At 43.2% G+C, this 1,049,262-nt stretch overlaps 4 protein-coding genes and 2 long non-coding RNA genes across 7 annotated transcripts; 2 read left to right on the forward strand and 4 right to left on the reverse strand.

The window, feature by feature from the left end:
* Positions 1–10,236: 10,236 nt before the first annotated feature.
* Positions 10,237–12,403, reverse strand: NQO1 (NAD(P)H quinone dehydrogenase 1). The gene is given in 3 exon segments (XM_074969227.1): positions 10,237–10,545; positions 12,046–12,201; positions 12,269–12,403. Coding segments are annotated over 3 exon segments (549 nt in total). The 5' UTR covers positions 12,353–12,403.
* A 22,199-nt stretch (positions 12,404–34,602) lies between these two features.
* NOB1 (NIN1 (RPN12) binding protein 1 homolog) lies at positions 34,603–44,012 on the reverse strand. The gene is made up of 9 exons (XM_074969228.1): positions 43,888–44,012; positions 42,598–42,730; positions 41,499–41,632; positions 39,408–39,479; positions 38,678–38,821; positions 38,249–38,467; positions 37,245–37,342; positions 36,572–36,716; positions 34,603–35,895 (listed from the first exon to the last, which is right to left on the reverse strand). Exons 1-9 carry the CDS (start codon positions 43,987–43,989, stop codon positions 35,626–35,628), a joined length of 1,317 nt encoding a protein of 438 aa, XP_074825329.1. The 5' UTR covers positions 43,990–44,012; the 3' UTR covers positions 34,603–35,625.
* Positions 44,013–44,098: 86 nt separating this feature from the next.
* Positions 44,099–133,696, forward strand: WWP2 (WW domain containing E3 ubiquitin protein ligase 2). 2 transcript variants are annotated; one of them, XM_074968992.1, is made up of 24 exons: positions 44,099–44,191; positions 51,142–51,226; positions 58,648–58,795; positions 59,098–59,168; positions 68,814–68,951; positions 70,117–70,213; positions 82,847–82,965; positions 89,903–90,104; positions 104,199–104,288; positions 107,384–107,558; positions 112,035–112,089; positions 116,595–116,676; positions 117,438–117,566; positions 118,067–118,145; positions 118,311–118,382; positions 118,547–118,635; positions 121,675–121,834; positions 124,113–124,246; positions 124,606–124,746; positions 125,464–125,584; positions 126,068–126,172; positions 126,846–126,942; positions 128,921–128,993; positions 129,263–133,696. In XM_074968992.1, exons 2-24 carry the CDS (start codon positions 51,157–51,159, stop codon positions 129,360–129,362), a joined length of 2,547 nt encoding a protein of 848 aa, XP_074825093.1. In that variant the 5' UTR covers positions 44,099–44,191; positions 51,142–51,156; the 3' UTR covers positions 129,363–133,696. The 2 variants fall into 2 exon arrangements, with proteins under 2 accessions (XP_074825093.1, XP_074825092.1); XM_074968991.1 differs by having other exon boundaries at positions 59,098–59,219; positions 129,263–133,693.
* Positions 133,697–143,199: 9,503 nt separating this feature from the next.
* On the reverse strand, positions 143,200–152,418 carry PSMD7 (proteasome 26S subunit, non-ATPase 7). The gene is made up of 7 exons (XM_074968993.1): positions 152,264–152,418; positions 149,773–149,864; positions 148,250–148,342; positions 146,689–146,786; positions 146,308–146,388; positions 144,618–144,709; positions 143,200–143,653 (listed from the first exon to the last, which is right to left on the reverse strand). The coding sequence occupies exons 1-7, from the start codon at positions 152,335–152,337 to the stop codon at positions 143,215–143,217; spliced, it is 969 nt and encodes a 322-aa protein (XP_074825094.1). The 5' UTR covers positions 152,338–152,418; the 3' UTR covers positions 143,200–143,214.
* A 211,693-nt stretch (positions 152,419–364,111) lies between these two features.
* LOC141996729 (uncharacterized) lies at positions 364,112–866,091 on the forward strand. Its single transcript, XR_012641589.1, has 5 exons — positions 364,112–364,234; positions 441,879–442,011; positions 744,794–745,040; positions 865,540–865,657; positions 866,057–866,091. It is a non-coding gene; the product is annotated as an uncharacterized LOC141996729 (long non-coding RNA).
* An 81,480-nt stretch (positions 866,092–947,571) lies between these two features.
* Positions 947,572–959,985, reverse strand: LOC141996587 (uncharacterized). Its single transcript, XR_012641569.1, has 3 exons — positions 959,893–959,985; positions 953,959–954,084; positions 947,572–947,600 (listed from the first exon to the last, which is right to left on the reverse strand). It is a non-coding gene; the product is annotated as an uncharacterized LOC141996587 (long non-coding RNA).
* Between the last annotated feature and the right edge of the window lie 89,277 nt (positions 959,986–1,049,262).

Raw genomic sequence — 1,049,262 nt, forward strand, 5'->3', positions numbered from 1 at the left:
TAACGGCACCTGCACAGAGGTAAAGTGGTTATACTTCCGTAAGGTGTTTGACTTAATACCACACAACAGTCTGATGAAAACATTAGCACGATGAACTGGATGAAGAGCTGGCTAGTGACAGGTCTCAGCAAGCAGCTGTCCGCAGGGCATTGCCATTGAACGGGGGAGTTTCCAGTGGGGTCCAGGAGGGATCGGCTCTGGGATGAGGCTCTCCAACATTTCCAACAATGACCCAGAAGAAACAGAAACTCACGGCTGATGATGTTTGCGGGTGACCCAGATTGTCAGAGTGGTGAATAGTGTTGAAGACAGGGCAGTCATACCGAGCAATCTGGATTATTTCGCAATCTGGGTCCATTCAAACTGTGTTTTTAATACAGCCACTTGCACATTTATAAATCTAGGACCATGGTTTTTAACCTTTTTTCATTTGTGGACCCCTAAAAAATTTCAAACGGCAGTGCAGACCCCTTTGGGAATCTTAGACATCGTCTACAGACCCCCGGGGTCCACAGGCTATAGGTTGAAAACCACTGTTCTATGGTAAGTACAACCTTTCACAGACTCCTTAGACAGTCTGTGGACCCCCATGTGTCCACGGACCAAAGGTTGAAAACCACTGATCTAGGAACAAGGAATGCAGGACGTACCAACAGAATGGAGGCCTGTAGCCTAGAAAGCAGTGACTGAAAGGATTTAGGATTCACGAGGTATGTCTACACTACAGTTAAACACCCGCAGCTGACCTGCGCCAGACGACTGTAGCTCACGGGGCTGTTTAATTGCAGTGTCAATGTCTGAGCTCAAGCTGGAGTCCAGGCTCTAAGTCCCAGCACTCGGGCTGCAGCCTGAGCCCAGAAGTCTACAGTACAGTTAAACAGCCCCACAGCCTGAGCCCTGTAAGCCTGAGCCAGGTGTGCATATCTAATTCCAGTGTAGGCATACCCATAGTGGACAAGCAACTGACCAGGAAGCTCCCAGTCTGGTGCTGTGGCAAAAAGAGTTAATGTGATCCTTAGATGTATAAACAGGGAATAGTGATTAGGAAGGTGATTTAACCTCTGAAAATGGCATTAGTGAGACCAATATTCTAATGCTGTGTACAGTTCTGGCGTCCACATTTTAAAAAGGCTGTTGGAAAATTGGAGAGGGCGTAGAAAAGAGCCACACGAAAAATGACTGAAGGGCTGAAGAAAATGCCTTGCAGTGAGAGGCTTAGAGCTCGGTATGTTTAGCTTGTCAAAAAAAGATTGAGAGGTGACTTGATTAGTGTCCAAGAACCTTATTAGAGAAAATACCAGGTACTTAAGGGCCGCTTAATATAATAGGGAGAAGCAGACCAAGAACCAATGTCTGGATGCTGAAGCCAGACAAATTCAAATTACAGATAAGGCACAATTTTTTAATGGTGAGGGTGATTAGCCACTGCAACAAACTCCCAAGAGAAATGGTGGATTCACCCTCTTGATGTCGTCCATTGAGACCAGACGCCTTTCTGGAGGCGAGGCTTTAGCCAAACAGAAGTTACTGAGCTCAATATGGGGTAACTGGGTGAAAAGTAATGGCCTGTGTTATACAGGAGGGCACATGAAACAATCTGATGGTTCCTTCCGGCCTTCAACGTCATGAGCTATGCTGCCTACTGCAGTGTTGCCACACCCTTCCAAAATGAGTCTGGACCCCCAGTATTATTTTGAAAAAGGGGAGGTTGCCTTTTGATTTCAGAGCCTTCAGGGTTCACTCAAGTCACATTTTCAAGTTTTCCTCTGCATCCATGAGGAACAGAAATTTACCTTTTTAAATAACAAAAACTGAGATTCTCAATTATAAGATTCTACAAGCTGGAAAATTAAAAAGCACAAAATATTGCTAGATTCATGATAAAATTTCAGGAATTGACAATCCTGCTAGTGATTGATTTAGCCTTCTACCCAGAAACATGAGGTTTAGAACTTCTATAAAATTGTCCTCCGTAATGTAATTGTATGTTTCCATGTTAGCCATAGAAACTTCTGATCTTTTGTAGAATCCTTTTAAGCCCTTGACGTCAATGATACATTATGGCAAGGAGTTCCACAGGTTGATTATTCATGGTAGGGTTGGGAGGGAAAGTGTTTCCTTTTATCAGTGATATTAACTTGCTGCCTTTCACTTTGACTGAGTGTCCCTTGTTCTTGTATTTTGAGCGGGTGAACATGAGACCCTGACTGACTGTCTAACCATTCATGCTTTTGTGATGTAATCCTTCTGCCAGGGGTATTCCTTCCACAAGTGTCTGCATACATTTGTCAACACTGGGCAGAATGATAGCAGATGAAATTCAATCACCTCGTTTTGCTAGGTCTCTCCAGAGTTCCTCAGTCTCCTCTAGTCTTGATTAACCTAAATAACTGTATCATCTGCAAAGCATCTGGCTAGGGGGTACACAAGTTCTTCACCAAGCCCAAGAACTGTCTTCACAGCACCAGCTTGGAGAGGGGAACCTACAACTCAAGATGTCTACATTGGTCAGCAGCTGGCCAGCTTGGCCCCATGTGGATTTGAATTGTCTTTACTTTGCAGTCTCAAAGGATGTATTTAATCCATAGTGCACACAATAAGATTTCAATTGCTACCTTGAAATAGTATGAGACAGGAAGCTCTCGTGTTGACAAGCTGGAATGTTAGACTAAAAGAACTGGGTTTTCTTTTAAAATCATTGGAAATCTGAGATTTTCCAGTGTCTTGTAAGATGGGTTGTGGTTTTGATTTGGGGTATTTCAAACCATTTAGTGATTAGATTAACCAAACTAGAAGCACTTTCCCTTACATAAGGTTGAAGCTCTGAGTTTGAGTGTTTTTCAAAAGGTGAAGTCTGTTGATGCAGAATAAGGAACTGTCCCCTTCCCCTGGTGGGAGGAACACACAGCACTATTAAAGGGAGATGCTGAAACGTTAAAAAATGCTTTGTAGATCCTTCTTCCTATATATAATTCATAGTTAAAATGTTCTCACTAATCACGTCATCATCCTTGAAATGAGTAAAATGAACAATTTTATGCTAAAGCTTTTCTTACCACTGCAGTCATTAAAGCAGTTCAAGAAAAGTACTTCTGAAGTTAGGGCTGCTGGCCAGTGGCATAACACAGCCCCAGAGGGTCCTCATGCAAGAACATGTTAGGGGCCCCCTTCCCAATTCTGAAATCTGCCCACCTCCAATTCCCACACTGCCCCAATCCAGCCCCCGTCCTCTAGTGGCTGCCTAGGTCCTCCCAGCCCAGCCACCAAGCCCCTTACTCCCACATATTCAATATTTTGCATACCACAGTGACTGATGTCTGTAACTCCCCCCAACCCTCCCCAAAAAAACCCAAACTCCAGATTCATGAGACGACTTTGGAGGAAACTGGCGTGGCCTTAACTGGGTGAAAGGGCTTGAAATAATATGTTACCGAACGTTCAATATGAAAGAGATCCTATAAAACAGATTATTTTAAAAAACCAATCACAACATCCATCCAGCAGCAACATTAAAAATAAACTTAATTATCAGCTTTATCACCTCTGTCATAAATATAAAGGGAAGGGTAAACACCTTTAAATCCCTCCTGGCCAGAGGAAAAATCCTTTCACCTGTAAAGGGTTAAGAAGCTAGGATAACCTCGCTGGCACCTGACCAAAATGACCAATGAGGAGACAAGATACTTTCAAAGCTGGGGGCAGGGCGGCGGGAGGAGAAACAAAGGTTCTCTCTGTCTGTGTGGTTGCTTTTGCCGGGACCAGAGCAGGAATGCAGGTCAGAACTCCTGTAAAGAGTTAGTAAGCAATCTAGTTAGATGTGCGTTAGATTCTGTTTTGTTTAAATGGCTGATAAAATAAGTTGTGCTGAACGGAATGTATATTCCGGTTTTTGTGTCTTTTTGTAACTTAAGGTTTTGCCGAGAGGGATTCTCTATGTTTTGAATCTGATTACCCTGTAAGGTATTTACCATCCTGATTTTACAGAGGTGATTCTTTTACTTTTTCTTTAATAAAAATTCTTCTTTTAAGAACCTGATTGCTTTTTCATTGTTCTTAAGATCCAAGGGTTTGGATCTGTGTTCAGCTTTGCAAATTGGTGAGGATTTTTATCAAGCCTTCCCCAGGAGAGGGGGTGTAGGGCTTGGGGGGATTTTGGGGAGAAAGACGTTTCCAAGCGGGCTCTTTCCCTGTTATTTTTGTTAGACGCTTGGTGGTGGCAGCAATAAGGTCCAGGGACAAAAGGTAAAATAGTTTGTATGTTGGGGAAGTTTTAACCTAAGCTGATAAAAATCAGCTTAGGGGGGTTTTCATGCAGGTCCCCACATCTGTACCCCAGAGTTCAGAGTGGGGAAGGAACCTTGACAACCTCCAATTTCTTCTCCAAACAAGGCATTTACAGTCATCTTTCCCTTTTGGAATCGGGCTATAAATCAAACCGCTTATCTCTAGAATCTTTATCTTGATAAAGAAGTTCCTATCGAGGTGAAACACGCTTGAAACAACATTTTAAATTGTATGCAAGGTCTGTATTCCCACTTACACTGTTTGTCTCAGAGGTTATGAGTCAAAGTTAAACTTGTTAAAATATGTATATACATTTATTTTTCAGTTCATCCCATTTTGACCCAGCTTTTCTCAAAGAGCTCGATTGTTGTTCTAATATAAATGGTAAATCGTTCAATTTCTCAATTCTTGATTCTGACCCGCCACAGTTCTGTAGCTGACATTTGTTTCACAACCCTAGTGATAAAGTAGATTTATTAGCTGTAGCCACAAGAATTCTAAACTAGTATGTCAGTTTCATTTCAGTAAATCAGGTCACTTTCCTAACCCCACGGTAATAGGAATTTGGGGGATATACCCTGGAAATGACTCTGGCATCAATTCTCTATCTGACTAGGTGCTTTTCATTGTGGAATAATCCCAGATGATAGGAAAATGATGCCCTAAATGATGGGATCCTCTCCAGCATTCTGCTGCAAATTTCTTTCATTCTGCAGGGACTGGTGGGTGAAAATAGCTACTAATACTTTTGCACTGGCACTGTCCCCATAAAGGGGAACTTGCAAAGCTCCCAGTGGCTCATACCATGGCCTTCCAGTGGCACTTTAAAAACACATCTAGCTGCACTGATCTCAGAACCCATCACTATCCAGCCCTTCTCCTCCTGTCCCTTCCCTTTCTTGAGTGCCTTGCCGCTTCCAGGACTTGATACACAAAGTGCTTGCCCTCTCAGCTGAATATGTAAATATTGTAGGGGGTAGAATAATGTTATGGGGCTTCTTTTCTCCTCTTTTACATTGCCAGGTAGCTTTAAAGAATAGAGTCCCTGTGTTTGGCCTTCAGCCGTGATCTCCAGGTGAGACTTATGAGAAGTGTTGTGCACTTTGTAGCTTATTCCTTTGTTTTCAGGCCCTGCAAGGGCTGCTGCTGAGCACGTTGGAAACTGACAATCCACACTCTGTGTTCTCTCTCTCTCTCTCTCTCTCTCATACCACCACGGGTTCTTGGACGGGCACCAACAAGCACTATGCTTGGCTCGTTCCTGTCCTCACAGGAGAAGCTCAGGTCATTTGTCAGTTTTGGAGCTGCTGACTTCTTTCACTGGACACTTCCCATCGCTACAGAGTCATCCCAGTACTTCAAGCTCTTGTTCCTCCATGAAAGTCCCTGGTGTTGCTTTCAGGCAGGCTCCTCCTCCTGGCCCTGGAGTGGCACTGAGGAGCTCTGGCAATGAGTCTACGCTGCAAGGCTGCCTGTAGCAGGGCCTTTGAGCGGAGTGTCAAGTGATCCAAATGGAGCTCTCAAAAGCTGCGCTGTGCTCACTGCTTGGTACTTGGTCTGTGACTTGCTGTGACTCTGAATACCTGTAAAATGGGCTATGACTTACCTGTGTCCTGAGGGTCCTGTGACCTGCCATTTTGTAATGTTTGTAAAGTGCTGCAGAAGGACACAATCATACAGCTCTCCTGCCGCAGTCATGGAGCAAGGGAGCAGTGGGAAGTTTGCATTAACCCCCTGGGGCCACCGCAGCGTCTGAATAAGTGCTCATGCAGGGAGGGAGACTAGCGGCCCTGGGTGCTGTGGCCCCTCCTTTCTCTGGTGTAAGTCTCAGTACTGCAGCAGCAGCCACAACTTAGGATCTGGAAGAAGCTGTGCAGGGGGAAAGGATTCGATTTTCCTTTCTCCAGAGAAAAGTAGGACCTTTGTTCTTGTTGCATTATCGCCCCCAGAAGCATGTGGCATCTCAGGTCTCTCTTCCCTTGGGGTCTAGTGCTTGAGTTTATTTTGGATGAGCCTGGTGATTTACCACATCTGCAGTCCAGTTTCATGGGCCTTTTGATTTGTTAAAGAAAAATGCCCCCCTGGCCTGCAATGATTTGGAAACTAAGGAAAATCCCTGAGCGAGCTGTGGCGTCTGTCACCTTGGAAAGAGCCAAAGTGCCTCAAGTGTCCAGCATTTCCTGTTTTTTCCATGGCTGTGTCCACCAGCCACCCCCACGCTGCCAGCCATTGTGCCTGGGTGACAAGACAGCCTCGTTCCACGAGTGGGTTCCACATTTAAAAAAACCTGTCCTTCGTGGGATAAATAGCAACAGGTGTCAGAGGCATAGGACTCACTCAGGAGCCAGAGTCCTGCACCTCTGGGTGCTTTTGTTTATGCTGGGTAAAATTTTCAAACAAACTAAGACCAGAGAAAATAGAGCAGTGGAGTGAGTCTGCCCCCCTGCAGGCGCAGTGCAGAGGAGATTGCTCAGACATTAAACTAACACCATATTTGATTTTGTCCAGGAAACAGCAAGAGGGAGAGTCAGAGGATGCATCTGCAGCACGTCATGTGCAATTCACAACTAACCTGGGGTTTAACAGATTGTTCTGAGTGCCCTGGGGGGGAGACTGAGGGACACAGCCCTTTTCCTGTTGGCTGGGCAGGACTGTCTTCCCCACGCATGTGCTGAGTGCTCAGGATACTGCGTGGAGCAGGCAGGGAGTTAGTCAGAAGCTTTAGCCCTCTACAGTGAAGAGGGCCGGGAGGGTTTTGTACTAACAAAACCTTGAAACAACCAACCCCTGCATCATAAGTGCTCCAGCCTGCAACCCTCCAACTGTTCACTCCTCACTGGGACCAGTTAGTGCTGAATCAAATGTTTGCAGTTCACCACAATTAAGCAGATTTATACAGAATTTATATGAACGTAGTGAGGACTCAGGCAGAGACCTGAAGGGGGCAGTGCTAGGTTCAGATCATCTTTGCTGTCAGGTGGCTCTCCCTTCCACCCCCTTTTGATCAAAGGCTGGGTATTCCCTGAGACGTGTGTCTCTCCCCATCGTGTACAGCTGCAGGTTGGGTGGGGTAAAGGGCCCTCTTTCAAGTTCAGTCAACTGCCATCTCTGGCTCTATCAAACTCGGTCTCTGAGTGGGGAAAAAAAGGTTCCTTTGGGTCCACTGGGATTAGAATATTGAATGCAAAAGAAAATATCCCACCAAGGCCACGTGTGGCTACTGGGGCTGGGAAAAGCCAGCCAGGCCCCACTCTGAGCTGACATGCAGAAAGAGAGAACTTGCTTTGTGCCAGCCGCACTGCGAGTTTGGTCAGACTTTTTCCTCTAGCTGGTTGGCTGAGCCCTGGGGTCTGTTCTCCCTCACTGCCCTCCCAGCTACTGCGCGCACACACACCAGCCGCTTGTCTCCTATTGCTCATTTGCAGAGTGAACTGATGCTCGGGTGTAGAGTCAAAGTTCTGCCAATGCAGGGGGAGGAGTGTTTCATGCAGCTATTCCTGTTAGAGCCTAAAAACCCACCAGCGGTTTCCTGGGGACGTTACTCTGAGGACCCCAAGAGCCCTCACCTGTAGGTTTCTCCCAAGTTGAATGGCTGCCTCCAGTGAATCACTATAGCGATGGCTGCATTACTGCTCCCTTCTCCTCTATCTATGCTGCAGCTCCGACCAACCAACAGCTGGCATGTGCCATCTAGTGGCTCAACCCTAAACCTCTCCTAGCTGCCCAGCTGTGCTGGTCTCCTTCAGAGCCAGAGGTGGCAGCAGCAGTGGCTGCTCCCTTCTTTCAACAGTTCCCAAAAGGACGGGCCCAGCACATAGGTGCCTGTTGGAATGCAGCCCAGGCCATTCTGCCTGTTCTGCACATGGAGAGCGCCTTGCTGACAGCACACCCACCTGGCTGCAGGACCTGCACACCTTGTGTGTCATTTCCCTGGGCCTCACTTCCAAATCCAGTGAGGGAACCCTCCGGGGATAGGGCAAATAAACCCTCATGTATTTTAGAAGTGAAGGAAAACCTGGATTGCAGTCGAGGACCTTTGGACTACCTGCCAAGTGATTGCAGGCTAGTCTCTTAGAAGCCAGGCTCTCGGGGTGTGGCTATGGCACGCTAGCTCCTGGATGGGAGAGTCTGAGGGTCCAGTAGTCAGGGCGGCCTGTCCTTGTAGAGCAGAGCTGCACAGTGTGCTCTCTAAGGCACATCAGAACATTCCAGTCTGTGTAGGAGTGATGCGAGGATAATTTCAAACCTTGCGCTGGCCCTGAGGGAAGCTGTGTCCCTTTGGCTAAGAATCAGACCACCAAGGCCACAGAAGTATGCTCCTCTAATGTAAAAGGAGTGACCCTTCTCCCACTAGCAAATTCTAAATGTGGGCAAGGGATACACTCCACTTCTTTTATCAGTCCAAAGAGCAGGCTTGAAGTGGCTCAATGGCTTCTTCAACACATCATGATTAAAGGGGGAATCTCCTCATCACTCATCCATGAAACTTAATTGTGCCAAGAGATTTGCAAGCATAATACCTGCATATTACCATAGCCCAGGGCTACTGATGATCAGGTTTGCACTGATACATATGCACTTACAGGATTGCACCCTCCGCCTGGCCTGGCCACTGCCCAAAGGGGTCTGTGAAATAGCTTTTGGCACTGCCCTCAGACCCTACCAAATTTGAGGCCTTACCCAGGAAGAGACAGGGCCAGCAGTGCCAGTCCTCTTCCTAAGGTTCAGCCTAGTGGTTAAACAAAGGCCAAACGTTTTCCTCCCAGCAGCCAGATCACCTTCCAAGCTGTGTGACATCTTGAAAACATAATGAAAACCAAGGTGAGCTAGAGAGGGGACAAAACTTGTGTTATTCAAGTGACCTGATGGAGATTCTTGCCCCTGTTGTCCTCCTGGTGTTGACTGAGGTAGCCCCTTGAGCCAGCTTGTACGCTTTGTCAGTGACGCTGCTCCTGCAGCAGGGCTACGCTTAGCAGCCAGTGTAGAAAGAACAGGAGAGATGGCTGTGGCTTTTCTCTGCTCTTCGGAGTGGTGGACCCAAGACAAATCAGGGAGGTCTCTAAACCCAATGGAAACCTTCCTTGCAAGTAGCAGGATCATAAATTTAGACAGCAGAGCAGGGACTTCCCTCCAAAACAAACAAAGGGCGTTTCTAAAAGGGTGGGGGAGAGCGAGCCACCGAGGGAAGGGGAAATGTAGTGAGTGAGGGCCAGGGCCTTGGGGAAAGGGCCTCAGGGAAGGGGCATGGCTAGGGTGTTCGGTTTTGTGTGATTAAAAAGTGGGCAACCCTAGACACTTGAGGGGAAGGCTCTGAGTTACTACAGAGAATTCTTTCCCAGGTGTCTAGCTGGTGGGTCTCACGCCCATGCTCAGGTCTAACGAATCACCGTATCTGCGTTGGGAAGGAATTTCCCCCCAGGTCAGATTGGTAGAGACCTCGGGGGCGGGTGCAATAACTCAGTGCAGGGGTTGTCCAGGCCTGAAGGTCACCCACTGAACGCAAGGGCAAAATATATAAAATAAGCAGTTCCAATAGGAAACATCTTTATTTAGAATCATTGTGTTATGCATGAACAGAGAGCTTACACTGTACGATACCAAGACCACCAGGGTAGTGAACAGCAAGCACCATGTAATAATAGGGAGGCAAGATTCTCAACTCATCCCACTCTCAGATGCTATTGGAACCCAGTAGGTTAATTACCGCTACCTGACTGGAGGAGGTATGGCACTGACTCCTCCCTGAGTCAAGGGGAGATAGGAGTAGCCTGCAAGAGGCACCAACGCCCCCATGAGGAAGAGGTGGGAAGAGAAGAAATGCTCTCCTCACCCTACGAAAGAGCAGAAAGGCATTTGAAAGTAGGGTAAAGCCAAGAGACCTGCCACCATGGCAGAGCCACACAGTGATAGAGACCAGAGAGGAGCCCACTGGGCCTTGTGTCGCAGAGGAAGCTATTTCTTCTGGGCTTTGACCTGGCTGTCAGGTGGGATGGCTTTCCCCAGGTGCTGCCCCACACTCAGCCCATATTTCTGAGCTTTCTGGTGGTCCTGCACCTCCTGTTTCAGCACAAAGCTCCCTACGTAGCTCAGATCAAAGTTGCTGTCTGGAACAAAACTGATAGGTTTCTCTTCCCAGATAGCTTCCAGTCGCTTCTTCCAGTCCTCCAGGATCTGCAAACGGGCATCCTCAGGAGCGTGACTAATGCTGTAGGCGATTTGGGGCTCCTAGACTTGCAAGCCACAGAAATGGAGCAGGCCACTCTAGAGTGAGAAAACACAGGAAAGTTCTAAGACTGCCAAGGCTTTTATTTGGGCAGGACAGGCCGCCTTCAGTTCAAGGCTATTACAACTACTGGAGAAGACCGAGAACCAAGGGTAACAGCACATACTGGTACCCTCAGGGCTTCTGGTTTGCTATGAAAATCTAATTCCTCAAGTTATGTCTTGTTCTATGGGTTTAGCTGTACAGCAGGAGGGGTGACTTGCATCCCCTTGCGCTGCAGGAATTTTGGCCTGGAGTTTTATAGATTCCAAGACCAGAAGGGACAATTGTGATCATCCAGTCTGACCTCCGCTGTAGCATAGGCTGCAGAATTCCCAGCACATAGCTTCTAGAAAGAGATCCAATCTTCATTTAAAAATTGCCCATGATAGAGAATCCACCAAAACCCTTGGTTGGTCCCATGGTTAATTACTCTGTTTCCCCTCTGATTTTGTCAAGCTTCCAGCCACAGGATCTTGTTCTACCTTTGTCTGCTAGATTGAGCAGCCCATTATTAAATATTTGTTCCCTTGGAGGAACTTAGAGCACACTCATCAAGTCACCCCTTATCCGTCTCTTTGTTACACTACACAGATTCAGCTCCTTGAGCCTATCACTACATGATTAGAAAACCTGCCTTATAACCAATCTCGTGGCTCTTCTCTCAAATTTACAACATCCTTCCGGACTTGTGGGCACCAGCACTGGACACAGGATTCCAGCAGTGGTCGCACCAGTGCCCAATACAGAGGTAAAGTGACCTCTCTGCTCCTACGTGAGATTCCCCTGTTCATGTATCCCAGTCAGTGTTTCACTGAAAGCTCATGTGCAGCTGAGTAGCCCCCAAACTCTTCCCAGGCTCCAGTCCTCCAGCCTGTAAGCAAGGCTGACATTCTTTGGGCCTAACTGTACACTTTTATGTTACCCATACTAAAACTCAGTGTTTGCTTGGGCCCAGTTGAATGGGACTTTTTAGTTTGACTGTTTCTCTTCAGTTCCTATCTGTGCTTCAAACAGGCAAGCAATACCTGCCAGCAACCCTGAGCCTTCCTCACCCCCTGTGCACACAGGTTGGACCTGACCCCAGTTTCCCAAACGAGCACTGTGCCAGGGGCTGAGCAGGGGGGTTCTGGCACAGCAACCCAGGGATAGAGCCCTGCATTACAGTGGAGTCCACCTAGATGTAGAGAAATGGCTTTGGGCCTCAAACCGCCAAGCCTACCCATATCTAGTCTCTTCTCCAGCTGGCTGAGCCTATCCATCTCCACTGAAGCCTTGCCCTGGGGAGTTCCACAAGCCAGTGGTCGGTTCTATTACCCACACCACAGGCAGATACACATATACATGCTAGCTTCACCCTCTGGGGCAGGAGGGATGGATCCTTCCCTTTACAGGGACACTATCACCTCTCCCACTTTCCAGAATAGTGTCTGGTAACGATTAATGCTTCTCTTTCAACCCAGGACTTTCCCCTTTCCTCTGGCAGGGCGAGATGGTACCTGGAATATCAGAAGGTCTGCAGCTTCGAGCTTCTTCTGTTCTGCTACAATGTCACTGCTCAGCCGACCTTCTGCCCATGCCAAGGCTGTCTCAGGACCATACTTGAAGTTGTTGGGGTCTTTTGACTTACCTGAGATAGGAGACAGAGGTCAGTGCTAAGAACAAAGATGGGAAATACTGAACTTTAAGGGGAGTAGTGATGTTCAGTACCAGTGATGGCACAGGGTTAAACTTCATCTTGTATAGGTCAGAAATGGTGACACTCCAGCCTCTCTTCTGCAGCACGCCCACAGTAGCATCTTTCATGGCATGATTGAAGGAGTTCTTCTCCTCGTGTGCCAACACAATCAGGGCCTTTCTTCCTGCAAAGCACATCAGCAAGCTAGAGCCCTTTCCTCCTTTGTGGGAGAAAGGGACACCCAAGAGACCAATCATAAAACTGAGCAGCTTTTCTATGATTTGCCTTTGGGGTGACCAAGAACTGACTCTTTAGAACAAGGGGACTGACTATTCTGTGCGCTTTCATAAACCCACAGGTGTCACTCAAAGCATTGCAAAGTGTTGTGTGATTAGTATGTGGGACTCCCCTACTGTTCCTAAGAACTGTGCACAGATCCTAGCTGATGCAACAATCCGTTCAGCAATTGGCAGGGGTGGGGGCTGCGTACATGCCTCCCTCCATGCACCCCTCCTAGTACATGCCGTACTCCAGACTCAGCAACAAATCTGAATCGAGGCAGGAGGGATTTGGGGGCAAAGGGGAGGACAAAGTATATCCCATAAAACCCTGTCTAGCAGAACTTCATACATCAGCCCAACTTGCCACCACCTCTCCTGGTCAGCCAGGGATCAAGCTGTCATGGACAGTGGTCCTCAGAGGGCAGTACTGTGATACCAGACCCTTGGCCCATACCTCATGTTACAGCCTGTAAATATGAAATTTATTTGCATTACTGTGTCCTCTAGGAGCCCAATGTGCTAGGTACTGCACCTCCAGAGTAAAAAACATGATCCTTGTGCCAAAGAGCTCACAAGTCAAGTAGAAGACAAGAGACCGACCGACAGGGGAGCATGAGAATCAAGGAGATAACGTTGGTTGGCACAACAGGTGATGGCCCCAGCAGCCCAGGGTTCCATATGCACCACAGGAAAGGTGGGTTCTGAAGGAGGACACTGCTGTGTGGACGTTCATGCGAAGCACCTCTCGTGCGAGGCTGTAGGTGCCGGTTTGAAAATGTAACTGGGCACTGGAGGCTGGCACCACTGGCTGATTGATCAGAGGCAGAAGTCGGCCTTTCCATACTGACTGAGAGGTGACAGGTTGGGTGGTGGCAGGCCATGAAGGGCCTTGGAAGGAAAGACAAGTAGCCTGATAAAGAGGAACCAGTGGAGGGATACAAAGAGGGATGGTGCCGTAATCCTTATGAGAGCCCGGACAAGAGTTTTAGCTGTGTGGATGGATTGGAAAGGGGCTCTTAGATGTTACACACAAAGAATTGGGAAGATTTACTCAGTCTGAGTGACAGGCAGGGAGGTAGTAGTGTCCAGAGAGACCAAGAAAGGAAGTAGCAGGGAGAGCAAGATGAAGAGCTCTGGTTTAGCCATGTTGAGCTAGAACAAACAGCTAGACCTCCACAAGGTGCTGTCAGAGAGACAGGCTGAGGTTTTCGTTTGGACAGGAAAGCGAGCTCTGAGTCATCAGCATCAAGATGGTGGTTGAATATGTGTTTGTGGATGAGATTTCTCAAAGATAAAGGGGTAGAGGGAAAAGAGAAGGGGGACCAAGGACCGAGCCGTGTACACCCTCCGCAGAAAGCTGGAGGGGTGGGGAAGGATGAGGAGGATCCTCTGAAGAACACAATGAAGGAGCAATTAGAGAGGTAGGAGGAGAACCAGGAGAGGACAAGATTTCAAGGAGAGGAACATAATCAATCGTGTCAAAGGCCAAGGAGGATTCATAAATTCCAAAGCCTGATGGGACCATTGTGATCATCTAGTCTGACCTCATGCATAACGCAGGCCAGGGACCTGCCCTAAAATAATCCCTACAACCTATCCTTTGGAAAAACATCCAATCTCAATAGGAAAAACTGCCAGTTATGGAGAAACCACTATGACAAAGGTTAAGATTTTGTTGCTATTATTTTTAGGAAAAGTCGCGTACAGGTCACGGGCAATAAACAAAAATTCACAGAAGGTTATGACTTGTCTGTGACTTTTACTACAAATAACCAGGACTGGGGGGAGGGAGAGGGACTGACAGCTCCAGCTCCCGCTCCCAGCACCAATGACAGCAGCTTACAGCTCCAGGGCCCCCGCCAGCATGGGGCTGAAGCAGAAAATGTCACAAAGGTCTCTGAAAGGCACAGAATCCGTGACCTCCATGACAAAAATCTTATCCTGAACCATGACCCTTGAGAAGTTCCTCCAAGGATAGTTACTCTCACTGTTACAAGTTTACACCTTTTATTTCCAGTCTGTATTGTCTAGCTTCAACTTTCAGCATGAGTTGGATCGTGTTAGACCTTTCTCTGCTAGATAGAAGATCCCATTTTTCAATATTTTTCCACCATGTAGCGGACAATACGCTACAGACAAATCAAGTCAGCCCTTAACCTTCTCTTTGTTAAACTAAGTAGATTGTGCTCTTTGAGTCTGTTCCTATCCGGCAGGTTTTCTAATCCTTTAATCTTTCTCATGGATCTTCTCTGATCCCTGTCCCATTTATCAACGTCCTTCTTGACTTGTGGGCACCAGAACTGGATGCATTATTCCAGCAGCGGTCGCACCAGTGCCAAATACAGAGGTAAAATAACCTCTCTACTCAGACTCAAGATTCCCCTGTTTATGCATCCCAGGATCGCATTAGCCCTTTTGGTCACAGCATCACAGTGGGTGCTCATGTTCAACGGATTATCCATCATGATTAAGGCTGCAAGTCTGTCACAGAGGTCATGGATTCCGTGACCTCCATGACTTCTGAAGTGCCCAGTGCGCCTGGCTCAAGGGAAGCTTGGGCAGCCCTTGCACCAGGTGCACTGGCTGCTGCTGGGGCAGTCTCGGGCCACCGCACCCCACACCTCTCCAGCAGCAGAGTTGGGGTGTGGGAGGGTGCAGGGGGTTGGGGCATGGGATGGGATGAGGTGGGCTCTGGGTGGCACTTATTTGGGGGGCTCCCCAGAGGTGGCGACATCCCCCTTGCTCAGCTGCCAGGTGGAGGCGTGGCTAGGCAGCTCTGTGGGCTGTGACTAAAATGTAGCCTTAATCATGATCCCCAAATCTCTTTGGGTCACTGCCTCCCAGGATAGTTTCTCCCATCCTGTAAGTGTGGCCTGCATTCTTTGTTCCTAGATATATACATTCAGCCATATTAAAGCGCATCTTGTTTGCTTGTATCAATCTATCCAAATCATTCGGTCAGTGACCTGTCTTCATTATTTACCACTCTCCCAATTTTTGGCAGATCTGCAAACTTTTACTGATTGATTTTATGTTTTTTCCCAGGTCATTAATAAAAATGTTAAATAGCACAGGTCCAAGAACTGATCCTTGTGAGACACTCCCCCCAGAAAGGTTTTCACTCGATGATTCCCCATTTACAAATACATTGAGACCTATCAGTTAGCCAGCGTTTAATCCAGTTAGTGTGCCGTATTGGTTTTTCTGTTTCTAGTTTGTTTGTAAGGCTGCTTGTCTTGAGGGAAAGAGTGAGAGGTTAGGGAGAACAATGAGGTCAGCACGAGAGGGCGCGCAAGCATGATAAGGAGATGGATGACTGGGGCAAGCGGAGGGGAGCAAACAAGTGTGTGTGCATGTGACAGGAGGAGGCGAGAACTGCAGGGGGAATGCAAGCCAACAGGAGGGAGAAAGACATCTTGTGTCTTGTCAACTTTCTTTTGGAGGAAATCTGCGAGATCCTGTGCAGAGAGAGAAGTGGAGACAGGAGATGAGGGTTTGAGGAGTGAATCAAAGGGGGCAAACATGCAGCTGAGATTGCAGGCCTGGAGTTCAGCCAGCTGGAGAAGTGGGGTTGTTTAGCAAGGAAGATGGCAGAAGTGAGGGAAGAGATCATGAATTTGTAAAGGAGGAAGTCGGCCTGGTCAGGGGATTTCTGCTGGAGATACTCCACAGCAAGAGTGAAGGCAGCTGATGCTGGAGATGAGCCAAGGCTCCTCTGGCCCCCTGCCCTGGAGCCGCTCGGCTCAACCCCACCATGACCTGGGCACTGTCTGTCCAGCAGTCTGCAGCACCAGTCCACTCCCCATTCCCTGCCTGGTCCTAACCACCCCCACTCCTGGGTCCACCCCTACATCATTCCAGGGGAGGGCCTAATTTTCAGGCTCCTAGCATGGGACAGCCGCAGAAGGTAGCAGCTTGGGTAGGGGGCTTCCCAGGCAGCAGGGCCCATAGAAGCCTGGTGCCACCAGGAACCAGCCCTGTGCCATTCAGTGTCTGAGCTATGACCATGAGTTCCCTGACCTGGGCAGGGACTAGCTGGGGAGGGGGAGGGGAGCACTTCCCCAGAGCCTGGTAGGGGGCTCTTCCTTTCCCCCACCATGGGCAGCCCCACCTGCCTCTTTCCCTGTGGGGCAGCCCCCACCCCCCAGGAAAGAAACCAGGAGAGCTCCCAAAATCTGCTACCCTCAGGAATCTGGCAACTCTGATAGTTGCCCAGGGTGGTAATTGCCAGCATGGCCTGTGCGTGGGAGGGGAGGAGATGGGGGTAGGTGCTTGGTGAAGACCAAGTCAACTGATCAGCCCCTTTGGTGAGCAGTTGAAGCAGGGGATATAACTTGCCCTTGGCAGTGGGACTGACTTCTGTGTATTTGGGAGACAAGTGCAAAGGTGCTGCCCAACTGTGGGGAACCTCTCAACTGCTTCTATGTTATAGTTTTGAACCTTCTCTAACAAAACTCATTCCCCTGTCCACCAAGCCCAGCCTCTGGTCTCTAGACCCCAGACACAGCTACTTCAGCCCTGCTCTGCTCAGATTTGTTTGACATGGATTCCAGAGCATGAAGGGAGGGTCCTGGATTAGTGAGATACTCACCTTGTAATAGATTTATGGATCTGGACTATAGACGTCTGTAATGGGCTGAGAGAAACCACAGCTGTTTCACTATGACTCTGCACCCAGGGGTCAGGATACTGTGTCACAGCCAGGCCCATGGAGAACATAAGAACGGCCACACTGGGTCAGACCAAAGGTCCATCTAGCCCAGTATCCTGTCTGCCGACAGTGGCCAATGCCAGGTGCCCCAGAGGGAATGAGCAGAACAGGTCATCTTCAAGTGATTCATCCCCTGTCGCCCATTCCCAGCTTCTGGCACACAGAGATGAGGGACACCATCCCTGCCATCCTGGCTAACAGCCATTGATGGACCTATCCGCCATGAATTTATCTTGTTCTTTTTTGAACCCTGTTATAGTCTTGGCCTTCACTACATCCTCTGGCAAGGAGTTCCACAGGTTGACTGTGGGTTGTGTGAAGAAATACTTCCTTTTGTTTGTTCTTGTGTTATGAGAAGGAGTAAATAAGAGCTAGGTATTATTGTATTATGCTAACGGCCCAGCTTGGAAGAAAAGTGCACCTTACTCTCCAGTAAGGAATAACTGTGTATCCTTTATTTCAAAGTCACCACTTCCATTAAAAAAAAAAAGACAAGAACATGCGTCCTTGCCATCGAGAGCAGACATGATACCAGACACCAGCCCGGGTGTTACAGGGTGAGACGCACAATCTGTGAGCCTTGAGCTGTTCAATGACTGGAAATAGCCCTGAACCCACCGTTCATGGCGGGGGGGGGGCAGTGGCCCCCCAGTACCCCTGCCCCGTACGCTGGGGGCGGTTGGGTTTCGGCAGTGCCGCACCAGATGCCTGCCCAGCCCGAGCCGCTCAGGGTCCCTGCGGGGCTTGCCGTGTCCTGGGGCCAGCGCTCCCCGGCCCATTTCAACGCACTTTGCCTGGGTACTGTGCGGGCCGGAGCCCGGGCAGGGCAGAGCAAGGCGGTGCGCAGCGCAGGGGGGCTCCTGGGCGGGGCGGCCAGGGCAGGGAGCGGGGACAGGACAGGACCTGACCCGGGTGCCCCAGGCTGGGCAGACATGCGGCTGCGAAGAGCCGGCGCCGGAGCGCCCAGAGCAGCCGTTTACACGGGGAGCGGCCGCCTGATCCCAGTGCAGCAAAGCCACGGGCCGGGCCGGGCCGGCCACAGCTTCCCACTCCCTCGCTCACCTGCCATAGCAGCTGGCGATCCGGACGTGGGGCCGCAGCACGAACAGGTGGGGCGCCCCTCATTAGCGCTTATAACCCCCCCCCCCCCCGAGCCCCGTCGTGAGCGTAAAAAAGTCATGCGGACTATTGTATGCGTTGCTGTTTGTGCTGTGCTTAATCACTGTCTTAGGGAAAAGCTTTTTGAAGATTGTGAGGGCTGTGTCATAGATGCGCCAGGCCAGCGGCACCATGACTGTGTGACTTGGACTTCAGTGGATATAAACTGCCAGCTCCGGGGCCTGTGTGCTGAGCTGTGTTTGGAAAGCTTATTAAACACTGTGATTGCCATAGGTTATGCTATGCAATGTCTGTGCCTCACCCAAGAACATTTAGCGCAAGGGGTGACCTTGATAAATGCTGTGCAATTCAGTGGAGACCCTGACCATGTTTTAAAGAAAATGACCAAACTGGAAGATGCCTGCTTAGAGCGTTATATTGACGGTCTGGTCCGCACAAAAAGTTACAGAACCCTGTTTCAGAAAAAGCTCTTTGTAAGAAATCTAAAAGGATTAAGGGAGAAAATGGTGAGGGGCCAAACATGCGATATAAAACTTGGTAGCTGTAAATTTAAAAAAAAAATCTATTGAAAAGGGCTTTGTGACTCTCTGTGTTTCTGTTAAAAGGTCTCTGGCCCTTAAGGGAGCTTAAAGTTTTTTTTTCTTTTTTTAATGGAGCATCTTGGTTTGTTTTCAAGGAGCTGTATGTCTTTTAAATAAAAAAAAATTGTTTGTGAGAACCTAGCTCTTGTGTCTTTTTTGTGTAAGAGAGACCCACTGACAGCAAAAAAGCTGAAATGTATGTTGTGGGAGGGGAAAAAATATCCTAAAAATGTGTTTACAATAAAACAAACAGGGATGGTTCAGACGTGTGGTTGAGCACAATAGAGCTGACTTATTCTGTTGAACTGAATGGGTTTAACCCCCCCTCCCCCCCCCCCGAATAGCCAGGGTGACTGCAATTACTCACCCTTGTTGCCATTAGAGGACTGTCAGGTGCGAGTGGCTGTTTTGAAAATATGCCCCTCAGCTGCCCTTGCTTCCACTGAAAGGGGCCCCCAAGTCTCCAGCAAGGAACTAGCTGGCTCTGAACTATTTTCTGTCCTTTGGCCTTAAACTCCAGGGAAATCTCACAGCAACAGCACTGTCCCGTGCCTCCCCGTTCTCTTTTATGGAGCTGGCTGATTGTCCCCTGTGATGGGGAATTGTGAGTAGAGGGAAGCCAGGCAAGCCATGAAGTTGTCAGAACTCCACACTGAACAACATGGGTATAGCTCCGTCGGATAACAGCAGCAAACAAAAGATTTTGCCCTGTGGCTGCTCAAGTGCAGAGAAATAGGTGTGACCGTTGAGCATGTGCCGAGGTTATAAAGGGCATGGCAGGGTTACCTCTGAGAACACTCACTTCCTCCACCACAATTCCCATCCGCGACACAATGCTGGAGAGGAACTAACGTCCTCCGGGGGGGCAAAGAGACTTGGGACATCTTGCTTTCCTTTTGAGGGGAGCTCATTTTCTTAGCCCAGGCTCTGGCTGGAGGCACTATTCACAGCAGCATGGTCATTAAGGAGTGGAGCTAGATGTGTCACATCAATTCAGCGTTCCCCAGTGCCGACAATTAGAAGCCTCTTTTTTATGTTGTTGTGTCACTGGAATGTTGGGATTAGGCAGAAAGATTCCAGAGCCCCTTAGAGACGATTGCAAACCTATGGCAGAGCGGTCACAAGCAACCTACGCCCGCTGTGCAGGCTGGTGTTCCCAGGCAGTGTCCCTTCTGTTTTTGTTTCATTGGTGCAGTTCAGTTCTTATCTCGGGCTTGTTTGGGATGATCACTATGCAGCTTTGTAATGCTGCAATGATTGAATGGCGAATTATGTTTTTCAGTCTATATTGAGCACATGGCCATCAAGAGATTTAAACTGAATTTTCTTTTTCTGGACAGTCTAGTCCAGTCCTGTAGATGTAACTGTTTTCATCATCAAGTGACTTGCTCTCAGGCAGCTCTAGTGACATGTGGTGCAACGATGCTGTCATTAAGTGGGGCTGCAAACCTCACCTACTCGTTAATGGTAAGGATGACTGCCTCCTGCCCAAACTAAAAGTAAGGTTGGGAAGTGGACTACATACTAAAAATTAAGGTGGCAGTGGACCACACGGTAGCACTCCAGAGACTGCAGTCAACCACCTCTAGCTTCTCTCAGCGGGAGACCAGCATTACTGAGCACCAGACTCTGAAATAATGGAGAGGAATCTGAAAATCAGATCGGCTGTCAACTCAGGATGCTGCGGAGGGTCAGCTGGACTTCAAGAAAGCTTTGCTGATTGTGGACGGTATCCAGAGCAATAATTAGAGAGAGAAACAAAAGGAAGGAGTCCAACAGAGTCCACCTGTTACCGTGGTACTTAGTTCGGCAAAATAAGGAGCATTAACAAGTGAATTAAGTGCCAGGCAGGCCTCTGAGCAAAGCCAGACGCCCAGGTGCAAACTTCATTCATGGGACAGCATCCCCAAAGTTCCATGGGCACATTCACTTCACTCACGACAATGAGCCCAGTGTCTGTGGGGACTGTAGGAGTTTGCTTCCTTAGATACCAGCCACCTAGGGAACCTCCTCTGGTGGACGGCCCTCAGCACCTGATATACCGATGGAAACAACAGCTTCTCTGGACTCTGGATTACTGATTAACTCAGCAAGTCTAATTCAGCATCTGTCATCATGGTCTGCATTTGCAAAGTGGCACTATTGCCAGAGCAAGGAATTGTCGTGTTGACTCTAATTCCGTTTGCAAGTGTGTTCTGTCCATACCAAATGCCTCTGGAACGACATACCGGCATTGAACTTGGTGACAAACAAGTTGGCTTGATGGAAGATTCCTCCATCAGCCTGTGAAGGAAACAGCTGGAGCCTTATGCTAACTGCTTAGCTAATGTCTTACAGGATACAGGCCTATAGGTTCCTTTGTGTCAGTGCTGAGACGCTAGCTCTATGAGCTACACGCCCACCTTTGCTGGGGTAATTGCGAACGATCCCCATCACAATGTTACAGTGTGGTGGTTGATTACTTGGGGCCAGTCTCAGGCTCTTGATACGGAGGGTCAGTGACAAGATGGACTGGTCTGGGTTGTGTAGTTATAACTGCAGCACAGGGATGCTCTGGTGTCTGATATAAATATGCTGTGGGCCTCATGGTTGCATATTGGCCTGACTCATCACCTGCCTAATTTAGTTTGGAAATCCATAATAATTAAGGCGACGTTTATGTCATGGAGGTCATGGAAGTCCTGAATCCCTGACATTCTCTGCGTCAGCCCCAGGGGCTGCAGGACTCTAGAGCTGACAGCCAGTGGGGCCCTGGCAGGGTTCCCGAGACAGGCGACAGCCTCCAGCCTCCGCATGGGGCCGCCTGCAAGGTTCCAGCGACAGGTGACAGACTCCTGAGGGGGCCCTCCTCAGGGTTCCAGTGATGGACGACAGCCTCGCGCCGGGGGATGCCTCAGGCGAGCGGGTGGGGGTGTCCCATTTTCTCTTTGGGAAATATGGTCACCCTGCAGCTCCCGGCCACCCTGGGCAGAGGGCTCCCCCGCCCTGCAGCTTCCAGCTGCCATGGGCGGAGGGGGAACCCCACAGCTCCCAGCCACCATGGAGCCACAGCAGCAAAAGTCACAGATAGGACACGGCTGTCCAAGACAAGCTGTAATGCGTATTGGAAAACATACAGCGGCATCTCTCTTGGTCTTGCTGCAAAACTGATATTTGAGATATTGGGGGAGTTGGTAGCAAGGTTGACTGCCCCTTTATGGCCAGGAGGCCAGTGAACCCTGCCTTGATATACCTGTGCTGGTGGTGGGCTGAAGAGGAGAGGAGCTCTGCAGCAGAAGGCTGACTGGGAGGGAAGCAGGCAGACTGCTTCTGCTGGGGGGCAAAAAGCCTGGCAAAGGCCAGGAGCTGAGGACTGTGGCTGGCCAGAGCTCTGGGTAGCAGGGTGGGCCCCAGCCAGCGTGTTGGGTTGACCAGGCCCCAAGGGCCTAGTGCCTGTCGGTCGTGTTGAGACAGGCATTGCAGCTGGGTCTGCATAAACATAGGGGGCTGGCAGGTCCAAAGAGTCCTTTTCTTTGTGCTTTCAGTGGATGTTGTCTACAGTGGGACCATTGCATGTGTACTGCTGTATTGTCATTCCTGTTTTTGAACCAGCAGAGGAAGGGTCTTCAGTGAGATCAGCATCTGGATGGGAAAATCTCTAGCCAATGCAGAGCTTTTAGAATTATATAAATATGACAGGTTTCCACACATCTCTTTTTGCCTTATGATCTGCCCCTAGCTCTCATTTTTGGCACTGTTGCCCATTTTGAAAAGAGTTTTACAAAATTATTTAATTTATCCGTATTGGATACATTAGAACTAAACGAATAAATATAGCTTTCATGCCTTTTCCTCGTTTTTGGAGGAAAATATGCTTTTTATAATCATAGAATCATCGAACTGGAAGGGACCTTGAGAGGTCTCTAGTCCAGTTCCCTGCACTCAAGGCAAGACTAAGTATTATCTAGACCATCCCTGACATATGTTTGTCTAACCTGCTCTTAAAAATCTCCAATGATGGAGATTTCACAACGTCCCTAGGCAATTTATTCCAGTGCTTAACCACCCTGACAGTTAGGAAGTCTTTCCTAATGTCCAACCTAAACCGCCCTTGCTGCAATTTAAGCCCATTGCGTCTTGTCCTAGCCTCAGAGGCTAAGGAGAGCAATTTTTCTCCTTTTCCTTGTCACAACCTTTTAAGTACTTGAAAACTGTTATCATGTCCCCCCTCAGTCTTCTCTTTTCCAGACTAAACAAACCCAGTTTTTTCAATCTTCCCTCATGGTCATGTTTTCTAGACCTTTAATCATTTTTGTTGCTCTTCTCTGGACTTTCTCCAATTTGTCCACATCTTTCCTGAAATGTGGTGCCCAGAACTGGACACAATACTCCAGTTGAGGCCTAATCAGCGTGGAGTAGAGCAGAAGAATTACTTCTCATGTCTTACTTACAACACTCCTGCTAATATATCCCAGAATGATGTTTGCTTTTTTTTGCAACAGTGTTACACTGTTGACTCATATTTAGCTTGTGATCCCCTCTGACCCCCAGATCCCTTTCCACAGTACTCCCTCCTAGGCAGTCATGTCCCATTCTGCATGTGTGCAACTGACTGTTCCTTCCTACGTGGAGTACTTTGCATTTGTCCTTATTGAATTTCATCCTATTTACTTCAGACCATTTCTCCAGTTTGTCCAGATCATTTTGAATTTTAATCCTCTCCTCCAAAGCACTTGCAATCCCTCCCAGCTTGGTATCATCTGCAAACTTTGTATTCTCTATGCCATTATCTAAATCATTGATGAAGATATTGAACAGAACCAGACCCAGAACCGATCCCTGCAGGACCCCATTCGTTATGCCCTTCCAGTATGAGTGTGAACCACTGATAACTCCTCTCTGGGAATGTATGTAGGGTAGTTCTAAATAAAGACTAGTAAACAGGTGTATGAAGTCAGAATGATAGAAGAATAAAGGAGGAGGATTAACCTGCATTCTTACAGAAAAATAATTTTAACACAGCACATTTCTAAATAAAATCACTAAATAACTTACTAAATCTTAGTAGCAGCGGAATAAAGAATTGTTAATACATATATCTGTATCAGGATGTGTGTGTATATTATATATCTATAACATGCATTTTTAAAGGAAAAATATTATTTTTATGTAGTTAGTGCATTTCTAAATAAAGTCATTCAATACCTGTGCAAAGTATTAATGACAGGAATAAAGGAGGAGTATTAATAGATATATAAGCATACATTTTAGCAAGAAGAATTGTATGCAGTTATTACACTTCTAAATATAGTTGATTTAAACAACTGCACAAAGATCACAAAGTATTAGTGATAGAGAACCTGCATCCAGAGAACTAGTCCCATACTACAGGGGACATCTTTCAGAGATGACCAAAAAGGTTTTAATACAGCAAGAAAGGAAAAAAAGGCAGAGGGCAGAAAAAAGCATCTCATCCCACAGACAGTTACTGGCCAAATGACACAAACTGCTCTGTTTATACTGACCTGACACTTGGTAAAGCAGCCCACATCCTTCCATGTATTTATACCTGCTCCTGTATCTTTTACTTCATATATTGGATGAATTGGGTTCTAGCCCATGACAGCTTATGCCCAAATAAATTTGCCACAAGGACTCCTCCTTTCCCCCCCCCTCTATTCTAGGAGCTTGTGATAACCTCATTGGCTGAGCCAATCAGAAGGTATTCTTTAATCATGGAACCTCTAGTGGGATGACACATCACACAATATTACAATCGGTCACATTTTCCTGAGTCCTGCTGAGCACAGTACTTTATGGATTTATCCATCAATATCTAACTGATCCATAGTTTCCCGAGTCATGCTGAACATAGCATTTTATTCATTGTCACCCATTAAAACATAAATCAGAGTTAAAAATACCAGCCAAAAGGAATGCATGTAGATTTCTCCGTCAACTTTTTATAAAACCTAAGTAAATTTAGCAGTTAACCTTATTTGGTTTTAATTCTGTACCAGGAATCAAATTGCCTCTTTCTACAGAACATCTTTAGCATGTGCCTTTAAAAATGGCAGACATACGCCCTAATGAAAGGCATACCTAACTGTGACCATCAGGATCCAGACACCCTGAGGGGACAACGGGGCGGGGGGGGGGGGTTGAACCCCAAGAATAAGCAGTTGACTAAGATGATAAGATAACAAATAAAAGGAAGTTCGTCTTCACTCAGCACACAGTCAACCTGTGGAACTCCTTGCCTGAGGAGGTTGTGAAGGCTAGGACTATAACAGGGTTTAAAAGAGAACTGGATAAATTCATGGAGGCTAAGTCCATTAATGGCTATTAGCCAGGATGGGTAAGGAATAGTGTCCCTAGCCTCTGTTTGTCAGATGGTGGAGATGGATGGCAGGAGAGAGATCACTAGATCATTACCTGTTAGATTCACTCCCTCTGTCGGTAGACAGATACTGGGCTGGATGTACCTTTGGTCTGACCCGGTATGGCCATTCTTGTGTTCTTATGATTGTATGCTGTGTTATTGTACTATAAAAACATGCCAAGTAAGGTCTTTTATGAAAACATGTAATGTTTTGAGTGGAGTGATCATTATGAGCTATGCATACAGGTTATGGTTATCAATTTAAGTATTTGTGTATATAGAGAATTGTGTTCATAACACTTAGGCACCACTCCGCAGCAGGACAGTAAGCAATCAGAAGGAAGAGACACCTCCCAAGACAGGTGTTTACACAAAACCCAGTGCAAGTAACAATCCATTGTACAACCAAGGAAAAGGCAACATTCAATTTAATAGAAAGACACTGAGAAAACTAGGAATTTCCTCACATCGAGTAGCTATAGTGACTGAAGAACAGTCCTTTTAAAATGGAAGGGATTGGAATGAAATGAAATGCATCTAGAAACCGAGGGATGCGCGCTTGGTGGGTGCTCTCTGAAACACTGGCTCCCCTCAATGGCAGGGGGTTTGGTAGGAACCGGGTCAAAGGCAATAGGTATCCTGTATTAGAAAAGTTTCAGAGTAGCAGCCGTGTTAGTCTGTATTCGCAAAAAGAAAAGGAGGACTTGTGGCACCTTAGAGACTAACCAATTTATTTGAGCATAAGCTTTCATGGGCTACAGCCCACTTCATCTGAGGCATTTTATTGAATTTGAAAGGGTAAAGCCTGAGGTTGCATCTTTGTGTTTATTTTTGTGGAGCTTGTCCAGGTTTGCTTTTCCTTACTATTTGATCTTTGAGTCTGTGCTGTGTCTATTAAATAACGCTTTTGTTTATTTTTCACCCCAAGCAGGTCTCTGGGGTGCACATTGTTGGAGCGCATGTGCCAAAGTAAACTTGTGTCTGTGGGACTGGTTTCACCCCTTCGGGGGTGATGAACCAGAGGGGAAAAGACCAAGTGGCCGAGTAATGAATTTCTTCATAATCTTTTATATTTATTGATAATTAGCACCTATTGACTTTTGCGATCAGAAACCCTCTTAATTTAAATCCTGTAATACCAGTTTCCAGGAGATCATTTGTAAAGTGTGAAGATTTTGGGGGTCAGTATAATATCCCCAGCTAACACCACCATGCCTGTGAAAAGCACTGCTGTCTGTGTGTAAATACAGACGGCGTTGAAGTGTACGGGGCAAGACTGGGGTGGCCCAGCTGTAAGCTATTTTGCAGGTCCAATGTCTGTGTAGCAAAACCCAGAACTTTGGGAGCAATTGGTAAAGTTGACTGACACTAAGTGTCTTTGTGGTAGGTGTGATTTATACAATGTTAAAAATCACCACTGTGAAAGCAAGACATATTCCAGGTGTTATGAGCAGACTGACAGCACGAATGGCCCCTAGTGTTTTGTATGTAGTCCTCGCTTTAGAGAAGAGGTGAGGATTATCTTTTTTATGACTTTGAAGGCATGCAAGAAACTGGGCTATGTGCCAAATTATATCCATGCCAGGCAGTTAGATAATGCATCCAGTTGGGACTTTAAAGGGGATGACTGTGTCACTGAGTTTGTTCTCAATTTTGTTGACAAGTATTTTAAGGGGTTCACCTTTATTGTCCACAACACTGAGAGTTACGACAGTTTTTATCCTTCGTTGATTAAGGAAAAATATGGGCATTGACATTCTAATGCAGGGTGGAAAACTCATGTGCCCAACGGGGGGCCTGAGAAATCATACTTGTAGATTCTGTAAATTTTCTGTCCATGAAGCTCAGCAAGTTGCCCAAGGCCGTGGAGTCAGAAGGAGTCAAGTGGCATTTCCCACATTTTTTCCAGCACCTCAGAGAATCCGAAAGCTGTGGGTCCTAGGCCTGGGGCAGAGCACATGAGGCCTGGAGAGAAAGCGGCGTTTCTGAACTGCTGCTAGCCACGGCAGCAGGAGGCTAACTCCTGGCTCCTCCCCTTGTTCCCGAGGCCCCTCCCCTCCCCTTTTATCTCCTCCTCCCCTGCAGGAGCCCAAACCACCCCCAACCGCGGCCCCCAGCCCCGGAGAGCCAGGGGTGGGGGGCAAGGCCCCCCCCGCCCCCGATTCACCACAGCCTCCGCGCCCACAGCCCCTGGGTGGCACGGCCACAGCGCCCCCAGCTCTGGGGCTCCAGGCAGCGCGATCACCTCACCCCCAGTCCCGGTGCTTGGGCAGCGCGATCACCGCACCCGCAGCCTGAATTTCTGAGGAGGCAGGGCCCTGAGGTGAGGATGACATGGGAACATGAATGGAAGGCCATGAAAGCTAGTGATAGATGGGTGGGGGATTCCACCTCCCCACTGCTTCTCCTAGGCTAGAGCTCTACCAATGGTTAGGTCGTTTGCAGACACTGCTTCTTGTGATCTTTGTGAATAAAGAAGGGGATTGGACCCCATTGCTGAGGGATTGTTTAGGGGATCTGACCAATGAGCTACTGCCAAAGGAACACAATTTGGAGTTTGTGTCCGCAGGTCCCAAAAGATCTGGGTACAAACTTGCTGGCAGTAAGACATATGTGGAGAAATGTGATCCTTTTAAAACTGCTCACCAAAGCTACCCTGTAGCAGAGAGGGGCTATTCTGTGTGCTGCCTCTGGCGATGTGATAGTAGCCAATCTCAGAACTGGAGCTTAATACTTTAAAAGGAAATGACCCCCTGGAGCCCCAACAGGTAAGCCTGCTAACAGAGATGAGGCTTTATTAGAAACGAAGCAATGAGAGACTGGCCCTAAAAAGAAAGACGCAGATTGCATAACAGTTTGGGAAGGTTATCGGCCCTTTGTTAAGCTTTGCTATCCCTCTTCTAACAGGTCTTTTAAATAACTGATAATGGATTATGCTGAAATAATGTATCTGGTTCCAGGCCACCAACTAGACCAAATGAGAGGGGTCTTCAGTGATGATGAAAATATCAGAACCTCAGCAACTTGCCGGCTGCACTCTGAGATGAAAGACATTCTTAAAAGAAATTGGTGTATCTGACTACGAAAAGGCTAAACTTTGTGAACATGTTGTTCAGAGATACCTGGTAGCTGCCAAGGAAGGTGAATCAGAAAAGACAAAAATAAGCCTCTTTTTCCCTGGGCAAGAGCAAAATTGGACCCCTGAAATTGAGGAAGGTTCACTGACTGTCACCTAGGAGACATTGGAGTAATATTCACCATAAGGAAAATGCTGAGGGGTTGTTAAATAAACTGTATCAGTATCAAGATGTCTCTTCTTGTGTACCAAATCTTCATCCACTTTGAACATAAGAACACAGGATTGGAAGGGACCTCCCAGGTCAGTGATTCCAGCCCCTGGTATCAGAGGCAACCCCATCATATAATCCCCGTAATAAATTCATGAAGCTCCTTAAAAGTAGTTACCTTTCTTGCCCTGACTCTTCCTACTGGGAGGTTGGTCCAGAACCTCGGTCCTTTAATGGTTAGAAACCTTCTTCTAACTTCCAGCCTAAATTTATTCACAGCCAGTTTATCCCCATTTGTTCCTGTGCGAACCCTCCCAAATGTATTTATAGAAAACAACTCTATCCCCTCTGTCTTTGTTTTGCTAGGCTAAACAAGCCTAGGTCTCTAAGTCTCCTTGCATAAAATAGGCTTTTCATTCCCCTGATCACCTAATAGCCCTTCTCTGCACCTGTTCCAATTGCAATTCATCTTTCTGGAATGTGGGTCACCAGAATTTCCCACAGTGTGCCAGATGCGGTCTCACCAATGCGCTGCGCAATGGCATTAGCCTGTCCCTACTGCCACTGGAAATACCTTGCCTGGTGCATCTTTGCCTTTCTTGTGGCTGCATCACAGTGATCATCCTGTGATCAACTAATACCTCCAGCTCTTTCTCCGCCCGTCATTTCCACCCCAGGAGTCCCCAGCTGACGGCAGAAATGCTTGTTATTGGCCCCTAAATGCACCACCTTGTACTTTGTACTATTTAACTTCATCTCATTTCCATTGCTCCAGTCCTCAAGGTCAGCCGGTTCTTTCAGTAGGATATTCTAATCGGCCTCTCAACTTTCTGTCATCAGCAAATTTCATTAGCACACTCCTGCTTCTTGTGCCAGTCATTAATGAAAATATTAAATAAGATTGGTCCCAAGACCACTGGGGCACACAGTACCTCAAAGCAACATCCTGGAACCCCAATATTCACCCCTGTAATAGGATTATGGTATATTTCATACAAAGCATGCCATGGAAGATATCATATGAAAGGTCATGATCTACTGAAACCCGTTGTTCTGTCAAAATATGTATATCGTTAGTGTGTATGAAGTTATGAGATTTTACTCTATGGTTGTTACTGAAATATGTTGTAAGTTTGAGAGTTGTCTACTGCCAGTTCTTCAGTAACAATAAAGGAGGTAACCCCTCCTAGGAGGGTGTTAAAAGACCATTAATCAGCAGGGGAGTTGTAAATAAGGGATTTACAATTCTGTAAGAGAAGCATCACACAGTGGGGGATTGCTCAACCCTTTGACTCAACAAAGCCTACGAGGACATGTCTGGGCTTGTGTTTTCTAGGCACATGGACTGAGGATATAAAATAGGGGACAGTGGCATCATGCTTTGGCCTTTCTCTTCCCCCACTGACGCTGGAAGCAACAAGAATGCTGGGATGACAAAGACTTGAACTGAGGAGACTGGTCCCAGGCTTAAAGGGGAAGCCTGTGTATTAAGAACTATAACCTATCTGCAATATCCAGTGGAATGAGAAAAACTGCTTGATCCAAATACTGCCTAGTCTAATAAGGTTTAAGATTTAGACTGTACATTTACCTTTTATTTTCTTTGGTAACTATCTCTAACCTTTTGTGCCTACCACTTATAATGACTTAAAATCTATCTTTCTGTAGTTAATAAATCTGTTTTACCTAAAACAGTGTATTTGGGTTGAAGTGCTTGGGTAATCTCACCTCAGTTTACAAAGGCTGGTGTGTGTCCTCTCCACATCGTGGGAGGGGTGGAATGGATAATAAACTTATACCGGGGTCAGGCTTCTGACCAGGGCAAGATGGTATATTCTGGGGGTGCAAGGCTGGGGGCTTGGGAGATTTGCTCATATCTTTCTCTGTGTGATTCATGAGTGGCTCAGGGAGCATTCATGCAATCTAGCTGGGTGTGGGGCTCCACATGTGGTTGTGCTGAGTGATAATAGCACCTGGAGGAGTTTGCTGCTTGTCGCTAGCAATGCATTGTGAGAGACAGCCCAGGTTGGAGAGTTAAGGGGCCCAGCAGTACCCCAGTTCCAGGTTGTATCCTGGGGATACCATCACAACTGCTCCTTGAGGAACTCTCCTGGTGACTTCGCTCTAGCCTAATGGTTCCTCTTTCATCACAACTTGTTGTCTCCCTTTTAGCCAGTGCTGCACCCACCTCACAGAATCATAGAATATCAGGGTTGGAAGGGACCTCAGGAGGTCATCTAGTCCAACCCCCTGCTCAAAGCAGGACCAATCCCCAATATTTGCCCCAGATCCCTAAATGGCCCCCTCAAGGATTGAACTCACAACCCTGGGTTTAGCAGGCCAATGCTCAAACCACTGAGCTATCCTGCCCCCCTCATTTGTGTACTAATCCTTATATTCTCTAGCTTTACTAATAATGTCCATCTGGCAACATAACAAATATTTTACTGACATCCAGATAGATTAGAGCCTCTGTACTGCCCCTATCTAGAGCACAGCTGCGGCAGATTCCAAGGCCAGACAGGACCCTTGTGATCTAGTGCCTGACCTCCTGTGTAACACAGGCCATGGCATGTCCCTGTAACGGGGGGGGCGGGCTTGCCCCATGGGATGGAGAGCCTAAAACAGCCCTGATTACAGGACAGGCCACACCTGAGTTGAATCAGCTAATCCCAGAATAAACAGAGCAAGAAGTTGCAGTAAAAGGGCAAGCTCAGAAGACTGCAGCTAGGCCTGGGGATGCTGTAGGGAGCTAGAAGGCTCCTGTAGGGCCCCAGCCAGCAGAGGAGAAGCTGAAGATTCAGGAAAGAGTGGGGAAAGCTCTCCAGGCAGGGAGACCTGAGAGAGCGCCTGTAAAGCCAGCTGGGCTGCAGACTGGGTGAGTTTATGTTTTGCATTACGTTGGCGTCATTAGCAGAGAGACATTGAACTGAACTTGAGGTCTAGCAGGCCAGTATGTACTCGTGGACTCAATAAATGGGCGCCCTTGTGGGGTTTGAACCACCTTTGACATGTAATTTCTCAAAGGGCCGGGGGGGGGGGGGGAGAGGCAGGGCAGTGCTGCGGCACCCTGCCCACGAGGGGTGCTCAGGAGGCAGTCAGCAGTCATGGTGCTATGTTCCCCAAAGCAACTCCTAGAGCAGAGCTTTTAGGAACCATCCAATTGTGATGTAAAAGTGGTCAGTGATGGAGAGGCCACCATGGCCCGTGGTAAATTGTTCCAATGGCTCACCTCTAAAAATGTACACCTGATTTCCAGTCTGAATTTATCTAGCTTCAACTTTCAGCCACTGGATGGGGTTAGACCTTCCTTTTGTTAAGCTAAATGGATAGACTCAAGAAGCTGAGTCTCTAAAAGGCAAGTTTTCTAGTCCTTTAACCATTTACGTGGCTCTTCTCTGAACCCTGTCCCATTTATCAACATATTTCTTGACTTGGGGGCACCAGAGCTGGACACAGGATTCCAGCAGCAGTTGCACCAGTACCAAATACAGGGTAAAACCATTTCCCTACTCTACTTGAGATTCCAGTATGTGTGCAGGATCGTTTTAGCCCTTTTGGCCACAGCGTTACACTGGGAGCTCATGTTCATCTGATTAATCACCACTACCCCCAAATCTTTTTTGGAGTTGCTGCTTCCCAGAGAAAAGTCCCTTATTGTGTAAGTACAACCTATGGTCTTTGTAAATGTAGAGATTTACATTTAGCGAGAGTAAAAGACATTGTTTGTTTGCACCCAGCTGGTCCTACTGAGCTGGCTGTGGCACTGGGTTGCCCAGATTTTCCAGGTCCTGGCTGGCATTAATGTAACCTTTCTGCCCCATGGAGACCTGGTTTGTTCTATGTGTTGATTTTCAGTGGGTTTCCTTGAGCTGTTTGTCTGACAAAGCACCTTTGTGCTGCTTGTTTGTATTTTTAAGCAGCACTTAATGGGAGGGAGACCCTGTGAACGCTCCCCCTACATTGTGCTGTGAGCAAGGAGAGAGCAGTTGGAAGCCAATATACATTGACGTTATTACAAAAAGATTCATTATACTCCTCTCCAGTCTGTGCCTTCCCAGCAGGCATCAGGCCCATTCCATCTAATGCGTATTAGGATTTAAAATACTGCCATGGTACCCAGAGCCTCTGGCTGAGATTTCAATGCATCTTAAGTCAGTTCACTCTTCAATCTGGTATTTATTGGCTTCCTTCTCCCCATTAGAAGCAACAGAGCTCTGAGCACCACACATCTGATTGGGTTTTATGCCAGACTTGTTAGCAGAGTTCATTAGAGGCAATTTCATTAACAAGCTTCATCTGAAGTCACTGAGGCAAACTGCAGCACAACAGACCTTTAATTGGATTCTACCCACTTCCCACAGAAATTGGGGGGGGGCATATTCTCCAGCTATAGGAAGCCTTATCCAGCCATCCCTGCACCACAGATTAGTTGTGCTTGTAGTGCTGGCTTGCAGGCCTCCTTTAGAGGAAGTGACACCTCGAAGCAGCTAGCTCACAGAAAAAGGACACCATTCAGTGAAGATGCTGAGTAAGGTGACCTCCTGAGGGTTTACTCTGCTGCCGGTCAGTGACTAGAGGCCATTTCTAAAGAACAAGAGCATTAGGAGCTTCTGTGACCCCCAGAACCCCTCACTGCAAGCTGGTAAAGGGTCAACTGTTCTATAAGAGCAATTCCTATCAGGCCTGACAAACTCACTACACCTAACGCACTAGTTCCTGGTATTTATCCATTGTGTCTTGTAAGGTATCAAATGAAAGGTGGTGACACACTGGTCATCATAGGCATTGCAAGATGTATGTATGGATGGCATGTAAGGAGTTGTGTAGCCACTAAAAAAGTTTTAAACTACGTAACCAGGCTCAGCTGACAAACAGGTGTTTCTGCCAGACCAACCATGTCTATTCACTTGCCCCTGCTTAAATGAAGCACTGTAAGTCATAAGAACACAATGGTAGCTGAATCTGCACTTCTGGTCAACATGAGAAGACAACAGAGACTAAATTGTTTCAGGGCTGCAAAGATGATGAACTTGGGATATCAGAGGAAGGCACAAGGAGCCTTGTTTTGGTCTGCACCCAGGGAGTAACTGGGCAGTGTTGAAAATGAAATTAATGAAACATTAATGAAAATGAGATCTCAAGCAGGGTTTGGTTGAAAGCACTGCAAAGGACAGTTGGGTAAGATACATTCCTTCAGACAAGGGCTTAGCCTGTTTAGACTAGAAGCACATTGTACCTTTTTGTTTTATCTGTAACCTGTTGTTGTTCTTGCTATGTCATACATCTTAACTGTTGTTAATAAACTTAGATTTGTTTTCACTAAGTTACAGTGGTGCTGAGAGTCAGCTGAATGGAACAAGCCTGTGTGTGTATCCCCCCCTCGGGGACAGCTGACCGGGTCAATACCCTGAGCATCCAGAGATAGGGGCTGGGAACCATATGGGATTGTTTGTGAGGAGGCAGGGACTGGGGTACACAGTGTTAACCTGCAGGGCAAAGTAGGGCTATGCTAGAAGCAGCCTGAGAAGAACGGTTGGGTGGCTAACAGACAGGACTGGTGGGGGCTGATACCCAGATTAGCACCAGCACGCATGTCTCTTGCTGAGGCAGGGGGGTAATAGGAGACTTGGTTCTGGGCACCCTGAGAAAGTGTCAAAACTTCTCCCCAGGGTTTTACGCAGTCACAGCCTTTATTTCCAGTTTTACCTTGACCACTCAGCCTATTCACATCCGTCCCACTGCGGCAGAACTGGGTGAGGCTCTAAGCCCTGCTACACCTGCATATGGACCTTCTGCCTAACTTACAGGAAGCTCGCCAATGGATTTGTAACAGGTTCCTGAGGGTTCTGTCTGGATGCTCCAAGCTGTGTTGCTCATGTTGCTGGTGCAGCTGTTGCTCCAGCCTCGTAGTCTGAGGCTACTTGCTGAGATGTTAGTTTGTCATGGGTAAATACGAAGGAACAGACTCTGCTTCAGCACCCAACTCCTGCCCTTGGTTATGTGGTGAGGTTGCTGTTGTGGCAATGCAGGTAATGGCTCTCAAACCCAATGGGATGGGTACAAACTCTGCTCCTGTCTCTTCACAGGGAATGGACTAAGGAGGGGTGGCTATTGTCCATCCTACGCTGTGTGTACAGAGCACAGAGTGTAGGCAAGTTGCCCTGGTGTGTGCATACAACACTTAACTTTCACTGGGGGTTGTTTTTCCTGCAGTGAGAAAGAAGCTGGCTAGGTCACCCAGCCAGCACCAAGAGAAGCTGTCACCCTTAACTCTCCAGCAGGCTCTGGGATCAAACTCTCTCAGCAACTCACAGCTGGGAGCCAGAAGTCATGGAAAAGCATGTGGCTTCCTCCTGCTGCACATACTGGCTCCGGCAACAGCATGGGCACCTTGAGCCTCATTCTCCTTGTTACGGATCCCTCACCACTGACAATGCGTACATCAGACACGGCCACCCCGCTTGGTCTCTTAATGGGACCCTGAGCACTAGCAGCATTTCCAGCATCTTCAGGCAAGGGCCAACATGGGGCCAACTTCTACCGTTTACTACTTCCACAGCTGGTTCAGTCAACCAGCTCTACCTTATTGGGGTGTAGCCAACAGCTCCAGGCCCTTTTCCACTGGAAGTGAAACACATGAAATGCAATTCCCTTCTTTATTAGAAATGCTGAAGTGTCAGACGTGGTTATACAGCTCAGGAAAAGCAGCAGGAATGGATAAAAGCCAGGTTTGCTTTCCAGATCTAGTTTGATGAAGTACCACCTTCTTCCCTCCTGCAGCTCAGAATCCTCATCTCAGCGAATCACTTAACAGGCTCAATGCTGCCACCCAGCCACAGGTGTCTCCTGGCTCACTAGATGGCCAGCTGAGCACAGAAGCAGTGGCCCAAACGCCCTCTGAATCCAGCCAGCACAGCAAGCTTTGGAATCGCACTGGGATGCCCTGCGACAATTCTTATCCTTCTGAGACCAGACATGAAAGTGTGGCATTGCTTATTGCCCTGAGTCAACAGCCCTTCCCTCATGATGCAGCCAGATCACAGCTGAGTCCCCTCCCTTCATCTCTTTCTCACCAACTTCTTGGTCGCTATGTTAGGATTCATGCGCCGCCGGCCTGCACCCAGAGCTGCATCCCGGATCTGCAGGTTGGCTGCACGGCTATAGATATCGTTTTCGGCAAAGGGGGAAACCCCTGCAATGTAATCCGGGTCAAAGACATTGGTTTTCTGCCTTGCCTTCCGGGAAAGCCGCTGTTGAGGAAAGTGCTGGTCCTCAGCCAAGTGGGGGTTGCTGCCGTGTTTCCCCCCTTGGGGCGCAGGCAGCGAGTACTGCGAAAAAGAGTAAGAGTCATTAAGGAGCAGAGTCCCCCTGCAAAGCCAGGACATTAGATGGAGGCTGGCTCCTCCCAGGAACTCATCCCCAAATAGTGAGGCTCAAACAGTGATCTGTGAAGTGATGACTGGATCAGTTTACGTACCTCTATAGGGCACCAACATTTAAGACGGGGGGGCTCTTCTATCTAGCAGACAAAGGCGTAACAATGGCTTGAAGTTGAAGCTAAATAAATGTAGGCCAGAACTAAGTGAGGGTAACTAACCACTGGAAAAATTTACCAGGGTCGTGGTGGATTCTCCAACACTGGAAGCTTTTAAATCACGATTTTCTGAAAGATGTGCTCTAGTTCAATCACAGCTACTGGATGCAGAAATTAATTCAGGGAAATCCTATTGCAGGAGGTCAGGCCAAACTATCACAGTGGTCCCTGCTGGTCTTAATCTGAGAAACTCCTTCCATGCCAACAACCCATAGCACAAGTGAAACCAAACCCTGTATTGTTTCACCACTGGAGTGTGAAAACATCCCCAGCAGGTCTCTGTGCCTGGGGCCCCAAGCCATTAACAAGAGACCTTCGTGCTCTCACTCAGTGTTGCTATGGTTGCTAGGCTGTCATGACCGCATACCAGCCAGCATGTTGTGCCTAAGCCCCAGTGATGAGCTACTCACCCGAAGCCCTCGTGTGTTCAGGACCTTTGGGTTGCGGGAGAAGTGCATGTGGAGGGTGCCATCGGCGCCCACACTCACTGCAACTTTTTTCAGTGTCTTGTTGCCACAGTGCGGACAGAAGACCCTGGTCACGTCAGACGTTGTCCTAGAAAACCACAGAAGGGTTCAATGCTCCAGTGTCACCGGGTGGCTGCAGCACTCTCCACAAGCTGGATTCTAGCAACCAGCTGGTCTGGGCTCAAAGTCCCAAACCCTCATAAGAGAGGATGGAGCCAGTCTGTGCAAAAGATCCCAAAAGAGGAAGGCAACCCATGGAGTTAGGTGATGCACTGGCTTAATGCACCTGTTTTTCATTACTGGAGTCTCAGGACCTAGGCTGCAATGTGAATGAGTTTGTTCAGTCCAAACTTAACCCATGACAGGCATTTATCCCCCCAAATATACTCCACCATGGAATTTGGATAAAGCAGCCGTCCCTGCTCAGAGGAAGCCCAGGACGAAGAGGGGTTAGAACTGAGATACCTGGGCTTAATCCCCCTGTCTGCACTCAACTGTGTTGTTTAACATTTATATTGCACCACTCAGCTGGCTAAGCACCAATGACCCCCTGACACCTCCCTGGCAAGAGTAACACTGCTCTTCACTAGCAGGTTCCGATGCTTGCGACACGTACTTGAAGCAGCCATGACAGCGTAAGATGTAGCTTCTGGCTTGCCGGATCAGCATGCCATTCATTGCCAGCACGTGGAGACCCATCTGGAGCAGAACATTCTATAAAGAGAAGGAACAGCCATGGGGAAAACCCTGTAGGAGGAACCTCCAGGCAGCTCTTAAAGGCACCAATCAACATACAAACAACAATGCACATTGACAGAATTGTAGCAAACACATACAGATGGCAGGCCTCTGATACAAAACCAGCTTCGTGGATGGCCTAAAGATAGTTCTGGGAGGAGATGTATGCCCAAAGCAGGGTGATGCATTATTGCTCCCCAGTACAGCTGAAGGCACTGACTGCAGCCTTGGAGTCTTGTTACCACAGTGTAGACAGAAGAGCCACAGGGGTCCATCTAGCCCAGGAACCTCTCCCAGGGGCCAGTACCTGCTGCAGCAAAAGAAAGTTCAGGAAACCTGGTGTTGGGCAATTTAGGCAATAAACTGCCCATGGAGGTGCGTCTCTTCCTAACCCCTATTCGTTAGAGGTTAGTTTATGCCCTAAAACCAGATATTGACTATTTACCTAGCTTTGGTAGGGCCCATCTCTTCTCTAGAGCCGACTAACCAAAAGGCCATCTGCAGTGAGGCAACAGCCTTTGTTCACCCCTTTTCTCACTGGGCAGGCAAGTGCATTACAGGGCAATAGAGTGCAGATCTTTCTGGCATTCCACTCGTGCTTAGGTGTCCCCACTGACTCCATGTTACAAACTGACCACTGAAGCCAGTTTCAGACCCAGGCACTTTGCTTCTCACCCTGCGGGGTGGGTGTGTGTACATACTTCATTGGTTTGGAAAGCCCTAATGAATTACATGCCCTAGTTCTCCTCCTTTATCCGTTATTTTGCTGACTTGCTCAGTGATGTCCAGCAGAAGCGGAATCTTCTCTTTGCAGAAGCCCTGCTGCTTTGACCTCCATTCATCTAGGCATGTTATAACTGCAGTCACCCAGTCACTCCTTACCTGCATGGCAAAGTCTGTGGTCACACAGCCGACCTGCACACTGGCAGGAGCATCACAATGCCCCATACCCTGCTGGATCCGTTTGATGTTGTCGGGAGTTATCCAGCCTTCACCATCATCACTGTCCCCTTCACTTCCATCCTCCCCAGCGTTTTCCTGATCCTCCCCAGACTGGAGAACCGCTGGTACCTCTGGGCTAATGAAAACCGTGTGAACTTTCTGGAGGGCGAGAGACACTCAGTCAGATGTGAGCTATGCAGCACCTAGACAGACGAGTGCTGCCGGAGAAGGGGGCACCAACCTAACAGCCACAAAGGTAGACAGGAGTGAGCCAGCAAGAGAATCCACAGAAACCAAAGAGCAAGGAGGCAGCAGCTAAAATGAATTGGGCAAAGAATAGGGAATTAAAGAGGAGATTCTGCCTCTCACCTGCAGCTCCTGCAAGTCCTCTTCAATGCTGGGCAGAGGGTTCCTCCAGTACAGGAAGGAGCTGAACTCTTGGCTCTCCTCTGCTGCTGCACGCAGGCCACTTTCAGATGTGGACAGACATGCATCTTCCTCCAAGTGCTTGGACTAGGTTTGAACAAATAGAAGAAAGTTAGTGGGACACAGGAAAGTGCCTGCACAGTTGATCGCTGTATGACTTTCATGTGTGAAAGTCTGAGCAATTTAAAATGACTTTTTTTTTTGGGCTGTTTTGTGTTCTGTAATGTAATTCAAATGAGAAACCCTACATTCCAGTTACAATCCTGGAATTAGTTACCAAGTGTTCGTAATTTAACTTTCAGGTGTTTAGGAAATGCTGAATAGTGACTTTTTTCTGTATTGTACTTTAAATAAATTACTAAAACAATTGAAACTGGTGTGATTTTTATATTGCATTATTTTGACAAATAAAATATGCAGAATTTTTTGCAGAATTGATTTTTTTTTTTGGGTGCAGAATCCCCCAAGGAGTATATTCTACCATTGACTTGTGTGATTTTGGACAAGTCCCGAACCTCCCTCTGCCTCAGTTCCCCCAGGATACAAAGATCTCGACCTATCCCACAGCAGAGGATGAGCCTTCATAAGTGTGGAAGGCTCTTTCCCAGCCCCCCCGCTAGCGCCTTTCATCGGAGGATACGAGACCACTACCATAGCTAATGCAAACAGTAACCTTGGAAGGCAGGTGGAACCCAGCAACATGAACAGGAGCCTCTGGATGCTGTGTGGTGGAGCTCAGCTGAACCTGCAGGGGATTAAGAGCGACAGTGAGTTTGGCAGGCAGAGCAGAATGCATGACGAGGCCACCCTGGACTAGTTCCTAAGCCAGCAACACAGGGATGGCCTGGGGCATCTCTACGAATCCTTCCAGCTATGGAGCTTAGTTGATTTTAACTGTTTTCCAAACCAGAATGGAAGGTGTTGACTAGCAGGCAGCTGACTGCGCTTTAACCGACGGCTAGAAACAAGCTGTTACAGTTCTGTGTTCAGTCCCCAGGATCTCTCAACTATGTAATGTTTACACTACAAGGCAACTTAGTTCATAAGCTGCGCCCCAGAACTCGCAGGTGAGGGATGGAGTGTGGAGCTGGAGATTGGGGGGGAGGCGCACACCTTTGGGGGGAGGGATAGCTCAGTGGTTTGAGCACTGGCCTGCTAAACCCAGCATTGAGAGTTCAATCCTTGAGGGAGCCACTTAGGGATCTGGGGCAAAAATTGGGGATTGGTCCTGCTTTGAGCAGGGGGTTGGACTAGATGACCTCTTGAGGTCCCTTCCAACCCTGATATGCTATGATTCTAGGACAGATTATGAATCCTCTCTGGGCCAAATCTGGGGTTTTTAGAGCCCCTTTATGTAGCTTGGCTCTTTCATCCAGCGTAAAGGAGCCAGAGTGGGGCTGTAGATATCACCTGTAGTATATTCATAAAAAGTGACAGACTTCTAACACGTAAATCTTTGATTCCATAGCTTATTAACTGATAGCTGTTTACATGCATCATAATGTATCTAATTTTTTGCTCTATACATTTTACAGAGACTGGAATTATTTGGAGGAAGGGTAGGGGGAAAGGGGACTACAGCCATGGAAGTGTAGGCATAGGGCCATGGGGGGGAGGGAGGTACAGGGCCACATGGTGATGGGGGAGGGTGCAGAGCTACATAGGGACAGTGGGTGGCTAGGTTGGGGTACAGACACATGAGGATGGGGTACAGAGCCACATGGGGATACGGGGAGTGGGTGTCTGAATGGAGGTGGAGGGACACATGGACAGGCGGTGCAAGGACACATGGGGATGGGGGGAGTGGGTGTCTGAGTGGGGGTGGAGGGACACGTGTGCCTGACTGAATGGGAGAGGCTAGGGGTCAGCTAGGGTCTGCATGGGAGAAGCTCCCTAACAGTCCCTCCCCACCCACCAAAAAAACCTGTTCCATACTTTTCCCACCCATAGTCAACAACCCTCCAAGTTCACACCCAGGCTCCTTCCCAGCAATTTACTTCCCTCTCTTTGCTCCCTTACCCCTGACTTCCGCCAGCCTTGCACTGCTTCTGGGGGATGTGGGAAATACAGTTCTGTATTGTAGTTTTAAATTAATTATTACTCAAAGTTCTGTATTAATATGCCTAGTAAGGAATCTATTTGTCAAATATTTTCTGAATTTTTTTGTTGTCTGTATTGTTACAGACATACTTGCTGACACATTTTGAAATAAATGACCAAAAATAATTAACATATGAACGGCCATAGTGGGTCAGATCAAAGGTTCATCTAGCCCAGTATCCTGTCTTCCGACAGTGGCCAATGCCAGTTACCCCAGAGGGAATGAACAAAACAGGTAATCACCAAGTGATCCATCCCCTGTTGCCCATTCCCAGCTTCTGGCAAACAGAGGCTACAGACACATGGGGATAATAGCCACTGATGGACCTATCCTCCATGAATTGAAACTGGTGTGATTATACTGTGTAATCAGATGTAATATTTTACTTAAGTTCTATAATGCAGCCAGATATTTCTTAAAACCAGCAGAGCTTTTTGGAGACCAGACCAAAAGGATCATGTGACATGGCACCAGTCCATGACAGTAGATGCAGACTGAATTTTATATCAAGAATAGGATTAAACATCCCCCTCACCTTTCTCACGAATATACACCCTCACCAAACACCTTTGAAAAGCCCACTCGCTCCTGAAGGCAGTAATTCTGAAGGACCTACACAGCATGAGGGTAGTGGATTGGGTTAGTCACTCCAGGGGAGTTTACCTTTTTTTCTGGCTCTGTCTTCAGATGAGCCACCCCAACAATCTCTGCCTCCAGCTGGTAGGTCAGGGCTAGCACCTGGAGATCTGTGGCTGACAGACTGGGGTAGTCGCCAGTCTTTTTTGAAAATTCTGTCACTATAACAAAGTGAGAGTGCCGTCATTGGGGGAATTCCACCTGGGTAAATCCAACATTTAGCGGATACATAGATACTAATAAGCGCTTTCACAGGCAATTAGAACTTTCAGCAAAATACAAAATACAGAAGTTGGCTTGGGGTAGTTGTAGAGGCTGCTCTTTCACTTGAACCATTCCCATCTATTGACAATTCTTCCCACAGCCCTCACCCTCTTAAGGGCATTTTCTTTTTACATCTCACCCTAAAAGCTTTACTTGTGGGCCTGGGGGTAGCTCTACATAAAAACGGTCTGGGCTGCTCTATCAAAGAGCATTTATCTGCTGAGCTCAAGAATATTTGGAAAGAATCCAGACGTAGCATCACTTTTCTCTTGAAAAGTGACAGTAAGGTTGTTTTAGGCTCAAGATGTAGGTTTTAGTAGTAATGGGCTAAGCAGCTCAAAGACTCCTACAATCTGTCATGCCTCTCTTCATCTATTACAGCCACTAGAATCATTTAGATGTGACAATGATCCCCTCTGTGGAATGTCTGAAATAAATTCCATGAGAATAGTTTTATTTGAATGCTAACTTTCCCCCAGAGGGATTTCAACCCAAAGACCACAGCCTTGTGCTACTGCATGAGAACTAGGAAGCAAAAGTGATTAGAAACAAAAGTAAAAACTGACTATTCTGCTGTCCTGGGTCGGGTGCGGAGTAGATTAACAGCAGGAATGGTGAGAGTATGTTGGGACTCTTAAAATTGTTCGTTTCAATCACAGGAGCTGGAGCTAAATAAAGGAATGGGGCTTTCATCCTGACATTTGCTCTAAGGCTATGTTTAATGGAATCCAGGCACACTTTCTATGATGAAAAAATACCTATTCAGAGAAAAGCTGTACAAGTGCCAGCCTGGGCAGGAAGGATACTGAGTTAGCAGCTGGGACAACGCTCTGCTAGTTGTCCTTGAGGCCAGCTCACCTACCTAATTTAACATACTCAGGGAAGGGCTGTTTGAAGTGAAGCTGGTAGGGCAGCACGGCCAGTTGTCTCCTGGTTTCCTTGTCCCGGATTTCACTGACCACCTCCTTAATAGTGTAAACGTTTCTACCGAAGTCCTGTTGTATGAGAGACACAAGAATTCCTGCTACTAGGAACAAACAGACAAATGACTGATTCCAAGGCCAGAATGCACATGGGGATGCCCAATCCCCACAGATGGCACAGTGTGGTTCCAAAGCAGCTCCATACACAGCACCCATCACTATGGAGCCAGGTGCTGAAACACCCCAACCTCCTCCCGCCCCATAGATGGGAGAGGGGCTGCCAGACTCAGGGAAGGCTTGGCTCCCCTGCTCTGCAGCCACTGGCTGAGACAGAAAGGCAGTGTCTTGGTGGGGCCACTGGATGATCAAGGTACAAAAGGAGCATGCCATTCTGAAGAAGCTAAATGAATTCTCTGCATCAGCCTTCACTGCAGAGGATGTAAGGGCGATTCCCACACCTGAGCCATTTTTTTAGGTGGCAAATCTGAAGAACTATCCCAGATTGAGGTGTCATCAGAGGAAGTTTAAGAACAAATTCATAAATTAAACAGTAAGAAGTTACCAGAACTAGAGGATATTCACCCAAGAGTTCTGAAGAAACTAAAATATGAAATCGAAGAACTATTAACTGCGGTATGTAACTTATCACTTAAACCACATCTGTACAAGATGACTGGAGAATAGGTAATGGGATACCAATTTTTATAAAGGCTCCAGAGGCAATCCAGTCAAAAAAGCGAACAGAAAGCCGGGCACCGTCAAGGGACAGATGAAACAGCTCAGATTGTCTCTCTATAAATCCACGGGAGGCCCGCAGCTTGAAGACCGCGTGCAGATGTGGTCGCCCCACCTCCGAAACGATGGACCGGACTTGGGAAAGGTTCAGAAAAGGGCAGCAGCAGCGGGTGACGGTTGGGCACCGCTTCCGCCGGGGGCGAGATGAGAGACTGGAGCGCGCGGGCTGGCACAGAGCCGCCCCCGGGGGCGGCAGAGCGGGGGAGCAGAAAGGGACGGGGGGGTCTTGACCCCTCCCCCAACGCGCGGCGGCCCGGCTGTGAAGGCCCAAGGCACCACGGGGAGGAGCTCGGTAAGTCGCCCGCGCTGGTCCCCAGAGCGCCGCGCGGCGGGGACGGCTCCCACCATCGCTGCCCGCCCGGCCGTTCTCGCCGGCCGGAGCGTCCCCACAAGGCCCGGCCCGCAGGAAGCGCCCCCCGGCCCCGCCGCGGTACCTGCAGCGGCGCCCCGCGCAGAAAGGCCCCGGCGTCCGCCACGACGTGCTCCACCGCCGCCATCTTGGCCCTCGCCGGATCCGCGGGCCTACCCCGCGGCATGCCGGGAGCGGCAGTGTTTGTGGGGCCGCGATGCATGCCGGGACTGGCGCTGTTTCGTTGCCATGGTGCACGCCGGAAGCGGTGGTTCCCTCAAGCCCCGTTCGCAGCTGCCCCGTGACACATTTCCGGGCTCCGAGTCAGGTGGGGAGCCGCTGTCACATGACCACGATCGCAGCCGGAAGTGGAGGCGAAGCCGTCGCCGGTAAATACGGAGGGGGCCGGGCTGGGGTTGCGGCGCGGGCTTGGCGGGTGGGGCTGGGGGCAGCTCGCTTAGGGCTCGGCTCGCTCCGGCTGGCCTGGTCCCCCCGCCCCGCCCGCGGGCCTCCTGGTCCGGCGAGTGTCGGGCCCGGGTCGGCCGAGGCGCCCCACTGGGGCATGGCGGGAGCCCCCAGCCCAGCCGGCCGCGGCGGCGTGTGGCCGGGGGCTCTGGTCCGCCCGGGTGCGGGCGGCTGCTGGGCCGCTGCCCGGGGCCGCTAACCCGGCTGTCCTGGGCCCGGGCCCAGAGCGGCCCCGGCGGGAGGCAGAGCAGCGGCTAGTGGCCTGCGGCCAAGGCCGAGTCCCGGCGCCCCTGCGGGGGCAGAGCGACTTCGGCTACCTCGGGTGCGATAGGGGACGCTCGGCTACCCCCGGGGGCCACAGCGCGGGGGCGGGGGAAAGGTCTCGTCCCTTGTCCTCCCCCTGCAGCCCGTGGATCCTCGGGGCTGCTGGACGGGGAGTCCCGCTGTTGAGTTTTGTGCGGGGCGGGGCCCGCGGCCCGCCCAACCTGCTGGCGTTGCTGTGGCAGGGGAGATTCCCAGGGAGTCTCGGTGTCTCTGTGCCAGGCTTTGGGGCTGCTGGGCCTTGCTTGGCAGCCTTGGACCCAGCCCTTGGCCGAAGGAATGGGTGGGCTAGTAGAGAGTCGGTGACCCTCTCTCAGGCAGGAGGTGAAAAGGCGCGCCCTGGCGTCTGAGCTCCACGGGGATAAGGTAGCATTTTACACCTCACATCAGCTGGATGAGGCGGGTCCCATCCCAAAGCTTTAGTCTGACTAGGGCACAAATAGACAGCTTGGCATCAGCATGTTTTATTGATGTCTCTGCCTCATGGTCTTTGCATCTCTTTGAATCTCAGCTGGGTGCTCCTTTCCCTCTCTCCTTGCTGGCTTTCCCTCTGTTTCTCTGTGGTAGGTGAGCTCGCTACCCCACTCCAAAAGTAAATCACTCATCTGTCACCTCCCCTGCCACTTGCCTTTCCTAATTAGTATGCATAGGTGGGTCTTTTGCCAAATTAGGATCTGCCAAGCTGATTAAGCCCCCCACCCCCTTTCCCAAATATTGTGCTTGATCTGTTGCTGAGCTTCATTTCTGGCTCAAATTCTATGGCCAACGGTTGCATTAGTTGAGAAGGATTCTTCTGTTACTCTGATCTTTGTTCCTCCCTGAGAGAGCCACAGTCCTAAAACAATAGATGGTGCTGCCTCAACATGTCCATGAGTAGCTCGCAGCTTTGCAGTTCTTCTATACTGAGATGGGAGCTGTGCTGGCTGCCTGCCAACTTCCGTCCGTCCTCTGAGGCTAAGAGCCAGTGGGCTCCTCTTTTCAGCATTCACATGGCAGCAGCCTGTAGGGAGGCCGCAGAAAAATAACTTAACTTCTGTCTCGCTCATAGGCACAATTTAAGAATATAGGAATGGCCACAGTGGGTCAGACCAATGGTCCATCTAGCCCAGTATCCTGTCTCTGACAGTACCAGTGTTTCAGGTCATGTACATTATAGGGCAGTTGGATTGATCCACCCCTGTATTCCCCTCCTAACTTCTGGCAGTCAGAGCTGTAGGGTTGCCCCAAGCATGGGGTTGCACTCCTCACCACCTTGGCAAATAGCCACTGATGGACCTTTTGTCCCTGAACTTATCTAGTTCTTTTTTTTAAACCCAGTTATACTTTCATTTCCAGAGGATGTTGTGATGGCCAAGTTACACAGATTAATTGTGTTGTGTGGAAAAATATTTTCCCTGGTTTATATTAAACCTGCTGCCTATTAATTTCCTTGGGTGACCCCTGGTTTTTGTATTGAGGGAAAGGGTAAATAACTTCCCCCCCCCCCCCAATGATTTTATAGGCCTGTATCATATCCCCTTTAGCCATCTCATTTCTAAGCTGAACAGCACTTATCTCTTTAATCTTTCCTTGTACGGAAACCATTCCATAGCCTTTAACGTCTTTCTTCTCTGGACCTTGTCCAGTTCCACTATATCGTTTTTGAGCTGGGATGACCAGAACTGGGCACAGTATTCAGGTATTCTGGTTCTGCAGATAGCTCCATGGCTGCTGCTCAGAGCTTCCACAGCAGTGGAATGAGTCCTGATCCATCTTCTCTGTTTGCAGCATTGCTGTTCTGAAACCCTGGGGACAAACAATGAAATTGACACAAGGGGGTTGATTTAATTCTCCTGTTCCTTGGGGAAAGTGCTGAGCAACAAAGGTGGCAGGCATTGGAGTTATCTGCTGGGGATGGAGGGGAGATGCAGTGGAAATACCTTCCGTGCAGCTGGAGGCTGGGGAAAGAGGTGGGGCAGCAGATACTCTTTGCCCCCCACTGTAGTAGCCCCCCCAGCTCTTGGGTTGTGGGGCGGGGGGAGAGGCAAGAAAGGGAGTGAGGCCATCCCTCCTGGAAGCTGGTCAAGGTTTCAGGTGTGACACCTCATGTACTTCGAAGCCAGAAGCTGATCTGAAAGACACCCCAGAGACCGCATCCCACCATTAGCCAATTGCTCTTAGGTGGGTGAGATTTTGTTTGCCCCTGCCTAGTAGATGATTAGTAAATGTTTCCAGTCCTGCAGTTTGTTGTACTTGTGCCCTGGGCGGGGCCTATGTATTCTGTGGCCATGGAATTTGTTGCAGGCACCGCACCCTGCCCCAGCATTGTGCTCCAGAGTCTGACTTCAATTTGCAAACCTCTTTAGCCCCTCTGGCTGTGAAAAGCAATGCCTGCTGTGTGCAAGCTTGGCAAGTCAGCTTGCTGTCAGTAGCCTTGAGAGTTGTGGACTGTCCCATTCATCTCAACGCTTCATTAGCTTTTAAATCTACCAATAGCTCGTTGATGTTTAGCTGTTTCACTGTTAATCAGTGCAGCAGAAACATGCTCGTTCCAACGTCACTCACTATCTCAGGTGCCAGAAGCCCCCAGCTTCACTCTGACATCGCTGGGCACTTGCGTGTTCTCAGTAGAAAGCTTTGGTGGAAAGGGGGGGCTGGGGGCCTGGAAGTATCTAGGACAGCAAGATACCATGTGGATTGATTTCTTCACCTCCTGTGTAATTCCATGCAGGTCCTCATTCTGAATGTGCTGGGAGCTGCTGCAGAATGTCCACCTACTGCAGCGGTGTGCTGCTGAGAGTAGGCAGTCTTGCTGCGTGCAGCCTTCTTCCTAAACTGCAGATAGGAAGTCCATGCCAAATGCAGTGGCCTGTGAGCAGCGCTTTCACAGACAATTAGAACGTTCAGAGAAATACAAAATACAGAGGTTGGCTTGGGGGAGCTGTAGAAGCTGCTCTTTCACTTGAACCATTCCCATCTATTGACAATTCTTCCCATAGCCCCCACCCTCTTAAGGGTATTTTCTTTTTAAATCTCACCCTAAAAGCTTTTCTTGCAGGCCTAGGGGTAGCTCTACATAAAAACGGTCTGGGCTGCTCTATTAAAGAGCATTTATCTGCTGTGCTCAAGAATATTTGGAAAGAATCCAGATGTAGTCCACCTTCTACAGAGGATGCAAACCATTGCTGAGCAAACGGTTTTAAAGCAGCTTGAATGAGGTGGAGGGGCCAAAGCCTAGATCACAAGTGAGGGCCAGTAGGTGTCCTCAGTCTTATACATTCCAACCAGCTCACAACTTGGTGGCATTAGGGGTCTGTAGAGGGTTTGGACCTCGGATGAGATGCTGATTTAATAGAAATGTGTGTCCTTATCTAATCCTCTACACTGCACAACCACTAAAGATCCCATGATGATCTCGGGGGAATGGATGTTTGTCCTTGGCCGAAATGACCCCTCGGTTCTTTTGAGGTTTGCTACCTGGATGCTGCTTCCCCCAGAGGTGGCTGTATTTTGGTGGTGCTCTGTGAATGTAGCTTTGAAGTGCATTGGGATCTGTCAGGGTGAACAGAGCTACAGGCATAAAATGCTGTCCTAGTGTTATCAGTCTGTTTCCTAACTGTGCAAGTGTGGCTGCTTGTGTTGGTCATGCAGGACTATTTATAAAGACTTCTGGATAATCCAGGGTAGCTTCCACTTGCCTGAGCCATGCTGCAGAACTGTCAATGAGGACAGGAGACCCCTGACCCAGAGAAGGAGCCTTCTCTGAATCCCAGTCTTCAGGACTCATGAGGGAGGGGCCATCCAGTGGGGAATCTCAGCTGGCGGGGCTTGGGATCCAGACAGTAGAGATCTTAACAGTGAGCCTGGACCTATGAAGAGGCCACCTTATGGAACTAAACCCTAATGAGAGAGACCTGGGCTGCCCTTGAGGGCTCCCAATACTCTCCCTTGTGATGCTAGGCCCCTCATTTCCTCTGTAGTAAGATAGAATCACAGATGCATGTGTAGGACTGGAAGAGACCTTGAGAGGTCGTCTAGTCCAGTCCCCTGCACTCAAGGCAGGGCTATGTAATATCTAGACCAGAGGTTCTCAAACTGTGATCCGCAGACCACCAGTGGATTACAAGCTCCATTCAGCTGGTCCATGGATCGTTCCCCCTCAGGTGCGTGCCTGGGCGGCTGGCACACGAGAGAATGAAGGGTCACCCACCTAATTCATGGAGCTCTGCAGGCGTAGCTCCACTAATGAGCTGCCTGGACCCTGGAGAAGCCTCACGTGTAAGGTGAAGTGGTGGCTTTGGGGGTAGGTGGGAGGGGGCAGTGGGGTGAGAAGAGGGGGTGGGGGAATTTAGGACATGCAGGGCTATGACAGCCAGAGAAAGAGGTGACTTTCCTGAGCTCCAGGGCTGCGGCTGCCGGGGAGAGATCCCCCTCCTTCCCAGCCCCAGCTCAGGGGGGCTGCTGTGGCGCGGGAGAGAGGGCACATCTATCACATTAGAAAGGTAAGACTAATAATAAAATAGGAGTTATGTGCTTTTGTTTGTAGAACAAAAAAGTTAAGTTTTTTTTTTAATATAGCGCTTTTATCCAAAGTGCTTAACAATAGTTAGCTAATGGTACAAAAGACATTTGGAAAGATCACTAAGTGATCTGCCGAAACCCTCAGCAATTTTCAAGTGGTCGGTGGGGGGGTTTGAGAACCACTGAACTAGACCATTCCCGACAGGTGTTTGTCTTGTTAATCTTGTTTCTGTCAGGACTTCCTAAAGGATCCTCAAGCTGTTTAGTCACATACACTAGTCACGAACCAGCCAAATGCAGCCAGCTGCACTGTTCAGTGGTGTGGGGCAGAAAGTGAAGGCAACTGTGTCCTCTTAATCCTGGGGGGGACACCTTTCTCCCTGTGCCATGCTGTTAGAGTTGTGAACAGCAGATGCCTTTGAGTTTGATCACCCCAGGTGGGGCCTGCAGGCTGAGCAATCTCTGTACTTTGGAACGCTCTCCCTGCAAGGCCTGAGTTTATTGCCCTTCCAGTTCCGGGCACTTAGCAAACCCCAGCTGCTGTGTGGGCATTGGGCATGGGCTGAGGAGCAGTGGAGGTTGGGGGTTAAGCAGCCTGTGTCACTTGACTGGTGACTAAGTGAAGTTTGCAAGCTGTGAGGAAGGGGAAGAGCTGCTGCTTTGGCTGGATCTAAATTTATTTGGTGCTTAGAAGTCAAGGGCACGCAGAGCTTTCGACGGGAGCCCTTTGGTGTGCGGTATGTATGAGACCGAAATGAAGAACGCCCAGTTGAATAACCCCAAGGGTGCTTATGGGACGAGAACATGGATTTTGAGTGGTTGTGCAGGGCACAGGGTAGATGAGACATATTTCTGTTAAGTCAGCATCTCTGCTCAAACTGGCGTGACTTCCTGCTATCCCAGGTCCAAACTCCTGCCCAGACGGAAACAGACGCCTGGCCTCTTGCCAAAGGTGCCAGGGGCTCTCTAATGATAGAATAAATGGGCCAAAGGAATTAACATAACCCTGTCATTGTCCAACAAAAAACAGTGCTAAACAAGGGCTGGGGTTTAGTATATAGAGACCTCACCCTGCTCGGTGCCCTGGCCAACACGTTTTAACCTTTTATTGAAGGAAGGAGGGAAGAAAAGAAGGAAAACCAGTTAAGGCCCTGGGAATGTCAAGTATGAACTAAGGCTTCCATCTGAACAATGTCCCTTGTTCCTGTACACTGGAAAGAAAACCCCCTTTCTGAGTCTTAGATGGCATCAAAGATGGCAGTACTGTCCTTGTGGGGAAAAGAGAAGCTAGCTGGGCTGGAGCTGCTGCTGTGGCTATAGCCCAAACCCATTTCATCCCAGGTGGTGGTTGGGATTTAGCTGGAGCTGGTCGGGGTGGCCATGTTATCTGTGTCCCTCTGTCTGGTCCGGTCTGGTCAGGATGTCTCTCAGGATTAGGATGACGAATGCCCGGGGTCCCAGGAGATGGTGGGGGTGGCAGCCATGATGGTGAAGCTCACTTCAGTAGCCTCTGTCTGTGCTTCTCTCTGTTCTGTCAGGGACCCCGAAAAGGAGTGGAGTGTGGCATAGCCCACCCCCTTATTATTTGTCCAGCAATTAATCCTGATATCTGACACCTCAATGTTCGTTCATTAATTTCTGGTTTCATACCCTTCTGTTTTTACCCACCATGTTTTCAACCTAGTGCTTGAATTGTATGGCTTTGTGTGGGCTTATTTTCTCGCTCGCTCGCTCTCTTCCACTTGTTTATAATTTTCTCTATGGAAAATAAGTTGACCTACTTTGCATGATAAATTCCTGAGCAGGCAGAAGTTAGAGACCAGTTCTCACACCTGTAGAAGATGGCGGTGCCCATGCAGCAGTGTTGCTCCCTGAACACCACCCAAAGGGGGTGGTTCACTGCTGGTCCATTGTTGAATCTCTGGCCCACTGGGGCTCCCATCCTGGTAGTGACAGGATCCCTGGAGATCCCAGCCCCGAGGTAGCCTGGCTGTAGCATTGAGCTCTCCCTTCTCATGGAGCTGCACTAAGGTGTCGTGTGTCTGTTTTCCAGTCCCATGGTGATGACATGGCATCTGCTAGCTCCAGCAGAGCTGCAGCAGGGCTGGCCTGTGAGAAGTCCCAGCTCACCGTGAAAGGTGAGTAGAGCCACAGTGGGTACCCCGGGAGTTGGGGTGGGGAAGCAAGCGCTCTGTCTAGGCCAGAAGATTCTGGTCCTGCCCGGGAATGTGGATTTTCAGGTGTGGCTTGTCTTGTCTTAACTTCCTTCTCCAGCAGCCCAGGCAGCTTCAGACAAGCAAGTGCCTGTCAGTGACAGCATGCTCCCCGGGGGGGAGCTTGCCCTGTGGGCTCCTGAGCCTGTGGCGGGAGGAGAGTCATTGTTGAGTGAAGGCTGATATTGCACCAGTCCAGCCAGAGACTGGATGTGCCCAGGAGAAGCATGGTGTCATTCTGTGTGGAGCAGCCATGACTGCGAGAGCCTAACTCAGGGGAGACACCCTGTGACAGGGTGCTCCACTCACTGCTGGGCTGGCGCCTCCTCTTGGTCACTCTGGGGTTAGCTCTCGAGGTCAACACTCCTGTCCACGGTTTGCACGCTGTTACTCCAACTGTGGTCTGCAGCTCCAGGACCCTCAGTGTCATCTTCATGACTTAGTCATCTAGGCGGAGGGCTATGTTCCCCCTTCTGGGGTTCAGTCCAACAGCACTGCTGGGCAGTCTGCCCATTCACTGCCCCGGTGCCACTTTTGCAGCAGCTGATAGGGGAACCTGGACCTGCCCTTATCTCTGGGGTCTCGTTCCCCCAGTCAGCAGTTCTGGGCTCATCTCTCTGCCTTCCCTGAACTGCTTCCTACCTCCCCGGTTCCCCTTCTTTCTCTGGGGGTGCCAGCTCTCAGAACCCTCCTTCCTCTTCCCAGGAGTGACTGCTGCCTGCCTTCCCAACTGCCCCCAAACACTCCTCCCTCTTCCCAGGGAGTGACTGCCCTTTCTCAGCAGCCCAGGATGTAGCCCACTACCTGGCTTTATTGGCCCTGCCTGTACTTGCGCAGGTGAGCCTCTCTAATTAGCTGCCTAAAGCTCCCCTGTTTGCAGCCTAATTAGCTGACTGGGCCCACCTGGCCCACTCAGCTGTTGCAGGGCTAGTGTGGGGAGCTCACCCCATCACACTCCAGACAAGTGGTGTGTTCTATGACTAGATTTCACCAAGCCAGTAACAAATATGAACTTCTGAATCATTATAAGTCTTACCGTGGAGAGCCAGGCAGTCCCCTTACACTCTCCAAGCTATCTTGCCAGCCAGACAAACTGGCCTTAGTGATAAATGGTCACTTACACCAAAAATCACACCACATCAGGTTGCTTCCAGTCCCAAGAGACCAGTCTCTTACCCCAGGTCAACTGGTACCCTGAGATCTTACACCAAAGACTATGCCCATAGCCAGTCCTGAAATAAACCATCTAAAGGTTTAACAACTAGGAAAAAGAAATGAGTTCTTTACAGGTTAAAGCAAGCAAGCACACATGAATTACCATCTAGATCCTATGAGTGACAGAGTTGTAGTGATGTCCATTCAAGTGGCTTTCAGAGCAGACCTAGGAGGTAACTCCAGGGGATCTCTGGCTTCAGTTTGGTTTCCCTGGCCCCGGAAGTAGAGCCCTGCGTGGATACAGAAATTTGGATCTGTATCTGTGGTAGTTAAACTGGATCCAACCCATGATCTGCACTCCACCTTTTATATAGATCTGCACCTTCACCCACGCCAGCACCCGCTAGCGCAGGAATTCTCAACTGGGCGCGAGAGCCCCCTGGGGGGCTCTGAGGTGGTTTCAGGGGGTCTGTGGCCCTGCGGGGCTTCAGCCCTGAGCCCCAGTGCCCCCTGCGGGGCTGAAGCCCCAAGCCCCTTGCTGGTGGTGCTGCGGCTCAGGGCTTCAGCCCTGTGGATGGACCCCTTGAAACCGCAGACCCCTGTTGAGAACCACTGCTCTAGAGCCCTGTGTGGGTAACAAAGTTTGGATCCGCAAAGATGGGAAACAGCTGCATCCTAGAATCCAGATAACTGCGGATATCTGGATTTGCAGGGCTCCACCTGTAAAGCCATGTCAACCCTGCCACTTATGTCGGCAAAACCTTTGTCGCTTAGGTGTGGAAAAAACACACCCTGAGCAACATAAGTTTTGGTGGCATAAGCACTCATGCGCACAGCGCCATGTCAGCAGGAGATGCTCTCCCACCGACCGAGCTACTGCCGATCGTTGGGCTGGTTTTATTATGTTGACAGGAGAGCTCTTCCCGTCAGCACAGCTTCACAAGCGCTCTTGCAGCGGCAGGACTGGATCCAGCCCTGCCGCTGCCAGCTTGTACGTGTAGACATGGCCTAAGAGTGCAAACAGCAAAAGAGATGGAAATTTTTCTGTGACTTTGTTTGATTTCCTTCATTTCGCTTCAGAGTCCATAAGAGGAGCTTCCTTGCACGTAGCTTTTCCCAGGGGGATAGGGCCATTAACCAATCCCTTGTATTGTGATGTTCCTTAATGGCCCATCTGATTTTGATAGACCTTCTAGACGGGTGGGGGCATGAGTCTTGTGCCTGGATTCACAAGTTCAGAGTAAACATTTTCCAGGTTCTAAAGCAAAATGTACATATCTTGTAGCATGGAATACCGACATTACAAGCGAGGGTATGAAATGCTTGTAAATTGCTGTGTGCATTACAGTCTAAGCACTAAATACATTCTTATAAGACCAATACCTGTGTTAAGCGATACTAACCCACAGGCGAACTGGTCTGGTTTGTCAGCTCTTCGGTAAGGCCTGTAGCAGGAGCTGGCATCTGGCCCATCAGCATCACACATGGACTTTACCCCGAGGGCCAGTGCAGCAGAGTGCAGATTAAGGGCATGGCTACACTTGCGAGTTAGAGCACATTAAAGCAGCCCAGCGCGCTCTAACTCACAACACGTCCACACTGCAAAGGCACGTAGAGCGCTCTGACTCCGCGGCTACAGCACTGCTGGTACTCCACCTCGGCGAGTGGAATAACATTTGATGCACCCCCTGCTGGAGCACCGCAGCACCAGTGTGGACACCCTGGTCTGTCGTTGCTCTGTGATCGGCCTCCAGAAGTGTCCCACAATGCCTGTTCTAGCCACTCTGGTCATCACTTTGAACTCTACTACCCTGCCCTCAGGTGACCAACCGTCAAACCCGCCCTTTAAATTCTCTGGGAATTCTGAAAATCCCCTTCCTGTTTGCTCAGCGAGGCGTGGAGTGCTCTCAGTGAACCTTTCCAGGTGACCATGCCTCCACGCGCCAGGCGAGCCCCAGTATGGAGCAATGGCAAGGTGCTGGCCCTCATCAGTGTTTGGGGGGAGGAAGCTGTCCAGTCCCAGCTGCTCTCCAGCCGCAGGAATTGCGATACCTTCAGGCAGATATCAAGGGACATGATGGAAAGGGGCCATGACCAGGACGCATTGCAGTGCAGGGTTAAAGTGAAGGAGCTGAAGAATGCCTACCACAAAGCCCATGAGGCAAACAGCCGCTCCGGTGCTGCCCCTGCGACCTGCCGTTTTTACAAAGAGCTGGACGTGGTACTTGGGAGCGACCCCACCTCCACTCTGAGTACCACCATGGACACTTCAGAGCACAGTCCAACAAGGCAGGAGGAGGAGGACCAAAGCGGGAGTGAAGGTGCTGAGGAGGAGGAATACACCCCAGAATCCCTAGATGCATGCTGCCAGGAGCTGTTCTCAAGCCAGGAGGAAGGTAGCCAGTCGCAGCGGCTGGTGTTTTGGGGAAGGACAAACACCAGAGGAGGTTCCTGGTAAGTGGCTTTTATTTTGGGAAGGAAGTTATTCGGTGCGGGCTCCTGGGGCAAGGAGGGTTAGGGCCGCATGCTTAGATGCGGAATAGGGCGTTGATGCGCTCTCTTACATTGTGGTATTCAGCCTCAGTGATCTCTTCAAAGGTCTCATCCAGAACTTGAGCAATGCGCTTGCGCAGGTTTTGTGGGAGAGCCACTGTGGTCCTTGTCCCAGTCAGGCTAATATGTCCATACCACTGAGCTGTGAGGGGTGGGGGGACCATTGCTGCACACAGGCAAGCTGCATATGGGCCAGGGCGGGAGCCGCATTGTAGTAAAGATCCTCCCTTGCTTCCCAGGTCACCCTCAGCAGCGAGGTATCTTCCAGGATGAACTACTGTGTAAAATCTGGGGACGGTGTTCAGTACAGGGGCCCCCTGCCGCAGTTGGCTCTCCCCAAGGCTCAGAAACCCAGAGGACAGTAGAGCCATGAAAGAATCAGTCCCCCTTGACCCTGTGCTTACTCATCATTTTGGGGCTCCTGGGGGTTATGTGCGCTCGCTTTGGGACAGGCAAATTATGCAATTGTGTAGACTGTGCTTGCCCTCCTTAAGTACGGGGGAATCATTGCTCTGTCTGGTGTGAACAATGCTGTCTCTGTTAACTGTTGCATTTTGCCTTTACAGATGCAACCTTGAGATCTCAGCCGTCTGTGTTATCACCGGCCGAGAGGCTGCAAAGAATCAGGAAGAGGCCACGTAGAAGCAGAGGACATGCAGCACTCCCTTAATGAAAATCAAAAAGTGCAGGAGTGGCGGGAGAGTGAAAGGAGGGTCCGCCAGCAGAATGCGGATCGCCGGCACCAAAGCACAGAGCGGCTGATAAGCATCATGGAGCGCCAAGTGGACTCGATCCAGGCGCTCGTAGCCATACAGGCGGAGCGCTACCGTGCCCGCGCCCCCCTGCAGCCCTTGTCCCAAAACTCTTTCCCTTCTGCCACCATGTCACCTCCAACCCACTTCCCCAACATTCGGGTTCTTATCACCACCAGCTGCCTCCAACACCTGTAGCTTCACCGCCCAGCCTTGAAAACTACAACCCTGACCCACTGCACTCAACCCCCATCACCATGCAGTGTAGCCATCCTGACATGCAGCACTCATTGCACAGCACTCCAGACAGGAAGGCTGAGTATGATAACAGGACATACGCAAACCTGTGATTGTACCATTCCCCAACCTACCCCCTTGCCCTTTCTGTTTCCCAAGCAGTTGTTTCTTTTCAATAAATGCATTTTCTTTTCATTACATGGGTTTTTTTTGCTTTGAAAAAATTCTTTATTATTGCATAACATAAAAGATACCTTAGTCCAGGAAAGCAACAGGCACTGCAAGTCATTGTATCATACGTAGCAAACACAGAGTCCTGCTAACATTGGAACCACTGCACTTCACTCCTGTACAGGGCACCAGACATTACTGGTGGCTTTCAGCCTCAGATTGCTCCCTCAAGGCATCCCTAATCCTTGGAGATCCACGCTGGGCACCTCTAATAGCCCTGCTCTCTGGCTGTTCAAATTCAGCCTCCAGGTGTTGAACTTCTGAGTTCCATGCCTGAGTGAATCTTTCACCCTTCCCTTCACAAATGTTATGGAGAGTACAGCACACGGATATAACCGTGGGGATGCTGTTATTGGCCAGGTCCAGCTTCCCATACAGCGTGTGGGACCAAATGACCAAAAGCACACTCCACAGTCATTCTGCACCGGCTCAGCCTGTTGTTGAACCACTCCTTGCTGCTGTCAAGGTTCCCTGTGTAGGGTTTCATGAGCCATGGCATCAAAGGGTAGACAGGGTCTCCAAGGATCACAATGGGCATTTTGACTTCCCCTACGGTGATCTTCTGGTCTAGGGAAAAAAGTCTCGGCTTGCAGCTTCCTGAACAGGCCAGTGTTCTGAGAGATGTGTGCGTCATGCACCTTTCCAGGCCAGCCTGCGTTAATGTCAATGAAACGCCCACGGTGATCGACAAGCGCCCGGAGAACCATAGAGAAATGGCCCTTCCGATTAACATACTCGGAGGCGGGCTGGTGCCAGAACTGGAATATGCGTCCCATCTATCACCCCTCCACAGTTAGGGAAACCCATTTGTGCAAAGCCAGCCACAATGTCATGCACGTTACCCAGAGTCATGGTTCTTCTGAGCAGGATGTGATTAATGGCCCTGCAAACTTGCATCAACACTATTCCAACGGTCGACTTCCCCACTCCAAACTGGTTAGCGACCGATCGGTAGCTGTCTGGAGTTGCCAGCTTCCAGATTGCAATAGCCACCTGCTTCTCCCCCGTCAGGGCAGCTCTCAATCTCGTGTCCTTGCGCCGCAGACTGGGGGGTGAGCTCCTCACACAGTCCCATGAAAGTGGCTTTTCCCATCCGAAAGTTCTGCAGTCACTGCTCGTCATCCCAGACTTGCATGATGATGTGATCCCACCACTCAGTGCTTGTTTCCCAAGCCCAAAAGCGCCGTTCCATGGTGGTGAGCATGTCCGTGAATGCCACAAGCAAACTCATGTCGTTTACATTACTCGAGTCGATATTGTCGTCGGAGTCCTCACTGTCACTTTGGATCTTAAGGAATAACTCGACTGCCAAACGTGACGTGCTGGCGAGACTCGTCAGCATACTCCTCAGCAGTTCGGGCTCCGTTTCCACAGGCCGAAAGGGAAGACAGAGCGCGCAGTACAAAAACCGTTGAAAGATGGCGCCAAATGTGGACGGATGCATCACGGGGCGTTGGGACAGGACCCAGAATGCCCCGTGCTCCCCGCCCCCTTCCCACAAGCCACAGCGCCAGAATGGGAAGAGGTGCTCTGTGGGATAGCTGCATTGCTCCCAATGCCGCTGCAAATGTGGCCACGCCAGTGCGCTTGCAGCTGTCAGTGTGGACAGACTGCAGCGCTTTCCCTACTGCACTCTATGAAGGCGGGTTTAACTCACAGCACTCTACATCTGCAAGTGCCGCCATGCCCTAAGAGATGTGTTCTTCCTGGTGCTTACATCCAGGGTCAGGGAATTGGCAGCCTCCTAGCCCCAGGCATGTGGAGAGTTGCAGGAGGAAGGATAGGATATTTCCACAGCATCCCCTGCTGTGAAGGGCTCATCCAGAGGAAAGCTGGTAACCAGCCTTCTAATCCTAGTCCCTGAGCTGGTCCCGAGTGGCAGAGGCAGAGCCAGGGAGGGTGCATTCCCTACCGTCAAACCGTCAGCCTCTCAGGGGGCTTCCTCTGAAACTGGTGCTGGTGAACGGTGCCAGGCTGGAAGGTCTCCCTGCATGTGCCAGGCAACGTGAGCCTCTGTCCAGGGGCTGTCACCAGGGGATGCCTTGGTCTCTCTGGCTTTAGGGGAGGTGGAGTGTGTGCAGAACTCCATTAAGGCCACCAGGGGGCTCCAGATACCTTGAATTGCTTCCCTGACTTCTGTCTGCACTTATTTTCACACTGCTCCTGTTTTTTATTCCCTTTTCAGGTGCCCTTCAGGGTGGGGGAATTTATGGGTCCCAGGTTGGGGGCCTTGCCTTTCCAGGGTCTTCGGGACATGTCTCCCAGTCTGGCCCATGAGACCTGGCTGCCGGTAGTAAATCTTGGGCCCTGGTTTCTTGGGCTGGCAGCTGCTGTGTGGCATCTGGGCCACTTTGGGTGGGGACAACTTGCATATTGCCCGCAACTATGACACTCTCTGCCTCTTCCCCCTCTGCCTAGTTGCGTCGGTGAAGCCCAAGGTGCACAGTCGCCAGTCCCGGATCAACTCCTACGTGGAGGTGATGGTGGATGGACTCCCCAGCGAGACCAAGAAGACAGGGAAGCGGATTGGGAGCTCTGAGCTGCTCTGGAACGAGATTCTCCTCATGTAAGAATCCCTGGGTTAATGCAGGCACCCCAGAGCTGGCAGTGAGCTCCCTATTTCCGCACTGGGTTGTGCTGCATAAGGAAGCCCGGCACATTTGCCGTTGGCTGGAAGGGGCTTAGGGTGCACGCGCAGATGCGCGTGTGAGAACACAATCACCAGATGGGGTGCAGGGCGTCCCTGTGGCCTTGCTCTGGCCTCTGTGCCTGGCATGCCTGGTCCTGCTCTGCTAGCTGTGGCTGTGTTGCTTGGCATCAGAGAAGCAGGTGGGGAGATGACAGCCCTCCTCTTGGTCTGCCTTCCAGGAACGTCACAGCTCAAAGCCACCTGGATCTGAAGGTCTGGAGCTGCCACACCCTGAGGAACGAGCTACTGGGTACGGCTTCCATCAGCCTGTGTAACGTCCTGAAGAAGAATGGTGGGAAAAGTACGTATGAGTGGAGGCCCTGACGCCTGGCTTGGCCTTTGCTTTCTTCCGGAGCCTCATTTCCCTGTCTGGAGAAAGCAGGGAGTGGCTTGTCATGGGGGCTGGGGCCTCCTCAGCTGCTGGCATTGGGCAGAATGCTCTGGGTGAGCGGCACCTGCCTCCCCATGGTGCTACTATCTCACCAGCCGGCTCTAGCTGTTCCTGAGCTCACTCTGCCTCGAACCTCCTCCATGGTCCTGCAGGATTTCCTGCCTCAGTAGGTGTGTGCCATGGAGAAGGAGTAGCTGAATCCCTGGCCCCGGGAGAGAACAAGGTGTCCTTGTGTGAGGCTGGGCGGGCCTGTTAGGCGCTCGGGGCTGGTGTGTGATGGAAGCCATACTTAATTGGCTGGGGTGCCACTGCAGGCAGGGAAACACAAACCTCGCAGCTATTTGCTGCCATTTGTGGTCACCAGAGTGTGGCCCGCAGTGGTGGCGGCTGCATAAAGGTCTCCATTCAGGGCCTGGGTTGAGCTACCGGCTGTGTGGGGCAGGAAAAGGTTTGCTCTGTCTCTTCCAAGCAAAGCTCAGCCGCTCTCAAAGGACAAACCTTGCATTGAGAGCTGAGAGGGGCCTCTTCTCCCCTGAGGGAGACAGGGCTTAGCCAGACTCTCCCTCATGCCAGGGGTTAGGCTGAGTCGCTCCTTGGGCATTGCCAGCGGTGAGGTGTGAAACCACCGTGATGTCCCCAGCACACTCCCTGGGCAGCATCTCCAGGAGCAGGGCCATGTGCTCTGGATGGGATGGTGCCCTCTGGATTGGGGGTGGGAATCACCAGGGGCTTTGTGGGGACCCTCTGACGTGCTGGCTGCCCGTGTCCCTGTCCCCCATGCATGGAGCTGTATAGGGCTGCTGGGCTGCGTGTGCTGGAGGTGGCGGTTTGGTCTGGGTCTCAGCCTGGCAGGCCTGACCCGTGGTCCCCAGCTGCTTCCCCGCTCGGCGGCCAGTCAAGTGCCATGCGTGTTCTCCTGGAGGTGCTGTCTGCTCCTGCGCTACCTGCGCGCGCCCCTTTGCAGGGGCACAATCACCCCTTTCAAGTAGGCTGGGTCTCCAGGGGGTCGTGTGGAAAATGAATGGAAAAGGCAACTGGCTGTTTCTGCTCATACTGAAAAAAGCGTCCGATTTTTTTTCCCCCGACCTAGTGGGCTGTGAGGGGAGGAGTCTTAAAGCTACAGTGCACAGCTATGTCTGCAAGGGGCTGCCTGGGAGGTGGAAGGGCTTGTGCTCCTCTGATCCCTGGCCCGTGTCCTGGTGGCTAGACTGGGACCTTCCTGCAGTTACTCTGTAGTGCTCGGCAGGCGTCCGTGTATGAGGGTGGGGATCTGGTCACACTTACCTCCCACAACCTGCCTATGAGATGACCTGTGCTCCCGGTCCAGTCAGTCCCATTGGCCTTCCCCAGCCGTCTGACACAGCCCAGGCCAGGGGTTGCTGTCCTAAGCCCAACCCACAAATCAGCCTCTCTCCAGTGGAGGTGCTGAAACGACACTCCGCTTGCTGCCACTTGTGCAGATCTTCACAGAACGACCCTCCTGGTCCTTCCATACGTGCCTAGGTTAGCAGCGAAATAGTGACTTTATTGCCATTTCAATGATCATTATTAGGCTTCAGAGTCAACACACCACTGAGATGATTAGGGGCACTTCACTCCTCTTCAGGCTGTCCTATTAGGCTGTCTACAGACTTAGGCAGACATCTATGATAGTCACCATGTGGGTGCAAAGCTTTACCAAGGCTTTTTGTAAGTTACTGATCTGTACTTACAACCTTAACTGTGTCTTAAAGTCTTTGGCTGAGTGTTTTTATTAGCTGTCAAGGACAAACGTTGGTCCTCTGGCTATGTATTCTCCAGCAGTATGTCAGCGTCATTCCCCCTCAACAAGGGCCATGGCAGCATGTCTAGGTCTCCTGTGTGCTGGGACTGTGCCCAAGCTCCCTCTGTCCCTCCAAATGAGTGCTGTGAGCTTCAGAAACTGTAGGAAGAAACAGGGGCTTGTGTCCTTGGCAAAGAACCCTCCGGGCCTCGGCTTTGAGGCCAGGCAAATTGAATCCATTTGGCGCTAACAGACCAGGCTGTTTGAGAAATGAGCTTCCAAAATGGGTTCCTTTTCCAAAAACCTCATTTTTCAAACATGCTTCTCTCCCAACTGCCTTGGCAGGATCCTCTGCAACGCTCTGCATGGCCTCTCCTCTGGCACGGCACGTCTGCGCCGCGGCAGCCGGGGGGACAGATCGCTGGGGAAAAGGGGCCTAGTCATACAAAACAAGTTGCAGCCTTCTGTGGAGCTGCTCCCAAGGGTCCTTTAAAACAGCTAATTTACTACGGCCTAGCCCCCTGCCCCAGGCCTCTGCCGCTGTGCTGGAGAAGAGGCTCTTTGTTCAGATGCTGTGGGGACTCTAAGGTGCTCTGCTGGTGCTGGGCAGGAGGAATGTCCCCGGGTGGCCTGGCTTTGGAGGCTGCATGGAAGCCTATATGGGGCCATGCTCCCCCCCACCCCCCCGTGTTTGTACAGTTCACTGAGCTGCCGACAGCAGGGCAGGCCCTGGAGTGACTCGAACGTGTCAGACTGCAGCCTACAAATGAAAGCTCTTGTTTTTATTGCTTGCTGCTCAGGTTGCAAGTTACATCAACGGGCTCCTGTTTCTTGAGTGGCACCATCTGCCAGGATTTTACAGCTCCAGCAAAGCGCGCTCGTTGCTTTCCGTTCTGCACCTCAGGCAGAACCGCCGGAGCCACAACCTCAAGGAATTCTTTCAGGAAGCCAGCAACAAACCCCCAAGCCTCTGGGAAGTTGCAGTTGACCCCTCCTCATGAATGTGCTGTCAAAGGAGCTCGCTGAAGCAAAGTCTCTTTTAGCAGAGAATCATAAAAGCAAATCTGTAGCCTGCCTGAAACGAATGTTAAACAAGTCGGCTCTGTCAGCGCCTGTACAATAACTTTGTCAAAGCTGCTGTGCCAAACCAGAATGCCCCAGTGAAGGCCTTCGCTGAGCTTGCTTTGCATCGCCTTCCAAATTCACGCCCGTGCTGCTCATGCTGCAGAGCTAATGGCCAGCGGGACTAGGCTGATATACAGCTAACCCTGCTCCTTGGTGCATGCCCTGGGCAGGGCCCAATTCTCTCTCCTGCGCGAAAGGGCACCCTCCCATCTCTCTGCCTGTGGGCTTCAGAGTGAAGGGGTGCCGGAGGGCCAGGTACCACCACTCTAGTACTTGGCCCTGCAGGCCCCCATTCCTCTGTCATGCACATGGCTGTTCAGCAGGTAACCAGCTGTGTCTTCTGAGGATGAGACGCAGGGGCTGGGTGCTTTACCCTTTGCTGCAGTGTTTTAGGAGGAAGGGCTAGTGGATGATGGCCTCAGGGTATGTCTATGCTGCAATTAAAAACCTATGGCTGGCAGGCTGTTTAATTCATAGAATCATGGAATAGCAGGGTTGGAAGGGACCTCAGGAGGTCATCTAGTCCAACCCCCTGCTTAAAGCAGGACCAATCCCCAATTTTTGCCCCAGATCCCTAAATGGCCCGCTCAAGGATTGAACTCACAACCCTGGGTTTAGCAGGCCAGTGCTCAAACCACTGAGTTATCCCTCCCCCTGAAGTGTAGTGGAAAATTGAAGTGTAGACGTTTGTGCTTGGGCTGGAGCCTCGGGTCTAGGACCCTGCCAGGTTTCTAGAGCTGCAGCCTGAGCCAGAGTGTCAATTAAACAGTCCCTTAGCCCCAGGAAGCTGTCTGGGCAACTTCAGGCCTGTTGTGACTTCAGATCTCACCTGGTCTCCGACCATGGCCCAACTTTGTCCCTGACTCTCGCAATTCCTGCTCACTGACTGCCATCCTTTATGTGTGGCCGCTAGGCCAGACCACCTGTGCCCGGTTTCTTACACTTGGCTAGTACACACCGTGTTGTTATCTGCTGTCCCTTGCGATTGGTGCCTGCACTTGCACACATAGGCCAAGGCATTTTCAGGGCTGGGCCCTTGGCCCTGAGGTTTGCCTCTCCCTTTGGACTGACTGAGGCTGAGGTAATTGCCCCTTAGAGCGCAGTGTAAAGCCCGTGTGTGAGGCGTTCTAGATGGTCTACGGCAGTGGTACTCAGACCTCAGTGGTTCAGGAGCCAAATTGCGATCGACATTACCTAAAAGAGCCACAGTCGGGTGAATTCATTGTGTCATTTACTGTCCAACTATAGGGTTAACCAGGTGGACGGGGAAATATTTGGCGTTTATTATTCTCACAGCAAAAGGACTGACCAAGTATTATTATTTTATCAATTGGTTACTAACATAGTCACTGCCTCCTGACTGGCTAATAACTTCGATGGGTTAATAATTACATCAGTGTTTTAATATCATGCTGTGAAGAGCTGCAGACGACACATTGAAGAGCTACTTGCAGTTTGCGAGCATCTGTCCGAGTATCACTGGTCTAAGGAATTTAGACCCATGTTCCATCAAAGTGCCTGGCCAGCTCAGTGCATGCCAGGCTTTCCCTGAGAGGAGGGGGCTGGGACTGGCTTGATTACATTGGAATTGTTTTAGTTGATGCACACTTGAAGATAAGTAAATAGGCAGGAAACCCATGTATTGGAGGCTCCTGTCAGAAGGTCTCTGTCTATGTGCAAGTTGGACTACGCCATCTTCCCTGTGGAGAATAGGCCTCCAGTAGGAGCCCGTCCCGCCCAAGCCCTGGTGGAAAGTTTTGTGATGCTCACGCCAATGAGCTGCATCAGATGTGTGCAGTTACCAGAGCTCCCTCTGGTTGTGGGCTCAACCCTGGAGCCTTTATCACACTTGCTGCTACCAGCCTTACTTCTTGGAACTGTAAATCCCCTTAATGGGCTGGGAGGGAATTGCCAGCAAGCCCTCACTAAATGGGAGTGCTGATACTGTGTGCAAGGCATTGGGAGCAGCTGAACTGAGACCTTATTCAGGACCTAATCACCCCTGGCCTCCTCCCAAAATACTAATAACCCCTCTGACATGCTGGCTGCTTGCTGGGACACAGGCTGCCTTTGTGCTCACCCTTTGAGGGACCCTCTGTTGATGCAGCAGCGAGGTCCCTTTGTGCGTCCCGTGTGTCGAAAGGGGACAGGGAATGGAAGGTTCGACTAGTGTTTATTTTCTTTAAAAAAAACAAACAAACAAACAAAAAAAAACTGGGGTGGAGGCAGGGAAGAGGAGGAAGCCGGCTGGGAGGTTCATGTTCACATCCTCCAGTTGGAGACACCTTGTCTTTGCTACTTGACTAACTTCCCCCGACGCTGAGGCAGCCTTCACAATGAGGGCTTGTGCAGCCTGCAGAGCAGCGTGCTCTTTGCTGCTCGCCGCTCACAAAGGAGCGAGCCCTGGAGCGTGCGGGGCAGGCGTTCTCCACAGCTTGGAGGAAGCGGAGTTCTTATGGCAGGCAGTGACTGGTGAAAAGAGGTTTGCCGCTTTCTGCAGCACCTTCGATCTGCAGATCTCTAAGCACTCTACATAGGCTCATGAAATAGCCTCCCCTGGGAGGCTCCTTTGTACAGATGGAGAAAGTGAGGCAGAGAGCAATGAAGTGACTTGCCCAGAGTCATGCAGGGAGTGTGCAGCAGGGTCAGGAACGGAGCCCAGGGCTTGTGACTCCTATACCTGTGCTTTACCCACAGGAAGTTTTTCTGCTCATACTAAAAGCAAGCAGTTAGGAAAGGATGGTTCTGAGTTGAAGGATTCCAGGGGCCTACATAAAAACTTGAGGTGGTGCATGCACAAAATTTGAGAGAGCATTACTCATCCTACTGCCGCATAGTGCCTGTCGCCCCCCACTTCCGCCTGGGAGCTGAGAGTTACAGAAAGTCTGTGTCAGAAAGGTGGTCCAGAAGACCTCCATGCTAATGGGGCAGATCTCAGGACTGATTGCCTCCAGCACATGGGGTTTGTGGAAGCCTATGCTATAGCCATGGTATAAGCAGGGGTCCTGTTGCTTCTTGGCCTCAGAAGTGCCTGAATTGTGCATGGCCAAGTGGTTCAGGAGAGGAGGCTGGCTCAGCCTCAGACCAGGCTGGCCTGTTCTCTGCATGGCTCTCAGACACTTTTGCTGAGAGTAATACCCTCATCAGGTCCGATGCAGCTAGAAGCCTGTGATTCCTCGTCAGACACTGGTTCTATTGCAAACAGATGTGCTTGGAAAGCACTGCAAAGTCCAGGCCTCCCCCTGCCAATGGGACCCCTCTCCTCAGGACAAGTGAAACGGAGTTGGGAGCACCTGTGTCTGCTTGGCACCGGTGTGCGTTTGTCAAAGGAGCCGAGTGCCCATTGAAATCCATGGGTGCTACAGCTGCTCAGCACCTCTGAAAACGGGGCTGCAGGATAGTCAGTGCACCTGGCAGGGAGAGGCCCCGAAGCATTTGTTGTTTGGCTCAGGCTTCAAGCTGGTGAGGAACTCCTCCAGCCACTCCTCAGATCTCCCCTTTCCTGGGTGAAGCCAGAGCAGATCAATTCCAGCAGCACCCACCACTGTCTCCTGAGCAGGCTCCAGTCAGTCCTTGCTGTGGTCCACTGTTGAGTCACCTGGGAACAACTTATTCTTGTTTAACTTTTCTGTTGTGCCCACGGGGTCACTCACTGTACAGACACTGAGTGAGTGACAGCACTGCCCCAGAGCTCACAGCCCAACGCACTTCACAGGCAGCACTGCCTGCAGGACAGGGAGGTGATAAACCTGCCGCTGCTTTGCTCTGTCCTCCAGTGGCTTGTTTCCTCTCCCTGGCTGCAGGGCTTGGCACTTAGTGGCACCAAATCTCACCTGATGCCCTCGCTGCTCTCTCCTCCAGAGGGCCCCCCAGCTGTGATGTCCTCTGCAAATTCCACTACAGCTGCACTGACAATCCCCCAAACACCACCAGGCAGCTGCCCAAGGTGCTTGACTTGAGTGTGGCCAGGTGGTGAGAGCACGCCCTCCCCAGGATGGTGAGTGGCTGCTGTTTCCGCACCTGTGCTCGCTTTAATGCCATGCAATGCAGCGTTAGTCTCTGGGAAGCTGAAATCCTCCTGGCCTGAGCTCCAGTTAGCCTGAGCAGCCACTGTCAGGTGCATTGCTGTTGGGGAAGAAGCAGCCCCTTGGGCTAGTTTGAAAAGCCCCAGGCTCCTTCCAGTCCAACTCTGGAGCTAGGTATGGCCTGGGGCATGCTGGTCTCACAATAGCCATTGATAGTGCCTGAATGTGCTGGAAAGGGAGGATGCTCCAGACAGGGGCCTGGTTCAATTCTCAGCTCTGCCGTGGTCCACCTGTGTGATCGGGGCAAGTCATGTAATCCATCTGCCTCCATTCCAGCTTCCCAGCCGAGGATAGTGGTGCTGGGAGGATGGAGGGGAGGCTGCTCCTGGGCGAGCGCCATGGAGACATAGGGCAGCATTCAGCCCACGTGGTGACCCTCTCAGAAAGCTGACCGTGTGAACGCGGAGCTAGCCATTCTGCACCCTGAGCTCCAGCAGGAGCTGCCAAAGGCAGGGAGTGATGCTGGTGAGAGCCAAGCTGGAAGCCCAGGAACCAGCAGGTGCCACTTGCGGAGCAGCTGTGGAGGCTTCTGCCTCTCTTAGTCCCTGCCAGGCTTCCTCACTCCTGAGCTGGAGACTGGCTGTCCGGGTACCAAGGGAGTGTATTTCCCCCTCCTCCCACTGCCTGGTTGGAGTCACCGGGCCCTGCCCTGCCCTGCCCTGATGGCTACTCCAGGAGGAAGCAGGTTGCTAGAAAATGGTGCAGTTGTGTCGTGATGAGTAGTTGTGTAGAATAAAAATGTTGTTTGAGCAAAGTAGCGGGAGGCATCTGGGCTGGTGTCCTGGGCTAGGGCAGCCAAATGCCTGAGGCCTGCTGTGTCTTAGCCAGGTGTTCCAAGCCCACGGGCTGTATTTGGGCATTGTTGTTACTGTGTTAAAATCCTGCCCCTTGGCAGGGACCTGGAGGCTGACTGTCATCTTGTCCTGGCCGGTGGAGGCTGGTCCAGTTCATCGAGAAGCTCCATAGTTTGGCAGACTTTGTACAGGGGTGGCTAGCCTGTCGCAGCCTGGGGGAGGGGCGTGCAGCTGCTGCCTACCGTGTGCCTTGCTTTGGCTGGTGCTGTTAGCCCCTCACTCTCACGGGCACCATGGATTCTTCTTGTTGGTACGTGTGTAACGTAAGACACTGGCTTCACCTCCTGAAGGGGCTGGGGGATCTGCTCCAGGGACCAGAGGAGCAGGGATCAGCTGGCTGCCGGGCCTCTGTGTGAGATGGAGCAGAGTCCAGTTATAAGGGATGCCAGTGAACGTTGGCAGCTGCATGCTGTTCTTTCAGCTCCTGCTTTGTGCCTCTACTCGTCATTCAATTAGCTAATCAACTTCCTCTCCCCCTTTCTGCCCTGTCCGGCTCCCCTGGCTCTGGGAGGGGAGAATGGAGAACTATGTTTTCAGGTTAATAAGCTCTGGGCGAGGCTGAGGTGCCGTGCTCTGTGCCTGGCCACATTGTGCCTGCTGCAGCTGGTGGGACCTCGTCAACCTGCCAAGAGCCATTAGCTGTCAGACGAGGAAGGGAAGCAAAGCAAAGCTGCAGGCCTGACACAAGGCAGAACTGGGCCCTGCAGCCCCCTGGACCCGTGTGCTGCGCTCTGAGAGCTGCTGTGCAGTGTCTCTAGCATGCCCCTCGCTGGGGATGGCCGGCCTGCTGGGCAGCCTCCAGAGGCTTGTGGCCAGGTTGGGAGCATCCGGGCTCCTGTGGAGCTCAGCAGAGCGGGTCCTTGGGGTTGAAAAAGGGGGTTTTCTTTCTCCACTTGCCTTGTCAGTCTCTTGGGTGGGGAGAGGGTCCAACCCAAGGCTCTGCCGTCTGGAATCTTCCAAAGTGACCGTGAGGGGTTCTCTCAAATGCTCCCAGAGCTGCAGTTGGCCAGGCACATGAGGGCCATTCTAGCATCTACCTGATGCGTGCAGCCGTCGGTTCATTCCATGTTCCCAACCTCCCTTGGCCGCTCTCTTCCCCGAGGTGCCGGGCCTTTGCTGTCGGAATGAGTTATGATTACAAGCAGCTTAACAGCTGGAGCCCTGCTCTCCGCTTCCACCGTCTCCCACACCCCTGAGATCCTGTCTTCTGTCCTGAAAGCCATTGGGACCCCATCTGGCTAATCTGCCCTGTGTTGGTACAGTGTGGCCTACTCACAATGGGATGTGTACTGGCTCTGGCCCCTTAATCATTGGGAGGTAATGGCTCTGCTTGGACAGTGCTGCGGGAATGGCCCTGCCTCCTCTTGTGTGGGAAGGAAGAGGCCATGGCCCGTGGGCTGGGGACAGCCCTTGGTGGGAGCTGAGGGTCCAGCTTGGTTGGCTCAGTGTTGCTGGGGCACTGGTGTGGTGTATGTGGGTACCGGACCAGAGCCAGCCAGTGTCACGGCAGCTCCTGGCCCTGCCGGAAGCCGAGGAATTCATCTTTTCCTCCTCATGCCATATGGAGAGAGCCTAAACCCCTGTGGCAGGGGAGGGGAGGAACCTAGAATTAGGTGAAACTTTTCAGCTAGTGGTGACTGTGGCTTGTCTCTTTCTCCCTGTCCCTCCATCTCCCCAGTGGAGAACACGCAGCTGACCCTGAACCTGCAGACGGAGAACAAAGGCAGCGTTGTCTCAGGCGGAGAGCTGACGATTTTCCTGGATGGGCCGACTGTTGATCTGGGAAGCCTGCCTAATGGCAGTGCCGTGACAGAGGGTGAGTGCCGCCCATCTCCACGTGCAGGCCGCTGCTCTGAGCCTGAGGTGGTGAGTGCTGGGGGTGGGGAGGAGAAGGGCTGAGATCACAGCTGTAAGGACTTGTGAACAAACATCTGAGAGTCAGGGGCCACCTCCTCTCCCAGGTAAGGCTCCCAGTTCAGCCTGTTAGAGTGCCATGCAGTCTGTCCAAAGGACTGGCTCACCCTTACCTGACGGATTATCCCAAGGGCTCGTGGATGTGCCTCTGCCCAGGAGGGGAGCTGTGGGATCTGCAGAAAAAGGTCTCCTCCTCCCGCAGGGAAGTGAAGGGTGCAGCTGTTTTGTGGGTGCTCTGCATCCCCTCTCCCATCTCTCCTGGGCCTCAGGAGGTTGCAAACGTGTTGCTGTGGGCATGGCCAGTCAGGGCTCCCTGTGGTGGGAGGAGCAGAGTGAGGAGTTCAGGAATGGGTGAGTGCATTCGATATCAGGGCATCTCATTCAGCCCCCTCCCTGCCTGGGGCAGGGATGTTAGGACCTGTGACGTCTGAGGGCGTGACATGAGCAGGGCTTCCTTGCGCTGCAGGATTTTCCCTGGACTGATGCATTTACTGTCTACCTGTGCTGGGTTCCGAGCCATGGCGTGATACAGGTGGAATGAGATGAAACTATCGCACGGGGTGGCCTGAGAGCTTCAGCTCCTGAAAGCCTGGAGAAGTGGGGGCTGCAGGTGAAGCACGAGGGACTTTGGCAGAGCGGTGTGCGGGGAGCCCAGGGCTGGCAGGTGTGGCAGCACTAACACTGGGGAGCCAGGCCTGGGGCAAAGGGGCATTTGCAGAGCAGCGCTGTGGAAAGTAGCCTAACTCTGCTGCTACTAGCCCCCATCCCTTAGACCATCACTCTTCCAAATCCCCTGGAAGGCCCTGTGCAGAGGCCCCCGGGATTTCATGGGAACACCTGCCAGTAGGTGCTTTCCCCAGGACTGGGGCCTTGACACACTGTGTCAGACGCATTTCCAGGGTATATGCAGCATGAGGGCGGGCGTCCCCTGCATCTCAGTATGTTGGGCTGTTCTCTCTCCAGATTCCCTCTTCAGGGGGCAGCCAGCACCGGAATCACCAGCAGCCCACGTGTCTCTTAGCCTGTCTCACACTCCTTGCTCCTTTTCCTGCTTGTTTATTGTCCAGGATCCCAGTTGCCTGGGAGGGATCCCAGCAGTGTGGCTCCGGCTACAGAGAGCAGACACCAGCCCCCCAGCACAAACTGCTTTGGAGGTAGATCCAGGTAAGGGCCCCTCACTGACGACACCTGTTGCTCCGTTGATGGTAGCAGGAGGGGCTAGTTCTCGGAGTCTGTGCAGGAGGCTGAGAAGTGAGGCTCAGCAGGAGCTTACAAAGGAGACCATTCAGTGAGCTCACCAAAGAGCATACAGGATGTGTGTGGAAGGGAGGGGGTAGCCCTGGCAGGGCCAGCTGAGGGGTGGTGGCAGGAGAATGCAGAGATGCCCTGGCACGGCCGGCTGGGAGAGCTGCCTGGCAGGGATGAGGCAGACAGGGGGTGGTCGTGGGGAGTGGAGGCTAGGAGTCTGCCTGACTGGGACGGCTTCCTGGAAGGGGAGAAATGGGCTTACTGTAACCTGCCTCCGAGGAGGCTGTAGCCAGGAAGGAACCTGCCTCTGACACGCTGTGCAATTCTTCCCCATGTACACCCCTCCCCTTGGTCCAGCCTGGGTCTGTTCGAAAGGCACCGGTTTGTCTTTCCTATGTTTGTACAGCACCCAGCACAGTGGGGTCCCAGTGCCCCACGGGCCTTGGGGTGCTTCCACAGGAATTGCAGAAGGCTGCAGCTGAGGGCGGCTCGGGCGGGTTTATTCCTGTCCGGAGTTGGAAAAGGGCTCCAGTTGCCATCACCCGTGCTGGCAATGCCTTGCTATCCTGCTCTGGCCACGGCGCTCGGCTTCCAGACAAATTGTTTTATTGTTGCTGCCCAAGAAGTCTTTTTTCTCTTGTACGCCGGTGGCAAGGCCCTGCCAGGCTGCTGGGGGTGCTGAGGTGAAGCAGCCCTGCTCTCCTCTCACTCACACCGTGCCCCGAGGCCGGTCTGGGGCATGTTGACGTGCTGGCACCTGTGCAGCTTTGGCAGAGGGGGACGCAGAGCAGTGAGGGAGCGTTCTGCTGGCAGGCGAAGAGACGCTGTGGAGGGGGCCTGTTCCTTTAGTCCCCTCTAGCAGATCTGGTCAGACCCCCATAGGCAGCTGCCCGTGTTTGTCTCGGAGGCTGTGTGCAGTGTTTGGTTCCACGCAGTAGGATGGATGCCTCTTCACACAGTCTAGAGATCCAGAGGGGGAGCATCAGCCCCTGAGCTCTGCTGAGAAGAAGCTAGCTGCATCCTTGTGCAATGTCTCCATTTCCCTGGCTCAGGAGGGGCAGGAGGCTCCCCGTGCTCAGCTCCTCCCTTGCTGGCCAGTGGGCACAGCTGCCAGGGGCAGGCCAAGGACCAGCTTGATGTTCTCTGTCTCGTCTCATTTCTCTGTTGCTTTGCTTCTAACGCTTGGGCCACTTACTAGCCCTTTATACCCCCAGACGATCCTCCAAGTCAGTTTGACCCCATGGGAACTACACCGAGCTCCTGGCCAACCCCCCATCCTCTCCCCCTCCTTCCAAACCCGCTCCTGAGCAGTGTCTTCTCTTGGAGGCCCCTTCATCCCAGCCTGTTGTTCAGCCCAGGCACACCCCCTGCTGCAGTGTAACTCGATGGGACAGCTGCACCCAGCACCAAAGCGGCACAGTCTGAGTCCTCCCCTCGGCCGACAAGGTTTCCTTGTCTGGAGCAGCAGTAACACCCATGGCCCAGGAGTGGGCTCGGCTCAGCCACACCTCAGCCTGTAGCCAGCGGCCAGTGTCCTGTGTTGCTCGGCGTGGTCCAGTGCCATCAGCACTAACCAGCCCTGCATCTAGCTAAGACTGAATTGTAGGGAGGCAGAACTCAGTTATCCAAGCTGGAATTTGGGCAGTAAATACCCCAGCTCGCATGAGGGATCTCTAATGAGCACAGAGGGCAAAGCCAGCAGCACAGCCTCCCCCCACCCCCAATCCTGCTGGCTGAATTGCTCATACCACTTCAGCACCTTTGGAGGTCTCCTATCTACATGCTGGGCAGGCCACGCAGACAGAAAGAGGAGAATCGTGTACACGCAGCTAATGGAATTCAGCACTAGGCAGGCACATGCAGCCACCAGACTCACTTCCCAGCTCTAGACTCACCTTAAGGCGGCACTGCCCCCTACTAACCGGGATGGACCACCCACGCCAGGGTGCTAAACACACAGCCAACCCAGGTCTGAGGCCTGGCCATCCGGAGTCGAGCGGCCTGCAGCCCTGACAGAAGAGCATCAAACTGAAGACCATGATCAGCACCTTAGCCTCCAGCCTTGTGTCCCTGGATATGGAGCCCAGCCCCTAAAGCTTCCACTCCAGGCAGGACTCTGAAATTGCTCCACCTTCATGGGAAGGGGCAATGGCAGAGGTGTGAGCACCCTCCTCACCACTCCTTGGAGCCCATGTGTACTCAGCACATGGAGAAGGAAGAGAGGAGCCTGCCCTGAAGGAGCAAAGAGCCCAGCACCACCATAATTCCTTTCAGAAGCCCTGCGCTTCCATGTGCAGGATCTGCTGGCCCATGTGGACAGAGCAGCACCACCCTAATGTCTCAGCTGCCCTGGTGGGAAGTGCTGGGATTCGCTTTTTTTGAAGACACAGGCCTGTAAGCAGAACATCTGTAGGAGCTGCTGGCTGCCGGCCATCAGCTACAAATCTACATAGATGTTAAATCCAACCCCATGTTGACAGTGTGACACGTCTCCCAGTAACCACAGCTCCAAAGTGAGCAGCTTCTCCCCACTTCATGCAGCTCCAGAAGGCCAGGATGTGGTCCCAAGCCAGGGAGAGGATGGCCCAGTGCCGTAGCAGTACACTTCCAAAGGAAATGAGTAGCTGCTTTCCCGCCTTCTGCCCTGGTCGCTTTGCCTCTCTTGCCCTCCCTGCATATTCTGACTGGCTCCCACGCAGGCCACACCCAGTGTGAGCAGCCTGCTTTCCCCCCCGGCACAGGAGCCTGCTGCCGCTTTAATCAAGGCAGCGGCTGGCGCTATCCAAACCTCAGGAGCTGTTCTGAGGGAGCCCCTGCAAGCTGGGCTTGCATGGGTTTATCCAGTTACACACGCTGCTGGATTCAAAGGGAAATGCCAGGCTCCCTCCACACACACATCACTCCAGCTGAGGGAAACTGCTCTGGCTGTCGCAGGCCAACCCCCAGCCTAGCTCTTTTGAGGGGAAAGAAAACACTCTGCAATGGGCCCAGAGAGGAGCAGGCCAAGTGGCCCTACAACCACTGCTGTGCTGCCCCAGAGGGGAGCGGGAGAATGCCTTTGGGTTCTCATGTGGAACCTCGCTGCCCACACTGTCAGTGTAGAAAGAGCTCTTGGGGTCACCGTGGGTAGTTCTCTGAGCACATCTGCTCCCTGTGCAGTGCCAGTCAAAACCCTAACAGAATGGTACGAGCCATCAGGAAGGGGCTAGATAATAAGGCAGACAATATCATAATGCCGCTAGATAAATCCCTGGTACTCCCACATCTTGACTAGTACGTGCAGTGCTGGTTGCGCCGTCTAAAAACATATCTTAAAATTGGAAAAAGGACAGAGAAGGGCAACAGAAATGAGTAGGGGTATGGACCAGCTTCTGCATGAGGAGAGATTATAAAGTCGGGTGCTCTTCATCTTGGAAAGAGACGACCAATGGGGGATATGATAGAGGTCTATAAAATTATGACTGGTGTGGAGAAAGTTAATGGCGAAGTATTATTTACCTCTTACTGTGACACATGAACCAGAGGTCACCCAGTAAATTAACAGGGAGCAGGTTTAAAACAAACAAAAGGAAGTACTTCTTCACACAGCGCATGGACAACCTGTGGAACTCATTGCCAGGGGATGTTGTGAAGGACAAAACTATAATGGGGTTCAAAAAGGAATTAGCTATGTTCATGGAGGATTGGTCCATCAATGGCTATTAGCCCAGATGGTCAAGGACACAACCCCAGGCTCTGGGTATCTCTAAACCTCTGACTGCCAGATGCTGGGATTGGATGACGGGACGGATCACTCGATGGTTACCTGTTCTGTTCATTCCCTGTGGGGCACCTGGCACTGTCCACTGTCAGAAGACAGGATACTGGGCTAGATGGACCACTGGTCTGACCCAGTATGGCCAGGAGCTGGCTGGACCCACAGGGAGCCCCTGAAAAGCGCTGGGATCTGAAATATCCGTATGGCCCCCACGGATTTAGAGTGGCCCCTGTGTGTGAGTCACAGGGAGATGAGCTGCGAGAGGCAGGAGACCCTGGAAAGGGGCAGAAGGGCAGTGATAAAGCTGAGAGCAGCTCTGCTGGAGCTTATCCACCTGGCTCAGGTACTGGGAGCTCTTAACCTCGCATAGATCTGACTGTTTCTGGCCAAACCTGACACCCTGATCACTGGGCTTTGCCCTGTGGCAGGTGCGGGGAGAGACTCTGATCAACAAAGTAGGACGGGCAGAAATGGCAAAGGTGTGGGAGAGCCGGCTGTACCCACCCTGGATGGTGCTGGAGGCTACTGGCTCCCGTCTGGGCAAGGAGACCATTTGCGTCTGTCTGGCGGGGGCAGTGAGCAGCAATAAGTTGAACGCTGCTGAGATGTCGGGGCCTGGCCTCCCTGGGAGCCTGAGCCAGATTCTGGAGTGCAAACAGCTTCACGCAAGCCAGCGTACTTCAAGCCTGCTGAGCTTGGATGTCCACAGACTTAGCGACATCTCCTGCTTCCAGCCTTTGAGAAAGGCACTCAGGTGAGCACAGGCAAGCTGCCTGGAGAGTCAGTGGCCCAGGGCACCATGCCCCAGGGCTCACCAGCCCTCCAGAACAGCCGCCCTAGGGCTATGGAGAACAAATGTGAACCTCCAGGTTGGCCACTCGCTCCTCTACAACAGCTAGGACACAGGGCCTGATCCCTGGGCAGAGAACTGTTGGCTCCAGCCACACCAGGTAAAGCATCCTCTCTGCAGTGGTGAACGTGCCAGTGCCCCGACTTCACCCAGCACCCCGGCAGTGACTTCTGGGCTGTTTTTATTTCTCTCTCCACCTTTTGTTCAGTATTGCTGCCTGGTGCGTTCCACCTCAGAGATGGCCGCCTTTCCATGGCGGAGAGTGATTCCTGTGTAAGTGTAAGAGCAGGCTGGGAGTCCACAGTGGGAAAGGCTCTGTTTACGTGTTGAGTGTTCTTTCCATGGGCTGGAGGCCTCCTTTAAAGATAGGATGGGAATAAAAGGGTTAGTCTTTGCTCCTCAACAATTTCTGCCCTGTCTTCTCAAGGGAAACTGCTTGGTCAGGGCTTCCTTTTCTTCCCCAGCACAAATGGTGCCCTGAGATTTGCTGGTAAACTTGGGGATAGGGTGTGAAATTCCACAGTTAACTGTGTGAAGAGAGAATAAAGAGCCAGTCATTTGCGCTGGCTTGGAAAGCTGGTGTCCTGGGTGTGGGGGAGCGGCTACAAACCTTGTGTGCTGTGAGCGAGGGGCAGTCCGTCGCTGTTGCAGCTCAGCGTATTGCAGGGGCAGGAGGCTGCAGATTGCGAGATGGTACGTGACGTAATCTGGTCGTGGACATGTCACGAGTTCTGGTGCTCTGAAGGGCTTCTCCAAGCTAGGCGCAGGTTTTGCTATACCTGCTTTACAAGGGCTGACGTCTTGCCCTCTGATTAGTGATGGGCAAGAGTCTTCTTGTGAGGCCGTTTATTGCTCAGGTAATCTAGAGTCAAAGCCACTGGTCACTCGCCCTTAAATGTTGTCTAGCCTCCCTTGGGCTGAGTTCTACACAGCGCTGTACATGGGCCCAGCACCTTACAGATCAGGACTTCGCAGTGGGATATGGTAGCAGAAATGCCCAGCAGAGCTTTGAGCTCGAGGCTGTGGTCCTGGAGCAGGGGGACGATAGGCTATGGGCAGCAGCAGCAGGGTATAGCATTCAAGGCTGAGCATCTCCCGTTCAGACAGACAGCAGTGACTGGAGGGAGTTGCGAGAAGAGCACTGAGGATGGTCAGGGGCTGGAGGAGAGAGGTGTGAAAGGTGTGCGTGGCTCTGCAGTGGGGAGGCTGGTGTGAGGCAGGGCGGTCAGGAGAAGTCGGGTGGAGGTGAGGTGACTGTCAGGAAGGCTTGTTGCGTGTGAGCTCTGCAAGGCTGTGGAAGGGTTTCCAAAGGGCAGGCTGGGAGCCCCATCAGGGGCCACTAGCAAATCTAGGGAAAAGGCCAGCTTAACGAACCTTAGACTCTCCTTCAGCTCCTGCCACCACACAACCTCATGTGGCTTCTGGGCTGGGAGTGTGCTGACAGCCTCAAACCTGCGCCGCTGGGCCAGCCTGCTGATCTGGCTTGCGAGCAGTGCTCTCCTGCGGCCCTGGCTGGGCTGGGAGCAATTCTGCAAGCTGTGAAACCTTCCGAGGCCAGGACATTTTGCCTTCATTTGTTCCAACAGCTGAGACTTCGGCTAACCTGAGAGCTGGAGGTTTAGAGCAATTTGCAAAGGGCTGCGGAGGCGCTTTCTGGGCACGGCCGCTTGGGAGGACGAGTGGCAAGGCTAATAGCAGCCTTGTCTACACCACCAACTGGCTGTCCCCTGCTAGCACTGGTGGGAGCCCTCGGGTGGGCAGCAGTTCAGCTCCAGCTGCTATCCTCAGCGCCATGCCGATTAAGCTGGCTCTGAGCAGATATGATGAATGTGGTGCTGGAGCCAGGGAACAGGCTGTGCGCAGGCTCCCCATAGCGCCAATCCCAGGGCAGGGGAACCCCTGTATTGGGGATGGTGGGGGAAGGGGCCGTAGAAATCTAGTGTGGAGGAGGTTGGTGCGTTTGCAGCACTTAATGTCTCTGGCCCTGCTGCTCCATCCATGCATGCTCTGCCCGGTGCCGCCCTCAGTGTGAGGGTCCGTGCGAGGGAGGCTGGAGAGCCTGTGCACCCGGCATCCTTTCCCAGTCCTCTCAGGATGGGGGAGGCGGTTTCCCTTCTCCTCACTTCGTGATGCTGCTACATGCAATGTGCTTCTCTCTGCCCTACAAACAGATGGGGAAGCCTCTGCCTCTGTCACCTCCCCCCCGCGCTTTCACGGAGACCAGAGGAATTTCTCAGCTGTGCATTTCACCTCGTGGCTAATGGCTCTGGGGGCCCCCACAGCATGTTCTCCAGAGCTGCCCGGACACCAGGTCACTCGAGCCGTCCTGGTCTCATGTGCCTCATGCCCAGGGCGCACTCTGCCCTTCTGTCTCCCATTCAGCTGCACCCTCTTACCGCGGGAGTGTCTCCTGTGTTGGGCTTTAGTAGGTCACCCTGCAGTCCCTGTGCTGGGGCCATGGGTTTGTGACCACATTCAGAGGGGGTGAAATGACCATGTGCTTGGAGGAGATGGAACCCACTGAGTGGGTTTAATAGAGGGGCCTAGACACAAGCTCAGGGACTGGGCCTGCCCCTGCCCTTGCAGAGCTGGCGAAGGCCGGGGCTCTGTCTGGGGGCTGGCAGTATTCTGTTTTGGCTGAGTCTGCTGCCCCTGCTCTCTCCTGAGCTCTGGTTGACTTGGGTTTGCACAGAAGGGGGCGAGAGCCTCCCGCAGCTCCTCATGAGACAGGGTGTCTGAATGCATTCCTGATTCAGCCCAGCTTTGGCTCTCCTCCCCTGGGTGCTGGCAAGGCTCCGAGAGTCCATTCCCATCGAGCTCTGCCTTGCTTTTTCCTGCTCCTATTTTAAGTGTTGGTTCCCAGCTGCGTCTTCACCACGTGGCCGTGCTCTGTTTGTTTCCAGGCCTCTATTAAAAGACAGTGCCCATGTGGGAGCGCTCGTAGGAGGGCTGGGCTGGCAGGCTGGCTAATTCGGGCCTGGTAACCCTGTGTGGCCTTCTGGCAGCCTGGAAACATCCTGTTTTGGTTTCTAAAATCTCTCTGGGCTGCTTCTAGCTTGTCTGTATTGAGAAGGGCCCAGCATGTGCCTGAAGCTGCCTGCTCCGATGGGGTCCAGCCTGTGTGGGGAGCGCCGCCACCTCCCTTCCCCCAGCTGGAGCACCTGGTAGCTGGGCTCTCACCACAAGCTTCGCCGTTAGCTTTGGGTAGAACATGTCCCTTGTCCTCACTGCCACCTGGCTTTGGAAGGGAAGCTCCTTTCCAAGAGACTGCGGGGAGAGGCATTGACTCGCCTGGAGGGAGCAGGGAGAATGTTCCTCTTGGGGCCAGAGATCTCCCCACAGTGTGTTGAGTGCAGTGGGTTTGGTCTTTAGCCCTTTACAACTGGCCCTCACTGCAGCAGAGCCCAGGCCCTGAGCTCAGGCCTTGCCTCAACCAGGGTTTGGACTTGAGCAGTTTAACGGGGTATGTGTGTGTTGGGGGGGTTGTAATGAGAACTGTGGCCAGAGCCAAGGCTGCCCCATGGGAGGAATTGTGACTAGACAGAAACAGGCCTAGCTGCTCCTGCTCGCATTCCGACCCATTCGGTTGCTGAACAGAGCCAGCTGCTCTTGTCAGTGGCTGATTTCTCTGTAGCAATCAGCTTCTGCTATTGCTCACGTTCCCTCCCTGTCCCAGGGTCATGCTCGGTTGCTCCCCACGGGGAGCAAGAACTGAGCGACTGGAAGCAATTGTGGGCTTGTCAGCGCTCGTGTGGGGCACAATAGATGTTGTGGCCCTGTGGCTGCCAAGCTGCCTTTTCCTCCCCGATCCCAGCTCTGGGCAGAGTCCTGAACTGCAGGGACAGCGGGAGGGTTTTGCCCTTTTAAGGTGATAGCTTGTCTGGACTCTTTCCTCTCGGTGCTCCCCCCTCTCCCTGCGGAAGGGGCTGCTTCAGCAGGGCTCATTTGGGAGCAGTGCTCTTCCCTATGGTCCTGAGCTGCTCGAGCCAGGTGGGGGAGAGTCCTGGCTGTTCTCTGCCTGAGGGGTTCTCCCTGCCCTCATTTACAGAGCTAGTGTAAAAAGCCCACTTGGAACATCATCTGAATGCCAGGTTATTTCCACGAGTCAGTGATTCCCGTTTCCCCCCTCCTTACCCCCCAGCCTTAAACAGACGTATCTTCTGCGGCCACCAGAGCCTTCCAGGCTGCTGCTTGCCCCAGAAAGGGCTCTGTTTTTTGGTGGCTGCGATCCAACTCCCCTACCAGCCGGCCCTGAGCTCTGCCCCACCCTGCTCAGACATGGTCTTCAGCCAGCAAGGGTGAAGCGGTTCCTTTTCCTGAGGGTCTCCGTGCTCTGCTGGGGCACAGAGCAGTGAAGGGACCATGCATCTAGGATTGGGGACCCAGTTTGCCACCAGTTGCCAGCAGAGCTGGCTCGAAACTTGGATTGTGTCAGTGCAGCCCAGGGTTAAAGCTTGCTTAGGAAACATGGCAGCTGCCAGTGTTTTGCTCCTGCTGGAGGCCTCAGCTGGCACATGGGTCTCTCCCCCCGTAGCCAGGTCAGTACAGACCGGATTCCCTAATCATGTTTGTGTAACTGCTTTGGCTGTTTCCCCCTTCCTCCCCGCTCTGTGCAGCCAGAGAGCCCAGGGTACATTGCTCTGCATCCTGCTGCTGCTCCGTGTACATTGATTAGTGTTCTATTTCTATTATGGTAGCACCCAAAGGCCCCCGTGGGATTGGGCCCCTTGGTCCTGGGCACTCTGCATTGTGTGCCCTGGCCACTGTCCTGCTGATGGACGTGCTCAGAATGCAGTGACACCCAAGGGGTCAGGCAGCATAGCGGATGTGATGGCAGGAGAGCTGCACTGTAGACACAAAGTGAACCAGGAACTGGGTGTGTGTGTGTGTGTGTGCCTGTGACCAGATCCCTGTTGCAAGTTGTAGTGTAGACAGGACTTGCCCGAGGTCACACAGCAAGCTAGGAGTGGAGACAGTAATAGAACCTGTGAGTCCTGACTCCAGTCCCTTGCTCACCCAGGAGCCTGGGCAGAGTTGGAGACAGATCTGTGGCTTTGTGGCACACCCATTTCTTGGCTGGCCAGCAGAGGCATTGTTCCACTGAGAGACTGGCTTCCTCCTTAGCTCTGCTGCCCTGTCCATGCGATCTCCTGACCCTCGTGCCACTGTCCTGCTCTCAGTCAAGGGGTGTGCCTAGATTCAAGGGCAGCTAGTGTGCCCTGCTCTGTCGACAGGCCTCTTCTCCAGATCTCCAGCTCTGTACACCTCACTGAAATGATGCTGCCAATGCATGTTAACTCATGAGGAGGGGAGTGTTGGCTAGAAGGCAGAGGTTGATGGCTTAGGTGTATCACAGCCCTCCGCTGAGGAGTGGGGTGATCCTGTGAGCTCTGGAAGGAGCAGGCTGTATGGAAGTATTCCCAAGGCTCTGGCTCCTGCTGGCCCTCCTGGTGTGCATGGCCTCTTTGCTTGTGCATGAGATTTTAACCCCTTGATTTGTGTGGAATAAAGAAGACAGGCTATTCTTCAGGGGTCTGTGCTGAGAGCAGAGGGAAGGACTCTGTGCCTGGGAGTTGACCAGCCATGTGTAAGAGCCCCCGCATTTCCTCCAGTCAATGTTAATGTTGGTGCTAACTTGGGGTTGAGGGCTAGGGGCTTCAAATAACCTCTGGGTAGACATGGATCAGCCTGAAAATTAACTGCTGCCCCCAAACATAGCTGCCAAGTGTAATGGGTTTTATGAAAGTTATATAATAAGATAATTTGCATATTTACAAATAATTTGCATATGCCCCTAACTTGATCTTAAATGAGTGGTTTTACTGTGAGTGAAACATCCGCTGGCAGCCCTAGAGAATGAAGCCTGGCGTGTATTTACAGAGCCACAGCAGGGTAAGCTTCATGTGCGCACTGCCCTGCAGCATGGCCCATCCTGGGGGGAGGGCCACTTGCAGTAACAAGGCAGTGCCTTCTCAGGACCTGAGACCCACCAAACTCCTCTTACAGAGGGGCCCCAAACATCCATTAGATGGGAACAGCTTTTCATCCTGGCTGAGCTAACCTGCGCTCCGGCAAATCCAGAGTCTGTCTGTAGGAAACACTGCAAAACCTTCCTCTTTGAAAACCCCTTTCCACCCTAAGAGTGGCCCTCGCAGCATTGCCATCTTCACCCTAACAACTGCAGGGGGCGTGCCTGAACTCTAAAATCCCTCCCCCAAGCAGGACTTTCCTCCAGAAATGGAGAAGTGCCCAAGAGCTCAGGGAAGCTGGTGGAGCGCTCACTGTTGCAATCCATGTCATGAGGAAGGCTCTCAGCTACCAGTGGTTGGCAGCCGTACAATCCCAGTAGTATAAAATGGGCTGAGAGCTGCGCTGGGTTCAGGATGAAGACTGATAGGTGAAAGCTTTGTAAGCCATCGGCAATGCCCTGAGGCGTCTAATGCCCCAACAAGTGTGAAAATCAGAGGGGGTCCTATATAAATATGTCACATTAAAAACCAGTGTAGTTAGAAGAATGTTAAGGTTGCAAAGTCAAGCCCTCAACAGTTAGGAAAAGCCAGAATGAAGGTTCCCAGTGCTACCTTAACACTCCCTCGCATGCGTATATGTTAGGATAGTCTTGAACTCCATAGTCACACATTAGACTCATAGAAATGTGGGACTTGGAAGGACCCCGAGAGGTTTTCTAGCCCCCTGTGCTGAGGCAGGGCTAAGTATTATCTAGACTGTGCCTGGCTCGTGTTTGTCTAACCTGCTCTGAGAAATGTCCAATGACGGAGATTCTGCAGCCTCCCTAGGTAATTTGTTCCAGTGCTTAACCATCCTGACAGGAAGTTTTTCCTGATGTCCAACCTGAATCTCCCTTGCTGCAATGTAACCCCGTTGCATCTTGTCCTGTCCTCAGTGGTTCAGGAGAGCAATTTATCACCCTCCTCTTTATAACACTCTTTTCCATACTTGAAGGCTGTTAGCTCCCCTCCCCACCCCTCCTTCTCCAGACTAAACAAACGCAGTTTATCAGTCTTTCCTTGTAGGTCATTGTTTTTTCCTGTATCAGCTGTGAGCGGGGTTTCAGATCCATGGCACAGACCTCTCCGATCTGAGAGAGAGCTTGCATGGCTGGTGCAGCCTGAGAGAGGGGGTAGTGGGCGGGCGGGCAGCAGGGGCAGCAGCAGCCTCTCTCATCCCTGTTCAGATCCTGCCCTATTCCCTTCCTCATTGAGTCACCCCAGCCTCTGGCTCCCCCATCCCTCGCCGGGGCAGGCTCTATGCTGGCTGAGTGCCTGAAGCCAGGTGTCACTGCACCTCCAGCAGCTGCTGCAGGAGGAACTGCATCTCCTGCCCACAGCTCAGCCAAATGCATGGCCTGCAGGCTGAGATGCAGGCAGGTGTCACGGGGCTTTTAAGTGTGTGTGTGTGTGTGTGTGTCACATGAGCTGTGTGACGCTGGGCAGCTATGCTCTAAAAAGCACAGGCATAACCCAACTTAGCACTGCTGCAGGGCTGGGCTGCCCGTACCAAGTACCAAATAACCAAGTGTCTCTCAGAAGAGACTTGGACTATTCATTAATACGCCCATTAGTGCAAGGTGAGCAGAGGCGTGTGGAACTGAGACCTCTGAGCCCTAATGCCCAGCACCAAAGCCCACACGCTGTTCCTCCTGGACTCCCCATTGCTGGGACTTGGGCACGAGTGGCCAAGATGTGTCTGGAACCAGTGTGCCTGCCTGCCTCTGAGCTGGGTGTTCTGATGAGAGGGTGTATGAAGTTAGGTAGGTGCTCTGGGGAGCACGATGGCGTGGGACTCACTGGGAAGGCTGGCAGGGTGCACCTGGAGGGAGGGTAGTCTGTGGCCTTCAGCACAGTTCCAGGCAAAAGGAACTGAGGAGTTTCCTTCTGAGGCCAGCCTGGTCTCTGACCTGTTGCGTGTCATTATCCCGCAGGACACACAGAAATTCAGCTGGAGCAGCCAGACAGAACGCAGGGAATGGAGACCACAGTCCCAGCACCAGGGTCTGCCACCGACAGCAAGTCAAGAGTGCAAGCACAGCAAATGGCACAGGTGAAGCATGGGACTGGATGGGCTGGTGCTTGGCTTTTCAGGTACTGGCTGTATGGCAGGCAGCGCTCAGGGCCTCAGCTGGTGGAGCAAGATGAAGCTGTACGGATGCTTGTTGAGCCAAAGCGATCTCCCGGTAACACACAGCGTGGCCCATAGCTGCCCTGGAATTTCGTGAAAATATTGTGTAATGTGGCCAAAGACTACTGGTCCCAGCCTGCAATGCTCTATTTTGATCCAGACAGCCAGCCCACGGTATGTACTGGGACTTGTGCTCTCCCTGCATTGCTATATTTAAGGAGAGAGAAATTCCCTTCTGGGCCAGTTAGGAGCATCCTTTGGGTTCCTTGTGAGTTGCCATTGTGGCCCCATGACTGAGTAATTGGAACAGCTCTGCCATGGATTCTAAGGTCTGAAGGGACCATTGTGATTCCTCTAGTCTGACCTCTTGTATAGCACAGGCTAGAGAACTGCCCCCAAATAACTTCCAGAGCAGATCTTTAAAAAAAAAAAAGCCATTCTTCATTTAAAAATTCTCAGTGATGGAGAATTCACCGTGACTTTTGGTAAGTTGTTCCAACAGTTAATTACTTGCACTGTTAAAAATTTACACCTTATTTCCAATCTGAATTTGTCTAGCTTCAACTTCCAGCCATTAGATTGTGTTAGACCTTTCTCTGGTAGATGGAAGAGCCCACTATTAAATATTTTTTCCCCATGTAGATACTTGTGGACTGTGATCAAGTCACCCCTTGTGCTTCTCTTTGTTGAGCTAATTAGACTGAGCTATTTGAGTCTGTCACTACATGACATATGTTCTCATCCTTCAATCATTCTTGTGGCTCTTCTCTGAACCCTCTCCAATTTGTCAACATTGTTTTTGAATTGTGGGCACCAGCACTGGATACAATATTCCAGCAACAGTCACACCAGTGCCAAATTCAGAAGTAAAATAACCTCTCTACTTCTCCTCGAGATTCCTCTGGTTAAGCATTCCAGGATCGCATTAACTGTTTTGACCACTGGGAGTTCATGTTCAGCTGATTGTCCACTATGACCCCCAATCTTTTCAGAGTCACTGCTTCCCAGGATAGAGTCACCCATTCTGTAAATATGGCTGACATTTTTTGTTCCTAGATGTACATATTTACATTTAACTGTATAAAAACTCATATTGTTTGATTGCGCCTAGTTTACCAAGTGATCCAGATCACTCTCAGTGACTTGTCCTCGTCATTATTTATCATTGCTCCAATTTTTGCATCATCTGCAACTTTATCATTGATGAGCTTACATTTTCTTCCAGGTCATTGATAAAACTATTAAATAACCTAGGGCCAAGAACCAATCCCCACTGAGGGGACACCCATTTAATTTATGATTCCCCATTTACAGTTACATTTTGAGGCTTATCAGTTAGCCAGTTTTTAATCCACTTAACGTGTGCCATGTTAATTTTATATAGTTCTAGTTTTTTAATGAAAACGTGCAATGCCTCATCAAATTCCTTGCAGAAAACCAAATATATTACGTCAACACTGCTACCTTTATCAACCAAACTTGTAATGTCAAACTAAGTTCATTTTTTTATGACAGATCTATTTGCCGTAACCCATGTTGATTTGCATTAATTACATTATCCTCCTTTAGTTTAGTATTAATCAAGGCCTGTATCAGTGGCTCCATTATCTTGCCCAGGGTTGATGTCAGGCAGAAAGGCCTATAATTACCTTGGCACAAGATTAGCCTTCTTCCAGTCTTCGGGAAGAACTTCCCCAGTGCTCCAAGACTTACTGAAAACCAGCATTAATGGTTCAGTGGGCACTTCATCCAGCTCTTTTAAAACTCTTGGATGCAAGTTATCTGGACCTGCTGATTTTAAAAATGTCTGACTTTAGTAGCTTCTGTTTAACATCCACCAGAGATGCAAGTGGAATGGAAAGAGTGTTACCACCACCACCATCTGTTTTCCCAACCCAGTTATAGAACAGCAATACTGTGACATACCAGGGTACAGGCCAGACCAGTGTGGGGCTGTGTGACCCCTGCCCTGCAACCTCGGGTGCCTTAAAATGCCTTGCTGAAGTAGTTCCCACCTGGGCCACTCACAAACAGCCTTCAGCATGCAAGCCACACTGTGAGTGGCTCTGTGTAATTGCAGCCTGCCAGCCACACTTGGCTTACACTGTAGCTCTCACTGACCTTGGGTGACCCCAGCACAACCCCAGTCTCAGATTTCCCCCAAGAAATGTATGTCCTGTACTGGCCAGCCCTCTCCTGGACAATACAAATATTTTGTCTGTTATTCCTTTAATGGGATAATATGGCAGTGTATTATCTTAAGTAGTTATTCAGACACTTAGTTCAAGCACGCTGGATTAGATAAAACAGTAAAACAAGTTTATTAACTGCAAAGAGAGAGCTTTTAAGTGAATACAAGTAATGAGGCATAAAAGTCAGAAATGGTTACTAGAAATATAAAGATTAAACGCTTACTAATGCCTAACTTAACAAACTACATGAGATTCAGAGCGAAGTTTCTCATCACATGCTCCAGCAGTTTACTGACGAAACTCTGAGGTCTGGACCCCTCCCCCAGAATCCAACATCTGCTTCCTTTATCTCTTTAGGTGCAGTGAAAGCAATGGGCAGTGGGAGAGGGGGGTGGCCTTTGGGAGGGGGGTGTCCCTCCTTTTTAAAGTTTGTCCCCCCCTTGAAAATCATTTCCTGCTGGGCACGGGGAGTCAGGGTCTATGTGGAAGGATGTTCCCTGCCAGCTTTCTTTGTTTCCCTTCCTGCTTAATGACTCTGTTTACTGCTTAGATGAAAATTAAGCAGCGTACACATTCCATTGCTTAGGACAGACCTGTTTGCCAGCTTGTGTTTGGGCAGGGCTGTGGGGTTTGGAACAAGTGCTAATAACACCATACAGGGGCGTCATAACTTCACACAGTGTTGCCACACACATTTTACCAGGACAGTGCTGACCAGAATATAAAAAAAGATACCATACAAGTGTACTTTATACAAAGATTATTACAATAGTGTCTAGGGTGTGAATACAGGGATATATTCTGTTACAAATACTTTCTGAACACTCTGCCTTTTCCTCATTATTATTGATAATAAGAAAAGGAGTACTTGTGGCACCTTAAAGATTAACAAATCTATTTGAGCATAAGCTTTCGTGAGCTAACTAACTAACAAGGCTGCTACTCTGAAACCTGTCATTATTGATAATGTTACTGTTTCCATTTAGTAATGTACCAATACCATTGTCAGGATTCTTTTTGTTCCTAATATATTTTAAAAACTCCTTATTGTCCTTAACCCTGCTGGCTATAGATTTCTACGTGTGTTCCTTGGCTTCCTATATCAATTTTCTACAATTCTGAGCTTCTTATTTATATTCATTACTATCAATTTCCCCTTTCTTCCGTGTGTGTGTATAAATTAATAAAAACATAGAGTTTAAGGCCAGAAGGGAACATTAGATCACCTAATCTGACTCCTGTATATCACAGACCATAAAATTCTCCATTACCCCTTATTGAGCCCAGAAACTTGTGTTTGGTGAAAGCATATCTTCCAGAAGGGCATTCAGTCTAGATCTGAAGACACCAAGAGAGGTCTTCTTTTGGGAGTTTGTTCCAGTAGTTAATCACCCTCACTTTTTTTTTTTAAAAATAAAAAAAATTGTGCCTTATTTCTAGTTTGAATTTGTCTGTCTTTGGCTTTCAGACATCGTTCTGCCTTTCCCTATTAGATTAAAGAGCTCTTGAATGCTTGGTATTTTCTCCTTACACTCTGTAATCAAGTTAGATTGCACTCTTTAAGTCTCTCACTGTAAGGTGTTTTTTTTACCAGCCCTCGAAGTTTTTGTGGCCTTTTTCTGCACCCTTTCTGATTTTTCTGTATTCTTTTTAAAACATGGACATCACGCAATATTTCAGTATCAGTTTCACCAATGTCATATACAAAGGTAAAATTTCCACCCTACTTCCCTTCTATCCATCTAAGAATCGCGGTCGCCCTTTTTGCCCGGCATTGCACAGGAAGTTCATGTGGAGTTGCTTGTCCATTATGACCTCACAATCCTTTTCAGGGTCACTGCTTTCCTTGTTCCTAGATGCATAACTTTGCATTTGTCTGTATTAAAACACATTTTGTTTGAATGGGCCCTGGTTATGAAGCAATCCAGATCACTCTGTAGGGTGGCTGTGTCTTCTTTGTTATTTACCACTCCAACAATGTGTGTGTCATCCCCAAATGTTTTCAGCCATGGTTTTACTTCAGGATCATTGATGAAGTTTTCATAGTGCGTGGATGAATACTGATCACTGTTGAACCCCACTAGAAACACTTCCATTCAATGATGATTCCCCATTGACAATTTTTTTTTTTGAAGGATAGTTCAGTTATCCAGTTCATGCGTTTAATGTGCTATATTGATATTGGCCAGAGATCTCCTCAGCCAGCTTTTCTAGCACTCTTGGGTGCGAGTTATTCAGGCCTGCTGATTTGAAAATGTTTGTCCTTCGTAGATGCCAGTTAATATCATTGTTAGTTACAAATGGAGTACAAAAGTACTTCATCTGACTACAACATTCTGCTTCTTTCCAAATGATATTTATTGATCACTTCTGCCTTATCTGTATCATTTATTAATGATTTCTCTCTATGTAATAATGGCCTATCCCATGGATTTTTTTCCTTGATGTCTTTAGCTTCCCTTATAAATTTTCTGCACTCCATAACTTCTAACTTATATTGATTGCTGTCTATTTCCCCGTTTTTCCATGTGTTATATGTTTCTGTTTTATTTCAAGTAGCTGCCTTCGCTTTGCCTCTGAATCAGGATGGGCTTTTAGCCGAAGATGTTGTCTTTTTGGATTGTAGAATTAGATTTTTGGCCATTTAATAAACTCTTCTTAAACAGCTTCCAATTTTCGTTCACATTTTTCTGTCTAAAGTTTTTCTTCCATCAGTTTTGCTCAGAATATTCCTCAGCTTTGGGAAATCAACTCTTTTGAAGCACCAAGATTGTATATTGCTGGTTGGGAGACTCCTCTGTTTGCCCATATGGAATGGAACCAGGTCATGATTTCTGATCCCTGTTACACACCTAACTCCTCTTGTTCCCTGGCCTGTAACAGACCACTACCCCCTTCTGTGCTGTGTTAGGTAGGTAGCCATACACATTCAGGATCCTGTTGTTCTGAGTTATCAGTCACTCTAAAACCAGTAATTGTGTCTTTAATGCAGAGTATCACTCCACACACGTTTTACCTACTCTGTGCTTCCTAAACAAGTTGTAACCAGTGACTTTAACATTACAGTCTTGTGAATTGTCCCATCAGGTTTCAACGATACCAATTATATTAAATTTATTCTTGTCAGTAAGAATTTCCAATTCCTCTTTGGTTGTTTCCCAGATTCCTAGCATTGGTATGTGAATGACTGAAAGGCTTCTCTTCACATTCTTGGCTGTATCAATTCAGTTTGTTCGCAACATGCTGAGTTTGTTTGTACATGATTTGCCGCCTTTTCCTGGTGGTGGTAGTTTAATGCCCTCCTGGGTGCCTCAGCTGCTTGCCTGCTGAGAAGGTTAGCCGGTGAGATGCAGGCTGTCCTGTTCATACCACCCCTGTCCCACTGCACTGTAGCCCAGGGTTCCACAGAACTTCAGGCGCAATGTGCAGCTGTGGGGTGTTCTCAGTATCTGTAAAATCTCTCCGGAACTGGCTCTCTTAGGTAGTACGTATCTACGAGCATCTAGGAATCTGCTTAGGGCCTACAAGTAACCTCCGAGGTGTAATGATGTCCATGGCCATGGTAACTCGGCCACTGCTTTGACTCTTGGGATTTCTACTGACTTACCCATTGTGTGGAAGCCATCTCTCTTTGTGAGCGAAGGGGTCTCCTGTGGGGACTGAGGTGCAGGGACTGGCTGGGGCTCCCTCTCCCAGAATTAGCCTTGGGTCAACATGGGTCACAAGCTGCTGCTTGTTTTCACTCTTGGAACCCGTTTGAAGCCTGTGGCCTGGCTTTGGTCACACATTACACTTAGAATTCAGTTGTGGGTCAAGTGGGTTCCCCTGAGTCCTAGCAGAGTGACAGGCGTCAAGGCGAGGGGCTGGCAAACGTGCACAGTGGAGCTGCCATCCTTCATGCTGTCATGCATGTGAGTACGTGTGTGCACTCGATGTCCAGGAGTGGCTGCACTCCTCCCAGTGCAGAGGAGGAGGAGCAGCTGCTACAGGCATGGCCTGTGAGGGAGTAGCAGGGAAGTGGGCGCTCCCTGCCCCCAGCAGAAAACCAGGAAAGGCCAGAGCCTTGGGCAGCAGGCGGAGCCACTGGGTGGCATCTTGCAGGCTAATGTGCTGCCACTTCTCTATCTTCCTTCCTGCCCCCCATTACCTGTGAGGTTTGCTCCTTTCCTGCTGAGTATTCACTGGGGTCAGCCAGTATTCACTTGCTGAGTCAGCCCTTCCCAAGGCGCAGGGCACCTCCTGGGATCCCTGCTCCTCACCTGAATTAACCCAGTGCCCCTAGCGCCAGGAAGTTTGCTGGCAGCCTGCAGGGGAAATGCTAGACAGTGAGCACCCTTGTTTCCCACACGCTCTGCTTTGTCCGTCCAACCCGGCCGGTGCAGACAGAGGAGGCGCAGGGGATGGCAGCCGTTGGCAGAGGAGCAGAGGCCCTAGTACTGCTCCCCAGCCTTGGGTGAACAGCGAAGCTCCCTTTGCAGATGGCTGCAAGCTCCCTGTGAACCTGGGGCAGAGGCTAATCGTTGCCGTCAGTAAGCAGGGCTGTAGTGGTGCGTTTTCCCTTCTCCCTCAGGAGGTGGGGCTGTGCACGTATCAGGGCTGGCTAGATCAGCCACGGCTGCCTGGGTCTCCTCACTCAGCCCTAATCTCTCTGCCCTCTGCATTTTCAGTGAATGGGGACTCTGCTGGTGCCACTGACACTGAAGAGGAAAGGTCTGTGGTGGGCGTGACCTCGCCACCTGCAGCAGTGTCGAACGAGACCCCCACCCTTCCTGCTCCATCCGTCCCTGGGGAGCCAGAGGAGCCGGCCCTTGCCTCAGGCACCCAGTCACCTCGGCCTGCAGCGCAGGCCTTGGAAGCTCTACCACCCGGGTAAGCAGCTCTGTCTCCAGCCTCGGGCCCATTCAGAACACGGTGTGGCCCATTCCCAGGGCAGGGCACCATGGCGCTTGCTCCTCCCATGGCTGGGGTCGGGGGAGTGAGGCTAGTTCTGTGCAGAGAGGGTCCGAGGAACTTGAGTGGTCTGGGCCGCTGCTCTGAGCCTGCAGGAGCAGCTGTGTTGGAGGGTGGGGCTCTGTTCTGCCAGGCTGGCTATGGAAACAAAAAAGCACATGGGGCCCTTGGTACTTTCTCGAGCATCACAGACAAGCAGCCGGACTGTGACGTTGGACCTGGTCCATGGACAGCATCTGTGTTTGGCTGTATGTGGGGACTGACCTCTCGTCCCTCAGCAGGGGGTGGGCCAAGGCTGTATCCGTTTCACGTTCTCAGGGGCTATACACAGCCGCAACATGACAAATCCCTTGCTGTCAGGTCCCCAAGGGCAGAACCGCGCCTTTTGCTCTTCCTGAGCAGGACGGAAGGTGTCTGTGATGCATACATTACAAAGAAATCTGGGAAATTTCCAGAGAGCTCCCTTTAAACAAGAGGGCCTGAACATTTTTTAAAATAAACTCTTAGAAACATGTAAGGGTCCTGCTCCCCTGTCAGTTTGGAGTGGGGGGGTCTCACTTAGCTGGGGTCTCCCATGCTAGCTGCTATACAGAGAAACCGTGGGTCTGACCAGACAAAGCGTTCTGACAGATGCACACAAGAGGTGGAACCAGAGAGAGCTCTGTTCTTGGGTTTCTCTCCAGTCCTGGGCCTTTCCAGACTTACAGTAACAGCAGGAGGTAGAAAATCTTCAGAGCAGAAGGGAAGAGGACTTGGTGCTTGCAGTCCCCCCAGTAGTAGAGCAGCTGGGAGAGGGGCGCTCTGGAAATTACATTAGCGTGTGAGCTGCAAGACCATCGTGCAGCCCAGCCCAGGCCAGGATGCAGGAGGGCAGTCTGAGCGAAAGCTTTCTCTCTGAATTTGGGCCATTCAGGCAACGCAGCAAGAGGGGGTTGTTAAAGGGGAAAATGGCCTCCTGCATTTCCTGTGAAGTAAGCTGTTTATTTTCCTTTGGCTAAGCTAGTGCCTGGAAGGTCAGGGCCTCGCTCATGTGTCAGTCATAGGTAATTAGGGTTAACAGCTCAGTGTGTCTTTGTGGGGTGTGTGAGGGTTACTGTTTTCAGGGCTTGGGCTCTTCCTGTTTCCAGGCAGCTGGAAAAGGCCAGTGCTCTGAAAAAAGTCTTTATTCCAGCAGGAGCTGGAGCTTCTCACTGCTCCTTCTGGTCAGACTGAAGATCTCCTCCTTGCGCCCCAGTACTCTCCAGGGCGGACCTGGGGCATTGTCTCTTTCCTGGTGTGAGTGGGCTGTGACTGCCAGCCCAGCCCGTGTGCCACTCATGAACAGAGTTATGGAAGTCCCTAAGGGTGCAGGGAGGTTTCCTTAGCACGTTCAGCTCTTTCAGCCACCCATTCCATGGCCCCATGGAGCCACTCTGAGGATGGGCTAATTTGCTGTCCATTCCCTGGCTCAACCGCACGTTCTTGCTCCTGTTTCTCTCTGTGATTGGAGCAGAGAATCCAGCATGTCGGAGGGAGAGAGGGTGGCAAATATTCAACCTGCTGTTTGTGGTCGGGGTAGGGAGGAGGAAGAACAGCAGCATCAAATCCCCTCCTGTTGCACCCACTGGCCTTAAGGGCCACCACACTGCAGCTTGGGCCGTTCCCTATCTGTACCCTGGGCAGAGACTCTCCAGGGGGTAAAATGATTCACCCTCTAGCTTGGGCTTGTTATTGGAGTTACAGACTCGTGCTGTGCTAAGCTAGAGTGAACAGTCACTGGCCTGCTTGCGCAGCATGGAGCCCCGTGTCCTGCACTGGCAGGGCGAGAGTGGAGTGTTTTCTGGGGTCTCTCGTGGTGGTTCTGAGCACATCAGGAGCCAGAGTTCTAGGGCATGAGTGGCCGAATGTGAGACCTGCCCCAAGAGAGGCTAGACCAGCCTTTCTCCCCCCAGAGTCTTGCTCTGGCTTGGCAGTGCTCCTGGCTAAAATGGGGTGGGGGAAAAAGGTGGAGGTACGCGAACCAGAGCTGGTGCAAATGGGCTTGTGGGGGCTGGGGGTTTCTATTAGGCCCTGATCTGGGGAGGTGCATTTCTGGCTGTCTTACCACGCTGGCATGTTGCTGGGAATGACTTTGGCTAGTGGTTTGGAGAGCTGAAGAAGCAGTCAGCTGTGTCCATGTGGGCAGTAGTGTCAGAGGAAGAAGGGGACCCAGACAAAGCCGGGTAGGTTCAGGCTTGGTAGCAAGACATTCGCATACGTGGCTGAGCAGAGTGCAGATCAGCCCCGTGGTGGCCGGGCGGTGGCTGGGGTGACTGACCAGGGTGGAGTGTTGAGTGCATGCATAGCAGTTCTGGGGCTTGCTGCTTACAGGGGATCTGGGACCCCACCCGCTATTGAGCATCATGCCATTGCAGGTGGGTCCGAGAGCCTCCATGTCACTCTCACAGGCTTAGAATGCTCCAGGGGGTTGAGTGCCTGTTGCAGGAGCCCTGGCTTTTCTACGCACTTCCTTTGATCCCTGGAGAGATGCAGTAGGATGATCTCCCCCATGTCCACTCCCTTTCACAGCCCTGAGGGGGTCTCAGCTCTTCCCATCTTTATCTGATGGATGCTTGGAGCTTGCTTCTCTCCCCACCGCCCACCACACACAGGGAATCTACAGAGGCCAGGTTCATGTGGGGATTGAGCTATTTATTCTGCTCAGATGGCTGTCTCAAAACATCTGCACCAGATGTGGTGAGCTCAGAGGAGTCTCATGCACATGACTGGGAGTCTGTTTTAGGGGCTGGAGGATACTGGAAGGTGGTCTGAATAATTCCAGATCCAGCAGCGCCCAGAATCCGTCCCTTACAGCCACCTGGCCTTACGCTTAGACTTGTTGTCATGTGATTAACTTGAAGGGAGCCAGGGTACGTGTGGGTATGAGAGCAGTTGCTTTGTAGAGTTGGAAACTTTTGGGGGTGGGGACCCCACTTTAACACACAGGTTTCCCAGCTGGCTGATAATGGAATGGGAAGGCAGCTGGAGTCATCAACTCCTGCATCTGGTTCCTATCAGTGATGATCCTGCACTGGGGACGGAGTGCTAGTTAACACGGCGTGTATACACAGCTCTGTCTCGCGCACACAAAGAGGCACATTATGCTGTCTGGCAGAAGGCATGGTACTGTGGTTTCTTACATAAGGCAAGGCATTTTGTTTGGACTGCAGGTTACCTTAGCACTGCCATTTCACACCGGCCACTGCTCCCTACAGCCACTGCCTGGTGCAGCCATTTCCTGCAGCCAGAACAGAGTTATACTGGTGTGCAGTGGGGGCAGGCGTGCCACACGCTGCAGACTCTCAGTGACAGGGTACCTGGATAAAACCACGATCAGCTTGCTCTTCGGAAGGGAAGGAATGCTGCGGGTGCTTTCCCACCAGACACATTATGAAGCATGATTAGAGAGGGGGATGCTTGCAAATAAGTTGCCCACATTTCTTGGGGGAGTTTGACTGAAAGCTTCATCCCTGGGCTTGGGACTGGAGAATGGGCACAAGATGCAATGCACATGCATAGGCAAAACCCAGACACTAACTTCTTTGCAGCTGAGACTATGATTCTGTCACAACACTTCATTAGGATGGTATTTTTCTGTTTTACCTCTTGTCCTGACTGTATGCTAGAGTAACAGCTGCAAGCTGCATTCTAGACAGTTTTTTTTGGGGGGAGTGCATTCTGATTGGCCCAGGAAACAGGCTCCAGCCAATTGAAATCTTCTTTTTTTAATTAAAATACATTAAAAAAATCTTTGAACAAGCTGGTTTCTGATTGGCTGCATTGATGTTTGTCTCAGCTTCTCCTGCAAACTGACAGTTGATTGTGCAGTGATCCCTACTGGTGCAGACACCAATACGGCCTTGTGGAAGCTCAGATGTCATTGGGCCCTGGAAGAATATAGGAAGTAGTTTATTATCCACATTTTTCCATCCATGTTGCAATAGTCATCCAATATCTGGATGTTTAAAGACACCCAAATCTTTGTTTGCTAAGATCCTCTTTTGACATGCTCTTCAAAACTGTCCACACATGGTTGTCCACACATGGTCAACATACAGTGACTTGTCCTTTTGGATGACTAGATTGATGCGCAAGCACTTCAGGTCTCTGTGGGTCTCCCTTTCTTTCTCACCTGGTCATACACACTGTGACCAACTTCATTGCTGCAGAAATTCTGGCTTGTTAAATACTGTCTCCCAATTTGGCATGATCTCTGAAGTGGTAAGTGCCCTTTGTTCTGACAGCATAAACAGGGATGAGACAGAGTCATCCTGTTAATGAGCATACAGCAGGAAGTATGTTGCAGAAATCAGGACTGGGCGCATCACACATTGCCTGCAGTTTGTTGGTAGTGGTGCCTGTTTCAGTCCACATGCTATCGGTGTGTTCCATTTTGGAGTCTGTATCAGATGACCTAATTTCTGTTGTTCCTTTGACACGGAGAGACCGAAAAGCTATGTTGGTACGTACAATATGCAGAAGCATCCTTGTATCCAGTTTCTGTTTAGTATTGTACAAGTCTTAGGCTGCTTCAGCACCTCTACTGGTGATGGACTTCGGTGCTTCACCATTGGAAGAGACTCCAGCAAGGAGTGTTTGTGTTGGGTGTGCTCCTGCCACCTCAGGTGCATTTTGAATCATATATTCACGGAGGAATTTTACAGGTGACTGACTGCTTGTTGGATGCCACATTTAGAAACTTTAGGGTACTAATCACCTGGTATTTCTTGCATCGAACCTTAGATTCTGTCTGGCGCTGTCTTTCTGCAATTTTCACAGAGTTACTGTTGTCATATCTGTCAAAGATTTTGATTACAGAATTAGCTTTGTGAAATCCTTTTAGGACCTGTCTCAGGTACTCAGCAGCCAATTAATCCAGTGTGTGGAATTTATCTCCAGCCATTATTTGTGTGACAGCCATCGCATCTCTGACCTACACTTCCGTTGTGGCATGCTCTTAGCTCCTGGATTCTGTCAGTTTGAGCTTCCAGCAGATGGAATTTAGCATCTCTGTTCTTTTCATTGTTCCATCAGCATGGAAGAGTGACACAGGCATTGGTCCTACTGGGTGATTAAGAACAGTTGCCATTGAAACATCATCTCTGCATCTTTCTAAGGACAGGAAAACAATTTTTGGACTGATAGCTGCTGTGATTGTCCCTTCCTTGCCAGACCTAAATTTGGTGGTCTTGGGCATTTCAGCAAATATTTTGATGCCAGATTTCTTGACTGGGCTGAAGAAGCTGCGTGTACCATCAGAATCAAGTGCATCTCTCACAAATTTCTTCATTTGTTGTTCACCAACGTCTACTGTTAGCCACAGAGACTCTTGTGCATCTGATGTTACATACAATCCAGTTAGATCTATTAAGCCCCTCTGGATATAGTTCAGGGTCAAATAGTTTGTTATATTGTTGATGGTGTGGCTGGTAAGAGCTATCTGTTACATGCTCTTCATCACTCTTCAGTGCAGAGGCTTAGATTTGTTTGCAGACTGTGTACACTACTACTTGTTAGGCCACTTCTTACTCCCATAGCTTTTGCATATTCACTCAGGACTTGTGAGGGTCCATCTGACAAGAGCTGGCTTCTTTATTGTCAGTGCTACAATCCCACGGCTACCCTTTGATGACAGTTTTCTCTGTTCCCAGGTCACCCTAAATTCATTGAAAGAACCAGGAGTTGGATGCACAACAAATTCCCCAGCTTCAAAAGCTCTGTGTATTCCTCCAGGGAGACCTAGCATATCAAGAATGTAGATTGGTATCCACCTGGTGTAGCTGGGCCTCTTTGCAGTAAAGAAGTATGGAAGCATGGCACTCTGCGTGTGCAGGGGAAGTTGTGAGTCACCCTCTTGCTCTGCATGGACATTTAGAAGCAGTATCTGCATAACCTGGAGAAAATGATCCCAGAACTTGAATGTAGCAGACTGGGCATACGTCCATGTCTGAAATTCCTCTAGTAGTGGCAGTATATGCTGAGTCACAGCATCATCAAGCTTTTAAATGGCATGTTGTAAGGACCCAATGTCTTCAGACTCAAACACCTTTTGAATGTTAGCCAGCCTTAGCCAGACTACATGAGTACCCCCTCCCTGCTCATGGCACTGAACAAATTAATAAAGTTCCAGAGCACTCAGGGCCTCAGGTGTGAGAGTCAAGCCACGCAGAGCACAAGCTGCAGACACATCAGGATCAGCAAGGTCTCGCAATCCTGTGTCTCCCCAGAATTTCCCAGCACATGCAGGGAAACAGCACAGGGTGTGAAAACCACGCAGGCAAATCACGTTGGTACCAAATTCATTTGGGAGAGTCTGTTTTTCACTTACTGAGCAACACATACCGCTGCTGATCCATTGTCTGAACAGCATGCTGCTGTTGATGTTTCCGTACATTTCAGCATTGTAGTGTATACTGTGGTCATCTCAACTGGTTTGGCATCCACATTTGGTGCATATGCAACTGCTGTGTGGCTGCTCTTCTTGGTTGCAAGCTTGTGGTTGAAACCAGCCCCAAATGGAATCCCCTGAGTGTGAACGATATTGACATCCTTTGGCATTGGTAGGACACCACAAGGTAGTCATCTTAAAAGACACCAGGAAAGATCTTGTGCAGTGTTCATTTGTAGGCGACAAGAGTTTATTTTCACAAGTACTTTTTCATGGGGAATTTGTTCTACGTTTTTCAAATGCTGCATACTGCATAAGAGCTCTGTTTGCCTAGGGAGAAGAAGTAACTTTTCTTTCCCACATTTCAGTGATATTTACTGTGATGCTGGACTATCTGCAGACTGTTCTTGAAATACCACTCTAGCCATTCAATGGAAGGTGTTCTTTCCATCAGTGGTCTCTGCATTGATGTCTATATGATTATCTCATTCATGGATGACATTTCCACCAGCATAAAGTTGTACAATTCCATTTGAAAGGAACAAACCTTCCTGGAGTCTTTCCACTTCAGTTTTTGCAGTGCTAGTGATGAACTGCCTCACCTCATCATAATTTAGGCAGGATCCATGAAGGTATTGTCTATCAATTAAATTGTGAGACCCAAACTCATGGTGTAGCTGTGTAGCAAGGCTTGTGTGCAGTGGTGTGATAATTTTGTAACTGTTAAGTACTATCAACATGTTGTTGTGTTGATTCCCGAAAACACTATCAAAGTACAGAAAATACTGCAAGAACTCGACGCAAAAAGAAGCCAAGTCAGACTGAAAATGAACTGCTCTAAAACAAAATTTATGCAGTCTGATGTCTTGCCAAAAGCCCAAATAATAGTCAAAGGAGAACAAATAAAAGAAGTTGAGCAATACGTCTATTTGGGCCAAGAAATTAACATGCACCACGATCAGGAAGGCGAACTCTCGTGAGAAAGAGAAAGAAAGCAGGTTGGTGTGCATTCAATTCTGTCAAGGATGTCCTCCAAGGAAAAATCAACAAGGCAACACGTGCAAACCTCTTCAACTCAACAGGACTGCCAAAAATGTTATATGGCAGCGAAACATGGGTGCTGACGAAGATAGAGGAGCAACAATTAACTGTCATGGAGAGGGCGATGGAAAGAAGAATTCTGGGGATTTCAATCTGCAACTGAGTCCCCAATGAAGTGATCAGACAGCAGAGCGGAGAACAGGATGTTGCTGTTGAAAGCAGGTACAGTAAATGTGATGAGTCGGGCATATAGCTAGGCTCACTGACAATCGATGGACTGCAGCTGTCGCCTAGTGGTACCCACGGGAACTGAAATGACCACTCGGCCGACCTCCAATGAAATGGGAAGTTTTTATCGTGAAAAGGCGTGGCTGCCCATGGAGAAGGAAGGCCAGGATAAGAGAAGAATGGAAGACAGATTGTGCTGATCACAACACATATGAGGGCTAAAGGACCGATCGATCAAGGTGATCAAGGTTAAGTACTATGCCCACTGCAATTGAGGCATCTTTTTGAATATCTTCTGAAGGATGATACTTATTGCTGGCTGAATTATACCAGAGGAGAGACTCCGGCACCAACTGGGGCACAAAAGTAGCTGCCTCTGTAAATTACAGTCACCTAGCATTGCGTAATTTGAGGCTTTCATTTTGGCTATTTCAGGTTGAAGCAGCATTATACAAAACCATTTGTTCATTTGAAAGCATTTCATCAGGCTCACTTGCTGGAAGAACATCTACACAAATCTGGATGATTTAAGTTCCTGCTTCACATTACTAGCAGCTTGGAAGCTTGGATAGCATCAGCTGATGTTGCGATGTTTCATATAACAGAGGTAGACTTGCCTTGTCCATGCTGTTCATGGAATGAAATCGCAGAACTGCAGTGTTTTTTTTTTAATCTTTCCTGCAATATGCTGCTGGACTAGCTTGCAGTTTCAAGAGAAGCAGGGCTTTATATCATTGTAGCAGCTTGGACAGAAGAGGAGTTTTCTTGTTGCACATAAGAGACAGTCTTCATTCAGATGGTAAAATGCAGTATCATAAGGTGACTGTATTGTTGCAGTCTAAGCAGATGGTTTTGCTTTAAATTCGTTTTTACTCAAGTAGGAATAAAGGCAGAGTGACTGATAAACTGTATCTCTAACAATCGAGTCTTCCCCACATATTCTGCACAACATGTCAACCTCTCCTCTTTGAAGTGCTGTCTCCCTTAGACTGGTTGTTCCCTCAAATGTTTCTGTTTTACGAAGTTTCTTGTCTGTCTTGTGTGTTTTTCTCAAGAAAACAATGCAGCAGGACCAATTGCTCAGGGATGTGCTTATTCTGGTGGATGTAGAAGCAGATGAAGACGATGCTCTCTGATACGATTTAATCTGTTTTCTTTCCTGAGTTCAATACAACTCTGAAGTGCCAAATTTGAGCAAACCCTGTGATGGAGTATTGGTGGCACATCATCTAAACTAGAAAACTCACCTTAGTAGATACCAATACAATTAATCTCTCCTTGGGTCTGCTGTCAATATCAGAGAATTCTGGCCAGTACTGGTGACTTTTGCATTCTCTTGATTTTTCTTGCTAAAGAGCACATTTTTCAAAGTTTATGAAGTGTCTCTTTGATGTAAGGGGCTTGTATTCCCCATGTCTTATATATTGTAACATCCCTGTGGAGGTAAAATTCCCAATTTATACTGTTAGCATGACTACCACCATTTTGTACAAATAGACATACTTGTGCTAAATTAGATATGAATTCGATCTCTGTTAGTACCGTAATGGCCCTTTTTGTTTAGTGAGCATTTTGATTGAAGCCTAGTATGAAGCGCTGTATTGTCATCTCTAACACTAATACTGACCTGTGGATAAGTGTCACTGAATTAGAAAGCTAGTTTCTAGACTATTTCAAAGTTTAGTACTGCATGCATAGGTAATTATAAATTAAAATCTTGTACCAGGCAGACTAGATGCTTCATTGTATATACAAAAGCTTACAAATGGATTAGCGTTACATTCGGAATTTATGTACGTTTATATCTACCCAATGTGCAGTACAAACTATGGGCAGGCAACCTACTGCTGCTGTTCACAGCCATCAGTGTGAGACTGATCTGGTCAGCAAATTTCAATTGAAAATAGAGAAAACTATTGTAATCACTTGAGATACTTTGACAATTAAAAATATACAACGTGAAAACATTTCATGTTAGTATATTGCAAAATGTTGCTATTTGCCATTTTTGCCACATATTAAATAGCTTCATCGTTTCTGGAGAAAAAAACAACTCTCCCATGCAAAGCCAATAGAAAAATCTTTTAATACATTGTCTTTTGATAGCTTTGACCAATAAAAACCATGTTAGGGTGTTGCAATTAATGTGAACAGTAGAAGCTGTACTCAGTCATGTTGCAGCATTTTTGGAATTGTGCAAAAAATGACACTTTCTCATTTTGGGTACAGTTGTTTCACCTTGCCTACAGGCTTATGGCACCACGTCGTACCTCATCTAAATGGACATAAAATACGCTTTCAAATTATATATGATGTGGGTGTGGGTACATTAAACTCCCAAAATATGCCCCTTTTTGGGGACTTGCTGCACGCTTACGTGCTTTGCCTTTCCCACGAACCCCATCGTTCCTGGCTCTGTCCATCTCAATAAGAGCCTGCTGCTGAGGGTTCGGCATGGTTACCTCTGGAGAATCGCATGCTAGCTTGGTTCTGTGGCTGACATTAGTGGTACCAAAGTCCGTCTCCCTCTCGATCAACACACATCTTGTGCCAGAGGTCCAGCATCATCAACTGAAAAAGCCAAAGTGGTTATGTGTCTAACATGAACAGCATTGCAGGCCTAGATCTCTTCTGGCTGACTGAGTCCAGTGCTAAGGGACAAGTACATTTGCTTCTAAAGCACTGCTTGCCAAATGTGCCCAGGCCCATCAAGGCAGGGTTCCAGCTCAGGCGAGACTCTGTGCTCCACACAAGTGGTATTGAAGTCCCCAGATCCACCTAACAGAGTCCAGTACATAGGGTCAAGCTCCGTAAAGAGCTGCTGCCCAATGAGGCTGTATAGCTGGATGGAAATTGAGCTCCGTGTTGTGTGGTTTCTCAGGACCCCGACTCATTCTAGTTCTAGGGGTTAGACCACAACTTAGATTTTTACTCTACACCAGCATTTACTCCAGACATACGCTATCCCGGGGTCCATCTGGTGGCTCCTGGTGGCACACGGGATTACCAGCTGCATTGGCTTTGAGTAGTAAACCAGGAAGGAGACTTTCCAGGGCAGCTTTGGTATGGAGAGGGCAGCTCCCCTGTCCTCCGCACCCTCCCAGAGTTTGGGACTGGCCAGTGCCAGTGGTGCAGAGCCCTGCCGTGGTGGCATTGGTCATGCAAAAGCATTTAACAGGGAGGACTGCTTGAAGGTAGTTAGGTGGTTTAACCATTCATGTTCTTGCTTTGGAGGGACACGTGCAAACTTGATTACTGGGGTCTGGGCACACACAAAACCTCATCACCCACTGCATGCACTGCCCCGTCAACCTGGTTTCTCTGTGCCTGGGTTTGTGTCAGTCGTATGTGCAACAACCCCGCTGCATCACAACCAAGTTTTGTGTGTATTCATTTCCTTGGCTTTTCAAATGTTCCATCGGGGTTGAGCACTGGGTTGGGGAGACCAGTGGGGCAATAGTGCAGCAGGAGGACATTTTATCTGGGGGCCGGTGCACATGACTCCCTCTCAGTTGTTGGATAAAATTGGACCAGAAAGTAAAGCACCTCATGGAGGGTTTATGTGCCCCATCCCCGTCTATGGGGCTAGTGTCCATCACCACCCCAGTCACTTAGTCTTGCATGTGACTCGTCCTTCTCCCTCCACAGCCCCTTTCAGCCAATCAAGCTTTCATGCACTGGGCCTCCATCAAAGCAGGTTAGTTTGCTCTCCCCCATCAGTCAGTTTGTATGGACAATGCATAGTCTTCCAGTTAGAGCAAGACCAGTGGTTGAGAATGACCCTGAATCCAACATTTTCAAATAGGCCCTTCCCCAGTGGACCTATTCTCCTGGGGGGCTACCTCTCCACCAAGTTATATGTGGGGATACAATGTCTTTTAAGGGATCTCTCTCAACAATGACCTGCAGGACTGACAAGAGAGAATTTCAGCCTGAGCCCAAGTTCAAAGGCTTTCCATTAAAAATGCATGAAGAGAAACCAGACATGGGAAACCCAAAGTGTATGAAGCTAACCCTGTGTGAATCTGACACTAACTGGCCTCCTACGCTGGGAGAAAACCAGGGATTTGTGCCCTGTTTCAAACCCCTTTTAGAATGTAACCCTGAGGATGGAACTACTCCTGTCCCCTCCTTAAGGCCAGGCACCCAGCAGCCGTGTGCCCGCAGGACTCCACATAAACCTGCTGTCACTTGCCTTTTACATGTAGAATAAAACTGGCTAATCAGAGAGTTAAGTGATGCTGGGAGGTGAGGGTCTTGAGCCATTGGATGTTCTTGCATTGTGTGGCCCCCTGGCTAGGAGGGGATCTGTGATGGGTGGGGTCGTTTCAGTTAGGCCCCTCCCACATAAAAGGATCTTTGAGAGGCTCATTCCTTCCTAGGAGAGGCAGCCTGGAGAGCAAGTGGTGGTTTCTCCTGCTGTAGCCTGACCTCCATTCTCACTTCAAGGAGTGAGGACCTCAAGCTACGGGGGTGGCAGGCGCTCTGTCAGCGGCCTCCGTCTACGAGACCAGGCAGGCTGGGCGAACAAGAGCGATGGAGCTGAGCAGGGGCTGGGCTGGGGAGGGGAGAGGGAGCAGCGGGCTGGGTGGGAGCTGTATGTAAAGCACATCATTGTATGTCATCCTTTTTTTTATTTCATGTCTGAATTTTTAAAAAATTAAAAATAGTGAATCGTTTATACGCACACACACAGAGGGACACACACAGACTGTACGCGGACTGGTGGGGCCCCCCGAAAGACAAAACACAGCTGGTAATCGCCTTAGTAAAAAGTTTCAGTACCACTGCTTTAAGAAGCTGCCCTTCGTTGGGAAAGGCTGAAGACACACTAAAGGTGTGTCTATGCTACAATTAAACGCCTGTGGCTGGCCCGTGCCAGGTGACTCAGGCTCATGGGGCTCGGGTTATGGAGCTGTTTGTGTAGATGTTTGGGCTTGGGCTGGAGCCTGGGCTCTGGGACCCCACAAGGGGGGAAGGTCCCAGAGCTAGGCTCTGGCCCCAGCGTCGACACCACAGTTAAACAGACCTGAGCCCCGGGAGCCCGAGTCAGTTGGCATGGGCCAGCCATGAGTGTTTAATTGCAGTGTTGACATACCCTCTGTGGCCAGTGACGGTCTCGGCCTATTGCTCCAGAATCAAGTGACCGCAAGGATTAAAGCCACACCAGCCATTTGGTTATTGTCTGACCAACATCTCCTGCTTTCTCTAGGCTTCACCTCAGCGTTTCAGGAGCAGCTGGAGGGGTTATTGAGTCTATGTTGGATTCTCCTAATGTTCTCTCTTAAATGGATGCTGCTTTCACTTACCAGGGCAGGATCCAGGACAACTCGAATAGCATCTTGAGGCTTCAGGGCTCTGTGCGCGTGAGAGAGATGCCCCGGCAGTTCCTGCCATGGGAGAATTGCCGTTCTCTCGCTCGTATCAAGCAAGGCTGTTCTGGTAGCTGGGTTTGGAGGTCGCAAAAATGAATTCAAGTAGCTGGTAGTTGCTTCTCGTCATACTGTGTGCAGTCTGCCCACTGCTCAGGAACTGGCTTCAGGTCAGGGTTAGCTGGGGCTGGTAGACGGTTCCTGTTTTCTGTCATGTAAACGGAACTCTTAATAATACAGAACCGCGGAGTCAGTGGAGCGCCTGGGAAGTGCTGCCTTGTCCTTTGCTCTCCCGAGGGATGTGTCTGCCTCAGGGTGAGACGGGAGCTGTATGAGGGATTCAGAAGTGTGCTACTAGACAGGGTGGAGGTGAGGTGCCGGGCTGGCTGAAGGCAATGGGATACAGGCCTTCTCACCTGTAGGGCCTAATTCAGATCTGACCCCCATGTCTGAAAGCCACTGCTGTCCTCTGGCTGTTTGACCTGCGTGACCTGAGACTAGCGGGAGGGGTCTCCACTTCCCGTATCCCATCAGCAAATGTCAGTACTAAGGGGCAGCCTCAGCTGTGGGGATTTAGATGGGCCCTTGAGACTGGGCCTCCCTAGTGGTGGTGGTGTCTCTGAGGGGGTTGAGATGTGTGCACAGACACAGGTATGTAGTGGGAGGAGAGGCTTGTGCTGGGCTGTGGGTGAAAAGAGGGCTTCAGTCTTCGGGGCTGTAAAGCTGCAGGACATTCACTCAAGCCTCTAGGTAAGGGTAACGCGGTTGATGCCTGTCCACTCTCTGGAAGCTGTTATGCTTAATTGGTGTAATGCCGAACGTTCTGCGAGGTTTCTGCTCTGTTCTGGAGGCAGCAGCCTTGGCCATTCAGGGATTCGGTTGCTCAGAAAGTAGCCCATCAGCTGCCGGGAAAAGATCTCCTGACCCACGAGTCATCCCAGCAACCTCTGTGCCTTTCTCTTCCAGCTGGGAACAGCGAGAGCTACCGAACGGGAGGGTCTATTATGTGGACCATAACACCAAGACCACCACCTGGGAGAGACCTCTGCCTCCAGGGTAAGACGCTTCTGAGATAGATATAATAGCTGCTGGATTGGGCACACAGCAGGCTGCGAGACGGCGGGAGAGACGCATCTCCATTGCCAGGCAGGTAGCTGCCTCCTGGGGATGTGGAACGTTCTCATGCCAGTCCATACTTAGCTGCCTCAGCTCCTTTCTCTCTGTAGCCCCTCTGAGCCCTTGTTTTCCAGAGGTCTCTTTGGTTCTCTCCTTCTCTCTGTGCCATGGAAAAGCTGAAAGTGATAAAGCCAAATCATTGTTCTTCCCTCGGCTGCATATAAACTGGGATGACCCTAATCAGTGAACGTACTTTAAAAGCCAGCGTACGTGTGAATGTGCAATAAGGCCTTTCCCACATTGCTTCCATACCCCTCATCGCTCCTACTTACGTACAACACCTCCTGCTAAAACTGGACCTCTGCAGACCCTACCTGCTGTCCTGTGGTCTTGTCAGAGCTCGTAGGCTACTCCGAGTTTAGACAGGCCCTTACGTGGGTAGGAGCTCTCCCAGAAAACCCCTGGTGGTGGTTGTGATGCAGTTGGGGGTGCTCATCCCTCTTAGCACTGGCTCAGTTTCCCAGCATGGTGCTGTGGACCTGGGGGAGCGGGGAGGGAGGACACCTATGGAGTCACCAGTGTCACTTCCTTTAGCACCTGGGTTCTCCTTGGACAGCTCCTGTCATCCAACTACTCAGCAACGCTACCCAGCTTAACACAACATCTGCAAAGAGGCACCATGACTCCTGCCATTCTTGTGTCCCCTGGTGCTGAAGTCGTCCTATCCGGAGGAATCTCGTTCCCTGGGGAGTGAAGGTTCCAGTCCGATTGAGACTAGAGCTGCCGTGTAAAGACGGCAGCGCTGACTCCTCGGAGGGGAGGAGAAGCAGTGTTTGAAATGAGACTGTGGGGCTAGAGCTCAGTGCAAAGTCACGGTCCTGCTGGGACACGCGAGGCCACCACAGCTCTTGTCATTCTGCTCCCCCAGATCGTCTCTGAATTCCTTTCTTGCCTGTGAGTCTGGAGACCAGTAACCCCTGAAATGCTGCTGAGAGCCAAAGCTCAGCCCATAGCACATCCTCTGTTAGTGCACCGTGCCCTCTGCTTCATCCCAGCGCCTCAGACGGCTTCTACCCTGCAGGTGTTTGAGGCAACTAAGCAGCCCGCTCCAGTGGCAGGTGGGGGACCGTAACCCACGGGGCCCGTCCCTGACACCCCAGGGGAGGTGTTTGTTCCACTCCCAGCTGCTCCAAAGCAGCACAGCGAGACGAAGGGTACCAGTGGGACGCCGTGCGACCCAGCTCTGCAAGGCACAGGAATGCCACCATCTGCTTGGGCCTTGCTACTCACTGAGTCTGGCTCCAAAGGCTCCACCAGCGCCTCTCTCATCACCAGCCTCTGAAGACTTCCGGGGCACCCTGTGCCTGGGGTGGGGTGGCCTCTCGGCAGTGGGGCAGCACTCCTGGCCATTGAGTGGCTATTCTCCCCCAGCGGGACTGAGTAATTGCTCTCCCTTGGGTCTAGCAGTAGGAATGAAAGCTGAGTCTCTGGTCTTGGAGCCTCAGTTCTAGGGTTCTCTGGGTCTGCTTTGGCACCAGCTGGGATGGGCTTGAAGGCTCATCCCGAAGGCCCTCAGAGTAAGAGAATTTGTGTGTCCAGGACACAAACTGTCCCTTTCAGCCTGAGAAGAGTTTTCCTCATGGGACTTCTTTAGCACATTAGGATAATTCTTCCCCTGGCTTTGTGGCCCTGTTGACAGAGACCTCCTCCTGTTCCTTGGTAGGCTGGGTGATGACCTGGCTGCCCATCTGACAGTTGTGAAGGTTGAATTCCTAGGAAGGAGGGTCTGTTCCTCTGACATTCCTGGTCTCTGAGTTACCAAGTAACTGTGGTAAATCGTGGCCAAGAATCCTTGTCAGCGATGAGGCTGGCTGCTGCCCCTGGCTGAACCCCTCACGGGGGAACCACAGACCGTATCTAGGAGCCTGGAAAGCAGAACAGCATCTAGCATCTTCTGCTGCCTTGGACCCAGCCACAAGGGCAGTGGCTCAGGGCTGAATGGTTGGACCCGCGGAGGGGAGCTGTCCCACAGCTCGGCAGTGCTGGTGTGTCCTGGGGAGTCACCTCAGGACCCAGGTGGGTACCGCATTCCGCAGGCCCCGCACCAAGGGAGCAGCTGAGACCCTGTCACACACTGGGCCTCTCTCTTCTTCAGAAATTTTCCTGATTCGCACGTCAGCCTTCCCCCACCGGCCACCAGTCACTCCTGCGGTGCTGGCACCTAGTGCAGAGAAGCCATTTCTCTGCTAGCAAGGGAGCTTTACATTCTTCCTTTGCCCTTTAAACATCTCCATCATCGTCCTCCATCCCTCTGACTTGCCATGTTTGTTCCATCGGCATGTTGCACTCCAGTTATCTCTCCAGTGCCCCTTGGGGGACCCCTCTGAACCAGGGGCACATCCCAAGGCTCATTACGAATGCTGCTTCCGCGGCCTAGGGTTGAGTGGTCAGGCTGTGTGATGATGGCAGCGCGTGTTTGATTTGCTGTCGTGCACTGCGGTGCGAGATCACAGACCATGCGGGCTCATCCCACGTCTGGGGGCAGGGAGATCTGCCTCCCTTTCTTTCCAGCCATGCACTGGAGCACTCTGGAAGTTAACAGTTTGTGAGGTTGAGCCCCGGGGAAACCATAAGCATCTGCGGAGCACCCAGACTAGCACATACCAACGTGTTAGCCAAGCCATGCTGACTGACAGTCAACTAAGGTGGCAGGGTGTGAGAGAGAGGGTGTCGGGGAGAGCTGAGTATCTTTACGGGGGTGAAAAGAACAGGAGGACTTGTGGCACCTTAGGGACTAGCAAATTTATTAGAGCATAAGCTTTCGTGGGCTACAGCCCACTTCATCAGATGCATAGAGTGGAATATATAGTAAGATAGATAGATAGATATAGATATATACACACATACAGATAAGTTGGAAGTTACCATACAAACTGTGAGAGGCTAATTAGTTAAGATGAGCTATTATCAGCAGGAGAAAAAAACTTTTGTGGCGACTATAATCCGTAATGCAGTCCTTTCTGCGGTGTTTCCAGCTGGGAGAAGCGAGTGGACGACCGGGGCAGGTATTACTATGTGGATCACAACACCAGGACCACCACTTGGCAGCGTCCCACAGCTGAGTATGTGAGAAGCTACGAGCAGTGGCAGACGCAGCGAAACCAGCTTCAAGGGGCCATGCAGCAGTTCAGCCAAAGATTCCTGTACCAGGTAAGGGAAGTCGACATCTCCTCTTCAGGGGTGGGACCATAGAGCAGTTTTCATCGGCCCTCCCTGAGCAGCGTGTGCGGAATCCAGGCCATACCCTGGCTGTAGTTGTGGAATGATGAGTGAGGGTCTGTCAGATCTGCTAACCAGTGAAGGTGACGTGGGACCCAAACAGCCTCCAGGGTCTCCAGTGACAATACAGGCTTCTCCAGCTACGGCTTGCTAGGACCCTTCCCCACACTGCAGTCTGCCCATTGTACTGGGCACTTCTCCAGGCAGTTACCAGCCCCGTCTCCTGGTTCCAGGAGCCCAGAGCCCAGCACTCCTCAGAGGGCCATTCCAGCTGACTCACAGCCACTGCCCTGATCTGCTCCGCTCCGCTCCAAAGGACAGGAACTGCAGGAACTTCAGAGCAGGGGGTGGAGCAGCTGGGAAGATCCCACAAACACCTCTGCTGCCTCCAAGGCAGGGAGCCAAGAAACCCTGAGGGAACTGGCGTTCCCTTTTTAAAAAAATCCATAGAACTGTCGGGCTGGAAGGAACCTGGAGAGGCCATCTAGCCCAGCCCCCTGCGCTGAGGCAGGGCCGAGTGAACCTAGTCTGTCCCTGACAGCCATTTGTCCAGCCTGGTCTTAGAAACCTCCAGTGCCGGGGATTGCACAGCCTCCTGTGGAAGGCTGTTCCAGAGCGTCGCTGCCCTTAGAGTTAGAAGAAAGAAAAGGAGGACTTGTGGCACCTTAGAGACTAACCAAATAAATTGATTAGTCTCTAAGGTGCCACAAGTCCTCCTGTTCTTTTTACGAATACAGACTAACACGGCGGCTACTCTGAAACCTTAGAGTTAGAAAGTTTCTGCTAATATCCAGCCTAATGATTCATGCTGTCCTGAGCAGAGGCAGCAGGAAATGACCTCAGCTGCTTCCCACTGGCCCGGGATGGGGTTGATACTAGCATGGCAGAGGAACTTGCTTTCTCCCTCAGCTCCTCTGTGAGTCCCTGGGGCCTTCTCTTGCGCCTGGCTGGGGCGAGGGTGTCATGGAGCTGTCCCTGGTGGGATGGCTGCAGGTCTCTCTGGGTGCCATGCAGCGCTCAGGCCGTTCTGTGAACTGGATCCGTGGTGGGGGAGAGAGGTGCTCGGAGCCCAGCTGCGCCTGGCTTTTCCAGCTAAGGCAGTTCCCTCTGGGAACCTGTGTTTAGAGAATGGCGTGGCTGGGCTCGGGCAGCGCTGAGGGCAGTGGGGTCACACTCAGTCCCAGGAGACTGGCCTCGTGCCCCCAGTCATCAGTTTCAAGGCAAGGGAATGTATGGGCGGCTCCCCTTTCTGGGTGCTGAGGCAGTAGCTGCCGGGCCAAAGGCCCCACAAGAGCTCCAGGGCTAAGTGCTGCTCTGGTCAGCAGGTGCCTCCTGCCTTCCCTGCCTCTTTTCTTGGGCTTGAGCTGGACGAAATGGCCACGTCTTCTTGTTGTGGGACGTTGATCTCTCACCTATCCCCTGGGGGGAAGCAGCTGCTGAGTGTGGAGTCTGGGCTCTGGCAGCTCCTATCCCCTTTGAGCAGGACCTTCTCTGCTTATCTCAAGAGTCAGATAGTGACTGGCTGGAGAAGTCTGCAGAGAGGAGGCTCTCTGGAAGAGCCAGTGAGTCCCCAAACCCACCCTCTGCCCCTGCTGAGCGCCCATGACCACAGCTGACTCAGCACTTGTGCGGATTAGGCCTAGGTCAGCAGCTGGCAGGCCACAGACTTCGCCACCGGCGTAATCAGGCATGTGCACTGACGTTTACCCAGTGTGCCTCTGCCCCCCAGTGCAAGGACCTCCAACCACTCGCCTGTCAAACAGCCCCTTGCTGAGTCCTGGATCTTACAGGAGGTCTCAGCCCTGGGCAGCGCTGCTCTCCCGAGGCTCCGGGCTCCGCAGCGGTGTGACTGTGGGAAGAAGTGTGAACCTCTCCCACTTCCTGCGTTCACTGCTCCAAGCCCTCCCGTCTGCTCCAATGGCACATGTGCCTGGGCCTGCTCTCCTTGCCAGGAGCAGCGGAGAGCTCGCGGGTGCGAGCATGGGGTCGTTGTGGGAAAACAGCCCCCCCAAAGCAAGAGCTTCTGGGTAATGAACTTCTCTTCCCCACGGAGAGAGCCAAGAGGCTGAGCTGTCGAGCTATAGAAATGCCCTGTGCAGCTGGCCATGGCCCCTGCATCCACCTCGTGGTGTGCTGGCAGTGTTAGAGCGTGCAGCAACCTGCCTCCCCTGCTCTCAGCTCAGGGTTCCCAGGTCGAGGTGGTCTCTTCCTTCCCTTCCAAGCCTGGCTCTCCCTTTCCTTCAGTGAGCTTGTTGGGCTGCCCTCCACGTGCCCACTGCTCTCATCCAGGGTTCTGGGGAACGGGGGCTGCCAGGGTAGCACTGGTTCCAAGCGATGAGTGGGGCGGGGAGTCCGTCAGTCCAGAGCATTGCCTGGGTTCTGAGCGTGTCACTCTCCGCACGGCCCCCAGAGCCACTGCTCTGCAGCCGTGCCAGCTCTTTGTGCCGCACCCCGGCCGGGACGCTGGGCAGGGCGGAGGGGGACTTCAACTCCAGATTTAGCCTGATGAAGTGATGATACTGCTGCTCCAACGCTGCTGCCAGGAGTGCTGGCTGCTGCTCAGCTCCCATCCCCAGAGGGCCTTTGGCTTGAGCCCTCCTGGGCCTGCCTGTGTGGCAGGAGAGGCAGCTGCGCTAGGCTGGCATGACCTAGTCATGCGGGTGGCCCAGGTTTCTCAGTATCGCTGGCCTCTGTCTAGGGCAGCATTTCTGGGCTTCTCTGCCCGGCAGCATGGGATGGGGACAGGGCTGTGTCCAGAAGCTGCTCTCTTTTGCTGGGCTGCGTGGCCCTGCCCGGGGATTTTCCATGGGCTCCTGCCCTTGGCAATCTTGGAGCATTTGCTGTGCTGATTTAACTGGGCACTATGTTAGTTTTCCCCTATGCTTCTGTATTGCCCCTGGGAGCTGGGTCTCTTGCTGGCTGTTAGCAGCCTGGCCATTCCCCCTCGCTGCACACATGTGGGCATTGCTGGGAGCAGCGTGGGGGCTGGCTCCTGCGGCTTTAGGCTTTGCTCGTGTCGCGCTGCCATGTTTGTTCAAATGAGTTACTTTTAGGTCCCAGTGAGGTGATACCTCCGGACGTGACTTGGCTGGGTCTCTGGCAGCCTGCTCTGTGCGTCTGTCTGAGCAGGGAGGGGCAGCTGAGACAGCCCGCCGCGTGAGCCAGGATTTCCCAGCGTGGCCATGGCCTGCTCACCCCAGTCCATGCTCGGCAGATTGTGTGTGGGGAGAAAGGGCCTTGGCTGCCATGGGTTCTGTTTGTTCCCAATCCTGTGTCCTGTCTCACCCTGCTGGGATTTCACATGGCCCCTCGGGTTCACCTGCACCCTCTGACACAAGTGCCCTTCCGTCGGCAGGCAGCAGGAGATGCCGCGTGCCTGTGACCACGGGCCGTAGGCAGCCCCGTGGCTCGGAATGGAAGCCGTGTGTGGACGTCTGTCATTTCCCCGTGGGGTGGGGAAGGGGTTGGCAATGCCGTGGTGTTTCCCTGAGCTCCAGTCGGGTTTCTGTGCATGGCACGCTGCTCCCTTCCTCAAACCAGTCGGCTCAGGATCCGGGGCCTGCCTCGGAATGTGAGCCCCCAAAGCCCACACTTTAACGTTAGGAGCGGAAATGAAAAGGCCATTTTAGTAACAATATGTTTCTTATTTAACGCTGAGGAGTGTATGCTGAGCCCCCCACTCTCCTGAATCCTGGCCTGTTTGGTCTGGCGGGCCATCCCCAGGAGACCTCCCAGCAAAGCTGGGGAGGGGGGCTAATCTAAACAGTGCCAGGCCAGCAGCCCCCACTTCAGGCTGCTCGGTCGCCCTGAGCCAGAATAAAGGTGCTTTGTGCAGTGGACCTGTTGGGGGTGGGGACGTGCAGGGGGCTCAGGGAGACGCCTGTCTGTGCAGGCATGAATGTTTCCTCAGTTGGAGTGCATCTCGCACGCTGCCGCTCGCTTTCACAGCCCGCTGCGAAGGGGGAGGCGGGGGAGGCTGCAGGCTGAGCCAGGAAGCGCTGGGCGTGGACAGGGCTTGTGGGAATGATTTCATTGGAAAGGCCTGCGCTATTTTTTCCCCTCTTGTGTGTGGTTCTTGGAGAAGGTTGGAGGTGTAACTGTGGTGGTGGTATCAGTCGCCTTGGCCAGCAGGAGCAGAGCAGCCGCGCACAGCTGGGCGTTCCAGCAAGCCCTGCTCCTCTCTCCTGCCGCCCCAGCCGCGGTTTAGTGTGGGCACTTTGCACCCAGCGCCTGCAAGTTGTTTTTAGTTCCTTAGCAGCAGGCTCTGTTTCCCTGTGCTGAGAGTTGGGGAGTGATAGGAGGTGAGAGGAGAGTGGGGAGCCTGCCCCCACCTCCCTGCTCATCTCACTCCCGGCTCTTGATAATCTCTGTGTTGTTTTGTATTTTTGCCCCCTCTGCTGTCTCCAGTCATCTGGCGCCCCGTCTGACAATGATCCTCTGGGCCCCCTTCCTCCCGGCTGGGGTAAGTACCAAGCCTTCTCCCCTGCTCTCGCACTTCTGCTGCTCACCTGGCACCGCCCCCGCCCCATCTCTACGGCTCGAACCCTTCCTGCACCGTCCGTCCCTTCGCTGGCTGACCTCTTTTGGGGTGGGGGGAACCTGTGTTCTTGGGGGCTCGTTCCCTCTGCATTACTGGCGGGGCGTGTGAGCGTAGGGAAGATGACATTGTCCCACCGTCCATGCTGCCTGTGGGGTGGATCTGCCAGAGAACCACGCCAGCTTGGACTTTAAATCCAGCATTTTGAGTCTGGAGGTGCCCCGCTCTCTGGGTTTGCTCCCTGTTGACTAAACCTAGCAGCGTCTGTGATTGTTGCCCGGACTCAAGGAGGGGTTGGAGGTCTCAGACCTCCTTTTGCAGAGGAGAGGTGGCTCTTCTGCCTGGGTCTCTCCGCCGGGGTAAGCTCCCCGTTTGCGTGTGGGAATGGGAGGAAAGGCTCCACCACGGGGGAAAGGCTCTTGCTGCTGGTGTCCAGCAGGAATTCTACATTGGGAATTTGCTGTGGTCCGTTCTCGGTGCCATTGCTTTCCACTGGGCTCCACCAGGCACCTGCCTTTTTCATGTCACATCAGCAGCTAGCCCAGAGTGAGGTGGGTTGTGGGTAATGCGGGGATGGAACAGCCACTTAGTGGAGATCTAGGGAGTGGCAACAGTGTGTGCCCAGGGGTGTATCTCGTGGTACCGGACAGGAGCTGCTGCTGAGACTCTGGGGGATGATGGGCTTGTGTGGAAGGGGCATGGATGGGGGATGTGGAAGATCCCAGGTGCGCTGGCCCGGATTGAAATGGGGTTTCCGACCTAGGGTGTGGCGCAGAGAGTGCCCCGTGTACACTAGGGGGTGGCCTGGAGATGCTGCTAGGACAGGGCAGTGCAACAGGGTGTTTCGCATGTGTTCCCCCCCAACCCCCACCACTTCTCAGGTAACAGCTCTGCTGGGTGATTGCTCCAGCTGGGCTGAAACCCGGGGCGGGGGGGAATCACACCCCCCGCCCCCAGGGAATAATCAAGTTTAGGGAGGTGGTTGTGAAGCTGGGACCATGGGGCAGCAGAGAGAACAGGGGCCATCGCCTGGGTTTGCTGGCAGGCTCCGTTACCACCATATTAATGGCATGTGATGCTAAACTGGAGAGCGATGCAAACCTCACTGAGGACGGAGACACAATACAAAGGTGCCTCGAGAGACTAGAGACGTGGGCAAAGGCCATGTGCTCTGATAACCCACCCTGCAGGAGCGCGGCCCCCAGGGAGCGACATGGAGACTTGGGGCTGGACATGCAGATATGGCTGGGGAGCGCTTGGGTCCGAGGGCCTCAGCAGCTGAGACCCGTGAGTGTCGAAGGGAGATGGGAGCAGGGCTGCGGGGGCTGGAGGGGAGATTAACGGCCTGCTGAAGGGACTTCTGGTGGCAGCAGCTGTTTTCCTATCTTGACACCAGGGAACCTGTCAACAGCTGCTTGGGGTGTGAGCCCTGCTGGGGGGGGCCCTACAGTGTGCGCCAAGGAGAGTGAGGAGCGGCAACAGAGTGAAACGGAGAGAAGGAAAATGCAGGGTGGCTGTCCGGGACCAGCATTCTGGCAGCCAGATGCACCCAGGCTGTCAAGGGGACAGGGTGGAAACCCAGCTGCTTGAGTCATTTAATACTGTCCTGGGCAAGACACCTGGCGTGAGCCCGGCCCTGAACCGAGTGGGTGCGATGGAGTTAACAGAGCTTCCCATCCCTGACATCTGAAATCCTCACCCTGCTGGCTCACGACTTTTCTGAGGGAGTCCCCTTTAATTCCATGCGTAGTACAAGAGGGCAGGGGAGGTGGGCTGTGGGCTGGATGACGCCAGCCCCGGGGACAGCGCCCAGCTGGGCTGTGGGCTGGGTGATGTGGGGGGGGGCAGGGGCCCGGCTGGGCCATGGGCTGGGGGGGGTGGCCTGGCTAAGGCGGGGGCTAGTTGACCCCAGGGCCCCGGGGTGGTGGCTCGGCTCAGGAGTAGGCTGGGCCACGCGGGGCTATGGAGGAGTGGACAGTCCACAGGAGAGTCCAGCAAGCGCTGCTGCATGCAGGCGGCTCAGGGCAGCCCCAGCTCTGTCAGGTGTCTGGGTGCTGCTCCCTGCAGCCGCTGTGGTTCTTGGGCCCTGTGCAGGAGGGGCACTGGCCTGGGTCACTCGAGGGGTTCCAGCTACTCTCAGCTTGTAGCATGAGCCCGAAGTAAGGCCCCGTGAGTGGAGCAGGGGCTGCGGGCAGGAGCTGGCTGCCAGGTGCTCTGAACCTCCAGCCCCGGCCTAACTGGCTCCTTGCTCCCAGCTTCTGGCCCTGATTTATTCCCAATAACCTTGTGGTCTCAGTGAGGAGAGTCTGGCATGTCTGGGCTGCTCTGTGCATCCGGCTGAGAGCGCAGTCCAGCCAAAGCCTGCAGCGTGGGAGCGAACACGAGCTGCCTTAGCATCCTGATGGGGAGGGGGAAGGGAGCCTGCTTCCAATTAGCGCTGCAGCCAGAGCCACCCTCCAGGAGGTGCCTGGGACCCCCGGGAGTGTCCTGCTTCCCCAGCTCAGCCTCTGGTGCAGCGAAGGGCAGTGGGAGGGTGAGGAGCTCCCAGGAGCTGGAGGTGCTGACTGAGTGGGAGGTGAGCAGGGCCACACGCTCAGCGTGCTTTGCCGCTCCAGGAGCTGGGCCTCTCCAGTGAAGCAGCAGAGCAGATGCCATGACTGGGGAAAGTCAGCTCCTCCCTGTAGTCTGGGCAGGAGCAGGCTGGGGCTGGCGGCCCAGAATGCACAGACAGAGCAAGTGGGAGGGCCAGAGGCCAGTGCCTTGGGGAGTGCCCGCGTGCAGGGCCTCCGTGCAGCACGGCTAGGGTCAGTGGTGTGGGGTGTGCGTGTCTGTGTGTTTCGGGACCAGTGTGCAAGGCATGACAGTGCGCTGCAGACGGGCAGTGAGTGTGTCTGGGTACAGGGGAGAGACAAAGTGATTACGGGGGGAGTGAAGTATATGGGGAGCACGTACATATAGAGGTGTACGGAGGGCTCAGGAGAGCAGTACATGGAGAGCTCTCTTCGTTTGCTGGTGTGTGTGTGTGTACACGGATAGGCTGTTGGTTTGTGAACTCTGGGGGTGGGTCTGTGTGTTAGGTAGTAGGTAGGTGTGTGGGTGTGTGGAGGCGTGTGTGGTGCATGTGGTGGGTGTATATGGGGGAGGTCTGTGCATACACTGGGAGTTTAAGGGGCGGGTGTATTTTATGTATAAAGTGGATGTTTCTGAGGGAGGTGTGTGTTTGTATGAGGGGGTTGTGCACGCAGTGGAGGGGTGTGCATGTATGCGCTGGGGAGAAGCATGTGGGTGGGGAGTGTATGCAGTGGGGGGAGGGCTGTAGCTGGGGGTGCATGTGATGGGTGGAAGGGGCAGGTATGCGGTGCATGCAGCAGGGGAGTGGATGGGGGAGGCATGGGAGTGGGTGCATGCAGTGGGGGAAGGATGTGGGTGGAGGAGAGGAGTGCATAGGTGGCGCATGCGGGGGGGGAACGTGTGTGTGGGGTGCATGCGGCCAGGGGGAGGGATGCAAGTGGGGGGGCATGGATGTGTATGCGGTGCATGTGTTGGGAGGGGATGTGGGGTGGGGTGTGCATGTGACCAGGGGAGGGATGTAGGTGGGGCGGAGGGGAATGTATGCAGTGCATACAGCGGGGGCAGACAGACGTGTGTGCGGGGGGTGCATGCGTCCGGGGGAAGGGATGTAGGGGAGGGGAGGGTATGTATGTGGGGGGTCGGAGGTGTGTGGACACCCATGGGGCAGGACGAGGCTAGTTGTAGCCTCCTTCCCAGCAGCCGGCCATCTTGTATCTCTGCTTCTCTGTGCCCTGGCCCAGCCCAGCCCAGCCCAGCTCTGAATGCTCAGGGCGTTGAGCTTTGTGTCAAGCCCCAGAGCCTGCGGAGCGTGGGGGGGGACTCCGCTTTGCGGGGTGTTGTGATTAATTGCTGCTGTTCCTTCTCATGCTCCTTTTATCCCAGCTTTAGATCGATGACTTTCCCTAAAGCCGGGCTGCGGGGGCAGGGGATGGCATCCCTTTGCAAGGAGCAGGGGGCCCCAGAAGCACTGGCCCGAGCGATCCCAGGGAGCTGAGAGTTACAAAAGGCCCCTTTCAGCTTCCAGCCTATATTGTGTGCGCTGTGCCCCGGGTGTGATTGCAGCGCAGGGAGATGTACCAGCGCAGGCACTGTGGCAGCATGTGCTTCAGAGGGGCTGTACCAGCCCACCTGCACCTGGTCACCTCGGGCATGGCTCGCCCACGTTGCAGCCATGTCGCTGCATCGTCATGGCAGGTATCAGGCATGTCTACACCCGTGACCCCAGCTTCGCCATTCCCTGAAAGTTCTGAGGCCGGGTCTGTGCTCCCCCTGGGTTAGTGCCGAGCCACGCGAGTGGTGCGAATGGGCCAGAGAGGGCAGGTTAACTCTCTCTCTCTCTCTCTCTCTCTCCCTCTTAGAAAAGAGACAGGACAACGGGCGAGTGTATTACGTGAACCACAACACACGGACCACCCAGTGGGAGGATCCTCGCACACAGGGGTAGGGAGCCACCTTTGCTTGGCTAGGTCACGCTCTGATGAGTGGGCCCCTAACCACAACAGAGCTTTGTGCTAGTGACTCCAGCGTCTGAGAGCTCAGGACAGGGGCCCCGGAGCAGTCCTGCAGACAGACGCCGGCTGGCCGGGGGCAAAAGCATCAAGCAGCGGGAGGGGGCATGCTGGTTTCTCCTGGGAATCTTGTCTGAGACCATCTTCCAGGCCCCAGACTAGGAGGCAGCCATGGCCCAGGCCCCCATGCAAGGGGAACACTTGGGGCTGGTTTGGGCAGGAGGAGGAACTTCCCATGTAGGCCCTCCGAGGTCCGTGCCCCCTCCTGCTGCATGGCTCTGTGCTTGGGTTCCCGCCCCACGCTGGGCCAGTGCAGCCAGAGAGTGAGTCCTGGGGGTGCTGTGCTGCACTCCCCACTGGGCACTTCTCCTGGGAGACGCTGAGCGCAGTGTTAGCTGGAGTCCATCTCCTGGACTGAGATCACAGTGTGCAGGGCTCCTGGCCCAGGGCTGATCCAGGTGCCTCCCAGGCCCCTGCCAGTCCTGCAGCGTGGAAGGGATTCCTGGGAGCCGGGACAGAGCTGCAGCTACAAGGAGACGCCTGGGGCTTAGGGGAGCAGTGAGGGGCTGGGGGCCAGGAGCTGCACTTGTTCCCAGATTAGGGGTGTGTGTAGGAGCAGGCCATGCAGGGGGAACCGGACTCTCTGGCCCCCAGTGTGCCTGTGTCCAGTAATCTTTTCCTTGTGCTGGGCAGGATGATCCAGGAGCCGGCCCTGCCGCCTGGCTGGGAGATGAAATACACCAGCGAGGGGGTGCGCTATTTTGTGGATCACAACACTCGCACCACCACCTTCAAAGACCCACGCCCCGGCTTTGAGTCTGGGTAAGATGTTCCCTGCCAGAGCCCCTCCTCCATCACTGCTGCGTGCTGCCTGGTGGCTCGCACACAAGCTAGGAGCTGGGACCTGGCACTCCTGTCCTCTGCTCTGCAGCCTGGGGCCACTCACACGTACCCCCGTCAGGAGGGGTGAGGCTCTCACGAGGTGCTGGGAAGATGCCAAGTGCTGCTGTTTGTGCGGGACTCTGAATCGTGGCCTGTGCACCTTCAGGGTGGCCTGGGGCCGAGTAACCGATGGCTGGTGGTTGTGCCTCCCCACCACCCGGTGCCCTCGGGCGGCTGGGCCTGCTCACACCAGGCTTCTGTTCCCCTAGTGCCCAGCTGCTCAAGGCTGGCCAGTCCCCAGCCACGGAGCAGGTGGTGGCTGCTGTATTGTGAGGGAGCTCTCCTGGCTGGAGCTGGTGCTCAGCTCCCGGAGGAGGTGGCTCTGCCAGTGCGCAGGGTGGGAGGGTTCTCATCCACGGCCCGTGTGTTTGCTCCTGTAGGAATAAGCAGGGGGGTTCCCCTGGGGCTTACGACCGAAGCTTTCGCTGGAAATATCACCAGTTCCGCTTCCTGTGTCATGTGAGTATGGGGGAGTGGGGCACAGAGGCTAGGGGAGGGGGAGTTGGGAGGATCAGGACCGCCTCTCGCTCAGCCAGGCTGGGGGCGACTGGAAGGGGTGCGGGAGGCTCAGTGGGAGGGCAGAGCTGTGCTGACTCTGAGCCCAGTGCCTGTGTTTGATTCCAGTCGAACGCGCTGCCCAGCCACGTGAAGATCAGCGTTTCCCGGCAGACGCTCTTTGAGGACTCCTTCCAGCAGGTGAGTCCCTGCGCAGGGGAGGGCCGCATGCGGAGCTCGGCACTGTGAAAGGGGACGTGTAGCAGGGTCCAGGGATTCAGGAGCCTGGCTGCCCCTGGATATCGGGGCAGTCCCTATGCGATGGGCCCCTGTGGGTGACGAGTCCCATCTCTTACCCCTCGTAGATTATGAACATGAAGCCCTATGACCTGCGGCGCCGGCTGTACATCATCATGCGCGGCGAGGAGGGGCTGGACTATGGCGGCATCGCCAGGTGAGTCCTGCTGAGCGGAGAGGTGTCCGCTGCGGCGGGGCACGGGGGGCGGCTGGGGGCTTTCACAGGGCTGAGCTCGGGCTCGTGTTCCTCTCCCAGGGCCCTGCTCAGAGAAGCCTAGGGCACATCCCCGGCTGGGTCCTCATGAGAAATGGCCTGTACCTTGTGTGCACTGCAGTAACAAAACAGAGCCAGAGGGCCCGACGCCGGGCTCTGCCTGCACCCCCGGGGCTGGGGAACGGGGGGGGGCTCTGCCTGGGGCTGGGAGAACGGGGGGGGCTCTGCCTTCGCCCCAGGGCTGGGGTACCGGGGGGGGCTCTGCCTGGGGCTGGGGAATGGGGGGGGCTCTGCCTGTGCCCCGGGGCTGGGGAACGGGGGTGGGGGGCTCTGCCTGCGCCCCCGGGCTGGGGTGCCGGGGGGGGCTCTGCCTGGGGCTGGGGAACGGGGGGGGGCTCTGCCTGCGCCCCCGGGGCGGGGGAACGGGGGGGGGGCTCTGCCTGGGGCTGGGGAATGGGGGGGGGCCTCTGCCTGGGGCTGGGGAACGGGGGGGGCAGGGCTCTGCCTCCGCCCCTGGGGCTGGGGGACGGGGGGGGGCCTCTGCCTGGGGCTGGGGGACGGGGGGGGGTGGGGCTCTGCCTGTGCCCCGGGGCTGGGGAATGGGGGGGGGGCTCTGCCTGCGCCCCGGGGCTGGGGAACGGGGTGGGGGCTCTGCCTGGGGCCGGGGTACCGGGGGGGGCTCTGCCTGTGCCCCGGGGCTGGGGTACCGGGGGGGGGCTCTGCCTTCGCCCCAGGGCTGGGGTGCCGGGGGGGGGCTCTGCCTGGGGCTGGGGAACGGGGGGGCTCTGCCTGCACCCCGGGGCTGGGGGCTCAGCCGGGGGCTCTGAGGAAAGCCTCGGGGTGTGGCGTTTGGCCAGAGGAGGGGCCTGTGTCACTGCTGGCTCCAGCCTGCCTCTGCCTGGGTGGCTGGCTTGGTGCCATAACTCTTCTCCCTCCCTCCCCGCCTCCCTCCCTCCTCCCCCGGCTCCCTGGTGTCTTCGTGTCTGTTACGCCCCAACTCCTCCTTCTCCACGGTGACCCTGCTCCCATCCCTGGGCCGTGGGCTCCTGCTCTCTGTGTCTCTCTCTGTGTCCTGCCAGTGGTTTTACCCTATGGTAGGTTACGTCATGCTGTTCTACCACAGGGTAGAACCACGGACAGGATACCGGGCGCTCTCTGCGTTGGAGGACGACTCGTCTCCCTGAGCTGCTAGGGAGGACCAAGGCAAGGACCATGCGCCTCTCCTGTGCTTCTCCAGGGAGCTAGCGAGCCAGGAAGGGGCAGTGTTCCCTGCATGGAGCCATGGGAGACGAGGCTCATGGGGGGAGAGGGGGCAGAGACAGTCAGATCCATTTCAGGAAGGGCGCGTGCGTGTGCTCTATGGGCAGGCAGGGGTATGTGGGTTTGCGCGTGTATGTGCTCTGGGCACAGGCAGGTGTGTGCACTGGGCTGGGGTGTGTGTGCAGGCATGTGCACATATGTGTGCGTGTGCTCTGGGCGTGGCCAGGCATGTGAGGTGGGGTGTGCAGGCATGCGCATGTGGGTGTGTGTCCGTGCTCTGGGCACTGGCAGGCTTGGGGGCATGGGCAGGCCTGGGGGCGCAGGTGTCCGTGCTCTGGGCGCGGGCAGGCTTGGGGGCATGGGCAGGCCTGGGGGCACGGGTGTCCATGCTCTGGGCGCGGGCAGGCTTGGGGGCATGGGCAGGCCTGGGGGCGCAGGTGTCCGTGCTCTGGGCGCGGGCAGGCCTGGGGGCATGGGTGTCCATGCTCTGGGCGCGGGCAGGCCTGGGGGCGCGGGTGTCCGTGCTCTGGGCGCGGGCAGGCTTGGGGCATGGACAGGCCTGGGGGCGCAGGTGTCCCTGCTCTGGGCACGGGCAGGCCTGGGGGCGCGGGTGTCCCTGCTCTGGGCACGGGCAGGCCTGGCTGCGCAGGTTTCCGTGCTCTGGGCGCGGGCAGGCCTGGGGGCGCGGGTGTCCGTGCTCTGGGCGCGGGCAGGCCTGGGGGCACGGGCAGGCCTGGGGGCGCGGGTGTCCCTGCTCTGGGCACGGGCAGGCCTGGCTGCGCAGGTGTCCCTGCTCTGGGCGCGGGCAGGCCTGGGGGCGCAGGTGTCCCTGCTCTGGGCGCGGGCAGGCCTGGGGGCACGGGTGTCCATGCTCTGGGCGCGGGCAGGCCTGGGGGCACGAGTGTCCATGCTCTGGGCGCGGGCAGGCCTGGTGGCGCGGGTGTCCCTGCTCTGGGCGCGGGTGTCCCTGCTCTGGGCACAGGCAGGCCTGGTGGCGCGGGTGTCCCTGCTCTGGGCGCGGGCAGGCCTGGGGGCACGGGTGTCCCTGCTCTGGGCACGGGCAGGCCTGGTGGCGCGGGTGTCCCTGCTCTGGGCGCGGGCAGGCCTGGGGGCACGGGTGTCCCTGCTCTGGGCGTGGGTATGGGTGCACTGGGGGTGGGCAGGCACGTGGGGGTTGTGTGTGGGCGGGTGTGAGTGAGTGTGGTGGGGACAGGCAAGCAGGCAGATGTGTGTGGCTGGTGGGAGTGTGCAGACCTGGGCAGGGAGACGTGTGTGTGTGTAGTACAGGGATACTCTGGGGCCTCTGGCATCCCTGCCAGGCCAAGGGCCGATGCCAGTGAGTGCTGCTGTCTCCTAAAATGCTTCCCAGGCTACATGTAGCAGTGCTGAAATGCAGCTGCCTTGGGGTGGAGGCTGACATGGGCTAGTGAGGCCCCCCATCCCCTCCAGGCCTGTTCAGTCTGCACCCAGCGGAGACGGGCTGGTGTGCCAGGGGTGTGCCGCAGCAGATGGCATGCACAGGCCGAGTGAAGGCGTCTGGGCTGCTCCCTTTCCCCAGGTGAAGCTCTTGTATGCAGGGGCCAGTAGGCCCAGACCCGCCTGCTCGCTGGCCCCCCGGAGCCCCGGTCCTGCTGCCTGGAGAGCAGGAGTGAAGCAGCTGCAGCTCTGCCCTCCTGGGGGTGCCGAGCACCCGTCACTGCGCTCTGTTCTCTCCTTCCCCAGGGAATGGTTCTTCCTCCTGTCCCACGAGGTGCTCAACCCCATGTACTGCCTGTTCGAATACGCCGGGAAGAACAACTACTGCCTGCAGATCAACCCCGCGTCCTCCATCAACCCCGACCACCTCACCTACTTCCGCTTCATCGGCCGCTTCATCGCCATGGTGAGCGCCCCGGGGCGCTGGCAGGGCTGGGGGAGAAAGGAGCCAGTCGGTCAGGAGGGGAGGCGGGGCCGGGGTGCTGCAGAGTGGGGACGAGGGGCAGGGATTGGACGGGGCTCAGCCACTTAAACCCGAAAATGTTCCCAGCCTTGGCCCCGGAGGGCAGCCCAGCTCCCCAGCTCCCCAGCTCCTTGGAGGGCCAGCAGCTCCCCGCTGGTCTCTGGCAGGGTCGGGCCCCGCAGGGCAGGCTGGCCCGGGTGAGGTGTACACGAGCAGCCGGTCTCTGTGCTGGGGGAGCAGCTGGTCACTTGCAGGGCCCAGCCTCGACTTGGGGGCGGAGGGCAAAGATGGCACCAAAGGTGGCTCCATGCCAGAGGCCAGGACTTGTGGGGGGAGCCGTGTGCTTGGTTGGACTGTGGGCTCCACCAGATCTGCAGCCTCAGGAACAGCTTGGGGGTCAGGGTGCACTGTGAGTGGGGTAGGGGCGCAGGGCTCTGGGGTCTGCATCTGTGGGGGTGGTGAGAAGGGTGTCTCTGTGGGGCGTGTATTGTGGGGCCGCAGTAGGGCCTGTGCATCAGAGGAGGCACAGAGGGTGGCTGGAGGGGGCAGTCTGTGTATCAGAGGAGGTTCAGGGGGTGTTCGGGGGGGGTCTGTGTATCACAGGAGGTTCGGGGAGGAAGGTGGTCAGAGAGGGGATGTCTATGTATCGGAGAGGGTTCGGAGGGTGTTCAGAGGGGGGGGTCTGTGTAGCGGAGGGGGTTCGGGGAGTGTTCAGAGGGGGGGTCTGTGTATTGGAGGGGGTTCGGGGGGTGTTCAGAGGGGGGGTCTGTGTATTGGAGGGGGTTCGGGGGCATGTTCGGGGGGGGTCTGTGTATCGGAGGAGGTTCGGGGAGTGTTCAGAGGGGGGGTCTGTGTATTAGAGGGAGTTCGGGGGGTGTTCAGAGGGGGGGTCTGTGTATCGGAGGGGGTTCGGGGAAGAGGGTGGCCGGAGGGGGGGGGGTCTGTGTATTGGAAGAGGTTCGGGGGGATGTTCGGGGGCGGGGACTGTGTATCGGAGGAGGTTCAGGGAGGAGTTGTCCGGGGGAGGGGGGTCTGTGTATCGGAGGAGGTTTGGGGGGGGGGGGGTGTCTGTGTATCGGAGGAGGTTCAGAGGGTGTTTGGGGCGGTCTGTGTATCACAGGAGGTTCGGGGAGGAGGGTGGCTGGGGGGGGGGTCTGTGTATCGGAGGGGGTTCGGGGGGGATGTTCGGGGGGGGGTCTGTGTATCGGAGGAGGTTCGGGGGGATGTTCGGGTCGGGTCTGTGTATCGGAGGAGGTTCGGGGGGGATGTTCAGAGGGGGGGTCTGTGTATCGGAGGAGGTTCGGGGGGATGTTCGGGTCGGGTCTGTGTATCGGAGGAGGTTCGGGGGGGATGTTCAGAGGGGGGGTCTGTGTATCGGAGGAGGTTCGGGGGGATGTTCGGGTCGGGTCTGTGTATCGGAGGAGGTTCGGGGGGGATGTTCAGAGGGGGGGGTCTGTGTATCGGAGGAGGTTCGGGGGGATGTTCGGGGGAGGGTCTGTGTGTCAGAGGAGGTTCTCTCCTTGGTTGCCACCCCAGTGTTCCAGTTGATCTGCAGCTTTGGGGACTATTTTTAGCCCCAACAACGTGAGATTTTCCAGCTGCTCAAACCCCAGCGTGACTCCCCCCGTCTCTGGTGGCCTGAGCCCAGCCTCATCTCCCCATGGCCTGGGGCTCAGGCATGGCAGGGGCTGGGGTTCAGAGTACCCCTGCTCTGGGATCGGCCCCTCCATGGTGCCATGCTCAGAAAACGGACACGTTCTTCCCGGGTCTCCCCCAGCCGCCCGGCTCTGCTTGGAGCAGAGCCGGATCCCCATAAACCCCCCAACTATCAATCACCGCTGGGCTGCTCCAGACAAGTGTCTGCATTGTTTTTGGCTGCCTTTGCCTTGAGGCTCCTGGAAGCCAGGATCCAGGGCGGCCACGGCAGGGCTGTTTAAACAAGTGCTCTTAATAGAGCTGCGAAGGGAGAGGGAGATGCCATGGAATTGGGGGTGGGAGGGAAGTTGGGTGCCCTGCACGCCCAGTGCTGCAGGCAGGACTCCTGTGCTCCCGAGAGAGCTGCCCCCCTTGGGATTGAGGACTGGGCTGTGCCATCGTGAGGGGCCACGTTCCCCACCCCGTTACCTAGTCGCCAGCCTCTGGGACCTGTCCCCTTGCCAGCTGTGCTCCATGGCCATGCTGGGACCCAGAGCCCGTGACCGGGGTGTTCTCTCCCGCGCAGGCGCTTTATCATGGAAAATTCATTGACACTGGCTTCACGCTCCCCTTCTACAAACGCATGCTTAACAAGAGACCCACGCTGAAGGACCTGGAATCCATCGACCCTGAGTTCTACAACTCCATCGTCTGGATCAAGTCAGTGCCTCTCCCCTGCCAGCCCCAGCCTTGACCCAGAGGCCCTGCTTCTCTAGGGGTGATGGGGCAAAGTTCCCATACAGGGTGGTCTCTGCCCACGCTGGCCACACTCCAGGGCTCGGTGTGCTGAGGATCCTGCCTCGGGCCTGGTGTATCAGACCCACCAACGCCTGCATACGAGCCGGTGAAATCTCCAAGCAGCTGCGGAAAAGCCAGCCATGTCAAGGCATGCAGCTTGGTCACAGTGACCCCAGGGTCCCCGTGGGGAGTGCTGCGGCCCCCATCCTGCCAGATCTCGCCGTGCCCAGGCTTTGCTGGGTGCAGCCAGGTTAATGTTCCTTGTGTCGCTGCTCCCCTAGGGAGAACAGCCTGGAGGAGTGTGGCCTGGAGCTGTACTTCATCCAGGACATGGAGATTCTGGGCAAGGTGACAACACACGAGCTGAAGGAAGGAGGGGAGAGTATCCGGGTGACGGAGGAGAATAAGGAAGAGTATATCATGTAAGTACCAGTGCCTGGGCTCTAGATGGTCTGCTGCTCCCCCAACCTTGGCATGGAGTGTGGGGTTCGGGGGCATGGCACTGCTCCTGGGGCTCCTTGGCTTTGACGTGGGCAGCAGGCATGAGGAGATGGGCTGGGTGGGCATTCAGTCTGGGATCTGGCTCTGGTGATCAGGGCTGTGTTGCCAGCACTTCAAGAGAGGGGAGGTAGGGCGTTGGGAGAGGTTCTTATTTTCCTCTGCCCCAGGCCCTGCGGCTGCAGCCGCTCGGCTGCCTGCCCACCGCAGCTCTGGGTGCTGCTGGTTCAGTGCTGAGTCGGGCCCAGGCAGCAGAAGAATCCCCCAAACCCGGTTCGAGTTGGTGCATCCCTGCCGCCAGGCCAGGCCAGGCTTCTGGAGAGGCTTTGCCAGCGCACCCACGACAGCAGGTCTCTGTTCCCAAAGTGCCCTCTGCCAGCAGGCCCTTGGAGAGCCACCGCTCTGGGCTTTGGAGGGAAGGAGCACAACACAAGAAAGGATCGGGAGGAACCTTGAGAATTTGCCAGGCTCCTCTCCCCTGCACTTGCCCTGCTGCTGGCCAGGAACGTCTGCTCCACTCCTGGCCCCAGACGTTCAGAAGGCAGGGCCAGCAGGATCCTGCAGGGCTCTGGGTATTGGTTGCAGGTACCATGTCTGAGGGCTTGGCCGGGATGCGTGACGTGTTGTGTCTGCCCTCGCAGGCTGCTGACAGACTGGAGGTTCACGCGGGGCGTGGAGGAGCAGACCAAGGCCTTCCTGGATGGCTTCAATGAGGTGGCGCCGCTGGAGTGGCTGCGGTACTTTGATGAGAAGGAGCTCGAGGTGAGTCAGCGGAGTGCTGGGTCTCAGCACCCCGGCTGGGCGAGTCTCGAGCATTGGTGCTCGCTGTCCCACAGCAGAGAGGTCCTAGCCTCAGCTGGGGCAGGAGGGGCTGCTGGCTAATAGCCAAGAACCCCTCAATCTGGCTCAGGGCTCAGTAAAATACAGTTTGTATTTAACTTTGCTCCTGAAATGCTGCACTGGCTGGGGGACATTATCTGAGCACAAGGTCTCATGCCATCTGCTGGAAGTTGTCGGGCCTGTAGAGCAAGTGACCTACTGCCAGGCTGGCCTCTATCGAGCTGGAGACTTCCTGCCATGCCCCTGACTTCTCCAGTGCCCGGGGCACGGGCGGAACTGGAACCCTGCTGCCTAGTCTGACCCTGGAGACATTGGTGCATGTGCCCCTCCAGCCGTTCTCCCGCTTAGAGTGCGGGTGGGGCAGAGTCTGTGGCTCGGCTGTTGACTTGTCCCCTGGTTCCCTAGCTGATGCTCTGCGGCATGCAGGAGATGGACATGAGTGACTGGCAGAAGAACACCATCTACCGGCACTACACCAAGAACAGCAAGCAGATCCAGTGGTTCTGGCAGGTGAGCCTGAATGGCACCTGGGCCCTGGTCAGCGAGCGGGAGTGGGGTTGGGAGGCAGGATCAGGCTGGCTCCACGCCTCGCCAGCCTCCAGCAGAGTGAGATGAAACCGAGCACGTCTCCAGCACGAGGGCTCTGGTCCTGGCTGGCAGCGGCTCCGGAGCTGCCCAGGGCGGCAGGCAGCACTTAGTGGTCAGCCTGTTTCCAGCAATAGCTGCTGCTCTGGGGGAGGCAGGATGGGAGAGGGTGGCAAAAGAGGCTGGAAATAAAGCAGCCCCAGTTCTGGTGCCTCTTCTCTTCAGTAAGCGGTCAGAACGGAATGGGAGCAAACTAGCCCTGAGCCGGAGCAGCGTGGGGTAAAGCCCGTGTCCAGGAGGGACAGCAGGAGAAGCGGCTCCTGTTGCGTTCTCAGGGCCGGGGTGGGGTCATCTCTCCTGAGGATTCTCAGGCTGGGCACTACTCCCATCCCGCACCCCTGTGGATTGTAGAGTAGATCCTGCAGCCTCAGCGTCTGGGGGACACTCTGTGTTTTGCAGTTTGGTTTCCTGTTGGAGCTGGACAGGTGCCACAAAGGCAGGAGGGAGAGATGCTGCCCCCAAACCCCATTGCTGAAGCCAGGAGCACACAGGTAATGGCAGAATCCCGGTCTCATTGCATCTACTCTGTTGGTTTCAGGTGATTAAGGAGATGGACAATGAGAAGAGGATCCGGCTTTTACAGTTCGTTACAGGGACCTGCCGCCTACCAGTTGGAGGATTCGCAGAGCTCATTGGTATTTATCCCCAGCTGCCCCAGGGGGAATAAAGGAGCGAGAGAGACTTGTGATAGTCCAGTGGTGTGGAAGGACCGGGAGCAGAGGGGGGCAATGTTGTGACTGTTATACTCGCCTTTCCATGGTACATCTCAGAGCATTTTACAAAGGCAGGGAAGTAAGCCAAGGCCCATAGAAGGGACAGACTTCCCCCCAGCTCTCACATTTTTAACCAAATGTTGTACAGTACTAAGCCAAATGCCTTACAGCAGGCGAAGGATGTCTGTCAACACAGTTACCTTTGTCAACCAAACCTGTAATCTCATCGAACAATGGGATCAGTATTGTTTGACAAAACTTAATTTCCATAAAACCAGGCTGTTTGGCATTTAATTCTTTACTGATTGCATCTCGTATCAGCCTTTCCATTATTTTCATGGAATTGATGTAAAGCTAGTCAGCATATAGTTACCCAGGTTATCCTGTTTTCCCTTATTAAATACTGTCCCATTAGCATTTTTCCCAGTCCCCTGGAATTTCCCCAGTGTTACAAAATTTGTTAAATATCAACATCAGTGGCTCAGAGAGTTCCTCAGCCAATTGTTTTAAAACTCTTGAATTAAAGTTATCTGATCCTGCATGTTTAAAAATGTTTAACTTAGCAGTTGCTATTTAACATCCTCCCTTGTTACTGTTGGAATAGAAAGTATTCCATTATTACTATAAGCTGTGACTATTCCATGGAGCTTTTTTCCAAATACAGAAAAGAAATAATTATTGAATACTTCTGCCTCATCTGTATCAATGATAATTTTACCATCCCTGTCTGTTAACTGACCTATACCTTTGCTAGGATTTCTTCTGTTCCTCGTGTATTTTTTAAAATTCCTTTTCATTGTCCTTAAACGTACTGGGCATAGATTTTTTCACTGATACCTTTAGCCTCCCTTATCAATTTCATTTAATTTCATCACTGCTAATTTATACTCAGTGCTATCAACTTCCTTCTTTTTCCATTTGTTATATATTATTTTTAGTTCTGTTTTTACTTTTCTTATTAATCAGGATATTTTTTAATTGAAGAAGCATTCCTTTGTAATTGTGAAATTGTGTTTTGTTGGGTATTTAGTTAAGTTTTCCTAGACAACTCCCAATTACCTTTCATGTTTTGTTTAAATTGTTTAAATTTTTCTTCCTAATCATTTTTACTCATAATGATTTTCAACTTTTAGCCCAAAGTATATGTATTACTGATCAGGACTGTTCGCTCGTAACAAATGTAATCCGTCATGATCATTTTCACCTAGGCAACCACTCATTTTCATTCAGTGATCAGTTCATCTTCAGATATCAAAATGAGGTCTAATATGGAATTACCCTGAGCTGTTTGCAATATTTGTTGAGTTAGAAAATTGTCTATAATTTTTAGAAACTCCAGGGACATTTCCACCCTGACAGCAGGAGACCTCTAGCATGTGTCCCTCAAACTGAAATCCCCCAGGATAAGTTTTTCTTCCTGCACATTATATGTAGCTGTTGAAAGAGCTGTAAGTCCCACTTTCTAGTCTGGTTTGGTGATCTCTAAGGGATTGCCACCAGTAGCCCATCTTTGCCATAGCATGCCAGATGAATGGTCTGTCCAGTCCAGCTTCCTGTCGCTGACAGTGACCAGTACCAGCTGCTTCAGAGGAAGGTAGAAGAAACCCCTTAGTGGTCATTTATGCACTAACATACCTATCAGGGAAATTTCTTCCTGATCCCAGGCAGCTTAAGCCCTGGAGCAAAAGAGCTGTAATACTTGATAAGGGAAATGTTTATCCGAGTTAGTGTTACTGTGAGTAATCTTATTACCCATATAAATCCCTACTGAGCTCTTTGCCTCAATGAGATCTTGTGGCAGTGAGTTCCACAGGTTAGCTATATGTTGTGTGAAGTGTCCTTTCCAGCTTTGTGTTTCCTTTCCTGTAACGTAATGAGTTGTTCTGTTTGTGACTGACAGGCAGTAATGGGCCACAGAAGTTCTGTATTGATAAAGTTGGCAAAGAGACGTGGCTGCCTCGGAGTCACACCTGGTGAGTCTCACTCCTCTTGGAGCCGGTGGGGGTGGATCCAAGCAGTCTGTGTGGGGCTGCCCCTTGCTTCCTCTCAAACCAGCTCCACCATGGGCTTTGCAGGGGATGTGGCCACAACTTCCGTGTGCTGGGACCAGCTTATGCATCTCCAGGTGCAGCCCCGGAGCGTGGCTGAGGAAGCAGAGAGATGCCCCTGCCTCAGGAGAGCATGGGATGGGGGAGGGAGGCGGGAATTGCCACTACATTGACAGCCTTTGTTTTCTCGCCAGCTTTAATCGCCTGGATCTTCCTCCCTACAAGAGCTATGAACAGCTGAAGGAGAAGCTGCTGTATGCCATTGAGGAGACAGAAGGCTTTGGCCAGGAGTAATGGAGCTTGCTCCTTCCCCAGCATCCCCCGGCCGGCCCAGGGCAGAGCAGCGTCTGGAGCAGGCTGCAAGCTGGGTGCTCTCGCTCTCAGGGCGGGCAGAGAGCGCCTGTCACTGAGCAGTTTGTCTCCCTCCCTCCCTCCCTGGGAGTTTTTTCTGTCACTCTTGTTCCTGTGTTAGGCTTGTGCCAATGCAGCCCAATGGCAGACGGGCTGCCCCCCCACCTCCAAAGCGAGCCCAAGGTGTAAGGGGGGAGACGGACCCAAGAGCCCGCCCATATGCTGCTACTGAGGGGGAATAAAGCAGATGGCTGGGAGGGGACTGGATCGCTGGCCCCTTGCCACACGGTGTCCTCCCGGGGGGCGGACCCTGTACAAGTTCCAGTCGCTGTCCAACTGCAGCCCAGTGTCCGAGCTCCAGACCTTGGGGTCTTTGGGCCTGCAGCAGGGACCCCCTGAGAGACGGCGGTGTCCCCACAAGGCTGGGCAGTAGTGAAGACACCTTCCTCCTCCCCGAGCCACCTTGCACCAAAGAAGTGTGTGCAAATGTTACCTCTGCCACCTGGAAAACGGGCATTGAACGTGCTCGAATGAATGAATGAAAAGCAGAGAATTCCGAACAAACCCAGTGATTTCCTGCGGTGTGTCTTTCCTTTGTTAGTGCCACAGAGCCGTTTAGCTGTGGCCCTGCGTCCCTTTGGATTGAGGCTGCTCACTGCAGCCACAAGAGGCCAGAGCTCGGAACGGCCTGAGACAGCAGGGCTGGGTGGGCACTTCTGTCTGGGGAGCTCCTGCCAGGGCCTAGCGCTGGACAGAGCTTTTTAGAGTTAGCTGCAGTCAAATGAACAGAGAACTGCTTTTTAAGTGTCATTTTTCACTTCTGTTTTTCCTGGTGTATCGATAAAGTAGCTTAAACTCCTACTCAGGTGGTCCAGGGTAGTGACATCCATGGGCCCAATCCTGCCCCCACAGAGGCAATGGCAAAACTCCCATTGACTTCCCACCCAATGACCATGGGGTGCCCTTTTCCTTTCCATTGTGCAGCAACTCATGGGACCCTTTGTCTCTGTACAGGTTGGGAACTCTGCCCCGAAGGAGAGACCAGTGGGGAGGGCCGCCATGAGGCAGGGCAGGCTGGGCATAGGCCTGTGCTTTGTGTTGCGTGCTTTGATTTGCGAGTGCCTGTGGCCCCCCGGGCTCGTTATTTAACTATTTAAATGGAATGTCTTGCTAGGTGGTGGTGATGCTCTTCAGTAGGATCCTAGAGGCTCGCTAATGTTTCGTACCGACAATGCGCCGTTCTCTCTTGCTCTGGTTCGGCAGCGACTGCAGCTGAGTGCTGTGAAATGGGCTCTTTCGCCGCTGAAATGAGCAGGTAGCTTTTTTAAGCAGTGACCCCTCCAGACTTGCCCTGAGGGCGGCAGCTGAGTGCCCATGTGTGAAGAGCTCGTGTGGCCTTTGCTCGATCTGTGGGTTCAAGTGGGAACTCTTGGCCTGATTCTTCTGTCACAGACAGTGGTGGAGATCAGAAGCCCTTGGAGTTACGCTGATGAAAGTGAGGGCAGAATCCAGCTCTCTGCCATTTGCCTTGATGCTGTTTCCTTATTCTACAACCTCTGCCGGCCTAGGCTGCTGCCACAGGGAGTTCACCCTTCCAAGGCTTGAGAACAGCAACGGCTCAAGTGTTGGTGTGTGCGTGGGGGGCGGGCCCCTGCGTGCGTGTGAGAGCATCTGTGTACATAGCTGTATATAATGAAGTCTATGGATACAACAAATTGCAATAGCTTTTGAGCAGTAACCTCGATAGTTTTGTACTGCACCATCCTGCCTCAGTGATGCCAATTTCTTGTGCAATAAACGATCAGCAGCTGCTTGGGGGTTTGCTTGTGACTCTGTGAAGGTGGCAGATCACTACAGTCCTGTGAAGAGAGAGGTTCTGTCCAGGGCTTAAATTCTTACAGAGTATTTCCCAGAGCACCCCCGTCCCCAAGATGCTATAAAAACTCCAGGGGGGTTGAAAATATTTCCTGGACCTCTGCTCTGCCTTCTCCTGCTGAATTTAACCCTGGTTCTGTCCCCGTCTCTCTGGGCAGCTGGGGCCCTGGGGGAATGCTCCCAAGGAGCAGAGCACAGCCCCCTCGGGCACGCAGAATGCACTGTAAAGTCATGGAAGTAGGAAGGAAACGTCTAAAAACTGCAGCACGTGTTTGTGGCCCCAGCATGGGGAATTCAGGCACCAGCAGCAGCTTCTGCCCTCATCACTGTAGGACCTGAGTGCCTTCAGGGACAGCTGGACTCTTCTGGTGCCATTCTGCGTGTGGGACATGAGATGGAGGGTAGAGCCTGCATTGCACCCTCCCCTCCCCTGACTGGTGCTGGGCAGGGGCTTTGTGGAGAAGGTGGGGGGCTGCTCTGTCGCACTGGACGGAGCAGCCTGGAATGTTACTAACTTCTGTCTGTAGAGCACCTAGTACTATGGGACCTCTGGGTGCTGCTATAAATCCTCCACCTCCTGATCCTCGGCTGTCCATTGCTCCACTGTACCGTCCTGGCCCGGAGCCAGCAGGGGCTAACCTGCAAAGGGAGGCTTTGGAGCTGAACTGCTAGGGTGGAACAGAACTTGGAGCTGGCCTTGCATGTGCATTTGCTCGTTGCTGTTCTGGAGGGGCTTGGTGAAGGGCAGAGGGGGGCTGTGTGGAATGAAGTGAGCATCCCCAGCAAAGATGGGCAGCTGCCCCTGAAGGGCAGGTTATGGAGGCTGGTTGGCTGGGCTTGCTCGGAGAGGAGAGATGGTTCTGGCATCACCTATGTGTCGGGGTGAGGAGGCTCCCATCCCCATCTCCAGGAGCTAGGATAGTTAGACCACACACTGCAGCAGCCTCAGGCTGACAGTGCCCCATTGTGAAAGCCTGGGTCATCTGGACCACTGCAGTGGAAGGGGAGAGTTAGAGCTGCTCCTCAAATGACTAGGGGCAGTTTGCTTGATGCTGCCTAAGCCCATAGCATTGGGCAAATGAACAAATCATCTGTTGGCCCATAGGAGAGTGTCATCCACCCGAGGTCCTGCAGAGATGCGGGCCCTGGACCCCACAGCAAAGGTAGTATCTGAGCCACATTAGACTGCTGGCCTTCAATGTCTCCCCACCCCGAGTCCACTAGCTCCTGCTGCTCCCTGGGAACAAGGGCCGGCACTGATGGGCTGTGTACTGGAGGAGTTAGGTCCAGCTTCTGGGACAGCAGGAGTTGGGACACTTGATGGAGTCCAGGAATGGTTGGCAGTTCTGAGCTGGTATTTGGATGGTGGTTGCAGCAGGGTGGGGTGGCTTGTTTGGGGGAGGATTTTGCAGCTAAGGGAAGGGTGGAAGCATTGGGGCAATTTCCCTGCTGAGGATCCTTGTCTTCAGCGTCTTGAGGGCCAGGCCCTTTCTGGGGCTAAAGGGCAGTGTGGTAAATGGACGGAATGGAGAGGAGGGGCCAGCGGCTTTGACAGTTAAACACGTTCAGCCTGGAATACAGCCAAGAGCCAAGTTTGCTTAAGGACACGGAGCTGCAGTGTTCATGGGAGAGAAAAGCTTTCAGGTGCCCCAGCAGCAACCAGTTCAATGTCAGCCACAGAGACCCGCACCCCACCTGCTTTCCTTGTTCCATCCTGGAATGTGCCCAGAGGGCTTGGAGTGGGATCTAGATTTTAGTTGCTACCCACATGCCCATTTTTGGGGAGTAAGTGTCTGTATGGGCCATGTATGCAGTGAATGAGCCTGCACTCCACCACGAGCAGGCACTGCAGCCCTCCTCCCCACTGCCCTGCTGGAGGTGAGGCTGATGGCTCCTGAAAGGCTGTAATTGATGGGAAGGTGGTACACTGGCTTTTTTATATTCCAGAGCAATAAGCTGGGTTGTTTGCAACTCTACCGCTCACAGACCTGCGGCACAGCCACCAAATGCCCACCCAGTGACTGCATTCTGGGGCAGGAGACTCCCAAGACAGCTGGAAAAATCCAGACAGTATAACACAGCCGGACCTTTGCAGAGCACGAACAGTGACAAGTTCCCATTTCAGACATTCATAGAGTCCAAGGCCAGACTGACCTTCTGTATCAACAAGCCAGAGACCTGCCCCAAAATAACTCGTAGCACAAAGCTTTTAGAAAAATAGCCCACCTTGACTTAAAAATTGCCAGGGATGGAGCATCCACCATGACCCTTGGTAAATTGTGCCAATGGGTAATTACTCTCCTAGTTAAAAATTTACACCTTATTTCTAGTCTAGCTTCAACTTCCAGCCATTGAATCATGCTATACCTTGTGTCGCTAGATTGAAGAGCCCATTATTAAATATTTGTTCCCTGTGTAGTTACTTGTGGACTGTAATCAAATCACCCCTTAAGCTTCTCTTTGTTAAGCTAAATAGACTGAGGTCTTTGAGTCTGTCACTACAAGGCATATGTTCTCATCCTTTAATCATTCTTGTGGATCTTCTCTGAACCCTCTACAATTTATCAACATCCTTCTTGAATTGTGGGCACCAGCACTGGATACAGGATTCCAGCATTGGTTACACCAGTGCCAAATACAGATGTAAAATAAACTCTCTACTTCTCCTTGAGATTCCTGTTTATGCATCCCAGGATCGCATTAGCCCTTTTGGCCACATGGCAGCTCACGTTCAGTTAATTATCCACCACAACTCCCAAATCTTTTTCAGAGTCACTACTACCCAGGGTAAGTGTGGCCTGCATTCTTTGTTCCCAGATGTTTACATTTAGCCATATTAAAACACATATTGTGTGCTTGCACCCAGTTTACCAAGCGATCCAGACTGCGCTGACTCAATGACTGGCCTCCTCATCATTTACTGTGAACTCAGTTTTTGTGTTATCTGCAGTGATGATTTTCTGTTCTCTTTCAGGTCATTGTTAAGAATATTAAATAACGCAGGGCCAAGAACCAATCCCTGCAGCACCCCACTGGAAACACCCACTCAATGACAATTCCGTTTACAGTTACATTTTGAGACCTATCAGTTAGCCAGTTTTTATGCCATTTAATGTGTGCCATGGTCATTTTATATTGTTCTAGTTTTTTAATCAAAATGTTTTGTGGTACCCAGTCAAACACCTTGGCTTAAGTCTAAGTCTATTATGTCCGTATTAGTAGCTTTAGCAATCGATTTTGTAATCTCATCAAAAAAAGCTATCAAGTTAGTTTAACAGGGTCTATTTTCCATAAAGCCATGGCTTTGCATTAATGACATTACCCTTCTTTACTTCTTTATTAACTGAGTCCTGGATCAGCTGCTCCATTATTTTGCCTGGGATCGATGTCAGGCGAACGGGCTTGTAATTACCTAAGTCACGTTGGTTACTCTTTTTAAAAACTGATACAACAGCAGTTTTCTTCCAGTCTGCTGGAACCTCTGTAGTGTCCAAGACTTACTGAAAACCAACATTAACAGTCCAGTGACCTCATTGGCCAGCTCTTTTAAAACTCTTGGATGCAAGTTATCTGGACCTGCTGATTTTAAAATGTCTGACTTTAGTAGCTTTTTTAACATCTGCCAGAGAGACTAGCGGAATGGAACGAATGTTATCACCATATGATGAGACCAAATCATCTGTTTCCCCCCCAAATACAGCAGAGAACTCCTTTATCTTTACTGCATTATTATTGATAATGCAATCATTTCCATCTAGTAATGGACCAATGCCATTGTCTGGATTCTTTTTGTTCCTAACATATTTCAAAAACTTCTTCTCGTCCTTAATTCTGCTGGCCACTGATTTCTCCTTGTGTCCCTTGGCTTCCCTTGTTAATTTTCTATAATTCCCGATTTCTGATTTATATTCATTACTATCAACGTCTCCTTTCTTCCATCTTGTAGATATTTTTAAATTTTTTTTACTGCAGGCTTCACTTCCCCTCTAAACCAGGTCCATTTTTTAACCAGCATGGCCTTCTTCCTCAATTGTGGCTTTTTGGGGATTTAGTAAGGTGTGTTCTTAAATGATTCCCAATTATCATTAACATTTTTCTGATTAAATTCTTCTTTCCAACTGATTGGGCTCTTAATTGTTTTCAACTTTGTGAAATTGGCCCTATTAAAGCACCAACTGTATATATTACTGATTTAGACTTTATTCTGCTTGCACATTATAATGCGACCAAGTCATAATCACTTGTACCTAATCTACCATTAACTTTTAGTTCCGTGATCAGTTTCTCTTTATCTGTTAGTACAAGTTTAATAAAAAGTTCCCCTGTGTTGGCTGAAACTCTTTGAGTTTGGAAATTTTCATTTATAATGTTTAGACATTCCAAGACTGGTTTAGTACTGGCAGCATGAAACCTGAAGCGTATGTCTTTCAAATTGAATTCCCCCCTGCTCATGAAGGGTTTTTTAGTATGCATAGATAGGTGTGTAAGGGAGGCGGTCACCCTGTTTCCTAGGGTGACTTAGTGGTCTGCAGCAGACATCAACTAATACCCCATCTTGTGCTTTATCTGTTAGGACATTAAGCCATAAATATTCAAGATCATTTTCTTCAGAGCAGTCAGTGACTTGGAAACAGGTAATGCCATTTTTGATAGAGTGCCATTCCTCCGTCCCTTCTGACCACTTGATCCTTCCTAAACAGGTTATCATCATTGATTTTAAAAGTTCCACCAAAATCTCACCTGGTGAATCATCCCACAAAGGTCCCGTAATACCAACTGGATTGAATTGATGCCCATAAATATTATTCCCCTCCCTCTTGTCTGTTACCCAGGCTTCTAGCCTTGGGCTATAGGCAATTCATGAATTTCGTCTCTCCACGTCCTTTGGTTCCTTGATTAATTTTGTACTTCACATCTTCCCACTTCCTACCCTCCCCTTTTGCTATTAGTTTAACCCCCGGACTCCTCATTGTACACACATGCAAGAAACCCTTTACAACCAGAGCCAGAGGAAGGCGTGTGTGTGTAGGTGGGGAGGGGAACTAATCCCATCACCTGCTCTGGAAGATCCCTAGCAGAACTCAGACACAGTGGGAAAATAACGTTGCCTTCAAAGGGCTCGGCCCAGAGAAGTATGAGCAGTAGTGACGGTCTGGAGGTGGTACTAGCTAGTGGCCGTGGCCACAGCCACACACACAGCAGACAGACACACTCTGCAGCACACACACACAGCAATACGTGTTAGTAGTTCACAGCATCCAGAGGTAAGTAAGGTGCTTCACAGAAAATATATGCAAAGTAGGTCTCTGCCCCGAGGAGCTCACCATCTGTGTGCTGGGTTTGACATACAGGCGTGTGTGAAGGGCACTGGCTGCACATACAGGACTGCACACGTACCCGGAAGCAGTATTTGCTGCTCTTGTGGTTTCAGGCTCATTAAGGCAGGTGATGCTACAGAAAGGAGCCTGGTGGGAGTGGTTCGAACCTCGTGAAGACAGAAGCATGGCAGACGGTCTGAAAGGCCCATCTAAGTACAGCGACAAGAGAAGGAGTCTGAGATGGCTAGGGGGAGGAAACGGACAAATAACAAGGGAAAGCCCATATTTAAATCAATGCTGGGTACTATAGCACAGTTTAGTCACAATCCCTTTAGCTGTAGCTGCCTGCTCCCTGCTAGCTCTTCCCCCCTGCAGGGGCTGGGCTCTTATAGGAACCTTTTTCCCAGCATGCCTGGGGCTGACTCTTTAAGTTTGGCAAAGCCAATCAGCTCTAGCCCTTAAGCAGCAATTTGGGTCATTACAGCTGCACCGTCCTGCTGACTGGTGAGTGTCCTAAACTCCTTTGTTTTCTTCTGGTCCCTGTGGCGCTGGCATGTCCAGAGCAAAGCCTGTATTGATTTGAGTGGGTGACATTCAGGCTGGGAGCAGTTGAAGGAAAGCGGGTTCAGAGGCAGAGGGGAAGGACCGAGGGAAAGCCAGCCAGGAACGGTCTGGGGAAAGGTTGGGAGCTGGGGAAAGCAGCAGGGATGGTGATACGTGTGTGTCAGCCATATAGCTAAACAGGAGCCACCAGCAGCTCAGAAAAGGCCTGGCTCAGGACGCCATTCCCATGGCAGTGGCTTCTGATGCTGCTTCTCTAGGGGGCTCTGTCACCGCTGGTTTCACAGCCTGTGTAAATGGCTGATTATGTGCAGAATTTGGGCTCCTAGTTTGGCTGTGCCTGTAACGGTGGAAGCCTGTGCTCGCTGGCTCTGCGGCAGGGCTGGGGCCCAGATCGTTCACAGCAAGGAACCCAAGCAGGAGACGTGAGCTTCAGTGTAAATCCCCTGGAGACGGGGAAGCAGCTGGTGCCGCTGGGGCTCCGTTGTGCTGGGCACTGCACAGACAGAGGAATGATGCTCCCTGCCCCGAAGCGCTGACATGCTAACTGAGAGGTTGTGCTGGAGCAGAGGAGGCAGCTGCTGGATGGATTTGGAGCCTGCTCCTGTGGGTAACCCAAATCTTTTCCTGAACGTGAGGATGGACAAGTTGTGCCCTGGGTGTTGTTGGAAAGCCGATGCTTTAACTGGGGCAGCGTTTCCATGGAGTGTAATGTCCTGATGGGGGTAGTGCTGCCCTGCACCAGCCCGTCGTCTTGCCAAAGCTGGTTGTGCAGCATGTGCGTGGTGAGACTATGGGCGTGCTAGGCATCAGGACATCACTTAGGTGAGCAGCAGAAGATCCAAGGGGGAAAGAAAAATAGAAAGGCCTCAAGCCCCATTGCTACAAGAGGACTCAGGTCTGGGGAACTAGGATCTGACGCAAATTAGTTCAGCCATTCAGACTGGATTTTTTCCCCCCTCCATTAATCTAATAATCGGCAGAATTTGCAAGCTTACCTCTCCCCCTTTTCCCTGTACAAGAGCTGGAGAGGGTTAGAATGGGGTGCAACCGTTCTGCACTAAGGCTGCCTATCCTGGCCCAATCTATCATCATGCTAAGAATGGGTCAAAAAAGCCATGCCAGGGCTTGGTGATTTGATTCAGTTCCACTTCAGACTCTCTGCCACCCCCTCCAGCCACGGGAAGGCAGTGGCAGTTGGCAAGAAAACTAACTGGAATTCATGTCACTTTTCATCGCTGCCCTAGCACAAGGCATGACATCACTTTCACACTAGTAGTGAGTTAAGTCGGACTGTGGTCTGGCAATTAACTTGCCTGCTAAAAGCCTCTTCTGGATGCCATTAGCAGCTGACTGTGCCCTAGGCCAAACCCCCTTGGAATGCATTGAGTCCAATCATGAAAAGAAAAGATTTTCTGAAGTATTTCCTCTGTAATTATAGGGCCTGTAGTCAGAGGCTGAGGGTTTAGTCAAGGCTGTCACTAGATTGAAGAAAACAGCAGAACTGGAATCCTGCAGCTGTGGGAAGCAGGAAGTAAGATCCTGACTGCAACATTGGGCAAAGTCAGTGCTACATGTGGTGCATTAGAGAGTAGGCTTCCTTCCAACTCAGGGAAGGTTTTTTTCCTAAAAAAGTTAAGCCCAGAGCCACAAAGCTATTTAGCCTCCCCACACCCACTGACTTCAATAGAGCCTAGATACCTTGGTGGAGCTGGGCCTTACTTTTTAAGCCATCTTCACACCTCTCCAAGGACTTTGTTTCTACTGGAGGGATGGCACAGGCCGTTGGTTGAGTCACTGCTGGCAGTATGCCCTGCTTTGAATAATGTGCACTTTAGCCAGTAATACGAAAAGCAAAGGACCTTTTAGAGGAGGTCCTTGTACCACATAAACCATTCACTGGTTGATTTAAAGACGAGCTGAGGGTCTTTTGAATTGCAGTATGTTTAGAGCAGAAAGGATGCAATGTCCCTGTGTAGGAGCCAGCTTGCAGCCCAGTGCCATGGTAGTGGGAGAAAACCCAAACTTTTAAAACATTGAGACCCCCTGGTTGAAGTTTGTGCCCCTTTCCTGCATGCAGAAGTTCAGTAGCTGTTGGTTTAGTTTCAGGAACCGGCTGATGGGAATTATCCGAATGGTTCCTAGCTGAACCTTGAAGTCTTTAAACTACGATTTGAGGACTTCAATAGCTCAGACATAGGGGAGAGGTTTTTTGCAGGAGTGGGGGGTGAAATTCTGTGGCCTGCGTTGTGCAGGAGGTCAGACTAGATGATCATAATGGTCCCTTCTGACCTAAATATCTATGAATCTGTGAACACCTTGCCCTAGGCCTCTCACCCTAGGATGGGTATAGGGAGCAATTCTTGGTAGTAGTTTTTTTTTTAAAATGCTGCTGTTCTCGTTTCAGGGAGCTCAATATTTTCCCTGATCACTCAGTAAAACCTGTGACACAGGACACCTTATTTTACGCACGGTCTCTGGCCTATACAGAGCTGGCAAGCTAATGAATAGTCCTGTTGTTCAGCGGCAGGACAGTAACATCTTGCAGTGAGCCATGGTTTCGCAGCTCTCTCAATGAAATAAGTATTTTAGGCCCCAGCTGTAGTGCAAAATGCTCATAACGCAATGTTACAAATGCAACTTTAGAACTCATCTGGCAAAAGGATGAGGCACTTCAGCGAGGCTCTGCGCTGTCATCTGAGGCTGGCAGACTATTCAACGGGGAAGAGGGATTATAGCTAATTTGGAACTGCTTCCTCCCCACCACAGTCTAGAAAATCCAGTGCTTTTTTTTTTAAAGTCCCCTTGGCAAAGAGCTGGGGCTCCTTGCTCTCACTGTGCTCACATCAACCAGGCACCTGAGAGTTAAGAGGCCACTAGTAGGATTTTTGTACCTTTTTGCATGTATTTCTTTGCCCCACAATCAGTTTTGTCTGTGGCCTTCGCATGGATTTTTAGACTATTCTATTAGCAGAAGAGAGGATTTTTTAAAGGCTTGACAAAGAAATTTATGAAGAATTAGGAATCTCTGACATTGCAAACCGCTGTAAGGGCAAAAAATAGCCATGTCACACCTACAGCTGCCCAGACACACCTGCTTTATTTAGGTAGGATCCTTTCCTGCACTGCTGAAGCTTTCCCTCCATTTAACATTATCAGGAAACAGTGCAAACACTGTCATCTGGTGGTAGAGAACCACCAGCCCTTGAGCCTTGGCAATGCCAGAATGATTTTGAACACAAAAAGCTGGAAGTATTACTTATTCTAGACACAGAGGGGGGAAAAAACTGGCCAGACCTGGATCAGGTGTCAGTTGGATTCAGTGCTCACGTTTAAATCCAAACCAAGACTAGAATGCAGGGGTACTGAAACATCAGGAGATTTCAACCAAAAGTTGCAGAATTCTCACAAGCTCAGTGGTTCTCCTGAAATTGCCTCCATCTTTTCATCAATCAGCAAAGAGAGGTGCATGCTACACAAACTAATTTTCATGGTGTTCACAAGAGCAAGACCCACTAACTCACTGCGAATGGGCCACAACCTTCCAATTGTGATGGTTTGCAGCCCCTGCTTACTTGGGGCAGGCTTGAGTGGTGAAAGATTCCCTACCTCAACCACCATCCCAAATCAGAAAGCCACCCACCTCCCTCCCCTTCTTACAAAGCAAGTGGTAAAAGTATCTTAAGTTATTGCCAAGTGGAATTTTGTTTTTTTCAGTCAGAGAAGGTCTAGCTCAATTTCTTACTCCTTCACAGTGATGGGTGGGCTTGGGAAGGAAAACCCTTTACTAAGAAAGGCTGGGACCCTGGTTAGGGCACTAGCCTGGCATGCCAGAAGCCTGGATTCACTTCCCTGCTCTACCCACTCCCCCTGTGACATGGCCAAGTTCCCATCTCTACAGCGAGGATAAGAGCCCTGCTTTGCCTCCCAGGGGTGGCTTAATAATTGGGGTGTTGGGGCACCATGGTAATGGGACCAGATACAGACTTGAGCTGGTTCACCACACAGACATGTGATGTTGCATAAAACTAAATTGACTGTAAATTGTTTGAGCATTTATTGCCTCCAAATAGCGTAAACCTACCATGGTAACAAACCAGTTTAATTTATCATGGAAAGGGAAAATATTCTCCTACTACATAACAGCAAGTGAATCAGAGTCAGGGTCAGTGCAAAGTCTTGATACTGACTTTGGCATTGAGCTACCATGGTGATGGATGTTGCATCTTCAATGGGCCTAGGAAACCTATCTTTGCTTTTACATGGTAGCACCTGAAATCAGTGAGCTCTGCCTGGTGAGAATATGGCATCAACAGGTTTATGATCTTAGCAGGGCTTTAACTTACAATTAAGGCAGCATTTTCCATCTCTGAGTCATTTGAAATAGTCCATTCAAGGATCTTCAGGGACCAGGATGGGCAGTTTGAGGTCTCCCACATTAAACAGTTACCCTGAGTGAACTTAAGCTATTTAATAGAGTCCTGTTCCCTGCTTCCCTTTTGTTGCAGCAGCCACTGCACTTTGACATGTTCCTGCTGCACCGTGACCCATGCCGGCGACGAGCTAAATGCAGCAATTGTAATGACACTACTTGGAGGTTTGAATGCAACCAGCTCTCAGAGGAAATGGCGACACTGTCTGACAGGCCACCCGGGCAAAGGCTTCCTAGGCTCACCATCCCAGTCAAGGGAAAGATAGCGTAGTTGGCCAACACCCCCTTCCATTCACCCAGATTCAAAGTAGTGCTTATAGCGGCTCTTTTATTTCCATGACACCTAGAGTTGCAGACTTCATTTACAGGAATGTAAGACAATCACCATCTTTCATCTAGAAAGGCAACGTCTGGAGCCTATAGATCCATGCATGGAATGCGCCTGCTTGAGCTGAGCCAATGCTCGCACTTTAATGTGGAGTCCTGTAATCCATGGCTGCACCTCCACAAAAGGGTTTGGAGCTGCATGCTAGCTGCCCCTACTCCTTCTGTCACTGAGCAAGGTAGGGTAGCAAGGGAGCCACCAGCCCCTCTTAAGGGGGTGACTAACATGGGCGAGCTCCCAAAATTCACGATTAACTTGCCCGTGTCTTGTAGACTCCATGCCAAGATGGAATTTGTACTGTCATAGCCTTTAGCGCCCTTGATTAGGTGAGGGCTCTTGTCCTGGGTACTACACAGATGTAGTAACTGGCCCAAAGAGCTTTGTGCTAGTTGGCAGTACGGCACTGCCAGGATTTGGGCACCAACTGCTCTAGACCTATTTTGCTCATCTCAGCACAAAGGGCACAAACCCATCTTATCTTCATAGGCTACATTCTGTGCTCTCATCCTGCTCAGCTTCTTTCCTCCTAAAACGAGATTCTTGTATCTTAAATTCCTCACTCCAGCACTAATAAAATCAGCTCCCATTTGGCTTTTGGGATTAAAATGGCCAGAAGTCAGATTTACAAACCAAACCATTTAATAGTCTCTTGGCAGTAAAACCGTATAAGATCTCCACCTCACCATCTCCTGGGCAACAGGCTGGGCAGGTAAATTCATCCTCTGTGCAGGGCCCTCAAGCACAGATCCAGAGTGACAGCAGAATAGGAGCAGCAGGGTCATGCACACAGCTTAGCAGTTTTACATACTACATGGTAGTAACCCCAAATAGTTGGTAGACCTAAATCATGAGGGAAGGAGACAGACAAGCATCTTGGGACACAAGATTTTACTGGCAGCAGATGACAAATGCTGCACTTTATCTTTGCTTGTTCCTTCCTCCCTTCACAGCGCTGAGGACTGAAATGACAGGGGCTTTCCTTCCCAGTAGTAAGACTGCCTGCTCCTTATTAGAACTGCCAGTTTGTGTGGACTGAATCCCCTCGTCCCCTTCTATCCAGCTATCTGCCTGTACGATGTAAGAGCAGAGGCAGCTGATCTAAAAGTGGCTCCCAAGACAGGCAAGAACAAAGAACTCTGATCACTTTAACAAGTGAAAAAGAACCTTCTAGCAGCAGAGAGATTTAGTTTACAAGATTTTAATTTACAAATAAAAAACTACACTTTATTTTTTCTCTTTTTTCTCCTCTTTCTTGCCATCACTCTTCTCTTTGTCTTTCTCCTTCTCATCTTTTCTCTCCTTTTTGCTTTCCTCCTTTTCCTGACCTTCCTTCTTCTCTGCATCTCTGTTGGCAATCTTGTTGTTGATGAGGTTGTGCAGGGCAACCACAGACCGGATAAGAGAAGCCAAGTAGACCACCACCATCTGGTCGTTGGTCTTCAGGTAAAAGGCCTTGACAAACTCCTGCAGGTTGACATCTGGCAGCAGGTTGAAGACATCCTGAAGCTGGTAGATGATCTGGTGATTGATGGGTAGTTTGCCCATGGCCACTTTCTCTAGGTAGCTCCTGATATCCAGAAGCTTGGAGTTCAGTCCCTTCAAACCATGGACCTGGTTTGTGATGCGCTGGGACAGAGTGCCCACTGTTGTGTCTTTAATATCTCTAAAACACCCAAAATAGGAAGGAGAAGCCTTAATGTTACTTTACATACATGTATAGATCTTTCTAGCTCAAAAATAAATTAAAAAGACGGCCTTGAAGGGTAAATAAAGTAAAATTTTACAAAACACTTCACAGCAAAGATTCAGAAAAAAATAGTTTACATTGAGTGCATTAGAAACACCAAACGTAGATTTGATAAAGGTTACCATATGCTCTGTATGGACTGAATATTTTTTAGGAATAGTCTGATGGTTAGGAGATAATGAGAGGGCTCCTGGATTCTATGAGAGGCTTTGTCCCTAACTCACCCTGGGGACTTGAGCAAGTCACATCTCTACAGATTACACAGCTGTAAAATAGGTATAATAATTGTTTAACATCACAGGGGCCTCGTGAGACTTAACATTTCACTGAAGGCTTGGAGAGTGCTTTACAAATATAGAGTGAAGGCAAGCCAAAGCAAGATCTCCCTCTGTGACCATTTGTAAACAATGCCCTTCCGCTCTTTGAGTCTTGATAGATGAAAGGTCTGCATAGTCTGCCCCCAGATAATTTTGCTCTCCTTTCTGATAGGCAGCTGTTGCTGTCAGAGGAGCAATATGAACATCAGTACTAAACGGGAAGCCCTTCTGAACTATCAAGTGTGACTCTACCTTGTTCTGACGTATCTCAAGCTATTTGCTGGAGTTCAAGGGGCAAGGTGAAACTGACATTTTATTAGTTTTTTCAAAAAACAGTCAAAGTCGAACATTTCACCAGAAATGAGTTCAGCAGATTCTGTATTATTCAGTATTGCTGAATTAACCTGTTTAGATTAAATCAAGTGTTTAAGTAGCATGTAACAAGGTCCTTGTTTCTTGTATCGTATCCCTAGGCAGGGAGCTGGTGCCAGCAGTAGTTAGATGGATAAAGTGAGCTGCCATCCAACCACTGATAAGGTTTTTCATTACAATAAAGCTTTTACCGTAACAAGTGTTCAACACCAACTTCCTCTGCTTCCTCAGCTCCAATTTCACTGGTCACATGTTCAAAAGTCTTAGAGGTTGGAGTTCCATCCTTTGTTAGGGTACAAGAATGGGATGACGACAAGGTTAGAAATAGAGAACAGATGATTACAGGTGTAACAGCATAACCTCAAGTGAGCCAGTTTTGGGCACTGTGCATGTGAACAGTAGAACTGCTCCAATGAAACTTCAAAGCAAAGAAGGTTTATTGGAAGCTGGATTTGTTACAAGCCAAAAGCATTGTACACTTTATCCAGAGCTATGTCTGGCCTGCTGCGATGAATAAGTGGGACATGCATGATAAGAATAGGATCAGAAACAGCCAGTAAGGAAAACCCATCAAGATGGGATAGGAGAGCCCCACAGAGTCCACAGATATGGTGAAAACTAGTTCATAACAGAATCCCCAAAGTATATGGGGTTTTAAAAAGGGAGACTAAGAAACTGATATTCTTTAAAGGAATCTAGAAAACTGGCTAGACATGCCACTGGAAGTCAGACAGGGAGGAGGTCATCAACAAAGCAATAACTAGAATTATAAAATAAGGTACTTTAACGTGCTGTCTAATTTCTATTGCACACCAGTTAAACTGAGGCAGATGTCACTAACCCACAGAAATGCTAGACACATCTGAGGTGATGGTAACACAATACATTATTCTGTACATTAATGCTTCTCCCACCAGTTCATCTGTAGCATTATTCTTGGTGAGGCTCAATAGTCTCCAGGTAGTTAGTCTGCAGGGCTACGTACTTGAGTGAGTGAGTGAGTGCGTGCGTGCCATGGTGACTATTTTATTTGAAGATGGGACCTAGTTACCTTTGAGACTTGTATTAGTTTTGGTTGTACCATGCTCCAGGCCTGGTGGGGACCAACAGCTGTAAGAACAAGAGTTCACAAAACCAGGGGGAAAAAAAAAAAAAAACCCTATAGATTTAAGACTGGAGAACCTGGGAACAGCTGTCTCTCCCCACCATGGGTCTTTGACAGATAGTGACAGGACCAGGTTTTTTAAAAAAATATTTCTAGATTCTGATTTTAAAACCATCAAAAGTAAATCTGGATGAAAAGTCACCACTGATTCTAGCATACACAGTGGTAGATGAGTGATTAACAAAGATAGTAAAGTCAACCATGTGTAGTTAAGACTAAGCTGGTGAAGATGAGATGTGTGATTACTCAGACTATTGCTGCAACAAGCTGACATGTATCAGTTGTATCATAAATGCATGCTCCAACCTGCTGCTTTTTTCATGGGTGTGGACAAACAGTAAAGGAGCAGCATTCTAAAACAGATGCAACTTCAGCTAGCTGTAAGAACCTGCAGAGCTCCTTGGTTCAAGCAGGGAGAAACTGCTTTTCAGGAGTGTTGGAGGACGGAAAATTTTGGTTCAATAAGCAGAAATTTACAGTGGGGGTTCAAACACTGATTTAGCAGGTTTAAACTGAAAGGCACAAAAACCCTAGTTAGCAGACGCAATGTTATCTATTGAACTGAAAAAGGGAAACTGATGTAGAGGAAAGGGTACCTTAAAAAGGACAAGGCAACATGCTTTAATGTATCTTATTTCTTAAAACACCTCTTTCCCTTTTGCAGGAAATCCCACAATAGTTTGAAAATGACAAATACTGAAATGATGAACACTCACATCATGAACTTCTTCAACTGAAATATAGGCTTCTGTTGGCAGCCCAAGGTCCTTTGGCTTTACATCAATAATTACTAATACCTGGTGGAGAAACACATCTTAGACAAAATCTACTCAAGAACTAGAAGAAACAGGTTGTGGCCAACTGCTAGTTCTCTAGCACTGACAAGTTTGTAATTCAATCAAAGAGGTTTCTAACTGTAAGCAAGGAAAAAATGTCTGCCACTGATTCGAGGGAGACTGATCAGCATGCTCTATTCACTTTACATCTACCATGCTATATCTTACTACATGTCATGTCACTACTGACAATTGCAGATGGAGCTGGAAGGGACTGCAGGTTCCCAGAAGCTCCATAAACAGTTGAAGTGCATTACTTACAGAATTAGGACAGTATCTTTTCATTAGTTCATTGATGGCAATATCATTCTTGTGTAGTTTGGGGCCTGTGTGGTACCATCCAACAATTCTTTCCCTAGCTGGGAAAAGCAAAAACAATTATTAGAATAGTCAGAATCTGAGGGTAATGACAGGAAAATAGTTCATACAGAGGAATACGAGTGCTCAAATCCAGGTACTGTCTGACCCTGGGCTGTGCCCAAACTCCCTAAAGGCCTAAACACTTTGAGAAATTAAATTGTTGCTGCACTTTGCACTCCTTCCCCTCAGATTTGTGCTGGTGGAAGGCAGTTTAGGAATGGAAAATGGAGCAGGTGATGGCTGAGGGCATATGAAGGTTGGGAGCTGAACACCACATTTAGATTCAAAATTTACTGGCAAATCTGGAAAACGGCAAGGTATTTGCTAAAGTGATTTTTGTGCCTAGACACTTCAACAATGGCTGCATATGAGATGGGTTAAATGCAGCATATTATTGGATAGCACAGGTGAGCGAGCCATTTGTGCATCAACCCAGACAACTCAAACTACCTTAACAGTCAGGAGAAGCTTCAACAAGTAAGATGGATCTTTGGTCATTAAACTTAGGCTTTTGAAGACCCTACACAGAAAACAACTTTAAATCACCAAACAATGCAGAGATAACATCAGCAACAGGCCGCAGTTGACTTCAGCATCCTTACGATACACAGGCAAAGCAACCATCCTCAAGGCAGTGAGGTTCCAATTTTTTTTTTTTTTTTTTACATTAGCATCAATGTTTTGATTTGCAGACAGGAAGCCAAAGATGTTCAAAGCACAGGTTTAGTGTCCCATGCTGCTCCACTTCCTTAAACAGGTAAACAATCAGATTCTGCTCTAGTCAAAGCTTCTGAGTGGTCTCAAAGGGTAGTACGTCAGGTAGAGCACACTACAATAATCTATCTTGGAAGTGACAAAGGCATGGATCCTGTCTGTCAAATATTTTACACCCCTTATCAGCTATGAATGATCCCCAAGTCAGAGCTGGTTTATGCAACATGGCACTTTCAAGCAGACAGACTGTGGGGATCTCTCAGAGACAAAAGGGGGCCAAAGTGGCTCTTGACATCCTGCTGCACAAAAATTCAAAGATAATAATCTGCAAATCTGCACTAGGCTTGAGACTCAAATACTTAAGGAATCATAAGAACATCAGCAGTATAAATAAGAGTTTTTCCAAGGGCTGGGAATGTTCAAAGGGGAATTCCTGTAGCCTCTCCAGATTCAGGCCCCATAATCTTATAAAGGAAAGAAAAGTGAGACTTTTATAAACAAAACCAAATAAAACAGAAAGGTTAATCAGTTCACCTGGGTTTGTAATTCAGATATCTGCACTCATATGAGGGAAAGGTGGCAGAGGGAAAGGAGATTCTGGCGGAAGGGGTCACAGTAGCAGGGTTTGAATTTCTTATAGCTATTCAATCCCCCAAGATTGTCACCTCAGTTCTTGGAAGTACTGTGCTACCAGGAGACTTAGAGAGAGTTTCTAGGCAAATATCAACCGCTCACAATGTGCACTTACCATTGACTTTTTTAAACATTCCATACATGTTCTCCAGATAATCATGGTCTAGAAACCACACAGAGTCATCTTTATCATCCTCATCGAAAGGGACTGGGAACAAAACAGTTAGTTCAATATTTAGCAGTTCAAGTTCCATCTAGCCTGAAAACTTTCACAGAAAAATCAGATTTTTTTCCAGCAAGTTCTTGGCTACAAATTAAAAAAAAAAAAGTAATTTTGCTCAATTTTGATTGAATACAACTGTTCTGCTACACTGTGCTGCAGGTACTCTTGTAAAACTCAGCAGCAACATTAGCTGATTTTTTCCAAGTGGTTTTCTGATAATTACTGAATTAGTTTTAGAATTGAGCAAGAAAAACCAAAGCCATTGAATTATTCTGGGCAAACATCATCTACAAAGTGTTCAAGAAAATGCCAGGAACATTCCAGTGTAACAACTTACACAAAACTGGTGTGTAAGGACTTCTGATAAAGAAAATTGTGGGTCCCAATAGGTCACTAGAGCCTGTTGGGTCAATGGAGCTTTGAATAATGAAAAACTACTTTGGGTGTAAGACACATTCCAGTAGTGCATTAAGACAAATAACTACAATTCTACGAAGTCTGTTTAAAAAATAACTGCATATGCCATTTTCTTGAGTGAAGAACTGGTTTGTTTTGTTAGTTCACATTATGGATAACAGGCTACAAGTTTAGTTCTGAGCAACAGGGCTTTAATTTACAGAAACAAAAAATCTCTAATTATAAAGTTATATTTTTGGCAGCCCTGCAGTTTAAGTGAGCAAACTGCTACTCCATCTTCACAACTCTGCAAAAATAACCAGGATTAGGCTACACTTTTGTTCCCAGATTTTCACGCAGGAGCCAACACAGATGATTCCGTTTTATCAATAAATACCCCCCTTTGGAAAGCAGATGAATAAGAGGAGATGAAAGGTAAATAAGAAAACAAAAAGGTCAGAAAAGGCCATACAGGTACTGATTTTACCACTGTACAAACCCAGGATTCAAACTCAAGATGCAATGATTGTAATACAAATGAAAATACACTTTTTAAGCAATATCTGTGCAATTCTCACAGGCTATTCTTAAAGAAAAAAGGTACTTTTCAAATAAAACATTAGCACTTCATGTGAATCTGCAATGACATTAGCTAGGTAACTCAAGCCATGAGTCTTCAAAGCCCAAGGTCATAAAATGATCACAATTCAGGATTAGGAAGAAATCTTCCACCTCCGATACCGAACAATTGCTGCTTTAGGAGTTTTACAGCTGCCTCTGAGCATTCACCGTTGCACACTGCTGCAGACAAGATGCAGAGCAGGAGGAGACTGATGGGATCGGGTTCTTTTGTAAGCAGATAAGTAGCATTTTTCCATGAAAATGTAGACACCATAGCTTCATGAATTTATAAATCTGAAGAAGAGTTTAATGTGCCAGGATGGTGCAAGAAAACATTTGGCAGTTTTTCTGCTAGCTAGCTTAATAGGCGGTAAACAGAATAGGACACCCAAACTCACCTGCAAAACTGTTGGATACATCTAATATTTTCTTCTGCCAAGAGCCCAGCAACACTCCAACAACTCGCTTCTGATTCCCAACTTTTCCTATTCTAAATGGAAAAGACTGTCACAGTTTGTATTAAGGAATGCAACATATTTGATCCTGGAAATAACACACCAATAGCACAAATGAATCAGTTGTGTCATCTGACTTTAAGTTAGAAGATAAACAGCATGTGATTCTGGGGGATGTAGATGGGAGACGAACAGGGTAATTATGTTCCTTGTCATTACTTACTTAATTTATACCTAAAGAAGTTGCTACAGTGCACTCTAAATCCAGGCACGACACTTGTAATTTATCCTCTGATGTGAAAAATGCACTAGATGTTTCCATGCAGCTAATGGATTCCACTATAACAGACATTACTGTGTCATAAAATAGAGGGCTACTACTGCATCTGTTCTGTAAATCAAGCTGTAAAAAGTACAGTTAACTTTCAACTTTGTTCACTGTCATCTCTAATTTACGTTTACAATAGGAGGTTTTTCTCTGCTATTGTATGCTGCCTTGAAGGAAAAGATTTACATTAAGAGTGTTTGTCAGCTGGTGCAATTAAGTTAATTTTAGGCACACAGAGCACAAATTGCACACGATGTTTAGAGGAATATAATTTATTCTCTGCTGAGTGAATTGTAGCTTTAAGGGTAAAATCTGTGTAAACCAGACAAATGAAAAATGCCATGTTTCAATATGCAGAGAATATACACACTGTATTTAAAACCAAAGTCAGTTATGCCTAATAAAATGGTATTTATAACTTGTTAACCAATTTCACGGTACTTGAATGTTACTTTAACTTTGGTTCAATTGTTCTTGCTTAAGGGAAAAACAAATAAGCCTATTTGGGAATATCATGTCCTTTAATGCAAGCATAAACTATCATTGTAATTTACTAAATCACAAATGATACCCCATGATAAATCATAACTCTCACTACCTCACATTGGTACTGTTCAGACTCCTTATATCACAAAATTAGAAGAAGTCATCACTCCTAAACTGTTGCTTTTGCAGTCCATTCAGCTTTAGGACACTGTAGTTGCATTTTATTGATACAAGGTAATTCCATTTGCTAATGCTTTTTCTTATGGTATACAGAAGCACATACATGCATGACCCCTGTCCTGAAGAGCCTATGTTTTAAGATAAACATTAGCTCCAAGATTTTCAGAATTGTACACACAAAAATGCATACTCATCTGATTGCATAATTTGGAAGCACATATTAGCATAACTGCATCAACACTGTGGAAACTGTCCAGTCAGCTGATTTAGTTAATTGCCCATTTATACTCACAATTGCAGCAACAGGCCAACCCCCAAATCTGAATAGCTGGTGCTGACTTTCACATTTATGAAGTTATCTAGAGTCTTTTACTCTCACTTCTGGGGAATTCTACCTTTCTGACACACAGCCAGAATATCAGACTATTGAAGTAACAGCCGTGTTAGTCTGTATTCGCAAAAAGAAAAGGAGTACTTGTGGCACCTTAGAGACTAACCAATTTATTTGAGCATAAGCTTTCGTGAGCTAAATTGGTTAGTCTCTAAGGTGCCACAAGTACTCCTTTTCTTTTTGAGACTATTGAAGCAAGATCTTCAAGTTTCCAGAGATACTTGCTCTGGGTTTTACTGATCAGTGAGATACGTAGCAGACAGTACAAAGGCTAAAGCTTTGCCTCACTGAGTAACTGCATATATAAAAAGGTTTCAGAGTAGCAACCGTGTTAGTCTGTATTTGCAAAAAGAACAGGAGGACTTGTGGCACCTTAGAGACTAACCAATTTATTTGAGCATGAGCTTTCGTGAGCTACAGCATCTGATGAAGTGAGCTCACGAAAGCTTATGCTCAAATAAATTGGTTAGTCTCTAAGGTGCCACAAGTCCTCCTTTCCTTTTTGCATATAAGAAGGTTGCATACAGTCAGCAACATTTCATTTAAAAATCAGCGCGGGGTCTTTAAGGACGCAAGGCCATGGCATAAAAGGCAGCAGTAGCGCCGAAGGCTGCAGCGACCGAGAGCTGGGGCCAGGATTGCCTGGGAGCACGTTTGCAGGAGAGACGAAGACGGGGTTCAGCTCGTTTCTCAGCCCCGTGAGGAGGCAGCTGTGAACTGCCCGGGACCTCAGCAGAGAACTGGCTCCACGGGCCCCAAGTTTTGACACAGCAACCAGCCCCCGGGGTCCCGCGGCGGCGCGGGCGAGGGGCTCCGGGGAGCCGAAATCCCACCCGGGAGTCCCGGGGCGACGCTCCCGGCGCCAAGCGCGGGGCCCGCGAACAGCGCCAGGCTTCCCGCCCCCGGCCCCGCTCACCCTCCGGCCCGCGGCCCGAGCCCGTCTCGCAGCCACGACTCGGCGCCCCCGGGCCGGCGCCCCCGTCCCGGCCCCGCACGGGCAACGGGCCGGGCCCGTGACTCAGCGGCCGGGCGCCGCCGCCGGGCCTCACCTGTTGAAGTGATCCACCACGCTGAGCAGCACCAGCGGGTGAACCACCACCCGGTCCACGGCCAGCTCCGGCATCGCGCCCCTCGGCCCCGACGCTGCGGCTGCGACCCCGGCCCCACACACCAGCCCCAGGCCCGGCGCCTCAGCCAGCCCTCCCTGCCGCCGCTCCCAGCATGCACCGCTCGGGGGCGGAGCCTCCGTGACACCATCTTGGGAAGGGCGACAGACGGGAGCGGGAAGACGCCACCTTGGAAAGGTCACGGAAGCGGCGGGCTGCCCCGCTCGCGGAAGCAGGGCCGCCATCTTGGGACGGTCCGGGCGATGGCGCCCGCCTCCCCAGGTAGACCAGCACCGCCATTTTGGGAGGGTTAGCGAGGCTCGAAATGCCCGTGTCAGGGCCGGCCCGCCTGCCTGTGCCTGGAGGAGCGGGAGCCTGTGAAGCACCTCAGCCAACGCGACGCGCCCCAGCAGGCGGGGAGGCGCTCGGGGGCAGCCCCGGGCCCGGGCGGGGGTGCTGGGCCTAGCCGCCAGGCGGCTGGCCTGTCGTTCCCCGCCCCCCGTGGCAGGGCCTGCCTGACTGTGCGGCCTGCCGCCGCCCGAGGAGCGCCCCGCCCGGGGCCGCGGGAGGGACGGACCGAGCGCTGCGGTGCAGGTGGGGAGCTCAGTTCGGGTGTCGTCGGCACACGCAGAGCCCCCTCGTCCCCCGGGGAGACGCACCCTCCACCCTCGCAGGGCCTTTCCCTTGGGGGCAACACGGAGCAGCCGCAGGGTTGTCCGGCCTCGCAAGTTAAAACGGGCTCCTTCTGCACAGCCCTAAGCCACCGGTCATCTCCAAGGATACAATAATGTTCAAACCCCTCCAGAACAACACGGCATCTGCAACAAATAAAATACCCGCCTCAGATTTCATCTTGCGCCTCCGCTTGGCCGGCTGGTGTCTTTAATGTCTGTAAGGTAATGCATGTGCTAATCCAGGCTCTGCTCCTGTTGAAATCAGTGACAAAACTGCACTTCGAAAGGATTAGGCCCCGAGAGGTACACATCCTGTGCTGGTGATGGGGTTGGCTTCACTTCCCCTTTCCTGAGGCTGCGAGGTGCCAGCTTGCCCCCTGCATTTGTTGAAGCGTTCCTGAAGACTACTAACTTGTGTCCCTTTGTGGGCTGTTGCACTCCCAGCACGTAGCTGGAGCATATGCACTCCCACTGCCAACCTGCCTTCAGCCCAGTGCCTACGCTGCGGGCTGTTGTGCTTGTAGACCCAGTTATACTGTTTCGGTGCCTACTAGAGAGACACCCTGTCCTGGGGGTTCTCCTTGGGATGGCTTCACCAGATCTTTGCAGCCATTTTATGTTGATATACCTGAAATAAATTGACTGCAACTCAACCATAATTCCCCTCTTAGGTTGTAAATTTCTTGGAGCAGAAACTGTCATACATCTTCTTTTATATTTATACAGTACTGAGCAGTTGACAGCTACAGTATTAATGAGCAATAATAATCATACTTATATCCTATGTACCATTTCACATCTTCAAAGTAGGTACAAAAGTTTTTTTTTTTTTTTAAACTAACTACTCTTTGCAGAAGGTAAAGTGATATGCCCACTTCCCATTACTCAAAGTAAACAAAGAAGATGAATGCTACTGTTAATCTTAGGTTTCAGAGTAACAGCCGTGTTAGTCTGTATTCGCAAAAAGAAAAGGAGTACTTGTGGCACCTTAGAGACTAACCAATTTACTTGAGTATAAGCTTTCGTGAGCTACAGCTCACTTCATCGGATGCATGCACACTTTCCACAGTATGCATCCGATGAAGTGAGCTGTAGCTCACGAAAGCTTATGCTCAAATAAATTGGTTAGTCTCTAAGGTGCCACAAGTACTCCTTTTCTTTTTACTGTTAATCTTTACTCTCACCTCTGGTTAGTCATTTACATATCAGTGATTACTCTTTTCAGCTTAGGTGACAGGGAAACTGATTGTATTTACTCAAGGTACTGTATCATCATTGTCCTTAATGTACTTTTTGCTATGGTGAATTGAATTCTGTGGCTGTGGAATCAAGGAACAAACCAGGACCCTTATGGGCTTTTAGATGTGTCAAAAATTAAGGAAGACAAGGTGGATCCCTTTAAGACTCCACATGAGGACACCTTTAGGGAAGGCCAGCAATTGCACAACACTTGTTTTCTCTCCAAAACATAGCAGTGAAGCCACTTGAAGGCAGCCTTGTCCACTCCCCTGAGATCTGTAGGTGGATGCAAGATTATGCTATTAGGGACTAACAGCATGATTTTTTCCCATAAAGTGGGGCTATATCAGTTGGAAGTGACAAGGAGAAGGAACACGTGGGTGTATTGGTTAATCACAGGATGACGACAAGCTGCCAGTGTGTTGCAGCAGTGAAAAGGCTAATGCAGTCTTAGGCTGCATCATGCGAGGTATTTCCAGTAGAGAGAGGGAAGGGTTATTAACATTATACAAAGCATTGGTGAGACCTCCTCTGGAACAGTGTGTGCAATTCTGGTCTCCTATGTCTAAGAAAGATGAATTCAAACTGGAACAGGTGAAGAGAGGCTACCAGGATGATTAGAGGAATGGAGAACGTACCTTTTGGGAGGAAATGTAAGGAGCTTGACTTACTAACAAAACAAAGGCTGAGGGGAGATAGGATTGCTCTCTATAAATATACCAGAGGGATAAACACTAGCGAGGGAGAGGAGTTATTTAAGTAAAGGGCCAATGCTGGCACAAGAATAAATGGATATAAACTGGCCATCAACAAGTTTAGGCTTGAAATTACATGAGGGTTTCCAGCCTTCAAAGGAGTAAAGTTATAGAACAGTCATCTAATAGTGGGGGTAAAAAAAATTAACTTGTTTTAAGACTGAGCTTGGTAAGTTCATGGAGAGGATGGTATGATGAGATTGCCTACAATGGCATATGGCCCATCCACAACAGCTATTAGCAAATATTTCCAATGGCTGGAGATGGGACACTGGCAGGGGTCGGGGGTGAGAAGGGTTCTGGTTACTACAGAGAATTCTTTCCCAGGCTGGTGGGTCTTGTCTACATGCTCAGGTCTAACTGATTGCCATATTTTCCCCCCAGTATTTTGGCAGAAACCCTGGGTCTTTTTGCCTTCTTCTGCAGTGCGGGGCACAGTTCAGTTGCTGGTTTGAAATATAGTAAATGGTGGATTCAGACTTACAAGTCTTTAAATCAAGATTTGAGGACTGCAGTAACTCAGCCAGAGGTTATGGGCCTACTACAGGAGTGGGTAGGTGAGGTTCTGTGGCTTGCAATCTGCTGGAGGTCAGACTAGGTGATTATGATGGTCCCCTCTGGCCATAAAGCCTGTGAGTCTATGAACGAACAGTATCTTTAGATCAGTAGTATTAAAGGCAGCTATAGATCCATCTCTAGGAGTAAATCATCAGCCAACACAATTAAACAGTCTCTGTACCAAATCCAGGTCAATAGTCTGATTGACAAGGGTCAAGGAAATCCAAGGCCTTGTGAGAACTGTCTTTTCAGTAACCTTGTCCACAAAGAGAGGATTAGACACAAGTTGATCTTTGGGCAGATTGTCTATGTTAAGTGATAGTTTTCTGCACATATGCCACACCAGTGCTCCTCTAAGGGAAGTCAGTAGCCCTCTTTCCTTAAAAGAGATGTTGGCAATCTTCCTTAGCACTGGGCCAGCCCCTCTTAACTGCGCTCTTCAGTTACCCCATTTGGAAAATGGACCTCTGTGTCACTAGGTCAGAGAGGTATATTGGCAGAAGATGCAGCAGGAAGAGTACATTTACCAGATCATGGAAATATTTTTCACTTTTGAAAATTTGCTGTGTCTGTTTCAGATGCTGACAACAGAGAATCACTTCGAGTTTTCAAATAACGTCAGTTTCTTAAAAATATATGATTCTTGACCTTGAAAACTAATTATTTCAGGAGCAGATGTCAAAATCTATATATGCCCTAAATGTTGTGGTGCGGTCTAATCTGCAGTCTCTCAGTTGGGGGATCAGGAGTTGGTTGAAGCCCTTTCAGATACATCTCTGCCACCAGGGGTACGATATGAGATTGATCAAGCTGTCTCCATGTCACAAACCAGATACCTGGGCTGAAGATGAAGAAAGGCAAAGCCCTCTTCTTAGCTAGTTTTTTGGCTTCCTGGAATTTCCGATGCTACTCCACAGCTTCCTTGTTGCAGTCAGGGAACAGCATGATTTTTTAGAGTGTTTCCTACCATGTAGCTTCTCCAGCTCACTCACAGAGCTTGGTGAGCAGAAGCCCTTCAGTAGCGAGCAAGAAGAGTTTGAATAGGAGATGAAGAATAGATTTGTGCTTAAGGCACTGAACTGGGATTTAGGTGGTCTGGGTTCAGTTTCTGGCTCTGCCAAACATTGTGTGACCTCAGGCAAGTTGTAGGATCTCTCTTTGCCTCAGTTCCCCATCAGTAAAATGAGGGAAATAATGCTTTCTGTCTCTCATTCTTTGTCTATCTTGCCTGTCTAGAGTGTAAGTTCTTCAGGGCAGGAATGTATGTATGTATGTACAACACCTAGCACAATGATCTTGATTGGGAGCTACTGGAATATAAATAATAATGTGAGGTGTCTGGATCTCTTTCCATCCTCAGTGCTGGTGCTGCTGACCTGTGTGCCCATTTGATATCCAGTTGTATGTCTTTCTGCAGCTTTAGGAGTTGTGGCAACATGCCCTACAGGAATTCAGTTGGCTTGCCTGCCTCCATATCTTTAAGGAGCCTTACAACCTTCAGACACTGCAGTGATGAAGTCCATCTAAATATGAAAAAAGATGGATTACATTGCCAGAGTTCAGAGTAGCAGCCGTGGTAGTCTGTATCTGCAAAAAGAAAAGGAGTACTTGTGGCACCTTAGAGACTAGCAAATTTATTTGAGCATAAGCTTTCGTGAGCTACAGCTCACTTCATCGGATGCATGTAGTGGAAAATACAGTGGGGAGATTTTATATACACAGAGAACATGAAACGATGGGTGTTACCATACACACTGTAACAAGAGTGATCAGGTACGGTGAGCTAATACCAGCAGGAGAGCCGGGGGGTGGGAGGGGACGGACCTTTTGTAGTGATAATCAAGGTGGGCCATTTCCAGCAGTTGACAAGAACGTGTGAGGAACAGTAGGGGGGGAAATAAACATGGGGAAATAGTTTTACTTTGTGTAATGACACATCCACCCTCAGTCTTTATTCAAGCCTAAGTTAATCGTATCCAGTTTGCAAATTAATTTCAATTCAGCAGTCTCTCGTTGGGGTCTGTTTCTGAAGTTTTTTTGTTGAAGAATTGCCACTTTTAGTCTGTAATTGAGTGACCAAAGAGATTGAAGTGTTCTCCAGCTGGTTTTTGAATGTTATAATTGTTGACGTCTGATTTGTGTCCATTTATTCTTTTACATAGAGACTGTCCAGTTTGGCCAATGTACATGGCAGAGGGGCATTGCTGGCACATGATGGCATATATCACATTGGTAGATGTGCAGGTGAAAGAGCCTCTGATAGTGCGGCTGATGTGATTAGGCCCTATGATGGTGTCCCCTGAATAGATATGTGGACACAGTTGGCAACGGGCTTTGTTGCAAAGATAGGTTCCTGGGTTAGTGTTTTTGGTGTGTGGTTGCAGGTGAGTATTTCCTTTAGGTTGGGGGGCTGTCTGTAAGCAAGGATTGGCTTGTCTCCCAAGATCTGTGAGAGTGATGGGTCGTCCTTCAGGATAGGTTGTAGATCCTTGATGATGTGTTGGAGAGGTTTTAGTTGGGGGCTGAAGGTGATGGCTAGTGGCCTTCTGTTATTTTCTTTGTTGGGCCTGTCCTGTAGTAGGAGACTTCTGGGTACTCTTCTGGCTCTGTCAATCTGTTTCTTCACTTCAGCAGCTGGGTATTGTAGTTGTAAGAACGCTTGATAGAGATCTTATAGGTGTTTGTCTCTATCTGAGGGGTTGGAGCAAATGCGGTTGTATCGTAGAGCTTGGCTGTAGACAATGAATCGTGTGGTGTGGTCTGGATGAAAGCTGGAGGCATGTAGGTAAGCATAGCGGTCAGTAGGTTTCCGGTACAGGGTGGTGTTTATATGACCATCGCTTATTAGCACTGTAGTGTCCAGGAAGTGGATCTCTTGTGTGGACTGGTCCAGGCTGAGGTTGATGGTGGGATGGAAATTGTTGAAATCATGGTGGAATTCCTCAAGGGCCTCTTTTCCATGGGTCCAGATAATGAAGATGCCATCAATGTAGTGCAAGTAGAGTAGGGGCATTAGGGGACAAGAGCTGAGGAAGTGTTGTTCTAAGTCAGCCATAAAAATGTTGGCATTCTGTGGGGCCATGTGGGTACCCATAGCAGTGCTGCTGATTTGAAGATATACATTGTCCCCAAATGTGAAATAGTTATGGGTGAGGACAAAGTCACAAAGTTCGGTCACCAGGTTTGCCGTGACATTATCGGGGATGCTGTTCCTGACAGCTTGTAGTCCATCTTTGTGTGGAATGTTGGTGTAGAGGGCTTCTGCATCCATAGTGGCCAGGATGGTGTTATCAGGAAGATCACCGATGGATTGTAGTTTCCTCAGGAAGTCAGTGGTGTCTCGAAGGTAGCTGGGAGTGTTGGTAGCGTAGGGCCTGAGGAGGGAATCTACATAGCCAGACAATCCTGCTGTCAGGACGCCAATGCCTGAGATGATGGGGCTTCCAGGATTTCCAGGTTTATGGATCTTGGGTAGCAGATAGAATACCCCTGGTCGGGGTTCTAGGGCTGTGTCTTTGCAGATTTGTTCTTGTGCTTTTTCAGGGAGTTTCTTGAGCAGATGGTGTAGTTTCTTTTGGTAACCCTCAGTGGGATCAGAGAGTAATGGCTTGTAGAAAGTGGTGTTGGAGAGCTGCCGAGCAACCTCTTGTTCATATTCCAACCGATTCATGATGATGACAGCCTTTTGTCAGCCTTTTTCATTATGAAAACCAGTCGGAGAACACTTCAATCTCTTTGGTCACTCGATTACAGACCTAAAAGTGGCAATTCTTCAACAAAAAAACTTCAAAAGCAGACTCCAATGAGAGACTGCTGAATTGGAATTAATTTGCAAACTGGATACAATTAACTTAGGCTTGAATAAAGATTGGGAGTAGATGTGTCATTACAAAAAGTAAAACTATTTCCCCATGTTTATTCCCCCCCGCTACTGTTCCTCACACGTTCTTGTCAACTGCCCACCTTGATTATCACTACAAAAGGTCCATCCCGTCCCTCCCCCCCCCCGCTCTCCTGCTGGTAATAGCTCATCTTACCTGATCACTCTTGTTACAGTGTGTATGGTAACACCCATTGTTTCATGTTCTCTGTGCATATAAAATCTCCCCACTGTATTTTCCACTGTATGCATCTGATGAAGTGAGCTACAGCTCACGAAAGCTTATGCTCAAATAAATTTGTTAGTCTCTAAAGTGCCACAAGTACTCCTTTTCTTATTGCCAGAGTTGTTCACTTTCTTCTTGAGGGTTTTTATTATTTTGCTTCAGTTTCTTATGGGAGAAAATAACAATCTTCAGCCTAAACTATACCTTTCAGTACATATGTTCATTGAGAAAGGTTCCTTTGCTGACCAAAATACTATGTTCCTTGACAAAAGAGAAGGATGGAGATGAATCTAAACCCCACATCCTGAACCAGCTTCAGCACTCAACCTGTCTCCATAATGAGATTTTGCACTCCTAAGGTGAGGTATGTGTAGACGGGGAGGTTTTGGTTCTGGGTATCTCTAGTAGGAGAGATAAATCACTCTAGCCTGGTGGGACCTGATCCTTTCACTCCAGAATCTACTACCCAAAACAGTTGCTTGGTGAGTGATTATGATGGCAGTTCTTAAGTTTCCCAGGGTGGTTTATAGCCAGCATCCTTTATTTTCAGCCATTGACCTGCAGAATATAGTTTTTCCTGTCAAACCCTGACCAACCTACAAAGTTGTCGGTGCTTTCTAAAGAAAAACATACTTGTGTTTCCTTCTTAAATAAGGCTCTGCTTAAATCTGTCATAACTTACAAACTGTACAAAGAGTTAGAGACCTCTTGTGGAGTTTTTAGAGGTTACATCTTTTTATTTTGTATTCTTTAATATTTTTCTTTCTGGTAGGATTTTTATTTTTTTCCAGCAGAGGGAGACATCTGACCATGAAACTGAGTGGCTAGCAGCAGTATTCTGTAGCCTGTTTTATCAATATACATATAAAACTCAATGCTCAAATTAACTAGTTCAATAAGTAATTTAGCTCATTGATTTTTGGGCATATCCTAAGTGCCATTACAAGCTACGGATATTTTAAATGCCATTACCTAATAGAAGGAATGTTTTAAGCACCTTTTATTGATTTTATTACTGCTTTATTTTGCTGTCTTGGTTTAAAATCATTTTAACCACTCTGTAATCAAGAAGAAATATATCGTTGGTGAAATACAGTCAATTTCCTAAAAACCTTTGACATCGTTAAATAAGGAATTACAGTTGTTAAATCATGTCAGGCAATAACCGAGGGACAGAAAAGATATAAAATTTGGAGCATTGGGCCAGCATACCAGTAAGCTATTTTGACCTTTGGCATTCAGACTCTGTATGTGACAATCACACTTCAATTCTCTTCTTGGTTCTTACATCAGTAAGAAGAGATTTAAAATCTCAGCATGCCAGGAAGGTTGCTGAAGGATAACAGAGTATGATTTAGAGCCAATTAAAGGGCATTTTAATGACCTGCTGTGACTTTTTGTTAAAATTACTTTCCAACTTAGCAAATTTGAAGTTTCATTTGCCAGACTGTATTGCAAGTAGTGTAGTATATTGATGTACTACACAAAAGGAGTAAATTGAATCTGCTCACAGGGATTTTCAGCTACTTCCTTGCATAGCTCTTTTGACTTGAGGAGATTATCAGTATTATCGAGCTAATCAGTTGGTGGAAGTAGACTGGGAATACAGGCCCTACGTTGCCTAATCAAAGAATTGCAAAAGTATGCAGTGACCATTGGAGCTCAATAAAAAAACAGCTAATGAGTTGATTGCATTGATATTTGATGTAATTTAACAGTAGAGTGGCAAACATCAGTACCTCTATATGATTTGGCAAATGATTGTTGAGCTGAGATTCAAAGTTTAAAGAGATTCTGCAGTAAGAGAGCACCTGGCAACCAACCAATACTGGGGAGTTGAATTTTGCCCATTAAATGGAATAGACCCATAAAGTCAAGTGATTCAATCATTACTATTTTTTAAATCAAAAATTAATTTATAGAGGAAATTTACAATTACACATATGGCTCTTTTCAGAGACAGACTCTCTGGTTCTGAAAAATTAGAAGACAAAAGGAAAAATAAATTGGGGTTTATAAACTATAGAAAGGTTATACATCTAATAAAATATTTTGTATGGTTATAAATACTGTAAATACAATATATAAATTTTAAACTTACTGATGATTCTCTAGTTATAATTTAATGATGACGTAAAAGCCTGGAAGGAGGGAAGCCAACACCAAGAAACATTATGCTATGTCCTTGGAGTTAAAAATCTGCTGTGTTTGATGTGCTAAATATCCCATGCATGAAGCAGCAGTTGCAGCTAGTTAGTGATATATAAACATCTCAAATCAATTTTATTATGTAAAATAGCACATTAATAGTCCTTGATAATGTTAGCTGTAATTTTATTCTTATTTTCCATTCTTCCCTTGTTTTAGTCCTGCTTGATTTGTTTCTTAGGCACTGTTACTTTTGTGCTCATAAGTGCAACTAATGTTGGTAATAGGTAGTAACATCTGTGTAGGTTTTTCAGAATCAGAGCTCTGCCAGTTTCAAACATTGTGTCAACAGCAGACAGCAGGCTATTGGAGCCAAGTTGCTGAGCAATTCTTTTGTTTGATATGTCAAAGTCTGTGCTCTTCCCTTCATAATGGGAATTAGACTGATACTACAGGAGTGTGGGACCTTCAGTCATCAGTTAGTATGTGTCTTCAAACTCCCAAGGATTTAGATGGTTTAGCAGTTTGTTTTTATTTCTCTTTATAGCATCTGACAATACCTTTGGGGCTAGGTCCTCATTATGGCTTGAACCATACTAGTCACAACTGTATGCAAAATAGTTATCAAGCACAGTTCTGTGAAAACTGTGCTTGCCAACTGATTTCTGTTATGGTTATTGCTAGCACAATTTTCCTGTCCAATGTGGCAAGGGACATTTTTTAGCGACCATGTCAGGTACAATCATGCTATAGACTCTGGGTGTTGGGACAGGGGTATAAATTTAGGGCTATGCATGTCCCTTGATCCACTGTGGATCTCCCACTGATATCAGTGGGACACTTGTACAAGACTGAGTATAGCATATGGTCTTAATGTCATCACTGAAGTTTAAATTATTTTCATTATCTATTATTTTTCAGTACCTTATTGTTGCATTCATTATAACAGAAAGGGAAAATATGCTCCCCTTTAAGAGCACTATTGTTTCTTTCTCTTTCTTCCCCATCCTCATTTCTTTTTTTCTTCTTCTTCTCTGCCTTTGGGTGTGTCCTCCTTTCTTCCCTCTGCATTTCCTTATCTGGAGCAGCTCCCAATTCCTAACCCTATAGGCTTCACTCTGACTCACGTCTCCTTTCCATCTGCTAATATCATCAATAAGATAGTTGATACTGACATTTAAAGTGCTTTCACTAGGTTTTAGAGTAAACAGGTTAGCGTTTCTGGCTGTCTGCAGACTCAGAAGATACCATTGCATAGGTTACACTCAGTTCATATTTTTAAAGTTTTCTTTGCAACTATTTGAGTTGGAAACTTACTTTATTTTAAAATGAAAGATTAGTTTATACAGAATCTAATATGTCATGCGAGCCACAACATTATATCAAACAGACAGGATCTGGCCTCTGGGCTGGGTGTTTGAAAACTCTGCTAAAGACTGAACCTCTTAGCACATCAACTGGCTGGTTTGTGTGTACTGTTGTAAAACAGAGCCAGTTCCATATCCGCTTGATTCATATGCAAAGGGAGCCTCTGTGTGAAGATCACTCACCTTTTGAGTGGAAGGAGCCACATCCATGGCATTGCTCTTCCCAGATCTAGAGGAGCCTTCTATGTACAGTTCAGGGTCCAAACTGCAGGACGGAGAAGAGACGGGTGAGCAAGGGGGCTGAGTGGATGGGCTGGATGTAGGTCCAGGTGGAATTCAGATCGTCCCTCCTCCAGCCCCATGGACCCTATGTGGAAAAAGTGATAGAGCCCCAGTGGCTTTTCTGTGTAGTCTGCTCTGGGGGCCGCTGTGACCAGGTGGTGTTCCTGGTACCATGGCTTCAGTAGTGCTATGCAGTCATGAAACCTGTAAGAGCTGAAGGGTGTTGGACCCAAATACAAAAAGGACCTTATTCTCTCTTTTCCTTTCCTACTGTTTCTGTGAAGAATAGAAGTGGGTCTCTTTAAACCCAAACCAATAGTAACAGAGATTTTAAAGAGACAATGTGTCCACTAACATTCCTTTCCACTGAAATTAATATTGAAATTTATTAAAAATCCACTGGAGAATATCTGAGCCTTCTTTAGATCTGTTACTGGACTGTTGCATTATATCTTGGTGCTACCAGTTTGGGGAGGAAATATATTTACTTCCTTATAAATAACTTCAGCTTTGTCCAAATAACTGTAGTTTTGTCTATCAGTAACTATAAATTGGCCTATTTGCTCCTGTGCCATCTGATCTGCAGATATTCTTTCAGTTGTAATAACTTATTTATACATGTTGCCTGGAGGATTGTTACTTTACCAAAAGGTGGAGGTATAAGATAAACTTAAAATACTGATCATCATTTGGCCTTTTTATGCATAGCAGTATTTCCTATCAGCTGGTTTCAGAATTTCCTTGCCCATACCTATGGGTAAGCTAGCAACCAAAATAATCCTGTCCGTCCTCTTATGGTATCATAGTGGAATTTAGAATGATAATTTCAGATTCAGAACCAGCATTTGTTTTGGCTAGAAGAGATATAGCATACATATGGTCCAGTGCCTAACAATAATCTGTAATAAACCTACTTCTTTATATTGCATGTCCGGGGTGTACTTTTCCAAACCATAAGGCTTAGAAACACCAGAGAGATTTTTAATGACTGTCAGTAATTCTATTGAAATATAAAAGGCATTTTAAAATAATTATTTCCTTATTCTTGTGTTTTTACCATAAAATGATTTTTGAGACTAGAAAAGGAAACACACAGTTAAAACCAGGTTCCACTTGCACTCATTTTTCCACACCTTGAGGACTAGCAAATTCTTTAATATGAGACTTTATTTGTACAAAGCAAAACTTCAAAACCACTCAAAAGCTTTCTTATTAACTGCTGTCAGTCCTTTGATTTACAAGGGCAATAAAGATCTAGAGGGGGCACATTTATCATGGAGTTCAGCACACCAGGAGCCATTTTCTCAAGCGGTAAAGCCAAGTGATAAAATGAGTTCTTTTGTTCTATAACCAAGACACATTCCCTATTCTTAGGCACTTACGTGTATTGGAGTTCTTGGCTTGCAGTTGGGCTGTGTCCCTCTAATGCTCCGTCTACAAGTAACGATGAATTGCTAAAATGCAGATACTGATGATGCAACAGGAACAGCAGATTGAATGATGCAGATTTACCTCCAGTTGTTTATTAGTTGCCAACATTATTTATTTCTCCAGTGTTAATTTTTATTTTATTTGCCTAGCGCTTTTAAAATTGGGTGGAAGAAGTTATCATATTCTCCTTTCTTAGCAATGCTGAGAGAATTCTGTTTTAGTAGTAAGTAAAATAGTTTTGTTTATGCCAAAGAACCATTCTCCTGAGATGTGATGCTGAGAAGCAAAACCCAGTTATTTTATCTACTTTCCAAAATTAACTTGTGTAACTGATTTTGAGTTTTGTTGTTCAGTTTTGACAGGTATGAAAACTTATTTTTAAGTAGGTCTGTAACAAAACATTGATTACCAATGTAAACATGTCATTCAGGGCCAGATTGTGTCAATGGGTCTATTCATATGAGTGACAGTTCTGAATGTGAGTAAGGCCCTCACAATCTGGCTTTAAATAAATTAGCTGAGTTTTGAGTTAAAGAAATTAATGCTGTTTAGGTTCACATTAGCATGCTGCCACCTTTCCTTCCCTAGTGAACTGAAGCGCCTCTTCCTGTCAATCACTTAATTAAAGTTCTGGCAAGCCCATTTGCGCTACCAGAAAAACTGCCCATCATCATTGCTTGGACACCTTTGAAAATGTATGAGTAGGAAAATGGATTTCAAAGCAAACAGCTTCTAGTGTAACTCTGAACATTTTCTTCTTAATTCTTAACCAAAATCTTATGAGAACTTGCTTTCCAATATTTCTATTTGAGTTGGGCCTTTATTGTAAAGTGGGATTGGGTGAGGTTTTAAAAAACCTTGACTCTGTGTGTATATATATATATATATATATATATATATTAAAAATACTTGACCATATATATATATATATACACACACACACACACACACACACACACACACACACACACACACACAGAGAGAGAAAGAAGTGCGTATATAGAGAGAGCGAGAGAAGGAGAGAGAGAGAGCCATGCTATGGTACCGACAACCACACACACACACACACACAGAGAGAGAGAAAGAAGTGCGTATATAGAGAGAGCGAGAGAAGGAGAGAGAGAGAGCCATGCTATGGTACCGACAACTGTAACCATTTATTCCCAGATGGATGCAAAATACTATGGTGGTCGTGCTTGTCAGCCATTTTTGACCAAGCTGTAGCTAGAGTAGCATGGTCCTCTGTAGGCAGAGTTTTTAAAATCCACTATACTAGTTGAAACAGTGATTGATAGACTGCATCTCTAGTAAGGTTATAACATCATTTCTTAACGTGGTTGTATACCAGTTTTGAACGTTTTTATGTTGGAAAAAATGTTATAATAACATTTAAAATCTGTTTGAACGTGATCTACAGGAGTAAAAGATGTATAGGGGAAGAAGTGATTCTTTTGCATTCACTGTGTTCTACGTACAATAATTTGGAATTTGGGATAAATCATACGTTGAGCTTTATTACTGCCCTAGCTGATATGCCCATGAAAGTATAATACTAAGAAATCCAAGACAATGTTTCATAATGACTGACCCATAGTAGCTACTTATCCAAAAGGAAGCAGCTGTTGTGACAACCAGGAGAAACTATTATAACCAGCTTACTAACATATGGAAAAGTAAAGCTTTGGCTGACCTATTACGGCTATCAACCATGGCAGAGGGACTTTTTAGATCTATTGCTGTAATTTTATGTTGGTACTTAAAATTTTGGGAAAGAAACATTTTGTCCAGGAATCCCACCTCTTTATATAGGTGTGGAGGGAGTTGTGTTATTTCTGATACTTATCATACTATAAAATCTTTTAGTTTCTGATATTTTAAGTTGGAAATATAAGTTGTTGCGTTTTTTGACCCTGGGGCCTCTTTTTTTATACTGTAGCCTCTTGAAAGATCCTAAAGATTTGGAAAAAAACCCACTTTGTTTTATAAAGCAGTTTTGGGGTCAGATTTTCTAAAATGTATGCTTTCATGTTGGATGTTTAAAGACCATCTGTTAACTGAAACCAACCATTTATGTTTCCTATTAGTCTTGTATCTTTTCTATTAGTCATGTATGAAAGAATACAGAGACATCCAACAGAATTCAGAACAAAAATTGAAAAAGCAGATGTTGAAACTATGTTGGCTTGTTGCTTTTCTTTTACAGGAGCAAATAATTATTAATGGATCACAAAATACTGCAAGGCTAGTTTTGCAAACCATTATCTAGCATCACAGCTAAGATGTATTTCTGATTATTTATTGTATATTGCAGTTGAAAATTGGAGTATTTTACTTGGAGACACAGAAGAGGATTCTAAAAAATATATATGATGAAGGTTATGACTGGAAGCATAGAATGAAAGATAAAATACAAAATTTTAAATAGTTATGCACTTCCTAGTCTCTCAGGACTCATTTATTATGTTGTCATGGTGAGCAGTGAATAAAAAAAATAAAAAGGCTGTTCCTTGGGTAGTTGTGACTTATTGGTAGTTATCTTTACAAGAGCTCCATGCTGTCTTAAGTAAAGATCTCTGAGAGAAAAAAACAAACTTTATTTTTCAAATAAATTCAGCTAAGAGCCCACAGACTTCCATGACACCACACTGAATTATTATTAATGTGCATTGCTGCAAGAATAATTCTCACTGCTGTTTAATAATAACGTCTTTCTGTGGAATTTCAGAAAGTCAGTAGGAAAATGGAAGGTAGATTTAAGTGCTGCAGTAGAATTAAACTAGTCCGTTTAATAGTGAGGACATTTTTATCGTTGCTTCTGCAAGAAAGAAAAAAATTAACACTTACTGTGTATGTGGGTTGATTTGCTGGCTGAAGGATTTTGAATGGCTTGTGTATTATGCAAGAACAAGTCTCTGAAAAATATCCATTTTAACCCATTCCCTTTTCTTCATGGTCTTTTTCTATTTTTAACCAGGGATGGATCATCTGTCAGGAACATGCACAAACTTGGCTATAGAACTTTATATTTTAATGGGTGGTGTGTGGATTGCTTATCTTTGCTTACTTATCTCTTTAGAATCATAGAATATCAGGGTTGGAAGGGACCTCAGGAGGTCATCTAGTCCAACCCCCTGCTCAAAGCAGGACCAATCCCCAATCAAATCATCCCAGCCAGGGCTTTGTCAAGCCTGACCTTAAAAACTTCTAAGGAAGGAGATTCCACCACCTCCCTAGGTAACGCATTCCAGTGTTTCACCACCCTCTTAGTGAAAAAGTTTTTCCTAATATCCAACCTAAACCTCCCCCACTGCAACTTGATGGGAGGTACTGTGGTCTACTTGTTAGACACTGGGACTAAAGTAGGAGTTATGGGTTCTACTCCTAGTTCTGCAACTGACTCACCGTGTGATCTTTGGCAAATTGCTTCACCTTTCTGTGACTGTTTCTCCATTTAGAAAATGGAAAAATTTTATTTACCTCTTAGGGATGTTGTAAGGTTTAATTAATAATCATAAAATGCTTGAAATTTTTGCATGGAAGGTGCTGTAGAAGTGTTAATGTTAATAAATTTATTTATTAATTTTATTAATATTTGGGCACTATTGAAATTAATTAGACCTATGGGGAGCTCCAATCTCATATAGAGTGCTTTCCTGCTGTGAGAGGTACTGGGGCTTTTTCAGAAACTCATAGATGTTAGAGATGGAAAAGCTGTTATATGTTTGCCAATGCAAGATATTCCCTTTTACACACTTACAACTCTTTGTCTAATCTAATTTTTAATGTCCCAGGAGATGGGACTTCTACCACTTCTTTTGTGAGACTGTACTGGGACATCCTCTGCTGGTGGTCACCAAGCATTTAAATCAGATGTTAAATAAATATTTCAGTTACATATTCCTTCAGCATAGTCCACATGATTACCGGAAAAACCCTGGATGGCCTTTCTTTTGTTTGGTCTTATTGTGTGTATGTGTCTGTCAGAGAGAGAGAATATTTTTAATTCAATTACTTCTTTTCAAAAATATTTAATAAATAGAATATTGTATCTTTAAGTTGTTTCGTGTTAATCCATTAAGGATTGTAACATGGGCTAATAAACATCTTAGCCTTCGCCTTTAGAGGTTATGTAATCTAGCATATGGTTGTGACTAAAGCTGGGTGGGAATTTTTCAACAAAATTATTTTGTGAGAAAGTGCTGATGAGAGAGAGACTCCACCCCAGAATAGCCAGTTGTCAGGGCTGAGGTTCAGGTCCCTGCTCTGCTTGATTTAAAGCAGGTACTTGAACCTAGTTCTCTCACAGCCCAGGTGAGTGCCCTACCCATCAGACTATAATGTCAATCAGTCTGTGATGTTGGAGCTGTTCTACTTGGTATAAATAGTTGGGCCAGAAGTTCCTGCGCTGAATCAGGGAAACCAAGGGACTTGAGCCCACATCTCGGGTGGGGGCTCTAACTATCAGGTTACTGGCTGTTCTGGAGAGGGTGTGTGTGTGTCTCTTCGCCACCCCCCTTTTTCTGGACAATTTTTGAAAGGTTCTGGTTTTGTCCTGATTTTGATATCGCAAAATTTTTCACAGGACAGGAAAACCCTTTCCAGTCCAACCGGCCCAGCTCTAGTTATGACCTTATAAGCAGGCAGCACTTTCAAATTTCCATCTATATAGCAAAAATAGAAAAGGATGGAAAAATGCAAAAATATCTAATGGAATTCAGCCAGACCAGCATAATGATTAGTTTTTAGTTTTTACATTTATTTTATTGTTTGTATTGCAGTAGTGCCTATTGGCCCCAATCAGGGATTGGAGCCCTGTTGTGCTAGGCACTGTAAACACATTTAGGAAGAGACAGTCCCTGCCCAAAGAGCATACAATCCAAGTATAAAATGAGAGACAACAGGTGTTTACAGTGAACAGATGGGGGGCCCAGTGATTATGATCATGTGCAATAATAATGATGATCCTTGCTTGATTATTGAATTCCTTGGTAGTGTAATCAAAATATGCTGATTTACAGACACCTCTTTGCATTTGCATGAAATCCAGTGAATACTTTTTTCCGTATTTAAATAAATTTGTGAGCTCAGCCTCAACAGGTAATCCCTTCTGTAGGCATTTGTAATGGGATGCATGAACCCCACACCAGTGACAAAGGGGTTAAAGAGCTGATTTGGGCAGCACCCTGCCTCTCCAGGCCTATCAGTTGTATCGGGGGGAGTAAGCGTTTAAAATCAGGAGTTCCAGACAGTTTTTTGTTTTTCTAAGACTAAATTTTTATTAAACAGGAATACACAGATTTCCATTTTTTACAAAGGACATGACATTGAGGAGCACTCTCAAATGAGGCTCTCACAGCTATGTGCAAGTCAAGCTGGCATTATGAAACATCTCCCTAGGGGTGGAGTGCAAAGGGTACTGCGACAGGCCGGAAACGTGAGGAACGTGTGGGAAATTTCGGAAGGGCATGGAATGCAGTTCTGTATGGGCTGCTGCGGGAGTCAAGCATGGTTGTGTTCTGACTGCAGTGAAATCAGGGACCTCAGCATCTCTGTTTGGTCCTCCATAAGATTTATCATCCACTCCTGCCTGCCCAGTCTCCTCTCCTGGCTATCAACTCTGAGGTTTTTCCACTGATTTTCTCTCTCCATGCCCTGTGCTCACTATCTGCAGTATCGGATGATAGCAGCATTTCTCTAAACAAGACCTCCTTACTCCTCCTCATTTGCCTCTTTTCTCTGACAGAGACACTCTGACGGTATGTATGTGGCGGCCTTCAAGGCCACAATCTGCTGAGCAATTCCAATCCAGCAGAAAACTTTGGCAAATACTGAACAGCCCTCTGCTTGCTTATTTTTGCTTCTCTTGATTTGTCACCCAAAGTCTTCAACCCCGAGGTGAGGTCCTGCTGCACGCTCAGCAGCTGCTCGCGCAGAGTCTCAAACATCTTCCCCTCCCCTGCCTACTGGCCACTGCGTCTCCTCCGCATGAGTTCGAGACAGTTGACTGGCAGTTCTAGGAGCGAATGGACAGCAGCTCTACAGCTCCCAAAAGGGACTTCTGGAAAGCTTCAGGTCACGCACTGATTCTGCAAGGAGACAGCAGACTCTGGCATACTGGTTAGGCAGGATAGGTTCACCAAGCCCCAGGGTGAGATGTTAAGTGGTCAGTACTGCTATCCTCAACCCCTCCCAGGATTACAGAATCTGAGACTATACTGAACGGGCTTGTGGAGTAGGACCCAGAAGCCCCATCCTTTTAAACTCAGTCAGACTATTCTGCTCAACTTAGTATCTCTGAAACTCCTGTTTATGCAGACCAAGGCACCCTATGGGTCTTGCAGTGGCCAGACAGCAGGAAGTGCCCATCAACCCGAGAACTGTGACAGTATCTTTGTATAGTTGTATTCAGTCATATATAATTCAGATAGCTCAGTATATTTGTCATGTTTCATAGAGTTTAAGGCAAGAAGGGACCATTAAAGCATCTAGTCTGACCTCCTGTATATCACAGGTCATTACGTTTCACCCAGATATCTCTATATTGAGCCCAATGTCTCTGGTTAAACTAATGCATTTCAGTCAACTGTTGTGTGCCACAGGCTGAGAAGAGGAGAGACAAAGGTTCCCCTAATGCCCAAGGTTTAATTAGGTGAGATATGCCCAGATGATCCGAACAGGTGATCCATTCCCCATGCTGCAGGAAAGGTGAAAGACCCCCAAGGTCCCTGTCAGTCTGACCAGATGGAAAACTCCTTCCTGACCCCAAGTCTAATGATTTGGTGCAAATTCCAGCTTCAGGAGACATACCCACTCCAGAGCTGATAGAGCCAGGCTGCCAAAAATAGAATGTCAGCCACTGCTATATTTATTTGTATATCTGCAGATCTCCCCAAAGTCAGGCAGTTGGTTAATGTAGGTAAAACTCAGCTTTACTTTTCATTTGAATCTTATATATACTTTTAACCCTTTGCAGATTTTCATAAAGATTTTATCAAAGGCTTCAAAATTCCTCTCTTCCAGGTTTAATTTTTAATGTTAAAATAGATAAATACTGGTTGAAGCTACTTGGAAACATCAAGTTGCTATTGATTTTAGAATACACCTATTGTCAGCACTTAGTTCAAAGCTGGAACCTGGAACCTTAACTAAGAAAGAGGGTGAAAAAAGGAGGAGCATCATCTTTGGGTACAAAGTTCCTGGTCAATTAAACTTAGCAAAAGAGAGGTGTGGTACAGGGTAGGATGTAATTACTGAAGGGAAACCCCTTAAGTTTAATTGGTAATTGGTGAGTTGAAGATTTTCAATTTACAAAAGCACATTTTATTGATGCTACATGATGGAGACCATCTTGAGAATGCTTTTTTCATATTTTAAAAAATAAAATTATATATGTCTTTGTTGATATAAAATGAACATGGTTTCTAAGGAAGATTACTTTCTCAATTTATGGGAAAATGTCATCTCATCTCATCTGTTTTCAGACTCCAGTGATAGCCCTTTTAATTTTCCCTTTTTGTTATTGGATTTTGGAAAAGGTTAATTAGTTATCCACTAAGCTTGGCAGAAGAAGATTTTTTAAAATATAAAATTAAGAAATGTCCTATTGGGGTATGAAGGTAACACCACAAGGGGGTACTATAATTTTATCAAATTTGTCCTGGTAAGTAGGTTTATTAAGGTGATATGATTACAGCCTGCAGAGTTAATTTTAATATGCTAATACACCCAGCAAGTTGGGAACTTAAATAAAATGCTATAATTAATTTAAATTTATAAGAGGTAAGGAAGTTTAGTAAGGTCATCTGTAGATTATATTAACACTGAATATAGGCTTATAAGGTTTAAAATTCAGTTTTCTTATAAATGAGCTTTAGATGGCTGCTGTATGCACATTATTGACCTTTGAATGAGGAAGTGAATGTTGCATTCTGTGATTCTTGGTGCATTTTTTTTTTTAAAGAAAAAAATGTAACGATTCACTCTTCAAGTAAAGCAAGTTAACACTGGATATTTCTCTCTTTTAATGGAATCATCAAGTTTACAGTTTGAGTAAAGAGTGGTGCTGTATATTAATGGGACTTCAAGGGAAACTTTTCTGGTTTTCATTGGAAAATTGTATCCTCCAGAATTCTTCCATTAGAAAATCCATTACTCTTTTCCCTGGTTAAACCTTCTGATAAGATACTGATAGGGATTTTCTGTTATATTCATGGATGCAGATGTGTACACTATACACATTAGTTTTTTTTAAAGGGGGAAGTGTAAAATATCTATGCTTTAGACTTTTCATACTATCACTGTTTTCAGAGTGTGGCTCAGCTGTAGAAGAGTAGGGCAGAAAGTGAATGTAACTGAAAATGGGTCTCTGAAGTCTTTGGTACTGTGTTTGGCCAACAGATAAAAAGGAGAAAAGGATAAAGAGCTATAAAGAATGGGGAGACCAAAGAACAAAGTGGTGAGAGTGTCATTGCAGAAAAGTAGAAAAGAAGTAAGGTGGCTGAAGAGAGTCCTTTTAACATTTTGCTTGTATGTTGTTTATCTATTGCTGGTTGTCTACCTCTTAGAGGTAGAGACCGTGTCATAGTGTTTACATAGTGCCTACTACAAATTCCTGACTGGGGCCTCCAGATGCTACCATAATACAAATATATAATAATAATTAGCAGAGGATTGAGAGACATAGAGCTCTAGGAAGGGATAGTATACAGGTGAAGAAGAAGAGAGCACATAGGGCCTGCTGCAAAATGCATTGAAATGAATCGGAGTCTTTTCATTGATTTCAGTGAGATTTTGCTCAGGCCTACAGAGAGCTGAGTTAGAAGACAGAATGAAGAAAATAGTTTACTAAGAAAACTAACACCGTAAGAGAAGCATATTGTTAAAATTCGTTACAGAGACGCTTGTTGTGGCTCAATAGTTAAGGTAGAGTTAATTTTTGCACTTAAAGTAGGGATTTAACCTCAGTTATATATGAAGAATAGTGTGTCTTCATGAAATATACAGCACTTGCTCTGAGTACAGAAGGAATTTTTCAAGAATGTACAAGTAAATCTATTAATTAGTTTTTGAATTCAAATTATTATTTTAAAAAAAATGCATCCTCTAGTGCTGTGTTGGATTTTCTTCGTTCCAAGTAATTTCAATAATGGAAAAACACATGATCTTCAAACTTCTCATATAGTTGAAACTCATTGAAATTTTGTTAATTGAAATTTTAGTCTTCATTTGAAGAAATTAGGTTGTAATTAAGCGGGTTGTACAGTAGAATATCAGAGTTATGAACGCCAGAGTTACGAACTGACCAGTCAACTACATGCCTCATTTGGAACCAGAAATACGCAATCAAGCTGCAGAGACCAAGCAAAAAGAAAAAAAGCATATATATTATAGTATTGTGTTAAACGTAAACTACTAAAAAAAGGGAAAGATTTGACAAGATTTAAAAAAAAGGTTTGACAATGTAAGGAAACTGTTTCTGTGCTTGTTTCATTTGAATTAAGATGGTTAAAAGCAGCATTTTTCTTCCTCATAGTAAAGTTTCAAAGCTGTATTAAGTCAATGTTCAGTTGTAAACTTTTGAAAGAACAGCCATAACGTTTTGTTCCAAGTTACGAATGTTTCAGAGTTATGAACAACCGCCATTCCCAAAGTGTTCGTAACTCTGAGATTCTACTGTGCATAATACACATACGCTTTTCTGTGATCTGGAGAATGTTTGTTATTGTTGTTTCTGTCTCTGTATGCCTGAAAATGTCTTTGATTGTTGGCCATTTCTCTATTGGCTTTGCCTGTCCTTCTCTAATCCCAGGTCCAACCAACCAACCGAGTAGAATTTACCATATTGTGGGTGTCTAAGACCCTGAGTAACGTGACTGTATCAATTTTGAAAATGGGACTTAACTGTCTAAGGTCATGTCTGTACTACAAAGTGTCGTCAACTCAAGTTATGTTGGCGTACAGCACTCAAAGTTTTCATATCGCTCGGGCGTGTGCACACTGGGCTGCTTGCTTCAGTGCTGCATGTTCTCACCAGGAGTCTTGCACAGTGCATCCCAACTAGGTATTCCTGTATGCCCCCGACCACTGCACAGCACAATGCCTTTTGGGACAATTTTCTGAGTGCTTTGTGGGATAGTAATAAGTTGCCCAGGGATTTCTGGGAGTTAGAGGTCAACCATGCCACTTTCTAAATCCCAAAATACTTTTCACACCCCTTAATTTTCATGCTGATTTTTAAAATTCCCAGTCCCACATATTGTTGCTTTTTGGTGTCTGCTTTCTCTCTGACAGAAGCATGGAGCTTGCAGAATTGGGCATAATTCTCTTGTGCATTGCTGATACAGGGTACACAGTTCTCCGGTATATGCAAGGCTTGAGGGAGTACTGCTACCAGAGGGTTTGGGAGGAGGAGGAGACGGCAAAGATGTTTGAGCACAACACCTGGCTGCTGATGGACACAGTGAAAAACAATGTCGGGTTGCTGCTGGCATTCACGGAACAGTTCCACGTGGTGGAGTACTGTTTCTGGACTGCGAAGTGAGCACTGATTGGCAGGATTGCATTGTAATGCTCGTTTGGGATGATGAACAATGGCTGCAGAACTTTCAGATGTGAAAGACCACATTTCTGGGGCTGGGTGCTGAGTTCTACCCAGCTCTCCAGTGCAGGGACACCAAAATGAAAGCAGCATTGACAGCAGAGAAGCAAGTGGCTATCATGCTCTGGCAACTTGCAACACTGGATTGCTATTGGTTAATTGGCAATCATTTTGGAGTTGGAAAATCCATAGTGGGGGCCATTGTGTTCCAAGTGTGTAGAGCCATTAAATGTCTCCTGCTACATAGGACTGTGACTCTTGGTAATGTACAGGACGTAATCCTAGACAAATTGGAGGATTGGGCCAAAATAAATCTGATGAGGTTCAACAGGGACAAGTGCAATGTCCTGCACTTAGGACGGAAGAATCCCATGCTCCGCTACAGGCTGTGGACCAACTGGCTAAGCAGCAGTTCTGCAGAAAAGGACCTGGGGATTACAGTGGACGAGAAGCCGGATATGAGTCAACAGTGTGCCCTTGTTGCCAAGAAGGACAATGGCATATTGGGCTGTATTAGTAGGAGCATTGCCAGCAGATCGAGGGAGGTGATTGTTCCCCTCCATTTGGCACTGGTGAGGCCACGTCCAGTTTTGGTCCCCCCCACTACAGAGGGGATGTGGACAAATTGGAGAGAGTCCAGCGGAGGGCAGTGAAAATATTTAGGGGGCTGGGGCACACGACTTATGAGGAGAGGCTGAGGGAACTGGGGATATTTAGTCTGCAGAAGAGAAGAGTGAGGGAGGATTTGATAGCGGCCTTCAATTACCTGAAGGGGGGTTCCAAAGAGGATGGAGCTAGGCTGTTCTCAGTGGTGGCAGATGACCGAACAAGAAGCAATGGTCTCAAGTTGCAGTGCGGGAGGTCTAGGTTGGATATTAGGAAACACTATTTCACTAGGAGGGTGTGAAGCACTGGAATGGGTTACCTAGGGAGGTGGTGAAATCTCCATCCTTAGAGGTTTTTAAGGCCCAGCTTGACAAAGCCCTGGTTGGGATGATTTAGTTGGTGCTGGCCCTGCTGTAAGCAGGGGGTTGGACTAGATGACCTCCTGACGTCTCTTCCAACCCTAATATTCTATGATTCTAAGTAGTGGATAGATTTTTAGGTAGTGGCTTTCCTGAACTGAGGTGGGGCAATAGATTGCACGCATATCCCTATTTTGGCACCAGGCCACCTTGCCACAGAGAGCATCAACAGAAAGGGTTACTTTTCTGTGATTATGGAAGCATTAGAGGATCACTGATGATGTTTCACTAATATCAGCGTGGACTGGTCAGGGAAGGTGCATGATGTTTGCATCTTTGTGAATACAAGACTTTTAAACACTCTGCAAGCAGGGACATTCTTTCCCAATCTTCAGATTATCACTAAAAAGAAAAGGAGTACTTGTGGCACCTTAGAGACTAACCAATTTATTTGAGCATGAGCTTTCGTGAGCTACAGCTCACTTCATCGGATGCATCCGATAAAGTGAGCTGTAGCTCACGAAAGCTCATGCTCAAATAAATTGGTTAGTCTCTAAGGTGCCACAAGTACTCCTTTTCTTTTTGCGAATACAGACTAACACGGCTGTTACTCTGAAACCAGATTATCACTGGTGGTGTTGAAATGCCAATAGTGATTCTGGGTTGCCTAGCCTAGCCCTTGCTTCCCTGGCTTATGAAGTCGTACACTGGCCACCTCGACAGCACCAAAGAAAGTTTCAGCTATTGTCTCAACTACCGTTTAATGTTGTTTTGGTAGATCGAAGGGATGCAGGCATTGTTTCCTCACTAGATTGGATTTCAGCAAGAAAAATATCCCAATGGTTATAGTTGCATGTTGTGTATTGCATATATGTGTAAGGCGAAGTGGGAAAAGCTGCTGCCAAGGTGGATGAGTAAGGCTGACCAGCTGTCTGCTGAATTTGAACAGCCAGACACAAAGAGCCAACATAGACATATGTGGCTGAGGGAGGCTTTAAAGGAACATTTTAACAGCCAGCAATAGAAGAGTTCTCTGCTGATTTTGTGAAATATTGGCTGTCCTGCTGTCAACATGTTAAGAGGGTGAACCACAGTTACAATGCAAAGTGAAAACAGAAGTAAACAGTAAACATTAATGTCCAGGTATGTAAATGGTAGCTCAGAGCAGTCTGTTGTGGCTACATACAAATCCACTGATCTGTGTTTTTTATAGGTCAGTATATGTGTAGCTATGGTTCTCCTTGTTTTCCCCCAGTGTGGAGTAGGAATGGTAAGAAGGTACATTCCAGTTCCACGTGGAATGTTGGGGAATGTAGGGAGCAGCAACCATGGAGTTCTCCAAGGACTGCAAAGGCTGCTGAGTCTGGGAACTTTGTAGCCGTAGATCAGCCCTGGTGTGCAACATTTGAATTGACTACCTAAGCAAACCTATAATGTCCTGGTGCATTTCACACTGTGCCTGCTGGTCTTTTTCCTGCTGCACCTCCTGGTCTTTTGCCTGTCATGCAGCTACTGCTGTCTCCATTCTCTGTCTTTCTTCATGGTCACTTTCTGAAGGGCCCTCCAAGCCGTTTGATCATGTACAAGGAAACTGTGGCTTATAGAATCATAGAATTGTAGGACTGGAAGGGACCTCGAGAGGTCTTCTAGTCCAGTCCCCTTCACTCAAGGCTTGAAGAATTTTACAGAACATATCCACCTTAGTCCTCTTCCTTCTCCTCCTGATCAGGGTCAGACATAAGAATGGTCATACTGGATCAGATCAATGGTCCATCTAGCCCCGCATCCTATCTTCCAACAGTGGCCAATGCCAGGTGCTTCAGAGGGAATGAACAAAACAGGCAATCATCAAGTGATCCATCCCCTGTTGTTCCGTCCCAGCATCTGGCAGTCAGAGGCCCAGGACACTCACAGTATGGGGCTGCACCCCTAACCATCTTGGCTAATAGCCATTGATGGACCTATCCTCCATGAACTTATCTAATTTTTTTGAAACCCGTTAGTTTTGTCCTTCACAACATTCCCTAGCAATGAGTTCTACAGGTTGACTGCGCATTGTGTGAAGAAGTACTTCCTTCTGTTTGTTTTCAGTCTGCTGCTTATTAATTTCATTGGGTGACATTCAACGGGCATGGAGGGGAGACCCCTGAAGGCCACTACACCAGAAGCTGCAGATATAAACAGACAGATGCAGCATTAGATTTACAGTCACAATGGAAAATTCTCAAAACTCCTTTATATTATTCCAACAAATACCCTGAATAAGAAAGGATTACTGACACTTCAGCTTTGGAGCATCTTGCTACAGCACCAGCCTTTAGCTCAAACCATGGTGAGTATGGCCTGGTTGGGAGGAGGGAGGGTACACCACTGAACGTAGCTATACATTTTGGCCCCTCTCCCTGGGAATGGGTATTGAGAAATGGCAGTGAATATAATGGTACTGTTTTCACAGGCAGTGATTCTGGCTGATATCTCTTTCCTGAGGGTGGCAAAGGCACAGAGAACCCAACTGCTACTGGAGTCTTGAAGCTGCCCAGGGCCATATGCCACTTAGCTGGCCTGTTTATTGCAGTTTTGCCAGCTGAAGTCATCGCAGAGGGCATGGGAAAGAGTCCTATCGCAGTGGAAGAAACAGTTTTCAGGGGAGGATTACAGTGTATAGCCAAGAAAGTTTAACTGAGATCTCACAAGAATATAAAGAGACATTCCTATTCTGACAGAGTACTTGCATGGTCCCCCTGCCTAATCTGACAGGTCAAAGAAATTAACAACATATGTTGATTCAACCTCTGTTTTTTCTACCTCTACCTGAGCACAGGATGTTCTACCCCATCTGAGCACAGGGCACTGATTTGATGTGGATTGACTAACTGGACTTCAATATAACCTTTTTTAGAATGTATTCCCTAACTTTTTATTTTCTAACATTATACCAATAAAGCAATGAAAAGTCGATACCTGTCTTAATTTGCAAAAGGGCCGGGCGCCATTTTTACATGGGGAATAAAGGTGGTCTGGGGGGTGGAGAGAGGGAGATGTGGTTTGAAGAAAAGGAAAAAAAAAAGATGTAAGGAATAATGCATGTACAGATTTACCCAAGCTCCTTTCTCCTTTGTCAGCAGGTTCATCTGTGCTCACTTGCTGTGATTGTCTAGACTCGCATGGAGTTTCAAACAGTTTCTGGCTTGCAACATGGTTGGAGTCTCCCACTGGGTCTCCCTCCTCATCCTTCTACCTATTCGTGACAAAGGGGTCACCATCTCGGGCTTCTCCAAGGTATGCATAGTGGTCTGTGGGATGCTGGTGGGTTTACTGCCAAGTTTGGTATACAGTTAGTTGTAAAAGTGGCAGGTCTGTGGGGCAGCACCAGATCTCTTGTTGCCCTTCCTTGCTTTGTGGGTATCCCTCGAGTAGGTCCTTCACTTTCATTTGGCACTCTTGCTGATCTAAGCCATGATCTTTTGCCAGCATCCTCTATGCAATCTGCTCATAGATGTTGATGTTTCCATGGCTGGTCTGTAGCACTGCTTGCACAGCCTCTTCTACCCCCATTTCAAGGTGAGCCAACATTTCTTGCCTTCAGGGGCATGCACAAGGGGGGGCAATCAGGGGAAGAGGCCCCCCATTCAGTGAGGGCACAGAACTCCTCTTGTGCCAGGGCGGGGAGTTCGAGCTTCTCTGACCTCAGCTGGGGCAGGAGATGACAGCTCCTCTGGCACCGGGGCCGTGTGGGGGCAAGCCATCTCCTCCAGCTGCCAGCGAAGAGCAAGCTCCACCAGCCCTGGGACCACCGGGGGAGGGGAAAGAGCCAGCTTCTCCAGCCGCGGTGGGTAAGAGCCAGCTTCACTGGCCATGGGGCTGCGTACGGGGCTGTGGGGAGAGCCAGCTCCTCTGGTCACGGGCACAGAAAGTGCCCCTCCAAAAGCGGCCAACAGAGGCGCCAACTCCATGGGTGCTCCAGGGCTGGAGCACCCACAGAAATAAATTAGCAGGTGCTTAGCACCCACTGGCAGCCTCCCTCTCCTCCCTCCCAGCGCCTCCTGCCTGCCGCAGTCAGCTGTTTCACAGCATAAGGGGGCTCTGGGAGGAGCGGAGGTGGGGCACGCTCAGGGGAGGGGGCTGAACTGGGCGGGAAGAGGCGGAGAAGGGGTGGTGTGGGGGCAGGAAGAGGCGGAACAGGGGTAGAGGTTTGGGGGCAGGTGGAGGTGGTACCTGTGGTGGAGTGGGGGGTTGAGCACCCTCTGAGCCAGAGTAAGCTGGTGCCTATGGTGGCCAAATTTTTATTCCTGTGCATGCCCCTGCTTGCCTTCTTCATGCAGGAGCATGTCTAGTAGCTCTCTCTGTGTGTGAAACCAGCATGGTCAGTTTGTCAGTTGCACACAACAAAGTGGGATGCTGGTTGTGCTTGCCGAGATGGGCAATATTGAAAAAGATGTGAAAAACAGTTGGGGATTTTAAAGAGAGGGGTGGGCTTCCAATCTCTGTGATCCCTGGACAGTGGAGTTTAATATTGCGAATGGAGTGATCACTGTCCTAAGGACAAGAGCATTGTGGGACAGGTGCTGGCGGACTGTTAAGATTGACACAAGTGATGTGGTGTCTACATTTGCACTGTGTCAGCCTAAATAGGTTGACTGTGGCTCTGTGCCAGGCAGGGAGGTGGTGTTACTGCATCACTGGAAATGGCCACTTACTTTGATGGGAGACAGATTTGAGTGCAGACACGTGCATAACTAGGTCAACACATTTGGACTCACAATCGGCCTAGCTTTGTGCATAGACCAGATCTAAGTCACTTAGGCCTTATAATGTTGAGCAGACCAACGTCTAAATACTGTAAAATTCTGGACCCTTGTTCCTTGTGATATCTTGCATGGTTCCAGGGTCAGTTTGGGTTCTTCCTAAAACTCTGCATTTACCCCATAGACACATCATAGTTTCCTGCTGGGTTCTAAGGGCCAGATAAGTAGGGGAAATTCTGACATTTGCCAGCAAGTGATCACAGCAGTAGCTAGCATAGCTTCATATGCTTACTGCTTTTTGAAAGTCCCTATGGCTGAATATATAGATGGAACCCGGGCACTCAAACAGCTGCGCATGCAGAGAGGTAACTGAATTTCCAAGTGTTTGGTAACATCCATGTTCAGCTTTGAAAATCCTTCAGTTTCCAGAGGAGCCCCAAAAGTGGGAATAGCTCAATTGCTGTATTCATGAGAAGTGCTAAGGAACTGTCACTTACATTAACCTTACTGGGAGTTGAAGTACTTAGCACCTCAAGATTATATCCTAAGGAGGTCATGGTGTGAGAACAAGACAGGGATTCATGATCTCCTGAGTCATTTAACCCCACTCTCTCTGTTCCCCTTTCTGTTAAATGAAGGTAAACAGTGATGTTGTGAGGTCTGGGTCGTTAATATAAGTGTGTTTTTTCTACAAATACTGTATATGTGCTTAGTATTATAATTTATTATTAACAACAGTAGCAAGCCAGTGTAAATATTATAGCATTTTAACACCAGCAAAACCTCTATGCTTATTAATTGTTGAAAGTAAACTAACATAGTGATAGTTGAGGTGGGAAAAAGGCTACATTTTGAATGGTTTTGAATTACATGCCATACAGGAACAGTCCAGACAAAATATGTACAAATTTAAGACTTTTAATAACAAAAATATTTATTCAGGGAAACATATGAGAGCTTAACTTTTGTCCTAAGAAAAAAAATAAATGAAGGCGTTCTAGGCCTGTATAATAAACACTATATCATTATTAAATTACCAAATTACATGCACAATTCACTTTTTTATTAAACAAGATATAATGCCAACAAAGTTACAATAATCTTATAAAGTATAACAAGTTTTTAATTTTAACAGCAACATGCACAGTGCTTTGATACTCAGGAGACTAATTTTAAAAGTGAGGGCATTCAGTAATTGAAAAGCAAATTATACAATTAGTCACTTGAGTAATTTAATCATGCACATAAGTATCGCAACTGTGTTGATACTGGCTTTTAGTCAAATTTACTAGGGCTGCTTTTACGTTATCTCTAATTATTTTTGTTTTGTATCAGAAATACAAATTTATCTGATATAGAGTTTTTTTGTGCAGTATTGTCAGGATGCATTAATTTAAATCAAAGTGATTTAAATCACTGATTTTAATCATGATTTAAATCAGCAGTCAAGAAACCTTGATTTAAATCATAGGTTCTCAACCCAAGGGTCACCCCGCCCTGAGGGCACGTCAAACTTTCTAGAGGCCTTGGCTATGTGTGCTGGAGATGAGGGGCTGAAAGGGTCATTCCCTCTCCCCTTGTTCAAAAGGGGGGACATTCCTCCCACTTTTGAGAACCTGAACTCAACAGGGATGCAGTGAGGTGGAGGCCCTGGAGTCCAGGCCCCCTACTTGGCCCTAGAAGGAACTGGGTGGCATGATGGAAGGGCAGCTGAGCCAAATCTGAACAAATGGTGTTGTGATCTGGCGTAGGGGGTCACAACACCACTCAAATGTAATGGGAGGCAATGTTTTTATAGTACCATTACTTGCATGTTGATTTAAGTAATTCGCCTGGTATCTCCTGAATGAATGTATTAGCAATGCTAGGTGGCAGTATCCTTCTTGGTGTTGTAAGAGGTAAGGGGAGGGGCTCCAATTAAAAACCCTCCAAAACAGCTAAGGTGGGGCATGATACAAAAAAGGTTGAGACCCTGTGATTTAAATGATCAATTTTTATGCATTTCTAGTTTTCAGTTATTTTTGTAAAGAAAGATTGATTCTTGTTGGTTGGTAACCATTAAAACATATTGATGTGCAACTATATATATACATTCACACTATATTTGATGCATCTTTTTGCTAAGCAAGAGCATGCAATTATCTGTACACATTTATTTAAGCAATTTATAGCTTAACTTTGATTTGTGAAGGAGGATGAAAGTCTTGGGGAAGGAGAACATAAAGCTGGAGTGTAGGGAAACAATCCTATAGTTGATACCCTCCTTCCAGATGATATCATGGTATCCTCTCGCACTGAGAATACCCCTCCTGGGGAGGGAACCTCAGTTATTAGGAAGAGACAAGTAATAGTAATGGGGGATTCGATTATTAGAAATATAGATAGTTGGGTTTGTGATGACTGGGAGAATGCAGGGTGAGCTGCCTGCTAGGTGCAAAGGTTGCGGACCTTTTGGGATAGCTAGATAGACTTACGTGCAGTTCTGGGGAGGAGTTGAAGGTCATGGTACATGTAGGTATCAAGGATATAGGGAAAGGTAGAGGAGAGGTCCCAGAGATTATATTTAGGGTCTAGGTAAGAGATTTAAGTCCAGGACCTCCATGGTACCATTCTCTGAAATGTTTTCAGTTCACACGCAAGGCCAGGAAGAAAGGCAGAATTGCAGAGTCTCAGTGCATGGATGAAACACTGGTATAGTAAGGAGCGTTTTAGGTTTATTAGGAACTGGGGAACCATTTGGGAAAGGAGGAGCCTGTACAGGAAGAATAGCTTCCATCTAAACCAAAATGGAACTAGACTGCTGGCACATAAAATTTAAAAGGCTATAGAGGATTTTTAAACTAAGGGCTGGCGGAAAACCGGCAGGTGCAGAGGAACACATGGTACAGGCAGAGACATCCTTTACGGATGAGTTTATTAGAGGGAAACTGTATGTCCTAGTGAAGAGGATGGGAAAGAAGTTTGTAAAATACAGGTGGGAGCTGGTGAGGAACAATCAAACGTAAAAGAATCCCATTTAAATATAACACATGAAGGCAAACAACTGAATATCGACAAAATGTGCAAATGCTAAAGACTAAATATTAAAATGGGAGAATTACAGTGCCTGACATTAAATGAGGATATGGATATAGTAAACATCACAGAAAGTTGGAGGAATGAGGATAATCAGTGGGATGCAGTAATAACAGGGTAAAAATATATCTATAGAATGACATTGTGTTGGTGGGGGAATGGCACTATATGGTAAAGGAAGTATAGAGTCAAATATAGTAAAAACCTTAAATGATTCAAACTGTGCCATAGAATCTCTAGGAATAGAAATTCCATGCTTGGATAATAAGAGTATAGAAGTAGGAATATGCTACCAACCACTTGACCAGGATGGTGATTGTGAAATGCTCAGGGAGATTAGAGAGGCTACAAAGGGAGAAAACACAATAATAATGGATAAATATCCTCATATTGATTGGGTGTATGTTACCTCAGGAAGGGATGCAGAGAGAAAATTTTTAGACACATTAAATAACTGTTTCTTGGAGCAGCTTGTCCTGGAACCCACAAGGGGGGAGACAATTCTTGATTTAATCCATGTGGAACACAGGATCTGGTCCAAGAGGTGAATATAGCTGAACAGACAGTATCAAAAGCCTTACTAAAGTCCAGATATACCACATCTACCACTTCCCCTCATCCACAAGGCTTGTTGACCTGTCAAAGAAAGCTATTGGGTTGGTTTGACACGATTTGTTCTTGGCAAATCCATGCTGACTGTTACTTATTGCCCTATTATCTTCTAATTGTTTGCAATTGATTGCTTAATTATTTGATCCATTATCTTTCTGGGTACTGAAGTTAAGATGACTGGTCTGTAATTCCTTTTTATAGATTGGCACTATATTTGCCCTTTTCCAGTTCCCTGGAGTTTCTCCCGTCTTCCATGACTTTTCAGCTTCTTGAGTATTCTAGGATATATTTCATCAGGCCACAGTGACTTGAAGATATGTAACTTGTCTAAGTGATTTTTAACTTTTTCTTTCCCTATTTTAGCCTCTGATCCTATCTTATTTTCACTGTATGCCCCAAATAAAAGCAAAACGAAACTGAAAGAGGACCAAAAAAAATGTTACCACAGCTAAACATCAGAATAAAAGCAGTGGTTAAAGGCAAAAATGTATCCTTTAAAAATTGGAAGTCAAATCATAATGAGGAAAATAGAGAGGAGTATAAGCTCTGGTAAATCAAGTGTAAAAGTATAGTAAGGCAGGCTAAGAAAGAATTGAAAGAGCAACAAGCTAAGGACACAAAAACTAGCAGCACCATTTTTTGAAGTACATAAGAATAAGAAGCCTGCCAAACAGTCAGTGGGACCACTGGACAATCAAGGTTTTAAAAGAGCACTCAAGGAAAACAGGGCCATTGTGGAGAAACTAAAAGGATTCTTTGCATCGGTCTTCACCGCAGAGGATATGGGTAGATCCTCGAGCCATTCTTTTTAGGTGACAGATCCTTCAATCTTTCAGAATTCTTTGAGGGTGTCAACAAATATGTGGACAAGGATGATCCAGTGCTATAGTGTACGTGGACTTTCAGAAAGCCTGTGACAAGGTCCCTCACCAAAGGCTCTTAAGCCTTTAGTTGGTGTTGGTCATACTTTGAGCAGGGGGTTGGACTAGATGACCTCCTGACGTCTCTTCCAACCCTGATGTTCTATGATTCTAAGTAGAGTAAGCAGTCATGGCATAAGAGGGGAGGTCCTCTCATGGATCAGTAACTGGTTAAAAGCTAAAAGGGTAGGAATAAACTATCAGTTTCAGAGTGGAGTGAGATAACTAGTGGGGTCCCCCAAGGATATGTACTGGGACCAGTGCTGTTCAACATGTTCATAAATGATCTGGGAAAAGGTGTGAATAGAGAGGTGGCAAAATCTGCAGATGATACAAAATTTCTCAAGATAGTTAATGTGAGGTGAACCTGCAGCCAGACCAGTGCTGCTCACTCACCCTTCCCGCAGAGCCTTCAATGACTTGTCTCTCAGGCATGCTGCAGCAACTCAGCTGCACTGACCCATCCCATAAGCAGAGCATGCAGTGATGCATCCCTTAGACTTGCGGCAGCAGCCTATCCCTAGTCAGGGTCTGGATCAGATGACCTCTAGACAAAGGTGCTTCACGCTATGCCAGAGCCGCAAATTAATCTGTGCAACAGCACCATTCATGTAGGAGCCATCCTGTTGCCTCGTGGGGTTACAGACTCCCTAGGCTTCCAGCCTGCCCTCAATCCTGTCCCTGTTCTTTCCCAAGCCTTGCCTGAGCTTTGTTCCAGTCCGCTTCAGCCTTGTCTGTTCCTTGTTCCAGACCTACACCTGCCTCCTGACCCCAGACTCTTGGACTGACTTCAACTCAGCTTTGACCTTCAGCCTGCTTCTGGACTTACTGCAATCCTGATTTGCCTTGTTTCCAGGCTATTACCCTCATTCTGACCCACTGTCTGTCCTCAGACCCCAGTTTCAGTGCTGTCTGTGGTCCTGGCTCTACATCCGGTTTCGACCCTTAGTACCTGTTAGCGACCGCTTCTGTAACAACCAGGCCTGACCTGCTAAAACCCAGATCCTGACTGTTAAGTCCAAAGTAGACTGCAAAGAGTTACAAAGGGACCTCACTATACGGGACGATTGGGTGGCAAAATGGCAGATGAAATTCAGTGTTGATAAGTGCATAGTAATGGAAATTGGAAAAAATAGTCCCAACTATACATATAAAATGATGGGGTCTAACTTAGTTGTTACCACGCAAGAAAGATCTAGAGTCATTGTGGATAGTTCCCTGAAAATTTCCACTCACTATGCAGCAGCAGTCAGTAAATGTTTAACAGAGTGTTAGGAACCATTAATAAAGGGATAAATAATAAAATGCTAAAATAAACCTGTAGTATGCCTATGCATGCAATTCTGGTTACCTCATCTCAAATAATATATATATTAGAATTGGAAAACATGCAGAGAAAGGCAATGAAAATGATTGGGGTAGGGAACAGCTTCCATACGAAGAGAGAGTAAAAAGACTGGGACTGTTCCTCTGAGAAAAGATATGACTAAGAGGGGATATGATAGAGGTCTATAAAATCATGAATGGAATGGAGAATGTTAACAGGAAATTGTTATTTACCACTTCACATAATACAAGAACTTCTTCACACAATGCACAGGCAGCCTTTGGAACTCATTGTCAGAGGATGTTGTAAAGACCAAATGTATGACTGGTTTAAAGAAATAGATAAGTTCATGGTGGATAGATCCATCTGTGGCTATTAGCCAAACTTAGTCAGTGGAGATAGCCTCATGGGTATCTCTGTGAAAGCAGTGGAGCCCTGACAGACAGTCAGTTATGCTCACCATTCCTCTGGGCATGACGCTTCCAAGGGACGGCTGGCACCGATTCCCTTGGAGTGCCCCGCACCTGACTGCTCCTTCTTCTGGCCTTATTGGGGTCCGTGGGATCATTATGGCAGGCACTCAGGCCCTTCTCAAGTGTTGTACTGTTCCTCTCCGTCTCTCCAGGGACTGAGTAAGATTGCCTTTCCAATCAATGAGGCCATAGTAGAACCGGCCAAAATGGTATCGCACACTCCAGCCTCCTGTGTCCGTACATCGAAAAGAGTTGAGAAGCAATATTTTGTTCCTGCTAAAGAAGCTGAATTGTTATTCTCCCATCCTTTCCCCAACTCAGTAGTGGTACATGTGGCTACAGAAAGACCTTGATCGCACTATCAAATGACTACACTGGCAGATAAAGACTTTAAGAGACTGGACCTCCTGGGGAGGAAGATCTTCTCCTCTGCAGGCTTGCAATTTTGTGTTGCTAATTCCAAGCTTTGTTAGCAAAATACAATTTTAATATTGATTCCAGGCTTGCAGATTTCAGAGAGAAGCTTTCCACAGAGGACAGGGCCCAATTTCACTCTCTTTTAGATGATGGGAAGCTAGTAGCAAAAGTAGCCCTCCAGGATGCGGCAGATATGGCTTCCAGAGGTTTGGCCCCTAGTTTAGTAATGAGGAGGGACTCTTGGCTGTAATCATCAGGGTTTTCTAGGAGGATCCAAAACACCATCCAGGACTTCCCATTTGATGAGTTAAATCTCTTTAATGAGAAAACAGACGAGTCCCTGCACTCACAATAGGACTCGAGATCGACTCTGCATTCCCTGGGGATTTATACTCCAGCCCCCAGGAGGAAACACCAGTTCTATAGACCAGGGCCTCCCCTTCCTCATGCGTCCTACTATCAGCACACAGCCGAGCCACTGTGCTAACACCAGAGAATTCAGTGGCATTGCTTTGTGGTCCACTCTACTGCCACAGCCTGTACTTATTCACAACTGCTAGCCAAACACTGTTATTGACGTATTTGTTGAGACCAACGTACCACCACTGATGCCACCCCCCTCTTCTCCTGTCATCTTTGGTGGCCATCTCAGACTCTCCGCCCACAAGTGGGACAAGATCACTATGGACAGTTGGGTTCTGGAGATTATCCATCAGAGATGCTCCATAGAGTTTCTCTCCTTCGTGCCTCACAAACCCCCTTCCCGATTACCCTTTGGGGACCATTCTCATGACGTGATTATTCAGTGGAAGGAAGAATCCCCTTTACACTGAGGAGCGGTTGAGCATGTCCCACCTCATGGGAGGGGGTTCTACTCCCTGTATTTCCTAATTCCCAAAGCAGATGGAGGGTGGAGACTCATCCTGGACCTTTGGCAACTCAACATCTTTATTTGAAAGTGGCAATTCCAGATGATTATGTTGGCATTGATAATCCTCTCCCTTCAGGAAGTGAGAAGGTTTGAGGCTCTCGACATCAAGGACGCGTATTTCCACATGGACATTTACCCGTCACACAGGAAGTTCCTGCATTTTATGGTAGGCCAGGAACACTTCCAGTTTGAGTCCTCCCCTTTGGGCTTGCTACAGCACCGAGTTTACAGCACCCTATTTGCAAAGACGTTCTCTCTGTGGTTGCAGCCCAGTTGCAATGCCAAGGCTATATGGTATTTCCATTCCAGGACGTTTGGCTTCTGGTAGGCCAATCTTGTCAGCAGGTCAGGTCAGCAACAGGATTTCTCATACAACTCTTAGCAGCCCTAGGTGTTTGCGTAAATAAAGAAAAATCCATTTTGTTACCCACAAAGACAATAAACTTTATAGGGGTGATGATGGACTTGGTTTCAGTGAGAGTATTCCTGCCCTTGGACAGGTTTCATACAATGAACAACCCAATTTCACACATTACCTACAGACCGCAAACTACAGTGCACAGGTGTCTTTCACTGTTAGGCCATGGCTGCATGTACCTATGTGATGTTATTTGTCAGACTCCACTTGTGGTGTTTGCAGGTTTGTCTCCACTTGATCTATTGACCAAACAAGCACCACATCAATTCCAAGGTGGCTGTTCTCACCAGAGTTATCACCTCCCTTGCTTGGTAGCTGAACCCAGGAAAGGTCATGATGAGTGTTCCCTTCAGCCTTCTCACACCCAGGGCCACCACTGTGATGGATGCCTCCCTCCTGGAATGGGTTGCTCACCTGGACAACTACACTATTCAGGGTACCTGGACCCCACAAGAGGCCAGGCTACATATAAACATTCTGGAACTGAGGGTGGTTTGCCTTGCGTGCAAGGCCTTTCTTCTGCTCACATGGTCACTCCATGTACAGATAATGTCAGACAATATCACCACAGTGGTCTATATAAACAAACAGGGAGGAGAGAGATCCTGTCCCCATTGCCTGGAGGGCATCAGACTTCGAAAATGGTGCATCAAGAACTGCATCATGATACAGGCCATGTACCTTCTTAGTATTCACAACTCCCTGGCTGACAAACTAAGCACAAGCTTCTCAGCAGAGCACGAGTGGGAGGTTCACAACACAGTCCTAAGCGAGATATTTACACAGTGGGGTTCTCAGCTATGGGAACTTTTTGCATCGCAAATGAACAGAAGTTCCCCTGTATTGTTTCAGAGGAACCATACTCCCCCTGTATCGTTTCAGAGGAACCATGGGTTGTGACTCCCTTGTACTCCCTGTCCTGGACGAACAGCCTTAGATATGCCTTTTCTCCCATTCCCCCACTTCCACAGGTCATAAGAGGATATGATGTGACAGAGCCAACATTATTCTCCTTACATCCTACTGGCCCAAACAGTTCTGGTTCACAGCACTTCTCATGATGCCTGCCTGCCCACCAATCAGGATCCACCCATTCCTGGATCTCCTAATCCAGGCCAGGGGAAAGATGAAGCTCCCCAAACCAGGGTCACTCCACCTCATATCCTGGTATTTGGAAGGGCATCAGAAATAGAAAGCTCAAATTCGGCCCCTGTTCAGGCAATCCTTAACCAAAGTAGTAAGAATTTTACTAGAACCTGCTATCTGTCCAAATGGATACAACTCTACCAACATTCTCCAGATACCATAATCATCCCGGTTATCCTAAACTATCTCCTGTCTGTGATGGTCTCGCTATTAGTTTGCTGTGAGTACATCTAGCAGTGATTAGTGCCTTCCTCCCACTGGTAGAAGGACATTCCATCCTTACTCACCCACCCACAGTACGACTTATGAAAGGCCTGATCAGGACCTTCCCACCACTGCTTAAACCTATATCCTGTCAGTGCTCACAAGTCCACCTTTCAAGCTTGGAGCCTTCATAGAGGACGCTCCTTGTACAGTGTTTCACAAAGAAAAGGTTTCTCTTTGATTATACTCCAGATTTCTTCCCAAGATTATTTCTGAGTTCCTTGTCAATCAAATGATACACTTAACTGCATTTTTCATGAAACCCCATGCTTCCTCTGAAGACGAGACTTCACTACCTTGATATCTGGCATTCTACTTTCAGCGAATCAAAACCACTAGGCAATCACAGAGACTCCTGATCACCATAGCAGAGAGATCACATGAGCAAGCTATATCCTCCCAGAGTAGGTATGTGGGTTTCGGGATGCATCTTAGGGCTTGTCTACACTTACCGGGGGAACAGCGTGAAGCGATCGATGCATCGGTGGTTGATTTAGTGGGTCTAGTGAAGACCCGCTAAATCGACCACAGATCGCTCTCCACCTGAATGAGAAGTGCAAGGGGAGTCAACAGGAGAGTGTCTCTCTTCGACATAGCGTATTGTGGACCCTGCAGTAAGTAGATCTAAGTATGTCGACTTCAGCTACGTTATTCACATAGCTGAAGTTGAGTAACTTAGCTCAGTCTCCCCCATAGTGTAGACAAGGCCTCAGAGTGCTAAAAGAGAGCAAAAATTCCACTCCCCCAGGGGATGTCACAGCTCACTCCACAGGAGTACAAGCTGCCTCCACGGCATCCCTTCTGACATTCCATTGCAAGACATCTGCAGGGCAGCCAACTGGAGTTCTGTCCACAACTTTGTGACATACTACACTCTAGTTCATGCCTGGGCGGCAGATGCAGTTGTGGGATCAGCAGTACTGCAAGCAACTTCCTCATGCTCACCTCCAGTTTGAACACTGTTTGCCAATCACCCATGTGTGGAATACAAATAGCGACCATCACTCAAAGAAGAAGTGGAAGTTACTGTAACTGGAGGTTCTTCAAGATATGTGGGTCCTATCTGTGTTCCACTATCTGTCTTCCATCCCCTCTGCTTCAGCTCCTATTGGATTTGCGATAAGAAGGAACTGGAGTGGTGTCGACCCACACTGCCTCTTATACTCTCGGTCAGCAGCACGAGGAGATCTACTGTGTATGTGTGGGCCAATGGACACCGCTTTGAAGAATTTCCAGACTCATGCATGGCACACATGCATATCCACATGTAGAATACAGATAGGACTATACATCTTGAAGAACCTCCAGTTACAATAAGTAACCTGCACTTCCAAGACCAGAGGGGAGAATCAAGAATATTGTATCACCGTATCTTGGGACAAGAGAGGGATTTGAAGATGCTTAAGTTTTATTTTGAAGAGCTATTTCAAGTCCAACATATAAAAATTCTAGAGTAAGTCCCGACAGCACAAAGGCCTGGTGCTACAAGCCTTCCATATGTGGGAATATGAATGGAAGTTGAACCCAAGGTGGACTTTCAGGATTGCGCCTGTATTGTGCTACAGACTGAATTAGCTGTTTGGATTAAGAGGAAGGGGCAGATCTAAAAGATGTTACACAGGAAGAAGTGCAGATATTTAGATACTACTTGATGTGAGGATTTAGAGAGAGGGCCAAGTCGAAGGTAATGCCAAGGTTAGAGGCCTGACTGATAGGGAAGATGATGTCCACAGTGACTGAGAGGGGAGGATGGGTCTTGAAGTGGAAGATTAAAAGCTCTGTTTGGGCCTTACTGAGTTTAAGTGATGACTGGACATCCACAAGGAGACGACAGAAAGACAGGCCATGATTTTAGTTTGGACAGAGGAGACAGGTCAGGAGTGGAGAAGTAGATCTGTGAGACATCAGCACAGAGATGGTAGTGTCATGTTTGTGAATGAACTTGACCAGAGAGAAGTATAAGTCAGGGGTTCTCAAACATTTCTTTTTGCTGGGATTCCGTTTGAAAATATTTCACGCTTTGATGACTCCTCCCCAGATGTGATGACACCCCTCCCCCATACCATACCACCCTTACTTCTGTACTGTTGCTGGTGGCAGTGCTGCCTTCAGAGCTGGGTGCCTGGCAAGCAGTGACTTCAGTAGCTCAGACATAAGTTAGGGGTTTGTTACAGGAGTTGGTGGGTGAGATTCCGTGGCTTGCATTGTGCAGGAGGTCAGACTAGACGATCGTAATGGTCCCTTCTGACCTTAAAGTCTATGGTTCTATGATTCTATGATTCCATGTGCCTGCTATCTGGGAACTCTATCCCCAGTACATAAGCTATCCCAGAGGGTTCTCTTGACTATGCAGCCATGAGAATATGGTCTGGTTTAAAATGCCCAGCGCTCTACCATAAGAATAAAGGTGTACTCCAGAGAAAGATGAATAATGAGCATTTAAATCAGAGTATTAAAGTGTCTCCACACAAACACCAGGAGTATGAGAAATAAGTAATATGAGTTGGAAGTGATATTAAATAATGGAAAGGATGACCTGGTCGGCAGGACTGAAACTTGATGGGATGATTTTCAGTTCAGATGGGTAAAATCTATATAGGAAGGTGTCACAAACTTGTTCTCAATCACCCACTATTATTACGATTATTATTATTATTATTATTTATTTTATTATAACACACAGGCTGATTCTCTGCTGTGGCCAAGAGCACTCAACTAATTGGGGCAGGGAGGAGGTCATAAAGCCAGTTACAGCTCCCTGAGTCTCTGCTTAGCTCCAGCCCAGCATAGTTTAGAACAGCCTGGGGGATGTCCAACCTGTGTCAGCTGTAGATAGCCAGATCACAACAGGTTCTGGCTCTATCCTTCCCTGATATGTCCCTTGTGCTGGGGTTAAATGGTGTGGGGGTGGCATAGGAGATGGCTTTCCTGGCCATACACCCCCTGGAGAAGCCTGCATGCTGGGAAAAGGTGGGTGATTTCAGCTCCCTTTGTGTTGCCTGAGTGGCAAAAAGGAAATGGAGTGGGGCAGTGAATCCACCCTGTAGCCTGTACATCTTTTATTCAATCACCTGTCCTGTCTGTCTCAAAACAAAGCACTACATGGACTCTGTGACTGATAAGTCCCTCTCTCTCTCTCCTGCTTCATTATTTTTATATTGTGATTTTTTCAGTAATGTCTCGCTTGATTTGTGGTTACTATCAAAAGAGACAATCCTGATATCTGATAAACAATTTTTCTTTCATAAGTAATATCTACACGTAAATAGTTAAGCCATATGACAGGACAACCAGGGAAAATAAACAAGTACCCCAGTTTGCATGCTGGACTGGTTTTAGCCTAGTACTAACTTTAAAAGAATGCATATTGATAGAAAACATGAAGATAAGAAATAGAGAGCTAACCTCCATATACATGAAGCCTTTGAGCCTCGCCCTCTGAGCTTTGCTGGGCCAGCAGCTATGGAGACCATTTCTTATTTAAGCAAGCCTTAAAGAAGAGAGATTTAGTCTTTATTGCCAGTGTTTGAATGTCTTTATTAATACAATTATTTATTATTATTAGCGTCCAGTAGGCATAAGGGATGGATGATTTGTAATCAGAGCTCTTTTTAGATATGTTAGAGATTAAAAAATATTTGATAAATAGACAGATGCTTTTTCATATATTTGGTGTAACATTTTGCATCTTTCTTCTGCCCCCGAACTGTTTATGGTGACCACATTTTCAACACATGGGTGGAAACAGAAGTGATCTTTGCAGCTATAGATGCTTCTTAATGTTAGTTCAAGATAAATATGCTCACGGAGTCTGCTGCTGTATAAAAAGGTGAGAAAACAAATAAGAACAAGTGTTAATTTATGTATGCAGATTCCACGTCTGCACAGCAGGTGAAAATGCTGCATTAATGCTGGAAATGTCCATCCTGCTGTGTAGTTTTCCCCCCTTTTTATTACTTGGATGTTTGGTCTCAAATGAATGTAGCATACTTATCTGCATGTTATCACAATGGATCCCTCTTACTTTCCAGTTATTCATACAAAAATATATTTGTTCCAAATTGGTCTCCATAAAGTATTCAAATTAAAATAATTGTGGTAGCAAATACGGTTGACTTTGGTGGTGTACTGTTTATATACATAACTATTAGTTCTCAGTCTAGGGGCTATTAGTTAATTACACACATAAAACTACATTAAAATAACATTATTAAGGTTGCAAAGTCACCCATTTAAAAGTTAGGAAATGCCAGAATCAGGGTTGCCTCGTTAACTTCTTGTGCATATGCATGATACAGTCTTTATACAATCACATATTATTTTTTACACAGAACTGCTGCCTCATTCAGTACTCAGTTACTGAGCACCTATTCAATATTTTGTTTTGTCTTCAGTGTTCAGTATGCGGCCCCAGGCTTTATTTACTTCACGCTATTCAAATGCTACTATTAAAAATTATGAATTTACTCATTGGCTTTTCTGTGGTGCTCCTCACCAGAGTATCCAAGTATTTCACAAACATCAGTTAATGAGTCTTCACAAAAGCCCTGTATGACGAGGGGATGTTGTTATTCCCATTTTACGGAAAGGGCAAACCCCCTGTAGGGTGAGGAGATGGTATTCTCCCCATTTTACAGATGGGGCAAACCCCCTGAAAGGTGAGGAGATGGTATTCTCCCCATTTTACAGATGGGGCAAACCCCCTGTAAGGTGAGGAGATGGTATTCTCTCCATTTTATAGAAGAGGCAAACCCCCTGTACGGTGAGGAGATGGTATTATCCCCATTTTACAGAAGGGGCAAACCCCCTTCATGGTGAGGAGATGGTATTCTCCCAATTTCACAAATGTGAATCTGAAGTGCAGCATTCAGCGGTCTGAACCATGAGACACTCCTTTCTCTTCCTGCAATCCACTGCCTCATTCACTACACACTTCCCAGCTTCTGCAACAAAAGAGGCAGGGGTCCTACAGACAACAGCTTGCTTTATTATACAACCCTGATTAATCCTTGATCATGTAAGTAAAAACTGTGTCATAATGCATTTGGTACAAGGGGACCAAATTAAGGTTGCACACGCAAACTTAATTCTGGCATTTCTTAGCTTTTGAGTGCTTGACTTTGCAATCTTAATAATATTGTTTTACTTATTTTGTGTATGTGTAATTTTCTAGATTTTTTTAAAAAGCAAACCTATAAACCTTAGTTGTGAACCTGAGTAGAAATTCTTTGCTGTAATGTCCCTTTTTTCTTGGGACAATTGTATTATAACCAGTACAAGATAAAAAGGTACATGTATCTCACCAGTGATTTTTTCATGACCCAATCCTGTCTATGTCACCATCACTCTTTGTGGACCTTTGAAGATGTCTGTTTTAAGTCTTTTTCAAGTGTTCAGGGGTCACTGGATTATAGTGCTTTATTTAAAAAAGGAGGTTAAGGCACTGGTCTGGGACTCTGAAGACTTGGGTACAATTTCTGGCTCTGGCACAGACATGCTATGTGACCTGGTGCAAGTCACTTAATCTCTGTGTGTCTCAGGTCCCAAACTTCTGCTTGTGTGTTGTATCCCTCTCTCACCCTTAGTCTGACTTGTCTATTTAATTTGTAATTCATTCAGAACTGTTTCTCACTGTGTGTTTGTACAGTGCCTAGCACAGCGGGGTAGAAGTCTCTAGATATTAATAATATATCTTTTTATATTCTAAATTCTCTTAATGATAGGACACTGAAATCTATATTATTGCAAATAGAGCATGTTTTCAATTGTTTGTAGAGCATGTTATAAATTGTTATAACCGTTTCTATACAGCATAATTCTAAAATCATGTTAACTTTGTTGTGTTCCTGGTGGTTGGCCACAACGTCTTAGTTTTCCTTTGGTATTGTCTCCTCTTACCCTCCTCCCCTTCCAGAGGAATATCATGTGGGGATATTCCTTTTTCCACTGTGAGTGCTACAAGAAAACACAGAAGTCCAAAGAACTTGGTTCTTTGCTCTTGCTGCCTGCAGATTCCCACCCACTGCTTGCCTTTCACAAGCAACTAAGCATGATACTCATCATGTTCCAATCCACACAGCTTCAAATAAACATGAAAAATAATTCAGTTTTGGTCATGCAGAATTGACAGAATGTTCATCTACCTATTTTGTTAATGTTCCATAGTCCTTTGGAAGGGTCAAACAAAGGCAGTATGTGAACAAGAATGTTTACAGAAAACATGGCAAAGGAGTACAACAGATGGAAGAAGGCAGAAAATGTATAGAGAAAGATGAACACTACATCAGTTTTATTTTAAGTTTCTCTTTGACTATGTTATATAACTCACTTTTTTTTTGCGGTGTATTTTTTTATGGTGCTTGATATATTTTACATGACACATTTGGGTGACTGGGTTTGCACTTGTATATACTTGAATCACAAAATGGGATTTTTATTTAAGATAGGAATTTTTTACACTGTTTAATGAAGCACAGTGATGAAATGGTGCACTGGCACTTTATACCAGCAAATCATAGTTATAGTAATAACAGTGACTTGTAAAAATTGCATCATGGAATCCCAGATTTATTCTCTTCGTGATTCCAAATCAAAATTGCTCAGGTTGCAAGCTAAAATCTGATTTTTCTAATGCACACTCCATTTGTCATCTGAAAATATAGCTGTTTCTTTTTGTTTCTCACATTATCATCAGTGTTAGAGTTTAGTGAATTCTTCTCTTTATGGTGTGTGAGGCAGAATAGACTCAGGTTTGCTCTCCTCTATCTGAATTGGCACTACAGGGATAAAAGCAGTAAAAACTTGTTTTAAACAGCACAGTAAACTAGATCTGACTCAAAGATACATCGGGGATAAGAAATGGCTATTTTTATATTGTCACTTTTCTGATCACAACTAAATATGAAGGGGCACTTACAGGGGATAATTCAGCTCCTTAGATCCTATGTAATATAGCTAAATAAATATATATAAATAGTTTGGCAAAACTTTTTCCAAGAAACAATCCCTATACTTTAGTCATATTGCAAAGATTTGTATTGTATTTAGAAATCAGTCTAAAATGGATTAATTGGATCTTGGCCCTGCTGTGGCTTATTTGCACTGGTTTCCTAATGCAATGCAGCCACAAAGTCAGCCTGACCTCGTACCCAAGGATATGTGCACTGGGAGTGAGTCGCCCAGCCCAAGTAGACAGACTTGTGCTAACGGGGCTTGAGCTAGTGCACTGAAAATAGCAGTGTGTATGTTCGGCTCAGGCTCTCAAGCCCACCTGACCTCCTCTTCTTGAGTACCCCAGCCCAAGTCCTGAAGTTCACACTTGTATTTTTAGATTGCTAGCTCGAGTCCCGTTAGCGCAAATCTATCTACCCTCTCTGGGAGGCTTGCTCCCAGCTGCAGTGTAGATGAACCCTGAGGATTCTCCCAGCCTATACCACCTTGTCCAGTCTTCCAACATAGAGGGAGTGTGACTGAAAAAAGAGGGAGAGTCCAAAGAAGGTGACGTAGCTGCAGCACCACTATGCTCTGGTGATCTCCAAATGGCATATCAGCCCCTACGTGCCTTATCCAGTTGACATAGTTTAAAGAGGGCCAGAGCTACACTATGACTACAGCTGGGAATCTAGGCCAATATTTTTAGAAATTGTCCTAGATCCTTTAATTTTCCCTGTTTACTCATTGTCCTTGAAGGAGCCTGCATCATAGTGATCTTCCCTCCTAGCTGAGGAGGGCTGGAGGCTGCTTCCTACAGAGCTAGTCTTTGCCATCTGTGCATCATTCAAGAAAGTCACTAGAGCAATGTGAAGTTCTCCTATCATCTAGGGCAGTGGTTCCCAAACTTGTTCCGCCACTTATGCAGGGAAAGCCCCTGGCAGGCTGGGCCGGTTTGTTTACCTGCCGCGTCTGCAGGTTCGGCCGATCGCGGCTCCCAGTGGCCGCAGTTTGCTGTTCCAGGCCAATGGGAGCTGCTGGAAGCGGCGCAGGCCCACCAGGGGCTTTCCCTGCACAAGCGGTGGAACAAGTTTGGGAACCACTGATCTAGAGACAGATGTACGGAAGAGCTGCTTGATGGATGCTGGAGAGAAATATGCTGGTTTCTGAACTGGTGGGGACACTCTTTTATTCTCTATCCATAGAATGTTTAATTTGTTTAATACAGTTCCAGCAGTTGTTTAGAAAAATCCAAATGGGTCTTTTTCACTTCTTCAGTACCCAAGGGAATATTTGGCTATGAGAACAAGATCTGATTATGAGGTGTTAAAGGAGTTCTGATTTCCTTTCAGAAGAATCAAAGTAGTTTGGATCCACAAGAGCAAAATCAGCGTCTCCAGACATATTGTCAATATGGATTTGAGATATTAACGATAGGGTGATTCTTCAATAACTAAAACAACGAGAAGTCCGGTGGCACCTTAAAGACTAACAGATTTATTTGGGCATAAGCTTTCGTGGGTAAAAAACCCCATTTCTTCAGATGCATCTGCAGAAGTGGGTTTTTTTTGCCCATGAAAGCTTATGCTCAAATAAATCTGTTAGTCTTTAAGCTGCCACTGGACTCTTCGTGGTTTTTGTGGATACAGACTAACATAGCTACCCCTCTGATACTTCAATAACTAAGTAACTTTTGGAGACCTGGGTTGAAATCCTATTTATTTAGAAGTAACTATAACATTGAGTCTCCTCCAGGTTGAGTCTCATCCATCTTTCTCTCTATCACAAGACCATCATACAAAAATTTTAGTACAGTTGTTATGCTGTGTAGAAGAGGTACAAGATTGGCCTGGCTGTGTCTGCTGCAACTCCCAATTTTAATGCAAAGCTCTGTACGGATCAAGGCCTGAAATAGCTGGGGAGTTGACGGGAAGGTGAGGGTGCATCAGATAAGTTAGGTAAAACAGCATTCTGAATATATAACTTTTTTTTCTGATCTCTTAAAAATGCCTAAATTGATTTTTTAAATGTTCTATTAGGCCAGACTTTCTCTCTTAATTGACTTTGCAATGTGATAATATGTGCATTATGTTGGATGTCTTTGGGATTGTATCATTAGCTTCCAAAAACATTGCCTTAGAACTTGTCTTGATATATTTAATTTCCATTCTTGGGGGAAAATTGTTGCTATAATTTTAATTATTTTATTTGTTCCTAAACATTTTGTGCTTCCTTTTGTGACATAAGAATTTAATTTACTGGTTCATTTTGAGACCTGCTGGAAAGTTAAGTCTGTTTATTTTGGCTGGTTAGTTGTAGATCAACCAAGAGGATTGGCGATACAAATGAAGAAGTGTAGCCTGTAGGCATGCCGTGTGTATGTGCTTATCTAAATACTACTGGAAGCAGGGGTGTCTGTTTTTTCATTTAGGAGGTTCCAGTCTACTCATGGCAGAATCTAATGTTATGGAGAAGACTAGTATTGCCTCACTTAGTTTAATTTTTTTTCCCCAGTTTTATAATTGTGCCCATTAGATATGCTATGTACAGGGATTTAAATGTGCCACTCCTTTTATGCTTAATGGCAGCAGTGTGCTCCAGGGATAAAAGCTGAGGATATTGTTTGCAGGGCGTCTTGCCTAGTAGCAGTTTTTTAAAATTATATTTGATTTTTTCTTCTCCAAATGCAGTACTTATTTTAGAACTGTATAAGTATGTGGTATATTACAAATATTAATGTAGAAAGTATGGCAGTAAACAACAATTCCTCCAGACCTGTTATGGACTATACTCTCTGAGAGTTTTTCCTTTTTCAATATAATACCATCAAAAAGGGAATTCAAATAGAAAATAACACACTCTGAAACATTGTAGGTCTGACTTAAACCCTCAAAACCAAGTACATTGAGAGGTGAGGAGACACATAATTTTTAAAGGTGAAAGGCAAACTTCTGTAGTGCTTTTAATGTTAGGATGTCAAAACATTTGCAAACTTCTAGTAACCTCTCAGTACCCATGTGGGATATGTAAGGGTATACAGGGATTTCTGCTTCCATATTTGGTGCGGAAGGCGACAGCTGTTTAACAACAGATAGCAACTCTACATAAAGAACCTACAGCAAAGCATGTTTCTGCTTGCTTGCTTTTTTTTTTAGCTGTTTAGAATGTCATGAGTTATTTCAGAGGAAACATAGAACTTTGAATTTGGGTCTTGGCAGGTAAGATAGGGAGGAATTTATTTTAATATCTTTGTTTTGTTTATTAATAGTTAAGTATTTGTAACAGCTGAGTCTATGTATGCAATATGTTCCTTTACCTATTTGGGATCTTAAATCGTCTTGTGTTTAAGACATTTTCTGGTGTACAATTTGCTTCATTCTGCCTAGACAGTGCAGAAAATTGAGAACAGTGAGTGGTCTTCCATAACATGTGGTTATAATCAAGTAGATAGTACACGTACCCTACCTGCTAATTTGAAAGGACCTTTCTAAATTGTTTTAGCGCTCAAGGCCCTGATTCAGCAATGCACTTAAATCATGTACTTGACTTTGAAGGACACAAGTAGCCTCACTGAAGGCAGTGCCACTACTTACATGCTTAAAATTAAGCACATGCATAATTGCTTTACTGAATCAGGGCCCAAATGCTTATAATGCATTAACATATATTTGGTCTTTAAGGTGGTTTCCAAAGAGCAATAACGTCGTAGTTCCCATAACAAGATTTATTATTTTGCATCATTCTTATCCTCTTCATCTGTTGTTTCTTTAGAAGGATTTCTGCGATTTCATCAGTGAAGCATGTGAGTGCTTTTGTGATGATGGATAATAAATTTATACAAAATCTGAATGTATCCCAAAGATGCCAACAACTAAAACAGGATTTCTGGGTCCTGCATAACATAAAAACAAAGTGGTACAACTAAACAAAGAATTGGTGTGATCCCTGTATTTCATTTATATTTTCTTATCAGTAAGATGTTTGTCAATCAGTAAGCATCCATACCATGTTCTGAGAGCTCTCATGCTATTTTACATTTTACATATTTACTAATTTATGCTCACAAATAATAAAGCTGTTCATCCTGCATGTACACCAAATTCTATGCATTCTTTCCTTAAATGCCTGGAAGGAAAAAATGAACTTTGTAGTGTTTCAAGATCCAGCCTCTGGTGGATCAGCGGATGGGAAGCAAATTCCAGAGTGGAAGATCTTTCATGGAGAACATGTTGACATCAATCTCTTCCCGTTTGAAGTGAGAAACTCTAACTCAGCTCAAATAAGGGAGAGGGAACAGGGAGTGCCAAAATATATACACTGGTTGGGGACTGTAGCTAGGTGTAGATTAATATAAATAAATACATAAAATAAAACAACAGCATTGCATTAGTTTATTTCATCTAGCCTGCATTCACCCATCAGTCAACTGCAGACACTGGTCAGCCATTCCACTGCATTGGAAGGATTACGCAAGATACATAGTATTGACTTTTTCTGTGTTGTTTAATTAGACATCTTTTGATGTGTCTACCCTATAAAAGTGTGGTTACTAAGTCATATGAGACATCCAAAAATATGATAGGTACTTAAACTTACCTGTCCAAAGTTTGATTGTTTATGTAAACAGCTGCTTATATACTACAACGCAAATGGCCTGTAAAAAGTCAAGCATTTTAATAAATGCATATGCTTACACTGTACTATGATATAAGTGTGGTACATTAGCAAAGTATTAGGTTCACTAAAAAGAAGATAGCGTATGTCACAGACTAACCCTATTTATATAATTAAACCTTAAATATTGTCCTGTTACTGTCATTCAGTATTTTTCCCCACCAGAGGGCAGAAAAGTCTGGGCTGTAAATGTAATTCAAAAAATGCCTTTATTGGAAGAAAGCTTTAATTTGTCCTTGATACTTCTTTTAAACATGTTAAATAAATTTTAAAAAAGGAACTTATTTATAGAAAAGTTCTCAGACAGAAGGAATGTTTTTAATGGTTTGCTGGCTTTTTTGGATGGTCACCGTACACCATTGGTCATCATTTTTTCCCTTCTCTAGGTCCTAATAATAGATTCTAATTGCTGGATTTAATAGTGCTGTGCTACTGTACATTCTGTGCCTAGGGCAGCTCACTTCCACTGACTCATGGTTTTTAGCTCTTAATGTGTACACAGGGGAAACAAAAAAGACCAACATTTCACCAGTTGCTTTTGCCAATATGAAAATGTCTGTGTAAAAGAAAAACAAAATTCATATATCAGGTTTGAGGCTAACCATAATTATATTTTCTTAGTTTCACTGCTTCATTACTTTTCTCTTCCTTCTACCCCCATTCCTGTAAGGATGTAAATTACAGGCTGTGATAAAAACCATCTAGTTCTGTGATCTCAAGTAGTGATTCTCCCTTCCAGAGATTGCTGTAAGGTTGCACAACATGTTAGCTCCAACTGTGCTATGATGACAAGTAGGTGTGGATAAGAGAAAATCATTCGACAATTTCATCTTCTTTGTATTGTTACGGTCATGGACTTATTTGTGTGTTTCAGATTTTGAGGTTGAATGTTCCTTATATATGTTCAATGCAAGCCAAGTGGTAGCTCCAATTGCAGAATTTTTAAAAGAAGTAAATACACTGTTGGGAAGATAAAATGTGTAAAAACAATAAAACATTAAAGACTCAATTTTTGTTTAAGGCTGATAGTGATTCCCCCCTGCAGGGCATGAAATTAAAATGTGTGCACAGAACCAAATGATTGCTACAGTACCATGTTTTTAGTAGCAGTTGTCTCGTTGAAGTAGTTAGTAATGCTAAAATGAAGTGAAGTGGAACAGTGCAGGTGGTAAAAGCTTGATACAAAGAGGATGTTTATATGGAAAAATTGACTGCTACAGACATAATCAGTGGCATAGACCTGGTGATAGACATAGTGAAAAAGATGTGAGAAAGTTATCATTGCAGTAACACAGGGTTTTCCGTAGTCATAAAATGTGAGTTGCATTACTGTGCACTAATATACCTCTCCATAGAAAACCTATGCACAACACTGGCATTTAAGCCTATTAGGCCACCCACATCTATTGCTGATGAAGTATCTCTGCCCAGAAACAAACAAGTCATTCAGAATGTTTTCTTTTAAGCACCATAACAATTTGCAGCTTTAGGAAAGATTTATTTAAAAACCCTATTGTTTTACTCTTAATTGCAGATACAGATGGCCCTGGTGGTATGGAAAGAAATTTAAACCATAGAAATTGTAGAGCACCCGAAAGTTTAGTTCTAATCCTATACATTTCTCATGCTAAAATGTTTCTTTTTTTCAATGTTTTTCCCCCAAAGTGAATAACTGTGCAAACAGTTATCTTTTGGAAGATTAAATATTCCTTTATATAGTACATGAGTGAGTTTTCTGCATAAAGTTCATATATTTGCTTTGTTACTCATGCTTGCCCTGTGCTTAACATGCTTAGTTTTGGTTCAGTGAGTGATATCACAGTAAACCTGGCAGCCTCCCAGCAGCCAGCCCTTTGCAGATGGAAGAATGACAAACCTGGCTTATAGTGCCAAAGCCTAGCATGGAGAGGAATGCACTAAACAGATTTCCCCCAAAGGAAACATGAGGAAAACATCTTGTTATAAGAGAGATATTTAATATGTTTTTCATATTTGGAAAGCAGTTAACGTCTGGGAATGTCCTTTCGCTCCCTGGCCAGCACGATTGATATTACTTTTGATCTTTTTTTATTCAGATTAGAAAGGACTTATTTGTGATTAAACTAGCAGCAATTACACTGTATTAATATTCATCATTGTTCCTTTTTTAAACACAATTTTTGGGAGTGTAAAAGTTTTAAAAGTAAACATGTTTCAAATTATTGTTTGTTTAGAATTAGAATAGGATTATAAAGTATGACTGATAAAACAGGCACTCAAGGACTCAGAAAAAGACACATTTATGAAAAGGTCAAGCAAGAATATACATTATACTAATTCACTGAATAATTGGGATGCTTCCAGAATCCCAGTCTGTCTGGGAAATGACCTGTATTCTGGCCAGACTGGGCACATTTTTGTGCCTAACTAGTCCAAAACACAGGTCATTTACCCTACAGATAGAATTATAGGACAGGAAGGGACCTTGAGAGGTCATCTAGTTCAGTCCCCTGCACTCATGGCAGGACTAAGTATTATTTAGACCATCCCTGACAAGTGTTTGTCTAACCCGCTCTTAAGAATCTCCAATGATGGAGATTCCACACCGTCCCTAGGCAATTTATTCCAGTGCTTAACCACCCTGACAGTTAGGAAGCTTTCCCTAACGTCCAGCCTGAACGGGTAGGGTAGTGGGAAGAATCTGTGCTGAGGAGGAAGCTGATTGATGGTCTGGGAATAAGGGTGTTTGCTGTCACTGTGCTTGTAGCAGCACGTGTGTAGGTATAAAATATGGGTGATGTAAAGGTGTGGTGTTCCAGGATGTCTTATCAACGTGACTTTGGGATGGGCTCTCTTGAGGGAGTTATGTTACTCATTCCAAACAAGTGCCAATAAAAATGTCATACTGCAGCATATCATGATGTGTTCTGCAAGTGCCACATGTTACAGAAAAAAACCTATTTTTCAAATGTTCTAGAAAGTTTTGGAGATATTTTTTGTATCCTTCCCCCTGTAAAGCCAAGTGCTTTATTTACCATGAACCCAACTGTCCAGAGCTCAGAGGAACCATAAAAATCTCTAAATATGCCCTAAAATAGCTTTTCTATATATATTTTTAACTCATTATCTTGGGCCCTTCCAGGGTTAGAAGCAGGTACCTGCGTCCCTTCTGAAAGCTGATCATCTCAGATTTCTGTTCCCGTGGGGGTCACACGAATGCATGTGCTAAAGTCATGGTACTTTTATTTACAGAAGCACTGTCCTGCTCAGTATGAAATCTTGGCCATCCTGCATCTTGGGTTGGGTTCATTCTCGGAGGAAACTTGGCATTAAAAAAAAAGGAAGAAAATATTTCTTTGGATAGCTGATTATTTCATTAATTTTAAATGACCTATTTAAAGCTGAGGGCAGGTGAGGTTGTCAAAGGCTCATGATAAGTTAATTTATAACATGGCTCCATAACTGATCACTAGGATATTACCTCCACAAGTGCTTTCAGATCCCCACTTAGTATAAATTGGCGTAGTTCCATTAAAGTCAGTAGAGAGGGATGCTGATTTACACCAGGTGAAGTTTTGACCCTAGATGTTGGGACAAATTCTGCTTTCACACTTGTATTGAATAATTTTAAATGAGAGCAGAATTTGCCTCATAATCTTCATATGTACTTAATAAGCACAGAATTCTCTATGTGGACTTGTAGAATTGTATGCTGAGAAAAATGTGACTTTTCTTTAAAGATTAAAGTATGACCTTGTACTGCTCTTCTAAGCTACCCTTTGCTTGATTAACTTTGGGAGACAATAGAACACTTTTTTATACTGGGGGTGAATTTTCAACAAAATAATTTCCCAGAGTGTGCTAAGGTGCAATTGCTTGTTCAGATAATGGATATTTTTGTAATAATTTAAATGCTAGTAGAAATTTCCTGTGGCAAACATGTACATTTTGTTTGCACAATTGTACAGCTAGCTGATTGGTCCTAGTAAAGTAAATTGTCAGATTTCCAAAAAGCTTGTGGGTATAGAGATGCTTGTGGGTATTTTTATTACACAAATTTATAAGTTAACTATAGTGATATCTGCTTTCTAGATAATAATCTTCATGTTGCCTTCTGGTTTCATGTTCATTTATACAATATATTGAACTAGTGTTTGCTTTGATTCAATTTATATTGGCCTGTGCAACTGAAATTAAAATCAGTAACAGACGAATATCTAATTTCCAGAAGCAGAAATGTTATTTATATGAAAATATTATTTTACCCCCTACATCAAACTCATATCTCTAAAACACTTGTTCCACCGAAAAAGTTAACAAAACTAGCCTTTGGCCTTTATGTCCTATTGGTTAGGAACCTATTCTTTCAAATCTCTTTCTATATATTATAAAAATTGTTCCAAATTTATTTAAAAATCAAATCTTCCCCTCAATTATGTGATTTATAGGAAATATAGATTAAAGTGCCACAAGCACTGTGCTTTAGAATAAATCATAAATACACAGGCAAATGTGAAAACTAAATTAGGATATAAAATTGTGTAACTAATTACACTGAAAATTCAGTTGCATTCTTAAATAGATTACCATACTCCTGTGGCTGGCAACATGCTTCTGCTTAGTCATATAGGTACATTGTAGTTGCTTTGCTTTTATGTGCCACTTCTTGAAAATGAATGCCTATGTAAGTGCAATTATATGGCCATTAGAAACACACTTGCATTTTTTATTTGTGCAGGCATACCACTTTGAAAATATATCCCTCATGGTTTTTTAATTATCATTTGCTCAAACTGGTAAATTGTTCTGTGGAAAATGTGGCTGCCATTCTTATTTACTTCGTCTATTTCTAATGCATCTATTGCCATAAGAGCAATGGTTTTGGATTTTTTTTCATCATAAAGTAATATTTGAATTTGTCTTAAATTAAGCGGTAGTGAAGTTCTAGCTTCTTTTATGTTCCACATTTAAGAATAGAAGGTAACTGTGTTTACGTCTCAAGACAACTGAAAGTTTCAGGAAATTGTGTAATCTCTACCAAGTTTCGAATTTTGAAGGAAATCTTTCTTGACTCCAAGTCTGTTGGAGTTTAGTGGATTAAGTAATGTGCTAGCCAAGAAAAAAGGGGTCTTTGGCAAACTTCCATCAGAATGGTGTGTGTTTCTTGGAGAAAGAGATCAGAGATCTCAATGTCAGAAATTTGTAACACAAATTAGTTATTCTCGTGGGAAGGGAGAGAAAAATCTCATGTGCTCAGGGTTTTACAGTCCCACAGTGCATGCTGGGGTATAAATTATCCCAGAGTCTTGTAAATTTTACAGTGGGTCCCAAGTGAAGGGGTTACTGTGTTTGACTGGAGAAGACTTCAGACCATTTGGTCAGCTGTCTGAAAAGGAGACATTCTAAAGAGAGAGTGGGATATCTGGTTAGATGCCTGAAGAGGATACATGTTATCAGTGTAGGTAGAGACCCCTCAACTTCTGCCCTTCTGCCCCAGAGGGCCTGCTGATGCAGGTAAGAGCTTCTTAGTACTGGTTTGGTTTCAGAGATGGGAAGAGTTTGAATCATGAGCATGTCTAATTTTCTCTTAATTGAGTTTTTTCATCTCTGCGTATTATACTAGAACTTCCTTAGTTAATTTTACAATCTAAACACAAGAGGCCGCCTTCTTAATTTAGGTTTTAATTTTGCCCTGTACAGCAGAGTTTTCTGTGTAATTTATTTTTAATTAATACAAGTACCAGTCTCACAGTCTCTGTGGGGTCTTAACAATGTTTAACATATATAAATTGTTGATTAATCTAAACAATGGAGAACTCTCATTCAACATTACATTATCTGTCATCCCCATAATGCATGGTATGACCTCCGTGAGGTCACCTGTAAGGCCCCAGTCCTGTCCACATTTAAGTTTCTCTTAAGGACCCATTTCTGGGAGTCACAAAGGTCTAGATAACTGTGGAAAAAAATCCTACTTTCAAGAAATAATAGCAGTCATTTTCCTAGGCACTGATGAAAAATGTCCTTACGTGGATGCCACATGAGAATCCAGGAGCCTTTGGGATTCAAAGGAGACTTTATATTGTGGATCTGTTGCATAAAAGTACCTTCAGTAATCAGGGTAGACAAGATCCCTGCCATATCTTCTAGATTCATTTCCTCCATCTTATTGGGACTGAGCTTCAGCCAATCACCCTGTAACGGGGTTCGCTTATCGCTCTGACGCTGCCTCAGCCTGTCTTGGGAATTCACTCTGCGGTTGAGTGAGCCCCCTTTGGGTGGTGCATTGCCACGGTGACACCCGCTCTTGGACCCATGTCTCTCCAAGGACCGGGGCATCCTCTTCAGTGACACAGCCCTCCAGCGGCACCACACACTGCTCCCCGCTTCCTGGGGACCTGCAGTCTGCTGTTCAGCCACTTCCCTTCCATTGCAAACTGCAGTCCACAGTCTAGCCACTTCTTGCATGGCTCCGGCACCCTCTTTACCCTTGCACCAGGGCTTCAGTCTGCAACCCCCAAGCAGCCAGCCAGGAACTATCTCTGGCTCCCTCGGCCCCTGTTTGCAGCACTGCTCCGTCCAGGCAGTTCTCTTGGCCCTTCAGGGACACCATCCTTCCTCCCTGGGTGCCAAGCAGAGATCTGACTCTCTCTGCCATGCAGCTCCCTTTTTATATGGGCCTACTTGGCCCTGATTGGCTGCTCCCTTCAGTCCTCCTCTGATTGGCTGCCTCCCTAAGGCTGCTTTTAACCCCTTTTCTGCCAGTGAGGGACAGCCATCACACACCCTCATCCCGTTGTCAAAGATGCCCTAGAAAAGATAAGACATTGCATAATTGAGGTGTATTAATGAGAGACGAGCAGTGTATCACCCACATAGCAATGGTAACACAGGCTAAATTATCTCAATGTCTCCTCCCCTTAGTTTCATATATATACTAAACAGATAGGGTGACAGACTAGATCCCTGGAGAACTTTATGACATGGTCTTTGAAGCTGATGAAGAGTTGCCCAGTACTACTCTCTGAGATTTAAGAAAGAATGGAGCCATTCAAGAGCAGTTATATTTACCCAGTCATAGAGTAAAAAAAAAAATGCAATCAGCATTATCAAATAATCTGCATGGACATTTGACTTCTGTTTGTCATTAGAAGCAGATAATCATCCAGTGAGACTGGGTGCAGATAATCAACCAGATAAGATTTAGCATTTGTCTCTTTCCAGGCATAGATCTGTCACCACAGAGGCAGCCAGTCCAAAACAAATTTTACCTACCTTGTCTGGGTACAAATAGAAAGCTCTCTGCAGCAAGTAATACCAGCTCTGCTTCTGAGAGGAGGCTCTTGAGATTCACCAAGCTGTCTACTGCCTGGAACAGTTCTGCTGGTCAGGAATTTGCAAATATGACCATATCGGAGGAAAAGAAAGCTTTCTGTCTCTGCTACAGCATCAGAGTGAAAAAAATCTCCCTGTCACAATAGATCAGACTTGGAGTGTGGTTTCCACCCTCAGCATTCTGGTATACAGATGATCTCTAAGAAGGGTGTAAAAGGAGGGGCCACTTCGGTTCCATCATATTGACAGTTGGAGAACAAAAGATAGTTGTAATATCCTATAAACCTATCAAGAGAATGGTTCAATATTCTCCTATGGAAAGCACTGAAACTGAGTTGGGTCTATTAATCTCAGAGGGTAGATAAAGAAATGGATCTGCTACCTCAATGAGGAGTCCTGACATTACAAAGAACAAATCATGCAAAATCAACCTAATTTCCTTCTTTGACAGGGTTACTGTCTTCGTGGATGCAGGGGATGCTGTAGACATGATGTACCTTGATTTTAGGACGGCTTTTGACATAGTCCCACTTGACATTCTCATCAGCAAATTAAGGAAATGTGGTCTAGATGAAATTACTATTAGGTGGGTCCAAAAATGCTTGAAAGACTGTACTCAAAGAATAGTTATCAATGGTTTGCTGTCAAACTGAGGGGACATATCTAGGGGAGTCCTGCAGGGGTCAGCCTTGGTTCCAGTACTAGTCAGTATTTTCATTAATCGTCGTCATTGGCTGTCCCTGAACAAGGATGATGTCTTCCGGGGGAAAAGTCATTGATGAGTCTTAAGATGGCTGAGGAGTCCAATTCGTGCTTTACAGATAGCAGAGGGGATCATGAACTGGACTGCTTAATCATGGCTGCAGCTGCCAATATTGCGCTTCTGTCTCACAAGTCCAAGCGCAAGATGACCAACACATGGCTGCCACCTGCGTGCAGATTTGTGACTATGGACTCCCAGAGATTACTACTCCTGTCCCCACCACCACTCGTCTGTCGCTGCAGGACTTTGTTAGTGGAGAGATATTAACACTCTTGGTAGAGGCCAGTGCCCAGGCGGAAACCTCACAAAACTTGACAGGAAGGAGCCCTGGGCCTGGTGGCAGTGGAGTCCAAGTCAGCTGGAGGTCTCTGTCCTGCTGCAGCCCTCATCCGCCTTGACAACTCCTTGAATACACCTTTTCCGCTCTTGGGGTCTTGAGAAGTTTGGACCACGCTTCGTCTGGAACCTCACCTCAGAACTGTTCACCAAGGGTGACCCTACTAGGTGTACAAGACTCCGGACGACATAGTTCTGTGGGTCATTGGGACACACAAGGCTTTCCATAACACAGTAACAGTCCAAGGAGAGGTCATTAATGATAATAGAGTGGAGAGTATGCTTATAAAATTTGCGGATAACACCAAGCTGGGAGGGGTTGACAGCACTTTGGAGGATAGGATTCAAATTCAAAATGACCTTAACAAATTGGAGAATTGGTCTGAAATCAAGAAGATGAAATTCAGTAAAGATAAGTACGAAGGACTGCACTTAGGAAGGAAAAATTAATTGCACAATTATAAAGGTAATAGTCTTGTTCTACTTGGCACTGGTGAAGCGTCAGCTGGAGTATTGTGTCCAGTTCTGTGTGCCACTTTTAAGGAAGATGTGGACCAGTTGGATGGAATCCAGAGGAGAGCAACAAAAACGATAGAAGGTTTAGAAAACCTGACCTAAGAGGAAAGGTTAAAATACTGGGCATGTTTAGTCTTGAGAAGAGAAGACTGAGGGGGACCTGATAATAGTCTGCAAATCTGTTAAAGGCTGTTACAAAGAGGGGAGTGATCAATTGTTCTCCATGTCCACTGAAGGTAGAACAAGATGTAATGGGCTTAATCTGCAACAAGGGAGATTGAGGTTCGATATTAGGAAAAACTTTAAACTATAATGATAGTTAAGCACTGCAATAGGCTTTCAGGGGAGGTTGTGGAATTCCCATCACTTGAGATTTTTAAGAACATGTTAAACAAACACGAGTCAGGGATGATCTAGAGATGTGTATATTTGGTCCTGCCTCAGTGCAGGGGGCTGCACTAGATGACCTCTCAAGGTCTCTTCCAGCCCCACATTTCTGTGATTCTATGATTACACTGAAGAAAATATGGTCCCACCATTCCCACTCCAAAAATGAGATCCAGATTAAAAATAAAAAAAGAGAAAAATAAAGCAGCACCCAAACACTTCTCCTCCTCCTCCTCTGTTTAAAAAAAACACACGAATGAAGCATACAGAAAGGACAAACAGATCAAGCAGAATAAAAAAGGATTCTGGGTGGATTAAAAATTGCAAAGACCAATCTTGGTCATGAATGGAATCAGACTACTCTAGTCCATTGGAATTTGGATCTTTACTTTGTCCTTTGTGACAAAGTTCCTGCTCTACCTTGGTGGGTCTTGCGCTTATTGGTGGATTTGCTTGCCTTGGAGCTTCACGGCAGCCCTCAGCTTGGCCGTTTTTCTGAACCCACAGTCCAGGTCGACTCCTCCTGTGTCTGACCAGGAGTTGGGAGGATTTGGGGGGAACCCGTGCCCGCCCTCTACTCCGGGTTCCAGCCCAGGGCCCGGTGGAATGCAGTTGTCTAGTGTGCCTCCTGGAACAGCTGTGCGACAGCTACAACTCCCTGGGCTACTTCCCCATGGCCTCCTCCCAACACCTTCTTTATCCTCACCATAGGACCTTCCTCCTGGGAGCTGGGAGCAAGAGGCACTAGGAGCTGAGAGTGAGAACGCGGACTTTTGGAGGACTGAGGTGTACAAGCATTATCACTCTCAGCTCCTAGTGCCTCTTGCTCCCAGCTCCTCACACGCACACCACAAACTGAAGTGAGCTCCTTTTTAAAACCCAGGTGCCCTGATTAGCCTGCCTTAATTGATTCTAGCAGCTTCTTGATTGGCTGCAGGTGTTCTAATAAGCCTGTCTTAATTGTCTCCAGAAGGTCCCTGATTGTTCTGGAACCTTCCCTGTGACCTTACCTAGGGAAAAGGGACCTACTTAGCCTGGGGCTAATATATCTGCCTTCTATTACTCTCCTATAGCCATTTGGCCTGACCTTGTCACACCTTGTAATAATTTTCTGCCTCTGGCCATGATGACTTGTCTAATGAATAATACTGTCATATTAAGCAACAGGATTAATCTATGGGTTCATTATGCATGAATAAGCTAAAAGACTAACCCTAAATCTCTCCAATCTAATTTCTAGAAATGTAACTGAATATTTCATCTAAAGTGAAGCCTTATCCTCTTGGTGGGATGACAAGTTACATACCTTGTGTATGATCTTTTCAAAGAGAACACACTTTATTCTTCTAATTTGCTTAAAGGGGAGTTTGGAATGAATAGCAATTTTCCTATTACTTACAAATACATTCAGTTATAATGCTGACTGTTGTTTCTGCGTGAGAATCAGACCAATGTTATATCTTTCTTTTACAGTATCTTTCTTAAGACCCCAAAGCCATGAGTGTTCATAGCATCTGAGACAAACATGTAGGAGAAACTTTGAAGAAGGGCTAAGTTAATGTATTTAGCCCTTAGGAGACTGGTCAGGTCCCAGGTGGATGTCATCTGGGGACTGGCTAATTTCCATAAGGTTATAAGTAACAGTCAGCATGGATGTGTCAAGAACAAATCATGTCAAACTAACCTAATAGCGTGTTTTGACAGGGTAACAACCTTTGTTGATGGGGGGAAGTGGTAGATATGATATATCTTGATTGTAGTAAGGCATGACCTATGAAGGAAGATTGACAAAATTGAGTTTATTTAGTCTGGAGAAGAGAGACTGAGGGGGGACATAACAGTTTTCAAGTACATAAAAGTTTGTTACAAGGAGGAGGGAGAAAAATTGTTATCTTTAACCTCTGAGGATAGAACAAGAAGCAATGGGGTTAGATTGCAGCCGAGGCCATTTAGGTTGGAAAAACTTAGGAAAAATTTCCTAACTGTCCCAGTGGTTAAGCACTGGAATAAATTGCCAAGGGAAGTTGTGGAATCTCCATCATTGGAGATTTTTAAGAGCACGTTAGACAACCCCTGTCAGGGATGGTCTAGATCAGTGGTTCCCAGACTTGTTCCGCCGCTTATGCAGGGAAAGCCCCTGGCAGGCTGGGCCGGTTTGTTTACCTGCTGTGTCTGCAGGTTCGGCCGATCGTGGCTCCCCGTGGCCGTGGTTCGCTGCTCCAGGCCAATGGGAGCTGCTGGAAGTGGCGGCCAGTACGTCCCTCGGCCCGCGCCGCTTCCAGCAGCTTCCATTGGCCTGGAGCAGCGAACCGTGGCCACTGGGAGCCATGATTGGCCGAACTTGCGGACGGGGCAGATAAAGAAACTGGCCTGGCCTGCCAGGGGCTTTCCCTGCACAAGCGACGGGACAAGTTTGGGAACCACTGGTCTAGATAATACTTAATCCTGGCGTGAGTGTAGGGGACTGGACTAGAGGCCTCTCAAGGTCCCTTCCAGTTCTATGATTCTATAGTTTGTGTGAGGCTACTAGGGGTCTGTCTGCACTGCAGTTAAACCTGTGGCTGGCCCATGTCAACTGACTTGGGCGTGCGAGACTCCAGCTACGGGGCTGTTTAATTTCAGTGGCAATGCTCGGGCTCAGGCTGGAGCTTGGGCTCTGAGATCCTGCTGGGGGGAGGGTCCCCGAGGCTGGGCGTCAGCCCAAGCCCGGATGTCTTCACTGAAGTTAAACAGCCCCGTAGCCTAAGTGCCACAAAGCTGAGGGCATGGTTACATTTGCAGATGTAGAGCGCTGTGAGTTAAACCCACCTTCATACAGTGCAGTAGGGAAAGCGCTGCAGTCTGTCCACACTGACAGCTGCAAGCGCACTGGCGTGGCCACATTTGCGGAACTTGCAGCGGCACTGGGAGCAGTGCATTGTGGGCAGCTATCCCACAGAGCACCTCTTCCCATTCTGGTGCTGTGGCTTGTGGGAAGGGGGCGGGGAGTGCGGGGCACTCTGGGTCCTGTCCCAACGCCCCGTGATGCATCAGTTCACATCCCAGCATTCCCTTTGCTCCGTCCACATTTGGCGCCATCTTTGAATGGTTTTTGTACTGTGCGCTCTGTCTTCCCTTTCAATCTGCAGGAACGGAGCCCGAACTGCTAAGGAGTATGCTGACGAGTCTCGCCAGCACATCACATTTGGCAGATGAGTTACTCCTTAAGCTCCAAAGTGACAGTGAGGACTCTGATGATGATATCGACTCGAGTAATGCAAACGACACGAGATTTCTTGTGGCATTCACGGACCTGCTCACCACTATGGAATGCCGCTTGTGGGCTCAGGAAACAAGCACTGAGTGGTGGGATCACATCGTCATGCAAGTCTGGGATGATGAGCAGTGGCTGCAGAACTTTCGGATGAGAAAAGCCACTTTCATGGGACTGTGTGAGGAGCTCGCCCCCAGTCTGCGGCGCAAGGACACGAGATTGAGAGCTGCCCTGATGGGGGAGAAGCGGGTGGCTATTGCAATGTGGAAGCTGGTAACTTCCACAAGCTGGTAACAGCCAGTTACCAATCGGTCTCTAACCAGTTTGGAGTGGGGAAGTCGAATTGTGTTGATGCAAGTTTGCAGGGCCATTAATCACATCCTGCTCAGAACCGTGACTCCGGGTAACGTGCATGACATTGTGGCTGGCTTTGAACAAATGGGTTTTCCTAACTGCGGAGGGGTGATAGATGGGACGCATATTCCAGTTCTGGCACCAGCTCACCTAGCCTCCAAGTACATTAATCGGAAGGGCTATTTCTCTATGGTTCTCCAAGCGCTTGTGGATCACCGTGGGCGTTTCATTGACATTAACGCAGGCTGGCCCGGAAAGGTGCATGACACACATCTTTCGGAACACTGGCCTGTTAAGGAAGCTGCAAGTTGGGACTTTTTTCCCAGACCAGAAGATCACCGTAGGGGAAGTCGAAATGCCCATTGTGATCCTTGGAGACCCCGCTTACCCTTTGATGCCGTGGCTCATGAAACCCTACACAGGGAGCCTTGACAGCAGCAAGGAGCAGTTCAACAACAGGCTGAATGACTGTGGAGTGTGGTTTGGCCATTTAAAGGGTCGCTGGCACTCTCTGTATGGGAAGCAATGCGGCTTCTGCCCTGGCCCATATGCAGCTTGCCTGTGTGCAGCAATAGTCCCCCCACCTCTCACAGCACAGTGGCGCGGACAAGTTAGCCTGACTGGGACGAGGACAACAGTGGCTCTCCCAAAGCGCATTGCCCAAATTCTGGCTGAGACCTTTGAAGAGATCACTGAGGCCAATTACTGCGATGTGAGAGAGCACATCAACGCCCCATTCCGCATCTAGGAATGCATGCAGCCCTAACCCTCCTCGCCCCAAGAGCCCGCACCAAATAACTTCCTTCCCAAAATAAAAGCCTCTTACCGGGAACCTCCTCTGGTGTTCGCCCTTCTCCAAGCACCGGCCGCCGCGACTGGCTACCTTCCTCCTGGCTTGAGAACAGCTCCTGGCTGTACGTATCTAGGGATTCCAGGGTGTCTTCCTCCACTGGAGCACCCTCACTCCCGCTTTGCTGCTCCTCCTCCTCCTCCTGCCACCTTGTTGCACTGGCCTCGGAGGTGTCCATGGTGGTCCTTGGAGTGGAGGTGGGGTCGCCCCCAAGTATTGCATTCAGCTCTTTGTAGAAACCGCAACTTGCGGGGGCAGCACCGGAGCGGCAGTTCACCTCGTGGGCTTTGTGGTAGGCATTCTTCAGCTCCTTCACTTTAACCCTGCACTGCAGTGCGTCCTGGTCATGGCCCTTGATATCTGCCCGAAGAGATTGTAATTACTGTAGCTGGAGCGTAGCTGGGACTGGACAGCTTCCTCCCCGCAAACACTGATGAGGTCCAGCACCTCACCATTGCTCCATACTGGGGATCGCCTGGCGCAAGGAGGCATGGTCACCTGGAGATTCGCTGAGAGCACTCCACGCCTCGCTGAGCAAACAGGAAGGGGATTTTCAGAATTCCCAGAGAATTTAAAGGGCAGGTCTGATGGTTGGTCACCTGAGGGCAGGGCAGTAGAGTTCAAAGTGATGACCAGAGTGGCTAGAACAAGCATTGTGGGACACTTCTGGAGGCCGATCAGAGCTCATTAACAGACCAGGGCGTCCACACTGGTGCTGCAGTGCTCCAGCGGTGGCACAGCAAACGTTATTCCCCTCGCCGAGGTGGAGACCAGCAGCACTGTAGTCGCGGAGACAGAGCACTCTACGTGCCTTGCCAGTGTGGACGGGTAGTGAGCTAGGGCACCTGGGGCTCTTTTATTGCGCTGTAACTTGCAAGTGTAGCTAAGCCCTGAGTCAGCTAACATGGGCCAGCCATGGTTGTTTAACTGGAGTGTAGACATACCCTAGGTGGTCCTGTGTCAGACAAGAGTAGGAATCTGGCAGGGAGGAAGAAGAGGGTTCAGATTCCTACGTGAAGTGAATCTTGACTCCACCTTGCCTTCCCCACTTGAAATCTGGGCCGTTTACTTCTCTAGCCTTCCCCTGTGCAGAGTCCCAGAATTTTCTTTATATGGAACAATGTAAACTATTCATTCACAGACTTTGTTTAATCCTGAGCTGATGGTGTGAAATTTGCAAATGAACTGAAGCTCAGCAGTTTCTCTTTGAAGTCTGGTCCTGAAGTTTTTTTGCTGCAGGATGGCTACCTTTAAATCTGCTATTGTGTGTCCAGGGAGGTTGAAGTGTTCTCCTACAGGTTTTTGTATATTGCGATTCCTAATATCTGATTTGTGGACAGTTCATTTGCAAATTTGACACCATCAGCTCAGGATTAAACAAAGACTGTGAATGGCTAGCCAACTACAAAAGCAGTTTCTCCTCCCTTGGTGTTCACGCCTCAGCTGCTAGAAGAAGGCCTCATCCTCCCTGATTGAACTAACTTCGTTATCCCTAGCCTGATTCTTTCTTGTATATTTATACCTGCCTCTGGAAATTTCCACTACATGCATCTGATGAAGTGGGTATTCACCCATGAAAGCTTATGCTCCAATACATCTGTTAGTCCATAAGGTGCCACAGGACTCTTTGCCGCTTTAGCATAAGTAGTTAACACATATTTCAAGGGACTATTCAAAGTGAAGTGGCCTGTTAACACCTCTCCAGTCAGGGGGAAAGGGAATAAAAGCTGGGGATGGGGGTTAAGTGGGTTGTATTTAGATTGTTGGACTAAACCATAAATCCAGTGTCTCTATTCAGTCCATGAATTTTAGTATCTAGCAGAGTTATGAATTTAAGGGTGCAGGCTCATCTGTTTGTTGTACAGATTGCCTTTGAGGATGAGGACTGAGAGGTTAGATACAGAGGGATCACTTTGTGAAAAGTGGTCACCCACCAGAGATAGGGTGCTTTTGTCTTTTATCATATTTCTGTGTCAGTTCATTTGAGAGCATAGTGATTGTCTGGTTTCACCCACATAGTTGTTATTAGGACATTTTGTGCACTGGATGAGGTACACCACATACTATGCTAGGCATGCGTAGGACTCCTGGATCTTGAAATGTGTGTTGTGGAGGGTGTTGATTATCGTAGCAGTGGAGATATGTTTTCAGGTTTTGCATCTGTTGTTCTGGCAGCGTCTGGTGCAGCTTTGAGTTGGTGTGTCCTGGTCTCTGGGTAGGGTGACCACCTGTCCCTAATTAGGCGGGACGTCCTGAAATGTACATTTCAAGTCCCAGTCCTGGGCTGAATGACCTGCGTTTGTCCTGGATTCCCTACGGTGCTGCTCCATGCCTGCTTGAGGCTTCAGGGCAGCGCCAGCCTCTTCCTGGTGGGGTGAGGGGAGGAGGGAAGGGGGCTGAGGTGGGCCTTAGCCCTGCCTCACCACAAGGCGTCACCCCCTGCTCCTCCTCTTCCCCCAGAGGCTCCGCCCCTGATCAGACCAGAAGCCAGAGACAGGCCCTGATAAGAGCCACCCAGGGAGCCCGGGCTGCTGTGAGGAGCCCTGGACCCTCCATCTGCCCTGGGCGGGGCAGCCAGTGTGTCCCCACCCCCCAGGGTGCCCTGCCCAGGGCAGGTGGAGGGTCTGGGGCTCCTCACAGTGGCCAGGTGGCTCTTACTACTGCCCGGCTTAGGCTTCTGGCGTGGCCAAGGTCAGGGTCTCTGGGGGAAGAGGTGGAGCAGGGGGTGGAGCCACGGAGGGTGGCGGAGCTCCTGCATGTGTCCCGTTTTTGCATTTTGAGGGGGTTGCCCTATCTGTGGGGAGCTTGCTTCTGAAGACAGCACTGCATAAATTTAAATCAAGGCACTCCTGTCACTGATCCTGAGTTAATCCCTCCTGCAACATCTTGTCCAAAGGTGTCACTGACTTCAAGAGCCCCTGATTAAACTCCATGCAGTAAGTCATACAAAAGTAATTTTCCCTTTACCATAATGTCCCTTATTTGCTAGTATAATATTGTTGTGGGTTGGGTGAAACATCATTGAAGCTCGTGGGTGTCATAGGCACTGGCTCCGTGGATGCTCCGGGGCTGGAGCACCCAAGGAAAAAAATAGAGGGTGCTCAGCACCCACTGGTAGCCCCGCTGATCAGTTCCTCCCTTTCCCTCCCCATGCCTCCCGCATGCTGTGGACCAGCTGTTCAGCAGCATGCAAGAGGCGCTGGGGGGAGGGAGAGGAGCGGGGGCAGGAAGAGGCGGGGGAGGGGGCAGGGATGAGATGGGGACTTGGGGGAAGGGGTGGAGTGGGGGTGGAGCACGCCCCGGGAACAGAGGAACTTGGCACCTATGGTGGGTGTAACCACTGCCCCTCATTTAAGATAGCAATAAGAAACTGTTATGCTCTTCTGTAGCAGCCTCCACCTAAAACAAAGCCATATGCAGTCCACCCACAAATTAGAACTTTGTGGGCAGAGTGTTTTGCTGGATATTGTTTTGAGTATGTGTACTCCTGGGGAGAAGGGCGTACAGGCAGAGCGTATCTGGACAAGCAGAGCTTATGGCCCTAGAAGAAGCCTAGAGAGAGGTTTTGGGTTGAGTACTGGTTTAAGAGTTTTGGAGCTGTGAGCAAAGAAACTGTCTCCTGTTGTTTGAGTCCTCCTGTATCCAGGGATACAGGACTTCATATATTCTTTGTAAATAAAATTGCATCAAAGAAATACCTGATTCCATCAGCAATTTCTCATTCCAACCCTAATTTTTTGGCTATCTACATGGGTCAAAAGAGTAACAATATACAAATGATCTCCCTAGAATTAATATACATTTTTGTGTTTCTTGTATGTTTTTTCAGTTGCTTGTAACATCTTGAATTTTAAGGTTTTTCTTTCTTTCTTTCTTTCTTTCTTTCTTTCTTTCTTTCTTTCTTTCTTTCTTTCTTTCTTTCTTTCTTTCTTTCTTTCTTTCTTTCTTTCTTTCTTTCTATTTGAATTTAGCTGGTTCATCCCTTTCTGGACTCTGTGAGCATAAAAATTACTCTCCTTTTAAACTCTTTGTGTTTGCATAGCCCAAAAATGGCTGAAGCTAGAAATTCAAACTTCACTTATTTTATAGTCATCAATGAGGAAGGACGAAAATAGAAACCAGGTTTGCAAAATACAGGTCTAGTAGTTTTAAATATATGAACATTTCAAGTTGTAATATTTTTACATAAATGTTGGAATAATTTTAATTTGGAACATTTTATGTGGTATATGTTTTATAAAGCAGGTCCCAAGCCTGCAAACATGCAGCTGAGTAACTTTACTCATGTGAGAAGGACAACTGAGTTAAATACTGTTTTTTTCCTGATCTGTTTCAGGTATGTTTATGTACTGAATTAAATGTGACTACTCACATGTGTAAGCATCTGCATGATTGGACCCTAACTTATTGACTGTTAGATGGGAACTATCCCTAATGTGGCTCTATTAAGGTAACCCAAATTTGGGTCTGATTTCTGTACGGAGAGCAGGGTTTGTGTTCTGGCTGCTCCTCCCAAGAAAAAATTTGCAGAGTGGCAGGGAGTAAGTGAAGTCATTGTTCTTTTGCAGTCGCCCTGTTTCCGCTAAGGCAGGGGGAAGGGGGCTGGGAGTTGCGAGGTTATTACATGGGGGGTCGCAAGCTGTCAGCCTCCACCCCAAACCCCGCTTTGCCTCCAGCATATATAATGGTGTTAAATATATTAAAACATGTTTTTAATTTATAAGGGGGGGTCGCACGCAGGGGCTTTCAATCTGAAAGGGGACCAGTATAAAAATTTGAGAACCACTGCCCTAAGGCATCCAGCAGAGCTGGGTGGGCGCGCAGGGCAAAGTAAGCAGCACCCTTTCAAAGGCTGCAGTGAATTATTTCCCTGCTTTACTCTGGAAGCGGGGAGCAGGAAGGAATCCTGACTCCTAGGGATATTTCTAGTGCAGTACATTTTATGCAATACCCCTTTATACAGTGATATACCTAAAGACACAATCTGGGCCTAAAGTGATGTGATATAAAATATGTAGAATTTACAGTGTACTCATGTTAACATTTCTTTAGAAACCTGTGCTGCACTCTGTTCTTAATGACTGAAGTCAGTCGAGTTGCACAGGTGTAACTGTAGAGGGCCAGATTTTGCCCCTCAACTTTGAATTTGTTTTGTGTGTTTGGTTTCTTAATCTTAATGTTCTTTTAACATTAGACATTACCCTTCACATTGTATTTAGAGGATATCTGTGGTTATTTATGTAGCTTTGTAGCAGTGGTTTATCTTTCTGTCACTGGGTGTGGCCACTGCCTTAATTTCCCTCTCACTGGTACAGTACTCCCCACACTGGCCTGGAGAGGGCTGAATTAGGCCAAGTGGGCCCAATCAACCAATTAGGCTGCAAATGGGGGAGACTTAAACTGGAGGAAGCTAATTAGAAAAAGGTTAACCTGTAAGGGAACAGGTGGGGCTTCTAGAAAGCCAAGAAGCCTACAGTCCCCCTCCCTGAGGTAAGGGACAAGAAGCCCAGTAGGAAGGCGTCCAGGGGTGAGAACAGTAAGGTGGTGGAGATGCAGACCTTAACTGTTCACTGCAAAGCCCTGGACTGGAACCCAGGGTGTGGGGGGGCTGGGTTCCCATATCAGCCACTGCAGAATGGTACTGTTTGGGGAGAGTGAACAGGACTGCTTGTTTCAGAGTAACAGCCGTGTTCGTCTGTATTCGCAAAAAGAAAAGGAGTACTTGTGGCACCTTAGAGACTAACCAATTTATTTGAGCGTAAGCTTTCATGAGTGAGCTGTAGCTCACGAAAGCTTATGCCCAAATAAATTGGTTAGTTTCTAGGACTGCTTGTGTCACTGTTGGACTGACAGGGTCATGGCATGAGGCTGCCTGACACTGTATGGACAGAAGAGACTTTGAAAGACTATCCTGGAAGGGGAACCCACTTAGTGACCTGGTCAGAGGGCTGAGTCATGAAGAGGCCACAGCAGCTTGTTGAGCGAGAGAGGGGAGAGAGCATGCAACCCAGGAAGGGGTGTTGACTTGGTGAGTTATTCCCCAGAATGGCCAGGAGAAGGTGCCATACCTACGGTGAGTAGAGCCCCCTGTGATCAGTAAAGTATCACTTTATGGTCATGAGTTCCAAAGCCACAGTGAAATATGCAGGTTGTCCCAACAAATGTCAATGAAACCTTTATATCTTGTCATGTATTCTGTATATGCCATCTATATATTTAAAAATAACTCTTTTAGAAATGACTTAGAGTTCTAAACCGTTCATTGGGACTTTTTTCACCCTTCCACCTGTAAATCCAGACTACCTTAGTTAATATGAATCCATGTTTGGAGAGAGACCCACAGAAGGAGAGAGAATTTACAACTACTGACATTTTAGAAACTTCCAAAAGGATCTAAAATAGCTTTTCTGTAAATAATATTATGATTTTAAGGTTTGATACTTCCAGATATTCCAGGTCAGTGTTTCTCAAATGTGGCCACCGTGGTCGCATGTGGCCACCAGGGGGTTTCCCTGCGGCCATGACAGCTTCCTGAGCGGTGATTTGGGGTGGGGGGGAGGCAAAGCATTGGCACCTCCCCACTCCCTCCCTGTTACTCCTGGATGTGCAGCCCTGCACGGTCCCTGGAGACAGGTGGGGCACAATGCTGCAGGAGCATGGTGAGCTCTCTGCCTCCTCCCCACCACAGGTAATGAGGTTCAGGCTTCAGCTCTGGGGTGATTGGGAGGCAGGCTCCAGTGGCGGGACTTAAGGAGCCTGGCTGCGTGGACCAGCACTCCAGCCATGGGACTTCAGGCACCAACACCCAGCTGTGGCTGCTGGGTTTAAAGCGCTGACCCCCCAGCGCTCGCCATGTGACCCTGGCCTTTGGCCATAGGGCTTCAGTTCAGGCTCCAATCCCTGGCTTCGCAGCGGCAGGCTCCAATCACCGTCTCTGGCCACACGGTGCCAGCCCCCGACCCCGGTGGCAGCTGCTGGCCCTGGGCACCAACCCTGGCAGCAGCTGCTGGCACCAACCCCCGTCCCTGGCGGCAGCGGGCTCCAGCCCTGGGCACTGATCCCCAGCCCTGGGCGCTGGCTCCGGGCACTGATTCCCGAAGGAAGAAGGAATCTTTTTTTTTTTTTTTTTTTTTTTTTGGGTGGGAGGCAGGATAATTTAATCTTTATTTTGTATTTAAATGACAATTGTACGAAACTTCTCAAAGGTTTGAAAAGTTACAGGTAGTCTTGGTGAAGCTGGACTAGAGGTCAAAGTTTACAGGAAGAAGATAAAGGTATATGACAAATGCAATTTATTATATGGCTCTGCAGCTTAAAAATGTATATCACCATCACATCCTGGAATATGTATACATTTTATAAAGAACATATACACTTTCTTGCATACATTTTTATCTCTTTTCCATCAAGTGTTATATTGTGTTTGCCATGGGCCTTTAAAGCTGAGAGATTATGAGGAAGTGCCCTGCATGAAATTTTAAAGAGACTGGACCTTTCATCTGCACAACAGCAGGACACCTTGCTAAAGGGACGAGAAAGGAAGAGAGAATTTTTCTGAAGCAATAGCAAAAAGGAAAAAAACCAGCAGAGGCAATTATTTCATCAAAGGTTTACTTCCTTTTTGTTTTTGAAAAGACTTTCTTAGTTGGAGGTTGGCTACGTTCTTATGTATGTTTAATTTGTGGTTTTCCCATGGTCACAATGAAAAAATATATACAATGAAAGGTATTTATTTTTAATGAGAAATCACAATGCTAACATAATTTGATAAAATATACTTTTTCCACTGAATTTTGGTGCTTCGTGAGATTCCTGTCAGTCTTCTATCCCCAAAACATGTACAGCATGGTTAGTGGCAGTGCAAATTTCCTCCTGCCATCACACCCTGCTGGTGTACTTTAACTCAGGGAGGAATTTTTGTTGGGTCGAGAATGAAATTTAGTCTCTCTGATCAGCTGTGATGACATTTGTGATAAGGATATGTGTCTCATTGGGAACTAGAGCAGGATCCACCAACTCATTTTACACTGGGCTACTGAATAGCAATCACTATCAACGTGGGCAGGACTTAAATGGGTGAAATGTTCTCTGTTGCATTACCAGTCTCTGGAGTCATTCAGTTCACTCAGCACTAGTTTTGATGACCATTTATTTCATTGAATTACTCCCTTATATGTCTAGTGAAGGAAATACTCCTATTTTAACCCTAGCGATGCCAATTAGTTGGGGGGCTGTTTGTGTTGGCGAGGACGCAGTTACTATGGGAGAGAGATGTCTTCCTTCTCTGTGTATTGGATATACTAAAGGCTTAGAACATGTTACGGATGTCACCAGATTAGTTCCAACTTGGTTTTGGCTGTGAAGCAAGGCTTCGGGACACAGCTGTGGCCTGTGAAGTGAAAAGGTGGAAAAATAATGCTGAAACCAATACATGATGCTGCGATCATGACTAGGACCAAGAGATTGAGTGTTTCTTAGCCAGATGTTAATAAAAACAGAACTATTATTGCATCCAAAAGGAGCGCTATTGTCCTTTTCATGTGCAAGTTACTATTATGGTGTGTTGGATGTCTTTCTTAAGGATGGGCAAGACAATTTGAGAATTCCGAAGAAACTAATAGTTGAGCCTGCCTGACATTCCTCTTAGTTTCAAATACATAACCTTTATATTAATATTTGATATGCTCGATGGGCTGAGAAGGCTGGTTGTACTGTCAGTGAATACCAGGTCTGGAATCTTGTTTGAATTAAAATGATGTCTGCTAAGTAAAAGAGTGCTACAGAGACGTATAAGGCCAAAGCTTCCAGCAGTCCATACTGTCTTTACTGAAAGGCATATTTATATCTTCCAGACCAGTAATTAATCAGTCAGTAGGACTTTCTGGGACGTGCATTCACAGAAGATCTTTTTGTACTGCCAGGAACCACAAAGCATGGGCACAATTAAAACGTTGATTTAATTTATTACATTGGGGCACAGAATGGGAATGTTTTAAATGATGTTGACAGGCCGGGATTTCAGAACCACCTATTTTTTAAATGGAAAACAAATGTTGCTCCCTCTAAAAATTAAATTACCTTAATAGCAGCTTTCTAATAAGTTACTTGGAAGCAAAATAAAGTTCTTGACATTAATTAAGACTTGAAGATATGATATAACTTTTTAATATGTAGTCTTTGTTAGAGGGAATACATTTCAAAGTGATCCATTTATGAAAATTAAAAGGAAAAATCACATATTGAGCAAGTTTAGTTTAATAGGAAGCTGCTTTTCTGAGAGATGTTTTTAGGTCACCATTTAAAAAATATTCTAATGATTTCCTTTTTAGATAATCTCACAATTGTCATTGTCCTGTGAATTCTGATATTTTCACACACTCCAAAGCCAGTGCCAAGGAGTTTGTAAATGCTAAAATCCAGTAGACTATATTTTGCATAGAATGTAACATTTCATTTGAGCTGGATGTGGTTTGGAGTATGGACCTCCTCCTAATAACTCTGCAGGAAGAGGTAGCCAAAGCAGCCCATTAGCATCCTTTAACTAGCTCTCTCTAATGAATGCTACGTCTGTATCTTGAAACTGCACTTCACTGGTTTCCCGCAAACTAGAAAGTGCCATGAGATAATGGGATGTCCGTTTGCTCTGCTGTACCACAGCATAGGTGAGCTAATGGAGTCACATCAGCAAGGTCTTCACCCGCAGGTACGTTGTAGAAAGCTGCACACATCTCAGACATCATGGGGGGGAAACGTTTTCTCTTTGTTGTTTAGGTTTTTGGCTGAAGTATCGATACATTTGACATGGACTTTCAAAAATAATACTGTTTTGCAGGAATGAAATAAAATGTTTGAGTCCTTTTCATCAAGCTGAGAGTGTACATGGTGCGTGGCATAAAAATGTCTCTTTGGTCCTGTTCTCCTGTGTTATCATCCTTTAGACTCTACATAATTGGAAGAAACAAGTATTGGAATTATCTGAGGGATCAGTCCAGGTTGCTCAGAAAGGAGGTCTAGTAACTCTCGTGAAAGGTGAGGGTGGGGCGTTGTCAGACTGCATTAAACTGGCTTCTTAATTTTGGTGGCTTTCCTATATTTATTATTTCCAAAGTGCTGAGAATGTGCTCTGCACTGAACAAATAGGGGAGGACATGGTACCTGTCCCAAGAAGTTTAAAATTTCTGATATAGACAGTACAATTTACACATACAGAAAGGAGGGGTCAGGTTTGGTGTGGTGTAGTTATAACTTTTTAGGTGACTTTCTTTACAGTCACTGAAGAAGTAATCTTTCATAAATGATTTGAATGGAGAGTGGTGGTGTGTAAGGAGCAAGGTGTGACAAAGTTCCTCCTCTGCCTTGGTGGGTTCTGTGCTTTCTGGCAGATTTGCTTGCCTCAGAGGTTTATGGCAGTCCTCAGTTTGGCTCCTTTTGTTAGCAGCACAAACCTGCTGTTCACTCAGCTAACCTCATCACTGGCCAGCATGGGGAAGAGGAGGAGAACAATTCCAGCAGTCTCTGCTGTCCCACCTAATGGGTCAGGGGACAGGCCAGAGACCTTCCCTTCTGGTGGGACCCATAGTCCAGATCAACTCCTCTTATATCAAATAGGGAGTTGGGGGGAACCTGGGCCTGCCCTCTACTCCGGGTTCCAGTGCAGGGCCCTGTGGATTGCAGCTGTCTATAGTGTCTCCTGTAACAGCTGCGTGACAACTACAACTCCCTGGGCTATTTCCCATGGCCTCCTCCCAACACCTTCTTTGTCCTCACCACCGGACCTTCCTCCTGATATCTGATAACACTTGTACTTCTCAGTCCTCCAGCAGTACGCCTACTCACTCTCAGCTTCTTGCGCACCTCTTGCTCCCAGCTCCTCGCACGCACCTTACTAACTGATGTGAGGTCCTTTTTAAACCAGGTGCCCTGATTAGCCTGTCTTAATTGATTCTAGCAGCTTCTTAATTGGCTCCAGGTGTCCTAATTAGCCTGTGTGCCTTAATTGGTTCCAGCAAGTTCCTGATTGTTCTGGAACTGCCCCTGTTACCTTACCCATGGAAAAGGGACCTGCTTAACCTGGGGCTAATGTATCTGCCTTCTATCACTCTCCTGCAGCCATCTGGCCCAACCCTGTCACAAAGGGTTAAAATGGGAACAGTATACAATTAGAGGCCTGTAGGAATAGCACAGGCTTCAAGGGGAATAGGGAGACAGAGGAGAGATGTAGGCTTTGTAGTGTACGGTTAGGGGAACGCTGAGGCAATATCATGTATCATCTGTTATTACACTCCCTTTTGTCCTGCACCTCACAATAACTCTTCGATGAAGCAGAGACCAGAGTTCTGTATTTGCAGAAAGCATTACACAGGGCTAAATCTCAGGGTTACTGTATACAAAATCCTGAATGCAGGTATTAATAACAGTTCCCAGGCAGCTTCAAAGAGAAATAGTTTCTCAGTAAACAAAGATTTAATCTATACCAAAACACTGTAAATGGTATTTGGAATACTTATTCATAACTTTTCTAAGTTATGGCCAGGAACTGTGGCCAATGGGAGCTGCAGGGGTGGCTCCTGCAGACGGGGCAGCAGGCAGAGCCACCTGGCAGGTGCCACACCTCCGCTTAGGAGCCGGAGAGGGGACATGTCGCTGCTTCTGGGAGCTGTTTGAGATAAGCTCTGCCCGGAGCCTGCACTCCTGACCACTTCCCGCGCCCCATCTCCCTGCTCCAGCCTTGATCCTCCTGCCCTCCGAACCCCTAGGTCGCAGCCTGGAGCACCCTCCTGCACCCCAAGCCCCTCATCCCCAGCCCCACCCCAGAGCCTGCACCCTCAGCAGGCCTTCCTTTGATGAAGAATAGGTAATGTACATTGTTGCTTTGAAGTTGAACTTTGTTTTCTAAGCATACGCTGGTAACTAGTTGGATTAATTAGCATAAGGCAATTAACTGTTCAAACGGTTCACGGGTAGTTTTACTATGTGGAGTCACAAATTTCAAAGAGAAATGAAGATATGGCTTTGTTAATTATCCACAAGGAATAGCCTTCTTTCCCATTTCTGTACTCTTCTAATATGTCCTTAAGGGTTGTTTTCATGTCAATCAGCCTGTTGGTTGCTTAACCCTCTCTGGCTCAGCATCACAGGTGCAAAAGCGAGACGGACTTAATTAGTCCAAACAAAAAGCTCTGCTGATGTAACTTAAAGAGTGTGTTAAGATCGTGCTTTGATAAACAAGACAAGTGTAGAACCAGTAGATGATGAGCCAACATTGGTGTGTCAGAAATTAGGCCTAATTGGTGAACAAAATAATGATGGCATGGGCTATTCCACCCACCATGCCCTTTATGGGTCCTTAAAGAAAGAGCCTTTGGGGAGAAAACTTAGCTACTGGAGTAAGCTTCACCATCAGGGCTACCCATCATCTCCTGGGACCCCAGACCTTCTTCATCCTAATCCTGAGAGATGTCCTGACGGGACGGGGCCAGAGAGGGGGATACAGATGATACTGCTATCTCTGCTGGCTTCAGCTAACTCCTGACCACCATCTGGGATATGAGACTTTGTTGTCCCCACATGTGGCCTTTTCCTTCCCCACCTTATTTCTTTTCTTTACTATCTCTCTTCATTTTCCTTCTGTCTAATAAGAGTCTGACTTAGTGAGCCAAGACTGTATATTTTTGAAACACTGCTTTAAGCCTGTGTCCAGAAAGAGGCAGTTAAATGCAATGCCCATAAGAGCCCAATGCTACTGCAAGATTGCCAGGTCTCAGAGTGGCTGATAAGACCATGTGCTGGGCTTGCATTTTTCCAGCAGTGAAGTTGCAAGTGAAAGTCAACACCAAAGACAAGCTGCATTTTCTATTGTTACTGTTCTTTGCTCTCCCCTGTTATGTGTGTTTGTCTTCTTTTGTTTTCTGGGAAACAGGAAGGATCGGACTTTAACAATGACATCTCCAGCCCATCTTAACTAACTTCTCTTTTCCCCAAAAGGACAGTTACCATCTTTAATATCACCCAAGGACTATCAGACAAGTTTTGTTTTTTCTAAAAGATTATCTCCAGCTAAAGGGAAAGAGACCATGCGATATGGTTAAAATGAAAGCCTTATTTAATGCTTTACATTTTGAATGCTTTAACCTCCCTCATTTCCCCTTCCTTTTCTATATCTGTAATAAAGGGTTAGAAAGACATTTAATGGTGTGTTTGTCATGATACTAAGCAGGCGGAGGACCTTGTTTAAAACTGTTTAATGTTGGACAGTGACTGGGTTATGTTAATACCTTTGACTCTTTGGACCCATATAGTCCATCTAAATTCATAAAACACACCCTAATTTACTGTGCACTCATTTCCCCATGTAGACAAGCCCTATGTCTCTCCCCACTGCTTCTCTTCCTTTTGATTTTTAAACCAAATGCTGCCGCATAAGGCATGTGGGTTACATTAGCACTAAATAAAACCTGCTACTTTTGTTTTTCATAAAGAGTCTCTGGATCTTCCTGGATTCTTCAGGCGGTAGTTCTCCTCACAGTTATTACCTTTGTTTTTGTTTCTTCCTCTACTCTAAATATGGGGCCTAAACATGGAGGAAGATGATAAGAAATTCTGAAATTTATTCCAGTTTTAGCTACCTGGAATCTCATTAGAGCAAAATATATAAATATTTCAATGCAGAATAAAGACTTTAGTGCTGATATATTCCTGGCAGCTTCAATGTCCTGTGCAGCATGTCGTGTTGAAACATCAACTCAGTGAAATCAGTGGTTTAGGGTAACTTTTTCGGTCGGAAATTCTTCAGACAGAAGCCTCATTCACTGCACAACTCTGACTCATTCCCAAAGCACCGTCCGCCCTGTGCACTGCATGAGGCAGGGGTTCTGTGGGAAAAGCAGTAGTATGAGATCATTTAATTAAAGTCTATATCATAATACATGGTGCACAAGAAGGTGCATTAAGATTGCAAAAGTAAACTTAATTCTGGCACTATCTAACTTCGGAGTGCTTGATGTTGCAGCCTTAATAATCTTTTAACTTATATTTTGTGTATAATTTACTAGTTTTTTAAAAAAGCAGACAAAAATGCCATCATGTGGCATCATATCGACACCCACATGAGTCATCAGCAGGACTGAAACCTTTAAATCAGGGGTTCGCACAACAAATTATTTGGTGGCCTCCGAGTGCGGCCACCAACTCTTGCTAGTGGCCGCTCTGACAATTTTTCCTAAAATACTTAATTAACTTGAGGGAAAACAAATAAATATCACATATACATGTCCAAATCATTGTAATCATTTATGTAGGGTTTTTTCTTTTGCAGACTCAATAATAAAAATAATGTACAGTTGTTTCTATTCTTTACTGGACCTAAACTGAATAGAAACACAAATAAGGTGCTTTGAACGTTCTTGTCTTTTTTCTTGTTGTTTCTTTTGTTTTTTGGTTTTGGTGTTTTTCTTTTAGACTTGCTAGCTATAAGTAAGTCTGCTGTGAAAAGTGATACTTGTATCTTTGTTAATATCACTTTTCACAGCAGACTTACTTAGCCCTGGCAAGCCCTGCGACAAATTAAGCCCTGGATGGGGAGGTGGATACAGAGGCAGTGGGGGCCAAGGGTAATGGGGCACTGGAGAAGGCAGCAGGGGCCAGAGATGATGGGTAGGGGGGTGAGCTGGGGCTAGAGCCTGCCACTGCGCAGCCAGGGAACAGAGCCCAAAGCCCCACACCCAGGGGACAGAGCCTGGGGACAGAGCCCAAAGCCCCATGGCTGGAGTCTGCCACCCACCATCCGAGGGCTGAAGCCCAACCCCACCGCCCCCAGGAAGGTGGGGAACTCACTGATTGCCTGCTCCTCCAGCTTGTGTGTCTCCAGAGGTGGGGAAACACTGCTTTTAGATTTACCACACAGGGCTCTTCCACTTGAGCTAAAAGAATAACTGTTTGCAAGCAGTAGGTTGTTATCCTCTGTGTGGACAAGCACTAGAGTAGGATGAGATGAGACACTTTACCAATGGTGTATCACAAATATTTTCTGACAGTGGAAGAATGGTGAAACTCAAGAACCTTGGTTCCATTCCAGACTTTGGAGGGGAGTGTGCTCTAGTGAGCAAGGACGCCTCTGTCTAATCAGGATCCTTTCTGCCTGTCCTCTCCCGTCTGTCCCTTTCCCAGTCCTATACCTTGCCCACATCTGGCTCCTTGTCCCAGTCTCCACTCCTCAATCGTCTCGTTCCTGTCTCAGTCTCCTTGCCCAGCAAATGCTAGTTTCACTTCTCCTGACTTCAGTCCCATTCTCTGCCCTCCAGCCCCAGTCTCCTTGTCATTCTCCTCTCCTAACTCGGTGCATGATGACCTCATAAATACTACGATGTACAATATGCAATGTATAGTACTTTACATTCTTCCCTCTTCTAAACTTTGGGCTGACAGGGATATCAGAAAGATTTGTTTGATCACATATGGGGGTTAACTAATAATAACCAAGGCCAACTTTGAGTATTCATTTCATACAGCTGTCATAATACTAGACTGCAAAGAAATCCAGGGGAACAGTTGTTTCTCAGGGTAGCTGAAGGGTGTCACATTAGGAGTATGAGCTCAAAGAGAAGTGAGAAGATTTCTCTCTGAGAGAAGATTTCAGTTAGTTTTTTATCTGGAGAACCTCTTTAGAAATGTGATAGACTTGAAAATTCAGCATCCTTGTTAGCAGAAGATGAACTGCCCTCTGCCCCTCTGTGTGTCTGCTCTAGGTTGATAGCTACATTTCTCAGTTAATCTGCTGAACTTCATATTATGGAGGGAGTAGCAACACCCCATGTATGAAGGGTCATAACACGTCCCAATCCACATAATGTTTGGACTGTTTTTCTGAATAGCTCTTATGCCTCTATGCATAATGCAGCCGGGTTGCAGGAGGAGGTGAGAGAGGGGCTGTAGATGGTCAAATGTATTTGACTTTGAAAAGCAGCTACTGTGTATCTTAGTGCTCTGGCATACATATTGCTTCTGAGACACCATAGAGGAGCTTTGGAACTGTCCTGTCTGGATTGTGACAATAGTACCTGCTTTAAAAAATGTAAAAAGGTATAATCTCAGCGAACTGTGCATTAATTTATTTATGCTACTTATTGGTATGATATAATAATAATGGTTAACAAAATCATTTGATCATTGCTCAGAGTCATTGTGACATATCATGTCAGTGTGTACTATGGATCCATTAATTTCTAGATCATAGTCACATTATAATATTAGTTTTAAAGGACATATTATGAAAAGGCTTGATAAGAAGCTGTTATTTCTCCATCATTGCTGGTTTCCAAGGTACTGGTATTTCTGAATAAACAAAAGCTGCTTGTCACTAATAATCAGTCTCCTTTTTCAATCAGTCTGAGATACCACTGTCCAGTGTTTGTGATATGACATTTGCTTCTGTCATCATGAGCTGAATTGGAATATGTCTCTGCAGATCTCCTGCACAAAGTGAAGGCAGATCAGCAGTGGTGCAAGACATAGAAAAGAAAATCCAAATTTAATGGGGTTTCAGAGAAATGTATTTTTAAAAAATTTTCCTCTGCGTTTATGCTTAGGTCCATTTTTATTTTTGTCCCTGTTCTTTCCTTTGCTTAATTTCCTGTGTATATTGTAGCTACTGCATCCCATATTAGGCAAGGCTGGAGTGACAGCCTTAATTTCACTTTCTTTGCCTTTGAGTTCAAGTCAGAATTGTAATGTCAATGTACTTTTTTGTATTTAATATGTTTATATGTATATCATATGTAATTTGATGAAAGAAAGCAATGATGGGATTAACTGGAAGGGAGTGAAAGAGAAATATCAAGAGAGGTAAAGCCTTCTTCATCTTAATAAACTGCACACCTGCATATAATGTCAAAAGCAGAACATCTCCTCAGTGAAATGTAGAACAGTACTATGTGACTAGTACGATTGGGACACAAAGAAATGACACCTCTCTGGTGTCATAAGCACCCAAGTGGTGGATGAACTCTTGCCCTCAGCTGAAAAGGCAAGTCTTTTGGAAATGCCTTTGAGTGCAATTGAATGTTATCTTGGACTGTCTTGAATAATTTGGTAATCCAATAACTTTCCAAATTGACTTCACATTTCAAGTACAGAGGAATTGGTGAAGGAATCAATAGCTGAGGAATTAATATGCGGGCCACCATCTGCATGTATGAACCTGTTATGCAGAAAATCACCTGATCCATTTATTTTTAGCAGAGGATGGTTACAAATTACTTGTGCTCAAAGTTCTGTAAGGGTGATAAACAATGGAGACCCTTTTTGGGTCCTGTCTCCAACAGCATGAAGACAAACAAAGGTGGGAAGTAAATAGGTCTGGGGGAAGAAGGGGTGAGCTCTTGCTCCTACCCTCAGGCGGATTGAATAAATCAGTAGCAAAATATACCTTGATTTACATAATCAAATTTAATTTAAAAAAATCCATGATAAAGAAAGCCCTTAGACCAGACAAGGAGAATTAAACTAAAACATTTTATGGGAGCCAAACCATTGCGGTCTCAGGCTTACATATGATTATACTTCAGTGAATAAAACAATAAACTTATATACTCATAGCACTTTCATCAAAAAGGATTCCAAACAGTTTACAAACTGTAAGGACATTCAGCCACCACTGAAATGTAACCGAGTCTGGGATGAAATACAGCTAAGGAAGTGTTATTTACCCCGTCTCATAATACAAGGACAAGGGGCCACCAAATGAAATTAATAGGCAGCAGGTTTAAAACAAACACAAAGTATTTTTTCACGCAATGCACTGTCAACCTCTGGAACTCTTTGCCAGAGGGTGTTGTGAAGGCCAGTACTATAACGGGGTTCAAAAGGGAGCTAGATAGATTCATGGAAGATAGGTCCATCAATGGCTGTTAGCCAGGACTGGCAGGAATGGTGTCCCTAGCCTCTATTAGCCAGAATTGGGTGACAGGGCATGGATCACTTGATGGTAACCTGTCTGTTCATTCCCTTTGGGGCACCTGCCATTGGCCACTGTCAGAGGACAGGATACTGGGCTTGATGGACCTTTGGTCTGATCCAGTGTGGCCGATCTTATGTTCTTATGTACCATTCTATAGCACAAGGAAGTGAAGAGTAACTTCTCCATCTGAAAATAGAGGTTGATTTTTAGGTTCCATTTGGGAAAAAAGGCATTAGATCAGAATACCAGGGTTGACACTGACTCTTGTAAAAAGTTTACTATTGGTCCATCATTAATTATGCAAACTAGTCTTTATTTCAAAAGTGTATGTTTGCTGCAGAAGTTATGAAGAAAGCCGGACCACTGATGGCTAGTCACCCAGATTCAATTGATAAAGGATAGGTATTAATGTCAGACAGCACAGTTTTACGGTACCTGATTTCATTCTTTGATGCTACAAGTTTGGTTTGTAAAAGTAACTGTGTAGATGTAATATAATTAGACTTAAGTCATTTGACTTAGTACTGCATTAATTCCTATTAAAAATTAGCACTATGCAATTAGAACTGGTTTATTCACTGAAAACTTTGACTGAAAATGTTTGAATTTGGGTAAGATTTGATGCATGGTTTTGACTGAAAACATGAGAAAGAAAATTGAAAAAGTTTTTTAAAAATTTTGTTTTGACATTTTTGAAATGAAACATTTTGATGTTATTTTGAAATTTAGCCAGATTTATTTAAAACAAAACACAAAAAAGGGAGTGAAAATGAAACAAAGAAAAAAAAGTTTCATTTGACTCAAAATAATTTTTTTGAATGTTTTGGTTCAACTACTGGGTAAAAATATAAATTATTTACTCACCTCTTTCGCCAGTTCTTAATCCATGTAACATGTTGTTTATGGATACTGTTTATCTGATGGATCTCAAAAAGTAGCTGTGAATGGGGAATTGCCATTGAATGGGAGTGTTTCCGGTGGGGTTCTGCAGGGATCGGTAGTAGGCTTGATGCTATTCAACATTTTTATCACTGATTTGGAAGAAAATATAAAATCATTGCTGACATAGTTTGAGATGACACAAAGATTGGGGAAGTGGTAAAAAGAAGCCATAAAAAAGTGGTAAAATCACAAAAATTATTTGAGGGCTGGAAAAAATATCTTAGGCCTTAGGTCTGCACTACCAAGTTTTGTCGCCCAAAACTGCTTTTGTCGACCAAACAGTGCATGTGTACACACTGCAATGTGAGTTTTGTCAGGGAAAAATGCCCAGTTTTGGCGACTAAATACATCCACCCCGACAAGAGACTTACGTCTTTTTCCTCTACATTTTTCTCTACAAAGTGCCAGTGTAGACACCACGCTGGGGGAGCAGCTTAGAGGGAACTTAGGTCTGTGGTATAATGGTGCCTTCTGGCCTTAAACTCTGAGGGAGAGTTTGTTGAAATGATAAACCTGAGTTTCAGTCTTCCCTACATCTGAACGTCCTAATCAGGATTGTGTGACAAAATGTGGGGAAAATGCATGACATTTATGAAATAACTTTTTCAGTACATGTGAATTGGTGTTTCTGGTCTAGATTGATGTCTGCAGAAGACGTGATCCAGTGTTCATGGAAAGACTTCCATTGACTTCAGAGGGCTTTGCATTGGACTCCCAGTCAGTTATTTTAGATTACAAGTGTTTGAGGAAGGTACTTGTCTGGTCAAGCTTCTTTTGCTGGACACTCATCAGGCTGCTATGTTTGGATCCCAGCACTGGATCCGAGAACATTTAGCTCACCTCTGTGTAATCTCTAGGCACTTTGTTTTGTTTATTATTAATCATCTATTTGTGTTATCTTATTGCCTAGGAGCCCTAGTCATGGATCAGGAAACTGTACAGTGCCTAGCACAATAAACACAAAATGAAAAGACACTCCCTGCCCCCAAAAGCTTATAATCTAAGTATAAGACAAGAGACATCAGATGGATACAGGCAGATGGGGGAGCACCAGGAACAGGGTTGGTCATCATGACTGGCTGTGGTCTCATCACACCAGCAAATTAACTATTGCCAAGTTTTTTGTAGACAACACAGCAAAGGAGTGTTGTAAGGAGGGATTTGAATTATAATAATTAAGTGGCTTTGTGGATGTTTATGGTGATCTTCTCCTAACTGTGAGGGGCAGCATGAGAGAAGGAATAAAGGGGCTTGTTTGAAAATTTAAAAAGTGGGCAGTGAGTTTGGCATCATCATGGGCCAACCAGAGGCAGAAGTCCACCTGTCAATAGTGAATGAGAGATGACAGGTAGGGTGGGGCATGGCTGTGATGGGCCTGTGAAGTGAAGACAGAGCAGCTTATGTTTGAAGCCACAGAGAAGGGGGAGCCAGTGGAAGGATGCCAAGAAAAGAGTGATGTGGTCAGAGGGATGGGCCTGGAAAATGATTTTTGCAGCAGCATTATGAATGGGGAAAGACTGCATTTGTCAAGCCGAGAGAAAATAATGTTGCAGTAATCAAGATGATGTGAGCCTAGTCACTTTTTAGCTGTGTGAATGAATAGGAAGGGCGATAATTTAGAGATGTTATGCAGAAAGCATCTGCAAGATTTAGACATAGCCAGATGTAAGTACTTAGAGAGAGGTCTGAGTGGAAGATCATGCCCAGGTTATGGGTCTGCGTGACAGGAGGACTGTAGTGTTGTTCACAGTGCTTCAGGAAGGAGGTAGCAGAGAGAACTTGGGGTGGAAGATTAGGAGCTCCGGGTTAGCCATGTTGAGCTTGAGCTGATATTGAGACATCGAGACAAGGAGATGTCAGAGACAAGGCAAGATTTTAGTTTGGACAGAAGGAGACTGGTCTGGAGAAGAGGTAGATCTGTGAGTTGTCCACTTAGAGATGGTAGTAGAATGTATGTTTGTATCTGAGATTACCCAGAGAAAGTCACAGTTCAGGGCAGTTGCCCTGTATATCCCCATGTGGTCCAGCAAGGGCACTCTCTCTAGGATCCTGGCTCCTCAGCTGTCACCTCTCTGGGGTGGAGACCTGTGGCGCTCTCCCTCCTGACCAGGGTAGTTTCAGACTGTTCAGCTCCCTTTCTATACTGTGAACTCCCCAGCAAAGTCAGGCTGCCTTAGGAGGCCTGTTTTACTTTTCTACTCAGAGTAGTAACCAGTGTGATTGCCACAGTTAATCTACCACACAGCAAGCACATTTAGTCTTAAAATAAAAGCATTACTGAGAAATCGTATTAAAAGCAATAAAAGAACCTACAGGCCCCAAGACTCCCCAGTAGCTTAAGCAAATCCTTCTCAGAGGTCACCGAGGCTTATGGTTGAAGCCAAATAAAACAAACTGCAGAAGGATTTCTTAACCAATCACTCTTTACTTTAGACAGCAGAAGGTGAAGACACAGAACAGTCTTATCATCCAAATGGTGCTCAGAAAACAAAATGGAGGCCGTAGTTTGATATAGATACATACAAATGTACCTGAGCTATATATCCCATGATCAGCTCGGTCACAGGTGTGTCATTTCATGACACTTCAGTGGGCGGTTTTTATCCTGGCTATGCCTATCTCCTTGTTGGGACTTGGATGAGGCAGGGAAGCATTATCTTCCCAATTTTACAGATGGAGAGCTGAGGCACAGAAACGCTAAATGACTTACCCTTAACACAATGGGGAAGTGAACCTGGGTCTCTGAACCTAACCACTGAGCTGGTCCTTCCTCCCACAGACATACCCTGGCTATAGATTACTTTGTCACAGTACTCCTATTATGTGTACAGGGTGTAATACAGTGCAGTCCCAATTCATATTGGGGTTTCTGAGAGCTGCCGTACACATTACATTTCACTCAACATTGTTGTTGTTACAGTAAACACTAACCAAAACTCCTGTTTTGTTCTTTTCCTGCTTTTCTATATTTTGTCTTCAGTATTTGCCTAGCATTGTAAAAATATTTCAATCTGCTGTACATTTTTGTCTAACTGCATTCTCCCCTTTCTATAGATATTTTTTTCCTGTTGTTCTCTTTATGTACCTTATTTTTATTTCTTCTTTCTCCCCCACTGCCTTTTTCACTTTCAGTGTTTTGCTTTAGCTCTTTTAGTCCCCAAACCTGCAAAGACCTTTTGCACATGCTTAACTTTAAGATTATGAGTAGTTCCATCAAACTCAATGCACATGTGTTGCAGGACTGAGGCTTTAATTATTTCTTTGCTTATAAACTTATTTTCTTTACAATACTCTATTTGTTCTCTTCCCCACGTACGGTGGCCTTGTCCAGACCAGGATTTAAAGGTGTGATATGAACTTATGATGTGCTAACTAATATGCTTTAAACGTCTAATCTAGATAAAACACAGAGTTTAACACATAGTAAAGTGGTTGATTTGAAGAATATTGAGAAGCCTACTCTTTATCTTGACCAGTTTAGTGTGTGTTAAAAGTAGGGTTAGCTAACATATGTCAGCATCACACATTAAATCTTAGTCTAAACAAGGCCTCTAACACTGTTTCTACACTTTCTTTCTCTCCTGCTCTTCTCTTCCCCAGCCACAGATTGCATCCTCTGCCTTCACCCCACCCCACTACCCCTCTCCAGTCAGATTTTTGTTGACATTCAAGGTGAAATCTTAGTCTGCTGAAGTCAATAGCAAAACTCCCATTGCCTTCAACGGAGTCAGAATTTCACCCTGAAAGTGCTCAAGCACAGTAAGAAGAAAATGATGCAAAACCATGACAATGCTTCTTTGAGCAAGCAATGCAGCAAAAAGCCACATTAGTGAAGAACTAAATGGAGAGGGAATACCATTTTATTTTCTAGGTGTGAAGAAGCTGTTCTAAACAACAGAGAATAAAATAAATTCAGAAACTGCAAAAAAAATTGATTTTTCTTAAAACCAGATTTGTCTTGAACTTAATCCCATTCTGCAAACGAGAAAATAGAACTCTTACATAGGAACTTGAGAGAACTCTCTTCCATTGATGAATTGACCAGATATATTTTAAAAAATGTACCAGAAACCACAAACACATTTTCAAAACTGTCCCAGGACAAGTTAAATTTTTATATGATTTACAAGATTCCTGTGGGAAATACTTCACTGCAAGTCTGTGTTCCTTTTGGGATTTAAAGAGGCATTTGTTATACGTGTTTCCATATTTTAAGAAGCAGCTATTATACCATATACTAGTACCAAATGGTTTTGTCCCTAAATGGAAAGTTTTATTGCTTCATTGATGTCATAGGTCAGGAGGCCAATAGACACCTGTTTGTTGGGTGCTCAGTAAGATCTCAGCCTGTTGACATCTTTTTAGATTTATCCACACACTGGAAATTATAGATGACAGTCTCTCTGATTTTCTTCTTAGATTCATGGCTTGCAAAGAGCTTTTTCTTAATGAACTGTTAATTCATACCAGTATTCACCTGCAGTATAAAATGTAACTCTGCTTCTTTCCAAGTTGGTTGGCACTGCACTGCAGTTTTTGATGCGTTTTTCTTTTAAAAAAGAAAAGGTTTTATTTCCTCCTGAGATTTCCATTTTCATTCATGGAATTTCCTAGAAGAATGATAATTTTTTGCAGATTTGATTGTACTTGGTGTTTGCACAAATATGTACAACCTACAGACTGAGTAATTCTGTGTATCTGGTTGTATTTTAATATGTATTACATAAATGTACTAAAGATCAACACTGCAGTCTTCCAAAATGTATTATGGTGTTCAATATAGGAGCACAGCAATATCCCTGTTCTATTTAGTTGTTTCTCTGGCTGTGATTTTGACTTTCTAGAAACTGCCTGGACACACTGATTTGTAAACTCACAACCGGAGGCAACTTTCTGGTAAAATGTTTTGTATTTAAGATTACTCAAGTGTGTTAAAATATTCTGCATGAATTACTATCCTACCCAATGTTGTGGTGGTTGTTTGTTACTTCTGTTGTTACCCCTTTTTGACGCAAGCATTTAGCCAAAATTTGGTGCCCTGCAGGTTGTTTCTGTTAGGAGAAATTGATGATGGAGGCAGATATTTCTCTGATATAGTCCTGTTTATTTTCAAGGAATGTACCAAGTCTTGTTTTCTTGGACACAGGGAATCAAACAGGAGTTATTTTCTTTGCTCATTATTCCAAGCCTTTTCCAGTCAGCGCTCAAACCCGAAAGCGCTCTCTCGGCTTTTTTCCAGGGCCACGCTCCCAGTGGTTGTTCCGCTGTGTCCTTGGCTTTCTGCTCCTTCTGTGTCTGTTGGTGGTATTTCTTGCTTCTTGCCTCTCACATTCAGACATACTGCTCCAACCCAGTCAGCCCCCACCCCTGCGTTTGTTATCAGATCACAGTGGAACCTCCTTGAGCCCCGTGGCTAACTCCGACTTCAGCCTTGCAAGTGGCTCTGTTTTGGGTGGAGGCACCTACTCTTCCAGCTCTCTGTTCCATAGAGGAGCTCCGTTGCCTGTTACATTTATCCTGAATGAAAGCAGCTCTTATGCCCACAAGTTTCAATGAAGTTTAACCCAACTCGTAGCAATATTATGGTAGCACCCAGAGTTCCAGATCGGAATTGTAGTTCCAGTGTGATGGGTGCTGTCAAAGATATAATGAAAGATCCTGCTACAAAGATCTTACAAATTAATTACAGATGAAACTCCATATGTGGATGTGGTACATAACAGAGAGGGGCAGGCAATGGAAACAGGAACATAGACAAGCAAGATGCCGAGTCTGTAGATTCAAGATTTGATATTTTTTCAAAATGCAAATGAACTAGGTTGCCAATCAAAACCATTATCCAACCTTCACATTCCACTGTTTCTGTTGAATAAAAGATAGTTTTTTGGTTTTGCATTCTCAGGATGTTCAGAACAAACATGCTCCAGTTTGTCTCAGATTAAATATGAAATAATTATGGAAAGATAATCGTGTGTGAGAAAGGACTTAGTGGGGTGGAGCTGCTAAGAGATAAATGCTTGGATGTGCATTGGCCTTGACGATCAGAATTTGATTCCTGGCACTGATGACTAAAATACAAATTGTCAACCCATCAGTAGGAAATCTCAGGATGTCACTATGCAATATTAGGGCAGCAGGTGTCTGAACAATCCTACGTCAACAAGTTGTTTTTCTAGCAGATGGGAAATGAATAGCAGTGAGGCTCTTACTAAACCTGCAGGAGTATTTCCTCTCATTGCTACTAGTGAAAGTTATTGTGGACACCACTGACGGATAAATAAAAACAGGAGCAGGAAAGGGGGAATGGATGTTCAGACATCAAAGATTAATAGAAATAGGAGTGAAACCAGAGATAAAAAAGACCATAAGGCCGAAACAGTCCTTATGGATATTACATGTTTATAGAGGGGTCGGTGGGAATAAGGGGTGTTTATGAATGGATTCAAGGGGATAATGTGTATTGAAATATGAGTCCAATGGGATTGGTTTTTGAATACATACTATCTACTGTATATAGCATAATAATCCCAGTATTTCATAAGCTCATAGGAAAGTATTAAATAAAAATAAATTACAAATGTCTGTGGCTTCATTGCAAATCATTTCAGAGAAGGGAAAAAAAACTTTCACAAAATGTGGAAACCATCTTGTCTTAAACAGCGCCAGAAAAAAATTATAATTGTAAAAAGTAAACGTCAGCTATCGTTATTACAGTGGCTGTGTTGTTTCCAATAACAATTTGGCATTTTATTTAGTCTGTAACAATCTACAATTTAAATTTAAAATAAAGATTTTTCTTTTATTTCCCTCTGAAGTTGTGTGCCAAGCAAAGCAGAGCAGAATGTAACATCTGTTGATGATTAAAACAAGCTTTCCTATGGGCCCTGAATACAAAGTAAACATGGATTTTATCCATAGTCAACAGCATTTACAAATGTAAAGGGAGGAAGCTACTGAGTTTTTGAAGTATGAGCTGCTCGAGAGGAAATATAAGTATGGAACGGCAGATGGCGATAATTAGTTCCATATCATGCAAGGCTTCTATTAAAAAATAAAGAGGGTAGACTCTTGTGCAGTGCTGCTGCTTTATTAAAGCACCCTTTGTACACTACTAGCCCTCCCTTTCTCTTTAATAGTGTTGCCCCTTTCTGACCCAGTGGCTAGTTAAATTTTGGGGCCGTGGGGAGATTGGGAGTAGAAATTGGAGCTAGGTATTTCTTTGATGCAGTTTTATTTATTTACAAAGAATGTACAAAGTCCTGTGTCTCTGAATGCAGAAGGAACCCAGAACAAAAAGAACACTTTCTTAGCTTACAGTCCCGATCCTCTTTAGCCAATAGACCCAAAAACTCTCTCTAGCTTGCTTTTCCCAGGGTCACACTGTACTCACAGGGTATGTGCCAGCTGACTTGGGCTATGGGGCTGTTTAATTGGGGCGTAGTTGTTTGACTCGGGCTGGAGCCCAGGCTCTAGGAGTGGGAGGTGCAGGCTACTGCTAGGCTCTCCTGCTTTTTGCCTCTGCCTTTCTCCCTGCTTTTGTCTGTCCTCAGCTAAGTTTCTGTGTGTTCTCTCATCCTCCTCCTCCTTCTCTCCCCACACCTGGTCACAGTGCCCAGTGGAACTCCACCGACATGGGGCTAGTTTCTGGACAGACTCTAGTAGGCCCCCTAACTGCTTCTTACAGCCATCTTAAATAAGGGACTTAGTCACACATTAGTCTGAATGAGGTTTTAACTCCCCCCATAACAAGGATGCACCCAGCTCATCTCGATAGTATCACTGGCTACCGAGCAAGTGTGACACATGCTTTTACACTTGATGCTCATGAAAGTACAGGACTGAAAGCTTTGGATAGAGTCACTCGAAACAGCTCGGTGTCATGCAAGCTTCTTCCCACCTAGCACTGCAAAGACATCACAACCAGCTGTGCAAAACTTAGGCAGAGGTTGAGCAGGTGGACCAACAGACAGTAGGGTGAGACTATTATAGCTCACGTTTACCTGTGACATAACCCAGATTTTGAACTCCGGTTATAAGAGATGAAAGGCTAGTGCCTCCCAATCTCCTGTTTTTCTCCATTGTGTGTAATGATGCAGTGCTGGAACTCTCATGACTGTGTTCACCCTTCAACATTACCGGACTGCTCTATTTTAACTCCTGGAAAGCTGGGATTTCTGTGTTGCCAGCCAACTATGTGCATATCATATGGTATTTGTGTATGTAACCTTATCCCAGATCCACAGCATCAAAGGATTAATAATTATGCTGTCTGAAGCCTGGCAATTTCACTTCACAGGGCTTTGCTCAATTTTTGTTTGGTTTTGATCAGTTTGGAGTTTGCAAGCTCCTAATTTGCTTTGATTTTCAGCTTTAAATTAATTCAGAATCTCAAAGTGAAAATTAGATTTGCCAAATTTCACCTCACTTCTTATTGAAACCACAGCTTTCTTATGATTTTTGAGCTGTAGATTTGCTAAAAGTTTCTGAACCTTTTTGCAAATCTGGACTGAGTTTTGAGTGTCTAACAAAAGCAGGCATGTGCTCTGTGGTTTGTGTTTTTCTCAGCATATTTTGTGGAGCTCCGGCTAATCTACCCTTTAGGATGATGAACATACTTTAATTGACAATAGCAATGTCATCACTTCCATCGCCCTCCATTTTTCTTTCCAGTTGGCAGCTGTGACAGCTGAGTCCCTCGTGTTGTCACTGGTGGAGCTGCCTGTGTAATTCTGCACAAACATACAGAATGCTAATGTTGCTCTCTTTCCCTTCCACCGTTTTATAATTAACAAAGGTTGTAACAGCCTTAAAACCTCATCTGAAACCAAATGTTACTCTAGGTGGTAACAGCTCTTAAAAGCTCATTCTGAAACCAAGCCTGAAACCAAGTGCTTTTAATTGGAAATTAAGGAGAGACTTCAAACATTTTCATTCTTTCAAGAATGAAATGTAACAAACCCTTCAGTAGTAATGGTATTTAAATGATGGTTCACATTTCACTGAGTAGTGTAGGATGTAAATATTCTTCTGTGGTTAAGAAGAAACAAAAAATATTCGAGGCTTCTGTTTGCTTTCAATGAATGAAGCTCTCTGGTAACTGTGCCTAGTCTAGTGAAAGCAACATATGTACATTATACCTCTGTCAAGAGATTTCCAAGATGTGTAGAGCCCATATGTGCCATATATGAAACCTGCCCTAACAGCAAGGGAGGTATTAATCCATTCTCCTTGTTGCAGGGTTTCTTATCCTATTGGGCTGCTATTTTCAGAGGTATTAATGAAGATATTCCTCTATATCTGGATAAATGTTATTACAGTGACAACTACAGGATGGTGAACCAGAAATAGGTTATTACTGAGTTAAAAGGAGGCAACACTAATTTTAAATGAAAGAAGGAAAAAATCTACAAAAATCAAAATGGGCTTTTAAAGTGCTGAAAGGGGTCAATTGTGTGCATAAAAAAAACTCCAAACAACAAAGAATCCAAACTTTTTGGGCTGTAGATTTACAGCAGAGATAGAGGAGACAGCTGACTGTTGGCAGTGGAAAAAGAGAGAGTATTCTGCATTTGTGTGGTGGTGGTGCAATATCTGGAGCTCTTGTAGTTTGGGTAAGAAGTGCATATGACATCACAGTATTGCCAACTCTTGCAGTTTTATCTCCTCTCATGATATTTGATATTTTACTTAAACATCAGCTCTTAAAGAGAAGTGTTCATATAGAATCATCTGGGTATATGTCAATCAGTTCCCTGCCATTGCAGGGGCCTCTGTCTGTCCTATTCTCTGTCTGTGCAGTGCAATAGTTTAGTCGCCTGAGGGCTGTTTTACCTTGGTCTAATTCCGATTCTTGGGCTTAGTGTGCAGGTGCTGGATGTTGGTGGCCTGTGATAAACAGGTCAGCATGGTGATTTCTTCCAGCCTTAAATTCTGTGACTATGACAGGAATCTCAGTTTTCATTTAAAAAAGAAAGGAGGAAGTTTCTAGCCCTCATGGCAGGAGAGACAATCTTGAAAACATCATCCAAGTGCATCCTCAAGTCAAAAACAGGCAGGCAAATAAAGAGAAGTCCAAATTTATTATTTTTTTTAAAAATCATGATTTCTAAGCTAATCTTGTGATTGTTTGGAGCTGACTCATGATTTTGAATATTTAGAATGCCAGGCATGGATCAGGAAGGTGAAATCGTAGCCAGGCATGTGTTGCAGAGTGTGGTGGTGTCTGCAGACAGACTCAGGCTGGTCCACTGGAGACAGGGGAGGGGCTGGCAGGCCCTGGTTCTTCTTCGAGTACTGTCCCTGTGGGTGCTCCACTTCAGATGTCAGTGCATCCTGGTGCCATCCATCAGAGATTTACGGTAGCAGTGTCTGCGCTGGTCGTGCGTGCGCAGTAGGTGTCTCGCGGTGCTGTTGGTGCCACGTCTAGCAGATGCACGACCTGAGCCCTCCAGTTCCTTCTCAACTGTCCTCGGCCAAAGACGGAGCTCTGGGGTAGTGTTCATCACTCTTCCCAAACTTTAGAAAGAATAGTTTAAATAGTTAGTCATATAGGAAGTTGTAGTTAGTGTTAGTTTTTATTTAAAACTTTTTTACTTTTCCACTGTTTACTGTCCCCACACCAGGGTCAGTTGGCCGTTAAGATGCCTGGCTCCCCAGGCTTTAAGTGATGCAGCTCCTGCCACAAAGCAGTGCCCATTTCTGAAGGGCTCTCCTTGTGTGTACAATGCCTCGGTGAGGCGCATATCCTGTAAAAACGCGCCAACTCTAGTAACCTGAAGGCGAAAGCCTGCCGTGACCAGGATCTCTGACTCAGAATGATCCTGATGGAGAAATCTCTCCAACCAGAGATGGAGCAATGAACCTTGTCTCTGGGCACTCCTCCTTCAGGGACAGGAGACATGCCTTCCTCTAAAAGACTGAGGAAGAGGGCGCAGATGTGTCTGCAGAGAGCACCGCAGAAACATAGGTGGTCTCCTGCCAGGTTGCTACCCCCGATGCCGACACATGCTCGGATGAGCACCTATGATGCTCCAGGCACCTCCAGCACCGCCGAGTTCTGAGTGAGGGAGACTGAGTGGAGGCACAGATGGAGACATGCCTCCTCTATGGCACCAAACTTGCCTGTAAGGGACTTGGTACTGAGCATCTCCTCAGGCAACATGCCACCTCTCCCAGCACTAACATCGCAATCGGCACCAGTAGAGAAAGCCAAGTTGTCACTGACCGTGCCGACAAAACCACCACCACTGATGGCACCAGTGTTGGCACCCACGAGAGCGCCCCAATTGGCACCGACGGTACTGACATCAGAAATGCCACTGAACCTGCTGCAGTAGAGACTTAGCTATCTCATCGGCACTGCAGTCCTTCCTGCTTGGTATCAAGAGCTCTCCCAAACATTACAGCGGGGATCCCCATACTTCTCAAGACTGCTTTACATTCGTCCAGTGAAGATGATGATGTGCAGGTACCATGCACTTTCTCACTGTACCACTCATCACCAAAAGACCAGATGAACCAACCATTTGCCAGAAGCTGGGAATGGACAACAGAGGGTGGATCACTTGAGGATTACCTGTTCTGTTCATTCCCTCTGGGGCACCTGACATTGGCCACTGTTGGAAGACAGGATACTGGGCTAGATGGACCTTTGGTACAGACCACAGTGGATGTACCCACTGATGGCCTTCCCAATGCAATGGGCACATTGGGAACCCTGAGCTGAGATCTCACCCCACGTCCCCCACCCCACAGACAACATAGGCTCATGACATCGTGGAGGACACAGAGGTGGGCACGGATCAGGAAGCTACTTCTCCTGCACACAACTCTTCCTCCTCCCCTGGACAAAGTAATTATGCCACTGCTGCCTACCTCCGCAGATGACTTCAAAGAGTTCCAGGAACTGTCTAAGTGAGTCACCCAGAGCCAGGACATCCTGCTGGAGGAGGTTTAGACAAACCAGCACAAACTGGTATAAATTCTGCAACCTTCCTCCACTTCCAAGATTGCTCTGCCCACTAACGATGCAATTCTGGAACCAGCAGAGACAGTCTGGCAGACACTGGCCTCGATACCGCAGACATGTAAAAGGGCGGATAGGAAGTATTATGTCCATGAAAAAGGGTAGACTTCCTCTTCTCCCACCCACCTCCCAATTCCTTGATGGTCACTGCCACCAATCAACATGGCAAACAACAACAGTTTAGATCGACCCCTCAAGATATGGAACACAAGAGGCTCGACCTCTTTGGATGAAAAGTTTACTCCTCGGCAACATTACAATTCAGAGTCCCCAGTTATTCTGCTCTTTTAGCAAAATATGATTATGATAACAATGGGAAATTGAACTCTTTCACAGAGGAGCTTCCAGAGGAGAAACAAGCACAATTCAAGACCATTCTAAATGAGGGACAACTTGTTGCTTAAACAGCCCTCCAAGCGTCTTTGGGTGTCGCGGACACAGCAGCCAGAACAATGGCCATGGCCATAGTAATGCACCAGGCATCCTGGTTGCAATCTTTGGGCATTCCTAAAGAACTCCAAACCAAGGCTGAAGACTTACCTCTAGACTGAGATAAGTTGTCCTCTACCAAGAGAGATGAGGTGCTCCACTCGATGAAAGACTCTTGAGCCACTCTGTGCACTCTGGGTATCTACATCCCAACTGTGAAGATAAGGCAGTACTAACCTTATTAGAGGTCCAGAGACTCCTCTTCTAACTGACAGCAGCATCGACCATACGAGAGCCAAAGACAACATCAACGTTCACAGCAACAGAGAGCACCTCAGTCTCAACCATCAGCTTCTCAATTGGCTCCACCCAAACCACAATTTTGAAGTTTTGGTCGCGGGTCTGGATGACCTCCCTCACCAGGCAGCACTTACACCCAATCTGTCCCCAAGCTTTGGTCACCACCTACTGGTCATCAATCTACTAGAGCTACGCGCAGTCCGCAATGCCTGCAGACACTTCCTACCTCACATAAAGAACGAATTGATTTGAATAATGACCGAGAACATTGCCTGCATGTTTTACATCAATTGACAAGGGGGCGCTCGATCTCACTCGCTATGCACCGAAGCCATGAACTTGTGGAACTGGTGCGTACACCACAACATAAACATTTCGGCCTCATACCTTCCCAGAACATGATGGTGGACACGCTAAGCAGGTACTTCTCTTGAGACCACAAATGGGAAATGAATGGGGGAGTCCTGTTATCTATATTCCGCCGGTGCAGCACTCCCCTCATCAACTTGTTTACATTCCCAATGACCCACAAATGCACAATGTTCTGCTTGGAGAGCGGGAATGGGACTATGGTCATGGGGGGACACCTTTCTCATCACATGTGATGCACAACTCATGTACGCTTTCCCACCGATTCCACTGATATCACGCATGATACACAAGATACGAACAGACAAGGCCAAGGTTATCCTCATAGTCCTGATGTGGCCCAGACAAGCACGGTACCCTTATCTGATGCGCATGGCGATATGCGCCCCTCGAGCTCTCCCTCGTCATCCGGACCTGCTGTCTCAGAACAATGGTCGCATTCTTCACCCGAATCCAGAGAAACTCCACCTACAAGTGTGGCTCCTGCATGATTCCATCATGGCGAACCAGCCTGCTTGGAACAAGTTAAACACGTATTATTAAACCTTCAAAAATAGAAGAGATTCTCCTCCTGGTGTTAAGAAAAACACTTGATGGCCTCCACAACACCACTACCATTAGTGTTGGAATACCTGCTGGAGCTGAAATGTTCGGGTTTAGCAATGAGCTCAATCAAAGTCCATCTTGTGGCCATTACTGCGTTTGATCATGAGTTTAACAGGACCTTGATCTTCGTGCATCCAATTTCTAAACGCTCCCGTGTGGGTCTCCAGAACATTTACCCAGAAGTTTGCCAACCTACCCCGGCCTGGGACCTCAATCTGGTGTTGAAATGCCTCACCAGATTGCCATTTGAACCCTTAGCCACCTGCTGCATTTATCCATGAAAGTGGCTTTTCTGGTCACTATTACTTCCGCCAGACGGGTGAGTGAGGTGGGGTGCTGCTCCCTACCCAATATTTTTCAAAGACAAAGTCACGCTATGTCCACACCCAAAATTCCTACTGAAAGTAACATCAGCCTTTCATATGAACCAACCAGTCCATCTGCCCACGTTCTATCCCAAGCCTCACGGGACTCCAACAGAAGTTGTCTTGCATACATTGGACATTAGGCATGCATTAACATTTTACCTGGACAGGACCAAACCTTTCCAGAAATCTCTTAAACTTTTCATTTCTACAACCGAGCATTCAAAAGGCTGTGCAATATCCAGTCAGAGACTGTCCAAATGGATCTCCACATGCATTCAACAGTGCTATCGTACTCAGAACACGGACCCTCCTGCACACATTAGAGTGCATTCTACACAATCAGTTTCAACCTTGACAGTGTTCCTACACAATGTTCCGATGTTACAGATTTGTAGGGCGGCTACTTGGGCCTCTGTGCACACTTTTACTGAGCACTATGCAATCCCTGCAGGGCTGACACCATAATTGACCTAAGCATACTTACATCTATGACTTAAATGAACTCAAAATCCCTCCTGCCTTCTGAGGGGCACTGCTCTACAGTCACCTGAAATGGAGCACCCATATGGATAGCACTTGAAGAAGAGGAGAAGGTTACTCACCTTATGCAGTAACTGAGGTTCTTTGAGATGTGTGTCCCTGTGGGTACTGCACTACCTCCCCTCTACTTTGGATTTCACAGTTAGGACTCTGCGGTAGAGAAGGAACTGGAGGGCTCAGGTTGTGCACGTGCTAGATGTGGCACCAACAGCACCGTAAGACTCCTACTGGGCAAGTGTGACTCTCACGGACACCACTAACGTAAATCTCTGATAGACGGTGCCAGGATGCACGGACACCTGAAGTGGAGCACCCACAGGGACACACATCTCGAAGAACCTCAGTTACTGCACAAGATGAGTAACCTTCTCTTTTCCTCTCTGCTGCCTGTTGCTGCTGTTATGCTCTTCCAAGGACGTTGGGAGCTGGCAAGCCCTGGTCTTTCTCCAGCTGCTGACCACTGCTCTTTCAGGAGAGCTTTCAGGAGTCCCAGACATGTTCCCTTGTAACCTATATAAGAGAACTGTCCATTATCCTCCTCCACTTCAGCAGCGTGTCTTTCACTTTGTCAAATTCCATGCTTGAGTGCACAGAATCACTGCAATTGTGCCTGGCCAGTTTGCAGCCATGCTTCATTGTTAAGATTTCACTAAAGAAAACACTGTTTTAACCACTGTATGCATCATACTGTACAGCATTCCCCCAAAGCAGTCTATGTATATGACAGCTAAATTATTTCCAGATAGATTATTGACATTTTAGCCAAGATAATGAAAGTGCTGTGTTTCAAACAACTTTATTTTTATTACCTTTTAGCAAGATTGACTAGAAAACTCTCTTCCTCTTAAGAAAGCTTTTAATCTTTTCTTTTTCTCCCCTTTGGGGAAGGGCAGAAGTGGAAGTGGCACAAAAATGGTACATCATCAAGGACCATGGCCTGACTGACATCCCAATTTTCCCCTGCTTTTACATTATGTAACTTTTTTGAGGCCCAGCCATGCAGCTGAATTCTTCCAGCAGATGATCATACTACATTTGCTGGCCTTGGAAGTGATACTCTGACAACCCGCACTGAGAATTCCATGCTAGGAAGCGTTGACAGGGCATTCGGCAAAAGGAGGACAGGATCGCTTTCTGCCTTCCAAGAGTGACGACAAAGGACAGAATTGCTAGAATAAATAAAAAGAAAAGGAGTACTTGTGGCACCTTAGAGACTAACCAATTTATTTGAGCATAAGCTTTCCTGAGCTACAGCTCACTTCATCGGATGCATACTGTGGAAAATACAGAAGATGTTTTTATACACGCAGACCATGAAAAAATGGGTGTTTATCACTACAAAAGGTTTTCTCTCCCCCCACCCCACTCTCCTGCTGGTAAGAGCTTATCTGAAGTGATCACTCTCCTTACAATGTGTATGATAATCAAGGTGGGCCATTTCCAGCACAAATCCAGGTTTTCTCCCCACCCCCCCAAGCCCACTCTCCTGTTGGTAATAGCTTATCTAAAGTGATCACTCTCCTTACATTGCTATTACCAACAGGAGAGTGGGTTTGGGGGAGTGGGGAGAAAACCTGGATTTGTGCTGGAAATGGCCCACCTTGATTATCATACACATTGTAAGGAGAGTGATCACTTCAGATAAGCTCTTACCAGCAGGAGAGTGGGGTGGGGGGAGAGAAAACCTTTTGTAGTGATAAGCACCCATTTTTTCATGGTCTGTGTGTATAAAAACATTTTCCACAGTATGCATCCGATGAAGTGAGCTGTAGCTCACGAAAGCTTATGCTCAAATAAATTGGTTAGTCTCTAAGGTGCCACAAGTACTCCTTTTCTTTTTGCGAATACAGACTAACATGGCTGTTACTCTGAAACCTAGAATAAATAAGATTCTAAGGATGGTAGGAGAGACTCTTTTGGCAGTGCTCTACATTGGCATCAATGACATTGCATCAGGCACCATTCCACAGATCCTGAAAGACTTCAGGAATCCAGGAACAAAACTGCAGGAGAGGAATATCCATCCTGTCTTCTTGGATATCTTTTCTGTTCCTCAAGCGAGAGAAGAAAGAAGGCAAAAGATATTGGAAGTGAACTGTTGGTTAAGTAGGTGGTATTGGGGGGCAAGGTTCGGGTTTTGTGGAACATTGGCACAACTATTATGGAAAGAGGATGTTGTATGGTTCTGACAGCTTTCATGTAGGTGGTAGGGGTACTCATCCCCTCTGTGATCTATTAGCTAGGGTTCAGGAGGGCTTTAAACTACCCAGGAAGGGTGAAGATGATAACGGGGCACTCCTAGGGCTAACACCAGAGTATGTAAACAAATCTAAGTATTATGGCGCATATAAGGAACACGTTTTTAATTCTCTATATACTAATGCTAGGAGGTTTGGTAATAAGAGGAATTGAAGATGCTTATGTATGAGCAGAAATATATGTTTGGTATTACTGAAACTTTGTGGAGTGGATCTTATGACTGGAACCCTAAAATTGATATAACATGTTTCATAAGGATAGAATGAGCAAAAAGGGATGGGGAGTGGTACTTTACATCAAGACACCATTACCAGTGTCAGAGTAAGATGATTCCCAATTACAGGACCTCAAGAACTTACGGATTAAAGTTCTAGCTGGTTAAAACTAAAGATGCAATACTGGTGGACATCTGTTATAGACCACCTAATCTCAGTAGAGAATGGGATAAACTTCTCTTTAAATACCTGGCTGTAATGTTAAGGAAGAAAGATTGTGTTCTCATGAGTGATGTCAACTTGGGAGACATCTGTTGCATATCTCATGCAGCTAGGAGGGAGGAAATCTTTCTTAGTGTTTCTAAAAATAATAGATGATAACTTCTTAATGTCAGGCCCCAGGTTTTAGGCAGTCAGGCCTGTTATTTAGAGCTGGCCGTAGATTCGGGACCAAGCTGAGGGCAGTGTTGAAGTCAGGGACAGGTGAGCAGACTCAAGGTCAGAGTTTGTAGACAAGGCAAATCAGGATCAGGGTCAGAGTCTCGATGCAGGCCTGTCAAGGTTCCTCCCCCACTCTGAACTCTAGGGTACAGATGTGGGGACCTGCATGAAAACCTCCTAAGCTTACTTTTACCAGCTTAGGTTAAAACTTCCCCAAGGTAGAAATTAATTTTATCCTTTGTCCTTGGAATATCCACTGCCACCACCAAACTCTAACTGGGTTTACTGGGAAACGTAGCTTGGACACGTCTTTCCCCCCGAAAATCCTCCCAACCCTTGCACCCCACTTCCTGGGAAAGGTTTGGTAAAAATCCTCACCAATTTGCATAGGTGACCACAGACCCAAACCCTTGGATCTGAGAACAATGAAAAAGCATTCAGTTTTCTTACAAGAAGACTTTTAATAGAAATAGAAGTAAATAGAAGTAAAGAAATCACCTCTGTAAAATCAGGATGGTAGATACCTTACAGGGTAATTAGATTCAAAACATAGAGAATCCCTCTAGGCAAAATCTTAAGTTACAAAAAAGACACACGGACAGGAATAGTCATTCTATTCAGCACAATTCTTTTCTCAGCCATTTATATAAATCATAATCTAACACATACCTAGCTAGATTACTTACTAAAGTTCTAAGACTCCATTCCTGGTCTATCCCCAGCAAAAGCAGCATATAGACAGACACAGACCCTTTGTTTCTCTCCCTCCTCCCAGCTTTTGAAAGTATCTTGTCTCCTCATTGGTCATTTTGGTCAGGTGCCAGTGAGGTTACCTTTAGCTTCTTAACCCTTTACAGGTGAGAGGACTTTTCGTCTGTCCAGGAGGGATTTTAAAGGGGTTTACCCTTCCCTTTATATTTATGACATTCAAAGTCAGAGTTTGTAGACAAGGCAAATCAGGATCAGAGTCAGAGTCTGGATGCAGCCCGAAGGTCTCGGGGTCAAGAGGTGAATGCAGGCTGAAGCAAAGTCAGAGTAGGGCATAGACAAGGCGGAAGCAGAATGGAACAAGGCTGGGGCAGGGGCAGGGGCAGGAACAGGAATCGAACCAAGGGCAGGCTAGAAGCTTAGGGAGTCTGTAACAGTGTGAGTCAGCAAAAGAGTTCCTGGCCAAATAGTGCTGTTGTGCAGACTAATTGCAGCTCAGTGGGGTCAGTGAAATACCTGTGCATGGGGGTCCTCTGAACCAGGCCCTGCCCAGGGATAGGTTGCTGCAGAATGCCTGAGGGCTGAATAACTGGAGGATCTGCTTAGTGGATGAGTCAGTACAGCTGAGTCACTGCAAACTCTCCTGGAAGGGTGAGTAGCTCTGGTCTGGGTGTGGGTGCCTCACAATGGGCCCAGAAAGTCCTGTACCCAGTGCTGGGTAGCTCAATATTGGACTTCATTCTGATAGACAAATAAGAGTTAATCACTTACCTAAAATTAGCTATTGCCTAGCTATCAGTGATGATTATCTGTCTACATATACCTTGTGCAAACAGAACATGGCACCCACCAGTAATAAGTATACCTGGAACTTTCAAAAGGCCAATTTTACAAAGCTTAAAGTATATAAATTACCTGCTCCTACATAACATAGCAGACAGCAGAAGGAGAAGGTTGTTAAACCCTCTGAGCCTGAGGATGAAGTGGGGCTAGCAGAGGGAGAAGCTGGCTAAGACCTACAGCAGGCTAAAGGACACCCTGCTCCGGGAGGAGAGCTGGGGACCCTGGCTCAAGGAAGAAGGCAGTAACTGCCTGAGTTACCCAGGCCTCAGGGGAGCAGTCCTGGGGCCCAGTATCTCCTAAGAGGAAAGAGAACTGTACGTTGAGCCCAAGAGGGACAAAAGAATTCTTGTGTGTGTTCACCTAGGAATGTTGTTGAAAGGAGTGTTTATTTTGGGGATTCTGAGTTCCCCTGGAAGTGGATTGAACTTTTAAGCGACCTGTCCAGAGGGCCAGGCCACAGAAGACTAGGCAGAGGTGGCCTGGGGAGGTGGTGACCAAGGGGAAGGCCGAGCAACCTGCACACCCAGCCACAAAGGGCTGCCAGCTGGTGAGTTGCTTCTGGGCTTTTGGGACTCTCTTGACAGAGGTCTACAAAAATGATTCAGGGCCTGGGGCTGGAAAACAAGCCATATGGTGTGAGGTTTAAGGAGCCCAACTCACTCAGCTTGTCAAAGAGAAGGCTGACAGGTGACTTGATCCCTATGTACAGGCACCTCTATGTGGAAAAGACATCCAGTGGTAGAGGGTCTTTTTGGCCTTGCCCATGAAGGCATAATGAGAATCAACGGCTGTAAGTTAGATACATTTAATCTTGAAATAAAATAGTTTCCTAGCTGTGAGAGTCATTACACATTGGAACAGCTTACCAGGATTGTTGGTGGGCCATAGAACAGGGTTGCCTGCATTGCCCTCAGTAAACTTGTAGCTCCACCCAAAGATGACTATAGTCAAATCTCCTGCTTCAGCAGGAGTCAGGAAGAAATGTTTTTCCCCAGTGCACAACTGGCCAGATGTACTCTGGGGGAGGGGTTATTTAGACTTCCTCTGAAGCATCCGAGATTGGCCATAGCTGGAGACAGGACACTGGATGGGGTGGATTAGTGCTGTGTGGTGGCACAGAGCCTTTAAATGGTCCTGACTGGCATCATGTAAAGCAGTTTGGGATAGTAGTTGGCAGAGTGCCAAGCTAATGTGAACAACAGTGTGTGCACATGAATAGAGTCACCCTAACTCCATACACAATGAACTTAATCCACTTACACAGTGGATTATAGACTACATATTGACTGGCCAGTTAGAATGCTTTAAGCCTTTGGATTGTGTGGACACAGTGCACACGCAAATCACCTAACTAAAGTTAGTGCAAATTCACCCCCCTGTGTAGACAAATGCTTAGATGCCTGGCTGCTGTGCCTTGCACACATACTGATGGTGTGCCTACACTAAAGCTGGGAGGTGCAAACTCCAGCTTCAGGCGATAGATCTGCCTAGTTCTGATGGAGCTAGTGTGCTAAAAATTGAAGTATAGCTGCAGCGGTGCAAGCAGCAGGAGGGGCTAGCCTCACTGAGCTTGATCCCATCCAAGGCCACGGGTATATACTTGGGGCAGGTAGATGGTGGTCTGAGCAGGGGCAAAGGCTACCCTTGTACGTTTTGTTTGATCAGAGCTAGTGTAGGTGTCTCCCCTTAGGCTAGAATATCCAGCTCTAGTGTAGACATACCCTCGGGATCAAACTGATCTCTAGATTTGGGGTTGGGACCTGAGGGTTTTTCACCTTCTTCTTCAGTATGGAATGTAGATCACCTGCTAGGATCATCTTGGCATAACTTACCTAATTAATTCCCTACTATTGCTGGGGCTTCCGGGGCACCTTGATCTGTGGCCCACAATAATTGACTGAAATGCTTTAATTTAATCACAGGCATTGGGCTTAATACAAGGGCATCTGGGTGAAACTTAATGACCTGTGATATATGGGAGGTTGATCTACATCTGAGTAGATGTTCTACTAGTCCCTTCTGGCCTTAAACTCTATGAAACTATGCACTATAAAAATGAGAGAGAAAAGACTCACACTTGACAGATGTTAGTCATGTTACTTAATGCACTTCTGGAAGCCAATGAGGTGATGAGGGCAGTATAACAGCCTCTGCAGAACAGAAACAGCATTTGGTCAATTCAGAAACAGGAGCACCTCTGATGTAATAAGATATTTGGTATAGTTCGCTATCTCCATTCAGTACATTGAAGCTTTTGTCTGTTTCAGTAGAGGCTGTAACCACAATATCATACCAGCAGAAGTCCAGTTTGATAATTCAAAGTTAGAACTGAAAGAGTGACCCTTGGTATTTGAAAGTATAGGAAATGTAGTTTAAATATCCATTACTTTAGTCACTTTTAAGTTTATCCAATACTTCAAAAACATGCATGCCCCCAACTTTGTAGAACTGACCTGAAAACTTCAACATGTTCAGATTTCTAGTGCCCTATATTTGTTGTTTATAGAACTCCAATTAGTGTGCATGATGTAGTGCAGACAAGGTATCTCTGCTACTTTTACAATCTAAACGAGAGAGCAGGGTTTTTAGCCATCCTTCGCATCATACTGTCAAGATGGCAACCTCCTTCTAGATTATTTTTCTCTGATTTTTTATTTAGGGCACTTGACTTATATTACTCTGACTTTTCGTTCAGAACACTTGAGAGAGGCTCCTAGAAGATTTATAGATGGTACAGAATTGCCACAGTCTGAAATTGTAGGGTTAAGTGAGCTGGCTTCATGTGGTGCCTGTAAAACCCACAAATGTGGTAAAGAATTGTTTGTGTGTGTCTTTTGAAAACTGATCATCATGTCTGTAAAATGCTGGGGCATTACTGTAAATAGAAGAAGGTAATCATATAACCTCTGTCAACCTCTCAAAGTTTCTTTTGTAAGAGAGGAAGTTACAAAACTGAAGAAGGATCAGAGAACAGGGAAAACTGTCATAGCGATCAGTTCAAAGTAACCAAACCTACCAACCGGAGATACAGTTAATAATATTGTATTTAAAGGGTTTGGGGTCTAATGGGACTTTTGCCTGAGTGAAGGCTGTAGAATCGGGCCTTTTATTAGCAGTTCCACATAAGCTTTTAGAGGAGCTTTAAAGCTTGTGCATACATCTTGGGTGTATAAGCAGGGGAATATTGAGTAGAAGTAGGGAGGTGTTATTACCTCTCTACATGACATTGGTGATCATTACTGGAATATTGTGTCCAGCTCTGGTGTCAATATTTGAAAAATGATGTTGAACAGTTGGAAAGGATTCAGATAAGAGCTCCAAGAATGATTCAAAGTCTGGAAGACATGTCTTATAGTGAGAGATTTAAGATGCTCAATCTGTTCAGTTTATCCAAGGGAAGATTAAGGGTGACTTCATCAGTCTTCAAGTGTGGGGAAGAGACTTCTGATAATAGACAGCTCTCTAATGTTGTGAGATCCAATGGGAGGAAGCTGAAGCTTGACAAATTCAAACTAGAAAAAAGGCACACATTTTTAACAATGAGGGGAACCAGCAACTGAAGTTTTAAATCAAGCAACATGAGCTCTAGCTCACCCCAAACTTGTGAACTGGATGCAGGAATTACTGGGTAAAGTTTATAGAAGAAGTCAGACTGGATGATCTTAATAGATTTTAAGACCAGAAAGGACCATTAACTTGGCTCTCACTGAATATTGACATGAAAAGAAAATCTCAGTCTGGGAGTGTGTATTGCATAATGTTAATGTTAATTTCAACCACTTCCATCAGATTATCTTAATTCCAGCTCAGTCAGAAATCTAACCAAAATATTTTATTTTTAACAGAAAATTTTCAGGCCGTCAGGATTGCAGGGCAGCAAAAAGGATTTAACATGAGAAAGGTATTTGACTTACAAAAAATGGCAATGCCATTTGCTAGGGACAAACATTTCTTCAGGACTTGATGTGCCTAGACTAATGCTCATGTCTGCCAACTTCATTGAGACTCTAACATTGTTGCCAATAGGCTGTCTTTAAAGAATTCTTCACTGTGAAATAATTGAGGTTACACCAGGAATTCTTATGCTAAATAATAATCCAAGCAGACCTCAATGCCACTAATCTATGTGTGTAGGAGTCAGACTGTCTGAATTGTAAAATCTGCAACTTGTCTGACACAATAGACTGTACTGTCTCTTAGGAGTTAGTTACTGTACAGTGTGTCACTGATACACATTCAGAGCCCATCAGTTTGCTGTATCAGCTGTTATTACACAGCTTGATGCTTATACATAATAGGGGTTCCACATGGTTAACCAGGCCAACGTGAAAGTCCCATATACAGCTACAATCTTATCAGGTCTATTTGGGTTGCCATCAGTATGGAGTATTACTATGATTTGTTTTAGGGTAGTGCCAAGGAGTGCTTCTTGGTATTGCTTACTGTGTGCATATTTACCCTTGGCAGGCAGTCTTTTCTTGTAGTGTTGTGTCTTTTTGTAGCTTTCTACTTTATGTAGATATGTTACATACATTTTATTCTTATTATTTTTGATGATAGTGCTTATTTTTAAATTGTCAGAGTATACTTTAAGCATTCCTTCTGGATTTCTTTTACATAAAAGCAGAAGGGAGAAAACTACAGCATAATAAACTTGGATCTTAGGAGCCTTCTGCCATCTCAGAAGAGAAAGGAAGTTTAATGGTTAGAGCAGAGGACTGGGAATCAGGAGCCCAGCTGTCTGTGACTCTGGGTTAAACATTTAACTTGCCGGTGCTTCCACTTCCCTATCTAAGATACTGGAACAATAATACTTATGTACTTCACAAAGAGGTTTCTAGGGTTAAATAGTGTTTGTAAAGCTTTTTGAAATCCTTGGATGAAGGGTCTCTTACCAAACAAAATATTGTTACAATGCTGCCTTGCAGCAAAAAACCTAAGGCAACTTTATTTAAAAGCAAAACGAAGATATGAAAAGAAAGCTATAGATAATGTAAATAGCAAAGCAAAAAAAAAAAAAAAAAAAGCTTTTGTGTGCCATTTAGTGTTTCTTTATGATGCAAGGAAAACATATTTTTTCTATATTTTTTAAATATTTTTTCTGTTTGCTCTTATATTAGAAAAAAAGCAAACTATATATAACAAGGGGAAGTTAATGAGAAGGAAAAGGATACAAGGAGAAATCTATGGCCAGCAGAGATGAGGACAATAAGTTCTTTAAAGTATATTGGGAATAAAAAGAATCCTCAATGGTATTGGTGCTTTACTAGATGGAAATGGTAGAATTGTCAATAATATGTTTTGTGTTTGTGAAAAACCCAGATGATGATGGAACACTTTCCATTCCAGTAGTAACTCAGGAGGATGTTAAACAACAGTTACTAGAGTTACAGTCTTAAATCATCAGGTCCAGGTAACTTGCATCCCAGAGTTTTAAAAAGAGCTAGCTGAAGAGCTCTCAGGATTGCTAATGCTGATTTTCGGTAACTCTTAGGACACTGGGGAAATTCCAGAGGCTAGAAGAAAGCTAATGTTGTGCCAATCGTTAAAAAGGGTAAACGGGACAGTCTAGGTAATTATAGGCCTGTCAGCCTGGGCAAAATAATGGAATGACTAATTTAATAACGAATTAAAGTGGGGGGTTGGGGGTTAATATAATTAACGTTAGTAAGCATGGGTTTATGGAAAATAGATATTGTCAAAACTGACTTGATATTTTTTCAATAGATTGAAAGTTTGGCTGAGCAAAGTAATAGTGTTTGGTGTAGTGTACTTAGACTTCTATAAGGCATTTGACTTAGTCCCGCACAACATTTTTTATTTAAAAAAACTAGAATTATACAAAATTAAGATGGCACACATTAAATGGATTAAAACCTGTCTGGACAAAGTGTCAGTGTAATTGTAAATGGAGAATCAGGGGTCGGTTCTTGGCCCCATGCTATTTAATATTTTAATCAATTACTTGGAGAATACAATCAAGTTTGCTGGTGACACAAATATTGGGTGAGTAGTAAATGAACAAGAGAGGTTAATGTCAGTGAGCTGAAGCGCTTCGTAAACGCGGTGCAAGCTTTTAATACGGCCTCATGTAAAGTTGTACTTACAGGAACAAAAAATGTAGGCCATACTTACAGGGTGCTCTTTCCTGGGAAGCTGTGACTCTGAAAAAGACCTGGGGGTCATGGGGGGCAAGCAGCTGAACATGAGCTCCTAGTGTGATGTTCAGCTGTATAAACAGGTAATATGGAGGAGAAGGGAGATTATTTTACCTCTGTATTTGGCCCTGGTGCGACCACTACTGGAGTACCATGTCCAGTTCTGGTGTGCACAATTCAAGAGGGATGTTAATAATTAGAGGGTTCAGAGAAAAGCCAGGAGAATGATGAGAGGATTGGAAAACCTGCCTTATAGTGATATTCTGGGAGAGATCAGCCCCACTGTTTGATCAGTCTCTTTAGTTTATCTGGAGAAGGTTAAGGAGTAACTTGATCACACTTTATAAGTAACTACATGGGGTACAAAATTTTGATAACCGAGAGCTCTTCAGTCGAGCAGCCAAAGGTCTAACAAGCTCTAATGGCTGGACGTTGAATGTAGACAAATTCAGTCTGGAAATAAAGTGCATATTTTCAACAATTGGAACAACTAAAAAAGTGTTGTGGTAGGTTCTCCATCAGTGGCAATTTTAAAATCAAGATTGGATGTTTTTCTGAAAGATATGCTGTAGTTCAAACAGGAATTCAGGGAAGTCCTGTGGCATGTATTAGGTAGGAGATCAGACTAGATTATCACAGTGGTCCCTTCTAACTTTATAAGCTATGATTATTATGGTTCACTGGAAAAGTACCATGTGACGTCTGATTTAGACCAATAAAAAGGAAATTCTGTAAAGACTAAAGCTTCATTCTTAAAACACCTTGTGCCTAGGTGATCTTCATTGTCATACGTATTGCAGTTATTAAGTAGGTAAGCTCAGGCTGATGTTTGATTTCTAACTCTGAATGTCCTGGAATTTGTGTGGTTTTTAAACCTGTATTAAATTTTATTGAAGCTCAAGATGAAGGGATAAGTGATAACAAAATATGGAACCATGACCCCTAGGTGGCATGGGTTTTAAAAAAGCAAATGAAAAGAAGGCAATGAATGTCATTTGGATTTGCCAGAGGCTGGGACTGGGTGACAGGAGGTGGATCACTTGATGGTTACCTGTTCTGTACATTCCGTCTGGGGCACCTGGCACTGGCCACTGTCGGAAGACAGGATACTGGGCTAGATGGAACTTTGGTCTGAGCCAGTATGGCCGTTCTTATGTTCTATGTTCTAATAAAGCAGCTGATACTCCCCTCACAAAATCTTACTTGAAAATCTAATTCTAGTGGGATAAGATGGGAACTCTGTCTCATGGTTTAAAAATGGTGTAGAAGACCACAAACTAAGACCATAGACCATAAAAATGGTTTAGAAGAGCATAAACAGCTAGATCCTCAAAAACTGCAACTTTAGGTGCCTACAGCTAATGTTATGTGCCACAGAGATGCTCAAAAGCCCTGCTCAGCTGCCACCTAAATCTGTGAGCTCCTGAGGGACTTCAGGAACTTGCATGCCAGTGCGTGTGTGCACAGTTGCCTCAGTCTAGGTCCCAGTGGGATCCTCAAGCAATGCCTTCCCACACTTGTCTCCTCTGTGGGGCCAGATCCAGGACATATTCTCAGAGCATGCCTAAAACCACACAAAACAGCTGGAGGAGGAGGAGATGGTGCTGCTGCCCCCCTTACCACACTTAGTCCAGTGATTGGAGAACTCACCTGAGAGATGGGAGACTAGAGTTTGATCCCCCTCACTCCCACTGCCTGATGTGGGGAAGAAATTTGAACTAGGGTCTCCCTTCTCTCGAGAGAGTACCCTAACCATTAGGCTATTGAGCATTTTGGGCCAGAGCTCTCAATAGGAGAGACTGTGAAGCGGTTGCAGGGTGTACAAATAGTGAAATATTCATTGGTTCAGAGAGTGAGAATGACCCTGTAGCCCAATTGCAAGGGCACTTATTTTGGACTGGAACCTGGGTCTCCCACATCCCAGCTGAGTGCTCTACCCACTGGGCTAAAAGTTATACGGGAGTGCACCACAGCCACCGCCTCTGGTGTTACTTGCAACAACAACAAAAAAGGCTTATAAATAGCTTAGGCACCTAACTCCAGGAGAGGGCTCATGGCTGAGAATCCTGAGTGGAGATCGGTCCTTTCTGCTGGGCCAGATTTAAGTCTCTTTGAGGGGTGGGGCTTAGACCATACCCATCTCCCCAGCATTTCCTTTTGGTTAGTTTAGATAGGTCCCTGCTCAGTGTACTGGCTTTTGTGGATCCTATTCTTGGGGGGCTGTTTCTCTCCCTGCTTTGTATAGTTAACCTTGGTGCTTAACTCGGAGCTGTAGATTCCATTGCAGAGCAAAGCACCTAAGACAATGAGTGTTGAAACACCTAAGACCCTTTGTGGATCTAGCCTGAACTGTCTCGTTTGGGGAGTTTTTTAGCATAGAAACCTAGGGTTTGGTGTGGGTCTACTCTTAACATCTTCATTAGTGATCAGGAAGATGAAGTGAAGAGCATGTTAATTCCATTCAGAAAATTTTGAGATAGTGAGGAGCTGTGAACATGTGTGTAGATGGAAGTGAACCAAAGTACATGGCTTAGAAACAGGAGCTGAAAATCATAAAATGAGATTCAGTATGGGAGAATGCATCTGATAAATCTGTTGGTGTGAGAGACAAATAGTCCGTAACACACTCAATAGGAGGGATAAAGCTAGGAGGCAGTAATGCTGAAAGAAACTTAGGTGTAACAGTAGACAGCAAATTAGACATGAATCTGTAATGTGATATTGGAGCAAAGAAGGCCAATCTAATTTTGGGCAGCATGAATAAAGTGTTCATGTTAAAGAGCAGGGAAGTAATTCTCTCTCTCTCTCTCTCTCTCTCTCTCTCTCACTCACTCTGCTGCAACTGCACCTGGAATATTATGTTCAGTTCAGAAAGCTATTGACAAATTGGAATGAGCTAAGAGAAAAACTGGGAGGATTAAAGACTCGGGGGGAGGGATAGCTCAGTGGTTTGAGCATTGGCCTGCTAAACCTAGGATTGTGAGTTCAATCCTTGAGGGGGCCATTTAGGGATCTGGAGCAAAAATTGGGGATTGGCCCTGCTTTGAGCAGGGGGTTGGACTAGATGACCTCCCGAGGTCCCTTCCAACCCTGATATTCTATGAATCTGGAGGGAGGGATTGATTCACAGGAATAGATTAAAAGAGCTAAATTTGTAACTTGGCTAAGCAATGACAAAGTAGGTGCACAAGTCTACAAAAATCTGAAAGGGGAAGACAAATTATTTAGGCTATGGCTACACTATGGAGTTTACAGCAGCGCAGATGCGGCACTGCTAGTGCAGATGCTCTAAGCCGGGGGCTCTCAACCTTTCCAGATGACTGTACCCCTTGCAAGAGTCTGATTTGTCTTGCGTACCCCAAATTTCACCTCACTTAAAAACTACTTGCTTACAAAATCAGACATGAAAATACTAAAGTGTCACAGCCCACTAGTACTGAAAAATTGCTGACTTTCTCATTTCTACCATATGATCATAAAATAAATCAGTTGGAATATAAATATTGTACTTCCATTTCAGTTTATAGTATATAGAGCAGTATAAACAAGTTATTGTCTGTATGAAATTTTAATTTGTACTGATTTCACTAGTGCTTTTTATGTAGCCTGTTGTAAAACTAGGCAAAAATCTAGATGAGTTGATGTACTCTGTGTACCCCTGGTTGAGAACCCCTGCTCTAAGCCAACAGGAGAGAGCTTTCTTGTCAACTTAGCTACCACTGCTTGTGGGGGCTGGAGTAATTGTCAGCAGGAGAAGCTCTCCCACCGGCATAGTCCTGTCCGCACTGGTGTTTAGGTCAGTGTAACTTATGTCGCTCAGGGGGGTGGCTTATTCACATCCTTGCATGACATAATTTATATCAGCAAAAGCTTGTAGTGTGTATGTAGCCTCTGTGTGGAACATAAGAGCATAAACTAACAGTAATGGGATGATAAGAAAAGAACGACTTAGGCTGAATGTCAGGAAAAAAAAACATCGACCATGACATCTGTTGGACTGCGCAGTAGTCTCTCAAGGGGAGAAAGCCCCATTGCTTGAGACTTTTAAAACAAGACAAAACAATAGAAAAATGTAGTGTAGGAAATAATCCTGAACTGTATTAAAGTATTTGATGTCCTCATCACTTAGATGCCATATCCCTAGGTTCCTGAGGGTGGCTTCTGCTATATGTGTCACTTCGTGCAGTGTATATACCAAAGTTTTATATGTTCTTAATTTAGAAAAGTCCATATATGGGTATTAATAAAATGTGACATTTTAACCAATGTAGAACTTCCACAAATCCTCATGCACATTCCTCTCTATATTCTTCCTTGTAGTTCTCACCTCCTTGAATTTTTATTTATTTTTTTATTTAAGTTCACCCTCTGCAGTTTGGCAGGACACTCTGTCTGGAATAGCAGAGTTAACAACTTCCTCTTTTGCGATCGTGTAGAATTCTAATCGTTCCCCCCATGAGGGACCTTTTTGTGAATCTCCGGCACAGATGCCATGCAGCCCCACTTTGTGTCTGAAATAACTTCCAGACACGTGACGCATGTGGTCAAAATGTTTACAGAAAAAGTGTCCAGAGGAGCATGCATGCTAGACAGCTGGGAAAACAGAGGTTGACTCACAAGAAAGTTTCTGTTTGAGCTGATCTGTCATAAACAATGAGAATCCATAAGTAAATACTCCACATCTGGCAGCCTGAATCAGGGCTGTATAGATTTGTCTGGGGTAAAGGAAACCAAACACTCCTCAACCAACAGCACTGCATTGGTGAAATGCTAATAATTCAAGATGTTCAGCTTCATTTATGTTTTGTAAATTCCTTTAATGACATGGTAAATGGACAGTGTTTGAGTTCTGAACTTGAACGCTTTGCTTACGCACGTTAGGTAAATTACTATGTTAAAGTAGTATTGGAACAGTTAGTTGAAAGACCTGTGGCAGCTCCCATGGTTACAAAGATCACAACGGAGATTCTTGCAGGGACCGCACGGGAACACTTGATCTTGTACAACAGAACCTGCACTAGTCTTGTTCAGTCTCTCTTATTCTTATTATTTTAAGATGTCTTTTATAATAAACAGCTAGAAAAAGCTTCCAGTTTCCTTAAATGCAGGCAGCGTGATGGGAAAGGATGGGTCTGAAAAAGTAGTTTCTGCCATGGGCGTCATCTCAGGCCATTAACTAAACAGGTCATTACGCTTTTGTAATAACTGATAAAATATATAGTTATTACTCAAGTCAGTAAAGGTAAAAGGTCAAGGCTTCTCATAACAAGAAACTAACAACAAATCTGCTCTTAAAATATACAAACCTCACTCTAGTGTTGCGTGCTGTTATGCCGCAGGGCTGCAGTTGGGTGGAATCTATACTCATTGGTTCTTTAATACTGTATTTCACTAATATACAAAAACAAACCCAAACACACTGCTTAAATTCCTAACCTTCTTTCAGCTCATGCCTGTAATAAAAGCCGGTATTTGGGACTGAGCTGGTAAAGGAGAGTGGAGGGGTTTATCTAATATGGAATTTAAAGCCCCACTTATTCTTTATGATGCTGGCCCTTTACCAATGCAAGGATAATTGTTGTTTGTAAGTAACCCTATAAATACTGCAGCAAACCAGTTGAGAGTTGAGCACTTAATACTTGTTCTTGAGTTCTGAATGCTTCTTTAGTGAGTGGCAACTATACTGTTTGATACATCACACCCCGACCTCACAAACTATTTTAAAACAAGCTGACTCAGTAACACCTGTTATGAAAATGGTGCCTGTTTCCAAATCCACCAAGTTCAGATAGCACATGGCTTAGTAGCCATGTTATCTTTAACGCTTGCACCTGGTATACAAAGTTGTCCTATCTGGCATGGAATTTAAATTATGTCCAAATGAAAACTCATAGGTTGCTTTTCTCAGCTCATGGCTCATCAAGGCAGATGAACTTTTATTGCTTTACACAACTCTTTTTCTAAAGTACCTTTTGGTTTCTTGGTACCCTTTTTTTACTCAGTTCATCTTAATATGCACACCCACACTGCTTGGTTTGTGGTTTTCTCGCTTGGCTAAATTATTTATTCATTTCTTCCTTAATTTTTCCATCTGTCTTCTCCCTGCTGGTGCCAAATAAATTCCTCTTTCTCAAGCAGCTCAGTGGGAAATGGATTAATGCAGCTGGAACACGACTACAGGAGTGTCAGGATGCTGTGGTGACCTCCTCATTGGGGAAAAAAATGGAAAAATATCCAACAGTTAGAAATAGGGGAGGGAGGGTGGACTCTTGATGCATCTTGTTCATTTTCACGGAAGAAGTGATCCCAGCAGTTCCATGCCTCTCCATAGAAAATAACAAAAATCTTAAAGGAAGATAAAACTGTAACTCCGAAATGTTGAGTAGGGATGTGGCTGGAGAAACTTCAAGTTATTAACTGATGAACACCTTGCAAACTTGAAGTGCTTGACTGATATGGACAGTCTTGTGTCATCTTCTTCCATATCATTCTAGCCGCAAAGCCCTGTTGAAAGTGGCTCAATTTTTTTTTGTTTTTCTGCCAGTGGCAAGATAGATTTTTTGATTACACTGCTGTGTCCTCATAATGTGGAGGGCCACAGCACCAAGTTAGCCACTGAAAGGACGTTCTGTTTTTGTTTTGCTCTTCTTCTGTCAACTTCCAGAAGCATTTTTCAGGATTAATTTCCAATTTTAAAAAAATCTAAGGTTAAATAAATGCTTAGTCCTACAATCATTATTAAATTCTTTTCCTGCGCTATGATGTGGATTCTTTGATCTAAAGTCCTGCAGTTTCTCGAAGGAGTTTGCGTGATTACAATAATGGCAGTGCTCTTTCTGCTATTCCTATAGGGAAAATAAAGCCCATATTAGTACCTGACTTGGAGAAGTTAAAAAGTGCCAGAAAAAAGGTTAAGCAGAGTCAAGTACACATAAGAGAGATGTGATTATTAGTGCTCAGGGAGCCATTTGAAAAAAATCTGCTTTTACAGAAGAATTTATTGGTGCCTCTGCTTCCGGCATTATGCATTTTAATGAAGCACCAGCAGCAACGAGAGGGTGTGAGACTTGGTTATGGTTATGTCAAAACAAGGAGTTTACCCATACAGTGTTGCTGCTGCTATCGCTGAATCTGCCCTCTCCTTACTCTTCACCTTCACAAGCCATATATAGCCATACTAACAGTCAGCCTATTTATTTTCACCCAGTGCAGAAATAGGAGTAACAGGGTAAGATTGTTATTCAGTTCCCTTCAGAAGTTTATTTTCCTAGGAACAGGACTCAGTTTAAGTTCTTTAACTTGCCTGCACATGATCTGTATCCATTTGGAGGGCCAGTTAATTAAAAACAATTTCTTTTTATTAAAAGTTAGGTACAGTTCAGTTTGTGGACATAATGCAATTTTCCCGCCAAACTTTTTGTTTTGGAATTATTTTGAAAAGCAGGCATCTAAATGAAAAAAATTCCTGCATCCAGACATATGAGCAGAATCTAGGTAATCTTCACGTGTGTACTAGAACCAAATTGGGCCTAGGGGGAGAGACATTAAATACCGTATATGTTCAAATGCTTATAGTGCATTATCTCCTTAACAAATATACATGTATATTTCTTTGTCACAGAAATCCCCAAAAGTGTTTAAAAAAAATAGAATGGGTAAGCTTGTCTTTGATCTGTAGGGAGTTGTAGACCTCATGGAATCTGATGGCCACCTTTCACTCAGGCTAAATGAGAGAACAATTAAATGACCCTTTTGTTAATGATAGCTGAAACAGTGGAAGCCACCGCTCAAAGACTAGACAATGCAAATGCAGGAGATGGGGATTGATTTTGTTGCAGCTACTTGTGTGTAGGTTAAAAAAGGAGGAACCAGAACTCAGACAGCAAGAGAGGGGAAAACAGCCTGAAAACAGAAAACAGCAAGAGAAGTACTTCGAAATAGCCCTGGGGGTGGTTGGGAAGAGTTCTGACTGGAAAGGCAGGCTTGGAATTGTGTACAAGGAAACTGCCTTCTGTCATTTGATCCTATTGTATTCAGAGAATCGGGACTTTGTGCTCATTCTTTTCAGATAAACAGGATTGCATCAAAGAAATACCTGAGTCTATCGTCAATTTCTCCTCCTTATGTAAACAACCCATAAGGCCCAGAATATTGGCTAGTTGCTTGGGTCAAAAGGGGTAACAATATTAAGAAGTTCAGCCTAAGCCTTCTCCCAAAGCTTCTCAGTCCAGACTCTAGATCCTCTGGGCTGGAGGGCCCCACGTACCTCTCTTCTATCCCTAGTAGAGTTTAGTTAGCCACAGCAAAATTACTCTGCATCTCCCAGCAGGATCAACAACACCTGCTAACAGATCGAGTTAAATGGAGTATGCCAGTTTCTTACACTGTCGTTTTGTGAGTTGCTCTTGCATTAGACCTTCCTGGGCGATTACTGAATCTGAAAAAGGGGGGATATTTCAGATTATCTATTTGTCACAAGTCCAACTAGTTTTCTTTGCAGAGAGAAGAGAATATTATTGGAGCCTTCTCCTTTCACTGCTTGTTATAATTAGGTTAATGGGCCCCTTTCTCTCCAAGCTGCATCACTCATAGGAGTTGGGTCTAGAAATGAATAGTGATTTGATATTTATTGTTCCTGTGCTGATTAACAAAACTTATTTTATCAGCTATTTAAACAAAACAGAATCTAACGCATATTTAACTAGATTGCTTATTAGCCCTTTACAGGAGTTCTGATCTGCATTCCTGCTCTGGTCCCGGCAAAGGCAACACAGACAGAGAGAACCCTTTGTTCCCCCCCCTCCAGCTCTGAAAGTATCTTGTCTCTTCATTGGTCATTTTGGTCAGATCCCAGCGAGGTTGTCTTAGCTTCTTAACCCTTTACAGGTGAAAGGGTTTTTCCTCTGGCCAGGAGGGATTTAAAGGTGTTTACCCTTCCCTTTATATTTATGACAGGCAGTCAAAAAAGCGAACAGAATGTTGGGAATCATTAATAAAGGGATAGATAATAAGACAGAAAATATCATATTAACTTTATATAAATCCATGGTACGCCCACATCTTGAATACTGCATGCAGATGTGGTTGTCCCATCTCAAAAAAGATATACTGGAATTGGAAAAGGGTCGGAAAAGGGCAACAAAAAGTATTAGGGGTCTGGAACGGCTTCCGTTTGAGGAGAGATTAATAAGACTGGGACTTCTCAGCTTGGAAAAGAGATGACTAAGGGGGGATACGATGGAGATCTATAAAATCATGACTGGTGTGGAGAAAGTAAATAAGGAAGTGTTATTTACTCCTCCTCATAGTACAAGAACTAGGGGTCACCAAATGAAATGAATAGGCAGCAGGTTTAAAACAAATAAAAGGAAGTATTTCTTCACACAACACACAGTTAACCTGTGAAACTCTTTGCTAGAGGATGTTGTGAAAGCCCAGACTATAACAGGGTTCAAAAGAGAACTAGATAAGTTCATGGAGGATAGGTCCCTCAATGGCTATTAGCCAGGATGTGCAGGGATGGTGTCCCTAGTCTCTGTTTGCCAGAAGCTGGGAATGAGCAACAGGGAATAGATCACTTGATGATTACTAAGGCTATGTTTATGTCACAGAGGTCATCGAAGTCGGAATCTGTGACTTCCAGAGAGCTCCATGAAGTTCTCTGCTTCAGCCCCAGGGGCCCGAGGGATTGGAGCTGGCTGCCAGCGGGGCCCCGGCAGGGTTCCAGCAACAGGCAACAGCCTCCTGAGGGGGCCCTCCTCAGGGTTCCAGTGATGGGTGACAGCCTCGCTTGAGGGAGTATGGGTGGGAGGGGGGATGCCTTGGGTGAGCGGCTGGGGGTGTACCATTTTATCTTTGGGAAATATGGTCACCCAGCAGCTTCCAGCTGCCGTGCATGGAGGGGGAACCCCACAGCGCCCAGCCACCATGGTGGTGGGGGAAACTATGAACCCACAGCAGTAAAAGTCACGGACAGGTCACGTGCCTTTTTGGTTTTTTTGCTTCCATGAATTTTTGTTTTTTGCCCGTGACCTGTCCGTGACTTTTACTAAAAATAGCCATGACAAAATCTTAGCCTTAATGATTACCTGTTTATTCCCTCTGGGGCACCTGGCACTGGCCACTGTCGGAAGACAGGATACTGGGCTAGATGGTCCTTTGGTCTGACCCAGTCTGGCCGTTCTTATGTTCTTATTACAAACATGATCAGAAGGACTCAGGATTAACAATCTGCATGTCTTCCAACTAGTCTTTCCTTTCTTCTTCCCCACGGGTACACACACCTCTGTGCAAGTGTTTAAAAACAGGCTTTATTAAAAAATGGGACTTTCGGTATCTGGTGAAGTTCATCCTGTACACACAGGCACACGCACAAACAGCATGGTAGTTTTCCAAGAGCCAGGGATAGAGGAATTGCTACAGGCTTCTGTAAATACTTAGTGGCCAGAGTACAGAGAGAAGTGAGAGGTATGACAGATATTTATATTGCTGTTGTTATAATGTTTTCAAAATAAATGTAACCTAGTGTACTTTTATAATTTTCTGGGAAGCACTTTGTTTGTTCTGCTTTAATAATTGACTCTCATGCATATTCCATGATTATATAATCTTCATTTGGGTACGCAGTGTTATAGTAATGGATACATTCCCCAGAGTCTGACCTCTAGAATATCTGTCACAAAACATCCTCAGTTTGATGTTGAAAGTTTATGCATTTGGCAGTGTCAGCTGGGTTATATTAGGTGAATGTGGGCGGCATAGGAAAATAGAGGGGGGAAGTTAGTAAGGGAGCCAGAGGGATCAAGGTGGCATCAGGGGAGGGGAGGTAAAGTAGATGAGCAGAGTTGGAGCAATTCGCCCTTGTGGCAGCAGAGAAGGGGGTGGAAGTAGTACTGAGTAGCGGGCTAGGTTAAGATTTAACAAACTACCGGTTAAGAGGCTGGTTACTTTTCTGGAGAAATATAATAGCTCTGTAAATATTGTCCTTCAGGCAAACTTCAGAAGCATTTTAGTTTAGATCGTTGAAAGCCAGACAAGTGATTTATGAGTGTATTACCCACAGTTAATAAAAGAAGGTGATTGTCCAGAGCTGGTGAGATTCTAGAGGAGCAATAATGGATGTAGCATACTAAATTTGGCAAGTAAATTCTGTAAAATTAAAGGGTTAGTCTTTCCTGGGCTGATCTGATATGTCGCGGGTGACCCAAATCCTACTGAAATATGCAAATTATTTTGCTGCACTGTAAATATATTTTTATGTTTTTGTGGTTTGGAATGTCTTCTCTCTAAACATTCTGAGCATAATTGGGTAAGGCTTTTAGTACATTTAGTTGAATTAATGCTCTCCCTCAGTCTACTTTTTGTTAAGCCCCATTTCCCCCCCAAGTTGGTGTTAGTATTAAGAACCATTCAAGGAGAAGGTGGAAATGCGGGAAGTATGGCCTCATAGGTATATGTTTCGTTTTGCTTCATCCCACTTGACATTGTTTTGGCCTTGAGCAAAAAGTGCATGCAACATTAGTTGCTTTTTCCCTCCGTCTTATATAAAGGGGAAAAAAGTCTTAAATAATTCTGTTTTAGGATTTTTTTCAAAGTATGACATATTCTGGATTAATGGTAAAGCTATCCAATCATATAGTCAGTGAGAATCAAAGCTTCAGTTCACACAAATGCCCATAAGAGTGGGTTTTTCTCATACTCCAGTATCAAAGAATGCAATAACACCGAGGCATAAGAGTTTGCAGATATCGGAATAATAGCTGGACATTTGAAACGGTTGGAGTTGGTAAGTTAATCAGTTTAGAAATTTACGCTTTTCATATAATGTGAATCTTTAATCAGGTATATTAATGAAATTGATTAGACTGCATTTCCTGCTTCTGAGGTCACCCCCCCTCCTCACTTCCCTCATTAGAAATCCAGTCTGTAAATATTGGACTGTATTCAGGAAAAGTAGAGATGTCCTCTGCTGTATACTTCTGTGGGCAAGACTTCGGTGAGAAGAAGTTTAAGGTTTAAGAAGTTTAAGATTTTGAGTTTTGCTATGTAAGCAGATACATAATCCTTGGGTATGGAAAAATACTCTGACCTTTCCCAGTGTATCTTATTCATGATCAGCCTAAGGATGATAAAAACAAAACAAAATCATTGTCTATTCTACCTCTCCAGGCATTAAGGATAAAGCAAATGGTGCACTGGTTAAAGGACTAGATTTTGGGGCTTTGCTGACCTCAGTTGGTGGTATGGTTTCTGCTGCCTTGTATCATTTTCAAGATGGTATCCTAGTTCAATTCTTCAGGTGAAATTCTGCCTTTCTAGTAAGAAATTTTCATACAGCTGTGCACTTACACATTAATTGTTACATTATCTCATGGAACAAACATGATTAATAATAGTGCTTACTTCCATTCCTAGTCCTATTGAAATCAAACATTAGTACCTTGATTTGTATATGCATATTCTAACATCAATTACAACATTGTAAGTTTTATATTAAAATGCTTTGTGAAATGGTTGCTAATTAGGGCCAGCTTGGGGTGGCCTTTCTGTTCCTAGATACTTTGGACTAAATTACAGGTCTCTTGCATATTATCACTGCTTTTATTAAGGATGGATGATGCTATAGAAATGCCTATAAATAACATTTTGAAGTCTGGAAGGTTGATACAATTGTATTATTTCAGTTTAGTATTCTACTTGGACAGTCTCAATAATTTTAAACCTATTAACCTATTTTCTGTGTTAAGCAAGTTCTTCACCAAAGTTTCAGACCACAGGGACCTTTGAACCGCAATAAGTGCAGAAGAAAGGAGGAATCTGAAATGCCTTTGTGCATAAGCCCCTCTAAAGTTCCAGGTCTGAAAGGGATCTTGTGACCTTGTTATAATATGTGGGACCAGAATTTAATCCTTAAAATGACTGTCTTGCAGATGTTTGGGTTTCTGGGGGGCACAGTGTGGTAATAAAATCCTTTCTGATGTTCTTGCTGTTTAATTTTAGATTTAAGTCTCACTCCTGCTCCTATTGCCCATCTCCAGGGATCTTTTGATGTCCCTTGGGTCCTCCAACTTCTGTGTCCCCTTTATTCTAACCTTCTGCTACTCTCTCATGCTATTCTAACTCAACCTGTGACATTCTCTGTGTATTCAGATTTTGAGATCAGATTCCTCTTTTAATCTTTCTCCTATCTTCCATCTCTTATTCCTGCCAATTTTCTACATTGCTGCTTCATTTCAGATCAGTCTAGCTTTGTTTCTCCAGATCTCCTCTTCTCCACTGACCTTTCTCCAGTTGTTGTTAATGTATTTAAGATTATATTACCATTGCTCATACAGTGCAATATCTATTCCTGGCATTTATAGACTGGCCTGAAGAAATTACAGTACAGTCTAAGTTAACCATGACCGAGGGGGAGATGACTCTTGACATGGATAAGAACAGGAAGAGGGTTACATAATAGAAAGTCAGGAGATAATGTATTTGTTACACAAACAAATTATATAATTAAAAAAATAAAGTTGGTGTGCATGTGAAGGTTAACACAAGTAAGTGGGCTTTGAGGAAGGATTTGGAGGAGGAGAAGGCTGTTGTTATTCCAGGAGGAGGAGCAACAGCATGGAGGAGCAGAAAAAGTAAACTCCTCTGGAGGAGGAGGATACTTTGGAATAATACGGCTAGTGGAGATGGCAGAGCATAGGGCAGAGCATGAATGGTAGAGTTGTGACTGTAGGAAGGAATAGAGCTGTGCTGGATTTAGAAGGGTGAGGCTGAGGATTTTGAGTTTGATATGGAAGGCAATGCACTATGCACCAAGTTCACTCCCCCCACTCTGTATCACTCGTCTCCTGCCTACATCGCTGGCCTGGTCTCTTTCTGGTCTCCTCCTACTCTCATTCCCTTATCTTTCTTCTCCAGCCTGGATCCCCCTTTTATCTGTTCTTCTCACCAACATCTCTGTGCTTTCTTCCATGCTGCCCCTTGCACTAGAATGTGCTTCTCAATCCTCTTTGCCATGTCCTCTTCCCCATTTCATTCTTCTCTCCTGAAAGCTCTTTCCTGCCATCTCGTGTAGAAGAAGGTAAGGAAAACTCCCCCAGAACAAACTGACAGTCATCAAGAAGTACATATGCCTTACTTTGTAACCACATGATCTTGTTTTTGTGTCACCCTCATACTTCTTTTCCCCCTTTCTTATCTATAATCTCACTTTTTATGCCATGTCAGATTTAGGGGCAGATAATTCTTGTTCTTTATGCAGCAAGGGGGATGGGAAGGGTGGGAGTAAGGAGCTAACTCTACCCCCTTCATAGATTTTTAAGATTAACAGATTTTAACACCAGAAAGGACCATTAGCTCATCTAGTCTGATCTCTCTACATTTGTGTTACAGAATTGCACCCAGTTACCCCTGCATTGAACCCAGTAACTCGTGTTTGGCTAAAGCATAAATTGTAACAGAGTTACCTAATTAAGTCTCTTTCTGTAAAGCATTTTCCAGCCATCGAGTCACTTTGTTGGCTCTTTGCACCAGCTCCAATTTTTTGACAGCCTTTAACAATTGTTGACACCAGACCTGGAAATGGGAGTCTACTCTCAGTCTCACAAATGACACATGCAGAGGTAAAATTGCCTCCCTACCTTCTCCTCTCTATTTCCCTGTTCATACACCCAAGGATCATGTTAACCTTTCTTTGCCACAGCACTAGGCCTTCATATTCAGCTGTTTGTCCCCATGATCCCTATGTCCTCTTCAGAGGTGTGTGGTTTGGTTTTGTTTCTTTGGCATGTGTGTGGGTGAGGTGGGGGGGTTGGTGTGTGTTGTATAGACCAGTGGGCTAGCTTGCCTTTATTATATGCACTGCTTTGCATTATATTCAGCAATAATGCAAGAAAACTATGCAAAACTATCCTGTAAGACATTAGCTTCAGCAAGTTAACATTAGGCTTGAGGCCTATAAACTTTGAAGAGATAAACTTTGCACAGATAAATGGCCCAGTGGAAAACGCCAAGAATTTGGGGAGCTGAAAATAGAGTTTAAGGGGAAGTTCTGACCACAGGTGCATGAGTCAACCACAGAAGTGTCCTGGCAATGAACATATATAACAGGTACATGAGATACATCTAAGGCTACCCTCCTTGCTTGCCTATAAATCTTTTCTTATAAGTTTCTTATTTTCTTATAGGTTTGATTATTTGTTTCATTATAATAGGTTTATATTAGAGTATATTTTGGCTGTAACACAAGAGACCTACAGGCCACATCCTATATGTTGATCTAAGGCAAAGTTATCATACATACATTTGGGACCTTTCATCTAGATCAGTGGTTCCCAAACTTGTTCTGCCGCTTGTGCAGGGAAACTCCCTGCCGGGCGGGGTCAGTTTGTTTACCTGCCGCGTCCGCAGGTTTGGCCGATCGCGGCTCCCAGTGGCCGCAGTTCGCTGTGATCAGCCGAACCTGTGGGCGTGGCAGGTAAACAAACCGGCCCGGCTCGGCAGGGGCTTCCCCTGCACAAGCGGCGGAACAAGTTTGGGAACCACTGACCTAGATAGATGGTGATGAGGTAAAGCATAAGATCCAGATATGGCAGCGACCTTTAACATAAAGGGTGGCTTGGGGGGCTTCCTAAATTCATACCCTTTTAAACTTAACAGGTACACCACAATGTAGAGCTTGGAATGAATTGAAATAATTAGTTAGGACAGAAATAACAAATGTGATACCTAATCACAAAAGGGCCATGGTAACAAATGGACGTATATGATAATAAGTTGAGATCACTGATATACTAACCTATAGGAAAAAGACACCCCAACATTAGTAAGGTGAGGAAATACAAATAAGGAAAAGGGGAAAAATCCCCTACTGAATATGCATCAAACATAGTGGGGTCAGCGTAGCGTGTTATAAAAGTGGCATCCCAGCCTAGGAGAAAGAGGTGTAGTCCTTGGGAAGTGCCAGAATGATGGCCTCTGGTGATGATGGAAAGGTGATGGTGATGAGGAAGATGATGGCTAACATTTCAGGTTGTTCTGTAGAAGATGGAGTGAGTATATGGATGTGCAGATGTACATTCTGTAGTATCTCTATCTACTTCTGAGTTGGGGTGTTTGTGACTGTGCTAAATGTATTAATAAACTATATTTGTAAATATAAGAGTTCCTATAGTGTAAATGTTGCAACTGTGCACTTTGGGGTTCCCAACTATATAATAATTTTAATACTGGGCCTGACCTTGGGACAAGAACCTGTCAACCCTCAAAGTGATAACTGGGGATTCTGAAGTAATCAATATAATTAATACATAATCTAAAAATTGGACAACAGATGGGGTTTTTTTTGTTTTTTTGGACAAACTAGCTAGTTTGTCAAGCCAGTCTTGCAAAACTGTTATGAAAATTTGTCAGCCCAAGTACAAAATTTATGTCCACTCTTTACTGAGGTAACTAACGATAATTCAGAAAGAGACTTTACTCATTCATTTAAAAAGTCTCACCATTGGTAAGTATAATTTTGCAAAGCTGTGTTAAACCTAGTTAAATTAAATAGAAATTTAGCTTTAACCCTATCTATGAAACAACTAATACTCACTGACTGTAAGGCCAGAAGGGATTGTTAGATCATCTAATCCAGTGGTTCTCAAACTTTTTAGCAACCCAAGGACCCCCATTTTGATTTAATTTTTTTCACAGACCCCCAACCCCCCCTCCCCCAGCTCAGCCCCAGGCTCCGCCCCCACTCAGTCTCTTCTTTCAGGACCCCATCCCACCCCCCACTCCACTCCGCCCCTCCTTTTCCCCACCTCTTTCCACCCTGTCCCTGCTTCTCCCCCTCCCTCCCAGCACCTCCTGCATGCCACTGAACAGCTGTTCCCTGGTGTGCAGGAGGCATTGGGAAGGAGGGGGAGGAGTTGGTCAGCTGGGCGGGCGGACCCCCTGGAGTACCTTCGTGAACCCCAGTTTCGGAAGCACTGATCTAGTCTGACCTCCTGTACAACATGATATTTCCGTGAGTTATTTGTTTAAACTAGAGCAGATTTTTTAGAAGAACATCCAGTCTTGATTTTAAAATTTTCAGTGATGGAGAATCCTCCACAATCTTTGGTAAATTGTTCCAATTGTTAGTTGGTCATGCAAGATCTGCGTAAGGTCTAGGCAGATTTCATGTCCCTGTGTCAAGAGAGTACAGGGACACCCCCTTCTTCTTTGAGTGATAATCCATGTCTCACAACTGCTGGTTGCACATCCAGTGTGCACATGTTGGAGAACTTTCTAATCAGCAGTCTCTTTAGGGGTAGCCCATGCATTCCAGTGAGGTCATGATGAGTGCAGCCACCACAACACACCCAGTTCCTTCTTATTGCCAGTGGCGTGTCTCTGAGCAAATGTTACTATTCTGAGAGTACACACTTCTATCGTTAGCAATTTGTGATTAAGTAAAGTAGTGTTAGGTTTAGTGTTCCGGACGTGAAATTGTCAGTGGCCAAAGAACTTCTGCTTTTGCTGAGGACTTGGTGCTGGGGACTCACATGGTGGATCACAAGTTCCCAGGCTTTAAGAACAGCCTCTCAATGCTGGCCACATAAGGTGTGTGTTCTGGCTTGGCAAGGGGCATGTTTTGGATCAGCGTGAGATCTGTAGGTCCTTTGAAAGCGGATCCAGTGCTCAGGGGAGTACCTCCTGTTGGTTTTCCTGCTGGAATAATCCATGTGACAGGACTACCATCCTGGATTCCAGGCTTCCAGGAGCTTGGGAGACCAGAGGTTATCACGGTCCATGCTGGTGGTGTCTTCAAAACCTCCTGAAGTGCTGTCTAACTCTACCTCATTGAGGAAGCATTGGGACAAGTTGGACACCGAGCACAAGACTTCAGGGAAAAGACACGTAGATCGCCTTCCCCAAACTCAGCCCTGAAGCCTCACAAGAACTTGAGGCTGTCCAACATTAAAGGGACATAAAAACGCAGGAAAAAATTCCCTGAGCATGGGGGGTTCGTACCAGCTGAGGCAATGGAGATCTGCCGCAAATCTTGATAAGCTTCACCCCGCCATATTGTCATCATCGGTACTGAGACCTTAGGAGCATTCTCTGGCTCTGGTACTGGCTCCAGTGCAGTACTGGCATTGGCTGTGGTGCAGACACCCTCAGTGGCTCAGCCCAGCCACACCGTTGTGCCCCCAAGGCCAATGTCTCCACTACTGCAAGCAAAGGGACCGAACCTCTCTGCTGAGGACTTACATGGACCTCTAGCACTGCCTGTTTGGCTGTTGGCATCTTGGTTCATGGAACTGGCGCAGCTGTGGAGTTGTCACTGTACCCACTGGGGGCCAATTATCAGTCTTGCCAACATCTGGGAGGGCACCCTTGCTCCCGGAGGAAAACTACTTACACCATCCCTGGCCAGGTCTCAGGACTCTGCTTTCCTTCTGTCCTACATGAGGGAAGGAGACCTGTCCCGGCTAACGCATGAGCTGTGCCAACCCATACTAGTATTGGGATTGCTGGTACCAACCACTGTGGCTGATGGTGGCATATGATAGCTTGTGCCACAGTACTGTGCTGAACGGACCTCTCAGACATGGTTGAGGCATAGGTCAACCTCCCCTTACTTAGAGGGATCCTTCCCCAGCTCGGGTGAAGAACTATCGGCAGTAGCAGACAACTCCCGTGTGGCAGCCTCATGGGCATGACAAGCCACAACCGGTACTGGCAAACACCACCTCATCGCTGCCAGATGAGGACCTAGTACTGGACCAAGTGTCAGCCACTCCAGAAGATGATAAAATCTTCCAGGACCTCAGGAGGTGAGAGGCAACAACCTTGCAGATTTCCACTGAGGAGGTGCAGGAGACGCTGCACAAGCAGCTCGATTTATCTTGTATTTGTTGATACCTCCCTGAATAGTTAGTCCCATAAATAAAGGGCTACTGTATCCTGCGTAGGCTCTGTGGTGGACACCTGCATCCTTGGCACCAATCTCAGTGGGCAAATAAATATTACCAAACACTAGCCACAGGATATGAGCAATTCTCTTTGTACCTGGTACAGAGATTGCTAGTGGTGATGGTGGCAAATGAAAGGACATGTCAACGTCACTAGATTCCAAGGCCAGAAGAGACCTGACCTCCTGTATAACACAGGCTGTAGAATTTCCTCAAAATAATTCCAAGAGTATATATTTTTAAAAAAACATCCAACTTTGATTTAAAAATTGTCAGCGATGGAGAATCCACAACAACCCTTGGTAAATTGTTCCAGTGGTTATTTACACTCATTGTAAACTATTTATGCCTTATTTCCAGCCTGGATTTGCCTAGCATAACTTCCTGCCATTGGATTGTATTATATGTTTCTTTGATGGATTGAAGAGCCCATTATTAAATATTTGTTCCCATATAAGTATTTATAGACTGTAATCAATTCACCCCTTAACCTTCTCTTTGTTTAACTAAATAGATTGCGCTCTTAGAGTCCACCACTATAAGGCATGTTTTCTAATTCTTTTGTTCATTCTGGTGGGTCTTCTCTGAACCTCTTCAATTTATCAGCGTCAGGCCTCGACCCTATTGGAGGCAGCTTCCCTATTACGAGTTATCGGCCACCCAAGCCCTCCAGGAAGGGGCAGAGACTGTCAAGGAGGAAGTCTTCAGAAAGAGCTACCACTTGTTCTAACACTCCTTTTCCTTCTCTACAAAGTAGCAAATTTGACTCTGCACTCAAGGGCAGCCCACCACTCCCCTGTCTGTCCACCACTCCTATCTCAGTCTCTGATATCTACAACCCCTTCTCCCCTGCAACTCTCTGACTCATTTGCATCACATCTGCTCTGGCATCACTTCCAGTTGCTGGCCGTTTGGAAGTAGTGGAACTGGACGACACCAGAGGTTTCCAAACTCTTCTTGCTGCACCCCTTTGGGAATTAGTATGCCATGCATGTTCCCCGCCCCCCTCAGCACACAGGCAAAGGGGGGGGACAGAGATGGAGCAGAGATCAGAGGCCATGAGGGCAGGGGAGGAGGAGATCTCCATGTGATTAGTAAGCTCCAGGCCCCTCTCCTGCAGAGAGGGTTCAGTTGCTAGGCAGAGGGGGAGCGGCTTGTTGGGGATGCATGGATCCCAGGGGTTTGGCTCTGAGAAAGGGGTGCAGCTTTTCAGTCCTACAGGGTTGGGGAGTCCAGGGCCACTGGGCAAAGGGAATCCAGCACCGGGCCCGTCACAGGGCAGCCAGATCCGGCCTATAGGACCGTGCCGGAGCTAGTCCCCTTTCCCTGGCAGTGCCCCACCCTGGGTCCTGCTGGTGGCAGCAGCAGAGCTTCCCTGCCTCCTCGTTTCTCCCTCCCCCAGCAGTGCTGCCGGCGTCCCACCCCCTGCCAGACCCTGCTCGCCCAGGCCGACCCCTCTCTCCCGTCAGCAGAGCCCCTCCCCTTGCTAGACTTCCCTTCCTCTGCAGCTCAGAGCCTCAAAGCTGGGGGTGCTCAGGAGGCTCTGGAGGATGAGGGTGCTGCCCGTGGCCTGACCCACGGGAGGAGGCTGAGTTCACTGCCACATCCCCAGAACACCTGACGTCCAGGTACCTATGGGACAGCAGGGCCCGCCCCCACCGATGTGCCCTCGCACGTACGGTGCTTGCGATGTCAGGCTGGTGGGGGCGGAGCAGCATACTCTGATACCAGACCAAACCACCTCTGGTACAGAACAGGCACAAATCTTACCAAAACCAGAACTGTCCAGCTTAAATCCGGACCAATGACCTGCCTAGCTTTGGTTCTTGGCAGGTGAGAGTGCCTGGTGCAAGCAGCATATGGCAGCGGCTCAGTGCCCGCCGACTATAGGATAGCAGCACAGTGCTGGGCAATGGTAATGGAGGCCTGGTGGGCACGGACCCTGTGACCAATCTCCTCCCACGCCCCTGCCACACTCACCTCCCGGATAACTGTAAGGACCAGGGTCGGGGACCGGGTTTGCAGAACACAGGACAGCCAATATTCCCAGAGTGCCACTGCACTATGGAGAGTAGGCACTACAGGAAGTACCACCTAGTTGACTCAGAGTGACAGCACCCTGCAGCCCTCTGATTAGCCAAGCACCCTATTTAACCTCAGGGATTGGCCTGGGCAGTTGCGTGGGCAGCCACCTAGACTTTGACCACCTGTCATGCCATACTTTGCCTGATCTCCTGATCCCTGACTCCAGCGTTACTCTGACCCTACCTCTTGCTTACGGATTCTAGCCTGATACTACCTCTAGTCTCTAGCCCTGGCCTGACTCTGACCTTGGTTCTTGTGATTTCTCCAATTCAGGCTTGGTGACCACTGGGCCTGGTGGGCAGACCTCAGCCCAACTGTGATCACTAGGCCAGACTGCCTACATCCCAGTCCCTTACAATAATCTTGTACCTACACGCTTGCCCCAGGGGCATGCACCTCACATTTAATGGCCCATTGGTTTTCACAGTACCATTCTTCTCTTCCCCTCTCCCCCATCTCCCCTATCTCTATACGGGGACCCATTTCATGAGACAACAGTAGAAGCTGTGTGGTGCAATAGAAGAGGGGGAAGAGGTTCTATTGAGATGCTTTCTCATCCCCAAGAAGAAAGGGGGACTCCAGATGATATTAGTTCTAAGGGGCCTGAATGTTTTACCTCGAGAAGCTCAGATTCAGGTTGGTGTCCTTTGCTTCAGTCATCCCATCTGTAGACCGGAAGGACTGGTGTTCTGCCTTCAACCTCCAGGATGTGTATTTTTCACATCACAATATACTGGCCTGTAAACTCTTCCTGAAGTTCATGGTAGATGACAACCGCTGTAAATACTGGGTCTTGTGATTTGGACTTTCTATGGCACCAAGTGTATTTATGAGGAAGCTCGCAGTGGTGGCTGCCTGCCTCTGAGGTCTAGGTATTTAAATGTTCCCATATCTAGATGGCTGGGTGATCAGAGGTCACTTAGACCTCCAACTGCAGACCAACTTCAGGATGATCCTGGCATTGTTTGTGTGGCTAGGTTTGTTGGTGAATGAAAGAATTCACCTGGACACCTACGCGAAGGATACCATTTATAGGAGCCGAACAGGATGCCACCATGTCCATGGCCTTCCTACTGTTCAACAGGTTCTAGACGTTGTGGGACCTGTGCTCTTACTTTTAGTCATGTCCTCAAACACAGATAGGGACCTGCCTCAGACTTATGGGCCTCATGGCATCTTGTATGCTCTTCATCCCTCACACAAGACTTTCACAGCATACTGGCAGGCATCATTTGGACTTGCTGGTATGCATCCCACCATCTGTCTTCAAATCTCTGGATTGGTGGAAGGATCCCTGCAACTCATGCAGGGGAGTCCTGTTTAATCCAGAGCCACCATCAAGAACTATGATAACTGATGCCTCCATGCTAGGTTGGGGGGCATGCATGGACAGCAGTACAGCCCAAGGCCTCTGGTCAGCAGGGAGAAATGGTGCATGTAAATTTACTAGAACTCAGGGCTATATACAATGCGTACATGGAAAATTATGATTAATCTCAGAACACTATGGTTATCCCACTATCCTGCACAAAAAACACGACCACTCTCCCCCGAAAAAGACCCATTCCAAAGTGAAAAATAAAATATTGCATACCAGTTACCTTTGGTTAGTGCCGGGCTTTGCTCCTGTAATTTCCCCTTTTGTTTTAATGTACATCATTTCACCAAAGAGAAGAAACAGTCAGGATTTCCTGGGACTATGAGTTTTTGATACTGGAAATTAATTATTCAGAAAATACTTATAGTTTATTTCAGATAATCGTGTACTGACGATGGATAAATTGAGTTTAAGGCCAGAAGATGACCTCCAGATCATCTAGTCTGACCTCCTATATAACACAGGCCACCAGCACCCCAGCACATGTGCACTAAACCCGACAATGGAAATTAGACCAAAACAAAATTACAGTTTACAGGAGACTAGACTATTAAGTTCCACAGGCAGAGAAACAAGGGACTGGGGCGCATCAGTGTGCGAGGCCCTTGCAATGGCTGGGAAATGATTAAGTGAGATGTAATCCTGGCAAGTGACCTGGAGCCACATGCTGTAGGGGAAGGTGGAACACCCCTCCCACCCCCCAAGTGGGGGAAAATCCTTTCCCAGCCCCACATATGGTGATCAGTTAGACCCTGAGCATGTGAGCACGAACCAGACAGCCAACTGCATGCTTGAGAGAGAGAGAAGCTTGGTGCCACCTCAGAGCCCTGGCCCTCCATCCAATGTTCCATCTCCAGCCATGGCCAGCCCTGATGCTTCAGAGGAAGGATATTTAAAAAACAAGCAAAAACCCCAGAATACAGCTCGGGGCAAGGGGGAATCCCTGCCTGATCCCTGCAGACTGCCATCTGAAACCCTGAAGCATGAAATTTTAAGAACACAAGACATAAACCAGAAGTGAGCCTCAGGGCTGCTGAGCCCTGCCCCCTACCATCACAAGTACCCCTGTCCTACAATAGCTCTCATACATTTGCCCATTTCCTCCTTCTTGCCCTTGTTTTATTAGATTACATGGTGAGCAACTCTTTTGCAAGAGGCTTTAACTTTTGAGAAGGGGAACATTGACTCTCTGGTCAGTACTGGTGGTGGGGGAGGGTGCAGTTTTCACAATAGTAGTTGTTACATTGTTCAGGGTTACTTGTAATGAACAATAGGAGGCAACTGCCTATTACATGAAATAAAATGATTGTTTTTGGGAAACAAGTTGGCAGATGGCATAATTAGACACTTGGCATTTAGTATTCTCTCATTGCTTCAGAGCTGGAAAAATGGAAGTAATTTATTTCCTCTTGGTAATGCTCCTTTCTGGTCCAACAATTTATCAGAAATGTTAATCCAGCCAGCGGTTAGTGTGTGTGTGGCGGGAGCCAGGGGAGGAGAAGGAAGGGATTTAAAATTAGCTTGGAAATATTGCACAACTCATTAAAAATGTAATCATGCGTAAAATGAGATCAATGAAAATGTATCTAAAAGTGCAAGGAAAAGGCATTTTCTAGTGTGATTCTGGATTTAATAGACTGGACTTTAATTTAGTCAGTTTCCAACAAAAATCCCTTCAGGCTAAATAAAACAGATCCCCCTCCCAGTTATTGTATGGACAGCTAATTTTCTGCACCCTTCCTTCTAATATTCAATCTTATCTCTTGCTGGATAGAGGTTTCAGTATATTGCAGAGTTTGTTTTCTTTACATTTTCCATTACTGCTTTTTCATTTGCATGATAAATGATCAGAGGTAGAAACAGGATAAAACCAAGCAAAACACTTCATTATTAATTTTGCTTAAATGAGGGAAACTTTTATCCACCCTTTTTTTTAAACAGTGTTTATATGTGGAAATGGTTTTAAGATTCTTTCATTGTATAGCTAGAAAAAATGTCATAATATCTCAAGTTGACCTTTGCTTAATACAACATGGTTTGTTATGTTTTTTTTACTTCTGGCTTTAAACAACTAGTGAGACTCATTTATTGTTCATTTAATATAATTTATTCTTGTTGCAGAAATGCTTTTAAACGATAGTTAACATACATACTTTGCCATTTAATTCTTTAATGATTTTTTAGCCCCGATCCTACAATGAGATTGTGTGAGTAGACTTCAAGTGAATGCTGAGCAATAGTGGGGTGGCAGAGAGGCCCACCTGTGGACATCTCATTGTGGGAGCTGGGACCTGTGTATCTTACTATTCTTAAATAGCTTCAAGATTTTTGTAAACAAGATGTGACTTCTTCATCCTCATTATTTCCATGATAATCAGTCGTCATGTTTGGCTTCTGCTTGTTCATTTGAGACAATATAATTGTTTGCTGGTTTAGAAGAGATAGGAATTGTTAGTTTCACTTCTCTTTCCTCATATGAACATACAGGAGAATTATGTGAGGAATGAAGGAAAGAAGCTTTACATGTCGTGATTTGAATCACTTGGAAGTTTTGGGACAGGGAACTAGAAAAGTCATCACAATGTTTTCCCAACAGAATGACTTTGATAGCCATATACTGCACAAAAACTTTTAATTTTATGTATAAGTGGAGGTAGATTTGTCCTTTTTGAATCTGTTAACTGTTCATACATTTATGTACATTTAAAATCTATTTGTGGTAATGACCTATAATGTTTTGTAGCCCTGGTTCTCAAGCTGGGGAGAGACCATAATTGAGTAGTGAAGCTTTGATGGAATATATAGTCCTGCCCCTTTCAGGCTGAAAGGTGAGAAAGTCCTGCCCCAAGCAGCTTTTGCCATGTCAAAGTTATGATAGTTGGGGTTTAGATCTTGGGGGAGGGGAGGGAGAAGGATTTGATTGTCTTGTAGTTTCAGATACCAGCAACCCCTTTGGGGAGAAGAAAAACAACTGTGTAGATGCTATAAATAATGTTTTTCCCTCCCAGCAGAATTCTGAGTGTTTCTCTGAGTAATAGTAAAGTACTCACGTTAATTTAATCTTTCTGTTCCAGTTCTAAATGCTTTGGAGTTAAATGCTCTGGAATAAATTGCAGACTTGGAACATATGTAGCGGTGATATCCATGTGATAAATGTATTAACTATCTTTTCTCTATTTTAAGTATTTCATTATAGTAGCTAAGCATAGCAGCTCATAAATCTTTGACCACCTTACCTGCACTTTGCCCACCAGTTCGCCTCTCACAGTTCTTATTCTGATATTCTAAACCTTTGAACAGCTTTAAAAAGCTGCCATTATTTTGAAATACATGCTTATCATACTGTTTTCTTTCCCAATATTTTTAATCTCTTCCCATGCCTCCCCTCCCCCCCAAATTACAGTGCTCTGAAATGCACTAAAGGTAGTATTCAGTCCTGCACCAATGATAAGTTTAAAAGGCGGTAACTCTCAGCCGTTAGAAACAGAAGCTTTCTAACATTGGAAATTAGATATTTCCAGCTTTTCAAGGGGTGTAGAACTTGTTTTAAATTAAGTAGTGTAACCCATTGGGCTGGCTTGCTTTTATTATAGTCACTGCTTTGAATTATATTCTGCTTTTATTATATTCAGCGGTAATCTATAGATCGGGCTAGAGTAGGTCCTGAGATATCTAACTTTAGAGTTGTGATTTATGGAAAGGAAACCTTATTTTAGTTTTGTGTGTTTAATTTAGTGTGTGCCTAATTCATCTTTAACTCATACCAATGTAAATCAAGAGTACCCGAATGGAACCAGTGTAAGTGAGGAGAGAATTAGGCCCTTCATTTTTTTCTTTTCTTCTGGGACCTGTTAAACCCATAAGAAAGGTACTTTAGTTTTATAGGTGGTGGACCATAATAAACAGTTCCAATAATATTTTAAGAACTTGCTAGTACATTTCTAAAAGACACATGATGTATGTCACAACCTTTACATGTTGTTTGTGGCTCTGATGTTGCATTTGGAATGTCTTGCATAACTCACTGATGGTTTTTCCATTCATTAAACATTTATATCACATCATGCATTCCAAATACATAAGGTATGTATATGTATGTTTATGTATGTATTTATATATAAATAATACTTAAAGCAGTGCTATTATATGGGGCATTTATAACATCCTCTGTAGTTTGAAGGTGTTAGGCAACCTATTGTAAAATATTCTTGTGAGGGTTTTTTTTTTTTTAAAGAAACTTTAACACCTCCACCACATTTTGAAATGCTGCAGGAAGGAAGCTGTGTGTACAGAGAGAACTGCTCCTCCTTTGTTCTGTGAAATTCAGTTCAGGTTTGGCTAAATTATAAACTTTTGAAAATCTCCATACCCCTTCTGTCACTTGTGTTGTCAGCAAAATTTGGGTGATGCACCAAAATATAACTGAACAACATTGTACTCCAGGCAGGGCCGGCTCCAGGCACCAGCTTTCCAAGCAAGTGCTTGGGGCGGCATGTAGAACGGGGTGGCAGCCCGTGACCCGCGGCAGCAATTCGGCGGCAGCTCCGCCACCGTTGCGGTGGCGGCAATTCGGCAGCGACTGCTTGGGGCAGCAAAATTGGTAGAGCCACCCCTGACTCCAGAGCCAGGCCCACGCTGCTGCTTTGGCAGTGGTATGCTGCGTTAGGCACCCTGGAAGCAGACAGTATTGCCAGGAGAGTTGGGGGAGGGGGAGAGCCAGGTTAGGTTCTGCCCGAAATCTCCAGTCCAGACCCAGCATATGGCCCCAGCAACCCGTTCTTCCTCTCTGGATAACAGCCATCTGCTGCCAGCTGATGTAGTTAGTCTGGTAGCTCAAGCTGTTATGCTATGCTATAGGTTCAGAGTTCAAATCCTATTGATACTTGATGGGGTGTTGTTACAATTGCCCATAACATAATTTGTGTTCAGCATTTCAATTTTAAAAAAGCCCTTGGAAATTACATTTAAAAATACTGTTAAAAGATTGTTAACGAAGTCACAAAGTCAAGCAGTCGAAAGTTGGGAAATGACAGAATTTAAGTTGTCTGTGCAACCTTAGCTCTGCCCCCTTGCATTATGATCTAGTCTTTAATGGCATGGTTGCATGCTACATTTTTCATCGGCCCCCTGGCTCATTCGTTGCACAAGATGGATGGTGCTAAGTGTGAATCAGAATTTACTCTAGAAGCTGGAGGGTATGTAGGGACCAAGGTAGAAAACTGCAGGAAGAGAAAGTATGGTCTTCAGGGTAAAGCAAAGTGAATGCTATGCAGGGAAATTCAGTTCTATTCCTACTGCTCCCAGAGTCTTTCTGTATGGTACTGAGCAAGTCATTTCATTCAGAATATTGTCAGTGGCCCTTAATTGTTTCTAATTTTCTAAGTGCCAATATGAGGTAGATGGGGGCCTGCTGCATAAGTGCTGAGCACTTGCAGCTGAAGCCAATGGAAGCTATAGATGCTCCAGATCTCAGGCAATATAGTCTGTGGAGAAATGAGCACAGGGTTTGGAATGGGCAGGTCCTGAGTTCTAATCCTGGCTCTGCCACTGAGTCTCACTCTGTGGTATTAAGGACCATCACAAATCTCACCACTTCCTGTTCTCAGTGGAAGGCACATGTCTTTCACCTTCCTTTCTCTAACATAAACATATTGCAATGTGTATATATAGTATATTTTTTCCCCTAAAAGAAGACTCCACTGGGAGAGAATGAGAGGAAAAGCACATGACAGATGTTAGTCATGTTGCTTAAAGCACTACAGGAAGGAGTTCTGATACTATAGTGATAGGTTCTTATACTGCGTTCATCTAGAATAGAATAGAAATCTTTGTCTCAGTTTCTTCATCTGTAAAATGGGGACAATTCTATTATCTGGCAGTGGAGATAAATTCATTGAATTTGTGAGGCACAGTGAGGAAATGAATAATTCTATATTTTTATGCTGGAGGGTATTGGTGGCTGTGGGAAGTCACAGACCTTGTTGAAGCAGATGGGCATGCTAGCCACCTTTCATTCAGGCTAAATGAGCCAGCAAGCAAATGTACCTTTGTTCAGTGATAGCTGAAACAATAAAAGCCACTGCCCAAGGCACCAGTCAACATGGCAAGGCCTAAGCAGAAGATGAGCCCTGTGACCAGAGCGGTATCCTGGAGATTAATTGCAAATGCAGCAGTGGGGCATTGATTTTGATTGCAGCTGTCTGAATGTGTGTGAAAGGAACCAGAAAGCAAACAGACAGCAAGGAAAGGAATGTGAATGTGGTCCTGCAAGGAAGCCAAGGGAGAGAGCTTCCTTTGGGCACAGTACTCACTGGAAAGGCAGGCTTGGAATTTGTGAGCAAGGAAGTGGCCTTCTGTTTTGTTTCTACTGTTTCAGGGAAATAGGCCTTTGTGTTCATTCTTTATAAATAAAGCAGGATTGCATCAAAGAAATATCCAACTCCTATTACCAATTTCTCCTGCTAATGAAAACAACCAAGCAAGGTTACCAATATTGTCTAACTGGTTGGGGCAAGGAACAACAGTAGTCTCTAATTGAATTATAAGTATAAAGATATTGAACATCAGCCTCATTCCTTGTGCACTGCATGTAGCATGGATTGTGCATGTGTGGAAAGCGTGTGATCATAAAATTAAAGACTGACATAATGTATATGCACAAGGTAGTCAAATTAAGGTTGTACAGGCAATCTAAATTTTTGACCCCACTTGCACTTTGAATTACTGCCATTTCTCTCTAAGCTCATTGAATGCACTGTTTTTAATCACTGATGGGAGTTCCTCTTCTCCAGTTCCATTCTAGACTGTCTCCAATCCAGCTTCCACCCTTTCCATTCTACCGAAACAAAGTCTCTAAGGACTTCTTCCTGTCCTAAGGTCAGAACCAGTACTTCATCCTCATCCTCTGATACCACAAACCTTCTCCTCTCTTGGCTTCCGTGACTTGGTTTTCTCTAGTTCTTTCCCTCCTCCGACACCTCTAATCATTCCTTCAGGGTCCTTTTGGAGGATCCTGCTCATCCCTTCTCCAGTTTTTGTGAGGGTTCCACAAGGCTCTACTACTGCCTACTTGGGGTCCCTTTCTCCTCTTTCTCTAAATCTTATCTCTGGGAATTCTCATCCACAAACTAATTCAGGTACCATCCTTATGGGGGCGATTCACAGATTTACCTCGCTAAACTCCAGACATGTCTCCTCCTTCTGTCCAAACTAAAATCTCGGCCTGACTCTGACATCTCCTCATGGATGTCTAGCTGTCAGCTGACAGCTAATGTGTCTAAAGCAGAACTCTTAATCTACCCCCAAGTCCTCTCCCCTACCTCCTGTCTTGATCCCTGGGGACAACACTACCATCCTTCCGGTAACCGTGGCATCATCTTCAACTCAAAACCTCTCTCTAGGTCCTAACATCCAGGCTATGTCTAAATCTTGCACATTCTTTCTGTGTAAGAGCTGTAAGATTCAGTCTTTTCTATCCATCCACATGGCTAAAACTCGCATCTAAGCTCTCAGCATTTCACATCTTGATTATTGCAATATCCTTTTCTCTAGCCTGGACAAATGCAATTTACCCCATTCAGAATGCTGCTGCAAAGATCTTTGCCCTAGCTCATTATTTTGACTATGCCACTGCTCATTACATCCCTCCACTGGCTTCCCCCTTATTGGATCAAACAGAAGCTCCTTGTTTTCACTTTCCAGGCCCTTCACAGCTTGTTCCCACTCTACCTCTCATTTCTCATTCTCTGTCAAGATTTTGACTCACGATGCCAGCCTCCATCATCCACTTGTTAAACCTTCGTGCTTCCCTGTGTTTGTCTTACTGTTGCACCTAGGATAATGAGGTCCTAGTCTATAACTGCAGCTCCTAGGTGTTACGATAGTACAAATGATAAAAAATAACAACTCCACTTCCAAATTTCCAAGTCCTGCTGAAAAGCAGGGAGACGTTGGAGCACTCCAAAACTGGTTGAAAGGTTATTGGACAGTGTAAAAGTTGCTGTTGTGCCCTTATAATAAAAAATACAGTTTGATTCATTACTAGTTTACACAACCATAAAACTGAAGTAACTTCACTGAGATGAATGTTATTAAACTTCTCTAAAACTGGAATAATACAGTAGTGAAATAGAACTTAAGTTCTCATATATCTCTTTAATCTCAAAGTGCTTTGCAAAGAAATGAAGTATACCCCCTCCCCACACGGAGGCTTATGTATGTGTGCTTGGATATTTCATCTCAAGATGTAATAAATCCAGCTCTGAGAGGGTGGGAAGGTGGGTGCAAACTTTTATGTCTACTGGAGGCTAAATTCTGCACTGACTTTTACCCTTTGCAATCTACTCGGGGGGGGGGGGGGAGGAGAGCTGGGGAGTCCTAAGATGACAGACTACAGTTTCTCTGATCAACAATACAAGACACAGAATGAGAAAGCAGGTCTCCTTAGAAATAAAAGCCTGATCTAAATCGATTGAAGTCAATGGAAAGACTCCCCTTTACTTAAGTAGCCTTTGAATCAGGCCTTAACACAGGGAATGAAATTGGTGATTCACAAATATGTGAGATACTGGACTTCATTTCTAAATTTTACCTTTAACAAGAACGATATAGTAAGGAAGAAAGACCACATAAACTTTATAGTTGATTTAGGGCAGGTAAGGGAAATTTGTAGAAATCTTTAACATATGCAGATCAGGACTAGATTACATTCCCTTATACTGTATGGCATTAAATAACAAATTTACTGTACCACTGAAAATTATGGTCCTGATTTACCAATGCGTTATTACATTTTTGTACCACTGTAATTCCATTACTAGTAGTAATACTGGAGTAATGTAGTATTGAATTGGGCCCTACATTTGAAAAATCATAGCCAGCTGGGGAGGTACTGTTGAGTGTGTCCCAATTACAGCATTAAACTGGTGACCATACCTAGTATTCTCTTCTTATGTTCTTGCCTGCTAAGTAAGTCTCTGTCCCCCTAAGCATCTTGAAAAACTCAGTTATGTTCTCTCTAGAACATCTTTTATCCACTGTTCAGTTTTGTTAGCATTTCCACCTGTTAATTCTTGATGTTTTATCATTCCATTCTCCTCTTTCCTATCTGCTGAATCTATCCTGGGTTGTATGGTACATTGTCTCTTCCATGCGTGCTTTGTGGTATGCTGGCCTCAGTCTGGCACACAAGTCTAAACGTGATCTATCGAAGAGACTTAAACTTTAGTCTAAGGAGGGCTTTAATGATTTCTCCAGATTTGGATTCTGTCCCTCTCGTCGTGCCTTGTTAGTCTTTGATTACATTACATTATGAAAACAGTTACATAGTTATTTCTAGAGTCTCTCCCAAGTTTTTCCATTCTGTGTCTTCAGAAAGTGCCAGTTTAATATATAGCTTCTAATCCTACAATTTCTCATCGTAAGCTTAACTAAAATGAAAATCAGTTGTATTATAATCCTTTTCCTATACGTTATCGGCTTTACCTCATACAGCAGTTCAGTATTGTGTACAAACAGATTAAGAGGAAGACACCCTACAAATGGATGTCCAGACAAAAAAAAGTTTTGGACTCCATACAGGTTTGAGTCATCACTTTCTTCTTCACTGCCTTTAGCTGTAACTTCACCCTTTGGCCTTGGTTAGCTTTCTAGTTTTTACTTGTCCATTCAAAGCTGGTGCTTTTTAGTTGCCATACTTAATGTATTATGCTGCTGGGATGTGATGTGTCATATGACCTTTTAAAATCCAAGCAGATTATAGCCAATGTTTTCCTCCTGTCTGCTGTCTATTACCTCCTTAAAAAATTCCAACAGATTTGTCAAACAAGCTTTACCCTTTATGGGGCTCTGCTGGCTACTTCTTATATCAGCTCACATTTCTCCAGATGTTTTGTGATCTCATCACTTACTAATGTCTCCACAATTCTGTCTGCTACTGAAGACAGACTTATTACTGATTACTTTGGTTATGAATTTATAATATCCTGTCTCCTTCCTATTAGAACTAATTTTGATTACTTGAGCATCCTCAAAGAATATGGGTTTGAAGTTTAATGGAAAGGATCCTTATTTGCTCCACATCAACTTAGAGGGCTCTTTTTCTTTTCTTTCATTCTTTATTGTTTTGATATTTTAGAATGCCCTCAAGCGTGCTGGGTGTTTCACAGGCAACACCTAAGACGTGTCCCCTGCCCTGAAGAGTTGGCGGTATAAGTAGTTTCTTTCCGTGACTGCTTTCTTTCCTTTTTCCAGCCTCTGTCTTTCTTATCATTCTGACTCCTTCCCCAGTCCCTCCTATATCTATGTGTTTGCTGCTTCACTTTCTCAGTTGTGTTTTTGCCTCCTGTTCATACAATTTATAAGCCCTTCACAGTCATGGGGGCTCTTTAATCTGGTTGTTGCTCTTGGCTGGCCAGGCTGCTGCTCCTATACCCAGAATGGTTTATTTCATTTATTACATCAGGAGTGTGGCTGAATCAAAGTGCCTCTCGTTTTGCGGTGAAGACTGAAAAGACCGAGTCGCTTCAACAGTCCGTTTGATGCTCAGGCCCTGAAGGCAAAAAACACGTTGTTGTGAACACTGCCTAGCCCTTGGCTGTGATGGAGATGACTAATGAATCTCTGATAAGAAATACAAGTAGTCTAAATGTTACATATTTGATGAAAGTTGCTGTCCCTGAGACATCTGACTGTGTTTTCCTTGAGTCTGCTCTTGAAAATTAATTTATTTTACCTAATTTCCAAAGTGCTGATTTTAGACTTTCCACTTTTATGAGCACCATTTCTTTGTGCCAGGTTTCAGATATGCTTTCGAGAGTTGGCATCCATAAATAAATACAGCCAGCTGGAGAACTGGTTAGAAGATAACACATGAAATCCCTTTCAGTTTCCATCCTCCAGAAGAAAAGGCTTTGTCATGGAGAATGAGAGAAACTAACAGTTTGTACCAAGGTTTCCCCGCATTTGAGAGCATGGATTGTTGGAATGGCTGAGAACGATGGTATGTCTATGTAACAAGATTTATGGGAAAGCCATAAGCTCCATGAAGTGTATGCTATTTGGATCTGATACAAGTCAGCCTTTCCATTACATCTCTATAGCTTTCTGCATATTTGTGATTATCCTCATGAATTATGTAAGCTGTTGCTTTCAAACGAAAGAGACGTTGAGAAGGAATTAGAGAACATTATTTGAATGTTTACAGTTAACTCCAGATCTGAGAAGGCTGAATATTTTGTCCACCGGTTGAAGAAATGCAGTCTTGTGTGGAACCAATCTGCTGTCATGATAAAGGGGCACACAGCTCCCTCTTTCTTGGAAGCTATTGCTATCACTACCACTAGAGTTTCTCCGAATATTAAAGGGTGGATGGAGAAGAAGCCAGGTTAAATGTTGTTGTGCAGCACTAAAAGTAATGGCTCCTTCTCGAAGACCATAAACTGCTTAGTTGTGGATTCCCAGTTTATGTGTCACGGTAGCGATCCTTGAATTCATTGAAGACTGGTGTGATGGACTCTTATCTACTCTATTGTCAAGTGTTTGTATTCGTTTAACAATTTGATTCCCAGAACTAGATGAATCCTTTATTTCAGAAAAATGAACTACAATGCATCGATTACCCCCTTGTAATTTCTCTAAACAGGAAACCTGGCAGGAGGTGAAGATGATGGGAGCCATATAAATGCTTGTAATGAATAAGATATGTGTCTGTTGCTGTTTGCATTTGGTGGGCCCGAAGAGGGAGAGCCAGTTGTGGAGAAAGCACTCTGATTAACTCAGATGATAAACCTCAGAAAATGTATGCTTAAAACTCATTTGAGACAGTTTTCTGGGTAGTTTTCTCAGAGGCCAGTCTCTCATGAGAGACTGTGCCTTCAGGATAGTTGTTCTTGTGAACTTTGAAGTGAAATGAACTGTTCTAAGAACTAAAATAAAGAGACAGTAGCAGTCAGTTTTTCTTTTGCCCTGTTTAAATATTTTAAAGGGTCTTTAAAGAAAAGGAATCCCAGTACACTGCTGCAATATTGTTAGGCATATATGGGCATGGTCGGTTCTCTTCATTGCATTATTTAAAGCCAACATGATGATGGTTACCTATTTGGAACAGACAAAAACAACCAACACAGGTGTGCAAAAAATTGTCTCAGCAGGCTGGTAAAGCACTAAAGGTATTATCAATGATTGCTGTAAGTTTGAGCAAAATAATTAGCCATAATGCAAGACTGTTAGAGTCCCTTCCTGTCCGTTGGTGAGATGTTTGCATTTGATACAATGATTTAAAGATAGAATTATGGAAAATTTGGTTCAGGGTAAGTTGGGGCTGTCTAGATTTTGCTCATTCAATAGCTACCCTGCTGTGAAGTCTAATATGTGCAAAAGGCTAAATTGCTGCAACCCTCATATTGTGATGGAGTTACAGTCTGCAAGCTCCTGCGTGTGATGCAGACTCTTCATTAGGACCAAGATGAAGCCCGTAGTCTCCATGGACCTTACCTCCATGTTAAATATGAGGAAGAGTGGAGCGATACGTAGCCTGCCTGGGTTTAAAGCCTCTATGTGAAAGACTGGTATACCTGTCCACGTAGCACAGGCATTCTTTATATCCTTGGGTTACCAGAATAACCAATTTCAGTTTCCATAGCAAAAGGAGGGAAAGGCAAGGGGAAAAGTTAACTTCTAGTTCTGATTCATCAGTTTTATTGAGCTTAAATTCTTTTGTTTTAATGCACACTTGATTGAGCCAGCATTTATTGAAGCAGTTATGGTTTGTAGGAGAAAGACAGTTGAAGAAAGAACAAATGAATCTAATGTAAATCAAATACTTAATGCTTTATAGAAACTACAAAGCCTTAAATGTGTATTCTTAATGGTAATTTTACAAAACTCCACTAGGCAGTTTCAAATGGAGCTGACAGTGATTGTTTCAGTCTGGAGATGGTTTCCTTTCACATGCTAATCACCTGTTCATGGTGATATTTCTCTCCTTAGTTTCAGTCAGTGAATTGAATAATTTATGGAGTGAATTTTGTTGTAAATTTATTGTCACAAGCAGGTTGTAATTTCACTAACAGTACACTTAAGTTATTAAGTTAAAAAAATAATGTGGTTGATAGGATAGTGCATTTGGAGTTTTTTTTTCCCCAACAAGTTCACATCTTGTATATTTTCAAAACAGAGTATTTACCTAATTTTTATTCAGAATCTGATCTGCGAAAAGGGAGAGGGCATTAACATAAATGGGATTGCATTTGCACACTATTGTTGAATCTGGGAGTCGTAAACAAATTACGGAAGATTTTATATAGACAGAAATAGCATTAAACTGCATAGCTCTGTTGTAGTGCTGCCTTCGTTTCCTATTTGTTTCTGAATAATTGTCCTAAGCTTGCAAATGATGAAATGTTGAAGTTACAGATGAAGGGGTTGCTGTGGAGAAAAGCAAATCCTTTTGCTTTTGTCTTGATTTTGGTGCTAAGATAGTGGATAATTGTCACCTAGAAAGTTTCCTGCATCCTGAAGAGCACCAGCAGAAGAGAGAGAAACAAAAAAAATCTAGATTCATGATTCATAACTAGACTCATGATTCACAATTTGGCCTTGAGATGTCAGATTTACCTCCACCTATATCAAATGTCCCTAAATGGATGCTTATAGTTTCTATTCTATGTGATAAAAGTGAAGGTTTGGCTCAAAGATCATCATCACAGAAATACACAAGATTTCATGTGGCTTGCAGGGACACTTTTCCATTTGCACATGCATAACTGTCACACATGTAACAGTGTCATCAAAGCTAAGTTAGAGCATAAGGTAGATGTCACAGGGTATCACTAAAATGCCACAGAGGCGCAGCCATGCCCCTGTAGCACTTTAGCATAGACATTACCTACTCCGCCAGGAGGGCTTCTTCTGTCAGTGTAGGTTATCCACCTCCCCAAGAGTCGGTAGCTAGGTTGACAGAAGACTTCTTCCATTGACCTAGCACTATCTACAGCAGGGGTTAGGTTGGTATAGGTACATCTGTCAGGTGTGTGGATTTTGCACAACTGAAAATTCCTAGTGTAGACCATACTACATCTGTCCTGTTTGATGTCAAGTAATACCTGCTGTAGCCTCTACTGAAGTTATCTTTCTCATGTACTGATTATTTCCAAAGATTTGTGGTAGGGGATATTTTTATTTCCCCATGGTCTCCTCTAGACCCTTGTCTGAACAAATATCTTATCCTCTCACTTTACACACCTATCTGTTCGAAGTTGGCCAAGGGCCTGCCTGACTTTACTAATGCTGGAGCAGATTTCCTTATCAAGGGAACCATCACTTTAGATGGTAGTGCCCAAATTCTTGAACTGATCCACATTTTTCAGCTGTGTGCCTTGGATGAAGATGGCTGGCACTGGGGCATTGGAATGAGGTGCTGGTTGGAACAAGACCTCTGTCTTCCCAGACCGATGGTGAGGCCAAAGAGCTGAGATGCTTCAGAAAATCCATCAGTGATGACCTGAAGGTCGTCTTGTCTATGAGCCATCAGGGTGCAGTCATCTGCAAAAAGTGCCTCGACGAGAAGCCTCTCCAGTGTTTTGGTGTTAGCATTGAGTCTTCGAAGATCAAAGAGGGAGCCATCGAGTCGGTAGCAGATGTCTATCCCCTGATCCAAGTCCCTTGTGGCATGGCCAAGGACACAGGCAAAGAACAAGTTGAACAGCACTGGAGCCAGTATGCAGCCTTGCTTCACCCCATTCGAGATTTTGAACGCATCAGAAAAGTCACCACTGGTGAGCACTTGCTCTGTCGTGGAGTCATGGAACAGACAGATGTTTGGTATGAGCCTTCTTGGTAGCCCAGTTTATGTAGAATAGCCCATAGAACCTCTCTGTTGACCGTATCAAAAGCTTTGGTCAAACTGATGAAAACTGCAGACAGGTCCATGTTCTGCTCTAAGCATTTGTCCTGGACCTGCTTTACAACAAAGATCATGTCCGTAGTGCTACAACCTGGTCTGAAACCACATTGCGCTTCTGGCAGATTCTCCTCAGATATGTTTCCAATGAGTCTGTTCAGTAGAATGCGAGCTAGTATTTTGCCTACAGTACAGAGGAGAGCAATGCTTCTGTAGTTTCTGCAGTCAGCTTTGCTGCCTTTGTTTTTGAACCATGATACAATAATAGCATATGAGAAGTCTTGTGGCATTTCTTTCTTCCTCCCAAATGCTACTCAGGATGTCATGAAACACCTCGATAGTCTTTGGGTCTGCTCCTTTATACAATTCTGCTGGGATACCCTCCTTTCCAGATGCTTTCCAGAGTTCAGTTGTTTGATGGCTTTTATAACTTCCTCAACTGATGGAGGGAGATCAAGATCCTCTTTGATGGGTTTCTCAGGTAAATGGTCAAGGACACGCCAATCGACTGTGAATGGTCTATTGAGCACTACTGAGTCTACTGAAGTATTCAGCCCATCTCTGTATGATTCCCTTCTTGTCTTTGATGAGGGTTGTGCCATCTGCCGACTTCAAGGGGGCTGTGCCAGATTTAGATGGTCTGTAGACTGCTTTGAGAGAGTCAAAGAACATTTTTGCGTTGTTTGTATCTGTGTAATGCTGGACTTCTGCAGCTTTCCTCTCCCACTGCTCATCCTGCATTCTCCTTAGTTCAGACCGGGCCTTGCTCTGTAGGTACTTAAACCTATCTTTCTTTGAGATGAAAGTGAGTTCATTCTGCCATTCAACAAATGCTTTCTGCTTGTCATGCCTATCTCTAGAGACCCTACATTATGGCTGTCATTCTTCTGGCTGACATTTGGACTGGAGTCCTTTTGGAGCTGTTCAGCATGGATTTTGTGGACTGATTCAAAGCATTTGCTTCCTCAGCAATTATATATATGCTGCCACACTGATCAGGGACCAACTGGGTGGGGGTTAGCTTAAAAAGGCATGTGAAAGATGCAATTTTGGGGGCTACACACTATCATTTTTCTTAATTATTTTCTTGCCTCGTCATACTATGAGTTTCCTCAGAAGATAGCTATAAACACCAGTTTCACTTAAACTGCATTTGTTGAGGGGAAGAGATGTGATACAAGCTCATTTTAACCAAAGAGATTTATTTACAGTATTTTCTCTTCTGTGAAGAAGATTGCAGAATGATTAAACTAAACAATTCATCTCTAGTCTTTGATGCCCAATAATTCCCTAATTCATCCCCACTGGATAGGTATACTGGGATTTCTGGCTGTATTGTCAGTAGTTTTTCCTCTATTTTAATAAGCATCTTTCAGTGAGGTCTTGGGATGAGTTAATAAGAATAATGCAGTTTTCAGTATTAAATTTTATTTCTCTCTGCCAAGTTGTGGTAAGACTCAATTTGGTTGCACAATACCCTATAGCTGAACAAAACTATCCATATAAGAAAGCTGTCATATTGCCTACTCCAGAAGTCCTTTCTTGCCTTCACCAGTCTCCATGCTTGTTCACCAGTTGGCTGAGTGATCTGCCACTCTACGTTGGACTATGAATGATGGTGTGGAGTTTTTTCAGGCCACTACGGTCCTAAATAGTCCTCACTCTATGGTATCAGAGAATCATAGAATATCAGGGTTGGAAGGGACCTCAGGAGGTCATCTAGTCCATCCCCCTGCTCAAAGCAGGACCAATCCCCAACTAAATCATCCCAGCCAGGGCTTTGTCAAGCCTGACCTTAGAAATATCTAAGGAAGGAGATTCCACCACCTCCCTAGGTAACGCATTCCAGTGTTTCACCACCCTCCTAGTGAAAAAGTTTTTCCTAATATCCAACCTCAACCTCCCCACTGCAACTTGAGGCCATTACTCCTTGTTCTGTCTGTCATCAGCTACCACTGAGAACAGTCTAGATCCATCCTCTTTGGAACCCCCTTTCAGGTAGTTGAAAGCAGCTATCAAATCCCCCCTCATTCTTCTCTTCCGCAGACTAAACAATCCCAGTTCCCTCAGCCTCTCCTCATAAGTCATGTGTTCCAGTCCCCTAATCATTTTTGTTGCCCTCTGCTGGACGTTTTCCAATTTTTCCACATCCTTCTTGTAGTGTGGGGCCCAAAACTGGACACAGTACTCCAGATGAGGCCTCACCAATGTCGAATAGAGGGGAACGATCACGTCCCTCGATCTGCTGGCAATGGCCCTACTTATACATCCCAAAATGCCATTGGCCTTCTTGGCAAAAAGGGCACACTGTTGACTCATATCCAGCTTCTCGTCCACTGTAAGCCCTAGGTCCTTTTCTGCCAAACTGCTGCCGAGCCATTCGGTCCCTAGTCTGTAGCGGTGCATGGGATTCTTCAGTCCTAAGTGCAGGACTCTGCACTTGTCCTTGTTGAACCTCATCAGATTTCTTTTGGCCCAATCCTCTAATTTGTCTAGGGCCCTCTGTATCTATCCCTACCCTCCAGCGTATCTACCTCTCCTCCCAGTTTAGTGTCATCTGCAAACTTGCTGAGGGTGCAATCCACACCATCCTCCAGATCATTTATGAAGATATTGAACAAAACCGTTCAATTGAAGATATTGAACAACCCTTGGGGCACTCCACTTGATACCGGCTGCCAACTAGACATGGAGCCATTGATCGCTACCCATTGAGCCTGACAATCTAGCCAACTTTCTATCCACTTATCCTCTTCCAATGAGTGCAAACACTGTGGCTTTTGCAGGCAAAATTTCTAAAACCTGTTCTAAGATGAGGAGGTCTGTAATTTCCATTACTGATGGGATCTCTGATTTGAGCCAGCAAGTTCTTCTTCTTTCTTCCCCTTCAAAGCCATTGCTTGGGGCTGTACTGTATCAGGAACCTGTTTTTTCTGGGAATTTACGGCAGTGGGTGTCTACGGAGATTCAGATCCCAGTGAAGGTCCTACTTTTGTGCCAACTTCTCATCTCCTCCCAGATAAGTGGCCTGAGATTTCTCCCTACAGAAAGGGGCCAGACTGATAGTTTAGGATTCCTGGACCTCCCGTCTATCATGGCTACTTTCAAAGGAGACTTCATTTTTTTTTCCATGGAATTTCTATGGCCTGTTATACAGGAGGTCAAACTAGATGATCACAATGGTCCCTTCTGGCCTTTGAATTTATGAATGAACCTATGAATATACCTCTGGATAATCCTTAGGTCTGCGCATAAGCCTGTGTGAGGCTTACTGCTGGGCTGGATGGAGGAACTCTCTCTGAGAGTGAGATTGGCATAATAAGAGAGGGAGGAAATGCTGCTGTTTTTGGGCAGTCAGCTGGTGTTACCTCCAGAAGATCTCTGACATGTGGAGGTTTCCCAGTGATCTATATAGTCTCCATGATTTGTATTTTTCCCCCCCTTGCCTGTGTAAGACCTCTTGGAGAAGTTGTGGGATGCTATGTGTTCCATTGCCAACAATTAATAAACATTCACCTTTTACATCTACTTTTTAACAGTGTTTTAAGAGATCAAGTGTATTTCTATGCTTAAAACGCTATGCCACTGTAGTGCTTCAGTGTAGACACTACCAATACTGATGGGAGGATTCTTCCCTCGGCGCAGGTAATGCATTTCCCTGATAGGTGGCAGTTAGGTCGATGGAATAATTCTTCAGTTGACTAGCACTGTCTATTCCAGGGATTGTTTGGCATTACTACATCTCTCAGGTGTGAATTTTTCACACCCAGGAGACATAGCTCTGCTGATGTAAGTTCCCAGTGTAGACCAGCCCTTAGTGGCAATTTCCCTGAGGAGCTAAACTGTCTGGGGAGCCTTTTTCAGCCAAAGGCTTCTGCTTGCAGAACAACCTGCTGGAGGAGGCAAGAGCTGGGCTTGAGCATGACCATTTTCAAGACTTGCCTTTTTCCAAAGCTTGCCCGCAATAACCAAACATGAGTAACACAAAAACTAAAATCTGCCAACCCAGGGAAATGCAAAGAACAAGGTCCATTGTGGACACCTACTGTGTGTGCAAATCCTAATTGCTGCAGACTAGATTGTACCTTATTCTGAGAGGAGTCGGACTGGAATGAATGGACTAATCAGAGTAAGGCACTACTCAGCATGAATAAGGGTGGTACAGTTTGGCCCGGTACTTCTTTTAAGATACTTTTAGTGAGGTCTAAAGAAGGTCTCAGAAATACCTTTAGATTGACAGAATATCCTCCTTGGCTTTTATATGGCAAAGGGTTTTGCTGGCGGGGCATTTAAAATGGCACTGGAGTACCCCGAGGGTATGAATATGATTAAAAGTGTCCTGGCATGTACTGATATTTCTGCACTTTCAGAACTAAGTTCTCTGCACAAGTGGTACATGTGTCGTGCCTTCCTGTAGACAGGATGCAGGAGCCAAGTCTTTTGTTTATAAAAGTTGATCCTCTCCTATGCTATAAAACTAACACAGTTGCACTGTGGGGTCACATGTCTACAGAAACATGTTGTAGGTGTGCAAACATTGGTAGAAGCTTTAATATATTTATTTCTGGACACACCTGTCCAAAGAACTGTGAATGCTTTTAGAGACATTATTAAACAAAATAACAAATAAGACAACACATCCATCTCTGAGTCAAAGCTGCACTTTATCGTAGAAAGAGATTAATAATGGGGTGCTCTGGGGCTGGGTTAGTAAATATGTTTGTTAAAGGTTTGGAGGTTGATGGTGAGCTGGTGAAGTTTCAGGCATTTAGTAGAATGTATGGGGGGTTGAGAACAGCTGCAGACTTAACTGCATTAGAGAATTAGGTAACAATACAGACAATGGCATTTGATTTAGATAAACTGGGGGTGCGGGGGGAAGTAGTCTGCATTTCATGTATTAATGGCCTGCAAACTTGCAGGATCTACTGAAGAATTAGACCTGAGTCACTCTGGACATGCAAACAGAGAAGAGTTAGAAAATAAAATACAAAATGTCATCTGGGGCCCTGTGACCAGTATTGATACCTTCACCTCAAGAAAAATATAACTGAAAAGATCCAAAGAGGGGAGATGAAGGGGATTAGAAATGTTGCGAGCAGGGCATGTATATAATAAAACATGGCAAGAAATGTCAGATTATTTATCCTGGAAAGTGAAAGATTTAGAGGGACTTGATTCAATATTTAAATTTAAGTATAAGGAGCATAGTGAAAATGCCTGTCCTGCCTTCTACTTCCCGTGCATAACGGAGCTGATAGACAGGAAAAAGAGAATGATCTGAAATTTCTTCCCCCCTCCCCAAGCTACAAAGGGCTCCAATTTTTTTCTTGTATCTAATAGTGTAAAAATGATTGTGCTTCAAGTTAGTTTAATCCAATTCGAAAAGGTGGTTTAGTGTACTTCAGTAGCTGGACATCTTGTAGGGCTCTTAGGTGGATACCTTGGGAGAGCAGTTATTGGTAAAGACTTTAGACTCTAAACTTTCATTGCCAGCTGCTACTCTTACTCAGCTCTTACTCTTAGAACATGCACATTCTCTGAATGGACTTCTTTTTTGTACTGGGTGAGTCAGTAAAACTGTTGAGATTGTATTTTGGAAATTCTGGATGCCCCCTTGAGCAGTTCATCTTTCTGGCTTTTGCATTTTAATCTCTACAACCTGCTCTATTCTCTGTTGCCCCTTACAGCCATGGAAACAAGTTAGCTGTGCAGCTGTATTTTTGTTCAAGTGTGTTTTCATTTACAGTAATAGAAGATGACTGACTATTCGCAAAAAGAAAAGGAGTACTTGTGGCACCTTAGAGACTAACGAATTTATTTGAGCATCAGCTTTCGTGAGCTACAGCTCACTTCATCGGATGCATTCACTGTTTACTAATTCCCAGAAACTCCTCATGGATCCTTCCTGGCTGGATTTTTAGTAGGGTTTCAATACCTGTAAGTTAATATGAGAAGGCACTTGTTGGGTAGTGTGAGAGGCAGAAGTAGGTGACCAGGAAGTTATCACTCTTATTCTGCTCTTTCAGTCTGTTAGCTGCGTGGGTTGTCATTGCTAATTATTTAAATAGTCAAATAGCATCAAAAGTATGTTCTGCTATGCTAGTCTGCAACTAGGCCTGAAAAGGGTTGGAGGCCAGAGAGCATCAAGAGACATTATCTGTCCTCGAAATAGTCCACCTGGACACCCTCCCCTCCATTAATTATTTTTAAATATCTAGAGGACTCATGGCATAAAATCAAAGAAAGCAGAGTGATACAATTCACTGGTTTAGGAGTGCTCTTTTCTTTTGAAAGTAGAATGCACTGTACAAAGTTTAGGCGTCCTGGTGAATTGGGTTGGGTATGTGGTATAATAATGAGTGAGAGAATACGCAGTAGACTAAAAAAATGATAGGTACAGTAGTCTCCATCCTGGAGCTTTTGGATAAATATAGCATTGCTAGTTAAGCATTACGTAGCACTCTCAGTTCTCAAAGTGCTATACAAATTAAGTAGTTAATTTTTCATAAGATGCTGTGGCAAATTGCCGGTACGATTATGATGGGTCCCACGCTTCCTCTTCTTGTGGGGGGTTCAGGGCACAGTTTCCTGCCCCAGAACTAGGGTATCTACTGTCCCACTAGTAACCCAGAGAAGGGGAGTGGAGAGGGAGGGACCCGGGCCTACCCTCTACTCCGGGTCCCAGCCCAGGGGCTCTAGGGATAGTGGTAAACCACTTGAACTAGTGCTTCCTTCCCCTGGGCTACTTCCCTCTCCTGCTCTTCAGCTTGTGGGGCTTCGTGCCCTCTCTGTCTGCACAGGCCGGATGTCTCTTTACCTAGGGTCTTGGTCTTCTAGCTGACCACAGTACTTCTCCGCACTGCTCCTGCCCTTGTCTGATTGAAGCAGGGGGGTTTTATCAGGTGACTGACTTCAGGTGCTTTAATTGGCTTCAGGTGCTTTAATTAATCTATGGCAAACTTTCTTCCCTCCACAGGGAATAAGGCTCCCTTCTAGTACTCTCTTGCTGCCCTCTGGCCATGCTGTATCACAATGTCCATAAGGTAGGTGGATAAACACTATCTCCATTTTATAGAGGGATACTAAAGAACAGAAGTTTTGACTTTCCCAGTGCAACACATCTCACTGATATCAGACCCAGGGACAGTACTCAGTGTTCCTGGCTCTTAGCTTTGTGCTCTGTGCACTAGACCATTCTATGTCTCAGTGTGAGTGTGGTAGAGCAGAGGATTGTCAGTCACATTAATGTAGACTCCAGCTAAAAGCAGTATAGGTAAATCTGTTTTCCTTGAGTACTCCTCACACTGCTAAATACTGGTCAAGTAGATTAAATTAAAATGGATTTGTTACTATAATGTTTGCAGAACTAGGGATAGAAGGAGGACTTCATAGTAATCAACTGTATGTATCGTTTTAGTTTATATATCTCTAGCTACTTTTCTCTTGTCACTGTAAATCACAATTAAAAATTGAGAAAGCATTTCCACTTTTCATTTCTCAGATTAAATTCCTGTTAGAAACCCTGTGTTGTTTGTATGGTTGTGTGTGTTAAATTTTTAATTTGTTTCATTTGTCTGTTCAATTGATGTAGCTGATGTGCATCCTTTCACCCCAGGATGCAGGTTAATAACCTCCTAACCTGAGAATAAAAACATGATAAAAGGAGAACACCCCATGGCTTTGGGGACCATTTATAATATTTTATCTTTTTTAAATCTGCCCTTTATTTTTTTATCCTTTTTGCCTAAAGCTTTCTGCACTTTCAATGGCTTGATGGACATTTAAAAAAATTAATTACTTCAAGTTTTGATGGAAAAAAATAATTCATAGCAAATCTGCAAGAAAGCTAACCACACTTACCTTTTCTGAAAGTCCTTGCAAAATGAGAAGGGGAAATATATAGTATCAATAATTTGTGTTCATTGTCTGAAAAATACTTTTTTTACCATTTGTTCATAGTTCAGGATGGGAGGTGCCAAATGAATAGTGCTCTTGAATCATGAAGCATGATCAGTGTGTAAAGGAAGTATTCAGCTACTATTAAGTGATCCAAGATATTTTGGATGGCATGGATGAGGAGAAAAGGAAAGGGCCAAAGGTATTTTGCATGGTATGGAGTAGTTTGCAGATGTAATCGTGATACTTATTTTTTTCCTCGTGAAATGCGAACTCTTATTATACTTAATAATGGTGACTCTCTCCATATATCATACTCTTGAGTCAGATATGATCTCTGCACTTCAAAAAAGTGAGGGTCAGGGTATTCTGCTGAATAAGGGCTTTCAAAAGCAGTAGCCTTAAGAAGGTCAGACAGGTCAGGGGGAGAAAGGAACACGTGAACCTGCACCAAAGAATCTCTGGGGTCTTGGAGATGATGAGGGAAAAACACCCCTCACCCTGCCTGAAGAGAGAAGAGAGTGGGGTTTGGAGGTATTGGGAAGGAACCCCTGGTAATGCCATGTCTTTGTACTGACCCCCACTGTAAGTTTAGCACTCGTTAATCAGGAGAGAAGGCCCAGTACTTCTACCAATTGCACAAGCACCCAATGTAGTGTGGCTCAGTTCAAGTTTCTGGAAACATCTGGTTCATGCTGGGTGTGCTCTGACACTCCAAACAAATGTATCCTGAACAAACTTGAGAAATACAGCCTCAGCAAACCTACTATACAGTGGCAGCACAACTGGCTGAAGGATTGTGCTCAGAGTAGTTACAATGGCTTACAATTGTGCTGGAGGGGCATAACGAGTGGGGTCCCACAGGTATCTGTCCTGGGTCCAGTTCTGTTCAATATCTTCATAAACTATTTGGATAATGGTGTGGAGAGTATATTTATAAGATTTGTGAATGATACTGTGAAAGTAGAATGAATTATATTGAAATTATAATTCATTAAAGAAATGCTGCTTGAAAGGTTTGTTGAAATATAGTTGTCAGGAAGAGAAACATTAAGGAGTGTGAGACAATGGGTCCTCAAACTAATTAACTTAGAGCTAGGAGATTGGTAAATGTTAGTATGCAAATAAGATACGTATGTATATTTGTCAGTTTCTGCTTCCTTTTGTCTCCTATGTTAAATTGGCTTTGGCTTATCTGTATAAATAAGTTAGCTTGAGCTTTTGCCGGAGGCTCACAGTCACATGGGTGCATTGGCAAAGCGCTTTGCTAATAAACAGAGTGGTCTGACAAATTCAGTGAGTCTTGAATCTGACTTTGACAATACCAAGATAGGAGGGGTTGCAAGCGCTTCAGGGGACAGGATTAAAATTCAAAGTGATCTTGACAAACTGGAGAGAGGGCCTGAATTTAATAGGATGCAATTCAATAAAGACAAATGCAAAGTACTCCACTTAGGAAGAAATAATCAATTTCACAAGTATAAAATGGGAAATGACTGCTTAAGAAGGAGCACTGCAGAAAAGGAGCTGAGGGTTCTAGTGGATCGCAAACTGAATATGGGTCAAAAATATACTACTGGTGCAAACAAACAAACAAAAAACCAACCCCCCCAAACCATGACTATCGTTCTGGGAGATTTTAGCAGGGGTGTGGTAAGCAAGACACAAGAAGTAATTCTTCTGCTAAACTCTGTGTTGATAAGGCCTCGACTGGAGTATTGTGTCCAGTTCTGGGTACCATGCTTCAGGAAAGATGTGGACAAATTGGAGAAAATCCAGAGGAGGGCAGCAAAAATGATTTAAATGTCTCAAAACCATGACCTATGAGGAAAGCTTGTAAACACCGGGTTTGTTTAGTCTGGAGAAGAGAAGACTGAGGGGAGATATAACAGTTTTCAAGGACATGAAGGGTTGTTAGAAGGAGGAGAGTGATAAATTGTTTTTGTTAACCTCTGAGGATAGGACAAGAAACAATGGGCTTAAATTGCAGCAAGGGCGGTTTAGATTGGACATGAGGGAAAAACTTTCTGTCAGGGAGGTTGTCGAATCTCCATCACTGGAGGTCTCTAAGAACATGTTGGACAAACATCTGTCAGGGATGGCCTAGATAATTCTTTGTCCTGTCTCAGTGCAGGGGACTGGACTAGAGGACCTATCGTGGTCTCTTACAGGCCTACATTTCTATGATTAGCATAATTATTCCTCAACTCACATTACATATTTTGGATAGAGCCACTAACACATCTTACTCCAGACTGATAAGGTGGTGGCTTGAACTGGTGGCTTGAACAGTTAGGAGGTCACACTGGTGATGCTGGTGTATGTAATTATTCTGATGGGACTGTTGTTGATGCCCTCATTCTTTTCAGTCCAGAGCCATTAAGGAGTCTCAATACTACGGAGAAATTTGGGGCCTTTTCTATTACTCTTTCATCCTGGAACACTATTCCTTTTGCATTTCACTATATAAAAAGAAAATGCTTGCCTACAGTAAGATCCAAAGTGACTTTCTGCAGGTTTATTTTAACTGTTATATTATGGTCCAATTCCCCTCTCTGCGTTAGGGGGATCAGACTAGATTTTAAAAAAAAAGAAAACAAATATGTATACAGAGTAACATCTGCTGGAAGAGACAGGTTATAGCTTCAGTTCAATAGGTAGAAACTAATCTTGCACAAAAATATTTTTGAGCATGGGAATAGCAGATGCTGTTAATATTTACTACGGTAGCAATTGCTTTAGTATCTAGTTGGTGACATCTTACACTTCCTATCTACTTTTGCTGTCCACACTGGAGGAAAAGTTAGTGACATGGGGTCTGGGTATCTTACTAGTGCAGCTCATTTATTTATGCTATATACATCAGTCCTTGAACAGAGGTGGTCACAGATGATCCACAGGCACTTCCCTTTCTGAAACTTCAGCCCAAAAAAACCATTGTCTGTCTGTGGGAAATGGCTCTACTCCAAAAATTGACTCTAGTTAGATCAAGACAGTGCAGTCTCCCTCACGGTTTGCAACACCTTCACCCAAAGAAATCTGAATCCGAAAAACTAACACTACATCATCCCCCCACCCCAAGACTGTATACTGCTCTCATGGTAAGAAAAAGAACTTGTCAGATTATGTAACAGTGCCATCTGGTGACTCCCTCCATAACAGTATGTTTGCACAGCTTGTGACAGCATTAAGGCCCAACCTGGTTGTGACTACTAGGCACTACCATAATATATGGTATATAATTAATGGGCCTCACAATCAAAAGACATGTTTACAATTGATACAAGGAAACAGATGTTACACAATGCATAATTAACCTTTGGGACTTGGTGCCACAAGGCATTTTTGAGGTCAAGAACTTAGCAAGATTAAAAAAAAAATTAGACAGTTTATATGAATAATTAGAACCTTCCCAGATACATCAAACAGAATAAACTTTATAAGGGATATAAACCTTTCTGCTTCAGGGCATAAGTCAAGTACTAAGTGCCTTAAATTGGGCAGAAACTTTCCCTTTAACAAGTTATTGCATAATTGTTTATTACAGGATTTCTTGTGCCTTCCTATGAAGCATCTAGTTCCAATGGCATGCTGGTTTAGTTGGACCATGTCTGATCCAGTATGGCAATTCCTATATTCAGAAGTAACATATGTTTCATGCAGCTAAATGAAAACTTACCTCTTATTGTGACTCTATATGATCAACTGTTGTTTCAAGATAAACTGTTCATAGTTCAAATATTAGCCAAGTGAATTCAGCCTGTGTTTTATCGCTAGGCTATTTCAAAACCCTCCATTTATAGGTCAAGGTTAAGAGGGTCTGGAAAAACAGACATCTGTGTTTGTTATGCAGTAAAGTGTAATGAGCACTGGTGACTCTTTCTTTCTTTCTAATATACTTCAGCTGGGCATGGAAATGAAAACGATTAAACTTATAACCCATAACTCTATAGGGAGCTGATTGGTAACAAAATTGAAGAATATTTACCGTAGCTAATGGGAAAGTTGCTAGATGACGAGAATGTGATGTTTTATTTGTATATCTGATGGAAAGCTAGTTAACAAGTGTAAATGAGCATTTTAATTAGAAATAATCTTCAAATTTATGAATTCCCAATTGTATAATAAAAACAGATAGGATATTAATTTTACATATTTGAAATATTCTAAATTTAACTTATTTGTGCATCTAATATGTATATTTTCAGTACATAGAATGGATGTTATATAAAGTATATACTAAATATTAGTATACTTAGAAACTTACTGTTATGCAGCTTACTATATACTAATTCACTGTACATTGTCTTAAGGTTTAAAAAAGCCACTTACCAATACCTCCTAGAGTATATGTACGTGGCATTATGTATTTGTCAGCCAATATGCACATACCATGGCAGTGTTGAAGCTTGTGGCATATCGGAATGTGCATGTACAAGCACCTGAATGCACACCCTGAAGTGCTGTTGCACTCATATAGAATCATAGAAGATGAGGGTTGGAAGAGACCTCAGGAGGTCATCGAGTCCAACCCCTGCTCAAAGCAGGCCTAATTCACTCATGGCCTAATTCACTCATGCCTTACACCAGTGTAATTCCATTGAAATCTATGGAGTGTAAACCTGAGCAATGCAGTGGTGAATTAAGCCATAAAATGGCTTTTACTAATCACTAGACAAATACTGTAGGATGCAATCTTGCATTGGTTGTGGGATGTTCTACGTTGGACTTATTAGAGCTTTTACAATTCTAAACTCAAGGATATAGTTTTAATTTTTTAAAAATGAAATGGCCACTTTCTAGAGAGAAGGGGCCAGTTCCTGGCCTCTGCCAAAGTCCCTTTGTGTTGCCCCAGCAGTGCCAAAGGGCCTTAAAGCTGCCCTAAGTGAGAAGCTGAGGATTCCTCTGGGCTGAGAGGGCCATTACAAGCTAATATAAGTAGAGAGAAGTGCTGGGGCTGAACTGACTTTTGGCCAGTCTCAGGAAAGGTGGTGTGAAGCCTTTCCCCTGCCCTCCCCCCCATCTCCCCTAGGGATAACAAGCATTGCTCCAGAATGCTGACTGACGTAGCCCCAAAACTTCTAAAATGTGTCCATTGACTGTGTGTAACAAGTAGTAATCAGTAAAAGCCTTATCTCTGTTACAGCAGTCTGCTTTTTTCGTAGGCCCAAGTTGCTAGGATGTGGTCACTTAATGAGGTGATGGTGAAGCAAATCTTTTGGCTTATCCTATTATCTAAATGTCGGGGCTGCTTTCAGTTCTGATGCTTCCCAGTTCATCCCTGAGCACTCAGGCTGTGGGCTGTTTTCCCTACTACTTGTACTTTCCCTAGGAGAACAGGTTCTGTTTTAAAAACACGTTCTCTGGCAGGTTTTAATTAACAATGTTTTTGAATACTAGTATAGCAAAGTTTAATGCTTTTACAAATATATTAGTTGGCCGTGGTCAACCCTAGTGGGCAGCAGAATTAAGTTTACTTTGGGAACTGTGACTCTGAATGTCCTGACATTTGTGTGTGTAATATCTCAGCCTTATAGGTCCATGAATGCAGATATATTTCCATATAGCTTGTTTAAAAATTAATTTAATGCATATATATTATGGGCAGACTACATAACAATATAAAAATTACAATGCCAGAGGTGGATAGTTCATAATTCAGGGAGACAATCAAGTGTAAACATGATATTATAGGAAGGGTCAGCCTTATTTTTGAGGAATCCATTCCAGCACAAAACTGAATCAGGGACTCTTGCATCTGAAAGTAATGTGGCTACCTGCTGAGCTAAGGCAGACCCGGCTTTTTTCCCCTGTCAGTGGTTGTCCTGTTTGAAGCTTGCAAGCAAAGGGTTCAGCCAAAGGCATCAAATATATAAAATCATTAAGAGAACCCATTGCTATAACAGGGAATCAGCAAGCCTAGAGGATTTGGTATTCTCAGTGGCTATGTGTCCAAGTGCTAATCAGATCCAGACCTGCTTCACTTGTGAGCCTCAGTGAGATGAGACAAATTCAGAAAGATAAAGATGTTAATATCTTTTTAAGTATTCAGGCACCATGCCTTTTTTCAACCTTTTTTCATTTGTGGACCCCTAAAATTTTCAAATGGAGGTACAAACCCCTTTGGAAATCTTAGACTTAGTCTGGGGACCCCAGGTTGAAAACTATTGCCTTAAACTCTATTTTACTGTCATACTTATAATTTATTCATGTCTGGGTGCACCTATAAATCAACAATACCCTTGTGTGTGTTATGCTATTAGCTTTAAAATTGTATAAATCTGTGCTCACAGAAGAAGATGGGGAGAGTTCTTGTAACAGATTATAGAAAATGGGTGCTGCTGGGCCAAGCCAGCAGGGGAAAATGGCTCCCTAGATTTGGAAACTCTAGCTCGGCCCCATTAAAAATCCTCCACCATCCGCTATGAGGAGGCACAGGTTTTGTCCCTGGATGGTTCATCTGTTCTTTAATATGTGAGTAGCAGATGGATCGGTTTTGGACCCCCCTGCCCCCGCTTCCTCCCTGCACTCCCCACTAATCACAAAGAAGCGGAAGGTCTGACAACCCTGAGCAGGGCAGAATGACACCACTTGCAAGGAGGCCCCAATAGGCCTAGATAAAGTCTATAAAATGCTAAAGCAGATATGTGAAGAGCAGATTCTGTTTAGGAAATTATCAGAGGATATCCCTGAAATTAAAGGCACAGCTGCAGCACACCACATTAGTTTGCAGGGGCTACTTCCAGGATCAGAGTCTCTCTACTTTAGAAGACCATATTGACTCTGTTAGGACCACTACAGACTAGCAACTAAGTTTGATCCAAAAGCTGCAAGATAGTTATAAGAGATACAAAAATGATACACGATCTGGAAGGGCAATCCAGAAGAATCCTGTGAGTGTGGTGTTCCCTGAGAAAATGGAAAAGGGCAGGCTAGTAGAATTTTTGTCTAAGACCCTACATGAAATCCCTTCCTTACACCCTGATGCAGAGCTGGGCGTAGATCCCACCACTCCCTAGCCCCCAAATCTAGGGTGTTTATATTCAGATTCCTAAACTACAGTGTGAAAGAATCCATCCTTAAAAGAGCCCAAGGAAAGGAAACCTGAGCTGGAGTAGGCATCAAATAATGATTTTTCCTGACCAGGGGTGGGATGCAGTTGAAAAAAGAGCCCTGTTCTCTATGGCAAGGAACTGGCCAAAGAGAAAGGACTGACCTATTTTATAGCCTTCCCAGCTTTTTTAAAGATCAAGCAGGAGAGCCAGCTCCTTAAGTTCTCCAAGCTAGGAGAAGCAGAATACGACATTGTCCCCATATGAAAAAACAGGGGATCTAGCATTGCAATTCAGAAGGTGTGTTTCTGGGTTGTTGTCACCAGAGAAAAGTGATCCAGAGAAGCACCCACCTCAGCTCTGCCTCCCCCATGTCTGCCATCTTGCCCGTATGTAAAGCCATCCAGAACAGTCAGACACTCATACTCAAATCAGCACACCACATCAGCCCTTTCAGAGGGACACTGGGGGCTACTGATTTGCCTAACAAACTGGGGTTGGTCAGCTATTGATCCGGATCTCCTCAATCCATTTCTAATCATTGTTATGGAGTTCTGTTTTATTAGTTTTACGGTTCAGGAGATTAGGGGGGGTTGCCGTCCCATTACTTGCTAAAAATGTTTTTAAGAACAGCATGCCAGTAATGGATTTTAGTTGAAATTGCAGATGGTAGTAATGGGTAACATACCAAGAGTTGAGGGCAATATTTCAGTTCTTATGGCTCTTTAAATAGCTGGCCGTCAAAGGGCCATACACTGATATTTTGAACCCACGTGTCTCTAGAAGGTGGTGGAGTTGTTTGTTCTTGTTTCCCATCCCTCATATTTTTTCCCAGGGGATCCCCAAACAGATATCTCTTGTAGCATCCTAACCTTCATTGCATACTTATAGGTGTATTTTAGCCCAGAAACCCTGTTTGAAATGTACTCAGGGATGTTCACCCTCCTTATCCCCCTGCCTTTTGTAATGCGGGGGGTTGGGAATATTCATTTGTTTTGCCTTTGACTTGGAGCAGAGGGGATACCCCTTTTTAACATCCTGATTTTTGTCGTCCTGCTCTGACTTGAGTGTGTTGCTCTGTCACACCTTTTGTCTTTTTTTACAGCCCACCTTCTCTCAACTTCTTAATCACTCAGCACTTAACCTCTTGCTACTCTGTTTTCTCTTCTCCCTCCTCTCCTTATGACTTTCCCTTGATATCCTTCATCCTGGAGTCCTCACCCTACCCGAACCCCTGGGTCTTGGTGGGCCTGGCATAAGATACATGTTGGGATGCTGCCCCCTTTGAGTACCAGTGGCTAACCTACTTACATGAGCTGCTTGGAATATAAAAGGAATTAGTAACCTATATAAAGGAAAAAAATTGTTTCACTTAAATTTGAAAGCTGATATATTATTCCTCCGGGAAACCCACCTTGCTGCGTCTGAGTCTGAAAAGCTTTGAAAAGACTGGGTTGGTGATGGTATTTTTAATAATTACTCTGCGAACTCGAAGGGGTGCCAATTCTGTTGAGTAAAAAATTGAACACACAAATCCTATTAACTGATAACATTGTTAACGTTCGTCTCTCCGATGTTTTGTACACTCTTACTAACCTCTGCCCCAACAAAGACGATCCCTCCTTTTTCAGTCAATTATTTTCCAGATTAATTGACATATCCCTAGAAAATCTGATCCTAGAGGCGAGCTTCAATGTAGCGTTAGACCCGCTTTTGGACAGATGGGGCAGACCCAGCGATCCCAGTCCATCGCTAGGCGGAGCATTATTGCCCAGATGGAGGAATTGAGTTCAAAGGACAGGAGGATGCTGCAGCACCTTAGAGAACACGTTTTTCCTCACCCATGCAGCCCACATATTCATGGATCAGTTATTTTTGGGTACAAGGTGGTTTAGTGAGCTCTGTTATTAAAAATGAAAGAAAAGTGATCATGGTGTCTGGTCACATGCCTGCGGTGTTGCAGCGCTGATCTCCTGAAAAACTAGGGCAACCAGAAGGTGGAGTTTAAACTCCTCTTTACACAATTGGAAAAGTTTGTGGAGGAAAAAATAAATATTTTCTTTGAGACGAGTGACCACCCCTGGATCTCCCAAGAAATCTGATGGGACGCTTTCAAGGCATGCTTAAGGAGCAGGATAATAAATATCCTATTCCTCCCATAAAAAGGCCAGTCAGGCTGAGCTGGTGAATTTTTAATAGAAAAGTTCAAGGAGGCAGACCTCAGCTACTGATTCCTCCTTTGGATAAACTCCAAGAGGTGACCAACAATCTCAGATATGAAATTAATACATTAACCTTAGCTCAGGCTGAATTTGCTTTGTTTAGACTAAATCAGACATCTTCTGAATCTGGCAATAGGGCTGTGAGATTATCAGTGCATAGACTTGGAGTGAATTCACTAAAAGCTAAAATCTCCTCAGTTCAGTCTAGTCAGGGCCAGATACTCTCAGATCAAAAATGTACTAATGAACAATTCTCCAAATTCTACTAATGCTTGTATTTTGAGGAAATCTCACCCTCCGAAATGATTAATTATTTGAGCAATACACCCAAAATCTGCTTTCGCACATAACATAAGAACAGCCATACTGGGTCAATCAAAGGTCCATCTAGCCCAATATCCTGTCTTCCGACAGTGGCCAATGCCAGATGTTTCAGAAGGAATGAACAGAACAGGTAACCATCAAGTGATCCATCCCCTGTCGCCCATTGCCAGCTTCTGGCAAACAGAGGCTAGGGACACCATCCCTGCCCATCCTGGCTACTAGCCATTGATGGACCTATCCTCCGTGAACTTATCTAGTTCTTTTTTGAACCCACTCCCAATTCTCGGAAGTAACAGAACAACAACAAATTTGCATAGCTTTGAAATTATGGATACCCTGGCAACATGAAAGCGGACAAGGCCCTGGGACTAAATGGCTTTCCTGCTAAATTTTATGCCCAATTCAGAGAGACCCTGGCTCCCAAATTGGCCAAAGTATACACTGAGGCTTTTGATAGATCACGTTGCCCTCTTCAATGAATGAAGGTCTAATCTCAGCCATGCATAAATCTGACAAAGATGCCCAAGAGCCTGCTTGCTATTGACCTATATTAAGTATTGTCTAAAATTCTAGCTGGAGAATTAAAAAAAGTAATGAGGTGCATACTACACCTAGACCAGGTGGGTTTTATACAACAGAAACATGAGTTGGGCAACACTCATCAGCTTAGCAATGTGATGTTGTACTATAAAAACCTCTCAAAACCTATTTGATCATTGGACATGGAAAAAGCCTTTGACAGAGTTAATGGGACGTCTTTGTTCCTCATTCTACAAAAACTTGGATTTGGTCCCTCTGTCACTTCCAGGATTAGATTTTTGTGCTCCAGTCCTAACCATTCTGTTGTAATCAATTACTACATCTTCCCTCCTTTCAGTCTTCACTGTGGTCCTAGATTGGGCTGTCCACCCTACTATTTTATTTGGCCTTACAGCCTCTGTCACTGCAAAGTAGAGCACACCAGGGGATCCAGGGTATAAAAATAGGGTCCCAAGAGATGAAAATAGGCTTCCATACTTTTATTTATCCGCAGCCCCCTACAGACCACCCCCAACATATTACAAACTAGTGAATTGTTTGGGAAAATCTCAGGGGACAAAATTAAGTGGCACAAGGTGAAGGCTCTCAGTATCTCTTGAGGGGTGCATAGCGTTGCCCTTTAAAAAATATTTTTCACTGGCAGTAGACTGAAATCAGGTACTTGGGAGTCCTCTTTCTTAGAAGTATAAAAGAAATAGTCACATTAAGTTCAATCATCTTATCACACAGTTTTGGATTTACATAGATTGCAGGCCTTCCCTCTAGCCCTTTGGGGCAGTTAATATATTAAAGATGAATGGCCTCCCAAGACTTCAATTTTTCCTTAGCTCTTTGGCAGTTTATATTCCCCCTTCTGTTTTTTGGCAGAATTAACAACATTTTTAAGACCTTCTTGTGGTATTTGGGCAACAAGCCCAGATTATACTTTGAAAAAAAATGCAGCTGCCTATCAGATCAGCAGACTTCGGTCTTCACAACCCTAGGTTTTATGGTGTATCCTCAGAATTGAGCCAAGTGATGCAATGGTGGAGCCCCCAACATTCCAACTCCAGGCTTTCCAGCCTGGCTGTACATGGAGGAAGGAATTGTAGTCCCACTACCACTAGAATCCATCCTAAACGCAGACTTCTACCCTTTCTCTAAGGAGACATATGTCACAATTTTGGCTGCTAGGAAAGCCCGGGAACTGGTTGCGTCTAAGTTTAAGTGCCTCCCTTGTTACATTCAGAGACTTCAATTTGGGGTAATTCCAAAGTTTTAATTGCTCACAGACCTTTTCTGTGGTCTGACTGGATGAAAAAGGAGATTTTGAGCATATCCCACATAACTGAAAATGATTCTTTCATGTCCTTTCCTTGCCATCTGGACCTATTCCCCTAGCTTGGTCAGTTCTCTGAAGTTACTCACAGTCCTATCTTGTCATGATTAACCTAAATAACTTTGTCATCTGCAAATTTTGCTACCTCACTATTCATCCTCATTTCCAAATTATTAATATTAAAGAACCTGGGACCTAGTCTGGATTCTTGAGGCACCCCAGTGTTAGCCTTTTGTCAGTTAATCTTACTCTTTGCTTTCTGTCTCCTGCCAGTGTTTGATTCATGACAATATTTTGCCTCTCACCCTATGGCTACTTAGCTCAGAGGTCCCCAAACTGTGAGGCATGCCTGAGAATGTTCAGGGGGAGAGGGTCCAGGCCAACCCCCACGGGGGTAGGGAGGGAGCACCACTCTGGCCCCAGCGTGGGCCGCCAGTCGTGGCTGCTGGGAAGGGTGCAGATAGATTCCATTACTTGTGTGGGGAGGGGAGTGACAGAAAAAATTTGGGGACCACTGACTTAACTTCTTCAGTAGCCTCTTATGTGGGACCTTCTCAAAGGCCTTTTGGAAGTCTAAACAAATTATGTCAACTGGTTCTGCTTTATCACTACTTTGACATGCTCAAAGAATTCTAAGAGATTAGTAGTCATGATGTTCATTTGCAGAATCCAGTCTGGATAGGCCCTGTTATATTATGATCTTCCAGGTGTCAACCAAGTTGCTAGGTACATACAGATAAAACAAAAAGCCCCAAAAACTTCTAAAAACCCCACCCTAGTAAAACAAGATTCCCCACCATAACAGTTCTTCCCGGGGGAGAGGATGAGAGAGAACAATCACATGACAGAAGTAAGTCATATCGCTCCATGTACTACTGGAAGGGGCTCAGATACAGTGATGAGTGTGGTAAAAGAACCTATCTAGAACGGAAGAGAGTAGGATAGCCATAACAGATTTACATTCTTTCAGATTAGGATTTGTATCTGTGTGGTCTTCTCCACCCAGAATTTCTTTTCTCACTATATTCTATGGAATCTTTTATATGCAATGCTATTCCACTGCCTCTTCAGCCTAGTCTCTTTCCTATGCAGCGTGTAACCAGGCTTCACAGTATCACATTGGTTTTTATTATTGCAGCATGTTTTTGTAATGCCTATTAGATCAAGGTTCTCATCCACCACAAGTCCTTCTACTGTACCTGTTTTTTTTAACCGTCTTGCATTTGTATACAGACGTTCATAGTTTTATTCTTAGCTAGATGCTTGTTTTTATTTAACAGCTTAATCTGTCATTTTGCAGATAATCTGTTCTTATCCTGTCTCTGTTCTAGTTCACTTGTAATTTGCACCTTACCCAGTATTGGGTACACAGATACCATTGTCTTTAACAGACGTCTCTGATGTGCTCCTCAGCTCCTGCCAGCTTTCCCCTAGCTCTTAGTTTAAGAGCTCCAACAGCTTATTTATTTCATGTGCCAGTAGTCTGGTTTGATTTTGATTAAACTGGAGCCCACCTCTGTGTATAGGCACCCTCTTCCCCAAAATGTTCCCCAGTGCCTGTTAAAGTTGAACCCTCTTCTTTGCACCATTTTCTCAGCCAGACCCTGAGACCCTGAAGAAGTTCTTTGAGTTTTTTCTCTGCATATTCCCACTGTTGGGGATGTGCCAACCAGTGCAGCTGGGATGGTGGAACCTTCTGGTAGCAGCACCTGTTTGGGCACTCATGCATCCCTTCCACCCCTACCCCTTGCATGCGAGCGCATTCTGAGGGCATAGCTATAGAAGGGGATGTTAACCTCTCTGATCTGACATCTATAGTTAGATAAGGGCTCTTTTACCTTGTTAGACTCCTTATTGTTAAGAAGTTTTTCTAGTTATTTTTAAAGTAGGTTAGATTAGGATTTTAGCTGGAGGTAGAATACTCACCAGTTCTGGCATGGGCGATCCCAGTGTGAAGAAGCAAGGGTTTATAAGCTGCATGTCGTGCCCAACTGTCTGCCAGGTGTCCAGTGTGCACATTTGCCTGAAATGCTTAGGTGAGAATCTTTCTCTGGTGCACTGTGCTATCTGCAGAACAGATTTCAGACCCTTCTGTTACAAGAGGCCTTGTCAGTTGAGCCTCTGGAATCTGATAGTTCTAAGGGGTTGGAAAGCAAGGATAGGAGATCTGAACCAGCTCCAAGCAAAGCATCTGGATCCAAGAAAGCATCTACAATGAAGGTTTCAGACTGGGTACTAAGCTCCAGTTCCAAGTTGACTGAACTTCTGGTAGCCAAGTCCTGTTATCCAGCTCCAAAACTCTTAGTCTCTGTCTAAACCAGTCCTGAACATAGACCCTAAGGATCCAGACTACTTAATGGAACCAACTACCTTAATTCAGAAGAAAAAGGCTAAATTTAAACATCTCAGGTAATTCTTCAGACCATTCACACCACATAGAGAACTAAGGACTTAAGACCTCTGGATCATTCCAAAGGTATGGACCCAAAAACAGAGGCCATCAGATCTGGGTACAACAGCTCAACCAAATACTATAACAGTTACAGCACAGATTCATCTGGGCCTGCAACTTATACCGGATCCGGCCACATCACATTTCTCCTGTTAAGAGACCGAGACCAGACATTGAGTGGGGGGAGATCTGTACCCCTATGGCCTAAGACTCCAACTGGCTCACCAAGAAGGACTAAGTCACTACTCTCCATGTTTCAGATTCCTACCTCAATTATTTTCTCTGTTGCTTCAGTTTTGGATCCGGGTTGAGATCCATAATCAGATGTGGTATCTGACACTCATATCTAAGACTCAACCAGTTCCTGAACAGAGTCTTCTTCCTCAAATGAACACCCCCAGATATCCTAAGTATCAAACAAATGATATGATGCCAGATGGGGGTAATTTGCAAGACAGGTCCATGCCACCATAGATGCCCTGGCCATATTAACCAACCCTTACTTACCAAAATCACTCTAAAACCTGACTCTCCTATGCGGAACATACAGATCTGAGGCGTCTGGATCCAATAGCCAGGGTTACCTTAGTGGAAGACATACTCTTTGATGAAGAGTAATAGGAAAGGTCTCCTCTGGACTATTCCCAGCAACAAGTCGTGGTACTAGGAAGTGGCTCATCTACAGATGAGAATGTTTGTAGCTGCATTGTTTCCTTCTGAGGATGCATTACAATTTCATAAGCTAGTGGATAGAATGGCTTCAACTTTAAAATTACCATCAGTAGCTTTGGAAGATGCCACACATCTGGTCTTTGACATTTTGGGTCTACTGCAAAGAGTAAAGTCTCTGCCTATGTTAGAAGGTGTCTTGCAACCAACAAATTTTCTCTGGACCAATCAGTTGTCATGTGAACCAATTTCAGAAAAGGCTGACAAGTTGTATCAGATCCTACATGAACGATTCTCCTGCTTTCATGTACAGCCTCAGCCTAAATCTCCTGTTGTAGCAGGAACAGTTGTAAGATCTAGGTCAGGTAGTCAATATTCTGCTAATATTCTGACAAAGGGGAAGAAGTTGGACTCCAGGGAGAAAATTGTTTTCTTTGGCTTCTACATATATTTGGCCAATTATAAAGCGGTCATGGCCAGGTATCATTTTCACTTGTGGGAGAAGATCTCAATCTTCACCACGAACCTCCCAGAGGATCAGAGAAGGTTAATAGCTCTTATTAAGGAAGACCAAAAATGTGGCTAAGCATGGCTTCAGGGCATCATTTCATATCTCTGATTACTGCCTCAGGATCCCTGGTATCAGCAGTAGCTCGCTGTAGGCATGAGTGGTTAGAATCATCTTCTCTTCCTATGGGAACGAAATCTAAACTAGAGAATCTACCCTTTGACGGGGAGGGATTATTAGTGCAAAAACTTAGGAGGTATTGGAAAAGATGAAAGAGACAATCTCCACTGCAAGATCTCTGGGGCTACTGCCTCCTTATATAAAGAAAGCATCTACATCTGTGTTCAGGTGTCTCAGGCAAACCTTCTTCCTCTTCAACTTTATACGTTCTCTAACAGTAGAAATTTTTTTTATTTTTGTGGTATTCTTAAATTTTGGCCTGTGGCTTGTGGATTTCTGTTGAATTTAGTGCTGTGCATACAGTATGTAAGGGTGTGTCTACACTAGACACTCTAGAGCAGCAAAGTATAGTAAATCCATCTCTCTGAGAGGTGGTAACTAGGTTAATGGCACTGTCTATGCTGAGGCTTAGGTTGGCTTAACTACATCTTTCAGCGGTATTAATTTTTCACACCCCTGAGCAACGTCACTAGGTCAACCTAAGTTTTAGGTATAGACTAGCCCTCAGATGCTCTGTGTGCAGACTGTTGATTTCTCAATCTCTTCGGAAAACAGTTTTTTAAAGATCAGTCATACAATCAAGGGTTTCACATAATGGAAATCAGTGAATCACAAAATAAATATATAAATTAGAGCGCATGCTCTCTCTAAATTTTTATTTCTCATTTATTTATTTGTGATTCATTGATTCCCAGTATGTGAAACCCTTTATTGTGTAACTGATTTTTAAAACATTTTTAGACTTTTGCCTCCTTGCTGCTGCTGTTTGTTTTCCAGGAGAGCCTGGAGGCCACAGTCACGATCAGGGTGCCCTTGTGCTGAGCACTGTACACACACACAGTGAGAAACCGTCCCTGATCTAAACACTTTACAATTTAAATAGACAGGACAGACAAAGGGTGGGAGAAAGGAAATATTGTCCTCATTTTACTGTTCAGAAATTGAGGGGGAAAAGTGACTTGTTCAGGGCACGTAAGAAGCCTATGACGTGTCCAGCTTAGTACCTAACCCACAGGACAATTCGTCCTCTATTTTTAGTCCTAGATCACTAGCACTTTTTTTTGTAATTGATTTTTAGATGGTGTAACAGGAAATTCAAGTGAAAGGGCTTGACTGGGTATGTATTGAATTAATAGTGCTGTGCCTAATCAACAGTTGTATTCAATTGTTATCTTCTGATCATTTTTGTTTTTGCTAATTGTGAATTGAAGATCTCAGCTATGCATCTGGGAAATATCAGTTTCCTTCTCCAACCATTAACTCATTCTATGCTCATTGACTGACTGATCTAAGGTAATTCAGACTCTCTCCATCCCATAAAGTTGAAGGAAATTGCTGATTGGTGGTGGTTAGCACTGCCACCTACATATTCCAGGCAAAAGCCGCACTCATCCTCCTCAGTGAGTGCAGACAGACCAACCTTACGTGGCTGGATGTTTGTGCATTGAACATTTTGAAAACCCAAGCTGGGATCAGAGTAACTGAGAAGTAGAAGGAGAAACACCACAGAACCAGTGGGAAAACAGTGTCTGAAAGGTTAGTCCAACCAGCCTTTTTGTCCCTTGTGGGACACACATTTCCTAAATAAACCCCACATCACCTCAATGGGTTGACAGCATTAAGAGAATGTACAGCTGTGCCCAGTGATAGAAAATCATTGCATGTGATGAGAAATTTCCCCTGTGAATCGCAGTAAAGGATATTTGCACTCACTCTTTGAGACATACAGTGAGTATTGAGTATTAATATTATGAAATTTGTTCTGACATTTGTGAAGTTCCTTGATTGATTCTTATCCAGGTGGTCTTACTGAAAATAAGATTTATACTCTGAAAAAGGAAGAGGTGAGGGGGGATACAGCTGTGGAACCCATGTCCCCCTGCAGGAGTATTGTACTCTTCTACTTTTGAACATTATACCTTCATGGGTATGTCAAATGTGCTTGCAAATGCAGATGGTGATTTCCTTGTGGGGACTTTTTTGGCGGTGGGACAGCTGAATAGTGAGACAAGGAAAGAGGCAGGGGAGATGCGTGACCGAAGTGCATTCCTCTTCAGTTGATTAAGCTCAGTCTGATAACTTTGACTGAATTAAGCAGCTGAACTGTAGTACAATGACTTGATGAAAATTTTGCCGGTGTTGGCATTGCAAAATTTAGGCTTCTTGTAGACATGTGACCACCAGGGTGTATATCACAGCTTGTGTACCTCATGATAGTGCCTATAATGTCAGTAATAATGTTCAAATAACACAACTCTTAGTTTATTTACTTATTGGTTTATTTTGCTTTACAGTCAGTACATAAAAATAGGAATCCGTACAAAATGTTGGGGGTGGCCTAAGAATAATTAAATACATAATGTCACAACATGTGAAATTAAAGAATCAAGTAAACTAACCCACACCACCACTATTTTTATTTCCCATCTCAACACAAAGTCTTTCCCTTAAGCCCAGAAATATCCTCTGGAGAACACCACAACCTCCCATTTCCCTCCCCCTACCCCTTCCGTTTGTTTGTGAAAACAGATGGGCTTTGCATCGTGTTCTGAAGGATAACAAATCTGGACTCTAGCTAACCCAGCAGAGGAGTGAACCCTTATGGCTAGAGGCCTTCTTGGAAAGCCACCCTTTGTTTCATATTGAAGGGCCTCCAGTGACAGTGCTTCTGCTGATTTTCAGCTGTGGCAATATGGCATGGGGAGGAAGTCTCTCAGGTAGTGAGTTCCCACTGTGGGATCGGATAGATTAAATCTAACACTTCGAACTGCACCTTTAGAGAGGCGCCCAGTGCAGATCCCAGGGCATCAGTGGGTTATAATAATCTTTTACTGTCCTGCCTACGCCTTGGGCACTTTTCTTAAATATTATTTAGAATGTGGGCATCTTTCATATTAATTAAATGGTAACTTTCTATATTCAATGATCAAACTATCTAATAATATCTGCTTTAGAGCAATCAGGGGTGACAAAAATAAAATATGAATGCTATTTTTAATACTAATGATTTGATCCCTGAGGTTTCTATCAAATTAAATAAAGAATCAAATTAACCAGCTAGTGAATTAAGTGGAAGAGCCCAGAGAAACAGTAGCCACTCCATAGTTAAAATGGAAGCTAACATCTTGCTATAATTCTGATTTTCAATTCCCCCCTCAATTAAAAAAAAAATCCTGGTGAAACGGCACATGGTACATCTCACCCTACCCGATGGTATAATTTTTCTGTGAAGTTTAGAAAAACATCAGAAAAGGAATTTTAAAATCCTGGGACTATATCCCCTAGTGCATCAGAGTAGTGCTCGGTGAATATGGGGGGCATAGGTGGGGTTGCACGTTCTTTCTGCTCCCTTGATACTGCAGGCTGTTGGTGCTTAAATTATCCCTGGTAGAAACTGGAGCAGCCCCAAAGCTGTTCTGACATGTCAGCAGATACCTTTCCTCAAGGGGCTCTTATGCTGACCCTGCCCTTACATTCCCTTCCTTACTCCCTCTTCCCCATTCTGGACCTGGCATAGGGCTAGGAGAATCCTTAGGGCAGCTGTAAGTCCCCTTTGTGCCATTATACTAGTGTAAAAGAGACTTGCTGGTGGTGAATATAGCCATGGTGTTTGAAATGTCCCTGTCTGTTTAAGGAATCCTGCATATGCATTACTTCCTCCCTGCTATATAAAACTGTGCTTGCCGGGGAGAGACAGACCACTCAAAGCAGCTGAGAGTCAGATATCTCCAATGGGTGTCCTAGTGGACTTTACTATTATACATATATTTCTTGCTAAATTTCTTAGTAACCTTTGGGGAAAGAACACTACCAGGCATTTACACAAATATTACAAATGTTTTTGAAAAATAGTTCCCCATACTGCAAGTATGCAGCTTAGCTGGCAATGATATCTGTCTTTCTGTACTCTATGCATCCATTGATTTGTTACAAACACATTCTAGTCTGAAACAGCTGATGATTATAATCTCTGTCAGCTTCCATGATGGCAAAGAGATCTTTATGGCTGAATTACAAGATGGCAGATGCTGCTTCCAAGGCAGAGATCCCCAAGGACATTAACAGCCAGCTTCTCATAAAAACTCCTGGCCTTTTTGGCATATGGGGTGTGCCAGGGGATGGGAGAGAGACATTCTGGTGGAGTAACTCTTTGGGAGCCATTATGCACTGGCATGTGTAAGAAAGCCCTCAGATTGCTGTAACTTGGGCTACAGGACAGTTCAGCCATTGGCAGTTCCCCAGGTTTGTGAGAGGAAGGCAGAAAGGTGACACAAAACAACCAGTGTTCCACCTCTGCCCCATGGGTGTACCCAGCACTGTTGTGACATTCCTGGGAACCTGGCCCTAAAACTCAAGAAGTAAACTTGGCTTTCATACCTGACTGACTGGATGAATGAAATGCTTGTAGGACTAATTCAATGGACCTATTAATAACACAGCATGTTGAAAGGGAAAGTTGATAATGTGGATGGGTTTTTGGAAAGAGAGAGGGTTTTGTTTTGCACTTTAGAGGTAAACTGGGACTAAACTTTTGGATCCCAACACTTAATTACTTTGAAAGTTTAAATCCAGGCCCAAACTTTGCAGGTGATTGTATCTAATTGATGGAACCAATGCCTCAAAAAACTGACATCCCTTGGCTCTGAGAATGTTTGGATCTGGATTTCAAGTTTGGAGCTCAAGACCAATTTGCTTTAGTTACTTTCATCTATTTCAGAGTAACAGCCGTGTTAGTCTGTATTCGTAAAAAGAAAAGGAGTACTTGTGGCACCTTAGAGACTAACCAGTTTATTTGAGCATGAGCTTTCGTGAGCTACAGCTCACTTCATCGGATGCATAGCATATTGTGGAAACTGCAGAAGACATTATATACATACACATGGTCTCTGTGTGTATATAATGTCTTCTGCAGTTTCCACAATATGCTATGCATCCGATGAAGTGAGCTGTAGCTCACGAAAGCTCATGCTCAAATAAACTGGTTAGTCTCTAAGGTGCCACAAGTACTCCTTTTCTTTTTTCATCTATTTGTTGTGCTATTGACCTGACCCATTATTTTTCTCATTTGTGTTTGTTTGCTGGGTCACCCGAAAACTTCATATTCTAGGAAAGTTCCAAATTAGCTTTGAAAAGTGACTGGGAGATGTACCTGCTTTCAGTAGAGAAATACATGTCTTTGCCCATGAAAAGATACGTTGCTCTGTGTCATTTATCTTAAGAGGATTGTTGTAACTCATTTCTGTTGATCTTTTAAAGTGTAAGTAGGTTGATTACTAGACCCTAAAAGCACCGAGGGCAACAAACTATTAAGTATGTGGACATTCTGAAAATCTTGTAACGACAGCATACAGAATGGCAGAGCATGAGAAGTACCCACAATTAGTATGCTGATTATTTATATATTGCCAGAAGTGGGATAAGCACTTTACAACAGAGAAATGAATGGGGAGAATTCCTGTACACACATTATGACGGTGAATAAATCTATACAGTCTATTAAAACATGCATTTATTTTAATTATTTCATTTTTAATAAATGGCCATGTGGATTATTCGAACATGTAAGGGTGTTTCTTCGGTGGTGATAGTGAGGAGCGGATGTAGTTGGAATGGGGAAAAGAAAGTGAGAGCATGAGAAGATGTGGCGAAGGAAAGACAGGGTGATAAGGAGCTGGAGAGGGAAGTATGTGGGAGTGAAGAGAGAGGATAGAAAGGACCAGCAGCACACAGAGAAGAGAACATGGTATAAGGCAGGTGAAAAAACAGCCGTGGGCATTCAGGAGTGTTATAGAAAGGTGCAGTAATGAATCTATACTTAGGTGAAGTCTACTGAAATGGGGGCAGTGACTCATAGAGGATAAGGCCAGAAGGGATCATCTAGCCCTGGGGTAGGCAACCTATGGCATGTGAGCTGATTTTCAGAGGCACTCACACTGCCTGGGTCCTGGCCACCGGTCCGGGGGCTCTGCATTTTAATTTAATTTTAAATTAAGCTTATTAAACGTTTTAAAAACCTTATTTACTTTACATACAACAATAGTTTAGTTATATATTATAGACTTATAGAAAGAGACCTTCTAAAAATGTTAAAATGTATTACTGGCACGTGAAACCTTGAATTAGGGTGAATAAATGAAGATCGGCACACCACTTCTGAAAGGTTGCCGACCCCTGAATTCTAGCCTGACCTCCTTCATAACAGACCAGAGAACTTCCCTGAATTAATGTCTATTGAACTAGAGCATATTTTTAGGAAAACATCCATTGTGATTTAAAAATTGCCAATGGTGGAGAATTCATCACAACCCTGTTCCAATGGCTAATTATCCTCACTTGAAAATGTATGCCTTATTTCCAGTCTGAATTTGTCTAGCTTCAACTTCCAGATGCTGGATTTTGTTTTACCTTTGTCTGCTAGATTGAAGAGCCCCGGGTAAAATTTTTATTTCCCGTGTAGGTACTTAAAAACTGAGATCAAATCAGCTTTTAACCTTCTCTTTGTAAAGCTAAGCAGATTGAACTCCTTGAGTCTGTGGTTGTAAAGCAGGTTTAATCATTCTCATGGCTCTTTGCTGAACCTCTTAAATTTATCAACATCTTTCTTGAATTGTGGCCACCAGCACTGGACAGAGTATCTCAGTAGTGGTTGCAATAGTGCCAAATACAAAGGTAATATAATTTCCCTACTCCTGCTCAATATTCCTCTTTTTATACATCCAAAGATTGCATTATACTTTTTGGCCACATCGTCGCACTGGGAACTCATGTTCATGTGAGCCCAAAGTCTTTCTTAGAGTCACTGCTTCCCAGGAGGGAGTCCCCCATCCTGTAAGTATGGTCTTCATTCTTTGTTCTTAGATGTATAATTTTACATTAAGTAATATTAAAATACATATTGTTTCTTGCACCCAGCTTATCAAGCAATCTAGTTCACTTTTATAAGTGATCTTTTCACCTCATTATCTGCCATTATCCATATTTGTGTCCTCTGCAAACTTGATAGTGGTGATTTTGTTTTCATCTAGGTCATTGATAAGAATATTAAATAGCGTAGGGCCAAGAACCAATCCCAGCAAGACTTCACCAGAAACACATCTGCTGAACTATGATTCTACGTTTACATTTACATTTTGAGAACTGTCAGCAAATGTTTAATCAATATAATGTGCCATGTTAAGTATGTACTGTTCTAGTTTTTTAATCAAAATGTCAGGCTAGTACCAAGTCAAACACCTTACAGAAGTCTAAGTATAACACTATTACCTTTATCAACCAAACTTGTAACTTCCATAAAAAATGTTATCGAGTTAGTATGACATGGTCTATTTTTCACAAAACCAAGTTGATTGCTATTAATTATTCTGCTCTCCTATTATTCTTTATTAATCAAATCCTATATCAACCCTTCCATTATTTTGTTTGGGATTGATATCAGGCTGACAAGCCTATAATTTCCTGGGTCATCCTGTTGACCCTTTTATAATATTGGCACAATATTACTGGCACAACTTTCTCCAGTCTTTTGGAAATTGCCCCATGTTCTAAGACTTATTGAAAATAGACATCAACAATCCAGAGGGCTGCTCAGCCAGCTCTGTAAAACTCTTGGATTAAAGTTATCTGGACCTGCTGATTTCAAAATGTCTGACTTTAGTAGCTGCTGTTAAATATTCTTCTGCATGACTATTGGAATGGAAAGTGCTTCATCATCATATGATATGACTACACCTGTTTTTTCCTCAGATATAGAACAGAAATATTTATTGAATACTTCTGCATTATTACTGACAATTCTGCCATTTCCATCTAGTAATGGGCCAGTGGCATTGTTAGGATTTCTTTTGTTCCTAATATAATTTTTTATTTTCCTTAACTCTTCAGGCTATATATTTCTCCCTGTTTCAGAGTAGCAGCCGTGTTAGTCTGTAAAAAGAAAAGGAGTACTTGTGGCACCTTAGAGACTAACCAATTTATTGGAGCATAAGCTTTCGTGAGCTACAGCTCACTTCATCGGATGCATTCAGTGGAAAATACAGTGGGGAGATTTATATATACACAGAACATGAAACAATGGGTATTACCGTACACACTGTAACCAGAGTGATCATGTAAGGTGAGCTATTACCAGCAATTAATTTTCTACAATTGCTAGCTTCTGACTAATATTAATTACTATCAACTTGCACTTGCTTTTGTCATATATGGGTTTTGAAATTTTTTTTAAAGCTGTCTTCACTTCACCTCAAGCAGGAATGAAGCAATGAAAGGTAGACAGAGACTCAGATGATACGTTCCACTGTTGCTGGCTGTGTCCTTCAGGGGAGATGAAGGGGTAGTGTTGGGGCATCTGCCTGGATTCTGTGTCCCTGATCACATCTCTTTTGGTGAGGGTGGGGGGAAAGTAGGCAATCCTCACCAGGGAATGGGATGCAACAAATAGCACAGTTGGTGAGTGCTGATGGTTAGTGCAAATCATGTTTGAGTCACCATTTTTGTTCGTTTTTAATATCTATATTTATTGTCTTTTATTAAGATTGCTTTGGGTAATATTTCAGGCACCTCAGTAACTCGGAGAGATAGTTTAAGATGCCAACTCAGCAACATACTTAAATTCATGCTTAAATTTAAGCATATGAGGAATCCCATTGAAGTCAATTAGATGAGTTCCCTTTTATGTTTGCTGGAAACAGTTAGTTTGCCGTCAGTTTAGGGTCAGCGTAGAACACAAGAGCCAAATCCCTGCTGCTCTTGGCTTTCAGTGTGCAGAGAACAGTTGCTTATCTTGGGTCTGTCTAGGTTTTTAGATGGCCTTTCTCACTGCAGTGTTTAAGCACTACTAAATATCACAGTATCTAAATATCACATTTGCTTTATCCAATAGAAGCAAGAGCTTGAGGCCCAGGCCAAAAGGCCCTCCTGCCCTCCTCCCCTGATTGGCCCTGATTATAGCAGAAGAATTGTACAGATTATCCAAAATTTGGGATGAGGTGCAGATGGTTCATGGTTTCTGGAGTTCTAGAAGTACGACTAATCTCCTGCCCCTTGGCGTAAAGGACACTGAAGTAAGGAAATACTGGCCTGAAAAATGACACTGAGTAAAAGCTCTGCTTTCATCCCCCTGATTCTGTTTTAGCAGAATGCTCACATTGTCTCAGTGTTAACATTCTTTAACTGCTTCCCAAATTACTAATGCTTCACATTGCTTAATCCATTCTGCTGTAATAGCTTTATTAGATTAAACTCCCCATAGAGCAAGTGAGGAGCAGTGGGATTATCACACTGCCTTTTGAGCAGCCAGGAAAGACAAAATAAATGGTTAACAAACTAGAACAAAGAAAAGGAGTACTTGTGGCACCTTAGAGACTAACAAATTTATTTGAGCATAAGCTTTCGTTACATCCGATGAAGTGAGCTGTAGCTCACGAAAGCTTAAGCTCAAATAAATTGGTTAGTCTCTAAGGTGCCACAAGTACTCCTTTTCTTTTTGCAGATACAGACTAACACGGCTGCTATTCTGAAACTAGAACAAATTCAGTTTTTAGGTGATCCACTGTTCTTAGCTTTCATAGAGGAGGTAACTGCAGATTGAATGCAAGTGTCCCTATTATTCCTTGGTTAAAGAATGCCTTTTAAGCAGCCTGAAGAAATTCCTGAGGCAAAAAGAAGTCATAACAGTAAAAAGTTCTCCCCCCCGCCCTTTTTATGTGTTACTAATTGCATCGTGCTGACTGCAGGGACACTGTGATGATAACCTGAAAACTTTATTTTCTTTTTGCTTTACTTTTGACTAAGCCATAGGTGAGCTAGTAACAGTGCTTTATGAAGTATCTCCCAGAGTGTTGATCCTTAATGGCTGATTTTTTTTAGTAAATCTAATTAACTATTTGAAGTATTTCGTCAGGAGGCTCCCGATTACTACACACACACAGTGGGTGGCTCTTTTAGATTCTCTTAAAAACTCAGTTACTTCACAGCATTCTTAAAATCCTAGTCTGCTGGAACAATTTGAATTTTGTTATTAGAGACTGCTGGAAATCATAATTCAATAAAGACCAACTCATTTAAAAATGCTTCACGCTGAGCATGCATTAGGTAACTTAGGAGACACAGAAATACACATACTAATATTCAGGTCTACACAGGAAATTGGTACGGCACTGAGCAGTTGGAAGAAGCCTTTTGGTTGTTTTTTAAAGAAGCTGCAGCAAGATTGGAAAGAATGTATTTTTTTTTTTAAGCAAATTTATTCCTTCCCCCTCCCCTGTTTTTTTCCTCCCTCCCCCCCCCCTTGGTTGAAGCAATGGCTTCTGTCCAAGAAGAATAGGAAAACATAGCTGGGGAGAGTGAAAATATTTTTGATCAACATTTCTATAATATTTTTACAGATAAATAAGGACACTGACATGTTCCTTTTCTTAAATTCCTTTGCATGTCCCCTGTTACTGGTCTTGAATGAGCTTGGGAGTTCTAAATATCTCTAATGCCCCTTCTCTCCTTCTGTCTCTCCTGCTCCCTTTATGGCAATGGTATTATGGCCATAGAATATATAGTCTTGCCATAGGGGAATGTGTTTCCTGCTCGGGTTTTTTAACTACATCTGCAGACTGCAGCTGCAGCAGTCTTTGAAAAACACCGGCCTTAAGAAAGGTTGTCATTTTCTAACAATGAATTCTTCTTCATGGGACACTATACTATTTCATTCCTGCCTCATACTGTCCAGCATCAGTCTCCTGCATTTCATTTGCAGCTCAAATTTACCATCTGACTTTTGGGAAAGTATTTTTTCCCCAAAAACTTTTTTTTAGGAGCTTGTCATTAGAATCACATTTCCTGACAACATCACAGGTTTCCATCCTTGTCTCCTTTCTTCTGTGTTCTTCACTATTCTCAGACTTGTATATCCCTTCCGTTTGTGCCTTTCATCTCCTGATCCCAGGTCTGTACCTAACTCGTTTCAATTCTCCGCATAACCTGGGTTCAGAAAATAATTGTTTGTTTTTCACCTGTGTTCTTTTGCAGCCTTCTTCTCCCACTTTTTCTTTCTCTCCTTCTCCCCACTTTTACCACTTTTTTGTTTAAATTTATTCCTCACCAACTTTTTAAATCATACAAAATAACCAATATTAATTCTTCCTCTCTGTTTTGGGAAGAACTGAAAATAAGAACTGGATTCCCTTCTTTCTTCCTCTCTTTTCTGGCTAATGTTGGATCAGGGGGGCTGCACTATCTCTGGAGATGATGACCGGGTGGGGAAAGGAGCTAAAGTAAAAAATAGTTCTCTGTGTTAGCAGTCCTCTGTATACAGTCGTTTTTGGAATAGAATTGGCCTGGCTTGAATACTTTCATAAAATTAAGCTGACTTCTCACAGCTAGGGCAGAATACGGAGTTCTTTAACTAGGAAAAATGCCCATTGAAGTAAGTGGCATAGTGCCAGGGTTGGGCCATTAGCTAAAACCTACTTTAGAATGCTTCACGCACAGGAGTACACTTCCACTTTACACCATTACATAGTACATTCTTCCAGACATATTTTGTACTTGTAACCCCTGGAACGGGGGCATTTGATTATTGCATTGTTCTCTCTGAGGCAAAACAGGTTTTCTTTCCTCCCCTAGGTTAAGATACTGGGAGTGAACCATAAAGGATTAACTACATTATGTTTTAATTATCACTGCTATTTTTAAGATTTGCGTTAAATTAAAGCAGAAGGGAATCTGAATCTGTTACCTTCTGATTCATGTGGGTGTCTGCTGACAATCAATGTCATTTTTAGATTTTTAGGGTCTTTTTCAGCATTTATTTCTGTATATTGATGATCTCAGGAAAGCAGGTCAAATATATTGGAGGAGAGCACTGAAAACTTTCCTTGCTCTGCCCATCCGTTCAGTGTTTCTGTTCCTGTTCATTTTCTAAAGTGTTACATGTGGAATACATATGTCTTTCTGCTGCAGTACTATGGCAGAAAAAAACACAGAAGGAAATCAATAAACACCTGTTATTCCCAGATCTACAGTTATTTGGGCTCAAAAGTGCCTGCAGGCAAAGTTAAAACAAAAATCCCAGTAAGTCTATATGCCTTCACAGATTTTTTTTTTCCTGCATGAGGTTTTTTTAATATATTTATTTCATTTTGTTTCATCTTATTTTATCCCAGAGTGGACCCTTCACTTCTGTTATTTTACTGCCCTGGATTTGTTCTCTCCCAAGTATAGATCCCCTCCCCCACACTTCCCTCTTGCACCATATTTTGTATTCAGCAGAGTGGAGATTTTTCAAAAGGCTGAAGAATTCAACCTTGCTTTAGTAGCCCTTACTTCTTTCTCAGCAGGTTTCCTAAGTTAGGTTGCCCCCTGCTGCTTTAGTTCCATTAAAATAAAGCTGGATATAAAATATGTTTTGGGACCTGCCATTAGAAAAGTGTATACTCAGTGTAATCTACTGGAACCAAATCACTTGAAAGCAGGGTTGAATGTAGAAATAAAGTGTAATGTAGTAGCAGATAAATAAATAGTTGGTGTGATATGGTTTCTTTAAAAAAAAAAAAAAAGCAATGAACATGTTAAATATGAATCCTTTTTTCCCCAGAAAGAAAATGTGTTGGAAAAAGTTTTTTGAGCAATTTATAGATTGACAAAAAACGAGTGTGAATCATATGTACAATATAATCCTGTTGAACAGACACTTGTGTTTGACCAAAATGACATACTATTAACTAGATGGGTGAGGTAATATCTTTTTTGGGCCAACTTCTTTTGGTGAAAGAGACAAGCTTTCGAGCTACCTGAAGAAGAGCTCTGCGTAGCTCAAAAGCTTGTCTCTTTCAACAACAGACGTTGGTCCAATACAAGATATTACCTCACCCACATTTTCTCTTTAATATCCTGGAACCAACATGGCTACAATACTGCAAACATATTCTTAACTAGTCCTTTCTTTACCAAGGTTTGAGGTTCTTGAAGTTTTATGAACTATATGTTCATTTTCTACATGGCTCTGTTATTGTGAGATCAGCGTCAGACTGCATTTTATCATTGGTGAACTAAGATGTATTTCTTAATGTATTTCTTTGTTTATCTATGTCATCACTACAGTGAAGGCTCACCATTTGTTCCTGTTACAAATTCTTAGGCCCCAGTCCTGCAAAGATTTATGGACTTTGAGTAGTCCTATTGAAATCAGTAGGGTTGCTCACTGCATGAAGTTAAACATGGAAATTTTGTAGGATCATGGCTTTGTTTTGGGGCTGGGATTAGAGTATTATTGTACTCCATTGTAATTAAGGCCATGTCTACACTATAGAGTTAAGTTGACGTTGATCATAAACCGCTGTAATTACATTGCTTGTGCATGTCCACACAACGCTCCTTGAGTTGGTGGAGCACGTCCATAGTTGATGCTCTAACATCGACAGAGAGAGTAATGCACCATGAGTAGCTATCCTACTGTGCAACTCGCCAGCTTCTCCTGCTAGGAGTTCTCGGAATGGATCACAGTGTATCATGGGGGTGGGATCACCATCCCATGATGCAGTTTTTTCCGTCCCATAATTCCAAGGGCTTCCGATTGCATTTTGTGCTGCTTTTCAACTGCCCAGTAAACTTTGCGCCCGCCATCTCTGCCTGAAAACATGGATCCTGCACTGCTCTGCAGTCTTGTGATGAGCATTATCATAGAATCATAGAATCATAGAATATCAGGGTTGGAAGGGACCCCAGAAGGTCATCTAGTCCAACCCCCTGCTCGAAGCAGGACCAATTCCCAGTTAAATCATCCCAGCCAGGGCTTTGTCAAGCCTGACCTTAAAAACCTCTAAGGAAGGAGATTCTACCACCTCCCTAGGTAACGCATTCCAGTGTTTCACCACCCTCTTAGTGAAAAAGTTTTTCCTAATATCCAATCTAAACCTCCCCCATTGCAACTTGAGACCATTACTCCTCGTTCTGTCATCTGCTACCATTGAGAACAGTCTAGAGCCATCCTCTTTGGAACCCCCTTTCAGGTAGTTGAAAGCAGCTATCAAATCCCCCCTCATTCTTCTCTTCTGCAGACTAAACAATCCCAGCTCCCTCAGCCTCTCTTCATAAGTCATGTGCTCTAGACCCCTAATCATTTTTGTTGCCCTTCGCTGGACTCTCTCCAATTTATCCACATCCTTCTTGTAGTGTGGGGCCCAAAACTGGACACAGTACTCCAGATGAGGCCTCACCAGTGTCGAATAGAGGGGAACGATCACATCCCTCGATCTGCTCGCTATGCCCCTACTTATACATCCCAAAATGCCATTGGCCTTCTTGGCAACAAGGGCACACTGTTGACTCATATCCAGCTTCTCGTCCACTGTCACCCCTAGGTCCTTTTCCGCAGAACTGCTGCCTAGCCATTCGGTCCCTAGTCTGTAGCGGTGCATTGGATTCTTCCATCCTAAGTGCAGGACCCTGCACTTATCCTTATTGAACCTCATCAGATTTCTTTTGGCCCAATCCTCCAATTTGTCTAGGTCCTTCTGTATCCTATCCCTCCCCTCCAGCGTATCTACCACTCCTCCCAGTTTAGTATCATCTGCAAATTTGCTGAGAGTGCAATCCACACCATCCTCCAGATCATTTATGAAGATATTGAACAAAACCGGCCCCAGGACCGACCCCTGGGGCACTCCACTTGACACCGGCTGCCAACTAGACATGGAGCCATTTATCACTACCCGTTGAGCCCGACAATCTAGCCAGCTTTCTACCCACCTTATAGTGCATTCATCTAGCCCATACTTCCTTAACTTGCTGACAAGAATACTGTGGGAGACCGTGTCAAAAGCTTTGCTAAAGTCAAGAAACAATACATCCACTGCTTTCCCTTCATCCACAGAACCAGTAATCTCATCATAAAAGGCGATTAGATTAGTCAGGCATGACCTTCCCTTGGTGAATCCATGCTGACTGTTCCTGATCACTTTCCTCTCCTCTAAGTGCTTCAGAATTGATTCCTTGAGGACCTGCTCCATGATTTTTCCAGGGACTGAGGTGAGGCTGACTGGCCTGTAGTTCCCAGGATCCTGCTTCTTCCCTTTTTTAAAGATTGGCACTACATTAGCCTTTTTCCAGTCATCCGGGACTTCCCCCGTTCGCCATGAGTTTTCAAAGATAATGGCCAAGGGCTCTGCAATCACAGCCGCCAATTCCTTCAGCACTCTCGGATGTAACTCGTCCGGCCCCATGGACTTGTGCACGTCCAGCTTTTCTAAATAGTCCCTAACCACCTCTATCTCCACAGAGGGCTGGCCATCTCTTCCCCATTCTGTGATGCCCAGCGCAGCAGTCTGGGAGCTGACCTTGTTAGTGAAAACAGAGGCAAAAAAAGCATTGAGTACATTAGCTTTTTCCACATCCTCTGTCACTAGGTTGCCTCCCTCATTCAGTAAGGGGCCCACACTTTCCTTGGCTTTCTTCTTGTTGCCAACATACCTGAAGAAACCCTTCTTGTTACTCTTGACATCTCTTGCTAGCTGCAGCTCCAGGTGCGATTTGGCCCTCCTTATATCTTTCCTACATGCCCGAGCAATATTTTTATACTCTTCCCTGGTCATATGTCCAACCTTCCACTTCTTGTAAGCTTCTTTTTTATGTTTAAGATCCGCTAGGATTTCACCATTAAGCCAAGCTGGTCGCTTGCCATGTTTACTATTCTTTCGACTCATCGGGATGGTTTGTCCCTGTAACCTCAACAGGGATTCCTTGAAATACAGCCAGCTCTCCTGGACTCCCTTCCCCTTCATGATAGTCCCCCAGGGGATCCTACCCATCCGTTCCCTGAGGGAGTCGAAGTCTGCTTTCCTGAAGTCCAGGGTCCGTATCCTGCTGCTTACCTTTCTTCCCTGCGTCAGGATCCTGAACTCAACCAACTCATGGTCACTGCCTCCCAGATTCCCATCCACTTTTGCTTCCCCCACTAATTCTACCCGGTTTGTGAGCAGCAGGTCAAGAAAAGCGCCCCCCCTAGTTGGCTCCCCTAGCACTTGCGCCAGGAAATTGTCCCCTACGCTTTCCAAAAACTTCCTGGATTGTCTATGCACCGCTGTATTGCTCTCCCAGCAGATATCAGGAAAATTAAAGTCACCCATGAGAATCAGGGCATGCGATCTAGTAGCTTCCGTGAGTTGCCGGAAGAAAGCCTCATCCACCTCATCCCCCTGGTCCGGTGGTCTATAGCAGACTCCCACCACTACATCACTCTTGTTGCACACACTTCTAAACTTAATCCAGAGACACTCAGGTTTTTCCACAGTTTCGTACCGGGATGAATTATGAATATTACATGGCTGGTCCTGCAGTATTTCATGAGCTGTGACTCTGAACAGGAATCCATGGTGCCTGCCCTGCAGTGTGCTATGGAAAGAAACACTTCAAGATTCATGTTTGTATTCACGGAGCAGCCACACACAGTGGACCGTTGCTATTGGGCTTGGGAAACAAGAACCAAGTGGTGGGATTGGATTGTGATTAGGAATGGGATGACGAGTAGTGGCTGCAGAACTTTCATATGCACAAAGCCACCTTCCTTGAACTCTGTGTGGAGCTCACCCCTGCCCTGCAGCACAAGGACACCAAAATGAGAGCTGCCCTAATGGTGGAAAAGCACGTGGCAATCACTGTGTGGAAGCTGGCAACTCCAGACTGCTACCAGTCAGTTGCTGAATCAGTTTGGAGGTAGGAAGTCCACTGGGGGGTTGCAGTCATGCAAGTGTGCCGAGCTATTATTCGCCTTCTGCTACGAAGGACTGTGCCTCTGGGCAATGTGTGGGAAATAGTGGATGGCTTTGGGGCAATGGGATTCCCTGACTGTGGCAGGGCGAGATGGTACTCGTATCCCAATTTTGGCCCCAGACCATCTTGTGACAGAGTACACCAACAGAAAAGTCTACTTCTCTATGGTATTGCAAGGCGCTGGGGGATCACCAGCATTATTTCACTGACTTCAGCGCAGGGTTGTCAGGGAAGATGCATTAAGCAAGATTCCAATAGGGGATGTGGAAATGCTCATAGTGATCCTGGGAAACCAAGCCTAGCCTTGTTCCTTGTGGCTCATGAAGCCTTACACTGGAAACCTTGACAGCGGCAAGGAGCTCTTCCACAACAGGCTCAGCAGGTGCAGAATGGGGGTAGAATGTGCATTTAGCAGATTAAAGGGTTGTTGGCACTGCCTTTTTGGCAGGTTAGATCTCCATGAGGAAAGTATTCCCATGGTCATAACAGCCTGCTGTGCTCTGCATAACATTTTTGAAGCCAAGGGAGAAAAATTTCCCTAAGGGTGTACTATTGAGGTGAATCACCTGGTGGCTGATTTTGAGCAGCCAGACACCAGGGCTGTTAGAGGGACTCAACGGGGGGCTATTCGAATCAGGGAGGCTTTGAAGCAGCATTTTGACAATAAGCCCCAGTAATGTGTCTTTCTGCAATGAATTAAATAATGCCTGGCTCACCTGCCACATTGAATGACCCATATAATGATTCCTGCCTGAGCGTTAATTATAGTCTGCAAATGTGTTGATTGCCACTGTGTCTGAATTTCTGTTGCAACCACCCTTGTCACAAATAAAGGATCACTGTAACCCTAAATTTTTATTAAACAGCAATACACAAATTAACATTTCTTACAAGGGACATGACAGTGAGCAGCACTCTCTGAAGTGAGGATCTCACAGCTGTGTGTAACTCCAGCTATCATTATGGAAAATGTCCCTAGGGGTGGAGTGCAAGGGATACTGCAACAGGCCAGGAACATGAGGAATGTGTGTGGGGAGTTTGGGGAGGGAAAGGAAGGCAGTGTGATATGGGCTGCAGGGGCAGTCGAGCACACGTGTTCTGTCTGCAGTGCAATCAGGGACCTCGGGATCTCTGTTTGGTCCTCCATGAACTTTATTATCTGCTCCTGGCCTTGTCTCTTCTGCTGGCTACCCACTTCTAGTTTCTCGTTTATTGTCTCTCTCCATGCTCTGTGGTCGCTATTGGCCTGATCTGACTATTGCAGCATTTTTTGAAACATATCCTCCTTACTCTTTGTTCGTCATCTTATCTGAACGAGGCGCTCTGCCGGTGTGTAGGAGCTGGCCCTCAAGGGCACATCTGCAGAAACAGAAGAAACAATACACAGAATCAATACTGCGTGTGCACTCTCAGTCTTGAATCATAAAAGTTACGTACACCTGTTTCTTACTTTCCTTTGGCAAGCATGCAGCATGGCTGGAGCACTAAGAAACAAAAGAACGGCCATACTAAGTCAGACCAAGGGTCCATCTAGCCCAGTATCCTGCTTTCCGACAATGGCCAATGCCAGGCCCTTCAGAGGGAATGAACAGAACAGGTAATCATCAAGTGTCCATTCCTTGTCACCCATTCCCAGCTTCTGGCAAACAGAGGCTAGAGACACTAAACATGGTGAGTTTGGCCTGGGGGCGGAGGAATGGTGGGGATGGTGCAAGGCGGGACAAAGGGTCTGGGAGGTTTCAGAAGGGGATCAGTACAAGCGCCTAGGGACACTATTCTGAACACTGGCACCGCTTTCCACAGGCAGGGGTGATGGAAGCTGAAATCACACTATTGAGAGTAACCGAAGATGAAAGGGTGCATCTCCTGCGCATGTGTAGCTTCAGATCGGGTCCGTATACTGCTCACCTGTGTGCTGCTTTGGTTCCTACAGCAGTAATTGCTGATTAGTGTGGCAAAGTTTCTTACAAAGCAGCTCTGCCAAGGAACCTTCGGCAGAGGATTGCAGAGCAGAAAAGTTTCCTAGAGATCTCTGTGGAGGATTATTGGGAGATCTCGGTGTGCACAAACAAACTTCTCCGCAGGGCCCCCACTGCATAGGTGGAATGCGAAGCAGATGCAAACAGTACCTAGTGTTTGTTAATTTCTATCCCTTCTCCCAGGTGCACCATGTAACAAAATAAAGGACACCTCTACCACATGTAACCATGCGGTATGAAAGAAAAATCAGTACTTATCAGAGATCGCCTCTCCTGCTTCAGGCATTAGCTAGACCCCTCCAGGGTCAAAAAGAGGTCCTGGATTGCCATGCCACCTTACAAGCCTGTTGCTTGTCTCACATCCTCCTCCAACACAACCTTCAAGTCCACCACTTCATCCTTGGGGTTGATTCTGCTGGCCGCTGACTCCAGTCTCCACAAAGTATCTGAGGATGGCATGTAGAAATGGCATGCTTTTGTTGCTGCACCAAAACAACAATTGGCTTCCCTGCCTCAGCTTCTTGATCTTAGCATGGCACAAGTGCATGTCCTTTTCATGCCCCTTCTCTTCCATGCCACGAGCAATCTGCTCATAGGTGTCAAAGTTCCTGTGGCTGGATCGGAGCTGTGACCACATTGCCTTCTCTCCCCACAGATCCAGTAACTCCGGCATACTCCATGCAGGAGCCCATTTGCTGCAGAAAGCCGGCATGGTCAGCTGGGAAGATGTGATCTGAGCTGTCCATGCCAAGCAAACAGGAATGGAATTTCAAAAATTCCTGGGACTTTAAAGGGGGAAGGGCACATGCCTGTGTACCTGGCTGCAGGGCAGTGGAGCAGAAACTGCTTACCAGAGCGGTCATGATGGGCATTGTGGGACACCTTCTGGAGGCCCCCTAGGGTGACGTAAGCAAGCGCTGTGTCTTCACTGACCCTGCATTGCTCTAACTTTGTCACAAAAAGCTCTATGCTTCTCGTTGAGGTGGTTTAATGATGTCGGCGTAGCAAGAGCGTTAAATCGGTGGGAGGAGCTCTGTTGTGTGTGCACCTCCATTGTTTGGTCGATGAAACCTGGCTTTTGTCAACAAAACTATGTAGTGTAGACAAGGCCTAACTTGTCACAATTTAGGGTAGGATTTTCAAAGGGGATCAAGGTAAATAGGTGCTCAGCTCCAACAAACGGGCTCCTAACTCCCTTAAGCTCTTTTGAAATCTCAGCCTTAATTGCTATCTGTGAATTTCTGTGTGTGGTGGCTTTAAGCTTCCCAAGAGGTGCTGAGTGCCTTTGTCTCCTATTTGAAGTCTGGGGCAGTCAAGGTGGCTCTGCACCTCCCATACATTTCAAACATATAGTAAATATCCCTTTGCCTACTAGCAAAAAGTGCCCCTTACAACTGTAGTGTAATCAGGAGCCTGGACGTTATGAGTGGGTTCAGAGCTGTGAGATGTAAGTTTTTTTAAATGTAAGAAAAATGCAGAAAAAGTTATGTTTTGACTAAATTGAAATGTATGTTGGCTGATTCAGCTACCCTGTGATGTCATAACCTCATGACCCAGCCTTCCCTTGTCATTTAACACTGTCTTGAAATCAAACTGTAGGTTTCTTGTTTTCCAGTGTTTTCTGTATTTCTCTAAAAAACAATTAAAAAAAATAAACAAGAGATTGGGGGGGATATTTAAATATGAATTTTAGAAAAAAGTATATTTTGTTGTTAATCTCCGAACCTTCAGATGTAAAGTAAAAGAAGGAATTAAATCTAAATACACAATTTAGGATTGTGAGCCACCAATCACAAACCATTCACATTTAGCTCTTGCAGTTATTCTAACCAGAACCTAAACCAAAGTCTATTAATTTATTTAACTTTACATTCATTTTCACATTTGTAAGATACACCTACTGGCAGTCTCTGGGAACATTAACAGTTAAGTCATTAAAAAAATAACGTTAACTAAACCAACGTTATCGAATACAAACTGAATAACTCCTCCACCAAACCCCCCAAAATGCCACACAAACAGCTGCCTTAGAAAATGCCTCACTAATAGATTAACTGTGGAGTGCTTCTGAAAGTAAATAAGCTATGTCTTAGTCAGGCCAATGCAGGGTACATAGCAGCATTCTAAATTTCTCTTGAAAATTTGTTAGGTCAAGCACAAAATCTTCTCTGTGACCTAAACCTTGATGAATAAACTGATATTTATTTGCTTATTTTTAAGAATATTAATCTGCCCCAGACAAACAGGCCATGGCTGCTGGCTAAGTCAGTATCTCATTCCGTCTAGTTTGTAACATGTTTGCTAGGCGATACAATGGTCACCATTAAAAAAAAAAGTCAGAATTTTTCAACAGTTACCGTACTGTTGTATGTGAGATACATTTTTCCCCCAGTACTTAAAGAAGAAAATAACTGTGTTGTGTCTTTTAGTTTCATTTTGGCTTCAGCATTTTTTAACATTAAAAAAATAAATTTGAATATTTTTTAACAAAAGTGATTTTGACCACAAATAGAAATATTTCATTGAAAAATGTTGAAACAGAACATTTTGACTTTTTCTGATGTATATATTTTTTGACACAAACAATTAAGTAAAACTGACTCATTTGCTAACCATTCTGGTATAATCAAATCTACATTTTTGGCCAGCTCTTCTTGTGGTAACTCTGGGTGAAGCAACCTGCTGTGCATTATGAACTGTATTTTATACCAGGCCTTTGATTCTTGAAAGCTGTCAGTTGTCTGGTAAGACAGACATTGTTCCCACCACAAAGAATATGGTACTTACTCTCCCAGTAGTCATGGACTCAAATGCCAGCAATATGCAGATTATACACAGTTCTTCCTGTCCTTCACCACATGCAGCCACACTGCTACCACTAAGGTGGCCCAGTGCTTGGATGAGATCATCTCATTGATGAACAGTTGAAGCTGAACCTGAACAAAACAGAGGTGATGCTGGTGAGCAGAAGAAAGTATTTTGAAGAGTTTGCAGCCCTGGTGCAGTCTTCTTTGGTCGAAGGTTCACATCCACATTTGGTAAATTCAGTCCTGAGTCTAGGAGTACTCTTGGATTCGTTGCTGATGCTGAGGTCACATAGCAGCATCTGTGAACAATGCTTCCTGCCATTTCCAGTTGGTTAGGAGACTCTGTTCCTTTCTGGTAGATGAAGAACCAGGCCTCAGTTATTCATGCTTTCATCACCTTTGGGCTGGTCTACATCAATGCAATGTACTTGGGCATGAAGCCTTCAGCACTTGGGAAACTCCACTTAGTACAAACCAGTTCAGTGCCTCTCCTCAGCAACACAGGCTACCACAAGCACATCATGCCTGTCCTCTGCTCTCCACGCTGTCTTCCTATAGAATTTTGAATCAGGTTCAAGGTCGTAATCGTTATCTTCAATGTGTTCTGTGGGCTGTGCCCGAGTTACCTAAAAGACCATCTAAAGCTCCGGGACAAAGACCGTTGTTGATAACTCTCTGCTCCTGTGGCACAATGGAACTGTGACAGTGTGTTCACCCCACACCAGCCCTGAAGGGGTTAGGATGGCTCAGAAGGGGCCAATTAACCTTCTAGGCCACACGAGGGGGAGATTAGGTTTGATTGATAAGGCTGATTGATGATGAAGCCCAGCTGCACAGAGGCAGGCTGAGCTTGTATAAATTAAGGAAGTCGTGAGCAGTAGGGGGGCTGCAGGGAGAGATTCTGTAGTTGCTCTCTGGGCACAGAGAGGCAGGTAGGAGGAAACCCAGGGGTGAGCAAAAGCCCTGGATCCTGTCCGTGATGGAAAGGGTATCCCCAGAGGTGTTGCCTGGGATAGGCAGAGTAGGAAGAAGCCCAGGGAAAGAGCAGCAAGGGTTGAGACTGTGTAGATCTCGGCCCCTGATGATAGGGTACTTGGGCTGGAACCTGGCATAGTGGGTGGGCCCAGGTTCCCCAACCAGCCGCTGGAGAAGTGGCACAGACTGGGAATTACAGAAGATTGCCTGAGATGGCACATGGGCAGATTGTCTTGTGGGACTTGGATACCCTAGAAGCGGAAACCTATAGTGATCTGGTCAGAGGTGGAGTCATGAAGAGACAGCACCCTAAGTCCTGGCGAGTGGGAAGGCCTGGGGATGAACAAACGACAGAAGGGGATGTTGGACCAGACCCAGCAGTGAGAGAACCATGTTACAGGAGTGCTCGACAATCAGAGTAAAGCTTGCCTGTGAGGGAGTCAGAAGTTTCTCTGGGGCAGTCCAAGATGGTGGTATGAACTCCCCCAAGAACTAAGGAACTTCACAAACCTCACCACTTTCTGCTACAAGTGTAAGTCATATTTCTTTGTCCTTGCCTCCACTAATGTAAACATGTAACTACAGGGGTGTGTGTGTGTAGGTTTTTTAAAATTATACTGTATAGATAGAGGGTTTTTTTTTATTATACTATATATCTCTATCAAAAGAAGACACTCCACTGGCCTCCTTTCTCTCTGTGGGGAGAGGAAGAGAGAACAAACATGTGATAGATGTGCAGTTGTGTTGCTTAATGCACTATAGGAAGGTGCTCAAATACTACAGTGATGACCATGGTATAGAACAGAATAGAACCTAAGGGCCATTGTGGGCTCTTCTCCTCACACCTCTCACATATAAGCTATGTCCAAGTCCTGCCACTATTGCTTCACAACATTGGTAAGATATGAGCTTTTTCTTCTTTCTATCCAAAAGCTCTCATCCTCTCTGTTACTGAAAGTTCCTCTTCTCCAGCCTCTCTAGCACCCACAACTCCTTCCATTAGTCACAAAATGTATTGATCAGATCATCTTCCTTTCCTGTTGAGCTGTGCACATTACTCACTTCTCTGAATCCCTTCATGGGCTCCCCTTTCCCCACCATATCAGTTTCCAGGGCCTTTGCAACTCTGCCCTTTCCTGTTCATTCACCCTCATCTCTTATCTCCCTCACATCATCTTGATCATCAATGATGCCATGCCTGCATTAACAATGCCTTTGTTTGCTTTTCCCACAATTGTATTCATGCATTCTTCCATGATATTTCTGCACATGCCCTTCCTGAGGTAATCCAAACTATCACTACTTCCAAGTTCAACTCACTGCTTAAGATCCACTTCTGCCAATGATGTCTACAAGAAATTAGTCAATTAAAACATTAATTTCTTCCCCCTTTCTAGTCCTTGTTCCCTTCTTTTCTCCCTCTATGCTTTTATCTATGGGTAATCTCATCCACAAAAACAAATGCAAACACCATCTCTGGGTTGACCACTCACAGATCTACTTCTCTACTCCATACTGCCTCCTTCTGTCCAAACATAAATCTCGCCCTGTCTGGTGATGTCTTCTCATGGATATGTACCCAACACCTAAAACCCAGCATGGCTAGAAAAGAGCTCTTCATCTGTGCCAAAGCTCTCCCCACTACTTTCTCTTTCAATCTCTGTGGACAACACCACCATTAAGCCCATCACTCAGGCCCGTAACCTGGGTGTCATCTTCAACTCAGATCTCTCTCTATGGCTCTCATCCAGGCTATGTCTAAGTCTTGCAAGTGTATTCTAAATAACATCTGTAAGGTACAGCCTTTCCTATGTGCCCACAGAGCTAAACTCTTGTTCAGGCTTTCATTATCTCTCTTCTTGATTACAGCAACATCTTTGTCTCTGGCCTTGACAAATGCAATCTTGCCCTGCTCCTATTCATTCAGAATGCAGCTGCAAAGATCATTTTCCTAGCCTGTTGCTTTAACCATGTCACCTGTCTCTTTGCATCCTTCCACGGGCTCCCCCTTCTCTCACATCATACACGAGCTACTTATGTTCACTTTCAAGGCGATTGTCAGCCTGTCCTCATCCTACCTCTTGTTCGCTATTGAGATGTTCTTGATTCTAGACGTTCAGGATTCTGGTGCCATATAATTTAGCATTTCTCTGCTCACCCTCACTCTTGTAATTATATTTTTAAAATGTCCTGTTGTACCTCATCATCTGAGAAAGAATAGTCTGAAATGTTTTGAGTGCAGGGGAAGACTCCTGGCTAGGTTAATGATGCCATGTGTTTAGTTTTTCATAGCCAATGTATTTTCTTCCCTGTTGTGTCTGGTGGTGTTTTTCATTTTCTCTTATTCCTGTAAAATACTGGTGCAGTATGAGCACTGCGTTCACCCTTAAATCATTCATTCAGTTTGCATATACACTCTACATCTTTCAAGCCCAAGAATGACTAGGGCTCATTTCAGCCAGTACATGAGACACTGTTCCAGGCATTTTCTTGTTTTAAAATACTATCTGCTAAATGTTTTGAAGATTGCTTCTAGATCTTGGGAGGAGTAAAACAATTTTATTTGTCATTTTAACACAAGTAGGCTATTGGGCGGGGGGGGGAGAACTGGTCTGGTCTGTACACTTCTCAATTTTATATCAGTAAGGACTAAACTCACTTGGGGGAGCTGTTTAATCTGATATGGTGCATCTATTGTGCACATAAAGTAATAGTCATATAATTTTAATATGCTAAATTACTGTATGTGTTATAGTAACATGACTGAAATGATTTTGAGCAGCACCAGAAGACAGAGGCATTTAATTTTCTGACTTCCTGCTGAATGAAGAATGGAAAATGTGTTGATTTAACTCTAGGAAAATGCACAATAGATATGGGGTGGTGGGGAGAAAAAGCCCCGGTACCATATCTAATTTCATTAGGAAACTGTAAATGGCAAAACGATGAAGAGGCAACATTTGAAAGGGCTGGTAAAGCACACGTTTTGTGTCACATCAATCATGTGCTTTTAATTTTTCTACGGCATTGCTCTATAGTGGTGTATTCCTGTCTTATGATTCTTCGAGAGCTGGGTTATAGTATTAAGACATACGTGTTTTGCTTGCCCTGCTGGGAAGATAGACATTTCTGAGCTACAGCTGGAATTTCAGAAAATGTACTTTCTGGAATGTCGTGATGTCATTCTTTATTGGTAAAGTGGGATCCTAAACTGCCCCTGCTATCCTCATTGAAGCTCAAGAGCCTGACTCAAAAAGGCCCCCACCCAAAAGAATGAAATGTATGGCCATGTGTCTGAGGTTTTGTTACTTTCTGCTAAAACAGATTTTAAACACTTCCCCTCCCCGCTGGCCAGCTCTCATTTTCTGCTTCGTCCTTTCATAGGCTGTTTCTATTCCATGCTTTAAAGCGGGTAAGAGTTGTCTCTATTATGGTAATTAAGCTCCCAGGAAACAGCCTCATTAGATTAATAAAAAGTAAATAAAGCAGACAAGGACACACTTTTCTTTCCAGTAGCTCAAAGCAGTTGAGCAATGAAGTTAACATCCCACCCACTTGCCCACCCACCTACTTATACATAGTTTACAGTATACCTACACAAGCACAGTATGAAATAATGATAGTTTGTTGTAGAAACTGGAGTTTTATTGTAATCTCTTGTTTCCACTCACTCGTAGCTTTCAGAGGACTTTTGTTATGGGGCTGAAACTTTCAAATCTTGGTCTCCGTTCACAGATGAAGATTGTTTTTAATGTTTGAAGGAATTACTTCAGTTATTTTTAAGTTATAGAAAAGTTAAATCTTAATTTTTAAAAATGTAGTGACTTGCTTTTGCTCACCACTGTCAGAAACAACTGAATCAATAAAAGCTTCTCCAAACTTGCACCCTGATAATACCATCGGATCCACATAGGCAGACCCTGTATGCATGTGGCGCCTTGTTGACTTCCGTGGGGTTCTGCACAGGTGAGTTTCCAAACTGGGGCTTTGCCATATGCATGTACTTTATGAGAAATAGTTTCCTGGCTGTGTTGGAACAGAGAAACTTAAATTGAAAACTTGTATAAATTAGTGAAAAATCACTTTTGAGCCAGCACAGTGGGCATATCCTAGAATTATCAGCGTAACGGAGTACCTCCTTCTTTGTGACATCGGCCATTCCGCTGGAAGCATTGTATGTTCTTCCTGTCTGGGACAGGCTGAGACTGCTGTTGCTGATAATTTACATGAAAGAGATTATAAATGTTGTATTAAAACACACCCAGCAAAATCCATCAAAAACCAAAATGTTTTTTTTTTCTTTTGCGAAGCTGTGGCAGGGACAATGTAGTCCAGTATGAAGTTGCTCTGTTAACCCAGCCTTGCTGAAAACAGTCTCTCATCAAACAGTAATAGCAGCAGCAGCAGTGGGGTGAGCTCATCCCTACCCAACCCCTGCAAAGTGTGACCGGCATTCTCAAGAGCCCTTTCATCTCCGTGAGGTGTGACAGAACACAGCTGGAACCATTTTAAAACCTAACATTCATGGGCAGTTTCTTGTTTCTTTTCCTGCCTTAATTCTTCATAAAAATAAAGAAAAACAATACGCGGGAAAACCAGTTCGTCCAAAGTTACACTGTAAACATACCCCAACACACCAGAAAATGCAAAAGTTAGGACTGTTGGTAACATCTAGCCCACGTTGCACATAGACGTTCTCATAGTTACTAGTTTGGCAAGTCAAGAGGTGACTCTACTCTGTATTCGCAAAAAGAAAAGGAGGACTTGTGGCACCTTAGAGACTAACCAATTTATTTGAGCGTGAGCTTTCGTGAGCTACAGCTCACTTCATCGGATGCATACTGTGGAAATTGCAGAAGACATTATATACACAGACACCATGAAACAATACCTCCTCCCACCCCACTCTCCTGCTGGTAATAGCTTATCTAAAGTGATCATCAAGTTGGGCCATTTCCAGCACAAATCCAGGTTTTCTCACCCTCCGCCCCCCCACAGACAAACTCACTCTCTTGCTGGTAATAGCCCATGCAAAGTGACCACTCTCTTCACAATGTGTATGATAATCAAGGTGGGCCATTTCCTGCAGAAATCCAGGTTCTCTCACCCCCTCACCCCCCTCCAAAAACCACACACACAAACTCATTCTCCTGCTGGTAATAGCCTATCCAAAGTGACCACTTTCCTTACAACCTGCATGAAAATCAAGGTGGGCCATTTCCAGCACAAATCCAGGTTTTCTCACTCCCCCACCCCCATACACACACAAACTCACTCTCCTGCTGGTAATAGCTCATCCAAAGTGACCACTCTCCCCACAATGTGCATGACAATCAAGGTGGGCCACTTCCAGCATAAATCCAAGTTTAACCAGAACGTCTGGGGGGGGGGGGGGTAGGAAAAAACAAGGGGAAATAGGCTACCTTGCATAATGACTTAGCCACTCCCAGTCTCTATTTAAGCCTAAATTAATAGTATCCAATTTGCAAATGAATTCCAATTCAGCAGTTTCTCGCTGGACTCTGGATTTGAAGTTTTTTTGTTGTAAGATAGCGACCTTCATGTCTCTGATTGCGTGACCAGAGAGATTGAAGTGTTCTCCGACTGGTTTATGAATGTTATAATTCTTGACATCTGATTTGTGTCCATTTATTCTTTTACGTAGAGACTGTCCAGTTTGACCAATGTACATGGCAGAGGGGCATTGCTGGCACATGATGGCATATATCACATTGGTGGATGTGCAGGTGAACGAGCCTCTGATAGTGTGGCTGATGTTATTAGGCCCTGTGATGGTGTCCCCTGAATAGATATGTGGGCACAGTTGGCAACGGGCTTTGTTGCAAGGATAGGTTCCTGGGTTAGTGGTTCTGTTGTGTGGTATGTGGTTGTTGGTGAGTATTCGCTTCAGGTTGGGGGGTTGTCTGTAGGCAAGGACTGGCCTGTAGAAGCCCTCTACACCAACATTGTGAGGGGGGTGAGAGAACCTGGATTTCTGCAGGAAATGGCCCACCTTGATTATCATACACATTGTGAAGAGAGTGGTCACTTTGCATGGGCTATTACCAGCAAGAGAGTGAGTTTGTCTGTGGGGGGGCGGAGGGTGAGAAAACCTGGATTTGTGCTGGAAATGGCCCAACTTGATGATCACTTTAGATAAGCTATTACCAGCAGGAGAGTGGGGTGGGAGGAGGTATTGTTTCATGGTGTCTGTGTATATAATGTCTTCTGCAATTTCCACAGTATGCATCCGATGAAGTGAGCTGTAGCTCACGAAAGCTCACGCTCAAATAAATTGGTTAGTCTCTAAGGTGCCACAAGTACTCCTTTTCTTTTTGCGAATACAGACTAACACGGCTGTTACTCTGAAATCTACTCTGTATGTTGAATAAATAACAATGATCGTAAAGGTGGGGGTGAGTGGCCTTCTCACTTGACCCCAACTGCCCTATGTGTATATTCAGGCAGCTCATCTTACTTTAGTCACTAACGTTCCTATTTACTGGGGTTTTTTTTAATACTCCTGATAGCCTTGCAGAAAAAATGCAGGTGAGAGGGATTCTATTCTTTCTTGTGCATCTCTAACAGAATCACTTACTACATTCCTCCTAGCCACAACGATGCAAATCAGTTGAAGGAAATGAGACCTGTGCATGTGTCACTTGGTGAATATAGCAACCTCTCTGAACTTCGGTGTGTCTTGACTTGAACGTAGTACAGTAATGCAGATGACATTTTGAATTGTTGGCTGTTCTTTTAAACCGTTACTGTAAAAATGGATTATAATCATATGTCTATCTCCTTAAATAAAAATCTCCTTTTTATTTAAGCTATTACAACCAGCATGAAGAAATTTGTGACCAAAATATATGTTTGAATTAAATGTGCGTGACAGTTTTTGAGTGAAAGGAAAAAATTAATGTCCACTGGAATCTTGCAGTACATTGACTTCTGTGCTTCAGCTAGTAGTAGCAGATTGATTCAAGTCAGTCAAGTCACGGTTTGGAATAAACGTAGGAGAGTTTTCCATGTGTTCATTATTTCAATGTATTAAAAAGGAATTAAAACAACCAATACCGCTCACCCCTTTTAAAACATTATATTAAAACCACACTTTTTGAACAGCATTCCTTGTTACACAATGGCCACAGCTGAGGCAGGGTAGCTCATTGAAAGTGCAAGCATAGATCTCCTTAGTTTTTTCAGCAGACAGACTGTGATGGGAGAATGAAATTAGCAGTAAAAGTATTAAAATATTGATAGCAATCATTCCATGTCCAGGCTTTGCCAATTAATTATTAATTTTACCTTGAAGGTTAGTATTAGAGTCAGACTTTGCTTTATCATGCCTTCACTTGGCAAGATGTTTGACTTTATTTTTTAAACATTATCAGGTCTCCAGCAAATAACTCTCATTTTATGTGGTTGGCAGTTGGAATTTACTTTGAATGGCTTCATAAGATGAGAGAAAATATTGTGTTCTGGAGGCTTCAGAGAAGAGGTAAATTAGCATTGCCTCTGTCATGTATCTCTAGTTCCAATGGAGCTGTTTATCCTATTCTACTTTCCTTAAAATAATGGTTCTTTTTCGTATATTAGGGAGAAACGTCCTAAAATATACACAGCGGGAAATATTTTTATATTGTGTGCTCAGAATAACCAGGAAAGGCACAATGTGAAACTTTTTTTGCTGTAAAACAAAAGGGCCCTGTCGTTTTAAGGAGGGATAGAACCCCTCATCTGAGCAGGGCTAACTCTTGAAGCTATCCCAGAACTTCTCTATTTGTGCTATGCAGTGAATATAATGTGTGACCCTTTCATTTTGTTTGGTGGGATTTGGGGATTAGAGTAGAACGTGTTACCCAGTGGTTGACCTTGTATAAAATACCACTGAACAAGATGGTGCACCATAACATTTTCTTTTAAATAAATTTTTGTGTGTATCTAGCTATTGCCTGTTTTATCCTCCTCTTAAATACACGTACTTGGGGAAATCTTATTTAAATGAATCTACAACTACAAAAAATAAATGCTTTAACAAAAAGGTATTAATATGAACACAATTCATATGACATTATATTTGTAAGTTTCTTAAACAAGGCAAGCTTCCTAATGCTGCTTTTAATTTTATAGTGAAATATGTTTATTTCTTTAATATAAGTCTAGGTATTCCTTTGGGCTCCAAATGTAGAAGCACTTATGCACTTTACTCTTGAGAAGGCCCACTAGCTTTAGTGGGGGACTGTGCATATGAGTAAAATTATGCATGTACATAAACGTTTGCAGGATTTAAGCCTTGGTTTGGTGGATTTGCGTTTCCTATATTGCATCCCAAGAATAAAAAGTTTCAGAGTAACAGCCGTGTTAGTCTGTATTCGCAAAAAGAAAAGGAGTACTTGTGGCACCTTAGAGACTAACCAATTTATCTGAGCATGAGCTTTCGTGAGCTACAGCTCACTTCATCGGATGCATCCGATGAAGTGAGCTGTAGCTCACGAAAGCTCATGCTCAAATAAATTGGTTAGTCTCTAAGGTGCCACAAGTACTCCTTTTCTTTTTAAGAATAAAAAGATGTGTTTTGTTCATCTTAAGGGGAAATGCCTTTTAATTTCTGAAATTATAAACCATTGTTCTCTCCTGCATCCTTTGTAAATTTATAAAAACTTATTTTAGAGAGTCTGATTCCAAAATGAACCAATTTAAGAGGTCATGTCATAAGACCTAATAGAATCCAGTGATTCTGAAAAGCTGAACCCCCAAAAGGGATTTAAAAAAATTGTTTTGGACATTTTAAAATAAAGTGAGGATGTTGACAAATTATCAGTGTTGTATGCATCGGACTTCAATCTCTTTAGGACCTTTTAAGAAAAATGTAAGAAAATTGGCTTTCTTTCACAAGTCACATCTTGCTTATGAATTCTGATTGCCCCAAGGCCCTGATAGGACTACTAGTGTGCTTAAAGTTAAGCAAATGCTTTGCAGGTTAGGGTCCTAATTCTGTCTCTCTGATCCTGCTTAGCTATAAGCACGAGTAGTTTCAGTTATGTTCATGGGACTAAAAGAACAGGAGTACTTGTGGCGCCTTAGAGACTAACAAATTTATTTGAGCATAAGCTTTCGTGGGCTTTTCGTGGGCTCATGCTCAAATAAATTTGTTAGTCTCTAAGGCGCCACAAGTACTCCTGTTCTTTTTGCGGATACAGATTAACACAGCTGCTACTCTGAAACCGTTCATGGGACTGTGCATATCAGTAAAGTATATGTATAGTTGTTTGGAGGTTTGGGATTTATCTTTTGATTATTTCTCAAGTTAGTTGACATAATTCTCCAAATTTTTATTTCTGTGGAGTTGGTGAACAATTGTGTGTGTTTATTGTGTGGAAAGCAGGATTCTTTTGGTGAAAATGTTAATTTTTCAAAAATAAAAATTTTTCACCTGGGACAAACTGGGAAAGACTGGGATTGGTTTTGACTTCTGTTGGATTTTTGATATCCTTCACTGAGAAAAATTGTTTACAGAAACCGCAAAACTTTGGATAAAATCAGGCCTGCACATTCTCATGAGAACTTATGAAAACGTTTTTCCATGCACATAATTGTGAATCGGCAGTTGATACTTTCACAGCTATAAACACAAATATTATTCCCTCAGTTGTGTAATAAACAGTGTGTCAAGTCCTCTTTGAAGTTGTAACAATAACTTCTTATTAATTTAAAAAAAGATTCTCAGGGTCAGATTCTGATCTCAGTTGCACAGGTGTAAATCTAGAGTGACTCTATTAGTCAATGAATTTACTTTGGATTTACAGTGCTATAAATCAGACTGGGATTAAAGAAATCGTTCACTGGTAATGAGACTGTCATACTAGGTAAGCCTACAGATGCCCAACATCTGCAGGAGAACAGTGCCTTGTAGAATCTGCCTTTGTCCATGTATGTACAGTACACAAGTCAACACTTTCTGATGATATGTACATATATGAAATAAAGAGCAATATCTTCATAGGAGATAAAAAGAGTGTTTTGTAAAAAGAGCAGTTTATGACATAAAGTTTTTGCTAAGATCAATTATGGGAACAAATGTAGGATTGAAAAGAAATGTAGAGTGATTGATATAGATCAGAATATATAATTGATAGGAATACTGGGAAGAATATTTAGGAAAAAATACATTGTTTTGCCGTTGCCACTTTCATATTCACTAACTAAAGGTAAATTTTTTCCAAACTAAATTGTAGACTCTGATACTCAATATATACAGTGGAGAGTTGATCTTGAAATCCTCTGATTACATGTCTGACTTTTCGTATCTGACATCAGTTGTATCTCTGGTAGTTATGGATTTGTGCACTGAACAATGCTGAGGTAAAGCTGTGGTTAAGAGGATAGTTACAGCATGTTGTCTTACCTGAAGCTAACTACATCTCTTGGGGATAACACAGATTAAATAACAGACGTAGGCAACCAAAACAACAACAACAAAAAGGAAGGCAGGTCTGCTTGAGCAAGTTCATGAAACTTTTTGAGATTTTAAATTGTAAGGATTTAAAAAAAAATATTCTCTAAACACAAAATATATTAAATTAGGCCTTGTTTGTCTTAAAGTTGCAAAGCTTTCTTCCGGTTTGAAGGGAGAATCTAATACACTTCCTTGGAGTATTCTGTTTCTTCACTCTCCATTGTTTCTCTTGGAAGGTCAAGGCTTTATGCCCAACGTGTGAGATTTAGGGATTTCAGTCAGTGCTATGTATTCTGGAGCCTTGGTGACAGGAATGTCCTCAGACAAATAATACTAGTGGAGCCCAGCAAAAGGAACCCTTCTAAAAACATAACAGGGATGAGGGCTCATTGCTAGAAACCTTTAACCTTAGACAGTCCTGGTCAGTATGGGACAGGATAGAGGTGTGATAAAAATGGTTAATGAAGCTTGACTTAAAAGATTTGTATTTTATTTCTTGTTCGTGCCCCAGCTTCAATGGTATTAGCATAGGTCTAGTACTGCAAGTTTGTTAGGTAGCTTGTGTTTCCTCTGCGGCCTGTACAGTAGAACATTTTCCTTTTGTTGTAGTGATTATGAAATCAGATTACCATTCCTCTTGCTTACCAAACAAGGACATGCAATGGCTTCACCTCTTTCAGTGAGTTCACTATTTCCCTTAGCTCCCATGGATTACTTTGCATGGCGTGTATTTTACAATCCAGCTCTTCTCTGTGAATGTGGTACTCGTTAAACGTTATCCTGTCACCATGGTGGGAGAACATCCAACTTGTAGTCACAAGTATTTTAATCACATGGCCATGGAGTCTGAACCTGATTGCAGGTTAATTTGGAATAAATAAATTATTATTAGGTTCAAGCCCCAAAGTTGGGAGAATATAGTTTGCTACTGAGCAGTAGTGAGCAGAGCAACTAAATGCTAATGAGAAGCGTTTTGTTTGGGGTGGGAAGACGTTATCTATATAAAAATATCCCTTAGAAGTCCTATAGAAAGGTAATGGCCAAATGTCCCAGAAGAAACACAGGTAACCTGTGGAACTGTCTTGTGTGACTGGTTTGTTTTAAAGTGATACTTTTCTTCATTAACAGTACACCATTATCGTGCTTATTCCTGAAGGACTCTATGGGACATTCAGGACAAGAAAGCACAATGTATTTAGAAAGTCATTCAGGGCTTATCTTCACGGTAGCGTTAGCTGGGGGTAGGACTCCAGTGCCTTATCTACGCACAGAAATATCTAGCTTTAGTTGAGTGATGCTTTAAATTTGAGCTAACTGGGCTGTAGGTTGCAGTTCTAGTATTGCGGTGGAGATGTAGTTACTCTGTGCTGCTAATCCAATCACTCTGTCTGGCCGCAGGGTGACTGCTCTCACTCCAGCTAGGCTTGAGAGGAGTTAGCTTGAGTTATCTAGACTCAGGTTAACGCTGCAGTGAAAACAAGCCTTGAGAAATCTAAGAAACTAGTGTAAATGGAAAATATACAAACAAAATTGGGAGATGGCACATATTGATTCTAACTCCAATCCTTTTTGAAAAAATTCTTTCCACAGTAGCAGACTTGCAGCTGTTAACTAATCCCATAACAAGTGGTATTTAGCCACACATTTTCCAAATTAAATATGCTAGCATGTTGGACTAGCTTCGTACCCTGTAATACACACACTTTCCCTGCTAGGAAAAGAGAATTAAACCAAAAATTGCCCCAAGCAATGTGAAAAGCGGAGGAAAGGAATGGTGTGTGTGCCCGTGCCCGTGCCCACAAATATCAGTGCCAGGAGAGTGCACGGGGGTTTTGCACGTAGCACAGTATTTGTTGGAAGATCTGAGGGGTTATCAAGGGCTACTCATGCTTAAATTATTGGTTAAGGCTGTGGCATTAAAGAATTGTTATTCAGTCATGGTCTCATGACTGTTTTGCTCGGAGGTGTTTGAAAATTCTTGTCTGTGCAGTCATATAATCTGTACTTGCCCTTTTCTTTAATTTTTTTCTGGTCATTTGAATAATGTTTTCAGATCCTCTGTTTAATCTGGAGTCAGTTCAACAGTGTTTGGAAAACAAGCAATTAATTGAGTCTTGTGTTAGATCCTTTTTAAAGAGGCCTGAGCGCATAACCGCCCTTCTACACATTTTTAAGAATCCCATTAAAAAAAATTCAGGAGCCCCATACAAGTCAATTGTGGTGTTTCCATGGAAACAATTAATGGGGAGAGCAATTTATAACTGATGTAAAAAAATGAGCACTTCCTCAGACCCCTGCTGTTCTGATGTAGAGTCTCAAGGAAAAAATCTGTTGTGAGGTTAGCAAAAGCTCTGTGCTTAGGGAAAACCAATGAGAGGAAAAGGGCTGTCCTTCCCTGGTATAATAGCTGCAGTTACTTTGCTATGCAGACATTATTAGATCTTGGAAAAGGCTAGTATATTCTCATTTCATGACATTTTTCAAATGCTTTTCCTTTAGAGAACCTTCCCCACACAATCCTCTCCTCCCCCCAGCCTCTTCCTCAGTATACACATGCCTGCACTGGGGGGCTGGAATCATATCTTATGATATACAAGGCAGCTGGACCCAGCACTGAACCAGGGCCTTGACGAAATTAATCTAGGATGTATTCTATAGCACCACCACTTCTGTACTTAAGGTCTGTCGGCCTAGCCGTTAGAAACCTTGCATATAAGTGGTTTTTATCTGCCATTATAGCTCTCTCTTGGCTGATGCTTGACATTGATTTTTATCAAATAGAAAAAATGAATGCTAAATTAGAAGAATTAAAACCAGTCTCCTTCTTTTAGCTCTTTAAAATAGAAAGTGAACATTAAAAAGCTGTGCAGTTTAGGAACCACTATGTAAAACTGCCGTTTACATTCAAGTTTCTGGACCACTGTCTCAGTAGGAACTGGGTATTTTGAGAAGTAGCTCAGATGTGTGAAAGACTGCTGAATATTAGCAGGGATCTTGACTTGTTGCTGACTAAATGCAAGGCAGAAATTCAGGATCCTGTGATAAAATGTTTCTGAGATGAAAATAAACTGATCATGTATATTGGACTGCATTTAATTTCACTGTAGGAGTAGTTCCAGAAACCTACCTACACTACTGTATCTAGTTGACTGATGCAGGTGTAGAAGTTATAGGGAAATTGCAGTACAGAACTTTACCAGTCCACTCACTGTGAATTGTATATATTAGTATTGATACATTCTGTGTAATAAGGGCATGAATGAGGGGATATTACGCTTTTGTTAAACCACTGAGGGGATATTATGCTTTTATTTTGTTTTAATACTTTGTGGATATTTATCATGCACGAGGGTGAGGCTGGTGAGGAGAGACTCTTAGAAGATATTTTCACCTGCGGAGGGCAGTCTTTATCCACAAAATACTTACAGTAGCATGGCATGAATCCAGAGCAGCATTTGAGCTAACAAAACATGTATATGTGTGTATAAAAATCTTTAAATTATGAAAGCAAATAATTCTCCTGTTGAGTATAAGGCTATCTGAAAGAGCAGCTGATATTAAAAAAAAAAAAAAAAGTGGGTGGTTAGAGGCAGACCTTACCTCTCCTAAACAGGTTCTTGTTTTACTGAGCAGTTTTAGAGACTGAAAGTGTTAGTGAATAAGCACAGAGTCAGAGAGATTAGGAACAAGGTCCCAAATGGTGGGAGCAAATTATAATCCAAAAAACAGGTGAAAGACAAAGCTTAACATTAGGTATAAAATGTAATGTTGAGAATGATAAAGGCAAACACCTTAATTAAACCACTCGACAAAGAGAGTAAAGTTTACAATAGGATGATTTAAAAATACAGAAATTTAGTGTTGGTGTTTTTTCCTATCTACCTGAAGGTATTCACTATTAAAAGTATTAGAAAACAGGTATTTTTTTCAATAATATTTCTTTTACAGTTGATATATAAAAAAGGAATGGATTAAAAAGATAATCAGTCCAAAGGATACCTCAGGGAGAAGCTCTAAAATACATGTAATAGATGCAGATAAATACTCTAAATAGTCCAAAACAGTTTAGCTGCTAGTGTTCTGGGTTCTTTGAAAAAGATCCTATTTATTTCTGACAGTGCCCATGGAAAATATCTTGCAGCGATTGTTTGTTTATATAGGGTTAAGAGGTTATGAAAAATGATCAAGTTCATTATCATTTGTATAACTTACCAATAGGGGAACCCCCCCCGACATTTCTATTATAGGTTTTTATATGACTGTCACTTAAACAAAGAAAAACTGCAAAGAGCATTTTTACAAAACGCACACACAAAAAGAACCCCCCAAATTGTATGTCTGATAAAGAGATCTGCAGTCAGAACTCATTTACACATTGCTAATGAGTTGTAAAATACCTTTGAGGATTTATTTTGCTACCTGTTGTGGTTTTTTTACTTGGCAACATTTTCTAGCTCTTTTTCTAGATCTGTATATTTGAAAATGTGACTTAGAGACTCGTTGATTTTACAAAATATAGTTTATATTTATTCTTTGTATCTTCATGTAAAATATTATTGATTTGAAACAAAAACCACAGCATCAATATAAAAGTTCATTCTCTTTGTTATGGGGGGACCTGATGTGAATTTTGTTTTTCGTAAATTTTGATTTGGAGGCATCATTAAAATCTGTTTTTGTAGTGCAATTTATGTTCACTCTGCAATGGAGTCAGGTGGAATAGGAGCAACAAAATGGCAGAACAATTACTTGAAGAGAAGATCATGGAGGAATGTTGTCAGTTTTCAGTATGAAGTTTAGTGAGATTGTAGAGGGATATGATTTTTCTTATTACAGTAATCCAATTTATTTTGCAAATATAAATGATGAACACTTCAAAATCTATAACACTCATAAGGTTTCAAAATTGTACCAATTATATTCCAGGAGCTGGTGTGTTATGATTTTACTTTAGCAGGTTTTGAGCTCTGGATTTTAGAAGATAAGTGTGTTTTGAATTAAAGTGGCATTTTTCAGACTATTGTATTGAAATTAACCTAACTATTTTGTTATTAACCCCCTACTTTTAGCTTTATAGCTCAACCTTAAAAATTTGATACAAGTTAAAACTAGATTCGTAAGACTTCAACCTGGTTGTGAGTAATTTTGGTAATGATTGTGAATGGTTTTAATCAATTTGTAGTAATCAATGTTTTAAATAAAGTCAAAGTTCAATGATTTAGATTTTTTTGTACTTGCATAATTTAAAATGGACTTTGAATTAAAAATGAAAATTGACAAGGTGTTGGAATTTCATGTAATTTCATCGCTCAGTAGCTGGGGAAAAAACATGGTGAGCTTGGCTTTAAAATGGGCTTCTCCTTGGTGTAACAGTGTTTATAAAACAATCTTCTGATGGAAAAAATATAATGTGGACTTTTATCATGTTTGTGCAGGTGTGAGGCAAGCAGGGTGACATGACCAGCAGTAATACGTCCCTTTTGATCTATGTGATAAAAAAATCTATCCTTTAAAGAAGTGCTTCTGCTGAATCTCCGGTGTACTCTGTAGCTTGTAACATTTTAAAAAAACTATTATTTTTATCCAAAATTCATCTTTACCTTGACGGTCTGCCAGGTGAGTAAGTACATCATAAGGCTTATCTAACTATGACAGTAATATTGATTTTTCATTATGGAATTTTTTTTAAAATGATTGACTCAGAAAATTAACTTTAAAAACAAAGCATTAACATTTTTAAATAAAAACAAAACAAGTGCCCTCCCCTCCCCTCCCCTGCCTACCCCATGCCCAATCCCCCCAAACAAACCACAAAACACGCCCAGAACTTCAAAGCTCTGCTTCAAACTGATGAAAGAAGGAAATTCAAAGTTCAGGTTGACAGTATGTCTTTAACTTTCATCCTTTTTCCTCCCTTCCTCCAACAATGAGAGTGAAGGATAGTGTCAGCCGTCTGAATTTCCTGGCATACTGCATCTTGGCTTTTGCTAGATCCTGAATACTATTTCACTTCCATTTTGCATTCACTCTTATTATACAGAGAGATTTCCAATTTTTAGCCTCCCCTCCTTCTTTCTTTCACAGATTTAAAGGCAAACGCCAAAATGTATATAAAAAAATTCAGTAAAGCCCATTCATCACACACCCTTGTTTGCTGGTGCTTTGTTTCTATTCCATGCTGCGTGCATTGCATTACATTTCAGAACCTCTATTTATATTTTTCTTTTGTAGTTTATTAAAATCAGAATATTTTCATTGTGCTGAATTCCTCATTGTTCAGGAAATCTTGCCCTGCAGGGCTTCAAAGGACACAAACAGATTGTTCTGGGCCTAATCCTTAGTATTGTTTTTATGATGAAATAAAAAATATAATTGTTAAAACCCGATGTGTCTCTTTACATCTGAGACCAAGAATTAGACTAGTTTGTGACAAAGCAGAGGATATGAAGAGCCAATGCTGTACGTGCCAACTCCGGTCGGACTTCTGAGAAGTAAAAGGTACAGCACCCTCAGTGCTCTACATTATCTGTTTACACTTGGCAGGTAGATGGGGATACCAGCAGAGCATGACATAATGGTAATTGTAAAATGGCTTCTTTGGTGATTCGGTTTGCCAGTATATAATACACGTTGGTTTTTTTCTCTGCATTGTGTCTGATTTGCAAGTGGTGAAGAAAAATACTTTGACTAAATTAAAGTCATGGAACACAATAACTTCCCCCACTTCAGCAGGCCTGGAATAATTTTTCTAAAAAAAAGCCTTTCTGCAATTAATTTTTATTTTTACTATTTTTTATTCTAAGTATTTTTCCCCGACTTTCTCTCCCACTTCTTGTTTTTTTAATCTCCCTATTTTATTCTTTCAGTTTTACCCCATTCATTTCATAGGTTGCAGTTTTCCTAGAACTAAAGCCATTCCCTTTGTATGCTCTGGGGACAATAGGATTATATGTTCTTCCTTGGGACCTGAGGCATTACTGTTTCCTTACCTTAATAGCATCCAGTTGTCTGGATCTGTCTGGGTCCTAAATCCATCCTGAACTGGTTTCCTAGCTGGCAGATTTGTGTGCTCCATGTTGTTTTTGGTCTGGACTTTTCATATGAATATTGCAAATAATTTTATATTTTGCCAAATGGAATTTTTATCACATGCAGCCGATGTGTATTACAGACTGAAATGAGAAGATAAAAGATTGATTGAAAACATGTCAAATTCCAGTTTGCTCACGGATGTAACAAAAAAGATTTTTGCTGTGAAAAGAACACTGACAAAACCCTCTGTTTAAATGAATGGTTTTATGTTGCCCTGTGGTAGAGAAATGGTTAAATTATGCACTCGTTGGAGTATGAAGGCAGTTCTTCTTTGCTGACAGATAGTTTGACCAGTGTCAGGTTATCCTGATGTGTTCAGCATACCTTCATTGCATCATAAATAAAATAGACAAATTACTTTTTTTCTTAGGGTGGGATAAGCACCAGGAGGGGGAGAGATGGGGTTAGGGGGTGTGTGATGATTGGAGGGGGGAGTGAAGAATTAGAGGAAAAGAAAAGAGAGATCTTTGCAGCCGCTCTATGAATCTCTGCATGGCAGCTGAGAACAATGTGAAAAGCAAGCAATTACCTTGAATACCTCTCCCTTATCCAGACATTGGAAATGTATTCCTGCCTGAGCTTGCTTGCTTTTTGTTTGTATCCAATGGCCATTTACTAATGGCTTGTGTATCCTTCTGGAATTTTTGTTAGGAATTAGATTGTTCGTTTCTTTCATCTTTTCTTGACCCAGTCTTTCTCTTATGGTCACAAAAGTCAACGAAAAAGGACAAATCTATCATGTTCCCAACTGATTCTTGATCATCTTTGGTTCACTGACTAGAGAACTTAACCCACAAGCTAGAATAGGGTATCAAACTCATTTTGCTGCACTGGATTGAATTGCATTTTGAATGAAGGCCCATGGGCTGGAGATACAAAGTTTGGGCCTTGAGTTTTCTTCAATCCTCTATGGGTGTCCCACAAATGAGAATGGAAAGTTTGCACAATGACAGTGGGTAGACGATGAACCCTCATGTGGGGCTAAGCGTTCAGCTCGTAAATTTGCTTTTCTTTCAGTGGAAAAAAATATATGCAGGCACATTTAGCACCATTGCTGTTAATGCCCTATTTGTTTGATCATTTGCACATGGAGCTCCCTGATTTTGTGCCTGAAATATGTATAAATTATATGAAAATAAACCCTTAAGCATCATTACTAGCCTCCATGTTTAATACCTGATTGAAATCTATGGGCAAAGTTCATGTCCAAGATTTTAAAAAGTGACTAGTGATTTTTGGGTGCCCTCCCCGAGACATCTTACAGGGCCTGGTTTTCAGAAAGTGAAGAGCACCTACCCTTTGAAAAGCAAGACTTTTTCAGGTGTCTCAAGTTGAGGATTCAAAAATGGAGTCATCCAAAAGCGCTAGTCATGTCTAAAAATGTAAGCCAGTGATCCTGCATTTGGAGGTAGTGATTATTGAATAAGTGAGACTTTGCAGGACTATGTCTGACTTGTTGAAGCAGGTTATGTCCTCCAAACCAGTATGGTCCAAGTGATCATCCCTCTTCCAAAGTAGTTCTTTCAATCCTGCTGCCTAGTTGCACCAGGTGATTACAGTTAGATCTATGTTAGGATTCCATTTCACAAACTGGGTATGCCTCAGTGGTAGCTGAAGTATAAGAATCTAAACCGAATAGAATGTACTATCCTGATAGCCATTCTGATGTTACCATAGTGGGTTGGACCAGCCATCTAACTGGACCTCTATCTTTAAATAGCTTTTAGCTATTAATGCTCTGAGACCATCAATAACTCTATCACTCACTCACCCTGTTGCAGACTCCCTGTTTTCACAAGGCTTGTGTTTGTAATGAACTAAGATGCTTAAAATGTGATTAAAAATTGACATTGCCTCGCCACTGAAGGGTTTTATTTGTTTTTAGATGAAAACTGCAAACAAACGTACGCTTTAAATAGGATGAAATATTGTTTGTCGCCTTTGACTATTTTTGAAGTAGGAGCATGGAGAACAGTCTCATAGGAATTTAAAGGAGGCATTTAGCATTAAATCTTCACCTCTTCCACAAGATAACACCATTCTGTAAATCTGTGCAAGGCCTTTCACCCCACCAATCCCCCCCCAAAAGCATGTGCACACACGATTTTATAGGAGCCTGTCGCCTTGATACTGATTGGCTGTGTTTTACATAATACCCTCCAGCATCATTGATAGTAACCTTGATGACATTATTATTGCTATTTACAGCCATGTGTTGGTAAGGGTGAGCCTGAATGGGATTAATAAAATAAATTGAGAGAGGTATTAGTGCCATTAACAATACTTGACAACGCGAGAGAAAAATAGCCCACCTTTAACCAAGCTGGCAAGAGTCCGTCTGCCTTATGCATAGATTTCTGACACTTCATTTTGATACCTCTGAAATTACTTTTCTTTCCAGCCGTGATTTTTCTCTCCACCCCCAGTATCTGCATCTATTCCTTTTTAAAAAGACTTGCTCTGCCTTTCATCCACCATCCCCTCCTAGTATCTGTGACCATTATTTGCCGCTGAAGCAGCTCCATAGGGTGGTTGTACTGTAGCAAGGCTTGTACTTGATGTGCTTGAGTGTACACCAGGAGCTTTCCCATTGATGTCAATAGGAGCAGGATCAGCCCCGATGTGACTCAGCAGCACAGTCTTCCGATGCACCCTTTTATTCTTCAGGCCATTTATGGTAGCTCTCTCCTCCCTATAGTCAATTCCAAGCTCAGTGATCTTCCCCTGATTCTCAAAGTCCCTGTGGTCTTCCTGACCTTCGGCTCACCTTTGCTCTATTGCCACTGCAATCCTTCTGAGGAGGCCTTCCTCCATAGTGCAGTCTGACTGTATGATGGATGTTGGCATGACTCTCTTTCATGATGAGCCTCTATCTTGGGATCGTGGTATAATAAAAATGGACGTAGACTTTTGAAAGGATTGATCCCATGAGAACATTTTGAAAATATGATGTTCTTGTGGATTATAAAGTTATTTGAACACATTCATGCTTCTCTGGTTGTAGTCTTCATTTCAGATTAAAATTTACCTCTGTAGTACAGACTGTCATGCAATTATTTCTTCTTGTAAAACTCTGCATTTAATCAGAACTTCTGATGCAGCAAAGTAAGGTTTGATAAACTCAATTTCTGTTTATAAACAATTATCCAATGTCATTTCAAGCTTCATGTGACACTCACTTTGGACTTTTGTCCTCTTACAGCATGGCTCGTATTTGGACATTGTTGGGTTGAGGACTTTGCCACAGAGGACTGTGATCGATCCCCCTTCTGCCTCAGTGCTAGAGTATGCTGCTTTAATTTGCAGAGGAATACTGATGAGCAGCTGTACAAGCTGAGATGACACTTGATCTTGAGTGAAAGTGTATTATAGTGCTGTGGCAGCATCCCTACAGGTAAGGTTGTGTCATGACATTTGTTTAAAGGCAGACCCAAGTCCTTTAAAATTGCCATGCTTAGTTGGAATTGGTACCTCAGGAGGATGTAAGGTATAGATAGTGATCCCAATCTGGAGTCTTTTGAGTCAGGGATTCCAGAGATATGAGCCCTGAAAAAATAACCCATTTTTAAAAGTATCTAGGGGGGCTGTTTTGGGTGTGTTTATTTGCACAGTGCTAGAGATCAACCTATGAATGTGTGATGTAGGTCAAAATGGTCTGCTGAGTTTTAGCCATGGCATTCACCAAATCTTTGGGATACCAAAATTCAGAATAGTATTTAAGGAAATGGACATTTTTTACATTGTGCACCCAGCAATACAGAAAACCTGCTAGTTGGGTTTCCATTCCCGCCATCTGATAAGCTTTAAATGCGGCTCCTGTAAGTGCTCTAAACTCCAAACAATTACTCGGATTGCTTTGAAATTTGATGTGCCTCATGAGGGTGCAGAGAAGCATTAGTGATCCAAATTTGGGGTCATTTCACTGAGGGGTTCCCAAATTACAGGCCCTCCCCAAAACAGTTGCCTTTTGCTGTCTTGTCCAGTTAAAGGGAGAGGTACTAATGACTGGATGAATCGCAGACCTTTTGATGGGCATGAACTCCCCCTTAGTAGCTAAGGATAAGCTAATTATGAGCCCCCACCTCTGACAACAGGTGTTTTGGACTTAGTGTCTGGAATCTGGTTTGTGAATCCTGGATGGTAATTTCATTTGGGTGGAAGATAATCAAAGTCTTGTTGGGAAAATAATTAAACGTGTGAATGCTCCCAATATCACTCCCCTCCCAGGAAGCAAATGGAGGAGGGAGGGGTTTGGGGCTGCCATGAAGGAAGGGGATGATAGGGAGGGGAATAAATGTGGATGCATGGTGGGGGTGGTGAGAGAGGCTTGGGGCTCAGGTGATGGAGGCATAGCACCCCCAGTTCTGCTAGAGCACCCCAACCATCCTGCACCCCACATCTCTGCCAGTGCACCCAAACACTAAATGAAAGCTATTAAGTGTTGGAAGAACATTAATCAGGAAACTGGAGGATTCATGGCTGACCAGAAAATGTGAACTGAAGGGCATAGAAACATTGCAAGCTCTGATACATCAGTGTTTCTTGGAGATGAGGTACATCTATTGGACAGGGCTCAGCGGATCTTTCTCTCAGACATAAGATTGTCTGTGTTTTGGAACAGAGACACTGTCAGTAATTTCTCTCACTGGCTCTGCTGCAAAACCATCATGAAACATGACCAGGAACACACTTCCACTGTACTCTACTTGACCTTCACGCCAGGCACTGTACAAGAGTCAAGTTATAGGAGAGGCAAAGCAAGGGCACTAGAAATGTCTGTACACCATGGAGGGAAGATGTGTTCCCTGCTTGTGGGGGGAGACCTCGGTACAACAGTGGAGAGGAACCAGATTGGACGGGGGAGTGCATGGAATGGGGGTGAGGGGCAGGCTGGGGAGGTGTGCCGAAGCGATGGTGGGGCACTGCTGGTGTGTGTGGGGAGGGGCGGGGGGCTCCTGACTCAGTATGCTAATTGGAAGACATTATATGTATAACTGCCTAACAGATGACTCACTCTTACCAATGACATATCTCTTCCTGTTCAAAAAGCCAGGAAATTCAGTGGCAAAAAATGATATTAATATAGAGGTAAGGTTGCTTGATATATCCTTTCCTTGCAACATGTGGAGTTGAGCAAAACTGAGACTTCTGAAAACCAGGAAATGCAGAGTTAAGGAGGCCTATGAAAGCTTGACTCTTCCCTTTTTCAGCAATCCCCCAGTATGCTCTGGTAACACATACCTTTTACTCTGCCAACCCAAACTTACTGACATTTACAAACTCCTCACCTCCTTTTGTAACCCATTCACTCTCAGCCACATGATTCCATCTAACACTATTAGAGGACAAAAAGGGGGAAAAATAGGTTGCCCACTTCATCCTGTCTCTCCTCTCTGAGCAATGCGTCTGTGTGCACGTAGCGTATATTCACACAGACCCTTGGCATGATATGATTCAGGAGGTTCCAGATCCTGGTGTATACTCTCACATTTAGCCAGCTCCCCAGAAAGACTGCCACCCATGTACAATCTAAGAACCACTTTACAGCCTTTTACAACCCCGTCCTTGGAGGGTACGTCTGCATTTAGCTGGGAGGTCTGATTCCAAGCTCGTGAAGACATACCCATGCTAGCTCTGCTTGAGGTAGTGCACTAAAACTATCAGTTTATCCAGAATGGTTAGTGGCTTGAGCTAGCGCCCTGGCTATGTACCCAGGCGATCCAGATGAGTTTGTACTCAGGTAGCTAGCCTGAGCTACCACCTGCACTACCCCAGCTACTCCACTATTTTAGCATGCTAGCTTGACCAGAGCTAGTGAGGGTATGTCTGCGTACACTGGGAATCGCACCTCCCTGCTCAGATGAATTCATACCATTACTCACAGGATATTATCTCAACCTACACCTTCGCTTCACCATTATTAAACATTAGAATCCTCTCATTTCCACCTTGCTGCTGACGTTATCCTTTGTAATAAAAGCCCTGTGCTCTGCTATGGACAACCTACTCAGTTATGCATAAAAATGATGCATACCGCAGCCTGAAGGTACACATGCACCTCTTCCTTACTGTCAGACGTGCAAAATCTAGATGTCCTCATATTATGATCACAGTTCTGTCACCCTCCTCAAAGTGATCCACACGTGGCTTAATACTGCCAACACAGCTTTCCCCAGCAGGTCCAACGGCTGCTGCCACCATTTAATGTGAATGCCTCTGGAAAGTATGCAAATCATTCCCATTGGCTATTGCCAGCTCCAGGAGAACGTAGGGAAGGTGGTGTGGGCAACCTTTTTGAAAATCCTTTTAGAACTTTAATAGTGTTAGATGGAATCCTGTGGATGAGAGTGAATGGAGTGTAAAAGGAGATGAAGTGTTAGGCACTGTCTCCAAGAATCATGCCTAGTGGTTGGAGCATAGGTCACAGTTAGGCATAGGTTGGGCCCGGGCCAAGGATGATCCGGGCATCAAGATCTGGGGGCAGGCTGGGGTCAAAACCGAGATCAGAGTCTATAGACAAGCCAGGATCAGAGCCATAGCCAGAGTCTAGGGTGCAGGACAGAGGTGGAAGCCAAGTGGTCAGAGTCCAAAGACATCCAAGTTGATACCAGAGCCAGAGTCCAGGTATGTGCATGGGCAACCTTAATTCTGCATTTCCTGATTTTCAGAAGTTTTGAGTTTCGCTCAATTCAATGTTCTGCAAGGAGGGGACATACAACCAAGCAGCCTCAACTCTGTGTTAATATAGTTTTTTGCCCTTGAATTTTCATAGGGATTCTCATATAGTGGTCATGTGTTTCTGGTTGTGATAGGGGGTTGCTGGGATTTTGTCAAACTCCTTGATACAGAAATAGAAAGCTTTTTCCTTTTCTTTTGCTTCATTTCTCCTCAGAAAGGCTAAAACAAGACCCCTAGTTTCCCATTTGTGACCGTTTCAGATATTCTTTCTAATAATTTAATGAAGGCTGTAGTGTTTCTCTGGGGTCTGTGAATGCTCTAAAAGACTTGTTTAGATACATTGAAAAATTCTCAGAATAATAAGGTGGGCAAAGTGTGGCAGGAAAAAAGTGTTTCTACCCCCCCGCCCTTACAAATGCTTCATAGCAATCCTTTACAGCTGGCTAAGAGCTAGGGTTTCTCGCATTTTGAAAGTTAGACTGTAAATAAACCAATGCAGCACACCTGGAAAGAATAAAGTGCCTTGCTAGACTTTGCAGTGGACTTAGAATCAATGCATATCTGGTTGATGTGGGACAATGAACCAATGCTGCATGAGAAGAACGGCAAAGGGATGCTCTTTTAATTCTTAATCTTCTGTAACAATTTATTTCAAAAATATTTTTAAAGTATTTGTTAGTATCTCACTGCCATGGTGGAGTAGAAAGGTTCCCCTTTTTTATTATTATGGTGCAGCAATCGTCAAAGTCAGTTAAAGGTGTAAATATCTCATTATAAGCCCAAATTTCAACCCCTCAACTATTTCCGCCAAAAGAAACTGATCTTCCTGAGATGCTGCATCTCATCCCAGGGCAGAGGTTTTCTGGGCAGTTCGAAAAAAAATTAAACAGCTTTTAAATTATTGTATTTTGACAATCAAGCTACAGTTTGCTTTTTGAAAGCTATTTTCCTGCCTTTTTTTTTGGGCTGCTTATTAATTGCTTAGCTACAAATTCCAAATATAGTTTGTATTGCTGATGCAAAGAAGGACCTTTTAACATTTTGTTTGTTTGTTTCTGGGGTGGGGAATGAAGGGTTGCGAAAAAAAATTTGTTGAAATGTCTAAAGAGCAACTTACAAAACATATGTAAATATAAACTGGCCTCCTTCTGACTCCTGATACCAGGTTGAGGCTGAGCCAGAGCTGGAAGGAGTAGCAGACCATGAGAAGTGGTTTGCTATTGCAGAGAGTGGGACAACAGGGGGCCAAGAGGGCCATAGACTGGGAAACACATTGATAAGATGCAGGGACCATGTTTCTCCTTCTCAGTTTATTGCACCAGAGACGGTGTGGCATTAGATTTTTCATGTGTGTGCTGTCTGTGCCTTTCATCAGGGCCTCATTTTGAAAAGGATTGAGAGGAACAGTGGAGTCTGGGTCATGAATGCAAAATAGCAGCAGCCCAGAACTTCATTCATTTTCATACATCTCTCTTACCCCCAACCGTCTCAAGGAGTGTGTTACTCCATTCGGAGTTGGTCAGTGTAGTTCATTAATTATCTGGAGGTTGAGACAAGTACTTCCTTCCAAAGTCTGAGTGTATATCTGTAAAATTTTACAGGGAAAACACATACTCTCTTCCTTACAGTTTTTACAGTATACACACATACTCTCTTCCTTAAGTGCTAAAAAACTCAAGTGCAAACACTGAGAGGAAGGGTTTTTCAGAGCCCATGTACACCAGAATCAGCAAAGTATTTAAGCACATAGAATAACAGAAATGTAGGGCTGGAAGGGGCCTCAAGAGGTCATCTAGTCCACCCCCCTGTGCTGAGGCAGGACCAAGTAAACCTATACCATCCCTGACAGATGTCTGTCCAACCTGCTCTTAAAAACGTTACATGACGGGGATTCCACTACCTCCCTTGGAAGTCTGTTCCAGAGCTTAACTACCTTTATAGTTAGAAAGCTTTTTCTAATATCTAACCTCAATCTCCCTTGCTGCATATTAGGCCCCTTACTTCTTGTCCTACATTCTGTGGACATGGAGAACAATTGAGCACAGTCCTCTTTGTGACAGCCCTTAACTTATCTGAATACTGATATCAGGTCCCCCCTCCTCCCCACTCTTCTTTTCTCGAGATTAACATGCCCAGGTTTTTTTTTTAACCTTTCCTCATAGGTCAGGTTTTCTGAACCTTTTATCATTTTTGTTGCTCTCCCCTGGACTCTCTCCAGTTTGTCTCCATCTTTTCCAAAGTGTAGCACCCAGAATGGACACAGTGCTCCAGCTGAGGCCTCACCCAGTGTCGAGGAGAGTAGGACAATTAAACACTCCTTTTAATACAGCCCAGAATGACATTAGCCTTGTTAGCAAATGTATGACATCAATGACTCATATTCAATTTGTGATCCACTATACCCTCCAAATCCTTTTCAGCTCTCCGACCACCGAGCCATTATTCCCCATTTTATAGTTTCACATTTGTATTTTCCTTCCTAAGAGAAGTACCGTTGTCTTTATTGAATTTCCTTTTGTTGATTTCAGATCAATTCTCCTATTTGTGAAGGTCATTTTGAATTCTAATCCTGTCCTCCCAAGTACTTGCAACCCCTCCCATCTTGGTGTCATTCCCAAATTTAATTAGCTTACTCTACACTCCATTGTCATTAGTTAAAATACTGAATAGTACTGGATCCAGGACTGACCCCAGAGGGATCCCTCTAAATACTCGTCCAGTTCTTACACTGATAACTTCTCTCTCAGTACAGTCTTGCAAAGAGTTTTGCTCCCATCTTATAGTAATTTTGTTTAGACCACATTTCCCCAGTTTGCTTATGAGAATGTCACATGGGACTGTGTCAAAAACCGCACTGAAATCAAGATATATCATGGCTACTGCTTCCCCCCCATCCACTAGGCTAGTAACCCTGACAAAGAAGGAAATGAGGTTGGTTTGGCATGATTTGTTCTTGACAAATCCATGCTGGCTATTTCTTATAACCCTATTATAACCTTTAGGTGCTTACATATTGATTGCCTAATAATTTGTTCCAGTATCTTTCCAAGTATCAAAGTTACATGCTTAAGTGCTTTGCTGAGTTGGGGCTTTACAGCATAGTATTTCTGTACATTTTTCCTCCATGTAAAATTAGTTCTGATCTGGTATAGTCAGTGTTAAAGAGGGACACCTTGGTACATACTTTATGAAATATATATTTACCAAAATGTCTTCCCCACTACTGATTATCAAGATAGTTTGGAATGTAAATGTGTTTCCTTCTCTTTAATGAGCCCTTTCTCACTGTCCAGTGTTTGACATTGTTATTTGCTTTCCTGATGTGATTGCAGTGTCACAAGACACTGGATTGTGGCATTCCTCGAAGAATTTGGCTGTAACTTGCTGATGAAAATAGGAGCTTTCATTTGTTCATGCACGTCTCTGAAGCTGTTAGACAGGAAAGGAAAAATGGCAGATTAATGGAAATCTGGTAAATTATAGTATTTTTAAAGTAGTAACAATACTTAGCTTGTATATAGTGCTTTTCATTGGGGTAAATCTTGAAGCACTTTACAAAGGGAGGTCAGTATCATTATCCCCATTTTACAGCTGGGGTAAGCTGAGGCAAAGAGAGGTGAAGAGACTTGCCCAAGGTCCTCAGCAGGCCAGTGGCAGAACAAGGGATAGAATCCTGGTCTCCTGTGCCTGTGTGTTAATTGGTATGCTTTGATATCAGCTTACTGCTGAAGTGGTATTAAGTGGTATTGTTTAAGCCAGAGGTCGGCAAACTCCGGCCACATCCGGCCCACGAGACCATCCTGCCGGCCCCTGAGCTCCTGGCTGAGGAGGCTAGCCCCCGGCCCCTCCCCTGCTGTCCCTCCTCCCCCGCAGCCTCAGCTCGCCGCGCTGCCAGCGCTCTGGCCTGCTGCTCGTCCCAGGCAGCGCGGCAGCATGGCTGGCTCTGGCTGGATGGCGGGGCTGCGAGCTCCTGCTGCTCTGAGTGGCATGGTAAGGGGGTGGGGAGTAGGTGGGTTGGATAAGGGGCAGGGGTTTCTGGGGGGAAGTCAATGCATCTAACTTTGAAATGTGACAATATTTTCTAAAAGGGTGGGGAAAAAAGCATCTGCTACTTTAAGCCTTTAGAGACCAATTTTATGTTTTCTTTACATGTAGAATTAATTGAATTACAATTAGGAAATCTAAAAGAAGAATACCACCTCTGGATAAAAGACATGAACTGGAGCATATAGTGAACCTGAAGCTTAAAGATCCAGTCTAGTCAAAGTTTATTAATGTACAGTAGAAGATCAATGAGAAAATTTCTTTTGTAAAAGATGGAAATCACTGTAAATAACATTATTTCAAGAAGGAAACAGGAAACATTTTAATAGTTTTGTGCTGCACATGCTTATAGTGGTGCTTTCTGATAATATTGCTTAAATTTCCAATGGTGTAAATTGGACCTTCTAATCCTCATCTCTGCAGTGAATAATAATTGAGGATGTCTGATGGTTTTTACCCACATGGGAGAATAAGCCGCATAATTTAAGAGCAGCAAAGCTGTGTATCCTATTTATTCCTGGTGCTTTTTTTAAGTCTCAAACTTTTTTTGTTGGAAAGATTAAATACAGATAATTTTTAAGGGATAGGCGAAGGGAAGTGCCTTGAGTAAAAAGAGCATGAGTGCATAAATTGCATTTACCACATATAGATTTCCTGCAGAATAAATGATACTTTTATTTTTTCAATCAAACAGACATTTTGCCAGTTTCTTTTTCCCACAGGAACATATTGTGAGAATATATATTTTAAAAAAAAGATGAAAGAACCCCCTTTAAAATTAACGTTTTTCCATATCTCCTGAAATACTTGGAGGCAGCTCCTCCTAGTATTTGTCCCTTTATTAGTTAATATTTAGAATACTTTTTCCTGTAGGTCCCTTATTCTTAGAGAACTTAAATTGGCTTCAGGGCTCAAGAAAGAGATTTTTGGAAAATGGAGCCTCAATTCTATTTCCTGAGCAATGAGATTAATTTTAAATCAATGAGATAACAAAACTGCAAATATGTTCAGAATAATTCATTTTGTACCTATTGTACTTTTCTTATTTTCTTGGTGCCCACCATTTCTCATCAGCTGTCCTCAGCAAGCCCCTCTAAATAGTATAACAAACAATCATTATATTGGGGATTTGTTTTATGTGGGTTTAAAGTGCATATTTCTGTTTCTATAGTGTTATGGTGAGGCTGCTACCAGTTAAAGTTACAGTATGCTATTGTTTCTGCTATGCACCTCTGTATTGAGGACTTATCAATTGTCTATCATGTAAAACACTTTGGTTTCAGAATTTTTTAATCGTAAAACTTCAAAATACAATCCATGTAGCCATTTCTAACCATTTTATTGCCTCAACATCTCACAGGAGAAATTCAGCACCTTGGCGCATTGGACCTTAAAAGGATTTAAAAAAAAAAAAAAAAAAAAGATAAAACACATGTTTGTCTTTTTATCAAATGATTAGTGTGAGGCAGTTTGGTCTAGGGGACTGAACCTGCACTGAGACTGTTGAGGGCTAGCCCTGGTTTTCACTAACTTGCTGTGTGGCAATTGGCAAGTCACTTAAGCTCTGTCTGCTTTCCTTATCTGGCAAATGAAGACGATAATACTTCCCTCACATTGGTGATGTATGCTGTATATGTGCTAACTATCAGTACTGATTTAACACCAAATGTGATAGGCCCTAAGTATGACTGGTTTAATTAGGAAATAATCGTGGAAACCATCACAAGCCTTCTTAAAAAATGTGCACAAAACATTGGTTTCAAAGTTTCATTAAGCTTTTTATGACTTCAATGCATATTGTAGTTACATTTCTAAAAAGTAATTGTACATGCTGCTTGTGCTGTGTAATAAGCTGTAATTACACTAGACAGACAAACGATAACTGATTAGGAAATATAAAACAAGAACATGTACACAACTTAATTAAAAGCTGAAGCAATCTCAGAACTGTTAGGAATTATCTTTGAGGGATCCTGAAGGCCAGAGGACTGGAGAAGGACAAATGTTGTACCTAGCTTTAAAAAGGGGAACAAAGGGGACCAGGGGAATTATAGACCAGTCAGCCTAACTCTGATCCCTGGAAAGATACTGGAACACATTATTAAATAATCAGTTTGCAAGCATCTAGAGGACAATCGGTTATAAAGAGTAGCCAGTGTGGCTTTGTCAAGAACAAATCATGCCAAACCAACCCCTTTTTTTCCCCTTAGGGTTACTGGCCTATTGGATAGGGAGGGAGGCAATAGGTTTGATCTACCTTAATGTTTATTAAGGCTTTTGACACAGTCCTATGACATTCTCATGAGCAAACTAGGGGAATGTGGTCTAAACAAACTTACTATAAGGTGCATGCACAACTGGTTGAAAGACCATACTCAAAGAGAAGTTATCAATGGTTTCTGTCAGACGGGAGGGTGTGTATAGTGGAATTCCAAAGGGGTCAATCCTAGATCCAGTACTATTCAGTATTTTCATTAATGACATTGATAACTCTCGCCATATTTGGGGTCGGGAAGGAATTTTTCTCCAGGGCAGATTGGAAGAGGCCCTGGAGGTTTTTCGCCTTCCTCTGTAGCATGGGGCACGGGTCACTAGCTGGAGGATTCTCTGCTCCTTGAAGTCTTTAAACCACGATTTGAGGACTTCAATAGCACAGACATAGGTGAGAGGTTTTTCGCAGGAGTGGGTGGGTGAAATTCTGTGGCCTGCGTTGTGCAGGAGGTCAGACTAGATGATCATAATGGTCCCTTCTGACCTAAATATCTATGAATCTATAATGGAGTGGAGGGAATGTGTTTATAATATTTGGGAATGACACCAAGCTGGGAGGGGTTGCAAGTACTTGGGAGGACAGGATTAGAATTCAAAACGATCTTGACAAATTGGAGAATTGATCTGAAATCAACAAGATGAAGTTCAACAAAGGCAAGTGCAAAGTGCTCCACTTAGGGAGGAAAAATCAAATGCACAACTACAAAATGGGGAATAAGTGGCTAGGCGGTCGTACTGCTGAAAGGGATCTGAGTGTTATCATGGATCACAAATTGAATATGAGTTAACAATATGCTATGCATCCGATGAAGTGAGCTGTAGCTCACGAAAGCTCATGCTCAAATAAACTGGTTAGTCTCTAAGGTGCCACAAGTACTCCTTTTCTTTTTTCTTTTTGAGTTAACAATGTGATGCATTTGTGAAAAAAGCTAGTATCATTCTGGGATGTATTAACAGGATTGTCATATGTAAGAATGGGAGGAATTGGCCCACTCTACTCAGGACTAGGGAGGCCTCAGCTGGAGTAGTGTGTCCAATTCTGGGTGCCACACTTTGGGAAAGATGTGGACAAATTGGAGAGAGTCCAGAGGAGAGCAACAAAAATGATAAAAGGTTTAGACAGCCTGACTTATGAAGAAAGGCTAAAAAATCTGGGCTTGATTAGCCTTGAGTAAAGATGACTGTGGGGCAGGGGAGGGAGAGGAACTTATAAGTCTTCAAATATGATAAGGGGTATTATAAAGATGACAGTGATTAATTGTTCTCCATGTCCACAGAAGGTAGGACAAGAAGTAATGGGCTTAATCTGCAGCAAGGGAAATTGAAGTTAGATATTAGGAAAAGCTCTCTAACTCTAAGGGTAGTTAAATTCCCGAACAGGCATCTAAGGGAGGCCGTGGAATCCCCATCATTGGAGCTTTTAAGAACAGGTTGGACAAACACCTGCCAGGAATGGTCTAGGTTTACGTGGTTGTGCCTCAGTGCAGAGGGCTGAATTTGATAACCTCTTGCGGTCCCTTCCAGCCCTACATTTTTATTTTTCTATGATAAAAGCCAGAGAAAGCTACAAATGCCAGGAAATTCAAAGTTAAGATTTAAGTTTCTGTACCTTATGTCTAATGGAGCACCATTTTAGTATTACATATTCTATGTCGACATAGAATATTTAAATCCTGAACTGTGGATTTCCATGTTTTGTGACTGACTCACAATTTTAACATTCATATAATGTACTTTTTGTTGTGTAAATCTATATAAGTGCCATCAGCCGTCAAACCTGACATCTGATGGCATGATGTAGACCTAGACTGCATGTATTAGGGCTCTTTGTGTTCGTGCCGTGGAACCTACTTAAACAAATTCCATTTGAAGAAATAAACACTGAAACAATAGACCTCTATTGAATGAACACCACTGAAAAGAATAAATCATTTCAAAGGATAACGTTCCTTTCCACCAAAAGGCAAACGGTAGTAATGATTTTGACCCACTGAAGAAATTAATCTGTTGATCTATCAATATTGTGTACAAACCAACTAGGAACGAAAGAAATCATTTAAAAAAATGAATTTAAAATACTTCTAAAGTTTGACGTGTATTCAAAAATCTGAGAGAAAGGTGAATGAGAGAATTTCTGACATCCTTAATGCAACTCCTTTTTTCCTAGTCCCCACAGTCAAATGTATGGCTAAAGCATAACCAGAAAATATGTTACATTTATAACTAAAAAACTGGCTTCACCAAATTACAGTTTTTTAAATGCATGAAAGCTGATAATTTATTGCATATGGTCAACAATCTAAAGATAATGGAATGGCAGTGGACAGGGAATTTAAGAACAATGGGCCCAGTGCAGCCAGTTATGTCCAGACTTCTTGAGCCTCACTGGCCTTGGAAGTTCATAAAACTTGTTTTCATGATGGGCTGACTTATGACAGGAGCAGAACCCACAGATTGTTTTTCTCAAGAAAGTCTGAGCATAGGTCTCAGGTCTCCAAACCATCTTCCCATTTAGATGGTAAATCCTGTGCCATCAGCAAGGCCAAATCCTGCTGAGCTCAGTGGCCAGGAATTGCAGGGCTGCTTCCGAGCATCCATGGTCCATAAGCAACAGTCAATGCAGCTCTAGCTCTTCCACTGGGAGGAGAAGGCGGGAGTGGGCAGCTGGATTTTCTCTGATGCTCCAAGACGGTAGTTTGTGGTTTTGGGGGGTGTATTTTAGATTTAAAAAATCACCCACGTTTGCCCCTTTCTGTGGGAAACCCCATCGGATGGGCCAGTGGAGAGTCAAACTTCGTGTGGTTCCTGTCACCGAACTTCCTCCAAATTCTTCTGTCAGTGGTATGGTGGAGGGGGGGTCCAGCTACAGGGAAGCAGTGGGTTCAGACCTCCAATACCATAAGTTCCTCCAACATCTGATGGAATAGGGCCATCTCTGTGGGCCCTATGTCTCAAGTTAGCTTGTGGGACTCTACTTTTCTGGCATGGTAGTGCCAGGGACTCTCCAGCAGACAACAGTACAAGGAAACCTCAACATGGAGGGGGATCTGCAGGAAAGTTAATATAGTTCTTCTTCGAGTGCTTGTTCATGTCAGTTCCAATCAGGTGTGTGTACGTGCACAGTAGCCCGAAGATTTTTCCCCTAGCAGCAACCATAGAGTTGGCCGGGGCGCCCCCTAGAGTTGCACCTTCGTGGCATCCAATATAGAACCCTGCACCCCATCAGTTACCTCTTACTGCCAGTGACGGTAGCTGGAACTTCCCCTTGCTCTTCTCCTGCTTCGGCAAGTGGATTAGTAGTACTCTATACGCTGTGCATAGTTAGTTTCCAAGTTAGTATAGTTAGTTTAATAGTTTTCCTTATAAGTTTTAGTTACGGGGGGTTCCTCCACCCCCCTCCCCCATTTCCTTCCCCATTTGTTACCAGGGAATGCCGCTATCCCTGGGCTTTAAGACTTGCCAAATCTGCGCTAAGCGCATGCCAAAAAGTGACCCCCACACCTCCTGCTTAAGGCGGCTTGGTGAGGGTCATTAGAAAGACCGCTGCAAGATCTGTCAGGAGTTCCGAACGAGAACCATCAAGGAGAGGGAGCAGCGTCTCAAAATCCTCCTGATGGAGGCAGCTCTCCGACCTCAGTGGGACCCAGGCACCGCGGACCCTGCTCTCAGCACGTTGTCTTTGGTGCAGAGCGCTCGGCGCTGTCTTCAAAGGACCCAGCGCTGAAGAAAGATGCCGGCAGGGATGCTAGGCACCGTCATGGGGCCTCTTGGGTTCTTCTGAGTCTTTGGCACCAGTCCGAATTTCTGGCGCATAAGAAAAGAGGTTCAGAAAGGAGTGGGGCTTGATGTCTAGTGAGATCATTTTCAGTTGCTGGAAAGGGGATTTATACCCATTAGAATCATGATTTTCTCACCAGTTGTAGATTCCATAAGGAATACAGAGGCTGGTTTCAGCAAGATCAGACCCAGGCCTGCCTATTTAAAAATCAAGAGGCAGCAGTAAGTGGCAACTGTACAACAAGGTAGCAAAGCCTAAAAGGAGTGACTGGGATATGTGTCTTGTTGTGGACGGGAATATGGTGGCAACATCACAGACATCAGCTTCTGCACTGTTCTGTCATTTCATGGTGGTCTTATTGGGCCAGTCACTGGTCACGCTAGCACTCAGAGCTAAAGAATAGTCAACGAAAGTGCATGTATTCAGTTGGGTATCACTGGAGAAAGCCAACTAATTGTTGTTGTTAATAATAATAACAGCACCCATCGTTCTTAGCTTTTTTCACCAAGAGCTCTCTAAACGTTGCACAAAGATAATTATTCCCATTTTGCAGACAGGGAAATTGATACACAGAGCAGTTAAGTGATTCTCCCAGTGTCACAGCATGAGTCAGCAGCAATGACAGGAACAGAACACCAGTGCCCTGATTACCTCATCCATGCTGCTTGCCACAGTTAGGGGCATGTATTCTTATATGAACTGAAGGTATTTGATATATACCCACCTGACATACAACAGAGTTTTATATATATATTTTATTGGTATCTCCTTTGTTGTTGCCTTTTTTTTTTTTTTTTTTTTTTAGATTTTTGGCCAAATTCTGCCCTCTCATATAGGTTCACTAAAGTAATTGAGAATTGTAGAGGGAGAATTTGTCCATTGCTGTGTTGTTTTCATTCCATCAAGAATCTAATGAAAATTAAATGGAAAAAATAAGGCTTGCTGTATTCTATTTTCAGAATGATGGATTGATAGATGGACAAGAGTCTTTCTTGCAGAATGAGGATTTCATGCATATAGACATAAAGGATACGGAGAGAGAATTTTTCCCTTATGGCATTGGAATGGTTTTGATAGTTGTCATTAAAATAGATCTGAAAATACCATTTGCTTTATATTTAAACCTTAAGTTTTTCAATAATAAAATGTGCTTATTATAACCCAATTCTATCAATCACTGAAATGAACAGCACATTTCAGTGGTGGGTTTATGCAGTAAATAAATGTTACTTTATGTCAGGAAGGTTTATTGGGTAGAACTCTTCCTTCTGAGCTAGGTTACGGGTTTAAGCATCACACCAAGGACCTGTGCTTCTATGGAATGTTGATTCTGCAGCTCAGCCTCCCACAGAAAATGGTGCAGCTGCTGCAGCATCCTTTGGATAGGCTGTGAAATCAGGGTTCCTTCTGTCCGAGGAGAAGTTAAAGATCCCATATTAGCCAGTCTTCTGTATTGCTTAAGGCTGTTTTTTAACCTGTTTCTGAGAGCCTTCTGCATGCAGCATTTGTCTAGAGTCACTGTAATATTTAACTGATTACTTTATTATGTGCTTTGAGGGCTTTCTTCTTCATCCACTGAAATATAGCCACCTTTGGGGTGGAAATGCAGCAGTCACTCTGTACCTGCAGCTAGCTCCGGGGAGCAGGAAGTGAAGAACTCTCCTAGATTCCCATTTACAGTTGACCGCAACCAGCTAACACATATTAAACATGGGTTGCCCTGACTACACTAAGTGCAAAGTCCTGCTCAACCTTCATCTATCTCACAAATTAAACCAGACCAACGTTAGGGAAAATTTAATTAAGGTTCCCCACATTTCTCCATCCTGCATGGTTCCTCTGCTCTCCCAACCTTCTCTTCTTCTTCCTCTTCTTGCTTCTGCTGGCAAGTCTTCTGCGAATGCAGAAAGGAGGCCCAACTGTCTGCTCCCCCTCTGCAGTAATAGGGCCCTATTTCTAGGGGATATAAGTTGACCTGTTCTTTTTCCCAGGGTCTTGGGTATTGAGAAGGCCAGAAAGGTGGGCTGTTAGTGGGGAAAGATCTGCTGTCTTTCACCCCAGAATCAGACCACAAGCTGATCAGCAGTTCCAGCCCTCCTGATCACACTTGCTGCATTGAGACAGATGGTCCTTTTAATTAGAATGGTTCCCTATTACTTGAGCTCTTAAATTCTAGTCGCTGGATAATAGAAAAAGTGCAGGTCACGGAGCATGGTCCTCATAAACTCACAGGTGAAAGCTTGTGCTCTTGCATTCTGTATTACTGTGGCCTACGAGTGCTATTTAAAAGTTGCCCCAAATAAATCATGTTAGGGTAGCCCAGACTAGAGGTCACAAGAGAAGAAGAAAAAAAGCCACACCTGACCATTGCTGAAACACGAGGTTCCATGTGCAACCTGTTATAAAAAAAACGAATTCCACGCTGAAAAACATATCGAGATATTTGGGCTTATCTCTTAGACAGACAGGGCTACTACTGCATAGATGACACCTTCCAGATGTTCTTCCCTCCTCAGAAATCAAATAGTTTTATCTAGTCTGTGCGTCAGCTTGCTGTCCCACATCCACGCTACAATTCTTTGTTCCTGGATGTACACGTTTACATCTAGACACATTAAAATGCATATTGTTTGCTTGTGCCCAGTTTACCAAGCAATCCAGATCGCTCTGTATCAGTGATTTGTCCTCCTCATTATTTACCACTCCTCCAGCTTTTGTGTTATCAGAAAACTTTATCAGTGATGATTTTATGTTTTCTTCCAGGTCACCAATAAAAATGTTAAATAGTATTGGGCCAAGAACTGATTCCTGCTGGATCCCACTGAAACACACCCATTCAATGACTAGTTCCTGGTTATGGTTACATTTTGAGACCTGTCTGTTAGCCAGCTTTTCATCTGTTTATTGTGTGCCATATTAGTTTTATATTGTTCTAGTTTTAAAATCAAAACGTCATGTTGGTACCAAGTCAAACGCCTTACAGAAGTCTAAGTATATTACATCAACACTACTACCATTATCAACCAAACTTGTACTCTTATAAAAAAAAGACATTAACTTAGTTTGACAGCATCTATTTTCCATACACCCATGTTGATTACCATTAATTATATTACTATCCTTTAATTCTTTCTTCCAGTCTTCAGAAACTTCCCTGGTGCTCCAAGAGTTACTGAAAATCCACATTAATGGTCCACTGAGCTCATCAGTCAGCTCATTTAAAATTCTTGGATGCAAGTTATCCAGACCTGCTGATTTAAAAATACCTATCTTTAGTAGTTGCTGTTTAACATCCTCCTGAGATATTGATGGAATGGAAATAGTGTTATCCTATGATATGACTATTTTATCTGTTTTTCCCAAATACAGAACAGAAATATTTATTGAACACTTCTTCCTTTTTTGCATTATTATTATATTTATTGGAAACCAGTCACTGCGGTATCTAGGTGCAAGTGAAAAGCTAAATAAATATTTTCCCTTACAAGATTGAAAGGAAGAAAACTGTGTCTTACCAAACTACAGATATATCTGTTTGTGAAAGATGATTTGGTTCTTGGAGATGGAGTACATGCAGCACACCTGAAATGGATGCTTGATTTAGTAGAGTATATGAAAGGCCAGTGAAAATCATAGAAAACCCCACAGAAGGGATAATCCTTACCTTTGTGAATCCAGGTGGGGAGCGGGATTGTTAATTAAAAAAAAAAAAGAAATATGGGATCTTAATAAACCAAGGGGCAGTGGTTTTTTTGGTCTCTCAATGCACAGTTATGGGTTATGTAAGAATAAGGTGATCAGTTTAGTTCAGGAAGGGAGTTGAGGAACTACAAAACTTTTCAGAAATGAAACAACAAAAGTTAGATTGACTTCAAGCCTTCAGCATGTGTCTAAAGCCGGTGTTTCTCAGACATGAAGCTGTTGTATTGCTAAAGTGTCACTGTTTGTACTTGTGCTGTTTGTGACATGATGCTTGTGATGTCACCGAGTGTTTGTCTATGAAGTGAACCTGAGCATAATACAGTGTTAACATGACAAAGTGAGATGGAATGCCAACAGCTAAAGAGAAACATATGATTGCTGGATCAAATACCTGCTCTGCCCCAGTATCTAATTGGAGAGAAGCTGGGATGTGAAGACAGGGTGAACAGTAAGAAAAGGGAAAAAAATTGGCACGTCTTTTGTTGTAATTTAATCCTCCCCTCCCTATTATGCCCAGAAACCATCTGCAAACTTTTCAATCAGTGTTTAGGATACAGTGAATTTTATCATAATTTTGTCAACCAGAACCATATGTGCTCTTTCTATTGAAGACATGGAATAACAAAATTGTATTTGTTCAGACCACAAGGCAGGTAATAAATAACTGTGGATGCAATGCTGCAACTTAAGGTTCTTCAAAAGCAGTACTAAATATTACCAAAAAATTTAATTTGAGAGGCAGACTAAACTTCTGAAGAGAAAACCATCTGAGAGAGACCTTGTGGCTCAATAACTTTTCCTTTCCTGTTTAGACCATTTCTAATTCAGTGTCCTGAGGCCATAGTAAAATGGGATCCTCTACAAATGGCCCTCATACTCATGTGGCCCTCGTACTCATGCACACACAAACTGCAGGTAATAGTTATTGCTGTGTTCCTGATGAACAAGAATTTTCAGACATTATTGCACTTAGCCATGTTAATTCAGTGCTGGACACCACTTTGGGAAGATTTGAATCCCTGGGGTGAAAAGATTAAATGGAGATTATAGTAATTTAGGACACATTTCCTCCTAATTCTCCAGCCATGAAATAACTTTCCTCACTGGTACTAGACAGGCTAATCTCTCCGACGTGACAAAGTACTGCCAGAGCCATGCAAAGATCTTCACTCTAGATCATTGAAAGAGTACTGGGTTTTGATAGGCTTTGGCAACAGGCCAATTTCTACTTGTCCTAAAAATGCCCAGCCAAAGCCTAAGCATACAGTAGTTGAACAAAGGATCTTAGAGATTTGGGTTCTTTTACTGAGTAGGTTACATCACCTTTTTGGAATGGTATATACTACATTCAAGTCTCTCTGCTTTAAGAGCTCACAACCTTGTCCTGTAGAAACAATGAATGATAGCAAAAATGATTTTGTGATTTTAAAATATATATATATATATTTATTTATTGGCAGTTAGGTGTTTTATTTTTTTAAGTTTATTAATATTGTGATTGTAACATCAGAACCAAAGAGAGAGAAACTCTTATTTTAATTAAATCTTTGATCACATAAATGTTCTCAGACGTACTGCACCAGGAAAAGTGCTTCAAATGTTACCAGCCGTTTTAAATCTATTTTGTTGTTTTTTCATTTCTATTTTTGCTGCAAAATATATATTTACATGTGTATCAAGATAGAAGGCAGCCTGTCCCACTTCTCCATCTACTGTGGAGCTCCAGGAAATCCTGTTAATAAGAAAACAAAGTCATAAAGGGTCAATTCATCTCAGAAGAGATGGGTTACAGGTGTTAGTTAAAAGAACAGATACAGGTTAAAAGAAACAACAGGAAACAAGCAAAAAGGGAAGGAAGAAAATCAGAGTGGAGGGAAGAGAGGGATAGAGAGAAACGTAAATATGGGTGAAGAAATGAGAGAAGGACTAGGGTATGGTGTAGGTAATTACTTAATGACAACAGCTGATTTAGAGACTAATTATTGAGGGCTTTATACTGTGTTTTATATACTGTGACAGGGTAGGGCCAGATGGCTACAGGAGAGTGATAGAAAGCAGATATATTAGCCCCAGGTTAAGCAGATCCCTTTTCCCTGGGTAAGGTAACAGGGGCAGTTCCAGAACAATCAGGAACTTGCTGGAACCAATTAAGGCAGACAGGCTAATTAGGGCACCTGGAGCCAATTAAGAAGCTGCTAGGACCTCCCTTCAGTTAGGGAGGGGCGTGCAAGGAGCTGAGAGTGAGAGGGTGTGCTGCTGGAGGACTGAGGAGTACAAACGCTATCTGGCATCAGGAGGAAGGTCCTGTGGTGAGGATACAGAAGGTGTTGGGAGGAGGCCATGGGGAAGTAGCCCAGGGAGTTGTAGCTGTCACACAGGTGTTACACGAAACACTGTAGACAGCTGTGATCCACAGGGTCCTGGGCTGGAACCCGGAGTAGAGGACAGGCCCAGGTTCCTCTCATGCCCCCAACTCCCTACTGGATACAGGAGGTGTTGACCTGGACTGTGGGTCCCACCAGAGGGGAAGGTCCCTGACCTGTCCCCCGACCCACTAGGTGGACCAGCTGAGACTGCGGTGATTGTTCTCCTCCCTTTCCCCCATGCTGGACAGTGGTGAGGGTAGCTGAATGAACGGCAGGTTTGAGCCACTAGCAAATGTGGCCAAACTGAGGGCTGCCCTGAATCTCTGAGGCGAGCAAATCCGCCAATAAGCGCAGGACCCACCAAGGCAGAGGAGGAACTTTGTCACAATACATATGTAAAATAAAGGTCATGGCAGGTGATACAATAGGGAAAGTAGTAAGAGTAACTCCTAAATATCAAATTACACACATGCATAGATGTTTGCAGGATTGAGGGCTGGGATTTGACAATCATTTAACTCAGTGAAGTGACACTAGGGTTCATTTATTGCCTTTAGAGTATGAAAGCTGGCTGTCTTAGTGAAGCAATCAGTTGCTAATGTTGACTAGGTAGATTTAATACTTGTCTTCAGCGTACTGTGTCAGAAGTAAGTGTGTGGTGTGTAGGAGCAGTAAAGAGGATTTGGGAGCTCATCACCAGGAGCATGGCTTTACCAATACACAGTGCATAGAGTTAAGCATATGCACAAGTCATTGCAGAATAAGGTAGATATTGATGAAGATGGCTCTTATATCACACAATTAAGATGTTACTTCTGACCTACTGTGCAAAGCAACGCTGAAACCTGCTGATCTATATGTCTCTGTTTCTATAAGAGAAATTTGTGTTACACAAAATCAGAGGGAATGTGTTTTAAATATCATTTTATTCTTATTTTAGTTGAACAGGTACTTAAGAGAACAAGTTAATTTGTGGAGCCTATATTTTGCTGATTGGCAAACAGAAATATTTCAAGATGAGATTGATTCTTTTATTCCATTAAGAAAAGGAATACTTGTGCCACTTTAGAGACTAACCAATTTATTTGAGCATAAGCTCACTCTGTAGCTCACGAAAGCTTATGCTCAAATAAATTGGTTAGTCTCTCAGGTGCCACAAGTACTCCTTTTCTTTTTGCGAATACAGACTAACACGGCTGTTACTCTGAAACCTGTCATTATTCCATTAACTCTATTTTCCCATCTATCTATGCATTGCAACAGACAATTTAATATACACTTAAATAGAATTTAACAAATATGATTTAAAATGATGTGTATTGTGGTTCTAGGCCCAATACTATTCAATATTTTTATAAATGATCTAGAAGTAAATATAAAATCACTGCTGATAAAATTTTCAGATGACATTAAGATCGGTGGAGTGGTAAATACTGATGAGGACAGGCCAGGGATCGCTTGGTAAGATGGGCCTATTGAAACAAAATGCATTTTAGTACATCCAGATGCAAGATCATCCATCTAGGAACAAGGAACGCAGGCCATCCCTACAAACTGGGGGACTGTATCCCGGAAAGCAGTGTAAGAGCCATAGTGGACAAGCAACTGAATATGAGCATCCAGTGAGATACTGTGGCAAAAGGGGCTAATGGGATCCTAAAATGAATGAATAGGGTAAGTAAGTAGGAGTAGGGAGGGCTGGAAAAATGCTTTATGTTGAGAATTAAGGAGCTCAATCTGTTTCTCTTAAAAAGAAGATTGAGAGGACTTGATTACATCGTATAAGTACTTTCACACGGAGAAAATACAGGGTACTGAAGGGCTCTTTAGCGGAGAAGGGCAGAACAAGAACTTAACTTAAAACTGGACAAATTGCAATTAGAAATAAGCGCAAACGTTGAACAGTGAGGTGATCACTGGACCAGACTCCCAAAGAAAGTGGTGGATTCTCCATCTCTTAATGTCTTCAAATCAAGACTGGATGGCTTTCTGGAAATAGCTTTAGTCAAATGCAAGCTATTGGGCTCAATATAGGAGCAATTGGGTGAAATTCTAATGCTTGTGTTATACAGGATGTCAAGCTAGATAATCTAATGGTACCTTCTGGCCTGAAAATGTATGACTGAATGACTAAATAAACATGCATTGTCATGTAAATATATATTATACAACGGGTTTGTATTTACTCGTATATACAAAAGTAATTACTAGCATTTTAAGTATTTCAGGAATGTCTCATAAAGCGTATTTAGTAGAGTGACTCCACCAGTGAAGTGCTCTGTGATCTTGGCCAACTCACTTTACCTCTTTGCCTTTTACCCACACGCAAAATGCGGATAATGTTACATTCCTTCGTATAGCACTTTGAGATCCACTGATGAAAAGCTTTAGATAAGAGATCAGTATTATTCATGTTATTTTATTTTTGTTCTATTTTTACCTTAATAAGACACATCTTCATTACAAGAAAATATGGCCAGTACTGTTGTGCTCATCTGTTGGTTAGTATTCTCCTGTATTGGGTTCAGTGTTGTTGTCCCCACAAATAAGAAATCACAGTCCTTGGCATGAAGAGTTTATTATATAAAATAAGATTTGAGATTATAAATGTGTATAACTTATTTCAGGTTATACATGTTTATAACATCAAACTTGACAAAGAAAACAAAGCGTCAAAGGTGCCTTAGTGAACCTCATCAATTGAGGGTAACTGTATGTTAAATAGAAAAGAAAAAAGACATGTCCTGTGGGGTAGCGCCAGCTTTGATAGGCCACATGGGACGATTTCACATAAAGCCAAACTGCCTGGGGAAAGATTGACGCAGTGGGGAGGGGAGGGACAGTGGTTTCAGGCAGGGAGTAAGGTAACTGCTCAGATGGAGGAGGGTGTTTACAATCACATTGGGCAATCTTCTCTGCTGGGACTAGAGTGAATGGTGACATAATGCAAGTGCTGTTACTAGGGGGAAAATATTCTTGCAGAACAGGGACAGTCCTCTGTGGTTGAGTATCCAGGGAAGAACCATGCAACTCCCCATGCTGTTTTTACTATTAATAGTGTATTTTATTTATTTATATTATAGGAGTACCCAAAGGCTCCAATCAGGCTACAACCCTGTTATGCTAGGTGGTGTACAAATACATAGGAAGACACAATTCCTGCCTTGAAGAGTTCCCAATCTAAAAGACGTAAAAACAGATGAAGAGTGGGAAAGGACATACAGTATTTTGTCTGTGTAGTGTCTAATAATAATAATAATACTTTTGCTCTTTGTAGGGCCTTTCTGCTAAGGCTCCCAGTGATTTTGACAATCAATTGAGCTGTTGTGAGGTAGATAAGTATTATTGTCCCCATTTTATGGAGGGAACAACTGAGGTACAGAAGGATTATGGTCCCGATCCTGCAATGTAAGCAGGAACATGGGTCCACCTGGGCACAAAGCCCCACTGAAGACAGTGTAAATGTCTATGCGCAACATATGACCAGATAGTTCTAGAGTGAGTTATCAAGGTCATAGAAAAAGAGTGTGATCGAGCCAGGATTAGAACCCAGCTATCCTAACTCAGTTATGAGCTTGGACTATTAGATAAAACTTTTATTTCAACCAGATTTCTCACGGTGGCTTGTGTAAATCCCAGTTTAAAATGGAATAATGTAAGTGAACTCTCTGTTAGTAAGCCACTGAAAAGGGGAAATATTCTAAGTTGAGCGAGGCTCTGAGCTCCATGAGTGCGAGTCAGTTGATGCAGGCTGAGACATGGTGCCGTGGATCTTTTGTGGCAGTACAGACATACCCTGGGTGTCTCTACCTGTTCTTGGTTCTCTTGCTCTCATTTGTGCCCTTTGATGGGCCTGCTGATTGTACTGCTTTTCAGTATTCTGGCTTATTCCCCATAGTGTAACATACACTCCTTAAATTGCAGAGGATAAAGTATCCATCTCTCCATTTTGCTAAGGTTAGTTATTCTTGTGGGAACGGAGGGAAGGAAATCTTGCTTACTGAGATTCATAGATTTTAAGGCCACCAGGGGCCATTATGACCATCTGATCTGACCTGCTGTGTAATATGCCTAGTAATTCTTGTATCTCAGCCAATAACTTTGGGGTGAGCTATAGTATATATTTCAGAAAGACATCTATCCAATCTTGATGTAAAGACTTTAGCTGATGAAGACTCCACCATATTGCTTGGTAAATTGTTCCAATGGTTAATTACCCTTGCTGTTAAAAAAAAAAATCGTGCCTTATTTCCAGTTTGAATTTGTCTAGCTCAACTTCCAGCCATTGGTTATTGTTATGCCATTCTCACTACATTGAAGAGCCTTCTACTGTCAAATTTCTGTTGCCCTTGTAAACTATCTTACAGTTTATATAGACTGTGTATTATTTGTATTATTAAAGCTTGTAGGAGCCCCAGTCATGGACCAGAACCCCGTTGTGCTAGGCACTGTACAAACACAGAACAAAAAGACACTCCCCCACCCGAAAGAACTTGTTTTCTAAGTATAAGATAAGAGATGACAGATGGATACAGACTGGTGGGAGAGTACTAGCTAACCATGAGGCAGTATTGGTCATCATGATAGGCTGTGGTCTCATCATCCCAGCAGCCAACCACTGGGAGAATGGTGGGAAATGGAGGCTGGCATCATGGGCCAGTTGGTGTCGACCTTTTGATACTGAATGTGAGATGACAGGAAGATTGGGATGGGCTGTGAAGGGTCTGAAATGTGAAGACAAGAAGCTTATCTTTGAGGTGATATAGAAGAGGGAGCCAGTGGAGAGATGCAAAGAGAGGGGTGACATGGTCAAAGGGATGGGCTAGAAAAATGATCTTTGCAGCATCCTGAATGGACATAGTCAGGGCAAACCTGCATTTGTCAAGGCTAGAGAAAAAGATGTTGCAGAAACTCAGACATGAGATAATAAGAGCTAGGACAAGAGTTTTAGTTCTGTGGATGGACAGGAAAGGCTGTATCTTAGAGACGTTACACAGGAAAAACTTGTAAGACTTAGACAGAGCCTGGGTGCAAGGACCTAGAGAGAAGTCTAAGTTGAAGAGGACATCCCGGTTATGGGCCTGAGTGACAGGCACAATGATGGTGTTGTCTGTGGTGATTGAGAAAGCAAGTAGCAGGAAGGGTTTTTTGGGAGGAAGATTGAGATCCTTTTTAGCTTTGCTGAGCTTCAGCTGATGGCTAGATTTCCACAAGTGGTTGTCAAAGAGACAGGCTGAGATTTTAGTTTGGACAGAAGGAGACGGGTTTGGAGTACAGAGGCAGATCGCTGAGTTGTCTTCATAGAGATGGTGGTGGATTGTTTGCCAAATTGTGGTTCTTCTGTGACAAGGTGTACCCTCAGACAACCCTCTTAGATTTTTCAGTCAATAGGATTCTTGTGGTTCCCTCCACAACTAAATTCATCGATTTTTAAGGCCAGAAGGGACAACTGTGTTTGTCTGACCTCCTGCATATCACAGGCCATACAATTCCCCTGTATTAATTCCTGTTTCATGTCTAGTAGCTATATTTGAACTACAGTATATCTTTTAGAAAAACATCCAATCTAGATTTTAAAAATTTGGTAAGTTGTTCCAATGGTTAAGTTGTCCCAGGCATTGGTTCTTGTTATACATTTGTCTGCTAGATGGAAGAGCTGCCTTTTATCAAATTTCTGTATCCCCAAGTAGATACTTATATCCTTTGATCAAGTCACCCCTTAAACTTCTCTTTGACAATCTAAATCGATTGAGCTCCTTGAGGCTTTCACAGGAGGCATGTTATCCAATCTTTTAATCATTCTTGTAGCTCTTCTCTGATCCCATCAAAAAAGATAATCAAGTTAGTTTGACTAGCTCTGTTTTTCATAAAGTCATGTTGATTGGCATTAATTATATTAATCTCCTTTAATTCTTTATCCCATATCAGCCCTTCCATTATTTTGCCCAAGATTGATGTCCAGCTGACATGCCCATTTAACCTTTTAAAATGTTGGCACAATATTCACTTTTTTCTAGTCCTCTGGAACTTCACCAGTGTTCCAGGACGTATTGAAAATCAACATTAACAGTCCTGAGAGCTCTATGGCCAACTCTTTCAAAACTCTTGAATGCAAGTTATCTGGACTTGTTGATTTAAAATATCTAACTTTAGTAGCTGCTGTTTAACATCCTCTTTTACCATTATTATATGATATGAATATATCATCTGCTTTTGTCCTTCTCCTCCTGCTTTAAAACCTGGTGGAGATGAACATGCTGAATGAGGTGGGTGGATCCTATTAGGATTTCTTTTTCAGCTTACTTAGCAGAGTAAAACTACCCTTGAATCCTGCATCTGACTTCCGATATGGTTGCTATACTGAAAAAAACCCCACCTTTCTAGTGGCACTCACTGTATGAGTTCATTGACATGTGATTTACATGGAAAACAAGTGGGTCCAGGTGACTTTTGGGAAATGGCAGGTATCTGATCTAGGCATTTGTAAGGCACCTTTCACTATAGTACCTAGCACCAAACACCAATGGAAGAAATGCATCCTTTTTTGTCCACAAAAAACTTTGTTCTCCAGCCATTCTTTGATTCACCTGAATGTTACTTAAAAGGACATTTTTTGTGCCTCCTTCTCCATGAGAGAATGAAAGATGATGCTAGGTCTCTTGATTTTACAATATATACTCTATTCTTTATGAAATGCTAGATGTTCTAGCCTAGAAGCAGAGCCTAAAATCACATCAGCATTTCAGCCCTAGATATTTTTGGTGGATTGAAGGTGGAGGGTACAGGTTTTCTGCCTTTCAGTGAAAATTACACATTTGTATCTCTGCAGACAGTAAAGTTAACCATTAACGTTCAGGTAACGGATGCCCTTGCTCCTTCCTCCCTTTTGAATATAGAATGAGGGATTCCTGGGTAACTACATTTTTTGTAAATATTTGAACTTTCAGAGTCCATAACTTATTTTTTCTAGCTCACCCTTTTCTCAGTCTCTTTGTCTAATCTATAGATTCAAGCAGTGGCTCTTTTAAAAATAATTTTAGTTTTTCATCTGATCATTCAGAAGTGCAGAAACGATGAAAATGCCACCAAATGTGTGACACCGAACCGTGAGCTGAATGGAAACTTCCAAGAAGCCTGCTTTTAACAGAGATTACTGTGTTCTAGCAAACAGAAACCACTGCTAAAGCACTGAAATCATTCCAAGAGACTATAGCTACTTTTCAGGTGTAGGTGCCAATAAATACAAGGGACCTATTCTCAACATGTTTTTAAGGAAAAAATGTGATTACAGTTGCCTCAATTTGGAAGCTAGAATTTTTAAAAAGCACCTTCTAGATTCAAGCAATGTAGTGAAATTCCATCAGGGAAGTTCCTCTGTGCAAGAATGGCGAGTGGTGCTAATGGGGTAAGGGCTGGGAGGGGAGGCTTAGTTGAAGAAAGTGCTACTTAAAGTAAATGCTAATGATTAAAAATGTTATTCCTTCTGTGCTTTTAGGGAAAAAATAAAGTTAAAGTAATAAAGGCTTCCAGCCTGTACCTCATCTCCAGTCACTCCAGTGAAATCCCCAAGAGTGCATCCAGGCTCTCCTCTCCCCCTCTTTAAAAATGGTGGACCTGGAACCACTTACAAGAGAGGTTTAATAAGAGGGAAATGTGTTTTATATTTTGTATCTTGTTAAGTGAAAAAAGATGGATTCTCACAAGTAGTCTCCTGGTGCAGATTTGAGTGGTCTGTGCATGCAAATGTTATGATGCTTCGTCTGTTAGCATCCCCATTCTGGTCCCCCTTGGCCACTTAAAATCCCACCCCTCCTAGAGTCAGCAGAGATGAAATTACTTCATTTGTAGAATGGATCTGCAGATCTTGGAAACTTGTTTCTATCTGATTTGCTAATAATTCACTCCTCATTTGATTTTTTTAAAAAAGTCTTAGTGTACATCTCATCTTTCCCAGGGAGGCAGGGGTTGTTTCACGGGGCTGAGGAGTACAACTGAAAGCAAGGAAAAAAATTAGTAAAGATCTACATACAAATTTGCACATGTATTAAAAGACAAGAAAATACTTTGCATCTGCAAAGCAGTAGTAACATTTTAATTTAAATTCCTGACGGTTAGTAAATCTGCTAGAAAAATGTAACTTTAAAAAATATACAGTATGTTATGAATGTGAATCTTGCACAACAACACACATTCCCTTTCTGATCATCTTTTTTATGACCTTTTGGTGTAAGATTGTGCTATGCTTACTGTCTGCTTTCACTATTCAGTGTTGAGGAAACACATTATATCTGTCTTTGATCCAGAGATCTGAATTGCTAAAACTGATGGCCACAATTAAAGACAGTCCTGTTGAAAACCTGACCTCTGTCTGCTCTCAACTTCATGTAAACTTTTCAATATGGATGTAATTTGGTATTAAATTACCCATGCTTTATTGCTTTTTAGCACAGCTCTGTCCTGTTGCCTTTTAAAGATGTAAAGGCTAACATAAAAGAAAAATTGCAGTGTATCTGCTTAATTATGTAATTATATACTTTTTTTCCCTACATTTAGAAACCTTTTTGTGTACTTTATGCATCTATAGAAAAGCCAGTAATACTTGAAAAGAAGAATTTTCCAGTATTCTCAGAGCATGTTCAGCACAAAATGTGTTACTCCAGTTAACTGTTGTGATACTGGCCTTAAGAGGTTATGCTGGATTCATTCTTGTGGCAAGGTTATTTAATATGTTCGTTTGGTTATTCTACAGACTTTAAAGATACCATCACCACTTGATTTTTCTCTGTCAGGTCTTGTGCCCCCAGTGTGAATCAGAACAGACCTCCACTAGCTTTAAGATATTTCAATTCTCTGAGATTGAAATACTTATTGGCCAATGTATGAGACCCTTCCCCCCACAAACACCCATTATCTTCTGTCAGCTGTTGCTGTGCGTCTGCCCACATCTTCCCAATCTGTTCTTCAGTCTGGTCAGTGAAGGATCTACCTGCAGGAGAATCATCTGGACCTTCAGTGTCCTCTATTTTGGCTCATTCAATCTGTAGCCTAATTCTTTGGGTATCCTTCACTGTAGACCTCCTTTTCAGTCATCTCCTTAATAAAAATAGTTAATGTTTGAGCTGTGATGCCTTTTCAATTCTATGGATTACTTGATCCTGAAACACTAAATTTGCTTGTCTCTGTGCCCATTATGTATGAAGTGGCACATTTAATAGAGGGAAAAAAATTACATCTGAAAAACAGTGGTAAAATGGCTCCCATCTGCTCATTGGGTTAGGGTGCTCTTAGTCTTTTTCAGGGACTCTGAATGTTCTTGGGTCCCTTTTCCAGTTTGATGCTCTGGCACAGTTGTTCATTGCTTTGCAGGCTCTTCAGCATTGTCTTGGGCTATTTCACGGACATCCTTCTCCACAAGCTTGACGAGGAATATAGGCCTTTGAAAGTCTGCCAAACCTTTTGGGTCCTTGGACACCAGTACCTTGGCAAATGCTGTCACAAAGAGGGTTATGTCTAAATGGCTGTGTGTTTGCATCTCTTATTGTTATGAGGTGATCGGCTTCCAATCAAAGACTTGTGTTGCTGTTTGCTTTATACAGGGCAAAGCAGCTTCCACTGCAAAGCTCTAGGATTTTAAATCTTGGAGGTAGATAAGATACTTCTACATGTGTGTAAAAAGCACTGGTGCTGGGTGTGACAGAGTAGGGTATGTCTGCATGCAGTTGTGCACCATTTTGTACTGGTACCTCCATTTTGTGTAATGTCCTGAACATGTCCAATCCTGCCTAAAGTAAGTCTATTATGATGGTGCATCTCTGACAGTTACCCTGCCCAGGAAGATCACTGAGAAGCTATTACAGAGCAATCTAGGACCTTTGGCTTTGCTTCTCTCCCAACTCCTGGTCCAGCCCCACAGCGCAATGGATATTCTACTTAGTGGCATCAGCACAGCTGGTAGATCTGTTCTTTCTCAGCCAGAGCGCATGGCAAAAGGAGAGAGATTGTATTTAAGGGCGGGTTGCTACTCTAAGTAGGAGGTAGCCCATCTCCACATGCAAGCAGGACTGACTGGAGAGAGGGAGAGAAGGCCAGAGGGACTATGTCCAGCCTGATATGCTGAGAAACCTCGGACTCACAGAAGGGTAAGATCAGAAAAGGGGAGGGTGCATCTCATGACTTTTGTTAGTTTGGTCTAGTACGGGTTAAGAGTAATGTGACTGTGGGGGGTGGGGGGGACTGGGAGATCAGAGCACTGTTTTCAGGGATCTGGGCTGGCTGGACTGCATGGTCCCATGTCCCAAAAAAGGGCTTAGACTAGTGGTCTAAGCCTGGGAGGGTGCCTTACTTAGATAAGAACGGCTTTACAGGGTCACACCAATGGCCCATCCAGCCCAGTATCCTGTTGTCCGACGGCAGTCAATGTCAGATCCTTCAGAGGGGAATGAACAGAACAGTAATTGTCACGTGAGCTATCCCCTGTCGACCAGTCCCAGCATCTGGCAGTGAGAGGTTTAGGGACATTCAGAGCATGGGGTTGCATCCCTGACCATTTTGGCTAATAGCCATTGATGGACCTATCCTCCAGGAACGTATCTAATTCTTTTTGAACACCGTTATAGTTTTGGCCTTCGTCCCCTGCTAACAAGTTCCATGGGTTAACTGCGCATTGTCTGAAGAAGTACTCTCTTATGTTTGTTTTAAACCTCCTGCCTATTAATTTCACCGGGTGACCCCTCTTCACTTTCTCCACCCCAGTCATGACTGTATAGACCTCTACAATATCCCCCCTCAGTCATCTCTTTTCCAGGGTGAACCGTCCCAGTCTCTTTAATCTCTTCTGACATGGAAGCTGTTCCAAACCCTTAATCATTTTTGTTGTCCTTTTTTTTACCTTTTCCATTTTTAATGTATCTTTTTTGAGACGGGACAACCAGAACTGCATGCAGTATTCAAGGTGTGGATATTCATGGATTTACGTAATAGCATTATGATATTTTCTGTTTTATAATCTATCCCATTCCTAATACTTCCTAACATTCTGGTCACTTTTTTGACTGTCGCTGCACATTGAGTGGATGTGTTCAGAGAACTATCCACGATGACTCCAAGATTTCTTTTTTGAGTGGTAACAGCTAATTTAGACCCCATCATTTTATATGTATAGTTGGGATTATATTTCCAGTGTGCATTACTTTGCATTTATCAACACGGAATTTCATCTGCTATTTTGTTGCCCAGTCACCAAGTTCTATGAGGTCTCTTTGTAACTCTTCACAGTCTGCCTTGGACTCATCAGGGAGAAAGCCCTGGGACCACAGACATTTATTTTTATAATTTCCCTTCTGTCATTCCTGTTGTCAGTCCTGTGCACTGAATGAAGCAGGGGTCCTGTGGGAAAACATAGGAGATGATCATGGAACTGAAGATTGTATCATAATGCATACTCACAGGTAGGCAGAAGTAAAGGTGCATAGGCAACCTAAATTGTGGCATTTTCTAATTTTTACATGAATCTTACAGACCCAGAGCTAGACTCAACCCAGACTCAGTTGGTTTAGAAGCACATGGGACCCAGCATTTGGGTCCACTCGCAACAGACTGGTTACCATCCAGAGGAGCACTGGGTCATCTTGTGACTGTTGGATTCATCATCAAGGGAAGAATGTCAGTTCAGACTCTGCGTTGCAGAAGTAATTTCTGAAGTAGGGTGCCTACGCTCTCTGGACCCTGTAGAGTTTTGTGGTTTATAGAAGCTGGCCATTTATTTAAACTTTTCACTGTTAGGTGGAAACATAGAAGCATAGGGTTAGAAGGGACCACAGAGGTCATCTAGTCTAAACCCCTGCCAAGATGCAGGATTTGTTTCGTCTAAACCATCCAAGACAGATGGCTGTCCAGTCTCCTTTTGAAAACATCCAGTGAAGAAGCTTCCACAACCTCCCTAGGCCTCTGTTCCACTATCCTTCTGTTCTTGCAGTTATGAGTTTTTTCGTGAGATTTAATCTAAATCTGCTCTGCATCCTTTAGGCTGTGTTGGTTTATACTTAATATGCTTAAGTTAAAGAATACCCTTTGGGTTGCAAAATCAAGCACTCAAAATTTAGGAAATGCCACAATTTAGGTTGCCTGTGCATGTTTACTTCTGCCTACCTGTGCATTATGATACAATCTTCAGTTTCATGATCATCTCCTATTTTATCCACAGGATCCCTGCATCATTCAGTGCACAGGACTGACAACATGAATGACAGAAGGGAAATTATAATTTTCAAGTTGGTCTTAGTCAAACCTGAACAGAATTTCATGGAATTCTCCCTGCTGAATTTCAAAGGTCTGGTGCAAATAATGCATGTGTTAGAGCTTCTCAAAAGAAGATTGCAGGATTCTTATTTAAATTATTATTAATAATAGTAATCCTAAAATATTATACTATCATTATAAATTAATGGTACATCCTATATTCAGTTTGTCACCCCATCTCAAAAAGGATATAGCAAAAGGAAGTGGTTTATAAACAAGTGACAAAAATGATTAGCAACCTAGAAAGCCTTCTATATGAAGAAAGACAGAAAAGAGTGGAGCTGTTAAATTTAAAAGGTATTACAAGGTAAACAAAATAGTGAATGGGAAGGAGAAGGTAAATTGGTAGTTTCCATTTACCTTTTCTCACACTACCAGAACAAGGGAATATTCAGTGAAAATGAAAGACAGAAAATTTAAAACTTGGTAATGGGAAATATTTGTTGTATAATTGTGGAACTCATTGCCACAAAATATTATTGAGGCCAGCAGCTTACTGAATGAACAGTTGTTTTACATTAGGATAACATTTTTTTAGAAGGAATATAAAGCCTCATTCTTCAAGGCATGAGACAAAGCTTCCTAGCAGAGCAGGTTATTCCATAATTGGCCTCTAAGGGGTCCCTTGCATCTTCCTCTAGTACTGTCCACTGTTGGAGATAGACACTAAATAGACCACTGATCTGATCCAGAGAGGCAATTCCTAAGTTAGTCTGTTACAGTGTTTTTTCTTCTCATTATTTTTGGGGCATCTTCCTCCTTTATATCCTATGAACAGTATTGTAAACACTTGATTTTTTTATAGGAACAGTAAAACCATTTTGATGTACAGTTACTGTTGTAATGATCTAAGAGGCTGGATAAAATAGAAGCAAATTTTCATTTCTAGAAACACGTGATGAGAGAACTGTGTATGAATTGTAGTTGTCTGTGCGCTTTCTCTTGTTAAATATACTGTGGAAAGATTTTTTAGTAGAACTATGCAGGCACCCCTGTGGATAAATCAACCGATACAAAAACAGTCAAGAAAAGTAAAATGTGATTCATTAGCAGGCCTAAAATATAAAATAAGGTAAAAATGTTATTTAAAAATGTACCCACAAGATGTAGCAATAAGAGAACAGTTCAAAGTGCTCACAACCCAACCTTTCTGTACCTACTGCCTTTCCTGGTTCAGACGTGCGTTATTTTCATTCTCTGTTTCTTCCAAAACAAATGCAGCTTTACCCAACTAATAATTTATCTATAGCTATTCTGTAAAAATTGCAACCACCAGAAAACACATGCTGCATGGGATTTTATTGACTTCCATGCAAATATATAATTCTAGACTATCAAGAAAATGATGGAAATAGGTTATATACCATGTCTAGTTTTATTTATATATTTATTTTTGTAGAGATTCATTTTATGGACTGCAAATACTTTACAATAAAAGCAAAAACAAACAAATCAAAATCTAGCTACAGGTGTAGTATTTTTTCCCCTAAGCTCATGTTTGAATAAAGGTTCATCATTTTTTTTGTTCAGCCATGCATCATCCAACTCCCTGCTGTTGCATATATTTATTACTAGTACTTTATCTTTACAGATATATTGCAGGCATACAGGAACATATAAAATGTATGGACAGGTATCAAGAAGCAATATGCAACTGTGACAAGTTGAATAATACATTTATCTCCCTTATTGAGACCCAGGTAAGTTATGTATCTCCCAGGAGAGTGAAATCATGAATGAGTTAGTGTAGGAAGGTACTTCTTAATATTTCACGTTATCATCAATGTTTTTTATTTTGTTTGCTAAAATTAAAGGTCCAGTGTTATTTGAGTAATTTGGAAGCTGAAATGTCTAGTATTCTAGATAAGAGGAGGTTTTTATTTAGCTTTTGGAATGGAGCTTTTGGAACTTTAACACCCGTGAGTTTCTGTTTGCTATTTTGATTAACATCAAAATCTAGAAGTAATTCTCCTGTAGGACAGGGCTCCTTGTATCTTAAAATACTGATGTCCAGTGAAACTTGTAAAGTACCATTATCTGCATTTTACACATGGGGAACTGTGGCATAGAGCTTGAGTGATCTGATACACATCTCTTTGAGTGACCAATTAAATTGGGGTGTCCTATCAAAAGAGGAAGAGGAAGAGAAAGATCCTTATATGTTTGTTATAATTTTGGCTATTGAATCGAAATCTGGGACAATGGATTCCCATTGAAAAGGCTTTGGAATTTCATGTGTTTGCTGGCATGCAGTGACCTTAGCAAAGCTATTTGAAACTTTTGTGCAGTCATTCTGAGTCAGTGGAATTTTGACGGTAGGGTCATTTTAAAATAGGGGTTTTTTTTGTTTTGTTTTGTTTTTACAATGTACACTGGCAGTCAACAAAACACACTCTTAATAGGCTAAGATACAGCTTTAGGCTTGAAAAAAATTATTAAAACTTTTCTTTTAACAAAAATGGCTTTACTACAAAATGGAAAGATTTACCAAAAATTCTGTTTTTTGTTGAAAATGGTTGAGCTTTTTTAAAAAACAAAACAAAAAGTTTTCAGATGCTGAAAATAGAAAAAACAGTCCTTTGCTTTTTTGATGAAAACCTGAAAAATGTTGAAAATGGAAAAGTTTCATTTTCATTGAAATTTTTCACAAAAAAACCCAAAACAAATTAAAACATTTTCCGGTCAGCTATATGAAGAAGGCAATGTTTACTCAGATGAATTCTCTCTCTTGGGGTTTTGATTCCATTGCTACATGACAGATGCAGTGTACAGGCTTGATCTCCAGATAGATCTGCCTCTGCAGATTTGTAGCTAAGAGTTAATCACATAGGTGTATTAGGGAGTAAAAAGCACACCACAGCGGGTCTAATTGTAAAGGTAGGTCTAAGTGTGAAGCTCAGTGGGGTGTTAAGTGGGCACTGGGGAAAAATACAATACATATATAACACAAGAGGGTGATTGAAATCTTTGTTACCATGATGTAGGAGCAAGAGGCGTTGATTCTGTACTATCTTACTAATGTCCAGAATCTTAAAAGCCCTACTTTTAAGGTTGTGGATTCAGGGAAGGCTCTAATATAACCACTTTCTTTAGCTCTTAGAATACTGTACAGCTTCCAAGCAGAAGACACCAGGAAACTGGATATTAAGAATGGCAGGGGTGAGGCTATATAAGGGAGGGCCTGGCAGCTGGGAGTTTGGTCTTGTGTGGGGTCTAATATGGCAATTGGCAGAAGAGACATAGGTAACTGGCTGCTGGGAAGGAGTTTGGTCTGCAGCCATGTGGTCCTTCCCTACAGGCTAATTTTCATTAAGCTGGGTCAATATACGTCCAGTGGGAGCCTAGAGACTGAGTTTGGAAATGAGTTTGGAGATTCAGTAAGTGGTGCTGTTCCTGCAGTCCTGATTCCAGTGCCCTAGTGTAGTGGTAGGGAGCTCTGTGTTGATGAAGATGTTGTTCTTCCACTGAGATGTAAAACTAAGCCTGACCACTTCTTGTGAAGAAGGGTCTCATGGTCCTGTTAACAATAATGCCTAACTTTCTTGTGACGACTTTAAAGTGCTTCACAGACATTCATTCGCTCAACATGCTGTGAGGAGGTAAGTGTTGTTGGGGGCAGTGAGAGGCAAAAGGAAGGGTGAAGCATAGGGATCTCTAAGGAAGGCATGTAGAGAGAGCCGCTGAGTCTCAATGCCTGGTGAGCAACTGAGGTCAACCTTCCCACAAGAGGGGTTAGTAAACGTAGCGGGTGCAGGTGGCAGAGACAGGAAGAGTGATACTTGTTATGCCTGTCCACCCCCACTACCGCTGGATGTGCTTTGTTGACTTTTTCAGCTAGTTATACTTTTTTTTGTTGGGGGAACTTGAAGCTTTACAATCTACCCCTCAGTGGGGCTTGGCCTGGGGTGTGATTATAGGAAGGGAAGAGGGCTTCAGCCTGGGTGGTAACCATGTTCGCCTGCCCCCCTACTTTCAGCTGGCTGTGAATGGGCCAGAGAGAACAGCACAGCAGCCGTACTCAGCTGGGGTCCCCTCCTCCCCCTGCTCAAGAATCTCTGCCAAAAGGCAGGTGTGATGATGCTTCTTGCCACTAGGGGCTGCTTGGCAGATGCAGGCCTTGAGCTTCTTTTGGAAATTCTCCATAGCTCTGGAGAACCCCGGATGGTCTTCCACTGCCATGGAGAATGGGTCAGGCTAGACAAACCAGATTCAGTGCTGAGTATTTGTTTAGCTGGTTTGGCACTGTTCCATGAGCTGGAGGAGTCTGGCAGGTCAGGTACAGAAATGGGGACAAGCAACTTGGCTTGCTTGAAAGGAGAGGGGGAAGGGGGTGGGTAGAGGGAGCAGAGTGGGGAAGGAGGGCTGGCAACTTCAAGGGAGAGAGAGGAACATGGGTAGGGAGTGGGGAATTGGGGCCAGAGGCTGAAAAGATAAAAGGCATGCAGGGCGGGTAAGAGGACCAGAGAAGGCCTCTCTGTCTTGTTTCTTTTGGAGTAGGATTATGGTTAGAGAAAAGAGAAAACAGGGGAATAAAAGTAAGTTGAGAGACAAATATAAATGTAGGCTCTAGACCTCCAGGCTGTTCCTCATATGCACCCCTGACAGCTGTACATTTCCATTTCAGTGTGTTTTTACTTCAGCATTCAGTCTCAGATCGCTAAAGAAAAAACACTGAAATGAACAGATGGGGAGGGAAAGATATGAAAGGAAACCAAAGAGATTCACAGGTGAAAATATAACAGAAAAGAGTTGAGATGAGAACAGGGAAAATAGAAAGTGAACCATATTGGGGTGGCTACCTTCTAGAGAGGGAAGCAAAGGAGAAAAAACAGCAAACATGATCATTCTGTATTTTCATAGAATAGAATATCATAGAATGTCAGAGTTGGAAGGGACCTCAGGAGGTCATCTAGTCCAACCCCCTGCTCAAAGCAGGACCAATCCCCAACTAAATCATCCCAGCCAGGGCTTTATCAAGCCTGACCTTAAAAACCTCTAAGGAAGGAGATTCCACCACCTCCCTAGGTAACGCATTCCAGTGTTTCACCACCCTCCAAGTGAAAAAGTTTTTCCTAATATCCAACCTAAACCTCCCCCACTGCAACTTGAGACCATTACTCCTCGTTCTGTGATCTGCTACCACTGAGAACAGTCTAGATGCATCCTCTTTGGAACCCCCTCTCAGGTAGCAGCTATCAAATCCCCCCTCATTCTTCTCTTCTGCAGACTAAACAATCCCAGTTCCCTCAGCCTCTCCTCATAAATCATGTGTTCCAGTCCCCTAATCATTTTTGTTGCCCTCCACTGGAGGTTTTCCAGTTTTTCCACATCCTTCTTGTAGTGTGGGCCCCAAAACTGGACACAGTACTCCAGATGAGGCCTCACCAATGTCGAATAGAGGGGAACGATCACGTCCCTCGATCTGCTGACAATGCCCCTACATATACATCCCAAAATGCCATTGGTCTTCTTGGCAACAAGGGCACACTGTTGACTCATATCCAGCTTCTCGTTCACTGTAACCCCTAGGTCCTTTACTGCAGAACTGCTGCCTAGCCATTCGGTCCCTAGTCTGTAACGGTGCATGGGATTCTTCCGTCCTAAGTGCAGGACTCTGCACTTGTCCTTGTTGAACCTCATCAGATTTCTTTTGGCCCAATCCTCCAATTTGTCTAGGGCCCTCTGTGTCCTATCCCTACCCTCCAGCGTATCTACCTCTCCTCCCAGTTTAGTGTCATCTGCAAACTTGCTGAGGGTGCAATCCACACCATCCTCCAGATCATTTATGAAGATATTGAACAAAATCGGCCCGAGGATCGACCCTTGGGGCACTCCACTTGATACCGGCTGCCAACTAGACATGGAGCCATTGATCACTACCCGTTGAGCCCAACAACCTAGCCAACTTTCTATCCACCTTATAGTCCATTCATCCAGCCCATACTTCTTTAACTTGCTGGCAAGAATACTGTGGGAGACCATGTCAAAAGCTTTGCTAAAGTCAAGCAACAACACGTCCACTGCTTTCCCCTCATCCACAGAGCCAGTTATCTCATCATAGAAGGCAATTAGATTAGTCAGGCATGACTTGCCCTTGGTGAATCCATGCTGACTGTTCCTGATCACTTTCCTCTCCTCTAAGTGCTTCAGAATTGATTCCTTGAGGACCTGCTCCATGATTTTTCCAGGGACTGAGGTGAGGCTGACTGGCCTGTAGTTCCCCGGATCCTCCTCCTTCCCTTTTTTAAAGATGGGCACTACATTAGCCTTTTTTCAGTCGTCCGGGACTTCCCCCAATCGCCATGAGTTTTCAAAGATAATGGCCAATGGCTCTGCAATCACATCCGCCAACTCCTTCAGCACTTTCGGGTGCAACACATCCGGCCCCATGGACTTGTGCTCGTCCAGCTTTTCTAAATAGTCCCGAACCACTTCTTTTCTCCACAGAGGGCTGGTCACCTCCTCCCCATGCTGTGCTGCCCAGTGCAGGAGTCTGGGAGCTGACCTTGTTCGTGAAGACAGAGGCAAAAAAAGCACTGAGTACATTAGCTTTTTCCACATCCTCTGTCACTAGGTTGCCTCCCTCATTCAGTAAGGGGCCCACACTTTCCTTGACTTTCTTCTTGTTGCTAACATACCTGAAGAAACCCTTCTTGTTACTCTTAACATCTCCTGCTAGCTGCAACTCCAGGTGTGATTTGGCCTTCCTGATTTCACTCCTGCATGCCCGAGCAATATTTTTATACTGTTCCCTGGTCATTTGTCCAATCTTCCACTTCTTGGAAGCTTCTTTTTTGTGTTTAAGATCAGCAAGGATTTCACTGTTAAGCCAAGCTGGTCATCTGCCATATTTACTATTCTTTCTACACATCGGGATGGTTTGTCCCTGTAACCTCAATAAGGATTCTTTAAAATACAGCCAGCTCTCCTGGTCTCCTTTTCCCCTCATGTTATTCTCCCAGGGGATCCTACCCATCAGTTCCCAGAGGGAGTCAAACTCTGCTTTTCTGAAGTCCAGGGTCCGTATTCTGCTGCTCTCCTTTCTTCCCTGTGTCAGGATCCTGAACTCGACCATCTCATGGTCACTGCCTCCCAGGTTCCCATCCACTTTTGCTTCCCCTACTAATTCTTCCCGGTTTGTGAGCAGCAGGTCAAGAAGAGCTGTGCCCTTAGTTGGTTCCTCCAGCACTTGCACCAGGAAATTGTCCCCTACACTTTCCAAAAACTTCCTGGATTGTCTGTGCACCGCTGTATTGCTCTCCCAGCAGATATCAGGGTGATTGAAGTCTCCCATGAGAACCAGGGCCTGTGATCTAGTAACTTCCGTGACTTGCCGGAAGAAAGCCTTGTCCACTTCATCCCCCTGGTCTGGTGGTCTATAGCAGACTCCCACCATGACATCACCTTTGTTGCTCACGCTTCTAAACTTAATCCAGAGACTCTCAGGTTTTTCTGCAGTTTCATACTTGAGCTCTGAGCAGTCATACTGCTCCCTTACATACAATGCAACTCCCCCAACTTTTCGGCCCTGCCTGTCCTTCCTGAACAGTTTATATCCATCCATGACAGTACTCCAATCATGTGAGTTATTCCACCAATCATAGAATCATAGAATATCAGGGTTGGAAGGGACCTCAGGAGGTCATCTAGTCCAACCCCCTGCTCAAAGCAGGACCGATCCCCAAGTCTCTATTATTCCAATCACATGATAATTCCTTGACTGTGCCAGGACTTCCAGTTCTCCCTGCTTATTTCCCAGGCTTCTTGCATTTGTGTATAGGCACTTGAGATAACTCACTGGTCGTCCCTCTTTCTCATTATGAGGGAGGAGCCCTCCCTTCTCACGCGCTCCTGCTCGTGCTTCCTCCTGGTATCCCACTTCCCCACTTACCTCAGGGCTTTGGTCTCCTTCCCCCGGTGAACCTAGTTTAAAGTCCTCCTCACTAGGTTAGCCAGCCTGCTTGCGAAGATGCTCTTCCCTCTCTTCATTAGGTGGAGCCTGTCTCTGCCTAGCACTCCTCCTTCTTGGAACACCATCCCATGGTCAAAGAATCCAAAGCCTTCTCTCCGACACCACCTGCGTAGCCATTTGTTGACTTTCACGATTCAACCGTCTCTACCCAGGCCTTTTCCTTCCACGGGGAGGGTGGACGAGAACACCACTTGCACCTCAAACTCCTTTATTCTTCTTCCCAGAGCCACGTAGTCTGCAGTGATCCACTCAAGGTCATTCTTGGCAGTATCATTGGTGCCCACGTGGAGAAGCAGGAAGGGGTAGCGATCCGAGGGCTTGATGAGTCTCGGCAGTCTCTCCGTCACATCGTGAATCCTAGCTCCTGACAAGCAGCAGACTTCTCGGTTTTCCCGGTCGGGGCAGCAGATAGATGACTCAGTCCCCCTGAGGAGAGAGTCCCCGACCACCACCACCCGCCTCCTTCTCTTGGGAGTGGTGGCCGTGGAACCCCCAACCCTAGGACAGTGCATCTCATGCCTTCCAATCGGCGGAGTCTCCTTCTGTTCCCTTCCCTCAGATGTATCATCTAGTCCACTCTCCACATTAGTACCTGTGGAGAGAACATGAAAACGGTTACTTACCTGTATCTGCGTTGCTGGTTGCTGCGTTTTTGGTTAATTGAAGGCAATTGCATCATTTTCAATATGGTTGGTGAAATGAGGGCCACTTTATGCACATTGAAAGAAGTGGTGAAGGCCATGAGTTAAAGCTTTCACGTTGCAAACAAAACCATGTCAGATGTATGATAATGCCTTTGGGTTTAAAACAAGAAAAGATAAAAAGGTTTTTACACAAGAAACCTCTTCAGATGTGTGTGCTGAACAAATACATATTTGGGGCTTGGATTTCAAATAGGCCCTTCCTATTAGTGGATGCAGCCTTTTGCTTTTAGTTAGCTGTGTGGCCACTGCAGAGGATTGCGCGTACAAATGATAGCATATAACTACCTGTCTATTTGACAAAGTGGGTCAATCCAGTAGGCAAACATTTAAATGCTACCATTTCTGCTGTCAATCAATTGTGACACAATTAATTAAGGGCAGATCTAAGTGTAAATCCAAAAGTGAAGGAGTGGTATGAAAATTAGGCCATTGTATGTGCAGCTCTCTCGTGATCATTTTTAGTATTGTGCTAATTTAACCAATAGTCTTCGAGTAGTTTTCGCACATTTTTGCTTTTCAGGTTTAGATTAGACATTCATTCAAAATGCCTTTTCTACACAAGTTGATTGAAAGATCAATGTGGCTAAATGAGGCCTGAAAATCCTTTTTGTTTTATGAAAACTTTTTATAACATGGTAACTTTCCTAACTGCTTTGTTGCAAATTAAAGGTTAAATATCTGGCTTTTTGATGAGTCCTGTGAGAGCTGATAGCTGTCTGTCCATTTTTCAGATGCAGTTGTGCTATTTTCCTACCCTTGACTGACCAACATACCTATGCTTGTCCCTATAGCTGAGGTGACATCTTTATCAGATGCTGGGAAGGGACTGGGCATGGGAGAGCAGAGTTATTTCTCATCCTTGTCTGTGAGTGTGAGCTATGGTGCTGAGAAATATTATATAGGCATTTCTTGATGAATCAGATCCCTGATCCTAGCTCTTGATGGTGACTGGCATCAATGCTTCAGAGGAAGGTGCAAAGAACTTTATATTAGGCAGATGTGGGATAATCTCCCCCCACATTTGATCTCCTCCTAATTCCTTATAGTTAGTTTGGTTTAAACCCTGAAGTTTAAGTGTTCATGTCTCTTCAGAAATTGTTAACATTAAGTATTATAACTCTGGATATTCTTGTTATCCATATACATGTCCAGTCCCTTTTTTAATTTTCCTAAATTCTTGGCCTCAGCAACATCCTGTGGCAATGAGTTCCACGGTCTAATTACACATTATGTGAAAAAAGGATTTCCTTTTACTTGATTTGAATGTGTCACCTTTTAATTTCATGGAATATTCTTTGGTTCATGTGTTAGAGACAGAGAGAACAGAAACCCCCAATCTACATTCTGTAGACCATTCATTATTTTATAAATTTTTATCATGTCCCTTCTTATTCATCTCCTTTCTAAATTAAACAATCCCAGTCTTTTAAATCTTTCTTCATATGCGAGATTTTCCATATCCCTAATCATTCCTGATGCCCTGCTTTGAACCCACTCTAATTCTGCAATATCCTTTTTGAGGTGGGGTGGCCAGTACTGCACACAGTATTAGATGGGGCTGTACCATTGATTTATACAAAAGACAATGCAATATTTTCCATATTGTTCTGCATCCTGTTCCTCATGCATCCTTTTTGCTTTTGGTTTTTTTTAACTCTGCTGACCATGGATGGTCCATAATGATGCCAAGGTTCTTTCCTGAGTTAAGACAATTAATTTAAAACTTGTAAGCTTTGTGAGAAATTTAAATTTTCCCTTCCAATATGCGCTACTTTGTATTTATTGATATTCCCTTCCAATATTAATATTCATCTTTATGTTTTCCATTTCCCTAGCTTGGCCAAAGCTCCTCATGGACGCCTCTGGTCTTAACTAACCTAAATAACTTTGTGTCACTTTCAGATTTTGGTATCTCATTACTGACTCCGTTTTCCAGATCATTAATAAATATATTGAACAACACAGAATGGAAATGGTACAGAACCTTGAGACATCCTGCTGTTAACCTTTTGCTGTGATGAACATTGGCAATTTAATTCTGTCCTTTGTTCTTGTTTTTTAGTCAGTTTTTCATCCAGGACAATACTTTGCCTCTCACCATATGACTGCTTAGCTTCTTTACTAGCCTCATGTGAGGAACCTTGTCAAAGGCCCTTTGAAAAATCTAAATAAATTTTGTCCGCTGGTTCTCCTTTATCCACAACTTTATTGACATGTTCAAAGAACTTTAATAGATTAGTGAGACATGTCTTTCTTTAGAGAAACTATACTGATTAGACTCTGTCATATTGGGGGGAGCGATAGCTCAGTGGTTTGAGCATTGGCCTGCTAAGCCCAGGGTTGTGAGTTCAATCCTTGAGGGGGCCATTTAGGGATCTGGGGCAAAAATTGGGGATTGGTCCTGCTTTGAGCAGGGGGTTGGACTAGTTGACCTCCTGAGGTCCCTTCAAACCCTGATATTCTATGGTCTTCCAGTCTATTATAAGTCTATTTTTAATTATAGTTTCAACCAATTTACAATGTACAGATGCAATGGTTACTGGTCGATAATTCCCAGGATCACTCCTAGAGCATTTTTTAAATAAAGGTACAACTTTTGCTACTCTTCATCCCTCTGGTATAGTATCTGTTTTTAATGTGATAAAGAATGTTGATTAGAATTTTCTCCTGTATATTCAAAAGTATTTCTTCCAGGAAGTACCAACTTCCAATGGAATGGTACTATCTTTGGATACGTCAGTTCTGATCACCTTAATGAAATGCTTAAAGGATACCTGCAGCCTCTTCATCTGTAGCTGCTTCACTTCTCAACTTGTTCCCTTCAAGTCTATTCAAAATACAGTAGCTACAGTCCTCTTCCTTGGCTGTTGCTCATGGCACTCCTCTCTTTGAAAACTCGACTGGTTTCCTCTTGCCTTCTGTTATGAAGTTAAGGTTTCTCATTCTGCTCCACACAATACCAGCCCCATTGCATCTCCCCTGTCATTGGCTCTGCCAGTGAACCCCAGTTCTGCTCTTCCTTCATCTCCTCCAGCTGCCCTCTTTGTGTCGTCTTTCATGTTGTTACCTAGGTCTGCACCTCCCTCCCCATTCCAGTGCTCCAGACAGCTAATCTTTCTTCATTCAACCCCCTTTTTAAAACCCACTTCTCCCACAAGGCCCACAAATACTATTTCATGCCATTAAAATGCTGCCAGCAATCCTTTAATGATAAAAGCATTTTACTCACATGAGTAACATTTTGTGAGAGTTTTCAGGAATGGGGCCTTTGAGTGAAAACTCCTCAGGGCAGGTTGTGAGTCTTTGCTTTTTCTCTTCTCCAGCACTGAGTGCCATTTTGAATCTTGAAAAATAATTAGGCATCAGTAACTGACATTAGTGGGATTATTCAGGTACTTAAAATGAGGCATGAGCTAAAGTATCTTGCTGACCTGGAGCCTACATGATAAAACCTACTTTTACCAATGGCAATTGCGTGAAGGTGGAAAAATCCCTGATCACAAATCCAGACGTACAGTGTGGTGCTTAAAGATGAGGATGCAGAAGAATTATATTACTTGCTATGTGCTTTTATGTAAAGTGAACCATCATTGATTCTGGATATGATAGGAAATGAATATTTGCTTTTAGGAAGGGAAATGGTTAAAATGTAATGTTCTTTTTCTATCTAGATGGCCACATTTAGAAAATCTGGTCCAAAATCCCGGATTAATTGATTAAGTAAAACTGTTGGGCACTTTACAAATGAGATTTAAACTGAAGGAAAGTTTAAAAAAAAAGCAGCAAAATGTTTTAACAAATAAATCTTTTCGATTTGAATCACTTGAAACTAAAAAATGGATGTATTTTTTATGCCTCTCAACTGTGATTTTTCCCTCTTCTTGTCTCTGTCAGCTTGGCCTTCTCATTATTATTCTTATTTTTTGCATTTTTTTACCTTGGAACATCCAGTTTAATTTTTCACACCTCATTCACTATGGCTAGTTTGCACCTAATCTTTACTGTTTCACCTCTCCCACTTTTCTAATGCTTTGTAATATTATCTGACACTTGCACCACACTGCCTTGCTCTTACTGTTTGGCATTATGTCTCAAAAGATATTACTAATAAGAAATGAAAAAACAACAACTGTTTTTTAAAATGCAAGTTGGTCTATTGTTAGTATGCTTAATAATTGTGACTCCTTTATTGAGCCCTTTGTAGCATTCTTATTTCTTTTCCTTTGTACAGCCCAGAAATGCTTTTCAAGAGGGTATACTTTTAGGTTTTTTTCTTTTAAAAAAGGCGCGGGGCGGAAAGGGGAAGAGAGAGAGAGAGAAATAGATTCCTATGAGAGTGTGATTGGACACATTCTTCCCTATATGCTGCTGTTAACAGCATTAGTACTGTGGTTTATAGGAAGATATATGCAGGAGAAAAGTAAAAAGGATAGAAAAAATACACTTTTGCTTTTCCAGATAAGTAACAGAGTGTCTTTTTTCCATGTTGTTTTCCTTTGTCTTCTGTGCTCTCATCCACAGCTGCAGTTTTTCCCATTTAGAAGAATAACATTTTGGTTTTTGCATGAGGCTGGAAGGCCAGTGTATCAGTCACAGTTTGTGGCATTAGTAGTTTTCCATTCTCGGTGGAACTTAAAACACAATTGGAAATGGCATTTTCTGAATCCAGGGAATGCCGCCGAGGCAGGCTTGCCTTTTTCCCCTGCCCCTGTCTTCCTGTTCTTGTTCCCCAGTCAAGTGGTTCAACAGGTTACAGCCAATAACATGATTTTAAAAAATCAGAATACTATATGCTCAGCGACAAGACTGAAGCTATAAAGGAAGACAGAAAAGGAGATGCCAAGCTGCTTTCCTTACCTGCTGTCAGATTTATCCACCAAAGACAGAACGTAGTCATCATCATTAATGGTCTTTACTGGGGAAGTCAGTTGTTTTCTGTGTTTCCTTAAAATCTGCACAGATCTCTCTGGAAAGCTTTCTAGACCCCGTCTGGATTGTTCTTTGTTCGCTTGACTTTATTTGATTGTTTTCATTGAGGTAGGAACGTATTCAACTTGTCTTGGTGATTCACATTTGGAGTTTGAAAGGGAAGGAGGAAGGCATTTATGGGTAGCTTTCTTTTCTGCCTTTGAGAATAACAGGTCTATACTTCAGGTTTGATCAAATGAGTAGCTGGGATGGGGCAGGGACCTGAGTAGTACCTCTTTGAGAATCCACCCTACTCCCTGGAAAGTGTGTATTAATTTCAAAATAGACCATATCTTGCAATCCAGAATGTGCATTTTAAAATCTATAAAACCTTCCTAATTCTCTCTGTGCTGTAAACCTTTGAGGTGTCTGGTGGGAAGATACGGTTCAAGCTATGACTCCCAATACCCGATTTTTTAAATTAGCCCCATTGTCAGTTTGTTCTGAAGGGCTAGATTGCCTTGCTCTGATTTGTTAGAAACAGTAGAATGGTGTAAAAGGGTTTGTAATATAAAGGAAAATGTGATTTGCAATAATGAGAAATATGTATATATTCATATTTTCCAAAACAACACAATTTGAAACTAAAATAACTCATCTGCAGAATTGTAGCTGAGCAGCAAAAACTTTCTATAAACACACTATTTTTCACTTGGTTTTTGCAAATAAAATCTCTGCTACTAATGTTTTCCATCATAAAAAGCAAACAGTAAGTTTTAGTTTATTAACTAGCACAACTCTGTTTAACACACTTCTAAATTGGACCTTCCTCTTCTCCTTGTTTTCTACTTCTGCATTTTAGAAACTGAAATTTTTTTGGTGTCTTTGTTTTATTTCTGCACATTCAGTTCTTTCTGCACAATCAACTCGTCAAAAAAATCTCTGCTCTCAATTTATTTTGGATTAGAAATATCTGGCAGATTTTTAAATCGACTGAAGCTTCATTAGTATCTTCATCCCTGTATTTATTTTATTGTAAATCACTTTGTTTCCCAAGAGGTGCACCAGATCAAGATACACAGTCAAGGGATTCTAAATTTGGATTTATGTAAAATATTAGGCCCTCTATTCAGAAAGACACTTCACAATGTAAGTTATAAAAATAGATTCCTATAGAATGACATCTAAGACACATCAGCGATCCAGGAATGTGTTGCAGAGGGTCAAATCCTGGACCAGGCACACATCTCCAGGTAAATGATTTGAGAGCTGAAGAAGGGGGTCATGGTGAGGATGAAATCCTGCATATCAGCCTCAGGGTTGTAGTAGCCACTGTGTCATTTTGCTAAACTCTTCCCCTTCCATGGAGGCGGCTTGGCTGCTGATTTAGTTGGGGTTGGTCCTGCTTTGAGCAGGGGTTTGGACTAGATGGCCTCCTAGGTCCCTTCCAACCCTGATATTCTATAATTCTATGATTCATATAGTCTTAGACCTCAGTCTACCTGTGTTCTACACAAAACCTCTCCACAGGAAGCCTCCATAGAGCTGTGTTCTGTAGTGTGCAGACTTCCTAGTTAGCTTGCAGCTTCCTGTCACCCCTTAGACCAGTGGACTTTTGTATGGGTGACCCCTTTCACACAGCGAACCTATGAGTCCAACCCCCCTTATAAATTAAAACCCCTTTTTTGTATTTAACACGGTTATAAATGCTGAAGGCAAAGCGGGGTTTGGGGGTGGAGGCTGACAGCTTGCGACCCCCCATGTAATAACCTTGTGACCCTCTGAGGGGTCACAACCCGCAGTTTGAGAACCCCTGCCTTAGACAGACTGACACTGAGCAGAACCCCACAGGAAATACCCCAAAGGCAATATGAAGCACTGGTACACAGTATTGTCCTAATGGCTGCTAAATGGGGATAGATGGGGGCTTAAGGTTTTTTGTTCCCGAATTTCATCTTTATCTAGGCATCATAAAGGGAGCATCATTACTGAAGGATACTTGCAACAGTATTAGACTTCACATGTCAGTTCATTCATATTTTACTTTTTTCATACTCTTTCTTGTTCTGTTATCTGGTTATTTCTGGCTGTTTTAATGAGGCTGGATCCCTCTTAGGCAGCTTTTGTTCCTCACTTCAACCTGTAGTGGAGTTGTAAACTTAAATGTTGACATTACATTCATTTTCCTACTAGCAGACTCTTCTGAGTCTATTGCAGGATCAAGTGAAAGGAGAACAGGAGCTTTGAGAGAGAAAAGCACAAAAATTTCAGCTCCTACCAAAGGCAATACAAAAAATGACTATCCAAGTAAAATTATCTCAGGGAGAAATGAGTTTTTCCAACATTTGCTCCAGTGTGAAAGTCTTTGAGGCTGGCATAGCTAATACTATAGCCAGAAGACTTGTGGTTATATTGATAAATCCACTAGTGGGTGCTGTAGTGCTTTCGACACTATTGGGTATGGATATGTTGATCAGTGGCATAGTATAATATACAATATAGAGAACAGTGAATTTTCCTTTATAGCCATAGTTCTAACTAGAGACACTGAGAAAACATGCTGTGGAGTGTAACATTTGGAATTATTTCATAAGATTTTCAAAGAGATCAATTTTGTAATTATAGCTATTATCTAATTTGTAGTGAAATTCATTTGTGTGCGTATTTGTATTGTCATATTTGTCTTTGTTTTACAAATAGACATTTCAAATAGACAATCACAAAACGGAAGGTGCTCAGCTACAGCCCAAATTAACAATATTTATTGGAAGAAAAACCTGCCTTTTTTCCCATTAAGGAGCAACATGAAATGTGCTTGGTTTGTGTAATTTTGTGTCTGAGGGAAAACTGCCGAGGATAAGATGTCTATTTGATATTTAGGGAAGGATTTGATGTTTTAATAAGGGAATCCTCTGTGTCCCTCATCCATCATTCGTCATCCTCATCCATCCAAACACCACTGTAAATTTGTCAGAGCCTTTTCCATATTCAGTACTTGTATAAATAATGGCCATTGTGGCTTGAGAAAAGGAAATGTGCATTTTCTACTTCTGTCCTATCTCCAGTCACAGGTTTGGCAATGTTTAGCAGTTTTTGTTTTCAGCTGCTCATACTTGGAGCCATATAATGTAACTGCCAGGGCAAAAGTACATTCCAGCGCTGCCCTTTATTGTAGTTACCAGTTACTAGAATGACATTAGTTTGGGGGCTTTTCGATAATAGATGAAACAGTCTCTGCGCCATTAATATGTGCTTTTATCATAGCTCATCATTTCTTCCTTCTTTTCTGTGCTATCTTAGGGATTATGCAGCTTCTCTGCAATATTCTGAAATTAATCAAAGCAAGCAAAACCTCATGCCATATTATCCATCACTGGAGGAGAATGATTTCCGCAACTTAGACAGCTTTGTGCTGCTGTTGTGTCCACTGGCTGCACTAGAATTTTATTAACTAGAAATTTGATTTTTCTCAAAATTGACAATTTCTTGTTAAATATTCACAAACAGTGCATTTTTAGCTGTGATTCATAATCTAGCTCTACCAAGAATGCTGTTTCTCCAGTTTAAATAAGGAACTGAGCAAGCCCTAATGTCTGCTTTTTTTTTTTCTTTGAATATTCGCTCAGCTGAATAGCTGCCTTTTGCTAATGCAGCTGGGTTGAAGAAGCTTTTTATACATTGAGATATGTAAAAACTTAAAGGATGCTTATCCATACTGTTTTATATTTAATCTATTATATAATCAAGCTCTACAAATAATTTTTCAATAAATTAGTAACCATAGTACAGATTGCAGACACTTAGTTTGATTGAAAGTAATAAAGGGAGATTATCCATAGAGTTGGTTGAGTGGCGGTTCTGACTTGACCCACTGCCCAGTGAGATAAGAATTAATCTTATAAACCTCTCCACACTTCCACCCTCTCTGATCCTCTGAACAACATTAACTCCCCTTTGTTTTAAGTGCAGTTACAGCCAAAGACTGGTACCGTAGGTATTAAAATGTCCAACCCATCTGGTACATGTGAATACTACAAAATACCCCTGAGTAACTGAGTATTTCAGTCTCCCTGGTACCTAAAATATGTGGCAAACATTTGGTCCCAAAACAGAAGTACTCCAAAATAGGTGCTTGGCCTTGTGGCACCCAGGTGGTCTTACCAGCCTTAACAGTAACTCCACAGTGCATAGTAAACGCCTCATAAGCACAAGGAAAAAAAGAATGAATGGGATAAAAAAGAGAGTAATTACTTGTGCGGTGGACTTTTTCTGTCTTTCGTTAAGGGTTCTTACTTTTTCACCCCCATAACTGGTTCTAAATCCATGGTGTGTTACTTACTCTGGATTAACAGCACCTGATTTACAGATGGGCATACTTAACCACAGCTGTTTTAGTTTGTATTTGACAGCTTTTCAGCAAGGAGATTTTCCTGTGAAGGATATTGCTAAAAGAAAAAGAATGTAGGGTGTGTGAAGGTGGCCACTATCACTTATCTTGCAGAAACTGAATGGAAACAATAGATAGCTCTGATCTGAAGGTACAAGTTACAATAACTTCCTTGCTGTCTAAGCACAGTGTGTGGAAGTAAGGAACAGATTGGGGATGAGGTAGATGATTCAAGCACTCCAAAGTGATTTCCTTCTCACTGCTAGTCTCATCCTCTTGAGCTTTGGCTTCATTTTACAACCTTGCCCAGCCATGCTCTTTGTTCTTATATATTTTACTAATGGAGAAGGTGTTTCCTCTCTAAATAGCATTTTAACACTTATGTCCACAATTATTTATGATCCCGCCATTAACTCATACTATGCAGCATTTGGTGACAACACTCAGCACTCTGGAATGATATTGAACTTAGTTGCCACACTCATAGCATATTTGGCGTTGAGCCTTGTGAACCACTGTCTGTTTTGGATGGATAGACAGTGCCTGAAAATGGGTGAAATTGAACTTTTCTGGGCTTTGGGGGAGGGGTTAGACTCACAATGAAATGGGTTGTAATATGACCAATGGGAATTTTCAACAAATACTGAAAGATTACTGGATGTAATGTGGGGTTGGCTACTACACTGGTTATACTACACTGCACTACTATACTAGTGCAGGTTAAATTACAGCACTAGTAAGGGTCTGCAGGAGAGCGAGAGGTGAGTGGTGGGTCCAGGGAAAAGTTATGTGAAGTCAGGAGATCCACAAGATGAACAGAGGGAAGCCTATGGCAGCTCAAGTCATTACTGATTAGGGTGACCAGATGTTCCTATTTTATAGGGACAGTCCTGATATTTGGGGCTTTTTTTATATCGGCGTCTATTACCTCCCACCCCCGTCCCAGTTTTTCACAGTTGCTGTCCGGTCACCCTAGTACTGATGGCCACAGATGCCATGGCCCAGTAGCTGACTCAAGGAGCAAGGGAGCTATATGGGTATGAAGTAGAGTAGAAGAGGCAGAACAAAGGCACTCAGGTTGTGTCTTACAGATGCTCAGGGGTGTCCAAAAGAGAGAGACATGTACAAAGGTAGGAGTTCTCCGTACACTATCATTGTCAGGCTCATTCTTCCGGCCGCTTCCCCATCATCACTGTGGCCAACAACCCAACTCAGGTGAGAAGCACACTAGGTGTGTTTTTTTTTTTAATGGGGGAGGGAAGTTTGTATATAAACCACTAATTTTTGTTAGTTTGTGAAATTATGGGGTTGGCTTTCCTGTGACTTGGTATATCTGTGAGTATACTTGTATGTGATACTTCTGCTTTGTACTAAGATGGCATAGTATGTGACTCTTGCTCTCAGGACAGCCTGTAATATTACAATGAAATAAAAATTAAACAGCCCTTTGAATCTGCAAGATAATTTTCAACAAGCAAAGTAAATTACTCTTTCCTAATAGGTAGGAAGAAACGTTATTTCTTTGCTGTTTTGTGCAGTTTGTGATTCTACTGTGAAATTAAATGTGTTCAGAATGTGTATAAATTGTCACACTGTTGCAGTCTTCTGCTTCTTTTTTTTTTAACTTTTTCAGAATTTGTGACTTCTGTTAAAATTTAGGAGAAGATTAGGATAACAAAATATGTGTGTTTAAATATCACAACCCTCAAAAAACAGCGGGTCTCTATCTTTTTTCATACTTTCCATTAAGGATGTGTGCTGACTTTGTGGAATCACTCCAGTAACTGGTGAATGATGATGTATGAAATAAAAGAAAAATTCCACCCATTGTTAAGAGAAGATATGCTAATGCTGTGCAATTTCATTGTGTTTCAGCTCAAATGCAGCCAGAACAACTCACCATACCAAAAAGTCTCGGGGAAAAAAAGCAAAAGCAAACAAACACAGCCACTAAATTAGTTTTTAAAATTAAAAAAATAAAATGTACTTTTTCTTTTTGTACCTCTAGCTACTAGCTAGCAGAAGGTTTTGTGACATTATCCTTTCTTACATACAAACTGATCTCTCTGATTCCAAAAGCCATTCACATTCTAATAGTGATAATGCCACTGGGTTAATGCACTAGCTTTCACATCTGCAGGCTTCAGTTCAAAACCTGGTATGCTTACAAGTGAAATGAGTGTAATGGTGATCTCGACCTAATCCGTGATGGATAGTGACCCATACCACTGAATAATCACATGATTTCACACCAGAGGTACTCTTTGCTCAGATGTCAGGGACTGGGGACCCAATCCTGTGAGGTGCTGAGTACTCTCCACTCTCATTCAAGTCAGTCAGGGGATCAGGCCCTGAAATAGTAGGTGTTTGCTGCCAGTTGGCGTTTAGGGTCTCTAACAATCTATGGGGAACCTTTATGGAACAATTAACAATGTCTGAGAGTAGTCAGTGCCCTCAGTTCTTTGCTTTCATGAAGTGCTGAAGAGGAGAATCATCCTATCTTTATGAATTTGGAATGACAAAGTGAATTGGAACCAGGGGGTGAATTATAGACAAACACACTGCCTAACACTCTTAATCATTGTGTATACCCTTATACCATAGCTGGGGTGGAGGGTTTTTTAATCTTTGCTCTCCTAAAAAAGAGGAAAATGCTGTTCATCGACAAGCCAAACTGAATATCAGTCCATCAGAGTACTGTGTCTGTGACATCACATGTGTTGAAGATAATGTGCTATTCAAATGTTATGAGGCAAATGGTAGGCTTGAGCTTGAGGTCTGGACTGTGTGAGTGTGATTTTTTTTTTTTTTTGAGTTAAGGCCCTATAGGGTGCACTGCTTTGGGTTAAAGAAAACTGAAAAGGTCAGGCACTATGGAGCTGACCTTACAGAGTCAACAATTATTGTAAACGCCCCAGTGTACTCACTTTCAATAAGAGAGTTTTTGGTTGCAAGCAATACCCAGGCAGGCAAGTATTTAGGTCTCCTGAAAACTGGTTATTTCCCCCACTTGTGTTAATACAGATATTAAGTTTAATAGTATCTACTTAGCATAAACAAGAAGATAAAAATGATTTCTGTGATTGAAATGTTTGTTATTTAGCATTAAGCATCTTCATACTCTCATGCATTTTGCATTTTAATCCACTCTGTGCTTGGTTTTGGGATTGATAGATTAGTTTTAATCCCCTGTCTAATAGTGGAGTACTGGTGAGATTTATTAAACAGGCAGGGTTTGGTACTTGGATTTAAGAGGACTCACATGCACTGTTCATGCATATTAAATTTGGGAAATCACTGGTTCAGTTTGTAAAGGGCTGCTAGATTTCCTTTGTCACTGAATGTTTCTGTTTTGCCTTAAAAAGTTCAGTAAGCATTTATTTTATAAATGAAAGATTCCTGGTGGTCAGACTTTATATGTAAATCTAAGGTTCAAAGGACAGGTCTCTTCTAATTTTTTTAATGTTCACATTAACTGTCTCTTAAAACTATTAATGAATTTTTGCACATTTTACTCTGAGCTTTTTAAAATGTGCGACTCAGCATGACTTATAATGGCATGTAACAGAAAAAAATAGAGGGAACTTTAAAAAAAAAAACACTAACTAGAATCCATCTATAAACCAGGAGTTTTGTATAGCAGGCCTACATGCTTCAGTGAGTATAACTGGTTATCTTCTGGCGTGTCACCTCCTTTCCCAGAAGCATAAGTTGACCCTTCTTGTGTCCAAAGCTGAATATTTTTGCAGCAAATATCCCCCTATTTTCTGGTTAGCTTTGTTTTGCAATATGTAGTGATGGCTTCCAGCTTTAGGTATATACTACAAAATAAACAATAAAAAAAGCACTATCTGGTGATTAGCATGTTAAAATGCATCCTGAATGGGCCATATTAATTGACTGAAAAAATGAAAGTTTTACAATACAAGGTATGAATTTATAATTTAGGTGGTTTTGTAGTCTTGAGGGAAGAAAGGCTTACTTAGTGTACAGTTGAATTGGTCAATATTCCTGTTGATATACTGAAAATTGGGGATAATTAACTTTTTTGTTAATGTAATTATAACAATGGTTATGTAATCAAAACTTGGAACCAGCAGATATTAAAAGCAGGGCAAGATGAGATGAATTCAGTTATAAGAAAAAAAGAAACAACAAAAATATCTTTATAAAGGATGTTTCATTGCAGAATTTTTTTTTCTTCCAGGATCTCCTTAGCTTTTGCAACTTTCATTCATTGTTTAAGAACTTAATTTATTTATACTTTTGAGGCTCCAAGATAAATGCTCATAGCAGATATTGCAAAATTAAGTAACCAAAGGTCAGAATAACTGGTTTATGAGCCACAGTATTCTAACTGGAATATAGATTGATTAAGCAGTCTGCTGCAGAATTTTATTTGGTTATAGACAACTGATGAGTTTAAGTTAATTAAGAGACTGAAAAAAGAGAAAATCGACACTTGGCGAGAAGACTGGGTAAGAGCAGATACGGATATTTTTATATGTTCATATGAATTGAAAAGAAGTACTATATCGTAGATAATTAGCAATTCAGGGCCAACTAATTTAGACAAAATGTCTATACAAAATAATAGATGACCTATAGAAGGTAAACTGGCAATTATTTACTTATTCCTCATAATACAAGAATATGTGGACAGTCAATGACATTGAAAGAAAACATGTTTAAAGCTGATTAAAGATTTTTTCCCCACACAATATGCAATTAGCCTGTGGAATTCTCTGCCACAAGATATAGAGGCAAAGAGATGAGAAGGATTAGCAATTTATGTGGATAATGTAAACATCCGCAGTTGTGTGTGTGTGTAATATAAATTTAACTAAAGGATCTAAACACTCCTGCCTCAGGACATAAGCCAAACACTAATTGATGTGAGTTAGTTGACCCCCTATGGTCAAGTTATTCCATCATTGCCTACTGTGGGGTTTCTTGCACTGTCCTCTGCTGGTACTGGCCATTGTCAGAGATAGACTACCTAACTTGGTGAACCACTGGCCTCGTTTGGTTTGTCAGTTTGTATGTCCCTAAGAAGAATGATGTCAGACTGCTTACTGAGCGTTGCAGTGTGGGAGTGTCTTTGCAGAATTAAAAGTGTTTTGGGGAAATTCCAGAAAACCTTTGCAGTAAGTGACATTGTCCAAAGTGTTGAAAACTGCCTAGTGTCTGTTTACAACTCTGATACCTGTGGATAGAAGTTTAGAAGCCTAGACACATTAATACTATTTAAATATTTTTAAAAAGAAAAAAAATCTATCGAGTGAGGAGGCCTCACCTCTTTTTCAAACTGTGGCTGAAATGGAGCAGCCCCATACTTCCCTAGACACATGAGAACCACCATGCTCACTGGCCTGGTGAGGCAGAGAAGAAAGTCTTGCTCTTTAGAACAATGCAGTACTTTGGTGGGGGAGGTCTGAGAGGCTCTCTTTAATTAACATTTTCTCTTCAACTAATGCTTTGGGGTGTGAGAGAAATGGGCAGAACACAAAATATACCTCCACCCCCCCTTTTCTGTGTGTGCCTCCCCTGAAGTGGTAACATTTATAAGACCAAAGTCTGCTCAGTGTAGTGGTTAATGCAAGGTAGATGATAAATTATAGTTCATGAAAGAAACTACTCAGTCCCTTTTTCTACAAGAAAAAAGTAAGGTGATATAATTCTCAAAATTCTAGGGATTCTTGGGAGAAACAAAGTGACCTTATAAAAGCTAGACACCCACTTCCTTCCTTCCAGTGTGACTGCCCTGCCTCCCAAAATATTGTTCAAAAATTGGAGTTATCTTCCAAAAGGCTAGCTTGTTTAGATGAGTGGATGAGTGTTTCATCTATTTTCCTTTTGCACCTCTTTCAGATCCCGGCAGTGTAGTTTGCATTATGGGTAATGTGGTGGAAACACTTTCTCAGAGGCTCACTGAAAATCTGCTCTAGCCTGAAAGTTGTCAGTACTAAAGTTTCCATCTTGCAAACAAACACATAATTAAAACACATTTTGCTCATTCTTCCATAAGCTATTTGAGGATGAGAAACGTCACTCCTTTAAGATGAATTTATGTGTAATGTGGGTACATTATTTGGGGAATAGGTGTTTGTGGGTGAGATGACCCAGAGATAAGGCATAGAGGGAGAAGAGAAGGAGACCATGGACAGAACCCTGTGGCAGACCTTATGGCATAAGGAAACTTCAGGTTAATGTAGGCACAGCCCTTAGCCCTACATTTCTCAGCCTTCATGGGTTGTCAGAAGCAAGGCATTATGCAAACATAGGTGGTTGTTTTTTCCCAGTGAATTTACATTAAATGCACTGAAGCCTAGTGGTAAAAACAGCATTGCTCAGCACAAGCTACTCTGCTTCTGAACTCAGCTATAAAAAGGGTTCCAGCTAACAGTGCTGCGTTTTACGCCTGTCACTCATGACTATAGCATAGCTGAAATCCAAGTGTTTTTGTTTAACACCAAAATCTAGCTGCTTTCTTCTCCCCTCTCCCTACAGACATTAGTTTTTCTCCTTTGATTATTTACAGAAGCCTCTGTCATGTCAGACATCTTCTCTATTTTGTTAATGTAATTCTGGGATGATATCCCACTCCCATGTGACTCTTTCCTCTGCTCATAAATTGGGATTAGGTTTTATTTCAGCATACGGTGCAGGGTTGATAAATATACTTGACTCCAAGTAGCAGATTTGTTGTTTCCCACTTTTTTACAGTGCAAAAGTCATAAACCATCACTGAGACCTGATTTAGAGTTATAATATCAAGTTGATATTATATACATTTCAATTAACCTATGAACTTAAGTAGCTACTGTAAAGCTCCAGGATCTTTAAGTGTTGTAATTAATTCATTACAACTAACATGTGAAGCAATCATAAATGATATTATATAGGTATAAATAAGGTAATAGCTTTTACAATAATCTGGAGGTTGCACTTATTGAAGAAGAATACTAATGTTATCTGATGAAAAATTCTTTGTATCTTTTTATGTAAACACATAATGCTAAAAAAAGGCAAACTATAAAATGTTAAAAACCCTGTAGGGTATTAAAAATACTAGTCTCAACACATGTGTTCATTTCTTTCACTTTCTTTTTAGATCGCCAATGTTGGTACAAAATGAGCTGGGAGAGGGAGAGAATTCTAATTAGGTTTAAAAAGAAAAATATGGCAGTTTATTTTGAGCACATGTATGGTTTGCAAAGGCACATCCCCATTTCAGATGCAGGCACAATGAATCATTATTACACATTTATCATCATAAAAATGCTTATTTGGACTTTTTTAAAAAAAGAAAAGGAAAAATTATAAAAAGGGCAAAGCAGAGAGCCGTATCTGAAGGGCAGTTATTGCTTGCCCTTGCTTGGAGAAAAAGGCTTTCTCAATGGGATTACGTCCCCTCTCATAACCTATCAGTCGTCTGATCAGAAATTCATAATGCAGGCCATCTATTTCTCAGCTCTGCTAGGGCTGCATGATTGAATTTAAATAGGCAAATGCCAGACTTGAGCTTTGACATTCTCACTGTCTCTCTCAATCTTTCTCCTGCCCTCCCAGTCATGATGTCTTTTTTCCACCCCCCCCCTTTTTTTTTTAACTTCTCCGCGCGCCACCATTTTATATTAGACATGCACTAACATGATGAAAAGTTATCAGGAAATGGAGGATGGATGTGGAAAGAGACACACAGAAAGGGAGGGAAAGAGGAAGGTTAAGAGAACTGGATGGCAGAAAATTGTAAATTGTTGCTATCATGCTCTCACTGGGACAGTCAAATCTGGTTTTAAGGGCCCCCTCCACACACCCCTTTTCCATTTAAAAAAGCTATTTCAGGATACTTCGGCTATATGCTTATCCAATCCATAAGATGTCTGAGCATTAAAGCTCCTATCCCATGTTCTTTCCCCTACTTTTTACATAGCTGATAAGGAAGAAAAGAAATTCAGACCTGTATGTTTTCAGTCATGGCTTTTCTGGTACCGTGTATAGAAAGTATGTATTGCAACAAGAATGATATTTAAACTTGTGACTTGGAAAGTACTGTTAGCATCTCACTCCTCACCCCAAATAAATAGAATAAACTATGCACAGAGGATGAGATTTTCAGCCCTATGAGAAGGCTTTTCTGTTGGGTGTACTGTGACATTTTTGCTAGAGAACAAAAACACTGAAAGTTGTGTTTGGGCGTATTTGGAGAGTGCTAATCAAGCTGTTTGGGTTTTGCAGATATGGTCATTACAATGTTTGTAGAATCCTTTTAAGATGAAAAGTGCTAAATATGTGCCTAGTGTTGTATTTATTAAAGAAAGCAAAAGTTGCAGGAAAATGACTTGGCTTCTTTTGTTGTCTTATTTTTCTCCCTAGCAGAGATACATGAGCTGTACTCGTGTTAGGCCTACCTGGTTGTCTTTCCCACCACCTTTCCCCCACATTCTTACCCCATGAAAGTGATTCTTGAAATGGGATATTATGATATTTGTATTGCTTCCCCCCCCATCCCTGTTCTATCATCCCCATTCTATCATCCCCAGTGCCATGCTGAAGGCATTTTCAGTCTCAACTGTTCCTTGCCACTCAAGTTTTCTTTAAAATACACAAGTAACATGTTTTAATTTTTAAAAAAGTATTAAAACACTTCAAAACCAAGATTGTTACCCATCTCCATAGTGTTAGAAAGTGAAGGGAGGCTACCAGTGGTAATAGAGGCTGTTCATTGATATTTTTAACTGTAAACTTTGTTCTTTGAGGAGTCCGGTGGCACCTTAAAGACTAACAGATTTATTTGGGCATAAGCTTTTGTGGGTAAAATGCCCACTTCTTCAGATGAAAGCTTATGCCCAAATATATCTGTTAGTCTTTAAGGTGCCACCGGACTCCTCGTTGTTTTTGTGGATGCAGACTAACACGGCTCCCCCTGAGATTTTGTTCTTCGAGTAGATGCAGCCGTGTATTGCACTGAGGTGTGTGCACGCCCAGCATGCTGGAGATGGAGAATTTTGCAAGCAGGATCTGTAGGAAGGCAGCGCTTGCTCCTTGTGGCCACAGCCCTTCCCTGGCTATATTAGGTGGTGCCACACCGATCCTCTCAGTTCTTTCTCACCTCCCATGACTGGAGTTGGAACTCTGTGTGGTTTTCCCCTCACAATCCCATCTCAGTTTCTGAGTTTTTCTGTGTATAGTTGTATTGTTAGTTAGTTGCCTTGTGTGATGCCCTCACCAGGGTTCAAACAGTGCCTATCATGTGAGGGGGCAGTGGCTCCATGAGGCCTCTTTCAGCACTGAGGCCACATCGGATTGGCAGTCACCCTCAAGTTTGGAGAATAACTGTTCTGGGGCTGGCGCCTCTCCCAAGAGACAGAGAAGCTGTTAGCTCTCCTTGAGTGTGCTGAGGAAAAAGTTTCATAAGGCCATTCCAAGTATCATGGAAACTCTTCCTCTTTGTCAAAGAACAGTATGGACTGGTGCTGTACTATAGCGAGCACACAGGATGGAGTAGGTCCTTCAAACCGCTCCCTGGTACCCTGTAGAGACAGGCAGGAACCCATAATGTTTGACTCTGGGTACAGCCCTGGGACATCCATTGAGTCTGGTACCAATGTCATTGATGCCAGCACTGGCTGCTTCCATGCTGGCAGCATACCAGGCAGCAGGAGATCTACTCTCCCAGTCAGTTCTGGACTCCCCACTCATCCAGGACGTTGCTGGGGTTATGATATCCACAACCTCATTGGCACTGTCTGGGAGTATCACGGAACCTGGCATCATCCTCCCACTCTCCATTGCCCAATGGGTGCTAAGGACGGTTCTCAGAGCAGGATCAGTACTGAGACAGGGGCCCTTGGCTTGAAGCCTACTGGCCACCAATGCCCTTCCCATATCCCTGGTGGCCTCCCTGAAATCTGTGGGGTACTCCTGGGTCTTGAAGGTCAGACTCCTCCTGTTCTAGAGTGAGATCACTGGGCATGTTAGTGGCTGTGGTGGTTGTCCACTGAATGTTCAGGTGTTGGTTGAGCTTCCCCACTTGGGGCCTCCGGAGTTGTCCCGTCCAGGTCAGACAGTTCAGGGGCAGGACCCATCTCTAGTCCAATTGACTGCTTCATCATCGTCCCCTGACAGTTCAATGATACCAGGCTCCTTATCTCCCTGAGTGCATGAGGACTTCCAGGTCTACCAGGACCTTTTGCAGCATGTAGCGGCTACTTTGGGCAGCGTTCCTGCGAGAGAATACTCACAAACTATTGGATAGTCTCCAGCCATCTGCTCCAGGGAGGGTAGCCCTCCCTATTAATGATGCACCTTAGAGTCTGCCAAGATTTTTTTGGGTACTTTGGCTTTGGTGCCCTCTGCAGTGAAACAGCCAGAGAAATGCTGTGTCACTGATGCAGGGTTTTGAGGCTTCTATTCCCACCTGATCCCTGATTTCCATGTTGTGACTGCAGTGAATGATAGGGCCCAGCACGGCAGGTACAAGCCTACACACAAGGACAAGGAGTCCAAGAGGATGGACTTAACTGTAGAAAAATCTATACCTCCTCTTCCCTGCAAATGCAGAATGCGAACCAGCAGACATTGCTGTCCAAGTATGATTTTATTAATTGGACAGCTGTCTAAATTTGTAGACCAGTTACCGGAAGCCCCCAGTGAGGAATTTTGAGTATTGCTAGCAGGCGGCTGCTTGGTGGCCAAGACATCCTTGCAACTGGCGTTGGATGTGGCAGATACATGAGCCAGGGTAATGGCCTCAGTGGTAACCATGAAAAGAGCATCTTGGCTGCAAAATTCAGGCACTGCTCCCCAGGTGCAGCACACTACTGAGGACCTGCCCTTTGGTGGTTGAGTCTTTTTTTGGATAAGACTGATGAAACCGTTCTTCATTTAAACACTCAGGGGCTACTACCCTACGTGCTCTGGGCATGTGTACTCTGGCAGTGCAGAGACACCATTTTGATAGGCAGCAGCAGCATCAACAGTAGGGCTGGCAGTGCTCCTTTGGGCCGTCCTTCCCTTCCCTGAGGCAGTGAAACTACCGCCGAAGAAAACTGTCAATGGCTCCAAGAGTGCTTAGGGTGAACTTCATCAGGCCCACACTGATCATCCATTGAATACATCTAACTTATTTAAAATCTCTTTAACATGTTCCAATCGAATTCTGGTTTGTGTTCCTCCCCCCTTGTTGTTAATATTAGTTGTGTTAAGCATCTGGCCACAATTAACCTTTTTAGCGAAGACAAGCTAAATGGGCATTAAACACCTCAACCTTCTTGGTATCATCTGTTATTAGCTCTCCTTTCCCAATTCCAATTTCTAACTGGAATTTGTTTGGTTTTTACCTTCCAGCCATTGGTTCTCATTATGCCTTTCTCCTCTAGATTAAAGAGCTCTTCAGTACCTGGTATTGTCTCCCTGTGAAGGTACTTATATACTGTAATCAAATTAACTCTCAATCCTCTTTTGATCAAATAAACAGATTGAGTTCTTTAAGGTCATATCCACACACAGGTATTACCACGACCTTAGCTATGCCGCAGTAGTGTCACTGCTACCTACAGCCACAGAATGGTTCTCTACCTCCCTTAGTGACAGTAGCTAGGTCAGTGGAAGTATTCTTCCCCCAAGGTAGCTGTGTCTACACTGGGGATTAGGTCGGCATAGCTATGGTGCTCAGGGGTGTGAATTGTTCACACCCCTGACTTCCGTGTCTATGTCAACCTAACTTTTAAATCTAGACCAGTCCTAAATCTCTCACCATAGGGCATTTTTGCCAGCCAAAGTAATTTTTGTGGCTCTTTTCTATGCCCTCTCCAATTTTTCAGTATCCTTTTAAAAATCTGGACATCAGAATTATACACAGTATTCCAGTATCAGTCTCACCAATGCTATATACAGAGGTAAAAACCCCTCACTATTTCTACTCACTACTCCCCTGTTTTACACATTCAAAGGTTGCATAAGCCCTTTTTATCACAGGATCACACAGGAAACTTATGTTCAGTTGCTTGTCCACGGTAGGTCCGCTATCCTTTTCAGTCACTGCTTTCCAGGAGACAGCCCCCCCATTCTATTTGTTCTTAGATGTATAACTGCATTTGGCTGAATTAAAAACACATTTTGTTTTATTGCTCCCAAGTTTGTTTGACAAAACTTTTCACAAACCATGTTCACTGGCATTAATTATATTCCTATCCTTCAGTTCTTTATCAGTCAAATCCCATATCAGTTTTTCCATTATTTTGCCTGGGATTGATGTTGGACTTACCGTTTTAGAGTTATCTGGGTTATCCTGCTTGCCCTTTTTGAATATTGGCACAACATTAGCACTCTTCCAGTCTTCTGAAATTTCTCCATTATGTCAAGATTTATTAAAAATTAACATCAGCAGGCCAGAGATCTGCTCGGCCAACTCTTTTTTTAGGATCTGGAGGCAAGTTATATGGGTTCGCAGGTTTAGAAATGTTTATCCTTAGTAGATATTATTTAACACCCTCCTTAGTTGCTGATCTACTGGAAAGTACTTCCTCATCCTCAAGTGATACACATATATTGTCCTGCTTCTTTCCAAATACAGAACAGAAATATTATTTAACACTTCTATGTTTTCTGTGTCATTAATCATTTTTCCATCGAGCAATGGGTCTATATATTGCTAGGATTTCTTTTGTTCCTAATTCAATTTAAAAACTCCTTTTTATTGTCCTTAGCCTTGCCAGCCATGGAAACTAAACGCATGAGGGGAAAATGCCTTATCAGTTTTCTATAACTCTTAACTTTGAATTTATATCGATTGCTCCCTATTTCCCTTTTTTCTTTTATTATGTTTTTTAATTTCAAATTCCTGCCTTCACTTCACCACTGAGCCAAATGAGCTTCGAGCCAAAGGGGCCCCCTCTCTCTGGTGTACGGAACGTGGCTTTCTGGCCATCTAGTGAACTCCTCTTACAATTGTCATTCACATTTTCCTGTCTAATTTTTCCCCCTATCAATTTCACTCATAATTTTTCTCATCTTTGGGAAATTAGCCTGCTTGAAGCAACAAGTATATATCCCACTGCTTGGGATTGTTCTCTTGTCCATAAGGAAGGTAAGATAAAGGTACTCTGGTAAAAATAGTTCTTGGAGCTCTGGGCTCTAATCTACAGATACGAGTGGTTCAGTGCTACAGTCAGATACTTTTCCCTTCGTTGCCTTGGCTTGCCTCTATATTCAGTGAGTTTAAAGACATTTATTCTCATTTCATAGAAGAGTAGCCTCTTTCAAGATTAAAATTCAGGTGGGCAGGCAACATAGTGTGAATACCCAAGCAAGATAAATATAAAAAGTTAAATTTTTGGTTGGTGGGAATAGCCTTCTACTGCAAACAGTCACCGCAGGCTTTGTTTAGTGGAATAAAAGAAACAGAGAAGGTAACTACTGTTTCTCAACATGAAATAACTCTGACAGAGTATGTTATTACAATTGGCAAAGGGAATGTAACTAAGAACTTTTCCCCATCACCATAGATTGTCAAAATAGAGAAATACTCACGAAAAACATAAGTGAATTTTGATGATTGGCATGGCAAGCCCTTCTTCAACATGGAGAGCATCTTTGCCTCTTGATAATCCTTTATTTATGCTTTCCAAGACAAATAAATTAATTGGGTTTTCCTGCATTAATAAAGAGGTTGTCTGTCAGAGATACTAAAGCTTGTATGAGATTTGGTTTAACACACTAGTTTATATATACTTAATAATCTAACTATAACACAGGAGAAAAAGATGAGTTTTGTTTTTCATTACTTTCACAGTAATAGCTTTGCTGGCTAGTTGCATGTTTGCTAAACTAGTTCATGACCTGAGATGTCATATATGCGGTTCCTCATTTTGATATTGTAACAATGAATTGATTTATAGTCTCTGAAAGGTTTCAGTTCTGAGTCAAAGAAGTAGAAATCTAATGTTCTTATTCCCTGGGCCTTTGAAACAGTTGAATTAAAACTGTCTTGTTTAAAAAAAAGTATTTGGAGTATTGACTAATTGGCTACATAAATAAATCATAGAATCATAGGACTGGAAGGGACACTGAGAGGTCATCTAGTCCAGGCCCCTGTACTCATGGCAGGATTAAGTATTATCTAGACCAGAGGTGGGCAAACTATAGCCCACAGGCCACATCTGGCCTGCGGGACAGTCCTGCCTGGCCCTTGAGCTCCCGGCCAGGGAGGCTTCCCCCCCTGCGTTGTCCCGTCTCCCCCGCAGCCTCACCTCGCCGCACCGCCAGCGCTCTGGCCCACTGCTCCTTCCGGGCAGCGCAGCAGCGTGGCTGGCTCCGGCATGGTAAGGGGGTGAGGAGCGGGGGTTCCCAGGGGACACTCAGGAGACAGGGAGCAGGGGGGTTTGATGTGTTGGGGGTTCTGGCGGGGGGCAGTCAGGGGACAGGGAACGGAGGTTGGATAGGCGTAGGAGTCCCAGGGGGCCTGTCAGGGGGTGGGGGTGTGGATAGGGGTCACGGCAGTCAGGGAGCAGGGGGGGTTGGATAGGGGGTGGGGTCCCTGGGGGGCAGTTAGGGTTGGGGGGTCCTGGGAGGGGGCAGTCAGGGGACAAGTAGCAGGGGAGTTGGATGGGTCGGGAGTTCTGAGGGGTGCAGTCAGGGGGTGGGAAGTGGGAGGGGACAGATGGGGGTGGGCGCCAGGCTGTTTCAGGGGGGCACAGCCTTCCCTACCTGGCCCTCCATACAGTTTTGCAACCCCGATGTGGCCCTTGGGCCAGAAAGTTTGCCCACCCCGATCTAGACCATTCCTGATGGATGTTTGTCTAAACTGCTCTTAAAAATCTCAAACCACAGAGATTCCACATCCTCCCTAGGCAATTTATTCCAGTGCTTAAGCACCCTGTAAAGTCCAACCTAAACCACCCTTGCTGCAATTTACGCCCATTGCTTCTTGTCCTATCCTCAGAGGTTAAGAAGAACAATTCTTCTCCCTCCTTGTAACAACCTTTTATGTACTTGAAAACTGTTATCATGTCCCTTTTCAGTCTTCTCTTCTCCAGAGTCAACAAACCCAATTTTTTCAATCTTCCCTCATGGGTCATGTTTTCTAGACCTTTAATCATTTTTGTGGGGGGCAGGAGGGAGAGGGGAGTTCTGCATACTATCAGCATGTAAGCACAGCAACAAAACAAATGCAGTTAATTTCTCCAGAGCTGTATATATAACTTAAGATAACAATGAAGTGCACAAGTAGGAAACATGGAAAGTATAATTCCAAAACCAAATTCCCTGAAGATCTGACATGCAAAGGTCTAAGAGATGGCTGGAATCTGACTGGTATTGTAGATGGCTAGGTAAAATGGAAAAACGAGCAGTGTTCGAGGAATTTGCTAATCCTTTCTCAAAGACACTGCTAAGAACTCTCAAGAAAGTGATACCATGATTGAATCAGAAATGTAAGTTTAGATCCTATCAGAATTAAATGAAAGATCAGTTCATGTGCCAGACTTTTGTCTTGGATGAAAATTGACTGGTAGATTGAAAGCTCCTGAAAGAAAATTGCCTTTTTTATGTTTCTAATTAACCTGAATCCAAAATTTACTTTGGGTTTATTTCTTTTTAAGAAATCACCACATTAGCAGTATATCAAAATTAACTGTCTTTGTTGAATATGATTGTTTAAATGTGGCAGTCAGGTTGAATTCATTTGTGAGGAGCTTACAGTACAGTCCAGGTATTATTTTGGGCTATTTGTGTCTCTTAGGTGAACTTCTGTTTGAGTTAGACTATAAATGCTGCTGAGTTGTGGTGTTACATTCACTTTGATTTTCTCAATATAATTTTTTTGCCAGTGATGGGGACTCTGCTGTACAGCATGATCTTCATCTCCACATGCATTTCAAAAAATTTGGAAATATGAAAAACAAGCATAATCTCATTGAATTTAATGTTTAAAGATCTACAAAGATGTATTTCATGATAATGAAAACCATTTGGTACACAATGTATCCATTTGATGGACCTGTTCTTTTACTATTTTTTATTGTTAGTCATGTGCATTCAAAAAGTATATGATTACAACAGGACACTCTGAGGTCGAGCTCTGAGGGAATTGTGTATTATTAACAGGAGAGATTACAAAAAATATAGCCTACAACTTTATAAGAATGGCCCAGTGTTGACTGGGCTTCAAGTTTATTAATAAATTGAATTGCACAATATAATTTGCCTGATATCTGGGTTTCCATAGCTTTGCATTATTTTTCAAGACTATTTTTGCTTGCTAGAAGCACGCTTTGAATTAAAACAAATCTCATTTTATTTTACATAGCACAACTATGCACGTTTTTTTTACTTAAATGCCCTGTTCAGCTCTCTAAATGTGCAGTAGTGTATATATGATTTATCTTTAAAACCAGTATGCCAAGGTCCTTCTGTATTTACAGCTCCCTGAACAATAACCTAATTTGCAAGAATATCTAATTACTATATAGTTCACTTATATTTACCAGGTAGAACCTATGCACACTAGTTGCTGTTTTAAGGAAAGAAGCCAGGGAATGATTTTAGTGCTCTGCATTGTAAAGTTTTAAGTACATGAATTACACACAATGTTCAACTGACTTTCTTTTCCCTTTTCTTAAATGCCCTTCTTATTCACCTCTTTGAGACTTTGTACATTTTGTACCCTGCATAGCTTTAGGCCCAGATTTTTAGAGGTATTATGGCTAACTGATTTAGGAGCCTACATCTTATTTTTAAAATGGTTTTAGACTGTTGATGGGATTTGCAATCCTAAACACCTAAATCCCTTTTGGAAGTAAGATTTAGGGCTTGTCTTCGCTACTGGGGAGATTGACGCTACTGCAAATCGATGCAGTGGGTGTTGATTTACCGGGTCTAGTGAAGACCCACTAAATCGACGGCAGAGTGCTCTCCAGTCCACCCTGGTAATCCAGCTCTCTGAGAAGAGTAAGGGAAGTCAACTGGAGAGTGTCTCCCATCGACGCAGCACAGTGAAGATACTGGGATTAGTTTCAGAGTAGCAGTCGTGTTAGTCTGTATCTGCATCTGCAAAAAAGAACAAGAGTATCTGTGGCACCTTAGAGACTAACACATTTATTAGAGCATAAGCTTTCATGGGCTACAGCCCACTTCATCGGATGCATAGAATGGAACATATAGTAAGAAGATATATATATACATACAGAGAACATGAAAAGGTGAAAGTAGCCATACCAATTGTAAGAGACTAATTAAGATGAGTTATTATCAGCAGGAGAAAAAAAACTTTTGCAGTGATAATCAAGATGGCCCATTTAGACAGTTGACAAGAAGGTGTGAGGATACTTAACATGGGGAAATAGATTCAATATGTGTAATGACCCAGCCACTCCCTGTCTCTATTCAAACCCAAGTTAATAGTATCTAGTTTGCATATTAATTCAAGCTCAGCAGTTTCTCATTGGAGTCTGTTTTTGAAGCTTTTCTGTTGCAAAATTGCCACCCTTAAATCTTTTACTGAGTGACCAGAGAGGTTGAAGTGTTCTCCTACTGTTTTTTGAATGTTATGATTCCTGATGTCAGATTTGTGTCCATTTATTCTTCTGCATAGAGACTGTCCGGTTTGGCCAATGTGCATGGCAGAGGGGCATTGCTGGCACACGATGGCATATATCACATTGGTAGATGTGCAGGTGAACAAACCCCTGATGGCATGGCTAATGTGATTAGGTCCTATGATGGTGTCACTTGAATAAATATGTGGACAGAGTTGGCATCGGGCTTTGTTGCAAGGATAGGTTCCTGGGTTAGTGTTTTTGTTGTGTGGTGTGTGGTTCCTGGAGAGTGTTTGCTTCAGGTTGGGGGGCTGTCTGTAAGCAAGGACTGGTCTGACTCCCAAGATCTGTGAGAGCAAGGGATCATTTTTCAGGATAGGTTGTAGATCTTTGATGATGCGCTGGAGGGGTTTTAGCTGGGGGCTGAAGGTGACAGCTAGTGGTGTTCTGTTATTTTCTTTGTTGGGCCTGTCCTGTAGTAGGTGACTTCTGGGTACTCTTCTTGCTCTATCAATCTGTTTTTTCACTTCAGCAGATAGGTATTGTAGTTCCAAGAATGCTTGATAAATATCTTGTAGGTGTTTGTCTCTGTCTGAGGGATTGGAGCAAATGCAGTTGTATCTTAGAGCTTGGCTGTAGACAATGGATTGTGTGGTGTGTCCTGGATGGAAGCTGGAGGCACGTAGGTAAGTATAGCGGTCAGTAGGTTTCCGGTATAGGGTGGTGTGTATGTGGCCATCGCTTATTAGCACAGTAGTGTCCAGGAAATGGACCACTTGTGTGGATTGCTCTAGGCTGAGGTTGATGGTGGGATGGAAATTGTTGAAATCATGGTGGAATTCCTCAAGGGCTTCTTTTCCATGGGTCCAGATGATGAAGATGCCATTAATGTAGCACAAGTAGAGTAGGGGCGTTAGGGGACGAGAGCTGAGGAAGCGTTGTTCTAAGTCAGCCATAAAAATGTTGGCATACTGTGGGGCCATGCGGGTACCCATGGCAGTGCTGCTGACTTGAAGGTATATATTGTCCCCAAATGTGAAATAGTTGTGGGTGAGGACAAAGTCACAAAGTTCAGCCACCAGGTTTGCTGTGACATTATCGGGGATACTGTTCCTCACAGCTTGTAGTCCATCTTTGTGTGGAATGTTGGTGTAGAGGGCTTCTACATCCATAGTGGCCAGGATGGTGTTTTCAGGAAGATCACCAATGGATTGTAGTTTCCTCAGGAAGTCAGTGGTGTCTCTAAGATAGCTGGGAGTGCTGGTAGTGTAGGGCCTGAGGAGAGAGTCCACATAGCCAGACAATCCTGCTGTCAGGGTGCCAATGCCTGAGATGATAGGGTGTCCAGGATTTCCAGGTTTATGGATCTTGGGTAGCAAATAGAATACCCCTGGTCGGGGTTCTAGGGGCGTGTCTGTGCGGATTTGTTCTTGTGCTTTTTCAGGGAGTTTCTTGAGCAGATTGTGTAGTTTCTTTTGGTAACCTTCAGTGCGATCAGAGGATAATGACTTGTAGAATATGGAGTTAGAGAGCTGCCTAGCAGCCTCTTGTTCATGTTCATATTCCAATCGACCTAAGCTACGTCGACTCCAGCTACATTATTCAAGTAGCTGGAGTAGCGTAACTTAGGTCGACTTACCCCGGCAGTGAAGTCAAGCCCTTAGACTCCTAAATCAGTTAGGCGTTGCAACACTGAACAGAGCAATGACTAAATACTTTAAAAATCTGGGCCTATCTTACTAGAGTCCTCAGTTAAAAATAAGATGATTACACTAACTTGGTTGGCCTCACATTCAAAACATTAAACAGCACAATTTCTTATCTGCTCATTGACTGGTATTGAAACAAGATGGTTTATGATCTCTGACATTGTGCCCCAAACTGCTATTTAAGATGGAAATACCATTTTTGGTTGGCTTTTGTTTTGAGTGTGTTTGTTTTGATGGCATTGTGCCAAGATAGGCTCTCAGGGTCAGAGGCTGCTCTTACTATGTGTTTGTAAAACACCCAGTGTAGCAGAATGGGGCCCTGATTTGACTAGGGGCTCTGGGTGCTACTGCAGTACAAATAATAAGAAGGTGTTGCAGCTATCAGCGAGAACAGAGAAATAATGGAAAGAGGCCTTCAGTAGAGTGGTTTGAAACATAGGCAGGAAATGAAAATAGATTCACTCTAGGGAAAATGGATCCATAAAACTGACTTACTGGGTCAGACTATGGTCCATCTTGCCCAGTTACCTCCTCTGACAGCTGCTCATACCAGAGTTTCAGGGGGAGTGTACAGAACAGGGCAATTACAGAGTGGTGCACCCTGTCTTCCCCTCCTGGCTTCTGGTTGTCAGAGGTTTAGGGTTGCTCTGAGCATGGGATTGCATCCCTGACAATACCAGCTTATAGCCATTGATGGACATATCCTCTATTAACTTATCCAGTTCTTTTTTGAACCCAGTTATACTTTTAGCCTTCACAACATCCCATGGCAATGAGTTCCACAGGTTCTAAGATGAATGCCTAATTTTTATCTTGTATGGAAGCTGTTCAGTACCCAAGAGTATCTTTGTTGCCCTTCATTGAACCTTTTTCAGTCCCACTATCCTTTTTGAGAAGGAGCACCCAGAACTGGACACAGTATTCACTGTGTGAGTGCACCATGATTTATACAGTGGCACTGTAATACTTTCTCTTCTTTTCTATCCCTTTCCTAATAGTTCCTAACATACTGTGAGCTTTGTTTGACCACTGCTGCTAACTGAGCAGAAACTTTCAGAGAACTATCCACGGTGATTCCAAAATCTCTTTCTTGGGTGGCAGTAGATATTTTATACCACATCATTTTGTATGTATAATTGGGAATATTTTTTCCAGTGTGCATACTTTCCACTTATTAATGTTGAATTTCATTTAGTTGCCTAGTCACTCAGTTTTGTGAGATCCCTCTGTAACTGCTCGTACTCTGAATTGGACTTAAGCATTTTGAATAATTTTGTTTTGTCTCCAAACTGACACACTTCATTATTCACACCCTTTACATTTTCATAAAAGAATATCTTGAATACATTGAATGGGAGACTTTACCTATCTGGACATTTGTTGGAAAAGTAATATGGCAAAATGCAAAATTTCCAATACGTTCTTGAAATGTACTGTGGACAACTTTTTCTTCTAGAAAGTGAGGAAGTAACTAGGAGGCAAGCCATTTTAGACTGATTTTGACCAACAGGGAGGAATTGGTAGTGAATCTGAAGGTGGAAGGCAATTTGGGTGAAAGTGATCACGAAATGATAGATTTCATGATCCCAAGGAAAGGAAGGAGTGAGAGCAGCACACTGGACCTCAGAAAAAACAGACTTTAACAAACTCAGAGAACTTGTACATAAGGTCCCATGAGAAGAAAAATCTAAGGGAAAAAGGGAGTTCAGGAGAGTGGGCAGTTTCTCTAGACAAGTATATCAAAGATACAACTGCAAACAATGCGAAGGAAAGATAGGATGGATAGTAAGAGGCCAATATGTGTTTAATGTCTATTTTGTGTCTGTCTTCACTAAAAAGATTAATGGTGACGATACTCAAAACAATTAATATTAACAACAAGGGGAGAGGAGTGCAAGCCAATACAGGGAAAGAACAGGTTAAAGAGTATTTAGATAAGATTGATGTATTCAGGTTGTCAGGGCCTGATGAAATTCATCCTAAGGGTACTTAGGGTACTAGCTGAAGCAATCTTGGAACCATTGGCAATTATATTTGAGAACTGGAGGGTGGGTGAGTTTGCAGAGGACTGGAGAAAGGGAAACATAGTACCTGTCATTAACAGTGGGGAACAAAGAGGACCCAGGGAATTATAGACCAATCAGCCTAACTTCAATTCCAGGAAAAGATCCTGGAACAAATTATTAAACAATCGGTTTGTAAGCACCTGGAGGATAACAGGGTTATAAGGAATAACCAGCATGAATTTGTCAAGAAGAAATCATGCCAAACCAACTTCATTTCCTGCTCTGACAGGATTCCTGGCACAGTGCATGGGGAGAAGCAGTAGATATGATATATTGCAGTAAGGCTTTTGACACAGTTCCCCTGACGTTCTCATAAGCAAACTCGGGAAATGTGGTCTAGATGAAATTACTGTGAGGTAGGTGCACAGCTGGTTGAAAGACTATAGAGTAGTTATCAATGGTTCGCTGTCAAACTGGGAAGGTATATCTAGTGGGTTCCTGCAGGGGTGTGTCCTGGGTCCGGTACTATGCAATCTTTTCATTAATAACTTGGGTAATGGAGTGGAGAGTATACTTATCAAATTTGCAGAATACACAAAGCCTGTAGGGGTTGCAAGCACTTGGGAGGACAGGACTGGAATTCAAAATACCTTGACAAATTGGAGAGTTGGTCTGAATTCAACAAGATGAAATTTAATAAAGACAAGTGAAAAATACTTCACTTAGGAAGGAAAAATCAGGTGTGGCTAGGTGGTAGTGATACATGAGAGTCACTAATGTGCAGTTGTGAAAAATGCTAACATTATTCTGGAGTGTAGTAAGAGAAGTGTTGTCTGTAAGACACGGGAAGTAATTGTCCCACGCTACTTGGCTCTGGTGAGGCCTCAGCTGGAGGTACTGTTTATAATTTTGGGCACAACACTTTAGGAGGATGTGAATACATTTGAGAGAATCCAGAGAAGAGCAACAAAAAAGATACAAGGTTTAGAAAACCTATGAGGAAAGGTTAAAAAACTGACCATGTTTAGTCTTGAGAAAAGAAGGCTGAGGGGGGATTTTATAAGTCTTCAAATATAGTAAGTGCTGTTATAAAGAAGATGGTGATTAATTGATCTCCATGTCCACTGAAGGTAGCACAAGAAGTAATGGGCTTAATCTGCAGCAAGGGAGATTTAGGTTACATATTAGGAAAAAATTCTACCTATAAGAGTAGTTAAGCTCCGGAATAGGCTTGCAAGGGAGGTTTTTGAATCCCCATTATATGGGAGGGTTTGAAGAACAGGTTTTAAAAACACATGTCAGGGATGTTCTAGGTTTATTGGTCCTGCTGCAACATAAGTGACTGGACTTGATGACTTCTCAAGGTCCCTTTCAGCCCTACATTTTTATGATTCTGTGAACAGTACAGGTCCTGGTACTGATCCAAACTCAAATACTATCAATACTACTTTTTACTTCTCTAGGGTCTTTCAGGCAAAGCATTGAAAGAACAAAGAGAGGGAAGGGGGCATTTTAAAAGCATCTAAGTTACTTAGAGCACAAGTGCCACTGAGCATAGGAAAGTTTTGAACTTGAAAAATGTTTAACTATTCTGTTGTAACTGGTAAAACTCCCTGCATGGACACTTCCTCTGGAACAAGAGTGGCTTTTTTTGGATTTAGCTTAAGCCGCTTCCAAAGAGAGACAAGTCTGGAATAAGAGTGACTTTCAATCACTAAATATTTGGGGCAGATTTTGAATGATCACCCTGTAAGCCAGTGGGCCAACTCACTAGTCTGTGCACCAAAAAGTACTTTCCAGCCACAGGATTCCAGTCCTTTTTCTTCAGAGCTTCAGTTTTATGTTGAACTTCTGGTGCTCTGAAGACATATCGGTCAGATCCCTTTCCCCGACTCAGGGGGAGGAACGTTTTACACATGCTCTCTTCTGGAGCTTTAGTGTAATGTCTGATATAATGATACTAAGGAACAGAGGTTGGTCTGGTGGCAGTGGTGGATCAGAAATCTTCTCTTCATTCCCGCACTATCCGTTTACGTTGCATTGTCAGGACACATGTTCCATTTACTTCCCAGAAGTATTTTACTCATACTCTTTTGACTTTGTGTATGTCAGGAAAGGCATCCGTTAGAAAGAACTGTGATGCATTTACCAGCCCAAGCAAATTAAGAGTATTCCACCTGTGCCATGGTTAAATTGGGCTGGCTTGTGGCAGCCTGGTGAAACGGGTTTTTTTGTTTTTGTTTTTCGTGGTGGCTGTCATAGCACTGAACAGACTCAGGAGACCTGGGTTCTATTCTCAGCTATGCCACTGACCTGCTGAGTGATCTTGGGCAAGTTACTTCACCTCATTGTGCCTCAGGTTTCCCATCTGTAAAGTGAGGATAATGATAATGAGCTGCTTTGTAAGTGCTCTGAAACTTCTGATGAAAAGGGCTATAGAAATGCTCAATATTAATTATCTTTTAAAAAAATCTCTACCCCTTATGGTTGCAAAGATTTCATTAGGTGGACACTTTAAAGGTGATGCAGTGATAGCTACACCTACCCTGAAATAATAGCTGTGAGAGGAGTGAATGATTCTTTTGTCTTGCTGGAGGGTTGACTTTTATCTCCATTGTCAACTATTTTGCTGATGATTGAAGCCCACAATTAAAAGGAGGGATGATCATATTATGAAAATTTGCACAATCTGATGTATCTTATGGGGCAACTCAGTTTCTTGGATGAGAGGAAAAGTTTGGTTTGTGGACAGACCTCTGACATATGCCCACAGCTATTTATAGTCAAATGAGGGCCAAAGGAATGCAGCAGGTGTCCAGTTTTTTGATGCCCTGAATGCATGATTCTCCTAGAATGGATGCAATTTGCAGTAGATCTCTTCTCCAGATCCCTCACACACCATGATCTAAGATGCTTGTTGTGGGGGCTGGCCTTTTCAGGAGAGTCAGGGACCAGCCTACCTCTGACAGAGTCCACTAAAGAGAACAAGCCAACAAGGATCCACCTGTGAGTAGTTAATTACCTGGAGGGGTGTTAGTTAATTAGCTTCATCAACACCTGGACCCTATAAAAGACCTGGCAGAGACAAGACTGGCAATTAGAAACTCAGGGAGTGAAATGGCTCCTGTGGAAGGCCCTGAGCCAGGGTCTGCTGAGGAAAGGGTACTCCAGGGGGACTAGCCAGGAGCCAGTGCTCTATAGCAAAAGAAAGTTGCAACCACAGGGAGCAGGTAAGCTCTGGGGCAGGGTCTGCAGGGGAAAGGGAATTCTACGGGAGCTGTGAACTGTGCTTTAGCTCAGAGCAGGACACAGACTCTCAAAGTAGCCCAGAAAGGGGCTAGAATCAGAGGGCAGAAAAGAGAAGCCCCAAAGGGTAGAAGAACTTTGTTTTGTTGGGACTTTTTAGTTTGGACTCTTGCTACCCCAGAAGGGGTTAAGTTTGGTTTGTGATTTGGCTGGAAGGCTTAGCCACATCTCTGGCACAGGCCAGTGTCTGGAGAGCTGAGGATACCCATCTTGGGGAGGGAAACTGAGGCAGGGAGTGCCTGCCAGCCATGCCACGCTCAGCCAGCAGGGGATGCTACAGGGTGGCAGTGCCCCGTGACCGCTCTTTTATGTAAATGATAAACAATGCTACTGAGTAAATGTTTTGAAAACACATCTTTGGTTCCACAAAGCCTGCTATTGGATCCCATATAACCCCTTTTTACAACATTCCTAATATCGCCTATTTTCTTACCATTTTACTGTGGAAAAAAATCTTATTTTTCTAAACTAGATCTTATTTTAGAAAACAGCTCAAATAATATATAACTTATTAACTCAGGATGCATTAATGCTCAGAATCTCAATATCAAGTCTATGGTGAGTAGAAACATAACATTTAAAAAAATCATGCACAGTTATTTATCCTTGCCAAATCTTCTCCCCCAGAGTGAATGCAAGCTGTCTCTTTAATAATGCAAAGGAGTAGTAAATTTCAAGCTGAGGATGGGCAATAACAAGGAGAGTTATTTCCACAATGCCCTAATGTCAGTTGAGTGGCTTAGGAGCACACCTTATTAGTTCTAACAGGCTGGTTAGCATTGGGTCACCTCTGTGGCTCCATCTCCCCTCAGCAGGGTCACTCATCTCCAGGCTATATTCGGGGAGGAGGGGGAAGGGAGGTGGCAACACATTTAGAGCTTCTTTCATCTCACAAGCATTTTTAGAGCTGTTTATTTTTATTTGTTACCCATTCCCTCTCTTTTTTTATTCTCTCTCTCTCTCTCTCTCACCCGCTCTCCTACCCAGTCCATCTTTGCAGCCTGCATAAATTCTGTGCATTGAGTAAACCCCTCCCATATGAGAGCAAATTAAAGCAGAAACCATGTCACTGGGGCTTTTCATCAGTATTTCTTTTCAGAAGAGAAATCATTCAAATTAATTTTGGTTGTGCCTGTGTGTGAACAAATAACCTACTGCAGGAAAAAATGTTTAATGCAAGAAAACCCAACATGGTTGCACATTCAATTAAGCATGACTGTCCTGAATGAATGCATGAAAATATATATATGTATACATATGTAAACACTGCAAATACTATTCCAGTGTTGAGAGATGATAGAAATAATGTAAAACTCTTGTTTTTTTACATAAGCAAGTTGAAGACTCTTGTTTAATGAATGACAATCTTTTTCCCAAAAAGAAGAAATTTGCTAAAAGCTCTGCATTATGGAAATGTGCATGTAGGTTTCTTTTTTATGTGTGCCTACCTCCATCAATCCTTTTTCCTTCCCCCTCTTCTGTCCGCCAGTTCCCATCCAAAAATGAATGCAAAGAAATACTATTAGGCTGTCTGGTTATGTATTTTTTATGAGGCCATACAAGACACTGCCTGACCCCGTGCAGCTCATGTTATAACCACATTGAAGATGCTTTTCATTTGGGTTCTGCTTTTCAGCCTGGATGACCTCTATTAAGAAAGAAAGAAAGAAAGGAAAAAATGGCCTAATATGTGACCCCTGGGACTAGTCGCTTCAAGGATTACATTTAATTCATATGATGATATTGAAATATAATGCTTCTATGTTGAATGTTTTAGATATTTTTATTTTCTTTCTCTTTATTTCAGGGACTCAGACTTGTCATAGATATTTTTCATCTGTTTTGGGTGGAGGACAGTAACTCAGGCTCTGGTCAGATTCTTAAAATTACCTTTTTCCTTAGGAGACTGCATGTGAATACAAAACACTGCTTTTCCCGGTCTCTCTGAATGAGGAGAAGAGACACATAGGCAGAGAAATTAATTTTACTAAGAATATGTATCTGCCAAGAGCTCCCTTTCAAATAAAGCAAAATGCCAAAATAAAGCTTGTTTCTTAACCCATTGTTAACAACTGACCCCACCCCCCAACTTCTCCATCAGTGTGACTGCTAACTCCTTCCCTGCCTTCTATTGTTTGTAGTCCCACCATTGCATTCACTTACAGTTGTCAGTGTGCATGTATTTATTGTACAAATATACACACACACAGTATTTCTGTTCTTGCTTACACACACTTATTATTAAAACTGCACTGTCCATAGCCCTAGACTACATGTATTTAATGTTCCAGCATTTCTGATGGAAAGCACATATCTTCGGGGTTTATAACTTGGCTATAAAATCCACTCTGGGATGAAACACGATGTACAGTGTTTCACTTTAGGAGCATATTTGCAAAAATAAATTTGGACATTTCTAATTACTCGGTGTGAGAATATTTAATAAAGTTTGTTTTTTGTGCAGTTTGTAAAGTGGAATTTAGCAATCGGTCCATAATCTGATCTAATAACTTGTATTCTGAAGCAATGCAACTCCCAGAAATTCATGCTAATGATCATTCTTGAACTACTACTACATGTATACACGAGATATTTTCCAACGAACATTTAATTTAGGGTTCTTAGAAGGTGGATTTAATCTACGCACATGGCAGTAGGTTTGATGCAATGGATGGTCTCACTTCTGAGGAGCCAGTACAGTCTATTGATAAATAATGTGTGTATCAAACTGGATAACAAAAGCTGTGTCTTTTAAAACAATAGGCCTGCACACATATTTATTCAGTCCCATAAACACAGAGCTGTTGTTTTGTTACGTTTGCAGGTTAGATGCGTTTTTCTGTTTATTATTGTTAGAAAAATTAAATAAAAAAATCACTGGCATAAAAATAGTTTAAATAACACTGAGGTTTTAGTGGCAACACTCCAGAGCCAGAAATTCATAGTTAAGGCTGAACCTACATCCTTAACCATTATACACAAATGCTGCAAATAGTATATGGTATGTAAAATCCATGGCTGCGTGGATACCCATGCCCTGAAACAACAGGGAAGGTTAAGAACAGAGTTTCCAGATTAACTCAGAATGTCACTGTATTTGTTTGCATCGGGGGGTGAACAGTATCCACGTCTTTGGGGTGATGATCTATAACACACACACATGGGCTATATCGACACACCCGTGTGCATCTCAGTGTTTTGTGTATGGTATTTAAAAATATATATATACAGGCTTTGGGTTCCCTTTTGTAAAGCATTAAGCTGTGACCCTCCCCTCCTCTTTTCCCTCCCCCTGCAGCCCTAGACTTCATGATGCCTTGACTGCTAGCTTAACATGGAGTTGTCTTTTTTATTTTTTTTATAAACCCAGTCACAACACAGAAAGAGGAGGAGGAGGAAGAGAGAGAAAGAGAAAACTAAAAACCCTGAAGGATGGTTCTCAAAAATTCGAAAGGAACCACAGGGAATTCCTTTTAAGAGCAACAGAAAGCGAGCCAGCTGAGGTAAGGCAGTTGGAGCTTACCCTTTCTCCCCCCCCACCCCCTTTTTGGTTATAAATTGCTGTTTCTTTATGGAGTGGGAAGGGGAGGTGGGTGGGGAAGACACCTAACTTCTTTACTGTTTAAGCAATCTGAGCATAGAACTCATGTGAATATGCAAATAGGGCTGGCTGGGCTGCGTTGCTGACACGTGTATGTGTTGTATCCTTCTCCCCACCTCCCTGTCTTAGCGTCTGATCTTCAACAGATTGCTGTTGTTTCTTGTGATCACCAGCACTGCGTGCTGGAGAGAGAGATGGGGGGGGGCATGGGGGGAGTGTTGTGGGGCTGGAAGGCATGGAATCATGACATGATTGCTGTGACTTTTTTATATTAATGTGTGCCTTTTTTCTAGCTCATTTGCATGTCAAAGTGGTGGAGGTGTGAGGGCCGAGATTAGTATGGAGATGACATAATAATGCAATGAATTAAATGTGATCACTTCTGTGAGCAACCGGGTTGGGGAGGGGGAGGGCTTGTGTGTGGAGAGAGCGAGCGAGCGGGGGAGAGCGAGGAAGGGTTCTGATTTTTCACCACACGTTGATTGATGTCAGGGGCTAACAGGGTGCATCTTCTTATTGTTATGATGATGATGATTGCAATGATTATACTGATCATTAGTGTGAAATTTAAATTTTAAAGTGGTCAGTGCTGGATATTTGGTGTGCATGCATGTTTCAAGCAGCAGGGTAAATCTTACTACAAGAATTTAACTTTCTCATGTTCAAAAAGACAGCATGCAGGATTCAAAAGATTATTAATTTATGAAATACAGTGGGTTGAATTACATAGATTCCTAACGCAGTTCTGTTTTTTATTGTAAATATACAAAAAGATCAAAGACATTTTTGTTATTAAAAGAAAATCTTTCATTGGAGGGATGGTTTAGCTATTTACAGTCAATGAAATTTGATTTTTATCTTTTGTTTTGCTTTATCCACATTTTAATAAAACAGCTCTATAGCATAACACTACCACAACGACTGCTGAACAAAGCAGATTCTCAGGCAGTTAGTTTGGGGTCTGAGTGTGATTTAAAAATTGTGAATATTTTCTCTGTGGTATTACTGTTTTGGACAAAACCCCTGCAAAGTGTAAAGGTAGTTAGAGGGCTGAGAGCATTTCAATGTAACCAACAGAAAAATGTAACTAAAAGAGATTAACATATGCAGTATACTGGAACTATTCTAATAGAATTCAGATTAATTTTTTTCTGCAGATATGCTCGTTTTCCTGATAATCAATATATACCTGATGTCTGTTCAAAATAAATATAACTCTGGTGGCACCTTAAAGACTAACAGATTTATTTGAGCATAAGCTTTCGTGGGTAAAAACCTCACTTCTTCGGTTTTTACCTACGAAAGCTTATGCTCAAATAAATCTGTTAGTCTTTAAGGTGCCACTGGACTCCTTGTTGTTTTTGTGGATACAGACTAACACAGCTACCCCCTGGTACTTGACAAAATAAATATGTGTATCCGGAGAGAAAGCGAGATGGAGGGTGGGGTGTGTGTGGCATACAGAAGTTTAGTACTGATTGTGATGCCTGCCAATAACCTTGATGCTGCAAATGACCATTTACAAGTCAACAGAATATCGCTAAAGTTAATTCATTGAAAAAGAAAATCCAAGACCACTCCATTAGTTTTTCTTCGGTATTAACGGGAGATTTTAAAGGGATATACTAATTGAACAATTGTATTCACTAGAATACTAAATAAACAGAAAAGAATATCTAACTCTTGGGGGGGGGAGTTGAATAAAAATCCTGCATAGAAATTACCTGATTGATCATAACATAGTAGGCTAAGAGACAACGAGACAACGGAAAGTAGAGAAGCAAAAAGGCAAGTGCAGCAAGACTGGTGTATAACCCTGTTATAACAATGCACAAGATAAACCCACCTGTCCAAATTCTCTATTGCTAGAACAGTGGCTGTCATCACTACCTTCTTGATCTCGGCAATACTTAAATTCTTGTGCCGCCTTTGAGTTCTCACAAAACTCAATGACTTTTTTATGCAGTTCTGATAAATGTTTTTGTTCTGATAATCTCATTATTCATGTGTTCTGAATTTTCCACAAACTATTGCAGAACCTTGGGCCAGTTGTATAAAGTCACTGTTAATCCTGTATATCACAAACAAAGGTGCCAGTAGAAAGCTGTTTCAGCATGAGCTTATTTCACCTACATTGTGTGCTGAAGTCCCCCAAATTCAGCAGCTACTGTTAATATCATGCAAAAAGACAGATTTACCAACACTGTTTATACCTCTTATGACAAATAAAATTGCATGCCTGCCTTGTCTCTTTGGCCCCCTTTCAGGGGAAATTTTGATCAGATTTTACAGCTTTATATCATATATGAACACGTGTATTCTTGTTCTTTCTGTCTCTCTGTGCACCTAAAGTGCTATGCATGTATATGTACTGCTTTCTCTTCGCCTAAGTCTTCTGTGCCAATAAAGAAGAAAGGCAGGGATGAGGATTGTTGCTATTGATCTGCCCAAGGGGATCATTAGGCATCAGTATCAATCTACAAATCAGTGGGCCTGTGTTACTTGCTTGGGCAGTCATTGCCAATTTGTTCCTATTAGATGGCCGAGCCCGGAGGTGTTTGATGAGCAGATTGGGTCTTTATCTCAGCACTGGAGAGCTTGCAGACTTGCAGAGAGACAGCAGAGGGTTAGGGGATTTTTGTTGTTTGTTTAGTTTTTTTTACGGAAATCTGGCTGCACTTTACTGTACTATAAAGAGAGGTTCTATGGGTAGAATGTGTTTCTGGTTAAATTTAGTTTTCCAGATCATATTAAATGTATTGGGAGTTAAGGAGAAACTATTTTTAAAATAATCTACTGCACTTTATTTGGTATGTTTTACCAGCAGTGCACTATATAAACATATATATTCGTGCCAGGTTCTTTTGTTATCCATTTCAGGTTACTCATTGGAATAATTGAAACACAAACATTTTTTCTTTCGTTCTCCCTATGCCCATTCCTAGAAGTTTATGTAGTTGCTGTGGGTGAGGTGACCCTAATTGCTATCTTTGTGGTTTAATTAGATAAAGTGAAATTTAAAGCTTTTAGATAATTTTATATTGGAAAATATTATTTACATTTTGCCCGTGAAAACTAAATGAAAAAAAAGTAAACTAGATACTGTAGCAGTAACGACATAATTTTTAAAAAATCTTGTTTTTAAAGCAGTGACTGTAGGCTGTTAATACAGATGGTATTAGAACAGTCTCTCCCCTAATCTGCATATTGTTTTTATTTTGTAATTTTTCAAACATATGTAAAGAAATGTGAAACAGGGAAACAAAAATTTGATATCATTCTGGGGGGAAATAAAACAGGAGGAAAGAATGAATCCGAGCAGTTCGAACAAATGTTAGGGATGCAACATTAACTCTTCTTTATTTTGTGAAAACCTCAATTTCCACCCATGTTTCATTCACTCATGACATGAGCATCATGCACAGTTTATATATCAGTCCAGCTCTTATAGCCCCTGTTGATGCTCACTGGTTGGATTTCTAATTTCCTGGTTTTGTCAGGGGGTTTAAAAGACTTGCATGGGTGTTGGTACTTTCCAACAAGTTTATAATCTGGAGTTTGTGCCTATTACCTCTGACGATCAAAGTATTTCCCAATATTTGTAAAGTAAAAAATTCTAAACAAAGCACTGTGGATTTTATTTGTCATGCTATTTATATACAAATACATGTGCAGTAAGTAAAACCAAAATTATATTATTTGATTGTGGAAGATGAGAGATTGGATCTAATCCTACATTTACACAGCAATCACAGCATCTGCTGTATAAAACCAAGTTCCTTTGAGTACTTTTTGGTTATATGTCATATTTCAAGTAACATAAAATAATGAATGCTTTTAGAACTTAGAAGTATTTTGAATTCTGATTATTATTGTTTGATTAGTATTTGGTCAAATTCTTTTAACCTTTTTCTCCCCCCCACTTTGGGGACAGTTCAGTTCCTTCAGCTTTAGAAAAGAATTCACCTCATTCTGTCTGACAAGCATTTTTGTTGTTGAGCTTCTATCATATCTGTGTACAAATACATCTGTTTGGTGTGTGTGTGACTTTTGGAAGCCAGACAGTGTTAATTTGTCATAAACTACATACAACCAGCTAGCTTTAATCTCTATGTTGCGTGTATAGAAATCAATTTGGAGTGTACTCAGAGGGATTTTTTTTCCCAGAAAGAGTTTGTTGTACAAATATTTATGGATCTTTTCCTTTGTAGTAGAGATTCCAGTTGAAATGACCATCATGCCATTAACGGCAGATTTCATTTTAAGGAAAATGTTGCCAAAAGATATTGTTTGTTTAATCGTATGGGGTTTCAAATTGAAATGTGCTTTGCTCCTATGGTCCAAATGCATGATCTTTGAGAAGAAATTCCAGATCTTTATTATACTGAAATAAAAGGAGGAGGGAACACACTCACCAAATTAAATGTAAGAATGTCTCTGTATGGGAACTTAAACAGCTTTTAAAATCCATGCACATTCTGGCTATCTCCAGTTCAGGACGTTTGTACTTGTGATGCAGAAATACTATGTTTTTGTTTTTAATCACAAATCTTTCTTTTTCATTCTTTTTCTTTATTGCTGTAGCTATATATTGGATCTTTTTCCTGTTTTGTTTAGTATGGTTTCATATGTGAAATTTCTCCATGAAACAATTGATACATTCTCCACACGCTGTGGTGAATGGAAAAAAAAGCCCTTAGATTAATGGTCAGTGTCTCATACACACAAATTTGTGTTAGGATACTACAGAGAAGCTGCGAATTACTGACAAGATCTAGAATAATTCCTAATGCTGTCGAAGGCTTCATTCTCTCCCCCACATGATGGATGAGGCATAAGAAGTGCTTTCTGAGATCATTAATGTGCATCATTCTGTTAAGTGTTATTAAAGTCCGTCTGTCTTCGGCAGCAGAAACTATATCTTATCCCTTATATTGCTTCTGTTTTGTAAAATTATAACTGCAGATCCTGTCTCTTACTAATGTGGTCTTTTTTTGGTACTCTTTTCCAAATGGCAGGTTTATGCCATAGCATTTAATGCATTTTTAGGATTGTATATTTTCTTCTATTCAAAATATTTGATTGCTACATGTGAGACTACATGTAGTTTCAGGATTACATTATTTATAACCTTTAAAATACAATGAAGCTGGAAACCATCCTTACCAAAATAATTATTTAAGGGGTGAGCTTAGAACTGAATTTTTATTCTGAATTTGTGCCTGTGTTAAATCTGTGTGAAGCTAGTTGGCAATTCAGTCCGATATGATTCAGTTTGAATTAAGCAGACTGCCTTGTAACCTTAAGAAGAAAATAAGGCTTTCCATTTCTGTTCTAAGTACACAATGCATAAGATGACATTCAGTTACATACACTTCCATTTGCAGCCCATTGGATTAATTGTTTAAAAAACAGTGGCACTATTATATGAACATATAGTAATCAAGATTCCTTGTTTGAGAAGGAAACTCATGCAGAGCTAAAAATGGAGATACAGTATTATATACAGGCGGCAAAAACTTCTGCAGTTTTGTTCCACTTAGACAGAAAACTATCTTGTACATTGCTGCTTCTTGTACTCTTCCACTCCTCCCCATTCTGTTGGCTGTAACACTTGACTTTCTGGGGGGAGGAGGATGGCAGGGGGAAAGGGAGGGAGGCCGGCCAGGTAGAGATTACAGATGGATCATATTATATCAAAAGTAATTTTAACCAAACAGGAGAATTCACTTTAAAGGTTTTTAACCTTTCTTAAGAGCCAATTTTTCCCTAAGCCCTGTGATAATAAAATACAATATAATTTATAGAGCGCTTTCCATGGATACACATTCCTAACTTTTTTTTTACAGTCAGATAAAATGTTATCCAACCACTGGGATGATAATCAAGGGAAAACAAAAAGCAAGTGATCATAAAGCCATTTAGAAATGTAACATTCCTTTTTGAGGAGATTCAGGCACACTTGGAGAGGCTCACTTAGATACTTGTAATAGAATTCTAGAAGTTTAAGGCACAGCTGGTAAAAGCTCAGTCATCCACAGCACAGCTAGTTTTTGAGCGTTTAATTTTATATTTGAATAATTCTCGAGATCAAGCTATAATCATGAATGTCAGATAAAGAGATTTTTTTCATAAATTACATTATTTCACAGATGTGCAAATACTTCTGAGAAAAAAATTACATTGATCAGTTTTAATACCCCCTGTCTCACCCTTCAGTCAAAGGAAAAAATAGCTTTTTTCCCATCTTTGTCTTCAGAAAGGTGCTAGATTGTAAACATCTGAAGGAAATGAAAGGGTTGGCCAGTCCACCCCAAATTCTTTCCAGATTTTCATTCCTTTCACCAGCAGCCTTCTGTTCTTAGAAGAGAGGGAGGGACAGAGAAAGAGAGCGAGAGAGAAGATATCTCTGTTTCTTATTAAAATTTCAAGTGAAAAGCACTGATATAACTTACTAATTTTGAATCTGCTAAGTTAGAGGGGGGCTTGATCAAGTACAGTTTAGGTAACGTGTACGCTGGCAATTTGGCAAGGTAAAGCATTTGAAGCCAATTAAGATCTAATTCTGTACAGAAGACAATGGGCAAGAGACAATCTAGTTTTGTTCTGATTTGTAGTTTTCAAAACAAGTGTTTGAAGTTGATTTTTTTCTGATAAGCTATAGCCTAACTCATGTTTGTCTGAAGAAGTAATTATCATATGAGGAATACTTTTGATATATAATATGTTCTCTTCAAGCTTAATCAACGTTATTTCCTTTCTGTTGCAAAATGTTTAGATATTTCTGGAAATAAATATTCCAATTTTATGCCATAGTAGTTTTTGCAAACATTCACCTCGGATCCTGAAATATCATTAGTCTTTAGTGAAAGAATCAGGTGCTTTTTGCATCAGAAGTGCACAATTTAATTAAAACTTCTGAACACGTTTTTCTACATAATTCTTTAACTGACAAGAACATTTAATTGAGCAATAGTTCATAATACATATATTGTTATTGCCTGATATATATTTGAATATATTGTGTTTTGTTCTGAGTGGAAAATATTGTCGTTATGTTTAATTCATGGATGACAGTCTGGATAAAATGTATATTTCAAGGCTTCCTCATCTAACATACGATTTAGTCACTCTTTTAGGAGAAAAAAGTTAAAAATAACTTTATAAAAATAAAACAAGGTGTTATACTGTGACTGTTTTGGCCTTAAATCATAGTTGCCTGTTTGTCTTTTAGGACATTTAAGTGCCAGATGCACTGGGAGAAAGCAATCTAAACATCAGAGTTTATTTTCAATATGCAAGTGGTATAAAAATATGCAAACCCTGATCACACTGCTATGGAAACTACTCCACAAAAATGTGGAACGAAAGCTGTTACTGTAAGTGTGCTTCATGTATTGTAACAGCTGTGACAGCCTGATACAGTTTAACACTTGTTCAGTTATAAGGAAATATTCAAAAGCAAACATGATGTACATGAGGTTTGTAATAATCTTTCAAATTTACAGAAGAAACCAAACCCAACCTCCATCCCCAAAAGTTAATGTTTCAGTTGAGTCTCTGAGATTTTGGAAATGTTCGTGCCCCCTTCCCTCCAACACAAAAAGGGTATTTCAGGGCTTGTGTTACAGCTATTTGCAAGTTATTTTAGGCCTCTCTTCTTTTAGATCCACTTAATAACTTCTGAAGACTATTTCAGGTACAGACCACACTGTGTTTTTAGGGGGTGGGGACGTGTTAAAAGTGAACATACATGTATGACACATGGGTTTCAGTTTACTCGAGAAAGCCTGAACTGACTCTAGCACAAGCCTTCCTTTCTGGGAATTTGGACATCGATCCCTGTGCTTTCTGTTAACCAAACACTTACATTAAATGCTGCAAACACATAATAAACATATATTAATACTTAGCTGTGGTAAAATGTGGTTAATATATAGTACGCACAGCAGATCTTTAAATGGACAATTGTTTTTATTTTTGATGGATTACATTAACCTTTATTTGTTTTAAGTAGTGTTGAACAGGAGGTTTTTAAAAATGTTGTCACCTTACAGTATATTTTAACATATTTAGATCATTAATATATTGTAATGAAGCTTTCTGGCTTTATAAAATCAGTGACTTGATACAACTTAGTATCTGTAAAGTATCTGCCCTTTAGATTCGTACAGTTCTTAAACTCTTTTGTTTGGACAGAATCTATATGTTCTACCCCTTGCTTCTCTTACTAGCTATATATGTTTTGTATGTGGAAAATTGGAAAACCATTCTTTTTATTTTTTATCCTTACCAAAAAGAATCATAGACTTTTTCATAAAATCCCAGACTTTATGGCTACAGGGCATGACTGACATTGATGGAGGTTCCCTGCGAGGAGAGTGGACAATAGATCCATACCCCTACATTTTCAGAGTTGTGCTGGGTATAACCAAACAACTCATACTGAAGTAATAGAAGTTTTGTGGTTAAATCTCATGCAACATATTTACAGATGAAATTAAATGTTCAAACTTTTCTGTGGCTTCAAAGAAAGTTAAGTTACGAGATGTCTAACAAATGTTTATGTACATCTAATTGGAGGTGAAGGTGACAAGAGTAGAAAGGATACAGAATAACTTTTTTTCATTTTGCTTTGCTTGGTGTGCGCAATTCAAAATGGGATCCTAGTATTTCAAGACCCAAACTCTCGTTTTTTAAGTAATTACTGTTATCTGGAATACAATGTTGCCTTAGAAATTATTGACATAACCGTCCCCATGGGAACTCCGTAGCAGTCAAAGTGAAATCCAACAATAAATCCGGGGGCCACCAGGATAACTACCATTAAATAGCTTTTTCAGTGGAAAAACTATTTCAAAGCGTCATTCTTCCTAAATGTAAAGTTCAGTGATCATGTTTCTGTGTAACTTTCATAGAGTTTGGTCTTTTACTTTGAGATTTGTTTAAATAATCCTTCAAAGCGTCTTTGACAGCAAAAATGCTGTGTTTTGCACCGATGACATCACTCACTAAACTCCAGCTTCGTTGAAAGCTAAGAGGTTACAAAGCATTAAAAGTTGGTAAAGGTCTTCTCGTGTCACCAGGCCTAAAAGTCTTAGTATGTAAAATGGTTTTCAATAAATGTTGGGAACAAACAAAAAAATGCAACTGCTTGTAGATTTCAATATTTTTAAAATGAATGAATCCTTGCCAATTAACAAGACTATTTAATGCTGCTTTCAGGAACTGATAAAAGCTAAGGTCCAAATTTGGTAGTTCCTGTTTATGCCCTGACCCTACAAAGAAAACTTGCGTGCAGACACTTGCATGTGTAGGTCTGCTTTTAGTCTTTATTACTATTGAAATCAATGGCAGTGCTGTCTGAGGTAGCACTACAGGATTTGACCCACTTGATTACATTCTAGCCTCATTCTACACATGGAAATCCCCTTGAAGTCAATTTGAATTTTGAGCAAAAATTGAGGGTAGAACATGCTTTAAAAAAGGGGGAAATGATAGATTTAACAGCTGATACTTTTGGCAACCGAAATAAAGACTGTAAAAAGTTATCACTTAAGGGCATTATTCTGATCTCACACTACTGTAAATGAGGAGGGATTTCATTGAAATCAGTTGACTTAAAATAATAAAAGTGAGATCAAATTGGACCTCCAAACTGTTTTAAGAGACACCTTCAGATAATACTCACAGATAACTGAAAGAAAACCACAGAATCTTATTAAACAAACCAACCAATCCCTTGTTGTCGGATACGCGACAGCATTTTTTATTGGGAATAAATAGGCAAACTGTACAGTTACAGAGTTTGACATGTTCACTTGTAACTTTTGAGTTTGCCCTTCTAAAATAAGTGCTTTATTAAGTAAAAGAGGTGTTGAATACCTCAGTGATACAAACCCTACTTTAGACCCAAGGCTTTGTCAACTTGATCAGTGGGGTTATTTACATACATTTCTTTCTTTTTTTAAAAAAAATTAGTAAATAAACCACCTGTGACCAATGTGGTCTAATGTACAAAAGTGTCCTGGCAAAAGAGCTCAGCTTTTGAAAGTGAACGTAGAAGTATCAAAGCATCTTCATGTATATTGTGACAAACTGAACAGTTTTCAGAATCCTTGTCTGCTCTGCAGCTCATCCATTATGTGAATGACATGTGAAAATAGTTGTTTCTCTGAGATATCAGCAGGCAGCACAAACTCCGTTACTTTAAAAATACTGGAGGCTAGCTCATCTATAGACTTCTTATGAATGAATGAGTATGTGTGGTCCAGCTCATTGTAAGAAAGTAAGTCTCTACAAAAGGCACTGGAATTACATACCGTAACATGGTACCACTGGCTATATGCTGAAAACATAACAATGGGTAAGTTGAGACATTTGGGGTAGCTCACTTCATGTATTTATTTTGAAAGTGTAATTTCAAAAGATTGGAAACCATCAAGTTGCATACCCAGGTTTGTGTGGCCACGTGTTCTTATAACTGTTACTCTTCTTCTTCTTCTTCCCCTTCCCCCGCCTTTTGTTTGTTACTATCTTTTTGGTTCATCTTGTCTTTAATTTGATTGTAAGGTTGCTGGGGCAGGGAGTGTGTCGTCCTAAGTGCGTAAGCAGCACATAGTACAATGAGGCCGCCATCATATTTGTGTATTAATAAAGTATAAATAATATGTGAACAATCAACTTCTAAAACCTAGGTATTCAAGTGAATTTCATGTCTTGAAATTAAAAATGTTAGACAACAAACAAACAACCCCTCATTCCAGGGCAAATTCTACAGAACAGTAACGTATTGTCAAAAACATCCGGGAAAATAAGGGGGCAGAAGAAAGATGCATTAATCACCTCAGTTTTTCTTTATAATTATCTGTTAATTTCTGCAAGTATATTTCCATGTTCAGTAAGAACTGTCCAGACAATTGTGCTTTGATATTTTACAAACTTAACTTTATTGCAAAAGACGGTTTAAGCTGATTTCAGAAATATAGATTTATATTTAAAGTTGCTGGAAAAATAAGCTAGGTTTTTCTATGGATATTTAAATATATCCATTTTACAAATCTCACGGTTTGATCCTTGAAAGACAGAGCTGCTACTGGTGGGTAATCAAAGCTAAAATAAATCTATATTCTTCTAAGTTAAAGATATTTGTGTAGGTTTTTAAAGATAAGTTTTATAGCTGGTATTATAATACAGAGTGTAAGCTTTATTTCTTTCATTGGTCATCTCCAGAGTTCTAATATCTTAAACAATATCTACTTTTCTTTTACCATGACTTTTTTTTATAAACAGAACAAAATAATTTCTGTAAATGTTTTAAATTTGGAAAAGTAGATTTGTGATTTCCTCTTCCTTTGCTTGAATCAATGTAATGATATCCTTATCTCCTTTACCTTTTTTTTCTAATGCATTTTGTTTTGTCAACTTTTTAATTTCAATTTTTTTATTTTTAAGAGAATTCTGTTGTTTCACAGCAGCTCCCCTCCCTCCCCTTGAATAAGTGTATAAAGTACGGTTTTTATGTTCTTTCAAAATGAGTGGTATACAGTAATACATTGATTCAGGAGTAGAAATTGTGATTGACATTAGCGGGGAAATTTTTGTCTAAAGGTCTAGGGTGAAATCCTAACTCCATTCAAGTCAGTGGCAAAACTCCCACTGAGTTCAGTAGAGGCAGGATTTTACTTTGAGGGTAGGCCCTTTATTGACTAGCCTTAATATGATTGAATTCTGGGATATTGTTTACACTTTGTCCATAGAATGGTCACTCTCCCTAAATACATTCAGGGTTCTTGTTTCTTCACAAATGATTACTGTATGGGAAGAACAGAGGCAAATACAAATTTAAAAATTTCCTTTCTTTATAATTTAGATAAAAACATCTACATTTTGGTAAGATACCAAAACTATTTCAGGAACATTTTCTCTATATGGGGTGCAGGTTTGCTGTAAAATATATTCCAGGAGAAACCAGATTTCCTTTGAAAAATAAGAAACCTAATAGTTGTATGTGGACCCTTGCACATATTCTATCTTTGTGCGGAGATTGATGGTAGAATATGGCCCATTTGTTTATACAATAGCAAGCTGTGTTAACCCCTAAAACAATGAAGATGAATTAACTTGTTTCTGCTCCTTCTCTAACTTGGTGTCCTAGCTTTCTTTCTGTTATTGCTACTTCCTGTTTTCTCTGCCTAACAAAACAGGGTCTTCCCACCTTCCTTTTGACTTCTTCTACCTGCCTCTCCCTGCCAATAAACAACAAGCACTCTCAAGCCAAGTGAACCAATCATATCATGCTCCTCACTTGCTGCCTCTTACCTGGCCATCCCACCTCCTCGTTCTTCAAAGGTGCTGGGTCCATATTGATTCTTCCCTGGCCTGAGCTCCTGATGTTGACCCACTTCCCCTCTGCTGATTCCTAATCGGAGGGAATGACAGAGAATTAGCCTCAGGGGAAAGGGGGTCATCCTGGAACAGCAGGAAGAGCTGTGATTCTTGGAGAAGTGAGGTGGGTTTTGCTCTTTCATCATGTTTATTGGTCAGCTACTCTTCAGAATCACCAGAAATCCTGCCTGCCAGGCAAAATCAAAGGCAGGGGGTGGCTTTCTGGTTAAGTTACTGGACTGAGATTTGGGAGACTTAGATTCGGTTCCTGGCTCGCCCACAGATTACCTGTGTAGTCACGAACAAATCACTTAAAATATCTGTGCTTCAGTTCCCCATCTGTAAAATGGTGACATTCTTTTCTTTCTCTCGTCCTTTGTTTTGTCTGTTTTGATTGTATGCTCTTCAGGACAGGGTCTGCATAGTGCCCATATTGGTCGTGGCCTCTAGGCACAAGTTGAGTACAAATAATAATGGGTGAAATATATAAAAGCACTTGAGTGATTTAGGAGCACAAGGCCCATTGAGCTAGTCCTTGTGCTTCTAACTCACTCAGTTGCTTCTGAAAATTCCACTTTATAATAATAATTAATAGTGCCTCAGAGTGGCCACAGAAAATGCTTGGAAATCAATCTGGATCTGAGCAAAGACTGTATGGTCATCTAGTGCAAAACTTTTGATATACCCTATAAATGTCAGAGATTTTTATTACATCAGATACGTTGCACAAAGCATCACAAATGGTGCTGTGGTGTCAAGGAGCAAGCCCTGAAATATGAGAGCATCCTATCTCATACTATTTTCGTCCTTTCCACTAGAGATTCTGACATACATGGTTTATAAAAATCACAGACTGGAGATTGCAGAGGGGGACACCAAAGTCGCTTGCTGCTAGTGATTATTTTTCTGGGTGGTGGTAACTTGTTACTCAGCAGTAGTTGGAGGGAGTTGAAAAGAGGCTTTAGCTGGAAATTAAGGAGGAAAATGCTGGGAGGAGATTTCAGAAACAGAACATAATGAACGATAAAAGGACCTGATGTTTCAATGACAATTTTTTTTTCTTTTTCTTCAGTGCACAATGTTGGATTGAGCATTTTTCCAGTTAATTCTCCAGCCTTTTGAAACATGAGCTTTTAGCTAGAGTTTAACTTTCCTTTCCCAGTAGATGGCATTGTAGTCTATCCAGTAGATGGTAAGAAGCTCTTCTAACCTGTAAGACATACGGATTCATTTTTTTTCTGAGCTTTTTCTTCTTCCTCTTCCCCCTATTAAATACCATCTGAGTGTTCATAAATAAGAATCCTGCTTTTTGTGGTTACCTGTAATGCTGAAAAGAGTTGATTTCTTTTAAATATTGTTCACAAGCTAATCTGAAATCAGTGTTCCAAATGGAAAAAATATCAAAATAGTAATGACATGCAGCTTAAATAAATGTGTGGAAATTTTAAAAACATAAAATTCCATAAAATAAAAGCTACCTCTACCTTTAGTACCTTACTAAATAACTTTTGGCCGTCAGTCCCAATACCTGTGGTATTTCTCTGTGTCTCTGTATGGAGCTTTTCTGTTTTATTTCAGGGGTTTTGCTCACAAAATATGTTGTCCATGAAAGTAACCCTTAAAGCTTCTAATTAATTTGTGTTTAGTAATCATCCTGAAGGACTGTCAGAAAATGTACACTAAATTTAAACTAAATGGGAAAACAAGAGTATGTTCGAAATTTTAAATTGCCTCTGTGTGTGTGTGTAAGAATTTTATTTTGTTAAGGAATGAGAGAACCCCTGCGAAACCTTCCACCCTACCCCCAGATTTTGTGTTTATTTGGAAGATGCACAAAGCAGTCAGTGGATTTCTCATGTGGGTGTATGTTCTCGGATTTGTATTTCTGCTTCTTATATTTGTGTTTGATTTTCATGGACTTTTTTTAATACCTAAGGGAGCCATTAATGCAGCCGTAATAACACAAGATCTGATGGTCTCATGGTATTTCAGTTCCTGGCTGCTGGAAATATCTTGAGAACACCAGATCTCATATTATTTTGGCCCCATAAGTAATTCTCTTAGGAATAAAAAAAATCCTTATGAAATATATACACAAATACTGAGATATTTGAGTTCCTGTGGAACTCAAATGCAGAGCCCTGTTTTCTATCAGAGATATCAGTTAGTACCTTTTCTTACCTTCAAGCTTATACATCGCCATCATTCAATGAAATTACTATTGCTCTTTCCCCAAAACTGTTGTTAGAATATTGGGCTACTAGGAAACTTTTGTGAAGCAGAAGAAAATTCTAGTTCTCCTTTATAGGTAAAATGTTTATCCTGATAACCTATTGTTTAGAAATAAAATTGTTATATAAAAATTTTAAAAAATATATCAAAGCGGGTTTTATTTTGTGGTTGTCTTCACTATAAGCATCAATTGTATAGTTAGTTGTTAATTATTAATTGAGTAAATGGTTTCTTTAGCTCTTAACTAAAACAAAATAACCTCCCAGTATCTAGATTAAGTTTTCCTTGGTATCAACTGGCTTAAAAATACCAAACTTGATTCCTTTTGAATTAACTGAGCCTTATTTTATTTTTTTCAATATCACATATCACCATAGTAACCACTAGCTGTCAGTTCAGTTTCTGACATTTTTCTCATTTGGTAAGATTTCAGAATTGCCATCCTCCCTGCCAACATGTCATGAACAAGAAAAAAAAGATTGCATGAAAAATCTAATGGGTGTCTGGTCTGATTGTCCTCACTCGTGGCAGGAAAGACAAAAACTGATGAATTGTGAAATGTATTCAGAGGGATTCAAGAAAAGCAAGTGTCTAGGACCCCCCTCCTCACCAACACCTCCTCGTTTTCATCTTGTTATGCTTGATGCGCCATACATGCTTGCCCTGACACTTGGGTTTGTAGAAATTTAAGATTAACAGTTTTTACATTCACCCTGCTGATCCCCCCCCCCCTTTTAAAGTCATCATTAAAAATAAAGTTAGCAGGGCTTATATTTAGCACTATTTCCCACTCATATTGCTGACATTTCAGCACCTTCAAATTGGTTTCAAACATGTAAAATGTTTCGATTGCAAACAGACAATTCTGTTTGTTTCTATATTTCTTTGTCCAGCTGTGGATTTTGTGCCTATTAGAGAGAAATCATTAAGCAGGCCTCATATGTAATAAAGAAAAAAACAAATGCTGGGAAACTTATTAGGGGATTGGATTAGTAAGGAGTAAAAGTACGGTAAATAGCAATACTGACCTTTTGCTTCATCAGGCAGTTTATCGATTGACTTACTAAAAATTATGTGAACTATTTTAAAACAAAAATATCTCATTGTTTTCAGTTTTGAAAATATTTGCTTCCTGAAATAAACAGGCAGAAATGTGATTATTAGTACAATAGAGAGGACAAAGTAACAGTCTGCTTTTGGCAAAACAAATATTAAACTAAATATTTCTGGGTGTGTAATATAGATGTTTATGTGTACATTATATATGTGCACAAATGCACACTGCATGTGTGTGTCATGTTTGTGCATATATATAATGCATACCAATATAAAGAGTATTAGGAGAGAGAAAGTGTAACTTAGATGTGTTTACAGAGGTTTTGTTTTGGGCTAGATCAATCTTAGCACAGTATATTTTTTCCTGACTGCCTACAAATTCAGGCTCAGCAGCAGGAACTCATTTCAGAAACATAAAACTGATTTGATAAGCAGCTGCAATATTCAGTTCCTTTTTACTAACGGGTGGACAACCCCAGGATTTTGAGTGCACAGATCAGTACTGTTTTTGTTTCAAATTTCAGATGTTGTGGCTCAGCCTTTTAAGAAACATGCAAAAAATAAATGAAAATAACTGAAACAACACTAGAACATTATAAACTTTTGGGAACATTTTTTAGGAATTTATACCTGTAAGTATATTTGCACACTATGCATACGTGTATGTGTATCTGGAACAGCAATCTCTGAAGATATATTTCTGTAAATTAAAAATATATATATCTACATTCAAAATTAAACCCAAACTATATTGTGGCATAATTTTCTCTAAATATTGTATTTTATACTGCTCAATTCACGTTTTGAATTTTTATTACATGATTAAGAAGTGTTGTTCAAAATAGCGTGCTGTGTGTTTGCATACGCCCCTATGTGCTTCTGCGTGTGTGTATGTATGTTATTTTATATAAACACACGCGTGTGTGTAATGTATTAGGAAATTAGGTAGGTTTCTTCATAATTTAACTTAAAAAAAATAAAATTAAAAAGAGTTGATGAACTGGTAATACCTATACACTTTCCTAATTTTATTGTGAGCAGATATAATCCTGGAGAAATACCTTCACAATAATTACTGAATTTCATGGCATGTTTCAGACATGTATTTGGTAAAGTAAAATGTTTTTAAAAACTTGTGCATAATTTTAGTTCACAAAGCAAAGAAACTGGAAAGGTGCAGTTCTTTTTAATTAAAAAAAATTGTATGCTGTGTTTGAAAAGAAATGGTGTAAACAGGATAAACTGTAATTTCTTCATGGTTTATAAGATTTATAATAATAATCAGCAAAACGTTGTAACATTGTTTGCACCTTGTGTGCCCTTAAGCCATTGGATCATTCAGTTAATTGTATAAATTCCATATATTATGGGAAATCATGATGTATCGTTTATATTCAGCTTGTCAGGTGTATAAATATTAAAATATATTAGCAAAAAATGGCTGATTATCCCTCAAACATTTTGTGATAAATCTTGTCTTTTTATGGTTTTGGTGGGAGGGGGCATAAGACTAAATATTTTATGTTATTTGAAAATATTCTTTGAACAACCTAGATTTATTATTAACATTTTAAACATTTATAACTGCCTTAAAAATGCTGAAGCTTGGTCCACTTTACAGTCCTATACCAAGGTAAAGTTATTTTTGTATGCAAAATACACCGTTGACAGAGATTATACCATTTATTCAGCATAGTATGTACAATTTATACACATTTCATCTTTATTTCTATTTATAAAAAATCGGCAATGTGCACAAATGTAATCATAGGCATACAAGACCTTGATGCAGTAATATTGAATGTTAATTTATGTGTAAGCATGCTTTATATTATTCATGTATACACTTTGGTTTGTTTAGTAATATACACAGACATACAGTGTATATGTATTTGCATATATATGTACACGCCGTATTTCTACTGAAAATATATTTTTAATTTTATATGTGCATGTCTCTTTCTCTGTGTAAATATATTCCACATCGCATACTGCATGCTATCCTATCTAGCATGAATGTGTAAAGACTGTGTAAGGGAATGTGAAGAGAACACAGTGATACATATTTGTTGATACAAATATATCTGTTTAATGAATAAATAAATACAGAGTTGGACTGTGTCACAAATGTACTTGGCAACTAGCCGTATCTAGTGAGTGTGCACAGTACGTTTAGAAGGGAGAGGAAATGTCAGAACAGGGTCTTGTAAATACATGCGGCTGGAAAGAATAAAATAAAAAATGATGACTAGCACTGACAGGCAGACTTGGGGTGCATGATATACTTTGTTCATTTGATTCTTAGAACTCAGTCGGGGGTTAAATTGGAATCCAGACATCAAAGAATTCTTCCACCAGACCCAAATTTTGTCCATATAATTTTTTCTTACAGTTGTCATAATTTTAGCTAATTTCACAGTGCAATAAATTTTTGCTGTTTGAAGTATTTTTCTAAATGTACATATAATATATGGATGGAATATAGTCTCATATAATATGCAAACAATTCTCTCACATATATACATACAGAATACTATATACATAGGCATGTGAAACCTCTATATTTGTGCTTGTGTACGTGTGTATGCACACACACACATACAGTACTGTACACAAACATGAATCTAATTCAGAGAGAGGAAAAGGCTAACTAGTTTAAATAGCAACACCTTTGTTTCTTTTTTGCCCCCGACTGTTGTGTCTGAAAATGGTTGAAGCATGTGGTGCTGCATATTTGGTGGGTTTGCAGATTTCTGTATGATTTTTATCTGAAGGTCAGGGCTGTGGAAATACATCAGGTTGCGATTTGGGATGTTTGCCGTTTGCCATTTAGCCTCACTCCTTCTTATCAGATCGCTTTGTAACATGGCCTAATAAAACAGGGAGCTGTTAGATAGAGAAGAAATAAATATTGTTCTATTTTTATGCAATTTCTTTAGCTTTACAGTGCATACAATTTTAATACATTTGTTTAACTTTATCTGTTTGTTATAGATTTGTTGACCTCTGGCATTATGTTTAATAGTGGTTATTTATAATTTCATTGGAAATTTGCATATATGCAATAAAAACTGAAAAAAGTCTTTACATTTCCTTCAGATTTTTAGAAAAGATTTGCAGATAGGAAGGCAATGTTAGAAAGAAAGCCACTGCGAATCACTTCTGCATGTATGCTCTAGCTCAGTTTAAAAACACAAATCTCTTTTTATATGATAGTTTTCTTCTGCATAGATTTATTACATGAAAATTTAAAAGCTTGCTCATAGTTGTCCATTGGCCCTATTTTCACTCTTTACCCATGTGTAAGGTTGGTTTAATTTGTCTGCGACACCCTGTACTAAACAATACAATTAAACAAGATGTGGCTAACGTATCACTGCATTAGTATTGTTTATGGAAGCCCCAGATGGTGAGAGAGGGCTTTTTTTTTTATATTGTGAATGGCAGAAATTAAAGTCATTAAAGCTAACTGTCCAATTTCCATCACTTTATCATCCGGTATTCAGTCTGTATGTAAGAGAAAAGGGTAATTTTCTGTCCATGAGAACTGGGGAAAGAGCTTCACTTTCTGCTTATACCTTGAAGGGTTGGAAGAAAGGAGTCACTGGTAAATGAATAGCTTTAGGGCTGCACAGTTTGTCACGTTGACCATGGCTATTCAGAGCGGGGTGCACAGCACCAGTAACCTACATCTCTTTATGCCTGTTGACTTACTTGTAAATGGTGGTTTTAATTTTAAAACAGTCAAAATATCATCAGTCTACAATTAAAAATTAAGGGAGTGAGCTAGTTTGTCAGCCAGCTAAAGACAAGTGCAGTTCAGCACCTTTGTTTAGACCCTTGGTACCTGTGGAACAGTTTAAGGAGGCACAATGGCTCTGCAGGAATTCCGGTGCACATGGTGTGTCTCGTCAATGGGGATGCTGACAGAAAGGCTCAGACTGGGATTCTTTGTGGAAATCAAGTCTTAACATTTTTTCTGAGTGTACATACACAGATAGTTCAGGTAGTTTTGAAATTGTTTGTTGCTTCCAGGCAGTTATTAACGCTTCCATTTGCACAAAGCTGTCCCAGCTGTGGTCTCAGCACAAAATGCTTTGCTTATTACTGCCTCATGGCAAAAGCCTGTCCAACACAAGGAGTTTATTTTTTCCTTGAATTGGGGAAGAGGGGAAGAACGCTCACCACAATCTTTATGAAAACAAGCTTTTGTTGTTTTAATCTTTGTTAAAGATAAACATTTGGTTTCCATGTTGATATTTTTGTATTTTATTATTTTGTTACTAATTGATCTAACCATTAGCAAATTAAGGTAGATTACTGCTTGGATACGTTAAAAGCAGCACCAAGGAGTTGCGGTCCTTGTGGCTATTTCGGGCAATGTCATAAGCGCACTCTTCTTTTTATTGTCCTCCCAGGGAGCAGAATTTGAACTTAATATTCCATGAAATAAGCCATTGTAATCACGTTGGGTTAATAGAAGAAGTAAAATTGCCTCTCCTCTCACAAGACATTAGAGCAAGGCTGCATTATTAAAGTTTTCTTGCGGACAGGCGGTTTAAAATATATCCTCAGTGGCTGACGCAAGTCTTTTCAGTGGGGATGACAGCTTTTCAGATCTTAATAGGCTGTTCATTTCTGGCCTACGAGTTTTCAGCATTTCTTCTTTTCAAGCCAGGCTGTGACATGATGGCTAAAAACTGACATAAAGAAGTGCCATGTACTGTGAAAACCTTTATTCACTAAGTGGCTCCATGTAAATTGGTGTCAATAAGCAAACAATTAGAACTTTAAAATTGTTGGTTTAAAACCCCTTTTCTTTTAATCATTTGACCTAAATTTCTTTTTACTACTTTGGATCTGCACTCCACTGGTGAATATAAACACAGACAGAGTGTTTAGTGAGTTAGAGTAGATCAGATCTTTATAATAAATAGGTGGAAGAATGATTTAGTCAAAGAGAATTTGTCGTTAGAAGCTTGGGTTTCTTTCCTCAAACTGAATTTTACACTAAGCTAAACTCTGGTGAAAGGATAAGGAAGATGCTGTTTTTCGCTCACTCTCTTTTCTTCCCCAAATAGCACTGTCCAGGGTTTCAGAAACATACAGCATAAGCAGCAATAAGAGCTCACTGATGTTGTGAGCTTCGCTAATTTTGAGAGGTGTGGTATTGTTGTCCACTAGGAGCCATAAGAAGCTCAGAAAACTCCTTTGGCATTCTGCCCTTCTCTCTGAAGCTTTGTGTGCTGTAGTGTCTTGCAATATGCTGCCTGAAAATTGTTTTGCTGGAATTATTTGCACAAAATTGACTTTTTGTGTCATTAGTAGTTAAGAAATATATGAATATCTAATGCTTTGCATGTTCCTCGGCTGTGTGGAAGAACTTGCAGAAGAGCTTTTTGTGCTGTGCCTTTGTTTTAATTTATTATTTCTCCTTTTCTTTTCATAACTTCCCTCCTTTTTCTCTTTTGTTCCTCTTTATGCATCTTGCCTTTATCTGAGCAAGAAAATGAATACTGCTCTGATGGCTCCAAGGGGTGGCTGCTGACAGTGCTTTGTAAGTGGTGTAGCTCTTAGTCTCCTTGTGACCAAATGTGTCACTTTCACAACTTGCTCAATGCCTGCTGGTCTAGAGGGAAGATACTTTGGAGTCTCCTGCATTAAGAAGCTAATCCTGCACTTGGTCTTAGTGGGCTGTCGAGGTAGGGGAGGGGTGTAACACACGGCAGTCTTTCACACCAGGTGCGGTTTGTGTCTCAGGTATAGTAGTGATTCTTTAAAAAACTTGCCAGTTGCTTAAGCTGATTAAATAATGTTACCTCAGTATTTCCAGTATTCTAGGCAATCTCTCTATTATGCAGTATGAAGGAGAGTATTGGTAAGTCTGCAGAAATGGAGGTTACCATATCTATTTCTCTAAGGCAGAATAGGTGAGTGTTTGAGTGGCCACTGTTGTCCTACGCACAAAAGCCAACCTGCACTCAGTGGAGATTTATGCAGAGTGCATTTCTTCCCCTCGTGTACAGGGATAAGTGAAGACAGAGAAGGAGGACTTGTGGCACCTTAGAGACTAACCAATTTATTTGAGCATGAGCTTTCGTGAGCTACAGCTCACTTCATCGGATGCATACTGTGGAAATTGCAGAATACATTATTATATACACAGACACCATGAAACAATACCTCCTCCCACCCCACTCTCCTGCTGGTAATAGCTTATCTAAAGTGATCATCAAGATGGGCCATTTCCAGCACAAATCCAGGTTTTCTCACCCTCTGCCCCCCCACAGACAAACTCACTCTCTAATAGCAAGAGAGTGAGTTTGTCTGTGGGGGGGCGGAGGGTGAGAAAACCTGGATTTGTGCTGGAAATGGCTCATCTTGATGATCACTTTAGATAAGCTATTACCAGCAGGAGAGTGGGGTGGGAGGAGGTATTGTTTCATGGTGTCTGTGTATATAATAATGTATTCTGCAATTTCCACAGTATGCATCCGATGAAGTGAGCTGTAGCTCACGAAAGCTCATGCTCAAATAAATTGGTTAGTCTCTAAGGTGCCACAAGTCCTCCTTTTCTTTTTGCGAATACAGACTAACACGGCTGTTACTCTGAAACCTGAAGACAGAGAAGCACCATAGGTCCATGCCTAGGGCCCCTGCTCCAGGAATCATGTGATTACGTCAGAATCTTAGCTTTTATTTAAAAATAAAGTTTCTAGCTCTCAGAAGTGTGAAAAAAGCTTGAAAATGTGACCCATGTCACTGATGTAGGGATAGCTGCCTGAGACAGTAGCTATCAATGTGTGTGAACTTTCCCATATCAATGGGGTGTTAGCTCCATGATCCAGTCCTCTTGGTGGTCCCTCCGACAGCTAGCAGAGGACTCTCAGTGACAGAAGGAGAAGAGTGCAGCAGGTCTGAACCATCCATCCTAGCTTCCCTGATGCTGCCCCATCACCTCTGAGAGGGAGGCTTTCCTGCCATTCCAAATGGGGTGATGGGGCACATTGCTGTGGTGGGGATACCAGTGTGGAGTCCTTGGGATGCCTAGGGCCTTGGAGTGTCTTAGTCCATCCCTCTCAAACTCCAAATTTCACCATGGCAAACAGGAATAAAAAGGGCCTGGTGTGGGAGGAGAGTAGGTGTAAGTGTGACTGTGTGTGCATCTCCTTATTCCTGATCTCACAGCCAAAACTCTCTGATGTAGACGCCATGGTATTATGTTGTTTTTTTCTGAACCTGTACAGGAAGAACAGTAGATCTACAGCTCCGAGAAGAGGTGAGTGAGACAGGAGTAGAGCTGCCACTTACTTAGGTTAATTTAATGGCCCATGAGCCAGTGGAGGGTGGACAAAGTGGAGCTCTGCTCCTCCATGCCTCATCCCCACCTCCAGTGTGTTCCTCCCTTCCCTGACATGCCCCGGGGGGGCAGCTGTCTCCGGATCTGACCATATCAGCTTTACCCCAGCAGGGAGTAAGCCTGCACCCTATGGATGCCTTGCTGGCCATTTATGGCCAAATTCTGGCCAATGTGCAAGAGACAGCATCTCACTGGAGAAGTTGATCTGCAGTCTGCGCCCCAAAGGCTTTACAACTGTGGTTGTCCACCAGGGGTACATGTTTCCCTGGGGTTACACAGATCTCTTCCAGTGGGTACATCAGCCCATCTGGATATTTGCCTAGTTTTACAACAGGCGACATAAAAAGCACTAGCTAAGTCAGTACAAACTAAAATTTCATACAGGCAATGACTTGTTTATACTGCTCTATCTACTATACACTGAAATGTAAGTGTAATATTTCTATTCCAATCGATTTATTTTGTAATTGTATGGTAAAAATGAGAAAGTCAGCATTTTTTCAGTACTAGTGTGCTGTGACACTTTTGTATTTCTATGTCCGATTTTGTAAGCAAGCAGTTTGTAAGTGAGGTGAAACTTGGGGGTACGCAAGACAAATCAGACTCCTGAAAGGGGTACAGTAGTCTGGAAAGGTTGAGAGCTACTGCTTTATAACATATGTACACACATAGTCTATAATAAAAATCCTTTGTTCCCACTGTCTTCAAAATCAGAGCTCTCCTTTCTAAGGCTAGCTTTTTGATTAGGATTCCAGTAGCATAGAGTTCTTGGAGTTGGAATATCTTTGGCACTGGTGAATCCTGCAAAATGGAACTTATTTTATGATCTATGCATAACTAACTGACCTTACTCTACATACGACAGCTTTTGCTTGCAAACTTTTGCTGCAATGACTTGTTTTTCAAATTAATGCTGAGCTGATATGATTTTTGTTTCATCTAAAAATAAATTTACAGTCCAGTCCCCACCACTGTGACTACCTAGCATGCTGAGTTTAGTATGTCATGTTGTTTATCTTTGTGTTTTCATGAGCCATCATTAAAGTCTTGTCTTTTTAAATATCAAAAATATTTGTGTCCACAAATGAAAAGTTCTTCTACTCTCGTGCACTTACAAAGGTCGTACAATGTGCATGCCCCCAAGTCATCTTACTGAAAGGTGATGTAATATTAATAACCAGAGAGAGGCTACAAGATAGATTATTTGAGAGGCATCTACTGTATATGGTCATCTCCAGTATATGGTCAAATATAGTAAGACAATGCTTACTTACAAAAGGTAAAATTGTATGCTAAGGATATTGTATGAAGAGGATTATAAAAATGAGAGTAACATATATATTCTAAAGGTAAAACTAAGAGTGGATATGAATCATATTGAGGCTTATGATGACAGTAACACTTCACACGTACATCTGTCACCGGAGGATTTCATAGTCCTTTACAAACATTAATGAATTAATCCTCATAACGTCTTTATATTTCAGTTTATTATTCCCATTTTGCAAATGGGGAAACAGAGGCATAAAGCTGTAGTGATTTGCCGCTGGTCCCAGACGAAGTCCATGGAAGAGCCAGGAATAGAACCCAGAATTAATCTAATGATAATTTTGAAGATTTAGGGTTTAACCCACAGATTTTGCTGATGGAGAGTCCTGTGGTTAAGGGACTAGCCTGGCAGTCAGATGAGCTGGGTCACAGACTTCCTGCATGTCCTTGAGCAAGTTTTTACATTTCTCTCTGCCTTTGCTCCTTCTACGTAACATGGGGGTAATAAAACTTCCTTTCTCCCACCCTTTGCCTGTCTTGCCGAGGCAGGGACTAAGAGCTCTCTCTTCCTATGTGTATGTACAGTGCGTAGCACAAAGGGGCCCTGATCTTGGTTAGGAGCCTCTGGGAGCTACTCTAATATAAATCATAAATTCTATTCGGAACAATAAGTGCTGAAGCCCAAGCAGTGAAAGATCAGTAAATAACTCGGAGTATGGTTAAAACCCATTTGCTCTGTAAATAAAAATGTAGTTAACTAAAAGACTCTAAACCATGTAGATTCAGTACATATGTGCACAGAGCTCCCATTGATTTACCTGACAGTTACGGGTACACATACAGGGTATTGTGCTGTATGGACCATAGAATGTATCTAACCTAAAACCCCATGAAACACAGTATTGCAGACACATTGGGTGAAACCTTGACCTCACTGATGTCAATGACAAAACTCCTGTTGACTTCATTGGAGCCTACATTTCACCCCTTGTTTTTATATAGGGTTAAAAGTATTAGTTGCACGATATTTCTCTCCATATTAGCAGTTTAAGCTTAACAAATCATTATGTACCTTAGAAATAATATGATAAATGTGAATATTGGAGCTTGCGTGAGTGTTGCAATCAAGGAACATGGTAGGAAATCGGCAGCTTCTGAAAGGAGATTAAAAAAAGAAAAGTAAAAGGCTGAGTTTGACTGTCAGTTTAGAGAATGTATGTGACAGGTGGTATCCAGCAATTGCAGCAAGTTAGAGAGTCTGAATAAGAAGAAAGATGGTAAATATTGATGACAGAAGATGGCAGCTGAACCTGATATTCCAGGAGCAGAGATCAGGGTAGTTTGTTTATACTCACTTCCAGCGAAAATCGTGAAAAAATTCTGTTCAAGAACAACCCAATTCAAACTTTTCAGTTCCTGCTGTCACTGAGATGATATGGAAGGTACATAAAACAGACCCCCGATCTGTTCAGGATCTGCATTTTTTTCCCCCTTTTCCTTTTTTTTTTTTAAACAAAGATATTAGTGAGATTCCCCTATAAAGACCATAATGGATCCATGTGAATTGTACTATTAGACAAGAGGTCTTTTACTCTTCATATGATGCATTAGTATTAGAAACACATGTTGCAAACCAAGGTAATTTTCTTTACAGACAATGAAGTTTATGACTAGTTTTAACAAATTTTCTGTTCTTAAACAGTTTACCACTCTCCACAAATGCATGGACTAGAAACAGCATAATTAATATTAAAATAAAGCGCAAACTTCATGAAAGGTTTTGAAAGTTTGTGGAAATAAAGCAGCAAGAGGCTCCTTAAAAGTGCCCAGGGAGCATTTTGTTTTATTCAGAAGTGATTATACTTCTGGGGAAGTTTTTGGTTACAATCCAATCATAATTTAAAAGAATATCTATCATTTGTGACAATTTTCAGTAATTTGATAATTTCTCAAGATTTGCTAATTTAAAAAAAGATTGTGATTATTTTCTCTTTTCCACTTGAAGCGGTGGACAGTCAGGCATCAATATAGTTTTCAAGGGTCGGCTACTTGACACTAAATGTGTGTGTGTGTGTTGCAATATTTTGCAATGATCAAGGCAGTTTCTTTAAATAAAAGTGAAAAGTTATGTGACCTTCACTGACAGACTCAATTTAGACCATGCCACAAACAACACTTTGCTTTTTCTTTTGAATTATCTGTTACCATCTTTTCCAATTTGTCTATAGGATGGGAGAAGCAGGGAAGATATAAATATAATGGAATGTTTTTATTTTAGAGAGAGATTTCTCCAGGCTAACAAATAAATATTAGCAATTTTAAGTGCCTTAAATTGTTGCAAGGCAGGTGACCCTTTTTTGTTTTGTTTGTTTGATTGCTGTTCTTATATAAAACTTGGGTTAGTGCCTAAATTTCTCCATTTTAAAAGATCGATTTTCCATTTTGAAATCTTTGGGTTCTGTTTACTGCCATTTTTATATTTGTCTTTTCTCATTCTTTATTGTCTTGGTTTCAGATATTTACACTAGACTTGCTAGTTGCACAGTAAAAGCACTGGTCCCCCAACCCTTGTTGTCCATATTAAAGGTGGTCAGGCGAAAGATTGTCAGACTGCAGGAATTCTTTCTTGTTCCACTGGGAATCTACCTGACTCCTCCCAGCCAGGAATATATTACTGCAGTGGGACCCAGAGTTTTGGCTGAAGTGACCGTTACATTTACTTCCCTGTTGTTTGCACCTGCATCACATTCTTGTGGCAATATTGACTGACAATCACCTCTTGCTCGAAACTAGTTGTCAAAGGCTGCATTGGGGCAATCTTTCCCCTCTTGGTGGCTGAAAGAAACACATCTGTATTTCCAGAGCCCCTCCAGTGTTTGTTTCTCTTTGGAAACACTTCTGAAAATAAAGCGGTACAAGTGCTCCCAATTCCAGTAGCCCCATAGCACTGAAAGTTCTGTTCTGCTCGGCTTCGTTATTTTTTAACGGATAAACTAGTTGAGTTCAATGAAACAAAGAGCAAGCAAACAAGAGCTAGAAGCAAATGCAACCTAGGAATTAATGCTACATCCAGCTAACTGAGCTTCGGAAGGGGACGTAGCCAGAATACAGGGTTATTCTCTATCCCTCCTTCCCCCACCCTCTCCGATTTTATATGCATTTTCAAAACCCCCTCAGCATGTTGCATTGCATTTAGAAGTTTGTGTTGTGGCGTATTATATTACTCTTCTGTGCCCTAAAATTACGTTAAAATCATTTGTAGTGTTTGTTGCTTTGAATATTACAAAGCACAAAATTCTTATATTTCACGAGTCAAATATCAAATTAGTCCTTTTATAATATACCTTCAAAAAGCAGTAATCCGGCCTTTCAGTGTGAGAGACAATGAACTACAAAGTATTTTATGATGCTATAACACCACCATGCAGGTTGCTAAATAGCAGTACAATACAATTTACAAAGCATAATTATTTCCTTGTATAACAACATTGCTGTTTTTAATGCAAAAGAACATGGCCAGGGCTGTGTCTGTGCATAGAATCCATCTGTTTTGATCAGGCCATCTAAAATACCAAATCAAGAACAACAGACATATCACCAGAATGGCTTATCCTTGTGTAGCTAATTAAAAGTTTCTAGGTGCCTCTGGTGTGGCATTAGACTTTTTTTCCCCTCATTTTCAATCGTGTTATCTTAGTACTAGAGGTACGCACTGGCCTTGTATCTGTTTTGCAAGTATAGTATGAAAGAGTACACAGCAGTATCTAATGCAAGGGGACAGACATTGCTGGGCTACCTACTCCTCTTCTGAACTTATTTTATTCCTGTATTATTGTATCAAAAATGAGTTTTAATACAATACCACAGGAAACTAAGGGGCCTATTCAGAGATTACTTGCACCCCATGGAAGGGTGCTTTTCATGTACTGGAAGTCTGATTGAAAAAACCAGCCCTACATGACTCTCCTGTATACTGTAACTTACACAAAAATGGGTAGTTCTTGAGGTTTCCTGTATTAGTATCTGCTCCTTTGACATGCCTGGCACAAGCCCAACAGGATCTCATTGTGGCATTTTTATTAAGAAAGGGGACTTGGATTCTTTTTTCTCCGTCAGCTGCTGAAATAGGAAGGTTTTAAGAACAAAGGGAAAACTCGTGCCAAGGAGAGAGACAAGAGGGTTATTGCTTCCTAAAGAAGGGGGATGTCCCACACACCAAACGACTCACCATCCTAGTGAGCAGACAGGTTTTCAGAGGCTGGTAAATATGTTTAGAGAGAAGTACATTTGGGTGCCATCTTTACTCATTCTTCAAATTGTAATGCTGCACATTTTGGGTTTCAGTATATTGCATTTTAAAACTAATGATGCATTCATTCTCAGAGCAAATCTTATTTCTAAGCCCTAATTTAATAGAATTAAACTCTAAGCTGAATTGGTTTTATGAGATAAAACTCTGAAGTTGATAACTGCATTTAGGAATAGTTCAGGTATTGAGTTTCTAATTTGCTTCCTGAGCATGGAAATCCCTCAGATAGTCAATATTGACGACCTTTAATTGGCAGGAGAGGCTCTTGCTGAGTTTTCTCTCTTCTGCTGAAGGGGTAGGTGCTATAAAAAAGACAGTGTTTCTAGCTGCAAAGGGTCATACTCTTCCTGGCTGGTCACAGTTTTACAGGCTTGAGTTTTGAAACATTTTAAGCTTGGCACCAGTTTCCAACCTGTTCACCACAGTAATAGTCTATGTCAGTAATAGCTTTTTCCATCTGCAGCGAGACAGCTAGCCATAGTCCTCTCCTTTCCTTGAAATCCATCTGTGATTCAGAATCTGTGTTTAGTTCTAGTTATTCCATGTTTGATCCTTGAGTAAATACAGTTAGTGAGCCCATCACACTGCATGCTTTGGTAGAGAAAGATGAATTCTTAAAAATGAGTAGGAACTGCCTGACGGGTGAGCTTATTGGAGTTACAAAGAGATCTCACAAAACTGGGTAATGGGGCAAGAAAATGGCAGATGAAATTCAATGTTGGTAAGTGCAAAGTAATGCACATTGGAAAACATAATCCCAACTATACATACAGGATGATGGGGTCTAAATTAGCTGTTACCACTCAAGAAAGAGACCTTGTCATCATGGATAGGTCTCTGAAAATGTCTGCTCAATATGAAGTGGTAGTTAAAAAGGTTAACAGACTGTTAGGAACCGTTAGGAAAAGGATAAATAATAAAATTGTAAATACCATAATGCCACTATATAAATCCATGGTACATCTGTATCTTGAATACTGCATGGAGTTCTGGTTGTCCTATCTCAGAAAAGATATATTAGAATTGGAAAAAGTACAGAAAGAGGCAACAAAAATGGTTAGGGGTATGCAGCAGCTTACATACGATGGGAGATTTAAAAGCCTGGGGCTGTTCAGCTTAGAAAGGAGACGACTAAGGGGGGATGTGACAGAGTTCAATAGAATCATGTGGAGAACGTGAATCAGGAAGTGTTATTTACCCCTTCACAAACACAAGAACCAGGGGTCACCCAATGCAATTAATAGACAGCAGGTTTAATACAAACAAAAGGAAGTACTTCTTGACACAACACACAATCAACCTGTGGAACTCATTGCCAGGCGATATTGTGATGGCCAAAAGTGTAACTGGGTTCAAAAAAGAATTTGGTTATGGCTACACCACAGAGCTTACAGCTGTGCCGATGTCACGCTGTTAGTGCAGATGCTCTAAGCCGACGGAAGAGAGGTCTCCTGTCGACTTAGCTACCACTGCTCAGGGGGGTTGGAGTAATTATGGCAGTGGAATAAGCACTCCCGCTGACACAGTGCTGTCCACCTGGGAGCTTAGGTCGTTGTAACTTACGTCACTCAGGGGTGTGAATAAGACATCCCCTTGAGTGACTTAAGTTGTACCGTAGTAAGTGGTAGTGTGTACTTAGCCTTGGATAAGTTCCTGGAGGACAGGTCCATCAGTGGCTATTAGCCAAGATGGCCAGGGATGCAACCCCATGTTCTGGATGTCCCTAAGCTTCTGACTGCTGGGAGTGGATGACAAGAGATGGATCACCTAATAATTGGCCTGTTCTGTTCATTCCCTCTGAAGGGCCTTGCACTAGCCACTGTCAGAACATGATCCTGGGCTAGGCAGACTATTGATCTGACCCAGCATGGCCATTCATATGTGCTAATACCAATCATTATTTTGAACAGAGGTATTTGAACAGAGGAACAGCTTTTCAGGGTACGTACAAATCAGGTGATGCGGTGGTGATTCTAGGACATGAAAATTTTTTTAGCTTTGTCACTTTCCAGAACAGAAGCCATATCATTTTAGATCATAGAATCATAGACTTTAAGGTCAGAAGGGACCATTATGATCATCTAGTCTGACCTCCTGCACAACGCAGGCCACAGAATCTCACCCACCCACTCCTGCAAAAAACCTCTCACCTATGTCTGTGCTATTGAAGTCCTCAAATCGTGGTTTACAGGCTTCAAGGAGCAGAGAATCCTCCAGCGAGTGACCCGTGCCCCATGCTACAGAGGAAGGCGAAAAACCTCCAGGGCCTCTTCGAATCTGCCCTGGAGGAAAATTCCTTCCCGACCAGAAATATGGCGATCAGCTAAACCCTGAGCATGTGGGCAAGACTCACCAGCCAGACACCCAGGAAAGAATTCTCTGTAGTAACTCAGATCCCACCCCATCTAACATCCCATCATAGCCATTGGGCATATCTACTACTAATAGTCAAAGATCAATTAATTGCCAAAATTAGGCTCTCCCATCATACCATCCCCTCCATACACTTATCAAGCTTAGTCTTGAAGCCAGGTATGTCTTTTGCCCCCACTGCTCCCCTTGGAAGGCTGTTCCAGAACTTCACTGCTCTGATGGTTAGAAACCTTTGTCTAATTTCAAGTCTAAATGGTAAAGGTACTACCTGCAAATCATTCTGTGCAAGTCCTGAGAGAGCAAATGGACGTTGTACTGAAGTTCAGCAAAATTTCTTAAATTTGGGATGTGTTATTTGTTAAAAATATTTTTCTTCTCTTTATGCTTACACCACCATTTCCCCCAAGTGGAATGAGGCTTTTTCATAAGCAGCTGGTGCATTATTTAATAGATGTGGAATTTTACTAGTACCTGAGTACAATTTGATTTAACTTTGATATTCAGATGTAAACCAGGTTTTAATTTTGTTCTTTTGAAGTATATGGAAAGTACAACCAGAAATGCCAGCTGCGTGAGAAGCTTTTACTGTTAACATTGCAGGTCACTTTTTGTTTGTTTGTTTGTTTTCTGTTCCAAAATTCTTGATCGCACAGATGAAATTGTCAGTCCATTTTTATTATTTAATAACTCTACTTTAGGATGGCTGAGCTTGTAAGGTCTCTGTTCCACTAAACAATCTTTCTGTGCCTTTTTTCCCCTACAGAAGACTAGATTTTCAAAAGTACTTGGAGTAAATAAATGCAGGCAAATTAATCTGTAAATGTGTGCCAATATTCACACATGCCTCCATGAGCACAGGATAATCTCTATCTAGGGGAATAGTGATGCATGTTGTTTGAAGCCACTGGTGGTTTTGTTATGTGAAAATGTGCAGGTGAAATGTGCTCTGTGAGATGCTATATACAAGTGTGTTCATTTGACATGGCGGTGCTTGTGCATTCAAACACTTCTGTTGGAAACCAGTTTAGACAGGCCACTCCACAGTATCTCAGCTAAATAGAAAGATCCATTGTCAAAGCTGGGGGAATAAATTTGATTCAGGTACCTCCCACCTTAAGTATTTCCATTCCAGGTCCCAGCACTTGGTCTGACCATGCAGCCAAGTGATAGGGACCCACCAGCTGGATTCAGCTCCAGAATGTCCTGTCTTCCAGCACAGTACATGATGATCAGAGAACCCTTATATTTTTGGCAACAGAATACTTTGTCCCTTCCATGAGATTTTCTGCTTTATTTTGCATTATTCACTTTTTTCTTTACTTAGTTGCCTTCAACTCTACTTTATTTCCCAACTCCCCAGCACAGAGATTATAGGTGGCACCTGGAGGCCAGACAGAGTAGCAGTAAAGCCAAGGAAGGCGGGGCCCAATGCTAGAAAGTGCACAGTGGGAAAGGACCATGGCACACTCTGGAGTGAGGTTAAATCCAGCATTGGTCACCAGGGCTCCTCTCATACTCTGAGAGAGAATCCCTGGGAGGGGCTACTTCTCCCAAATCATTTAAAGTACCAGTGCTGGTGGCCATGGGGAGAGGGAGAGGGAAGGAGTCTTCCTCTCTTCAGGCTCCCTGTTACAGCAAGTGATGAACTGCGTGTGAGGCACAAGAAAAGCAGCAGCAGAGCTATGGAGGTAAATGTTACTATTCCCTTCAGTCCGCGGTGTCTGACACCCAATGATCAAAGAGCAGCATCCAGGCTGGTGGAGGGATGTGGCTGGCCTTGTGTCCTCAGTCAGGGCTTCCCAAACTATAATGTATTAGGTTATAATATTAATTGTTAGGGCCCCTAGAGCTCCTACAAAGGCCTCTTCTTATGATTTAAGATCTAAATTAATAGATAAAGCAACCCTAGGCAGGGCTGTTCCTAGTGGGGTGTGGGGCCCGGGGCAGAAGTGATGGATTGTTTCTTCTGTGCCCCACAAAGTGCAGGGCCCGGGGGCAGGGTGGGGGCAGAAGTGATGGATTCATCTCTTCTGGGACCGACCGCGCTGGCCAATAGCGCTGGCCCCTGGGGCCCCCCAAAGCACAGGGCCCGGAGCAGTCGCCCCAATTTGCTCTACCCAGGGGACAGCTCTGACCTTAGGTGTAGCTAATATACTCCTCTGATGCGAATGTGGGCATGACAGGCAGCAAGAAGATAGCATGAACTTTAGCAGCCTTTGTCTCTTAAGCCACAAACTTTCTTGGCAGAGAAAAACCAGCAAGGAAAATCTACCCTTTTTTCCCTTATTTAACAAAAACAAGAAAAAAGCCAACCTGCGAGTCAATAGAGAGCCCGCTCAGGATGCATTCAGTCCCAGTATATTTGATCCTCCGCCAAATAGGGCCTTTTCTCCATAGAAACCCTTTGCTTGCTTGTATGTTCCATTAGTATTTTGCACAGCTTTGAAATTCACTCTGAAATGCAGAAAAGAGTTCGATAGGTCACAAAGGGGGTCAACTAACGTCCATAGGAAAAACTGTAGCACACCCAAAATGAGGGAGACACTAAAAAAAATTTCTTTCCAGGACCATCCACATCCCCAAATACAGTACATTATTCATGGCATATTGAATTTGGAATTGCATCAATGAGGATTACAATGCAAAAGGCCTGTGTTCATTCTCTAGCGTCATGGCATAGCAGCCCCGTTCTGCATCTCTCTGTTCTGTGCTGAAAGGGTATGCATAATCGCCAGAGCAGATCCACGTTTTTACAAAGTCCTATAAAACGGACACCGTTCTTTGCAGATGCAGGTTTTGAGTGTGTTGGCCCACAAGTGCTAGACTATCCTTAAACTTATTCGTTCACCTCCTATGTTTTTTACACACTGCTTTCTGTCTTCCACTTTATTCTCTAGCGTTTTCGAAATCTCACTTGCAGTCACGTCCCAGCTGTACTGGACCAGAGAACATGTATTTGAAGGAGAAAAGAAAATGTCCGTGCCTGTTCATTTCATTTCTCTCAAACAACTTGTCCTCTGATCCAGGCCCACCTTCATCTTATTAGGAGTGGTATCTTCCTTTCTCTCAGCATTCGTCAGTCTTCATTTGTTTTGTACATAGTTGTCACGGTGTGGCTACCATTTGATATTTTATGCCCTTCATGTTCGTATTAACTGTGTGCTCAATTACAGCACCTGGCGCAAAGGGGCCTGAATCGGATCAGGGCCTCACGGTGCTACTGTAGTTTAAATATTTATAAGAACAATTCTGGAACTCAACCCAGTGGGTGGGTTCCTTTCATGGCTGCCTCCAAGCTCCTGGAAAGGGGACTCAAGCAACTGTAGTGTATCACATGACAGGCTGTTTCTAAGAAACATTTTCCTTTCTCTCTGCTAAATTTCCCCGTAGTTTTCCCATGGAAAAGTGTTCTTCCCTTCCCAAAACTCTGCTCTGCCTTATTGCTGCTCTTTTGTTTGCAGAGATAGCTGCCTGTTAATGGTGGGTGAACCATTTACTGTTCTGACAGTCTGAGAAGCACTTGAGAAACTTTCAAGGTGAACGGTGCTACGTTCATGTAATGTGCTTATGTTTACTTGTTTAATATATGCTTTTGTTATTAAATGGGTGGTCATAAGAAAGGGCACAAAATTTGGGATTAATTTGGAGTCATGTTTGACATGCATTTCTGCATGTGCCTTTGATTATCTATTCCTTTACTAGACTGCATTCTTCAGAGGCCGCTTGCAAAAGCCTCCCACCTGCACTCATGAGAAGAGAGGTGAACAAAGGCAGGTAAAAAAAGAAAACAGGTTGGAAAAAAGCGAGCCACAGTTTGCTACAGTGAGATGGATATTAGCCCTGCCATTTGCAGTGGAAAAACGACCTGAGCCACTAAATAAATAATGGACTAATAAACGTGGGTGCACCATGCTGACACACAGTAGCCATGCACATCTATTCACAGACACAGTTCTTGATGGTATCTCTTAGCAACTCAGCTTGACCCATTTCAGACCTTGGGTTACTACTTTGGTATAGTGCAGCTTAAGCTGGGCTTTTTACTTCTGTTCACACTTTGTTTTTGCAAGGGACTGAATGCTTTTTTTCTTAGTGGAAGCTCCTCATACAAAGGAGTGAAATGGGAAGAATTGAGCGACGTGATGTGGTATATACTCTGTTAAAGGAAGTGCTCCTCTTTTGCAAATACTGGGTTTTGTTATAAAGGGTTAGTGTTTACTTGATTTTGGGTTTCATTTTTCATATATGGCTTCATTTGCACAATGAAAGAACTCTGTTAGTTTTCTCATGACAGGTCTATGTATAGCTACGTACAAATCTCAGGTGGCAGAACATTATGGTGACAAGACTCTAATTCCTAACGTGTAAAGATTTAAGACACCAGGCAGAGATGCTCACAGGAAAATTTGGCTTCCTCATTATGTTAATGAGATTTATTGTAATTCTCCACTCATTGCTCTGGGTGCCTTTACTAATTTTAAAACACATTCTAAAATATTGCACTAAATTAAATAATCAAAATACCGCTACCTCCACCACAATCATACCTGCACCTGTGCTGAACATCACATCCCCGTTCTTTCTCCAGACCTTTCCGTCTGCCCCCTCCTCAGATACCTGGGCCCTGCAGACCAAGGATGGAAACAGGTTCCAAAGAGGAAGCTCCTTCACAAGCCCTGCTGCCAGCCCTCTTGCTTACCTTGGGTATAATGTTTAAGCTGATTGGAACCGTGGGCCAGGGTAGCTGTTGCAAGTTCTGCAGCTGAAGGAAAGGGCCCCACGCATCATCTGAGGTGCAGGTGGAAGAAATCTGCTTTTGGTCACTGCTGCTACTGGAGCAGTCTGGGAGCCCACAAGCTTTTCGTTTATGCCCCTGAGTTACAGATGGCAGGAGCCCACTCCCTTTATCAGAAGTTACAATCCTCCGCATGCTTCCAGGTGTTTCCCTAAACCATCCAAAATTACCTCCCTCTTATCTGGACTGAGCTTCCGCCAGCCAGCACTCATGCAAGCCCCAGGCTCGTTCAGACCCGCTGTTCTGTTCTACTTCGTATATAGGATCAGAAGTGACGGAGACACAGTTTGGTGTTCTTAGCAAACTAGACATTGCAAACCAAGTCTCCTAACTAATTCTCCCAGTGGCCTCGTGTGCACGGTGAGCAGGCGCTGACTGAGGTGATGAGCTAGAACTGGTTGCTGTTTCCTGCTGTCACGGGGAGTTCCCAGTCTGCATTATCCCAAATTAAAGTTTCTTTTCTGCTTAAATATTATCATGTCTTGTGTTTAGCTATAAACAGTTGCAAATGATAAATAAATCAATATTTGTTACTGTTATGATGCACCAGCATCTATCAGCCACGCGTGGAATGATTTATAGAGTACAGCATTTCAAGCCTGACCCTTGCAGGTCTCAGAAAGCACTTAAAAAATAAATTTACCCTGGCCTCTCTCACCCCATTTCAAAAAGGGTGACAAAGATGAAGTAATTTATAAGTCACACTTTTATTAATGCTTTTAACTTTCATATACTTGGCTTTGTTGCCCTCTGAGCAGCATAAGTGCAGCTCCTGGTCGTATGGTAACCTTCAGTGCTTTGAGGGGGTTTTGTACAAATGATCAACTCATAAATAGGTGCTGCGCTCCACATTATCCTGCCATAAATTCACAGGCCCGTTCAAGTACATCAAGAAAGAGCAAGTTGAACTAGGCATTTTGCTCTGAGTTTACAGACTAATGCAGTGCTAATGAGCAGCTGGGCAAAGGGTTTCCAGAAGCATGTCTAATGCTTTATATTGTGATAACCTGCTTATTGCCTGGCTGGAGTAGACTTATATAAAGCAGGAATGAAGTGGACAATACAGTTCCATTTTAGTGACTTCAGAACTGCAACCCAAGGAAGGCTCTTTGAGTGGAAATACATGGTCTGTCTTGTCTGTGATGTTAGACATCATTAGGATATTTGATGTAAAAGAATACCAAGGAAAGCTTCAAGAGATTGTAACAGATAGTTATTTGCTTGAAGGCCCTGTTGTTGAGACTTTCAGGATTAGCAGCATTGGTCTCACTGCCGACCAGCTTTTCAAGAATCTCTTGTGTATAATAACTATGTGGAAAAAATCTAGGGTCAAATTCTGCCCATCTCCCCAAAGTTTGGGTTATTGATCTCTGCACTCAGAATTGCTTTGGAGTTGTATAGGAATGTTGACTTGAATAAAATAATCAACATCCCTAGTATATTAAGAGGTTATAGGAATTGGATGAGAATGGCAAAATGCACATGGATAGCAGAATCAGAAAGAGAGACAGACAAGTTCTTCCAAGCAGTGAAGGGAAAAGGGGTTAGTGCATACATGATGTCAAACTTGATTTATAAATTATATGCTTTTAAATGAGAAACAAACTGAAAATTAGAATATACGTGCTCTAATTTGGAGCTTTAAAAAAAATCCTTCCCCCCGCCCCCAGTTCAGTGGAGGAAATAAGTGAGACAGCGTACACATTATAGCTACATCCGTATCAGTTATAGCTACAGCAAAATGACATGAGTTGTGAAAAGTATTCAGTGTCGGCCTAACCCTGCTCTGATTGAAATCAATGGTAAAACTCCTTATAAAGCTGTGGTTACGTTGCCAGATTAGGCAGGATTCAGACAGATAAAGTATCACTTTGGTTTAAATTACATTCGTACAGCTAATAATAGATTTTAGCAAACATTAAAACACAACACCCCAAACAAAGGACCAAATCTGGCCTCAAGGCAGAACACACCCATAGGAGAGAAATAAGAGCTGCTTAAGCACGTGCCTTCTGTCTTTCTAGTGGCCCCTTGAATGTCAAATAATGTATTGTGTCTGAGCTGTTCTAATGACCGTTGGAGTTATCAGGAAAGAAAAGGCGCAATTCACTGGAAGAAACTTGCATATCTAAATAGTTTTCCCTGCTAGTAGGGTAGAGTAGTGAGGTAAAAATACTTTTCGTTAAGGTGCACGTAAAGCTTTTGGTAAAAATACTCAAACTAGTTAAGGAAATGTTTATACTACCAAGATGTGCACAAGATATAGTTTGTCTGGGTATTTTTTAGAGTCGTGGTAATGACAAGAGTTTGCCTTACTGTTAGATGTTTAAATTAGCTCATAGTAATACCTGGTATGAAAACAAATAGTTTTTGTTTGTGGATAGTTCAAAATTGACAAAATCCTTGCCCCAAAGAAGTCAGCCAGAATATTGCCATGGACTTCATGGAGTCAGGATTTCACCCATTGAATGGATCCTTTCCCAATAATCCTCCAGCAGGGGTATATTATTGTCAGGGGACCATCTAGCATTCCCAGGTTGGGAGCATCAATAGAAAGTGTATGCACTGGAGGGGAAAAAATAGTTCACAAAGCACAGGCCACTGGTGCTTTAAGCAACACACTCTTCTAGCATAAAGAAAATAAAGACTAGAGTGAGCACTCCTGGTCAGTCTGATTTATCTGCTGCTGATTTAGAACGACAATACAGCTTGAGTTTCAGTGGCTGTGCAGGATGGAAGGCACCACCGAAAAGCCTGGGTTTGACTAATGATGGAACTGGTGGACTTAGGAAAGGGAAGAAGGAAAAAATCATGTTTGAAGTGTTCCTGGGAATTCTCCAGAAAGGAAGGGAGAATAATGCTTTTTGTCTCTGTGGTATGTTTCTGGAAGAATTGGCGGATTAATGGAAGGTCCTTGAAGTCATAGGATATGATCGATCCCTGTGCCTGAAGGCAGACTCTTAATTTTGGATCAAGGAGCTGTGAAATCCCGGGATCCTTGCTGTTCTTGAAAGCTGTGTTTTACATGGACTTCTTCTGAGCCAGGGGACTCATTCAGTCCAGAACCTGCTGATTCGCATTAGGGTTCTCTGCATGTTTTCCAACAAAAGGAACTGGGCCTCAGCACAGCTGCATGGGGGCACTGGAATTGCTGGCATACCCTCTACCTCTCCAGACTAGGTAGGAATAAAGCCTCAGGTGGCATATCAGACACCCCATTGGAGCAGGGCAATGAAAATCTGATGTGATGGATTTAAGGAGCCTTGCTGGTGTGACACCACATATTGTACAGAAAGTTAGTTTATCAACTGGAAAGAAGGTAAGTTTGGCTTTTCCATTAATGTTTCCTGTTTTAAAATTTGCACAGTTATATTAATTAGAAAAAGCCCTGTCCAGAGTTAAAGTGAAAAGCTGTTTTAATTTTAAAAGGTTTAGAAGAAGTGACTTTTGTGTGGTCTAAGTGATCCATGTCTAGATTTTGAAAGTTTTTTTATTGTGATTTCCTATTCTCAGCCAGACCGTCACTTGCTGACATCCCTGGAATCTCATTTACAACCCTTGTCAGAGCAGTAGAAAGTGTTTTTACAGACAGTCAAGATACTTAGGAAGATTTTACTGGATTTGTGTTCTGTGCTTATGTTAGAGCTGTAATGGCAGGTTTGATTTGAGAGTTATCAAACAATCCTGAAACCTCACTTCAGTAGGAGATAGATCTCAATACTTACCAGTTACCAACTCGTCTTCGTGCTTATCGGTGCCAGGGAGTTTATCAAACTTTTAATTTTTCTTCCCCCCTCCATTCAAGTGGAAAGTATGTTTTTTAAGACAATTCATTTTAGTATTGTGTTTGGAAATGTCAGCATCTGTTAACCTTGAACACCTGTCTCTTCAGTGGCTGGTAACTGAGTCTATGAAAACTTCTGTATCTGATTTTCACCTGTTGCTGCTGGCTGTGTGGTTAGTTTAATATAGCATTTCAAATATGTTGTATTTTTGCATGACAGCAATTTATCTTTGCAAGGGTGACTTGTACCATTAGTATAGTGAAACCTACATTGAACCCCTATTCAGTGATCCGACAAAAATGGTCACTTTGGGGGGTTAGGTCTTTTAATGAGATTTTACTTGAATAGCTGCACGAATCCCATAAAATATTAAACTGTACTGATTTGAATAGAATGCTCTTTATAAAACACAGCGCAAACTTGGAAGTACAAGTATGAATTAAAACTGGTTTGAATGTAAGGGTCATTTTCCTCTGAAACATATGTCTGCCAGTTACTCTAAACAAAGGAGAAACAAAACCTGCTGTCTTCTGGTTTCAGTATGAGTACTTTAAAACCAAACACAGAAGTATGCAAAGTGCAGAATCTCCTATGTGCAAACTCTGGGTGTACTCTGAGCACTGAAGTCTAATTGAGTTTGTGCACTCTCTTAGGGGAGAGTATTGTTATATCTGGCATCAGTTCTAGGTTGCCTTTGATTATATTAGTTACCTCCACTTGTGAGGTAACTCCCTTCTCTTCATGTGTCAGTATAGTAATGCCTGCATCTGTAATTTTCACTCCATGCATCTGAAGAAGTGGGGTTTTTTTCCCCAGAAAGCTTATGCCCAAATAAATCTGTTAGTCTTTAAGGTGCCACTGGACTCCTTGTTATTAGTTAAATGGTCACTTAGTACAGGTAATATCATTGTACACTGCTTGGAGATACCTTGGGGTTGTCTCACAGGGCAGGGGGAGGGATAACACAGGTTTAATGATAATTGTTTCCCATATACCATACTTACCTCAGCCAAGGAAGTCAAGCAAAGATAGAGAGGAATGCTGTTTGGAATGATTGATTGACAGCGGCTTCTGGGAATTAGAACATATTTTATTTTCTTTCTGACTTGTTGATTGGGGCAATGCGGATGTTCCCCACTGAAGGGAAATGAGTTTGTTTTCTGATGAGGAGAAAACAGAAAGTCAATGTGACTTGTGTGTCTAAGTCACCTAGCCACTTTTGGGAATCCCATCCATGATCATTGTAAGACTTTTTCTAGTTTGGACTCACATGTCCTGTAGATCATAATTTTACTGCTAACATTATTGTGCTATAATGCAGTGCAAGGTGGGGTCCTTTGTCTCCACGGAAGCTGTTACGCCGTATTGCACAGCTGCACATCGCTGTTCCAGGGCTCCGTCAGGGCTTTCAGGTGCCACCACTTCAGACCTGCAGTGGAGCTCCGAGACTGCTGTGAGGTCGTCCAAGACGCGTCAATGTTTAGTGCGCTTTGATGCACCTTCAGGCAGCCACGGAACACCAGGCTACTGCGTTAAATTAAGGCACCTGAATGAATGCCAGCACATTTGGGGATGATTAAAGGCTTTTCTAGCCTTTTTCTCTTTTGTGCTAACATAAAAGAAAAGAAAGAAAATTAAATAAAAAACCCCATCAGCACTGAACAAAAGCAAAGGCTCTGAGGGAAACTGACCTTACTTCTGAATTTCTCTGTTTCTCTGTTGAAGTCCACACATGTCGATAGGTGGTTTTGTATTTTAGAGCCTTCTCAGTCAGTGTAATTCCACTGTTGATAATTTAAATGATGAAGTGGACTCAGTGAGGACAATAGCCGTGAAACAGATAGAACTGTGTTCAGTGCAGGACATAAATCCGTGAAAACTCAAGGCTCTGCCGTTGAGCACCTGAGTGGATTACCAGCTGCACAAGGAAGCCCTGCTGCAGGTGGAAACATTTACTTCCAGCAGCAAAGCAGGAGCATTTAACCGAGATCACTTCAGTTCGATCCTCAGGTCCGTCTCAAAAAGAAAATAGCATAGGGAATGCAGTTCTGCCCCTTTCAGCTGTGCATTGCACCTCAAGTTCTGTCTGTCACATCCCCACCATACAGAAGGACTGGCTGCTTCCAAGGAAAACTCACACACTGTCTGTAGCCAGACTCAGGTCCCTCTTTATTTATTTTCTGTTAGCCATATTGTTAGAGACTGGGGGCAGATCCTCAGCTGGCATGAATCGACCCAGTTCCGTTGACTTCAGATTGGGGCACTTTCAAGGTACGTCTATACTTGAGCTGGGAGGTATAAATTCCAGCTTGAGGACACACAGCCGCACTAGCTCTGTAGAAGTGTAGCTGTGGCAGCAGGTGGGGGCTAGCTGCCCCAAGTACCTGCCTATGATCTTGGCTGGCATCAAGCTTGGAACTGCTGGCCCCTGCACGCTGCTGCAGGTACACTCTGTTGTTAGCGAACTAGCGTGCTCAGAACTAGCGTGGGTATATCTCCTCCAGCTGATGTGTGCGTGCCTTCCAGAGTTAGTGTCGACATTATCCAATTTAGGATCTCACCGGTGAAAGATTTGACTGTGTTCCTGACTAAAGCCGGGAATGTCTAAACTTTAATCTCACCCTGATGTACACTCCCCTTTGTAGTCTTGGAAAATTTACATAACCTCTCTGTCTGCCTCAGCTTCTTGAGCTGTAAGATGGGCCTAATCCTCCTGACATGCTATGTGAATGCTAGGTGAGGAGTGGGAACAAATGAGCCCTCATTTAGTACAAAATCAAGATGTTGAGAACAAAATTAATCAAGGGACACGAAGAGAGAAAATTCTTTAATTGCCTATGCACCAAAGTGAGCAGCCCGGGTAAATAAACAAGAGGAATTGAATTGCTCATTTATGGGCATAAAGTTGCCATAGTTGGTATTATTGAAACCTGGTGGGAATTGTTGCATGAGTGGAATGTTAAAAACAAAGTTTACGTTATCTGTTGTCGAGTCACTGACAACTCGGAAGTGAATGCTAATGGATCAGTGTTCAACAGATAAAGCACAAGATGGGGGTATTAGTGAGTGACCACCAAACAATACCAGGGGAAAAGATGACCTGCTCCTTAAGCACCTACCTGTAATGTATGTATGCATGTCTCGAAAAAAAGCTGCATGATCATGGGGAACTTCAGTCTGAGTGACATATGCTGGAGGCCTCAGGCTGCCAGAACTAGAACATCCTTGGAATTTCTAAAAATGATAGATGACACTTTCCTAACTGAAAAAATGTTGCATTCATCACAGGGGGAGTTCTACGTTAGACCTTATCCTGACAGATAACGAGGAATTGATCACAGAACTAGAAAAGGGTGGCTGCACAGGTGCAAGTGATCATGACTTGATTATATTTGTTCCATGCAAAAAGAATAGAGTCCAAACCAGTAATGTATGTACTTGGTGTTTTAAAAGGGCCAATTTCAAAAAGCTGAAAACAATTATGAGACAAATCAGCTGGGAGAAAGCATTTAAACAGAAAAATACGAATGGTAATTGGGAACTGTTCAAGAGCATTTTATTAAATGCCCACAAAGCCACAACTGAGAAAGAAGACTACATTGGGTAAAAATCTGGCTCAGGTGGGAAGTGAAATCAGCTATACAAAATAAATAAACAAATATATAATGTATAAACAAATGGAAAAAATGGAAGTTGGTAGCAATGAATATAAATTAGAAACCAGGACTTGTAGAAAATTGATAAGGAAAGCAAAAGGACAACAAGTGAAATGTCTGGCAAGCAGAGTTAAGAACAATATGAAGGAGTGTTTAAGTATATTAAGAACAAAACTAATCTTAACAATGGCATTGGTCCATTAGTAGATGGAAACGGTAGAACTGTCAATTATAATCTCAGAAATGCAGGGTGTTCAATAAATACTTATCTTCTATATATGGGATAAAGCCAGACAATGTATTTGTATCATATGATGATGATGAAAAAATACTTTCCATTCCAGCAGTAACTAAGGAAAACGTTACACAGCAGCTACTGAAGTTTGACATTTTTCAGCAAGTTTGGATAACTTGCATGCAAGAGTTTAAAAAGAGCTAGCTGAGGTAGCTCTCTGGACCATTACTATTGATTTTCAATAAGCTTTGGAGCACTGGGGAAGTTCCAGAGGATTGGAAGAAAGCTAATGTGCCAATATTTTAAAAGGGTAAATTGGAAGACCTGGATAGTTATAGGCCTGTCAGCCAGGCATCAGTCCCAGGCAAAATAATGGAATGAGTGATAACAGGACTTGATTAATAAAGAATTAAAGGAGTGTAGTATAATTAATGCCAAACAACATGGGTTTATGGAAAGAAGATCTTGTCAAAACCAACTGTATTTTGATGAGATTATAAACTTGGTTCATAAAGGTAATAGTGTTGATGTAATATACAGGAGGAGGGGAGGTTTAGGTTGGATATTAGGAAAAACTTTTTCACTAGGAGGGTGGTGAAACACTGGAATGCGTTACCTAGGGAGGTGGTGGAATCTCCTTCCTTGGAAGTTTTTAAGGTCAGGCTTGACAAAGCCTTGGCTGGGATGATTTGATTGGGGATTGGTCCTGCTTTGAGCAGGGGGTTGGACTAGATGACCTCCTGAGGTCCCTTCCAACCCTGCTAGTCTATGATTCTATACCTAGGCTTCTGTAATTGTGTGCAGTGTTGTTGTAGCTGTGTCGGTCCCAGGATATTTGCGCTTACTCAGAGCTCTTCTTCAGGTCTGAGTACGTTTCACAGACCCTGAAGAAGAGCTCTGTGTAAGCTCAAAAGCTTGTCTCTCTCACCAATACAAGTTGATCCAATAAAAGATATTACCCCCCCACACCTTGTCTCTCTAGACTTCTGTAAGGCATTTGATTTGATGTACCACACGATATTTTGATAAAGAAACTAGGATGATACAACAAAATCAACATGGTACATAATAAATGGGTTAAAAACTGTCTGATAGATCTCAAAATGTAATTGTAAATCATTGAGCAGGTGTATTTCTAGAAGGATCCCACAGGAATCGATTCTTGACCTGAAAGAAAATATAAATTAATTTCTGATAAAGTTTGCAGATGACACAAAATTGGTGGAGTTCTCTATTGTGATCTGTCAGTTGAACCAAGGACTATCTGCTTCATTGTTGCTCTATGGTTGGGAGCTCAGTTCTGTAGATGCAGGATATTTGCAGTCTGATGTACGCTGTGATAGTTTTCACTGTTTGGTCAGTATAAAGAATAGACCTCGTAGCCCAAATAGAATTGCCATAACAGATCAGATCAGTGGTCCTTGTAGCTCAGTATCCTGTCTCTTGATAGTGGCCAGTACCAATGCAAGAAATTCTGTAATGGACGGTTATGGAATAACCTGCCCATAGAGAAAATATCTTCCTTACCCTAGGTAGTTAGTAGTTTGCATATGCCTTGAAGCATGAAGGTTTATATCCCATAAATTTTTTTTATTTTATCTAATCTAACTGTGGATATTTTTATTAATAATAAAAACATTTTCTTTCAATCTTGCTGAACTCTTGGCTTCAGTGATATCTTGTGACAATTGAGTTCCCAAAGTTATTTTTATACACAATGAAGAATTGCCTCCTTTTACCAGCTTTAAATTTGCTGCATTTTAATTTCATTAGGCGTTCTCTATTTCTAGTGTTATGTGAGGGTAAATGGGAGTTCCTGATTTGATGCCTAGGTCTCTTTCCTGAGCAGTTATATTTAATTTAGATCCTTCCAATATGTGGAAGAAATAATTTGAGTTATTTCTAATGTACATTCCATTTTACTAATCTGCATTAAATTTCTCTGCCATTGTGCTGTCTAATCTTCTAGTTTAGTTAGGTTCTTCTGTCTTTCTTTGCAATTTTCTCCACTTTTGATTGTCCTAGATAATTTTCTATCATTCACAAATTAGCTATTCATCTCTGTTCTAGATAACTGTAGATGGAGCTGGTAGCCCCCCTATAGTTAAGGTTGCATGACACTTTGCATTATAAGGCCCTGTTTTCAGTTGCTTATACCTTTTCCAAACTGTAATTGTTTGGTCTGAAATTTCCCATGCCAGGTGTCTGCCTCAGATTATTTGTTTGAATTATCAGCTAAAATAGTTCAGCTGTTTCAAAGAATGCATTTCATGAAAAATACATTGTTTTGCCTATTTTAAAAAATCCGTACACTTGTTTAATTGAGAAGCTCTAACACAGATGTGGGCAAACTACGGCCCGCGTGCCCGTCCTGCCTGGCCCCTGAGCTTCCGGCTGGGGAGGCTAGCCCCCGGCCTCTCCCCTGCTGTTCCTTCTCCCCCGCAGCCTCAGCTCGCCATGCCGCCAGTGCTCTGGCCCACCATTCCTGCCGGGCAGCATGGCGACGTGGCTGGCTCCGGCCGGGCGGCGGGGCTGCGAGCTCCTGCCACTCTGAGTGGCATGGTAAGAGGGCGGGGGAGGGGGGGTTGGATAAGGGACAGGAGGTCCTGGGGGGAAGTCAGGGAACAGGGAGCAGGGGGGGTTGGATGGGGTGGAGGTTCTGGGGGGAGCGGTCAGGGGACGGGGAACATGGGGGGTTGGATAGGCGTGGGAGTCTTGGCGGGGCTGTCAGGGGGCGGGGGTGTGGACAGGGTTCGGGGGCAGTCAGGGGACATGGAGAGGGGGGGTTGAATGGGGGTGGAGTCCCGAGGGGCAGGGCTGTGGATAGGGGTCAGGGCAGTCAGGGGACAGGGAGAGGGGGGGTTGGATAGGCGTAGGAGTCCCGGGGCGCCTGTCAGGGGGCGGGGGTGTGGATAGGGTTTGCGGGAGTCAGGGGACAGGGAGCAGGAAGGGTTGGATAGGGGGCAGGAAGTCCCAGGAGGGAGCGGTCAGGGGACAAGGAGCAGGGGCGGGTTGGATGGGTCGGGGGTTCTGAGTGGGGCAGTCAGAGGGTGGGAAGTGGGAGGAGGCAGATGGGGGAGGGGGCCAGGCTGTTTGGGGAGGCACAGCCTTCCCTACTCGGCCCTCCATACTGTTTTGCAATCGCGATGTGGCCCTCGGGCCAAAAAGTTTGCCCACCCCTACTCTAACACCACTGGGCTTTGGAGCCAGGAGTTGAAATTTTGTGTGTGAGAGGGAGAGAGAGAGATCCTGGTGTCAGGGATGTGCCTTTTGCTATCCCCATGAAAATTCACCCAAATTTGGCTATATTATAAACCTCAGAAAAATCTCAGTTTGCATATGCTCAGTAGACACTTCTTAAAGTTTGGCAGATAACGTCTCCAAAGATTTCACCTGCACTGGGCATGCTCCAGCCCAGGGTCACGTTGCAGCAGTTGAGTCATGACGAGCTCTGTGTAAGCTCAAATATCCTGGGACCGACACAGCTACAGCAGCACTGCACACAATTACAGAAGTCTACAGAAGCAGCACCCAGAATGGGGTAGGCATGTTCCAAGCACAGAAGAAGACACAGTCCCTGTCTGAAGAGTAAGCTGCTGAAAAAGGCAAAGACAGAGGAGGGGGAACAGTGAATAGGTAAAAAGGGATCAGGGTGATGACAGCCCACTTCCTACCCCTTTCTTCCACATAAATGAGTAGGGAGGAGAAATAAATAGTTTCTTGAGGTGTCATTGAAGAAGTGGCTCTTGAGGAGAGATTAAAATTAGGAGAGGGGTGTGGCTTTGCAGACTAGTTCAGGAAGGGATTTCCGTTCATTGGGAGGGGGTGATATGGAACTTTACCTTTCCTCTTGCCTACATAGTTAGGGGTTTGTATCGCCAATAAACAATGTGAAAACCTTCTGGAGTACCCAAGAAACACAACCATTGCACTACCCTTGTAAAGAAGGCTCAGTATTCTTTGTGTGGCCAGTCCACTCCCGCTCGTCGGTTTGGAAGGGGGTGGCAGTGTGATCATGACCTCACCTTACTCCTATTCCTCTCTCTCCTTTGTGCTTACTTGTGGTGCTAACAAGGAGCAGCATTTATGCTCAGCAGGGTTCCAGGACTGAAATGAGCACCAGCCTATTTGAAAGGGGTGTTAGATGGGGGAAAACTCTTTGGATATTTCCCATTTCCACTTCTGCACCTGTGCAGTGGCTGTCCACAATTTGGCCTGCAATGTATATCTGAGGTTGCTCCTGAGAACAATAACATTTGAGTCAGATATTTCTATTTGTGAAGCCCCATCTACGCTTTTATGCTGTGACCAACCCAGTGGAGCCAGAGCACTTGATTTAAAACCAATCCAGGCTAATATGATCCAATAATACTAATAATGAGCAAAGCAGTGCTTAGTAGTTATAGTACTTAACATTTATTAATCCTTGCAAATCCATTTGAAGTAATCAATGTAAATTTTATCAGAGTTGATGTGCTTGCAAAGCTCCATTACCGTATTATCTAGCACCTCAGAAACATTCATGGAATTATTTGTGCAACACGAATGTGAGATGTGAGTTAGGAAAGTTTTGTCCCCATTTTACAGATGGGGACCCGAGGCACATCTCTGGCTCAAGTTAACACAGGCAGTCTGTGGCCAAGCCTCAAGTTGAATCCAGGTTTTCTGAATCCTAGTCCAGTCCCTTCAACACAAGACACTCTTCGGTCTCCATGTAACAGGAGAAGCTCTGCGAGGGTAATTGACTTTCTGAAGGCTGACCAGCAAATCAGTAATTGAACTGGGATTTCCAGAGGAATCAGGATCAGTTTACTGCTGCCTCTTCTTTGGTCCCTGCCACCTGTTGATTGGAATGTAATTTGTAAATGCTGTTTTACAATACTTATTCTCGGTTTAAATTATAGCAACCTGAACCAGTTTCAAACTGTATTTAAAGCTATTTCTACTAATATGGGGCCTTTCACTACACAGTATTTTTCTAAATCTTTTTAGAATGATAAGCACTCACTCATACAAGGTGGAGAAATGCCACAGTGCTAGTTAGTTTTGATTATATGATTCCATTGTATTTGTGTCAGAAGCGATATCTAAACTGTCGCAGGGAACCAAGGGCCTTGGCTGTAGTGCATGTTTGATGGGACTCCCTATCAAGACCGCTCGAAGTGCCAAGCAACATGAAATGCATCTTGCTCTTGTCACTTGCACTAATAGAAACCTTCACATTAACCACAGTTCTTTTCTACTTTCCCTGGCTTCTTGTCAGGGAAATGAGGGAGGACAAAATTTGGTAATGACCATGCAGAGAATAGCATGAGGACATTTCATATGTCACAGATTTGCATGCCTCTCGCTATTCTGTGTCCCATCATCAGTGACCTTGGAGACCAGTTCTCAGGGATGAACTATTAGAAATTGCTACACCAGGCTGCAGGTTCTCAGAAATGTTCTGTTCAGTTTTGGAGAAGAATGCTCATTAAAAAGCGAGTTAGTACTTCCTGAAAGCAAACTCTGATTTCCCCACACAGGGAACTACTGCATAGCTACAATGTGCAAAGAAAGGAGAGGCAGACGTCAGCTGGTCACGTTCTGCTCCCTTCCCTTTGGAATGTGAGTGGAATGTGTTTGCTTTGTTTCTTTTTAAACACCTTTTCTTAAATGTGCAACTGAAAAATGTTCTTGTTGTTCCATGCTGCAGCAGTGGCTGCCGCTGCCACTGCAGAAACATCATTGCTCATTTAAAACAAAAACCAACAAACAACCCCCCAGCCAGTGTTAACTAAAAATATCCTGGATGTTTTCCAGTCTCAGTTCGTTACCATTATATTCTCCTGCTACTACCATGGACTATGAATCACTGAAATGGTTCTGGAGATGTGGTAGAGGTTCTTTGTCATCATAGAAGTAGTTGCTTTAGATTTTTTTTTTTAATCTAACCTGCTCTCATGTATATTCTGGAAACAAGGCAGGGGGCATTGAACAGTAACATTCTCATGGCCAAATCCTTCCTTCAGTTGGAAGCAAAAACAAACACAAAATTATATAGTAGAGATAACTGGCTGCCGTCTGAATCCATGACCATCTGTGGCAGTGATTTAGCTTCTGAGCTTCCAGACTCTGGCGAAAAACAGCCCTTTTCACAATGTTTCAAGGGAGTGTCATTTAATTTGAATTTTGCCCAGTTTTCTGTGTGCATCATCATTTTAACTAGGGTGTACCACTGGTATTAAAGATTGTATCTGGCAAATTTGTCCATGTTTTCTATGCCACTGTGATCCTGGTGAAGACTCTTGCATATCTCCTGGACCGACACCCCGTCCCGCCCATGAATGCCTGTGTTGGAAATAAGAACAGGAGGACTTGTGGCACCTTAGAGACTAGCAAATTTATTTGAGCACAAGCTTTCGGGAGCTACAGCTCACTTCATCAGATGCATTATTATTGGAGAGAAGCAGACCCTGATGGCTGGAATCAACAAGTGTAAACTTAGGTATTTTGATCATATCAGGCATAGAGATAGAAATAACCTTAAGAAAGTTATAATAGAAGGAATGGTGGCAGGTCATTGTACTGGGGAAGACCAGCAAAGAGATGGATATGTGGTATGTAGATGATCAATGGGAGGTCAGCTGCTGAGTGCTCAAAGCTATGGATCAAGAAGGTTTCCGAAAATTCTTCTATGATGTCACTAATATTCAGATGTGAATAAATGGATATAATTTACTTATTTCCATCCTATGGGAATCATTCACCCAGTGTGCTTTATTGCATTTGCTACAATTTATTATTCTTGTGTATATATAGAGTATATGAAGACACTTGAAGATTTCCGTATAACTGGTAGAAAGTGCTGACAAAAATAGCGTAGGGCTGCCAGAAAGGACCTCAGACAGGGATTTCATTTCCTGTCTGTTGTGTTTTATGTGCAAGAATTCAAACAGATATGAGCGACCTGCAAAATATTCTGTGTATTAGTGTGGATGCTTATCCCAACCTCTTTGACCCTATAATTGGGCTGGAAATCTTTTGAGATCTTGCTTTTTTGTAAAATTTCAAGCAGTTTTTCGTTTTGGCCAGAAATATCCCATCGTCAGCATTTCTCAAAGAATTTCAGTATAGTTGCCTAATCCAGGCTAAGAGCAGTGAGTGAAAGAGATTTAGCAAAATATTTAAAAGCAAAACTAAACAGTTATCCCAAAATCTGTACCATTTATTTCTAACTTAAAATGAGCATACACTCCGTACATGCACACGTTAATTCTTCACATGCAGAATAGGCACTTCCCCCCCCTAAAGTATTATATCCTGAAAAGAATACTTCTGATAGGAAACTGACAAGAAAATGAGGGAGGCCAATGGCCTTGCCCTGTTTTGCCATCCTTTAGATTGAGAGTTGCCAACACCAGCCCCTTCCTTTCTTAAACACAGAGTTTGTCTGCAGCTGACTGGCTCTTCAGAACACCTGCTATTTTTTAGGGTGGATCTGCAATCGCAGGTGACACATCCCACCTTCAGTCTAGCTCATATTTAGCTCCAGTGACATTAATAATGCAGAGCGAATAGCAGCTGCTATTTTAATTCTCTCATAGATTCACACTAGGGTGACTGGACATCCCGATATTTAACTCTTTGTCCTACATCCCGAATGATGTATGATAGGGACGCCATTTGTCTCGATATTGTAGGGTTGCTTGCCAGGTGCCTGGTTGGCACAGGGCTGGCAGGCTCCCTACCTGGCTCCAGGCAGCTCCCTGGAAGTGGCGACAGCTCCCTCTGGGTTCTAGGCGCAAGGATGGCCAGGGGGGCTCTGTGTGCTGCCCCCACCATGAGCGCCTGCTCCACAGCTCCCATTGGCTGTGGTTCCCGGCCAATGGGAGCTGCGGGGGCGGATGCCTAGCTGAGCCTCTGCCGACGACCCAGAGGGAGATGTTGCCACTTCCGGGGAGCTGCCTGAGGAATACCCTGCCTGGAGCCAGCACCCCCTCCCGCAACCCAACCCTGAGCCCCCTCCTGCACCCAAACTCCCGTCTGGAGTCAGCACCGAACCCCCTCCCGCGCCCCTGCCCCAGCCTTGAGACCCTGCTGCAGTGGGAGCCAGGGTCATTTGCCTGTGACCCGTGGCTTCCTAGGACTGTGTGCCCCTCCCCCATGGGTCTAGTATGGGGGCTGTGAGCCTGTGGCTCCCCCACCCCCCATGTGTCCTGATACTTTATTTTTGCGATCTGGTCACCCAAGTTCACACTTCCTAAGTGTAAAAAAGAACAGTAAAGAGATGCATAATTATCCCCACAATTTGCTGGGTTCTTATGTAATTAGATAAATAAATTACATATTTACGTGAATGGGATTTTTGTCTGGGATTTTTGTTAGAGCTGGCCAAACAACTGATTTTGGTTTCCTGACTGTTCCAAAACATTAAAAAAAAATTCATTAAAGGTCAAACCGAAAGCGAAAGTTGTAGACATTTTTGGTGAATCTAAAAGTAAAAAAAAAAAAAAATCATTTGGATGGAACAAAACCTTTGTTCAACCCAAATTAAATGTTTCAGTTCTATTTTGAGCATTCGTTAATATTTTTTATTTTAAAATGTCCTTTATTTTATTTTTATAAAAAGTTATTTTGCTCTGAAAAATTGAAAATATTTCATTTTAAAGATGTCAGAACAAAGCATTTTAGATATTTTTGAATTTTTTTTTAGTTTTTTTTTTAAACCAAAAGAATTTGGCAAAATTGATATACAGTTGGGAAATGTTTTGGTGTCATTGAATCTGAATTGTTCACTGGAAAAAAGTTTCAGACAAAATTTTTTGCCCGACTTTTGCAATAGTATTAAAGCAATAACTGTTCAGTCAGAATTACTAAGTAGCCCACTCACACCGTCCTTGTGCCATCCCCTCTGGAAAGGCTAGTAAAACAGTCCTGCACTAGGTCGTGAAGAGTTTTTGTTGGCTCAAAAGAAGACGTGAGTTTGAGTCACTGAGCCCTCCTCTGTTAATTAATGGGTTTGCTAGCTTCAGTATCTTAACTGGTGTCAACAGTCCCAGTAGTAAATGAGGAGAGAGAGGTGGTTTTTCATTTAACCAGAACCCCAACCATATTAGGTTTTCTTGATTAAAACCAACACCTTGAATTGTTTCAGGAAATTAATTGCAGTCCCTGCAGATCAAAAGGGGCTCTGAAGAAAGCAGACTGCTACATCTTGCATGGGATAATGGACCTAATGGAGCTCAGGTGTAGCCTCCTGTAGAGCACATTGCAGTGAGCCCATTTTGTGGTGAGATATGCAAGATTGAATAAAGTGAGATTGTGCATTTGAAAGAACCTGCCCCATAGCAGTTAAGATGCATGTCAGTTTAGACTATAGGAAAAATATACTGAATAGTAAGTAACAGTGAAGAAAGAAGCAAAGCAAGATAACATAGATAACTATTTTAAAGGCCAAACTAAACCAGAGCTTTACACAAACTGACGTACATTCTTCAGGTACTATGAAAAAAGCATAAATTATCATAGACTGTCACCGCTTGCCAGCCTTTCTCACATTATCCTACACTGTTTATTTTTAACACAGGCACTTTCTGTCTTATACACATTGTGTTTCTTTTCATAATGTGAATGGTGATGACTTGGCTATCGGAGATATTATCTAGTTCCTAATTTATCCTTTGAATTATTCTCAATCCTATGGGTTAGAATACAGCTAAATTTCTTAAATGTAAATAAAATGTTAGATGTTTTCATATTTCTATTTACTGCAATGCACCACATAGTTTGATTAACATAACTATAAAAACAATATTGCAGACTTGGACACTATATTTGTACATTTCTTGACATCAACTAAATCTAAGGGGACAGATTCTCTGGTGTAATCCAGCCCCTACTCCCACTAGCTGGAAGCTGGCTGAACCTCCAGCACTACTAGCTCTCATTATTTGATCTGGTATCTTGCAATATTTGGTGTTTTTCTTAAAGTCCAGCTCCTGGAGTTCAGGGATTATGTGAGAATCTTAGCTTTCATTTTAAAAAAAAGTTTCTAGCCCTCATGGTTGTGAAGAAAAGGTTAAAAATGTGATCCTCGAAGAGCTGGAAATCAGAAGGTAAATAAAACCCCCAAATCTCATGAATTTTAGGCAAATTTTTATGATTTCTTGGGACCCAGTTTATAAATTGAATGCCTAGAATTGACAATATTGAATCTGATTATCTGAGAATTCCCTCAGCATGGTGCTGTTACTAGCCTAATACAAGTTAGGGCAGCTTGAGACTGCTCTAAATTATGCTGAGGTAGATGTAGATCTGAAAATTAAGGAGCTGCAAGTGGCTCCTTTGTAAACTCCCTTCCCTACTCCTCCTGCTACACACAATAGTGACTGAGCATGCACTGACTCAGTCTAAATAGGTTTTTGCTAATTTAATAAGTATTTGAATATGATTAAAACAAGCTGATGAGTGTGAGATCAACTGTGCCCTGGTCTACACTAGGACTTTAAGTCGAATTTAGCAACGTTAAATCTATGTAAACCTGCACCCGTCCACACGATGAAGCCCTTTATTTTGACTTAAAGGGCTCTTAAAATCCATTTCCTTACTCCACCCCTGACAAGTGGATTAGCGCTTAAATCGGCCTTGCTGGGTCGAATTTGGGGTACTGTGGACACAATTCGACGGTATTGTCCTCCGGGAGCTATCCCAGAGTGCTCCATTGTGACCGCTCTGGACAGCACTCTCAACTCAGATGCACTGGCCAGGTAGACAGGAAAAGAACTGCGAACTTTTGAATTTCAATTTCCTGTTTGGCCAGCGTGGCAAGCTGCAGGTGACTATGCAGAGCTCATCAGCAGAGGTGACCATGATGGAGTCCCAGAATCGCAAAAGAGCTCCAGCATGGACTGAACGGGAGGAACGGGATCTGATCGCTGTATGGGGAGAGGAATCCGTGCTATCAGAACTCCGTTCCAGTTTTCGAAATGCCAAAACCTTTGTCAAAATCTCCCAGGGCATGAAGGACAGAGGCCATAACAGGGATCCGAAGCAGTGCCGCGTGAAACTTAAGGAGCTGAGGCAAGCCTACCAGAAAACCAGAGAGGCGAATGGCCGCTCCGGGTCAGAGCCCCAAACATGCCGCTTCTATGATGAGCTGCATGCCATTTTAGGGGGTTCAGCCACCACTACCCCAGCCATGTTGTTTGACTCCTTCAGTGGAGATGGAGGCAACACGGAAGCAGGTTTTGGGGATGATGATGATGAGGTTGTAGATAGCTCACAGCAGGCAAGTGGAGAAACCACTTTTCCCGACAGCCAGGAACTGTTTCTCACCCTGGACCTGGAGCCAGTACTCCCTGAACCCACTTAAGGCTGCCTCCTGGACCCGGCAGGCGGAGAAGGGACCTCCGGTGAGTGTACCTTTCAAAATACTATACATGGTTTAAAAGCAAGCATGTGAAAGGATTACTTTGCCCTGGCATTCGCGGCTCTCCTGGATGTACTCCCAAAGCCTTTGCAAAAGGTTTCTGGGGAGGGCAGCCTTATTGCGTCCTTCATGGTAGGACACTTTACCACTCCAGGCCAGTAACACATACTCGGGAATCATTGTACAACAAAGCATTGCAGTGTATGTTTGCTGGCATTCAAACAACATCCGTTCTTTATCTCTCTGTGTTATCCTCAGGAGAGTGAGATATCATTCATGGTCACCTGGTTGAAATAGGGTGCTTTTCTTCAGGGGACACTCAGAGGAGCCCGTTCCTGCTGGGCTGTTTGCCTGTGGCTGAACAGAAATGTTCCCCGCTGTTAGCCCCGGGGAGGGGGGAGGGTTGAGGGGGTAGCCACGCGGTGGGGGGAGGCAAAATGCGACCTTGTAACGAAAGCACATGTGCTATGTATGTAATGTTAACAGCAAGGTTTACCCTGAAAGAGTGTAGCCACTGTTTTATAAAATGTGTCTTTTTAAATACCGCTGTCCCTTTTTTTTCCTCCACTAGCTGCATGTGTTTCAATGATCACAGGATCTTCTCCTTCCCAGAGGCTAGTGAAGATTAGAAAGAAAAAAAACCACACTCGTGATGAAATGTTCTCTGAGCTCATGCTGTCCTCCCACACTGACAGAGCACAGACAAATGCGTGGAGGCAAATAATGTCAGAGTGCAGGAAAGCACAAAATGACCGGGAGGAGAGGTGGCGGGCTGAAGAGAGTAAGTGGCGGGCTGAAGAGAGGGCTGAAGCTCAAATGTGGTGGCAGCGTGATGAGAGGAGGCAGGATTCAATGCTGAGGCTGCTGGAGGACCAAACCAGTATGCTCCAGTGTATGGTTGAGCTGCAGCAAAGGCAGCTGGAGCACAGACTGCCACTACAGCCCCTGTGTAACCAACCGCCCTCCTCCCCAATTTCCATAGCCTCCACACCCAGACGCCCAAGAACGCGGTGGGGGGGGGCCACCGGCCAACCAGCCACTCCACCACAGAGGATTGCCCAAAAAAAAGAAGGCTGGCATTCAATAAATTTTAAAGTTGTAAACTTTTAAAGTGCTGTGTGGCATTTTCCTTCCCTCCTCCACCACCCCTCCTGGGCTACCTTGGTAGTCATCCCCCTATTTGTGTGATGAATGAATAAAGAATGCATGAATGTGAAGCAACAATGACTTTATTGCCTCTGCAAGCAATGATCGAAGGGAGGAGGGGAGGGTGGTTAGCTTACAGGGAAGTAGAGTGAACTAAGGGGCGGGGGGTTTCATCAAGGAGAAACAAACAGAACTTTCACACCGTAGCCTGGCCAGTCATGAAACTGGTTTTCAAAGCTTCTCTGATGCGTACCGCACCCTCCTGTGCTCTTCTAACCGCCCTGGTGTCTGGCTGCGCGTAACCAGCAGCCAGGCGATTTGCCTCAACCTCCCACCCCGCCATAAACATCTCTCGCTTACTCTCACAGATATTGTGGAGTGCACAGCAAGCAGTAATAACAGTGGGAATACTGGTTTCGCTGAGGTCTAAGCAAGTCAGTAAACTGCGCCAGCGCGCCTTTAAACGTCCAAATGCACATTCTACCACCATTCTGCACTTGCTCAGCCTGTAGTTGAACAGCTCCTGACTACAGTCCAGGCTGCCTGTGTACGGCTTCATGAGCCATGGCATTAAGGGGTAGGCTGGGTCCCCAAGGATACATATAGGCATTTCAACGTCCCCAACAGTTATTTTCTGGTCTGGGAATAAAGTCCCTTCCTGCAGCTTTTGAAACAGAGCAGAGTTTCTGAAGATGCAAGCGTCGTGTACCTTTCCCGGCCATCCCACGTTGATGTTGGTGAAACGTCCCTTGTGATCCACCAGAGCTTGCAGCACTATTGAAAAGTACCCCTTGCGGTTTATGTACTCGCCGGCTTGGTGCTCCGGTGCCAAGATAGGGATATGGGTTCCGTCTATGGCCCCACCACAGTTAAGGAATCCCATTGCAGCAAAGCCATCCACTATGACCTGCACATTTCCCAGGGTCACTACCCTTGATATCAGCAGATCTTTGATTGCGTGGGCTACTTGCATCACAGCAGCCCCCACAGTAGATTTGCCCACTCCAAATTGATTCCCAACTGACCGGTAGCTGTCTGGCGTTGCAAGCTTCCACAGGGCTATCGCCACTTGCTTCTCAACTGTGAGGGCTGCTCTCATCTTGGTATTCATGCGTTTCAGGGCAGGGGAAAGCAAGTCACAAAGTTCCATGAAAGTGCCCTTACGCATGCGAAAGTTTCGCAGCCACTGGGAATCGTCCCAGACCTGCAACACTATGCGGTCCCACCAGTCTGTGCTTGTTTCCCGAGCCCAGAATTGGCGTTCCACAGCATGAACCTGCCCCATTAGCACCATGATGCATGCATTGGCAGGGCCCATGCTTTCAGAGAAATCTGTGTCCATGTCCTGATCACTCATGTGACTGCGCTGACGTCGCCTCCTCGCCCAGTATCGCTTTGCCAGGTTCTGGTGCTGCATATACTGCTGGATAATGCGTGTGGTGTTTAATATGCTCCTAATTGCCAAAGTGAGCTGAGCGGCCTCCATGCTTGCCTTGGTATGGCGTCCACACAGAAAAAAGGCGCGGAACGATTGTCTGCCGTTGCTCTGACGGAGGGAGGGGCGACTGAGGACACGGCTTACAGGGTTGGCTTCAGGGAGCTAAAATCAACAAAGGGGGTGGCTTTACATGAAGGAGTATTTCAGGCAGGACTTCACGGAGGGTTCCAATAAGAAATGGTGCACCTAAGTTATTGTTCTTATTGGAACAAGGAGGTTAGTCTGGCCTCTGATTGATACATGGCTAGATTTACCTCCCTGCACCTTCTCTGTGAGTGACTGCAGTGTGACCTAGAGGAATGAGTCCCCTAGATGGGGGAGGAGGGGGAAGCAAATGAGTACAAAACAAATCTGGTCTATTTCTCGTTTTGATCCACTCCATCTATCTTTTACATCTTTGGCTGGCAGCAGACGGTGCAGAAGGACTGCATGCCATCCACATCTCATGGCTGCCCGGCAGAAGATGGTGCAATAGGACTGCTAGCAATCCGTATCACCTGCCTGCTCACCATAAGACGGTTCAATAGGACTGACTGCAGGACTAAAGAGAATGACGTGGTCAAGTCACTCCAAATTTAGTCCCTGCGCCCATGTCTACCCAGGCGCTCCTGGCCGACATGGCCAGGAGCACCTCGGACATGACGAGGACGGCTACCAGTTGTACTGTACCGTCTGCTGCCACAAGGCAAGGGGTTGATGCTGCTGTGTAGCAATGCCGTACTGCGTCTGCCAGCACCCAGGAGACATACGGTGACGGTTACCTGAGCGGGCTCCATGCTTGCCGTGGTATGGCGTCTGCACAGGTAACTCAGGAAAAAAGGTGCAAAACGATTGTCTGCCCTTGCTTTCACGGAGGGAGGGAGGGAACGGGGGCCTGACGATATGTACCCAGAACCACCCGCGACAATGTTTTAGCCCCAACAGGCATTGGGATCTCAACCCAGAATTCCAATGGGCAGCGGAGACTGCGGGAACTGTGGGATAGCCACTCACAGTGCAACGCTCCAGAAGTCGACTCTAGCCTCGGTACTGTGGAAGCACTCCGCCAAGTTAATGCACTTAATGCACTTAGAGCATTTTCTGTGGGGACACACACACTCGAATATATAAAACCGATTTCTAAAAAACCGACTTCTATAAATTCGACCTAATTCCGTAGTGTAGACGTACCCTGTGGGTGATAAAATGTGTAAAAATTGAGGCAATTACAGTTCAGCTTCTTAAAAACTTCTTAGACAAATTATCCTCTCTCTTCCCCCTTCCCTGTACTGTTAGTTTCATTAGCCAGCTTCACCAGGATGCTCTGTCATTGCCCGCCACCTCCTTACTCCATTGATAGCCCTGCCTCATGTTTCCTCCCGCCAAAAAGGAGCTGGAGGTGCAGGGCTGCCCTTCAGAATGAGGGGCATCAAGTTTTTTACAGAGCTAGCTGCAGACAGTGTGGCTGAGACAGCATCGTGGCCCGACATCCTTGTGGAGCTATTGAAACTGGCTGTGACATTTCATTATGTTGATTTTAACTGGCATGAGTAAAACTTGTGGACAGGCTCCAATAAGAAAAGAAAAAAAAGGGGGGGGGTGCCGCAAACCATAAATTAAGATAATAACTGTATGGACCAACAAACAGCACACACACATACAACAAACAAAGTCACCCTAATACATATATTCCCTTTGATTTATGTTGCTGTGATAATCCTTACAGTCATCCTTTCAGTAGTTGGGTTTTGTTGTGTGCTGATGAAGGACAAAATCAATGTTGGGTCTTTTCATTCTTTTAATAAGGAGAATATAATCCTCCCTCTGTACTCTGCCAGTCTTGAGAACTCGACTTCAAAACCCATATAAATCTGTAAAAATGTAATGCTGGCTTTGGATTTTCTCCCTCCTTTTCCTGGAGAAGGGTTTTCCTGGAGACGTTTGTCTTGAAACTTTGGCTCACAAACAATGATGTTCTAATACGATCTTCCAGTGCCCTTCACATTCCTGTAAATAAACTCGATGAGTACACATCTTTCTTTTGTGATCTAATGCTAGGAGTACTGACGGGGGTGGGGTCGGGAGGTGTTTGTGTGTAAATGGTGCAGAAGGCAAGGTAAAATAAGCAATGCTGCTTGAAAAGTGCAAATATTTGCTATCTACAATTTCATTAAATAATGGTAGTAATAATGGAATATAAATAATATTTATAAAGTGTCATTCATCAGGAAGGATCAAAATTGCATCATAAATGATAAACCTAACCTGGCTGAAATGCAGCCACCTTTGGGATGGAGGATGGTAGCCAGCCCAGAGCATACCACAAAATAATGGGGGGAAGGAAAAGTTTGGCCAAACACATGAGAGTAAATGTCTTTGTTTATGAAAAGTTCTCCAAGGGATCCTTAATGGCTGGAGAGCTGACAGTCTTGGTGCTCATGATCTCGCCCGAAAGACCTAAATGGCTAACTGCATGATACCCAGTTCAGATCAAATGGGCGAAAGGCTATTCCTACATTGGCATTGATGAGCACTAGCTGGCTGACCCTCAATCCAGATAAAATGGGAAGCAGCTGGAAGATATGGCAAGGATCATATCAGCCCTGTTACTTGAGTTTGTAATCTGGGGCAGAGTTGAATCTTCAGATGTTATTAAATTATTTTATAGCAGCAGTGCCAAGGGTGACTCTTCTCACTTATTCACGGACATTTGCAACCATTTCTTTTGGATGCAGATGTTACTACTGTAGTTTATTCCTTTATTACCTACTGAAATGTGCTCTCCATGGAGCTATGCTTTAAATCTACTTGTAAACTAAAACTGATGCGAAGTGCAGTGTCTTGCTTAAGTGGCATATTTTTATGGGAGCATACGACACTGCGGCTGTTGGTTTCCCAGTGGAGTGTAAGGTGTTGGTTTCAACCTATAAGACACTAAATGGCCTGGACCTGCCTACTTTACTTTCCCCATGTCACACTGCTGCAATATCAATCTTGTTTCCCTTTAGTTAGGAAAGGGAGCTGCAGGCAAGACATGAAGGGCTGTCTAGTTTGGGAGTTCACTCCCCCAGTCCAAAATAGTCAAGCTGATGACCTTGATCTGCTGTGAAGTCCATCTCTTTCCGGAGCCTTTGGGGAAATGAGGGATATACCGAGGCTGGGATTCGTGGGTCTAATGGGCTTTTGTTTGTACTAGAACAAAACCTGGTTTTTGGGAGGCTGCTGAGTTTAATTTTGTTTGTACTAGAACAATATATTTTGAATAGCTAGGCAAGGTGCTTAGAGAACCGGACATGACTGCATCTCAGCAGTGCTTGGCACACTGCACCGGCCTCCCATTTGATTCTGAATCCAATTCAAAGTCATGACCCTTGTTTCAAAACTGTTAAGAGGCTTGGACCTAATTTTGGAGAGACCACTCCATTCTCTGTGATCTCGTGAGACATCGTTGCTACACAGAGACAGTGTAGGTGACAGAGCCCATGAGCGGGAGGCTGGACATTCTTGGGGGAGGTTCACCTGCTGTGGAGCTCCTGTACTACCATGTGTCTAGCTGAGCTGAGCTTGAGCACGCTGCAAGAACCATAAGCTTGCACAAGTGTTTCCCCAAAGATGGCAGAAACATGGCCTGGTGACATTTCGTACATTACAGTGAGAATTTTAAAATTACAATATTGTTGTCTACAATAGCCGCTGAAACCTGCTTAATCCAATGCTGAAAGGTGCTCAGATACTGTGGTGAGGAAGGTGATAGAAGACCCTGAACTGATAAGAAAAGAAACACCAGGGGGGATCATAGGTGGTCTTTGGGTCAAGTTATGATGTTATTTCATCTTGTTCATGGCACCTGGATTCTATGGTAATGGAAACATTTGAAGTACATAGTTGGGTAGGTTCTTCTGGCTTTGTTCCGTTGCATTAAGGAAAAATCAGCACATGTGCAATTTTGTCATTAAAAAATGGAATAAAATTCCTGATGACCTGCAAGGGAAAAAAATCTTCATTTCCATTATAGTGTGCTTTGGTTAGGTTTGCTTACATATATTCTACGTACTTTATATAGAAATTACTAGTATTTAAAACTACAAAATAGGCCTATTTTAGTTATATTTTGAATTTATTTAAATTATATTTTGGGTGTCAAGCTGGTTTTCACAGTCGTATATTAATACAAAGGTTATTCTGTAGCGATCCTAGCTGTGCACTTTCAAGGACAACTCAAGAGTCCAAACTTCCACCTTTCCCAACTCTCACCCAAAGTCATCTTGAAAATTTTAAGCATATAATCTATTTGCTCTCTCCCTGTACAGCTAATTTTCAAGATATTTAACATACATATTTTGTGACATCCTATTTTAAAATACATTTTGTCTTCCAAATGTGTAATCTGATGTTTTAAATGTCATGAAAACTGGATAGTTTGGTTCTGTATGACCAGTTTTTCACATATATCAAACACACAATTTTGAGCTAATTTGCACATGCAGTTATTGCAGTTATACATGCAAATTACACTACTATAATGCTGCTAAATTGTTCTTTGATGTGTAGCACAGAAGACCCTGGTATAGAGATTTCTATACCGGACATACATTTTTATTTCTAGACAGTATTATCGATGTAAACCTAGTTTTGCATATCCTGTATGCATTCAACAGGGAGGCGGTTTTTTCTATAAGTATAAATAATGGAATGTATTCTCGTGATGTTTAGCCAAGAGGCTCATGGGTGTCTTCCATTAATGTTAACAGGAATTCTGGACATTAAACTTGCATGTATCAAGCAGGGAATATTGTATTGCCCAAATTTAAAAAAGCAAAACTCTTATTAAAGGATTGAATGGATTTACAGGAGAAGCATTAGTGTGATGAGAGAGCTCTGAGAATTCACTGATGCAGACAGGCAGGCAGTGAAAGGGTTTCCCACAGTGTCGCGCAGAGAAGGCTGTCAGACATACCACGTCTCTGCAGCAACTACGACCACTTTGCCTATGAGATATTAGAGAGTCTTCTGGTTGAGAATACGACTGTGTTGCAGTTCTCTGGAGAACGCTGCAGCCCAGATCCAAACTTCCCTGCTCTCCTAGTTATGGAAAACAAGTTTCTGGTTCAGAACCAGTTTTTCATTGTTTGGCGAAAGCTGTCGGCTGTTTAAATCACTTTCCTGTGGACTTTTACCTGAAAAGATTCCTTTTTGGAAACTGCAGAGGACAAGCCTGCTGTCAGAGCAGAAAACCAATTTTTTTTATGTGCTGCATTAAAAGGGCCAATCTTGTGTCTTGTAACACGTGAATAATGGGGCTAGCATGTGATGTCAAAAATTTCTAACCACCTCATAAATAAGCCAGTCACGCCCTTCCCCCACAACTGCCACCAAAAGGTCATCCAGTTTTGAACCTCAGCTTGCATCCCAAATTAAGAATGTATTCAGAGTCAAGGTTAAAGGTACAGTATCCCCTTTCAAAAGACGCATGTCAGTGTCTCTGCTGAGAATGATAAATAACATTTGAAACAGGCTATCAATTTTCAAGGGCCCTTCCCACTCCCCCAACTTTTTGTTGAACCAAACTTTACTGAAGGTCTGATCCTGACAAAGTGTAGGGATATCACTTAGCAATAAGCTAAGACACGATGCAGTTTCTTTAGCACAGTCTGCTTGAGCTAGTTGCTTGCAAAAAAGGAAAAAACTCAGCTTCAAACAGACTGATATTATTGTGATATCAATTCTGTTAATAAGTTCTATATTAATACAAAAATAATTTCCCCGTAACAATAAAACATATCAAACATTCTACCTATTTAACTTCACTAATTTAATTCTACACAAATGTATATTTATATTTCAGCCCCCAAGCTATTTTTAAAGGATATTAAGATTGCAAAGTCAGGAACTCAAAAGTTAGGAAATGCCAAAATTAAGGTTGCCTGTATAACCTTAATATGGCCCCCTTGCGCATATGCATTATGATACAGTCTTTGATTACACAATCACATACTATTTTTTCTGCAGGACCGCTACCTCATTCAGTGCACAGGATGGACAATGTTCACTGAACGGGTAATTTATTCAGTATTTCCTTTCATCCTCATCATTCAGTGTCCTAATCAATATTTCCTGCATACTATGCAAACTCTGCACAGACTGCAGAATTCTTCATGGGCTTTTCTAAGGTGCTGTCCATACTGTATCTTAGTGCTTTGTGAACACTAAGGAGTGTATCTTCACAGTACCACGGAGAAGTGAGCTGATATCAGACATTTTAAGACCACACGGGATCATTAGGATCATCATCGTCCCCACTTTACACACTGCGAACTGAGGCTACAGAGATTAAAATCAAAATTGTCAGAAGTGTCGACTAACATTGGGTGCCTGACTTCTGCAGAAAATGAGGCAAGAGTCCTATAGACAACAGGCTCTGATTCATTACGCAGTCCTGATTCATTCCCAGAGCACAGTCGATTCAGTGCACTCAGAGAGACAGAGGTTCTGAGGGAAAAATAGTATGTGATCATGTAGTCAAAGATTTTATCCTAATGCATATTCACAAGGGGGCCAAATTAAGGTTGCACAGGCAACCTTAACTGGCATTTCCTAACTGTCGAGTGCTTGACTTTACAACCTTAGCAGTCTTTTAACATAGTTTTTAATGTAATTTCCTATTTTTTAATAATTAAGCTGAAAAAAACCAATATTATGTGAGGTGGAACCATACTGAATGCCGACACGGGTCATTGGCAGGATTATACTCTTTAGAACCACAGCACAGACATCAAGCATTTGAGCTAATGGAGTAACCTGTAGCAGTATAAGGTTTTTATCTTCTATGTGGACCTGCCACTAGAAGGGGAAGAGAGACACATTTTGCCAATGGATTTCATGGCTGTTTGCTAGACAACAAGGGAACACTGAGACTCAGAAATCCTAGTTCATTTCTAAGGCTCCGAAGGGAGTGCTCTCTAGTGGTTATAAACTTCCTGCCCCATCTCCCCCGCCCAGCCCATGTATACCCCCACTCCATTGCTATCCCCCGGCTCATATTTTCATGCACCTCCATTCCCCTTTCTCTGCTCCTGCCTGTCTTCATATCCTGCTCTTGTCTCCCTTCGTTGCTCATATCCTCCACCTCTCCACAGCTCCTGCCTTTCATCCTTTTCTGCTCATGCCCCTCTTCCCCTCTCCCTCTGCATCTCCCCCTCACACTCTGCCCTCTGTTCCCACTCCTACCCCAGGCTTCTATGTTATTTCCCCCTTTTCCTTAAGCTCCCGCCCCATCTCTGCCCTGCCCAACTCTTTACCTTCTGCATTCTAGTCAGCCTGCTTCTTCCTTCTCTGTGCTAGCAAGGGGGAGCAGTGAGCGCACAGGAAAGAGTCTGCAAGCTCTCAGTTTCAGTACCACAATAATGCAAGACAATGGGGAGCAATTGCAGGGAAATTCATGCTGAGCCCCTGCAGTCCTGGGATGGAGCACACTCAGTTGTTCTGTGGAATGGCATATGTGCCGTCTAATTGACACGTTGGAGTGTCAGGGGATGGGACATGCCCAGGGCACATGGACTCTTCAGAGAATTTAGATGCCAAACTCTAGCCTCTACTGTGTGTATGCAAACTTGAGATTTTTTCAGAGGAAACTTGGCCAAATTTGGGTGATGAGTTCTAGAGGAATTTGTTCTCTGCTGAGATCACCCTATTGCCAGCTGTGGAAAGTTTAACACCAGGGACTGACAATGATCCAGCAAATTGTAAGTCCTGAAGTGGGACACGGACAGTGGAAATGTGTCAAAAGTGCATGCTTCAGTAAACAGCTCCAAGGCTGGCAAATTTTGTTTCAGGCTGGGCAAATTATGGCAATGCTGGGGTACATTTCTTACATACTTTTTTTTGCCAATTGTTTTTCATGACTTGAAAATTTAGTTTTTAAGAATTTTTGAGGCCTCAAATTATGTTGTAACTTAGTCTCAGAAATTCATGTCTAGCTCCAAATGTCGTGATTGCACTATTTCATATGGCGTCATCTTTGGCCATTTTGGCTCATGGACAGAAGACAGCAGTATAGAGCAGCATATGGACATGCTCATTTAAAGATTACTTACACAGAAAACACACACATCAGGTTAGCTGAGGATGGAAGAGACCAGAGAAACATGTACTTCAGTTCTGTCTCCAGAGATGGTACAAAGTCTTTATTGAGTTCACTGCCCAGGGTTCAGCCAGGACAGAGAACCAAGCAGTGATGCTCGGTAACAATTTCAAAAGCAGTTGAGTCAGTTAGGTGCTTTTGAAAATTTTACCTGCCAGTGATAAGGAGACGGCTCGATTTTTTTTATAACTTTGAATGGCCTAAATGAGAGTAGCTGCTGTCACTCAGCCCGACTGGGCATCGGGGTCCTGGGTGTGAGCTCTGACCAAATGGGATCTCTGGTTGCTCAGCAGGAAATGTTGGGAATTCTGCTGTTGAGCAGGCTGATGCCCTGCAGCTTGTCATAGGTGGCAGGATTCTTTCTCTGCTGAATGGCTGGTCCCCAAAAGGAATGTGACATTAAACCTCCATTGATTTCATGAAGGTGCCAGGCAGGGCCACTGTCCCCCCAGAATCTTTACTAGACCTTCAATGTGGGGGGACAATAAGTGACCTTCTTTGCCTCTAATAAAATGAGTCAAAATTATGTCCGCCAAGCGTGGAGTAAACTTGGCCAATGTGGGAACTGGAACCAGTGACACTGGTCTTGTAGTGATCACAGTTAGATAGCCTGTTATTAACCAACAGCTACAGTAGGTTTTGCTTATGTTAGAATAGGAAACAGCTGTGGTAACTATGTGGTATCTCTAGGCACATGTTGGCCTTTTGATGGTGACCCTTCTAAAACAGTCATTCCAGCTCTGAATTCAACCAAGTAACAAAATGTTTATCACAGTATTTTCAGTCATCCTAATAGCAAAGAAATGCATGTAGAAACTTTGAGGGAACAATGAACTTCCATAAAGTTACCTAGTGTTTTCTGAACTTGAAAACAAATATACTTGGGTGAAAGAGCTCTCTTTTCCCAACTCCAATTTCACTAATGAAATTCTGCGTATTCCATATCTGCTTTCATCTGCTGTATTTACAGAAGGTCCCTTTCGAAAGCAATGGACACACTGATGTATTTAAAGTATCCTCCAACAATAGCCTCCCATTTGTTTTTTGTCAGTGCCGCCTTCATTAAATTTGGCTAGTGGCAGAAAAACCATCTGGCACAGCAACATCTCTGTATGTGTGGGCCTGTTTAAATGGAAGGGATAGATATTTGTTGAACCAGAGCAGGAAAAGGAACTAGAAATCAATGGGATGCTCAGTAGGAAGAAATGGAGGGTACATGTGACTCAATTTACATATTAGCTTGCTTTCTGTTGCCCTCTCTTCTTTCTCCTCCAAACCAAAGGCAGACTCTTCTCAGATCATGCCATGTGTGTCAGGAGCTAACGTTCTGGGAACGAGCATGGTGACCTGCTCTGTGTAACAGACGTCAACCTCAAACTATACAGAAGTAGCTACATCTGTTTTGGCTTTGTTCGCAAGGCAAAGGGGAGGGGGGGTGTACTCTGTGGTCAAGGGCCAAACTACATGTCATATTTCATTACCTTCATTAGCTACTACAGAAGGCTGCATTAAAAAGAAAAAGGTTGCAGTTAACTCTTCAATGGCCAGCTTTTTAAAAATTCATTTTAAATTTCACTTCCTGTTCTTCTTGATTTGTCTCTGCCTTTGGTTTTAACTTATCAAAACTATAAATCAACCTTTATGCCCAAGATTTTGCCCTCTTAATGTAAAAGAGGCAGCAGGCTACTGTTTCATTCTTAGGTAGCTATTCAGGTGATGGCTGAAACATCTGGGAACTGTTAGGCAAGCTGTTGTGTAAACCCAAAAGGGAAAGTGTATTTAGCATTAATAAAACTTTCCTTTTTTAGTTTGTCCACAGTTGTCTTTTCCTTTTTTCACCTCACATTATTTGTGTGATTTAATGTTGCTGGGGGTGTGGGTAGGAGGCAGTTTTGTTTTGTGCAAAGGTAGGGGCATATTGGATTGCTGGGTAAATATTCTTCATTTTATTTTTTTACATGAACAAGAATCATCTTATTTTTTCCATGAGGCATTTCCCATGATTTAAATAAATAAAATATACTGTTCAGGTGTTTAAAACTTCATGGAGAAAGTATCAAATACATTTATTATAGTTAGTTACCACAATATTTAAAATAGATGTCATCAGGTCTGCCCAATATTAAATATACCTTAATACATTGCATCAAACCATACTGTACATTTTGGCTAACTAAGAACACTAAGCTAAGTTGATGATATTTAACTGCAAAAGAAGAATTAGGTTGAATCACAAAAAGAAACACGTCTCACTGAGCTGACCTTCTGAAGAACCTCACCCCAACAATGCTCAGGACGAGAACGTTGATTCTGCAAACGCTTGTGCACATGGTTAACTTAAAGGTGCATAAACCTGTCTGTCATTTCTTCTCTGGACTTGCACAGTACATAGAAATCGCTGCCTCTCACCTTGAAAAAGTATAAGAAAATATGTGATGAGGTATAGGTATGCTTCTTAGATCCCAGCACATAAGGGGTTACTAGGCGGATCCAGATTCACGCGGCACACCTAGCTGATGTGGGCGTAGGCGGAAGGGTGCCTCCTCTCGCTTCTCAGGTTGTCGAAAGGTGGAACCAAGGGCTGTGGGCTGTAAGCAAGGGTTCTGTTACTTTGTGCAACAGGGTGGGTTGGCCCTTGGGCTGGAGAGCGGAGGCTAAGCCCTCCCTGATTCCAGGCTGATATGCCTCTGAGAGCAATCCAGGATAAAAGTTGCAGTGAAGGGGGGAAGGCTCAGAAAGCTGTGGCAGGGAGTGAAGAAAACCCTCTCAGCAGGAAGATCTGGGGGAGACTGACCCAGCAGGAGAGGGACTGCAGAGGGGTATGACTAAACAGCCCATGAGAATGAGCCTCCAGCCTGGGCTAGTGGGGCTAGCACTTGCAAAAGAACTGTGTAGACAGCATGGTGGAGTTGTGGCTTGACTGGTGCTTATGCTCTGAGGCTCAGGGAGGGCATGGGCTTCAGAGCCCGAGCTCCAGTCCAAGCTGCAACTTCAAGATGCTGTCTACACAGCTCTTTTTACAGGTCTAGCAGGAGACCCACTAATTCAGGTCTGACCCTGGCTGGTGGGGCTAGGTTCTGGGGGCTGTGTAAACATACCCTGAGAGGCTCTGACCAAACAGGGGTAGACCCCTGGGTTCTCAAGGCAGGAAGGCCTGAGAGGAGGGAGAGAAACCTTGGGTGGCCTGGACTTACGAATGGACTTTGTTTGGGAGCACTGAGCTTTATTGGAAGCTTATTTTATATTAATAAATCCAGTCCCCATGGAGGGGTATTTTTGACAAAGTAAAACCCCAAAGAGAAGTTTATTTGAACAGTCCAAGAAGGGAAGCTGAGGCTGGCTGCCTTTAGCATGACCCTAGACCCACAAGGGGGTGCACATGAGATAGTGGGTCCAGAAGTGAGCTGTAGCTCACGAAAGCTTATGCTCAAATAAATTTGTTAGTCTCTAAGGTGCCACAAGTCCTCCTTTTCTTTTTACTGAAATTTGGGGATCTTTGTGATGTTAATAAAGCTGTCCCTGAGGGAAAGGGAATTGAACTGAAGTATAGTCTGGGCTTTATATTAATTCCTCTGCTGGTGTATACGCTCATCAGCTTATACTTTATTTTCCTTTTCGGGGGTGGGGAAACACAGGGATTTTTTAAGAAGTGTTTTCTCTAATACAGCTAACGTAAACTGAAGTCACATTGGAAGCAGGGCAGTTGTTCACAGCATGGGTAACTTGATGTATAATATTTATCTTACCCACACCACATTTGAAAAATAAGTTCAGGGACAAAAAACACAAATTTCAAAGTATATCTATGTGTTCTGATCCTAACTCACACAGTGATAGGGGAAAAAGACATAAGGATGGATAGCCGCCATAAATGTGAATTCTTTGCCATGTCAGTTAGTGTTGTGACCATACAAATGAAATTTTAATTCCTCGGTAATTAAAAAGAAAAACCTTTCATGGGTGGCTATAAAACTGATGTCACTTGTCTGCATATTCTTTAAATCCTCTTCGCTCTCTCAGGAAAGTACCTCTTTGTAATTTGTTCTAAAATGCATATGTAAATATGTTGACTTAATCTGCACAGAAGCAGAACAGCACTGCAGGCTCAAGGCCTACATCTTTATTTGATATTGTTATATTAGTAGATCTGGGGCTTACTCTATTATTTTTTAAAGCGTCAAAAGACTTTCTGCCCACATTCTGAAATTATTGAAACACATGCAGAGAGCAGGAACGAGGGGCACCTTTCTTTTTTCACACATTAGTAACTTCCAAACAAGTCGTGTTACTTTTTGAGGGGGCACCTTCCCCATTGCAGTTTCAGGGGTCCCCTGTGCGGGGGCACCGAGGGGCACCTTCCTTTTTTCACACATTAGTAACTTTCAAACACGTCGTGTTACTTTTTGAGGGGGGACAAAAATTTGATTCCAAGATCAGACCTTGCATGCCAAGTTTCAGCCTGGAGCGAACTTTTACAGCTGAATTATAAACTCTTAAAAATAGGGGTTTATAATGGAAACGCTGACGCAACCTTAACTATAGCGGTGTGAGTGCAATGTGATAATAAATGAGGCAGAACAGCAAAGTGCTGCTTTTAATTTATCATTTAGCAGTAGAAAAAAGCTTGTTTACTTCTTCTTTTTCATCTTCCTCTCTGGTCCTGAGACTTTCAGCCATTATTTTGAAATGTATTTTATAATAAAACTTCAGCGGTTATGTTGCCTAGGGCCTTAGTGTCCATTTTTGAGAGAGAGAGTATTTTTAAGCTTTTAAAAAAGCATATTCTGTTGACTGATTACATTTCAGCATTTTAGTTCGATGCTTTGCAATATATTTATTATAACAAAGATTAAAAATAATTCTGCGAGACCCTCTGACTTGAAGAGGTACCGTAACTCTGAAAGGCGAGTCTAACTATTGACTTGTGTACAGGATAATTTTACATTTTAAACAGGCAGGACAGACAAAGTTGGAGGGGAAACAGGCATGGAAAAGCCAAGCAACAATAGGTCAGTGGCTGAGCTGAGCGTTACATCAGTTCAGTGCCCAAACCACTAGACCACTCTGCCTCATCTTTAACAAGGTGAAACTACTTACAAGGTGTTCCTCTTACTGACCAGAGGAAAACAAGTGCAGCCTGAATGTTGAATGAGCTCTGTTACAAACTCCAAAACACTGGAACAGAAACACTAAAGATGGAAAAACTAGTGAATGCAGAATACGTGGCTTCATGTAACAGCATAAACAATATAGAAGGAGTACATTTGTGAGAACTTTTTTAGCAGCTCCAAGACTAAGCATGTGATGACACTGAAGATCAGTAATTGCCGTATGTTATGGACAGTTAAAGACTGGGATTTCCCAAACTGATTCCTAAGTGCTTCTGATCTCTTTGGGATCTCTGCCTTTGGGTTGGATTAACACAACTGGATTTCATTTTTTTTATTGTACCTATGTTTAAATTAGGGGATGTGTTAGTCTTGAAAGTCAAAGAGGAAAAGTGAAAAAGTAAGTGAAAAAGGGATAGAGTGTTGCCCACCTATCAAACAGGGTGCTAAGAGTCAGGACTCCCCATTCTACTTGTGGTTTTGCTTCTCGCTGAGGGCAAATCATGTAGGCCAACGTTTTCAGCAGTGGTCTCACCTTCTGGGCCCCAACTTGAAACATAAAGGGCTTTATTTTCAGAACTGCTGAGAACCCACATCGCCAGCTAAATTCAATGGGAGTCGTGGGAATTCAGTAAGTGCTCACCACTTCCGAAAATCAGGGCCAAGATGTCACAAATTAAGCACCTCAGGATCGGGGCTCCTAAACCCAATGGCCACTTCTGAATGTTGGTTTAATGTCTCTCTCTGTCGAACAGTGTTTTCTGTATAGTGGAAGAATACGATTTTCAGATTTGTAAAGGCCTTGAAAGTCTTGATAAAGGCCCCTATGTGCATGTAAAGTATTACTGTTGCTGATAGCATGAATGCAGGCATAATACTCAAAAGTGGTGATATTTGGTTTCTAGAGTCTGGTCTTGGGTCCTGGATCCTAAATATCTCACAGAGATGAGCTGTGTCAAGCATCCATCCAGGACTTGCCGTTTACCGCTCTTGAGGACTATATGTGCATTGCTACTATCCTGAAGCCTCACAAGATAGATAGATTCCTACTTGCTTTTCTCTTGGGTATTCTCCAGTTTTTAGCAGTATTATTTTTAAACATTGCCACGTGCCAGTGTTTGATGTGCCTTTCAATGGTGGTAGCTGCTGAATTATCCCAGTTTGATGGTCCTGGTCTCAGCTGTTATCCAGTGGCAGAGTATGCTAACTTTAGAGCAAATGCATATTCACATCATCTATCCCTGTTTCCTGCTCATAGTGGAAGAGAAATTGTCTTGCCTGAGAATCACCCACAGCAGCAGTGAGTGATACCTGTGGACTCACCCTGAATGTACTGATTTGCCAAATATTGATGTGAGAAAGGGGAGCTTGGCTATCTATGTAGAGTCCCCTGATTTTTATGCGCTCTTATGCTAGGCACACAAGAATCTTTGCATTAAAAATGAGCTAAAGGAAAATTGAAGAGACCGATCCACACGGTTATATATTAATATTCCAGAGGGGGAGGGGAGTGGGGGAAAGAGGGGGACATTCTTTGCATTAACAGGAGAAGATGAAGATTAATCCTGCTAGCCAGGATTCTGTCGTCTTGTCTAAAGCTGAGAATTGGACTATTTCTAATGAGTACAGGGCAGGGATGTAAATCTGATAGTATTGTGTCTTTAAAATAAAATAAAATAAAGCCTTACTGATTGCTTATATGGACAGCTGGCACACCTTAAGAAGTAAGAAAGATTCAGACAGGAATATAATAAGGCCTAGGAAAGTGGCAGCATGAAAGGGATGACCTTTATTTGCAATCATAGCTGAGATTTACAGTTTATTACTGATAGCTTTTATAAAGAGCCATTCAGTTCAGAGGTGAGAGGTTTGTCATCTGGAAATGCAATTAACTTTAGCCTTATCCCAATCCCCCTGGTCTTAGTGTGAGAGCAGCACTTCAGCAATATCATGCTTTTCCCTCTAATTTTTTTTTTTTTTGGTCTCTTGCAGCCCTTGTTCCCTGGCATTAACACAGTTGCATATTTTTGCTGCTATTATTTTTTTAATTCTTGCTATTCTAGGTCATCAGCAGCTAAAAGGCACTGAGATTTTTTTATTAGATCTAACTTATTTGATTTGTGAATGGGAAGATTTCAAGAAAGAGAGACATTTAAATCGGAGAAGAATTAGGGGACCACATGGAATGAAGTTCTGTCGTGATAGGTGTGAAAAATTAATTACAGTAATGGAGAGTCTAAAAGAAAGAAGCAGTTGGATTTTAAGTAAAAGATGACCTCTGCCCCCCCCCACTTAAATGCACACACAACACTCCCCCAGTATGCTGACACACCCCCATAGGCACATCTGCTTGAATACATATAGCCTCAAATATACAGTCCCCCCGCCTGTTTATACTGCACATGCGCGCACACATCACGCCAAAGAAGCACAACATGATTTGAAACATGAACAAACGAAAGGGGTTTTGGCATCCCTGCTGTGTGTGTATGTGAAATCCCTAAAGGTCTATTTTTGTTTCACAGGTTCAGTTTTATGACCCTCTCTTGTCTGTTAAGTCAGGTCTGTAGGAATTTAAGAGCCAGACACAAAAGCAAGAATTTAGTACATTTGGCCAGTTGGTTTAGGTTATTTGAAATATAGCCTAGTATATTTTCCACAGTAGGCTTCTGCCAAATAGATCAGAGACAGAAGGGGGAGAGAGCCAGAGCCCATGTCAACAAATTTTAACCTCTGTAACATTGAGGGAGAGAGGATGGGCTCTGTTTAGAATCCTGTCAGTTATTCATAAACTGTCCATGGCCATAACAAGTTATCTCTGTAGTATGCTGCACACCCTGGACACCTGTGTTATAAAACATTGAACTGGAGGGACTTCTAACATTCCGACAGGCTCCATTTGAAAACTATTTACTCTGGGGTAAACGAGAACAGAATAATTACTAACAATGTGTTTTCCATCCCTATTTTATTGTGGCTATTATTTTCATCAGAGTTAGAGGTTAATATCCCTATTTTTCTCCTCCACTGCCTGAATACAATAGGAGCTCAGCACATAGTCAAACCAGGTAGAAGAGGAAATAACAAACTCCACAATGGGTTCAGATTAACCCATATCTAATGAGGGTGTTTGGCCCTGGGGTAGGAATCACCCTGCTGAAGTTTGCCCTGGTATGAGTATTTCTTTTCTTGCTTTAGAGAAGAAGACAAAAATTAAATATAGTGTGAAACAATCCAGTTGTAGAGTAGTGTAGACAATACGGCAGTGGCAGAGTATTGCATTAAAAATGTACTTCCATGCTGTATCTAATCTTATCTATCTAGGACATTTGTGAGGCATCTCTACCCATGGTATATGTGTCTCTTAATAGAGAGGAGAAAAAGGCAGCCCAGTTTGTGTCCTTAAAAACACCTTTTTGTGGTGCAAACAAGTGTTAATGTGAAAGGGGAGATTGCCTCAAGCAACGTGCTACTAAACTGGAAAAGTAAACATTGCCCTTTCCTGCAGAAAGATTTTGTTCTAAGATGCTCTTTATGTTGGTGATATTCCAGTCCAAAAACCTTCCTCCCTGGCTCTTGACAGAAATACAGAAGCCTTAGTTATATTATAGATTTGGGTATTTTAAGGGTTAGATGAGGGTATCCTTGATGAGTTGTTTTTTAACAAGGGTAATTTCATCCTGAAAGATTTTGGTTGCACAGGAACATCAGTGCCACTTGGGAGCACAAGGGCTAGTTTTCCTCAGTCAAGGAATAGGACCAAATTCTGAGGTAAAAAGCACTCTCTCAAGAAGAAAAAGGGAAGAGAAGTTCAAACACTATATAATGGGGGTGGAATAATGGATATTGTTTTTCAATTATTGGTTTTACAGTGATTGCCTTGAAGTGTCACCAGTTCTTCAAGTTTATATAAATCTGGTAAATATGCATGTAAAGGCATTATAAACTTCCATTTCCTTTTCTGAATGACACAGACAAACTGATCAGACTTACCTTTCATTTGTTTTCCTGTTGTGAATATCTGGGTGAAGAGAAGTGGGTCCACAACTCGATAAATGACTAGTTCAGGCATTGAACAGAACTTCAGTAAAAGCTGCTGGGTGCTCAGCGCTTTTGGACTTAGAAGCTTAACATTAGGCACTCATTTTTCATATCTTGGTCAGGGTGTTCAAAACTTTAGATTCTGATAGCAATTAGTGTCCACAGTGTATAGGGGGAAAGATGTTTTACATCATACGGTGCCACAGTGCCCAGGACTTTAAATGTTATCACCAGCACCTCGAATTACACACAGAAACATTCATGTTTAACAAGCTGTTTAGTTTTGATATTATAAGTTAGTAGCATGTTTCTTGATGTAATCTCTTCCTCTTACTAATATTTGTGTGCATGACAGAAAGATGCATTTAAATTCTCCCACTGCATTTTTTTTATCAATCCACAGACACTAGGTATATAGAAATGTACCTGTACATATAACATATATGTCAATAAAATTAAAGTGATAAATGTGTTTTATAAATATATATTTTATAAACTGGTAAATATACCACAATGATAGACACTATATCAATGCTGATAAACAATATAACATAAAAAAAAAAACCTTTAAAATGGATTAGATGTTAGTTGACAGACAGGGAACAGAGTAATTATCAATAAGACTGCCAAGTGGGGAACAGTATTAAGTGGTGTACTACAGGGATGACTATTGGGACCAACAGTTTATTATTTAACATTTGCATTAAAGATCTTAAAAAGGTCCAAATTCAAACATGATTAATTTTGTTGATGACATCAAGATTAGAGAGGCAGCAGACACCCTGGAGTGCAAAAACAAACTGCAGTGACCTGGAGAAATTAGAAAAAAGGACTGCAGGCAACAAGATGAAATTCAGTAGAAATAAATTTAAAGTATTACACCAAGGCAGAGGAAAAAACAGCACAGACAGACTCAATAAGAGCAATGAGTCAGAGAAAGACCTAGAGTAGGTAGCAAACAAAACATGAGATTTCACTCAGGTGACCGTGTTGTTTTTCACATATGAATATAGAGGGGGATCATATGTAAAACTGTGGGTTTGATTGCATATTCTGTTTAGCTGGTGTAGCTGTATCTGGAATCCTAGGTGCATTTCTGGTTCCCACATTTTAAAAGGATATAGAAAAAACCGAGAAAGTCAAAAGTACACAGACAACCCAAGTGTGAAAAGGCGATGCTTAGAGAGTTCCTCTCTGCACAGTAGCTCTGAAAAGAATGGAGAGCCTTGATAACCGCTTTGAGCAGGGAGAGAAAGAGGAGTTTTGTTAACTAATTAGAAGAAGAGCAACTTTGGCTTAATTTGTTAAAATGTATTTTATAAAGCTGTTACATTTTCTGATCCAACAATAAAAGAACAAAACAACTTTTAAAAATGGACTCTTCCATACAACTGATTCTCTGTCAGCTGATGTGGAGCAAGCTAATCTGCAACTGTGTGTACGTCTGCATACAGACATATGCATGTCTGGGTGGGTCTCTGAGCATCTTTTGTGGGTGAAGAGCAGACCTGACATTTGCTTAAGTAAGCAGCTTTACTCAGCTGGAAAGAAGGTGAGTAAGGACCAACTTCTGTTCGTGAGAGAGACACGCTTTCGAGCTTGCACAGAGCTCTTCTTCAGCTTTTTGTAAGCTTGAAAGCTTGTCTCACTCACCAACAGAAGTTGGTCCAATAAAAGATATTACCTCACGCAACTTATCTCTCTAATATCATGGGACCAACACGGCTACAATAACACTGCATACAGCTGTGAAGAAAACAGTTTTAAAATCCTAAATTTTAGGAATGCTATTGATTTTTTTTAATGCTCTTTCAGTGAAATGCAGTTTGATGTCTTTAAAGAACACCAGCTGGAAACAATGCCACACCTGGAGACCTCTGTGATTTTGTTTCTTATCTTACATCCTTTCTGTAGTAGATGGAGTGAGAAAGAGAGAGAAAAGAAAGAGTTAGGATAGTGGTTTGGGGGAGTGGTTCTCAACCAGGGGTATGCGTACCCCTGGGGATGCACAGAGGTCTTTCAGGGGGTACATCAACACATTTAGATATTTGTCTAATTTGACAAAGGCTACATAAAAAGCACTAATGAAGTCAGTACGAACTAAAATTTCATATAGACAAGACTTTTTTATACTGCTCTAAATATTGTATCAGTGTTCCTCAACCTGGCGTTGTGATTTATTTTATAATTATATGGTAAAAATGAGAAAGTAAGCAATTTTTAAGTACTAGTGTGCTCTGACATTTGTATTTTTATATCTGATTTTGTAAGCAAGTAGTTTTTAAGTGAGGTGAAACTTGGGGATACGCAAGACAAATCAGACTCCTGAAAGGGGTACAGCAGTCTGGAAAGGTTGAGAGCTACTGGTTTAGGGGTTGGGTGATGCTCTCTTCCCCACTGTAGAGTTTATGCTTTAAGGAAAACTACTGAGCTAAAATCACAGTGCCAAACACAGACAGCATTAGAAATGTAGAATCCTTAACCCTTTCGCCTACTGCATTCTGCTGCAGCTGTTCCCTCCTCCCATTGCTGCAGAATGCTCCGGCATTCTTTGGAAGTGCTGACAAACTGACTGTACATGGCACTGCACCTGAGATGAATTTTGTCCCTCCTGTCAGGTGTACGTGGCAGCCAATGAATGGTTGTTGTTTCATATTCTTTCTTGTGGATTTATTTAACCAATGGGAAAGTATTGTCACAATATCTGTACAGTTAGGAGGATTAATAATTTTTATTACTCTTTGAACAACAACAACAACAAAAAATCCCTATGAATAAAAAACCTGTTAAACTCATCTTCAGAAACTTTCACCATCCATGGTTTCAATATAATAAATAATGAAAAAGGAAATCCTAAAGTTAGAAGAGGCCAAAAGGTCTGTCATACTGTTCCTGCTCCTCTTTTCTTCACTTTCATCCTTGTTCTCTCAGTACTTCTGCAACCTCCTTTTGGCCTTTTTTATGAGCGTACCTTGTAAAATGAGCAGGCATAGTAGCTGATATGCTGTTTGCAGATCTCCTGCATATATTTGAGCTCAGAATCATGCCAACACCTGTCAATCTCTCCTGACTGTTTCTTGAGGTCACTGGTGTTTGGTTATTCATGGTCATTTATTGGCAGTACATTGGCTTCTATGATAAATTTTTGTAATGCTGTTTCCAATTTTTTACTTGTAGATCATGGAACATGATTTTCGTGTTTGTATTTTTTTTGGAAGTGTAAAACATTAATCAATTTCTTTGGTACCTTACCTAATTTCACATCTGCAATAAATTCACTGTACATTTTTCCCTTTTCCATGGAGAATAGGCTCAGCTTCCCCACTTTTCCATGCAATTATGTCTGCAGATCTGGCATAGTTTTATTTGCTGCATCTCTTTGAGGGCTAATTTATTTATATAATTAAATTACTTAAAAACATTCCCTTGCAAAGGAGCGTAAGACTGAATCTCAAATGATCTGAGCTTTCAGGGGGTTACAGTTTAAGAACAGAAAGCCCTAGGTTGCAGTTGAGTTTTGTTTAATTAGTATATTTTGGCGGAGCAGATGAATTCTTATGCTAAACATGGGCACCTCTGCTCCGTCATCATGACTCTGTGACAGATGTCGTGGTGCAAATGGTAGCCTCTGATTGCACAAGGTATTGAACTCACAAGGTGGCTGGAATCCCACCTGAAGGAAGAAAGTTCTCTTTTTTTTTTTTTAGAAGAAAGGGGTGTAAAAGGTGCAGTAAAACGAATGTTTTGTACAGGATAATCTACTGTACGTTACCCTTTTGAAAATGAACATAAATGGACTTGTGTGAGATGTGGATAATAACCAAGAAGTGGTAGAGAATTAATTCGAATTTATTTATAATTACACACCTAACTCAAGACTATTAGTGACACTATCTGTCTTTAATTGCTTTCATTCTGTGATTTTCTGCAGACTTTTAAATATGTGATAACATTTGATTTAACCATTTTGTGAATTGCACTCAGAAACATGCTAAATCTATTTCCAAAGCGGGTAATTTTTTTGTAACTGGGAAATTATATTTTAAAACATGAAGTGCTGTGTGCAAGAAATACTTAACATTTGTTTGGTCATGTTACAAAGGCTTTAATCTGTGAAAGTGTAAAATCCATCAGAAAAGAAAGTAAACTCAGAGTTTATTTTCAGTCTGCCATCTCTCATCTCATCCATGTACAAATAGTCAAGCTTTGTGGAGGATGGAACTTTCATTTTGAAAGGGTTTCAAGATTTAAAAGTTTGTCTTCATTTTGAATCAAGACAAACCTCCAGAATAGGCCTGGCACTACTGGGGAGGCAAAAGGCGCATTTAACACCTTCCCACCCCCCCCCGAAAAACCAGAAACATCAAGGCCCCAGATTGTTGTCAGAGGGGCCAAAATCTGAACAAAGTTATCCAATGTGAAGTAGTGGACCAGCAGCAGACTGGAGAATTTTCATCCTTTATATAAAAGATAAATCACAACAAAATCCTGACAGAGTAGCTAAATATTACCCTGTTTTGAAGAGTTTAAAAAAGTAACTGATAGGTCTCAAAATGTAATTGTAAACATGGAATCCTCATCGAGTCGCTGTGTTTCTAGTGTGGCTGCACAGGGTTCTTGGCCCTACGCTATTTAACATTTTTATCTATGATTTGGAAGAAAACACAAAATCATCAGTGATAAAGTTTGCAGATGACACACAAATTGAGGTAGTGATAAATAATGAAGAGCACAGGTCACTAATACAGAATAATCTGGATTCCTTGGTAAAGTGTGTGCAAGTAAACAATATGTGTTTTAATAAGGCTAAATGTAAATGTATTAGGAACAAAGAATGCAGGCCATACTTACAGGATGGGGGATTCTGTGCTGGGAAGCAGTGACTCCAAAAAAGATTTGGAGGTGGTGGTAGATAATCAGCTGAACATGAGCTCCCAGTGTAACACTGTGGCCAAAAAGGCTAATGTGATCCTTGGATGCATAAACAGGAGAATTTCAAGTAGAAGTAAAGAGGTCATTTTAGCACTGTATTTGGCACTGGTGCGACTGCTGCTGGAATATTGCATCCATTTCTGGTCCACAATTCAAGAAGAATGTTTGTAAACTAGAGACGGTTCAGAGAAGAGCCATGAGAAAGATTAAAGGGTTTAGAAAGCATGCCTTATTGTGAGAGTTTTTTAAGGAGCTCAGTCTATTTATCTTAACAAAGGGAAGGCTAAAGGGTGACTTTATTACAATCTATAAGTACCTACATGGGGAATAAGTGTTCGATAATGGACTCTTCGATCTAGAAGTCAAAGGTATAACATGATCCCAGTGGCTGGAAGTTGAAGCTAGACAAATTCAGATGGGAAATAAAATGTAAGTTTTTATAAGTGAGAGTAATTAACCATTTGAACAATTTACAAAGGGTCGTGGTGGATTCTCTATCACTGGCAATTGTTAAATCAAGATTGGATATTTTTCTGAAAGATGTACTCTAGGATTTATTTTGGGGAAACTCTATGGCCTGTTTTATACAGGAGGCCAGACAGGATTATAATGGTCCCTTCTGGCCTTGGTACCTATGAAAATCCAAGATTTTCCAGGGATCTAACTAGTCCCTGGAATCTCAAAGGTTATTTGTTATTTAAATAGCAACATTCGGGGCTCCCACATACCCACTGCCCCCAGTAATGGGACCCTAGAACTGGCCTTGCCCCAAAATTTCAAAATTCTCCATAAAAGAGAATTCCAGAAAAAAAAATTTGGGATTGATCAAAACATTTTGTTTCAATTTTGACCTTTTATTTAATGTACTACAAAATAAAACCAAATTTGAAATGAAAAGTTGTTTCAAAATGAAACACTTTGTTCCAGAAAATGTCAAAATGGGAACTTTTTGTCCTGGTTTTTCTCCCAAACAAAATTTGTTGAAATTGACACATTTTCACGAAGTGCTTAGATTTTGACAAAAGTGCATTCTCTTAAAGAAAATGGCTTTAAGGAAGATTTTTCAGCCAGCTTCAGCAAATAGCTAATTCCCCATTATTCCGAGAGAGCCTGGCACCTCAATACCATTGGATAGTGTTTTTAAAATTTGGGCAAGCAACGAAAGTTATAATTTCCATCTGGGTCATTCCAAGTGAAAGAATGTAACTCAAAACTATGTATTAAAAGTTTGCACACACATACTAAGAAATTCAGTGTATTTTTTCAAAGGCGTTCATGTCATTTTCAGGCTGCCAATGAGAAACAATTTCATGATCTGAGGCAGTACGGAGTGACTTTTTGAGTAAATATTTTAATTTTAAGATTGATCTAGTGTTAAAGTCCCTCTTTAAAACTTCCACTGGAAGAAGTAAGCTATTTCTGTAACCAAGAATCTTATGTATAGATTATTCTCACTCGCTCTACACTTCTGTACTCCATTTATTCAACTCACCTGGAATTGGACAGGGCCATTCATTTGACATACAATTATTATTGGAGTCATCATTTGATAGCACCCATCAATGTACTAAGTGCTTCTCAGAAGACATAAAAAGATACAGCACCTGTCCAAAAGAGCTTATAGCATAAAGCCACAACCCTTCATTGGGTTCCACTAGCACAGGTCCTGTGCCCATGCAGAGGCCTATGGGAATTAATGGGACTTGGTTTGACCACAGGGGTCAGCATTAGTGGATCGTGGTGCAGAATCCAGGCCTAAATGATAGATTTACAGGCAACTAAAGACAAAACACACACCAGGAAGTGGAGGCTTGAGAGAAACCATAGATCTTGGTTCACATTTTTGAAAGTGTAATTAGAGTCTTTTGGTGTAGGCAGTTTTGCAGACGTGTTTTTGGAGTGACTCAGATTAGGTAAGGATCGAAGCTTGACAAATAGATTTTGGAAGGGAGTTTTGAGCATAAGGGACAGCATGTAAAATGATGCTGAGACCTTTTGTGAGTGGAGATGAAAGGGGTATTGGACCTGGAATAATTGGTAGTAAAATGAAGTAACTTGTAGTGTCTGACAAGAGTCCCTCTCAGTGACATGCTGTACCTCCTACGAGAATGTTCCTAACCTGGACCTGGGACAGATCTGACTCATATCCTTGTTCATACTGATTCACAGCCCATTGTTCATTTTAGTTTTTCTATGGCTTTTCGTGAAGAAATATTCAATTGCTTTCTTCGATCTTTGTATATATAACTTAATCACGATAGGACCCTAATTATAACACAGAAATATATATTACGTTTGTGCCAAGAACCAAAATGATTAAGCAATTTCCAAGCCAATGACCCTTTAGCTTTAATTCATTTCTTTGTGCCCAGGTATCGTGGCACCTATGGTCAGCTAAAATCTCCTTCTGTGTAGAACTCCTAAGGTGAAATAGTGAACATTTCACTGCTGACTAGTCTCTTGTTAGAGCGCTGTGGAAAATACATTCACACCTGGTAACTACAGTTGGTAGTAAGGTGGTATTTCTATATAAATGTAAAATTTTTACAGGAGAAAAAGGAAAATAGATTTTGAACCTGGCCGGGATGTAAAGGTGCTTTTTTTTTTTTTTGTAAAGAAAGACCAGAACGTTCACAGGTATGAAGTAGGTAGTCGGTAACATGGAAAAAGAGTGTACTTTTATGATGGGAGGGGGGGAATCCCATAAAAATGGATAGGTGTGGGAAAGGGGAGTATGTTTTATTTTTTCCATAGTGCCTAGAAGCACTGCTGACCACTACGGAGCCTGGAAAGATGGTACAGTAGTTTGGGTGCTAGCCTGGGACTTGAGAGAGCTGGGTTCAGTTCTTGCCTTGCCACAGACTTCCCATCTGATCTTGGGAATGTCGGTCTATGCCTGTTCCCATCTGTAAAATGGGGCAATAGTACTTCCCTACCTTACAGGAGTGTCCTGTGGATAAGTATGTTAAAGGTTGTGATACACTCACACGATGGTAACTGGGGCTGTGTAAGTATCTACAATAGCTGAACCTCGGGTTAATAGAAGTCAGGTGGACTAATCCGCATTTACTTACAGTACTGGCTGGTTCAGCCAAAACTGTGACATTTAAAGTGTTCCCATTGTCTTTCTCAAAATGGAAACAGAAACCACTGTACAAGGGAGATTGGGCCCCATTTTCCTCACAGTGAAAAACAGTAGCACTGGGACTCCACCATGCACTCCCCCAGCTGGATTTATAACTGACTTAATCAGGATTAGAAAAACAGTGTCACTAAAAAAATGCATGTTTCTAACACAATTGAACATAGTCTTCATTCCTAAATAAAATGCCACTCAGATCATTCTTAAAATCAGGAGCATTCCTGAAGCAGACTCCTGGAAGGGCTGTGCCTGGAAAGCAGTTCCATAGAGTAGGGAAAGGAAATGGGTTCCAAAGAGCTGGAGCAGTTGCTAATGTGCTAAGTGTGCTATGCTGTAGGGCAAAATGTGGGTGTCAGTAGTTGTGACTTTCCTATGAAAACCTGTGGAGTTCAGCTAACCTAATCGTGCAGTGAATGGACTCAGCTTCTGAGGTCTTCCAGTATGGACGCAGCTTGATCACCATTTTGGGAGGATAGGGCAACGGTAGGGTTGCCAACTTTCTAATCGCACAAAACTGAACATCCTTGCCAATCCCTTCCCCGAGGCCCTGCCCCCAGTCACTCCACTCCCCCGCCCGCGCTCGTTGTCCCCCACCCTCACTCACTTTCACCGGGCTGGGGCAGGTGGTTGGTGTGCGGGGGGAGGCAGGGCGCTCTGTCTGGGGGTGGAGGCTTTGGGATGATGGGTTTGGGGTACGGGAGAGGTCTCTGGGCTGGGGCAGGGGGTTGGGGTGTGGGGAGAGGTGAGGGCTCCGGCTGGAGGTGTGGGTTCTGGGGTGGGGCCAGGAATGAGGAGTTTGGCGTGCAGGAGGGGGCTGGGGCAGGGGGTTGGGCTGTGGGTGGGGTGAGCATGTGAAAGTGATCTGAAACTAGCCAAATCAGTGCAGCTACAGTACTGGGTTGCACTTACATTACAGTCCTTGAAACAGAAGATATGTAACTACTGCTTAATCTCTTTATGGGTGTATAATTCAGATTTTGAAAGAAGGTCCTTCTCTACACATATTTAGGGAGAGAGCACTGAATCAGGGCTTACTTTAAATTGGTTAATGACACCATCTGAACTGTAGAGCATAGTTGTTTTCTTTTAGATTTAGAGGTGAATGATCCAGGTTTCCCATCAGCATGTGGAGCACAATGATCCCATAGGCTGAAGATCACTGTATACTGAAAGTAACTTATAGTGTAAAAATTGGAAATTTTATATCTACCACTACCTCAGACACTATTTATCTTAATTTCTTCTCAAGGATTTCCCTCTCTGTATGTTGGTGCATTTTTATGTTGGTCACATAATTATAATATGTATTAATAAAAGTGTACTAGGTACCAGTTTGAAGGCCCTTTCCCTGTGCTACACCCTAAATATATAGTGTAGACATGAAGAATTGGGGAGGAGGAGGATAGTGTGCAACAAGAAGTGAAATGAGTGGTAAAGTTCGTAAAGATGTCTTGTTGATGTCACATCTTTCGTTTTGGTTCCCTCCCTCTCATCTGTTCTGTTAATCCTTCTGTGAGGGAAAAATTAGGGTTTATAGACATCTTGGAAGAAACTTGTCTATTCGTATCTTGCATTTTTTTCTTTTTGCTAATATAAATCTCTTGATGTTTATTAATTCACTCCAATCACAGTCACAGATCCCCACCATCTGGGCCAGGAACAGTTTGAATGTGACAGCTCTCTCTCTAGTTCCATAGCATAGTCATTGCGTTCTCCTTTGTTGAGTAGCTGATCCATTTTTACATTTTGACTGTGCCATTTTTTATGAGTATCACTTTTGCGTCATTAATTCTTTCTTTCTTCCTTTATCATCTGAATTCCCTCGAGCATTTCCACTTTTTAGCAGGCAAGTAGGGACAAAGATCCTTTAGTTTTTACTGGGTCGAGTGATTTATTACTGGTGGATAGAACAACCTGCAACATTTAACCAACATTCTTTGTACTTGAGGGACCAGAACTTTAAATCTTATTATATAATGATGCTACGTTATTTAAAAAGTTGGCCTGGTAGATTTGTTCACACTGATAACTTCCAGAAGTTCTTTTTAAAGCAGAATAGAAATAGCATGAAGAATTACTCATACACTATGTTCTATCCTGAAAAATAGTCTGGTACCCTATCTACTTATTGATATAATTAAAACTGGATTAGTGGGATGGATTATAGAGTTTTCTAAAGTCATTAGGGAGTTTTCTGTCTCTCTTTCCACCCCACCCCCATTTAACAATATTATTAACTGCATTGTGCCGGTGACGTCTGGTTATACTTTGTCCTTAACCCTTTTTTCTAGTTCCTGGCTTGCAGAACAACGGTCTGAATACTGTTTTACTGGAGCTGGGCCCAGATAGAAAACCTTATTTTACATTCAGGTTTCTGATTTAAATCTTAAATCCTTTATAGGTTGCTAGTAGGAGACTGAAATAGAAAACAATCTTATTTTTATGGAAATATAGAAATAAACAGTAAAATTTTATCTTATAATTTCAGGCTTTGTTTAGATTTCCAGGCAGATAGAAGCAAAGGTTTCCCTTGTAGGGAACTGTGTCATGGCAGAAGTTGTGAGTATTGGGGGCATGTGACAGGTGTTCACTGGTGAGGTACATGGATGTAATTTGTGTCCTTGGGGAACAGTGAGCGTGTGTGTCTAGTGCCAAATTTAGGCCAAAAGAACTTTAGGACAGACAACGTCTTATTTCTGTTCTCTAAAGCACTAAGTGAATTTATAACACTGTATCAAAATGCTGTAATAGTAGGTTATATCAGTAGTGCAGGGATTTTGTTTCTCTGTGTAGTGTACTTTCCATTTCTTTCTAACCCCTCCATTGTTGTGGTGGAAAGAAACAATTAGGTAATATGGCTGCATTAAATGCTCAGAGACACAAATGGTGATTATTATAGAATCACTAAAATAAAGATGGAAAAGGCCTACAAGAGCAGCTAGTCTATCCCTCAGTGCAATGCAAGTTTATTTTGTCCCGTCTTTAAATGACCCAAGTGCTTGGGCTTTCAACACTGCCCTTAAGACTAATAGATCCTACCCATACTAAGTTTTTTAAATCATTCCACATAAACCAGATCATCATGTGCCATAACATTTTTTCTGGTTCTTTTCTGAATTCCCTGTGGTTTCCCAAGTACTAAGGTGCCCAGAACTATGTGGTAAGTGCAGCTCACCCATGCTGAATGTTATCTAGGTAGGCTCTCAGAACTTGATTCAGTGAGGTACATGAGCACACCCCTAACTCTGAGCATTAATGGTCTGTAACAGGGTGCTGGTCCTGAGACACACAGAATCATAGAAAGGTTGGACTGGAAGGGACCTCAGTAGGTGTTTGCCTACTGACCGGGGTTTGCCTAACCTGCTCTTAAAAACCTCCAGTGATGGAGATTCCACAACTTCCCTTGCGGGTTCATGGCTTCTCCTCCTCCACTGTGGGGGAGTGTAATGGGGTCAGCACCCGCCTCTCACGAGCACCCCCTCTGGTTGGGGGTGTCCACAGTCTTTCAATCAGTCCAGCCCTGGTATGGGGCTGTATCCACAGGGCTTCCTCCCTGGAGACACTATTTTCCTGCAGCTCTCCCCAGGCCCAGTCTCCACTCGGTGTCCACAGCCAGCCAGGAACTCCTTCCTTGCTCCCCCAGTTCCTGCTAGCAAACTGTCTTTGGCTCAGTCCTAGCAGCCAGCTCTTGCTCCCCTGGTCCGTGCCCACACTGAGCTGTCCGTGGCCCTAATGCTCTTCCAGGCAGCCAGGCCTGCAGACCTTTCTTCCCCAGTTCCAACCAACAACTAACTGCTGCTCCGTTCTGCAGCTTCTTTTATATGGCCCTCCTGGCCCCTGATTGGCCATTTCAGCAGCCCCTTTGATTGGTTGCTTCTTCTCTACAACTCTAGGCCGCTTGGAGGACCTCTCCATTGCTCCTTTCCTGGGATAGGTGTGGCAGAACGCTGAGACTTCCAGTAGGGTGTCTTTGGGCCTAGTCTACCCCCTCACAGGGAGATTTCTCATCTCTTGTTGCTAGGGCAGCCATACTGTTTTTTTACTTCTGTGGATGGTAGGTTGGGAGCAGCAGTGGAGCGCTGCCGAAAGGAACAGCCAGGTTCCTTCCTCGGAAGGACTGTTTCCTCCTCCCTGGGTGGTGCTAATGTACCTCTCTCCATCTGGATTGCTTTCTCAACTTTGGAGGTCTCTATATGCCTGTTTTCAATGAATTTGTCATGTGCATGGATGCTCCTCAGCCTAGCCACCTCCTCCTGTAGCTCTCCCACCTGCTTCCTGAGAGATTCTACCAGTAGACACCTCTCACATTGGATGGTCTCCCCAGCATTGCTTTCTGTGATAGGAAAGTGCAGGCCACAGTCTTGGCAAATCCACACCAGGACCTGGGTAGAGGCATCCATGGTCGGGTTCTCTGTCTGGACGCAGGTGCAGGAGCTGCTAGCAGTGTTGGCATGAACGCATCTCTACCAAGGCTTGACTCTTTAAGACTAAGGGGACTGTGTTTAGGGAGCACATGACAGGGAGTACATGTGACTGCAGGTTGCAAGTGATATCCTACATTAAATAGAGGCAGACTATTCTTATTATAGGGGAGACCATGGGTCAGGGAGGGATCTTGGAGGGGCTATCCATAGCAGCAGGGATGGGGAAGGGGAAGGATGTGGGCTCTTCACTCCCGGCTGGCAGACAGCAGGAAAGTATTTCTTATTAAGCATGTTGTATCTTCCATTATTTAATAAAACCTGGCCTGAGGAAAGAGATCTGAAACCTGCCCCAAGTGTTTGAATGTTATTTGGAGTGCTCCAGGTGATTCATAGATTCATAGATATTAAGGTCAGAAGGGACCATTATGATCATCAAGTCCGACCTCCTGCACAACGCAGGCCACAGAATCTCACCCACCCACTCCTGTGAAAAACCTCTCGCCTATGTCTGAGCTATTGAAGTCCTCAAATTGTGGTTTAAGGACTTCAAGGAGCAGAGAATCCTCCAGCAAGTGACCCGTGCCCCATGCTACAGAAGAAGGCGAAAAACCTCCAGGGCCTCTTCCAATCCCTGGAGGAAAATTCCTTCCCAACCCCAAATATGGCAATCAGCTAAACCCTGAGCATATGGGCAAGATTCACCAGCCAGATACCCAGGAAAGAATTTTCTGTAGTAACTCAGATCCCACCCCATCTAACATCCCATCACAGGCCATTGGGCCTATTTACCATGAATATTTAAAGATCAATTAATTGCCAAAATCATGTTATCCCATCATACCATCTCCTCCATAAACTTATTGAATCTAATCTTAAAGCCAAATAGGTCTTTTGCCTCCACTGCTTCCCTTGGAAGGCTATTCCAAAACTCTACTCCTCTGATTTCAAGTCTAAACTTCCCATTGACCAGTTTATATCCATTTGTTCTTGTGTCCACATTGGTACTGAGCTTAAATAATTCCTCTCCCTCTCCGGTATTTATCCCTCTGATATATTTATAGAGAGCAATCATATCTCTCTTCAACCTTCTTTTAGTTAGGCTAAACAAGCCAAGCTCCTTGAGTCTCCTTTCATAAGACAGGTTTTCCATTCCTCGGATCATCCTAGTAGCCCTTCTCTGTACCTGTTCCAGTTTGAATTCATCCTTCTTAAACATGGGAGACCAGAACTGCACACAGTATTCCAGGTGAGGTCTCACCAGTGCCTTGTATAACGGTACTAAAACCTCCTTATCTCTACTGGAAATACCTCTCCTGATGCATCCCAAGACCGCATTAGCTTTTTTCACGGCCATATCACATTGGCGGCTCATAGTCATCCTATGATCAACCAATACTCCAAGGTCCTTCTCCTCCTCTGTTACTTCTAATTGATGCATCCCCAGCTTATAACAAAAATTCTTGTTATTAATCCCTAAATGCATGACCTTGCACTTCTCACTATTAAATTTCATCCTATTACTATTACTGCTGCTTACAAGGTCATCCAGATCTTCCTGTATGATATCCCGGTCCTTCTCTAAATTGGCAATACCTCCCTGCTTTGTATCATCCACAAACTTTATTAGCACACTCCCACTTTTTGTGCCAAGGTCAGTAATAAAAAGATTAAATAAGATTGGTCCCAAAACTGATCCCTGAGGAACTGCACTGGTAACCTCCCTCCAGCCTGACAGTTCACCTTTCAGTAGGACCCGCTGTAGTCTCCCTGTTAACCAATTCCTTATCCACCTTTCAATTTTCATATTGATCCCCATCTTTTCCAATTTAACTAATAATTCCCCATGTGGCATGGTATCAAACACATTACTGAAATCTAGGTAAATTAGATCCACTGCGTTTCCTTTGTCTAAAAAATCTGTTACTTTCTCAAAGAAGGAGATCAGGTTGGTTTGGCACGATCTACCTTTTGTAAAACCATGTTGTATTTTGTCCCATTTACCATTGACCTCAAAGTCCTTAACTATTTTCTCGCAGGCCTACATGGGACTACTCACACACTTACACTTATGCAAGTGCTGAAGTTCACTGCTGAATTGGGGCTTTATGCTCTATCACTCCCTGGAGTATAAAATATTTCTGCGTATGCAGCTTGGAATTGAATTGGCTTCCTTTTGGGGGGCGGGAGAGTTATGCTGAAAGTTCATGTCACATCCAGGTCTCTTTTGGCATTACTGCTTTCCATTTAATTCCTTCCCATTGACTGTTTCTTATTGTTTTCCTCAGATATATTAGCTTGCATTTATCCTGGCTGTATCTTACTTTATCATCTGCCAGTATTTCTACATCTCTGTATTATTTCTTTCTTCACTGGTATTTCCAATATCTCCCAATTCAGGATCTTCTGTGAATTTCATAAACATGTTTTCTACCCTCTCATCCGGATAATTAAAAATATTAAATGAAACTGGTTTGCCCCACTGTTTATATCCCCACAACTCTATACATTGCTACTTATCATTAGCCTTTCATTACTGCCTTTCAGCCATTTTTCAATCAATTTGAGAGTGCTCATAAAACCCAACCACAGAATGTGATCTGTAAGTATGTTCTGAACATCGTTATTATGTGGAGCTAAGGAAATACCATCAAAAAGTGTTATTTACCCCTTTGCGTAACAGAAGAACCAGGGATCACCCAATTAAGTTAATAGGCAGCAGGTTCAAAACAAACAGAAGGAAGTACTTCTTCACTCAATGCACAGCCAACCTGTGGAACTCCATGCCAGAAGATGTTGTGAAGGCCAAAACTATAACTGGGTTAAAAAAAGAATTAGATAAATTCATGGAGGATAGGTCCATCAATGGCTATTAGCCAGGATGGTAAGGGATGCAACACCATGCTCTCAGTGTCCCTAAACCTCTGATTCCCAGAAGCTGGGAGTGGATGACAGGAGATGAATCACTCAAAATTGCCTTGTTCTGTTCATTCCCTCTGAAGCATGTGGCACTGGCCACTGTCAGAAGACAGGACACTGAGTGAGATGGACCACTGGTCTGACCCAGTATGGCCGTTCTTACCATTCTCGTGGCTCTTTTCTGAACCCTCTCCAGTATTCAATAGGAAGTGTAGCTGTTGCGGCCTAATGAAAGCACTGTACCTATGAGTGTCTCTCTCTCAGGAGGGTTATTCATACTGCCTCTGCTAGGACACTTCTGTCTTAAAGTTGATTTTTTTAAAATTTCTCCTCTCCTTTTAATTTATTATTTATCTGTATGTTTTTCATAAAAAGTACATACGGGCAAGGGCTACTCCTGTATGGGATTTGGCTACACTGCTTCTAAATTCTTGGGCATGATCTGCCTTGCCAATAGCATAGCAGCGCACAATAATACACTGGTACAGGGTGCAGTGCAAAGGATGTTCCATATGTCATGGCTGGTTTCTCTTCTCTGTTATCTTTTAACTCTTCTTCATTATTTGCCATTTTAGGCACAATTAATTACTTTTCTTTGAAGGACCCAGAGAGCACAAAGGTTCTGAGATGACCCTAGGAGATTCAGGTCTCTCCAAACATAGGAATACCCAGTTCCTTGCTTAAATATAAAAGTTAATTAATATTTTCTTTTGTTATTACATAGTGTTGTGGGGTTTTAAAAAAAAAGACAAGGAAAAATCTTGTGCCTGAAGATGTATTGAGCTGTGGTTTGGCCATGAGCAGGGTGTGCACACTTTTTTTATATAGCTATTCTAGTAAGGCTAGTGCTTGTCTTCACATTGCCTAATTTTAAGGTAGCTACATCTTTACAACATACTGGGCAGAGAAAACCAAAGCTTAAAGCATTTCAGGCAGTACCTGTCTCAAAATGTAGAAGCGGAAAGATACAGTGTAATGTGTGCTGCTGCAGCTTTAAATTTTCCAATCTCTGGAGCTCAAATATGCTGCGTACAGTGGTTTAGTTTTACATCTGAGTCCCTTCTTTTCTCCCACTGAGCAGGCAAAAACTGGTATGAAGCACAGAGTTTTGTTCACAGTTCCATCGGAATGTCCTGTCTATGATGAGTGACATATATCAGGAGAAATAAATTTGCGCCTTTTTGTGAAATGTATAGCAGGTGTGCGGCTATGAGAAACTGTTGTTTAATATTAGTGGAACAATAGCTGGATGTCTCTATTAAAGTCCTGTACTCACAAATGTTACTCACACACTCTAGGGCACCCACCTTTATCCTTCCATGGGCTCAAGGTGTAACCTGGTTAATTTAGGTGTCCCCACCTTTTCCCAGATCCTAGAGCTCTGGGCGAAAGGCACCTACCCATACCCCATTCGTAGGGCTCGGGGTGTAAATGAGGATGGGGTCTTTTAGCAATGAAAGAGCCTTACACAGTGATATCCTTAACCTCTGTTTATCAACAATGACCAAAACAGAATGCACACGCTAAGCATACAGTGCTCACCACTCCCAATAAGGCAGATGAACTTTTCGTGGTGGTCAGTCAGAATCAGGTCGTCCAGGGATTCCAGTTTCTGCATTATATAATTGGCAGGGTGTTGAGGTCTGACAGCTCTGATCTTGGGCTATGTCCTGAAGTTGGTTCCAAAGAACTTCCTTTTGGATTCCAGTTTATATAGTGAAACTTGAGTTCTGCTTAGCTGTACCTTAGCCAATCATTTTACTAAAGTATTACAAAATAGTTCTTTGACTAATCGTAACATATTGCAAAACCATACCCCACTGCCTTAGTTGATTTAAACCTTTCAAAATTAGTTATGCAGCAGACAAAAACAATTAAAGAACCAGACAGAAACTATTTAGATAAACAATAGAGAAGTAGGGACCATAAAGGCAAAACAATAAAGAAATATAGATTTCACAATCAGAACTGTTGATAGGTGATTTCCTGCCAGACAGAATGCTGTGTAACAAAGTTTTCTTTAAACATCTTAAGATCTGTTTCTTTAACTGGTGATGGTGGGTGTTATTAGGACAGGAGCGCCTTCTTAACAGCATGATGTTAAGTTCTTCTGATATAATTTAGAGGGAATGTGAGGATGTGAAGTTCTGTTTCTTGGCTTATGGCTACTGCTGTCCTAATGTAGCTGCAGAAAAAGGTCTCAGACCTTACACAAAGATGGAAATTTTATTTTACAAGAAAATAATTCTTAAGTAGAAATACTTTAAAATTTCAGGGCCAGATGATAATAGGATTAGTCTTTACTTACATGGTAACTATACCAAGCATACTCAGTAAATACCCTGTAACTACATAGTAATTACAGGTATTGCTAGATTAGTTGGTAGTCACTACTAGTAGATCCAAAATTAATTATGTGATTTAAATTGACAAAAAAAAGTCACATTTGTTTTCACTAATTGTTGAGTATCCATTTTGTGATGTCTTTGGCAAAACTTCATGGTTTACCTACACCTTTCTGGTTGCATGTCATTATTTTTAGCTCTAGTTTTTTTGTTTAAAAAGAGTGTTGCAGTAATCATAGTAATACACACACCTTTGCTACCCACATGAGTTTGTAAAGACTGTCGGTAAACAGCAAACAGGGAATTTTTAAAGGATAACTTGAAATAGTTCAATTTTACTAATTAATCATTAAATCTATACTTAAAAGCGATCTTTATCTGACTTTGTGTTTAGACATGTCAGAAAGGAGTGTCTTTGGGTAACAGGGAATCTGAGGGTGGAAGTTCAGGAGAGTACACAACAGCCATTTCTGGTTTTGAAAGAGCATCAACAGTGAGTCTGAAGGAACGTCTGCACTGCAATACAAAATCTGTGGCTCCGAGTCTCAGAGCCTGAGCCTGTTGACTCAGGCTCATGGGGCTTGGGCTGCGGAACTAAAAGTAGCAGTGTCCATGTTTGGGATCAGGCTGGAGCCTGGACCCCAGCCTAGGCCCGAACATCTACACTGCCATTTTTAGCCCTGCAGCCGTGTCCCGGGTCTTTTAGTGCAGTGTAGATATACCCGGAAAGGCAGATAGTGGGGTTAGCCTGACCTGTATGTACTAACACGTGGAGAGCAACATCACATTATCCAGTTAGTCTCCCCTCAAGCACTCTGTCACCAGACAGAATGATGCAAAGAGGTTCCTGAAATGGAGTGAAAGTTTTCTAAATCTGTAAAAATAATTAACTATTCAGTTCATCAATAAGACACTGCACTTCATGTGCGATCCAAAGCCCAACAGAATAGAAAGGTGCTATTGGTTCTCCTAGATGGACTGTCTTATACTTCCAGCTCTGCTAGACGATTATATTTAGCGTGCTTTAAAAAAAAGCAATTGAGTACTTCCTGGGAGCAGTTTAAAACTGAATTCTATTGAACCTGCATCTCCTCCACATGCAAGGAAGAGATTTATAACAAAATTATAACGAGGAGGTTCCCCCCATCTTTCATTGTTCAGTGACAGAATAGCTTCTGAATCTGACAGTCCTTCTCCCAGATAATGTTCAGACTAACATAATGTTCAGCAGAATAACTCTACACTATTGAAGTTATTACACTATGTAACAACAGCAGCAGGTTTGATGTAATAATCACATAAGATACATGATCCATTTGGAGAGAGTATTTCTCTTCTAGTGGATTAATATTGAGACATGAACATGAGGAAATTTTGGTGTGGATGGATCACCTGGTGCCCACTGCTAACACTAAAGCAGAATGCACTGGTGTGTATATGGAAAAACTCCTGTTCCTGAACAAAACGGTTAAAATGACAAATGTGAGCAGAGTAGATACCAGCAGGAAAAATGTAAGTCACAACAACTACCTGTTCTCTGACTGTTAAAAGAAATCGAGCATACCAATTGTCCTGCTGGCTTGACAATACTGTGGACTGATTCTCCGTACTGGCCAAACTCAGCTTGGTGCAAGGAACAGGGATGTGCGTGAGGGTAGAAGAAGGTAGTTTTATGCCCCCTGTATGCATCCTCTCTTCTGCAGCTGGCTGGAGGCTGTTTCAAATCACAGATTAGAAAAGCTCCAGATCTGCTCTGACTTGCTCCTGCTTGTCAAGAGGCTGTTATGGCAACCAGAGATATTAGTATGGCTCAGGCCACGCCCCTTCATGGAGGTAGAAGGGGGAGGCGGGGAACAGCGGTGGGAGAAGGTTGGGGATAGTGGTACTACATCACCTTGGGACTTGAGGCTGGGGGATGGTTGTGCTGTTTTACAGCCCCTTTGAGTTGGTGGGGTGGCACACAGGGGCTGCCAGGGAAGAAAGATTCGTGGCCTATGTTTTCCTGGGATGAGAGAGACGTGCTTTGTAAAGTGACCAGAGGGCAGTTTTCTTCAAGCTGACAGAACTTTAGGTGTCATGGAGGGTCTTAGGCTTCTGATAGAGAACTGCTCCACCCATCACAGTTCCTTCTTGTTCCATCCAGGTAGCATTCATTGGGGGTGGTCTGGAAGAATGTCTGCCCTTCTCCCTACTGAGGGGAGGCACCTCAGTGTGGGCTGCCTACAAAGCGATGGGGGAAGGGCACATACAGGACTCTACCTAGACCAGCTGTCAATTCATGGTTAAAAAATATGACACACTTCTGTTCAACGGTCTAAGGATTCCAGACTCAATAACAGAAAGGGATAGAAGGCTGTACAAAGAAAAACTGCCCAGGTTTAGAGATAAATGTCCTTAAGTGCTAATGAGCTAGAAAGAGAAGTGATATGCCTACTACTGAGGAGAGACTGAAGAATTACACATTCCCAGGGAGACCCTCTAGAATGAGACTGAGCCCGAGAGGCTGCAGTCTGTTCAGGATAGTGAAAGAAAAGGTCTTTCAAATATCAAGAAACGTATTTTATAACCAGAAAAGTCCATGATGAATGGGGTAATAATATTCCACCCTGTCTATAAAGATAAGTGGTATGGACATTATTGCTTATTTGGACACTGGAGCAACTGTATCACTCATTTCTGAGAGGTTGTCAAAAAAAATTGAAGGGTTTAAATATATGACCTTTTACAGGAATTACTTCAACAATAGCTTATTCTACTGAGTCAACTACAGTTGGTGTTATAACAATGAATTTCACGTTGAGAAATGCAAATTGAGTTCCTCATTGTGAGATTTAATCCAGTGTGTGCTGGGAAATAATCTTCTAAGAGTTTGGTGCCTGCTAAAACGTTGTGGGTTCCTGCTAAAATCAAACACACAGTTCCAAAGTTTAAAATATCAGGAGGGGAAAAAAGAGAAATAAAATAGAGGGGAGGGGGGAATCGAGATTAAATGGTCTTTTTTAATGCAGATGCTGCTGGTAATGAAAGAAAAGGCTTTTCACTTTGCAGGCATCAGACAGCGAAATCTTTTAGGTCTATTGGGTCCAGATTTTTAGTGAGCTTTCATTAATGTGCCTTGAAAAATTATGGGAGTACTCATTTGCATGCACAAAATTCAACATCTGTGGATACAAATCAGGTAATTGCTTATCCAAATACCATTGTTTGTGAGTACGGTTATACAATGTGTGCACACAAACAGGTGCCTGCAAATAGGCATTTTAATTGAAGCCCAGGGAAACTGTAGCCTATATTCTGCCATCTTCCAGCTAAAGACTGAAAAGGAAAAAGACTGTTACAGAGAAGGGATAATATAAAAACTAGCAAGTTCTATGTATTTATCCAGATATGTATGAGAGACACAAAATCCTATACTGCACGAAATAAGGATGCTTTTTTCTTTTGACGATACAATGTGAAAGAACCAAGGAAATATCTGTGGTCGGTGATGATTGCCTTGTGCACCTTCAGCTGCTGAAGGAGATGTTTAAGATTTGCGGAACAAATTGTTTATTAAAACAAGTGGTTTGGTTCCTCATTTGTTGTCTGTGGGTTTTGCCAGCTGTATAATATCTAAATCCTTGGGTAAACTCCAGCTTTAGATGAACTGGTAGAATTAAATGATGTCACCTGAAAAAATCAGTACTCATTGACAGCCCCTTGGATTTTCTCTGTCAAAGTAGGTATGGGAGTGCCTCAGTCTCATCCAAAGGCTACTGGCAAATGCATTTAGATAATGAGTGCAAATTAGTAACTACTTTTGTACATCAGAAGGGATCATAGAATCTCGATGGCATGCCCTTTGGATTAACAAATGTGACTGGAGTTTTTTATAGATTAATGAATACTGTCTTACAAGGATTAATTTAGAAAAATTTCTGTTGTCTGTTTATGTGATATCACACTAATATTGTCTCATTATTAAAAGCATTTTTAGTGCTACTTTTAAAAGAATCTTAAAATCCAGTGCAGCTTGTATCTAAAGTAAGCGAATTGCCAATGAAAATTAATTTCCTGGGACATCAGGCCATAATTTTAGAAATGACAGGATATCCTACAGGAGGTGAAAGCAGTGACATTTCGATTAAAAACCAGAAAGATATAAAATTAACATGGCACACGTTAAATTGATTAAAAGCTGGCTAACTGATAGGTCTCACAATGTAATTGTAAATGGGGAATAATCATCAAATGGGTGAGCAGCTAGTCGGGTCCTGCAAGGATCTGTTCTCGGCCCTATGATATTTATCATTTTTATTAATGACCTGGAAGAAGATATAAAATCATCACTGATAAAGTTTTCAGATGACATTGGGGGAGTGGTAAATAATGAAGAGGACAGATCACTGACTCAGAGCGATCTGGATTGCTTAGTAAACTGGATGTAAGCAAACAATATTAATTTTAATCTGGCTAAATGTATGCATCTGGGAATAAGGAATGTGGGCCATATTACAGGTTGGGAAACTCCTGGGAAGCAAAAAGAACAGGAGTACTTGTGGCACCTTAGAGACTAACACGTTTATTTGAGCATAAGCTTTCGTGAGCTACAGCTCACTTCATCCGATGCATTCAGTGGAAAATACAGTGGGGAGATTTATATACGTAGAGAACATGAAACAATGGGTGTTACCATACACACTGTAACGAGACTGATCACTTAAGGTGAGCTATTACCAGGATGAAGTGGGCTGTAGCTCACGAAACCTTATGCTCCAATAAATTTGTTAGTCTCTAAGGTGCCACAAGTCCTCCTTTTCTTTTTGCAGATACAGACTAACACGGCTGCTACTCTGAATCCTGGGAAGCAGTGACTCTGAAAAAAAACATGGGAGTTATGGTGGATAATCAGCTGAACATAGGCTCTGAGCGCGATGCTGTGGCCAAAAGGGCTAATGCAGTCCTTGAATGCTTAAACAGGGGAAACTTGAGTGGGAGCAGAGAGGTTATTTTACCTCTGTATTGGGCACTGGTGCGACTGCTGCTGCGATAATGCATCTAGTTCTGGTGTTCACACATCAAGAAAGATGCTGATAAATTGGAGAGGATTCAGAGAGGAGCCACAAAAATGATTAAAGGATTAGAACACCTGCTTTACAGTGATACACTCAAGGGACTCAATCTGTTTATTTTAACAAAGAGAAGGTTAAGGGGTGGCTTGAGTAAAATCTGTAAGTAACTATGTGGGGAACAAATATTTAATAATGGGCTCTTCAGTCTAGCAGAGAAAGGTCTAACATGATCCAATCGCTGGAAGTTGCAGCTAGATAAATTCATATTGGAAATAAGGTGCACATTTTTAACAGAGAGAGTGATTAACCATTGGAACAATTTACCAGAGGTTGTGATGGATTCTCCATCACTGGAAATATTTTAAAATCAAGATGGGATGTTTGTCTAAAGGACAGGCTGTAGGAATTATTTTGGGGAAGTTCTGTGGCCTGTTTTATATAGATTAGTCTAGATTATCACAATGGTCCTTTCCAGCCTTGGAATCTATTAATCTGTTCAATTGTGAGAGATCCTCCATTGTTAAAAGAGATTAGATTATTTCTAGGAGGGATTTGACCATTTAAATTTGCACAAAACGTGCTCCTTTTATGTAAACTCCACAGCTGAAATAATCTCTTGTTATTCTGGGGAAGGATTGATACTGGGGAGTGAGTAAAACACCTGTTAGAAAATATCCAACATTGAATCTCTGCAATTGTTTCTGGGGCTTCCAGGGATGGAATCTGCAGTTGAAGAGTTTACAGTAGTGGAAATCTCACAGCTGCAAAAAGAAGCTATGGCATCAGAGAGTACTGAAGCCCCTGCTATAAGCTACTTGGATATTTCTGCCCATGTTTAGGAGCATCTTGTTTCCTTGTAATATGTGTAACTACAGTTCTTTGCAGCAACTGATCTTGCAGACTGGCCCAAATAGTTCATGAAATCATTGGAATTTGATTTTCAAATAAGTTATCATCTGAGGAGTGCTAGACAGAGAACTAGAACCTCGTTTTGTACTGCAAGACAGCCAAAAACTATCTAGTATCTGACGTTATCTATCTGGGCATTATCAGTGTACTTTCGGAGCACTAAGCCATAAGAGCCAACACAGAATAGAATAGAATAGAACACTAAATGGAATAGAATAAAATTATAAATGGAACAGAATGGAACACAGCCTAGTTCTTGCACAGACATTCCTTTTCTCCATCTTCTAAAGGAAAACATGTGCATGACCCCAGGGACTGAGGCAGGTTAGGTTTCATCACACAGCTGAATAAGTCCCTTGTGAAATTAGGTCCCTTCCCCCCCCACCTTTCCCCCCCCCAAAACCGAAGGCTGAGGAAATTCCAAGGTAGTGCCAACAGGGAGAGAAATGACATGTTGGGATGTGCTATAGTCACCCCATGACCTGTGAGATCTCCCAAGGTGAATCTAAGTTATCTGCTACAGCATTTAAAGTGTTGATAGAGAGGATGTATTAAATAATGTTACTGCTGGAAGGTGTTAATGGAGCCCATCAGTCACAGATCTACGTAAATTGATTGTCATACCCTTCATTCAGGCTAAATGAGGGAGCAATTAAATGTCCCTTTGTTTAGTGATAGCTGAAACAATAGAGGCCACTGCCTAAGGCATGCCTAATGGCCAGCATGGCAAGCAAAAGGGCTTCCTTGGAGACTGATTGCAAATGCAGGGGCTAGAGCATTAACTGGTTGAATAACTAGAGCATTAACTGGTTGTGTATAAAATCATGACTGGTGTAGAGAAAGTGGATAAGGAAGTGTTGTTTACTACTTCTCCTAACACAAGAACTAGGGGTCACCAAATGAAATTAATAGGCAGCAGGTTTAAAACAAATAAAAGGAAGTATTTCTTCACACAACGCACAGTCAACCTTTGGAACTCCTTGCCAGAAGATGTTGTGAAGGCCAAGACCATAACAGGGTTAAAAATAGAACTAGATAAGTTCATGGAGGATAGGTCCATCAATGGCTATTGGCTAGGATGGGCAGGGATGGTGTCCCTAGCCTCTGTTTGCCAGAAGCTGGGAATGGGCAACAGGGGATGGATCACTTGATGATTGACTGTTCTGTTCATTCCCTCTGGGGCACCTGGCACTGGCCACTGTCGGAAGTCAGGATACTGGGGTAGATGGACCTTTGGTCTGACCCAGTAGGGCCATTCTTATGTTCTTTTGTGTGCCTGCATGTGGGTGGGTGAAAGGAACCAAAAAGCCAGGAGAGAAAGCCAGCAGGTAGCAGAAAAAGTAGGGGTGCATAGACTTGGGAGGAGTCCAAGAGACAGAGCTTCTTTTGGGCAGGGTACTTGCTGAAAAGGCAGACCTGGATTTCTGAACAAGAAAACTGCCTCCTGTTGTAAGTTTCTACTCTTGTTCTGGGAAACAGGATTTTGTATACATGCCTCGTAAATAAACAGGATTTAACCAGAGTAGTACCTGACTCTATTATCAATCTCTCCTCTTAATGAAAACGACCTGGCAATGCCCTGAATGTTGGCTTTACTGTTCGGGCTAAAAGGGGCAATTGAATCAAACAAACATGAAAAAAAGAAATGTAAGATAACAACAAAGATCACTTTGTGAATTCCAAAGCCAAAGAATTCAACCTGAATCTTTCTTTTTCAAAGCAGAGACAGTAGCCCTTGAAACTACACAGTGCAGTTACATGCAATCATTGTTTACCAGAGAGAGATGAGAGCTTTCTGTCTTTTATATTCCTTCTGTAGATTTAACACGAAGAAGGAAGCCTTTATTTAAAAATGTGAAGCTGTACAGGAAACCTAAGCCTTCTAAATTTCTCTCACCCACTGTAGCAGCCAAAGCATGTGAATTACAGGCACATCCATCCAAATGTCTGTTTGAACGCTGAGGGTGATGTTCAAAATCCTAGGACAGACTACCAAAGAAATGTATAGGAGACATTTCTTGCATTCCAGCCCCAGTACGGAAAGCAGCAAATCTCTCCCCAGCATTTCCTCACCGGGCCTGTTGACTAGTATGCATTTAAATGTAAGCTGACATTGCAACAACAAAAATCTTAATATGAAATCCAGTTTAATTGAGACATAGCTGGGAAGAATTAATTAACAAGCTATTTGAGATGGAAGGAAGCTTTCCTGAGTCTTATCTAGCTCATGCCAAAGCATTGATTGGTTTCATTCTCCTCACACCATCCTCATCAATGGGTATCCAGTTTAGCCAATTAGGAAACCTTGAAATCTACAATTTCTAGTTGTGTTTTGGTAATTCCTTCCATATAGCTCCCATTCTCCTGACAAATACACATTTTTATGGGCTGAGGCAGCATGAAAGAAGTTTGCCATAGTAATGCCTTCCTGGATATATATTTTGTACCCAACAAAACATTTTAAAGATAAACACATACTGTTCCATCAAAGGAATAAAGAACTTACTATTTCAAGACAAAGCCACCTCCTCTTTGGAATTTTTTTTTACCTATTCTGTGTGTCAAACTGAAAAAAAAAATTAAATTTTCACGCTAATAAAAGTACTGTTTTTGAAAATTGGATGCTTTGGGTACCTGTTGATTTGTAATTAACTTTTGTTTTAATTATGTACCACTTGAAGCTAACATAGTTATTTTTCCTTCAGGGGATTACAGCTAGTTGCAGTGCCACTGTCTTTAAAATCAGGGACTGTTGGACAATTCTAAAAATAATTTTCTTGTGAAAACAATTCTATTGTGAAGTAATCTGGTAGAGCTTTTTCACTGATAATCTTTATAAACGATACTGATTTTACCATTTCTGCTTTTGTAGCTAGGATTCTGGTATTGAATGAGTTTAGTGATTTCTGCTTTCTTTGGAGAAGTTCAGAGGGCTGTAGTTAGCTGGAACTGCTGCCTCTTCCTAATAAAGTACCTGCTTATTGTTATGTATTTGAATAAGCTGTTTCTTTTCTCAATTATCAGTTTTCCTCAGAAGTCTGTAACAGCTCCATTTTACCCCTCCATATTTTGATTTTAGACAGCTGCCAGAATTAGTATTTTGTAGAGCTCTGAGCTCATGGAGTGCAATGTAATGCAGAACAATTGTTCCTCTATTTTTGAAATTGTGTAGGGATAGAGTTTGAATACCAACTGAAAGGAAGAGCCTTTTGTACTGAGTGCCAGTCTTATTAGCCAGCTGGATATCCTAAAAAGGTTTCTATTGGCAGACAGCCTGCGTGAAGGCAAGTCAGAGGGGAACGCGCTGCTGATTGAATTTGTAAATAACTAAGTAGCTCGCCAAGGAAGCCTCCCATGAATAGGATGGAGAAGCCATCCTAACAATGTTTCCCCCCAGTCCTGCCAGCCCTACATGCCTATGCAGGGGAGACAAAGAGTGGAGTGGTGCTCTGCTTTTCCTCTTCTCTCTCTTGGCTTTACACCCTGCAGGATTCAGTTTCATGAATAAGCCATTTCATTAAAATTAGACTGTCCATGAAATGAAATGTTACCATCTGGCAGATGGTTCATAAAACAAAATCTAGGGAGCCACCTGGATTTTAGGGATTTGAGTTACCTGAACTGAAAGGAAACTTTACTAGTCTTGCTGATATTATGTGAGACTTGCTTTGGAAACTTGAAGTGAAACCCGTTTTACGGATGTTAGGCTTTCTGTTAAGTAGAGCATGTTCTCTAAATGCAGGAAATGGCATCACCATTTAGTGATGGCCTTGGAAAAGAGAAGGTTGATGTAGCTTATCAATGTGTGAGACACACAAAGTTAATCAGAATGGCTGTTTCTTTTCGGATGACCTGGATAAATGAATCCTTGTGATCTTAGATATGAAATAGATCTCCAGAGAGGCTGTTTGCAAATAGGGCCTCCTGCCCCTTTCTCTCCACCAACAGGTGAATAGCACTGTGCCAGCAAGGAAGACAGATATTGTTGAATCACCCTGTGCCAGTTTTCCTGGGAAGACTCAATTCCCATTTTGATTCCATTCCTATCAAGTTGTGAAACGGTGCATTCATGAGATACTGCATTTACTTTTGTCAAATTTACTAAGCAAATATAATAGATGAAGGATTAAATCATTTTGAATAACTTCAGCTCGTACTTAGAGAAAGTTTTTAATTAGCGTTTTCTCCTCAAAAACACAATCCAGTGGGGGCAATCTCAATTTTTAAAATAATGAAATTTGCAGTAAACTAGGACCTTTCAAGTTCTATAAGAACTATGTCCCTGATATGTCCCTCGAGAGATGAGTCTTGTACCTCACCTTTTCTTCCATAATTAGTGCTGTTTAACCAACTCACTATCAGAGAAAGTGTCATTGATGGATTTGTATTTGCTGGCTGAGAGCTACAAGGTGGTAGGAAAGATTAAGCTTATACTGGTAAATCTAGCTAGCTTTCCTAGGTGTTTCTCGGTTGTCCATTTGTAGTCTAAAAACTCTGAGATAAAATTCCTGGTTTTGTTTTATTTTGGTGATTGTTTTTTCCAGACAAATTCCTGTTTCTCTTGTAGCTTGTCATTTGTTATTTCAAAAACTTTACTTCAGGAGTTTGGAGTGTCTTGTTATACTTTGTACATGAGTTTATGTGTATGAGCTGTAGTAAAGTGCAGTGATGGCTTAAAAACACTATAGTTACTTAAAAGAGATGACTTTGATTGTGTGTTTTTTGTTCCCATCACAATAACACTTTGCAGGTGATTATTAAATTAGAGAGTTTCTTTGTTTTTCTAACAAAAAAAAGAAATCTTTTCATGTCAGCGCCAATTATGAGTGGTAATTTTTCACATTTTACAAAAGAATTTTCTGTCCTATCTACACGCCCCCCCCACCCTTCCCCAAGTTAAGAAGGGCTTTGACACTCTATGACAAGGAAGAGGGGTTTTGGTTTTTTTTGTTTTTTTGTTTTTTTTTTTGCATACACAGTGCTTTTGACTTTTCTTTAAAAAAATCTGTTGACTCTATTGAAATGTGACAGGGCAATATTTAACCTGAATAGAGTCATGTTGACTCCTCTTATTAAAACTGACAGTTAAGGACATTTCTCTCTTTATTCCTTTTGATACACGCAGACAAGTCTTCACTGCTAACTAATATACAAAATCAAAAACAAAAAAATACAGAATGAGCAGATGAGTACCTTATAAACAATATATGAATGACAATTGCAAGTTTAATCTAGCAAAGAAACCTTTTTTTATCCTTTAAGAAAATTAAAGCCCTTTCAAATTAGCTTGATATATGAAGACAGGCTGACATCATTAATTTTCAAGTATTCATTCTTCCTCTGTCCTTGCTCCCTCTCACAGATATATATTGTTGCATTATGTTCTGGATAGGTCCACAGTGACATCTATAGCTAAACATGGAGTTTGCTTTGGCTAGTATGGGAGGAGCTAAAACCATAAGTCTCAGATCTGTTCTTCCTCTTCCCTAGCTGCTTTGTTTTTTGTTTCCCCCTCTTCTCTCTCTGTCTGAAAGAGCTGATGCTACTGACAGAAGGCTGGTTCTCCTTTTGTTATGTAATGTTTGCTTTGTTCTTTGAGTCAGGATGTAATGTAAACTTGCATCCTTAATGTTGTGGTGCCGTCATCTGCAGGAAGGAGCTCCTTAGCGAGGTGTACACGTTGTTCTTCTGAATCTGGCATACTGAAGTCTCCAAAAGCTGGAAAGGGCTAATTAATTGTTTACAGTGTGTTACCTTCCTTTGGATAAAAAGCGCACACATCTACCATAATGCATCACTGTGAACTTCCTGACAACACATTTAGCTAAAGGTGCGTACAGTTTGAAAGGTTAATTTGGGCCTTTGTTAAACTGGGCCTCCTAGCTTGAGAGAGAGAAGTATAGGGGGAGCAGAGAAGGTTCAACTGGAACATTTCTATGCCCCTTCTCTAATTCATGGCAGCTGGTAACTCTTCTTACACAGGACTAGAAACTATTTATCATCTCTGGAAGGTAATCTACTTCAAAGTAGGATTGGGTCAGAGTATATGGTCTGAAACTCCAGGTGTCTGAGCACTAGGTACTCACGCAACAGAAAATTCCATTCATAAGTCAGAGTCATTTAGGGTAAAGCTTTGAAGGAGATGGAGCAGCATTATAATAGGTCAGGCCCACTCTCTGAATCCTTTCTTTTCCCATTGTTCAGTAAATTTAAGAGAGGGAAAAGTCAGATGAATATTTTATGCTAGTCCAAGATGAGTTTGGAAGAATCTATAATGCCCCAAGTCAGACAATTCAGACTTCTACAAGAAATAGTCTACTGCACCACATGCCAACCTCGCCCCAGAGCCAAATTGGATCTATATGGATACATTCTCATGGAGGTCAGAGGAGGATGATCAGACCATCAGCGGTATATTCGAGGAAATCCTGGCAAGGCAAGATAAATTGTGACACTCATGGACATCAATGGAGAAGACTGAAAGAAGAAACACAAGACTGAATACAATGGATTATAGAATTCATGGTGTTGAACGACCTGCAAATCAAACTGAATTTAAGGTAAAAAACTTAACCTCTTTTCTAGTGGGAGTTAGATTGCAAAAGAAAGCTGCAATTAAAAGGAATGTTTTGCTGGAGAATGTGTGTGTTAGGCATCTAGGCTGGGGAAGAAGCTCCAGACCTTGTTGCATATGGAAATGTGTGGCCTCTATTGACTTGTTTAAATATAAAAGATAGTATAATTTTGTTTGTGTGTGGGTATGCATACTTACACCATTCCTGTACAGAAATAAGATGGAGACAACATGGGTGGAAGAATTATTGCATCTTTTACAGACATGGATGAATGAGAGCAAATCCTCAGGGCAGTGAAAGACGAAGAGGGGAAACAATGTTCTTGATAGAGCAAAGCCAATGATTATATTCCAAGCCGAGCTCTGTGCAATATTATTTTTATTTTTCTCATTTATATTCCTGGAGCACCCACTTGTGATCAGGGCTCCACTGTCTTAGTACTGTATAAACATTTAAATCACCATTCCTGCCCCAAAGAGTGACAAGAAGTGAACGTAATAAAGAACCAGAGTGTGGATGAGAGGTGAATGTAACCATGATAAGATTACTGTACTGTTAAACAACAAACAAACAAAAACAGTCCTTTGGGGGTGCCAAATTACTGGAAAGCACCTGAGTGGAACTCTCACAATACAATGTAGGATATGTTTTGTTGGATGTTAAACCAAGTTGTTTTAAAAATTATGATTGTGTTGTACTTTCCTTAAAAGATCCTGGAGGAACATTGTAAAATATTTGGCTCCCATTCCCACTGGAGTTCACTAAACGTAAAGCATTTTCTATGCATAGAAAATGCAAACTACAATTTATTCATAACCCAAGTGGGTGAGTCATCTGCAAACATGGCTTTGACTATTGTTTTTATGCTAGTAATTTACCAATCTATCTTTCTAGTCTGGACCCATCTTCCTCATCCAAAGTAAAATCTTGGCCTGCCTTTTTGGTATCTCCTCATAAAAATCCAGGCCCCATCTGCAACTTAACCTGGCCAAACGCAAGCGCCTAATCTTTCCCCTTTTCCTCAACCTCCTGGTTTTCTCCTGGTGAACAACCCCACCATTCTCCCGGTTGCTCAAACCCATAATATTGACTATATCATTTGCCATGTCTCTCTCCTTTGACACACATCCGGGCTATATCTAAATCTTGCCACTTCTTCCTGCACAGCATCTCCATTTGACCCATCTTCTTCCATAGCATCAAACAAAAACAAAACAAACAAAAACAAACATGGCATCAAACAAAAATGTGGTGTTCTTCTTTCCAAAGCCCTTTATCAGGGTGGGTTAATTTAAATCAAAATGATTTAAGCCACTGCTTTTAATCATGATTTTAATCAGCAAGCAGGAAACATTGATTTAAACAATTGATTTTAATTGTTTTGTCTTTGCACTTTTTAGTTATTTTCCTAAAGAAAGATTAGAAGCTGAAAGACCCAGAAGCTGGGTTTGGGTGACAGGGCATGGATCACTTGATGATAACTTGTCTGTTCATTCCCTTTGGGGCACCTGCCATTGGCCACTGTCAGAGGACAGGATACTAGGCTTGATGGACCTTTGGTCTGACCCAGTATGGCCATTCTTAGTTTTTTATTGATTCTCATTGGTTGGCAACCATTAAAAAATGCTGATTTGCAGCTAAATATAACCTTTGCACGAAATTTAGTGCTTTTTGGGGGGGGCTAACCAGGATACACTGTATCTGTACACATTTATTTAAACAGTTATATAGCTTACCTTACATTTATTCAAATTCTTATATTTTAAATTTTGTATTACATTGGAAAACAGTGAATGATGCATTTCTCTTTTGATGATGGATTTTTTGCTTGTGATTTGTATCAAGCTCTGTTTGGATAAAAATTCAATTTAAAAAGCATAAAAATATCAGTTTAATTTTTTATTCAATAAAACTACTTTATGTGCTGATATATAATAGAAAAAAGTTTATCATAATATATATAGTATTTAAAACTGATTTATTAAACAAAGCAAATATGATCTGCAGTTAACAAACTGATTGTTTCTGGCCACCATGTCCTTCAGAATTGTAAAACTAGTAGATCTCATCCTTTCACACCCAATTTTTATTCATAGATTGGAAGAAGAAAACAAACTTTCTTGCTTTTTCAACTCAATTGTTTTCTTAACTTTGAATTAACTCGTTATTAAACTGAACTAGTTGAATAAATGGAAATGAAGAAATTATTCTCCCTGCGCCTGCAGAAGAAGCTACTGCTGCCAAAAGCTGGTTTAGCACTTCAACAGACTCTGATTCCAGATGTTAGCCAGTGACTTCCATCAGTGGTTTGCCTTTCTATAAAACTAGATAGGAAACATGTTCTGCTTAATATTACTTTTTGTCATTTAATTTACATTTATTATTTTTCTCATTTAATTTCAATAATTTTAATAGATTATAAGACATTTAGGTCTTAACATAAGATGTTAATTTCAAATAGGTTTATTTTTTAAAATAAACCTGTATTTAAATTAAACCAATAAATTCTGATTTAAATATAAAAATTTGCTTTTTTAATTTAACGCTCCACCTATAGATTTGTATCCAACCTCCTCTCTATAGCTGAGCCCTGCGTCAGCTTTCTGCACTGTTATCTTCTTGCCAGTTTGACTCCCCTTCATTCCACCAAAGATGCTAGCCGTGATTACCTGCTTCTTCACCAAACACTTTTGCGCTTTCTCCCATGCTACCACATAAGAGTGGGAAAGGCTCCCAGTCAAAGTCTCCACCTTATCTTTCACGTGTCTTCTCCACCTCTGCCATAATGCGTACAAAAGACTGCAGTCAGATAATGGCTAGGCAATGGCAAGTTTTGGTCAGTAGTACTGAGTGGTTAGGAATTGTGCATATCCTATTATATTTGTTACCCTGTCTCCTATGCCATCCATCTGGTCTGCTTGTTTGTTTGATTGATCTGTTACATATTGTCATTTAGATTGTAAGCTCTTTTACACTGGGGCAGTGACTATCTTTTTTTATGTTTATTCAGTGATTAACATAATTGGGCCCAACTTGGCTGTGGCTGTCAGATGCTGTCATAAATCTAAAGGGACGGGTAACCACCTTTCTGCATACAGTGCTATAAAATCCCTCCTGGCCAGAGGCAAAGTCCTTTTACCTGTAAAGGGTTAAGAAGCTAGGATAACCTCGCTGGCACCTGACCAAAATGACCAATGAGGAGACAAGTTACTTTCAAAGCTGGAGGGTGGGGGGACAAAGGGTCTCTCTGTCTGTGTGATGCTTTTGCCGAGACCAGAGCAGGAATGCAGGTCAGAACTCCTGTAAAGAGTTAGTAAGCAATCTAGTTAGATATGCGTTAGATTCTGTTTTGTTTAAATGGCTGATAAAATAAGTTGTGCTGAATGGAATGTATATTTCTGTTTTTGTGTCTTTTTGTAACTTAAGGTTTTGCCTAGAGGGATTCTCTATGTTTTGAATCTGACTACTCTGTAAGGTATTTACCATCCTGATTTTACAGAGGTGATTCTTTTACTTTTTCTTTAATAAAAATTCTTCTCTTAAGAACCTGATTGCTTTTTTATTGTTCTTAAGATCCAAGGGTTTGGGTCTGTGTTCACCTATGCAAATTGGTGAGGATTTTTGTCAAGCCTTCCCCAGGAAAGGGGGTGTAGGGCGTGGGGGGATTTTGGGAGGAAAGACATTTCGAAGTGGGCTCTTTCCCTGTTCTTTGTGTAACACTTTGGTGGTGGCAGCATAAGGTCCAAGGACAAAAGGCAAAAGTTTGCACCTTGGGGAAGTTTTAACCTAAGCCGGTAAGAATAAGCTTAGGGGGTCTTTCATGCAGTTCCCCACATCTGTACCCTAGAGTTCAGAGTGGGGAAGGAATCTTGACAGATGCTATCACAATATAAAATATGAAATAATAATTAGAAGAAACAGATAACGTTAAACATGATGAACACGGGTAGTATGTCAGGTGGAAAATAAAACATTCACTCTTTACTTTGGTTCTCAAAGAAGACATTGAAATTCTATGGTTGCCCTCCTTTCACCTGCCAACAGAGGCCAGTAGCTGTTGTTATACTGGATTTCTGTCGTCTTTTCTGTTACATTCATTAAATATTTAGTCCAGGGTTCTTTTCGTCCCAAGGGAAAGAGGCAGGAGCTATATTTGGTTACAATATAATTATTTATAAATATTGCAAAATACCCTTTTTAAAAAAAATAGCATGGAGCAATGGTTCCCATGGGATCCCACGTAGCGGAACCGGTAGAATCAGGCAGCTATTACCTTGGGCTGCCTTCTTTCGAAGAAGGAATCCCCAGTGCAGCTGTATTCAAAGAAGCTCTTTAAATAAAACAAACAAAGCTTTTAAAAGCACCATAAGTAACTGCAAGGACATGTGGCTCAGAAGGAGAAAATCAAAGATAGCAACTAGGATTTTTTATTTGCTACAGAAATCTGCAGACTATTGGCTGGATTCTGCAATGAAGCAACATTTGTATAAGGGATAATGTCACTGTTCCCTGTATCTCCATCTATCTGTTAGGGTGAGTCAGACTCTTTTCCAGGGATATAGCTGTAAAGTGATATTGGTTTTAGATTGTCTGTCTTGTCTTTTGTGGAAAATACTTCTTTACCATCACTGGTAGCATCACATAGAATCATAGAAGATTAGGGATGGAAGAGACCTCAGGAAGACATCTAGTCCAACCCCCTGCTCAAAGCAGGACCAACCCCAACTAAATCATCCCAGCCAGGGCTTTGTCAAGCTGGGCCTTAAAAACCTCTAAGGACGGATATTCCATCACCTCCCTAGGTAACGCATTCCAGTGCTTCACCACCCTCCTAGTGAAATAGTTTTTCCTAATATCCAACCTAAACCTCCCCCACTGCAACTTGAGACCATTGCTCCTTGTTCTGTCATCTGTCACCACTGAGAATAGCCCAGCTCCATCCTCTTTGGAATCCCCCTTCAGGTAGTTGAAGGCTGCTATCAAATCCCCCCTCACTCTTCTCTTCTGCAGACTAAATAACCCCAGTTCCCTCAGCCTCTCCTCATAAGTCATGTGCCCCAGCCCCCTAATAATTTTCACTGTCCTCTGCTGGACTCTCTCCAATTTGTCCACATCCCTTCTGTAGTGGGGGGACCAAAACTGGATGCAATACTCCAGGTGCAGCCTCAACAGTGCTGAATAGAGGGGAATAATCACTTCCCTTGATCTGCTGGCAATGATCCTATTAATGCAGCCCAATATGACTCATATCCAGCTTCTCATCCACTGTAATCCCCAGGTCCTTTTCTGCAGAACTGCTGTTTAGCCAGTCGGTCCCCAGCCTGTAGCAATGCCTGGGATTCTTCCATCCTAAGTGCAGAACTCTGCACTTGTCTTTGTTGAACTTCATTAGATCTCTTTTGGCCCAATCCTCCAATTTGTCTAGGTCACTCAACCCTATCCCTACCATCCAGCATATCTACCTCTTCCCCCAGCTTAGTGTCATCCGCAAACTTGATTAGGTTGCAATCCATCCCATCATCCAGATCATTAATTAACATGTTGAACAAAACTCCGCTTGATACCAGATGCCAACTCGACATTGAGGTGTTGATCACTACCTGTTGAGCCCGACGATCTAGCCAGCTTTCTATCCACCTTATAGTCCATTCATCCAATCCATACTACTTTAACTTGCTGGCAAGAATACTGTGGGAGACCATATCAAAAGCTTTGCCAAAGTCAAGGTATATCATGTCCACCGCTTTCCCCATATCCACAGTTATCTCATCATAGCAGGCAATCAGATTGGCCAGGCATGACTTGCCCTTGGTGGATCCATGTTGACTGTTCCTGATCACCTTCCTTTCCTCCAAGTGCTTCAAAATGGATTCCTTGAGAACCTACTCCATGATTTTTCTAGGGACAGAGATTAGGCTGACTGGTCTGTAGTTCCCCAGATTCTCCTTCTTCCCTTTTTAAAAGATGGGCACTATATTTGCCTTTTTCCAGTCGTCCGGGTCCTTCCCCGATCACCACGAGCATTCAAAGATAATGAGCAATGGCTCTGTAATCACATCAGCCAACTCCCTCAGCACCCTTGGATGCATTGCATCTGGCCCCATGGACTTGTGCATGTCCAGCTTTTCTAAATAGTCCTTAACCTGTTCTTTCACTACTGAGGGCTGCTCACCATACTGTGCTTCCCAGTGCATCAGTCTGGGAGCTGACCTTGTCTGTGAAGATCAAAGCAAAAAAAGCATTGAGTACTTCAGCATTTTCCACATCCTCTGTCACTAGCTTGCCTCCCCCATTCAGTAAGGGTCCCACACTTTCCCTGACCACCTTCTTGTTGCTAACATACCTGTAGAAACCCTTCTTGTTACCCTTCACATCCTTTGCTTTCACTTGCTTTCTTATTATTGAGCTCAACTTTTAAAAATAAGTTTCCAATAAAAGATGTCTAAACAGTGGAAAAAAGAAGATATGGAGTTGAACAGGAATTCTGACACTAGGAAAGGTTTCTGCTGCAAGTCCCTGAGAAACCCATGAGGATGAGTTAAGTTGTCAAATTTTACATAACAGAATACATTAACCACAGGACACTCCATTTGAAGGCAAGAGCATGGCAGACAATGGCATCAGGAAGGACACAGATGGACCACAAATGAATGCATCCATCTGAAATAAAAAAAACAAATTATGTCTGAATCCAAGAAGAGTTGGCAGCCAAGGGTATAACTTTTGCTTGGTCAGCAACAAGGTGTGCACTGCCTTTTCATGTTGGACCACAGAAACAAACTGTTTAAGCATGAAGAAAAGGAGTACTTGTTGGCACCTTAGAGACTAACCAATGTACTTGGTTAGTCTCTAAGGTGCCACTAGTACTCCTTTTCTTTTTGCGAATACAGACTAACACGGCTGCTACTCTGAAACCTGTTTAAGCATGATATAAATGCAGAGGAAAACACAGAAAATCTTGTAAGTGAGCTCCCTCTTATCTGCAGAACCACTGTATTGTAGAGAAAGGGGATGAACACAGTTCTGTATTATTGGGTTTATCCACCTGGAGAATCATGAAAGAAGAGATCTACTCATACTAATAAATTGTCACAAGACGGCTCCTATGCCATATCTGGTACAGGCACTCAGGAAGCATATTTTTAAAGATGATAGTGCCCATCAGCAGAAGTAAATCTGGTAATTGAAATACCTGTTCTGTGCAGCAGTACGGACGTTCACTGTATTTGGAAATATCCACCAGCTGAAAAATTGCATTTGTATCTTTTCTAGAGGTCATGTATTTTGACTTGTTCATAGATAGTCAGAGGATCTTTCTAATGATTGATTGTGGTGGATAGCCTGGTAAAAGCAAGGAACTGGAATTGCATCTGTTGCATATCATAAGTCAGCAGTGCATTTGAAGTAAGCCTTGGTTTAGAATTGCAGCCCTAATTTTCATTTTTTTATATAAAGCTTTTAAAAATATACCTTTAAATTTATTCTTCAGGAAGAAACAAACTTTTATTACACTCTTTCTATTGCTGTAAATTTGATTTGCCAGATGTTTGTCAGGTTTAATATAGATTTACAAAAGTCATTTTTTAGATTTTGACTGAGGGCATTTCTGGTGAATGAACAACTTTTACAGGAAAAAAACGAAATAATTTTTTACACGTTACAGATGCTGTAGTTCCTTTAGAAGTGTATGGCATCTAAACTGTGTGGTGTTCCTTTGCTTTGCTTCTGTGAAATCAAGATTTCTGAGAAAAGGGAAACTGCAGCTTGGAGGTCTGTAAATGAGGGATGCAAGAAGAAATGATGAGGTGTGAGGACCTGGAAATACAGGCATTTATTTTGAAAATTAATTGAGCACTCCTAGGTCAGAGGAAAGTCATCCTCTAAGGTTATGAAACAATGGGGAATAAAGACATCCACTGTTCGTCCCACTAAGATACTGGTGACCAGTGTATACTGCGCACTCAAGCCCTTTCTGACCATTTTTTGCCTGAATTTCTGTTCCCTTCCAAAAAAAGAAAAAAGAAAAGGAGTACTTGTGGCACCTTAGAGACTAACCAGTTTATTTGAGCATGAGCTTTCGTGAGCTACAGCTCACTTCATCGGATGCATAGCATATTGTGGAAACTGCAGAAGACATTATATACACACAGAGACCATGAAACAAAACTTCCTCCCACCCCACTGTCCTGCTCGTAACAGGAAGTTTTGTTTCATGGTCTCTGTGTGTATATAATGTCTTCTGCAGTTTCCACAATATGCTATGCATCCGATGAAGTGAGCTGTAGCTCACGAAAGCTCATGCTCAAATAAACTGGTTAGTCTCTAAGGTGCCACAAGTACTCCTTTTCTTTTTTCTTTTTACGAATACAGACTAACACGGCTGTTACTCTGTTCCCTTCCAGAATTTGTCAGTGGCACTTCACCACACATTTTATGGAAGCCCCTAAACTACAATATTAGTTTTTACTGTTTCTAGTGCGGGATCATTTTGATTTTGTTGTGAATATGTGTACAAAAATAAAGAAAGAAATAGGGAGTCATTTATCTATAGCGATGCTTTCCCTTCTCTGTCTGAGCCACAGAGTTGCATGTTGTTGATGAAGTGAGGTCTAAAGTAATAAGGCTGGAGAAGGGCCCAAGTGGTGCTGTTCACATCTGAATTTCCCCAAAGATTCAGAGTGCTGAGATCTGTTGTTCCAGGTCAGCCCTTTATAGAGATGGGCCCAAGCCACATTAGGAAGGTCTCAGTTCTGGTGTCCTTGTTCCACCTAATCTCTACATAAGAGAGATGCAAGCAGGGGAAAAAACCCTACTTCCTCTCTTCTGGTTGTGCTCTGTACCTAGCTATGGTAGGTGAGAACTGGAAATCGACATTCTAGGCACAGAAATTTAAGGGCAGAAAATTTGAGAGTGATCAACAGTATAAAGTTGTAACTATAATAATATTCTTGATTGGAAAATGAATGAGAAACCCGCGGATAACTAAGTGTAGCATATGATCACACACATTTTAGCAGTTACTCTTGTATCCAAAAAAAGACAGGCACTGAAATTTAATAAATATCTAACTTAAACCATCACCTGTGTGTTCCTTCTCTCTTGCTCTGAGCTCCCGCATCACTTTCTTTCTTTAAATCTCACTTCAAAAACCTTCCTTCTGTCTTTAGTTTGAGTGACTTTCTTTGGAAGTATGTTTTGGTAGCTTATGCTAGGGGTGCAATAGAGAAAGCCAGTGTATTGACTCCAAGGAAAGGAGAGGCACTGACACTTCCTAGTCAGGAGTTTGAACTCAGCAATTATATTCATGTGTTATTAAAGTGCAGCCTGTAAAACTTATCAGACTGGAACTTGATTTTAGCAATTTCTATTCATTTCAGCCCTCCTTGGTTCTCAGAATCATATTTGATTGTAGTAGTTACAAAAAATAAATTGTTGAACTGTGAGTTGTTCAACATTCTGAACTGAAGGCCACCTTAGAAAGCCATTCAAAGGCTAGCAGAGTTTCTTAGCGTCCGCGTACTGTTCTGTGATTAGGACTCTTGAGAGATGATGACTCTGACTGTAGAAAATGCACACAAATATTATGGTTTGTAAATATAAAAAATAATTTTGGTTGGATAACTACTTCTATGTGACTATCTCTACTCTTTGTTTACTTGACTAAGCAGCAGTAAAACGTTCTCCATCTTCCCCTCCCCAAATTACAATATTGTTATACACATTCCAGTGTGAGACATCTATAAAGGAATTAACTTCAGTAACACTACATTATTCCAAATGGGTATGTTAGCCTGTCACTTGCTGGGGTCCTCAGGTCACCCTCTTTAATTAAGTCTTGTAATGTTGAGTGTAAAGTCAATACCCACCCTGCCCTGTCAGAGCTAACACACTTTCCTAGGCTGCTTTTATCTGCATGCCCAATTTTCCACCTGGAATTTGTTTTAAAGAAGCCCAAACCCTATTTTATGAAACACTGAAGGCTGTATGGAATGTTCTGTCTCTCGGTCTGTTATCCATGCTCTGAAACTCAGAGCAAGCAAGTTGTACACTGCATTTTGATTCAGGTTAACCTATTATACTACAAATTGTGTTTGATATATCTTTAAATACTTTCTTTAATATTTTATAGGGTTTTTTTCCTATTGAATTAGCAGTAAAACAGCAGTGTTTCATATTTCAGAGCCTTTCCCGCCTTTCAGAGGCCTGTGTTTCACATGATCTGGTTACCAGCTGGACAGCCAGGGGCCAAACACAAAGAAAGGAGCCGCAGACTTCAATTCTATCCTGGTATTCAAACTGAGTTTCTAAACGTTATACTCTTTATACAAATAATCTGCTTTCTTCTATTTCACTTTTTCATTCTTAACTCCACAAAAATATAAGTCAGAGGCCTCTTCATTGATCCATCCATTGTTTGCAGGGTTGACCACTAAAAACAAAGTAATTCAGTTTCTATGCATGTATTAGAGTGAGGTTGGCAGCCCATCACTGATGTCACCTGCACATTTAAACATCAATTTACATTTGCACACTCAATTCTGTTTACTTCTTCCAAAGAGAGCAATCCTCTTCTTCATCCTTCTACTCTGCCTCCTCCTCTTCATTATTATTATTATTTGTTTAGTGCCTACAAAGAACCTAAAATATGGGTTAAAAATGGCCACACAGCTGTCAGGAATGTAAATCTTAACATATATGAAAATGAACAGACCTGCTGAAACATATGGTTAACCCACAATAGACGTTATATTCTTGACCAATAAAGGAGAATTAGACAAAGAGCCCACAGAGAACTGGAGATGTAGAGGAGATTGAAGGAGAATAAATGTGGTACCTGTTTTCAAAATGGAAATAAGAGTGATCCCTGCAATTATTGTCCAGTTAAGTGTAACTTTGACCCTTAGAAAAATAAGGTAACAAATGCTAAGAGTATGAAATCACTAGAGTCTTAGTTATGTCTGTTAAACACAACCCTCTGTGGAGGAGCTGCAGTGCACCAGGAGGCATTCTGCAGACCACCTGGAACTCCCTGGTGCACAGTGGAAGCACGCAACACCGTTGCACCTCTTTAAGGAATGACACATACCCTTCCCGGGTCTGCGTGTGTGTGTGTGCACGCGCAGAAGTCATGGTTCTGTCCACTCTTGGCACCTTTCCGCACCTCACTACCCCTTTTTGGGAGTCATGTACCCCCAGAGAAATAATTGGAGAGCAGTCCCTGAGCTAATTGGATCACAGATATTTGCAATTTGGCCTGGCTATACAAGTTGGAGACTCCTCCCTCCCTCCCCAGGTACCACATGTTGATTATCGAGAGGCTAACAGAATCAGGAATAATAAGCAGCACAAACGTATAAAGAAAAAATCCTTCCTTTTTCTGACAAAATTACAAAATTAGTGGACACAGGGAATGCAGTAGATTTGATTCTGAGTGAGACGTTTGTGAGTACTGGACTGACAGGTGACTGATTCACAGGGCAGAGAATGGATTATGAATGAAATCTTACTGAAGAATTTTAAAAGTGCATTTACTGTGAAAAGTGCCTTTCATAGAATCATAGAATATCAGGGTTGGAAGGGACCTCAGGAGGTCATCTAGTCCAACCCCCTGCTCAAAGCAGGACCAACCCCAACTAAATCATCCCAGCCAGGGCTTTGTCAAGCCTGACCTTAAAAACTTCAAAGGAAGGAGATTCCACCACCTCCCTAGGTAACACATTCCAGTGCTTCACCACTCTCCTAGTGAAAAAGTTTTTCCTCATATCTAAGCTAAACCTCCCCCACTGCAACTTGAGACCATTACTCCTTGTTCTGTCATCTGCTACCACTGAGAACAGTCTAGAGCCATCCTCTTGGAACCCCCTTTCAGGTAGTTGAAAGCAGCTATCAAATCCCGCCTCATTCGTCTCTTCTGCAGACTAAACAATCCCAGTTCCCTCAGCCTCTCCTCATAAATCATGTGTTCCAGTCCCCTAATCATTTTTGTTGCCCTCCACTGGACGTTTTCCAATTTTTTCACATCCTTCTTGTAGTGTGGGGCCCAAAACTGGACACAGTACTCCAGATGAGGCCTCACCAATGTCGAATAGAGGGGAACGATCACGTCCCTCGATCTGCTGGCAATGGCCCTACTTATACATCCCAAAATGCCCTTGGTCTTCTTGGCAACAAGGGCACACTGTTGACTCATATCCAGCTTCTCATCCACTGTAACCCCTAGGTCCTTTTCTGCAGAACTGCTGCCAAGCCATTCAGTCCCTAGTCTGTAGCGGTGTATGGTATTTTTCCATCCTAAGTGCAGGACACTGCACTTGTCCTTGTTGAAATTTCTTTTGGCCCAATCCTCTAATTTGTCTAGGGCCCTCTGTATCCTATCCCTACCCTCCAGAGTATCTACCTCTCCTCCCAGTTTAGTGTCATCTGCAAACTTGCTGAGGGTGCAATCCACGCCATCCTCCAGATCATTAATGAAGAATATTGAACAAAACCGGCCCGAGGACCGACCCTTGGGGCACTCCACTTGATACCGGCTGCCAACTAGACAGGGAGCCATTCATCACTACCTGTTGAGCCCGACAATCTAGCCAGCTTTCTATCCACCTTATAGTCCATTCATCCAGCCCATACTTCTTTAACTTGCTGGCAAGAATACTGTGGGAGACCGTGTCAAAAGCTTTGCTAAAGTCAAGGAACAACACATCCACTGCTTTCCCCTCATCCACCAAGCCGGTTATCTCATCATAGAAAGCAATTAGGTTAGTCAGGCATGACTTGCCCTTGGTGAATCCATGCTGACTGTTCCTGATCACTTTCCTCTCCTCTAAGTGCTTCGGAATTGATTCCTTGAGGACCTGCTCCATGATTTTTCCAGGGACTGAGGTGAGGCTGACTGGCCTGTAGTTCCCCGGATCCTCCTCCTTCCCTTTTTTAAAGATGGGCACTACATTAGCCTTTTTCCAGTCATCCGGGACTTCCCTGGATCGCAATGAGTTTTCAAAGATAATGGCCAATGGCTCTGCAATCACATCTGCCAACCCCTTTAGCACTCTCGGATGCAACGCATCCAGCCCCATGGACTTGTGCTCGTCCAGCTTTTCTAAATAGACCCGAACCACTTCTTTCTCCACGAAGGGCTGGTCACCTTCTCCCCATGCTGTGCTGCCCAGTGCAGTAGTTTGGGAGCTGACCTTGTTCGTGAAGACAGAGGCAAAAAAAGCATTGAGTACATTAGCTTTTTCCACATCCTCTGGCACTAGGTTGCCTCCCTCATTCAATAAGAAGCCCACACTTTCCTTGACTTTCTTCTTGTTGCTAACATACCTGAAGAAACCCTTCTTGTTACTCTTAACATCTCTTGCTAGCTGCAACTCCAGGTGTGATTTGGCCTTCCTGATTTCACTCCTGCATGCCCGAGCAATATTTTTATACTGTTCCCTGGTCATTTGTCCAATCTTCCACTTCTTGTAAGCTTCTTTTTTGTGTGTTGTGTTCTTTGTGAAAGCCAGGGTGGGGTTCCACAGTTATTGTGTCAGAATGATTTTCCAGGTCAGAGAGGCTCTGTTTAAAAGTAAAAAGAGGTTTCTTCTGTTAGCTCTGCAAAGTCAGTCTAGGCTTAGATGACTTGTCTGTAGTAGAAAACTTGCACGAATGTAGCTACAATCAGCATGGTTAAATGAGTGCAAACCCCTAATAAAGATGCATTTAAGCCAATTTAACTTACTGAATTAAGCAAAATTGGTCTGTGTGATTTAAAGCAGTCCCACTGTCCATAGAGGGGGTTTAAACTAAGGGGGTGTAACTAGGTCAATTTGACTTACATTGATGAAAGTTTCTAATATAATCAAGGCCTTAGAATCAAGCTGGGTTTTTTTAAAAAACATTTAATGTGTCATTACTATCATCAAGGTTAATTAGGCCCTTATTGACTCATGTACAGCCGCTGTTGTCTTCAGGAGATTTGCACTGCTGTAACAGATTGGAACTTAGAAATTTTGTTCATAATGCATGAAATAAAATAGAACTTAGCTCTCGCAACCTTTGCTGTGTTGGCTCGTGAGGCCAAAAATCAGTAAAGAACAATTTTTGTTACTAATGTCAGCAGAACTGACCCTGAATATACACAGGGAGCAGACATGTTGAGTGAGAAAATACCATTTTTACATAGTCATTTTTCAGAGTAAGGCCAATTGCCATAAAATAATCATTTTCCAAACTGGTGAGGAAGGATGAGGGATGGGACGCACGTTCTATATCAGATGAACTACAAATTGTTCCCCAAAACTAACATGAGAACTTTAAATACTTGAACTGTTCAGGTTGCAGCACGTACTTCTCTTGTGACCTTGGTGAACTTAAGACTGGTTAAAACAAAAAAGTAAAATAAAAATGATTTATCTGCAGGCTGGTTTTTCCAAACTCTTTGAGCTGATGTTTTTACTGTACTTGTTATATTTAAACAACAGCAACATGTGTGTCTGTGTGCTTTTGTGTATGCATCTGTTTACGGGCATGTGTGCATGTGTATGAACATGTGTATGAATTAAGTGGAGTGAAATATTGGCTAAATGAGGGAGACATAAGGTAGCCACCTGTTCTGACATAATGTTGGGTGTATATGCACCAAAGAGAACTAGATGAAAAAAATAACTATCTGGAATATATATGTTGGAGCAAAAGAACAAACTAAACTAATTTTTCCCTCAGGATACTGATTCATTGACAGAATTTTCCTGCTATTGAAATTTGGGCTTGCTGCTTAGAGAGCAGACTGCATTGGATGATGATAAAACTAGCCATTTTTGTACATGTGATAAATTAGCTGAAATCCCTCGGCCTGCCACATCTGTACTATAAAGCTCATTTTAGCTTTCTAGTGAAAAATGAGGGACACCTTTATTTCTCTATAGATTCTTCAAACGAACAGGAAGCTCATGTGATGTCTAAAGTATACTCCATGGAGGTCAGTAGCATGACCTATAAGGAACCATGGAGGATTATAAAGACAAACTATACAATAACTTGGTTTCCCTGATAACACCTGCTGTTACCCATTTACCCTCTTCCAGAATTTTAGTCACTTGTCTTTGAAAATGTTCCTTTGGAAACACTGTAGTCTGTTTTCTGTTTGGTGCTTCTGTCATGTTTGTACTTGGTATAAAATCTTTTCCATTACTAGAACAATCCATATACTTCTGAACCACAATTCCATAGGAGGAAGGATCACATTTTTCCAATATTGTGTAATAGTCTAGCTATTAACAATAAAAAAAAAAGAAATTAATTATTTGTTCTGTTTAAAATGCAGATCCTTTACTGGAGCATTAAGTAAGCAGATCAGAGAATGTGTAGGAACCAGTATTTTGACATAACATGAATCTCTTTACTAATTTCCTCCCAAAACCATCCGATTCTTGGACACAACCTATGTTCCTCTGTCCCTGCAACAGAGTGCCTTCGTAATACCAAAAGTATAATGGATCTTAGCTGGAGTAATATTCCATCTATACAGTAATTTATAAATATTTTCTTTATGGACTACACAAATTGAAGATGTATAATCCCTTTCCCATATAGAGACCCACTCATCCAGATCAATTTTTTGTTCAAATTCCTCTCCCATCTTTTCATCTGAAATATTTTTTGCCAACTTTTTCAACCAAAATTATATATATCTTGGAAATTAAGCCTTTTGTTCCAGTTTGCTCCTGCATGTAGATAGAACTGCCTGGTATCCATATTTCACAATGAATCGTTCAACTTGTAAATATTGAAAATACAGGATCTGTATACTATTTACATTCATACATATCTCTTGGTAGGATTTCAAATCAGGGCCCTGGAACAGCTGTCCAAATTGAGTAATCTCAACTCTTACCCACAAAGAACAGTTACTGGTATTTCTTAGGGATATTTATTCCTGATTATTAATTAAAATAACTAAGGAAGAGGACCTCAGTGATAGGCATTTAGAAAATTTGTCCAAAGTTACTAATGTGGTCTGGATGAATGGTAACTTTGTTTTTGGTGACCTAAATTTCTTTTTAACCAATTACTATGAAGAACTATATTTGGGTGCCAGTCTTGTTTGAGTTGTACCCATTGTTCGGATGGTCTATTGTTAACCCATTTGATCACATCTTTTAAGTGTGATGCATAATAATAATAAGCCAAACTAGGGAAAGCTAGCCCACCCTACTTGGTAGGCTTATGCAGAACTTTAGAACCCATCCTTTGTGTTTTATGTTTCCATATGAATGTTAATAGCTCATCCTGCCATGTTTTGAATGTCATGTCAGGGATGCACTGAAACAAAAATCACAATTTTAGGAGGACCTTCTTCTTTAGAGAGACTACCCTATGTAGCCAAGGAATTTCATATTTGTTCCATTTCTCCAAGTCTTTTATTATTTTATTGAACATAGGCAGGTTATTTGCCTTGAAAAGATTTTTATGCTTCTCCATAATATCTATTCCTAACTATTTTAAAGATTCCTTTACTCATTTAAATTGTATGGAGCTGACAACAATTTGTTTTGACCCTTTGGGGATTACTAATCCCTAACATTTCAGATTTATTGTCATTTATTTTGAAGCCTGATACTTGCCCAAATTCCAAAAGTCAATTGTTTTTTAATTTTAGCGAGGTTCTGACTCCTGCAAATATAACAAAACATCGTCAGCATACCAAACTATTTTGTGTTGCAGTCCAAAAGGTGTTTTGATGCCAAGGAGCAAACAACGTATATTTTTAATATATAGTTTTTTACATACATACTACTGATAAAGAACAGGTAAGGGAAAAATGAACATAAAAATCAATGAGTCAGATGACTATGGACCTTAGCAAAGGAAGTAACGGTACTGAACCACAACAGTTAGTTGTGGCTAACCATATAGCAATGATTTCCAAAGAGTACGACATGCTGCAGTGCTTAGGCACGGTACAGTGAGGTAAGGAACAGTCAGGAGTGGGCTAAGGCAGGATTCAGGGATCTGGTCCTGAGTTTGGAGGGAGCCCATTGCCGCAAAAAGTTTGGATTAAAAAATCCATGGTGAGAGGAAGGGACACAGCCATAGCTTGCTGGGGGTCAACATGTGGAATAGGGAACAGAAGAGAGTGTTGAGGCAGATGTACCACAAGCATTTTCATTTTGTGTGTGGTGGTTTAGGGTGGCTTATGATTTGCTGAATGCTCTTTGGAGCTGGATCCAATCCAGCCAGTTAGTCTTAATCCAGCATTTAGTAGAGTGTCCACTTTACCACTGAAATGACTGGATTTTGTTGGCCTATATCAGAGCCTTAATATTATTAGAATGTGGTATTGAGTTTTTTGTGTGTATGTGGCTTCAATACATACTAACCGAAAGGAGCCCACTGTCGTGGACAGGGATGTAGGCAGTCAGGCCTAGGGGTGAGAGCAGGAGTCAGCACCAGAGTCGGGAACCAAGCCAAGGGTCAGGGTCAGGCTGTAGCCTAGTGGTGGGGTGTAGAAGCAGGGATCAGGAACAAGATAAGAGCGAGGCAAGGTCCAATATTCCAGCCAGCCAGGAATTCACCTAGTTCCTCAGATAGTTTCTTTCGCCTCCTTCTGGCTTACATAGCAGGTCTGAGCCAATCAGAGAGGCTGGATGCATCCTCCAATCAGGAGCTTTGTAGGTGGTGTCTCTGCTGAGCTAGAGTCTGGGTTTGAGGACTGTCTGGGAACCCACAGAGTCAGTTTGAGACCCACCCTCCCTGATAGTTATACACAGCTGGTTTTCTGTTGTCACAATTTGCCTAATGAAATAGGCATATACAGCTAGTTTCAATATTAACACCCAGGTCCATGCTGGAACATCCCCTTAAAAGCATTACAAGAGCAGACAGATGAGCTTTGAATGCTGCATGTTTGCAAATGCTTATACCCGAGGGGGAAGAAATTATTTGTGTGTCTTTAAGAGGCAGCACTCATAGAATCATAGAATCATAGAATATCAGAGTTGGAAGGGACCTCAGGAGGTCATCTAGTCCAACCCCCTGCTCAAAGCAGGACCAATCCCCAATTAAATCATCCCAGCCAGGGCTTTGTCAAGCTTGACCTTAAAAACTTCTAAGGAAGGAGATTCTACCACCTCCCTAGGTAACGCATTCCAGTGTTTCACCACCCTCCTAGTGAAAAAGTTTTTCCTAATATCCAACCGAAACCTCCCCCACTGCAACTTGAGACCTTTACTCCTTGTCCTGTCCTCTTCTACCACTGAGAATAGTCTAGAACCATCCTCTTTGGAACCACCTCTCAGGTAGTTGAAAGCAGCTATCAAATCCCGCCTCATTCTTCTCTTCTGCAGACTAAACAATCCCAGTTCCCTCAGCCTCTCCTCATAAGTCATGTGTTCCAGACCCCTAATCATTTTTGTTGCCCTTCGCTGGACTCTCTCCAATTTATCCACATCCTTCTTGTAGTGCGGGGCCCAAAACTGGACACAGTACTCCAGATGAGGCCTCACCAATGTCGAATAGAGGGGAACGATCACGTCCCTCGATCTGCTGGCTATGCCCCTACTTATACATTCCAAATGCCATTGGCCTTCTTGGCAACAAGGGCACACTGTTGACTCATATCCAGCTTCTCGTCCACTGTAACCCCTAGGTCCTTTTCCGCAGAACTGCTGCCTAGCCATTCGGTCCCTAGTCTGTAGCGGTGCATTGGATTCTTCCGTCCTAAGTGCAGGACCCTGCACTTATCCTTGTTGAACCTCATCAGATTTCTTTTGGCCCAATCCTCCAAATTGTCTAGGTCCCTCTGTATCCTATCCCTGCCCTCCAGCGTATCTACCACTCCTCCTAGTTTAGTATCATCCGCAAATTTGCTGAGAGTGCAGTCCACACCATCCTCCAGATCATTTATGAAGATATTGAACAAAACCGGCCCCAGGACCGACCCTTGGGGCACTCCACTTGATACCGGCTGCCAACTAGACATGGAGCCATTGATCACTACCCGTTGAGCCCGACAATCTAGCCAACTTTCTACCCACCTTATAGTGCATTCATCCAGCCCATACTTCTTTAACTTGATGACAAGAATGCTGTGGGAGACCGTGTCAAAAGCTTTGCTAAAGTCAAGAAACAATACATCCACTGCTTTCCTTTCATCCACAGAACCAGTAATCCATGCTGACAGTTCCTGATCACTTTCCTCTCGTGTAAGTGCTTCAGGATTGATTCCTTGAGGACCTGCTCCATGATTTTTCCAGGGACTGAGGTGAGGCTGACTGGCCTGTAGTTCCCTGGATCCTCCTCCTTCCCTTTTTTAAAGATTGGCACTACATTAGTCTTTTTCCCCGTTCGCCACATGTTTTCAAAGATAATGGCCAATGGCTCTGCAATCACAGCCGCCAATTCCTTTAGCACTCTCGGATGCAACGCGTCCGGCCCCATGGACTTGTGCACATCCAGCTTTTCTAAATAGTCCCTAACCACCTCCTTCTCCACAGAGGGCTGGCCACCTACTCCCCATGCTGTGATGCCCAGCGCAGCAGTCTGGGAGCTGACCTTGTTCGTGAAGACAGAGGCAAAAAAAGCATTGAGTACATTAGCTTTTTCCACATCCTCTGGCACTAGGTTGCCTCCCTCATTCAGTAAGGGGCCCACACTTTCCTTGGCTTTCTTCTTGTTGCCAACATACCTGAAGAAACCCTTCTTGTTACTCTTAGCATCTCTTGCTAGCTGCAACTCCAGGTGTGATTTGGCCTTCCTGATTTCACTCCTGCATGCCCGAGCAATATTTTTATACTGTTCCCTGGTCATTTGTCCAATCTTCCACTTCTTGTAAGCTTCTTTTTTGTGTTTAAAATTAGCAAGGATTTCACTGTTAAGACAAGCTGGTCGCCTGCCATATTTACTATTCTTTCGACACATCGGGATGGTTTGTCCCTGTAACCTCAATAACCTCCTCCTTCATGGAACACCATCCCATGGTCAAAGAATCCAAAGCCTTCTCTCCGACACCACCTGCGTAGCCATTCGTTGACTTCCGCGATTCGACGGTCCCTACCCTGGCCTTTTCCTTCCACGGGGAGGATGGACGAGAACACCACTTGCACCTCAAACTCCTTTATCCTTCTTCCCAGAGCCACGTAGTCCGCAGTGATCCGCTCAAGGTCATTCTTGGCAGTATTATTGGTGCCCACGTGGAGAAGCAGGAAGGGGTAGCGATCCGAGGGGCTTGATGAGTCTCGGCAGTCTCTCCGTCACATCGCGAATCTTAGCCCCTGGCAAGCAGCAGACTTCTCGGTTTTCCCGGTCAGGGCGGCAGATAGATGACTCAGCACTCCTAAAGGAGGGGATAGGGTGTTTTGAATTTTATTCTAACAAGTATCCTTACCGAAAGCACATTTCACAGATTCATCACTCTTTACTGAGTGCAAACTTGCTGCTTTTCATGAGGCAGTTTGATTGCTATTGAGCTGCTTGTGTCAGTGCCAAAGGCAGCCTGGGCTTTCTATAAAGTGCTGTGTAATTGTGCAGTTTCTGTGGTCCGCCTTTGTAACAATGTCTCATAAAAATCTGAAGCAGCTATCACTTTTCATGGCTAATGAACTGAAGATCTAGGAATTAGATCCCGAGCCAATTCTTGGATTAAACCTTCTGAGCCCAAAGCAAGGCTGTCTTCAGGAATGAAAAAAGAGTCCAGGGCCCTTGGAATAGAGTACTACAGACTCTGACCTTCAAGATGTGAGATAAGTGACCAACATGAAGAGTACAGCAAAGACTAATCAAGGAGGAGGCATGAATGCCAAAAGCCTCGTTTGAGAGTCAATAATGCAATTTGAAGGTTTTTGTTTGTTTTTAGATGTGATTTCTAAAAGGCTTTTTATTTTCAGAAATATTTGAAGTAAGGATCCCTCAACATTCACATGCTGATCAGGGACAGAATGGGGTTAGTGGCCTCAGCCTGCCCCTGGTGAACAGCGAATGGAAAAACCACACAAAACCATTCTGTGCACAAAAGAGTGGAGTTCAGTTGGTAATCTCTGCAGCGGCTGGGTGGTCTGTATTCAGAGGAGGTTTAAAGGCAGATTGCATCCCACAGACCAGTGATACTTAATAACTGTGCCACACAACCCCTTATACTCCCAGCAATCTCCTCTCCATCCCAAAAGCCAGAGAATATGCCTGCATCTACTGCAGACTTCAGCACCTTCGGAGAAATGAGAACGGCGGGGACTGCTGGACAATCCGAAAATACCTGCATTAGAAAGAGAACTCTGGAATGTGTTCACAGTAAATTAGCTACTCTCCCCCCGCCCCCGTGTAGAGGTTTGAGTTTCCCTTTCCCTCTCTTAGCTGTCAGCATTTGCACTAATTTCCAACAGGGAACATGACTGTTTTTTTGTATGGCAAGGTGAAAATAATTTTATTTTCACCCCCCTCCCATTCCTGTGATGGATTTACTTGGGAGGGGAGGAAATAATGACGGGCTTCACAAACTGGCCTGACAGTTATGATGCAGAGAGCGAGCTGGGTGAGCAGGGACAGTGAGGCATCTCTGTACCTATTATGGCAAAAATCGATAATGCTTTCTGTAAATTGCTCCTCCCAAAGGAGCTGAACAAATGCAAGAGACAAGGGAAGCCATCATTCTATGTGAAAGCCCTGCACATTTGGATCAGTGCAATTATCAGCGGGGTTTGTTTTTTGTTTGGTTTGGTTTTTCCTTCTTTTTTTTTTTTTTTTGTGGGTGGGTGGGGGAAGGCAAGGTAAGAAAGAAAGTCTTACTCCTCATACCAATTTTAACTGAGGGCTCATTCTGTGAATTATCCAAAACTTGTCAGTCTTTGTGGGCAGGAGAGAAACGAACACAAGATTCTGCTGTATTACACTGCTGGAAAGAGCTGATTGAACTGATCATACATTCAGACTTTTCTGGTTAATTGTTTTTGAGAAGTGACAGTTCTCTCCGTTAAGGACTTAGGATCACGTGGTTCCTGTTATCTTCACAGATGCTGTAGGTCCATGAGCAGGAATTCCGCTGCATATCGAGAGCAGCATGTCACCTTTTTTATGTGGTGGAAGTCATGAAAATTAGAACTGGGATAGGAGGAAACCTGATGGTAGAGTACCGGGTCCGAGGGACATGCACATAGTGTAATTTCACATGCTTCCCTTCACCTTGCCCGTGGTGCCCTTCACTAGAGCTTGGAGTGACATTCATAAAGTAAACCTTTTTTTCATTAATTGAGAAAAAGATGGAGTGGCACGAGTCTCATACAGGAGCAAGGGTGCTGAGCGACAGGAATCTCCTTGCGGGAAGCGGGCAGTTGAAAAAATTGGTGTTTCCCTGTGTGATGTTTGCAGTTCCACTAAAATGTGTTAAGCAAGAGCTGGTAGGCCACGCAGTCTGTTTCTCTGGGAGTACAAGATTGTTCCCTTGCCGACTGTCTCTTTTCTCTAGACTGTATGCCAGTCTAGTGGCTAGAACACAGAACTGGGAGTTGGGATGCGTGGATGTTAGTTATAAGCCTGTCACTGGCTTTTGTGTGACCTTGGGTGAGTCCCTTCACCCTCTGGGTCTCAGCTTCGCCACATAAAATGGGAATAATAAGCCTTACTCGTCTTTGTCATGTACTTTGTGTTCTTCCAATGAAAAGTGCTGTGGAATAGCAAAGCACTGTTTTTGTTGTTGTTAGTTCTGTATGAAACGAATTATTTCAAACTTTCAGAAGATTGGTCCAGATCCTCAGTGCTGTTGGGGTGGCATGAAGCAGACTCAAACCCAGATTAATGTGCCATTTGCGGGTTCCTGTTATGAAGGCGAGTCTTGGGGAGCAGCAGCTCCCGTGCCAACTCTGCTCCGCAAGAGACCAGGTGAAAGAGAGCAAGAGCAAAGCACCCCTATTCCCTGGTGATTCATGGCTGATGGTAGGGAATTGGGATCATGGGTAGCCAGTGCAATGGGGAGAAGCTCTTTATTTTACCAGGGTACCAAACCTGTACTTCATTGCCTCAGGGGTGGGGGAGAGCAAAGGTGGCTTAAAGCCACCTTTTCACGCACCCCCTTTGAGCTGTTTCAAGCTCACAGAAGCTAGACCTGGAGATTTGGCGCATTAAATACAAGGTTTAATCTGGAGAACTGTGCACGAAAGGTGGGACTTGAATTTGGATTGTCCCACTTGTTTCTGTTCCCTGCACACTATTCAGGACCATAAAAATGGTCGTACTGGGTCAGACCAAAGGTCCATCGGGCCCAGCGTCTTGTCTTCCAACAGTGGCCAATGGCAGGTGCCCCAGAGGGAATGAACAGAACAGGTCATCATCAAGTGATCCATCCCGTGTTGTCCATTCCCAGCTTCTGGCAAACAGAGGCTCGGGACATCATCCCTGCTTGGGGGATTTGTGCTTCCTTTTTCAAGCAGATGAAGACAGAAAATTTGTAATCTCACTTCCTTTCTGTGGGCTAGTGGAGAGCGATTTCTTGGTAGCATGAAGACAAAATCTGATAGAATAATGCCTATGAATTAGGACATTCTATCTAATCTCTCTCTCTCTCTCAGCCTGGTTTTTTTTATGCATCCAAGCCAGTAGGATTTAGATGCCACTTGCTGTAATCAGACATATCTGGGATGTTCTCATAGAGAGAAGATCTGAATTAGTGTAGAAGAGGGAGAGGCATATGAGAGCTATTGTTACTTATTGTAGTCATAAAAAGGTGAGAAAAATCACCAGACAGATATTGTCAGACAGCTTCTCACATTGGTAAGAGTCTGAGGATGGAAAAGTAAGTGAAGTGCACGTAGTTAAAGTGGTTCAACATCTATCAGCTTGAATCATACCCTGCACCAAGAAAGAAAGGAGGGGAGCTGGAGGAAGAGGATTTCACCTCTTCTTTAAACTGTGCCTCAGTGCTCCTGTCCCAGGGATCAGAGTTAAATGCCTTGAGGGTGCAGAGTGCCAGATTTAGAGACATCATTGGTAGGCAAGATTTTGGTATAAATTAGGAAAGAGCCAGTCGTATTGGTTTTGCTAGACCCAAAGACATATTGTAGGGAGAACTAAACTGAATTTCTTAGAGTACAGATGTAAGGAAGTAACGAACGAAGGACAACTGAGAGCTTTTCTCTGAAATTGTCACTCCATGCTGAGCAGCAGTGAAGGGAAATTTCAACATGGAGGCAGGAACTGGGAGTTACTTAGTGGAAAGGAGCAAATGGATGCAACAGGTTTGTGGACAATGCATAGGTGGATGCTGCTTATCCTCTACAAAGGAGAAGGGACTAGAAAAGGAGCATGGGTGTGAGTGGCACTGGGGATGTGCCCAGAAGTGTGAGCTTGAGGATAAAAGCCATAATACAGATAGGTTTATAATTAGTCCCTAAAGCTGGGGAAAGAGCACATCGTCTCCAAGTGGAGACAGTTTTTAAAAAATTCATAAAGGATTGCATGATCTCAAATGTGGAGAACTAATGGAGGGGAAGGACACAGAGGGGAAATAATGTATCTCTGAAATACTTTCTATTTGTTTGGTTAGTCACAAGGATTTTCTAATCTTTGTTTTCCATAGCTGTAATTCTTGTCTCTTGGATACCATCAGTTTCTTTGATCAATATTTTACCCATGTTATTACATCTGACTTTAGAGCTACAATAATTATTTCCAAGTTTGAGAAAAATGTGTGATTGAAGGTCTGCATCGTCATTTAAAGTCATTTGAAGTCTTTAAACCATGATTTGAGGACTTCAGTAGCTCAGACATAAGTTAGGGGTTTGTTACAGGAGTTGGTGGGTGAGATTCTGTGGCCTGCATTATGCAGGAGGTCAGACTAGACGATCGTAATGGTCCTTTCTGACCTTAAAATCTATGATTCTATGATTTCAGTAATCATTCTGTTCAATGCAATTTTATGATAACATTCAAAACAAACTTTTAAATTGTTGTGTGTGCAGTGTGCACCACCCAGATACATTTTTGTGATGAAGATCTTTTTCTACTTGTTCAAATAAAGAGTTTTCAAATGTCTTTAATCTGAAAGCATGAGAAAAAAATTACCTGAAATATATCAGTTTGAATTTTAAAGGCTTAACTTCATGGATAAGGATAGAAATGTCCAATTAGAGTGTTCCTCTGCCATAGAAGCTATAAGTAAAACTCTGTGATCCAAAGTGCAGGCCATTACTTGTGAAGTGACATCTTTTACTGCACCCAGCTGCTGCTGGAAGGTTCAAGCAACTGAGAAGGAGCCTGAAGTGAGGACACCTCTCTTTGGAAACAATGTTCTGTCTCCCCCTTCTGGAAGAAAGAAGCATAGCCTTGTCATTTAGACTAGAATAAGAATGAAGCAAACAAAATGATTTGTTAAAATCAATACCTTTCATGTTGCCTTAATGTACTCTCATTGCCGCTAACAATCATTTAATTTTTTAAAGCTACTAATATGGGTCAGATATACTGCAAGTTTTAAATAATAAATACAAAAACTCCTGCTCAACAATAGAGGTGGGTAATTCTAGCCGGTAAGCAGAATTCTGGCAACCCAGCCTACTGCGGGTCAGAAAAGGGCAGCTAGGAAGGTAACATCCATCAAGCCTATGCCAGCGGCTGGGTATTGGTGATCTGCTTCCGCTAGCAGTAGTTATTCTTCTGAAGGAAAAGCCTTCTAAACAAGGCTGTGAATTGGTTTTCATGCTCGCATTGACAGATTGGGAAAGCAGTTTGTTCTACCAAATTTAACAATGATATATCATTATCACAACTTTGGGGGAAATCTATAAAATCAATAAGTTTGTAGCCTGAACAGGATTTGTATCGCTCGCTTGCTGTGCTGGTGTCAGAGCGTGAGCATATGGATTGAGTCACAGCCTGAGATCAATGGAATTTGTGGACAGTAAGCTCAATAACAAGCCCTTCTGAAAAGAAATAGATGTAAAAAGCAAATTTACTAGAGTATAAAAAAAAAAAAAAAGCTAATATCTTTTCCGCGCCTGGCTGTAAAGTGCTGTTTGGCTGCCGTTGGATGCCGGTACTTGGGAAGCTGTCGAGGGGATGTGCTTGCAGTGCTGAGTGCTGCTGCTCTAGGGCCATGCACTGCATGCACAGTTGGGCGCGTCTGTTTGCAGGGCTTGCATTAGGAAACTAGCCAAGAATGGGGGGGGAGGGAATAGCCCTTTATATTGTAAACGGAATAAAGAATAAAAACAGTCAGTGTGTCTGCTGGGGAAAGACCATAGTGGCTTTATTTACTTTGTGCTGGCAGGGCTTGCTAATGGAGAAAAATAAAAAGGCATAATTAAATAGTTTAATGAATTCGCAGCTCTTTTGTTTGAGTGGGGCTGGGAATGCCTGTTCCAGAGGGCCTCACAAAGAGCTCGGCTGGTAGTGAGTTAAAAGTAGGAAATCAGTCCTTTGAAGGCATTTTTATACTTCATTATCCCAGCATGTAAAATGACTTGTACTAAACGATTGAGGAGGTTTTTTTCACTCTCTCTCTTTCTCTCTTCTTTTTCTAAACAAAGGAGAGCATCAGGGCGGCTGGAGCATAATTCCCCTCAGCGTCCTAGAGCCAATAGATCAGCTTGTCAGCAAGCTGGTGGGCCTGCACTTGTGCTTGGGAAAAGTATAAGGCTCCGGGAAATGATAGTGAGCATCTAAAGCAGCAGCCAGCCCCCACACGAACACCCCATACCAGATCCGGGAGGAACAGGGGTGATCACACCCTTCCGGATTGTTAAAAGTTTCTCCTCAGTGGCGTAAACAGAGATTCACTGTTGTGGGTTTTCATGCCTTCAAACAATAATTTTTTATTTTTAATTCCTCACACCCCAGTTTTTCAGTTCTTAATTGTAAAGTATGGGCTGGTGGGGCTAGGTCAACTAAGGTACATTTCCTTCCCCAATATGCCAAGTGATGGTATGTGAGATTAACTGAAGAGCATTTTATTGTTGTTCTTCAGTGAATTTGGCACGTTTTAGTGCTCACGACACTTAAGGACCGTTACCACTGCCAAGAACCAGTCATCTGAAGGGCAGGTGATGTGCAAAGCACAGTCTTGACCTCAGCATCCCTTGCTGTTCTAATCTTGGATCTCCACCCAGCTCTGACAATATGTCAGTCTCGAGCTGTAGCATTTCTGATGTTCAAATCCTTAGCCCTACGTAGTTCTGCGAATCCACTTCAGTCTTTACTTGCAGCATGCCCTTGTTATTCCAGCCCTAAGTCTCCCTTATAGCAAATCTTCTGTCCCATCTAGCTCTGCCAGTGCAGGTCTGTGCTAACCTGCAGCCCTCTGCTTTTGTACTGGTGTTCCTCTCCTGAACAGTCCCCTTTTTTGGCATTAATGGTTTGGTGGCATTGTATTGTGAAGAAGCAACTGAATTGCTGAACTCTCCTGCAGCTCCACATAATGAATCCATTTCAGAAGAGGAGGAGGATGGATTTCAGGGCTGAACATGAATACAATAATTTCCTGTTAAACAGTTTGAAACCAAGTCCTGAATCTGAACTTCTCTGAACCCTTGAAAAGTTCAGATTTGGATCCAAACACTGTGGCTTGGGCTAATTTGCATCACATTTGCTCCTCGCTGGTAATAGACTCGTGTGTAGAATTTGTGGTTATTATTAACGAGGACTTTATGAGGATAGTCAGTGCTTATAATGGAAGGCAAGACCTATGCTAAGAGACAGCTTTACCACACAAGTGACGATGCCTCCCACCACTGTGCACTACCTGAAAACCCTGGGTGTAAGGCAACTGGATCGAGATTCTGTGTGCATGTAAGAGCCAGCTGCCGACAGCAGGGAGTTTCCCTGCAGGACCTAGTCTGGCCTACAGACTGGCTTTTACAAAGCATTCACTATTTTTTTACAGCTTGCATTTGCTTATAAACTCACTGACTGTTTGTTTTGTGTTAAAATTTACCTCATAAACAAATTTTACTGTGCGAGTTCAATCCAATAATTGTTTAATCCTGACTTTCTCATACCTATAACATACTGGCTATAAACCTGAGGTTTACACTTTATAGGATTTTTCTGTTGCTTCCTTCAGTGAAAGAGATGCAATATCTATTGGCAAGCAGGGATGTTTGCCAGAACAAGGGTACAGAGGCAGAGATAAGTCAGGCTGAGGATGAGGCAAGTGCACTTATCAAATAGGGCATGAGATTGACTGCAGTTCTAAAACCTCACAAGAAATTAAAAACTAACTCTTATTTTGGAATGTTCGCTTGTTTTGTGATGTAATGTTTAGGTTACATGGTAATTTACAGCCAATGGTAGCCTGTGTCGTCGTCCTTGCTGAGTAGCAAGGAAATACCGTGGAAGTGACTGCTTCTATTGATTAGTGAGGCTAGAGAGAGTTAGAGACCTTCAGCACTGCTGCTTAAAGTGGGCAGGAAACCCAAATTGACCAGTAATAAAGTGTTTGAGGTTGTACGAGGTGGCTCCTGGGGCAAGTGCCTTCTTTCAGTAGGGATGCTGAGGGAGGGAAGCTGTCAATTACCCTGGTTTGATGCACACTGACTAAACATGCAGTTAAAGAGGCCTGTGAACCTATTGGAGTGCCAGGAGAAATGGGCTGAGGTTGGGTTCCCTGTGCAAACCTCCTCCTGCAAAGCACCTGGCTACAGATTGCCAGCATCCAGCAAGTAGTTTGGGGTTTTGTGATTTGGTTCACAAAACAAACATAATTTTTGACCCCCCCCCCGCCCCCGCTCTTTTCTGCCAGTCTCTTTATTTACAGACAGAGGAGAGAAGTAGAAACAACATTATTAGGACCAAGTGTCTCAGTATTCTATGAAAATGGACACTTGTGCATGTGCTTTTTACGTCTGTTGGGGAAGGAAATATAGAGAAAATATATAACTACCCTGGACAAGATAGGCGCGGGATTGCTGACTCATGGGTGAAGTGTGTAATTTAAGCTAAAAATAATTAATCAACAACATATATGCCACCTCAATCATATGTGATCAATATAGTAAGTAGCATATTGGTTATTCCAGTTAATAGCTTTTACACTAGTTCTAGTGATTCTATGTCAAATACAAACAGTTACTGGTATGAAATCCCCAACAGACCACTCTGAATTGTATTTTAAAAAGCGATGCCTTAAATATCTCAGCTGCTTTCTAAAGTAAGTTTTCAGTTTCCCTTCTTGGAGCGAACCTCACAACTCTCCGCTCAGCTGGCCCGGCACATGCTGGTTGTGAGATGTAAGGGGTTGATCTGGATGAACTAACATGTGGTGAACAAGAAAGGAAGACAAAATTCAATTAAAAAATTCAAGCAGTCGCCCTCAAATCTGAGAGAATGCATAAATGGGAAGATGAACTGATGTTGGGACCGGAAGCCAACCAGCCCTGCACCTATGGAAAGTCTGTGACTTGCATAATGGGCTGATCCTTAGTGCTGACTTGGATGAACTTTATCTGACTTTGGCTTCAAACTTTAAATCATTTTTTCTTCTTTGAAAAGTGATATTGGTTTTGTGTGGGGAAAGCTTAAATCAAAGAATAAGATGGAATTGGTGAAAGTCACAGCTGCAGAAATTGTAGGTGAGAACATTCAGGTAATGACAAAACAGTTCATCCTCTAAGTAACTTACAGCAGGATATCTCAAGGCACTTTACATAAGATGTAAAATGATTTAGTAATGCTGTCTTCATGTTGCATAGACTAGCTGACAAATTAACGCAAAGGGAAAACAAGAGTCTCATTGCTGATTTAAGCAGTGAATGGCTGGCAGTACTCTCTTCTGGACATCACACGTGGGATACATGCAAATAGTTGGAACCTGGAGACTGGTTAGACTGTAGTAAATCTGTTCTGCTCAGCAGAAATCCTAAACAGAAAACTTTAGTCAGAAACCATGTCTTTTTGTTTTTTTATTGATTTCAGTAGCTCTTTGAAAATAGGATTTCTAGATTGTGCACCCAGATGTACGTATAAACTAGTTGTTCACTTTTTATTCTTTTTCAGGCCAGTCAGAGTTTTGGATGAATAAGGACTTCATGATTGGCCTATAATGAGGACTGTCATCAGCTTTATAGAATTATTTTACGTCCGTGAACATTAGTTTGGGTCCAGTTGTTGTGTCCTTCTCAGTTAGTGAAGATGTCTGCACTGGATACTGAAGTCCGCTGTAAATACAGGGTCTCAGGGGCACTTCTACATGAGTAATAATCCTGCCCTGGGAACTGGAAAAGGGGTTATCATAGAGATACTATGCTGTCTCTGCGCCACCTAGAGATCCCCATTTTCAAGGGACCATTTAAACGCGCTTATGGGTGCTTTGTGTCCCTGGAACAGCACAAAGCAGTCTTAGTAGAATACAAGAATATAACCCAATATTTTAAATTGCAACTATATTGCAAAAAGATTGAGTTTCAGATTTTGATAGCTGAGCCTCTGTCCATTGTATTTCATAGGGACAAAGTTGTCCTGTGTCATTTTCCAAGAAGTCTGAGATTCACCTGGATCAGTTTCACCATTAATTTTTCAGTTGTATTTCCAAAACTTCATTCTCATCAGAGGGCAACTGAGCTCTATACCGTAAATGTAAAAAGGGTTTTCTGTTCTTATGCTGATTTGACTTGGGCATTTAGAAAGTCACCTAACCTTTTTGTAGCCTTTGGGAATCAGTGTAAGGCAGTCATGCCCCTTCCTCACTGTGCAATCAAAATGGATTAGATTATGCAATGAGCTATGTTATACTTCAACTTGGTGCCAGATTCTGAGGGTCTTAGGTCTCACTCTATCAGGACTGGACACACAAATGGCCTACTCATGTCATGTTTACTGCATAGAGATCTGCACAGCTGTTATCTGGCGTTCTGTACATATATGTATGTGCCATTAATCTCCGGACTTGGGATATAGATCTGGCATTCACTAGTTTAATCAGGACTTCTTGCTCTCCTTTCCAGGTTAGGGGAGGAGGGAGTTGTGCTGCTGTACTAGATTGCCACAAATGGAAATATGAAGAGCCCGCTTTGAAGAAAAAAGCAGTGTTACTTACTATGCCCACTCTGGTTCTTCAAGTGTTGTCTCAGCATATTCACAATACTTGCTCCTCTCTCCCTCGAGTTCTGTTTTCTTATGGACTCTGATGTGGCAGCTGAGGGCCACATAGCCTTAGCTCTTAACATTTGTTGCTGCAAGAAGGCACAATGTCTTCCCAACAAGCACTGCTTTCTAGGGGGTTTCTGGGGCTGAATTGCATCAGGTGAAGGAATGTGAATCCCACAGATATTCATATGCTGCAGGTACACTCTGAAAGGCATTAAGAAAGTTTTATGCCTTCCTCTAAAGTATCTGGCACTGGCCACTGCTGGAGACAGTATACCAGGCTCGACAGCGGCGGCAGCAGCAGATTCACATGGCAATGGTATAGCTGCGGTCACATAGAGCATGAACTTCCATCCTGAACATTCCTTACAATCTTCTTCCTTTGGCAAGAGTCAGTATAGGAGGGCGTAGGCATCTAAAATCCCTCCAAGTTGCAACTTCTAACCTCATTTGTGGACAGCTTTGTGCTCAGCTTCCTTTGACCGTAGCTTTATAAACCTTCTCCACATTGGATATGACCCCACCATTGCAATCATCTTGTTCCAAACGGGTGCAAGACTGCAATTTGCCAGGATTGTGTAAGTATCTTCTCATTCATGACAAAATCAAACCAATGTATGTTAAGAATACACCATAAATTTTGATGTTTGAGAACTCAGTAGTTTCCTCTCCTCAGCTGTTTTTAGTGGCCAAGTTTCTGTTCCATATGACAGAGTTGTCATCACTACCACATTGACACTTGTATTTTAGTTGTAACACAGACATCCCATCTCCCAAACAGAGGCCTTTGAAGATGCTGAAATGCCATTGACGCAAGACTGATCTGACGTGTGACTTCTCTGGCTATAGAACTTCCTGCTGTCAACCAGATACCCACATAGATAAAACTATTCACCCATCTAATTTTATTTGCCTTCTACATGCAGCATCGGCAGGTAATTTATTTCCATTTTATAGAAGGCATGAATAGCTTTGGTTTTATTGCCATTGATCTTAAGTCCCATAGATTCTGCTTTTTTCGCTGCTTTTCCAGCATTAGATGTAGTTGGTCAGCTATAATTGTGGCATGTCCTCCAGAAGATCCTCTAAAAATGAATCTTGAAATTTCACACCCCCTACTTTGGCCTCAATCAGCTTTGTCATCAGTTAGTCTATTAGAACATGTAGGTGAGAGAACATATCCCTGGCATACTCTGGATTCTACTGAAAACGAGTCTGTAATGTAACCGTTGACCCTCACACAGTTATATGTACTGAGGTACAGTTCTTCAGCTAGGCACACTAAGACCTCATACTGGTGGAGCAGAATCCACAATACTGATCAATACACTGAGTCAGAAGTGGCTGCAAAGTCTATAAATGCGATGTTAGCTTCCTTTTGTTGATCTAGTCATTTTTCATTAACATTTCAAAGAGCATACATAGTGTGGATTGTAGATTTACTTGAATGGAAACCACCCTGGTTGTCTCTCATTTTTGGGTTGAGATAGTATTTCAGTCAGTTCAGTGGTATGGTTATAAACACCTTCCCTGGGACTGACAGCAGCATTATTCCCATATAATTTGAGCAAGCTAATCAGTTTCCTTTTTTGAAAGAAGGCATGATGCAATACTTTCCCAATCTTCTGGAACGTGACCTGTTTCCCAAACTCTGTGAAGCCAGCAAAATAAATCCAGGCCTCCACTCGTTGGCAGTCCTGATTAAATCTCGTCAAGACCAGGTGCTTTATCATTTCATAACAGTTTGACTGCAATCATCATTTCCTCGAACATCACCAGTCTGTTTTCTGCTGGATTCATTTTTGAATTAAGTTGCATTTTTGTGAATTAATGAACAGATCCCCACCAAAAGATAAAATACAAGTGCTAAAATTGGGCATCAATATCCTGGCACTAGTCTCCATTTTTGTCCATTCTCATGACAGAAGCTGTAAGAGTGGACATCCCATTAGGATCTTCAAAGTCTCAAATACACATTTCTGGTCATGTTTTCAGAGGCTTCCTCAGTGCATTACCTCATATTATTCCACCATTGATTATGATCATTCTCATAGGCCCTCTTGACTGCTCCTCCGAGACGTTTCATTTTCTCCTTCCATTGTTGACTCTACCTTGACCTACAGATGCATCCATTCTGCACCGTGCCTCTTCTTTCTCTCCCATAATCTGATGATATCACCTGTAATCCAACATTGTTTTTCCATTTTTCTTAGTCCCAGTTGTTCTGCAGCTATCTCTGTGATAGAATCCCAAAATAAAGTCCACTCTGCCTCTGCAGTAGACATCTGGTCATCCAGTATTGAATATTTGTTGGAAATAGCTACCACGTAGCTATTAGCGATCACTTCATCATGAAGTTTATCAGCATTGAAGCATTTGGACGCAATAGATACCCAACACTAGAACTTTATTAAATAGAACATCATTGTTGCTATTCGGCATTGATGATCAGATTCCAGAGCAAGCAGTCCTAAATACATGTACCTCCCAGATGAGTTTAGTCAAGGGTTTCTGAACTAGAATGTGAGCCAATGTTGCATTGTCACCTGATGGATATTGAAATGTATATTTATGGTAATTCTTATGCTGAAAACAAGTAGCCATTAGAAATAGTCCATATATGGAAGCAAATTCTAATAGATAAACGCCATTATCTGAACTCTCTTCTGGTAGGCTGTGTAAACCCAGTACCAATTAGAATCCAGTTCCATCATGCCAATTCTCACGTTCATCTCTTCTAAGATGACAATAAGAAGTCTGGTGATGTACTAAATTCAATGTAATCTAACATGGCATATAAAGCATCAGGACTTGTATCATGTGGAACATATGTATGAATAACTACCACACATCCAATCTTCAAACTGAAAATGGCACCGGTCAGGCTTGGAGAATAAGCCTGCCAATTCAGTCGTTCAGATTGTGTCCTTGGGGACAAAACCAGACCAGTGCCAGTGTACCCTTCAGAGGTCTCACAGGCATCCGACAATTAAAATGTCTGATCACTATGAGGCAAAGCTGTGCTCTCGGTGTTCAAATTCCATCATGTCTCCTGCATCTCTCAACATTCAGCCTTTCCAATACTCCAGCCAGGAGATTTGTTATTCCAACATCTCTTAATGATAGAACATTCCACAATCTTATCCTCAGATACTGACATCGCTGCAGAAGTGGACATACTATCATTATATCAGACATTTCCCCCCATCTCTGGTTTATGGAAGAACCATAATCAGATGGTCCGACTCCTCTGCATGTCCTAGAAGATTTAGATGAATCCTAAAGCTTGGTTCTCTTGCGACTAGCAGATGCAACAGGAAAAGCAAATGAAGCAGATGAAACTACCAAAGTTTTATGTCCTTTTCTTCTGCATGTCAAAACTGGAGTTGTTTTACAGAGTTGGTGTAAGCCACGCACCTTCTGGGTGTGGTGTTCTGTCCGTTGCGTATGCTATGAATTTAGCATCTCAGTTAGCAATCCTGTTCTTTTTTGACTAGACTCCAAAGGGGTGAACTTTAGATTCTGTGTATGAACCTGGGAGCACTTCTTCATTAATGTGATAGAGAAACTGCCATGGGAAACGTAAACATGAAAGTCTCTTTTGCATTGTTCCACCCTTGCCTCTTGGGCACTGTATAATTCCACTCTACAATGATCCATTCTGATTTGATAGTAATAGGAACCCTTGAAAATTTTCTAGGCTGTGCAAAGTTTTTACTATGTCCTAAACTTAGAAAAGTGCATTCAGGCAATCTTTATCAGTTTACCTGTGTCCATCTAATGTGGTTTTGTTTGTTTATTTGAGAGTATACTCTGGTCTCCACCAGGAACCCCCTGGGAACCCTAAATCTTTCTAATTCATGAAGTGATTCAGGTAGGCACAGTGCTCCAATGTCCATTCTGCTCTTTATTACTAGTTTGTTATGGGCAAAATTTCATGTCACTTTCTCTCCCTTAATTGTGTTTCTGAAAATTATGGACTTTCTCCCCTTTTGCCTGTCCTGTACCCCAGAATCTCACTTTGACAAAACAAAGCATACCATGTTTCTAATGTTATTAAATGATATTCTTTATCAGAAGGAGAACAGCTCCTTTTAATGAGTGCCTTAATGCTGTAGTTCATGTCACCATCTGGGGAGCCCCTTTCCTTTTGTTGATAATGAGGAACACCTCATTTGCACTGTTCCTAGATTTATGGAAGGACAGAAAAAACCTCCAATTTATTACATCTTAAATGAACTGCTCCCAAAGCAAAAACAAAAAGGGCAGTAAACCAGTGTTGCTGTGCTATATAGTTTGATTTTTATTGAGCTGTATAGTGGTGTTCTGACTAGCCTAAGAATGGTAAGCATGGACTATAATTACTTTTTGTGAACCCCACTTTCTGATAACCCCACTAGCCCCTACCTCTTCGGTCTATTGAACCTGTCAGTTAGGATGTTTTATTTCACTTACACGGATGCTTTCCTATGGGGCCAGGAGAGAAGCAGCACCTTTTCGTTTGATCTAGGGTTTATTTGTAGAAATGGGGAGTGCTCCCTGAATTTGCAACTGTGAAAATATTTCAGTCATGTTTTTAATGTCACCTTCTAATGAGCTTTTGTAATTGCTTTTGTAAATCTCTATCCTGCCTCCTCCATTAATTCCCCTTTTTAACATGTTTTATTTTCTGTCTGTGTTCAGCTGCACCTCTTCTACCAGTTCCCTAATGGGATCCCTAGCCCTGAGGTGGGCTGTTACCCTCCCGTTCCATAATAGTTGATTAAAGAGAAAACAGGTTTTCATTGACAAAAGCCCAGTTTTCTAAAAGAGTTCTAAGCCCGAAGTCTGTCTCTGAAAAGTGAAAAAATAGTGGCTAGATATATTGTTCTTAGTCTGAGATTAAATCCAGCTCTTCTTGTGCAAGATTATTTATGACAAAAGAGTGCAATTCTTTGCTTCTGAATTACCTGAACATTGAATGTTAGGAAAAATAAATAAACCCATTCATTCCCTACATTTTTAAAAATAATTTACTAGTTTGGTCCTAGGAATATTTTGGTCAAACGTATCAGAAAATTTCTCTGACGCAACTAATTTAAAAACAAACTTGCATAAGGGGAGAAGACCTGTTCCAGTAACCTAGGATGTAGTCCCCCATGTTCACAAATCTGAAACCACCTTAAACATATTTTTCAAACAAATATTAACAATGCAAACTTTGTGGTATGTCTAAGCTCCTGCTGTGAGACACTAGTTGAGCTCAGAGGGGGAGGCTTAGTAGTAAACTGTGTCTAGTGCTTTTCTGGCTGTTCTGTGTATTTTATCTGTGGTTCAAAGGTTATGTAAAATATTTCAGACAAATTCCAGTTACAAATAATGCTTCTTTTCTAATATTTTTCCTAAAACTTTAAAAACCTTTTTATTTATTTCCATTTTTTATACTTACAAGATAAGGAGCCTTCACATACCAAGTCTTTTTTTAAGACTCAAACTTCGGAATATTTTCAATATCTGTAACATTATCTTTTGAATAATAATTACCTCTTATATTAAATTATAAGACAGCAGGATTCAGGATTAGATCTCTCCATATTATTCTAGTGAAGGAAATTATGACAGGGGTCATTTTTTAGAATTATGTAGGAGGGTAAAAGGTCCCAGGCAGCATTAGAAGGGAAGGCGTTTATAATTAAATTGTAATTTAGGCCTATGATTTATAGTTTTCTCAATGAAAAATTTGGAGCTGAAGAGAGATCCGAGGAGGAACTTTAGTGAGATACAACTTAATGAAATAATAAAAGGAAAAATTATTCTGGAATAGACTGTATTGTAGTGGCACCAGGTAGCACAACCACAGTATAGCTCGTGTTCTCTCAGTATTTCCATCATAAACCCCGTTTTTCAGGGGTTTATATCTAGGCAATACAATTTTTGTTCCAGGCTGAAACTTACCATGCCATGTCTCAGGCCAGGAGCAATTTTCAAAAGACAGGATTTTTTAGAATGGCTTTGCTCGTTAGAACATATGGAAGAATTTTGACGCATACATGTTTATGGGTTTAAGACAAACATTGCTGCCGCTGTTTATATGGCGGCTGTTGTTAATGAGTTACTGACGCATTCTGGAAATCTTTGGGCCAAATTCTTCTTTCCACCCCATGCAATCTTTAGGGTAGAAGCCAGCACAGAATTAGGACCTTCCTATTTAGAATCTATTGTTTATGACTATTGTATAGGTTGTTTCTGTATTTCTCTGCCTTGTTCTTTATTACAGAGGGACTTTGGAATGAAACCAGGATCTTTTCTATGATTATTTTTATTAAGAAATCAGCCCAATTCCTGCCCCCCACAGAAGTATTATTATTCACGTTTTGCTGACGGGAGAACATTGATGCTGACAGGTTAAGTGATTTGACCAAGGCCACTCAGTGAGGCAGTGGCTGAACTAGCAATAGTAGCTAGGTTCTATAATCAGAACTCCTGTAAAGTTAGTAAGTAATCTAGCTAGAAAATGCATTAGATTTTCTTTTGTTTAATGGCTTGTAAAATAAGCTGTACTGGAGGGAATGTATATTCCTGTTTTTGTGTCTTTTTGTAACTTAAGGTTTTGCCGAGAGGGATTCTCTATGTTTTGAATCTGATTACCCTGTAAGGTATTTACCACCCTGATTTTACAGAGTTGATTCTTTTACCTTTTCTTTAATTAAAATTCTTCTTTTAAGAACCTGATTGCTTTTTCATTGTTCTTAAGATCCAAGGATTTGGGTCTGTGTTCACCTGTACCAATTGGTGAGAGATATTATTATCAAGCCTTCCCCAGGAAAGGGGTGTAGGGCTTGGGGGGATATTTTGGGGGAAGACATCTCCAAGTGGTCTCTTTCCCTGTTCTTTGTTTAAAACGCTTGGTGGTGGCAGCAGCATAGGGTTCAAGGACAAGGCAAAGTTTGTACCTTGGGGAAGTTTTAACCTAAACGGGTAAGAGTAAGCTTAGGGGGTCTTTCATGCAGGTCGCCACATCTGTACCCTAGAGTTCAGAGTGGGGAAGGAACCTTGATGTACTCTGCTAATAAAACCATGATAGTGGATTAGTTTACAAACATGGCTAACAATAGTTCTTGCTAGATTGTTTAAATATAGGTCCCTGGTTACTGAGCATCAGACATAGTGGGCCTAAAATGGTTATATGGATCTATACTGGCCTTGTGTTTAAATGGTATTGGCAGAAACTGGTTTTAAACATGGGTTAAAAATTAAATTGTTTTACATTCTATGTAGACAAGGTTAGAGATCCTGGGAACTTCACAGCCACCAACTTGCTGCATGGCTTTGGGCAATCATTTAGGAGCTGATTTTCAAAATGTGCATGTGTAACTGCACAGGGAAAACGTGCGCAACACTGTCTTTCTAACTCATTTATGTAGTTACAGTGGTTGTGCATGTGGAATGTTCGGAGGTGTAAATGGGCAGCTGAATATATAAATGGCCATTTTTGATGCAGTTACTGGATTTATGTGTGAAATCACAGCAATTGCATTTATTTATGTGCATTTTTGAAGACCAGTCCCTTGATCTTCTTGTACCTCAGTTTGAGATTGAATCGGTGTCCCCATTTTGAAATGGCAATAATACCTGTCCCAGCACTTAGTCTGGTGTGAGACCATGATTGAGTAAAGCATTTAAGCACCTTCAGCCATAAGTAAGTATTTAAGCATTTTAGGAATTGGGACCTAGGGCGAGGAATAGCTCAGTGGTTTGAGCATTGGCCTGCTAAACCCAGGGTTCTGAGTTCAATCCTTGAGGGGGCCATTTAGGGATCTGGGGCAAAAATTGGGGATTGATCCTGCTTTGAGCAGGGGGTTGGACTAGATGACCTCCTGAGGTCCCTTCCAACCCTGATATTCTATGACCTAAATGCCTAGTGACACCTTCACAGGTAGCTTTGGAGGATTAATTAACATTAAATACATTTTTATTTTGTTCAAATATCCCTGTATATGAAAGAATAAAAGAAAGAGGTAGAAGAAATCCCTGTGTACGAGAAAGCAGCAGAATTATTTGTGAATAAGAAAGGACAAATCCTAGATTTCCTTCCATCCTGTGCTATTTTGCTGAAATCAAACATATTTAAAATGGTTCAACTAACGTGGTTTTATCCTCACGGTGGATGGAGCCTCATGGGTTCCTGCTCTTTGTTCCCAAACTGAAATTATAAGTCCTAAATCTCTCTTTCTGATGCCTCCAATGACTTATGAAGAAATGTGATGTCATAAAGAGAGTGGAGAAAAAGGGGCACACAATTATCTAAAATGTAATAATGTCGTTATGCAACTATCCACTTATGATCAGAAACAAGGGAAAAGAAACAGAAAATAAATTAGCAGAATGATTTCTAAACGGGCTTTGTTTTAACATTGTCAGTGAGGAGTTGGAAGCTCTTTAATCAGTTTTGTCAGATTAGACTATTCGAAGATGAAGTCCCTTTTGTTATTTCGGCGGGGGGGGAGGGCGGCAACAGTTTTAAATTGCTGATGGGCTTAATTCTGAGCAATGTGTGCTGTGGATCGGAAATAACCATTATTCATAAGGATTTTTACTATGAATACTTTAAATGCTCATTTAAAAAATATCTATTTATCCACTAGGATGCAATAGCTCCTTCCCTAAAAACCTAATTTTTTGAGTAAATATTTTTTTAAAACATTTTGTCTTTTACATAATGAGCCCTTCGGTGCGTTAAGCAAATAACTTACATGTAACAAACTCTTTAAGCATCTTTACACAATGGCAAAATAATTTACCATATGTCGTTATCAAGTAAATAATATACACTTTAGAAATTGTCGAAATATGTAGCTGCATAATAGGTCATAACAACTCCAAAGAAATTAGAGTTTATCGTGTAAAATCTTACACACTTCCAGAAGAGATTTTATTTTTTCCTTTATTACGCTAACATAAAAAGGAAAGTAAAAGACTGATATTAAAAAAGTTTCAGAGTAGCAGCCATGTTAGTCTGTATCCGCAAAAAGAACAGGAGTACTTGTGGCACCTTAGAGACTCACAAATTTATTTGAGCATAAGCTTTCGTGAGCTACAGCTCACTTCATCGGATGCATGCAGTGGAAAATACAGTGGGGAGATTTTATATACACAGAGAACATGAAACAATGGGTGTTACCTACACACTATAAGGAGAGTGATCAGGTAAGGTGAGCTGTTACCAGCAGGAGAGAAAAAAAACCTTTTGTAGTGATAATCAGGGTGGGCCATTTCCAGCAGTTGACAAGAACGTGTGAGGAACTGTAGGGGGGAAATAAACATGGGGAAATAGTTTTACTTTGTGTAATGACACATCCACTCCCAGTCTCTATTCAAGCCTAATTTAATGGTGTCCAGTTTGCAAATTAATTCCAATTCAGCAGTCTCTTGTTGGAGTCTGGTTTTGAAGTTTTTTTGTTGTAATATTGCGACTTTTAGGTCTGTAAGTGAGTGACCAGGGAGATTGAAGTGTTCTCCGACTTAACTTCTTTGTCCATGTCCTGTTCATCTGACCTATCTACCAGGACTTAATCTGTTGTCATTCTAAGATGCCGAGCATCATGACAGTGGCAGGCTTTCTTGTGCCTTGATCCTGCCAGTAAAATTGCATGGGCAGACCTTTGTAGCCCCCCACACTGTAACTGGCAAAACTGGGGGCTAAAGATCTAGGAATAATGAACAAACAAATCCCAAATTGGCTCTGAATACCCCGCTGAGGAAGCTCCATTCCAGAAAAAAAGTGGCTTTATGGGAGAAAGCTTCTTGTAACTATGATGTTCTCTCTTGAAACCAAGATAGGGAAACCACAAGGTCTTTTCAGATTATAGGGATGAAAGGAGACTTTCTAGAGATGTCTCCATTGCAATGTCCATATACTGTATACAAGGGCTTCTCATTTCTTGACATGACTTAATATGGAGGGCTATAGTCTACTGTAGTATTAGAAGTCCTCCTACCCTATCTTCTATTCTCTTTCCATTTAAATGAAGGAACATAACTATATGAAAACTTAAACACAAGAAACAAACAGATGTATATAGTCAAATTTAGAACTCTGTATTCATGTCACTTTTACTCATTTGAAGTTATCCGATGGTTTTTTTTTAAAGAATTCATGAAACAGTGTCTCGCTGAAGAAACTAATTGTGAGTTTAGCTCACAATTTAGAAAAGAAATTCCTTAAAAATGAAAAGTAGTCAATTTTCTTCACCCCTTTTTTAATTCTGGTTTTGTAAGTAGGATTCTTATAAATCAGGGGAACTTGTTGTTTGAATGCACTTAGTTTCATTCCACATCTTAGCCAACTCTAGGAACTTGAACTTGTCATTATCAAACATAGAAGGTCAATGCATTAGCCATTGTACCAGCTCATTCATGTGGCCTTTCTGAAGAGGGGGGGAAAACAGCTTTAATCTTTCCCTTTATAGAATACTGTGTGTACTGGGATACATTGTAACTTGTCATTTTCTTGTCTGTTTTAGTCCTGGGGGCTATCTGGAGACACTTTATGATGCCACACAAACACACGCTTCTGCAGAAGGCCTAATCTGAAGTGAATCTTCTATAAATAATAAACAACAAATAGGTTCCATTTAGCTATATTAACCCCAAAATAGGTCAGGTACATTGTTTTAAATGCAAACATAACAATAAAAGTAATTCCCCAGGCACAGAGTTTGATGCGTATGTGCAGATTTTTTTGGACATGGAACCAACACACAAAAAAAGCCAACACCTATATTTTACCACTTAAAATATTTATATATTGTCTTTTAAAGTGCTGGTTTTGAAATGTTTATTATAAAGCAGTAGTGCTCATGAGTTCTTGTCACAGTATAAACACCTCTAGTTTTTCTTAATAGTTGCAAGGTAATTTTTACTAACTTTCACATTTAGAGACTTGGAGGCTTGCATTATCTTCAAACGTTGTCACCTTTGCCACGCTTTGGTTATATATTGTTGATTAACTTGGAAACCTTCAAAATTTTGATTTTCGGTGTTGTTCTGATTTCAGGTGTTGTTCTTTACCACTCAGAAGAAGGTGATACAAACTAGCTTTCTTTCTGATTCACAGGGCCATGTACAATAGAACCTTAGAGTTATGAATAGCTCGGGAATGGAGCTCGGTAACTCTGAAATGTTCATAACTCTAATTGTTCTTTTAAAAGTTTACAACTGAACATTGAATTAACACAGTTTTGAAACTTTACTATGCAGAAAAAAAATGCTGCTTTCCCTTTATTTTTTAGTAGTTTACGTTTCCCACAGCGCTGTACTGGATTTCCCTTTTTTTTTTTTTTTTTTGGTCTCTGCTGCTGCCTGATTGTGTTCTTCCTGTTCCAGTTGAGGGTGTGTGTTGACTGGTCAATTCATAACTCTGGTGTTTGTATCGCTGAGGTTTTACTGTATACTATATGTTAGACAAATTCTACACTGAAACTACGAATAAAATAGGATATTTTCTCAGGAAAAGCACACAAAGATATACCATGCTTTAACTAATCTCCCTTTTAAAATACTGATACGCAAAAACTTTATATAACAAATGTACAATATATGGATATTATATATTTTCCTTTGGCCGTGATTTTTAGTAAGGCTTTTAGTGCTTTTTTGGGGCACAAGCCTTTGCCTGCATGTTCCTTCAATACTGCATAAGCCCCCTTTCCCTTGTGGTCCATTTTGCATACCTTACATGCAGGGACTGTGGATAGTCATACGTCCTTTAAGTTCAGTGCACATTGGGACCTGTTTGCAACTGCCAAAGGCACCAGCTCACTCACTCTAAAAGGACCAAAGAAGGCAATAATGAATGCCACCATAAATAAAATGGCCTCCCTCCCAAACTGCACACCCGTAGGGTAGCCTTTAATAACCCTGTAAGGGTTTCTACTATTAAGGGTAAGCTGTCATTTCTCTGGCGCCCGCCCCTCCCTCGGGGTGCCTTTCTTCTAAGATCCCGCCCACCCCAGTGATAATTGTCATCATGATATTTGTGAGAAAGTTGCAGTGTTAAGTGCCCTGCCCTTGTTCACTCATGTGGGCTTGGCGAGACTGTGGGCGTGCCCTCAGATCCTCCAGGAACACTCATTTTTGCAAGGGGGGGAAAGGCTGTTCTAGGAGATGAATTCATGGAAGTACAAGACACACATGCAAGGAAATGTGTATAATATTGAAATAAGATTAGGTTGGTTATTGCTGTCTGTGATACAGCTGTTTTGTGCAGTAAGCTTAGTGGTTGATGGTAGTCAGTATAATTTGTGTTTTGATATAGTCCAATGAAATATGTGCAATATACCTTTGTATACCTGTAAAAGAGAGAATAATCTTTCTGCTTTATCTAGCACTAAGAATTTGTGGCTTCTGTCACTTGTGCTGCTGGCAGTCTGGTTGGGCAATAAAATTTTGGCCGAGAGCATCTGAATTTTGCAACAAGTAATACAGAAGGTGCCTCTCTTCTTTGTAGTAACGGTATAGACTGATTCTGTGGAATCACTGCAGCAAGTTGTAAATGATGTATGAAATGAGAAACCCTGTCCAGTGCACGGAGCGAATACAGCCTGTGCCATCTCTGTAATTGCTGCTGTGCAGGGCTACTTGTTTTAATAAGATTTCCGACATATAGCACCTTTTAATTTTTTAACTCATGCGCTTCCTATCAGCTGCTGTAGCTATTGAGGAGGGAATCCTGCCCACCAGAAACACAAACCCTTTCAAAACCATCAATCCTTGTACAGTACTCTAACAATGAACATCTTGACATTTTCCCATAGTTTTTTATTTTTATTTTTTTCATTTGATGCCAAAGAGCACAATGTCGCAATACAACATAGACAGGCAAACTGAAATTATAACAGCAACACTTTGCCCTTCTCCAGCACCTTCCATCAGCTGAGTCTTTATAAACTTGACTGAATTGAGATTGGAGTCAGGGGAGAGACTTAGGTTGGATGAGGAGCTAGGTTGGGGAGACTTGGATGAGGAGTCCAGTGGGGGGAGACTGGGCCTGGACCTGGGATGGGGAAGAGACTGGGATTGAATGAGGAGCCTGGTGAGGAAGAGACTAGGAGTGGCTGGACAAAGAGACTTGGTTGAAGAGCCTAGAGAGGGGGCCTGGGACTGGGAGGATGTAGAAGGCTGAGATGGCTTGAGGAGCCAAGAGGGGGAGGTTGGGAATGCCTGGGCAAGGACACTGGGTCTGGGGTAAGGAACTTGGGAAGGTGGGGACTGTAACTGGCTAAGCAAGGAGCCTAGAACTGAGATGAGGGAGGGGAAGACAGAACTGGAGAAAGGACAGGATGGAGGGTATTGGGGCAAAAAGGTCAGGTTTGGAGGACACGGGCAGAAGGGTCTGTGCTCCCTAGAGTACATTCCTCTCCAGAAACAGGTCTGGAACCCAAGATTCTTTAGTCTCACTATTCCTCTGCTATCAGCAAATGGCTGTAAAAATTACTGACAAAGTGTGTGTCTCCTCCCCTTCTGGGGGTTGGTTCACATACTGAATGACCACCCTTCAGCTACTCAATTATTCAAGTGGCAGAGGTCTGTGCTTTGGCTCACATGGTTCTAACCCTGCTGATGACTCACGTGGGTGTCAATATGATTCCACATGATGGAATTTGTGTGTTTTAAAATACAGGCTTTTCAGTTTGCTTTTTTAAAAAACCTATGATTTACATGCAAAAAGCTATGTTAAAAGAACACTATGGTTGCAAAGTCAAGGACTCAAGAGTTTGGAAATGCCAGAATTAAAGTTTCCTGTGTAGGAAGATGAAGGTTAAAAATTACTATTAATTTCGGGTGCCCAATTTCAGATGCTTAGGATCTGATTTTTCAGAGTGCTTACTATTATAAAGCATTTTTGATGTTCAAAGCACAGCTCCTATTGATTTCAGTTGCAGCTGTGAGTGCTTAATGCTTCTGCAAATTAGACCCCAGGTATCAAAGTTGTGCACCCAGAAAAGGAGGAACACACCATTGCTGGCCATGTGTGAAATGTGTGGTTAAGTGACTTGCCCACATCACACAGGAGGAACTCCGCCAGAGGCAGAGATGGAATCCATTTCCCCCGAGTGGCATCACATATTCTTAACCACTAGGCCAGTGGTTTTCAACCTGTGGGGGTCTAAGATTTCCAAAGGGGTCTGCACCTTGATTTGAAAATTTTTAGGAGTCTGCAAATGAGAAAAGGTTGAAAACCATTGCAGTAGACAATCCTTTCTCGTCTTGCCTCGTACATTGCACACCTTCCAATTTATGTAACCAGTGAGGCAGGGTCCGACAGGCAACAGCTTCCTTTACTGCTCAATCCTGATTCATTCACTCGAGTAGCATCCATTCTGTGCACTGAATGAGGTGGTGTCCTATGGCAAAAATAGTGTGTGATCATGTAATTAAAGACTGTATCGTAAATTTGCTTCCTTGTCCATATGCATTAAGTTTTCACAGGCAGCCTTAATACTGGCATTTTGTAACTTTTGAGTGGTTGACGTTACAGTCTTAGTGTTCTTATAACATAGGGTTTTTTGTGTGTAATATAAAAGAGAGCATCTGTAATTACCTATGTATAAAGTATGTGCTAGCTAGTGTTTGTGTGCGTGTGTGTGTGCGTACAACACCTCGGTCACTGAGGCCTTGATTCTGATGAGGGCCTTTGAGACTACTGATGAAAATAAATAATGGTAATGCTATTCTGTTAAAAGAGAGATGAGAAAAGTAGAAATGTGTAACTTGTTAGCTTAAACTTTAAAAAGTTCCCCTGTGACAGCTGAATGTGTTTAGTGTTTCTTGGGCTTTCTCATGAAATATTGACTGTTCCTTTTCTTGGATAAATGCCAGTACCTCCTCTCATATTTACAGAGCATTCTATTTACATTTCATTACAGGCTTCTGGCTGGGCTAGAAAACAATGTGTTAATCCTCTGAGCTAGGGTGACCAGATGTCCCGATTTTAGGGGCTTTTTCTTATATAGGCCCTTATTACCCCCCCACCCCGTCCCGATTTTTCGCACTTTCTATCTGGTCACCCTACTCTGAGCAGAGAAAATATCCATTAGAGTGGATCAGTCTTATTAAAACCCACAGGAGCATTTGTTCATTGACTTAGTCAAAGGGCCACCCATCAGTCACTTCTATAAATCTGTTTTACACAAGAGCATCCTCCTGGACTTTTCAGCTGTTTGCGAAATAATCTCTTGGTAGAAAGCAACTAATTATGCCATTGAAATACAGGGATTATTGGTAACTGGAGAAGATTTGTGCATATTAGTTTTATAAAGTTACATAGATAAACGATTCCTCAGTAAAAGGAAACAGGTGATCCCTCTTTCTGTGCTGAGTGTTTGCTTGGGAATTATTCCCTTCCCCTGGACACATAATTTTGGTGCATTTATAAATTGATTAGCTGTCTGTTTTACTATTAATATTGAAGTCAATCAACATTGGAAGGAAAATCATTTGCAAATTGTGTTGTTTAGTCTTAGAGAGGAGAAACTATAGTTTAGTTTTTAAAGAAGTGAGAAGCACTTTTCATTGTTAATGCTTTATCACTTATTCTAAATTTGATTGTATTTTCCCCCTGCTTTCCACCCTCTCCAATCAAAATATATCACTCCAGCAGCCCTGTTCTTCAGCTACATTGGTGTGGGGCCCATTGAAGATTTAGAAAGAGAGAAAGTTGGTGGGTAGAAGGGAGAGGTGTGCTGATTGCCTCTGAGTGCAACATCCATCTCAGTTGTTTCCCATTTTTGAAAGTCAGTTTTCCCACTTTCCCAGTTCCTTAATACAGAGACTCTTGTTCCCTGCATTCAGTGTTGAAACATGGGAATTTCCTGACTAGAATAGACTCATGATCCATCTAGTTCAGTTTCCTGTCTTAAATATTGCCCAGTCCTCAACACTTTAGAAGAAATTCCCTCCATCTTCAAGAAACTACCAAAATCCTGCCTGTTCCAGGAAGTGTTCAAGCTCTAACATATGTGCTCCAACTTCCAATCTGTGTTTTGTTCTGTTTGCCTTTGCCTGTGCCTTTTTACTGCAAGAGCTCCGGGACAAGGAGTTATGTCTGATGCAGACTTTGCACCATGCAATATTATGTACATCTACAGGACTATATAAATTTATTATTATTATGAATTATGTATGTGAGGATGTGTGTGTACAGTATATGTCTGTATACTCATGCAGCTAATAATGTTCAAAGGCTTTTGCTTTAACTAGTATTTATTTTAAGGGAAATGTCACCATATGCCAACTGTACAAACATTATACGGTGTCGTGCAGTCTCTGAATTTGTTCAAATCCTCATTATGGTTACTAGCTCTTTGTTGAAGAGTGGAAGGGCCTAGAATCTGGCACTGAGATGAGATCTCCTGTAAATTTCCTGTTCCCTTAGAAAAGCTGGACGATGAGCTGCATCTTTTTGGTAGAGGTGAATAGCAGTGGGAGAGCCTGCAATGATGCAGTTTTGCCCCTCCCATGGCTTATCTCCATATTCATTTGCAATCTTAGCCAAAGGTCATTCCATCCTTTTTCTATGTCAATAAATATCTACTGAAGTATTTAAAGCAACAACTGTGAACTACTTATGGAGGCAGAATGTACAAATAGAAAACTGGGAGTTCAGGAGCACTTAAGGCCAGGTCAGGCAGAGAGGGTATTCAGCTATAACCAGGACTTGGAGCTGCAGCACTTTACCCCTCAGATAAGGATGGGTGAACAATAAATTGGTTAGTCTCTAAGGTGCCACAAGTACTCCTTTTCTTTTTGCGAATACAGACTAACACGGCTGTTACTCTGAAACTTTTCAGGTATGGTAGCTCATCTCCCTTAGTGAGTTGCCTTGTAACATGCAAATGCCCAGGCATTCACAGAAGGAGGAGAAATATTGAGAGGAGTGGAATCCCATGTTTCTCAGTTCATGGTGGTGAGGTTAGTTTGAGTCAGGCAGCAGGTGTAAAAAGGAAACAGTTCTCAAACTCTTGTCTCTACTGAGATGCTAATTGGAATAGCTTTTTTGTTAGTGAGTGGTATGGGGAGGGTATTCCTGCTGACTTTTGAAGTCTATCTGAAGCAGCTTTTAGCAAATCCTGGTCCCAACAATAGATTTAGCTTTGAGGGATTTTTTTCACCTAAATCTGCATTCAAGTCTTCCAAAAAGAAGAAAAAGGCCCATCTTGGTTGGACTCTGCCTCCTTGCCTCCCCACTTACTTTTTCAGGAATTAATGATTAGGAGGCTGAGCGTCTATGCCAATGTGGTAAAATGTTCCTGCGGAATTGCCTTTGTATTTTCGCCTTGAATTGCAGGTGAAATGAAATTGTTCACTTTCAGTGCTGCTTTGTTTTTGACCCCTTTTTGTGAATTCTCAGAGGAAAGAAACATATTCCCATCTTTTATAGTAATCAAATTTATCTGGCATCTCTCAGCCTCTTGAATTACTTATGCTACAGTTGGCCAGCCTCGGGAAGGCTTTAGCTGGTTTATTTATTTATTGTTCTAAAGTGAGGGTTTTTGACATGAGGTCCCCACATCATCCTAGGGGAGTTTAAGAGAAAAATGGAAAGTGCTTTCTGCCGTCGTTCTTAGAGAGAGAGAGACAGCGCGCGCGCGCGTGTGTGTAAATGTAAAAAAACATTCCACTATTGAGAGAAAAAATACTTCCTAATCTTATCTTCATGGTATTTATTTTAATGTTTTAGCGTCATCTTGAGAGAGGTCTTTGAAAGTGATGTCAACACAGTTTAACTGCAGAGAGAAAAAACGTTAAAAGGCACAGTGCTTCATAATTGCACATAAGTGCTAATGAAAATTCTTAAACAGGCTTAGCTTTTAATGTCTTTTTTTTTTTACCAAACTGTACTAATTATGTGAGGGTAGGAATCATGACCCGGAAGTAATAGCAATGTAGGTCTTCCTGCTGAGAGCACCTCCCTTCCAGCGGAAGTTAGTGGGTTTGGCCTGTTGCACTATCACAGAGTCAGACCGTTTGGATGGACCTCGGCTGCCAGCACAGCATTTGAAAAGTAGCAATTGTATGTGCACTGCACGCAGAGACAAGTGGCTCTCTACCTGTCTCTGCCATTTATTGGGCGCCAGCCACAGATATACCAATAAATGACAAATACATTTTACAATAAACAACCCCCCCCCCATCAAATTAGACTCTGCTCTCGCCATCCTGGAACTAATTACTTGCAATAGAAGATTACTTTTAAAAACAGAAGTGTCATAAAAACAAAAAAGCATTGAAAACTGGGGTTCAAAAAAGAACTCGATAAGTTCATGGAGAGTAGGTCCATCAGTGGCTATTAGCCGGGATGGGCAGGGATGGTGTCCCTAGCCTCTGTTTGTTGGAAGCTGGGAATGGGTGACAGGTATGGATCACTTGATGATTCCCTGTTCTGTTCATTCCCTCGGGGGCACCTGGCATTGGCCACTGTCAGAAGACAAGATACTGGCCTAGAGGGACCTTTGGTCTGACCCAGTCTGGCCGTTCTTATGTTCTTAAACTGGCTAACCTTTATTTGGTACTAGTTGGTTAAATATAAAAAAGGATCAATATGTTTTGCTTTTTAATTTCTTTACAAATAAAAATTCCAAGATGATTTTTCCCCCAAAGTGAATTTGTACATTTGAAACCTCAGGAGTTAAATGTGTAAGGCGGAAATAGCACTAGGAAGCGATACTGAGGCACGCAGCAGAGTTTATGTGAAATCAAAGCACTGATATCAAGACGAGTAGATTTAGTTTAAAGGTAAAACAATTATTTTTGCAGCAGCTTGGGTTCTGCTGAAAACAAAAAGTGGAGAAGGCAGCAAAAAGGAACTGACAGTGTTACAGCAGGAAAGAACTGTGTATTAGGATTAAAACCTGAGTTTTACTGGGTGTTACAACAGAGAGTGTGCCCGCGTTTGTGCTTTCAGAGAAGATTTGAGATACGCAACAATTAGATCATTTTATTATCTAAAACTTAGACTTGAGAAACACAGAGTATATAATGACTTGATAGTATTAGTATTATTTACATAACTCCATGGATGTGCATGGCATTTAAAATTCAGGGTCCCTTCTCCAAGGAGCTTACGGTTTAAAGGGCAGATCCTGTAGGATTCTGAGCGCTTTGTGCAAGGCGCTGACCATCTTCAATTATCACATCTTTGGAGTTGTTCTGGTTTGTAACAGATTTAGAAATATACACCCCTTATAAAAAGTCTCAGATATATATAGATAGGTCCATGTTTACAAAGCTCCTAAATATGTTTTTATCCAATACATTGTAACGTTTCCAAAGGCACAATAACCCATAGTGTCGACATTCTAGCAATCTGGGGGGGGACAACACTGTGAACTACCTGTATTATAAAACAGAATGGTCACTCAGAAGAAGGGTTACCTTAGGCTGAAATTGAAATGTACGAAAGTGAGAAAATTCAAAGTTAAGACAGACTGTCCATCCGTAAGCTGTCATGAAGAGTACAGAATTGTCAGGGATCTGAGGTCAATGGGTTACATCAACTCTTTTGTGTACTGCTATGCCTAGGCACGACACAGCATCACTTTTAATTTTCCCTTGTGTGTGTGACTATATTGACTAGAGTGTTCTTTAAATTATGGTTAGAAAACTATGAACTATTGAGAAGAAAGGGAAAAATGTAGATTCTGCATAGGGAATGATTTTTTTCCTGAATATACTTAATTTCTTATACTTGAATTGAAAACTTATTTCTTTCCTCATAAAGCCAAAATCTAACCACTAATTTTGATGTAGCTCTTTAATTTATTTCTGTTTCTGCTGCTGTCTACTCATCAATTTTTATAAAAGTTTTTACATTTAAATAATGAAATGCCAATTTTGAAAGGAGACAGAGCCTTACTATGGATCTTATCAACTATTTTACTTTCAAAGAACATACATTTGAGAGAGATCCTTAAAAGCTTTAACTTGTTTTTTTTTTATACTCATGAGATCCACTAAGGGTTGACCTGTCCGTACTGCTCATTTTCTGCTTTTAGTGCCAGCTTGGCCTCTATCCAGCAAGACTTTTCTCTCTCTAACTCTGTGATTATATGAAATTCTGCCTCAAGAGGATAAACAGCAACAATAGGTGAATGCACACTTTCCCTTTCCAGATGTATATGTCAGTGCAGAGGAATTTTATTACTAGGAAAGAAATCAAATCACTGTCACCTAAAGTACTAATTATGTTTGATAAATGTATGGTATGCATTTAAGGCAAAGAGAATTTGGGAAATGATACACCTTTTGTAATTACAGTGACCAACGCATTTCCATCAATCTATTTTTTTTTCTGATTTTAGGTTCATTTGCATTGCTTTATTTTGATTAAATGAGCTTTCAAAGTGGTTTCAATAGACACACTCACTGTTAAGAAGAATCAGATACTGAGAAATTTTTCAAACTGTATAAATCCAATATGCATATAACATGGATCATGCATGGCCTCTCTACAGACATACAAAAACACACACTCCTTCACAGCAGATAGGCATATGTACAGGCATGGGCACCTCGCACAGATAAATGTAGCAAGCTGAAAAAATATGTGCCAATATAAAGTAAAAATACGTAACATTCTAGTTTTTGTTGGTTGTCTGGAAAACTGGTGTGCATGCACACAAAGTAACCGTGATAACAGTCCTCACTACAAACTACTCAAGTACAGTGATCCGGTGCAGCAAAAAGACCTCTGAAGCCTCCTTCATCAGGAGGTGGGTGAAATTTTGTAGGCACCACACCCCGAGAAGACCCATTGATCACGATGATGAGAAACGTTTAAAAATGCTCCTCCAGGGGTGGCCGCATGCACTTGTTCAGCACACCAGTGCCCACCAAAGAGCCATCAAATGAACAAAATCAATGTTCCAAACAGTTCGTTCATTAAAAGGGGTCCCCTGTTCTGCCGCTGTGCTCCAGTCCACTTAACACTAGGGGGAGTTACGCCTGTCCTGCCAGAGATTGTTACCTCCCCCCCACCCCCCGAGCACGTGGGTGGGGTGAGAGGTGAGTTACATGCAGACAGATTTTGACAGTTTCTGTATCCGAGAAGCAATGTCAACTTTTTGCTTGTTTTTGCCCATTAATATACTACGAGCATTTTCGTGCAAGCGTACGCAGTATGTTCTCTTTCTGATACCTGCCTTTCTCATGAATAACAAGATCAGATTAACGTAGTCTTCCTTTCCTTTCTTCATTTTTCCTTTTCGTTTGTTTTTTTGATACAAAACTGCCAATGCAGATCCAACACAAGATATGTATATAAGTTTCTGGAAAATCAGTAGAACTGTTTAAAAATAACATCTTTCTCTTTCTATTTTTTTATATCTTTGCAAGTTTTCTGTTCTTTACATCTTCCAATTCTCTTGGTGCTGTCTCTTATTTCGCCCTAATGCACTGCTGATGATCTGTGCTCTGGTACCTAATGGAAAACTTCCACGCCTTTTTTTCTTTTACAAATTTCAGCTTTTCATAACAAATATTGTTTGAAAATAAATGTTTGCAGTGACAGTAACATTGTGTCATTATATCTGTAGTTATAATTAATTAGGAAAAATAATTACAATGTAGGTTAAACCGTATAGTTTATGTGCAGTTTTATTTAATCATATTCTTATACGTCAAAGCTTTTATTCTTCCTTAACTGCTTCTAAACAATTTATATTTCAATTTGGGTTTTTTAAACCTATTTAAAACAAAAATCTAAGAATAGAACAGTGCTAGTACGCAAATAATTTAAAGGGTGATAATTTAAGTAAAACAAGCTAAGTATTTTTAGCGGTGACTCCTTCCTTAGGGCAAACAGAATTGTGCTGAAGTCAAATACCTGTTGTGTGTGACTATAACGCGAATATGAGCCTCAGCTGTTTCCTGTGCCCCTTGCAGGGTCTTTCTGGGAATGGAGGCTCTTTGCAGATAGCACGTTTCCACTCGGTTTACATTGCTGAACGTTTGTTTTCGGTTCATAGCTGATATAAATAGCTGCTAATTGCTATGCTAATTATGTGATGAAAGAGGGCAGCTGCTACTAATAAACAAAATGGCTGCCTTCGCCTTGGGGAAGCCTCGCTGTGTGGCGCATTTAAAATCAGACTTGACAAGACGTTCCTCAGTATCCGACAGGACGAGAGTGAGTCGGGAAATTTTTTTGATGAACCTTTTTTTTTTGTTGAAAAATTCTGATTCCCCAGTGTGGAAACTTTTGAAAAAGCCGGGCTGGGCATGCTGGGTTTCCTGACTCAAAAACAGCATCCGAACCAGGTTCAGAATTGTTTCCATGAAATGTCTGGACACCTTCAAAACAGAAAAAATGTTGTTTTGCAGTTGAAAACATCTTTTCATTTAGAAATATAAGCTAATTAGACTAAAAAAAAGGGGGTGTGTGTCAAAATCCAAACAAAAAGTTTAGAAATTATCAAAACAAAATGTTTCGCTTAACGTGAAACAGAAAATCAGGTTTTCGGTCCTGAAATATTTCTGGGATTTTGACTTTTCATCCCGAAACAGGAAAAATGTTTGAATCTCAAAAATATTATCAGGAGAGGAAAGCAGTTTCCACCTCGCTCTAAGCAGAGACCAACCCTGCACTGGCTGGGAGGCGGAGAGTACTTGACCTCATAACAGTCGGATTTTTTTCTCTCTAACCTCTCTGGTTTTTCTGTGTATGTTGGTTTGTTATTGTACAGGGAAGATTTTATCTCAGGGCACAGGCGCACAAACTTTGCCTGCTGCAAGGATACAGTTAGGCTCTGATCCTGCAAATAGATATACAAGTGCTTAACTTTGCCCCCATGAATAGTCCATGAACAAAGGAACTTTGGAAAGCAGAAGTACAATGCACTCTGCAATACCCTTGTAACACTTACATCAACTGAAAACAACACCCTGGCCTTTTTTGTACTGCTATCGTTTCATAACCACGCATCATCCAAACATTACAACTTTGTTAGGTTTGGATAAAAATGGACAAAGAAGAGCAAATACAGCCATTCTTAAAGCAGGAAATTATTATATAAGATATACAATGTGTATACTGTAGGGCAGTAGAGATACTATAGTTACGGTTGAGATGATTTTTCCCTTGTAAATCTGTATTTTCAGTTTTTAATAACTTTCTCAACCAAAAAAAAGGCCATTTGGGCTGAAATTTCACATTCTTGGGCTTAGCCCAAAGATGACATTTTATTCTGAGAGATTGAAAGGAATCTGTTTGCTTATTTTTCAGCTAGACAAGCATAAAAAAGCATCTGCACTTTAAAGAAAAACGTGTTCACTCCCTGACTTCTTGGCGTGCAGAACAAAAATGGCTGTTAAAAAAAAAAAATCAGCCTGGACATGTGACCGTCCTGAATTAGGAAGTTGCTTTGCTAAGCATGACCATTCCCCCCCAGAAATAACTAAGTTATGGCTTATAGATAATTGTATTTGGAGCACACCACATGTTGTTTTCAGGTTGTACTGATAGAATTTCAGCCTCAGGGCCCATCACATTTCAAATCTAGCTAATCCTCCTTCTGAATTCCCCCTTCCTATCTTTTCAAATAGCACTGGAAATGCCTTCTCAGGTCCAGAGGCCTTTCCCCTGAACACCTTTAATTTCAAATTCTGCATATTCTGAATTTGCTCCACGCTTTGCCTGTGTTTAACTGCTGTCTCTGCTCCCAGCTGCAGAAACTCTTCTAGAGACCAGCTCCTTCAATGCCATGTGCCTTCATATACACTGTGCTGGCTTGTGTTGATGTCAACAATAAGGAAGAATTCACGCTGCTTGTAGAAGAGAATGAGGAATAAAATTACCATTGGCTGTTTAGGAAAGGGTAAAAGAGCGGGAAAGAATATTGCAGTGACAGAATGCTGTTGGAGAGTGCGAAGCAGCTGGTGAAGGAGTTTGATTGGGCCAGAAGAGTAATTGCTTAGCGTGAAAAAAAAATAGAAAGGAGCTGGATCTGGCGCACGCGAGAGAGAACAGAAAGGAGCCAGCAAGTAGGTAGTCAGTTCCCTAAAACATTTGAGTTGCAGAGAAGTCAAAGCCCATAGGAAGGAAAACAAAACCTTTTAGAAAACTCTGGAAGAAAGAGCGGGGAAATCTGGAGCATGCAAGCCTTTCCAGGGAAATGTGCCAGGTGATTCCCTGATTCCAACACACTGCTAACTGAAAGGTCATGAACAAGCGAGGCGCTATCCACATGTGGCATTGCTAAGGTGTGGTGTAAGGGCAGGATGACTGGTGAAGAGGCTGTCTGAGTACAAAGTGGACGGGGAGTCCTTGGTATAGTGGATATGATGCTCCCCCTCAAAGTTCCCAAAAGCTCTCCAGCACTTTCTTTTATCTAGCAACCAGGCTTTCCTGGGCGATGGGGAGACTGAGCTCACCGTATCAGTTTGGCAGATGAGGTTCTAGATTTCATGTGCAGCTTTGCCTAGTTCCACAATCAGTGGAAATGGAAAAGAAGGAGATCAGCTTGGAAAAGAGGAGACTAAGGGGGGTTATGATAGAGGTCTATAAAATCATGAGTGGTGTGGAGAAAGTGAATAAGGAAACATTATTTACTTGTTCCCATAATATAAGAACTAGGGGCCACCAAATGAAATTAATGGGCAGCAGGTTTAAAACAAATAACAGGAAGAAGTTCTTCACTCAGCACACAGTCAACCTGTGGAACTCCTTGCCTGAGGAGGTTGTGAAGGCTAGGACTATAACAGGGTTTAAAAGAGAACTGGATAAATTCATGGAGATTAAGTCCATGAATGGCTATTAGCCAGGATGGGTAAGGAATGGTGTCCCTAGCCTCTGTTTGCCAGAAGGTGGAGATGGATGGCAGGAGAGAGATCACTTGATCATTACCTGTTAGGTTCACTCCTTCTGGGGCACAGGGCATTGGCCACTGTTAGTAGACAGGATATTGGGCTGGATGGACCTTTGGTCTGACCCAGTATGGCTGTTCCTATGTCCTGGTTGAATCATAGGAATTTTGTGGTCAAATACCAACTTTATCAAATGTGTTGCTAGTTACAAAGAGACTTGGGAAGCTCAAATTATTACTGGACAATTGACCAGGACAAGTATACCATGCCTCACTTTGAGCTGAAAATTAGCATAATCTCTGTAGGGTTTAAAAATCTCTGCAGAATTCTCTTAAGGGAATTTTAACAGTTATCACTAACTATTCACTTTAGGAAACAAGCATTTTTATTATTAAAAATATAATTGTTTACAGTATTTGTTATTATGAACAGTTCGTAGTTCTTAAGAATCTCTTAGCATTTTATTCCCAGAATAAAACATGCAATTATTATACACTAGAGAAAATCTCCCAGTGCCATTATTCCATTAAACTAATGGAAAGTATTTACCCCTTTTGTTTTCCTCAGGATTTATATGCGTGGTACACAGAACTTCAGGAATTATTTTAAACTAGTCGTAGGACTTTAACAGTTTACAGTCACTTCATGATCCTCCCGTCATTGGATTGTATTTACTTCACTGTGATTATTTCAGAAAAGCCAATTGCCAAATATTAACAAATATTTAAGTTACTATTAAAATTTCCTAGTTATCCAAAAATAATAAAAATCCTCAGTCAGTGGCCTTCCAAAAGGAAACCGCACTGACTTTAACAATGAGTGTTGTTAGTCTGAAAATTTAGTGTGACATAGTATTTCTGGGAAAGAACCCTAACAATAAGGAGTTTTAACGATTTTACTTCTCTTTGCTGCACTGTTGCAAAGGGCTCAGGATTTAAAGTAATGTCAAATCAGTATTGACTTCCAAGTTAGGCAGTTACTGTATATTATCAAATCTCTGGTGGAGTTGTTCAGATATCGATTAAGGTCACTTGGCAAGCAATTCAGATTTGTGTTTTAGATACATAAAATAGAAGATCAGAACTATGCTGTTTCTCCTTGGCTTCTCAGTCCAAACTTTTCTCTCTCTAGTTTCCATGGGGCAACTGGCAGCTGTACTTAGTCTCTCTCTCAGAGCATCATCATTGGTGGTCTCCCACTTTGTCTCCCTTCTGGGCCTCACAACCATTTAAGTTATGTCTAGCACTATGACTGAGTATATTTACGGACGTGCTAAGGAACAAACAACTTGTCACAACCAAGGTGATTCTTGTAGCCTTTTGCGGATCGCATATGAGGTCACTAGGGGTAGATGATATTGAATGTGATATCCCTGGGAAGGTTACATCTTTACTCTCCTGCAGAACTGATAAGAACATAAGAATGGCCATACTGGGTCAGACCAAAGGTTCATCCAGCCCAGTATCCTGTCTACTAACAGTGGCCAATGCCCTGTGCCCCAGAGGGAGTGAACCTAACAGGTCATGATCAAGTGATCTCTCTCCTGCCATCCATCTCCACCCTCTGACAAACAGAGTCTAGGGACACCATTCCTTACCCATCCTGGCTAATAGCCATTCATGGACTAAATCTCCATGAATTTATCCAGTTCTCTTTTAAACCCTGTTATAGTCCTAGCCGTCACATCCTCCTCAGGCAAGGAGTTCCACAGGCTGACTGTGCGCTGAATGAAGAAGAACTTCCTGTTATTTGTTTTAAACCTGCTGCCCATTAATTTCATTTGGTGGCCCCCAGTTCTTATATTATGGGAACAAGTAAATAACGTTTCCTTATTCACTTTCTCCACACCATTCATGATTATATATCTCTCTATCATATCCCCCCTTAGTCTCCTCTTTTCCAGGCTGAAAAGTCCTAGCCTCTTTAATCTCTTCTGATATGAGACCCATTCCAACTCCCTAATCATTTTAGTTGCCCTTTTCTGAACCTTTTCTAATGCCAGAATATCTGTTTTGAGATGAGGGGACCACATCTGTACGCAGTATTCAAGATGTGGGCGTACCATGGATTTATATAAGGGCAATAAGATATTCTCCGTCTTATTCTCTATCCCTTTTTAATGATTCCTAACATCCTGTTTGCTTTTTTGACTGCCGCTGCACACTGCATGGACGTCTTCAGAGAACTATCCACGATGACTCCAAGATCTTTCTCCGGATTAGTTGTAGCTAAATTAGCCTCTAATAGTATTACTAATAATAATAGTTGGGGTTATTTTTTCCAGTGTGCATTACTTTACATTTATCCACATTAATGTCATTTTCCATTTTGTTGCCCAATCACTTAGTTTTGTGAGATCTTTTTGATTCTTCACAGTTCTTCACAGTCTGCTTTGGTCTTAACTATCTTGAGTAGTTTAGTATCATCTGCAAACTTTGCCACCTCACTGTTTACCCCTTTCTCCAGATCATTTATGAATAAGTTGAATAGGATTGGTCCTAGGACTGACCCTTGGGGAACACCACTGGTTACCCCTTTCCATTCTGAAAATTTACCATTTATTCCTACCCTTTGTTCCCTGTCTTTTAACTAGTTCTCAATCCATGAAAGGATCTTCCCTCTTATCCCATGACAACTTAATTTACGTAAGAGCCTTTGGTGAGGGACCTTGTCAAAGGCTTTCTGGAAATCTAAGTACACTATGTCCACTGGATCCTCCTTGTCCACATGTTTGTTGACCCCCCCCCACCCCAAAGAACTCTAATAGATCAGTGAGACATGATCTCCCTTTGCAGAAACCATGCTGACTTTTGCGCAACAATTTATATTCTTCTATGTGTCTGACAATTTTATTCTTTACTATTGTTCAACTAATTTGCCTGGTACTGACATTAGACTTACTGGTCTGTAATTGCCAGGATCACCTCTAGAGCTCTTCTTAAATAGTGGCGTTACATTAGCTGTCTTCCAGTCATTAAGTACAGTAGCTGATTTAAAGGACAGGTTACAAACCATAGTTAATAGTTCCGCAATTTCACATTTGAGTTCTTTCAGAATTCTTGGGTGAATGCCATCTGGTCCCGATGACTTGTTACTGTTAAGTTTCTCAATTAATTCTAAAACCTCCTCTAGTGACACTTCAATCTGTGACAATTCCTCAGATTTGTCACCTACAAAAGACGGCTCAGGTTTGGGAATCTCCCTAACATCCTCAGCCGTGAAGACTGAAGCAAAGAATTCATTTAGTTTCTCTGTGATGACTTTATCGTCTTTAAGTGCTCCTTTTGTATCTCAATCGTCCAGGCGCCCCACTGGTTGTTTAGAAGGCTTCCTGCTTCTGATGTACTTAAAAAACATTTTGTTATTACCTTTTGAGTTTTTGGCTAGCTGTTCTTCAAACTCCTTTTTGGCTTTTTTATTACATTTTTACATTTAAATTGGCAGTGTTTATGCTGCTTTCTATTTACCTCACTAGGATTTGACTTCCACTTTTTAAAAGATGCCTTTTTATCTCTCACTGCTTCTTCTTTCTTTTGGCAAGCAGCTTTACTTCCTGTTGGCAACTGAATTCTGATGTTTATATTGTGGTTTGTCAGGACAGTTTTGGCTATAGGAATACAGGAATTTTCAAACTTCATTAGATCAGGTGCCCATCTAATTCAGTATCATATCTCTGGTAGTGGCAAGTACCTGATGCTTCAGAGGCAGACACAAGAAACCCTGTAAAAGACAATTCATAGATTCATTTACAGATTTTTTTTTGTAAGGCCAAAAGAAACCATTGGTTGATGTAGGAGGTCAGTCTCCTGTATAGCAAAGGCCATAGAATTTTACCCAGTTACTGCTGAACTGAGCCCAATAGCTTGAGTTTGACTGATGCAGGTCTTCCAGAAAGTCATCCAGTCTTGAACTGAAGGTTTAATGAGCTGCATCCATCATTTCCTTTTGTAGTTTGTTTTCACAGTTAAAAATGTGTGCTTTATTTTTAATTTTAATTTTTTTAGCTTTAATTTCCAGACATTGGTTCTTGTTATGGTTCTTTCTCACCTAAAGAAAAAAGTCCTTTAATATCTGGGATTTTCTCCCCATGAAGGTATTTGTACAACATATCAAGTCATGCCTTGATTTCCTTTTTGATAGACTAATAGATTGAACTCTTTAAATCTTTACACTGTAAGGTATTTTTCCCAACCCTTGAATAATTTTTGTGGCTCTTCTCTGCTCCCTTTCCAGTTTTCCAACATGCTTTTTAAAATGTGGTCATCAACTGTACACAATATTCCAGTTGTAGGGCTTGTCTACATGGGAACACTCAAGAAATTTAATCTGAATTATCTTTCAAAGTGAATTAGTTAAACTGCATTAGGTCCCTGTGTAGATACTTTTATTCAGAATTAAAAAGTGGCCTTAATTCAGTTTAGTTTAATTCCCAAACAAAATTACGGTCACTTTAATTCTGAATAAAAGTGTCCACACAGCAACCTAATGCAGTTTAACTAATCCACTTTAAATTCAAACCTTTAGTTAATTTGGTTTAATTTTCCTGAGTGTCCCTGCGTAGAGTCTCGTCAATGCAGTATACAGAAATAAAATCACCTTCCTATGCCGAATGCCCCAGTTAATACATCCAAGGATTGCATTAGCCCTTTTTGCCATAGCTTAGAGCTCATGTTGAGTTGTTTGTCCATTATGACCCTGTGATGGTGCCCCCCATAAGGCTTTATGGAAATATGCTTATGAATGTATATATGGCATAACTAGAATATGTTTTATGCTACATATGCCATGTAACATATCTCTATAAAGGTTATAATCTACTGAATCTATTAATCCTATTTGTATGCATGTATCATTTTTGTATTCGAAGTTATGAATATTGGCTGTATACTTGCTTGATTTTTAAGTAGCCTTAGTAAAGCCTTGGGTCAGTTTCTTGAGAAAGGAATGTGAAAATTAAGTGCCTAATCAAGAAGCACTTAACGAACAATGGATCTTGGAATGCTCCAATCCACATAAGAAGTCTACTTGAGGATGTTCAAGGTAGCATGTGACGCATGGCTGCTACCGGTAAGTTCTGAGTCATGCATGGACATGTGACTGGCCCATGTGACTCTAAATATCCATTTTGTAGCTGGATTCTACACAGAGGGAGGGAGCGGTGTCCACCCACAAGAGAAAGTCTATTTAAACCCTTGGGAGACCCCTCCATTTTGTCTTCAGCTGGCTCAAGAGAGAGCCTCTCCACCCCAAGGATACCTGAAAGAAACTGGAACAAAGAACAGTAACTACAGGGGGTGTGAGTGATTGCTGGACCCAGATTAGAAGGCGATTAGTCTGTAAAAGGAAGCTTACTGGAATTCCTCTAAGGGTGAGGTTTTTTTCTGTATTCAGTTTTCTTAGACATAGACTTGCGTGTTCTATTTTATTTTGCTTGGTAATTCACTTTGTTCTGTCTGTTACTACTTGGAACCACTTAAATCCTACTTTCTGTATTTAATAAAATCATTTTTTACTTATTAATTAGCCCAGTGTATGTATTAATACCTGGGGGAGGGAGGAGGGTGGCGGCAAACAGCTGTACATATCTGTCTATCAGTGTTATAGAGGGTGAACAATTTATGAGTTTACCCTGTATAACCTTTATACAGGGTAAAACGGATCTGAGTGTCCCTGTGTAGAGTCTCGCCAATGCAGTATACAGATATAAAATCACCTTCCTACGCCATACTCCCTGGTTAATATATCCAAGGATCGCATTAGCCCTTTTTGCCATAGCTTAGAGCTCATGTAGAGTTGTTTGTCCATTATGACCCCTAAATCCTTTCCAGGATACAGCCCCCAATTCTGTAGGTATGGCGTGCATTCTGTCTCTGTTAAAAACACAATTTTTGTTTGACTGGTCTCAGGTTACCAAGAGATCCAGATCACTTTGCATGACTGTCCAGTCCTCCTCATTATTACCACTCCGCCAATCATTGTGTCATCCACACATTTTATCAGCAATGATTTTGTATTTATTTCTGGATCATTGATAAAAATATCAAGTAGTGTCAGGTATAATAATGATCCCTGCAGGACTCCCTTAGAAACACCCACACTCAATGATGATTCCCCATTGATGATTCCCCATTGATGATTACTGTCAGTTAGCCAGTTCTTATCAATTTAACATGTGCCTTATTGATACTGTAGAGTGTTAATTTGTTAATCACAATTTCATGTGGTACTAAGCCGTACAAAAGTCTAACTAGATTACATCTACAGAGTGGCCTTTATCAACCAAACTTGTTATCTCATCAGAGAATGAAATCCAGTTTGATTAAAGAGACTTATTTTCCATAATCCATGTTGACTGTCATTAATTATATTCTCATCCTTTAATGACTGAATCCTGTATTAGCATTTTCATTATTTTACCTGGGATTGATGTCAGGCTAACAGGCCCATAATTACTCAGATCATCCTGGTGGCACTTTTTGAATATGGGTACAACATTGGCACTCTTCCAGTTTTCTGGAATCTTCCAGTGTTCCAAGTGTTATTTAAAAAAATATCAGCAGGGCAAAGATCTCCACAGCCAACTCTTTTAGGACTCTTGGGTGCAAGGTATCTGGTCTCTTTGATTAAAAATATGTATATCTAGTAGATATTGTTTAACATCCGGTCCATTAGTTACTGAGGAGGAAAGCAATTCATCATTCTTATGTTACTTTAATATATTTTCTTGTTTCTTTCCAAATACAAATTGTGGAATTGAGGCTCTGGAGGTTGTATAGCAGGATGTGTGTGTGTCATGTGCATTAAGGAAGATTTTAGGTTAATTTAATATGAGTATCTCCATTCTTAAAATTATCATAAGGTTGGGGGTTCGGTTATTTCTCTTAATGGTCTTTGGGGAGCCTACAAGCCTTTCAAAATGATTCTCCCACACTCTCTAAATTGGACATGGCAGGGGGAGGTGTCTCCCCCATTATCTCTATATTGGGGGGCCTCCAGCCTTCTCCCTTGTTAATTTCTCTCTGTCCTTCAAGCTGGGGGTCCCCTGTGTACTACTACTTCTGAGAAATCAGGTCCCTCCACTGAATTCTCATTCCTCATGGTTGCAACCAAATTCAGGATTAACCAGGTTTAAACTAATTTTCCTGTGTTCCCCATGTTAGTAGCATTTGGCAGCTTCCCCAAAAGAGAGAGAGAGAGAGACACCATTTTTGGGGATGACCAGCATAACTCACTCATGGCTACATAAAACGCTCTGCCTCATGTTGCAGCCACCTCAAAATCATTCCATAAAACCTTTACACCACCTCACACTCCTGTGTAGACTCTTAATACATTTCTAAAAATACAGTGTGTGTATGTGTGCCTGTGTAAATAGGAGGGCTGTCGATTAATTGAAATCAGTATATTTGAAAATGTGAAAAACATCCAAAAATATTTAAATAAATGGTATTCTATTATTGTTTAACAGCATGATTAATCGCACAATTAATTTTTTTAAATCACTTGACAGCCCTAGTAAATAGTGCATGTATTTGTTTATTGCTCAAGTTATGCCAAAAGATTTAGCTCTGTAAATTTTTGAGAAATTCCATCTGATTATGTTTAGACCTATTCAGCAATCTTCTGAGTATATTTACTTTTTTCTAAAAAGCTGCTAATGCCAAACTGAAAATTATTAGTGACAACATGGTCACAACTGACCATTTGATCTGAAAGCCGCAGGATCATATATATGTTTTTATAATTGTATGGAACCATAGTAGATTTGTCAATAATCAATGGCCAGTGGTACACTAATACTCCTCTTAAGCAGACTCCAGTAGTACTCACACAATTGGAGTATTTGGCTTTCTCTGTTATGAGGAAGTTCCATACAGTTAATCAGTCTCTTGGATTTTCTTACAAAGTTAACTAATATTTTGACAAAGGGAAATGTTCTGTAGTGTCAAGAAAACACTGACCTGCTGGAAGGGAATGTTAAGAGAACTTCTCAGACTAGCTCCAGGGGCAATCTTGGGGAAAAAATAAATAAGTTTCCATTGGTTTGGAACATGCCTGTAAAATGTAATTCACAGAGTTTAGTGAACACCCAAGTTGACATTTTGAGAGGCAGTACGGCGTTTTCTAATATTAGGTCCATAGAGTAGTAGAGAGTTTTGGGTCACACTCTATATTAAGATTCCATTTCTAAGTAGTTTATTAGGGGTTAATAAATGATTAACAGATGTCTTAATAAATGGTTAATCAATTATTGTATGTGGTTATAGAGTCCTACAGGTCAATGGGTTGCTTTTAACCATAGCTTACATCCTATAACACCTTTTACTGACATGCGTCTAACTGTTAACACGTTACTCACGTCTGTAACATGGTTATAACATCTCTTACCCATTTATTAACCCTTTATAAACAATTTATAATGGAATTTTGTTATAAAATGTAGCATTTTTTATACATCAGGCCTTCTGTTTAATTTGTTTAGCTGGAGCCTAGAGGCTCCCTAATGTTATTGGCTGAAAAATGTAGAGCCATAATTTGTGCTGAGAGTGGGAGTGGGAAAAGAAATGTGTTGAAAAGGGAACCCCCACACACCTCCTAAAAACAGATCTGAGAGGGAATTGGTTCTGGTTTTATGTTGAAATTTTCAGCACTGAATTTTCCATTTGTAATTGTTAAACTGGAGTCAAGAACTTAGTGCGGTTTGTAATTAAATACCTTTTTGTTTTCTTTTTCTTAACATTGATCACTGATGCATAGAAATTAAAACCTAAATATCATCTAAGAAAGTGTTTTCAGGTCTGCAAATGTCACAGGCAATGCCTTACCATTTAAAAATCCCTGTGCTTAACACTTCTCTTATCTGACCTACGAGTTAAACTGCTGGGTGCTGGGAGATTTTTTTTAATTTAATTTAACTGAAAATCTCTCCAGACTGTATTGTTGGCTTTGGTGCAGCGCATGAAATAATTTTTCCATCTTACCCCAGCATTCTTCGAAGGTCAGATTTTAAATTGGGCTGTTACTGTCGTGCTGCAGAGTTTCCAAGCTACGTTAATTTTTGGTCTGCCATTGATGGATGGAGCAGTTTGAATTCTGACATGCAGCAGCCTGAGTTGAATGACCTGCAGAGGCAGATGTCAGCCTCTTATTTCATGCCCGTTTGTCAGGAAGGAAAAACAGCATCTTTTCTAGAAGTTCTTTGTTTATCCATGCAGGCATGCGTGTGTGCCCACATGTGCATGTGTGTGTGCTGCAGGAGACCATGTGTGCATATTGTATGTCGTGAATTTCTATTTACAGGTCTCTCAAGGCTATGGGGAGACGGGAGGGGACAGGGATGCATGCATTCATGTGTATTCTATATGGTAGAAGTGTGTATAAGTACTGGGTTGTATTTATATGTTTGTGCATTGCATAATTAGGCATGGTTTTGCACACAGGTTGCTCACATGAGCATGCATCTTTTGTTAGAACAGACAGTTGGTAGCACCTGTTAAATTAAGGTTGCAAAACAGTTTCCATTATAATCCTGTTTTGATAAATGTATAACTTTCTGAAGCCAATGTCTAACACCATTGTACAGGAGCACACACACACTCTCTTGTCTTTCTGGGCTCCAATTTTCAAGGCTTTTTCTATCCCTATAGGGGCTTGATTTAATTTTATTTTTCATTCATTTATTTATTTGATAAATTCTTTCATCAATATCAATGAGGAGAAAATAAAGGGGAAATTCACTTTTTCCATTTCAAAAATGGAGAAACAAACTTCTAGGGCCGGCTCCAGCAGAAACAGCTGAAGTTTGCAACTTGGCCTGTGTACAGCTCTCAGTGAGGACTAACATCTTTGCATGATTTTGGGGAAAAAAACCTAAAATACTTTAAGGGATTGAAAATCACTTTGGAGCATGCTCGGTAGCTGAAAAGATTTTAGCGGCGCCCCAAAAAGCCTGTTTCCCTTTGTGCCACTACAATGCACATTCAGTGGTGCTGCTCAAAATCAGCAGGGAGCTAGAAGGGTAAGGATTTTGTTCTCAGTCTGTTAGGGTACTTAGATAAGATTGAAGGAAATGGAGAAATTGTAGACTGTGGGTGAAATCCTGACCCCTAGCAAAGTCAGTTGGACTTTTACCATTGACTTCAACAGGGCCAAGTTTTCACCTGCAATTTTTTTGTCACTGCACAATTTGTGCTGCATTTTTAAAAAAAATAATCTTAAAATTGAAAGTTTTCATTTTAAAACCTATTAAGCTTTATCTTGTTTTCCATGGTCTTCATACAAGAACAGTGGCAAATCTCATTCTGTTCACGGCCTAACTGGAAATCGTTGCTGGTAAAATTTGCAGATTGTGCATAAATTAGTGGAGGGTAAATAACGATGAGTTGTATACACCAGTCTGGATTGTGAGGTAAAGTGGGCTAATCTGAACAACAGCTAAAAGCAGGATCTTATATTGAGGAACAAAGAATGTAGGTCACCCTTACAGCATAGAGGACTGTATCCTGAAAAGCAATGATTCTGAAAAGAATTCAGGAGTCATGATTGATAACCAGTTGAACATGAGCTTCCACGGTGATGCTGTAGCTAAGAAGGCGCAAACAAACCTTGGATGTATAAACAAGGAAATATCAGATTGGAGAAGGGACGTAGTTTTTCCTCTATATAGGACATTAGTGAGACGCTTACTGGAACTCTGTGTCCTTTTCTACTGTCCACCTTCCAAAAAGGATGTTGAAACATGGAAAAGGAATCAGAAAAGAGCTACAATAATGATTCAAGATCTGGAAAACCTATTATACAGTGAGAAACATATGAAGCTCAATCTATTTAGTTTATCCAAGAGAAGGTTAAGTAGGCAATTGATCATGGTCTAGAAGACCCTACATGAGAAGAGATTTCTGGTAGTAGATGGCTCCTTAATCAGCAGAAAGAGACATAATTAAATCAAGTGGCTGAAAGCTGAAGTTAGACAAATCCAGACTAGAAATAAGGTACAATATTTTAACAGTTTTCAGAGTAGCAGCCGTGTTAGTCTGTATCTGCAAAAAGAAAAGGAGGACTTGTGGCACCTTAGAGACTAACAAATTTATTTGAGCATGAGCTTTCATGAGCTACAGCTCACTTCATCGGATGCATTCAGTGGAAACAGTGAAGCAGTTAATCATGGGAGCAAGGTGGTGGGTTCTCCATCATTTAAAGTCTTTCAGTGAAGTTGGGATATCTTTTTTAAAGATATTTTATAACTCAAACAGAAGTTATGTCTTGATGCAGAAATTACTGGGTGACGTTCTATGGCCGGCGTTATGCAGAAGGTCAGGCAAGACGATTATAATGGTCCCTTCTCGACTTTAAATCTGTGAATTTATAGCAAATCCTTTTAATGTCTTAACTAATAGTATTTAATTTCCTTGTTTTTTTTAAAAAAAGTATGTTAATGGAACACTGAGCTGGTACAGCTGAAAACCACAAAGTCAGAAAATGTATCTATTATATTACATTATTACCATGCCATCTAGGAGCCTATTCATGGACCAGGACCCCATTGTGCTAGGCATTGTACAAACACAGAACAAAAAGAGTCTTTGCCCCCAGGAGTTTACAATCTAAGTATAAAACAAGAGGCAACAGATGGAGACAGACGGGGGTGGTGATATAAAGAAACAGTGAGATAATATTGGTCCGCATAATAGGCAATGGTCTCGCTGCACCAGCAGCCTAGCTGTTAAGTTTTTTGTAGACATCATGGCAAAAGAGTTTTGGGGAGGAATTTGAAGGTGGATAATAAGGTGGTTTTCTGGATGTTTTTTGGAGCATCAGGTTACAGGCTTGATGGTGGTGTCCACACTGATCAAGAAAGAAGGTAGTGGGTCTAACAGCAACTTTAACTGGGAATGTGTTTGTGCTCCTGCATATTGCATGGTATAATTTTTGTGGTGTTATATATTACTGCCCATTGTAAAATAAGTAACATGAAATATACAGGATGACTTCAGAGAGGACTGTAGATCTTGGATGCTTCAATTTTTGAGTGCCCAACTTCAGATGCCATAAAAGGGCCAGATTTTCAGAGACCAGGTGCTCAGAACTTCTGAAAATCAAGCCTCTTCAAAGTGCCAGGTTTAGTACCCAAAAGTTGTTGTAGCCAAAATTACTGATCACTTTTGAAAATGTAGGCTGGTGTGCACCATGGCTGAACTAACAGTTTAGTTGTAGTTGAAACCTTAATTTCTGCATTTTGTTACTCTTTCAGTTTAACTCTGCCACCATTAGGTTGCATTTTTATATTTATTAATTGACAGGGGTCAGCAAACTTTGGCTCCCAGCCCACCAGGATAAGCCGCTGGCGGGCCGAGATGGTTTGTTTACCTCGAGCGTCCGCAGGCATGGTGGTAAACCTAAGTAAACAAAATGTCCTGGCCTGCCAGCAGCTTACCCTGATGAGCTGGGACAGCAACTGGTGGGGAAATTTTGGGGGGATGGGGAGAAGCTGGGGGTCAGGGGAGTAATCCCTGTGACCACCCCCCACATGACCCCACCCCTAACCCGGGACCTCCCCACATGACCCCTCCCTGTGTAACCCCTCCCCGCCCCACCCCTAGCCCGGGACTCCCACACTCTCCCCATCCCATCCCTTCCCACCTTACCTGGGGTGGGCCAGGGGAGGATGTCCCTGGCCTGGCTGGAGCTGCCGACACAGAGTCACATACAAGACATCTGCCCTGTCTTTATCAGATTAGGTGTAAAATGAGACAGTTTGTTCTGGCAAACCTGGCTATAGGCGCGGAAATCTGGTTTGTTTCTTTACTCACCGTGGTCTTACTGGAACTGGGAAACTGGCTAGATTTGTGAATTGCTCCAGATGCATGAGAACATAAGAATGGCCATACTAGTTTGCACCAATGGTCCATCTAACCCAGTATCCTGTCTTCCGATAGTGCTTCAGAGGGAATAAACAGAACAGGGTATTTTATCGAGTGATCCATCCCCTATCATCCAGTCCCAGTTTCTGGCAGTCACAGGTTTAGGGACACCCAGAGCATGGGGTTGTATCCCTAACCACTTTGGCTAATAGCTATTGATGGACCTGTGCTCCATGAACTTATCTCATTCTTTTTTGAACCCAGTTATTCTTTTGGCCTTCACAGCATCCCATGGCAACGAGTTCCACAGAATAACTGTGTGTTGTGTGAAGAAATACTTCCCTATGTTTGTTTTAAACTTGCTGCCTGTTAATTTCATTGGGTGACCCCTGGTTCTTGTGTTATGTGAAGGGGTAAATAACACTTTCCTATTCACTTTCTCCACACCAGTCATGATTTTATAGACCTGTATCGTATCCCCCTTAGTTCTCTTTTTTTTCTAAGCTGGACAGTCTCAAGCTTTTTAATTTTGGCTGTTCCATACCCTTAATCATTTTTGTTGCCCTTTTGTGTAGCTTTTCCAATTCTAATATATCTTTTTTGAGATGAGGCAACCAGAACTTCATGCATTATTCAAGGTGTGGGCATACGATGGCTTTATATAGTGGCATTATGACATTTTCTGTCTTATCATCTATCTCTTTTCTAGTAGTTCCTAAAATTCTGTTAGCTTTTTTGATTGCCACTGCACATGGAACAGATGTTTTCAGAGAACTATCGACAATGACTCCAAGATCTCTTTCTTGAGTAACAGATCATTTAGACCCCATCATTTTATATATATAGTTGGGATTATGTTTTCCAATGTGCATTACTTTGCACTTATCAACGTTGAATTTAATCTGCCATTTTCTTGCCCACTCACCCAGGTCCCTTTGTAACTCTTCACAGTCTGCTTTGGACTTAACTATGTTGAGTAATTTTGTATCATGTGCAAACTTTGCCACCTTAACATTTACCCCTTTTTCCAGATCATTTATGAATATGTTGAACAGCACTGGTCCAAGTACAGATCCCACTATTTACCTGTTTCCAGTGTGAAAACTGACCATTTATTACTACCCTTTTTTCTGTCTTTTAACCAGTTACTGATCCATGAGAGGACCATCCCTCTTATCTCATGACTGCCTACTTTGCTTAAGAGGCTTTGGGTGGGGACAATCTTAAAGGCCTTATAAAAGACCACATACACTATATCACTGTGGTTCACATGTTTGTTGACCCCCTCAAAGAATTGTAATAGATTGGTGAGGCATGATTTCTATTTACCAAAGCTGTGTTGACTTTTCACCAACAAGTTGTGTTCATATATGTGTGTGACAATTGTGTTCTTTACTATAGCATCAGCCAGTTTCCCTGTACTGAAGTTAGGCTAATCAGCCTGTAATTGCCAGGATTTCCTCTGGAGCCTTTTTAAAAAAACTGGTGTCACATTAGCTATCTGCCAGGCATCTGCTACCAAATAATTTTATGTGATCAGTTACGTATCAGAATTAATAGTTCTACAATTTCACATTTGAGTTCCTTCAGAACTCTTGGGTGAATACCATCTGGTCCTGGTGACTTATTATCGTTAAATTTATCAGTTTGTTCCAAAACCTCCTCTGACACTTCAGTCTGGGACAGTTCTTCAGATTTGTCACCTAAGAAGAATGGCTTAGGTGTGGGAATCTCCCTCAATCCTCTGCAGTGAAGATCCATAAGTCATTTAGCTTCTCTGCAAGAGCCTTCTCTTCCTTGAGTGTTCCTTTAGTATCTTGATCATTTAGTGACCCCACTGATTGTTTGGCAGGCTCTCTTCTTCTAATGTCCTTAAATTTTTCATTGCTGTTCATTTGTGTGTTGTTTGCTAGTTGCTCTTCAAATTCTCTTTTGACCTGCCTAATTAAATTCTGACAAGTCAAGTGTAAAAGTACATGTTCCTTTCTGTTTTCCTCAGTAGAAATTGATTTGTAATTTTTAAAAGATGTCTTTTTGTCTCTAACAGATTCTTTTGCTCTGTTTAGCCAGGGTGGCATTATTTTGGTCCTCTTACTGTTTTTTGGGGGAGGAAGAGGAGATACGTACAATTTGAACCTCTGTTATGGTGTTTTTAAAACATTTCTGTGAAGCTTGCAGGCATTTCACTCTTGGGATTTTTCCTTTTAATTTCTCTATAACTACCCTCCTCATTTTTGTATAGTCCCCCTTTTTTAAATTAAATGATACTGTGGTAGGTTTCTTTGGTATTTTCCCTCTTACAAGCATGTTAAATTAATTACATGATGGTCACTGTTACCGAGTGGTTCAGCTATATTCACCTCTTGGACCAGATCCTGTGCCCCACTTAGGACTAAATCAAGAATTGCTTCTCCCCTTGTGAGTTCCAGGACTAGCTGCTCCAAGAAGCAGTCATTAATGGTGCCTAGAAATTTTATCTCTGCATCCTGTCCTGAGGTGACATGTTCCCAGTCAATATGGGGAAAGATGAAATCCCCTGTTATTTTTGGATTTTCTGTTTTTTAAGCCTCACCAGTCTCCCTGATGAACATTTCACCATCACCATCCTGGTCAGGTGGTTGGTAGTATATTCCTACTGCTATATTTTTTTATTACTCAAGCATGGAATTTCTATCCATAGAGATTCTACAGTACTGTTTGATTCATTTAAGACTTGCACTATATTTGACTCTATGCTTTCACATACAGTGCCACTCCCCCATCAGTATGATCTACTCTTCCATTCATATATCTTTTGTATCCTGATGTTCCCATGTCCCCTTAATTATCATCATTTCCCCAAGTTTCCGTGTTGCCTGTTATATCATATCCTCATCAATACCAAGCACTCAAGTTCACCCATGTTAGTATTTAGACTTCTTGCATTTGTATACAAGCACTTGTAACATTTGTCAATATTGCACTGTCTGCCTACATGTGATGTAATTGAATGGTACTCTTTTTTGTTTGACTGTTTCTCTTCCATTCCTACTTGTACTTTATCAACTTCTAGCCTCTTCTCTTTACTCGGTTGTAAAATTTAATAAATCCTCCCTTAAAGGATGTGTCTGTCGGAACTGTGTGTTCCTCCGCACCTGTCAGTCTCCCCTCCCCACCGCCAGCCCTTAGTTTAAAAACTGCTCTACGACCTTTAATTTTACATGCCAGCAGTCTGGTTCCATTTTGGTTTAGGTGAAGCCCATTCTTCCTGTATAGGGTCCTCCTTTCCCATAAGGTTCCCCAGTTCCTAATAAACCTTAATCACTCCTCCCAAAACCATCATCTCATCCATCCATTGAGCCCCTGCAGTTCTGCCTGCCTGCCTGCCATGTGCTTGTGAAACTGGAAGCATTTCAGAGAATGCTACCATAGAGCTTCTGGACTTTGATCTCTTACATAGCAGCCTAAATTTGGCCTCCAGGACCCCTCTCCTACCTTTTCCTATGTCATTAGTACCTACATGTACCATGGCCACTGGCTCCGCCCCAACACAGCACATAAGTCTGTCTAGATGTCTCAGGAGGTCTGCAACCCTTTCACTTGGCAGGCAATTCACCATGTGGTTCTCCCGGTCATCACAAACCCAACTATCCATATTTCTAATAAGCAAATCCCACATTACTATTACCGGTCTCTTCCTAATGACAGGGGTTCTCTACCCAGAGAGGTATCCTGAGTGCAAGAGCATACCATAACATCATCAGGAAGGAGGTCCCAGTTGTGGGAGTGTTTCCTTCCTCTCCAAGTTGATGTTCTCCTTCCTCAAGGCTTTCATCCTCCTCAACAGCACAGAGGCTATCAGACTGAGGGTGGGACCACTCTACTGTGTCCCAGAAAATCTCTCTGTCATGTCATGGCAGGGGTCTACTACAGATCACCTAACCAGGAAAAAGAGGTGGATGAGGCTTTTTAAACAACTAACAGAATGATCCAAAGCACAGGACTTGGTGGTGATGGGGGACTTCAACTACCCAGACATCTGTTGGGAAAATAATACAGCAGATTATCCAACAAGTTCTTAGAATGTACTGGAGACCATTTTTTAGTTCAGAAGGTGGAGAAAGCTACTAGGGAAGAGGCTGTTCTAGATTTGATTTTGACAAATAGGGAAGTACTGGTTGAGAATTTGAAAGTGGAAGGCAGCTTAGGTGAAAGTGATCATGAAATGGTAGAGTTCATGATCCTAAGGCATGTTAGGAGAAAACAGCGCAGTACAGATAACGGATTTCAAGAAGGCAGACTTTAGCAAACTCAGGGAGTTGGTAGGTAAGATCCCGTGGGAATCAAGTCTAAGGGGAAAAACAGTTCAAGAGAGTTGGCAGTTTTTCAGAGAGACATTATTATTAAGGGCACATGAGCAAAATATCCCAGTGCATAAGAAAGTTAGGAAGAATGTCAAGAGACCATTAAAATAGACTGAAATAAAGAAAGAACAAGTTAAAAATTATTTAGATAAGTTATATGTCTTCAAGTCACCAGGGCCTGATGAAATACATCCTAGAATACTCAAGGAGCTGACTGAGGAGATTCTGAGCCAAGGAGTAATTATCTTGGAAAAGTCATGGAAGACGGGAGAGATTCCAGCGGACTGGAAAGGGGCAAATATTGTGCCCATCTATAAAACAGGAAATAAGTACAACCCAGAGAATTACAGAGCAGTCAGCTTAACTTCAGTATCTGGGAAGATAATGAACCAAATAATTAAGTAATCAATTTGCAAATACCTAGAAGATAGTAAGGTGATGAGTAACAATTAGCATGGATTAATCAAGAACAAATCATGTCAAACCAACCTAATAGCTTTCTTTGACAGTGTAACAAGCCTTGTGGATAGGGGGAAGTGGTAGATGTAGTATATCTTGACTTTAGTAAGGCTTTTGATACTGTCTCACATGACCTTCCCATAAACAAACTAGGGAAATAAAACCTAGATGGAGCTACTATAAGGTGGGAGCATAAATGGTTGGAAAACCATTCCCAAAGAGTAGTTATCAGCGGTTCACAATCAAGCTGGAAGGGCATTCAGGTGGGGTCCCGCAGGGATCAGTTCTGAGTCCAATTCTGTTCAATATCTTCATCAATGATTTAGATAATGGCATAGAGAGTACACTTATAAAGTTTGTGGGTGATACTAAACTGGGAGGGGTTGAAAGTGCTTTGGAGGATAGGATTAAAATTCAAAATGATCTGGACAACCTGGAGATATGGTTGAAATTCAGTAAGGACAAATGCAAAGTACTCCACTTAGGAAGGAACAATCAGTTGCACACATACAAATAGGAAATGACTGCCTAGGAAGGAGTACTGCGGAAAGAGATCTGGGGGTCATAGTGGATCACAAGCTAAATCTGAGTCATCAGTGTAACACAGTTGCAAAAAAAGCAAACATAATTCTGGGATGTATTAGCAGGACTGTTGTAAGCAAGACACGAGAAGTAATTCTTCCGCTCTACTCCACGCTGATTAGGCCTGAACTAGAGTAGTGTACTCAGCTCTGGGTGCCACATTTCAGGAAATATGTGGACAAATGGGAAAAAGTCCAGAGAAGAGCAACAAAACTGATTAAAGGTCTAGAAAATATGACCTATGAGGGAAGACTGAAAAATTGGGGTTGTTTAGTCTGGAAAAGAGAAGACCGAGAGGGGACATGATAACATTTTTCAAGAACATAAAAGATTGTTACAAGGAGGAGGGAGAAAAATTGTTGTTCTTAACCTCTGAGTTCAGGATAAGAAGCAATGGGCTTAAATTGCAGCAATGGAGGTTTAGGTTGGACATTAGGAAAAACTTCCTAACTGTCAGAGTGGTTAAGCACTGGAATAAATTGTCTAAGGAGGTTGTGGAATCTCCATCACTGGAGATTTTTAAGAGCAGGTTAGACAAACACCTGTCAGGTATGGTCTAGATAGTAACTTAGTCTTCCATGAGTGCTGGGGACAGGACTAGATGAACTCTCGAGGTGCCTTCCCATCCTACAATTCTATGACTCTGTCTCCCTTAGCTGGTCCAGTTCAGCCACTTTGGTCTCAAAAGCCTATACTTGGTCTCTGAGGGTCATGGGCAGGTAATCATACTTGCTGCATTCAGTGCAATAAACTAGATAGCTCCCACTGTGTTGCTGGAATTCTGCCTGCATTATTTTGACTCTTGCAGGTTTTTCTGTGTTTGTTTTTTGGGGTTTTTTTTGGGGGGGGGCATGTATTTGCCTAAATGTAGAGAATGTTTGTTAAATGTATGTGGCTGTCCTGCTCCTGCTCAAACTCTTTTTCAAAACTCCCCTGTTCGCTAGCTCCTCGGGTCACTTAGGAGCGGGCTTTTTAAAATCCAGTTCTCCTTGGGTTAGCTCCACCTCCTTATCAAGGGATCCTAAAGGGATTATGGATCAAAGGATGGGAGGCTGCATTCTTGTTAGGAAGCTCTCAACCTTGTCTAGAAGGCTGCTAGGCTCAGCCCACAGCCCCCAAACAGACTGCACTATAGCCTGCTTTGCATGTAGAGCCTGTTTTCCACGTCTGTCTGGTTTTAGCCGTATTTTCTTCTTTGTTCTCCTTCATTGGCATGTGCCATGTAAAACCATTTGCCTGTGTCACCAATATGCCAGACATTTTTCTCACTTCAGTATAAAATCATCTAGGTGTTAGGAATATAAGTAAAGCAGAGTAAATGTGAAAATAAAACCGATCTACGATAATAGCTGATGACGGAGGTGGTAGAATTATGGAGCCAGTCCTATTAAGGATTTTTTTCTGTTGACAGCTAGAACTCTTTCTGTTACCGTTATGGTGTGTTACACTAGGAAATGTTACTGTGAATTTTACTGTCTGTAGAGTGAAGATTGAAGAGACTTAGGATCTAATTAATTTCTCCTTCCAAATGGGTATTGTTTAGTCCAGGTAGGGACAATTTGGGAATTTTGGGTAGGATGGTATAATTCACAAATCCACATAGCCTGTTTAATTTCGGTTATTTAAATTTGGTTGCGGGGATTTCTGGCTTTCCTTGTAATACGATGCAGGTTTATTCGTTGTTAGCATTGTGGACTATACGCTCATTGAGACAAGTGCTGTTTGACAGACTCATTTAGAATCGCTCCCAGCATCCTGGTGATGCCAAGGGCAGTCTTTAAGAGCACTAATTGTAAAGAAAATCCACACCTAGGAGCTGTGCTTTTGCTTCAAACCAGATGTGCTTTGCACGGCCCTGCAAGTAATTGCCATCAAGGACCAGAAGGGATGTAAACAGTGTTGTAACAGTTATTGTGTAATATGCCCTCCACACACACCTTCTCCCCATACACACACACTTCCGGAATCTTTAAACTGTAGCTCAACGTCTTTTGACTCTATCCCTCTACCCTCTCATGCTGCTATTTTAAATGGGCATTTTATCAAAAGAATGTGAAGGTGTTGCAGGTACATTGTGCAGCAAAGGATGTGACCAAGTGATGAGCAAACTCTAGACGCAACACTTAGCAGTAAAGAAACAGTTCATAGACTCACTCATCTCTGATAGCTGCCTTCCTTCCCTGGGTTTCAGGGAGATGAATGTCAATGAATTGTACTTCATTAATATATTTCACAATCATAGCAGGTAAGCTGTAAAAGCAGTAGATATGATCCCAGATAATTAAATGTATCCAACCAAGGGGCCTGCCCAAAGAAATTGGAAGAAGACTAGGGATGAGTCACTCAGCTATGGCTTCCCTTAAGGAAGTAGAAAAACCATGGCATCTTGAAATGTACAAAGGCAGGATTGGTGAAAAGCTTAATTTTTTCTGTAATGATTTATGAATGTGAATTGTGGGAAGTTGATGCTGCTGACAAGAAAAAAATTGAAGCTTTTGAAATGTGGTGCAGGTGAAGACTCTTGCATATCTCCTGAATAGAAAAAAAATGATGAATGCCTATGTTAGGAATATTATTGGAAAGAAGCAGACCCTAATGTCAGAAATCAAAGACACACATATATGTACTTTGGTCATGTTAGGTATAGAGGTGGAAATAACCTTGATAACATTATCATGGAGAGAATGGTGGAACATCATCCTAGTTGGGCTCAACATGGGAGGAGATGGGTGGATGGTGTGCACCGGATCACTGGAAGGTCAGCTGCTGAATGCTTAAAGTGAGCAATGGATCCTGAAGGCTTCCGAACATTCTGCTATGAATATTCAGACATGAATAAATAGATTTACTTGCTTTAATTCCTTCCATGAATTATGGCACAGGCTTTTTCTCCAATGAATAACTTTAAGATGTGACTTCCCTCTCTCCTTTTTATACCAATCCTTTCTGGAGACTTTTGCCTGAATTTATTTGATTTCTTTCATAAGAAACTTTCACAAGATTACACACACAAAAATATACTGTCAGTCTGCTATATTTCTTTTAACCTGAAAACAACTATTCCTTTTAAAGATAAGCTGCTTCATAACTAGGATAACCACTCAAAATTTCTTGGAGAAAATCATTAGTGAATTGAAAGCAAAAATTGCACATTATGTTCGTCTCTGTGGAACAGTTTTTATTTTAACAGCTTTACAGGATATTCATAAAACCTCCCACATTTCTTCAGGCAGCAGCCAAATGCCTGATGTGAAAGTTCCAGATATTCTGGAGTGGTCCTCAGCTTTTCAGCTTCCTTCTTGTAGACATATTTGTCACAGGTTGTGCAGCGTGTAGCCTAAAATAGGCCTTCCTGCCACAGTTTGCCTTACTAGTCACTTCCCCACTGTTTACACAGAACTGTCCCATACTGATAGCTCTTCAGTGTGTTTGTGTGTTTGTTTAGAAGTGACCTTAAAAGATATAAGTTGGGGGCTGAGGTGGGCAATGTGTGGTTTTTTTCCAGTTTCCAAAATCATAAATGGAGACTTAGGAGACCTGACTTCCATGTTTTTCTCCTCCCTTCTGCTAATAAACCCAGGACCAAGACCCTCTCGCTTCAACAAGCTCAGTGTAAACTGAACTGTTTGAAGCTGATCCCTCTGAAGTAAAAGGACTGAAAGGAGGCCAACAACCTTTCTCTTCTGTTGGTGTTTGGAATGAGAAAGGGAAATCAATGTCAGTTAAAATTCTCTCTTTATTGGAATCTCACTGTAACTAGATGTTTTAGTGTTTCAAACACACTCCAAATCATGTCCTTGCTCTCTATCCAGGTCTGGATTTATTCCTGTAGAAATAGAAACAATGACATTTAGTCCCATTAGCAAAACAAAACAACAAAAACACCCACCACTTTTATTTCTTCTTCAACTATATCACAGAGACAGCAGCTTTGTTCTCCCCCCCGCCCCCCCCCACAAGTTCTGTTCTTTAGTTGCATGCGAGCCATATTTTCTCCAGTAAAATTGGGGGGAAATAAATCATTCTGGCCCATATTGTTTTAGGTTCTTGAAATATCTATATAACCTCTGTCATTTAGTGTAGGTTCACTCATAATATGTAGTTCTATCAGAACATGGGTAGGACACAGAGTAGTACTGGCATGAAGTGGTAGAGCTGGTTGGAAAAGGGAATTTTCATCCTATGGGAAATTCTGATGTTTTGACATTTGTTTTTGTCTTGAATCCGGATGAAATATCAAAATTTTTCACATATGAAAAATTTCAGAAACATTTCAATTTGGAACTGTCAAAAAATTTCATGTTTTTGATCAAAAGAAAAAGTTTTTGACATTTCAAATCAAAAATTTTCATTTAGAAATGTTAATTCAAAACAGAATTTTCATTTTGGACCAACATTTCCATTTAGAACAACCTGATGGTAGCACACAGGAATGGCAGAATGCAGATAACAGCTGGAACAATCTTCTCTCCTTCTTTCAGTGGGCATCTCCTAATGTTTCATCCTGTTCTTCTCTCTACACCTCACATTTCTAAGGGTATGTCTACACTTACCGTGGATCGACGATATGGCGAACGATCCACCGGGGGTCACTCTCCCGTTGACTCCGGTACTCCACCCCAATGAGAAGCATAAGGTAAATTGATGGCAGAGTTTCTCCCATTGACCCAGCATGGTGTACACACCACAATAAGTCAACCTAAGCTACGTCGACTCCAGCTATGTTATTCACTTTGCTGGAGTTGCATAACTTAGGTTGACTTAACCCCGTAGTGTAGACCTTCCTTAAGTGTCCTTATCAACAAATGTGACTTCTGATACCATCTTTACACCAACAACTCACATATCTACCACTCTACTAAAGCAAGGATGTAGCCACAGATGGGCTTGGGTGGGCATGGCCCACCCAATTAGCCCCAGGCCCACCCAAATCTGAAAGTATGTGAACCCCCCTCCCTCCCTTACAACAACAATGTGGCAGTGGTGGGTTGCTCAAGGGGCCAGGCAAGAAGACGGAGAGTGTCCACTCCCGGGAGCTTCTGTCCACTCCCAGGAGCTTCTGCCTGCTCTCATCCTACTCCCATCAGGGAAGTGGGGGACACACTACTGAGGGGAACACAGTTGCACTACAGAGACCTGTATGGACTTCCCATAGCTGTGCAGTTGGGGAGGGCTGTGAAGCCTGAGGTGGCAGGGGTCCAAGCAGAGGAACAGAGAGGTAGAGGGGCTGCTGCTTCTGTGGTGTAAGGAACAATGCATTACATGAGAGGTGAAAGGGACTGGGTAGCTGGGATAGGATATGGGGCTCACGGTGTTGGAGCCAAAAAGTCATCAGCCAGGCTCTCTGGTCATGGCCAACATAAGTTTGGGTCCACCAACATTTTCCTTCCTACCTACCTATCTCTATCCATCCAATGCAGCATCTCTGCTTGGATGGCAACCCATAGCACCAGCCCTTGTACATGCACTCTGATCTAGGAGGCCACAGCTGTGCAGTCTTTATCATGTCAATATCCTTCCTGAAGAACTATGCATTTAAACACCAAATTCCACCCCTGGGAAAAAAGTCTAATATACACACTCCTCTTGGGGATATTCCTGGGGGAAAGGACCTATGAGTCACTTACCATTGTCTGGCAGCAATTTTTAAGAATCCTCCAGTTGTGACATCAAAATGACAGTTGGCTGGCTACCTGTACATCATTCTGTGGGACAGTTTCCTTTTCTGTAAGTTGCCTCCGGGAGTGCTGTTGGCTAAGCTGACCAATGAGTATAGTTAGTAGTGCTGATGCAGTTTGGAAAGTGGGCATGGTCACAGAAATAGGTGAAAGAGAAACAAATCTCTCACTGTGCTGGAGAAGAGATTCAGAAAGGTACCTTTTGAAAATCCCAAAGTGACTCAGCAGTACAAGACCCAGTGACTTTTAATGGAATTTATGCTTCTAAGTCAGGTAGGCATCTTTGAAAATCCCACCCTTAATGAATTGCTCAAAGCAGGTTGTGACAGAGAAATGGCACAGGCCAAGTCCCAGTCTAGCTGCTTGTTGAAATAAGCACGTGTTCAACACCCAGACTCCATGCATCTGAAGAAGTGGGGGTTTTACCCACGAAAGCTTATGCCCAAATCAATCTGTTAGAAGGTGCCACCGGACTCCTCGTTGTTTTTGTGAACACCCAGACTGATACCTGTCCTGTCTATAAGCAGGGTCTGGTCTGACTATGTCTTGACTTGGTTTCCATGGTGGGTGCCAGTAGATCGTATAAGTCAATTATAGCCTTTCTGTTACAGAAAAAGTAATCAATATACTCTCTATCTGTTCAGTAGCCCATGGCATCTGTCTTATATTCTGCCTGGTCCCCTCTCTCGCTGCCTTTTGTGGCACTACATAGCAAGCAAGGGTGTATGCCCGGCCCATATCTACTTCACAAACGTTGGTTCAGTAATATTGACAGTACCGGAGACCAATTGAAATAGCCACATCTTTCTCCAACAAAACCTCCTTATTCTTCTGTACAGCCAGTTTATGTTTGGGCCCATTGCTAGTCACAGATAAATAATAAAGTACAATAACAAAGATACTACATGGCAGGGAGGGACAACAATCCATAAGACAAATTTTCTTAATACAAAACCTCCTGACAAATATCCCATCATTTGGCAAATGTAGCGTGGCAACACTGCCACCAGATTATGGTGTCTTCACTGGCAGAGTTACTGAAAATCTGCAGTCCACTACCAACCACCTGTCACCCCAACGTTTGACGGTAACATGACTTTCTTAGCAAAGCACTGTGCTACTGCAGGCAAGAAGAAGGTTTAGATTGAAATCTTCCTATAAGGAGCCAGCCAGTTATATGTTGATTGAAGCTGTTGAAATACCTGTGGCTTTTAAAGCACTGCAACCTTGTGTTCTGGTGAGGCTACACAGTGGGATTCAGTTGCTTTGCTCAGTTACTCACTGACTTCCTTCAGGTTAGGCGAATTTGTCCATTAAGGTACCCTTTAAAGGCTGAGTAGGGCACATGGTTGTTGGACACCAACACTGCTATAATAACTAACTAGTTTATTTCACCATGTTGAGCAAACTTTTAGATCTCTGGCCCTGAAGTTTGGGTAATGGGAAGGTGTCAGAGCAATGCATCTCGTATGTGATCACTAATGACTAGGAGCATAATGCTGGCATGAAGTTCTAAAACACTGGGCCCTCTGAGGACTACGTTGACAATAGTTGCATATACATACACTAATTTGTGAGAAGTCTTCATAGGCTATTGCTATTCAGGAGCCACTAACATCCAGGGAGATGCTTGGATATACATTTTATTATCTATTGCCAGATGAAAGCAGTTGGAGCATTGCTGACAAGCTCATATCAGGCAATATCAAAGTAGAAAGGTTACCAAGGTGGATCCTGCAACCTTGATGAATCTTGCTTTCACTCAAGCACTTGAAACCAATTTTCTCAGCTAGTTCAAGGCAGTGACAATTCTAAGAGTTCCTCCAATACTGCTCCACATCCACATGATCTGGGACACCAAATCCTGCTGACGTTTTGCAAAGGAGAAATCTCAACTTCATTGTGGGGGAATCCAATGATTGTACAGGCGATTACAAAAAAGTAAAATGCACTGTTCAGTGGAGGAGAGAAATAAGTCCCCGAGCCTGAGACGGACCAAGAAGCAAACAATAACTAATTTAGCAAACTCCAGGAGTTACTCTCAAAATTTCCTTCCTGATGTACAGTGTCAATGATGAAACATCAAAATTGTTTTCAAATAAACAATGGGCCATTACCATAACGTTTCCAAAGCTACAGCTGGCAGTCCTCGCTCTGTAGATGCAGATGGTGATGAATAGAACTGGTTGAAAATGTTCTAAAGAAAAGTATTTTTGTAAAAAAAAAAAAAAAGAAAAAGAAAGAAAAGAAGGAAACAAAAAAAAGCCTATTTTGGAAAACAGATTTTTGTCACAAACTGTTAACTTCAATTTTTTTCATTTTTCTCTACGTTTGTTACTTATTTTATATTGAAAACATTGAAATGGTTATTAAAAACTTTCATCTGCAAAACAAACAAAACCTAATTTCAACAACCATTTCAAAAAAGCTTTGATAACATGTTCAGTCAAAATTGTAGTTTTTTCACAAACTCAAATATGGATCTGTTTAAAAAGCTGTGAAATTGAAGCAATGGAATTTTTTCACAGAAATTGTATTTTTTAGTAAGGTTCCATTGCAAGTGCCATTTAGTCTAGGGAGAGGTTTAAACCGTTGAAATAAACAGTGAATAAGAACACACATTTACCAGTAGAAGCTCTTAAAATGTTCACTATCTATCCCTAGCCCTTGGGAGTCAGCACTTTTAGTACTGTTCCTGCCCATATCCAATAGATACCGCTGGGCATCAGGTAAGCGTTGTTTGTGTGCAATCTTATCAGCTCCAATCAGATCCGAGGTCTATAAAACCATGACTGGTGTGGAGAAAATGAATAAGGAAGTGTTATTGACCTCTTCATAAAACACAGAAACCAGGAGGGGTCACCCAGTAAATTAACAGGCAGCAGGTTTAAAACAAACACAAGGAAGTACTTCTTCACACACCACACTGTGGAACTCGTGGCCAGGGGATGTTGTGAAGGCCAAAATCATAACTGTGTTCAGAAAAGAATTAGATAAATTCATGGATTAGATAAGGTCCATTAATGGCCATTAGCCAAGATGGTCAGGGACACAAACCCATGCTCTGGGTGTTCCTACCCTCTGTTCGCCAGACGCTGGGACTGGAGAACAGTGGATGGATCACTTGCTAATTCCCTGTAAAGCATCTGGCATTGGCCGCTGTCAGAAGACCAGGTACTGGATTAGATTGGCCATGGGCCTGACCCAGCATGGCCATTCTTATGTTCTTATCCACAAAGTATCTTGGCCTTGGAAGAGATGCTAAGTTTGTTATAGACATTAATATTCCTTTTGATTATTTTAAATGAGTGCATGGCATTGTGGCCAGTGACATGGACAATGGCGTACTGTTGTGATGTGTAGGCCTGACTGCTTTGTGTAACCTTGCCACAACAGCACACAGGCACACAACGTTTGGATTGGATTATCATTTGCCTAATGGAAATGGATATCTTTATCACCTAGGACTAGAGTCATGGATTAGGATGTGTGTGGATAAGGTGCACTGCATACTAGGATGTTAGACCTGGAGAGGGGATGGCAGTCTACGTTTTATACATCTAGCATATGTTCACAAAGTTCTTTCACCTGGGTCTTTGACAGGTGATAAATGGATGGATGGCTTCAGCAACGTGATGCTGTCATGCTTGAGGAATAAGGTGTTGTGTTAAAATGGTAGCACGCTTAGCTACAGCATCTGGCACCCAATCAAAAGTAACAGGGTTATCCTCATGTCACAGGTTCGTTGGCTTCTGCCTGGCTATCAAAGAGATGGGTTTGGACACATGGCATTCTCTTGTGTAGGTTTCCCTTCTGATTGCAATTATCGATTAGCATTCTTTTAACAATGGGTTGTTTCATGTTTTCATAGAATCATAGAATCACAGAATCATAGAATATCAGGGTTGGAAGGGACCCCAGAAGGTCATCTAGTCCAACCCCCTGCTCGAAGCAGGACCAATCCCCAACTAAATCATCCCAGCCAGGGCTTTGTCAAGCCTGACCTTAAAAACCTCTAAGGAAGGAGATTCTACCACCTCCCTAGGTAACGCATTCCAGTGTTTCACCACCCTCTTAGTGAAAAAGTTTTTCCTAATATCCAATCTAAACCTCCCCCATTGCAACTTGAGACCATTACTCCTCGTTCTGTCATCTGCTACCATTGAGAACAGTCTAGAGCCATCCTCTTTGGAACCCCCTTTCAGGTAGTTGAAAGCAGCTATCAAATCCCCCCTCATTCTTCTCTTCTGCAGACTAAACAATCCCAGCTCCCTCAGCCTCTCTTCATAAGTCATGTGCTCTAGACCCCTAATCATTTTTGTTGCCCTTCGCTGGACTCTCTCCAATTTATCCACATCCTTCTTGTAGTGTGGGGCTCAAAACTGGACACAGTACTCCAGATGAGGCCTCACCAGTGTCGAATAGAGGGGAACGATCACATCCCTCGATCTGCTCGCTATGCCCCTACTTATACATCCCAAAATGCCATTGGCCTTCTTGGCAACAAGGGCACACTGTTGACTCATATCCAGCTTCTCGTCCACTGTCACCCCTAGGTCCTTTTCCGCAGAACTGCTGCCTAGCCATTCGGTCCCTAGTCTGTAGCGGTGCATTGGATTCTTCCATCCTAAGTGCAGGACCCTGCACTTATCCTTGTTGAACCTCATCAGATTTCTTTTGGCCCAATCCTCCAATTTGTCTAGGTCCTTCTGTATCCTATCCCTCCCCTCCAGCGTATCTACCACTCCTCCCAGTTTAGTATCATCTGCAAATTTGCTGAGAGTGCAATCCACACCATCCTCCAGATCATTTATGAAGATATTGAACAAAACCGGCCCCAGGACCGACCCCTGGGGCACTCCACTTGACACCGGCTGCCAACTAGACATGGAGCCATTGATCACTACCCGTTGAGCCCGACAATCTAGCCAGCTTTCTACCCACCTTATAGTGCATTCATCTAGCCCATACTTCCTTAACTTGCTGACAAGAATACTGTGGGAGACCGTGTCAAAAGCTTTGCTAAAGTCAAGAAACAATACATCCACTGCTTTCCCTTCATCCACAGAACCAGTAATCTCATCATAAAAGGCGATTAGATTAGTCAGGCCTGACCTTCCCTTGGTGAATCCATGCTGACTGTTCCTGATCACTTTCCTCTCATGTAAGTGCTTCAGGATTGATTCTTTGAGGACCTGCTCCATGATTTTTCCAGGGACTGAGGTGAGGCTGACTGGCCTGTAGTTCCCAGGATCCTCCTTCTTCCCTTTTTTAAAGATTGGCACTACATTAGCCTTTTTCCAGTCATCCGGGACTTCCCCCGTTCGCCACGAGTTTTCAAAGATAATGGCCAAGGGCTCTGCAATCACAGCCGCCAATTCCTTCAGCACTCTCGGATGCAACTCGTCCGGCCCCATGGACTTGTGCACGTCCAGCTTTTCTAAATAGTCCCTAACCACCTCTATCTCCACAGAGGGCTGGCCATCTCTTCCCCATTCTGTGATGCCCAGCGCAGCAGTCTGGGAGCTGACCTTGTTAGTGAAAACAGAGGCAAAAAAAGCATTGAGTACATTAGCTTTTTCCACATCCTCTGTCACTAGGTTGCCTCCCTCATTCAGTAAGGGGCCCACACTTTCCTTGGCTTTCTTCTTGTTGCCAACATACCTGAAGAAACCCTTCTTGTTACTCTTGACATCTCTTGCTAGCTGCAGCTCCAGGTGCGATTTGGCCCTCCTGATACCTTTCCTACATGCCCGAGCAATATTTTTATACTCTTCCCTGGTCATATGTCCAACCTTCCACTTCTTGTAAGCTTCTTTTTTATGTTTAAGATCCGCTAGGATTTCACCATTAAGCCAAGCTGGTCGCTTGCCATGTTTACTATTCTTTCGACTCATCGGGATGGTTTGTCCCTGTAACCTCAGCAGGGATTCCTTGAAATACAGACAGCTCTCCTGGACTCCCTTCCCCTTCATGTTAGTCCCCCAGGGGATCCTGGCCATCTGTTCCCTGAGGGAGTCGAAGTCTGCTTTCCTGAAGTCCAGGGTCCGTATCCTGCTGCTTACCTTTCTTCCCTGCGTCAGGATCCTGAACTCAACCAACTCATGGTCACTGCCTCCCAGATTCCCATCCACTTTTGCTTCCCCCACTAATTCTACCCGGTTTGTGAGCAGCAGGTCAAGAAAAGCGCCCCCCCTAGTTGGCTCCCCTAGCACTTGCGCCAGGAAATTGTCCCCTACGCTTTCCAAAAACTTCCTGGATTGTCTATGCACCGCTGTATTTGCTCTCCCAGCAGATATCAGGAAAATTAAAGTCACCCATGAGAATCAGGGCATGCGATCTAGTAGCTTCCGTGAGTTGCCGGAAGAAAGCCTCATCCACCTCATCCCCCTGGTCCGGTGGTCTATAGCAGACTCCCACCACTACATCACTCTTGTTGCACACACTTCTAAACTTAATCCAGAGACACTCAGGTTTTTCCACAGTTTCGTACCGGAGCTCTGAGCAGTCATACTGCTCCCTTACATACAGTGCTACTCCCCCACCTTTTCTGCCCTGCCTGTCCTTCCTGAACAGTTTATAACCATCCATGACTGTACTCCAGTCATGTGAGTTATCCCACCAAGTCTCTGTTATTCCAATCACGTCATAGTTCCTTGACATCACCAGGACCTCCAGTTCTCCCTGCTTGTTTCCAAGGCTTTGTGCATTTGTATATAAGCACTTGAGATAACCTGTTGATCGCCCCTCATTCCCAGTATGAGGCAGGAGCCCTCCCCTCACAGACATTCCTGCCTGTGCTTCCTCCCGGTATCCCACTTTCCCACTTACCTCAGGGCTTTGGTCTCCTTCCCCCGGTGAACCTAGTTTAAAGCCCTCCTCACTAGGTTAGCCAGCCTGCTGGCAAAGATGCTCTTCCCTCTCTTCGTAAGATGGAGCCCGTCTCTGCCCAGCACTCCTCCTTCATGGAACACCATCCCATGGTCAAAGAATCCAAAGCCTTCTCTCCGACACCACCTGCGTAGCCATTCGTTGACTTCCACGATTCGACGGTCCCTACCCAGGCCTTTTCCTTCCACGGGGAGGATGGACGAGAAGACCACTTGCGCCTCCAACTCCTTTATCCTTCCTCCCAGAGCCACGTAGTCCGCAGTGATCCGCTCAAGGTCATTCTTGGCAGTATCATTGGTGCCCACGTGGAGAAGCAGGAAGGGGTAGCGATCCGAGGGCTTGATGAGTCTCGGCAGTCTCTCCGTCACATCGCGAATCTTAGCCCCTGGCAAGCAGCAGACTTCTCGGTTTTCCCGGTCAGGGCGGCAGATAGATGACTCAGTCCCCCGGAGGAGAGAGTCCCCGACCACCACCACCCGCCTTCTCCTCTTGGGAGTGGTGGTCGTGGAACCCCCAACCTCAGGACATCGCATCTCATGCCTTCCAACCAGCGGAGTCTCCTTCTGCTTTCTCCCCCCAGACATATCATCTGGTCCACTCTCCGCAATGGTACCTGTGGAGAGAACATGAAAGCGGTTGGTTACCTGTGTCTGTGTTACTGGAACCCGGACATTCCGCTTACCTCTTCTGGAGGTCACATGTTGCCAAGCTTCTTCACTGGCCTCTTGGCTCCTCTGTGCAACCTGCTCTATATCTTTAGAGCTTTGTGCCCCTAGAAGCCTATCCTGTGTTTTGTCCAGAAAATCCTCAGTTTCTCGTATACAACGCAGGGTCGTTATCTGTTGTTCCAGACCTTCAATCTTCTCTTCCAATATGGAGACCAGCTTGCACTTTGTACAGACAAAGCCGCTTCTGTCCTGTGGAAGAAAGACAAACATGGCACATCCAGTGCAGGTCACAACAGCTGAACCCCCCCCTTCCATATCACCTACCTACTATGAGCTTCCTCAGAGACGTTTGCAAGACGTAAGCCTCACTGGGCTCACTCCAGGCGAACTCCCAGGCAAACTCCTGCTGTGAGCTGCTCTGCTGTCCCCGCTGCTCAGCTGGTTCGCTGCCGCTCAGCTGGTTCGCGAGGCTCTGGCTATTTTTAAACAGCCAGGCTTCCCTGACGCAAACAGACAGACACCCTAATGCCCGCCCCCTGCAGGCTAGCAGCCAATCAGACACTCACTCAGGCTCTCTCTGGATTTTATTTAAATCCAGGAGCACAGAAAAGGCCAGAGCTCAGTATTGTCCACCTGAGAGTCCGCCCTAGGTATTTCACAGTCCCAGTCCCCGAGGCAGAGTTCTGATGGGCAGTGATAGAAAACTGCAGCAGAGAAGGATGGTGCAGCCATACAGCCGCAATGATTTGAAATACGTCACCATGAAGCATTATCCTGTCTCCTGCTTCCGAATCCCTGGCTAGGGAACTTACTTGAGTATAATATCATATTGTCTGTAAGCACTAGTGCATCTCTGTCAAAGTGTCTGCAAGAATGAGAGGAGCAGTTACATCTGTGTTGCACAGTCCAGGAATGTGTTCATGTAGCAGATCTTAGTACCCATGATGAAAGCTCCAGGGCCCAAGGAAAACTGCCGGGAGACAGAGGCCATCAGTGCACTGCCTCCTTGTCATAGCTGGAATGCTAGTATCAGCAGCAGCACGCCAGGTTACAGTGCAACTGGATTCATAACCCCTGCTGAATTAGCTACAGCTGTATCCGACGGGCACCTCTGCTTTATGATCCTGTGCTACGCAGGAGGCTAGACTGGATGATCATAATGGTCCCTTCTAGCCTACAATCTGAGTCCCCACATCAGAGGTGAACTGAAGCATCACTTCCAGTCTGCAGCTGGCTCCAGCTGGTCCATTAGGACCAGCGAAATGCCAGGCAGCTAATACACATTTAAAAGCAGACCACTACTAGAGTTCAGCTCCTGTCTCTTGGAGAAATAATATCCATTCCTTTTTCTAACCTCCCTCTGCCCTCCCCCCAAAGAAATTAGATATAGAAAAATACATTTAAATATCAGGTTGTTATTTAAACTGATAACAACCAGGAAATGAAAAGTTAAGCCTGACGCGGTGTCCTTAACTCAGTGCCTCCACATCCCCGCTCTGCAGCGGTGCGAATAAAGGATGAAGCCTCATCCTGAAGTTTCCATTTCCTGGCTGTTGTCAGTTAATGTCACAATGTTACTGTCATCCAAACTTCTTCTTTGAAAAAAGATTCACGCACAATGCACTCTAGCATCCCAGGGGAATATGCAGGGGCAGGGATGCTAAATAGCTTTTGGGGTTTCATATTTCATCTAAAATTAACTTACTTAATATTTTGTTGGGGGGGGGAAGTGACAAAATTTGATTCTAAATAATTAATATTAAAACCCATGCACTGCTCCGCAATTGCAGGGGGAGTATGTAAAAGGAGGGCGTTTAAAATCTTTTTACCATGATATTTAAGCTATTAGTAGTAAATTTCAGAGCATGCCATTAAAACATTGCTACTTCTTGAAGTGTTCCTGTTTCAATCCTGCTGACAAAAGCATCCGGCATATCCTGACTGTCTCTGGATACCATAACATTTACTTGGACCAAACAGAGAATGAGAGGGGGTGAAGGAGGAGATTGAGCGTTAGAAACTGTATGTGCTAAACAGGTGTTCAAGGAGAGCATCTTTGTTGTCTGAAAGGAGACGTTTTTGTCAGCGTAAAGGTCCAGCTGAGCAGCACAAGAGCACAGGTCAGATTTGAGACTCATAAATCTGTTGTGGCAAAAATGCAACAAAATATTTCATGAAAGCACTAACCCACTTTAAGCTGAATTTCTTGAGTGGTGGGAGGCACTTGGACTTTGGCCTTGTGCTTCATTATGCACCCTCGGCATGGCATTTTTGTGCGTTAGCTGAACACCTTGTTATCTGTTATGGTTTACTTCCAAGTCTCTCTTCTGTTGCTCTTATTTTTTCCATCTAGGGGAGGGAGAATGACAGGTTTCTGATTGTGTTTTAAATTCAGTCCGTTATGTCCATCTTTCAGTAACAGATGATAGATGTGCTATAATTTTTTTCATATGAATTCATAACCCTTCTTGTTCTACCTTTGCTCAGTCTCTCTCCCTTCCAGTCTGTTCCGTGGTCAGGCTTGTGGCAGGTGCATCTTTCTTTATTGCCTTGAAAAATATGGTACTTTTATTCTTATTAAACTCACAATATCTTAAACGAAATTCAAATTTATCTGCAGAAGTCACACTATTTTTAATGTGAATCATAAACATCAGTAATGCAATTTTTAAGGAGCTGATTTCCCACATAAGAAGAAACATCTTTGAATCTAGCAATCCAGTTTTCCTGCTCTGAACAAAGTTTCTGGTGATAACTTTTCATATTCTGTACAATACTTTAAGAGTATAGAGGCAAAAGGGAAAGAGACCTTGTGAAAGGGATACCCTTCTCTATCTATTTATATATACACATATATGTGTGTTTATACATGTGTATGATTGCTTTGTGTATTCACACAGGCACAGATGGAGAGGAAGAAAGAGTTAGATTTAAATATATAATGTCACTGATTTCTATCTTGTGGTGTACATATTGCCTGTAGAATACAGGTGATGGCTTTTTGCATTTGTGTGTGTTTTTTATATTGTAACAGTGTCAGCAATCATAACTCTCAAATCCTGTTGTTGGCACTAACAGAGGTTATACATGTTTTTGAGGGATAAATTTACATCCTTTTCCCCCCTAACATTAAAAAAATGTTTTTGACGGGAGCCCTTTTAGGCTGCAATCTGTGCTCCTGGGATTTTATACCACCCCTATCGCTGTAGTATCTGAACCCCTGATCTGTCTTTGTAGTGGGGTCGCTCTGGGGAAACAGCCTACCAGCGCACAGACTTATCTCTTTGCCCCAATATAACCAGCCTCTATCTCTTCCATATGTATTGTTTCTAATTCTTCCTTCATTTAGGGACAACTTCTGTCCTCATTAATTCAGGAAGTAGTTCCAATTAATTCTACTCCCGTGAGTAAAACGAGAGATTTAGATCTCTGTTAGTAAGTTCTTTGGGGCAAGAATGGTGTCCTTTTATAGTCCGGTAAAGCCTTGTGCACACCAGCGATACTTCATAGGATATAAAAATAATAATAATGGTTTAGGGAAGGCCCCAACCATGAGGGTTTGTAAATGTGCGACAGACCAAAACCATGGGTATGATTCCAAAATTCGGCAAAGCCTGTGTTCAGCGGACATATTTCCATTATTTTAATTTCAGTTAAAACAGTTTCTGTGGATGTAAATTTGCCTCTGTTCTGTTTATAACCCAACTGTTGCAGTATTGTGCCGCTGCATGAGACCCAGCAAATGAAAATGACAAGAATCCAAAGGAACGGATACGTCTACTTTCAGAGTGCAAACCGAGGAAATACAGAAAGGAGTAAGCAGCATGGCTGGTGAAAAGTAAATTAGTTTTTTTATTCCTTCAATTTTAATAATTGAAATTGTGGTTGAGAGTTTAGAGCACTGGGCTGGGACTCAGGAGCTCTGGCTCTGGCTCTGCCATTGGCCTGGGTGACCTTGAGCAAGTCACTTCACTTCTCTCTTTCTGAATTCCCCCATCTGTAAAATGGGGATTAATAATACTGACCTCCATTGTAAAGCACTCTGAGATCTAGAGATAAAGAGCTATATAAGAGCTAGATTTTATTTATTAATAACATGCTCTTGCTCTGCTTTGAAACTGTAAAGCATCATAATTGCAAGGTAAATAGATATGTCTTGTTTTTTCTTAGTGAATATGATTTTTATCTGGAGTGTCCCTTTACAAAACCCCTGTATGTTCACAAGGTACAAACCCAGCAGAAGAATGCAATGTAACCACATGCTGGATTTACTTACCAGGAGCTCTTATATGTATTTTTGTACCCGTAATGCTGCTATATTTTTTCACAAAAGAGAAACTAATATAGGAAATCCCTAAGCAGAATTTAAGAAACAGATTCTGATTTAGTCACAAAAGGTGAAGTTTGATTTTTTTTTAAAAGTGGACATTTTCTGCAATCCTTGTGAAATCACCAAAGCAGCTTTAATCCGAGGAGTTCAGACATGAAGTTGAAGCTCCACTCTAGTTCAGATGCTTATGCCTGGATGAGGCAGAAATCTCCAACCACTGAGTGATCATACATTTAGGTCCAATCCACCAAGATGCTGAGTGCTCCCTGTGAGCACTTAAGCACTGAAATCAATTGTACACAGTATCTAATAGGTAGGGCCCTACCAAATTCACGGTCCATTTTGGTCAATTTCACGACCATAGGATTTTAAAAATTGTAAATTTCATGATTTCAGCTATTTAAATCTGAAATTTCACAGTGTTGGAATCGTAGGGATCCTGACCCAGAAAGGAGTTATGGGGAGGGGGTCTCAAGGTTACTGGGGGGGGGCTGTGGTACTACCATAATTACTTCTGCGCCGTTGCTGGCAGTGGTGCAGCCTTCAGAGCTGGGCAGCTGGAGGACGGTGGCTTCTGACTGGGAGCCCAGCTCTGAAGGCGGAGCTGCGCCCTCAGTAGCAGTCACCAATCTCTGGCCACCCAGCTCTGAAGGCAGCCGTGCAGAGGTAAGGGTGGCCTGGGCTGGTATCGCCACCCTTACTTCTGCGCTGCTGCTGCAGGCAGGGCGCTGCCTTTAGAGTTGGGTGCCAGGCCAAAAGCCTCTGCTCTCCGGCCGCCCAGCTCTGAAGGCAGCACAGAAGTAAGGGTGGTGATACCGTGACCCCCCATAAAATAACTTTGTGACCCCCCGCAACTCCCTTTTGAGTCAGGATCCCCAATTTGAGAAACACTGGTCTCCCGCGTGAAATCTGTATAGCATAGGGTAAAAGCACACAAAAGACCAGATTTCACGGGAGGAGACCAGATCTCACAGTCTGTGACGTGTTTTTCATGGCTGTGAATTTGGTAGGGCTCTACTAATAGGAGTGGGGCCAAATGATGCGGGGCATCTGGCAAACACATATACTATAGCCTTTTGTTTACAACCTTTCCTGTGGATAACATCATTTTATAGATAGATACGCTAAGAAAAATGAGGTTTCATAAATAATTACATGTGCCATGAATATATTGGACGTATATAATACATTTCTAAATAGTAGTATGTATGTATACACAACAAAGACATGGAGTCCATGAATATCATACAACAAATCATTGTTAGCCCGGCTACATCATCTGCACAGGGAAACCTGAGCTGCTTTTGTGGCTGGGGACTTCTTACTGTGACCTGCTGCTAAATTGGATCAGGCTTTTCTCCAGCAGCAGTTTTAAACTTGCACCTTTGATGAAATGTGCACACAGAGCTGGCATATTTGACTGCTTATTTTTCGGGGGATAGATTCTTTATTGTCTCCTGAATTCATCTCACTCTGCCAATTTTATATAAAGAAATGATGGACATTCTATAATTTTGTTTTTCATATCAATTTATAATTCTTGTTGTTCTTCCCCATCTCCCACCTTGATCAGAAGCTGGGCTGGTGGCAGCTGCGTTTTTCCTTATTGCCTTAGAAAACTGCAGGCCTTTTTTCATATTAAGCCTACAAGATCTGCAATGAAATTCAGATTTATAGCTGGAAATAGCCCTATTTGTAATGTAAACAGTACAGCAGTTTGAAGAAGCAGAGAGGGTGTTTTCTTTGTGTTTTTCTCTCTCTGAACTTCTGTTACCTACAAGTGCTCTTTTTAAATTTTCTGGCAACATGTTATAATTGATAATGGTATTTAAGCAGCATCTATTACCATCCGGTGTGGTGCAAAGTGAGCCATCATAGAAGATGAGCTTTAAAAAATTGCTTTAACGCTTAGAGAAAATGAAATTTTTATACTTGATTTTCTCATGGTCGGACAGATGCAACTAAACACAATTTGAGCTGTCACTTCACAACAGAAAAAAATGCAATTTTGGAATGTTTCAAATGAGCCCGATATTAGATTCTATAACTCAGAATGACACAGGAAATAGTATTTGCAACATGATTGGTTCATTAATATTTGGTAATTGCAGTCCATCATTTTAAAAGGGAAACTAAAACACAAACAAATGATCTCAGCATCCAGCAGTCGCAGTATCCGAGCTGTCATCTCTGGGAGGGGTTTTAGGAGAGATACAAGTTGTGTATATTTGGAGGCTTATATTTTTTCCTATCTCCTTCATCATTTCAGGAGACTGATTTTCATCATAAACTAACATGTCAGACAAAGCATTTACATTTAAAAAAAATTATTTCACGATTTTCCACATGCACATTTGATGTAAACCCTGGAGGTGTATTCCCTGAGTACCTATTACCTCCATTTTAGGGAAATTACATTAAATTATTAGTGACAAATTTACTTGTCTGCCAATGTGTTTTTCTGGAACTTTACTACAACATCAATACTTGGCTGTTTTATATGGGCCCTCATTTACCTGTCTTTGAAGGCAGTCACCCCTCTGGGAGCGCTGCTGTCACTAACAGGCGCTAGGAAGAGTCTTTAAGTTTAATATTCACTTGTTTTGAATTAGAGAAAAAATATGTTGCACTTTTAAAATATAATATGCATTTCCGACAAGTCAATTTAATGTCTGTCTCCTTTTATAGAACGCGAACCCACTCTAGCCACAGCATAGTCAACAGGGACATTGTTTGTGAACACAAAGACCCCTGCAAGGACCTAATGCCCAAGAAAAGGGGTTTCGTGCCCCTTGTCCTTGGTTTTGGGAAACGAATACTTTGCCTACGTTTGCCTCTGCCTGAGAACTCCTTTCCAGGCCAACATAAAATACAGGCAAACAGAGGAAAATGTCAGACCGGGAGCAAAGGTCAAGTACTATGCTTTAGATCCCCATTAAATTCATATAAAGAGGGGCAGTTACGAGTCAAATGAAAGAGGTGGCCTTTTTAGAGTAGACACGCTGAGAGAAAGTGGTACTTGCTTGCTTAATTTTTTTTAAAAATCCATAATCTCTCTATTCAAATGTAATTAACATAAGACTCAGAGTGGGGCGGTGTTTGTCTTTCCGGGGCTCTGGGTTGGTTGCAGAGAAGGCTGTATCCTTCATAATTTTTTTCTGCTTATTAAATCTTGAGATCATGACTGTCATCGAAGTCTCTCTGTTCCTCCTCTTTTTCATCTGAAGAGAAGGTATGATAGGCTTTTGGTGTGTGACTCTGGTAGGGAGACGTGCCTGCAACTGTACCACTGTCTACTTTGATCCGGTCAAGTCATAGCAGTCAACAAGCGTGTATCAGCTTAGTGATTAGATGGGAGACCCCCAGGAATACATAGGTGCTCCAGGAAGTGGTATTGGATATGGGTAGAGCCCTACCAAATTCATGGTCCATTTTGGTCAATTTCACGGTCATAGGATTTAAAAAATCATAAATTTCATGATTTCAGCTACTTCATTCTGAAATGTCAGGGTGTTGTAATTGTCGGGGTCCTGACCCACAAAGGAGTTGTGTGAGGGGGTCGGAAGGTGATTGTGGGGGGGTTGCGGTTCTGCCACCTTACTTCTGCGCTGCTGCTGGTGGCGGCGCTGCCTGCAGAGCTGGGCAGCTGGAGAGCGGCGGCTGCAGAGCTGGGCCCTCAGTCAGCAGCCATCACTCTCCAGCCGCCCAGCTCTGAAAGCAACAGCGCAGAAGTAAGGATGGCCTGGTCTGGAACTGCCAGCCTTACTTCTGCGCTGCTGCTGGTGGGGAACCGCCTCCGGAGCTGGGTGCCTGGCCAACAGCCACCGCTCTCCAGCCGCCCAGCTCTGAAGGCAATGCAGAAGTAAGGGTGGCAATACCGTGACCCCCCTAAAATAATCTTGTGACCCCCCACAACTTCCTTTTGAGTCAGGACCCCCAATTTGAGAAGTCTTGGTCTCCCCCATGAAATCGGTATAGAATAGGGTAAAAGCACACAGAAGACCAGATTTCACGGGCCATGAATTTGGTAGGGCCCTAGATATGAGATCACCTTTCATTATGTGTCCTGAAGTGTTGCTCTTTGCTGTTAAGTAGCTGCTGCCTTCCATCCCAGAAGTGGCTGCATTTCAATAATGGGGGATGCGATCTCTAGTGTTTACTCATTTAACAGGAAGGGCTGTTGTGAGTTATAGCTAACTAATGTCTGTAAAGTTCTTTTGAGATCTTGCATGGACATAGCTATATGACTGCAGATAATTATTTTAATATTTAGTAATCCTTTTGTTTAAGTATTGTTTTGAGAGGCTGCATGAAAATTGAGCCATTATCCAGCTGCACTGTTGATTTCAATAATCTGAAGCTGCCGGCTAGTGTTGGTACCTTTGCTATACCTCTTAGTGAGTCAGACTCAGCAGCCTATGTAACCACTATACTGTTACTACTATCCTCGTCCCTCCCAATCTTGTTTGTTACAATCACTTATGACAGACAAGGTGAGTGAGGTAATATCTTTTATTGGAACAACTTCTGTTGGTGAAGGGACAAACTTTTGGCTTGAGAGAGCTCTTCTTCAGATTTGGAGAAGATAACCATGGTGTCCAATTTAAATACCAGATGGGGCAGATTGTTAAGCCTAAGAGGACCACACTGCTAAAAGAGACCACTTAAAATTCAGTGAGCAATTAAGGGTTAGCAAGCAGCAGGGTGTTTTACAAATTGTTAATAAGCATAAAACCAGTGTCTCTGTTAGGTCCATGGTTTTTAGAGTTCAGGGAAGTTATGAATTTTAATTCGCAGGCTCGTCTTCTGAAGGTGTTGGGCAGGTTTCCTTTGAGGACGAAGACTGAGAGATCAGATATGGAGTGATCAATCTGTGAAAAAGTGTTTGCCCACAGGTGATAGGGTTTTTTGTCTTTTATCATTTGTCTGTGTAAGTTCATTCAAGAGTGTAGTGATTGGTTTCACATATAGTCATTGTTGGGACATTTTATGCACTGGATGCTGTACACCACATACTGTGATAGGCATGTGTAGGACCCAGGGATCTTGAAAGGTGTGTTGTGTGGGATGTTGATCATCAGAGCAGTGGAGATATGTCTGCAGTTTTTGCATTCATTGTTCCCAGACTTTCTCCTCAGAGTAAATTATGTGGTATCTGGTTACTTGGTTGTAAATAACAGATTTCTTGGTGTGATTGCTGGATCTATGAAGGTAAGTGGGGTGATCCATGGATTTCTTGTATATAGTCATCTGTAAGGTTCCATTGCTGAAGCTGATTGTGGTGTCCAGGAAGTTGATGCTGGCATGGGAGCGTTCTAGAGAGAGTTTGATGGATGGATAGTGGTTGTTGAAGTTGTGATAGAAATCTCTGAGGGAGCTTAGGTCATCTGTCCAGAGGATGAAAATATCATCTATGTATCTCAGGTATAAGATTGGTTTGGTGGTGCATTTTTCCAGAAATTCTTCTTTGATGTGGCTCATGAAGAGGTTGGCATTTTGGGGACCCATCCTAGTACCCCTGGCTGTTCCCCTGGTTTGGACAAAGTGTTTGTTGTTGAATGTAAAGCTGTTATGGATGAGGGTGAAATTGATGAGTTTGGCAATGTGTTTTGGATGGATTTCCAAGTGTTGTCCATAGTCTTATAGATGTTTGAGGCAGGCAGCAATGCTGTTACTGTGAGGGATGTTGGTGTATAGGGAGATGACATCCTTGGTGGTAAGGATGGTGTTCTGGGGGAGGTTGTAAATGTTTCAGAGTTTCTGGAGGAAGTTGGTGGTTTCTTGGAGGAAGCTGGCTCTTTGTGTGCTGAGACATTTGAGGATGGTTTCTATTAGTCCTGAAATTCCTTCAGTGAAAATGCGATGGCCAAATATGATGGGTCTGCCAGGATTCTCTTGTTTGTGTATCTTGGGAAGCATGTAGAAGTTCCCTGGGATGAGTACATTGGGATGAAATTGTAGAGTTTTTCTTGAGTTGTTTGGGGAAGGATTTGATGATATCCCTATATTCCTTGATGAAGTGTAGTGTGGAGTCATCTTTGAGTTCTTTATAGTTGGTGGTGTTGGGAGTGCTGTGTGCTGGCGTCATTAAAGTAGTCTTCACAATTAAGGATGGTGATGGTGCCCCCTTTGTCTTCTGGTTTGATCACTATCTGATATATTTCAGGGACTATATAGCTGTCCTCTTGGTGGAGGAGAGATTGTGGTGAATGTAAAGTTTGTTGAGGATTTCACAGATGATTTCTTTCCTGAAGCAATCCTTGTAATGAACCAGTGTGGATTCCATCCACTGTGGGGGAGAGTGTCCAGTTGGATGCTTTTTTTTTTTTTTTTTTATGACTGTCAATGGGGATGTGGTGGTTGTGGGTGGTGGTGTCTTTATTGTGAAAAGAATTCCTTGGGGCGGAGTCAGTGAAAGAATTCTTCTAGTTCTCCACATGTTAGTATGATATCAGATTGTGTGGTATGGCAGGAGTTCAGTCCCTTGAAGAATATAGATACTTTGGGTCTGGTTATGGATAGTCTCGATATGTTGAAGATGTTGGGTTCAGGCAAAGAGGTTTTTCCTGTGGGTGGTATTCTGTTGGTTGTAGAGTTTTTGTAGTTGGTTCCACTTTTTGTTTTTCTGTTGGATGGCTGTCGTCAGGGTTTTTTGATAGCTGTTTTGGGTTTCCCACGTGATCTCCAGGTTGGTTTTCCAATTATTATTTTTTAGTCCACTGTGTGGGAACATGTGGTGAGTTCTTGTCTGAGGTGGTTCCTTCTAGCGTATGTAAACCCAGAAGATGGTTCCTCAATTTTTCTGAGTCCTTCTGCAGAGCTGTTCAGCATCTTTGGAGTTGTATGTGGTTGTCAGAGGGTTATAGTTGGTAAATCCTCTGGAGATGATGATTTCTTTCTTACAGGACTCACCCAATTCTGTTTGGGTCTTCCAGGTGCTACCACATTTTAAATGATAAAAGGATTATAAGTACTGTGCCAGGATTCCAGCCCTTGGGATTTCCAAAGCAGGAGCATCAGGTTTCTGAGAGTTGGCAGGCCCTGGAAACTTGAAGAGAATCAGAGTTGATGGTGAGGGATGGTAATCTGGAGACAGACAGAACTCTTTAGCCAAATTTCAGCAGTCCACCCTTGTTTAGTAAAGCATTTAAGTACATGATTGAGTCTCATTGATTTCAATGGGACTTAAGCATGTGCAACATGCTTAAATGCTTTGATGACATGGGACTGTAAACACTGAAAGTGGGGACACTGAAGAGAGTAGAGAGAGGAGGAGGAGGATGGCAGCAAAAGTGTTATAATCAGAATTTCGGTTTTAGATAATGGTGACTCTGAAAACCTGGGGCTCTGAAACATACACAGTCCCAGGAACAGTGTTTTATTATCATTATTATTTATCGTTTATATTGCCGTAGTGCCTGGAGGCACAAATCAGGGCACTGTTTGCTAGGTACTGCACTGGCACAGGGAGGCTGGCCCCTGTGAATGAAGTAGGTCCAGAGCCCCTGTGCCAGAACAGGTGCTCCCAGATTGGCCAGTGCAGAAGGCAGGGAGTCACCTGGGGGATATAGAGGACCAGGGGGATCTGAAAGCCAGGGGGCCAGGGAGCTGGAGAGCTGAATCCATAAGGCCAAAGAGGCTGCCTCTGGAGAGCCAGGGCATGGTGAGGGATACCGGGGCTGTATTGGATGTACTGCCCGTGTTGGCTGTTATGTGCACGGGGCTTTTGCTTGTATAAATTATCCTCACAAGGGCTATGTTTGTACTCAGATAGACTGGTTGGACTGTTACTGGGCACTTTGCTGAAGGGGTCCCTGCGGCAGGTGTGCGTGTCATGCCACAGTCTGCAGCAGGAGGGCACTTTCAGCAGACTGTCCCACGACATGCACAAACACATGCACAACTAAAAAGACAATCCCTGACCCACCGAGCCTACAATCTGAACATGTAACAAGACACAACAGGTGGAGAAAAGCCAAGCTGGGCAGAGGGGAAGACAAGGTAATAGTGACAGGACTGTATTCAGCAGTAGTCTCATTTAGCCTTATTTTAGGACGAAACTCACTCTCGCCCCAAATTTGAATCTCTTATGGTTAAAAAACTTTAACAGTAATACTTACTATATAGAGTTCTTCATATTTTCACACCCCTATACATTAGCTGATGTGAATGTGGTTGCCCCATCTCAAAAAAGATATATTAGAATTGGAAAAGGTTCAGAAAAGGGCAACAAAAATGATTAGGGGTATGGAACGGCTTCTGTATGAGGAGAGATTAATCAGACTGGACTTCTCAGATTGGAAAAGAGATGACTAAGCGGGGGATATGATTGAGGTCTATAAAATCATGACTGGTGTAGAGAAAGTAGATAAGGAAGTGTTGTTTACTACTTCTCATAACACAAGAACTAGGGGTCACCAAATGAAATTAATAGGCAGCAGGTTTAAAACAAACAAAAGGAAGTATTTCTTCACACAATACACAGTCAACCTGTGGAACTCCTTGCCAGAGGTTGTGAAGGCCAAGACCATAACAAGGTTCAAAAAAGAACTAGATAAATTCATGGAGGATAGATCCATCAATGGCTATTGGCCAGGATGGGCAGGAATGGTGTCCCTAGCCTCTGTTTGCCAGAAGCTGGGAATGAGCGACAGGGGATGGATCACATGAAGATTACCTGTTCTGTTCATTCCCTCTGGGGCACCTGGCACTGGCCACTGTTGGAAGACAGGATACTGGGCTAGATGGACCTTTGGTCTGACCCAGTAGGGCCATTTTTATGTTCTTATGAAACACAGTTTCTACCCAAATTCCTCTTCCCCTTTAACTGTCAGTATTTTTGCTAAGAAATATTTTGCCCACTTGTCCCAGGGAGCTCTGCAACTTCTTGGCTCTCAAGCTAGCTGTGTAATGTGTAAGGCTGCTTCTCTTGTCTCCATCATGTCCAGTCCCCTGAACAAACAGCAGCAGGATTCAAGATATACCTAATAATTAATTTCAACTCATTCCATCCCTGAATCAAAGTAATTGACTACATCAATTCCATTTTAACTGATTTAACCCAAAATATTTTAATTTTAAAAATACAGGCTCAACTTTTCACCTGGGGGAAAACCCAACAAAATCACCTGTGCATAATTTTGTCCAAAATTTTATCCCAGTCTAGAAAAAACAGACACAGAGCACTGTCACTGAATATCATTTGATGAGGAAATTACCTCCCTTTTGCCACTCTCCAGATTCCCTGATAGAAGTGCTCTGCCCAAGTGTTATTGTGGTCCAAGCTGGGTAGTCTGGGAAATATATATTGGTCGAAAGAGAAATTCAGAAAGGGAGAGAGGCCTTGGGTGCTTCTCTCAGGTGCTCCTTTCTATGCAACAGACTTCTACTGTTCAAAGACAGTGTTGCCCTTTTTTTGGAGAGTCTAGTAGAATTCTGAAGGATCACGTAAAAATGTTCCTGAGAGTATCTGGGAGGAGTTCTTCACTCCTGAGTGAGGGACCTTGGAGAAAGGCTATTCATTTCTCTTCTCTTCTTTTCATTACATCTCCCATCCATGCACACGTGTAAGGTAACTCCACAGTCCACACATCAGCTCAAAGTATGCAACTCTACCAGGAAAGCGACAGTGGCTACAGTTTTGCTTTCCTTATTGTAAAACCTGCCCCAGAGAGAGAGAGAGAGAGGCGGATAACATTCCTGACTCCCACTCTGCTTTAGATATGTAAGTAGCTCTAACGTGGCGGGGGGGGGAGCATTGGATTGCCTCTTATTCTAGGCTTACTGTACATCACCAGACAATTTAAGCCAACTTTGTATATTAATTTTCAGTGAAATATGCACGAACACCTTAAAATCATCTTTCCTTTCTGTGTCTGTTTGTAATTCTTATTATGGCCAAAGCGTGGTCAAGTGGACAGAGAATCAGGACACCTGGATTCTGTTGCATTTAGGATCATGCACCACATACATCACCATTTATCTGTTCCTAGCACTGCCACTGACTCCTTGTGATCTTGGTTAAATTCACTGCACTGGACTGTAGTTTACCCATCAGTAAAATGATGCTAATAATAATCCTTGTCTCTCACCTGTGGGTTATGAGACTTGATTATGTTTGTAAGGCGCTTTGAGAGTTTCAGGAGACATGTACTAAATAAGTGCATCTCATTGTATAATCTGTGTAGTATATATTATTAATATAAGGAATTCATCTGGTTAACATGCTGTGGTCCTCTGGGCTTCCCGAGGTCCTTTCTGGGCTGATTTAATGGTACCATACACAAGCATCAGTTAACAAACATTTGAAAGTGCTACCAGCCTATTACAAGCCAATGCATAGATGCCTCAGTTCAGCAAGTGTTGAGGCATGTGAGAGCAATTTCATCCCTTTTCAACAAAGCACCTAAACTCATACTTGTCTTTCAGCGTATGCTTAAGTCCCCCTGAAATCAACATTGTTCCTGAATTGGGGCCACTCTCAGTGAAAGTTAATTGGCAATGTGGCTCAGGATACAGTATGACAAAAACGCATTTCAACCCTTATCAGAGACAGACAGTGTTGAATGGGAAGGGTTTAGAGCAGCCACACAAAGTAAAATCTGGGCAGCTTGTTGAGACTCTGTTCCTTGTCCACTCAAAACTCATGACTGGTTCTGGGATTGTTTTGTTTCTTGGTAATATGTTCTTGTTCCTACGGACCTAGCATGCTGTGCCTACACACGAGATGTCTCCTTAATCAGTTACGTCTAGTCAATATTTTGAACAAATAAATAATAATTCAATAAATCATTTCAATCTTGTTACAGATTATTACAAATGCAGAGTATAACTATATTCAAGAAAACATACCGATTGAATACACCTCCCATCTTAATAAATTACCTAAACATCATGTGATATTTGTTTAAATTCCAAATAAAAATTGCTTACAGAAATATATGACATCTATCTGAACAGTCCTGTTAAGGTGTTTGATGTAATTCTGAGCCCAACACGGAGAGCAGATATTAGAGTAACTTGGTATTCTTTTTTCATTTTTAATTCTCTTTTGGTATTTTTACTACTATGGCTAAAATACAATATATTTACTATTGCTTGCAATTTCTTTCTTATCTATGCAGAGACAAACCATACCCGTTGTGTTGTCCATGTGCAATGTATATAGATATGATATACATATATGAAATAATACTCTGTCCAGCAGCATTCTCATTCAATATCTTCAATTTTCCGTTCATTTCACCTGGTTTTGCAACATGCCTTCTTGTTGTCTGTCCTGGACACAGGTCTCAATTGTCCAATTAGATCTGTAGCTAGATTCCTGTTTCCTAGGCAGTCTACCTTATAAATTATAGCTAATATTATTACCCCCTTCTCACAGTGCAAGGAATGTGTCTGAAACAGGGAAAGGATGTGTTCAGTTTGGAGCAGGGAAAGAACTTTCTCTGCGTATACCTATGGACCTAATCTCTCGTTTCAGCTTAAAATGGAGGGTTTATGATTAATACAGTTTGATACAGAAAATGGCCGATTGCTTGGCTTCTTTTAAATATATCATGCTCAATGCACACAGGCTCTCAGAATCAGTTAGAGAGAAGTGACAGCAGACTTGACCTTTCTCTCCAGATCATATATGGAAAAAAATTTGCATGATACAACAGCACTTTAACTTGTTTTAACTTATCACTTTCTTATTTAGAGATGCTAATGCACACTGGAGATTTAAAATCAGATGCTAGCAAATGTGGCCGCATGTTAGATTTTAACTTTAGTTTCTATGTGCAACGTAAGGTGACTTTTAAGGAATTTAACATGGTTATTTTTCTTCAAAGGTCAACAAAAATATTGATGGTTTTTTGTTATTTTTTTTTTGGTGTGTGGTTTTTTTTTGGTATGTTTACTGTTCCAAAGAATGGATCAATACCTGAGAAGCATCCCACTGAATATTGTAGGGGATATTTAGACTGCTCATAAGAAGGCATGAACACATGGGAAGGTATTAGTTATAAAAGGATTTAAATTGGCTTTAGTGTAACTGGAAACCAAATAAATGGTTCTGGAAACTACATGAAGAGATTTAGCAGGTTTTTTCTATAGTCACCAATTACTGCTATTAGAAAGTCTAAAAATGCACAGTGGGTACCTGCAACAGCTGTGATTGATGCAGAGTTCAGCCAATAACATTGTTTCCTTGTCAGCTCTCATTATCTTGTGATCAATTACCAGGATTTTAGGCCATCTTGAATGAAAAGTAAAAACACATTGTTACCACAAATTTCATCAAGTAAATATGCTGTATAAGGAAATAGATCAGCTATGACCTCTTTGACATTTTCAAAATATTTAAAAGCTGAAGTTAATTCTTTGTGATGTCCTTTCATCTTTAGTTGACAACAGAGAGACCTTGAGTGGTGACAGGCCTTGTCAAGTGGGTCTGTCTTATCAAAAACAATACCCTCAAGATCTTTCAAGCCAAATATTCTAATCTAAGATAATTGCATTTAAAATTTCATGTAGCTTTTGCGTTTTTCACTGAATCTTTCTTATATTAACGAGCCAACCTTTTCATTCAACGCTTTTTTACTTTAAAATTAAAGATTGTATTAGTAAAAAATATTTAAATTATTATAATTGACTATAAGAGATGAAGCTCAATGGTGTGTTTCACTTTGAGGATTCCGAATAAAGTTCTGACTTGATTTTTTTTTTTGAAGTATTTTATATGGGCTTTTCCAGATTTCATTAGTCCCTCTGTCCATCTGTCATGACAGCACTTTTTGTTTGTTTGTTTTGTTTTTGGGGGTACGAGGTGTTCTACGCTTCTTGTGTTCAGATTAGGCTGCATAGAAATCTCTGGTGTCGGCTGGGCATTCTCTCTGGGATTCTGTTCTGAGAATTTGAAAAAGATTCTTGTAACTTTGCATTTTAACAATTGTTTTGGAATCTCAATATTCACCGTGTGTACCCTGAAAGAGTATAGTGGGTTAAACAAAGAGAGAGTTTATCACAATTCTGCTTCAGTATTGATAGAAGGCGGTTACTGGTTATTGGATTAGAAATTGTCTTTGGCCCCTTTTATCCAAACACAGCACTTTTAAAGAAATATATTTTGGTCTTTGTTTAGGGGAATTTTAGCTCTGTAACTGGCTAGTAATCGTTATTGGGCAGGACTGTGTATGAAAAAGGCACCTGTGTCTTTTTCAAAAGATTGAAGGCAAGATAAAAGGTAATGAGTTCAAGTCACCCATCAACACCCTGACAAATTTCCTCTTAGTAAGTTGCTGTTTATAACTTCATTTTTAAATTACAAACCAGCAAACAAGAGAAGAAAGTTGTATTTGTACTAAAAGATGATGCTTTGGAGCAGATTTGCCAATGCGGGGGTCTGAAGCTGAGAAAACATTAGCTGAGATGTTGATTATGGGATAGTTTATCCATTCATGGGAAAGCCTTTTATTGTTTTATATACTATTTAGATTAAACCTTTTCTCCTCCATATCAGTGAGCTCTCCACTATTTTGGGGCATGTATTTACATGCTGTGTCAATACCTCGGACACTGAACTTCGCTACATCAGGAAACATTTCTGAAAATAAGATTTTCAGGACTGAATTATTTATAATATATGATTAGCAGATTTGTTGAAATTCAATACCAGTTCATAAGTAACTGCTTTCTTTTACTTCCTTTCTCCCTATCCTCTACTCCAGCCATCACTTGGTTGGAAAGAGCACTTCGTTCTTTCCTGACACATTCACAACTGAAGACAGCATGTAAAGCTAAGATGCTGTTCATTTCAAGCTGGACAAACTGGAGGCAGTAGAAAGCTAAAACTCATTGTTTTCCTTGATCTTATTATCTAAGAGAAAGTTCTAATGGAAAACAGCAATGCACTGAGGGTGTGGGAAAAATTAGGAATCTGATTGCAAAGGCTGATTTTATTCTAACATTAGCATTAGAGTTCCCAAACCCTCCCCGGCCATACTGACCCCACACAGCCCTGCAGAATTAACAGATGCAGTGGTGTTTACACAACACCAGTCACAAATTGCAGAAAATTCAGGTTTTAATTATGAAAGCTGCACTCAAATCCAGAGGTACTATTGATAGCTTGGAATTTGCTGAAATGCAGAAATCTCCATTCAGGAATATAGTCCAATGGCAAAAGAACCAACATGCCCCATAGGCAAGTTCAGATGCTTCTCTAAACATTATCTGAACCTCTTGAATCCACAGAATTGGACTGTACCTCTGATGGAACTGGCTTTCTCGTAAGATTTATGGTACTTCCAGTTCATGAGCAGGCAGAATTAGCACAGGAAGAGCCCTGCAGCACTACAGCACCTCCACTTCTAGTCCCTGAACCAGAAAGTACAGTTACTACCCAAAGATGAGAAGTAATGATTGGGAAACTACCAACACTTTTTCATATCTTGAGGAAGTTTTGGATTATTAGGCCAATTCTTATCTCAGAAACCCCTCCCCCATGGCTCTATTTCTTTATATGTCACCAATAGTTACCTGAATATCATGGGGGATGCTGAATACATTTGTTCAGCTGAGGTTTAGGATGATCCAAAGTGTACTGTGACCTAAGCAAGTTTTCCTCTTTATCATCTAAGCAAATCCAGTTTTGCTAATAACTGGAATTTGTTTGAAGTCACTTTCCTTATATTTTACATTTCCCACATTTATTTTTATTTATTTTAATGGTTTCCTTTTTTCTATTTTCTTATAGTTTTTCTGTCTATTGTCTTTTCAAAATTAGCAAAATATTTGTTTGAAATTCCCTTCTCTGTCTCTCAGCCGCTTTCCCTTTCCTTCTAAATGTATTAATCTCTTTCCTATTCAGTCTTGTTCCCACATTCACACTCTTAGAGTTTTCTTGTCTTTCTTTTTGCCATGTTTGCTATTTTCATCTTAGAATGTTTTTATCCTTCTATTTCTGTCATGTTTGTTTATTTACAGTGGCTCTTGGACTCTACCTGCATTTTCGTTCAAATGCTGCAGTTAATGACAACGGTCTCATTTTAATTCATTTGAAAAGCAGAATTGAACAGAGTGTTTATGTTTTGTGTCTGTGATGTTTCTCTTCTTGGCCAGCCCCCCAGATATTAGTTGTTTTAATTTTAGACACTGAGTTTTGTTTTAAAAGGTGGATTCTGTGGCAGAAAACGTCAGTAACCCTGAGCTGTGATGAAACACAAACTCAAAGGAAGCTGCTGCAACCTCCACTATTCAGAAATCCTCCAAAAGACAAAAATAAATCTACAGCTTAGGTATAGGAGGCAGAACCTTATCTCCCCTGTAGTCGTTCATTTAATATATGAAACTGGGAAGGTTACTGAACATGATCAAACAAATCTTAAAATATTCTGGTTAATGTACAACTTTCTTATTAGAGCAGCACGTTTGTACCTGTAGAGTTAAGGCTGTGGCAGCATGGCACTATACACCCCATTGAAAAATGCAGCTGTTTTTGGGTATGCAGCATTGAATGGTGGCTCAGAAGCTCCAAGCACAGAATGAGGCTTTGGGGTGGTTGATTTTCCAACAAAATTTAAACTACACGTTATTTACCATTTTCAAAATTTGGCTGAGACCAAAAATACCTCAAGAAGTGGAACAATAGTAATTTCTTTGTATGTATGTAAAAAGATTTCAATATCCGGAGGAATTTGGCACATTATCCGTATAAAACAAATGCTAATTCCTTTTGCCATTTTGAAGTCAAACACTAGAACATCTTAGTTACTAAACATAGAAATATCTGAATCCTTTTGATCATGATTATTAAGAGGATTTTCAATGATCTATACTAAATATTTATTGATGACCCCTTTGAAAAATGCTGAATGCTTTTAGCAAAAGAGAGTGAACATGCTGCTTCAGTCTCCAAGGCAAGGAAGGGGAGGCCTCGCCTGCACCACAGACTGAAGTTGACGTAAAGCAGCTTACGTCAACATAATTATGTCAGTGCCCACACTTCAGCCTTGCTCTCACCAGTGTAAGTGCCCTGTAACACCAACATCATAACTCCACCTCCATGAGAAGTGCAGGGCTTATGTCAGTGTAGTTAGGGCGACGCAGTGACCGTATAGACACTGCGGGTTACTTAATCAGATGTTGGCTGTCATTCCAGCATGGAGCTGTGAAATTGAGAAGCAAGCTGGGCTGTCACCCGAGGGCAGGTTGGGGGCTCCAGCGAGAGCCTGGCTTCCCCCTGAGTTCCCTGCTCCCAGCGAGGCTGCGCATGCCCCACGCAGAGCCAGGCTTCCCCCCAAGTCCCGGCTCCCACAGTCTGGCTGCTGCCAAGGCTCCCTGCTCCGAGGCAGGCTGTGCCTGCCCCAGTCCTGATTCCCCTCCAAACCTCTCAATCCCCCCTCAATCCTGCCCCTCCCTCTCCCCCCTGCAAAGAGAGAGAGGGCTTGTTGGGAAGGGATATGCAAAGGGGCATGCCAGGGGCAGGAGAGGACAAGGCTGGAATGCTGTGTGCTATAGTGATCCACAGCCAAGGAAGCGAGCCCTAGGAGCCCTTCCTTCCAGTGTAATTCAGTGCACCCCTCAGGCTGCTTTTAAGTTATTCAGGGGACCAAACCAACCCCCATCTAGCCTCAGTATTAGGGTACTGGAAATTCTTTTTTATTTTTACACACATCCCATATTATTCATCCAAGTGGAGCTCTGTGTCTATAGGTCTAGTAGTGCACACTTCTGGAATTAAAAAAAGCTAAACTATCCATCCCACCCCACCCTCAACCCCCTTTTAAATCCTGAGTTATTTAGATTTAGTGTTTGGAACATAATATAAATAAATTGACATGTGGCCTGGATGAGGTGAGAACTTGGGTCAGAGAGGAATTTTCTCTTAAGTGTAAACCTCCAGAGCTTTCCCCATGACTGAAAAAATCTTCACTGCCATGCCTTGAAATTCATGGATTTCTCTCCTTCTCCCACCCCAACTAGATTATTTCTTTATTAGGTATTGGTATGAGGTCAAGTGTGTAGCAAACAGTCTGGTGGTTTTACTTAGAGAATTCTTTAACAAACCTGATTCTTTAACAAAGGTCTTCTGAACCCGGTTGCACCATACATTTAGCAGTCGTAGAGCAATGGGCACAATAATTTAGTACTAATGGATTTATTCTTCTATTTGATATTCCTCTTAGAGGGCTGAAGGTACCAAGAGTTTGTTTTTCCTGTGTGTAAACAGAAAAAGGCTACAAGCAATTTCATTTATACCAAAGTGATACATTTTTAGGGCAAGAGAAACCTCAAGAAAGGAAAAGAAACACATTCAAAAACCTGTCGTGCACATTCTGCATATATGGGTAATGTATAAAATATATGTATTTTTAAATTAATACTCAGACTGTTTTCATGACTGAATATTTATCTTTTCATTCACAAGTGAAAATGAACAATCCCTTCTCTGGCACCAGAATTAGATGTTATAATGAATTATTTAAAATTTAATTTTATTGAAGTTGATTTAATTAATAAATATAAGGATAGTCCTCTAGCTCGCCAATGTGTTCGTGGCCATTTGCTAGCTAAAATAGACCTTTACAGTCCAATCGATTCCCATTTTCAGTCTCTGGGTTGCAAAGTAGCTGAGCGGTAGTTGGAACAGTGCAAGCACCTTTGAAAAAGCTGCCCCACCCCACAACAGCAGCCACTCTCCGCGTGCTGTAACTCCTGTACATACGTGCAACATTTAAGTACATATTTACATATTCCAGATTGAGCCAGCTGAATGTAATGACTTTTAGAGTCTATTAGGTAAATAGTAAGCATCTTAGAAACTGTCGCTCTTTTCTTTACACAGCAGACTGTAATGTACATAGGATTTGAGCTGACTAAGTTTGTAGTGGGTATGTGCACTATAGTTTGCTTTTCATGTCACTGTAAACAGTTATTCCTTTTTCTCCATTCCAGATATAGTTCTGAGGTTTTTTCCAGTTTTTTAAATGGAGACTTCTAGATTTTCAAATGCTAAACAAAAAAGCACTATTTGTTTTCAAGTTCTTCCCATGGTTTCTGAGGCAGTTTATATTATTATATGTACATATAGTTTGGCTGCCATGAATATGCACAGTATTAATTTGGATGATAAATCAATTTTTTTAATTCCTACTCACCTTTTAGACTACTTTGAAGATGACCTGCAAAGGATATTTCAAAAATGGACCTTAGGCCTTTTTTGATGCTTTTGAGCTATAAAGAAGCCATTAAAGGGCTTGTTGTGATTTTTTTGTTTTTGTTTTTTTTAAGAGATTTTTCTTTTGCTTGTTTTTTTCTTAACAGTATCAGCAGTGTCAAGTTTGGTTTTCCATGGCTTTATTGAAAGACCTTTAGGATGATTTAAAGGATATATACTGTGTATGACAAGGCTTTCTTCCGGAAACTAACAGAAGTTACTAGATCGCAGGCCCTGGTTCTCATGGGAGATTTCAATCACCCTGATATCTGCCGGGAGAGCAATACAACAGTGCACAAACAATCCAGGAAGTTTTTGGAAAGTGTAGGGGACAATTTCCTGGTGCAAGTGCTGGAGGAACCAACTAGGGGCAGAGCTCTTCTTGACCTGCTGCTCACAAACCGGGAAGAATTAGTAGAGGAAGCAAAAGTGGATGGGAACCTGGGAGGCAGTGACCATGAGATGGTTGAGTTCAGGATCCTGACACAAGGAAGAAAGAAAAGCAGCAGAATACGGACCCTGGACTTCAGAAAAGCAGACTTTGACTCCCTCTGGGAACTGATGGGCAGGATCCCCTGGGAGAATAACATGAGGGGGAAAGGAGTCCAGGAGAGCTGGCTGTATTTTAAAGAATCCTTATTGAGGTTACAGGGACAAACCATCCCGATGTGTGGAAAGAATAGTAAATATGGCAGGCGACCAGCTTGGCTTAACAGTGAAATCCTTGCTGATCTTAAACACAAAAAAGAAGTTTACAAGAAGGGGAAGATTGGACAAATGACCAGGGAAGAGTATAAAAATATTGCTCAGGCATGCAGGAATGAAATCAGGAAGACCAAATCACACCTGGAGTTGCAGCTAGCAAGAGATGTTAAGAGTAACAAGAAGGGTTTCTTCAGGTATGTTAGCAACAAGAAGAAAGTCAAGGAAAGTGTGGGCCCCTTCCTGAATGAGGGAAGCAACCTAGTGACAGAGGATGTGGAAAAAGCTAATGTACTCAATGCTTTTTTTGCCTCTGTCTTCACGAACAAGGTCAGCTCCCAGACTACTGCACTGGGCAGCACAGCATGGGGAGGAGGTGACCAGCCTTCTGTGGAAAAAGAAGTGGTTCGGGACTATTTAGAAAAGCTGGACGAGCACAAGTCCATGGGGCCGGATGCGCTGCATCCGAGAGTGCTAAAGGAGTTAGCGGATGTGATTGCAGAGCCATTCGCCATTATCTTTGAAAACTCATGGCGATTGGGAGAAGTCCCGGACGACTGGAAAAAGGCTAATGTAGTGCCCATCTTTAAAAAAAGGAAAGAAGGAGGATCCTGGGAAGTACAGGTGAGTCAGCCTCACCTCAGTCCCTGGAAAAATCATGGAGCAAGTCCTCAAGGAATCAATTCTGAAGCACTTAGCGGAGAGGAAAGTGATCAGGAACAGGCAGCATGGATTCACCAAGGGCAAGTCATGCCTGACTAATCTAATTGCCTTCTATGATGAGATAACTGGTTCTGTGGATAAGGAGAAAGCCGTGGACATGTTGTTCCTTGACTTTAGCAAAGCTTTTGACACGGTCTCCCACAGTATTCTTGCCAGCAAGTTAAAGAAGTATGGGCTGGATGAGTGGACTATAAGGTGGATAGAAAGTTGGCTAGGTTGTCGGGCTCAACGGGTAGTGATCAATGGCTCCATGTCTAGTTGGCAGCCGGTATCAAGTGGAGTGCCCCAAGGGTCGGTCCTGGGGCCGGTTTTGTTCAATATCTTCATAAATGATCTGGAGGATGGTGTGGATTGCACCCTCAGCAAGTTTGCAGATGACACTAAACTGGGAGGAGTGGTAGATACGCTGGAGGGTAGGGATAGGATACAGAGGGACCTAGACAAATTGGTGGATTGGGCCAAAAGAAATCTGATGAGGTTCAACAAGGACAACTGCAGAGTCCTGCACTTAGGATGGAAGAATCCCATGCACTGCTACAGACTAGGGACCGAATGGCTAGGCAGCAGTTCTGCAGAAAAGGACCTAGGGGTTACAGTGGACGAGAAGCTGGATATGAGTCAAAAGTGTGCCCTTGTTGCCAAGAAGGCCAATGGCATTTTGGGATGCATAAGTAGGGCCATTGCCAGCAGATCGAGGAACATGATCATTCCCCTCTATTCGACATTAGTGAGGCCTCATAGAATCATAGAATCATAGAATATCAGGGTTGGAAGGGACCCCAGAAGGTCATCTAGTCCAACCCCCTGCTCGAAGCAGGACCAATTCCCAGTTAAATCATCCCAGCCAGGGCTTTGTCAAGCCTGACCTTAAAAACCTCTAAGGAAGGAGATTCTACCACCTCCCTAGGTAACGCATTCCAGTGTTTCACCACCCTCTTAGTGAAAAAGTTTTTCCTAATATCCAATCTAAACCTCCCCCATTGCAACTTGAGACCATTACTCCTCGTTCTGTCATCTGCTACCATTGAGAACAGTCTAGAGCCATCCTCTTTGGAACCCCCTTTCAGGTAGTTGAAAGCAGCTATCAAATCCCCCCTCATTCTTCTCTTCTGCAGACTAAACAATCCCAGCTCCCTCAGCCTCTCCTCATAAGTCATGTGCTCTAGACCCCTAATCATTTTTGTTGCCCTTCGCTGGACTCTCTCCAATTTATCCACATCCTTCTTGTAGTGTGGGGCCCAAAACTGGACACAGTACTCCAGATGAGGCCTCACCAGTGTCGAATAGAGGGGAACGATCACGTCCCTCGATCTGCTCGCTATGCCCCTACTTATACATCCCAAAATGCCATTGGCCTTCTTGGCAACAAGGGCACACTGTTGACTCATATCCAGCTTCTCGTCCACTGTCACCCCTAGGTCCTTTTCCGCAGAACTGCTGCCTAGCCATTCGGTCCCTAGTCTGTAGCGGTGCATTGGATTCTTCCATCCTAAGTGCAGGACCCTGCACTTATCCTTATTGAACCTCATCAGATTTCTTTTGGCCCAATCCTCCAATTTGTCTAGGTCCTTCTGTATCCTATCCCTCCCCTCCAGCGTATCTACCACTCCTCCCAGTTTAGTATCATCTGCAAATTTGCTGAGAGTGCAATCCACACCATCCTCCAGATCATTTATGAAGATATTGAACAAAACCGGCCCCAGGACCGACCCCTGGGGCACTCCACTTGACACCGGCTGCCAACTAGACATGGAGCCATTGATCACTACCCGTTGAGCCCGACAATCTAGCCAGCTTTCTACCCACCTTATAGTGCATTCATCTAGCCCATACTTCCTTAACTTGCTGACAAGAATACTGTGGGAGACAGTGTCAAAAGCTTTGCTAAAGGCAAGAAACAATACATCCACTGCTTTCCCTTCATCCACAGAACCAGTAATCTCATCATAAAAGGCGATTAGATTAGTCAGGCATGACCTTCCCTTGGTGAATCCATGCTGACTGTTCCTGATCACTTTCCTTTCATGTAAATGCTTCAGGATTGATTCTTTGAGGACCTGCTCCATGATTTTTCCAGGGACTGAGGTGAGGCTGACTGGCCTGTAGTTCCCAGGATCCTCCTTCTTCCCTTTTTTAAAGATTGGCACTACATTAGCCTTTTTCCAGTCATCCGGGACTTCCCCTGTTCGCCACGAGTTTTCAAAGATAATGGCCAAGGGCTCTGCAATCACAGCCGCCAATTCCTTCAGCACTCTCGGATGTAACTCGTCCGGCCCCATGGACTTGTGCACGTCCAGCTTTTCTAAATAGTCCCTAACCACCTCTATCTCCACAGAGGGCTGGCCATCTCTTCCCCATTCTGTGATGCCCAGCGCAGCAGTCTGGGAGCTGACCTTGTTAGTGAAAACAGAGGCAAAAAAAGCATTGAGTACATTAGCTTTTTCCACATCCTCTGTCACTAGGTTGCCTCCCTCATTCAGTAAGGGGCCCACACTTTCCTTGGCTTTCTTCTTGTTGCCAACATACCTGAAGAAACCCTTCTTGTTACTCTTGACATCTCTTGCTAGCTGCAGCTCCAGGTGCGATTTGGCCCTCCTGATATCTTTCCTACATGCCCGAGCAATATTTTTATACTCTTCCCTGGTCATATGTCCAACCTTCCACTTCTTGTAAGCTTCATCTGGAGTACTGTGTCCAGTTTTGGACCCCACACTACAAGAAGGATGTGAAAAAATTGGAAAACGTCCAGCAGAGGGCAACAAAAATGATTAGGGGACTGGAACACATGACTTATGAGGAGAGGTTGACGGAACTGGGATTGTTTAGTCTGCGGAAGAGAAGAATGAGGCGGGATTTGATAGCTGCTTTCAACTACCTGAAAGGGGGTTCCAAAGAGGATGGATCTAGACTGTTCTCAGTGGTAGCAGATGACAGAACGAGGAGTAATGGTCTCAAGTTGCAGTGGGGGAGGTTTAGGTTGGATATTAGGAAAAACTTTTTCACTAGGAGGGTGGTGAAACACTGGAATGCGTTACCTAGGGAGGTGGTGGAATCTCCTTCCTTAGAAGTTTTTCAGGTCAGGCTTGACAGAGCCCTGGCTGGGATGATTTAGTTGGGGATTGGTCCTGTTTTGAGCAGGGGGTTGGACTAGATGACCTCCTGAGGTCCCTTCCAACCCTGATATTCTTTGATTCTATGATTTTATGCCTTAAATGAAGAGTTACTTAGTCTTTAACAAAGATGTTCTTTCTTTACCTATTCAATAGTTTATTGATATGAGGATAAAAAAACTCTAAAACTACATTGTTTTTTTAAAACCATCTCTTCCTTTCTCAATTGTTGAAGCTGGCATTCTCTTGATTTTTATGTCATTATTTCGGTAGTTCTCCAGTTATCACAGTATCTTCCAGGACAGATAAGACTTGAATGTCTAATGGATATAACAAGCTGAAACAAAACTGTTTGGAAAATAACAACAACAATTCTTTTCAGGCCCGTCTTATAAATATTAAAGAAATAAAAGAGAGTTATAATCCCAATTAGGTTTTATTTTGCAAGTCAGCTTTTGATATCAGATTTTTAAAAATGGAGATAATAAACACTCTTCCTTTGGCCATGAGTAAAAGATGCATTTGAGATTTTTGAACCAAAAGGAAAAAGGGCTCCCTCCAGATTGAACACAAGCCAGTAAAGGAAATTATGTTGGTGCTATCTCACAGCATCTGTTTAAAAGTCACTAAGAATTAGATGTGCTGTGCAAGTCCAATATCTGAGGAGAAATCAATTTAATACTATTAAATAACCAGAAATAAAGGATATAATAAGACTAGTTATAGACTCAGCAATATGGGGCATACACCTGTGAAGTTCTAAGTTCTTCCCCTGTTTCTTCTATCATCTTATTGAATCACTTTTTTGTTAATTCATCCTTTAGAGATTTCTTGCTGATTTTACATCTACCTCTGCAATGGCAAGGCAGAAATGTTTTCTTTGTAGCTCATTGACTAAGGACAGGCTCTGCAGCAGGGGTGGCCGAAGTGCAAAAGATTGATTTCTGCAAGTAGCTGCCTTCATCTTTAATAGGGAGGTGTAATCTACAGACTGTATAGATTCCAGCACACAGTGATCTGTCCTGTTTCAAGTGGGTAGGACAGAGTGCATGCTGGGACCTGTAGTGTACCTTGCACATGCTTCCATATTGAAGATAAGACTGATTGCAGTTGGATTCATGATGCAAACTGTTTGGCCTTCAGTCTGCTCTCAAGTCGTCAGTAGTCACAAGGTTGGACAAAAGTTGGTGTCAGTGGTCCATCTGCCCTCCTCATTATGGGGAGCAGGAAGTTTATTGAGCTAACCAAACTTCTACACAGAGGGAATATGCCAGGGAAATGCTTTTCTGTTTGATACGTATAGCAGATGGATCAGTGAAATGTTGCACTTGCTGGGCAGTTTTTTGTTCATATTATACTAATAAATATAAAGGTTTCTGTGCACGTCAACAAAAAAAGTCTAAAAGCTCGAAAGGGGAAATTACCCCCATTAACCACAGACTTCATAGCAATGTGGTAAAGGGAATCCAAATAATGCAACCCGGGAGTACTACACAGCCAAACGTAAAGAGAAACTGAACAGTTTAGAGTCTCTTTGTGAAGAGTGCCACCAAGGCCCTTTGGCATTTGTTGCTTGGAAAAGAACTCCTGTTCTTAAGCTTGTAAATTGGTTCCCACTCCTCCCACCTCAGCTGCTGCAGTGGGACACAGGTTTGGAGGGGGGTCATCAGAAATACTAGCCCTATATTAATTTAGGCTTTAAATATATAAAGTAAAACCACTTGCTGAATAAAAAAATAACCAGTGCAGATCGCAGAGCAGAGGTGTCACGGTTGATGGATGAAGACCTGTGAGCTGTTCTGCTACCATGTTCCACCATAGCAATAGCCTGCAGGCGGGTTCCCAGGGCAGATAGACGGAAGCACACTGTGCTAGCTCTGCTTAGAGGACATTTAAATGTGGATCACTGGGACTAGGTTCGTGCCAAGAGGAAAGGTCCAGGATCACAGAGGGGGCAGTGGAAGAATTGAGAACAAGCCCTGAACTCTTGACTGCAAGTCCTGTACTGTTAGCCACAGTGACACTTAGTTTTCATGTAGAGCTTTTCAGCACAGTTGCCAACTTTCACACGGTAAATAAGCACCCCGACTTTCACAATAAGCCAAAAATCAAGCGAATCCCATTTCAAAACAAGGCCAAAACAAGCCAATCCCTAAGAACCCCAACACTCTGTGACCAGATCCCCCTGAGTGCAGTCTGGGACTGTGGTGGCCCGTTGTGCACCCCTGGCTACAAGCCAAACAAGCAACAAGCCAAAAACTAGCCAACAAGCAACTCACAAGCCAATTAAGCCAAAAACAATCCCAATTTCTGCATTTTTTCCACTGGTTTGGGATGTCTGCTTTTCAGCTGTAGAGCTGAGCATTTTCCAAAGGAAGAAAAGCATTGACTCGATTTTATGAGTGGGGAGACTGAACCACAGAGAAGTGAAGTGACTTGCCCATAGTCCCACAAATGGTCAGTGGCAGAGAACTGAAGTCTTCTGTGACCCAGTCTAATGCAATATCACTGAATGATATCGCTGCCCATTCCTCTGCTCTAGCTGAGCCTCCAGGATAAGTTTCTAGCTTGAAATGGCCCCTGAATGTCTTATTTGATCAGCCTGACTAGCACAAACCTCCTCAGGAGGTAGGGCAGCCACAGAATGGCAAAGATCTCCCTGGTGTTAGCTCTGTCTTATCACATTGACTACTGCCTACAACCTCAGTCAAACTATGGCACAGCAATTCAGTAACTTGAACCTGAAGAGAATCAGTGTAAAAGAGATGCTTTGGACCATGCCGGTTTCTCATAGCTCCACATTAAACTTTTATGGTGACAGAACTTGATCCTCAAAAGGCTCTGTGTGGAAGGGACCTCAGTGCTAATGGCCCATCACAACTGATAGGCTTCAGTGCACTTCCCTGCAATCCCCCACCTTGTCTCTAGGCCAGTGGGTTTGGTCCACAGCATCTTATGATCAACAGTGTCATAAACATAGTGCTGGGTCTGTTTGTTTCATTTAGCATTTGGTGGCTATTTTGGTTCGATTTGGGGTCTGTTTTCATGCTTTGCTCTGGTTTTTCTTACAGTTCTTTGGTTTGGTCTCCAAGTTCTGGTCATGGCAGTTTTACTATTTAAGTTGGCTCCTGTGTGTACAGGGTGATATGGATAATTTTTGTAACTGAAGCAGTTATTCCCAGTGCTATATAATAATTTCACACTTAAAATCATTCACTCAAAGAAGATAAGCCACTAAACAAACTAATGCCACTTGCATGCACTTTTGTAAAGCACTTCCAACATTTCTTGCTTTGTTTTAGATCTGCATGTTTAGGTTTGTGCTTCTGACACATCAAAATCAGAGATCTGCGCTCCTACTCCAAAGGCACAGAATCACTGAACGTGAAATGTCAGCAGTTTGTGATGACAGAGACTGCACTGCTTTTCTATTACCTGAGCCAATTCTTCCCCTGGTGTAAAACTGTGGAGCTCCATTGTCTTCACTGGGATATGCTGATTGATGCCAGGTGAGGATATAGCCAAAGGTCTCTCCTTTCACCTTTTCGGATTTGTGAATTCTGGTAAGCAGTTAGAACACCCTGTCACGTTTATTGTATTTTTAGTCTTTTGACAGGGTGCTAGCTGGTTAAGAGAAAGATGTGGAAAGCCAAGGCCCGTGCCCCAGAGAGCTTACAATTTAATTTTAGATATGATGCAAAGAGAAGGGTGATGTAGGACAAGGATTACAGTAATAAGATCACAGATTCTCAGTTTGGGTCTGTGCCCTTTGTGGGGTTCGATTGCAAATTAAATTCTGTAGGGTTTCTTTTTAAGTGAAGTACTTTTTATGGGCAATGATGCAGAAGTGAGTTTAAAGAAGAAGAGGTTTCAGCAAGAAGTTCTGCTATAAAACCCAGGATGGATGTCACAGGAAATCAGGGTGAGACGAGAGAGCTGATGATCATGGATGCAGGATGAAGTGAGAGGTGCAGTGACTGGGGACATAAGCTATGTTGAGAGCTACGGAGACAGGGATACAGGGTAAGGTGACAACTGTGGTAGGCGGCACATGCCAAGGTGACACTTACAGTGACCCTGGGCTACAGAGTGAGGTGACACATACTGTGACCGGGGTGAGGCAGGGCAAGGTATCAGGTGTAGCCTCTGGGTGTGTGTGAATGCAAGACCCGGGGACAGGTCTGGTGAGCTGGTAGGTATAGAGTGAGGGGACGGATGAAGTTACTGGAGGGATACGGGACATAGTGACAGGTTGAGTGTCTGGGGTAGAACAGGGGCTGATGCAAGACAATGCCGGGAGTGGCTAAGGCCTGCTGTAGTTCAGAAGCAGGGCAACGAGTGCAGTGCGAATGGAACGGCATGGTACAGTGATTTGCTAGCAGGCTTGTTTCCATTTGGAAAAATTCTAGACTGGAAGACAGGAGACGAACAGTTCGATCCTAGGCTCATACGTTGCAGTAAAAACATGATGTGAAAAGGTCTTTGCTGCTGGGAACATATGTCACCTCCAGAGGACTTGTGCTTTCTTGCTTCCAATAATCACTAAATTGAAATAATACAGAAAAAAAATAGCATCGGGACCTGGAGCTGCTATGTGCAAGGTGATGTTTCTGTTAACAGCGTGCAGGCGTGGTGAAGTTATCTTGGCTCTTATTAGGATTTGTGTTTATACTGGAACTTTAAGTTTAAAGATGAAATCTCTCCATTGGACTGCTACATGCCTTCCCTCCCCCGCAGAGGAATAGTTCAGTTTGGTTAGCAAGACTTTGCATATGGGAAACCACACAGGAAGAGAATGGTCCTTGAATTTGCTTAAGAAATAATTCCCAAGAAATCAGTAGTTACCAACAATTAAGTCCCAGTGCTGGGTTAGCATCTGAGACAGGAAGCTATAACACATCAGTATTAAACCCCAGGAGAAAAGCTTGTGTTCCTGCTATTAAAAGCCATTGTTAAGAGCAGTGTGTTGTGTGCCTGTGCTGTGGAGCTGAAGGGCAGGAGCCTCGTACCTGGGGGTCCGTGCCGCTTTGCACCTACTCGAATGCAGGACACACTTGGCTGGACTGATAATATTTATTCAAGGGCTTTTCAAGAGACATGGAAAAATGTGTGCTTTTTCGTCTTGAATTTATCACCCTCAGCCTGATAGCAAGAGGGGATCCGAATGCAATTCAAAGAGTAAAAATGATAAAAGAAACATGTACAGTCTTTTCCAGGTATTCTGTAAGCTGTTTCCAAGTAACCTTGTGCATGGTAATGTACTTTGTCCTGAGATTTTGCAAAGGCCTGAATAGTGTCTTCTGTGCAGATAGGTGCATGATCTGGATGCCAAGAAATGAAATAACTTCCTTTGCCTTCCTCACGCTGGGTTTTGTACATCTCAAATAATCACCACTCTCTCATTCAAATCAAAATGAGTTGGTGGTTTGGGGGTAGAATCTGTAATGTCTATCTGCTGCTTTCACGTCACCCGGTGCAGTTTGGCCGATGACATGTGGGGACAGAAAGAGCTCCGTTATTGCTGTATATGGAAATTTTTCCAGAAAGTTTCTGGTTAGTTTCTCAGCTTCCCTGAATGGTACAAAGGTTTTAATATTTTTTTGTATGAGTCCTGTCTCTATGCATGAATGAACAGAAACCCACAGATCAATAGACGTAGGACAGCAGGATAGCTGCAGAGAGATGTACACCTATCGGATATACATCACAGGTTCCTTAAAAATGTGCTGCCAAGCTTTTTAAATAAAAGATGTTTAAGAACCGAAATTACTAACAGGAAGTGTGTGCAGACTTAAAAGTTACACCGACATATATTTTAAGAGACTTGAGTTTACGGTTCTGTGCCTCTTCTGTGAAGACTCGTACCTTCATAGACATCTAAAGCAGTGGTTCTCAACCAGGGGTACATGTATCCCTGGGCATACACAGAGGTCTTCCAGGGGTACCTCAACTCCTCTAGATTTTTGCCTAGTTTTACAACAGGCGACATAAAAAGCACTAGTGAAGTCAGTACAAACTAAAATTTCATACAGACAATGGCTTGTTTATACTGCTCTATATACTGTACGCTGAAATGTAAGTACAATATTTATATTCTGATTGATTGATTTTAAAATTAAATGGTAAAAATGAGAAAGTCAGCAATTTTTCAGAAAGCGTGTGCTGTGACCCTTTTGTATTTTTGTCTGATTTTGTAAGCAAGCAGTTTGTAGGTGAGGTGAAAGTTGGGGGTACGCAAGACAAATTAGACTCCTGAAAGGGGTAAAGGAATGTAGAAAGGTTGAGAACCACTGCTCTTGCAGGGGAGTAATCTGCTTTGGGTGTGGAGAATGGCCCATTGGGCTGAAGATATCAGTCCACAAAGCCATTGGGAGGAGGGGCTAGCCCACAGCAGGTTTGATCATGAATTTTAGAAAGGTGTGCGTTTCTGTCTTTGTCCCAGCATTTCTAAGGCTGTCGTAATTTGTGCAGTTTGTGTATTCCCCGTTGGAGCAAAGCCGGGGAACTGAAAACAGGGAGCGTTGCTGTTTGGGGCAAGCAGTTTGTTTACACAGTCCTCCTACACACAGCCCACTACCCATAGTGTGACGCTCGTGGCTCTATTTCTTTTATGGGTCAGACTGGCCTGTTTTCTGAAAAGGTCAAACCACTGCAAAAGTGACACATGCAGCAGCAATTTCTTAAGGTCTGAATAAGGCTCTTAGCAATTTAGGATCCCACACACTACAGGATTGCATTAGTGCTTGAGACTCAGAAAGTGAAAGTGACTCAAATTAGACCAGACCAGCTTCACTGCTGAGGGTGTGAGTGTGAAGTGCAAAAAAATAAGCAAACCACATCAGTATTGGAAAGCCAATAACATTGCTCGTATTCTTTGTTTTATAATCTGGAGTGATTGTAATAACACAAGTACAAGTATTAATCTTTTTAACTAGTGTTTTTATTTTTCACTTTTTGTTTGTTGTACTAATTATTTGTGCCTTTCCCCTTGTAAGCCTCGAGTTATTTGTCCAGTTCATGCTATGCAGATGAATAGGATTAGTAAAGGAAAATGGGGAGAATTTTTTGGAGTGTGTCCTGTACGAGTGGAGTGAGGTATACTGTGAATTCCAATATGCCAAGAGAGAACATCCCTGTAAAATCCACTTAGGTATAACTAAGCATTGACTCTCGTTCAGATGAAATACCACCAACATAGATTCTTGAAAATGGCTGTTTAAAAGTCATCTAGCTGCATTGTGCCTACTCGGGATGCCACAAACAGGCAACATAAGAATTATGAATTAATTATTGAATATTTGATCCATAACTCTTGAAAAGTTTTTGCAAATAAGGATCATCGTGTTTTTTTCCTACTCACTAAAGTCTGCTATTTGCCTATTTATCTGTCTGTCTCTAAATGTCTGTCTAGAATAGATGCCTAGGTATGATGAATTTAGTGGCAGAAGCAAATGGCATAGTCATTTGATGCAGAATATATTCATTTTCTGTCCCTTGTAAAATGCAGAAATGTTTAAAAATACAATAACCCAAAGGGAGTCTTGAAGGGAAGAGAGAACACTGCTCCATTGTCTTTCTGCAGCAAACTCTTTCCTTGCACGTCACTGGAATGTCTTTTGCGGTATCTGTGCCCTGAAAATATATGGAGTACAGTTTCTGAAGAGAAAATAGAAGGTGTTTGCAGTCGAGCTGCAAACAAGGAAGGTAAAATGGGTGTAAGTGGGTGCAGCTCTTGCATGAACTGCTTTCCAGAATCCCGCACATTCTCAAGAAATGTAGAGAAAAAAAGTCTCCTCTCTCACCAAAGATTTGCCTGTCAATGATCAGGTGTCATGGAGACCAACACTTGAAATATATTCTTATTTCTCTCTCTGTCTCTCTCATATACTATATGTCTATTGTGTGTGTTTGTATTTGTGTATACACACACAAAGGATCCAATTATGCCCTCAGTTGTACCTAGGCCCCTTGTGTATATACATTGCAGCTGTGACCATTTGAATGAGAGAGATTTAAAAAAAGAAAACCCATGACACACACACAAAAATCTTTCTTCAGAAGGGGAAGTTTAAAACTGCCTTCAAATTAATCCCCAAAGATTAATCTCTCCCACTGAGTGAGACTTGTCAGGTGCATGTGTGATTTATATATACACAAACACCCAGTAGGAAAATACTTCGTGTGTATGAACTGTATGGTATATACTGTGCTCCACAGGCAGATCCTGAGAATGTTTAAAGGAGAAAATTTCCACCAAGGACTCTGAAATAAACCAACAAGTTTCAGCGGGTTGGATCCCTCAGCAGTTCTCGCCTGTCTGCATTATTTTCAGCATGTACTGTATTTCGAATGGTGTAAGGAAGGACCATAACCAGAGCAACTCAGCCGTCTGGAGAGAGGCATGTTAAAAACTAAAAAAATGAGAAGGCTCTTGCCTCAGTTGCTGGCCGTTGAACAGCCCCTGGGCAGGATGTGTGAACGTTGCTTGAGGCAGGGGCGTCACTTTGTTTTTCTTCCTCCCCTTTGTAATAATTCTTTATCCAAATACTTGTAGTGAATGAAACCTGCTGCAGTGAAAGGTGCATTATCTATTCTTGGCCACTCCTCAGGTCCTTGGTGGTCCTAATGTCTAGTGTGTTGAGGGGTAAATATTTGGCCACTGTGCTAGCCACTTCTGCACAGCCCCTGAGTGACCCTGCATTAATTAGCTGGGAATTTCAGGGCTTTGAATCTGATTGAATCAAAATATTGTTTTTACAAGTTGATGAAGGCTTGATTGATGTGGGTCCTGCTGATTCTTTAAAGGATTAAATTGTATGTACAGATTACAGACTCCTGCCTGTCACTGCTTAAATGGGAATTGTTTTTAACAAAGCTTTTTTTTAAAAAAGTCCCATAATCTGGTGTGTGTGTGTGTCTCTCTCTCTCCATTCCAGTCAAACTGAAAGTTTCCTTTTCATGCGAGTACCATCTCCTCTCCCTGGGCAATGGCAGGAAATAGGAATCTCTCGGTTCCAAGCTGGACAAGGCTGGGAGGAGATGGAGAGCACAGTTCACCTCGAGCCGAGATGGCTGTGAGAGGCACCGAGCGGTAGAACTCTGCTGTTGCCCCACACAATCTCACGGGCAACAGTAAGGAGCTATCAAGTCTCTAGCCCTCCCTTATGCAGAGAGGGAAGGGCAGGCGGGGAGCAAATAGATACACCGAAGAGGGTAAATGGAGATCTGGTAAGGATCTCCCGCAGAGTACTGGGGCTGGAAGTTTACCAGAAAAAGCTTAAACTCTATGGTACGTTAAAGAGAGAATTCAGAGAGCCGTTATTCTATAAAGAGAAAAGCAGTGCAGGCAGAAAGTCCCTTTCCTTCATATGTGGGACAGATTGGGTTGTGTTTTTTTTCATCCTAGAGATTTACAAAACCATAATCTCATTTCACTGTAAACCTGTTAAATTGAAAAATGGCTTGTTCCTATCACCGCTGTGCTGTATAATGAATCAACCCCAACAAACATCTAAAAGAAACAATAAAAAGAAACAAAACTTAGCTGGGGCCCTGCTGAAGGACATACAGGCTGCATCACTCTACTCGCTGTTTAAAATGTGCACATGGCCACTTTCAGAATTACTGCTCTTTGGATTTACTGTTGCCACTGAGTCTCTTTGGGAGAGTGAGATATGGCTGTGGCCGCCCTCCATTCACCTGTGCCAAGGGTGAGCTCCCACTAAGACAAGGGCAAGGGAGGAAATAGGGGATATGAGTGTGTTTAAAAGCCATCGAGGGAAAAGAGAGGAATATAACAGCGAGCACATCACCATAATTGCCTGACATTTCACCCAAAACACATCAAACACAAGAGCTGGTGATTCTAAAATGAAGAGAAGGAAGCAAACGTTCTGAACGAAGATCCAAGGAAAGTAGTCACCAGAGCCGGGTCAGGGTGAAATCCTCTACGGCAGCAGATAGCGCTCCCCACCACACTGGAGGCATTCTGGCCACTTCTTGACTTTTTTTTACGTTTCCTTGAAAAACATGGCGGCCCTTGGTTGGACTCTATATGGAGATGTTTTACATCCAGAAGTCCTTCCACCACTGTCTAGCATTAGTGCATGAATCTGGATCTCACCCTCCCAGCCAGTTCTTGCTGCCAGGAGACCCATGTTTGTGGAAATAATTAAATACAAGTAACAAAAATATAAACGAACCCTAAACCATCAACCCTCTCATATACACAAAAGACCCCCTCCACTGAGGGGGAGCCAAGAATTTTGTAGTTAAGGAAAAACACCATTATCTAATGACTTGTATTCCAAGGACGTGAGGAACTACTGTATGATAGACACAAGACAACAGTTATTTTTAGGGGGCGCTGCTCTTCAATAATTTTGTTCACAGCACAAACTTACAAATGTGTGTCATTGTGTGTGATCCTTTCGGGATTGTTGTTTGAAAATGTACTTTGAATCTCTTCTATTTCATCTGTTTGCATGGGCTGCCGCAAAGGGTGGCATTTGATGGCGGCGCGTTCTGCGGGGAGAGAAGCGGATTGTGTTCTGTGTTTCATTGGGGCCTGAATTCTGTTGGCTGTCAGGGCAGCTGCTGCTGAATTTTCTTTTTGTTTTTGTAACTGGTGTCAGGGCACTTAGCTCTCATGGATAGGCATCCTCTTTTGTTGTAGAAACCCAAATAAACTAATTCGTGCTGCTTAGCGTGGACACAAGTTACAGTATATTGGCACAAAACAATAATTTCTCTGAACTAGAGGGTGGGCTGTCACCCAATCCATCAAAAGTCAAATGGCCTTATCCTGGAGTCACTTCTTCGTATTGTAAATTTACAAAAGTCTAGACCAAGTGGGCTCAGAGTATGGCCTGCAGCTGACCTCTGCAGCATAGAGCTGTAAACAAATTACAGACCCCTTCATTCCGTCCTGCCCTGACAATTTGATCTGAGTGGCCAGGCTACAGAGCTTGCTAAGAACTAGTCGCTATGGTCACAACTTCATACTACAAGTGAGGGCCCTGTAAACTGCTTCATTTTATACAAAATATTAGGTGGGCAAAATATGGGTGTTCTTCTCTGTGTGTGTGTATAGTTAATGATATATTTTATTAACCACCACAACCTCCTCCATATGCTGAATGGCTACAACCTAGTTCTGAAGAATGCACTGCAATTTGTTTCTGAGAGATTGCATTTTTGTAGGATTGTGAAGTATGGGGAATTGGGTTTTGCCTTCTGGATGAAGCAGGAGCACTGAGGAGTCTATTACTTCCACGCTCTGTCTCTCCTTTGACATGGTGTAGCATGAGAACGTAATAATGAGTTCATGGAATGGTTTCAAGAAACACTTTGTCCAGAAGGGATATGCTGTCGAATAATGCAGCCTGGAGAGCATCCCTCTAGTACCTGGCTAGTTCTGTAATAAAGAATTGCCAAGATGAAAATAGGTTTCCAGGGATCCATCTTGGTATTTAGCTATAAACTGAAGTTATCCTTTTACCTTCGAATTACAAATACTAACCAGTTCACCTCAAACACCCCTCTGAGGCAGGTAAGTAGTTTTATCTGCATTTTACACAAAAGGAAACTGAGGGGCCTGCCCGTGGCCAGCAAAGGAGTCAGTCCTGGAGCTAGGAACAGAACTCCGGTATTCCTGATTCTCAGTCATCTGCTCGGCCCCCTCGTCCACACTTCACCCTAAAACACAATGTAAATTATAAATGTCTTTCTTGTAGCTATGTATAGGTTTGTGCATTTTCCAGTTGTCCCTACCTGTACCCAGTTCTCATAAACTAACTGCACTTCGCTGATTTCTAATTGAAATTATGGCCCAACACAGCCTTCCATTTTTCCTGACAAAACTTTCTGATAGTGCTTGTAGCATAGAATTTTATTGATTACAGTTATTCTGTGGATAAAGCAAAATTATACTGGAAGAGGTGCCAGGATGCTGTTGATTTTTGGTCTTTTCCTCTTCCTGTAAATCCTGTTAGAAACTGGTGGGTTGTTTAGCTTTATACACCTCATCAGTCATCACCTGAGTCTGAGTGTGAAGATTCTGCAGAAACCTTGTCCCATTTTGGCATTTTAGTCCTCAGATTTTTTTCCTTGCCTGGAAGACAGCTGGACTGAGGGCTGGGAATCTGGTCAGCAGGTTGCACACTACATTTCCAGTATTTTCTTTAATTTAGGTATTTACCAAAGCTACTGAATTCAAACTTGTTCATAATGTACACAACAAATAAACAACAGCACAAGATTATTTTACTATGTCTTCCTCCTGCCTTGTGGTGACGATTCAGCAGCTATAATGAGAAAAGGTTTTAATGTGTCTTTTATCTTCTACATGTTCTTCATAATTTCCAAGACACACATTTTAAATAGGTGTCATATTGAAATGACCCTTCCAAACTCAGTGATTCTGCTGCTGCCCGCCATGCATTCATTGTCTCTGACCACTTGGCTGCTTCTGATGAGGAAACATATGCTCATGTTCTGTCTTGTAACACTGGACTGATACCCACAGACCTCTCTCTCTGAAATCTGTTTTTCATTCAGTAATTTTTTGTAATAATTGTTCATGCTGATTTGAACACATTTTACATTTGTTTTTGGATCTGAATTGGTTCAAGAAGAATAACATTTGCAACAAATATAGATTCCTGTCATGGATTTTTTTCATTTAGATAATCACTCACCAAAAAGTGAAATCCTCCATTTTCAGTGTAAGAAATCTAGATTTAATAACAACCTTGTATGTATTTCAGCATATCTTAATATTTTCTTAAATTGTGTGTGTGTTGAGATGTGTGCAATATACAGTTATGCAAGATGCAAACAGACTTTAATAACAAATTAAAGAGCAGTTTGTATTCATCTTAAAATAGCCCACAGCTAAATGCAAGTAAATATCTCTGCAGCCAAACTGAAATATGCAGGGAGGCATTTAATCATTTAGCCTCCAGATTACAAGTTACAGAATTTTTAAGGGATTTTTTAAAAATATAGATTTGTACAATGGGATTTGCTTATTACTTGTATGAATCACATTTTTATTTAATATAGAAAACGATTCAGATCTTCTTTTTCACTCATGCTAAGTATTTAGGTTTCCCTTTTTGTCATTCTTAACTCAGAAAAGAGAAGAAAAATGCATTTGTAATTGTTTAAAATTGTCAGTAACATTTAATTTCTATCAACAATTTCTTAATTGTTGCTTTTAAAAGCAAAGCTTCAATGTGTCAGTCTAAATTGCACTACAAAAGGCTTTTTAAGAAATCACAAATTATGCTGTTAACATTTACCATTTTCAGATACTACTGATTAGATTAGAGATAATTATTCCTCATAATTTCACCACTGAAAAAGCTATATGTCTAGTCATATCAGAACATCTAAACGAAATTATAGAGAAACAATTTCTTTACACAATGTTTGCAGACTTATTCAAGAATGAAAGATTGAGGGTTTTAATTTTATCCAGTATTTCTTTAATTAAAATCTCTTAGAAATCTAACGTTTTAGATCTGATTTGGCTTTTCTATTGCAAAACACCACAATCTTTTTAGAATAATTTCATAGCTGTGTTCCTTAGACTAAGAGTAAAATAGAATATATCTAATTTTAATATATTTCAAGTTACTTTTCAAATAATTTCTTTATAAAACTGAACAAAGTGTAACTAATAGTAATATCTGCCATTCTGCATTTCCCCCCACAATTAAATGAAAAGCAAATGATATTAATGGGGTGAAATACGTGTCCAGAAGAAATGTGGAGAGATTTAAACCAGTGCAACCAGTTTAAAATGGAAATGTAGGTGAGCTTCTTTGTCATATTTTAAATATTTCAAATGAAGTCTTTTAAGAGCACTGTGAAGAATGGCTTCAGCCCTAAAAAAAAGTGCCCTGCTTCTGCAACAAAGAGCTTTGACTTTAGTTAAGAACTCATGACTATTATCAAAATTAGAAATGTCATTTTCTGCATTATTTTAATGGCAAGCTTACCTTTAGTAGGATAAGTCCTTTCTGACATGATATAAATGTTTTAAAATAAAAAAAAGCATTGAGGGAATCAGAGAAACATTTTAATCTTAATTATTCATAAATAGCTACCTCAAGTCCATTTTCACAAAATGTCAGTTGACCAAAAACATGCTTATTTTTCATGCGGAAAAGAATATTTATGCTGTAAAAGAATGTTAAATCAACGTATATTTAAGTTAAAATGAAATTTGCAAATCAGAAACAACCGTCTATCACAAAAGTCCATTAACAGCATAGCATTTGCTGCAGAAAATGCAACAATGTTATGAATTTGTTAACTCTTTGGCTAACTGACTGAAGAGAGCTCATGATAAGGGACAGTTATTCTTTATCAATAATTTTTTCAGGAGATCTTAGATAACTTTATCTAAAATATTTGGTAAAAGTTTTAAAAATATTTATCAGTAAAGTTCCAAGATGCAAGTGCAAGTGATGTAAATATTTGAGAAGCTTTATAATAATTTTCCTAATCTCTGCTCAAGAGACATGGACTGACAAACACACATTTGAATATACTGCACACTTCTAAGTTTAACAAATTCTGTGTGTAGAGATGTCTAGAAAAGACTTCCTATTCAATTGCTAAATACATTTCACAGCAAATGATCAGTTTGTTCTTTTAACTATGCAGATGAAGGTAATAAAATGGGAGTTTTGGAGTTTTCAGGAGGAATTGATTGTTCTTCTCAACCTTCCTGGTACCCGTACTATTTGTGTTCATGCTGTCCTGCATGGCTGCTTGTATGTTTGTGTGTGTGTGTATATATATATCCAGGTTTCACTGGCAGACCTAATTTCAGAATACATAATGCATGATTTTGAAACCAATTTGTTATTGTAATAAAATATTTTTAGGAATGCATGGAGGTACTTGAGAGGAGAATGTTAAATTATACATGCATTGTGGCCGAGTGCATTTATTTAGCTCAGTGTGCAGGTGAATCTCCCCATGACCTTGGCACTTGCAGGGTAGCATAGAATAACAATCAAAGCTAGGATTGGAAATCCTACCATTTCCAAATATTAACAACTTCTTTCAAAGGAAATGCTGATTTCAGCATTTATGTTAATGCAAACATCAGTATCCCTTTCAGAGAACTTAAAAAAGAAGCCATGATCTTAATAGGATTAAAAGCCATGCTTTTTATTTTCAAAATGCTAATTTGTTTTCTGCATTCTGTTTTCATATCAGGTCTTGTTATTTAGTATGCTGGGATCTAGAGGACACTGAAAGCTGCCAGAAATGCATTGGTAATGATAGGAAAGCTACATAAAAGGTATCTGTCTGAAAGGAATTCTAGATTCTTCCCAAGCATATTTCCTCCGTTCCTGTGAGGCGGTTTGAGAAACTAAATGCAGTGGTGCTGCTAGGGTGGGGTGTAGGAAGGAGTTTGCTTTGTATTTCTCTCTGTTGATCCTTTCACATTAAGGAACAAACATTAGTTATTAGAGGTGCATTAATTGACACAGTCTGTGACCCATATTAGTGAGAAGAACTGATTTGTCCGGAGAAGTTTGGCTGTGAAATTCAGAGTAGCCTGAGGCACCGGACATTCTGTAATCTTCTTATTTTTGCAGGCTTTCACAAGCAGCTCTCCCATCGCTGTTCATGCTGAACAGTGGGGTGTAGAGAGGAGGCCAGAACAGAGATAATCATTTACCATGTAATTTGTTTTGAGATTCCTGTGATAGATTTCAAAACCGAAGCATCCTGCAAGAGAACATAGCCCTTAAAACCTTTAAGTCAAGCCATTTCTGTGCTTGGTGGTGGGTTATGCAGTGTCTCAGCAGGAGACCACCCTAACGAGTGGACACCCAAGGCACTGACCACTATCAATGGGGACCCTCTATTTATTTAATGGCTTTTAAACATTGCTTCTATTCCTTTTTCTCAAACAATCACTCTTATACTTAATGCTGTCAGTGTGGGAGAAACACAGTGAAAGTACAGTTCAGTGCAGGTTGATTAAAACCATTTGCAGCAATCATGAGAGGCAGGTAATTTTCTGGACAGATTTTTTTTGTAAATGAGGTGTTCCATTTGGGGAGCTCGGGCTTCATGCTTTGCTGGCTAGCAGGTGTGCTGATGTACCAGAACTTTCGTGTATTCTGCACTGGTTAGGGGATATTTCTTCAGTTCACAAACTTTTGTTTCAATGACTCCACAAAGGCATAAAACTGAGGGATTTTATATTCAGAATATCAAAGCTTTCGTCCAAATAGGGAAAGAATCTGAAGGAAAAGGTGGGTTTTAGTGGGTTTCGTATCTTCTTGTCATTTTAATATTTGTTAACTGGCCTATAATTTGTTTTCTACATGAAACATAAGGGAATTTTGTTAAAGAAAAACCGACTGTGAATCATCGCCAGCTGCCAGCAGAAACCAGGGAGGCGATTTTTTCACTTTTTTGCTTTCAAAGAAGATATTTGCATTCTTCCCTCCACCTTTTCTTTGTTGTTGAACTGACATTGTTTGCAAGGATCCATGTTGCTTCTCGTGCTTAACTGATTTCTTAAAAGTTTTCTTCCCATTTAGAACAGTTGTTTTTGACTGTTTTCCAATTATAAGGACTGAGAGTCACATAAAAGAAACTGTCATCTTTGCTTTGTTACTTTGTGTGGGGCAGTGGGTTACATTTAACAGGGGTCTCTTTCTTTTTTTAAATAACCTTTGGATTTCTCACAAAACTCAAGGAGTTTGTCCAAATTCTGGGATAATTACCAACTTCTCTACAGGTCACATTTAAAGGTATTTAGGCACCTCACCATGCAGATTGACAGCTAGTGGGATTTTCAAAAGCACCTAACTCCCATGGAAATCAATACCACTATATGTGTATCTGCATCTTTAGGCACCTAGACACCTTTAAAAATATGGCTCTAGTTCCTTACACAGATGACATAACAATCTGTGGCCATGGAAATCTTTAGGGCTATGCCTTTAACTGGCTATGGTTAGAAAAACTGGCTATGGTTGTGCTAGAAAAAACATAAATCTGGATTTCAGTGGGAGGGGGGATGAATAAAGCTTTGGAAGGGCCCCGTAAAATTGTAAGTGAATAAGTGCCTTGAGATGACCGGTAAGGAAACTCTTAAATTGGATGTTAGCTCCTCACAGCAAACTCTGTGTCTTCCTGTTTGATGCCCAGCACAATGCCCTGATTGGGGCCTCTGGGTGCTACCCTAATACAAATAACACTTATCATAACAGACACAACATGCTGATTTTATAATACATGAGTTTTCACTGAGGGCTTAAAATGGTCTCAGAAGTGCTGGCTCTGTCAGAGCTTGATGATGGAATCACACAAGTTTGCAACAGTTCTGTAAGGGGGAGGGGTGGAAGCCTATTGAAATGCATTTGTAATACTGCTGCTTGGTCTGCCAGCAGGCAGGCATGTTTTAATAGCAGAGAAAAAGGAAAGTGGATAACAAAGTGAAATAGCCAGAATTTGCTAATCAGGATGCTGTATGACTTCAGTAGTCACCAAGAGGGGCGTGAGGACAAATCCAGGCCCATAACGGAGCACAGCATGCTCGGAAATACTGATCTGGAAAGGGCAAAACCAAAATCAGCAGATAGACAGTGAACCAATGAGATTTCTTACAATTTGCATTGAATGTAGAAGCCCAATTATGGCACACTTATGTATCACAATATAGTGTCCTGAGAAGTTCAAGAATCTTACAGGAAAATATCCCTGTCACAGATTCAGAGGGTCTGCTTTATGCACTGGCCTTTAACCAGTTTTCTGGGAGTCACCCTTTGGTGTTCTGGACACGAAGGATCCCCACTATTTCACAGCAGTTGGCCCATGGTCTCCACAACTCCAAGACATGGTCTTCAGGCTCCAGTGATTCGTCGCTCCGCCTCCCTGCTGCAAGTCCAGCCAAGCAAGATGACTCTGGGAGATTTGTTCTACCCCTTCAGGGTGCAGTGCTCTCAGAAAATAAGTGCAGCGACACCAGGCAGCCTTTTCAGAGCAAGGTAACAATTTACTAGTCACTTGGCATACAGAATTTTATGGGGTTGGGTTAGCGTGAGAGAGGCTGACACTGAGGGTTTGGCTCCTGTTGGAGGAAGCCAAGGCTTCGCCATTTTCTATTTCCGTGTTGCCCATCCTTGCCCACTGTGCCCCTTTGTCTCTTGGTCCCTGTGTCTGTGAGCCCTGTTCTTATCACAGGTTCCTGTCACCACCAGGCCATTGTCCTTCCGCTGGAAAGCCATGCTAAGTTCCCATGATCAGCTGCATTACATGTTCATTATACAGTCACTGGGGTTCGCACTGTCCACCTGGTTCCTCCATTGGTATGTGTTGCTTCCAGGTAGCCCTTGATGACTCATTGATGCTGCCCCAGACAGCTGTGTGACACACACATCGTGCCTCCCCTCTGTCCCAGGGGGAAAATCAGTGCCCCATCATGCCAAGGGGTAATGGTTCCAAGAGGATGGCTACAGATTTATACAGATCATTCATAAAATATTGCAGAAAATTCCCACATTTGTCACAGTCCCAAAGTGGGGATGGGCTGTGGTGTGCCCAAATGGAAAGCAGGACTTCAGATTCTGTCCTTGCCAATCAGACCCAAATCAGCATGTCGGACCCCCGCACAACCCAGTTCCCAACAGGCATTGCTTTCTGTGACTGAGCACACAGCAGTATTTGCCAGCTCAAGAACTGCTGTTAACATTTTAGCAGTTTTGTTTTTCAGACCATGTGATGTGTTTTTAAACAACATCATTCTGTGATTAAAGGATTTTATTGATAATTGCAAAATGAAAAAAACCTTGCAAGCTCCCCACCTGTTTTCTTTGTTTAGCTGCATTTGGCTGCTGATGTAACACCCCACCGCGTCCAAGACATGTGTACTAACAGAGTGATACAGTTTACAAAATCATATAGGGGCTACTCAAATCCCTGGTAAATATTCTTAGTGAAGCTGTCTCGCCATGGAATTAGAGGGACCCTACTGCATATACCATAAATTTCCCCATGTTTCACTGTGATTTTTCAAGTTGAAAGAGGTGGCAATAGCTGGTTTATCGTAAAGCAGCATAATGTTTAAGAACTTTAAAGTTGTGCTTGCTGTTGGTGCAAATCTTTTTGGGCAAGAAGTGACACTTTCTCTCAACTTTATTCTTGAATCAGACAATCCCGACACCTGAATCCTTCCAAAAAGGTGTTGTGTTAGCAGTCTCCAGCCTTCCTCCTTGTTGTCTGAGAGCAAAATGATTGCCAAAACAGTTAGTGCTATCCAAGTGGAAATAGACCTCTATCTCTGGTGTTCACCACTGCGTGTCTTCTCTACTTTGTTTAGAAAGGATTTCTCTTAGAATTTTCTCATAGCTCTGTATGGAAGCTACTCAATCCCATGCAATACTGAGATGCATTTATAGTATTAACAAAATAAGTGCAAGTTAAAGGGTTATGTAACACCATTTCAGGATAATTAGTTTAAGACACATTCCTCTTTAATATGTCTCACTTTATAGGAAGTACTGGATGCTGCTGCGTAGCAGAATTTTTCCAGAGCTATATTTTGTGTCAGTGGCACTGTTCCCTCTAAGCTGTGTGTGTGTGCGCGCACACACAGATCCTAAACCCTGTGCACACGGCGAAACAATGCGTGCACAAAAATTTGCACAGAAGCACAAAAATTTGCACAGAAGACATTTTTTGCACACGCGGCCTGTCAAAAATTAGAGGGAACATTGGTCAGTGGCTTTAGAAATGCAACTGAATGGTTTACAGTATATCAGAAAAGTTTCCTTTATTTCTGGGAAGGATTTTCTGCTTATCTTTCTGTAATGGTGCAGTAGCTTTGCTAGGGGGTGGATTCTGAAGTATCACTTAACATCCATCCATTTCCTTAAGATTCTTGATAACATGGTTTGCATTTCACCTCTAATAAATAGGCTACATTTCTTAGCAAGGCTTTAAAAAACAATAAATGGGATCCTCTTAATTAGTCTGCATTTTCTTCCTTTGCAGGGTTTCTCTTTCTTTCTTTCTTTCTTTCTTTCTTTCTTTCTTTCTTTCTTTCTTTCTTTCTTTCTTTCTTTCTTTCTTTCGGTTTGAGAGCAAGTTGTGTTTTCTCTTCTTCCCCCTCTATCCCTGGTAGAGTATGTGGGTCTCTGCTAGGGAGGTTGTGGCGTGTTGCTCTCATCTCTCCCCATTCCTGCTGCCAGCCACACTGAGAGTTTACACAGCCCATCACTGGACAGGTCAGAGCATCCAGCTGAGAACTTTCAAAACCAAACTGCACAGACAGAGAAATTCCCAAACCAGGTGCTTTTCGGACACATTCCAGAAACCACACTGAGAGAAATATGGTACCCAAAGCCCTAATACTGATTTGACGAATATTTAATTTTACAGAGAAGTGTTTTACTGGAGTAGCTCGTGATTGGTCCCCGTTAGATGTTAAAAATATTCCCACTGTGGCCGTGGCAGAAGCAGAAATGGGCAGAGCTTTAACTTTTTGGTGGAGTTTAAGTTTCCTTTCTCTGTTGTGTTTTAGGCTTTGGACAAGTTACCCTGCTGCGTGCAGGACTCTCTTGCTTTTCATTTTTTGAAGCAGAAATCTAAGTCTGTTTCAGGATATAGAAGAGAGACACAAAGCTGCAGCTCAGTCATTCAGATGCATGCAAAGAGCATAGAGAGGGATCAAATCCTCAACATATTTGAAAAAAAAGGTATTGAACAACCTAGCACAATATGGGAACTTTCTCTCTCCATGAAATGCACTTTCTAAACTGCAATAAATAAATAAATAAATACGGTTAAATTGAATGTAGCAAATCACCACAAAATAAAGAACAGAATTTTTCCATCAACAGAAAAGTATTGAAAATGGTTACATCTGTCCCTTCCAAGTAGCACACTCTGGGGCAAATTGCTACCTACTCTAACACCTTTAAAGTAAATGGAGTTGTCTCAAGCTTGACTTTGGCCCACTGGCATTTTATGCACTGTGCATCCCAACTGAGTATAGCTGCAGCTTTGATTTGAAATTGTTTGAAACAAGAAAAGAAAAACTTTTTAATTTTAAATGTAATGATATTTAGTTAGAGAAAAAGGCAGAGGAAAAGTGGCTGCTCTGCAGTGGCTCTTTAGTCTGGATGAAAATTGGGAAACGGCCACCACTATCTCGTGATTTGTTTCACTCTGGGTAAAATCGGGTCAGAAAACACAGGTGAAAAGAAGACTCTTGATGGACAAGCTCGGAATTGTGTACTTTTTTCCCTTGGGTCTTTAAGAGATGAAATATCAAGTGAAACAAGCCTTTTTAATTTTGTGTATTACGTCGAGCTTTAATAACAAGGTACCCTGGAATGGAAATAGATAATATTGGTCTTATAAAATGTAACAGCCAGTTCCTGTTCTGAACACAAATCTGCTTGCAGGACCTTGTTGTGGGCTTAGAGCTGACAAGTTTGCAGATGCTACTGCTTGCTCCCTAATCAAAGTCAGATGCTGTTCCTAAGCAGCTTTCTCACTGTCACCACATCTCTTACCATGGAGAAGGGCTAGCCAGAGTCTGTGAGAGCCCTTTTTGTTCTGGGGGTGTCTGCCATATTTTTTTTATCTTTGTTCTCTGTTTGTTTTTAATTTGAGGGGTTTGCATTGGCCAATGATACAGGAGAGTGAATGGGGGAAGTAATCTGAAGGGAGCTGATGTCCATAGGACATCTGTTTAAATTCAGCTTTCAGACAGAGAGAGAAGCCCATGTGCCTTCAGTTTGTTCTCTGGAAACGGCCTGCAGCGAAATGGGAGTATTTAGTTTGAGAATTCATTAAATAATTCTGCACACAGCACTTCAAATAGAACACAAGCCCAAGAGAAGAGTTTACGTCAAATTAAACAGTTCAGTGTGGCTGCAGCTGTTGTCAGGGTATTCAGATAGAGAGAACACAGGAACACACTAAACTGGAAATTGAGTGCACTATTTTGTTGTTTTTTTAAAGGCAGCAAAGGAATTTTGATTCTGTGGAGTAAAAGGATATTAATTGGAGGTGTTTATATGATTCTGTGCTTCATGGTTTGCATCTTCCTCTCAGTTCTTCCAACGAGGAAAATACTATCTCTTATACACTGATTTCTTGTTATTAACTGTTCTGAAGCTTTGTGTATTTCATTGACTACTCCTCCTCCGCTATAAAATTGGAAACTATGCAGCCCTTGTCATCCAGCTCTGTGCACTGTAGTGTGGATCTCATCCATTAAATAGTGTGTGACAAGAAAAGGTGCTCTGCTTCCGCATGGCAAGAGATGCCAAACGTGTCATATAGCGTGTGCAGGCACAGGGAATTTTGTTTTAGGAGCTCTGTTCACACCATAAACGATCCTGGTGCTAGACACTTGGTGCATGAAACATTTAGGAGTTGGAGCTGCCCCTGTTTACAAAAGGACCTGCTTTCTCTCTCTCTCTTTTCTCAAAGAAACCCAGTATGCGGTGGGCAATAAATGTGAAAGTAAAGATGGGAGTCAATGGAAATGGTGTAATGTGTCTGAGCAGAAGCATTAGAAACTGTCCATAGACAATGAGATATTCAGAAATTTGCAGCCCATTACTGTGCCCTGCAGCTCCTCCAGAACCTCTTTTCTCCACTGACAGATTTTTTTATTCCCAATACCTTGCACCGTCAGGCTGCGCTTGTGATCCCCTCCCCTCCCCCCCTTGTCTGACACTGCTTCTCCTTCACCAGTTGTGGATTTATACTTTTTGCTTTACTGCTGCCACTTTTGAGCTCGATTTGAAACATAAACTCCTCTCCCTCCCCCTGAAGCCATGCAACAGGCTGGAATATACAGCCCCTAATGAGCAGTTTGAGAGAAACTTTGGTCTAATCTGTACAGTTGGAAGTGGTGGTGATCTCTGATTTATCCTACACTGGGATCGTATTTTAGAACATTACAGTTGCGCTTGCCAGCAGCGTGGACCTTTCTGTTGTGTTTTTGGGATTGTTGTACAGTGTTGCTCTCTTGCTTAGTAAGTGATTTCTTCACCTGTGTCACTCTCATAGTGAAATCCTGAATTGCTCGTGGTTTGCTGTGTGCACTGTGACTAGACAGTAGAGTTTGCAAAAGTCTGCAGGCCAGAATTCATTGTAAATGGACTTCAGTCCCCCCACCAGCGCCATACACCACACGCACAGTGTACAGCAGTGATTGTCTCTTAGACAGAAGGCTCCATTTTTAAACAAACTTCATCTCTGCGGATGTTTGACAGAAGAGGTCAGAAAGGTCTGCAGACTCATCCTCTCAAAACAAAACCCCTGAAACATTGAATTAAGTCACCTCTTGAAACTCCATCCCCTGCCCCCCACACACCCCAGAAATAGATGGGTTCTTCTGGAGAACAATAAGCCTTCTCCTCTTTTGGTGCCTGTCCAGTGCGGAAAGACAAAGATGTGGTCAAAGTGGCAGGCTGTTCAGCTTTCTTTTGAGCCAAACAGATGGTGAAGGTTAAGTGACAGCTCTGTGACTGCCTCTTGTGAAGTAATTGGAGATAATTTGTATTTTGAATCAAAACTTGACCACTGTCAGAAGAAAGGAAGGTTAATATGCAAACGATTTTACATTAGCCCCTGTTTTGGGGGTTTTTTCTTTTTCTTTTTTTTTTCCTTTCCCTTTTTAGATCCTTGTTTTGTTTAATCCTTGCTCCAGGCTATCGCTAAGATTGTCTCTGAGCTCGGTGTGACTTGTTTTCGGCTGGGGTTGTTATGAAAGCCAACAACAGCTTATTAAGGCCAGTGATAATCTCTGCTACTGCTGCATTGTTGCTTTCCTGAGGTCCAATTAAGGCTGTGCATCTGAAACAAGATCCTGGAGATATATGGCCTCTTACCTAGAACAGTTTCCAAACAAATGCACAAGCTGCTTTCCTATTTCTGCACTAGACCTCAGACTGGCTGTACGGTGCAGGGGATTGTACGTGTGCATTTAAGATGTTCCCCCCACGCTTTTCATTTGTAGCACTATATGGTGATATTAATTGTGGTTTAGGCTCCTGTTCTCTTCGTAGATTTTCCGCTGGCTCTGGGTAGGGGTTTATTTGCCCAATAGTAATATCAATAAATGAAAATAAGAATAAAAGAACCATTTTTAAAAGGCCCCTTTAAATAAAGCACATGTTGTTTGCACTGTGTCGGGGGTTTAGGAGACTGATAAAAGGATTGATAAACGCCCGTGCTGTTATCATGTGTGCTCTCGAGGTGGTAAGTGAACAGTGAAAGAAGTTTGTAATAATTATAGTGCCTCATTTCAGAGCAGGAAAGGGCACCAGAAATGTTGCTTCCCTAGCAATTCTTGTTGCTCTAACCATACAAACCCTATCAGCTCTTCAAGCTCATCCTAGTGCTTTCACGCATAGGCTGCACAAAAGCAGGCGGAGATCAGCTGGAATTTCTTAGCCCAATCCAATGTTTTTTAAATGTGGCTGCTGAATATAACAGGTAAGAAAGACACCTGAATGGACTTGTTCATCCAAATGGGTGTCGTGAGGCCTTTGTAAGGCACAGGGAACAGGGCAGCTATTTTCATCCCCTTGTCCCATTAGTTTCAACAATATAACTTTAGAAGTTTCTGTATTTCTCAGATGAGGAGGTTTCATTTTAGTAGTCTGAGAATCCCTATGAGTAGGCTATCAAGAAGTAACTTGTACCTTCACCCGGTACGATTAATACGTCAATTTTTCTGTACTGACCCCAACAGATATTTTGTACCCAGCACTCAGATGGGAGTGAAGAGGAGACTAGAACAGAAAGTCAGTGCTGTTTGTAGCGCATTTAAGTGCTCTTTCCACAGGAGTACACAAGCCAATGTTGTACTTTATTCACATACATCAGGGTTATTACGAAGCACATTTTTTCACTATCTTGAAGAAGGAAAAGGAGATGCTGGCTTGTTATTCCTGCCTTTTTCTTAACCATGCAAAGTAAAGAAATGGTTGCAAAACCTTTAGAAGCATTCAAGTACCTCAGTGACTTTCATCAGATGTTCTCTGTACAAGAAAAAGAAAAAAGAATCATCCTATCTTTTTATTTTTACTTTGCTTTAATCTTATTTGATGATGTCTCAACAGGCTGGGACATGCTTTCTTGGATGGCAATTTCACTGCACCATATGTGTCTCTCACAAGATAGCAGAGTGAAATGAGTCTTGGCAGGAAGAGAACTAAACACATTGACAAAGAAAAGAAAAAAATTATTTACTTAACTCCCTGTTGCCTGCATACGCTTTTCCCTTGGACTGCATCTGGTGCAGTGATTCAAAGTTAGTTTCTTATAAACATTTCTGTGAAACACAGCCCCACATTTTGTCACTTTTTCTAGCCATCTGTCCTATTTTTCCCCTGAAATCCTGGGTTAAGCAGTGGCTAGGTGATGAGCAAGTTAAAGGAAAAGGAAAATCACTTTTCACCCAAGAATATCCAGGTTGCATGACCATCAGGCCTGAGCTCAGGGAGAGATCTGGTCTTTACTAAGCTGTAAGAAAGCTACTGCCTTTCTTTAACAACAACAACAAAAAGTTATTTAACAAAGTGAGATTCCTGATGAACCAGCTGACATTCTTCTGCCAGGAAACCTACCAGCATTCTTCCAATGAGCTCCAGATCTGTTATTTAAACTGTGTAGCTGACGTAAGAACCACTGGACCGTCCTGGAGTTGCAAAAGGGCTCCCTATCAATTGAGAGGAGATTGCAGATATTTATCTTGATGCTGAAAGATTCAGTTTTTTGTGTGTGTGATGAATTCATAAAATTTATATCTGATCAATTCATAAATAAATTCAGTAGATTTCTCTGGGTTAAAATATTACAGGAATTTTTTGTAATGCAAAAAGCAAGCAAGTCAGCAACCAAAAAGTCATGTGTTCCTAAGAGAAATGTCAGGATGCCTCTCAAGGTGCCAGTGACCATTATGTACTGTAGTGGGCTTATTGTCGAATGTATAAGAGCATTTGGTCCTAGGATCATTTTGGTGTCTTGTCCATTGTTAAGCTGCTTTCTGCACGTAGCAAAAAGAGGTTTCACTAAGCATATTTATTCTAAGAGGAAAAGTGTACAAAGCTACCTTTCTCCATTTATGATTCAGTATTCTGAAGTCTTTCAGAACTGTTTTGTTTTATGTTTACAGTAGTTCCCAATGATAACTGCAGAACTGTTTGTAAAATATATATTTACATCGTTGGATATTTAGGGAGAAAATCAGTACACCATGCCCTTGTTGGTTAGTATGAAAGAGTCCTCCCAAACTCAGAACAGATGATCAAACCAGGTTATTTGTATCCATAAAAATGCAAAAAGAAAATCCGCTCAGTAATCAGGCTTACCATATCTGATGTAACTAAAACAACAAGAAATGTTGTTATATATGCTTTCTAAAGTTCTGTATAATTCTGTGAAACAATGAAACAATACATTTTCAAATAATTATTTTGAGCTGTTTACATGCATGATGTTAGTAAACTTAAATCTATTTTAGCTGAGGACATAATTTTTCTATTGGCCTAGCAGTGGGATAAGGAACATACAACAGGCAATATGCTGTACAGGACTCCTCTGTGCATACAGTGTGTGGGACAGAATTGTTAGGATAGTGCTGTCTGGGCCAAAGGGTTCTCAGAGTGGGTATTGGAGTCCTTTGTGTGATAGTTTTCCAGTAGTTTGAATGTGGAGGTAGGGAGGAGTAACTGTGCTCACTGGCCATTTTCAAGTGTTTTATGTTGTTTGGTTTATTTTGTGTGAGCCTTATTTTGGGGGAAAGGGGGAAGGAGGAAAGGGCCTGCACTATCCTGATCAAGGGCTTCCTGACTCAAGAAAATCCATGGTAGCCAGTTAGACTCTTCATATTGATGCTACATTTACATTTTTTATTACTTTTACTGCTGGAACAAAATTCTTCTTCTGTACGTTACTTCCGAACTCCAAGTTCAGTGGCAGAGATTTTACATTCATAATTCCTCCTGTGCAGGGGTTTTTTTTAACAGGTGGACATATTGTTTGGTACACAAAGGATCCATCATTGTGGATTTTAAATGATTGTTTTAATAGAATTCCTGTGGCAGACACCAAAGTTATAGATCCGAAGTGTGGATAACATTTTGATTGATTTACATATCCAATTGACATTGCTAATTATATCCAGTTAGTTTTGCTGAGAATGATGGAAGTATTTTAATGCTAATGCTTGCTTGCTTTCACAAGTATTGAAGATTCAAGGTTTGCCACTGGGAGTATTGCTACTGTTTATCTACTGTCTGTCTGTCAGAGATCAGGGCCCCGTTGTGCTGGGTGTTGAATGCACACAACAAAAAGTGCTCACTGTCTAAATAATCTAAGTATATGCGGGGAAGTAAGATTTTAGCTCAGACAGCCACCCAAATTTACAAAATTCAATTATAAAATTCCTGATTTTCCCTTAATGCTGTGTTGGACTCAGTCCTGCAGTATGGTCGTCTACGACCTGGATACCTGTGCCTGCTCAGCAAAATTCTGCACAGGGCAGGGTTCCATATGAGTGGATTGCATGGCAGGATTAGAGCTTTGATTAGTTATTATTTCTGGCTGGATGGCTTATATATCATGTAACAACTGGCACTGTGACAGTTTCCACAAATGATTTGCAGACCAAGAATGATTTGATGCAGATATTAGTGAACTATTTTGAAAAACGCATAAAGTCAAGGAGTTTCACCGTGTGTTTGCAGACACTGCGAACAGAAAAAAAGAAAAAAAAATCAGAAGATTATTGGTTGTAAATTATTTTTTCGTATTTGTCAATTTGTGTTCTTGGGATTTGTTGCTTATTTGGAGGAAATGTGTTTCATGCCTTCTAAATTTAGTTATTAATCAAAATATTAGCTACAATAAAATATCAGTGATGTTTGCATTACTAAGGGTATTAGATTGTATTAGATGTTGAATTTAATCAGTACATTTGTAATTATAGAATTACAGGATACTGAAGAACAAAGAGAAGAGGTGTAAGAGAAATGTAACACAAAGAGGAGCTGTAGGTTCGGCTCCAGGCACGATGCAGACTCCCCTTTGACACTAGATTCTGCAGTCCCCAGGCCCATCGAAAATCACAGGATTTCAACCATAATAAATTAGAATAGTTATAGCTTATTGTTTGAAAAGAACTTCCAAATAAATAGGACTGTTTTTAATCTGCTTTGCTTTTGTCTTCACCTAAATATCTAAAATATCATTCACCGACACTCTATCTACACACTCATGCCCACCCTGCAAGCATGCACATACATAGCACACAGCAACCTCTTACATTATCTCAACGTAGCAGTTCATACAGCAGAGGATAACCGGGGATGATGTTCTTTACCTTTTACTCATATCAATAAAGAATAACACAGTTTCAAGTGATAATTACTGTAATTATCAGATTCCAGGTTGAAGATACTTACGTACTCTAAATAAATGAAAGAATCACTTTGCAAACTACTATAACATATTTGATAGGAAAAAGGTTCAGTTTTCATATTCTTTGGAGAGCAACACAGCTAAATTAGTAAGAAATGTGGAGCTAACGCGTTGGCTTTTTAATGGCATTTTTTAAGACCGCTCTAAATTGGAACATATTGTAAAAGTTACAAACTGCATTAGTAGCCAACAAATATTTATTTTGTTTTTAAAAAACAAGACAAAATACCCCAAACCTGTCAGGTTTAACTGACAATACAAATTGTTTGAATAAACTGGATTATACTCACATTTTCGTTAGCTGTGTCATTCTTTGTTAGATGTTAGGTAAAGAAACATTCCACAGCTGTTTTAACATTTTCTTGTTAATGTAGTACTTAATAATAAAGAATAGATTTTGTTTTAAATTAATTTTGTCAAATTATTTAGCCACTTGGTAGTGTTTATCCCTATTAACAGCGTGCATATTATTTATCCCTTGCTCAGATAAAGATTCTGTTCCAATTGAGATTATTTTTTTAAGGAATTGTCAGTTTCCAGTTGTGTGGACTGTTTAAAATTCTATATCATTTTCTGTTTTAACGCAGTATCAGTTAATTCTCCAGAGGAAAAGAGATAAGGTGTTAAAATTGGGATAAAAGCTTCATAATGCCAGAAAATCTGCTCTGTCAAACTTGAGGCTCTTTTTTCTGGTGGAAAAGATGAAAAAGTAAACACTAGTGAGCTCTCATCTAAGGGAAGATTTAAATATAATTTCTTTTAATAGTAGCAACACAATTATTAATATTGTCTTCAAAAACATCAGTTAACCAAGGCTGCATTTCTTGTTAGTTTCTACTTTTGATTCATTGTTGGAGCTTGATTTTGTTTTAGACTAATTGGCCTCATCATGGGGAAATGCAGTTGACTTTAGTGTTCTCCCTCCTTGACTATTTTCGATTCTTAAGAATGTGACATAAACCGCTTTTAGAAACTGCCTTGAAAACACTGCAACCAAAATGCAGTCTGTTTTGTAGAAGTCTTTTCTTTCTGAAACAATAAGAAATTATTTGTTCTTCCCCCCAGAAGGCTATAACAAATGGATTTCAAAATGCCTAGACCGTAGCAATGGCATTTAGAAGAATGAAATCAAAGAAAACATGAAAATTATAACATGGTAGAGTCCATTTCCTTTAGCCACACTCAGAGTTTTACTTGGTTGCGGAGAGTATTTTATAAGGACTTTCCGCCCGGTTATTCTTCCTTTGATGAAACTGTCATTAAAGTGATTTTAGTTTTGTATTTTAACTTGTTGTGTTTGAAAGGGACCAGTCCCTTGACAACTCTGGTAGAGAGATGGCTGACGTTCTCTGGAAGAGAGGAAAACAGTCACCTACTGTACATGCAAGGAGCAGACCATATACTGTGTGCCATGGCACGCTGTCAACACAGGCATATTCAAGAGCACTGTCCAGTCTGTCCTGTCAAGTTTATCGTCCACTCCATCAAAGGGTCTAATGGTCAGCAGAGAGGGCTAAATGTGTCCCCTGTGACCTGACATTAACAGAGTGGACTTGTTTAAGTGTTACTGAGGGTGTCTCAGAATGATTTGGATGCCAATACCCGTTTCCCTCAATGAGCAGTCATTTGGATCATGACTCAATACAGCTTTACACTGACATGGCCGAGCCCTGAAGTGCTCCTTGGGGAACTGCCCTCACCTCTGAGACCAGCAGACAGAAGGGCTGATCAATGCCCTCTGACAACAAGTGAAACAATCACCTCTCCCCCCACCCCCTTTCTGTCTGACCAGCTTGGAAATGATAAAGATAAATGATTTTATCTAAACATGGAGACTGATGCAGAAAAAAGATGGGGAGACAAATCTAACTGGGTTTCTGTACAGTCCCCTAACCCTGCTTTTCACCTTTTGCATGCCTAAAAAGTTAGGTTTATAGAGCAAATGTGGAGCTGGTTTAATCCAGATTAAACCATTTGGAACCACGTATGTTGCTGTGGCTTTTATCTCAAGGAAGGCTGCTGTGTATGAACGTGTTTGTTCGTATAGGTGTGGATGACGATGATGAGAATAAAAAGCATGTTTGGCCTGTCTGGTGTTGACAAAGCCAAACACTAAGAAAGTTGCAACCTTTAAAGAGAGATCAAAAAATAGTTAATTGGAATTTTTTAGGTTTTTATTTTTAAAATAATCATACAATAAGTGTTTCCTTCATAATTTCCTACAGTCCAGTGGAAAAATCCTTAGTGCTCCTTCATTAGATATCTTTAATGATAACGGAATAGAATAAAAAAGAGGCATACCTCACACCCTCAAATTAGACCAATTGTGAAATGTACAAAAATACTCATATTAAAGATGAAAACCACATTTCAGTCTGTTGGTGATTATTCCAAAGTATAATCATAATTCTGTTTTTCATTTTAATTTTAAATGCATATTTTCTTTGTTCAATATTTTAAAGTATTTTTCTTTTGTGTTGGAAAATAAGAGAATTTCTGCAGATTAATTTGATAATTGAAAATTTGACTCTTCTAATCTAATTGAGCAATTACATGAGGCAGGTAAATGTTTTGGAAAAAACAATTTTGAATGAAAAATTGTCATTTTGGTTTTTTTAGCTATTTTAAAACCCATTTTTTCAGGTATTTTCTGTAAATAGGAGAGAATATTTGTTAATGTACAATTAAAGAAAACTGTTTGACTCATCTCTTTTCTAATATGTTGACAGAGAGCAAGCATGCTTCTAAACCCATCTTCCTGTTTTCTGAGGCAAAACGGGATAGAAATCGCAGGGGAAAATGAGCCAAATAATTTGATTTTTGATAGGGGTTTGTAGTTTGTCAAAGCTTTTTGTCATTTAGATGACTAATTTGTATAAATAAGTCTGAAAACACATTGTATTAACATAATTATTTACATAAAATAGCTTTACTTTTTTTGCTTTTATTAATAATTTTTATTTTGTTTACAACTTCCAATACAGTATAGTAAATACTCTGTGTGTGTATATAGATATCTCCATTTCTGTGTGTTGTCTCAAAAATGTTAGATAATATCAGTTTCTTAAATGTGATGTTTATAAAATGTACATAGTTGGGTGAATTATTTATAACAAAAGAATAAAGTAGGTTTTATGCTTTATATACCAACACTAACAACAGATTCACTTCTTCTTTGGAAACACAAATATTTATTATATTATTGTACTTAAAAAAAAAAAAAGACTAAGCCTCTAAAGTGTCAAAAGTCAAGCTGAACAAATTTAAAAGCAATGAAATGAAAACCCAGTTAGGCACAAAGGGTCTTTTTTGAATGTACTGAAAGGCTGTTGCAAGAACTAAAGAGGACAAGATCTATGCCTCCAGTATCCTGTTTATTTGTCTAATGATCATCTTCAAAGGAATATCACCGTTGTTTGGCATTTAAGAATTTAGAAGAATTCTATGAATTTTCGTGTTTTTAGCTGAGAAATATATGTAGGTTAATAAAAAAAAGATTGCGTGCTCCGTTTTCTATATCTCTGCTGTGTGCGCACAGGGCACATAGTGAGTATTCCGTGTAAGGACAGACATATACTCTGTGTGTTTGTATACATTTATTAATTTTAAAATTTGAAATTTGGCATATCTGTGTATGGTGAGAAGATGTGAAACACCATGTCTTTTATATGTAAAAATTGCAATTTTTTCATGTTCACAACCACTATAATTTACTCATATCTTACATAGAGATGTTAGTATTTTTTTGAAAAGCAATGTTAGTAATTATTTAACCTGTCCACGGTAAATACACACACCCTTACTTATGAAATAGAATCCATTTGAAAGAGTGTGGCAGTAGTCTCTAGCATTTTTGGGAGAAAGTACAAATTCAGGACAGGGTACAGAAATAGGAGCCAATGATTAGTTAGGAAATATAAAAGATGAGGCTGTTCTCTAATGTGGTTTTAAATATGTTTTTGGAACCAATGTTCAGATAATTATACAAATATAAAATCAAATCTGCATTATGAAAATGAAAACTCTAAATAACAAAATCAATCATAACCAAAAGCATTTTCCTCCCTGCTTTCCAAGGCGGATTCATGGTCTTAGGGTTCCAGCAGAGTGCAGAAAGCTGACAGTGAATCTTAAGAGCACACATTTAGGAAAAAATTAGTTATTAGAAGAGCTGAAGGAATAAATCTTAAGGAGGTGGCATATCAGGAGTCAGAGTTGGAAAGAGGGAAATAGGAACTTTACATAAAAGAAATGAAGTAACCTTTAATCTGAACCATGGCTTCTGTTTCTTTCATTAGCTTTGACTGTCCATATGAAATTGCAGACTCCTTTTAAACTCAATTCTGTGGAAGGGGCTTCAATTGCAAATATAAAAATAATATGCTACAAAGGTGAAAGTATGTGAGACCAAGGCAAACACCCGGCTAAACAGTTGCCTTAATTCTCACACAGGGAACAAATCTCTTCGTACCACAGTGTCATTAGAGCGGAAATTTATTTTGTTTTTATCATTTTAATATTATGAACAGAAAATCAGCCGCCTGCTTTTGAGAGTTGAGTATGTTTTTATTATAAAGCATGGTTATATTCTCTGTCTCTTGCATTAACAATGAGGATAGGGTAGGGGGTGGGTCGGAGGGGGCTGAAATGACAGAATGAGAGAGGGACACACAATAGGATGACCGTGACTTTGAACAAATAAATAAAACATGTGAATCTCAGTCTCTGCTCTCCCCTACCCCCACTCCCCATCCAACTGTGATTAAATTTGCTGTGGTCATTTCCCAAATGTCTGCCTGATAAAAAAGCACCCATAGCCTTTTCTCACACCGTGGCCTAAAGCAAGGGCCCTTCCTGTGGCTATCAATCTGCAATTCTGCCAATCACACACACTTGCACAGACATGCATGCCGCTTTCATTACCAAAAATGCTTCGCATTTGATTGTGGGCCCCCATCCCCAAAATCTGTAACTCCAACTCTGCCCCCTTAATAAACAACTGTTCGCTCGCCCTTGCCTCTCACTGTGCAGCTGAAATGGGGTTTCCTCAATCCCCACCCACCCACCAGCTTCCCTGCAAACTGTGTGGTGTGCAGTGAAAAAGAATACATTTTAATAAGCCTTCAAAAAACAAAATGAGTTTTGCTCTGCAGACCTGTTCTTTAGGAACAGAAAAAGGTGAGCATGTTGGGGGGCAGGGAGGGGGATTTAATATTACAAGAGATAATGGCAGCGATGTTAATATCCGGAATTTTCAATGTACCATACGTACATTTTGTTTTTCCTTTTAGCACGATTTATAATTAAAGATTTTAATCTGGCTTCACATTGAGTTAATAAGCCCTTTGATTGATTAGGATTCATAAAATTGCCATTTCCCGCTGATGCTTTGTGTTTCTGGGGATGTTCTTTTGAAAAGCTGGGTTAAGGTGACTAGGAAGCAGCCATTGTTTAGGCTGAGCTGTGCCAATTCTGGGAATTTGGAACTGCTTTATTCAGAGTTTGTCCCCAGCAATATCTGGTTGTTCAGCCAAATTAATGCAGATAGAATCTGCTGAGTACGTTAGAGCCATTTTTAGGGAAAACTTTTTTTTTTAATTTCAGCAGGTGTTCCACACAATTACTGCCTCTCTTTCCTGACCTGTTCTCGATGAAATCATACTGAATTTATAAGGGGAATGTTAAACTGTTTTAAAAATAAAAGAAAAATATTACAAAACAAATAAATCTGGATACATCAAAGCCCTGAAAGCTGCGTTCTCATTTCTCTCTTAAAATTCAGCTTCCACTTATGTGCTCTTAGAGGCCAATACTGTAATATAGGGAAGTGTGGTCACCTGGTAAATACATATTACAATAGCAGAGAGATGCCGTTTTAATGCTAGTTGATCATCTTAAAAGTACTTTATTTTTAAAAAACCCCAAAATAAATTATGGTAAATTCCAAAGTCTATAAAGAAGAATGAGCGAGGGAGAAAGCTGCTGGTTTTAGAAGTCCTGTCAAGTGGAGGCAGGCTGCTGTCTTGAATTTGTGTGTGTATGTGAGACAGAGGGAGAATTTCTTTCTTATTTTTAGCTAGGGTAAAAAGTGACCCTCTTTAGCCTGAGAGGGGCCTCACTGTGTGGATTGAATCAGAGCAAATTCCCTTTGTGTTTTCTGCTCTGAAGGGACATGCTATTGTTGAGTGCGGGGCCTCGTGTAACTCCAAGTAGTGCTGGACTGTGAGCAAATCCTCTCCAGATAATACTCAAGTTGTCTCCCAATCAATACGCGCTACCCTCCCCCATCATTCACCCCAATTTATTTGGCACAACTATCATTTCCTTAGCCCTTTATTACCATTCAGACATTCCACAAATGCAAACATTTAGGGCACGAGAGAAGACGTGGGTGAAGCGGGGGCTGCTGTGGCTGTGCAGAAACAGCACCGTCTCCAGCTAGTTCGGCTTCCGAATAGGAGCAGCAGATGCCTGCTTGTGACTGAAAACCTAGCTTTAACATCGTCATTTGCAGGGGGGTTAATTGGACAGATTTTTAGATTAAAATATCTATTTCCTGATTCTATTTTAGAGGAAATATTTAAAAAAATATTTCTGTTTAATATTTGTAATCCTTCCCCATCTATTCTTCTGCAGTAACCGAGAGGATTTTATTTTTAAATATCTTGCACCGGCACAAACCAACAGTGATGAAAATCTTGCAGTAACACAGGATTTTGCTTACAAATCAACAAAAATGTCCCTGCCAATCCCCAGTAATTTCCTGCATCTCCATAACTGACCTCATGCATTCAGCATCTTAAGAGCTGATTGGTGGAGTTTTAATGTGAACAATGAAGAAAATTTATCCTGAAGAAGAAAAAAAAAATGCACCACAAAAATAACTGACCCTCTGATTAATAATTGTATGCAGCCGATATTCACGTTTGTGGCATTACGGAATTAAAATAAATTTAAAACAAGCTCAGTTTTTTTCTAAAGCAGGGCATAGGCAATGACGAGCAGCGTAAGAATAATTCCCGGTGCAGTGTTTTACATCAGTTAAAGGTACCTTTCAATGAATGTCAGCTCCTTTCTACCTTAGTGCTGGCCGATCGATGCTTCATTAGGCCGAATTGTCTTTTGCCCATGCAACCTTGAAAACAGTCCCTTTAATTACCTGTGAGGAAGTCGGGGACCCTTTTCTCTCTCTCTCTCTCTCTTCTCTATCTCATTCCTTTTTTCTCTCTCTCTCTTTCCGGCAGAAGGCTCGGGGAAGTGGGGGTGGGTGGATGGGGGTCACTTACATTTATTCACAGTCAGCCTGAGTACATCCCTGCTTGATAGAGAAGCTGGGAGAAGAGAGAGTGGGGGCAGGGGAGTTAGGGAGGGGAAAAAAAGAAATACTGGACCCAGAGGTGAAAGGTCAGGGTTCAAGTCCAGACTACAGATCTATTGAAGAGGTTTCAGACAGCCAGGGCTCCACTTGACTTTCTCATCAGCTAGCCCTATGATTCTTCAGCTGCTTCCTTTGCACTACTGTTGCTGCTAACTCCATAGTGCTAATTACCGGGGGCTTGAAAATAGTGCAGCCGAGGGCTGCAACACCCAGGGAGACGTGCTGAGCGCCAGTGACTGGCTTCCCTCATCCAGCTCACAAGAAAACAGGGAGCTACAAACTAAATAGTTTAAAGGAGGAGAGAGAATGTACAGAGAAAGCGAGCACTAAATGTAGCCTAATTTAAGACCTTCCATTGCACGAGAAGGGGCTGTAAATAATTGTAGGCCCTGCAAGTGGCGTGCTGAAGAAAGTGCATAAATAATCTTATTTGTTATGCACTATTAAAAATTCAGAAAGATTTTAAATTCAAGTGATAATCTGGTCATCCTAAGGGATAGGTTGCTATTTAATAGCAAGGTGTTTTTACCTATACAATTATGATGGGAATTTTTATAATGAGGTAATAAACCTCAGCATAGAAGTGGTAATTGTATGTATGTGCTCTAAGAGCAGCCATGAAACCACAGCCCCTCGCGTGTTATGCCAAGCTGCTCCTACCGGTAATCGGATGATTTTGGATAGTTTAGGATTTTGGACCCCACTTTTGTCCTGCAGCACTTGCTAACAAAGGGAAGCTGATTTGACTGCATTATTGTCTCCTCCTGCACTTCCCACCCGCTCAGGAGTTGAGTTTGCATCATCTGCTCTTTCATTGTTTCTCCTTTAAGAAGCTGCAGAGTACAAATTCCAAGGACCATTGAGGCCATTGTGTACCTGAAATAGAGAACTGGGGAAAGCCCCAAATAAATGAAAAGTTGCAGATGGGTATTTAAGTAACTTGAAAAAATCATGCCGTATTTTTATTTTAATGCAAATGCTCTCCTGGCTGCTCTGTGATCCTGAAAAATGAGATGTCACCCAGCGCTCAGACACCTCTGCTCTGTGGAGAGCCATCTCATTTGGTCAATAAACCCCACCCAGTCAAGTGGTTACAATGGGCAGGTGCCTACCTATTCCAATGTGCTGCATAAAAAGGAACACCCTTAATAAAAGTCCCGTCCCCCCCTTGGTCTCACCCCCAATTTACACAAACAGTCACACACGGAGCTGTCATCCACATATTGCAGCACAACAATCTAAACCCAGAGCAGAGAAATCCACACGCAGCCTGCCCCACAGCACAGCATCTTACGTTACAGCAAACACTAGCCCGCACTAAATGCCATTATTTGAAAGTGATCAGTGAAGCTGTATTCTGCATTCACTGCAGAATACACGGGCTTTATCTCACTCAGAGAGCTGTGATGTCACCACGTTAACCTAAAATAACCACTGAACATGAGAACAAGAGAGATGGGGGGGGAGAGAAATACGAGCAGGCATATTACAACTCACGTATGTGAATCACACAGCCAGACTCTGAGCAATCCCTGCACTCAAAGTATCTTCTTAACAGAAGGGAGAAAGAGGGAGCCAGAAACCAGTCTTCAGTCCCTACCACTGTGAGCTCTCGTGCATATACTTGGCCCGGGTGTCAGAGGGCGTGTGAGTGCATTTTTCATTTCTTAGCCTTTATATGGTCTGCCAAATACATAGGGGTCTGTCTGTATGTACATGCGCTTGAGTAATTGGTCTGTGTGTTTTTATACTGTATCTGAGTGGGCATCACCACATCTCCTCTCTCTTCACACATGCTCATACAGCTGTAATGCAAATACTCCTAGACGTATACATGCAGGGCACATTACAGCGATTCAGAGCCCCACACGTGCTGACTGCCTGACAATACCCTGTGATCACTCCAAGCGGCATCCATGGAAGGAAGGTTATTCCTGCCTGGGGAGCAGCTTTGCTAATCCAGTCTGGCCTTTGCTGCCCCATCAGCTCAGGGAGTGTATTTCTAATGATGGTGGTACTGACTGAAAAGGTGTCATTCAAATGGTGACTACCTCCGGTTCTTACAGAACTCATCCATGGGTCTTCAACACCCTAGCAGTTGGAAAAATGTCTCCAAACCCATGGCTGTGTGTGTGTGTAATGCTGCAGTGTATGTGTGAGTGTGAGGTATGCCTGTTTGCCGCATGTATGCAGTGTCTGTCTGCACAGCAGGCACGGGTATTTATGCAGTGTGCGAGACTGTATGCAGACTGTATGTATGAGACTGTGTATGGCTGTGGGAGGTGGCACCAAGCATATGCAGAGCGGGCAGGTCACTAAAGGAATACAAGGTCCCCCATCCTTTGTAGTAACTCTCATGTCTGGATCCAGATTGATCAGAACAGCAGTTGAAAGAGTTTTTAAAAGGGTTACAGTATAACAGGGTTAAAAAAAAAACTAGATCAGTTCACGGAGGATAGGTCCATCAATGGCTATTAGCCAGGATGGGCAGGGATGGTGTCCCTAGTCTCTGTTTGCCAGAAGCTGGGAATGAGCAACAGGGAATAGATCACTTGATGATTCCCTCTTCTGTTCATCCCCTCTGGGGCACCTGGCACTAGCCACTGTCGGCAGACAGGAGACTAGGCTGGATGGACCTTTGGTGTGACCCAGTGTGGCCGCTCTTATGTTCTTATGAGGTTCCATGGCGGGAGGTCAGCAAAAGGAGGGAGGTGGAGCAAGGGCAGGAGCAAGAAGTGCTCATACCTCAGCCCTGCTTCAGGAAGTTTGGCAGGGGAGAAAACATCCTCAAATGGCCTGGGAAATGCGGCCTACTAGGGAAGGAGAGAGGATGACCCAGGAAATATAGCAGATACCTAGCTCTCAGAGTGCCTTGGCCGAATGACTGGGAGAGCCCACCCCACCCGCCATTCTGCTAGAGCAGGGATTCTCAAACTGTGGGTCGGGACCCCAAAGTGGGTCGCGACCCCATTTTAATGGGATCACCGAGGCTGTGTTGGCCCTGGGCCCCAGCAAGTCTGAAGCCCAAGCCCCACCATCTAGGGCTAAAGTTACATGTCCCCCACCCAGGGTGGAAGCCCATGGACTTCAGCTTTGGTCCCCCTGCCTGGGGCAGCGGGGCTCAGTCTCCGGTCCCCCCTCCAGGGGTCATGTAGTAATTTTTGTTGTCAGAAGGGGGTCAAGGTGCCATGAAGTTTGAGAACCCCTGTGCTAGAGCCAGTGGGATTTATCCAAATGCCCCCCAAGAGACAAAGGGATTTATCTCCCCATTCCCTCCAGCAGCTCCCGGGAGTATGTCGGAGCTGTGGGATCCCCCACATTAGTCCCTCAGGTGACTGCTAGAGTCAGTGGGTTTAGCCCCATTCTGCCAAGCAGTTCCCCCAAAGCAGTGAGGTTTATCCCTGCCCGGGAGGTGGGCCCCCCTAGGAAGGGGCGGAAATGTGACAGAGTTCAGAGAACAGGCTGCTGTCGAGTCAGTGTTATAAGCTTCAAGTAATAATGTGTAACTAACAAAGAGATCGGGGGCTAGTGTTTCAGTCAGATACAGGTGGGGGTGGGGAATTTGGTGTCGAACAAAATGTTTTGTTCAATCCAAAACTAAAAAGTTTGGTTTGATTTTGAGCATTTTAAAATGTTTATATTTTTTTTAAAATAGAAGGAAAGAACAGTTCAAAATGAAATGCCGTTTTGAACTGAAAAATCCAAATGTTTGGTTTTGAAAATGTCAAAATAAAATGTTTCCATTTTTTTTTAACTTTGCGGAGTTTTTTTCCTGAAAGAACTACTCAGTGAAACCAACATAAATTTGTGAAATGTTTCAATGTTGCCAAATCTACATTTTTCAGAGAAAAAGTTTTGGTCCATAAATTTCATCTAGTTCTAATGACTTGGAATCCCCCATCTGTCTGTATCCAGTGTTGTCTCTTATCTAATACTTCAATTTTAAGCTCCTTGCAGCAGGAACCATCTTTTTGTTTTGTGTTTGTACAGCGCCTAGCACAGTGGGACCCTGCTCCATGACTGGGGCTCCTAGGCTCGATGGTAATACAAATAATCAATAATAACATACTTGATGTGTTCGCATGTACATGTGTCTCCTGCCTGCCATTAGTGTGTGCAGTGGGTCCTGGCTGTTGTATGCACTGTTCGTGTGTGTGGCCTGGGTGCTTATGCTGGAGTGTGTGCGTGTGCGCCCCTCCTGCTTTATGGGATACGTACACATCTACTGCAGCTTCCACATGGAACGTGTGGTGTGGGTACACACGTTTTCCAGCAGCTGATGGAAGGTTTGTGGTGTGTGTATGCACGTCCTGGCATCCGTATGGGAATGTGTCTTTGTCGTTGCGAGCAGCAGTGTGACATACCATGTGCTTTCCTGTGTGTGTATGATGCATGTAGTTTCTCTATTTGTGTCCCCAGGGAAGTTCTTGCTGTACTACCTTTCTTGCATTGAGTAATCACAATTATTTGTGTATTAATTGCTGAAATAGCTTTGAAAGCCTCAACCCGAGAGAGTAGAAAAGCCCAGGCTCTGTTTATACAGTGCCTCTCTCTCCATACGCCCGCGAGCTTGGACACACACATGCAGGCAGGCAGGGAACAGTCTCCCTTTATTGCACAGCATCAAATAAGGTCAGTGATGCTGCTTGTGCTGCCGCCTTCTTTTATTGTCCGTGTTAGCGAGGAAACCTATAAAAGTTCCTGCTTTTGATATTGTGACCCCCGGTGGTGCTCACACGCTGCCTTGTGGTTTAGAGCTTTAAAGAAACAGAGAGGGAAAGGAAGAGAGGGAGAGAGTTTGCCTTAGGTGATAAACAGCAATGTAAGGCCAGAGGCCTTATAAAAAAGGGGCGGGGGGAGGTAATGCTCTGGGGCTTTATTTTCTTGCACTAAAAATCAGTTTTATCAAGAGTAACTGCAGAAACTGGGAGCGAGAACACATCCCTCTTTAAAGCGACTCCCACACACATTCAAGCATGCACAGATGCACTCTGTAACACACCCAAAGTCACTTAAAAACACAGAGACACACTTCTCTACAATTATGCAGCTTTTTCCACAAGAGCTCATGTTTACCCCCCAAACAGCCCTGTCCCTCCCGTGCACATGGTGTGTGGACAAGTGTTTGTTTAGCCAGGCATGACACAATTTGAATGTGACTATCTCTCAGAAATTTGTCTTCCACCTTCACCCCCTGGGTAGGTTAGCGTCACCCTTTCTTCAGACTGATCCCCTGCGACCCCCATTATTTATCTCCCTGAGCTCATGTGCTTGTTTATCAGTCTGGCTTTGAATTCTGAAGTTTGTTTGCAGATGCTAATAGTGTGCTGTGTGATCACACTGCGGCTGGTGCAGACAGTCGGCACAGGGAAGGAGTACAGTTGTGCTGATTTGTGCTGATGAGTTGGGAAGCTACAGACGGTACGTTTACACTTCAAAAAAAAGAAAGAGAAGAAACCCGTGGCAGCAAGTCTCAGAGGCCAGGTCACCTGGCACAGGCTCACGGGGCTCATGCAACAGGGCTAAATATAGCAGTGTAGACATTCCCACTTGGGTGGGAGCCTGGGCTCTGAGACCCAGTCCCCTTGACAGGTTTCAGAGCCTGGGCTCCAGCCCAGGTAGGAGTGTCTATACTGCTGTTTGTAGCTGCATAGTGCAAACCCAGGATCCCAAGCTGGTTGAGCAGGGCTCTGAGATGCTCCGCTGCACGTTGGTTTGTTTGGGGGATGGAGCAGCAGTGTAGACGTACTAAAAGACTCCGTCATCTGGTATATTTTCCTGGTGCTGCTGTGTGTAGTTTTACTCTGGCAGGCCAGGGAGTATGGAAACCCAGACTGTTGATGAAGGGGTTAAAGAGCTGCTGTGGGTAAGCTGGCCCCCTCTCTCCAGCCCTGGCAATCACCTCAAGGTGGAATATAAGCTTAAAAACCAGCTTTTCTGTGTGGCTCTGGAAGAGGGCAGATGGCAGCTCTATGGCTCCTGGAGGGAAACTGCCCTCTGGAAGGCCATGTATCAGCCCCACCCTGTGCCTACCAGGAGACAGCAACCCTGGTGTACGGGCCAGGTAAGGTAGGTTCAGCAAGCCCCAAGACGAGCTGCTCAGCGGTTGGTGCTACTTCCCTCCACGCTTTTCGGGGTTAGGGAGTCTGAGCCCATTCAAAAGGGAGTAGGGGAGTGGGAGACAAGACCCCCATCACCTTCAACACAAACAGACTGTTAGCTCAGTTTGTATCAGGGAGATCCCTGCTTCGCCACTGGGGGCGCTCTAAGGATTTTTCAGCGTCCGCACAGCAGCAGGTGCCCATCACAGCCCGAGAACTGGGATGCCTGGGTGTGGTGAAGACAGGCACTGCCCTGGAAGCAGCTCAGGTTAGTATTCACACATGAACAGTCTCAGCAGGGGGAACAGGAATGCATGCATTGGCCAGGATACACTGTTAGGGACACTTGTACATCAGGTCTGCCTTTGGTGTTACATTGAGCTGCCTGTTCCATCAGGAAGAGGAGGAAAGCTGATCCGAATGTGCACCTAGAAAACAATTCATGAATAAACGGAAACTTTGGTGCAAAAATAAGAAGTTTGCGTCTAATGAGCACTGTCCACTTTGAGTTTGCATTTGGGTTTTTCTCGTGCGTTACTGAGATTCGAAAAAGGAATGCTGGACTGGCCAGCCAATCGTATTTCAGATTATTGATACGGCTTGTTCTGTCCCACCCGTATATGGGGGAGGATTGTTCAGAGGACAGGCCTCTGTCTCTGTGACCCCTGGTGACACTCTTCAGCGCCGTGTCAATTGCCGTACTGCACTTCACAGCTTGGAAATGAGGCCCAAGCAGGTAAAATTGAGGGACCCCAACTGTGTGCCCATTCGAGGGGCGTGTGAGTAACTTGTGAGAAGCATAAGGGTTATGCCTAATTTGCATAAAAGACAGCCCATCCTGTCTTGAATATGAAGGTGCAGGCCACAGAGATCACAGCTCCTAACTGCAGGCGGGCCGTTCAGAGTGATAAAAAAGTGCATGCAGGGATCTGGACTATCTGTAGGCTCAGCTTCTGCAGTAAAATGAGAAAGGCCTGCATAGTAGAATGCCGTTGGTCAACTGCAGCCTTCCGGGTACACTTGGCCACACCTTAGATAAAGGTGCTGGTTTGTCATGGACAATGTAGTTAAGATACAGGAGGATGTCTCTCAGCTTCCAGTACTGCTGCTGGCCAGCGGGCAGACATCAGCACCACGTGGGAGTAAGGCATGGTTAAATATCTCTCAAAATACCAGACCTGCATTTTCAGAGCTGCTGAACGCGCCCATTGACTTCGTTTGGCGCTGTGGGAACGCAGTATCTTAGGGTCTGTCTTCACAGCAAATTAAAACCCAGGGCTGGCCTGGGCCAGCTGACCTGGGCTTATGGGGCTCAGGCCGTGGAGCTGTTTCATTGCCATCCGGGCATGGGCTGGCGTCTGGGCTCTGGGACCCGCCCTCCCTGCAGGGTGCTGGAGCCTGGGGTCCAGCCTAGGCCCAGAACTCTACACAGCAATGAAGCAGCCCCACAGCCTAAGCCGGCTGGCCCAGGCCAGCCACGAGTGTCTAGTTGCTGTGTGGACACACCCTTAGAAAATCAGGCCCCTTATGGTCACTCAGACCCTGAGTGCTCCGTATTTGTGTAAACTCTTTTCATACAAAAATGCAAACTTCAGGCACATCTGTTAGGAGCACCTGGCGGCAATGGGATCATTCATCAGTCCCTCTCAGTCTCCTAGGACAGATAAATCGAGCACAGTTTAACCTGTGGGAACCTGTACTTACTGACTTCTAGATTTTTTTAGGGAAATCTGGTTTTGAGCGAACATGCAAACACATTTTCTCCACGTAACAACAATAGATAGTCCTAGCTCCGTCTGTGCTAAGTGTCTCTCTCTTGCTAGGTTTAATACCATCAAATTAGTTCAACATGGCCCGGTGGGCGGGAGATGTCTCCAGACAACTCGAGACCTATGTGTGCAGTGCTGTGTGCCACGGGCACATTAATCAAAGGGTGGATTACTGCTTTAGGGGATGTCGGACCTCCTAGTAAGCCCAGTTATTGTTCACAAACAAGAGAGGCAGAGGCAGAAGCACTGTAAACATGCAAAAGTACAAGAGAATGGTTGGGGAGCAATGAAACCATGTGAAATGGCAGATGGGAAAAGAGCAGGCGAGACATACCACAAGGGAAGCAAAATGGCAGAAATTCATCTAGTTTTCTCTGAGAATAAAGGGGATTATAAAACGTGCAGGCAACCAGAGAAATGGGATTGGAGGGATTCCAGGCTGTGGGTGTCTGTTCTCCCCAGCCACACTCCTCAGAGGGGTAGAATAGTATAGTGGTTAGATCACAGAGGTGGATGTCAGAGAAGCCTATTTTCTTAATCCTGTAATTTATAACACTGACTTGCTGAGTGGCCTTTATTATTAATAATAATTATAATAAAAAATTCTTAACCTCCCTTCTGTTTCCCATCTGTAAAATTGGATCGAGAATGCCTACTTCTTCGAAGTGTCTGAAAACTTTGAATGCAAAGTATAGAGTATGTTCAAAATTGTATTATGACGTCTGGTAGTATATACATAATGACCAGCTTCAAGAAGTGAGGGCACCCCAGAATAATGGCCTTTCCTTTCTGGATGCCTGAAGGCCTTCGTGCTGTCTCTCACAAGTAACCAAGGTGTATGGATGGGTGTTCTGGCATAATTACAGTACCTGTTACACTTGGGGACCTGCAACTAGTAAGAGACCATTAGCATTTAGCGATATGGTTCGTGGAGAGACAGAGCTCTCCCCCGCCCTCAAAAAAAAAATTAGATGATTAAGGTGGCTGGAGGAGAGCTAGACCTGTTCTCAACACCAGCTGCAACTTATTCAACAAAAGAATCTTAGCTGGACGGTCCCATGTACTCAGACTTGTGCAGATTATTAGCTGATGGCCAGATTAGGCTACATAATGAATTCTTCCCATCCCTTGCTGATTCTGTGGTATGATGCATGGCCAGGGCAAAGCATTCCTACAGCTGGTGTACCTGGCAATGAGGAGGAATCCCAGGGCAAGGGGTGGCCTTTCAGGAGGTAGAGCTGGCATAGAAGCTCCTACAGAGCTCCCCTCACAGGTGGCTGTCATCATTAGGACATGGTTGAAGCTTTCCTGCAACCCTAGTGATCTGCAGCTGCATATCGACCCCCTTGGGGCTTTGGAAGCTGGCATAATTAACAGCAGCCCCAAGGCTGCTCTGGCTTTTGCTGGGCGACTTCTGCAGTGCACAACTGGCCCAGGGTAGAGAGTGCAGATGTGACTTAGAGACACCTTTCAACACCCTTCTGAGTTGCCCTCTCAGTTCCAGCCAAGGATGTGGGCCACTTTGTGTGCAGCCTGCGTACCGCCTCAGCTAAGACTGAGACAGAAGAACCCTTGTTGGCTGCCCAAGCAGGTGGGAGCTCTGCTAAGCTTTACTCAGCTGGAAGTCGCTCTTATATGCTGTACATCAGACAAAAAAAACCTGCTGACTTGGATTCTTTGGCGGGATCTGGATATTTTAATCTGCTCAGTTGAGTGGCTTCAAAATTCATAAAGCTTCTCTCCCCCACCACCCGCCCCTGCAGTTATGAACTCCCCAATATCAAAATGCAAATGGGAAGTTTGACATTAATCCCTTTGGCTTTGGTAGAATCCCAGCTCACAGGCACGACTTATGCTCACCTTAAAAGAGATGTGACTGACATGCAGAGATGCAGACAGGAAGGTTTACTTTATTTGCCTGGGGTCATCAACAGGCTAGGGTCATTTAGAGCAGTGGTTTTCAACCTTTTTTCATTTTCAGACCCCTAAACATTTTCAAATGGAGGTGCAGGCCCCTTTGGAGATCTTAGACATAGTCTGTGGACCCCAGGCTGAAAACCACTGTTCTATGGTAACGACAACCACTCATGGACTCCTTAGACATAATCTGTGGACCCCCAGGTTGAAAATCACTGTTTTGTAGTGGTGTTGGAAGCAGCAACCCTGATTTCAGAGGCTGTAGAGAGGACAGGCCCATTCTGATGGTTGATCATACTGAAACCTCACCTCTCGCACTGCAGAAAGAGGCTGAGAATTAACCAGAAGCCTTGGGGATTTTCTCTTGCTGTTGGTTTATATGGGAAGCAATCAGGAATGCCCAACACCTTAACCAGGAGTCTGGGAAGAAGGTGGTTTTGATTTTTTTCAGAACCATTCAATTCACCAAATAGTGTGATGGCTCATCACTGAAACCCTTCAGCAAACTCACTGTGTTTTGAAAAATATCAACAAGGGCCTAGTATTTGCCATGGGGCTTTGAATGCTCTAGCCCCAGCAAGTTTAATAGGGCTTAGGCAATATTTTTCGGTGCTCTTGAGGTGTGTAATTAATTGGGAATAATTCTCTTTCGTGTTATCACTCAGTATTCAACAATAAATTTAGGTAAGGAGGAAGGAAAGCTTAAGACAAAGACTCAACAGAAACTTGCAGTCAGAGCGCTGGTCATTTCAAACAAGACGTGAAGCATGTTTTATGTACCATGTTTTGTAATTTCTAAAAGCAAAAGTTTAAGGCTAATGGGGGAGGGCAGGATGTTGGATTTTTGTGAGGGAAGGGGAGACAGAGATCAGGTTTCAAATGTGGCCCCTCCCTTCTTGGCAACATTTATTTTCCAGTGGTTCAGTCTAATTAATATAAGACCTGCTCAAGCACACCAGCCCTCATTGGACATGTCACTCGTTAATCATGCGACCCTCCTAGCCTTGGGTAATGACCTTGAAAGAATATATCAGCCCATGATGGCGGGAGTGAAGAATTAAATTGTTTCTCTGAGTGCTTATGGTCATTGCTGACAATTTATATGACACAGCTGCCCTAAGCCATCCGCGCTGGCCATTGTGTAGTAATCATTTTCCCAGCCAGGAATGGATTGCCGGCCAGACAGTGAGTGGTCCAAGCCATCTTGCATCTTGGTTTTATTTTGGGTCTTGTTTCTTTGTTTGAGGGGGAGGGGTATACAAACGGGAAATCCTCATGAAGGTTCTGAGATTGAAAACTCTGGGTGATATTTTTGTCGGCCTTCCATCTCGTGCTGTATTCAGCTTTCCCCTCTGGTTTACAGGGTTTACATGGAGGGAGCTTGACAATCACTGAAATAACAGAAAAAATTCAAAACCTTTATAAGGCAGCAGAGACTGTGTGAATGACTAAGGTCCCTGCTTGGATACGGCTTGTGAGTCCTGGGGGATGTCAGGAAGACCTTACAAAGCTTCCTGTCCTGTGGGGAATCAGATGGGGACATGTGGGGCTGTGTGTTCGGGTAGGAATGACATTTGGGTAAAATTCTGGAACGAATGTACCATCATGTATAGATGAATGTGTATGTACTTGAAAGTAGACGTGACGGTTGATTATCATGTGAGCCCACTTGGCTGACACTTGGCATCCCTCTTGAGTGTCAGTAAGTACATTTTAGGAAGCACCCACACTGTGTGGGTTGAAAGGTGAACATCATTTTTTGTTTGCTTGCTTGCTTGCTTCATTTATGTTAAGGATTAATGGGGAGATATTTTCCATCTCGAGAGCTGTAATGAGTAAATGGCATGCCTAGTTGTTACATATTGATATCTATCTAGTTTCAAACTGATTGAATAATTTGTTACAATTACTGGATTTTATAAATTATAGAAAATACATAGCTGAGGGGCTAAATATCAGATTGCCCTGTTATTGCCATATGTGCTGTTTTTCTCTAAATATAGACAGTCAATAATTATCACTAGAACCATTGCTAAAATCAGAGTGGATCAAGAACAAATAGGAATCTCAGAGTTTATTAATATTTTTTTAATGAAATAAGCCTACTTGTTTATCCTTTCCATAAATTTGGCACTGTGTTTTAGGTCATCTTAATTCAGCCATAAAATTTTGTTCCTGTTTAAAAATATTTATACAAAAAGTTAAATACATTATCTCAATCTGCAGCATTTTGCAAATCACAATAGAATAAATTTTATTATCCTTAATTTTTGCCAAAATTCCTTCCTAAAATAAAGGATAAGAGAGTGTGTGTGTGTGTGTTTGCATGGGCTTGTGTGAGTGCATATGTGTGAGTCAGCACATTTGGGTGTGCGCACGCACATCAGCCTGTTTGTGTTTCAGTGTGGGTACAAGCGTCAGTTTCTGTTTGTCAGTGTGTTTACAGGTGTATTTGTGTGCATCAGTGTATTAAATACACGTCCACAGGATTTTCGGGCCAACTGTAAAACATTCTGTATCTCTTTCCAGTTTCAAACCTCCTCCAGTTTAGGAGTTGGTCTCTTCTCTATAAACAGTATGTGATGGGTTACGGAGGCACATTAGCATCGCAAGAGTTGTGAGTTGATCAGCTTCCAAATATGATGTGTTAAGTAAAAAAGTATTTTCTTTTATCTGTTTTAACTGTGTTGCCTTTCAATTTCATAGGCTGTCTTTTTTTCTTTTATTATAAGAGAGTATATGTGAGTGCCCAGTTCTCAGTACTGCTCATTATTTTGTACTCCTCTATCATACTGTCTCTTATTCATCTTTGTGTTGAACCACTCAAAGAGTTCTGATAGATTAGAGAGGCACAATTTTCCTTTACAGAAATCATGCTGGTTTGTCCTATCATACCATGTTTATACAGGTAGTTTATCATTCTATTTTGATAATTTCAGCCAATTTACTTGAAACTTGGGACAAAGCCTGCTGATCTGTAATTTCTGGAATCACGTCTAGTGGCTTTTTTTAAAGACAGGTGCATTTGCTACCCTCCAGTGCTCTCATATGGTAGCTAATTTTAAGGTGGAATTACATATTTTTGTTAGCAGATCAGCCACTTTATTTTTAAATTCTTTCAAAACTCTTAGCTTTTCCTGGTTCTTGCAATGTATTGCTCCTTACCTTGTCTGTGTGTTCTAGTACCTCTTCTCTTGTCACTTCAGTCTCTGGCAGTGCCTCATCTTTATATCTTTGAACCTGAAAACAGAACGCCCTGGGTCGCTGTTGCCAAAACAGCCCTATCCATCAGGTTACAGCGGCAGTCTCTCACTTGCTTAATCTCTCCTGTTAGAGCTGCTCCACTTTATATAAATCGTTAACTATTCATTGGTCCAGAGAGCTGCAGACGGATGCTATAGTGCTGTGGTGACGGCACATTGGGCCGGAGAGAGAGAGTCACCACAGAGTAGCCAATACCCTGGCGCTGCCCGGGAGGTAGCAGACCCAGGAGCTGCTCTGAATCACGCATAATGTAAGGGGACTGTTGCCCCCTTACTAACATTTCGTGGGGTGTTTTAGTTGCTAGCTCCCAGTACTCAAAGGGGAAGGGTCGATGGGGAATCAGGACCCTGAGACTGACAGGCCCCAGGAACAATGGGGAGAGGCCAATGCTCCAGGTCAGCCTGAATGACAGGGTGGGCAGGGTAATCAGGGAGTCAGGAGGCCGGGGGGGTCCCCTCCTCCGGGTGAGCTGGAATTGCCTGGGTCAGACAGACAGAGTGGGGCCGAGCTAAGGAGAAAGCAGGGGCCCGAGCTGAGCTGAGGAGCAGAGCTGGGCCAGATCCAGAGAGACCAGAAAAGCAGCCCAGAGAAAGCAGACTTGCCCTGGGAGCAGAGCTGCAGCCCCAGAGCCAGAGGGGCCAGAAAAGCAGCCCAGGAAGCAGGTCAGCGCTGGGAGCAGAGTCACAGAAGCAGCCTGCAGAGCAGACCTGTCCTGGGAGCAGAGGAACTGCAGCAACCAGAGCCAGAGGAGCCAGAGAAGCAGCCCAGGGAGCTGGAGGAAGAGCAGCAGCCGTGCTGAGGCAGAGTGGAGCTGGAGCTGGAGCTGGGGCTGGAGCAGTCTGGAGCCTGGTGTTGTGAGCAGCTGGGGAGAGTGAGGGGGGACCCTGGGCAGCGAGCCCAGCACAGGGAGACGCCTCATCCAGGAGGCTCTGCAGGCTGGGGGGCGGGGCGGGGTGGGGGGACAGGAGATTGGTAACCCCGACAGGGCAGGGGCAACGCTGGGAAGAAGGGTCCTGCCACCTAGAGCCTGAGAGCGTGTGGCCACCACCAGAGCGAGTGTTCAACCCGCAGCATCCCTGCAGCACAGCCAGGGCCTGAGCAGGGGCCTGGGACTTACAAGGAACAGACTGTGAACTGCCCGGACGTTCCAGAAACACTGTTTGTGATGTTCCCTGCCACAGAGCGGGTTGATGTGTTTCCTTTCACCTTTCCCATTTTTCCTTATTCTTTTTAAAATTAATTGTTGATTAAATAACTTGTATTTGCTTTAAATTGTATGTAGTGATCAGTGGGTCAGAGAAGTGCCCCGTGCAGAGAGAGTACCCCCGAGTGGGGACAGCCTAGCCCCTGTCCTAGGTGACCACAGCAGGGTTGGGGGTCAGGCCCCCCAGGAATCCTGGGCCCAGCCTTGTTGGGGTTACGAGGACTTTGCCAGACAGGAGAGTGGACGGAGAGTCCTCAAGGGCAGGGAGGCCTCTGGGTAAAGGAAGTGGGAGCGGGGACTCAGATCCTTTCGCTAGCCCACTTCACTGGGGTAGTGCAGAAGCCAGGAAAGTTTCCCACAATAGCAGGACTATTCCCCTGCTTACAATAGCAAGGACTTGAACCTCTGATTTCCAGATGAGTGCACTAACCACTGGACTCCTGGCTATTCTGGGGTCTCTGGATCTCTCATTTTGGCCAGAAAGTCTTTCCTGGACTTGGGACACTTTCCGAACAAACATTTTTGCTAAATTGATATAGTTCCAGGAAAAGTTTCAGTTTTGATAAATCAGCATTTTCCAACGGAAGAACGTTTTGCTGAAAAATTCCCGAGCAGCTCCAGAAAATAATCTTCTTTTAGTATGGGTGATGTATGACATGAAGTGTAGTCAAGTGGTTAGAGCAGCAGACTGGAGTTCTTTTGGATTCCTTTTCTAACTCTACTACTGACTTCCTATCTCATTCGCTATGAGCAAACAAACTAATCTTTCTCCCTCGTTTCCCCATCCCCCTTTGGTTTTGCTATGTGGGCAGAAGGTATGATAGAAAATTACTAGTGGTGGTGGTTTTTCATTTTTTTCTTCTCTAATATTTTTTCTTTTTAGAAAACCCTAGAAATCCCATATAGAAAGCTGTTTTCAGAGATGGTTATGGGTGCATGGGTAAGGACTCAGGAATCAGGAAATGCGAACATTAGGGGTGCACAGGAAGCCTTACTCTTACCAGTGTTTTTTGTGCATTACAATACAGTCTTTTTAATTACAGGATCACATACTGTTCCTCAGATAATTCAAAATATTATATCAGTTTTTTTACTGCCTTGGATACCATCTTTTAGCACCATATTATACTTGCATTTGTCAGACAAACAGGGTCTGTGGCAGAGTCACAGGAAACTAAGCATATCCAACCTACTGCAGATTAGGCATGCAACACAGAGGAATAGTGAAGATTTGCCGGCATATATAGGGTCCTTAAGATTGCAGCCATATTAATTTGGTATACTAGCTCTAGTTTTTACTCTGGGGTAGAGTGAGCAGGTGTAAACTCTGTGGGAAGCATCTTTATCTCCTGTGGGTGGCAGTAGTCTGTGAAGAGGCGAAATTTGGTGTTGAGGAGCAGTCAGATGTTATGGGTGCCGAAATTCATAGCTCGTACAGTAGGCTCAATTCTAACCCTGAGTGGCAGTATGGGGATCTCAGTTCTCTGGTCTTGCAGTAAGGGGCAGAATGGAATCCCTGTACAATCTTATCAACCTCACGTTTACAAGGACTTTTTTATTTTTACAATAATCCTGAGTGTCATATTTCAATGTGGATGATACCTTACCAGTTGGTTAGTTTGTGGCTAGATTTCCTATGAGAAGAGAGCCTTAAATACACCCTCAACATTGCAGTCAAACCAGACTTTATAGTTCATTATTTTAAAAAAGATCAGTTAAAGGGGAGAGCAAGCGCACTGCAGGCTGCGTTCCCGATGCTACGCTCTCCACAGTGCCGTACGCCTTCTCAGAGAGACGAGAATATTTTTAATGTATTTATCTTGACAATATCAGGTGGTTCAGTCACTGGTGTTCTACATTCGCTCAGAGGAGCAGCAAGTATATACGTGTATATTTAGCATTTTTTCTCGTATGTTCAGCTGAAAAGGCTTGGCTTGATTAATATTTTCCGCTGTCCGGTAACCATGGCAATGGGGTCAGCAGATATAATACTTAATTTAATCTTCTGACTGCCTCAGTGTGCATCACCGGTGTCCCGAATAATAGAAAGCCTTTTGCTTTTCTCTCTCTCTCTCTCTCTCTCTCTCTCGTTCTGTTGCCTCGTATATTATTATCTTTGCCAGTGGCTCTCTCACATGACCCAAAAGGAATAAACTGTTTTCTTCAATCAGTATATGCAGCTAAAAAAAAAATTCTGAACAACCCTCCCCACCCAGCGAATCCCCCCACCCCCACCAAACCACCAGCCAGTCCACCCCCCTCCCCACCACCACTCCAGCAGCCAATCTCCACAGTATGACAGGGAACGTGGGAAGATTCTGAGAGCTTTCATAGCAGCACTGTAAAGGTTTGTGAAACACTCTTCGGCCAAATGAACCCATGCGGATTTTCCTCCCTGTCGCAAACCCCAGGTGATTGGCTAACACAGACTTGATGCCCTGTTTTGCTCTCCAGGTGGGTTAAGTGCATTGCTTTGTCTTCATTTGGCCCAGCTCCCCTGTTTATCTCATTATTTTTGCTCTCTCTTTCCCTCTAATAATTCCTTCTCTCTTTTTTTTTTATGCTGCCATGTTTTGCACAGTGAACACACCACTTGCTCTTGGGTTGGTTCTGGGGATTGGATGCCAGGCAGACTTTGTGATAATAAAAAGCAGACAAAATGCAGCTCCTTTTACGTGTTCAAAGAGTTGCTGTAGATTCTGTAATACAGGCTACCCTGCCTCCTTCCCTGTGCTCAGCAACAGAGAGAGAAATATTAGCTTGGATTAAAGAGACACTTTCTCCACGATGGAGAGGCTTTCAAAGAAGGGATGAACTCCTGAAGTCTGGTCATGAGGAATCTGCCGCCCAACTCCTTCAATTTCTGCTTGTTTACTAATTAACTTTTTGTTAGTATTTCTTATTTAGTTTCTCTTTTGATGGCTGGAGTTCAGGGGACAGAATAATTTTGAGGGCAGGACAGGTAGACGAGTGATTTTAGTTTTCCTTTTCCCAAGTCAGGGGCAGCCAGTTTGTATGTGTCACTTGTTCAGTGTCTTCAGTGGGGTTCCTTCAAACTTAAAGCACAGAAGGCCAAGGAGAGGCTGTTAAGGTCTCAGCAGAGTTTTCACTCTGATCTTGCTCACTGCAGTTTGTCAAAGAATATCAGTCAAGTTGTTTTGACTTATTCTGACCTGGGTGTTGAGTGGCAGCTAGAAGGACTGAGACTTTGAAAGAGCCAAAGTTCGTTGCATCAGCCCAGGTCTGAACACTGATCTGTTAGCATGTCTGGTCCCAGCAGCCCTTCCTGTGAGGGAACAAAACTCCCTTTTGGTCTCTGAGGAATACTCTTGCCTTTTCCCTTTACCCTAACCACATTACCATGACTCTGATGAAAGCATATTGATGTAAGCAGGTTTGAAACCATCATTAACCAAAACCAGAGATTTCACCTGAAATTGGCCCAGGCCAGTTCAGCTGCCCAAGTCTGTACATACAGTAGGAGTGGCCAGTCCTTTCTAATAGCTGCATTCTTTACTCCTTTGAAATTCATAAAGAAGCTGCTATTTTCACAGTACTGTGAAATTTAGAAGCACTCTCTAAAGTGCTAAGCATTCTTTTTATAGTTGAACTCATTTGTTCTTCATTTTTAAATACAGTTCTTTCTGTTTGACACATCTGATGTTCCATCCCAGGACATTTGAACAGCCCTCTCTTCTTTTGGGGGATAATCCTGCCCTTACTTCCACGGGTGAAGAGGGTGCCTTGCAGTGAAACTGCCATGGTTTTGCCGCAGGGAAAAGGGAGGCTGGATTTTGTGAGGCGTACAGAGTGGAAGCACAGTCACATGGTGGCAGAACCGTGCTCTTTGGGGACTCTCTCTTCAGCATCACAGACAAATAAAGGACATTGTGCATGCATGTGACTGCACTGGCACAGACTTGCTGCTGTCTATTCATGACCCTGTGTATTTGTGATTGCTGTCATGGGTAAACAGACAGCACTGCACATGTTTCCGACTGAAGCCACATGCATGTTCAAGAAGTCAGGGGAAAACGTGGGCAGAACCATGTGTTCACCGTGTGATGTTTGAAGATATTTCTTTTGGTTCAACAACAAAATGAATCAGTGCTTCAATGCTATGATGATGGGTGCTATAGTAAATCTTACCATAGATAGAAAACATGAAACAGTGCATTTATGGGTGGTTAGTGTACATCTTAGATATTTCAAAGTAGCAGCCGTGTTAGTCTGTATCCGCAAAAAGAAAAGGAGTGCTTGTGGCACCTTAGAGACTAATGCTCAAATAAATTTGTTAGTCTCTAAGGTGCCACAAGTACTCCTTTTCTTAGATATAGTTATGAGGCAAGATATCAAATGACAAGTAACTTTAACTCCTTGAAAGTTTAGTAATTCCTGAGAAATGTATGGCCTAGAGGTGGTGGTATGGTTTGGTGACCAAAGGAAGTGAACATTTTAAATGCATTTAGTGGGCATTTTTGGCCTTGGAGGACTTGACAGCCAATCAGAATGACAAGGTGGGGGAGGTATTATCTTTTATTGGAGCAACTTCTGTCTCTCCTTGTCTCTCTGGTACCCTGGGACCAACCCGGCTACAACTATACCGCACAGAGCCAGTCAGAAAGCCTCTGCTCAGAATTCTAAAGCAGTGTGTACGTCTGCATGTGTGTATGTCCTAGAGGAACCTTTGTCAGGGTTTTCTATGCTATTTCCTCAACCTTTCTTTACTAACTTTTTAACACCTGGTGGAAAATCAGCACACAGAGATAACCTAGTGCGTCCGGGAGGCACCGTTTATCAAAGTAAACTAAGAGTTTATTATGCAGAAAAAAGTCATGTTATTTTCTGTAACCCAAAGAAAGAATTTTGTTCAGCTGTAATGAGTCATTTTTACCTCAGTTGAGAATGAGTTGCTTTTTTATGAAGTGTCGCATCATGCCAAACACAGGACTATGTAAGGCAAGATGGTTCTCCCTAAAGCAGCATCTCATCAGCTGAATGAACTTCCATTACAAAGAGGCTTTTCTTTCAAATTTGTTTTAATTTTTCTAATTAATTTTGAGAGCTCTTTGAGATTGTCCATTTTGTTCACAGTTTGATTCTTGCTCTGAGGTGTTCTCACTAAATGCCATGGAGTCTTCAGCAGAATTCTTTCATTTAAAGGATCCTTTGAAAGAGACTCCAATTCTGTTTAATTTAGATGCTTTCTCTGATTGTCAGTTTCATTTGGAGTATTGGCTTGATTATCGACTGATAGCTATAAATCATAGACGCTCAGAATGGCATCACAGAGAAGGAGAGAGCCAACTTTAAACCAGCTAAATGTTCATAATGATGACTGTCAGGTTTGACACAATACATGTGTGTGAATTTCTGCAGTAAATAAATCTGCCTTAGTTCAGTTAGATCCAGGATATGGTTTACATCCAGTCTTTGCTCTCATTTACCTTTTTTAAACTTTACATGTGTGATTACCAGAGACTCAAATGTCTACATTTCCTCACAAAGATGAAACCTATCAAGATGGATTTGTAGATTGGATTTTACATTATTTGGATATTTTTGCTCTGTAATAACTCTTGTAGTTGGCCTGTATTAATGGTCTCTGTTAAAGGCCTTTTTGACCATTGACATAAGTTATGCCATGTATCTATAAGTATGTGCCACCTCAGATTTCTATAAATAAGTCAGTCTGTGTAAATGTAGGGACCACATGCTGTTACGGTGGAACTATTCTGGGGGATTTCTCTGGTTGCGTTCTACAGGCAGTCAGACTACATGATCACAATGGTCCCTTCTGCTCGTGGAAGCTAGGAATCTATGGTATAAGTTTTAAGGATGTGACCCCACCACAGACACTCACATATCTTGTATCTGCCACATACTTTACATTTTAAAAAACCCTTGCAAATGTTTCCAGAACAGTTTTCTTGTATTGTTACTTTTTCTTGTATCCTTCTACCTATAAACCTAATTACCTGAACACCCATGAGCCCAACTGAGGGAGAGAAAAATTAAAACTATTTATTAAATTTAAAATGCCTCTGAAACAGTGATTCTTAACCTTTACTGCAGCCTTCACCCCTTTGGTTCTCAAAATATGTTCTCACACCCCTTATCGTAAATCGTTGAAGTAGGTCAGTTCTTTAAACCTAGATACATCATAACTATAGAGTGAAAGAGATAGAATTATATATTTCTTTTATTAGAGCATAAGCTTTCGTGAGCTACAGCTCACTTCATCGGATGCATACAGTGGAAAATACAGTGGGGAGATTTTATATACACAGAGAACATGAAACAATGTGTGTTACCATACAGACTGTAACAAGAGCGATCAGGTAAGGTGAGCTATTACCAGCAGGAGAGCGGAGGTGGAGGGGGACGAGCTTTTGTAGTGATAATCAAGGTGTGCCATTTCCAGCAGTTGACAAGAGCAGTAAGGGGGGAAATAAACAAGGGGAAATAGTTTTATTTTGTGTAATGACACATCCACCCTCAGTCTTTATTCAAGCCTAAGTTAATTGTATCCAGTTTGCAAATTAATTCCAATTCAGCAGTCTCTCGTTGGGGTCTGTTTTTGAAGGTTTTTTTGTTGAAGAATTGCCACTTTTAGGTCTGTAATCGAGTGACCAAAGAGATTGAAGTGTTCTCCGACTGGTTTTTGAATGTTATAATTCAATGATTTGTGTCCATTTATTCTTTTACATAGAGACTATTCAGTTTGGCCAATGTACATGGCAGAGGGGCATTGCTGGCACGTGATGGCATATATCACATTGGTAGATGTGCAGGTGAAAGAGCCTCTGATAGTGTGGCTGATGTGATTAGGCCCTATGATGGTGTCCTCTGAATAGATATGTGGACAGAGTTGGCAACTGGCTTTGTTGCAAGGACAGGTTCCTGGGTTAGTGGTTCTGTTGTGTGGTGTGTGGTTGCTGGTGAGTATTTGCTTCAGGTTGGGGGGCTGTCTGTAAGCAAGGACTGGCCTGTCTCCCAAGATCTGTGAGAATGATGGGTCGTCCTTCAGGATAGGTTGTAGATCCTTGATGATGCTTTGGAGAGGTTTTAGTTGGGGCCTGAAGGTGATGGCTAGTGGCGTTCTGTTATTTTCTTTGTTGGGCCCGTCCTGTAGTAGGTAACTTCCGGGTACTCTTCTGGCTCCGTCAATCTGTTTCTTCACCTCAGCAGGTGGGTATTGTAGTTGTAAGAACGCTTGATAGAGATCTTGTAGGTGTTTGTCTCTGTCTGAGGGGTTGGAGCAAGTGCAGTTGTATCGTAGAGCTTGGCTGTAGACAATGGATCGTGTGGTGTGGTCTGGATGAAAGCTGGAGGCATGTAGGTAGGCATAGCGGTCAGTAGGTTTCCGGTATAGGGTGGCGTTTATGAGACCGTCGCTTATTAGCACCGTAGTGTCCAGGAATTGGATCTCTTGTGTGGACTGGTCCAGGCTGAGGTTGATGGTGGGATGGAAATCATGGTGGAATTCCTCAAGGGCTTCTTTTCCATGGGTCCAGATGATGAAGATGCCATCAATGTAGCGCAAGTAAAGTAGGGGCATTAGGGGACGAGAGCTGAGGAAGCGTTGTTCTAAGTCAGCCATAAAAATGTTGGCGTTCTGTGGGGCCATGCGGGTACCCATAGCAGTGCCACTGATTTGAAGGTATACACTGTCCCCAAATGTGACAACTGTGACAAATGTGATGGCTCTTGTCAACTGCTGGAAATGGCCCACCTTGATTATCACTACAAAAGGTCCCCCCTCCGCTCTCCTGCTGGTAATAGCTCACCTTTCCTGATCACTCTTGTTACAGTGTGTGTGGTAACACTCATTGTTTCATGTTCTCTGTGTATATAAAATCTCCCCACTATATTTTCCACTGCATGCATCCGATGAAGTGAGCTATAGCTCACGAAAGCTTATGCTCAAATAAATTGGTTAGTCTCTAAGGTGCCACAAGTACTCCTTTTCTTTTTGCGGATACAGACTAACACGGCTGCTACTCTGAAACCTGTATTTATTTTAATGTATAATGTTAATAAATACATAGGTTTGATGAAACAAAGTAGTTGTACTTACGTGCCTGTGCTTAATTTGTGTTTTCGATGATTTACCTTCTAAAAAATCTGGCATGTCTCGCACCCCCAGAAAGGGCATCTCGCACCCCCACGGGGTGCATGCACCCCAGGCTAAGAACCACTGCTCTAAACATTACCTAAATGTTTGTAAAAATGTCTCAATTTTAAAGTCATATGTCTCAGCCTACCTGTGCTTTGGAGCAAATATTGTAGCCATTGGCAAGACAGGCTTTCTTCTTTCATGGGACAAATGCTCCAATATCTAGTCATGATGGGTAATGAGATACTGTCCTTAAACCTCACTGGTGCTGGACTGAGTCTTCCCATTCTGCACATCAGGAGAGTGCAATTTTAAGAGAAAAGTCCATACCTGGGGGAAGGCGGGAACGTTTCTCTGGCAGTTTTTATGAACGTGTGTTTGTGTGTGCGTGCGCGCACACATGGATGTTTAATGTCAACTTCTGAAGCTTCTTGGAAGTTTGGAATGTTAGAATATGTTGCAGTGAGGATTGGGGGAGTGGGCAGAGTGCAGGTGAGGCAGTCAAAGGTGCATAATAAATGCTGTTTGCAACATAGCTCTGCAATTAATCATCTGGATATCATCACACATAAGTTGAGTTTCTAGAAATATAACATATATAAATAGATATCTATAGACAGACACACACACGTGTGTTTATCTATCTTTATATTTATGCCATAACAATGGGATATGACGTGCTAATCCCAAAATATATAGGAGAAAAATGTCTGTTCCATAGTGTGAAATAAACAAATACCCTCCTACACTTCAGTGATCTCTTGTCATTCATCTGCTACTTGGTCTAAAAATAAACAGCCAAACCCACACACATTATTTATGTATATATGTTATATTGTTTTGTTATGTATATATGTTATATTGTTTTATAAACAATACTTTGATTTTATGGCTATTAAATATTGTTATTATTATATATAATATAAAACGTAAGCAAAAACAAACATACAGCCTAATACATTTTAAGATAGCCATAAAATCAAAGTATTGTTTGTAAAACAGAGGCGGATATGATGCGTCTGTATTACGAACACGTACTTTCACTACCTTCTGTTGGGTTACTTCCACCCTTACCACATCCTCTTGTCCAGTACCTTTTCTCCTTCTGGTGGTGTCTTGTTAAGGCTGCATCCTGTTCCCCCTGAATCCAATGGGACTTTTAATACCCACTTTAAAGGGAGCAAGATCTATATGGTTCTTCTGGCACGGACTTTTTCTCTTATTTGTCTGTAAAGTGCTGTACATACCTATCATGCTGTGTAAATAGTATGAGAATTTGAGGGTGCTTCCTGCTAATCACAGCCCCAATCCTTCAATCTGATCTGTGGTGTGAGAGCGGAAACCTTTGCACTCACATGGCAACCCAGTGATGTCAGCCAGGCTCCGTGAGGGGCAAGAGTCTTACCAACATAGATCTGACTGCAGGGCTGGGTCCCATGACCTTGAGCTAGATACATGTGGAATGCGAAGGTTAAAGAGTTTACCAAAACAAGGTTCCTACTGTGTGAGCAGCAAGCTTCCTCAAGTTTTCATTATTATACTGACATTTGATATTACAAATTCAAATTTGAACCAAAATAGAAGACAGCCCTTCTCCTTCTCCTAGGGAAGTGACATTGTTTAAAACAAACTTTAATAAAATCTTTGTGGTTCTTCTTCCTCCCTCCTATCAATGACCTTCTCTCTGCCTGCATTTTCCATCTGCTCTCCTTTCCCCCTTCCTTCCCACAGCCCAGCCAGCTTCTGCTCCCCAGAAATGCTGTCAGCTACGGTTCTTTCATATTGATTGTTAAAATGGGCGCGAGAGGGAGGAGCTGGGATTCTCCCTGGGTAACCATGTAAACACATCACTGCAGTTGTGGGGCTGGAGCCCTGCTGGCCTGTGGGGATGGAAGGTGGCTGAGGGCAAAGCCATTTGAGGAAGGACCTGTTCCTGATCCCACACTGGCAAAACTCTTTTGATTTCAGTGGGAGGACTGGGCCTGAGGAGGGAAATGAGTGAAAGAGGCTTGAAACACCTTCCTCTCCGTGATTTGACAACCCCATCCTCTTGACTCTTGTATTGGACGTTTCTGTGCTTAAGCTGGTGGGAGTGAGAGGATGAGGTGGCATCTTAATTGCTGGCAAACAGCTTGAAAATTCTGACTACAGGAGCCAATTAGAGAAGGAGGTCTGTAATAATTAATCAGAATAGATAGATTTGCTATTCAAAGTGATTGTGCATATCAGACTTCTCGGCTGAATCAGCGTGCAGGGACCTGCACAGCTAGGGAAGAACCGTTCAGCTTGGCTGCAGGGGCTGTCCCGCAGTCCTGTGTTCTGATTGGCTGAGGCAATTTCTTTTCACTGTAGGTAATAACACACAGTGGAAACGGGTCGACACCTTGACAGGTGCAAACACTAACTCCTGCTCAGGGTTCCCAGGCAAAACGCACTGCAAGCAGCATGTTTAAATGTCCACACCAGGTGCAAAACACTGACCAGCCTGTGTAGCTGGGAAGTGGTGCTATCGCCATACACACTGGAAACGGAGACCCAGAGAGCGACTTGTCCAAGGGCCCAAACAGAGTCCTAGGCCAGTGCCTTACCACTAGACAGTCCTCTTTCCCTTGCATCTGGTGGGGCAGCCGGACCCTTGAGGGGTGGGGGGTGGGGGTTGAGCTCTCGCCGTTCCTGGGGTTTTCCCCAGTGTAAGATGTGATTGGTTCTCTTTAGGTGTTGATCAGCAAAGAGTGCCCTTGGCACATTCTCAGTCAGTATGTCCTCCAGGCACAGAGGTCCCTGGCCTTCCCTGACCTTCCCTGACCAGCCAGCTCTGGAATTCCTGGCCATACGGAAGGAAAAATCCCCACTTCTGGGCAGACCTTTACTGGGGCAGTTGCAGCCCTGCCCTCCACAGCCACTTACAGAAGGTGACATATCCTGGTCCTGAATCAAGATGAAAGACTGAACTTTAATATCCATTGCGCATATGCAGCCACATTTGTACCTCCATTCCTCCCACACACACTGTCCACATACAGCCAAGCTTTCTCACATCCCCTCCCTTCCCACATATAGCACAGCCACATGCTTACACCTCTACGCACACACCTCATCCCCTTGTACCCACATTTGGGTACACAATTCACCAATGCCACACACATGCCGTCCAAGTATGCATTTTAATATGGCTAAATGTATACGTATACATCTAGGAACAAAGAACGTAGGCCATACTTACAGGAGTGCAGTGACTCTGAAAAAGATTTGGGGTCATGGGGGATAATCAGCTGAACTTGAGCTCCCAGTGTGATGCTGTGGCCAAAGAGCCTGGGATGTGTAAACAGGGAAATCTTGAGTAGGAGCAGAGAGGTTATTTTACCTCTATATTTGGCACTGGTGTGACTGCTGCTGGGATCATGTGTCCAGTTGTAGTGGCCACAATTCCAGAAGGATGTTGATAAGTTGGAGAGGGTTCAAAGAAGACCCATGAGAATGATTAAAGGATTAGAAAACCTGCCTTAGATTGAGCTCCTTGAATATATTTAGATATATATATTTAGAGCTTCTGCATTTAGATAGCAAAAGAGGAGGTTAAGGGGGTGACTTGATTACAGTCTGTAAGTATCTATAAATACTTCATATTTTGGGGAATAAAGATTGAATAACGGGCTCTTCAATTCAGCAGAGAAAGATATAACATGATCCAATGGCTGGAAGTTGAAGCTAGACAAATTCAGACTGGAAATAAGGTGTAAACTTTTAATAGAGCAATTAACCATTGGACCAATTTACCCAAAGGTCTCCATCACGGACACTGTTTTTCTAGAATATATGCTGTAAATTATTTTTGGGGACATTCTGTGACCTGTGCCAGAGATGACCTGTGCCTGCTGATAGTGGGGTGGGTGGGGCACAACTCCGGACCAGCTCGAGTCACACCTCCCTCAGGCAGCCCCCCTCCTGGAAAGCTGCAGCTCCTCCCTGTTCCTTCTGCCTCTTCCTCTTCCTGCCTGGCACAGCTCGCTGACTCAGCTGCCCCGCAGGGAGGAGGCCTGGCTGCACCATGTGACCGAGCAATTTGGGGGGCACATGAACCCATATGCCCCCCATGCATCTCCTCTGGCCTCTGCTAATCAGAAGGTCAGACTTAGATGATCACAATGCTCCCTTTTGGCCTTGGAAGCTATGACTCTATGAAGTATATCCACACTCCCATTGCTTCTGACCACACGCATCTAGGCTTATGTATATCTCTCATCCACACAAGTTTGCCTGTGCACCCTCCTACCATCCATACACACCTACATGGGCATCCACCTCGCGCACCATGCATCTCTATACATAGGTGCACGTCAGCGATCCCCTCACACACAACACTGCCCGACATACCATAGATGGACACACCTGCACATGTCACTGAACATACACACTGTGCAGATGTGCATATTGACACACTCACAGCTGATTCATTGCAGGACCTCTTTGCCTAGTTTTCTTGTGAAATCTTGGTGCAGGGAGTTTGTTCATCCTCAACTCAGACTGCTTTGAAACTCAGTGGAGCTGTGTAAAATGCTGAATGTTCAGTGATCTGTTCCGCTCACCCCAGGACTTTCTATTCCAGGGAAACTCTGGTGTGAAGAGAGTGTGAATCAGCTGAACATCATGGTTATTGCAGTTGCAGTTTCATGCTACCCTCTTCCAAGCAAGTAGATACAAGTCGCCAGTTGTACCAGTTAATAACCCAGCAATAAATGGCTGAAAAATCTGAAGGAATGGAACTGTTGTTCTCGGGTGGGTGGGTGGTGGGAGGCTGCAAGTCCAGGCTCCTCTCTCCAGCTGTTCAGCAGTTTATGAATGCAGCACCGTACTTTGGAATTTATAGGCTAGCAGAGTTTCATAAATCAGCGATGTGTGCTCAGCGTGTGATAGTCTGCAAATTCTAAACTAATATGTCGCTCCCTTTCTTTGTAGCATCATGTTTATGGAAAGTTTCCATCAATTGTATGCTAAATGCCTGCAGCACAGACAAAGAGAGACGATGATGAACAATTATAAAGCAAATAATTAATAAAAGACAATAACAAAACTATGAGGAAACAAATCATTGTCACTACTTGTTTAGAGACACTACATTGAGAAACATGTATCAATTAACTCTCCTGTAGCCATCTGTGGACAGTTCCAGCACCTCGCACTTGCCTTGGTGGGACATCTGAGGAAGAAGAGCCATTTGTAGAAGCCGGTATGGTCATAGTAACACTGCACTGCTGCAGTCGTAGGACCTGACCCTTTCTTGCCTCTGTGGATTAAGATCAGTGGGAGGTTTTGTGTCCAAGGAATGTGGGATCATGCCCAGAGTTCTCAACAGTATCTGCATTTTTAAGAACCAAGGCCCCCTGGGGTCATGCCACCAGAGCAGAATGAGTTGATCAGAGGTCACTGTCAGGGGCAGGAAGCACGGCCATGGCTGTGGCTTGCAAGGGTTGGGGGGCTCAGAGGACATCCCCTGGCCACTGGAGCCAGGAACTGTTTAGCGGCCATGCTAGTCTGTGACTCCACTGATATTCTGGGATTTGTCAGTGAATTGAAGCAGCAGATCTCAGCCATGAAAAACTGCTGTTGTGTTCAATATACATCCTAGACTTTTAGGTTACCTCATGTTCGCTTGTAGTACATGAAAAATCTGCTAAGTATTTTACTTCTTGGATGTGAAGACTGAGTATTCCTCGTGCACTTTGTTACTGTGTTTCTGTATTTTGTTTTTAAATCAGTTTAATGTTCAGAAACTACTGTGTTGTGTGACATCGGGATCTCCTAGAGAGAGAGAGAGAGAGAGAGAGGGACGGGGTGAAAGTCAAGTAGCTAACAGGGAACCTGCAGACAATACAAGTATTAATTGATCACAGTTCTCAAGAGTTTTGCCATTGACTTAAATGGGGCTGGGTTTCACCCACAGACACTCACTGCCTCCAATAATGGTGACAAAAGATGTATAAGCCATGCTCATATATGCATACGTCACTACACCCAGTGTAACCCCTGATTGACTAACTCTTTCTCTCCTCAGTCCATGGGAACACTGGGCCCATTTAATTCAAAGATCTATGGAATTTCCATAAATTCCTCTGATTTGTTGTTTCTTGTTGGCCACAAATTCTCTTAACCAGTACGATTCCAGAGATACAGAGCTCTTCATGAACGCATGCGTCATCTCTACTCAGGGCTGCTTGATCTGAGATGGAACAAAGAACGTGGTCAGTGAAGAAGTAACTGGGCTTTTGGTGTGTGGGACAAGAGACCTGGGTAGAATGATCTCTCTAGCCCCATAGGTGTGTATGGAACCCTACAGAGAAATTAAACACATAATAAAAGTCCTTACCCTGTGGAGCCTATTGCATAATAATTTATTTGTTTGTATGAATAATACAACAGCACTCAATCAAATCCAGGCCCCATTTGTGTTGGGTGCTGTACAAACACATAGAACGAGGCAGCCTGTGCCCTGAAGCTCTGACAGTCTAATTAAGATCAAGAAGAAAAATCTGAAGGAGCAAGGAATAGGTACAAGGGCCTCACAACAGCGTGAGGGTGAGGATATGTCCACAGCTGCCTTGTCCAGCGTTGTTTTTAAGTGTTATTGTTTATATCTAACCCTTGTCAATTTTTTTTATTTTGAACTGTGCCTTTATTAACAAAAATGTGTGATAACAAAATTTTATTAACAAAATTTTATTAACAAAATTTTATTAACAAAAATGTCTTTTTTTTGTTTGTTTTTAGCCATTTGCCCTTTTGAGGTGTTTTTAGTTATATTTAGTTATATTTAACCATAGCATTTTTTGTATTTTTAAAAATTATTTGTAACTTTTACTTTACTTTTGCTTTTTTCTGGGCAGGAGGAGATGGTAAACGGGAGACTCCGGTTGTTTTCGCTTTGGTTCTTAGGGCTGAGGCTGAGGAAGCAGAGTCAGGGAGCAGGGCTGGAGTGGCAGAGTGGAGGTCTCTGTGGGAAGGCTTACGGGGGATAGAAGGAAGAGAGTGCGTCTGGGAAGTGCCTGGCTGTCATCTCCAGTTTGTTGGATGTTTCTGTAAAATACAGTCACTGTAAAAGCAGCACTTCTGCTGTGTCTGTTTCTTTTTTCAGCCACATCTCCATTAGCTGAGAGAACCCTTGGAGGCAGCCCCTCCATCCTTCTAGGCATTTGCTTTACGTAAACCAGCCAGCAGACCGCTCTGTTAGTATTGATGTAGACATTACCACAAATCGCCACTTAGGGACCTGAAAGAATTGACTAACTGGTTTCAGATCCAATACACATAACTTGATCAGACGCAAAGTTTAAGTACACTTGCAGGCGTGCCAACTGCACCTACACGGGAAGTGACTCTTCTGTGCTCTGGTTAAAGAGGCCCTGAGGGGAAACCATGAAAAAATAAAGATCTGGGGTTAAGACATTTACTACAGTGGTTTTAAGATGGAGTTAGTCTAAGTATGAAAAAGTAGAACATCAGTGTGCTCTAGGAGACACATTCTGTCCTGTACAGGCTGGTTTTAACTCTTGGGAACCCTTAATAAAACTCTCCTTGATTCAGGTTGTTGTCATTGTTACAGCAGCTCTGGGATCCAGGAGTCATGTGGTCTGATTCTTATTTACATTAAGGCCCCTTTACGCCTTTCTGGCAGTGACACCCACATTCAGGCCCCCTTTTCACCACCTGCGTGGTGTGAAGGGGTGTTAGTGTACAGAAGGATCAGCCCACAGTGTCAGATCACCTGGGAAAATAGCGAGCTCCCCTTGCAGAAAAGTCTCCACTGTTCAATGTGTCACGTCTTCCTCCATCTGTCTATCAGGCTGTCAGAGAACAAGATCGCACTGGACTTCTTTGTTAACTATTTTCTGGAAACTGACTATGGGAAGGCCACTGAGCAAGCTCAGAGCTGAATGGAGATGGGCATTGAAAACCTCCCTTTAAGAGAATGGAGTTCTTGCAGGTCAGGGTGTAGGTCCATTGATGGTGCTGTGTGCAGGGAGTTCAGAAGGAGGCAAGTTGCAGAACCTCCTCAGCCTTCATTCTCTAGCTCCTATCTAGACAATCTCATCTTGTAGTGAGTGATAGACTTCAGTGAATGAGTGAATACCCTGGTGACAGTGAATGAGAATACCCTGGTGCTTCTGTGTGTTAAGTCTAAAGCATGAATAACCTCTCCATTTGTATGCTCTAGAACTAGCTGTTCCAAGAAGCAATTGTTTAAGTTGTTAAGAGGTTGCTTTTATACACTTTGTCCCTATAGGACATTTGACCAGTTTATATGCAAATAGCTGAATTGACCTTGTATTCTTCATTAGACTTAATTCATTCTTTATTCTGCCTCAACACGGCCTATTCAATGTCCTTTTCTGGATTTGGCTTGGTGGTATAACAAGACTAGTATATTTATATTCATACAAATTCTATGGTGTAGTGCTTTGCATTGAGAAATGTTATTTCATTAAATTCTATGGACTTTTTAAAGTGTAGCGCTGTCCACCTTTATGTCCGAATTTGCCCTTCCTGTACAGATGCTCCCCACGTAACACAAGACCCGACTTACGCAAATCCGCACTTACGGAAAAAGCTCTGTAAGCTAGAAATAGGAGGGTTTTTTTGTTTGGTTGGGTTTTTTTGCATAATGGTAGGGTATATGTTTCCGACTAATGCAAAATTCGAGTTACGCAAGGCGTTCCGTAATGGAACAGTTGTGTAAGTCAGGGAGCGTCTGTAGTCTATAGCCTGGTATTACAGTAACCCATTGTTTTTGTCATTCTGTTGTGTTTTATAAATGCCTATTAGGCCAGGGGCCTCTTCCATTGCCAGGCATTCTAGCTCAACTATTTTTGCTTTTAAGTAGGGCTGTCGATTAATCGCAGTTAACTCATGCGATTAACTCAAAAAAATTAATTGTGATTTTAAAAAATTAATCGCGATTAATCGCAGCTTTAATCGCGCTGTTTAACAATAGAATACCAATTGAAATTTATTAAATATTTTTGGATGTTTTTCTACATTTTCAAATATATTGATTTCATTTACAACACAGAATATAAAGTGTACACCGCTCACTTTATATTACTTTTGATTACAAATATTTGCACTGTAAAAATGACAAATACTATTTTTCAGTTCACCTCGTACAAGTACTGTAGTGCTATCTCTTTATCGTGAAAGTGCAACTTACAAATATAGAATTTTTTTGTTACATAACTGCACTCCATAATAAAACAATGTAAAACTTTAGAGCCTACAAGTCTACTCAGTCCTGCTTCTTGTTCAGCCAATTGCTAAGAGAAACAAGTTTGTTTATATTTACGGGAGATAATGCTGCCCGCTTCTTATTTACAGTGTCATCTGAAAGTGAGAACAGGCGTTCGCATGGCACTTTTGTAGCCGGCGTTGCAAGGTATTTATGTGCCAGGTACGCTAAACATTCATATGCCTCTTCATGCTTCGACCACCATTCCAGAGGACATGCTTCCATGCTGATAATGTTTGTTTAAAAAAAAAATGTGTTAATTAAATTTGTGACTGAACTCCTTGGAGGAGAATTGTATGACTCCATGGTTTTACCAGCATTCTGCCATATATTTTGTGTTATTGCAGTCTCGGATGATGACCCAGCATATGTTGTTTGATTTAAGAACACTTTCACTGCAGATTTGACAAAACACAAAGAAATATCAGATTTCTAAAGATAGTTACAGAACTCGACCCAAAGTTTAAGAATCTGAAGTGCCCTCTAAAATCTGAGAGGGACGAGGCGTGGAGCGTGATTTCAGGCATGGATGATTATTGAGCAGAACCCGTCATTAGCATGGTCGCATGTCCTCTTGAATGATGAAGCATGAAGGGACATATGAATCTTTAGTGCATTTGGCACGTAAATATCTTGCGACAGCGGCTACAACAGTGTCATGAGAATGCCTGTTCTCACTTTCAGGTGACATTGTAAACAAGAAGCGGGCAGCATTATCTCTTGCAAATGTAAACAAATTTGTTTGAGCAATTGGCTGAACAAGAAGTAGGACTGAGTGGGACTTGTAGACCGTAAAGTTTTACATTGTTTTAGTTTTGAATGCAGTTATTTTTTATACATAATTTTACATTTGTAAATTCAACTTTCATGATAAAGAGATTGCACTGCAGTATTTTTGTTAGGTGAATTGAAAAATACTATTGCTTTTGTTTTTTACAGTGCAAATATTTGTAATCAAAAATAAATATAAAGTGAGCACTGTACACTTTGTATTCTGTGTTGTAATTGAAATCAATATATTTGAAAATGTAGAAAACATGCAAAAATATTTAAATAAGTGGTATTCTGTTATTGTTTAACAGTGCGATTAATCACGATTAATTTTTCTAATCGCTTGACTGCCCTACTTTTACACTTTTACACTTTTGCATTGGTATAATTTTTGGCTACTGTGTCTGTTTTTTACCATGTTACCTTCCAGAGCATGCATCTGGAATTCCCAACCTATCCCTTCTCCAGTTCAGCGGCAGTTTCTGTCCTATCCTTTAGTGCTGACATTTAAGAAAAAAAGTAAATAAAATGTAAAATATTAAAGACTTCAGCCCTGCCTTTATTAGAAGTAACATGATTAAATAAAGCAGGTACACAGGAGAGAGGAAATGGAAATGAATAAGACTTTGCAGGTTGGAGGGTTTTTTCCTACAGTGCCTCCTTTCTTTTTGTTAATTTCTCTGTTGAACCAATGAGAGACCAGAAAAGTGAGACTTGGATCTTATCATTCATATCTTGACATGTATAGAAAGGAAGATGAGGAACAAATCAGAATTCCTCTACCAGATCCCTTATCACTGTGCCTTGCCTTCCCATAACTTTTGGGGATAGGAAGGGATTGCATTTGTAGCATCCGGCAAGACTGTGCCTAGTGAGTTGTCTAAACTTACATGTGACACTACACAGCAGTGGTTCCTAACCTTGCAGCTCAGTCAGCACACAGCTGCGGCCCATGTGACATCATCAGGAAGTATATATGTTGTGTGGCTGCGGCTCACGTAACACATAGAGAGCTGCATATGTGGCCCACAATGGTAAATAGGTTGAGAACCACAGAGACCTGATCTCAGCTCAGTGTCACCGACTATCTCAATGAGTCCATCTGGGAACGCAGCAATGAAAGCTCATGGGGAACCTGAACTACACATTCTTAGAGGGAAGCTGTGGACTAAGGCTCTGAATGGTTTTCACATGAATTTGTGGCTTCGCAGCCTGTGGGTCCAGGTCAGAAAGTTGGAAGCTGAGACTTTGTAGAGTAGGGGTTCTCAAACTGGGGGTTGGGACCCCTCAGGGGATCGTGAGGTTATTACATGGGGAGTCACGAGCTGTCAACCTCCACCCCAAACCCCGCTTTGCCTCCAGCATTTATAATGGTGTTAAATATATAAACAAGTCTTTTTAATTTATAAGGGGGGTCGCACTCAGAGGCTTGCTATGTGAAAGGGGTCACCAATACAATAGTTTGAGAACCACGTTGTAGAGGATCACAGTAGTTTCGTGTCAATCTGCATACTGGAACTTGGGAATGTGACAGGCAAGAAAGGTGGAAGGGAGGGACGACAAAATAAAACCACTCGCTGGGAAATGCAGCGGTGTGTGCAGTAAATCTAGGTGCTTCACGAGTGACAGTAAACGTTTTTTTCTCTGACTTTGGCTCAAGCAGCTAAATGTCATGAATGGCAGAGGCAGAGTTGTCTGAGCTAATGCAGTGTCTGATCATGGGACTTGTGCTCTGGGAAGCTGGGATTGCTGCTGCAGGCCCATATTTTGTATTCCCAAAAATTTAATATTGCTACAAAAGCCCAAGCATGGTTCAGCAGGGGACTGAAGACTGTTTTCTTATTACTAAACAGAAAAGTATTAACAGCACAATCTAGAAATAACAAAAATAAAAAAGGTGGGGGTGGGGGTGGGGGAAGAGAAAGCAAAGCACAGAACAGAAAAGACGGCTGCCTACTCTTTTCTTCTTGGTATTATTATTTGTGACAAAGCCCTTGGTCCATTTTTCTTCATAATTTGCAGGACTCCTAATGGGAACAGCACCTCCCAATTACCATGGCTGCCAAAGGCTAATTTGGTTACCCTCAGAATCCACAATAGAGTAACTGTGTCGGCCCTTTGTAGATATTTGCATACTATACATACCAGGAATGTAAAGCAGCTGCCTGGTCCCTATTCCACTATCATGGCAATTATGGGTCATTAGCTTTCTTTCTTTCTTTCTTTCTTTCTTTCTTTCTTTTTCCCTCATCTTCCAGACTCTGCCAGGCAGTAGAAGCAACTAATGTTTTTGCAGGGACAGAAGCAGTGAGAAAAGAGGAACTGCCTTGTCGTATTTGAAGAGTTGGAGGCTGATAAACTGCCACTTGAGTGGTGTTAGCACAACTCTGTTCTTTTATTTCTTGATTACCGCCTCCTTCTTTCTTTTCTTTTTAGTGCCTTCCCCAAAAGAATTTGTGTGTGTGTGTTTTCAAGAGGTGTGTATGAGTTCAAGGGGTACGTGTGCGCTTTGTGCTGGTTGTTAAGGGGTTTCAGTTGTGACTGTGAGGAGCAGCTTTCCTAGTGGTAAAGCATGGGGTTTGAGCAGAGGCGTGTGCTTGCACTTGTCTTGTATGTTCCAGTCAGACACTTCCTGTCAACGCTTTCCTTCTGCTGGGATACACTCAAGGGCTTCTGCTGAAACTATTACAGATTACCGTGGGCCCAGGAATTAAAGGAGTGGACAGAGAGAAAGCTTATCTGAATTTGTTTTGCGTTCAATTTGTCAAATGATCAGAGGCTTTTAATCGTTTCACTCCTTTTCCTTCTGAACAATATTTAGAGTCTTGTGGTAGTTTACATGGAAGCGATGGGATTGCACATACATATTTTTTTGGGAGGGAGCTGGTAATTATATTGACAATATGGATAGTTTGAAAGGCCCAAAGCTTTTGTGTTGTTTTGTTAAAGCAAATAAGGTAAAGCACAAATGTAAATTGCATTTCCAGGTTCACATTAGAGGTTTGCAAATAATACTGAGCTAATGGTTATTGCAAAGGCAAATAGCACTGGGATCAATAGTCTATACAGTAGAACGCAATACCTCTCTCTCTTTTAATCACCTCATTGCAGAAATGGCATTGAAATTTGAAATCTCATTTTCTCCATTTGTACAAATTGAACATAAATCATTGTGAGGGAGGGGAGGTGGCAGGCAACTTCACTCTTTGTGGGATTGCATCACTAATTAGGGCTGGGGAAGCATAGGAGAGAGAGGGCCATAAGCAGGTGTTGCTGTAAATACAGAGCTATGGAGGAAGGAGGGTGTGCTGTTCCTTCGTCTTTCTTTGTGTCCTGTTCCTCTGTCCGTGGAAGGAAAGAAATTAGCAGAGGTGGACAAACGATCGCAGCAAAAGGCTCAAATTATTATTTGTTCAGTATGTGAGTGCTGAGTATGTTTGCCTGACACTGAACAAAGCACAAAGGCAGATGCTGTCCCTGTCCCAAGGAGCTGGTGTTCTAAGTGGGGAGCCTGCCGTAGTGAAGGGGAATAGCTTCAGCCACCCGCAGAAACCTACTCACCAGCTGCGGTATGTCTAACTGCACACACAGATGGGAGTAGAGCCCAAAGACAGCAGCATTCCTGCCTCCTAGAATAAAAGTCAGCCTGGGCTCATCTGCTTGCTCTTCTGCTTGAGAAGTTTATTTCGGAAATGTGGAAACCTCTTTGCTATCAATCACTGTAAACCCTTATTTTCTGGATGGGAGCGGAGAAGCCCTGGCAGCCTGTGCTGTGTATGTACTCCCTCAACACCCAGCTTATCTGGCATGAGTCAGGACATCAAAACATTCAGATCAGTAGGGTAGCTACTGGGTAAGTGATACAGGCTGAAAGACAGAACTGAGATTTGGATTAAAGGGGTTTAGATGAACAGGGTTTTATTTCTCTATGCAGACAGGATATTGCAGGGGGCATTATGAAAGGAGGAGTCGGTGACTAGCAAAGGTTCATGCAGTGTGGCTGGGTATCAAGTGTAACTCCATGGATAATGACTTTAACCTAGTCGCTCACAGGCCCAGAGATTTATCACTATCCCTGTATTTTTCCATCATTTCCTGCATTCTGAACCATTACAATAGGGGATAAAATAGATAACTTCATGGGAGAAACTGTCGTTAGGACTTACTGTCTAAATTGAGTCTCACCAATTGCAATAGCTGAAAGAGAACAAAATAAAATAATAAGAAAAACCAAACTGGAAAATAAGGAGCGAACAGTGAGCCACTTGGAGCTTCTAGCAGAGAAGAACTCAAACCATTTGAGGGACCAAAATCAAACAGGGGCCGAAATCCGACCACGTGGGCCACACAGGTTTGGAATGATTGGTTCAAAAAGAGAGAGACTGAAATAATTTCAAATGCTGGGTTTAAGAAAAGTTATTTTAAAATGCGAATGGGGATACTTCCCCTTGAAGAAAGATAAACCAAGTGATTGTCTGAGAGGGAGTGAGCTTGCATGGGATCTGCTGTAACAGCATTCCAAAAAAAGGTTTACTTCTACACCATGGGCCAGACTGTCCCTTGGCCCTTGCAGAAAAAGCTTTCCCCAGCCTGTGCAAGGTCCAGGCACAAATGCTGTTCTAAATTCAGGGCGGGCTCCCTGCTAGTGCCTCCTGAGATGCAGAGGGTGAGGCGGGAGAGTCTATTCCACCCTTCTGAAGGATGATGCAGCAGGCAGGCTCCTATGGCCCTGCCTCATGCTCTGCATAGGCCTGTACAGGAATCACAGCAGTCCGTAGAGCACTCCATTTAAGGTCTGACTTCCCCAAAGGGCTGTGGAGACTTGGTACAAGATAACTGCCTTGCTCCATGCTGTTGCTTGTGTAAAACATGCCAAATGGCTCTGAGTAGCGACGGGAGTGGAACTCCAGCGAGTGTGCTGTCAGCACCTCGAGCAGCGCGTTTAGCCTGTCCCGCTTGTCTGCCGTATGCTGGATACAGTTGAAGAATATCCAAAAAATGTTGTGAAGAAAAACGTAACGTTTAATTGAAACCCTGTGCACTGAGCACGTCAGAGGAAAGGGAGGGGGGACTGCTAGAGGGTTTGAACTGAAAATCTGTTGGACTTGGTGTGGATCTGAGTGTTGGGGCTGGGGGTGTGGCATCGCCGATTGGGTAGCCAGTGGCTGGGCCAGTGGCCGTGTGTTTACATTTTTATAGCTGACTTATGGGGAGAGAGGTAAACGTGCCCAACTCATCGTTTCTGTGGCTTGTACACAACATTTAAAAAGTTAAGTAACTTGATGTCAGATATTAACTGAAGCAGCCTCCTGCATAAAGCCCATCAATTAAAGCCCAGACACACAGATCTACAGACTGCCAGCATAAACGCCCGGCCTGTTTCAACTCGGGGGTTGGACTCGATGACCTGCTGAGGTCTCCTCCAACCCTGATCTTCTATGATTCTAACTCCTGCAGCAGCACGGGGGGTTGGGGTGGGGGATGGGTGGGAGAGGAGAGATTCTCAAAGAGCCAAGACAAGAGGTCAGTTTGGGCCAGCTGGCAGCCCAGCAACTCCGGACTTTCTTCTGGAATCTGCCATTGTGTACGACACACTCTCAGCTTTCATAAAATAACGTCTTTAGGCCGGATGTTTGTGAACCAAGGGTACATGATTCAGCAACGTCTGCCTGAGACTGCAGACAGGCTGAAACAATAGCTCTGAGAAGTGTGAACTGGCCAGTATTCATTTCAGTGGGGTGTTTCTGCAGCATAGCAAGGATAATTAACATGTCCCATTGTTAATTATGTTCCTGCTTATCAAAGCACACAAGAAAGAATAGGGCCACTGCTATCATGAATGTCTGCACCATATGCTGTGAATCATACCTAACTTCAGTGGCTCAAGTGGACAGAATTTGGTTTGTGGGAAGAGTTTGGAAGAGTTCTACGGCATGGTTTCAAATCAGATGCCTAGCCAGGACCCCAAGCACATAGGACTTTGTGAATCACAAATAAGTAGCACCTTGAATTCCACCTAGGGGTGAATAAGGCCTTGTCAACCGTTGTTTGCTTGCTTTTTGGTGCCCCTGTTGCCACACTGATGTAATGTAGACAGTACCTAAGAAACCAGGTCAGCCTCATGTTTACAAAAAGAGACAGAGGGCTATGCAACCCAGATGGCCCTGCAACCCAGATAATTTCATTTTCTCCTGCAGGAACTTTACATATGTGGTGAAACAGAGGAGATTACAACCTCCAGAGCCCTGCAGGAGAGATTTCAGAGTAGCAGCCGTGTTAGTCTGTATCTGTAAAAAGAAAAAGAGTACTTGTGGCACCTTAGAGACTAACAAATTTATTAGAGCATAAGCTTTCGTGAAGTGAGCTGTAGCTCATGAAAGCTTATGCTCTAATAAATTTGTTAGTCTCTAAGGTGCCACAAGTCCTCCTTTTCTTTCTGCAGGAGAGAATCATTGTGTCAATAACAATAAGCACTTAAATAGCACTTGACATGTTCGGTGTGCTGTACAAGCATCCACTGATTAATACTGACAGCAAACCCTGATGGAGAAACTGAGGCAGGAGGGTAAAGTGACTCACCTGCCAAGGCCATAACGCATGCTGCTGGGAGATACCACATTGGAACCTGGGAATTCCTCACTACCAATCATCTAAACTACATTGCAGACGGGCAATGCCCAACCCTCTAGGATCAGTCTGAGAGGACATAATGAAACCACTGAAACATGATCCTGTCCACCCTGACTGGAGTACACGGACAAGTCAATTCAGTTTCTCAGTCACTGGTATCAAAGGTCTTTAATAGGTCCAAAAGAATCAAAATGCACATCTGACCTCTATTCATGGGTAGCAGGCAATAATTGGCCAACAAAACGAATGCCGTTTCTGTGCCATATTGAGGCTTAGGGCCAAATTGAAAGGGTTATAAAAATCTGAAGACTCCAGAGGGACTCGGAGTTGCTTTGGCTGAACCTTTTAAGGAACCTTACCCAAATCGGGAAGGATGAATAGAAGGAGCTAGTGTGCAAGATTGAAAGTGTCAAGAGGGAATTTATGGAGTATCATGTGAAGAGGTTAATCTCCAGAAGCATTAGACCCAGTACTTTCTTTTCTGACAAACTGTACCACTTTGGGAGGGGTACCAGTCTATCTTATCTGTTGTTGGCTAAAGTTCCCTGCTTCCCCAGCTCATCCTGACCACAATGAGCAAACCTTGTAAAAACTAAGCCAGAGAAGGTGCATTTGTCCTCTCCTGACCAGATGTGCTACTGTAGAGTTGGCCAGTCCAGTCTGAATCTGATCAATTTTGTCTACAATGTAGACCGGGATCAAAGACCCTAAGCCTCCAGAAATTGCACATCCTGGTCCTCTAGATCTCCAGCACATGGCAGCATTGCTCAAGTCCATCAGATACTTTACAGTGACCCTCAAAATGGCACCATTCCCCTTAGTATATATTCCTGTTTAACAAAAAATAACTCTCCAAGCATCTCTCTGTTAAAACTTTCCTTTTCCCTGTCCCTTCATCCCTGCCTCGCTCACAAAAGAAACAGCCGATAGAATCTGGGTTGGGGTCCTGATAAACGGTGCTTGCTGACTCACACATGCGCACAAAGCAGGGAGCCGTGGCCAGAGGAGGAAGTAGAGAGGAGGAGAGGAAAGTAGCGGGACCAGTACTTTTCCACGCTGCAGTACCATTGGCTCAAATGCTGTCAACATTTTGGGTATTTTACAGTTAAAATCATACTTCTCAGTTCAGGCCTCACAACCATAAAATCTGGCCCTCTACACTCTAGCTTGAAAATATTTGCTAGTTAGCACTGAACTTTTTGCTATATACATTAAGTATGCATCTATTTTCCTACCCGAAGAAAGCAGAATGAGAAGTATTCATCTATTTACCAGTTATGCTTCTGAATGAAAAATATATATATTTTTTGCTATAGACAGATAAATAATTCATGCTGGGGACAGGTATTTTAAAGGGTTTGTTGGGGTGATTTTGGAGTGGCCATTATACTTGTGGGTAGCAAAGTCATGAGTAGATTAGGCAGCTCCAACAAATGAGTGCTAATAACACCTTTACACGATACCACACCAGCATGTCTTCTGTATACGCTACATATTTTACAGAAAATCTATTTCAGAAAGGATTTTAGAGAGTTTTAAGAATTTTTATTGGTACTCTTTTTCATACATCTCTTCTTGTAAAGCCAGATGGCTGTCATTACTGGGAGTCTGACTCGACAGGGCTATGAAGAAGAGAAAAAATGATAACTAATAAAATTTTAGAAACTCTAAAAATTACATAAAGTAGCCTTCTGTGCCTAATGATCTGATGATTTTAAGAGCTGATATCTTGGGACCTTCCACCCTGTGGAACAAATTCTGTACCCACAGGAAAGATCTGAAATCTCAAATCTCCCCTTTCTGTTCCTGATGGATCATGAAATATTGGTCCTTAAAATTGTCTCCGATCCATGACAGAATGTCACCTATTCTGCTCCTCAAACCACTGCTATTGATGAAGTGAGCTGTAGCTCACGAAAGCTTATGCTCAAATAAATGTGTTAGTCTCTAAAGTGCCACAAGTACTCCTTTTCTTTTTGCGAATACAGACTAACACGGCTGCTACTCTGAAACCTGCTATTTGGGAAGAAATCCAACATCTGGATGGAAGAAAGAAACATTCCTCTGACAATTTGATTTAAAAAAATAACCCTTCCTCTAAACAGCAAAGGTCAGCTGTTAGTTGAGCAGAGGTTTGGGATGTTTGAAGTAGACTGGACAGAGAAGGAATAGAGTACAGTATGCACTGTACTTCCCTCTTCTTCCAAATTGCCCTGTCCTGTGGTGAACATGGATAGTGTTCAGTCCTGGACCGGCGACAGAATGAAAGGCCATTGTTTCTGATGAATTCCTAGGACTGGGATGGGAGCTTTACGTCACGAGAGTCCTGTGCAGCTGGAGACATACAGCCAACTTTTCAGTTCCACCTGGTTTCGAGTGCCTCCACGTTTGAGTGCCCAGCTTGAGATGCCTTGGGCCTGATTTTCAGAGGTGCTAAATGCCTGCACTTCCGTCTGGAGTTGTATGTACTTGTCACCTCTCCAACTGAAGCCAAGGTGTCTCGAGTTAGGCTCCCAAATCCAATGTCCACTTGGCTTTGCAGGTTGAGGAATATGAAAAATAATGTTCTTCAAAATGGATAAACTCTAAATATTTTCTAAAACAGTTTTGCTCTAAAACGTGCAGCACACACAGAACACAGGTTGGCGTGGTGTGCTGCGCAAGCTCTGTTTTTGCTCTTTGGGGAGAGTGACATAACTTACTCATGGCTTTGGCACAAGTGAGTAAAGATCAGAGTCATCCCAAATGCCTGCTGATCAAAGCTTTCTGCTGCACCACACTGTCATAGATAGTCTGTATTCACGTGTGTGCATGCATACATACACACAGAGTGCAAAAGTTTTTAGCAGAAGGAATGAAAGAAAACAAGTGGACATCCTTATATTCCATGGAACAATCTAGACTTCATAAAATAGAAATCCGTAATAGGAAATCTAGGATTGCTTCTCCCCGTGAGTAGTGAATCAGACATGCATGTCTTTCATGTTAGTGGGACTTGCAGGATTTTTTTTTCTGTGAGCCACATTGTAATGTCACTCACCTAGTTAAGTGAAAGTATTTGAGGGTGCACTTGTCATAAGATGATTCTCTTTCATGGTTTAAAATCACAGAATTCTGAGGGCCAGTTCCCTCAAGTTCTTACCTGTGTCATAGATAGACTGGCCCTCTTACAGGAGGAATGCAAGGTCCCAAGCCTGGTTTTCCTTGTGGATGGACTGCCACATATTGTTGCCTCATTAAACTAGCAAATATGTCTTGTGAAAAACCGTGCCTCTGACTATGTGACATCTGTAGAACTGGTCTGATTCCAGAGTAAGAAACCAGATGCACTTCAAATGCATTAAATAAAATAAACAAATGATTTAATTCATATTACTTAAATATACACCTCCACCCCAATATAATGCTGTCCTCGGGAGCCAAAAAATCTCACCGCGTTATAGGTAAAACCGCATTATATCTAACTTGCTTTGATCCACCGGCGCGCACAGCCCCGCCCCCCAGGAGCGCTGCTTTACTGCGTTATATCTGAATTCCTGTTATATCGGGTTGCATTATACCGGGGTAGAGGTGTATTCATATTCACAACACTACCAGATAATTACATGGTATGAGGATAGAGTAGTTTTGTATGTTAAGAATCATAGAAATTAGAGATAAAAGAGATCCAATAGGTTGAGTTCACCCACTCCTCTAGCCAGTGCAGGATTATTCCTACACAGTGTCTTCTCCAGGACTTTGTCCAGCCTCGCTCTAACTGATCCAAGCAATTGGTCTTCTGCCACTTCCCCTGGGGACTATTTCAAAAACCAAGACATCCTCACTCTTAGGTGTTAGGGGGCTTATACCTTCACCCACTTACTTCCCTGGTCCTTCTCGCATGAACAGAGAGCAACAATACCCGAAGTTCAAAGGTGCAAAAAATTCGATGTTTATTGGGGTGAACTTCCAGCAAACATGATTCCAGTTTCCTTCCTTAGTGTCCCCCTTCCCAGCTCTGACACCACAGAGCCTTACACCTGTGTCCCTGTTCCCATTCCTGCCCTTAGCTAAACATGATTCCAATTTCCCCACCCCCATTCCCTGTTCCCATTTCCCCCCCGCCACATACACACACTTCCTGATTGACTGCAGACTATATAGTAAAACTTGAGTTCTGCTTAGCTATACCTTAACCAATCATTTTACTGAAATTTAACTACCAATCCTAACATATTGTAACATGATTATTTAACCAATTATATCCCACCACCTTAATTAGTTTACACCCAGCAAAATTAATTATACAGCAAACAGAAACAATCACAGAACCAGACAGAGATTATACAGACAAACAACAGGGAAATGGGGACTATAATGACAAAACAATAGAAAAGTGAGGATTTCACATCCCAGCTATTGATAAGTGAGTTCTTGCCAGACAGGATGCTATCAAACTAAGTTTCCTTTTACATCTTCTAGGCACTTCCCTTTCTCTGGAGGCGATAGGCATTATCAGGACAGGATTGTATCCTAACAGCCCAATAGCACCTTCTTTCAATGTGACTAGTTTGGGATGTGAGGATGTGACCGGTCGCTTCCCAGCTTATGGCTGCCTCTGCTGCTTATCCAAAGGCCTTAGCCTAAGAACAGGGCCTCAGACTGTCACAGTAAGAGAAGGCTCTTACACTGGCAGACAGTGATTTTGATTGTTTCTTTTATACCTCTATAACTAGCCAAGTGATAAGAATACACCTAAATTCTTAGAGTATAGGCCTTTACAGACAGGCCTGAATATCTATATCCTAACATTAGGAAACAATTCTTCATGTCCAACATTGATTTTCCTTTGCTCAGATTCAGAGTTATCCCACCATAGACCACCCCTCCCTCTCCTTGTGGTTTAAACCCTTCAGATGTACTTTGTGGTTACAATGTCCTCTCTTAATCATTTCACTTGCAACCAAAATCAGATTTGAAACTGCATCTAGAAAGGTGAAAGGGCAGGGCACCAGTCCTGGGTCTCAACTGTTATCCCTAGAGCAGATAACAAATCTCAACCTCAGTTATAATAAACAAATCCTCCACACAGCCCTGTCGTCTGTGTGTAATGTTAGAGGAGTAATGTAGGGCGCAGTGTCTAGAGAGGAAGGTGGACACAGCCCCTGCCCTTTGCCTGTGGGCCCAACCCACAGAGTTGGGAGGAAAATGTGGGCTGAATGTTCTGTTGAGCTCATTTGGAAGCTCTGTGCCCTTTTAGATCAATATTAGGGTTTATATATATGGGAGAGGGTGTATATAATTCTGCCTCCTGAGTTCCCCTTTGCTTTAGCACAGTGAAAGTCGGAGACGTGGAAAATAACTATTTATTAACGCAGAGGATTGAAATCAAAGGAATGGGATAAATAATTCCGTGTTTTTGCTAGCATTAAAGCCTCCTTCCCATTGCCTCAGCCTATGATCAGATGAGGCTAACAAACAAGAAAGACTCACTGGCTTAAACTGTTTCTTTTAATGGTTGTATAGGACATACTCTCAACACTTTAATATCTCCCTCACCAATGCAGCTGGGATTTAGCCACACATTGATCAGCAAGGGCACACAGCTCCAGCCCCTTTGCAGCAGCTGGACAGCATCTTTAGGTGCTTTTGTTAAGTGCTAGGAAATAAAGTTTTCCTGTGAGATACAAAAAGGAGGAGGGGGAAGGGGATCCTCAGCTGGGGCAAGTCCTAAGTTAGCCTGTGATCCCCCTTGGTGTGCTCATGCCAAGGCACAGCTGTGACATTAACAGGCAGACATTCGAAGCATAATAATAATTCTGCAGATCAAAGCAGCCTTTCTTCAGACAATTACAGAAAAATTGAAGCTCTCCTTCAAGAGAAATGCATCTTTCTTTCTTTCTTTCTTTCTTTCTTTCTTTCTTTCTTTCTTTCTTTCTTTCTTTCTTTCTTTCTTTCTTTCTTTCTTTCTTTTTCTGAGAAAATTGGTTTCTCAGGGCTATAGAAAGAGCCGATTGGAAGCTGAAATCCTCTATCTCTGCCCAGGGGTGGGATTCACAGGGTTAGACATGTAACATCTGAAGGCTGATTTTTTTAAAATTGATATCCAAGAATAAAAGAGCGAATAGTAGGAGAAGCTGATCAGGAATGAATAAAGTCTCCTTTTAAGCTGAAATACACTCCCCCCCCCCCCATTTTCCCTCCAGAAAAGCCGGACTGTAATTGCTTGCAATCACTCGGCACAAATTGTCTGCTCGTATTTGCTTTTTAATTTTGTATAATCTGGTCCATTTCGCTCTCCCTGCCTTTGAGCTTAACCTTTCTCTCATTCTCTCTTGCACGCGCCTTCCCTTTCTCTCTTGCTTTAATTCTTCAGTGTTGTTAAAAAAATTAGTAATAATTCCCAATGATATTTGATGGCTTTTACTAAGCAAAGGCATTGAGAAAAAATAAAAGACTGAATGGACACATCTGGTTAGATTTTCATCGCTGTCTGTGAAGTGTTTATTTATTTATGTATTTATTTTATTTATTTCTTCCTCAGAATACAATGGCTACTTTAATAAATATGTAGAATGACCCCAAAGTGAGCCAAGAGTTAGAAATCCTTTGTGCCACCTGCAAGAGAGAGAATCCCAGGAAAAGAGAGAGGTTGCTTTAACTCGCTGTATGTGATTGGATTTCCCAGCATACCTTTCAATGTTCCTTTATATCAAATTATTTACATTAAAGACTATGATCGTGAAATTGAGGTTACAGTAAATGCTGCTTAGGTTAAAGAGTCTGGATTTGGAGGGAGGGATGGCGAGAGAGAGAGTCATAGTGGCAGCAGCAAAAGAGGGAGAAAGAATCAGGCTGTACCAGAGAAAGGGCGAAATGGGGCACATGTCAGATGAGGGAAAGTGGAGGCTGGCTGAGTGGGACAGAAGTGGGCAGAGCTGTTAGGCGGGGTGGTTTGTTGCCAACCCCATTTTATATACATTTGCTAGTTAGAATTTTTTGTTTGAAATGGGGATGTTGCATGTGCCGAAGTTCTCCCTACCATGCAGCGGGAAGAGAGATGTGCAGATGTAGAATGTATTACCAGGAGCTCCTAACTTCTGGGTGAGAAGTGATGGAGAGCCATGACAGGGTTGAGATTTTGCCTGGCAAATGCTAAGGATTCCCGCCTCTAGTCCTCCGCCACTGCATGTCCTGTCCATTCCCTGTAAATATAGCTGTTTCCAGTGGCCAGATCCTGAGGGCCTTACTCAGTTTTTGCTTTCAATCCTTACTCCAGCAGACTCCCATTGAAATCAGGGCCTCAGGATTTGGCCCCGTTTCCCTGTTTTTGAGTAGAAACATATTTTATTCTTGTGTAGTTTGGATTGTAGTAGAAAATGGTGCCTGAAAATGGGGGGGAGACCTAGAGAGGGGCGTAGAGAGAACATTTTCCCTAAACTGTCTGTCAGAGAGAAAATAGCTTCTCATTGTTCATACTACTTTTAAAGATGAATACATGTAGCTTCAGGGGCATATCAGGGGCAGCTCAGAGATCAAATGGTTGAAGACTTCTACCACTCTGCCACCTTTTACTTTTTTTGAACTGCTGACTGCCCTTAGCCAACTCTGCAGCCTATCCCTCAACATCAGGGCAGCCTCTTCACCTGCTGTTCAGTCTGCCACTCTCCCTTATGTATGGCTGGCAAGCAGCGGTACCTCTCGCTCAGCCATCCCGGCTGCAGCTGTTAAATGTAAACTGGCTGGCCATTTGCTCACCTAGGTCCAATATTCATCTGTTCTTCGGCTGCTAGTGGTTACCTTTCCAAAATGGTAGTGTAGTCCTCTGGTTTAGTGTGTATGGTCATGCTGACTTCTAATGGCTGGAGGCCCACTGAGGTCAAAGCCTTATCGCTCTTCTCAGCTGACGGCTATTTTCATTTAGCCCAAGTGCTATAGATCTGTTTTTTGGGATCCTTGGTTCTGGGTTGAATACCCAGTTGTTGTCTGAAGTTCATGGATTCATCATAATACTCCTTATTCCACTAATACCCCCTTTCCCCAAAATTAACAATAAGAACAGCAACAACACTACCTAAGTCTTATTGGTGAAGATGGCCTGGGGCATTTTAGCTTACCTTTAACTTCTTATGGTTGTTGTCAGAGGTTGTATATGCAACCGGAGCAGGGCTTTGAAGCCTTGTGGTAATGGTTTGTATGTAGTTTGTGGCTAGAAATGGAATAAATTCTTTTCTTCATTTCAGAAGAAAACATAAGGATTGTTTTGTTTTAATTTCTAGGGATTCCGAAGGGACGATTGTAGCCAGCAGCGGAGATGCCTTTTCCTTAGCCCTGTAGAACTTCTCTGGAAATAAACCTGGAGCCCGGTGCTGTGCAGGGACTCCCTGGAGAAGCCAGGGCCAGAAGTGCCCCACTGCTTCCCCAAGAGTTCTCTTCTTTCACACATGCCCTTCTTACCGGGAGCCAGCCTCTGACGGGACACGGCAGTCAGCTCAAGCTCTGATGTCTCTGATGATTTCTCCCTAGGTAAAGAACCTTTTCTTCATTTCTTTTACACCCAAATATCTGCTAAAAATATAGGGCAGAGATTGCACAGAGAAAACTGAACATTTTTCTTGGGGATCTCCACTCTACTTACAGTGTATTGAGGCTGTAAGAGGAGCAGGCAGAGAGGCGTTCAGAGGGGGCCCCTTCACCCTTGAAAAGATACACAGATTCACCCTTTAAAAACAAAGAGTTGCTGATTCCCAGCAAACAAACCTTTAGAAAAAAAGTGCAATTTAAAAAAGAAAATTACATGTATATTTTTTCTTGACACATTTTTAAGTGCTGTTTGTAACTGACTTACAATGCTCATATTATTCAGCTTTTCATTTGAAATTCTAATCAGTCCTTTGAATGGGCTAGTGTGGCCTGGGAAATGAAGGGAATAAAATATTTCCATTGAATTATGATTTTTTGCTGACTTCTTTGCTCACATCCCAGAACCACATTCTCTGGCACGAGACCATTCTTGGTATAGTCTTAGTTGTTTGTCTGACAAAACATAAGAATACAGGAAATCTGATAAACACCCAGGTCTGTCCCATCATATTGAGGTATTTATGAGCACACCCCTGAAGTTTGGAGGGTTTGGAATTTTATCCAAGTTTCCTTCTGATTTACTTTCCCTTGTTAGATCATGAAGGAAGCTATTTTCTCTTAAGTTATACGGTATCTTTCCTAGTGGCAAAGCCTTGTTCTCTAGTTTTTCAGATTTAGCCATACCCGGCTTAAAAAGATACGGCTGGTTTCTCAGACCAACACCTGGTATTTATTACATATCTTTAGTAAATACAACAACATTTGCCAAAACATGTGGTTTAAGAAGATTGCTGTGCCTGAATTAAATAGAGTTTTAAACATCTGTTGGTGCTTTTTAAAGATGTTCATAGTTCAGTGAGAAAAAAGCAAAACCAGTAGTGTTGTCCCTCTTAGAAAGAGAAGATCTTTTCTGGAGCATGATGGACAAAATTCATGTTTCTGGTGTGGAGCACTGCACCATTCTAGAGCTGACTAGCGGCCTCATTCTCCAAGGTGTCCCCTGAGTGCTACCTGTGAGGTGCTGATCATCCTCAGTGACCACTGAGTCGGTGGAAATTCGGAATGCTCAGAGTTTGATGGGATTGGGCTTCAGAGTTGTCTCTGCTGGAATCCTATATCCCATGTATTCTGGTGAAACACTCATTCCTCTGGTAGTTACTAACTTGCCTAAAGTCACCCGTGATGCGTGTGGTGGAGCAGGGGATTGAACACACGTCTCTCAAGTCTTAGGCCAGTGCCCGAACTCTGTGTCATCCTTCCTCTGGTCCTGTGAAACCTCAGTTGGGAAACAGGGCCAAGGTGCTGTGTACACAAGAAAAAACTCTCCCTCCCCTAAAGAGCTTGCCATCTGTGTGTGTGACCACAACCAACCGGTGGATCCAACAGACAGGAGAGCATGACGTAATGGGGACAATTAGGATGAGAGTAATAAAGAGTGGTCATAGCATATCAGCTGCCTAAGCACTGGTGGGTTTTGTGGAGTCGTCATGACAGTGGTGAGCGTTAAGGAGAGATTTGCAGGAGGATAATGCAGTGGCTTTGCACATTGTATATGGGGAGCTCATCCCCAGAACTGGTGGTGTGGGAGAAAGCACAGCGATGGGGGAGGTAAAACTGGACTGAAGGGTGGTGTCACTGCCAGTGCTGGGGGAGCCTCAGGGGCTCAGTACAAGATAAATGGAGTGGTAGTGTGGGGCAAAGCAATGGAGAGTCTTTAAATGTTGACAAGGCGTTTAAAGTTTGTTATGGCGTGGACGGGGGAAGGACATAAAGAGGAAGATGATGCTGTAGCAACGAGCTAGAAACATGGTCTTTGCAGCAGCATTTTGAATGGATTTAAGGAAAGTATGATGACATTTTTCAAGGCCAGACAGGAGGCTATAGCCTGGATGAGTTCTAGCTTTGTAAATGGAGAAGAAAGGACTGATCTCAGAGAGATTGTGCAGGAAGAAGCAGCAACACAGCCTGGATGTGTGGGTCTAGAGAAAGTCCAAAATGGTGCCCATAGACTGAGAAGGAGAGGGAGTGAGGAGCCCTTAGGGGGAAAGGTTAAGGTCTAATTTTTAACCAATCTCCTATTCCTTTAAATAGGATTCCACGTAATACCAGAACGAACGGCGGCTCTGCAGCCAAACAGTGCATTTCTGAGGCTACGAGGGCCTCAGCTGTTAGTTGGTTAAGTGTTAGGGGGCATTATGGTGAGTTGAAATCCACTCCCATCCAATCAAGGATGTGAGATCCTTGATACCTGAGTGTATGTTTGGACCCTTTCGTTCTCCAGGGCACTTTCTTCATAACAGATGTTTCAGTGTCTTTCAACCAGTGAGAAAAGTTCATTATATTTTTAATGTGATTTTAAAAAATTAAAATAATGATTTGATATACAGGCATTGATGAAAGATGTATTTTTAAAGCAGTAAATTAAAATCTCATTAATATTTCAGTGAGAATATTTTGTGCTTATCTGTTTCATCTCCATTTTTGACCTATGGCTTGGAGTTCACAGCATGAAGGAGATGGTGAAATCTGTTCACCATAAAATGTTAATTATAAGTAAATTACAGCACAAACGTTCAATCAGCCACATTAATTCTACATAAAGTGAATTATTGTAGCAGAAAATTTTAAAATGTGACTGAATTTTATAATCTTGATCCTCCATTTTCTACCTTTGCTTTTAGTTCTGAGTCCACTGTTTTCTTCCCCAGCATGGCTAAGTTCTGTGCATGTGGATCGCAAGTACTTTCCACTTAGGAGACGTTAAAAATTCAGAAGTACAATTTGATCCATTTGCACGCAACCTCCTGAATGACTCTTAATAACATAACAATCTCTTTGCCCAATGGCAAAATGTAACAGATGTTTGAACTGTTTACCCAGTTGTTTAAAGCTGAGAAGGCCCTAACTCAATGCCCTGAGAAACATGAAGCTGTTTTGCTCGTGTTACCAAGGTAGATGGCAATACCATGGCATTCTACCCAAAGAGAAGTGGGTGGGACCAACTGAGTTGACCAGTGTAATGTTCTGTACATTTTCAAAGCATTCAATCTAGTTTTAGTCATAGAATCATAGAATATCAGGGTTGGAAGGGACCTCAGGAGGTCATCTAGTCCAACCCCCTGCTCAAAGCAGGACCAATCCCCAATCAAATCATCCCAGCCAGGGCTTTGTCAAGCCTGACCTTAAAAACTTCCAAGGAAGGAGATTCTACCACCTCCCTAGGTAATGCATTCCAGTGTTTCACCACCCTCCTAGTGAAAAAGTTTTTCCTAATATCCAACCTAAACCTCCCCCACTGCAACTTGAGACCATTACTCCTCATTCTGTCATCTGCTACCACTGAGAACAGTCTAGAGCCATTCTCTTTGGAACCCCCTTTCAGGTAGTTGAAAGCAGCTATCAAATCCCCCCTCATTCTTCTCTTCCGCAGACTAAAAAATCCCAGTTCCCTCAGCCTCTCCTCATTGACAAGTGCTATGGCTGAATCCCTGTGCACTTTCTTGAAAATTTAGGGGAAAGTGTTGCTGGTCTCTGGACTCTTGAGGTACCAGAGTTCTCATTTAATACTGCAACTACATACATAAAGTTCAGCTTCCGGAGTTAAATCCAAATGGCATTAAACCATTATAAAACACTGTGCTGAGACAAACTGTCTTGCAGTAAATGCTGAATATGCCATCTGTGCTCTGAATCACCCTGATGCTAGCATATCCAGGAGATCACACAGCTCCTCAGTGTTCTAAGTCTCAGTTAGGGTGACCAGATGTCCTGATTTTATAGGGACAGTCCCGCTATTTGGGGCTTTTTCTTATATAGGCACCTATTGCCCCCCACCCCCGTCCTGATTTTTCACACTTTCTGTCTGGTCACTCTAGTCTCAGTAGTAGTCCCAGAAAAATAGTTTCCCATTTGATGAATAAATGCCCCAATACTTTCCTACTCCTGACAAAAAATTGATCAAGGCCTCTAATAAATTCAGAACTTTCTGGCAAAAGCAGCAGATCTGGCGAAATTATTGTTCTAGGTCTCTTCTCTAATGTCATGCCTCTAATGTCTCTGATCAATTTCAAAGGCTTATTACAGTGCAAGTATGAAAAGATTAGAGATTCAAACATGGTTTTAATCCCATCCTGTACGGGAAAGTGAATGAGATGAATGAGGGGTTTTGTACCTTTGCCGTCTTTGGCTCCACCACGCTGTAAAGTGTTATGTGATAAAAAAAATCAATTTGAATTTGGATGTTTCTTAAATCTTTTAAATCTCAAACAGTGACTAATGGGCATATTCTTTGGAGACTGTAATGGTGACATTTCACTGCCTAGAGACGTCTTTGAGCTCAAAACTGTTCTCCTAAAGCAACTATAAACACTTTTCTGGAGAGCTTCCCTCCTCAAGAGTTCTAGACAGCACTACAATCCCAAGGAAATACTCAAAAGTATAGAAAATGTCTGCTCATTAGAAACTGGTATCCCATTTGGCAACACTGAAAGAGCCTCTAGGCCAAGCACCTGCTTGTTGTTTGGTAATAGATAGAGCTACTCCATATGAATGTAAAGCTGATTCAATTTGGGTGCCAAACTATCTCACTGGTCTGAAAACCACTCCAGATTGGTACCAAGATCCCCTACTTTGGTAATTCAGTACAGTTTACATCTGACTCATCCAACTGTCAAAACCAAAATAACACCACTCCCACCTAATCCCTAATCACTGCAAAGGTAACCTTGCTGAGCAGGTAAATGCTTGCTGTACTTGGCTATGCCCTCCTCATCTGAACTCTGCATTTGCTGTTGCATAATAAACCTATATGTGAATGTTGTTTGTGAACAAATATCAGGTATCTGTGACATGGCTCAGCTCTTTCCATTAGGAGAATGTAGGGACTTGGCACTGGCTCCTCAGCTCAACCATTCCATTAAAATCCCTAGAACCCCGCCAGAAAGCTGCAGCAGTTTGTGAAAGATTGAAATGTTTTTTATGGTAGTAAAGAACACACAGAAATGGAACTCCTAACACATTTATGAAGGGAAGAAAAATCCATCTGTAAAAGTGGGGTGGGGGTTGAGAAATTTCCAATTTGCTAATGGCAGGCACTGCTAATCTACAAATGTATGCAGGAGCTGGTGATCCTATAGCACAGTGAGATAACCTTGAGGATTAAAATGTCTGAGAGGAAAGAATTAGAAAGCTGGCCCTATTAAGGGGAAAGGAACATCCAGGCAGACCAAGTGGATAAAGTTAGACAATGGAGTGTTTTGTTTTCTCAGAAAGGTATGTGTGCCCACGTTTGGTTCTGCCATAGCAATCCCTTATAGGGTCCTGAGGATCCCTACAACATATGCCTGTTTAAGCTATCCAGCTTCACTGAGTCCTAAACAGTTTGTTACCTAGGAAGGGCAGGGCTCCTGGAAGCATGTGCACACAAGTCATGGGCAAAGACCAAGGCAGCTATCTCTGCATAGCTGATGAGAAGTAAAGGATCCCAGTTTTCCCATTCAAGAGCTTGAACTTGCAAAGTGCTGAGCTCTTCAGCTCCCACTGACTTCAATGAGAATTGAAGGCGCTCATCTCCTTGCGGGATTGAGTCCTGAGTGAATATAGAACTACTTTGAAGGAGATGAGCTTGTCCCCTTGATGGTTTGGTCTGAATAGCTGCAGTGGGCAGGAGCATTGAATCAGGATCAGCTGGTATTCAGATGGTCTTCTTAGAAATACCTAAGATAGAAATAAACAGAGCATTTTTCAAGGTTCCTTCCCCACTCTGAACTCTAGGGTACAGATGTGGGGACCTGCATGAAAGACCTCCTAAGCTTATTCTTATCAGCTTATGTTAAAAACTTCCCCAAGGTACAAACTTTGCCTTGTCCTTGAACCCTATGATGCCACCACTAAGCGTGTTAAACAAAGAACAGGGAAAGAGCCCACTTGGAGACGTCTTCCCCCAAAATATCCCCCCAACCCCTACACCCCCTCTCCTGGGGAAGGCTTGATAAAAATCCTCACCAATTTGTACAGGTGAACACAGACTCAAACCCTTGGATCTTAAGAACAATGAAAACTCAATCAGGTTCTTAAAAGAAGAATTTTAATTAAAGAAAAGGTAAAAGAATCACCTCTGTAAAATCAGGATGGTAAATACGTTACAGGGTAATCAGATTCAAAACATAGAGAATCCCTCTCGGCAAAACCTTAAGTTACAAAAAGACACAAAAATAGGAATATACAGTCCATTCAGCACAGCTTATTTTACCAGCCATTAAACAAAAGGAAATCTAACGCATTTCTAGCTAGATTACTAACAGTTGTAAGGCTGCATTCCTGATCTGTTCCCAGCAAAAAGCATCACACAGACAGACAGACCCTTTGTTTCCCTCCTCCAGCTTTGAAAGTATCTTGTCTCCTCATTGGTCATTTTGGTCAGGTGCCAGCGAGGTTACCTTAGCTTCTTAACCCTTTACAGGTGAAAGGGTTTTGCCTCTGGTCAGGAGGGATTTTATAGCATTGTATACAGAAAGGTGGTTACCCTTCCCTTTATTTTTATGACAGCATTCATTGGGATTCAACCCAGATTTCCCATAATATCGTAGCATACATTAATAAATTGTGAAAGGGGAATTATTTTTAGTTATATACATATACAAAATATATCTCACTACCACTATGGTACATGCATTTTCAACTCCAGGTGCAAATAACAAACACGATATCTTGATATTTGCATGCATAGCTGCCGTGATGCAGCATAAATTTTTGCATGTGAGGTTCTAAAAAATCTGTTCTCTAATAATTTAGACTTGCATTCTTCCTAGTAGATTTGGCGCACCGACTAGTTTGACACTGAGACATATGCCTCACTGCATTTGGGTTATAACAAGTACAAGTAATAGTTACGTGCTGCTAGCAAGGCACAGATAATGCTAACCATTTCAGCAAGTGTGTTTATGGAAAGGGTAGGAAACAGACTTAATCACAAGAATCTGACAGATCCCAAATGCCGTGATACAAGGATGATAGACCTATTGGAAATATCTGAGATAGAAAGATGTGTCATTTTAATTTGTTCTGCCATCTCTTTTTTACAATGTGCCCAACATTTAGTAATTTAAAAGCATGGTATTAAGAGTAAAACAAGTCGGATCATGGAGGCTTCTCCTCCTTTGGCCCCCAATGTAGAACAGAGATGACTTAACAGAATTAAAAATACTAGTATTGTCCTGTTCCTAAAAATTTTTGCTGGGTTTCTAGCTGCTACCTCTGTCAGTTACATTGTTCATGGGAAATACAGATCTGATTCTTCTCTCCTGATCTCTGGATCCCAGAGCAGCTGTCTATATGAGACATATCATTCATCACATGCAGACCCGGGTCTCCTTCCAACAATAAATATACCTGACTGCCAGAAGCACCAAGGAGTGGCCTTAAAGTGGGGATTCACCAGGATGTCAAAAAAAATCAGAGTAGATCAGCAAAACCTCTTGCAATGAAAAGGAATGAGAGAGAGAGTGCATGAAGGATCACAGAGGATGTTAAGAGCTCTTGTTTTCCAGTAAGCAGCATGATTGGCAGCAGAAATAAACACTAACGGGAAGCTTGTGTATCAGTCTAATTGTATAATTGCAGGTTGCTTTCTGCATAGTTTGATGTGCAGATGGTATTAGTGTGTAAGTGTCTCTTCAGCCGTTTGCTAGTCAGTCGACCACTCAGAAGTCGTTCAGTGGGTTCCTGCGCAGACACTTGCCGTTTGCATTCAGCTGAGCTCCAACATAACCACAGTTTAAGTTTAACACATTTCCCGTTGTTTTGCCTACCTGATGTCCAGAGTTTTGCCTGCACATCCAAGCCCGTAAGCCAGAAATAAAAAATAAAAAGGGGACAGCTATCCACATGATGTCAGAAGAGTTGCTACCAGACACGGAGGAAGATGCTCAATGTCACCCTCTTAATTTGGAAGAAATTTATTATATTTGTCAGCACATTGACATACGGAAAATACCCTCAGCCTATGCTCCCTCACTAACCCTCCTAATAGCTCCATGTGGACATTGAACAGGAGGGGGGCGAGCAGACTCTTGTGGAACCCCGCCTAAGAGAGCCCTCAGGGCAGATAAGCAATTGCCAAATACTGCGCTCAGGGATGAAGCTAGAATGACGCCCTGAGGGCAGCCCCGTCTTCGGTTCAGGTCTGCAGGCAAAGCCATAGCACCTCGGGATCAGTCGTATCAAAGGCAGCTGACAAATCTAATATCAGCTTGGCACTGGTTCTTTAGCTTGGAGGATGTGTGCAACCAGTACAGCCTCGGTGCCAGAGCCAGGTCTAAAGCCTGACTGATAGAGAAAGTAGTTCTGAGGCATCTGCAATGTCTGCACTGCAGTTAAACAGCCCTTTAGCCCAAGCCCTGGGAGCCCGACCAGCTGGCATGGGCCAGCTGCACATGTCTCATAGCAGTATAGACATACCCAAAGGGGTCCCACTCGTTTACTTTTCCAGATTAGGATCCAGCATTCTGCTCCTGTCTCTCCCAGAGGTGTTGTTTGCCAGGCGTATTGTTGAGAAATGGTCCACTAACCCCAGTTCAGCTCCATCCGCGGTTGCAATGGTTACAGTGGTGCTGAGAAGGCTGAGCCAGGTGTTCGCATTTTAGCCGCCATGTCATCTTGCTTGACCTGCAACAGATGGGTGAACATGGCACTGCTTTCTCCGGTGTGCACTGGAGCCTGTAATGGTGGGACGTTTCCCCAGAATGTCTTATGTGGATACGGCCCAAGAGACCTGATGAAACCAGACAGTTCAATACAGCTAATTCCTTTAAGTTTCATCAACCTGAGAGGGTTGAGTTCTGCCATGGGGTGGAGAAGCATTTACTGCCCTTTCAAGCTTACCCAGCAAGTCAGTATCTCTCTGACTGACTGTCTCCTCCCACCCGTATCCCTCTCTCACTTTGTGTTTGTTTGGAGAAAAAACAAGTTTGGAGGAAAAAAAAGGCCAGGTCAGTCTAGAAATGTAGAATTTGTAGGAATATAATGAATACCTGTTTATTAGTTTGCTACGTTCAAATTGTAATGAATAGTTCTAGTGATAATTAATGAATTTCCATATTCATACAGCTTCAGTACCTGTATAGATAATAGCACCTCACTTCAATATTTATGAAGTTTTCTATAAATGTAGAAAATTGGTAATTATCACTGCACTAAAATACCTACTCATTAGTTCTTTCGTGAAGCCTGCCATCTGCATTTCTCTTTCTCTTTCTAGTCTCTCTCTTTTTCCTTCTTTTCTACTTTTCTGTCTGACACTGTCAATAAAACAAATTCTAATGTCCAAGGCTATGTTTAAGCCATTAATGAAGATAACAGCTGCCTCCTTTGACTGCGTAGTCTTTGTGCTACCAGCATCTAACTCATTGCCATGTAAAATGCTTTGATATACCCAGAGTATGAACGGCACTAGAGAAAACCTGGTTCTGGTCTATTTGTTGCTAGCATGATGCAAAAGCTTATTGAATTAGTATCTATTTTACCAAACTACAGTTTTACAAAATGTTATAAAAGCCAAAGCCATCACTTACTGGTTACTGCGCCCACAAAGAGTGACTGGTTTTTGACAGAGGCTCTGCCAAAAGTGTTCCATGCTGGATACCAATAAACAAAAAAGCAGTTGTCAGAGCAGAAGGTTTTGCCATCCAGATTACTCTGTCCCTCTTCTTCATAGTTCCCCATTCCTAACTACAGTAGCCCAGGTGTTTCTGGGTAGCTTGCAATAGTTTTTAGTACATATTGGGGTGCACTGTTAACATGACCAGTTACTCTTTCCCAGGCAGTTACCTGACATCTCACCACTTTCTGGTCCCAGTGCCAGGAAAAGTACACTTCTTCCTCCTCATCTTCACTTGACTAATATAAACATGTAGCACATCATACATTACCCCCCCCCCATGAAAAGAAGAATAATAATAAAATCAATCCCCACATAAGTTCCTAACCAGCAAGAGGAAGAAGGTAGGAACCACACATGACAGATGCTAGTCATGTTTCTTAATGCACTTCTAAAAGGTTCTCAGATACCACCTTGATGGACACAGAATATGAACCTCAATAGGATGGAAAAAAAGAGGGTGCATTTGGCACAGAGTTGATCAGATATTGAACACAGGTGTAAGACACTATGCTGTAGACCGCATAAAAGAGTATGGTGTGATCATATGGATAGTAGGAATATGTCAGGTAAAGGTGAATTCCTTTCAGAAGGCCTTTAGAATTTGATAGAATATAATAAACTTGTACAGGTTTTATTGCAATCGTCTTATAGAATTTAATAGTGAATTACAGTCTTGTGCTAGAACTCAAAGAATTCTTTGAGGATGGCTCAAAAATTGTCTTTTAAAATCCATATCATAATTCTGCAAAATTGTTACAGGAGCCTATTGGGGTTCATCCCTATTAAATTCTATAGGGCTGTTCCATAAGGGGGTAGGTTTATCTGTCTAATCTATCTAAAAATGTCTTGTAGTGCCTTTTATCATAGTAACTAAGCACTGTTTTAATATTTTTGTCTATATTTAAATCGTATTTGTCCAATTTACCTTAGGGGATATAGAAGGACAAAACTCCTCTTTCCCCTTTATTTCACTGTCTGTGAAAAACAATAGGTGGGTCATTATTTTTGTCTCAATGTATGGTAAATTTTTGATGATGTGCTGAGAAAATGAGGAATATAACATTTTGTCAGACTGAAAATTCATCATAGATCAACAGATAAAGCCACAGTAAATTGAATCTTTAGCTGCATATTGAAAGTTGATAGCTATTGGCCATTAGAAATGATACAGTTACAAAGGTTAGGCCAAGTCAAAGGCACTAGGGATGTGTCCTGCTCTGGGTACGGTATCTGTGCTTGCTGTCCATGTGAAGTGCTGTGTCAATAACAGACACCTGTGTGATTCAGGCTTTTTTCCCTCCCCTGGCAGTGCCTTGACATAACCTCAATGCAGTCTGGTCCTATTTTGCTTGGACACTGATTGCATCCCCAAAACTTAACCTTTGAACCCAGAGGTTATGTTCAAACCAGAGATCACTGAGCTTTTAAAGCTCAAGAGGAAGCCAGCAAGGAGGGATGGTTTGCATTCAGACCTTAGATAAGCTTTAGACACAAATTACTCCAATGTGAACACTTGAAAACGCAGGCAGAATTTTAGCTTAGGAAAGTGCAGTGAAACACATTTACTGCATCTGATTACCCCCTAAATTACTCCTCCTACTTTGGGCCTAGCAAATAGTATTATCAGAAGAGAGGAACTGTGTCTGTCTAACGTTCCCAGGAGGAGAGCTGGGGACTCACTTTTGCATATATGCAAACCACTCTTGGCAAGCAGAAATAAATTTGTTAGTCTCTAAGGTGCCACAAGTACTCCTTTTCTTTTTGAGAAATTTAATTGAAAGCCTCTCTGAAACTAACTGTGCTGGCCATTATTATCCGTGAGGGGCCCTAGTGAGCAGATTGGGAAATATATATATATGCAAAAGGTTTGGTTTCTAGTAAATGTCAGCAGGCTTCTGTCTCACTTTGTAGAGCTCTTGTGCATGTGTGTTTTTAATACAGTTGCACTTTGTCTATCTGGAATATGCAAATAGTATTCAAATTAGGCCTCTGTGTACAGACTGTCAGCACATACCCCCCAGTTCCCCTCTAGCAAGTGACTAATGGGAACATGTGTTCTTTCTATTTTTATAAGACTGGGAGAATAAGGGGAAAGAAGGTCTGAGCTGTGAGGATTAAAATGCAGCATCTCTTTTCCTGAGGTCTTTTTCTGTCTGCAAAGAGTCTGCTCGCAAAAAACATGGCAGCAATACTGACATCCCTGTCTGCTCTTCCCCACCTGGCCCAGAATTATGTCACTGGCCATGTGCTCTACAAACAAATACTTCTTGAGAAATTTACTTGGAGAGAATTGCATCCCAGAAGATCTTAGTGGACTCCAGACCCCCCTCTTTCACTGATGGTTGACGGGTAACATGGCTATTTCCAGGATTTATGCTCATACAAGTGGTATAGTGTAGGGATTCTCGTGCTTTTTTTCAAAGTGTGAATTATATTTTGTTCACCTGCCCTTCCATTCACAATGGGTCAGACCACTTCTCCTCCCTTTAGTAATGGAATAACACCACTGTGTCAACATTAACTGCTTACTTGGAAAAGTAACATTAGGAAAGTATTTAATGTATCCTTGGCTGGCTGAGTGAAATTTAGCAACCATAGGCAAGGAGAAGAAGTCATAGTCATGTGACCAGCCACTTCTCTATGGGCCACCAACAAGTGTTCTCTCACCCCATCACAGACAGTAGAGTTCACACTAGCTATGAAAGACTCTTGATCAGCAAGAGCCTACCAGAGGGAGAGCCCCCAGTTTCTCTAGTGAATGGCAAATAACTAAAATAAAACCCAGTGACAACAGCTCCTAGGCCACACATCAACATGTATATATTTGACGCCACTTGCCAGACTTCACCTGAGGTCCTTACAACTAGGCTGAGGTCTGTGTACTCTCTGTCCAGGCATCACATGAACAAGAGTGTCACGGTCCCGCCCCAGGTCCTGCGAGAACTCAGTTGGTGGCTGGACCCAGAGAACTGTGGAAAGGGAGTTCCTTCCACCTTCCTAACAATGACATCAGGGAAAAGTTGTGGGGGCATACCTGAACCATCTTCATATGCAGAGGACCTGGCCCCAGGACAACTTGAAACTTCCTATAAATGTCTTGGGGCTCACGGCCATCAGATTGGTTTGCATAGCATTCCTACCTGATCTGTGCAGATCTAAATGGACAACACATCCACAATGCAAGCCAGTTTTTTAAAAAAGCAAACAACTCCCTCCCAGAAATTCCATCATGTGGAATCATATTGACAAACACCTGAGACATCAGCACCGTTAGACATTTACATTCTACTGCACAGACTTCTGGCTCCTGAGTTACCAGAGTAAATGATAGTAGTAGTAGGATGTCATCCTCTATATGGACCAACCTCTAGAGAGGGAATGAGACACATTTTGCCAGTAGGTTTCACAAATCTTTGCTGACAACAGAAGAATGTTGAGACTCAGGAATCTTGGGTTCCATCCCAGCTTCTGTAGGGAAGTGTGCTCGGGCCATCCTGGACCTGCTATTTCTGTTTCCTCCAAACCTGACCCCTTCTGCACCTATCACATTCCCATCTCCTCCCTCCCTCCCCCACTAGCTCTTCACCCCAATCTCCCCACCTTTGGCTCATCCCAGTTCCAGTAGCCTCATAGCCAGTCCCAATTTCCACCCCCATCGATCCTCATCCCAGTCTCAGTCTCCTTGCCCAGACAGTCACAATCTCTCCATCTGGGCTTCTCATCTGAGTCCCAGTTTTACCCTGCTCCCAATCCCAGTCTCCCTTCCTGGGCTCTTCATCCCCGTCTCTTCCCCTTCCCCCAACCCTGGGCTTCCAGTCCAGTCTCATTGCCCAACCAGCCGCAGTATCCCTCCACCCTGACAGTCCTCAGTTCACTACCCACCCCTGATTCCTTGTCCAGTCTAATCCCTCTGTTGCCTCCCACTCCCTCCAGTTCCAGCGCTTGTCCCCTCTGTACTGCAGTCAGGCTGCTTCCTCCTCCTCCACACTACATTCTCCCTGCTTTGAGTTCTGGTGCCCTGCACCATAGCATCCGGGAGCAGTGATTGCAGGGAAATTCTTGTTCAGCCCCTGCAGCCCTCTGCTGGAGCATGCTCACTTACAGACATTGGCCAAATCCTTAACCTTGTTCTCAGAAATGGCGGAATCGTTTTTGCTGAAACTTTGCAAAAAAAAATTCAGCATGATGTCTGGTGCACTGTGAACCAATCAGATCCTGATTTCTGCTGACCTTTACCTCCAAGGTGGCAAACTGTATTTTCTGGACCTGTAATTTCATCTCCTTGTTAGGGTCAAAGTGAGATTTCCTGGAGCACCCATTCAGAAAACAGCCATGATTTCAATGACTGTGCTGAACTGTTATGAGGGAGTCTGGGTGTTTCTAGTGGCCCCAGAAGGGACGTGGTTCAAGCTCCCTGTGCACTGGACGTCCTGGTAAGACATAGATGTGTAACAACACTCTCTCGTCGCAGCACCTCTGGAAACATTTTTTCTTCTAAAGGTATAATATTGTCCATAAATGTTGCTCAGACCATGCGCTGCTCCCTCCTTATGCAGCTTGGCCCTTTAGAACATAATTTAGCCTTAAAATTGTAATTTCAAAAGAAATAGAGTTAAACGTGTGAAAATCAAGGCTTCAGTGGAGAGATGCCCAGAGATTACTGATGAAGACATTCAGAATGTATGTAACCATAAAAAAATAGACTTTATATTTAGGTGAGCACCAAGTTTTGTGGTCCTGCAGTTATTGACTAAAGTCAGTCAAGATCAGTATTCATTTTCCTCCTGAATTCATATATTTTGATATTCACCTCTTTAGAATCAATGGATTTGATTCATCGGCACAGGAGCAGCTGTACCAGTAGAAGCATTCATCCCCGGTGGAAAAGCAGGCAATCCATTGAGGGGAACAGCTTTACACGCCAGAGAGGTCCCATGGGATCCCTTCTAACAGAGTCTTCCCAGGAGCAGTTCTGAGTTCTCTACCTCCATCCTCTCCCTGGCTGTCTGCATCCAATTTGAGAGCTGCAACTGCTGGCTTTGTGGCCTCTAGTCGATCATGGGCAGGGATGGCTTTCACTGCTGCTCCCCTGCACTAGGCTTATTTTCCTCCATTGGGGGCCACAGCCTGGGTTCTGCCAGTGGAATGGATCATGCTCCATAGCTGCCTATTGTTCTTATGGGTATGTCACACCATGGCACCCACAAGCCAGAGAGCCAAGGAAGTATGTCAGTGTAATAAATCAATTAGGCTTTCTTTTTTCTTGTTAGCATTTTTTGAAAACAGACTCCAGGTTACCCCATAAGTGTTGGCAGCTTTGAGTGGGTCCGGGTGTAGAGTTTAGCTCTTCAAGAAGGAAAGGCACAATTAAGACTTCTGTAGCATTTCCAGTGCTACCAGCCAAAGAAAGGTGAGATCAGGCCTGATAAATCATACTTGGGCCTTTGGCATGGCTGTGTAGAGTCCTTCTACTTACCAAGCCACTGAACTGGCCCTGTTGGTAGAGCTTCTATCATCCATACATTCTTAATTGTGGTCATTCTTTCTATAAGGGTCACTGCAGCATTGGACTACTATATGCCCATTCCCAGTTCCGTTATGACCCTATAGAAGCCTGTTCTTTATCACACAACTAATTAAAATAGGCAAATACATTGGCCAAGAAGAGCAGGCTTATGAAGTGGAAACACATTCTGTATGTTAGACTGAGAAATACATGAATGAGTTTCAGAGTAGCAACCGTGTTAGTCTGTATCCGCAAAAAGAAAAGGAGGACTTGTGGCACCTTAGAGACTAACCAATTTATTTGAGCATAAGTTTTTGTGAGCTACAGCTCACTTCATCGGATGCATTCAATGGAAAATACAGTGAGGAGATTTATATACACTGAGAACATGAAACAGTGGGTGTTACCATACACACTGTAACGAGAGTGATCAGGTAAAGTGAGCTATTACCAGCAGGAGAGCGGGGCGGGGGAAAAGCCTTTTGTACTGATAATCAAGGTGGGCCATTTCCAGCCGTTGACAAGAACATCTGAGGAACAGGGTGGGGGGAGGAGGCGGAATAAACATGGGGAAATAGTTTTACTTTGTGTAATGACCCATCCACTCCCAGTCTCTATTCAAGCCTAAGTTAATTGTATCCAGTTTGCAACGTAATTCCAATTCAGCAGTCGCTCGTTGGAGTCCGTTTTTGAAGTTTTATTGTTGAAGAATTGCCACTTTTAGGTCTGTAATCGAGTGACCAAAGAGATTGAAGTGTTCTCCGACTGGTTTTTGAATGTTATAATTCAATTATTTGTGTCCATTTATTCTTTTACGTAGAGATTGTCCAGTTTGGCTAATGTACATGGCAGAGGGGCATTGCTGGCACATGATGGCATATATCACATTGGTAGATGTGCAGGTGAAAGAGCCTCTGATAGTGTGGCTGATGTGATTAGGCCCTATGATGGTGTCCCCTAAATAGATACATACATAGATACATAGATATTAAGGTCAGAAGGGACCATTATGATCATCTAGTCTGACCTCCTGCACAATGCAGGCCACAGAATCTCATCCACCCACTCCTGCAATAAACCTCTCACCTATGTCTGAGCTTACTGAAGTCCTCGAATCATGGTTTAAAGACTTTAAATCCTGGAGTGCTTACTCTATTTTCACTCAGTCCCAACTCAGGCAAACTTCTTGTGTATCAGCAACAGCTAAGTTCCCATCACCAAAGTTTTAGTCCAGGTGATGGTGTTAGGGGCAGCTTGGTTTTCAGATTTTAGGTTGGGCTTGCGGGATTATTGCTCAGGAAATGAAATATGTGGGCACAGTTGGCAATGGGCTTTGTTGCAAGGATAGGTTCCTGGGTTAGTGGTTCTGTTGTGTGGTGTGTGGTTGCTGGTGAGGATTTGCTTCAGGTTGGGGGGCTGTCTGCAAGCAAGGACTGGCCTGTCTCCCAAGATCTGTGAGAATGATGGGTCATCCTTCAGGATAGGTTGTAGATCCTTGATGATGCGTTGGAGAGGTTTTAGTTGGGGGCTGAAGGTGACGGCTAGTGGCGTTCTGTTATTTTCTTTGTTGGGCCTGTCCTGTAGTAGGTGACTTCTGGGTACTCTTCTGGCTCTGTCAATCTGAGTTTGTATGTGTTAAATGACATGAGACTTCCTGTGATACAGATGGGATTCGCGTAAGCGCCTGAAGAAGAGCCTTATTTCAGTGGGTACTACTTGCTGGAACACGTCTGCACATTGTTATTGGCCTTGTTCCGTCTTCAGACTATTCAGTTAAATCCAGATCCTGTTCTGATGGGAAGACAGTCGCTGGTGACAGTCTTTAGAGGGCAATTATTCTGGTGATGCTCTAGTCCCATGAGCTTTAATGAACACTGGTTATGTTTGTGGAAATAAACTGCATCCTAAATTGACTGATCTGGGATTTTAATCTAGAAATTGATGTTGGGTGGCAATATTTCCAAAGGAAGATGCTCCATGCCTGAGACACGGACTTCAAAGGCCTTAGAAACTTTCCCATTTTTCTAGCCCCTTCCCCATCCTTCCCAGACTGCTACATTGGCAAGTTTGATGAATGGTATTCTGCATAAGGGACTTGTGTTTGCCAGTCTTGTTTGTTAGATAGGAGCATTACTGAGGTGTTTCCTTCTGCTGTTAATAAGATTGTCAGCACTCCTTCCTGTTCTGAATATGTGGAGGAGAGCGAATAAGGCAGCCAGAATGGGAAGCTCACTCTTCTTAATTAGCACTAATGCAGTGAAGGTTGTTTTCTGGCCCTGGCATAGAGGAATAGTAATTAATATGGCAGGGAGACAGTGGGGAGACAGACGGAGAGTTCAAGGCCAGCATGTGTGCCTCTGACCCTCAGGTCAGTGAAGAAGGGGGGTCGTGGGCACATAGAGCATACATCTGTAGGGCACTGAAGACAATAGCCTGGTTCCCTGGACAAAGCTATGACTGTATTTCTACAATCTCAATTTACAACTGCTGTGTTATAAATACATTCTGCCCTCCTTCTTCCTTAACATGACTAGCTTTTCTGACCTCAAATTTAGGTGCTTTTTGTGTTCTAATGAACAACTTTCTTCACACTTCCAAACACAGCCTCAGGGGTCTCTTCTCTGCATGCACGTTTGACTCCCATTAATACTAATGTGAGCTGCGTCTGTTGAGCAAACAGAGACTGGAGGTCTAGTCTTTCCACCTTAAAGCTCAAAATCTCCTTCTGGGCACCAAGCAGAATTTCTCACAGAACCTGGGACAGGCCTGGAGAGTGAGGGGACCTTGGGAAGTGAGAGTGCTTGGGAAGGGCAGAATCTTCCTATCTGACCACCTTGTCTAGTGCCACTGATTTTGTGAGAGGGTGAACCATGCCCGTAGATGCACCGTGTATAACATAGCCATATTCAGAGTAGCAGCCGTGTTAGTCTGTATCCGCAAAAAGAAAAGGAGTACTTGTGGCACCTTAGAGACTAACAAATTTATTTGAGCATAAGCTTCCGTGAGCTACAGCTCACTTCTGCTCAAATAAATTTGTTAGTCTCTAAGGTGCCACAAGTCCTCCTTTTCTTATAGCTGTATTGAGACTATATAAAATACATAGCTAGAGCAAGAGGGTCTCTGATGGGGTGACTGTGAGATGAGCAGGAGTGCTTTTCACTAGCTTGGGGCAACCTTATAACTTAGGAGTGACAAAAGAAAGTAATGAGTGGAAATATTTCTGAGAGCAGCACACCTCTCGCCTTTGGGATTGGTCCTGCAGTTCCAACACATTGATCTCAGCAAGAGTTTTGTCTGTCTGTGTGTAGATCAAGCATCGAGCTGTAAGGTATTGTGTGAAGTATTAGTTTTAGAATTAGTTTACTTTTCAAAGATCCTCTCTGTGTATTGTGCCCAGGTACTTACTGCCAGCCACTTGCAGTTTTAACAGTGTATTTAAAAGAAAAGTGAGAGGGCCATGGAGCAAACACAAAAACACAGGCCCTGCTGTACACAATTCAAATTTTTTTGTCTGTTCTACTAAGAGTAAATATGTGTGTCCCCCTGTTCTATTTCCTTGTGCTCAAGGTTTTCTGAATGACAAACAGTTTATAATAATAAGCTGAAATTTGAATATTGACACTGACACCAAAGAAAAGGGTGGATGAAGGCGTACACTCCTTGGCTTTGATTGAGATTCAGGGTACAAACAATACTGCTAATATTTCTGTTATGCAGTGATTTTTTTCAACTTGTGTGTGTGTGTGTGGTGGTGGTGATGATGATGATGATGATGATGTAATTCATATATAAGTATGCATGTATCTAAAATGAGCTGGGCAGAAGTCTCCAGATCTGTGCACCCACATATACAATGACTGACGATAGATTATATTTCAAAATCTATATAGTTGTATGTATTTTACGCATGTGTATATGTCTGTTATACTTTTCTGTGTGTATACGTAATATATACTTTATATTATAGTAAAAATATATAACTGCTCACCTTGCATACACTTCATTTCTTAAACACCTACATCTAGAGGTAAATATTTATAACACATACATATATACATACATAATAAAGTTTGAAGAATAAGAGACGCTCCTTAGCCCTGCCTTAGATCACTTGTTTCCATGGGATCCCTATTTGCAATCAGACATTTGGGCTCTTAATTGTGTGGAGAGTTTTCTCCAGTCTGACCTATTTTCTTTTCATGTAATATCCTCAGTCTGAAGAGAACTGATTCTTCCTCTGCTCCTCCAGCTCTGTCTTTCTCTGTTTCTCCCTGTGTTTCTTTCTGTACCTTCCTCTGCTTGTCTCCCTCTCTGATTCACTCTCCTTTGCTCTGGAGGACCATTCAAAGAGGAGTTCAGTTACATTAGTCTTGTGAAAAGGTCAGTGGTGACCTCCCCCTACATACATATGCAGACCGGAGACTGAAATGTGATTAATTGAACTAGCCAGATTGCAAGCACAGTTTTATGATTTGTCACATGTTAGCTTTTATCCTCTAAACCAGGTTGCTCAGGGCTGATATGCGCTGAAGCGCTAGCCAGCTGGTACTTGCCTGTACACTTCCAGTTGGTAGCCAGTAAGTACAGATCTAACCCCATGGTACAGGAGAAATTTGGAGTATTTGTTTCATTTTAAATTTCTGACTCTACCTGAAAGCTAAAAATTGAATGATCCCTGTAAAAAGTGGCCTCCCAGGCACTGAAACTTGTCATTTTAGCTGGTAGGGAGGCCAACCAAACCCCTAAAATGAGATTTTTCCAGGCCCTTGGAAGCTAGACAAACCAGATAAACATAAGAGCTGCAAGATTTACTTCTTAAATGTTCTAATGAAAAATGGTTTAGCAGAGGAATTTGCTTTCTCAATCAGATAGCCTTGAAATCACCTTTTAAAAAGCCAGACAATATTTAAAATATTGAAGAAAAAGCAGTAAGTGGAGTGGCTGATGCCTTTGTGTACACTGCAGCATTCCTGAAAAGCAACTTAGTAAACTCCGGTAGGCCAGTGTTATCCCAGCCAATATTTAATGAGTAAGTCCAGGTAGCTCCGTATGTATTACCAAAAAGAAAGAGAGACACACACACAACAAACCCAGAGATTATTTTTAGACTTTTATCTTTAAAAACTGACTGAAAATATGAAGCTCATCTGATTACTGGATGAAGCACTACAAGCTTCTTCCTAGAAGTTTTTTTATTATTATTGTTATTATTACTCCATGTATTATCTTGTGATCTCTGAATGAAGAAATTAAATCCTTGAATTCCAAATAAGAATAAACTGTAAAGGGGTACACCTGTGAGCAAAATACATAGCATTATTCTCTCAGAACCACAGCACACCAAATATATCTTTCTCATAGGGAAACTAAGCATTAGTTTTTATGTGATCCCTGTTATGACTTCTGGAATTCTGAGTCCAGGCTGCTTTCCTCTTGGATTGCAGGGCATTTGGCTGGTTGGTGAGGTGTTTTTGTTTGTTTGTTTTTGTTGTTTTGTTTTGTTTTGTTTTGTTTTCCTTATTCTGCAAGGTAAAGTCCTTATTCACTAGTTTAAAAAAACAACCACCAATAATGCTGTTCCTTAGTCAATGACTTAATGCTGACAAGAGGCCCCTCTCTCTGGAAGAAAAGATCATTCTCCCTCCCTGACCCACAAAGTGGTTAAGTGATGTAAGAAGCACTTTTACCATTTGGCCTACTATTGTCCATCAAGAATTGAGCAGCAACCAGGACCTGCTGTCACCTCAGACTGAAGTTAAAGTAGGATCAAAAAGGCAATGTTTTATCCATTAAGCAACCTAAGGCACATGGATTTGTGCCAGATCAGCAAACTCTAAATCATTAAATCCCAACTGAGGGATTCATGGCAGAATTACAAAGATGATAATTTATTTAAACTCTTGAGGTTAGAATTTCATGTCTTTTTTTCCTGTTGATTTTTGTTGCCATAGAATGTTTTACACTTTTAAATGTGTATCACAATGAGAGGGCCATTTAGATGATATATGTAAAAGAAACATGTAACCTAAGATCTATACATTGTTGCAATGAACCATTCTCTGGGTTTTAACCAAAGAACTTAGGCATTTAAATGTATAGGCAGTATCTCATCATGTTTTACTAATCATATGCAAATATGAAAGCCAACACAAACATACTAAATGTGTGAAAATATAAATAGTATTTTAAAATATTGCTTGTAAAATAAATGAACAATGTTAAAATACCAATCTCTACACAACATTGGTTTAAGAAAAGTAACTGATCATGGCTCCCTGCAAACCCTCCCCACTGCCAGCATTTTCTAGAGTCATTTAATTTTTCAACACAAGAGATTCGGGCAGCTGTTTCACTTTGCTCCATTCATTCCTCTACTAGTATTAGCTGATGTCTTACCAAAAAGATATAAATGGATTAAGTTTAATTAGGTAAATTAACAGTTAAGCATATTATACAAAAGCCTATTCTATTTTTATAACTTTACTATGATAAATTAGTGCAAGAGTAACATGTATGCAAACAAAATTACAATCAGCAAGACACATTAGTTGGGGGGAAAGTTAAACAGTTGGTTGGCTAAATCTGGGTAAGTATTTGAACATATATTTGTTAAATTACCCTTGAAAATACAAAAGAATAGTGACCGCAGATCAGTTACATGGTCAAGCAAGATATTAACATTGGAAGGCATGTTGCTTACTGCCCCCAAGGAGCGATCAGGTTCATTTGCGTCCCAGTTAAAATGTTCATAGAGCAGCATTCATTGGAGGACGGTGGTACTTTCTATCCATTTCTTATCCTAATAATGTTTGCCACGTACAGGAGTAAGAATTTTCCCACCTCCTCTGGGAATGGACTCTTAGAAAAGCTACTCCTATTCTTTGTTTTCTTGTTTTGTTTTTTAATGCTGAACCAATTCTTTAAGGTTTAATTAGGGTAAATAGGGCAGGATAGTCTGGTGGAGTGACCATGGACTTGCAAGACAGGAGAACATAAGAATGGCCATACTGGGTCAGACCAAAGGTTCATCCAGCCCAGTATCCTGTCTACTGACAGTGGCCAATGCCAGGTGCCCCACAGGGAGTGAACCTAACAGGTAATGGTCAAGTGATCTCTCTCCTGCGAGCCATCTCTACCCTCTGACAAACAGAGGCTAGGGACACCATTCCTTACCCATCTTAGCTAATAGCCATAAATGGACTTAACCTCCATGAATTTATCCAGTTCTCTTTTAAATCCTGTTGTAGTCCTAGCCTTCACAACTTCTTCAGGCAAGGAGTTCCACAGGTTGACTGTGCGCTGAGTGAAGAAGAACTTCCTTTTATTTGTTTTAAACTTGCGGCCCATTAATTTCATTTGATGGCCTCTAGTTCTTATATTATGGGAACAAGTAAAATAACTTTTCCTTATTCACTTTCTCCACACCACTCATGATTTTATAGACCTCTATCATATCCCTCCTTAGCCTCCTCTTTTCCAAGCTGAAAAGTCCTGGCCTCTTTAATCTCTCCTCATATGGGACCCATTCCAAACCCCTAATCATTTTAGTTGCTCTTTTCTGAACCTTTTCTAATGCCAGTATATCTTTTTTGAAATGAGGGGACCACATCTGTACGCAGTATTCAAGATGTGGGTGTACCATGGATTTATATAAGGGCAATAAGATATTCTCCGTCTTATTCTCTATCCCTTTTTTAATGATTCCTAACATCCCTTCTGCTTTTTTGACTGCCGCTGCACACTGCATGGACATCTTCAGAGAACTATCCACGATGACTCCAAGATCTTTCTCCGGATTAGTTGTAGCTAAATTAGCCCCCATCGCATTTTATGTATAGTTGGGGTTATTTTTTCCAATGTGCATTACTTTACATTTATCCACATTAAATTTCATTTTCCATTTTGTTGCCCAGTCACTTAGTTTTGTGAGATCTTTTTGAAGTTCTTCACAGTCTGCTTTTGAAGATCTTGGTTTTATTCCTGCCATTAATTCACTTGGTGAGCCTGAACAAATCACATAGAGCTCTGTTCTGCTAGCACTCATGTGAGTAGCCTCATTGGCTTGAATGAAGCGGCTCATATGACTTAAGCACTTTGTGTACAGAAGTCCTGATAGGATCAGGCCCCTGTTTGTAAAGGCCTCAGTTCAGGAAAGGATCTCTATTCAGGACAGCACTTCAGAATGTGCTTAATGTTAGGCCAGATGATGAGACCTTAGCACATGCTTAAACTTAAGCACATGCTTAAGTGCTGGCCCAACAGGGATGGACTTAAGCATGTGCTTAAGTGCTTTTCTTTATTGGGTCCAAACCAAGGAGAATGTTTATGCACCTTCGTAAAGCACTTTGAGATCTATGGATTTTAAGGTTATAAGGAATGACAGTTTTCTACCATGACAATTAATGGCAGCTGAGAAGATTTCCAATTTAGGCTGAGAGGCTACAGCCCTGACTGAGACACTGTATATAAACTGCTACAAAGGAGTCTTTCAGTGTGTGTGGAAGTTTAATCCAATGTTGCAATAACTTCCCCTTGCAGAAAAATATATGTAATAGTCACTAAGAAGTTGGCCATTACCATTAGTTAACAACTGGTTGCTTAGTTAATGGTCCAAGGTGCATTAATAGGCAGTTAGTGCTTTAGCCAACCTGTATGATCATTTGATTTCAAGTGAATTATTACTGACTTAATCTTTCGTCGGCTGTGTGCAGGGCAATGTCATGTTTAACATGAAAGGATGGCATGCATTGCAATAGTGGTTGTTTTCTAGCCCATTCACATCTCTCTCTCCACCCGTTGTAAAATCGAAAATGCAGGGTTAAGGTGTTTCATTCCCTGTCATTTGAGGTTATATTGTTGAGTGAACCTAAAATAACCCCAAAAAAGCCCCAAAATCCTCACTGAACTTTATTTTTCAAAAATTGAAGCTTGTTTGCATCTACAACCAGATCTTTTTGGTGTGAAACAGTGATAATGATGACAACACCCTTTTGTAAAGCACTGTGACTTGTTCAGAGGAAAGTGCTAGATCAGAGCTAAATTATTTATTATTAACTGACCACTGCAATTTAATGTGTCCGTCCAGCCGACAAGACTCTGGCTGTCTGACAGCATGTCTGTTGGATGAGAATCGGTCAATTTGGTCAATGTGATCTTTGTCATTTTTACTCACAATAAAAGGTATCACAGTCTGACTCCAGAACAAATTGTTGGACATTTGTTGGGGGTGACAATTCACGATAGGCTGATCCAAAGCCATTGAAATCAGTGGGAGTCTTTCCATTTACTTCATGGTGCTTTGGATCAGGCCCTATTTTTGCAGCCCAAACTAGTTCTTCATTGCGAAATAGCAAGGGGAAAGCCACCAAACATACGAGTGAAAAAATCAGAAAAATTCAAGGTGAAATGGCAAAATATTTTTCCACTGAGCTCAGTGCAAAGGAAAACACTTTCTCTGATGTGGAACGCAACACAGAGCCTGTTTTCTCAAGAGGAATCCATAATCTATTTGAGTCTCAAACAGAAATACTGTGTAGTTAATAATATCGCTGATATTTCTACCCCAAGAATGACATGGACATGGAATGTTAAGGTTGAGAAGGAAGGAACTGGCAGTTCTGAGTAGGGAGCCAGCCTTCTGTCTGGGTGTCGGGGGAGCTACATAGCACCTTTCCCCCATAACTCTGCATGTCTTGCTTGTTCGTTTGGCATCCCAGCTCTAATGTCATTTTAATGTCATTCTTGGTGGGCAAATTTCTTTGGTTTGTAATTAAATAATCTCTTGATTATTTTCAGTCTGCCAAGTATAATTTAGTGCACTGTCTAAAATATGTCTGAGTGAACAAAAATCTAGCTCCTAGGCTGAGGTGCTCCACATCCATTTCCACTGTGTATTTTCAACACTCATTTTTGTTGTTGTTGAAAAGCTAAATCAGTTTCATTTTAAAATAAGCAACGTGACTGTTAATGTCTAATGGTCACTAAACTGTATTGGAGAAAATGAATCAATTTTATTTTGAATTAAACCTTTTAAATTTATAAACTTCCCTTTTCCTCTCCTGGCCATTTAAACTCCAAAAGCAGCAACACAGATTTCACCAAATCTAAAAATTAAAAAATAAGAATGCGCCCTGGTGCTGAAGGCCTTTCTGCTGACTTTCATCCTGACCTTAGTTGTTTTAAACCCTAAAATTAGACGTTTACACCTATTGACCTCAATACTTCTAATTGAATCGGAGAGCGTTTTAACTCCCCCTGGGCCCTGCATGTCGATTGCCTCCTTAGACGTTGGGGGGAGCTGAGGTCACTCAGCACTAGAGCTGGCTGAAGGATAGCAGTTCTATCTCATGAAGAATTTTGAAATTTGGTTTCATTTCAAATCTAACTATAAACTGCCATTTTTGAATTTTCCGCTAAGGAAAATTCTGAACATTTTTTTTGAATCAGTGGGAACGTTTCATTTAGATTTTGTCTTTTTAATTAAACTGTAATACAAAATAAAAAAAGTATAACAAAAGGTCATTTTGAAACATTTAATTCCAAAAACATGTTGCAACACTGTCAGAACTCCCCCCCCCCCCCCAAAAAAAATTTCTGTGAAATCAACATGATTTCAAGAAGTGTTTTGATTTCAACAGAACTGTATTTTCAGAGGGAAAATGGTTCTGTCAAAGCTTTTCTGACCAGCTGTACTTAGCACCAGTCTTCCTATCTTCATTGTGGGATCTGGATACCAGTTATGTAGACTTAAAAGTAACAAAAGTTTCCATAACACGGAGAAAAGGGAACAATGCTCTCTGCCTCCTTGACCCTGCCCCCGCCTTGGAGTTCGACCATTACTTAAGAGGAATCAAATTAAGGCCCCAGACCTGCAACAGAATCCACCTTGGGGGGGGTGGATCCTGCCCTCATACAAAGCCCACTGAAGTCAGTCAGCAGGGAGCTGCATGGCACAGTATCTGCCCATGTGGTATCAGTTGTAGGATTGGGGTTATGTTCCTTTGTGCCTATGTAACTCTCAGATCATTTCCACATAGTTAAAAACTTGCTTGAGGGATCATTGATCTTCATTCTTATTAAAATTCTGCTGTAGGTTCACCAATCCCCACAGCTGGAATCTGGTTGTAGGATCATTCCTTCTCCTGTAGTCAGAATCCTACTGTAGGATAATTTTCTCTTGGCATCTATTTTTGATGGTAGCTACAAACAATAGACTCGTATTCTTCTTTGTCTGTTCCGATTCGACACAGTTTTGTGCAGCAGTGCATGTCAGAGCTTGGAAAGAGCAGCCATATTTTTGTCCTAGGCCAAATTCCTCTGCCCATGCAGAAAGATCAGCTACATTTACTGGCTTTTACTTTTAGAGCTTTTCCCCATCCCTTAGTTGTTTTCCCGTGGAGTGAGTCTCCCATTCCATTCAGAGGAGAAGGATGCATTTTACTCATCTGCTCTTTGTTTTGCCTGAGCCTCTGGGACTCATAGGAGGGGGGAGGAATTGATAAAAGCAAAGCATTTTGCCATAAAAAGAAACTAAGAGGGCAATGGAAGGCCATTTGTGTAATTCCCCAGGCTGTGTCTCTTTGAAAGGGAAGGTCTGGCAGAGTCTACATAATCCACTGACTTTGGAGCTTCCTTTTTATTTTGCCATGTGCAGTGTGTCCTTGTGTATGAATTAAAGATTAAAGACAATTTAACCTGTATTTTTCTTTTTCTGTAACATTCTTTGGTGGTGAAATGGCATTGCTAATACAAAACAATGGGTGTGAGTAGAAAGCATACACCCACCGGTTTTTGACCAGAAATGCCATTTCACCCCTCCCCTTCTCCCGCCATATACAGTTTGTGTAAAGGTCTGGCCTGCCTGAAGTCATAATTAACATTTATGCAGAGCTCTTTATCCACGGATCTCACGTTTGCCAAATGTGAGTAAATATCATGGTTCCCATTTTGCACCTGGTGACCCAAGGCCCAGAGAGGTAAAGTAACTTGTACCAAGGTCACCTATTGAGTCAGTGGCAGAAGCAGGACTAGAACTTGGGTGCCCTGACACCCAGCCCAGTGCTGTGCTCACAGGGACACATTGCTTTCCACCCTGGAACAGAATGTCAGAGGTGGAGTGGCATTTTTTCCTCTGCAGACAGACCAGCAAAACCTTAGAGGTCTCCTCCTCTATTCAGCCCAAACCCCTGTCAAGCCTGGGATCAACAGCTGGATACTGTTTAAAAAGACAGCCTGGGCAGGCCTTCCTTTGTTCTGTCCTTTTAGCAGATGAGCTGTGAAACTAAGGGCGGTGTTAGCTGCGTGTGGCGTGGAGGGTCCCTTCTGACTGCTTGCCGTTGCAGCATTTGGATTTAGCCGACCAATGAGAAACGGAGACTGTCTACTCCACAGCTGAAGATTTTAATTTTTCACTCTCCAGGGGGAGCGCTCTCTGATTCCTCTTTTACTTCACTGACTTCAGTGGGACGACGCAGAGTAGAAATGATACCCCTGTTAGTAAGTGTGTGCAGGGTCAAACCCTGTGTTTAGACAAGAACAACAGGAGGATGAGACAGAGACTGGAGGGGGTTGGCTGAGAGTTAAGATTATCTGGGCACTTATTAGTTGAGTAGTGTCTGAATCAGAAGCAGGTGTGGTGAGAGGACATGAAGGGAGAAGTCAGGCAAACCATGTGGGCTGGCAAAGCAGGCTCCCTGGAAGTAAATGAGGGCCTCCAAAAAGTCAGTCAGATATTCAGCTCAAAGGTAAGTGTGAAACCTATCAGAGAAGAAACTCCTCTCTCTTTTCTTGGCTCTAAATGTCACTGAGAGCAGAACTTGCTGTGGGATCAGTAGGGCAGGTTCTCCTGCCCTCCCACTGGGAATTCCACATCTCGAGGGGGCATCTGAAGGGGTCTGCAATGTGAAACAGCAGTAAAAAAAAAGCCAGTGCAATTTGGGCCTGCATCCATCAAGGCATCACTTGACAGGACAGGAAGAGACCCTCCCCACAGCTCTAGGGTGTCACCGCACCTAGAACACGGAGCGCAGTTCTGGGTCCAGACAGGTATTGACAAACCAGAGGAAGATTAGAGAAGAGCAACAAAAAGGATTAAGCGTCTGGAGGCTGAATTGATTTACGAGAAAAGATGAAAAGAGCTAAATGTGTGTAGCCTGACAAAGGGACGAGGACGAAGACGATACGATAACAGTCTACAAATATTTGAGGGATGTAAACACAAAAAGCTGATTCTGCATATCTTGCTCTCATACAATTCCCACTGCATCAATAGGTGTTTGATGTGAGTAAGAACAAAGAGGAATTGGAACCAGTAATAATAAAATGAAATTAAGAAAGGGAAAAATGAGGGTGAATATCAAGGAAAACTACCTGGCAGTGAGAGACTGTAGGCTGTAAAGTCATCTCTTGAGGGAAGGCATGGAAGCCTCATGGTCTGGGACTTTAAAACAAATCTGAAAAAATGTTAGAAAATATACAAGTAGCAATCCTGCAATGTCAAGGAGATGATCTGGGGCTACCTCATCAAGTTTTTTCATCTTTAATTGCTTTAATTTATTGTTTTGATTTTATTAATCAAATATCAGAATCCAAAACCACTGTATGTATCTGAGCACAGAAATTTGCTCTGAGTTTTCTCCTCTGAGCTGGTGTGTGGATGGTTACAACATGGGGGTGGGTTCCACTCTGCATAGTCCAAAACCTGGATGAAGAATGCAGATTTCCCGCTGGGATCTGCGAATTCTCTGACCCTAACATTACTTTTATTAAGCATATGTTGGAAGTTTAGTCTGGGTTCTGTTTACAGATTAGATCAGTATAATGAACGTTAGAAGTTTCTTATTATTGCTTCATGCTGGAGATGTTCAGGAATCCCAGGCGCATCTTCTTCTAGCTGATACTCACTGAGTATTGCTTCCAACTCTTCCACCCTAAATGAAATTGCTTGTGTGGCACTGTCCAACCCTGTTCTGAGCTAAGGGAGAGATTTACATCTCTCTCTCTCTGCTCAATGGGTCCAGCCATTTCCTCTTCTTTCAAAAAGGTTCCAAATAAACATAAATCTCACTCCAACTCTGACAGTCCACAGTCATCTGTTTACTCAAATAAACTTTAAGCATACATTGAAAAATAATTCCTAGTGAAATATGCATCCCCATGGCATTCAGGCCTGGTATTTAATGCCTTTTTTATGGTTAATAATGCATCAAAAGCATTTCCAGTCTTGAGCTGTCATTACATCACATACATGATGTGCTGGGCCCATTTCAGTGACTAAAAAACTTGGAGTCAGTTTTTATTTTTAAAAATACTAATATATGATTACCAAGTCCTGCTTCTCTTCATCTGTATCTTTTAATAAATTGGTTCCTTGAATAGATCAGTCCACTGAAAATATCTACAGAAGGCTTTGGTTTTGAGCAGATAGCCGTCATATATTAACAGCTCCAAAATCCCCTTCTTAGAATTGTTTTTCTGCAGTTCAGTTGCCTTTTCTTCCTTTAGATTTTTATAAAACTCAAGATCATATAAGCACACATGATTGGGGCTGTTCCATTCTTAAGAGACTGGAAGAACACCATTCTGGGATAAGAATATGTGGCTCTCCCACACATATGTCATCTCGTAGCTTTTGGTGGATTTCTTGTTCCCAAAAACAAAAGTGTGGTCTTGAGGAAACATTTTTTCAGGGTCCCTGTGTTAATGACATGTCTGGAAAATGGAGAGGATTAGTGGCCATTCTGGATCATTTTAGCACATACACGTCAATGCTTTTAAACAAGTTCTCATATGTATTAATACTAATTATTATTTACTCTTTGTATTGTGATAGTGCTTAGAGGCCATGTGAGCAAGTGACATTCCGTCTGCTCTAATACACAATCCACACACCCTGCAGAAAGTTAAAATAAACCTCCTCCCTGGATTTCAATTTCATTAACAAATGTACAATAAAACAACAAAGTCCAATCAAAACCTTCTTCCCAGGCTTGGCTGTTTTTGCGGTTCCTAGTTCAAGGCTGCTTAGCCTGTACTGGACCTGCGTGGAATTTACCCAACCCCTCAAATGCCTTGTCCAGAACTGGGGACCCGTTTTGCTTAGGTGCTGTACAAACTCAAAAGGAGTTCTGGTGCGTGCCCTGAAGAGTTTAGAGTCTGAGAAGATCAGAGACATACAAAGGGAGAGGGAGAAGTATACACCAAGTAGATATACATTATTATGTACAAATATATTTGTTTACGGTTTTTAAAAAGTTTTGTATTATATGAATACATTTCAACCTGTCCTGTCCCGTCCCCTGCCATCCTTCCCCTCCTCTCCTCCCCAACTTCCCCTTGACTGGCATTAGTTGGCTGATTTTTAGTATGCATCGTAGTTGAAGTCTCAAAATGTCAGTGTCTCCAAGTGGATATTGTTGATCTCTCGTGGTGGGCAGTTTCCATTTGCCTGTGCTTTGGGTCCTCAACTTTCCTTTTGTGTGTGCGTGCCCTTACTCTTTTCTTTTCTTCCTCATGCTTAATTTCCTTTTTTGGGTTTCCTGTTGTTTGGCTACACAGTACTTTTAAGTGTTAGAGCAATTTCTTTTCACTATCGGGGCAGCACCTTTGCTAATGAGAGCTGACAGTGCAGCCATTTTGCAAGGGACACTGGGGGTTATTTAGAAACAAAAAGACACAAAAGTTGTTTGCATTAATGCATGCATGGGGGTGTGATTGCATATATGCAGAGTCACACATGGCACACATTCACGCAGCGCAAACCCACTCGCTCTCGCTTGCTCATTGTCCCACACGCGCACAAACACACATTTGTGTAAGCAGAGTCAGGATGAGCTCTACCCTGACATCTGGTGGCGAGTCATGGTGGGTTGTGGAAAAGAACTTCAGGGGCTGATCTCATTTGCATAGGTACACCCACCCCGCCTAGATGGTCACTTTGGCTGCTGTAGGAGCCCCAGTTTCTCTGTTATTGGGGCAGGAATAAACTGTTATTATCCTGATTATGTGAATCAAGGACAGTGGAACTGTGCTTGGCCTTTTGTTATGATGGAGGGACTCACCATCAACTTAGTAGTACTTGCTAGGCAAGGGTCATGGGTTCCAAAACCCAGTGAATGGAGAGAGGTTGGGGATATGTATGGTGGTATGGGCCCCATGGTGAGGGCCTTACATGCTAATTGCACTTCCTCCTCTCTTTACTATGGAATATCAGAGCTAGTTTTGATTCCATTAGGAGTCTAGTTACAGGCTGCTGAGCTGAATTCACTTTGGGCCAATGGTGCACCAGCACTGAGGCTCCCCTACTACAAGCTGAAATCATAAAGGAGCTAAACTTACTAAGAGCTGAAATCACTGAGTGTTGTGTTAAGTAATGGGGGGAGCCTGAAGATATATGGCGGAGCAGTTTGTGGGACGGCTGGCAGAGCAGAGCGGCTCTTGGAGCAGAGCAGTTCGCGGGACGGCTGGAGCAGCTCATGGAGGTGGCTGGCAGAGCGGAGCGATTCGTGGGACAGCTGGTGGAGAGGTGGGGCATTCAGCTTGGACCACGTAAGGTGCCCCTTAAACCCTCCCCCCCTCATCTCCACCCAGGTTGGGAGGTAAAACTCTACAGATAAACTTTCGAACTCTGGGGCTGCCCTAACCAGGGACAGAGACTTTTGGGGTGTTGGACTTTTGGGACTTTGGGTGATTTTGGGTTGCTGGACTCAAGAACCAAAGGGAAAGGACACGCCCTAATTTGCTTGGGGTGGGTTTTTTGCTCGTGGGTTGTGTTAGGAATCCTGTTCGTGGTGTTTCCCCAACATAATGCCACATTGTTTCTCTCTGTTATTAAAAGGCTTTGCTACACTCAGACTCTGTGCTTGCGAGAGGGGAAGTATTGCCTCTTGGAGGCGCCCAGCGGGGGTGGTATATATTTGTCCCAGGTCACTGGGTGGGGGCTCGAGCCGGTTTTGCATTGTGTTATTGGAATGGAACCCCTAGATACTGAACCCGGCCCTTGTTGCTGCCAACTCTGACGGGCAGAAGGGTTACACGTGCATATGGCAAAGCAGACCTAATGTTAAAGCTCCCAGGTCAGAAGTGACAGGATACTGTGGAGGACCAGTCATTTAATGAACCCCTGTGGGACCAGCCTCAGTTACTAACCATTTCTCTCCAACACATCAGGCAGAGGGATTGCAGCCCTCACTGTTTCACTCCATCACTTCCCTCCGCTGCCTTTTCTGCCTGAGCCTCCTGCTCACTCCACCCAAACAAACCAATTATTGCCAAAGATACAAATTGGGCCCCTTTTCCAGAAATGCTCCTTCAGCCTTCTACTTACCCTGAAATCAATCACAGACACATACAAACACATAGTCTCTCTCTCTCTCTCTCACACACACACATCTTTACATGCAAACTTCTACATACACATAGAATTATAAACCTTCATATGCAGACTCCTACTGCAGACACACACAGGAAAGTACACGCACGTATCTACCTGCATGTGCTTGTACATGTTCACACATTTAGGAGATTTAGTGTCATTCAACAGCGCTGATTTTTCCTTTGTTTCATTCTGAGACAGCCTCCTGCCTGCATGTCCCTGAGACATATAGGTATCTGTCTAACTGGTTTGTACAATCAAAATTTGCACATGCCACACAGAATACATTGTCTTATGGGTACCACTTAGCACCCTTTGAAGGAAAGGGCCGCCTGTTTTGCATATGTTGGTGCATGCAGGTGAGTGCATTTTTGAAGGGTGCACATGGGCCTCAACTTTTTTAGAATGTGCGCCTCGTAGTGACAGTAAGTATTTCAGTTACTTTGTGAGATGATACAGTTTGCAGCTGTGATCACATGAAGTCCTTCTTTGACTAATTCCTGGTTTATGCCCAAGGAAAATATTTTCTATATGAAAATTTGGCAACTTCAGGGTTGAAGGGAGGAAGTCAAACTGACAGGTAGGACCAGATCTTCCAATGGGCATTCATTTGTGGGTACAATTAATAGAATCTCAGTGTTAGGTGCTCCCACAATTCAAGAAGCCAAGTATCTAAACTCTGCTACTTGTATCCACATGTAATTGTGCACATGCAACTGCAGATGTAATTTTTGAGGCTGCTTTTGAAAATGTGACCTTTAGTATCCAAGTCTTAAAGCTGTCTCCCTACAAGGCCTGCTGAACATTAAGGGCCCTGGGCAGCTACCCACTCACTGTCCAGCCATTACTGCTGCCAAGCAAGGAAACACAAACATTGGAGCTGGATGTTGGGAAATATCCCTGGAAGCGCTGATCCCATAGTCACAGCTGCTGTTCACACAAGTCCTTATTCACTAATCTAGAATTCTACTTGGTTGAATCACATTCCTGGAGAGATGTCAGGCCTCACTGAAGAAACCTGCTGTGTATGTGTGAGCTGCTCCAGCGAATCTCTCCCCAGCCAGACCCCAGGGGTCTCCAGTCCACTGTTTCTCACTGTTTCTCCCTCCACACTAATGATAGCCGTGTTATCTGCCGCTGTATTCACACAGATACAGCCTCTGAAAATCCTAATGAGGCCGATGCTGTAGTGACACATTACTCAGACCCAGAAGCCTCCAACGCAAACCAGCACTCAGTTCCTGTTGGAGTCAGCGCTAGGTAGCCACTACTCATTCAAGTGTGGCAGGAGGCTGACTGGATGCTCTAGTGCATTACAGCTTGTCAATACCCCTGAATAAACTAATCAACCCATTTGCACCTTTATGAAAATGCATTTCAGAGTCAATGAAATCAATGCAGTCAGCATAATTTAGAAGAGCTTAGATGGTGGGGAGGGTGCTCACAGCAAACCAATAGCCTCTTTAAAAAAAAGTTAAATGAACAGGCTTTAAAAAGTACAGTGTTTTAGTGAAATATTGAACATAGATGAGAAATGTTCCTGCTAACTTTGACCTGGTAAAGTGTACCTAGTTTGTTCCTCTGATACTGATCTCTTTCCTTCACCTGTTTTCTGGGCTGAGTCCTCTCCCAGGACTGCCACCTGCCCCTCAGTTTAAAGGGGAATTACCCTTTGCCTGCGGTAGTTGGTGTTTTCTAGGACCAGTATTTACCCATTCCTTTGAGAGGTGATCCTCTTGGACTCTTGTGCTCCTCTGTAGGAGGAAACCGTCAATAATGAGCGGCGCTTCATTCCTTCCTCCATGGTATTTATATTTTAAAATGACCAGGAGAAGAGGAGGAGGGAGATTCTGCAGAACTCTTCCCCAGCAGCTCAATGAAAAGTTGGGGAGTTTATAAAATGCCAGAAATATTGGTTTATTTTAATACACAACTGTTCACTTCCAAATATAGTAAAATGTATGTTCCATTATGGGACTTATATATGAAGGAGTGTGTGAGAGACATACGGAGCAGCTGTGGGCAAGTATGTATTTGTGTGTAGACAAATAGTGTGTCTGTGTCTGTTTACGTCTACACTGCGAGCTAAGGGTGTGATGCCCAGCTCGCATACACAGATTCATGCAAGCTCAAGGAGGGTTAGCATGAGTGTATATAGTGGTATAACTGTGGTAGCATTTACGGCAGTGGTACAGTGAGTCCAAACCCGCTTGAATCTCCTGGATAGATCTTGGCACAGCTAAACCTCGCCTCCCCTGTGGCTGCCTGTGCTGCTGTGGCTACGCTGCTGCGTATACTTGTGCTAGCTCTCACTGAGTAGGTGCACCTGAGCTGGGAATCACACCCCGAACTCAGAACGTAAGCCTAGCCGGTGGCTAGGTAATTGTGTGTGTGTGGGGGGGGAGGGCTGTCTGCTGTGGGCATATATTGGTCTATGTGTGCACTAAATCTCCTGCAGTTTGCTACAGGATCATGTCCTTAATAGTACCGGTACACCACTATAGAACAGTGGAATCTGAGCAGAATTCTTATAGCTTATGAAACCTGCCCTAACTTGTTGGCATTGACAGAAAGTCCCTGTGCCTGGCACTCCCATGACAGAGAACTGCCGTTCTGTGGGTTTGTCTGCTTTTAACGGCATATTGTGACCTGCCTTGCTCCTTCTAATGAGCTTACCAGGGCGTCCCACTTCTTGCCTGTATTCTGAGACGGATGGGAGGGGTTGCTGTCACCTCTGTTTACAGTCATCATGAAAACTTTTGTGACTCATAGTGGTAGAACACTCCCACTCCCCGGGACACGGAATACGTTAGAGCCAATAAAAATGTCGCTTTCCCATCGACTGTACCTCTGTTTTGGCCTCTTTCTGTAGTGCTTGTGTATTCCACACTCTTCTCAGAGAATGGGAGAGGCTTACAGAGAATTAACACAGAAACACATATTTGACATGGGCTTGGGAGGAGACATGTATTGCAAAGGGCTCTGCTGACCTAGCATTGGAAATACAGTGTTCTCCTCATAAAAAATCTTGCCATAATAGTAACCCAAAGCACTGTATTATTATTGTTTGTGATAATTGTATTACAATGGTGTCGAGAGGCTCCAAACAACATTAGAGCCCCATTGTGCCTGAGACTGCACATACACATAGTAACAACCAGTCCCTTCCCTGAAGAGACAAGAGACCGAGGGTGGGAGAAAGGGATAGAATATCTAAACCAAAGGCTGGGAACTGAGGACCAGAGAGATTAAGGCCCAGCCGTGGCAGGATATACTCACATGCTTAATTTTAAACACATGTAAATCCTCGCAGGATTAGGGCCTAAGTGATTTGCCCAAGTCACATAGTGAGTCTGTGGCAGAGCTGGAAATTGAAACCAGTTATCTTGAGTCCCATTCCAGTGCTTCCGCCACCAAACTGTCCTCCCTCCCCTAGCGTCATTGCAGCACCTTCTTAGAGAATTCCCCGAAACTGGTTTGGTTCTTTCAGTTAGCTATCTAGTGTGACTGGTGGCAACATTTCAGGCTGGCTTTGGATGGTCATGTCATGGGAGACACCTCACACTCCTAAAAACTCATGTGTCTCGCTTCCCACTGCTAACTGTTTGCATTTGCTATGAAATCAAAGTTAGAACACAATAAAATTATACAAAAATCCCGACAACTCTGGAAGCAGCAAGAAGCTGCCTCACCTTTGCTATCCAAATGACGTGATTTCACCCCGCCTGTTGTTGTCTGACTAGGGATATGAGTTGTGTGTTGTCCACTACAATCAATGCCCTACTCGTGTTACTAAGTATTTGAAGAATCAAGTCCTTAGCTTGTAAGCGCTTTGTGGCATGGAGAGTGCCACCTATGTCCATAAAGCGCCATTCACCGTGTTAGAAATATTAAATAATATTAGTAACACACTGGGGAACATGTTTTGTTGTAGGCTTTGCTAGTGACACTTCTAGGCAGTTCTACACCGAAGCATGAGATCTTCTGACATTTGAATGATTGTCTTGTGCTTCAGCCTGTTTCTGTGCAGGGGATGGCAGGTACCAGCCTTATCTCCAATAGCCACGTGCCTCAATCTTCTTACGGAAGAAATGACAATGAGTAGATACATGTCATTCTATTGCTGGTGAAATTTTTATTTCAGTGCAATTTTACAGGCCCTGATTCACTGTCCCTTAACTGCAGCTTATTATTTCTGGCGTTAGAGGGTAAAAAAAACAGCTTCTGGGCATGTGACACTATTCACAGGCCTTTAATGTCAGAAATAATGATCATGTTAAATTGGAGCTCATTACGACGAAATGAAACCTCATGGAGCCCTCTTTTTGGGGGGTTGTTTAATGAATCTATTTTTCCTTCTAAGTAGCTCTGAATTGGTGCACTGGGGGAGAAGATGTGGGGGTTGGTGATAAATTTAAATTACAAGAAACCTTTAAAATGTAAGAAAAAAACTTGATTTTCCACTGTTCTCACCAAATATACTGTTCCTTTGTTAGATTTTCAGTTATAGACATTTCTTGAGCCTCTTAAAGCAACTAATAATAGTCCTATCTAAGGCAGCTACAAAACACATTTAGGACTTTATTTCAAGTACTGCCTTTCCGACAGTGAACATGGGATCCCATTTTCTGATTTTTTTCTAATCAAATTCAAAAGTCTGAAACTACTTCCTGTGATAAAACAGCTTTGCGGTAAGCGTGAAGCCATGAAAGTGCCCATATATCTGGGTCCAATCTGCGCCACCCCTGCCAGATTCCAGAGCTTGTGTATGCCAAACCATCTGGCCCCATTGTGTGCCAACCCATGCTAAGGGTAGTGTGCACAAAGCCATGCCGGTGCCATTTTGTGCAGAGCCAGCTGGCACCAGTTGCCACAATTTAATATGCCCATCAAAATATTGATAGTCAGTATTATTAGGAAAATGGTTTACGCTAGTCTGGCATATCCACCTTGCACTCTCCCACTGTCCCTAAAATCAACCTTATTGAGTGTCAGTGCCCATTTTGCTCCTCTGCTCCAGTTCTTTCACTGGCTTTTTCTCAACTTCTTATCCCCATCTTCAAAATCCTACACAACTCTGCCTCTGTCCCACCTCCCACACCTTCCCAGTGATTCCTCAGCCCCACTTTACTCTGGGCTCCCACTGTCTGCTACTTCTACGCATACCTTCTCAATTTTTCATATGCTGCCTCCTTCATCTTCATAAGGATCCTGGATCCTGTGTGCCATACAGCCTCCTTCCCTGCTGTCAAACCCCTCCTTAAAACCCATTTCTTTTTACTTTTTTCCTACCCTGACGCCCATTTTGCACCAAATTTATACAAAATATTTTAAAAACGAAGTAACACAATGCACAGAAAACTAAGTTATTTCTTGGCCTTCTTGCCTCATGTCATCTATCCTGGTGTGTCAGGATTGTAAACTCCTCAGAACAGGAACTGTGTTGTGTTTTTCTATAAAACACCGTGCTCACTTATTGTGCTATATGAATTATTTTTGTGGCAGATTGGGATATGGTTTTGTCAAATTATGAATTCCATTTTTCAGAAGAGCATAAGAATGGCTATACTGGGTCAGACCAATGGTCCATCTAGCCCAGTATCCTGTCTGCCGATAGTGGCCAGTGCCAGGTGCCCCAGAGGGAGAGAGTGAACAGAACAGGGCAATTATTGAGTGACTCATCCCTTGTCATCCAGTCCCAGTTTCTAACAATCAGATTTAGGGACACACACAGCATGGGGTTGCACCCTTGACCATCTTGACTAATAGCCATTTATGGGCCTATCCTCCATGAACTTATCTAATTCTTTTGAACCCAGTTATACTTTCGGCCTTCACAGCATCCCCTGGGAACAAGTTCCACAGGCTGACTGCGTGCTGCGTGAAAAAGTAACTGCCTTATGTTTGTTTTAAACCTGCTGCTTGTTAATTTGGTTGGGTGACCCCTGGTTCTTGTGTTATGTGAAGGGATAAATAACACTTCTTTATTCATTTTCTCCACACCATTCATGATTTTATAGCCCTCTGTCATATCTCCCCTGAGTTGCCACTTTTTCTAAACCGAATAGTCCCATTTCTTTAATCTCCCTTGATAGGCAAGATGTTCCATGCCCTTAATAATTTTTATTGCCTTTCTCTGTGTCTCTTCCCATTCTAATAGCATAGTAACCACCATTTTGTGTTATACGCAGAACACACATCTAAAAACACATGGCTAACTTTGCTTAAGGCAAGGTGGTTATGATCTATTCCAGACAGCTACCCTGCCCCGGAATGGTGTTTGACATTTTGCCAAAGGACTAAAATAACTGAGAAGCCATCAAAGAGCAATCTAGGACCATCAACGTGGATTGTCTTTTAACTACTGGCCCAATCACATGGAACAATGGATTTTCTCTGCAGGGGAACAAGCATGACTTGTGGATCTTCTGCATCCCAGCCTGGGCACATGGCCAAAATGGCAGAGACTGTATTTAAGAGGCAGTGCTTCTCTGAGAAAGGGGTGCCATTTTTTGCCAAATGCAAGAACTGGTTGGAGAGAGAGAAGGCAGGAGGGACTCTACAAACTCCTAAATGCTGACTCAGGGAAGAGATGAGATAAGATGAGGCAGTGCACATCTCAGGACATCTGTCATTTTGCAAAGGTCTGTAACTCACCAGTGCTTTTTAAGAGTAAAGTGACTGTGGTTAAGAAATTCCTTTGCTAAACCTGTGTTTGTTGCTTTCCTGCCATGTTGTCTCCAAAGAGGAGGAACTAGAAGCCAGAGTGCTCACAGTTAGAAGGAACTCTTCAGGAGAGTGAGTAAGCAAGTCGGAGGCTCAGGAAGTCTGAGGTACTGTTAATGGGGACTAGGACAGCTGGTCTACAGAGTCCAACATCCCAAGGAAGTCTCAGACAAGAGGGATGAGCCTGGGGGTGTGCCCCATAGACCCAGAACTGGAACTACTGATTAGACTAACTGACCCCAACTGGCTTAGAAGCATGTGGGACCCAGCAGTTGGGTCCACTTGCAACAGACTGATGTATGTACAGAGGTTTAGGCCAGGTTGTAACAATGTTCATACTGCAAACGCAATCACATTCACTTCAACTAAATCAGCTGTTTCCTAGAAGAATGTCTAGGACACTCATATTGAGGTTCACGTCCTTCTCTTTCTACACCCTCAATTCAAATGACCACTTTCTCCATCTCTCTGGTGAATTGGTCAAGAAATCGAGAGGAAAATATAAGCACTGTTCCCTCTGCTTTTGGGTTGTAGTAGTAACCCTTCTCAAGCAGCCAAGTGGCATACCTGGGGCCATTTACTGTGCTGCTCTTTAGAGCCTATGTCATAGCCATTTTGTCACACCCGAGCAGAAGGAAAGCAGAGTGTTCCCGAGTATCTCTGAAGTGTAGTGTGTGGTGCTGAGTTTTTCCAGTAATCTCTAAATAGGGGTTTTTCTGTCCCTCCTACCAGCCCAGCACCCAAGCAAGCAATAAGTGTGCTCTGAAATTGAACTCTGACGTCTCTCTTTAGCTTGGTAAAGTGCTTAAAAAACTGGTGTCTCTTTAGCTGAGCTCACTTCCCTTCTGCTGAGAGAGAACTTTTTACACAAGAAATAGGGCTGTCATATAGGTGATTTCTGATGTAAAAAATAGTTTTTTCTGCTGCATTCTGAAGACCCAGTACTATCCCCCACAAACGTTCATATACAGTGTATGCTGCATATCCGTGTGCGTGTGTAGACATGTGGCATTACATATGTATTTATAAATACACTGCATGTATAGTTGATGTATGGACACGCATTCACATAGATACACTCACACTTATTAGAGAGAGAGTGAGAGCATGTTAGTTCTCTGCACGAATATTTAAGTGTAATTTTTTTCAGTCATGTTCTTTTCTGTCATTTTTGCTAAGATTTTTTTCTCCTACTCTCTACTCTGCTACCCTCTCACTAATAGATTTTTTAATTTTTAAACCATCTTTCTTCAGTTCTGTGGGAGACTGAAACCAGAAAAACACCAAGTTAGATGTATAACTGGCCACACATGTTTCCAAGGCACTATCACAGCAATCGTGTGACTTGTGTTAACATATTTTAACATTAAAAACTAAATATTTGCTTCAGTTTAAGTATTTTACTGCATATGTAAATGTGTTATTAGTATGCCAGAAACACAGATTTCTGCAGTTACATCCAATCTGGTGTCAATGGAACAATCTGTCTAATCTGGAACAATGGAAAATGGAACAATGGAACAATCTGTCTAATCTGGAACAATGGAAAATGCAGTTCCTGTCAGTTACCAATAATCCTTGTAAGGCTGGTTGTTCGAGTAGTTAAATGTCTTCTGACTAATGGGCCCTTCACAGTGCTGCTGACAGAATTGATTTTGAGGGTATTACTGCTTTATTTGGTGGTGGAGGAAGGGGTGTGTCAGGGTTCCCTCCCCACTCTGAACTCTAGGGTACAGATGTGGGGACCCGCATGAAAGACCCCCTAAGTTTATTTCTATCAGCTTAGGTTAAAACTTCCCCAAGGCACAAATTCTTTGCCCTTGGAGGGTACGCTGCCACCACCAAGTGGTTTAACAAGGAATCAGGGAAAGGAAAGTTCCTATTCCCCCAAAATATCCCCCAAACCCTTACACCCCCTTTCCAGGGGAGGCTTGGGAATAATATCCTAACCAAATGGTTACAAAGTGATCACAGACCCAAACCCCTGGGTCTTAGGACAATAGAGAAATCAGTCAGGTTCTTAAAAGAAGAATTTTATTTTAAAAAAAGGGGGAAATCACCTCTGTAAAATCAGGATGGAAAATAACTTTACAGGGTAACAAAAGATTCAAAAATACAGCAGAATGTCCTCTAGGCTTAGTTTCAAAGTTACAAAAAACAGGAATAAACCTCCCTCCAGCAAAGGAAAAATTCACAAGCAAAACAAAAAATAATCTAACACGCCTTGCCTGGCTTTTACTTACAATTTTTGTAATATGAGAGACTTTTAGGATGGTTTATAGGAGAAGGAGTTTTCTGACCTGATGCTTCTCTGCTTCCCAAGAGAACACACAAAACAAGGCCTTCCCCCCTCCCCACATTTGAAAGTATATTCTTTCCCCATTTGTCCTTTTGGTCAGGTACCAACCAGGTTATTTGAGCTTCTTAACCCCTTACAGGTAAGGAGGAATTCTAGGCTACCCTTAGCTGTATGGTTATGACAAGGTGAATTACATAATCACACACTGAGCAGTGTTGTCTTTAGAAAATAAAAAATGACCCTTGTTGTTTCTGGATTAGTGCCCGAGTGCAAGGGGTGAAGGGAAGGCAGGAGAGGAGCCTGCCTGGCATGTTTGTGGTCGTGGTGTGAGATTCTGAGGAACTCCATTTCTAGCGCTGAAACTTTGAGATGAGTCCCAGCGCATCTCATGAAAGGTGGATGGGCTGACTAGTGGGTAAAATGTGACTGCATAAAATAAAGCTGGGTGCCCACCAGCAGACTTTGACAAGACTTTCTAAATCCTGGATCCAGACTGAGCCTTAGCATGGCCTAGCCTGGCATTTTCAAAGGTGCCTAAGGAATTAAGTTGCCCAAATCCCACTGATGTTTAAGTGGAAACTGGACACCTAATTCCCTTAGGTCCCTCTGAAAACTCCAGCTGCATGGAAGAGGCAGAGTTCATCCTTTCTTCTCACAATAGTGCAGTTTCTTGCCAGGTTTAGAATGATGATGTATCAGATCGTTGAGAATCAAGAACTGAAATAGTCTCATGACTTGGTCCAGATTAGCACAGTTCCATTGAGGATGAACTTTGAGGCTTCCCTCCCCTTAACTTGTGCTACTGTCCTGTTCTTCAGTCTCCAGATATGTCACAAAGCACTGGCTAACCTGTAGCTAAATATATGCCTCTGGGCTTTTACCTCGTTAAACTTTCTGAGCCAAATTCTCTCGTGCACGGTGTCCTGTTTATGCTTCTCAGGCTGTGTGAAGGAGCTATGAAGCTGCTCATGCTTCTCTCCACTCTTCTCTCAGGTTGGGCTCGAAGGAGTGAGCAGTGGATCCACTCTTGCACTGTGCTTGTCAGAGCAACTGAGCTGGGTTGGCAAGGAATGTTGTTATTGTTTGTATGACCGTGGTGCTTAGGAGGCCTAGTGACCCCATTGTGGTAGGTGCTGGACAAACCTAGAGCAAAGAAGGATGGTCCCTGCCCCAAACAGCTTACAAGCTAAGTCAAAACAAGAGACAACAGAGGGATTCAGTTGGACAGGAGAGTATGGGAATACAAGAAAACAATGAGACAAAATTGGTCAACCCGATAGGCTGTGGTCTCAGCACACCAGCAGCCAAACATTGTCAAGTGTTTCGCAGGCATCAGGGCAAAGGAGTGTTTTTAGGCATTTTGAGGAAGGATAATGAGGTGGACTTGAGGATTGTTATGGGGAGCAGCTCCCAAGTTTGAGGGGCAGCATGGGAGAAAGCAAGAAGGTGCTTGTTTAATAATTTAACAAGTGGGCAGTGGAGGCTGGCTTCATGGGCTGATCAGAGGTGGGAGATGATCGGTAGGCTGGGGGTTGACCATGAAAGGTTTGAAAGTGAAGACAAGTAGCTTATGTTTGATGAGCTAGACAGGAGGGAGCCAGTGGAGGAATTAAAAGAGAGTGTGACATAGTCAAAGCGTTGAGCGAGGGAAATGTTTTGCAGCAGCATTCTGAATGTGTATTAGTAGGACAGACTTGCATTTATCAAGGGCAGAGAGGCAGATGTTGCAGTAACCCAGAGGTGAGATGATGAGAACCTAGATTAGAGTTATTGAGCAGTTCAGCTATATTAATCTCTTGGGCCAGATCCTGTGCTCCACTTCAGACTAAATCAAGAATTGCTTCTCCCCTTGTGGGTTCCAGGATTCGCTGCTCCAAGAAGCAGACATTACTGGTGTCTAGACATTTTATCTCTGCATCCTGTCCTGGGGTGACATGTTCCCAGTAGATATGGGAATAGTTGAAATCCCCCATTATTATTGTTGTTTCTGATTTTGTAGCCTCTCTAATCTGTCTGAGCATTTTTCAGTCACCATCACCATGCTGGTCAGGTGGTTGGTAATATATCCCTACTCCTATACTCCTATTATTCAAGCATGGAATTATTATCCATAGAGATTCTATGGTACTGTTTGATTCATTTAAGACTTTCACTGTATTTGACTCTGTGCTTTCTTTCACATATAGTGCCACTCCCCCACCAGAGTGACCTACTCCGTTATTCCTACATATTCTGTACCTTAGTTATTACTGTGCCCCATTGATTGTCATTGTTTCACCAAGTTCCTATGATGCCTATTCTATCAAAATCCTCATTTAATACTAGGCACTGAAGTTCACCCATCTTACTATTTAGACTTTTAGCGTCTGTATACAAGCACTTCTCGATGTTCCCTCTAATTTTTGACAGGCCGTGTGTGCAAAAAATTTCTTCTGTGCAAACTGTTATGCTTCTGTGCAAATTTTTGTGTGCACGGTGTTTCACCATGTGTGCGGGGTTTAGGATCTGTGTGCGCACGCACACGCGCACAGCATAGAGGGAACAGTGGCACTTATACAATTGGTCAATATTTAGTTGTCTGCCTTCATGTGATGTAATTGAATTGGTACTCTTGTTTGACTGTTTCTCTTCAGTTCCTACCTATATTTTATCAACTTCTACCCTCTGCTCTGTATTAGGATACATAATTTCCCCTTTAATAAATCCTCCCCGAAGGGATGTGTCTGTCTGAACCATGTGCTCCTCCAGCCCTTAGTCTGAAAACTCCTCTACCACCTTTTTAGTTTTACATGCAAGCAGCCTGTTCTGTTTTGGTTTATGTGGAGCCCATCCTCCCTGTATAGGCTCCTCCTTTCCCAAAAGGTCCCTGGTTTCTCATAAACCAAAATCCGTCCTCCAAACATCATCATCTCATCTGCCTGGAGCTCCTGCAGTTCTGCCTGTCTGCCAGGCATCAGGGTGGGGGGTTATTGACCTAAGTTTAGAGAATCTTTGTTAGGTGTATTTGGTTCTCGTGCTCTCTCTCCAAACTCTCTCGTAAAACTCCTCTGATCACTTGGGAGCTTGCTTTTTAACCCCCTGTTCTCTCTGACTTACCCCTCCCCCTTGTCCAGGGATCCTAAAGGGCTTAGGAGTCCAAGGATGGCAGGCTAGAGCCTTGTTAGGAAGCTCTCAGTCTTGCTTAGCAGGTTGCTAGGCTCAGCCCCCAGCCCCCAAACAGACCACCCTGTGAACTTCAGTCAAGCAGGCCCACAGTTAGCAGTGAGCACACAACGACAAACAAACAGGCGACAGGCTCACTCCACAGGTCACATAGTCACTCCTCCTTCAGTGGAGAACTCCGGCTTACTGTTCCTGTTAGCTGTTTCCAGGGGTCTCCCTTGGGAGCAGTAGAGCCCCACCATCTGCTCTCCCCCAGAGATGCCCAACAAAGCAAATGTTGGGAACTTCCTCTTTTATGCCCTTCTTCTACCCTGACGTGATTGACTGGGCTGGAAGGGAGGGCAACTTTGCCCCCAGCAGCTTTTTAAGCCCTTCACCACCAATGTGGGGTTTATGTACCCCGTCACAAGTCAAACAGTGTTCTCTGTTTGAATAGACTCTGACAGAGAATCTTTCAATCCTACGGCTAATCATAGACCATAATCCATTTGAGACTGTAAGGGGCAAGCCTGTTCTCCATATACATTTTAAAAGGCTGTTAAATGACTCAGAAACAGGCACTCTTGAAGCGGAGGGATACATTTTATTTGTTCTTCATTGGCTATGCATTTCCAGTGACACAATGGCCATGATTTAGCTCTGGGAATACACCACTTGAATTGCATTCAGTAAATGCCAGTTTAAAGAAGAATCGTGCACATCATTATTTGTATCCATATTATTTTCTGTTCTTCAGTAGATATTTTTTCAGACTTCAAATCTGATATTTTCTGCAAGTGTTGCATAATAAATTAATTGTGTAATTAGTAATAGAAGTGTCATTCCTGGGAGTAAATTTCTTTCTTTGAACAAGTAAAACCAGACACCACTTACATGTTTAATGTGTTGGGTTTAAGACTTTTACCTCCTCTTAAAAATATGTAGCGTAATAGATCAGATAATACTTTAAACTATTGTCGGTACATGAGATCTTACAAAGTACTAGTGAGCAAACTACAGACACTTTTTAACTTTAATCAGCAATGAGAGCAGGTAGGATTTAGAAGTCATTTCTCCACTGTAGATCTCCCGCAGACAGGAAAAAGGTTCTGAAGAAGATTCAAAAGAAAGAAATGCCATTTTGTACATAAACTTTTGTAGGCTACCAAAAGGCCTTTGACTCCATGGAAATAGAAATCTTGGAAGTGGAAAATGAGAGTGATAGATACAAAACCCTGAAGCATGGCCACACAAACAGTATAGCAACATTTATGCTTAACAAAGAGTGTAGAGCTAGGAAAATGAACATATTGTCTCCACAACTCTTCTCCTGCCTGGAGATTAGCTTTGGAAAGTAGAAACTGTGAACAGGCATCCAGAAAAAGCCATCAAGACCGAGAGCTAGTTGTAGGGGCTTTGGCAGTCATTAGCTTTCAGACTTCGTAGAGCAACAATGGTGAAGTGAGCTTTTTTTCTTAAACAAGAATAGGGTAGAAGCTGAGAGAGTGGGAAGAGGTTGAGCAGTAGAGAACTGAAGAAACTGGCTGTCCCATAGGTGTTTCTTGCTCTTCCTTTGGGGAAAAAGGGAAGAGTGGGGAGAGAAAGACGGCCGCTATTCAAATTAATGGACAAGTTACTGAGCCACCTCAGACTTGCAGATAACATTGTCATCTTTGCTGAAACTTTAAGAGCCTTGAGGAAGTCATCAGGGAACTGGATGAATAAGGTAAGCAGATTGAAGAAAAAGATGCAGAAGACCAGCATTCCTTTTAATTCAAGCATGGAGAAAAGGCCACAGTAAGGAATGGGCTATGTTCTGTGGTCTTAACTGAGGTATGTTGTGCCAACCAGAGAAGAGAAAAATCATGGCTAGCTGCAGAATCTTTGGAAGGCTGGACAGCATTATGAAAAGCAAGCTGTTTCTCTGCTTAATAATTACTTTGACTTCTGTGTGCTGCTAGCCATGACATTCAACACGTCTCTCTCAGCAAGGAGCTGGAGCAAGTACTCAAAAGGAACCCGGTGTAGATGTTTGCTGGATATCACATACAGACACAGAATAAACAATATAGTCTAAGTGTCGAAGACATAGGGCATTTTCTATCTATTCTGAGTACTCACATGCCCCCCCCTTACTGTAGTATCTGAGCACCTCACAGTCTTTAATGTACTTATTCTGACAACATCCCTGTGAAGTAGGGTAACAATAGTATCCCCAATTTACAGATGGGAACTGAGGCACAGAGAGACTAAGAATATGTCTGCAGAGCAATCAGGGAATCAGATTGCAGCACGTCTAGGCATACCTGAGCTTGCTTTAATCTAGCTAGATTCAGTCCATTGTTACTAACTTCTTCATAGTATTCATCGCAAGAGGAAGGATGGTCCGGTGGGTAGGGTTCCTGTTTCACCACAGACTCCCTGTGAGCAAGTCACTGCAGGTATATCTTCACTGCAGTCGCGGTGTGATTGCAGCTTATGTAGACATACCCAAGCTAGCTTTAATCAAGCTAATGCAGCTACAAACAGCAGTGAACCTGCGGCAGCAGTCTCCAGTGCAGGCCCAGGACCCTCACTGCTCAAGCAGGCAGCCATCCTGCACTCAAGTCAATGGCCCAAATCACAACTTTCAGTGCATATGAAATTTCAGCTTTTCATTCCAAATTGGAATAGAAAAAATTGTCAAAATGTTGGAAATTCAGGTTTCTAACTGGCTTTAGTTACTTGCTCTATACTGCAATAAGAGCATTTCTTAAAGAAATGGTATCACAGACCACTAAAAGGAGTTTTGCTCCAACTCTTCAATAGGGTGTTATGTTGTGACAAACAAGAGAAGTGGTGTTAGTTCATCTTCTGCCCCTTATTTAGACAGTATGTGGGTGGTCAAAAAGGAAATCAGGTCATTTTGGTGCAAGGCTCAGGACAGGGTCCAACGCTACAGAAGGTTGTACTGCTAAGGTACTCGGTATATTTTTGCACAAAAGTGAGTTCCTGGGGACCTCTGACCTGTGACATATAATTGGAAAAGAAAGAGGCCATATTAATCCTATTAGAAGACAAACAGGAGTCATTGGGACTATGGAGTTACTTCCAAGTATTTTCTCTCTCAATAAATAAATATGACAAATTTACAGTCATGAAATCAATGCAAATTATTTTTATGCAGCATCAGTCACACAGAGAGACATTTCTTAGTCTATGCATTGTAACTACAGTTTAAGTAAGTAGGTTCAAATAATTAAGTTAAAATATACAACAACATGCAGGTTGCATCTGTAGATGTGGCAGGGCAAGAGAAAGCAGATGCAACGGTCAAGTTTCAGCAGGACTGGCTAAGTCCAAGGAAAACGGGGATGAGGGTTTCGGATTTTGTTTAGAGTGAGATGACAGTGTTAGGCGACATAGACAGGAGCAAAGAGATGAGTCCTGAGATGGTGTATGAACAGAATCCAGGAATCAGGTATACAGTATGATTACACACTACATGACAGAGACATGGAGGCAGTCCATTTATAAGGGTAATATGTCCACTGTGGACAGACAGAAAGGGGAGACAGGAGTCTACTATTTGATAAACACAGGCAAGACACTGGAAAACAGAAAGATTTAAGGACATGGAGATGAGAAATTATGGGGAAATCTCTGGGGCTCCTGGATGCTGGGATGGGGAAGATTCCATCCCAAACTCTGCTGTGGCCAGTGGGGATTTCTGAGGATGAGGCTGATGTGACCCCATTGCCGTGGCAAGGAAGGAAACTAGCTGCTGCTGTCTGGAGAGTGGAGGTGTAGGGAGCCCATGAAGGGGAGAGTTAGAGAAGTCAGAGGTGAAGAGTGGAGCCCTGAACAGCAGAGGAGCAGACATTTGAGCAGAGCAGCACCTGAGAGAACCCCAGAGGAAGGAAATGCTCAGAGATGATGTTAAAGCAGATTTACAGACCATGAAGATATGGGAGGCAAAAGAGGGTCTGGCATCGAGTCAGATATCTATATTTTTGAGAATAGAGGGGAAAGTAAGGTGCAGGGCCAGGAGAGGAGTGTGGCAGGGGAAGGGGAGCTTTGGAGTGAGGATGCTAGGGGTATGATACAAATGAGAAACGATAACAATAATCTCTATTGTCAGCATGTCGTGTTAAGCAGTTCCACTCAGATAGTCACTCTCGAGTCCAGACTGCACTGACAGGAGTGTGGCGGGAGACTCTTCTTCCTTCTGATCAGTCCCTGTGCTCACTGATCATCTGTAGCAACAGTGGGGCCCATTACTGTGGGTTATTGGAGCTATTTGCACTCTGGCACATTTTACTGATACTGAATAATTCCCTTTTCTGCTTCCTGGAACCAGTCTGCCACCAGTACCAATCCTGTTGTCTCGCCGGTCAGTATTACATGATGCCAGTACTCATTAAACATATGAAGCCATTCACCAAGAGGCAGAGGGAGTACCGGCTGGAATACTTTGCATTGCCACTGTGCAGCATCATGAAGTATCAGTGAACAGGGAGTGTAAAAGAGCCAGGGCCATGGTATATGGAAACTTTCATAAAGTTTGAATCCATTGAAATGCCTTGCTGCCGTGATTGGTTTGTACATGTTTGATCTCCTAATATAGGAACTTTTCTGTCTCTCTGTCGTCTTATTATTTATTTCTCATATCCTGTTGTGTTGCTTGGTGAGGAAGAGGGAATTCAGTATTTATCAGAATGGAGCAAATGAGCAACAGATGGTGCCATTAAAGCTTAATGTATATATGGAAGAAGTCAAAGGTCACCACTCATTACCATTGGAAAGAAATAGGGAATTCAACAGGCCATTTCACATTTGATGGCTGTGCCGATGTTTTTAGATAATCATACGGGACACTGCAGAATTAGATGAATAGATTGATACAAATGCTGGTACGTGTTTATTCTGAGCATTATTCCTCCATGTTTGCACCATCACTCTGCAGCATTGCATATCAAGGTGTGCACATGTCAGTTTGTAGGTGAGGGCAGCCCTGTGGTGATTTGTAACTAGGTGGCTGCATTTGCAAATGCCTTGGGGAGGGTGTATTTGTGTGCCATTCCTGTTCCAGGGTTCCCTAGGTATGCGTCAAAGGATGTACACCCATGTGCCATGTACCCAGCTGTAGGTCTCACAAAGAGAGTACACATGTGTGAAGACACTGAGCCAGATTGTACCTTTACGTCTCAGCCCCTTGTAGGGAATGTGACGTTGCACTGCCCCCTGGGGAGCTCTGGGAGGCCTTGTGCCTCTATCTCATCCATCGAGCATGGCAGCTGAATGTCAGGGAGGCATGGTGCCTCCAGAGCTCCCTGGTGCACACCTGCTACACCAGCCCTTAGGAGTTTACAGTAGGCTGTCCCCTTCTCAGCAGACCAGCTCTGCTGGTGGATACCAAAGGAAAGACTGGGTGTTCAAGACAGTGCAGGGTCTGTAAGTGTGTCTGGCCACTGCATAGAAGACAAAGGCGGGGAAAGTTTATGCCAGTGGCCTTTCAAGGACCAGGTTCAATGTGCCTCACGGGTATTCTGTGTGGGGGAGGGTGGGAAAAGGATGTTCAGTTCTGGCAAGGGGAGTGTCTTTACTGCAGAAACTCAAGGTAATTCCCCTAGCAGATCAGTACTACTTTTAGTTCTGGTTGTGGGAGTGGAGGAGGATTTACTCCTTTGGGCCTTTATTCTATGTGTGTCTGTGTGTGTGATGGAGTGTGGTGTGCAGGGCTGGATAGGGACAAGGGCAATCTCTGCTGTGTGCCATACTCTTTAGGTATATGTGTGTGATGGACGGTGGGTATCTATGTATATGGGGGCGCCAGAAAGTATGTGTCTGAAAATTAGTGTATTTTAAGGTCAGGAGAACATTGATCTCCACACGCCGTTATTGCAGGAGCTGTAAATTTGGTAAGTTAGAGTATTAAAGATTCTGCATGGATGTGCATTGATTATGGGGCAGGTCTACTTAGATGGGGTTTGTTAATGATGAAACAAATATTGGTAAAAACTAAATCAAGGGAAATCTGCCAAATTCTAATAATGAAATCAGAACACTGCATTATTTAAGGGCCACAGATCAAGCTTTCAGCCGCCCCCCACAACTGCAGTCATTTGATGGTCAGTAGATCTCTGTGCTTAGGATGGGAATACCAGCTCTTCACCCTCTCCAAGAAAACTAATGTGAAGGAGGCATATTGCTCCAGCTGTGATAGCATTTTAGTAGTATGGACATCTGGCTACTGGGAACTCCTCTGCCCTAAGACCCCCAACTCATTTCACATAAGCCACCAAACTGTCTTCAGATGAAAAATGACTTTTGATCACTATTAACACAGACTGGATTTGAACATGGGACCCGGAGGTGAAAGGCTCTTTGTTCTTTCACTGTCCCCTGATTCATTCATTCTTCTTCCCCCAGCTTCTGTTATCTTTCTAAATGGTGAGCAGAAAAGATAGACGTATGCTAAATACTTTCACAGACTCCAGGCTGAAACATCTGTCAGAGCTGCAGTCCCACTTAGCTGGTCTTCATAAAATGCACATCGCATTTTTGAGAAACAGGGTAAAGGGTAAAGGCAAACTGCATCCATTCAGCAGAGGACAGTGTGGGACAGCTGACATAGTGACAGTGGGCTCCGGAACAACCCATGTCACTCTTCACCAGGAGGCCCTGAAATGCCCATTTAAATTTAAATGTTATTTTCAAATCAAATTGCCACTTCAGAATGATAATTGCTTCTTACTGTATAACTCTGTGAACAGCACTGAGCAAAGTGGGTGCTGTTTTCTTTACAGTTATTGTTCTTATTTATTACTGTGTAGCACCATGTGTGTCCAAAGTGCGGTCCAATAGGTGGTCTCTGGAACTGCCTGCTGCACAAATAAGCCTTTTGTTCAGGGACTTGTTTTTTTAAAAAAATCTTACACTCTAAAATGTGGTAAGAGTGGAACAAGGAGATTCCAGTTCCACATAGTGATTGTTTCTTTGCATAGTGTTTTCTGGCAATCACATATTACCGTGGTAGACAATACATGGCCAAAGATTCTGCTGTGCAAAATGACTCAGATTTATGTAAGCAGGGTCTGAATGGGCTTTCCCCTCAACATCTGGTGATGAAGTGGGGGAAAAGATTTCAGGAGACGACAGTATTTGCGTCCACGCAGTTAGTCTGCCTACGTGTTCAGCAGACAGAACTGCTTTGCCAAAGTGATCAGTTTTGGCTGGTTTTGGGTTGAATGCAGGGGTAATGAAATGTCATTCTCCTAATTGTATGAATAAAGGGCAGCAGAACTGTATTTAGGATGCCCTGATTGAAGGGGTCACCCTAAACTGAACCTAACTTGCAAAGCAGGGGGTAGGGATTCCAAATTCCAGTGAAAGTGAGAGGAGGTGTGGGTGGGTGTTCCTATGTGGTGGTGTGAACACTGCTTAAAGGGGGAGGGAGGTGAACCCACATTAACACCCATCTAAGCTCTGGGACTTCGCTGACTAAGGACAAACAGCTGTGAGTGGAGTGCAGCAGAGGGAAGAGGAGTGGCAAATTTAAGGGACACTCACTTGTCAAACCTTCACACCACAAGGTGGGAAACAGAGGCAAAGAACACTGCCCAGTGTACTGTGGGGAGAGTGTTTGCTTAAGGTTACATGCTTTTGAATCATAGTTGTGATGCTTTCCCAAATTAATTCTGGGTCCCCTTTGTATACAGACTCATTACTTGCAACTGGGGAAGTATTGCCTCTTAGAGGCACCCAGGTTGGTGTTTAATTTTCCTGGAGCCAGTTTTGTGTTGTGTTGTTAAGAGGAACTCCTAGATATTGAACCCAGTCCTTGTTGCTGCCAACACCATGTGCAAGAAGGGTTACATCTGTAAGAAGCTCTTCAGCTAAAACTCTGCAGCTCTTCAATCCTAACCATATACTTGCTCCCCTTCATTTTCTGGCCTCGTCCCAGGCATGGGACACAAGGTGTCAGAAAGAAATGAGCAGCCCAGCATTTCTAGCACAGCTTGTAAATGTAGTCAACGTGTTTACAAATTCGGTTTATCGTGGAATGCCATCAGATGGGAGGAGAATGTTGTTCTACATACTTAACTGTCTACCCCTTCTTGCAATGGGTTTGATTCTTTTTGGTACCTTGAGGGTTGGCATGTCTCAGGATGTCCTGGTAATGGAGTAAAGAGGTCAGAAGAACAGCAGTGAGAGACTCTATCTAATTCGCACCTTGGCACCAGCATGCTGGGGCTGACATGTCCAATTTACTGTGGCGCTGTTTGACAGGTGTCGAGACTCAACAGTCACACAGAAATACACATGACTGCAGAATCAGAGAAAGATGATTGAACATCCTGCAAATGAGACACCCGGGGGGAAAAAGCCACACACACAAAACAATTCAATAGAAAATGTAGGCTAATTAACGCCCGCTGTTGCCTGATATGTGCCATAGCCCCTCAAGGACTCCTTGCCATTTGGGAGTTGAAAACATGTCAGGAGGCTCCTCTGTTCCTTTTGCATGAGGAATTTTATGACATTTTAGTGCAAAAAAGTTCTGAGAACTTTCTGAGTTTTCCCCACAAGTTGTAAAATTCGTTGAGTATCAGTTTTATCAGGCTCCATTCTTCACTTCCTAAGGTTTCATTTATACCCAATCCCATCTTCTTCAGTTTGGCATATACCATCACTATGAAGCTCCTTCTAGACCATCTCTGAGAGGTATGTCTACCCTATTCTTAAAAACCTACAATGACAGATTCCACAGCCTTCCTGGGTAATATGTTCCAGTTCTTAACTACCCTGACAGTTAGGAAGTTTTTCCTAATGTCTGCTCTAAACCGCCCTTGCTTCAATTTAAGCCCATTGCTTCTTGTCCTGTCCTCAGTGGTTAAGAAGAACAATTTATCACCTTCCTCTTCATTACAACCTTTTATGTGCTTGAAGACTGTTATGTCCCCCCACCCCACCCCAACTGTCTTCTCTTCTCCAGACAAAACAAACCCACTTTTTTTCAATCTTTCCTCATAGATCATGTTTTCTAGACCTTTCATCTTTTGTGTTCCTCTCCTCAGGACTTCTCCAATTTGCCCACATCTTTCCCGAAGTCTGGTACCCAGAACTGGACACAATAAGTAGAGGCCTTAACAGTGCTGAACAGAGCAGAAGAATTACTTCTCGTGTCTTGCTTACAACACACCTGGTAATACATCCCAGAAAGATGTTTGTCTTTTTTGCAACAGTATTGCAATGTTGACTCATATTTAGTTTGTGATCCACTATAATCCCCAGATCCTTTTTGGCAATCCTCCTTCCGAAGCAGTCATTTCCCATTTGGTATTTGTGCTGTTGATTATTCTTTCCTGAGTGTAGTATTTTGCATTTGTCCTTATTGAATTTCATCCTGTATATTTCAGACCATTTCACCAGTTCATCAAGTCATTTTGAATTCTAATTCTGTCCTCCAAAGTACTTGCAACCCCTTCGAGCTTGGTATCATCCACAAACTTTATAAGTTTACTCTCTATGCCATTATCTAAATCATTTATGAAGATAATTGAACAGAACCAGACCCAGGACAGATCCTGCAGGATCCCACTCAATATGCCCTTCCAGCTTGACTGAACCAGTGATAACCACTCTGAATGCAGAAAAAGAGAGGTGATTTCTTATTTCCACAGTGTCCTTGGAAGTATAAACTCTGGGGCAGATGCTATCCTTTAATATGTGTGTGTACAGCATCTAGCAAAATGGGGCGCTGGTCCTGACTGGGGCCTCTGGGGATTAGTGGAATACAGTCTCAGGTAATAAATAACAATACCTATGAGGCTTGGCTGTTTATAGAGTGAATAGTTAGGACATGGCAAGCACATCCGCAGTTTAGTATTCTGCTGGTCATTATCTAATGAGGTCTACACTAGCACCACACGGGAAGATTCCCTAGGCCTTTGATTCACCTGGAACACTGTTCACCTATGAGAAATGCAGATCAGTTTTTGGGATCACTTCTGTGACCCTCCTGCCATGGCTTCTGCTGCAGCACAGACAGGCTGCTGCACAGCAAATCTTTCCACTTTCTTTCGGGTCTATGTATTTTGGGGGGATTAACAGTGAGAGGCTCGTCTGAAGTGGGAGAATCCTGTCATTTGGGGAAACAGCTCTGTACAATACTGTAAATCAACAGGACACAGACTGATCCTGCTGAGAGAGTCAGTGGAGCCAAAACTGAATGAAAAAAGCTTTTTTGTTATTATTATTCATGTCAGAAGTCCATTGGGAAAATCTTTATCTGCATTAAAACATACACATGAAGGGGAAAGAAGAAAGGCCAACGAGCGTGTACTACAAAGCGACTCTTTGAGCGAAGCTCTGTTCCTCTATAAAGTTCTTTGGCAGTCTCTTCACAGAGACAGAATTTGGGTTCAAGGTTGAATTGAAGCTGGCTCCTGATGGAACGTGTCTCCCCTGAACACACCTCGAGGAGATTATCCCATCATTAAATATTTGTAGGATAACAGGAGAAGCCTAATTTAGTTTTTGTTTCTTTCTCTCTCTGGTTTAATCACAGATGAAAGAGACTAATAGCACTGCAGAGCTTTCTGGTGATCAAAGGCCAATCAATCCTCTTTGTGGAGTAATTAACTATTTGCTAAACTTGCAGAATTGATTTCCATTTAGGGGTAAGAGAGAGGGTTTTAAATGGAGACCGATTTACCAGGCGTGAGGAGGGAATCTCAGCACAGATGCCAGGAGATACTCAGGGTGATGAATTGCAGCCTGCTAATTGGAGGCTGAAAAATGCAGCTGGAATCTGGCCCCATTCACTCCTATGTTGGGGAGAGAACAGGCAAAGGGAAATGAGACTGAGACTTGCAGCAGGGAAGGAATGTTACAGGCAGCATCTGAGTCACAGGTTGAGATAGGGTACAGCCAGCTCAGAGGTGGTGGAAAATCTTGCTGCACCCAAATACAGATAATTTAATCCAAGAAAATATTCTGCAATTGGATTCTGCCTGTCCACTTGGGACTTTCAGCCCGTGACTTAGCTGGAACCAGTTTGCATCTGCACTGATTTGCCCAGTACAAGACCAAACTTCCAACTTTGTGTACGTGAAGCTCTAATTTAAAAGGAAAGTCCTGGGAGCACAAGAGAAATATGAACCTTTGAAATCCTGGGGAGTTGTTAAGGCCTTTTTGGCACTTCCACTTTGATGAAAAGTATTTGTTTATAAAAAAAAAAAAAAGTGTATGGCCCAGGAAAGGAAGTTGAACCTTAGGACATGTTTGAAAAGGTTGAAACACAGGGACTAAGTGACTGTTTGCTAGTGGGATACAGAGCCCTTCATATGTAGGTCCCTGATTTAATAAGGCCCCAGCTCAGTAATAAGCAAAAGCAATTTTCATGTAATGTCGGTTCAGTATGTGTGTGAAATGAGTTGCTGGGTTTTACTTCAGTTCTTAGAGAAGAGATGCCCACATTACAAAAATATCACCGTTGTCAGTAACTGCCCCCCTTGTTAGCCATCTCATCACAGTGACCAGTGACTAAATAGACCCACTTAGATTGAATTTCCCGTTCAGTCCTAGGGATGGTCCCTGCAGAAGAGGGTTGAAGCATCTTGCTGGGACATAGAGTATAAGCTTGCATGTCTTGGGTCTGTACTGTGCTTCTTTTTCGCTCTGTCATGTATTTTAAGCACTCTATTGGGTTGGGCCACACTGCCCTTGAATGAAGCTCTGGGAGAACAGTGACTCTCCGCACTCGTTGGTGTATAGTGTCAGCATGGTACCTCTTAGTTAAAGATAGAAAAATGGGTTTTGAAAGACTCCCTACAATTCCTCCAAACATCCTGTGTGGGGGAAATAGAGGAAATCTTGGGGAGATCAATTATGGGTTGCTACTTGACATGAGTAAGTGTTGGAAATGCCTCTGGAGCATGTCCTTTGCTAAAGATCATGCATTTTTTTTCTGCACATGTTCCAGAATTCCAGACTCTTTGTGTCTCCTCCTGTAGTGGCTTCCAGCATTCATATTTGGACCCACACCCCTTCGAGACAGAGAAATGTGTGTACATATATATATATATATATATATATATATACATATACACACACCTTTTCAACAAACAGCTTGCTGTGATCTGATTGGTATATAGATCAGACAGTTCTTGGTCACATTATTCCTCAGACATGGACTGGCTGAGAGCCTCTTATTAGGGAATTGTGTGCTGATCTCATAGAGGGTGGTATGTTGTACCATATTACTAAAGTACTTTGAAATGATTTTTCCATTCAGGTAGTCCGCACTGGTTGTTTTGATTTGCTCTAAGAGCTTATAGGCCAAAAGGTGTGTTATGTTATACAATGTTTGAACAGGGTAGATTTACGGTTTCGTTGTCTGTGTAAATAACAGGCAAGCAACGAAGCTGAAGGCAATACTGCTGTTAGGACAGGCTAACAGTCTGAAAGATGGTTTGTGTTTTGTTTCAGCTAGCCAGAAGGCTAAAAAGTTTGTGTTTGTCTGAAAGCCTAACAGTTGTGTGGATAGTCTTAAGAGTGTGTTAGCCTCACTAAAAGGTGGACTGTATTATGATGTTACTTCAGGAAGCTGCAGATAGGTTGTGTGTGTTATGTCTAACCAACCTGGGCTGTGTATTAGTTTGTCTTTAGCAGGAACCTTTGTGGAGTGGAAAAGGTTAACTTTTGTTGTGGTGTAGCAATAGCTTTGTGATGATTGTATTTGTTTGTTTCTTGTAAATGGAATTCACCTATCACAGAGCTATCACTTGATTTTCATTGGCACACAAAGCTGAAGGGAAAGTTTCTTCTGGTATCCCTGTAGGCCTCTTTAAACAGGGACATAACGACTCTTAGTTGAGAAAGAGCAAAAGAAATTCCATTGCTCTTTAAACGATTGAAGAGGGAGTTGTGTTTGGAGGAGAAGCTGAGGTACTGATTGTAACCTCTCCTCTCAGCTGACCAGCAGCTTTTAAATGCAGGGGCTGCTGTGAACTGACTTACTACAGGATAATTACGTTAGGGACCAATACGGTCTGTTGAAAATCAATTCTGTTGGACCAGTGTGTTTGTTCGGAAATCCACTCAGCCAATTCAGGAGTACATTAGGCTGCAGGCCCGTTGCGCTGACCTCTCCAGGATTGGGGTTGACACTTGAACGAAGGCATTTGTCCAGTTAAAGGACAATACTACCAGCAGACTCTTATCTCCCCTAAATTGGATTACTCAGATCTGCTTGTTCTCTTTAAAGATAGCTATGCCAGGTTTTTTCCTTCTCTTTCTGTCTGTCTGAGATGGTTACCTAGTGATTACTGTTTAATGTGCCGTTTTTAGCTATTCCTGGACAGTTAACACTTAATGCCACCACTAGCTCTTCCTTCCTTATGTGAAGCAACACTGTCTTATACTAAAGCCTAAATGGTCAAGAGCTGTTTATCCTTGCACCTTTCTTTGCAGAATAGCTTGTTATGGACTGCACAGCAGAGTTTCTGAAGCTGAGGTTTGGGTCTTAGCAAAGGGAAGCACCTTCCCTTACAGCAGGGGCGGGCAAACTTTTTGGCCTGAGGGCCACATCGGGTTTCCAAAATTGTATGGAGGGCCGGTTAGGGGAGGCTGTGTCTCCCCAAACAGCCAGGCGTGGCCTGGCCCCCGCCTTCTATCCGACCCCCCCTGCTTCTCACCCCCTGACGGCTCCCCTGGGACTCCTGCCCCATCCAACCCCCCTGCTCAAGAACCTTGGAAAGACTTTGTGCTGGAATTCATGTATTTTTAATTACACTAATGGCTTTTCTACACAGCAAGTTTCTGAGCATCAAGCCGCTATGTGCATCTACAATGCACAAACTTGCCACTTAGTAACACCCTGTGTGGACACCACTACAGCTCAAGGAAACTCCTGGAGCACAGCACTGTGTTTCAAGTAATACTTTCTTTGGGATTAAAGTAGAAGTGTTGGTGCTTGCTAGTAAATTACAAACCTGTTTTCCAAACTCTCTCAACCAGCCAGAATGAAAGAATATAAGAACCCAAGTACAGCCATACTGGGTCAGACCAATAGTCCATCTAGCCCAGTATCCTGTCTTCTGACAGTGGCTGGTGCCAGAGGCCTCAGAGGTAGTGACTAGAACAGCACAATTGATTAAGTGATCCTGTCCTCCAGTCCCAGTTCCTGTCAGTCAGAGGTTTAGGGACACCCAAAGCATGGGGTTGCGTCACTGACCATCTTGGCTAAAAGTCATTGATGGGCCTAGCCTCCAGAAACTAAGATAATTATTTTTTGAACCCAGTTATACTTTTAGACTTCATAACATCCCCTGGCAATGAGTTCCACAGGTTGACTGTGTGTTGTGTGAAGAAGTACTTCCTTATGTTTGTTTTAAACCTGCTGCCTATTAATTGTATTGCGTGACCCCTGGGTCTTTTGTTATATGAAGGGGATAAATAAAACTTCACTTTCTGCACACCATTCATGGCTTTATAGCCCTCTATCATATCTCCCCATAGTCATCTCTTTTCCAAGTTGAACAGCCCCAGTCTTTTTAGTGTCTCCTCATATGGAGGTTGTTCCATACCCCTAATAATTTTTGTTGCCCTTCTCTGTACCTTTTCCAATCCTAATCAATATTTTTTGAGATGGGGCCACCAGAATTGTGCAAATTTTTCAAGACGTAGGCATACAATGGATTATCATAGTAACAGTAGGGTATTTTCTATCTCATCATCTGTTCTTTTCCTAATGGTGCCTAACGTTCTGTTTGCTTTTTAGACTGCTGCTGCACTTTGAGTGGATGTTTTCAGAGAACTAGCCACAATGATTCCAAAATCTCTTCCTTGCATAGGCGCCGACTTCGTGGATCCTGGAGCACCCACGTAAAAAAATTAGTGGGTGCTTAGCACCCACCAGCAGCCAAACTCTTCCCCTCCCCCAGCACCTCACAGCCGCTGGTGGCCCTGCTGATCAGCTCCTCTCCTGTCCTCCCAGGGCCTCCTGCTCACCACAGAACAGCTGTTCTGTGGCGTACAGGAGGTGCTGGGAGGGAGAGGGAGGAGCAGGGACAAGGCGCACTCAGGGGATGGGGACGTAAGAGGCAGGTCAGGGGCGGTTTGGGGGTGGGAAGAGGCAGGGTGGAGGTGAGAGCTTGGAGGAAGGGGTGGAGTGGGGGTGGGGCTGGGGCCGGAGCAGTGGTGGGAAGAGGCGGAATGGGGCTTGGAGGAAGGGGTTTACCACTTTTTCCAGATCATTTATGAATATATGAAACAGCAATGGTCCCAGTATAGATCCTTGGAGGATTCTGCTATTTACCTCTCTCCACCATGAAAACTGGCCATTTATTCCTACCCTTTGTTTCCTATCTTTTAAGCAGTTACTGATCCATGAGAGGACCTTCCTTCTCATCCTATGACAGCTTACTTTGTTTAAGAGACCTTGTCAAAGGCTTTCTGAAAGTCCAAGTATACTATATGTACCAGATCACCCTTGTCCACATGTTTGTTGAGCCCTCTTAGACTTCTAGCAGATTGGTGAGGCATGATATCCCTTTACAGATGCCATGTAGACTCTTCCCCAACATATAGTGTTCATCTGTGTGTCTGATAATTCTGTTCTTCACTATAGTCTCACCCAATTTGCCTTGTTCTGAAGTCAGGTTTACTGGCCCTTAATTGCCAGGATCACTTCTGGAGCCTTTTTTGAAAGTCAGCATCACATTAGCTACCTGCCAGTCATCTTGTACAGATGCTGATTTAAGTGATAGGTTAAATAACACAGAAGTTCTGCAATTTCATATCTGAGTTCCTTCAGAACTTCTGGTGAATACCGTCTGGTCCTGGTGACTTATTACTGTTTAATTTCTCAATTTGTTCCAAAATTTCCTATATTGACACCTCAATCTGGGACAGTTCCTCAGATGTGTCACTTAAAAAGAATAGCTCAGATGTGAGACACTCCCTCACATCCTCTTCAGTGAAGATCGATACAAAGAACTCATTTTACCTTCTCTGCAACAGCTTTGTCTTCCTTGAGTACTTCCTTAGCACCTCAACAGTCTGTGGCCCCAATGATTGTTTGGCAGGCTTCCTGCCAAGGACTGCGAAGAGCTACAAAAGGATCTCTCAAAACTGGGTGACTGGGCAACAAAATGGCAGATGAATTTAAATGTTGATAAATGCAAAGTAATGCACGTTGGAAAACATAATCCCAACTATACATATAAAATGTTGGGGGTCTAAATTAGCTGTTACCACTCAAGAAAGAGATCTTGGAGTCATTGTGGATAGTTCTCTGAAAACATCCACTCAATGTGCAGCGGCAGTCAAAAAAGCGAACAGAATGTTGGGAATCATTAAGAAAGGGATAGATAATAAGACAGAAATATCATATTGCCTCTATATAAATCCATGGTATGCCCACATCTTGAATACTGCATGCAGATGTGGTCGTCCCATCTCAAAAAAGATACTTTGGAATTGGAAAAGGTTCAGAAAAGGGCAACAAAAATTTTTAGGGGTATGAAACGGCTTCCGTATGAGGAGAGAGTAATAAGACTGGGACTTTTCAGCTTGGAAAAGGGATGACTAAGGGGGGATATGATAGAGGTCTATAAAATCATGACTGGTGTGGCGAAAGTAAATAAGGAAGTGTTATTTACTCCTTCTCATAACACATGAACTAGGGGTCACCAAATGAAATTAATAGGCAGCAGGTTTAAAACAAACAAAACGAAGTATTTTTTCACACAGCGCACAGTCATCCTGTGGAACTCCTTGTCAGAGGATGTTGTGAAGGCCAAGACTATAACAGTGTTCAAAGAGAACTAGATAAGTTCATAGAATCATAGAATATCAGGTTTGGAAGGGACCTCGGGAGGTCATCTAATCCAACCCCCTGCTCAAAGCAGGACCAATGCCCAACTAAATCATCCCAGCCAGGGCTTTGTCAAGCCTGATCTTAAAAACTTCGAAGGAAGGAGATTCCATCACCTCCCTAGGTAACGCAGTCCAGTGTTTCACCACCCTCCTAGTGAAAACGTTTTTCCTAATATTCAACCTAAATCTCCCCCACTGCAACTTGAGACCATTACTCCTTGTTCTGTCATCTGCTACCACTGAGTACAGTCTAGAGCCATCCTCTTTGGAACCCCCTTTCAGGTAGTTGAAAGCAGCTATCAAATCCCCCCTCATTCTTCTCTTCTGTAGACTAAACATCCCCAGTTCCCTCAGCCTCTCCTCATAAGTCATGTGTTCCAGTCCCCTAATCATTTTTGTTGCCCTCTGCTGGACTCTTTCCAATTTTTCCACATTCTTCTTGTAGTGTGGGGCCCAAAACTGTACTCCAGATGAGGCCTCACCAGTGTCGAATAGAGGGGAACGATCACGTCCCTTGATCTGCTGGCAATGGCCCTACTTATACATCCCAAAATGCCATTGGCCTTCTTGGCAACAAGGGCACACTGTTGACTCATATCCAGCTTCTCGTCCACTGTAACCCCTAGGTCCTTTTCTGCAGAACTGCTGCCGAGCCATTCGGTCCCTAGTCTGTAGCGATGCATGGGATTCTTCCGTCCTAAGTGCAGGACTCTGCACGTGTCCTTGTTGAACCTCATCAGATTTCTTTTGGCCCAATCTTCCAATTTGTCTAGGTCCCTCTGTATCCTATCTCTACCCTCCAGTGTATCTACCTCTCCTCCCAGTTTAGTGTCATCTGCAAACTTGCTGAGAGTGCAATCCACACCATCCTCCAGATCATTTATGAAGATATTGAACAAAACCGGCCCCAGGACCGACCCTTGGGGCACTCCACTTGATACCGGCTGCCAACTAGACATGGAGCCATTGATCACTACCCGTTGAGCCCGACAATCTAGCCAGCTTTCTATCCACCTTATAGTCCACTCATCCAGCCCATACTTCTTTAACTTGCTGGCAAGAATACTGTGGGACACCGTGTCAAAAGCTTTGCTAAAGTCAAGGAACAACAAGTCCACTGCTTTCCCCTCATCCACAGAGCCAGTTATCTCGTCATAGAAGGCAATTAGATTAGTCAGGCATGACTTGCCGTTGGTGAATCCGTGCTGACTGTTCCTGATCATTTTCCTCTCCTCTAAGTGCTTCAGAATTGATTCCTTGAGGACCTGCTCCATGATTTTTCCAGGGACTGAAGTGAGGCTGACTGGCCTGTAGTTCCCAGGATCCTCCTTCTTCCCTTTTTTAAAGATGGGCACTACATTAGCCTTTTTCCAGTTGTCCGGGACTTCCCCCGATCGCCACGAGTTTTCAAAGATAATGGCCAATGGCTCCTCAATCACATCCGCCAACTCCTTTAGCACTCTCAGATGCAGCGCATCCGGCCCCATGGACTTGTGCTCGTCCATCTTTTCTAAATAGTCCCGAACCACTTCTTTCTCCACAGAGGGCTGGTCACTTCCTCCCCATGCTGTGCTGTCCAGTGCAGTGGTCTGGGAGCTGACCTTGTTCGTGAAGACAGAGGCAAAAAAAGCATTGAGTACATTAGCTTTTTCCACATCCTCTGTCACTAGGTTGCCTCCCTCATTCAGTAAGGGGCCCACACTTTCCTTGACTTTCTTCTTGTTGCTAACATACCTGAAGAAACCCTTCTTGTTACTCTTAACATCTCTTGCTAGCTGCAACTCCAGGTGTGATTTGGCCTTCCTGATTTCACTCCTGCATGCCCGAGCAATATTTTTATACTCATCCCTGGTCATTTGTCCAATCTTCCACTTCTTGGAAGCTGCTTTTTTGTATTTAAGATCAGCAAGGATTTCACTGTTAAGCCAAGCCGGTCGCCTGCCTTTACTATTTACTATTCTTTCTGCACATCGGGATGGTTTGTCCCTGTAACCTCAATAAGAATTCTTTAAAATACAGCCAGCTCTCCTGGACTCCTTTCCCCCTCATGTTATTCTCCCAGGGGATCTTGCCCATCAGTTCCCTGAGGGAGTCAAAGTCTGCTTTTCTGAAGTCCAGGGTCCGTATTCTGCTGCTTTTCTTTCTTCCTTGTGTCAGGATCCTGAACTCGACCATCTCATGGTCACTGCCTCCAGGTTCCCATCCACTTTTGCTTCCCCTACTAATTCTTCTCGGTTTGTGAGCAGCAGGTCAAGAAGAGCTCTGCCACTAGTTGGTTCATCCAGCACTTGCACCAGTAAATTGTCCCCTAAATTTTCCAAAGACTTCATGGAGGTTAGGTCCATCAATGGCTATTAGCCAGGATGGGCAGAGATGGTGTCCCTAGTCTCTGTTTGCCAGAAGCTGGGAATGGGTGACAGGGGATGGATCACTTGATGATTCCCTGTTCTGTTCATTCCCTCTGGGGTGCCTGACATTGGCCACTGTCAGAAGACAGGATACTGGGCTGGATGGACCTTTGGTCTGACCCAGTATGGCCGTTCTTATGTTCCTGCTTCTGATATACGTAAAATAATTTTGCTGATTGTTTTTGTGTCTTTAGCTAGTTGAACTTCAAATACTTTTTTGGCCTGCATAACTATACTTTTACACTTGACTTGACAGAGTTTATATTCCTTTCAATTTTCCTCAGTAGGGTTTGACTTCAAATTTTTAAAAGATGTCTTTTTATCTCTAACCACCTCTTTTACTCTGTTGTTTAGCCTTGATGCCGGGTTTGGTTGAGTTTTTTTTTTTTTTGGTCCTCTGTTTTTTATTTTGTTTTTTTATTTTTATTTTGGGGTATACATATAGTTTGAGACTCTATTATGGTGTTTTTAAAAGTCCCCATGCAGTTTGCGGGCATTTCACTTTTGTGACTGTTCCTTTTTAATGTTCATTTAATTATTTTTGTATAATTCGCCTTTTTGAAATTAAATTCTACTGTGGTGGGTTTCTTTGGTTGTTTTCCTGTCTACATTATGATGACCGTTATTGAGTGGGTTAGCCACTGTGACCCACTTAGGATTAATCAAGAATTGCCTCTCCCCTTGTGGCTTCCAGGACTAGTTGCTCCAAGAAGCAGTCATTAATGGTGTCTAGAAATTTTATCTCTCCATCCCATCCTGGGGTGACATGTTCCAAGGCAACATGGGGATAGCTGAAACCCCTCATTATTACTGGGTTTTCTGTTTTTGTAGTCTCTCTAATCTCCCTGAGCATTCCACCATCATCATCACCATCTTGGTCAGATGATCTGTAGTATATTCCTACTAGGGCTGTCGATTACTTGCAGTTAACTCACGCAATTAACTCAAAAAAATTAATGATGCTTAATCGCCGTTTTAATCGCACTGTTAAAAAATAGAATACCAATTAAAATTTATTAACTACTTTGGATGTTTTTCTACATTTTCATATATACTGTATTCTGTGTTATAATTGAAATCAAACTGTATATTATTTTTATTACAAATATTTCCACTGTAAAAATGATAAACAAAAGAAATATTATTTTTCAATTCACCTCATACAAGTACTGTAGTGCAATCTTTGTCATGAAAGTGCAATTTACAAATATAGATTTTTTGGTGGGGGTTACATAAATGCACTCTAAAACAGAACAGTGTAAAACTTCAGAGCCTACAAGTCCACTCAGTCCTCCTTCCTGTTCAACCAATCGCTAAGAGAAACAAGTTTGTTTACATTTACGGGAGATTATGACCCAGCACATGTTTGTTTTAAGAACACTTTCACTGCAGATTTGACAAAACGCAAAGAAGGTACCAATGTGAGATTTCTAAATATAGCTACAACACTCGACCCAAGGTTTAAGAGTCTGAAGTGACTTCCAAAATCTGAGAGGGACGAGGTGTGGAGCGTGCTTTCAGAAGTCTTAAAAGAGCAACACTCCAATGTGGAAACTACAGAACCCAAACCACCAAAAAAGAAAATCAGCGTTCTGGTGGTGGCGGCATCTGACTCAGATAATGAAAATGAACATGCCTCGGTCCACACTGCTTTGGATTGTTATCGAGCAGAACCTGTCATCAGCATGGATGCATGTCCCCTGGAATGGGGGTTGAAGCACAAAGGGACATATGAATATCCAGCACATCTGGCTTGTAAATATCTTGCGACACTGGCTACAACAGTGCCATGAGAACAGCTGTTCTCACTTTCAGGTGACATTGTAAACAAGAAGCGGGCAGCATTATCTCTTGCAAATGTAAACAAATTTGTTTGAGCAATTGGCTGAACAAGAAGTAGGACTGAGTGGACTTGCAGGCTCTGAAATTTTCCTTTTTTTGTTTTTGAATGCAGTTTTTTAAAATAATTCTACATTTGTAAGTTCAACTTTCATGATAAAGAGATTGCACTACAGTACTTTTATTAGGTGAATCGAAAAATACTATTTCTTTTGTATTTTTACAGTGCAAATACTTGTAATAAAAAATAAATATAAAGTGAGCACTGTACACTTTGTATTCTGTGTTATAATTGAAATCAATATATTTGAAAATGTAGAAAACATCTAAAATATTTAAATAAATGGTATTCTGTTATTTTTTAACAGTGCGATTAGTCGCGATTAATTTTTTTAATTGCTTGACAGCCCTAATTCCTACAGCTATATTCTTATTATTCAAGCATAGAATTTCTATCCATACAGATTCTATGGCACAGTTTGAGTCATTTAATATTTTTACTATATTTGACCCTATGCTTTCTTACACGTCCACGCATTGAGCCCCTGCATTTCTGCCTGTCTAACTGGCTGTGCACAGGGAGCTAGAAGCATATCAGAAAATGCTACCGTGGAGTTTGTGGACTTTGATCTCTTACGTAGAAGCCTAAATTTAGCCTCCAGGACCTCTCTCCTATCCTTTCCTATGTCATTGGTACCTGCATGTACCACAACCACTGGCTCCTTCCCAGCATTGCACATAAGTCTCTCTATATGTCTTGAGAAGTCCACAACCTTCACACCCAGCAGGCAAGTTACCATGCGGTTCTCCTGGTCATAACAAACGCAACTATCTATGTTTCTAATAAGCTAATCACCATTACTACTGCCTTCTCTTCCTAATAACCAGGGTCCCGTTCCTTGGAGATGTATTCTTAATGCAAGAGTATACTGTGCCATCCAGTGTCCCAACTCTGGGATTGTTTCCCTCTTCTCCAGCTTGAGGTTCTCCTTCCTTGAGACTTTCAATCTCCTCAGCAGCATAGAGGCTGTCAGACTGGGGGTGGGACTGCTCTGGTGTGTCCCAGAAAGTCTTTTCTGTCTTCCTTAGGTCCTCTAGTTCAGCCACTCTGGTCTCAAAAGTTCATACTTGGTCTCTGAGGGCCATGAGCTCCTTGCACCAAGTGCACACATACATCACCTGTCCACAAGTCAGGTAATTGTACATGCTGCATTCAGTGCGATTAAACTGGATGGACCCCACTCTGCTGCGGACTTCTGCCTGCATTGTTTTGAGTCTTGCAGAGATGGTTGTTTGTTTTTTGTTTGTGGTGGGGAAGCATTTATTGGCCTTAGTTCAAAGAATGTTTGTTAAGTGGGTCTGGCTGTCATGCTTCCCCTCTAAACTCCCTTGCAACTCTCCTGTTCACTAGCTCCTCTGGTAACTTAGGAGCTGGCTCTGCTCCTTGAGTTAGCCCCTCTCCCTTGCTGAGAGATCCTAAAGGGATTAGAATCAAAGGATGGCAGGCTAGAGCCTTGTTAGGAAGCTCTTAGTCTTGTCTAGCAGGTAGTTAGGCTCAGCACACAGCCCTCCCAAACAGACTGCACTATAAACTTCAAGGAAGCAAGCACACAACAAACAGGCAACAAATTCACCCTAAGGATCACTTAAGTCACTCCTCCTTCAGCTGGAGAACTCCCTTGCAAAACTCTCTTGTTGGCTACTCCTGTTTGCTAGCTCCTGTTCACCCACTGTTCACCAGAATGAGCAGTATCATTTGTTAATTAGCTAATATACTGGCTGGGAAGGGAACCACCATGTGAGAGAAGGTATCTCAATCAAATATCTAGAGAGAAATCAGAAGAAGGGCCTATAGATTTTAAGATGTAATGGCACAATGAACCATCTGCCAGTCAAAACCTGGACATATGTAAAATCCAAACCAGTGTGCTTTGTAAAAGAAGGAACACTGTTTAAGATTCACCACTGCCTTGCATCTTGTTTAGTCAATTATGCCCATGCAAAGTGGAGGTAAAATGCTACCTCTCTGGTACAGTAGCATTTTTCATTAACTTTGCACAGTGTTAAATAGTTACACAATGTGCAAGCGGTGGAGAACCAGGCCCAGTATCTTCAGAAATGATCATCTGAACCAGCAATCATTTAGAATCAATCTTCTAGATCCTCTTCCCTCATTGGTGATTCCCAAGCACTTATCTTAGCGATTGGACATTGCATAATATGAAGCAAATCCCAGCTTTCAAGAACTGTGTTCCGAAGAAAACTTTCTTGTTGCATTTTTAAAATTCAGCAGCAGCCGACAGTGGTTTCTTAAATTTGATAAGCACTAAAACTCTCTGAGTGAAGCAGGTCACCTTGGAGCATCTACATTTGACTACAGGAGATATTTCTTGTTTATACGTCAGACTGAATTTTTTGTTTTTTCTCTAAGGCTAGAGAGACTGGAAAATAAACTTGAGAAAGGATTGAATGAGTTGGATCATCAGAAAATTGTCCCCAACTTAGAGGGAAATGTGAAAAACCCGCCCACTCTAGCTCTGATCCTGACGTGAAACCAGATTGGGGTGCTTTCATGCAGACTCTGCTTGAGCTTCTTGCACTTCACTTGGAATGGACAGTGCTGGTGCTCCTTGTTTTGAACCTATGTTGTGGCTAAAGATCCAGGCAAAGTTACCTTGTGAATGAAGTAGTTGCTGTTAGGATGTAGTAAGGTGGAGGGTGTTACGTCCATTCCCAGCATATGGGAAAGCAACTTTGTAAGGAACTAAGACAGAGCTCCTCTAGTGAGAGCAGTCTAGTAAAATGACAATAGTAATTGTGTGTAATTGGGAATTGTGCCTGGACGTCACAATGAAAGGTACATTAGAGATAGATGGATAGATAGAAGAAACATATTGGCCATTTAAGATGCAGTTATTAATCTTTTTATATCCGTCCCGTGCCTCAGAAACAAGTTCGATAATATGTCAGCTTGTGAAAAAAACAACACTTAAATATCAAAAGTTTTAAGTCTTTTTTGTGTCTTTGCAAACTATCTAATGAAATCCCCCTATGGCATGTAAAGTTCTTGCTTAGCATACACAGGCTTATGAGTTGTATAGTGTTCAGGCCCTTAATCTACAACGCGTAATTGAATCCTCTTTTAGCTAGCTGCTCCACAGAGCCCCACCTTTAAATAAACCATACGGTTAAGAGTGGATACAGCCACAAGTTTTCCTTCTGTTGCCCACCCTTAGTAAATATTTCTGCAAAACAAATAAAAATTAACTACTGTAACAGATAAATAGAGAGCAGGGTTTGCAAAGCCAATGTGGTAACACAGCAATTGGGCTTAAACACAACTGAAAACTCTGAGTTTCTGCTCAGCTGCCTGCCAATAGGAATGATTTTCTGTTTTCATGAGTCCTAGCACCTGCCCTTCTGTTGTCTGAGTGCATAAAGGGTTGGGAAAGCTAAAAAAACCCTCTCAGCTAGCTGTACAATCTTTAGTTTCAGGAATGGGATTGAACCTCTTTTTGAAGGTGATGGGGTTAAATTATGCTTCAAATTAAACCTGACTGATTCCAATATACCAATTTCTAATCTGTATAGAATCTGATTAACACCTGCTGCTGCCTGCCATCATCTGCAAATTCTAGTGTGTGTCTGTACTATGCCCATGTTATGTACAGGTCCCTGAGTTATGTCACTGGAGCCAACCTCCATCTTGAAAACCAATAAGGCACATAGGCATGGGGGGCAGTAGGGCTGAACCCCCTGTCTGGCTGACTGCAGGGATCTAGGTATTCTTACTATATTCATCACCCCCAAGCCTCTCCCTCTGCCATTCCTGGCAGAAAGAATTTTCATTTGCTGTGGTGTTCATCTAGCCCACTCACATTACTGCAGCCTCATCTCCTCACAGAAGAGGTTTCTGTCATTGAAGAGTAATGGGTATTTTCACTACAGATCTTAGTGTACTGGGTTGATAACATTTCGGAACAACATTTTAAACTAGGGTGCCTACTTAGTGCTGGACCCTCGAAGCTAACTTTAATCTGGTTGAAGTTGTCTTTTAGCCAAATGTTAGAGAGAGGAAAGAAAAGTTTTAGTTCCCCTTCTTGATGAAACCGTGCAGGGTGGAGTTGCTAGACAGTGCTCAGCATTATTTAGTGTTTGGAAGAATAATTATTTGCAGATGACCAAGAGATGTTTTTGAGAATGAGTTAATGTTTTTTTTCCATTACTTTCTTCTTAAAATGTGTTTGGGGAAATGCTAAGTCTTTTCTTCAGCTGCCACTATGTGCCAGTTTTCCAAATGAATGTGCTAAAGGTGTCAGTAGCAGCCTAAGGAATACAGTGACTGAGAGAAAGAAACTGGTCCCTTCACTGGGAGTCAGAATCATAAGATCTCCTCTTAGAAATTTCCTCTAGATTACAGAGCCCATGAACTTCTCTATGGACAGGCAGCCACAGCACCAGTGCTCCCTATAACATGTAACTGATTTGCACCCTGAGCCCATCACCCTGTTCTGTGTGGGCAGAGACGGTTTGCGAGTGCTCACTCACAGTTCATCCTGTCATGCCCTCGACTTCTCTGCCATCCCCCTCATCACCCACATCTGCCCCAAATTCTGAGGTTTGGCAGGTCTCCAGTGGTGTCTGAAAATAGCTTGCTTTTACACCAATCATTACGGGACATCCAGGCCTGATTAGCATATATAAATACACAATTTAAATATATGTCCACTAACTTCATATTAGCATATGCTCAGCCCTCAGGAAATTTGCCTAAGACCTTTTGGAAATCCCACTAACAGTGAGCTCTCAGGTAACTCATGCCCAGCCAAACTCTAGCTTTGAACATTCCATGGGTGCCCAGTGCCCCTCAGGCCCCTAGGTGGAGATCAGGTGGCTATGTGCACCTGCCCAAATATTTGAAAATTTTGGCTAGTGTGTAGAAATTGCCCCTTTTCTGTTTCAGAGATGGTGACATTGACTAGCAGAGAAAACACTGCATCTTAAAAGTTAGTGATCTTATATAATGAATTGATCTGGTACTATGTGCTGACAGATGTTTTTTCCTCTGACTCCTAACCTGATTTAGTATATTTTCAGGATAAACAGAATCTTGTCTTTCTGTCACTTTTGACCCTGGTCTTCAGTGGGGTCTATTTCCCTGAGCCCCAATGAAGACTAAATACTGTTTGTGAAAGTGGATCCCAACTCAGTCTGGGATCTTGTCAGATCTTGGCAACTAGGCAGGGTTAGATCTGATTAGTATCTACCTGAGAGACCTCCAAGGAAAACTCAGCTGTTCCAGGAAGAGAGGGTAGTGATTCAGAAGGAGCCCCCTCTCTCTGCATCAGTGTCAATATCTGTTGTGGGGCTGGTGTCCTGTTTCAGCTGAATATAGAATCAAGGCCTGCATTATTTGTTGTCATTTTAAAATCCTGTAGTGATCACAGTATTCGTTTTAGCAAATGATTGCGATCTACTGGATTAGAATCAACACAGTGCTTGGATAAAGATCCTTAGTTTCAAAGCCATCGAGTAAAGCCTAGAGTCCACTTCCTGCTCCATCACTGATGGCAATATTTCTCAGCCACAGATCTATACAGTTAGGGAAGAGTTGAAGACTAAAGAAAAAGTCTAATATTTCCTAAAAGAGCCTTCCACAATCACAGACAAGAAACTTCCATTCAAGTGGTGGCTACACACACATTTCCTCGATTGGCTGAATGTGATGAGTGGAAGAGAACAGAAGGGGAGGCCAGGTGGAGCTAGCATGTACCTTTAGATATTGAAACTGTAGATACCAGTTTCTATAACAGAGCATACCGATGCCTTCTTAATGATTGCTCCACTATATCACAGAGAGAAACATCATGGGCCAAATCCTCTGCCAGTGAAATGTGCTGAATTCCATTGAAGTTATTAGAACTTTGCCCATTTACACAAGCAGAGAAGTTAGCCTTCTGCCTCCCTTAAGGGAAAAACAAAAAAAACTAAAAGGTTTTTGTACCAGATGTCTGGAGAAATACGTTAACTGGGCTTAACTTTCAACAGGTATGGGAGCTGTATAAGGAAGGAAAAGCTTTTAGAAAAGTATTGCAGTAACCTCTGTCAGAATATAAGCATTACCATTAAAATCCCATGCTCTTTCATTGCCTTCCTGTCTCTGTCACTTGGTTAAACCCTGAGTAGAAGGAAGACTCAGGTAACTCTGATTGCATTATTGTTCCTTGATAGATGTAACCCACAGAGATTAAGAGAATTGCCAAGAAAGCATAAGAAATAGAAAAGTTATAGTTTTCTTAAAAAATTTGTTCAAATGTTTGTAACCATTATTGGGGAGCATTGTGGATTTATAACATTAAGAAGAGGCTTCACATGACACATTGGCTACAGGAGTCAGTTGTTGTTAGGATGCTGTGGAGGGAACTGGGTCTGCAAAAGCTGCAGTAATAAATGCAACATATGATGTAAGTATTTCTCTTTTTTCTTTGATTTACCTTCCTCTTCTCCCTCCCTATTTTTACTGCCCTGGCCCACTGTGACCCTGACACTCCCCCCTCCAGTTGCTCTGGTTTCATTAAAGATTGGCTGCTCCTCCTGATGTGGCTGTTGTCTCCTTGTCCTGCATGCCATGCAACCAGCTCTGTGCAATCCTAATAATGACAACCTCAATACTAGTGAAAGATGAATAATAAGAACTGCTACCGTTGGTCCCAGAAGAGCCTGCTAAGGAGGTTTGTTTCAGAATAATGAGTATGGAAATTCTGCATTCATAATGAACTGCAAGCAGTCTTCCAACTCACTCGTGCCGAAAATTCTCACTTGCCTTTCCCATAACTTGTCACTTGTGGGGTTTTTTATTGTTCGGTATGTAAACAAGGCCAGAAAAAGCCTTTGTTCCTTTGTGCCTACTTAGATTTGCCCATTAATCCCAACCCCCCTCTTTTTCCCACCAATGCATGCAGGATTACACAAAGCAAAAGTCATTAATTTTTATCTCTGACTATCTGTAGGGTTTTAAATGTGGCCTGGCTTGCTTATGCACCACCAATTACATGTCATAAGTGCTTGTAGATGCTGGAGCAGTATCGTAGGCTGATGAATCACTGCCTTCTCCTCTGATTAGTATGCAAGGGGCTGTGTTGTTCTTTGAGCAGCTGGCATGCCAATGAGGATCTAGCTCTGCCGGTCAAGGCATCTGGACATGAATTCAATATGGATTGTTTTAATTAAATGGCTAAGCACACAAGAAGCTAAGAAACAACTCCATCATTGAGTGAAACTTGAAAATAAAGTCGACATGCGAGTGGAGTGAGAAGGGATTGTTTAAACACTTTTTTTTTTCACCTGGAAACTCACGGTTTCCCTTCACAAGTGCGAACTTGCTACAAGCGTGTTGAGCTGAAATTCCTCAAAAAGGGACCTATTGATATCAGAGTTTATCATGATTAAGTATAAGAATCAAAGCACCAGCAAACTCTAACCCACTATTCCACCCTTTTGTAGGCATTATTTTTTTAATCCTAAGATTATTCATTTATTGTAACCATTTTTAAAGAGATTAGGTAGGTCTGCAGAGAAGGACTGTCTTTAATTACCTGTCATTGTCACCAGTGAAAAGTTTTAACTAATGAAGTCACCTGTTAATTCATTGGGGAAAAGGAGGGAAAGAATCATAACTGGGTTATCTGTTTCCACAGTAGTGGTGTTTGTATGTATCAGGCAACTGAAATGCCACTGAGAATCATTTTTCCTCTATGCCTCACTCTTCGCTTTGCTGAGGGAAAAGTGAAGATTGTGGCACAATCATGGGCCTGTTCTGATTTTGGCTGTTACGGTCTTATGGCTTTAATTCTGTTGCAAAATCTTCTACTTGGCACAGAGCGCACAAGCTCTGCCCTCTACCCTTCTGTATCAGACTCTAAAACGTTTGGCTGATTAAAGGGCACACACCTTGAAAAATCCTACTTCCATCTGAACATTTTGCCCTGTTGTCACAAGTAACAACTGAGGCTTCTCGCTACATTGAGGATATTTGCATCAGTAGTTACTCTACTGCAAATCTCCATAGAGCGGTGCCTCCATTTCCCCATCTGCAAACTAGGGGACTTGGTACTTACTGCCTTTTGAAAAGCACTTTGAGATCCTTGAATAAAAATAGTGTATAAGAGCTACATGTCATTGTTATAAACCAACCCCAGTGTTACACAGACAGAACAAAATAAATTCCTCAAAACCTTTCAGTATAATTTGGATATACTGTATTAATCGTTTTCATTTTCATTTCAGCAGGAATTATCATAATACTTCAGTTAAATTATAACCCTACTAATAACACTTCAGTGGGTTTGTGATGTACTCGCACAACTGTGGTCATGTCAGTAGTTTGAAAATCTGCTTCTAATAACAGTACAAGAAAACAAAATGTCTATAATAAACTAACTTAGGTGAAATCAAGCAAAGAGAATATAAGATACTGCTGTAGCAGTTATTTAGAACATTTTCATTTCGCAATAGCTAAGTATTTTCCAGCACTGGTTGCCTGTGTCTGCCCTGTCTGAGTGGGTCATAAAGAAGGTTCAGATTAAAGATGTCAGCACCTACTCCACCAAATTTATCCCAGGTAACAACTTCACACATGTCTGTAGATTTACCCCAGAGATCAATTTGGGTCATTGTCTTGTCATCTGTGTGGTTTCCCATTGAAGGAGAAATGCATCTTAACCATCTAACTTAAAAATTACCACATGGCAGTGGCTATCTTGAATTACTTCTCCATAGAGAAAATACAGCGAGTAAGGAATTGGTTGCAGATGTGCAAGGTAAATATCTATTTCCATTTTTGTGAGGTTTTTTTTATATTTCTTTGTAACAATATTGACATGCACATATATAGGATTATTAAAAGGTGGCATATTAATGATAGTGATTTTATCCTGTATAAATCATGCCTTTCATCATCACAAAAGCTAATTGCTCGAATACAGTATGAATATTTTTAAGTAGTGATATGGTTTTTTCCTGGGCCCCTCTTGCAGGGCTTTTGTCTCACTTTAGGCCAGGACAGATTGAGAGTTATGCCCCACTTCCAGAATCTCTGGAACAATTTCTCCAGTTTCTAGGTAGAGTTAATCCAAGGCTGGCCATTTTCAGTGAAGACATCTTGATGGGGGAAAAGTGGGTGAATCGAAGTGTTTCTTGACAATAGAAAACTGCTTGCCTGATCTTTCATTTTTTATTTGCTTCTTTCTTTACATTCACTTTTTGTTAATAAAATAATAATGGTGTTTAATGCCAATGGCTAGTGGCCTCTGGGCATCTTAACAAACATAAACTGAAAGTATCATTTACAGTAAATAGGCAACAGGTCAGATTAAAGCCAACAGAGTATGAAAAGCTCCAACACACCCTCCAAGACACTCATATGTTGTGGAAACAAAAAAGGAAACACAAATTCTGGATCCCTCACCCTGACAGTTGTCACAGATGCATTTCCCCGGGGTGAGGGAACTCTGTGCCGTCAGCCAAAAAGGTCCTGCTCCTCTATGCTCTTAAGATTGTTCCTTTGACATTCAGCACTTCCAACGCTGCTAAGCTGAATTGCCAGAACAGGCCAGAAAGCAACATGCGGTCGGTCCTTCTGTTGAAGAGATCCTGTATTATTTATATTGACAGTTTTAAATATTTATATTAAACCTTGATGATCACTCCCTGAATAACAGTGAAGCTTTGACTTCAAGTTCAAGTTCAACACAAACATAAATAACTCCCAACAAGACTCCAAAACATAAAATCATCACCGGTAAAGTTTTTAGATAACCCCAAAATTGGGGGAGTGGTAAATAATGAAGAGGACATGTCACCAATACAGAGCAATCTGGATTGCTTGATAAACTGGGCACAAGCAATCAATATACTTGTAATTTGGTTAAGTCTAGATGTAAACATGTAAGAAAGAATGCAGGCCATACTTACAGGATGGGGGACTCTGTCCTGGGAAGCAGTGACTCTGAAAAGTTTCAGAGTAACAGCCGTGTTAGTCTGTATTCGCAAAAAGAAAAGGAGTACTCGTGGCACCTTAGAGACTAACCAATTTATTTGAGCATAAGCTTTCGTGAGCTACAGCTCGCTTCATCGGATGCATACTGTGGAAAGTGTAGAAGATCTTTTATACACACAAAGCATGAAAAAATACCTCCCCCCACCCCACTCTCCTGCTGGCAATAGCTTATCTAAAGTGATCACTCACCCCCGGTGAGAAAACCTGGATTTGGGCTGGAAATGGCCCAACTTGATTATCATTCACATTGTAAGGAGAGTGATTACTTTAGATAATCTATTGCCAGCAGGAGAGTGGTGTGGGGGGAGGTATTTTTTCATGCTTTGTGTGTATAAAAGATCTTCTACACTTTCCACAGTATGCATCCGATGAAGCGAGCTGTAGCTCACGAAAGCTTATGCTCAAATAAATTGGTTAGTCTCTAAGGTGCCACGAGTACTCCTTTTCTTTTTGACTCTGAAAAAGATTTGGGAGTCGTGGTGGATAGTCAGCTGAACATGAGCTCCCCGTATGACGTTATAGTGAAAAGAGCTAATGTGATCCTGGGATGCATAAACAGGGAAATCTTGAGTAGGAGTAGAGAGGTAGTTTTACCTCTGAATTTGGCACGGGTGCGACGCCAGTGGAATACTGTGTCCAGTGCAGGAGTCCACAATTCAAGAAGGATGTTGTTAAATTGTAGAGGGTTCAGAGAAGAGCCCCAAGAATGATAAAAGGATTAGAAAACATGCCTTATAGCGATGGACTCAAAGAGCTCAATCTATTTAGCTTAACAAAGAGAAGGTTAAGGGGTGACTTGATAACCATCTATAAGTAGCTACATAGGAAACAAATATTTAATAATGGGCTCTTCAGTCTAGCAGAGAAAGATATAATGATCTGGAAGCTAGAAAAATTCAGACTGGAAATAGGGCATAAATTTGTGACAGTGAGGGTAATTAACCACTGGAACAATATACCAAGGGTCATGGTAAATTCTCTATCACTGGTAATTTTTAAAGCAAGATTGGATGTTTTTCTAAAAGATAGATTGTAGGAATTATTTTGGAGGAGTTCTCTGGCCTGTGTTACACTGGAGGTCAGACTAGATGATTACAATGGTCTCTTCTGCCCTTGGAGTCTGTGAATCTATGAATCTCAGTATCTGCATTTGTTTTTCACTCGTGTTTTCCCTCAGGGAGCCATTTAGGGTACTGAAATAATAAAAGATATGGCCTTCTCATAGTATTTCCAGCTGCCAGGAAATGGAATACTGTGCTTACAACACATCTCTTGTTATATCGGGTTCCTAAATGGTTAAAAAGCCTTTTGGGTGAAAAATTAAATAAAATACAAGGAGACACAAATACAAGAATGACCAATACTAGCATCTGTGTACACCCCTAATAACTGACAGCCAATGCAGAGCAGGGAACCCAGGATATTAGTGAGTACAGAATCTATTATATGTTACCCGCTGCTTCATCCTCAGAATACCAATTTGACCTGCGAATTTGGATTTTGATACCCCTGTCAAGCCAGCATGTCTATAGCATCTCTATCCCTGTTATGTGATTGTCATATTATACTACAGTATTTGCCTTAAAGTGGTTGTTGCCCTTCATTGTGTGGAAAGCCACTACAAGCTGGGAATGCACAAATGTACTTGTGAGGTTTCTGATGAGTTCTGTTCCATTTTGAGCTTTCTGACTGATGTCATCCTTTTCTTCTGTTAACCTGCCCCTCCCCCATATACCGTCATTATACACCCTCGACTAGTAGGATGGGCAGGTCAGCCCTTCTCCTTTTAGAGAGATGTGTACACAGAGTTAATGCTTCTTGCTTACCCAGAAAAGTCAAACTTCACCGTGGCTGCTATGTGCAGAGTGAAGGGAAGCAAATGAACTGTGAGGTGTGGTGTGTTGATACCTTTTGGTTGGAAAATCATGAGTTTTTGTCTCAGCCCACCTCAGGGATTTTTATGTGCTTAACAATTTCATATACTTTGTAGTTATTTTGGTCCTCAGGAGGGAACATGGGAGCAGCTGTCTTAATAGATAGATGCCAGAATGTTTCCTTTTTTCCACTTACCGTTTCCCATCCTTATGATCCCATTACTCCCACTGTGTTTCAGGGAGTGGAACAAAGCTGAGATTTTGGCAGTAGTAAAGATAAAAAGATTCCATTTCAGTTATGACATCTTGTGGAAACATGGGGACTTCATACCCTCAGGCCTAGAAGCCTTCAGCAGCCTCCAGAGCCAGATATTTAGCAGTGACTCATAGAATGATGCCAAATCTGTAATAGAACATGTCTTGAAGGATAGACTGGGTGCACATCCACCTTGCCGAGGAAGTTTAAGAATAAGGGATACAGGAGCTGTACCATATTCTTAAAAGGAACTTAGAGACCCCCCCCAGGGCAGGCAGAATAAAATATTCATTAGCAAAGTGCAGAACAGTGTGCTGAGACAGTATCTATCGACATAAATCGGAAGAGTGAGTTTACATGTATACGTGTTCTGGTGACTTTATGAATATGACTTTATTGTGTTCTTCATGAATAGTGAAACAAGCATACAGTATGTTGTGTTTGGCAACTTTCAAATCACCAGACCTTGTTTGTGAGCCTTATATTCATTTTGAGTTTAAAATAATATTTAAATCTGTGGGCATGGGAAAAATACTTTGTTGCTGGTCCCCTTATAAAAACCTGAATAGTTAGGCAAACAGGCAGGTTTAAAATAAAAGGGACACTGGTAACCCAAAATTCAATCTCATGGGATATGGTATCAGCAGAGACCCTCAGTTGTCTGTTGTATAACCTACATGCTACATAAACCAAAGAGATTCATCCTGTCATCTTCGCACCATGATGAAGGATACCAGAATGGTGTTTTCTCACAATTAAAGCCATTTGCAACATCATCAGGAAAGACAGATTTTTCATATTTTAAAGTTAAAATAAGAGCATCACAGAAAAACTCCCTAATGGTATCACTGTGATGATGCATCTATTGCAATCTTGAACTTCCATTCCCCTAATAAATGCTGTCTGATCTTCTGCTCTGTATAGTTGTTAGGCTTGAAGGAAAGTGGCAAACTACTTGATTGCACCTAGCTACTGCAATGGCTATTTTAACACTATTGGTTTTGCACAGAGGGAAGCTCCTGTGGATTCATTTGGTAGATTTTGGGGGGAGGTTGGGGTTTTTTGATTTTGTTTTATTTTGTACTGTTTTGCAGGGTTTATTTGTCAAGAGTCCAGCACTCTCATAACTGTATTATTGAGCACAGATACCATCCTCCAGCTTCTGAAGGCAACTGTATCAAAATAAAACTTCAGCTGCCCTCCATGCATCTGTTCCCTCATTTCAGATACAGAACAGGAGTTATATTTGTGCTTATTGCATCCTTTGGCTCATTCCCCCCCCTTATTCTCCACATACTGAAGTCTTTAGCCTTGTTCTCATCTTCATTTGTCCTCTATGCCAGTGCCTGGCCCAGCTCCTGCTGCAGAGAATGACTTTTGTTAGCATACAGGGTTCTATCCTTAATGCAACCCAGTTCATTCTCATCATTTTAATAGTGGACCTAAGGTATGTTGCCATGTGAACAAGTCGTCATGTCTCCATAGCAACCAACCAGATTGCAGCACACCAGTCCGAGGAGTGGACTTTTTTCTTTTTTTTTCTCCTAGCCTGGGCTTTTTCTTTTGTTAAATATGCTGAAGGGCTCACAATGGGAGGATTCAGGCTGATTTTCAAGCAGTTTTTCATTTAAACCTGTAAGTTGTTGTATAAACAGAAAAGCCAGCATGCCACTAGACTCCCTTTCCAGGCAGACTTGATGAGAGGGCTTTGAACCAAGACCCCAGCGTGCCTTACAGTTTGACAGAACTGAGACGATTACACGTCTTGGCGCCTTTCAGATTCTGCCGCACACTTCCACTCTGCTGCCCACAGTAGGGATCCCAGACTCTCACACACAGATTGGGTGAACTGTGGCTATCGCCTTACCTTGGCTCTGAGTCACATTTTGCTCTTTGAGATCTCGGTTGGGTCAAAATTAGACATGTTGACTGATTAGGTTCTCCTTGTCCATCCCACAGATCAACATTACTTGTGCAGCTACCAGCACCAACCAGCTGGGGAGACAAAGGGCACTGAAGGACAGATGATTCAGGCATTCAGACACTGGAATGATGGAAGCCATACAAGTACCTAGCCAGAGAGACAGACAGACAGAGGGATGGTAGGAGAATAGATGGTAATTGAGAATGATCATTGAAACTATAAGACTAACAAGAAATAAGCAAGTAAAAATAAAAATACAAAATCTGAACTGTAAAATAACAAGGAGTCCGGTGGCACCTTAAAGACTAACAGATTTATTTGAGCATAAGCTTTTGTGGGTAAAAACCTCATTTCTTCAGATGCATGGAGTGAAAGTTACAGATGCAGACATAAATATACTGACACATGAAGAGAAGGGAGTTACCTCACAAGTGGAGAACCGGTGTTGACAAGGCCAATTTGATCAGAGTGGTCTACTCTCCTCTACTTGCGCTACATTGATGACATCTTCGTCATATGGACCGACAGAAAGGAGGCCCCTGAGGAATTCCACCTGGATTTCAACAATTTTCATCCCACCATCAACCTCAGCCTGGACCACACAAGAGATCCACTTCCTGAACACTACAGTGCAAATAAGTGATGGTCACATAAACACCATCCTATACCAGAAACCAACTGACTGCTATACTTACCTACATGCCTCCAGCTTCCATCCGGGACACGTTACACAATCCATTGTCTACAGCCAAGCCCTAAGATACAACCGAATTTGCTCCAATCCCTCAGACAGAGACAAACATCTACAAGATCTTTATCAAGCATTCTTACAACTACAATACCCACCTGGGGAGGTGAGGAAACAGATTGACAGAGTGAGATGGGTGTCTAGAAATCACCTGCTACAGGACAGGCCCCACAAAGAAAATAACAGAACACCACTGGCCATCACGTACAGCCCCCAGCTAAAACCTCTCCAGCACATTATCAACGATCTACAACCTATCCTGGAAAACGATCCCTCACTCTCACAGACCTTGGGAGACAGGCCAGTCCTCGCTTACAGACAGCCCCCCAACCTGAAGCAAATACTCACCAGCAACTACACACCACAGCACAGAAACATTAACCCAGGAACCAATCCCTGTAGCAAACCTCGTTGCCTATTCTGTCCCCATATCTACTCTAGTGTCACCATCAGAGGACCCAAACACATCAGCCACACCATCAGAGGCTCATTCACCTGCATGTCTACTAATGTTACATGTACCAGCAATGCCCCTCTACTATGTACATTGGCAAAACCGGACAGTCCCTACATAAAAGAATAAATGGACACAAATCGGACATCAGGAATGGTAACACACAAAAGCCAGTGGGAGAACACTTCAATCTTCCTGGACATTCGATAACAGATTTGAAAGTAGCTATACTTGAACAAAAAAACTTCAGAAACAGACTTCAAAGAGAAACAGCAGAACTAAAATTCATTTGCAAATTTAACACCATTTGGGCTTGAAGAGGGACTGGGAGTGGCTGGTTCATTACAGAAGCAGCTTTGCCTCTCCTGGAATTGACACCTCCTCATCTATTGTTGGGAGTGGACTACATCCTGGAGATTTCCTGGACAGACGTCAGGATATGCTTCTACAGGCACAATGTTCTGAAGATTCAGAGCAGGCTGCGCAGCGAGAACAGGAGGACGGTGAAGACGTTTGGCAGCATGTGACCTCCAGAAGAAGAAAGGGGAGCGTCCATGTACCAGCAACTCAGATACAGGTAAGTAACCGTTTTCATGTTCTCTCCACAGGTACTAATGCGGAGAGTGGACTAGATGATACATCTGAGGGAAGGGAACAGAAGGAGTCTCCGCCGATTGGAAGGCATGAGATGCACTGTCCTAGGGTTGGGGGTTCCACGACCACCGCTCCCAAGAGAAGGAGGCGGGTGGTGGTGGTCGGGGACTCTCTCCTCAGGGGGACTGAGTCATCTATCTGCCGCCCCGACCGGGAAAACCGAGAAGTCTGCTGCTTGTCAGGAGCTAGGATTCACGATGTGATGGAGAGACTGCCGAGACTCATCAAGCCCTCGGATCGCTACCCCTTCCTGCTTCTCCACGTGGGCACCAATGATACTGCCAAGAATGACCTTGAGCGGATCACTGCAGACTACGTGGCTCTGGGAAGAAGGATAAAGGAGTTTGAGGTGCAAGTGGTGTTCTTGTCCATCCTCCCCGTGGAAGGAAAAGGCCTGGGTAGAGACTGTTGAATCGTGGAAGTCAACGAATGGCTACGCAGGTGGTGTCGGAGAGAAGGCTTTGGATTCTTTGACCAGGGGATGGTGTTCCAAGAAAGGGGAGTGCTAGGCAGAGACAGGCTCCACCTAATGAAGAGAGGGAAGAGCATCCTTGCAAGCAGGCTGGCTAACCTAGTGAGGAGGGCTTTAAACTACGTTTACCGGGGGAAGGAGACCAAAGCCCTGAGGTAAGTGGGGAAGTGGGATACTGGGAGGAAGCATGAGCAGGAGCGCACGAGAGGGCAGAGGTCCTGCCTCATACTGAGAGAGAGGGACGATCAGCGAGTTATCTCAAGTGCCTATACACAAATGCAAGAAGCCTGGGAAATAAGCAGGGAGAACTGGAAGTCCTGGCACAGTCAAGGAATTATGATGTGATTGGAATAACAGAGACTTGGTGGGATAACTCACATGACTGGAGTACTGTCATGGATGGATATAAACTGTTCAGGAAGGAGAGGCAGGGCAGAAAAGGTGGGGGAGTTGCACTGTATGTAAGAGAGCACTACGATTGCTCAGCGCTCAAGTATGAAACTGCAGAAAAACCTGAGTGTCTCTGGATTAAGTTTAGAAGTGTGAGCAACAAGGGTGATGTCGTGGTGGGAGTCTACTATAGACCACCGGACCAGGGGGATGAGGTGGACGAGGCTTTCTTCCGGCAACTCACGGAAGTTACTAGATCGCAGGCCCTGGTTCTCATGAGAGACTTCAATCACCCTGATATCTGCTGGGAGAGCAATACAGCGGTGCACAGACAATCCAGGAAGTTTTTGGAAAGTGTAGGGGACAATTTCCTGGTGCAAGTGCTGGAGGAACCAACTAGGGGCAGAACTCTTCTTGACCTGCTGCTCACAAACCGGGAAGAATTAGTAGGGGAAGCTAAAGTGGATGGGAACCTGGGAGGCAGTGACCATGAGACGGTCGAGTTCAGGATCCTGACACAGGGAAGTGTAAGTAGAGTCAGGATGAGCTCCACCCTGACATCTGGTGGTGAGGTGTGGCAAGTTGTGGAAAAGAACTTCAGGGACTGATCTCATTTGCATAGGCACACCCACCCCGCCTAGAATGAGGCCATAGCTGCCCAAATGGTCACTTTGGCTGCTGTGGGATCCCCAGTGTCTCTGTTACTGGGGCAGGAAGAATAAATTGTTATTACCCTGATTATGGAAATCAAGGACAGTGGAACTGTACTTGGCCTTTTGTTATGATGGAGGGACTCGCCATCAACTAAGTAGCAGTCGCTAGGCAAGGGTCATGGGTTCCAAAACTTTGTGAATTGAGAGAGGCTGGGGACAAGTATCAATACTTGGTGGCATAGGCCTACTGGTGAGGGCCTTACATGCTAATTGCACTTCCTCCTCTCTCCACTGTGGAATATCAGAGCTAATTTTGATTCCATTAGGAGTCTAGTTACAGGCTGCTGAGCTGAATTCACTTTGGGCTAATGGTGCACCAGCACTGAGGCTCCCCTACTACAAGCTGAAATCACAAAGGAGCTAAACTTACTAAGAGCTGAAATCGCTGAGTGTTGTGTTAAGTAGTGGGGGGAGCCTGAAGATATATGGCGGAGCAGTTTGCGGGACGGCGAGCGGAGCAGAGCAGTTTGCGGGACGGCGAGCAGAGTGGCTGGTGGAACAGAGCTGTTTGTTGGATGCCTAGAGCAGCCCATGGGGTGGCTGGCAGAGCGAAGCCCCATGGAGAGGTGGGGCCATCAGCTTTGGACCACGTAAGGTGCCCCGTAACTGCCCCCCCCCCAAATCTCCACCCAGGTTGGGAGGTAAAACTCTGCAGATAAACTTTCGAACTCTGGGGCTGCCCTAACCAGGGATAGAGACTTTTGGGTCGTTGGACTTTTGGGACTTTGGGTGATTTTGGGTTGCTGGACTCAAGAACCAAAGGGAAAGGACACGCCCCAGTTTGCTTGGGGTGGGTTTTTTGCTCATGGGTTGTGTTAGGAATCCTGTTCGTGGTGTTTCCCCAACATAATGCCACATTGTTTCTCTCTGTTATTAAAAGGCTTTTTGCTACACTCAGACTATGTTTACTTGCGAGAGGGAAAGTATTGCCTCTTGGAGGCACCCAGCAGAGGTGGTATATATTTGTCCCAGGTCACTGGGTGGGGGCTCGAGCCGGTTTTGCATTGTGTTATTGGAATGGAACCCCTAGATACTGAACCCAGCCCTTGTTGCTGCCAACTCTGACAGGCAGAAGGGTTACAGAAGAAAGGAGAGCAGCAGAATACAGACACTGGACTTCAGAAAAGCAGACTTTGACTCCCTCAGGGAACTGATGGGCAGGATCCCCTGGGAGAATAACGTGAGGGGGAAAGGAGTCCAGGAGAGCTGGCTGTATTTTAAAGAATCCTTATTGAGGTTACAGGGACAAACCATCCCGATGTGTAGAAAGAATAGTAAATATGACAGGCGACCAGCTTGGCTTAACAGTGAAATCCTTGCTCATCTTGAACACAAAAAAGCAGCTTACAAGAAGTGGAAGATTGGACAAATGACCAGGGATGAGTATAAAAATATTGCTCGGGCATGCAGGAGTGAAATCAGGAAGGCCAAATCACACCTGGAGTTGCAGCTAGCAGGAGATGTTAAGAGTAACGAGAAGGGTTTTTTCAGGTATGTTAGCAACAAGAAGAAAGTCAAGGAAAGTGTGGGCCCCTTACTGAATGAGGGAGGCAACCTAGTGACAGAGGATGTGGAAAAAGCTAATGTACTCAATGCTTTTTTTGCCTCTGTCTTCACGAACAAGGTCAGCTCCCAGACCACTGCACTGGGCAGCACAGCATGGGGAGGAGGTGACCAGCCCTCTGTGGAGAAAGAAGTGGTTCGGGACTATTTAGAAAAGCTGGACGTGCACAAGTCCATGGGGCCGGATGCGTTGCATCCGAGAGTGCTAAAGGAGTTAGCGGATGTGATTGCAGAGCCATTGGCCATTATCTTTGAAAACTCGTGGCGACTGGGGGAAGTCCCGGACGACTGGAAAAAAGCTAATGTAATGCCCATATTTAAAAAAGGGAAGAAGGAGGATCCAGGGAACTACAGGCCAGTCAGCCTCAGTCCCTGGAAAAATCATGGAGAGGTCCTCAAGGAATCAATTCTGAAGCACTTAGAGGAGAGGAAAATGATCAGGAACAGTCAGCATGGACTCACCAAGGGCAAGTCATGCCTGACTAATCTAATTGCCTTCTATGACGAGATAACTGGCTCTGTGGATGAGGGGAAAGTGGTGGACTTGTTGTTCCTTGACTTTAGCAAAGCTTTTGACACGGTGTCCCACAGTATTCTTGCCAGCAAGTTAAAGAAGTGTGGGCTGAATTAATGGACTATAAGGTGGATAGAAAGTTGGCTAGATTGTCAGGCTCAACGGGTAGTGATCAATGGCTCCATGTCTAGTTGGCAGCCGGTATCAAGTGGAGTGCTCTAAGGGTCGATCCTGGGGCCGGTTTTGTTCAATATCTTCATAAATGATCTGGAGGATGGTGTGGATTGCACCCTCAGCAAGTTTGCAGATGACGCTAAACTGGGAGGAGAGGTAGATACGCTGGAGGGTAGGGATAGGACACAGAGGGCCCTAGACAAATTGGAGGATTGGGCCAAAAGAAATCTGATGAGGTTCAACAAGGACAAGTGCAGAGTCCTGCACTTAGGATGGAAGAATCCCATGCACCGCTACAGACTAGGGACCGAATGACTTGGCAGCAGTTCTGCAGAAAAGGACCTAGGGGTTACAGTGGACGAGAAGCTGGATATGAGTCAACAGTGTGCCCTTGTTGCCAAGAAGGCCAATGGCATTTTGGGATGTATACGTAGGGGCATTGCCAGCAGATCGAGGGACGTGATTGTTCCCCTCTATTCGACATTGGTGAGGCCTCATCTGGAGTACTGTGTCCAGTTTTGGGCCCCACATTACAAGAAGGATGTGGAAAAATTGGAGAGAGTCCAGTGGAGGGCAACAAAAATGATTAGGGGACTGGAACACATGACTTATGAGGAGAGGCTGAGGGAACTGGGATTGTTTAGTCTGCAGAAGAGAAGAATGAGGGGGGATTTGATAGCTGCTTTCAACTACCTGAGAGGTGGTTCCAAAGAGGATGGATCTAGACTGTTCTCAGTGGTAGCTGATGACAGAACAAGGCGTAATGGTCTCAAGTTGCAGTGGGGAGGTTTAGGTTGGATATTAGGAAAAACGTTTTCACTAGGAGGGTGGTGAAACACTAGAATGCATTACCTGGGGAGGTGGTGGAATCTCCTTCCTTAGATATTTTTAACATCAGGCTTGACAAAGCCCTGGCTGGGATGGTTTAGTTGGGGATTGGTCCTGCTTTGAGCAAGGGGTTGGACTAGATGACCTCCTGAAGTCCCTTCCAACCCTGATATTCTATGATTCTATGATCCACCCTGACCAAATTGGCCCTGTCAACACTGGTTCTCCACTTGTGAGGTAACTCCCTTCTCTTCATGTGTCAGTATATTTATGTCTGCATCTGTAACTTTCACTCCATGCATGTGAAGAACTGAGGTTTTTACCCACGAAAGCTTATGCTCAAATAAATCTGTTAGTCTTTAAGGTGCCACCGGACTCCTTGTTTTTGTGGATACAGACTAACACGGCTACCCCCTGATACTTGAAGTGTAAAATGTTATTCTGTTCCTTTAGGCATTTAAATCCAAGTAAGGCAACCATTCTCCCTTGAAACTATCTAATTTCCAGTGTTATAGCTTGGGATATGAGAAAAATACAGAATGTTTCTGTGTAGGAAGGCAAAGTCAGCAGGCAGAGAATGTGATGCTGGCAGCTCACTCGTCAGGCAGGCTGTGAGGGGAGGTGGGGAAGATGATGTGCAAGTGCAAGGAGACTTATTTTGCTCTGTGGATGGATCAGAAGGGAGGAAGGAGGAGGATTGGTGGACTACCTGTTTGGGGAGAGGAGTGAAAGGTACTGAAAATGTATATCCTCATCCTCTGCATTCTAAAGTTGAACTGAGTGTTCCCATAATGTAGTGACTAGAAATAAATTAACCACGTTCTTCCTGCTCATACCTTTTGATGCTAAAGGAAACATATACCCTCCAGTTTGTTCAAAGGATAAACTTCTGGTGTACTTAAACCAGAAATATCTAACAAATCATGACTGTAAGTTGAAATTTCATGCCAGAAACATACAATTTCACTACAATCCAACAGCACATTGTAAAAACATGTCATAGTTCAGTCTTACCTTTTGGTTAGAGTGTTTCTGTGTTTGTACCACGCATGAGGGCATGAACATCATTATTCACGCTGCCCCATCCACCATTCACCCCATACACACCAACCATTCTTGACAGTCACAGCTGAACGTGCACTGACAGACGCATAGGACAGGTTGGGCTTGTGTTCGTACAGTACATGGATTCGTACAGGCAAGCATTTAGTAAGGTGACTCGCCCACCACAGGCAGCAGAGATCAGTTCTTCTTTGTGCATAAAATTACAGCAAACAAGCTTCAAATAATGCAGGACGCTTTCATAATTGATTTATGCAGGGGCTATCAAAGTTCTATTACCTTTTGTTTAGCTCAGGGGGCCTGACTCTGTGCAATCCATTGCTGAAACTAATTACAAGATATAATTAAACTGTGACACGAAGATATTATACCGTTAGTTTACTAATGACACCGCGAAGCTGTACCACCAGCACAGGACAGTGATTATGCTTCATTCATTATTTATCCTTTTGCTAAATGAGACACTGACATTTTCAAAAATTACTTTGAGGTTTCTTAATTGTCGGCAGCAGGATGGACTAGAAGGAGCTCTCCTTCCTCTTAGTTACTTATCCAAACCTCAGAAGTATTATTAGCAGAAAAAATAATAAATAAAATACAATATACTGCCTGTCTGGTGGTGGTTGATTTTACTGAAGATAAGAGTTGCAGTGCTCAGTGAGCATTTGTGCCACGCAGCAAGTTCTGGTGAAACAGTAGCGTCCCTGGATGAACGGTTGCTCTTGCAGTGATATACCATCGAGCCTAGGTTAATCTGGATATTTTAAATACAAAAGTAATGCCAAGTTTCGAGTGGTTTGATATGAACTGACAGAAAACTATGCCACCCCTTCCCTTGGGTGACTTAAGACTGTCTATTTTCAGCTCTGACTTTTCCTTTAATAATTTCTTTGTTCTTTCTTAGTACCTTATTGATCAGTAAATTAATTTCTCTGTTAATATTACTAAAATGGAAGCATTTACATACGAGAAACTGAAACATCAAATAGAAATGTTGTAATTGGCAGAAGAATGGGCTGGTGCTGCTCCCATGCTGGTGATTTGTGTGTCTGTCCGTCTTCCATTCTTTGTTGTTGTTTTTATTGGTATTCCAATAGTGTTCACACTGTACTAGGTACTGAACAAATAAACCAACAAGAAGACAAAGTTCCTCCCCAAAGAGTTTACCATCTTGCAAGGTAAGCAATGTCTGAGGGATGGGAGATATATAGACACTCAAAATATGTCCATTATAAACATATTAATATGTTTTTAATTATTGTAAATAAACATCAAGGCCCTGATTCAGCAAAACACTTCAGCACATGCTTAAATCACACTGAAATTAATTAAACATAAGCTTGAGTTTAAAGTTAAGCACCTAAATGCTGTGCTGAACCAGGCCCTAATTAGGTTAACTTGGTTTGGAGATCTCCTTATGTCTTTTGGGGTATGTGAATTAGGGAAGTAGATTAAGAAATGGGAGCTCAGCATATTGGTTTCAAGATGTAAAAAAACCACACATCAATGGTTTTCCCAGCCTGGAACATGACACAGGCTCTCAATTTTTCCTCTTTCAATATCTTATGTTACCATGAGTCAATTGACTGAAAACCACTGTACTCAGACAGTAGGCTGGGAATTGGAATTCTGTCTGTTGGCACTCGAGGCTTGGATGCTGTGGACACAGGTTATTTATAACGGTTACATCTCTGTATATTACCCTTGCTTTGTTATGCTATCATTTATCACATTCTCAAAACAATGAAAGATTCATTTACTGGCTGCCATTTGATGTTTTTGATACTCTGTGTGTGTGTGTGTTTGTTTTTCTTTCTCTCTTCTCACTCCCCCTCTTCTTCCCCTCCACTTCCCTTCCCCCCTTATTTCCCCCCCACCCCCCACCCAACTACTCATCAGGGTCAGAGATCCTACAAGGTGCATTTGGCGTTGTATAGCCACTAACCTCTCAGTAACCCCACTGGTAATGCAATCTGCTTGTTTTCATCAGAGGCACCACTGGACGGCTTAAGACAAGGTTTAATTTCTTCTGAGTGTAATGGCATCCGGCATGTATAATTATGCTATTTTCTCTCCTGTGCTGATTAAATACGATTTACCCAGAGAACTAAATGATGAATATTTGAGTGGAGTGTGTTGAGCCAATAGCTGGTAAAATAGCCACAATAAATAAACTTGGAAGGGGGAGGGGAAGAAAGTCTTATGAGTCTGTTAGGTAACATTAGCAGGTGCAAGAGGAAGGAAAATGAGATTAACACTGAATGCAGTTGAATATTCCCAGCTTCTTTTTAAAGTACAGCTATACTGAACACTACCCTGAAATCGGGATTTCTTTCACCAGCAACCAATTCAGTCAGAAAAATTGTCAAATCAGTATTTTTCTATTGTTATTTGTGCATCTTAAGAACTATTTTAATTTTATTGAGCAGCAGAGAGATTAAACTCTACATATTTTGTCTCCGTAACCACTTAAATGTAAATTGTAAAAAGGGGGTAGTTTATTCATCCCATGACACTTTTCTTTTGTTAAACTGAAGGTAGGACCCAGTTTTCCAGACATTAAACACATCATCTTAAACAGGATTTCCAAATGCAGAACTATTTCAGGATCCAGACCGACAATGTGTATTTTAGGAATGTAGGCAGAATTGTGACTTTTCCAGAAACCCCATGTATGGGTGCAGCCCAAGAAGCACATTTTGAATCAGAAAGTCACAGTCTGCCTCCTTTCAGAGTAACAGCCGTGTTAGTCTGTATTCGTAAAAAGAAAAAAGAAAAGGAGTACTTGTGGCACCTTAGAGACTAACCAGTTTATTTGAGCATGAGCTTTCGTGAGCTACAGCTCACTTCATCGGATGCATAGCATATCGTGGAAACTGCAGAAGACATTATATACACACAGAGACCATGAAACAAAACTTCCTCCCACCCCACTGTCCTGCTGCTAACAGCTTATCTAAAGTGATCATCAAGTGATCATCAAGGAAGGCCTTGATGATCACTTGATGATCACTTTAGATAAGCTGTTAGCAGCAGGACAGTGGGGTGGGAGGAAGTTTTGTTTCATGGTCTCTGTGTGTATATGTCTTCTGCAGTTTCCACGATATGCTATGCATCCGATGAAGTGAGCTGTAGCTCACGAAAGCTCATGCTCAAATAAACTGGTTAGTCTCTAAGGTGCCACAAGTACTCCTTTTCTTTAGTCTGCCTCCTGGTTTCCTCTTCCTTCTTGGGGGGGCAGGTGGGAGAAGGGAAGATCATATCCTGTACCAAAGTTCCCTGGCATGACAGCACAGTTATGCTGCTTGGCATAATGGAGGGAGGGAGGGGGCTGGAACCAAAGCTCCACCCTCTCCCTGCCTTTGCCTGCCCAAACCTCTCATGTATGCAGGAGGGACTGTAACAGCTCTGCTGAAGCTGCTTCTCACCCTCCACCATGGAGGAAGCTGGCACAGGCAAGCAAGGGTGCTCCTTATTTCCCTGCACAGACAAGCATTTAGTAATTCTGAAGTGATTCTCTCCCCACAAAACAATCGGCAATTTCCTTTTAAGAGAGTCTCATCTCTGTTTCTCTTGAGCACAGAATACTCCTCTTTGCCAAACACACACATCTGCCTTTCAAACATCCAATGAATCTAAAATTGCGCCATGTGAATCGTGCCTTGGGTCCAGTTTTCAAGCTTGGGTATGGAAGGTACTTTCTTAGTTCTGTGTTGTTTACGTGCTCAAACTGATATTTTGGTGCTCCTCTACAGTATAACTACCAAAAGGGGTTGACTGAAAATGGGGGGAGGGGATGAAGGAGGGGAAAAAATCATAGAATCATAGAATATCAGGGTTGGAAGGGACCTCAGGAGATCATCTAGTCCAACCCCCTGCTCAAAGCAGGACCAATCCCCAATCAAATCATCCCAGCCAAGGCTTTGTCAAGCCTGACCTTAAAAACTTCCAAGGAAGGAGATTCTACCACCTCCCTAGGTAACGCATTCCAGTGTTTCACCACCCTCCTAGTGAAAAAGTTTTTCCTAATATCCAACCTAAACCTCCCCCACTGCAACTTGAGACCATTACTCCTTGTCCTGTCCTCTTCTACCACTGAGAATAGTCTAGAACCATCCTCTCTGGAACCACCTCTCAGGTAGTTGAAAGCAGCTATCAAATCCCCCCTCATTCTTCTCTTCTGCAGACTAAACAATCCCAGTTCCCTCAGCCTCTCCTCATAAGTCATGTGTTCCAGACCCCTAATCATTTTTGTTGCCCTTCGCTGGACTCTCTCCAATTTATCCACATCCTTCTTGTAGTGTGGGGCCCAAAACTGGACACAGTACTCCAGATGAGGCCTCACCAATGTCGAATAGAGGGGAACGATCACGTCCCTCGATCTGCTCGCTATGCCCCTACTTATACATCCCAAAATGCCATTGGCCTTCTTGGCAACAAGGGCACACTGCTGACTCATATCCAGCTTCTCGTCCACTGTAACCCCTAGGTCCTTTTCCGCAGAACTGCTGCCTAGCCATTCGGTCCCTAGTCTGTAGCTGTGCATTGGGTTCTTCCGTCCTAAGTGCAGGACCCTGCACTTATCCTTATTGAACCGCATCAGGTTTCTTTTGGCCTAATCCTCCAATTTGTCTAGGTCCCTCTGTATCCTATCCCTGCCCTCCAGTGTATCTACCACTCCTCCCAGTTTAGTATCATCCGCAAATTTGCTGAGAGTGCAATCCACACCATCCTCCAGATCATTTTATGAAGATATTGAACAGAACCGGCCCCAGGACCGACCCCTGGGGCACTCCACTTGACACCAGCTGCCAACTAGACATGGAGCCATTGATCACTACCCGTTGAGCCCGACAATCTAGCCAGCTTTCTACCCACCTTATAGTGCATTCATCCAGCCCATACTTCTTTAACTTGCTGACAAGAATACTGTGGGAGACCGTGTCAAAAGCTTTGCTAAAATCAAGAAACAATACATCCACTGCTTTCCCTTCATCCACAGAATCAGTAATCTCATCATAGAAGGCTATTAGATTAGTTAGGCATGACCTACCCTTGGTGAATCCATGTCTCATTTTTTAAAAAATCAATGCAAATTTTCTACTGGTCATCCCAATTTGTACTCTCAGGTTTAAACACTGGGCTCTGTTTGGCTCCAGTAATTCTCTATGAATGAAAGTAGCTATACAATGGCAGCTGTACACTGTGTAGGCTTCTGTGATGGGGTGTACAAACCCCACACTAGGCCTGAAGGGGTTAAAGGACAGTAGTGGGCCCAGGTACCCTGCTCCTCCAGCCGTGCAGAGCATGCTTCAACTAGTGAAAGGGTTGAAAAGGGAGCGACTCAGCTCGGAAGGGGGTAAGACTGGGGAGGAGGACAGACTATCCTGAGGGGTCCTGGGAAGGATGCTGCAGAAGCCTTCCCGAGGGAATAAGACCATATACTGAGCCTGGTTGGGGCTGATGGTTTGGTTGCCTTTTCTTTTTTCTTTTCACCTTAGATAGGACTGGAGGCTGATGGAGAAAAGCAGATGGTAGGAAGTGGCCCAGGGAGGGTAACTTGGAGGGCACCTTTGGGAGCCAGACACTGTTGATCCTCCTAGGGCCCTGGGTCACAGTGGGCAGGCCTGGGCTCCCCTACCAACTGCCCCCTACTACAGGAGAAACATAAACCTCCTGCCCACCTCACTGCACTTCTGAGTAAAAGAGGGCCTGGACTGCAAGACCTACCGACAGGAAGGTGGCACTAAAGATGCTAACCACTAGACCACCTTAGTCACTGAGGACTCTTTTACAGCTTCACACTTAGATGTTCATGAGCTCTGGTTTGCCTAAGCTCAAAGAATCCGTAGACGTTCCTATAAATGGTACGTTTCTTCTGTACTCCTGAATTTTCTTTCAGTGTAAGATATCTCTCTGCCACAGAAAGGACCGTTCCTTCCGCAAATTCCTGTTCTGCAGCAGACACTGGGGGGTCATAATTCCATTGCAAGGGTTTGGAAAGGAGCTACTAACCAAGCTCTTTCCAGTGGATTGAGTATTTGAGAGAATTTTGCCTTTCTCAGCCCTTTCTTCTTTAGTACAGTAGAACCTATTGGAAACTTTCACTTCTTATTCTCAACCTTGTTTGTGTCAGAGCATATAAGAAAAGAACAGGAAATTCCCAGGATTTTCTACCATTTCCCACCATTTCCCATGTCCTATGGAGTGTGAAATTCCCACTGTGGAAGGCAAGTAGATGCTAGTATGTCTGAAGAACATGTGCTTGATAATAAACAGCTTCTTTAATTTCACTGGGCCAATACCTCAGGAGCGCAGGAACAGAGTGAGCCCACATGAATGTTCCTACAAACCTCCTGTCTCCTAATTCATTGGTAACACACTCCCCAAAAAATTAAAATCCAGACTTGCTGCCTCAGTGTACAAGGACAGAATATGGAACTAAAGTGATCTCATAAATAAATATATGCTGAAAATAGGAAATAAGGTGAGCCATTGCCTTCCACAATGCAGTCTTCTTCAGCAGCAGGTTGCTGTACATAGCAAAGGATCATTTTTAGTATTGGTATTGCATCTTCTTTCTGTGACCTCTTCCCTGATGGTTTCCATATCTGTGTATTTTTTATATACCTCTCCTTTCTCTCTCACCACTAATTCTACTTTTTATTTTACTCTTTGTTCGGAAATATTTTCCACAGAAATGTTTTTATCTTTCAGGGCGGCTTGTTTTTAAGATTAAACCTTGTGCTCCATTTCTAGTCTCCTTTTTCTTTAATATTTTTGTTTTCATTCTCTAATGCTGTCATCCCTGAATAGCGGTTTGCCAAAGAGTAGAGGAATTATTTAAGATGGTCCAAGGCTGGATAACTAAGCTTAAATATGAAATTGGGCCAATGAAAATTTAGGCCAAACATTTCCTAACATTTAGGTCTATTAGGATGTAGAATAGTCTCAGAAGGGACAAGGTAGAAACTTTATTTCTGAGTAATTTAAAATGACTAGACAAAATATTGGAGAATACACTGGAGAGAACAATCATACATTGAAAAGCCATGGACCTAGTGAGCAAATAGACCTTTGCCATCTCCAGTTGCTATGATTTCAACATTGAGATTGTTGTCCTTCCATCTTGAAGGAAACATAATTTGTTACTCTGGTTTTCTGGGAAAACTGGAACAGAGAGTCTGCCCTTTGCGAAATATTCAAACTAAGAACTTCCAAGCCATAGGGATTATGGCATTTGAACAGCTCTCCTGAGTTTAAATTGTTCTTGCTGGGATTATGGGAGCAAGAGGGTCCAAGGAAGGCATAACTGACCCTGTGCAACTGGAGAGAGGAAGGGGCTTGCCATTTTCTGAGACTTCATGTAACACAAGTTGCAGAAGTGAGGTGGGCTGGTGAAGATCAGAATAATTGCAAATCTGAATAAATTAGGAGGTATTCAAAATTGTCCTCCCATTAGACCAATCTGTACTGCCTTTAACGGCTGTGATACTGCTAGATGGAGTGAACACCAGCCTGTTAGAGTCAGACTCTGAAATTATTTCAGCTGGTGTTAACTTCAAACAGCCCCTCCCCCAACTTAATGTATGGGGGACTCTGGAGATATTGCTTCCAGCTCAGCTTGTGCCTTTCTTTATCATTAAGAAAGTACTGTTTCCAAGATGAGCAGTTTTAACAAAGCTAGGACATTGCATGAAAAGGTTAGGCTCCTATTGAGGGGTGGGTCGTGGATCGCATGGCTCAATCAGATATGGGAACAGAATGCAGCAGGTGCCACCATTCAGGCCATTTTGATGGAGTGCAAGTTGTTTGCATGTAATGTCTAAGGAGTCCTTTGCCAACTCTCTTCAGCGCCTCTAGTTTTCCTCCTGGGATTCACGGCCATTGTCAGAATTGCAGCCTCTTCCCCACCACCCCGGCTTTTTACACACACACACACACACACACACACACACACACACACACACACACACACACACACACACACACACACACACACACACACACACACAGCAAGACTCTAAATATAGGTCACCCGAGGCAATTAGGAGAGAGTTCCTGTTTTTGAAAGATATGCAGCAGGCAGGAAGCCCAATTTCCAAATTAGTTGTCAGGTGATATAATGTTTGGCCTCAGTCAGCATGATTGACAGGGGCCCTGTGTGTTCTCAGATACATTATTTAAACATGTTGAGATATGAGATCTTCTGCACTAATTACTTCGAAGGCTATATTAATCACAAGACACTTTAATACCCGATCAATACTTGCATTTGTCAACGACCTTGTAAATCATCTACACTTTAACTCTGCTGTGTGGCAAAAGCAGCTTTTGAAGTCTCTGGGGTAAGAGAGGTTTGGGGCGGGGTGTTCCAGACCCCCTGCTGTTCAGCAATGTGTATTTAGCGAGGGCTCAGTTTGCTTGTTGAAAGTGCACTTATAAAAAGAGGGGGGTCAGGCAAGGTGGTTTAGCTAAGGTTGCCATATAATCATATTCTAACCACAACAGTAGTGCTTTATCATGTGAATTCAGGTATAGGTGTGTTGGTGAGCTGATTATACTGCGCTCAGAAGCTAAGGGAACAGACCTGGCATTGGGTCATTGATACATTACAAAATGCTTGATGACTGCCTTGTGAATCCTTGTGCTAGAACACTGATGTGTGGATCCTACTACATTTCAAGGCTGGGGGTGTGAATCTTGACATTAAAGTGTGGATCCCAACACAGCTGAGATGCTGGGAATGTGAATCCTGGTACTTTCATAAAGGCAAAAGAAGAAGAAAAAATGATCCTTTGAAATAAGGTGAGATGCTACTCTAAAATAACCCTTCAGGCAACATTCAGTGGGGGAAAGCAGGCTGGGCAGTATTTTATCTTTATATAAGTCACTGAGCTGGAAAAAAGGAATAGACAGGATGAGAAATTCCAGGTACATTATGATGTCCTATTTAGCTGGAATTGCCATTTTAAATCTTGTACCACAAGAGCTGGACCACAGTGGGTGCAGTTTTTATGGATAGGTAAGTTATTGCTGTTTGAGCAGGTATTTCTCATATTCCAAACTGGGTATACTGCTACAACTGGTAATATCTCACCTACTTGTAAAAGAGTAAAAGGAGCTGAGAACCTGTTCTTTAGGCCCACCAATGATATCCCCATTTTCTATATGTGCTGACTACTATACATTAAAGAGGTATGAGTTAGTTTGAGTGGATTACAAAAGTCTCAGGACAGTTAATTTCTGCTAGAGAGAGTGGACCTCCCATTGTAAATTGATTTCATATACTTCACTTCATCCTCTTCCTGCTCATTTCAGTTCTTTGCTAATCTTCCATTTTTAGACCAATGAGACTGTATTATGTTCTCCATCTCTGTTGGCATAGGCTCTTATCTCACCAAGACAACCTTCAGTTGGACCAGTGTTATGCTTTCCACGTCACTGGCACAACAGTTCACGAAGTTGTGATGATGGCCTTTGAACGCCTCTTTCTGTGTTTTTCCTGAAAGTGTGTGTATATTCCTCTTTCTCTATCAGGTTTCTCTTCAGATCCTTTTCTGTAGAAGCCCCTTGAGAAAATCTTCATTCTGTATGATACAAAAAATACCTTCTTCCCATCCAACTTTGTTCTTGTCATGCAGTCAATGCCGTCATCTCTGAAGCTGCTCAGCTGCAGGGAGAGGTGAGTTCAGTGCTTTCCCTCTACTCTCAGGCCATTTTTTCTATGCTGCTTTTTTATTATTTTATTTTATTTGTGGTCCCTGTCATTCTGCCGGGGCAAAGGGGTAAAGAGATCTGACACTAAGTGCGGGGAAATGCTGTATCTGGAATCTATCTTCCAGACGGCAAAAGAATAAAAATTCATGGCAGGACAGCAGCTGCTGACACGTTCCCAAAGACATATTGCAGGTAGCGTTATTTATTGTGGACAGAGTTCATAGAAGTGCTACCTCAAAGCACCCTGAGAGATCCTAAAAAGCCCATCTCCCATCAGGTAAGGCAGATTTATGATGGCTGCTGGTGGAGGGGGTCAGGCAGCACAATGCAGGAAGCAAGCTTCTTGCTGAAAGCCTGGTTTCTCTCTGACGTATTCAGTTCAGTTTGATTGGTTCAAAGGAGGACTTTAGCCGGTAATGTTGACCATAAAATTGCAGTGACATGCTGCCTTAGATAAGGAGTGCTGGAGGGAGGGGGCAGGGAGAGTTCTGGGAGCAGAAACACTGGGGGCTAGAGCATGTGCTCATATCTGAGGTTAATGTAGGGGAAAATGCCAGTTGGGGATGGGGATAGGGACAGATTGATGATCTTGTGAGGGAAAGCTATACTCACCAGGCTGGAGGGCAGGGGGAAACACACACACACACACTCTGATCTCAGCACAGAATAATGTGCTAAGACCTAACCTGACCAATTTGACCTCCCTGTTGTCTAAAATAGGGAAGAGAAGAGCCTTTTACTTAGAAACCCTGCAGGCTTTAGCAGGTATTTAATAAGCTTGTCATCAGTGAGATTAAAACTATGTTATTCCACCAAGCATCAGGGTTAACCAGCCTTATAAATGTGGTGCCCATGGGGTGACTTGGTGACAGCCCATTGAGCCAGGGCTTCAGGACAGCTTCTGCAACAGAGGATCAGGGTAAGTGGCAGGTTCACTTGGATCCACAGTAGAGTTAACTGGTGTAAAATTTCAACATAACCTCAGTAGCAGAAGGCTGATATCATATGAGCGAAGGCCTGAACTCTTTCCTTAGGTGTCAGCTGTATTGATGGGCAGCTGTAGTTCTGGCATGGCTTCCACCTTGTCTACAGGCTGGTGTTCTGAGTCTCCACTAAGAAGGGTTAGATAGAAATCTGTTGGATTTTCCTAAACTAGGGCTAAAGCAATTGGGAAGGTCTGAGATGAAACTCAGAACTCATCTCTTAAAGGTCATAGGTGACTGAGCAATGGGATACAGGGCCTCTGTCTTCTAAGCCACTGACTTGAATCCCACGTATGCTGGTAGCGAATACACGTTTACCATCTAATGATGTTCAATGACCTATGTGAAATGAAATTTGGAGGTAGGCTCTCAGAGCAGCTCCTAGAGAGTAGTAGAGAACCCCATAGAATACCATAGGTGTTCACCTCAGAAACCACCACCACAGCTGGCTCTTATTGACTGGATGTGTCAGGAGAGAGGACAATACTGAATAGGTAAGCCCCTTCGTTTTCAGTTTAAACCTATTTTTACTGAAAAATTCCCAGGTTTTACAAGAAGTTTTAGTCATTTTTTTCTGATTTTCACCCTACTTTTGTATCATTCAAATATATAAAAATAACTTGTTTTAGTAGGAAAATACAATCCATTGCATGAGATGAATGTATTATGATAATATATTAGACTGTGTGTATATGCAAAGCTGCCAGTTGAAGTAAGGCTATGTATTAGTCTAGAAGATACACACAATAAACACGCATGCAAGCTCTGAAGTGCATGCACATCTGAACGCGCTGATGAATCTCATGCCCACCACATACACATTTCAAACTGTTAGCAGATAACAGATTAAAGATTTGACACACTGAAGTGGGAAGAAACCAAAAATCTGTATCAGAATACATTTCAGAACACAAGGAAGTATTGGAAAGTTAAAAAACAAAACAGGAGAAAAGGATGAAGTGCAGTGTATGCGCTGCAGATGGTGTGGCCCAATTATTAAATGTAAATATTTATAAGCTAATAGTTCTATAAGCTAATAGTAAACTGTTTATTCAAATGAAAAGTTTTATTTGGGGATTGGAGGTATATTGTTTTCTTAAATTCAGAGGTGGCATTGTGTTTTGAGTTCTGTTTCAGTTCTGCGCAAACCACACTGATGAATGCAATTCAAAGCTTTAATCTACTGAATACTTTTTTCCCCTGCCTTTCCATCCACCAGAATAAATCATGATATTTATCCAGAAAAATTATTAATAGTTTGTTGCAATGATTTTCACCTGTTTTTGTTGTTGTGGTAATAAACACAGATAAATTCCTAGTAAAAATTAAATAAAATAAAAACTGAAAACGAAGGGCCTTATGAATAGACATGGATACTGAAACCATCTAGGAGTGCATGTCAGAGATGGGGACACATTGCAGGGGATGATGTGTATGGGCAGCTTGCATAGTCCTACCATTCTATACCTGTTCTGTGGATAAACTAAGAAATTCAGTCATCATGAGTGTCATCATGGAATCTTTCACTTTTTGTAAATTCACTTTAAAAAAATAAGAGACTACAAAATAGAATAGTCACTCCTGGAGGCCTGTGACCACTTAAACCAAAGGGTACCTGGGAGCTTCTATCTGTTGTTTAATTTGAGTCTACCATCCCACTGTTTTCTGCAATGTCATCTATCTCGGAGCTTTTTCCTCACCATGGGTGAGTGTTGACTCTAGGGAATTCATTTGCATTCAGAGAATTTAATTGCAAGTTCCATTGACAATCAATGTTGTTTCCCGAGCAGTGAAGCAAACTGTGTGACTTTGTTGTTGTGTAGAGGCTTGGGGATGGGATTGAGAATGCCCTTGCTCAGGAAGACATTCTGACTTCACAATATTCCTAACTCCTTATGCTGAATTTTAAACTTTAGAGACATTAAAGATGTTAATGGTCATTAGGGAAAAAGCTGCACACCTGTTTTTCTCTCAAACGATCTAAATATATGACAGCCTCCCCACTCCTGGTCATTATTTTATTTAATCATTGCAATTTAAATACAAAGAAGATTCCTTATCCGTAAACAAGCCTGACAAAGAGTAATGGTCAGCAAGAGGCAAATCCACTCCCACAACAACAAAAATTAAGTGATGTTAACCAGACAGTAATTCAAACAACACAATATATTCCATCCTAACACCCCATCTCAGCCATACCCTCAGACCTTCCAAACAGATGGTCTTTGCAGCATGCCCTGAAGATCAAAAGATTTGGGATATTTCAGAAGAAAAGGTACTTGGTAGCAGTAATTAAGATTCCAGTATTTCTCTTTCTTCACTGGAGATTTTTGGGTTCCGTTTCGTCCAAGGAGGCCCCATCTTAATGGCAAGAGCCTAGCAGCCATCTCTCTTCCTCTCCTTCTCTTCCCACATTGTTACAAATACAATTAGGAGTCCAATGATTCAGTTTTTCCCCTGTGTATCTGGCCTTTTATAGTAACTATGATTGTAGAAATTATCCCTTTTCAGGTTTCAGAGCTGGAATATGTCAGGTAACTTATACCTGTGGCATGAAGCCATAGAACATGCTAGAAGTCTGGAGGACATTGACAACCTCATATTCTTCATTGTGACAGCATAGAATCCAAATGGTCACTCTGCTCATTACACTTCACAGGGCCTCCTGAGACAGCTGTTGTTGACCCCTTGAGGTCTAGCACTTGCCCTCATTGATATCAAAGAGGAGGAAGCTAAGTGAATGTTTTCTCAATCTCCTTTTTTCCAGGCTAACTTGAGGTTATCAAGGCCATAGACTGCTTTCTAGCTTCATAAACCTCTTAGGTTATTCAGAGTCATGATTCTGTTATTCAACTGTCTGTGCTTTTCCTTGGGATGACTAATTCCTCAGCGTGACTGGCGGAAGCCGCAGTATTGATTTCTGTGTCTCTGTAAACCTCAGTTGTGTTCGACGCTTGTTAGACATCTGAAGGAATATCCAGTAGGCTCTGGGAGCAATTTGAGTGCTGAACTCAATAGGCTGCACTTGAGAGAAGTTTCCATAAGGTTGCCGGGCAAGCCAATAGAAAGGATTTAAAAAGACAGCGAGAGACAGAGGAAGAAAGAAAGAAAGAAAGCTTTTACCCCCAGTAAAACTCTTGAAGGAATTAGACCAGCATGGCACTTTTGTCTCACTCTCCTATCATTAATAAAAGAGCACTTTTATTTATCTCGCTCAGGAGATTTGAAGGTCTACTTGAGGACAGGCCTGCATCATCTGGGAAAAGAAGGGTGTGTTTGATACTGTGTGTGTCTGTGCAGTTGTGCATACTTTTGGGGTGGAATGTGATATGTTGTTTGCATGTGTATGCAAGAAGACTATATATCTGTGAGAGTGAGCAGGACGATCTCTCTTGTGCTAAGGATGGGCTGTGAGAGTCTGATTACCAGTTAGTTTCCTAATCAGAAATAAAATATTGATATTTTTTCTACAATGTCCACTTCTTCAGTTTGCCATTGTGAGTCACAAAAGCTCCCTGAGTTCAAGGGGTGCTGCCAGCAGAGCACCAGCGACTTTCATTGTTCTTTTGGGAGGTTAGTGAATTGTGTTTGAGCTGGAGCAGTCTGATGCCCAGACTGTAAGGTCTTTTTCCTACCCACATTGTTACTAAGAGGAAGATTACTGTCCTCTGCTTGTGTATTTCATTTATTTATCTGATGAGTGAACTGCTCCTTTATGTGGAGGGAGAGAGCTGGGTGATGGAAGGGAGAGGCATAAGGACACTGGAATGAGGCTGGGAACTGGAGTAGGGATGGGAAAGATAAGTAGTCTGACTTGTGGTGAGAGGATGGAGGGGGGAATTTAGTATATTTTAATTAAAACAATAATCTGTGGCTTGCTGATACCTTTCTATGTTGTATCCCTTTCCCCTTCTTCTCATCTTTCTCTTTGTAAACTATTTGCTCTCAAGGAAGGGATTGTATCTTCCTTTGTGTTTGGAAAATGCCTAGCACACTTTGAGTGCTACCATGGTCTAAATAATACAAATAATAAAACCGCAGCCCAATCCTATCTCGCTCCCAATTGTCTTCATAATAAAATACCTTTACTTATAAAATGCTTACAGCTATTCACAAATTAATCCCATATGCCCCATGAGGTCAGTAGTAGTAGCTCCATTTTATGAATCAGGAAACTGAGACATGGAGATATTACATGATTCTTCGGAGGCAATGAAGGGAGTTGGCAATAACAGCAGGATTAGAATTCAGGAGCGCTTGGCTCCCAAACACTTGCTCCGTCCAACAGATCACACTACCTTGCCTTCATCTCACAGGCTTTTAATGTAATTGAGAAGTCAGCAAGATTTTCTGTAGCTCTTAAAAGGATCTTGGTCAGAAGAATGAGTGTTACTTGTCTCCCCCTTCTGTTTATTAAGCCAGATTTCTGCTCCACTAATAAACGTTTAGTGGGCTGACTTACCTACACTGTACCAAACCAATCAAAGTAATTGATTATTGTATTACATTTTTAAAGAACATAAAAACTGTGACACAACACAACAAAACTAGAGAATTTCAAGTGAAGCCTAATGCTCTATCCATGTAATTTTAAAATAAAATGTAAATAAATAACAGGGCAAACTGAAGAAACTGAAAAACATTAATTAATGGATCTACTTCATGTGAAGATCCCTGTCAGAGGAATGGCGTTCCCTTGAATGTGTTATCACTGTTTGGACTTGCCTGGGCAGACAGGACTAAAACGTGCTTCGAACCTGTTACAAAATCTTTCCACGGTCTTGGTTGGAAGGGGTCTGTTGTGTTAGAACAGTGCTTTAAAAGTTGCTGTCTAAACAGGCCCTAAATAAGGCTCCCCAGAGACCAGCTTCCAACCTTTTATCCTGCATCTCCTCTCCAACCCAACACTCTTATTCTTTGTGTCTTATTTGTCTTATTTAGGTTATCAGATTCTCAGGACAGGGGCCTTGTCATGTTACACGTGTGTAAATTGCTGTGCACATCAACTTTCATTTTCTGCCCCATCGGTGGATGCATATTTATTGTGGATGAAATAATCCCATTTGGGTGGGTGACACACATGCTCACATGTTTACACACAAGCAAACATACACACTCTTTGTACTAGTAGTTTGTCTGCCTTGCAATGAAAACCATTATTTGGTGGGAGTTTGGGCTGTGGCAGCCTTACCTTAGAATTTCTTGGCTTTCTTGGTTTATATTACAACTGTTGTTTTAGGTATTCATGTTTGCTTGTTTATATTTTTTAAAATCATGGAATATAATAAATGATGTGGTGTTTGGTCTCTTGGCTAAATTCTTATTTAGATAGAATTACCCAAAACTTTCAACTTTGGGCATTGAAAGTCTGACCATCTATCAGAATACTGTGAATATACAATGATATCTAGCATATATCATGCAAATCCGAGATATATTTTTTGCTGTGCAGCATGGAGGTTGAGTAACAACTCCTGTTGAAGCTAATTTTCCATGTAGTGTTTATCTCAGCATCATTATGGTGCAGTCTATGAGCTCTTTCTCCTTGAACTTTTTTCTGAGATGTTCATAATAACAGTTCATTCTGAGCTAAATTTGTCATACAAAGTTTCTGCTTGACTGGGAAGGTGGAGGTATGAGAATTATTATGCCTTTCCATGTTTCTTTAGATGTATTTTTTATAATGAAATGTTGTAGGTGTTTTGCCTGTAATATGATCCAGCTGGTTCCATATCAGGCTGTACAAAGCTGTAGATACTGAAGTTTAAAGATGGCTACTGTACATAGGCAATGAGGATTTTTCAAAAGGATTGTCATGAAGTAGTTATCCTAACACTGTGAGTCCCTAATAATATGAAAAGTATGGGCAAATGTGTGGATGCTCTAGAGGATGCTATGGATAGATGCTGGGAGTTGCAGAATTCACTCAGGGTTCAGAAGGATGTCAGATTTGAAGGGACTTCCTTCCCCAAGCATGTTATCAATGGAATTTCCACTCATCATTTTCTTACTACCTCTTCCCCGGTTGCCTGATTTTAGGGGATTAATGTTATTGTTTATATAATATGGGTTATAGGCTTGCCAGTTAATCTAATCAGAAAATAACAAGGTCCCAGAATCGGGCTACACAGAGTTTGCAAGGAGTTCCTCATCCACAAAATATCAGGGTATCCTTAATTTATAGGCTGGCATGTTCATACATATTAATGACAATTAGCTCATTCTCACATCTATTGTTTCTGGACTAACCCGTTATTTCCATGTTCTTTGTGGAGTGCCTGTTCAGTTTAAAGAGGGCATGAACTGAGGTATCCATCTATCTATGCCAAAGGTCTAACTTGCTTTAACTCATCCTCACTTATCTATGCTAAAGGTCATAAACATATATATACTAACTTTATGCTTTAGCTCATCATCACTTATCTCAGCTAAAAGTCCCGAACATATGTACGCTAACCTGCTTTACCTCAACATACAGGATGTGGCCCATAGGTTCCTTGCGTTACCGCCAAAAATACTCTAGTGCAAATCTATTATAATAAAAAAACAATCAAACCCATGAGAAAATATATATAAGCAAGCAAGCAGGCTAGCCCTATGGGCTACACCCTCCACCTTTTATTTGGATAGCGTCATATTAAAAAAAAGAGAGAATTAAACTCCTATAAATACTGGAATCAAAGCAAAGGTGACCATAAATCACAAATTCCAGGATACTTCCCAGAAATGATGACATTTCATCCATAACCCATCACCCTGTTATGCCTGCCTTTGCTTAATGAGTGTTATTAGCTATCATATGGGCTGCAGTATCCAGGCACTACAGGGTAGGTGAAGGATAGAATTCCCTGGCTTGGAATTACTTTACCTTTTGTCCTGTTCTAGATGCATGTCCACACTAATCATGGCTACTGTTATTTCCCTGCCCTGATTTCACCTTTCTTTCTGCTATTAATAATAGATTCCTTTTCCCTTCTAGCTACAAATGGCAATGGGCATATTTTTCAAAGCCACCCAGCTGTCTGTCAGAGAAGTAACATGTTGAACTGGTCATTAAACAGCACCACTGTGTCTGTTTGTGGCTGTTCGGTACAGTCGGATGTCATAAATGCATATTTACTTTGGAAAATAAGCAACGGCTCCTTGTATTGGCATGAATACCAATACCTGCTTGTGCACTGAGTCCCAGCAAGTAAGCTGTTAAAGGCACCAAGACCGATATACCCTTTTGCTGGAGGTTTTGAACCCTTTCTGTGATTGTTTCAGAGAGAGAGGAAGAGGTGAGAAGACCATATGTCAGCCATATTTCTGAGTGCCTAATCAGGAGATAACAGATGCTTTTCCAACCAGTTCCATGTTGAGATGTTACTAATATAAAAATTAGTAGTTTTTGGCTGCTGCCAGAATACAGGATTTATATGATCTCAACCTGGTGTCCCTGGAGAACTGGAATATAATCTCTAAACCAATGAGAAGCTGCTAAACCCCCAGCTAGGGGACAAATTCAATTTTCAGCAAATATTCAGTTCACACTCCCTCATCAATGGAACACAATTATTCAGAAATACAAGTTCAAGGTGCTGTGAGATTCCCCCTCCTATTTTAGGTTACTTCTTTATCCACAAAGTGTGCATGTCCTTTTTCTTCTTCTGCTTCCACTCTACCAAATTTAGCTCTTTTGTGAGTGGGTGTGACTCCATAAAGGATGTTCCACCTGTGAATACCACATATCAGTTTGGTCCTTTGACTTTGTCAAGTCCCAGAATCAGGAAGGCGGGGAAGAAAAGATGCCCTATTCAGCAGGAATTCAGAGAACCTAACACACAGCTTTTTCTCTGTGTTTAGGCTTTATGATCTGACCACTTACAAATGTGTTAATTCACCTTCATTCCCCTCAAACACAATTCACAACTCTTCTAACTTAAATTTCACATTCACATCCAGATATGTAATGCAGATGGGTTAGGAGTGTGAGCTGTTACTTTTTGCTCACATCAGGCATTAGTTTTGCATTCTCTAGCAAATATCTTTGATCAGACTAGCCTGGGTTAAGAGATCTGATGCTCGTGGATATTAACAGACTAGCACTTGAAGTTCTTCATTTCTCTAAAGCAAAGAAATTATTATCATTAGTTATTTGTGTCGTGCTACCAATATATTGGGCTTTGCTTTTTCTCCCAACTGGATAGAACCAGAAACAGTTGTGGCAAGATGCACAAGGCTGAAAGTTGTTACTTTTTTCACTAAACCAAACAATTCATTCACTGAAGATGCTGGTCTGACCCAGCATTCACATTGCAGAGATGAAAGCTGAATGCCTGCTTACTGAGCCACCCAGCCTCCCCCTCTCCTTTCCCCATTAGCAGCTAGGACTGGCGCATGCAAGTGTAAGAGGGTGAGCAGTTCTTTACAGCATCAGCTAAAATCACACATTTGATTTGTTCACTTTGATGGTGCATTCAGTCAGACACAGTTATCTTGCGAAGACTCTGATCTTCTTCGGCCACATGGCCCTTTAAATATCCCATTTCAAATAGGAAGGAAAAGCGGTCTGGTGGAGCTCTTCTCTTCTTTAGGATCCGAGCCTTTATTAAGGCTTTGCCTTCCATATATCTGTTACTTTCTTCCTTTCTGAAGGAGTCGGGTTGATTCAGTACGTTTGGGACTTGGTGACATTAATGTAGCTGTTTTATGTAACATGGAGTCATTATTAACAGAATTCTAGATCATAAAAAAGTATAACAAGAGACAAGGAGGGTTTTTTCCCCTTGAAGATAATAGCAGTCGTGCTGAAGAAGAGAAGGGCAAAGGTCAGAAAGCTGCTCCCTGATTGGTTGCTCACACTCTGCATTGACATTTCTGCAGTTTCATCAGAAATTCTAAATAATCCATGTGAAAACTGAGGTTATTTACAGAAGATATAGCATGAGCTCGTAAAATGCTGAAGACATAATCTTGGCTCTGGGTGCTTCCTTTTGTACAGCAATACCCCTGCTGCTACTGCTGCTGTAGAGACATACACAACCCACGAGTCAGTCCCTGAAGCTGTGTGGATTGAGGTAGTGAAAAAATCCTAGAGTTTGGCAGTATTAAGATGAAGGCAATAAATGTCTGCAGAGAGAAAGAGAGGGAGGATTCAGGCAGGCAGATGACAAGTTCTAGTTAGTTTACCGTATCTGTATGTATAAGAATGAGGGAATGGAGAATAAAATGGGGAGCCCAGTCTCAGAGACTTGGAACCCTACCTGCACATTTTCCCCTGGTTAAAGAAATAGCAAATGAAACAAATCTACCTGGCTTCTTCATTAACCCAGTTTCCATTCCAGGAGAGGGCAGGTGGCTGGAGACTTCTGATTCCTTTACTTTGCTACGTGTTTAATGACCCCCTTTTATCTCTCTTTCCCTCATTTTATACTTCATTTTTTGTTTTTACTGATTTTTATCAAAAAAATTCCCAGGTTTTACAATAACTATTGTTTGGTTTTTACCTATTTTCTGCTGGGTTTTGGGCCACTCAAGTGTCTGAAAATGCTGATTATGTTAAGAAAATTGAATATACTGCATTAGGTAAATGTGTTTATGTTAATAATAAATTAGTCTAAGTGTAAATGCAAGGCTGTCTGTTAAAGTAAGGCAATGTAGTGGAAGATACACACGTGTGTGTATAGTGTTAATGTACAGTTCATAAAATAAACCACAGCATTAAACTGCTTTTACTTTCAGTAGTCTTACTTTTCTCTATTTGTTGCTTTTTTCTGTCCTCATGTCCCCCAGTTTTAACCCCCATATTTACTCAGAAAACTGAAGTTAATTTTTTGCACCGATCTTTCACCCATTTTAAAATTTTTGCAATAAGCACTTATAAATTCCCGGAAAATTTTCAACAAGATAAAAACCAAAAATGAAGGGCTGTACTGAATACAATGACAACATTGAATAAAATGACAGGCAAAGACCATAGGAAGACCTCCCCCTACTCTCCCTAGTGGGGTGATGGAGGGATGACTGTTAGAGGGACACAGTCGAACATCCGTCCTCAATAGCTCCAAGCATATCCCCTTCTTGCTGAGACTGAATACACTGGACTAATGCAAAGGGTCAGATCGATAGTGTGGCACAGGCACTTCATCATATCTCTGATTGCAGCATTGCTTCTCACCCTGAAAAGTGTGATGAAATTTCTTAGTCCTCAGTGTATAAGCAGAAACCAGGTTGGTGGTGGCAGAGGAAGGAAAGATCACTTACCCCTCATCCCAAGATGTACAGCCAGAGCCGTCCCTTGGGTAGGGCAAATTGGGGCGACTGCTCCGGGCCCTGCGCTTTGCGGGGCCCCACAGGCCGGTGTGATTGGCCAGCATGGTTGGTCCCGGAAGAGACGAATACATCACTTCTGCCCCAGGCCCTGCACACAGCAGATTGGTGTGTAAATGTCCATTTTATGCACACAAGTTCCAGTGTGATGTGGGATTTGCAGTATTGCCAACACCAAGTGTTCAAAAATCATGTTAGACCCCCCCCAAAAAATCACAAGCTTGACATAAAAAGAAATTAAATTTTGTATCCTTTCTATTTGCCTTCTGATTTCTGAGCTTTTATTACACACATTTTCAAGCTTTTCTCCACAACTGTGCAGTCTAGAAACTTCCTTTACTGTTTTTAACAAAAGCTGAGATTCTGACATTTTTACATGACTCCAGGAGCCAGGACTTTAACAAAAACACCAAATATCACATACTTGCAAGAAAACATAGAGTTAGTAACACTGAATTTGGGCATCCTGGTGAAGAGCCGAAGGTTGAAACTCAGGCCAAAGACCTCAAATTGGCTGGTAACCCTCGTTTGCAAAAGAGTAACTCAATTCTCTAAAGCCAAGTGTTTACTGCCAATTGACGTTTTGATTATAAACTCTCTTTTGAATTTGCTTTTAGACTTAACTTGGCCACAAGGTCACAGCCTAGGGAGAAATTTTGGAAAACTTTTCAAAGCAGTTAATGTAGACATTTTCCAACTATTTAAAGGGAACTACAAATGAATAAATAATTATACTATGTTTTAAACTCAGATACTTTAACTGAAAAATATTTTAGTTTAAAAAATATATATAAGTCGTCCCACAATCCATTCTCCATGTCTTCACTGCAGCTGACAGTTTGGAAGGTGAGTTATGAACCTGGGAAAGGTGCCATATAGCACTCTGCACCTTTTGAATTTTGTTTATCTACATATCTATTGCTGTGATTGACTGCAACAGAATAAATATACCAGTAGCTGTAACAGTCTGTGATTAGTGTGCATTAAAATTAGTGTGCTTTTTTTGCCTCTGTCTTCACGAACAAGGTCAGCTCCCAGACTACTGCACTGGGCAGCACAGCATGGGGAGGAGGTGACCAGCCCTCTGTGGAGAAAGAAGTGGTTCGGGACTATTTAGAAAAGATGGACGAGCACAAGTCCATGGGGCCGGATGCGCTGCATCCGAGAGTGCTAAAGGAGTTGGCGGATGTGATTGCAGAGCCATTGGCCATTATCTTTGAAAACTCATGGTGATCTGGGGAAGTCCCGGACGACTGGAAAAAGGCTAATGTAGTGCCCATCTTTAAAAAAGGGAAGAAGGAGGATCCTGGGAACTACAGGCCAGTCAGCCTCACCTCAGTCCCTGGAAAAATCATGGAGCAGGTCCTCAAGGAATCAATTCTGAAGCACTTAGCGCAGAGGAAAGTAATCAGGAACAGTCAGCACGGATTCACCAAGGGCAAGTCGTGCCTGACTAATCTAGTTCCCTTCTATGACGAGATAACTGGCTCTGTGGATGAGGGGAAAGTGGTGGACGTGTTGTTCCTTGACTTTAGCAAAGCTTTTGACACAGTCTCCCACAGTATTCTTGCCAGCAAGTTAAAGAAGTATGGGCTGGATGAATGGACTATAAGGTGGATAGAAAGCTGGCTAGATTGTCGGGCTCAACGGGTAGTGATCAATGGCTCCATGTCTAGTTGGCAGCCGGTATCAAGTGGAGTGCCCCAAGGGTCGGTCCTGGGGCCGGTTTTGTTCAATATCTTCATAAATGATCTGGAGGATGGTGTGGATTGCACCCTCAGCAAATTTGCAGATGACACTAAACTGGGAGGAGAGGTAGATACGCTGGAGGGTAGGGATAGGATACAGAGGGCCCTAGACAAATTGGAGGATTGGGCCAAAAGAAATCTGATGAGGTTCAACAAGGACAAGTGCAGAGTCCTGCACTTAGGACGGAAGAATCCCATGCACCGGTACAGACTAGGGACCGAATGATTTGGCAGCAGTTCTGCAGAAAAGGATCTAGGGGTTACAGTGGATGAGAGGCTGGATATGAGTCAACAGTGTGCCCTTGTTGCCAAGAAGGCCAGTGGCATTTTGGGATGTATATGTAGGGGCATTGCCAGCAGATCGAGGGACGTGATTGTTCCCCTCTATTCGACACTGGTGAGGCCTCATCTGGAGTACTGTGTCCAGTTTTGGGCCCCACACTACAAGAAGGATGTGGAAAAGTTGGAAGGAGTCCAGCGGAGGGCAACAAAAATGATTAGGGGACTGGAACACATGACTTATGAGGAGAGGCTGAGGGAACTGGGGATGTTTAGTCTACGGAAGAGAAGAATGAGGGGGGATTTGATAGCTGCTTTCAACGACCTGAAAGGGTGTTCCAAAGAGGATGGCTCTAGACTGTTCTCAGTGGTAGCAGATGACAGAACAAGGAGTAATGGTCTCAAGTTGCAGTGGGGGAGATTTAGGTTGAATATTAGGAAAAACTTGTTCACTAAGAGGGTGGTGAAACACTGGAATGGGTTACCTAGGGAGGTGGTGGAATCTCCTTCCTTAGATATTTTTAAGGTCAGGCTTGACAAAGCCCTGGCTGGGATGATTTAGTTGGGGATTGGTCCTGCTTTGAGCAGGGGGTTGGACTAGATGACCTCCTGAGGTCCCTTCCAACCCTGATATTCTATGATTCTATGAAAAAAAGACTACAGTCCACATTAAAAAGGTATTTAAAATCTTATAATACAATACTAAAGTTAACTAAGTAAGATATTTATGTGGCATCTTTAATTTCTGAAGAATCCCAAAGACTTGTCCAGATCCTTGGGTGGTATAAATTGGTATAACTCCATTCACTTCAAAGGAGCTACACTGATTTACACCAGATGAGAACTTGGCCTATATGTGCAAAGTATGATAAATCTGTAGTGACTTGAGACTAGTCTATAGAAAGATCTTACAAGTAAAATCCTAGATGACCAAGTATATCTATTTCTCTAGAGCCTGTGTTATTTCAGTATCTCAGGGAAATAATATTGAGTTCCCCAAAAAAATGTAAATATGGAAAATATATCAAACTCTTCCTAAATACATATTTCTTTAATGGTCTGGTACAGCTACAAAAGCCTCACAAGCAGAGATGTGAGAATAATGGACTTTTCAGGTAAAACCAAAACCAATTTTTAAAAAATCCAGCAAATAAAGTAACAAAAAACAATTGGGTCAAACAAAATATTTTGTTTCAATTATGATCATTTTTAACTTTCCAAAATGTTTGTAAATGAAAGGAAATTTTTAAATGAAAAGTCATTTTCTATCAAAACATTCTGCTCTGGAAATGTCTGAACGAAAGGTTTCAATATTTTTGGATTTTGTTTGTTTGGTTTTTTGACTGAAACATTTTAGTGAATTTAACATGACTTTGCAAAATGTTTGTGTTGGTAAATCTGTGTTTTATGCCAACAAAAGTTTTGGTTGAAAAATTTAGCCCAGCTCTACTGACATGAAAACAATATACATTTTATAGCCTTCCGTACAAAGGTTTAATAACATTATGCTGAGACATATGCTCACAAATGGTAGCAGAGTCAGGCTGACATCCTGTCCTTAATTTACCATGTGGGTCATTTTGTATCATCATGTGTTAGTGCTAAGTTGTCACCCTTACCTACAAATGTCCTGTCTTTTGTTAATTTGTATCACACCCTGCACCTTATCGCTGTGTTGATTTGGTTGTTTAATGCTATAACGGACTGGTCTCCTTTCCCTTTAGATATTAATGGTCACAGTTAGACTGCTGGGCCTTTCAATTACTGTACAGTGAATCCCTTAATCTCTTTAAGTAGCTACACTTTTCTCATCTCCTCATGGTCATTACCTCACATAACATCTATATCCTAATCCTAATCTGGGGTTGACAGGTAAATAGTGAATGTTGTACTTTTATTTTATATGATTCTGCTGTGCAGAGGAAGCCACAAAAAAAGAGGGCACTGCTCTGGTCAGTGGCTTCAGTCATGCTCATTTTTAAGACTTAAGCTTGTTCTCTGGCAGTGAGAAATCAGGCAGGCCAAGATGATGAGCAGAATATACAAGAAATGGCATTGTACTCGTAAGGGGCATTAGTCAATTCTCTGCACTGCTACAGACTTCTTGTGTAGCCTTGGGTGAGTCACTTATTGTCTATGTGCCTCAGTTCCTCATCTGTAAAATGGAAATAATTGTACAGCTCTACCTCACAGGGATGGTGTGAGGATAAATACATTAAACATTATGAGGTACTATGGCAATGGTGGGTCACATAAGTACCTTAGACTAGAATAGGGATGGGATTAAGTACATGATTAACTATTCTGCTCAACTGGAGTGTAGCAGGGCCCCTTTGCTCCTGTCTCTGCTGTGTTCACAAACCACTGAGATCCTGGGGCTCAGCAATCACCAGTGCAGTTTATTTACAGCGTGCGCTCCCACCACCTTCTCACCATATACAAGTTGGGTTTTCAGCCTTAAGGACTTCTCAGCTTCTTCACCCAGGAGGGAAGAGCTACTGCTTTCCTTCCACTCTCTGGCTCCCCACACTCGCTGCCTTCCTCTGGGCCTGAATGTAGCCCCAGGCTAATTAGGCTGGCAGCAGTTTCCCATTCGCCAATCTGGTGCAGGTTTCTCTAGCCAGCTCCAATTTACCTCCCTTAATTGGAGCTGGCGTGACAGATGGCTGGTGCAGGAGTTCCTGCCTAGCACCCTGTCACATGGGGACATAGTATTTTAGAAACATAGAGATGCAGGGCTGGAAGGGACCTTGAGAAGTCATCTAATCCATCCCCTTTCACCGAGGCAGGACCATCCCTGACAGGTATTTATCTAACCTGTTCTAAAAAACCTCCAATGCTAGGGATTGCACAGCCTCCTTGAAAGGCTGTTTCAGATCTTAACTACCCATACAGTTAGAAAGTTTTTCCTAATATCGAGAGTAGCTCTCCCTTACTGCAGATTAAGCCCATTACTGCTTGTCCTACCTTCAGTGGACATGGAGAACAACTGATTACAGTCCTCTTTATATCATCCCTTAACATAAATGAAGATTCCCCTCTCCCCCTGGCTTCTTTTCTCAAGACTAAATATGCCCTTTTTCTTTTCTTTTTTTTAAACTTTTCCTCATAGATCAAGTTTTCTAAACCTTTTGTCATTTTTGTTGCTTTCCTCTGGAATCTCTCCAGTTTGTCCTCATGGTTCCTAAAGTGTGACACCCAGAACTGAACACAATATTCCAACTGTGGCCGCCTCAGTGCTAAATAGAGAGGGACAATTCTCATGTGTCTTACATGCGACACTCAACACAGAATATTAGCTTTTTTTGCACCTGCATCACATTGTTGACTCATTCAATTTGTGATCCACTGTAACCCCCAGATCTTCATGCAGTGTGTAGGTGACAGTCTGTTTCCAATGAGCTCCTTCAACATTTGGTCTGGTACCTACAGATCTGATCTACAGGTATATAAGAGCACAAAGAGAAGAAAATTAGGTAGATCAGGCTACCCAACTTAGAATGACTGTACCAGAATCCTAACAAGATCATTTCACTTTTAAGAAAAAAATACTTTTTTTCATGCATTTTATTGATTTTCAATATTGTACAAACCCAAGCCGTGTAAAGCAATAATACAGAAAAAGATACAGCCATTGGAAAAACAATTACTGATCAAATGCCCAGTTCCTTTACTCAAACTGTACAAGCAACCTGCTTTCACTAGTCTAAGGAATATAAATTTTACAGACTAATGAGATAGACACTGGGATGTAAAAATTACCATTTAGATGTCCTGATTTAATGTTGTGTTGTAGTAACTTTCCTCCTGGAGATTCTGATATTCTCTATTTATTTCTCCTAAGTAATCACTATCTGAGTACCTCTACCAATGTGTCCTCCTCTCATATTTCTGACATCACAATATTGTCATGGAGCAGCAGACGATACAATCCATATGATACCTGTCTGGTTCCCAGGTCTATTGGAGAGTAGAGAGTAACATTTTATAGAAGGCTTGATTAAGTATAGCAGTATCTTGCTATATGTTGCACTTTATAGCTGGCCCAGAAGATTTATATATTTCCCACTTTTCAGCGAAGATTTAATCCCAGGATATAATAATGAAGCTTCACTGGTCAAGCAAAGTAAAGCCCTGTACTCAAACTCGATGACATGTCTGTCTGTTATAGTGGGGCAAAGGCCTAGCGGAGTGCAAAACTCATCTTACAAAAGCAATGAAATATGAGAGTCTCTAGTATTACTAAGAAGTCGTTATTTTTACTAAGTATACTATTGTACATTTACTATTACATTATGAATTGTCATAAATAAACTGTGGTTATCAAAATAAATTAACATAGTGCATTTTGTGATGCATTATTTGGCCTTTCTTATATAATGTTTGTCTGCATACTTGCTAATATGATAAATTCAGTAATTCACAATAGTCTCCTCATCACTAGTGTACTGAGGTACACTATAAAAATACGGGATTCAACAATCGGAGGCTTCTGAATGTTGAAACCAGGCCACCAAGGATCCGTTTGAATGAAAGGTACCTGAACTGGCTGGAAAAGCTTGAAATAGCATCCTGTTGAATCTGTGTCAGATGGTGACTGTCATCAAGCACATGGAAATCACCATTCATAAGCATAAGGAATTATGCTAGTTTAACATACAGAGTTTGGGGTTTGCATTCTTGCCAGAGTCACATCTTCTGCAATTTCATAAGGTTCACATAATGAACTACATTAAACTGGTGATTAAAAACAACCAAAGCCAGCAAATGTTAAGTTAAAATAGAGGCTTTGTCCTTTCCCTGCCCCTATGAACCTATGTGTATATTCAAGGTGTGTCAAATTCACCCAGTGTTCTGAGACCTCTCTAATACCTTCGCACAATGGGTGATAGTATCATTGTGACTGAGTTGGTAGTCAGAGGACTCTCCCTCCCTCCAGTGGCCACTCTTCTGCACTGAGAAATGATGGCTCCATTGGAGAGCTGCACATTTGGAGACATTCTCTGTGTTTAAAGGAGTGGGTATCAGGCATCTATGCCATTAAATACTAAACTCTAACAATACTGGTTGTGTTCTTTCCTCTTATTTGAAGTTGTTTTATATAGTCAAACAAGTGTAATCTTGGAGCATTCCTGCCCTGAGAACATTCATTTTAAACATACATGCCATTTCAGAAAAGTGGAGAAGGGCAATAACATTTGGTTACATATTTTTCCTCCACTTGTAATGCTCTTGCTAGACTCGTTTTTTAGTTGCCTTGCAGTCGGACAACACTGTAATCCAGGCTTGTAGCATGGGTGTTTGGGGGGATTTCCAGCATGGATGTTTTCTAACCTGTCAGTCAGCCATTGGGGGTGAAGGGATGAGGTCTAAATACAACCAACTAGCTTGCTGTGTTTCCCACACACGTGCACACATGCACCCCTAGGCCATTCCTGATGACATCTGCACCCTCCAATGCCTCCATGGTTATTTCCAACAAAAAAGAAAATGCAGATTAAAACTTCCACTGGCTCTCTCTTTTGAAACAAAAGCATAATGAAAGGTTTGGCATACCCCCAGAGTCCTCTGTGATTAGTTGTAATTCTTGGTGGGGTGTGACATGCTCATCCTCCTGAATTAGTGCAGGGCACAAGGAATTTAGCACGGTGCTAATTGTGATCAGATGAAAACAAGCATCCTCAGTATGTGGGCATGCAGCAAGACAAAACAGATTGCTAAGCTTTTCAGAGAAGTGCTCCACAATATGAGCTGCCAGACAGCCCTATGCACAAAGACAGCTGGGGGTGGGTTTTCTGCATGTCAGACTCCAGTGGGCAGAGCAGACAGGGGAGAGAGACAGAAGCGTATCTGGGCAACCATGTACCTTTCTTCCCTCTCTCTCTCTTCCCTATTGCTCTATCTTTCCTCTAGTAGTCACAAGATGTCTGTGGTCCATTTTCTCTCTGTGCTACAATATCCAGATTTTCATTTTATTCTCAATTACAAATTGTTAGACATTGCTATTTGGCTGAATTTAACTAAGTAAGACTCTGTGGTGAAGTCAGAAGTTTTAGGGCACCAGAGAGGGAGAAACCCCTTCTCATGAAGATGCTCTTCAGCAGCTACAGTGGCAGTGAGGACTCAGGCCCAAGGATCCCTACAGCAAGCCTGAGGGCAAGAGGCAGGCTCAAGCAACTCCTTACCTCCTAGGTCAAATGATGATGGAGAAGAGGAGGATCAGCTATAAACCCCCCACAATTCTGACACCCCGTTCCTTCCCCCACACAGCCACCCTTGCCAGAAAGAGAGAATGATGCAGGGGCAGTCAGGTCTGCCTGTGGAAGGCTGCTGAAGACAAGTATATACTCCAGAAAGAGCCAGCACTGCTACTCCCTCCTTCCCTCCCAGGAGCAGGGAGAGCAGAGGCCATTTCCCTATGCTCTTTGTCCTTTCAATGAGTCGTGCTGCTGGGGCACTTCTCAGTCACCCCTTGGATCTGCTGTGGGAGGCAAGAGGAATGTATGTTGCCATGCAAGCGATAGGTACAATGTAAAGGGATATGCTGTGCCCCCAGCCCTGCCACCTCCCCCTACAGTGATGGTCTATTTGAAGACAAGATGTCTGAATTCACAGAAAAATACTATTGAGAGCGTTGGCCCCTTCAGGAGGCAGATGGAATGATGGTGCTGGAAAGTTCCACGGCAGTTAGGAGTGACAGTTGGCAAGAGCAGAGTGTAATCAAGACTCTTGTGTCTCAGCGCCAGGCCTGAGGAAAAGGGGGATTTACTCCCTGTAATCCCCTGGAGATGGGGGGAACAGGATTTACCCCCACAATCTTACTGCCCTTCCCCCACCACAGATATGGGGGAAGGGATTATAATACTTTATAATCTGTCAGAGACGTGGGGGCGATTCACTGTTCCATGAGTCTGCCAGAGATGGGGGAAGTTGCCAGAACCAAGGGGGGATTGGCCTCCTATAGTCTGCCAGAAACATGGGGGAACAGCCCCCTCAGTAATCTGTCAGAAATGGGGATGATTTATTCCTCTCTTCAATCTAATCTGCTAGGCCATGTGATAATTTATTTTTCTCTCAATAATCTGACAGGGACAATATGATTATGCTTCTCCCGCCTTCCCCGCGTCTCCAATAATATTCTGGATACTGAGGGGATTTATCCCCAAGTTATCTGCCAGACACAGAGGAATTAATCCTCTTCCCAGTAATATGCCCCAAAATGGACAGATTTAGTCTTCGCTCACCATAGCTCCCTACAGAAAATCTTCCAGATATGGGGGGGGGGAGATTTAGTCTTTTCCCAGTTGATAGAGGTGTACTGATTTGCCCCTCACACCACGGGGTCTGCTAGAGCTGGCAAGTTAACCCTCCTTTGTAGCGTACTACAAAGGGGCAATTTCACACTATCACCAACTATTTAAGATTGTGGAGGCATTTGGAACTGTTTATCCTCTTTCCTTGCAAGGGAGATTTATCCCTGGAGAGGAGCATCTTGAGGCAAAGGGAACACATAAGGGACAATGAAACTTCAGAGTAATGACGATGAGAAAGTACCAGAAAAGGCAACAGTGGAGGATAACACACAGTGATTCAGTGTGTCCAGGACACAAAGCCCTTGGAAGAAGGTATTTCTTAAGGGAATATTCAGGGGTTAAAGTTAGAGAGTCAGAAAGTTGTGAAAATGCATTTTTTTCTAAATGGGTTATTTAAAGATATTAATAAGAACTATTAATATTCAATTCTATTGTGGCAGTGCTCAAGGATTCTGAACAGGAATTAGGGCCCCATTGTACTAGACTAAGTGACAAGTATCAGGGGGTAGCCATGTTAGTCTGTATCCACAAAAACAACAAGGAGTCCGGTGGCACCTTAAAGACTAACAGATTTATTTGAGCATAAGCTTTCGTGGGTAAAAACCCCACTTCTTCAGATGCATCTGAAGAAGTGGGGTTTTTACGCACAAAAGCTTATGCTCAAATAAATCTGTTAGTATTGTACTAGGTGCTGTACAACAAGTAACAAAACAAGTCCCTGCCCCAGAGAGCTAAGATTTAAACAGTGTGCAGCAGTGTGGTGAGGTAGTGAAAAGGCTGGAAGGACAAGTAACTCTAGAGAGGTACAAATTAAATTTGGAGAAGGGATTTAGGAGAGATCACAAGAGTAATGATTTTGTTACAGTGGGGGAAAGGAACTAAGATTCCACCAACCATTTTGCAAGTACTAGCATATCCCTGCCCCATAACCCTGATGATCACTCTGCATCTGTCATTTCCAAGCTAGCTATGGCCCACAGAGAAACACACTATTCACTTCTCACTACCGTATCTGTGCTACATAACCTTGACCTGCAGACTGGCAATCTACTCCTCTCTCTGACTGCCACACCAGAGCTCTGAAACCCTGACCTATAGACCGGTGCCATTTTCTTCCTACCCCATGGTGCCCTATAAACCTGGCCTGCATATTCGCACAGTGTTGCTTCCTACTTTTTCGTTTATATTTGAATGTACATATCCAGGAAGTTGCTGAGTCCTGGAAACTGAAGTTTCTGTTTTCTGACTGAAGAGATGTAGCATGGCATTGATAGTGCCTGATTTCTCCATGCACTGTCCTGAAATGTTCTTCATCATTTTACGGGGGGAAACACGAGTAATGTAATGCACCTGGTCCCTCTGTTGCAACAATGGTACTAGTCATGCCAGTCATTTTGTTGGGTTAATGATGCAGACACCTGACTACCATCAGTTTTTTTATCTGTGCACTAACAGTTTGAACTAGTGAGCTGGGAAATGAATTAATCATATTCTGTATTTTTTTTTAATACTGGTGTTGAAAGAAGATAGAGGCAGAATTTCTGCCAGACTATTTTCGTAACTCCTGGTTGGGACTGTTTGTGCAAGTTAACTTGTGCTTGTGTGTACCTGGTTGGGTGCCTCATCTCTGAGGCAAGGACTTAAGGATCATGGTCTTTGCCGGTGTGGGATTTGTGGCATTTACCCACCATGTTGGCTCACCTTGTTTTTCCTGTTATAATTATCCTCACATTATTATTTAGAAACTCCATCATGGATGTACGTGGCATTTTGCGAGTATACGGAACACAACCTCACACAGAGATAAAACCAGTAAATACATCCAAACATAGGGGCGGGAGAGCAGGGGGGGCTGACAAAATGGGTAGAAGGAAAAACATTATTTCATGAGTAATATTTCTTTTGTTACGTTTCTGGGTGGGGAAGGAGGGGAAGTCCTGCTCATGTGAGAGAGTGGCAGTGGGGAGCCCCAAAGCATAGAGGGTCCTACCCCTTCTACCTCTTTTGAATGCAGCTGCATTGTCACATCACACCTCTCATTGAGTGATTCTTCTAGCCTCCTAATTCTACATTAAATGGTGCTGGAGAATGATGCTCTTCACTCACACAGGTCAGATGTTGAGGAGACTAAGACTGGCCTTGAACCCCCATCATTCTTTTAACTCCACAATTCACTTGTTTTCCCAACTCGCATGTCTAGTGTCTCTTGTGGAAAACAAGAAACAGGACTCAGCTGTAATGGATATAAAGGGAAAAGTAAGACCATAGGACTGTTCTCTGTGCTTAGTGCCAATCCAGATGATTTTTATTGAGGTAACTGAGTACAGAGAGACCCCCAAAGATTTTCTCTTGTCTGAGACAAACTAAACACAGCTTGTATTGCCTTCCTAAGTCCTTGTCTAAACTACACAATCTTGGAAAGGACATTACATAAACATGTCAGTTTTTAACTTTGATTTGTCAGAAGGTAAGAATTAGATAACTAGACTTATGATCTGATTTTGAGAGTGGCACTGCCAATGTGTTCTTTCCATGCATTATTCCAATTTCTTCAGATATCTCGACACACTTCATTTTTTTTTAATTTGCAGGTGCTGATCTGGAGAATCTATACCAATTCTCTCTTGGCTGGATAGGAACCAGAGTCCTTGCTCCTGTCTTTGACAGTGCCCTGGTCTCACCACATTATTGTCACATTTGCTTGCTGAGGTACGGAAATCTTCCTCTGTGACCTACATGCCTTAAGCCTTGTAAAAATGATTTTTATGTTGATAACCCTCCCAGGACATGTAATGTCAATAATACACAATCAGAGAAATGCATGTATAGGTAGAACAGCCGCACTCATTTCAAGGAATTCTTTGTTGCATTTATACTGTATGCTGGTTAACAACATCAATGTTTGATTAATATTTTATCTCCTGATTATATCTCTTTACAAGCACTATTTGCATAAGGTACCTCTGAGCACCTAACCTGCCACATCCTCATCTCAGTTGGATAGGCGTCTTTTAATTCTCCATGCTTTGACTGTGATAAAATGAGTGTAAAGTTTTCTTGAACAAGATCTTCCTTGACACAATATTTCTTTTTCCTGCTGTCTTCCAGGTGAGATCTTGTCAGGGTCTAGCTGTGTGGAGTGGTGAGTAACTTTAAAGTCTCCACTATTTCCTTATTCACAATAGCATTGTCTGGTAGTTCCTGGCCTTAGAGGATGGGCCAAATGATTGGTGCCTCTTTACTTTGTTTGAAGTTGGAAAGCTGGACCTTCTCATCCCTGTCACAGTCTAAGTGCCAACAGGGAGAGGTGAGAAAGGAAGACCAGGGCTTCCAGTCTGTTTAATTTTTGCATGTGAATTGTTAGAATTAAATAATTTCTGAACAGGCCATTTAATACTTGGATATTCACAAAGGTTATGATAACTGAGGCACTTGGCAGAAGGAAAGTATTCCCAAACATGAGAAAATATGACCCCTCCCTTTATTTGGGGTTTCACTGCTTGTGGGACCTCTCCACTTGCTCTCTTGAGCTTAGCTCTGTAATGGGGAGGGTTCCATCATCTGAATGTCTGAGTAGAAACATCCTGGTAATATTTTACCTTGTCTTTAATGATAGCACTCTGACCATGCTGAGAGCACAAATTCTTTCTTTCCTAAAATTTAATTCTCATAAATTTCATTGTGGACTCCCTGGAACTAGAGAACTGCTAACTGAAGAGGTGAGTCATAGAAATAAGAAAGCAGTAATCAGCAAGTTTTTTATCCAGATGAAGTAAAGCTTTATATCTTTTAAACAGAACAAGTTACCATAAGCAAAAACAAGCATAACAAAAAAGATGCAGCCTGATATACATTCCAATCTTCAGAATCGGGCATGTCTTTTCACAGGCAACTTCTCCTATTTGGTTCCCCAAGAGCCATTCTTCTCTCTAGTCTACCTAGGGTCTTACACTACACCTATTAATATGGGATATAACCTGTATCGGATATTACCTATAACCTGTCTCCTCAGCACTTGTGCAAGGGCAGAGGAAAGGGAAGGTGGAATTAACCCCTTACTTATTGGAGACCTGGTATTACACCCTATTACAGGGACTGAAACAGAAAAGGGCTTTATTAAAAGCTGTATCCATCTATGAGAGGGAGAGTCATGGCCAGGGCATGCTCAGCCAGACCGACAAACTTGAGATTAGAACCACAAGTTGGTAACCAGAGTCAGGCCAGGTCAGGATACCAGGGAGTCAGAGGCAGGAGTTAAAGTCAGGAGCCAAACTGCAGATCAGAACCACAAATCAGATGCAAGGACTCCAGCTGGGTCCAGATGCCGTGAAGTCTAGCCAGGGGAGCAGGCGCACAAATTCCAGACCAGGATGGAACTCAGTTGTTCAGACAACTTCCTGTTTCTGCTGTTGGTTTAAGTCGGGCCAGCAGGCCAATCAGCTGCTCTGGGACTCTGCCAATAGGACCTCATAGGTGAATTCTTAGACTGGGGCTGAGCTTCGTGGGTCCTAGGTAAGCAGCTGTCAGCAGGCTGCCAAGTGGAGGGTTGGAGCATGGCTGCTCCTGTGTACCCAGGTTTGAGGCCATAGGGTCATGACATCACCTCCCTCACCTCAGGGTGCCCTTTGGGCAACATGGGGCCAGGTTTCTCAGGATGGCTCCTATGGAAGGCCCAAAATAGGACAGGACCGTGAAAATTCTCAGCTGGCTTCCTACTGTGCTCCTTTGAGTGGGAAGATTATGGCCCAATCAGGTACCACAATTTACGCCACTTGACCTTGGATTCAAGGACTTTGTTGACAATGTATTCCTCCTCACCTTGCACTTGCACTTGCACTGGTGGGGGCAGTGATTGGACTGTATGGGGTAATGTGTTCTCAGTGTAGGGTTTTAGGACTGAGACGTGAAATACAGGATGGACTCTAGGGGATCAAGGGAGCTGGGTCTCAAAGTTGACTAAGTTGATTTGTCGCCAAATCTGGTATGGGCCAAGGACTAGTAGTCTAGTTTCCGAGAGGGTCTGTCTGTGCAGAAGTGTTCTGTAGAAAGCCATACCTTTTGTCCTATAGAGTAGGTGGGGGCCTTGTTGCCTATGCTGGTCTGCATGCTTTTTGAAATCCTCCTTTGCCTTCTTAAGGTGTCCCTTCATCTCCTTCTGGATGTGATGGATGTATTGTACTAGGACCAACACCAATGGATTGGGGGAGGATGTCAGTAGCTGTGGGTGAAATTGGGTGTGGTGTCCATAGTTGACAAAGAAGAGCCTGTGGATGCATGGTCTGCATTATTGTACACGAGCTCGGCATATGGGAATAGTGTAGACCAGTTGTCCTAGTGGTAGCTGGTGCAGCGTCATAGATACTGCTCTAGGATCTGGTTGATTCTTTCTGTTTGGCCATTTGACTGAGGATGGTAGACAGAGGACAGGTGCTTGTAGATTCCTAAGAGATGTAGGGCCTCCTGCCGGGAGCAGGCAGTGAACTGGGGCACCGTCAGAAGTGACGTGAGCTGGGAGGCAATGAAGATGGACTACATTGTTTATCCAGAGCCAGGTGGCTTCCCCTGCAGAGGAAGTGAAGTGGGCTATTTTTGAAAAGCGATCCACCACTTTCAGGATTGTCATGAAACCACTGGATTCTGGTAGTTTTACCACAAAGTCCAAGGACCAACATAGGGTTTCCAGAGATTGGAGGAGACAGCACGACTTCTGGCGGGGGATCTTGGTGCAGGCACACACCTAGCAGAAAGCAACAAAGGTCTCTATTGTGGGGCACATACAGAAGTATTGGGACATTAATTGTTGGGTTTTATATCGGCCCAAGTTTCCTGCCAGGGTGGAGTCGTGGCACAGTTGAAGAATTGTCACTCTAACATGTCCAGCGGGAACACAGAAATGGTCCCTTATGAATGTGATCCCCACCTGGCTGTCCTGTGGTTCTCGATCAATAATTGCCACCTCATCCGGTGGAGTTCCAGAGACAGAGGCAGAGTGGATGAGCGTCAGCAGGTACTGGAAGGGGGTTGCATTGAGGAAATTATGGGGCTTGAGATTGTGGGCTGGTTCCAAACTGGGGCCTGATGAATCAGACCCATACCTTCAGGACAAGGCATCAGTTTTGCCATTTCTAGTTCTAGGGCAGTAGGTCAAGGTAATTGAACTGGGAGAAGAATAGGGCTTACCGGAGCTGTCTGTTAGTTTAGCGTCTTGGCCCTGCACATGTACTGCAGGATCTTGTGATCAGTAAGTACCTGGACCAGATGAGGGGCCCTTTCCAAGTCATGTGGCCACTCTTCAAAGGCAGTCTTAATTGCCAAGAGCTCTTTGTCCAAGACCTCATAGTTTCACTCAGCAGAGGCAAGCTTCCTCGAGTAGTAGGCAGTGGGGTACAGTATTTGCTTGTGTCCTTGCCTCTGGGAGAGGACTGCCCAACCACTCTGCTGGAGGCATCAAGTTCCACAATGAAAACTTGTGCCATGTCCAGATGGGCCAACACTGGAACAGTGATGATGGTGAGCATTAGCTGTTCAAATGCGTTCTGGGTCTTGGGCAACCACTGGAAGTGGTCATTCTTCCACAGTAAGACAGTGAGGTGCTTGGCATGTTTTAGATGAACCTCTGGTAAAAGTTTGCAAAGCCTACAAAACATTGTAGATTGTGCACATTGCAGGGAGTTGCCCAATTGCAGACAGCCTGGACCTTGCGCAGATCCATCTTGATTCCTTCCAGGGATAGGATGGAACCCAGGAACTCGGTTGAAGTCTGTTCAAATGTGCACTTTTCAAATTTAGAGTAGAGACTGTATTGTTGTTGTCTCTCCAGGACTGTGCAGATGTGAGTGGTGTGTTGGTCCAGATTGTCTGAGAAGATCAATATATTGTCTAAGTCAGTGGTTCTCAAACTTGAAAATTTACTGAGGTCTCAGCAGACCACTTAATGATCTTTTCAAATGTTGTTTGTACCATTAGCTAACTATTGTAAGGAGCTTTGGATAAAAGCACAATATAAAAAAACCTTAATAATAATTAATGTTTTTTGTTCTACAAATAAAAGCACACAACTCATATTTTAATATCAGTAGTCTTACCTTTCTAATGCGATGGATGTGCTCTCTCTTCCTCACCGTGGCAGCCCCCAAGCTGGGCCTGGGAAGAAGGGAGGTCTCTCCCTCTCTCCCCCGCCGCAGCAGCGCCCGAGCTGGGACTGGGAAGGAGGGGGGTCTCTCCCCCACCACAGCAGCCACAGAGCTGAGGCTGGGGAGGAGGGCCATCTCTCCCCGCCAGTCACAGCCCTGGAGCTGGGGAAAGTCATCTCTTTCTCTGGCCGCCGCAGCCCTGCACATCCCAAATTCCTCCCACCCCCTCTTCTCACCCCACTTCCCCCTCCCACCTACCCCCTATTCCCCTCAAGGCCACCACCTCACCTTATATGTGCATCTTCTCCAGAGTCCAGGCACATAATTAGTGGAGCCAAGCCTGCGCAGCTCCACTAGTTAGGTGGGTGGCCTTTCATTCTCTCATGTGCAGCTGCCCAGGCGTGCACCTTAGAGGGAACTATCCGCGGACCACCTGAATGGAGCTCGCAGACCACTGGTGGTCCACGGATCACAGTTTAAGAATCTCTGGTCTAAGTATATCACTACAAACTGGTCCAGTAGGTCTCATAGCACATTGTTAACGAAGTGCTGGAATATTGCGGGGCATTAGGCAATCCAAATGGCATGTCTAAATATTCAGAGTGGCCATATCGGGTCCAAAAGGTCATCTTCCATTCTGTGATGCTGACAGGCCACGTGTCAGTGCATGCCAGATTCTCAGGACAATTCACTTGCATGTGAATATCAAAGATGTTGATTGTATTGTTTTCATCTGTTCATGTGCTGTAGTTTGCTATTACATTACTTCTACATTATGTATATCCTGTCATTAAATAACCCTACATCAAAGGTGTGTTAATGTAAGATTGCAGTAAGGTTTTAAAACTTCATGAAAACTAATGAAAGATTGTTGTTTGCTATTACATTACCTTTTACATTGTGAATATCCCTGTGACTAAACTCATCAAACGTGAATGGAACCTTGGAAATGCTAACAAAGGACTTAATGGCTGTAACAGAAAATGCTAATTTCAAAGCAAGGGGCCATAGAGGAGTAAAAACACTTATCAGATTGCTTTCTGTGTGGAAAAGCTATAAATATGGATTCATGGAATGATCCTGCATCTCTGGACTGTTTGGATTCTAGCAGGGTGGAAATACTGAGTGAGTGAACAGAGATCCCGAGAGTTATCCTGAGTAACCCTAAAGATTTTTGGAGATTGGCAGATTACTGAATCTCTGCTAACATTTGGATTTACAAACTTTGACTCACCTGTTAATATATTTTACTTGCTTTAACCTCTCAATAACTCTCATTTTTCTTAGCTAATAAATCTTTAGTTAGTTTACTAGAGAATTGGCTACCACATTGTTTTTGGTGTAAGATGCAGAGTATCAGTTGATTTGGGGTAAGTGACTGATCCTTTGGGATTGGGAGTAACCTAATATGATGTGATTTTTGGTTTATATAACCTTTTATTACAACATCCAGTTTGTCTGGGTGGCAAGATAAGCTAGAGAGCCTAAGGGGATTGTCTGTGACTTTGTGGTAATACTGGCATAGTGGTCCAGTAGTGCACATTTGTTACTGGCTTGGTGAAATCTAATTATAGAATATACCACCAATTTGGGGTGTTTGCCCTGTTTTCTGACAGTTTGACCTGAGTTTGGCACTCATAGTTGTGAGCCACTCCAGACAGCATGACACATTCGTTCCCCTCTCAGATATGAACAAGACTGTAAACTCCCCAGAAATCCAGTTTAGTGTATATGTGAGCAGCATCACGCGGTCCAACAACGCAGGGATTAGAGTAGTGGGTAACTGTTCCAAGTTGTTACCTGATTTAGGGCTTGGTAATCAACACAGTGGTGGAGGCTGCCATTCTCCTTTACAAGGAGGACTGGGACACTGGCTGGTGAGGTTGACCTGCGGATGAACCCTGGCCAGGTTGTCTTGGAGGTATTCTTGCAGTGCCATCAGTTCCAGCTCTGACATTGCATATATCCACCCAAACGGTATCTTTACCCCTGACTGGAGTTCTATGGGGCAGTTATAGTCCTGATGTGGGGGAGGCTTTCTGCATTTTTCTTTTCAAAGACAACAGCATAGTCACAGTACTTGGAGGGCAGGGAGGAGTTCCATAGTTCCCTCAGTAGGTGTTTCAATGTAAGTGACTAGACCTACTTGAAGTTTCTTGGGCCTGGGTGCAACTCTTACAGGTCCCTTGCCATGCCGTCGGCAGAATTATGACAGGAAAGTGATCTTCTGTTCTCACCCATGGATGAGGGGATCATGAATGGCTAGCCAGGAAATGCCAAGGTTCAGGGGGAAATGCAGGGAATGGATGCCAGATTGAATTATTTCTCTGTGTCCCTGAATAACGGCCTCCAGTGGGACAGTCTCCTCCACAACCAGACCCAAAGACAGTGGGGAGCCATCAATAATTTCAATCATGTCCAATGTGGCCTTGTGTCACAGGGGAATCTGTAGGGCCCGAGCTATAGCTGCATCCATAAAATTATCCACTGCTCATGAATTGATGAGGGCCTCTTGGAGGGGGACCTGCTGGGGGTCCCCCAGGATGCGCAGCTGGATAGGCACCTGCAAATGGGAAGCCCCTACATGGAGCTCAGGGTGCATCTCAATGAGGACTAGGGTCCAGTGAAATTCTCTTCTCTCAAAGAGCAGGCCAGTTCCGCCCACTATGTCTGGACCAGCTTGTTTCCCCAAGCTCCTCGACGTTGGTATTGGGCAAGCTGAGATGGCATGGTGAAGTCAGCCGCAGTAGAAGCACAGGTGGCGCTGACAGCACTGTTCTTTTTCTTCAGGGTTGAGCCACTGACAAACCAGATTGGCTTGCATGGGTTCAGGGGGCAATGCAGAAGGTGAAGTCCCAGTACATACATAGAGGGACTGCAGGGAACCGCTTTTCTCCTCTCTTTTTTCTCATAGCTGCTCGTCTAAGTGGGTGGCAAGCTCCCCAAGGGCATCTAGGCTCGTGGGCATCTCTATGCAGGCCAGTCCATTTTGATTTCTTCCTGCAAGCCCCACTGGAACAGGTAGAGCTACGCTACTCTGTTCTAGTCTGTATCTGCTGGGAGGTTGCAGAAGTGTGCCACATAGGAAGCCACCATGTCTTGCCCCTACCAGACTTCCCTCAGAGTGGCCTTGGCCAGTCGAGCTTGGTATGGTTAATTGAAGATGGTTGATGTAGACTGGAGAAAGGAATCCCAGTTTGACAGCACCAGGCTTTGGCCTTCCAGCAGGGGGGAAGCCCAGTCTAATGCATCTCCTGTCAGCAGGCTGATTACTAAGGACACCTTGGACAGGTCAGAGGAACAGATTCTGGAACACATCAGGAACAGAAGGTGGCATTGGTTCATGAAGCCCTGAAACTACCAGCACTTCCGGATGAACCATTCAGGCAAAGATATTGCATGCCCCTATTTGGGGCAAGGCACTGCCTGAAATGCTCGCAGCACAGTATTTCTCAGCGCCAAGCTGCCTAGCTTACTACTGCAGCTGCTGATTTTCCCCATTCAGTTGCACAACTTGGGCTGCAGTGCTTGATTATCTGCCTGGAGACAGAGGGCCCATTCGGGCAAGTCAGTGATTCCAGTAGCTATGGCAGTACAGCTGGGTCCACTCTTCTCATGCTGGGCTTGGTCTCATAGGGTTATTGTGATCTGAATAAGCTGTCATGGCCAGGTGATGGGCAGCCAAACCTAGTGGTCAGAGCCGGAGTCCATAGTCATGAGACAGGAGTCAAGAGTCAGCTGGGTTGGGATACCAGAAGATCAGAAGCGGGAGACAAACTTGAGATCAGAACCACAAGTCAGTAACCAGAGTCAGGCTGGGTCAGGATACCAAGGAGGCAGAAGCAATAGACAAACTGGAGATAAGAACCATAAGTCAAATGCTTGGAGTCAAGCCGGGTTGGGATGCCAGGAATTAAGGGGAGCAGGAGCAGGAAACACAGTTGTTCAGAGAACAGGGTGGATCCCAGTTATTCAGACAGCTTTCTCTTCCTGCTGCCAATCAGCTGCTCTGTGATTCCGCCAATGGGACCTCCTGGGCAGAGTCTCAGGCTGTGGCTGGGCTTCATGGGTCCTGTATAAGCAGTTGTCATCAGGCTACAAAATGGAGGGTTGGAATATGGCTTCTCCTGCAGACCCAGGTTTGAGGCTAGTAGGTCATGATGGGGTTATTAATCAATAGTTGTTCCCTTGAATTGCTGGATGTGAGAGACCACAGACCACATGTCCCTTGCCATGATCAAGAGTGATCATGTTAGGAGAGAGTGAAACTATGAGTGAAGGCTAAAAGGGGAGTGTGTGAATACACAGATGGATGAGTAACTCAAGACTAATACAGCAAAGGATTATAGATCCCATAGAGGTTTGTAATAGAGGTGAAAGGCTCTAAACAAGGATCTGGGGAGAATACACACACACACGCACATGAGAGAGAGAGAGAGAACTAAAAAAGCAAGGAGATAATTGATTCTATTTATTGTATGTATTTTAGTTTAAATCAAAGCATTATTAAAGCCAGAGCTTTTGGGGGGACTTAGCTAGCTCAAATGATTAAGAATGGGGTTCTTAACCTTTCACCACTATGTCAGTTACCAGTTTCAATCCAGCTCAGATGGGCAATGCCCAAAAGTGTAGCTCTTCTCTGGCCTGTGTTCAGTAACTCGATCATCTCAGTAGCAGAGTCCATTTCATAAACACAACCTTACGAAATAAGTTAATTAGCATCCTGGTTAGCAGAGAGGCTAAATATTGAGTGGGCAGACTTAACAAATCTCCCGCTCTTAAAAAGTATTTTCTCCCCTCAGGTATGTGTGGGAAAGCCTACATTTTTGCTGCACTGGCTGTGGATAAATAGAGGCGTTTGGTTTCCAGAGATGTCAGTGTAGCACCTTCCATCTATCAGGAAGCTGTGACCAAGCTCCTCAGAATTCTATGCCAAGCCCCTTGGGAATTCCCTTCAGGGCCATGATGATCCTTGCATGGAGGTGATTCTCATCTGAAGAGTGCCTGTTAATTTAGAAATACAAGAGTGTATTGGATTTTTGCCTTCAGTAGCTAGTTTAGGGGATTAGCCTTACTGGCCAGTGCATGTTGTTGCTGCTGTTCTTCAGTGGTGATACAGAGTTTGCTCTTTGGCAGTAAATTAAGAAGTTCAGGGCCAAATTCACCACTTGTGTAAGCAGGTGTAATTAAATGGAGGTGCACCTACGAATGCCAGTGGTGAATTAGGCCTTCAGTTGTGTGAGCTGTTTCTTAATGCCATTACCATGCAGTATACATAGAACATTTCTTTACAGTAATGGCAGCTACATAGTATATAATCAGCCAGGCCCTGCATTAAATTTGCACTCCTTTAACGAATCTGCCATTCTGCTTCAAAGACCATCACCCTAGACAATACTTACAATACTTCCTGCTAGGCTTGGGGACTGAGTTTATTTGATTTTGTTAATATATCTGTTTTCTTTATTTCTAGTTTCTAAAGCAATTTGTCCAGGGTTTTACACTTCCAATACAAAGCCCCGTTCAGTGTTCCACACACAGTTCATTTTTCTTGATACAGTTCTTCTGGAATTGCCTTTGTCTCCCCAAACTGCCTGCTTTTAATCTATCTATATATCTTGGGGTTTTATTCTGCTATCTATCTGTGTTCCATCCAAGCACCTTCCATGTAAAATCAATAACAAAAGCAAAGTTAGCAGTGCAAGTCTCTAAAGTTTCTTCCTCTTTACGGTAAACTCTCTGCTTGGGATAAGGAGTTTGGTTTGGTTTGGTTTTTTAATTTTATTAACTTATTTTACTGCGGTTGGGGGTTACACCTCAAGAAAACTTTCAATGAGGCCTTTATATATTTTTATCTAACATCAGGTGCACGCTCCAGCTTCCTGAGATTCATCATATTAATTAAATAAATGGAAGCCTTGGGAAATGCTGTTTTGGACAGTTTTTTTCTGAATATCCCAGAGAATCCAAAATAAGTCATCTACATTTTTCCCATTGATGTACTAAACTTTTTCAAACCCTTGTATCCTTTCATCTGTTGTATATGCATCTTTAAGAATATTGTAAACTGAATCCAAAACTTGAGGAAGGGATATTGACATGGAAATCTCACCTTCCCCAAGCTTGAAATAACATGTTTGACCTTGACCTGAGAAAGAGACTGATGAAACAGAGGAAGAACAGAAAGAGGGTGACAGAAGATAGGAGAGATGGGGCAGAGAGAGGAAGAAAAAGTGCTGGAATGGAGAAAGAAGTTCAAAGTTTAATCTTTTACAGTTTTTGAAAGATTTGCGCAGGGTTACAGTCTGAATGTGTTTGGCAGTGACCTCTATGTTGCAGTTTCTCTAATTCTGATATATTGTAAATTTTATTTGTTCTTTCAAAAAAATCACTATCTAAAAATCAAAACAAAATATACTTAAGATGGCAGAATGTCAACTCAAAGACTCCTCAGAGAGCTTCCTCACTCAACCACCTCCTCTTATAAATCCTGAATACCAAATATGTTTTGCTGTGCTCCATGGAATTCAACAAATTCAAGTTCTGTTACAATTCTCTAGTAGGGAAGTGAATTCCAGAGCTGAGGGGCTCAGTCCTTAGCTGTAACTGAGCAGCACTTTAAGTCAACCTGTTACAGGTCTAGCTTAGCCTCCAAGAAACTGGAAGCAACCTCAACCCTGCTCTATATTGTGTCTAAGGGCAACCCTACAAGGAGTTGGAAGATAACTGTGACCCAGTCATGCCCCTTTCCCCAGTTGTGTCCAGGACACAAAGGGGATGTGAGCAGGATGACATAGAGTCAGCTATGCTAGCCCTAAACCTCCTGTGGGGGTTCACTGTGCTGGGAGATTCCCCAGGAAATCAGTCAAACTGACTATTATGGTAGCAATGCAAAGAGGCTCTAATGGGGCAGAGGAGTGACCTGAGGACTTTCCATTGAGAATATTCTGCCACCATCTTCTAGGTATTAATCAATCAGTGTTCCCTTGAAATACTGAGTTACTATTTTGCATTTTAGTGCTTCTGTTGTGTACTTGTCATATTACAATATGTCCTAGTGAAGAGGAGAGAATGGAAGATAAAATATGGGTAGAATCTGATGAGAAACAATCAAATGAAAAAAAGTCCCATTCAATTACAACATGTAATGGCAGACAGCTAAAAAGTGGCAAGTTTTTAAAGTGCTTATATACAAATGTTAGAAGTCTAAATAATAAGATGGGTGAACTAGAGTGCCTTGTATTAAATGAGGATATTGATATAATAGGCATCACAGAAAGTTGGTGGATGAGGATAATCAGTGGGACACAGTAATACCAGGGTACAAAATATATTGGAAGGACAGAACAGGTCGTGCTGGTGTGGGAGTGGCACTATATGTGAAAGAAAGCATAGAATCAAATTAAGTAAAAATGTTAAATGAACCAAACTGTACCATAGAATCTCTATGGATAGTAATTCCAAGCTCTATTAATAAGAATATAGCAGTAGAAATATATTATTGACCACCTGACCAAGATGGTGATAGTGACTGTGAAATGTTCAGGGAGAGATTAGAGGGGCTATAAAAAGAAAAAACTCAAGTTTCTGGACACCTTAAATGACTGCTTCTTGGAGCAGCTGGTCCTGGAACCCACAAGAGGAGAGGCAATTCTTGATTTAGTCCTAAGTGGAGCACAGGATCAGGTCCAAGAGGTGAATATAGCTGGACCGCTTGGTAATAATGACCATAATATAATTAAATTTAACATCCCTATGGTGGGGAAAATACCACAGCAGCCCAACATGGTATCATTTAATTTCAGAAAGGGAGACAACACAAAAATGAGGAAGTTAGTTAAACAGAAATTAAAAGGTACAGTGCCAAAAGTGAAATCCCTGCAAGCTACATGGAAACTTTTTAAAGACACTGTACTAGAGGCTCAACTTTAATGTATATTAAATTAAAAATTAAAATTAAAAATTAAAAACACAGTAAGAGAACCAAAAAAGTGCCACCGTGGCTAAACAACAAAGTAAAAGAAGTGAGAGACAAAAAGGTGTCCTTTAAAAAGTGAAAGTTAAATCCTAGTGAGGAAAATAGAAAGGAGCATAAACTCTGGCAAATGAAGTGTAACAATATAATTCGGAAGACCAAAAAATAATTTGAGGAACAGTTAGCCAAAGACTCAAAAAGTAATAGCAAAAAAATTTTTAAGTACATCAGAAACACGAAGCCTGCTAAACAATGGAGCCACTGGATGATCAAGGTGCTAAAGGAGCACTCAAGGCCAATAAGGCCATTGTGGAGAAACTAAATGGATTCTTTGCATCGGTCTTCACAGCTGAGGATGTGAGGGAAATTCCCAAACCTGAACCATTCTTTTTAAGTGACAAATCTGAGGAACTGTCGCAGATTGAGGTGTCATTAGAGGAGGTTTTAGAACAAATTGATGAACTAAACGGTAATAAGTCACCAGGACCACCTGGTACTCACCCAAGAGTTCTGAAGTAACTCAAATGTGAAATTGCAGAACTACTAACTGTAGTGTATAACCTATCATTTAAATAATTTTCTGTGCCAAATGACTGGATGATAGCTAATGTGATGCCAATTTTTAAAAGGGCTCCTGAGATGATCCCAGCAATTACAGGCTGGTAAACCTGACTTCCGTACCAGGCAAACTGGTTGAAACTATAGTAAAGAACAAAATTGTCAGACACATAGATGAACGTAATTTATTGAGGGGGGAAGAGTCAACATGGTTTTTGTAAAGGGAAATTATGCCTCACCAATCTGCTAGAATTCTTTGAAGAAGTCAACAAGGATGTGGACAAGGGGGATCCAGTGGATATAGTGTACTTAGATTTTCAGAAAGCCTTAGATAAGGTCCCTCACCAAAGGCTCTTAAGCAAAGTAAGCTGTCATGGGATTAGAGGGAAGGTCCTCTTGTGGACTGGTAACTGGTTAAAAGACAGGAAACAAAGGGTAGGAATAAATGGTCAGTTTTCAGAATCGAGAGAGGTAAATAGTGGTGTCCCCCAGGGGTCTGTACTGGGACCAGTCCTATTAAACATGTTCATAAATGATCTGGAAAAAGGGGTAAACTGTGAGGTGGCAAAATTTGCAGATGATACAAAACTACTCAAGATAGTTAAGTCCAAAGCAGACTGTGAAGAGTTACAAAGGGATCTCACAAAACTGGGTGACTGGGCAAAAAAATAGCAGATGTAATTCAATGTTGATAAATGCAAAGTAATGCACTCTGGAAAACATAATCCCAACTATACATATAAAATGATGGGATCTAAATTAGCTGTTACCACTCAAGAAAGAGATCTTGGAGTCATTGTGGATAGCTCTCTGAAAACATCCACTCAGTGTGCAGGGCAGTCAAAAAAGCGAACAGAATGTTGAGAATAATTAAGAAAAGGGTAGATAATAAGACAGAAAATATCATCCTTTTTAAAGAATCCTTATTGAGGTTACAGGGACAAACCATCCCGAAGTGTAGAAAGAATAGTAAATATGGCAGGCGACCAGATTGGCTTAACAGTGAAATCCTTGCTGATCTTAAATACAAAAAAGAAGCTTACAAGAAGTGGAAGATTGGACAAATGACCAGGGATGAGTATAAAAATATTGCTCGGGCATGCAGGAGTGAAATCAGGAAGGCCAAATCACACCTGGAGTTGCAGCTAGCAAGAGATGTTAAGAGTGACAAGAAGGGTTTCTTCAGGTATGTTAGCAACAAGAAGAAAGTCAAGGAAAGTGTGGGCCCCTTATTGAATGAGGGAGGCAACCTAGTGACAGAGGATGTGGAAAAAGCTAATGTACTCAATGCTTTTTTTGCCTCTGTCTTCACGAACAAGGTTAGTTCCCAGACTACTGCACTGGGCAGCACAGCATGGGGAGGAGGTGACCAGCCCTCTGTGGAGAAAGAAGTGGTTCGGGACTATTTAGAAAAGCTGGACGTGCACAAGTCCATGGGGCCGGATGCGTTGCCTCTGAGAGAGCTAAAGGAGTTGGCGGATGTGATTGCAGAGCCATTGGCCATTATCTTTGAAAACTCATGGCGATCGGGGGAAGTCCCGGACGACTGGAAAAAGGCTAATGTAGTGCCCATCTTTAAAAAAGGGAAGAAGGAGGATCCTGGGAACTACAGGCCAGTCAGCCTCACCTCAGTCCCTGGAAAAATCATGGAGCAGGTCCTCAAGGAATCAATTCTGAAGCACTTAGAGGAGAGGAAAATGATCAGGAACAGTCAGCATGGATTCACCAAGGGCAAGTCGTGCCTGACTAATCTAATTGCCTTCTATGACGAGATAACTGGCTCTGTGGATGAAGGGAAAGCAGTGGATGTTTTGTTCCTTGACTTTAGCAAAGCTTTTGACACAGTCTCCCACAGTATTCTTGCCAGCAAGTTAAGGAAGTATGGGCTGGATGATTGGACTATAAGGTGGATAGAAAGCTGGCTAGATTGTCGGGCTCAATGGGTAGTGATCAATGGCTCCATGTCTAGTTGGCAGCCGGTACCAAAGGGAGTGCCCCAAGGGTCGATCCTGGGGCCGGTTTTGTTCAATATCTTCATAAATGATCTGGAGGATGGTGTGGATTGCACCCTCAGCAAATTTGCAGATGACACTAAACTGGGAGGAGAGGTAGATACGCTGGAGGGTAGGGATAGGATACAGAGGGCCCTAGACAAATTGGAGGATTGGGCCAAAAGAAATCTGATGAGGTTCAACAAGGACAAGTGCAGAGTTCTGCACTTAGGACGGAAGAATCCAATGCACCGCTACAGACTAGGGACCGAATGACTTGGCAGCAGTTCTGCAGAAAAGGACATAGGGGTTACAGTGGACGAGAAGCTGGATATGAGTCAACAGTGTGCCCTTGTTGCCAAGAAGGCCAATGGCATTTTGGGATGTATAAGTAGGGGCATTGCCAGCAGATCGAGGGACGTGATCATTCCCCTCTATTCGACACTGGTGAGGCCTCATCTGGAGTACTGTGTCCAGTTTTGGGCCCCACACTACAAGAAGAATGTGGAAAAATTGGAAAGAGTCCAGCGGAGGGCAACAAAAATGATTAGGGGACTGGAACACATGACTTATGAGGAGAGGCTGAGGGAACTGGGGATGTTTAGTCTACGGAAGAGAAGAATGAGGGGGGATTTGATAGCTGCTTTCAACTACCTGAAAGGGGGTTCCAAAGAGGATGGCTCTAGACTGTTCTCAGTGGTAGCAGATGACAGAACAAGGAGCAATGGTCTCAAGTTGCAGTGGGGGAGGTTTAGGTTGGATATTAGGAAAAACGTTTTCACTAGGAGGGTGGTGAAACACTGGAATGCGTTACCTAGGGAGGTGGTAGAATCTCGTTCCTTAGAAGTTTTTAAGGTCAGGCTTGACAAAGCCCTGGCTGGGATGATTTAATTGGGGATCGGTCCTGCTTTGAGCAGGGGGTTGGACTAGATGACCTCCCGAGGTCCCTTCCAACCCTGATATTCTATGATTCTATGATTCTATGATTCATATTTCCTCTATATAAATCCATGGTATGCCCACATCTTGAATACTGTGTGCCGATGTGGTCTTCCCATCTCAAAAAAGACATATTAGAATTGGAAAAGGTTCAGAGAAGAGCAACAAAAATTATTAGGGGTATGGAATGGCTTCTGTATGAGGAGTGATTAATAAGACGCGAGGTGAGATAAAAAGAAAAAAAGGGCAAGAGAGTGAGGATGGGGTGAAAGAGTTAAACAGAATAAAGTTATGTGATTGCTTAAGTAATACAGTATGCATCATGTTAATTTCTGGAGTGGATAAGGGAGTTGGGGTGAATGGGAGAGCTTAATTTAATTACTTTTAAAAGTATTGCTTAAAGAGAGTTCATTAGAGGCCGATGGTTTGAGAGATTGTGAAAAAAAGTGGCAAAGTAATTTGCATTCTGCGCTAAGTGAAGTTTGAATGGTCTTCAAGTCTTGTCTTGCGTAGAGCACATACCAGTAACCCAGTCTAGAAATGACAAGGTCACAGGTAACTGGGTATGGTGTGGGCCTCCTCTGACAGGAATGGACATAATCTCATAGCTGAGTGCAAATAGAAAAACGTGTTTTAGCTTTCTGAACATCCAACAGTAGCTGAGGACACAATAAGACTGGGTTTGTTCCAGTTGTAAATATATACTGTTGGTTTCTGGAATTTTATTCTGTATTTTTTTTCTCCTGGGATCTGAACAGACTTGATTATTGAGTGAAGGCTTAACATGCATTCACTTTCCAGACAGAACCTGAACTTACCAAAAAGGGAGGAAAATTCCTGGTTTTATTCCCTGCTAGAGTTGTCATATGTTGTATTGTACAGAAATAATTACTCAATTATTGGAGCTGAACAAGCATTAAGAGAGTCGAGAAGGCAAATATAAATCAGAAAATGTACAAGGTAGCTTTTGTTAGTAATGCTTGTTACTGTAAGGTTTCATAAACGTTGGTGGGTTGGATACTATTTCACTGAAATGCTTCAGAGAAGCACAAAGAGTGGATAACATTTCAGAGAAGAGGGACCTCAGACAAATTTGAAAAGGTTTGGTCTAACTTTTCAGAACCTTTGATTAATTCCTAGCAGAGGGACATGGAGATGTCATTCTCCTTTCCTTTCCCCGGTACCCACCCTTCTTTTTCTTCCTCTCCCTTCCCTTTTTTTTTTTTTTTTTTTCTGTTCTTCCCTATGTGGGGCAGGGGGAGAATCAATAAAATATAAATAAATTTTAAAAAAGAGAAGTGCCTGTGTAAAAATCTATCTTGGGAAATCCGTTTTGAATGAGAATGAAAACAATATGATAGAAATAAATTGAATCATCTTAGAGACTGCTTATGCTGCCCAGAAGAAACATTTGACACTACATCGTCTCGCTACATTTCAATAAGACCTTGTGTTCTATTCTCAACACATGACTTTGATACTCTGAACTTACTATGACATAATTCCCGTGGTTTTACAGAGGTAGATTTGGTTCACTTCCAGTAGCACAGTTTATACCTTCCTGAACCAGTGACTGCTGCACTGGGGGCAGGGTGGAGAGGAGATTTCACCCTCCCCTTTGCTTCCCCCATTTGCAGATGTTGTTTGCACTGCTACCTTCCCTCAGGAGTCCCAACAAGATAATACAGTTTTAATTTGCAGTCAGTGCTTTCTAGAAGAGCCCTAACAGTGGAGACTGTGACCCAGGGTATGTTCTGAAGTAACTTGCCCTTTGACTGTCCTGTCCTGTCCTCCTTGCTTTGCCATCATCACCCAGTGTTGGGGCTGCACTAGTCATCTGAAGAATTCCTGGCAGATGGAAGGTTGTACCATCACCGTCCTCTGGTTGGACTTTCTGATCCATGGGTTATGCCAAAGAAACTAAGCCCTGGGTTATATTAATCTAGTACAATAAATGTAATGAAATAGTTTATTCCATTAAAGGAAATATTCTCTTTTCCCATATCTCACTGAGAGCAAAGTAGAGGCCTGGAAGATCATCATTTATTTCAAAGGGTGGTGAATTTTCCCTAAGACCTGGTTTGGCTGTTCAGGAGTAAGAGATGACCTAAATAAATTTGAACATCTCAAATGAAACATTTCTCTCTACACCCACAGCCCATCTAAAATTGGGTCCTTTCATTTTGGGTCTGCAATTTAAATACTTCAGAGTCCACTGGCATCAGTATAAAGGATAGATGTCTGCTGTTAGTGACTTTTACACTACTGAAAAGGGAGAACATATAGTCTTTGTGGTGTATGCTGCTGTGAGATGCATAGTAGTATGTGTTGGGACTCACTGAAGCGTAGTGCTGTAGGAATTTTATAAAATATCATTTTGGAAAATGATGCAAGGACAGAAGCCACAGTGAAAATAGATAACCTTTCAGTCTATTAATGAAAGTGCCAAGACAGGTAAAACAATACTAAATACTGAGTACGGTCATCTGTTCCAGACCACATATTAAATAAACTTCTTGTTTTTTTAAATAGCAGTGCAGCCCCTTTTACACTCTTGTTATTTTGCCCTGCATGAAGGCATGGGCATGTGGAAGATACTTAGTTGGGCAACAGGGAGTTTTACTCAACCTGAGCTTTTTTTCTTTGGCCTGGGAAATCAGGATGCATCGATTTATGCAACAGATAAAACATATCAGTCACTGAGTATTTAAAATATTTAAAACACAGATCTTTAGCTGGTGTAAGTGGGTGTTGCACCACATGAGGACCTTGCTCATTTATAAAAAGAACAGGAGTACTTGTGGCACCTTAGAAACTAACAAATTTATTAGAGCATAAGCTTTTGTGGGCTACATGCTCATTTATGTTCACTTTCACCCATTTTAGCCAGCTTTATCAATAAGGACAAAGGAAAAGTATCTAATGGGGGATCTGAAAATAATAGGAGTGCTGTGATTTAGGTGGAACACACATTTTCTTTCTCTCCCCTGCTACCACTAAGTATAAATTATCCAGGTATTTTGAACTCACAAGATTCTCAAGACAGTGGTTTATTTTTTGTGATGCAGTATTCAGATTGCTTTACTCAGAGGTGACCAGCAGGGAGAGTATCCCTGGGCTGTGCAAAGGGTGTCTCTGTCCCTCAGTGAGCTAGAGGGACAGAAGCCCGAAGCTTATATAGAGACATAAACTACAAGAGGAGCTTTGAGGCTGATCACTCCCTTCCTCACATTAATGTTTTGTATTAGCCACTCTCCTTGCAAAAATATAGATCCTGCCTCCTTGATGTTTCAACCCCCACTATTTTAAGAAAATCACACATATAGCTTTTCTTTGGGTTTGTCCCCTTCTTGAATGTTTCTTATCTAAAGGTCAACTGGAATTTAACCTATTTATTCTCCACCACAATGTGGTAGTTAAGAGGACAATTTAATTTTTGTGAATTAATTTGTTTAAAAAAATACACCACACACACAAGATAAAGATTTCACTGAGCCAGGGCCAACATCATGGCTGGTGAGAAATCTATACTCACTGAAGCACATCAGTATGGGAGCAATTTTTACCTGGTGCTTTCTTGTGTGGTACAGATCAAAATAAAAGCAGATGTCCTTACCGTTTAGACCACAAAACAAATGTTTGTTATTTCAAAATCAAAGGGAAAATGTGAGTGTGGTCAGATGATCTAAGAGGAATCTTCCTACATTTTGGGGAGTTTAAACCTTTTTCAGATTAAAGGTTGAATAATAATAATAATAGCCAGAATAGGAACAACTGAGAGTTTCCCTCTTGGCAGAGTGATGCCATTCCCTTCTGTGTTATTTTCAGGAAGGCAATGCTGTATGGTCAGCCCTGGCAGTCTACTGACTGTCTGTTTTGAACCCTCATGCTGGAATGGACACTCTGGATGTCCAGACATTTTCCAGTCTGCAGGGTTTTCTTTTCTTCTGGTCCCAGTGCTGCAAGTTCCCTCCTTTTGACCATCACAGTGTTTAAAGGGATCTCTTTTTTTTTTCATTATAGCTCTTTGAAGATCTGCCTTCCCTTCTTATTAATTAATTTCCAGGCTCTGATTGAAAAATAAAATACAAACACAAAAAGAGATCTGACAAAGGACATTGTTAAGTAGCTGGCAGACTCTGCTGCACCAGCCTTAGAGAGGAGATGGCCTTTTGCTGATTGCCTGTGGTTGACATGACTTGGTTAGTATGCTAATTTAGTCTTCTGCGTTTAACATTCAGATCAGGTCCGGGCAGACTCTCCAGAGCTCTGGAGCTCAGGAATGGGTGTCTGTCTAGCAGCGTTGAACATTCTGTGCATGAATTACATAAATACCCAAACATTCTATCTGCTCCTGCTGTGCTCTCTCTCCCCCTCTTAGTCACCCCCCACACACACACACACAATATACCATCCAAGCAGCTTTCTACAAATGCTGAAAACATTAAATGTGAAAAAGCCATCTGTGATTGGCTAGTTCCTCCTCCTCTGTGTCTCCAAAGGCGGTCACTTGTGCAGACAATGTATTCCTTCTGCTGAAGAAGCTCACAGTGTAATGGGCCAAAATTCAGCAATAGTGAAGTAACATGGAGGTTAAAATCCCAAACAGATGAATGACACTTTTTGTAAACACCTCCCACCCTAAGAATCCTTGGAAAATTTCTCCCCCCGCCCCTCAACTCCAGGTCAAAAAGAGCCCTGTGTACCATTTGTTTTGTATGAAAATCAAACATACACCCAGAAGAAAAGCCAGCTCCTATTATTCCACGGGGTTGCCATTTTTTCAAGTAGCTTTGGAGCACCTGAATTGCAGTTCCCATTCTTGGGAGGTTGGGGTTCACAGAATTAGAAAAGTGTTTGAATCCAGAACCAGCTCATGTGATCAGGTCCAGCTGGTACAGATGATAACCTGGTATGTTTTCTGGATCTCTAACCAAAGGAGAACTTAATTTCCCAAAACTCCCTTTCCGTATGTATCTGTAGTGTCGCAGCAGTTCCCAAGAGACAAGTGGAGAATCATCAGCTTCTACTTTCATTTAGCAGATTTTGAAAGTTGTTTATTTTATAGACCAAATCAGTTGTGAGCAGGCATGAGGCTCCAATTAAAAGGAAAGAAACGTCTTTTTCTGCTCTGAATTACAGCACAACTGTAGTTTTTCCTTCAGTTGTTCCAGTCTCCTGGCACATTGCTTCTTTCGGTTCTGTCCCCTAGTGCCAAGGGTGTATTCCATTCGCATCTCAGAAGCACCGGGATATTCCTGTCCCAAGTCCCCGATGGCAGCAACCAGCCCTTTCTCTGAAGCTGCAGATTTGCTTATTCTTGGTGGGTTTTTTTTTATTATTTTATTTTGGCTCTGGTCCAAGATGTTTTCCTGTCATCATTTCACTGTCTTTTCTCGTAATCCCTTTTTTAAACATCACCAACAATTAGTCGATCTCCCCTCCCCCATCTCCATGCACGCGCGCACACACACACACACACACACACGCACTCTCTCTCTCTCTCTCTCTCCAGTGAGTCCCATCACTGTCTTGTTTTGCCCTTAAGTTTAAGGAATTGCAGCTTCTCATTACCTGGAGAGTACGTTTTGAAAGGCTTTGTGTTTACTCACTTTGTAAGTGATGCTGGCCCTTTTAATTATTCTTCTTTCACGTACCATAAGAGAGCAGCAAGCTGCTCAAGTCAGACCAGTCGACTGCATATTCCCAGGAAGGCAGTAGAAAGGAATTGTGTTTTACCTCACTGCTGCTGCTTTCTTCCTTTCCTGTCAGCGAGCCAAGGAATCCCCCCAGAGCTCTTACGTAGCAGATACCAAATCTGTGAGTCACTTTTCACTCCCAGAGCAATAAGTCCACTGCATCTGTGTTAGCAATGGCAGACACAAGGCTGGAAATTTCCCCAAGCTATCAACGTACCCCGGAACCAGTTTTCCAGCCGTGACTTTGTCTTTCTTGCTATCGCTCTCTCTCTCTCTCTGGCTCCCTCCTCTCTTCATTCTTTTTTATGCTTTTTCCTTTTCTTTCTTTCTTCCTCTCTGTCTCTGTGTTGCCGGCAGCAGCAAACCCAGCAAGAGCTGGGTCCCTCTCGCCTTCTGTTATGTTTTCTGCAGCAGCCTTTGGCTGCTTTCTCTGCCAGGTTGGATCACCAAAGACACACAACTCGCTCACAATGAATAATCAATACCGATATTGATCTGTGGAAAATGTTTATAAATTCCTAAAAAGGAATCAGGAATGGGGGACAGGGAGGCTCGTGGGGGACGACAGGGTGATTCTAGCAGCAGGTGGAGGCAGAACCTTATTTGGATCCCGAGTCTTGCTAGCTCCGAGGTGACGGGTACTGGAATGTATGTGTGCGCGCGCACGTATGCTGGTGGGGGTGAGCTTCTGTATTTTCATTTCTCTACAGCTGCTTTCTCTGAAGAATCAGGAAGCAAATGGCTCATAGGCCCCATCGGTGCCAGGCCTTGGCTGCAGGCCAACACTGCTTTGTTTCTATCATCACATGCTACTCTTAAATTTACATAAATACCAGGTTATATTTTATCATGTTGCCAAAAAGATTTTTAAAACACAGAAAATTATTATATGAAAGAGGGTTTGCTATCTAATCATCAATGCTGAGGATTTACTTCTGAATCCATGCACTTGAGTGAAGGGGAAACAGAAAAGTGGCAATAAGAAAGAGTTAGGGAGAAGTGAAGGGTATTAAATGTCTGGAAGAATCTGAGGTTGCAAACAAATTCTGCAATGGGAAATCTGTGAACTTTTTTCAGGGGATAGATAGAGATACAAAATGAAAAAGACCCAACTACTTGAATCATATCTGTTCCCCTATCTATTTCAGCTCAGCTGAGTTGATCCATTCTAACTGGGAGATGATACTATTAAGGGAAAGAAACTTGCTGCAAAGATTGTAGTCAGTGAGATTTGAGAGAATACCCTAAAGCCCTCTTGGGGCACCATTCCCTCATAGACATACCACTAAATTAAAATATTTCTATGGTCCCAGAGTATCTGGGGGCAAGCTATTGGTGACACACATTTGAATTTCTCTGAGTGAAACTGACAACCCCACCCCTTTTTTTGTGAGGAAGTGTCACTATTTGTATGGAATTTTCTCCTTCTCTTTTTTTTCCACCCTTATCTCTCCCATTTTCTGTCTTTCTGGGAAATGGAATAACCAAGTTTAAAATACTGACTGATAGACTATCAGGGCCACTGATTATTCAAAGACTTTTAAAGGGTTGATGTGGGCAACATAACTCATGAAAAAAATATTGAGGGTGGGAGTGAAGAATGTCTCCTTAATTCCTTGTGTTGTTGTGGCTATGTCTGATAAATCAAGCTGCCATTTCATTGGACCTGGTGTGCAGTTTTGCTTGCTGTGTTTGGTGTCATTTGCAAAAGTGATCCAGTGGGGTGCACCATGATTTATCTAAAAACCTCTGGTTTCAGATAGCTTGTTGGTATGGCATTTTTCTTTCACACACATACACACGCTCTCTCTCTCATTGGGTAGTAAAATCTTCTTTGTATGATTACAGTACCCTCTCCCATTGCTTCCATTCCTATGCATGCACACTGGTGCTGGTTTCATGACAGAAGTATGAGTAACCTTTGAGATAGCAATCTTGAGTGAGACCTCCATGTGAGGATTCAGTTCCAATGTCTCCTTTCCTGAGAGGAGCTGTCCGCTTTATCAGCCAGCACCAGCAGGAGGGAGGCTGATTTTTTATTTTCTCCCTGGCTTCTGATTAGTTCCAGCAATCCAATTAGCAGAGGCATTTATATCACAAGGGGCTGAGGTGCCCCTGCTCATCACAGCAGCTCAGACCCAGTCATAAATTCTGCCGACACTACATCTTCCTAGTGACATGGATTAATTACAGCTCTGGGCCTTCAAGAGAAGGTTTGCAAACGAAGGTGCACATGAATATCAGAATTAAAGAGGAGAAAAACCGAATGAGTTTTGTGTGCATGAAGGATTCACTGTTGATGTGCTAGGGCACCTGTGGATTGTTCAGAAGAGGATCAGGGTGTCAGGTGAACTAGATGTACACATTATTTTGACAAATAGAAATACATAGAAGCTGGCTGGGGGATTAGGAGTATATTATGAATTCTGTACATGTGGCTTTATTAAGAAAATATTAATTTTAAATTTATTCTTATGCTTGAGTGCTGAAAGTGATGTTAGCTGAAACCTTAATTTTTTTCTGCTTGAGATACTGCATGCCCCACCCAGTGATGTACTTCACAACACTAAAATGGGCACTGATCTTGTTACTGAAATCACTGTTTGACTACAGTGGAGCCCTCCTTATTCTTTGTTCGTGTCTTTCGTGGAAGCTCTGCCATCTAGAAAATAATTTTCCCGCAACTGACACTTCTGCTCCAGAAATGGCAATTTACAGGTGTCATAGAATCATAGAATATCAGGGTTGGAAGGGACCTCAGGAGGTCATCTAGTCCATCCCCCTGCTCAAAGCAGGACCAATCCCCAACTAAATCATCCCAGCCAGGGCTTTGTCAAGCCTGACCTTAAAAATATCTAAGGAAGGAGATTCCACCACCTCCCTAGATAACCCATTCCAATGTTTCACCACCTTCCTAGTGAAAAAGTTTTTCCTACTATCCAACCTAAACCTCCCCCACTGCAACTTGAGACCATTACTTCTTGTTCTGTTATCAGCTACCACTGAGAACAGTCTAGATCCATCCTCTTTGGAACCCCCTTTCAGGTAGTTGAAAGCAGCTATCAAATCCCCTCTCATTCTTCTCTTCTGCAGACTAAACAATCCCAGTTCCCTCAGCCTCTCCTCATAAGTCATGCGTTCCAGTCCCCTAATCATTTTTGTTGCCCTTCGCTGGACTCTTTCCAACTTTTCCACATCTTTCTTGTAGTGTGGGGCCCAAAACTGGACACAGTACTCCAGATGAGGCCTCACCAATGTCGAATAGAGGGGAACGATCACGTCCCTCAATCTGCTGGCAATGCCCCTATGTATACATCCCAAAATGCCATTGGCCTTCTTGGCAACAAGGGCACACTGTTGACTCATATCCAGCTTCTCGTCCACTGTAACCCCTAGGTCTTTTTCTGCAGAACTGCTGCCAAGCCATTCGGTCCCTAGTCTGTAGCGGTGCATTGGATTCTTCCGTCCTAAGTGCAGGACTCTGCACTTGTCCTTGTTGAAACTGATCAGATTTCTTTTGGCCCAATCTCCAATTTGTCTAGGGCCCTCTGTATCCTATCCCTACCCTCCAGCGTATCTACCACTCCTCCCAGTTTAGTGTCATCTGCAAACTTGCTGAGGGTGCAATCCACACCATCCTCCAGATCATTTATGAAGATATTGAACAAAACCGGCCCCAGAATCGACCCTTGGGGCACTCCCTTTGGTACCGGCTGCCAACTAGACATGGAGCCATTTATCACTACCCATTGAGCCCGACAATCTAGCCAGCTTTCTATCCACCTTATAGTCCAATCATCCAGCCCATACTTCTTTAACTTGCTGGCAAGAATACTGTGGGAGACTGTGTCAAAAGCTTTGCTAAAGTCAAGGAACAAAACATCCACTGCTTTCCCTTCATCCACAGAGCCAGTTATCTCGTCATAGAAGGCAATTAGATTAGTCAGGCATGACTTGCCCTTGGTGAATCCATGCTGACTGTTCCTGATCACTTTCCTCTCCTCTAAGTGCTTCAGAATTGATTCCTTGAGGACCTGCTCCATGATTTTTCCAGGGACTGAGGTGAGGCTGACTGGCCTGCAGTTCCCAGGATCCTCCTTTTTCCCTTTTTTAAAGATGGGCACTACATTAGCCTTTTTCCAGTCGTCCGGGACTTCCCCCAATCGCCACGAGTTTTCAAAGATAATGGCCAATGGCTCCTCAATCACATCCGCCAACTCCTTTAGCACTCTCAGATGCAGCGCATCCGGCCCCATGGACTTGTGCTCGTCCATCTTTTCTAAATAGTCCCGAACCACTTCTTTCTCCACAGAGGGCTGGTCACCTCCTCCCCATGCTGTGCTGCCCAGTGCAGTGGTCTGGGAGCTGACCTTGTTCGTGAAGACAGAGGCAAAAAAAGCATTGAGTACATTAGCTTTTTCCACATCCTCTGTCACTAGGTTGCCTCCCTCATTCAGTAAGGGGCCCACACTTTCCTTGACTTTCTTCTTGTTGCTAACATACCTGAAGAAACCCTTCTTGTTACTCTTAACATCTCTTGCTAGCTGCAACTCCAGGTGTGATTTGGCCTTCCTGATTTCACTCCTGCATGCCCGAGCAATATTTTTATACTCATCCCTGGTCATTTGTCCAATCTTCCACTTCTTGTAAGCTGCTTTTTTGTATTTAAGATCAGCAAGGATTTCACTGTTAAGCCAATCTGGTCGCCTGCCATATTTGCTATTCTTTCTGCACATTTGGGATGGTTTGTCCCTGTAACCTCAATAAGGATTCTTTAAAATACAGCCAGCTCTCCTGGACTCCTTTCCCCCTCATGTTATTCTCCCAGGGGATCTTGCCCATCAGTTCCCTGAGGGAGTCAAAGTCTGCTTTTCTGAAGTCCAGGGTCCGCATTCTGCTGCTTTCCTTTCTTCCTTGTGTCAGGATCCTGAACTCGACCATCTCATGGTCACTGCCTCCCAGGTTCCCATCCACTTTTGTTTCCCCTACTAATTCTTCCCGGTTTGTGAGCAGCAGGTCAAGAAGAGCTCTGCCCTTAGTTGGTTCCTCCAGCACTTGCACCAGGAAATTGTCCCCTACACTTTCCAAAAACTTCCTGGATTGTCTGTGCACCGCTGTATTGCTCTCCCAGCAGATATCAGGGTGATTGAAGTCTCCCATGAGAACCAGGACCTGCGATCTAGTAACTTCCGTGAGTTGCCGGAAGAAAGTCTCGGCCACCTCATCCCCCTGGTCTGGTGGTCTATAGCAGACTCCCACCACAACATCACCCTTGTTGCTCACACTTCTAAACTTAATCCAGAGACACTCAGGTTTTTCTGCAGTTTCATACTTGAGCTCTGAGCAGTCATACTGCTCCCTTACATACAGTGCAACTCCCCCACCTTGTCATAGTATCATTCCTGGAAATGCTGCTTTCTTGAGATGGTATTTCTGATGTTGATTTCCTGGAGATGTATTGTGAGTCCTGAAATGATGCTACAGCAAGTTGGAAATAGGAGAACATCCAGATGGATACTGAGAATATTTTGTATCGCCATATCCGGTCTACCATTATCTATTTCTAAATCTCTCTATTTCTCCATCAAGCTGCAGTATATATCCATTCATCTCATTGGCATTATCATCTATCCATTTGTTTGTATATCAACTATTTATTCAACTATCCATTTATCTATGTATTTGTCCATTCATATCTCTCTGTCTAGCCGTTTATCCATGTATGTATCCATCATCTATTAATCTATTAATTTGTTTCTTTATTTGTCTGATCTATCTTTTTATCAATCATGTATTAATTTAACTATTCATCTCTATTATCCATCTCTCAGTTTTTAATCAGTTCATCAGCCTATCCATTCATGTATCCCTCCATTCATTCATCAATCGAAAATGTATTTGTCATTAGGTTTCTATTGATTTATATGGAGGTCTATTGTTAAAATTAAAATGGTCATTAGGTAAATAATTTCAAAATGAGGATATGTATCAAAATTTCTGTTTACTTGATATACATGGTACATCAGCTCCATTTGATTCACTGTGGTCTCCTATGAAACACCCAGTATAAGAAAACAGTCTCAACTGGATAAAAATATTTTTTAACTATAGAAACTATGTTCAGCCACAAGTCTTCCCTACTTATGAAAGATACCTCCCTCTTTCAAAAGAAAATGACACTTTTTATAAACTTTCAAACCAGATATTTTCCTTTTTATATAACAACAAAATTTACATTTTCCAAGTAACCTTATTTTTTGTTTAGTATCAGCTGAAGCCACTCTTCACTCCTACTGTCAACTCCAAAGATCCAGTGGCTGGAAGCTGAAGCTAGATAAATTCAGGCTAAAGATAAAGTACACATTTTAATAGTTAGGGTAAGTAACCATTGGAACAACTTACCAAGTGATGTGGTGGATTCTTCATTATTTGAAGTCTTCACATTAAGATTTATGTTCTTCTAAACTAATATGTTCCAACTCAACCACAAGACATGGACCTGAGGCAGAAATTGCTCCATGAAACTTTTAGATTAGAGTTAAAACTAATTAATGGATTTACACCTGGGTTGTATCTGGCCCAATGTCAGACTCCTTTGGCTTTGTTCTTTTTACTTCACACTCCCAACTTAATGTAAGCTAGGTTTATCTAGGTTTAACAGGAGCAATTCATTAAATTGTTGTGAAGTTTAGCTGCCAATATGACTTTCCTATCCCCTTTTTAGTAGAACATGGGATGATGCCAGTGCAGGTTTTTTGGCAAAACGTTGGGTTTTTTTCTTCCTTGCTGGTAATTGAAGGAAGAAACCAAAAAGGTGTTTTAAAAAAACTCTCACCCTCCTCTCATCATTCTGATTCACAGTTGTTTCTCTTCATGTCTTCCTTACTGACAAGATGCTCCCTTAAAAAAGGCTTGGCTGACATGCAGGCAACCCACCCTCAACTGAGGTTGAAACCTACTGGATGCCATTGAGCCAATTGTATTTTTTTAATTATTTAATTGAGAGAATATACTGAGATGCAAACATATTTGAAAGAGGAATGTGAAAACTACTCAATTTTTACAGAGATTTTATACAGGGAAATTGAAAACATCCATCATGCTCTCTCCTGTTTCTTTTCCTTAGGGTGTTTTTAGCCACCAAGAGCTAATTCTTCAAGCTTGTTGAAAATTTACCCCTGGTGAGATCTGATGATGTCCAAATTCTAACATAAATTGATAAAGTAGAAGGGGGCAAGAAAGACCTTGGAGATGAATGAATAACAGCAAATATTTTCCAATATACTATGGGGCTTCATCTCTTTACCTTTGTACAGAAAGTGACCTATGGAGAAGACTTTCAGGGTATGTCTACACTGCAGCTGGAAGTGTGCTTCCCAGCCTGGGTAGACAGACATGCACTAGCTCCGTTTGAGTTAGCACATTAAAAACAGCAGTGTGGATGTTGCAGCATAGGTGGTGACATGAGCTAACCATGCAAGCACGGAACCCAAGATTTATACTTGGGCAGTTAGCCGATGCCATTGCCTGTGCCATATTTTCAGTGTGCTAGCTCAAGCAGATAAATTTCTCTCATGGCCATATCCTTAGAGGGGCTTCATACCGTTGTTGTTTTAGTAAAACATGGAACCATGATTATTTTATTTTTTTTTTGCTTCCATTTGTTGACTAGAATCAGCAGCCTCCAGAGCTGACACAGATAAGGCTAGCCTGTTGCTCCAGTAAGAGTGCAGCTAAATTTGTGGTTTTGTTGCAATGACAAGAGGCACAGGCCTAACATCATTCACAGAGACTCAGGAATGAAGCTAAGAATAAAAGTTATATGTCCTGCACTTGTACATATACTGTAGAGAACAATCTTGCATTGTTCTTTAGGAGGATGGATTAGATGGAACCTAATATATTTTTTTCTCTTTCTAATTTCTGTGCTTCTGTTTTTGGTGTTTGAATTTGGCTTCCCTAGATGAAGCGAAGTACTGGTCTCCATCTGAATTGTGGGCTGCAAAGATCAATTATGCTGCGATTTGCCCAGGAAAATGGAAGAGAAAATCTTTTTTGGTGCTTTTTCTTCATATATTTGTTTAGTTTTAATTTCTAAAAAAGAAAAGGAGTACTTGTGGCACCTTAGAGACTACTAAGGTGCCACAAGTACTCCTTTTCTTTTTGCGAATACAGACTAACACGGCTGTTACTCTGAAACCTGTTTTAATTTCTGTATCTCTAGGGGTTTTCATCAGTCTGTCATGGCTACACCCTAAATTTCTACCTAATAAGCACCCCATTTTAAAATAGATTGGCAGCTGCCAGATGGAGGAGGAACTTAAATCAGCATCTCCCTCTTAATTTTCCATCATGTCTCCAGTAGCCAAGAGAGCCAAATCTTGAACCCTTCATCTTGACCCATATCTCAATTTGCTATCATATTGCTCAATCAGTAAACTAGTGTTCCCTTTCTGATTAGTGATTTTATTCTTTTATAAAACAGTCCTGCATGAATTCTTTCTGAAAACACAGGTTAGAGGGAAAATTGTCAAACATTTCTCTCTCTCTCTTTACTTTATTATCCACTCTTTTTTTTTTTTGTCATTTAACTCCAATTATTGGATGCTAAGTGCTTTTGGAAATTTCATTGTTAATATCTTCTTACAGTGCTATTAACGTAAATCAACTTTAATAGTGTCCCAGCAAGTGTAAAAGCAATCAAAAATTCAGTACTCACGAATCATTCTGTAATTTCAGCATAAAATGTTAATAGAAATAATATCCAATACCATAAAATATCGGCAAATTTAACTTTAAATATATGTGATGAATGACTTAACCATCCTGCACTGTCCCATGGATGTCTGCAACATGAAACATTTTATTGGCAAAGCTATGCCTTAGTCATACAAGGGCTAATAGACAGCCCCCACCCCTCCTTGCTGTCACCATTCCCAGCACAAGGTATACATGGTTCCCTATCTTTTCAAAATATAAAAATTCATCTTCAGTTACAAGGTGACACATGGGCAGAGTTCTTGAGAGGCAGTATTGTGGGAGAACATAAGAATGGTCATATTGGGTCAGACCAAAGGTCCATCTAGCCCAGTATCCTGTCTTCCTACAATGGCCAATGCCAGGTGCCCCAAAGGGAATGAACAGAACAGGTAATCAAATGATCCATCCCCTGTTACCCATTCCCAGCTTCTGGCAAACAGAGGCTAGGGACACCATCCCTGCCCTTCCTGGCTAATAGCCATTGATGGACCTATCCTCCATGAACTTATCTAGTTCTTTTTTGAATCCTGTTATAGTCTTGACCTTCACAACATCCTCTGGAAAGGAGTTCCACAGGTTGACTGTACGTTGTGTGAAAAAATACTTCCTTTTGTTTGTTTTAAATCTACTGTCTACTAATTTCATTTAGTGACCCCTAGTTCATGTGTTATGAGAAAGAGTAAATAACACTTCCTTATTTACTTTCTCAACATCAGTCATGATTTTATAGACCTCTATCATATCCCTCCTCCCCCCCCCCCCCGTCATCTCTTTTCCAAGCTGAAAAGTCCCAGTTTTATTAATCTCTCCTCATATGGCAGCTGTTCCATATCCCTAATAATTTCTGTCACCATTTTCTGAACCTTTTCCAATTCCAATATATCTTTTTGAGATGGGAAGACCACATCGGCACACAGTATTCAAGATGTGGGGCATACCATGGATTTATATAGAGGAAATATGATATTTTCTGTCTTATTATCTATCCCTTTCTTAATGATTCCCAACATTCTGTTTGCTTTTTTGACTGCCGCTGCACATTTAGTAGATGTTTTCAGACAATTATCCACAATGACCGTCCACAGGCATGTCTCCCGCAACTACTGGGGGACCTTCACCACAGGGACGTGCTGGCCACCGCTTCCCACAGCTCCCATTGGCCAGGAACGGTGAACCGCAGCCACTAGGAGCTGAAGATGGTAAACATCAGCAAAATGTCTAGCAGCCAGCAATCAGATTACCCTGATGAGCCGCATTCTAAAACAGCATTCAGGCTTTTGATACTTCCTGAGTCTTTCTCTTCCCATTGTCACTATCTTGTGATTAACTGAAAATTTATACTTTCCCAGGTTATTTTTACTCTGTACCTCCAGGTCATGGCCCATGACACAAGTTTTGCTGGTGTGAATATGGCCAGAAACATCCTATTGGGAGATTTTGCTACGTATTTGATTGTATCAAGGCCTTTGCTCAATTTGTATTGTGAAGGACTGATGTTACGTCATTTTTCGCAACACACATAATCATTTTTGGCTGTAATATTTCACTGGGCTGAGCTAAAGATATTGCTTCTTTACCTACATAAATGTATAGGTTCTGGTTTCGTATCTCATTTTCTTTGTATACAGTAAAGATAATAAAGTTAATAATAGAGAAACATTGATATTTTAGAACTATCATCTTCAGAGAAAATAGTTGTGCTTTGCAAATCTCAAGCTATCAAGTCAATATGAGGGATGATTCCAACTCTAATACAATGTACTAGGAAGGCCACATTTAGATACCACGAACCACTGTCATTACAATATAAAAAGCATATTTTAGAACTGGAGAAAGTACAGCAGTGACAGCCAGCATGCTTCAGAGATTCAAGAAGAATTGTTATCGAAATAGGCCAGTTTCTGCTCTTCATTATACTGGGGAAAATCTGAAATAATTTCATTGACTTGAGTGGAGTTATGTCAGTGTAAGTAAGAGCAGAATTTTACCCACAATTTCTATATATGTATTCGTAAAAAGTAGATTCAGAGGGAACATCACCAAAGTCTGTAAAATTCAGAAGGAGGTTGAGGAGCTAACTGTTACAGGGTTAGTTGAAATTGTATTTAATACCGGAACAAGGTAATACAAACTTGAGGGGGAAGTGAAATTTTTCCCAAAAGGTTATTGTATCTGACAGAATTCCGGTCTGAATTCAGCAGTTCATGTGTCTTCTGCAAGAGATGATGCCTTCAAAATCACTTAACACAGAAAACAAAGAGCTCATAACAATACATATTTACATTGTTTTGAGTGCTTGATCCTACACTCCTTCCTCAGACAAAACTTCCGTGGAGGTGAAGAGATCAGTCTCTGAAAATATAAATCTCTATGTAAGTGCTAAGTATTATAATTCCTTATTCTGCATCAGGTGTTTTTTAAGAAATAAACACTTGAATTCAGGACTGAGTTTCCTCTCCAACTTCAGACAGGTATGTAAAATGGAAATGATTTTTCAGATATTTTGTTCAAGAACGTATTTTTAATTTCTAAATCCATCCCCATATTCTGTTAATAATTTAGAATCTTAAGCATCTTTTCAAATTTACTCTAAGAACATTTCATTTCTCCTTTAAGCCTTTGGAAAGCTCTTGATAAATGGTTTCAGGTGGAATTTCTTTATATCAAGATCACTTAATAAATGGAATAAATAAACTATCAATAACAGCAATCAGAGCAGTATATGTAAACTATTTAAAACAATGAGACAAATATTTGAATGGAAAAATATTGTCTGTATAAACAAGCTCGCCACCAGGGGGAGCAATTGATAGGGGCATCCTGACCTCCTGTGTAATGCTAAAGTTCCCTGTGTACCTCTTTAAACAAGGAGGCACCTTCTGTGCCTGGAGCTCAAGAGATCACCATATTATGAGGAAGCAGGAGAAACAATCTTTAATCCTTTCAAAGCCCAATAATATTATGCATATTGACTGAAACCCTATGGAGTGGTCCTGACAGGGCTTTTTCATTAGTGCAGTACATTGTAACCTAGCTACCTTTGAAAAGTAACCAATATTGAGAGCCACTTGACATTTGCAAAGGATTATGGGTATCCTCTCTATCTCTTCTCAAGTTCCCCAATTTACAATGGTCTTAATTTAAAAGTTAAGCCAGGGATCAGTTGCTTAGTCTGGAGCTGGGCTGCCCTTTTTAAAAAAATGGAAAAAAGAAAACCAACCTTGTGTGCTGATGTGACCTGGTTTCAGTTTTGGGGTCTGATCAGTTGTTTTAATGTTGTCTTGTTTTTAATTATAAAGAAAGTTATCTGAACCAGAATTGGCTAGAAGGGGGCGGGGGAGGGTTTCATTCCTGCAGGTGTTGCTGAATTGCATGAAGCAGCAGCAGCAGCTGGTAATGAGTTGGTGAAAATGAAAAAGGGACATAAGTAGCTTCTTTAGCAAATCCCCTGGAAATGACATGGAACCTCTGGGATCGATAGGATCGATCTATCCAAGGGCTGCAGGGCCCACTCATCCAACTGGCAGCATCTCTCACAGCACACGGAAAACAATGTTATTACCTGCAAAACTGTACAAAATCTACTCAGAAAAATCACATTCAGTTCTTTTCTTCCTTCCCCACTGAAGAAGGCAGCCCTTGGGTTAGCATTACAGCCTAGATTATAGACTGAGAGAGGCCACTGTAAAGAGAAGTTTGCTGTCTGCCCCAATGGAGATTGCAGTGGGAGTGTGAAGTCTGGCACTGGTGATCAGAGAGGTACATATGATCTTTCAGAGTCTCATATCTGGATCCTGGGGTTATTATTGTACATGGATACCTCCTGCTCCTGCTGCAGTCGCACAACTTGCAGCATGTCAGAGAGAATCTGAATCCTGGTATACTACGTTCATGTGTCCCTGTGGAACAGAGAGATCTTTTAAAGTGAAGGAACCCAATGGCCGTTCTAAAACTCAAGCAGATAACAGCTCATAGCAGCTACAGAAGTTTACATAACAGTCCCAGTCCATTGTCTAAAAAAGTCAATATCACTCAAGAATTGCTGAATGGATAAGAATCTTAAAAAATCAGATGCGTGGTTGGAACAATCATGGACTTCTGGTTGAGAAGTAGTGTTAGCAGCAGCTGCAAGCCAGCTGCCCATATGATTTGAATGTACTGATCTGTGAGCAGTGCAGCTGTGATGTTTGTTTTTGCATTTGCTTTGGGGGCGGAGGGAGGAATGGCAGAGAGGAGAAACTATCATGAAAAGTAATAAAGGGAAAAAGAGCACTGGAAATGGGGAGATAGTCCTGGGCCTAGGAAGGATTCCTGACAGACTCCTGATCTCGCTCTGCCTGGTGTGTGCTATAACAGCCCATCGATACTGTCATATCACATACTTTGGTAATGATTTAATTGTTTTATGAGGCTAGTGTAATTTGTTTCACATTTTTAATTTATAACTAAGCTTCTTAATCCATTGTTTATAGTGAGGATCTAAATTGCCTTCTGTCCCTTATAGAAAGCATTTCAGGTCCCCAGTTAGTAATCAGTTGTTTAGCTAAACCTTGTGGCTGTCTTGAAGGAAAACAATTCTCAAATTTGAGCTGTTACAACTTCTCCGAGCTCTTTGAGAATCCTGCTGACATTTAATGAGAGCAGCATTTCTCCAAGTCTTACTCTAAGGAGGAAATGAGAGAGGGAATGTTCTTCAAATGCTGTCCCTGCGGGTCCTCCATTTCAGGTGTCAGTGTCTCCCGGCGCCATCGATCAGAGATTTTCAGTCGCAGTGTCTGGTCAGGGTGCGCATGCGCAGTAGCAGTCTCACGGCGCCACTGGTGCCTCATATAGCATGCGCATGGCCCGACCCTTTCAGTTCCTTCTCAATCATCCTCGGCTTGAGATGGAGTCCATTAGCAGTGTCACTGAAAACCTTAAAATAAGATTAGGTTAAGTTAGATAGTTTAGTTTTTACCCTTTTTTATGAACAGTTTGTTACTTTGTATAATTAGCGTTAGTTAAACCCAGTTAGATAACCATTTAAAAAAACCCCTTTCGTTTACCCCATCCTCCATTTTTCACAAAAGGGATGCCTCAAATATGCCTGGCTGCCCAGCTTTAAAAGATGCACTTTGTGCAAGGACGCAATGCCACTCTCTGATGGCCATTCCTTATGTATCCGATGCTTAGATGAGTCGCACATACCGCAGAAGCTCACTCACTGCAACAATCTTAAAACAAGAGCAAGGAGAGACAGGGATCTTCTCCTTAAACTCATTTTAATGGAGAAATCCCTCACTCCATCATCGGACCCTGGACAACCCAGGATGAAGTGCCAACTCTACAAAATCAAGGAAAAGGGCCATGTCTCCACCAAGCTGAGAGCCATTGGAAAAGAAGTGGTCTCCAGCAAGATTGCTGCCTGTGGTGCCGACCTCCTCCAGAGCGAGGACCTTTGATGTACTGGGCACCTCTGGCACTGTCCACTTCAGGACCTCTGCTGGCAGCAGAAAGGAGTCAAGTAGCAGGCATAAAGCAGCCTCCTCCTCCATGGCATTGACTACCCCTACAAAGAGCACGGTACTGCAACCTCAACCACTTGTGATGGCTCCCCTTCTAGCACCGAGCTCATGGGCTAAGACCGGCACCAAAGAAGGCTACACATGAAGGGTCACCACCAGCCACACTTCCACTGAAGGCAGCAGTGCAGAAGGATACGGTACTGCATATGATGGCACTGATCCCCCTTATGCACACATCAGATATGGAAGTGTCCTCTGCTCCCGGATGTCCACTGCTCGGCACCGCCTGCTTGACGGTACCAACAGCACCAGACCAACCAGAATCCCCCAATGCTCCACCTTTTTCAGGTGATGAGGAGGACGACATGGAGAAGGCAGTTTTCTCATCTGGACGTTGCTCCCCCTCAGGCACAGAACCTCACAGATCCAGGGAACAGAGCACCAGGGACATGCCCCCATGGCTCGCTAACCCTTGGATGTGCCCTCCCATGCCATTCCCCATTCAATGGCCACAATGGGACCCATGAGCAGCCTACAGGTCTCAATTCCACAGACCTCCCACTTCTCACAGGAAACCTATACACGCCGCAATCAGAGCAGTACCCGAGCCCTCTGAGGCGATAGAGGAGGTGTGGGAAGACAGGGATGAGACCACGGAACATGAAACATCCGCTGATCACAACTCCTCTTCCTCCCCTGATGAGGCAGTAATGCCCCTACCCTCCAATACTACACATGACTTCAAACACCTTCAGGAGTTATTCAGGCAGGTGGCACAGAGCCAAAATATTCCTCTTGAGAAGGTATCAGAGATGCAAAACCAACTCCTCAAGATCTTACATACTTCTTCCACAACAAAAATAGCATTCCCCATAAATGACCCTTTGATGGAACCTGCAGAAACAGTGTGGCAAACACCTGCTACCATCCCTTCAACCAATAAGCATACAGACAGGAAATACTATATGCCAAATAAAGGCATGGACTTCCTCTTCTCATGCCCACAACCCAACTCCTTAATGGTGGATGTGGTCAACCAACAGGGCAAACAACCTCAATTCAGATCCACGCACAAAGACAAGGATTGGAAGACATTAGATCTCTTGGGGCGAAAAGTTTACTCATCAGCGACTCTTCAATTCCCCACAGTCAATTACATGGCATTACTCACTAATTATGATCATGACAATTATACCAAAATGAACGATTTTTTCCAGGAAATTCCAGCGAAAAAAAAAGACCAATTCTGAGGCATCATCAATGAAGACCAAGTCATTGCTAGAACAGTGCTCCAGACATCCCTCAATGTGGCAGACACAGCATTATACACGATGGCGACCACCATCGTCATGTGCAGAGCATCTTGGTTACACTCATCGGGTATCCCAAGGAAACTTCAGAACAAAGTAAAGGACCTCCCATTCAACAGGGACAAGCTCTTCTCCACTAAAACAGATTAAGTTTTCCATTCCATGAAGGACTCTAGATCGACACTGAGGACCCTCGGGATTTACACACACCCTAATAGGAGACGTATATACCAACCTTACAATCATAGCAGAGACAACATGGCACAGCACCATCAGAGACCATACGACAACCAAAGGCACAGACCACAGAGCCAATCTCAGGCTGCGACATCCCACGCACCACCAAACAAGACACAATTTTGAAATGTTGATCGAGGGTCTGACTGACTTCCCCCACCACCAGCACCAATAAGACGAGTATCACAAACCTTTGGTCATCGGCTTTGACCATTTTATCATATTTGGATTTCTATCACCACAGACCCATGGGTTTTAGAAATGATTCAAATGAGTTATACCATCTCCTTTACCTCCAACCCACTGACCCACCCACCCCTCCCTGTCCCTCTTTAGGGACCGTTCTCATGAGCAACTTTTGAGAAAAGACGTATATCACCTTCTACAAGTAGGGACTGTGGAACAAGTTCCAACACAACACAGAGGGAAGGGATTTTATTCCCTTTATTTCCTACTCAAAAGAAAAATGGAGGTTGGAGACCCATTCTAGATCTCAGAAAACTCAACAAATTTGTCCATCCCACAGATTCAAAATGGTCACACTGAACTCGATCATCCCAGCTCTGGAAGAAGGAGACTGGTTCTCAGCCGTCGACCTACAAGATGCATATTTTCACATTACCATCCATCCCACTCACAGTTGATTCCTATGATTCACAGTGGGACCAGACTTCCAATACAGAGTATTGCCATTCAGACTACCGACGGCTCCACAAGTTTTTACTAAAGCCCTAGTGGTGGTATCAGCACAATTGCGCTGGCAGAGAATATTGATCTTCCCATACCTGGACGAATGCCTTCTAAAAGGCCCGAGCCAGACAGAAATATTACACATCACTCGATAAACCATACCTCTTTTTCACTTCCTAGGACTACAAATCAATGAACAAAAATCTACCCTAACTCCAGTACAACAACTGGACTTCATAGGAGCACACTTGAACTCAGTGGAGGCCAAAGCATCATTGCCGATGCCCCAATTCAGAGCAATGACCTCTGTGGGGTGCGGTCGCCCCCCCCTTGAGAAGAGGGGTGGAACAGGCCTTTTGAGGCTGCACAGACCAGCAGCCAATCAATAAAGGCCTGTGGAGGCCAATCAGGGAAGGAAGAGGTAGCCAATCAGGGCCGGGCGAGGCCCTATATAAAGGCCGCCTAGCAGAGAAGAAGGCAGTCTCTCCCTGACTAGCAAGGGAGAAGGACAGGCTCCTGAAGCAAGGAGCCAGCACCTTGGACAGAGCAGTGCTGGGCAGGCTCGGGGGAGCAGGAGAGAGCTCCAGCCCCATTACCTGCCAGGCTGCAGACCCTGCTACAAAGGGCCGAGAAGGTGCACAGGGCCAAAGGGGAACTGGCCCAGGGAAGAATAGGTGGACAAGAGGGGAACGAAGGAGGGCAGAAAGAGGGTGCCACTAGATGGTCCCTGGGTCTTGACCCAGAGTAGCGGGCGGGCCTGGGTCCCCCCCCCTTCCTCCCTTACACTGCACCTGGGCATGGAAGACGGTGGCCAATACAGACAGCTAAGGGGCTAGACTTTGGGTTGTGGTTGGCCACTGAGGCAAGTGAAAGTCCCAAAGACTGCTATTAACCTCTCCACCCCCTGGAAGGGGGTGAGTCTGGAGTAGTGGGCACTGCAGCAGTGCAGTGTCCTGAAGCGGACGCCACCGAGCGGGGAGCAATGCGGGTCCCAAGGCAGCAGAGCAGACGATGGGCAAGACACCACGCGCAGAGGGTTCTCCATGACTGGACAGAGCTAATTCCCGGAGCAACTAGCGGGAGGCGACAGAGGTGGTGAGTCTTGACACCATCACAACCTCCCTTATACTGGTAATTTTAGACAGCCCATGGGTGTCTGCATGCACCTGCCTACAACTCTTAGAAGATATGGCAGCCACCTCTTTCGTTGTAAAACATGCAAGACTGCACATGCACTGCCTGCAAGGATGGCTGAGCTCAGTAAATATACCATGAAAGCACAGCTTAAACAAAAGACTCATACGGACCCCAGAAGTTCTACCATCAGTACAATGGTGGACAAATCCAATAAACGTTTGGTCAGGTATCCCATTTCAACAGACTCCACCATCCATATAAATCACAACAGATGCCTCACTGATCGGATGGGGAGCTCACTTGAATCAACATACAATCCAAGGCAAGTGGTCCCCCACGGAAACACATTTGCACATCAACCTGCTCAAATTACACAAGGTCCGCAACGTGGGCCTACATTTCCTCCCTATTATATGAGGCAAAACAAATCCTGAGGAACAACATTGTGTGTATGTTCTATATAAACCGACAGGGTGGAGCATGTTCCCAGTCCCTATACACAGAGGCCTTAAAAGTATGGAACTGGTGCATAAAACACAACATTACTCTTACAGCAGCATATCTCTCAGGTCAACAGAACATGATGGTGGATACATTAAGCAGACCGTTTTCCCAAGAGTACAAATGGGAACTGAACATCGAAATAACACGACACTTATTCCACATGTGGGGATCCCCACACATAGATCTGTTCCCGACATCAGTAAACAAGAAATGCCCAAAGTTTTGCTCATGAGTAGGACTAAGAGCATGATGCCTAGAGGACACTTTTCTCATCAGATGGAACTCTCCTCTCCTATACGCATTCCCACCAATACCTTTAATCTCCAAAGTAATACTCAAAATATGAACTGACAGGACCAATATAATACTCATAGTCCCGATATGGCCCAGGTAGACGTGGTTCCTTTACCTAACATGCATGGCGATCTGCACACTCTCCCTGACCAATGGAATCTTCTTTCTAGGGCTGTCAATTAATCGCAGTTAACTCACATGATTAACTCAAAAATTAATCATGATTAATCGCAGTTTTAATTGCATTGTTAAACAATAGAATATCAATTGAGATGTATTAAATATTTTTGATGTTTTTCTATGTTTTCAAATATATTGATTTCAATTACAACACAGAATACAAAATGTACACTACTCAGTCTATATTATAATTTTTTATTACAAATATTTGCACTGTAAAAATGATAAACAAAAGAAACAGTATTTTTCAATTCACTTCATACAAGTACTGTAGTGCAATCTCTTTATCATGAAAGTGCAACTTACAAATGTAGACTTTTTTGTTACATAACTGCACTCAAAAACAAAATAATGCAAAACTTTAGAGCCTACAAGTCCACTCAGTCCTACTTCTCATTCAGCAAACCGCTCAGACAAACAAGTTTGTTTACATTTATGGGAGATGATGCTGCCCACTTCTTATTTACAATGTCACCAGAAAGAACAGGCGTTCGCATGGGACTTTTGTAGCTGGCATTGCAAGGTATTTACGTGCCAGATATGGTAAACATTCGTATGCCCCTTCATGCTTCGGCCACCATTCCAGAGGACATGCTTCCATGCTGATGACGCTCATTAAAAAAATAACGCATTAATTAAATTTGTGACTGAACTCCTTGTATGTCTCCAGCTCTATTTTACCTGCATACTGCCATATATTTCATGTTATAGTAGTCTCAGATGATGACTCAGTACGTTGTTCATTTTAAGAACACTTTTGCTGTACGTTTGACAAAACACAAAGAAAGTACTAATGTGAGATTTCTAAAGATAGCTACAGCACTTGACCCAAGGTTTAAGAATCTGAAGTGCCTTCCAAAATCTGAGAGGGATGAGGTGTGGAGCATGCTTTCAGAACTCTTAAAAAAGCAACACTCCGATGTGGAAACTACAGAACCCAAACCACCAAAGAAGAAAATCAATCTTCTGCTGGTGGTATCTGACTCAGATGATGAAAATGAACATGTGTCGGTCCGCATTGCTTTGGATGGTTATCAAGCAGAACCCGTCATCAGCATGGACGCATGTCCTCTGGAATGGTGGTTGAAGCATGAAGGGACATATGAATGTTCAGCACATCTGGCATGTAAATATCTTGCGACACCGGCTACAACAGTGTCATGAGAACACCTGTTCTCACTTTCAGGTGACATTGTGAACAAGAAGCGGGCAGCATTATTTTATAGAATCATAGAATAGCAGGGTTGGAAGGGACCTCAGGAGGTCATCTAGTCCAACCCCCTGCTCAAAGCAGGACCAGTCCCCAACTAAATCATCCCAGCCAGGGCTTTTTCAAGCCTGACCTTAAAAACCTCAAAGGAAGGAGATTCCACCACCTCCCTTGGTAACACATTCCAGTGCTTCACCACACTCCCAGTGAGAAAGTTTTTCCTAATATCCAACCTAAACCTCCCCCACTGTAACTTGAGACCACTACTCCTTGTTCTGTCTTGTTCCTGCAAATGTAAACAAACTTGTTTGAGCAATTGGCTGAACAAGAAATAGGACTGATTAGACTTTTTAGGCTCTAAAGTTTTACATTGTTTCATTTTTGAATGCAGTTTTTTGTACATAATTCTACATTTGTAAGTTCAACTTTCATGATAAAGAGATTGCACTACAGTACTCGTATTATGTGAATTGAAAAATACTATTTCTTTTTTTTACAGTGCAAATATTTGTAATCAAAAATAAAGTGAGCACTATACACTTTGTATTTTGTGTTGTAATTGAAATCAATATATTTGAAAATATAGAAAACATCCAAAAATATTTAAATAAATGGTATTCTGTTATTGTTTAACTGTGTGATTAATCGGATTAATTTTTTTAATCGTGTGATTAATCATGATTAATTTTTTCAATCGCTTGACAGCCCTACTTCTTTCTCAGGATGATGGTCAAGTCCTACATCTGGACCCAGAGAAACTTCACCTGAAGGCGTGGTTCCTTCTTGGCTCCACCATGGCAAACTAACCTGCTCAGAATAAGTAAAACAGGTGTTAATAAACAGCAGGAAACACAACACGCATAATACTTACCTCCAAAAATGGAAAAGATACTTTCTGTGGCACCTGAACAAACATATATCTGCAAGCCAAGCACCACTATCACTAATCCTGGAATATTTATTATCCCTAAAGAACTCAGGGCTTGTTACAAGTTCACTTAGAGTTCACCTTGCTGCCATCACAGCCTTCCATCAACAGGTGGACAGGACTTCGATATTCGCTCACCGGATTACTAAGCGATTTCTCACAGGAATACAGAACATGTACCTGGACATCTGAGAACCCACACCAGCATGGGACTTCTGGTGCTTAGAAGTCTAACCAGAACCCCAGTCAGACCTTTAGCCACATGCTCATTACTTCACTTATCTATGAAAGTGGCATTCCTGGTCGCCTTTACATCCATGTAGAGTCAGCGAGATAGGGGCTCTCATGGCTCACTCCCATACACAGTTTTCTTCAAGGATAAAGTGACACTTAGAACACATCCTAAATTTATGCCCAGAATATTGTCTTCATTCCACCTCAACCAACTAATTCACTTACCTACATTTCATCCAAAACCACACACTACCGCTCAAGAGGCAGTCCTACACACATTAGTCTCTAAGGTGCCACAAGTCCTCCTTTTCTTTTTGCGAATACAGACTAACACGGCTGCTACTCTGAAACCACACATTAGATGTTCACCATGCCTTAGCCTTTTATGTGGACAGAATGAAGCCCTTCTGAAAATCACCTAGACTTTTTGTGTCAACAACAGAACAATCAAAGGGCTCTGCCATATCTACACAAAGAGTATCTAAATGGATATCCAGCTGTATCCATAAGTGCTATTCACTACATAACACTGAAACCCCTCCGGGCATCATAACCCACTGAGAGCTTTATCTACGTCCATAGCATTCCTACACAATGTGCCCATTCTAGACATCTGCAGGGCGGCCAACTGGGCCTCTGAACACGCATTCACAAACCACTCTGCAATTACTCTCTGTTCAAGCTCAGACATAAGACTCGGGCTCACTGTACTAGCCTCAGCAACAAACTCAACTCCGAAGACCCTTCCATCCTCATGAGGGCACTGCTCTACATTCACTTGAAGTGGAACACCCACAGGGGCAGCAGTCAAAGAAGAAGAGAAGGTTACTTACCTGGAACAGTAACTGAGGTTCTTTGAGATGTCTCCCTGTGAGTGCTCCACTACCCACCCTTCTCTCCTCTACTTCAGAGTACAAGTTAAACATTACACGGTAGAGAAGGAACTGAAGGAGTCAGGTCATGCACGTGCCAGATGATTCACCAGTGGTGCTGCAAGACAGCTATTGTGCAGGCGCACCCTGATCAATAGTGCTTCCGAAAATCTCCAATTCACCAACACCTGAAGTGGAGCACCCAGAGGGGGACACATCTCGAAGAACCTCAGTTACTGCACAAGGTGAGTAACCTTCTCATCCCACGTATCATGGTCAAATGCCCTAAATATAAAGGGTCCGATATTTGGGTCAAAAATTATTCCCTTTGCACCACCCTGTGGATGCAAATGGGCAATAACTGTGACCCAACAAGCCAGGTGAGCGTTCCTTGGAATGGAAAATCCCAAGTGGTGTCTAGTCAATATAGCTAGCTCTGCGTGACCCTCTCCTAGCCCCTGGATAAAGGAGCATGGCCAGAGACAAGAGAGCATAGCTGGAGCGCTCGAGTAAACCCTAATTGCTGGAATGTGGGGTCATTGGCAGATGGATGCAATTTAAAGCTACCCTGGGGCTATTCTAAGTTGTTTCTGTTTGTTTTAAACCTACTGCCTATTAATTTCATGGGGTGACCCCCTAGTTCTTGTGTTATGTGAATGAGAAATTAACATTTTCTTATTCACTTTCTCAACACCAGTCGATATTTTATATCATATCCTCTCTTAGTCATCTCTTTTCCAAGCTGAAAAGTCCCAGGCTTTTTAATCTCTCCTCTTACAGAAGCTGTTCCATATCCCTAATCATTTGTGTTGCCCTTCTCTGAACCTTTTCCAATATTAATATATCTTTTTTTCAGATGGGGCAACCAACTCTGCATGCAGTATTCAAGATGTGGGTGTACCATGAATTTGTATAGAGGCACTGTGATATTTTCAGTCTTATTATCTATGCCTTTCCTAATGGTTCGTAACATTCTGTTAGCCTTTTTGACTGCTGCTGTATGTTGAGCGGACGTTTTCAGAGAACTATCCACAATGGCTCCAAGATCCCTTTCTTGAGTGGCAACAGCTAACTTAGATCCCATCATTTTGAATGTATAGTTGGGATTATGTTTTCCAATGTGCATTACTTTGCATTTATCAACATTGAATTTCATCTGCCATTTTATTGCCCGGTCACCCAGTTTAATGAGATCCCTTTGTAATTCTTTGCAGTCTGCTTTGAGTCTGCTACTCAACTATCTTGAGTAATTTTGTATTGTCTGTAAATTTTGCTCCTCACTGTTTACCCCTTTTTCCAGATCATTCGTGAATATGTTGAACAGCACTGGGACCAGTACATACCCTCAGGACACTACTATTTACTGCTCTCCATTCTGAAAACTGACCATTATTCCTACCCTTTGTTTCCTATTTTTTAACCAGTTACTGATCCATGAGAGGACCTCCCTTTCTTTTCCCAGGACTGCTTACTTTGCTTAAGAGCCTTTGGTGAGGGACCTTGTCAAGGGCTTTATGAAAGTCTAAGTACACTATATCCACTGGATCACCCTTGTCCACATATTTGTTGACACCCCTCCCTAAAGAATTTGAATAGATTGGGGAGGCATGATTTTTCCCTTTACAAAAGTCAAGTTGACTCTTCCCCAACAAATTGTGTTCATCTGTGTGTCTGATCATTCTGTTCTTTACTATAGTGTCAACCAATTTGTCTTGGACTGAATGTAGGCTTACCGGCCTGTAATTGCCAGGATCATCTCAAGAGCCTTTCTAAAAAATTGGCCATCACATTAGCTCTCCTCCAGTCATCTGATGCAGAAGCTGATTTAAATGATAGGTTACATGCTACAATTAGTAGCTCTACAATTTCATATTTAAGTTCCTTCAGAACTCTTGGGTGAATACCATCTGGTCCTGGTGACTTATTACTGTTTAATTTATCAATTTGATCAACAACCTCCACTAATGACACCTCAATCTGGGATAGTTTCAGAGATTTGTCACCTAAAAAAAATGGCTCAGGTGAGGGAATCTCTCTCACATCCTCTGCAGTGAAGACCAACACAAAGAATTCATTTAGTTTCTCCACAATGGCCGTATCTTCCTTGAGTGTTCCTTTAGCACTATGATCGTCTAGTGGCCCTAATTATTGTTTAATAGGCTTCCTGCTTCTGATGTACTTTTAAAAAAATTGCTGTTAGTTTTTTAGTCTTTGTCTAGTTGCTCTTCAAATTCTTTTTTAGCATGCCTAATTATACTTTTACACTTGACTTGCCAGAGTTTATCCTCCTTTCTATTTTCCTCAGTAGTATTTAACTTCAAATTTTTAAAGGATGGTTTTTTGCCACTAACCTCTTCTTTTACTTTGTTGTTTAGCCATGGTGGCACTTTTTTGGTCCTCTTACTATGTTTTTTAATTTGGGGTATACATTTAATTTGAGCCTGTATTATGGTGGTTTGAAAAAATGTCCATGCAGCTTGCATAAATTTCACCTTTGGGTCTATGCCTTTTAATTTCCATTTAACTAGCTTCTTCATTTTTGTGTAGTTCCCCTAACTGAATTTAAATGCTACTGTAGTGGGCTTCTTTGGTATCCCCTCCCCACAGGGATGTTAAATTAATTATTATGGTTGCTATTACCAAGCGGTTCAGTTATATTCACCTCTTGGACCAGATTTTGTGCTCCACTTAGAACTAAATCAAGAACTGCCTCTCCTCTTGTGGGTTCCAGGACTAACTGCTCCAAGAAGCAGTTATTTATGGTGTCAAGAAACTTTATCTCCCCGTCCCAGCATGAGGTGACACGTATCCAGTCAATATGGGGATAGTTGAAATCACCCATTATTATTGAATTTTTCTATTTTTATAGCCTATCTAATCTCCTTTAGCATTTCACAGTCACCATCACTGTTCTGGTCAAGTGGTCAGTAGTATATCCCTACTGCTATAGTCCCTTAAAATAGGGACATATTGTTATCCCCAATTTATAAATGTGGAAATGAAGTTACAGCGGAGAAAGTCATCACTGACGTAAGAAAGTACAATTCCTCCACATCAATGAATTCCACCCACCTTTTGCTTGTGGCAGATTTCTCCTAGAAAGGTTAATGACCTGGTTTTCAGAGGTGCTGAGCACTCACAACTCCCATAGAATCAATGGGAGTTGTGCGGGCTTTGCACCTCTGAAAATCAAACCATAACTGACTTGTCCATGGTCATACACAGAATCAGTAGCAAAACCAGGAGTGGAACACAGAAGTTCCTGACTCCCATCTACATGCTAGACCACTAGACAATGCTACCTCAAATGAACAGAAAGGATTGTAAAATATAAGAACAGAAAAGCATGAAATGAACCAAAGGTCTGTAGCAGTAGCATGGAGATACCAATGTAATTTCTTCTCTTTAACTGCTAGATGGTGGGGGTGGGGTTGTCAGTGTATTTCAAGCTCATAAAGCATTTAAATCCACATATAGTTATTTTAGTATTTTGTTGAAAAGATTTTGGTTGATTTTTGGATCCAACGTCTTTCTTCTCCTTTATGTGTATTGCTCTGAACTCAACCTTTGAAGTTGCCACCATTGTGTGACACCGGCAATCAAAATAGCTGACAGATTAAAACAATTATTATAGTTAAATGAATTTTAAAGGATGTTTTCTCAGTGTGTGAATTAAACAAGTTGTTTTAAAAAGAAAACTAGAAAATATATTCAGTAATGTGCAACCACAAAGCACTCACTACATGGATTATTAGCATAGGTGAATCCTGGAGTTTCAAATTTGTAGCACAGACATCTACCACTTGAGCTGCCAGAATAATTGCTATCCTCTATGTGGATGTCACTAAAAGGAGACTTGAGATACACGCTGCAAGGATGTTACACACTATTTGCTACACAACAGTAGAATACTGGAGAACAGGAATCCTGGGTTCTACCCCTGGCTTTGGGAGAGGAGTATTGTCAGGTGATCACAGCCACAGTTGGTGATAGGATAATCAACATATGTAAATTTGGTCCAATTGTTCTGAAAGGCAGTGTGACTGAACGGATGAGACCTGGATTTGTCATAATGCACAGAAATATAAATGTCGGTCAGTAGAGATAAGACCAGAATATGTGATCTCCTTACTTCCAGCTCAATACTCCTTCCCCTAGACTACAGGGTATTTTCATGAGGAGCACACATGTGCTTGCAGAATGTTGCTTAATGTGTTGGTGCAGTAGAACAGGCAGCTGGAGAAGATGAGCTGGGAAAGTGAATTTAATTACCATAAAAAAGGTTGAGATTGGGGGAGGGGGAAAATTGTCCCAAATCAGGATGAAAAGCCACAGCCTCAAATTTTTTGCAGAAGTTAAATTCTCAATATTTCATTTCAGAAACACCAAAACTTCCCTACAATGGGAATGTTTTAGTGTTTCCAAAATGAAATATGCTCCTTGACTACTTGGCTACTAAGAGCCAGGGAGCTTGAGCTGCTGAAGAACCTGGAGTCTGGGAACCCAGGAAGCCCCAGCTCCTCAGCAGCCCACCAGGAACTAGGGAGAGAGGTGGGTGAGTTGACAGGAAACTATTCAGGTTTCCACATGAAGCCTCCCTAGTGTCCTTCAAAATGTTTGTTGAAATTGACACATTCCTGTGGAACACTTCTCTTTTGATGAATTGGCAGTTTCTGATGAAAAAACATTAGACTGGAAAATTTCCAAACTATTCTACAGCTGGATTCCATTCTAAAGTAGAGTGATCCACAAAACTATGTACACTTGAGAACTCTGCTAATAACTAAGAGGCTTAGAACAAAGGATAATAATAATAAAAAGACAATTGACATTGACAAAACAGTTTCATAATAATAAAGCGGAGTCCAGTAAATGGTCATCATCTTCTCTTTGGGCCTATGAAATTCCAAATGCATCATTATAGCTCCTAAACATCTTGATTTGTAAATAACTGTGGATAATAGGCAGTTATCTAAGCCACATGATGCTATGTAACTGAAGTATTATTAGGCTTGACTTTCTCTTTAAATAATGATGATTGTAATAATGTATTTCAGTATACAGCACAATCTACTTCAGTAAAATGCTGGTCTACCATGATCCCTTCCTGTTGAATAAAGGTCAGGTACAGACTCCAATTAAGCAGCACTGCTCTGACTAATTGCTAATGATAAAACTTACTTGTTGGAGTAGGGCATTGCAGTGACCTACAAAAGGTCAGAATTCTGAAATGGAGTCCCATCCCACTTAGCAGCAGTCTGGAAAGGACATTGACATTATAGAGGTAACACTTTGGCCTCCAGGGCTGAGAGTCTTCTGCTTTGTTCTTATAGCATGCCTTGCTGGTCACTCTGAGCATATGTGCACTCTTCCTTTAAATCTGTAGCTGGAAACCTGACAGGAGAGGTCGGGGAAGGCTTAGGCAGAAGGTCTACAGTCAAGGGGGTGGAGGAGCTTTTGGGATATTATTCTTTTTCTTATTCTAATAAAGTTCTTTGATAGAAAAATACAACTCTTTCTGTGATTCTTTACCATTGCCATATTGACAGTCTTGTGGAGGCAGCCCACCATCCTTGCCCATTTGCTATCTTACCCCTAGGAGGAAAAGGTGCTCTAATGATGAATAATGAAATAGGAAAACAATGACAGAAAAAATGTTAAACAGAATCTCTTCAGGTAGAAGAAGAAATCTTCAAGTCTCGGATTTCCCAGCCTTTTCCAGTTCCCCAGAATGCTACAGGGAGAGTTGCAACCAACCAGAACACTTCATTAGATAAATGCAAGTGAACAGAAAAAATACAAATGCAGCAAAAATCAAGATTTGCAAAACAGAATAATGTTTACTAATGGAAAAAATGCAAGAGTCTTATACTGAGGAAACTGTTCTAATTTTTATAAGGAGACTGTGGGCGTTAGGTGACATGATATTCTTATGGCACAGTAGGTCACACAATAGCCTCATAAAGACTGGTTTCAGAGTAACAGCCGTGTTAGTCTGTATTCGCAAAAAGAAAAGGAGTACTTGTGGCACCTTAGAGACTAACCAATTTATTTGAGCATAAGCTTTCGTGAGCTACAGCTCACTTCATCGGATGCATACTGTGGAAAGTGTAGAAGATCTTATTATATACACACAAAGCATGAAAAAATACCTCCTCCCACCCCACTCTCCTGCTGGTAATAGCTTATCTAAAGTGATCACTCTCCTTACAATGTGTATGATAATCAATGGCCCAACTTGATTTAGATAAGCTATTACCAGCAGGAGAGTGGGGTGGGGGGAGGTATTTTTTCATGCTTTGTGTGTATAAAAAGATCTTCTACACTTTCCACAGTATGCATCTGATGAAGTGAGCTGTAGCTCACGAAAGCTTATGCTCAGATAAATTGGTTAGTCTCTAAGGTGCCACAAGTACTCATAAAGACTGCCCCTTTTACATTCCCTTTGCTTTCTATTTCCCTTCTACAGTCATTATTTTTATTGTTCACCATGTTGGCTTTTCCATGTGACACTGTGAAGTAATGAGAAAATGTTGAGCATGTTCCTCTTAAAGGCCTGGTACATGAAAAAATGACCCAGTGCTGAGGACCAATGTGTTTGTGGTGATAGTACAAAATCAGAGGCACAAGGCAATAGCTACAGTAGATTGAATACATCTACTGCCAGTCTGTATTTATATTTATAGCCCTAGTCTCTGAATGTTCTTTGCCACTTAAGTTGTACTATTGATCTCAATCTTTAACCTTGTGGATTTCACAATGGCAGTAATGTCACCTAAAACGCATAATGCCTGATGTGGCAACCATGAAGTCAGTGGGAGCTTTAAGCAGGAGCTGATCAAGCCCACAAACAACTGCGGATTTACACATGGCAGTAATATTCTGAAGAATGCAAACTTGTTATACTTTAAAGATATTACACTATGGTCAAAAGACCAGTGTCTGACTTTATCCTTTTTTTTTTAATAGGTGCCTCATCCAACAATCAGAGACATTCTACATTTATCATTAAGGTTTAAAAGCAAATCCTTATTGGTCATAAATTTACATAAAGCTTTATGAACTACACCCAATAACATTATAGCCTTCAAATACTCAGCAAATCTAAATCTAATCTTTTACAGGGCTTCCTTGAAAATTTCTTTACTGCTGCCTGCTCTCCTTCATGCCCCTTTTAATTTCTCCTTACTGCCCCACCAACTGCACTGCTTTCTTAAATATTATCTCCATTATCCTTTATATCAGAAAAGGCTGGCAGCTTTTAGAAAACTGTTGACACTATGAGCTGTGTTGTACTGAGCTGAGTTGAAACCCTGTTCTGTATGCTACAGGTTATTAGGGTTAGCAGAAAGAATGTGCATTTATTTACTGAAGGTACTTTATAAATCAATACCTTGTTTTTGAACTCAGGTCAATAGGAATAACACAGAAACACAACGAACAACTACAGCAACCCTAAAACAGCACTTTTAACGTATTGATTTTTAGAGGAGTGTCTTTTCCTGGCATTATTCACAAAACCTCGATAAGCAATTCGATGCAATCATAAGTTGTAAAGAATTATATAATGCAAAATACCCATAATACAATGTGTAAGTTACACAGCTAAAATAAAGTCAGGAAATGCAATAGTAACGGTTCTCATAGGACTATTCATGTCTTCCTTTCTATACTGTACAGCACTGAGCACAGTATTGCGGCTCAATAAATAATAATATCATATATTTGGCCTCATTGCACATATACATTTTATGGTATTTATTTAATAATTTTAAACAGTGATAGATTAAGGCATTCATTTGGTGGGGGGAGAGAAACAGAAACTGAAAATCCTACAAATGTACAACAATGCCGAGGTCAGCCAACCTTAATATTTGTTTTTTCTGACTTTTAAAAATTCTTAGTTTAACTCTGCAACTTTACCATGACAAAAATATTTTTACAATTAATTTCAAGGGGTTTTCTTCCAAAATGAAAAAAACCCCATGAATAAACCTCCTCGGTTCATATTTCTATAAATACATTTTTAAGTATCATACTGTTACCTCTTTTTAGTGCAATAATGCATTAATCTTTTAAGGGGTCTGTACTTAAAAGGTACTTGTGCAGAATTTGCGAGTACTATGCCAGTACTGCCATGAAATCCACTAAGGACCAGACTTCAGACTTGCATTTAACAAGTGCAAGAGAGCCAGACACTGGCCTCAGAACTTCATCCTCTTCCAAGAAGGAAAAGGCTCACCACCCGCAGATTTTAGTCAGGGCTTACATGATTTCTTTGGGATATTCCCCAATGGTAACTGTCAGATTGTACATAAAATAGCATATGTGTTTTGGGCTGATTAGGCTCCCTCATCCTAAATCCCTCCTGATGTAGAAGTGTAAATCACCTCCGTATGCTGTGGTCTGCCCATTTTTGCCAAAAATTTAAAAGTTTTGTAAGGCAGAATTGTCCAGATAAGCTGGAGACATGGAAACTGGTAAGTCCCCAGACACTGGTGGATACTGCATGCATTCTGATGAACTTTTGAACATATATAGCACTTTACATACATTAAGGGACAGATTCCCAGCTGGTGAAGCACCATTGGGTTTAGTGGAGCCACGCACATTTACACCAACTGAGGATCCAGGCTTAAATGCTTAATCACCACTCCCTCTCATTAAGTACATGAGTATTCTCTCTATTTTACAGCTGCGAAAGCTTGACAAAGGCCGGGGAGGAGGAAGAAATCAGTGGCAGAGTAGGATTAGATTTAGTCCTATAGCTAATGTACTAGACCATGTTACTTTTCATGTTATTGAGCAGCCCTTCCACTGGTTGCTCAGTACAGGAGTCAGCTCAACTGCTGGCAGCTGGCTAAGAAAGAGCTTTCAACAACCCAAACATAGAATCATAGAATCATAGAATATCAGAGTTGGAAGGGACCTCAGGAGGTCATCTAGTCCAACCCCCTGCTCAAAGCAGGACCAATCCCCAATTAAATCATCCCAGCCAGGGCTTTGTCAAGCCTGACCTTAAAAACTTCCAAGGAAGGAGATTCTACCACCTCCCTAGGTAACGCATTCCAGTGTTTCACCACCCTCCTAGTGAAAAAGTTTTTCCTAATATCCAACCTAAACCTCCCCCACTGCAACTTGAGACCATTACTCCTTGTCCTGTCATCTTCTACTACTGAGAATAGTCTAGAACTATCCTCTTTGGAACCACCTCTCAGGTGGTTCCAAACATCATCGGTGGAAGAGTGAATGGCACTGCCCCACTTTCTTCCCGGCCACAAATTAATTTGGATTTCTTTGAAAAATCTAGGGATTTATAGCTATGGTGTTTTTCGATCCCAAAGGTGAATCCTGGATTGTTATAGGGAGAAACATAAATTACCTGTAAACTTTGATTTAAATCAGTTCATATTGTTTTATATTTTCAAAGATATCTTTGCAAGGAAAAAGTATAAAAACTTGCTTTCTTTTTTTAATCAAACCTGAGATTCTCCATTTCATTTCCAGGTCTCCCAGATGTGGGGAGAGGGAATGCTTCATGCATCTGGTTCTGCAGATACCAGGGCAGAGAATGCCATGAAATCCACTAAGGATCTTACCAATAGATCTAATGAACCTGGGAAACAATTAGACACAACAGTAATGGGTGCTTTATAAAACCCGAATATAGACTGATTCCTTGTAGAATGAAGACCTTATCATAATATCACCAAGTACTTTTACTCTTGACAAAATATGACCATGTAGATCTTGCAGAATAATCCCAGTTTGTCTCTCCATCATCACTGAACCCAGGACTCACTTTTGAGATACTCATGGGCTATTTTACTTAAGAGACTGACCCTGCAAATCTTTACTCACAAAGATAAGTCCATTTAAATCAATTGGTTTTTTGTTTGTTTGTTTTTGTCTGAGTAAGCCCTAGCCACACCAGTTAGAGTATGCAGGACCAGGTTGTTATTTTGTTCTAAATAATGGAACATCTGTAAGACATCTTTGCCTTGGTTTGTTCTCTTTTTCACGTGTTTAATATTAATCATCCTAGAATATACACTCAGAAAAGACCTATTAGAAAATTTTGTCAGTGCAGGGTTGTCCCTTGGTATCAAGGCCTCATTTACTCTGCAGCTCATTAGACCCAAATTCTAGGGCAAAGTCTGCCAACTACTGAGGCAGGACGCCCTGAATTCTGCAGTAATATTAATGTACTACACTGTCATGCTATACTCTTCACTTTTTATGAACCTGATATTAGGAATAACCCAAAATGAAAAATTAAGTTATAAAGCAATACATGTTATTATTTGCACTGAAGCAGAAGATTAATGTTTGACACATGCAGTTTTTTGAAAGACCTCTGTGTTGATCAGAGAATACAAGGTTGTGTAGTGAAGCTGTTCCACATCAACAGAAGTTGAGAGTGACTTAATACAAATTTCTGCTGCTTCAGCCAGCTTTGGGATTCAGACACAGGCATTTTTCCAGAACATATTGAGATCTTTACTGGATGCTTTATTTTGAGAGGTTACATTGAACGGTATTGCTGCACTTTAAATATGTTTGTGGTTGTTGTTTTTTTAAGTTATGACAGTGGTAACTAGTGCATATGGATAGATGCCCATTTTTAGCAACGGTATCAATCCAAAAAAGTAAATAAATAAGACAAATAAATAGCTGGTACACAAATTGATCCTGGAATCTTTCATAGAGATCACATGCTTCCACTGGCATAGAATCCCAACCAGTAGTTCTACTGCTCAGTTGGTGAAAGATTATCTTTGTTGGATTAAACAATCAAACTTCTTTCAAAAATTGGTATCCTGGCTGATCATCTAGAGACATATATTTCTTCAGTTTATCTGCTGCTCCTTTGAACTTCATCAGAATTTATAGCAATGCTGAAGGTGGAAGGGTTTCCTTCTCTTCTACATTCAGGAAATGCTACAGTGTTCAGCAGTGAACTTCATGTGTGTCTCAAGATGGATTTGGAGCTCCTTCAGGATAGCTACAGCTTCAGTTGCAGTAGAGAATCGTGGTGACTGAAATCTGTTCAGAAGGGTGCACAGCTTGGTATCAACCTGAAAATCCAGCAGTACCCATAGTCTGACATATTATCCATTATCAAAAAGAATTTCCTTAAAAAAATGTTAATATTGGTATTTTTCTGAAAATATTGCCTTTCTACCTTTATAATGCTATAATTTCTTTGATAAACATGTACTCCTTCCCTTTCTGTAATAAAATGTACATTATCGGTACATTCATTCTAAGTCTTTAAAGTCCTTTACAAAAATAATTTGTATACATTGTATTTGTGTTAGTGTATGTGTATGTCTCAGTTATACAATTTCTAAAATGAGTAATTCTTGTGAAGGGGTAGCTTAATGTAAGCTCCCTTAGCCACACCCAGCTTAAAACTCTGAAAAAATGGACCTAGTGTCCCGATTGTGCGTAGTTCTAGCAGCAGGAGGGACTGCTGATATTTAAAGTGGTTTAGATGATACGCAGATGCCTTCAAATAGCCACCCCTTTCTACGGGGGTCAAGTAGCATTATTGTCCTCCTTATGGGGTCATTTTCTCTCATATGTTGCAAGTATTTTGTCTTCCTTCTACTTGGCAAGACACACAGCTTCCTGAACAGTTTCATGGAAGCCATTGTAAGTGAACAGCTTTTCAAGTGCATCCAGAATTAGGTCCATTCTCTGCGCTTGATAAGTGTTGTACATGCAATTTTGAAAAAAAGGTCATTCAACAGCTCAGAAAAAGTTGTTTTCATGCATGCTGCATTCTTTGGTGCAAAGATATGAGGAACCTTGTTGCAATTACTATGAGACATGCTAAAAAGAATGTTGACTGTCCAGTGTCATTGTTCATTAAGGGAGCAAAGAATTTGCCCTGTACTCTATATCATTTGTCTCATCCACTTTTACAGGCACCTTTTTGCCAGCAATTGTGTGTTCAGGAGTAGTTTCACATTCTCATACATATCTGGCAGGCATATCCTCCATGTCTGAAGTATGGTGCCACTATACCTCATATAATGTACTAGGGAAACCCCAGCAGAGGGATGGTCAGCCTTTTCAAATGGAATGTTGGGTTCCTGGCAAATTGCCACAAATTCCAGGGTCATTCTGATTTTGTCTACTTGGGATTCAGCTTGGTATTGAATAATTATTGTTGGAATGCTCTGCTTCTTTCTGGTCTTGAACAAACTCTGTATTCCACTTTATCAGTTCTAGATTTAGGATGGTCACTATCAGTATTCCACTTCATGTGACTCCTGGATTTAGGATGGTCATAGGCAAGTACCTCTGTGAGCGCAAATAGTATCGTCTGGGATGCAAGAGGCGCAGAAGAGTGACCAGTTGAGAAAACTCAGTGGACAGAATTCACTGTGGGGCAGCAAGGGTTAATCAGCAAGACCATGAAACAGCTAGACCCTTTCAGTCATCCATAGGGTTGCCAGGCATCAGTTTTTGACGGGAACTCCTGGTCTAAAAGGGACCCTGGCGGCTCCAGTCAACACTGCTGACCAGGTCACTAAAAGTCCGGTCGGCAGCACAGCGAGGCTAAGGGAGGCTCCCTGACTCCATGCAGCTCCCAGAAGTGGCCGACAAGTCCGGCTCCTAGGCACAGGGGCAGCCATGGGGACTGCATGCGCTGCCCCTGCCCCCAAGTGCCAACTCCACAGCTCCCATTGGCCAGGAACCATGGCCAATGGGAGCTGCGGGGGCGGTGCCTGCAGATACGGGCAGTGTGCAGAGCCCTCTGGCCCTTCTGCCTAGGACCTGGACATGCCGGCCACTTGCAGGAGCTGCCTGAACCTCCTCCCGCACCCCAATCCCCTGCCACAGCCCTGAGCCCCCTCCCACACTCCAAAGCCCTCAGCCCCAGCATGGAGCCCCCTCCTGCACCCCAAACTCCTTATCCCTGGCCCCAGCCAGAGTCTGCACCCCAACGTCCTGCCCCAACCCGGAGCCTCCTGCTGCACTCCAAACCCCAATTTCTGGCCCCACCCTGGAGCCCCGAGCCCTCACCCCCTCCTGCACCCCAACCACATACCCCAGTCCAGTGAAAGTGAGTGAGTGTGGGGAAGAGCGAGCAACAGAAGGAGGGGGATGGAGGGAGCGGGAGAGTCCTAAGGCAGGGACAGGGGTTGGGGCAAGGATGTTTGGTTTTGTGCGATTAGAAAGAACCCTAGTCACCCAGCATATCAGCCTGGTGTGCATAGAGGAAGTGCAAGCTAACAATAAGGTATTGGGAGGAGCTGAGCAGCCTAACAGCTGCAATGGAGAAGCTTTACTCCTCACAGAAGCAACATTTTAACTTCATCATAATCCTGTTTTGGTTTAAAGTCTATGTTTATTTTTAGCCTGTTCCGTTTGCAACCTACTTAAAGATTTGTGAGCAGGAAAGGGATCCAAAGATTGCATGTGTTTTCAGCCCAATTTAAGATTTTATTTTCTCTTTCTCCCTGAGAAAGAGGCAGGGGCAGAAACTTTGTTTCATCAACTGACTGGAAATTGTAGCCAATTTGTTCATTTCATCATGTAATTGTGTTATCTATTGTCATGGTTAACTCATATGTTATTTCATATGTAATCAATGTGTGATAAATAGATTTAAGTTGTAGGTATAGATATAAGTAGAATAGAATTATAGGAGTATAAGATTGACAAGTATTTAGGAGTGATGAGTGTATATTAGATATCCAAGTAAAGCAAAGCTGTTATGCAAGGCCTATAGGCTTAGCCATACTAGCCCTCCGGCTTAAGGAGGCTTGACATAAATAGGTGACCCAGGAATAACACTCTGCCTGTAAAGTTACAAGGTTACTGTAAAGAATGTGCCAATAAGTGATGTCAGGGAAATATGTTGTAATGTACCTGTCTAGACCACAAGATACCTGATTGTAACATCATGAAAAGTTCTGCTCTTACCACAGGTTACCATGCAAACACATGTCCGTAGATGCTAATGAGAATAAGAGGAAAGCAGGGCACTGCAAAATTTATGTGGTGTGGAAGTGCAGATAAGGAAAAAGAGGTTGGAGCCCTCATGCATATGCATACGGTTCTGGGCATGGTTATAATAGGATAAAAAGGGTTTCTGGTATGGATAGGGTGGCAAGACTGTGAGGGAAAACCCCAGCACCTGTTGAGAGATCCACCAGACTCTATAATATCTTTGGGTTAAAGAGTATGAATATGACATTGGCTTGGGTTCTCTCAGGGTATGTATATGTGTATGTGAGAGTAATGTAATACAAACAAGGTTTTTTTACTTGTAACTGTGTGTGGTCACTGTATTCATTCTTTGTGTGCTCCTAAGAGTCTCCCAATCTAAGAGAATCATGAAGAACGTCTTTCAACCTATTGATCTGAAAACTGTAGCACCACAGGAGCTGGATTCACTCCCTGGGGGCACTATAGTTTAACACTGAACTATCAATTCAATGTAAATAAAAGCAACAAAGTATTTATCAGGAAGGAAGGAGAGTTTAGGCAGAAAATCCAGGCTGCTGCCCCAAATTCGGAGCCCAAGACTGGATCTCAAAAGTCAAGGATGGATTTGAGTTCCCCTCTTCCCTCAATATGGAGGGATAGAGCTGGTTGAGGATTTTCTGTTGAAATGATTTTATTTTGTGGAAAATGCAATTTTACCGACATTAAAATTTCTATGCGAAAATTTTACTTGGCAAAAATGTCTGAATTCTTCTTTGAGTAGATGTGGTTCTGTATTCCACTTAGATGTGTGCTCGCCTAGCACTCTGGAGCTGGAGAACTTTGCCTAGCAGTACCTAAGGGGGCAGCATTCGCATCTGGTGACTATAGCACCTCCCCTTCTTACTGCCCATGACTGGGGTCGGAGCTCTGTGTGTTTTTTATCCACACAATTCTTCAAAAGTCCTTTGATTTTGTTGTACCCTTAGTATTAGTGTTAGTTTGCTTAGTTAAATATTTTCCCTAGTTCAAACATTGTCCATTATGTGGGGGGCTATGCCCAACAATGACCCTCACATAGGGTGCTTGCTGTTTAGGCAAGGCTCACATCAAAGAGTGGTGTTTGATTTGTAAATCATTCACAAAATGGATTCAGGTGGCTAGAGACCTTTGCCTGAAGCAGCAGCTGAGGCCTGCTTCAGAACCAATGCCTGCACCGAATCAGAGGTCGTCCTCAACCTCAGAGTTTGGTGCCATTTCATGCTGTGCAGCTGTTGCCTCTCCGAGGAGGTGCAGAAGCCACTCGTCTTTGAGTGTACCAAAGAAAAGCTCTCATAAGACCAGTCATGACCACTCCAGGCCTCATGAAGACTCTTCTTCCTCCTCCAGAAAGAGTACATGCTGCTGGCATCCAGGATGGAGCAGGTCCTTCCAACCTCTGCCCAGTATCACATGGAGATGCCAAAGGTTCCGTACCATCAATTTTTTATTTTGGCCATGGGGCGTCTGTTGAGTCAGGTACCAATGAACGCAATGCTGTTGTTACCATGGTGTCACTCCCCACCCTCCTCCTCAACAACGTTGGTGGCTTCAGTACTACCGCTGACTTCAGTACCAACACTGCTCCTGGAACTGGAGACAATTGATGGGTTCTCAGTGCCAGCTGGCACCGGTTTCCTCCCTTGCTTTGGATGAGAGTGAGTTGGACCAGTTGCTCACACCCTGAGGCCTGGCTCCACGTTTATCCCCAGGTTGAGATCACGCTCCCATGCTCCAACACTTGGCCCTCACCAGGGACTGTTCATGGAGCATCATGGATACTGAAATTGTCACTCTTCCGGAGTCAGAACTGCTGGCCTGCTGCCTGCTGGCCACCAATGCCTTACGCTTATGCCCAGTGGCTCCCCTAGAGCTTATGGCACACTCCTCGATTGCAAAGGCTGCACTCCACATCTCACTAAGGTGAGATCACCAAAACACACTGGTGACTGGGACTGTCAACCTACCACAACTTCAGGCACCAGTTGTCCTCCCCTTTGTGGAGCCTCTGGAACTGTCCCATTCGGTTCACCTCTCCAGGAGCAGGACCTATCACTGGCATAGTTAACTGCTGCTTCATCATCCCTAGATGATTCATCTGTTCCCTGGCTTTTCCTTCCCTTCAGTGCTTGAGGACTTCAAGTGCTTGAGGACTAATAGGTCCTTTTGTGGCCATAGCTGCTTCCCTAGGCGTCCAAGCCGAGTTTCTGCATAAGAATACCCATAAATTGTTAGTCATCCTGCAGTCATCTGCCCCAGGAGAGTGACCCTCCCCATCAGCAATGCACTCCTGGAGCCTACAAAGGTTCTTTGGAGCATGCCGGGTTTGTTGCTGCTTACAGCGAAGTGTTTGGGAAAATGTTACTTTGTCCCAATGCAGGAATTTGAGGAGATTTACTCCCACTTGGCTCCTGATTCACTGATTCAGAACTGCAGTAGGGATAGCTCAGTGGTTTGAGCATTGGCCTGCTAAACCCAGGCTTGTGAGTTCAATCCTTGAGGGGGCCATTTAGGGATTTGGGGCAAAAACTGGGGATTGGCCCTGCTTTGAGCAGGGGGTTGGACTAGATGACCTCCTGAGGTCCCTTCCGACCCTGATATTCTATGATTCTATGATGACAGTGAACGACAGAGCTCAAAGAGGCAGATTTAAATCCACGCCTAAGGACAAGGATGCTAAAAGGATGGACTTAATGGGTAGAATGATCTACACCTCGTCTTCCCTGCACATGCAGATTGCAAACCAGCAGGCACTGTTGTCCAAATATGATTTTGTAAATTGGACAAGTATGTCTAAATTTACAGCCCAGATGCCTGAAACCATCAAGCAGGAATTTGGGGGATTTATTGCTGAAGGCGGCTTGGTGGCCAGAAGATAGCTTCAGTCCATGCTAGAAATGACAGACACTTCAACCAGAGTGATGACCTCTGCGGTGACCTTGAGAAGGGCATCCTGGCTACAAAGTTAGGACATTGCTCCAGACATGCAGCAGGCTATAGAGGACTTGCCCTTTATGGTTGGGTTCTCTTTTCGAACAAATCTAACAAAACTCTGCACTTCTTCAAGGATTCTAGGGCCACCCTACATTCTTGGGGAGTGTACACACTGGCAGTGCAAAGACACTAGTGTGGTGGTCAGCAATAACAGTAACAGTACTGCCTGCAATGCCCCTTTGGGCAATCTTTCACTCCCCTGAGACAACAGGACTACTCCAGAAACGGGGATAGGTTCCAGAGGTGGAGGCTTCAGGTTCTGGGTTTGGCCAGTCAACATGCCCTCTCCCAGGACCTCCCAAGTGCCCATTTTGACTTATTTGTCCAGAGCAGTGATCCAGTCATGACTTACATTAACCTGTTGGGGGGGTGGGGGATATCACAGTGTTTGGGGCTCGATTACACCAACAGCTGCGTCCTAAGCACCGTCAGATTGGGCTATGCTATCCAGTTCCTCTCCACCCTTCCTCCGTGTCCCTCTTCAGGGACCCCTCTCATGAGATGCTGCTCCTCAAGCAGGTCCACTCTTTACTAGCTTTGGGAATGGTGGAGGAGGTTCCTCCAGACCACCAGGACCAAGATTTATATTCCTATTACTTTTTTGGTTCCCAAATCCAAAGGAATAAGATCTATTCTCGATCTCTGCAAACTGAACAAATATGTCAGATACATGAAGTTCCAAATAGTTATTCTATTGACTGTCCTTCCTGTGTTGAATCAGAATGACTGGTTTGCTGCTCTAGACCTTCAAGGAGCTAATTTCCACTTGGCAAGTCTCTCTAGCCACAGAAAATTTCTCCAGTTAGTCATGGCAAACCATCATTTTCAGTACATGATCCTTCCTTTTGGTCTGTTTTCTGCCGCCCAGATTTTTACCAAATGTATGATTGTGGTGAAAGCATACCTCAGGAAGAAGGGAATCCCTGTCTTTTGGTATCTGGATGACTGGCTACTAAGAGGAAGGTCCCCAGAAATTCTTTCACACATATTCATTACGCTGCACTTACTCAAAAATCAGGGTCTCATCCTAAACACTGGGAAGTCAACATTGGTCCTCACTCAAAAAATCAAGTTAATTGGGATGCTAATAGACTCTACAAGTTCAAGAGTGTTTTTGCTCACCAATCATTTTCAGACAATTTGCCATCTTTGTCTTGGTTTGCAATCTCAAACTTCCATGACAGTTCGAATCTGCCTGAGGCTCTGGGGCCAAATGTCTGCCTGCACACAGGTGGTTCAGTTTGCCAGGTTTGTGCCTTTGCCTTCTTTAAATGTGGTTCAGAACAGTTTATCATTGTGATGGGGTCCCCAGGGTTCAACCTAGAACTGGGGTACTACTGAGCCCTCTGTCCCTCTAACTTGGGCTCCCACTCACACTGTGATGCTGTGACAAGCTGCAAACCTCTGGCAGGTACTGCACTTACACAGACATCTGCAGGCAGGAGTACACCCAGTTGAGTTACATGAATGCTTCTCCCAGCCACTCATTAATTAATGATAGGGAGGCTCCAGGCAATTCCCCCCAGCTCCTCAGCCTAGCGCCCCTGAGCTTGACCATCCTGCCCTGATCAGAAGATCATGACCTTTCATATGATACCTTACATGGCATGCTCTGTATGAAATATCAATGAAGGTTCAGAGTTTGTGATCAGAGCAGGAAGCTTTACTGCATATCAACATGCTGGAGCTTTGGACCATCTCAAATGTCTGTCATTCTTTTCTAGACCGCATCGAGGGTTCAGTTATTCACATACTTACCAACAATACTACAATGATGTATTATGTGAACAGGCAAGGGGGGCCACACTCCAGGGTGCTCTGCCACAAGGCAATCAGGCTGTGGCAGTTCTGCCACAAAGAGTATCACTCCTATAGCTGATCACTTGCTTGAAATCCAGAATCATCTCACAGACCATCTCAGCAGGAATTTTTCCCTGAGTCACAAGTGGTCCCTGAAGCCCAGTGTTCTGTGAGTCATCTTTGTGGCATCCCAACAATTGAGCTGTTCACTACAAGGGACAACAGGAAACGTCTGTTCTGTTTTTGGGGGGGCCTCAGTCCAGGCTTCCTGACCGACACCTTTCACCTCAGCTGTCAGTTGACTCTTCTATATGCTTTTCCTCCAATCAAGATCATTTCACAGGTCATCCTCAAGCTGAAAGTGGATCAGGCCAAGTTCATCCTCACTGCCCGAGCATGGCCAAGGCAGTGTTGGGTTTCTGACCTTCTCACATTGTCCATTTAGCTTTCCATATCCCTTCCTCTCCATCTTGACCTGCTCCCACAGAATCCTGGTTACACATTTCATCCTGCGCTCAGCTCCTGCATCTCACAGTATGGCTACTCCATGGTTGAATGAGGAGGACGAGCAATGATCAGCTGCTGTTCAAGAGATCATATTCAGTAGTAGAAAATCCTTTACCAGAATGGCCTATTCGGCAAAATGGAAACAGTTTTTGATGTGGTCATTGGCCCGCAGAGTTCAGCCTACACTGGCTTTTATCCAGGACATCTTGGAGTATTTGAGGGATCTTCCATTGTTGGACCTTAGGCTTAGGTCATTGTGGGTGCATCTAGCAATGATCTCAGACTTTCATCTGCCCATTCATGGAAGATCAGTATTTTCCAATGCCACGATAGCAAGATTCTTTAAAGGAATTCTTCGTTTCCAACAGCTGGTGTGGAAACCAGTTCCCTCATGGGACCCACAGTCTTGGCAGCTCTGATGGGATCTCCATTTGAGCCTCTGGCATCCTGTCCCTTTCCTCTCTTGTGTCAAAAAACTGCATTCCTCATAATTATAACATCTGCAAGGAGAGTGTGTGTGAGAATTGCAGGCCTTGATGGCAGAGCCTCCTTATACATAATTCTCCAAAGACAAAGTGATGTTGTAGCCACACCCAAAACTTATGTCTAAAGTGGTCTATCAATTTCATTTTAACTAGGCAGTGTATTTGTCTGTTTTTTCCTAAGCTCCATTCATCCCTGAAGGAACAGCATCTTCACATATTAGACCTCAGATGATCTCTGGCAGACCTCTGATCTACATGGACAGGACTAAACACTTTCAGGCTTCACTTCATCTCTTTGTGTCTTATGCAGACCATATGAAGGGACAGACAGGTCTCTTCACAAATGATCTCCAGGTGGATAACTTCCTGCATCAAGACTGCATATGAAACAGCTTCAGTTATGCCCCCTGAATGGGTGTGAGCCCATTCTACGAGAGCGCAGGCTACATCAGTGCCATTTTTAGGTGATGTTTCAATATTGGACATTTGCAGGATTGTCACATGGTCATCGATACATACGTTTACAAACCATTATGCCATTACCACTGTGTCCAGAGCAGTTGCAAACTCTGGGAAGGCAGTCCTGCCGTCCTTGTTTAAATAGACACCGAGCCCCATCTCTGGGTACTGCTTGTGAGTCATTTAAGTGGAATACATGGCTGCTTCTACTTGAAGAAGAAACTGTTACTTATTGTAACTGTAGTTCTTCAAGATGTGATGCAGACACGTGAGCAACAAAAATGATTAAATGTCTAGATATCATGACTTATGAGGGTATATTATAAAAATTGGGTTTGTTTAGTCTGGAAAAGAGGAGACTGAGAGGGAACATGATAACAGTTTTCAAGTACATAAAAGGTTGTTAAAAGGAGGAGGGAGGAAAATTGTTCTTCTTAACTCTGAGGCTAGGACAAGAAGCACTGGGTTTAAATTGCAGCAAGGGAGGTTTAGGTTGGACATTAGGAAAAACTTCCTAATTATCAGGGTGGTTAAGCACTGGAATAAATTGCCTAGGGAGGTTGTGGAATCTCCATCATTGGAGATTTTTAAGAGCAGGCTAGACAAACACCTGTCAGGGATGGTCTAGATAATACTTAGTCCTGCCGTAAGTGCAGGGGACTGGACTAGATAACCTCTTGAGGTCCCTCCAAGTCCTATGATTCCATGATTCCACGACCCACCCTCCGTCCCCTCTGCATTGGAGTCTAATCTCTGGGTATTTGGTGCAAAGGAACTGAAGGTGGTTGGGGCAGCACCACCTCATATAGCCAAGGGAGGAGCTATGGTCACAAGCTGTGAGCTGGAGGATTCCCATTATCGGTACAAAATTCAACCTTACAATCTAGAAGCAGCACCAACAGTCTTTACCAAATATCTCGGGGGGGGGGGGGGGGGACTCACATAAGAAAGCAAGAAATCCATATATACCTGTATGTCAATGTCTAGCTCATTTGTACAAAATGACCAGAATATGTGCCAGATTCCATTTATCAGATACTCCAGGTCTTCACTTCCGTAGGTCTCAGAGTCAACAAAGAGAAGCTGGTGTTAGTACATACAGAGAGGATAGAATTGATGGGGCAAATCAAATTCCACACCAGCAAAAGTTTATCTGCCTCAGAACAGATTCAATACTATATAGCAGATCTCATCAACCAACTGTAAGGGCAGTCATAAACACAAACTTCTAGGGCACATGGCCTTCTGTGCATACATAACACAGCATGCCAGATTTCACCTTCATTGCTTGCAACGGTGCTTAAAGTCTGTGTATCTGTTCAATAGGCATCATATAGATATGAGGGTGCCATAGTCCTACAGTCATTAAACTGGGGAAAGGATCCTCTAAAGGTATGCAAAGAGGTATCCTTTTCTCCGTCATTGCCATCCATGTTGCTAGTGCTTCTTAGACCATCTCCTGATCCAAGACCTCTGAACTTCTCAGGAAACTCATCTGCCCATAAATGTGCTAAAATTGAGAGCTGTTTGTCAGACATGAACAGTATTCCTTTCAATACTGATAGGATTGACTGTTCAAATCATGACCAACACCACCACAGTGATGGTTTATATGAATAGGCAGAGAGGAGCAAATTCTCTCTCACACATGCACTCTCTCTCTTGTCTCTCACACAGTGACAAGAAGCTGTGCATCTTTGGAGCAAGTGCATTTGCCACAAAATTATCCCAGTAAGTCTTCACTTACCAGGCTTGCAGACCACCTCAACAGGCAATTCGCAAGTGATCACAATTGATCAGCCAAAGACATCATACAGAACATATTCAACAAGTGTGGTCACCCAGTGACGGAGCTGTCACAACAAATAAGAATAAGAAGTATCACCCATTAATCCCCTGGACCCAGGATTAATGTATGTCTACCCATTGATACCAAGGGTCCTAAGGACATTCAGATAGGACAAAACCATGATGTTCATGCTGGCACTGGCTTAGTCAAGACCATTCTAGTTCTTGGACCTGATGAATCTTTCCATTCTTCCTCTAATACACTCACCCCTTCTTTCAGGCATATGCTTCCAAAAAGAGAGGCAGATCCTTCATCTAGAGCCAGCTATGTTACACCTAGTAGCATGGATGCTGAACTGCCTAACCACTTTGGAGAGGAGGTTTAGAACATACTAGTTCATAGTAGAAAGGACTCTACCAGACTTGCATCTTCCCCCAAATAGAAGAGATTTGCTATTTGGGCCCAACACCAACTATCTTCATTGCAGTTCAGTTGCCCTGCTATTTTTGACTATTTGTTATCACTGAAGAACAATCAGTTCACTAAGAGTCTACCTGGCAGCAATATCCACTGAACATCTCCCCCATTCAGGGTTAAGCAGTATTCTTTCACCCTATGGTAACTAGATTTCTTAAGGGTCTTCTTTGTGTGTTTTCCCCCAACTAGGGAGACACCCACCCCCTGTTGGGATCATAAGGTAGTTCTAGTGAGATTCATGGAACCAACCTTTTGATCCTCTACTCACTTTACCATTTATCCATTAAGACAGTCTTCCTAGTGACAATAACATCTGTATGTAAGGTAGGTGGGATACAGGCAATTATAGGTGGACCACTGTACAATATATCCCATAGGGAAAAGGTGGCTCTTGGGCCTCACCCTAAACTTTTACTGAAAGTAGTCTCAGACTTCCATATAAATCAGGTAATCCACCTGCCTGTTTTTTCCCCTAGATCACACTCCAACCAAGGAGAGGCTGAACTGCACACTCTGGTTGTGCTTAGAGCACTGTCATTTTATCTAGATAGGAGTAGGCCTTTCAGAAATTCGCCTTGGTTTTTTGTGGCTTCTGCAGATAGGATGAAGGGTCAGGCAGTATCTATCCAGAGATTATCTAACGGAATTTCCAGTTGCATCAGAGTGGGCTATGAATTAGTGGTATTCGACACTCCAGTAACAATAAGGCCCATTCTACCAGAGCACAGATATCTACTGCAGTTTCTTTAAGAAGTGTACCAATTTCAGAAATCTGTAGAGCAGCAACATGGGACTTGAGACATACATTTACACAAGATTACTCGGTGATAGTGCCATCAAAATCTGATGTCCATTTTAGCAGAGCTTCCCTTCAGTGACAGTTCAAATAGACTCTGAGCACCCACCTCCTTGCTTGTGAGTCACCAAGAGTGGAATAAATATGGAGAGGAAGTCAAAGAATAAATGGTTACTCCCCTTACAGTAACTGTGGTTCTTTGAGATGTGCTGTCAATGTGTATTCCATGAACTGTCCTCTTTCTCACTTTACTGTATGGATTCTATGTTGCTGAAAAAACTAAGTGATGGTTGTAGTGTGCTGCCCTTTATGCCCTTGTGTGTGTCATGACGTCACCTAGGGCACAGATTTGGACCCTATAGACACTGCTGGCCATAGGGTGTATGCACACTAAGAGTGGAAAAGTTATGGAGAATACATCTCAAAGAACCACAATTAGTGTACAGCAAGTAATTGTTCCTCTTCATGGTGAATCTGTATTTTTCTTAAGATTGTTCCTCTTGTACATCTTCTTCAGCAAGATCCTCACATGAGCATTTGCCCATCGCCATTAACATATACACCAGTTGGAGGAAAATGCTTCACTGAGTCCCAAACTGATGGATTCTTTGTTGAATGGAGAATAGTACATAGTATCCATACACTAGCGCTCATCCCAGTTGACTTCAAAAGTACCAGGATAAAAATAGTGTGGGGACAACTGCTATAAAAGGAACATATGTAATGAATTCTTTGGCTGCTTGCCATATTCCTTTGCTGTTACTTTCATGCCACAGTAATACTGGGGTGCAAAGCTGCTCTAATGTAACATGGCCAAGTACAGTAAGCATCTTGATAATTCACCGCATGACACATCTCCAGCTACTAACATTTCCTCTTTGACTATCGAGTTTGCCAGTTTGTCATCTTTTCTGAAGAGCTAGCTGCCTACATTTACTATCCCAAGTGAGCTCTATGATCTCACCTTGAGGTGTTAAGAATTGCTAATGACTATCAGAACTTGTGTAAATTACAGTGGTGCAGATATGCTGAAAAATCAGTAAGTAATGAAATAGTACTGTAGTGAAGTAGCGAAGAAAGCAATGGATAGAAAAGTCCCAAGGATTCAGTTTAATTTTGTCAAAGCATAAAAAAAGATGTTATAAAATTCTGCCCACCAGAGGGGTAGCAAGGGTTTAGCATGTGCCATAAGAATGCAGTGGGCTCCATGTAATCCTACTGAGGCAGATTATCCAGTCATTTTGCTTTTCTTTAATGAAGCAATGGAAATGGTTGTCAGTCTTCATGTGCTCTGGACTCAGACATCTCCTGGCTTCTTGCATCGTTTCATGTCTGCTGTGAATGGCCAAGACTCACCATATCCATTCCTCCTAACATACTTAGACATATCAGCTTTGGAGGAGTAGAAGCAGCAACAGGAGGACATTTCTTCTTCTGCCATGGAGCTCAGTACCTCAGAACAATTCCTCCGTTAGAAAAATCATCAAAAGCTTTGAGGAGTGTGACTTTTGTTTCAGATTTTTATATGAAAGGGCTCTCTTTAAGCAGAGCATATGCAGTCCTCAAATATTGTATTGTACATAAAAAAGAAAGTTTTGTTCCAAAAGAAAAACATGTGAAGATGAAAACGGTTGAGCTGAAATAAGCTCCCAAAAGCTGAGTAGTACTTTTGGATATTCTTTCATTTAAATCTATAAATTGTGAAGTTTCTCCAGAATTAGTTCTTCACACTGAGGAGGAGTTTCTTCTTGAACTTACAGGGTTGATTAAAGTATGTTTTATTTGAACAGAATGAATGATTAAAACCCTAACAAGCCAAGTGATCCTTGTCAAGGAAAACCTGCCTACTTTCTGGTACTAGGGGAGGATCCCCTGCTCTGCCCTGCCCTTTGTTATCATACTCAATCTGTTTCCCTCTTTGGATATCTGCCTATAAAAGAAAGTGAATGTGAAGTGGTGAGCTGCTATCTATTTCTGTAGGACCAGATCATAGAGAAAGAAACTATAAAGACATCAGGGAAAAAGTGACAAAACAACAGTCTTTTTGTTTTGTTTTTGTTGTTGTTTTGTTTTTTAATGATTCCGCATTCACTTCTCTGGATTGAAAATAGAATGCTTCTCTACTGTCTTCAGGGTTAGGTCTTGTGTCCTTCAGTTCTGTGCCAGCCATAGACACCGAAACTCGAGGAAATGCGAAAACATTGTCTGTAATGTCGGTGGATTATTTTATATGGTTTAATGTTTTCTGTTTGAACAGGTATAGGTCAGTAAAATCCTGCCAAAGAATCCCATATACTGATAAATTTTGGCTTAAATCAGTGGCTCTCAAGTTGTAGTCTTTGGAGAACTGGCTTCTCATCCCTGGTTCTACCTGCTGCTATAGGTCATCAGGCTCTTCCTTGTAATTAAGAGGCAACCACAGGGAACTAATTGGTGTGCAGAAAATGAACAACTGCTACCACCACAGTTGGGAAATGTCCTGAATGAGTTGGCAGTTGAACAGACTAGAAGTGAGCCAATAATGTTATTTTGCCCTTGTTAAGAAATTCTAGCGACCTTTTCTTTAAGCGCTAACACACCAATGCTTCAGAATAGAGACTTGAAATTTGGCAGGAGGCACCCTTTGTATCACAGATGTGTCTGTTGCTGTCCCTGTAAAACTCTGCCCAAATTTCACCAAGTTATAAGCCTTAGAAAACTCACAGATCCCACATGCTCTGTAGTGACTTCTTAGATTTTAACATCTAAATTTCCTGAAGAGTCCCTCCACACTGGGTGTGCTTCTGTCTGGGGATGAGCAGGGCTTTTCCTGCAATTGCAGCTTTGGGCTGATGTTGATAGTATTAGGTCTGGGGCCAGGCACCACAACAGAGAGTAAGGAGCCTGTCTTTCCTGTGCTCTTAATGATCCTTTCCCTCCCCACCCCACCCCGGCTAGGCCTGGCAGCTTAGATGTGGAAGTTACCTGATTCAAACGTGGAGGGGACAAGAGCCGGACTTGCAGGAGAAGTGAGGGTAGTAGACTGGAACAAGGAACCTGGGGCGGGGGTGGAAGAAACTGGGACTGGAGGATGGTGGGGGCGGGAGAGGGAAACTGGTTTGGGAGTTGGTGTGGGTGAGGACACTGGCCATTGGAGCAGAGAGGGAAATTGGTGTTGGTGGGATGACTGGAAAAAAATATTATGTGATCATGTAATTAAAACTATTTCATAATATGTATGCACTTGCAACCTTAGGTCTCGCATTTCGTAACTTTTGAGTGCTTGACTTTTCAGTTTTAATAGTATTCTTTTAAAGTAGGGGGTTTTGAGTGTAATATGTAAACAGAGCAATCAAGATGCTGTGTGGCCACGTCTTGGGTTAAACGGTCATCTGGAGTAATATAATAGAAGTAATATAATAGATAATTTTCAGGAGAGATTTAAATATGTACTGGGTTATAGGCCTTGCAAATCAGCTCAAAAAGGATGCTCCACACATGGGGGGTCAGTGTGGAAGAAGACATAGAGACATTAAGCTCCATACATGGATTTTTATTTTATTTTCGGTTTGTGTGTGTACTCATTGTTATTATGTAGAAGGCAGAGTAAGAATGGTGGGAGTGGGTGAGTTGATAGACACAAGGGAGAAGAAAGGCGAAAAAGGACACTGAAGGTATGTCTGCCCAACCTGCAGGATCAAGCCTCCCAGCCAGCTCTTCTCTAGTCTTCTTAACACCCTCCTTACCCACTGGTTTGTCCAAATTGCCTCTGCCAAACTTCTCTTTCCTACTATTATATTATTTCCCTATTACAAGCTCTCCATATACTCACCCTTGTTCTTTGCAAAAAAATTCAAACTTCATGTCCTTGCCTTAAAGACCCTACATCACTCAACCCCCTCCTGATCTCCTTTCACATTTCCCTCTATGCTCTGCCATCAATGTCAGTCTTGATGGCTCTTTTGTCTCCTTCTCACACAAACATCTCCCAGCCTTATTCCAGCCACCCGTATGCCTGGATCACTCATCCAAAATCTGTTTACCAAGCTACCGCACTTACCTTATTTAAATCTCTCTTAAAACTTTAATTCTTCCATAAAATATCCTGGACATTATGAAAAAAAAATTGTAAAAAATGCTTAATTGGGGGGCTGATTCATTAAGAGTATGCACAAAACTACTAGTGACTATATAATCTTAATTAATAGCATTGTCTTACCCATCCTCCCCCCAGTGATCATCTTCACTCTTCCTTATGTCACATGTTAATTCTAGATGCAAATATTTTCCGTCACAAATACTTATACGTACATTTAAAATTAAATTTTTGTGAATTTTTATGCTGGCAGTTTGAAAATTTGTTTCCCATTAACATATGTTCCAGTAAAATCCAACTGCATAAATGTTTGCAGAAAGCAAACACAGAAAGGGTGATAACATGGCAAAGTACATTCACTGATACGTTCAAGCAAGTATTCCCAGATTTTTTTTTTTGCAGTATTCACCCAGCTCTGTTGCCAGACTAAGAGAGAATAAATATGATCTCCCTTCATAATAAAGATTAGGACAACCTAAGCAGACCTTTTTAATGGACTCTGAAGAGAGTTCCTGCTGCTGACATCCAGTTTACCTGTGTTATTGCCAGCAATGGCTCTAAAGACTGAGGTCATAATGTTGGGTGTTTGATGTCAGAATTCCTCTGTGTGTTTCCTTGCTTCTGTTTCCAACTCTTCCAGATAGTCTTTCTACTTAGAGATTGAGGCCTGTAGATGAATGCAAAGGGGAACATTGCAGAGGTACTGAACCCAGGCTCTGGAGGGAACTGTTTTTCAACTTTGGTCGCAATGGTTTATAGCATAATTATCAAAGTGTCCTTTGGAATGAACTCCTGGGCACCTGTAGAGAAAAGTGTAGTGTCTTGTTCACCAGTGGTAAGATGTTGCTTTACAGCCACCAGGAAATAAAATAAATAAGCGAAAGTGGAGGAAAATCAGGTTAAAAAGCTTCTGCACCATTTTCTGGTTGGAGCTCTAAAATCTTGAAGTGTTACCGTCTAAAGCTTTTCTGAATGACTTGATGAGGGTTTTTTGTTGTTTTGGTTGCTGCACTCTTGGGACTCATTGGAGTGGCAGGATAAAAATTAATTAGAGGCTCTTTGGAGAGGGCTTTGGAGATAGCCTCAGGCTACACTTCATTCTGGTTGTTAGAAGTAATATCATCACTGCCTTGTCTCCCAGTGAACAGACCTGCACTGGTGCGGCTGGGGGGAGCCACAGAACATTGAACACAGACATCACAGCAAAGACTTCCTCCCAGAGAGATTACTTACCACAAAACCAGTGGATCTACCTGCTGACAACCCTAAAAATATGTCTTGTTTCATTTTTTGGTTTCTGAGGGGCTGCTTATGAAGCTCACAAAATCCTGATGAAATATCCATAGAAGGAGGCACTTTTTCCTCCCTCTTCACCATGAATTATGCTAATAGGAGGTTCTTGGGGGAGATGACAGAGCAAGCTCCATTTCAGTGGCAGGTTTTCTTTTGTAGAGGGTGGATTGACATGTCAGTGCATGAAGAAAGCTGACAAATAACCATTTCAAGCCAAAAGATCATATATGAAAAAAAGCTCAGTCATTTCTCTCTCCCCTCCCCTACCAAAAAATTATTTTAATCCCAACTGCACAGTCTCTGTAGCTATTAGAACAAGTCAAACTGGGAATGTACCTGTGGAAATTGGTTGCTGGTCATGCTGACTTTGAAGCCTCATTCTTGTGTAGGGTCGGGCAGCCTATGAAACTTTGCAGAACTGGACAGACGAATTCAAGCTTGTGATTTGTATCCTGAATTTTCATCAGACTACTGCATATGCCTTCATATTTAGATAACCCCTGTAACTGATATCTAGTGCAAGATTCCCAACTCATTAACAGGTGTATTTAGATATCTTTAACACAATTAAAACTAATTTTAACTTTCATTTACTTCAATGGGGCTGGCATTTCATGCTTATTTTGTAATGCAGCGCGTGCCTGCATCAAAGTACTGTAATGCGAGGCAAAGTTCAAATGGTCTGTGATAGCAATTGTCAGTAAAAAGTAAATCTTCCCAAAGCAGCAAATACTTTAAAAACATGATAAACCATTTTTATAAACTATAACCCTAGATGTACCACCAGAAATCAGTAAATATCTCCAATTCTCTGCTCTCCTCTGGTTTCCCTTTTGGCCTCTGTACTGTTACTTATCAAAATTACTTTCAAATCCAAGGAGGAATGATGGTTATTATATACTCTAGCAGCCTCAGAAGAAAGACGAATACTGTCATACCTAACTGCACAAAGGCATATCGTCTGCTGCAGCTGTTCATAGTCCATTCTGTGGATGAGCACTGAAATCATCCTCGAGTTGGTTTACTTCCACAGGATGTATGCATTCTTAGTTCTAGTTCTCTCTATGGTTAATATCTCCATAGCATAGAAGGAACGCCCACTGCATAGTGTGAATTTTAACACTGACCTAGACCACTGTTCTCTCTTAAGGTGTGTGATATTGGTAACAATAATTTTATTATTTGCTTTCAGTTACTTAGTGGTTGGCTCTCTATAATACAGATTAGCTGTGAATTCATAAACTGCCTCATTTCTCCCCTCCCAAGGTTTCAGGGTGCTACACCATCAATTAATATCTGATTTAAAAATAAAGCAATATGTAAAACACCAAATATACAGTATAAAAGTGGATAGGCACATATCATTTGAAACACGGATATTGAAAGCATTTTATCAGGGCAAATAATTACTGCTCAGAGTTGGATTTTTAACATTTTTAATGGAAAGATAGGTTAAGATGGATCTTTCAGGAGCCATGATAACAAAAACTCATTCATTTTCCAATTTAAAATATGATGATAGGACTCCTAAAAACTGGGTGATTTCAGGGCAGAGGTGTCTGTAATGATCAGGCACTGTGAGAAGTTTGAAATGTGTTGAATTCTGTCTCCTAATGTTTCAAAAACAAACAGGACTATTTAAAATTCAATCCATTGCTTTATAGGCACAGGGGAACAAAGAATGTAGGTGAGATTTAGAAATGTACTATATCTTCTAAAGCAGAGACACTGAAAGTGCTATGGGGTCATGGTGAATAACCAGCTGAAGAGGAGTGATATTGTGGGTAAGTAGGCTAACACCATCCTTGGATGTATAAGCAAAGGAATATGGAGTAAGAGTGTATACACTATTGGTGGAATCATTAATGGATTATTTTGTCCAGTTCTGGTGTCCACAATTAAAATGTGACAAATTAGAAAGGGTTTGAAAAAAGATCTATGGCTTGTGTTGTGCAGCAGGTCAGACAAAATTATCACAATTGTCCCTTCAGTTGCAGTCAATGTATTATAAAATCATAGTAATTAGTCCCTAAAATCTAAATAATCTAATCCATCATCTAGGACAGTGTGGAATTGTTCCAAACAGATATTTGCTTGCGCTTCATCTAGGTTAGTTTTAAAGACAGGGAATAGATCACTTGATGATTACCTGTTCTGTTCATTCCCTCCGGGGCACCTGGCATTGGCCACTGTTGGAAGACAGGATACTGGGCTAGATGAACCTTTGGTCTGACCCAGTGTGGTCATTCTTATGTTCTTATGCAAAGACCCCAAAAGAGAAGTGTCAAGCAGGACAAATATAATATAACCAATGCTGTCCAATCCAAAGCCTTTCTATGAGGGCATTATTGTAATAATTGATCCTCGTGGTCATAACAGCATAGATTGTTTATTTTTACAGTGACCAAGAGTGTGCTGGGCACTTCACAGAATAAGTGAAAGAGAGTTCCCTGCCCTGAGTACTTCACAATTTAGATTTTAGAGATGGCACATAAATGTAAAAAGAAAAGGAGTACTTGTGGCACCTTAGAGACTAACCAATTTATTTGCGCATGAGCTTTCGTGAGCTACAGCTCACGAAAGCTCATGCTCAGATAAATTGGTTAGTCTCTAAGGTGCCACAAGTACTCCTTTTCTTTTTGCGAATACAGACTAACACGGCTGTTTACTCTGAAACCTGTCACATAAATGTAGAGTAGGCATAAGGTAGGACAAGGTTTATAATAACAAGGATTGCTCAGTTTAGCCATATCTTGGTTTAGCCATATCTTGGTGGTTTGGGTGGAGTTGTTTTTGTTTTTTAATTTAATACTTTTTGAAGGAGATATGGCAGAATTGAGTTTTAGAAGGCATTTAAATGAGAAGAAGGTTATGGCAATAGTATGTTGCTCTTGAAAGTTCATTCTGAGAACTACAGGATACAATTAGCACAAGTAACTTAGCAAAAGTACCATGTCTATGGAAATGACAAGGTCAGTTCAGTATTTATAATTGTGTCCCTTCGATCAGTAGGCAACATGAAGGAAGGAGCATCCCCAACATAACTGTTAAGAGCAAGTATTCACCAATAACATCCTGTGGCAGTGAGTTCCACGGTTTACGCATTGATTGAAAAACAATTGTCTTTTATCCATTTTTAATTTGCTGTCTTTCAGTTTTATTGAATGTCACTTTGTTCTTCTGTTGTGAGACTGTTGTGCCATTGAATGCTATGACTGTTTTATTCTTCATTCTTAGTGCTAAACTGAAGCTACTGCATCAACAAAGAAAAATCAGTTCTTCTAGCATTTGTCAAATATAAGAGTCCATTTCATGAAAACATTTTTATTGAGGAAAGATGAAAGTAAAAGGCAAAGGAAGGATGACAAAAGAAAATGAAACAAAGTACAGAAATATACCAGTGACTAGTGAATTTTTCAGACTAGAAGTGGCATCTGTAAATGCCATGTGTTTTTCATTAGATATTCAGGATGAAATGCTGCCAAGCTAAGGTGCCCAAAAATTTAGAGATACTTTTTTTTATGTTGCATTGCTAGTTCCACCAAGATGCATTTCAGAAGAGGCCATGACTAATTTTCCTGAATTATTTTTTTGCTAAACAAGTTCACATATTAGAAGTTTTAAGTTATATTGCCCCTTAACAGCACTTTTACTTCTGAAGGCCCTTCCCCACTATTCCCCACTGGAGACCTCTTCCCTTTTCTCACTAAAAGCAAACAGAATTCATTATCTCATCTTGGCATTGCAGCTTTTTAAGTTCAATGTCAATAGCTAGTTAGGAGAGGGCAAGCAGGTCAGGGATTAGGACTCCAAACTGTCCTTGACGTTTCTCTGTAAGAAGATCTGCTGTTTGCATCAGGCTAATAAAAAAAATTCCTTCTTCACTATCTCAGGAATGATCAGAACAGGAAAATGTCAGTTTGGGGGCTGACAGAATTCTGATAAGAATAAACTGGAAATGAGAGATAGAGAGTAAGAAATAAATACTGTCATTTTACGTTTTTAATTTAATTTTTTAAAAATATGTTTACTAGTGCATGTGTGCTTTTTACACACAATTTTTCAGTCTCTGGGCTTTTTTTTTAAGCAGCTTTATTGTAAGAAAGCATGTGTCTATTTTTATTTGATTTGATTTTTACAGTTTTTCCACAGCCTTTTAAAGATCTGGAAGGGTCAGTTTTCCTGGCCTGGAAACTGTGAACAAATTCACTCCCACAGAATTACTTATAAGCACAGACATAGTTTCCACTTTCAGTAGTATCTGTACATATATCTGGAGTTACAAAGATTATCTGAATTCTCAGGCTTAATCTAACAAACCCAGGATGGAAACATACCATTCAGATGGAAATACTTTCAAAGTGTGATTAACTTTCAGTATAAATTTAATACTTCTTTTATAAAAAGCTTTAAAGATAATAATGAGATTTGTTTTTGTTTCCTTATTTTTATTTATATTGCAACTTTGATAGTAGAGAAAATATATAATGTTTATCATTCACACAGAATACAGTATTTCACCAATGTAAAATATCTGAAGATATTCCGTGAAGATTTCTGACCCACATAAGATGTCTTATCCACAAAGGATATCTTTCCTTTCAAAGACAGGGTGACACTTATGTTTCAGGATGGAAACACAAAATTAATTGTGAACATTGTCAGGTGCTCTGAAACACAATCTTGTGGTACAGGTGTTTACAAGCGAGACAGTTTTCCAAGATTACTGCTGAAGTTACTGTTGAATTTCAGAGTCTGATGAGAGTACACTGAGATTCAGATTAAGTACATATAACAAATAAAACTCTGAGTCCTCTGTAAAACCTGGAATGAATTCTGTGAGGGCAATCTTCACTCGGTAGTCCCAAAGTCCTAATTGCAAACATAGGTTGGGGCAGCTCTTTCCAGAATATTGTTATTACTTGTGTGGCATTCTTCAAAAACTCATGTTATCTCATAAGTGAATTCGGTTCATAAATTAAATTAAGAGAATTTAGCAATTTTTTTCAAATAACATCTTATAAATATGAATCAGATATTCTAAAATTGTGGTCTCTGGCCCACTGGTGGCCTACAGTACACTTACTGGTAGTTTGGAGAGTTTGTTTGTCACATGGTGTTGGCTTGACTCCTTGTCTGCAACTGCTAAATTTATATTAAAAGAAGCTAACAACACATTAAATAGTTCCTAATATTACTTTTCCACATAAGCAATTGCTGTTGCTGACCCAAGGATGTTATAGAATCACAAATGTATGGACAAGTGGTTAATATGATTGCAGATGACAGCGGAGGTGGTCCACACTATGAAAATTGTGAGAATAACTGATCCACAATAGTTCTATGCAGTGTTGGATCCACAACACTGTACTTTTACATTTGTGTGTTTCCTGTTTTCCTTTTTGCCTCTGCTGTGCATGAAATGTAGTTATTTTTCAAATTGGTACCTGGTTACTAAGATTGAATTCAACCAGCCATCCATTTGCTGCTTCTGCCCACTGCCCACCCAACTGCCTAGATGTCAGTAGAGATTTATAGGCGTCATAAACCAGATCTTCCTTTCAAGTACTGTCCTTATGTGTGGTCCACTTCAGGCATACATGTGCCCCATGCACCTTTGATCAGAGATGTTTTGGGAGCAGTGCCTATTTGTCCCACGCATGTGCTCCAGGCATCCCCATGCTTTATACCTGTGATTCTCAACCAAAGGCACATATACCCCTGGGGGTACAGAGAGGTCTTCCAGGGAGTACATCAACTCATCTAGATATTTGCCTAGTTTTACAACAGGCTACATTAAAAGTACTAGCAAAGTCCGTACAAACTAAGATTTCATACAGACTGACATGTTTATACTGCTCTATATACTATGCGCTGAAATATAAGTGTAATATTTATAGTCCAGTTGATTTATTTTATAATTATATGGTAAAAATGAGAAAATAAGCAATTTTTATTAATATGTGATGTGATGCTTTGTATTTTTATGTCTGATTTTGTAAGCAAGTAGTTTTTAAGTGAGGTGTAACATGGGGGTACGTAAGACAAATCAGATTCCTGAAAGGAGTACAGTATTCTGGAACGGTTGAGAGCCACTGCTTTATACCAAGGATACGTAAAGTTGCATGGGCTAATCAGACTCAGTTCCTTTTCAGTCAGCTCCCAGCCTGTAATGGAGCATATAGTGTGTGCCTGCTTCAGCTTTGCTTACCTTAGCCTCAAGTTTTAGATATAATTATAGTTTTAGTTTAGCTTACCTGATTTAGTTCTTTGATAATTTGCAAAGGGTTCTGTTTAGTTTTTTTCCTTCCCTCCCCCTCCTTATACCTCAGTTCTGAGGCATTTGCTTCACAGGTCCGTTTGGCCTATACATGCACTCTTATAACCTCATGGTGCATGCTGAGGGTATATAGGCTACCCAGGCGAACCGCCCTTAGTTTCTTATCAAATGCCTTGGCTTGAGATTGAGTCCTAGTGTGTCTGCCTTGTACTATTATCGTATTATTGTAAAGTTTACTTAGGATTATTTTAGTGTTAGTAGTTAGTGCTACTTCGTTGTTAGTATACAGTTAGACAGATAAGTACTGAGAGGATTGACTTTGTTTTCCTCTCCCTCGCCTTTTCTGGGGAGCCTTAGGGCTTGTCTCCACTTACCAGGGGATCAATGCATGGCGATTGATCCACCAGGGGTCGATTTAGCGGGTCTAGTGAAGACCCACTAAATCGACTGCTGATCGCTTTATTGTCAACTCCGGTACTCCACGAGAATGAGAAGCATAAGGTAAGTCGACAGGAGAGTTTCTCCCATCGACCCAGCGAGGTGTAGACACCGCAAAAGGTTGACCTAAGCTATGTCAACTCCAGATACTTTATTCACATAGCTGGAGTTGCGTAACTTAGGTCGACTGAGCTCCGTAGTGTAGACCTGCCCATACTTTCCTGGCTGGATATGCCTGGCTCTCCAGGCTTCCTATGCTGCCTCTCTTGTCAGGAAGCTACCCCTTAACCATTTTAAGTGTGTCCACTTCTTGAGAGAGTTCCACATCTCAAATCCAGAGCACAAAAGAACCAGGAGATTAAATTGAGGCTTATGATGATGGAGCACTCCCTTCAACACGCTTCCGAGTCAGGTCAGTTACTCCTCCAGACATCTTTATCTGGACAGATCCAGTGCCTCTTTGACCTCAGCGCAGATCTCCCCTGAGAAGGGGAAGGCTTTGGAGGACTCAGGGAAAGCTCAACAGAAGAGGAGGTTGGTATCTCACCACAAGAAGCCAGTTCCCAAAAGACCCTTGTCTCCCACTAAGTCCACAGCATTGGAACCCTCCATCACTCAGCTCAATACCACAGAAGCAAAAAACTCCCTCCTCTGGCAGGGCTGGGAAGTCTATGGCTCTACAGAGAAGCATGGCTCCAACAGCCCCCCGGGAACATCTGCAAGACACAGGGAAGCCAAGGACAAGCACTCCTCCATACCAGTACTATCTAGTTCAGACATACCATTGGTGCCTTCACACTTGGTACCAGGCAAATCAAAGTGCTAGACACATTTGGCCCCTGCATCGACACACTCTAAATTGACAGTTCCATCTACTTCAGCTACCACATTGGTACCTACCCACTCGGTACCACAGCAAATTTGGTATTCCAAGGACTCATCAGTGTTAGATGAGTCCCCTTTACTTATGGGTACCAAAGGACTCCCAATACCAAGACCCCAGTCTCTGGATTACCATTGCTTTCTGGTACCACAGGACTCTCCATCCTTTTCCACTGGTGTCCCTCCACTGGAGGATATTAAGGAGGATGAAGGAGACTTTCAATCAGTCTCTTCCATATCAGTTCAGGGTTCCCCTTCCCATCCAACCAGCCATACAGGAATCTGACAAAGATCCTTATCCATGAAATGGAGGTAGGATCTACCGTGACTATCACCCCTCTCCCATATAGTTTCCCCACTATGGGCATACTGGGATCCCTGGGCTGCATATCTCAGGGTTCATCACATTGAGAGGCTAGGTTGCACAGTCCCTACAATCAAACCTCCAGCATGAGTAGACCTGTGAAGAACAGAAAACCAGGGTGAATAAGAAGGCCACCCCTCAAACTCTTATTTCATCCTCATCTCCAGAAGAAGCAGCCATTCCTCCACCATCTATGGCTGATGATTTTTGGCAGTTCCAAAACCTTGTGAAAAGGGTGGCTGATGCCCTTCAGATACCTCATGAGGAGGTCAAGAACTTGCAACACAAGCTGCTGGACATTTTACAATCAGCAACTCCCACTCGTGTTGCGCTACCCATTAATGAGGTTCTCTTGGATCCAGCTTAGTTGTGTCAGAAACTCCTGCCACCATCCCACCAATTTTAAATGAGCAGATAAGAAATATTATGCTCTGCCCAAGAACTCAGCATTTTTGTTTTCCCACCCCGTACCCAATTCCCTGACAGTGGATACTCTAAATGAGCAGGGTATACAACTTTACTCTAGGTCTACCCCTTAGGATAAAGACCAGAAGAAGTTAGTCCTTTTTTGGTCACAAGTCTTAGTCATCCATGACCCTCCAGGTTCAGATTGCAAACTATCAGGCAATTATGGCCAAGCATAACTTCACAAACTATAATAAATGTGCAGCCTTTATTAAGCATCTTCCACAGGAGCATAGGGAATAATTTCAGGCCATCATTGTGGAGGGTCAATTATTAGCCAGAACCTCTCTTCAAGCATCCTTGGATGTCTTGGACACTGCTACCAGATCCATCTCCACAACGGTTGTTACGTGCAGGGCATCATGGTTCCAGCTCTCAGGGTTCCTGAGAGAGGTTCAGAACACTGTTGAGGACCTCCCATTTGATGGTTCAACGCTCTTGTCCAAGACCGCAGATGAGTCTCTGCACACACTAAAGGTCTTCAGGGCCAAGACCTCTGGATATGTAGACTGCTATGAACAAAAGGAGATATAGTAGGTCTCAAAATGTTCAGAGATTGCATCCTGCCAGTTCTCTGGGTTTCATAGACCCACTGAACCTTCTAGGAAGAGACAAAATTTCCAGACAAAGAGAACTAGCTAGTTACTCTCCTTCAGCAAGTACTCAGTCATCATCCAAACAACAATTTTGATGGGTAGATCAAGAGTTCGAATCTTTCCTCAACTCTCGTTCACAAGCTTCAACCATTGGCCCACCGTCCCACTTCTGGTGACCACCTTTCCCATTTTCACATGCTTGATGGCATATTAAAACAGACAAATAGGTCATAGAGGTAATAACATCAGACTACAGCATCCACTTTACATCTCTCACTCTCCCTCTTATCCCCCATCCCCATGCCTCTTCAGGGACCCCTCTCATGAGACAATACTGAGACAAGAAGGGCATTCGCCTTTATTTTGGCATTATAGAGCTAGTCCCCTCTCCTCCCAAGGACAACTGGTGGAGACTGATGTTAGCTCTAAGACTACTGAACAAATCTGTGAAGTCTCAGAAGTTGAGGATGGCGGTTCTGGCATCTATAATTCCTTCTGCAGAGGCAGGGATTAGTTTTCAGCCCTCAACCTACAGGACGCTTATATCTATATAGTGATACGCACAGTGCATAGGAAATACCTACCTTTTACTATAGGCCAGGATCATTTTCAATACTGAGTACTTCCTTTTGGCCTCCCTTCAGTCCCAAGGGTGTTCTCAAAGATCCTAGCAGTAGTCGCTGCTTACCTTCATTGAGAAGCAATTTTAGTCTTCCCATATTTTGACGACGGATTACTCAAGGGCCGATCTTACAAAACAGCACTGACTTCCACCCAGATGGCCCTTTCTCTCTTCCAGGAACTGAATCTCCAGCTAAACATAAAAAAATCCACATTAGCCCTTGTACAGATAATACAATTCATAGGGGCATACTTGGATTCATAGATCGCCCACAGCAAGGTTCATAACTTTGTCAACTCTGGTTGGGGACAGTTCAAGGAAGTTCCCAAACTACAATAAGGAACTGTTTACATCTCCTGAGTCATATGGCAGCTTGCATCTTTGTGACTGAGCATGCAAGACTACACCTCCGCTGCTTCCAGAGCTGGCTCAGAAGGACTATTCACTGGCCAGAGACAACTTAGACAAACTGGTCATGGTTCCCTACAGCTGACAAGCTCCCTAGACTGTTGGAAAAATCAGCAGTGTCAGCCCAGGCATCCCTTTCATTTGCCCAGCTCCAACAATAACTGTAATAATGGATGCATCATTGTTGGGTTGGAGAGCGCACCTCAGTGCCCCCACAACTCAAGGCAGATAGTCACCTCAGAAAATCAGTCTCCATATCAACCTGTTGGAACTCAGGGTAGTCAAAAAAGCCTGCTTTCAGTTCCAGCTCTCATTGGGGAAAATCATTCAGGATCATGATGGACAATGTGACTTGCATGTTCTATATCAATGAACAGGGAGGAGCAAGATCCTCCTCCCTGTGCACCAAAGATATAAAATTGTGGAACTGGTATATAGCCTATCAGATGCAAATCTCAGCTTCTTATTTTCCTGGAGTCCAGAATGTCACAGCCGACATGCTCAGCAGGCACTTCTTCCAGGACTCCGAATGGGAGATGGACTCTCAAATTCTTTGCAGGATATTCCAAAGATGGGAACTTCCAGAGGTGGACCTATTCGCCACATTCAGCAACAAAAAGTGTCCCTTATTCTACTCAAGAAGAGGTCTAGGTCACCACTGTTTCAGAGTTTCCCTAGATTATAGTTTATAGAAACAAGTCTGAAGGAGAGGACATCTCACCTCATAGATTTATCTAATTGGATTAGACTATCATTCAAACCTGTTACAATCTTGCAAGTGCCTCAGTGCCTGCAGTCCTCATGGTACAGCCTCCCAGATTAAAAGCAACTTCCACAGCTTGCCAGAGGAATGTCTATAATATAGAGATGTCCTGCAGCATATTTTAACTATTTACAAAGCATCAGTCCCTTGACACAGCCTAATCAGGAGAACAGACCTGCAATCTTTATTTAGTTAGGGGGGTTTCAGATCCACATCCATGGAGGGTAATTTTTCCAAGGAAAACTAATTTTTCAGTAAGACTGTATAGAGCCACATGCCCCACTTGCCTCTCGGGCAGAAACATCAAGCACAAAGTAACCCCTATATATGCAGACAACCTAGTCACTCTCACATTCAATTTAATTTCACCTTTACGAGAAGTTATCAACATTTCAGTAATCTTTCAGGATACAAGTTGAATGGTAATAAATTAGAAGTATTTTGGCCTAGTTCAGACCATTAAAGTGGATCTCAACAAATGACAAAAACTTTCAGAAGGATTTCTTTCCCAAAAATGAGCGTATTACCATTAAGAAAACAAAAACAACAAACACTTTTTAAAATATATGGAAAGTTTAAAAATCACTCAAAATTCCACCAGACCCTCTTGCAACCCAAAATACAAGGGGAGTTTACAATTCCTAATCTACAGCTTTATTTCTGAGCCTCTCAGCTGCAATACCCAGGATTATGGGTAATGGAAAAACCAATAACCCCATCAGTCACAAATAAAATACAGTCAATTTGACTGTATCAGACTAATTAATATTATTCTCTGGTCTTGAACAAACCAACACTACTACTTCAAGTGATCGCACATGTGAATTCCGCGCACACCCCATGCCTAGTCGCCAGAAATTTTTCCCTCAGTGGTACCCATTGGCGCAACTTGAGTGCCCTCTGCTACTGCACACTGCTAGCACCAGTATAAAGAGCTCAGCTGACCCCGTCTCCTCAGTTTCTTCTTACTGCCTGTGAAAGATGCTGAAACTGCTCCTCTACTCTCACAAGTTCTCTCAGTGAACATTTCCTATATATAATAAATAGTTAGTTTTAGTGAAGTTGTTAATTAGTTCGTTATCAGTGTTTATTGCTTTTTCATCCAATCCCTGGTGCAGAGGGATGCCTTGGTCACTGGGCTTCAAGCCCTGTGTCTTCTGCAAAAAGGCTATGCCCCTGAGTGACCCACACTCAAGCTGCTTGACGTGCCTGGGAGAAGCTGATACTGGGGACTGTTGCCAGATCTGTAAGGACTTTCAGCCTTGCATGAAGAAGGATCGTGAGGCCAAGCTAAAGTTCCTGTTCATGGAGGATGCATTGAGAACTCCTTCTGGACCAGACCAGTCAGACTCGGCACCAAGTGCCTTGGAGCAGATAAAGAGTGTTCCTCCTAACATACCAGAGTCCCGGCACTGATCACCATCCCATGCCTAGAAAAAGGCATAAGAAACAGGCTGCCGAAAGGGGGCAATCCCTGGCACCAAAGGCTGCCAGACATGGGGATCAGAGTAGAGTGCAGTCTAAACCAAAGCACTCCTCTACCATGGTACCGCAGAACCCAGCAACATTGACTCTGGCACCTACACAGGTGCCATTGAGTCCAGAGCCAGAAGAGCCTTCTATATCGGTAGCACCATGCTGTACTGATACTGTCTTGGTACTGACCATGCCTGAGGTATTTGTAGTTGCCAGGAATCATCTCTTGCTGTTGGTACTGGTATCACCGGCAGTACAAGAGTCAACAATATTAGTGCCAGCAGACAGGGGTGTATTGGCTGGATCATTACAACACTCGTTACCATGCCAACCCCAAGTACCCAGATTGGCTCACCCTTCAGTACCATCAAAGGGGAAACCCACAATGCTTGCCTTGGTGCAGACCTATCCACCCCGTCACTGTTTGCCAGTGCCATTGGAAATGGCACCCCTGTGATCACCAGAGGGAGAATCAATCTCTTCTGAATCAGAGATCAGGACTTACTTGTCCCATCCTCAAAGCCGTTCTTGCCACACTTCCAGATGTTTTCACCCTTCTATGGATCTGGGCACAAGGGTACCAACGAGTGGTTGGCCAGGAGGTCTCTGGGTACCTGAACTGCTCCAGTGGCCCTTTTGGAACCCATGAGGGTTTCCCCCAGTTTTCAGGAAATATTCCAGGTTCTCCTATTTGGTGGCCTCAGAAGGACATATGGCATCGCTCCCCCAGATGGCATCCGGTCCCAACTCCGGTACCAAGGCTGGTGCTGGCCTCCAAGAGCCAGCTCAACGGGATCCTGCTGATGCAGAAAGGAAGGAAGAGTATCCGCAGTCTATGTTGGCCTCCTCTTCCTCCTCCCCTGACAAGGCAGCCTCAGGAGGGAGCATGTCGTCTCTCCCAGATGACTATAAAGCTCACCAAGAGTTGTTAAAGAGGGTGGCCTTGAACCTGGGTATACAGATAGAGGTATTAAGAGTTTTCCCACAGCCTGGTTGACATATTGACTGTTGCAAGCCCTTCCAGAGTAGCCCTGTCTCTCAATGAAACCATTATCGACCCAGTTAAGATTTTGTGGCAGACCACCTGCATTCCTTTCCCACACTTCAAAAGGGGCTGAACGAAAGTATTATATGCCTGCCCAAGCTTGAGAGTTCCTCCATACATACCACACCCTCCCCCCAAGTCCCTTGTAGTGTCCATTGCCAATGAGAGAGAATCATAGAATCATAGCCTTTAAGGTCAGAAGGGACCATTATCATCATCTAGTCTGACCTCAAGCACAACGCAGGCCAAGGAATCTCATCCACCAACTCCTGTAACAAACCCCTAACTTATGTCTGAGCTACTGAAGTCCTCAAATCATGGTTTAAAGACTTCAAGGTGCAGACAATCCTCCAGCAAGTGACCTGTGCCCCACGCTGCAGAGGAAGGCGAAAAACCCCCAGGGCCTCTGCCAATCTGCCCTGGAGGAAAATTCCTTCCCGACCCCAAGTATGTCAATCAGCTAACCCCTGAGCACGTGGGCAAGACTCACCAGCCAGACACCCAGGAAAGAATTCTCTGTAGTAACTCAGATCCCACCCCATCTAACATCCCATCACAGGCCATTGGGCATATCTACCACTAGTAGTCGAAGTCAATTAATTGCCAAAATTAGGCTATCCCATCATATCACCTCCTCCATAAACTTATCAAGCTTTGTCTTGAAGCCAGATATGTCTTTTGCCCCCACTGCTCCCCTTGGAAGGCTGTTCCAGAACTTTACTCCTCTGATGGTTAGAAACCTTCGTCTAATTTCAAGTCTAAACTTCCTGATGGCCAGTTTATATCCATTTGTTCTTGTGTCCACATTGGTACTGAGCTTCAAGACATCGGTACTGAGCTTAAAAAAAGTCAGGGGCATCAGAGTGCAACCCTGAAATCAAAGGACTTTAAAAAGTTAGACCTGTTTGATAGGAAAGTTTATTCTACTGGGAGGCTGCAACACAGAATTGCAAACAAGCAGGCACTATTGGGCAAGTACAGTTTCAACTTGTGGAAATCCCTGCAAAAGTTCAAAGACTTGCTATCACAAGATACTAGACAGGAGTTCTCCTCGCTTCTGGACAAGGGAAAAATCAGTGGCGAGGGCCACTTTGGATGTGGCTGACTCAGCTGCAAGGTCCATGTCTTCTGCATTGGCCTTGCGTATGAGTTCATGGTTGCAGTCCTCTAGGCTCCTGCAGAAGGTCCAACAGACTGTTCAGGACCTGCCTTTTAAAGGCGCTTTTCTCTTTTCAGAGCAGATGGATGTGAAGCTTCATGGACTAAAGATTCGAGAGCGGCCCTTAAGTCCCTTGGGTAGTACACCCCAGCTGCTTCAATGAAGCACTACAGGCCTCAACAGCCCCTTTGGTACTCTGCCCTTACTGCCTGTCAGGACCCGGAGAGCAAGAGAAACAGGGGTTATAGGGAGAGCCCTACCGATATCATGGCCATGAAAAACATGCCATGGACCGTGAAATAAGCCATTCCCCATGAAATCCAAATCTTCCTCATGCTGCTGGGAGGCCCCAGCCAGGGGCTCCTAGCTGCTAGTCCAGGCTGGTCTGGGGAGGGACAGGACTTGTTCTTCCCCTGCACAGCACTCTCAGGGGGAGATCAGACCCAACTCTGGGTACCTCCCCCTGTTGCAGGAAGCTCTAGAGCTTCTGCCAGGGATCGAGGCGCCAGGGATTGGGGCTTCTGTCACAGCTCAGGGCTTCTGCTCCCATGGCTCATGCCAGGACTTGGTGTGCCTGGGCTTGAGGCTTGAGCCCCGCTGCTTTTGCCAGAGCTCAGAGCTTCTCCCCTCTCCTCCTCCCCCCCGCACCCCCTGTGGCTCCTGCTGGCATTTGGGGCACCCGGGCTCACGGCTTCTGCCCCTGTGCCTCCTGCCAGGGCTTAGGGCTTCTGCCCTTGCAGCTTCTGCTGGGGCTCATGGCACCCAGGCTAGGCGCTTCCGCCCCTGTAGCTTCTGCTGCGGCTCAGGGTGCCTGGGCTTGGGGCTTCTGCCCCCATGGCTCCTGCTGGGGCTCAGGGCAGCTATAGTGGCAGCATTCCTGAGAAGATTGTGGTGCAGGTCTACCCTTATGTGGGTGACTGGCTAGTCAAGGGTCGGTCCAGGGCTCAAGTGGTGTCCAGCACTCAAGTCACCCAATTGACATTCAGGACCCTAGGCCTTGTAATCAATGTAGACAGGTCTACCTTTTGTCCAGTACAGAGGATAGAGTTTATTGGAGCAGTGTTGGATTATATCCAGGCCAGAGCATTCCTCCCAGAGGTGTGATTCCAATCAATCTATTCCCTGGTGACACACATCAAAGGTCATCCAATCACAACAGCCTGGAACTGTATGAGGCTCCTAGGCCAAATGGCCTAATGCACTTATGTGGTAAAACACACGAGACTGCTCCTCAGACCACTCCAGACCTGGCTGGCCACAGTGTACTTACCAAGCCATCTTCATTTAGAAACTGTATTCATGCTACTGTCACAAGTCCTCACCTTGCTGGATTGGTGGTTGGATCCTCTCAATGTTTGTGCAGGCATTCCCTGCATTCATCCTCAACTTTCAATGATTCTGGTCTCAGATGTGTCAGCACTAGGATGGGGAGCCCACCTGGCGCCCCTCAGAACTCAGGGCCTTTGGTCTCAGGTGGAACTTTCCCTTCAAATCAATGTCAGAGGACTCAGAGTGGTTCGTCTTGCCTGTCAGACATTCCTGCCTCACATCAAGGGCAAAAGTTTGTTTGTTCTTATAAACAACACTGCAGCCGTGTTTTACCTAAACAGGCAAGGAGGAGTGCCCTCTTCCCTCCTTTGTCAGGAAGCAGCCAATGGGAATTTTGTATAGCCCACTCAAGCAACCTCAAGGTTCTTACCTTCTGGGGATGCAGAACAAGCTGGCAGATCACCAAAGCAGGTCTTTCTCCAGTCACCATGAATGGTGTCTTTGCCCAGATGTAGCCAGAGATATTTTCCAGCACTGGGGGACTCCCCAAATAGACCTGTTTGCGAACAAGTACAACAGAAAGTGTCACCAATTCTGCTTCCTTAAGGGCCGCTGTTTGGGTTCCATCACAGATGCCTTCCTGCTAACCTGGACAGTAGAGCTTTATTATGCTTTTTCCCAATCCCATTCTTCACAGAGTGTTACTAAAAATCAAGTGGGACTGCACCTGCCTTATATTAATAGCCCCACCAATACTGGTTGTCCATTCTGCTAGACCACTCAGTGGTGACTCTAATCTCTTCCCGTTACACTGGGATCTGATCTCCCAGGACCATGGTCAGCTGCTCCACCTGATCTTAAGCTTCCCTCACTTAATGGCCTTAGAAGCTCCATGGCTAAATCGCAGAGAACAGGCTTGCTCAGAACAAGTTCATCAGGTCTTACTAAGCACTAGAAAGCCTTCCACCATGGCCACCTAACTGTCAAAATGGAAGCGATTCTCCATCTGGGCTTCCCAAATCGGAGTCTCACCAATGCATTCATCGATTCAAAATTTACTTGACTCTTTGTTACACCTGAAATGTCAAGGCTTATCAATTTCCTCTATCAAGGTCCACCTGGCAGCAATATTAGCTTTCCACCCTCGGGTGGGTAAGCAATCTGTTTTTTCAAATGACATAACAGTCAGATTCCTCTAAGGTATAGAAAGGTGGAACCCTCAAGTGAGGGAGCCTGTTCCCCCAGGGACCTGAACCTGGTCTTGTCAAAACTTATGGGACCACTATTTGAGCCCTAGCAATGTGCTGCTTACTATACCTCTCCCTGATGGCGGCTTTTCTAATTGCCATCATTTCTGCCAGAAGAGTCTCTGTACTATGAGCCCTCACATCGGAGCTACTGTACACAGTCTTCTTTTAAGATAAGGTGTATTTAAGTCGTTACCCTGGTTTCCTTCCCAAAGTAGTTTCATGATTTACTTACCTGTCTTTTACCCAAAACCTCATGCAAATAAGAAGGAGCAATGACTTCACTCATTGGATGTAAGATGGGCTCTAGCATTGTATATAGAAAGGACTAAACTGTTTCGGCAGTCCAGCCAATTGTTTGTGGCTGTAGCAGACAGAATGAAAGGTCTTCCAATCTCCTCACAAAAAATTTTGTCCTGGAAAACTTTGTGTATTCACACTCGTTATGATCAGGCAGGTGTTTCGCCACCAAGTAACCTGACTGCTCATTCCACAAGATCACAAGCATCCTCAGTGGTGGTCTTGGTGCAGATCACTATTGAGGACATTTGCAAAGCAGCAACCTGGTCATCAGTGCACACATTCTCCTCCCATTACGCCATCGCCAACTAATCTAGGAACGATGTCAAATTTGGTCAGGCTATGTTACGATCTGGGTGTACATGAACTCCCACCCCTCCATCTATATTACTGCTTGGGAGTCATCAAGAGTGGAATGCACATGTGCAATCACTCAAAGAAGAAAAAACGGTTACTGACCTTTTGTAACTGTTCTTTGAAATGTATTGCACATGTCCATTCCACGGCCCATCCTGCTTCCCCTCTACATCAGAGTTTCCAGAAAGAAGGAGCTGAGGGGGCGGTGGTCGGCTGGGTGCTTTATACCGGCGCTAGTGGCACAGGGCAGCAGAGGGTGCTCAACCTGCCCCAACGGGTACCACTGAGGGAAAAATTTCTGGTGACTGTGCGTGGGGCACATGCACACCAAGAGTGGAATGAACATGTGCAACACATCTTGAAGAACAGTTACAAAAGGTTAGTAAGCATTTTTTCTTCTTCGAGTGCTTCACTCTAGGTGTGCTTGTGCCCTCTACACCTTAGATGGAAGTTTTCTCATAGCAGTGTCCACGCAGTCAGCCTCATGCCCTGTACCGTTGTTATATAGCATTGCGCAAGCAAACCACCTTGGCCTGAGACAGAGGTCTGACAGTTGTCCCCACTGAGATTACCTCAAGTGTGTTCAAGTTTTTATTCTAGTATTTAGTTTATAGTAGTTCTTTGTATTGGTGTAAGTAGTAGTAGCTTTAGCTTCCTGTGGTTTTTTTAAATCATATATCTTATATAGATAAGGTAGTTCTTGTTCACTGGGAGGTTATGTCCAGTCCTCCTGGTTTCAGATGTTGTCTGTTTTGCTGGGAGGCAGTCCTTGTAAGCGATGGGCACTTCCAGTGCATCCATTGCCCTGGGGAATCACACATTGCCCAGAAGTGTAACTTCTGTCTGGTATTGAAATCTTGATACCAGAAAAACAGGGAAATCAAACTTGGTCTCCTCACGATGGAGAGCCTGCTGCATTCTGCTTCTGACCCAGGCCAAGGCTCCCCACCCACACCATACGCTGGTCTCCGAACAAGTCTGCTGCCTCCTCTATCTTTGAGTCACACTCCTCAAAGGCATTTAAGAGGAAGACCCAAAACTCCTCTCATTAATCTTCCAAAGACCCCAAGTTCACGAGGTAGGGAATCTACCTCAAAAAAGCCAAGGTCATCAGTGTCTTCAACTACTTCAGTACCATCTGCTCTCCAAACCAATACCCAGGAGGCTGCTGGTTCCTCAGGTACCAAGGCCTCTGCAAGACCGAAAGACAGCAAAGCCTTGACCCAGAGAGATCATCAGTACTGTCAGCAGACTGAGGTGGAAAGAAGAGCTCTTCCTCTGCTTCTTCGGTACCAAAGAAGCCTGCTCAGGCTATGACTACACTTCCCTCAGAACAGGCAAGACACTCTTGGCCATTATTGCCTCAGTGCGGATCACAGACTCATACTGATAGCACACTTGGTACCGCAGGAGTTTCGTTTTCCCCAGGACCTGGTTGTGTCTGAGATGCCCAATTCTCTGCTGCTTGGCTCCAACATATTTTTACGACTGAGGGTATCGAGATCACCAGAAATTCACCCAGTACTGACAGTTTCACCTCAAATTTCTCCAGGTGCTCCACCATTACATAGTGAGTTGGAGGAAGAGCGTTTTCTGATGAAGACCTTCTCTCGGTTTCCCAAATATCAGTTCAGGGCTCTCCTCCTCATTTCTATAGAGGCCGCTTTCCAGAAGTCTCTGATGAGTCTATGACCACTCATGGCACAAGATCACAGCCACCATCTTGCTGGTGTGACACCCACAGGTGCCCCCTACTATGCCTTATGCACCACCTCTTTGGCCATACTGAGACCTTAGGGTGACCCATTGCCAGGAATTTTCCAGGGCTTCACACAAAACCCATTGCAGAAATAGGCAGCCTTCATTGTCTGCCCTCTCTAGGAGACCTGATCCTCAGGATGAAACCTTTGAGGAGCAGGAAGCTAGAGCCAATGAAGAGGTCTCTCCTCCAGCCAACGTCTTGTGTTCGTCTCTGGATGAAACAGTTATGCCTCCTCCTCCATACTTGGCAGATGATTTTAAGTGGTTTCAGGATCTGGTCAAGAGAATTGCTGACTTCTTGCAGATCCCTCCCAAGAAGGTTAAAGAACTTTATTATCTACTGCTTGACATCCTTCATACAGCCTCATCTGCCCACATAGACTTGCCTGTCAACCAGGCCCTTCTGGACCCTGCAAAGATTGTCTGGCACATGCCAGCTACTATTCCACCTACATGCAAGAGAGCAGATAAGAAATATTTTGTTCCAGAAAACAACTCAGAGTTTTTATTTTCTCATTCCTCTCCTGATTCCTTGGTGGTTGACGCATTTAACAAATGTGGAAGACAGCGTCATGCTAAATCCATAACCCAGAAAAAAGTTCATAAGTGTCTAGACCAATTTGGTAGAAAATCTTATTCATAGGCCTCCTTACAATTTAGAATTGCCAATTACCAAGCATTAACGGCAAAATACAATCATATAAATTACACCAAACTGAACTCTTTTGTTGACCACTTATCAGAGGAGCATAGAGATCAATTTCAGGAAATTATTGAGGAAGGCCAGCTGCTTGCCAGAACTTCACTACAAGCCTTCCTCAATGCTGCTGGTACTGCCGCCCGTTCGATCTCTATAATGGTAGTTATGAGAAAGGCTTCCTGCTCCAGCTCTTCGGATTTCCTAAAAAGGTCCAGAATATGGTGGAAGACCTCCCTTTTGATGGGCCTAAATTGTTTGTGGATAGCACGGACGAATCTCTGCACACAGTAAAGTGCTCCAGGGCTACTTTGCGTTCTCTTGGAATCTATACACCAGCCTACAAGAGAAGGTTCAGCAAGTCCCAGATGGCTTAGAGATCCCATCTTGCCCCATTCCCGATCTCCTAGAAGTCATATGAATTGCATCAAAAGAGGCAACCATCCATATCTGAGCTTTCAACTTCACACCTCCAAGCAGCAATTTTAACAGGCTGGTTGAGGGACTGAATTACTATCGTCATCCTACCATCAGCACCAATTCACCTGCCTTCCTCCCTTTGGTTACCACCTTTATCACTTCAAGCAGCTTGGGCGTCTATCACTGCAGACAAGTGGGTTTTAGAGATCATCTCCACAGGGTATGCCATCCACTTTACTACTCTTCCACCGACCAACTCCTCTTTCCCACTCCTCTTCAGGGACCCTTCTCACAAGAGCTTGCTTCGTCAAGAAATAGACTCTCTCCTTTGTTAGGGTGCTATGGAACCAGTTCCCATGCAGCACAAAGGAAAGGGATTTTATTCAAGGTACTTCCTGGTACCAAAAAAGAATGGCAGTGGAGACCCATCCTAGATTTGAGGCTACTCAACACTTGTGTGAAGGCACAAACATTCAAAATGGTGACACTTGCAGCAATAATTCCATCACTAAATCAAGGGGATTAGTTCTCAGCCCTCAACCTTCAGGATGCATATTCCATATTGCAATCCACAATCTCACAAACAATTCCTATGTTTTACTGTCAGCCAGGACCAGGTTCAGTACGAGTCCACCCTTTCAGCCTGTCATCCACCACAAGGATCTTTTCGAAGGTCATGACAGTAGTAGCAGCGCAACTCCTCAGGAAAGGTACTTTAGTGTTCTCTTACCTGAATGGTTGGCTGCCGAAGAATCGCTCCCTGGAGCTAACTTCCTGGGCAATTTCTGAAGCTATCGATATCTTCCTCAAATTGGGCCTACAACTGAACACTTAGAAAGTCACTTTGACCCCTGTGCAAAACTGAGAATTCATAGGAGCTCATCATAAATAACAGCAAGAGCCTACCTTCTACTGCACAGGTTTGTGGCCCTTTCCAACATAGCCAATACAATCCAGCACAGCCCCCAAACTCCCGTCAAGAACTGTCTTCAATTGTTGGGGCTCATGGCAGCTGGTGCCTTCATCATAGACCAAGCAAGACTCCAAATGCACTGCCTTCAAGAGTGGCTCAGGACTGTTTATTCACCAAACAAACTCGTTTTAAATATGCTACTATTCATACCCACATGCGTAAAGGAATCCCTCAGTTTGTGGAAAGACCGTCACAATGTTTGCATAGGAGTCCCATTTGCACATTCTTCCCCAACAGTCATCATAATGAAGGATGCCTCACAATCTGATCGTGAGCAGCCTATCTTCCAGGGGTTCAGAATATGACTGCAGATACACTCAGCAGGCACTTCTTCCAAGACCACAAGTGGGAAAAGGATTCCAGCATATTACACCGCATATTCTGCATATTGCCACAGCAATAAACAAGAGATATGCCCGATTTTGCTCCAGAGGCAGGATGGGTCACCAATCCTTGTGGGATGTCTTTCATTTTCATTGTTCATCAGATCTACTGTACACTTTCCCACCAACTCCTCTAATAGCCAAAGTTCTATTCAAAATAAATGAGGGCAAAACCAGAATCATCCTAATACTTACAACCTGGCCCAGACAAACATGGTTTCCTTACCTGGTACAGCTCGTCATTTGCTCTCTGATTACTCTCCAGGCCACTCCTCATCTCCTCTCCCAGGAACACAGGAAGATCCTTCACCCTAACCTCAGAGTGCTTTGTCTCAAAGAGTGGTTGGTTGATAGTTCATGGGATTAGAGACACCCTCCTCAGAGGAGATAAAAAGAGTACTATTACACAGCAGAAAACAATCTACTCACTACATGTACTCTCAAAAATGGACAAGATTTGACCTCATCGCTGCCAGATATACCAGACTGTATCCTAACACCAAAAACTTTAGGGGCTGTCGCTAAGCTCCATTAAAGATAGCTGCCTTTTTAAAAGTCTCAGTGTTTTTCAGAATTAAAGACAGTTGTTGTATCAACCAGGCAAGGTACTAACAAGCTTCAACAGGACTTTATTTTCAAAGTGGAAACCTCTTTACCAAGCTGCTGCTGCACCCTCTGTAGCTCTCTCACAGCCTCTCAACTCCTCCCCCCTCCTTCCTGTTTCCTGTCCTTTCAGACTCCCAATAGCCAGTGCTCCCAATTCTAATAACTACAAGCAACATCTAAACACCGCAACAGTTCATGACATTTGACCTGTACAGCCTCCAGAGGAAGATGAAAAGAGATGAGCTCACAAGCACAGTATAGCCAGTAATTCACTGCAAGGAATTCAATGGAAGGAGACAAAAGGCAAAGAAATGCTCACATCAATCTATATTTACCAGAGAGAGAACATGGAAGGAACATGGAAGGAAAAATTACATGGGGAATTAATTGCCTTCATATTCAAGTTAAATGCAAAATTTTAATATGTGTATTTTGGGTTTTCTTTAGCTTCTTCTGCTTCCAAGCTCTAGAAGATGGTCACAGAGCTTAACCTTGAAACTTATATTTAGTTTACACAGTTTTGAAAATCACTATAACTCTAACATTTTATAATTCTTGTTTTGTACTAGTTTATTTCCTGAAAAATACACCTAATGAATACAGTAATGACACTTCTTTATTTGATTTGTTCTGTTAGTAGATACTGGCATATGCCGTGCAAATGCCAATTTTATGGCGATGGAACCCAACGTCTGTGCTCTGTAATGGAAGAACCCTTCACCTTATCACACAGGCATTTTACAATGATTATTTAATATCTGTTTGAAAAACGTACCTTATATATTAAAGCATACTAGGTCTGTTGGAGGGAAATGCAAACTAACATCCTTCTGTATGTCAAATTGTTCAGAGTAGAGTAATAGTAAGAATCTTTACCTACCCTGGAAAACACCAAATAAAATACCAATATTATCACTGTGATGGGTTCCCCTGGGGTGCCACCTGGAACTGGGATACCACTGAGCCCCCTGACCCACAGGCCTGGGCTCCTTCTCACACCATACTGTTGTGACAAGCTCCAAAGTCCTCCAGCCTGCACTTTCACCAGCCTACATGCAAGGAGGGACACACCCAGCTGCACTTACATGCAGGCTCTCTGACCAGCCTCTGCATAGGAAAGCTACAGTTAAGGCAATACCCAACTCCCCAGACACGCACCCTCTCTGGAGAATAAACCCAAAATTATACCACCTTGCGCTGCACAGGGAACTGTACAGCATAAGCTCAGAAAATTCAATCCCTCCTCAGCAGAAGAAAGATAGCTTTCTTCTAGTTCTTGTAATGAATTCCAATAAATTGGTTGATCCTTGTGCAGTCCATCTAAGTTGGTTAAAGTTACTTGCATATTTTGCAGCCCTCTGAATCAGAGTTGACTGAATGTAGAAGTGGCTAGCTAAGACTGGAAAAAATAGTGTACAACTCCACTTAGGCCTCTGAGGCCTTGTTCCTAGTGCAGTTTATAAAGCTTTTCCTGCAGGTGTCTGTAATTTTAATCAGTAAATATCTATCTTGATTTATTGTCTTCTATTAACACAGTGGTAATTCAAGCAGTAGAACTGAAAGCTGGACAGTGTTTTGTGTGGTGGCATGGATTTTTTTTCTTGTTTGGCTTCTGTTTGATTTTTCTCAACCCACTTCAGTAATTGGGCTCTTCTGACACTGTCTGTATAACACAGCTGTGGTCACAAGACTCCACTTTTAAAAGGACAGAATGTTTAAACTAATAGAAACCAACCGCATCATCTAGATTTTACTAAAATCAAAGTAGATAAACTACAGACTGTTGGAACCTGGTGGATGTAACCGGGGGGGGAGCAAAGACTAGGGTTCTTGTAACTGAGATTGTTCTATCTGAATTTGAGAACATTTTGTATTGAAGCCAGTTATTTAAACTGTCTATGCTGGAAATCTAGAACCCCTAGCTATTTGCCCAGTTTTATCTGCATCATCTTATCTTACCATGCCCTTCACCTTTAGTAAATATGAGATGAATGTATTAAATTTGACATTGAAGTTCTGGGCAGAAAATGAAGCTTCTTGAAAACTCTCAATGCCAGAAGCAAAGTGCATTCCTGAATGTGAAAGAATATTGTAGCTGAAATATGCTTCCTGTTGGATCATTGTCCAGAACCCAACAGTATATTTGAACTAAGATGGATCAACAATTTAAAAATCCATATGGAGAACAGACTGGAAGCTACAGATCCTTACCACCTTTCCCAAGGATTCCTGAGAAAAACAGAGGTAAGGGCTGTGACGGATTGGTCCCCCCCTTCCAGAGTATGTGTTTGGTGTGTTTTTTGAGGCCAGAAAAAAATCTCTGGCCCTTTCCTTATGTGTTTCAATCCTAAATGACCTTCCATGATCCCTTTTAACATATTTTTCTGTAACAGTTTAAGAATCACCATCCTGGTGTTTATGACGGGGTGTACCAACCCTACACTGGTGAGGCGAGAGTTAAGAAGTTGCTCTGGACACAGGAAGCCACAACCCCTTGCCCCTGCTGGGCATGCTGTCAGTGGAGGTTGGGTTCAAAGGGAGAAACTCTGCTCAGTCTGGGCTGACCAAGCTGGAGAGCAGTTGGGTCCTAGTTCCGCCCAGGCTCCGAAAGGCCAAGACAAGGCCTTACGGTCAAGCCGCAGCAGACTCTTCAGCCGCAGGGGCCAAGGATGCTGAACTGCCACAGACAGGAGGAGACCCTCCGGAGAGTGGCCCGAAAAAACTCCAAGGAGGACCTCAAGAAAGACCAGTGGCACCCAGCAAAGGATCTAAAAATGGGATAGGAAATGGCCCAGAGAGTAGGTGTAGGGGCATCTGTCTCCTAGGCTGTTCAATTTTAATTACTGTTTCTTTGGATCCTGGGTTGGAACCCAGTGGAGCAGGGAGGACCCATGCTCCCCAGCCACCAACTCTCAGCACTGGACAACACAGCCACTGAATCCCACAGTTAGGCAAGGCAGCCATTGATTTTCACCATTGGGCACCACAGCTGCTGAATCTTGTTGCTAGGCAGAGTGGCCACTGACTCTCACTATTGGGTGACATGGCCGCTGACTCTCACCTCTGGGTGGTACAGTCTGGAGTATTGCCACTAGGCGGTAGTGCTGGCCTCAGACTCAAAACACTCTTCTAACAGTGTCTTTAAACAAAATCCCACTTAGTCGTGAGAACTCCTCCTTAAATTTATAATAGGGGCTGGGAGTATGCTGTTCTGGCCATCTTGTGCTAACAGCCTTAATTACCCCCTGCAGGGTCTCATCCTGAACAGTAGCTGTGGCAATAACAGTCCATGTGTTGTCTGAGACCACACAGGTTTTTTTTTATCAGATTGACATTGACATTTAGCTCTGAATTTTGCTCCACTACTCTTTTGGCAAATGGTCTAGAAAGTGTGTCTACACCACCAAATCTGTTCTAGATTTGTATGCATTTTTTCTAATCATATATTTGTAGCTGAAAAAGAATCTCTTTATTCTTAGGAGGGTGTTTTCCAGCCCTTTTAGCAATCCCAGTAAGTGGTTTGTGTTCAGTTTCAGATAACACAGGCCACCGATAAATAGACATAACTTTTTACATCCATGGACTAAGGCTAAAGCCTCCTTCTCTATTTTAGCATATTGACACTCAGTTTTTGTTAGCATCCATGACACATAAGCCACTGGTCTCCAGTTTTGACTATAAGTCTTTATCAGAGGACCATACCAATACCCTCCTGGGGAAGCATCTGTGGACATCATAGTTTTGTGCTTACTATCATAGTAGCTCAGGACTGGGGGCTCTTTAATTAAATACTTTAATATCTTAAACTCTTTATTAAGATTCACTTCCCATGTCCATTGGACATCTTTGCACAGTGGCACTCTCAGATTGCTGGTTTGGGCAGCTAAATTAGGCATGAATTTCCCTATATAGTTCCCCATTACAAGAAATCTTTGGACCCTTCCTTGTCTGTTGGAGCAGGCATGTTGGTGATTGCCTCGTCCTTACGGTGATCTACGTGTACACTTTGCAATATTAACTTCTCCCCCAGGTATGTTATTTCCATTACATGGAATTTATATTTCTGTTTGTCTAGCTTTAGCCCAGCAGCTGTGATTCTTTTCCAATCTGCTCAGAGCCTCTGGTCATGTTCTCCTACATTTTTTCCCAAGATCAAACTGTATTCTATATAAACCTTAGTACCCTATATACCATCAAAATGTTTTATTTTCTGGTGAAACACCTTGGATACTGAACACAACCCAAATGGCAAGCTGTAGAAACAGTGTCTCTCCCAAAGGAGTGTTGAATGTACACAAACATGTACTCTGTTTTTCTAAAGGCACCTGACAGAACCAAACTGATGTAACAAGTGTAGAAAGATATTTGACATCAGCCATTTCCCCAGAAATTTCTCTCTTATGTATAGTAGAAATTTTTTCTACAACGACCAACAAGGGTACCCACGCAATTGATTCTTCTACTTGATCTATGCCTCCAAGACCAATGAGTCTAGCTCCTCTTTTAGCCTCTGCCTTAGGGCAAAGGGAACTTGCCTAGGCTCTAGAGTTGCCAGGCGTCCGGTTTTCAACCAGAACACCCGGTCAAAAAGGGACCCTGGTGGCTCCAGTCAGCACTGCTGACCGGGCCGTTAAAAGTCCAGGTGGCGGTGCAGTGGGGCTAAGGCAGGCGCCCTGAAGTGGCTGGGATGTCCGACCCTAGGCACAGCAGGGGCAATCAGGGAAGCTCATGTGCTACCCCAGCACCAGCTCCGCAGCTTCCATTGCCTGGAAGCTGCCGACCAGGAGCCGCCTTAGGTAAGCACAACCTGGCTGGAGCCCACACCCCGAACCCTCTGCCCCAGGTTGGAACCCCCTCCCGCACCCTATCTCCCTCCCAGAGCCTGCACCCCTCACCCCCTCCCACACCCCTATCCCCTGCCCCAGCCCAGTGAAAGTGAGTGAGGGTGGAGGAGAGCGAGCAATGGCGAGAGGGGGGCTGGAGTGAGTGGGGGCAGGGTCTCAGAGAAGGGGTGGGGTAGGGGTGGGGCCTCAGGAAGGGGCGGGGCAAGGGTTTTCAGTTTCCTGCAATTAGAAAGTTGGCAACCCTACTAGGCTATCAGGGGCTGTCTGGGTGTCTCAGGCTGCCAGTATTGCCTAATAGCCATGCTCTGGGGTGTAATGCCTGCTGGCAAGAGTTCAAAGGACCAATTTACCTAGCAGCAAGAGGGTGGAAGATAGGGGAACCTGTGCCTGCCCTACTGTATCAGGTTCCAACCCAGACCCTTCTAAACAAGGTACCCTGACGCAGGCTTCAGGTCCCAATACCCCCAAATGGGTTCCATGAGATGCTTCCTACCCTTGTCCCAGTCACTCTGGTGTCGTCTCCGAGGTTAGACATGGGGGTGTCTCATGTCCTTTCTGTGTCATCTCCCGAAACTCCTCTCCTGGCCAACAGTAAGCTGTCCCTCTTGGCTCCCGTGGTCGGCTGGCTTCTCATGGTGCAGCTGGAAGGCTGGATGCCGGTGGCTTGGGGTCCTGGCAGCTTCCTGGTAGGAGGCTGCTGCACACAACCACCCTCCTCTTCAGTCAGCCCAGACTGAACTGAACTGCTCCATTTTGAATGCTGCTTCCACTGGTATCATGCCCAGCAGGAGTGAGGGGTTGTGACCTCTTGAGCCAAGAACTGTTCTTTAACCCTTGCTTTGCCAGTGCGGGGTTGTTATACACTGTCACACAGGCACATGGACTGCAGGATGGTTGGCCTCCTTCAGATCTGTTTTGTACTCCAAGGACTTCCCTATCCCCTGTTAAGACATCTTCAAATCTTCTTCAATTGTTTTGGTCCCCTGCCGCTCCAAAAAGTGCACCCTCTTGATGAGACCAAGGACTTGAAATGCTTTTAACCCAATAATAGGTGTTCTTCTCCCTGGTACTATTATAAATTTTATCCTTTCCAATTTCTTATTTACCGATAGATTTAGTTCCCATCAGTGTCCAACTTAAAATTAATAAACATCCCATTTGCCTTCAGGTTGATAGTCCAATCATCTTCATTTGCAACATTGTCCATTGTTCCTATGAAGAATTTGTCTAAATTAGTAGTGCTGTTACCGTCCTGTTTGACCAAGTTGACACACACTGCTGGTATGTGCAAATGCTTGAAAAGCGAAATAATCCATTGCATTTCTTGTATCTTCTCCCATATGCCAGGCATCACCTTGGCTTGTGCTGTTCGCTGTGTGCAGCCCCATGTGCTGTTTTGGAGGGACTTCGAGTTTGAGCTCTGCATACCTTTCTGCCACAGATCTCTTTTCTCATCGTAGTTTGGATTTTCTATCATGTCCACAGTGTCAAATCACTCCATAAGATTTATTCTGGACTGTATGAGTTCCCTTTTTTGGAAAATTCTAATTGCTTTGTCAAGAGTTAATCCTGGGTTATCCAATAATCTCTCTCTGAATGTTTTCTTCCAGGTCCCAATCATATTCTGGCCTCTTATCAGGGACTCAGTTATCCCCCCATCTGCACCCAAAATTGCAAGATTGGCTCTTCAGCCTTACATCAATCACAAATTCTTGTATGGTTTCACCGTCTTTTTGTACACTAGTTAAAAATATGTCTCTCGTATCATTTTTACGTGTAGTGCAGTACTTCTGAAATTTCTGCAATACAGTTTCATAATTAGCATCTTCTGTCTGAGTAATCAAAAACTATTAAACACATCAAGTACTTCAGAACCAGTTATTGTCAGAAATAAGGCCACCTTCTAGCTATCTTCCTTTTTGCTGGCACCCATTGCTTTTTAAACCTTCTCCAGTTCTTTACCACATTTCCAAAGGCTTCGGCTCTGGAGGGGCTTTTAACTGCTCCCTACAGGGTATCTCTTAGTTCCCTTTTACTCCTGCTGCCATGTGGTGTTCAGTGATCATTCAGCACTTACAGTGCTTGCAAGAGAGCTGCTTTAGTCTCTGGTTCAGTTCCAACTGGCTAGGCAAAACAAGTGCTTTAGAGTGCCCCGCCTAAAATCTGTGCCTGGAAAGTTCAGCCCTCAAATTCCAGTACCACACAAGGACAAACAACTTCTTAACTAGATTAACAGTGTCCCCAGATAATGTTTTATCACCAGTTTGAGGGTTCTACATTGTGGCTGGGCCCTCATACCAGCTGCATTTTCTTCTGTGTGTCCTGGTTCAAAAGGGAAGAAATGAGGAACATTGCATTGAACTATAATTAAGTCAACACAAGAAGGCATGAGTAGTGTTGGAATACTGCTCTATCTCAGATGGCATGAGGTCAAGCATTGCAGCTACAAGGGGAGTGATGATATTCCAGTAGAACATGCACTCTGATGTGTCTTACTGGGATTATTAAACAATTTTTATCAATATTATAAGTTGAATAGAAAATAGAACTATGTATTGAATACTTTGAATGTAATACAACACTTTTACAGGAAGAAAAATAATCCCATTGAAAAGTGATGTAAACTCAATTTTAAAAAAATAGTAAAATTTAAATCTAACTAGAATCATTTTAATCAACTGGTTCTCACTCTCTTCTAATGCTCTCCATCCCTTTGCAGCTTCCTGTCTATCTACAGTATTTATGTACAACACTGTAATGTCTGAGTGTGTTATACACATTAATGAATTTATCTTCATAGCTTCTCTTTGTGGCAGGACAGTATTATTATCTCCATTTTAGTCACAGAACTGAGGGACAAGGAGATAAAGTGACTTGTCCAAAATCAGACTAAGTCTATGGCAGAGCTGGGAATTGACCTCAGGTGTCCTGAGGCCTAGTCTAATGCCTTAACCATAAAACTATCCTTCCTATTCTACTCTTCCTTCTCTTGTCGTCTCTATTTTCAAAGCCAGTCTTGGACTCTTCATTTCATAAATGACCTTGGCTTCTGTCACTCCATATCTAGCCTTTGCCTCCAGTCTCCCATTCCTTTCAAACCTGGCCTTGAATTCCTGTGACAGATATTGCAATCCCATGCAGTATCTTTGGGGTCCATTGTTTTAAATGAATGGTTTATGTATGATTGTGGTCTACTCCAAGCAGGAGGGCTACCACAGCTCCTCCAGGAACTAAAAACAGTGGGTAGTGATTAAGGCAAATCAGCCAGGTTGTACACCCTCTACCTCCCCCAAAGATGCACCACTTCCTGGGGAGGCTCATATATACCAGTTCTAACTGGACTCTCCAGAGACCAACAGTCAAAGAAAGGACTTCTGGATAAATAGCCTGAGTTTTAACTGACACAGGGTCTCCGTTCTGATCCAGCAAGCAAACGGAACCTGCTGTCCAAGGGGGGGCCACAAACCCGTGTAGAAGGGTTGAAAAGACTTTGGCCTAGCAGGGCCCCACATGACTGATGTATGACCTTTGTTAAACTGTTAGTATGCATATGGGAATGTTTGTTGTTTTTACTGTGTTTTCTCTGTATGCTTTTACCTGAAGAATAAATGGGCTTGCTTAGAAAGAGCTGTTTGGTGTGTAACTGCTGCCAGTTACACTGTTCATAGCCCTCAGAGAGAAAGCAAAGCACAGGTGCTGGCCCTTTTAGGAAGACTGGCTTGCTGGGGATATCACAATGTAAATCAGGGAACAGTGCAGCTTTAAAACCCCGGGTCAGGAGGCAGTGAGATGTGGTCTCTGCCCAGGAGAGCTGATGGGTGGGAACCAGAAACCTTCAGAGGGTGCCCTCAAGGGAGACTAGGGATGGAATGGGGAGAGTCAAAGGTGCAGTTAACCCTTAAACTGTGACATATACGGTGGCAACATATGTGGGTCCTCTGACCGTGGTTAACTGCCACTGGCTTGCTGGGGATATCACAATGTAGATCAGGGAACAGTGCAGCTTTAAAACCCCAGGTCAGGAGGCAGTGAGACAAGTTACAAGCTACCACACAGCTCATTCTAAGCAAGTACATTTATTCTTCTTCAAGTGATTGCTCATGTGCATTTCAATCGGTGTGTGCACGTGCCGTGTGCATGATCGGTGGAAGGTTTTTCCCCTAGCAGTATCCATCAGGTTGGCTGTGGAGCCCCCTGGAGTGGCGCCTTCATGGCAGTGTATATAGATCCCTGCCGACCCACCGCCTGCTCAGTTCCTTCTTACAGCCAGTGACAGTCCTTGGAGCAGCTCAGTCTCTTGCATTCGCCTACCTAGTGGTTCCCCTTTTCTTAGTTGTAAATAGTTTCATAGAGTTGTAGTTACAGTAGGCTGTAGTTTTATAGTTAAGCTTACTTTGGGGCGTCCCCCCCAGTTTTGCCCAGCGGGGGGCATACCTCGGTCGCAGGGGTTTAAGGTGTACAAGAGGTGTGCGAAACCTATGCCCAGAGGCGAGCCACACGCTGCTTGTCTTAAGTGCCGAGGAGAAGGTCATCAGACAGACAAGTGCTCAATTTGCAGGAGCTTTAGACCCAGGACTAAGAGGGAGCGGGACTATCATTTGAAGCTCCTCCTGATGGAGTCGGCATCATTGGTGCGCAGTGCCCCAGCCTCGGTGTGGGATGCTCCGGCACCGAGAAGAGACTCCTCCAAGGAGCATCGGCACAGCTCCCCGGCTTTTAAAGCCAGTTCTAGCAGGCAGCATCGTTCACAGTCCCCGGTGCCGCATAAGAAGAAGGCGGCAGACAGGTTGTTCCCCAGTCAAGAAGCCACGAGGGGATTCCAGCAGAGTGTGTCCCACGTCAGGACACCCATGGTCTGGCCCTCAAGACCTGGCACCATTGACTCTGGCCCCAACTGGAGTTCCATTGAGTCCGGTGCTGGTGGACTCCCCGACTCGGGAGGAATTGGAGGAAGAACTTGATCTCCCTTCCACACCAGATACCTTTGAGGTAGCACGGGACCTTATCGCCACGACGGCACAGTCCCCAGCCCTGCAGACACAAACACCGGCACTGTTCCAGACGTCGGCGCAAGTTCAGGCACCGTCAGCAGTACTGAAAACGGCACCCAAGTGTGGCATCTATGGAGGCGCTGCACGTGGCATAGTCTCCAGCACCCTTCACTGCACCAGTGGTAGCACCGCCCCCTATTGGCCATCAGGGAAAGCTCACAATGTTACGGTGCCGCTCCCCATCACCCTGGTACCGCTCCCCAGCACTGTCGGGCTCCGCTCCCCCATGGTCAGACTCAGAGTATTCTTCCGAGTCGGAAGCTGAGTCTTCTGTCCCCAGGCAACACAGTCATGGACTCGTCAGCATAGACAGTATCCTGGCCACCCCAGCGGCAGGGCCCAGTACAATGGCCCTTTTGGACTCCTTGAGCCTATCACCAGGCTCAGGGACAGGGCTCCAGGGCTGCATCAGTGGAATCTGCACCCTGTGGTCCCGCCTCAGTGATGTTGGTGTCAGGCCACACCCACAGACCCCCCCCCCATAGAACAAGAATTCTGGGCCTTCACCCCGGGCACAGCATCCGAGACAGTACCACCAGTGGTACTGCAGCCACCTCCTGTCACAGGGCAGACCGACGCACCCGACCCAGCCTCTAGGGAGCCGGAAGGTCAGGAAGACCCAGTCCCATGGGCCTTCTCCTCACCGGACGAGGTGGTGACGGGCACCACCACTACCCTCCCGGTGATGGAGACCAGAGGGAACCAGGACTTTCTTAGGAGGATGGCCCTAAACCTAAAGCTCCAGGTGGAGGAGGTCACAGAGGAGTTGGACCCAATGGTGGACATCCTTGCCCCAGAGGGTCCATCTAAGGTGGCCTTGCCCCTGATAAGAACTATTCAGAACACCACTAAGGTGCTCTGGAAGACCCCGGCCTTGATACCATCCACAGCTAAAGGGGTGGAGAGGAGGTACTTTGTGCCACAGAAAGGGTATGAACACCTATTCACCCACCCCCAACCAGGGACTCTAGTGGTTGATGTGGCAAATTATAAGGAGTAGCAGGAGCAGCCAGGTTCCTCTCCAAAGTCACGGGACGCTAAGAAGCTGGACCTTTTCAGCCGGAAGATCTACTTGACCGGGGGACTCCAGCTTCAAGTTGCCAACCTGCAAGTGGTACTCAGCCGCTATGCTTTAAATTCATGGAGCGCATTGGCAAAGTTTCAGGAGTTGCTCCCGGCAGACTCGCACAAGGAGTTTAATGCACTTCTAGAGGAGGGCAGGGTGGTCTCAAGAACCTCCCTCCAGGCTGCATTAGACTCAGCAGACTCGGGGGCTCGGACTATGGCCAATGCCATTACAATGAGACACAGCGTGTGGCTTCAGGTGTCGGGTATACCACCGGAGGTCCAGAACATTATCCTTTGACTGTGCGGGCTTGTTTGTTGAAAATATAGACTCTCGCTTGCACAGTCTTAAGGACTTGTGGGCGACCCTAAAGTCTTTGGGGATCCACACTCGTGGACCCCAGAGAAAGCCATTCAAGCCTCAGCCCCTTCCCGCTTCTACTCCACGCCCCCAAGGCGGGACTCATCCAGAAGACGGGGCAGGAATAATGGGAGGCGTCCATCGCAGTCCTCCTCAGGCTAACACCAGGGTTCTTCCAAACAGCCCCCTGGCCTGAAGCCAAACATTTGAAGGTGTGCCCAAGGATGGAGTACCAGTACCAAGCTCGGATCCTTATCCCGCTTTGTGAACTGACTATCCCACTTCTACCGTGCTTGGTCCCAGATTACATCAGATTACTTGGTTCTGAGCACGGTGGACGTGGGATATTCTATCCAATTCCTTCCCTGGATTTGGGGGACTGGTACGCTGCCCTCGACTTGCAAGATGCGTATTTTCATATCTCCATTATCCTGGCACACAGACGGTTTCTTGACTTTGTGATCAGCAGCCAGCACTACCAGTTCAGGGTGCTCCCATTTGGGCTTTTGGTGGCCCCCCGGGTATTCACAAAGTGTATGGTTGTCATGGCAGCCTTCTTCTGCAAACGTCAGATGCAAGTTTTCCTGTATCTGGACGACTGGTTCATCAAGGCCAAGTGGCAAGCACAGGTTGCGAAACATGTGTCTCTGGCTCGTGCCACCTTCCTCAGGCTGGGCCTTATACTGAATGTGTGGGATGATTTAACTGGGAATTGGTCCTGCTTCGAGCAGGGGGTTGGACTAGAATGACCTTCTGGGGTCCCTTCCAACCCTGATATTCTATGATTCTATGATTCTATGCCCAAATCCACACTAACCCTGACACAGCGAATAGAATTCATAGGGGCTCTCTTGGGCTCCATGCAAGCCAGGGTGTTCCTGCCCGAGCCGTGCTTCTAAGCCCTCAGGGACATCAACAAGAATCTCTACCAGTTCCCCACCACGATGGCCAGAGATTGCATGAAACTGCTGGGGCATAGGGCAGCCTGCACATACGTGGTCCAGCACACCAGATTGCGTCTTCGGCCCATCCAGGCATGGTTGACACAGGTGTACAGGCCCCGCAGGGATCCACTGGACAAAATAGTTACCCTCCCCCCTCACATTCTCGAGTCTCTCAGCTGGTGGCTACAGCCACAAGTGGTCTGTGTGGGAGTACCCTTTGCCAAACCGCAACCTGCGCTATCGCTGGTCACAGACACCTTGGCACTGGGTTGGGGAGTGCACCTAGGCAATATCAGAACCCAAGGCCTATGGTCCCAGGCAGAACTATCTCTGCACATCAATGTAAGGGAGGAGAGGGTGGTTCGTCTGGCATACCAAACGTTCCAGGCCCACCTTCAGGGCACATGTGTGTCGGTGCTGACAGACAACACCACAGCGATGTTCTATATAAACACACAGGGTGGTGCTCACTCCTCTCCCCTGTGCCAAGGTGTGGGACTTTTGCATCGCCCACTTGATACACCTAGAGGCGTCGCACCTTCCAGGAGCGCAAAACGAGCTAGCCGATCACCTCAGCTGCTCGTTTCATGGTCACGAATGGTCCCTCGGGGTGGACATCACACACTTGATTTTCCAGATGTGGGGCTCTCCCCACATAACCTGTTCACGACGTGGAGCAACAGGAAGTGCCAGTGGTTCTGCTCCTTTCTGAACCACACCCCAAACTCCATCACGGACGCCTTTCACCTTTCATGGATGAGTCACCTGCTATACGTGTTCCCGCCATTCCCCCTCATACACAGAGTGCTCCTCAAGACTCGCCGGGACGGGGCTTTCTTGATCCTCATAGCGCCAGCGTGGCCCCGCCAGCACTGGTTCACCACACTGTTGAACCTCTCAGTGGACAGACCAGTAGCCTTCCCATGTGTCCGGCCCTCATCAGACAGGACCACAGCTGTCTACAACACCCCAACCTGGAGTCCCTTCACCTCACGGCTTGGAAACTCCATGGTTGAACTTGCTAGAGCTCCAGTGTTCGAAGTCAGTTAGAGAAGTTCTGCTGGGAAGTAGGAAGCCTTCCAGTCATGCCACGTACCTGGCGAAGTGGAATCGGTTTTCCATCTGGTCTCTGCAGAAGTGGGGGCTTCCGAAGCAAGCGTCAATTCCCCTTGTTTGGGACTACCTACTGTACCTGACACAGCAGAGGTTGGCAATATCATCTATCAAAGTGCACCTGGCTGCCATTTTGGCCTTCCACCCGGGGGCAGCGGATAGGTCAGTCTTCGGCAATCCCACGGTGGGCCGGTTTCTCAAGGGCTTGGACAGGCTTTATCCCCAGGTGTGGCAACCCGTCCCCCAGTGGGACCTCAACCTAGTCCTGTCCATGCTCATGAGCCCCCCTTTCGAGCCCATGGCTACCTGCCCTCTGTCCTACCTTTCCTGGAAGGTGGCCTTTCTGATGGGCATAACCTCAGCCAGACGGATCTCTGAGTTCAGAGCACTGACTTCTGGGCCTCCCTATACAGTCTTTTATAAAGACAAGGTGCAGCAACGCCCTCACCTCACGTTTCTACCAAAGGTAGTCTTCCAGTTTCATGTGAACCCAGACATATGTTACCTGTGTACTTCCCTAAGCCATATGCCGGTAACAGAGAGCAAATGCTCCATTCCCTGGACATCAGGCATGCCCTAGCATTCTACATTGAGCGCACAAAACCTTTTCATAACCACAGATCTTTATTGCAATTGCAGAGAATGAAGGGGTTTCCCATCTTGTCCCAGCGCATTTCGTTGTGGATCACATCCTGCATCAGAACGTGCTATGACCTAGGTAAAATTCCAGCCCCTCCAGCACTCCACAAGAACACAGGCTTTGTCCACAGCATTCCTTGCACAGGTCCCTATCCAGGATATATGCAAGGCAGCAATGTGGTCTTCCATCCACACCTTCACATCACGCTATGCCATCACCCAACAGGCGAGGGACGATGCAGCTTTCGGCAGCGCAGTCCTGCACTCAGCAACCAGGTGAACTCTGACCCCTCCTCTGGGGAAACTGCTTGGGAGTCACCTATTGTAATGCACGTGAGCAATCACTCAAAGAAGAAAAAATGGTTACCTACCTCTAGTAACTGTTGTTCTTTGAGATGTGTTGCTCATGTCAATTCCAAATCCCACCTGCCTTCCTTCTGTTGGAGTATTCCGGCAAGAACGAACTGAGCAGGTGGCGGGTCGGCAGGGACCTATATACACCGCCATGAAGGCCCCACTCCAGTGGGCTCCACAGCTGACCTGACGGGTACCGCTAGGGGAAAAACCTTCCAACAATCATGCACGTGGCGCGCACACACCTATTGGAATGGACATGAGCAACACAGCTCGAAGAACAATAGTTACAAGAGGTAGGTAACCATTTTGTCTTCTGCTTCTGACAGAGAGATCACAATGAACCCAATTCTTGCAACATTTGAGGTCCTAAACAAGACCTTATTCTTTTCACAAGCCTTTCCTCGATAATGGTGGAAGCGGAATGGCACAGCAATGTTCCTCACAAAAGGCAATCAAGAACTGCTTCTCTTAGATCTGAGTGGCGTAGGATATTTCTGTGGCTGTTGACCAGTCAAGATGTTGGTCACTAAAGATGTTAGTTTACAATAATAATAATTTAAAATAATAAATATTATTAGCACACTTTTGGTATAGCTAAATGCCTTGGATTTAATATACAATTTTCTCCTACCTTTACTGACTCTGCCTTTCTGACGTGTCTCATCCACATGGAGATATTTATTTTTCCTTTTTTTAAAATATTTCTTTAATGCCCATGGCAAAGGGAAATTGTACAAAGTCTCTTCAGTCACCTTTTGAAACACCTGTTTAAAGAAAAATGGAAAACTGGCTCAAAACTCAAGTGGGAAAATGCCATCATTCAAGCCAGATGTTGCTTTCTGAGATATATTCGTTAGGTCCAGAAATATTGGTGAGCAATTAGATTAGCTTCTTATTCTTCTGCATGGGAGTTGTAATTGGAAATGGTTGCCTAACTCACTTTCATGGGGAAGATGGAACTGGACAGACATATACTGTACTTGATCTTCACCATAACTTAGACTGAAACACCAGCTTGATTGTTATTTCCTCATTAAATCGGACGTCTCATTATATTGAGGGCAGTCATAATACATCATGCCACATATGACCTACGTTGTGGTTTGTAAGCCATAGCCTGTGTTGATGGAGTATTTGGAAACATTCCATGGCAGCAAGAGTTCTAAGAAACACTCTGGCTTATTCAGGGCTATAGCAATCAGGTTGGGATAAGGTACCGTGAAGAGAGATTTATGCCTGATGTATAGATAAAAATTAGGTCAGCATAGCCCTTGAGCGCCACAGTTAAGCCAACTTACTCCCAGTATAGACACAGCTGTGTTGAGTTCTTCTGTCCACCTAGCTACCTTCGCTCACAGACATAGATTACCTATATCAACAGAAAACCCCCTTCCATCAGTCTAAGAAGCATCTACTCTGCAGTGCTACAATAACATAGCTGTAACTGACGCTGTAGCACCTGTAATGTAGAGGTGCCCACGGGAGGTTTTTTTAAGTTAATGTATTGCTCATTAAATTCTTTCGTCACCTGCTACACCTCCTGTCTATCTAACAAAAAATCCTCTAGATGGCAGATGTTGTCAATGCCCAGGTGAGATGGGGAAAACTGTTTTGCTTATCTTAATTTCTGTATGTTCTCAAAAATGCATAGGATAACAGATGAAAAGTTATATTTTGGTCCCAAAGGCCGTGGTTAAGGTATCATTTCAGCTGTAACCTCATTAAACATTCTGAAAATCCCATATAAATGAAGTAAATGGTTTTTCCCCTCAGCCTCAGGAACAGGCAAAAAAATCAAGGAATAAAATTGGGGGGGAAAGTACACTTGGCAGGTCATCCCATAATTATCCATTATGGGGATTTTAACACCTTTCTTTGAAGCATCTAGTATTAGCCACTGTCAGAGAGTTCGATACCAGAGTAGACATGCCACTGGAAGGGGTGCTGGAACTACGGGTGCTGGGGATGTGTCAGCACCTCCTGGCTTGAAGTGGTTTCCATCATATACGGGCTTTACAGTTTTGTTCAATAGCTTTCAGCACCCCTGTTATAAAAATTGTTCCAATGCCATTGGCCACTGGACTGATCTAGTATGGAAATTACTGTGTTCCTCTGTATCTAATAATTATAGGCCAGATTCTACTCTTAGTCCTGGTCTACATTACAAAATTGGGTCGACATAAGCTGACTTTTGTCCACCTAGTAGTGCATGTGTCTATATTTGTCTTCCATTGATGTAAGTGCCCATTACAGACACTCAGTAACACCACCTCCAATAGTCAACGCATTGAGGTTGACGCAGCACAAGTGTAGACACTGTGTTACTTATGTCGACCCAAACAGTCCTCCTGCAGTTGTCTCACAATGCCTTACACTGTCACTTCTGATCACAACTGTGAACTCCATTGCCTGGGGGTCACAGAGACTGAAAGGCCTCCCTCCGCTTTAAAGCCCCATGAATTTTTGAATTGCCTTTTCCTTATTGTCCACTTGGTGAACACCTAGCAGCTCTTGATTTTTGTGTGCAGTTGCCCAGCTGACTATGCCAACTACACTCTCCAGACATGCTCCAGCTTGGATAGACAGGAAATATTGGATCTCCTGGGCCTGTGGAGGGAAGAGGCTGTGTGAGCCTTAGAATTGTGGACATCCACGAGCAGATTGCATGGGGGATGCAGGAGAAGGGATACAACAGGGACCAGCAGCAATGCCGCAGCAAAGTGAAGGAACTGCATCAGGCATACCAGAAGGCCAGGGGGGCCACATCAAGCCAGTGCCAAGCCACAGACTTGCCACTTTTACAAAGAACTGCATGCCACATTTGGCAGAAAATCCACCATCACCCTACACACCCCTGTGGATTCCTCCGAAGAGCCTGAGCCACAGGCCCCAGGTGTGAAGAGTGAGGAAAAGCAGGAAGTAGAGGTGGAAGAAAAGGATGGGGGACATGTGACCGGGGGTTCCAGCTATGCTGCAAGCCAGGACGTTTCTGAGACTCCACCGCAGTCCAGTCAGTCCTGGCAGTCAAGCACAAGTGAGCCCAATGCAGGGGAAGGAACTTCGGGTAAGTGTGTAATTGTATTTTGCATTACAGTGATGTACCAATGGTGCCCCCAACTTAGCAGGACACAGCTATCAACTTTTCATTAGTTTTCTCATATTAGAAGAGATAGTAGTACAATAAAAAGAGCTAGAGTTGTTATCTGGTTTTCATTCCCCTGTAGAGTTAGGCAAAGGTGGGCGGGGGCATGAAGAGCAGTTTGTTTATGCACACAGGGATGTCCCTTGAATTCTCCTGAGAGATCTTGATGAAGCATTCATGGAGGTACTTTGAAATCCTCTTCCAAAGCTTTCTAGGGATGGCAGCCTTATTTCTTCCTCTGTGGTAGGACACTTTCCCACACCAGTCAGCGATAACTTTGGCAGGCACCATAGCAATACACAGGCTAGCAGCATATGGGCCTGGGTGGCTTCAGGATGCCAGCATCATCTGTGTTGTCTGTGCCTTTATTACCCTGAAGAGTGAAATATCAGCTAAAATCACCACTGTCTGTGAAAATGGTGCTGGTATTCAATGCCATAGCCCTATACTCATAGTTTCATGCAACCAAGGAATTCCCTCCTCATTTCACTCACCCTGGTGGGCCATATTCACCATGGGTGGTGCTGTGAGTGGCACTGTGCACAAACACTCTGAAGCAGAAGTGTCAATAAAACTTTAGGGTTGCAAGGGAAGGGATTTCTGAATCTTATCTTTTACTTTCTGTTGTGACTATATTGACAATGATACCTCTGTGTGTTTTATCTGCAGTTGCTGCCATTGTGGCCTTGAGAGGTACCCCCTCCACAGTTGTAGAATGCTTGAGCCACATAAGGGGGAGAAAGAGGAGGACTTGGGATTACGTGTTCAGTGAGATCTGGCAAGCAAGTGCTGCAACAGACCATGAACATTGAAGACAGCCTGGAGAAGGAAAGAGCAGACAAGAGAAAGGCCCAGGATTCCCAGCAGAAAACGGAGAGGGATATGCACCAGGACATAACAGGGCTTCTCTGTCTGCACACACAGATGCTGCAGACTCTTGTGGACCTACAGATTCAACAATCATGTAACTCCATTACAGCACCTCCCTATGCCGCCCCTCAACATTCTACATGGCATCAGGGGCTGCATCCTTACTCCACACTACTCCACCCTGTGGCACATTAAGGACAACCTCAACGTCACATCCACTGACCAGTGAAAGTAATGGTAGCTGTATGTGTAGCTAAAATGGATGTGAATATTCTTTCCCCTTGTTAAGTTCTGTTCCATTAATTTAAGTGTTTAATATATTTGCTTTTAAATTCCACAGATTTTTCTTTGCACTGCTTTTATTACTGAATAAAATTCTATTATTTGGAACATAATTCATCTTTATTAGTTCACAACATACGTTGCAGAGTGCCTAGCAGTTCTGAAAGCACCCACTTCCTTGTTACTATAGAGTGTAACACAACTCATAGGATCAAAATGTAATCGTCATAAATGTATAGCAAGCACCACGGAATTCACAAGTGCATTGACAGGGTTATAGTCATAGGTGTACACCAAGTATCACACAATTCCTAACAGGCCCCGAAGCAGCAGGGCCAGGTAGAGCACAGTGCGTTACTGGGGATCCCTGTTATAGTGCTCTTTCAAAGTCATACAGCTCTGCATTGAGCTCTTCTAATAGCCCGGGTGTCTAGCTGTTCAAACTCAGCAGACAGCCACTTCACCTGCACCCTCCATCCCAGCAGCAACTTTCCCTACTTTGCTTCATAGAGATTGTGCAGGACACATCAGGCAGCCATAACCATTGGGATATCTTTTTCACCAAGATCCAATCTTGTGAGTGAAAAATGTCCGCATCCCTTCAAGCTATCAAAAGTACGTTCAATTGTCATTCTGCACCTGCTGAATCAGTAGTTGAATCTTTCCTTAGTGCTGTCAAGGTGGCTGATGTGTGGCTTCATGAGCCAGGGGAGCAAGTAGTAGACTGGATCACCCAGGATAATTATTGGCATTTCAACATCACCAATGGTAATTTGCTAGTGAAAAAAGGAAGTCCCTGCTTGTAGCTTTCTGAACAGTCCTGTGTTCTTAAAGATGCATGTGTCATGCACCTTCCCTGACCAGCCCACATTGATGTTGGTGAAGCATCTCTGAGGATCCAGCAACTCTTCCAAAACCATAGAAAAGCATCCCTTTCTGTTGATATACAGTACACTGTGGCAACGTGGTCTGGTGCCAAAATAGGGATATGGTTCCGTTGCAGTTCAGGAACTCCATTGCTGCAAATCCATCCACTATGTCCTGCACATTGCCAACAGTTACAGTCTTGTGTAACAGGAAACAATGGCCCTGCTTGACATGACATGCATGACAACAGCATGTTGCATGACAACAGCCCCCCGCAGTGGATCTTCCAACTCCAAAATGATTTCCCACTGACCAGTAGCAATCAGGCATTATAAACTTCCACAGTGCGACTGCCATTCACTTCTCCACTGTCAGTGCAGCTCTCCTTTTGGTGTCCCTGTGCTGGATGGCTGGAGCAAACTCAGCACACAGATCCAGGAATATGGCCTTGTGCATCTGAAAGCTCTGCAGCCACTGCTTGTCATCCCAAGCTCGTATGACAGTGCAATCCCGCCAGCCAGTGCTCATTTCGCGGGCCCAGAAGCAGCGCGCCACCATCTGTAGCAGCTCCATGAATGCCACCAAGAACCCTGAATTTGTTCTTGCTCTGTCCCACCCAGTCTGTCCTCCAAGAAATCATCATGTTCCCTGCTAATCTGGTTCTTCTTACAGCTCTGCAAATGCAGGACTGTCACGTGTTCTTTGCTTGCAATGCTTAGGGCAATAGTGCAGAGCTGTGCAGCCTTTGTATTTCAGTCCGAGATGGAGGACAGCAAGACGGGCCACTCTGGTTTGTGGGCTTTCTAAAAAAGGCATGAAAATTATGTGATATAGATGATATGGGATGGAGACAGTTGCACTCTGGAAGGATGACTCCTTACTCCTAGTCACCCCTGTGACCATGAATTTTTTGTTGATTTGTTTCTAATGATAAGGTTATTAATGCTTCGGTGTTAGGTAATCTTCCATCTATCTATTTTAGAGTTTTCTATAACATTTATCATTGTAGTATTTAAGTACCTATGAAAGAAGTGTGTTTTAAGGAGGGACTTGAAGTAGGAGAAATTGGAGATAAGATAGTCTTGCTCAAAGAAATAATTCCACAGATGTGTGCAAGGAAAGATTGTTATTTAGTGGCTAGAGTAAGCAACTAGGAGTCAGGACTCCTGGTTTTATCGTGTACTTATTGTGTGACCTCAGGCACTTCTCTTTACCCATTTATCCATTGCAGAATAAAGATAATACCTGTATCACAGAAGTGTGGTGAGGCTTAATTAGCTGATTTTTAAAAACCTGGAAATCTTGAGCTGAAAAGTACAAAATATTATTGTCAATGTTATCATCAGGCTTAATATGAGATTCTAATCTCTTTGGGTCATTTGAGAGTCCATGGTACTTCTTCACCAGAGTAGTGGTCCAGTGTCCTGACCTACGTCCATTTTGAAAGGTAATTGCAGAAGAAATTAAAGGACTGGAAGCAGATCTGATTGGATCCACTATAGTCCCCTCCCCTCTACTTCCACAAACGGGAATGAAGACAGGCAGACAGATTGCAAGGAAGAATGAGAGATGAAAAACTGACATTGACTGTGGTTGGAAGAGTTCCAGGAGCTCACCAGTAAGGGCCATTATCTTAGCCAGTAACCTAGCCCTAGAAGGTTTAAGTAGCTGTTAGTTACATAAGAACGGCCATACTGGGTCAGACCAATGGTCCATTTAGCCCAGTGGTTCTCAAACTTTTGTACTGGTGACCCCTTTCACATACCAAGCCTCTGAGTCCAAGCCCCCTTATAAATGGAAAAACACTTTTTAATATATTTAACACCATTATAAATGCTGGCAAAGTGGGGTTTGGGGTGGAGGCGGACAGCTTGTGACCCCCCTCGTAATAACCTTGTGACCCCCTCAGCGGTCCCAGTCTGAGAAATCCCTGATCTAGCCCAATATCCTGTCTTCCAACAGTGGCCAATGCTAGGTACTTCATAGGGAATTAACAGGACAGGTAATCATCAAGTGATCCATCCCCTGTCATCCACTCCCAGCTTCTGGCAAACAGAGGCTAGGGACACTCAGAGCATGGCATTCCATCCCTGCCCATCCTTGCTAATAGCCATTGATGGACCTATTCTCCAGGAACTTATCTATTTCTTTTTTGAACCCTGTTATAGTTTTGGCCTTCACAATATCCTCTGCCAAGGAGTTCCACAGGTTGACCGTGCATTGTGTGAAGTACTTCCTTTTGTTTGTTTTGAACCTACTGCCTATTAATTTCATTGGGTGATCCCTACTTCTTGTGTTATATGAAGGAGTAAATAACATTTCCTTATTTTACTTTCTTCACACCAGTCAAGATTTTATAGACCTCTATTGTATCCCTCCTTGGTCATCTCTTTTTCAAGCTAAAAAGTCCCAGTCTTTTTAATCTCTCCTCGTATGGAAGCAGTTCCATACCCCTAAACATTTTTGTTGCCCTTTTCTGTACCGTTTCCAATGCCAATATATCTTTTTTGAGATGGGGCGACCACATCTGCACATAATATTCAAGATGTAGGCATACCATGGATTTATATAGAAGCATTATGATATTTTCTGTCTTATTATCTATCCCTTTCTTAATGATTCCCAACATTCTGTTTGCTTTTTTGATTGCCGCTGCACGTTGAGCAGATGTTTTCAGAGATCTATCCACAATGACTCCAAGATCTCTGTCTTGAGTGGTAACAGCTAATTTAGACCCCCCATCATTTTGTATGTATAGTTGGGATTATGTTTTCCACTGTGCATTACTTCACATTTATCAACACTGAATCACCCAGTTTTGTGAGATCCCTTTATAACTCTTCACAATCTGCTTTGGACTTAACTATCTTGAGTAGTTTAGTATCATCTGCAAATTTTGCCACCTCACTGTTTACCCCTTTTTCCAGATCACTTATGAATATGTTGAACAGTACTGGTCCTAGTACAGACCCCTGGGGGACACCACTATTTACCTCTCTCCATGTTCCATTTCATGTGGGTCAGTTCAAGACATGTTCACCTGTCCAAAGTTTTCAGACATTCAGCATTGTCTCTTTCTGTTCTTATAACCCTTGTGTCTTTTGTGATGTTGTTTGTGGTACAGCATGGCCAGAGGGCAGGAGGGTGACAGAGGGGAGATATGTAAGCCCCAGGATGATGAGAGCCTTATTCCCTGTAGAGGGAAGAGAGGTTGCTATAGATTAATTGGAGCACCTGAAGCCAGCATCTCATGAGTTTGAGGGTCCTGTCAACTAAGGCTACAGTGTGATTCTGAACAGTAGCCAAACAATAGCCTCCTGGAATATCATCTGTGCTTCTGACTGTGCTGTTCTACATGTGGGAATTAGAGAGAACAGCAGATCTCAGCCCTGAGGAGGGAAAGAGCAAAATTATTTAGGAACTATCCAGTGAAGCCTCCATCAAAGGGGAAGAGAGAGGAGGGAATGAGGGTGTTGGGAAAGGGAGCAGGAACTTCAAACACTTTATTAAGTGTCAGTGAATAATAGATCAACTGGGTGCAGCCTTTGGAGAAAAATGAAATAATTTGCAAACAGCTTGGATAAAGTGTGCATAAAGGATAAAAATGTTAAAAATAAACTGTAAATATGATAAAATAGGAGTGGATGCTACAAGCTGTGGCATGTCATGACTCTCAGGAAATACAGTTCTGAAAAAGTACAAAAGACCTTCAGTACGAGGTAATGAGGCGCATCTAATTATATTTAAGAAAGAACAGCAAGAACTACTTAGGAACACACACAACCCACCCCTTTCTTCTCTCATAGGCCAGTCAGAATTCCAGTCCCAGAGACACCGTTATTTCATAGAAGGGTGAGGAATTTAGAGAGCATCACAAAAAACAAGGTTGTTATTTTCCCATAACTGTGAAAAAAAATAGAAAGGGCTTCCTTGTCCGTTCTCTTCCTCCTCCCAATAACTCACATCAGGGGGAAAAACAACCCACCCTTCCAAAAAAAAACCAAGCCAAAATAAGCCTGACCACCATGAGAAATTAAGCCCATCAGAATGACATTTGACACCATCAGGCCACAGCTGAAGAACAAGGGGAAAGTTTTCGGACGACTGTCACTGACCCATAGTCCCTCACTCCTAACCTTGCTCTCCAACATATGTTTCTCATTTCCTTGCTTATAGCTGGTCCAAGCTAATGATATGTGTTTTGGCAGCCATCCCGTGCTTGGCATACTGCCTGCCTTGTTCTCATTGTCCCAGCTACTTACAGAAATCCCTTTCTCTGTCTTTTTCTCTCTTTTAGAAAACCAGCTTTAAAGAACAGTAAATATGCAAAACAGCTTTCATGCTATACAGCTACCATCTTGAATACTCCATTTCCCCCTCCCTTCTCCCCCCCCAAACACATCCTATCAATAGAGGCATGAAGAGACTGCCCATGTAGGAGAGGTAAGTTAACACAAAAACATTGGAAATTCAACAAACTGGCCCACTGGAGTCATGCATTGCTATAAATATGAAGAACACAGTTATTTTGAGGGACGATGGCATGGGAAAGTTCTGCCTGGAATCTTGGATATGTCAGAGAAGACAGATCTTTCCAGCAAACATGGGAAGAGGGACTCAACATTCAGAAAAGGACAGAAGAGGGGAACAACTTGGCAGCTGCCAAGACTGATTAAAATAGGAATGAGAGATGCCAACACATTTGGTTTTTTGCCTGAGTAATCAATAACGGGCTGTCAAATGATCAAATGGCACATGAGGGTAGGAAGGATGGTCTAATGGATAAGATATTGATCTGGCCCGAAGACCTCCGCTCAATTCCCCGCTCAACCACAGACTTACCGTATGACCTTGATCAAGTCATTTAATCTATCCTCTGCCTCAGCTGGATAATACTTACCTACCTCACAGGTGTGTTGTGAGGCTTAAATCTATTAAGCATTGTGAGGTACTCAAATACTATGGTGATGAGGATCATATAAATACCTAGATACATAGATGTTTGGCTTTCAGCTTCTTGTTGGTGAGGGAGCAGAATGATCCGTTTTACTGCCCTCTTGTTGGAGAGACCTGGGCTCCCCATTAAATCATGGCATTTTTTCATAAGATTTCTGTTATTTGTCATACATTAGGGCTGCCAGACCTGCCTGAATAGACCAACACACATACCTGTGTTAGGGGAAACTTTAGCTGCAGCCTCACAAAATCTTATGCAAATAATCGTACACTAAAATTTAAAAATGTGTGATAATAAACCCTGCAGCAGACAGACAGATTGTGCCCAAAAGGCACAGCCCTTTGGATAGAGGAGGCTGTAACAGAAGCCCTAGGAAGAAAGCTGGTGGACCTTTGGAGCGTGCAGGATGTTTTCCCCTCCATATCCAGCTACCTCTGCTGACTAGGCAGAGCAAGATTGGTGCGATGGCTCTACTGGCTATTCGGAGGGTAGCATCACAGGGCACATTTGCCTGACACAGTGCCTGTACTCCCCATCTATACCAGCTGGACCATATGCAGATGTGAAAGGGAGAAGGGAGACTCTTACGCCCTCCTGGCCTGCTGTGCATTACAGAGGGCCAGACAATCTGGCCTCAAGTCTCTTTCTTTTCCAGTATGTGGAAAGTATTACACTCTCTTCGTATTTTTTATTTAGATTGTTTAATATGCTGAACACTAGTCTCATAGCACATATACAAATTTAAAACAATCAAAAGCATTTACAAATTGGTTCAGTACTAACCAAACAATTTTTCAGCAATATTTAGACCCTTCCATACTCTAAACCTTTCTCCACACACACGTCTCCCAGGAAAAGCTTCAGAAGAGAGGATGGCACTGCAACTTGCCCTAAAAATCATCAAATGTGGGATCTGGAGGAGCCCTCACTGATAATGCTGTGCTAGCGGCAGTTCTCTTGTAAATCAAGGTCCTCCTAGATCTCAGATGCCTCAGCTGATTGCCATTGCCTCCGAAATACACAGGGAGAGAGTCAGTCTCAAAAGTAGGCAAGGGCCAAACCATTTAGAGCTTTATAGTTTAAAATCAACACCTTAATCATCACCCACAAAACAACTAGTAGCCAGTTCAGATCATGCAGCTGTAGCTCACGAAAGCTTATGCTCAAATAAATTGGTTAGTCTCTAAGGTGCCACAAGTCCTCCTGTTCTTTATGCAGCACTAGTGTAATCCCTGTTTACTAGGTGACCGGTTGAATTCAGGACTAGCTGTAATTTTTGGCCAACACTAAAGTAATCTAAGATTGAGGTGACAAAGCCAAGGTTGCCTGTAGTGAGTAACAGACATGAAAGAAAAGACAACAGCTTTGTTGCCAAACACAAAATATGGAAAACACTCTTGGTACCACTCCTACCAGAACAAGCAGCAGGTGCCAAGAATTTTAACAAGAAATCCAGGCTGCAAGACTGCATAAAAAATGGCAGGCATACCTCCTCAAAAAGGGTGCTGATAAATCTTCATAATTTCTTCTCGTTACTTTCCCCACTGTATCAGCATCAATTCTATTTTATCTGAGTTGTCCTTTAGCCAGTTATCCCTCATCCACACTCTAGTTTTGTTGAGAAACTGGGCAAAGTGCTCAATTGCACTGGCTGGGTCAGAAGAGATGGAGATACTTAACTTGGGCTCATCCATATACTGGAGGTTCTACAACCACTATATCCCCACTAATCCTGCTAACGGCCTCTTGTATATGTTAAACAGGGGGATGACAGAGTAGACCCTGTGGAGCCACGCATGAGAGAACCCTGAGGGGCAAATAAGGAATTGCCCAGTACTATTCTGTTTTCTCTCAGAAGAAAGGGACAGAGTCATACAATAGCTACTCCATCTACCTTTTCTTTGGTCTGTAAAGTGAGTCAACAATACTTCATGAACAAAGATACCAAAGACAGATGACAAATATAGAAGAATCAGCATGGACACCATTCATCCCCAGGAGGAAATAAACCAATATAACCGTGTCTGTACTATTCCAAGATCTAAAACTAAAATTGCTAGAGTCAAGAAGTCCACAGAACTCCAAATATTGACAGAGCTGTTCTTCCACAACCTTCTCAATAATCTTCTCCAAAAAGGAAGATTCAGCTCTACTCAATAACTAGTGAGATCATAAATGTCAAGAGAAGGACAAACTCTAGGTTACTGTGCAGACTAACCCTTCTTTCTGATTTTTTGCTTTACTAATGGGATAACCATAACAAAGATCATGTAAACGCTAGCACAAGCTCCCCAGGTTTAGTTATATACTAGAGAGTTTTGCATAGAATTTTTCAGCTCCATCCCATAGTTCTGAGACTATTTTCAGCCTCCCCAAAATCACCAGGAATTAATCTATGGCAACAGCAGAGTCCTGCCACATTTTTACCAATGTTGTATATAGTGTATTTGTAGCTGTGTCAGTCCCCGGATGTTAGAGACACAAGGTGGGTGAAAAGATATTACCTCACCCACCTTATCTCTCACCTTTTTACAGAGGCAGAGATGGTCATAGTACCAGTTCTTAACCACCCAAGAGCAGCATGGATCTAAGGACTAGTCTACTCAAGGAAGGTTTTGTCATTTTAACTACCAGTAGAGTTAAACCAGCAAAACCCTCTTAGCGAAGCCAAAATTATAGCGGCATAAAAAATCCTTGACTAGCATACGTTATCCTAATATAAGAATGTTTATATCAATATAATTGTGCCTGTGCTAGGGCTTTTACTGCCATAGTTATGTTGGCAAAATATCAAGCCTCTAACCAATATGGCTATACCATATTGGTATACCATATACCATAAAACTTTCTAACATAGACCTGCCCTAACTTGTAGATCGTAATCTGCAACCCCATCCCTCTAGTATCAGTTGCACACTATGTATTTTGCCTTCTGAAATACTGGACATTAGTATTTCATCACCAGCTCATACTCAGCAAGGTGAAAATGAAATGTTTTAACTTTTCCTTCTTTCCTTCTTAATCAATCACTGTTATCCATGCCACTGGCTGCTCTAGGGCTTGATCCTGCATCATTGAAGCCAATAGGAGTTTTGTCATTAAATTGTATGAGAACATAATCAAGTCCTTCCTAGGCTCAGAACCCTTTGTGTTGTACTCAGCTACATTCTCTTTCCTCTTACCCCTCTCCCTGTATTCAGGTCATTGCTGAATGCTGCCAGTTTTTCCCCTATAATAGTCCCAGAAGCCATCCTTTCTTCTCCATCCCTTTTGCTGAAATTTTGCTCCATGCTCTGACTATCTCGCATATTGATTGCTACAACCTCTACATCTCTAGCTGCCCCTGTTCTCAGACTGCATTCCTCAGGTCTACCCAACATGCTACCACCAAAATGACCTTCCTCACCTGGTATTCCAGCCATGTCTTCGTCACCTCCAAATCTCTGTGTTGGATGCTCTTCCCCATCAGAACCCTGCTCTGAACTCAATTCTTTCTGTTCAACAATCACTGAAGATCCCAGCCTTCATTCCAGATGTTGCCCTCAAATGTAATATTCCTGACAATAAACACATCATGATCTTCCACTGTCACCCTCATGCTTCCATCCCCCTTCCCAAATCTTCTTTGCCATTATCCATTGCTATCCTTATGTCTACTTTAGACTGTGAGCTCCTCTGGGCAAGAGCCTGTCATTTTTATCTGCCAATAAAGCAACATGCATGCCCAGAGAGCAGTATAAATTGGTACATTATTTTGATTTAATTCCCAGTCCCCATTTCATTTTTTGATATGCCTATTCAGATTGTGGGTACTACAGAGTTGCAAACTTTCCATGGAGATTTGTGTTCAAGATGTTGGGATTGGAGGATAATGAATTTGGTTTCTACAGACAGGGAAGTGTTAGTGGAAGACAGAGGCATCCTGAGGCCTGGATGATAGGCAAGAACCAAAAAAGACTCAGAGAGAGGAATCATGTGTCAGAGACATTAGACCTCTCATGTGGAATAGGGCCTTCCCTGAGGTTGCCAACAAAAACAGATCTGCAACAAGAGTCCTTGAGTTCAAAAGCGCTAACTTTAAAAAATTAAGGGAATTAAGGAAGTGGACTGGACTGAAGAACTCAAGGATATGAATGTGGAGGAGGCTTGGAATTACTTTACATCAAAGCTGTAGGAGCTATTTGAAGCCTGCATCCCAAGCAAGGGGAAAAAATCATTGGGAAAGGTTGCAGACCAAGCTGGATGAGCAAGCCTCTCAAACAGGTGATTAAAAGAAAGCAGAAAGCCTACAAGGAAGAGAAGATGGAAGGGATCAGCAAGGAAAGCTACCTCTTGTAGGTCAGAAAGTGTAGGGATAAAGTAAGAACTGCCAAAAGCCAAACACAGCTGGACCTTGCAAAAGGAATTAAAACCAGTAGTAAAAAGTTCTATAGCCATATAAATAAGAAGAAAAAAAGAAAAGAAGAGGTACCTCTAAACCCTGAGGATGGGGTGGAGGTTTAAGATTATCTAGCCATGGCCCAACACATATACAAATGCTTTTCCTCAGTTTTTAATGAGGCTAATGAAGATATTAGGGATAGTGGCAGGATAGCTAAAGGCAACGAGGATATGGAGGTAGAAATTACCACATCTGAGGTGGAAGTCAAACTTAAACAGCATAATGGGACTAAATTGGGGAGCCCAGACAATCTCCATTCAAGAATATTAAAGGAACTGGCACATGAAATTGCAAGCCCAATAACAAGGATTTTTAATGAATCTGTAAACTCGCTGGTCATTCTTTATGACTGGAGAACTGCTAATATAGTTCCTATTTTTTTAAGAAAGGGAAAAAAGTGATCTAGGAAACTACAGGCCTGTTAGTTTGACCACAATTGTATGCAAGGTCTTGGAACAAATTTTGAAAGAGAAAGTAGTTAAGAGCATAGAGGTGAATGGTAAGCAGGATAAAACACAACATGGTTTATGAAAGGTAGATCATGCCAGACCAGTCTGATATCCTTTTTTGAGAAGATAACTGATTTTTTAGACAAAGGAAATGAAGTAGATCTAATCTACCTGGATCTCAGTAAGGCACTTGATACAGTTCCACTTGGAAAATTATTAGTTACATTGGAGAAGGTGGGGATTAACATGAGAACTGAAAGGTGGATAAGGAAGTGGTTAAAGGGTAGACTACAATGAGTCACAGTGAAAGGTGAACTGTAAGGTTGGAGGGAGGTTACTAGTGGAGTTCCTCAGGGTTCCGTCTTGGGACCAATCTTATTTAATATTTTTATTACTGATCTTGGCACAAAAAAAAGTGAGTGTTGCGCCAATAAAATTCGCAGATGACAAAAAGTTGGGAGGTATAGCCAATACGGAGGAGGACTGGAATATCATACAATATCTGGATGAATTTATAAACTGGAGTAATAGAAATGTGACATGCAAGGTCATGCATTAAGGGACTAACAACAAGAATTTTTGTATAAGCTGGGGAGTTATCAGTTGGAAGTGACAGAGGAGGAGAAAGAACTGGGTGTATTGTTGGATTATAGGATGCCTATGAGCCATCAGTGTAATGTGGCCATGAAAAGGCTAATGCAGTCCTAGGATGCATCAAGCAAGGTATTTCCAGTAAAGACAGGGAAGTATTAGTACCTTTATACAAGGCACAGACGATGGTCCCTTCTGACCTTTGAGTCTATGAGTCTATCTCTCGGAGCAGCCTTTGTGAATAGATTTTAGAGAACAATCAGGTAAGCGCTGCAATAAATTGTACTCTGACTGTTAATGCAGGTAAAAGCCGTTGAATCCTACCTCAGATAGTGTAGTGTTCCCTTCTCAGTCCCAAGGATATCAAACTTTAAAGACCAGAGTTAATACTCTAGCAGTTCCAGACTGATTTTCATAACAAGATCCACTGACTGGAAGTTGATGTCTGCAAAATTTGAACTGAAAATAGGATGCAGATTTTTAAGAATGAGGATAATTAACTATTGGAACAGAGAATCAAAGGAATGTGATAAATTCTTCATCACTTGGAGTCCCTAGCCTCTGTTTGTCAGAGGGTGGAGATCGACAGCAGGAGAGAGATCATTAGATCATTACCTGTTAGGTTCACTCCCTCTGGGGCACCTGGCATTGGCCACTGTCGGTAGACAGGATACTGGGCTGGATGGACCTTTTGTCTGACCCAGTATGGCCGTTCTTATGTTCTTACGTTCTAGTCTTTAATTTAAGATTGGCCTCTTTCTAAAAGATGAGCTCTAACTCAACCTCAGGTTGTTGGGCTTGATACAGGAGTTAGTGGGTAAAGTTCTCTGGCCTGTGTTATGAAGGAGGTGAGACTAGATGATCATAATGTTCACTTCTGGCCTGAAAAATCTAAAGCTGAGATTCTGTGCTGTGCCTCCTGGAGGAGCAGCACTTAAGGCAAGGCTCAGAAAGGGAACGGGAACAGGGGAAGAAGGAGGTTGAATATGACTATAAGCCACCCTCAGGATTTTGGGGTGCTCTGGGTGATGAAGGTTCCATTGGTATAAATGAGGTTTATGGGTAGTGCCAGACCATGGCAGCCCAGAATCTCTATAGCAGGGTGCACAATATACATTTCCCCTGCCACTTCCATTACAGCCCCCATGCTGGAGCTTGCAAAGAAGCTAAAATACAGATGCTTAAAGCAGCCCTACGCTGTGTCTGTACAGGAGGAATTATTTCACAATCCTTGGGGGAAAATTCTGGGCCCTGTATGCCACTGCGGCAGCGGGGGCCAGAATCTCTCCCTATAAATGTCTGGTTTTCAAAACCTTTGATAAGACCATGCAAAGAAATAGTTCTACTTGTGTTATATTTCAGTTAGACAAAGGTTTTGCAGATGCTGTGGCCGGTGTCAGACCAGCGACTTTTGACACTGAAGACATTATTTGAGAGGAGGTTTAGCATCTAAATGGTTAAAATATCACCACATTTCATTCCTCTTAGGTTTCCCATAAACACTCAGCAAAGCAATTTCACTCAATCACACATATTAACTACTTAGGTTCCCCTCTCCAAGGATGTGTATTGTTATTTTATGCCAACTGTGCTGTAATTAAGTTTGACATAAATTTAAATATGTGGTTTGTGGGGCAAATGGGAGATGGATTTTTCCTTTTTTCTATATGGAGAATGTAACAAAATAATATACTTTTTTTTAAAATTCCCTATGTTTTTACTCATTGTCCATTTTATTAAAACCACATGGGTTAATCTGTGGGCTGCTATGTTTCCAAGGCCAGTTTCTTGTCTCTGATTTTTTTTAAAAAACTTAATAATAAAAATTATGAAAATGTCCATATTACACTCTATATATGAAAGCTACCATATACGTAGTTTATGCATCAAAGGCTAGAAGTATTTGAGATAGCATCCATTGATGGATAATGAATCAGGAATGGAGTTTGTTTGTCAGTCTGGCCAGATTAATGGGAGTCTTAAATTTCTAAACCATAGTGAGGACACTCTTCATTTCACAGCATTATTAATTACATTGTTATGCATTGTATCATTCACTGTGCTTTGTTGTGAGCAAACTATCTATTTTTCAAGGCTGAGGGTGACTTTGAAAGCCGGACCTAATCACTATATTATTATTATTTATTATTTTTATTATAGTAACACCCAAATCGGGATAAGGGTTTCCTTGTGCTTGGAGCTGTGCAAACACACAAGACAAGCTGCCTGCCCTGAAGAGATTACTATCCGATTTCAGACTAAATACAAAGAAGAATAACAAATAATAGGGAGGAAAAGAGGTGGGGAAGATGAGAGTAACAGTAATAAGATCATGCAATTATATAGACAAAGAATTTGAACAAGATAGTTCAAAATAATTTAAAGTTATTTTTGAATTATTATCTTTAAAATTCCCTCTGTGCTCCCTTAACATCTCTATCTTCTCTAGAAAAATTGTCCATAGAGTCAGGGTTTTTTTTGTATTATTTTGTTTGTTTTCCCAATCCTATATATTTTCAGTAGCCCCTCTACCTATCATTGTTAGTTCCTTGGACTAAATTCTGCCCTCAGTTACACCCATCCACACCATTTGAATTCAATGGCCAAGAACTGCAAAACTGACTAGTAATTTTACATGCACAGCTTGAGACACCTTAAAGGAACCTGATCTTCAGAGGGCTCAGTACCGTTTAGAACACAGACGATAGGGGATTGTATCCTGGAAAGCAGTGACTCACAAAAAGACTTAGAGATTATGACGGATAATCAATCTAACATGAGTCTCCGTGTGCAATGTTGAGGCCAAGAGAGCTAACACTGTACTTGCATGTATATTGAGTAGGAGTAAGGAGGTGGTATTATGTCTGCATACACCACTAGTGAGACTGTTACTAGAATGGTGAATCCCATTGGTGAGTCTGGTTCTGGTGTCCACATCTCAGAAGGAACGTTGAAAAAAGCTACAAGAATTATTAAAGAACTGAAAAAGCTACTTTAAAGGGAAAGACTAAGAAGCTCAATCTATTTAGTCTATCCAAGAGAAGGTTAAGAGATGACTTTATCATGGTCTACAGGTGCCTACATGGGAAGAAGGTAACTGACGGTAGAGGGCTCTTTATTCTAGCAAACAAAGGCATAGCAAGGTTCAATGGCTGGACGTTGAAAGTCAATAAATTCAGAGTGGAGATAAGATGCAAATTTTTAACAGTAAGGGTAATACACCATTGCCATAATTTATCTGGGGACGCATGGATTCTCTATCACTTGAAGTCTTTAAATCAAAATTAGGTGTCTTTCTAGAAGGTATTCTATAGCTCACCCACAAGTTATGAACTTGATGCAGGAATTACTGGGTGAAATTCTATATCTGAGTTATGCAGGAGGTCAAACTAGATGATGATAATGGTCCCTTCTGGCCTTAAAATCTATTAGTGCAATTCTTCTTCTTTCCAGAAGAAAAGAAAGAAAGAAAGAACCATGAGGAATCTTTGTAATCTTAATGAAAAGAGAGATTGTTATTAGTTCAGGACCCATAGTCCCATCGGAAGAAGCATAGGAAAGACCCTTTCTATCAGTGTTTTTAACGGTGTGTTCATACATGTGATTGCTTCTTTAGACTATTTCTCAGATGAACCAGATGTAAAGGGAAAAGAAGACACGGAAAGATTGTGCTGAGCTTCATAATACTATCATCCCTCTTCTTTCTTGCAAATTCCGCATGCTGTAAAAAAGTTGATACTTTTCCCATTCAGAAGCCGTGATCTGATATATGTTTGTGGATCAAACTTTCTGACGGCTATGTAGTGAACAAGTAAACAGATAGCAAAGATTTCAGAAAAGCCAAAGAAATCCTGCTGTCTTCCAAATAAACCAAGAATGACTAGAGGACATATTATAAAAACAAGCACCCTTTTTGTAGCTACTTATCATCTGGATGCTCAAGGAGAGACATCTCCTACATAGAAGAAAAATGGAACAAACCAGAGGATGAGGTTCACAGAATAATTCTCCACCAGAATTGCTTTTAGCAGCAAGCAAAGCATATGACTGTCAGTCCACTCTGTTGGAAATGCACAGTTGGTTATCTTGGAACAGACTCCTTTTGGCAGATGAGTGACCCACTGATTACTTCCAACCAGTATGTTCCAGACCCATCCCAGACACAGATTTACTGTTTCTCAACAACCAAAATAGGAAGATGGGAGATACAGACAAAAAAATTGCCTTCTGCAAATTAGTGTACTGAAAATGTTACCTATTTGAGATTAACAGGCCTTTGTTCTATCTTGCTTCTGGCTCCCAAGAGATTGTGTGTCAACAGAACAGTTCTGGACATCAACTTTCTCAACAAACAACTGAGGAAGTTCAAGTTCAATATAGAAATATTGAAATCTCTATTTGATATTTTATTCCAATAACCAAGATTTTTTTAAACTTTTTTTGTGAATGAGGAATTGTAACTTGTTGGTCGGCAAGTAAAGTATTCTTAGAAAATTCCCAATTGTCAGTCACATTTTTCTGTTTAAATTTTTTGTTCTAATCCATTTTGCTCTCAGCTGTTTGTCTCTTTGGGTAATTTGCCCCTTTAAAGAACTAGATATACTAGGATATAAATATACTAGCTACTAGTTGGGACTGGAATTTGTTTGCACAAAATGAAGGTAACCAGTTCATGATCACTTGTAACTAGGCAGCCACTAATGTTTAATTAAGTGATCAATTGATCTTTTCCTATCAGAATGGGGTGTAATATTGTATCACCATTTCACTATGCAGCTTCCACTCACTTCCCAGTGACCTTCCCCTCTTCTGTCCATAGTATTGCACTTGTTTATAATTATTACCCTTTCTTCCATACTCAAGCCCAGATCATAATGCACTTAACTAAAAAATAGGCTTTTTTTCTACAAGCTATAATGCCTCTGTTTTTACTGTTTAGTGTAGTGCTTTTAAAATACTGTAATAATGTCAGGTTTCAGAGTAGCAGCCGTGTTAGTTTGTGTCTGCAAAAAGAACAGGAGTACTTGTGGCACCTTAGAGACTAACAAATTTATTTGAGCATAAGCTTTTGTGAGCTAAAGCTCACTTCGTCGGATGCATGCAAAGCCTTGCAACTGGGATTTCCCTCTAAATCCTTTGACAAAAGAACCAAAAGATTTTAGGCAGTAGGACACAGTTTGAAAGACAGCACATTGTTATCGCCCTTTGTCATTTCTACCATTTAAATTTATGACAGTGATTGATCAGCTGTTTGTGATATGATAATGGGAAAATAACAGTTCCAACTACTTGCAATAGCATACATACGTTGAAAAATATAATCCTTTTTAGTTTGCATAGTGAATAATCTATTTGTGAGCTGGGTCGCTACAGTCTTCATTGTCTCTGCCAAAGAAAACAAGTCCTGAATTGCAATTTATTTTGAAGGCTTTAAAAACTGTGTTAAAATTTATAGTAAATTGAATAGTGGCTTGAAGGTTCATGGCCAGTCTCATTAAGAGATGCTCCATGCTCCACAACCAGGAAAAGGTGAGTATTTAATTTTAAAGATTAAAAGTTAGAGGTGAATATTTTTAGAAATTATTGATTCTCTGTGCACAGTAAATGACTTGGGTATGTGACTAGCGTATCTTGGTTTGCCAGGCTGATGTCCACCAAACCTAGCGAGGCATGTAGCCTTTGAGTCTGCACTCAAATTTGTGGATGCTTAAGAAATTAATAATAATAATTAATAACTGGACAAATGTATCAGTTCAAAATATTTTGCTGGGTTTGAAAGTTGTGGTACTTTGGAATATGGAAGATTTACTGTATTTTGACAAAAGTAAACAGCTAAGGGAAGTAGCTGAACACACATATTATGTAGGGAAATAGTATGATAGTATTGTTTCAGTTTTCACCAAAAAGTTTAGTAGTAATTGGACATCTAACTAAATGAATGCCAGTGAAAATGAGGTGGGATCAGAGGCTAAAATAGGGAAAGAACAAGTTAAAAATTACTTAGACAAATTAAATGTTTTCAAGTCACCAGGGCCTGAAGAAATACATCCTAGAATACTCCAGGAGCTGAGTAAGGAAATATCTGAGCCATTAGCGATTATCTTCGAAAAGTCATGGAAGACAGGTGAGATTCCAGAGGACAGGAAAAGGGTAGATACAGTCTCAATCTATAAGAAGCAGAATAAGGACAACCTGGGAATTACAGACCAGTCAGCTTAACTTCAGTACCCAGAAAGATAGTGAAGCAAATAATTAAGCAAACTCTCATTACCAAAATCCTTAGCTTTCCAGATGCTAAAACCACTTCCCATGGCTTCCTGGGTGCCAAAAGTCCCAGTGTCCCCTACCCACCAGTTAAAACTTCCCCGCATGTAGTTAGATGTTTTCATAATCTACAGTGGAATAAAAATTTTGGAGCAGCATAAAATAAATGTAATTTTATATCAAAAGAAATGACACGATACTGTCCTGCATATTACTTATTATATTTAATGGAATTACAACTCTATCTCTGAATTTACATTAAGATGCCATACAGTTTCCATTTTGCTTCACCTGCAGAAAACAGGAGCCTTCCTGCAGTTTGTCAGTGCATCTTGCCGTGCAGTATATGAGACCCTGGTTCTATGATATTAAGGAGAGCTACAGAAGCTGTGGCTGGCAGGGGGTTCTGGTCAGGTACAGTGCTCCTAACATGCACAGGAGCGAGGCTTTCTTTGGTCCCTCTCTACCCACTAGTCCTTTGTGTACTTAAAGAGGCAATGGACAGAGGAAGGTGACAGTGTATAGTAAAGGACTGGGATGGGAACATCCTGCTGCATAAATCCAAGATCCCTAGTATACAGTTTAGGTCCTAAGTATGCATAGTTAATGACACTGAATATAGACAATATGGAGTTATCTCTTAAATTAATAGAGCAAAAGAATATTCTGGAACATGGTATTGTAAATTCTCACAATGTTATTTCTTCTCTCATGATATCAGATGCTTTACTTGAAACCATGAGAATTTCAGCTTTCATTTTTAAAAAGCACGTTTCTAGCCCTCATGGTTGCAGAGAAAAGCTTGACAGCAAAACCCTAAAAGTTCAAACACCAGAAGGCAAATTAAAAAAACAACAGAAAAAATATTTGTAACATCTCATAAAGTCATAGAATATCAGGGTTGGAAGGGACCTCAGGAGGTCATTTAGTCCAACCCCCTGCTCAAAGCAGGACCAATCCCCAACTAAATCATCCCAGCCAGGGCTTTGTCAAGCCTGACCTTAAAAACCTCTAAGGAAGGAGATTCTACCACTTCCCTAGGTAACCCATTCCAGTGCTTCACCACCCTCCTAGTGAAAAAGTTTTTCCTAATATCCAACCTAAACCTCCCCCACTGCAACTTGAGACCATTACTCCTTGTTCTGTCATCAGCTACCACTGAGAACAGTCTAGATACATCCTCTTTGGAAGCCCCTCTCAGGTAGTTGAAAGCAGCTATCAAATCCCCCCTCATTCTTCTCTTCTGCAGACTAAATAATCCCAGTTCCTTCAGCCTCTCCTCATAAGTCATGTGCTCCAACCCCCTAATCATTTTTGTTGCCCTCCGCTGGACTCTTTCCAATTTTTCCAAATCCTTCTTGTAGTGTGGGGCCCAAAACTGGACACAGTACTCCAGATGAGGCCTCACCAGTGCCGAATAGAGGAGAATGATCACGTCCCTCAATCTCCTGGCAATGCTCCTACTTACTTATACAGCCCAAAATTCCATTAGCCTTTCTGGCAACAAGGGCACACTGTTGACTCATATCCAGCTTCTCGTCCACTGTCACCCCTAGGTCCTTTTCTGCAGAACTGCTGCCTAGCCACTCGGTCCCTAGTCTGTAGCAGTGCATGGGATTCTTCCGTCCTAAGTGCAGGACACTGCACTTGTCCTTGTTGAACCTCATCAGATTTCTTTTGGCCCAATCCTCTAATTTGTCTTGGTCCCTCTGTATCCTATCCCTACCCTCCAGCGTATCTACCACTCCTCCCAGTTTAGTGTCATCTGCAAACTTGCTGAGGGTGAATCCATGCCATCCTCCAGATCATTAATGAAGATATTGAACAAAACCGGCCCCAGGACCAACCCTTGGGGCACTCCGCTTGATACCGGTGCCAACTAGACATGGATCCATTGATCACTACCTGTTAAGCCCGATGATCTAGTCAGCTTTCTATCCACCTTATAGTCCATTCATCCAGCCCATACTTCTTTAGCTTGCTGGCAAGAATACTGTGGGAGACCTTATCAAAAGCTTTGCTAAAGTCAAGGAATAACATGTCCACTGCTTTCCCCTCATCCACAGAACCAGTTATCTCATCATAGAAGGCAGTTAGGTTAGTCAGGCATGACTTGCCCTTGGTGAATCCATGCTGACTGTTCCTGATCACTTTCCTCTCCTCTAAGTGCTTCAGAATTGATTCCTCATTGTTTTTAAGCCAATCTCATGGTTTGGGGAGGGACTGACTCATGAATTTTGAACATCTGGAATTGCAACTACCAGAAATATTTCTAGATAGCTGACAAACATGTTTCTGAAATACATCCAAAGTTCCTTTAGAGGACTTATCCTGAAAATTATTAGAAATCTTTTTAGGAACTGATAAATTAGCTGGCCATTCTGCCTTGGTCTGAAAGATTTACGTTCCTGGATGAAGATGTCAAAATACAGGGATATTAATCTGTAGAGGGTGTTTGCCTGGGTGAGGGATTGTAGATGTATAAATGATTTGGTTTGTCCCAATAGTTCATACATGAAAACATCCAAGATAATATAAAAAAGCTATTTTCTTGACATATCTATTTTTGCATTTTATACAAGTCTTCTACATGTCCTAAATTGTTTAGTTGTCATTACTTGTCTTGTAAAAATTCTTCCCATCGCCTGAAATCTTATGTAGGTCAGATTTCTTCTGTTGCTAAAGAGCACAGAATTTTGAGTTCTAGAGTTGTTCCAGGTGAACAAATCTGAAGTTACCATTTGTATTGGTGGTGAACTTTTAATCACTTTTAGTGTCTTGACTTGGGGACGTAGGTTTTGTGGATAAATAAATGCAGCTTTCTGTTTACTTTTCATAAAAAGTGTGCTAATTTTTGTATAAATTAGCTTAACAAAAAATACCACAGGATTTCTTACAAATCTTTGGTCCTTTCTTAATTGACATATTTTTATCTTTCTATAGCTAGACTCATTTTTTATTTTCCTTTCAAAAATATGTTTTTTTAAATTCATTTGCCTTACCTTGTTTTAAACTTTCTCAACACCAGTTAGACAGCTATGCTGACCATTACTAAGGGAGTCATTAGGTTGCATCAGTAGCCTAGCCCAGTATCAGGGGGTAGCCGTGTTAGTCTGTATCCACAAAAACAATGAGGAGTCCGGTGGCACCTTAAAGACTAACAGATTTATTTGGGCATAAGCTTTCGTGGGTAAAAAACCCCACTTCTTCAGATGCATGGAGTGAAAATTACAGATACAGGCATAAATATACTGGCAAATGAAGAGAAGGGAGTTACCTCACAAGTGGAGAACCAGTGTTGACAAGGCCAATTCAGTCTGGGTGGATGTGGTCCACTCCCAATAACTGATGAGGAGGTGTCAATACCAAGAGAGGGAAAATTGCTTTTGTAGTGACCCAGCCACTCCCAGTCCCTCTTCAAGCCCAAATTAATGGTGTTAAGTTTGTAAATGAATTGTAGCTCTTCAGTTTCTCTTTGAAGTCTGTTTTTGAAGTTTTTTTGTTGAAAGATGGCTACTTTTAAACCTGTTGTTGAATGTCCAGGGAGATTGAAGTGCTCTCCTACTGGCTTTTGTATGTTACCATTCCTGATGTCTGATTTGTGTCCATTTATTCTTTTATGTAGAGACTGTCCGGTTTGGCCAATGTACCTGGCAGAGGGGCATTGCTGGAACATGATGGCATCTATTACATTAGTAGATGTGCAGGTGAATGAGCCCCTGATGGTGTGGCTGATGTGTTTGGGTCCTCTGATGGTGTTGCTAGAGTAGATATGGGGACAGAATAGGCAACAGGGTTTGTTACAGGGATTGGTTCCTGGGTTAGTGTTTCTGTGGTGTGGTGTGTAGTTGCTGGTGAGTATTTGCTTAGGGGGCTGTCTGTAAGCGAGGACTGGCCTGTCTCCCAAGGTCTGTGAGAGTGAGGGATCGTTTTCCAGGATAGGTTGTAGATCATTGATGATGTGCTGGAGAGGTTTTAGCTGGGGGCTGTACGTGATGGCCGGTGGTGTTCTGTTATTTTCCTTGTTGGGCCTGTCCTTTAGTAGGTGACTTCTGGGTACCTGTCTTGCTCTATCAATCTGTTTCCTCACTTCCCAAGGTGGGTATTGTAGTTTTAAGAATGTTTGATAAAGATCTTGTCGGTGTTTGTCTCTGTCTGTAGGATTGGAGCAAATGTGGTTGTATCTTAGAGCTTGGCCGTAGAGAGTGGGTTGTGTGATGTGTCCTGGATGGAAGCTGGAGGCATGTAGGTAAGTATAGCGGTCAGTAGCGATCAGTAGCCTAGCCCAGAATCCCTTCAGCTCCATTGCTCCATTTCTTCTTGAGGAGACTGATAATTATTCATTTTCTTAACCTCTATTATTTTTTAAAATCTGACTAAATAACACCAGCAACAGGACTGCTAACTATTTGGATCATTTTCCACTGCATAACATATGATGTTTTCAGTCTTTTAAACACTAAAGAATGACATAATACCCAACCTCATTTCTTATTTATGAATATTTCATCAAACATAAGAGTTTCCTTTTTTTCCCTCTTCATCATGCAAAGTCTAAAAAAATGACCTGGTGCTTAAGGTTAGTGAATTGGTTTCATTTTGGAGGGAGTTTTTACAAACTTGTTAGTGTGGTTATCTATAGCATGGTGGTTGGTTTTTGTTGTTGTTGTTTCTTTTTAATCTTTTCTACTCTAGCACAGTTTTGCTACTTAGATACTGGTACATTTATACTTACTCAGAAACTGGTACAACCACAATCTCTCACACTCAACAGTAGCTGCACAGACATTTGATGTCTGCATTGAGGCAGAATTGTAAACAGTGTGTTTGTATTAAAATATGCACAGAAATTATTCTGTGAGTATAAAGTCAAGAAATTTCACCCTAACCTTATACTTCTAAGTTGCTGTAGAGTGGCATACTTAACAATAAATGAAAGGTGTTAAGCCAGACTCCACATGGAGCCTGATTCTTTTCTCCTTTGCCCCTCGAGTAGTCATTTACACCTGTGCAAAGTCCATGCAAATAATTTGTAATATGTTACACTTCTGATATTAGTGACTTACACCCACTTTGTAGAAGTGTAAATAACTTCATATGGTGTAAAACAGTGGAGAATCTAGCCCACTGTCTTTATAAGACTCAGAGTAGTGGTGTGAGAGCAGAGGAAGTGTCGAAAAGGGAACAGGAAACAGATGGGAGATGAGATCTCTCAAAACTCCACAATTCTCAGAAATTTCAGGCCAGTCTCACACCTGAGGATTTAAGGGTAGCAAAGAACAAACATTACTCTTTGCACAGTACAAAATAAGAAAGCAGAAATGTGGAAAAGAGGAGTATACTCCAGGTTAATTACAAATGAGCACAAAAATGCACTCCAGTATTTCCCTGCGTGTGTGCTATGTGGAAAATGTTGATTAAGTAAGTCTTTATTAGCATCAAATAGATAGGACATCACATCAGTCTTTGAATTCATTTAGCACAAGGAAGAATAAGAGAACTAACGTGGGATCTCCATTCACACTGAAATGGGCTCTGAGTACATCTCTGAGAGCAGAGGAAGAAGAGAAAAACGTTAGGAGACCCAAACAGTAAGAAGCTGGCAGAAATATACTGTGTCTTTATAAACAAAGATACCAACTAAACCCTGTCCTGCTTTCACTTGACATCTTTAATTTTGTTGTATGGAGCACAATGGGGGAATATGTTACAAATTCTGGAGTGAAGGAGGGGAAATGTCAGTGGCATTATGCTACACCAACAAACAGTCCAAATTCCTCACTGAAATTTATTCTGCGCTGTAAACCAGATGAAACTGCAACGCACAAGGGTACCAAAAAGTGTCTTTGCATGTTTTGTAATTATAGTGTTAGTATATCATAGTAGATTTCTTATTTATGGAGATTGGATCTGTAGTTTTATTTATATTTTCTTTTCAGAGTGAGGCATGGCCCTTTAACCATAAGAAGAAGTTGAATCGTCTTGCTAAGATGCTAAAATCTTGCAATCCAGCTGACCTCCTCAAAACAAATCCAAATAGTAAAGCTGTCCAAAAATCCAAGACACTCCTCCCACTCCTCTGCAACTGTGTTTCACTTGAAGTGAGCTGTAGCTCACGAAAGCTTATGCTCAAATAAATTGGTTAGTCTCTAAGGTGCCACAAGTACTCCTTTTCTTTTTGCGAATACAGACTAACACGGCTGTTACTCTGAAACCTGCGTTTCACTTGTGACCTTGCACAGCCTGTGGTCAGACAAGATCTTTTGAACACATCCTCAGAGCTGCAGTGATTTACAGTGCAGGTCTTTGATTACCTAACTCAGCTGGTCCTCAGTTCTCTATAATGCTCCCTCTCCCCCCACTTTGTGTTTGCCTCCCCCCCCATGCCCTATTCATTCACAGGCAATATTTAAAGTCAAAGCTTTTTTCCACCCTCTTTTCATTTTCCTGTAGCGTATAAGTCTCAATACGTAGTTAACACTAATCCTGATTTATTTAGGATTTATCTGTATTATTAATTCCAGTCATGTTGTGAAAAAAGTGCTAACGGTTCTAGTTTGTATATAAAGTTTGGTTGTTTGGGAGAGAGGTTTAGAAGAAGAGTGACCTTTTTAAGTCTTATCTTTTAGCCAAAATCTCAGACTTTTGCATTGTTTAAAACACTTTGGATGGGAATTGGCCTTAATAATTTGATTTATATTTTTTTCAGTAAATACCCTGTCGGGCTATTTCATGCATTAATCTGGATTTAATGTGGATTTAAACATTTACAATGCAAAATAATTTGGGTTAAAAATAATCCCCCTTGATAAAGCTAGAAAAAACCCCACAACTGTCACCATCTCTGACAACCAGGCATCAAATGAGACCTTGGATATGCAAATTAAGAAAAGAAAAAATTCAACAGGAAAGACCTAAAATGGCATGTTATATTTTGTATTCCGGTCAATCAAATGTTTTGACTGATTTAACAGTTTGAGGAATCAGGGTCTTGACCTACTGTGTGTCATAAATCAATTCATCATTATTCGTCACCCAAATGGTACAAACTCTGACATTATGGTCTTAGAAATCTTGCTCTTCAAACTGTGCCATGTTGTGCCATACACAGGCCCAGATTACCTGAGTCTGGAATTTTCAGTAAAAAGACTTCTCAGTGCATAATATAATGAAGTAACACCACAATTCTCGATTCATAGATACTAAGGTCAGAAGGGACCATTATGATCATCTAGTCTGACCACCTGCACAACTCAGGCCACAGAATTTCACCCACCCACTTCTGCGAAAAACCTCTCACCTATGTCTGTGCTATTGAAGTCCTCAAATTGTGGTTTAAAGACTTCAAGGAGCAGAGAATCCTCCAGCAAGTGACCCGTGACCCATGCTACAGAGGAAGGCGAAAAACCTCCAGGGCCTCTTCCAATCTGCCCTGGAGGAAAATTCCTTCCCGACCCCAAATATGGCGATCAGCTAAACCCTGAGCACATGGGCAAGATTCACCAGCCAGATACTACAGAAAATTCTTTCCTGGGTAACTCAGATCCCACCCCATCTAACATCCCATCGCAGGCCATTAGGCCTATTTACCAAGAATATTTAATTACCAAAATCATGTTATCCCATCATACCATCTCCTCCATAAACTTATCAGGCTATTCCTGAAGCCAGGTATAAAATTAATCTAAAGTGGTATTTCACAGTAACTGTGAACTCTGAAATCTTTCTTTGAAGAATGACAAGACTGCTTGGCCCACAATATATTTATGGACTCCCAGGTACTCTCCATATTTGACATAACCCATTAACCTACAGTACTCTCCATATACTATAGCTTTCAGAACGTCAGGGTGCATATACCGTCCGTATACATTTATGAGAGAACCGCTGGGCTCTGTTAGCATGGGTATTTGCCATGAGCAGGCCAGGAAACCACAAAGTCTTCCTTCTTATGCTACAAGGCACTAAAATATCCAAATGGGATGCACAATATGGCATAGGATGTAACGAAAACCCTAGCAAACAGCTAGGATTACTGATTGTTCTCTGAAGTCTATTAATACCTCTCACCTCCTGTTCTCACACTTTGTCATGGTTTTTAAAAGTAATTTCAGATCATGTCATTGAGGAAAGTATACATAATTCTTGTGTACAGTCCACAATATGAAATTCTCTTGCAGTTGGTCTCACTTCAGTCTGCTCTGTAGTCTTCTCAATAGCTCATCAGAGCCATCCATCAATAATAACGAGTTGAATTCCACTCTGGAAGCTGGTGAATCAGTCACTGGTAATTGTTGGACGAACCAGGGAAGGATATTCCAGAGCTGTCCAGGAACCAGTGGGTTGTTGTGGTAACTAACAGCTTTTACCACTGAACAATATCCCAGCTGCATATAAAGCTTGTGAGAGATTCATCAAGTGAGGAAAACCCGCGTCAATAAGCAGCTCCACAGGGTCAGTCAATGAACTGCCTTTCAGATGGTTACCGACCACTGAACTGGTTCTCCAGCAACAATCAAACAGTCTTTAGCTGCTATCAGCCACTTCCATCACCTCTGAGACTGGCAGTTTTCCAATAAAGCCAATATCCCCCTCCCCCAGGGTAAGATCATCAGCAGGAGCTGGGCATTGTCATTTTACTCCAGCAATTTGACAACAATGTTAGCTTACACTCTATTAGCAGGCAGCTACACCCTGACCCCTGACCTTGACATTGACCGCAGACAGCCCACTAGTAGGGTGGACGCTGATAGTTAAGGTGGACTGGTGAAGTTGCTTAGAACAGCCCTCACAGCTACCAAAACGGAGGTCTGCCAAGACCAATTGTGCTGAACTGTGCTGATAATCTGTGATACACTGATACACTCCTAATAGTAAGTTTTAAATCATGAAGTTCAGAAGCAGACTGGAGCTGAACTTAACATTCAGCAGTGAATCAATTATACATAACGAAATGTCTGAACAGGAGCCAATGCTGGATTCTGGGCACTTAGCACAGAATTGAGGATAGCTGTTACCAGATATTTAGAGAGGAAATTGCAAAATGCAGTTTATAAGATAAAAAACAAAGAGTAAACAAAGTGAAATGTGCATTTTATAATAGTGTTAGTATGAGATATACTTTTATACTAGAAGCAGTAACTTATATGTGCGAGTCCAGTGTTGTTAAATTTGAATGAGTTTTATACCAGGCCTGCTAGATTGAGCTATGTGTTATACAGTACTGGGCTTGTTAGACTGGGTTGCAATTTATCTCAGGATACAGGGTACTTTGGGTATAATGGGACTTGAAGTTTTCTGGAATTAAAACAGCAGAGAAAACTTTTAACAGAACGTTCCTTCCAAACCAGATCCTCTCGACTTTTGTTTTTTCTGGTCTTTACCCATTGTAATCTCGCTACAGTTTTTCTACTGAGGATTTAAAGGCTTTCCCCCATCAATAAAAACATTAGCTCACTAACCATTCTGATGGCTTTGCTTCTCTGGATTAACCCTTCGGGAGCTGGGGTTTCCTTTGGATTTGTAAAGATATTGATCACAGATCATGTTTGCCTTTCAAACACTCTCTCTCCTTTAGACTTGATGGATAGTTTCAGTGCTGCAGATAGGCAGCAAATTCACCGCAGCTATTCAGCAAAAGTCTGTAGTAAACTGTTTAAAATGTTTTCACTAGTTGGTTAGATGGACAGATAGAAGAGTTATAACTTTGAAACGGAACATGCTGGTCATCAGCATCAGGATTAATTTATTGATTATTTTCTCAGGTAATTCTCAAAGCCATAACCATTTTAGCAAAAGTTGAAAGATTATATAATGTCTGATTAACAAGGCTTTATCATCAAGTTGGCAAAAACTGTACTAAAATGTATTTTAAAAGGCTGCTTCATCCTGATTCAAGGTCTTTTTCCTAGTGATAAACCATTTTTCAGAAAACGTCTATAAAGCATGAATAAAATAACCAGATAAACCTATGAGAGAGGGAGGTAGCTGAGATACCTGCACCACTACTAGTCAAGAACAAGTTAGAGAAGCTTTTAGGATAATGGTGCACGAGAAGCCTTGCAAAATGTAAGGGTCACATTTTACAACCCAAGTGGGCTTAGCTGGCCCAATTGGCTATGATAGAATATAAGAACTAGTAACCTAACCAGAAAACAGATCTTCTGCCTTTTGAATGCATGTACTAAAGTTGTTCTCCCAGTATACAAAGTCTGACTGAGACCTTGGAATGGAGACTTACATATTCCCTTTCGTTAGGACCATTTTACTATTATACCTCTCATATATTGTGATCCTCCCAGTCCCTTGTATACATGTATGAGAATGAAAAAAGAGACCCTCTCTTGGACTGAGAAGAGCTGGTATTCTCTTGAAATCTGGGCAGTGTCCCTGGGTTATTGAGCCCCTGGAACATCTGCTCCAGGAACTGTCTATGCTGGTCCTTTGTGGATGTTGCATGGACTTGCAAGTTTCTTCATAAATTGCAGTGAATCTATCTGCTCTTTTAGGTGGGCTATATGTTAGGCCTACAGCTCTTTTGTCTGCTGTTATGTCATCTATTTCAGGATTTCTTTAGTTTTCCTTCTCTTATGCCTCTTTTGCAGAACGACTTAAAAAATAATAGGAGGACTTGTGGCACCTTAGAGACTAACCAATTTATTTGAGCATGAGCTTTCGTGAGCTACAGCTCACTTCATCGGATGCATACTGTGGAAAATACAGAAGATGTTTTTATTCACACAAACCATGAAAAAATGGGTGTTTACCACTACAAAAGGTTTTCTCTCCCCACACCCCACTCTCCTGCTGGTAATAGCTTACGTAAAGTGATCACTCTCCTTACAATGTGTATGATAATCAAGGTGGGCCATTTCCAGCACAAATCCAGGTTTTCTCCCCACCCCCACCCCCACACAAACCCACTCTCCTGTTGGTAATAGCTTATCTAAAGTGATCACTCTCCTTACAATGTGTGTGATAATCAAGGTGGGCCATTTCCAGCACAAATCCAGGGTTTAACAAGTACGTCTGAGGAACAGGGAGGCAGGGGGTAGGAAAAAACAAGGGGAAATAGGTTGCCTTGCATAATGACTTAGCCACTCCCAGTCTCTATTCAAGCCTAAGTTAATTGTATCCAATTTGCAAATTAATTCCAATTCATCAGTCTCTCGCTGGAATCTGGTTTTGAAGTTTTTCTGTTGTAATATCGCAACTTTCATGTCTGTAATTGCGTGACCAGAGAGATTGAAGTGTTCTCCAACTGGTTTATGAATGTTATAATTCTTGGCATCTGATTTGTGTCCATTTATTCTTTTACGTAGAGACTGTCCAGTTTGACCAATGTACATGGCAGAGGGGCATTGCTGGCACATGATGGCATATATCACATTGGTAGATGTGCAGGTAGATGTGCTAAGTCATTATGCAAGGCAACCTATTTCCCCTTGTTTTTTCCTACCCCTCCCCCGCCCCCCATTCCTCAGACGTTCTTGTTAAACCCTGGATTTGTGCTGGAAATGGCCCACCTTGATTATCATACACATTGTAAGGAGAGTGATAACTTTAGATAAGCTATTACCAACAGAAGAGTGGGTTTGTGTTGGGGGGTGGGTGAGAAAACCTGGATTTGTGCTGGAAATGGCCCACCTTGATTATCATACACATTGTAAGGAGAGTGATCACTTTACATAAGCTATTACCAGCAGGAGAGTGGGGTGGGGGGAGAGAAAACCTTTTGTAGTGGTAAACACCCATTTTTTCATGGTTTGTGTGAATAAAAACATCTTCTGTATTTTCCACAGTATGCATCCGATGAAGTGAGCTGTAGCTCACGAAAGCTCATGCTCAAATAAATTGGTTAGTCTCTAAGGTGCCACAAGTACTCCTTTTCTTTTTGCGAATACAGACTAACACGGCTGTTACTCTGAAACCTGTTAAAAAATAATAAATACCATTACTGATTCTGCGTGTAAGAAGCTGCCTTTCCCAACCTGCATTACAAAAATAGTCCACACACTATACAAAGTTAAACTCACCCCTTTCCTAGGATTTAGCAACTATTCATAAAGAAAACAACAATAAGACAATGTAAAAATCCACTCAGACTCTCCTCCCTGAGTTGGCTGCTCCTAAGATTCCTTCCTCAGGACTGCTGAGTCTACATCCTACGTCCTCTTTCCCCAGAAAACCACTCCCACTTATCTTGTTGGGGGTAACAGCAACATCTCCCTCTCTGAGTTAACAGAATCAAAACCTGCCAACAAGGTAGGATGTTTCAGGCAAACACTGCTAGGTTGTTACAAGCCCAGTATGATAAGATGAGATGTGACCCTATAAACTACAACCGTGGGGCATGTATGGCAAAACAGCCAATCAATAGAAATACTCTGTGTGAGTGAAATGGCAACACCCCTAGAGGTTCATATGCTGCCTCCATTTCTTTTCCTGTGTCAAAAATACTTTTGGAAATCCTTCAGCACAGTTTCAGCATTACATTTGCCATTTCTTAAAACCACAGCCAAAAAAATCTCTCCCCCTTTGTAATGTATGCTTGAGATAGGCAGCTAATGAGAGGCAGCACAGATTGAAGGAATGATTACAAGGCTGGGAATCAGGCCATCCTTCCTGAGTTCTAATCCCACCTCTGCCATTGATTTGCTGTCTAACCCTCAGGAAATACATCATTTCCCTACTTCAGAGATGCTAATATCATCGCAAAGGGGTGTTGAGAGGGTTAATGAATATTTGTACATCACTTTGAATATATAAAGTACTGAAGCATTGTTATGGATAGCTGTTATATTGACAATTTCATAGTGCAATGTATTAATTGATCACTCATCTTCCTGTTATCAGTGTGATCATCTACCCTGTGATAGGTTTGATCATCTAACTTATGTTAGAGAACTAATGTATCTATTTCACAGTCTAACTCCTGTAGAGAGTAGTTGTTTAAGAGGATTTCCCTCTTCATGCAGGGACGGCGGCAACCATGCCAATCAGGGTGGGGGCAGATTATGGGAGATTGATTGATGGAATATAATCCTCAAGATGTACTGATCTGAACTGATGAAGACTGTGTTTCAAAGGTAGCAGCTTATCTTCACTACAGGGAGTGGCCCATAAATAGGGGTTTAATGAGCTCCGACAGGCGTGATTTCTCTGGTGCTACAGTAAAAACAATGTGGCCAGACCTGATGGCTTGGAGGTCCTGACCTTTAACAAGGATTTATGACATAGGGCACACTGCCCAGGAGAGATAGAGAGGCACAAGGCCAGAGACACAAGGTCATCAGATAATGAAGTGGTCAGCATTGGATGTCTGTCACTCACATTAGTTTAAGCATAAGACTGAGAGTGTTTAGTAAAAGAAATTGGTAGGAGCACACAAAGCATGGAGGTGAGAACAGAAGACCCAGGAAGGACCTTATCACTTGCTGCTTTGAACTGGACTAAATGGTGACTTCTCTGTAACTTTAAGTCTTTAAATCAAAGTTTGAGGACTTCAGTAACTCAGCCAGAGGTTATGGGCCTATTACAGGAGAGGGTGGATGACATTTTGAGGTCTGCGATGTGCAGGAGGTCAGACTAGAGGATCATGATGATCCCTTCTGACCTTAAGGCCTATGTGTGTATTTCTCTAGTTTCTTATACTGGTGCATGGACTTGCAAGTTGGTTTCTGAGTGACTGTGGGACAGAAGGATACAGGCAAAAAGGAAGCTCAGAAAACTCTAGTGAGGTTCTGGTGTGGAGAAACATGTAATGAAAAGGGGAGATCAAGAAAGGAACAGGAGGTATTGAGAGGTGGTTGCAGTATGACATGTTATTTCTACTCAGCAGCAAAAAGATAAGGAAATTCAGGCAAACCCGTAACTTAAAGTGAGCATTGTGGTTAGACGTTGAGACTAGGGAAACAGGAAGGAAATGAGCAGTATAGTCAGCATACACAATGTGGATCTGAGTTGAATGAGCATCTAGGTGCTGATTCATCCACATGCTGGTCCAGAGTCTGGTACAAGGCCTGAAGAAAGGCAGCTTGTGCCTCCTTTTCTTTAGATACAAATTAGGGCATCCCTGAGTGCTGCCATAAATTGAAACACAGCTGCTATGGCCCCTCTGTGCCTTGTGACAGCCAGGGAATAAGTGGGGAACAGGAATACCAGAACAATGCCTCTTCCATCCTCTGGCATGCTCCCTTCTACCCCTGAACTGTGATCTATGATGTCAGTTTTCTAAGAAAACTTTTCATTTTGTTCTAAACAATCTGCTGAGTAGTCAAACAGCAGGACTGTGAAACATAGAGGAAATTAAGATCTGTTGTTAAAGAGACCCTGTGAGGTGATTATGACCATAACTTAAGGTTTGCTTTAAAAAAATATTTTCTGTAAATCCTAATCTTAATAGAAATGTTGTCATTACAATTTTTGTGACATTTGTCCCTGAAATACAAACATTAAAATCTAAACATTTGCAGCCCAAACACTGCAGAATTACACTACTGCATAAGAAGACAAAAATGAAATGAACTAGAAACAAAAATTAAAAATGAGAAACCTATTATCCAACCTAGTTAACATGCAAAAAGTAAATAAAAATCATTAATGATGAAAAGGAAATTAGATTTTGAAAACTATTATAGACTTAATAACCTGAGAAGATATTTAATTACACAAGGAAGGAAATTTGTTTTTTAATATATGATTTTGACCTTGACAGTCCCTTTCAAAACTTTAAATTTGCAAGCCCTATAAAGATTAGAATAATGAAACAAGACCTGTGCAACTGTTTCCTTTCTTATTTAGCCCTTCAGCCTCTGGTACTCTGCTACCAAAATTGTAGTAAACTGAACAATGCAGAGTAACCTGCTTCTGTATCAGCTTCAGCCATTGAACGGGTGAAGGGAGGGTAGATTTGCTCTTTAGCTGTTTTTCTCCATCTGGGATCGTATGGTTCTTTTCTTCTCTGGGTGAATGGGAGTGCTGGGGAGCCAAGCAACCTGTTAGTGAGATGACTTGTGAGATTACATTGCGATGTTTTAATTCGTTTTTGGATGAATTCTCATAAGCTTTCATGAGAAAATCTCCCAGTAGATGCATTCGTTTAATTTAAGAACAGTTGGGAGTGGATGGGCCCAGATGACAGATGGAGGAACGTGGTCTCTTATAGGGGAGAGCTAGCACTTTTTGTATTTATCTTTTCATAGAACACAGTTGCTGTTCTTTTCTGTTCCCATTCCCATGCATTTTTCATTCAATATTTCTTAGCAATCACTCCCTTTTTCTGTATTGTGGGTCTAACAGATGTAATTGTTTTCTTCTGTACTGTCTGAAAAGACAGAGCATTGAAACAGAAGAATACGTTGTCAGAAGCGGACTAGTAGGAACACAGGACAGGAAAAGGCTGAGCCTTAATAAGTGGGTCTCAGCCCAGTTTTGGACTGCAGAATATTCTCTAGAGAGAGGTAGGGGGAAAGGAGAACTGCTTTGTTAATTAGATCTGCTCACTGCTGTTGAGCAAGTTGGCCAAGTTTTGTTTAAATCAATTATAAAAGCTTCTATTAATAGGAATATTTTCATGACTTTTTTGTCAAGGAAGACATGTTTGCAACCCATGCATTACAGCATTTTGCTGATGCATGAGACTCAGAAAGTGAAATTGACTAGGAAAAAAAGGGAAAATGGCTAATCTATTTTCATTGTACAAGATGAATGAAATGCACTAAGTAAACAAATAGTATTAAGTGGTATAAATAAATTATTCCGCCAGTCTTAATAACATAAATTGTAATTAGTAATGGAAATGAGGACAGTTATACTATCAATACATGGGGTCTGAACATGCAAACATATATGAGTGTGAACAGTCCCATCGATAAGTGTTTGAAGGATTAGTTCTATGGTTTGTGAGTTTTGTCCCTTTAAGAGCCTTTTAGTTTTAATAACAGGTAATGATAATAAAATGTAATTTAGAAATGCCCACGCACTCAGACTGCTGGGCACCATAACAGAAAAAACTAAAACTAAATTTTAATAAGCAAAAGGAAATCTGTCAAAAATAAAGAGTCACTTCTGTTCTAAGTCTCTTTATGAGGCAGCTTTATAAAACTTATTCCACTTTGCAATTTGATCAGTCAAGGAGCTAACATAGCATACAGGGCCAAAATTTCAAAACCTGGAAGCTGGTTGGGGGGAAGCAGTAGATACGATATATCTTTGCTGTAGTAAGACTTTTTACATGATCCCACATGACATTCTCATAAGCAAACTAGGGAAATGTGGTCTAAATGAAATTACTATAAGGTAGATGCACAACTGGTTAAAAGACTGTACTCCAAGAATAATTATCAATGTTTCGCTGTCAAACTGGGTGACTTATCTAGTGGGTTTGCACAGGGGTCAGTCCTGGGTCCAGGACTAGTCAATATGTTTATTAATTATTTGGATAAGGAAGTAGAGAGTATGCCTATAAAATTTGCAGGTGACACCAATCTGGGAGGAGTTGCAAGCACTTTGGAGGACAGGATTAGAATTCAAAATGACTTTGACAAATTAAAGAATTACCCTGAAATCAACAAGATGGAATTCAATGAAGACAAGTACAAAGTATTCCACTTAGGGAGGAAAAATCAAATACACAATTACAAAATGGAGAATAAGTACCTAAGTGGTAGTACTGCTGAAAAGGATCGAGGGTTATAATGGATCACAAATTGAATGAGTAAACAGTGTGATGCATTTGCAAAAAAGGCTAATATCATTCTGGGGCATATTAACAGGTGTGTCATATGTAAGGCACAGAAGATAATTTTTATAAGAACATAGGATCATAAGAACATAAAAATGGGGATAGTGGGTTAGACCCATGGTCCTGTCTTCTGGTAGTGGCCAGTGCAAGATGCTTCAGCGAGAATGAACAGAACATGGCAATTATCAAGGGATCCATCTCCTGTCATCCAGTTCTGGCAGTTGGAGTTTTAGGGACACCCATAGCATGGAGTTGTGTCCGTGAACATCTCTGCTGTTAACCATGGATTGACCTATCCTTCAGGAACTTATCTAATTCTTTTTTTAATCCAGTTAGACTTTTGGCCATCACATCTCCTGGCAATGAGTTTCACAGGTTGACTCTGTGTTGTGTGAAGAAGTGTTTCCTTTTATTTATTTTAAACCAGATGCCTATTAATTTCATTGGGTGACCCCTGGTTCTTGTGTTATATGAAGGGGTAAATAACATTTCCCCATTCACTTTCATGATTTTATAGACCACTATCACATCTCCCCTGAGTTGTCTCTTTCCTAAGCTAAACAATCCTAGTCTTTTTAGTATCTCCTCATATGGAAGGAGTTCCATACAGCTAATCATTCTTGTTGCCCTTCTCTGTACCTTTTCCAATTCTAATATATGTTTTTTTGAGATGGGGTGACCAGAACTGCACACAGTATTTAAAATGTGGTTGTGCCATGGATTTATATAGTGGCAATATGATATTTTCTTTCTTTTTATCTATCCCTTTCCTAATGATTCCTAACATTCTCTAAGCTTTTTTGACTGCTGCTGCAAATTGAGCAGATGTTTTCAGAGAACTATCCACAGAGAACTCCAAGAGCTCTTACCTGAGTGGTAACAGTTAAGTTAGACCCCCACTTTTATGTATGTATAGTTGGAATAACTTTTTCCAATGTGCATTATTTTGCACTTATCAACATTGAATTTCATCTGCCATTTTCTTCCCCAGTCACACAGCTTAGTGCGATTCCTTTGTAACTCTTCGCAGTCAGCTTTGTACTTAATTATCTTGAGTAGTTTTGTATCATCTTCAGACTTTGCCACCTTAGTGTGCACCCCTTTTTCCAGATCACTTATGAATATGTTGAAAGAACATAGATCCCAGTATAGATCCTTGGGGACCTGGCTATTTACCTCGCTCCACTGTGAAAACTGACCGTTTATTCCTACCCTTTGTTTCCTATCTTTTATCCAGTTACTGATCCATGAGAGGACCTTCCCTCTTATCACATGACTGATTACTGTTCTTAAGAGCTGTTGGTGAGGGACCTTGTCAAAGGCGTTCTGAAAGTCTAAGTATGCTATATCGAGTGGATCACCCTTGTCCACATGCTTATTGATCCCCCTCAAAGAATTTTAATAGATTGGTGAGCCATGATTTCCCTTTACAAAAGCTGTGTTGACTCTTCCCAACATATCATGTCCCACCATACTTGGCACTGATGGGGCCTCAGCTGTAGTAATGTCCAACTCACACTTTAGGAAAGATTTGGATAAATTCGAGAGAGTCTAGAGTAGAGCAACAAAAATGAAAAAAGGGTTAGAAAACCTGACCTGTGAGGAAAGGTTAAAAAAAGTGGGCAGGTTTACTCTTGAGAAAAGAAGACTGAGAGAGGAACCTAATAACAGTCTCCAAATATGTTAAGGGCTGTTATAAAGAGGACAGTGATCAATTGTTTTCCATGTCCACTGAAGGTAGGACAAGAAGTGACGAGTTTATTCTACAGAAAGGGAGATTTAAGTTGCATATTAGGAAAAACTGTCTAACTATATGGGTAGTTAACCAATAGAGTAGGTTTCCAAGGGAGGTTGTAGAATCCGCATCATTGAAGCTTTTTAAGAACAGGCTGGACAAACAGCTGTCAAGGATGGTCTAGATTTACTTGGTCCTCCCTCAGTTCAGGGGGCTGGATTAGATGACCTGTCAAAGTCCATTCTAGCTCTACATTTCTATGATTCTATGATTCCCATTCTCAGGGATGCACTAGGTAGCTTCAGGCATCCTCTCTCATCTTTGAACTAGGGGTTGCAAGTAGCTTGCACTGCTATGAGCCACTCCCCTCCACCCCCCCCCCATGTAGAATTTCTACCACCAGGGGCCCATAGTCTGTATTCTGTTGACAGTAAGTCTGACCAATTGTCTGTATGAATAGATGGATGGACAGACACTTTCCTATATCCATCCTTTCCTACACTCCTGATTTATTACTTTGTAGAATAATAAAACTTTTAAAAGGTAGAACCTGAACTAAAGCTGTGACTGTGACTCTTATAATCAAGCTCTTGGGGAATCATTTTATATTATGTGCCTTAAACACTGATCCAGTCCACTAAAAGTTGGTCTGAAATACAGTATAGGCATAGGCACTGACTCCATGGGTGCACCAGGGCTGGATGCGGGACATTGGTGGGATTTGGGGAAACAGTCGGATGAGGGCAGGGCGGAGGGTTGAGCACCCCCCGGGCCCAGAGAAAGCCAGCACCTATGAGTATAGATACTGAATATTGGATCCAGGAAAATGTCTCTACTGCTTTTGATTTCTTTGTGTTCTACAATATGTGGCCACACAACATAACAGACCATAAAGCAGAACTAATCCTAGCAATTCAGAGAGGAAGACAACCAGTAACTGACCTGACCTGATTTGCTCAGGAATGAAGTAAACAGAACAAGGAGAATGTATCAGTTTTCTCCTCACACCAGCCAATGCTGCAGTTAGATTATAATAATTTAACTTACATTTTAAACACCTTTCCTCCAGAAGGCTTCCCAAGTGTTTTACATTCTTTATAAACTGATTATATGTACAGTATGAATCCCTTTACCCTTTGCAGAAATGCAGTCACCTGTGGCCTGGAACCTGAGAGCAGTTTAACAGCACACAGTGTTATTACCCAAGTTTCAGACAACAAATGGAAAATAATGTGTGCATCTGAAATGGTGTTTCCACTGAAACTAGCTCATGCTGCACCTATTCAGCTTGTTGCAATTATTTCTAGCCAGCTATCACTTTCTGATGGTCAGTATTCTTATACTATTAACTAAAGTGCCTCCCTGTTGGCCGAGGCTGGAACTAGAGAATCCATGCAGCTTCCTCATAGCCAGCAAATGTTTCTATGTGGTTTGTGACCTTAGATGGCAGTAGCAGAGACTGGGATAATTTCTTTCTCTGTATGAAGTAGCTATCACAGTACTGAAGATGTGTATCCTACATACCTTCTTGTTTTCAGACTCCTCCTTACTCCTTCCCTTTTCCTGCAGCCAGCAGCTGTCCCTAATCATGGGAGGTGCTCCACATAGCTCAGCAGAATGAACAGGGACTGTGCACAGACTCTGAAGGGCTTTCCTGCTCCACCAGCCATCACAAGTGTCTTTGTTATCTCACCTGTCGATGCTTGGCGCTCACTTGATGTCTCAGTTCCGGAACAGAGACACTCCAGCTGCTATCTGGGAAGGCTCTGGCCCCAAAAATATTTAGTTAGCAGCCATTCAGTTAAGTGGAATTGACTTTTTATCGGCTTTCCTCTGTACGGCTGCCACCAGCAAAGGCTGTTTCCTCCTTCCCTCTTCTCCGCCTGTCAGTTCACTCCACATTCCTATCGGCAGCCTTTAGCTCTGATCAATACTAACCGCTGTGTAACAGCTCACGCACGGCTGCTTTAGTTTGCATCGATCAGACCCTTCTTCCAACAGGTAGCCAGCTATTTGAGGCAATGACTTGAGATAAACACCTACTTTTACTTCAGGCTAATTCATTATGGAGAGATTTCAAGGAGGCCCTGTGCCCTATTTCTGAGAGACTCGTAGATATCAGAGATTCAAGAACAACTCCTCTTCTGCTTGAGATTCTAAGACACTTCTCAGAGTAGCAGCCGTGTTTGTCTGTATCCGCAAAAAGAAAAGGAGTACCTGTGGCACCTTAGAGACTAACCAATTTATTTGAGCATAAGCTTTCGTGAGCTACAGCTCACTTCATCGGATGCATTCAGTGGAAAATAGAGTGGGGAGATTTATATACACAGAAAACATTAAACAATGGGTGTTACCATACATACTGTAATGAGAGTGATCAGGTAAGGTGAGCTATTACCAGCAGGAGAGCGGGGGGAACCTTTTGTAGTGATAATCAAGGTGGGCCATTTCCAGCAGTTGACAAGAATGTCTGAGGAACAGTGGGGGATGGGGGGGGATAAACATGGGGAAATAGTTTTACTTTGTGTAATGACCCATCCACTCCCAGTCTCTATTCAAGCCTAAGTTAATTGTATCCAATTTGCAAATTAATTCCAATTCATCAGTCTCTCGCTGGAATCTGGTTTTGAAGTTTTTCTGTTGTAATATCGCAACTTTCATGTCTGTAATTGCGTGACCAGAGAGATTGAAGTGTTCTCCAACTGGTTTTGAATGTTATAATTCTTGACGTCTGATTTGCGTCCATTTATTCTTTTACGCAGAGACTGTCCAGTTTGACCAATGTACATGGCAGAAGGGCATTGCTGGCACATGATGGCATATATCACATTGGTAGATGTGCAGGTGAACGAGCCTCTGATAGTCTGGCTGATGTGATTAGGCCCTATGATGGTGTCCCCTGAATAGATATGTGGACACAGTTGGCAACAGGCTTTGTTGCAAGGATAGCTTCCTGGGTTAGTGGTTCTGTTGTGTGGTGTGTGGTTGCTGGTGAGTATTTGCTTCAGGTTGTGGGGCTGTCTGTAAGCAAGGACTGGCCTGTCTCCCACCCAGCAGTATTGTTAATCTGTCCAACTATACTCTTAACCCAGCAGAAGAATCTGTCCTATCTCGGGGCCTCTCCTTCTGCCCCTCCACCCCCACGAACATGATACAGTTCTGTGGTGACCTAGAATCCTATTTTCGACGTTTCCGACTCAAGGAATATATTTCCAACAGACCTCTGAACAACATACTAACCTTCCTACCTTCCTACCAAGACTACAAAAAGAAGGATTCTGGGTGGACTCCTCCTTAAGGTCGAAACAACAGACTGGGCTTCTACATAGAGTGCTTCCGCCGACATGCATGGGCTGAAATTGTGGAAAAGCAGCATCACTTGCCCCATAACCTCAGCCGTGCAGAACACAATGCCATCCACAGCCTCAGAAACAACTCTGACATCATAATCAAAAAGGCTGACAAAGGAGGTGCTGTCGTCATCATGAATAGAATCATAGAATCATAGAATATCAGGGTTGGAAGGGACCTCAGGAGGTCATCTAGTCCAACCCCCTGCTCAAAGCAGGACCAATCCCGAATTAAATCATCCCAGCCAGGGCTTTGTCAAGCCTGACCTTAAAAACTTCAAAGGAAGAAGATTCTACCACCTCCCTAGGTAACGCATTCCAGTATTTCACCACCCTCCTAGTGAAAAAGTTTTTTCTAATATCCAACCTAAACCTCCCCCACTGCAACTTGAGACCATTACTCCTTGTCCTGTCATCTTCTACCACTGAGAATAGTCTAGAACCATCCTCTTTGGAACCACCTCTCAGGTAGTTGAAAGCAGCTATCAAATCCCCCCTCATTCTTCTCTTCTGCAGACTAAACATCCCCAGTTCCCTCAGCCTCTCCTCATAAGTCATGTGTTCCAGACCCCTAATCATTTTTGTTGCCCTTCGCTGGACTCTCTCCAATTTTTCCACATCCTTCTTGTAGTGTGGGGCCCAAAACTGGACACAGTACTCCAGATGAGGCCTCACCAACGTCGAATAGAGGGGAACGATCACGTCCCTCGATCTGCTGGCTATGCCCCTACTTATACATCCCAAAATGCCATTGGCCTTCTTGGCAACAAGGGCACACTGTTGACTCATATCCAGCTTCTCGTCCACTGTAACCCCTAGGTCCTTTTCTGCAGAACTGCTGCCTAGCCATTCAGTCCCTAGTCTATAGCGGTGCATTGGATTCTTCCGTCCTAAGTGCAGGACCCTGCACTTATCCTTGTTGAACCTCATCAGATTTCTTTTGGCCCAATCCTCCAATTTGTCTAGGGTCCTCTGTATCCTATCCCTACCTGCCACCGTATCTACCACTCCTCCTAGTTTAGTATCATCCGCAAATTTGCTGAGAGTGCAATCCACACCATCCTCCAGATCATTTATGAAGATATTGAAGAAAACCAGCCCCAGGACCGACCCTTGGGGCACTCCACTTGATACCGGCTGCCAACTAGACATGGAGCCATTGATCACTACCCGTTGAGCCCAACAATCTAGCCAACTTTCTACCCACCTTATAGTGCATTCATCCAGCCCATACTTCTTTAACTTGCTGACAAGAATACTGTGGGAGACCGTGTCAAAAGCTTTGCTAAAGTCAAGAAACAATACATCCAAGAAACAATACATCCACTGCTTTCCCTTCATCCACAGAACCAGTAATCTCATCATAGAAGGTGATTAGATTAGTCAGGCATGACCTTCCCTTGGTGAATCCATACTGACTGTTCCTGATCACTTTCCTCTCGTGTAAGTGCTTCAGGATTAATTCCTTGAGGACCTGCTCCATGATTTTCCAGGGACTGAGGTGAGGCTGACTGGCCTGTAGTTCCCAGGATCCTCCTTCTTCCCTTTTCTAAAGATGGGCACTATATTAGCCTTTTTCCAGTCGTCCGGGACCTCCCCCGATCACCATGAGTTTTCAAAGATAATGGCCAATGGCTCTGCAATCACAGCCGCCAACTCCTTCAGCACTCTCGGATGCAACGCATCCGGCCCCATGGACTTGTGCACGTCCAGCTTTTCTAAATAGTCCCTAACCACTTCTTTCTCCACAGAGGGCTGGTCACCTCCTCCCCATGCTGTGCTGCCCAGCGCAGCAGTCTGGCAGCTGACCTTGTTCGTGAGGCAAAAAAAGCATTGAGTACATTAGCTTTTTCCACATCCTGTGTCACTAGGTTGCCTCCCTCATTCAGTAAGGGGTCCACACTTTCCTTGGCTTTCTTCTTGCTGCCAACATACCTGAAGAAACCCTTCTTGTTACTCTTAACATCTCTTGCTAGCTGCAACTCCAGGTGTGATTTGGCCTTCCTGATTTCACTCCTGCATGCCCGAGCAATATTTTTATACTCCTCCCTGGTCATTTGTCCAATCTTCCACTTCTTGTAAGCTTCTTTTTTATGTTTAAGATCCGCAAGGATTTCACTGTTAAGCCAAGCTGGTCGCCTACCATATTTACTATTCTTTCGACACATCGGGATGGTTTGTCCCTGTAACCTCAATAGGGGTTCTTTGAAATTCTTTGAATAGGTTGGAATATGAACAAGAGGCTACTAGGCAGCTCTCCAAAGGCACCACTTTCTGCAAGCCATTACCCTCTGATCCCACTGAGGGTTACCAAAAGAAACTACACCATTTGCTCAAGAAACTCCCTGAAAAAGCACAAGAACAAATCTGCACAGACACACCCCTGGAACCCCGACCTGGGGTATTCTATCTGCTACCCAAGATCCATAAATCCTGGAAATCCTGGATGCCCCATCATCTCAGGCATTGGCACCCTGACAGCAGGATTGTCTGGCTACGTAGACTCCCTCCTCAGGCCCTACGCTACCAGCTCTCCCAGCTACCTTCGAGACACCACTGACTTCCTGAGGAAACTACAATCCATCGGTGATCTTCCTGAAAACACCATCCTGGCCACTATGGATGTAGAAGCCCTCTACGCCAACATTCTACACAAAGATGGACTACAAGCCATCAGGAACAGTATCCCCGATAATGTCACGGCAAACCTGGTGGCTGAACTTTGTGACTTTGTCCTCACCCATAACTATTTCACATTTGGGGACAATGTATACCTTCAAATCAGCGGCACTGCTATGGGTACCCGCATGGCCCCACAGTATGCCAACATTTTTATGCCTGACTTAGAACAAAGCCCTTGCAACAAAGCCCGTTGCCAACTGTGTCCACATATCTATTCAGGGGACACCATCATAGGGCCTAATCACATCAGCCAGACTATCAGAGGCTCGTTCATCTGCACATCTACCAATGTGATATATGCCATCATGTGCCAGCAATGCCCTTCTGCCATGTACATTGGTCAAACTGGACAGTCTCTGCGTAAGAGAATAAATGGACGCAAATCAGACGTCAAGAATTATAACATTCAAAAACCAGTTGGAGAACACTTCAATCTCTCTGGTCACTCGATTACAGACCTAAAAGTTGCAATTCTTGAACAAAAAAACTTCAAAAATGGACTCCAACGAGAGACTGCTGAATTGGAATTAATTTGCAAACTGGATACAATTAACTTAGGCTTGAATAGAGACTGGGAGTGGATGGGTCATTACACAAAGTAAAACTATTTCCCCATGTTTATCCCCCCCCCACTCCCCACTGTTCCTCAGACGTTCTTGTCAACTGCTGGAAATGGCCCACCTTGATTATCACTACAAAAGGTTCCCCCCCCCACCCGCTCTCCTGCTGGTAATAGCTCACCTTACCTGATCACTCTCGTTACAGTGTGTGTGTAACAGCCATTGTTTCATGTTCTCTATGTATATAAATCTCCCCACTGTATTTTTCACTGAATGCATCCGATGAAGTGAGCTGTAGCTCACGAAAGCTTATGCTCAAATAAATTTGTTAGTCTCTAAGGTGCCATAAGTCCTCCTTTTCTTTTTAAGATACCTTTGTTTCCTTCCCTCTCCTGTCTGAAATGCCTATAGAAAAGATATCATCCAAATCGTTACAAAAGCCACAGACTGAAAATTACACTTCAAAACATTTTACTTTGAATTAAATGAATTTGGAACTTATGAAACTGAAGAGGTAGGGATAGTATGGCCAGGCATCCTCTTAGCTGCCACAAAGCATCTCTGCCAAATCTTCTCCTGACTTGTAGCAGTTCCTGTTATACCAGTCCACCGTCCCATACAAACACCTCTACAAATGCTCCAAACTCTTGCACTACAACATCCCTGACACTGCTCTGTCAAAACAGCTTAACTCTGGCCTGCTATTCCTGTCAAGTGCAAAATTCGAATTTTTATGGAGGTTTTAGTGATGTGAACAAATATACCTTGGAAACTATGCTGAGACTGCCAACTCATTGTATGTAAGTTAGCCAGTTTAATTTAGAAAGGCATACAGCACACATCCTTCAGCACTGCACCTTCTGACCAGATGGACAAGTAACATCTGTTTTGTTTCTCAGACAGCATGGGATGGAAAGTGATATTGAGCAGATAGACATCAGAGAGCATGGATAGGAGGCATCACTTTAAGGCTTAAACAGCAATATAGTGGTAATGGTCTTTTTCACATACCTGCTATTAAACTATAAAGTATCTGTATTGAGGTAAGTAGAAAGCTTTTGGTAGAGGAATCCTAGCAGACAGAAAGATGGAGTCTAGTGGAGGAAGAGGTACTAAGGGCTGACAATCTGGTGCACTGGACTAGCAGAAACTGGTGAGTAGCCAGCTGAAAGGACCATCTGTCCAAGGTACTTATATGGCGCTCATCACTGTAGTATCTAAGCACCTCAAAATTTTTAATATTTTTATCCCTGCAATATCTCTATGAGGCAAGACAGTGCTAATATCCCATTGTACCGATGGGGAACTGAGGTACAGCAAGACTAACTGACTTGTCTAATGTCCCACAGGAACTTGAACACCAGTCTCCCAAGTTATATCTCTAACTGCTGGACCATCCTTCCTACCTAGAGCTTTGAGATCTGCCTGGGAGCAAAAGTGATTGGCTGGAAAAAACAGATCAGGCCCAAAAAGCGATAGCTAAGTGGAAAACTTTGGAGAACTGCTAAGAAATTCCCTCACCATCTGCTGACTAAGAGGCATATAGGAGACAGGGAGGGAATATGAGACTCTGCTCTTCTCTGAGCTTTCAGGGTATATTCTCCACATCTTGATTCCTGCTCCTCCTCCTCCTCACTTTCCTGACATGTGGACTTTCTAAAGTTTTCAGGAGCTGATGCAGATCTTCAGTTTTTCAGGAATCATGCCTAGTGCAGAGTTTATAGCGTACCATCTCTTTGTAAACCTTAATGATATGTGGATGTGTTATGGGTAGATATATACCATGTACGCCCGATTTATCATTTCCAGGGAGCAACATTCTTATGGTGACTGACAAGTGTGTTTTTTTCCCCCTCCACCAGACCTTTTAACAACACACTGATAGATCTCGCTGTAACTGCGCTTGTTTTATTATAGTGTTTAGATGACAGTCTAGATACCATAGTGACTGGCACATTATAAATACCTAATAGCTAGCTAGGTTAGATGTATTACAGCTGAAATAAGCAACATATTAACTAGTAAAAAGAAAAGGAGTACTTGTGGCACCTTAGAGACTAACAAATTTATTTGATGTTAGTCTCTAAGGTGCCACAAGTACTCCTTTTCTTTTTGCGAATACAGACTAACACGGCTGCTACTCTGAAACCTGATATTAACTAGTGTGTGCGTACACATTTCTGAATATGGAAGGTTGATTGGGAATTCAAAACCAGCTTCATCTGCTTCTTTCCTCTCTTCAGGGAATCCTGAGCAAAGTTCCAGTGACAACCTTTCACTTGTCCTTGTATGAAAGCATTGCTAGGCTGTAATGCTTCCACATTGCTGGGTGTCAAGCAATTGCAAACATTCATACTTCAACTTTCCTGAGCTACATGATGAAATCGACACAGGTATTGACCCTAGCAACTGGCCCATCCAAAATGAAGCCGTTCTTTGTGCTACACAAGTATTTTTTGGCCCCGGTGATGCATTTGAGAGAAAACCAGGCTATTGCAGACATGAAAGAGCTGTTTGTGCATCAAACTCTTGGGGAGTCTTCTGAGGGCTCCACAGAAAGCACAGCACACAACAGATGTGTGTGCAGTTCACTCTCATGCTTTCACACACTCTCAACAATAAAAACACTTCCTCAGAGCCCACTGTACAGCCTTTACTTTTACTTTTGGGAAGTGGAAAAAAAACAAAAGAAGAGTAAACGTCTTTGGCAAAAATGAATCTTTAGCCGTCCTTAATCAGCTTGTTAAATATTCCACAGATCCTGCACATGCAAATCTGAAATCTCCCTACAAAAAGGGGGCAACAAGCCTAAAATAAACACACTGCCATTTCCAGTTTTCATGTAGCCAACCCAGTGCATAGCGGCATAAGGCCTGCAGGGCATCTTGGGTTGTAACAAACTTTCCAGCAAAGTGAGTGTTTATTATTGTTGTAGGTTTGATGTGTTCCCAAAAGGATCTAATCAACATGTAATAAGGCCTCAAGAGAGCAATTAGAAACCTCAGCTTTAACTCTGTTATAACCGCAGTGGATAGAGTAACTTGCTTCTGCTCTGGGGCTATGCAGCACAATTCCTTGCAGAGGAATAAGTACTGGGAATCTGAAAGCCATTCTTGTACCATTCTTAGTACCAATGTTTGAAGTTGAGAAGGGGAATTCACAAGATGACTTTCTCTGCTGACTGCATGTGCACAGCCTGATAGTTGGAACCCAGGGAGACAAGGAGGCCAGTGTTCAATCCCCGTCTTTTTTTCTGGCTTTTTCTCTGTGGCCTTGGACAAGTCACTTAATTGCTCTGAGCCTCAGTTTCTCCATATGTAAAATAGAGATAAAAATAATTGCCTTCCCACAGAGGGTTATGAGGCTTAATTAGTTAATGCTTGTAAGTAATTTGAAAAACTTGATTGGAAGGTGCCAGAGAAGAGCTAAGTATTAAATACTTCTCACTGTTATTCAATTTAGCAAATTATCCAGCCACCAGAAAGCAAGAAGTTGCTTTAGAAGACAGTTGATCAGGGTAGCAACTGCAGTGAGGACTGGCTGTTCTGGGGCAAGTGTTCCTTTCCAAACTGTCCAGCCAGGAATTTAGAAAAGCCTTGACTAATTCACATGCACCTGCACTGGGACATATAAAGACATTCTCTGCCCGTGGCATATAACAGTCTGTTCTCTTCTAGGCAATAGAATTGGTCTAATTTCAGCTGTTGGGTTTAATGCGCATGTGCTGGGTGGTGTTGCCTATGATACATAGATGGTTTAGTCCCTTCTGGCCTTAAACTCTTTGACATGTAAGGAGAGATATCTACACAGAGTATTAGTTTTGTGAGGGAGGGGATGGAGGGCTGCCTTCCATACCTGAGGGGTTTTCGTTTTTAAAAATACTATAGGATCAAGGTAAAGAATTTGAAATTGTCCCCAAGTAAGTCTTCCAAATCTCTTTTTTGAGGGACTCCTCCTGTGCCAGGACCCTAGAATCATAGAATCATAGAATATCAGGGTTAGAAGGGACCTCAGGAGATCATCTAGTCCAACCCCCTGCTCAAAGCAGGACCAATTCCCAACTAAATCATTCCAGCCAGGGCTTTGTCAAGCCTGACCTTAAAAACTTCAAAGGAAGAAGATTCTACCACCTCCCTAGGTAACCCATTCCAGTGCTTCACCACCCTCCTAGTGAAAAAGTTTTTCCTAATATCCAACCTAAACCTCCCCCACTGCAACTTGAGACCATTACTCCTTGTCCTGTCAGCTGGTACCACTGAGAACAGTCTAGATCCATCCTCTTTGGAACCCCCTTTCAGGTAGTTGAAAGCAGCTATCAAATCCCCCCTCATTCTTCTCTTCTGCAGACTAAATAATCCCAGTTCCCTCAGCCTCTCCTCATAAGTCATGTGTTCCAGTCCCCTAATCATTTTTGTTGCCCTCCGCTGGACTCTTTCCAGTTTTTCCACATCCTTCTTGTAGTGTGGGGCCCAAAACTGGACACAGTACTCCAGATGAGGCCTCACCAATGTCGAATAGAGGGGAACGATCATGTCCCTCGATCTGCTGGCAATGCCTCTACTTATACATCCCAAAATGCCATTGGCCTTCTTGGCAACAAGGGCACGCTGTTGACTCATATCCAGCTTCTCGTCCACTGTAACCCCTAGGTCCTTTTCTGCAGAACTGCTGCCTAGCCATTCGGTCCCTAGTCTGTAGCGGTGCATGGGATTCTTCTGTCCTAAGTGCAGGACTCTGCACTTGTCCTTGCTGAACCTTATCAGATTTCTTTTGGCCCAATCCTCCAATTTGTCTAGGTCCCCCTGTATCCTATCCCTACCCTCCAGCATATCTACCTCTCCTCCCAGTTTAGTGTCATCTGCAAACTTGCTGAGGGTGCAATCCATGCCATCCTCCAGATCATTAATGAAGATATTGAACAAAACCGGCCCGGGGACCAACCCTTGGGGCACTCCACTTGATACCGGTGCCAACTAGACATGGAGCCATTGATCACTACCCGTTGAGCCTGACAATCTAGTCAGCTTTCTATCCACCTTATAGTCCATTCATCCAGCCCATACTTCTTTAGCTTGCTGGCAAGAATACTGTGGAGACCGTGTCAAAAGCTTTGCTAAAGTCAAGGAATAACATGTCCACTGCTTTCCCCTCATCCACAGAGCCAGTTATCTCATCATCGAAGGCAATTAGATCAGTCAGGCATGACTTGCCCTTGGTGAATCCATGCTGACTGTTCCTGATCACTTTCCTCTCCTCTAAGTGCTTCGGAATTGATTCCTTGAGAACCTGCTCCATTTTTTCCCAGGGACTGAGGTGAGGCTGACTGGCCTGTAGTTCCCTGGATCCTCCTCCTTCCCTTTTTAAAAGATGGGCACTACATTAGTATTTTTCCTGCTGTGGTATAGAGAGAAGACAGGTCTTTGTCTGTCCTAAAAACAAATATCACACTTTAACACGAAACATACTGACAAAACCCAAATACCATTAGAATATAAGAAACTAAAAAAAATAAAACTTATCCCAGCAGCTAAAATATTAGTTGTCCATTTTGATTCCTTTAGATCTGTCAGCAGCCTTCAGCAGTCTAGACTATGAGGTGGTGTTAGTGTATTTGCAGACAATGGCGGAGTAGACAGAATTGCACTTATGTAGCTCTGTTTTCGTCTTTCTGAGATAAGTGTTCATTGAATAGTTGCTCTCATACCCAAAGATTCCATCATGTGGGGTGTTATGAATTCACCCTTCTTGTTCAATGTGTATGTGAAGCCAGTGGGGGAGACAGTGAAACAGTTTGGAATGCCATGTCCTCAATCATCAGATGACACTCCGCTCTGTTACATTTTCATCAGATCTGGATGGTGCTGCCTCTCAGATCTCACAGTATTGCTGGTAGGGTGGGGAAACAATCCAAGAAGTTGGCAGAGGTTGTCTGCTCCTCAGTAGACAAAGACAAACAGCACATATCCTCCAACATTGTACCTTCTGACCAACTGGCCACGTAACATTAGTCTTGCTGTTCAGCCACAATTAGAACTGAAAATAATATTGAGAAGACAGACCTTTAAAATTATTGACAGAAGGCATCACTGTGCGGATTACTTAAAGAGAAGTATGATCGTAATTTTTCTTTTTTGCATACCCACTAAAAAGTGTCCGATGTGGGGTGTCAGTACTGAGATACAGAGGAATACTTTTAGAAAGAAAGACAGAGGGTTTTTAAGTATACTTGAGAGTCCAACAGTTGCGGTGTTGCAGTGATCAGTGAGCCACCAGTGGACCAACATGAAACACAGGTCAAATCAGAACATAAATGGAAAAATGTGATATGGTAGAGACCAATGGTTTCTGCCAGTGCAAACTAACATGCAATAAAATGAAAAATAACCTATAAAATGAAATAAACCTATAAAACAATGCCTAGAGCAGGAAGCCAGTCCCAATCCCACAGGACAGGAGCCACTGCTGCAGGGTGAGTGCAGGGCAGGCTGTCTCTCCATACACCTGCCCAAAGGCCTCCCTCCTCGGGGGCAGGATCTGACACCCTCCCTAGAGCTCCCACCCCAGGAGATGGCCCCTGACCTCTTCCCACAATAAAAAAATAAAGTAAAATTACCCCCAAAAACCAAAACAAAACATATAAAGAATTTCACAGGGATCTAGTGATAAGTAGTGTGTCTCGTCTCTCTCTCTCTCTGTTGACAGCTGAGCATTGCCCCTCGTTTACCATTGTTCCAGGCCATGGCCTACATATCCCATAGTTAATCCACCATTGAGTGAACACATTGTAAATTACACAGACTTGTACCTCATAATACATAATCAGGAAGCATAAGACTGACTATAAAAGCATTACAAGAAACACCTCTGTGGGCTTTCTATGCCATGCTGAAAGCATACAAAAGTATAAGTCAACCTGTTCAAATATGTGGGAGTAAAGTCTGAGGTCCAGCTAACCAATTAAGGGAAAAAAATCGAAACTCTGCACCTATAGATCTGCAAATACTACATGTGCACCTTTACTCCGTTGCATTAGAACATAACTAAAATAATTCTCTTGCTCACCATAAAAAAGAACACAACTTCTCATGCCATCTCTTCCAAAGCAGCAAAATCATCCTCCATATCAAAGTGCAAAAACTCATGCCAAATGAAAACATACTCCACCGCTAGCATCACTTCCGAGCCTCGACAGCACTAACCTCCAAACTAATAGAGCAAACTAGTTTATTCAGACTAGAATGTGATTCAGGATACCAGATCAAAATCTAAAACACCAGTACACGGATCACTGGGAAGAATAGATCACAAACAACAAGATAGTTGGCTATATATCCCTACGCAGAACAATCACATAATCAAGTACATCACCATGATGAAATATGAAAAATTAAGACAGGCTCTTACTAAATATCAAATCCATGACCAACTAGCAGACACAAAATGCTGTTCAAATCCAGTGAGGAATGACTGTACAACATATTTAACACAGAAATTCTACTCTAGTGTCCAAAATATAAGGGAATGTGAGAAAGGTACTTCCTCAAATTATCAGAAATGATAAAGAAAAACTGTAAGTAAGAAGAGATATGGCAGGAATTGCATTTCACTGCCAGAAAATCAAGAATAGTCAATAACAAAAGGCAATGGCATAAAACCTGAAGTGCATTATAAAACCCTGACCAGGACAGATATTTGATTTATTTTACCTATTTCTGGCAGATATCCAAGGCAGATACACTTTGGTAACACTTGTATAGCTTGTCATGAAATCAGATGTTACTGCACTGGCTTGACAGATATGAACACAGGCAATTGTGCAACAAACAATTATGCAATTATTAATGCAAGAATATTATTTTTATTGGAAATCAAAGGTGCTATTAGGCTTACAGTTGCTGGATTATAAAACTAGATTGAAGAGGTGGGAATTACATTTAGACTTAAAAATGGTGGCCATTCTAAGTTCCTGTGGAAGCAAATTCCAAAAGCCTGAGGCAGCAGCGCCCCCTGTGCAATTCCATTGTTTCTACAGAGGGGGGCGCTGTTAAGCACAGTTAAGGACCCAAAGGGTGAACTAATTCTTTAGGTATCTTGGTCTTAGACATTTGATGGCCTTGAAAATAATAGTCACAGATGACAGAATACCCTTTTTGTGGCTAATGTGAGTGTTCAATTTGAAAGCGGAATCCAGAAAAGAACCATAGATGGTCGAGTACCTTTCTGATTTGGGGACATCCATCCTCAGTTCTTAGCAACATCATGGTGTCTCTTCAAACTCTTTCATTCTGCCTTCAAGCATAACCTGCATTTTGCTTGGATTTAACTTCAGTCACCTCTTCCCCATCCAGGTGCTGATCTCAGCTGAGTGCTGGGTTATGTTTGTGTATGATATGAACAACAAATAGAGTTGAGGATCATCTGCATATTGTTGACATTTGAGACATAGAATCTGGATTAGATGGACCACTGATCTGGTCACTACAGCAGTTTCTATGTTTCTACAGTTACACCAACAGCTGTATATAGATATTAAAGAGGACATGAGAGAGAGTGGAACCTTGTGATACCCTACAGGTGAAGCTTTTTGATGACAGTGGAGCAGTTGCCCATCAGCATCATCTGGGTGTGGCCCTGAAGATAGGTTTCAAACCATTTAAAAATATTTCTCTTTACTCCTGCTGCATCTTTAAAACTGGACAACAGTGTTCTCTGACTGACCATCTAGCATAAAGAGGAAAGATCTAGGAGTAAGAGTACTGGTATTTGTCCTTTATTAATGGATAGTTAGAGACTGTCCACAATATCCTATCCTGGAACAGGAATGGGAATGATCTTGGATGTTGGCTGTGGACGTACATACTTGGAGATAGCTCTCAATTAACTTTTTCAGAAACTTTTGCCACCGGGTGCTAGTTGACAAGGTCTGTTGCATCTCCTGAAGATTTCTATAAAGCTGGCCAGATGTATAACGTGACTTAAAATCAGGAGGTAGAGTTCTTTCTTTGAATGAGGTGTTGAAAGTCTTTGTTGGGAGAAGCATGAGGTCATGGCTTTAGTCTCCTTTGATATGTCCAAGACGTCCTATCAGGTAAACAGATCAAATTTAGGGGGGAAAGTGTCATGTAATGGGCATGTGCATGGTGACTGGATATGTTTTGGAGATTGGTAGGATTCATGACCTTTTGGAGGTGGGCCAAGGTGTAGTTGTCATCTTGTTGTCTGGAAGCAGAGAACTCTGACCACTTTTTTTGCATGAGGTGGTATGTCCGAGAGAGTGGCTGGTTACTAATATTCTCTGTGTCCACATCTAGTCCAAAGATCACATTCAAGGTGTATCTGCTATATGGTCTGGATCAGGAATTACCTGTAAGACTCCTAACACAGAGACAGAGTGGAAATGAACTTTCTGTTTCTTGTGTCCAAGGCCCATCTCTGACATCATCTTGTAGATGTTTAGCTGTCAGCTTAAGCTCAACATAGCAAAAACAGAACTCCTAAAGCTTTTCTTTCAAGTCCTCTCCCTCCTCTCTCAGTCTGTGGAAAACCTCACCATCCTCCCCGTCACTCAGGTCTGTACTCTGGGCATTACTTTTGACTGGCCCTCTCTCTAGATCCTCACATCGAGGCTGCATCTAACTCCTCCTTATTCTTTCCACACAACATCTCTAAGCCTTGCCTTTCCATCCACAGAGCGAAAATTCTCGTCCAAACTCTCATAATTTCATGATTACTCCAACATCCTCCTTTCTGGATTTATCACATCTTGCCTGTCTTAGATCTACTCAAAATGCTGCTGCAAAGATTATTTTCTTAGCTTGTTGCCTTGACCATGTCACCCCACTCTTTGCATCCATTCACTGGCTCCCCTTTTTCCATTTCATCAAATATAAGCTACTTGTCTTCACCTTCAAAGCTCTTCATGGCATATATGGAACATACCTATCATCTCTCTTTCACTATCGAGATGTTGTCTCCCATCTCTGATCAGGCAATGATTCATAGATTTTAAAGCCAGAAGGGACCATTGTGATCATCTAGTCAGACCTCCTATATAACATACGCCATGGGACTTCCTTGAATTAATTCCTGCTTCAAGTCCAGCAGTTGTGGTTGAACTAGACCATATCATGTGAATCTATCTCGATTTTAAAATTTCCACTGATGGAGAATCCACCACAACCCTTCGTAGCTGTTCCAGTGGTTTATCACCTTCATTGTTAAAATTTTGCATCTTCTTTCTAGACTGAGAGTATGTCTACACTAGAAACATAAGTCAACCTATCTTAGGTCGACTTACAAACACCACAGTAATTACTGCGGTGGTATAGGTCCATACTACCCTTCTTGGGTCGGTGGTACACGTCCTCACCAAGAGCGCTTCTATTGATCTCAGAGGGACAGTGTGGGGAGCTGAGAGCCTGGTCTCTCAGCTGCACTGGCAGCTCCCTGCCGGGACCCTGGCTGCCTCACCCTGGTGGGCTGTCCCCTGCCTCTCTGCTGGGAGTGGTGGGAAGCCACCCGGGGCTTCTCACCTCCCCATTCCCTGCTGAGGGTAGGGGGAAGCCATCCAGAATTTCTTTGCACACACCCCCACCTCCAAGCCGTGAAAGAGACAGGACAGCCTGGCTCCCAGCAAGGAGCTGAGGGGAAGCTGCCCACTCTTCTCAGCCTGGCTCCCAGCGGGGAGCAGGGTCCAGCCACCTAGGCTTCTTGCCCCAGCTCCTTGCTGAGGGTGGGATCCATTCTCGTCCCAGCTCCCAGTCAGGATTGGGGTCCAGCTGCCCAGCTCTCCATGGGAGCTGGGGGCAGCTGGCCTCTAGCTGTCCCACTTTCTTGTCAATTTCACGGCTCCTGCCCTGAAATTCACAAGACAGCCAACAGTCAATGTAAGTAACACCCTGTCTAACTACATCCTCACCCTAACTACACTGACATAAGCCCTATGCCTCTCATGGAGGTGGAGTTATTACGTCGGTGTAGTAGGGCACTTACGTCGGCGGGCACATCATTCTAGTGTAGACATTGATATAATTAGGTCGACATAAACTGCCTTGCATCGACCTAACTCTGTAGTATAAACCAGCCCTGAATTTGTCCAGCTCCAGCTTCCAACCATTGGTACTTGTTATACCTTTGTCTGCTAAACTGAAATGCCTCTACATTATCAAATTTCCGTTCCCCATATTGGTAATTATAGACTATGATCCACTCACCCTTAAACTTCTCTTTGATAAACTACATAGATAGACTTACAGAGCTCAAACACTTAAAGGCCTGTTTTCCAATTTTTTATCATTCACAGATCCCAAGACCGGAAGGGATAATTGTGATCATTTAGTCTCATCTCCTGTATAGCTTAGGCCACAGAATTTTCTCAAAATAATTCCCACAGGAGATCTTTTTAAAAAACAACCAATCTTGATATTAAAATTGTTCGCGATAGAAAATCCACCATGTCCCTTGGTAAATTATTCCAATGGTTAATAATCCTCACTGTCAAAAATTTACATCTTATCTCCAGTCTAAATTTGTCTAGCTTCAACTTTCAGCTATTGGATTGTGTTATACCTTTCTCTGATAGATTAAAGAGCTCCTTATTAAGTATTTGTTACTCATGTAGATATTTATAGACTGCAGTCAGGTCACTCCTTATCCTTCTCTTAACATAAGAACATAAGAATCACCATACTGGGTCAAACCAAAGGTCTATCTAGCCCAGTATCCTGTCTACCGACAGTGGCCAATGCCAGGTGCCCCAGAGGGAATGAACAGAACAGGTAATTATCAAGTGATCCATCCCCTGTTGCCCATTCCCAGCTTCTGGCAAACAGAGGCTAGGGATACCATTCCTGCCCATCCTGGCTAATAGCCATTGATGGACCTATCCTCCATGAATTTATCTAGTTCTGTTTTGAATTCTATTATCATCTTGGCCTTTACAACGTCCTCTGGAAAGGAGTTCCACAGGCTGACTGTGTATTGTGTGAAGAAATACTTCCTTTTGTTTGTTTTAAACTTGCTGCCTATTAATTTCATGTGGTGACCCCTAGTTCTTGTGTCATGAGAAGAAGTAAATATCACTTCCTTATTTACTTTCTCCACACCAGTCATGATTTTATAGACCTCTATCATATCCCTGTCTTAGTCATCTCTTTTCCAAGCTGAAAAGTCCCAATCTTATTAATCTCTCCTCATATGGAAGCTGGTCCATACCCCTCATCATTTTTGTTGCCCTTTTCTGAACCTTTTCCAATTCCAAAATATCTTTTTTTGAGATGGGATGACCACATCGGCACACAGTATTCAAGGTGTGGGTGTACCATGGATTTATATAGCGGCAATATATTTTCTGTCTTATTATCTATCCCAACATTCTATTTGCTTTTTTGAGTGCAGCTGCACATTGAGTGGATGTTTTCAGAGAACTATCCACAATGACTCCAAGATCTCTTTCTTGAGTGGTAACAGCTAATTTAGATCCCATCATTTTATATGTATAGTTGGGATTATGTTTTCCAGTGTGCATTACTTTGCATTTATCAACATTGAATTACATCTGCTATTTTTTTGCCCAGTCACCCAGTTTTGTGAGATCCCTTTGTAACTCTTCACAGTCTGCTTTGGACTTAACTATCTTGAGTAGTTTTGTATCATCTGCAAATTTTGCCACCTCACAATTTACCCCTTTTTCCAGATCATTTATGAACATGTTTAATAGGACTGGTCCCAGTACAGACCCCTGGGGGACACCACTATTTACCTCTCTCGATTCTGAAAACTGACCATTTATTCCTACCCTTTGTTTCCTGTCTTTTAACCAGTTACCAGTCCATGAGAGGACCTTCCCTCTTATCCCCGGACTGCTTACTTGGCTTAAGAGCCTTTGTTGAGGAACCTTGTCAAAGGCTTTCTGAAAGTCTAAGTACACTATATCCACTGGATCCCCCTTGTCTACATGCTTGTTGACCCCCTCAAAGAATTCTAGTAGATTGGTGAGGCATGATTTCCTTTTACAAAAACCATGTTGACTCTTCCCCAACCAATTACGTTCATCTACATGTCTGACAGTTCTGTTCTTTACTATAGTTTTAACCAGTTTGCCCGGTACTGAAGTTAGGCTTACCGGCCTAATTGCCGGGATCACCTCTGGAGCATTTTTTTAAAATTGGTGTTACATTAGTTATCTTCCAATCATCTGGTACAGAAGCTGATTTAAACAATAGGTTACATACCACAGTTAGTTCTGCAACTTCACATTTGAGTTCCTTCACAACTCTTGGGTGAATACCATCTGGTCCTGGTGACTTATTTCTCTTTAGTTTATCAATTTGTTCCAAACCCTCCTCTAATGACACCTCAGTCTGGGACAGTTCCTTAGATTTGTCACTTAAAAAGAATGGCTCAGGTTTGGGAATCTCCCTCACATCCTCAGGTGTGAAAAGCGATGCAAAGAATCCATTTAGTTTCTCCGCAATAGCCTTATCGTCCTTAACTGCTCCTTTAGTATCTTTATCATCCAGTGGCCCTACTGGTTGTTTAGCAGGCTTCCTGCTTCTGATGTACTTTAAAAAATTGATTTTGATAAGCTAAATAGCTTTTTAAGCTACATAGAATGAGGTCTTTGAGTCTATCATTATAAGGTATGTTTTCAAATACTTTAATCATTGTCGTCACTCTTCTCTGAGCCATCTCCAATTTAGAATCATAGAATAGCAGGGTTGGAAGGGACCTCAGGAGGTCATCTAATCCAACCCCCTGTTCAAAGCAGGACCAATCCCCAACTAAATCATCCCAGCCAGGGCTTTGTCAAGCCTGCCCTTAAAAACCTCTAAGGAAGGAGATTCCACCACCTCCCTAGGTAACCCATTCCAGTGCTTCACCACCCTCCTAGTGAAAAAGTTTTTCCTAATATCCAATCTAAAACTCCCCACTGCAACTTGAGACCATTACTCCTTGTTCTGTCATCAGCTACCACTGAGAACAGTCTAGATCCATCCTCTTTGGAACCCCCTTTCAGGTAGTTGAAAGCAGCTATCAAATCCCCCCTCATTCTTCTCTTCTGCAGACTAAATAATCCCAGTTCCCTCAGCCTCTCCTCATAAGTCATGTGTTCCAGCCTGCTAAAAATTTTTGTTGCCCTCTGCTGGACTCTTTCCAATTTTTCCACATCCTTCTTGTAGTGTGGGGCCCAAAACTGGACACAGTACTCCAGATGAGGCCTCACCAATGTCTAATAGAGGGGAACGATTACGTCCCTCAATCTGCTGGCAATGCCCCTATGTATACATCCCAAAATGCCATTGGCCTTCTTGGCAACAAGGGCACACTGTTGACTCATATCCAGCTTCTCGTCCACTGTAACCCCTAGGTCCTTTTCTGCAGAACTGCTGCTGAGCCATTCAGTCCCTAGTCTGTAGCGGTGCATGGGATTCTTCCATCCTAAGTGCAGGACTCTGCACTTGTCCTTGTTGAACCTCATCAGATTTCTTTTGGCCCAAACCTCTAATTTGTCCAGGTCCCCCTGTATCCTATCCCTACCCTCCAGGCTATCTACCACTCCTCCCAGTTTAATGTCATCTGCAAACTTGCTGAGGGTGCAATCCACGCCAAGGATTTCCCCACACCCTCCCTGAATTTCCACAACACCCCTCCCCCGCCAAGTTTTGTGAACTAGTTATATGAAGTGTTGCCTGTTTAGTGATTGTTTGGAAGTGTGAATTTAAATTGAAACATTAATACACACTTTAAAAGCATATACAGTGTATGATAAAATATGTGTATCTGAAAAAGTATAATAGATTTGAAAAGTATAAACATAGACTAGCTTCCTTATACAGCTGTTGTTTTTTATGACAATGTGAGTGCCTTCATTTCGGTGATGTTGGCCAACCTAATAATTTCAAATTATTATTTGTAAGCAAAGTCTAAATGAGCCCTCCCTGACAGCTAGTGATGAGCTGGGGGCTGAGGGGAAAGGCTTCAAGACCAGATTGTATTTATATTCACACCTAATCTACCTAGGTATCCAGCAATCTGAGCTGCGTTGCCCAAGTGATAGATTTTGGCTGGGGTTGGGTTACAAATCACTTGAATGCGGGCAGCTGGGGGGGGGAATGAAATGTTGTTATTGTCTGAGTAAAGGGCAGTAGAAGTGCACTTAGCCTGTGCCGATTGAGGGCATCAAGAGAGAGGGTGGGGACAGGTGTTTTGCTTGATGGTCTGCCTGAGTCACAAGTACTATTTGACCAGCCCCTCTCCACTGTTTAAAGACAGAGCTGATTAGGCTCCACAGAGAGTCTTTCGTTTTGTTTAGTGACCACTACAGCTGAAATCAGGTCTAAGTGCTTAGACCTGCTGTGGGACAGTGTTTCTGTGGAAGAGACAGCCCAGTCTGCACTAGCAGTGAGGTTCCCCAAATGAGAGCTCAGCTGAAATCACTGATAGCTGGGAGGAACTTCAAGAGACCAACTAGGAGAGGCCACAGTGGCAGGTGGCAGCAGAAGGTGATGGTGCAGGGCCATTGGCAACAGAGCAATGGAGTGAACGGTGGCACAACGAACAACAGTGGCCAGAGTGAACAGTGAGCAGCTGGAGGAACGAGCAAGGTGCCTTCTTGCCCCCCACCTCGGAGGTGAACTCATGTAAAAGCACCTCTGAACTCTGTGTCTCCACTGATCAAGAACGACACCGGTGAGTGTTAATGAGGCTGTTAAGAATGCTGGAGACACAACACAGTTCATGCGAACAAACATGGCTGTGGCATCATACTTTCTATTTAAGCAAGAGATACCACACACTACAAACTGGAAGCCAATGTTAAGTGCTTTGTCACTTGTTCATCCTGAAGTTGAACACTGGTTCTGAACAAGACCAGCAAATGCTCACTGTCTTTCTGCAAGAAACTCAGCTGACCCGCTAGAAGCATGTGGTGCAACAGTGAAAGACTCAACAGTTGAAAAAGTGAAGAACTCTCTCACCACAAAAAAAATTTTCATACATGGCTGATGAATGCACTAATGCAAATGGGCATCAAGTATTAAGTCATTGTGTATGTTATCTGTATGTCAGTGGTAAGCCAGTAGATGAATTTCTAGATGTTCAAGTCATAGAAGACACATCGGCTGCATCTGTGACAACCCACATCTTAGAAGAGTTAAATCCTTGTCAATTGGATCCCAAACAGATGGCTGCTTGTGCATTTGATGGAGCTGCAAACTTCTCTAAAAGACATGGTGGAGTACAAGCTTTGCTCAGAGAAAAGTGTAACCCTAATCTCTCCTATACACACTGCAGAGGCCATCTACTTCAACTAGCGCTTGTACGAGCTGCAGACTCTTCAAAAGACATTTAAAAAGCTATAAATGTAATGTCTTCATTATATTCTTTTTTCAGCAAGAGTCCAAAAAGACTGAATATCTTGGAAAATATAGAAGATACACTGGGACTGAAGTTCAAATTAGTCCAACCTGGGAAAACCCTCTGGCTTTCTCATGAGTGATCCTTGGCTGTTGTCTTAAAATTACACCAGCCATTATTACTGGCTTTGGAAAGTATCTACCAAGATAGGATGGATCTCAGTAGTGAGTCTGGTGGATTACTTTAGCTACTACGTTCAGAGAAGACTATTGCCATTCTCTCCCTTGTAAGTCTACTGTTGAAACCACTTGGGTCATTAAACAATGCCATCCAGGCATCTGCTACAACAGTAGTAGATGTTTGTCCAGCAATAGAAGCTACATTTGGATCAATCAGAGAACTATCCATTGAAAAAGTAATGGAACAAGCAAAGACTTCAGTCCAGAAGTTGAGTAATGAAGGCATTTATATTGAATCCTTAACTGAAGAGGACAAGAAGTGTTTGTTAAGACAACTGAAAAAGTACACAGACTTGATTCTTAAAAATCTACAACACCGACTTATAGATTCTACTCAACCTCTACATAGCTTTTACAGATCCCTGTCCTATAAAACACCGATAGTTGAGTGGAGTGAGGCACTACCAGCCATGGGGCTGCCATGTGCTCAGGACAGAATAGAGAATTTGAACACACAGTGGAATATCATACGACGAATGAATGAAGATTTGACTTAAACTTCTTTTTTATCATCACTAGTGGCTTGACCCAATCTTTGTGCTATGTTTCCTGGGATGAAAGAAGTAGAAATTCATCTCTTGTTTCTCCCAGTCACAACAGCTATAGTTGAGCGTTCTTTTGCCTCATTGAATAGAATTTTGTGTTCTGAAAGAAGTTGCCTTCTGCCTGATCATGTGAATGAACTAATGAGCATATAAATTGAAGGAATGGAAGTAACAGACACACGAGAAGCCACCAAAGATGAACGCATTGCATTCAAGAAGTTCATTAACAGAGTTGTGCAAAATTATAACAAGAAACCAAGAAGGATGAAGTTGTAGTACATCATAGAAGGCTTGAGTAGCCAACTTTAATTTTTGTGATGATTTTAAAACATGAGTTAAATCTAATTAAATGATCATGAAATATTTTTCAGTTTTTACTAGGGTGCCATAGAGCCACCTTCACCCTCACGGTCTCACCCCCATCAGCCCTGACCCCACTCCCTGTAAATTCGAACACTCCCCCTAATTTCCTTTCCTAGGGAAAATACTGGTCCACGCCATCCTGCACATCATTAATGAAGATATTGAACAAAACCGGCGCCAGGTCTGACCCTTGGGGCACTCCGCTTGATACCAGCTGCCAACTAGACATGGAGCCATTGATCACTACCTGTTGAGCCCAATGATCTAGCCAGCTTTCTATCCACCTTATAGTCCATTCATCCAGCCCATACTTCTTTAACTTGCTGGCAAGAATACTGTGGGAGACCGTATCAAAAGCTTTGCTAAAGTCAAGGAATAACATGTCCACTGCTTTCCCCTCATCCACAGAGTCAGTGATCTCATCATAGAAGGATAAAGGAGTTTGAGGCGCAAGTGGTGTTCTCGTCCATCCTCCCCGTGGAAGGAAAAGGCCGGGGCAGGGACCGTCGAATCGTGGAAGTCAACGAATGGCTACGCAGGTGGTGTCGGAGAGAAGGCTTTGGATTCTTTGACCATGGGATGGTGTTCCATGAAGGAGGAGTGCTGGGCAGAGACGGGCTCCATCTTACGAAGAGAGGGAAGAGCATCTTTGCGAGCAGGCTGGCTAACCTAGTGAGGAGGGCTTTAAACTAGGTTCCCCGGGGGAAGGAGACCAAAGCCCTGAGGTAAGTGGGAAAACGGGATACCGGGAGGAAGGACAGGCAGGAACGTCGGTGAGGGGAGGGCTCCTGCCTCATACTGAGAATGAGGGGCGATCAGCAGGTTCTCTCAAGTGCTTATATACGAATGCACAAAGCCTTGGAAACAAGCAGGGAGAACTGGAGGTCCTGGTGATGTCAGGGAATTATGACATGATTGGAATAACAGAGACTTGGTGGGATAACTCACATGACTGGAGTACTCTCATGGATGGTTATAAACTGTTCAGGAAGGACAGGCAGGGCAGAAAAGGTGGGGGAGTAGCACTATATGTAAGGGAGCAGTATGACTGCTCAGAGCTCAGATGTAGTGGTGGGAGTCTGCTATAGACCACCGGATCAGGGGGATGAGGTGGATGAGGCTTTCTTCCGGCAACTCGCAGAATCATAGAATCATAGAATCATAGAATATCAGGGTTGGAAGGGACCCCAGAAGGTCATCTAGTCCAACCCCCTGCTCGAAGCAGGACCAATTCCCAGTTAAATCATCCCAGCCAGGGCTTTGTCAAGCCTGACCTTAAAAACCTCTAAGGAAGGAGATTCTACCACCTCCCTAGGTAACGCATTCCAGTGTTTCACCACCCTCTTAGTGAAAAAGTTTTTCCTAATATCCAATCTAAACCTCCCCCATTGCAACTTGAGACCATTACTCCTCGTTCTGTCATCTGCTACCATTGAGAACAGTCTAGAGCCATCCTCTTTGGAACCCCCTCTCAGGTAGTTGAAAGCAGCTATCAAATCCCCCCTCATTCTTCTCTTCTGCAGACTAAACAATCCCAGCTCCCTCAGCCTCTCCTCATAAATCATGTGCTCTAGACCCCTAATCATTTTTGTTGCCCTTCGCTGGACTCTCTCCAATTTATCCACATCCTTCTTGTAGTGTGGGGCCCAAAACTGGACACAGTACTCCAGATGAGGCCTCACCAGTGTCGAATAGAGGGGAATGATCACGCCCCTCGATCTGCTCGCTATGCCCCTACTTATACATCCCAAAATGCCATTGGCCTTCTTGGCAACAAGGGCACACTGTTGACTCATATCCAGCTTCTCGTCCACTGTCACCCCTAGGTCCTTTTCCGCAGAACTGCTGCCTAGCCATTCGGTCCCTAGTCTGTAGCGGTGCATTGGATTCTTCCATCCTAAGTGTAGGACCCTGCACTTATCCTTATTGAACCTCATCAGATTTCTTTTGGCCCAATCCTCCAATTTGTCTAGGTCCTTCTGTATCCTATCCCTCCCCTCCAGTGTATCTACCACTCCTCCCAGTTTAGTATCATCCGCAAATTTGCTGAGAGTGCAATCCACACCATCCTCCAGATCATTTATGAAGATATTGAACAAAACTGGCCCCAGGACCGACCCCTGGGGCACTCCACTTGACACCGGCTGCCAACTAGACATGGAGCCATTGATCACTACCCGTTGAGCCCGACAAGCTAGCCAGCTTTCTACCCACCTTATAGTGCGTTCATCCAGCCCATACTTCCTTAACTTGCTGACAAGAATACTGTGGGAGACAGTGTCAAAAGCTTTGCTAAAGTCAAGAAACAATACATCCACTGCTTTCCCTTCATCCACAGAACCAGTAATCTCATCATAAAAGGCGATTAGATTAGTCAGGCATGACCTTCCCTTGGTGAATCCATGCTGACTGTTCCTGATCACTTTCCTCTCATGTAAGTGCTTCAGGATTGATTCTTTGAGGACCTGCTCCATGATTTTTCCAGGGACTGAGGTGAGGCTGACTGGCCTGTAGTTCCCAGGATCCTCCTTCTTCCCTTTTTTAAAGATTGGCACTACATTAGCCTTTTTCCAGTCATCCGGGACTTCCCCCGTTCGCCACGAGTTTTCAAAGATAATGGCCAAGGGCTCTGCAATCACAGCCGCCAATTCCTTCAGCACTCTCGGATGCAACTCGTCCGGCCCCATGGTCTTGTGCACGTCCAGCTTTTCTAAATAGTCCCTAACCACCTCTATCTCCACAGAGGGCTGGCCATCTCTTCCCCATTTTGTGATGCCCAGCGCAGCAGTCTGGGAGCTGACCTTGTTAGTGAAAACAGAGGCAAAAAAAGCATTGAGTACATTAGCTTTTTCCACATCCTCTGTCACTAGGTTGCCTCCCTCATTCAGTAAGGGGCCCACACTTTCCTTGGCTTTCTTCTTGTTGCCAACATACCTGAAGAAACCCTTCTTGTTACTCTTGACATCTCTTGCTAGCTGCAACTCCAAGTGTGATTTGGCCCTCCTGATATCTTTCCTACATGCCCGAGCAATATTTTTATACTCCTCTCTGGTCATTTGTCCAGTCTTCCACTTCTTGTAAGCTTCTTTTTTGTGTTTAAGATCAGCAAGGATTTCACAGTTAAGCCAAGCTGGTCGCCTGCCATATTTACTGTTCTTTCTACACTTCAGGATGGTTTGTTCCTGCAACCTCAATAAGGATTCTTTAAAATACAGCCAGCTCTCCTGGACTCCTTTCCCCTTCATGTTAGTCCCCCAGGGGATGTTACCCATCTGCTCCCTGAGGGAGTCAAAGTCTGCTTTCCTGAAGTCCAGGGTCCGTATCCTGCTGCTTACCTTTCTTCCCTGTGCCAGGATGCTGAACTCGACCATCGCATGGTCACTGCCTCCCAGATTCCCATCCACTTTTGCTTCCCCTACTAATTCTTCTCGGTTTGTGAGCAGCAGGTCAAGAAGAGCTCTGCCCCTAGTTGGTTCCTCCAGCACTTGCATCAGGATGTATTATCATTACATAGTATGACTATATAGAATCATAGAACTAGAAGGGACCTCGAAAGGTCATCTAGTCCAGTCCTCTGCACTCGAGGCAGGACTAAGTATATCAACTGGCTTTTTCCCAAATATGGAACAGAAATATTTATTGAACAGTTCTGCATTTTCTGCATTATTATTGAGAAATTTTTTCATTTCCATGTAGCAATGGACCAATAACATTGTTAGGATCCCTTTCAGTGCAAATATACTTTAAAAACTCCTGATTGTCCTTAATTCTGCTGGCCATAGATTTCTCCTTGTGTCTTTTTCCTTTCCTTATCGATTTTCTACAATTTATAACTTCTATGTATTATATATTAATTATAATTATATTGCTATCAACTACACCTTTTTTCCATTTGTTATACATTGTTTCTTCAATATCAGCATGAGAGTAGGGTGTGGGGGGGAGAGAAAACCTTTTGTAGTGATAAACACCCATTTTTTCATGGTTTGTGTGTATAAAAACATCTTCTGTATTTTCCACAGTATGCATCCGATGAAGTGAGCTGTAGCTCACGAAAGCTTATGCTCAAATAAATTGGTTAGTCTCTAAGGTGCCACAAGTCCTCCTTTTCTTTTTGCGAATACAGAGTAACACGGCTGCTACTCTGAAACCTGTTTCTTCATAGTTACTCTTACTTCCCTCCTAAACCAGGCTGCAGCTCCACTGTTATGGCCTCCTTCCCTCACTCACCAGGCAGGAGTCTGGGAGCTGTCCCCAGCCAGGAACTGTTCAGCAACACCCCACAGCAGGGGGCTCATCTTCCTTCTTGTAGTTGCTGGGCCAGGACTGCAGCTTCCCCTGCACCTTGCACCCCAATACTCTGGGCCTCTTGGCTGTGTAGGAAATCACCTGCAGCCCCTGCTATCAGCGCTGCCCTAACCCAAACCCCAACCCTAACTCCCTCCATTAGTTTCCAGCAACTGTAAAAATAAAAACAGATCAAAATTTAAAAAAAGAAAACTAAAAATAGATAATAGAAAGATTATCTTAAAAATAAAAATTGATATTAATAATCAAAAGTAGAAAAAAGTAAAAACCAAATTCTGTCAACCCTACCTATCATGCTGACCAATGTTGTTTCATTGTTTCCTCACTGGCAATTCACTGCTATCTCCAACAATGCCTCCTTCAATTCCCTTATTAATCCTTTGTTCTTCAGGCATCTGAAGATGAGAAAAAAATCCAGATTACTGGTAATTTCTGTTTGGTTATACATGTTGAAGTCTTTAAACCACGATTTGAGGACTTCAATAGCTCAGACATAGGTGAGAGGTTTTTCGCAGGAGTGGGTGGGTGAGATTCTGTGGCCTGCGTTGTGCAGGAGGCCAGACTAGATGATCATAATGACCTTAGTAGCTATGAATCTGTGAATTCAGATGATTTTGTATTTCCTGGTTCCTTTCTAGAATTCCAGAATGGAGAACTATATTAATGCTATTCTGCCTCTTCTCTTATCTCGACAAGACTTCCTGTGTTCTAAATATCCCAAGGTCGGTAATCTCAGGCCTATTGATGCAGTCTACCTACCAGACTGAAGCCTGTATAGCCAAGTGCTAGGCAATCAGACACACATTTGCAAGAGAAAAGGAGCCTTTGCTTCAGGAGGTGATATAGCAGAGGTATTAATCTTGCATTTAGCTATATTAAGATGAATGTTGTTCAAGTGAGAGTATTTTACCATGTAATCCAGATCACTCTGTAGAAATGACTGGTCCTCATCATTTACCACTCCACCAATTTTTGTTATCTTCTACAAATTTTACCAGCTTCCAGATCACTGAAAAAGAAATTAAATAGTATTGGACCAAGACCTCACTAGAAATTCCCCCATTGCACAGTGGTTCCATAACTACTGTTGCTTTCTGAGGTCTACCAGTTATCCAGTTTTTAATCTAATATGTGCTGCATTGATTTTGTATAGTGCTAATATTTTAATCAGAAAATTATGCTAATTTATTCTCTGGCCATCAAATACTTTTCATTCCCTCCCCACACCAGAATGGAGTACAATTGAAAATGCTGATCAACATAAAATTAGTCAATGCTTTCCACAGAGATTATTTTTGAGAGTTTGGGGTTTTTTAGCTATGTTCTCCAAGTGGCCTGTCTCCACTGTTGCAATGTTTTCTAGGTGGCTCAACTCAGAATCTCCTTCTCCTCATCCCTACCAGGGAAGGAGGGAGCTTGTAGCCATTTTAGTGGCTGTCTTCCCAGGCCTTGGCTGCTGTGTTGTTCTCCAGACAGCCCAGCTGCCCAGCCTATAATTCTGCTGCTCTCACTCCCTGGCTGCAAGCTGAAACCAGCTCTGATTCTCTGTCACCTTCCAGCCAGGTTGAATAGAACAGCACAGGACATGGACTCTAATCCAATTATGTCCCCTTGCAGGAAAAACTGGAGAGCAAGAGGCAGCTGCAGACAGGTCCTGGCAGGCAGGGAGACAGGAAACAAAATGCTGAGTGCCTGGCTGCAGCAAAAATCCTGAATTCTGTAGCATCTTGTAGAAATACCAGATTCTGCAGCCACCTAAGAGTTCTTCAGGCCCTGAGTAAAAGGGGCAGTTCACGTATCTTAGAGTTACTGTTTCAGTACCCCCAACAGATTCAGATAGATATCACTACATCAGTTAACACTCTATTCGTATTACCATGTTTATGTCTGTAACCATAAGGGCTAAAAAGGTAATTTTTTAAAAACGTAAGATGAAATCTGGAGCAAGATGTAAATTTCACGGCTGCAAAATCACAAAATACATGAGGCCCTTGTTACAGGTCAGCCCTTTTAGCTCTAGTGGTAAATGCCTTTGGATTTTAAGCAGAAAATCCAGGGTTCTAATCCCAGTGCCCCAGGTGAGCATGTGATCTAGGTATTGTCTGCTGGCTGCACTACATAGAGTAATATATATCCAGAGTGGATGGACTTCACAGAGCAAACTGCCTTTCTCTGATTCAAAGTGAATCTTTAACAAGAGATGGGAGACAATTACAATTAAATGTGGGAAGTATCAAAACTTTGGTTAAAAAAAATACAAAGTACTATAATCCATTTGTAAAACTAATTGCACACACACCTCTCTCCCTGCTGCTGTGGAAAATTAGCAGTGGAACTGGGAAATGTTTAAAGACCCTTGCATTCCAAGCATTCTTTCTCCTTATTGTAGTTGACTTGCTGCTTATGAAAGTGAGGGATTAGCAGCACTGTCTAAACCAGGTACAGTGGGAAGAAAGCTTCAGGCCCCCAGCTTGGCCATTGTACTTGCTGCCCAAACTGCTATTCTTGTCTTGTGCTCCCACCCTACAGCTCCACTAATGCACGTCAGTCCTGGCTATTGCTGCCCTGTGCTTTCTCTTTCACCTCAACCAATGCCTCAGAACCTCCGCAGTATTCCCACACCGGGCCTCTCCTAAACAGAGACGCTCAGATAGCATGGTGATACGCAACTTTTGAAAATCTAAGAGAGGGAGAAAGAGATTCACTACTGACTGTGCCAAACTTTATAGTTCTGTGATGTGTGTAAAAACATTAGGTCCACTTGAGAGCACCATATTCATCTCACGTGTGACCTCAATCAAATATGAATCCAGGTCTGACTCTAGGACTCCTAAGCCTGAAGCATTAGGCTTGCTGCACCCTCTGTTGCCCCCCAGATAGAATACGTTCCATTTAAACTTTACATTTAAAACCACATTGTGAGCTCCTTCCACAAGTCCAGGAGATGCTTCTCTTCCCAGATATTTCCACTTTTCAAAGATTGCGGCTGTTGAGGCCATTCCTGACAGTCAACCCCAAGATAGTGACAGATTATATTTGGAAGCTGATCATTAGGGACCCAATTCCTTCATAAAGTCTCTGCTCTTGTTTATTCACTTATTTCTCTATGTGAGGCTCAGAATTTGCAAAGAAAAGAGATTTTCTATTAGTCAGAGATTTGGGAAAATTCAACAGAAAAGCAGGTGTCAGGTGAAATGCAATTCCTGATGCATTAGTCAGCATCTGGAACTGATGTGAGGCATCACTGCAATGATCAGCCTGTGGCAGCTTCCATCAAAAGCAGCATCAAAATTGGGACCCCTAACACAGTTGTGACACCATCAAGACGTGTGTGTTCCAGCTCCCAAATCCCACCCCCCACCCCACAGTAGAGCTCTGCGACGATCTGTTTTATAAAAATTTCATTGCATTGTTACATTTATAGGATTAATGTGGCACAAACTAGGTTTTGGGGTTTTTTTTAAAAAAAGTGTTAAAATCACATAACAATGAACATTTTGTAACATTTTGAAAAACTCCTTTGACACAATGGGTCAGATGTTTCGTTTTGCATGATTGTCACTGGCTAAAAATTTCAAGGCAAGCTTTTGAGCTTACACAGAGCTCTTGACCTGAAGAAGGGCTCTGTGTAAACTCAGAAGCCTGTCTCTCTCACTAACGGAAGTTGGTCCAAAAAAGATATTATTACCTCACCCACCTTGTCTCTCTAGATTAGGTCTGTCACTCACTGTCACAGGTAAAGTTCTCGTGTGGATGCTCAGAGGACTTCCATAGCTGCAGATGGGAGTAGATCCCCTTTGTGAGTGCTGCTGTCTGACACAGTTCATAGAATGTTTAGCTCCATTTCTTTACTATTATTTTTAGATTTTTTGCTACATGAGATAAATGAGTCAGTCGTGCTGAAAAAGGCGATTGAGACTGGGAATGGTAAGAACAGCCCTTTGGAGATGGCACTACTTGAAGGCAAATCATAGCAGTCAGGTTTGGGGCCTGATTTTCAGAAAGTCTGAGCACTCACAGCTCTAGTTAATGTCAATGGGAAGTGGAGGTGCTTAGCATCCCTGAAAATCCAGCCAGGCAGGTACTTGGAGGCAGGTACTTGGTGCTGTGAGTCTGAGATTGTATTGATCTGTGTTTTCTCTGCTGCTGTCACCTGTAGGGCATAAATGGGGGTTTCCCAAAGAGGCACAGTGGGCTGGAATATTGGTGAAACCAGTTCACACAACAAGAAGTTGTACTCTTCCGAGCATGATCCTTCTTTTCTGCATAACATACATACTACTGCAATGGTTGCATTATAAAAGTGATTGGAGTGGTCTTGGCAGAATTCTAGTGGTAATGCACCATATTTTTCCTGAATTGGACCTTAAATTTGGACATCCCTTCAAATGTAACAGTAACTTAGAATAATTTTTGTTTTGCATTGTCCCATGTGTTGGAATGTGCTATGGACTACACGATAAGGAGTCTGTAACAGCGAACTCTTCGGCTTACCCACCTTATTAACAGGTATTAGAATTTGCAAAATTTTATGCAGGGATTTAACGGCTGCCACAAGGGTTGGTCAACAGAAGAGCCTTAACCCTTATTGTAGAGCTCTGTGATGCAGTCATCTAGTTCCCAGTTAGCTCTGATTCTCTTACCTTTCCGTGGTCCAAGAAAAATCATGTTGGTGGTGCTTTGGAAGCAAAACATGATGCAGCGAATCAGCAGAAAGTCCCAGAAGTTAGTGTAAGTGTCCCTTGAGTCTGCAATCACATTCCAAGAACCAGGTGGTGGGAGCTGGGCATGTTGCTTTCCAACACCTTTGGAACCATTCCAGCTTTTTACAATCTCCCCTTCCCAGCAGTTTATGTTGTCTTTCCAAACAGAAACTTTTCAAACTTGTTTTAAAATATTCTTTTCTTTTGAATTTGAAGCACATTGTGTGTGAATCTTCAAATAAACATTTGTTCGAGTAAGTGCAAAATTGTATCAGACAGTCACTTCCAGTGGCCATGCTGAAGACTGATTGTGGGATTTATTTGAGTTTTGTGATGGTGGTGGTGGCGGAGATGCATAGGGGGTGTTTTCCCCTTGAAATGCGATTGTATTTGTACCTGGATTAAGCTCTCCTGTATCAGTGCTGACATTTTTAAAGATGAAAAACAGCACACCAAAGCATGGAAAGGGTAAAAATGAGTGTGAAATGGCATTTGACCAATGTTTATGAATCATTGACTATGATCATAAAATCATAAAAAATAATCACCAAAAGGTAAATAAATTACCTAGTTTACTACTTATTCTCATGTGCAGTTTGACACAAAAGCTGAAGCCATGAATGATTTATGCCTGTTTTAACAATAATACTCATTTTACTGAAAGATGGTCAGCACTAAGTTGTGCTCAGAGCTCAGTGCCAGTTGTCAAAAGGTTAATGTTTCAGCAGCAATACATTAAATTATGAATAATGCCAATCCCAAAATGGAAGGTTATTAGTTCAGTCTGCTTAATTAGACCTGCTAGAACTTTGCCATCAACTAGCAGTACCCATCTCTACAGTGTGATAATAGGGTTAGAAAATCAGCTGCCAAAACAAGGGAGTTCATATAACCTGACCCTTCATCATGGCATCTTCTGGGACTTTGTTCTTGTGAGACCCTGGGTAACTCCAAGTGGTTAATCAGCACCTCTGAAGTTACAGCCCAGCTAATGCCCACACTGAACAGAGTTTCCAATTTTATAGTGTTCATGGATACTAGAAGACACAAAGGAGTAATAGTAGGATAATCTTTCCCTTTTGGCGTCCTGGTGGCCAATTCTCCTGCCAAAGGATGTGAATAACTCTGATAAACTTTGAGAGCTACATGTATAATTTAATGATCCCAG

Source organism: Natator depressus, chromosome 12 (genome assembly GCF_965152275.1).
Source record: "Natator depressus isolate rNatDep1 chromosome 12, rNatDep2.hap1, whole genome shotgun sequence".
Classification (NCBI taxonomy): Eukaryota; Metazoa; Chordata; order Testudines; family Cheloniidae; genus Natator; species Natator depressus.

Bases quoted from the DNA above. Each gene is read 5' to 3' on its own strand.
- WWP2 (XM_074968991.1), top strand. From the start codon at position 51,157: ATGGCATCTGCTAGCTCCAGCAGAGCTGCAGCAGGGCTGGCCTGTGAG. The intron at 82,966-89,902 runs GTGAAGCATGGG...CTGCATTTTCAG, and splicing joins AAGCACAGCAAATGGCACAG to TGAATGGGGACTCTGCTGGT. The intron at 116,677-117,437 runs GTAGGGAGCCAC...TGTGCTGGGCAG, and splicing joins GAGGATCCTCGCACACAGGG to GATGATCCAGGAGCCGGCCC.
- PSMD7 (XM_074968993.1), bottom strand. From the start codon at position 152,337: ATGCCGGAGCTGGCCGTGGACCGGGTGGTGGTTCACCCGCTGGTGCTG. The intron at 146,787-148,249 runs GTAAGTGCACAT...TGCTTTTCCCAG, and splicing joins AATGTTTAAAAAAGTCAATG to CTAGGGAAAGAATTGTTGGA. The intron at 146,389-146,688 runs GTAAGTAATGCA...TTTCTCCACCAG, and splicing joins AAAGATACTGTCCTAATTCT to GTATTAGTAATTATTGATGT.
- NOB1 (XM_074969228.1), bottom strand. From the start codon at position 43,989: ATGCCGCGGGGTAGGCCCGCGGATCCGGCGAGGGCCAAGATGGCGGCG. The intron at 39,480-41,498 runs GTAAACTCCCCT...AATCCCCTGCAG, and splicing joins AGACAGAGCCAGAAAAAAAG to GTTCAGCTGAGCTCCACCAC. The intron at 35,896-36,571 runs GTGAGTAGCTCA...TCTTTTTCGCAG, and splicing joins TGAACACACGAGGGCTTCGG to TACTCGCTGCCTGCGCCCCA.